Below are 1,153,433 nucleotides of genomic sequence, written 5' to 3' on the forward strand. Positions count from 1 at the left end.
ACAGAGGGCAAAACGTTTATTTGGGGATTTTCCCCCATTTATTAATCGGTCCGCAAGTATGTAAAAAGGTTGCGATTTTTTTTTTTTTATACAGATAGTTTGTCACACCGGATGACCTGCTGTCCTCTACACAACAATAAAGAAAAATGCACTTGCAGTCAGTTGTCCACTGCAAAATATCCAAGATATATATATTGCCAGTTAGTTTTAACTCCTGCATATATATATTCGGAATGCCAAAAAAAGTAATTGCTTAAATATCGAATAAAATTTTTGTTCGTTTCGCATTTTAGATATTCTTCATTTCCGTGTTGTAAACCAACTCTCAATTTAACTTTAGGAATTATAATGAATATTTTTTTATTTGACAGATGTCAGCAGCTCCGAGTGAAACACTGTTTCAGCATGTAAAATGTGTGTGTAATAGACTGCTATACTGTATTATAGTTATACTAGACCCCGTGCTGTCATCTACAAAAAAAAATAAATAAATAAATAAAAACAGAAATTGTTGGTTGTCTGTCGTAAGATATTTTATGGTACATCTAGTTTTAGGTTTATTTCTGTGTATTCATATTCAGCGCACCAAAATTTAATTGTTGAAATTGTTCAAAAATAAAAACGCAGTAACCGATATTATGGTACATTGCAGCGTGAAAATAAAGAATAAATGGTGTGACACATCATGTTTTCTTGATTACCATGCTGCGCAACGGTTTAAAAGCAACAACCAATTTTACTTGAAGAATCAGAACAAAGAGTTGTTTTTATTTGATAGATGGCAGCAGTAGTACCAGTTCAACGATTTTTTTCTGTCTATTGACCATGTTATTATTGCACTTAAAGCACTGCTGCCATCTACAAGAAATAGAAAAGAGTGTACATAGTAGTGCTTTGTCTGCCACAAAAATATCCTATTTCCCATTATTTCAAGTTCAGCTATATTTATATTCGGCAAACCAAAACAGTAATTGCTTAAATTCTACGGCGAACATGGAAAAAAAACGTATTTGCCTGTATTATGGTGCGTAAAATTCACACAGGCGTGTAGTATGAAAATAAACAATGAATGGTATAACACCAAATTTTTTTCATTTTCGTGCTGCATCTCGTTCACATCTAACAACAGATTCTACTTCAGGAATTTTCATGAATAGTTTCGTTTTTAATTGATAGGTGGCAGCAGGGGTTTCGGTGCAAAGCTGTTTCTCGTTTGCAACGATAGTAGAGTGAGTATTTAATATGAAAAGTCTGAAGGTTAGAAATGTTTCTCCTGTCATTTTTTTCTTCACCGGTTCACAAATTATTTCATCCATTTGTGCCGTTCCACGAAATTGATCACTTAATTTCACCGGTTTGCCGATCATTGGCATAGACGATGGAAGTGATCAAGTGGAGCCCCCTTGTTCCTCATATACTCCAATGATTTGAGGCCTGTTTCTCTGTTGGAGAGGCATTTAATTCGAATTGAATTCCCGTATAGCATTGCGATCCCCCCCCCCCCCACCATTTTACTTCGTGGTCTTCAAAGGGTTAAGAAAGGTCCTCTGATCACAGACTAAGATCCGCGTCCATATTGGGTGAGGTGCACTCGGAAAGAAGCCTCGACATTAGCTCAAGCTCAAATGAGCACATGGGTCAGCACAATCCTTGAACACAACTTGTATGGATAATAACTCACAAGTAAAAATTCGAGAAAAATCACCGGACACTCTTATGGGTTCTTCCGTGAGCACTGTGGTGTTCTTGAAGAAAAGGGTGAATACGCTGATCTAGACAAACGCCGAATCATAATACGTAGTATAACCATAATGACAGGGCTCCAGCTCGGAGAGATTCTCATCCTTATTTTTCTCAATATAAATTCACTACATAGGGGACTATTAAAAGTCAGGACTGGGGGCCCCGGCAAAGATCCCAGCCTAGGCGGCCCTTCAGCAGGATATGGGGGTGGGGGCACGAATATAATAACCGAAGATAACCCACAGAAAAATTTCATGCTTATAATATTTTCAATCTTCTTTAAAAATTATGATAAATAAGTTCATGTCTAATGTTATTTAGTTAATGTGCATTCGAATGATGCAATACCCGGGTTTTTATAGATATTAGCGATACTCACAGCAACAACAAGGCAAAGGAATAAGCAGATTGCGGTCTTCATTTTCGGAATGCTGGTCGATACGTGGACTATGGTATTAATCCGCAATAGACTATTAATGTGTTCGGTTTTTATTCGAATGATAGTGTTCATTTTTCTGCATTATCTCCCAGACCTATCGAAAATAGAATCTCTATCTCTGAATGCAGAGAGAGAGAGAGAGATAACGACGCCATTTGTGTCACACATGCTCGAATCTCACGATAAAGTCTAATTCGATTTACGTCGATGGAATCAATATAACATTATGACAGATATGAAATTAGAGAGAAATACAACAAAGTGTTAAAAAAATTAGTGTTTTTTATTCATGTAAAGAGCTATTTACATGGTCATAAAATTCATGCAAACGATGTTGAAACACTGTTTAGCATGACAGAAAATTAAAATACGTGAATAATGTTCGTTCAGGATCTAGAATCGAAACGCGTTTGAAACGAGTGGACGGACGCTAGATGGCGGTACATAACATCTACAGGGTTCGAAACTTTATGTGCAAGGGCCTTCGCGTTATTTATTCATTGAGCCGTGCTATTCCTCGACTTTCTGACACGTCGGCTTCTTCAGGAATTCCATCTGAAAAATATTATATAATTCGTAAATGTTTTGTTAGGTTACAATTTGATAGTGGAAATATTTCGTGTAACGCGTACTTTGTTCATACTCACGTGAGGGAATTTCTGTTTTGGCCCAGCTACGCATTCTAAACCTTCCTGGCATGGGCACAGAGATTTATGGAACGAGTTGTATTTCGTCGTGGGTACGCACAGGTCACCTGAAACAAAGACAGAAATTTTGATTTAGAGATAGATGCGTTCACCCATGTTCTGTCGTTGATTCATGAGGATTATTTGTTAACATGCTGTAGCCCAGCGGTGCTCCGCGGATCCCTTGGGCACTCTCCAGGGGCTCCGCGGCCGCTTGAGGAAAATAAAAAGAAATAAAATTTAAAAAAGATAATTAGAAATATTTTTAAATAGTAAAAATAAATCAGTAACTTTGATGAATAATTGAGAAATGGGCCTACGGGGCTCCGCCATAGAATTTTTTTACTAAAAAGGGCTCCGCGAGTCAAAAAAGGTTGAGAACAGCTGCTGTAGCCTATCTACAAAAGTGGTACATAATCTTTTCGGTCAACGGGCCAGACATGCGGTATTTCTGCGGCTCGCGGACCGTCTATACGACCTGTATTTTTAAGAGACATTCCCGTAATTTTGACGTTAATTTTTAATGCCAACTTACTCATAAAAAAATATCCCGTTTTTTTTCTATTATGGTAATTATGAGTCTCTTAAATTATTTATAGTCATATAAATACAGGGTGGGCAAAAAGTCCGTAGAAACTTTAAAAATTCATAAAAACCTGAAAAATAACCGAAATAAAAAACGGTTTGCATCGCTAGGTCACGGTAATTTTTACAAGGAAAAAAATAGCTAAAAATATCCGACAGATGGCGCTGACATACACAAGTCAAAGAAAAGATTCGCAAATAACGAACAGAATGCCCCCAAATTGTTTATTACAGCAGTACATGTTCCACATGACCACCACCACACATTGCAAGAGAGTCACAAATCTAGAAACGTCACAGTGCAACTGGTCCATAAGCACGGTTTACAACAGTGAACTGATTGTGGATTAGGAGCGCTAGTTCTTATAATCATCTCATTTGCATATTTCTACCTAAGTCACTCGCATTAGCGCCACCTATCGGCTGTTTTTGACTTTTTTTCTTCCTGACGTAAGAAAATTCCAAAAATTTTCATCCCTTCATTCACTACTACTCATAGAAATCTTCTCTTATTTCAACTTCAGATATCATCCAACTCATAATAGTGTTGTAGAATTCAGTATAATATGTGCCATATTCAGCAAGCTTTTGCCAATCATCAATTTTTGTCTTGTTCAATGGGATTTTTCCTGCAGGGTAGGCTTTCGTAGTTGGCGGTTCAGGAGGGCGAATGGTCTTTCTCAAAGAAAATGATGGCGTAGCCAAGGCATTAATGAACTTCTTGGCTTTCACTTTTCCAGACATGGCCACTACTTTTATAAAATACTTATCTTGTAGGCTTTCCACACAAATTGAATAGAAATTACTTCAAATTTCAATCAGAACTGCTTTGGTGCCATGTTTGAAACACTTGGCGGGACATTTGCAATTGATTGTGTCAGGAAGAGTTTTCTGAGTCTTATCTTTGTAAATGGCATATTCTTTGCCCAGAACTCGTGATTTGTGTATTATATCTAACGTGGTGCCTACGAGTAGGGTTGAAGGGGGTAAACCAAATTATCAAAAACTTTCATAAATTATAAATTTTCTTCTCTAATAATTTATTTTAGAATCTACAGTCACATTCCCGCGTAACGTCTATCAATGTCAATCCGAGTATGACGTCAGTTTTTTAAACTCCTGCCAAATATTTAACAATGTAGGGGAACTCGTCATGTACAGGGTGATTAATTAATTCCCCTTGCCGCATTTTACTGGCGAACTGTTGATCCTAGAGGTATACTTCTAATTAGAAAAAAGTTTCCAAATAACGTGTTGTACTCAGATATGTAATCCATGTTTCAAGGGGTTGTATATTAAAATAAAAAAAATTCACTTTTTTTTACGGACACCCTGTGCTCAAGAACTCAATTAAAAATTTGTTGCCTTGTCTCCCCTGATGTAAAAAAAAAAATTCTACGTTTCTAAGTCTGAGTGAATCAGTGCATCCCTTACACTGAGGTATTCAAATTGGAAAAACGGAGGGAAGTTGTGAAAGATCGGCGTTAAATGCGGGTAAAACGGTTTTCCCACATTTAACGCTGGGGCACACGAGGAATGTATAAAAGTTACTTGTTTCATTTTAATAACTACAAAAACCCTTTGAAACTTGAATGACATATCTTAGTACTAGTATTTGTGAATCTGAACGTAAGCACTACACTGGCGCATCTACCACTACCATGACTTAACCGCACCTCTGCATCTCGCAAACATTCCTCTGTGGAATTTCGAATGAATTGGTTACATGTAGGAACGTGTGTGTGTGCTCGCAGCCGTAACTCTTATTCATGATACCGCAATTATGTTTCATGTTACACTGGTGCTGCTCTCTGTTTTCCACATTTTGGAGCAAAAATAGCGTAGTTATTGCAGCTTCTCAAGACGAAATTCAACTTTTGCGTTATCATTATTCTTCGTATTTTACAAAAAATATTTATTACAAATTGATTTATTAACGTTCACAATCCGTTTTGAGTAGTTGAAATGTACTTTAGGTATTTTGTTATATATTTGATCTCCAATTACAATATATAATTCACTTGTAGACGTAGTAGCGCTCAATATGCAGTGTAGGCTCCGCTTTAGTTACAGCGGCACATGCCCACGAATTAACATTTATAAGAACGTAAACTAATAAGAAACCTTTTAATTACGCCATCACATGGAATAGATGAATAATTAAGAGAATAATGAAAATTTTAACCTTCAGCTCCTCTTTGAAAACAGTTCCCGTAGAAGACATTGTACTTAACGCAACATTCGTCTACATCGCAGTCGCTGTTCTTTGCACATCTTCCTCTCCAGCCGTAGGCTTCTGTCAACGCCTAAAATATTTTCAGAAATATTCTTAAATGTCCCCGCAAAATGCTTATAGACAATACACACACACAATGAGCCAGTCCTACATATAAAACATGCTTCAGAAAAATATAATTAATTATTTCTTTCTAGATGTGAAAATGCAGTAGTTGATCAGTAGTTTCTAAGACCGCAGCGATAATTTATACGCCCCCTGAATTCTAACCATAACGAATCGGCTTTCTCCAGATAATCCGTACACACACACACAGATGGCAATCTACCCTCTAAATTTTTTCTTATCGATTGATACATAATCATATGATATTGTTACCACATGTTGAATGAATTACTAAACGAATGCATTTCGATAATATTTTTCTCCATTCTGGCATGATGGAGGTACAACATGTGCGCATAGTCCAATAGTCAGTAGTTAATAATGTTTCAATGAATGTGTTATACTGCCGAAGAGCCCGTAGTTGGCCACTTTGTGAACTGGCCAGCCCAGTTGACCCGGAGAATGTCCGAAATTCGGGCTGTCGTCCGCTCCTATATATCGATCCCTATGAATCAGGGTCATCTCCGCGTTGGCATACTTTTTTGCGATAATTATGGTGATTTATAATTTACCATAATAATTATGGTTAGCTATGGCAACCCTAATGATTAAAGAAATCTGAATATCGATATCTTAGTGATCCATATATAGGGATCGACGTACAGGCGCCGGCCAACGCTCGGTGAAAGCTCGAATTTCGGACGTTTGCGAAGTGGATAACTTCTGGCTTTGACAGCCAGAGCACTAACGGTTGTTTGTAGACATCAAGAGGAACAAAAAATAGCAATGGAACATGGCGTCGCAAACCATGCTGAGAGGGTGGAAAACACATGCAGGTTCCGACGTCACGCTGGTACGACCAAAAGTACAATGATAACTACAAAAAGATTTATTTGATTAATTATTACAAGAGTTGTTGGAAGTGGCGGCCGCTGACATCATTGCACAGTCTACAACGACGTAAAAGTGATTCCTGGACGCGCTCGAAGATACCAGGTATGCTTTTGATGTCTGCCGCAGCGACGACAATCCGCGCTGTGAGATCCTCCGGTGTGTCCTCAGGCGTCGCATAAACGAGTGATTTAGTGACTCCACAGGAAAAAGTCACGCGTATTGAGATCCGGCGAACGCGGATGCCAAGCAATGGGTCCCGCGCGTCCAATCCACCTCCTTGGGTATGTAATTGGTGCGGAAAACGCCTCATTGGATATTGCTGTTAGTACATTCGATGTGCTAAGCGCCCATTGCCATCTGCTAGACCGTAAATCAGATGCATATCAGATGCTAATTTACATCCTCCGCAGCGCGTGATCCTACCCCAGCGCATGCGTTTCGAGACGCTGCTTACGTCATATATGGTAAGCGAACGCACGAACGCATTCAGCGATCAACTGACATCCACCTTTCGTCTCCTCTGGATTCAGTGCCTGAATGCGTTTTTCGAGATTTTAACCCTCTCAACGTGGTTTGCGACACCATGTTCCATTGCAAGTTTGATGCCTACTGACAACCCTTTAAGTTTGTCGGTCCATTAACATAACACCCTGTATAATGTTTCAGAATGACCGTCACCGTCCCTCACAGTCTGCCGATAATTGTGACCACCTTGATGAAACATCATCTAGGTAAATCAGCGTTTCTTAATCTATGGTCCGCGGATCAGAGGTAGTCCGTGACGATGGTACGGGTGGGTCAGGCAGACTTGATAACTTTAATTCTAATTAAATGGAAAATGTTATTATATATATTGATATATCAGTACCATTCTTGTGGGTTCAAATAAAAATCAGATTTTCATACTCAGGGTAACCATATTCAATCGGGGAGAATAATGTAAATCGCAATACTAAATATGAAGTAAATTGCAGCCAAAAAATGCAATTTACGATAAATTTTGTAATTATTGCAAAAATTGGAAAACTAAGGAGTGCAGCAAATCGTAATAAAATAAAATGTGTTTCATGAATTCTCAGCATTCATCATGACTGAGGACCGTTTTTTTTCATTGAAAAAAATAATACTACGGGAAACTGATCTCTAAGTATGTAGAAATACGGGATTTGCAAATAATTTCCTTAAACATTGCCACAAGTTGGAAAAATCATCAGTTGCTGCTGAAAAGGGATGAAAATTATGAATGAGTAGAAAATGAAGGAGTGCTGGAACTCGCAGTGATTTGAAATGTAAATTCACGGAAAAAACATTGATCATGATAAATATGTGAGGATTGATTATTAACTTATATGATTATTAACCATAATTTTCATAGTATGATTCATAAGTTGTGAAAAATCATCTTCATTCACCAGTTTCAGTAAAGATTACAAATTAGAATGAGCTAGCTCCATTGAAAAAAAAAAAGGAACAATTGTGCAAAGTGTGTCGGAACTGACAAAAATACAGAAATGTCTCGTAAAATACGGGATACATTATCACCCAACTCATGCTGTTGAAAGCATTAATACATAATTCCCTGCATATAAATCGCCTATTCCATATCTACTTCTCAGAGAGCACTAAGTAGAACCCAAAAACTCATGTTGTCTCAACGTATGAGGAACGTGCAATTCTGTTGTTTCCTCTGAGGGCAAGCGCTGAATGTAGCTGGAAGCTCTGTGGTCGGTTTGTGAAAAAGGTGTTGGCCAGTGCCGTCTTAATGCACGGGAGAATGTTCATGGCACCCGGGCACGGTCCGGGGTTCTCAAGAGAAGAGGGGGCCTCAGAAAAACGAGAAGTAGTTGAAGTTTTCTAGAATTTTCTAGGTAGGGCCTCAGAAAAATCACTTGGCGCTTGGGCCTTCCATGATGCTCTTAAGACGGCCCTGGTGTTAACTCAAATCTTTTTTTATAATAATTCCAGTGAAAGATTTAACATTAATTTTGTGGACTTATAATTCCTGGTAAGCTTTTATAATTTTCGCCGTAACCAAACGTTGAGCTTCAGGCAGCATCCGACACTTCCCATAAAATCGAGGAGCACTCACACGAGCAGCTTGAAATTAGTTTCTTTGAATTTTTCTTTCCAGCTCCTCATGTTTTCGTTCCATTACATCAAATTTGGGTCATAAGGGGCAAAAAAATAACGCAGACTCTCTCAGAGTCGTCCATACGGGCATGTGCGACCGCATCGGGCCCTGCTCTCTGAAGGGACGAGCATGACTATGCGCAACTACACAAACTGGTGAATTAATATTATTACAGACTTTCTTCGTAAAGTGATTCATAACTGTTTGATAATTAATTTAAAATATTAAATATATGCATATATATTTACCACAACAGCCAAGAACCCAGCAACAATCAGTACCGGCTTCATGATTGCCTCTTTTCAGTGATAGTAATGATTACGGAATTAAAAAATGGTTTCGATGTCTTTTTGTAGATTTATATATACAGTTTGTATTGAGAGGATATCTCTAGGAACATCGATAGGTTATCAGTTTTGATTTCATTGTGTGTAACCCAAGTGGCCACTTATCGATATCTTATCTAATCAATAATTCGTATGATTCAGGTTGTTGTTACCTAGGCTTGTTTTTTGGGAAATACGGGAATTATGTCATAATGATAGTTTCAAAAGTTTGGCTAATCGAGTGTTTTAGAGAAAAACACATTTTCTCTTAGTTATATCTCTCATTTATCACTCTTTCCAGAGAAATGTGTGTGTAACTATTTTTTGAATGATGTCAGTTGTACATACTTATTGCAATGAGTGAATAATGATTGGGTTATTGTATGTGAGCACATAGAAAAAAAAAATATATATATATAGTAGAAACAAAATCAAGAGATTATGAAGATATAGGATGGAGAAATAGCAAAAAAATAGTTTTTTTTCTAGAATAGACATTTTTTTTGTTATCTCTGTAAAATATTTCCTGTAATTTCTGTATTTTTGTAACTTTGTATATATTTTTTTTCTCATGTTTCATCTTGCTTATAATCTGAAGCTCTGTATATATATTTTTTAATAGATTTGTATTTCTTCAACAAATTTTTCATTGCCATTTTTTCGTCCATGTTTTTTGAGAAGGCAGGCATCGGGGAACAAGGGTTGGCATTTTTGATGCAATAAGGAATAGCCTCCCTTCAGAAACGCCTACTCTTTTCGAACCATGCATGGGGTTCCCCTGATTTCGAGTCAAGTCAGCAAAATTTCGTCATCGGCTCTGCCCCTCTGAATCCAATTCATATTTTCATAAAGGGTGGTTGATTACGTAAGCATTATCCAAACCCCCCTTCCCCTTTGTCATCAAAAGTCAGCAAATCGGAACCCCCCCCCCCCCATCGATGATGACGTAATACTTGAACGGCCCCTATTTCACTCTCATAAAATTCCATTTTGTATTCATTTTTTTTTCAAATAATTTCCTTTTAGGTGTATATACATAACAATTTATTTAAGCCAAAAAAGGGAATTTCTTTCCCCGGATTTTTCTTCAATAAATACCTACTCTTTTATCATGCCTGCATCATTGTATCAGTGGTACTATGTCTCAAGTACCCGCAGGAAAAGCGTAAGATACTTGCCTATCATTAGAAATACGATGCAAACTTTCATATTGTCTAGGGATGTAGGGATGCGTAAAAAACTTTGTATCCTTAGGAAATACGTAAAAGACTAGTCCATTCCTAGATATGCATGCGTATTTCTACACCTTTGCACCCTCTACTAATGCGTAGAAAGACTGCGTACCACCAGAAATGCGTAGGATACTGCGTACCACCAGAAATGCGTAGGATACTGCGTACCACCAGAAATGTGTAGGATACTGCGTACAACTACAAATGCACGAAAGGATTTCGTACCAACAGAAATGCGTAGAAGCATTGAACGTATCACCAGAAATGCTTAAAAGGATTGCGTACTGTTATTAACGCAAGAAGGCTAGTCTACTCCTAGATATGCGGATCTCTAGATTTTTGTCCCGTCTAAAAATGTCGAAGGACTGTATGTACCACCAGAAGATAAATGGAAGAGCACTGCGTATAAAAATAAAGGCACAGAAAGATTGTTTATCACCATAAATGCATACAAGGATTGTGTACCGTTCTAAACACTAGCGGAAATCCAGTTTTTTTCCACGAGTGGAAAATATTTTTCAACGAGAATTGGGGATTTCCCGTATTTTACCGTGTTTAAGACCCAATAAAATTCTCTCCGAATTCGCAGCACTGCAACAAAAATGCAATAAGAAAACCCCGAGTTTTCTTTAAACAGCGAATAAAGGCAAGTCAAGGTCATGTAACAATAAATAACATAATGGAGACGAAAATCGATAAATGCAAGAGAAACAGTCAAATTATTATCTACAAGAAATCACGCGTCGATTATAATAAAAGCTTTCTTTTAAAAAAAAACCCCTTAAAAACCTCTACATAACATTCCATTTTGGTTCGCGTGCGAAGCCATTTCTCGCGTGACGTTCTAGAATCTTCCAAAAACGGCGGAAATTTCCATTATCTTATCACCGCGAAGCTTTTTAAGAGCGTTTTTAAAAGTCTTTTCTTATGCACTGTGGGTTTCAGTTACAACGATTTCGACGCCCACTAGAGGTGCATACTTGAATGTATTATAATACTTTTAACTTGTCGACGCGGCAATACTGGGGTATTTCGTAGTAATCTTTATTTTTTATATATCTTCTTTTTTTTGGGCCGTATATAAAAGCCCGATGTATTGAGATTGATCACGTTCAACAACTTCGCTACCCCTCGAGAAGATTCATCGATTAACTACTTACCTGTTTCTTTCTGAATCGATATGAAGTAATTATTAAGACAAGGTGTACGAGATAGACAAAAAGGGTCCCGCGCTCCCAAGACGATAAAACAATCCAAAATATCTTTAAATATTTCCGTAAAAAAACTAAAACTTTGAGATAAAATATCTTTATGTGCTATTTTTGTTATTTTTTGTTAATTTAACATGTTTTTTGAAGATTAGTATCTCGAAATTTTCCCAAAAAATACTTCTTGTGACTATCCATTAAGATATTCGGAGCCCAAAATTGTGTCCTATAGTGGGGCGTAATTAGAAGAGTTTTGTTATAAAAGTTTCCCCCCAGCTGAAGGTTGGAAGGTGAGACCTTTTTTCCAACAATTCACCCTTTAGTTTGACAGCCCATGGTCTTCACAAGGGTGGGGTTTACAGGGCTTCTCGAGAGCCAGGAACGATTCTTATCATATTGTGTCTCTGATTATATAAGAATCGACACATAAAAAGACGTAAAAAATCTCTGCAGGGTCCCGATTTTCTCTTATTAATTCTGAATTTCAATCAAGTCTGGAACTATTTCTTCCATTAACTCTCAATTTAAATCAGTTCTGGAATTATTTCACTTATTATTTCTGAATTTTCAGCAATATTCTGGGATTTTTCTCTTATTAATTGTGAATTTTCAGCAATATATATTCAATATGATGCATGAATCTTTGGATGCCCCCTCTTTCACAAAATGTATGAAATTGACCTAAAAGCCCTAAAATTATTTTCGCACCCGGTCCCGCGACTGATAAGGGCGGCCTTATAGTCATACTTCTCTCAAAGATGGCGTATAAATCAGCCTGTAGTGTCAAGCAGCTGACCTCGTACTTCGCTTAAAGATGGCGAATGAGTCAGTCTAGTGTTTCAGAGAGATTTAGTTCCGACGATGCTTATATTTCGCGAATTTTACTACCAATATATTGGAAAAAAATTCAATATCTTCTGGGAATTCCAGTCTCTAAGAAACTTTTTTCAGCTTCTCTTATCTCAAAGCTGCCCATAGGATTGTATACTATCACGACCTTCTAGATCAGGGGTTCCAAACGTAAAACTTCTCGCAGAACCCTTGATGATAATGAATCTGTCCCACGGAGAACTCAAACCAATTTTGAATATTTATCCGTGTTATTTTAAGTTTTGTCTCTACTGCCGTCTCAACAGCAGGGGCTCTCAATGTTTTCTGTTAGACGAACAGTTTCTACCAAAATATATATAGCATATATATATTTTGGTACATATTTTCAACATACATAGTTATTAATATATATAGCAATGTGAAAACAGTGAGTTATGTGTTTTTTCATCAAAGCTCACAGACACCCCCACCCCCTCCTCCTGAAGTCTTTCCAAGGCCCCTCGTGCGTGGAAAATCCATCGCCAACAAGTCAGTGCCACGCAATTTAGCGAAAGGACAAAAATTTACCACTATGGGAATTCGTCATTACGATTCACCGCTAAGAAAATTCACTGACCAACAATTCATCGACGTAGTGATTGACACAGCAAGTGATATATCGAGCGATTGGATGGATAGTGAGTGAGCAGATGAGCATTAGCAAGTCAGGGAGTTAGTAAGTGAGCAAGTGCGAGTCAAGGAGTTAGCAAGTGTGCAAGTGAGCGAATGAGTTGGTGAGTGAGTGACTGAGTCACTCATACGATCCCTCACCGAATCGTTTACTCTCTCAATTGCTCACTCACTCACTGGAGACAAAATGTTGTCGTTGATTTTTATATCTGTGAATTGTTGGTGGTGAATTTTGCATAAATCGTGGACCTCTGGTAAGGCACCACTTCTTTCACAGAATTCGAAATCATTGGTGGTCCGCGGGACCTGTAGCGGAAAACTTCAGGCGCGGTCTCTTCGCGGTGATACGTTGTTCGCGGAAGAATCACCGATCCGTAGTGAATTTTTCACTGCCTTTTGCATCATGTATTCATTGCATTCATTCCAAGGTGTTGCAATTCATTTTCCTTTCAGTGTTTAATAGTGCCTATGGAAACCATTTTGGCAAAATACTTCTGCCATCGGCCCTAGAGTGGAAAAATTATTGTGTTTTTTCCCCCTTAATGAAGACACATGACATGGCAGCAGTACTCGTACATACATCATTCGGCGACGGATGGAAGTGAAATTATTAACGTCGGGAGGTGGGATCGATGACACTCCCATGAACAAGGGAGTACATTTGGCTCGAGAAATAAGGAGCGAATCCGTAATTTATTCGCTCGTTGAACCGGATAATGTTAATGGTAGGGGTGGACGGAAGTTATACCCCCCGATACCGTAATTAACCATTAATTAAGACGCTTGAAGTATGCGGAGGCTTTTAAATCACCCATCAATGGGAATAGAAATATTTTTCGAATAATATACAGGGAGGGGGTGATCAGGGAGGTCCACGATTTACGCAAAAAATTCACCACCAACAATTCACAGATATAAAAATCAATGACAACATTTTGTCTCCAGTGAGTGAGTGATCGAGTGAGTGAGCAATTGAAAGAGTAAACGATTTTCGGTGAGGGATCGTATGAGTGACTCAGTCACTCACTCACCTACTCATTCGCTCACCTGCTCACTCACTTGCACACTTGCTTTCTTGCACCATAAAACGGTTATTATAATTTTATGTTTTTCGCAGAATTTAATCAATCACTACTCAAGTGCAGTGGTTCTTAACCAAAGGACCATGATCACCTTGAGGCCTTCGGAGGGATTTTGAGCGGGACGTTAATGGCAGTTATTATGGACGTATAACAGGCCCGTTATTTAGGGTGGCGGGCGGGGGGGGGGCGTTGCCCCCCTGGCTTTTGGAAATACACTAAAAATGGTATATATATAAATGTATATATATACAAATATATATATACATACACTGAGTACATGTGCTTCGATCCCCCCCCCCCGGAAAAAGTTTAAATGACGGCCCTGGGGTCCATGAGCTTAGATGAGAAAACAATTAACTTGTTGTTTTTACGTTATTGTGTGCTGAATATTATTCGTTGAAGAGGTTCGTGGCCTTCATCTTATTGGCAATGGGGTCTGTGGCCTGTGCCTTAATGGCACGATTAGTTCGTAGAACGTATGGTGGAATGTTCTGCAGACGGGTGGTTTTGGAAAAACGATGCACATATACTACACCGGGGGGGGGGGGTGCACTACTTTTTCAGTTCGCGGATCAGATATGCGTTATTTCTGCCGCTTGTGGGCCAGAAACTCGTATTTATAGAACGACCATTACATATATGACCAGCATTTTACGGGACACATCCCCGTAAAATGCATCAATTTTTACCATTAGTATTCTTTATGGGCGTTGTATAATATTTTATCATGTGTATATATTGTTTATAATTTGTGTTAACTGCATTTTTAATTGGATTATTGTATTTTTGAAATATATGACATCTTTTTATCAGCCACCTCGTTGGGCATTTTGCCTGTTGTGGCGTTGTTTTTGTATTTGTATTTGTAATTTTGGCCGTCCCGATACTTCTTTTCATGAAATGTTTCTCCCCTTATTTTCAACATGGCTTGCATTTTTTATGAAATCAAAAATATAATTTCATAACTTAAAAAATAATATTATGACAATTAGAACAAAATCATAATTAATTATAGTCATATAAGCATATTCATCTCACATATTTGTCAAACATATTACGCATAATTAGCGTTGTCGCATGTTGATTGCCTAGCACGGATAATACGTAAGTGCCTTCATTCTTTTGGTGAATTGCATTTTTGCCCATTCCGACCGGCAGTAGCCTACCATTTACTGCCATCTGCGATTTTTCAGCAATTTTAGCGGTAGATGGAAACTTCTCTTGTCATTGACGATTTTTTTTTTTGACTGTAATTAACAACTTCATATAAATTCGATAATGTTTTTTTTTCTTGTAATTGGCAACTTCACTTTGTTTGACAATTTTTTTAGTGATATCCCGTATGAATTCCGATTTCCCGCATTTTTGTGAAGGAAAAATGGACAACCTAGGCATTTATTGTGTCTTATTTATGTATATTGACTCTATTATTTTCAACACTTTTCTATTTTTCTTTTTCTTTTGAACTGAGTACAACTCCGGTCTAACGCTATGGGCATTTACTACCGAATGAGCTGTGCCGTAAGTGTGAGTGTGTGTATACCTAACAGTCTGAGTTCGTATCTAGTGTTGTGCCTAATTTTTCAGTACTGCCATCTATACTTCAGAAGTGAAGTAACTGAAATGCAATTATTGAACATTTGTACAGTTGTAGGCCTGTTGTTCTCTGTGGCGAGACATTATAACGAGGAGATTGAATCGCATTCACGCTTAGAGGTCGGGAACCACAGAAAATCAACTTCAGCCGACCACCACTGTGGCCACGGTGGGGTACGTCACTATGACCACTACTGAATCACACATGCACCTCGTCCTTATTCCTCTGAGAAACCTCTAACGAATTGACACATGCTGGAATGTGCGTGTACGTGTAGCATGGGGTGAGATACGGGGGGGGGGAGGCGTGGGGGCATTGCCCCCCCCCCCAGCGTCAAAGGTGGAGTTGACTGATCTAATGTATATATGTATATATGAATTGACATCATCATCGTGCCCCCCAGCAATAATAACCGTGCCCCCCTAGACTTCCATGTCTATCTCCGCCTATGACGTGTAGTGAAACCTGACGTTAAGTTTATTTCTGCATAACGCTTGTTATGTGTAGTGCTTTTTCTTTCAAACCGTGCACAACTCAGGTCTATCACCATCTATGGGCGATTTACTACCCAGTGAGTTGTGCCGGAAGTGTGTGTACCTAACAGTCTAAGTGCATATGTAGTATTGTGACTTATTTTTCAGTGATGCCATCTATATTTCAGAAGGGAAGGGAGTGATGTGTCATGATTGAATTGCATTTGTACTGTTTGTAGGTCTGTTGCTCTCTTTGGCGAGACTTTTTTTAATGGGGGAGATAGGCTCACATTTGTGCCTCTAAGCGCGGCTACACTTTTCTACTGCAACACCTTTTCGCCTATAGAAACCCTTTGACGGGCCATATTTGGCCCGCAGGGGCGAGGTTGATTAGCCGGAAGGAGGTCCTCCAATCAAAATTTAGGTTCGATTTAAAAGATCTAGTTAAAAACTGTGGGGCCGGGGGGTTTCGAGAGGGTATGAAAAATCCTGTTCAACCTAAAATAAGCTGTCATTTTTTCCTCTCAATTTAGCTGTTACCCTTGAACGTTTCACAGAGATTCAACGTTTTAGATGTAGCACTTGATGGACGGTATGAGATAGGCTGGAAGCAAAAAATGACAGACCATGGATGAATGGTACGTTTTTAGCAGCGCCATGAGTCATCTACGCGTTTTTAACCTTAGCTAATGAAAGATCATAGGGGTGGACATGGCTTCATTTTTTATGATTGGCTTCGGCTTTCGCGTTGGGTGGGTGTTGGCTTGCTACCAAAGGTCAAAGCCATGTTGTCAAGGTAGATACGCGGAAGGGTGGCGGTGAAATTGGTCGTTATATTACGTAAAAACCGAGAGAATTATGCGATCGATGGTGAAGCGCTCGTTTTGCTTTTTTTTTTTTTTTTTTATGGTCCGGTGCGTAGAAATTCAATTGCCTGGAAGATACGGTTGCCGTTTCCCCGCGTTATCATTTCCCACTTAAATCTCGTATCGGATGGATGTCGGCCATTTTAACCTTCGTCCATTTTTCATAACACGCTATTGGAATTTATTTTTGGTTCTAAGTCACTTCGAAAAACACGTGTTGTACATTTTGACTTTATGAATGGTTTTTATACAGGGAGCCAAACAGTCTTTTTTGAACCCTTTACTTTTAAACCGTCGATCAATTGCTTCCAATTAGAAGAAAAAAACCACGTTTATGTAATTTGTAGATCTTAAGTATCCCCACGCATGGATACAGAGGTTGCGATAGCGTACCCAATAGCCGAATAATATGGGAAAAATTGGTCTGTTTGCTTTTCCCTCAGATTCCGCGTAATAGAGGGTTGCATATCCTTTTAGATATGCGTAATAAAAACTTCATTTTCTCTTTAGATATGCGAAGAAAGGTTTCCTTTTCACATTACACATACGTAATATAGGGGCTTGTGTTTCCTTTTAGATATGCTTCCTTTTTTTCTTCAGATATGCATAATATAGACACACACTTCAGATATGCTTTTTTTTAGATATGCGTAATAGTGGCTTCCATTTCTTGTTATACGCACATAATGAGGATCCCATTACTCTTTAAATATGCGTAATAGAGGCTTGCTTACCACTAGAAATGAGCAAGGGACATTCATACTACCAAGTTGGAGATAAAGTAGGTGGAGGCATTCACACCACTACAAGGCGCACGTACTTCCAGATATGTATAGTAGACATGCGTACTGCTAGAAATGCGCAGGAAACCACACCCGTGGAAATGCAGGAGCTGTACGTAGTTATGAATTTGCAACATACTTACCGTTTAAAATTTGCATCAGATGTACTTAGAAATGTGTAGGAGAAGCATATTGTAAACCTCTAGAGAAATGCGCATAACGTGTACCTATTCCTGACAATGCGCAGAAGGAGGCTCGTGCACCGCTAGAAATGAGCAAAGCAAGCTTATACTTCTAGAAATGCGTTAGTGTTTTATGTACACTCTCTTGAATAGTACTTCATAATTACGTTTTATCATTTAACACGTGTTTCGCACCCATTGCTGATTATTAGAGCCCGGATTATATGCAAATGATATGTGCATATGCTTTTGCATATTTTGAACTTTTTTAGCATTAATGCATATAAATGCATAAAATCAAAGAATTTTCAGTATAAGTGCATATTTTGAAGGTTTATTTAACTCAATTTTTTTTTATGATTTTTCAAATAAATATTTATATAATATCGATTTTTTTCCCGCAGGTGAAATTTAGTGAATTAATACATATTTATAAAGTATTTTACGAATATTAGCCGTTTTATTGTAAGGCTATTTCTAGAGATATGCGTGTTAAATTTTTTTTAGAAATAGTGTCGAAATTTTCTGTTACTGATATTTTCGTTATTGAGCAACGACAACGAACTAAAAGTAGAAAAGATGCATTTTAAAAACACATCTGCTTTTTTTTTGCATGGTAATTTTTTTAATGCATATTTTCTCATTTTTTGTACATACTTCGGAATTTTTGACTTTTTCAAGATTCCCAGTACATATTCTGGAGTATTTAATGCATATTTTGGGATTTTGAGTCCCCCCTTTTTATCATTTTAAGTGCACATTTTGGCATTTTAAGTGCACATTTTAGCATTTTAAGTGCATATTTTTGTATTTTAAGTGCATATTTTTGTATTTTAAGTGCATATTTTTGTATTTTAAGTGCTTATTTTTCTATCTTAAGTGCATATTTTGTATTTTAAGTGCATATTTTTGCATTTTTCAGTGCATATTTTTGCATTTTACAGTGCATATTTGCATATTTTTAGAGCATATTTTGCCACTTTTTTAGTGCATATAATCCGAACTCTACTGATTATTTTCCTGCACTCCATGAATATACTCATTCCCTTCCCCCCCCCACCCCCGGAAAGGTCACGTGCACCTCCAGCTACTTCACCGAACACTAACTCTGGCCATAAGGGACATTCAAGTATTACGTAAGCAAAATTTTAGCCATTTTTGACCCCCCCCCCCCCACCCCTGTCAGCAAAATTTCATCAGCAGTTTAGAACATTTCATATCTTCAAAAAGGGGTGGTTGATGACATAAGCAACCTTCAAACCCCCTTCCCTTCCCCCCTTGTCATCAAAAGTCAGCAAATCCGAAACCCCCCCCCCCTCGATGCTTACGTAATACTTGAATGACCCCATATCGCTATTTCCTGCCATTAATGAGATGGGCTGGAAATGAAGGCGCTGTCTATTGGTGGTCGCCAATAGTTCGCTTCAAGTTCGTTAGGGAATCTCCGGTTCGAACCCAGGACCGTGCCCCAGTAGCACAACGACATAGTACAATATTTGGACCATATCGTTATATATCGAAATGTCAGAGGAATATCAGATGTCATAACTATGATATAGAACGATCTCGTCTTATATGGTGCAAATTATTTATGATGTTAATCGATCAAGTCTTTAATTTTTCAGTCGAATATGTATTTGATTCCATGTGAATAATCTCTACTTTGAAGGACAACAACTCGGGACAATAAATTATTTTAATATAGTTTGAAAAACATAGATCTATATCGTGCACCTGACAAAGATCTATATCAGATTCTCGATATAGACCTGATATAGATCTATCAAAGAAGACATAGCTCTATATCCTGAACATGACATACATCTATATCGTGCACCTGACAAAGATATATATCAGATATACAATATGCTGATATATCACCATATTGTGTGCCTTTAAATAAAAATATTGCCTTCAAATGAAATTTTGGAGAAAATTTAAAGTCGAGCGTACAATTTTTTGTTTGAATTGAAATTAAAAACGTTTGAATGAATAATTTTTCATATGAAATTTTGATTTTAATAGGATTAATTATGTTGATACATCAAAATCATTTCGTCAGTTATAATTGAATCCTTACTGTGTATGCTTTACATCGTAGATGTTGGTATTTTAGGAGGAGCGAGAACTTATCCACCGTAACTTTAATTGCCACTTTATAATTGCACATATTTTTTAATTAAAAAAAATTGCTCTTGTTTTTGTTGTATGTGTGTTTTTCTTAAAATTATTTATTTTTTTCCTTCAATGTTTTCATTTTCTACAATATTTTGAGAATTTTCACTCTTTTGTGTTGCATATTTTTTATTCTGTATTTTTTGTTTTATTAGCATATAAATTAATAATTTTAAATAAATAATGTACTACACAATACATTAATTTGTTTCTTGTGTTTTTTGTATTATATATAATTTCCTTAATTATAATATAATTTTTCAATTATCTGCCTCAAAATGATAAATATGTCTCACAATTTCTATTTTGTAATTTTTGTGCATACATGAAAATGAATAAATTTGATTGAAAATACAAGTAAAAAAAATATTACTTGTAAATTAATGTTATAATAACAACCAGTTGTCAGTGCTGTAGTGGTGGGTTGGTAAGATGTAGAGTTATAGATGGGAAGAGTACAGGGGTTCAAACCCACCCACCTCCATATAATTACATTTTTTTTTCCGAAAGGGCGCCATCTATCGTTCAAAATTTGAATTATTTGAATATATCACATTCACGATATAGATCTATTTATCTCCGACTATGCCTTTTTAAGCTAGAACGATATCGTGGCCCGATATAGATCTATATTGCAAACTGAAATTTTACGATATAGATCTATATCTTTGTGCTACTTGGGTGACTGCAACTTTCACGGTTGTAGACCACCACGCCACTCTGGCAATGTGCACCTCCAGCTGGGTACCGCCACGGCCGACTCAATTCACTCGATTGCAATGAGTCGTCCGTGGTGTCACTGATCTAAACTCGAACATTTCAACGCGCAACATTAAGGTATTAAATGACCTATGGGAATGGATCCCGATGTTAGGCGAAGTCCACACGCAAACACATCAGAGTCCAGATGGAAAGTTATTAGTTGAGTTCGGCATTTGTTTGCAGTTCGTCGCATAAAACTTGCATTTTATTCTTTTTTTCTTCCGCGCAAGTTTCTTCTAATCTTTTTCTTCTTTAATAGCAAATATTTCTTCTGAGAATGTTTCTTCCTTTCTTATCTTGTGGTTACGACGGCAGAAAAGAAACGAGAGACAATGTCCGCCCCTGAGGTAAGAAAAGGCAATGTGTCTTATCGATTCGCTTTCACTCGAGTTTCGAATACCTTTACTCTCTGGCGAGCAAGAGGGGAAAACACACATACCGTATGTACTCCTTTCTTTGCCTTCGAGTCAACTTCCATGGACTGTGTCAGGTTAAGAGAAAACAAAGAAGTCAGACTGGAAATGTGTCTGTAGAGAGAGAGAGAGAGAGAGAGAACGGACAATAGCTCCGATTCAGGCCATTTGGACTGATCGATGGGCTATTCCTAGTACATTACGTTCGCCTGTATTTTCGGTGATGTACATTCTTCAAGTAAATCCATTCTAGTTCGATTTTAAGAGGCTGGAAACGACACCTTAGAAATTTTTTCGGGAGGATAGTCTGGAGTAACAGAAATTTTCACGGAAATACAGGGTGATTATAATTGAAGTTCTTGTACTCGGTATTTCTTCTCAAAAAACTGGTTATCTGAATACAGCCAAATTTGTTTTTGGGTATCCCTTAACCGGCGTTGTGAAAATTCTGTGTGTAACTGTGGTCGTGAAGTCATTTTGACCTCAGTATTAATACATTTTAAAAATCAACAAAAAGAATCCTCATAAAAGTAATGGGTTTTTTACATGCCTTCATTCATCCGTCAATTAGTTCGCAGAACAATTTTTCAAATTTCTGTAATTATTTTCCCAAAATTTTTCTTTTATTAAGACACACATTTGAAGAAATTGGAGGAATACATGACTTTTCAAACTTCTTTTAAATTATATATTAAATTTTTTAACGCAATTTTAATGATTGGAAACTGAATAGATATGAACAAAATATACTGAGAAAATAAAATTTACAAATTAAAATAATATTTAGTACATTTTCACAAGCACCAAAATTGGTCTTATTCCAAGTCGGAAACACAATGCTTTCAAACAACACCATGAAATAATGATCACATGGAACTTACGTACAGTTCACTAACAACACTGTCCTCATGCTCACCTCGAATGTCCGATGTTTCAATATTAATTTGAATTCGTTATCGAGAAAACTGGCGCTCTTCCGAAACGCGATTACTATCTCAACACTACGGGGGTGGGACAAAAAATGTCTTACACGAATGGTGAGGTGGGGTCATTATGACCCCCACGGAAACTTTGACGAATGAAATAACGGTAAGAAAAAATAGAACAACTCATAAATTTGTCAAACACATGTTAAAACAACTAGATCGAAAAGTACTGATAACAGGATGCAGGGGGTTGCATTTCTTTCTTAAGGGAATGACATGTTGAGCAAAGCGTGGGGACCTAGCCAGTTGAGGGATTTCTTAATGAGGCCATGAGAGAGAGATTTGTAAAATAAAAAAATAAAAAAAAGTTCAATTTCTACCACCAGGTAAAAAAGTGGCGCTTTTTTATTTCATTTTACATTTCCCCATGGTCCATATGGTGTATATACCAAGTTTCAATGGAATACGTCCACCAGAACGGGCGCTACTTAGGTCTGAGTAGTTAGAGCATACTGACACTACTCCGACCTATGTAACACCCGTTCTGATGGAGGTATTCTATTGAAACTTACTATATATATATATATATATATAGTAAGTTTCAATAGAATACCTATATATATATATGCTATATGGTCCCTGGGAAAAAGAAAAATTCAGCAAAAACGCGCCACTTTTTCACCTGGTGGTCGAAAATTGAACTTTTTTTTATTTCATAAATCTCTCTCCCATGGTCTCATTAAAATATCCTAAAAATTTACCTGTATTCGGGGATAAGCATTTCTTTAAAAAAACTATTCAGAGTATAAGGACACTTTAATTATAATCACTACAAGTACTGAACACCCTCAAGATGTTTTTTTTTATCAAATCGTAAAAATTTGGCTTTATGTAAATTAGTTTAAAACTGTTAATGAAATTTTATTTAATTATTCATTTTTTGACTCATCTAATCACCCATAATTGGCAAACGTGGTTTCACCGCTCCGTCAACTGTAAAATTCTATCTTTTTTCATTAGTGAGTCAGGAATTTCATGAGGGTACAATGAAAAATGAATGCAAGGAAGTAGTGGCTAAAAGTTCCTTATATTAACAGGGTGATTTGAACAGTTGGAAATTGATTTGAAATGACTGCTAAATTTTTAGTTAATTTCCCATCATATGTGTCACGAGGTACAATCGTATTAGTAACCCTACCAGAGTAAGTTTGTTAATATATAAGAGACCAGTGTGTTTCTTTACTTTTATAAGAGTCTCTTTTGTTTCTCGTAAAATTTTCCGCCCGGGCAATTGCCTCCTTGGCGCCCCCTTCCCCAGTTTCAGTCCTGGCCAACAATCTTGTCACATTTTACAATATAAAGCCGGGTTTTCCCAGTAGTAGAATTTCAGCGCCGGGTGCAGTGCGAAAACTCTGATTGGTTAAAAACCTGAAATTCAGGTTTTTGACCAATCAGCGTTTTCATGCTGCGCGCATCATAGAAAACCTGCTCTTAGGAAAACCTGGCTTTAGATACGGCACAGATTTGCAGAAATCCGGGTCGTTCCGCTGATGCGGCTTTTAATCCGGAAGGGAGTAGAAAGGATGTTCTGCAAGGGTGAAAATTTCGTCTCCCGCTGCCCCTGTGAGAGGGCAAAATTAGAACTTTAAATTTTAATGAATATAATTCTTTATATGTAAACCGATCCCTGTGAAGAGATGGGTTTTTATCCGGGACAAGCATGCCCAGTTGCGTATCCTCAGCTACAGAGTGCTTAGAACAAATTTAGGCCCTGATGAAATGTATAATAGTTATGTTTATCGTGCCTCTGCAGAATCTCCTCACATACGTGTAGCCATGTCGAAGGTTTAGAAATTGCCTAATGCTAACTAGCTATACATCAGTCATTTAGAGCCGTATACTGATCGAAAACGGAATGTTTAACATGATGGTAGGTCCCTCTAAAGACCTTCTTTTCCCCTCCATACGGCAAATACCGCGGAATTCATGTCTCATGAATTTTTACACGTCATTAACTCCTTTTCCAACAACTCCCTCTCTCTTTAAAAAGTAATTCCACTTAAACTTGATATTTTTACAGTCATAGCACGGGAAAGAGAACGATCCATCCTAGTCGGTCAAGGATCGGGGAAGGGGGTCGTCGTGGTAGGTAAGAACTTCATGTGGCCCATAAAACGGGTGGGATGGATAGACTCCGGAACAGGGGAGCCAGCCCAGGGCGAACGAACGGGAGCCGCGGAACATTCGCCAAGAGTATAATATCGATCGCGCGGTGGGTGTGCAGCATGGATGGCATTGCTGTAAGGAGAACATTGGGTGAAGGATTGGACTGAGATGTTGGGAACATAGTGCAAAAACCTACTCTCTCAGAGATTTGACACAGTCGCGCGTGAGAGCGACTGCGTGTGTGTTAAACAGTCGGTCGTCAAGAGTCGGATTGTTTAGCTGGGGGGCGACAGACACAGTATCGTCCATGTTCATGTTGTCCTTGCTCCCGTTTTATTGAGAAGAAATTGGATAACTGTCATTGGATTATTTATCCGTTTAAATTGAGAGTTCGTTTCATTGTTATTTATTATGGTGTTGCTGAAAACGGTGATGATGATGTCCGTGAAGGAATTCAAGTGTGATCATTTTTCGACGAGGATTATCATGGCCTTATGCGTTTTTGCCTTTGCAGGTATCATTAACTTTTTTTTTTTGATTGTTGATAATTGGTTTTTTAATGTTTCATTTCATGGTATGGTGTGGTTAAATAATGAATCATTTTATATATATAAAATTACCATATTTATTTACTTTAGTCTTTAAATTAACTACAGATAGAAAAAATATCTATGCAATAATTTCAAATGTAAAGAAGGATCACTATAAAGGATAAATATTTTACTTATTCATTGTTACTTATTACTTGGTCATTGTTTTATTAGACACAATACTTTGGTTTGAAATATCCTTTATGACAAGATAGGTTGAGACAATGCTTCATGAGAAAATTAGTTCAGACAGTAGTTTTTAACAATGTTTTTGAGAAAGTGATATTGGACAATGCTTTCTGAGACAGTAATATTCAACAATGCTTTTTGAGACAGTCACATTCAACAATGCTTTCTGAGACAGTGACATTCAACAATGCTTTCTGAGACAGTAGTTTTAAACAATGGTTTGTATGATAATTTTTAAAGACATTTCCAAGACAATTGTTTCCTTTCGAAATATTTTTTTACAACACTTTGTGAGACTAGTTTCAAACAATGTGACACTGTTTGTGAACAATGTGGGACTTGCATTATGAAGTTATTTTTTAAACGATACTTTAGAAGACAGCAGTTTTGAACAATGATGTGTTTGAGACAATACTTTTTAAGAATGATGTTTAAGACAATACTTTTTAAGAATGATGTTTAAGACAACATTTTTGAACAATGTTGTTGTAGTCGATATTTTTGAACAATGCTTCAAGTGACAATAGTTTACAACAATGCTTCAAGTGACAATAATTTACAACAATGCTTCAAGTGACAATAGTTTACAACAATGCTTCAAGTGACAATAGTTTACAACAATGCTTTAGGTGACACTAGTTTTAAAAATGCTTTAGGTGACACTAGTTTTAAAAATGCTTTAGGTGACACTAGTTTTAAAAATGCTTTAGGTGACACTAGTTTTAAAAATGCTTTAGGTGACACTAGTTTTAAAAATGCTTTAGGTGACACTAGTTTTAAAAATGCTTTAGGTGACACTAGTTTTAAAAATGCTTCTACTTCCAGTAGTTTTAAACATTCAATTACGAAGTTTTCTAACTCAAGTAGTTCACACTCGCATCGCAAGGATCCAGGTTCGAACCTCATTGACGGCATAGTGCTAATCGGCTAAAGTTGGTTTTATATAGTTTTCCAAATTTACTTATAAATACGAACAGGCAAAAATAAAAACCCGATTTGTTTGCGAAGTCTTTGCATCGAAAGACAGATGTCAACACTTTCTAAAGCGTATAACAAGCATTCCTGAGAAACAAACGTCACCTCCGGCACAAAACACATACATAGCACTTTCCAACATGCACCCAATTCGTTAGAAGTTACTAACGGGAATGTTTAAGAGGTGCATGTGCTGTTTAGTAGTAGTAGTAGTAGTAGTAATTTTCAACAATGCTTCTATTCCCAGTAGTTTTCAGTAGTTCTTAACAATACTCTAAGTGATGATATTTTTGAACGATGCTTTAAGTGATGGAATTTTTCAACAATGCTTTAAACAATGGCAGTTTTCAACAATGCTTTAAACAATGGCAGTTTTCAACAATGCTTTAAACAATGGCAGTTTTCAACAATGCTTTAAACAATGGCAGTTTTCAACAAAGCTTTAAATAAGTGGGTTTTAAAATGATGCTCGTTTTGAGATATTGAAAAAAAATTTCACGAGATTTGTTTCGAAGAATGCACAATAGGATTGTACTTTTTCTTCACACTAAACGAGAGTACTAAATTCAACAAAGGTTTTTGAGACAATTTTTGTTATCTACAATGCAATGACACTAGCTTTGTACGAGACTGTTTCTTCTATATTAGTTTCTAATACAATACTTTTGAACTTCAAATCGGAAGACGTTTCCTTTCAACGCTTTTCTTCAAGTAACACTCATGAACAATACTTTCTGGAATTGTTGTAAACAATGTTCCGTTCAAAAATTTCGAATAAATTTCGATATAGTTGTTTTGTTTGTTATTTTCGAAAGAGGCTAACTTTATTTAATAAGTTGAGCTAAAATTTTAAAATTCAAATGTCAAAAATTAGTTTTGAAATTTATTGTTAAAATTCAAATATTTTATATTGATGGCGAGCCAGTACTTGATAACACCAATCTCAGTCAAAAACATGTTTTGAGCATGGGCAGCTTCTTAGGGCAGCGAATTTTTTTGTGGCAATACAGTATACATATATACAGGATGTCCTGTAAGTGCTAGCATGGCCTTTATCTCATCAACCGTCCGTCTTAGAGGTATAATTTCAATTTAAAAAGTGCTCAAAAGGCGTTCAAAACTTACCCTGTACCAGTTTTGAGAGCAAAAACGCAGTGCGTCACAAAATAAAAAAATCTAAATTTTTATACGGTCTCCGCGCTCAACCGCAAGTTGTTGCAATGTCTCTCCTGATGCCAACACAAAAAAAATTTCATGTGTCTAAGTATGAAATATTCTCCAAGATATTCGAATTCAAAAAACGGAGGAAATTTGGGAAAGAACAGCGTTAAATGCAGAAAAACGATTTCACCCGCATCTAACGCTGGTACAGGGTAATTTTTGAACGCCTGTTCAGCATTTTTTAAATTGGAGTTATACGTCTATGGCGAACGGTTGATGAGATAAAGGCCGTGCTAGGATCTACCTAAAGTGGAACCTGGTTAAAGGAACGGAATGTTTTACAAAATCCTAAATTTTCTCCAAAATTCGTACTGTGTATATTCCGATAAAATCACTACTGTGACCACATTAGAGCCGAGTATTTTTGTTAGTCAATGCTGACAAATACTAATTAATGCACATCAATAGGAATACATCATTTTCGTGTCTCGAAATGGATGCGAGTATATGTGGAATAAACCGAATTTGAAGAATAAATGCGAAATTTGACGATTTTGACAAAAAAAAATGAGAGTTTGCCGATTTTGGTGAATCAACGAGAAATTTGTTGATTTTGACAGAAAATGCGTAATTTGTAACACACTGTATTTTCAATCTCAAAACTAGTCATCATCATCATCTACCATTTTAAATCCACTGCTGGATGAAGGTCTCTAAAATTTCTCCATGTAATTCTGTCTGATGCTTTAGCCATCCAGTTGACTCCAGCCACTTTTCTGATCTCGTCGATCCATCTTGCGTGGGGACGCCTTCTCGGACGTTTAACATCACGGGGGTACCACTCTAGAATACTTGTGGTCCATCTGTTGTCCTGTCTTCTTGCAATATGTCCAGCCCATTTCCATTTCAAACGTTTGATTCTTTCCATGATATCCTATACCTTTGCGTGGTTCCTTATCTAAATGATTCGTTTTCTGTCTTTCCTTGTGATGCCTAGCATACATCTTTCCATGCTCCTTTGTGTCGTCTGTAGTCTTTGTATCGTCTTGCTTGTGAGTATCATGGCCCCCACAAGGGCGGGGCTGACAGGACTCTTGCCCTGAGGCCCGGGATAATTCTCATCATTTTTTGCTTTTTCACGCTGTAAATCAACTACAGAAAGGGCCCGTGAAAAGTCTGGGCGGGAGGCCAGCAAAAGATCCCAACCTAGAGGCCCTGCATAAGCATGTGGGGGCCATGGTGAGTATCCGTTTCAGCTCCATAAGTCAGTGCTGGTAGCACACTTTTCTTTTTAGGTACAGTGGCATGCGATTCTTCAGAATTACACAGTTTTTGCCAAAAAAAGTATTATACAATAAGTTTTAAGGGCATATGAAAAATTTAGATTGTTTTTTGCATAACTGTAAATCTTAAATTTGCTCATAGATTCTGTGCCTAATAATCCCAAATTAATTACTATTCACGAATTGCAAAAGAACTTTCCCTGCTCCTGAATTTATGAAACGAAAATGACGAATGGTATGCCCAAAATAATTTTTAGATAACATCCGCGCACTGAAAAATGAAGTAAATTTTTCCGGCTCTCCATTTATATCAACTATCCAGTCACACGCTAACAAATGTACGTGGTCCCGGAATGAAAAATAGTTTTTGAATTTGAAGGAATTGAAATAAATGGCGGCTTTTTTTGAACATGTTCAATTCATCTTTATTTTTTGTTACTTCGGCATGAAATGGGAATTTTATGCAGAAATGGGAAGAGGAAAACTCTTAGTATAAGCCCTCAAACGATACCGAAACCCAATAAGAACACAGAAAAGAAAAAATATGTTAAAAAAGGAAATTGCTAATGAGATTGTAAATCGGGCATCTTCAACCCATTGCTCGCGAGCACCACTGTGCTCGCTGAAACACGCAGATGTTCGGGTCCGATTTCGTGCTCGCGAGCACTTGATCAACTTTCCAATTGCACACATTGTATATAAATAACATTCAAGGAATGAAACCATCCTAATTTCATGCATTCCTGCGTGGAAATTACCGTAAGGGGGGGGGTGCTCTTCTTTTGATGATAGGTACAGGCAGTGCTCGCGACTTGAAAAAAGTTGAAGACCTCTGTTCTAAACCATACATGCTCAATCCGTTGCCACCGGGACAAATGTGGCACTAGTAGTAGTCTAGACCTAGTTTTGTAATACACAAAGCGGGACATTTTCAGGTCACTTAAGTGACACCGGAGAATATTTAGGGATCACTCAAGCTGCCGGCGACACATTTCCAGATTACTCAAGTGACTCGCACCACAATTTCAGATCACTTGAGTGACCGTAGCACATTTAAAGATCACTTAAGTGATCCGTGAAATTTTTACATATCATCGTGGCACATTTCCAGATAGCGTGAGTGACCCGCTGCATAGAGATTAATCAAGACGCCCGCGGCACATTTGCAGATCACTTAACTGACCCGTGGGGCTGTTAACTGATAACCACGACCGCAGCACATTCCCAGTGAGATATCCCGGCACAGGTCCAGACCACTCAAGCGTTCCGCGGCAAATTTTCAGATCACTTAAATGGCCCGATAAGATCAGATACATCTCTTGCAGATTTCAAGGCGTTCCCAAGGGATGGATGCATCTAACATTTATTTATTTAAAAAAAAGTGACCCGTGGCATATTTACAGGTCCCTGAAGAATCAGCGGTGCTATTCCACATCATTCAAGTTGCTCGCGGCACATTTTCAAATCACTTAAGCGACCGGCGCAACATTAGCAGGTCACGAAATAAGTGAACAAGCGAACAATAAGTGATCCCATGGCTATTTGCATATCTCTTATTCATCCCAAGGCACTATTACAAATCACTTAAGTGACCCGCGGCACTATTCCAGATAACTTTAGTGGCCCACAAAAACGATTCAAATGGCCCGCATTCTGTCCTAAAGGTCGAACGCCCTTGTTCTACATCTTCTCTACAATCCGACATGACCGCCTTTTTCCTCGGGGACCAAAAAGTAATATTCGTGACTATTTTAGACACGTTTATGGTCTTCCAGTATTAAATAATGAAACGCCAACGCGCTTGAATCGGTCCAGCGAATATCATTATGTGTTTCTAGGATGTAATTAAATACTCAGAGCAAAAGGAAGATGTCGAAAAATAATGAAGGAAAGAAAAAAAAGCGTCGATAATTTCATCATTTACTTGTTAATGAGGCCTCGTTTTCATTACGTGTGCAGCCGATTTTCATTTTTTTATTATTTTTCTTTCTCTCTCTTCATAATGAACAAAGTTCGAGTCTCATGAATGATAATGAAACGACTTAACAATGATAATGAAATTTTTATTTCTCTTTTTTGTTTGACTTTATAATCTCTTTGTAGGTTGTATAACTTCAAATTAGAGGAGATCATTTAAATTAATTTTTCGAAGTAAGCGGGGGGGGGGGCATTCAAGTGTTACGTCAGCAGAGTTTTAACCCCTCCCCGCCCCAACCGTGGGGGGGGGGGTTTGGATGATGCTTACGTCATCAACCACCCTTTATAAAGATATGAAATATTCTTAATAACATCCTGAACTGAGGTGTGTTTGTGGGCACCTGAACTAACAATCTCTCTATTGATAAGTCTCCTATAGAGCCACTTTAGCGATCACTGAATTTTTCGTGGATCCTGATCTAGAAATGTGTTTGGGCCGCTTAAGTACTCTCGAACTGTGCCACGCGTCATTCAAGTGATCCGTTATGCCGCGGATCATTGAAGTAATCTGGGAATGTTCCGGGGTAACTTGAATGATGTAGAGCCGCACTGGGAGAGGGGGGGGGGTCACTTAAGTGCTCTAAAACTGTGCCAACTGTCACTCAAGGGATTTCTAAATGTGCCACGGATCACTCAAGTTTTCTGGAACTGTGTTGTGGGTCACTTAAGTGATCTGTGAATGCGCCACGGGCCTACTTGTGTGATATGAAAAATGTGCCATTGGCCTACTTGAGTGATCTAAAAATGTGCCACGGGCCGCCTAAATGCTCTGGAATTGTAGATATTGCATAGGTCACCTAAGCGATCAGTGAATGTGCCGCTTTGTTCATTTTTACAAAATTAGGTTTGAGGGGGCAGGCCACATCAGATAACCCCGGCCACATTTGGTCCACGGGAGAGAGATGCTAATCATTTATTAAACATTATTCATAATTTTCAGCATTGCTCGCAGAATATACATAATTTCCAGGAATGGAATTCATTCTTAGTTGGAAAAATGTTTATTGCTTCAAGCGCTGTTGATATATAGTTTATTGCTTTCGAGCATCGTTGCAAGAATATTTATTGCTTCAACAATTAGTGAAAGAATGTTTATTTGCTTCAGCCAGATTAGTAACTAGGATTTTTTGCCGCCCCCCCCCCGACTTTAAAATTCGATAATTTTATAATGGTGCTCTTTGTTCACCCCACCCCCCTCTCCCCCAGTTCCGGCATTGGCTTCAACATTATTGAAAAAAATGTTCATAATTTTCAGCGATTGTTGATAGAATATTTCTTTCCTCCGGCATTGTTGATAAAATGTTCATAATTTCGAGCATTGCTGCAAGAATGGCCATAATTTCAAGCATTGTTGAAATGATGCTTTCCAAGCACTTTGAAAGAGTATGTGTTGCCTTAATCAATAGTGAAGAATATTTCTTATAGCATTATTGAAAGAATATTCATAAGTTTCAGCATTGTTGAAAGAATATTCATAAGTTTCAGCATTGTTGAACGAATATTCATAAGTTTCAACATTGTTGAAAGAATCTTCATTATTTCAATCATTGTTGAAATGATAATCATTGCTTCAAGCATTTTTTTTTAAAAGAATATTACCATTACTTCCAGCATTGTCGAAGAATATTCGTCATTTCAAGCAGTGCTGCGATGATATTTATTTTTCACGCATTGTCGAAGAAATATTATTTGTTTCATTCATCGTTGAAAAATAATCAACGCTCCAACTTTTGTTGTAACAATGATTATTCCTTCAATCATTGAGGAAAAAATCGTTTTTCCAATCACACAAACCAGAATATTTCTTATGGATTTCCACTCTATATATAATCATTTTATGGCACCATCTATACTCCCGGGACATCTCAAAAATCGTCCAGGACATCGGGACAAGTCCTTCAACCCTGCACGTCCATTCACCCAATAAAAAATAAATCAATTCAATTGAGAAAATTGAACTTGAAACACTCAAACAAATTTAAATATGATCAATACATGTAGACTATATCAAATTTTAAAAGATTTCATTTGTTTTTTGTTATAAAGGATCTAATATCCATGTTTGAAAATTAATAAAGAAATTGATGGTTTGTTTTTAAAAAATAATCACAAAATAATAGTTAGTAGGATGTCTATTGCTTCAAGCCTTCAGACTTTGTCACGAAACTGGGCTGGAAGAGATCTCGGTAATGAGATTTGTCCGGCGGCAGAGTTCAGACGTTCAATTATACTCCAAGAATTGATGGAAAAATGTTTATCGCTTTAACCATTGGTGAAATAACGTTTATTGCTTCAAGCAATGTTGAAAAACTTTTCATAATTTTCAACATTGATGAAAGAATGATCATAATTTTCAGCATTGTTGTAAGAATATACATAGTTTTCAGCACTGATGATTCAATGCTCATAATTTTCAACATTTTTGTGAGAATATTCATAACTTTCAGCATTGTTGAAAGAATATTCATTATTTGTATCATTGTTGAAATGGTAATCATTGTTACTAGCATTGTTGAAATGGTAATCATTGTTACTAGCATTGTTGAAGTGATAATTATTGTTGAAATGATAATCATTTTTTCAAGCATTTTTTATTACCATTCCTTCAATCATTGTTAATATGTTTATCATCCCTTCAAGCATTGTTGGAAGAATTTTGCGATTGCTTCAAGCATTGCTGGAAGAATATCTATTGTTTCAACTATTTGTGAAAAATACTCATTTAAGCATTGTTGAAAAACACTCATAATTTCAATCATTGCTGTGAGAATATCTGTTGTTTCACGCGTTCTCTAAAGAATATTGATTGCTTCACATTCATTGCAAAAAAATATTCACTCTATTAATACACCATTGTTAAATATCCATCGTCAGAAAGATAACTAACGCTCCAACCATTGTTCAAGCAATACTTCTTGCTTCAAGCATTGTGGTATACTCATATTTTATTCTCACGGGACACCTCAACAATCGTCCGGGACATCGGGGACAAGTCCTTCAAAAAAAACCCGGCACGTCCATTCACCCAATAAAAAATAATTCAATTCAAAAGTGGGAAATTGAACTCGAAACACTCAAACTAATTTAAATGCAATCGATGCATTTGTTAAATTTCAAAAAATCTTCAATTTTTTTTTTGGTACAAAAGATCAAATTAATATGTTTCAAAACAAATTAAATTGGAGTTTCTTTTCAAAAAAAAAACATAATCAAAATAATCAAAAAAAAGAGGTAAAATTATCTTTGATGGCTTTTTCTTTCGATTGGAATTAAGCTTTTTCCAAGGATCAAGAAAAATTGCGAATGGCATCCTATTGACGTCACGAATGAAAATCGATATCCTGCAGTAAATCCAATCAGTTTGAAAGCGTTGCCATTCAACATAATAAAAACGAAATAAAATAAAAATAGTGTGTATTCATCAAAAGATATTTATTTATATGTAAGCATCAAAAATTGATTAATCAAATTTCATGTTGTGGAAATTTTACCGAAATATTTCGGATGTCCCTGTGAATTATTTCCATGGAAGAGAGAGAATTTTAAGTGTAAATATATGATATTTTTTGGTTGATTATTTTCTCGCGAAGGAGAAATTTGGAACTTTTGAAAATTAAATTTAGAAATTAAATTTTTTAAAAATTGGAGTTTGCAAGTAAGATTTCTTCAACCCTTTCGCCGTCAAGATTTGTCATGCTGCCGCTCTCTATATTATGGTTTTACGGAAATTTCGCCTCCGTCGTTTTGCTCCCGACATTTTGCCACAGACGTTTCGCCTGCCCCCTGACAGTGTGATTGACGAAGAGAGAGGGTGAGTGACCAACTGTGTGACCATATGAATGACCAAGTGAGTGAACGTATGAGTGAGCATATGGTCACTTACTCGGTCACTCATATTGTTATTCACTTTACCACTTCATCATTCATATGGTCACCAATACGGTCACTTGCACACTCACTTGGTGACTTGTGCAGTCACTCACTTGTACATTCGTGTGGTCATTCACTCAACCATACAGTCACTCACACTCACTCACGCGGGCACACACCCAATAACTTGATCACTCGCATAATCATTCATTTAGTTACTCTTTCGGTCTCTCACACGGTCAAGGCAGGCGAAATGTCAGGCGCGAAATTTCTTGAGGGTGAAATGTACCGCGGGACGAAATGTCAAAGACAAAACCTCGAGGGCGAAAAATTTCAGGATCCCCCTATATTATATATCTTAGATCATGGGTTTCCAACTGGGGATCCGTGGAAGCCTGGGATTCCGTGGCAGCTTTTTTTTGTGGGAGGGGTCAACGGAACTCTCAAAAGTCCCGGAGCCCGAAGAGCTTTTAAAGAAGAAAACTTTCTTGTTACTCGCAAAGCTGCCCTTTGTTTTGAATTTTAACGCTATAGTATCGTTCAAAAAAGAAAATCCTGACCAGAGGCGTAGCCAGAAATTTCGTTCGGGGGGGGGGGCCAAAGTGACAGAACAATGGATTTGGCCATCTTTTTCCCTTTTTTCGGTCATTTTCTCACATTTCGGGGGGGGGACCAGAACCCCAAGTCCCCCCCCCCCCACTACGCCCTTGATCCTAACCCAGATGACCTAACCCTTGGATGACTAACCCAGAGAGTGTGCAAGCATGTAAGTGATCAAAACAGCGTGCAAGAGAGTGACCAAAAGGATGACCTGGTGAGCGAGGGGACGAAAACGGTGACCTAGACCAGCGGTTCTCAACCTTTTTTGATTCGCGGAGCCCTTTTCAGTATATAATTTCTGTGGCGGAGCCCTGTTTGACTCCAGGAGCCCTTTTTGCATATAATATTTATGGCGGACCCTTGTAGATCCTTTTTTTTTATTCATCTACCAAATTTACTGATTTACTTTATTTTCCTCGAGTCACCGCGAAGCCCCCGGGAAGTGCACGCGGAGCTCCGGTTGAGAACCGATGACCTAGACAATGTGAGAGCACGTTAAAGACCACATTGTGATGTCATCTGTTGCAAACATATACAAGGAACATAGCCAAAGATGCGTGTACATGTGTCCTCATGCCCAAGCTTAGGAGTTTCTGGTAACCCTGCTTCAAAGCTTTCAATCGCATATTTAGTACGTAAATAATAAATAATACAGTTGCGTTGGAACCCCTTGCTGTCATATATATGAAATATAAAAAATACTAACCATCGGCCTGCTTAAAAAATCCAGCTAGGCTGAATGAAAATTTGTATTTCGGTGGTACCAAGGATCCTCATCTGCACAGAACTGTTTCTCTTCGCACAGAATTTCGATATCTGTGTACGGAATGACAAAATAACACGCTACCTTATACAATTCGGGGAATTTTTTTTTCTTGCGCTGGACAAAACTCTGTATACACGTAAACATTCTCAGACTCTAGGCTAAACGTCTGTATTTTGTGAATTTACCAAAAAAAAAAAAGGATGCCTTCTTTAGTTACTTTTATCTACAACCAATAAACTAATATCAACAACATATATAATAAACTAAGTGGGCGGCTATAAATTTTTATCAGCAAAAATATGCCTTTTAGGAAATATTGAAAATAATTACACATAGAGTACAGTTTTATATTATGTGTGAAACATTTCGAACTTTTGCTGCCACCTACCAAACAAAACTGTCATAATTCTTCGATTGAAATTAACAACCAGTTTTCAATTAATGCACCGTATGGAAAAAATAAATAAAGTACAATATTAGTTAATATTTTATAAAAGAAATAATATTAATGAAATTATCAAGTTTGAGTTAAAATTCTAACAGTGGTTTTTTGAGCAGTAAAATAATATGAGCAAATCTCACTAATTGTTAAAAATATAATCTGTTCTGTGATAATATAATACGAAAAGAACACGAAGCAAAATTAATTTGATTCCTATTCTTTCCGATTAAAATGGAAGAAATGCCGACCGGAATTGAACGTTTTCGTCGGTTCCTAGCCTTAGCAGGCTGTCTTCCGACCTACAAATTGCCTGGGATTGGCATATGAAGGAAAAGGTAAGTTTTCGCTTGGTGTCAGGAGTGTATGTTTAGAGTATGTCAATCCAAATGGGTAATTTACAGATCTTTGAATTCAGAGCACTCATCGCGAGAACTGTTTACTATATTCTGAAGGAACATTTGTTATTAGGGGGGGGGGGGGGAGAGTAGCTGATGTTGTGTTACCCAAACCTCCCACGGATAATGTGACATAATTGAGAGATATTAATCAGAGATTGATGTCTACAGAGCATGAGTAATTTTTTTAAAATAAATATCGTTCATTCATTAAATAGTACAATAATTATACACTTTTCACGGTTGCACTGTCTGTGAACATCCCTCTCAGTAGTCAACCAATAAGGTAGTGAATTGGTTGAATTTTTCACGTTTTATCAAAGAGCTTTTACAAAACTTTTATAGTGTAATCCCGGCCTAAGGCTGGTATTACACTATAAAACTTGAAAAATGTAACCAATAAACACATCTGTTACATTCGAGCGAACTTAACTGATCGGCCTATCGGTTGCATTTTTCAAGTTTTGTAAACGAACTTTTATAAAACTTTTATAGTGTAATCTTGGCCTAAGACAGAATTGTGATGTGAATATTTCTAAGCATAGACATTTTGAACGTCCCCACCCCTCCCCTTTTTTTCTACTTGCAAATTCTTTGATATCTCCTGAATTTTTTTTTCTTTAGGAACATGTTTTGGATGTTTTTGGAATTTTTCTTTCATATTTTTCCGAAAAGACAGATTTGTTTTCAAAATCTTTTAAAAATATTTTAAGACATTTTCCCCCATCGACTACTTGTGAGGATCGGAATGAAGACATCTTTATTCCCATATTCTATGTGGCTCTAGACTAAACCACCAAAGAATACCTCTAGACTGCATATGGGCACTGAATCAGGGGGTGAAGGAGAAAAATAATTACAAAAATTGCGATAAAATAGTTTTTATGCACGAATTTCAACCTAAGGATGCGGGCGAAACACCCGCATCTTCAGTGCTCGTGTGAAAGGGTATGCGGATCCGCTTCCGCATCCGCTCCGTGTGAAAGGGGCCTTAATGCAGAGTTTTCAATGTATATTGAGTTCCTTGGAAATTTATATCTTCTAGTGAACAAAATGTATTTTTATTTTTGATGATTTAATACTCTAGATGTCATTTTACTCACACCATTCTCCGACATCTTCAACTGATTCTTGAAGATTTTTGAGGCATTTGGCTCCTTTTACGTGGTTTGTCATGATGATCACATCATCAGCAAACAATCCCAGTATAACATCATTAATATAGGGAGAAAATCATTAATATAGGGAGTGAAATAGCAGCGGCCCAAAAGACAGAGCCTAAGGAACTGGCGCTCTTATCAGTCTGACTGAAGAGAGGCAGCGGCCGTTCTTTACTTGAAAAACTTTCTGTTTGATAGGTAACTGTTGAGGAAAATGATAAAATGATCGAGTAGGATCATTCAATTAATCATCGATTAATTTAGCAATGAGCAAGGCATATTGTGGGAAAAAAATGGAGCAGAACCAGAATTTTACCCCCATATCCAGCTCTAAGAAGGGTTGGCTGCGGGACTACAAACGGGCCCAGGTGCGCCTATGAGTAAAAAAATGTAAATTTATAATCAAAAACTTTGCATATTTGACTGATATTATTTTCCTACACACAAATGATAACTGTTAAAATTTCAAAGTAAATTCAACAATTTAACTAACATTATTGCTTATAAAACAATAACTAATGTCAAACTATACAAATTTTTTCAAACAACCCATTAATCAAAAACCAGTCTTCAAGTTCAATCGAAGAATTGTAACAGTTCTATGTGATAGGTAGCAGCAGAAGTTTCGCAGTTCGAAGAAGTTTCTCATAATGTAATACTTACTACACTGGAAACATTTCTTAGCCCAATGGTTCTCAACTCGAGGCCATTTGGTCCCTTTGCGGTCCTGGTATAATGTAACGGGACCGCGGATGAAAATAATATGAAAGGGATACAAGACAGGTGTTCAAGTGGGCACAGAGAGAGCTGTGAAGAATTAAAGCTTTCAAGTGTAATATGGTGGGAAAGAATGTGACTACTTCCAGAATCCAGCATAACCACAAATGCAGCCAGAATCCCAAAAATTTGACTTATGGGCCTATGTGAGCATACCTCATATTAATAAGGAGCCGACACGATGACATCTGGTGCTTTGAAATGATTTTCAAATGTAAGTAAATTTTTAAGCTGTTACTTCTCCAGCTAAGTATAGAGACCCCAGAACATCACTTTGCCCAGGGACCCACGATGTTGAGACGGCATCCATACATAAAACTCTCACAAGAAGGGAAGCTCATTAAACTTTAGCTCAAGGTGGGTGCGGACCCAGGGTGATATGTCGGGGAGGGGGGGGGGGTTGACTTATTGAGTAAGTTCGTTAGATCGTCCCGTATTTTACATGGTCGTATTTTTCCCATATGACAGTGGCGTAGGAGCCAGGGATGCTGTGGGTGCTCAAACACCCACCGAAGTTTGTAGAACAGGTCCGAGCACCCTTAGAAATCATTCGTAAATAAAAACGTCCTACGTGAAATTCAAGACAAGCACCCACAGGTTTGAAATACTTCCGACGTCCCTGACACATGATTCGGCTCTTGGGAGGGATGATCAACCACTTTGTGGATCCGTATATGGCCTACTGTGCCAGAGATCGATCTTAATTTTAAAATTTTTGTTCATTAAATTTACTTTTAATAAAATTCAATTCGATAACTAGAAAGGTTCAGCTCTTTTAGATGAGAGTAGGGGCAGGGCCGTCGTTTCAACTTTTTTCGGGGGGGGGGGGCAAAGCACATGTACGTAATGTATGTGTATGTATATACCTTCCTTCCCAATATATATATATATATATATATATATATATATACCATTTTTAGTGTATTTTCAAGAGCTAGGAGGGGAAACGCCCCCCTCTGCCAACCCCCCCTGACAGGCCTGAGTAGGGGTGCCACTAGATAATACAGGGAGAGAAATGAGAAAAAATATGTCCCATAAAGGCCACAGACTGAAAAAGGTTGAGAAACAATGTTTTTGCCCCATAGCCCTTTTTGGACCATATTTTTGTCTTGTACCCCTCCCCGTCTTACCCAGGGCCTCTACCCTCATTCAGGAGCGAGAATCTTTCAACTTATCAAATTGACTTTTCCCTATAACTGAATTTGCAATAGACAAAAATTTTACAAATAAGATCGATCCCAGGAACCGTGGGCCAGGTACGGGTCCAGAAGGGGGGGGGGGACAGAGATCATCCTTCCCAACTGCTGAATTATAATATGGGAAGAATATAGATCTGTGTAAAATACAAGACAACCAACGGACCTACATAATATATCGCCCCTCCCGATACATCGCCATGAGCCTACGACTACCCTGGTCTAGAGCAGTTCAGTGAGCTTCCTTCTTGTGGGAGTTCTATGCATATCTATCTCACCGTCATGGGTCTCTGGACCAAGTGATGTTTTGGGGCCTCATACTGAAGCCGTGAAGATATCCACACGATCGCACTGCTACCTGAAACTAAACGCTTACTGATACCACCCATTGCACAATATTCATGCTCCTTACAGAGAGGAAAGCAGACATGAGACAAGCGCAAATTCAGAAGGGGGGGGGGATGATGAGGCCAATATCATACTGAAAACAATAAAATAATGCTTCTGTCTCGTAAATGGGGGATTAATATCCCTTTACTCCCACTAAGTCACCTTCCCTGATACATCTCACCCCGATCCACGTCCACGAAGGCTAGAAAATCAATATAAGTGGCCAGATAAAAGACTTGGCCTGCGGCCCACCAAGACTCTTCTTAGGGACTCAATGAAGGCATTGAAAAAGACCACCAAAGAGTCAATTAACAGAAATGGAAAAGTACCCGGAAATAAGAGACAGACATGGCACTAATCGATATTATACATATTACCTAATGCTCGGACCAATCATTCATTTCCGATCTGTGAATGGTACAAAAGAACATTATGTTCCTGAGCATGAAAACATGATTCCGAAATGATCATTTTCACGGCACTGGAAAAGAGGTTGGTAAATCCTTAGGGGGTACGATGTTCGTGACTAGCTTCAGGCAGCCCCGAGAAGTCGGAAAAAAATTGATTGTCGACGCTCTTCCCCCCCCCCCAAACCCTCTCTCAAGAGCTAACGCCCATTAGACATCAAAGCGGAATTCAGGTTGAAAAAGACTATGCGGCGTGTATACACGCGTACAGTAAACATCATTAAATGGCATTAGCAAACCCAAATACAGGGACATGTATAATATAACATCATATATTATATGAGTCAACAATAGCCGTACCCATGAGCAATTATTTCCCCTAGTCATGTCTATATATGGTCATGTTCAGCCCATGACCCTGCTCGCGTATTACTATGAAGCTAATATACCTTAATTTATGATTCATATCCGCGCAAATGGCAATGAGTACTTGTTATGGTTTCGCAATAACGAAAATTACTTTTTTTTTCGGTCATGAAATTACATTAACACGTATCACACATGTCTACGCATGCGTGATAGGGACCCGAAACCACAAAATATAATGTTTTTGAGTGTGTATTTGTGTATTTTTCTCCTCCTTTCAAAAGTGACTATTTATGAACGGATGTCACAGAATACGAGACACCGTGGCATACAAATTAGTCTGATTAGTTAATACCATGCACTAGTTTATCCAGGTGCGTGTCGTGAATCCTCTAAATAGGTGGCGTCTCTTCTGCCTCGTATGAGTTTGTTCGGGCCGTGCCACGCGGATTGGTGACGTCACACCTAGCTTGATTATTGCATAGCTTCTTTTTACCTTCAGTATCTTTACAGCTCCTTAAAATCAGATTTATAGGTGTCATCGTTAAGACTGAAACTCCGTTAAATCCTTTATAGGAAAGCTTTGGTGCAGACTAGCGATTACCGAAAACTTTTATGAGAGCTCTGATACAGAGCTCGCTGCTATAAATCCTTTATAGCAGTTTTAATGCGTATACCAGAGCTCAGTAAAATTATTTATAGGAGCCTTGGTGCAGACTCGAGCTCATTGAAATCTTTTATAAACTCCTTCCTGCAAAAAGAAGCTCCTCGAAGCCTTTTATAGGAGCCTTACTGGAGATTAGTACCTTACTGCTTGTAAACCTTTATAGGTACCTTCTGTGCAGCCAAGAGAGAGAGTGAGAGTTTTTCTTGAAATACTTTATTAAGTGCATTAGTGCAGACTGGAGTTTCTCAAAATTTTGTGAAGCAGCCTAGATGTGAACTAGATCTCTTTGAAATCCTTCTATACCTCGTATTTCCCCTTTAAATTTCTTTGGAACTCCTTATAATCATTTATAGGTACCATAGTTAAGACTAGAGCTTATTGAAATATTTTATAATTCCTTACTGCAAAATAGGGCTCATTCAAATCTTTTATAATTCCCTTAATGCAAAATAGAGCTCTCTAAAATCTTTTATAGGAGCCTTACTGGAAAATAGAGCTCCATGAAATCCTTTGTAGGTAACTTTATGTGGACAAGAGTTTCTTGAAATCCTTCATTACGTGCATTAGTGCAGACTGGAGCTCCTCAGAATTCTGGTAGCCACCTAGATGTGGACTAAATCTCCTAGAAATCCTTTATATGCATTTTAGTACGGATTAGAGCTGTTAGAAATTATTTATTAGGTGCAATTAAAGCTCCATGGAACCCTTTATAGGCGCATTAGATCTACTTGAAATCCTGTATACGCTCCTGAGTGCAGCTTAGTACATGCCAAAGCTCATTTGAAATTGATTATAGGTGCCTAAGTGCAAAATAGAGCTTATTTGAAATCGTTTATCTATGCCATAGAACTCCTTGAGATCCTTTATATGTGCCATAGAACTCCTTGAAGTCATTTACAGATGCATTAGAGCTCTTTAAATCCTTTGCAGGTGCCTGAGGACAGACTCCTTATAGAGCTCTCTCTCCCCCTTCTAATAGAGCTCCTTAAAGGCACCTAAATCCTTTATAGGCACTTTCGCCAGAATAGAAGAATTTGAATAAGTATTCATTTCACGATTTGTGGTCATTGCAGATAATGTTGGTCAAGTTCTTTATGTGATTATGACTGAGACCTGACAGTACTCCCAAGAATATTGTGATGTGATGTCAACTTATTGTCTATTGAAAATTTCTAGCGTCTCGTCGCCATCTGCAGTTAACATTTTAAATCGATAATCTAAAACAAAATTGTAACCGGTCTCGTAAATTTTGCTGCCAGAAATACTTCTATTACATCAAGCGTTTCTTTTTTCTGATATCGCTGTTCAAAAAACCGTCAGCCAGACTGCACATCCTGTATATAGATGGCGTAACATTTCTTTGAATGGAATATTTGTTCAATGACCCGCTCATTTCCATCTATAAAGTCACCATGAAGGGTTCATGAATGATGCAAAGGCTCTTCGTACTCTCTTGTTTCGAAAATTAATGCAGAAAAGTATTCTCTCTCTTCGATATTTCGGCGAACAAAAATCGATGGATTTACAAGGAAAAATCAATGGACTCCTCGGACAAGAGAATTCTCTGCCGCCCATAACCTATTATGTTTGTTCCGGAACAGTCTTTGTCTTTGACTTTTCTTTGTGTAAGGGAAAAAGGCGCTAAAAATAAAGTTCAAGGATTACATTTACTTTCAAGTACTTAAAGGCTTATAGCTTCTCTATTTTTCGCAGTGATTCCGCGAGAAAATGCACTGCTCTCTCCAGTTTATGAAGATTTAACCTTTTTCGTGGAGAGGAAACTCTATTCAATGTACACGTACCGAGACAATATTGATAATTTGTACAGGGTGTGCAGAAAAAGAAAAACGATTGTATTCTTAAACAAACCAAAATAATATTTTCTATGGATGAGAAGATACGGATTTTCTTTGTTTCTTTTTTTCGTTGTTATTTATGTGAAATGGATCTTTGTGTGTGTGTGTGTGCATATGGACAAAATAATTCGAGTTATGCTTCTCGGCTTTTCGTAAATTTGTTTATGTCGTTATTAATCTTGTTTTGAGACTTCAATGATGATTGACAACATGCTGTGAAGTTCCAAGTCCCTCATTTTGAGACAATGATGGCATTAAAGTGAGATCCAAGCCTGTTTTTTTTTTTTGTTGGACTTGAGTGATGACGTGGAATCCTGATTCAAATCGGTTTTTAGGTATCGGTGATGACGTAAGGTTAAAGTCCACGTCTGTTTTTTAGACTTCAATGATATTAACCATGAAGTCACCCAATGAATAAGGCAAATACACGAAAAATATACAAACTCCTATTGTATTTCGACACTCAATGGGTGTCGTCGGAAGAATATTTAATCACTTATCATGCTGACCGAGGATCCCACTTGGATTGGATACTAAATATTTTTTCTCGGTTGCTCAGCGGGAAAAAGTTCACCTGTTCACTTCGAACGTCGAGGTCAGAATAAAGCTGAGAGCCTGCGTGTAAGACTAATGTAGCGTCCTGATTGGATGCTTGCGAAATAGAGCTAACCGTTTGGTCTCTCTATTCGAATTTTTTTTTTACTCTTCATGACTTCAATGATGACGCGAGGTTAAGATCAAAGTCTGTTTTTCATTCTTCAATCATGATGTGGGTTGAAATCCAAGTCTATTTTTAAGAGTTCTTTTAATGATCACGCAATATTAACCCTTACGGTCCTGTGTCGAGGTGGTCACGACATAGGATCGCATCAGGAAACAACGGTACTTCATTGTTATAACAACCCCTTATATACGATCAAGGAAGGTTCCCCTGTGAATTCGGCTTCTTAGCAGAACTCATAAGCTATACAGCAAAACATGAAGGGACAAACATCCAGGGGCCTTCCTCATTGGGGGTACGGGGAGGGGTGATATAAAGTACGAACCGTACCAACGAAATGCCGGAAAACCTCTGGACCGCAAAAGGTAAAGGGCAAATTCTCGTATGATGACAAGTGGTTAAGATTCAAGTTTTTTTGAGATTTTAATTGACATAAGATAAAGTTCTAATTATCTTTTCCAGACTTAAATCGCAGGATGAATTTAAAATGTGTCTTTCTTCGAGACTTCAATAATGACATTAAGCCCCGTTTGCATGCGCAACATTGGGGTTTCTTTGGGTATTATTATCAACATGGCAACTTTTTTTTCTCCGAAAAGAAGGGATGGAGATTCCTTCAAAAGAAGCCTTTTTTTTTCGCTGAGGACTGGTAGTTGACTCTGACCTCTTCTCCCATTATCTTTTGTACCACGAAACTACCGTTTTAGCTGCTCTGTCAGCAACCATCTTGAGCCAACGTCTTCTGTTCAACCAACGTGACCGGATGAAGACTTCCAGGAAGATGGGGGGGGGGGATACCGACATAAACTCACTCGCCATGTAGACGGGTTGTAACGAAACCCCCCGGTTACCGGTACTTTCCCGGGATATTTCATTTCCTATGTAAAGGGGACTAAAAAGGTCCAAGTCTGTTTGAGACTGAAGTGTTTATGATTAGTCCCTCTTCCGAGAATTCGATGATGACAATAGAGACTTAATGTAATCCAAGTCTATTCTTGAGACCAGTGATGGGAAGAAATTTAGATCCACGTCTCTCTGTCTTAAGACTTCAAGGCTATAAAAAAAAGGAAGAAAGGTTACCACTTTTTATTGAATTTTTGAATGCACTTACGTAGATTTTTCAAGCAGGTGAAATAAATGAAAGAATGTCCTTAATTGAAGTGAGTGACCTGTTCTTAAATTACATGTCCAATCAATGATTCATCGCAGTAATACAAGCTATATATTTACAGAGTATGGATAATACGTTGCCAGGAGTTGACTAGGCTCCAGCGCTAGCAGCTGTGTCTAGACTATATCTTAACGGGATCCGTATTATTATGCTTGTGATTTGTCATGTCAGACTTGACTTGTGGATTCATGTCACCTTGTGCAGTTCAGAGTCCCACCGACATTAACGGAGATCAATTTCTTCAATGTGTAGAGCTGCACGCGTTACTAACACTGGTATTATTTACATTTCTTAACCTTAAGTAAATACATAATCAGACAGAGCAATGACACTGTCTCCTCTGGTGTCGCCAAAACGTACTTACCAACGCAGCTTTCAAGAGAATCGTTTGAGGATCATTGAACTCGCAAATATTTGTCATCAAACAATGTTTTCGGCATTGTTTTTAATATTTCTTTTTCCTTTTACTTTTCGCTTCCCTGGACATGAATGATCATCTGTTGATGGTGACCGCCGCGGGAAAATGGACACGCGATTTCTCCGGGTGTATAACGTTAATGACATTTGTTCGGTCCGTTTCCTCCCGCGGAAAAAAGTTCTTAATGGCTGAGAACACATTTCGTGACAGTCTCTGAGAAAACTCAAAATCCATTCCGACGTGTTGTTGTCTATTAAGTATGAAATGTGTACTGTGAGAAGAAACAATCTTTTGCAAACATGGGGATGAATAATGTTTAGTATTCAGGAGCATGGACGTTGGTGGACGATCCTAAAACAAACATGTGGAATCACGAATCTTACAACAATTATCGGTCATTCATAAAAAAAAACTATTCCAATTTATTGTATTAACATCATACAAATACAAATACAACGCCACAACAGACAAAATGTCCAACGAGGTGGCTGAGAAAAAGATGCATATAACAAGTATGAATGTCGTATATTACTAAAAATGCAATTACAAAAACTATAAACAATTTATTATATACATGATAAAATATTATACAATGCCCATAAAATGCATTTATGGTTGTCTTATTCTAAGTACGGATAGCTGCTCGATCTACCCCAAAATGTTTATCGTATTTCTTTTTAAGCGTGTCAATTGTGTTAGAATTGACTCCATCCGGGAGTAATATATTCCATTTATTAACAACCCTATTAGAGGAAAAATTCCCTGCGACACCATAACCTAGAGTTGTCCCTTACCAAATGATACTGGTTGTCGGGTTCGTTTTCAATGACTGATTGCCACAATCATAAGCACACATACTGCCACTTTTATATATAATACTTGATTTAATCATAATTTTTCACAATAAACATTATACTATTAGCACGTCCTCCTAGCTTACAGCGAGCCTTTGAAATTACCTCCTGAGTCCACAGGAGCCACACTCTAACTAACTGAAAGCACACCAAGCTTCTTTCCTCTTCTGTCCCCCCCCCCCAACCACGCTTTCTAATCCCATCATGCTCCTTCCCGATGGGGGAAACCTTACACTGATGTCCCCTTGTAAAAGCAGTTGATTGACGGCGCATCAATAAATCATGTGGTCCATCCTATCCATACCATTGAAAATTTTTAACACTTCGATCATATCTCCCCGACATCTGCGGTCATCTAATGTAAACATATTCAATTCGATGATTCTCTTTTCATCATGGGGTCGTGTATAATAACCTGTTATTAAATATAACCGCCGAGCGTTCCAGTAAATTCGATAAATTTACTGGCGATTATGCATAATCCCCGAAAGTCGCACCGTTGGTAAACATGATAATTCGTACTCGCATGATTTACTTATACATGTATTGTATCATTATATCGGGGTACGATCGTAAAATTTCTTATCTTTAGATCGGGGTCTGTGTAATGTTCGTCACGTGTAGTGCCGCCATCTACCATCTGTTTTTCTGACTATGAGTGGAATGTAATGATTGAATGATTGTATCGGTGTAGGCCTGATGCTCTCTGTGGCGAGACTTTTTAACCGGAAGACTAGTCCGCATGTCCCCGTTTACTTCAACAACAAGCCACCAGCTGAGGCTTGCCGCTGTGGTGGTCGAGTCGCGAGGTCCCGGGTTCAAACCCCACAGTCGCCACAGTGCTGGTCGGCTGAAGTTGCTTTTCTCTGGTTAGGGGCCATTCAAGTATTACGTAAGTAGATATTCAGCCATTTCTGACGTCCTCCCCCCACTTGACAGCAAAACACTGACCCCCCCCCCCCCCCACGCCGTCAGCAACTTAGAATATTTCATATCTTCAGAAATTGGTGGTTGATGACGTAAGCAACCTTCAAACGCCCCTCGCTCCCTTGTCATCAAAAGTCAGCAAATCCGAAACCCCCCTCCCCCCTCGATGCTAACATAATACGTGAATGACCCCTTACCAACTTCAAATCGTGAATGCGAGCCGATCTCCTCTTTAAAAAGTCTCGCGACAGAGAGCAACAGACCTACAGACTGTTAGGTGCACACACACACAGTTACACTTCCGGTACAACTCACTAGGTAGTAAATCGCTCATAGATGGTGATAGAACTGAGTTGTTTTCGGTTTGAAAGAACAGAAAGAAAGAAAAAAGCTGAGGCTTTTTCTTATGAACGCATTTCCGACACAGAAGAGATAGAAGAAAAGGTCTTTCTTATCAGAAAAAAAAAACCTCTCGCCAGACTGGCGTTCTGCGCACTCTATCGACAAAAATGTGAACTAATTTTTTTTTCTGTACCAAAAATTAAGTCCTTCGGGAGAGTAATTTTTTCGCAAACCGCATTTAAATATACCAATTCCTTTAATTTTTATGAATGTTTTTTAAAACTAGAGGCTTCATGAGGGAGGGCTCTATGCACGTAGGCCAATGGTCTGCCTTCCGTTGACCCCACGCCACCGTGCGGCCCGAAGAATATGGGCTGCTGAACATCGAGTTTGGGAGCAACATGATTGGAGCCAAGTGCTGTTTACAGACGAGTCCCGATTCAGTCTGGAGTGTGACACCCGACGTGCTCTGGTATGGAGGGACAGGGGCACTCGAAATAACCCCGCATTCGTTCGTGAAAGGTCACAATACAGACGAGCTGGTCGGATGGTATGGGGTGGAATCAGCATAGGCGGACGTACGGACCTGCATATCATTCGGAATGGCACTTTGACGGCCCGAAGGTATGCAGACGAGATACTGCGACCTCATGTCATCCCTTACGCTGGAGCCATTGGAGATTCCTTTGTTTTCCAGGATGATAATGCCCGACCGCATAGAGCTCGTCTGGTGGAGAACATGCTTGAAGCTGAAACAATACAGCGTATGGAATGGCCAGCGTGCTCTCCTGATCTGAATCCAATCGCATTGCTGCGCGACCAAGGCCGCCAGTTACTGTCCGAGACTTGCAGATTGCACTTCTTGAGGAGTGGAACAGTATTCCCTAAAAAGTCTGATCGATAACCTCATCGCATCCATGACAAACAGGTGTGCAGCAGTCTTAGCTGTTCGAGGAGACCACACGCCCTATTAAAACTCATGCATCACGTCTAAACAGTACTTTTTTTATCGTTTACATGTAACCAAATTGTTGTCCTAAATCATCTTTTCGTGTTTTTTCCATATTTTCAAAGAATTAAAGCTTAATTCCAAATTTTTTTACGTCTTTTTTCTGTATTGCGCATTGATACGCGTGTACTATCCATTGTATGCCAATACGTGGCTGTCTCGCACGGCTTTCTTCACTTTTTTGCGTGCTCCCCTAATTGTTTTGAGCAGTGTATTTACGAATTTACGGGACACCCTGTGCAACTAAAATTCAGTGGAATGAATCATAAATTATTTCACACCAGAAGATTATTAATTAACATATTGTTGAAAAAATCATCAACAGCCATGAATTCGTAATCATGTACAATAGGGCTTTCACGAGTCTTTGAAAAGACACCAGAACGAGGCCCATCTCCCGAAAAGTCGAAAGCCATTAATCATTTCCAGAGAAGATATAAATATAATAAAACGGGGTAAAAATATCTTCCATCTGGAGTCAATTTGATCGTAAATGTACTTAATCGATAATAAAGGGGATGAGTCTCATATTTATCCGGAAAAATGATATCAGATATGAATTCGAGGAGGAGGAAAACCTCATTTCGGGAGAGGAGGAGGATAAAAAGTGAAAGTAAAAAAGAACCTCATTTTCGTGTCTTCATTATCGCAGTGCGATTTTCGCATTTGCGTTCGCCATAATTGAGATAAAAATGCCTCTCGGAGATGAAATTGGAATTTTTATGTATATATTATGATCATTTTCTCCGAACTTTACGGAAAGTATTCGCACTGGGGAAATTTAATTTTGATCCTCCCTTGCCTCGTACTAAAAAAACAAATTTAAATATTAAACCTTCCAGATGGAATTTCAATTACGTTTTTCAATTTTTTTTTTTTTTTTTTTGATGAAATTCACTTACTTCTTCGTAAATTGTTGTTTTTTAAGCTTCACATAAATTTAAATTTGATTCTGGATAATTTGACTCTGTTTGACTGAATTAATGTTATTTTAAAAGAGTTTTAACAGTGGTTTTAGGTTCGTGATTGATGAATATGTCGTATCAGTGTTATCTCTAGGCTGACCATATTTGTTGGAGAAAAATGCTGGAAATTGGTCTTCGAAATACGGGAAATTGCCAACTATCGCCAAAAATGATGCCAAAACTGAGAAAAGTTTCTAAATCATTCAAAATCACAGAAAGGTCGCCAATTGCGGGAAATGAATCTCCACTTGAAATTGCAGTGAGTTAAAAAAAAATAAAAAACATGACAAATATGCGAAATGAATATTCTAATTTGTTGTGGTAATTGTCATAATATATTTTCTGAGTTGGGAAGACATAAATTTTATTCGTTGATTTGATGAATAAAAAGTCAAGTTGCCTTCGTTGAAAATACGTGAAAAAACGGGACATTTCTCCAAAAATGTCGGGACAGCCAGAGAAACAGTAAAAACGTGGACTGTCCCGGGATATACGGGACGTATGGTCACCACAGTTATCTCCGAAGGAAAAAAAAAAAATTTGGAGAGGAAAAATTTCACTCTCTCCTATGCAAAAGTTTTAGAGGTATTTTTGTAAGAAGAGGGACATTTTTTTTTCTTGAGAACAAAGAAATCACTATCAAAAAATTATCTAAAATATGGTAAAGTATTTTCACCCTTCAACGAAATTCGGAGGAGTAAAATTTGAAAAAAAATTGAGGCGTGATTCACGCGCATTGGCGTACGCTGTATATTATAATTTTTTTTTTGCTAGATTCCCTCTCTCTCTCCCCCCCCCCCCCCAGCACATACCCATTTAAGAAGTCCGTGGCTAGTTTGACCAAAAAGAGTTTGTTGTTGGTGTTCATATCGGTGTGGTAACGTTTCAGTGGAACCAGAGGGACAAAAATAATTTTTTATGAAATCCAAAAAAAAAGGAATCTTCTAAACTCATTAGTCTACTCACACCCTCTTCTTAGAGATGGACAATTCCCATCCGTCTGGGCCGGGGCCCCAAATAATATTTTTCAAGATCTAGGAAAGTCTTCCGAATTCATTAGTCTTCTCGGACCCCTCTTAACAGAAATTTAAAAAAAAATCCCATTTTTCTGGACCAGGGCCCCAAGGGGCCGTTCAAGTATTACTTAAGCAAATTTTTAGCCATTTTTGACACCCCCCCCCCCTTGTCAGCATAATTTCGTCATCAGCTCTGTCCCTCTGAATCCTAACTCATATTTTCATAAAGTGTGGTTGATGACGTAAGCATTATCCAAACTCCCCCCTCTCCCACCCTATCGATGATGACGTAATACTTGAACGGCCCCCAAGTCATTTTCCTTTTCTTTTTTGAAGATCTGCAAATTTAAACGCCTTCCTATATATATATAATTGATACTTGTCTTCTCGCCACTCTTCTCAAAAATGGAAACTTCTCATCCGTCAGGACCAGGGCCCTCAAATCATTTTTTTTAAAGATCTAAAAAAGTGTCTTCCAAACTTATTTATTTCATCACCCCTCTTCTAAGAAATAAAAAAAATAATATCGACCCCCCCCCCCCCACTTAGCAAACCCATAGGATCCCATGTTGTATATGTAGCTTCAACCCCCCCCCCCCTTCCGCACGTTGTCTATTCTATCGCCTTTTGGGAAGCGCCCATTTTGTGAAGCACTGATCTAAAATATAAATTAACTGATTCTAAATTTTATATGTTTCTTATACGTCTAATTTGAATATTTCAATTTTATTTTCTTATTAGAGATTCCATTCAGTTTTTTTATGCACGCTCTCAAAAAAAAATTTCGGGGCCGTGGACCCCTTAAAATCCATTAGGACCGCCTTGGTTATAATGATTACCTAAACGGCAATAGTAGATTTTCAACGGAATCAATGCTCGCGTGTTCAAGGAAAGCGTGGTCAGTTTGAATCGCATCCGTTTCCGGTTAGTTTAAATGGCTCATCGATGAATTCACGTTTCCCATTGTGAATTATTGGCGATAGCCCCAACATGCAAAACAGCTATTAACTCACATTTCACGGTGTGTATTACTTCCGCATATTTATTCCTGGTTTTTCACATCACTTACATGTCCACTTCCGTATAATTTCAATGGTTATTGGCCGCGATTTCCCAGATCCATTCCGTGCGTTTCCAATCCACTGGAATGAATGGAAGTGAGCATTTGTACCTATTGTACTGTCAGGAAAGTGTCTGATACAGAGGTCGTCAAACTGTTAGACGCACCGCCCTCGGGAGGAGCGAGAACTTCAGAAATTTCCAAACTACTCAGTAATGAGCCTTTTATTTAAGTAGCACTACCTTGATATATTTAAGACATGAATGTGATGCACGCACATTTGCAAACCCAGGAGAGCCCTACAAAATAAACGAGAGGGGAGGAAGCTGCTTCTTCGACATGGCAGCAAATCAAAACGTCAATCTACAGTTTATAACTTGTACAATATGGCTGATCTGGTGATCAAACCTGAAGATGCGTACACAACAGTGCGGAGTATCTTTGGATTCAATTAGATCACAAGTTCTTGGCCAAGGGTCCACGGACACCTTTGGGGGGGGGGGGTCTCTAGAGAGGTTTCATAGGAAAGGGTCCCCTTCCTTAAGTAAGCTTAGTTGGTGAAACCATTGACTTATTGATTTTAAATTGTTTCTTTCTGAATATTACTCTGTAGAGGGGTCTACGGCCTTCATTTCAATGACACACAGAGGGTTCGCGGCCTTCGTTTTACTAACGCAGAGAGTCTGCAGCTTCCATTTTAATGACACAGAGGGTCCACGTCTTTTTGTTTCATCAGCACAAGTGCTCTACGAAACAAAAATGGTTAAGAGCCCTTGAATTAGATCTTTCCTAAACAAATCCAACGACACGTCACGCACATAGCCAACTTAACCCCCATGGGTTCACTCACGTACATCCCGGGGGCCACTTGGTGAATAAGAGGTAGACATCAGTGCATTGCTTTTTCACGTGGGCCCATGATGCTCTTAAGATGCTGTAGTTACCCCAACTTTTTTCGGAGATGCTGCCGAATCGGCCGAGTAGGTCACTTGAGCACAACTCACGTCAAAACTTCTGATGAAGTCTAGAAATTAATGTAGACATTACATCTAGGTGTAGAACTAGGTGTCTTCACTGCAGTATCTAGATTTACGCAGTGACGTCGTAACGGGTGGACCCAACGGGGACCTCAATATAATAGAAAAACTTTATTCTGAGATTATTTTTCATTAAATACGAACTTCATTAATTCTAAATAGTTTTTTCATTGAATACAAATTTCATTCATTTTGAAATTTTTCATTAAATATGAAAATTTCCATCAATATTCCTAAAATATTTTTTCATTAAATTTGAATCTTTAATAATTCTAAAAATATTTCTTCCAATAGCTCTGGTTTCTGGTCATTCTTTCATTCATTATGAAGTTATTTCTTTCATTCATTATGAAGTTATTTCTTTCATTCATTATGAAGTTATTTCTTTCATTCATTATGAAGTTATTTCTTTCATTCATTATGAAGTTATTTCTTTCATTCATTATGAAGTTATTTCTTTCATTCATTATGAAGTTATTTCTTTCATTCATTATGAAGTTATTTCTTTCATTCATTATGAAGTTATTTCTTTCATTCATTATGAAGCTATTTCTTTAAATATTCGTGGAATCGTTGCCCTGATTAATTCTAAAAATATTTAATTCAATAATTATCAAGTGACGAAATCTAAAATTATTTCTTTCAATAATCATGAAATAATTGTTAACAAGTGTAAATTGAACGACACTTTCACTCTTCAATCCTTGAATTCTAACCCAATATCTCGGACACGAGTGCCTTTGACTTCTCCTAAATACCAAAGGATATTCCCAGTAGTCTTATTCCACTAACAAAGTAATTCAATGACCTACATGGTTTTACATAACGCAATTTTTAAATTGTTTTTTTTACACTGGTGTAGCTTTGGAGATTTGTGTTTCTGGTACGTGCTGTTGCTTGGCGAGAGAGAGACAGCACAAGTATCCTCAAGGGATACTTTTTTATATCCTCTATTAACAATGAGGGGGAAAATAAGCGTATTTTATATCCGTTACGTGAATACGAAATCATTCAAACACGTGCAAAAATAATTATTACAGCTGATCAAACTTGAGTTTTGCGGTTACTCAACTCTCACATGTATAGAATAGGTCTAAAAATAATTAGACTGCATTTGGTAAAGGAAATTATGAATTGATCTTGATGAGGTCATTGCCTAGGACAGAGGTTTCAAAATTGTAGTTTCGTTGGTTTTTATAAAGTTTACACTACAAATATCTAGAGAAATATTCATGCTTTTCATTTGGGTTCCGTAGAAAGGTCTAGTAACCATCGAGAGTTTCGTGTAACAGTGCCACCAAAGGTTCTGAGGAGCAATTTCGCAGCTACCGAAGGTTCCGTGAGACAGTGTCGTAACCATTGAGGATTCTGCGGTACAATCACGGAATCACCAATGGTTCCATTGAGCATTCTCATAAACTACAAGGGTTCCATAGAATAGTATCGCCAAGGGTTCCATAGAATAGTATCGCCAAGGGTTCCATAGAATAGTATCACCTATGGTTCCATTGAGCATTCTCATAAGGGGTCATTCAAGCATTACGTCAGCATCGGGGGGGGGGGGGAGTTTCGGATTTGCTGACTTTAGATGACGGTGGGGGGGGGGTTTGAAGGTTGCTTACGTCATCAACCACCCCTTTTTGAAGATATGAAATATTCTAAGCTGCTGACGAAATTTTGCTGACAGTGGGGGAGGGGGTCGGTGTTTTGCTGACTTTTGCTGACAAGGGGGGGGGGTCAAAAATGGCTGAAAAATTGCTTACGTAATACTTGAATGGCCCCTAAACCACAATGGTTCCATAGAATAGTGTCCCAAGGGTTCCATAGAATAGTATCACCAAGGGTCCCATGGAATGGTCTAATAGCACTCCTCGTAAACCTCAGGGGCTCAGTGGAAGAGTCTAGTAGAACTCAATGGTCAAGGGTTTAGCGGAACAGTCTCGTAATGACCCAAGTTTCCGTGGAACATTATCGTTACCCTCGAGGGTTCCGTGTAATAGTCTGGTAGCATTCAAGTGTTACGTGGAGCAGTACCACCAACATTTTTGTGAAATAGTCTCGTAACCATCCGCAGAACATTTTCACCAATGGTTCCATGGAACAGTATCACCTTTGTGGAACAATATCATCAAGAATTATGTTATAAAAATGCTCACAGTTTTATATTTTCCTATTGGAACCGTTTTCGTACGTCGCGGTCCTCTTGAGCCGAGAGGGGACAGGCCACAGCAACTAAAACCTTCGATGCCACTGACCTAGGCAGGGGAATTGAATATGATGGAAATACGCACACATAGTGTTTCATCGTTTCCCATCATGAATCCTGAATAATCTAGATGTTCTCAAATCTTCCCCGACAGGTACGAAATTCCAAGATTTAAATCACTCACGTATATATAATACCTGAAACTTCAAAGCATTAAATTTCGATTCGATTCAATGACGTACACTTTAGTAGGTTTGTCGGAAAGCTCACACGAAATCCTCGGTAGTTATTCAAACGAAATGGAATTGAAATCATCGCACATTATTGCAGCTGAACAAACATTGAGAAGTTCGCACACGTACGGTCGATCTCACAAAGCATATTTGCTCTTCCCGGGGAATAAACCCGATCACCAAGTGGACCGTCTAATGCTATCTAATGTTATAATTAAAGACGGTCCTCGCAGAGAGTTCCTGAGGAATACCCTTATTGCCTATATCCCAAGAATTTGGAATGGGTCGTTGACTCACTCCTTATGTTTGAAGTGATTTCACAACCGGTTCATTGATTACTCAAATTTGCTCAGTTAATACCTGGGATAAATACGGGAAAAATCCATGATGGCGCACCAATACTTCCTATTGATTTCAAGCTGAGACACAAAAGATTTGAAGCAGACTCTACTGAATTCATTCGAAACTGACTATTATATTCCCCCCATGGTATATAATTTATCAATAGAAATGTTTTTTTTTTTCATCTCCAGCTTACGCACAGTCCTCCGGTAGCTGTGATTACAATTCTATGATGAACTGTATCCTGTCGATGGGTGAATCTACGGAAAAGGATCGTCTCTTCTTTCCCGATACTCAAGAAAAACTCAAAAGATACTGCAGGTAAGTTCGTGTGCGTGTGTGTGTGAGTCAAAAGGTCAATTATATGCAGGTAAAGTCGACCCCACTTAATCGGATAAACGGATACCCCGCTTAAACTGATAAAATTCTTTCCATCATCAAAATTTCTCCCATAACTGTAAAGTTCCCCGCTTAATACAGTCGAGAATCCCGTTTTAACGAACACTTTTTTTTTAATCCACCAGATAAGTTCACATGGAAACAATACAAAAACCAGAAATTCCTTTATAACGAAATTTCGTTATAACGAAGTGATTTCTCCGGTCTCTTGGAGTTCGTTATAACGGGATTCGACCGTATACTAATTTCAACGACTTTTCCCCCCGCTTAATCGAATATTGCTCTTCACATGTCAACCGTTAATACACATCAACCACTATACACATTATGTTTTTATTAGACGAAACATTTGGAATGAACGGAAAATATGTTAACAAGTTAAGATTTAAAAAAAAAAATACATTTGAGAGTATGTACTAGCCTCCAAGTATTCAAGTTGTCTTTAATAAGTACTGTACATTTAATAATTTTGTTTTTATTCTTTTTGAGCCGATAGAGGGCGCTAACTTTCCTAATGAAAAGTAAAAATCTTGGGTATTGTGATCATAGTAATTAAATATAATTTTCATTTCATGTTTTTGATGTCTGATTTATTTGAGAAGCTTTATTAATATTGATCCTTCATCAGTTTTCAATGTACAAACTACACTAACGTAAAATAGCAATTGAATTGTTCCTCGCATAATAAGATATACCCGCTTAATCAGATATTGGGTGCTGGAATAATTGATATCCGATTAAACGGGACTGACTGTAAATCGATTCTAATCTGATTTATGGAAGAATATGTTAAGAGATATTTTAAAAAGCCTTTTTCCTTCACCCTGTTATCATTTCACTCGAAACAGGCATTTGATGCAGGGAATGAAATGCGCCGAAGCACTTTTCGAGAAATGTGCGTCCGAGGAAGAGAAAAACATTTACAGGAATTTAACAGTCGACATGATCGGCATGAATGTGGCCTTGTGTACACCCGGATCCGATGTCAGTAGCAGTGAGTAATCATTACCATCATACAATTGTTTTTCCTCAAGTTTATACAACGTTGTATCTTTCTGCTATACCTTTATCTTTCTTCAAGTTTATATCTTTCTGCTATACCTTTCTCTTTCTTCTGTTTTTCTTACTGATCCTTCATCTCCATTCTTCTTTCTTCTTGTCATTATTATTGTTACGCGCCTCTCTATTCTTTGTATCATAGAAAGTGAAAAAGTTGTGTTTTTGGGAATGAACCATTTTCTTTTATATTATATTTTCCCTCATTATGCTTTTTCCTTATTTTCCTTTTTTATTCTTCACCATCCTCTTCCTTGTTTGTCTTTTTTTCTTCTGATAATACAGAAGAAGTCCGTTATAACGACAACTCACAATCACGGGAGAAGTTGTCGTTATAACAGACTTCCCGTTATAAGCGGATGCTTTTTTATAACATAAGCTCTTTGACAATCACCTGCAAATCACTCGTTATATCGAGATTGTCGCTATAAGCCATACTCGTTATAACCGACTTTTACTACATAATTATATCCCCTCCCCCCTCTACATTCTAGTCCGATTGTTTTTTCTCTTTTTTTCCTCTCACTATTTCTTCTTCCTTTTTCTTTCTTTTTTTATCTATTTCTCCAACTACAGCATCTTGTTTTTTTCCCTCTCTCGTCACCCTCGCCCATCTTTTTTATTTCTTTTCTTATCCTCTTATCTTCTTCCCTCGTTTCCTTTTTTGTATGGTAAAACAAGAATGAAAAAGTTAGGTGTGTGTGTGTGTTCATGGAATGGACCTTTTCTTATTCTTCTTTTTCCTTCTGATGCTATTTCCTTCTTTTCTTTCTTTGTTCTTCATTAAACTATTCTTTGTTTTGTCTCTTCATTCAATATATATCTCCCCACCCCCGTTCTTTTTTCTATTCGTTTTTCTCCTTCTTTTGCTACCTCTTTTCGATGATTCTCCTTCTTCATCGTCCTCTTTCTTTCTGTTATCTCTTCCTTCAATCATTTTTTTATTTTTTTCATCCTGATCTCTCTATCTTTCTCTCTTGTATTTTTCTTTTTTCGATCTATTATATTCTTTCCTCATTTTCTTCCTTGTATCTCAAAATTAAGAGTGAAAAGAGTAAAGGGGGTTGGGGAAATTGACATTTTTCTTAATTATCTTTTCCCCTTATGATATTGTATCCTTATATCTGCATCCCTTATGTTTTTATTGGATTATATTTTATTGTATCCTTTACATTTTTTTGTTCCCTACTCTTTATTCTTCATCGTCCTCTTCCTTATTCTGTCTCTTCTTTTATTACGTTTCCCCCGTCTTTCTTCTTTCCAATCTGATTATTTCTTTTCTAATTCTTCTGCTACCTCTTTTTTTTCTGTTTCTGTTTCTCTATTTTTCTTCTTCTTCATCATTAATCTCATTCTTTCTTTCATCTTTCTACACTTATCTTGTTTTATTTTTTCGCTCTCATCTCCATTGTTTTCTCCTTTTTCGTGTTGTCATCTTCTTTCTTAATTTTTTTCTTCTTTATATTTATATCATAATACTTTTTCCTCCCTTCCTTGAACTTATTTTAGTGTTCTTTTATTTTTGATTCTGCTTCTATACAAAAAGCTATACCTCCTTGATTTCCTTTCTCCTTTTTTCTTGTTTCCCTTTCCACTTTTTCGGTTTATTGTTTCTTTTCGTTTTTCTCTTTACCTTTCCAACACTTTCTTATCATATTGTTTATTTTTCATCTTTTTTCTTGTTTATTTCATCCGAATTTCCTTCTTTCTGGACTTTATTCTTTTGGTTTCGTCGTTCTTCTTTCTCTTCCTTGATTTGTTTTTTTTCCTCACTCTTCTACTTGTTTTTCTACTTCTTTATTTTCCTCGTTTTTTCCTGTTTATTTCTTTCGCTTTTTTACGCTTTATTTTTACACTTCTTCCCCATCATTTCACCAGCAGAACTTACTTTCTTTTTCTTTTGCTTTTTTTTTGCATTTAAAGTATTTTTATTTCCAACCATCTTCTGACTTCCCTATCATTTTTATCCTACAGATTCCTATAACTTATAGCTTCAAGATAGTATGAGGCAAAAATGAATGGGAAGTGCTTAAAACGAATGACTCAAATCCGGGACTCAAGTCTCAAAATGACGAATGTCATTTGAATATGTGAAACGAATCGCTCAAGTCTCAAAACTGTGCCATGCCAGCCTTTGCCGTGGAACCGCGGAACAGTGCTCCTGACGAAGGTTTTTGGAAGAAATGTTTTGTTTAAATGCTTGAGGGAGCCACAGATAAGCGTTGATTAGGGAAGGAGTGCAGCTAATGCAAAGGTTTCAGAACCCCTGACTTGAGTTTCGCTCTTATTGCATAGTTACAGTGGCGGATCGAAGTCGGTTGACGCCCCGGACCAAAAGAAAATATTGGGCCTCTTAAATTAGAAAAGAATGTGAAGTTTGGGTTTTTCGGGGCCCCGGGCGCGCCCTGAGTGCCTGCTGTTAAATTCACCTCTTCATAGCTAAATACATTTTCTGCATGTAGAAAATGATAAGGACTTCTGAAAGTCTCTCAAAAAACGGTTTTTGATATTTTCTTCTATTTGTGTCATGTTGTTCGAAATTTTCATGCTTCTGCTATCTCTCTCCATTATTGTATCCGAGATACCGTAGATTGTACACACGTATCTCATCGCATCAGAATTGATATTTCATTTCTGGATGCTGTCTGTTCTTCCGGTTCAATTCTGAAGATGACAGCTCCATATCGTTACCAACGAAAGTTGATGGATTAGATCCGAGGAGGAAATTGTATCTATCGACTTGTACTCCTCGCTGGCGAAAGACTTGGGAATACGACATTCATTTCTCCTCTCCTCTTCCTCTTTTCCTCCATATATATAAATGATGATGATACAGAAGAAAAGCTCCGGGCGCTCGAGAACACATTCCATCTCGCAACGATCGTCGAAATGGCAAGTCTATTTACCCGAATCTAGAACATGTATGGATCCTTTTTTTTCTTTTGATCAAATCGGAATTGATTTCCGTTTTGATTACTGAATGTATGTACCTAGTAATTGGAAATGACTTTTGCTCCGTGTTTAGAAAATGGATTCAAAATTCAACTTCTTTTAATCTGGAGGTTGTCTGAAATATCCTGATGTAGAAAGATGATCCGAAAATATTTTTATTATTAAAATCGACAGTTTCACCGACTTCAAATATTTGAATTTAAAAATCAACCACAATACGAAATCTATTCAAGTTCGTACTGCGGCCTCCTTTGGAACATATTTTAATCTCTTGCCCCCCCCCATTTTAATCCAGGGCCCCACCCCCTCTCCCAGGAACGAGTTGTTTTCCATACATCTCATCATAATCAATTTAGTCAAAACTATTTATTAATTTGTAATTAAAAAATTTCTACAAATAAGATTGATCTCTGGAACCCTGGACCTGGCGCGGATCCAGAGAGGGACGATCATCCCTGACAAGAGCCGAATTAAATTGGAGAAATCGGGCTGTCCAATAAAATACGGGAAGATCCAACGAGTCTACAAAATCAATTGCCCATCCTGACAAATCATTCAGTGAGATTTCTTTTTAAATTAGGGGAAGAGGGATTTTTATGTAGGGTCGTCTCAACATCATAGATCCTAGGTTGAAGTGTTGTTCAGGAGGCCCATACTTAGTTTTGGGAGTGACAGATTACATATTTGTATACTTATTTGCTAAAATCAGAGTACCAGATCTCATTACGTAGGTCCACTATGGTCATGAGCCCCCCCCCCCCCTCCGGTTGTTGCACGGATTGGCTCATGAGATGGCACAGGTTCTATAGGAAATCTCTGCAGGATTATGGAGAAAGCAGCCACACATTTTCTTCCACATTTCTCTTGAAACCTCACATTTCTTCACAATCGGATTTTTTTCCACAGCTTTCTCATTTGTTTAGTAAATACTATATATTTAGTAATACTGAATATCATACGTACTGAAAATGATATTAAAGATTATAATTAAATCTATGATGGAAGTACTCATGCTCTAAGCTGTCTACAGCTGTGACTATTTATCTATGGAATTTTGGAGAAGTCTTTGGAAATAACTTCTCTAGAATCTCACTGTGATAGTCAGCTCATATGAAGAGGACTTTCAACTATACAGGGTGTCCTGTAAGTACTAACTCGGCCTTCTCATCAACCGTTAGTCGTAGCAGAATGGTTATGGTTTGAAAATTTCTCGAAATATGTTCAAGAATCGCTCTGTACCAGTTTAGAGACTGGAAATGGATCGCGTCATAAAATAAAAAAAAATCTAAATTTTTATATGGTATTCTCCGTCCTCTAACAACTTCTAATTTGAAAGTTGTTGACCTGCCACTCTTGAGACCAAAAAAAATTCATCCATGTTTTCCGAGTGCAATATTTACTGAGATATTTGAATTAAAAAATTGGAGAAAAGTTGGGAAAGAATAGCAAAAATGAGGGAAAGAAGCGTTGTCCGTTAGTTTTCATGCTGTTCTTTCCTAACTTTTCTCCGATTTTTGAATTCAAATATCTGAACGAATATTGCACATAGAAACACTGGATTTTTTTTTTCGCCTCATCAGAGACAAGGCAACAACTCCCTCATTGGAAGTTAGTGGACAGGGAACCATGTAAAAATTTAGTTTTTTTTTATTTTAAGGCACACTGTATTTTTTCTCACTTTCAAAACTGGTATAGAGTGATTCTTCAACAGAATTTGAGTATTTTTTTAAACTAAAGCCATAGCTCTACGACGAACGATTCATGAGATAAAGGCCGCATTAGGAATTACAGGACACCCTGTATAACCCTTGCGTAATATTAAATTTTCTTTATGTATTTTTTGCTTAGGATTCTTGAAGCACGTTTCATGTTATAAGCAACTTTCTTCAAGATTCAAATTGTGTTCGGACCGATACATCGGAAACATCGTCGTTGTCCAAGGATTGCCTCCAGATCAACAATTCAAAATGGCGTGCTGGTAACATCAAAATTCACTCATTTATTTCTGTTCGAACCTAACTATAGGGGGAATCTATAAACTTCAGATAAAATTTTAAGCTTAAAAATATGAAGGTTGCTCAACCTTTAGGGCAAAGCAGGTCACTTATGTGATTTGTAAATGTGTCGCGGGCTGATTAAGTGATCTGGAACCGTCCAGGGGGGTCTCTTCAACTGGTCTGTATGCCGCTGTTCATTCAAGAGATCTGGGAATGTGCCGTGGACCGCTTCAGTGACCTGGGACTGTGCCGCGGGTAACTTGAACGATGCGACGCTCTCCACGAGCCGCTTAAGTGTTCTGTAACTGTGTCGCAGGTCGCTTAAGGGTCATAGGTTGCTTAAGTGCTTTGAAACTGTGTCGCGTGTCACTTAAGTGCTTTGAAACTGTGTTGCGTGTAACTTAAGTGCTTTGAAACTGTGTCGCGTGTAACTTAAGTGCTTTGAAACTGTTTAGTGGGTCCCTCAAGTGATTTGTCAATATGCCGCAGGTCACTTAAGTGTTCTAGAACTGTGTCGCAGGTCACGTAAGTGCGCTGGACCTGTGTCACAGGTCACATAAGTGCTCTGGAACAGTGTCGCAGATCACATAAGTGCTCTAGAACTGTGTCGCGGGTCAGTTAAGTGCTTTGGAGCTGTGTCACAGGTCCCTCAAGTGATCTTGAAATGTACTGAGAGCGACTTGAGTGCTGAGCGACTTGAGCGACTTCCGGCACAACTCAATCCTATGGCGATAGACCGGAGTTGTGCTCGGTTTGAATGAATGAATGTGTCGCGGGTCACTCAAGTGATCTGTAGATATATGCCGCGGGGTCACTCAAATAATCTGTAAATTTGCCGCGGGTTAGTTAAGTGGTGTGAAACTGCACCGAGGGTCACCCAAGTGATCTGTAAATATCGTGCGGGTCACTCAACTGATCTGTAAATATGCCACGGGTCCTTAAAGTGACATGTAAATCAGCCGCTTAGTTCATTTTCGCAAAATTAAGTTTGAGGTCGCGGGTCATAGGTTTAGTATGAATGGCTTAGATTACAATTGGCAAGTAAGCAAAACTCTGGTAGACCGACCTGACCTAATGATATTACTATTATTTTCCAGTACTATACACGAGTACAGCCGCTGTATGAGGAACGTGGTCGTCGGCCGCTGCGACAAGGACGCCGCAGACCTCGTCGAAGAAACAGTCGAGAGGACATTGAATTCGCCAATGCATTACTGCAAGCAGGTCAACGATTTGCCCACGCAAGATTGCCGCAAGAAATTCACCCCGATATCCAGCCAAAGCAGCGACGACGGAAGCATCGATTACGGCTCGGAAAACAACATGGCTGTCAGGGCGAGGATATCGTACACGTGTCTATCATTGGTTCTAGTACGGTTGATGCTGTACCGATGATCATCAAAGAACCAAAAATTAATAAGTGAGCATAACGTATTAGGCGAACACGGCTTCGAGACAAGATGGAGAAAGCTGGAGATTTTTTCTTTTATGTATCTTTCAGAACAATCTCTGAGGGTGAAATTCGGCCATGTTTGTTCCGATTGGCATCTTTAATGTCAAACATGTCTAAGTAACAGCATGGCAAACGTGGGGGCATTTCTCGATATTGTGGGCAGAGCCGTTGAAATCACAAAACAAAACTTTTCTTATATCGATGTCAAAAAATACCACTGAATATTTGTATACACTGTATCACATTCATGTCGGAGCATTTAATGTTGAACTATAAGGAAGGAAAACTATTAATACACACAGGGTGTCTCATAAAATTCGAAAATAGTTTAAAAATTTATTTAAAAAAATTGGAAGAATTGGTTTCTTTGAATTCGGTTTGCCTCTCATGAAGGGAGATGTTTCAGGTGCAGGAAAAAATTTAGTTTAAAATTAGTTGTCGACGGAAGGGGTTGCACGAAATTAAACCACTGGAAATATGAAAATCGGATTCCATAATATTGCAAGGCGTACGACTCAAATTTTTGGTGATAGAGGGTAGGACATGCAAGAAATTGACAGAATTCAGGACACCCGAACCTTTCTTCAATCACCTCTGCGTCCGAAGCGTTCGTAAATCTCCAGCCGGTGACTTGTGGCTGAAATGAAACAACTTCAGAAACGGGTGCTCTGTCCACCAACGAAAAACCTCATGTCATGTAAGAGCCAATAATAGAGCGACATTCAGAAATGAGCTGTTAATCGTTAACCCTGCATTTTTGTATGATTCTGATTTGCATATTTTCTGTGATCTGCTTTCGTGCAGTGTCCTCTATCAACGAAAATTTGAAACAAATTTTTTTTGTACCAAAATAAACTTTCCCTTCGTAAGAATAACTTTTTCGCCAAAAACCGCATTCAAATTTTTTTCCCACATTCCTTCAATTTTTATGAGTTTTTAAACTGTTTAGGAATTTGTGGGACACCCCGTATATACAAAAGAAATACATATATCACGGCAGCGTATAGTTTTCTATGTAGGGCCATATTTCGATGTTACCAATTTATCATTAGTCGCGAAAATTTCATGCATTTGGATAATTGATTTCGAATTTTTAATGATAATTCACATCAAAAATTGATTTAATAACTGCTTTCTTCAATAATGTGAAGTTATGAAATTATATTATTTGGAATAATCAAGAGATGATGATGTTTTATATCGCAAAATATTCATGTTGATATCACTTCGAGTAATGATTGTATTATCTGGGGGAAAAAATAAAATTTTATTAAAATGTTCACGGGTATTATATACTGCAGTCACTGAGTAATATGCTTATTACTGTATAACTTTATCATCGTTTATCATTAAATCGTTCTTTGCTTTCGGTTTGCCCTTCCGCTGGAGCAGGGAGTTCTTGACCTTCGAGAACGTATGGAAGTCCTTTCAGGCAATGTGCTGCGTTCCATCTTCATACTCCCGGTACGATAATTTGTAGCTGTCAGCAAAGAGGAACAGGAATATGCTGCTTTTTCCATATTCACCACACCTTACCACCGCACAGTAACAACATATATATATATATATAGTTACACCAATGTTCATTTACTTCGATACGATCGAGAGAAATGTTCAGCCACTCATACGTGGAAATTGTTCAGCCCCAAAGATGTCGATCTCAAACTAATGTTCAGCCACACAGATGTCGAGTCACGGAGATATTGAACCACGAAGATTAGCAACACGAAGATATTAGCAACCCCGAAGATTTTAGTAACCACGCTCTGCTACCATTTGAGGTCGTGGTTCAATGAATGTTTTCTTTAAACCAGCGGTTCTCAACCTGTGCTCCGCGGAGCCTTTAGGGCTCCGTGTTCACTTCCCAGGGGCTCCGTGGCGACTCGAGGAAAATAAAATAAATCCGTAAATTTGATAGATAAATTAAAAAAAAAAGAGGTCTACAGGGACCCCCCATAAAAATTATACACGAAAAAGGCCTCCTCTAGTCAAACAGGGATCCGCCAAAGAAAGTACATCCTAAAAAGGGCTCAGCTAGTCAAAAAAGATTGAGAATTGCTGCTTTAAACCATGGGCGGTTTAAACGTCAAAGGTGGAGTCCACTGATCTAATATATATTTGTATAAATGAATTAACGTCATCGTGCCCGCCCCCAGACTTCCAAGTCTATCTCCGCCTATGCTTTAAACTGCATGAAAATCTTAATCAAATCTTAAAAAGCTGTATGCGCCCTCAATAGTGAGAGAGGTAAGTTTTCTGTGAAAACAAAACTCAAAGCTGCGAATACTTGGAAACCCCTTATAGTTGGGTCGGGCAAGAGGGCGTAAAATATACGATTCTACAGAGGGGTAAGAGCAGGGGTGGGTATTAGGTCGTACAACTTATGAAGCCACATTGAAGGGTAACCAAATCCAAAATGAAAGGACAAAAAATATATTTGCATCAAAAAATATAGTGATCCCGCCTCCTGTCACTACGGTTACGTGCTGTGTGCGACCAAGATAAATATTGTCGTGTTCTTTTTGAGTGACCAAATCCTTTTCTATTCTTTACTTCGACAATAGAGGACCGGCCCTTATGAGATATTATAATTGTCAGTGATTATTGGCTACCTTTCAGTTCGAGTGTAAATTCCTCTATTGCCAAGTATTTTCTTTTTTAAACTTTTCGCTATATATATATATTGTGCATATGTATACTTCTCGACTTTTTAGCCATTCGCCAACATAATAATTTCCGTAAGGCGAATTATTTTCTACGTCAGAAACTAGAACTTAAAGGACTAACTGTCGTTTCATTGAGATGAAAACGCGGACATCCAGCTAATTATAGAAACTGAGTAGTTTAGCACAGGAATTTCCAAATAGTGTGTCGTTGCATATCAGGGTGCCACGAGATTAATCGGATAGGTGTGCCGTAGGATATCCTGAGAATAACATAGCGTATTAAAAATACCAATTTGGTAAGTAGTTTCCAACGGTGTGTCGCGTGGCACTTTAATGTGCCTAGAGATCGTACTGACATGCAGCGGAGGCTTCAATTACAGTTGGTATTCAAAACTGAATCCAGAGTTTGATGCAGGTGGGGGAAGTAAATACTGAAAAGAAAGAAAGAAAGAAAAGTCGCAAATCTCTCTCTCACGCCAAGACTTCTCTATTATCGAAGAAATGCCAAAAGAAAAAAAATTGGTCTAAGTAAAGAATGAAGAAAAATTTGATCGCTCAGAGCACGACTGGATTTACCTTGGTCGCACAGAGCACGGGTCGCTCAAAGAATGGTCGCACAGATCACGACACCGTCGCTACGGCCTCGATAGTATATATTTTAAAAGGTTTTATTAGTTGTATTTTTTAAAATACAGTAAAGTAGTTTTACAATGACATAATCCGTGTATGATCTTCAAATTACTTTTATTGACAAGAAATATAACACTTATATTTAATTCTTCATTGTTTTAGCTCAGTGCAAAACGGTATAACAAAACAAAATATTTTTTTTGTTTTGGCAGTCATTAGGCCGTTCTAAAACTGAATGGATAAAAAAAAAAACCGGAAAAGAATTATTTTTGAAGATGCTGAACAACTTAGACCGGGATTGCAATATACAAGTTTGATAAAAGTTCTTGTATAAAAGATGAAAAATGCAACCGATCAGCATATCGGTTAAATTCGAGCGAATGTTTCTTTCCGCTCGAGTTTAGGTTACATTCAAATGGATATAACCTTATTATACTTGACATATATTTTCAAGTTTTATAAAAGGACTTTCATCAAACTTTTACAAAATTGGACTAATACACCAATAAATTTATTGGTTACATTTGCTTGAAGGTAACCGATACACATATTGGCTGCCTTTTAAAATTTTATAAAAGAACTTTCTAAAACTTTTATGGTTTAATACATCCCGGCTATAAAAGCATTTCAACATAATCACAGATTTTTTAGAGTTTTAGATATTTAGCACATTCTTTTTCACCATATTACGAGATTAAAAGTATTTTGAACGTATCACTAGAGTGAGTTTTAGGGGGAAATGGAGCACAGGCAGTTCGTAACGAACGATCACAATTTAATATATTTTGTCAACAGTTCTTTGTTACTTGTTGCTGTCAAGAATTTAACCTCAGGCCCGGAATTACATTGTAAAATTTTGACAAAAGGTCACTTACAAAACTTGAAAAAAAACCAATAAGCTTATTGGTTACATTTAAGCAAATGTAACCAATAAGCTTATTGGTTAAATTTTTTAAGTTTTATAAAAGAACGTTTCTAAAGTCAGGATTACACTATAAAAGCTTTATAAATGTTCTTTTATAAGACTAAAAATGCAGTCAATAAGCGTATTATTGATTACATTCATTGGTTGTATCATTGGTTACATTCGAGTGACGAGTGAATTATCACCGTCTTAAAGCATGGGTCCACTCGGGCACAGCCCGTGGACCTCAAGAAAAGAGAGGCCTCACAAAAATAAGATATAGTTGGTGTTTCCGAGGAGTATGCGTGTAAATTTTTCTGGTAGGATTTCAGAAAAATCACTTGCCCGGGGACCCATGGTGCACTTAAGACGACCCTGCTCAGGCGCATTGAATTTCGAACATTCTGAGAGATTCCGGGCATGCCTAGGACGTCCCTGCAATGCCGGCAACAAGTTCCTCAGTGCTGTCAACACGGGTGTCATACACCAAGGTTTTGGTATGCCTCTAGTCAGGGGACTCCGGAAGAAGTGATCAAGGCATGATATATCTACTGATCAAGCTGGCCAATGCACCAAAAGCCTGGAACCACCAATTCCGTATAACGCCATCTAACGCATCAGGAAAGCATTTCCGACCCAGTATTACATGTGATTCCAAGTCTTCTGAGTGCACCCTACCCTTCCAAGAAGTTTGTAACCCTGGTGCTGAGACGCCGTGTATTATACAGAAATACCAATATATAATACTCAAATACGCACACACAAACATGTAATACAAACACTTTGTGGCTTAAAGGGACTGAAAAGTCCTTCCAGGAGGCCTAAAAGAATAAATATATCAGAAATTTGTTTGATTCCAGGAATCATTATCATCAAGGTTTCCGCATGAAAATTTACAGTGGAAACCTCTGGTTTATAGAGGGAGCTCATCTTTTAAATCTACCGATGATTAATATATTTGGCCAATATATAGGATGTCGTGTAAGGCTTAATGCGGTCTTTATCTCATAAACCATCCGTCGTATAGGTATAATTCCAATTTAAAAAACGCTCAAAGCGTATTCAAAAATTGCAGTTCCAGTTTTAAAAGTGAAATAGAGAAATTTATTTAATGTGCCACAAAATATAAAAATATATTTTTATACGGTTCCTTTGTCCTCTAACTTCCAAGTAGAAAATAGTTGCCCTGCCTCTTCTGGGCCAAAAAAAAAACCCATATTTTTAACTGCAATATTCAGATATTTTAATTCAAAATCCGACAAAAGTCGGGAAAGAACAGCATGAATGAATGAACGTCAGAACTTTGCCACTGGACTTATCCCGTTTCCGAGATCTCTTCCAGCCCATCTTCGTGGCAGAGTCTGGAACAGGAAAAGAACAGCATAAACTATCGGAAAACACTTCTTTTCCCAATCTATATGATGTTCCTTCCGAAAGTATCTCCGATTCTGAACTAAATATCGCAGCGAATATTGCAATTAAAATCATAGGATCTCTTTTGTTGGACTCAGAAAAAACAGTGCAACAACTTTATAATTGGAAGTTAGAGGATAAGGACCATATAAAAATTTAGATTTTTATTTTGTGACACACTCTCTTTTTTGTATTTTCACCATATATCTACGATTATCTTAACCATATCACTACGACAAACGGTTGATGAGACAAAAGTCGCATCAGAGAACTTGCAGGACACTGTATGTACAGTATATGATAATTTTTTCGCACCACGTCATTTTCTGCGCACGATGGCTAATTATATCGGGACTTACAATTTATTGCCGATTCCGAACGGAAAGCTTGTTTTCTTTATACTCGTCGAGACTAATTGGTGCTAAACTCCCTGCGGTTTTTTCTGAGGTCAAGCAGTACCTGTATCAGGAAAGCTTCTGACAGGGATGAAAAGGGTATTGAACTCACGACACATCTAAATAGCGTTTGGTACATTATGCGAGTACCTTATCAACCTGGGCTACCACACCCGTATGTACAGTATACTCTTCAGCTTTATTCGATAATATACAACCATTTAGTGCTACAAAAGTGAGATAGAAAACTTGTTGAATATAAGTTTCTTTATTCACATTAGCCAACAATAGCAGCTTCACCAACATGCTAGAGTTCAAGCATATTGATAATTTTGCGAAACGGGGAAATTATTGCCATTGTCATTGCAGCGAATGCCTTCGATATTGTAAGTACATTTCGACCAAGCATTGCTCGTGGCATGTGTATTTCGGGCTGTTTTGCACTTGCGCCTCTATCATCGAAATCTCTAGCACAAGAAACATCGTTTCCATCTTCAGTTGCTCCACTGTATTCGAGATATTTGTGAGCACAATATTCCTGCTGATTTGTGTTCGACGGTACGCTTTCGAAATTTCTCATGGAAGAAGCTTCACGTTTTAATGCACCAGGCAGTTCGTAATTCGGTCCAATAGTAGAAGAGCAATTGTACTTTGTGTCCGTGCTCTCTACACCGTCGAAATGAGAATTGACAAGGAACTCGTGCTTTTTCACACTTGACAGTCCATCATCGGTTCCACCTTTACTTGCTTCTCTGTTTTCGTGATATTTCTTGGTACTTTTAGCTAGAGCGAATCAATAGATTAAAACAGACACCACGAGTGGCTGAGCATCAAAAATTTATTTATAAGCACCCCATGTTATAGTTTGAATTTTCCAATAATTATTAAAAACTTCCAAGTCTAATGTAAGTCATTCAAGCCATCTTAAGGCAATTCGATCCACTTGATCCCATTCACGGATATATGTAGATATAGATACTTTATAATGTTTCATGAACTGTGATACGCCTCAAATTCAAGCATTCGTGCAGCTCATTCAGCAAATAATATATGGAGTACATGAGCAACTAAGTGTCATTGCATTAGAGCAGTGTTTCTAAAGAGATATACTTGTTGATTAATTTATCCGTCCGGCTTGGTATTAGAAATGATCCATACGGGGCCAAAAATGGGTGGTCATTTACCGGCATGGCAAAAATCACTAATTCCCCCCCCCCCCCTTCGTAAATCATGCGATATTTTTTACAAAGTAGGATTTCTTCGTAAGATTAAATTGGATATCATAATGTGTAATATGATAATTCCTATTTTGAAGGGAATCAACCTTACATAATAATCATATAATATTACATAATAACTTCCCATAATTCAAGGCACATAAATGAATTAAAATCTTTTACGGAGGCACGAGCCCTCATCAGGAGCCACTCCTGGTTTCTCTCTTTTTTTTTTTAACTGGACCATATCATGCCTTCCATACCATTCTGCGTCGAACCTACCTTGGGGTATGCCTGTAAAGGCGGGACGGCTGAACATATTGATATATCATGGAAGCAATAATCATTGTGCTAGCCACCCAGCACACGTGAAAAAATTTGTCCCTCGTCTAGATTCAATCTAGATTGAATCTGGATTCAATCTAGATATTCAATTCAATTCGAGATTCAATTCTAGACGCGACAGCTAAAATAAAGATTAGAGTCATAATAAATACTGCTGAACATTTATTATTGGTTTTGTATCGGGTATTTTATCATTTATTGGGGCTGTTGATTTCAAAAATCTGGTGTTTGTTTTTGCAATGGCCGCCTTGAGAGCATCATCTCCCCCACAGGCAATTGACTTTTCTGACCCCCTCCCGACAAAAAGTGATTACTTACCAATATTTGCATGTTTAATTTCGGAAACAACTTTCTTACGAGATCTCATTTTTTATCACGAAATTCCCTTCGGAGTGGAGGGCCCCGGATCTAAGGCGCATTTACTGTTTTTCCTCCTGTGGGATACACAAACTTTGCCGCCCTTCGCCGACGTGATTCCAATGGGATTTATATGCTTATGATTTTGCTAATGAAATTTAATTTTCACTTTATCTCAAAAACTAGGATAAATCTGACAAAACCAATGCCAGATTCGGAATCAGTGCCCCCAAAATCACCTAAAAAAAATCACTGAAAAATCTTTAAAAACAAAATCAATTGAGCGGTGTAATTTGCGATTAATTTAGGTGGTCCATTTATATATAACCTTGGAGCCAGAAATTAACCCTTATATAAAATTACAGAAAAATAAAATTGCTTACTGAACTTCCTTTCGACCTCAATGTCAATGTCCGACGATTTCTTCCGGAAAATGGAAGAAAACATGCGCCTGACTCTCGTGAAAAAACCTATAATTCTTACTTAACCCCTCTTTTTTTTCGTACTTTCACTAACGTATTTCACTTATCTCATTAGCAAATATCGTTTTTGTGAGAGTATGTGAAACGTGTTTGCCTTTAGTTCCTCGCTGGGCATTGTTGCGATCGTTACCCGATTGTTGATGGATATACATACAATCCTTCCAACAGAGAAATGACTTTTCTTATTATTTATATTGTTGAAATACAGAAGCGTTCTTGATGGTGTGCGAGAGGTGCGATCTCACCTGGCCCCGTGCTCTTTGGAGCCTCGCACCCACGGTTAACTATTGGAGGCTTTCACCGATCCTTAAGTTATCTTAATAATAACGCGATCCTCACGCATTCCCCAGGAATCAGTATGATCCGTCCAGGGAATTTGTTGGTGTTAGCAAACATCCATGCCCGAACCGGGATTCGAACCCAGACCCGCACAGTGAGAAGCTAGTTCCCTAACCACTCGACTGCCAGGCGACTTCATTTATTCAGAGGTTTCTTCAATTTTGGAATTCTTTTCTTCCCGTTTATTCTAAAATTTCTCATGAAATATTCTGGAATTTTTTTTTCTTCCTTTTATTCTAAATTTTAATCAAAATTCTGTATTTTCATCATTTCTGTTGAATTTTTCTTCCAGAAATTGTGAATTTTCACCAATTATGGAGTTCTTTCTATCATTAATCCTAATTTTTCATTAGTTCAAAATTTTCATGAATTCGGGAACTTTTTCTTCCGTTTGTTCTAAATTTTCATAATTTCTGGAGTTACATCTTTATTAATTCTGAATTCTCACCACAATTCTGCAGTTTTTTCTTCCATTAATTCTGAATTCTCATTCGTTCAAAATTTTCATCAATTCTATAACTTTTTACTTCCCTTCAAATTTGTTCTAATTCATCAAGTCTAAAAGTTTAATTAGTTTCAGCATGTTTTCATATGTCAACACCTGAAATTATTCACGGTTTTAATGCATTTCTGTGTTCATTTTTACGTTTAATTGTGTGTTTAAACCTTTTTGTGTGGATATTTCTACGCATTCCTGCATATTCTAAAAAAACAGATGTGGTTTCCGCTACCCTACAAAGTATATAACATCGGGGTCTAAGGCGGGGATCTCAACATTTTTGGTGTCCCGACATTGCTGCGAAGCACCTTTCCCCGCGTCTGGTAAGGGCGGCCTTACATACAAAAAGCCTATACAAAATGATTGTTCCAAATCTCTGCGCATTTTCACAACTCCGTCGAAGTAGCCAAGTCTAAATAAAATGAAAGTAGGCGAATACTTTGGAATTTGGCCGCTTAACTCGCGAAGTCGCCGGCGTTTATGTCTAGTATTTTTGTGGATAGGTCGCAATAACTTCAGTACACTTCGTGCCATTAAAACTGTCCCCATTGAAAAAGAGCTACAGACCACCTACAAAGGTACAAATATTCAATCACTGCGACGACCCAGGTGGTGAATGAGCGAGTGATAGTGAGTGAAGGAGAGAGTCACAGATTAAGTGATGAGAGATGGTTGTGAGTAGGTGCATGGGTGAAGATACGGGGAGGGGGGGGGGGGTCAGGGAGCAATTCCCCCCCCCCCCCCAGCGTCAGAGGTGGAATCGACTGATCTAATGTATACATATATGTATATAAGAATTGACATCATCATCATCATCGTGCTGCCCCCCCCCCCCCCCCCCCCAGCAATAATGACCGTGCCCACTCCCAGACTTCCAAGTCTATCTCCGCCTATGAGTAGGTGACACACAATCGATAGGCCATCACAAATGATAGTTAGTATAATTTAAAAGTTATGAAAGTTATCTTCATTCACCATTTTAATTAAAAATTACAAATTCGAATGAGCTTCGTTGAAAAAAAACGGGTCAATTGTATAGACTCGGAATGGAAAAAAATACGGGACACATGGTCACGTGCTATAAGTTAGAGGTCCGTCGAATCATCTCAGATATTTTACTAGTCCTTGGATTCAGAAAGGTTGAGAAACGCTGATTTAAATGATTTATTGACGATTTACCATATTAACCAATACGAGCTGGGAATTATATATAATCACCGGCAAATTTGAAAATGTGGAAAAACAAAATTTATTTTTAACTTACAGAAATGGGTTTAGTAACTGTGCATAATAGCCGGTGATTATGCATAATAACCGAATTTATCAAATTTCCGTTACATATATAACTAGGGGGGTACCATATCCGAAAACTGTGAAAGGAGGACCGACAGAAAAAAAGAAAAATAATTCCGGAAAACTGAAAAGGGGGGGGGGGCAAAAGGGCAAATTTTCCGAAACTTAGGAGGACGCTTGAAATTACATAAAAAAAGCAGGATGGTTGGTAACCCTATATATAACGGTCTTGATTTAATTGGGAAAAATTATTGAGGTGGTGCTTTTTTTCCTTTTTTTTGGAAGAAAAGTGGCAATTGAAAAGTGAAAATTGGGGAAAATGATGTCAATATCAAGGGTGCGCGCGCAGTCATCCTCCAGTTTCCGAATCTATAATTAGCAACTATCTAATTATAGTAGCCTACATATTATCTAATTATTTTAGAAATTAACTAATCTATATTAGTAACCACATCGAGCTTTTATATGAGTAACCCTATACACCATAGTTTTCCAACCTTTTTTCTCCCATCTTACCCTTCTTCAGAAAGTTTTTTCTCCCATCGCAATTTAACCCATAGAATCCTATGTTATACCCAGGGCCGCAACTAGATGATTAGTCACGGGGGAAAGGGCGCATTTTAACGCCCCATTGTAATGTTTCAGAATGAAATTTGCGCCCCCCTCGGTCCAGCGCCCGGGGCACGAGACCCGCCTGCCCCCCCCTCCCAGTTGCGGCCCTGGTTATACCCGTAGCTTCTACCGCTCCTGGAACATTACATTATTGCCTCTTATGGGAACATCCCGTTGGGAATCACATGCTATATACTCTTATCACAAAATCAGACCATAAGAACGAGAATCAGAATTTTAGGGTGATTACTGGCCCCTAAAGCGGGCCATCAGTCCTATACGGGCTGGGGCCCTTGGGGACTCATGCAAATATGTTGACGAAGGAAAGTTTGGGAAAAATTACAAAATCGGGATTTAATTTTTATTGTTGCCATCTAGTAGCTAACTGCGAAACTTGTAACCATTCGAATTTTGATCACAAATTAAACTTTTCAGAATTTGTAAATACTCAGGATGTTGATAGATGGCAGCACATATTACAATTTTTCATCAGAAAATTAATGTCTAATTTAATGACCCAAAGTGGACAATATCGCCACTCCGGTGCGCGATGGAATGGCCTGGAGCGGGTTGCGGAAAAAGCTGTGGTTTTAGTATAGAATTCTATTGGGAGACTTGAGTTGGGGAAAGATGAGAAAAAACATTTTTTTTTTTGAAGGAAGAGGCAACGGAACAAATACTTCGGTTCGAAAAACGATGCTCTAATTTAAAATAATAGTACGTCATCATGGTCAATGCCTCGAAAATTGAAATTTTTTAACAAAATTAAAGACCCGGCTTCGATCAGATGGTACGGTTCCAGGATCAGATTTCTGGAAGTATGGTGACCATCATAGGCGGAAATGGACTTGGAAGTCTGGGGGGGGGGGCACAATGATGATGATATGATGTCAATGCATATACATACACATACATTAGATCTGCCCACTTCTTTGATGCTGGATATCTCCGCCCATGGTGACCATACATTCCGTATTACCTACGAGATTCTCGTATTTTCATTTTTTCGACCATCTCGACTTTTTTTTTTGAGAAATGTCCCGTTTTTCAACGAAGTTAACTTGAATTTTTGTTTAGTGCTTCCTTTTTTCCCCCCATTGGTGCTTTTTCAGTGATATTAGCAGTAGTTGGTAACTTTCCTCACTTTTGACATCGTTTTTAGCGATGTGTTATATTTTTCTATATATGTAATCCCGATATCCCGCACTTCGTAAGAGAATAACGCTTTCCAGAATTTCTAGGCCTCTGCCTTTCTCAAGGGCAAGTGGATATAGCCGCCTTTTCTAACATAACATGGGTATACATATCAAGTGAGGTAGGCCTATACATAGACGATTCTCTGTTATGCTGAGAAAAATGTACTCACCACTTGTTGGTACAAGATATAGTGAAAAGTGGCTGTTCATGTAGACGAGAGACACTCGTCTGGCATACGAGAGTACCGTCAGACCAGACACGACCCAGGCTCTGTCCCTCCCGGGATATAAGCCTGTGTGGGTTGGATCATGCTGGAGAATACCGGTTCATGTCCCAGCAGAGATGAATTTTTTTTCGAAACCCATTATTTCTACATAAAAACAGTGTTTTTGCTACATCTTGTATTCTCTTCTCTTTTCCATTATCGCTATCCACAGCACGAATCCAGAGGACCACCATAGCCACTCTGTCTCAATGAAGAGATTTTAGCAAGTGGTCGAAGAAGACCTAGGCTATACTTGAAGTCCTCCCAGGAGTAGAATAATATAGCAAAAATAGTTTGTACGTCTCTTTAAATACACACATGCCCAAGATCCCTGAGGCACTACTAATCCCCTCACCCAATAATTAATTTGAGGTGAATCTCTCTTTCTCAGAACTCGTTAAATGATATGATGCTGCCCCCGAGCTTTGATTTAAAAAAAACTTCGGGGGGGAGGGGGGCGAGTAGGGAAATCAACTTCCAAAAGCACATGCAATTATTTGAGGCAGCCAGTTGGACTCGGAGCCTCCACTGAATTGACCCACCTCTCTAAATGCCACTGTCATAACATAGCGCTCATATGTTTCACAAATTCATGCTGAGCTGGAAAATACAAAAATCTACACAAAACCAAAAATAAAACATTGATAAATTCATAAATACACGATCTTTTATTTCGGGCAAAATCCTATCATAAAGAAAAAAAACCAATTTTTTTTCAATTTTTTTTACAAATTGTTACATGTAATAACACGAACATATGGCAAATTGGAAATCGTTAATTGGCACACAGCTCATACAAACAAACAATTGTACTGGCATTAGCCTTCTCATGTAAAGAGATAATTAGAAAAGAATTCGCAAAAGAGCCGGATTTTTAATATCCCTAAAATATCTAAAATTAAGTGATGTTCTTAATCAGCAAAACAAGTTTTCATGTTTCGATTCACATCAAATAGAAAAAATCACATCTCCTGGCACAAATAGGGAAATCAAGTGCAAAACGAATAATCGTAACGGACACAAATTTGTGACATAATTAAAAGAAACACCAAAGAATACAATCGGCATAAAACTCTCAAAGAATAATCTCTCATGTTATAGATACAGAGAAAAAAATTAAATAAAAACCTTTATTTAAATTCCTCAAGGCACATGAGTATGAATACACTGTCGGTTCGTACGAGCAATTTGTAAATGGACGGATCGAGTTTCCCCATACTGTGTCTATCGCTACGAAAACGATTCATTACAAAAGCTATCACAGAAGAATAGAAATAAAAGTTACAGAGCCAGATTTCCTGTCAGATCACGATGAATATGGGAATGTAGTCAACTAAAAAAAAAAATATTTCGAACGGAACTGAGAGCTGGAGTTCTTCCAGTCATCTCTGACAGTAAAAACATTTTATGAAAAATTCTAAATATCACATAATCGAGGGGGTGGGGAAGAAAAATGCGAAAAAAGTGGAATGACTTGAACAAAGAGTATTCTCGGAATCTGGAATATATACATGACACGAGATAGATAGAAAAAAAGATTGAAACAGCAATATATATGTATATAAATGCATATGTGTATATAAGCATAACGTAAAAAAATGAGAAGAATCTTTGCCACTGTTGCCACTGCTCTGCCAGATAAAAGGTAATGCCTGAATTGCATATTAATAAGCGCTTGGTCTTTCACATAGTAGCAAGAAGACAAAAATCAACTATGTGTTTGCTTGTAACCCTATCAAAGTCACTTGAGGACTCTTGCTTATAATAAAGATCATTTTATAGAATGTATATAATTTATATCATTATAGAGCATAATAGAGCATCATCATTAATTTAGTATAGGCTCGTCTATTATTATTATAATAAAATTTCCACCTTTAATTTCAAGAATTAATATTCGTTATAAAGTTGCAATTATGGTGAAAATATCTACTACAGGTCTTTTCTTGAATTAAAGGTAATGCTAAATCCAAAACCTTCTGGAGCTTCTTAAATATTTGCACGAATATGATTGCATTACATCATTTTCTGCCGATTAAGCAAAGAGTATCATGAGAACAACCTGCCTTGTGTTTGATCTAGTTCAAACATGTTCAGCTTATGCAAGAGATTCGTGATTGTGAGGAGTTAGTTTTTTTTTCCATTGTGAGCAAAAATGTCACACACACATTTTGTGTCCTGCTATGAAAATCGTTTGTCAGGACTTTCCGATCGACTCGATTATGATAAAAGTGCAAATGTTGTATTACAGTTTATATTTGGCATCGCAAGTTCTAGAATGTCCAATTTAGTTTTGAGAATAACGAGAGACCAGTATGACCTTTCATAATCAAAAACAAATGAAAGAATTGTCAAAAGTATAAATAAATAAAAAATGTGAAAAATGACAGTTGAAAAAAAAACTGTTGCAGGGATCGCAGATGTTGCTGGCATCACTGAAATCACAATCCCATTTCAACAGACACTACAGATGTAATGCATGCGAGCAAATTTTTCTTAAATGCCAGATCGCCAAAAAGTCATGACCCTTCATCATTCTCGATTCTCTGTCTGTAATTTCTGAATAGTCAATGCCGCTCAAGCAGCTCTTCCTGCTGTTGCCACGCCATAGGAACAATGTCTCGGAAAACAATAATCCGGGGGAGTCAACTCCTGCAATGATATCTAAAAGTGCTTGGAGATGAATTACCCAGGGTCCAGGCCAGAGTAGGATCTCCATCCAAATGCATGGAGACCAAGGCTCAAGCAAAGTCAGGGCACTCAGAGGGTTCAGTTGCTAAAGAGTTCTTTTGACCCAGCATCCTTAAATATCTCCAGCATGACCTAAAGTTTTAGGGCTACAGACTTACATGCCACACAGGACAAAGCACGGGTCACGGCTGACATGACTCGTAAACTCCAATAAAACTAACTGTACTCTCACTGTATGCTGATTTGATCATTTGATAAGTCTGAGCGAATGATTCTCGTAACAGAAAAAAAATATTAACACCTGAATGCTCATGGAATTCCTTGACTGCATTGCAACTGCAGAACTTGCACATACACTATTTTTTTTTTTTTTTGATCCAGCAGACACCAATGCGGGCTGATTAGTCGCATCGGTACTGCACACTTTGCTTATTCATCTGGAACTAGTGTAAATCAGTATATTGGAAAAGTGTTCAAGAAAGTTGCAGACGTTTGTACAAGTACATACATGCCAACCTTGAGACCAAGCCTCTCCATAGTGGCAAAATTTGCCGACGGGATAGGCGGGGGATTTACCCAGCTCTGATGAACATTTAAAGTAGCCTATTGTTTAAGCTAGGGCCCGTTTCCCATGAATATTTGTCATTTTCTACTTGCCAGTATAATAGGATTCAGAGAAATCCTTAATAAAAAGCAATTGTTTTTGAAAAAAAAAATAGACTTGCATAGTTTTTTTTATGATTGCACTGTAATCTGTATTTCATGGTAGAAATTACAGACGTTCCGTAGTAGTTGGCATGTATGCAAAAATAATCAAGAACTAAATTAAACATCAAAATCATGTTCCAGTTTTCCTGGTCAAGATCTAATAATCAGAGGCAGCAATCATGACTTATGGCTGAAAAATCACATTTCACACTATCTAAGAAACATACAAAAATAATCTCACTACATAGTGGCAGAAATTCACACCAAAAGCTTAAAATTTTTCACATATAAACATTATTACAATGCATCAAAGAAATCTGAATGCAAAAAAAAGAAGCCAAGCGCTCACTGATACTTATGAAGCTGCGTTTACGAGCTAACTCCAAGAAATAAAAGGCGAACTTGATTGTTTTTAAGAGCAGGTGCATGACAATACTCATCAAATCACGAAAGTATTGTGGTAGCGCAAAAATCACAAAAGCGAAGGTGAAAACAACATAGATTCAGAAATTAGTAGTAGTAAAATAAATGGTATAAATGCATCAATAATGATCAGTGGGGGGTAAAAAATGGTAAGAAGAAAAAGCTACAAAGAGGAACATCCAAATATAATATTCTAGAATTTACTGCAAAATTAGCCGTATATATATTTAAATGTGATTTATACATGTACATATTTATATATTTATAAGTATAAGTAACAGATTCTTTTTACAAAAACACGACCGAATAATGGATTTCAACGATAAAATTTTTAAAAAAATGCATCGCGATACACGTCCAGACGGAAAGAAGAAAGTGTGAGATGCACATTCAGTTATAATGTCCTCTCAAAGTTCAGTGGTTAATATGGTACGTTTGACAGTGTTGGTAGTCTCTGGAATGGAAACCGCACTGTTTTCCACGTGCCAAGGTGATAGCTGGGATGAATTTGAAGTAGAACGCTTTATGGCCTGAACAGAAATATTCCTAGTACTAGCAGACGAGACTGATCTTGTGATGGGATTGGCGCCAGCAAATGATGTTTCCTGAAAATATAAATCACATGCATTACTTTAGAAACACTCCAACAAGACAGGCATTTAAGATTGGGAAAAAAAACAGAAGTGTTTAAGAACGCTTAGTAAAATTTCATTACCAAAAGGTAGCAGAAAAAAATTGTCATTGTAAGCAACAACTATGTTCAATATTTTCTCAGTGCAAACTACTCGTAATAGCAAGATTCTCATTATTGGTTAAACTCATTATGAAAGGATGATGTCACTCTCCGCTATCCATACAAAAGTTTTAACAACTGGCTGTTGCAAAAATGAATTTTTGGAAAAAGAGAAAATTCAACTGCCTTTGCAAGGAATCAAACACACATCCTTTCACTTCCTGGATGAACGCCCTAGACCACTAGACTACAAAGGCAAGGAATCTCTCAAAGTCGCCATCTGGTGGCACTGTCAGCAGTTGTGAGCTTGGCCTGAATCAGGTCTGGCCATCCATGTATGGTTCCTTTCAGTGCACACGAGCTCCAAGGAGAGATTCGTTATTTTTGTAGTCTAGTGGTCCAGAGCGTTCACCCGGAAAGTGAAAGGATGTGGATTTGATTTCCAGCAAATGCAGTTGAATTTTCTCCCTTTCCAAAAATTCATCTTCGCAACAGTCAGTTGTTAAAACCAGTAGTAAACTTGTACAAACTCATTATATCAGATTTTTACGGAATTTAATTGTATTTTTAGTTCAATTCCATACCCACACTTTAATGAACAAAAGCTTTCACACCTGGTGTCACGATGAGAAGATAGTTCCGTTAGAATTTGACTTCCAAGATGTTTTTTTCCACATCTGCTGAGGAAATAGCATATCGAAGAGTCCTGATAAAAGCTTCTTGTGCAACGAGCATTCACACAAGTCTCATCTGTGGAACTATCCATGTGAGATAGGAATCTGTATTCTGTCCTGAACCCGCCTAAAGCATGATTCTATCAAAAATTTGAAGTTTGGCAGAATTCCTTTTTGTCAAATATTTGGAGCTCTTGGTCTATGAGAGTGTGCATGTCATATGAAAGTGTGATCAAGTAAAGGATAGCGAGCCTGTTTTTGATCGTTTGTGGCAGTGAATAATCCATATTCAACTGAGTGCTGGTTGAAACCATGTTCTTGGGACCTGAACAACCACATTGATGAAAATTAAAAAAAAAAGGGCACAACAAAACCTCTACATACTGTGCATCAGAGCTGGACAAATCTATTTGATTGGCATGTAAAAATTTAGAACGAACACATATTTTTTTCAACCACATGCCAGATGTTTGCATATAAAATAATGACACAGGCACATACTATTTTATGTTACATGCCTATAACCACTACATTTGCCCAGCTTTGCCACACATTTTTTAAAATTAGGGGTGTTAAAAGATTCCAAACACAACAAGAAACACTCACAGTAAGAACACGTGCCGCCTCTTCTTCAGCACTTGATTTAGTATCCTCAGGATGTTGTGGTGCAGACGATTCGCTCCGAACACCGCAAGATCTATTTCTGGTCAGAGTGCCACCACTACTTCCAATGATAGGTTTGCCAAAACCTTCACCAACAGTGGGAGTAAGAGGAGCGGAAGAAGGAGACTGCATAGCTGTTAGTTGCTGGATGGTATCATCGAGCAATTTTGTTAGTTCAGAAGATTTCGGGGGTATCGTTTTGATTGGTTTAATGATGTTAGTGGATCCACCATACGACACAGAGCCATTACTGACAGAACTCGTACCACCAGATAGAAAAGTAGAAGGAGATTGTTTAGGGACATTTGGCTTAGAATCAAATGTTAGGAGGCTAAGGGTTTCCTCTAGAGTGGCTTCAAATGGCTTCTCATCAACGGGCGCCAACGCTCGAAGTAATTGTGGCGTTGCCTTGGTAGGAAGCTTTGGTAATTGGCTTTCCTGTTGAACAATAAAAACAAATCAGAAATTATGCACAATAACTTTATGAAAAATAAAAATTTTTTCTTCGTTAATTTAACAAAAGTAATAATAATAATAAAGCAGTATTATGTAATGAAAATGACTATTGCAAAAGATGTTTTCAAACAAAGTACAACTACTGACTATTGCCATGGGCAATTAACTACTGAATGAATTGTGCCTGAAGTATGTAATCAAACAGTCTGAGTGTGTATCTAGTATTGTGAATGAATTTTTTTGTGCTGCCATCTATTTTTCGAACTATGAGTGAAAGGAAATGATTGAAATAATTGTCCAGTTCTATCCATGTTGCTCTCTCTGGTGAGACTTTTAATGTGTACAAGATACTGAAAAAAAGCAAAAGGTGAAACTAAAATAAGAATATTGTGTCCAATGTGGAATATTAAAACACATACATACAGTAAGACTTCAATCATCAGACACTCGATTAGTGAAGTTTCAGGCTATCCAAGGCACTTTTCATAAATTTATTAAAAAATTGGGTGCAGTAAAATGACTTCAGGCATCGATCCAAACTACTACGAAACCACAAAAGCACCTCGTCCATATTCCTCTGCAGAACTTCTAACGAATTGGAACATGTACGTGTAGTGAACCTGAACTTATTTTGTTTCTTGTAAACTAAGTAATACTTGTTATGTGTTGTGCTGCCACCAGCCATCAGTTTCTATAACTATGAGAGAAGTGTAATGATTAAATAATTGTATTATTGTAAGCCTATTGCTCTCTGTGGCGAGACTTTTTAATGGGGAGATTGGCCGGCATTTGCACCTCAAAGTTAGGAGAGAACCACAGAAAACCAACTTCAGCTGACCACCACTGTGGGGATGGTGGGGTTCAAAACTGGGTCCTCGCGATGCAAGTCTGTCACTAATGACCACTCAACCACCACAGTGGTATCAAGGCAAGCTGGTTCACAGAAGAATGTCTTTGCCAGTGTTTCAAAAAGTGGACAATATCGTCCTAAGGGGAGGGGGGGGGGACAGTGGCATCAACAACAGATGAAGCATGGAATCCTATGAGTTGCCTTAACTGAGGTGGGGGGGGGGGGGGCTATAAGGTATTTTTTTGGGGGAAGATGATTATAAGATATGGAAAATATACGTTTGTGTAAGAATCTGGAGCACACAAATACCTTTAGCCTATTGCTCGCAAGCACCATAGTGCTCTCTGAAGCATTTGGGAGTGCTCAATTACAGAAGCCATTGAAAGAATATTTTTCAAAGTATTGTAAGTAATCTTCGTAATACTGTAAATATATCAAAGTGATTCATGCAAATTTATGCTGTATTCATTTGATCTCTTTAAGCAAGCATTATTTTCCATGTTCATTTCTCCCCTCCCTCTTTTTTTTACAATTACTAGAAATATTTTTGTGTAAAAATGTTATTTTAACTATTAACAACTTTATTTCATTTAATCCTAAAATTCTGTACCGTCCATACAATTCAAGGTTTGGTTTATTCAAGTTATGTCCAGTTCACATGAGCTTGGATAATTGGGGTTCTACTATACAAGCATAAATTATAAAACTATTTTTAGTTTATCATTTACCAAACAACAATTTTTTTTTCCTGGGGAGAGAATTTTCGAGTACAACTTACAACTTTAGCCTATGCTTTCAATGTTGGCGATAAATTATTTCTTGTTTTTGCCTTGATTTACATTACTCTTAACTGCTTGACGAGCTTAATAACCCTTAGTAACCAGAACTGGACAAACCCAGAATTCACATGCCTGATTAGGCACAAGTAACTTGAAATAATGGATTCCCAAAGGATTTTAGTGAATATTATTATTGGATTTACCTTTAATTTGTTTATATGTGTGGGTCAGACATATAAATAAATTAAATGGAAAAATACCTACCAAATCAAAATTTTTACATGCCCTGGACACGTCGGGCGATAGATTTGTCCAGATCTGCTAGTAACTGAAATTTATAACATGTGAGTTTCTAGGTCTAGGATGTGAATGACAAAGCGTGAAAATATAGTAAGATAACATGATATTGCTCTTTCACTTGAAGCCATTGTTTCAAAGGGAATTGCATTTAAAAGAGACAAAAATATGTTGAGTTCGCACAAAGGTGAAAGGATGGAAATTAATGACAATTTAGATATAACCTTATACAAGTAAATTTATCATGCCCCAAATTCAGGTGGAGATAATGCATTAAAATGAATGATATTTAAACACCAACAAGCAAGCAAGCAAAAAAAAAAAGAAAAAAGAAGAGATGTATACTTACAATAGGGAAAAATGATCCATTGCTATTAGGTGATGGTATAGTTGGTGAAGGCTCATTACTTCTCCTGTATTCTCTGTCCAAGTGCACCAAATCGCTAAAATAGAATGATTAAAATGTTATTGAAGGCAGAATTAAAATGCTCTCACATGTAGGGCCAAACACAGAAACAAAACAAAATTCAATTGGAAAAAAATGAAAGAAATGTTCAAAATACATGTTTGTTTTGAAACAAATTAATAAGGGTTGAGGGAATAAGTTACATTACAAATCTCCACACATTGTCAGCTAAAAAAAAGCAAACACATCAACTGCTTTTGGCAACACGTGTTAAGAGTGCTTTCTTATATGCACTACTTTAATCAATCAACCAAAGCATTTTGTCCCCAGGATAAATTTTATTACCTCATGCTGTTTTTCTTTCCATTGGCCAAAGGGAATTTAGCTGCTTCTGTTTTTGAACATTCCCTAATGAAAGATAAAAAATGGGTAGATAGTTTCAGAGACCATATCTAACAAATATATATTTCCAATACATACTGACACAAAATCAGGCAAAAATACTCACCCATTCAGAACAATGGTAGTTTTATATTTATCAGCATCACAGAGATCATCAGTGACCAGGTCTTTCGTAGGCTTCAAGTCTACCAAAAGACTGGACTTTTCTCCTGTAGTAAATGAATTTGATAACATTTTACATGAAGTAAATTTTGAGAAAAAACTTATGCTGAATAATCAAACTAAATTTACAAGTTTTTAAGCAGTCATCTCAGCATGAAATGTATAGGCATCATGGCTGATTGCTCCAACGATGGGTATTTAGAGGGTCAGCAACAAAATTTCCCTGACAAGCTACTTAATAATGGTTGCAAGTGATATTTTACTGCAAATTTTAGAGTTATTCATCTTCAAACAATAGCATAATATATTGTAAGAACTTTATTAAAACCACATACAAAGATATTTTATTTTCACGCAGAGGGAAGGGGGGCGGGTAAGAGACTGGCCTATTATTCCTTTCTCTGCGCATACTTCTAGTTTAATCTTTTAGAAGATTGTGCGTGTGTGATCGACCTTTTGAACTGTAATTGCTTTCAAATTTATGCATTCATAATTTTGTTTCCATTGAAAGGATTTCCAGAGAAAAATAGGACAAATGGGTCCTACAATAAATCGAAACAGTACTCAGGATCTATGTTCTGTTGCTGACTTATGGTACGGCATCTAGAGACAATATGCAGATTTTCAGCCTATTTGCTATAGGTGTCAGAATGCTTATACACTTCTTGTGGAGGCCCAAGTGTGATTAACCTGCAAATTATCATGTATGAAGATCTAACATAGAGTAGTGAGTTATACTAGGACAGAATTTAGTTGTATTCACAACAAAATAATAATCAAAAAAGATCAGTTTAATTTTTAAAGAAGAAAAGAAAAAACAGTGCACTGCACGTTTTAAGTACACCACCATAGGTTGTACATTGAAAAATTTAGGTACTCAAATGACCGATTAAAGCACAAAATTTATTTTTCACTTATTGACATAGATCAAAAGCTTGGGGGGGGGGGGGAAGAGGCTATTTTCTCAGCCCACAACAGACTAAAGAAAGAAATCTTCAGAATATTAATGAGAGACAAACTTTAGAGAAAGAAAAGTTTTCAGAAAATAGCATCTCTTTCTATGATGCCACCACCTGGGAGTCTAAGAGCACATCACACAACTGTACATGTTATAAGGAAAGAAATAATTGTGTCTCTGTAGTACATTGGTTAGTGCACTTGTCCGGATTGCAAGAGAACCAGGGCTTGATTCCTTGCAATCCAAACAGCAAGTTTTGGACACAGCAAATTTTCCTTTGCAAAAATAGTTTCAGCATGAATATCCAGAAAGTCTCATTCTTCAGCATGAATTATGAATGTGTTCAACATCAAAAGAAATTCTGGGAATAGAGATTAAAGGGAAGATCAGAGAGCAACTTTGAAATAAAAATTTGCCAACCTTTCTTTTGCTCTTCCTCAATTTTTGCTTTCAAAATATTGCATTTCATCTGATCGAGAGGTATAGGTTTCGCAACTCCTGAACTTATCTTCATTTGGTTATTTTTCAAGTTGTTGGTATCTTTGCTTGAACTAGGCACTACACAAGGCACTGACGCTGCTCCATCTAAGATTTTCAACTTTGAAAATAGTGGATCAGTATCTGTAAAATAAATAAATATGCAGTATGATTATACACCAAATTATGAAATGAAATTTAACATTTATTCACAATAACAAATTCCAAATGAAAAATTTCACATTCGTTCGCAAAAAAAGACAAAAAACAAAAAAAAACTCGAATAAATAAAACTTAGTTCTAATCAAAAATTTTGCATTAAAAAAAAACCAGCAGTATTACAACACACTTACAGGTGGCACCAAATATTATAATCGATAACCTTTAGCGCTACCTGTCAGTGATAAATGCAACTATTTTAGCAATAAAATTTTTTGACATTGAATAGAAAATCCTGTCTCTGTGCAAAACTGTATCGTCTATGCTTTTCGAATGATTGAATTTTTACTGGTTTTTAGTCCTTTGTAATCTTTTATTGGTGGTGATGATGAACGAACAACTCTTGCAAATCAATTGTGCCATTATTGAAAAGCTATGCTAATTCAAGTGTATTATTGATTGTGACGTACATATAAAAATAATAAGCATCAATGGGGGTTATTTTTTCTGAATTTTTAAATTGTACACTGCTGCCAACTTCAAAGGGAAAAACCGTTAGCATAAACTGAAAAAAAAACATCAACATTGCAAAAATGTCTGCATGGTGTTGTATATCTGGTTTTCTAGTAAATTTCCAAAACTTTTCAGATACCAATTAAAAAACTATATACATGCTATATTATATTTCAATTATGTGCTACATAAGCTTATTTTGTCCATGCCAATCTCAATATTGCATATATGTTCTTGCAACATAATCTAATTTAAACACCTCTCTTATAAGATACACGTCGGTTATTACATACACTTCTTGAACCACCTACGGGGTATGTTATAACCAAACTTAACTGTATTTACATCTAACACAATGTCAGAGAGAAAAGAGAAGCGATGCCTGTGGCTTCCCTTTAAAAAAAGCTCGCAAGTAATGAGCAAAATTACTACTTTTCCACTTCAAAAAATGTAAATAACCTAGATTTCACAAAAAAGTAGTAAAAAAATAAAATTTCAGCATTTATTCATAAAAAAAATTGGCATTTATCACATTTATTTTGTAAATTTTGCATTTATTGCGGTTGTTTCGTAAATACAATATTTATGTATCCCTAGTAATCACTTATCATTGAAGGGCCTCCCACCTGCCTCCTCAATAGAGAATCTGTTTTTTTTCCATCATTTACTGCTCCCAGGTTATCAGGAGAAAAACCAAAATGTATTTTGAGACATTCAATATCCAAGATTTTTGTACGAACAGAGGTCTTGAATAAGCTGTTGGTAATTTTCCTCTTTGTGGTTCCCCAAAAAACACCCTGGGTTTAGATGTCAATGATTGCTGTGTTGGGAGTTTGATGTGAAAACATAATCATGTGATAGTTTCTTTATTTGAGGACTTACGATAACTCTTTTTTTTAGTTTTGTCCGACTTAATTTTGGGGAAATTTCTTTCAGGTGCGAGAAACCCGGACAAAATTTGTCCCCAGCATTAATTTTTTCCTTCAGTCCAGGGGCATATGCAGGATTAACTTAGGAGGGGTCAGAAAAAGTATGGAAGGGGCTGGATCCAACGGGACTTTCTTCCAGATAAATGTTTTAGTTATTAACCTTCAAAAACATTTAAACTAATAGAAATTGATTAAAATAGCTAATTTAACTTTTTAAATCAGCATTTAATTTTTATTTTTCAGCAACTTAAAGCATTTCATTAGTCTTTGAATATTTTATTTTTACCAAAAAATATTTTAAATTTTTAATCATCGTGGGACAGGCTCCAAGTTCCTTATGCCCCCCCCCCCCCCCAGATAAGCCTCTAATCAGCTCAATTTAATGTGAAGTGGTGGCAGCAAAACTCATTTGGAACATTAATGCATCTAAAAACCTTCAGATTTGAATGCTTTCAGTGGGTATGGTAAGACTTTAAATACCAAACAGTGACAGTCTGTACATGCTAGGAACATATCTTTTCCTTCTTACTTACTCTAACAAATTCTTTTCCATCTGCATGTGTGTGAGAGAGAATTGAGCTGACTTTATCCCATATTATACCACTCCACACCCGTTTTTTTTTAAAACTATGATTCACAAACTCTACTGCAAAACGTGCATATTGTAAAATAAAAAGATGTTAAGTTTTCCATCTTCCTTTAAATTCTCCTTCATCCAAATATGAAGTTGTTTATCTCAGCCTTTGGTGAGTTTGCCTTTTTTTGCAGTACTTTTTAGTGTTGCTTTGAAATGATAGGTAATTTCTGAAGCGAATTGAATGACTTTCAATGGAAAATTGTGTTTTAGCAAATAAATTCAACTCTGGAACAAATTATCTATGTTAGCCGAGGCATCACTGTATAGATTACCCATGAAGGAATTATGTTATTTCTTGCACGGGGGATACTACTGTACATGAATAAAAAAATTTCAAGACACTGATGGACTAATATTTAAAATTGTTGGGTAAGCATTGATACTCATAAACACTGTTATGAATAACACTCATGAGTGAACATGAACAAAAAAAATACGATAATTGGAATTTTTGAAGAATCAGATAATCCGACTTATGTTTATTTACAATTCTTTTGACTTCTTAAGTTAATGAGTAGTTATTATCACCTGAGGAGTCCAATGAGGTATCAAGCTCTTTTTTAGCAACTGAAACAGCTGTTGCATCATTCACTTCACTTGATGCTTCAGGCTTTAGCTGCCCTTTAGTGAGTGATTTGATGAGATTATCTAGTCGTTCTTCAGCAGTTTCGTTGGTCACCTCGTTCACAGAAACATTGGTTATAAGTCCAGAAGCCACTGTCTGTTGGTCATTGAGCATATTTGGTTGAACTGGAAGAGGCTCGGATGAGGATACAGCTGAACTGGCTTGGGAAGAGGGAATGCTTGGCCGTAATGCATTTTCTGCACTGGGTTCACCAGCGTTCTTTGCAGCAGCACTGAAATAAATGAAATGCCACTTAAGTACTTACTATTAAAACTAGAGAGAAAAATTGACTTTTCTGTTTAAAGGAAATGTCATGAAATGCAGTAGCTATGCAAAGAATATCAAGGTACAGTCCCACGAGAGTTTGCTAGGGGACCCTTGGTAAAATAATTAAAGTTAATAAAAGTCTTTGTTGGACATAAACCGCAAAAACCACAGCCGGCGTGAACTGGAGTGAAGTAATCCGTACTTGTTCGGTCATTCTCAAAGGAAGACGCTCGTTCCGCTGCCTTTGTATTGAAAACCATAAAAATTATTGCCTCCCCGAGGCCCGAGACGACTGCAGATCCTGACAAAGACTTTTATTACCTTTAAGTTTAATTATCGTACCAAGGGTCCCCTAGCAAACTCTCATGGGACTGTACCTTTAGATGATTCACTGGGAGTGCATTAATACACAAATGCCAACATATAATACAGGGTGCATTCCATAAGTAATGCGACCAAATTTTTCCAGACGCGACTATACACCACAGCACCCTCTAATCTGCTGGGCTAGGTGGGGGGGGGGGGATGTTAGCTTCATAATGCACCCATTCTCAATCGGCTCTGAGCTGCCTGAAAGTCAGGATGTGAATTCTGTGAAGCCCATTTTGAGCTTAATGTAACACAGCACGATGGATCGTTCTATGGAGCAATGCTACACTATCAAATTTTGCGCTAAACTTGGGAAGTCGCCACCAAAACGTTTCTATTCAGGCCTTTGGGAGTGATAGCTTGTCCAAATCACAAGTTCATCAATGGCACAAGTCGCGCAAGGAGGGCGGAGAGAATGTCTCAGACAAACCCAGCAGTGGACGTCTATCAACCTCCTGAATCGACGAAAATGTGACGCATGTGCATGATTGTTTGAAATCTGACCGATGGTTGAGCCTTCAATGGATAGCAGAAACTCTACAGATGATGAATACAACTGTTTACCACATTGTAACCGAAGATTTGAACATGAAAAAAGTGCATGCCTAACTGGTCCCAAAAGTGTTGACTGACGAACAAAAGGACATGCGAGTGCTCGGGTGCCAAGAACTCTTGGAAATGTGTGAAAAAGATCCGAATTTTTTAAACTCAGTTATCATCGGTGATGAGTCATGGATTTTTGAATACAGGTACGACCCGGAAACAAAAAGAAAGAGTTCGGAGTGGCACACCCCATCGTCGCCCCGGCCTAAGAAGGCACGCATGAGCAAGTCCAGGATCAAAACCATGCTTATATCTTCTGTCCATGTCTTCTTTGATGTCAGAGGCATTGTCTACCATGAATTCATACCTACCGGGACCACTGTGAACGCAGCTTTTACTTAGAACTGCTCAAAAGGCTGAAAAGGAGGTTCGCGTGCTGCCGAAGTGACATAAAAGATGCATGAAAACTTCAACGTGCCAAGCTACAGCACCTTCGTTGTCAACGATTTCCTGGCCAGAACCCATACCTCACTGGTTCCCCAGCCCCAGGGCCATCATTTAAACTTTTTCCGGGGGGGGGGGCACAAAGCACATATACTCAATGTATGTGTGTATATATGTGGGCTTTTAATGCGGCTATATATATTTTTCTTATATGAAAACTTGGTTCAGGAGCCATTAATTCTGGCACTCATTAAAGAGTTCTGCAACAAGTTTCAAAGTATCATTGCACTTTATATTCATCAGTTATCATCATATATTTATAAGAAAATGAAAAAAAAAACATAGTTGCTTGAAGCAAACATGTCACAAAGATAATTGGTAAAAAAAAATCCTTCTTACAGTGCACGCTGTTCATTCCGCTTTGCTTCAGCCAGCTGGTCTGTGATTTCACGGTCACGTTCTCTGTCTCTCTTGCGATCGTGCGTAGGGCGGCGAGAGTACCTTTGACTTGGGCGGCGATCAAACTGTACTGTTCGTCGAGCTCTATTCTGGGTTGTTTGGTATTCTGTTCTCCCACTGAAATGAGTGAATATTGAAGTAAGGAGACAATATGTTTGATAATTCTCAATACGTTTGATAATGTTTAGGAGGAAAAAAATTACACTTCACGATATAGTATTGCAGAGCTATACCTGTAACGAAACCTGGAACCCATACGGAAGAAGTTTTGTCTCGCATTTGGAGCCCGCTGTCCACCTTTCAGCCTGAAAAATGCATGATGCTCAACAGCACATTTCCACAAATGTTTACATGCCTTATGGTTGTGCAAGCGGAAAACAAAAGTATGTTCTTGCTCCTTGCCCTGGGAAAGATGTTACATAATGAGCAATACAAATTTATGAATTAAAAATATATAAAACAGTTATATATCTGTATACAAGGTAAAACAAGTTAATATATAAATGGTGTTCAACAGATAGACTTTGTTTATAAGAATCTAAATTTTTCAGGTTTTCAGTCACTAGATAAAAAAATTATTTCTTGATAGGATCCGTAAAATTACTCACATCATCATCATCCTCGACAACAACTAAGGTCAACTTTTTGGACTTGAAATCAAGCCTCGTGATTTTTGGCCAGAAGAATAAACCAATTTTTGTAGAATTCTCAAAGACTAGAATACCTGTTGGGGTAAGACCAAGGGAATACTCATTTCCATCTTTGCCCTGGGAAAAGGAAAAAAACATGAGAAAACAGTACACAGGGTGCAATGCATATATCTTTGTTGTGGCATTTCTATGCAGCAATTTCTGTTTGTATAACACAACATTTAAATAAAAAATGTATATGTATATACAGTTGGCCTTGCTTAATTGGGTAACAGATAAACAAATACCCTGCTTAAATGGATAAAATCTTCTGGAACAGAAATTTTTCCTATAAAGACAATGTTAAAGTTCCCCATTTAATATGATAATTTCAAAAAATGTTTCCCCTGCTTAATCGAATATTGGAATTTACAGGACAACTGTAAATATATATTAACCACTACGTACATAACATTTTTATTTCATGAAACATTTGGAAATTTTGGCAAACATGTTACCAAAAGCCTAGACATGGAGAGGCCTCAGAATGTCTGAGATGTCTGCAGTACATTTAAGTTGCATTTTTATTTCATTTCTGTCAAGCTCATAGAGTGAGCTAACTTTTTGCAATGAAAAAAAAAAAGATCTCAAAAAGAAAGTATTTGAGTTTTTGCAACTAATTAAAAGTTTTGGCCGTAATAAAAAACTCAAACTGAAATCCCGGTTCGAGCATGGATGTTTACTAACACTAACAAATTCCCTGGACGGATCATGCTGATCCCTTGGGAATACGTGAGGATCACGTTATTAAATTGCCAAAAAGTACAGAACTTCTCAAGCTCAGGTGTAAAGCATTAAGAAAAGTTCTGATGAAATTGAAGGAGATGGGCAAAAGAATGTCTCTTCCATTTTCTGATCCAGCTTGCAATCTAATTTTGATGGTGTCGATTGAGCGGTATTGCAATGTCGATCGAGCCGTATCGAAAATTGTGAAAATATTTTTGCTTCAAAAGGATGGTTAAACAAATGGTAGAAAAGGAATAATTTGATGTTTAATTATATATGATGCAAATTATATAGGACATTTTACAAACTATAATAACAGTGTTGAACAGCAATTGAATTGTTACAGGCATAATTGAATATCCTGCTTAATTGGATATTATGTGCTGAAATAGTTGATATTTGTAGAAGCATGGGGTGGCCAGCAACCTAGGTCAATAAAATACTTGCCAAAAGCACCATAGCATGTTTAGAGGTATTGTCAATTTGATACCCGATTCATTTGACTGCTACCGCAGGGAGTCCTCCAATGAGGGGTAAGTGCATTAACCTCTCAGTGTGTATAAAAAGGCAGAAATTGCGAATGTTACAGTTCAGAATCAGCAATAAACTGTAGGTCCTGGTATAATTAGCCCTCATGTGCAAAAAATGACTAAGAAAAATCCATTTAAGCAAGGCTAACTGTATGCATCAACATTCATAAAAGAACTTGCTACATTATCTACTGAGACTTTGAAAATACATTATGATCATGCATTTGATCAGAGGAGAAACAAAAACCTAAATCTAAGAAAGATGAACATAGTACACACTCTATAATGATGTAGGACTAAGTTCTATGGTTAATTTTTAAAATTCTCCTACAATTCAAGTTAAGTAGAGAGAAATTTATTATTCTGAAGAAATTTCAATAAAAAAAGAACATCACTGAATCATTAGTAGTGTATTTTAAATGCATGCAGTGCATTTTATACAAAAAAAAAAAAAAAAAAAGAAAAAAAACATCAAAACAGTTTTTTACTAACCATAACTGTATGCATATCAACACCATACATTTCCAACCACTTAGCTTTATTTAGGTAATTCATTTCTGCCTGAGCTGGAGTCTGTCCCCTGAAATAACAAACAAAATTTACTAATGGACCATAAATGGCTTATCACTGAGTTAGTTTCATTTGATTGGTAAAATGAAATAAAAAAAAAGGTATTGAATGGTGATAATTTTGAACCAATGACAATGTGAAAACTGCAGTTTTGAACTGTTTGCAAAATGTGAATTCAAAAACTAATTGTTTGTTGCGAAAAATATTTAACTCTGCAGCAGATGTCAAAAAATGAGTGAAGGCTGTGTTTCTCAATTAATAAGCGTGTAGCACATACTCTTTATTCACCTACATGGATAAAATATTATAAAAATTGTATCTTGACCTATAAGCCAAATTCATTCTGGAAAGTTAATTCAATAAATGTTTCTCACCACGAAATACTGTTCAATACTCACATAAAAAGTGAACAGTATAGTATAGTACAGAGTATTTTATTCATAATAAAAAAAAGTATGGTACAGCTTACAAAATAAATACAAAGCCTAGTAGGGTCTGACAATGTTGACACTTGTTCGAAGCATGCATTTAATAAGCTTTCTCTGTCATGCTGTATGTTTATAAATCGAATTATTCCTAAGTTGAAATACACATTAGTCAAGGTCTTTAATACAGCTGAACCTTGCTATAGTGAACCCGGGATATAGTTAAAATTTTCAGTGGTCCCAACTGAACACCTATTTAACTAACTTCAATGTTTCAAGAAATTGGGATATACTGAACCTTGATAAGATTTCATAACAAACTGAAAAAAAAAAAAAAAATAGTAGGGAAAATATCTTACAATGTAAATTAAATAAGAGCTGTGTATATGCACGAATTGTGTCAGATAAATATAACTTATGGAGCGTAAAGTCTTACTTGCAGAGTTTGAATTGATTAAGAATATCAATTTCCATTTCTTCAGTTTGCTCGGGCACGAACCTGAACTCTGAAACAAAGCCTGGAGTGTGTTGAACAGGATCATAGTCTCCAAGTTCAGCTATCAAAATACATGCATGTAATGTTAGCAAAATCATCAGACTGACATAACAAAAATCATCACACAATAAATTAATGATAAGTTGAAGTGTTCACAAGAGGCCTTTGAACATACCAATGTTACTTTGATGTGAAAATTGTTCTAAATTAGTTTAATCCAGATATGTTTATGATAAACATATCGGGATAAACTGAAAAGCGAAGCTATCAATACTTAGATAAGACAACCATAATAATTTTTATAGGCAGTGTATTATATAGTATTAATTTTTTTTCGTGATTTATGTTTTATATTGGGTTGATGTATTTTGGATATATTTGACTTCATATTTTTTATATATGGGCATCTTTTTTTCAGCCACCTCGCTGGACCATTTCCTTATTGTGGTCTTTGTGTTTGTATTAATTCCAAAAAAGAAAACTGAGGGGTTTTTTTTTGGGCACGAAATAAAAATAGCATTTAGCCTCCAGTGAAGTGCTACACATAATTCAATGAATTTCTTTCCTTTTGCCCCCTCCACTTATTTTTGAGTCTTCTATATGACCAATGAAAATAAAATTGGCCACCTAGTTCTTTTGCTGCTCATCTGCTCATATCAAAATCACTATTTTAGCTTCAGCTCAGTAACAAGTGTATGCAGTGCTCAGACATTTGATTAGACATATATTTTGCAAAGATGCCATCAAAAATTTACATTTTAAAATATGCTCTTGCAAGCCAAGATGCAACGTTTACTCTTCAAGCAGTTGAAACACTGTCTCTTATCCTCAGGGCACTTGAGTGATATGTAAATTCTGTGGGCCACTTTTGTGATCTATAAATGTGCCACGGGCAACTTCAGTCATCTACAAATATGCAGTGGGTCACTTAAACTATCTGTAAAGGTCAAATGTCAATGTGTCTTAAACACATACTGCACAAATTTGATGATTTGGGGGGGGGGGATACACAGATGTGGACCATCTCGGTGACATATTGGCAAAAAGTGTTGCTATTTTCAGAATCCAGCAGAGCTACCCACAGAATCATCAAAAGAGAAAAAGAGCGACACATTTGAATTAAGTTCTTTAGCATTTTAAAACTTTTTGTGTTCGTTTATATATTGTATCGTATATACCGTTGTCCCAGTATGTTACGTTGCTTTTCTTGTTGGAAAATATCTCATTTTCTCTCAGTTTATACTTTATTTATATTTATCATGTATACAAATAATTGTGTTTACGTAAGTGCTTCTTAATATAGTATGTATATGAGTCTTCTTTTTCTCCTAAAATGTGCTCACCTACTCAATAAATACATAATATTGAAATAGAATAATACCTCCTTAAGGGCAATTCATTTCCAATAACTTAACATTTTTAGTAGAATGGTATTCATAAATAACATTGTGCTTTTACAGAAGAATGTTTCCTTTAAAATCAGGGTTCTAAAGAAGTCAACTAATGATAACTTAGAATTTTTTGCACTCACACATATTTAAATAATTGAAATTTTTATGTATTTTGCACACATGAAAACTTGCAATTTGTAGATGGAGGTTACACTTACATTGTAGCGAATGAGCAGCAAGTTCGACTGCTGTCTGATAGGCACAAGGAAGCTTTCCTGATACAATGTCCTGCTTTAGTTGCAGGAAGAATAAGTACCTGAAATATTCAAAGAATCAATTTTTAAAATCTTTTCATACACTAAAATAATATGCTAAATCAAATGTAAATTCAAGAATGTTAATTTTCAATAATGAATGAACATTCAAAAACTTAAAGGGGGAAAAATGTAATTTTGAGCAATAATATATACGTGGAATCTTTAACATCCAGAAAATTGCTTATAATTGGAATTTAAAAAAGACTTGCAAATAATACAGTGGTAACTAAAGTTAATAGTTAATTTCATTCCTTCAAGTTACTGTTATAACGAAAAACTTTTACCTCAAAGCAAACTTCCCGTTTAAGATAATGGAGATCTTTTATTTCATTTGAATACTATATTAACACTGATATTCAAACCAATTAGCATGTACATCATATTTTATGCCGGATATAAGTAGATTAGTTTAGAAGACAAATTTAATAGCATGACCATTGATATCTGCTTCAACTTGTTTAAAGAAATCAAGCTTTTATACGTGAAATGATTTTTTTCCCCATACATTTCAAGCCCATAAAAAAGATATTTACATAAAAAAGTTGAAACATTTTTTTAGTGAATATGTCTTTCATATAACTTGGATTATTCCCAAGTCAAGACACTTTTATCACAAGGAGCCACAATATTCATGTATACCAAAAGATACGGGCAACATATCAATACATCACACAAGTTTGTATGCTAATACAGGGCACATACCAGTGTCGAATTAACTCACTTTCTCATGAAATATACTTTAAAAAAGAAAGAAAATATGCAAAAGTATAGAAAAGGCATTAACCGTGTAAGCTCTTCTCTCAGACTGTTTGGCTCGGAGGAATAAAACTTGACTCTGATGCGGAATGTATAAGGAGGTCCAACTAAAAGATGGAAAGTAAAAGAATGTTTGAACATCTATTTTCATACAACCATTTCATATTTCCAACATATTGAAAAAATATGCACATAAATTCACCATGCAAATGTTTCAGAAAAACAGGATTTGAGTGAAACTCACTTTTGACCTGTTTCTTTATCAATTTTGTAGGATCCAGCCAATGCTAAATAGAAAAATGAAGAGAATCATAAATAGTGTATAAGAATGTTTAATGCAATCTGTCTAAACAGTCTACTGTCAGCAAAGCCCATCATTTCACTGGATTCACACAAGTAATATGTTGTTAGTGCATCAATCAATCTTTTTTTAAGATTGTAATAAGTAACATGAAAACACAAAAAAGACAGTTTTTCTTTTTCTTAAAAATCATAATGAATGCATTTTAATCATTCTTTTTAACATAATTAAGAGGGGCCCCCCCTGAGTTCACAGCTTCCGCTGGAATACACAAGAATACTATTGAAATCGTATTTCTATATAAATAATGTATTTCTATATAAATAATATATTCCTGATTAAATACTCAGACATTTTTTGTTAATTGAATGAGTGAAATAATAATAGTAATAGACTTCAAAAATTATTCCTATATCAGTGCAAATATTATCATTCTTTGTGATATCGCTAGAAGGGATAAAAATAGGCAGTTAAATAAACAAATCATTCACAGAGGGTCTCAAGTCCGGAACGACGATGGGACCAAGAGGAGGTGGTCGTTGAGGACCCTGACGACGAGTTTCAGGAGAATATGATGGTGCCCCCAAGTATCTCAGGTTGCAGGTCGTCAGGTCATTTTCGGGAACGTGAATGACACTGTTCAACGTAGACTACCAAGTACCCTGGTCATGGGCCCTCGGGATATCTTCAATTTTTAGAATACCACTTAAGGTACCTGCTGTGCAACGACTAGCTATTAAGGATAATGGTGGAATACTTATTAAATGAGAGTCCTTACTCGCAGTTATCTTCTGTCCGGAGGTGCCCAGTCATACCTCCAACCTCTTGCATGACATTCGCCTTTCACAGACCCCGATTTTGGAAGTCGTTCCGCTCATCCACTGTGAAAAATCATCACAGATCTCGGGTACAACCTTTGACTACTAATTTTGTTTATAACAAAAAATCCTTTACGAGAATATACTCAAGAATTTTTAGGGCTCAGCTACAAGTCTGCACCCCCAAGAGGGCTCACTTCTCCGTGCGGAGAGTGTTGCAAAATGCAAGCCAAAGCGTATCAGGGAATGTTTGTGAGGGAGAAAAGAATGAGAAGAGGATATTGTATGGTTGAAGCTATTAGAGCAAAGAATAGCTGCGTGACCACCTGTGCCTGGTTCGAACGTCTCCAAAAATGCATATGTACAAAATGGCAGAAAAAAAAAGAATATAAAGAAATGTAAAAATTTTTCCATCAAATTTCAACGCAACACTTACCAAATACATTGTTAAGGGTGCAATGTTCCCTATGTAAAGCAGGGGTTACACTCACATCTAACCCGACCCAATATGTTACCCAAAGCATAATGTTTTGCATTGTTCTGCCATGAGCCCTCGGCTGACTGGAAATGTTCTTCGGTAAAAATTCCCTAATAGCGTTTTCTACACTTTTCTTAAAATTCCTGCAGATTGTGTTCTGCAGTAGCTGCGATTGTTCTGCGATGCACTTTACAGATTTCGCCACATTTTGCTTTGGGGCTAAGGTTAGTCATGGCCGAGTAGTGTGGTTGCTCCGTCATTGGCAATGATTGCCAAGGTTCTGCAAGTGGCTGGCGAGGCTGGAAGGTTGGTTGAAGAGAACAACAAGGATTGTCCATCTCCCAAAAATTGCAAATGATCTGCCTTCTTCTCTGATCTTCCAATCCCTATAGCCACACATTCGTCGAAGAGCGCAGACAGTAATTGGGCAGGAGTACTTTGGAGAGTGTTCTGGAAGCAAATATTCACTAAGAAACTTTGGGCAAGGGTGTAGCCAACGTATGCCGCTGGTGCTCCATTGCAGCAGAGGGAGCCAAATATTGGAAGCAAATATTTGTGAATAACTATTGGACCAGACTGGACAGGAGTGCGGCCCTAGCTTAATCAAGGGGTTCCTGCAGCAACATATCATACTGCAAATAGGATTTCATTATGTCATTTCTGGCTATTTAAAATCTGTTTTATTCATAAATTTTATTATATATTTATATACCAATATAAGCAAAAAACTGCAAAAAATGCAAAAAGAACAAGTCAAAGACATTGATAACATTGATTATATCATATTTCTATATTTCTTAAAGTTCACTAACTATAGCTGCATAAAATAACATCATATTATTGGAAATGTGACAGAAAACAAAACGTTCTTCGTTGCACTAGTGGGCTCATTGTAGGAGGGGATTGGCTGTATTAGCAACTCACAAGACTAAATTTTAAGTATAGGCAAAAGTAATTATACCTGGACATGACTGGCATCTGTGAACTGCAAACCAAAATAATCTTTTTCCGTTAGATCAAGATGGTAGTAAACTTGTTCATACAATGCTATGCCCAAGTCTTTTTTCTGAAATTAAAGAAAGGAAAAAAAAAATCTTAACACACACATAAAAAACCAACCATGAAATTTAGCAATATACCCCAAAGCAGAATGTTTAGCACTGTTCTGCAACGAGCCCTCAGCTAACTGGAAATGTTCTGCGGTAAAAATCACCATTCATGTAATAGTGTTTTTTGCACTTTTTTCTTAAAATTCTTCCAAATTGTTCTGCAGTAGTGGTAATTGTTCTATGGCATACATCACAGATTTTGGCACATTCTGCTCTTTGGGGGCAATACATATTAAAATAATTAAAATACATGTTTACTGCAGTACATGTGAAAATATTGTACAGCAAGGCCGTAACGAGGAGGGGGGGGGCGCTTGGGGTCTGGTCCCCCCCCCCTCAAAATGGAAAAAGATGGCCAAATCTATTGTTCTATCACTTTGGTCTCCCCCCCTGAAATGAAAGTGGTCTTTGCTCCCCCCCCGCACGTAATGGTATATATTTCTGGTAATGGGCCTGCGTACAGGCCTATACCAGGGGATTTCAGACATAGAGGCACACTTTTCTGGGGAGCTACCGAAGTATTCAGAAAGAGATGCAAGTACTTCTAGATTTTTGAAACTACTCTGTGCAGAGCTTTTTTTTATATATATATTTTTTTATGCTTAAAAGAAAAGCTAGCAATGAAATTTAATTGACAGAAATAGGACATAGGCAGGCACAAGTGAATTCTGGAAGCTGAGGGTGGTGCGACAATAGTGAGGATTTGGAAAGCTCCTGGTTTATTCACATGCAGTAAATTTTTTTGCACAACAAAATGGGATTTTTCCTCCCTCTTCCGTTTTTTCCTAATGTCAACCATTTTAACCCTTAGCCGCGGGCAACGCGAATATCGCGTTTCACGTAATCTACAAAATTTCGCGGGCTAAGCTATTAATGCGCTCTATACACATAGCGAATAAAATACCCCGCGATCTGTGACCAGACGTGTCCCAACGTTCATATTCCACAGGAACCTCCAACGCAGCGTTTTTCAACCTTTCTGAGTACAAGGACCAGCAAAAAGTCGAACACATTGACGGCCCACTCGTGAAAATACTGTCCCGTAATACGGGAAATTCCTGTAATTTTGTTTGCTGCACTTTTTTTGTACATTTGTCCCGTATTTCCAGTTTATTTGAATTTATGTTTACTAAAGTTGTGAGTACAATGCGTTTTCATAATATATACATTATAATAAGATGGTTAATATATTATATATTATATAATATTAATTATATTATTATTATACTAGCTATAATACCCGGCGCTGCCCGGGTTTTCTTCAATGAGGCTGTTTGGATCACGCGATATCTCCCTCTTTCTTTGAGGGACATGCAAACCGTGTCTAAGTTAACCAATATGGCGACTTCCTGCGCGACTTCATGAAATAAACAAATCTAGATTTAAAGAAACATAGAAACGAATATATATTTTTTTTCCTTTTTTAAGGGGCGCTAGTTATTTCGATCCCCCCCCCCCCCCGAACTTTAAGTTATCCATCTGCCTGTTTCAGCTTTCAAAATTGCTTAATTGAAGCTGTGGAATTTCGTCGATGTACTTTACGGTCCCATAATTAATTTTAAAACATCCTGAACTATGAATTTATGCAGTTGAATATCAAAAGACAATACGGAGACATTAATTTTCATGCTTGAGAAAATATGAATAAATAGTTGAAATCAATGTTATTGCACGAATGTCTAACTCAAAAGTAGGTCCAGCTAATTACTTAATATTTAATCTCCCGGGCTTCGTATATCTCTAATCGAACTCAATATTTCACAAATCTAGAATTCAATACAATTTTTAAAAGTATTGATGTGACAGAAAACTCCACAAAATTTCAGCATTTCTACAGTAAAATCGGCAATTTTAACACTGATTTCTATGAGGATCGCCCTTTTCTTGACCCTCAAAGTGATGCTGATGATGATTATGACGTCTATTCAAAAAGCCTCATTACTGAGAGTATATTGAAAATGTGGCAAACCATTATAAAGGCATAAACTATTATACATATACTAACAGGATTAAAGAAGTGACAAACCGTTGTAAAGGCATATACACGTCTGAAACGCATTGCTAGGGAACCACGGTAACCAAAGTAAACGTTCGGAAAGTGATTGTTGAGGCCCAAAAACCATTGTTGCCGGACAGTTTTTTGCCCATTTGGGGCATTTGCCCTGGTCTGACGAAATTTTAAAGTAGCCTATCGTTCAAGTCGGGTCCCATTTGGTATATATGCAAAATTTGGCGACGATCGATCTAAAATTGTAGATTTGTATAGAGAACATACACACACACAGACACACAGAAAACCAATTTTATATATATAGATTATATTAATTGGTGGTTGTGCCTACTTCCACAACTTCTGACCTCCTTTTTCTTTGATCCCAATTGGCGATTTCAGCCTAGTTAAGTTCCCGTATTTTTCTTAATAAAATATGATAGAGCATTTGAATATATATATATTGAATACATTTTTTTTACTGCGATTTGTTGTAATTCTCCATTTTCCCCCACCCTTCTGAAATTTTAGAAATAGAAATTAGCGAATTGCATTCAGGTCAATAAATTGAATTTTTTGGCAAAATTTAGTGATATCCCATATCTAGGACCACATTTTCCATTATGTTTGGTGAACCTAAGTATGAAGATGTAATATTTTTTTAGAACGTATCGTTATCGCTAATATCAATTACAACGGTCGAATAATTTCCTCATCCAGTTAGAATTAAATTACCAAGTCTGCGTACGGACCACCTATACGCGGCCCATAAGTTGAGAAACGCTACTCTAACGTGTAGGGGGACGCGCTGGATGCGATCTTTATACAGAAAAATTCAAAAAACTACTCTTGGCCAGAGGATTAAATGTAGAAAATAATTAATAATTTGAAAACATCTCGAAGAAATTTGTCGTTATATCCATACATGGATGTTATATGATTGAATAGCCTGCATTAGAAACAAATTTTGCAATATTTCCTGTCATAGATTAGCTGATACAAGACAGAATTTCAGCAAAAATAACAACCACAACAACTATACATATATATAATTATATGATTAAAATTAAACGCACAAACTTTCAGGAGAGGTAGAAAACACAAAAAAGAAAAGAAAAAAAATTGTGCATAACACTGTGGATGGTAAGAACATTGATCACTTGTTGTGAAACTTAACGTGTGCACGTACTGTTCTCGTGTAAAGTATTGCTAAATAAAGTTTTTTCACCCATTATTGGCTTTTCTTCTTCGTTTATTCTCCTGCTGATCAGATTGGGGTTTCCGGCCATACATTCCTATGTGATTCTGTTTTGTTTTTGAGTTTTCTGCCTCCCCTAAAAGTTTGTACGTTGAGTTTTGAATCACCCTGTAAATAAATCAGGGTTCTCACCAAAATTATTGTGATAAAAGGTGTTGGAAAAATTTGAATGCTGTTTGGGAAGAAATTATTCTCACGAAGGGATTTCTTTTAGTACAGGAAAAAATATTTAGTCCTTTTATCGATACAGAACGCTGCATGGAAGCAAATTATAGAATTTTTACATAACCTTTCTTCAATCTCTTCTCTGTCCGAAACGTTCGTAAAGCTGCAGCCGGTGATTCATGGTTCAGGTAAAACAACTTTAACAATCCACCAATGTCAACATAATAATGAAAATCTTTGCGCCAGTAACAAGAGAATTCAGAAATAAGACGTTAGCTGAACGCCTTGCATTTTATAGGACTCTGCATATTTTCAGCGATTTGCTTTCATGCAGCACCCTCTATCGACAAATAATTGAATTACAATATTTATTTCAATTAAATTACCAAAAACAACCCCCCCCCCCCTTCCTTCTCCGTGAGAATAACTTTTCCGCAAACCGCATTCAAATTTTCCAATTCCTTCCATTTTTACGAATTTTTAAACTATTCACGAATTAATGGCAACCCTGTACGAAAGGGTTACTCGGGACTATTTACTTGTGCCAACACTTGAAAGTTGTGCATATTCATTTCACACAAACAACATGGGCTTCCAGCAAAACGACTAAAAGAAATTAAATGTTTTGTTTCAATTAATTCAACCATTATTCTCCTGGCAGCCAGACAATCCCAAGTAAATGCAGTAAATAATACAAGAGAAAAAAAATCTCACGCTACCAACAAAAAAAAAATATCAATCACATGAACAAATGCTGATCATGTTACTGGAGCCTAAATCGAGTAATCAATTAAATCACACACAAGATCGAAAATAAAAAACGTTTCCCAGCTCGTGTTCCAACACAAACTTGCCATTGTCTCAGATGGGTATTGGACACCACGATGGAGTTCACCGGTTGCACTTTCTATTCCATTTTATTTTCTCCCATGTCTTAATTACAGGAAATGCTCTTACAATCACGAATCCTTCAAGCATAACGACAAAGACAAACGCACGTTGTCGTCAGTTTAACGACCTACATTGACATATAACCAACCACCCACCCACCAGAAACGGTGTGCGGCCAGGCCGGCCTACCACAAGAAACAGTAGAGAGTCTTCCTCTCATCACAGCTATCCTTGGAAGAGTACGACATACGTGCATATACGTTCGGTAGATGCGCGTGTACATTCATTCTTCTTTACCCAACAACAAAACATTTGTCAGCAATTAAATCGAGAGCTGGTTGGGACAGTGGAGAGGAAAAACCACTCTCGCTCGCTGTTGCTGTATGTATAGACAAGCCAAGGTAGGAAAAAAAAAACACGGTGACGCAATTAACTTGACAAATGGATAAACATGTACGCGGTCGCACAGCCAGACAACACGGGCACAGAGGGAGCGAAAGATAAAAAGCAATCAAAAACGATGAGGAAAGGAAAAGGTGGAACGAAACACAGAAAATTGAATAACTTCAATTATGTTGAGCACGACAAAAAGGTAGAGCCGAATTTACTCGAGGTGATCCTCTTCTCCTGCAGGTCAACATCTTTCAGCACTGAAGTTATGCAGCGAGCGTCTGGCAATGGATCACGCCGCCTTGTTTCGCGTCAGATTCAAGAATCGCGCCCTCTAATAAAACCCTACGCAATGGATGGTATATTATAGTGCTTAAGCTTTTGAAACCCATGGCTTCCTTAACCTGCGACCATATATCTACGATTATCATCAAAAAAATTTAAATTGTATAAATCGTATATATATTTTGGTTCTTTCTAACCACTGAGTAGGCATACCTTAACATCCTCAGCTCGACGCCCTAGACCAGACTTCCTTAACGTTTTATGTTAAACGGGGGGACCCTTTGAGACAATAAAACGAAAACCACATATCACCTTCACCTTGCCAATAAGATACAGCAGGGCTTTATAAATCCCGGAGCCAGGTCATCGGGGCGACGAAAAAAATGATAGTGGAGCCTAAATTTTTCTTTGTGAGATCAATAGCTTTGGTGAAGGAAATATGCTTGGCTCCAAAAATACAACAAGCCAACAAGAAAAGACGCGTGGTCCAGGACCTGACCTGGCCACGGAGGAGGGCTCACCCGAGCCAACAAGCCAACGAGGGAAGACGCGTGGTCCACGACCTGGCCTGTCACGGAGGAGGGCTCATCCGAGCCAACAAGCCAATGAGGAAAAACGTGGTTCAGGACCTGGCGCTTGGCCACAGAGAAAAACAAAGGGCTGAAGCTCAATAGAGTTAAAAAGACATCCGAAGAGCTTATCAGAATAAATTGTATATTGTATAATAGAAATATTTAAATCTGTATATACTTTTTTTATATGCATAATAAAGCACCCGACACCGCCCAGCCCCTTCATCCGGGGCAATGGCTAAAATTGACAATGGTCGATAGAGCCTGTGCGGTGCACGGTATGAAATGAAATGGCTCCAAAAATATTTGGTTGGCCTCTAGATTTTTTTTCTTCTCGATTTTTCAAGCACCGAGATACAGAACAGAAGGTATGGGACACGGACCTCTTTAAAGAATAATATTCAGCGGGCACCAATGTAAAAAATAAGTAAATTGTTTTCTCATTCACGGATTTAATAAAAAAAATCTCCAACGACCCCCCCCCCCCCCGGTTAAGACTGCCAGCCCTAGACAAACCTGGGAGCCCCGACGCACACTGAGAATCACTGGTACACTACATATATAATACGGGAAAGATTCGTACTCCTATTACGACACTTTTATATAAGTTACTTCGTCAGCCGGGGGCTATCATGCATTTCGGCACCCCTCTCATTATTTTGACCTATTGACAAAAAAAGAGGAAAAATGCAGCACCAACTCCTGGTCTTGAGTTTAGGGAATTATGCACACTGGCTCTACATTAAGTTACGACTCTGCTTAAAAATGACGCAGGAGAGAGAGATCAATCTCCATCGACTAAATTTGTATTAGGCCCATGAGCTGTATGTTTGCCACCACTCCCTCTTTCTCCATAATACCTATAGAAATATTGAGTTTGGGCGCCCCCGAATATTTTTTGAGCCCTTCTCCAATGTTACCAATAACGTTACGCCTCTGCCAATCTCATTCCCAAGGGTGCGTGACCAATGAATCGCTCCCGCGAAAAACAAGAGTAATAGACCTACTGTATTTTTACACTAGGTCTATTACTGTTAAAAAAAAGTTTTTGCATCTTTCACACTAATTTACATAATTTTTTCAAAGACGGAGCATGGACGTTGTAATAGTTTCGATAATTGATCATTTTCGTCACACCACGGCCATTTTCTGCAAACGAGGTCTAGTTAGACTAAGGCCTAACCATTAATTGCCGATTCCGAACAGCAGCATTCGACATTTTTTCTTTTATTTTCACTTGCCGAGAAGTTTGCGCGCTAAACCAGTGTTTATAAATATCATCAGCTCCTCGAAGAGGCCCCGGGTCCTGCCTGAATGGGGCCCAAGGTAAAGATGTAATATGGACAGATCTACTGGATTCTGAACGTAGTCCACAGTTTTCACACTATATTCCACTTTAAAGCTTTATCAGTTCTCTGTGGCCACCTTCATCACTGTCGGGGCGTCCCTTTCATCCGATCCTCACCTGTCGCCTCTTAGAATATACCAGGACCGCAAGGGGATCTTATGGGCCCCAGATTGAGAACCACTGCACTCCCTGCGGTGGAAATATTTTTCTGAGGTCATCTTGCACCTCCATGTCAGGAAAGTTTCTCACAAGGACAAATCTGGAATCGAACTGGAGTCACCTCTAAACATCTTTTGGTATTTTAGGCGAGTATCTTATCGACTTTTGCAACCGCACCCTTTTCCAGGATGCACATGCGATAGATAGCTAGAACCGCTCACAACCCTGGGGACTGATGCAAAGCACCTTACTTCCGTTACCTCGGAAGTAAGGAAGAGGCAGGGTTGTGTCGGAAACGTTAGCAAACATTTATAGCAGTGGCTCCCCTTGCCCGCAAGTGTCGAGTCACTCGCGTCGTTGTCCCTATGAAGACAGCTATAAACTTGATGTAACGTACAAGCCATTTGACTAAAATGGATAGCTGAACCAGGGCGCGGTAGCCCAGGCAGATAAGATACTCGCCTAAAGTACCAAAGGATGTTTAGAGGTGTCGCGAGTTCGATACCCGGTTCATCCTTGTCAGAAAATTTTCCTGACACAGAGGTACAACAAAAAACGGCGACTTGACCGCAGCAAAATATTGCTACCGCAGGGAGTCCCCCATCGAGGGGTTAGCGCACCAACCTCTCGATGAGTACAAAAAAAAACAAAAAAAACAAGGCTACCATTCGGAATCGGCAATAAATTGTAGGTCTCGGTCTAATTAGCCCTCGTGTGCAGAAAATAACCGTGGTGCGACAAAAATGGTCGATGATAGCTGAACCAAATGACTAGGGTGAAAAATTGCACGTGCGCCTAGTGGCACATAAGGGCAGGAGACCGCAGTCTGGGATTTCAAAAGTGTGGAGAAGACTTGTAGGGCATGTTAAGTGGGAGAGGTATGAGAATGATCTAAATATACAATATATACAAAATATGTATAGCCTTCCGCTGTGACGGGAAAAACAAAGCCTCCGCCCACAGTGCTCTGGGCAGTTTTGTTTCATTTTCTTTTTATGGAATATGCAATATATACACACACAGTCTCCACTGTGACGGGAATAATCAAGCAGAGAAACATGAACCTGCTACATGATAGCGTCAAGATGATGAGTAATTACTATTACAATCTATTTACCTTAAAAAAAAGAAGAGTATTTCGTTCGAAAGGTGACCCGTTCTTATTCACTGGAAACTCGAATAAGGGATGAAAACAATTCAATGTTTATTATTTTTCCCATTGAAATTTCGTGTTCGGTTTGGAAAAAAGAAAAAATAATTGCTCAACACGCTTCACGTATGACATGATGGCCGTTGTTTTTATTATCTGTGCGTGTCGCAGTCGTCATGAACTGGCACGGAATTGGAAAAAAAATAAAACAATATTGACTGTAGACACGGTGTGGGTACGTACGTATTTATCATTATGGGAGTCGTGAAAAGCGTGAGAAGAGTACGGAACACGGCCTTGTGACGAAAGGCTATAGTTATAAAACTGAAAAAAAAAAGAAGGCCAAATGCTATGTCAGCAGATGTCGATATCTACTTCAAACACAGGAGAACACAAGAGCATTTTCCTGCGTATAATCCGCTTATCTGTTAAAAAAGTGGTTAAACATTAACAAAAAAAATGCGGATTATCTGTTAAAAAAGTTGTTAAACATTAACAAAAAAATGCGGATTATCTGTTAAAAAAGTGGTTAAACATTAACAAAAAATGCGGATTATCTGTTGAAAAAGTGGTTAAACATTAACAAAAAAATGCGGATTATCTGTTGAAAAAGTGGTTAAACATTAACAAAAAAATGCGGATTATCTGTTGAAAAAGTGGTTAAACATTAACAAAAAAATGCGGATTATCTGTTGAAAAAGTGGTTAAACATTAACAAAAAAATGCGGATTATCTACCGCTGCGGACAATCTGCAGAAAATGATGTAATCAGCCGCTCGCTAACAGCACATCTAGCCAAGTTACGAAGGTTTTTTTTTTCTTCTTCTGCAGCTGCTTTATATCCCATCCAAGCAGAAAGACTTTTGATATCGATGGTCAGCGGGCGAGACTACGTCAGATTCACGATTAAACAAATAGAACAAATAGGTTGTTTAAAAGCGAAGTTAGAGCCTATTGGGAAAAGTGGTCCTATACAAAAATCGAAAATTTACGCCGAGCTTCCTGTGTTGAAGTATGCTAGTGAGAGTTGATGATGCCTGGAAAGAGGTGACTAAGAACTCAAAAAATATGGACAAAATATAGACTTGAAACTTTGGACTCCAGTGGTTCTGACTCTGAAAATCTCCTTTATAATAACTCTGATTCTTTCGAATTAGATGAACTCTCTTGCGCTTATTTAATTCCGATGAGTCTGAATTTGAAGATTTTTGATTGAACTGTAAAGTTTGAGTGCAAATAATGCTATTGTTTCATTAGTTATTGAGAGAGACAAGAAAAGTTTTTATTTTATTTTTAAATCCTGCGGATAATACGCCACTGCGGATTATAAGTTTTTTTTCTTTCTTCAAATTTCGCATGCGGATTATGCACCACCGCTGATTATATGCAGAAGAATACGGTAAGTGAAAAAGAAGAAAGAAAGACCGAGCTAAGAAAAACCTGAAGACAAGAGTGTTTGACCTTTACGAGTGCGAGCCACTTCATTGGTTTGAAAATGTGCCGCAGGACATTTCAGTGATCTGGAATAGCGCCGCGGCCACTTAAATGATCTGGAAATGCGTCACGGGTCACTCCAGTGATGTGCACCAGGCACCAGAGTAGTGCGGTGGTATACTCGTCTACCACCGTGAAGGTTGCCGTCAGGTCCCAGATTCGAACCAAGAGAAGAATATAGAATTATTTTTTTTTTCCTAATGAGCTTGAGGTGACACCACTCATAGATGGCACCTTCATTTCCAACCCAACTCGTTACGGCAACAAATTGCAGTATAACGATATGGCAGGAGTTGGTGTGAGGCGAAGCAGTGGTGAGGCACACACTTAAGTGATCTGGAAATATGTTACGGGGTCACTCAAATGATGTGGAACTGCACCGCTGGCCACTGAAGTTATCCGGAAAAGTGTCGACATTTTTACAAAATTAGGTTTGAGGTGGCCCAAGACCTGCTCCAATAAAAGAAAGAGCAATATTCACTCTGCTCTCTCTCTCTCTCTCTTTCGGCGCTTTTTTCCCCTTACATATGGCGATATTGTGTACAAACGAAGCAGGTTGTAGGAACGGACGTCCCAAGTGCTCTGCAAACACTTAACATCTTAATTGTTAGAAGAAAAAAAAAAAACTCAGAGCGAGAGCTGTTGACGCTCGTCAAGAGGAACGGCTGCTCTTGATAACACACAGACAGGAGCAAATTTTGAATGTTTTGCAATGGTCTTTTTTACGAAAGAAAATAATGCGCGTTATCACCTACACTCTTCAAAACTCTTATAAAAATTAAAAAGAAGATTCCAAACTTATCAATATTTATTTACACAGCATACACGAGGATTCATTTATCATCGGTATCTGCTATAAATTTCACACACGCTTACAAAATACATAAATAATATATTTATTTATAAGCCACAGAGATGATCTAGGGATTCTGAAACTGGACGTTGAAATAGCTTCTAATGCCGAACATGTGTAGTATGGACTCAGCAGGGCCAGTTTAGCGTGTGTGTGTGCAACTACGCAGAGTAAAATTCCACAATAGCCACTAAAATGAATGGCCGTGAATAATAAGGTAAGACCCGTGGTCTGACTTGGGGCGCGGTAGGAAATATTCTCGTACGCGAAATGCTAAAGTTGCACAAATTACCGAACTGTGACGATGTATTAAAAAGTATGTCAGAGCTAGACAAATCTCGAAATAAAACTACGTGACAAACAAATATTTTAGAATCCAATCTCATTTCTTTTGACTGAGTTAGTAATCACATATAGAAAAAAATCGGTACCGGCGCCTAAAATTTTAGTCGCCCTGGCTCCCGAGATATTCCAAGCCTAAGTGGACAGAACATGATTTGAAAAATAGTGCATCAGTGTAAAGACCGGCATTGAGAACAAGGCACGCAAGTTTAATAAAGCTTAAGGTATCGATATTTGCTGTATAATCGTAGGAAATGACTAGAAAATAATACACAGAACGCGAGAGACGGAAATGCATTATAGCACATGACGATGCGTTTCCTCCGCTCGTATCGCACATGCGAATCAACAGTAACCGACATTAAGGTGATACTAAAGTTTAGAGAGAGAGAGAGAGAGAGAAAAATAGCATCGATGTCAAGGGAAACGATAAATCCAGAAGTCATTTAGCATGCAAGACCGAAAAAGAATTCGGACCAGTAAGACAGCAGAATGCAATAACTCACACAACTTCCATTCCACGCTACCACAACATAACATGTACATAATAATTCAATGCTAAATACACACGAAAAAAAAAAAAGACACGCACATCTTCAGCCAGGAGACACAGAAAAGAGCTCTTACAACCAAGTAAAATATAGAAGAGATGTCACCAAAAATAATATAGACGTGACCAGCATAAAACACCATTAAAAAAATAACCAGCATATAATTTCGGCGAGAATATATATCTTCATAATATACACCCCACAATTGTTCAAGGTACGATACCAGACCATTACAGATTCTTATTAGACATGGGAAAACCGGTATTTCCACCAGCAAATCGAAGTTTAGGGGGTATAACTTCCGTATCTCCACCCGACAGGTAAAAAAAAAAAAAAGTCTTCCTCCGAAATATTACATAATAAAGCACGGCAATAAAAATAGAATAAATAAATTTACGAAATTGAACGTGAAATTAACTTCCTGTAACGTATAGTAATCCCAAAAAGAAGCAGATATGTTACGCGTAAGCTGTTTTGCTCAACCATGTGAAACATAAAATGAAATAAAATAGAGAAAAAAAACACAACTCGGCTCTCTCACACACGAATACGTATCAAATCGAGTACCTAATTCACGGCTAAATATAAGTATCAAATTTACCGATATGTTAAATTGCTTAAGGAACCAGAAACAGCACGATTGACTGCCATTCCGTAAGGCATCTAAATTTAGGTTCCGTGTGAGATATAAGGTTAACGGCGCGATTCCGTTTTCCGGTCAATACCTTGGGCAATAGCGCAGTGGTTGGTCACTTTAGGTCAGTTTGTATGACGTATGATCTCGTTGCCCCTCCCAGGTATTCCAAAATAAACGCATTTTACGTCTCTCTCCCCACAACGTACGGTGTATACCGGGCGTCCTATAAAGTCGTAAATAGTTTGAAAATTCATAAAAATTGAAAGAATCGGAAAACTGAATGCGGCTTGCGGAGAAATTATTCTCACGAAATAGGGGGTGGGGAGGATTTTTTTTGGTGCAAAAAAAAGAAAAATTTAGTTCAAATTTTCGTCGATAGAGGACTGCGCAAAAACAAATCACTAGAAATATGCAAATCAGAGGCCGCTTTTATAAATTTTCCTGCTGCAGGCGCTTACATAAGGTTTTCATTGTGATGTTGACATTGGTGGATAAAGCACTATTATGAAGTTGTTTTACTTCAGCCACACGAATCACCAAGCTTTACAAACGCAGTGTCAGCATAATTATACACCATGTGGTGGTTATAATATTAGTTATTCCATAAAATTAGTATTAATGTAATATTATTATTATAAATAGTGTCAGTATAAGTGGGCCTATAACCAGCCCAGGGTGTATAATTATACTGACACTTTTCAGTCTAAAGTAGCGCCCGTTCATACGTACACGTACTACATTTAAACTTGGTATATAAGTTATATGAACTATGGGGGAAAAATAAAATACAATAAAAAAAAGTGTAATTTTTTTCCACCGGGTGGCCAAATATTGAACTATTTTTATTTTATTGGATGAATTTCTCTCCCATGCTGCCATTAAGATATCCTGAAATTTTGGCTGTGTTCGAATGAGCAGTTATTGAGAAAAACTACTCAGAGTGCGGGTACCTGAAAAATAAGTGACATTTTATATGAAAAATGAGAGGGCCAAACGAGAATGACCCGAAAACACAGTTCATAAGGTCACCCTATTTATACAAGTTTCAGGCCCACTCACTGAAAAGGCTGCGCACCCTTGTTTTCTATGTTGGTAGACAACGGACATGAAATTTTAAAATATTGGCGTTATCCTCAGGGGTTCGAAATCAATAGCACATAGAAACTTGCAGGCACAAATTCTAATTTCTTTAGTCGCCATAGCGACTTGGTACCCCCCCCCCCCTAAATCAGAATGTTTTGCGTATTTCTGCAAAGAGCCCGCGGCTGACTAAAAACGTTCTGCGCTAAAAATTCTCATAGTAGTGGTTTTCTACACTCTTCTTAAAATTCTTCCAGATTTTTCTGCGATGTATGTCGCAGATTTCAGGCTTTAGGGCTGGTACCTGGGATTACTGAAGCCTAGCTAAACTGTATGAAGAGATGGTATTTTTTCGACCTGAAATATACTGATAAATTGAATTTTCTGGATGTTAATGCCGGAAAGAAAAGTGATCGGAAATCGAATCCGGGTCCCCTTGCATACCGGGCAAGTGCGCAAAACCAATAGACAGACACTTTTCAATTCCTTTTTAACACGCATTAGTAGCGTGAAGCCCTGAGTGGAGTCATAGCAGCCTCCCTTATAACTCTCTAGAGCGATTTCCATCTTTTTTTCTACAGCAAATACCACCTCTTCATACAAAAACGCCAACTGGGGCGAAAATTGCTGTAGTTAAGGGAGGCTGCTATAACTCCACTCAGTGCTTCATTCTACTAATGCGTGTTGTGAGGAATGGAAAAGTGTGTCTCTGGTGTATTGGTCAGTGCACTTGCACGGAATGCAAGGGGACCCGGGTTTGATTCCCGGAGGAGGAAAATCAAATTTCTTTCCAAATATCAGTTTCGACATCCAGAAAATCCAATTTCTCAGCCTAGCTAAACTGTGATATCAAGCTGAATACTAAGACATTACAGACGTTACAGTGTTTTTCCCGATACTGCTTCTTGATTTGGAGATACACTACCATTACGTACGTCTGCTAAATAGGAATCGCAGTTGATACAGCATGAAATGTTTACACAAACTCATTTCGGTACGATTTTCATCGCAGCCGTAAAGAACGGCTAGAATAAACGTATTCAATAGGAAATCTCTTCCACTCAGACACGGGACGGCAAATGATAACTTTACTCTAAATAAATGAGCCATAAATTGACAAGAGCGAGAGAGAGAGAGAGAGAGAAAAAAAAACCATTTGTCGGTCGCATTATGTAACATCTAAATTCACCTTGAGTAACGACCGATCAAGCTGCACATCCGGACATTGATCTGAAAACACATTCATATAATATAAAATTACTTTTTCTTCTTCTTCTGCTCCATAAAAAAAAGGAGAAAGGTTGTATATTACAGCATGCTGAATTCTAAACGACTTTCTAGGTGGTAGTAATAACCATGAGAAATATTCGAGAAGGTAAATTGCGGAAGTCGTCAACGGGGTTCCACGCATGAGTGAAATGCGAAGTGATAAACCCCACCACAAGTATTCACAGGCTGTGTGAGGCAGCATATACACAATTACTCAGTTCTCTTTCATCAAAAGGACCGAGTGATGAGCTCTTTAGAAAACTTTCAATGCATCTCCCCCCACCGAATTGTATAAGGTGAATTGCAGAAGCATAATACAAAACCATTTGAGAACATTTGACTTGTTAGGTGCGTCAAAAGACCAGCAGAAATGAATTCCTAATTTGTGGACGATCGTGTGAGCGAAAATTAATCGCCAACAATTCACCGCCAGAAAAATTCACCGACAAAAAATTCCTCGACAGTGACACTGTGAGTGAATGAAAATGTTTGTCGGTGAACTGTTCATCGATGAATTTTCTCAGCGGTGATTTTTTTTATTAGGTCAAGGAGTGAGTGAGCAGGAGAGCCAGGCCCGTAACTAGGCTGGGGCAACGAGGTCAGTGCTCCGGGACCCTGAGCTGAAGGGGGCCCAAACCTCTTTTTCTGAGCATAACACTTTAGGGAGGGGGATGCCTACCAAGAAAATCTCACTGGATCCCCCAAGAAGAGCAAGTGAGTGAGCCACTCGCTCGCTCTCTCATACGGTCACTCACTCACTGATGACTAACGGTTGCCGGTGAATTGTTAGTCGATTAATTTTGTCAGCGGTGATTTTTTAGTAGGTGAATTTTCCTAGACATCATTTTACTCAATAGGCGAATTTTCCCAGCGGTTATTTTCAGTCGGTGAAATTGCCGTAAATCGTAGACGACGCAACATGCAGTGTCTCATATGATAAAACTTTCATTCTCAATATTTTAAGTAGTAGGTAACCTCATTTTGCTGCGCATAATACACAGATGCGAATTTCACTACTTTGAGAAAAAAAAAAATCATCACATAGTCCGATGAGAGTAGTTATCGAAAATTTGCCAGAAATCGAAAAAAGGATATAATCAAATGCTTACATCATATACATAAATCTTAATGGGTTTCACGTATATTAACCAAGCTTCACATAACGAGACGGTTTCGAAAATATCATGGGCTGAATACCTTCGAGAATTTCCCGGAAAAGGTATTTTTTTTCGTTTTTTCCGAAGAAACATTTTAATGAAATCGAATGATTCCCTTCGAATAACGGCGCGTAATTCAATCCAATCAAATTTTTCGAATTTGATTGGATAATGCAATTTTTTCCCTGATGACAGAACGCCAGGAAAAACGACAGCTCCAAAAAAATGACGTAATATGTAATATAGATGACGCTGCAACCTTCTTTTCTTTTTAAAAAAAATCGGAAATGGGTCAAAATGCAAGTCTAAAAAGAAAATTCAGAGTCAAATATAAATTATTAGATCATACTCACAAACATCCTACGGCAATGCAATGCGTAGTATTTTATCCCTCGATAGTTGCTCGCGGTAGCGGTCGATTTCCTTGACGATTCCGCGTAATAATCCGAGAAATATGGGACATTGCTATTCAAAAATTAGAAACGTTATCTTCGGATTATAGTGACGATTATCATGGAGAGAAAAAAACAAACAAACATATACATGGACCTATAATTCATCTCGTTTTAATACTTTTTCTTCTGCAATTCAACTTCTTCCATGAAACAAAGATATCGGAAGGTTCGGATTAGCCTAAATTATAAGAAAAAAAAATGTAATTTATTTTGTTTAACTTCAAGTACGGTCGAACCTCGCTATAGTGAACCCGGGATATAGTGAACTCGGTTATAGTGAACTTTTTGAGTGGTCCCAACTAAACACCTATTTAACTAATGTTATTTTAAACGCTTATAGTGAACTGCAGAGAAAATGAAAGTCCGCTTATAGTGAACTTAAATGTCCCTTCCACAGATTCCCCCCCCCCCCCAGTTTTTTTAAAGGTAAGCTTATACATATTAGGACCCCCCGAAAGATAGCATTCCTTGACTTCCGTGTCATTTTCTCAATGAGATATAATATATGAGACGATATTTCAAATCAATATTATTATTTTTCCAACGCAGACAAGACATTTTACGGCAACACAAACGGAAAATTTAGACCTACCCCTTTTTACAAGACGCAAGTTGGAATCTTATGATCGATCTAAACTAGTAAAAGAATGAGTACATTGAGAATTTCTGTTTCGCTGATGTTGTTACCCATAGTTGATCGATTATACGTCCAACTAAATGGCAGCACCACTAGAACATGAAACATGCATGATTGTGACATGATCACGTGCGGCCACATATATGCACATGCAACACGCTCTGGCACGCACTGAATAGTTAGAAATTTCTGATGTAGGGTTCACAGCAAAATCTGCTTTATCATTTCCCTGACCAAAATTTCGGAAGAAAGAAATTTAGTTCAAAATCTTAATTTTTCAAATTTTTAATTTTTTTTTCCTTCCTTCACGGAGCTTCTTCTCCCTGATGTTTATCAAATATTTGCATATTTTCCTGACTTTTGCCAAGTATTTTACGTTTCCCCGACCTTCCACGTTGCTGGGAACAATGTCATAGGAACTTTACGAGACGCAAGATCAATACGATTAAGCAGCAGCAGTAGTACTTATTCATAGATTATGAAATTTAAAAAGGGAAATGAGGTAAGACTTAGTTTCAGAACGTCTTAACACATGGGCCTACGAGGGCATGACCCCGGGGTTCTCAAGCGCATAGAGGATCTCGTGATAATGAGATTTGATACAATGTTTCTCAAAAGGATGCTTTTCGATTATGGAAACTAGTTGGATGAATATATGGAAATTGGTGTAGGTAGGGATCCCAGAACATCATTCTTGATTGGCCCATGGTGCATTTAAGACAGCCCTGCGACGATTGTTTCCACACCTTCGACGTTTCCTAAATACAACCTTCACTGCGGTAAGTAAGTAACGTGAATCTATACAAATACAACGCCACAACAGGCAAAATGCCCAACAAGGTGGCTGAGAAAAAGATGCCCATAAAAATATGGATGTCATATATTTCAAAAATATAGCAACCCAATGCAATTAACAAAAATTGTAAATAATATATACACATGATAAAATATTATACAATGCCCATAAAGAATACTTATGGTTGTCTTATAAAAAGCAATATTGTCAATTTTCACCCAAAATCTTCGTATATCTGATATTTACGAATTTGAAAAATCATTATACGCGATCTTTTGACATTAATTTTGGTACTGCAGATTCAATGAAAAGAGGGGGGAAAACAATCGTTATATATATATATAAAACACACTTCATTCATTCAATATATATATATTCCTTATAAACTGCTCTAACATTTTCCCGGCAAGAGATGAAAGATATTTTTCGTCGGAAAAACTGCACAGTACACAAAGCACATTGATCGATCGATATCAATTTCTTTCTCATGCATGTCCAAAGATATCACAATAGAATTCACTATTTTCTAAGAATCGATTGAACTGTAACTAAAAAAGGAAATGCAAATCGATTAACGATTATCACGAGAGAAATAAAATCGATCATTCATTCAGAAGCAGCTCGTCATTGCATCGAATTTCGTAATGGCTGGAGCAAAAACAAAAAAAAAGGAGCAAGTTTTCGAAAAGGATAATGAACTTTCCCCAACACTCGTTTCTTATATTTCTTACTTTTTTCCCATCGTTATCATATTATGATTGGTGGTCGATACTAAGAAATAAATAATAAAGAAAAAAAAAGGCATTTTTTCACACTTTTTTCCCCCTTCATTAAAAAAAAAAAATCACTGCCTACTACTACGGCCAATGCTTCCTACTCTTGCTAGCCTAACCAAGGCCACGGCCGTTAACAGCCGCCGGTCGGTCATGGTCGGATGATACAAGGAGGAGAAGAGTGTAGACAAAGAGGTGAGTTCATGAACGGACGTGTTGTGTTTGCTCTTCGTGATTGAATTCTTTGTTTTGTGAATTTGTATTTTTTTTGCTCTAACAATTATCAAGTTAAGGAATATAGATTGAAAGACAGGCCTATTGTGTCGAACATTAGTGGTACCAGCGTTGGGTTAGTTGTCATCGAACAACGTCGGAAGACGTTTTCTAACTTCATACCCGTATTGAATACTTAATTTCAAGTTGTCTTCAGTTATTTATATGGCTTCGTAAATTGAAGCCACCATAGCTCTGGCGATAATGGCGGCAAGTTTAATGGAGACTCAAGAAGGGAATGGTAATGCAAACCAAGGTCAGGGTATTAATTTCCCTGTATGGTCATCTAATTATTCTGATAATGAAATAATAGATTTTTCAACAGACATCACTAGCTTCACCGTGAAATATCACGGAAATACCAGAATTCCAACGTCCAGACCTAATGATCTCAGAAGGAACTTTGTTAATATGATCAGCAATTCAGATCAAATTACTGAAATAAGGGTAGCCAAGAGCGGTGATCTTTTTGTTACTACTAATTCTGCATTGGTGGCGAAGGAGCTACTTAACATCAAAACTATCCTTGACATTCCAGTTGTTAACTCATTTCTAACCGATACACTATCTTCAAAATATATTGTGAGGAATATTCCAGTTGAAATTCCATTAGATGAAATTGCTAATGAGTTAATTCTAAATGGTTTTTACCCTTTGAATATCCGCCATATTCTACGAAACCAAATTCAGACACCAACTATTATTATTATTGCACTAGGGACTTCTGTGCCCATTGAACTTAAATTATGGTATCAGATCTTTAAGCCACAAAGATTTATAGAACGACCTTCCATGTGTAACAAATGTTTCAGTTTCTTTCACAAATCAAAATTCTGCCCAGTCAAGTCTCAAATCTGTTTATATTGTGGTGGTAACCATATTGCCAAAGATTGTGATAGTGAAAAGAAATGCATTAATTGTTCATCACCAGATCATCTTCCTACTGACAGAAATTGTCCAAAATATATCCATGAACAAAAAATTCTCAATTACAAGTCTGAACATAATGTGCCTATTCATGTAGCGAGGAGATTCTGTAAGCCAAATGAGATGTCATATGCCACTAGAGTGCAAACTTCGTCTCAACACATAGATTTATCTAATATCAAAAAAGATATCCAATCTCTTGTTGCAAAAGAACTGGCAGAAATAAAAGAATCAATAATGCTGGAAATCAAACAGTCTGTAGCTGAAATAATTACACAATCATTGAAAGAAATTGTACCAGAAATCATCTCCTGTATATCTAACCAGCTTCAGCCTATGTTAAAAGATCTTGTTAATTCTTCAAGAAAAAGATCGGCTTCTTCTGATGATCAATTGAGAGATGCAATTAGTTTCAATAGCACCATTTCTGAAACTGTTAAAGACAGACATGGTTCAAAGAGAAAGTCTTAACCTGTTTTTATATTTGATTTTATGCCACATTTACTCATTGCCAAACTAATTTATAAATACTACTTTATTAAAAATTTACTTGAAGATTCGGTTTGAATCACACATGACTAACATCCATAGAATTCTTCAATGGAATTGTAGAAGTATTAAAAATAAGAAATATCATATTCTTCGTTTCATGAATGATTTTGATATCATGTGCTTCCAAGAAACATTTTTATCTGATGAATTATATTATTTACCTAATTTCCAAATATACAGATGTGATAGACTTAACAGTGGGAGAGGAGGTGTATTAATGGCTATCAGAAATAAGTTTCCATCAAACATTCTTTTCAAATATAACTCATCTGGTGTTGAAGCTCTTGTTATCAAAATTTATTTGCAGAATTTTCATTTCACCATTGTAAACTTATATATATCAGATTCTTCAAATATTATTAACGTCATGAATGTGATTTTTGATCAAATATCTCCACCTTTTGTTATTTTGGGTGATTTTAATAGCTCACATCCTGCATGGGGCTCATCCAGAACTGATAATGCTGGTCGTCAGCTTTATAATTGGTATCTTCAGAATTCTATTGGGCTAATTCAACCGCTTGCTCCAACTCATTACTCTTCACAATCTTCCAACTCAATTGATTTGAGTTTTTGTAGTACCGATTTAATTGGAAATATTACTTGGTCATGTGGTAACTCTCTGTATGACAGTGACCATATTCCAATAACATTAGAATTGAAAACTCAAGCAAGATCTACATCCATTATTCATAAATACACTAGTTGGAGAACATTTAATGACAGTCTGAATAACTATGATGAAAATATTACTTACTTTAATTTTGTGAAAAATAAACACATGGAAGCTCAAAGATCTTCAAATCGTCATCATTTCAAATACAATGACTACTTTGATGCTAATCTACGTATGCTGCTAATAGCAAAGAAACGATCATTTCGAAAATACAGGAGATGTCCATGTCAGGTATGCTGGATTAATTATAAGAAAAACTCAGCTATTTTTAAAAGAACTCTGAAAAATCAAAGAAATAAATCATTTGAAGATCAACTGTATAAACATGCAGCCTATCCAAAAATTTTTACTATTTTAAGAAGACTGAAAGTTATTCACTCCAAAGTATATGAAGATGAAAATTTGTTATTCTGTCATAACAATACAGTCATCAGTGATCCTTATAAACAAATTGAACTCTTACAGCAAACCCTCATCAAACCTTATATCCATAAAGACTTCGATTTTTTTTGTGGCCCTTGTCAAAACTTTGCCACAGATATGAATTCTCCAATACAAATTTCGGAATTGAAGACAGCAATTATTAAATCACCACATACAACTCCAGGTCCTGATTCAATTAACAGCAAGGCCTATTCATTAATTCCAGATGATCATCTAAAATTCCTCAATTCTGAACTTAATGAGATTTGGTCATCAGGCACCATTCCTTCAGATTGGAAGCAGGGAAAGATAATATTTCTTCTCAAACCCAACAAGACACCTACTTGCCCTTCATCATATCGACCACTTACTCTCACAAACACAATTATGAAGATTTTTGAACGCATTGTTTTATCTCGATTGAACTGGATATCACTGAAATATAAACTGTTCCCTTCAAACACATATGCTTTTAAATCTAAATCTGGGACACAAAATTTGTTAAATGATTTAAAGTGCAATATTGTCAATACTTTCAAATCTAAAGAGATTGGAATTTTAGTTTCTCTAGACATAAAGGGTGCATACGACTCTATAATACATTCTGCTCTTATATATAAACTTCAATCCACAGGTTTTTGTGGTGAATTTATTGCTTGGTTGAAAAGTTTCTTATCTGAAAGAAAATGTTATATTAGTTGGAGAAATCACAAGTCAAATCTAATCAATTTTGATAGAGGCCTTCCTCAAGGATCAGTTATATCACCATGGCTTTTCAATTTATATATGAATGATATGTTTGCTCAATTACCAAGTTCTATCCATCAATTTGTTTATGCAGATGACATACTGTTATGGTGTAGTGATAAAGACATTAAAATCGTAGAAAATAATATAAACAATGCATTGTTGAAGATTACTGATTGGTTAGGAAAATGGGGTTTTACCCTATCAGTTGAAAAGTGTTCATATAGTATATTTACAAAGAAAAATGTTATTGGTACTTGTAATCTGGCCATTAATAGGAACCCTCTGTCATTAGTACAAAACATCAAGATTTTGGGTGTCATCTTTGACCAGAAACTTACTTGGAATCCTCAGGTTGATCACATCCTAAAAAAAGGAATAAAAACATTAAACATAATTCGGATCATTGCTGGTCGTCTTAGAGGAGCCCCTGGTAGCAAACTCCTTGCTATTGCATCAAATATCATTTGCAGTTTTTTCAATTATAGTTCTTTACTCTGGCACAACTGTTCACAACGAAATTTAAACAGATGTGCAGTATTATATCGTCAAGTTCTCAGAATTGCAGCTGGATTACCCATTTCAACTCCAATACCATTATTATTAAGTATTTGTGGCAAACCTCCTTTTGAACTAATGATTATGAAATCTGTATCAAGACAAATTATTAAAGCCAGAGCATCAACGTACAACACCAGCTTTAAATTCATTAGTGCCAACTTGAATAATACAGCTGTGACTTCTTCTCTACCCATGTTTAGCTTTTCAGTCATAAATTTCATCCAGGACAATCATCTACTCATACCAGTTCAACCTATAGTTTTTGCTAATCCACCCTGGATCATCTCTAATATATCGTATACTACTGATGAACTGCCATTCCAGATTACGACAGATCCAAATTTGGTCAACCCTTTATTTCAACAATACGAACAATTACATTGGTCTAACTCAATTATAATTGCTAGTGATGCATCCAAATCAGTTCATACAACAATAGGAGTCTTTTGTAATAAAAATATGAGAACTTTCCAGGCTACAGTTCATGACTCTTCTTCTGTTTTTACAGCTGAGTGTCTTGCCATTGCTGTTGCTGCTTCAAAATTTATATCTGAAAAACGTCACTATGTTATATTATCAGACAGCAAATCAGCAATTTCTGCATTAGCCTCCATAAATCCAAAGTCACATTCAGCCATCTTTACTACACATCTCTCTTTAATAGATGCTTCTAGCCGGGCAGAATTCATTTCAATTGTCTGGTCACCAGGTCACAAGAACATCTCCTACAATGAAATTGCAGATAAACTGGCTCGAACTGCTGCTAATAATGCAAACCCTACTTTTCCAGATTTTTCATATGTTGAAGATGTGCTGAATTTGCTTGAGAAGTCATGGAACATCCACATTGAACGATATTTCAGATATCAGCTTCTTTATCCACTTGCATCACGTTTTTTTAATACTATTAATAAATATTCACCTTACTTTACGAAGAGAAAATATGAAACATTATTTTACAGATTATTGTCAAACAGAGCCCCAACTAATGGTTATCTGTGCAGAATTAATCAGAAAGAGACTGCGAAATGTGACTATTGTGATGATCAAGAATCAAATGATCACTTCTTTTTTATATGCAAACATTGGAATAAATATCGCAATACCTTTTTCCAAAGTATTGGTATAAGAAATAATCAGAATTGTAATTGGAAAGCTATGTTTATTGCTCCTCCAAAATTATTTGTCAAAGGATTGGAAGTGTATTTATCTAAATGTAATAGATTCTGATTTTTTTTTTTTTTTTTTTTTTTTTTTTTTTTTTTTTTTTTTTTTTTTTTTTTTTTTCTCTGAAAATTTGATAATTTGATATACATCCTGTTTTGAATAGTCAATTTTTTTTTTAATTTTTTTTTTTTTTTTTTTCTCTCTCTCTCTATCTCTCTCTCTCTTTCTTCCCCTCAAGTCCCTGATTAATCTGATGTAAATATCACTGATTTGTTTTTCCATCTACTCATGTCTTGCAAACATCGTTATAATTCTTGTATATATATATATATTTTTTTTTTTTTTATAATACATTTGTCTATTTTATGGAATTTATTTTATTTATTTTTATTTTTTGCTTAATGTATTGTGATTTTTGTTATGAATAATTATGTTGGATCATACAAGTATGATTGTTTTTCTTGTATGTAGCTATTTGGTTTGATGCGAGAAAATTTCTTGTGCTGTATATATTGTGAATTTGATTTAATATTTGTACAATTTGTGATAAAGCTGTGTACTGGTATGGGTTTTGTATAGGTGGTATATACAAAGTGAATGGGTATAGTTATGTATATGTTTCAGTTATTTTATAATTTTCTAAATGTATGGTATTTTCCATATATGTTGATGTATCAAAAATTTTTTTCCTACCCTAAAAAACTAACAAACTAACACATTAACCTTGTATATTTCTTTTTTTTTTACCCGTCCTAAAACCCTAGGTTGGTACAAAAGGACGTAAAACAAGTCAAGTCAAGTCAAGGAGGAGAAGAGGTAAATATATATATGGTCGCTTCATCGGTAGAGGGTGTCTTGTCGATACAAGGGCACAGCCCATGATGTAGCCCTACACTACACATTACACATCTTAAAAAAACACAAAACGTGGACTGCGAAAAGGAGAGGGGAAAAGAAAAACCGTACAGGAAGGAACTTTCTTGACGTGGAAGGGTGTATCCGACCACTGATGAATATAATATACATACACACGATATACGTATGCATGGCTTATGTGATGAACACTCCCACCACTACGCCTACAGATAAACCACTGTATTTTCCCAGTTTCACATGTTTTCAATAATATCTTTACGGACCATCCTTCTGGGGATCTCTACTACGGACAAGCAGCGAAAAGCACGGCATAGCGAACGCTACCGGTGCTCTCTTCAAAGTTAACAAAGGATGACTTGAATTTATTCACTGGAGATTTTAACGATTATATACATTTGAAAGAATGTTATTATTGGAACTTGGTCTTCGATACGGGATCCTCCGCTGGATATATACGTTTTGGAGCGCCCATTAGTTTGTCGAATGCACTGAAAAACTAATTTTATGGAATACTGTGTATAGACGGCGGTCACTCAAATCTGTACGATCAAAATATAGACAAATCTTGACCTTTAAAAAAGTCTACACAGGTGACGTGTGAGTATTAGGATGCAGATGATATCGCTGTTTGACGAAAAATTTTAGACCCAGACTTTGACAGATTTTCTTCTGCCTAATCCAGGGGTTAAGAACCCCCGACCTGGGTGTCGTCTTAACTGCCGTTTACATGGATGGACGCCCTGGGCCGATAAGACAACGGATCCTATGTAAAACGGTAAAATAACACATACACATATTAATATGAAAAAAACAAGATAATAACTGTTTTCTCCTCCAAGCTCACGGGCCTCCTGAAACCTTTCCAAAGAATTCGTGGATCTCCCCCGGTTAAAAAAGCTTGGCCTAGGCCAGTGTTTCCCAAAGCTGGCAATATCGTCCCTCGAAAGGAAGGGCGACGAAACGTATCAGAAGCTACAAATGTAAGGTACCATAGCTACCAAGTTTGGAGAATGAGAATTAGAGAGATTTTGTATTCCGTTCAGATAACGTACGCAGACAAATTTTAAAAGAATTTTTTTAAAAACAAAGGGAATTTTCTTCAATGAAAGAGCAAAATCGAATTCATCTTTTTTCTCTCTTGAAAAATGTGGCATCATGCTAGAAATCACTAAATCGCGCAAAACACCGCTTATCCCCAAACAGTAGGGTTAAATTACCCGTCATTACAACACTTAAATCAAAATTATGGCAATAAAAAAATCGCCGTCAGTCAAAAAAAAAAAGCAGGAAAGACTAAACAGGACGTATGGCCATAGGATGACAAGTCATTTCACCGATTCGATTGTGGAGAAGACGAACCGGCTTGCTGTTCGTCGAATTTTTTCTTTTCTATGCGAAATCATTTCTTAGTGATTTGAAGAAATGGCGAAAATTTACATTGCGCATGTTACATCATTTTTTTGGGGGTGGGGAAACACAAGGAACAGACATTTTCCAGGTAAATTTTCCGAAAATGAGGACTTTTTCCAACCGTGGTTTAAATGCGGGGGGAGGGATATTATGTCTTTGGGAGTACGGAACCCCAAAGCAGAATATTTCACATGGTTCTGCGACGAGCTCTTGGTTGACTGGAAATGCAACCCCTGCACTAAAAATTCCCATAGTACTGTTTCTTCACTACATTTTTCTTAAAATTCTTCCAGATTGTTGAGCAGCAGCACTAATTGCCCTGCGATGTAAGTCGCAGATTTCGGCATATTTTGCTTTGGAGGTACGGAGTAGAAATTCGGGAGACTCGGTAACTAAGTTTTGGAATGACGATAGGGGGGAAAAAAAATCAGAGAAAAAGGCGGTGAGACAAATAAGTTATAGAAATTCTGACTCAGAGGAGAGCATCAGTAATTACATATGGCTGTTATTTATATTAGTCATGTACACTATTTTAATAATTCACAATACATATCCCAGCAATATGTACAGCGGTTGAAGTCAGGAATTACATTTCCCAGTTCATAGCCAAACGAAAGAAAATGTAAGGTTGGAGGAAAGTTCTGGACGCATTTCAGAAATGAATAAAAAAAAAATCAACCAATGGCATAATGACAATTTGTGCGCGCTAAATATAAAACTACCATATTTCAACATGTAACATGAGTCCCCCTTTACCCATTTAAATGTGGCGCGAGCTGAAAAAAGGCACTCATATTGAAATGTGATAGTTTTATGCAATCGAAATTGTCATAAACATTAATTATTCAATGTTTGTGTTCAATTTTATGTGTTATGTCGAGTTTCCTGTTTTACTCGCAAAGAAGTGTTCGTACGTAGATATTTTAAATGGGATCCTTTTCTCCTTCCAAATGGTCCTGACGTTTTGTCAGAGTTGACAGTTTCCTTGCATGAGCATAACCACCACTTTTCAAATATACTTACCTTGTATGTTTTTGCTTTCCACACATTGAGTAGAAATTACTCTAAATTTCACTCAGAACTTTAATTCAAAGTTTAAAACACTTAGCGTAACATTTGCAATTGATTTTGAGAGGAAGAGTTTTCTGAGTGATTGTCTTACTATGTGGCATATCATGTAAGTGGCACATTCTTTGCCCTCAACTCGTGATTTATATATTATATTACGTTTGTACGTGCCTGGATTAACGACACCTTTTTTCCCTTCTCTTCAGATTTTCTACGTCTGATTGCGATTCACTCATAGAGTAATATATAGCTTTAGACCAGTGTTTCCCAAAGTGGGCGATGGAATGGTCCAAGGGGGCGATAGAACCTACTGATTTAACATAGGATCCTATGGGTTTACGTGAGTTGGGGGGCGATGGAACAAAAAGTTTGGTAGACTATGCTTTAGACGATGGTATTATATGGTAGTCTATCATTAGCCTATGGATTCACTAGACGCTTTTCTCAAACTTTGTAAACAAAGAACGGAAAATAATCACTAAAACCCTCAAAGCAAACTTTCAAAACACAGAATAATCAGAAACGATCTGTTCGATCTATTTTACCCATCTGATGAAACTCGCCAATGAGGTCAGTGCGGACACCTCTTACAAATTTTTAGCGCAGAAATCCCCTAAGTGATGTCGCTTGTGGGATTTCTACATTAAACGAATATTTCAGGAACGCAAAATGCGGGGGGGGGGGGGGATACAAAATGCCTTTTCAGTGGGTTTCTGCATCAAACGAAGCATCTATCATCAATCAACTACACAAAACCAGTATTAACTCAATCTCGATTTTTTTTTTTCGTCGGTTACGGGGTTTCTGAAAAAAATACGCGCTTCAATTCACTTCATATGGACAAAAGAAAAAAAATTGCATGCAAATGATGAAATAAATACTTTTTTCCCTGCAAAAAATTGTGATGAAATTCCCGTAGGGTTCGAGCGTTATTTTAATACGCATTTATGCAAACACCGAACTGCCAGCGATTACAGGATGGAGTCAAATCACGAGGTCGAGAGACATACACACACACACACAAAAAAAAGGAAGAAAAGCTGATCAAACAACGAGAATTCCACAAGGTTTTCCTCGTGAAAAAAGCTGCAGAAGCAAGCGGCTTTCGTTCGACTATTTGCAACGAATACACTGTATGTGACGGTCTCACGCTGACCGCCAAAAACCTTTTCATCAACCAAAAATCGTGAGGATGTGCAAAACGCTAAAACACACACACTAACGCTAATTGAAAGGAAGTGGGAAGGGGAGGGGGGGATGAATAAACTAAAACCTAACGAATCAACAATCAGTGATGAGGAGCTATTTCCGTTCGGAAAACTGATTATATAAGTCCCCCCTCCCCGAATGAAATTCATCCTTGATCTCTTCCATTAGTATCCTCGCAACCGGAACAGAAAGGATGATGCAAAACACTTATATCACCGTTTTCCATTTAATATCAGAAATTAGCTAACAACCAAATGGAATTACAACTATCGATTATGCAGATTACTTTTGGGGGCCAAAAAGTGAAAATGAAGGATATATGAGCAGGACTTAACAAATCCCAGGCACCAGGTGACTAGAAAATTAGTATTGGCACCGGAAATTTTTCACAAGTGATTGATAAATTGGAGTCTGAGGATAACACAAAAATTTCTGATTTCATTACAGTACATCTATTATTAAAGGAAAGAGAATGATCAACCCTTTAAACGGCACTGACGAGATATCTCGCCTTCTTCAAAGCCTCTTATTTTAGCATTGACAAGCCCAAATATTTTATAAAGTTGATTTCTCATTGCAACCCTTTTCAATACATCCCTTAGTTTACCCCTATGAAAAAGATATGGCATTTCGAAAGGGGTTTAGCGAGTTCTGTTGCGTCGCTTGAAGGGTTAAGTTCCGGAAAAATGAAAAAGAAAAGAAAAAAATCAAAACTCAGGACAATCTTTCTTGAGCACAAAACATGCTTTGCTTCTAAGAAACTTGAATGGAGCCTAAATATTTTCTGTCAAGCCCTGTATATACGAAAAAAGGTGGAAAAAGTCCTATTCTTTTCCAAATTTTAACTTTTATTTCCTGTAAAATGTCTAGTTCTATGACGTACCCATTCTGAGAGTTATTTGAAGTTTTTAAAACGATTAGCAGTGCGAAATGTTTTTTTGTTTTTTTTATTGTCATTTTCAATATTCTAGTCACCCAATCAGCCAATAATGAATGACAAATTGACAAATATCGCTCATCGATCCCCTTACCCACAAAAGAAAAGTTTGAGGGGAATAATTATAATTTCCATAATTATTCTAAAAAGAAAGCCTGCCGTTTGGAAACAGCAATAAATTGTAGGTCCCGGTCTAATTGAAGCCCTCGTGAGCAGAAAATGACCGTGGTGCGACAAAAATGATCAAAATGATATTATGGCTAAGCACACACAGGAATAACAACTTGTACCAGGGAGGGTGGGGGAACAAAGAAACTTTTTGTGCTATATAGTGTTGAAGTTTTAGCCGATGTGCCATTATTTCGACTATATCGTCACAATTTATTATTATCGTCATTGAGTTTGACTATATTTGCCAACAAGGCTTTAAAAAGTGCATATTTTTGTATATGACTTTTATTACTATAAATTGATGGACACGGGGAGGTTTGTTAGGATTCTGGAACATCAGAGCCACAGACAGCAGGCAGTCCTACAATATGATACTTGCACAACATGAAAAGTCAAGCATTATTTTCACTTCAAAATATGGAAGCAAGACGGCAGCCATCAGCAAGAACACGAAACAAACGCAACTTCCGACAATAAAAACACGTTGGGGGGGGGGGGTACACATGAAACGCACATTCTGACATGTACCGATTGGATAGAGATTCCACAGAAGGTATGTACACTGAAGAGCCAAAAAAACTGGTACACCTGCCTAAAATCGTGTAGGGCCCCCGCGAGCCCGCAGAAGTGCCGCAACACGACGTGGCATGGACTCGACTAATGTCTGAAGTAGTGCTGGAGGTAATTGACACCATGAATCCTGCAGGGCTGTCCATAAATCAGTAGGAGTAGGGGGGGGTGGAGATCTCTTCTGAACAGCACGTTGCAAGGCATACCCATACACGTCCATCAGCTCGAAGCAATTGGAACCGAGACTCGTCAGACCAGGCAACGTGTTTCCAGTCCTCAACAGTCCAATGCCGGTGTTGTCGGGCCCAGGCGAGGCGTAAAGCTTTGTGTCGTGCAGTCATCAAGAGTACACGAGTGGGCCTTCGGCTCCGAAAGCCCATATCGATGATGTTTCGTTGAATGGTTTGCACGCTGACACTTGTTGATGATGGCCCAGCATTGAAATCTGCAGCAATTTGCGGAAGGGTTGCACGTCTGTCACGTTTAATGATTCTCGTCAGTTCCGTTCTTGCATGATCTTTTTCCGGCCACAGCGATGTCGTAGATTTAATTTTTTACAGGATTCCCGATATTCACGGTACACTCGTGAAATGGTCGTACGTGAAAATTCAAATTTCATCGCTACCTCGGAGATGCTATGTCTCATCTCTCGTGCGCCGACTGTAACACCACGTTCAAACTCACTTAAATCTCGATAACCTGCTATTGTAGCAGCAGTAACCGATCTAACAACTATGTCAGACACTTGTGTTATATAGGCGGTGCCGACCGCAGCGCCGAACTCTGATTGGTTCCATCTCTCTTTATTTGCATACGCATGCCTGTACCAGTTTTTTTTGGCTCTTCAGTTTATATGAGGTTCAGTACACTGTAGTAGCAAAAGTTTCAAAATCCCTGGTTAAGGAATTCAACAAACACACTAAATGCGACAGAAACCGAATACACGCCTCTCTAGGGTGCTAAAGGACGGTGAAAAAAAGGCTTCGTGAATATAATCCACTCATAATATTTAACCTTTCAGACTCGAATTCAAAGAGAAGAAAATAATTTTTAAAAAAAAGCCAACCTAAGATCTCACCCGCCTCTCGATTCCCCATCAACGAACTGAGGGTTCAAAAACAGACAGGTATGTACAGGTGGGTGGGAACAGGTCACGAAAACTGATTACCTGCACAAACTTGTAAAATAATAATAATAAAATTTCTTTTCCTCCATCATCATTATTATTTTAGGCAACAGCATTACCATTTCTGGTTTCCTAGCATCAAACTCCGACGGGTCACGGGATCAAACGCCAACCTCTACCGACGAAAGTGCTATTGCTTATGGAAAGTGCACGGGCAGAAACCATCAACCTCTCGAAGGAGGAGAGAATGATTTCCAGAGAGATTTTTTTTTTCACCGATGTCCGACCCGGACTTTAATACCCTCGGCCACAGGAAAAGAAAAATAATGAATACATAATAACAATCAGTATTGACGACAACACACAACGCTGAATGTACATACAGCCTATATAAATACCTCTCCCCATTTTTTTAAACCATGAAATCCAGATTTTTATCACGACATCTCGAGTAAGTCCAATTTACTACCTGATTTTATTACCGGAATATTATACGAAATTATAACTTACAAGAAGGGGTTTTTTTTGGGGGGGGGGGGAAGGTGCGCTCTCAACAACAGCAAGGGGTCATTCAAGTATTACGTCAGCATCGAGAGGGTTTCGGATTTGCTGACTTTTGATGACAAGGGGAGGAGGGGCTTTTGAAGGTTGCTTACGTCATCAACCACCCTTTTTGAAGATATGAAATATTCTAAGCTGCTGACGAAATTTTGCTGACAAGGGGGGGGGGGGGGAGATCAAAAATGGCTAAAAATCTGCAGACGTAATATTTGAATGGCCCCCCAATGAATAAAATCAATTGCTGAGAAATTCGAACAGGCCTGATAGAGGGAAAGAAACAATTTCTCACCAACCACGCGCAATTAAACTCGGTTATAACGACATCGAAGATTCTGTGGATTTTTTTTTTCTTATAACCGAGGGGTTGTTACAATCAAGGTTGCCGTTTTCGAGACCTTCTTTTGGTGAAAAAAAAGTACCGTATTTTAACGTGTATGAGGAACCCCTCGTATTTTTGGGGCCGAATTTTTGGCAAGAAGTTCCTTATACACGTTAAAATATGGTAGATGATAATGTGCAGAACCTGTAATTTCATTGTGATTAGGGGTGACCATATTTGATCGAGAAGAAACTGTGAATTAGGGTCATAAATACGAAATATCACCAATTTTCGCCAAGTCAAAGAAGTCACCAAATATGTATAACGAATAACCCTTGTGAGAAATACTAAAAGTATTAATTGATTTGAAATGTATTTCACGGAAGATGGGGGATAACAAGGCAAATAAGTGAGATGAACATATGACATTCATTTGTATACAATTTTCATGTATAAATAATCCAAAATAACATGCATGCACAAATTATGATAATTACCTTAATCTTTGATTCTAGTAAATATAAATAATATTTTAATGTAAATTTCTAAATATAAAATTAAAGAAAACAGGATATTTTTCAAATGAAGAGAGAGCCGAAAAGGGCGGAATTGCGAGGAAAATGCAGTAATGTCCCCACATTAATAAGGAGCATGTCGGAGCGCCAAACTTCTTAAAAATCCTTCCTTCAATCGTCAGGCATCAAAAACACCATGAAATAACAAAAAGTGTGTAGTGGCATTTCATCGACGTTGTAAGCAAGGTTCATTAAGGTCGTTATAACGGAGTTCGAGACTGTATTTGAACCGTTGTTATAAATATCACCATAAATCTCATAAAAATCAGAAAGAGGGGAAAAAAGATGATTAAGAAATTATGCCATTAAAAAAAAGATGCACGAACGATTGTGATTTTGTGAGAGTGAATATTCTAAAAATTCACAAGATGGACGTGCAGGGACCAGCACTGAAACTTGATGAAAAACCCCCAAAGCAGAATATGACGAAATTTGCGACGTACGTCGAAGAACAATCAGTGCTACTGCAGAACAATATCTGGAAGAATTTTAAGAATAGAAAACAATATTGTGGAGATTTTTACCGCAGAAAATTTCCACTCAACCGAGGGTTCGCTGCAGAGCGATGCAAAACATTCTGAGATTTGGGGATGAAAAACCGAAATCCAGATGAAGTGACGACGGTCGAGGTAATGACACAGCAAGAGATTTGTGCTAGTTACGAAGTGTTGTATCTCGCTATGTACTAAGTAGAATGCGGAAACAGGGGGAGAAGCAATTTTTCATGACACTAGGTCAACACCTACACGAATTTTATTGAATGAAAAAAAATTTGTACTACCGAAAAAAAAATATCAAGACGATTTGCAGAAAAATAACTGAACAATTCAAAGCTTTTGTTATGAACCAAAATGCGCGGTTTTCGTTCAATGCGTCAAGTAAATTAGAATTAATATACAGTCGGGCCCGTTTGATCGGGTATAACGGATACCCGCATAAACGGATAATATCCTCATGAACTCAGGAAATTTATCCTATAGAGTTGCTGTGTTTTATCCCAATGTTCCCCGCTTAATCTAATACTTTCAGTAACTTTACCCCTGCTTAAGGTATCCGACTACCTTTCTTGTCACTTTTCTTTAAAATGGTTCTCGGAGTGAACTTTAAACACATTTTTTGATCGAAATGGTGAAAACAGTGACAAATTTTGGTCTATCTATTATATTTTCTATGAAAAGGTCGTTTTTATGTCAAATTTTAGGCAAAATTCATGTGATATTCGAAACACGATTGCAAAAAATTTTATTAATGAAATACTTTGTGATTTTCACAGTGCATTTAGCTAGTAATGTTGCAGGTTATGAACCAAAATTTAAAAGATTGCATGATATGTTCATAAGTTACACCAAAATATGTTTAAGTACGTGTGAATTTTTTTGAAATTTCATCCTACATTTTGTCTGTAAAACACTGTAATTCAAAAAATATATGTGATAGACCTTAGATTATGGTTCATAACCTCAAAAATGTATAGCAAAATATCACAATAAAATTTCGTAAGGATGCAATGCATCAATTTTTACAAATCATGTCACAGAGTCAAGTAAAATGTCAAAAAAAATAGCATTCTTCGTAAAACACGTTTAAAGTCTTTATTCGCGTATTACTTGTATGTAAAAACGCAACACTAAAGTGAACGTAACTTTGATTCTAAGCACCATATAAACAAAACAACGCCCGTTTTCTAATCACAACAAATAGGGCTTTTATAAAAAATAAAAAATTCATATTTTCTTCCAAAATGACGTTTTAAATGTAGTCGGATACCTAAAATCAAATATTATAACCCACAAAACCACTGTAAATATATATAAACCCCGTATGCAAATATTTTTATTATATGAAACATTTGAGAATTATGAAAAAAAAACTATGTTTTCAGTTAAGCCTAAAGAAATACAGTCCTAGACTTGGGGGCCTCGAAGAGTCTAAGCTCTGTCTGTAGTACATTTACCTAATTATTTTATATTTTTGTTATCTGTTAAACCCATAGAGGGCACCAACTTTTCGATAAAAGTAAAAATCTCAAAAAGTTGCAAAATGAAGCATGGCTTTTGTGCAGATGCCTTGAAATTAATAAAATAATAGCGAAAAGAAAGGATTTGAGTTATTGCAACAAAACAAAAGTTTTGGATGCAATGAAAACAAAAACCACTCATACTGAAATTGCCAAAGAGAGTAAAAGGAATTTCTTAATCTCAGGTATCACGAAAAAATATAATGAAATTGAAGAAGACGGCAGAAAACCAGAAGAAAATCAAATTTAACCACTGTGTAAACTATAATTTGTATTGCATTAATTTCGTTTTGGAAGAGCAAAAAATGCATTAACAAATAGGGCCATGATTAGACAAGAAGCAGAGGAAACCGCCAAGGATTTTGAAAATTGCTAAAACTTTTCTGTTTCAAAAAAATGGTTACACAGCTGGCAGCAAGGGAACAACAACACAGGATTCATATTGTGATTTGAAATTAAGATTCAAACTAACAGAACCCTCCAGGTTCTGACCCAGTTAGCCTCTCAATTATGAGATAATTACTACTCTATCAAAGAAGAAATTAATTCCACGTGGAATAGATGCGTTACCGAAGTCCTCCATTAAATAGTAAAATGAATATCCAATGACAATAAGAAATTGACGTTACAAAATTACATATCGCGCGTAAAGAGATATCGTATCCGTTGTAATACACAATTTCCATTAGGGGAAAACGATCTCCCAGGCCAAATGGATAGAAATAATACCATGAAGAAGAGCTCATTCTATTCTTCAAGCACACTTTTACTTCGCAGTAAATTAGCAATCTCTGTTATTAGTGCAACATCAATCATTATCTATCCGAGTATTTATGCTTAGTTTGAGTTGCAGTTCATCACAAATGATTTAAAAACCCACTTAATTATACAAGCAGAATATTGTTTCCATTCAAATTATGCTGTTCACGATGAGACTTCATTTAAGGGAAGAAAAACGGCCTAATTTCGAAAAGCCATCTACGAAAAAGACAATTATTGAATAGGATAACTGTACCTTTTTTTGCATTAATTACGCAGTAATGTCGGTACCGTGATGACATCGCATCGCAAAAGTCTGGATTCGACACCCTCAGACGGCACAGTTGTCGGCTGAAGTTCGTTCATTAACTTCGAGGTGAAAATGTGAGAATCGAAATTTCTCCCCGCAGGGTTCAATAATGCATTTATCCAATGAATAACATGCCATTTTGTCCCTTCTGAATTTTTAAAGACTATAAACACATAACACGCACAGCCGAGACATTCGTATTATGGATTTAACACACACACCAACAACTACATTCTCTATCATGAACTAATTCGTTAGAAATTCCTCAGGAAGTTCATGAGGTGCAAAGTCAGTTCAGTTGAGAAATAGGGCTTCACAAATGGAAAAAAAAAAGTTTACGCAAAAGCCACGATTATCAGAATTAATAGTTTAGAACATAGTTTCCCAAACTTTTTGTTCCATCGCCCCCTTCATCAGCAATTTTTTCCCTCTCATCGCCCCCCAACTCAAGTGAATCCACAGGACCCTATGTTAAGTCCGTAGCTTCTATCGCCCCCCCCCCCCGGACCATTCCATCGTCCACCAGAGGGCGATATTGCCCACTTTGACTGGTTTAGAATCACAATAATTTTCTTCTCCCGAGAAAGTCGGCCCCGTTTAATCATATAACGGATAAAATCCTCTGGAACAAAAATTTTTTTCATTGAGACAATGTTAAAGTTCTCCGCTTAATAGAATGCAGTGGACTTCGGATAATCCGGCCGTGCGTTAATCGGACGTTTATTAGGCGGGTTTTCTCCGAACATAAAAGAGGAAAACATGTCATCGACGCTGTCTGCACGCAGAAGTTTAATTATTTGAATGGGTTTTTGCAACTGACTTCTCCAGTAATCCGGCGATTTCGATAATCACGCACCATGGTCTGATATGTGTCGGATTAGCGAGAGTCCATTGCAAGCCCATCGAGGGCGCTAACTTCCTCAATGGCAGCAAAAATTAAAAAATCAACATAAATGGCCATTTGGTCTTAGGGACCACTCAAGTATTACGTGAGCATTGATGGTGGGGGGGGGGGGGAAGAGGATGTTTGGATGATGCTTACGTCATCTCTCTCTCTCAACCACCCTTTATAAAAATATGAAATATTCTTAATGGCACCTTTACTGGGATCGCCAAAAAATGAGGAAAAAACCTTTCCCTAGTTTGTGGGCTCCTGAACTAACATCCGACCCACCATTGACATTTCTTCTTTTGACCTCTTTCTCTACTAGACCTCACTCTACAGACAAATTGCTTCTGTGAAATATACCTTCATTCATTAATGCACATTCATTTTTCTTAACGAAACCCCGGAACTTTTCTCCAATAACTCCCAACCCCATTTCGTTTGTTACCACTACAAAATCTGTGAATCGTGACAGTACCCAATTGTCCGGGGAAAATATATTGTAAAAATTTTGTATGTTTGTTAATTTTTTTTTTGTTTTGGCTCAAAATAAAGTGCTCCAGAAGCTGGGCTGGAAGAGATCTCGGCAACGGGATAAGTCCAGTGGCAAAGTTGTCGAAGTTTTGGCGTTCATTCAGACCTCTACAGACCGGCCTTCCCTCACCTTCATGTACCACTTACGGGGAAGGGGTTTCTAAACTCTTTTGTGTCCACTCAGCGAGTCACATGCGTTATCCTTGAGTGATTTTCTGAACTTCTGTACATAAGCGGATACATGCTCTTGGAACGGGAATGGTAGGGGTGTTGTTCACCGAGGGTATTGGCTACTTTCACCCTGCCGGCTATGCTAATGATTCAATTTTTCGAGAATGGCGGATCACCGCACCCCCCCCCCCTACCCCCAACCTCTGTATGCTCCTGTATGACGTGGATGAGAAAATAAGTTAAGATGACATTCACGGGACAAGAAAAGAAACTACTACTCGTGAAAACAATTTTCTTGCATGATGGAAAGCTATGATCCACACTGGTTTGTACGTAGGTGGTTTTTTTTTTTTTTAAAAAGCAAACGTTTTCCGTGTATTTACCATTTCCCTGAAATACTTGATCACGCATGGTTGTGGGCGCACCTTGCACCTGGAAAAAAAATAGAAACCATTGGCTAGCCAAGATCAGACACATCCGCAGTAATGCCCTTAATCGCATCGATAGCTAAATAGAAAGAAATTACTTCAAATTAATAAAATGGCTGTTTTTAATCAACCATCTTGTACCATTGACTGATAAATATCTCTGGAATTTAGACAAACCACGAAGACGACGAGAGCTCAAGGCTCGGTACTTCGCACCAACTACCAACGGCTACCACTGCTTTAATTAATGTTTAACTAAAACGGGTAATTAATAATCTTATAATACAAGGTAAAAATATAGTGTGCTCAGTCTATAATCATGTGAAAAATAATTCCAGTGAATGCATAGCAAACTTCATAATAAAAGTATGCATTTCAAACCCTTAATTATAGCGATCACTCCTCTTTTATGGAAGAAAATTTTTTTTCCCGGCGGTGCCCGTAAAAGAGAGGTTTCACTGTCGTAACATATAAATAAAAACTACGTATAACATTTTAATTATTTTAACAAATTTCTTGCATCAAAAATGCTAACGTAATACTAGAATAGCCCTTCATGCACAGTTTTGAAATTATAAAAATGATCACGAAATGAAAGGATTTGAGTTTTTGTCACAAATTAAAAGTTTTGGAAATAAAGTCTAATTTCAATGTCGACCAGGCTGTATTGCAGTAGTTTCATGCTAAAAGAGCCAAAAATGCATTAATCAATAGCACCATGATCAATCAAAAAGGTGAGAAAATCGCCAAAGATTGTGAAAACCGTCGGTACTGCGTAACCTACATTTTTTTCTGCATCAAAAGGACGGTTACAAACATGGCAGTAAAGGAACAATTTGATGATTAAGACATTGCAAAATGCAATATTTATAAGCCATTTTTTACAAACCACACTACCGTTGTCAAACGGCAATAGAAATTTTCCCCCGCATAATCGAATATTATGTGCTGGAACCGTTGATATCCGTTTCAGCGGGGCCGAATGTAGCCTGTTATAGAAATGGGAACAACATTATCCGAACGAGTATCATCCGATATTCCGATACCACTGACAATGCGTGTGGCAACGATACATATCAGAGTGCATAGTGAGGGAGGGAGGGAGGGATCCTTTGTCACTCCAAAAAACCGACTGAAAATAGTGGAGATTAAGCTTGCATAATTAATTGCCTAATCTGATAAGTAAGCTTAGACAAAACCATCAAAGATTGAAAAGGTACGTATATAGTCCTATATATAGACCGGCCAAAGCGCTCCGAAGGATAAGAACTAACAATCAGAGATCTGATAATGAAGACCTCAAACTAAAGAAGGAAAATATTCCTTTGCATACAAATTACGGAATATAAAGAAGACTCCACCTTATGAGGAGTCACAACCCAATTCTCACAAACAAAGCTCTCGTTTCCGAGAGTTGGCACAACTTTTTTTTTTTTTAAAATCATTATCTTCGACTTGTCGGTTCTTCTTCTTCCGGTGCTTTTGAAGTAGACAAACATAAAGGTTAGGAAACAACAACAGCAAGCGGTCCAAGCACATTTATGTAGAGTGTAGACCGACCGCCGAAGAAAACACAATTGATGCGGGCTCACTTGTGCTGTTTCTCAGAAGTAACCTCTTTTCTTCCGTTGTTGTTGTTATTATTTCCCATCGCGCGATTGTTCTAGTTAGAGGGAAGTATACAATTTTTCTTGAGCAGAATAGCAAGTGAGAAAACGGGTGGAGGAAAAAAACTGCTCGTGATCTATAGAGGGTCACAGAGAATTACGGCGTTTTTCCACTTTATCATGAAGAATAGGCAAATCACGGGAAGCGACGCAGATAATATAGACGACAGACCAGTTCCAAGAAAACGGGTGAAGGCCATGAGCATTATTTCATTTCTGTCCCGACTGGGAAACGCCATGATCATGCAGGTTTCCTTAATAGTACAAACGACATTGTTTTGTTTATAATGGAACCTGAAAGACTTGTAGTATAAGCCTTTAATCTGTGAGCTCTAATAAGCCAGGCAATCTTCAACCCGTTCACCGAGGTTGTCACTATAGCATCCAAAAGCAGGGCCTGTTTCCCGCATGGGAGAAGGGGCACGTGCCAAGAGCCACGAAACTGACTGACTTTTGTATTACAGGCACAGGCCTCTCTCTCCCCTCTGCATCAAAGAACACCATGCAGGGCCCCCTAAAATCCAGATCCTTGAGTGACCTTCGGCATATTTACAAATTACTTGAGCAGTGGTGTCGGAGCCAGGGAAGCTACGGGTGCTCCAGCACGTGTTCGAACACCCCAGCATTTCGAAATAAGAATTTCCTACATGAAGCTCAGATGAGCGAGTGCCCACAGCTCTACGACGCTATTGCACTTGAGTGGCCCACGACACTATCCCAGATCACTCAAGTGATCTGCGGCATGGTTTACAGATCACCGCCGCACTGTTCCAGATCACTTAATAAAGTAGCTCGCGACGCGTTTTCAAATGAATGAAGTGGCCCGCACTCACCTTGGTGTATATCGTTTTGTGTGAATCGATACTATTTTTCCGGCACAACTTTCGCGGGATGGACGGAACCACCTTGCACGCTGCATTAGACCCGCAGGGCAAAGATTTGCACCCATGGAATAGAGCAATGTTTCCCAAAGTGGACGATATTGCCCCTGGGGAGCGAATGAAGAATGGAACGAATGAAGGGGTAGTAGAGGTTACAGATATAGCACGAGACTACATGGGTTGACTTGGCACAGAGGTGCTCAACCTTTAGGACAGTGTGGGCCACTTCACTGATTTAAAAATGTGTCGCGGCCACATGATAAAGTGATCTGGAACAGCGCCGCGGGTTACTCAAGAGATCTGTAAATGTGCTATAGGTCACTTAAGTGATCTAAAAAGGTGCCTGGTTTTTTTTCAAAATTAGGTACACATGGATGACCCCGAGGGACGCATTTGGCCAGCGGGCCATGTATTGAGCGTAGGAGGTATTTTTTAAACGTTTCCCAAGAGTTTGAACTTGCTGAAACTCGGAAAAAGAATATATTATTTAGGAAAACATATAGCAAACGGGTGACCCTTAACATTGTCTGATCGTTTAATAATTTATGCAACCGTAGAAATAGGGTGTTGATTATAGCAGATTTGACATGGTCTAGTACCTCCTACGTACTAAAACATAATACGTAGGAGAGACGATGGGAAAAATAATTTTCTGAGAGGGGGGGGGGAGGGTAGGCAATGATACACAAGTAACTTTTGAAGACACTTCAATGGAGTGACTTCACTGAGAGCCCCGAATGAGATTCGAAGACACAGCTCATCCGTCATGAACATCAAACACATCTACTTCAATGTCGAAAAGTCTCCTTGCAGCAGCAGCAATAATAATTTATGTATCAAACACAGTCGAGAAGACTATGATTCGGAACCTAGCCAACCGCGAATATCGCCCACAAGAAGAGAAGGCGGCTGCAGCAGCAGCAATTTAACACTCGACGGAAAAACAATAAGAGTTAAAGGGTCAATATCGTGCTATGAAGAAAGTAAAAGAGAACAAGAAAAAGAGTTATCCAGCAGCTACATACGTATAATACAAGCCACGATTCATTCACCCACCAGTTCAACCAAGCGTGGACACAAGAGAAGGAATCGCGCACACTCGACAATAAGTAATTCTTTTGCCGAGGGATAACAACAGGAACAAAAAATAAAATAGACAAGAGAGAGACTACCCCTAGCCACATATAACATTATTCCCATATCCCATAATATATTTCAGCCTCTCCTACCATTTCGGTCGTCTCTATTACCGCTGTGGACGAATCAGAAGGAAGTTCTTGCTTCATCCTTTCTTCGAGAAATAGACAATGAAGACATACGTTACGTACGCCACTGTGGGACAGAACGCCCGTCTCCACGGGACGCACGATTCGTTTTACGTCTGAGTTATCGGAAGATTTATGATTGTACTTCTTATTACACATGCTTTACAAGATGCACAGCACATATGCTCAGTAAAATCGAATGCTTCAACGTTTGAAACTGTTTATATCATTTTTAACCATTTGAGAGGCATTGACGAGATATCTCGCCTCCTTAAAAGTCTCTTATTTTATTTATTTATGCAATATTTCTTAGCCGAGGCTTATACAAGGGAATGCGGTGGTGAAGTTTGACAGAGACGATTGATGTTAAAAATGAAATCACAAACTGTTGTCAATCAATGTTTGGCGGGAGGTTGTTCCGATCGGTTATTGTTCGAGGAGAGAAACTAAATTTGAAACAATCTGCGGATGCAAAGATGGGTTTCAATTTTTGTGAATGGTTAATTCTTTATGAAAAGTATAAAGCTGGAGTTGGGGAATTGGAAGTGTCGATATGGAAATGGCCATGAAGGATTTTGAAGTGGAAAGTTAATCGAGAGATATATCCAACAGTTAAGAATGAAGCGGGCAGATTTATTTTGAATAAATTCTAATTTGTCTATGTTTGAGGGAGTATGGGGGATCCCAGATTTCACAGGCATATGAGAGTACAGGAAGGATGTAGGTTTGGAAGCAGAGATGTCTGAGGTGACGGGTGGAGTTTTTTAGGTTTCAACGAAGAAAAAAAAGAGTTTTTGGAGACACTTATGAAAGATGTAATCTACATGGAGATTCCAAAACGGAGGTCGGCAGAAATATAATTGCAACCAGATATTTATAATTAGAAACTTCAGTGATTAACGAGTTATTGGTAGTGTAAGGAGAATAGAGGGGAAGTCTTTTGCGAGTAATTTTGATAAAAACAGTTTTTGAAGAATTAAATTAAGGGGTAATTGCCAATGTTGAGGTTATTTTGGAGGGATGTTTGGTCGGATACGTTGGGCACTGTTCGGTAGATGACTCAATCATCTGCAGAGTCTGATATGGGAATTGATGGAATTAGGAAGATCGTTTGCAAAAATCAAATTTTAGAATTGTAACGAGTCCAGGCATTTTGTGTGTAAAGTTGATTTCTCAATGGAATCCTTTCCCCCTTAGTTTGCACTTGCTGAAACTCGGAGAAAGAATGTTATAAAAAAACATATAGCATTTTAAAGAAGTTAAATGCTATATGTTCAGATCGTTGGTAATTAATGGGTGCGTAGCCTAGGTCAATAAGATTTTTGCCTAAAGTACCATAGGATGTTTCGAGGTGTTGCGAGCTCGATACCAGGTTCGTCCTTGTCAGAAAACTTTCCTGACATAGGAGGTACGACAGAAATATCGACATGACCACAGAAAAAGATTGCTACCGCAGGGAGCTCCACATCGAGGGAGTTGGCGCGTATAAAAACAGGCTGCCGTTCGGAATCGGCAATAAATTGTAGGTCAAGGTCTAATTAGCCCCCGTGTGGAGAAAATGATCGTGGTGCGACAAAAATGATCAAATAATCAACGATTTGGTAATTTATGCAAACGTAGGAATACGGTCTTGATTATAGCAGGTTTGATTGAGTCTAGTTACAGCAGATTTCGAACGGAAGTATTTGAATGGTAACCAGACGCACGCACTGTTCTTTTAAGAAATAAGGTGAAAGTCAGCATTGTTCGAAAACCGGTCTTCCCTTTTAAAAAATCTCACCCCAGATTTGTAATTTCACTTATAATAATGTTCATTCACCGTTAGCTGTGTCTTTAGAAGATAGGTGGCAGCAACTGATCATACGCATGCGCGAAGCTTACACGTATATTACACCAGGGCTGCACAAATCGCAAAAAAAATTTAGCACCAGAAACATTTTTTTTACGCTCCAAAAACATTTTACTCGAAGAAAAAGGTCCAAAGTAATACTTCTTTTGACTTTCTCAGGCAACAGCGACCCTCTTTCATGTTGTCAGATATGCTGCTAAAAATTCCAAGGAATTTGTGCTGCTCTCAGCCTGATATTTGTTAACTACACAAAGAAAATTTTAGACGCCAATGCCAGTTTTGTTAGTCGGAATGACGACCTGGCGCTTGGGATTTGTCCAGTCCTGGGTTACACCCCAATAATTCTGAGCCCTTCCAATAATTTCATGCCTGCGTAAAGTTACCCGCCTACATCAAGTACCAGCTCTTGACGTATTTATGAATTATGTATATTACTTTAGGTGTTATAATGTTATGTGATCGAAGTGCTGCCATTTACAGTATTTTGAAAAATGACAATGAATGCAATCCGTAATGCGTGTGAATTTTAATGTTGCGCCTCGAAGTTGGAAAAAAAAAAGCCACAGTACGTTTCGCAACACCCAAAACCAACTAGACGATGGGTATTTTGCACCATTATTCTTTTCAATATGATTACAATTTGACGAACTTCCATACAACGATCGAACATTCCGGAAATGCACACTTTCGCCAAGGCAATCTTATGAACGCCAGTGCCCACATACTACTGACAACTATACTATGACAGGTCAGCGATACGTACCGCGCAAAATCGAATACCAGGACAACAATAAAAATCGTATTCGATCAAAACCGTAAAAGCTATTGTTTAATATTAAACTAGGGATGTTCTAGTGGCCAAGATTCAGATAGAGGAAAAAAAAGTGATAGGACGGCCAACTAATCCGTTACGACACAGACATTCGTAGGACTTGAAAGTAGAGAGAGAGAGAGTGGGGTATATAAAATAAATCTGAACCGGGAAGATGCGAAAGAGTTTTTGAAATAAATGGGACAAAAAATTGTTGAGAAAGACGGATAATTTTTGGTGTTTCGTGACGGACGGACGTCGACCATGAAGTTATTTTCCACTGGATTGAGCTCAAGTTTGCAAGAAAAAGCAGTGAAAGCTGCAAAAAAAATTGAAGTGAAGACGTTCCAATGAAAATTCGAAATCTAGAAAAATAATAAAAACACCTCTCTTTCATCTTATATGTTTCACGGCTAGATGGTGTCACACACGTGCGCGCACATTCCGTGACCTGAGGATATGTACTGGCGCGCGCGAGGAGAGAATTCGCTCAAGAGAATTACTACCCATTGCTTTTTTTTTTCTCTTTTGTGGTAGTAATAAGTAACTACTCATACATAACATACTACTACATTGCGAAAGTAGAAGAAATATGCGTATGGAAGAAGTCGATTTGGCTATAGGACGATTCGAAAAATAACCAGAGGCATCGCAGTATACGGGGAGCACTTTCATTTTTATGTTTGAAGGCGGTGACGGACACACAATCCTCATCTGAAGTTGGGAAACCAAACAACCATTTCACAAAATTCCAATGCGAAACTAATCTTCCGTTCCGAATGCGGGTCACCTTTAAAAGCTTTCATTGAGACGATTTGAAAAAAAAGTGCTGATTTTCGAAAGAGTTTCTTCGATACCTACCGGAGTTAATGATGTTATTACGCCCGAGAGACAGTCGCACGCCACCAGTCGAACCAACCGTCCGAAATATCTCAGGAATTTTTGCGTCGGTGAAGCTTCGTGAATTAACCAATAAATTTTCACAGAAACTGTGAGTGAGCGTTATTCAAGAAATCTAATTGAATCTTCGTAGGTACAAGTACTACTTGGAATTTGGAGCCAGGAATTACGTATCTTGGTTTTTCACCACTTTAAGGTTGTTCTCAATCTTGAGCTATACGGTTGGTCCCTCGGGTTTCCAAGGATATCTAAGGGAAGACCATGGGTGAAAATCTCGGGGGAAAAATATAACAATAGAAGAACAGTGGTTCCCAATGTGGGTATTAACCAGGGCCTTGGTGTGCTTTCTCGGACCCCGGGCAGGACCATCATTTCAACTTTTTCCAGGGTGGGGGGGGGGGGCAAAGAGCATGTACTAAAGGTACGTATGTATATATATGCGTACCTTTAGTACATGCTCTTTGCCCTTTAGTACATGCTATATATATATATATATATAGGGGCCGTTCAAGTATTACGTAAGCAAATTCTTAGCCATTTTTGACTCCCTCCCCCCCTCTTGTCAGCAACATTTCGTCATCAGCTCTGCCCCTTTGAACCCTAACTCATATTTTCATAAACGGTGGTCGATGACGTAAGCATTATCCAAACCTCCCTCCCCCTTGTCATCAAAAGTCAGCAAATCGGAAACCCCCTCCCCCATCGATGATGACGTAATACTTGAATGACCCCATACCAATTGTAGTGTATTTTCAAAAACCGGGGGGGGGGCAACGTCTCCCTGTCCCCCTAAATGACGGGCCTGGTCCCGGGGCAGACTTTTCCTTGGGGAGCTACTCTTCAAACGCTTATTATTAGGCAAATGAAATGCATATGACATGATGCCGCTCTCCACTTATTTATGCAAGATATACAAAAAACTGGATTTTGTGTGAAGATCCTTATTTTTTTGAGATGTTAAATTTAGGAAGGGAATCTCTGCCTCCACCCACCGGGAATCGAACCCCGGTCCCTCTTTTCCTGGACGAGTGCTCGCACCGCTAAGCTACAAAGGAGATTTTCCTTCCTGGAGAGCATATATATACGCCGAACGGGACCGTGCAATGAGCAGTCTGACACGATCAGCTAATAGACGGCAAGCCCCATCATGTTATATGTACAGCCATCTGGTGGCCTGTCGTCTATGAGCTACTAGCTAATCGTGTCACTGTCCATTGCACGGTTCCGTTCGGCATATAACATTATATCATATGCTCTAATAAAGGAAAATCTTTATCTCCTCTGTAGCTTAGTGATGAGAGAATTCGTCCGGCAAACGAGGAACCCGGGTTCGATTCATGGTGTAGAGCAGTGATTCCCAACGTGGGCGTTAACGCCCCCTGGGGGGCGATGGAATGTTCCGGGGGGCTGTAGAAGCTACGGGTATAGCATAGGATTCTATGGATGAGATTGCGTTGGGGGGCGCTGGGAGAAAAAAAATTCTTAGGAAGGGGGCGATGGGACAAAAAAGGTTGGGAAACTATGGTGTAGAGGAAGAGATGAGTTTTTTCTTTCCTAAATTTAACTTCTCAAAAAATAAGAATCTTCACACATCAGTTTTCTGCATATCATGCGAAAACAAATGTAACCTTTTGTGGGGCCCCATTCATCTCGGGACAAGGCCCCGGTTGCCCCAGCGTAGTTACGGCCCTGGTATCAACGAGATAGGGGGTCCAGGAGGAGGTAGAAGCCGAACTTGCGGGAGGGGACAAAAAGGTTGTGAAAACTCTGATATAGAGTTATGAATGAAGCATTGATAGGAAGGGTTCTTGTACTCGTGTGTTGTTGCGTGTTATGTTTTCTGAATTGCATTCATATGTACAGGATGACTCATAAATTCGTAAATAATTTAATAATTCACAAAACTTAGAGGAATTTTGTACATTTTAATGCAGGTTGCAAAAAATGTTATTCTCACGTAGGGGATTTTTTTTGGTACAAAAGAAAATTAAATCCAATATTTGTCTATAGGAGGCGCTGCACAGAGTGATTGGACCAGAACCTTTCTTAATCTATGTATTACGAGTCCGCAACGTTTGAAAAGGTTCAGTCAGCGATTTGGGGCTGAGGTACAACTTCACAAATAGTGCGTTAGCCTGCTATAGCAACACCACAATAAAACCGTATGTAAACGCCAGCAACAGAAAAATTTTGAAATGAGCTGTTAATAGCACACAATGAATTTTATAGGACTCCGATTTGCATAGCTCCACTGATTTCCTTTCGTGCAGTGCCCTCTATCGTTAACAATTCGAACTATTTTAATAACTTTTTTCGCAAACAGCATTCACAAATTTACAGATTCCTTCAATTTCCATGGACCTTTATACTATTTGCGATACCCTGTGTACATTACGAGCAGCTTATTTTCAAACATACATATATATACAGAGGAGGGAAGTAAAAAGTAATAAAGAATCCCAAATACGGAAGAAAAAAAAAAGGTCATAGGTTATAAACGAGTTCTGTCACACAGGGGCACTTCACCTTTTCCGAGTAGAGAGCACCGTCTATGCCCATCATCAGAAGAGTGCTCACATGGCAACTGTAGGTATACTTAAATGAACTAAAATCAGCCTATATTGCTAATCCTTGATTGTAATCTGGATAGTCCGTTCGATTGCGGTTTCGGTCGATCGCGGGCGAATATGAGAAATCAGACACAAATATCCAGCAATCTATAGCGGTTCATGGAGCACCGCAGTCCGCGCTAGAAACAAGCTGAAAATACCGGATTTAACCTGTACAACAGCAAGTGCACCAACACCTGGTTCCCATGGCAAGAGAGTTCCCCAACCTCTTGTCATTTTTTTTTTCACATTCAAAACCAGCTGTCAGGATAGAAAAAGAAAGAAAGAAGCAATGGAAAACATCTGCTCAAAAGTAGAGCAAACTTTATAAGAGTACAGTACGGCATACTAAGAAAGGAACTTTTAAAAAAAAGTGAGAGCTAACTTCCCTGTGCAATGTTGTATTAAAGAAGACAAGGTCAGCCGGATGCAAAGGAGGGGGGAATGAGAAAAAGCACTTGCTGCACACACACACACACACACAGAAACCTAACTTATATCCAAGTGTAAGGATATCAGTTTCCCATCCATGACTCAATTTCACTTCTCTGACAACCTCATGAGCATATATAAAAGAAAAATTACAGAATTGCATCCCCCATGTATATTTCTCAGGAAACACAGGATTAGACTCACACTCAACTAATGGAATCTCCATATGCAAAAAAAAAAAAAAGAAATTTAATAAAATTGCAAAATTAAAAACGAAAAATATAAATGAGTAAAATATTTGGCCCACAACACACTACTTGTTAAAAAAGATCAAAGAAAACATAGGCTGTGATTCATCTACACACTAGTGAAGTGATTCCCAACGTGGGCGTTAACGCCTCCTGGGGGGGGCGATGACATGTTCCAGGGGGGTAGTAGAAGGTACGGGTATAGCATAGGATTCTATGGGTGAGATTACATTGGGGGGCGCTGGGAGAAAAAAATTTCTGAAGAAGGGGGCGATGGGAGAAAAAAATTTCTGAAGAAGGGGGCGATGGGACAAAAAAGGTTGGGAAACCATGCACTAGTGCAATGCTAATAACGGTGAGATGATTTTTCATAACCAGGGCTTGATAAATTGGAAAATAATTTAGGCGCCACACAAATTCTTCAGGAGACAAGTATTTTCTCCCGTGGGAAAAAAAGATGTCCGAAATTAATTATTCCTTGACTTTTTGGGACTTTTTTTCCTCGTCAGTAGACAGACTGACACCCATTAAAAAGTCTCAGCACAGATAGCAACAGGCCTACAATGGTACAAATATACTACCTCGTAACACTTCACTTCTGAAACATAGATGGCAGCACTGAAAATCGGACACAACACTATATAAGCACTCAGACTGTTTGGTACACAAAAGTTCACTTCCGGCACAACTCACTCGTAGTAAAGCCCATGACCGGAGTTGTGCTCGGTTCGAAAGAAATAAAAGTTTATATTTGTGAAGTTCGTAAAAAAGTTTGATAATTATTTGTACTCCCAGAGAGAATGATCTGAACCCTGATGTTTATGCCGAGTAAGTGATCACGTGTAATTGTGACTATTAGTAAACAGAGAGAAATGAAAATACTCATGAATTCCAGAATTGTTCTTGGTTTATCACCATGGGTAAGAGAGAGAGGAAAGTTAGACTTATAAGGTCTGAACCATACCATCACCACAGTGGTGGTTGGCTGAAGGCAGTTTTCAGTGGTTCCCAAATTCGAAGCATGAATGAGTTGTCGATTTCCGTAAAAAGTCTCACCACAGAGAGCAACAGGCCTACAATGGTACAATTATTCAACCATTACACTTCACTCATTTTACTTCTGAAGTATACATGGCAGCACTGAAGAAATAAGACAACCAGCGTTTCCCAAAGTGGGAGTTGGAATGGTCCAGAAGGGTGGTAGAAGCTACTAGTATAACAAAGGATCCTATGGATTCACTCAAGTTGGTAGAAGGGGTGCGATGAGAGAAAGAATTTCTAAAGAAGGGGAGCGATAGGACAAAAAGTTTGAGGAACTATGATATAGACCAGTGATTCCCAACGTGGGCATTAATGTCACCTGGGGGGTGATAGAATGTTCTAGGGGAGCGGTAGAACCTACCAGTGTAACATAGGATCCTATGGGTTAGATTGTGTTGGGGGGGGGGGGGTGATGGGAGGAAAAAGGTTGGGAAACTATGATATAGACTGTTAGGTACACACACTCACACTTGGTAGTGAATTGCCCATGGCGATAAACCAGACTTGTGCTTGGTTTGAAAGAAAGACAGGCTGACATAAATTCAGAAAATTTTGTGTTGCACTTAGGTTCCAATTTAATCATGTGTAAAATATTTTAAGCACCAGTGTCATTTTCTAAGGCGCCATGGCGACCCCTGTGTTTGTTTATAAAAATGAAATGTTATTGAATATAGAGACTTTATTTCATTAAAAGTGTATCAAGGGTCGATACACTTTTTAATGAAATTCTTTCCCTTCATGAAGCTCATGAATAAAATCTTTTCCGTAAAGAAATACAAATACAACACCACAACATGCAAAATGCCCAACAAGGTGGCTGAGAATGATGCTTATGTAAGATTCACAAAAATATGGCAGAACTCTTATAAGAATGCGGGATAGGTTTAAAAAAAAATCACGCCTTGGTACATATGTGTACACTTTGTGTGTGTGTATTACCCCAAAGCAGATTGTATTTTCGTGTCATAGAACAATCATCAGTTCTGATGCAGAACAAAAGTTTTAAGAAAATGGGGAGAAAAAAATATTGCAGTGTTTTATCAAACATTATGGTAGTTTTTACAGCAGAACATTTTCAGTCAGCTGAACATGGCAAAACATTCTGTTTTGGGATGTAAAGGAGCATTTTAATACCTACACATGACATAGTATCGGAAACTTTGTTGTGAAATGATGCTACAGAGTATGATTTAATTCATATTAGACATGTATTAGAAGCTGAATAAGGAATGGTTTTTTCTTATAAAGCCGATGAATTAAATGAGTAATAACTCATAATCCATGTCATCAAATTAAACACTTTGTTTCACAGGATTCAAAAGCGAAGAAAAGTCTTTCCAGTAAAAAGGCAAAGAAACAAAAGGCTTTATCTCCACACGTTTAACAAAACTTTAACCGCTTTACGATCAAAGGGCATAATAGCCTACTGCATCCAAAAGCCAGTGGAATGAATTCAAACAAGAGTTCACTGTTTTCTTCTCTCTCCTGATCATCCCGAAACTTTGTACCTAACCTTTTTTTCTTTTTCTTTTTTTTTTTTGTATACCCTGATAGTGGTTTTATTCCTCACATATGATGTATCTTTCTTATAATAGTGAAAGAGAACAGGTAGGGGCAAGGGTGAAAAGAAATCTAACTTTGTACTTACATTCTCACTCTTATTTTGTGTTTTTTTCTTCCCTTTTTCCTAATGTGTGGTTAGGTCAGGACACAAGGTTACTATATTTGTTGCAGATTCCTCAAATAAAGAGCATCCAAATTTGTTGCCAGTTTGCTTGTAAGCGAAGGGGTTAAAACGATCAAAGAAAAAAATTTCCATTTTTTCTTCTTTCCTATACGGAAAAAATGCCAACAAAATGCATCTTGAAAAAAAAGTCCTAAAAGAAGTTGCAAGCTACTTTTAAGGAAAAATGAAGGCTTCGCGGGACTGCATTCAGATTAGAAAATAGAAGACGCAAGTGACAAATTAGAAAAAACAGCCCATGCTTTTAGTTTGGAAAATCAATATTTAGACCTATCTCATATAAATGGAATGTTTAATTACAAACAAAAGTCCAATCAATCAGTGCTATTGCAAACAATCGGAGAATTTTAAGAAAACTGTAAAATACAATATTGTTTGAATTTTTTATGCAGAATTTCCAGTCAGCTGAGGGTTCGTTGAACAATGCAAAACATTCTGCTTTAGGGATTAGGCCTATCTACACCACTGGAGACATGACAAGTTTACTAGGAATGCGGCTTAGTGAAAGAGGCTAAAAAATGAACTGTAGTAATGAATAGCAGAACTAATCATCATTAAAAAATTATAGCACTTGTAATACTATTACAAGTGCAAATAAGGTTAGGCCTTTAATTATGAATATCAGTGGGAATAGGAAATTTTAAATGTATGTGTTCTTCCAAAATTGTTTTGCATCTTATTATTATAAATGGGTAGGCTTATTATGTTAGGGTGTTAGGGTATGTTAGGGCTTATTATGGGTAGGTTATTATAACATGGGCTCTTTCACGGATATTTCTCCAACTTCTATAATCTAAATAGCATTGAATACATAGATTTATCAATGTATTTCTCTTTAGATAGAGTATGACAATGCAATAATGCCATTAGAAAGCTTACTGTTTGCAAATAAGTGCAGTTTTAAGGTGTAATTTTTAGTGGGTTTCTTCAAGGGTTTTTATTCAGGTTAGGCAAAATCATATCAACCTTGCTCAAGGAACAAGAGAAACATATCACACAGAATAAATGGAGTATAATGATTGCCCCGAAGCAGAATGTTTTGTGATGTTCTGCAACAAGCCCTCAGCTGACTGAAAATGTTCTGCGGTAAAAATTCGCATATACATAGCATTTTTCTACACTATTCTTGAAATTCTTCCAGATTGTTCTGCAACAGCACTGGTTGTTCGTCTATGAATTTTTATCTTTGTCAAACTTTGTATTCGCTTGAAACTGGACCCGATTTACAAACAAAGTCCAACAACAGACAAAATGCTCAAAGAGGTTTTCGAAAAAAAATATGAATGATAGTCTGTCTTAAAAAGTTTGTCAGAGCGGGCAAATGCCCAGAATGGTTAAAAACTGTCAAGCAACAATGGTTAATGGGCCTCAGCAATGGGTGACTTTGGGGATGTTTACTTCGGTTACAGTGATTCTGAAACAACGCGCTTCAGACATATTTATCCCATCCTTAATGCTTCCAACATAGCTAGAAAACTCTGTCAGTGCTGTTATTGTTGCTAGTAATTAGAAATTGGTGCTGAATAGCAATATTAAGCAGTCACTATCATAATTGTTTACATTGCTATTCATCTCAACTATCTTCTATGAGCTTTAGAAGCATTTTGAACCTGTAGGTGCTCAATTTGAGTGCTGTATAGTGGATTTTAATTTCAGAATTTTTTTTGGCAAGGGGTCGTGCTCAACTGCTAATCAGCACTATTTCTCCCGAAACCTCAGGTTGAAAACTGCTCTCCAAAACCACTACTAGTCACATCACTAACAAACATCATCAACACAAATATTAAAATTTACAAAGCAACCAATCAATGATACAAGAGTAGGAATCAAGATCTCATCTAATTAATATCACTAAAAAAAAGTTTCAAAGAAAGAGATAGCACGTTGTATAGGCCTATACAATGGTTGAAAACCGGTTATAAACATAGTAGAGAGGGACAGGAATGATTGCGTTTTCATTAATGATTGAATACGATTTTTTTCCTCATTTACATGCACATCGACAGACATATCCCATCCATCCAGCAATCTATTCAATCTATCTATTCAGTCAATCTATTCTCGATTTGACACCATGGGTGGAGTGTTCGAAACGCTTGCTGAACTACCGAAGCATATTTGTGTGTGTGTGAATTCAAGTCTATTATTTCTTTCAAATTTACAAACAAAATTCTAATATTTAAGTTGCATCATTATAATAATAATGGGCAGTGCATGTCTGTCTTACAGAAAACAAACTCAAAAACACCAAAAAAGTTGAAAGATTCAGAGGTGCCGACATGAAGAAAACATTGGAGGAGCTGAAAGTTGCTGGTTGTCCCGTACATACGGGACTCAAGTGCATACGCAGCAGGAGGAAAGTGTATTGCATTGTTTTTCAGAAATTATTGGGGGCCTTAAATGACCTAAGCCCCTAGGTTCTGGCATCAAGAAAGAATCAACATCGTCAACCCCTTTCCACTACACCCCAAAGCAGAATGTGCCAAAATCTGCGACGTACGTCGCAGAACAATTTGAAAGAATTTTAAGAAAAAGTACAAAAAAACATTGTTACATGTATGGGGATTTTTACTGCAGTACATTTCCAGTCAGCTAAGGGCTCGTCGCAGAACAGTGCTAAACATTCTGCTTTGGGGCACTACACTACAATAACTCGGTTGCATTACAAATTATTATAAGTCAATAACGAATATCGATATTAGCAGTAATTATTATTATAACCGTTAAAATCACTATTCATTACCAAAACCTCTTGATAATGGACGAGAGTGAAAATTTTGTGTGCTAAGGATTAGTGTCCATTAATGGTTTGTAAAATACATTGTGAGAGAGAAAAGCACATTCTCGTAATTCCAAACAGTACTATATCTGTGAATGGGGAGATTGTGTTTTTCCATCGGCTTTAGAAGTGATTTGAACCTGTATGTGCTCGGTTCGAGCTTCTATATATGGGATTTCAACTCATGAATTGCTTTTTTTTGGGCGAGGGGGTGCTAGGCTGCTATTCAGCATTATTTCCCATGGGAATCCACAGCGACATCTCGGTGGAATTCATTGAAATTACGCTTTTTCCCACTACTACTCCCCACAATTCACACAAGCACCCAAGATCAACGCCCATCTCAACACAACCACAATAAATTTACAAAACAATCCATCACTATTATAATAATAATTTCATTAACATTAATAACGCTAAAATAAAAAAAAGTGAAAGTTTATAGAAAGAGAGAGCGTGTTGTGTATATATATAATGGTCGAAAACCGGTTATAAACAGTAGAGAGAGAGAGAGAGGAATGATTGCACACATTCACTAATGATTCTTTTCCTTCTCAACTTACGTGCACATCGACGGACATATCCGATCCATCCAACAAGATGATTTTACATGGCAATATACTTTTCCCGAGTTTACCCAAAGGTGCCTTCGAGGAGTCATTATTGCTGGCGCTCGTTGGTGCCGCTCTGGACTTGACACCGCGGGTGGAGCGTCCGAAACGCTTGCTGAAGAACCGAAGCATATTCTCGTTATTATTTCTTCCGAATTTTTCACGCGCGCACAAACACACACACACACAAAGTTAACGAAGTCACATAATTTAATCCACTGTTGGTTTAAGATGTCAATTCACTAGGATGATGATAATAATAACAGGCTGGTTGTTACGTTACATCGCACAATAGTAATAATGGGCAGCGCATGTCTGTGTTGCTGTGACTCGCGCTTTTACTCACACAAAATAACAAACAAAAAAGGGAGAGAGAGAGAGATCGGATTTCAACGTCGTCCAACCTGTCGACCGACGTCTGAACGCGCCACAATAATAATAATAATGGTTGTTGCTGGCTGGAGAAAAGAAGACAAAGTTAATAAGTTGGGAAGTATTTCAACTTTCGAGGCGCCATCTAGGATAGGTGGTACGAACTTCAAATGATGAGAAAAGTTAATGTTGTGCAGGGCAGGGCCGCAACTAGGCTGGGGCAACCGGGGCCATGTCCCCCCCCCACATCCTGTAGCGGGGCCCCTAGGCTGGGATCTTTTGCGGTCCCCTCGGTCAGACTTTTAACGGGCCCCTTCTGTAGTTAATTTATAGCATGAAAAAGTAAAAAAATGATGATAACCGTCCCGGACCCCAGTGCTAGAGCCCTGTCAGCCCCCCCCCCCCCATGTGGGGCCCATGACCGGGGCACTGCCCGCAAAGTCCCTAGCAGAATAGGTGGCCCTCAAAAAATTTACGCTTATTTTTCAAAAAAGAAACCCTTTCAAAAAATGGCCTCTGCCCCTGGGCCCCGAAAATACACACTACGGCCCTGGTTCATGATGGCGCGTCCAGAAAAAAAAAAAATTGTTAAACATTTAAAAATCTAATTAAAAAAAAAGAAAGAATTGTGATTTGAGTGAATGGAAATCGAGGAGGAATTTTTTTTACGAAACAAAAAAATGTGTTTACGAACAAAAAATCACCGATAGATGACGCTGAGATGAAAATTTATGCCGTCGATAAATTTGATGAATTCAGAAAGGTCCGCAACCAGGAGGAGGAGGGGGTGGGGCAGGTGGGTCTGGCAACACCCCCTGTAAAAAAAAGGCCTTCACACAAAGCTCGTGACGTCACTGAAGAAGGCCATCTCACCTATAGCTATTTGGATATAGCAGGACGATGATACACGCGCCCAGGGCCACAACTAGGTACTTTGTCATCCGGGACAAGTCGGCATTTTGGCACCCTTGTAATGTAGAAGAAGCAGTTGAAGTGGGGGGGGGGGGATTCAGCGCCCCTTCTGCTTCAGTGCCCAGGATACAAGAACCACCTGCCCCCCCCCCCCCCCCGTTGCGGCCCTACAAGCATGCAGCTGTACCCTTTTTGTAGTACAGTCGAATCCCGTTATAACGAACTGCAGAGATCGGAGTTTTCCAGGTTTTTCCATTGTTCCTATGTGAACTTATGGGAGTGATTAGAAAAGTGTTCGTTTAAACGAGATTTTCGCTATAACGAAACTTTTTTGATTCTAATTTTATTCTTCGTTTTACATAATTTTTAATTTCCTTTCACTACATGTAATCTTTGACGTATCAATAAATATTGGTTTCGCCGGAGATGCCCTGGACCTCCCCACATCTGGGTGGGGGTGGGGGTGCGAAGAGCCTACGTTGCTTCTTGCGTCAAAGCCTGGGTGTCTCGCGGTTTCTCCAGTGTCTCCAGTTGCTGGCCTGAATGAACCTCCATTCACCTTTGGATGCTGGCGGTCTGATACGCATAATATGCTTCATATGTTGCAGGGTGTTCTCGCAGTTAGCAATATGAACAAAACATAGTAGGGGAGGGTTGAAAGCTGCCAGTCGTCCCATGTGGGGATCAGGGCCGTCTTAAGAATATCATGATCGTCTGGGCAAAGTGATTTTTATGAGGCCCCATCTGGCCATTTATACATAATCACTCTCGAAAATCACATACATCTAAACCTGCTTATCATCGTCTCCTCATGTCCTCTCCACAATGGTGGGGCTTACAGGGTTCTAGCCCTTGGGGCACGGGACGATAATCATAATTTTTTCGGTTTTTCATGCTATAAATTAGTTATAGAAGGGTCCGTGAAAAGTCTGGCTTTGGGGCCCGCCAGATATCTGAGCTTAGGGCCCTGTTCTAGGATGTGGAGACCATGGGCCCCCACTACACTTGAGGCAGAGCCAACCTTAGGGGGTGTGTGACAGTCGTGGTCGGTCGCACCAGTTATGGTACATAATTTCTGCATTTTCGTCGATTCTGGAATTATTTCTATCATTTATTCTGAATTTTCATCAGTTCTGAAATTATTTCTTCCCACATTTATTCTGAATTTTCATCAGTTCTGAAATTATTTCTTCCCACATTTATTCTGAATTTTCATCAGTTCTGAAATTATTTCTTCCCACATTTATTCTGAATTTTCATCAGTTCTGAAATTATTTCTTCCCACATTTATTCTGAATTTTCATCAGTTCTGAAATTATTTCTTCCCACATTTATTCTGAATTTTCATCAGTTCTGAAATTATTTCTTCCCACATTTATTCTGAATTTTCATCAGTTCTGAAATTATTTCTTCCCTTTATTCTGAATTTTCATGGTTGCTGGAATTATTTCCGTTGCGATTATTTTTCTTATTTTCAGTATGTATGGATTCTGAATTTTCATTAATTCTCATGAAATTTATTTTATTATGTCCTAATTTTAGTTAGTTTTGGAATTATTTCTTTCATCAATTTTAAATTTCCCTCAGTTCAAAATCTTCTCATTGATACTTTTTTTTTGTTAATTTATATTTAATTACTCCTATATATATATTTATATATATTTTTAAAGATATTTTCATGACTCTCACAAGGATGGGTGCTGACAGAGCTTCAGCCTAGGGGCTCAGGACGATTCTTACTATTTTTTGGATTTTTCATGCAATAAATTCACTACTTTGGGGCCCGTGAAACATCTGACAAGGAGCCCCACCAAAGATAGCCTGGGGGCCCTGCTGCAGGATGGGGGGGGGGCATGGATATTTTTCAGTATTCCTGTATATTTTGTAATATACGCAGGGTCGTAGCTAGTCATTCCTGTGCCTTGAGCAAGAATTTCAATTCAGGCCCTTTCTGGTCCATTTAGACAAATTCTGGGCCCCCCTTCGAGGTGGGCCCTGTGCGGATGCACCTGCCTAGTTATGGACCTGATTCACCTCTCTGCAACAGAATATTTAAAATCGAGCTAAAGGGAACTTTAATTATTAAGACGGCTCAGGCCCCGATATTATTTTAGCGCTGGGTCCCGTGTCTGTTAAGAACGAAACTGACTTGGGGCCCCCCCCGGACAGCCTCTGGATTGGCCCACGCGTTAAGACGGCACTGTACGTAGCCCAAACATGTACGCAGAAAAGGTGTCGTGAAAACTCAGAATTGATGAAATTGGTAATTTTTTAATTGATGAAATTATGATACCTTTACCCTTATTCTGAATTTCTGACTTTTTCCTTGCACTTCTTTTAGACTCCTATCTCCCTCCCCCGCTTTTCTTAATGTCAACTCCTCTATGCATTGGCGTCTTTTAGTTGGTTGGACAACGGGGCGGGTACTTGGATCATCGAAGTCTGAATTCTGAAATTATTCCTTTCAAAATGTCAATCTCAATTAATTTTAAAATATTGCTCATTTTTGCAACAACTCATTTGAATTTTCATCAATTCTGAAAAAAATCGAGTTCTTTAAAAAAAATCTTCATGAAATCCAATTCAGTAATATTTTCCTTCATTTAATTATGAAACAAGTTTATTCCATTGAGTTTTAATAATTTTCATAAATCCTAGAGTTATTTCCTTATATTAATTCTGTAGTTTTATAGATTTCAGCGTGAGGTGCGCACACCGTAACTCTGTCGGAGTATTTTTCCTCTCAGTGGTTTTGTACATTCTGTAACTAGGTATGTCTTTTTCTCGATGCCAACTTTCTTTGGAACTATATTTGATATCATTTTTGTACGGGAATTTTCTGCACACGAGGGCTAATTAGACCGGGACCTACACTTTATTGCCGATGCCGAGCGCGGCAGCCATTTTTATTCTCACCGAGAGGTTGGTGCGTTAACCTCTCGGTGTAGGGCTACCCTGCGGTAGCAATCTTTTTCTGTGGTCATGTTACAAAATGATCATAATTACAAAATTACAAATCTGGGGTGAGATTTTTTCAAAGGGAAGACCTGTTTTCGAACAATACTGGCTTTCACGTTATTTCGTAAAAGAACAGTGCGTGCGTCTGGTTACCATTCAACTACGTCCGTTCGAAATCTGCTGTAACTAAACTCTATCAAATCTGCTATAATCAAGACCCTATTCCTATGTTTGCATGAATTCCCAAATCATTGATCATTTTTGTCGCACCACGGTCATTTTCTGCCCACCGGGATAATTAGAAGGGGACCTACAATTTATTGCAGATTCCGAACGGCAGCCTGTTTTTATACTCATAAAGAATTTGGTGCGCATAACCCCTCGATGTGGGGCTCCCTGCGGTAGTAATCTTTTTCTGTGGTCGTGTCGCCGTATCTGTTGTACCCCCTGTGTCAGGAAACTTTATTACGAGGACGAACAGGGTATCGAACTCGCGACACCTCTAAACATCCTTTGGTACTTCAGTTAATTCGGAATTCTCAATAACTTTGAATTTTTTAGTGGTTATGTATTGGCAATAACTCTGAAATTATTTATTTCTATCAATTATGAATTTTCATTATTCATGAATTTTCAGCAATTATGAGATCATTCCTCTGAAATCGCTATGCTTCCATCCGATGTTCAGTGCCGTCTTAACGCATGGGCCCACCCGGGCACGGCCCGGGAGCCTCAAGAGAAAAGGGGCCTCACAAAAATGAGATCTGGTTGAAATTTCCGAGAATTTGCCTGATAGGGCCTCAGAAAGGACACTTGGCCCGGGGCCTCATGATGCTCTTAAGACGGCCTTGCCGATGTTCACCGATTCGCATCTGGTTGCGTGATTCCCGCATCGAAATTCCATTTTAATCATCCAAATTTCGTTGACGAGTGAAAATAATCCTTCGAATTTTAGGTGCTACTTTTTACAGAGTCATTCCTGTGTTTTCGTAGAAAAATATACCTGTATTTTTACGAAAATACCCCTTAAAATTTTGAAGAGTTAAATTACTGTTCAATGTTTTTTGGACTGCTTCGCTTCATCAATTCCGACGAATTTCACCAATGCCGAAATCATGGCCCCCACATCCTGGAGTAGGGCCTTAGGCTAGGATCTTTTGCGGGCCCCCTGACCAGACTTTCACGTGCCCCTTTATGGTGGATTTATGGCGTGAAAAACAAAAAATAATGAAAATCATCCCTGGCCCCAGGGCCAGAGCCTTGCCAGCCCACCCCTTGTGGGGGCCATGGCCGAAATTACTCTCTTTCAATTAATATACTCAACAATTGTTCAGAGGCGCAGACATGAAGAAAACGTTAGGGGAGACTGAAAATTGGTTGTCGTTCGTATATACGGGACTGAAGCGCGTTCGCAGAAGAGGGAGTATTATTTATCAGAAATTACTGGGGGTGGGGCTCAGCCATCTTAAAAAGTTTATTGGGGGAGAGCTTAAACGGCCTCAGGTCCTAGGTTCCAGTGCCTATGGAATTATTATTTTTGATCTGTATGCGAATATTTTCGTCCTTTCATCTATGGGGCTGTTCAAGTATTACGTCACCATCGATGGGGGGGGGGGGTTTCCGATTTGCTGACTTTTGATGACGGGGGGGGTTTGGATAATGCTTACGTCATCAACCACCCTTTATGAAAATATGATTTGGGATTCAGAGGGGTAGAGCTGATGACGAAATTTTGCTGACAAGGGCGGGGGGGGGGGGGGGTCAAAAATGGCTAAAAATGTAAAAGGAAAAAAAGAGGGCTTGTATGGTGTCTGTGGAGCCAAATTCAACCTTTTTGTTCAAAATGATGGGGGAGGGGGTGAAACTGGGGGGGGGGGGGCAACGGGTGGAAAACTTTAAGGAGCGGCAAATTTTAATAGGAAACCAAGAACACCATTATATAAAATAACCGAATTTTAAATTGCTGGGAGTGACAAAAATCCTAGTTACAGCCCTGGAGGGGGGGGGGGGCATAAGATGGATGTTTGTCCCAGGTGACACATGGTAAATTTTTAGTTCTAGTTCATTTACGCACCGGATCTCGTAAAGATGGCACTGATGATTTCTCGTATTTGGATAAAGACATTAGCATCAGGGGAAAATAGGATATTGGTACTTTTCCAGAACATTTTTCCACACAAGAAGACTTCCTTCTATCTCTATATGATTCTACATGAGCTCACGAAAATTGAAGGCAATAATCTGGGGGTATTCATGCATCTACGGTATATCTATAGACAGAGCCAATATATTGAGTCTTGTAATGGAAGGAAATTGGGCAATGACATGAAGACGAAATGGGTTTTTGGTGAATACCATCCCTCTCTATCCTCGCCTTCATTTTACTGAACCGGATCGACTTTGGCACGCAAAAATGTATTGGGCAACCTACATGAAGAGGCGAAATTATTGCTCGTGCAAGATGCTAATATGCACGAAACTCAGCCATTTCCTTCTCGACTCCACAGATTTGAAATGTTCTTTCCGTTCAATATTTCTACATAAGAATCACATGTGATCAGTTTTCAAATTCGTCTATTATAGGCACGTCCCTGGGGAGGGAGAGAGGGGTTATGTGATAATGAAATTTTATGTTATGATTTTCCAGAGTAAGTATGGAAATTGGTAGACAGGGTGGCTGAAATTGGTAATCGGTGACAGAGCCTGGGCTGTGCTTAGTTTGATTGTAGATAAGAACATTTCCACAGCGAGGTAGGGCCTCCCTTTCCCAGAACACAGCTTCCTGGCAGCCCATGGGACTACTCAGACGGCCGTGACTGTATATCGCTCGTTCCAGGAGTGCCACTAAACATTTCGAAGGGTGTCGCGATGAATAAATGATATAGGCATGTGCCTGCATAATAATTGATGTGAATTAGACTTTACTTTTTCATTAATATGAATTAAATTTTTAAAATATAACTTTATTTTACGTTTTTACTTTTTATAAATTAGACTTTTAACGATTTACACAACTGTCTCTCCAGTGAGACCAAGGTGGCTAGACGACCGTGCCCACAAGAGCAAGGGACCAAAGAGGTAAAATATCGTTCGTTACTAGCCAGGGCAAGCACTCATTTTGGCACCTCCCCGTGGGATATAAAAGGAGCATTTAATGAGTAAATTCGGCGTTCCCACTTTCCAGCTCCCGAGGGCACCAGACCCCCCCCCCTCCTGCTCCTCCCTAGTTGCGGCCTTGATTAAAGTTGTGGATGAATTGTCCTCACAAGAAGAGACAGCACTCTATTTGTTCCAGGTTCTGAGACGAATTTCGAAAATATATCTTTCAATGAACTGAAAACGGGCCCCATTAAAAATCCTTTCCCAGGATCTCTGTTCTAGAATATGTTGGTTCTGCTGACAGGACTCCAATCTGAAGATTCCGATATCAACCTCATATACAGACAAGTGGTCAGAAGATCTACAAGTGTCAGGCAACCCAAGATTTACTTCCACTCGTGATCCGGCGTGCACATTATGCAGTGAGCCCCTCACCCACTTGCATATATATTGTTTGACTTTTTTTTTTCTGCGTTTATACTTTACATGTTTTCTGTGTTATCGTGGTGTTATCTGGTTTTTATGGTGTCATCGCCCCATGTTCTACTTGTATATTATAATCGCTGTACCTGTGCGTTGTTTTATTTCATTTCCTATTTTATGTGTTATTATATTATCATTATTCTCGTATAATAAAGTCTGCCACGGTCCAGCCCCTTTAGGGATATCTTAAAATTGTCCGACGGAGATAGAGCATGGACCGTGTTCGGTTTGAAATGAAATTAAAAACCTCACATACAGTCGGCCCTGCTTAATCGGGTGACGGATAAACGCTGAAACCGCGCTTGAACTGATAAAATCATCCGGCATCAAAATTTTTCCAATAGCGATAACGTTAAAGTTACCCGCTTAATATGGTAATTTCAACGACTTTTCTCCGCTTGAATGGGATATCACGATTCAAACGTCACGATTCAGATCTGTCATGAATGTGCTGGAATTAACTCTGCCAATTATTTTTCGCATTTTCAATTCATGAATTGTGATTTTTCTCATTAGCTCTAAGATAATTTCTTTCATTAGGTCTTAATTTCAATAGGATTCGAAATTATTTCTTTCATCAATTTAAAATTTTCTTCGTTTCCAAAATTTCATTAATTTTTTTTTGTTGATTTACATTCAATTGTGGCCATATATATATGTATATATATAGTCGAATCCCGTTATAACAAACTCCAAAAGAACAGAGAAATCACTTCGTTATAACGAAAAGTTTCGTTATAAAGAAATTCCAGGTTTTTGCATTTTTCGTATGCAAATTTTTCTGGGGATTAGAAAAGTGTTCGTTTAAACGAGATTTTCACTATAACAGTATTCGTTAAAACGGGATTCGAATATATATATGTTATGGATATGTTTTAGTATTCCCCTGTATATTTTTAAATACTGTATGCATTTTTCCATGCCGATTCCCCTCTACTATGAGATGTATAAAATCGGAGCTAGCCCCCCCCCCAAATTGTTAAGACGCCCCCGTGCCCGCTATTATTTTTGCACCGGGTCCCGCGTCTGGTAAGAGTCGCCCCGCTATATAACCTTGTATTTTAAAATTAAAATAAACGTTTGATGGGGGAAAAAATAGTTTGCAAATTTATGTTTGCAATTCTCACCAATAGATGTCGTGACAAAACAAAACGTTTATTCTCCTCTTGTCGACACATTTCAAAGGAAAAAAAAAAAAAGAGGATTTCTCTCCTGCTCTCGAGCATCCTTTTCGCCCCTCGCAGATGGAAATCCCATCAACTAGAAAAGGTACCGACTTTGTGAACGCTATAAAGGGCATTGCACTTGACAGAGCACCGGAGACAGCCGGACGGACGGTCTCTTTATTATGATCTTTTGACACATTCCACTGAATCATAACAGACAACAAGGAAATAAAAAGGAAAAAATGACCAATATGAAACTATTTAAAAAAATCTAAGAAACAAAAGTGACCGATATCGATGGCTGGGATGAATATTCCGAGACACGTATCCCCAATGATCTTTCCCTCCTTTCCCCGAACTACTGTAAATACCTAAAATCCCTCGACATGGAAAATGTGCGAGAGGCTCCTCCAGTAACTAAATCGATCGGAACGCCACCAACACCCTCTGAAACTACGAACAGAAAAGCTTCCTGCTGCTCTTCCTTCGAGTTGATCACTTGGAGTCCTGGCTACGACGAGAGAGGACTACACACACCTCGACGGGAACTCTAACACACGCTGGTTGTTGGTTTGACCAAGGAAAAAAAAAAAAAGAGTGAAGTCAAAACGTATATCCTTCTCACGTTGATCAAAACCAATTTCAAAAGAGACGTCAAGGAAGATACCAGAGTCTGAACCTATCATCACCACCACCGCCGACGACAACAACAACATCTCGCGTTCATTACAACAACAATACGTCATCTAGATGAGCCATCGCCGATGAGAGAATTTCGGATTAATCTCAATTTGTTCCGGTAAACACAGCAACAACAACAACAACAACTGAAAATCAAAAGACTCTGTAATTAACTCTGCAATGAAGGAGATTTTGATGTCAAGTGACGCCGGGAGTTCCTGCAGTAGCGGATGGCAGTTGTGCTTCATCCACGCCGCTGTGCCGATAGCGTCTTGATGTAGCGTCTACTGCTGGACTCGCCACTGGACAGTGTAGTGTAGTGTGTAGTGCTGTTTTGTTTTCTTTCGATTTTATGTTGCCCTTCATGTTGTTTTTTTTTAAGACGCTTTAGGCCTGTAGAAAGGATTTAGTCATATAGTCGTAACCTGCAATAATGTATGACAACTATACTGGATATTCAATAGACGAGACTTGTAGGATTCTAGAACTGGAAGTGGTATCGATAGACATTTCTGTTCGATATTCGATGGGATGTCCAATGTATAATTTATATAGTGCTCATTATAGTGGAGGAGACGCGCTTAGACGGAATGCTGCTACGTCTCCCATGGGTAACAAGTGTCTTACATGACTATATCGGCAGCTCCGATATTGGTCCGTAATCCATTCTAGTCAGTTTATTGACCACTTTCCAATCGATTTGTTGCTGTTTCGGTGTATAGAAGAATTTACGTAATTTTTTTTATTTGTTTTGACTGTGATCAGGTTGAAGTGATTGTAGAACTGTTCTTATATTTGGTCTCGGACGAAGTCGAACCCTATTTGGTGCTTAGTGTGGTCTCAAGATCTTTGATTATTATTCCGTGTAAATCATAGTTTGTGTTTTGGATATTCATTTCCGACGGTTGTATGTACATATATGCAAATATTTTTCTTTTATTGCCCCCGACGATTTACACGATCTCTTGCTTGTGATAAATTTTCCCTGACGTTTGGATTATAATGCCTGTGAAGAGAGGACATGTTGCACCGCAAAACACTTTCATCGACAGCATCATACGGAAATTCGACGGATTAAGTAAGTCCATTTCATGTTTTGTTAATTTTCTTTATTACAATAGCCATTTGATTTATATGGTGGGGGTAAAACTTGGGGTAATTTAACGACTATCTTAGCCCCAAAATGCCTGTGTTTTGACTGAACAACTAAAATTACCTTTATACATTAAAAAAAAAATACTTTCATATGTACAAGAATAAATAGATCACTTTTTGACGGTTTTGGAAAATAAATTGATTTATTTCTATACCAATAAAAGCATTTTTTAAACAAAAATCTCAAAATTTCATGATAATTTCAGTTTTTGCTGAATCGAGCAATTTTTCTTATGACAGTGAAATTTTTTTAAATAATTACATTTCAGTTTTGACTATCCAATGAAATTCATCTAAGTTCATTTTTGTTTCGCAATCTTCAACTTCTATGAACGTAATTTACTTCGACAATTTCGTAATAATCCATAAATTACATCTCTTCTATAATCAGAATCATGTAAGTATTCGTATATTACATGTTTATTATTTACTAGGGCTGGGAATCGATTAAAATTCTTAACTGGATAATCAAAAATTATCGATTAAACAACTGACAAATGGAATTTTCATTGAATGTTTTTCTTAACTATAATATTAATTGAGAGAGAGAGATGCTTCAAAAATATCTTTCATTCCTTTCTCCCGCACCTATTTGCTAGATCAGCATTTCTCAATTTATGGTCCGCGGACCAGAGGTGATCCGTCCCTTAAGGGACAGAGCCTGGGTCATGTCTGGTCTTAAAGAGGTGATCCGTGACGATGGCATAATAGGTGGTCTGCAGGCAGACTTGATACAATAATTCTCCCGTTGGAATTGATATTAATAACAATTATATGGATCCGAATAAAATTATACCCTGATACTTAAGTATCATACACATCATCGAAGAGAATGCAGGAAATTGTGATCCTGATATCGCTAAATTTTGCCGAAAAATTCAATTCATTACTTTAAATGAAATTTGCTAATTACTGCGAAAATTACTGAAGAGGGCGTGGGAATAAAAAACTGCTATAAATCACAGTTAACAAAATGAACAATATTTCACGAAAAAAATATTACCAATCCAAATATTACAATTTGTCATGACAAAAATAGGAAGAACGAAAAGCACAGGTAAAAGTAGTCCGTCATATTGTTTCAGATATTTTACTGGTCCTTGTTTTCGTAAAGATGGAGAAACACTGCGCTAAATGAATAGCTGAACACAAATATAGAAATAGATTAAGAAATTAAAACTGCCCGCTTGAAACAATTTAATATGCTGAACGTGTATTTATCAGGTCTTGGAATTTTCTTTCTCTTTTAGTTTTTGTGTTGTTTCTTTTGGAAAATCAATAATTTTAGGTTAATCAATGATTTCGAAACTATTTTCGATCATAGCGTGTTCCTTGTTTTCTTAGAAACTCCTCCCAAATGGCACTTGTGAGGAGAGGAGCTGATGCTTCCGAAGAATTCCGAAAACTCTATCAAAACTCTCCTCAAATCCCGCCAAACTTAATTCAAAACTGAAATTATCAGTTTTTTTGCTGCAAAACTGCATGCATGTTTAGGGCCGGGATTACACTATAAAAGCTTGATAAAAGTTTTTTTTTATAAAACTTGACAATGCAACAAATAAGCGTATTAACCAATAGGCTTATCGGTTATTTTTAAAGTTTTGCAAAATATATTTTATAAAACTTTTATTTTGTACTCCCGGCTTGAGCGAAATATGGATTGATATTTTCATGGCAATAAACATAAGTCATTCCATTTGAAATTATGTAATAATCGATTCGTTTCCCCTGCTATGAAGGGGTAGGGCAATTTTTAAAAATTAATTTTTTCTAGACGTAATTTATTCAACTCCATTGAAGGGTTGAAGAATATGAGCCAAAGAACATCACACTCCTTCGATGCTTTTTATAATGTACAGGATGTCCCATAAAAAAATTGAAGGAATCGGTATATATCTGAATGCGGTTTGCGAAAAATTCATTCCCACGAAATATATATATATACACATATATATATTTTTCTTTTTGGTACAGAAAAATTAGTTCAAATTTTTGAAGACAGAGGGTGTGGCACAAAAACGTATCACTGGAAATATTCAAAGCAGAATTCTATACCATGCAGGTTGTACGATTTCTGAATTTTCTTGCTACTGGCGCTTACATACAAAAGGTTTTCATTGCGATATTGACATTGGTGGATGAAACACCATTGGTGAAGTTGTTCTACCTCACCTACAAATCGGCCGCTGAAGCTTTACAAACGTTTCGGACGCAGAATGGATTGAAGAAAGGTTAACGTTCAGAATTCTGTGAGTGGCTTTAGTGCAGCGTTTTCTTCTCCATCGCCAAAAATTCGAATTAATTTTTTTGTCTGCAAAATAAAAATAAAAATCGCCTTTTAACTTTATTGCAAACCGAATTCAAATATACGAATTCCTTCAATTTTTATGAATTTTTAAACTACTTACGAATTTATGGGACACCCTGTACATAGTTGGCCTCGTTCTTGTTTAGCAGCCATTCGTCAGTCACCAGCATAATTTATCAATAAAACCATAGTAATTTCGTGATACCATCAACTGAACTAATATCTTTCCTAAATTACTATTTGAGGCAAATATTGGCTGAGACTGAAATAATATTTGCCTATCTGAATTTTATCTGTTGACTTTTCAGATTTTATTAAAATATTATTATTTTCCCCCCACATATAAAACGCATCATCATCAAAGAAATATCTCAAACGGAAAATGAAATTTCACTTAGTTAAGGGGAATAACACATATTTCTTGCATTTGATAACATATAGGAATTCACTCTGGCAAATGTATTTATAAATACCACCTGACCGAAGAAAAATTTGTTACACGTTCCTCTGCACCTATTGAACTCGCCTCAGAATCAAGTGTGGTCTGAGGTTTTGGGATCACAATAAAATTATGTCAGTGCTGGGTTATATTTTAGAATTAATGATCGTATTTCACCATGAATGGCCATTTTTTTCTCTAAAGGTGATGGAATATACTACGGGAATGTGATAATTACCGGTTATTATGCATACTTAACAATCGTCTTAGTAAGTTTGATGAATTTATCACTTTTACCGAAGGATTCGCATAATACCCTCTTGTAATTAAATTTAGTAATTTAATTTGATAAATATGAAAAAAAAAAATCCAAAGGAGTTTGGTATGTGTGATGAATAGCCCATAGACGGACCCCGATATAATGATACAATACATGTATGAATTATCATGTATAGTATATCATATAGTACGATTTATCATGTTTACCAACGACGCGACGCTTGTGCATAACGCATTATCACCGATAAAAGTGATAACATTTTTAGTACTTATTAAATTTACGAACGACGCTTGGTTAATATGCATAATCACCGGTAAATTTGATTAATTTAGAAAAGTTTATTGAATTTGCCAATGACGTTTGGGTACTATGCATAATCACCGGTGAAAGCGATAAATTTATGGAAATTTTCAAGCTTTCCAAAATACTCGGTGATTATGCATAATAACCGGTTGTTATGTATATCAACCGGAATTATTGCATTTGCTGCGTAATATATATATATATTATATTTTACATCCATATTTTTTATGGGAATCTTTGTTTCCAGCCACTTCGTTGGGCAATTTGCCTGTTGTGGTCTTTGCTTTTGTATTTGAACAAATTTGTTTCGTCAAATTGTGATATTCTTGTACTACTCAGTTTCAATATATAGTATTTCCCTATTTCTTTACACAATCTCAAAGAGGTCTTAAATATTTTGAAAGAATAGGAGGCCGTCTAAAACTCTGTATATATGTTACGGTGAATGTGATAAATTGGTTGTTATGCATAGTTTGTTAAATAGAAGTTCATAATACCGGGGTACATTCGTAAAATTTGTTAAATTAGAGTTCGTTATATATAGAGGTCTGATTGTAGAATTTATCAAATAAGAGTTAAATATATCGGGGTGCGATTTTAGAATTATTTAGTTGGAAGTTTGTTATATTGGGGTCTGATTTCATAAGCACAAACTTGTAAAAATTCGTTAAATCAAAAAAATTGTTAAATTCTAATCGTTCGTTAAATCGGGGGTATGATAATAAAATTTATTAAATAGGCGTTTATTATATCAGGGTGCGATCGTAACGTTTGTTAAATAGGAATTCGTTATAACGAGATCCGATTTCAGAATTCGGAGTCAGAACTCATAGGAGTTATTTCTGAGGGTGTTCGGAAAAATTCGTTAAATCAGAGTTTATTATATCCGGTTCGGAAGTCATAGGAGTTATTTCTGGGGGTGTTCGGAAAAATTCGTTAAACCAAAGTTCATTTTATCCGGTTCGGACTTTTGGCTCACTTGTACGGTAATCTAGATCAGTGCTTCTCAACCTGGGGCCATGTGGGTCCCCTTGTGGTACTAGGATATTCAAGGAGCCCAAGGGCGAATATTAAGTGGGGGGGGGGAGCCACAGAAAAAGAGGTAAAAAAAAAATACACATAAAAAGACAACATCAAGCTTTTTCAAGTGAAATGTGGTGGGAAAAGGTATGGCTTTCATTTTCTCAAAAATCCAGCAGAATCCAGACTCATGATGTTGAGGTAGCCCTACATAAAACTCCCACCCCCTCCCCCCGCCCCCCACAAGAGTTATCTCTAGCCCAGGGAGCACCCAGAAATTTATCGTATCTAGGAAATTCTCGTTCACAGCAAATTTAATCTAGAAAATAATTCAGTTAGTGTGTAGGAAGAGGTTTTTGGTTCTGGGTGATGGTAGGAGGCCCTTTAAAAGTTCGTGGAGGGGGGAGACATAACAAGAATCAAGAATAATATACGGTCGAAAGTAGACATGGACAAAAAAAATATTACAAGAAAACCAACTTCAGACTACCACCACTGTGGTGACGGCGGGGTTTGAACCCGGCTGCTCGCAATGCGAGTCTTGACCAGTCGAATTGAATTATAGAAACTCTCCAAGGGGATGATTTCTCTGGACACCGTTGGTCCATCCGTAGAAACGTCACTGTAAATACTGCGTACAGAGTATTGAGTGTAAATATGTAGGCTTGGGCTTAATCCATTTTTGACCGCTCTTCCAAGTGTGATAACTGGATACTAATGACCTATTTGAGAAGTTAAAAAAAAAATGGTTGTTAATTCAGCATGTTTTTTCTTTGTAATTAATGCAAATTTATAGTCAATTAACTTTTTAATGAATATAAATTAATTAATTTAATTAAAATAGTTGTTAATGATGATTTTGGGAAATCTCATGTATCACGTGAAAAAATATTTAAGAAAAACTATTTTTTCCTTCTATTTGTGAAAAAAAGTTATTTCTTTTCGTAGTCATGGGAAAAAAAAATTCCGGATCGAATCAGGATAAAATTTCCAAAACTTCATTTTTTGCAAATTCATAAAAAATTTATTTTTAAGCAAATTGAACAAAAAATACTATGACACTCATTAGACCAGGGGTCTCCGACCCGCACCACCAATCCAGCCGGCCATAGTTTATTTTTTTTCATACTAAGCCATGAGAAAATCTTATAATTGAACTTTTAAAATCAAAATATATTAATCCTCATTGAAAATAAGAGAGAACGGGAAATTTTATTAAAAAGTTAGACCGTCCAAAATTAAGGAAATTCCCCGTAAAATATGGATCATATGGTCACCTAAACATACAATTTTCTGACCCGCCAGCCACTGAAATACCGCATATCCGGCCCGTGGACCGAAAAGTTTGCGCACCTCTGCATTAGACCAATGCTTCTCAAAGTGGGCGTCACTAACAGATCAGGGGTGGCACGGCGAGCTTGAGATATTCATTTGTTTGCAATTCATGCTCTTTGAAGTGGTTCTTTCGTGAGTAAAAACATCTACTAAACTAGTCTGAGTAGCCGCGGAAGAGCCATGAATTAGGAATGGGAACCGTGGGAGACAAAAGTTTGAGAGCCACTGCACATATTAGGCCTTTTTAATTTTCAAAAATATTTATTTCATACAAAAATTTGTACGAAAATAAATAGGATTTTTTTAAACAAATCTTTGCACAAATGCAGCCAACGTCAGTCGAAAATGGGTTAACTAATACTTGAACCTAGCTCCACAGCAGAGGACGTGAATCCAAGTCTTTCAGGTATTTCTTCAATGCTATATTGCCACTTTCGAAAGGGCACTGACCACTGCTGAAAAGAATAGGCCGTGATGAATACGATTCAATGGAAAAGCAATATCATGCTACTTCTATTATATCCCGTCTTTATCCATTTTCTTTCATCTCATATGAAGTACAGAGACGTTCGTGTCAATTACATCTGCGATTTCCGTTTCTAGAATGCTCTGGACTGTATAATGTCGAAATTACTTTCTCCTATAAAATATACTCATTAATTTTCACTCTTGGGGTATCCGAATACGTTGAGAACGTCATTTCGGAAGAAAGTATAGTTTTTCATTTTTTATGAAAGCTCTATTCTTTGTGATTCCAAAAAAGACCTTGTTCTTTTTATATGACGCTTAGAATTGAAGTTACGTCCACTTTAGTGTTGGGTTTTTACATACAAGTAATCAGTGAATAAAAACTTTTAACACGTTTAACGAAGAATGAAACATTATTTATAAAAATATATTCATTGTATCATTGTGAACTTTCAATGTAATATTCTGCTATATATTGTCAAGGTTATGAACCATAATCTAAGAACTATCATATATCATATATGTCTAAGGCCGGCATTACACTATAAAAGTTTTAGAAAAGTTATTTTACAAAATTTGGAAAATGCAGCCAATAAGCGCATTGGTTACATTGGAGCGAATGTAACCGATGCACTTATTGGTTGTTTTTTTTCAAGTTTTGTAAAAGGTATTTTATCATACTTCTATAGTGTAATCCCGGCCTAATTACAGTGTTTTATACACGATATGTGGAATGAAATTTCAAAAAACTCACTCGTACATTAACAGATTTGAGGGTAACACTTATGAGCATATCATACAGTCTCCTTTAAATTTCGGTTCACACCGTGCACCTTTACCAGCTGAATGTACTGTGAAAATAACAAAACATTCCGTTCATAGAATCTTTGCAATCGTGTTTGGAATATCACATGAATTTTGCTTAAAATTTGACATAAAAGTGACTTTCTCGAAGAAAACGACGTAGGTAGTCCAAAATTTATCACTGCTTTCATCATTTCGGGACAACTTTCTATCACAGAATAGTATTTAAGTTCACTTCAGCACCATTTAATAGAAAAAAGGTCTCGAACGTAGTCGGGTAATGCAATTTTAAAGACCTTGATTTTATTCCATTAATATTATAAACATTCGGTGAATATGAATTCAAGACGAAAAGAGAAAATATTTAAATATTAAAATCACCTTTTACGGCCTCATGCGCGAATAAAACTTCATATTTAAATTTCATTAACAACAGTGATTAAAAATATTTGGTTTTTTTTCCAATTCAGGAAGATTTATTGATAGAAAATAGACGAAGCTGTTATCGCCATTGCAATTTTTTGGAGTCAAGTTTTTAATTGAAAAAAAATGTGTATATATAATACACACACACAAAATCCTGAAGTTTTGCAATCTTGACCATGTGCTCCGATCTGGGTATTTCGATATCCAGTTCTCTCGACTTCACTGATAATTATCGTAATATGGCCTGCAGAGCCAATAGAGTCGAATGTATGATTCATACGGCGACAGTAAGTGCGATACGCATGCCCTGACTTTCGCTTTTTTGCACATATGCCCAACCGATTCTTGAATATTGCTCGCAGGTGTGGTGTCCATACAAAATTAAAGGCATATTACTCATCAAGAATCCCCAAAGGGCATTTACTAAACGACGTCCAGGTATTGGTGCGAGATCATACCTAGAGAGACTCGAGATACTTGGCCTCTACTCCTTGGAGTGAAGGAAGTCTCGAGCTGACCTAATAATATGCTATAAACTTACACCATGCCTCTACCGATCGCACCACCGCGATACCAGTTTATATGCTATAGACTGGTACACAATATGGTATATTTGCTTTCCAATAACTCTTTTTTCGAAATCTTGGGCAGACAACCTAACCTTCGCAGACAAAGTCGTCAATTGAAAATTCCAGTGGCCAGAGGTGACCGCTACTTTTATGCCTTTAGATGCCGTTCAGTTAGTCTGTGGAACAACAACCTGCCTCGTGATCTCGTTTCTGCCTCTTATGCTGGATCCGTTTCTTCCTTGGACGATTTTAACTTTACACCTTATATGAAGTGTTTTTCTATTTGATTTATGTTTTTAGTTTTGAATCTTACCAGTGTGAGTACAATCTGGATTACTCGGTTGTGTGATAGATAAATAAATAAAATTATTTCAATGTCATGCAGTTGCATTGAAAATTCAGAAAATTATTTCACAAGTGGAAGTTTTACAATATCTCTCTCTCTCTCTCTCTCTCTCTCTCTATATATATATATATATATATATATATATATATATATATAAAATTAGATTTATACTTTCTCTGAATATTTCCTTGCAATTTCCAATTCATTTTGATGTATTTTCTCCGATATCTAAATTTATAATGTTTAAAGTAATAAAGCAGTTTCTTTGAAAGTTTTCTATCTCATTTCAGATTTTGCCCAATTTTATAAATTTAAATAAATTCACTTTTTTTGGTATTAATTTTTTTTTCTCATATTTTGTTCATAAAGTTTTTTTTTTAATAATTGAATATCTCTCTCTTTTTTCAATACTTTTTCTTAATGAGACTCATAAATTAATTTCTCTTATAAAATGTAAGTTATAAGAATACGCATACCTATGTGCAATTTGAGGATTATTTTGTGGCATAATGCAACGAATTTCCATGAAATTATGAAGCAGTCCAATAATGACTTCAGATCGTGAATCAAATTAAGGCACTGAAAATCGAAATTAAATCTAATTCCCTTGAAATTAATTGAATTAGTTTCGAAATTCCATCCACCAGAATGTATACTGGGTGTCCCATAAATTCCTAAATAGTTTAAAAATTCTTAAGAATTAAAGAAATCGGTATATTTGAATGTGATTTGCGAAAAAATTTTTCTTAGCAAAGGAGGATTTAGCGGTTAATCACACACCCTGCATTTTATATAACTTGTAATTTTCATATCTCCAGTAATATGCTTTCGTTCAACGCTCTCTACCAACAGAAATTAGAACTAAATTTTCATTTTGTTGGCGCGTTTCGATTTTTACGGCTTCTTACATAAGGTTTTCATCGTGACGTTGACATTTGTGGATAAAGCCCTATTGGCGAAGTTGCTTTACTACAGCTACGAATCGCCGTCTGATGCTTTCGGAACGACATAGAAGATATTGGAGAAAGGTTCAGATGAAATTACTCCTTATAGACCGGTGGGCAGCGTCATCTATCGACAAAAATTTAAACTAAATTTTTTCCTGCAAACGAAATTCCCCTTTCGTTCTGAATATATTTTTCGCTATAACCGCATTCGAATATACGAATTCCTTCAAATTTGATCAATTTTTAAACGATTTACGAATAAATTATAAAAATGTGCATGCCCAAAAATATGTATTTCAAGATTCTTTATGCCATAATGTGAATTCTGAAACAATTAAACAATTCGTGATTAAAATTAACATGTTTGAATAGAAATTAAATTTAATTCGTTTAAAATGGACTTTTTCCGGTCGAATCAAGAATCGAATTGATATATTCTAAATTCTTTCCTGTTATTTTTATTACTGATCCCTTAGTTTAGAGATATCAAACATAAAGTTCATGAAAAAAAAAACTGTCCTGTATGTTTGCTTTGGACTATGCTATGGTGGTCGAGTGACTGATCATACTGACGGACTCACATCGCGAGGACCTGGGTTCGAACCCCACTGTTGCTGCAGTGCTGGTCGGCTGAAGTTAGTTGGTTTTCTGCGGTTCGGTACTTCGAGGCGAGAATGCGAGCCAACATTTTCTCTTTGAAAACTCTCTCCACAGATAGCAAAAGGCCAACAACGATACAATAAACACACTTCATTTATAGTTAGAAAAATTGACGGCAGATGCCAGCACCATACACATAATAGGTATTACACAGAAACAGACTTCACGTTAGTTTCACAACACATATGTGCACAGCTTCCAGCATGACCAACACCATCTATAGCAGAAGGCATTCGCGAGGAGCTCGTGACATCACTGAAAACAAATTTAAAGACATCGCATACGACCTAGAGATAGGCCTCCGCACGCTCCTTGTGACGTTAGTAAGTAGTCCAGTGCCCGAGTGGCATGGTGGTAAGATGCTCGTCTACCATCGTGAAGGTTGTTTTCAAGGTCCCGGGTTCGAACCCAAAGGAGGATATAGATAAGATATTTTCCCTAACGGACTCGAGGCGACCACCGATAGACAGCGCCTTCACTTCCAACCCATCTCACTAATGGCAGTAAATTGCAATACAGCGATATGGCCAGAGTTGGTGTTTGGTGAAGTAGTAAGTTGTCCATTTTCCCCTCAGAATGCTCAGGGGAAAAAATTCCCTGCTCGTGCCAGTATCATCGTTGTGCGGAAAATAAATTATTGGGCCCAGAATTGGCGATTTCTATGCCCCACATCCAATCAACATGCGGTATTTGTGAGCCGATCAGGAAGATTCTACGCGAAAATAAGAAGAAACGAAATAGGTGGCTGTGTTTCAAAATGTGGTAAACGTTCTAGGTAGTCTGAATGACGTTTATGGCAACCCGTGCGGAGGCTTTCTATCTGTAGGAGGTGCTGATACGACAGCCTGCTATATCCAATAGCTACAGGTGAAATGGCCTACTTCAATGACATCACACGCGGAGAGGCCTTCTTCCTCCATAGATAGTGTTGGCATGGCCCAGGTCTTTTTCGATCACCTGCTAAAATCTCCTTCATTGAGACAGAGTGGTGAGCCACGATCTGGTTATAAGAAGGACTTGTCCACGTCCTTAAAAACAACATTAAAAACGAAAAAATTAATACAAATACAACGCCACAACAGGTAAATTGCCCAACGAGGTGGCTGACTTAAGAACATCCTGGATCCCCGAGCCATTTTTTGGAGGCCCTACCTACTAGTGCTACACCATACACACACCCCTCCCTGCGGAACCCCCCAACGAATCGGTACATGCGGGAATGTGCTGTACGTGTAGTGAAACCTGACGTGAAGTTTTTTTTTGTGTTTCTCTGTAATGCTTGTTATGTGTAGTGCTGCCATCTACCACTAGTTTTTCAAACTAGAATGAGTGAAATGTTATGATTGAATGATTTATCGTTGTAGGACTGTTGCTCTCTGTGGCGAGACTTTTTAACGGGGAGATCGGCTCGCATTTTGCGCCTTGAAGTTGAGAACCACAGAAAACCAACTTCAGCCGACCACCACTGTGGGGTTCGAACCCGGATCCTCGCATCGCGAGTCCGTCACTATAACCACTCGATCACCACAGCGGCAATTTATTTATTTATTTCTTATCTTTAAATTTCATTTTTCTACAAAAATAGCTCATTTTCAAAAAAATTAAATTTATGGCACAAGTACTGGAATGAATGAATGTAAGTTTTTAATCTCACACGTTCAAAAAAAAAATTCATATTAGTAAAAATTAATTAATTTTTTTTCGAATTGGGAACAACATTTTCCTTTAAAAGATTAATCGATTCAATTTACTAATCTGTGCGCATTCAAAATTCCATTTGCCACAATATATAAATCATAGAATGAAAAACGCTGTAAAATCATAATAGAAAGTTTTGTTATAGATCCTCGATTCCATAAATATGAATTAATATTCATCAGTTTTATTAATATTTATCCATTTCTCAACATGCGTGAAAAATTTAATCTTTTTCCAATAGGTTTATTGGAAAAAAACCGTACGGGGAAATTACTTTGAACATATTCAAATAAATCGTGACTTCCTCCTGTTTGTACTGTACCTGAACAGGTATAGAACCGAAAATATTTCTGCTATTAAAATTCTCGCGTCGCGTGTCGAGGGGGAAAAAACCATCGCAACAACATAAAACCGGACGAAAAATCCATTTTCCTTTTCATTCGGTGTTATCGTATCGAGCACCGAGCGCCCATGCCGATTTCTCCATATTTTATTTCCATGGGTTTTCTTTTTCTCCCGACTTCTTATCTTTTAATTTGTCACACGAAGGGGGAAAAAAGAAGCAATGGAAGTGCCATAGGTATATGCTTCTTTTCCCTATTTCCCCCAAAAAAATTTTAGAAATCTGGGACTCTTTTCTGTGCCCTTCTATCGGCGGTGCCATTAATATTTTGGCCGGTGGAAGCGATAATTGAAGGAAAAAGTGATTAATTCTTCTGCTTTGTTGAACCATTTCTCTTCCAGTCTTGAAAAAAGAAAAAAAGAAATCGAATGCTACTGGGAGTAATAAGTTATTCACTAATACACATCGTCCGCAAGAAATTCGAGAGATCCGCTTAAAACTTATTATTTAGCACGGTGTTTAATTGATTATCGAAATTTTTAATTAAGGGGAAATTAAATATTCTAAACAAAGTCGGGATATAAGAATAATGATTCGGAATTCAAATTGGTTTTTGATCGGGTAGAATGTCTGGGAAATGATGAATATTCAAAATGTTTAGTGAGTGTGTATATATAGTTGGCAATTAGTTACTGGAGTAAATTCAAGTCCTTGTAAAATGTCAGTGTTCTTTAATTGCTGGTCCGTGAGAATTTATTGCCAGTCCGCAAAAAAGTTTCGAAGCATATAGCCGCTACATAAAATTAGATTTATTCAATAGTTTCTCGACATACCGTGTTTATATTGATTTTTATTTATGTCTTATATCAGCATGTCTGTGAATTACATTATTCATTTTTTTTGCCGGTCCGCAAATTATTTCTCCCATTTGTTTATTTTTTGGTAGTCAGAAAATTATTTCTTCCACTTGTACTTTCCGACCCGTACATAAATTATTTCCCTCATTTACATATTTTTTTTGCCGGTCAGCAAATTATTTCTCCTGTTGATTCATTTTATTGCCGGTCCGCAAATTATTTCTCCCATTTGTTTATTTTTTGGTAGTCAGAAAATTATTTCTACCACTTCGTCTTGCCGACCCGTATATAAATTATTTCTCTCATTTACGTATTTTTTTTGTCGGTCAGCAAATTATTTCTCCTGTTGATTTATTTTCTTGTCAGTCTGCAAATTATTTCCCAATGTTGAAAGAGACTCTGAGGACCAGCAGAAAATGAATGAATTGGGGAAACAATTGAATACCTTTAGAAACAAATAAATGAGATAAATAATTTGCAGGCCTTTAATTCTTCTCTTTTGTTGAATAATTTCTCTTCCAGTCTTAAAAAAATAAATCGCATACTGCTGGGAGTAATAAGTTATTCACTAAGCACACAGCATTCACAAGAAATTCGAGAGCCGCTTAAAACTTGTATTTACACACTGTGTTCAACTAATTATCTAAATTTTTAATTAAGGGGAAATCTAATATTCTAAACAAAGTTGGAATATAAGAATAATGATTCGGAATTTATACTGGTTTTGATCGGGAAAAATGAAGAATGTCTGGAAAATACAGATCAATATTCAAAATGTCTTGTGAGTAGTTGAGAATTATTGAAGTTCTTGTCAAGTGGCTACAGCAGTGTATTTCAACCGCTGGTCCGTCAACCGGTGCCGATCTGTGAGACTTCCTCACCGGTCCGCGAAGGATTTTGAACAGATATTATATTAGATTTATTTAAAATATTATACTGTCTCTACAATGGTTTTTATTTCTGTCTTAGCCGTCAGAAGGTCTGCAAATTATATTTATTTATTTTTTTGGGCCGGTCCGCAAATAATTTTTCCTACTTATTAATTTTTCGACGGTGCTCAAATGATTTCCTACCCCTTTTCTTTTTTCCTGTCTACAATTTACTTCTCTTATTTATTAATATTTTGGCGGTCTTGAAATTATTTCTCAATGTTGAAAGAGAGATTAGACATTAATTCGAGGACAAGAAAGAAATGAATAAATTTGGAAAATAATTTGCGGGACGTTAAAAAATGTTTAAAGAGGATAAATAGTTCGAGTACCGTTAAAAGCAGACAAGTGTGATAAACAATTTGCGGACTGGAAATAAATATTTAAATGAATTCTCTGACTTTGCTTACACAGCCAAGACAGAAATAAAACCAGATAAAATTTAAAACGTAGCCGCTATATTAATTGGTAGAAACGTTTTGCATACTGGCAGGAAATACTCATGGACCAGCAGTTGAAAACACTGGTCACTGCGCCTATACCAGTGTTTTTCAACTTGTGGTCCGTGCATACTTTGTAAATGGTCCACGGACTCATTTTCCTTGACAACCATTGCGTGAACGACACATCTTGTACTGTGAAATCGTAATTTATCCAATTTTTTATTGTATGCAAATCATGAAAAAAACAATACATTTTTGAGTTTATGGGAGGAGGGGCGTCGGAATTTACCTTCTGACGCTACAGGGGGGGGGGGTCCGAGGTACATTGACCCTTACTACAAATGATCCGCGACATCAAAAAGGTGGGGAAACACCGTTGGTTATGTGATTGTTTCTTCCTCGAAGTAGCAAAATTTGCGGATTCTAACCGTCGTGGCCTATTATAAATCTTTCACTTAAATATCTAAATTTATTTGTCTTTATATCGTCAAATAATTTCGTAATAATTATCCCCCCTTCACGGTGTCAATAGCATTATAATTTGCGTATCGTGATTTCAAGAGAAGGATAATTGGCTCTATATAACGCAAAGGACCGCAAGATACGGCGAACGCAAACGAGGGAAACACTCTATCATTTTTATTGAATATGCCACTGTCTCTGAAGCTGCAGCATTTGGATGTCGTCCACGATCTGTCATAAACGTCGGGTTGTGTTCTGTGTCTTAATTATTTCGTTGCCCAGTCAGTCAGCCTCTTTTACGAGAAAACGTCAACGATATCCGAAGTGATATCCTCCTCCTCCGTTCGCTGTATCTTTGGTTAACCTCCAACAGCTTCCCATTGAGGATAATTACATTGAAGTGAATGAAACAAAGAAATAAAGATTGTTATTGATAACGACCATATAAAATGGGGGGTACAACCGATATCTTTTGATGTTTTGTGCCTTTTTTAGAGGTTGGTTGACTTACATTAAAATACAGGGTATCCATAATTAAAGAATCCTATTTCGAAGCTGCCTGCAGCAGAAACCAGTCATCAGAAAATTTTGAAATTTCGTGAATGTTTTACTTAACGCTTTATAGCCGACATTGTGAAAAGTAGAATAACAAGAAAATGATAATAAGTTAAAATAACAGTATGAATAGTTAATCAATAATGAATAGTTATCATGAAAATTATTTGGTAGTTCAATTCAGTTCTAATGTTTTTGAAACAATTAGTTAATTTACCGTCAGGATATAAAGGGTTAATAAAGGAACGAGAATTTTTCTTTCAGCGAAAAAAAAGTTCCAAATATCGCCACCAGAGTTCCATTAATACATTACGCATTTAGCCACCCTTTTTACTTGTACAGTTTTTATTACAGCAAAACATGTTCCACACGATGGGCCATCATTTTCAGCTGCCATCTCAAGTCGCAAGATGGCATGTTCCACAGTTGAGCGAAGTGTGTGATTGGAAATGTTGAGCACGTGCCATGAAAAGCTATCTTTTTCATTGTGATTGACAAGCACATTGAAAACAAGATCTCCGCGAATACTTCTGGGTTTTGTAACACCTGCTGCGTGACGTCGAAAGAAATTTTCTACAGATTTTCAAAGTGATACGAACTCTGGTGGCAATATTTGGAACTTTTATTCCGCTGAAAGAAATTTCCGTCCCTTTATTGAGTCATCCATAAAATTTCGCAACTTTCTGGCGGCTGGTTTCAGCTGTAGGCAGCTTTGAAATAGGGTTCTTCGATAATGGATACCATGAATATCTGTAGTAAATTTGAAATTTTAATCTATTGCATACGACTCGGGGTGCATTAAGTCTAAATCATTGTGGAAATTGGTCTCGCTTGTGGGAGATACGGTGACAATATGTGACTTTTTCCTACACATATGCGCTTTTTTGTACGGATGCGTACAAGAATACGGTTCTTTGAGAAGAAAATGAGAAAACAATGGGAGATATAGAGTACAGGCAGATTATGTGTGTGTGTGTGTAAGCGTGGCTCTAATGTATTTATGATGTTAGAGATGTGATACTTTCGTGTTTTCTTGGGTGCTGCCATCTGCCTTTCATATTTTGAAGTAAAAATGCTTGATGGCGAATGCTTAAATTTCCATGTAATGTAAGTATTGTGTTGTAGGTCTGTCTACTCTTTACGGGGAGACTCTTTTAAATGGTTGACCGGCTTGCATTCGTAACCCAAAGTTCGAAAACCGCAGAAAACCAACTTCAGCCGACCACCGACTGTGCCGCCAACGGGATTCAAGCCTGAATCCATAGGATTAGAGTCCACCACGATGCGTATACGACCACAAAGTGACCTCGAAGTACCACTAGAACATGAAAGACTGAAATCATAAACATGTTAGGGCAACTCATGCACTCATAACACGTTACCGCCATGTACTAATTCGTTAGAAATTCCCTTGAGGGAGGAATGTTTGCGAGATGCATGTATGGTTAAGAAGTCGTATTATTCAACAGTGTCATTACAAAACTTGCCTATTCCATTTCTTATGTTTGTATATATTTTCAATTTCCTGTTGTTCCTCGTAATTAAAATCATTAGTTTCATGATTTTTTGACCGCCCTCATCGCAATTTGGTTCCTAAATCCTAAATATGACATAGTGGCCTGAGGGTTCCGACTGAAATTGGCAAACAGTGCATACCCTTGAGATACCCCCCATTTCATTTGGTTCGGTAAAAAAAGTCAGTTTGTATTACAGTTCTTTTTGGTTAAGTTAACAATTAATGACAACTTGGTTTAACGCCAAGGTTGACTATATTCACAGCCCATGCAGGGGTTCCTCCAGACAAAATTTTCACCCATGCGAGGTGTCGTTTCGGCTCCCCTTCAGGATACATTACGCTCATCAAATATTACACATCACTAATTGTTCGAAAAATAGGTGGTAGATGGCAGCACTGAACAAGCATTACACAGAAACTAGCTTCACGTTAGGTTCACAACACAGACACGCGCATTCCAACGTGTACCAATTCGTTAGCAGTTCCGCAGAGGAATATGGACGAGGCACATGTGTGGTTTAGTAGTAGTAGTAGTAGTAGGGTATATGCCGCACAGCGTGAGAACTCACATCTGTGCTCCCAGTTAGATGACACAGCATAACTCCTCTTAACGGACACCCCTTCAGATGCGGTCACGCCTCTCTTTTACGGTCAAATAATAATTTCCACTTGTAAATAAATGCATGTATTTTAAACCCCTGATTAACGGCCACCCCCTCTTTCACGGACGAATTATATTTTGTCCTGTCGGTGTCCTGTACTTTCATCTAATGCGATAGATTCACATTCGTGCGGTTGCCCCAGAACCGCGCATGTGCACATGCGAGAATATCGACGGATTTCCCTACACAGAAAAAAAGTTTCTTGTTACCCAACTTGATAAGCTTTTTCTTAATGAGTTAGTAAAGAAAAATATATTATTCTGTGATTAAATATTTATCACAGAAATATCGAATAATAAATAGAAATGAAAAAAAGAAATTCCCACAAATTTCATGATGAGAATAGCATTTGTTTGGGACTAACTCATTAAAAGGAAATCTTATTAATTCATTTAAAAATCGTTTTGTTTCGTTGTTGGATTCTACTTTTAAATTTGAGGAAAATGAATTTTTCTGCAATTTATTTGCCATTGAAACTTCATTCAATTAATCCTTTTATTCAATTAGAATACGTTCATAAAAAACTCCAGCCGGTTTTTTTGAAAACTAATTAAGCAGAAGAAACAAATAACTCAGTTAACCATATTAGCATCATTGTTTCTAATATGAAAAGACGTTTTCGAAAAAAGTTTATCGCTTATATTGAGATATACTTAAGGCTGGGATTACACCTTAAAAAGTTTTGTAAAAGTGCTTTTATAAAACTTGAAAATACAACAAATAAACTGATCAGTTGCATTTGCTTATAGATCAGCTTAGTGGATGTATTTTTCCACTTTTATAAAAGTACTTTTTCTAAACTTCTGGTCTGAGGCCGGGATTACACTATAAAAGTTTTGTAAAAGCTCTTTGATAAAACACGAGAATTTCAACCAATAAGATCACCGGTTGCATTTTCTCGAATGTAATCGATGCGCTTATTGGTTAATTTTTTTCAGTTTTATAAAAGATCTTTTATCAAAATTTTATAGTGTTATCCCGGCTTAAGACCGGTATTACACTATGAAAGTTTGATAAAATCCCTTTTTTAAAAAAAAGGGATAAGGCTCGTATATAGGTTCCATTCCAATAATCCAACCAATAAGGCTCATAGGTTACATTCGAGCAAATACAACCAATAAGCTTATTGGCTGAATTTTTCAAGTTTGATAAAAGTACTTTTTGTAAAACTTCACGCTACCAATAAGATTATTGGCTACATTCTAGAAAATTGAACCGATGATCTTATCGGTAGCATTTTTCAAGTTTTATGAAAGGACTTTTATCAAACTTTATAGTGTAATCCCGGTCTTAGATTAGGAATGCTCATCCTTTAGGAGAGTGGCCACGTTTCAAACCAATTATTAGTTTGAAACGTGTCACGGGTCACTTAAGTGATCTGGAACAGCTTCGCAGGTCTTTTTCAGTGACCTGTAAGTGATTCGTAAATGTGCCGCGGGTGACTTAAGTGATGCGGAACTGCTCTGCGAGCGCAAGAATGTTCTGGAACCGTGACGGGGGTTACTTAAGCGATCTATAGATATTCTACGAATCACTTAAGTGATCTGGGAATGAGAAATCTGCAGGCAAATTAAGTGGTGTGAAACTGCACCACGGGCCACTTAAATGATCTGTAAATGTATTACGGGCAGTATGAGTGATCTCGAACTGTGCTGCGGGTAATTTTAGCGATTGTCATTCATCCATACTAAAGTGAACTGTAAATACGACGCGGGACACTAAAATGGAACTGAAAACTTAAGTGATCAGTCACTTAAAACCAGTCACTTAAGTGATCAGTCACTTAAAACCAGTCACTTAAGTGATCAGTCACTTAAAACCAGTCACTTAAGTGATCAGTCACTTAAAACCAGTCACTTAAGTGATCTGTAAATGTGCCTCTTAGTTAATTTTTACGAAATTACGATTGGGATCGCGGGCCACATTTGGGCTGTTGGTTGAACATGTTCACCTCAGATGGTTTTGTATTTTGCAAAATTATGAGGAGCGGTGGCCCAGGTCGATAAGATACTCACCTAAAGTACTAAAGGATGTTTAGAGGTGTCGCGAGTTCGATACCCGGTTCTTCCTTGTCAGAAAACTTTGCCAGAAAACACAAACGGCGACACGACCACAGAAAAAATTTCTACCGCAGGGAGTCCCCCATCGAAGGGTTAGCGCACCAACCTCTCGATGAGTATAAAAACAACCCTGCCGTTCGGAATCAGCAATGAATTGTAGGTCCCGGTGTAATCAGCCCTCGTATGCAGAAAATGACCGTGGTTGCGACAAAAACGATCAATTTTACAACTTTATTAGGTATTTTTCAACACGAATAGTTTCATGTAACATTTCAAACTAGCGCCAGGGGAAAAATAACCGAATACGTGCAAGTATCACCCTCAGGTACATTAATAACAATTACAATGGGGGGAGAAAGCACAGCATATTCGATATCATTAACACGTCTTTGGTCGGGAGTGAGATAATATGCCATCACATAGAGGAAGAAGCCGTACATCCAAGTGAAAAGAGCAGAAACCACTAGACACACCGGCTCAATTCTTTCTTGCTTCTACCTTCAACGAGCTTATGTATTCAATGGCTGTCCTGGACTTGAGCCAAATAGGAAAAAAAAAGAAAAAAGTAAATGATAGTATAAACATCCTGCTTCTAGACGAAACACAAATACTTTTTCCTTCTCCTTCTACTACACATAGTTATCCTCTGAATATTTAAATCAGTCAGTGGTGTTGGCGGTGGTGATTTGAAAGTTTTATTTGCATATAAAACCATCGAAACAAACACTCATAATACATGTATTTAATCCATACCGTCTAAAGTATCAATTACATTATTTTGATATATAAGACATCTCTTAAGAGCAAAGTTGGTGAGATCAGAAACGGAAATTAACCGACTCAATTGAATAACTTAGAACGCTTCCATTATTTTAGTCCATAATAATTTATCATACTCCATGAAATAATATTTATACTCTCGATAGAACCCTCTTTCAGTCTTCCATTCATAAAAGTTTCTCCAAGGAGAGTAATCATGCCAACAATATTTGAAATTCATGTATAATACGTACAGGCAAAATTATTTGCCGATTTCTTTCTGAGTTCGTAAGACCGATGAATGAGCATTTGAAAAAGCATTTCTCTCTCTCTCTCCAAAACATGCACAACATCACGTTAGGTATGTAACACATTCACCTTACAAATACAACGCCACAACAGGTAAAATGCCCAACGAGGTGGCTGAGAAAAAGGTGCCCATATAAAAATATGGATGTCAGATATTTAAAAAATATAGCAACTTTAATTAAAAATGCAATTAACAAAAATTGCAAACAATATATACGCATGATAAATATCATACAATGCCCATAAAGAATACTTATGGTTGTCTTATTCTAAGTATGGATAACTTCTCGATTTACCCCAACATGTATATTTGTCGTATTTCTTTTTAAACGTGTCAATTGTGTTACAATTTACTACCTCCGGGGGTGAGCTATTCCATTTATTAACAACCCTATCAGAGAAAAATTCTCTGCGACACCATAGCCTTGCATTGTCCCTCACCAATCGATACATTCCCGCATTCACGAATTAGTTAGAAGTTGCGGAAAGCAATGTTTATGGGGGTGTACGTTTGGTTTAGTAGTGCATATGTAATTGCCATCCAGGAAGCGGAATGGTTAACGGGCTTTTGACTGGATTCCAATCATGATTCGAAAATGACTGCATTTGTTCAGCACTTACTGCGTGTTAATCGGCAGGGTGCTCATTATTTGAGAGTTTTTAATGTTTTTGCCTCATTTCTAACTGACGAGGTTAACGTTTAATTAACTTACGAGGTTACTTGTTACCGGAATCAAAGTCTCTAGTCAAGTCGTCGTATTCAAGTTGCCAGGGACCTTCAATCTTTCAGACGTGGTGGGCCAAATTGGAACGTTCCACGAAGCCCGCGGGTCACCAACTTATACTGAAGTATTTATAATTGTAAAATTGAATCCCCAGATTTATACAATTGGCTCGTGCAATGTACAGTGGCATTTTGACAGAAGGATCAATGGGGCTCTGAGTTAAACATAGTCATTTTGACGGTTTTTGATTTTGAAAACGCTGTAATCTCGGCAGTATTTGACGTACACACTCTATTTTTGGTGACTTTTCATTATTTCTGTACTTATCTTTGTGTACAAGAATTTGCACATGTTTAAGGTTTTGTTCGGGAGATATCAACGTTTACACCTAGAACGGCCACGAACAGTCATTTTGACTGCTATATATGTAAATTGTATGTGTTTTCTCCTTACGGGTGGGCATTGAAGTAAACTTTTGCTTTTAGGTTTATTTCCCTATCATTCCCTGATGACAAACATAACACAACATATATCTTAACCCTATATCTTATCGAGCTATAGCCTCTATTATCAAAGTTGAGGAAACTTTTTTATCTGATTGTTCACATGGCAAGCTCAGTTTTTGTTTTCGTTTGAGTTTTGATAATTCTTCATGCCACCATCTGCTTCGAAAGCTTACTAGGTAGGCTCATTCACTGTGTGTAGAAATGGCTCTTAGAAAAAGGATGTATTGGAACGAAATAATCAAATTTTGTTAGTGCTGAATGATGTTTTGGACAATAAATCTGACGCTGAGGAGACTCACGATGCAAACTCTGACAATGAAAACTATGATTTTCTACTATATCTTTCGGAAAGAGAAAGTAGTGATTCCGGAACTGACTATTCCCTGAATCAGATAACAGTGGCGAAAAAGAAAACGATGTATTTTTTTTTAATTGTATATTCTTTATAAGTAAATTTGTTGTATGAAATAAGTGCCCTAGTTTTTCCTCGATAGTGCAAATTCACAGTGGCATAATGGTGCATGTTAGCCATAGTGTGCGCGAACAACTGAATACAGTGAATAGACCGTGATATGAATATAAAAACGTTTACATCATCAAAATGGAGCAATATACAATGTAATGTAAATGCAATGTTTATCTTTTTTTTTTTCATCTTGCCCACAGTTGCCCTCATTTTTTTTTATATTTATAGTTGGAAAGTCATTTTATGGACACCCCTGTATGCTTCAGAAAACGCAAATTTTTCTTCAAAATCAACAAATTCACCATGTCGGTTAATGCTTCTCATCTTTTATTGTAAAAATTTAGTGCGATTAACCCTTAACTGGCGTTGTAAAAATTCTGTGCGTAACTGGAGTCGTAGGGTAATTTTGACCCCAGCAACTATTAATGCATTTTAAAAATCAACAAAAGAAATTTTCATAAAAGCATTGGTTTTTTACATGCCTTTTTTCATCCGTCAATTAGTTCACTAAACAATTTTTCAAATTTCTGTTATTTTTTCCCCAAAAGTGGTGTTTTGCTAAGACACATTCGGAAAGATGGAGGAATACATGACTTTTAAAAACAAAAATTAAATTATATATTAAATTTTTTGAACGCAATTTTCATGATTAGAAACTGAACAGATATGATTAAAATATACTCAGAAAATAAAATTTACAAATTAAAATAATACTTACTATATTTTCACAAGCACCAAAATTAGCCTTATTCCAAGTCAGAAACACAGTACTTGCAAACAACACCATGAAATATTGATCACACAAATCTTACGTACAATTCACTCGCAACACTATCCTCATCCTAACCTCGGATATCCGAAGTTTCACCATTAATTTGAAACCGTTATCGAGATAACTGGTGCTCTTCCGAGACGACATTTTTGATCTCAACTACGGCCGTCGGACAAAAAATGTCTTATGCAAATGGTAAGATGGGGTCATTATGAACCGACGGAAACTTTGACGAATGAAATAACGGAAAGAAAAAACAGAACAACTCACACACACACACATAAATTTGTCAAACACATGTTAACAACTAGCTTGAAAGGAACTGATAACAGGATAATCGGGATGCATTTATTTCTCAAGAGAGTGGCATGTTGAGTAACGCGTGGGGTCAAAATGATCCCACCACGCCAGTTGAGGGTTAAATATATTGCACTAAAAAAGAAGCAGCAGTCAAAATGACTACCAGCGCCCCTTTTAGGTATAAAGTATAGTCTTCTAATGTTAAAGACCTCTTATTTCTTTTATAAATTGTCAATTTTGATTAGTTCGGAAACACAAATTTGGCAACGGGGGGGGGGGGGGTTGCATCTCAAATTTCCGACGGTCACGCGTTGCAGATCTTTGTTTTAGGTCAACATTATTCTGATTCAAGTTTGAATTTATGTTAAAGTGGCTATGTGTTGGGGGGGGGGGGTATCTTCTTATGACAGAGTTAGATGCTCGTGACTCGAGAAAGGATGAAAACTCACTCCCCCCCCCCCCCATTGTTCTGCCTCATGTTCTTCCACTCAACTGTGCAATCATATATTTTACAGACAGAACCACGAATCACGCATAAATCTGACATCATAAAGACGTTAAGGCTACACATACAAGTTGTATATTAACATACATAGCACTCCGGCGTATACCAGTTCATTAGAAATTCCTTGAAGGAATGCTTATAAGGTGTATGCGTAATTTAGTGAAATATTTCATGTTCGCATGCCCAACAACAAAACTAATAAGTTCACAATATTGCTGTCCCTCAAACTCTGCCACTCACATGGCTAAATGCAGCACGGCCTTTCATACAGATACAGCCTGAAGCTTTAGATTAGGGTGTCTTAAACTTTGTATGTACCCTAGTGGCATGTTCTTGGGGTATCTAGATTCTCAAGGCACCCTAAATAGTTGCGTCACGCGTGTTGGGAATCACTGCTTACGATTATTTTATCCTAAAAATATGCCACAGCATCGCAAAATGCGATGTCTCAAATTTTGTATACCACTGCTTAAGATTCCATTTCAGGGTGAGTTCAGACAGTAGGAAACTCGAAAACACTGTATAGATGTTTACGAAGACCCATCTCTTTCTAGCTGCTGTTATTCTCTTCGTTGCCTTCAGATGAAGGAAGAGAGTGAGAGGATCTCTTACTTCCTCGGGGAAGAGAAAGGCGTACTTTGAGAAGTTTTAAGACTCTCAAAAGATGCATCTTGTTATCTATGGCTGCCAAGTACGTACTCCCAAACTAGTTGGAAGAAGACATTCACTTATAGTGGAAACCTACAGGAGGCTTTCGTTGGGATATAAAACTCAAACTGCTAAACAAACAAGACATAAAAGACAGGAACAAACTCTGTTTTTCCGCCATTCTTTTATACTGTATCCTTCTATTTCCCTTATTCTTTTAAAAGCTTTTTGGGAGAGAAATCCCTTTCCGTAAAGAATTGGGTAGAAAATGTCTTGAATTAGATATTTCTGGGAGCATAAGAAATTGGATTTTTTCGTAACCGTATTGGTTGATTTATTATGAGAAATGATACAGAAAATGATACACTCGAAATGTTGACAAGACCTATCCGAAAAATGCTGACAGGAATTTTGTCTTGGAAATTAAAAGGCTGAAACATTTTGCAAAATATATTCTCCTAGCATTAATATACAATTTTCTGGAGTTTGATAAATCCCAGGTACCAAGTTGCCATGAACTAAAAAATTGGCGCTAATGACTAATTATTATTATTTTTAAATGTATGATGATTGAATTAGTGTCTAAGGGCATCAGAATATTCAGAAATTATGCCAGCATGTCCGCAATGCATGAAAAGGAGTCCCCGGACCAGAATACACTATTTCAGACAGGTGCCTAAAACTTCTTTTTTGATTTGCCAAGCCTTGCATTCACTAACTTTTAAAAAAACTACATGAAAAAGTTTCGGGACTGCCTAACTGTAAGAATTTGAAAATATCACCCATCTCATCAACTGCTGCTTATCCATCTAATAACCACTTGTCATAAACGTCTCCTTTTGATTCAAAGGGACGAAAATTGTTCCAATCAAGTCAGGGTTGAACTGTAGGATGGATGAGGTAACAATTAAATGCTTTAACTAGTTTGAATGTTAATAGTTACGTCGCAGCGTGGAATACATCGTTATCATGAGGCAAAATACAGTTCATTCCAGCAGGACGTTTAGTCGCTACTCTCGAAGTTTGTTGAACACGATGAGCTAGGAACACTTTATATTATTGAGTTTGTTTCTACAGTGGGATCGGCAGTGTATTGCCGCTCAATACAAAAAAGTTTCCCCGCGGAGAGCAATCAGTACGACAACGTTCAAAATTTACGCACAATACGTTCAGATGAAAATAAATCAAAGAGTAACTGTTTGTGAAATCATAAGAAAGATGGCAGCACTTCTGAACATGTAACACACAGTCCTCAACAATCATATTTACGTATTACGAGCGAAAAATATATACAGTACGTTCTTTACACTTTGAAGTTAACCATTCTCAGATCCATTTGTTTTGTTTAATTTTCCTCAATTTGTCACAGATGAAATCTATTTCTCAGTAAACTATAAAACTTGGGTTCTCTTCACACGGGGATACTGATGTTATTTAGATACCAGAAGATTCGGTATCCACAGACGAACCCACACGTATGGTGACACTGAGAAGGAGATATTGAAGTCTTGAAGATAAAAATAGCTGCTCGATCGGTTGGCTGTTGACTTTGTGCTCCAGTCTTCTCGCTATTCCAGTATCGTGAATATGGAATATTTCTTCATACTTTTAGTGCCCTTTCGTATATGAGTGGTGCATTCTTCTATTACGCTTTTTCTAATGTACACAACTGAAGGTGAAAATTAACTGTCGACACACTGAGGGGAGACCGAGAATTTTTCTAGCCCCCAAAAAATTTTCTTTCTTCACCTGTAGCGAATGAAAAAGTAAATGAAATATGGTAAATGGAGAAAAAAAAAAAATAAATGCGTGAAATATATTATTTATTTGTATTTTGTTTGATGTGTCTAATATGAAAGTAATATCTATGTGGGGGATTTAGCCAATTATAGCTATTTTTGCTCGCGTTCGTGAATGGCTATTTTAAAGATATTTCGATACCAACGTGAGTGAAAAACTGGCAACTCGAGTCGTTCATTCGACGAGTCTTTTTGTCTCCTGGCTACTTAACCGTTTAGTCGGCCATTCTATTGGTCACAAAACTACTTCAGCTGTTCAATCGATCAGTCACTTGATCTGTGGACTTCTCAAGTCAGTCACTCCACCAAGCTCCACACACTCCACCAGGCTACTCTAGTCGTACAGTTAATTAGTTTCTTTGTTGCCCGGACTTCGTTGGTCATTCAGTCAACCAGTCTATTGGCCAGTCTATTCTGCCAGTCTTTCGATCTATTTACTACTCTAGAAGTTCAGTCGGCCAGTCTTTTGATCTCCGAGCATTTTGAGTCGTTCAGTCTGTCAGTCTCTTGGTTTCCGAATTGCTCATGTTGTTCATTTGACCTGTCTCTTGGTCTCTGGGCTACTCAAGATCAATTTGAGTATCCTCATCTGAACAGAGTTTTTAGATCTCCATAAAACATATCCTTTTATTTATAATGAATGTAATAGCCTTTATTCCACAATATAATAGGGTTACTGAAAACTTTCAGAGTTATCATGTTTTTATAGTGAAAATAATGAAGATAGGAAGATTGAATCGTTGCAGGATCTCTACGAGAAAATTAGGTATTTTGGTATTTTGCGTTGGGGATTCAGGTGATTCGCACAGTTCCGATGATATTTGGTCCGATGTTATCTTGCCTTATCTTTTTATAACACAGAACCCTCTTGATTCCCTGCAGAATCCTAACTTTACTCATTTTTCCGAATCCTCTACTCTTCTTTTTTTCCTCCTGTTTCCCAATGAACCCTTTTTTTTTCTCCATCCTCATTCCGTTCATGACAACACGGATGTTTGTTTCCGGAGTTACGCTAAGGAATCTTAAGGCATTAAGCTCCTATAAGTAGGAGTAACTTTTCTACAGAGACAAAAGGATTAGGTTGTTGTTTTCTTTTTTTTATATATTTTTGTTGTACGTGAAGACAGATGTTTTCCCGCCTCTGCATGGTGAAGATGGAGGAGAGAAATTACGTCCTTTTTCGACCGACCTGGAGAAAGAAGTTATCAAAAATAAGGTGAAATAAAGAAGAACATCATCATTTTGTCAGGAGCAATATAATGCGAGTTTCAAGTCTTTAAAAGTCTTTCTTTCTCTATCGCTTTTTGGAATATGAGCGGGACATTAAAGTCGACGGGCGGCCATCTTTATTTCTTTTGCTTTCCTTATATGTACTTCTTAAAAGTGCTTGAGTTGAATCATTTAAAAACCTCCGAGAGAGAGAGAGAGAGATCATCTTAAATAAGTTTTGAGGACTTTGGAGTGTTAGAAAATTTTATGGTCGAGTTTACAGGGCCTATAAAAGTTTGTATAAGATGTAGTTTGGAAGTATGCTCCGTGGTTTTTTTTTTCTTCTTCTTCCGGCAATGTACACGTGTAGAAGGATGGATTGTGAATATAATGTTTTAAAGATCGGTCGATATTTATGTACTTACTGATCTATTCCTGTTTTTTCAATACTATGTAGAATCTAATAAAACAGTACTTAAAATTTGATATCGTAGGACCAATTGGTTTAATAGATATTTGGCTCTCCACCCGTCGGCTGAAGTTTGTTTCTGTGATTCTTAACTTGAGCGGGTTTAAAACGGCAGTAAATTGCATCTTATAGCGATAGATAGGGAGTTTGGTACGATTAGTAGAGGAAAATCGAATTTTACCGAAAATATAGAGATACCGTTACAACTTATAATCCAGTGGTTTTTAATCTTTCGGATCCTTTGTGCCGGTAAGACGAAGACCAGGGATCCCTTTACCAATGAGATGAAGTCCACGAAACCCCTTTAGAGAATAAAATTCAGCGCATAATAATGCATGGGAAAAGAATAAGCAGATTGGGCCGGGTTCAAATCAAATCCCGGCCGAGCTCCCAAATATGAGCAACGAGCGAGCAGCCAATTGTGGTTACATCATTTAATCGAATGATCTAGGGTAAAAATAAGACAGACACGCGACTGTCTACAGCGTTGTCGAACAAGTCTGGTCGCGTCTCTTTTACGTTAAGTCAACTACCGGGGAGCATTTGCTATCAGTACAGCGAATGACAGCTACACACATACATCACTAGTGGGTGCTCGCATCCAACCCAGGGATCAGATGTCTTTCTCCCTATACATAATGCAGAAACAATAACTTATTTGCTATCTAATCCAAACTCACGGCCCTCTGGAAACCTCTCCAAGGACCCCTGATTAAGAACCACTGATGCAATAGGATATATACTCTCACAATTTCGACGCAACAACTTTACTATATATATATTGAACGTACACAGCCTTGTTCTTATAGTCACAGATACAATTTAGCACAATTTAAACGCAGGAGAGAAGGCTGCGTGGCAATGATACTGGCAATTAGTGAATATTATTATGATTGTGACTTATATGTTCTATAGTTTGTTATTCGCTGTGGCGAGATTTTTTCTAATGGGGAAGACCTCGCTCACATTTGCGCCTCGAAGTTAGAGTCCCCTGTGTGAAAACAATCTATCAACTTAACTTCCATCCATGTCATCCTCTGGACTAGGACACACAGTCATCTTTCGTGGATAGGACCTATTGATCTGGGGCATTCCCATTCTTAAAGGCAACAACATCAACTACCACTAAACCACACATGCACCTCGTAAACATTCCTCTGAGGAATTTCTTACAAGCAGCAACGTGTTTGCGTGTATATGCGTAGCCTAAGCGTATTTATGTAGCCTGAGTTACGCTCGTTTCGTGTTTCACTGGTTCTGCCATCTGACTACAAAAATTACTACTTGCAAAATCACATGTGGTACAAAAAGTCTTTACAGAGGTGGGAAACACATCGGAAAGTGTTGGGAGGTTTATTTTGCAACGTAAATGCACGTTGTGCGTTCAGTGCTCCATCTATCTTCCACACTGCCTGCGAAAAAATTGGAAACATTTATGCGTTTTTCTAGAGGACATACATATCTATCAATCGATTGCGAACAGCAGGTAAAAGACTTGGGATTTGATTCCATACCTGTTAGCGTTCCTGTGTGTCGGGAATGTTTGAAGTGCTGCCATCTACCATCTAACTACGCAATGAGTGAACAAAACATTTAAATGAAAGTGGTTTTCGAATGTTTTCCGCATGCTATGAAGAGAAAGTTTTTCAAGAGAAACAACATTTGAGGCATAAAATGCGAAAAACCACACAGGAGAAAGATGAAGTTGCTGATTTCGGACCCAGTCTCAGGGATATGGGCAGGGAACAAATTTATGGGAAAGAGTCTTCGGCAAAGCGGTAATTGGAGGACACTTCAAATAGACTCAAAGATGTTTGGGTAGTCGGTGGATATTTTTAAAATTTTAAGGTACTCAAAGCTATAGGATCCTGTGAAAATGCCCCACTTGCCCATGCGGAAATCGGGGCCCCTGAATAACTCATGGCATCGAAATAATTAAACGCGCTCTTGCAACTTTTCATGTTGAAAAAAAACGAAAATGTTTTTATAATCATGACTTAAAAAGCAATCTGCAATTTTCGCCGCGGAAAAAGACAGTCGTTAAAACGCGTGTGCACTAATATTGAAATTAAAAAAAAAGAAAAAAATTCCCCCCACAGTTTTTTAATTAAAAATTTCACGAAAATGAGTTCGAGAATTTTATGAGAATTATGTTTATAACAATTTTTGTTGGAAAATGTTGTGGGAATGGAAAACTGCTTTTTTTTTCTTCTTTTACGATGTTTTAAGTACGTGTGCGTCCCTTGTCTCAATTCGTACCGAAAAGACTCGTATTTATGGAAAATGAAACGATATAGAATTTTAATGCCATAAAGGATAACTGTCTTTCGGGAATTATCCATAAACGAAAATTATTAAAGGTTAAAACATCAAGTTAAAAAGTGCCGCGAAATTGTTTTTTTCCATATATTCAGGAACAATTTTTTTTCTTCTTATAATTTTTTGAATGAAAGGGACATAAGAACGAAAATTGTTTGTTCTGGTTCGAAGACCGTCGTCCGTTTGAGTTAGTTCTCAACGTTTCCCCAACACTAATGATTGGCATTATCAGGAGAATCGATAAAATTGGATCAAAAGTCAATTCAAATTTTATCAATTCTCCTGATGATGCCAACCACTAGTGTTGGGGGAAACGTTGAGAACTTACTCAAACGGACGAAGGGTCTTCGAACCCGAACAAACAATTTCCATCAAATGATGGCCGCGAAAACCTTACATACTATAAGAACGAAAGTTTGTGAGGGAAATGAAACCGTCACAAAAAGTGAAACGCTTTCTCCTCAAAACATATTCCGTAGAACAATTGATTGCATGATGAAGTTCCGAGAAGCAGATGGGTCGTGGTGGTGGGGGGTGATGTTGATAGAGATTCGGCCGTGTAAGAAAATAAAAAGAGGTGGGGGGGGGGGGGGTCAGCCAGTTTCTGTCGGACAAAGATAGTTTATTACCTTTCCTTACTCCTCTCCCCCCGTGACGTCGCACCCTCTGGCCACACGAGAGTATATTTCGCTCGAGAATGCAAGTTTTGTGACGTCACAGTGCCATCTCCTAATTGACTGCGTTGCCATAACCCTGTACATCTAGATTGCTTCACTTTTTTCCTTTTATTCTTTTCTCTTACTCTTCACTCCTGTATTAGGCCCCTGTACAGCCTTATTAGGCCTTCATGTAAAGCCAACTACTATTATCGCCAGAAATCTTTATTGAATAAATCAGCCACAAATGGGATGGGATTATTACGGCGGTAATTAAATTTGAAATTTCAGAATTCAATTTTAAAAATAATTAAAATTCAATTCAATTGAGTTGAATCTAGTTATGCGTCAAACCTAGAAGTCGCACTTCTACCGCTGAATTTTTCACTGCAAATTTTTTATGGTATGCAAATTATAAGAAACAACACATTTTGGATTCTATGGGGGAAGCAGCGTGGAAATCGACCTTTGTTACAGGTGCCGTGGCGCATTGACCTTCACTAAAGGGAGTTTGCCACATTAAAAAGATAGGGAAGCATGCGATACAGTACAAATACATACACTTTTAAAATGAACAGAACGTAAACGTCAAACGCGGTGGCTAAGTTCTTACAAAAATTATTCAAACTTATTTTACTGTTCATTGATAACTGATTACACGAATGTGAAAAGGTAATATTGTAATTCATTAATGTGTAATTGTTGTTCTTAAACCAGCCGGACGGTGCGGAGGCCGGATAGTCAAGAGTCTACTGTATATAAAAAGACAAAATGTTGATGTTGTCGTAATAATAAATTGTAGGTCCGGGTCTAATCAGGATCCACCCTTAGGGCCTGATTTGTGTATGGGAGGGCTGCTGAACAAAACGGAAATTATGGTGCCTTTATGAATAATGTTATTTAATATTTGAGGTCCCCAAACTCTTAGGGTATTATGTAAATGTCCCTTTTGCCAGTCGTGAAAATATGGCCCTGACCAACCGGGCACACCCCGGTTTCAAGTTCATAGGAAGCCTCGTGGTAATCAATCAATCATATATTGCTATCCCGCCCCTAGAGGAATAAACGTTGCCTCGTGGTAACGCAATCTGGTTCGAGAGGAAAAACGAAATCGGTAGATAGATATGTACTTCCAGCCTGGTAGAGGCGCCAGAACATCACTTGGCCCAAGGGCTTAGGATGCAGTTTGGACGGCCCTGTGTATAAGTCTCTCTTATGCCACGAGGCTCCAGATATTGGTTTCAAAAGCCCTTTTTCGCGGTAACCATTCCATAGATTCCCTAAATCGATATCTACCATTATTAACATGCTGTTCTATCGAAATAAACGCCCACTATTTTTCCTTAAAGCAATATTTACAATGCTAAGGGGTAGGGATTACTCAAAACCATACATGACATGACACTGGGTATTACTTCATTAGATGCAACTGCGGTATATGGCGTCAGTATGCGACCATAATGACGAGAATCGATTGTATGTATAATAACGCGTGGGAATAATCTCCAGTGAATGTTATGTACAATGTTTTTTTTCATATCCACTTAACAACTTTCTCGCAGATGTTTGTCTCGAGACTATTGATCCGGGCCGTTATTCGATAAATATTTGATTACGCACCTGCTCTATCCTCAATATATATGTACAGTATTCATTTTTTATTCACTTGGGGGAATTCTTAGGCACGTGTGTACATATGTTTTTCACAAAATAGGAAGGACTTTCTTCCGGTGTTTAGAGTCAGAATTTATGCGTCCTTCCAAGATTTTCCAGGAATTTTAATCGATATAAAATTCTATTGTAATATTTCTCAATCAGTGATCACCTCTATGTCTACGTGATAACACATTCTGGGATCCGAGGATCCTTGTGGAGAGTTCACCTATAATGACTACTACTGATCCGCACATGTAGCTCGTAAACATTCTTTTAGGAATTTATAACGGATGTCTCATGCAAAAATGTGTTGTGTATGTGTTATATACCTAACGTCTGTTTGTTTCTGAGGAATGCATGTTATGTGATCGAGAAGTGCTGCTATCGGGCTACCACTACTAGTACAACTTTTAACCGTACATGCACCTCGTACACATTCCTCTTCGGAATATCTAACGAATCGGCATAAGCCGGAATGTGTGTTCTGAGTGAATGTGAAGCCTCCTTGACATATCTATGTTGTAGAGTTGCGCTTGTTTCGTGTTCGTGCTGCCATCTGAAGTAAAGATGGAAGTGCTTGAATTTTCATGTTATGTCGTAGGTGTGCCTGCTCTCTGCGGATAGATGCTATCTGGCTACTGAATTCTGAAGCAACTATTCGGCAGGTTATTTAGCCTGTTCATGTCATGCGTGAATTTTAATTTGTTGCTGGTCTGATTACTCTGTGTGGAGGGACTTTTTCTGAGAGATCGACTTGCATCTGCGCTCCTCGAAGTTAAATCAACTACAGCTGACCTTCATTATTAGGCTTGTAGTATCGAACATGGGGCCCTTATGATGCCTACATGACCACACAACAGCCTTCTGGAACACAAAGAACTGCAGGCTACTAAACCGTATGTGTAATCTTCCTATGGAGAATTTCGAACGAATTTGAACTTGCCGGAACGTTTTCTGAGTGCAGGTGTGACCCTAACTTATTTATGCTGTCAGAATTATGTATGAATCGTTCTTCAGTGGTGTTGCTATCTGTATCCCATGCGTAAATATAACAAATGCTGCATTTGCATTTTCGTTTTATGTATTGGTAACCCCCGACATTCTTTAGAGGTAGGCAAGTAATATTAAATTTATACATGTATTTATTATTATACTTCTTTGCCTCATTAAAATATATACAGTCTCATAAATTTGTAAATAGTTTAAAAATTTATAAAAAATTAGAGAAATTAATATAAGTGAATACACAGTTTGCGAAAAATTTATTCTCATGAAGAGTGACTTTTTTGGTACAGAAAAAACATGTAGTTCAAATTTATGTCCATAGAAGGCACTACACGTAAAAAAAATTATTGGAAATATGCAAATCAGTCCTGTAATATCCATGATGTACAGCTCATTTCTGTTTTTTACTATTTCTGGCGCTTACATACAGTTTTCATTGAGATGTTGGTATTGGAGGGGGGGGGGGGGATAAAAACACTGTCGGTCAAGTAGTTTTTCGATAGCTGAAGCTTTACGAACGTTTCGGACAAACGGGGGTTAAAGAAAGTTTCAGGTCAAAACTCTGTATTTTTTTTTTTCGTGCCGCACCTTCTATCATAAAGTAATTTGAACTAATTTTTTTTCTGTACCAAAAAAAAAAATCCCCTTCATGAGAACAACTTGCATTATGTGACACACTGTATATAACGTGGATCGCTTTGTGCCTATCTGAGTACTAACAGGCGGTCCACGTGCCGCATCATAAAACTCCTACACTACACACTTGGTCAATCACTGAGATTATCTCTACATCACTGAATCAGTGTCCTCAGGACAGAGACATTTTGAGCTAATACAACCACTCACAGTACAACATTACTCACAAATAAGAAAAAAAAGCACTCAAGATCGCATATAATGGACCACCAGGCTAAAATAATTGTTTCCAGCCCCATATACCTCTGATTTTCTTTTCTTTCCAATTTTTTGACGTGGAAGTAGGTGTAACATTTCACACAACATGGTAAGATTGATAGCGAATTCTGTAATAAAAAAAAAAATGTGTGAAAGAGACAAGCGGCTTGTCTGACAAGTACCACGAAAAATTGATGCTCTCTTGGGAATGGAGGATGGATAAACACAAGAAGAAGAGGGTTCTTTATCGAAAAAAAGCTTTAGCTTAAATATTCGATGACACTTGCCAGCCAATGACGACGGACTTGCCCTCTTCATTTTTTTTTTGTAAATGTGTCTCAGTGAACACTTGATTAGTTTCAGAGGCTTCGAATTAGACTTTTATAGTCCAGGGGGTTGATTGATGACTTAGGAAACAAGGCCAGTTGATGGAAAGTTTCGAGATTAATTTCTTTTTTTTTCCAGTCTAGTAGAAGAATGTCATTATAGGTGAACTCTTTGGTCAGTTCAAAGGCCCTTCCTTCCACGGGCATATTAAAGCCGTAAACGGGTAGTCCCTAGGGTGACCATATTTCCTCGAGAGAAATACGGGAAATAGCGATTCCAAATACGGGAAAATACGGGACATCGCCAATTATCGCCAAAAATGATGCCGAATCCGAACAAAGTAGCCAAATATTGTTGAAATCACGGTTAAATAACAATGGCGGGAAATGAAGCATTACTGCAAATTGCAGTGGATTAAAATTAATTCCACGAAAAACAAAACGTTCTCCAAAACAAATGTGGGAGATTAATATTCTCATTTATAGTCGTAATCATCACAATATAATTTATGAGTTGAAAAATAATTTTAATCTTTGACTTCAATAAAGAATAAAAATTCAAGTAGACTTCGTGTAAAATACGGGAAAAACCGGGACACTTTTGCCAAAAAGTCGGGACGACCAAAAATACAGCAAATACCGGGACTGTCCCGGGAAATACCCGGAAACCAACAGACTGGAAGACGAAACGACCCGAGTTCGGTCTTCCTCACACGGGGATAGATACAAAAAAACAATTTGAAACCGAGAAGGGAATTGAGAAAAATTAAAAATGTATAAATTCGCCAACTTCGCTGAATCACTAGCTTACAGGTTGCGTAGGTTTTCTAGGGACTAATACTGTCAGATCTGCGCCATAGAAATACACGTGTTAGAGCGCCTGAATACAGAATATTCCGGTTTCCGGATAACTTCAGTTTTTTTTTCTGTGTGACAAGTCCCCGAGGCCCTCCTCACACGGGAATATCTCGAGTATCTCGGAGACCAACGAATTGGTAGATAGAATTACTCGAGTTGCCCGTTTTCCCTCATACGGTGCTACTAAAACATTTCAAAACAGAAGGTTGAAGCAAAATTATGCATTTTTAAGACCATAACACTTTCAAATGATCACAAGGATGTTTACTAATACTCACGAGAAAATAGATAAGACATTAACTTGACCATTTATTAGCCTATATTTTGACGGTGAAGAACAGTGAAAGATCAATCGAGGGCTCATTGAAATCTTAGGCCGACTCATCAGCCCCCTTCGAGCGAAGTGTGACTTCGTTATTATCTGCATAGCCACAACCTGTCCCCTACCCGGCTTTTTTAACGGGTCCCTGTCACTTAAAAAAAAACCAGCTTTTGCTGCTCCAAGATGGAGAACGATGTGTTTGTTCATCCGCTCTAGGCGACTTAAATCAACCAATTAAAAACGAGCAGTTGTGTACATGAGGAAAACAGCATGAGAGGTGGTGCGCCATCTGTATGTGGAAAGGCACTCTACTAATATCAATAAATATTTTAAAATCGTTATACTGGTGTAGCGAGGAGGTTGTCAGTTGATCGGTTGCTACGTATTCTAGCCGTCAATAGTCCTCCTCCTAACCATATCATGGCCTGCCGCTCTGTTTCAATAAAGAGGTATAAGCAGGTGGTCGAAGAAGACTTGGCCATGCTGGAAGCTGTGCGTGTTGGGAACTTAACGCGAAGTTTCCCCCCCCCCTTTATAATGCTTATTATTGTGCTGCCATATATATTTCGAACTATGAAAGAAGTGTAATGATTGAATATTTGCACCGTTGTACGTCTGTTGCTCTCTATGGCGAGACTTTTTAACTTCTATTTATTCGTCAATACTCCAGTATCCTTGTCTGAGTGGCGGCATAGAAACACACGTGTTGGATCGCCTGGATACCGAGTCTTCTGGTATCCAGTTACTTCCGTATCCTCGTGGGAGCAGGGGTTTATGGTTCGCAGAAGTCAGGTTAAGTTTCTGAATATTTCTTTCATTCGAATTTCTACTTACGCATTACATATTAATTGTCCGGCAGCTAAGCTACGGTAGAACACAAACATCCAGCTCAAGTCCCAGGGATGAGCTAGAACTATAACCTTCCGACTTAATGCTTAGGGTCTAAAATCCCTCGTTTGTGTCAAACTTCTGTGTTCAAAAATTGATGAAATGAGTGATAACGCGCCTAACGATTGAAGATCCGCCGGGCGGGTTACATGGTCGAAAAAGCTCCAAAATCCCTCTCTATGCTCTAGTACAGTTGTTTTTATCAGCGGCGGAAGGGGGGGGGGGTTTGCGGGAAAGCATTTTTGGCGATGTGAAGTGAAACGAATTTTTTTAACATGTGTTGTACTATAAGCACAACTATTTTCTCATCGTCAGTAAATATAGGGAGAGGTAGCCCAGGTCGATAACATACTCACCTAAAGTACCAAAGGATGTTTAGAAGTGTCGCGAGTTCGATACCCGGTTCGTCCTTGTCAGAAAACTTTCGTGACACAGGGGTACACCAGAAAACGGCGACATGACCGCAGAAAAAATTTGCTACCGCAGGGAGTCACCCATCGAGGGGTTAGCGCACCAACCTCTCGATGAGTATAAAAGAGCAAGCCTGCCGCCGTTCGGAATCGGCTATAAATTGTAGGTCCTTGCCTAAAATTAGACCTCGTGTGCAGGAAATGACCGTGGTGCGACAAAAACTATCAGTAATTATTTTTTCATCACATTTTCGAACATTCAGCCAAAAACGTATTGTTCAATTACATCAACACCTTTCACGGCACGACATCAATGAAATAAAAACCGATTCAAAACAAAGACTTCCGATTTTAGATCCCTCGTAATTCATTCAGATAATAATCTCACAACATAAAAGACATAAGCAGAAAAGAAATAAAAACCAAGTCGAATACACACACGACCAAATTTATGAAGAAGCCAGAAGGACCCATTTTGAATTCCTTTCTATTTTAAATAAAGGGAACAAAAGCTTTTTCATATTTACTTTCTCCCCCCTCTCTCATACACAAAAGAAACGCACTCGTGATCCCATGCCATAAGAATGCATTATTTTCATTATTATTACCATTTCTCTTTTCTTGTTGTTCTCCTCCACTCAAGAACAATCACCCTATTAATAAATCCCAAAGAAGAAAACTCTTTGGGGATAAACAAGATGGCGACGGATATCATGAAAAGAGATAAAGATTGAAGGGAAAAAAATTAATATATATTTTGAGATGAGACGAGAGAAAAGTAATAGAAAAAAATATGTTATTTGACCTGCTTTTCTCTCTTCTTAAAGGTGGATAATTATTGTTGGCAGGGAATACCCCTCCCGAAGGCGTTTCTTTGCCGGTTAGACATGTCAGACATGTCTTAGAAGGAGAAGAAAACACATTTAAGATTCTAGCGATATAATCCTTTATTTTTCACTATATGGAGTCTAATACTTTCGTTTTTAGCAGACATTTATGCGATTTTTTGTGAGTGTGTTTTTCTTTGTCTGACTCATTTTGGAAATGTTCCAATATTTGTGTTTTCAGCTTTCTTAAATATTTTCGAATTAGTGGAGTTGTAAATGAACGTCTTTGAGCAGCGTGGAATAAGCTCTTTTTTTTTTTTTTTTTCTATTTTTCTGTATAAAACCACGTTTTGTTTGGATTCGAGTTGTTTCCAACTCCTTCGAGAGAGAGAGTTATTTGTTTATTTTCTATTTAAAGTTTTCAAAGTGCGTTGGACTCGCTGCTGTTACTGCTAATACCACTAACGCTTCGTTTTACCCCCGGATGTGTGTATTTATTTTTTCAATGAAGGAAGAACGTGTTCACCAAAGCATTTTTTTTTACTCCGGGTTATATCGATGTATTTACTGGTCGTAAAACTCTATTGATTTTTGAGTCGAAGCGTTGTTTTCGATGTTTTTTTCCTCTCGATATTGATGTGAAGAATAACGAAAACACTTGGTTAAACATTTTGTGGTAGTATTTTTTTGCTCTTAGTAAAAGCCCCGCTCTATGGATATCCACACGGCTTCTAATTTTGTCTTAAAATATTTATCATGCGAGAAACTCTGTTAACGGAAAAAAATTGATTTGACAAGGCCGTGTTTGAATCACCGGCAGGATAAGTGGCTGTTATCCACATATTGACCTGGTCCTATAGCATTACACCACAACCCCGCTTAATCCGAACGTCTCATGGGGGAAGAAAAGGCGACATGCACGAGAAAGTGAAGAGTGTGTAAAGAGAAGAATATATATATATATATATATATATATACATTGAGTACATGTGCTTTGCCCCCCCCCCCCCCCCCCGGAAAAAGTTGAAATGACGGCCCTGGGGGCTTTAGGGCGACCACTATACATTCACATTCTTTGGCTTCAAGTGTTCGGCTACGGATTGAATTATGTTTTAGCTCTGTACTAGAGAAAGCTTATTGCTGCAGAATGGATCGCCTGATGCGGGACCTAAGCACTATCATGTTAAATGTCGATGGTTAAACTTTCCGACAAAGCTTTTATCCTTAGGACAGGACTTTTTTAAGGTGGGTGCGGTAGCCCAGCTCGATAAGATACTCTCCTGAAAGCCCTAAAGGATGTTTCGGGGGGGGGGCGAGTTCGATACTCGGTTCGTCCTTGCTAGAAACTTTCCTGACGCAAAGGGATGGGCACAGCAGAAACGGCGACACGACCATAGAAAAAGATTTCTACTACATTCGATATTCCCACACCGATGGGTTAGCGAACCAGCCACTCGGTGAGTATAGAAAAGGTGCCGTTCGGAATGAGCAATAAATTCTCAGTCCCGGTATAACCCTCGTATGCAGAAAATGACCCCGTGGTGCGAACAAAATGATCAAATGATCAATCACTCAAGGTGTGACCGGTCTGAGAAGAAGAGAGGAATGTTGTGGATCTATTTCATGATCTGTTCGAGTAAATGAGTCTGGTGCAAGGGTTTTTAACCTTTTTCATCTGCGACCCAAAATCATCATGATGAACTTCACGACCCATCGACTATTTTTAATTTGGAAATTCTTGTTAAACATTTATGTTTAAACAAAATGTTTAGTTTTGAACTTAGCAAAACCTATTCTATGTTGTCTTAACAGGTGGGCCAATAGGGGCTGCAATCAAAATGGAAAAGAAGTTTATTGAAGGTTATATCAAGGTTACTAAAGCCTTTCAATAATTCTCAAATTATATCTTTCATAAGTTCTGAATTTTCATTAATTTTGGGAATTTATTTCTTTTTAATTTTCAGTTATCTTTAAATAATTTCAGAATTATTTTTCAGTAATTATTGAGGGTTTTTTTTATCAATTCTGGAATTATTTCTTTCTCTTTAACTTTCAATTATGTTTCATTGATTTTATAATTACTTCTTTCTTTAACTTTAAATAATCTTCCATTAATTCTAGAATCACTTCCCATTTATTAGGAAATGCTTTTCATTACTCCTGGATTGTAAGTGGACTCTTTACGACCCATCTCAGGAGCCCCCGCGACCCATAGGTTATGAACTCTTGCTCTAGTGGTTCGTCACCAGAAGTATGAAAACAATAGAAAATAATCTTCAGGTGACTAATACGAAGTTGTCGTGGAGTCAAACACCCATCCAACACGCAAAGCCATCACGATGCCAACACAGTCAATCCGGGATTTGCTTTGATCATGAGAAGCTTTTGAAGTTTTAGTCCCAGTTTACTCGGCCAACGAGTGTAGGAAAATAATCGTACGGGTGACAAAATTCATAATATGATCCAAGTAACAGTTTTTCATGTTCACTAATCTCTCACTCACTCACGCGTGGGTTAAGATGTCCCGTAATAAATATTTTCGGGGCGCACTGTCATACGGAAAAGACATTGATGAATTTGATATCGACTATACAGCATGGTAAGTAATGCGTTCTAACATTTATGATGGCCGTCGAGAATATTGCAAAGCGCTGAAACGCATTAACGTGCTTTTAAGCGACTCTTTTCTGGCATGAAATTTGCTTCGCGAACGGAAGAAGCTGATTAATGTAAGAAGACTCAGATGTAGGTGAGGCCCGAGCTTTTGTGTTTGATCCATCACATATGCCACACACACGCGCATTGACTGTTTCTGAAGGCGCCAACGGATGGGGCGTCACTAGGCAGTCATTCCCAGAGACATGCCGTCAACATAATCTGCCAGACAGACAATGGCGTTTGTATTCCTGATGAAAACTGGCACAAAGAGACAAACCTCCATTCGAAAATATATATATTTTTTACCCCGGGATATCTACTAGCTCTCCGTGTAGAAATGATTTACGGACGCCATTTTGAGAACAATGTTCTGCCTAAAAGTAATGGCCATCGCGTTCATCAGATAACAACTATCGATATGCATGCACGTACTTCGGCACATTTATCAAAAAGGAGATCGGAATTTCCATTTAAAACCAGAGCACTAATTAGTTTAGCGTCTGATATGGAAATTAACATGCCTAAAGATATTTGCATTAATTAGTTCTGATAACGTAATTCACTTTAGCCGTAGCCATTTTCCAACTAATAAGTGTTATTTGTTTAATTTTATTTTTATTACGACTTCGTGTAAATTAACATTGAATTAAAATTCTGAAATTCAATTCCATTGTTTTATTAAAATATTAAAAATTAGTTATCCTATTAGTTTTAATTGAGTATTGCTATTATTAGATATTTTTGGTGATTAAATATACAAGATAAATATTCCCTATAATGAAAAATGAATCTTGTTGTGAGATTCAATATTAGAGTTGCAGTAAACCTGCTCCAATTCGTCTTATTTACAATGTGTTTATTAATTCATCGGACAAACTTTTAAGAGTCAATATAAGGCACCTAAACAAGCATTTTTGGTCATAGAATGTGTGGTCGGATCACTGTAGCCAACTCGGTAGAGGACGTTTTTAGGCAGTGTAGTGCACAACAGCACTTCAACAAAAGAAAATATATTTTCCGACGTATTTGCCGCGATATGTGCTATCAACCACTCAAGGGTGCAGGGGTTAAATGCTTAAGGATGTAATGTGGCAGGCCTCCTCATGGTGAACCTGGGTAAAGCAAAATTTACCGCAAGTCATTATACTGCTTGTCATTGGCGCAGAATGACCTTGATGGTGATGACACGAATAAAAACCAAACTCTAATCCCATCCGAAGGTGCTTACGCACAAATAAAAACCAAACTTTTTTTCAAAACCCAAGTTTGGTTTTTATTCGTGCGTGAACCATCTAGGTTATGCTGCGACAAACAATTCCAGATCGAACGTGGACCCAGAAAAATGCGTTGGGAAGCGATTTATTGCGTGTAGGTTCGTTTGATTGCTGTGTAAAATATTTACACAGCTATTTTTTCCCCATATTATTCAGCTCTTGGAGGGAGTGATCACCCCCATCACCCCTCTCTGGATCCTTGCTGCGATAAGAGTTACAATGAATTGTGGTAGATTCAGGTTGCACCATGAGGAAGCCTACCACATTACAACCCCCTGCACCCTCGAGCGGTTGATAGCACATATCGCAGCTGATACATTTACAATAATAACGCCTTCTATTATAGTCTTGTTTCCGAGAGACTGTGTGGTCGGGTGGGCATCGCTCTGGATTCTCACCGCAGTGATCCGGGTTCCAACGATATTGGTGGCACAGTGGTGGTCGGCTAATGGTGGCTTTATATGATTTCCCAACTTTAAGGCAGAAATGCCAGCCGGTCTCTCATTTGAAAAAGTCTCTACACAGAGCACGCAGACATTCAATATTACACTTGCATAACATGAAAAATTCAGGCATTTTTTGTGTTTATTTCTAAATATGGAAGTCAAATGACAACACCAACAAGAACACGAAACATGCATAATTATGGCAACATATAAATAACACTCAAAACACACTTTCCTTCATACACCGTTTCGTTAGAAATTCCGCAGATGAATGTGTACGAGGTGCATTGTACGGTTAAGTAGTAGTACTTTCGTTTCCGTCTCACATTTGTAAGGTTCTCTATTATTAGAAAAATCAAATTCTCGGTTCTCCGTTATAATATAATTTCCTTCAAGACAACTCAAAAATCAGCTGGAACACCAGCGTGAGCTTCAAACCAGGATGTCTGATCACCATAATTCAATCTGAGTTAACGCCAAGATGATGCCAATACGGAGGACGCGTCTCGTTTCCTCACCAAACTTGCCATGCTCACTGCACCGTTAGGAATGAGATGAGAATGCTAAACATCTCGCGGCAATCCACGACGATGCTTTCAGGGCATTTCAGTAACATCTACTCACAACGGTTGAAAATCACCGTTATATTAGCCATTTTCAATTTAATTCTATCTCCAAAATATATCACCACGCTATCTCTGGAATCGCTTTTCAAATAGGATGTGTTATTGAAATTATTGAGAATAAAATGGCAACGAGTATTTTCTATGTAAGTGGGCTGTATTTAGAAATGAATTTATTCGATGATTAAATAACTAATACAATATGAACCCTGAAATCAATTACAATTGCTTCAAATACAGATTTTGAAGAAAAGAATTCTGCTCTTTTAAACATAGATTTGTATAAGAGAATCTACAAGTTTTTGTTACATTATAACTTTGAATGTTTTCCTTTAGAGTAATTATTATTTGTGGTTCCTACCGTCGATTAATAATCCACACATTCTATTGAAGAAAATAATTATTTCATTTGTAAACGTTTTATAAAATCAATATATTTTTCATGTGAAAACCCTCGTTCCGCATGTTTTTTGAGTGAGTGTTTGTTGCCATGAGGAGTAACCGGGAACGATTTGTTTCAAACGGAAATTTCCGGCCGGAAAGAACGCCAGCCGGATGGAGGTGTTTACCTCACATGAATACGAAATTGCATTAAAGATTTATGCTTAAAGGACTCATAAGACGATACAATAGAATATATATTAATTAAGGCTACTTACTTTTGTTCAAATGAGGAATGCTTTGAATATTATGATTTTATGAATTTACTTGAAAAATAATAATGGATTTAAAAGTGTTTTATTCTTATCCATGCAAATAAGTAAAAACAGTGTTTGCCAATACACATCTAGATGCGTGATTCACGTATCAAAATTCAATTTTACTCCTCCAAATTTCGTTGAGGAGTGGAAATACTCCTTGAAATTTTAGACAATTTTTTTTTTTATAAAAGGAGTTATTTCTCTTATTGGTGACGAACATATACCCGTCATTTCACAAAAATATCTCTTATGATTTTAAAGAGGAGTGAAATTACACTTCAAAATAATTTTTCCGGATAACACTGAGTGAAAACAAAATTATGGCTGGTTTAAATAACCTGGAGCAATGGTTTCAAAGGCAACAAACATTTTTCAAACGCGTTTTTTGAAGATTCATTTTTTTTTGTATTACTTTATTCCACGCCGAATCCAAATTTTACTAAAACTACGCAAGATATTCTCATTTTCAACAGCGTTCCAGGTAATATGTCCTGTGCAATGAACTAGGATCTTGGCTATATGTTGAGAATTTAATATTTTACGACTGTTTAAATGAAAAAAATGATTTTCTTTTGTGAAACTTTTTATGTGTTGTTTCACGAAAACTACTATATATTAGAGAATATTTTGTGTACCTTAGAACTTTTAGTTCATTGCCCATATAAGAGTCATAGGTCAGGAATAACACAATAAATGTTTGATTAAAGAGCTTTTACAAAACGTAAAAACATGCAACCATCAATCTTGTGTGTTGGTTACATCCAAAATAATCTTATTGGTTGCATTTTTCAAGTTTTATAAAGGAACTTTACTGAAACATTTATAGTGTAATGTCGGCCATAGCAATACAATAGCATACAATTTGGTACACAGTACCAAAAATTATTCGAATATATGCTGTAGTGTACAATGTCTGTTGAAATTGCTGAAAATAAGCTAATTTTGATAACATAATATAAAATACTCGTATCTCAAAAAGTTATAAAAATATTTCAAAATTATCACTAGATTTCCTTAATTCAGGCCGGCATTACACTATAAAAGTTTTAGAAAGTTCTTTTATGAAACTCGGAAAATGCAACCAATAAGTGTATCATCCACATTCGAGCGAATGTAACCAATTTATTGGTTGTCGTTTTTTTTTCATGTTTTGTAAAAGATATTTAATCAAACGAGAGAAACAGTCAAACTCTGAAATAAAGACCTGGATTGTAACGGCACCTCGGCTACAACGTCATTATTGGTCGGTCCCTGCTGAAAATATTATTAATGAACCTTTTTTATAACGTCCATATGAAAACGCAAGAACTCGGATATAACGATTACTTTTATGGTCTCTTTCGCGTTTGTGTCCTCCGAGTAAATTCGTAAAATTACAGCTCATCACATTAAGGCAATGTTTGTCTGTTGTTTTATGATGTCTAATGCTGAAAAAAAAGATTTATGGCATGTTGATGCTTGCTTCTCATTTACATTACCCATACACATATTTTTCATATATTTGCATTTTTTCTGTAATTTTACCTTTCCCGGCATTTTCCGTTTTAAAAAATGTTCCGTTTTACGGGTTTTTTTTTAAAAAAACGTAGACTTTTTATTCTCTATCTTCACTAGAATCGGGGATAAAGGTAATCTGTATAACTCATAAATTGCGCTATGATGACTATAAATATTCATGTCTCACACACATTTGCCATATTCAATTTTCTTTCCTGTAAAACTGCATAACAAATCATTGCAGTTTTACCGTCACCCTGTACTTCTCGCCAAAAGTTATTTACAAGCAATATTTGGCAATGTCGTCAATAATTTTTTTGGCGAGGAATGTCGATGTCACGTATTTATGATTCGTATTTTTCTTAATCAAATATGGTCATCCCAATCATAATGAAGTAAAAACTTCATGCACTGTATTCGATCGCATCCGACAAAACTTTTTGCAAAAAAAAAAGGTTTAAAACGTCAACCTTGGTTGCAACGACACCCTGATATAACAACGAAAATTCGCGGAATCTACGTTTTCATTATAACCGAGTTTGACTGCGCATTATAAACTTCTTCCGTTGTAACTTATTTTTCTAGTTTATGCCGTATTTCATATTTTCAGAGATATATTCACTGAATAATTGACGATTTCTGCTTTCTTTTCCCAAAATATAAAAAAAAAATCCAGCAATATGGCTGTGACGATCCGTTCCTTTTTCTATTCTAATGGCATTCGCGCATCGTGAGGTGTTAAACACCCGCTATTAAGAGGGTTTTTAAATAGCTTAGTGGATGCTAATGAGCACTGTATGGCCACTAAGTACTAGTTCGAGAAAAATCATTAAGTTGGGAAATTTTTCATTTAAAAATAGAAGATTGCAAGAAAAATCAATGCCGGTTTTTTAATCGAATAAAGCTTTTAAATAATAGTTAGCGAAAACTGTTAGCAACTGCATCAAAAAAAGAAAATGTTCATAAAATTCGGGGAAAAAAAGTTTTATTCAATGTTAGATAGAATTCAGAATTGATGATTATTTAAAAAAAATTTCTGTGTTGAACAGTGGCTGTTTACTATCAATGTTATCGATTTTTCAAGAGATTTACGAAATCAATAGGGAATTTCAAGATAAGAAAATTTCGCTAAAGGAAAAAGAATATATTATATTTTACCGATTATTGCAAAATATAATTTTTCTTAACAATCATCTTTTTTCAATAATACAGTTTTCCGTGAAATTGTTTTATTTTTGATATAATACGATCATAATTCCCTATTGAAGATTCCTCACGTTTCTAAATTTTCCATAGAGATGATTCTGAGATTTCGCAACGCTCTCCGCAGTATTTGGAATGTTAAATATAATTTGTGTAGCAGCAACGATTTTTTTTTTTATAATAAGTTCTAAATTTTCTGTTACATAGTTCTGCATAAATAAAATTTTTGCGTGAAAGCAAATCACTGGAAATATGCAAATCAGAGTCCAATAAAATGCAGGGTATAAGACAGTGTTGCGAATGTTTTCGCAGAAAATTTTCCAACTAGGAGCTGGACCAGAATTATCTTGATTATCATACGTCCCGTATTTTCTGGGACATTCCCGTATTTTCAGGCAATTTAATAATGCAATACTAATACACAGGAAAATCTTTTGTAAAATACCAGAAAACTAACTAAAAAACAAGAAAAGTAACTGGAGGGTATTTTATCCAACTAAATGGCCGAAAAAAAAAGACCAGATCTAGTTGGAAAATAACCAAGTTGGCAACACTGGTATGAGATCAATAGCTCATTGCTCTCCGAATTCTATTGTTTCTGATGCTTATATTGTTGACAGCTAAAGCACTATTAGTGAAGTTGGTTTATTTCAACCACGAATCACGGGCTGACGATTTACCAAAGTTTCGGACACAAAATTGATTGAAGAAAGGTTCCGGAAAGGAAAGCTTTGATTTGCTTATTTGTAGAGCCCTCTGTCGACAGGAAATTGAACTCATTTTTTTTCTTCTGTAACAAAACATCCATTGTCCTCCAAAGCTTAAATTGCACATTTTTCTTCTTATACACATGTATATTTTCAATAATACGTATATCATGGTAACATTGATTCTTCAATAAAACAACTTTTTTTGAAAAAAATCATTTTTTTTAAACTACATAGTTTCTATATTAATATAACGTGTTTCTCTCAATTGCTTCTCACACAGCATTTTTTTTCTTCATGATTTTTATTACAGTTTTCAAATAAAATTATATATTTTTTTTCATTTTCTGGAACAAATACGTTTTTCTGACGATTTCGTGAGTTTGAAATTCCTATCAATAACAATTTCATTTCTTGAAGCATACATGCTCAACTCGTAGCCCGCTGGCCAAATGTTGCGCTGGGAGTCATCTGATATGGCCCGCGACCTAAAAACCTACTTTTGTAAAAATGAAATAAGTGACTCATTTTTAACAGATAACTTTTACAGTATCCGTGGTAGAGTTCCACATCATTTAAGTGATCCACGGTACAGTTCCACATCATTCAAGTTATCTTCAGCACATTCCCAGATCACTCAAATTACCTAAGATTAGTCAAGTTTACCTGAGGTTAACCTCAAGTTACACCTATTTACGTAAGTGATCTGGGTCGCTATCCCAGATCACTTATAGGAATCTCGTTGCACATTCTCACTTCAACTAAGTGGTCTGCTTTTTTTGGTCATTTAAGTAACGGCCCGCGTCACAGTTCTAGATCCCCTCCAGTAACCCGCGACGGATTAACAGGTCACTTAATTGGCCTATGACACTTTAGAAACCAATGAAGTGGCCCGCACTCTCCAAAAGGTTGAGCACCCTTGGCATAAATGGTGATATATTATTAAATATTATTACATCACATTAAATACAGCAACACTATTTAAAAATAATCAAATTTATTAACTACAATTTTTTTCCTTTATTACAAATTACTTAGAAGATAATAACTTCTTCACATTTTTGAGAGTGTTTCTCTCTCTCAGTTTTACTAATAACTCAATGATGAGATGAAATCGTTGTTGTCTAAAATTGATTTAATTTTATTAGAATCTCTTTAGAGAAATGAAAATTCGAATGTATTACCACACATTTTTTTCGTTTTACCATTCAATAAATATTTCGAAACATAAAAAGAATCCACATAAATAACCACAAAATTGCAGCATTCCTTTCAGAGAATCCAGGAAAATTCCAAGAAAAGGAATTCTTCAACCCACACGATCCTTTTCCCCTTTCTGCCTTGATAAGGATTTATGTACAGTACGTACGTATCTTGATTGTGCGGGATGTCATTGTCACCGATCAATAACAAATAAACTTGGAAATTGGATTTTCTTCCTTACTCCCATGTCCATGATCGGCTTTTCTGGGAAAAATAATGCTTTGAAAAATCAAGTGACTCCGAATTCACTTTTTATCCTTGTTTATGGTATATTTTTAACCGGTACAATCTCTATTATGATGATATTGGATTACACTTTGTATAATTGGGTTTTTATCGAGAAAAGAATCGTTCAATTTTATCCATGTTCAAGAGGATTTAATATTCTTTGTAAGCGTAAAAATATCCAACTATACATAAATTCCTTTTAAATGTAAGAACATACATTTCTGAAATAAATACATAACAAAATAAAATTCCGAAATAAATAATAAAATAAGTAACAAAATATATTTTTCTGAAATATAAATATTGTAACAGGCAAGCTGTTGACAAGGATGTACAGTAATACTTTTTATTCACGACACACGTGAGGTGAGAGACGAATACATTCTCGAGGAGTTCGATTTTAACCTTCATGACGAAGGGTTGTCAGTTTCGCATGTTAACGTGTAGTTGTTCTGTATTAATGTAGAATAAAGGAATGTTACACGTTCGCCACTTCGTATACAACACACTGACCGTCATAATATTAAAAATTTCTGAAGTAAATATAAGTTTCTGAAAAACAATGAAAAATATATAAATATACAAAAATATGCTATTTTTGAAATAAATAAAATATAAATTTCGAATAATAAATAAATAAAATATAAATTTCGAATAATAAATAAATAAAATAAAATTTTCAAATAAATAATTATAATACATTTCTAAAATAAGTGGTAAAATTAATTTCAGAAATAAATGAAATAATTTTCTGAAGTAAACTATAAAATAAATTTCCGAAACATGTAGGCTACATAATAGTGTAAATTTAATTTTTTTGTTATTTTTCGCATGAAAAATTAAAGAAACAATTACAGTTACTGATAAAGGTTAACATCCAAGATTATTTTTACCTGATACTGTATTTCCGAAAATGAACAGAATTTGTGTATTTGAATCACGTATTTCGGCGAATGTAATATTTTTGTTCCGAAATGTTAATGGAGGTAAAAGTTAATTTTTTTTCTCTTGTGTTAAGAGGTTAATTTCTTTTTTTGCTTCTTCTGCATAGAATAGAGACCCGTGAATTCATTACTTTCAGTAAATTCCGTGTGACGCGGCGCGTTTTTTTTTGTTTTGTTTCTTCTCTATATCTCACGTAGTACATATCCATTCAACAGAGATGACATATCGATTGTGTTGGCGGGACGTGTTGAGGTTACCCGATAACACTTCAACATGAGTGCTAAAACAAAAATAAAACCTGTGTTTTGAGCCCTTTCCCATTATCTCAGCTGCTGTATATACGTATAGTAATAGCAGATATATCCAGCGGCACTTGGGTTTCTGTATAATCGGAAAATGAGAGAAATAATAAACGACTATTGTTCAATTGTTGGTGAAATTGAAGAAAAGCGCCAATGAAAACAGATTGATATTTCTATTCTTGAAGCCGAGAACCTATTGTTGTGACCGGCAATTTTCAAGTCATTGTTTATATCATTCAATTATTGACAGCCGCTATGGTGGTCGAGTGGTCATAGTGACGGACTCTCATCGCGAGGTCCCGGGCTCGAGCCCCACCGTCGCCATAGTGGTGGTCGGCTGAAGTTGGTTTTCTGTGGTTCCCAACTTCAAGGCGCGAATGCGAGCCGATCTCCCCGTTAAAAAGTCTCGCCACAGAGAGCAATAGTCCTACAAACAGTACAAATTTTCAGTCATTACATTTCACTCACTTCACTTCTGAGATATAGATGGCAGCACGATCATACACAACACTAGATACGCACTCAGACTGTTAGGTACACATACTTACACTTCCGGCGCAACTCACTAGGTAGTAAATTGCCCATGGCGATAGACCTGAGTTGTGCTCGGCTTAAAAAAAAAAAAATTATTGTCGGCGGTTTTTTGACGATTTCGGATGTTTGTCGACTTTTCACGAAGTCGAAAAACTTGTTGTCAGGCCGAAACAACATGACAGACACGGAAAACTGGCTGAACGAGGCGATATCGATGTTTCAGGAAAGGGAAATTCACCTCTCTGTCCTCACGGGAACTCGAACCCCGGTTCCTCGTTTGCCGAACGAGTGCTTTGCCAATTGAGCTATGAAGACAGAACTTCCCCTCCTTGGAGCGTATGTATATGCTGAATGGCTCCGTGCAATGGACGGTGGCGGCATTCTGCTAATAGCTCGCAAATGACATTAGGGCCACCAAATGGCGTTATATGATATACCACCATCCGCTATCATATACCGCCATCTCGACGAACGTTTGCCGACCTATGACATAGTTAATGAAGCCGAGAAAATATTGTTGTTAATGTTGATAGGTCATATCGAGAGTCATTGTTACGATTGTTAACAGGTATTTATCATGTTATTGATATATATAATTGTTTACATCAGTCAAACATTACTGGCCGACGACTTCGGACGTTTGTCGAATTCAGACAATATAAATGAAGCCAAGAAACTACTATTGTCATTGTAAAGTCAATGTTTATGGTTATTGGCAAACCATTCTCGTGCCAATGTTGCCATCTCCTTACTATTGTTGGTGCTCTTTCACGATTTCAGACGTTTGTCGTGTTCTCAAAATGTTTCAAATTAATCTTTTACGTAGGATCTTGTTTGTTGTAAATGATGAGAAGAGATTTTTAGACAGACAGACATGACCGCTGACCGCCCAGAGAGACCATCTTGGGATGGAGATTTTTAGACAGAGACATTTAATAAGAGAAACTTAATTGTGCGCTTTTTTGTGTCTAGTGTTGCGTATTACATGCGTACAGTGGGTGCTGCCATCTATATTCTATAAAAGTGTGCATGTGTGGTGTAGCAGTAGTACGTAGGGCCTCCAAAAATTGGCTCGGGGATCCATGATGTTCTTAAGTCAGCCGCCTCGTTGGGCAATTTGCCTGTTGTGGCGTTGTATTTGTATTTGTATTTACTAATTTACATCTATTTAATACTGTAATTCAATCCGTACATCAATCAATATTAAACAAATATCAAAAAAAAATTAAATGCATATTTCAAATTATCATCTGTATAATATTTATACATGAATTAAAATATTTCATACAGAGACTAATTCCTTATCAATGCAATTGAATGCACTCATTTTAATTTTGAATTAATTCATTTCAAATTCGAATATTATTCATCCAAAACCTAAAACGTAACCGGATTCTACTTCTCAGCGAAAATATTATGCATTTTTATTTTATGTTATGCAAATTTCTGAAACAAATTTCATAAAAAAACATGAATTCCATGTCATCTATGAGAGAAAAAAAAAATATTTGCATAAATTTATTACGGGATATGCAGAGGAAGAACGAAGTTTATAAAATACCGTATAAAAGCTGGATGTTTAATGGCTGAACGTAGGATGTGGCATCTTATTGAGGTACTGAAATTTGAAAAAAAAGTGAAAACAAAATTGTGTCTGGATGTATTTGAATTTTAAATTTCGATGGCTCTCATTTTGTTTGTATGAGACATGTATTATTTATAGAAAGAGGAAAGTTGACGAAAGCTCCGTCCTCCCCCAATTTTACGAGAAAATATAAAGTAACCATCCTGAGCTCAAGATGCAACATAAAAATTTCAGATATGAGGAAATAACATCGAAACCATTTTTACGTAAAATAAAAATAAATAAATATAACGCCGTATATATTGTATTCATTCCCCGTTTCAAAGACCTGAGAATTTCATACGAAATATATATTTTACGAATAACATATTTTTCTGGGTGAATATTTGGGTTTTTATGTAAACAAATATTCAAAACTTAGATGTCAATATTTTTAGTTATTTACATCGATTATTTCCATGATCGTGATTGCCAATTGGTCTGAATGATATGTTTAGTTGAAGCTTCAGCTATGGCGTGTCCAGACAGGCCTATTACTTTTCAAAGTTGTTTCTGGACGAGTAGTGTATCCGCTCCACTATTGGCAACGATAGTCAAATTCTGGATGCTACTGTTATTAAACAGCATAAAATTCCTAGGAGGAACTTCTAATGAACTGGTACATGTTGGAATGTGTGTTTTGGTGTTGAGAACCTAACGGAAAGTTTGTTTCTGTGTGATGCTTGTTACATGTAGTGCTGCCATCTGACATCAATTTTTTGAACTATGATGAGTGAAGTGCAATGATTGTTCTCACCGTTGTAGGCCTGTTGCTCTCTGTCGTTAGAGTTTTTAATGGGGGAGATCGGCTCGCACTATTGGAAGCTAGAAGGTATTGGGAGGCTGGTCTAAGACAACGACCAGGACCTTCCAGTCTGATTCAAAGGAGCAGCCTTCCAATCAGTCTGTCCATACCTTGGTCGAAGAACGGTAACATCCACATTACACGTTTGCATAATAAATGGTTCTGTGGAAGCAAATATTCACCAAGAAACATTGAGCCAGGCTGGGCTAGTGTGTGATAAGCGTATGCCGCTGGTGCTTCATTTTCAATTTGAAATGTAACACTATAAGATCGAGTCCATGAAATCTAAATCTTTTGCTTCATTTCATGAACTGGAGTTTTCTTTATTTTGAATCAATTTTCATTCAGTCATGCTATTTTATCATGCTCGCAAGTTGTTTTTATTACATTACTAATATTTACATAAACTAAGCATTTACGACGGGTAACTTTATACTGGCATAGGATATAGCATATAAAATAAAAAATATGCGTAAAAAATTTGAAATAAATAAATGGTTGAATATGTGTATAAAATATATATTTCTTCTGGAGCATAGTTTTTCCACCATGTTAAAAGGTATGAGATCTCTTAAGTAAGAAAGAGGAGTGATTCTGTAATGACAATTCCTTTTAAATTCCCGACGAATGTTAACGAATTATATGTACGGTGTCATGGCCCCCACATTCCGAAGCAGGGGCTATAGGCTGGGATCTTTTACGGGCCCCCGACGAGACTTTCACGGGCCCCTTTACGATGAATTTATAGCGTGAAAAAACAAAAAAAAAATGAAACTCCCGGGACCCAGGGCTAGAGCCTTGTCAGCCCACCCCTTGTGGGGGCCATGCACGGTGTAGTAGTGGTAGTACAGATAATTCCACCTCCGTTAAATGACATGTATGAGAAATATACAAAAGTGGAACTTTTATATGGCCGAATGTATGTTTCAATTAGGCCGGCATTACACAATGAAAGTTTTAGAAAAGTTTTTTTTTTAAACTTAAAAAATGAAACCAATAACCGTATCGGTTACATTCGAGTGAATATAAACAATTGGCTCATTAGTCGTTTTTTTTTTCAAGTTTTGTAAAAGATCTTTTATCAAACTTCTATTGTGTAATGACCGTAGTAAAATTTGAGACTTTCTTAATCATAGACCAAAAAAAAAAAAAGATCCGAAGATCTTCCCGTTTAAAAGTTTCGCCACAGACAGCAACGGTGCAAACATTCAATCATTGCACTTCACTCACAATTTGAAACATATATGGCAGCACTAGAAAATTAGACAACACTATAGATGGGCACTGAGATTGTTAGGTGCATACACACTCACACTTCCGGCACAACTCACACGGTAGTAAATTGCCCATGACGATAGTTGCTTGGTTTCAAAGAAAGAAATTCTAAAAAATCACAGCGAGAGAGTACGATCTAAATAGACGATTCTTGACTTTTGCCATGTTTTGCGTGGTAACTGAGACTTCAAAAGTGTCATAAAAATGTTTCAAGTTCAATGATCCATATCTCAGCGACTTCGTATCCAAATGTTACGGAGTAAATTTCTTTCAGTGCAATGAATAGACTGAAATTTTGACATTTTTTTCGACTGGGGACACATTATGAGAATTTCAATTTTTACCTTCTCATTTAATTTTTTTATGGAAGTGACACTATTGTGCATCTAAATTTCTGTCATTTTACCGATGTCTGTTTTTTTCTTTTATTTTACATAAATTTTTGATTTTTATTCCCTTCGAATAGATTTTGCAAACCAGCTAGTGTATAGGGTGCCCTGTAAGTGTTAATGCGGCCTTTATCTCACCGACCGTCCGTCGTAGAGGCATGATTGCAATCTAAAAAATATGCTCAAATGGCGTTCAATAATTGCCCTCTACCAGTTTTATGTGTGAAAATACAGTGTGACACAAAATAAAAAATCTATATATTTACACTGTCCCCTTTTTCTCTATTTTCCAATTAAGAAGTTGCTGCCCTGTATCTCCCGAAACCATCAGGAAAAAAAAATCCACGTCCCTAGAAGTGCAGTATTCACTAAAATATTTGAATTCAAAAATCGGAGAAAAGTTTGCTGTTCTTTCACAAACTAACGGACAGCGCTCCTCTCCCTTATTTATGCTGTCCTTTAACAACTTTCCACCGATTTTCGAATTCAAATATCTCAGCGAATAATGAACTTGGAAACTTAAAATTTTTTTATTGGCCTCAGGAGAGACAGGGCAACAACTTTCTATTTGGTAGTTAGAGCACGGGGGGGACCGTATAAAAAATCTCGATTTTTTTTTAATTTTGTTATACACACTGCATTTTCACTCTCAAAACTGGTACAGGATAATTTTTGAAAGCCTTTTGGTTATTTTTTGAATTGGAATAATACCTCTACGACAAACGGATGATAAGATAAAGGCCGCATTAGCACTTACAGGACACCCTGTATAACCAAATTTGTACTGTATATTTTCGTACTCGTACATTACTGGATTTTGGTTGAAAAATAACGCGTAATCTCACTGACAAACAGTCTCCACAATAAAAAAAAGTTTAAAGTAATAATATAACCAATACTTCATAATTAAATAATCATAAATAAAATAGTTTGGCTATTGTTGGGCGATATAATGGCGGTCAGGTACCAGTAAAATACCGCAATGCTCACAGGTAAGGTAGAAAATAAATATCGCTCTCTTTCCTAATATGTATTAAATATATAAATCATTTTTCTTTATTTTTACTCGTTCAGTGAATTAATGCTCAACGGGTTTTCCACGCACTTAATGATCACTTTTTCTCCCGTTTTTATACTCCTTTTTTCCCGCCCGATCTTCTCGTCGTTAGTGCGTGTGTATTCCCAGTTTAGAAGCCATTAGCAATCTGTTCTATCGAATGGGGGGCTTGATTTTCTTCCCCAAAAACCAACCAAAAAAATTTTTTTTTCACCGATTTTTCTCGCCATTCCGGGAAAAATACTTTCTATTTCGTTTCCTTTCACCCCCTGGATGTGCGCGACAGTATTTGCGGAACGAGAAATTCTTTCAGGCATTTTTTTCCCCCATTTTTTATGTTTCTGGATATATTTTTTCCCCCCTTTTACCGTCTGTATCACTGTGAGTTCGAGGTGCCCATTTATATCATAAATGGGAACACATAGGAGAAAATGTTCCCTGAAAACATTTTCTTTCTCCTCGTGGGTTATGATGTTCCCAGGACAATAGCTAAGAAGGCGCCAGAAAATGATGGATGGCACATACGTCAAGTATGTGCGATATATCCATGCATTGGAGTGAATTGAATGTTTTTACTGCGATATATGTATGTCGGTTTTTTATTTTTCTTGCGCATCGGAAAATATTTTGTATTGAACGAGACTATATCGTTTCCTTTCCATATATTTCGAATGGTTTCAAATAGCTCCATCAGAAAATATAGTATTTTTCCAGTAATAATTCATGCAAGAGTAAATTACCTGGTTATTTTTGTGGTCAATAGTTAATTATCCCTTCGGTTGCCATTTTCATCCGAAGCTAAAAAGGCTGTAAAATGTCGAATTTGTCGTCGGTCTTAGCTTAAATTAGGGAATTTCATATTACCGTATTTAACGCCTGAACACAAATTAATTTGGCTATTACAGTAGTTTAGCTTGAATAAATATAGAGCTGAGACATTCATCTTTGCTTAGCCATTTTTGACTGCAGTTGGGTGTGTTTGAAAATTTTCCCAAGTAATTTTCGTACCAAATTTTTGTAAGAAATGTGGTTTTTTGGGAATTAAAAGTTGATCAATTCCAAATTTGCATTAATAAAAAAAAAAGGAAAACACTAAATTGATGCGCAAATAATTTTTCAATCTTCTGAATGAGTAGCCATTAATCATATATGCCTATTAAATATTGTAAAAATATATTATTTAAACATTTTTGTAGAACACTAATAACACAGCGTCACCCAACAACAATTCATTGATTTGATCACTAATTGGCCAAAACCAATAAATTATTTATTTATTCATTTGTTATTTACATCAAGATTGTGCTGTTTTGTCTCGAATCGGAAGGATGTTTGTGTTTTACACTTTGTTTAAACATTTTATAAAATTTGATCGCAAAGAATTTTGAATTTTTTAAGACTTTTCAAACATGAAATTTTCAGAGCATTTTTACCTGATTTTTCGATCTGAAATGTTTTTGGTCCATGAAAAGATTTAAGTTTTTTACAATCGAATTTTTCACATTTTAATTAAATAAAGTTTATATTGATTAAAAAGTTGCTTTAATTAAAAAGAAAAATACTAAATATATAAATGCGTGCAATTAATTTTTTGAATATCTGAATATATTATTTAAATAATCGGTATCATATATTTTTAAAAATCATGTATAAAAATTGTGCAATTTGGTTATGAATTGAAATAGCAGTCAAGAATGTGTTAAATCAAGGGTGCTCAACCTTTAAGAGAGTGCGAGCCACTTCATTGTCTTGCAAACGTGTCGAGTGCCACTTTAACTATCTGGAAATATGCCACTCAGAGGTGATCGGAAAATGCTCCACAGGCTACTTAAATGATCTAGAAAGATGTCGCGAGCAATTCAAGTCATCTGGAAATGCGTCAGGAACCACTTCAGGTATCTATCAAAATGCCGCGAGCGGCCTAAGTTTAACTATGAATGTGTCGCAGGCTGCTACTACTACTTAACCGTATATGCATCTCGTACACAGTAGCGCTTAGAAATTGTGATCTCTTTATACTTTTGCACATTTCCAGCCAATCAGAGTCAATCAACGTCATAGAAACGTCACAGTAGACCGCGAGGTTATCGCAACTTTTGATCCATTTGGCGTCACCATATTTCCTGACCGCATTTAATAATGGGTATAATGAAAATAGATGCATTAAGAAACGAAACAATAGAACTTGCGTTGCGGCAAGCCTCTGCATTTATTGCATATCATATAATATATCATTATTATTATCATATAATACATCATTATTATTATGATCGTTAGTGTATGTGTCGCAGGCTACTCAAGTGATTTGGATATGTGCCGTTTCTAGCTTAAATGAGCTGGAAATGCACCTCGGGCGACTTAAGTGATTTGAAAAATAAACTTTCGTCAGTCACTTTAGTGGTTTGTGATTTCTCGCGGGCCACATCAGATTACTCCGAGAGCCACATTTGGCCCGTTGGTCATGGGTTGAGCATGTGTGGTGTTAAATGGATCATGAGTCTTAAGTGTCCTTCAGTTACACTCTCAGACCGTTATAAAGATTTTCTGCGCTTGTCTTACTAGAAGATTGATGACTAGTGGTTTCTACTAGTGGTTTTTTTCCGGATACGTGGCTGCTGACATGAACTCCAGACCTATAAATACTTGCTAAAAACTTTCTTGTGTAAAATGGGGGATGCTTATACGGCTTCTAGGATGGTGTCCGAAAGCATTTGAAACAGTTTTTCTGTAATTTAAAGTTTCCCGTAACTCTTACGGTTGGACAACGATAAGATTGGGCATCCTCTACATTAAGTTGCGTCACTGAACCCCATGAAGAAATAAATACCGAAAAAGAGAGGAAATACCTAAATTTCTCTGGAGACTTTATTCATAATTTCTTGGTCATAGATACGTAAATCGCAACGGAACTACTCATATACGCATAAGGAAATTGATTTAATAAATCTTTCACAGCCACTTGGTCATTCAACGATTCACACGAAATAACCGAAGCCGTACACCACTGATCATGTATGTATGCATCCTCTTGCGTAGAAATCGTTTTATTGCATCAGAGACGTGACTTCTCGAAGAAACCAATCTTACGAATTCCACCGAGGGTAAGGAAAAGGGTAATAATAACAATAATGATTGTAAGTAGAAGGCACATAAAAATCTTGGCAGTGGAAAATACTAATCTGGAAATGGCATCTTTTACGGCATAACATGAGACGAGAAGAAACCCCATGTCCCTACGACCGACCCCCAACTTCTCTTCAAGATATTGCATTTTAATGATTTCCAAAACGGAATATCAAGGCAATTCCACCGGACGGAGTTTTAAGAATAGCTCCCAAGTCTGCATTAAAATGTTGACCTGATTCGCCGTCGAAGTAATCAAATGTGTTTTCTAGGCAACGTCACTTGCTTTTATTGTCTTCATTGTTGTTATGTTTTCCTAAAATTTCGCTGATCCTATGATTAAAATGAATACTAAATAAGATACTAAATATGGATAGAGAGAGAAATATATATACGACACATAATTTTCAATATTACCTATGTCTGCGACGGTAATGGTATTGGTATAGGTATTGCGTAATAGACGCTGGATATATCAAGTTGAAATTTGGTAATTTATTTATTTTTTACGGATTTATTATCAATTGATTTCCAAACCTTTCAAGAGAACCCAACGCTATTTCATTTTCTTGGAATCCGACTATATTTCAATGTTTTATGATCTGGTATCGCCAGGAACTATATATATGTTCCATTGTATGGGTATTATGTCTGCGGGAGTAATTTTTTCACATTGTCCTATATAATATTACGGACGAGATATTTTAAAACTCTATGGCAGAGGACTTAAACCTTTGTGTTGGTTGCGAGCACTGCCTGTACCTATCATTAAAAGAAGAGCACCCTTACAGTAAGTTTGTCATAAAAATGCGTTAAATCAGAGGATGCTTTTAATTCTTGAATGCAATTTGTGCAAGGTGTTTAATTGGAACGTTGATCAAGTGCACGAGAGCATGAAAACAAACATGAGCACCGAGCACTTTATGTGCTTCAGGCAGCACCGTGGTGCTCACGAGAAACGGGATGAAGATGCCTGCTCTATGGCACGCATGCTTAACCCATGACCTGTGGACCAAATGTGGCCTTCGGAGTAATCTGATGTGTATGTAGAAATGTCCTCTCCACTTGTTAATAAAAAATTCCTCGAAAGGCTTAATGTTGGGGATGATGATTACAAGGAAGAGAGAATTCATCTCTGACTCCACGGGAACACGAACCCCGAATAACAAACTATTCGGATAACGAGCACGTTTGAGGAACGAATTAAGCTCGTTAACCGAAGTTCCATTGTATATACACAACTCGAAGCATTTTCTATCAGCGTGGGAAACCCAATATTTTTCCAATGTAAGTTTGAATGGAAAAATGCATAGTAATAACTTCCAAGAATTTTTATGGAAATTCTCCGAAAGTTGATAAAATTCTTTCGGAAATGCAGAATATCCACTATTTCCATTATTGTAGATATTTTCTTCGAATGGAATTTGATACTACGAAGGTGATGAAATCAGTTTTCTGAATCCGATGAAATGGAAAAAAAAAAATCTAATGTGCTGTACGATTTACAATAAAACTCATTTCGTTTTCAATTTTTCCTTTAAAAATATAGGATAATGGAAAAAGAAGAGAAAACATCTTTGTATTATAATATTATTTCCCATCCAATTGACATAGAACACAATTTTCTTACTTTTGTTCCTACTTTACTGGAATGCCGCAGTAGCAGCGACGGTGGAGATTTTCTTTGGTTGGGCAATAAAAATGCAGTAGCAATATTACAGAAATAACCATGTTTCTTTGGGTTCCATGGAACGGTTTCCGAACCATCAAGGGGTTCCGTGAAAACTAAATCGTTGAGAAATGTCTGAAGGTGGAATAAAATTTTCTTTCATTTAGATACTATACGCGAGTTTCATTTGGAATTCAAGCAGCGGAATATTGTGGTAAAAATTATTCGCTGATCAAAGAAAACTGTTTTCTGGATATTAGAGTAGAGCCGAGATGCACATTGAAAAGAAAAGTTCTTTGCCCCCAGCGGGTAAAGAACCCGGGTCCTCTTACATACCGGCCCCGTGAGGTTTATATTGTTAACCAATAAAAGAAAAAATATATAATTTCACTCACAAACGGAGTTGTAAAACAAAAACTCGGCATCTATATATTGTAATTAAAGATCCCGTACTCATGCAGCCAAAATTTCAGGATATCTTAATGAGATCATGGGAGAGAGATTTATGCAATAAAAGAAAAAAGTTCAATTTTTGGCCACCAGGTGAATAAGTGGCTTTTTTTTAAAAAACATTGAATTTTCCTCTTTTCCATGTTCCATATAGCTTAGGGTTCTCAACCTATGGTCCGTCCGTATGGTCTCAAGATACAACGTCGAGTCTCTTTGCGCAAGTATGTACGGCCGCGAGAAAAAACGATCCTCTTAACTGAGCATGGCCCGTTTCCGACATATTTGCAGCGCTTTGGACGATCACCTCGCAATGCTTGTAAGTGTGGTGCTATGGGTTCGCTATGGCACTACGTCTGCCAATATCCACATACATCAACGTTTCATTTTGGCCAGATGAAACAAAGCCAGATGACGGCATTGAAAAGAAGAATACTAAAAAGTCCGATGAACCCGCGTATTCAAAATTTGACTAAATTTTTAGACCGCAACCTATATTTGCTGCACGACAAGAAGGGTGGACTACGGAAGAAACAGGATGACTTTCAGCCTTCCAGACCAGCAAAGCTAATACCAGGGAGAGTCCACAACTTACAGCCACGTAGGGGTACTGGAAATTCACGGAACTGATATGGCGTTAAATGGCGAAGTTTTATTGAAGAAACAATAAACACAACACTGAACAGTTTCGCGGACCAGCAATAATTAGAAACGTGATTGGAGGATCGGCATGAAGTAAATAAATAGTAGCGGTTATATTTTGATCTTAAAAAGGCATTTGACAGAAGAAATGATTAGAAGATTGACAAAAATAAAAACAAAGGTTATTTAATGAATAAATGAGAGAGATAATTTCGGGGGCACCGGCGAAGGATAAATAAATTAAGAAATAATTTGCGGACCAGAAAAAAAATCCTCAACTAGGAGACCTGCAAAAAGAGAGAAAAGAGAAATAGTTTGTGAACCGGAAGAAAGTATATATACCTTAAATAAGAGAAATAATTTTCATAGACCGGCAAAAACTAGTTGAATGGGAGAAATAATTGCTTACTGTGTGAATATAAAATTGGAGAAATAATTTGGGGATTGGCATAAAATAAATATTGTGTAGACGAAGTTAATAAAAACGGGGGAGGGGAAGCCAGCAGTTACGAGCAATTTTATTACATACCATACTCTGATGAACCGAATAGTTAATTTTGTATGAATAATTCGAAAGACGTCCGGACATACCAATTTCAAAAGCGTTAAATTTCACACTGCGCATTTAGGTACATGTCATTTGGGATTTTTCACTAATGCCCTCTTTCTCTTCAGATATTTAAAATAAAAACTGAAGTATCAGGGAAGAGAGAAATCAAACTCTTTACTTTAAATTCTCAAGTACATGTAAATTCTTCGAGTAAACAGCAAATAGCGCTGTATCATATTGCATTGAAAACATTCAAAATGCAAATGTATTTTGATGTAATATGTTTAAAGAATTACCAGGGAAAAGCGAGAGAGAGGTAATCGTGCTTGAAATGTATGTCGGCGCTTCATCGAGTAAACATACATTATGTTGCTCAAATGTTTGCCTCAGGAAACATCTATAAAGCCATTACTCCATCTCTGTCCTTCTTTCCCTTAAACGCCATCATAACACTGAGAGTATTGAATTTCTTTTGCATTCGAACTTTTTAGCCGTAAATAAAATATGACATTTGGCACAGCGAATAGCGAATCTGGCAACCATTTAGACTCTCGTAGTATTCGCGGTAATAAGTTTTTCTGTCATTCGCGTCTTCCACAAGGTACCATCAGAGTTTCTGAATATGCAAGTTTTTAGGTTATCTGTGATAAGTGACTTCAGTTGTTTCATTCCAGACTGTAAATGAAAAAAAAAAAATGAAAAAAGAAACATTTTATATAATGGTACGAGTGAAGTGAATTTATGTAGAGAATTTTTTCAGATATATGGCAAAATGTATAGAAATTAGGGATTCAGTTAAATTGAACTGAAAAATTCCTGGGAAAAAAAATGGAAGAGGAAGGTGATTAATATTGTTCGCAACCAATTCTATACATATCAAACACAATATAGGCACGAATCAGTAAAAATGGCCTATGTTTTAGACCAGTATCGTTGGTTCTCGACGACTGTCAGTGGTATACCGTGGCTACGTGATGGCCATTTAGATATACGCAACAAATAATCAGCAGTGGCAGAAAAGACAACTAAAGTGTTGAACCGTAAATAAATGTACAAAACGAAAGTTTGGCATGATATGGGATACGCATGGGGGGTGAAAGCTTTTCACGTATTTATGGGAGCACGAACACCTCCTATGCATATGAAAGGAGATGACAAGTCCCTTAATCATTTCTAATATGATGCAAGCAAGCTTTCTATACATTTACGGAAGTAGCACAACCTCTACGCATATCTTAGGGTAAGCATGCTTTCCTCGCATATTACGGAAGAAACAAGCTTGTCACACACATCTCTATATATGTAGGGGAATGCGACAAGCCTCCTATGCATTTCCAGAAATATACAAGTGTTTTTTACACATTTCTGGAAGTTGCACAACTTCTATGCTAAGGGTAAGCAAGCTTTCCACGCATATTACAAGGATAAATATGTCTCTCACATTCTGGGAGTAAACAAGCTTTTCCCATATAGTAGAAGGGGGGGGGGGTGCGCTAAACAAGCCTCTCACGCACATATTGGGAGATGAGCAAGCTTCCCAAGAATACTACGGGAAGAGGGCGGAGAGGAGTTGAAACACGTCTCTCACACATATATGAGGGTAAGAAAGTCTCTTACGCATACTACAGCGACACACAAGCCTCGCACACATATCTGGGGGTAAAGAAGCCTCTCACATATCTCTGAGGGGGGTATAAGCAAGCTTTCCCCTCATACTACGAGGGTAAACAAGCCTCTCTCACATATGAGGCTGAGCAAGCTTAGGGGGTAAACAAGCCTCTCACACGGGGCTGGAACTATGGGGGAGGTGGCAAACGTCAACTGTCTCTTGCGACAAACGTTTTTTGGCGCGCCTGGTTTTGGGGGCAAAAAAAAAAGTTACAAAACTATTGTCGGAGGCTTTTATGGCCGGCGTTCAATGAATAACATACGGTTTCTGGGTTGTTAGGACCCCATGGGTCTAAGAATTATAATTTGGTCTCTTCCACTTGATTCGGGTTGCTCCAACAGTGCAGGGAGTCGAGATTTGCCCCCGACGAGGTTTAAAACCCTTACGGAATGAACCGGGCTTTGTTTGGTTTGTCAGACTCGTCACACAGCCTATCAGAGCCCGACACTTCCCGTATTCAGAAAATTCACCGACAACAGTTCGACATGAGTGGATGAATGAATGATCGAGTGAGCGAGCAAATAAATCTCTAACTAGGTCGCTCACTCTCACTCACTAACTAGGCCACTCACAATGTCCCACACTCAATCACGAAAAGTCACTTACTCACTAACTAGGCCACTCACAATGCCACCACACTCAATCACGAAAAGTCACTTACTCACTAACTAGGCCACTCACAATGCCACCACACTCAATCACGAAAAGTCACTTACTCACTTACTCACTCCCTCAATCTGACACTCACCTACTAGATCAGTCAGTCTATCACTGGGCTACTCCCTATGGCACTCCTCAATAGGCCACCTATCAATCAGTCACTCACTCACTAACTACTGGTTAGGCTAATTCACTCGGTCATTCCTCGCCCACTTACCGACTCACTGACAGTGAAGGGTGATGTATGAGTGAAGTGTCATTCAATCACACTTTTCACTCATAGTTAGAAAAGCTGGTGGCAGATGGCAGCGCTACACATAACAAGCATTACACAGAATCAAACTTCACGTCAGGTTTCACTACACGCACGTTCCAACATGTACCAATTTGTAAGAGGTTCCGCAAAAGAATATGGACGAGGTGCATGTGCGGTTTAGTAGTAGGGCTCACTGACTCGTGTCGAACTGTTGTCGGTGAATTTCCCCGTAAACCGACAATTCCAGCTAAACCAGCCAATACGATCCCTTCTGCATCCTATCAAGCCTCAGATGTCTAAATACAGAACAACTCGACAGGGTCGACCCTTTTACGCTTGTCACAGAGACCCATCCGTGTTCAATCCCTGAATATGCCTGCTATAGAGTTAGGTGAAAAAAAAAAGTCAGAAATTAAAATTCTCAGACCATGGCCTAACAACCCAGAAACTGTATGTGTTATTCATTGTTATGAAGATTATATTAGCTCTTTCTCACCTCATAATTTAAATACTATCCTTGTTGTAGCAGTTGTTCTTAAAAAAGTTCGCCGTATTTGTAAGAAAAAGATCATTTATAGCGAGGTATTTACCAGTTTTACACTGGAATTACGTTGTTAATACTAATGGATGGGAGCTAAATAAACATGCCATGCGTGGCTGTGTGCCTCGTACAATATCTACTCTTACTAGTCGAGGAAGCAGAACTAATGAACGGAGAGTGGGATGGATCTCTTGAAGTGTCTTATTCTTGGCTCTCAACCAAGACGTCAAGACAGGTTGATGACGTGAAGGTGGTTCGTATCGCGGCTCGAATGTTGTCGTCGGTGTCGCTGTTCCGGGAAAGCTACTCCACGTGGTCCAGAGATATATGTCATCACTTATCCTACCATCATCATCAAAAATTTAAAAAAAAAAAAAAATCTTCCATGGTGTGTTTACTTTGGCTTCAGTGTGTCGCGGTAGGAGAAGTCAGGCTTGTGCTGCCATTACTGATGGGAAAGACCAGTTGGGGAAGTCAAAACTCACACGTCGTTCGTGTCGCATGCCCATGCGTAGCATTTTATTTCCATCGCATGCGTCATTCTATAATACCCGAGGAAAAAAAAAAATAGATTTCCATCTTTGAGAGAAAAGGGTGATGAATGGAATTCTCAGGAACAAAAGTGCAATGGCGTCGAAGCTATGCATTCCGGGGAAAACAGCTATAATGTTAGGAATTTTTCGTTTTTATCGATAAATTATACAATGGTGTTATTTGCTAATGGCTTCCACAGTTTATCTGGATTTTTTTTTGTTCAAATTCGAAATTGAAAATTTGTAACTGAATAATTTCTCCATAACCTAATGTTTTCATGGAGATGAATTTTCTTAGATATCAGCGACCGGCACTAAGCTGAGATTGATTTTTTGTTAATTCTCATCCTCGCAATGCTTTGATTTCCTGCGTTGACCCCTTTATAAAGGTTTCACCTGAACATGAGGCGCGTCATCAACATTTCACAAAAGCGAATTCAATTATTTTGTTGAACATTAGGAGTTGATGGCATGGGCATTTGCAAGTATAGAACGATTATCTTTAAAAATTAATTGTGATTCGGTTGTTCACTTCCTGACGCAAGAAATGCGACACCGGTAGAGATCCATTGCCAAGCTTGTGTAGTGTGGTGTCCGAACGCCATACTCGCTGTGCGGTAGCGTGGGCGTCGTGAAGACCCATGTACTAACCCCACTAGTGGCACAGTCGGCTGAAGTTTGTTTTCCACGGTTTTCAAACTTTGAATGCAAGTCGGTCTCCCATTTGAGAAAGTCTCCGCAGAGAGCAGGCAGACTTACAGCACGATAATTACATAACATGGAAAATTAAAACATTCGTTTTTTTTTTTTTTTTTTAAATCTGGAAGACAAGTGTCAGCACCAACAAGAACACGATAAAGCACAGCTTTGACAGCATAAATAAGTTAGGGCCATGCATAAACATACACTCACATAACATGTTCCGGCATGTGCCGATAAATTTGAAACTCCATTGAGGAATGTGTGAAAGGCGCATTTGCGGTTAAGTAGTAGTAGAAAAGTACCCGATGAGGGGGAACGGATGAACGATTGAATCATGCTGTGAGTTTCACGGAAAGATCTTTGATGAGCCCAGACGTCTGGCTCAAAAATGTTTGATCATGCACGTTTACACGGACTAGCGTGAATGGTTTGACATGTTAACGAATCTTGTCATCACTCATTGCATTGAAAAAGTACAGCGATGAAACACTAGAAGGACCTCGCTGGTCATTCTGACCGTTTTCGCTTACTTATGTTTTCCTTGACACAGAAGAAGGACAATATTCTTCGACTATTTCATCGCATTGAAATATATATTCTCAAAGTGCGAAAATTTTTCTGAAATCGTGGAGTTTTGTAATGAAACGAATCACATAATGTTGATCGGAAGCATTCCGTTCGCATGTCATTCATTTGTCATTGTGCGTTTTCCATAACATTCCACGTAGCTTAAGAAATTCTTGGTCGATTTGTAGAAAAAAAAAATCAACCCGAGAATCTTTCGTGATAGAAGTGAAACTTTTTGGTTTTTGAAGTGACTAGATTCAACTCAATTAAAATGCAAATTTAGAAATTTTAAATTTGATTTTAAATAAGATTGATCTTGTTGATCCCTTATGTGTCTTAAACCTCCCTCCCCGTAAAACTTGAACCACTTCATCTAATTGATTCCTTAAACCCCAAGACATCATCAGCCACGTAGAATTCCAACGAGTTTGGCGTCATTTGTAATCATAATTGAACCCGCTGTAAATCCCACATGTGGCAGATTTGCTCACTAAAACTTTCTGGCGATTATTGGGGGTTGGCTCTAATTCGGGGAAGGGGGGGGGGAATTCAGTACAGGAGTGAAGTAAGAAGAAAAGAAAAAGTTGAAGCACTCTGGATGTATTCTGCGCTATGACAGAGCAGCCAATTAGGAGCTGTCACTGTGACGTCACAAAACTTGCTTTCGAGGGTGAAACATATTCTCGTGCAACCAGGCCTGCCGCGTCACGGGGGGAGGGAAAGGTAATAAATAGTATTTGTCCGACACAAACCGTGTATAAACCACCCTCCACCCAACTTTATATTTTTAAACGATCGAATGTCTATTGGTACACATCCCTCCCCTCGCGGCAGAAAAAAGTTAAGGAACCCCCTCCCCCCTGTTGTTAAGTGCAAACACACTCACACTACCAGAACAACTCACACGGTGGTAAATTGTCCTTGGTGATAGACCGGAGCTCGACTCGGTTTGAAAGAAAGTCCTATTAAATATGATCGGAGGGGGGGGGGGGAATCTTTTTAAGGTTAATTTTACATAAAACGAATGTCATTTAAATAATAGAGAATTCACTAGAAATCTAAAAACAAATTATATTTAAAACTAACATGAATGTTTCACTAGTAATAAGATGAACATTTCAAGCATTACACATATAATACAAATAGCTATGAGATCTTAGAAACAGTATACCGTAACACCTCGGTTTTCGTTGACTTCGGTTATCGTCAGCTTCAGTTTTTGTCGATGTGCCCACTTGACTTCGCTTCTAATTTTCGTTCTCCTGCTCCGTGTGGCGTTGTTTCCCGTTGTGTGAGCATCAGCCAAACAGTTGCAGGGGACCAAAGAAAGTTTCGAGAGCCAGCAGCCCTTCGAAGAATAATGCCAAGAACACGATTGAATTAAAGAAGGAAATCGTTGCAAAATACGATTGCTGAAACCGGCCGCATGTCCGGGAAGTCGCCATCCACGATAAGTTCCATTGTGGCGAAAATTGAATCTATAAAGTAGGGTAATGTAGCGGAAGGTGTGGGTGTGCTAACGAAACACAGATTGCAATCAATTGAAGATGTCGAACAGTTATTATTAATTTGGATCAATAAAAAAAAGTTAGATGGCGATTGTTTCGGAGGCCATCATATGTGAACAGGCCAGACTGTTTAATGTCCATCTCATTTAGAAAATGCCTCGGACGAAAGCTAGTGAACTTAGTGGTATTAAGGCCATCAGAGGCTGGTTCGAAAAATTCAACTGACGCACTGGCATACACAGTGTCATAGGCACGGCTCAAGTGTGAGTTCGGACAAGTCTGGGGCCGAAAAAGTCGTGTCCAAATTCAAGTGAACTCTGATAGTGCCCCAGGAAGTGACCCTAGATACCTTGATGCCTCTATACCTAAGGTCCTTATGGAGGAGGGATTCTCTCTTCCAAACAATAATATCTGTACCACCCCCTCGCAGTCTTCCATATGCCTAGAAGAGTCTTCAGAAGTTATAAAAATGAAAATTCCATGTTAAATGTTCATTTGTTTCTTGCATTTGTCTTTTACATTCATTTTATATTAATTTCTTATTGTTTTTGTTATCAAACACAATATCTCTATAAAATGTTTTTTATTCTCTATAAAACGTGTTTTTGATATTATTTTGGAGAGTCTAGAACGAACTAATTGGATTTACGTAGATTCATATGGAAATAATTAACTCAGTTTCTGTCGGTTTGGGATTTCTTCGATTGTTTTTGTACGGATTATCGACCAAAACCGAGATATCATTGTATAAACTTAACAAACACAGACAGTCCAAGATAAGCGGAATGGCAACATCACAAATTCCCTGGAGGAAGAAGGAAACAAACAATTTCCTACTTGCTTCAAGAATATTCTATATACTGTTTGCCGAGGAAATTAAATTTTCATGGATGAGAATCCAGCTCTCAGTAATCTCAAATTCATTCAAGAGAAATCTCTCTTTGAACTGGATCCAGCTCTCAGAACAAATCGGTGCTTAGATTTATCGTAGCTTTTCCCACGATTCTTAAGAATTTTCTTACATGCTCTTGGAGAAATACAGGGTGTTTTAAAAAGAACTACCCGATCCGAAATGCGTATATTACGAAAAATATTGACCACATAGACACTTAAGATTAATTTTATAATACATGACTAATCATAACGTTTTTTTACGAACCAAATTAAAGCTGCTCATCTGTCCACCTTGGGATGCACGGCATATACCTATACGGTAGTCAAATTCGTTCAAACTTTCATGTTTCAAGCATGTTTGCATCAACTGCGAGTGGATTTCTGTCCACTACGTTCGAAACTCTGTCGGATGCACTCCACATATTCATCTGACATGCGGGGATGGCCCCAGGGGATTTCCCTTCACACAGACAACCCGTGTCTTGGAATTGTTTATACCATCATCGCCTAATGCTCTGAGCGGTAGGAAGTTCCATACCAGGGTATTGTCGAATAAAAGCACGATGAACAGCTATTACGGACTCGCACTTCGCGAAGCTTAGAACACAAACCGGTTTCTGTTGTGCAGTCGCCATGTTGACAAACACCGAAGTGGCGGCCAAAGGAAGAGCGTTAGCGCTGCGCTACCTGTCGGCAACTGCGTGAAACTCGAGATTTCCCCTTTTTCTACCTATACATTATTCGATCAAAGCGGATTAAAAACTGAATAGTTCTTAATCCGTTTTATTCGTTTATGTTTTATCCGTTATGATTTTTTTAAATCGGATGATTCTTTTCGAAGCACCCTGTACAGTAATTATTATTTTCCTAACCGGCATCAATTCGCTTATTAAATATAATGAAAGATTTTGAATACGTCAATTAAGAGAGTCATCAATAAACCTAAAAATTTATACACAGTGAAACCTCAATACAACAATATTCTGTGGATCGAGAGAAAATATCGTTGTACAGAGTTTACAGTTACATCTGACAGGTAGCATTGTCACCAGGCGTCCCCAATTTTATGCTGCTATTGGCATTTCTTCTGAATTGACAATGTTAGTTTCCCGAAAAGTGCATTTATGAGCGTTTATTCACAGCAAAAAATTGTAATTTTTTAGTTGATGAGTAAAAATTCAGTTAGGTGTTTCACCCTGTGAAGTCGCTGGCTGCTGGTGTTGTTCTTGTTCTTGCATCACTGCATTGCTACTACTACTAGTACTAAACCACACATGCACCTCGTCCGTATTCCTCTGCGCAACTTCTAAGGAATTGGTACATTTGCTGCATAGCTGCCATTTTACATGCACCAGTCTGCTGGTGTTGTTCTTGCATCACTGCATTGCTGGTGTTATTCTTGCATCACTGCATTGCTGGTGTTATTCTTGCATCACTGCATTGCTGGTATTATTCTTGCATCACTGCATTGCTGGTGTTATTCTTGCATCAGTGCATTGCTGGTGTTGTTCATCATCGAGGATTCTGTCACTGAATTGCTGGTGGTGTTCATCCACTGCTGGTTTAGTCTAGCATCACTGCACCACTGGTGTTTTTCACCACTGCTCATGTCCATGCATCACTGCACCACTGGTGTTTTTCACCACTGCTGTTGTCCATGCATCACCCTTTCTACAAATGATTCCCTGCATCACCGGTATCAAAAAAAATCGCACTACTTTGTCATTCTTTAGCATGCATCGCTGCAATGCTCTAATGTAACCCATATATCAACATATATCACTTCTAATGGTGGCGATGGTTGGTGATTCTTGGCACAAAATCTATTTCACATAAAAACCGACACCTGGCACACCGCGGCCGCGAACGTCCACTACAGAGACAAAAAATAAAATGAAAAAACTGAATTGGCCAGTTGCAGTGTTCACTAGCTCTCCGTATAATTAATTAATTAGGATGTCTAGTAAATGGCTCTTATTTTAGTATATTCTCTGCCTCGAAGCTCATCCAAAAAGTCTATTCAACTTTTCCTTGGATTTTCCAGAAAATATAAAGCATTTAATGGTTATCCTCGTAAATGGTTAATTAATTTAATTGACTTAATAACTATAACAGTTATAATTTCTCGATGAATATTTTATTTCTTTCATTAGGACACACATAATGTTTTAAAAGAAAAAGTCTCTTCTATCGAAATCGTCCAAATAATGGTCTTCTTCGAGACTTGAAAATCCGGTGTCTAGACTCAGTTTCGAGCGTTTTCCGGGACGATCAACGGACGGTCGTTAATTTTACAGTCGTTTAGTTATTATAGCCAGAGAGCGGCAAGTGATATGACTCGTGAAGAGAGAGTGAAGAGAATGCATTCCATTCACAACACACAGGAAATAAATGCCCGCTAATAAAGTGTGCACATACACACCTTACGTATCCTTTATAAGGAGGATACTTATCCCAGTCACGCGAAATTGAAGATGCTAATTACCGGTTAAGAGTTTCCGTTAAACATTCCGTGGAAAGGTGGATCTTTAATTTTGAGGGAAATGTGGCAACCATTTTCAAAGTTACTTTTCTCGAAGAATTAACTCCCTCCAGCATTATTTTGTCATTAAGTGCCTTTTTTCAGTGTTTTTTGATAGTTTATAGACAATGTATAGTAGTTTTTTGCCTGTCTGCCCATACACCTACCGGAACGCTCTTAAATATTGTCTTATTCACTTTTGAGTATTATTTGAAGGTTAAACTCTTCGTTGCCACAACGGCTTAAATTTTCGTGCCTGATTTCACCTCCTTGTATTCTTTCCTCCATAGGTTAAGTTTTGTGTCATTTATAGACACGAGCCTTATTACGAATTATGCAGGGCAATTCTAAATCCATGGGATAAGGTCTACGAGGTGATATAAGGCTCCTAAACAAGCATTTTTGGTCATAGAATGTGCGGTCGAATCGTAATAGAAAAGTTGGTGGAGAGAGATTTCACATTAGTTCTTCATCAAAAGTGAATACAGTGTATCATACTTTTATGATGGATTTACTACAATGAGTGCAATAGTACAGCGTTTCTCAACCATATTGATCAGTAAAATGTCTGAAACAATTCGACAGACCACTTGTGTCCTGTTTCGCGGGACTATATTCCTGTATTTTTAGTTTTGAATTGCTTTATACATTGGTCCCGTTTTTTTAACGATGTTTACTTAAATTTGTGATGCTTATTAAAATCAGGAATAAACGGCGTTTTCATAATTTATTCTGATGGTAAATAATTATAGTCGTAAATGCAAATACATGTATTCCTCTTATACGCATATGTGTCAGGTTCAAAGTGTTTTTTTTCCTCAATTTTTCAACGATTTTAACTGCAATAGGAGATTTTGCCACTTAGCGCAACGTTTTTGATGGTAGTCGGCGATGTCCTGCATTTTACCGTATTTAAGATCTCAGTTCCTCTTACTTTTCTCAATAAAATATGGTCATCTGGTCATCGAATATTTTTTAATAATTTCTTTTCTTTTTTTGTTTACTGCTTTTTGCAGCAGCTCTTTATTTCCTCATTTTTGCAGTAATTTGCCAACTTGTCTAAAATAGCATCTTTTGACTATAATTAGTCATATAACGTATTTCGGATCGCAATTTCCAGCATTTTCCATGATGATGATGCATGCAGAACCTAAATATGAAGGTACAATTTTTATTTGAACACACACACACACACACACACACACACACACACACACACACACACACACACACACACACACATTTGCTATATATATATATAAATAACAATATTATCCATTCTTATACACACACATACAGTGCTTGGAGGAAATCATTTTTTCACCCGCTAAAATTGCATTAGATACTGAAAATTTTCAAATGAGACCTTGGTCTAACTATCTGCAACATTAACTTAAGTCGATCCTGCCAGTGTCAAGAGAGATAAGAGACGAGCGTTCAAAACAAGTTGGCACAACAATCAAGAAATCTAAAGATAATTTATTTTAAATCTCAATAAACTTTGGCGGTTCGGTCCTATCATTGCTACAATCGAATTTGGAGAGAATTGGTTTTTTTTTGGTGGATGTTTCACCCATACGAACTTCTATGTTCCTTCCTAACTTAGCGCACCAACCCCTCGACGAGTCTGCCGTTCATAATCGGCAATAAATTGTAGGTCCCGGTCTAATTAGCCCTCGGGTGCAGAAAATGACCGTGGAGCGACGAAAATGATCAGATGTCTTATATTACCTCGTAAAGTCTGTCCCGTGAATCACCCTGTAGACTTTGCAGCTTACCATGTTGAAAACTCTGTATGCCGTAACTTTTATAGAGAAATTCATTATCGTTATATCATTTTGGTGACAAAATATTTTTAGATTCATCTAAAACACCTGGTAAAAATGCTGGATTGGATAAAAAAATCAGTCAAACTCATAAATGGATTTTTTTTTTGAGTGACAGAAGAAAAATATGGAATTTTCAAAAGCATGTGTCACCGAGTATCGATCCATGTACAGAGTGTCCCAAAATGGACTGACGGTTTTTGAAATCGGATAGCAATAAAACGATGACAGATATTAAAGTCATTCTTGCGGAATATGAATGTGCAAAGTCAGGTAATTTTTTTAGTTCACTTTTTTCTGGTAGTAGAAATTTTCACCTTCGCGTCCAAATATTGTCAATCATTGGAATACTCATGGAAATCGCATCACGATGTTCTCGAAATGTCCACCGTCCACTGCAACCACGTGTCTCAATCGAATTACAAAATCATCTGCGGCTTTCTCCGAAGTCTTTATTGGGCCGGATTAAACTTTCCTTCCGTTTTCTTTCAAAGCGAGCGCAACTCAAGTCTATCGCCATGGGCAATTTAAGCCGGGATTACTCTATAAAAGTCTTAGAAAAGTTATTTCACAAAACTTGAAGAAAAAAAAACCATCCGATACACCTGTTGGTTTCATTCGCTTGAGTGTAAAAGATGCGCTCATTAGTTGCATTTTTCAAGTTTTATAAACTCTTGTTTTATAAAGTTTTTGTGAAACTTTTATAGTGTAAAAAAAAAAAAAAATCCCGGCCTTGGAATGGCTTTACATTCATCGTGGACGATCTGCTGCAGGTCCGCAAACGTGGTAGGGTTTCGTCAGTACACTGCACCCAGAAACTGCAGTCGAATCCCATTATAACGAACTCCAAGAGACCGGAGAAATCACTTCGTTATAACGAAATTTCGTTATAAAGGAATTCCAGAGTTTTTGCATCGTTCCTATGTAAACTTATCTAAGCAATTATAAAAATGTTCGTCGAAATTTTTGCTATAACGGTATTCGTTGCCCATACTTCAATCATACCCAAAAAACATGAACTGAAAACCGAAATACGAAAACGTCAAAATCAACATTGTAGGCAAAAAAACTACCCCCAATGTGCATTTATTTGTATGTGAAAATTTTTGCAAACTACTGTATTTCACCAAATAGAAACTCCGGCCATATATTTAAATTTACTTCCACTAATGAGTTGCGTAGGAAATGGAGGCTCCATCTATCGGTAGTCACCTCAAGCTCGTTAGTGGAAAATATCCATATTCTTCCCCATCGCACCTGGGAACATGATAGTAACGTTCACAGTCGCAGACTAGCATCTTACCACCACGCCACTCAGCGGTAAAATTATTATTTCACTAGTTCTATATGAAAAACAAACAAACAAACAAAAAAAAACAACCCGTGGAGAATTTTCTGTTACGCGTAGGCCTAGCTACTTAATTAACGTGTTACCAGAGACAGATGTATATCCACGAAGTTCGTTTCAACACTTGGGCCCTCTTTCAACGTGTTTCACTCTAGCTATTCTTTTCCACACTGGAGCTTACACGTATTCCGTGTGTACGACAAAATGTTTTTCGAGTTTGCGCCGTTCGCACTCAAGTTGATGAGTTTGCAGTTTTGAGCATTGTTTTTCAATGTTTTGCTGAATTCTCGCGAAACCACAACAACAGCAACAGACTAATGAAACGTTACGGCTACGAATGCATCACCCTGTCAAATGCACACGCAACATGAAGGATTTCACCGTTGTCCTGATCTCCCTCTGGTACATGTGTTTTTCTTTCACCTGATCGTGGCTTTTCATTTATCTCTCAGCGGTGAAAGAAATATCGATCAGGTCATGAGATCAAAAAATTTTGTATAGTACATTGTCAAAGCCGTGACCACTCTTTTTTCATCAATAATTTGATGAAACATTGTTACTGCGGCAAAAATGGTTTTTTTTTTATTCTTTCATGCATATAATAGTTTCCCAACTAATTTGTTCTTATCACCCCCAGTAAAAATCTTCCCATAGGATCCTATACCAAAACCACAGCTTCTACCGTCCTCCTGGACCATTCCATCCCCCCCTTCCAGGGAGCGATACTGCCTGCTGGTGTATATTTTTAATGAAATTTAGGTTAATGAAATTTTCATCATACTCCATTATGTTTGAAGGGCTATTATAATGGTCTCAAACATCGAAAATTTGCGTGAAAGATAACATGATGAATCACTGTACTTACCAGAAGTGAAGTCATTTGAGAAGCTTATTTTCAAACGGGAACATTTCCACTTCTGCTGAATTTAACGTAGAAGTAAAAAGAAACCGTACTCCTCCGAAATACGTTTGCTTTACAAAAGTAGACAATATTGCGACAGGTAGCAGCATATAGGAATGGTAGAACAATCAACATTCAAGAGTTATCCACATTTTGGAAATGTTCCGTTTTGTCATCTATATGACCTCAATTTTCTCCGTGGTTCGACAGTACACGTACACATTTGTATTATATTGTTAAATACTCTCAATTGTATCCATAATTACATCTGTTTTATAATGCTCTCCGTTTTATGTAAGGGAATGAATTGAATTGAAAGAAAAGTAGTGGAAATGTTACCTTTTGATTAAAATTTGAGCTGGTAAAGTCAAATTAATCAATTTTTTCAACAAAATAACCCGATCATTTACAGTGAAACCTTCAGCAACAGATACTCCCGTTTGGGGACACCTCCACCGACGGACACAATTTTGAATTGCATCGACGGGACTGAATGTAACTTACTATCCATTAACGGACACTTCTCGTTAGCGGAAAATTGTTTCTGTCCCCATGGGTGTCCGTCGTGGAGAGGTCTGTTATCTAGCGATGAAAAATACCGATGTGTATGAAAAATGTGGATGTGTCCCCTTTTGATAGAAAAGGATGAACTTTATATTGTAATTTCTACCAAAAATATTCCGGTTTGAATAATCCCGGTTGCATAATCCGACAGAGATTATGCAACCGGGATAAGAAATTATCTCAAGGATTCATAAACCGTTAAAAAGTTCATTTTTGGAAAAAAAGTAGAAATGTTGTCTTTTGAAAATAAGCTCCTCATTTAAGGTCACCCAAAAAATGAGGTTCGAACTTATATGTCCAGAGGCAGTTAGTTGCGATGCATCTCTGACTCGGTGAGAACGTATTTGAACTGAACTGAAGACTGACTTTTATTCATGAAAGAGTCTCAATTATTTTTCAGTAGTGAAGTAGGTGGCATACTGATATTCCTGCTCAAGAAATTGAATTGATTCCATGCTTCGCTCCTGAAGTAGCATTGGCAATTGAAGACCCGGACATCCACGCTCTCAAGGATCTGGATCCTTTGAGATGGGAACTTGAGATTCGAAGTAACAGTAAAAAATAGAGATATTTAGTATCTGCTTTCCCTGTACTGGCTAAATACACGATTTTCCATCCTTTTGAAATGCTCCTTCTATGTTGCACCCATTGGTTATGCGACTCTTAAGGAGTGAATTTGTGTAAAAGTAATTGAGAAAAATGTAATTGATGTTGATCTTTCCAGAACTCTTTTAAGTACTAGGCTGACTCACCCGCCATCTGTGAGAAAAAGTATGACTTCCGTATTATCGCTTTAGCCAATCGCTGTTCCTGATCCCTCTTTTTTTCCAACTATTTCCGAGACATCGCTTGCAGTGGAAAAAAACCTGTTTGCTTTGTTCAAATACGGGATTAACCATCACCTCCTAGAGATGGAAGGCCTCTGCACTGTTTGCCATAAACGTCATTCAGACTACCTAGCAAGTTTGCCACATTTTGAAACACAGCATCCTATTTCGTTTCTTCTTATTTTGGCGTAGAATCTTCCTGATTGGCTCACAAATACCTCGTAGTGATTGGATGTGGGGCATAGAAATCGCCAGTTCTGAACCCGATCATTTCTTTTCCTCAGTTTTTTCTCCTGACTATTCTGAGGGAAAATGGACTGCTTACTGACGTCACAAGCTGAGTGCGGAGGCTTTCTATCTCTAGGAGGTTCTGGATTAACCCGCTCTTCCTTTTAAGGTGCCTTAGATCTTGGTTAGACGCCTCGAAAACTCCCAAGCGGGATCATCGAGGGTAGACAAACCAGTTTTCTGTTCAATATGACGTCATAGTGACGTCTTCATTGTTAAATTAAAAACCACATAGGGGGTGCAGCTATTAGCTGTAGCGATATTATTGATGTCACACTGCGCATTAATGGTGGATGATGAGTCGGCCTGGATTTATCCAGTGACTATAGATCTTGGTAATTAATCTCTTCGTGCGTAATGCTCCTGTTTTTTCACGCTGTCCAGTCAGTTTATGAAAACAGTTTTTTTTCTTCCGTCTCGTACTGAAAAAAAAGTTACAGGCCTCTAAGCTGGGCGGTCCAGAGATCGACCTTACCCAAGACTATAAACTCAGTAGAATATCAGTGTAGGTGAGCGAGAGTTGCTAAAAACCCCGAACTAGGGACCTACACAAAAAACAGTGGGGGAGGGAGGATTATTCTGTGTAAATATTTTGAGCATAACATGACCAAAAATAAGCAAATAACCAAAATGAAAACGGTTTGATGTCGAAAAAAATCTCCTTATTCATTGTTGAAAAATCCATTGTTGTAGTATTTTGTGCGTAATATGAACGTCTAAGCGCCAAAAATAAGCAAATAATCAAAATGCAAGCAGTTTAATCCAGAGAAAGAAAAATGTCTTTATTTCTTGTTCAATAATTCATTGTTGTAATATTTTGTGCATAATATGACCATCTAAGCAACAAAAACAATGAAAAAGAAAACAATTCAAGCGCGAGAAAAAAAATCATTGTTGAAAAATCTACCAATCTTTATTATCTCAAAAAACGATCAAAATAAATTTATTTATTTTTTTAACATTGTTATAACAAAAACAATGTTTTGTTCAACAATGTTTTAACAAAATAAATTTGTTAAAAAAAATTGTTTACGTAGTTTTTAAAAGATTTGCAGCATAGAGTCGGTTCTCGTTACAAAGACCTTGATGCAAATAATGATTATTATTTTAAAGCTTACGGAAAGGAAAACGAAAATTCTTATGGAAATTCTGGAACTTTTGGATAATTAATAAAAGTGTCAAAAACCCCCTCCAAATAAATTAAGGAATCGGGCAAAATATAAGACTATTTTTCGTAATATTTATAATAGGATTTGATATCTCATGACGTACGATCATTAATAATTCATGGATATAAAGCAGGTGGTTTCGACTCACGAGAGATTTGTCGTTGGTATGAGACACATCGCATATCATCTCGAATAGAATTATTATGAATACCATCAATTCGTGACAGAGATTTAACCGCAAGTTCTAATCCATCTAAAGCAAAATTGAATTATTAATTTTCAATTATAGGTCATTGAATGATATACGTTATGAATTGATCGCATTGTGCCTTATTTTATTTAATATTATATCATAAATGAGGGTTTTTTTAATGTAAAACATGAATGATGCCGCTCTCGTGATAGATTTTTGTCCTGATTTTGAGAGATTGGTTATTAGCGTCAGATGATACATCCATCGCCTGTTGAGTTGCTTTCTCTGCATATCAACTCATCCTACGAAGAAGCCATCAAAAAGTAATGTTTCGCATTATGATACAGGGTGTTCCATAAATTCGTATATTGCTTAAAAGTCCTTAAAAATTGAAGGAATTCGTGTAAGTGTATCGTATAAATTCGCATAAATTCCCACAAATAAACTATGTTATGTTATGATATGTATATTTCAATGTGTGGTTTGCGCAGAAGTTATTCTCACGAAGGGTTTTTTTAGTGCTGTGAAGACATTTAGTTCACGTTTTTGGCGATAGAGAGTGCTGAGTCGGAGGAAATTACTGGAAATATGCAAATCGGTCCCATAAAATGCTGGGTGTACGATTAGCTGGTCATTTCTGAATTTTCCTGTTACTTTCACTTACATGTTTTGTGACGGTGGCATTGGTGTACAACGCGCTATTGGTGAAGTTGACACATACCTCGGTCCCGAAACACCTGCTGATGCTTTACTAACGTTTCGGACACAGAAGAGATTGAAGGAATATTCGGTCCGATCACTGCTGCCAGACTACCAAGCAGCACCCTCTATGGACAAAAATCGGACAAAAAATTTATTAAACTAATTTATTTCTGTACAAAAAAATCCCCTTCATGAGAATGGGTTTTTTTTGCAAGCAAACCGCATTAAAATATTATAAATTCCTTCAATTTTATGGATTTTTCAAACTATTTATGAATTTATGGGACATCTCATACATTATTGGCTCGAAGAATTGTTACCAAATGTTAAAACTTTCGATATCAAATCATTGGTTGTTGCAAAACATGAATGCTCGACCCATGTCCTACGGGCCAAATGTGCATAATTTGCTGAAGTATTTGATTTTGAAAATCGCTGAAAATGAGGAAAAAAAACAGCATATGAAACATAGAATGAGTTGGTCCGTTAGATTATTCGGGTTTTTTTCCTATTCATTTTCAGCGATTTTTGAATTCAAATATCTGAGCGAGTATTGCACTTGAAAACACTTTTTTTCGTTGGGATCAAGATGGACAAGGCAATATTGTTTTAATTGGGTCATTTAGAACAAGATGACCAAATACATAGTTAATTTTTATTTCAATAACCACGCAACCCTTGCAATACAGATGACGCATATATATATATTACTGCCAAAGCCCGAAGTTGGCCCCTTCGTGAACTGGCCAGCCCAGTTGACTCGGCCATGTCAGAAATTCGGGCTTTGGTCTTCCTCTATATGTCGATTCCTACACATTCCTATATCGATCTCGATAATTAGGGGTCATCACCGTGTTGGCGTATTTTTTGTGTGATAATTATGGTCATTTATAATTATCTATATAACAATAATCAATATGGTTAGCTATGGCAACCCCAATGATCAGAGGAATCTGGATATATATATTAGTGATCCATACATAGGGATGCATAGTGAACGACATAGGGGCCGACCAAAACCCGGCGAAAGCCTGAATTTCGGACATTGGTCGGATCAACTGGACCGGCCAGTTCACCAACTTTGGGCTTTGGCGGTAAGACACACACACACACACACACACACACACACACACACACACACACACACACACACACACACACACACACACACACACACACACACACACACACATCTAAGGTATACGGGTTATTTGAATACCTTTTTTAAGTGTGTCTCTACGATCAACGATTTGCGAGTTATTCCAGGATAAAGGGGAGTTTTTTAACCACCCTGTATACTTAAACCTGAAGTTAACGTCATCCCGAAGATTGATGTCATAAGCGAGATTAGACAAATTAACGGGTAAGATGAATTCACTAAATATGTGGCGAGGACCTTTGAAAACTGACGTTAAAAGAAGGGGGGTAATGTTTAAAAAAATCGTTATACTGAGTTCTGACTGTGTACAACAGTAAATTACGGTAAATACCCTGCTGTATGAAAGGTTACAAACAATGAAAAGCGGGGGGGGGGGGAAACTGTTGCGTGATGTAACGTTCAGAAAAAAAAGTGCTCAAAACTTGCAGAAAAGAGGTTTTCCCGGTAACTTTATATGATGAAGAACATTAAGAGTTAGAACGGAATGAACCTCAACACTGGATTATGAAAAATTTTAGCTTTGCCAGCAGTTTTCAGTTGAAACAGAACACGAATGTGTACGAGGTGCATGTGCGTTTAAGTAATAGTAGTAGTTGAAACAGAGCAGAAGAAGAAAATTGTATAGACTCTGGCTGGGAAAGAAATAATTTTCCAGGAAAGATGAGGAGAGAAAATTTAAAGAGGAAAAATGATGAGGTGAAGAAACAAAACCGAAATGATCAGAAAGTAGTGTTTATGGTCGAGAAAAATTACTTGGAGAACAAGAATTATTTTTCTTTCAGAAACTTTTTCGATGGGAATTCATATATTGAGAGTGGTCGCAATTCGAGATGATATTCTCCCCGTTACTTTTCTTAATTTAAACCAATGACCTTCCAGAATCCCTCAACTGCACCACTATATTATTTGCTGATGACTGTGTAATTTACCGTATCATTCACCATGAATCTGATCAAGAACTTTTCCAACATAACCTGGCTTCCATCGCGAACTGTTGTTGTTATTGGCAAATGTCAATGAATATCCCAAAAAAGGGTTCACGTGAAAGTTACCCGTAAATGACTTCCTCTTGAATACTCGTACTCCATCAATAATTTAACGTTATTCCAAGCTTCTCAAATCAAATACCTCTGTGTCATAATCTCAGCCGACCTACGTTGGAACAAACATGTTGACTACATTTATCAGAAGTGTCTTAACAAACTTTTCTTCCTCCGCCGCAACCTTAAACACTCCACTCGGGATATCAGACTATTATGTTAACAAACTTATATCTCCCCTGTTCTTTCCTACGCCACTGAAATCTGGGACCCCCCTACACCTCCAGTAATATACACAAATTCGAATCAATACGAAATAAATCCACCCGATTCGCTCACGACTGCTGGTCATCTTTCGTTTTCGTGTCCGGACTTCATCTCTTCCCTCTCTCTACTCTTCTTCTCATTTCTCGATTAACATTGTTTTATACAATTTTTCATGATCAATTCAACATAGATACCTCTGGTATCTTAGCCAAACCGTCCTACATCTCTAAAAGACTCGACCATTCCCTTAATATAAAACCTATTTTTGCTTCAACTGACTGTTTTAAATACAGCTTCTTTCCTCATACCATTCGTGAATGGAACAAACTCCCAAGCTCTATTGTCGAATCCTCCCTATCTCTAGTTTCTTGTCCAATATCTAAGAATATCTTTGTCATTTTCAATCGCAACCTCTTGTATAGGCGCCAGTGCCAACAATATTGTATAAATAAATAAAATAAATACACATTTCTGTTAGGCTGCACGCCTGTTTAACTATTTGATTTTTATGCAATTCTCATTTCACAAAATTACAAAGAACAAGGAAAGAGTTCAAAAAAGTTTTCTGACATTAATAAAAGAAATTGAGGAATATATTTTTTTTTATTTAAACAAAATAACAAAATACAAACACAAATATATAATATACAAATGCAAACATCAATTACACAAATACACACGTATATATACAACTACATGCAATATGTTTTTTTCTGAATATTTTTATCTAGTTTTTCCCCGAAGTGTTATTGTTTTATGGTTTATTATTTTATAAAAATCCCAATTTGAATACCACATTCTATTTCCATCATTTCGAAAGAATTGTTTTTTTATTATTTAAAGCAGTGTTTTCCAATCGCTGGTTGACCGAAATTTAACCCAACTATTCATATTTCACTCCACAATTTTGTATTTAAATATTATAGCTCCTCTATGTTGGTTTTTCTTTTTATCTTAGCAGATGTACACAAATTATTTCTTCTATCTATTTATTTTAGTTTTTTGTCATTCCTCAAATTATTCCGACTCCTTATTTATCATTTGATAATTTTTGTCGCACCACGGTCATTTTCTGCACGCGACGGCTAATTAGACCGGGACCTATAATTTGTTGCCGATTCCGAACGGCAGGCTTGTTTTTTTTATACTCACCGAGAGGCTGGTGCGCTAACCCCTCGATGTGGGACTCCCTGCGTTAGCAATCTTTTTCTGCGGTCAAGTCCCCTTTTCTGTTGTACCCCTGTGGCAGGAAAGTTTCTTTGACGGACGAACCGGGTATCGAACTCGCGACACCTCTAAACATCCTTTGGTACTTCAGGCAAATATCTTATCGACCTGGGTTACCGCACTACCGCACCCAAAATCGAATGGTGTTACTCATTGTTTTTCATTTTATACATCACTTATTACTCAGAGCATCAACATCATGAGAATTTAAACATTAAAGATTTGTAGAAGTAGAACGGGATTTGACAAATCCGTGTTGTTCGTCGGTGGTACAACTTTTGATTTGCGAATATCTTCAAAAAGTTTGGCATAATATGAGATAACAATAAATAACCGAAATAAGGCGATAATTTTTAAAAGACGATCGGTAAAATTTTTTTGTGACCTGGAACAATTTTTGAGGTGCTTCCAAGCGCTAGGAAACATCATTGTGCGAATTGATAAATTAAATAATATTAACAAAGGAGTTGGAAGAACGGAACAAAATCAAGCTAACACGGGGGGGGGGTGCTGGAGGCAAGGGTGTCAAAGATCCAGAAGAAGAAAAGAGAGCGGAAATTAGGACAATAGGAAAGGGAAGCGGGGGGGGGGAATTAAAATTCAGAAAAGGGCAAAAAAAAACAGAAATTCAAGTGAAGAGTAAGGAAACCAATAATTTAGAAACACAAGAGGAGGCAGAACCTACAACAATAAATTATTCAATGATTACACTTCACTCATAGTTAGAAAAGCAGATGGCAGCACTACACACAACAAGCATTGCACAGAAACAAACATCACGTCAGATATCACTACACGTACACGCACGTTCCGACATGTGCCAATTCGTTAGAGGTTCCGCAAAGGAATATGGACGAGGTGCATGTGTGGTTTAGTAGTAGTAGAAGAGGCAGAAGATGTAATAAAGGGGGTGAAAAAATAGGGAAGAAAATCAGATGAAAGCCAAGGGTGGAAAATAAACCAGATAAAGGACACGGGAAGGCAAAAATTCGGAAAAAAATGAAAGCAGTGGAAATTCAGAAATGCGGCAAGAAAGGCAACAATTCAGAAATTCAGACGAGATGAAAAGAGCAGAAATTCAGATAAACAGAAAGAAAGGCGTAACAACAAAGAAAAAGGCGGGAGAGTGCCAGATGAAGGGGAAATGGAGGCAAAAATTCAGGAGAAAGACAATGAAGGGGGAAAAAATCGGAAAACTCCTAAGAGAGCAACAATTCAGAAATTCAGAAAAGGCAGGGGGGAGGGGGGGGCGACAAAATTCGGATAAAGTTCGAGGAAGAAAAAAAAATCAAAAAGAGCGTGTTTGGCAAAAATTCAGATAACGGACTGGGAATTCAAAAATTGAGATTAAGGGCAAGGAAGGGGGAAATTCACAAAAGGCGAAGGGGCAGAAATTCAGAAAAGTAAAAAAAATAGGAGGCAGAAAAATTGAAAAAGAAATTGGGCAGAATTTCGAATCGGGGTGAGGTGGCTGAAGTTCAGAAGGTAAGACAGTAAATTAACAAAATAAGTCTGACATGAGGGGCAGAAAAAGGATATACCGTATATACTCGTGTATAAGCCGACCCCCCCCCCCCCTCCCCGACTTCAGGACCACCAAAACCGCAATAAATTGAAAACCCGTGTATAAGCCGACCCCAAAAAATCCGTGCATTTTAGAGAAAAAAAAAAGCCATATTTTCATGCAAAATAGCAAAATAGCTTGCTTAAATTTACAACAGAAAATGATTCAGACTTTTTAATCCGTTTCTTCTAAGTCTCAAAGCTCATCGTAATCCATCAGATCATCATAGGGGGTGCCGCATCTTCGTTTTTATCCTCATCTGGGCTGTCTCATCTCCATTGTCACTTTCAAAGAGGATATCATCTCCAGTTCCGTCCATCGCATTGCTGATGCAACACTTTTTGAAGGATCGGATGATAATTTCGGTGGAAACAGAATTCCACGCCTCATGTACCGATTGGCACACTAGGCCAATGTCAGGTTTCTTCAAGGCAACACTTTTTGTAGTTTATCATCGGAACTCATCCATTCGATATACAAATTCCTCAAATAGTCTTTGAAAGGCTTGTTGATGCTCACATAAGGCTGCACAATCGACATTAACCCACCTGGTATCAAAGCCATTGATGTTTTCGATTTCTTTGCTTCGTCTTTGACATTATCAGGGTTTTGAACATATCCCATACCAATAATGTCGGTTTCACGAACACTGCTACAAAAATGACTACTGATTGTGAAGGGGGGGGGGGGGTGTCGATATTTTCTCATCAAAAACTGACCCGAATATAAGCCGACCCCCCCCCCCCCCCCACTTGAGGAACGAATTTTTCCACAAAAAAAAAGGTTTATACACGAGTATATACGGTAAATTGTAATTACTTCAACTCATTGTCACGTTTTTGTTGACCAAAGAAATCATTAAAACATAGACTTGGTACCTGAAATACAGTTTTTTTTTGTATCCTAAGATGACATGGATGGGTCATAGGTGACGGATGATCGAAACCACACGAGAAGCAGAAAACAGGAGAAAGGAGCAAATCTCTCCCTCTTCCTTGGCTCCTGCGTTCCTGAGTATATACATACATATTTCTAAGAGATATCTGCCTCCAATAAAATGTGCAGAACCCACGCAACAAAGGATATAAGAGACATGATATGAAAAATGTCTTGAGATGCTCCTTGACGTATAGCCGCAATATACTTCCGAAGACAGTAATTAGACTCAGTCTTTCCAAGCGTATAATTCAAGGAAAAAAAAAAATCTGCTTTATCTCCACTAATTGTCCCCGGTTCGTTTACAAGTAAAGCAACAGTTAGGTATGATGCCAAATTGGCTTGGTTCCATCTTCGATGACGGCCGCTGATATACATACACAGTGATGTAGCTAGTTCCCCCTTAGTGCCTAACAATTCAACAAGTGCTTTTTATAACGAATAAAAACTTTCACACTAAGCTATTGTTAGTAAACTAGTAATCATATAATTCAAACCTTGTATATAATTATCTATGAAGCTAGTTATATCTATCATCTATCTTAGATAGTATTGTATTAAGGTCTGTTTAGTGGAGTTTCAATTAGTTACAGAATCACAAGTTTTAACTGAAAGTTTTTGTTCCTGAACATTCACAGGAAGAAGAGCCATTTCCGAGAGAGATAATCTTCTCTATGATCATTAGTTTTGGTCCAAAAAAATTGGCAATCAAATGTTTTCAACCCCTTCGCTTGCAAGTGAATTGGCAAGAAATTCAGATGCTTATTTGACGAATCGGCAATAAACATAGTAACCTTGTCCCTAACCTAACCGCACATTAGATAAAGGGAAAAGAAACACAAATAAAAGTATATATACATGATAAAATATCATATAATGCCCATAAAGAATACTTATGGTTGTCATATTATAAGTATGGATAACTTCTCGATTTACCCCAACATGCTTATCGTATTTCTTTTTAAACGTGTCAATTGTACTACCTCCTAATACTACCTCCGAGGGTAAGCTATTCTATTTATTAACAACTCTATTAGAGAAAAATTCCCTGCGACGCCATAACCTCGCATTGTCCCTTACCAATCGATACTGCTGTCCCCTTGTAAAAGTAGTTGATTGACGGTGTACTAATAATTCATGGTCCATCCTATCCAACCCGTTGAAAATTTTTAACACTTTGATCATATCTCCCCGACACCTGCGTTCATCCAATTTAAACAAACTCAAAAAATGAAGTCTTCAATAAGGACACGCGTAGCTCTTCTCTGCACCCTTTCAACCAAGTCTGTCTCTCCGTATGTATGGTCTCCAAAACCTAACAGCATACTCCAATCCAGGGCGAACTAAGTCTCGGAATAGCGGAAGAATGACTTTAGGAGAACACGAAGAGACCTTTTTTTGAAAATGAAACCGAGCATTCTATTCGATTTTTCGACCACTGCTGAAATGCGGACGTTATCTATTGGAACGCATTGGAATTCCAGGGAATACTTCGATTTCATTTCCATTTCAAATCTGAAATTATAACGATGATATAAAATTTTACATTGGAATCGTAACGGACTTAGTGAAGTTATACTTTCAAAGACACCGAGCGTTAACCACGATTCGACATGTTCACGAACAGGGAAGACCATTCTAATAACGAATGGAGATTCATTCCAGTCGATGCAAAATCTAAGCCAATCCTTGTACAATGGTATTAAAGCCGCTGTGATGTTCACATCTTCCATTTCAGAATCGTATCAATTGGTGAATTTGAAATAGGGAGATGCAAAAGGTATCGAGCGTGTTTCCGGAGCCTCTAGAATTTCATTGTACAGATCCAACTTCTGTTATTCAGTGTCCCGACATTTCAGAGAAATTTCATTACCTAAAGTCAGATTTTCGCCTCCGTAGTAGCTGAGATTACGCGGGATCCGGAAAATTTTCCTGCGATATTTCGCCCCCGACGTTTCGTTCTCGCACATTCCGCTCCAGACGGGACCAAGTGAGTGGGTGAGTCATCGTATGGGTGACTGAGTGAGTGACTGTGTAAGTGATGCATGATTGACCAGTTGGGTGACCGTATCAGTGACCACATTGAGTGACCGAACGAGTGAGTGACCACATTCGGTGACTGAGTGAGTGACCATGAGATCCACCGCATCAGTGACCGAGTGAGTGACCATGAGATCAATCGCATCAGTGACCGAGTGAGTGACCATGAGATCAATCGCATCAGTGACCGAGTGAGTGACCATGCGATCAACCGCCTGAATGAACTTATGAATGATCATATCATTGATTGTATGATTGGCAAAGTGAGTGGGTGATTACCGTACGAGTGAGCGCATGAGTCACGAAGTGAGTGATTGAGTAACCATATGAGCGACCAAGTGAGTGACCATATGACCGACAATATATGTGAGTGGATGAGTGACTGTTTAAGTGACTAATTATGTGCGTCTTTTACACGAGCACTTACTCAATCGTTCACTCAATTGGTAACTTACCTACTCGCTCACTTCATCGTGTATTCACTCGGTCATTCATACTGTCACTCATCCATTCAACTGGTCACTCTTACGATCGCTGACTCGATAAGTCTCACTCACTTGGCCACTCGTTCATACAGCAATCCACGGAAGCAGACGTGGTTACTCAATCACTCACTCTTCCACTCACTTGGTGACTCACTCACAATTTTTTCCATATTTGTCAGACTTTCCAACTTTACGACAGGTACGGAAAACTGGCTGAGTGAGGAGATATCGATGTCCCAGGAAAAAGAAAAATTCATCTCTGCCCTCACGGAGAAAGAGGCCCTGCCCCTCACCTTTAACAAGTGATAGTGACATCTTTCGTCATATTTAAAACTTTATTTGGGATTAATGTATAATCCAATGATTTTATTCCCAATGCCTATAAAACTGGTAAATGCAGTGAAATTTAATCAAATATCGAGACAATCGGTGATTATGCATAATCACCGGTGTATCACTTCCACAGCTATACACATATATAAACATTTTAACGTTAAAATACATAAGAACAAATTGCGACCGAAGCCAAACATCGTATAAATGTGAAAATTCTATAAACGATGTCCCACTATGTGTATCGTACTTCCCAATTAGCGGACATTCCCCGTTAGTGGATAAAAGTTTTGGTCTCGTGGGTGCCCGTTATCGAGAGATTCTACTGTATGTTATTATAATCAATTTATGTGTTGATTTCGATGATATTTGAAGGCTAATAAATTAAAATTTCTCTTTTAAGAAATTCATTGGACACTCTCCCCCACATAAGATTTCCCTTCAAGAGTCTATTCTGCGTGTGCCCTCCTCCTCCCCCCCCCCGATCGGGATTACCCTTCAGTATTATACATAGCGTGTCAGACAACCACCGTTTGACACAGCAGTAGTGAATTATTAAGGATTATCCCGTGAATAATTCACATGATTCACATACTTCACATGATTATATAGACTGAACATATTCAGTCTGGAGTGTGGCACCCGACGTGTTCTGGTATGGAGGGACAGAGGCACTCGAAATAACCCCGCATTCGTTCGTGAAAGGTCACAATACAGGCGAGCTGTTTGGATGGTATGGGGTGGAATCAGCATAGGCGGACGTACGGACCTGCATATCATTCGGAATGGCACTTTGACGGCCCGAAGGTATGCAGACGAGATACTGCCACCTCATGTCATCCCTTACGCTGGAGCCATTGGAGATTCCTTTGTTTTCCAGGATGATAATGCCCGACCGCATAGAGCTCGTCTGGCGGAGAACATGCTTGAAGCTGAAACAATACAGCGTATGGAATGGCCAGCGTGCTCTCCTGACCTGAATCCAATCATTCTTGTTGTGTCAAAATGTTGTGTTTTAAGTGTATTAATGAATGGAGTGGTATACATTGCAGTTTCTAGTTGGTGCGAACTACCAAGCATTGAGCTCTCGTCTTCATCATCAAGGTTAATCTGAATTCCAGAAATGTAATCAATAAATGACAAAATTGTTAGCTTGAAAACGAATAATTTGGAATAGAGTAATTCCTTTTCATTTAGATATCGATGCGATTGATGATGGAATTATTGTGGATGTGTCTGGTTTCGACTAGCCTATGATTACCAGTTGTTTGTGGAGTGGAAGGTGAACCCACAACACGCGTGGTCAAGTATTTAAGGGGGAATAATGAATATGTACGTACACAAAAGTTATGTTTCTATTTTAATATTCCGCCTATGCACAAATCAGTTGAGACCACATACATACAAGAAAACTATTTTCAGGAGTAGTATTTTTCTTTTTTGGCTCGCAAATATACATCATTGCGGGTTTTGTTTTCTCGTCCACATTATACTGGAACATAGACAGTACGGAGGTTGGGGGGGGGGTTGTGATCCGTCAAATTGTACCATTAGCATTGGGGGGCAGGACGAATATAGACAATCCCCCTCCTCGATCATATTGCACACCCTCGGTGAACCACCTATCTCCCGTTCAAACAGCATGTATCCACTCATGTACGATAGTGGAATCCCTCAAGGACAACGCATGACATGAGGGGAATGCTCACAAAGCAGTTTAGCCGATCCCTCACACACAAGTAAAACAGGACGGGGGGGGGGGTGGTTTCTACAGGTGGGTTCTACTGGACGACTTAGTTCCTTAAGAGATGTTAGTTCAGGTGTTCACACAAACTGGGTAGAGGTTTTTCCCCCTTTTTAGTATTCCTAGTAAAGATGGAAAATACAGATGCCATTAACAGAATGTTTCATATTTTATTAAATGGTTGTTGATGACGTGAGTATCATTAAACCCCCCCCCCCCGTTTTCCGATGGTGACGTAATACTTGAATGGCCCCTGTGATTGTCGCGCGTTGAAGGTCTTTCTTTATTTCACACAAAAGACTATACTTTCAAATAGTTTTTAAAAAAATGTATGTGTGCGGGGGTATATACCTTTATCCCTGGAGGGACAGAGCCTGGGTCGTGACTGGTTTGTCGGGGTATATACCTAACAGTTTTGAGTACGTACGTAGTGTAGTGTCTGAACCACCTCCCACTCCGGATTCTCTCGATGAGAGTCCAGTGTAATGCCCCCACGACCGCACAGCGGCTACTCTGTGGCGAGAAAAAAATGTTTTCGGCCAAACGACAGTTGTTCTTTTTGGCCCTTTTTTTTTTTTTTTTTTGAGAAAATGACTGCATTAAAATTATTTAATACATCCTCACGTATTCCCAAGGGATCAGCGCGATCCGCCCAGAAATCCTTTCAACGAATAATTCATATTTTTAGTAGTAACAATTTAAGAATTTAAAAATGAATGCTTAGTAAGATCAAATTGGTCATATAAGAAAAAAAGAAGTATGTAAATTTTGTAGTAAATTGAATGAAATTCAGTTCGCAAGGGACATTTTGAATATCAGTTTGTGACGAAAAACAAACACGGAGAACCACTGGAAATGGAGATATTATTTCCCGTAGACAACCTTGGATTTTCTTAATTATAAAAATCGCAGCAGAAAAATAACTGACAAACAAATTTTAACGCAGTTTGTTGAAAAATAGTTTACGCAAATTTCGCCATTTTTTTGTGTAATAAAAAATTGTGTTATTTTCGTGTGATTTTAACGTTCCGTATCCCCTTTAAAGCGACATCAAGAACACCAATCGGGTAAAAGTAAATACCTAAAGTAGGTGATATATATCTAATACTCAGTGATGAAAACCTAAAAAGTTAGACACACCTGCAAAAGACCATTCCGAAGAGGGTCACTTAAATTATAAACCCCCCCCCCCTCCGTGAAAAACGAATTTCAACTTACATGTAATGACATTATTCTGAATAACATGATTCAAGACAATAATTAAAAAAATATATTTTCAAGCAGAACAACTTCAGAAACCATTCTCTATTCAATAGATTTTTGAGATATGTCCTATGTCATATGTAAAATAAAATATGGAAACGTGACAGTCCACATAAATCCTCGCATCTAAGAACCGAGGGAGGGACACACGTTACCCGACTCACACGTTGACATGCCAACTGATGAACTTCATCATGAAAAGAATATCTCATAAGAAAAGAAGTGTGTGTTGTGCATGACACATGGTGATACAGTGAGGCTTCGACGCATTTGAATAATGTATGCGAACCGAAGTTTTCGTATGAAATATTTATGATTCTCCTACTCATAGTAGGCTAGACGCACACAGTGGCAAGAAGACATTATTTTAATCCCATTCCTGGTAGAGATTTCTATTGGGAAAGAAACACAAAACCCTTCCAACATTCTGTTGTCCGGGTCTGAAGACCTGATACCGGCAGGAAATATGTATGATTTATGATTTGGTTACGTGAGGTGTTTGAACAAGTTCCGGTGGATTCATGTTTCAGGCGTTGAAGCGGCACAAGAGGCAAAAAAAAAAAAATCCGAATCTCTCTACATAATATTTTGACGTTCATTTCCCGAGAAAAGCCCGAAAACACTGCTGAATATTTTACGTAGTATATTCAGTTTACATAATGAAGCCTTAATAATATAACCAGCAGAGTCTGATGCATTTGGATAATACAGGGTGTGCATAGGAAAGTCCCTGTATACTGGCTAACTCACGAACCATTGAGTCTAGAGGCATACTTCTGGTTGGAAAAAGTATTCAAATACTGTAATGTGCAGACCTCTCAGATATATATACTACTGTATATTTGAGCACAAATATTTCAAAGTGGATTAAGGAATTTTTTAAAACAAAAAACGTGCAATAAAATACGTAATAACTAGAGCCCGGATTATCTCTCAGCCACCTCGTTGGGTGTTTTGCCTGTTGTGGCGCTGTTTTTGTATTTGTATCTGCACTAAAAAAGTGGCAAAATATGCTCTAAAAATATGCATATATGCACTTAAAAATGCAAAAATATGCTCTAAAATATGCATATATGCACTTAAAAATGCAAAAATGTGCACTGAAAATCAACACTCCAGAATATGCATTAAAATCTTGAAAAAGTCAAAAACTCCGAAATATGTATAAAAAATGAGAAAATATGCATTAAAAAATGAGAAAATATGCATTAAAAAATGAGAAAATATGCATTAAAAAATGAGAAAATATGCATTAGAAAAATGCCCATGCTAAAAAAAAGCAGAAATGTATCTTTTCTATTTTTTAGTGCATTTTTATTTTTATGTACAAAAAAAATATCCCCTCATATATGCAAATATCTTCTACATATTTTTATTCAGACATTTTCTAATTTTCAGTTTGATGTAGCTGCTCAATATCGAAAACAGCAGTAACAAAAGAATTTCGACACTATTTCTAAAGAAAAAATTTAACACATTGACATGTCTCTAGAAATAGCCTTACAATGAAACGGTTAATATTGGTAAAATACTTTCCAAATACGTATTTTTTTTATAAACATATTATAAAAAAAATGTTGAGTGAGCTTAAATAAATCTTCAAAAATATGCACTTATACTAAAAATTCTTTGATTTTATGCATCTATATGCATTAATGCTAAAAAAGCCAAAATACGTAAAAAAAGCCGAATGTGCATATGCATTTGCATATAATCCGGGCTCTAGTAATAACAAACCAATATTAGCACCAAAGTCAGCAATATATAGTGTGCTAGATAAAAAAGCAACGAAGATGAATTTTGAAAGCAAATAGCTTAGTGCAAAAAACGAAATTAGAATGTAGTTTAAAATATTCAGTCGAAACAAAGTGGAAAAATGATTTGAAGAAACAAAGCCATCTCTGGGTTCTTCATCGGGGGAAACACCACAGAGAATGGCTGAAATAGCAAAAACATTTCTGAAAGCAATTGAGGCCTGAGTCTTAAACAAAAATGCTTGTTCCCCCTACAACGTATCTGAGATCTACACGTTATTTGGATAATTTTTTCCAGTTGAAAGTATGCTTCTAGAATCAACGGCTCGCGAGTTACTCCATGACAAAGTGACTTTACTACGCACCGTGTATAATGTTCACACATAGGTGCTTTATATATCGCATCTATGGTTGAAGAGCTTTTCGAACATAACTGTGTTTGGTTACGAAACTGAACTTTGAGTTTAGGAGTGGGTGAACAAACACACTGTAAATCAGATACCCTCAGCCTGTTTTTTTTGCGAGCATCGCAGTGCTCACTGTAACACCCACGAATGCTCAGTGCTTATGTCGAAAATGAAATATCGAGAGAAAATGAATATGTATGTTTCATCTGTTTATTTGTCATATTCACGTACTATTTTGATCAATTTCGCTTACTTTAAAATACTTTCTTGAAAGTTAGTTTAAAAACACTCAAAATTTCTTTCTCAGAATAGATTTTTCTTGTGCTTCCCCCGCAAACCCAGTTTACCCCCTGCAAAGGTCGATCTTGCGTACGCCCTTTTGCAATGAAGTAGTCATAAATGATCAGACACGTCTCGTGAATTTGAAATAACGTATTATTCTGGTAATAGTCTCTTCGAAGTTTTTCGACAAATTGTAGCCCGGATACCTTTCTGAGACAAGAAAGATATTGAGCAGAAACCGCAGTTACGGATAACCTTCAAATAGAAAGTATCCGGAATTTTTCTTTTACCTTCTTTACTTTGTTTTACTTACTTTTCTTCACCTTGAGATTTCAAATGATGAATAACTGGAAAGAACTTTAGAAAACCAATTCCAATAACGCCTCAAGTTAGGAAACTAGTAAAGAGTGAGCCATTCGTACAGGTTTTCTTTCGTTTGAGTCCATTATCAAGAGTTATTAGTTCTCGATGATGTATCATGCCATTGAGTAACTCCATGATTCCAGGTTGTTGTTATTTTCCCCTAAGTTGCCAGCAGTGTTATAATCACATTATAAGAATCTTCGATATAAAGGAAAACTATTTTGATGAAGGTCAGAAACTATTGAAAAATATCCGTTAAATTTTCTGGAAACTACAGTATATTGGATTATTGCTTGCTTCTATAAAGTTTGGTACATCACTTTACGCAGCTCCTGCCTGGATGTATGCTAGAAATCCTAAAGTTATTGCTCTTGAACGTTTTCGAAACGTTATACTTAAGTTTTATCGGCCCTGCCCCCGCCAGGTTCATCAGAAATAAGCATATACGCAGAGATACCAAGATTGAAACACAATCATGGATTATACGAAAATTCTCTCCAGAAGTTGCTATTCTTTTCTCAACTCTGTCTATAAACATCTTTGATATTTTCCAAATACAATCTCGCTGATACTTTTAGAATTAAAATTACTAAAAATTTTCCCGAGATGTCCAGACCCAATATTCCAGGTCTCTGACATGTACTTGCATTATGTGGATAACTTTCTCTATTCTGGTTCTATCAGAATTGATACACTGTGTGTATATGTCATTGTAAATACTTCGTAACTACACATATTTATATTCCTTATTCACCTCAATTAAAATATTATTAATCATTATTATATGCATATATCTTCATTATCATTATTCATATAACATTAAACGCATCACTGTTAACGCGTTGCATCTTCAGCATCTTAGCATATGGTGACTTTATCAACATTTATTCATATTACACCATATTATTCCATGTAATTAGTCAGCGTTAATTATCACTAGGACTGGTCCGATTAATTGATTAACCGACCCAATTAATCGCTCAATTGTTAATCGCAGTTAAAAATTTTAGTTGAGTTCGACACGATCAATCCGATCGAAATTCGATTAAAAGTTTCATTAAATGTTGATAATTTAACTTCGTTTATTTGCATGTGTTGTGTAGCAGTAGTAGGTAGGGCCTCCAAAAATGGCTCGGGGATCCATGATGTTCTTAAGTCAGCCACCTCGTTGGGCAATTTGCCTGTTGTGGCGTTGTATTTGTATGTGTATTTGTATAAGAAATTCGGATGATCTCTACTTGACGAATGGGCAATAAATATTTTAACCTTGTCCAAACTTAACCACACGTTAGAAAAAAGGAAAGAAGTTGATGGAAAAAAAGTAGAAGAAAAGAAAGAAAAAAACGAATGAAAAGAATACAGTACAACGATTAAGTGCAGATAAAAGAGAGGGTAGATATAAGAAAGAGTAGTATACGAAGTAGATTTCTCCTTCCATCCTCACCCAACCTGTTATCTTTTGTATGTAGATAGTAGAAGGATTAATAATATGGGGGGGGGTGAAAAATAATTATAAAGAAATAAAAGGAAGGCAAAAAAAAAAGAACAACTTCTCATAGGATTACAACAAAGCCTCGCGATAGTGAGGAGAAAGTAAAGAAAACAGAGAGAGCTAGTTTGAGTTTATTCCACATGCGTTTGGACGCAATATTACGTCCCTGACCGTGAAGTGGTTAAAGTGTCATTTATTCGTCACCCCGATATACGAGTGAAAGTCCAAGGTTCAATGTTGGGTGATTGACATTTCAACTCTAAAATGGTTATCAATTGATTGCCCTATTATTACAATCTACTGGGTCCCATAAATTCGTGAACAGTTCAAAAATTCATAAAGAAAAAAAATTGAAGGAAGTTTGGTATATTTGCATGCGGTTTGAGAAAAAATTATTTTCACGAATGGGGATTTTTTTTTTCGGGTGGAGGCGAGTACAGAATAAAGATTAGCTCAAATTTTTGTCGGTAGATGACGCTGCACGAAAGCAAATTACAGAATTTTAGATCTGAATCTTCCTTTAGTCTCTTCTGTGTCCGAAACGTTCTTAAATCTTCAGCCGGCGAGTCGTGACTGAAGTAAAATAGCTTCACCAATAGTGCTTTATCCACCGATGCACACATCGCAATGAGAACCTTATGTAAGCGCCAGTAACAGGAATATTCGGAAATGAGCTTTTGACCGTCCACGCCTTTTACAGGACTCTGATTTGCACATTTTCAGTGATTTCCTTTCATGCAGTGCCCTTTATCCACAAAAATTTTGACTAATTTTTTTTCTATACCAAAAAAAAAAAAAATCCCTGTTTGTGGGTATAATTTCAAGTGTTAAGAGGTTACATCCTTGGTATGACGTCGGCCATTGACTTATTCGCGTTGGTTCGATGTGGTGGCTCTTAATTGGGTCTGCAAAGTTCAGAGGCGTCTAACTGACGACATGAGGGATTGCGAGCGATCTCTCTGGCGAAATTTTGCCCTTGTTGCCTTTCTCTGAATTTCTCTGTTTGCGTTTTTCCAAATTGCTGCCCCATTTTCTATCTACTTCTCTTGCATTCTTCTGAATTTCTGCTCATTTTGCTATTTCCTGAATTTTTGCATTTTCTACTCTTCTTGCTCTTTTCCTGTATTTTTGCCTTTCCTGCTTTTTTCTGAAATTCTGTCCCATTCACTGATTTTTTTTCTAGCTTTCTCGATTTCCTCTTCTGCCATTTTCTGAATTTCCGCCCCACAATCCCCACATTTTTCCCAATTCCTCCCTTATCATTTGCGTTCTTTTCAATTTCTCACCCCCCTGATTTTTTATTTTTGAATTTCTTCCTTTTCCTTCCTTTTCTCTGAATTTCTTCCCTTTATTCTTTTAAGATAATTCCTTCCCTTTCTTCTTTTAAGATAATTTCTTCCCTGTCTTCTTTTGAGATAATTTCTTCCCTTTCTTCTTTTAAGATAATTTCTTCCCTTTCTTCTTTTAAGATAATTTCTTCCCTTTTTCTACATTTTTTCTCTTCTGAATTTCTTCTCATCCTTCTTCTTTCAAGATAATTTCTTCCCTTTCTTCTTTTAAGATAATTTCTTCCCTTTCTTCTTTTAAGATAATTTCTTCCCTTTCTTCTTTTAGGATAATTTCTTCCCTTTTTCTACATTTTTTCTCTTCTGAATTTCTTCTCATCCTTCTTCTTTCAAGATAATTTCTTCCCTTTCTTCTTTTAAGACAATTTCTTCCCTTTTTCTACATTTTTTCTCTTCTGAATTTCTTCTCATCCTTCTTCTTTCAAGATAATTTCTTCCCTTTCTTCTTTTAGGATAATTTCTTCCCTTTTTCTACATTTTTTCTCTTCTGAATTTCTTCTCATCCTTCTTCTTTCAAGATAATTTCTTCTCATCCTTCTTCTTTCAAGATAATTTCTTCTCATCCTTCTTCTTTCAAGATAATTTCTTCTCATCCTTCTTCTTTCAAGATAATTTCTTCCCTTTCTTCTTTTAAGACAATTTCTTCCCTTTTTCTACATTTTTTCTCTTCTGAATTTCTTCTCATCCTTCTTCTTTCAAGATAATTTCTTCTCATCCTTCTTCTTTCAAGATAATCTCTTCCCTTTCTTCTTTTAAGATAATCTCTTCCCTTTCTTCTTTAAGATAATTTCTTCCCTTTCTTCTTTAAGATAATTTCTTCCCTTTTTCTACATTTTTTCTCTTCTGAATTTCTTCTCATCCTTCTTCTTTCAACATTATTTCTTCCCTTTCTTCTCTTTTTCTACATTTTTTCTCTTCTGAATTTCTTCTCATCCTTCTTCTTTTCTGAGAATTTCTTCCCTTCCTTTTTTTTTCAATTTCTCCCCTTATACTTCTTTTTCTGAATTTCTTTCCTTCCTTTTTTTTCTGAGGTTATCTTTTCTTAATTTTCCTCCGAATTGGTTCTCTTTTTGCTACTTTGTAAAATTCCTACCTGTTTTTTTTTTTAATTTTCTATATCTCTTTCTATCCCTTTCATGTTTTTTTCTGGACTTTTCTGCTCTTCTTTTTTTTGCTTTCTTCTTTACTGTCTTCTGGGTAATTATATTTCCTAAGTTTTATTAACTTCTGCCTTCTTTTCTAGTTCTTTTTCGGTATTCTTTGCACCTTTACCCTTTTTTTTAATCTTTGCCCGCATTTTTTCCTTTTTTTCAATCTATATCCTCTTATCTATTCCTAATTTCTGCTCAAGTTAAGAATAGTTAGCAGCCCTTGACGAAATATTAATACTTCCCTTTATTTGTAGAATTTCTGCCGTTTGTTTAGTTTCTGTCTCCCCGTCTCCTCCCATATTTTTAAGCATCCTGCGTCCTAGAATAATCGCAATTCAATCCGATTAGGTTTTCCCATAATAATACCAGATGCAACTAATTAGAATAAAGCCACGTGTTGAAATTCCAAGAGATAACAGCCATCATCGGTAATATTGATTAGTTAAGGGAAATATCAGATACAAATAATTGATGAGGGAGGAACTCGGGATTTGAAACTTTTACGAACGGAAATTAGATGGAAAAGGTACTTATCGTATTTTTGTCGTTTTTTCTTCATGTTGTTAGGTTTGCAACTTCTGATGAGACAGTAGAAAACGGGAGAGAGCGCTCGCTCTCTCACACTCGCTACTTCCACTCAACTAATCATGGCGGCCATAACCAAAGTAGTTCTTCTCCTATAACTTGATTAGGATAAGGTTTCCCCTCTTCTTACTTCAACACCAAGACCTTTCCAGAAACTTCCATTAGCTTTCTTCTCTTCAACGCAATTAGGTCAACGTAACAGCAACGTGTAAAAAAAAAAAAACCCCAAAAAAAAGTTTTTAGCTTCTACCAACTAACAAAAAAGGCAGTGCCCTGTGTGTACGCAATAATAACAAATTTCCTAGGATTGTATATTTTACCTAATTCTTTCTATTTTCTTAATGTCTTTCTGTCTGGACTCTGACGTTTCACGTTCCTGATGGGAATTCGAGAGGTTAATTCAATTGCGTATGTGGTTTTTTTACCTTTATTTTGTGGCTTTTAGTGTGAGTGAGGTTAGCTGCCATCTTGTTTTTATTGAATTACAGTCGATGTGATCCCGAATGCCCATTATTTGACGTGATTATTTTTTTCATACGAGGTGTCTCATAAATTTGTAACAAAAGTTTAAAAATTACTGAAAATTGAAGGAATTGGTGTATTTGAATGTGGTTTGCAAAAAGTTATTCTCACGAAAGGGGATTATTTTTGGTGAAAAAGAAAAATAGAAAAAAATATCGTTCACAGTTTGGTTGTTAGGAAATTTGCACGGAAGAAAATCCCAGGATTCTGGATCTAAAAACATTGTTTCAACCTCTTCCGTGTTCGGAAAACTTCAGCCGACGATTCGGTGTTGAGGTAAAACACCGATAATGCTTTATCCACCAATAGCAACATCACAATGAAAAATTTACGTAACGACCAATAACAGGAAAATTCACAAATCAGCTTTCAATCGTACACCCTGCACTTTAAAGAACTCTGATTTGCATATTTCCAGCAATTGGCTTTCATGCAGCATTCTCTTCAAAAAAATTGAATCAATTTTTATATGTTTACAAACTATATACGAATTTATAGGACACCCTGCATTTTTTAAAGAAAAGTGCTTCTCGACCAATGAACTGTTAAAGAAACCAAGTGACACTGAAGCTCACTCATAAAAAGGGCGAGAAATGACAGTTTAAGGTGGTTTCGAATCCACAAAAATTAATTTTCTTCTAAAATCGCGTTATTAGTAGGGGGTAGTAAGTATTACCGCTTTATCGGGACACGCGTGCATGAATTTTACACGTGGTCTTTTACATTTTGGTATTTTTGATTTCCTGATATTTAAGCAGGTTACATCCTACGGTATCTAAGAACGATTTAAGGAAAATTCATCGCCACGCATTTCAACGATAATAAAATTTACCGACGGAAATATCACCGCTGACAAAATTCACCGACAACAGTACGTCACCAGTGAGTAAGTGATAGCGACCAATGGTGCAGTGGTAGGATGCTCAGCTTCCACCATGAAAGTTACTACTGAATGACATTACATTCATCTTGTCCATATTCTCCTGCGGAACTACGAACGAATTGGGGCTAGCTGGAATGTGCGTGTACGTGTTGTGAATCTAACGTGAAGTTTGTTTCTGTGCAGTGCTGCCATCTGCCATCATTTTTTCTAACTATGAGTGAAGTGTAATGATTGAATAATTTTATCGTTTTAGACCATTAAAGTTACTGTCAGGGTACACCGGTTCGATCCGGGGAAGAACATGGACAACGATTTATTTACCTACCGAGCATGGGGTGATCACCGATAGATGACGCCTTCATTTCCCACCCTACTCCAGTTGTAGGAAATCGTCGTATGGAGATATGACAGGAGTTGGTGCGTGGTAAAGTAGTGAATGAGTAATCATATATGAGTGACAAAATGGGTGATCGTATCAGTTACTAAGTGGCTGAGTGACAAAATGGGTGATCGTATCAGTTACTAAGTGGCTGAGTGACAAAATGGGTGATCGTATCAGTTACTAAGTGGCTAAGTAACCATGTGAGTTACTAAATGAGTGGGTGACCGAATAACAGTGAACGGGTGAGAGTATGAATGACTAAGTGACTGGGGGAGTGACAGTATGAATGATCAAGTGAGTGGGTGAGTGAGAGTATGAATGACCAAGTGAGTGGGTGAGTGACAGCATGAATGAACAAGTGAGTGCGTGAGTGACAGCATGAATGACCAAGTGAGTGGGTGAGTAACAGTATGAATGACCAAGTGAGTCTCCGAGGGAGTAAGCGATTGAATGAATGACCGTAACATTGACTATCTCACTCGCTCATTTGCTGACCTTCTCACTCACTGGATCATTTTTGCTCCCCCCTCACTCTTGTGCTCACTCACTAATTCCCTGCCTCACTTTTTTCGATGAATTGTTTGTTGGTGAATTTTCCTTGTGGTGTATTTGCGTGGTGACGAAATTTTGTCGGTGAATTTTACACACGTGTCTAAGAATCACACAGGCCCACGCAGTTAGATACTTTGTGAAAAGGGGCAAGAATGTATTTTAGCTCCCCCCATGTAATGTAGAAAGAGCAGCACTTAAAGGATGAATTCGGAGTGTCCTTTCTAGTCCACGGCACCCGCGGAACCAAGCCAGTCTACTCCCCCTCTAGTTGCGTCCCTGATAAGAACACGCAGATTCTAGAAGTCGATCATGAGGTATTTTCAAGCAACCTAAAATACACATCACAGAACGCTAGGATGGCATATGGCATGATTTAAAATGCTCACGAACGCGAATAATTCCGCATGTGTGGTCAACATCAATGAATAACATCATGTCGAAATCTATAAAGTACATACTTATAGGAAATATAAAGTATTTTCAACGAGAAAATATTGGCGTCTTGCCACAGTTTTCACGGACCATAGGGAAGAGTAAAAATTGTTTTTTACCTTTGAAGCAGAATAACCGAATGTTGTGTATGCTCTAGATATTCTGCTTCAATGAACTTGTTTGTGGCAACGGGAAAACCAGGAAACTTTCTCTTCTTATTTTCTTAAGGAAAAACAAGTTAACTCAATATATAACGACTCTCGTTGTCAGAAGATTGTCAGAAAGAGATGACTCAATGACTCAAAAGAAAGAAGAAAGAAAATATATAACTGACTCATCACAATTTCCAGATTATATCCTATGAAAAGAGTATATACTTGTATAAAGCTCTTTAATTCGTCTCCAGTCTGGAATAAATGAGAATATTCTGGAATTTTTGCTTCAAGGTTGTTCGAGGGAAAGTCGTCGTATTCGAGTATTTCTATTCTCAGTGGCGTTTTTACTACTACTACTAAACCAGACATGCACCTCGTATATATCCCTCTGTTGTGGCAACGGGAAAACCAGGAACTTCTAACGAATTGGTACATGTTGGAATGTGCGCGTGTGTGTGTGTAGTGAACCCTCCGTGAAGTTCGTTTCTGTGTCATGTTTGTTATGTGTAGTGCTGCCATCTGCCATCAGTTTTTCTAACTATGCATGAAGTGTAATGATTGAATAGTGTGCAGCGTTTTTACTAGATATAATAAGCATTATTTAAAATTTTATAGTTATTAGTTTTAAATTTTATAGGCTTAGTATTATTAAAGTGTGTCATTATCCCGTATGCTACAACTATTGGAACGGTTGCACGATGTAATAACTTCACAGTGCTCGCATCCGCGTATTTTATTCAACGGGACGCAGATTTGCATGCGGTTTCTACTTCTTCTTCCCCAGATTACATTTGCATGCGTGTATGGTGTTCTTTTTCCTCCCGATAAATTTCAACAGGGATGCCGTTATAACATTTGCGGTAGCGTGTTTGCGTTTCATGTAAACCATGCATTCTTTGATGACTCTTGTTTGTATTGGTGTGCAATATCACCTGTTAGTTTCCCCCATCTTTTCTCACCCTGTATACGCACTAAAACTGTTGAGATAGACATACTCACACTTCTGGCACAACTCAATCGGTAGATTGAGGAAAGATTTTTTTCCTGGAAATAAGGGTGATTATAATAAGGAGCACCTCAGCGAGTTCGAGACCTGCACATGTTTAGGGCTCCTTCTCACTTCTGTAAAAATTGTCTGTTTGTTGTAAAACGCTAAATGCAATTGTCAACAACAAAATAAAATGAAATTTTAAAGAGAGAACATTTAAATGAATTAAGGGGTGAAAGAAATTTTCAATGATAAGTGGTTCTTTGTTTCCCCGACTGTTACGACGCCACTCATTCTTATCATTACTGCAAATCATTATGTATTCATCTCAGAATTTCGGACAATTCAATTGCATTGTGGCGTATGAACCGGTAGAAAAATTTCTTAATATACCCACGCTGATCAAAAGGTTGAGCACCTTTGTGTTAAATTAGGGTTACCATATTTGAAAACTGAGAAAGGAGGACACCTGTGCACGCACCCTCATGACCTCACTAATTCCAATTTTCCCAATAGATGGTGCCACTATTCCGACCAATAAAACCGGTCACAACAATAATTTTTCCCAACTCTAAAATAGAACCGCTAAAAAGAAGAGAAATAGAAAAAAATTCCGGTAATTTCGAAAGCTATTGGTGAATGCTTGTGAGGAAAAAAAACCACGAAAACATTCTTATGAATGAAGACATGTATGTTTCAAAGTGGAGGGGCAAAAATTTCCTCTGGAAAAAGAAAAATAATTCCGGAAACCTCAAAAGGAGGAGAAAAAGGAAAATTTTCCGAAACATATGGGAGGACGTGAAACGGAGGACATTTCCTCCTAAAGGAGGACGGCTAGTAATCAATCAATCATATATATTGCTGTCCCGCCCCTAGAGGCATACAGCGGAGGACGGTTAGTAACCCAAGCTAAACACTACTACTTAACCGTACATGCACCTCATACACGCACTCCTCTATGGGTAATCTAACGGATTAGTACATGCCGGAATGTGTGTTCTGAGTGCTTGTGTGAAATTAACGTATTTATGTTACCAGAATAGTGATTGTTTCGTGGTCTTGGTGGTGCCATCATCTGTCCTCCGACTTCTGAAGAAAAGATAGTAAATGTGCTAGATTTAAATGTTATATAAGTATCATGTTGTGGGTCCTGAACCTGAATCGTTACGATGAGAGTTTAACACGATTCCCACACGACCGCGCAGTGGCTGCGCTGGACACTGTACATTCGCAAAATCCCGCACACGCGGTAATATTAAAAAAATATGTCTCATCGCTACTAGAATTTATATAAACTATTACGTGTCACCCAAAGTGGAATATGTACAAAATAATTACGGAATTGATATCAGTTACGTTTAATGGAATATAGACACGTTTATATAAAAGCTTTATTATAAAAGCGCACACAGTTTGTTTTTTCTACTTATTGATGAATGAACTCCCACTCCAATTAAGCTCACTCTTGTTTCTTAGGTGCGTAAATGATCGCAATAACTCAAGTTTCACGTGAATATAAATAATGAAAGCTCTCTACTTTCAATGTGCACATGTGTGATAAGTTTTTCCGAGAGAAACAATTAATCTAATAGAAAACAGTCTGTTGCACCCATTATTTGAATGTCAATTACAGTCAATCAATAGCTCATACGACCTTGTAAAGGTTCACGCGGACAAATACATTTTTGCGATCTAAGTCAGCATTTCTCAACTCATGGTCCGCGGATCAGAGGTGATCCGTGACGATGGTATAGACCAGTGGTTCTCAACCGGTGCTCCACGGAGCCCTTAGGGCTCCTTGTGCACTTCTCAGGGGCTCCACGGCCACTCGAGGATAATAAAATAAATCAATAAATTTGATAAACAAACAAAAAAACAGGCCTAAAGGGTACCGCGATATAAATAATATACAAAAAAGGGCTCCTCGAGTTAAACAGGGCTCCGCCATAGAAATTATACACTGAAAAGGGCTCCGCGAGTCAGAAAAGGTTGAGAATCGCTGGTATAGGTGGTACGCAGACGGACTTGATAAAAACTTTCTTCCCGTTGCGATTGATATTAGTAATGTCCGTAGGAGTTTAAATAAAATCGTACCTTCATACTTCGGTTCAAAATACATCTATGAGAATGCAGGAAATTGCGATAACCTAAATACGGGATACCACTAAATTTTTCTAAAAATTGCAATTTGCTGATTTTTTCTAAAGTTGCAGAAGGGTGTGGAAATAAAGGGCTGCTACATCGCTAAACATGTATTTCATGGAAAATATATTCAAATAATCTGATGACTATATTTCATTGAGAATATTAAAATTCGGTAAATTGGGATCTTAGATAATAATTCGTAAAATACGGTACATCACCAATTGTCACCAAAATCCTATCAGAGGTAGTAGGCACAACCACCAATCGTAATTGAAATTCCAAAAAAAATTGAGGTCAAAACGTTGGCAAATATGTGAGATGCATAATTTTTTATAGATTTACTTAAATAGATTTACATAACTTTTATAGATTTATAACTTTTGCCATAACTATCAATAATAATTAATAAATTATATTATGATAATTTATCATGGCATAGTTTATATCTATTGTGAATCACTGTAATTCAAATTCAAATAAAAATCGTTGAGAAAATGTAAAAAAAAAATCGGAAAAACGAAAATTACTGAAATGTCCCGTAATACGGGACACAAGTGATTCGTCAAATTGTTTCAGACATTTCACTGGTCCTTGTTTTCAGAAAGGTCTAGAAACACTGATATAAGTGGGTCTAAGACCCAGGGCTGCCCTAACCCGAACGTAAAACAGCCTGGTGCGGAAATAATAGCGGGGCGGTGGCGTATTCATAACTTCAAAGCCTTCTAAGCTCCGATTTTATAGGCCTATACCGTGTAAGAAAGGGGGAATCGGCACATCCAAAATGCTGATAATTTTTTATAGAAACAAAATTCAGACACAATTAAATTTTTGAATAATAAACCAATTAAAATTGGGGTCTAATGGAGAAATTAACTATATGTGAACTAATGTGAACTCAGAATCGATGAATCAGAAATGAGAAAAATAATAAACAGAGATAATCTCAGCACCAATGAAAATTCAGAATAGATGCAAGAAATAATTCCATAATTAACAAAAACTCAGATTTTATGGAAGAAATTATCATTCTACCGTTAGTGCGCCCCTCCTCTAAAATGCAGGGCCTGGCACTACCGAACCTGCCGTACACCCTCTAAGGGCGGCTCTGCTAAGATCGATTTTAGCCTTATTCCTCAGGAATGATTCAAATTTGGCAAAAAAAAAACAAAAAATCACCCAATATCACCTTTGGCCTGACCGTTGTTTGTAGGTTTATAGCCCATTATAGGCGATGACGGAAAAAAAAAGCTTAATAAGTTGCGTGATCTTCCCTAGAGGTCGGAATTTTATTGATAATATAATTGCCCATTTATATTCAAAAGTATATTAGCCATCAACGAAATAAATGAGAAAACCAATCGGATTTCTCAGAACTTATTGTCCAATCACACAAAGCCTTAGCGACAGGGTGGAACCAGGGCCCTTCGTCAACCTCTTGTGTGACTATCATATCATGGAATGACATGGTTAAATGTATTTTTGAACATGACTAACGAAAAATTCAACATTAACAATTAACCTACAACAGTTCGCGCTACCGAAAGTTTGAGTGCGTGACTGAGTCAGTGAGCAAGTAAGTGAGTGAACAAGTGAATGAGTGCAAGTGTTTTCACACTTGATGTTCAGACTTACTTTCTCATTCGGCCACTGAATCATTCATTTGCTCATACATTTCCTCACTGATTCGGTCACTTACCCGGCAACTAGCTTATTGCACTGACTCCCCTCGATAGCTGTCACTTAATTTTTCGATCATCCGCCCACTGGAACACTTAGTCGCTCACTTGATATTTTGGTATGGTGAACTGCTGTCGGTGAATATTTACCGTCGAGAAATTGGCAGTAAATTATTGTCTGTGAATATTCCGTGTGTGAATTATTGTCGGCAAGTTTTGTCTTTGATTTTTTGATGGTTACTTTCCCGTCTGTGAAGTAATTGTTGTCTGTCACTCCAAAGCAGAATGTTTCACATTGTTCTGCAACGAGCCTTCAGCTAATAGATGTGTTACAATAGATAATTACAATAGCGTTTTCTACACACAAAAAAAAGTTTTTCTTCCTTTTCTTAAAATTCTTCCCAAGACCGTTCTGCAGTAGCACACGTTCTCACATTCCAATAAGTATCTCCGCATGGAGCAGGCAGACTTACAACCCGATACTGACATAACACGGAAACTCAAGCATTTCCATGTTTACTTCAGAAAATGAAAGACAGCAGCATGAATTCTGTACGAAACAATAGCAACTTGACAACATAAACACGTTAGGGGCCACACACATACCATCAGAACACTCATTCTTGCATGTGCGCTTCGTTAGAAACTCTGTTGAAGAATGTGTACGAGGTGCATGTACGGTTAAGTAGTAATGGTACGCTCTGATTGTGCCGCTACGCACGTCGCAACTTCTGGTATATCCTGCTTTGGGGGTCAATGAATAGTTAACGGTGAATTTTTCGGACGCAATTCAACAGTACAACCGGACAGAAGAATGCGTTCAAAAGTGACCATTCTAATTAGCACTGATATTTTTTATTGTCCGTACGAGACAACTTTCAGCCGTTGCGTTTTGATTAGAAGTTTGTAGACACATTGAACATTGAAGGACCGGACACACCCCATGTCAAGGAGATATCGAAGCGTTCCCGAAAGATGGGTGCATCCGGAATTTAATTAAATATGTATATATATATATATATTAACATTATTATATTAACATGAGAATATAAGGATACAAATTTCTTATATTCTCAAAAATTCGCGTCTTTTTTTTTTTTTTTCAAAGACTAATTCCTAACGCTTCGCTTGCTGATTGACTTGGCCATTCACTTGACTCAGTCCGACGGAGTTGTCGGTGATTTTTTTCGTCCGTGAATGGTTGTTGGTAAACTTTTCATCTGTGAATAAGGCTCACTGAATTTTCAGTCGTTGAATTATGACGTCTGTGAATTGTTGTCGGCGAATTTTCCGTTTGTGAATCTTAAATCTGTGGATCGTTTTTTACTCCCGCATGGCCCAGGTCTTTTACGACCACTTACTTATATTTCTTCCTTGAGACTGAACAGCGGGCCACGATCTGGTAAAGAGGAGGCCTGGTAAGAGGAGGAGTCTTCAGAGTTCAAAGGTAAAGAGGAGAAGTCTGTGAATCACCGGTGAATTATCAGTCTGTGAACATTTGGCGATGCATTTTTCTTTTGTGAATATTTAGCGGTGAATTTTCCGTTTGTGAATTAACCATATACTACGCGTTTCAATTCTCAATGTCTTCACAGTCCTCCCATTAAAATTTTCTACAATTCCCAGCCTTTCCTTTTTCGATTCGAAGTTTCCAGACACAATACACACAATCCTTTTGTGTTAAAATCAACACATGTATTTATACTTGAAAAAAAAGGAAAGGAAACGATATATCTTAAAGAGAATACTCATGAATCAAATCTTTATGAGGAAAAACCACAAAAGTTTTAAAAATTCAAACCAAAAGAACAGTGTGATAAAAGTAAGAAAACAAAATCCTTATATTCTCGAAAAATTCCCGTCTTTTATTTTTCAAAGGCTTCAATTCCTACAATGTTATTTTTGTTTTCCGGAACATTTTCTTCGGATAGAAACAAAAAGAAAAAAAAGAACCCGGAAATCTCAGCGGCTAGTGTTGCCCACACTCGTGGCATCCATAATAATCCTTGTGGTGACTGTAGGTGTTTTAATGGTTAAAACTCTCCCTCTCTCTCTTTTTTTTTGCCAACCTTCAACTAGAGTTGAATCTATTTTTGGAACTGACATCCCCTGGAGTTGATGTAGTTGTTCCTTTTTTTTTTTACTTTTCTCCTCTTGCAGTAAAAATGGGAGAAAACTTCGGATTTTTCTCCTTTCTCCCCGTAGAAGTGGTAGCAGTAGTAATTTCCGGGGTTTTTCTGCTTTTCCTGCTCCTTCTGCTCTTTTAGATTGTAATAAAATACTGGATGGAGCGAAATCCAGGTGAAATAAGCGTGACCGACCCTTGATGGAATGGTCCTGGCATGCTTTGGATGTGAATTTGTATTGTTACCCGGACGTGGAAATGCGATTCACCTTCTTGCTGGATGGGAATATTGAATAATTTCAATGAAAAAAATTCCATCTGAAGTCTCTGGCTGGGAATGGTTCGATACCAGGAAGTCACGTCTAGGTCGATGCCATTGCTATATATAATCTGATGGATTCTTCTCCAATGGATTTTCGTTTCTTGCTTGCCTCTAATAATATTGTCCCATTTTTGTACAATAGTGGACCAAAGGCAGTCACTGATTCATAAAACTATTTAGCAAAAAACTACTTTTATTTCATCCTTGGGGAAAAGTTGTTATAACTGTGTTCGCTTGGCATGAATAATCATGAAAATTATTATTTATTTCCCCCAAACTTTATTTTTGGGTTAAGGGTAGATATTTGTCAATTGGTCATTTACTATTGGCTGATCGCGCGACTTCTTTACCGCACATCAACTCCTGTCATACATCGCCGCATACGGCAATTTCCAACCAGTAGAGATGGGTGGGAAATGAATGCGTCATCTTTCGGTGATTGCGAAAGGCTTCTTTCTGATGTTCTTTCCCGGATTTTACCTTGACAGTATAACCTTCATAGTGGAAGACGAGCTGGGTGACTGGGATATTGAAAATGACAGAAAAAAGAACTTTCCGCACTGACAATAATTTTAGACTGCTAATAACTTTAAAATATAAGTCACGTATCTGGACGTTTCACAGAAAGCATAGATTTTTTAATCTAATATAATTGTCAGATGTTCAAAAGTTACATAATATGATTCTGATGGGACTATCTATGAGGAGTGTATTAATGTTCTGTAAATTCTAACGACCATTTGTAACCTTCTACTCTATTTTTCTATTTTATAATTCTTTATTTTTTAAATATGAGAGCTAAAATGAACTATCAAGTTCGAAAAATTATGGGGTTTTTCCCATCTTTATTTTCACACACACTTCATCTTCACATTTTAGCACCCGAACACAATTCCCGTGATATTTTCTATTTTGAAATTTGAGAATTCCTTAGTGAAGTTGTTCTTTTTGGATAAGCACCCACGTGATTTCTTTGAATTTTTCGACAAGAGCGTGGAGGATTTTCCATTAGGAAAACAAATATTAGGTCTTTTTCATTTTTGTATAGTTTTTTATTTTTTCACAAGCTCTAAATGGCTTTTAAACCTGGAAAACTCTAGATCAACTGGTTTGGATTTTATATCATTCTACATTTTTAAAGCCAATAGTAACAGTTTCTTACATCCTTTGTTAATATTATTAATTTATAAATTCTCACAATAATGTTTCCTAGCACTTGGAGGCAATCTTAAATTGTTCCTGTTCACAAAAAAAAAACTTGATTGATCGTCTTTTAAAAATTATCCGTTTATTTCTGTTATTTATTGTTATTATCTAATATTTTGCCAAAATTTGTGAAGCTATTCACAAATCAACAGTTATACCACCGACGAACAACACGGATTTGTCAAATCCCGTTCTACTTGTACAAATCTTTAATGTTTGAATTCCCATAATGTTGATGCTTTGAGTAATAATAAGTGGTGTATGTAATGAATAATAATGAGTAGCATCATATGATTTTGGACGCGGTAGCCCAGGTCCATATTATACGCGCTTGAAGTACCAAAGGATATATAGAGGTGTCGCGAGTTTGATATCCGATTCGTCCTTGTCAGAAACTTTCCTGACACAGGGGTACAAAAGAAACGGCGATATGCCACAGAAAAAAATTACTACCGCAAGGAATCGTCCCACACCGACGGATTAGCGCATCAACCCCTCGGTGAGTATAAAAAGAGGCTGCCGTTCGGAATCGAAACAAATTGTACGTCCCGGTCAAATTAGCTCTAGTGTGCAGAAAATGACCGTGATGCGACAAAAATTATCAAATGACAATATGCGGTTTACACTGAGTTTAGAAAAGCAATTGGTCGTTGTAATGTTGAAATTAAAATATGCTTGTGAAACGTAAAACAATTGGCTTTTTGTATTTCTTTGCTTAGATGGATTCAACTCAACTAACATATTATTATACGTTTTGTACAAATATGTGCTTTCAAAAGCCTTTTATAACGATTCTGGTATGCCAAAAGAGTACTTTTGGCCTTCGCGTTTTCTTTTGTTTATAGGGTGATATTATTTAACTTTACTGATGGTCAGGTAATAGTTTAATTTTTCCTTATGATGTTAAAATAGTTAGATGTATTTCAAATAGAGTGATGGCGCCAATTTTTACAATCAGATTTAATCGAATCGCATGACTGATACTGCAATAATAAGCTATTTCTCAATACCCAAAAAACATTTCACTATAACGTTCAATAGACATAAAATATTTTCGATACATAATTATATGATAAATGGCAATTATTTCTGCGGAAAAAAATATGTTAAAAATGTTCAAACGTACCCCAGACCAACGCGTTTCATCCTTTAAATTGCGGTAAATCCACTTATAATACAATTTTATACCTGGTATATTTATCACGGCATCATATCATCTTGTTTTGCCATTATTCTCGTAGTCTAGTTCAAGTGTCGACCGACAAATATAATAATGCTCATATACATAAAAAAATCAAAACGATCTAAAGATAATTACATAGCTAAAAATTCCCGTTCAAAATATTTATATATAATTCAAACTTCATATCTAGTTAATGCTGGAAAATATATTTCGAAATCTCTTTTGAAAAGGATGAAATAAGTATTGAAAGATAATGTGTTTTTTTTTTTTGGCCATTGAAATATCCACAATCAAAGAAAAAATAATAATTCCTCTTTCAGAATATATTATCTAATTAGGCTATTCAAATTCTCTCGTGTACGTGTCTAACAATGTAGAGATACGATCATGGATCCACAAAACATAGTAATTTAGATGAGAGCATTTTTTTTTCTTAATGATATTTAGTTAAATATTTTATAGACCAATTATTTTCTCTAGTGTGAGAGATGAGAGGAGAATAATGGTCGATTCCAGGAAATAAAAAAAAATTGGCAGCCATAATAAGGTACGGATGAAATATGAGGTTCTCTTGAATCTAGAATGCAGAAACCAATTTCGGTTTGCTGTCAAATCTTTTTCCTAAGATGATATTTGACAAAGGATTCTCTGTCGTCGATTATAGATCATCTCTTTATATATAAATGTGAAAAAAAAACCCATTCTTATCGCCTGTAGAATAGGTAAATGAATTGCTGGAGTTTTCGCTTTTATAAAGAACCCTCACGCGATAGTATAATTCTTAATGGAATTGGGAAGAAATTCGTGAGAAATACGAGTATTCATCAGGTTCGTGTTCTTTCCTTTTATTAGTTGAGTTTAAGCACAAAGAATGGTAAAAATTGGCAACAGATAAAGAACTAAAATGCTTAAAATCAGTACAAAGAAAAAATAAATGAAGAGAAAGATGCTCTCTCCTCATTCTGATTGCAAAATATACGGAACATTGGCTATATTTAGAGAAACTGAATTTTTGGAAAGATTTTGGGTACTCGAATCCCGGTCTCTCGTATGCCGGACGAGTGCTCTGCCACTTAGCTATAGAAGCAGATAGAATATTCCCTTCTCGGATCATATGCATGCTGAATGGCTCGTTGTGTTGAGAGGTGACAACAATCGGTTAATAGCTCGTAAATGACGTAACCAGTTTTCCGTATACCTTATACCAAGGGTGCTCAACCTTTCAGAGAGTGCGGGCCACTTCATTGGTTTCGGAAACGTTCCGCGGGTCACTTAAGTGATCTGGAACAGTGCCGAAGATCATTTAAGTGATGTGGAAATGTGCCATGGGGCCATAGTATCCACAATGTTGGGGCTGACGTGTTTCCATCTCGGGGGTACCTGGACGATTCTTGTCAATTTTTATATATATAAATTCACTATACTGGAGCCTGCCAAACATCCTATCCTAGGAGCTTTTTTCAGTATGTGGGATCATGCCACAGGCCATTTAAGTGCTCTGGAACTGTGTCGTGGGGTAACTCAAGTGATCTGGAAATGTGCTTCTTGAAAGATTTGTGAATGCGCCGCTGGCCACTTCAGTGCTCTGAAACTGTGTCGCGGACAAATCAAGATATCTTTGAATGTGTCGTGGGCGTCTGGAGTGAACAGGAATTGTGCCGCTAGTCATTTGAGTGACCTATATAATATTATGTTAATATGCCGCGGGCCACTTAAATGATGTGGAACTGGATCGTGGGTTATTTAATGGTGATCTGAAAGTGAAGTGTTTAGTTACATTTTTGCAAAAATAGTTTTGAGGTCACGAGCCACACTCCGAGGGCAAGCATTTGGCCGTTGGATCACAGGTTGAGCAAGTGAAGGAGGCATCTTTCTCATAATAGTATGTACTCACGTATAGGACGAGGATTTTTATTCAGTTTGCATCGAAAACCTAAGTCGTCCTATATGTGCGAGCAAATAATTCGACACAATAAATGTCACTAAACGATTTACAAAACAAAACCAATGAATACTGAGAAATTGAATTTTCTGTATGTTATGCCGAAACTGATATTTTGCAAAGAAAAGTGATTTGCCTCCTCCGGGAATCGAACCCAGGTCGGTCCCCTTGCATACCAGGCAAGTGCGCTAACCAATACACCAGACACTTTTCAATTCCTTTTAACACGCATTAGTAGCGTGAAGCGCTGAGTGGAGTTATAGCAGCCTTCCTTAACTACAGCAATTTTCGCCCCAGTTAGCGTTTCGGGGGTTCCCCGGGTTCGATTCCCGGGAGGCAAATCGATTCGAGGAGGCAAATTACTTTTCTTTGCAAAATATCAGTTTCGGCATAAAATACAGAAAATTCAATTTCTCAGTATATTTCAGGATGAAAAAATACCATCTCTTCATACAAAATCAATGAATAATAGGAATTAATTTCAGAAATAATTCCAGAACAAACGATAATTTTTACTGATTGTAAATCATAATTCAAGATTTATTGAAAAACTTCAACTTCTTTTAGCTTGAAATTCGGGATTTTAACCGATCGGAGACGACGCGGGTTTCTAGAATCTGAAATACGGACGCATTATATTCACACCCTAAGACGCAAGCACCGTTGTATCCAATCGAGTTTCACTGTATCGCCTATGAAATTTACAATTAAACTTTAACCAATGTAGAAATAGGCATTTATGGCGGGAAAACATTTATTTTTTTGCAAAGGAAAAAAAAAGGGGGAATTTGTGGAATTTTGTCTGAACTTCCAGGCTCTAATTTAGAAATTAGGGAATGTTTCCTGAAAATGTATCATTTAGGGGGAGTTGGTGCACGCAAACTATCCAAAAAAAAAAAAAAACATATTTTCGAATTTTTAAGTTTTCAAATACAGTACAATGAAATTTTCTGCGAGCACCTGTGTCTAGTTTTTGTTCTGCCTGTAGGTACTGGAAATACTTTTAAAATATTTCAATCTAAACTGCTGGCAAGCATTACACGTGCTAATGTTTTCCACTTAATTGCTCTTTTCTAAAAACAAAGTCTTTTGTTAGGTAACGAACATTTTGTCGTGCACCACTCATTCGCATGTCTTCAGACTTTTTGTTTCTCAACACTGTAGTGTTACATACTTGAACACGAGGATTTTTCATTAAAATTATTTTTAAAAAAATTATAGCACAAAATATGGGCATATTGTGGTGATTTTTGAAATGTTGCATGTTGTTGAAATTAAAATCCGAGAGAAAAATAACCAACAATTAAAATCCAAAAAGCTTGTGTTAAATTGTATAAAAATGTGTATAGTATTTGAGAAAAAAATGGAGTGTCTAAAGTGAATAGAAATTTGTTTTAAATACTCTTCAAAGAAAGGAGATTTTTCTCATAAGTAAACATGGGAAGCCAAGATCGTGCGCCAACCCCCTTACTTTGAATTTTACTTAATGTTTAAATATTATTGAATGAATTGTTTGATAATACTTTTTTTTTTCTTCTGGTTGCAGATCGGCGATTTCTGGTAGTGAATGCTCAGGTGGAAAGTTTCCCGATCATCTACTGCAACGATGGTTTTTGCGAGCTTACAGGTTTCACCAGGGCGGAGCTCATGCAGAGTTCCGCCATATGTGACTTTTTACACGGTCCTCTGACAAGTAGCGTGGCCGTTGCCCAAGTCAAAGAGTGCTTGGCGACGTGCCACGAGAAACAGCTGGAGATTATATACTACAGGAAAGACGGTAAGTGCATACCTGAGAATTTCTTTCATCTGTTTCATCGTGGCTCAGTCTATTTGATATCAGTCGTCAATGACTGATGGTCAGATTATTATGTTCATAATTGGATTATTAGTTACTTTAGTGACTTCGTCAAGAAAAGTGAGAGAAATAAAATATCTCGAGATAATGCTATGCAGAAAAGAGCTACTTACACCTGTGGATTATATGACAAAAATTTACAAATACTGAAGGGAAACAGTATGAGAGGTTTCGAATCTATTTCTAGTTAGACTAGACTAGAAAACCGCAAGCAGCCTAAAACGTCCCCCCCCCACCCCCGCAAATGAGATGAAAGCCTCGGATTAGAAAAATATTCAGCATTTTACGATGTAAAAATAATAAGTTAATTGCTTTCTTAATCAAGATCACGGATTTCTTGATATCTCTGTAAGAACCCTAGGTAATAAACACTATCATAGAGACTGTTGCCATATAAGGTAGAATATGGTAGAGTTATGTTGAAAGTTACAGTAACTAACACCTAACTTTTTCTATTGATTGTAAAACACGGTGATACCTAGGCCAACATCCCCATATAGCAATATCGGCTCATAGTACTCGTCGATTGGATACCTCTGGCAATTTATATATTAAAAATCAAAAAAAAATCTAATTTAAATCAATGAATCTTTCAACTTGAATTAGTTCGATTTAAATGGCATTATACTATTGTTGCGTCAGTCTTCTTTATAGTTTATGACGTTCTGTTTTTTATTGACTTTCAACGGCGAGGTGGTGCAGTCTGTATGTTTTCTGTACATTTACTACTGGTTGTTATGGCATTTGTGTGATCGCATTGTCTTCTATCCATCTAATTATGCTACCCAACTCTGATTATATAGCAGTACAACAATTCACTACTGATCGAGTTAGTTCGAAAATCTTTCTCATTAAAGAAAACCATCCATACACATCTTCAGCACGAAGGAGGATTATGGTGAAGATACAATGAGAAAAGCCATATATTGGGGGGGGGGGGTCACCTCAGGTCCGATAGGGAAAGAACTTTTCTCCTCCAAGATGTTAGACGAGCTCACACTTCTACCCTATTCGTTCCTAATACATTGAACCTGACGTGATCGAGAAAAGGTTGACAGAAGCGTTTCTCAATCTAAGGGAATTCTTAACAGATTATTTACGACGTACATGTTCGAGGAAATCCTTGCACTAAAGAAAGCTTCTAAAACGTTACCAAAACTAGTAACACCGGCTGTTTCTCTCTAAACCTCTAGCAATGTTCTAGATACCATAGGGCTATATGGTATCTCAATGCTATATGGTATGCAATGATTACATAAAAGAAAAGTCTCGAAAGCCAAATCCTTAATGTACAAAAGAATATTTAGATATATTTTATAGCTATTAAAATATACATATATACCTAATACCAAAATTGATAGCAAATATATGTAAATAGAGCATTTTGAACATCCTTAAGATAAATTGGTATACTATTTACTTAATTTTCTTCTGTATGAGAGATGATATAGTCTCTACAAGCTAAAAAGAAGCAAAGCCCGTAAGTATAACCATAATTCTTTTTCATTGTAATAAGATATGAATACTCAGAGAAAACTCTCGGGTAGACTTAAAATTAAATTACAAAAAAGTATACTAAGCTATAGGCTCATCAGACTGCTTCAAGACTTTCCCACATTTCAGGATGATTAATGTCTGCATTCTTCTTATTTTACGCGAAAAGTTCTTTCTTCTCTTCCAAAAACCACATTTATTATTCAAGAAAGATGGAGGAAGCACCATTTCGTTTCATATTCATCAAGCTCCTCACCTCAGTCAAGTCATATTCAAGTGCACACCCTCTTAACTATGATGACCTGAGAGGAACTTTCTCGAGTGGAAGTTGATATGGATTCGATGATGGAGATTTCTCCATGGATGTGATTGGTATTCGCTTCGATTGATTCAATGATCGAGAAAAGAGATTATAATACAATTTTGCAGTTTCGATAAGCTATGGATTTTCAGAATGAAGGAACTTAAATAGTTTTTGTTCCATTGTGGAAGTTGTGATTTCTGTGTTTGCTTAGTTCGAATAATCATGAAAACGATGATTTGTTTTTGTGATGAATGGATCAATATTTGTAAATTGGCCATTTACCATTGGGTGAGGGGAATAGGCTTATTGACAAAATTTACGAAATTGGAAATGAAAAAACAACAACTTTTCACACTGATAACAAATTTTGAAACTGTAAATAACTTTTAGAATATAAGTCACGTATCTAGACATTTAATAATTTAGAAAATTTGAGTTGAAATAAATTTTTTCAAATAATTAGAGTTTTTCCATCTTTATTCCTATATACACTTCATATCCCCCTTTTTTTTGGCTCCCAATAATGATTAATATGATGTTTGCGATGTTTCCTCCCTTACATGCTTCCAGTCCAGAATTCTTCAGTGAAGGTACTCAGAAAGCATTGGTGCTTACCAACGCTTTCTTTGAATTTTTCGAGATGAAGAGCATGGAGAGAGAATGTGATGCGTCATTTGGCGAAATATTGGATGGTCTATTTTTGTACAGATTTTTTTGTTTTTCCACTAGCTCAAGATTATTTTCTCGGTCCAGAGGTTACCAAAGGACCCTCCACGCACATCTCGGAAAATTCAAAGAAAGCATTGGTGCATACCCAAAAGAGTACCTTCATCAAAGAAATCTCGACTTGGAGCATATATATAAATTAGAACACATCGAATACATCATGGCCATTGTTTTTATCTGCAAGAAAGGGGGAATATAAAGTGTATATGGGGGAACAAAATAATGGGAAAGTCTCCCATTATTTTTTAAAATTATAATTTTATTTTACTCAAATTCTATTTCTGTCAAATGTCTTGATACGTGACTTATATTCAAAAAATTATTTACAGTTAAAAAAATTATTATTAGTGTGAAAAGTCCTTTTCTGTTATTTTCAATATTCAAGTCATCCCATGGTAAATGTTCAATTCACAAATATCGATCCCCCTCACCGCAAAAACAAATTTTAAAGCGAAACAATTGCTGCATTCAGACTTTTTTAGGCGTATATCATTGTTTAATGTGGTCTGCTAACCAAGAATAAGAATCGTGTTACATAGTTTAATTATATTAATATCAAAGTTAATTATCATAGTTTTTGCACCAGCAACTTTAATTCATTGACTGCAATCGCAAGTCCTATTTCGGTCGATTGCAAAATCAATTTTCTTTGAAAAACCATTCAAAATAAAAGTTTATACAAGCATAAATAGTGGAAAGATGCAGTTGTATTTAAATTGCGCAACGCCTATTAATTTATCTAATTTATTTATTATGATCTAATCGTTCAGTCAAGATGCTGTTGGACATCGCCGATTTAGAAATTCCGACATCATGATGAACTTGTTCAAGCCACACATGATATACGCACACATACACACACAACAGTTTCCGTCGTGTACCAATTTGTTAGAAATTCCACACAGGAATGTTTAGGAGGTGCATGTACGGTGTGTAGTAGTAGTAAATATTGGTTATTATCCCAAATTTTGTTATAAAATACAAAATGGAAAAAAAATCTAAACCGAGCACCCGTAAACTATCATCCGTCTGAAGAAAACCTTTTCGCACCGCCCCTCAAAGGGTTAAACATCAACAATGGCTCCTCTTTGGCTTTCCAAACGGGAGGCCGACTTTCGTCTTGATTGAGAAAACGGTGAGTTTTATTGCCTACCTATGATTGAGGCTCATGATTGTGAGCGATTGCAGTAGTTCAGGAGAGAAAGGCAACATAGTCTGAAATGAATCTCATGGCAAGAACCGCTATCATCACTGCTGATATCCTTAAAACCTGAAGTGTTTCTTTTGAGACGTTACAGCAAATCACTGCATTGCTGAAGCCATAGGCAACGTTTCGTGCAATAGGAGTTTTTTAACTCCTCCTTCCCCAAACACCCATACAAGAATCATCCACATTTTGTTTTTCCTCTCCTTGAAGCTTTTATGTCGACTTTTCATTATGGAAGTTCATTATACGGAAGACGAAATTAATGACATCCTAATGAGGAAAGTGAAAGATATACGCATCAGAGATTCCGAAAGAAGCACTTATGATGAGTGGATGGCACTGAAAAGAATGCCTGAATTTTCTTTTAACTTGTAGACACGAATATGTACTTTTTCCAGAAATTTCCATTAATTTATTCTTCAAAGCTGCATTTGTCAGTGTTTAGCTTCTTCTTAAAGCTTCATTTATCCTTTAGTTGCTCAAGATATTAATCATGTATATGATATTTTTCTGATTAAAAGCTTATCACACTTAGACGCTTAGACTAAAACTCTCAATGTTAAATTTTCCTTTTTTTGCCAAATCACAATGGCAACACAAGGCTGTTTCATCCTTCCCTTTCAAGTCGCGCGCCTTGGATAAGTGGGCGTGGTCTTAAAGCTACTGCGTGACGTCACTGCTCAAACACTTTTTTTACAAGACATCATCACAAGAAAAGCACTGTTTTTTGACATTTTAGTTGCTTTTTTTTTATTGTTTTCAGTGAGTGATCTCTCGTTCATGGTGTTGTGTCACTGGCATGCGTTTGTTGTGTGTGTGTGTGTGTGTTGTTGTTGTGTGTGTAGTATTTTTATAATATTTTTATAATCTATAAGCTAAGAAATAGATTTAATGCAAGAAATAGTTGGCAGGCAATAATGCCTTTTGATATTAGCATTCAAAATAATAATAACTTCGACCATTTTATACTAGGATTTTTTTTTGGTTCCCATGTTTTCATGTTGCTGTTGTATTGGCAATAACGAAGCCAACACTTCTTGAAGCTACACCTAATCTAAATGAAAACAAAAATCATGCGTTAGAAAGTTCAAACGCTAGTTATCTGTCTTGAGTTGGCTTCCAATCAACTCAATTTAAATTATATTAAAGTTTGTGGTTCAACTGAAATGAACCTCAAAAGAAAAAAAAAACAACCCTAAATTTCGTTATAACGAAGTGATTTCTCCGGTCTCTTTGAGTCCGTTATAACGGGATTCCACTGTAATTCAATTAATCGGTGTATTTAATTGAGGTTTGGATATAAATTGTTCACACAAAAGTGTTTTTTTTTTTTTTTTTTGCACTAAAGAGTTTTAGTTAAACTTTTTGTTGATAGAGGGCATTGTGCACGAAAGCTAATCATTGTAAATATGCAAATCGAAATTCTATGCATCAGTTCGATTAACAGCTCACTTATGAATTTTCCTGTTACTGGCGTTCAAAGTTACCTAATAAACATATACAAACATTTTTTCTCTTTCAAGTGTATACTAATGACAATAATCGAAAAGATAGTATTGGAAATAATTCAGGACCCGTATAGACATCGCGATCGGACATTCCTGCAATTTCGCCCTACCCTACGCATTTGTGAAAATGTCCCCTTTTGTTGACGAAGCTTACTTCAACTCGTGATCTTTACTAAAGTCTGTGAAACGAAGTCACAATTTGCATAATTTGAAAATTATTTCAATGTAAACATTTTCAGTTCATTGCGGACTTAACTCAGCACCAAGCCTGATTGAAAGTAGAACCATTAGAGCGGCTTTGTTCAGTACTGCCTTTTTCTCGCCTAGGGTTGTTCATACACAATATTTAACGATTTCAGCAGTGATTGACAATATTTTTCTCATAAATTATACGGGGAGTGAGTGAAGGGTGTACATAATTGCGCAGGATAAATCGTAAATATTTGAAAAAATCCTTATACAGTTGAAACCCGTTTGCTATAACGAATACCGTTATAGCAAAAATCTCGTTTTAACGAACACTTTTCTAATCATCCCAGATAAGTTTACATAGGAACAATGCAAAAACTTGGAATTCTTTTATAACGAAGTGATTTCTCCGGTCTCTTCGAGTTCGTTATAACGGGATCCGACTGTAATTCAATTCATCGGTGTATTTAAATGAGGTTTGGGAATAAATTGTTCACACACAAAAGTGTATTTATTTTTTTCAGCATTTTTATTTTGTTAATAGAGGGCATTGCATGAAAGCAAATCATTGTAAATATGCAAATGGAAATCCTATGCATTAGTTCGATTAACAGCTCACTTATGAAAATTTTCCTGTTACTGGCGCTCAAAGAAAGTTTTCATTGGTGGATAAAGCACTGTTAGTGAAGAAGTTTTACCTCAGCCACGAGTCACTGGCTGAAGCTTTACGAACGTTGCGTACAGAGAAGGGATTCAAGAGAGTTTCAGGCCCAATCGCTGCTGATTAGCTTTCGGGCAGCGCCTTCCAACGACAAAAATTTTTAAAAAAATCTGTAGCAAAAAATAAAAATAAATAAATAAATAAAAATTTCCTTCGTGATTAACTTTTTTGCCCCAACCGCATTCAAATATAAAAATTCCTTCAATTTTTATTAATTTTTAAACTATTTACGAATTTATGGGACATCCTGTATTTATAACACTAATTTTTCGTGATCAAATATGGTCCCCTTTAATTATAATGCACACCTTCATGCACAGTATTTAATTGCATATGATTATACAGTCGAATCCCGTTTTAACGAATACCGATATAGCGAAAATATCGTTTTAACGAACATTTTTCTAATCCCCTAGATAAGCTTACATAGGAACAACGCATGAACTTGGAATTCCTTTATAGCTAAATTTCGTTATAGCGAAGTGATTTTTCTGGTCTCTTGGAGTTCGTTATAACCGTATTCGACTGTATTCGAAAGCTCTTGCAAACGTCAATATCGGTTGCAACGACATTTCGGCTATAACGACAAAGTGTTCCCGTAATCTTTAGAACTGGTGCATAGAAGAAACATTAAATTCAAAAATATAGCCGGAAACTATTCACATGCTCAAAGCACATAGATAAGTAACTGACGCTAGACTTTGTAGAAAAATTTACCTGTGTTCAACTCTTCCGTTTAACTTACATCATGTCTTCCATCTTAAACATCTCCGAAGGACAAGTAACAAATTCAATTCGCAGCCTGCGGATACTATAAAATAAAATGACCATTTTAAGAGGAGAATATTTATCTTTCTCTCTCTCTCTCTCCTCGAAATGCATTTTCAAGATGGTATTTGCCAGACGCATCTATATAAGAATATATACGGAACGAATTGAAATATGTGTTGCGTCGAAAATTTGAACAGATAGTAGTAAAATGGATTTTAGTTGGAGGAAGGGGGGTTTGTGAAAAGAAACATATTCTTCCGAATACATACTCGTATAAAGTTGTATATACGTGTTAAAGAAGACCGATTGCTTTACACACAGAGAAACGTCCAATCTTCATTTACATTTTACGCAAGGTACACAAACTTTCGAGATACGAGTTTTCAATGTACCTACCGCTTATCACTTTCCTGAAAACTTCTTCAGGAAATGTCTGAGAAGTCTATTCCACATGTTATAAAATTGTGTATATATGCACATATATAGTACATATGGGGATTTTCGAAGTCGTAAATACTTTTGACTTCTGTATTATTCTGTTTGAGGAAAATGGTGGAATTCATTCCCGCTTTGAAGTCGTTAAATATTCATTTGATAGATATAGATCTATCCAAAGTATCTATGACTCAGATAGCTATCGAGAGTCTCTTTTGGATAGATTATAGTATTTACTCATTCCGTAGGCGAATGTTAAGTCTTCAGAATTATTCAAAATACACTAAAATGTCTGGATTTGCATAATTTTTAATTTATTCTTTCAGTCGATGTGAGGATTCTGATGCGTTGGTTACAGCGTCATTTATGTGATTTTGTTGAAGTTAATACTGTAGAGTGGGAGCCTCTAATCCTCAATGAGAGGATTATATAGATGCACCTACTGAAGATTCGAATATTTCAGTTGTATTGCTTGCCAGACATTTACTTCAGCCGTCCATAATTCAGTAATTCACGCAGAGCCAGTGATGTTAAATGACGTACTGTTTGTATTCTTTCCTTACGGGTTTTCAGACGTGATTGATACCATTCAAATCCAGGCTCCGTTAATTTCAGAGTGCCCACGGAATATCTCTAGGAACCAGGCAGCAGCCATCGGGACGCGAGTGACGTAATGGTGGGATACTCGTTAACTAGAAAATTTGAGTTATTAGCCTCCAAATGGCATTGAAATCGACATAAATTGATTATAACAACATAGACCTATAAATGTATATTCTTTAGAAGTTTTTGAAAACCATATTTTTTTTTTGCACATAAAAATAAATTTTTGATTGTCTTGGAGGGGGGGGGGGGGAGGACACAAGCCCCTTTTAACTCTGCACCCCCCCCCCCGCGTTCGTCTCTGTATACTCTGTATATAATATGGCGTAGGAGGTATGGGGCCAGCGCCTATGAAATTTTGCTGACGGGGGATGGGGTGGCAGAGTTTTGCTGACTTTCGCAGATAAGGGGGAGGGGAGAGGGTTCAGAGATGGATGAAAATCTGCTGACGTAATAATTGGATGGTCCCTAAAGTGCTTTACCCAACATTCTTAAGTTTGGCGAGAATTCACATATTTCAGTGAATATTGCACTTGGAAACGTGGATTTTTTTTATTTTTCTATTTTTGACATCAGGCGAGAGAGAGGGCAACAACTTTCTAATTGGGTTTTTGGACACTGGGTGTCCGTATAAAAAAGTTAGTTTTTTTTTAAATTTAGTAACTACACAACCCTTTGCAACATGAATGACATATCTGAGTGCTACACGTTATTCTGGATATTTTTCCTAATTGGAAGTATGTCGAGGATCAACGGTCCGCCAGTAAAATCTCGTGCCTGCTGTCACCTATGGCTAACTATATCTTGACATTTCCTTTAACCCAAAATTTGTTTGGAGGAAAAAATGAAAACTGATTCGTAATTTCCAAGCATGAGAGACGAAGAATGATTATCGATAATACAATCAGGACGTGGTAGGTCTCATGTTCAAGATCATTAAGGCCGAACAAATAAGAAATAGCGGTTCTGCTCAAATTGGAAAACTTTTCGAATCTAGATTTAATCTCTCTAAAAGACAATTTGTTTTTCTTTATTAACAATTTTTGTATATACAGTCGAATCCCGTTATAACGAACTCCAAGAGACCGGAGAAATCACTTCGTTGTAACGAAATCCCAGTTTTTTGCATTTTATTCCTATGTAAACTTATCTGGAGGATTAGAAAAGTGTTCGTTAAAAAGAAATTTTCGCTATAACGGTATTCGTTAAAACGGGATTCAACTGTACATATATCTTTAAGCTTTATTTTCACGCATTCTATTATCAATATTGATTTAAAATTTATTAGTTTGTTTGGTACTGCTATGATCAATAAAAGTTTATTAAGAGGCATATAACTTTAAGGCGTCTTCGGGAGCTTCTGAAAAAGGTAGTTAATTGCATGATTTCAAGTATAGTTATGGGTAGGCTAGTGACCCCCGAGTTAAACAGGGAGCCCTAAATTATCAAAGACTTTTATTCATTCTTAAATTTAATTTTTTTATTAAATATGAATTCTAATAAATTACAAAATTCATTTCTTTCATTAATTATGAATTTTTGTTGATTTTGAAAATTATTATTTCACCAATTCTGAGAAAAAAAATTGATTAATTCTGATTTTAATTTTTCTGATTATTCTTTCATTAATTCTAAAATAATTCCTTTCAGTTACTATAGAATTATTATTATTTTTAATCAATCGACGAAATATTTTATTCACTTATTCTGGAATCATTTCTTTCAATAATTCTGAAATTATTTTCTCAGTTATAAAATTCCCTAAATTAATTACGAAATTATTTTTGAAAGTAATTTATTTTACTATGGAGTTATTATATATTGATAACCTTGAAATTATATATTTCATTCACTATTTTTTTTAAAAAATACATTAATTATTTTTTTCTTTAATTCTGAAAATAATTTTTTCCATGAAACTATGAGTTTTTGTTTATTCTGAAATTATTCTTTCACAATTCTGAAAAAAACGATTAATTATTTATTTTATTGATTCTAAAATCATTTCTTTCATTAATTCTAAAATCATTTCTTTCATTAATTCGAAAATCATTTCTTTCATTAATTCGAAAATCATTTCTTTCATTAATTCGAAAATCATTTCTTTCATTAATTCGAAAATCATTTCTTTCATCAATTCGAAAATAATTTCTTTCATTAATTCGAAAATAATTTCTTTCATCAATTCTAAAATAATTTCTCTCATTAATTCGAAAATCATTTGTTCCAGTTACTCTAGAATTACTTGTTCATTAATCACTCTTGAAAAGTATTTGATTCACTTATTCTGGAATAATTTCTTCGAATAATTCTGAAATCATTTTATACCAGAATTTTCATATGTATTGTAAATACTACTACGATACTTAACCGTAAATGTATCTCGTAAACATTTCTCCTAGGAGTTTCTAACGAATCGGTACATGCCGGAATGTGTGTTCTGAGTATATTTGTGGCCCCTAACGCATTCATGTTGTCAGAATTATGCTTATTTTGTCTTCCACTGGTGTTACCATCTGACTTAAATTGGCGGGCCGCATTTAGCCCGCGGGCCGGAGTTGGTGACTCTGTGCTTTACTATGTATATTATCTTTCGTTTAGCTGAAACGAAGAGAATTCAAAATCAATCATAAATGGAATGTAACTTTTCCCATCGGGATTGAATATACATGCCTTTTTTTCTTCTTCTTTTTCATGTCACGCAACATGTCGTAGAGAGATATTGTTTTTCCATTTCGATCAGTGGAAGAGAAATACTGAGATGGGCGTGTATCCCAATGAAAAAACAAAAACAAAACAAAAAAGCAGGTAGATGTAGGATGGGGACAGATCCCAACGAAATTGAGTATGTACCTATGCTCTGTGCTTTTTTGCTGTTCGATCTATTTCTCGACACGTTTTCATTCTCGATTCAGGTCCTTGGAATGCAAAAGAATACCTATTTCTGTCTTGGTATTTCAAATGCCACGTGTGTGTGTCCTCCTGCCACCATTTTTTCTCCCCAAGAAATTTCAACACGTTTCGTAACAATTTCAGTTTCATCCAGAGCTATCAAGATGTTAGCGGCGTACACGCATACAATGTGCGTGTTCGCATTACCTGCAGCAACGTGACATTTTCCGGCTATTATGTTGATGCGCATCGTCCTGGAATACAATCCATATTGATTGTTCTGTAATAGGAATGCACAATTTTTTTCAGTCTGTGGGTGGAATTTGTTATATTGCTACTGCCAGAAACTAGAAAATGTAGGGTGAGCATAACCCGTATTTTACGGGACATTCCAAGAATGTTGGCCCCATAGAGAGCACAATGAGGCCTACAAAATTTAGAATTCATACATAATGTAACAGGCAAAAAAAAACTAACCGAGTTGTTTGTTCTAAAATCCGGAAAAAAGATCGCAACTATCAAACAAACAGCAAACAAGCCTTGCCGTTCGGAATCAGCAATAAATTGTAGGTCCCGGTCTAATTAGCTCTCGTGTGCAGAAAATGACCGTGGTGGGACAAAAATGACCAAAAGATAGAGAATAGCAGATGTTCCATAGAAAAAAACTTCACGTTTGATACACAATATACAGGGTGTCCTGTAAGTCGTAATGCGGCCTTTATCTCATCAACCGTCCGTCATGGAGGTGTGATTCCAATTTAAAAAATGCTGAAAAGCCATTTAAAATTACCCTGTACCAATTTTGAGAATGAAAATACAGCGTGTAACAAAATACAAAATCTAAATTTTTATACGGACCCCTTGACCACTAACTTCGAATTAGGAAATTGTTACCTGTATCTCCTGAGGTCAGCAAAAAAAATCCCATGTCTAAGTGCAATATTCGCTAAAACATTTTTGAATTCAAAAACCGGAGAAACGTCGTGAAAGAGCAGCAAAAACTAACAGACAACGCTCCTTTCCCTTATTTATGCTGTCCTTTCTCAACTTTTCTCCAGTTTTTGAAATCGAGTACCTGAGTGAATATTGCACTTTGAAACTTTGAATTTTTTTCTGTTTGTCTCAGGAGATACAGGGCAACAATTTTCTAGTTGGAAGTTTGAGAACGGAGGGAGGGGGCGTCAAAAATTTTAGATTTTTTTTCATTTTGTTACACTACATTTTCACTCTGAAAAGTGATACAGCGTAATTTTTTAACTCCTTTTGAGAATTTTTTAAACTGAAACTATTCCTGTATGACGGATGGTTGATGAGATAAAGGCTCGTATAAGTAGTTGCAAGACATCCTGTTTACGCGGCACAATCTGACATGCACCAATTCGATAGATATTCCTCAGGAACAATTTTACGAGTATGTCTATGCAGTTTGATACTAAGTAATTTTGGGGCCGTAACGACCTTTTCTGATAAACACTTCTAGTTTTTACCTGTATTTTAAAGGAGCCTTTTTTTAAATTTTTATTCTTTACGGAAATAAATGGTTGAGAATATTTTCTTACTTAATAACTTACAAATAGTATTATGATAATGATGACTAAAACTCTCAAATCCAGTTATAGTATATAATAATAAATTAATTAATAGTAAAAATCTATATATTCATCTCACATATTTGTCATGTTCGTGAATCATATTTTGATACAGCGATTCACAGCTGTTTCTCATCTCATTGGCTCATATCATTGGCTATTTTTCATGAATAAGTGTCAAGTTTACTTACGTTTAACGACTTTTTTTGGTGATAGTCGGCGATAGATACCGTTTCCCCGTAATTTTATCGAAGAAATATGGTCACCCTTAAAAATGTATATATCACGTCGTGTGTAATTGATATTTTGTGTACAGGGAGACCTGTTGTGGGCAGATGGAATCCTTTTGCGGGTGCCATTCGGTCGAATAAAAATCATGCGACCCCCCCCCCCCCCTTTCCTCTATATACCAGAACAGGGTATTTCAACTTTTTTACTCTTGTGGACCAGTGGAAATTTGAGAAATAATTTACGAACCGTCAAGAATAAATAATCAAAAACAATAATTTGCGGACCGGCAGAAAATAAATAGGAAAAAATAACTATAATGCGAGAAATAATTTGTGGAACGGCAAGATTTATATAAATGGGAGAAAAAATGGTGTGCTGACCAGCAACAAATATACAAATGGGAGAAATAATTTGTAGACAGGCAAAACATATGAATGGGAGGGAAAAATTTGCAGACTGTCAAGAAATAAATGGGAATAGAGATTTGCAGACTGGTCGTAACACCGAAATAAAAACCAATGTGACGGTGTAATATTTGGGAAAAAACTAAAATTACGTAACGAGACTATATATGAATTGGTCGAAAAGTCTTTCGGACTGGCACAGATCCGCAGACAAGTGATTGAAGAGTACAGTACTAGAATATTCCAGTATTCGCATGAATTGCACTAAAGAAGTCCAATTAACCCTCTTCACGTACAGGCTTTCGGCAAAAAATTTGGATGATCTCTCTCTGAGGTATCGGTGATAAATCTGGTAACCTTGTGCTGTGGCGCTGTCGGCAAGTGTGCGTATGCTTTGATGCTGCCATTACCGTATATCTATCAACACATCGTTTTCGTGTGCGCGCCGTTTCCTTATCCCTCTTTCGCTGTTGTGAAGATAGTTTTCGTTTGTTGTGGAGTCAAATTGTTTTTTCCTTGTATTCGTATGCATTCGTTTTTTATGTGTAAACTAGCATGGCTTACTACAAGTTAATAAATGTAATGTTTAGTGGTTTTCCGGAATTTAAATAAATATTGGAGTCAGAAGCTAACTATGGATAAGTTGTTACTTATTAGTTTCAAGTCCCAGCACACCTTTCCTTACATTAGTGCCTTACTATAACCTTGTCCTAACCTAACCACACGTCAGAAAAAGGAAGAAGAAGGGAAAGAAAAAATAAATAAAATAAAGAGAGAAGCAAAAAATAAATAAATAGAAAAGGAAAAATAGAACAATACATAAAAAGAATATACAGTAATTTCTTTTTTCCCCCTCACCCAACGCTTTCTCTTCCGCATTTGCATGCAAGAAGTAGAAAGATACATGGGGAGAAATCTCTAACAAGAGTATGAAAAGAACGGGGAAGAAGAAAAAAATATTCGGTTCGTGGGTTTACAATAAAGCTTCACGATAATGAAGAGAGAAAAAGAAAACACAGCGAGCTGTATTGAATTTATCTCACTGGTGTGTGGACGAAATATTTCGTTCGCGATCGTAAAGGGGTTAAAAATTACATTTTTTTTAAAATACCGAATTGAAATCGAAAAATAAAAACTGATGTGCATTGTTGCATGCACTGAATAAATTAATTATTCAAAAATTAATTTAGATCATCACTTAATTTACTGATAAATGTAATGGAAAATCAACCGAATAGTATTAACAGAGTTCGGTAATTGAGATGACTGTAATAGACTGATTAACGAATGTAAGACACATTAATACTGACCTGTGCTGCATGTGTATAGTAAGAGAATAACTACAACAATTAATTTTGATTACACCCCCCCCCCCATAGAATCTTTGCTGCGTGTGTGTGATCAACAATTTACTTTCGGTCATCCTTTGATGTCAGGTTCAGTAATTTACGGAACAGTCAACAACCGAAGACAAACGACCGGCGTGAAAACAGTTTCTCCCCGAAAGTTCTTAATTAAGATTTTAATTAGGATGGAATCTTATTCGATGTAATGAGTATATCCCAGAACAGGCGATTTTTTCCGTCTGAGGAGCGTCTATTCATTCTATCATTAATTTTCAGGAAGTAATCTTGAGGTTTTAATTACATTTATTTTTGCACATTTTTGCCATGGGATTATCTAAAAATTAGTCTCGAAAAACACGAGAAGTTATTCAAATAATTTTCCATTGACTGCCCGAATAATTTAATAATAATTTCTAAATTTAATATGTGATTTCTCGGGTAAATTTTGAAATAAAATCAGCATTGAGATTATTTATGAAATCTGAGATGAGGATTGGTGCAGAACAGGACGCTGAGCCAGGTGCGAAAATAATAGCGGGACCAGAGCCGTGTTAATAATTCCGGGATCCCTTTTGCCCCAGTTTTAGATACTCTGGGGGAGAGAGACACCAATCCATGCATTTGCTACAAAATGCAAATTTATGGTGAGAAATATTCATACAAAAAAATATGGACATAATTAAATATAAATGAATTAAGGAAAAAAAATGGACTGAAGAAAATTTTATAAATGGAGAAAAGAAAAATTTCAAAATCAAAAAGTAGGAAACAATTGAAGAAATTGTCTGAGAACTAATGCATATTCTGAATTGATGAATTAAAAGTATGGAAAATAATTGAGATAATCCCAAAACCCCCAAATAAAATTCAGTGTAAGTGAGAGGAATAATTGCACACAGAGCACCTTTGTGGAATTCGGTACCTGGTGAATTTGGTGGAAATTCAAGATTACATAATTGGTGGAAATTCTGAATTTCAGGATCGAAAATTCCGAATTGTAGAATTGATGGTGAATTGAATTCAGTTGTAAAACCGGGGAAATTCAGAATTGTGCAGAAATTAAAATTGCAGAGTTAGCGGAAATTCAGAATTAAAGAATTGGTTTAAAATTCGGAGTTACAGTGTCAGCGGAAAATCAGAATTGCAGAATTGGTAGAAATTCGGAATTGCAGAATTGGTAGAAATTCGGAATTGCAGAATTGGTGGAAATTCGGAATTGCGGAATTGGTGGAAATTCGGAATTGCAGAATTGGTGGAAATTCGGAATTGCAGAATTGAAAATGCAGAATTTCAGAATTGAAAATGCAGAATTTCAGAATTGAAAATGCAGAATTTCAGAATTGAAAATGCAGAATTTCAGAATCGAAAATGCAGAATTTCAGAATCGAAAATGCAGAATTTCAGAATAAAAAATTGTATGTTGCAGAATCGAAAATGCAGAATTTCAGAATAAAAAAATTGTATGTTGCAGAATCGAAAATGCAGAATTTCAGAATCGAAAATGCAGAATTTCAGAATAAAAAATTGTATGCTACAGAATTGAAAATGCAGAATTTCAGAATAAAAAGTTGTATATTACAGAATTGAAAATGCAAAATTTCAGAATTGAAAATGCAAAATTTCAGAATTGAAAATGCGAAATTTCAGAATTCAAAATGCAAAATTTCAGAATAGAAAATGCAAAATTTCAGAATAGAAAATGCAAAACTTCAGATTAGAAAATGCAAAATTTCAGAATAGAAAATGCAAAATTTCAGAATAGAAAATTCAGAATTACAGAATTGGCGCAAATTCAAAATTTATGAAAATTCAGAATGTTTTATTTTTTTACTGATACACAGGGCAGAATTATATGATGATTTACAACTGTTTGGGCAGGACCTTACCCTCCAAAACTCGGAGCCCTTTGCGATTGTACCTGTCACACACACACCCCGAGGGCAGCTGTGGTGCAGAAGAACGATGACTAAAAAAATTATTCCAGATAATGATTTTTCATTGAAAATCGTTCGGATCGATAACATAATGATGATTACCAAGATATATATCCCTCTCGGTTAAAGCATAATAATAAGCCTCATCATCAAAAAGTACATCCCGATGGATTTAATAACAAGCATTGCGTGATTTGTGAGACACTCTCGTTCTTTGAAATATATCGGTCCTTTTTTTTCCACCAAAAAAAAAAAATCTAATGAGAAACGAATCTGTATTTGTAGTCGACAGATTGTTTTTTCGGGAATATATTGCGAGATGCGATGGACATTGAAATGAGAATAAAATGCGTGATTGCTGTGAATGTCTCTCATTAAAGCACAAATCACTGCAGAAAAATTATTTATTTGATTTGATTTTTATTACATTTTGAATCGATAATAGGTTTCGGAGTAATATTCTGCGTTTTTATTCTAGTAAAGTTTTTACAAACAATTTTTTTTATCTGGGAAGCACTGTTCCTTGACATCAGTTGATCTCACTTGGGATTTCATTCCATTTTTACTATTTATTCTACTACAAAAACATTAGGAAGCTTCAAAAATTATTATCAGAATTGCGTATAAATGGAATTTTCTGTTTTCCTTGAGTTCCTAATTTTTCTCTTTTGGAGTTCTTGAATGGGCAATTGCATTTTTTTGTCTTTCATTTTAAAAAATTTTCTTTTTTTTGGTTTTTAATTTTTCTTCTTTCTGATCTTAATTTTTTTTCTGTTTTTAATTTGTTTTTTTTTCTGTTTTTAATTTGTTTTTTTTCTGTTTTTAATTTGTTTTTTTTTCCGTTTTTAATTTGTTTTTTTTTCCTTTTTTGTTTAATTTTTCTTTTCTGTCTATTTTTGGTTTTTCTTTTTTCTATTCTTAATTTTTTCTTTTTGCTTGCTTTCATTTTTGTCTGTTTTTAATGTTTCTTTTTTTTTTTGTCTGTTTTATTTTTTTCCGTCTGTTTTTAGTTTTTCCGTTTTTGTTTGTTTTTAATTTTTTTCGTGTGTTTTTATTTTTATTTTTGTTTGTTTAATTTTTTTGTCTGTCTTAATTTCTCTTTATTTTTAATTTATCTTTTTCTTTTTCTTTCTGTTTTTTTTTAATTTTCAAAGTCCATCAATTCACATTTCATTTTTATTATTCTATTACATGAATACGGCCGGACAGTTGAGTGGTTAAGGGGCTGGCTTCTCACTGTGCAGGTCTGGGTTTGAATTCCGGGTTCGGACGTGGATGTCTACTAGCCCTAAAAAATTCCCTACGCAGATCGTAAAGATCTCTTGGGAATATGTGATTTGTTAAACATATTTTATTCTCTTATGATTTCTAATTTTCAATTTTGAAGAGACATTTAAATTTTCTGTTTAATAATAAATAAATATATAATAAATAATAATATATAATAAATAATAATATATAATAAATAATAATGTATAATAAATAATAATATATAATAAATAATAATAAATAAATATATAAGCGTATTTTTCCAGTAGAAAAAAAGTCGTATTTCCCATAATAGAAGAATATTTCCTTTTCCTACAGGTTCTAGGTAAACACTCAATAACTAACGAACCCTAAAAATAACACATTTAACAAAAAAAAGGAATCTTATTTATTCACGTTATTAATACAAACATATTTTATGTTTTGGATAAAGGAAAATTTAGTGGCTTCACATTATTCATAATTTATAGATACTGCATATATATATATATATATATGCATATGTACTTCAATTTTTTTTCTAAAATCGCATACATATATATATATATATATATATATATATATATATGATGGAGATAATGCACACATGCAAACATTGACCGTTAAGTAGGGGTTCAAAATACAGTACTTGAATAGGCTTTTTGCCGGGATATTTTTATTTGTCCGTAAAACAGGGGTGACTGCATCTGAGGGGATGACCGTTAAGAGTGGGGGGGGGGTTGTTACTGTATTCAGATAAGCAGTTTCCGAGAAAAACTGCGCAGACTGCGGGAACTTTACCTATAATCATCCTATAAATTACTGTGTACATATATACTTTTTTCGTAAATTACATTAATTTTTTTTAAACAGTTTCAGAGAGAAATCAGAAAAAAAATTTTTTAATTATTTTTAAAAATTTAAAATTTTCTTCGTTACTGAGACACTTCGCTAATAAGTTCAATTTTCGAAAAAAGTGCCTGTCGATCATACACAATGTTAGAATATAACCTCAGGGCTATTTACTCCGTTTAACTTCCTGAGCTTGGGGGTTGTGTTCTGTAGGCGCGGTCTCTGTAAATGGATGTATGAAACACCATCTTAACATAATATTAGTTGAATCGCGGCAGTACCCAATTACGTATCCCAAGTCCGGGGAAATACAGGGTGTTTAAAAAAGAATCACTCAATTTGAAATGCGTATATTACGAAAACTATGGAGAACTCTTAGACACTTAAGATTAATTTTATATTACATGGCTAATCATAAAGTTTTTTTACAAACCACCTTAGGATGCGCGGCTTATTTATATACGGTAGTCAAATTCGTCCCAAACTTTAGCGAGCATGTTTGTATCCACTGCTTCCACGGCTGCTGTTATGCGTATCTTCAGTTCGGCTAATGCATCTGGAAGGGCAGGCACATAAACGTAGTCTTTCATAAAACCCCACAAGAAGAAACCGTCTCCGTATTGTCTTTTAATATTCAACTGCATAAACTCGTGTCGTTTAGGATGTTTTAAAGTTAATTATGGACCCGTAAAAAGTACATCGAAAACATTCCACAGCTTTAATTAAGCATTTTCGGAAGCTGAAACAAGCAGACTTGAAGTTCAAGTGGGGGGGGGGGAATTGAAATACTTAGCACCCCTTAAAATGAAAAAATATATTCATTGCTACGTTTCCTTATAAATGTAGATTTGTTTCTTTCATGAGTCGCGCAGGAAGTCGCCATATTGGTTAAGTTAGACATGGTTTGTATGTCCCTCAAAGAAAGGGAGATATCCCATGATCCAAAAAGCCTCATTGAAGAAAACCCGGGCAGCGCCGGGTATTAGAGCTAGTGACATTATAATAAATTTTCAGCATACTTTGCACACACTTAACGGACATTTGGGATATTAAACCAAAAAATTACAAAGGCAATATTAATATTTTCATTTCAAATGCACGAAATCATTTTCAAGAGATAGGAACGACTAAAGACAGATTTTCCATATCTTCGTCAGCAATTAATAACAGCCCGACATCTGATCAAAAGAACACAATAATGATTCTTGATAATCAAGTGACGTAAGGTCTACAAGTGATGTATACACATGTGGTGTAATTATCAAATTCCTTATAATTTTCCTGTGAGATTAGTTCTCTTGGAACATGATTGAGAGAGAGCATCACTGAATTCATCAATCATCTATCCAGACAGAGAGATAGAGTACATGTATTTTTTTTAGCTTTCGTAGGAAGACCTTATTGACTGTCTAAGCAATTAACTCACAAGAATTAATGATTCCGCTTTCACAGATTATCTTATTGGATGTGGGAGTTTATTAAACGACGTCTTGGGACGTCGAAGCATCGAGACGATCATTCAACTTATCTAGCAAGGTGAAAGAAAGCATAAGTTACGGGAATATAACGCACACTGGATTATATCATATGCCGGAAGAACTCTTGCAAAATGAAACAGTGACTAGAAGATTTACAGAACGTTCCATAGTTTCTGGACTTAATAAAAAATTGTATTTGAAACATTTCTAATGATCTAGAACACCCCCCAAACAGAAATCCTTCTCTATTCTAATACATATTTAAGTATTCATAGCAGAGCATCATATTGAGTGAAATCATATACGCTTCATTATATTGCTCTGGAAAACTAATTTTTCGGGTCACTGTCCAGTCCTACCACGACTTAGCTAGTTGTTCATTCCAAGATTAACGACATGTTTCCTCACTTCGACTTACGGACCGGATCTTTTCCGTTCGAAATCATCGCAATTGGAAACCAGTTTGCTAATGTAGGACCAGAAATAGAAATCAGGGAGGCAGATTTTTTTATTAAAACACTATGCCGTATATATCGCCGAAGTCAATCTATGTGTCAACAAATCTTTTGGTTCATAATTCGAAATGTATATTAGTTGATGAATGTTTGTAATTTTGGGAGTGTCTGTATGTGAAACTTTGATCAGTTCTACACACAGTAGTGTTAAAATTAAAAACCCAGAGGTGAGGTCACCCTGCAACTACCGATATAAACGGCTTGTAAAGAACCGATTTGAATTCGAACGATATAAAGCAGTGGTTCCCAACGTGAGCGTTAACGTCCCATAGGGGGCGGTTGAAGCTACGGGTACAACATAGGATCATATGGGTTAGATTGCGTTGGAGGCGATGGGAGAAAAAGAAATTCGGCAGAGAAGGGGGCGATGAGAGAAAAATAAATTCGGCAGAGAAGGGGGCGATGGGACTAAAATAGTTTGGGGAACTAATATTTAAGAAGTCTGTTGTTCCCCTGCCGGCTGTAAAAATGTGTCGATTTTCTTTTTGTTCTTTCTTATTGATTCGTCCATTTTCAACGCCGCTTCTTTGGGAAAACATCCCAATTCCAAGAAAGTGTGACATTGATATCCTACAAGATTGGCTATTTCTGTACAGATGTTTTGTTGCAATAGTTTACAAATACAATGATCACAACACCAAAAATTCCCAACGTGATGGCTGGAAAAAAGATTCCCACAAAAATATGGATGTCAAATATACCTAAACAGCATTCCAGTAAAAAACCAATTATCTTGAAAAACAGTGATTATCATAAAATATAACACACTGCCCATATATATAACATTTATTTTGTCTTACTTAAGTATGGATAGTTTCTCGATTTATCCAAATATGTTCATCGTACTTCTCTTTTCAAATGTGTCAGTGGCGAGCAATGCGAGTTTTGGGCTGTCCATGTACGGCCACGTTCAGTTCACACGTGCTGTAATGAAAGAGGATACATTGCCATTGTAATCTAGTGGTCAAGGGCGCTTAACTGTAAGTCCGAAGACGTGGGTTCGATTCCCAGAAAAGGGCAGTTAAATTTCAGTCTTTTATTTTAATCTTAGCAACAGCCAGCTGTCGAAACCTTCGTATGAGGGCATGCCATCATCTTCATTGGCAAACTTTACAAGCCCAAAAGATGCGAAAATAAATTGAATTTTTTTTGTCTGCTTCGAAAAAGAAAATTGATGATACCTTTTTGTGTCCAAAATCTCACAAGGCCAGAAACCTTATGAGAAATAAACAACAGCAATTCACTACGAAATGGAAACAACACGGGCAGCCTTCCTAATATCCAATGACATCAGTGAGTTTATCTTAGGAACGCCCAGGATAAATCCACAGAAATCTGAATCGTTTTAGACAGCGCCTGTTTTATTTCAAGGAAAGTTAATTCCGTAATATTACGCGATTGGATCGATTTTGAATGAATCCTAAGGCTGGAATAAGTATACTAATGAAACTGAGGATTTAATGTTTCCAACCAATTCCATTAACAGCAAAAAAAAGAGTCAGAGCCGAATACAGATGTCTGAGCACATAATCGCTTGTCTGCACTCAGTCCCTGAAAAAAATACAGAATTCAGTTTTTCTTGTTTTTTTTCGTATTTTTTCGATGGAATTCCATTTTCTTATTCGATGGGCCAAGCGTTTTTTGTTGGAGAGAAACCTTCGAATTCCTCTTGCCAAAGAAATCATTCATTCGTTTTTTGTTGTTTTTTTTTCTATTCATCGCCATTTTTTTTTTCTGTTACATGGGCCCTCTCATAGAAAGATATTTCCAGAGAAGAATTCCCATCACGTCCGAACAGAAAAAAGAAAGAAATTCGGTATGGTGAAAACGAAAAAGAATGCAAAAAAGATTTCTTGAAACATCCATTTCATATAACATTCTTTTTCTTCTTCTTTCATTTCTAATGTATTCGTAGAAATTACGGTTCGATCCTCAGTTCCTCGTAAACACTTATGCGTGGTATGTTCCGGAATGTTTTGCTCAATTCATCCACGCAAATGCGAATTTGTTATTTTGACACGAATGTTATCGTGAGGAAATGTATGTCAGTTTGTCAAATCAAGTGTCAACTGCCATGTCTAATAAACACAGGCTGAAAACATAGTTACCGCAAAACACGTGAAACTGACAAAATATTAATTATTGTCAAGAAAATTTGTTCGAAATTGTGTATGTTTGCTGGTATAGTCATGACAAGTAATCTGGAAATGTGCCACGGGCCGCTCAAGAGATTCCGGAAATATTACGTGTTCCGCTCAAATGATTTGGAAGCGTGTTGCGAGCCACTTGAGGTGATCTAGATTTGTACCATGAGTAATTTATATCATATGGAAATGTGCTATGGAAATTATATTTGCCCCTTTTTCTTCATTTGGAATATAAAATGCCCCCGTAAAATGTGCAGTAAATTTTTTATGTGAGAAAATGAATTGACATTGAACTGAAATATGCCACGGGCCACTTGAGTGATCTGTCAATGTTCCCCAGGTCACTTAATTAGAGAAATAAAGTAATTATGAACGATAAATATTTGTGTATGAATACGATTTGTAAATTTAGTATTGGATATATTGTTTATTATTTATACAAATACAAATACAACGCCACAACAGGCAAATTGCCCAACGAGGTGGCTGACTTAAGAACATCATGGATCCCCGAGCCATTTTTGGAGGCCCTACCTACTACTGCTACCACACATGCATCCCCCCCCCCCCGCGGAACCCCCCAACGAACCGGTACATGCGGGAATGTGCGTGTACGTGTAGTGCAACCTGACGTAAAGTTTGTTTCTGTGTAATGCTTGTTATGTGTAGTGCTGCCATCTGCCCCCAGTTTCTCTAACTATGAGTGAAGTGTTATGATTGAATGATTTACCGTTGTAGGACTGTTGCTCTCTGTGGCGAGACTTTTTAACTGGGAGATCGGCTCGCGTTTGCGCCTTGAAGTTGGGAACCACAGAAAACCAACTTCAGCCGACCACCACTGTGGGGTTCGAACCCGGATCCTCGCATCACGAGTCCGGCACTATAACCACTCGACCACCACAGCGGCATTTATCACTGATTATGATTTTTTAAATTTCTTGAAAGAATAATTTGATGATAGATTAATCAATCAGTTTTTTTGAACGAATTATGTGTTTATTTTCATAAAATTTAATTGATTTATGGGGAAAAATATCGTTTGAATTGTAGAAAAAGTGTTCAGTGGATATGTTGAGAGAATTATCAGTCTATATTTAGATTTATTGGTAAATATTCTGGATATACTAAGAGCTATGGGTAAATATTTAGAGAATACATATATATATTATCACAGCCATACTATTAAGAAAGAGTAATCAATTAATATTTTGGGTAAGCTAAGAATTATATTAGTAACTACTGTGAAGGAATTATCGGTAATTACATATTTTGAAAGAGTTAGGGGTTATATACATAGAGCCCAAGAGTTAAGGGTCACTATTGTCAAGAAATTATCGGTTAACATTTTAGGTAAGTATTGTGAAGGAGTTATTGAGCGGTGAGTATTTCGGAAAAGCGGTTGATATTTTGGATAGATCAAAGATTATGGGCCACTGTTATGAAGATATTATCGGCCAACATTTTAGAGAAGCATTAGGTTACTCTTTCTAAAGAACTGCTGATACTTTGAAAGCTTAATGCCTCATATTTTTGGTCCGCCAAGAATTATGAATAAATATTTGATAAATATCATATTGTTGAAGAATTATCGGTTCATATTTTATAGGAATTATTTGTTGATATTTTGAAAGAATTGACGTTCTTTGTTTTTAAGGGATGGTTGGTTAATATTTGAAAGGCATTATTAAACTGTTTTGAAAAACCCTCTTCGATAATTTGAAGGAATTATCGGTCATTATTTTGAAGGAATTATCTGTCATTGTTTCGAAGGAATTATCTGTCATTGTTTTGAAGGTATTATCGGTCATTGTTTTGAAGGAATGAAGGAATTATATGTCATTGTTTTGAAGGAATGAAGGAATTATCTGTCATTGTTTTGAAGGAATGAAGGAATTATCTGTCATTGTTCTGAAGGAATTATTTGTCATTATTTTGAAGGGATTATCGGTCATTTTTCTGCAGGAATTATCTGTCATTGTTTTGAAGGAATATTTGGTTGATATTTACAAAAAATATTACACCAATTTTTTTAAAATAAATTATTGGCCATAATAAAAAAGTTGTTATAACATTGGTTGATTTATAAGAAGAAGACCGACTAATTTACTTTATACTCAGAAGAACCATCAAGCAATTCACTGAAAATGTCATAGATTAATTTATTGTAAAAATAGGAATGATATTTACTGCGAGGCGACATTCAGAGTAGCATCAAATGACACATCGAAAATGCAAATATGGGGAGCTAATGGCATATTTTTCCGAAATATTTCTCCACAGCAAACTGCAGATCGACGACAGCAATAGCAACTTAACTCACTAACCATTAAAACACTCCCAGGTGATCGTCCGCTTTCATTACCTAATAGTGACCATTAATAAAGATCAGATTACATAAGGGGCAGATAAAGCCACCGGGAATTCAGATAATTTAGTAATAAAATGTCAGTTTTTCGAATTAACAGAGTATATATATATATATATGCACCAATATTTTTTCCTCTTAATTACACGATCAAATTGAGCAAAAGTTTTCCCGAAATTCTCTTAAATCTTGATAATTAGCTATAAACTAATTACCGTGGATGAAAAAAAATATCTTAAAACTGATAGGAAAAAAACTATAAATTTCGATAATAATAATCGGAATGAGATAGATATATACCTTGCGTATTAAATGTGATATTTAAAGAAAGGAATTTTCTTCTCGGAGTAATTTATTAATGAGAAATTTTGAATTTGTTTTCCCATGATCGGGAAAAATTATATTTTAAGCCGCTTGCGGGGATCAAAACACGCTTTTCAAAGATTCAATTTAATTATTGTTTCCGATGCAGATTTCAAGCTTTTCTACTTGAAAATATTTAAATTAATCATTTTTTTGGGGAACAATGTAAATATTTACTTGAAGAATATGTCTTCGTGTACTACGATCGTTATTTTACTTAATCTGAAATTCCAATAACGTGCTGTTGCTGTTGGTTTTTTTTTAAAAGACTGGGTTTTTGTTAATGACTGATAAATAATTGAAAATTGTTTACCGTGTAAACACTTGGAATTATTAATTAATATCAAGGAAATTCATTGAGAATTGTATGGCCTTTGCATATTTCTCTCTCTCTCTTCCCTCTCTCTTTTTCTATCTCTGTATTTGTATTTATATTTGTATAGTTAACATATTTCTTACTTACAGAATTGTTACAGATATTTCTGTTTTAATTTGATAGGGGGTTTCATAGGAACCAGAGAATATCTATTTTTTTGAAAGTATAATAATAGAATATTAAAAAAATGAACCGCTTCTCATGCAAAAAGTGCCATGAGTCACGTGGCAATCACCAAATATGAGATTATAATGAGTTTTCTAATCATTGAAAAGTAATGGCATTTGTTTCCAGTGCATGGAATCAGAATGCATACATTCCCTAATGTTTTTGAAAGTTTTTAAAATACGCGTATATATGGTGTTTAAATATTCACATTTCCCATTCGCTTTGATTCAATCGCCGCAACCGAATGCGTCTCAATCAGATTATTCGTATGCAAAATATGAATACACGATTCTCTTGGTTCCCTTGTACAGCAATGCCATGAGCTTAGAAATTATTACAATACAGTACTCGATGAAGGAAAATCTCCAATTTCCATGATAATAGACATATCGCGATTGATATTGCATATGACATCGCGTGGCATCTCACTATTAGGACCGAAGACAAAACATATAACCACCAAAGAGTATACGAGAGGTTCAGTTTTAGATGATGTAGATATTGTACATAATGAAGGATATGGGCTGAGCGTAAAATATCATCAGGTCGATCCATGATGAATGATTCATGAAATTGAATACTTTTTTTCTCCCTCTATTCTCGTGGAGACCTCGCACGTCGTTTGTTCCCGTGGAGAGAAATTGCAGTCGGCGTGTATAGTGACATGTCGCGGATGATAAGCCAATACCGCGATGACATTTACACGAAAATTCAACATCAGCCGAAACCTAGAATTATGACGAGCGTATCGATTTTTCCTGGAGAATATCTGAATCTGAATCGTGTAAACGGATTCCGGTGATTGGTTGCCGTGTTTCAACGTCTGTAAACCCCCAGTAATCGATCCGTCCAGTTCGATTACGATGATTTTTCCCATCCAAATGTCAATTGTAGAAATCTCTCTCCCCTTTGCTAATCATGCTGCTAATATGAACGGTTCTTCAACTGTAATCCTTGATACGTGAACCACTTTACTTAAAGTTCAGGCAGATCACTCAAGGAACCTCTCCTGAACTCCGGTCCACCGCCGAGCGAAGCAAATCACTACTACCCTTGAACTTAAAGGGCCGTAACTCATATCGACTATGGACCTTTGGCTCGAGAACCTGTCTTTCAATGACAACGGCTGTAAAAACATTATGAGATAATTAATCTCCGGAGGCACTGAAAAGAGTAAGTTTTTGAAACTTTTCAGTTTTTATGAGATTTTTTCCCCGACACAAAGGTGAAACTTACACTTGTTATAGATGGATGGTGTAAAAGACGATCTCAGTGAATTACTACCCCAGAAAGTCACTCGTACTAAGAGACATGATGAAAGAAAGTACAAGAAATCTACAATAACGTTTAGGTCCCTGCATATAAAATGACAAAACATACTCCAACAAATTTTTTAAACAGTAGGATACACGAGTTAAAGCAGTTTTGGAATACGGAAGAACTAATGCGCCATCTCTTTCCACCTTTGGTGTAACGAAATGGACATAAGTGAGACCAGTTATTGAAAAACCATTGTCCTTTTTCCCCCACTTTGGTTCTCGACCTCAGCAATGATCGAGGACGTTTCCCAATACCATGATTACCAGAGCGTGGTAACAGCAGGTGATGGTCATGTAATCGATGGTAATGGTTCAATCAAGAATCCGAAAGCGAGTGTGATCAATTTACCCGAACATCGTGTCAAACAGCGAATTGCACTCGAATTTAATTGATTCCACAGACGGTGGATAGAACATATGCCTCTCCTTGTACAACCAATCAATATGCTTGGGGTGGGGAAAAATGCCGGTGCAGAGTCTAGACATCTCTCAACGATACCACGTTATTAATGGACATTTTCATTCACTTTTATTTTTTTATTGGAAATTCAGAAATGATTTCTCTTCGAGTGGATAATTTCACACTTCAGCGATAGGTGGCATCATATACAATTATGAGTATTGCTATTTTCTTTTCAAAAAAAAACTGGTATTAGTATTTCACTATAGGTAGTAGAATCAAGCGTGTATTGCTAAACGATTGTGTTTGATACCGAAATACAGATTATACTGATGCAATTGAACATCCAGATATGTTCAACATTGTCCTGGTGAAGAAAGTTACTTAACCACTGTTCTGTATTGTCTTCGCCTTACAATGGGAATCGTTGAATTTGGTTTTGGATTCCAATTGACGTTTCAATTTGGTTTCTCACATTTCAACTGTTTAGCCAAACACCAGCTCTGGCCATATTGCCATTTACTGCCATCAATGATATGGGTTGGAAATGAAGGCGATACCTATCAATGTGGTCTCTCACGTCAAGCTCGTTAGGGAAAATATTTTCTCTATATCCTCCTTCGGGTTTGAACCTGGTACCGTGACGGCAACCTTCGTGGTGAGCATCTTACCACCACGCAACTCGGGTGTTGCACATTTCAATTAATATTTCCGTTTGGTTCTAGATTCCAATTAGCATTTTGGTTCAGCATTCTAACCGACATTTCAAGTTCGACTTGAATTTGACTTGAACATTCGAACTGATTTTTCCATTTGGTTTCGCATTCTAACAAGCGTTTCAATTTTATTTCGCATTCAAACCGGCGTTTCAATATTTGATTTCCCATTCAACTATTACTTCACGACACACCAATTCCGGCCATATCTTCATACTGCAATTTATTGTCTTTAACGAGTTGGGTTGGAAATGAAGGCATCATCTGCCGATGGCCGTCTCAAGCTGAATATAGGGTAAAACTTTTTGTTATCTATATTCTCCCCCGATTCGAACTTAGGAGCTGATGGCAAACTTCACGGTGGTAGACGAGTATCTTACCACCACGCCACTCGGGTGTTTTGGTCACATTCAACTGCCATTTCAATTTGGTTTCGCATTCGAATTGGTATTTTAATGTGGTTTTGCATTTTCCAACCGGTGTTTCAATTTGGTTTCGCATTCTAATTTACGTTTCTCAATCTGGTTTTGCATTTAAAATAGAAATGAAATTGTTTGACATTCCAATCATTGTCATTCGAATTAGCTTGGTGCCGATTGATAATGAGGTCGTCGTCTATCTCTCTCACGTTGGTTGACCAGAAATACGAATACAATTCTGGAGCATTTCAGAAATTATATATACAGAATTATCGTCCCACATACAAAAAATAAAATAACACAACAACCATTTTCCAGTCTCTTCGAGTTTGGAATGACAGGTCACATGACCCGTTAGGAAACACTGAGGGTAGTTCCAAGATGTCCGTTGCAACACTACCAACGTCTTTGTTCCTGTCTCGCAAGTCCCCTTGATGTCCTGAAGACGATAAAGGAAAAACGTTTTATTGTCCGACTTGCGATCAGAAGATATTTGGGTCGTCGTCGTTTATACATGTCAGAAGTCAGACCATATTCCATACTTGGCATGACTTCAATATTTCAAGTGGATATAAGAAAACATGAAAGATTCATCCGCCGTGAAGATTCTGTCTGCACGGAAATGGGATAACAAGACCCATTTTTCTTGGTTTCGAAATGTAGAAAAGTTTTTTTGGAATTTAGGGAATTTATAGATGGAAGTTTCAGAGAAAGTTCTGAAATATTTATTCAGTTTTGAGCTATATATTATAATATACAACTCCTAAAGGAGAAATCGGTCTTGTCCATATATGTTATGCTGATCCGGATAAACCCTGTATTTAGGGTATTAGAAACCAAGAAACTTTTGAGGATTTTATTTTTGTACACGAATTTTCAAGAGCGTACATAATACTCATGTATATCTATTCATAAATTCATAAACAGAGCCAATACTTATATTTATAGCGGCATACAATGGAAGTATTTACGTGTCAGTGCATAAATCTAATACGATTCTTAATAGAGCTCCGCACAATGTGTGTGTATTGCCTCTCTCTCTCGTTGCATTTATTTATTTGATCCCAAGCGTCGCATTTGTTTTAACGCTTCAAAACCATTTTTATAGCATGCACTATGTTCCATAAAAATGGATATAGGATTTTCTCATATAGTCATATAGTGTGCCATAGGTCTGATATAGGGTTATAAAGATTTATCAGATTTTTCGTAGGAAGTAGTTTTTTTTCTAGCTTTTCATGCCGAATTATAAGGTGTGTCGGCATAAAAGTATTTGATTGTACTTTAATGCTGGGGTTTCCAACGGAAATGTTTCGCGCGGAATCCATGATGGCGTTGAGCTGTTCTTCGTAACTCAAACAATTATTTGAATATTTATCCAAAACAAAATGTCCCTACTGCTGCCTCTAAAGAATCCTAGCCCCAGGCCAAATTGAAAGAGGGCTTGGCACCACCTCTAATAAAACATATTTATTGTCATAAATCATCATTTTGCCAGATTTTATTGTGGAAGCCCCTATGCAATGTTTCCCCCGCATGGCCCTCACAAGAAAAAATGTTGGGGGAGGGAGCTGACAGGGAGCTCCGAGCCAACCTGGAAGTCCGACATGTGTTTTACACCACAAATTCATAATAGATGGGTCCGTTAACAGTCTGATCCGAAGGCCCACGTTAAAGATACCCGCCTAGGGTCCCTACTGCAAACTCTGGAGGCCATTGCCCGGATGGGACTCGTGTGTCTTAGATAGCCCTGGATGTCTCCTGCAAAATACACGTAAATTCTGCATTTCAAGAACCCTCACTTCTAGTGGATAAAAAATGTCCAGAAAGCGAATCAAGGGGTTTGATTACAACCATCACCATATACACACACGAAAAGCTCCCGTACAAGAACTCTGACATATTCTTCAACAGAAATAATCATGATGCTAATCATTGAATCATAGGGTGTTCATAAGAGTTATCGGTAAATTTCTGCGTGCGAAATCAAGCATGCATTCTCAGTGGTTTCAGCGAGCACCAGGACCCCCTCCCCCTCTCGCCCCCACGCACACACACAAAGTTCAGGCCTGGCAGGGGCTCTAGCACGAGGACCCGAAACAAATATTATTTTTGTTTCGTTTTCTACACTATAAATTCATTATAGAGGAGGCCCACCAAATATCTCCGTCCAGGAAGCCTGGTTCTATATTGGGTGGGGAGGTCATAGGTGAGCATCGATATTCCCACGGGGATAGGAAGAACTTTATTTCTGAATATAAAATTTGTGCCCTCAAGCTTTTTTTTTTGCCACATAATGGGTGCATTCTCTTTTATTTCATCTGCACAGACCTGTTGTTTCTCTGTGCACAGAATTTAGATACTTCTGCGTGAAATGACGAAAATACAGTGAAATCTGCCTCTACGACGATACGCGATATAACGATAAATCTTTCTCTCTTTAGAACGACATTTTTTTTTCAAATCCAACTTACAAGTTGGAATTGCCTATAGTCTAATATTAAACACCTCGCGATACAACGATACCCATCACTATGATAAATCCCTCTATAACGCTATTTTAAAATGAGATTTTGAATACGTTGCAACGATATTTTTCGATATTTAAATTCAAAAATTGGAGGAAAGTTCAGAAAAGAAAACTGCATAAATTAGCGGACAATACTTCTTTCCCTGATAAATGCTGTTTTCTCAATCCGTTGATTTTTTTTCAAAACACACACACACACAATCTCGTTAAAATTCAAGCTAAAGAACAACTTTCCAAGTATTAGTAATAAGGAAGTTTTCTTGTATGAAAGCTCTCTAAGTTCCGGGATTTTTAAGGGTTCTGCGTCGTTTGATCATGAGGAGCCCCAAAATAGCTGCCACCCCTCCCCCCTCCCCCCATAGCTCCACGGAACAGCAGCTGCGAACCCATGCTTTAATGGTAAGTAATACGTTATTGAGGATTTTGGATTTCGAAGTGCAGAGTTTTCTTTATCATTTCAAATTCCATAGCTTTACCGAGCAGCGTGCACGTAAGGTTCAACCAATTCCATTCTTTGGCCTCGTCTTCTAAACCTACGCACATGAACTTCATTCCTTCAGCTGCGGAGTTCGGGGTCATTGTCTTCATGGTGCTAGGGAAAAAGACCTGTCATTTCCGTAATAAATTCGTTTTTAAATTACTAAAACACAAAAACGAATTGGTGTTTGGTCGATTGGATCAGAACCAATTACTGGTCCCTATGAAACGAAATTTGTGGGGATGAAAGGTCATTGCGGCTGACAAAAATGGTGCAGACGAAGAAATTCTCGAAGGCAACGACGAAGTTAGCGATGGAGTAATTTTCAGCGACCGTGATAGTGATTCACAGTTTGTTGCGTGACGAAGCACAAGAAGAGAGCGAGAACGCAATTAAGACGAAGTAAACTCTTAAAAAGTATAATTAAGTGCCTTTTGAATAGAGGAGAAAAAACTTTTTCTTGTACTATAGTAATCTCACAAGTCACTGTGCGGTCGTATGGACATCATGCTGGACTCTCGTGGTAAGGATCCACGTTCGAACCTCATTGACGGCACAGTGGTGGTTGGCTGAAGTGCTTCTCTGCGGTTTTCTAACTTCGAGGAGCGAAAGCCACCCGGTCTCAGGTTTGAAAAAAGTCTCTCCGCAGAGAGCAAGCGGACCTTCAACATGATACTTATGCAACATGAAAATTCACATGTAAAATGCAACATGAAAGTATTTACCATAAAATATTTAAATACAGGAAAGAGCAACTTCTAGTTAAAGACACTGACAATCTAAATACACAAGATATGCTTCCAGTATTGAACTCTGTGCCAACGGCATTTGAAGCCATTCCTATAATTAATGGAAAACACACACACATCCTCTTTTAAGTTTATAATTCATAAAAAAAACTTCTTTCTCAGGAAAAACAAAATCATTCAGTACAACAACAACAACTACTTACGTAAACCTCTTTCAAAAAATGATGTTATTTATAATATTTTCCCCAAAGCAACTCAACTGATAACATGTCATTTTCTAATTGAATGCGGGGACCATGAATATATAAAATGAATGTTATTTCTTCGAGGCATGTGCGTCAGACACTAGAAGCAATAAAGAATGAATATAGTTGCTGTTTTCGAGAGAGATACTGCGACTAGGAACAAAACAATTTACTAGAAAGCGAAAAAAGAGGTAAAGAGGAAACTATAAACGAGAAAAAAATAATGGCCAGAAAACATTAAAAAACTATCCATACGTGCGATTGGAAATGAAAAAGTGTGTATTCGAATTCTCAGTTCGATTTCCCCTCTCCAAAGACTCCTTTTCCAAAGATTCCAATCCTTTTGCGTATGTGTTATGTGCTTTATATCCTTCTCCTTGTGTCTCGGTATCTATTTTATTCATTTCCCCCGGGGTATTTCTGATATTTTTTACTATTTCTTCGGCAAAATGTCAGCATTGATTTTCTGTTTGACTTGTGTTATTTCCAAACTTCTTACTTATGGCGTGTTTTTTTTTTTTCTCTCCATCCTTTTTAAATGGCTCAGAAGAGAAATGCACTGGCGTTTCGTTATCCTATTGGGAACGCAAGGAAAGGGCAACAAAAAAAAAAATCGTCATTGAATGTTTGAAAAATTTGCATGGACAATTTACTTCAATTCCATTTACGTTCTCTTCTTGGACAGAAACACATATGCTTATATAATACTTGTATCTGGAAAGTATTTATTACATGTGCCATTGAAATGTATACATATGTAACGCAGAAAACATACTCGACTGTCTTTAAAACTTGGTTGATTCAAACTTGGTTGATTTAAAACTTGGTGCGATTAATGGGAAATGTGGAATACGAAATATCTGGGGGGGGGGGGGGTGTTACATCCTACTCATCATTGGAGAGCAGTAGTTCTAAGTAAGTAACCTAGAGTCACAAAATGCTGTGGGGGGGGGGGGGGCTGGCTCTAAAAATAACCAACAGGACTAGCCCTCTAGGATTAGGTTGTAAGGGGGAGCACCAACGCCAGAGAATACACACAACCATCTAAGGGGTCGTTCAAGTATTACGTAAGCAAATTTTTAACCATTTTGGACCTTCCCCCCCCCCCCCGTCAGCAAAATTTCGTCATCAGCTCTGCCCCTCTGAATCCAACTCATATTTTCATAAAGGGTGGTTGATGACATAAGCATTATCCAAACCCCCCCTCCCCGCTGTCATCAAAAGTCAGCAAATCGGAAACCCCCCCCCCCCATCGATGATGACGTAATACTTGAACGGCCCCTAAGCTAGTTCACGGGGATGGTTAGTAGGATTACGGAAGGAACTATTGAAAAAAAAAGGGGAAGCCTTAATTCCAGCGACTACGAACAACCATCTCAGCTAGTTCCACAACGGACGGAATTGTTGAAAGGGCAAACCCTAAGGGCAGCGACTACGAACATTTATCTGAGCTAGTGATCAAAGATTGTCGTAAGGCAACAGAAGGAACTGCTGAAAAAAACAAGTCCTTATATCACTGACTACAAACAAGCGCCCGAGTGGTGTGATGGTAAGATGCTCGTCTAACTCTGTGAAGGTTTCTATCAGGTTCCAGGTCTGAACAGGCATAAGAGTTAGGTAACAAGATATTTTACCATAATGATATTGATGCGGCCACCCATAGATGACGCCTTCCTTTCTAACCCAACTCGTTAATGGCAGTAAATTACAATATAAATATATAGCCGGAGTTGATGTTTCGTGAAATAGTAACTACAGAAACAATCTGAGTTAGTTTCGAGGATAATATCACAATAGAAAAACGGGTTCGTAACGCACCGACGGGGGACTGCTGTAGAGGATAGGCAATTAGAGCAACTATTACAAGCATGAAACAGCTAATCCTTAAGGATAAGTTTTCTCTGAGGAATGTTTAGGAGGTGCACGTGCGAAGATACAACATTGTCCGATCTACGCGACTGAAGTTACTGAAGAGCCAAACATCTGATGTGCGGTTAAGTTAGGATACGGTTGCTATATTTATCGCCCATTCGTCCAATATAAATCATCCAAATTTGTTGCCGATCGGTTGTAAGCGAAGGGAATTGATGGAAAAAAATGACCGATTGATGTCATTCAGACTCAAATCAAACAAATAATACTAATAACTGAAGCTCATGGATCAGAAAAATATATATAGTACGGGTAAAAATAATACAGCTGTAGATTGGCTTAGATTTGGCTTAGATTGTTTATGTTTTACTTATCCGTTATATGATTCCAGATTGACTATTGCTGATGTTTCAACGTGATTTTATCAATTTATTTTATATATTTTGCTGCTTTCGTCTGAATCTTGTTTCTTTGATTTCAATGAAACTTTCCGGATACACCCTTCCTTCGGGAATGCTTCTATATCTCTCCGAGATGAGACGCGGGGTGTGTCTGGTTGTCAAAGGTACTCAATTTTATTTCAACAAATCAAGTGTTTCAAAAACATTGTTTGCGTTTTTCTTTTGTCTTTAATTAGAACTAAAATGACGTACCGAATAATTTACATGATAGTTATTTATTATTATATTATTATCATTACAGTTATACTTTTATTTTAATTTATCATATAATTTTCTCTTCTTATTCTACATTTCATAATGTCGGATATAAAAGGGTTAAAATCAATGAAGTATGGCTTTGCAGGAAAGAAAAATATGCAGTAAAACTGAAACACATGCGCAAAAAATGAAGAAAGCGCGTATTTGGAGGTGCAAAAACATGCATTTAAAAATGCTCAAAAATATGCCCTACTTTTGAACGATGCTTAATAATGAAATATTTTTTAGAAAAATTAGAAATTTGATTAAATTTGAAGAATAAAAAGATGAAAATAATCTTTTGAAAACAATAGTACAATGCGATTAATAAAAAATGCTAAAAATATGCACGTTTTCTGAAATTTCGGTGATTTCACGCATTTATATGCAGTAACTACGGGAACTGCCTAAAATATGCAATTGAATATTATCCGGTTTCTATACATAATATAGAAAAAAAACGAAGCAGAAAAATGAAATATTAGGTGAAAGTAATGGTAACCATCTCTCTCTTCCGGCGTCGACATGGCGGATTTTTTTCTGCCACAAAAAAATAAAAAATACAACAAAGGAGGAATACTTTCCAAGTCCGAATCAGGAAACATTAACATCAATCATACATGTTAAAACAAACATTGTTACCCAGAAACAAAAACAATAAATACAGTAAATAGCAAGAAAAGTGTTTTTTTGGCTGTTCTATACTCCGAATTTTTCTGAAAAATGGTTTATATATATATATATATATATATATATATACTAGCTATAATACCCGGCGTTGCCCGGGTTTTCTTCAATGACGCTGTTTTGGATTACGTGATATCTCCCTCTTTCTTTGAGGGACACGCAAACCGTGTCTAAGTTAGCCAATATGGCGACTTCATTAAATAAACAAATCTAGATCTAAAGAAACATAGAAACGAATATATATTTTTTCCTTTTTTAAGGGGGGTGCTAAGTATTTCGATCCCCCTCCCGAACTTCAAGTTGTCCACATCTGCCTGTTTCTGCTTCCAAAAATGCTTAATTCAAGCTGTGGAATTTCTTCGATGTACTTTACGAACCAATAATTAATTTTAAAACAACCTAAACTATATGAATTTATGAAGTTGAATATTAAAAGACAATACAGACACATTTTCGAGCTTGAGAAGATGCAAATAAAAAATTGATTGAAATCAATGTTATTGCATGGATATCCAACTCAAACGTAGGTCCAGCGAAATACGTCGTATTTAATCTCCTGGGCTTCGTATATCTCTAAGCGAACTGAATATTTCAAAAATCTAGAATTCAATACAATTTTTTAAATTATTGATGGGGCGGAAAACCCCCACAAAATTTCCGCAATTTCTACAGTAAAATCGGCAATTTTAACACTGATTTCTATGGGACTCATCCTTTGCCTGACCCTCAAACTGATGCTGATTATTATGACGTCATTCAAAATGCCTCATGTGGCAAATCATTATAAAGGCATAAACTATTATGCATATAATAACACGATTAAAGAAGTGACAAACCGTTGTAAAGGCATATACACGTCTGAAACGCATTGCTAGGGAACCACGGTAACCAAAGTAAACGTTCGGAAAGTGATTGTTGAGGCCCAAAAACCATTGTTGCTGGACAGTTTTTTGCCCATTTGGGGCATTTGCCCTGGGCTGACGAAATTTTAAAGTAGCCTATCGTTCAAGTCGGGTCGCATTTGGTATATATGCAAAATTTGGCGACGATCGATCTAAAATTGTAGATTTGTATAGAGAACATACACACACACAGACACACAGACACACAGAAAATCAATTTTATATATATAGAAGAAGATAGATAGAAGATAGATAGAAGATATATTCCTGGAGCAAAACGGAGCCAAGAAATATCCAGATTTTTCTGTTACCCTTGGGGATATTATCCTCCGTTCGTTGTCAGAAAAAACACAATGGTGGTGTAATGTATCTCTCTTACAAATTGTATTTTATTACTTCATGAATTTATTCCCCTGATACCGCAGTCTTCATGATGTTATTGGAATGTTTAAAGATCATAACAATGGTAACATTTAGTTAACTTGGCGATATTTATCACGTTATTATACCATTAATTACGTTTATCAATTAACGGATAAATTATTCCGTGATTTATAAGCGTTCAGTTAAATTTGATACATTCATCTGATCATTTTCATCAGAGGAGGTCCATTTATAACTGCAATGAGTAATGAGCTGGATAAGTATTTTTCGTTAGCCGTGATTATTTGATTACTATAAAATGAGAGATTGCTGTGGTTTCGAACTCATAGAAATGTGGGTCAATGGATAATTTATTACGAGATTAATTAATGGTTAGTAAATGAAAAGAGGAAAAAAAATTAAATTTCCATTACTGTTGATAAATAGTTATTTTTATGGGGATATAGTATGAGATTTTTGTCTTAATATTAATTCTCTATTTTTTAATTATTTCATGTATATTACCTACGTTACGGTAAATGTGATAAATCCGATTATTATACATAATTACTGGTTATTACATATAATCGGCGAGCATTTTGGTAAGTTAAATGCATTTACCTAAATATTTCTCTTTTACTGGCGATTATGTATAGTATCCAAGCGTCGTTGGTAAATTTAATAAGTACTAAAAAATTATCACTTTTACCGGTGATTATGTACCCAAGCATCGCGTCGTTGGCAAGCATTGTAAATCGTAATATATGATATACTATACATGCTAATTCATACATGTAGTGCGTTATTATATCGGGGTACGACAATGAAATTTGGTTATCACTATATCGGTTTCCGACTGTATTTATCACACATACTAGACTCATGGATTTCCTTTCATATTTACCAAATTCACCAATTACACTACGGTATTACGCATAATCACAGATATAGACGGTAAATTTCTGCCATGTATTAAATTTATCACCGACGCGTGGGTATTATGCATATTCGCCGGAAAAAGTGATATACTGTATTTATCAAAATTACAAAGACGATTGGTAAGTCTAATAATAATAACCAGTTATTTATGTACAGTAACCGGTTTATCACATTTACCGTAACATATACAATGAAACAACAAAGCAAAAAAGTTATAGAAAGTGATTTGGCCTTTAAAGCATGTTGGAAAGTACTTTGTGAAATATCATCGATCCGGTTCCTAACGGCACCATTTCAAACCAACTTCGCAACTATCGTACTGTTAAAAGCTGCAGGAAGAAGAAAAACCTTCAGTTTTTATGGTTACTTTGTTTGGATCACATACCCGTACGGCGTACATAGTTCATTGCATTTCTTGTTATTTTTTGTTGTTTCGGCAGTGAAACTCTAGGAAATTGTCCGATCTATTTTTTTTTTATCCTTTCTTTGGGTTTCAGTATTCATTTCTTGCCCAAGAATAGGACTCTTCAGGGTAAAAAAAAAACTATTTTCGAACTCCACTAGACACATACATGTGTCTTCGTTTCCTCACATTTGAGAAAATGAAGTATGAAAAAGAAAGAAATGCTAGGAGAAAACTTCAATAGCATGAGTGTTGAAGGAGGATTCTGTTACCAATAAAAAATTTTAAAATTGCATTCTTTGTAAGATTTTTTTAGCTTCCTTTTAACATTTTGTTGTCGGGTTACGCACTTTTACTTTTTTTGCAATCATCTGTTACTTGAGCGCGAGTCACGTAAAAGTACGTATTTAGTAGACTTGCGGTAGAGAGCGGGGTGTCGTTTACGCCCGCTACGCGCATGCGTCCGCGGCGTCATTGTGACCGAAGTAAATGAACTACCTAACGGTAATATGATCGTACTAAGCATCCGTGATTTTCCCGAAACCGATTTCCGAAATGTTGAAAAACCCAGCAACAGTAAAAAGTAACTTGAAGTATTGTAAAAAGAAAAAAGTAGTAATGCAAATGGTGTAGATAAAATACAGTGAAACCTGTACAAGATGGAACGTTAAGGGACTGAAATAATATTCCGTTTCAGACAGATTTCCGTTTTAAAGAGGTGCAAATCAAAGCACTAATCATTGAACGGACTATATTTTGATTCCGTTTAAGACAGGTTTCCGTCTCATACAGTGTCCGTCTGAGACTGGTTTCACTGTATATGTACTGATATTATACATGATAATTTCATAATTCAAATTGTTGCATTCTGCTGGGGAACCTTCGATAATAGAGGCATACTTTCAATTAGAAAAAATATTCAAATTTTGTTCAGAACACGGATACGCCATTCACATTGCAAAGGGTTTTGTAGTTATTTAAACATAAAAATCAACTTTATACAAGGACATCCTGTCCTCAAAAACTCAATTATGAAGCTATTGACCTGCATCTTCTCAGGAAAACAAAGAAAATTCCACGTTTCTCTAAGCGCAGTATTCGCTGAGATATTTCAGTTCGAAATTGAGAGGAAATTTGGGAAAAACTGCCTAAAAACTAACGGACAAAGATTCTTTCCTTTACTTACGCTGTTCTTTCTCACATACACGGTTTACAACGGTGAACTAGTTGTGGATTAGGAGCGTAAGTTCTTACAACCGTCTCATTTGAATATTTCCACCGAAGTCGCTCGTGCCAGTGTCACCTATCGGCTGTTTTTTGAGTTATTTTTTTTCCTCTCTTAAAAAAATTCTATCAACTAGTTATCCATTTGCAACCAATTCCATTCCAAGTTATTTCGGTTATTTTTTCGGGTTTTATTCACTTTTCAAAGTTTCCACGGACTTGTTGCCCATCCCGTATATATATATATATACATATATATATATATATATACATATATATATACACTCATGTCAATAAATTCAGGATAATTCGGAATCACACGGAAATGGAAATCTAAAGTAAAAATTCCACCTGTAGAATTATCACACACATCTGCAAGAATGATATGCAAATTTCAGGAAGCCACCAGATGATGCCGATAGTACGTCACAATGACGAGAGTGTAAGGGGGAGGGGTATATAAGGAATGGTGGCGAAGAAGTAAAATTGTTCACAAGAATTCTGTAAGGCGCTCAGTGCCATAAGCGAATAGTTATGACACAGAGGACGCATGTGGATGATTTTTTACGTGGTAGAATTATCGGCTGCCTGGAATGTGGGCGTACTCAGATGGAAGTATCCGAGGAACTTGGAATTGCCCAAAGTGTCATCTCTAGGCTTTGGCAACGATTCCAAGATAACGGAAATGTCAGTAGACGTTACAGTACAGGTCGCCCCAAGTTGAAGACCGGTATTTGGCAGTAACTGCCAAAAGAAGCAGACAGAGCACAGCATCCGACCTGTCTCGTCAGCTATCTGCAGCCACGGGTACCACAGTTTCAAGGAAAACCGTGTACAGTCGTTTGGGAGATATTGGTCTATATGCTCGCAGGCCTGTCAGATGTGTTCCGCTCACGGCAACTCACTATCGGCAGCGATTAGCCTGAAGTAGAGAACATGGAATGTGGACATCGTCACAGTCGGCTTGTGTGATGTTTTCCGACGAGTCCAGGTTTAGCTTGGGGTCTGATTCACGTCGGACTTTCATATGGAGAACGCCAGGTACCCGTTACCACCAAGACAACATCATTGAACGGCACCGTTACGGTGGTGCAGCATTGCTCGTTTGGGGTGGAATTATACTGGGTTCCAGAAAAGATCTGCATGTTCAAACCGGAACCATGAAAGCCCAAATTTATCGGGACATCATTCTGGAACAACATGTACGTTTGTTTAGGGGCGCCACGGGCGCAGAATTTGTGTTTATGGATGACAACTTCCGGCCTCACCGAGCAAACATCGTGAACAAATGCATTGAATCTGAGGATATAACCCGTATAGAATGGCCAGCATTCTCACCTGACTTGAATCCGATAGAGCATGTGTGGGACATGCTTGGCCGACGAGTTGCAGTCCGTCAACCACCTCCTACATGTGTACCGGAACTTCGGAAAGCATTGCTTGCTGAGTGGAATGATCTTCCCCAAGATCAGATCGATAATTTGATACTCAGCATGCCTAGGCGTTGTACGGACTGTATTTCATCGCATGGGAGACATACAATGTATTAACCATCATACCAACCATGTAATAGAAAGTTTTTGTAAAGGAGATATTTTTTACAATTGCTCCAGGAAGCAAAAATCGTAGTTTTTATGAATGGTATCATACATACACCATCGTTTTTGTTCTTTATCTTTTGTTTAATAAATGGGCGTTATGAATAAGTAACGTCTAGTTTGTTTCTGAACCTTTATTTGCCGGAGCTGACATTATCCTCAATTTATGGACATGAGTGTATATATATATATATATATACTTTTTTCCATTGGAATTATGCTTCTAGGATGAACGGTTCACCAGTAGGATGCGGCAAGAGTAATTATGGAATCACTATGTATGAAATAATTCTTGATTTAATTTTTTCGTTGGAAAAATAATTATTTGATTTTGTTATTCATTGCAAATAAATCCTTTTTACATTTAAAAAATTCTTCAATTCGTTAAAAAAAAAAAATTCTTTAATTTGATTTGTTTTTATGAAAAAATTATTTGAAAAACAATTCTCTCTTTTATTTGACTCTTCTGTTGAAAAAAATAGTTCTTTGGTTCTTTTATTGAAAAACTATTTCTTCAATTTGATTCTTTCATTTAAAATGATTCTTCGATTTGACACTTTTATTTAAAATGAATGCTTGATAAGTACTTTCATTCTAAAAAAATGATTCTTAGATTTTATTCTTTCATTTAAAAATGATTCTTGGATTTGATTCTTTCATTTAATAAATGATTCTTGGATTTTATTCTTTCATTTAGAAAATGATTCTTCGATTTTATTCTTTCATTTAAAAAATGATTCTTCAATTTTATTCTTTCATTTAAAAAGTGATTCTTCGATTTTATTCATTCATTAAGAATGATTCTTCGATTTTATTCATTCATTAAGAATGATTCTTCGATTTTATTCATTCATTAAGAATGATTCTTCGATTTGATTCATTCATTAAGAAAATAATTCTCTAATCAATGCAAGTCTCAAAGCCCAAATAAAGCATCGCTTCCGCATTTCATTTTATGCACGTATTATTTTTGTTCCTGAAACAGTCGCGAAGCAGGTTGGAGCACTTGACACGACCCGTGCTGTTTTCTTTTCATTTCTAATATCACATTCTATACTTTATTTTCTTAGTTTAACAGTTAGTGTTAGAGAGAGAAAGCATTTCCGCCTCCATCGAGCGGAAAACAAGAGTCTTCCCCCCATGGACCGGATCCAAGTCGTAATCTTTTTGGATCAACAATGGCTTACGTACACATCCTAAATATAGAATATATATAACAGTTATGCGCGCTCTTTTATTCTTAGTTTTGTTTTCGTTATTCGAGGGCAACCTTCCACTTTGAACGGACCTTTTGCTCCTTTTCCTCCATCTATTACAGTTTTTTTTTTCATTGTTCCGCGAATAATTAATTATCTTTTGTGTTGTTAGAAAACAATTAACTTTTAATGCACTTGGTAGAGTGGATTATTAGAAATTTGGTGAACTTCGAAATGAGGAGAGGAAGTCAATGAATATTCAGCATAGCCATGAGCTTGAATATTTTTGCTATATAATTAGGAATTCTATTTTCACTGGGAAAAGATTACATGCTATTATAATGAGTATTTTTCGAATCAATTCAATTTAGGAATAGGATAAACGGGGCTTTGGAGTAAAGTTAGTTTCTCGCATTTTATTCAAGTATCAAAGCGTTAATTCTATTTATCAAAAGGTAATAGTACCGTCAATACAAAAATTTCCTGGGCCAAATATCAAGTGATTTTTCGCAATCTATTGAACATAGATGGAATCTACGGCTGTTGTGTAGCGTCCATCTATTAGAGAATTATTTCCTCGTTGCGAATTTGGCATTGTCCATCTAATGTCACTGCTGATTTCAAAACCAGTGTTACTTTTGTTGGATTGGCTAGTTTTTGAAATAATGCATATTCTCACTATTTCAATGTAGTCTGAAGCCACTGAATTTCTTCTGTCGAATACTTTTGATTTTGTATTTATTTTTTTCTATTCCATTCAATATATTATTACATTTATATCACCATGAGGCATCACTTGTCTATGTGTATTGATATCAAGTTTGCTATTGATCTACATTTCGCACAGTTTCAATGTGACTTTTATGATGCTTATATGTTTCCATTGAAATTTATTTTTTACTTTATCTCAAAAGTAATCTCATTAGCCCATCTGATAAAACCAACGCCAGATTAGGATATTCGGATTCAGTGCCCCGAAATCTCTTTAAAATCACTGAAATATCTGATTTACTGTATGTTATTTATAACTCACTGTTTCAATGTGATTTTTATGCTGCTTATGTATTACTACTGAAAGCCAATTTTCGTTTTATCTCAGAAATTGCAATCAATCTGACAAAACCAACGCAAGATTCGAATTCAGCACCTCGAAATCACTGAAATATCTTTGGGAACAAAATCAGTGTTGAGTCAGTGATATCATCGTATCATTTATTTTATTCGGCGCTTATCGCGATACTAAATTAGATTATTTGTGTTTTAAAGGGTCCAAGTTTCTGTGCAGTCAAGTGACGGCGCCAATCCGAAACGAAGATGGAGACATCTGCATGTTCATAATTAATTTCGAAGATATCACCGATGCCCCGTATCGGGACATGGTGAGGTCGCCTTTGCCGAGTCCTGCGAGAATACGTAAGTAGGAAAACACCAAAATACAGAGAAAAATTCCAAAATATTGTAAATTGCCATTTGAACAACCAGCAAAAAAATAAATAAAGCCGGTTAAAAATTTGATTTTTATTTATATTAAAAAAAAAAAAAGACTAAAGAAAGTAAAATTTGAGTTGACGAAAAAAAGAAAATATTTGTGAAATGTTTTTAGTTCTTGAAAGGTTTCCTTGTCTTTGGCGCCTGGTACCACGAGGTCGCAGGAAGCTATGGCGTTCATCTCACTATATCCTGCCAATACGCTCTGGTTCCACAGGGTCCAGCACAACTGGTATTATATAATAATAATGCAACTGATTTGTTATTAGTTGAACACAAGCTTTGCAGCCTTCTGCCACCAACTAATAATAATAATACTGATAATTACGGAAATATAACTGATATTCTTTCTTTAGAGGTAGTTTGGCCTGGCACAAATGCTAATTTTCGATCGCTCTAACTCTCTGTCTCTATCTTTCTGTCTGTTTCTAACCACGTTTACTTTTATTATTATGTCATTTTTTGTGATGTTTATTTTCTGCACCTACTTACGTCTTCTTTCTGCTCAAAGCTCACCATTTCTCTCTCTATTTTTTTTTTTAATATCTAAACTTCCATAGGAAGTTGTTTTCAAACTATACATATTTTTTCTTAAGAAAATTCACTTAGGAGTACACTCACACACACACACACACATATAAGATCATTGCCATGATAAATTTTAGCTCTCGTGAACATTCACACTTAAAGTAGTGCTCAGCCGTACTACATTGTTGGGTCGTTAAAAATTTCAAAATTTCCCAATTTATATAGCTACGAATGCCAGACCTCGTCGAAATCTCTCCCAAAAAACTACGAAAAAATAACAATTTTTCAAAAATTCATCCATTTTAGTATTACATTCACTTTTTTTTAATTTGATAAAGAGATGGCAACACACCCCCATCTTCAAACACACCACAACATTACGAGAGAACTAACCTCTTCATTGATTAATTGATCAAATGGCAGGGAATCGATGAACTCACAGGGACAAATGCTTAGTCACTGGCTCTTCGAATATGCAATATATAGTACTCTTCCGTTATAACCATACCACTTAATGCGCTTTATGTCTGGGTGAATTTCCTCGGAGTCATGCACCAGAATGATAGAGTCAGCAGTCATAGAGGAAGTAGTAGTTGAATGCGCAAGCCGAGAGTCGCTCCAAAGACGTGAGGAAAGAAACAAGCCAAACTGCGCCACAATTTGGTGTCAAACATGCGTGATATGGTTGTAGCAAGAGTATCCAATTTATATAATCTTGACCTTTCGGCTGCGCAAATAGTCGGAGATATACGTTTCCCTCTCTGCACAAAGAAAAAATTCAGTTTTCCTCTAAGAAGGTGGATGGCAATTATACTCAGACGTTGCATAGATCAAATAGAATCGAAAACAATTGAAGAATACAGTACAAACATACCTGTCAGATAATAGAGGAATAAATAAAACTAGAAAACATATTATTAAAAACTAGAACAAATATTCGCACATTATTTATACGCCCTTTTAAGAATTTCATATCAAAAATTTCAAACAAGATACCGAGGAGATCGCATCGCCTTCTTGCCCGCCATGTGTACTGAAGATGCCTCCTCAGCGGTCGTTGAAACGTTTGCGTCTAAATCGTTTCTCTAACGGCACCACAATCCGTCGTTAATCTAAATCTTGCGATAACATGAATTAGATAATTCATTGAACAACTTTTCGAATATAATCTGGGTGTTTTCTGAGATGACTGGAATCACCAACATTTCTGTGCATGTACAGAAATATAAAGCAACACCAATAAAAAAAATGTGGAAAGCATAATTTACTCACACACTCTTGCCATTGTTATAATAATTTTCTGCTTTTGTACACGCTTTTACAGCTTCTAGTTTCACAATTGAGATAATTGATCTATAATTTCTGTTTCATAACGATCATATAGATAATATATACTTAATTCATTAATTACGTATATCTCTCTATATGATTATCAATTTTTACGTAGTGTTATATTTTTTTGGTAACATATGATTTTCGTCAAAAGCACCAGCTTTTTTATTTTTCTTGAACTAGATTAGGATTCAATTTTTCTTTAAATTTCAAATCACGCTTCTTTTTTTCGTAGTTTTCACGATTAGAATAACAGTATTAGTTTCAAATGAAAAGCGCTACCAAAATATTTTTTTTCACGCTTTTAATCTCATCAACGAGTAGAGTTCACGCTTTATAGTTCGATTGATTATTTTTGTGTGCGTGTCTGATGGATGAAGAGGATTTTGTTATGAATAAAGGATTATGTTTATTTGTATTTTATGAAGTTGGTTCATGGTTTTGATTATGTTACGAAGGGTGTCCTGCAAGTCCTAGTGTGGCCTTTATCCCACCAACCGTTCGTCGTAGAGGCATGGTGCTACTTTAAAAAATTTTCATAGTATGTTCAAAAATAAACATGTGCCAGTTTTGAGAGTGGAAATACAGAATGTGAGAAAATAAATAACTATACATTTTTTTCAACAACCCCCCCCCCTCTAACTTCCAGTAAGAAAATTCTCTTCTGAAGTTAACCAAAAATGTTCTGCATTTCTAAGGGTAATCTTCGCTGAGGTATTTGAAATCAAATATTTTGGAAACAAGTTGAGGGAGAACAGCATAGGCCAACGGAAAAGGCTTTTTTCCTCTCCTTTATGCTGTTCTTTCATAATTTTTCCCGCTTTTAAACTCAAATATCTCAGCGAATATTACACTTGTCAATATGATTCTTTTTCGTTGACCTTATCAGAGACAGGGAAACAACTGTCTATAACTGGGTATTTTTAGGACAGATTGTCGAAATAAATATTAAGATGTTTTATTTTGTGGCGCACTGAATTTTTACTCTCAAAACTGGTGCAAGATAATTTTTTTACGCCTTTTGAACGTCGTTGTTTTTTTTTTTCATGTGGAACATTCCTCTACGACGAGAGGTTGATGAGATGAAGGCCATATTAGGACTTACACGACATCCTGTATATCGAAGTATCATAATGCATAAAATACCATACATAAAAACACACACATAGAATGCATTAATAGACGGTAGACACATGCACGTACTTTCAACGAAGCTCATTTGAATGATATTTGTTATGACTAAATATTAATACCTATAGTCTTAATTATCATGCTCGATTTTTTGTTCCTCAAATACATTTTTATTCACTAGAGATTTGCAACAGCCCTCAATTTTTCTCCCATGCCAATTTTTAGCCGTTTTAGCCATAATTAGCCTCATACCATTTCACTTTTTTTACAAGATTTGGCGATGTTTCAAATTTTTTTTTTTGGAAGAAATATGGTGAGTGCGTGGTTATATACCAGGGGGCTTCAACCTTTCAGACGTTGCAGGACAAATTAGATTATCTCATGAAGTGCGAGGGCCAACGTGTCGCAGTGATACTGTGGTATCTAGATTCACGTTTTATGAACTCTGAAATCTATTGGATTTTCATTAATTCTGAAAAATCTTATGAATTTTCATCATTTCTGAAATTATATGGCTTTTCATTAATTTTGAAAAATTAATTTCTAACTGAATACGAAATTTCCTTATTCTATTTTTTTTCATTAATTATGAACTTTTATTAATTCTGGAAATATTTAAAATTAATTATGCGTTTTGATGAATCACGAAACAATTTTTCTCATCATTTCTGAAATTATTTCTTTCGATAATTATTATGATATCATTTCTCATTAAATCTCAAATTTTTTCTCATTAAATCTCAAATTTTTTTTCATTAAATCTCAAATTTTTTTCCTCATTAAATCTGAAATTACTTCAAATTGCTTCTTTCAACTGTTCTATAATACTTTCTTTTGATTGAGTGTTTTTTTCTGCAATTCTATAAATTCTGTAACTATGTATATAAGTGCTTTCGTCGGCGGGCCACCACAAAAAAGCTTCGAGTAGCCACATGCGGCTCATGGGTTATGCGTTGAAGACAACTGGTATAAACCATAGTTTCGCCAAACTGTTGTTCATCGCCATCCTGCTGAGAAATTATTTTTTCTCGTCGCCCCCTTACTGAACGATCACATAGGATTCTATACTGTATCCGTAACTATAAACGCTTCTCTAGTACATTCCATCGGGAGGCGATATTGCCCATTTTGGGAAGCACTAGTATACACGGACAAAGAATGGAACGATTAGCATGTGAGGTTATAGAAAGTGTTCCGAGTCAATCGCGAATATGAGAGACGTGATAGTACACACCGAGACAAACAATTTTTGCAATAGAATCAAAGATCGCAAATGACTTTTCTGTTCAGCTCGTGGTGATATGGAATTTCAGCCCCTAGCACAATACAGAGAGAAGAAAGGTCTTAAAATATCCCTGTTTGTGACAGAGGAAAACATTTTCTGCACATAGAAAGAGGACAATATTTCTTTCCTCGCCAAATGCCTGCGACTAGAGGGAAGAAACTTCCCTGACCCTCCTCATGACGTGAGTGAGGCTTAGATATTTTGGCGACTTGCGAAGTGGGGTAATGCAAGTATTGCTCGGATAACTGGCTTGCGACCAATGGTTCCATTGGAAAAAATTATCTGTTTTTGAGTTGTACTGTATCACGGATAGCGTGCGGAACCTTTATCTTGAAAAGAAAAGAGCATTCAGAGAGTATAAAAGTGGACGTGGTGACCTATCATTGTTTACTGATAAAAGAAGACTGTTGAATAAAGCGATAAGGGATAGTAAAAAGGAAGTTGAATCTAGGTTGGCAGATAACATTGGCTCTGACCCAAAATCATTTTTTCGATACGTCAATAATGGATGTAAGGGGACAGTTGGCCCCCTCTCGATAGGAGGCTCTAAGGTAGAGAGCAATGTAGGCATGTGTAGTGCTTTCAATGACTTTTTCGCGTCTGTTTTTAATGGAGATAATGATATTCGATATACGGGTGTTGCATGAGGTAATAAAACCCTCAACGATATTCAAGTAGAAGACGTGGAGGTCCTAAATCTTCTAAGAAATGTATGTGCAAGCAAAGCACCAGGACCAGATGATATCTATCCCAGGGTTCTCAGGGAAGGTGCTAATGAATTGTTGGGGCCAGTCGCACAGATATACAGGAGTAGTGTTGCTGAGGGTATCGTCCCGAGAGATTGGAAACTGGCTAACGTTGTTCCGATATTTAAGAAGGGTAGTAGAGAAGTGGTGTCTAATTATCGTCCAGTGAGTTTGACGAGCTCCCTCTCGAAAATTTTGTAAATTATCATCAAAAGGCAGTTTGTGAAGTGGATAGACGAGAATAATGTATTGTCGGATAATCAGCATGGGTTCAGGAAGGGGAAGTCATGTGTAACTAACCTCCTTTGCTTCTATGATTACGTGACTAAGGCTTTGGGTAAGAGCAAAAATGTCGACGTTGTTTACCTTGATTTCCAGAAGGCATTCGATCGGGTCCAACATGGTAAACTCTTGAAGCGTTTACACGAGATTGGAATAGGGGGCAACTTGCTGAATTGGATAGAATCGTGGTTAAGAGATAGGTCACAACGAGTTATGGTGAACGGGGAATTCTCTGGTTGGACAGACGTCACAAGTGGGGTTCCTCAGGGAAGTGTCCTTGGCCCCATACTTTTTTCACTTTTTATCGACAAACTCGATCAGGGTATCGATGGAATTACTAGCACATTCGCAGATGATGTGAAGCTAATGGGGGTAATCGGGAATGAAAGCGATAGGGAGTTGCTCCAGACCAACTTAAACAAGATTGCAGCATGGGCAAATGAATGGGGCATGACGTTTAGCGTAGATAAGTGCATGGTCGCTCATTTTGGTTCGAACAACCCATGGTTATCTTACGAGTTGAATGGTGTCACTATCCCGGATGCAACTAGAGTCACCGATTTGGGAATTCTCATTGACGAGCGACTTAAGTTTTCTGAACATTGTTCAGCGGTTGTCAAAAAAGCGAATAGAATGCTTGGTCTCATTTTCAAAAAAGTCTCTTCGCGTTCTCCTAAAGTCATTCTTCCGCTTTTTCGAGGCTTAGTTCGTCCTGGACTGGAGTATGCTGTAAGGTTTTGGAGACCATACCTACAGAGGGACATAGACTTGATTGAAGGGGTGCAGAGAAGAGCTACGCGTGTCCTTATTGGCACACAGGGCTTGAGTTATGAAGAGAGACCTCATTTTTTGAATATGTTTACATTGGATGAACGCAGGTGTCGAGGAGATATGATCGAAGTGTTCAAAATTTTCAATGGGATGGATAGGATGGACCATGAACTTTTAGTACACCGCCAATCAACTGCTTTTACAAGGGGACACCAGTATCGATTGGTGAGGGACAATTCTATGTTATGGTGTCGCAGGGAATTTTTCTCTAATAGGGTTGTTAATAAATGGAATAGCTTACCCTCGGAGGTAGTAAATTGTAACACAATTGACACGTTTAAAAAGAAATACGATAAACATGTTGGGGTAAATCGAGAAGCTATCCATTCTTAGAATAAGACAACCATACGTATTCTTTATGGGCATTGTATAATATTTTATCATGTGTATATATTGTTATAATTTGTGTTAATTGCATTTTTAATGGGGTTGCTGTATTTTTGAATCATATGACATCCATATTTTTATGGGCATCTTTTTATCAGCCACCTCGTTGGGCATTTTGCCTGTTGTGGCGTTGTATTTGTATTTGTATATTTGTATTCGTATATTTGTATTTGTATATTTGTATTTGTATATTTGTATTTGTATATTTGTATTTGTATATCGTTCAAACATTCCGTTAATGTTATAATAAAATCATTATGCATCACATAAACTTTAATTGCTATTGTATTCGAAATGTTGGAAAATTGAATAACGAATGTTTCATCCTTTTTTATTATGACATTTCAACAGGGTTTTAATTACTAAAAAAAAGCATTGCAGTTATTATTATGAAAAGATTTTGCTAGATAATTTAATCTATAATTATGTTTTCAAACTTTAATTTTGAAAACATAATTATAATTACTTTTAAAAACTCCCTTTCTACAGATAAGCCATAAATGTCAAATTCAAATTATTCACATTAAATTTATAATTTAAAGTGCCAACTTTGTTATTCTCTACGAAATAATTTTCTCAAAGTAAGCAATTGAATAAAAGGAATGACTTTTTTTGGTGGATATTATGCCAAGGTGAAGTCAGAAAGAAAAGCCAACTGGTCCCGACAAGGAATCGAACCAAGTCCTCTCGCAAACCGGACAAGCGCAGTACAGGTAAGCGCTGATTTCCCTTAGCATAATATCCAGAAAAGGCCTTTCCTTCATACGATGGGACTGAGGAAAAAAAATCAAGATCATCTCGAGCAATTCAAGTGTTCAACACCATAACAAAATATGCGTATTTTATTAAATATATTACACACACAGGGTTTCCCGTAAATTCGTGAATAATTTAAAAATCTATAAAAACTGAAGCAATTTGGTGCCGCAAACATGGTGTCCGTGCAAAGTGAAAGACAAAATTCATTGAAAAGGTCCAGAAGTCATTTACCAAGCCGTCCTGTGGTTTGCGTCACCACCCACATGAAGGAAGACTTTGAAAGTGAGAGGATGTGACATTCGATTCCCCGCAAGGATAGTTGAATTTTCTCTCTTTCCTAAATTCATCTTCACATCTGCCAGCGGTTGAAAACCTTCGTATGGATAGCGAAGCGTGACATCATCCTCGGATCAGTCTATACGGGACAGTCATCTCCATTCCCTGAAATCATTGCAAGACCATCACTGAGAAGACATCCATTACAAACTAAAATTCCAACTGCCGGGGGTAATGCTAAATTTTATTGCTTCGTATGCAGAGTTGAAAGAGTATAGAACAGATTGTCCATCCACATATCACAGTTTTTGTAATTCTCTTAGTGCTTTTGATCTCACATCATTTTGAACGTATAAAATGCATTTTTGTTAATCATATTGAGTTTAATTGGTGTATATATGCTTATTTTACTGTATATTGTGTTCGATTTTTTTTACTATTATTTTTTTAACCTATTAATAGGTGCCATCATTTTATGTATTTTTCCCCTTTATTTGCGTTTCTTAAGTGCAATCTTTTTACTGTTTTTACTGATATCGCTGCCTTTTCTCACTGAGTCCAATTATTATTTTAATTTGAAATCACATTCAATATTCTTTTGGTTTAATTTTTATTTTATATTATCATGTATTGAATTTTATTTGTGTATACATGTGTATTTTATTTTTTGTTATGTTTTCGGGGATTTTTTTCTCCCTCTACATACGTTCGTGTGGGTGATTAATTTATTGCTTTTACTGATATCCCCCGCTTCTTCCTTGAAGTTGCATTTGTTGTTTGTATTCTGTACGTAGTCAAGTCAGAGTCCCTTGGCCTTTTAAAGGTTTGTGTGCATTAAATAAATAAAAAATTAAACAAAAATAAAGTAATTTATATATTTGAATGCGGTTTGTGCGAGAAAGTTACTTTCACAAAGGAGGACTTAATGGGTACAGGAAAGAAAAGTTAATTCTAACTTTTGGTTGATAGATAGAGTAGCAGGAAAGCAAATCCCATAAGTTTATACCCGAAAGATTCTTGAATCTCTTCTCTGTCTGAGATAAAAACAACTTCACCAATAGTGTTTTAATCACCAATGTCAACATCACAATGAACAACTTATGTAAGCGCCGGTAACAGGAAAAATTCAGAAATGAGCTGTTGATCACCTACATTTTATTTCTTTCACAAGCGAGAATTCATGTTTTGGAATTTTTAAAACGGTTTTTTTTTTGCATTTTTGATACTCAAAAAATGTAATAAAACATAAACGTTAGTAAACCTTTATTTTTTCAATTTTTTTTCCTTAAAATTTTCAATTTAGTTTTTGAAGAAATAATTCAGTTCGATCAAATTTTTTCAGCCAAGATGATGCTGGGTATATTCATGTCCATATAATTTTTTTTCGAGAAAAAAAAACAAGTTAAATTTAGCTAATGCTAGCTTTTGCTAAATTTTATCTAATAAATCGCACTTTTTCCCTCGGAGGTACTTTCTCCTGGAAGCTATCTTATAAACCCCAACAAAGTTCATATTTGAGTGCTACCCTCGGATGAAAGCCTCCAAAAACCTCATACTAAAAACTCACATAATCCTTCAAGACAGGCCTCAACTCCTCGAGGCAAAAGGTAAAACTCTACATTAATAGAAAGCAGCCCAGAAATGTGGCACCAGGGTCTGTAAGGACTAAATGACACCGATTTGCATATTTCCAGTGATTGCTTTCGTGGAGCGCCCACTATCAACAAAAAATTGCACTAATGTTTTTTACTTATCAAAAAAAGAAAGGGTGGGGGGGGGGGAATCCCCCCTTCGTGTGAGTATAACTTTTTTGTGAAAACTGCATTGAAAACCAATTCCTTCAATTTTTATGAATTTTTAAACCGTTTACGATTTTATGGGATACCCTGTACTTGAATTAATGAAGTAAGAATTAATCAAGAAATTGTTATTCAATAAATAATTAATACCTAATAATAACGAAGACCACGTAGTTTTAATGATGCTGTAATATTTAATTATGAATAGAAGAATTACTCAATTGAAATTGTGAGCTTTTTCTCGTAATTAGATATAACGTATTACCCCAGTATATAAAATTTATATGTTGTCGTCTTCTGGGGATATGTCTCCGTTTTGCAGATCGGCTGAAGAAACTGCGCCTAAGGCTGCCGAGCACGTCGAAGCAGAGTCAAGACGAGCAAGAATGTACCCCGGACTCGCCCCAGAGTCCGGGCCTAGATTACACTCGCTCGAAGCAGGCTGCCCAGAGGCTCATGATGAAACGTGACGACAGGATCGGACGGACGCAGAGCTTAGGTCCGGCCCGCGGGAGAATGGTCACCCTCGGAAACTTCAAAGATACCGACGCTCAGTCCACGAGGGGCGATTACGCGTCGCCCAGGACCAGGACGACCGTCGTCGACATGAGGGAGCAGCAACCCGGGGACCAGTTCCAAAGTAAGCCAAACATCGCACAAAATATAAACGTAGCAAAAAAAAAATAATTCAATAGCTTCTATTTTCCTTCAATCAACCGACTAAGTTTCAATACCTTGATTATAAAAGAATTTGATAATTAATTTTATAATCAAGCAGAAAATTCTCAGCACAGTGAAATCGATTCATCTTCATTACTCAATCCTTAATTCTCTTGTGAAATCAAACACTTATTTTCCCGAGAAAACTGGGAATCAGTAGGTAATATCTTAATCCAACTGTAATATCTTTGAGAATGACTAACAAAACATAAAATTAATTCATGGTGGTTATTATTATTATAAAGGTCGTCATGCAAGTGCTAATGCGACCTTTATCTCATCAACCGTTTGTCATAGAGGTATCATTTCAATTTAAAAAATGCTCAACAGACCTACAAAAGTTACCCTGTACCAGTTTCGAGAGTGAAAATACAGTGTGTTACAAAGTAATATCTAAATGTTTATGCGGTCCTCCGTTCTTTAATTTTCAATTAGAAAGTTGTTGCCTTGTCTTCTCTAAGTCAAACAAAAGAGATCCTATGTTTTTAACTACAATATTCTCAGAGATATTCGGATTCAAAAACAGGAGTAAAGTTGGGAAAGGACAGCATAAATGAAAGGGAAGAAGAGCGTTGTCCGTTACTTTATGCTGTTCTTTTAACGACGTTTCCCCGATTTTTGAATTAAAAAATCTCCACAGTTGAAAACATAGGAGTTTTTTTTGTAGGGCTCAGAAGAGACATAGAAACAACTTTCTAATTGGAAGCTAGAGGACAAGGGGGCCGTGGGGAAATGTAGATTTGTTGTTTTGTTACACACTGTTCTCACTCTTAAAATTGATACAGGGTAATTTTTAAATGCTTTTTGAGCGTCTTTTAAATCGGAATCATACTTTTAAGACGGATGGTAGATGCGATAAAGGTCGCATTAGCCCTCACAGGACATCCTGTATATATGACATTTCTCTGCAAAATTTTTTCGAAATATCTCCTCATAACTTACTTGATCGGTTGTACTGCATATAAATATTAGATTATAATTCTTTTTATAGCACCAATTGTTGAATTAACCAATAAAAAATAATCGATATAACCACTAATAATAAGAAAAACTATTTTCGAATTGAGAGCCTATGAAAATGAAATTATAAGAAGATTATGGGTTAGGTGGCTAGACCATGCAACTGCGAAACCGGGAAAAATCACTACGAAAACCGGGACATAATGCTAATTTCTTGATAAAAACCGGAAAATATCTTGAAAAATATTTCTCAGAGAAAATACAATGCCGAATTACACGGCAAAGGGAAAAATTGCCTATTAGTGATAAACCCTTATTCTTGTCGCACACATACAACAGCCACGATAAATAATATCTAATTTGTAGGAGATGTTGGTCTTGTACGCGGTTTGTGTTCATTTCAGTGTGCAATTGCAAACATATACTTCAAGAAATAATGTGCTATTCCATTGCATGAGCACAAAGTTATATTGTTAAGATGAATAAAAAGACGACACTATATTGTGAATAGTGTTCGAGTCTGAGCAAAGCCAAATAGAAAATATTAATTTTGTACTTACAACAAAGCAAGGTGGCTGCTTTAAAACCCTGGAAAATGTTCAGAATATTTTGACTAATACAACGAAATACCGAAAATAATTATTTCTACGAAGGAATCCAAGATTACTTCTGCACTGGGTCTCGCGTCTCAAAGGAGCGTTTTTGAGTACCGAGTTGGCCACTGTGTACCATTACGATACGTAACATTAATTTTCCGTCAATACTTGCGGCTGTGTTGATGCCATTCCATTAGATTCAAAGCTAAAAGAAGTGGGTGGTTTGAAGTTTTAGAACACACACACAAACAAAACAGTTTCTGCCAACTAAATATTGGAAAATAATTTAAATTATATAATCTTTTGATCACACACGTAAATTGAAAACCGGGACTAACAGGCGTCCGGAAAGCACTTTTTGGTACAGCGCACTTTTCAGCAAAAGCCGGGAAATCTGGTCACCCTAACTACAAGAACAAAATATAATAGTGAATGACTTGCGAAAAAAGTTGTTATCGATGGTATGCAGACATGTTTGGAAGGGTCGCTTTATGCTAGAGATGTCCAAACCCTGCGCCATCAAAGGCAATCACGTATGCGGTTCATTAAGCAATTTTATGTTAACACAAACATAAATACTGTAATTTAACATTTTCTGAAAACTATTTCGAATAGATTTCAAGTGCTTCGTACCCTTGGGAGGGGGGGGGGGGGACTCAAATCCATTTTGGCTTATTATATTAAAATTATATCGATACTTTAAATTATAAGCTAAGCTAGACTTTTATCTCTTTTCATCGGTTAACGTTTGTATTTCAAGTGTGTCTGAAAAAGTTATGAGAGGAATTAAAATACCGTTCTTTTCTAATGTGGCTCACAAAACCTAAAATGCATGGAGAACCCTCCGCTGTGTTGCCAAAACACAGTAACTGCAGTAGAACATCTCGACAACGGACATCCTCGGGACCGAAGATTTTGTCCGCTAACGAGGAGTGTTCGTTAATGAATAGTAAAACACACTGAGGACTGTCGTCCTAATTCAAAAGTGTCCGCTGACAGGAAGTGTTCGTTATGGGATGTCCCACTATACTACGAATGATTATCTTCAAAACCGTGGTTCGTTTACGAATCATTGTCGATACACCTAGCAGGAAAATCGAAATCTAAGATAGATAAGTCAGTCAAAATGTTTTTCGCGTCTTGACACGATTATCAAAGCCACTGACAATCTTGGCAATCGAAAGTGACATTCGATATTCCGCTAGTGCAGGCAGGCGCTTGATCACATTAAGCGTCGCATTTACAACGATAGCTACTCAAAACATTTGACATCATTAACTGAGTATAGAAAGGAGATTCCTTCAACCTATTTCGTGGCTAGAGCACTTATGCCCATAAGCACAAGAAAAATAGCACAAATAACGGCAACTCTAACATGTACTAAAACTCAAATTCGCATAGTCCTTGGAAGCAACTTTGAACATTCGATTAGAGTGTCGATAGTAAAACCTTGAGCAAAAAACACAAGCATCGGACACTATTGGGTTACTTTAGCGTACTACATTGAAAGAACTTTCTACAGACAAAGACCAAGGAATGTCTTAATTGGCGAAACAATGGGGATCTTGCCCACCCCACACAAAGTCGTAGAGGGGCTTGGCATTTTACACTCATCCAATATTTTCATTCTTTTTCTAATTATTACTTTTTTTAACATTTTCTTTAATTTTTGTTTTTTGTGATATTGATTAGTAGATTAATTTTTCTACCGCTAGAAGACATTTCTTATAGTAGCTGAACATAAGCTTCTAAAAATGCTTGAGCCGTAAACTCCGCATTAGTTAAGATAACCCTAACCAACCCTACCTATAATTTCATTATCATAGGCTTGTTATTTTGTTCGTTTTACGAAGAAAAAAAAATTATCCGGGGCTTCCCAGTGGTTTCGGTATATTATTGTTTTCCGAATTAAAAACTAAATTTAATTGAAAATTAAAACTAATTTCATTTTAGAAATTATTTTAATTAAGAAATTAATTTTAATTCAAATCAATTTCAATTTAAAAAATTGAATTTGATTAATGAAAGAATTAATTATAATTACTTTTTTTTTATTTTGTTACGCTTACTCGCGTAAATTCAATAGATTCAACGCGCAATGAAATAATTTTTGAATATGGATGGAAATGAATATTTTAGGATAAATAATTTTAGAACTTTTTTATGTGTGAAATCTCAATGCGTAAAAATTAATATATTCATGTTTCCCATGTATAATACATTTCTGGTTGGTAGATGAAACAGACGATGACGATAACATGTTCATGGTCAGATAAACATGATAGCATGTTTTTTCAAGGAGCAGAAGGAGAAGAAATCGCAGACACACGCACATGATAATTCAATAAAAAAATCTCATTTTTCCGATAATTATTATCTTCGCACGAGGGTTGACTTGCATTTTTTGTTCGAATCTAGCGCGTCAACCTGATTTTGCGGTGTCACAGCCGGATTTGAAGAGGTCCTCTGAATTTACGTTAGCTGTACAGAAAGGTAAAGCTACAAACAAAAATAATAATGAACAGAAATGCTGCAATGCACGCCTATAAAAGAATATGCCTGCCTAAGTACAAAAGACATTTAAAAAAAAAAATGCCATATAATTAAAGCACAAGAAAGCACGATGTACATGAGTCTTATTATTATTATTTTGTGCCGTTTCTTTTTTACATTAGCACATATTGTAGATCTGATAACATATATTTTATTTATTACGCATATACTGAGTATTTTATTTTCCGGTAGCAGTTTTTTTGTTTCATTTAATTAGATGATTGCTGCAAGTCAGGATATTTTCATGTATTCATGAATGGATATTTTTGAATTTATTTTCCGTATATATAATAGCGTATTGAGCAATGGAATGAAAGCATGCTGAATTTGTAGTTATGCATATGTACATATTCTGTGAGCGTTATAATTCAATAGTGAATAATGCTATGCACTTTGAATACGTAGAGTTGGTGATTTTGTTTTAGTATAATGGCAACTACTAGGGTTTACGCTGCTGCTTGGGCATTACGGATTATTTGCCGATGAAATTCAGAGAATAGTTATCTTCTATACCCTGTTGTTTCATTGAAATATTACAAATGGTTGTTCTGATTTTTCAAATCCCTGTAAAATAAGAACCGAAGGTCAGAATATCACTAGATTTTGTATGAATATTCCCGAAGTAATTGAAGTTCGTTTGGTGAAGGGAAAACAAATCTTAAAAATTTACGATTCTGTCTTCAAACGGTTTTGACGATGTACTTCTCAAACATAGAGGGCAGAATTAAAACAATTGTCAGCCAGTGCAAAAAGAAAATGACAATTTTAATAACGTAACATAATTACATTATTCTTGGAAACATCACGAAAATGAAGTATGATTAACGCAAGAAATGTTCAATAAGTTGTTTACCGTGAGCTGCTTCATGGTGGAAGCGCAAAATTGCTTGTACAACAACGGATCGTAGTGTATGTGTTTTCAAGTCGGCCAAATTCATAATCAGAACAGTGTACACATTTCTTATGGTACCCCTGGAACCCAGATATCAAAGGGTTCTCAGAAAGATGAAAAGCCGGTGTCGTGTCACCTTGTCCTATCCGAAATGGTTCTTTAACAGCTGCTTCACAGCCGGTGTTGCAACCTAGTACTGATGAAAATTATATTATCGGAACACTGACTTACTAATTACTGTTGAATTGCCGAAATGGTGCCGAAATGCGTGAAAGAGTTTCATAGAAATGGCCTGTGACGATACAGGTAATGGGATTCACGGGAACCATCTACTCGAAAAAGAATGCTCAAACGATAATCGCTCTGCCGTAAATACACAGTAATCTTTGCAGAACGAAGAGGTAATGGTCGCAGTGAAAACGGATTCACGTTCTCGTCGTTCTGCAATTTTGCGTATTGACAACACCTTGCAGATAGAAATATATAGGCTTTTCCTGTCCACAAAATACGCCGTTTCCGTTCAGCACGGAAATTGCGGGTTATGGGCAGGCGGAATCTGGTAGCGTTATCTATCGGTGAAATTTTCAGTAGTTTTTCCTTTCGGCAAACAAATTTCCATTATTTTAGAAATATTCGTGCAAATATAAACACAGTAATTTCTGTAAGGAGCAGAGTGTTTAAATATAGCAATTAATCAAGATTTTCTCTTATTAAATCATTTATATGAACGCACCAGCGACTTTCTTTGTTTTAGGCCGTACTGTCCGTAAACGCACGCACGCGGCTTTATTAATACATGACATATGCACTCGTTACAACTCTGCACTGCCTTTGAAATTCGCAAAAGTATATTATTATTCATAAAATTATATTAATTTTTTTATTATATTTGACGGTGTAAATTATTGCTCATCCGGGATAAATAGACAAATATGTCCTTCAATTCATATAAACATGCAATCAAAAACAAAACGAAAGTTTAGAGATTCTTGAAAGCAAGGTTAAGCTGATAAATCAGTTTCTAAATCGGACTTTCACGACCCTATACTAATAAGTTACCACGAGATTTGAAAGGAGGGCAGTGAGATCATTTGAAGTTTTCCTAGGGCTCTGGTTCTCAATGAACTCGAAGTGTGTCTAGAGATCAAATGACAGTGCCGTTAACATGGAAACGGAGATTAATGGCGTGATCATATTCATTTAAACATAGTAAAATGTCAGTTTAATGGTGTGGTCATATAGGTCTACATTTCAATAGTAAAGTGTCGTTCGTTGCATTTATATATATATATATGCAAAATAAATCTCATTTTTCATCTGAAACGTGTTGAATTATTTACGTGAATTTTTTTCCCTAATCGTGTTTCGGGTCGTAATCCTTGTTTACTCGTATTTTAGCTTGGTAATTATCATGTGTTCAGAGCCTGAACTTGAATTGAAGGGACCCTGGGAAAAGCAGTCTTTAGGGGGCCTCCCACAACTACGAGTTCCAAGCTATTTGGTTAGTTAGCGGGTATATTATTTAAATTTGGAGTCATTGTAATTATGAGGTTCCCTGGGTGAATTCCACACTTGAAATTTTCATGTGTTCAGTGCCCAAAGGGACTCTAAGCATTGCAGGCATTACGGATCGTTCAATACCACGAGGTTATAAAACGATTGGTGAGTTAGCGAATATATTATTGGAATCTGAAGTTCTAGCTTGGGTGGGATGGAAATCAGGCTCAGTAGTTAATTTTATAACAGATCTGAGTTCAGCCATTAGTTCCGAATAAAGCTGAATGGGTAGGGCTATTGGAGTATTAAGTTAGACTCAAAGTATCATGGGTGTGAAAAATTTCTTAACGAGGTTCACCTTAAATTAAACTTATCTTAATTGATATTAGCAATATGGTTAAAATTTTATTGAGCATTACACATTCATTTTCAATATATGAAGCTTTAGAATTTGATTTGCTGCATGTTAGACACAGATGTAGAAACATAATGGTTTTATTTTCTTTCTGAAATTGAAGTATTCACATTGTGATATTATGTGAGCCTCAACATTATTCGATTCCTCTAGTTATTATGATTCTCCGTTTGTTTTGTTTCCCATTAACTACACCAGCGACAGCGAACAACTTGGCGAAATCCCTACCCAACGCATCATCCGACTCAGACCTGACGAGGTATCGAGCCCAGGCGCACAAATCGCCCTCGATCAGTAACGACACCCCGGATGGCGTTGGAAAAGCCAAAGACAACAGCCAATCATCGACAACGTCCAAGTTCCTCCGCGACATGCAGGCGCACAGCAAACACCACGTCGGAGAGAAAGTCGCTCAGGTAAATTGATAGTTCCCGTCGTTACGAATAGATGGCAGCAAAATCTGGAGAAATTATAAAATCGGAAAATAATTTTTTTTTTTTCCGGATTTCGAAAATTTTTCAAACAATATCCCGCCCCCACGTTAGTTTTTATCCTTAAAATTGGGAGGGGAAAAAAAATCTCGTTTTTTTAGATACTTTTCTTAAGGGTTTTTCCAGGAATTTTATTTTTTTTTATCCTTGTTTGTGTGATTTTAAAAGAGTATCTTTCTGTTATATTAGCTGGGTATCGTGGGTAAAGTATCTTCCCGACCACTTCACCAAGAACCGACTTGGGTAAGTGTGTGCATATCAATAAGAGTGAAAAAGAAATTTATTATCTCCAGCATATTGTCACTTACCACTACAATTTTACACGTCACCTCTATATTTCTCACTTTCACTTATTATTATTTTTGAGAATGAAAATTTTTATCATATATATTTTTATCATTCTTTGATTTGAAAGTATCAATGAATATAATTCTTCGGGTTACAAATCACGAATGCTTTTCCTCTTGTTTCTAATCACATCTCGTTCAATTAGAAACCGTAATTTTGCACTAATGATTGGATAATTATGATCAGATGTTGAAGAGATTGGCGATATATATAGTGCGTGGAAGGATCCAAAATTTCTCAGGGTCTTGGTGGAGTACAATTCCTTACTTGCAAGTAAAGGGGTCCCAAGGTGACGCCTTGAAAAAGCTTTGCAAAAATTATCCCTGATTCTCTTTCAATTAATTATGTACGAACATGTAGACAAAATCCGGCACAGTTATCATGGGTCACTTAAAAACAATGCAAATGCTAGTATTTTGAACGCTTATATACAGGCCTCCTAACCATATCGTAGCCCGCAGCTCTGTCTCATTGAAGATATTTTAGCAGGTGCTCCAAAGAAGACCCGGGGTGCCTATGCTGGAATCTGCGAGTGTATGTGTTGTGAACCTCGCGTGAAGTTTGTGTGTGTAATGCTTGTTATATGTAGTGCCGCCGTCTACCAGCAATTTTTCCAACTATGAAGTGTAGTGATTCACTAATTGTATCGTTGCAGGCCTGTTGCTATCTCTGTGGTGAGATTTTATAACTGGTAGATCGGCTCGTATTCCCGCCCCGAATTTGAGAACCACAGAAAAAAAAGGAAAAAAAAAAACACGACGCATTGACTGGGAATCGAACCCAGGCTGCCTGAATGCATTGTACCACTGATGCCAACAGATGTTAACAATGCGAATCTAAAAACCCCACATCCCTAGGGTATTAGAGTTTATTCAATCATTATATACACTTCACCCATAGTTAGAATAATTGATGGTACATGGCAGCACTACACGTCATTGGCGCCGGAACATGAGGGCTAAGGCTATTGGAGCTCCCGCCCCCAAATTATTTCTGAAAAAAAAGCAATGCAGTGCACCTTCCTCCTCCCCCTCCTCCTGCGTACGTGCTTGAGTCCCGTATATACGGGACGACTCTCAATTTTCAGCGCCTCTGCTACACATAACAAGTATTACACAGAAAAAAACAACAACTTCACGTTAGGTTTTCAAAACGCCATTCCATCATGTACAAATCCGTTAGAGGTTCCGCAGAGGAGCATGGACGAGGTGCATGTATGGTTTAGTAATAGAGTGATATCATTCAAACGAACACATGTTCAAGTACAACATAGACAAAGACAGGGAAAAAAAAAAGGGAAATAACTAGTTTTTTTCTAGAGCAGAAAAGCTGGAAGAAAGATGAGACGATCGAGAGAGGCGATGAGTTATAACTTCTAAATGAGCCCACCATCATAATTCCTAATTATTTTTTGCGGATTTAATAATTGCATTCTGCTACTATTTTGTTTTTATGTGTTTCGGGATGAAATGAATGTCCTTAAATACTTTTTCGTAATATTTTGAGGCCGACACCTTGGGACCCTATCCTTAGAACAATTTACAATAATCGACACAGAACTTCAATATTATTTCGTCGGTACATAATCGATTCACATTTGGAAGAACTTGCACAGCTTCTGAAAGCATTGTTGATTGAAGCCAAGTTTTGATACCGCCCGTAATGACTCCTGAGATGTTGCTTTTAACTCATCTGATGACACCAAGACTAGTTGCCGAGCAAAAGGGGGCTCCCGATCTCCCTTGCACAGCCTGCCTTCTTTCGTATTTGTCTAACCTCGCACATGGCTTTTGAAACTGTATCTGTATGAACATGACTCCGTTTTTCTCGTGAAGTACATACTAACTCACTGCTTTTTTGCACAGCGGCAGTATTTAATATACCTCTTTATCTCTCGTATTGACAGTATTTAAGATAGCTTAGCGGTAACTAACAGTTTTTCCCCCCACAGTCTGCAACATTTTCGGCTAGAATTGTAGAATTAGTGATGTGTGTTCCGCATTTGTGGAATTTCTACTAGCCGTATTTTTTCCTCTATATTGTCAACCTAGGTAGAAGCAGTATCGCAGGAAGCGTTACGGTTGGTAGCAAAACATAGTTTCTAGCAATGCTTCTAAAAAACGCAAGAGCGCTGGCAAATGCTTATAAATGCCTAAATGGAATTATTTTCGGAGATGGGTGTTGAACGGTATTTGGAACAAGGTAGGGAATTTTTCCATGTCGAGTCCTCGAAATTTTGGATCATAGCATATAATATTTATAATGCCTTGATTTTTTTTTTCTGTGCCTGAGCCTGCTTTAGTTTCTTAGCATTATGTTTGTTTGTTTTTTACTCTGCTAACCACTAACAATAGCACGTGGAGCAATTAGAATACAAGTACATAAGGTTGGCCATACAGTTCTGAGCGTTTTTTTCGTAAGTCGAAATGTCCTCGAGCAAACTTAAACGATTTTGCAAATTTTCCTCATCAACATTATAAATGCCACAGTGGAAATCACTAACGGCCGTATTCACCGACAGCGTTTAAACTACATTTGCAGATTAAAGGATTAGCGGTCGACTCTCTCTCGGATTGGTTAAAATACTCAATTTAACCAATCCGTTTCGATCTTCAATCCTTTCACCTGCGATTGTAGTTTGAATTGTGGTGGTGAATACGGCCGTAATCCTTCTAGGAAAAAAAAATAGCCACGTATTTGCAAGACGGATATTTTTCCCCCGATTCCGTGAGCTGATAAATGATTTTCCCTAACACAAAATAATAATAATTAAGGAACAGGAAGACAAAAAACTACATTTTTTTTCCTGTTATTTATGTTGCAAGTATAAACGTATATTGCCCCGAAGGAAAAAGAAAAACAGCCTTCCCCCCCCCCTCCTGTTATCAGACTTTGAACAAAAGCTGACCCCCACCCACTGGTTTTTTATAAACAAAAGGGGGGGGGGAGGAAAACATGTTATCAGGCGAAGCTCTACAAAGTTATCTGGGCTCGAGGTTACAGATATAAGAGAGTTTTAAGTAGACGAGTTATTTCGTGATTGCCACTGTGAGGGTAAGGTACCTATACATTATAATATACATCCAAAAGAGCCTCTAAACTCCTACTTTTGACTTTATGTGCATCAACTAATGATTTTCCACATAAACACATATAAGGGAGGAAAGTAATGGAAATGCAATAGGTTATAGATAGTGGGTTATTAGGGGATTTTTGAGCATCTCCAGGTCTTCTTCGACCACCTGCTTGCATCTCTTCATTGAGACCGCAGCGAGCCATGTACTGGTTAGGAGGAGGAGGAGGCCATTAAGGGATGGTGGGTAAACTTAAGGAGGTAGGTCTTTTTTTTTCTATCGTACATGCACAAGAGATTTCTTTAAGTTTAATTATATTTATAACCCTAGTACTGCATCTATTTGTCTCTAAGGAAGTGATATATCGTTCCCTTAACGCTATAAGCACGAATGTGCGAATTATCACTTCTTTTTAGCATCTGGTTGGATAATTTTCAAGTTTTGCCTGAAACGCGAATGTTTATTCCTATTGAAACACGGTACAAAACATTTACTTTAACAGAGTAACATGGGTAGAGAGAGAGAGAGCAAACATTCAAACTTCATTCCCATGTTCTAAGGATGTTTTCTAAGAACATTGCTTATTCATGCTTGTAGCATGGGGCGTGCGATATGACCTACGAATATGTGGGGTAACAAATGAAGCGAAAAACTTCTACAATTGTCTGTTTCGGGGTAACCAAAGAAAAGTTAATGGGGGGTGGTTAAAGGAAAATACGTTTCTTTGATTGCTTTACAGACGCACGCCATGTATATCGATCCCTGCAGTTTTCCTCAGACTAAACAAACATTTGTGGGAGAAATTTAGGAGTTTCCATAACCTCTTCAATTGTCGAGTATCCGATTTGACCCAAGTATACAATATATATATAAATATATACGAATCTGAAATTCGGAATAATGGCAGTTTTAATAAATATTTTAAATATCTGTACTGCCATCTGTCGAAAATTAACTTAATCCAAGACTTAAGTCAGTTTCCATAATTTGCCGGTAGATGGCACTATAGTCGTTCAAGTTCTGGTGGAAACAAAACAGTTATTTTCTTCTCTGAAAAGAATAATTCTAACTTTTTCATATAAATTATACTTTGACACAGCGGTAAAGAATATATAATATTAATTTCTTCCCTTTTGCGCCAACCAGTAAATAAACATAAATATATTATTACTCATTATTATTTTTTTCACATCAGTACATGCATATGTGCACTTAGATCTTTCAATCTTGTGATACACATCTAGGAATAACCAATATTTTATTTATTTCAGAATGCATGAAATTTGCTACTATTATTAGTAGGGTAATGATATGCACAATTGTAGCCTTAGCTCAAATTTTGATACTCAGCATTCACATTTATACGAATTTGAAACTGCAGTAAAATACTACGTAGTTAGTTTGCATCAAGATTCGAATCACGAATATCGATTACGGAGTTATTTTTAGTGAGTCAGCGAAGTTCCAGATTTGGTCTTCATTGTAAGTCAATGTATTCGTTTCATTATTTTTACATAACTTCAAATGACCTCTCTGAGTGTTTTTCTTTTTCAGTATAAATTACGTTATTTAGCAGCTTAAATGATGTACTTGGTGCTGCCATCTATGCTTTTAGTCTTAGGTTAGAAATTGGAAAATGATTGGATTTCTCCTAATGAATAATTATCATTGGTAATGATAGTTTTCGTTTCATTTTTTGAATGAAAATCTCAGCTTAGAGCTCATTTGGAAATGTGAATCAATGTTAAAGTTTTGCATTATCATTATGACATTTACGAAAAGTCGTCGTTGGCTTTGTATTTAGGTGGCTAATGTAAGTGCGGAAAATACCGTAACGATTATTCGAATTCGCTCGACATGATTTACTTTCATAACTGCACTGAGAATCAGACACATATTTTCACTGAATGATGTACGATAACTTGCAAAACATGCCCGACGTTTTCATGATTTTTAAGCCGTCTAATGTTTTTGATGTAACATTACGCCGGATATTCCGTGGAAGAAATACAGCCGATTTTACCGATTTGAGATACGAATGTAACCTTGAGAAATTTTTGCGTGAGTAAGGCTGAGATATTACACTGTAAAAGTTTTAGAAGTTTTTATAAAACTTGAAGGAAAATAAAACAACCAATTTTCTTTAAATTCCCTCGAAAAAAACGGATAGGCTTATTGGTTACACTTTTCAAGTTTAAAAAAAAAATTATTTTATAAAACTTGTAAATTGCAACCGTTAAACTTATTGCTTGATAAGCTTATTGCTTGTATTTTTCAAGTTTTATAAAAATTCTTTTTTAAAATGTGGCAAATGCAACCAATTATGATGCAAACGGATGCATGCCAAAAATTACTAGAGCACCCTAGGTTCCGACATAAAAGTTTTACTTACGAAGTTATATAAACAGTCCCTAATGTAGGAAGTTTTAAAATCAGTCGTTTTAAAACAAGAAGTTTGTTTGAAAACGCGAAAAAAAATAAGTCGCATCAAATACATGTACCTCGGCCGAAAACCGCTACGACCGAAACCGAAACTTAAATGAGTGACTAATACTTAATCATAGATGCACCCTTGCGCTGATATTGAGTTTCTTGTTTAATCCGCTGACTTTCTATATATAAATAAATTATTTAATGGTAAATTGTTCTACCTAAATTTATGGTATTACTCGTTATATTTAACTGAAAACTTTTCGAGTGTGAATTTGGCGCTATGACCCTGTACATTGAATAAAACTACGCATAACCTCTGAATTGAACTGGGACTGTATCAGGGTTGGAAAAATCTCACAAAACATAAAACCCTGACTCCTTCGTGTATTTTAAAATAATACATACTCAAATCAATACTTCATATGCCAGCGTCGAACACATGGTCGTCAAAAAAAACCTGCCCCAAATTTTCAAATATCTAGGAATGTCGGCAGACAATAGATTTGCCCAGCCCTGGACTGTATGCGTATACGATATGTATACGCATACGTCTTTTTCCGAACACCCTGTGTAATTTGTTTCGTGTAATTAATATATTTTTAACGTCAACACTTGGTCTTTAATTGAAACTTTGCTACGACGTAATAAACTACACGAAAAAGAACTTTCATTTTAAAACTTTTATATTTGAAAATAGGACTAATTGGTTAATAAACGAGTTCAATAGAAAATTATTGAGATTGTTGCAAATTCCATGTTGGGGAATGCATGAAGTGTAGTCAAGTAAAATGAAGGCACACGCAACGTACGATGCACACAACATTCAAACGTGTAATAAAAACAAGTTTCTGGACTCTTTTTAATACGCTTTTGTAACTGTTTTGCCTCGCTTTTTTTAGTGCTCCTTATTGTTGCGCCAAAATTGTGACTCCTGTTTAAACCATGTCGGTGGATACCACCGTTAATGAACGTTGTTTCAGCGTTGAATTGACGACAACATGTCGTCCGGTGATCCGGCAAAACATCGCCGAATAAATAATTGTAAAATATTAAAACTGTCTCATACATTGATGAAAAAATGAATGAGAAAACATTTTGACGCTATGTAGCGCAGTATGTTTTTCATTGCACCACAAATATAACTTAACAGAAACTGGATTGATTGTCAGTTGATGGAGATTGACCAAATGTCCTGCAATAAAGAATTCACGTCATCCAAGGTTCAATACTTTTTGACGTGCAAAGTTTGCGATCCTACCCTCAGCAACCACTTGCGGACCACCAGAGATGTACGCGAATCGCATTCTGAAATTCTATAAAATCGATTATTACCCGTGTATGTGTTAAACACACTTGACGAAAAAAACAGATTCCCATAAAAGAGTTAAAGCTTTGCAGATTTTCGTGAATTTCTCCTATATTAGCAAAATTCCAGATATTGATCATCCATTGTTAGCCAATGTATTTTATTCAGTTTTTGTATGCATGAATTCCAATAACCTCTGAATGTTTTCATTTTCGGTATTAATTACATTATTTGAAAAATCACATTCTGTTGATGCCATCTACCTTTTAAATCGTGGGTTAAAAATAGAAAAATGATTGCATTTCCTAACAATAGTTTTTCGTTGTGGCTCTGAACAATTTTTTGAAGTAAAATTGAGAATCGAAGCTCATTAGAAAATTTTGAATCAAAGCTCATTAGAAAATTTTGAATCAAAGCTCATTAGAAAATTTTGAATCAAAGCTCATTAGAAAATTTTGAATTGATGTTACACTTTTGTATTATCATAAAGGTATCATTTGTGTTATCATGATAATATTTACGACTTACATACTTTTCTCTCGTAACTGCACTGACAATCTCAGCGACACGCATTCTCCCTCATGAATGCTCGGTAACTTGCAAACTTGTCTGACGCTTTCATACTTTTTAAGCAATATGCACGCTCATGGTGAATTTCTTGTGTAATTGCCCAGCTCTGGACTGTATGCGTATACATATCTTTTGACGAACACCCTGTATAATTAATTTCGTGTGTATTTATATATCGTTAACTATATCTCAATACAATGTATTTAATAATCTGTTGGATTTTGTTAAGCGGGAAGATAGGGCCCTGTTTAATAAAATACCTGTTTTGGATTGCGTCACAAATATAACTTGACCTAAAGTTGGGGAGGGGATTGCCAATTGACGGAGATCCACTAAATATCTTGCTCTTGAGACAAAATATTCACGTTAGCCATAGGTGCAATACTTTGTGACTTGTAAATCCTGCCTCAGCAACCACTTGCGGATCCCTCAGAGAGATATACGAATCACATTTTCAAATTATTGAAATCGATTATTTCTTATGTATTTATGGGACACACTTGGCGACAAAAACGAATTTCTACAAAAAAGAGTGAAAACCTTGAAAATTTCCGTTCATATCTTATGTTTCAGCAGAGTTCCAGATTAATCATACAAATACAAATACAACGCCACAACAGGCAAAATGCCCAACGAGGTGGCTGATAAAAAGATGCCCATAAAAATATGGTTGTCATATGTTTCAAAAATACAGCAACCCAATTAAAAATGCAATTAACACAAATTACAAATCACATGCTCATCATTGTAAGTCAAAAAGCAATGTGCAAGCTCATGTTCGTTTCTTGTATAATCGGCTATATATTAATGGGCGGAGATGCGGGAGGGGAGGGGAGGGGGGGGGGTGTGGAACCATTGTCCCCCAGCGTCATATGTGGAGTCACATCACCATCATCGTGCTCCCCCCCCCCCCTCAGCAGACTTCCAAGTCTATCTCCGCCTATGGTTATATTCCACTTAGCATCAAAAGATAAAAGTTTTTTTGGTCGATTTGCATCTCTTTCGTTTTGTCTGCGTGGTTTTATAAGCGAGAAGTTTGCATTCCGGGGTTTTGCATACTAGATATTAGAAGTTTTTTTACCACAACAGGCACAGTTCGACGTGTGAAAGAAAGTTGTATTTCTTTTTTATTATTACATCAGAGAGATTTTTTGTCTTTTTCTTTGACGAATGGTAAGACGAAGAAGCATTCTTGTGCAAGCTTTCTGTCCACGATTCTCGGGCCCATTTATGAAACTGAAAGCAACAGTCTTCACTCAATATTCTCCTCGAAATTTCATGACTAGACATCACAGTTTCTGTGAGAGCAAGTATATTTTGCCCCTCTTCATGTCCAACACATATGTTGTCTTTGGCCATCTACACACGTTCAGGAAAAAAATTCGATTCCGCAGGCATGCCTGATCAAAACAGTCTCGTCATGATAAAAATTCAAATATTTCCCCCGACGTCAGAAAAAACATGCCTGACCTTACACTTTTTTTGCAGGTTTTGACCTTTACTACAATTAAAACTTTTTTTTTCCGAGCTGCTCAGCACTCAACAAACTGATTTTCACTGGAAAATATGATGTGACACTTGTAATTTTATTTCTAAAATTTTGATGTCAACGTTAATGGACAGCGTCATCTATTCGTGGGTTTATGTAATTCATATATTTGATTGCCAATTGATGGAGAGATCGGCTGAATGTCCTGCCTTTGTCTCAGAGAATTCATGTCAGCTATTTGTGTACATACTTTCTGAGTCGAAAATCTTTCAACCTTACCCTTGTGAAACCATTTGCGGACCCCCAGATGTGTGCGAATCACATTTTTAAAATTTATGTAATCTATTACAATGAACCACACAACCCCTTCTCAACATCCAAAAAATAACTTTCTCCCCATTTAAAAAAATTTCGATAACAACATTCTCATATGGACACTCGTTTTGAGGGGAATTGTTTTTTATTTGCTCGCCGGCGTCCGCAAAAGAGGGGGCTTTGATTGTATGTTCTTTATAGAGTTAGTGTATTTGTGGAACACGCTTTGGCAACAAAAACGTATTCTTACCTATAACACTCCTAACCATTCATAACCTTCGTTCATTTCCCCACATCAGGGGGGGGGGCATATGGATCGTATTTCTCGGGACATTCTCGTAATTTTGGCCGACATGACTTTCTCATGAAAATTTCCCGTTGTTTTACCTAATCTTCGATGAAGCCTATTTGGATATTCATATGCAAATAAAGTTAAGGATAAAATCATATTTCTCAACTTATAAATTATATTAAGGTACTTATAATTAACACATGCACAAAGTTCACATTCCTCTGTGGAATTTCTAACGAACTGGTACATGTTGAAATGTGCGCGTACGTGTCGTGAACCAAGCGTGAAGTATTTTTACTGTGTAAATGCTTGTTATGCGTAGTGCTGCCATCAATTTTTCTAACTATGAGTGAAGTGCAATGATTTAATAATTGAACTGTTCTGGATAATATCTGTCACAAGTCCTTGAAATGAGCATAGGATAAAACAAAATGTAGTACGACACAAATTTATTTTAGAACTGCTATTTACACTCATTGACAAGCAGCGATTCGACAGAACGTGACCTAAAAATGGCGAGCGCGATTTACAGATAAGATCTTGTCATTCGACGAAAATTTTACAACTGCTTCTTAGTTCCTGTGTGTGGAAACGGCTTAGTTCCTGCTTTTCTTATTTCCACTTATGAAGGCGGTACAGACCTTCTAGAATTTTCTACTATGTTCTCGGATCATCTTCACACTTTTCCTTTGGCATCGCTTCGTAGCTGTGGCCAAACGTTCCAGTTATCAAGTGCGTTATCGACTATTTACAGGTGAAAAATGACAAATAATAAATCAATTATTATTTACATAATTATCGTAACAGTACTCTTGTAGGCCTGTTGCAATCTGAGGCGAGACTTTCTACACTGGAGATCGGCCCGCATTCGCGAATCGAAGTTGGGAACCAGAGAAAGTCAATTTCAACCGACCAACACTGTGGCGACGGTGAGTTAGTTACTCTATAATCATAAATATTCTTCGCACATATTTGTCACGTTTAATTGTTTCTTTCTGGTAGAATTCACTTTAATCCACAATGCCACTTGTAGTAGTGCTATTGGCATCGTTTTTTTTTTATTGTTTACAAGTGGTTTATCGTATTTTGCCGCACTTGGGATCCCAATTTCCCGTGTTTTTCTCAAAGGGACATGGTCATTCAACCCGATAAGGTAAAATGAACCATCTTTCTTACGTGCTTTAAGAAGTCCTAGTTCGTAGAAAGCATTGTATTTAAAAGTGTATTTTGTGTTATCATATTCAAGCATTTTTTAGGTCATGAACGGATCCAATATTCTCACCCTGTAAACATACTAAATGCGACTTGTGTGTCAATTATAATTGTGCCAGGGCGATGTGGTGTTTTTCGCATTTCTTATTGTGTTCCCGCCCTAAAGTTCCGTGTCACGGTAACTTAGAATAGAAACTCGTGCAGAATTATCGTAACAAAAATAACAAAATGTTTCGTTGATAGGTCCTGTGATTATTTTTTTATGACAAAATATACTTTATTCGCACGAAATTGCGTCGATAAATGCCACAAAATATTTCTAAAAAAAAGCAAAAAAAAAAAAATGCTGATACATAATGTTGACTTCACACGTTATTTTCAACAAAATGCACCTGCTCTTAGATTTTATTTTACTGTATTTTGTGATATTTTTCTCCCGCACAACCATGAATATGAAGAAGAAGAAGAAGCTTTTTGCAGATAAGTTCTTGACGTGCAAAAATGGTTCGACTCTTTTAAAGATGAACCTGAAGGAAAGAGTAAAGAAAAGAACTTCTCCTTCGATTCATGATTCATTCGGACCTGGTAGCTACAAAAAACCATGGGGAGGGGGAGGGGGGGGGGAATTCCGAAAATGATAGAAAATTCTGAATTTTTTTGGACATTGAAGTTTCTCCTTATGGAGGAACGGAACCCGGCTATCGGCCATGCTTTTCTACCATTTCTTCTTTTACTCGTCGCTTGTGGCCATTTTCGTCTTTCAAGTGCTTTTGCATTACTGAGTCTCGTGGAAGTATTTTGAATGTCTGAGAAATAAGGGCAGGTATCTTTCCTTCGTCGACAACTATTTGAATTCATTGATCGATCCATTATCAGAATGCAAGAGTCTGGCAAAGTAGGTGCACTAAAATTGGTTACCACTTTCTCTTTGGTTTAGCCAAGTTGTGTATTTATGTTTCATTATTTCATAAAAATCACTTTTCAAGTAGTTTTTTGCATTTTGGATTGCTCAAGGTGGTGAAAACTTCTAGCAATTTCCACCGAAATCGTAAAATTTCGTCGAAATAACGATTATCATTTCCCTATTTTCTGTTGTCATGCAAAATTTGGTGGAAAGGAGAGAGCAATTTATTGAAAATTGGGGTCTATATATATATATATATATGTTTGTGTGTGTGTGAGTCAGCAGACTTACGTTGAGCACTAACTAACCATCCGCAAATAGCCCTGTCTATCAGCACAGACACAATTTACTCCGCAATATCTCCGAAGAGGTGGTTGTGACGGAATTATTTACTATGCTTACAACTGCCATTTCACTTCTGAAGATGAAACTGGAGATGAATATTTTTAGGAGTGCAAACTTGGGTCGTTCACTTTTTGTTGCAATTTGTATGCATTTTTTTTCGAAGGAGAGACATTCTCGCATTTGGGCCTCGAAGTTAGGAAAATGCAAAATATCAATACTTTGTGCATTTCTTCAGCACATCTCCGGTCTATCGCCTATGAACAAATTACTACTAAGTTTTACTCTTTTATGGAGGAAAGCGAGTTGCGTCCGAAGACTTACTTTGTACATCTCACAGTGAGCGTGCCTAACTAGCGTTGCATGAGAATTTAATGCTGCCATCTGTATTTCAAACTGTTAACGAAATACCGATTTCAGCCTACCAACATTATACCGTCTACGGGGATCCAACGTTCAGAATCTTCGGATACTGCACTACTATATACGACTTCGTGCGCCTTGTCTTATTTTGGTATAATGAAAAATCATACGGGAATGGATCTAAAGCGAAACTGTAGTTTGATCGGCTGAAGTTAGTTTTCTGCGGCTTCCCAATTACGTGGCATGAATGCGAGCCTACATCCCATTTGAAAAAATCGCTCCCCAGAGAGCAGGCCGAATTCAAACACCATACTTACATACTATGAAAATTCAGGAATATATCACTTTCACGTCGAAAAACTATACACACACATGCAACAGTACCGAGGTGCATGTAGGCCTACTATTGCGAAGTTATAGTTTTTTTTTTTTTTTTTTCGCATGAAAAAGCAGCAAAAGTCAAGAACTTAATCATTATTATTTTTACAGATTTCCATCAAAGTGTCACGGGCTGAATTTCCTTCACTACAATTAGGAAAGGCACAAATTTGATTTGAGCTGTACAAAAGTTTTATATTGCATCCATTTCTTATATCACGAAATTGCCGTTATCTCCCAGCTGAATCTTTTTTTTTCTTTACTTTACTTAAATTTTATAACAAACTTAGCATTTTCATTCCTTTCGAACACTTTTCGTGAAACACCCTGTACACAAAAGTTGCAAAAAAACGGTCGTTTAATTTCAAATCACGAACACATTCACCTTTTCCCAAGGAGGAGAAAAAAATTTCAAGGGATGCTAGAAAAATTTAATTTCGAATTCCAACGGTATAAAAAATGACCCGAAAAATTCTTGAAATTCCTGAGACGAAAGAGAGGTTCTTCCCCACCTCCTTGTCTTCCCTCCTCGAAAGTGACATTCAAGTTCAACTGGAATATCGCTGAGATGAATCGTTTGCCATGGTAACGAGAGTCTATTTTATGTCTTTTATGTCTTATTTTCAAAAAAAAAGAGAAGCGTTTATATTATTCTTATCAAGTATTTTCTGAAATAACTCATTTTGTGTGAGTTTATAGAAATCTCCAAATATATAGGCCTATATAATAAGTTAGTCTGAGGTTATTTCCCACAAAATGCGTCTGAGCAAAACTTTAGGTTTTTTAATAATTTTGGATGGGTGCCATGTTTGAAATCTGGCCATACAAGTGATTCATGTTAACTAACCATGAATGTTATGAAATATATTCTTTTATTTATTCAGCTATGTTGTAGTTTGTTCTACAGCATCGAATAATGTCGGATCAAAAAATGCTATGACGTTGATGTTGAGTCTCTTGACATTGTACACTGATTTTATTGCTAAAAGATATGTCGGTGATTTGACTCTTGAAGGCATTGATTCTGAATCTTACATTGGTTTTTTTTTTTTTAGATTGGCTTTAGTTTTTGAGTTAAAGTGAAAATTTCAATGGGAATTAATACATATGGAGCATTCAAATCACGCTAAAACTGGAAATATAAATCATTGCTACAGATATTTCAGTGATTTTAGGATGCCAATTCCGAAAGTTTCATTGGTGTTGGCAGATTGGATCTAGTTTTCGGGACATAGTGGAAATTTAATTTCAATATTAACACATAATCATCATTCAAATGATATAGATAATTTATACATAGTATCATTAGGAGTCATTCAAGTATTACGTCAGCATCGAGGGAGGGGGTTTCGGATTTGCTGACTTTTGATGACAAGCGGGGGGGGGGGGGTTTGAAGGTTGCTTACGTCATCAACCACCCCTTTTTGAAGATATGAAATATTCTTAGCTGCTGACGAAATTTTGCTGACACGGGGAGGGGGGGGGGGTTAAAAATGGGTGAAAATCTGCTTACGTAATACTTGAATGGCCCTTTATCAAAGATATTTGAGTGAATTTAGAGTTGTGGCGCACTGATTCTTCCTATCTAACACTGGTTTTGTCAGACTGTCTCTAGTTTTTGAGACAATTTGGAAATAAAATCTCAATAGCACACAGGCTTTAGCTCTTTTTCCAAGAAATCGTAAAACCAGAAACAGCTATCAATTTTAGTCAAATGGCTTGTACGTTCCATCGAGTTCACGTGTAACTTCCTAGGATAGTACGATACAAGCCCACCCGTAGCTGAACGAGCAGACTGTTGATCTTCATTAGCTGAGAGCTTCTATGCATATGCATTATTGAAAAATAAAGGTTCTTATTCAAACGTACTCATTCAATTCATTAAAAACTAAAATAATTCGACTTTTATAACTCATTTATTACGTTTATTTTTTAAGAAAATTAGTATTTTTTACCAGATATTTTCAACCCACTAGTGTATATCATCTATGAATATCTCATTATAAACGTCTGATCTGTCATCCATACTCAGCAGGAGGTAACTTTCTCCTTATTGTGGGATACAGATGGCAGCACATCCCAAACAAAAAAACATTTTGACGCTATAAATATGTTAGGACCATACAAAGCCTCAATTAGTAAAAGATTTTCAAGATGAATGCTTAGAAAGTGCATATGCGGTATATTGTAGTATTGAATAACTTCAAATATGCATATTGATATATTCTCATGGACTTGATTCTGGAAATCATTTATACATTTAATTGGCCATAACAAACACTTCTTTTTTCTGTAGCAAGAGAAACAATATACAGGGTGGGCAAAAAGTCCGTAGAAACTTTAAAAATGAATAAAAACCGGAAAAATAACCGAAGTGAAAAACGGTTTGCAGGGTTAGCGGCGCTAGGTCACGGGAATTTTTAGACAGGGAAAGAAATCAAAAGACAGCCGATAGGTAGCGCTGGTACGAGTGACTTCGGTGGAAATATGCAAATGAGACGATTATAAGAACTTGCGCTCCTAATCCACAACCGGTTCACCGTTGTATACCGTGTATGTGGACCTGCTGCACTCTGCCGTTTCTGAATTTGTGACTCGCCAGCAATGTGCTATAACCTGTGGGGGGCGGTGGTCATCGAGCTTATGTCAGTAATATAGGAAATTAATTTCGTATTCTTTCTTTGACTTGTGTACGTCAGCGCCATCTAGCAGCTGTTTTTAGGCTGTCTTGAAAAAATTCTCGTGACCTAATAATGCCAACCCTGCAAACCGTTTTTTATTGCGGTTATTATTTTTTGGATTTTTATTCATTTTCAAAGTTTCTACGGACTTTTTGCCCAATCTGTATAAGGTATGCTAACCAAAACTTTGCATTGTTACTTCTTGAAAAATGAATTCTAATTAATCAAATTCCGTTTTGGGAGGTATTGTTTCAATTATATATAAAATATGATGACAGAGAGAGTATCCACATACATTTACATTCATATCTGTAAAGAAATCGACGCATTTTGCTGGTGTGAAACACGAGAATAGTGGATTTTTTTAATTTTTATCCGATAATTCTCTAGTTAAAAACGGTTGTAATTGTTCACACAATCGGAATTTTTTTGTGGAAGAACCTTTTATAAACATTTCTGAATTTTTTTTTCCTTCACCATTTCATGACCTAAATCTTTCTTATGATTTAAACTACTGGAGTATATAGATAGAACCGCTCACAACCCCGGAATGATGCAAAGCAATTTACTTCCTTGAGAGAAAGGGTTGTGTCGTAAAAAAGTTAGCAAAGATCTGTAGCAGTGGGCCCCCTCGCCCCGAGCTCGCAAGTATCGAATCACTCGCATCGTTCTTCCCATGAAGGAGAAACATCGAGTATTTATGTGATAACGTCAATTGGTTTATTTCCCGGCGCGAAATCTAGGGGGCGGCAGTTTTTTGGTTGGAACAAAGAACACACCGTTATGGAGTTATCGAATTTTAAAGTTGTGGGAGCGGCACAAATCCTTATTACGGCGCTGCACTGGGCGCACGTTCAATATTTCTCCTTAGTCACTGAGTTCAGCTATTACATCCATTTTAGTTAAATGGCTTGTACGTTACATCGAGTTGATAGCTTCCTTCATGGGAAGAACGGTGCGAGTGATTTGATACTTTCGAGCTCGGGGAGAGGGGGTCCACAGCTGCAGATCTTTGCTAACTTTTTTACGACACAACCCTTTCTCTCAAGGAAGTAAATTGCTTTGCATCATTCCGGGGTTGTGAGCGGTTCTATCTATATATAATCACAAATATCATTATTCATTACTTATACCGAGCGTATATTTCTATACTGTGTTGAAAGAAAGGGGGTAAAAAACAGTCTCTTTCGTTCTGTTATCTGCATTTGAACAAAAGCTGACTCTGCCAACTGGCAGTTGATTGATCGGAGGGCGGCGGAGTTGGAAAACATGTTTGGCAACACAACAATCTCCAGCGCCTATTTTGGCTCGCCGATGCCGAAATAAAGCGTTTTAAGAACCCGTGATGTTCCGGGGAGGGGGGGGGGGAAGCAGATCAAGTTTGACGAGATGTCTCGGGATTGCCGCTTTAAGAGTTAATGAATTATCAGAAAATGAAATGACACGTTTTTGTAGGAGAAAAAAAATTCGCAGATTTTGCCACACGAATCTATACGCAATTTCTAAAAAAAATTATAATAATAACATTTTTTACAAATCTATTTGTGAAATTTCTCTTCAAATTACTTTTTGCGAAATATTTATTGCCATTAAAATTTCTCAGAAAAAAACTAGCTCAAATGTTACGGACATAATCCGCGTTCTGACGCTTTTTTAAACGTACAATGCGTGGATAACTTATGAATCCACTATTGAAGATTTTTCCTGGTTATTGCTCGCTCTATGATATGCAAGAAGAAATTAATACGTTGGAAAATAGAGTTACCCCTTTAGTACCACATCAATAACCGAAAATACCGTATTCGTGACTATCAAGAAATGCCAGCCTATCCGTAACGTTAGGCCACTTGCGAGCGCATAAATTAATGCAGAGAATTAATAATGTGATAGTTTTTATCAAATGAAGCATGTCATTTATACTTAAGTTTTTAATACATTAACATTTAAAAAATATCAGTATTTTTCACACATTTATTACGTTTGTTGTTTTAAGAAAATGCCCTTTGTTTAAGAATACAAATCATTAAGAGCAAATTCTCATACAAATATTTCAGTAAAAATATTTTTCATAGCTCGCATATGAAGCAGAAGATAACTTTCTCTGAAATTATAGAAGCCAGGTGGCAGCATATCTCAACATGAACTCATGCAACTATGACGTCATCCAATTGTTAAAAATTCCCACGATCACTATTCAGGAGTTTTTGATGTACCATGTCGTAGGCATATGGTCATGGATAATACTCGTGAAACCAATTAATGTACTTAACAGCCATTATGCAAACGGCTTTTTTTTATGGGAGAAATATAGAGTCGAATCCGGTTATATATATATATATACACATACTTCTCTCCCTTAAACTCGATATATATATATAAGAAATTCGCAAGAGAAGGTGAAATACATTCGAAATACGCAAAACCGATACATGGTAAGTACTCGAGTTTAAGGGAGAGAAGTTCACTTGAAGCGGCTTTTCTCAATCTATGGTCCGCGGACTACGGGTGGTCCTCAGATCAACTTCAAAATTTAATTATCGAAAAACAGAGAAAATTATTCACCTGTGTCATGGATATCAACGGTATTCACAAAGATGTTAATGAAATATGCACCAGATGTTAATGAAATATGCACCAGATGTTAATGAAATATGCACCAGATGTTAATGAAATATGCACCAGATGCGAATGACCCATGCATTGTAAGTTAGTAGTTCTCGAAGTGGGTGGCACCAACCTGTGTTGGTGGGTGGCACCACCAGACTGTCGATATTAGGGTGTGCTTGTTCATCAATTTGAAGTGATTCTTTATCCTTTTTAGACCCGAGCATTCATTTTTTGGATTTTTAGAAATATTTTTGCATTTTTGATACTGAAAAAAATTCATTAAAAAACATAAATGTCAGCAAATATTTATTTATTTTTTAATTTCTTTTTTTCAAATTTTTAATTCTTGTTAAATTTATTTTTTAAAAACAACTCACTTCGTTGAAATTTTTTCAACTGGGATGATGCAGGATATGTTCATCTTTTCACGATAAACTTTTCTTCATAATTTTGTTGCTAAATTTTAGGCAATGAATAATACTTTTCCCGGTGGTCATGTTAAAAAAGAAACCCTGAAAGTTCAACTTTAAGTGCTGCCCTCTGATGAAAGTCCTTGAAGTTAATATTGTTTATATGCTAACTCAAAAAGCACCCAATCCTTCAAGTCGGGGTTTAACTCCTTACAGTGAGAAAAAGCAATCCACACACTTGTGGCACAAGTGTCTGAATGGGTTATTGGACTATTCTGGTGCGCCTCGGGTTAACGTTGATTACTACTACTACTAAACCACATACGCATCTCGTCGATATTCCTCTGCGGAACGTCTAACGAATTGGTACATGTTGGAATGTACACATCCGCGTTGTGAAGCTTGTTTCTGTATAACGCTTGTTATAGTGCTGCCATCTTCTACCTGTTTTTCGAACTATGAGTGAAGTGTTATGATTTTGAAGATTTACCGTTGTAGATAAACGTTGACTCGAGGAAGGAAGCTTTTTAGTTGACAGAAACTACAACCACTGCCCTAAGTGGTCCATCGAACTGTTACGGACATTTGAATGACCCTGAAACTTTACAAAAACAGAGAAACGCTAATATATAAACAAAACTGTGGTTATCCCGATGCCTCTTTATTCCAGCAGTTCTAGAATTAAACAGAACCTGAGCCAACTTACAGGTTTAAATTGTGATATAGATTAGATTGTGATTGTGATATATATACAACCATACTTTTTCTCGGAATATAGCATAGTAATATTTTTCACATTCGGACTTTCGGAAAGAGAATTCCTGACTTTATGGAACTTAATCGTATAAAAAAGTTCTATTCTTGCCAAAAACGTGTCGTTATATTCGAAATTCGTAAATATGACAATTCATTATAAGCGATATTTCTAACATTAATTGTGGGTGTTGCAGTTTCACTGGGTGCCGCTTTGCGGTCGCGCTGGACTCCCGTCCTGAGGATTCAGGTTCGAACCCCGTTGATGGCACGGAGATATTCGGCTGAAGTTGGTTTTCTGCGGTTTTCCATCTTCGAGATGTGAATGCGAGGCTGTCGCCCGTTCGAAAAATGGGCAACGGAGTGTGACGTACAGGCAGATATATATAGAATACAACATGATACGGACGTAACAAGAAAATTCAAACATTTCCATCAGATAATGAAAGAAAGATGGCAACACGAACACGAAACAAGCGCAACTCGACAATATAAATATGTTAGGGGCACACATTCATTCAGAGCATACATTCCTCGGACATGTGCCGATTCGTTTGAAATTCCATAGAGGAATGTGTACGAGATGCATTTAAAGTTAAGTAGTAGTATAACTTTAACTAACTTAACTAACTTAACTTAACGTTTTACTGAGTACAAAAAAAAGTTATAGCCGATATTTCTCGTATTATCTGATTTCGTTATAAGAGGGCTCGACTGTTATAAACACCTACGCGTGGATCGAAATAATTCAAGTGTTGAGAGAATTGCAGTCAGCGAAAGTCGATACCTATCAAGAGTTGTATGAAATAAATTTACGACACACTTGGAGGATAGGTATAAGTAGATCTTAAAATGGTCGCTTTCGAAAGGGTGTTTTCAATATCTTCAATGACGTAAAAATTTTAAAATATGTGTTATTTATAGTAAAATCGGTACTTGAAACACTTGAAAAGTCATTTCTTAGAAGATGCCTTTCATTCTATGACATTCACGTTTCAAACGTCTCTCCATAACTGTCTCATTGTGTGTGCTGTATATATAATATTTATTTATTTTTTAACATACCATAAACAACGAGATTCGGGGTCTGAAGTACCGGATGAGTACAAAATAAAGGGAGCCATTCATAGTCCTCTTGTGACTAATGCATCTATAAATTCGAGGACACGTGAAATATGGGGGGGGGGGGGGTAGAGTTGATTCCGAAAGACAAAAATTTGTTCCAAAAGTATTCAGCAAGAGATATTTTTGTGCTTTTAACAACACAAAGGCCACAACAAGCAAATTGGTCAATGAGGTGGCTGAAAAAGGATGGACAGAAAAAATATGCATGTCAAACTCAACTACACCCAATATAAGAGCATATACCCACCAAAAAAAAAAAAAAGCTACTAATAAATAATGCACTACCCATAAAAAAGGTTATGGTTGTCTTATCTATGTATGGATAGCAACATGTTTATTTTATTTCTTTTTAAACGTGACAAATGTGTTAGAATTCACGATCCCCGGATGATGTTCTATTCCATTAATGAAAAGATTCCATGATTCCATTTATCACAACCCTATTTAAGAAAAAAATCCTTGTGACACCACAACCTGGAATCGTCCATTACCAACCCATACTGGTGTTCCTTTGTCAAAGCAGTTGATTGACGGTGTATCAATAATCAATAACCCATGGTCTATCCCGGTGATTCCCAACGTGGGCGTTAAAGCCCCCTGGGAGGGGGAAGTGGAATGTTTCAGGGGGACGGTAGAAGCTACGGGTTTAACATAGGATCATATGGGTTAGATTGCGGGGGGGGGGGGGGTATGCTGGGAGAAAAACATGTCTGAAAAAGGGGGCGATGGGACAAAAAAGGTTGGGAAACTATGGTCTATATCCTATCCATCCCGTTGAGAATTTCAAACACTTCGATCATATTTCCTCGCGTTCCTTCAATGTAAACATATTCAAGAAATCAAGTCTTTCTTCATAGTTCAAGCCTTGTGTGCCAACAAGAGCACTTTTCTCTGCATTCCCTCAACCGAATCTATGCCCCTCTTTAGGTACAGTGTCCACACCCTAACGGCATACTCCAGTGCAGGGCGAACTGAGCCTCGGAAAGTAGATGAATGACTTTAGTAGAACGCGATTATACTTTTTTAAAAATAAAAAATCTACCTTAATGTGCATAATCGTATCCCGAAAGTGCTAATAATAGGTACCGTGAATGGTGCTAGATATCCCAATATCATGCAGACCTTTATGTACATGCCCTCTGTAACTACAACCATGTAAAGACGATGTCTCGATTCGGCAATGTTGATGTAGAATAGTGCTCTAGCCCAATATTGGTTTTCAAGTTGTTGCGGCAATCTTCTCCAGAGAATCATTGGTTGTGCATTTTCATCGGGATGGCTACCGATATGTCACTTGATATCAATCCTCGAGACTTTTGGCTGTGGCAATTTCTTAAAAAAAATTTATATCGAGGACATTGCAACTTTGAACGAATGAACAACGCTACAGACATATCGATTTCGATATGATGCGGATCGCCGCAGTCGGAAATGTTGCGCGCCGTATGCAATTCTTTCAAAATCAGAATGGTTGTCATATCGAACTGATTAAATTGATTCAATCAGTTGATTCAAATCACCTACAAATAAAGCGTAAGTGCTGTATCCTATATTAAGTTAGGTCTAATCTTCCCAAATAAATACCTATGTTGTTCAGCGGTCGTTTTCAAAATATGTTTGGCACAGTATTCTATTTACTGAAAAACTTTTTACGAGAATTTAACCGTTTTTCTTTCATTCACTTAGACGTATTTTTCACGCAGGTGTGATGCATGTCTCCAACTGACCACGCTCTGTGATATTGCGTAATGCCAAATCACAAATGAAGTAGAGCAAGCTTGTCATCCATCTTTGAGCTAAAATGTTTGTCAGTCTAAGTGACATCCTGGAAATCGGTTAAAAAAAGCAGCATAGGCAATACCTATTGGCTAGAGCTCCTTGAAATACTGTGCTGACTCATTCACCATCTTTGAGCAAACGTGAGATATCAGTATTATCACTGCATCAAATAGCTATTGCCTATCCTGTTTTCATTTTCCAAACGTTTTTCAAGGCATCACTCGGAGCGGCAAATATGTTTTTTGCTCGAAGAGGAATGACAATCACTATCCTTAGCTATAGTGATAATACTAACGCCATATGAACGCGATATATATATAAAAGATGGCAGCCTCGTCGTCCAGCTTTGAGCTAAAATGTTCGCTATTGTCAGTGTTGCCTACTGTCAAACCGAGCATTACTCAGCCTCACCGCGATGAGCAATTTATTGCCGCACGAGTTGTATCAGTAGTGTGAATGCGTCTACCTAACAGTCAGAATGGGTAACTAGTATAATGTTTGAGTTTTTCACCCCGGTCATCTATTTTTCAAACTATAAAGTGTGATGAGATCGACTATTTGTACCGTTGCATGCCAGATGCTCTCAGCGGCGAGACTTTTTAACGGGGAAGATCAGCTCGCATTGACGCCTCGAAGTTGGGAACCAATGAAAACCAACTTCAGCCGACCACCACTGTGACGACGGAGGGGTTCGAACCCGGGTCCTTGTGACGCGAGTCCGTCACTGTGACCACACGACGGTAAAATTGATCTTCCCGGGAGTCTTTCCCAAGCGATATATAAAATAGATTCTACAGTTAAAAAAAAGTAATCCCCATGATATAACATTGAGATTGATTCATTCTAACACCTCACAATGGCAGAATAACAAAAATGCAGAATTTTAGCTGGAAACAAAAAAAGGTCCCGTTTTAGATTAGAAAAAAAAATTGAGACGATTGAACATTTTGCAACCAATTATGTGGGAAATAAAAACAATTAACCCATTTTTAGCAATACCCACTTACCATACGTCCCGTTCGACCAAACGGGATGCATGATCACCGTAATTGCAAACGAACTTTTTCGGATATAGTTATCATTTGATTATTGCTATAAAAAACCCCCGAGTCTATATTCTTATCTCTTCTGTGTATATTATCAACCAAAAAAAATCATTTCCACTCAAGAAGTTCCCAGTCAGAAAAAAATATATCTAATTACGCATATCTAATATCTAAACAACGACATTCCGGAACCAATTTAATTACACATGTACACTCATTAGAAGAAAAAAAAACTGAAGATGAATATCTCAGAAGGAAAAGAGCGACTTAATATTCACATAATCCCGGAAACCACAGAAAAATAATAACGAAATACGCAGCGGAAAAAAAAAAATATATATATATATATATCACGCTGAATCCTTATTTAACGGAACCAGGGAAAAAAAAAAAAAAGGTACACGCGGTATCCGCAACTTAAACTAATGAAAACAGTCTTGCAAGAATCCCGTTTTACCACACCAAACAAACAAAAAAAATAGTTCTTTTACGTGTTTTAGGACCAAAAAAGAAAAGCCTTCCGGCAAATTCCATAGAAAAAGACTGAAGAAAATATAAATTTACGGGCTAGAGACCAATTTCTCTTATTTTTATTTTTTATATATATACGGTATATAATTTTCCTTTTGGTTATCGACCGTAAAACTAAGGGCGGCGTCTCCCGAACATTTTTTTGCTTTTATTTCATTTTATTTTTAAGGTCCCTGATGTTTCTCATGGACGTTGCCGAGCAACGTACGTCTCTCTCTCTCTCTCTTACTTTTAACAGTCGTGGGTACAACCTGTGGAAAAGGTGCTTAAGTGAATCAAAGGAGACCGCCACCACCTACTTTTTCATTGTTTTTACCCAATATCCAAAATGATTCCTGTGTTGTCTCTATCTCTCTCTCTCTCTCTGTACTACTCTCAGAAATGCGATATTTATCTTCGATATATTGCGAAATGGATTAATATATATATTAAATAAACGGAATCCTTTTTAATTTATTAATCGCAATTCTGCCGTCTCTGATCTTTTGAATCAATTCAATTTCTTTCTTTTTTATTTGTAATATCGAAATTAGAAAACTTTCTGTGATTACTTCACTTTTTGGTTCCTGTTTTGGAGAGGGTTTTATTAATTTAAGTGTATTGATAGTGGGATTGGGAAAAGTTTATGGAGGTTGGAAATGTTATTCTGATGTTCTCATCTATATTGTCTAAATATCTGATCTCGGTAAGTGTCCCTTAAGAGCTATGAAATCATTTTTTTGAGTATGTTGAAACTTATGAATTTTAGAATCTGTAAAATCATCTTAACATAACACATGTTAACATTTAATTGAGATGTTTCGATATTTTGTTAAAAAATTCACACATACAGTATCGAGTTATTTAAAAAATTACCAAGCTTTGCAAGCACTATCAATTAGAGCAAGGGCTCTTGATCTTTTGCATTGTTTCCTTCTACCAATAGAATGAAGGTCACAGACCCCCCTTGCATCAATAAAATGAAGACAACAGATCACTTGTACGCAGAAAATGAAATGCATGGGCCGATTGTACTATCAAAATGATTACAGACCCCTTGGCTAAATAAATGAAAACCATGGAGCCTTTGTACCTATAAAAAGAAGTTTATGATTTGAAGACCACGACCCTCTATACCAATGAAATCAAGATCACTTGAATACTACAGGCCCCTTGTACCATTGAAATAAAGATAACGAAGCTCTTGTACGAACAAAATGAAGATAACGAAGCTCTTGTACGAACAAAATGAAGATAACGAAGCTCTTGTACGAACAAAATGAAGATAACGAAGCTCTTGTACGAACAAAATGAAGATAACGAAGCTCTTGTACGAACAAAATGAAGATAACGAAGCTCTTGTACGAACAAAATGAAGATAACGAAGCTCTTGTACGAACAAAATGAAGATAACGAAGCTCTTGTACGAACAAAATGAAGATAACGACTCCGTGTAAGCTTAAAATTGAAGACCACGACCCATGTACCAATAAAATGAAGACCATGAATCCCTTGTATCAACAAAATGAAGACCATGAATCCTTTGTATCAACAAAATGAAGGTCATGGAGACCTCCCCATCTACCAATGAAATGAAATTTGCGTGAAGACTACAGACCCACTGTGCCAAAGAAATGAAAACCACGGCGTCATTGTGCCAATAAAATTAAAACCGCAGAATCCCCCACCCCCGTACCATTAAAATGAAGACTATGGATGCTTTGCACCAATAAAATGGTCATTGAGCCGTTGTATCTATAAAATGGAGGTCCCGAGCCAATAAAATGAACAGCGCGGACGATTTGTCTTTAAAATTAAGGTGCCGTGACGACCACACTCATGGGTCAAACTTGTGGAAAAGGTCCTTAAGGGCCGTATTTCGCCGACATGGTTTAAACTGTAGTCGCAATTTTTGGATAAGAGATCAACATTGATTGTGTTAAAAACCTGGATTTAACCAATCCGTGTCGATCTTTTATTAAAAAATTGTGATTATAGTTTAAACCAGTGATTCCCAACATGGGACGTTAACGTCTCCTGGGGAGCGATGGAATGTTCCAGGGGGCGGTAGAAGCTACGGGTTTAACATAGGATCCTATGGGTTAGATTGCGTTGGGGGCGATGGGACAAAAAAGGTTAAAAAACTATGGTTTAAGCCATAGTGTCCCAAACTTTTTGTTCCATCGCCCCTTCTTCACAATTTTTTTTCTCTCATCGCCCCCAACTAAATCGAACCCATGTGTTGTCTCTCTCTCTCTCTCTATTTACTACTTTCAGAAATGTGATATCTATCTCCGATATTGCGAAATGGACTAATATATATATTAAATATATGGAATCCTTTTTAATTTATTAATCGTACCTCTACCGTCTCTGAGTCAATAAATTCAATTTTTTTTTTCATTTATAAATCGAAGAAAAATGTCTGCAATTATTTACGTTTGATTCCTTTGTGTGTGTGGGGAAAGGGTTTTATTAATTATTAAGTGCATTGATGAAGTCGTATTAGAAAAAGTTTTTAGTGATTGAAAATGTTATTTCAGTGAAGTTCAGTATTTTAAAAATGGTCTCATCGATATTACCTGGATGTCTTATCTCGGTGAATGTCCCTTAAGGGCTACGAGTTGATTTTTTTTGAGTGTATCGAAACCTATGAACTTTAAAACAATTGGTGATGTAGTTGAAATCTGCGTAAAATCATATTTACATAATAAATGTTAAAACTTAATTGACTGTGATGGTCAAAAGAACTAATCGACACATTTAGAGATCGCTTAAGTGTCCCGAGGTACAATTCCAGAGCATTCAAGCCGCCTGTGGCACATTTTCAGATCACTTAAATGAACCGAGACACAGTTCCCGAACACTTATGCGATACGTGACACATTTAGATATCCCTTGAGTGACATGTGACGTAGTTTTAGAGCACTTAAGTGGCCCCCCTTGCGGTTCTACATCACTCAAGTTATAGTCCTCCGACCACGAGATGAATTTTCGCTGCGTCATGTCACGTCACGTCGGATGATTTTATTCAATTTTTTTTTTTGGTAAAACGATTGCACATCGAGTAAAGTTCGTCAGTGACTGAGCTTTCACGACTGGCATGTCCTTCTAGGATAAAATAGAATCGTTTGACGTGACATGACGTGCCGTAGCCAAATCTCATCTCGTGGTAGGAGGACTATACCCGCGGCACATTCTCAGATTATTTAAGTGATCCGCGGCGTATAATTACGGATCACTTGAGTGATGCGTGGCACGGTTCCAGAGCACTTGAGCGGACCGGACACATTTCCAGATCACTTGGATCCGTGAAACATTTAGAGATCACTAAAGTGGCTCTGTAGGACACTTATCAATGGGAGGAATGTTACTTCAAGTGCCCACAAACTATCGTTTTTCTCGTTTTTGGGGCACCGAGTAAAGTGCTATTAAAAATATTTCATATTTTCATAAAAATTGGTTGATGATGAAACATTATCCAAACCCCCCCCTTTTCATGAAAAGTCAGCAAATCGGAAACCCCCCCCCCCGTACGTGCTGACGTAATACTTGAATGGCCCCTTAGGTACTATTTTAGACTTCCATAGGACTGAAATTATTTAGTCTTTTCTCTTTATTTATTTGTAAACATTTATTTGTCTTGACAAAGAAGTATCACGCTCTAAACTAAGAATAAATAAAGTATATATTTGTATTGATGTGTAAGAGTGCTTTTTTCCTCCAACAACGTTATCGAGAAAACTGGCGGTCTTTTCTGTTACGCCATTCCAGTCTGAACACTCCTGCCGTCAGACAAGAAAAAGATTTACGTAAGTGGTGTGATGGGGTAATTTTGACCCCCACGGAAACTTTGATCAACGATATAGAGCCAGTGATTCCCAACGTGGGCGTTAACGCCCCCTAGGGGGGCCGGTAGAAGCTACGGGTATAGCATAGGATTCTATGGGTTAGATTGCGTTGGGGGGGCGCTGGGAGAAAAACATTTCTGGAGAAGGGGGCGATGGGACAAAAAGGTTGGGAAACTGATATAGACGGGAGAAAAACATCGCAAACTTGTCAAACACGTGTAAACAACTAGATTGGAAAGTACTCGAAACAAGATGGCCCAGATGCATTTCTATCTCAAGGGGTGGCAAGATTAAGAATGTGTGTGTGTGTGGGGGGGGGGGGGGAAGTTGAAATGACCCCACCACGCCAGTTAAGGGTTAAAATTTTCAATAACAGATGGCACCATTGTCGTTTTTTTTCACGACGTTTTCTTTGTTCCTCAATTAAAGAGGTTTAATTTAGACATGTCAAAGTGAGAACGCTTAACAACAAACGCTGCGTATGGAAGAGCAAATACTATAAGATGACCAATAATCCCAGAAAACATTTGAGTCCTAATTATCCATTGTGGAAGAGAAAGTCCAAGACGGAGGAACAGAAAATATAAGAAAATAAAGTGGATGTGAAGGGGAGTGGTACAACCACGTCAAAGACGGCCCCACATCAACGGAGAGTGAAGCACGTTCTGATAGGCCCTCAACATCTAGAAATGAGATCGTTATTGAGTAAGTGAGGACTCTGGTGTGGCCGGATCGTCATATCACGATCACAGAACTTGCAGATGAAGTGAGCATTGGCATTGGATCCGTTCATTGGTCGTCGGCTGATGCAATGTCGAAGTCATGCTGTCTGTGTTATCTGGCTCTACTGGCGAAGTTCATCACGAGTACACGCACTGCACGGAACAACCATCACCAAGGAGTACTAAGAAGAGATTCTACTTTGCAACTGGCAACTCCATCACGATGTCAAAAACGGAAATGCAACACGGCGCTTACTTACACTTCCTCACTCATCAGTGGCCTGCCGGCGACTGGCAGCTTCTGCAAGCAGGAAAAAATGCAATATGCACACTAGGATTGCCTGAATGAACTCCAGAACTTTGCCACTGGACTTATCCCGTTGCCGAGATCTCTTCCGGCGCAGCTTCGTGGCAGAGTCTGGAACAATTAGGATTGCCTGCATGCATGCACCAGTTCAAGCCTACTTAGATTCATTGGTTCACGCATGAACAATCATGGTCAGATCCTTTTTGAACAAACCTCGTATTTGTGTTCAGCATGTCAAAATCATTCGGTGTTTTATATTTTCACGTCGGACAGTTTTATTGTTGTCCAACGATACCGCTCGTAAAGACTTTTCTTTTAACATTTAACATGGTAATGCAGTCGACGCCACTCATTGGAATCACGGATAATGTTATCATCCGTGTATTGTTATCACTTCTGCAAAGGATGGAACGGACCAATATTATAGCATGGGGAAATTCGTTTATAATTATCGGGACTTTGAATAGCGTTATCTTTTTCGTCAAAAGTGGTTTTTTTTTTGCGCGTTCTGAAGCCAAGGTAAAACCACATTTCTTTGCCTCTAAGTTATCGTTATCAGGCTACGATGCAATGTAGGATACTAGAAGATGTTCTCTTTCCCCTCCCCTTTCCTGTTGACAAACATTTCCGTACTTAATATCATCATCGGTTCTTAGTATTCGCTGCTATTCATGTACGTGTGGAGCTGCTTTTGCAATGGACTTCCTAGTATAGTGAAGACAAATGTATGTGACGAGAAAAAAAAAAAGTAATTTTCCTTCAGTTCTTGATCAGTTTCTTTCAGTTGAAGAGATTCAAATTTCTTTTTTTCCAAGAAATTTTCTCAAAGGATCTATGAAACACATTCGAAAAAAAGAATACCGTAATTCGTGATATACATTAGAAACTGTTCCATTTTAACGCCTCACAATGGCTGAATGACAAAATCGCAGGATTTTAGCACGAAAGGGAACAGTAAAGTCCCGTTTCACGAGGACCAATTTACGAAACGAGATACCTGGTCACCATACATGCAAATGGAAAAATTTCTCGATGTAGTTATCATTCGGTTGTTTCTATCAGAAACCCAGAGTCCGGATGTGATCACATTAAACGACATGAACTGTATCTCCAAAACAAGAGCTAATAAAACTTTTAAAGGGTGATATTCTTATTCATTAGGTTAAAACCATTCAATTGTATATTTGACGCAATTGTATATTTTCCCGGACGCAATTTCATTATAGTTATAATGATTACAAAATTCCAATCCAAAAATTGTTTTAATTATACAACTATGGTATAGTCAAGAGTCTTTTCATAATCAAAATCGATGTGTGTCCTCAGTGTATTTTTTTTCCCCCGTGATATTCTTTTTCCTGTTAAAGGTCATACCGGGTCTTGAAAGCATTAGGAGTGCGCGGGATATTCATTTGTAAATCGCAGCCGGACAGTTGTCGACAAAGGAATGGGAGGAATATAAAGGATGAGATCGAAAAAAACCTTCCATCGTCAGCGAGAAATCCTTGTTCTGTCCTTACAAAGAACTATCCAACTTCCTATGAACTTCCGGCAGAATTTTTATTTTCCACTATTCCTCGGAATGGTCGCTTTTCATGTCAAAGATCCTCTTTTCATGTTCAATACAGCACTGGCACATTCCGTGATGCCAACAAGACGTCTCCTTTTAAGACAAGTCTCAGATGTCCATGTGGGAGAAGGAGGATTTAGTTTCCATATCACGATTTCAAACGCGGATATTGAAATGAAAAAATAAAAATCACGGACCTTTTTATTAGATTCTTGTTGGTTTGGCCGTCTATTTTCCTCTATCGTCCCTAAGAAACTTAATAAGGGAGGATTACTGTGTATCCGGGACAGCGAGAGAGGAATTTCCAAAACAATGCCGGAAATGTGGATAAAATAATGGACGGAACTTAACACCTGCTGCGTCGTCGTCGATAAATCACGAACTCTATTTTATAAAGGGTTACAGGAAACGTCTGGACAATGGAGGTCTTAAAGTGATCATTTTTCACCCGATTCGCCAATTATGGATGACCGATGGAATTCGGTTTGAGAAGCCATTTTCACTATAAATATCTATGAGGAAATTCGCATTAACAATGTTACATGATATTAACACGCCGCTCGATATTTTCATTTGAATTTGGGCACTCAACTGCATGTGGCAACCAGACGTCTGTATTTTAAACTTCCTCATCATGCTTCAGAACATTATTATGGGCATAATCAATGTTATTATGGGCGATATTTATGGTTACATCTCTTTTCAGCCACCTCGTTGGGCATTTTGTCTGTTGTGGGCATTTGTATTTGTACTACATTCGACACCGCTCGTTAGAATAACGGATAATGTTATCACTCGGGTATTGTTAAAACTTTCGTTATCGGGACTTCGATTTATGTTATCGACTTTTTTCTTGTTGTATATTTTGAATCTATGATTGTACCTGACTAATTTTTTTCCCAATTTACTTATCGTTATCACAATATGTAGGGGAAATCGACTGTATGAGGAAATATTTATGCTTTAGAAAAGTAAAATTCATCTCTGCCTTCTCTCAGGGGGACTCGAATACTTATCTCTCGTCGAGTGCACTACCACTGAGCTGTGAAAGCAGATAGAATATTCTTTCCTTGGAGCGTGTCTATATATATAAATAATATATATACGCTCCAAGGAGAGATAAATAAATAAATATATTTATTTATTTATATTTATTTATATATGTATTTATTTATATTCTGAATGGCTCCGTGCGATGAAAGGTGGCAACATTTCACTAATGGCTCACAAATAACATCACGGTCACGAGTTGGTGACGTTTATGTGGAGAAAGATGTCCTCTTCATTTGTTAATACAATAGGTATGACAAACTGGCTGTATGAAGGCCATCTGGTGGTCTTGATGTCATATGTGGGCTATTCGGGAAATGTTGCCGCCTTAAATCATATGGAGCCATTTAATATATATATGAATACGCCAAGGAGGTTCCGTCTGCTTTAATAGCTTAGTGGTAGAGCATTCCTCTGGCGTACGAGAGATCGGGGTTCAAGTCCCCGCACGGACAGAGATGAATTTTCCTTTCCTAAAACATCAGCGTTTGTTCATGCCGCCAGTTTTCCGTATATATATATTGTATCAACAAGTGGAGAGGGCGTCTTTCTCTAGTTATCGTTATCAACCTGTAAGAGAGAAGGTGTGTGTCCCACCACCCTCCTTCCCAGGTTGACAAATATTTCTGTACTCAGTTCAAAATGGTCTAATTGGGCGTGACGTGACACAGCCGCTATGATTCTATGTATGTGTAGCGTTGTTTTTGCAATGGGTTTCCCATAGTGGATGCATTTGTAAGGTAAAAGAAGTCCTTTTCTTCAGTTCTTGGTCAGTATCTTTCAACTGCCCACATTCATAGTTCTTTGGCCGGAAGACTTTCACAAGGGATCTGAAGAACGTATAACTTACATTTAAAAACTTATCATAATTTGTGGCACACATTACACAGTTCCGTTTTAAGCCCTCAGCATTTCTGAATGAAACAAAAATGATTTTAGCTTAAAATAGACTACATCCTGTGTATGAAAATAAATAAAAAGAACTGGTATAATAATTACATTTTGAAACGTGGGACAATCAATGTGGAGGAAGAAAAACGGAGTTATTTATTTCTATACATCTCTTTCGACAAATCGGGACAAGTGTTCATTATACTTATAACAGGGTGTTTCGGATATTATCATCAATCGATTATTGTTATCAGAATCTCCGAGTCCCGATGCGATCACATTGAGTTGCGTGCACTGTATTTGAAAACTGCGGGAAATATACTAATGATTTCAAAAATATGGGTAAGTTACACATTCATTTATTTCAAATTAGGAAAAAAGTAGTCTTTATAAAACTTAAATTTTAAAATTTTATTACACAATAAAAAAATGAGGAAATATGTAGTATTTTTATAACTAATTAATGATTTATAATTCCTAATATATAACTAATTATAATTCCTAAATTGGAGATTTTCTTGTCATGATTTTATATGGATTTAATAACGGTAATAACAAATAGCTTGTCAACTTGTGACCCGACTCAACTTCGCTTTAATGTCCCGATTTCTTCTCGCATAGTTATAGCCTAATCCTAATAGCTTGAAAAAACCTAAAATGCATAAGCATCCAAACAATTATGATTATCAGTGCTATTAACAAGCAGATTTGATTTTCATATTGAATTTGAGCATTCAATTACTCTGTCTGTGTTGTTAACAGACGTCCGTATTTCGAAGATTCTTGTCCATTCTAAAGAAAATTTATTTTATTTCCTTCAGAATAGACTTGCTAAAATAAAGGAAATGCCCGCTTACTATTTGAAATCATAGTACCTATAAATTGATTCCAAATTATTAAAAAGTATTAATCGCAATTAAATTATAAAATTTTATTACACAAAGCATAATAAGGGGGAATGCTGTAACTTTGGTTATATAAAGCCTAATTGCAACTGAAATCCTGTTTTCCTTTCCACTTTTTATATCTTTTTCGGATTTGTGGTAATGACAAATAACCTATTACTTGATTCCAATTTGGGGCGATCGGCTGAATGTCCTGCTTTCATCTCGCCTAGCTATGGTCAGCCTCGCGTGTCCGTCTGGAAACGCTTGCAAATTTGCGCTACCGATATTATTAACAGCAATTTCAGATTTATATCGTGAATATACCTCTTAAAAAGTGTCATTCATGAGATATCTCACTTAATAAAAAACCTCTTATTTTATAGCACTGACAATCTTGTTATATTTTGTAAAGTTGATTTCTCTCAATGGAAAACTTTCCCACACATCCCTTACTTTGCACCTGTTAAAAATCGGAAGAAAGCCTACTACATTAAAAAGGGTATGACATTTTGAAGCGAGTTTAGAAATTTCTGCTGTGCCGTTTAAAGGGTTAATTTCAGAATTTGTATGGTTGACAAACGTCCGTACTTCGAATGTTCTTGTCAATTCCGTACGAATATTTAAAATAAGAGAAATGAATTTTTTTTAATGAACATGAAACACATAAATTGATTTTAAATTAAGAATAGTCGCGTAATTAATATTTTGAAGTTTTATTACACAAAAGCAAAAGTAAAGAAATTTTGTAGTTTTGGTTGTAACCCAGTTATAACTAGCAATAATATGGGATTTTCGGTCACAGATTGGATATGTTCTTGGCATGATTTCATTCTATAAACTGATAATGACAAATAATTTTATTCGACGACGATCTACGGAAGAAAAAAAAGTCCCGCTTTCATCTCATATAGTTATGGTCAGCCTCGGCTGTCCAGCTATGAGTTGAAAATCCTGGAAGCCATACCACTTGCCGCATAATACATTTTCTGCAATGAAAATGGCAATTATTGTATTTATTGATACGATTAACAATGCTTATTCCATTAGTCAAAACAATTATGAATTCTACTCTATTTGTTTCATATATGGAGAATTAATACGTGAGCACATGTTGTACATTAATGCCCAATTTATAACACTGGGGGAAATGTTCAGAATCGTACCACGTCAGGGATCTTATGAAAATGGAAAATATTTCCCGCTAATCTTTCAGAACTCTTGATAAATCGTTCTTTTGGGAAATGGTTTTAATTAGCTCGAGGAAATAAGTGATTAAATTCCACGTCGGACCAAACAGCCGTGAAAATTGTTCCCGAATTAAAACCGAGAGATTATAATTAGTGAAGATGGTGGCTCGAAAAAAATCTAGAATAAATATTATATATGTTCAAGCTTATGTTCATAAAAAGATCTAGCAAAGCAGAAAAAGGTGGATCTCACATGCACCGTGCAATGCATAATATGACATATGCATAATATGCACCGTGCATTAAATATGAATTCAAATCTTTTTCCATAATTATGAATTTTCAGCAAGATTTGTAAGAAAATGAAGTGTCGTATATCGTATTGAGCCTGTGGAAATACGTGAATAGTGCTTTAAAATTGAAGGAACGTCCCCAACTTAAATTTTTAAATAATTGGAGTTATAAAATCAATACGGAAATTTCCCATTATTGAAGTAATTATTGAAGTACTTGTGTGATTGAGAAATTTCGGAATGATCTTCGAAGAGCGAGTTCAATCCGTATAGGGTATAAATTCTACCATGCTAATCTTTCATCATTTTTCTTGAAGCCGGTTTTGGAAATTCTAAGAAACAGTAGGTAGTGAAAAAATACCTTGAAATTTTTTACAAGATATAATCTGGGGTTTTTAAGTTGAGATATTCAAGTTAATCTGGGCATGGGTGGAGATGGGGGAAGAACAGCATCAATGACGGAGTGTATTGATCTAATGCGTATGCATGTATATGGATTGGCATCATCATCATAATCACGTGCAGCTCCCCCCCCCCCCCAGCGTTTCATGTCTATCTCAGCCTATGATCTGGGGACGACATCACCGTTACATTTTGGCTTTATTTAAATCAATGATGGTCAGTCAATTTGAACAAATTTAAAAAAAGAGGATATTTAATGAAAATGAATATTGAACAAATCAAAACTCAAAAATGTAATTTTATCATATTAAAATCAAAGTGAAAGCGGTGGAACAAATATTTATGGATTTTTGACCTAACTAAAGAGAAAAACAACGAAGAAATAATTCAATCTAGATTCTGCCACGAATACAAAAAGGGTAAAAATGATGGATTTTGTTGCACGAACTTTCTTTACGGAAAAAGAAAATTGATATTCCCTCTCATGTGCAGCAAATATAAACGACCAATCAATTATAATCACACCTATTCCAAAACAATGTCCCATTGCAAATAACCCTTTGTATCGAGCCAAATTACGATGACTGTAGTCAGAAAAACAAACTCGAAAAAAACTGAGGAACTGAAAGACATCTTCGTATGACTAAGCATATATCTTTGCAGCATATGAGCATCATTCGTTCAGTTCCATTACGAAATGAGAAAATTCAGAAAACTGTCCATAAGCCACTTTTGTATAATGTGGGCATTACAGTTATATCCGATTTCTTCACTACGATTTTATGTTTTTTTACTGCGTTTCTTTTCTTATTTTGTACAAAGCAAATTTTTAGATAATTCCTTGTTTTTTTTTCAGCATGGCTTTTACCTTCACCAAATTCATTGATGAATTTTTTCAATCCGTCATTTAAAATTCAAAATCATTATTTGATTTCAGAAATCTACAGGTTTCCCCGTTCGGTAGTTCCTAAACAGTTCGAGGAAACTTTCAATTACAAAAAGTATTTACAATTTTGTCACCTACCATCAGTGCCGTCACTAGGCAGGTGCCGCACAGCATCCACTTGGAAGGGGGCCCCTTTAGGTCCATGGCCAGAAAGGGACTAAATGCCAATTCTTGCACAGGAATGGCTAGTTACGGCACTGCCTACCCTCATAAAAACCGAGTAAGTCAGAAGAATTGTTTCTTAAAAAGTTGATAAATTCAAGTCCCTGGTTCACATTAATCATATTTAGTTCGATAATTTAGTTATGCAAATCTAGTAATTTATAGTTCATTGATAATGCAGTAACATTTTGAAACACATAAAACTCCATTCTCTTACGACCAAAACTGGCTGAGTTCAAGCAAACTAAAGTTTAAACATCTTTTTCGCTGCGAAATGAGGGTAGTACACAGATTCATTTCAGAGACAATTGATTTTGAGCAATTAAATTTATTCATCATGAACACCCTATAACAGTTCCTAAGTGTATTTCGCTGAAGAAAATTATATTGGTTATTCGGTATAAATTTTTATAAAGCTCTTTAACGCTTGGCTGGAATGATACGTTTTATGATAACGGATATACCAGGAAGTTCAACGTTTAATAACTCAGCCAATTCTGGTCATGAAAAACTATTATTTTTTCCTAATGTAATTGAATCAGTTTCACTTGAAATCATTTGTAGAACCCCACGTCTATAGAAAAAATTGAATTTCGTAAATCTTCAAAAATAAGTTTTTGGCTTAAATGGGTTCTTTGCGGTTAGAATATTTGAAACATTTTTTTTATAATTGGAAATTTCCTCCAAAACGTATTTAAGAATCGGACATTTAGCAAGGATTAGTAATTATTTGTAGTAACTATTAGTAATCCATCAGCTTAGTGTTGAAGTATCGAGTCAATCGCATGGTGTACGTTCTTTCGTAGGTGTCAGGTACCTAAAATTGCACAGAATTAAAATCACTATATTTTACATTAATAGCTTCTTCAAAAGTAATTTCGTTCACATACACCACACTTATGTAATTTACTCTCATAATAGAAGAAAAACGTCCTCACATATCGTAATCGTATATTCACAAAAGTAAAAGCAAATGTTAATGTTAGTAAACAAAACACCGAAAGTTTCCTTCAAGAAGTTTTTCATATTAGGTAGAATAAATAAAGCCGAGAGAAAAGTTCTTCTCGCCGTATAAAAACTTGGAGACGAGCAAAATTTCTCAGACCGTCAGATATTTATAGTAGATGTTTGCGGACAACAAAACTGAGCAAATACAAAGCTTCTCGGAAACACACGAGGGAGAGAGACCTGGGCCTCGCGAGGTCCGTATGGAGTGAAAGAGACGTAAGAAAACGTTCGTGAAGTAAGTGGAGAAAAGAGCGAAGAAGGGAGTGTCGTGGAGCTGCGTGAGAGAGAGAGCACACACAGAGACTGCGATTCCTCTGGCAGGCAGACGTGGCGCGAACTTCGCAGGAGCGAGACGCAAGGAATAGGGAACCCAAAACAAACTCCAGACCATCAAATCTCTTGCAGCAACATCAGCTCCTCACGCGATGGACTCAATAGATCCGCCCTTCAATTTTATCGGCCAGTTTCATTCCGTTCCTAAAACTCAAAACGCTTTCCTCGCAGCATTGCTCCTCCATGCATCTACTTAGTCGGTACCTCCCGAAAGTTGTTTTCCTATGACTACATTGCCGTCATGACCGTCATCATCATAACAGTTTAGCGACGTCCGGAAAGTGTGTCTGGAAACGTTTTCTGTTGGATAATGTTTGATAATGACGGCGATGCCACCACGCTCTGTGATTGCGTCTCATTCCTGCATCCCATGTCGATGTGCCGTGCGTGATGCGTCTAATGAAGGAGGGATGCTTCCGATCGAAATCCATCCATTTGAAGAACTGGGAAAAGTTTGGCATTAATGTGTGTCAGTGAGTCTGTGTGGCAGCAGGGAGGAATGGATATTATTGATTTTTTAGCATCAAGTTTGTTCGTTGCAGCTTGTGGGGGGAAAATCAACAAGTGTCATGCTCGCACCCGTTGCGTTTAGAAAACGAAAATGTTTGGATGTTTATGGATATGCAAAGAGGTTGATGTGATGTTATGTTGTTCATTGTCAACGTGATCCCAACTCGTAAATTCTCTTCTGTGATTTATTGCCATTGTCAACGTGATGCCATCTATTAAACTATTACAGAATGAAAAAGAATGGTAGGCGTTATTCGGATATTTTTAATTTGAAGAGAGGACGACATAAGTCGTTCGATCACCCCGATGGGAACACGACCGCCCTGAATGGGAAGAGCGACCACGATGGCGGTGGTGGTTGCGGTGCCGGCAGGGACAACAACAACGACAGGTCCACCACGACGACGAGTGACCAAGATACCACCACCACTTCGACTAGAGACCAGCACAGACCTTTCGTTATAGTTAGGGTCGACGAAGACGGACAGGAGGATGTCGTCGACACCTGTCACCTCAGCGTTCCGAGTTCCGCCGAGAGTGGTCGCCAGTCTAGGTTCTTTCAGTTTAAATCCGGTTCCAGGGCCCGCGTGCCGAGGAAATACGGCAGCTTGGACGAGCCTTATTCTTCGTGGAGGATATCGCAGAACATCTGCACGGTCAAAAGTCCGCCGAATAATTACAGCTGTAGGAAAAGTGTGGTGACCCTACAGGTGGATAACAGCGACGCGATTTCGGAGATCTACAGCATAAAGGATGATCTCAAATCCATATACAGGAAACCGAGCAGACACAACAGCATTGTACCACAAGTAAGCCTTAATTACAATTTATAAATAATAAATTAATAATAACGTGATCCTCACGTATTCCCGAGGGATCAGCATGATCCGTCCAGGGAATTTGTTAGTGTTAGTAAACATCCAAGCCGGAACCGGGATTCGAACCCAGACCTGCACTGTGAGAAGCTAGAGTTGTTCCCTAACCACTCGACTACCAGGCGGTAGTTATAGTAAACTGATTTAAATCTGGTCAAGCTTTTACAGTCATCTATCGCTGATGGATGATAGAGCCATATATTTTACTATTCCATCAAAGTTTCTAATACCTGCGTTTTTGGTTCGTGAAATTGAACCAAAATGGTTACACGAAATCTCAAAATTTCCGAATAAGATGCCCACTGTAGAACCTGAGCCCATTAAGAATTATTTTTCTCAAATCTTCACGAACCAATAACATCTCATGATGATGCTAGCCAGGATGAGAGGAAATGTTTATCTGTTGTACCACATGTGAAAAAAATGGTTCATTGCATGTTAGACGCTCCGACTTGCTCACGGTCATGATGCCCCGTTTTTCTTACAAAGCGTGCTTTAATTCATAATTTTTATTCGAATCAGTGATGGAAATAATTTGCATAATTTAAGAATTGTTTGAAAATGAATATGATTATGTATGAAACATTCATCTCACATATTTACGTTGTTGAATTTTTTTCCGTTTCATGTCACTAAAAATTTGTTGTAGCAATGAATTTCTCTCAAAAGTTTATTTATTTATTTATTTATAAAACAAAGCTACAGGTTTAAACCCAATTACAGCTTGCAGTAAAAATAAAAATTTGCACAGAATAGAAAAAGCGACATGATAAAGTACACAAAATACAAATAAAAAGTAACAAAGAATTACGCAAAATACAAAAATTCTATACAGAGATATATACAACGCAATCACAGCAAAAATCTTCTAAAGTCGGTAAAAGACGAATGAAAAATATCCAGATGTTGAGGAAGCGCATTATAAAATTCGGAAAATCTGTTTATAGCACAGAAATTACCAATATTAGTATTATATGATTTGATGGCAAATAAACAATTAGATCTTGTATTGTGACACTTAATATTGAAACAGATTTCATTAAGAATTGGTATACAATCAATTTGGTTAGTCAACAGTTTCTTGAAAAAAATAACGAGCAAGTACTCTCTGCGTTTTTGTAAGCTATTGACATTGAAACTGTTTCGTAGATGAGTGGCAGATAGAATATTGTTATAAGGACCATATTTTTTGAAATATAAATACCTTAGAAAATTGTTTCGAATAATTTCAAGACTCATAATATGGCAAGCGTGAAATGGGTTCCAGATAATTGAAGCATATTCAAGTTTAGATCTTATAAGCGTATTAAAAAGGGATTTTAATACGCTTTTAAGTTTATCCATTAGCAATATTTGGTGGTTTTGCCGACAATTGGCAACATTTTTGGTGATATTAGGGGACATTTTGGAGAAAATTGGGACATTTTGGAGAAAATTGGAACATTTTGGAGAAAACTGGAACATTTTGGAGAAAATTGGAACATTTTGGTGAGAGTTGGAAACATTTTGTCGAGAATTGGTCATGTTCAATAAAATATGGTCACTCCAATGAAAATAAAATAACTTCCCGCACAGCATTTGATTTCATCTGACATGTTTGCATCAAAAAAGTTCTCGATGACGTCAATGTCACTTATAACGACACTTCGGCTATAACAATTTTTGGTGAAATCTTCTATCGTCGTTTTAACCGAGTTTGTTTTATTTATAGATTACCGATTTCGTCATTTTATTTATATATATAGTTCGAATCAATAATACATATTTCCCTCACAGAACGCTATAGCATCAAATAATGCCCTCTTAACTAATAATAATATATTAAATTCTTCCCCTTTTCCTAGCACCGAATGTATGTTAAATAAATGATAGGTCTTATATATGGAGCAAGAAGATTATCGATCGATATGAGTTATGATCTTATACATATAAGATGATGATGGTGATGAAGCGTTCATCTTTGAATGAAGAATATGTAAATGACCAACTGTTGATAGCGGATGGAGGACAAAACCATTTTACTGTGGGGAGTCTTATAATACTTCCGCGAGATGATTTACTGCGGGAAGTTGTGAATAGTTATAGTGATGATATTGAAAAAATTTAACATATTTATCCCAATCTTTTGGTGCATCTATGGCGCTATAGCACCAGGAAAGTGTCAAAAGCCACACATAAACGTTTCATCGAGTACTTTTACGCATATTTCTCCAGGTTTTATGTTCGGTTAGAGCTTTGGGCGAAAAAAAGAATGGGATTTTTAACGGATTCTGTAGCCGCCATGTCTTAAAACCGCCGTTATAATATAACATCAGGTCATCGTCTCTGAATTTTTGAGCCTTTTTAAGTAAAAATTTTAGGATTATACATGTGAACGATGCCAAATTACGAAGTCTTCTGAGATGTCTAGTCTGGATTTTTTTTTTTTTTTTAATGGTGAGGATGAGTAGGGATGTTCAATATGTCTAAGTTGAGATTTAGGGAGTTGATAAGATTATTATTTATTCAGAAATTGGCGTTAATGTTGCAGTAATCTGCATACGTATTTGTTAAACTACTGTGGTCCCGTATATCCCCTTTCGGACCCGAACATACTTTTTTTTTTAATTTTCCGAAATGTTTTTGCATTTTTGACGCTCAAAAAAGGCATTAAAAACACAATTGTTAGCAAATCTTTTAAATTTTCAATTATTTATTTTTTCTTTGTGAAGAAATACTTAATTTCGTTCAAATTTTTTCAGTTAAGTGATATTCAAGGTATCATCTAGGCATGCAATTTTTTCCAGGAATGTATTACTTAAGTTTAAGTAAGAAATCACACTTTTCCCGGAGGCACGTTCAAATCATCACGAAATCATCTTTAAAAACCCCGAAAGTTCAACTTTAAGAGTTGCCCTCTGATAAAAGTCCCGAAGTTAATACTGACGTCATTTCCAACTCAAAACTTGCACCAGATGTACCAACGTTTTAGGAACGGCAGGCCAAGCTGAAATTTTCCGATTATCCCTTGGGCCACTAACATATGTAATTGACTGACATCTTAATAGAAGGGGCCAATGGGACCCAAATTAAAACAGGGACCAAAATAATTGAAGACTTATTTATTTTGTAATTGTTTTTTTAATTAATTATCAATTTCGGTAATAATAGCTAAACTTCAATATAAAACGTTCTTCTGAATAGCACTAGAATCAACACTTACTTTTGTCAAAAATGAATTTTTTTTAATAAAGTGAAACCTTGATATAGCGATATTCTGAATTCCAGAAAAAATATCATTGTAGAGGGTATTGTTAGATCGATTTTTTTCCTTATATATTTCGTTCATATGCGAAAAACACACATTAAACTAATTTTTTTTTGAAAGTATATGTTTTTAGAACCATTTCAATGCAAAATACAGCTATGCAAGTTCCAAAGTTTTCTTATGTAAAAAGAGATGATTCCTCGTCGGTGCCTTTTTGAGAGCTGCTGAAATTTTACACGTGTTCAGAGATTTATTAACTCGCACACATTTAAGGAATGGGAAATAAAATTCAAGGAAACAACTATCGAACTTTACCAAGTAATATTTTATCTATTTATGAAACTAACAGTAAGATAAAGTCAATCTGCATGCTTTTACCCTTAATTAAACTTTTAAGCTAATTGAAATATCCACTGTGATTAAGTAAATTGCTGTGTTGATGTACCCTTTCGATTAAAAGTAATGCTAACAGCACCAATTCACGTCCGCTTTTGTAAAAATAAAATCATTACGTTTTTATATATATATGGGGGGATGAACTATATATATAGAGGATCAAATCCATTGAGATCACGTTTTAAGCGACGCAATAGTTTGATATTTTCGGGAATTTCAGTCTAGAACAAAGACCTCCAAACTTATTTGTCTTATCACCTCCTTCTGAGAATTTTTTTGCGCCCACCTCTATATTACACAAACCCATATAATCCCTAATTGTATCTGCTCTCCTCTAGTCCATTCCATTGTCCCTCAAGATTCGTCTTCAATCATTTTGGGAAACACTGATCTAGAACAGTTTCCTTCAAATTTTCTGCCCCTGCCTCCCCTTCGGACCATATTGTCTTCCCGTGGTGCCCTGTCTAGCCAACCACACTGATTCAGGAGAGTGAGACGCTTTCTACTTATTAAATTGATTTAGGGAAAAAACTAAATTTATCACTAACAAAAACTTTATGAATAAGTTTGATCTCTGGAGTCCTGGGGCCAAGGGCGAATCCAGAAATGGGTTATCATTCCTCCGAACAGCCGAATTGTATGGGAAAAATTGGTCGGTGTGCCATAAAATGCGGTTCGATCCAACGAGCCTATATAATCAATGGCCCTTCTTGGCATATCACCATGAGTTCGCACCTACCCTGGAATAGAGTTCACTGAGCGTCCGTCTTCTGGGGTTCTAGATAGGGCCGTCTCAACATGTGTCCATGGGCAAAGTGGGAGCGGGAGCCCATACTTAGCTGGAAGTAACAAGTTATGTATTTACATGCTTACGAGAAAGTCATAGTACTGTATCGGATCTATCATTATATATATATAGGTCTTCTATGGGAGAATGAGCCTCCTCTCTTACCTCCATTGAAAAAAGTTTCCGATCAACAGTTCTGTTATTTGTTTTCGTGCGGCGCTCTCTATCGACAAAAATGTGATCTCTTTTTTTATGTACTCTTATTGAGAATTACTGCTTTGCAAACCTCATTCAGATGTACCAATATCTTCAATTTTTATCAATTTCTAAACTATTTACAAATTTATGGGATACCTAGTATATCGCTTCTATCAAAATTATTTATACGGAAAATCACTCGCTAAATTGATTCAGTCCTACATCATACAATCTTTACTACCAAATCAGTTAAATTGATCGTATTTTATTATATATTGTATTTTATTATATATTGTATTTTATGAATTCAATTTTATAAAAATTGAATTTACAAAATACCCCGAAAAACATCTCGAAAAAAAAATTGGTATACACTTGGAGGAAGGGAATTAAAGTCTTTAAGACAAATTTCGACACCCAGTGCAGCAGAACTTATAACAGCACTGTCTATAATGATTAGGACTGATCCGATTAATCGGGAATTGCTTAATCGATGAATTGCTAATCGACTCGATGAATCCGATTAAAATTCAATTCAACTTTTTATCAATAGTTTATCATTTTACTTGATATATTTGACTAAACCGATTAAATGTCTTAAATTATGTTCCTATTCATAACATTTCAGATAAGCGACAGTATTTCAAAAATATTTGAATAAATATTTCGATCAAATTTTTCGACATGAGGAAACACAAGTCGATTCAACAGAAACTAGTAATGATTTCTCATTTACTCATTAATTTCTCAATTACTCATTTAAAAAAATCGACAAGATCCAAGTTAAGAAATTCCAGGATATGACAAGCATGTTCAGCATATATCGTCCATTTTATACCAGAGACATGATTGTGAAAATTTTTACATTTGGGTTTATCAGTTGGTTGGATCACACTTATTTTTCTATCTAAGTTTTTCCAGGAAGGCAAATGTGTCTATTGAAACACTTTAGAACAACTTCCATGGAATAACATGGTTAGAGTAACCATTCGAAAGTCGCTTTCTACTTCTAGAAATTTGCACATTCATTTTTCTGACAAAGGGAACACGATATTAAATAGCTTCAAGCGGGCGCAGTCTTCATTTCTTAAGCTATTTCTGTATTTTACATTTATTCTGCGGCTAGATGCGTGAAATGAATCGAATATATTTTTATAGCATCAATTGATATTATATTGTTACCAACACTGCGTTTGCTATGAATGAAAATATATGATTAAAATTCGATTAATCGATTAAAATATTTTGATTAAGCAGTTAAAAATTTCTCCAGCCCTAATAATGATATTATCCTCTCTTGGTCTGAGAGATTTCCTGCACGAATAATGTACAGCCGAACTTGGTTAATTCGAAGTACAAAATCACTGGAAAAAAGTTTGAATCGTCCAAAATCCGAATTATCCAATTAGTCTATCCTGTATCTGTAGCAAATTGCAACTTAACCATCAACATTCACATTTGATAATAACTATCAGTTATTAAAATTTTATCATCAGTTATAAAACTGTTTCCCAAGTTTTAATAATTGATGAAAGCTCTGCTATATTTTTTTATACATTATTCTACTGTTCTGAAATATGCATAACTTCTTGACCGTATTCAAAACCTGATTTACGGAAAACAGTTCATGATCATCGGTTATGAAACTGTTTAGCAAATTTTGCTTATAATTCTTATGCTATGCTTCAAGGTAATACACTTTCACTAACATATAACACAATCTGAACGTTCTGAGACTTTCCATATTCTTAATGACTACAAAAAGATTCAGGTTTTGAATATTACCTTGATCCATTAAGGTTATATTAAAAGCATAATCGGTATTCAGGGGTACACAGTATCGATGCACTCCCGCTGAACAATTTTTAAATGGTCATTAAATTATCAAAAAAGAAGATAAGAGGGGAAAACAGAATTTTCAAACTTTTATTAGTCTTTAAAAAATTGTTGTTTAACAACTTTTAACACACACCACCACAGCGGCTGTTAACACCAGCCGCTGTGGTGGTCGAGTGGTTATAGTGACGGACTCGCGATGCGAGGATCCGGGTTCGAACCCCACAGTGGTGGTCGGCTGGAGTTGGTTTTCTGTGGTTCCCAACTTCAAGGCGCAAATGCGAGCCGATCTCCCCGTTAAAAAGTCTCGCCACAGAGAGCAACAGTCCTACAACGAATAATCATTCAATCATAACACTTCACTCATAGTTTGAAAAACTGGTGGCAGATGGCAGCACTACACATAACAAGCATTACAGAGAAACAAAAAACTTCACGTCAGGTTTCACTACACGTACACGCACATTCCCGCATGTACCGATTCGTTGGGGGTTCCGTGGGGGGTTGAGGGCGGGGTACATGTGTGGTGTAGCAGTAGTAGGTAGGGCTCGTAGGTAGGGTAAAAAAGGGTTCGGGGATCCATGATGTTCTTAAGTCAGCCACCTCGTTGGGCAATTTGCCTGTTGTGGCGTTGTATTTGTATTTGTATTTGTATAACTTGATCGGGAAAAGTAAAGTCTGGCTTCTTGTAGAATTTTTCCAAACTAAATTTGCTCAAAAACCATGATTGTTTGTGCAAGTAAAATTTCTCTCCAACTTCAAATTACTAAAAAATATTTTTAAAAAAGTTTAAATTATAAACAAGAAAGTTTAACATTAATTTAGATAGAAGACTCAAGGAGAGTTCGTAAAAGTTTAAAGTAACCAAGTTCTACACTGTACATTAAATTTCATCCATAGTAATAATGTTTTCGATCCCTCAAAAATCGTTACACAGAAATTTGACACACTGCATTCACGTTGAATTTACCATCCATAAGAAAATATTGGACCTATTAGGATCCGGTGTAGATACCGATTGTAATGTGTATGAATACCCATCTCTTTCTCTCATTGACTGGTTCGAAATTCTCATATCGTATCATATGGTTGGTTTTTCGTATGGACGTATTTACGTATTCAGAGCACATCTCTTCGTTCAAACCATAGAAAATTCGGAGGAATATCTTTGATATGATGTCACGGACGAAACGCGTTCGGAATGGAGAACTTTCTCCTTTTCTATTCAAATATATACATCGTAATATCCTATACACATGACCATGATAAAGTTATTTTCACCAGCAATGGCTATAAAATATCTCAACATTTGACTGACATCTGGTTGGAAAACCAGTGACTATCACGTCATCCAAAAAAAGATGGGCGGTACTCATTTTATATTCATGTCATGATTCCAAGATCACCCGGAACTCTCATGACACCAATAAATTTATTACAACTTTATAAGGTCAAGATCCAGTCCTAAAAGTCGTCCATTGATATTCATATCCGAAATATCACAGGGAAAAAATTTTCTAGCACAGAAATGTCTATGGGCATATTTACTGAGACATGATCCTAACCATCATCAACGATATGGATAATAATAGAGATAAACCACATCCATCCCGAATCATTCGGCAAGTTTCCGATGGGAATGGCATGAAGATTTATCATCACGTTATGAGTTTATCTTCCGGGGAACCTTGAGTGATTCCGACTTGCTGTAGTTTCTTCTGGATCTCGTCATGTGATACCCGAAACCTTTAGCGCAGATTAATCAAGAAAATGTCTTGTGTGTGTGTGTGTAGTATCCTTCCATCACATTCTTTTATCTTTGATCATTTTCGCTTTTTTTTAAACTAACTTTGACTCCGCGCAAGCGGAGAGAGAGATCATAGGTTCCAGCACATAATGTCCAATGAAGTGGGGCATTCGATTATACGGGAAACAATTCAATTGCCATTTCACACCGTTAGTATAGTTTGTAAAATATATTTTTTTCAATGTCTAAAACATCAAATTGTTCCTTTGCTCTCTGTCATCCTTTTGAAGCAGAAAAATTTTCACAGTTATTATCTGGCGATTCTCTATTTTTCACCTAATCATGGCACCGTTGGTAAGTGCATTTTTTGCTCTTTCAACATGAAAGCATTGTAATACAGGTTGGTCGACAAGGTCAAAATCAGAATTCTCTTGCGTTTTCTGATCACAAGCTTCCTCTATCTTTCGCTAATCTTTTTCAATTTCATCCGATTTTTTTGTTTTATGCTTGGCATCGCAGATTGAGGAATTCCATACTCACTCTTTGGCAATTTCATGTTTTTTTTTTTATTGCATCCAAAACTTTTAATCTGTTGCACAATACAGAACTATCTTTTTACGTTCACTTTTATAACTCCAAGACAAGGCATGAAGTCATATCATATCTCTGCAGATTTTATAAAATTATTACTTCCATTTAAAATGTTAACGCCGTCTAAGAGAGAGACAGAGATCAAGGTTTTTAATAGTTTATTAACCGATAAATTATTTGTCATAATTTCCAAATATGTAAATAGTAATTACAGTTGACATAATTACAGTTGTCATTGTGAATCCCAATATTTGAATAAATATTAAACAAAAAATTATATTTATCTTGCCCAAAAAAGCGGCACTCTGTAATAGAAAGCATTTTCTATTTTGACGTATTAAGGTAATTTGCTTCATGAATGTTTTCGAATCGGCATGGGTATTAATGAGAGGCTGCTTACACTCAGCGAGGGCCCTCGTTCCGCGAGATTCAAGGGAAACAATTGCTGTTTTTCTATTAGGCGGGGAACTTTAAGATTGGGAGAAATTCCGGTTCCTGAGGAATTTATTGGTTTAACCCTTTAAGCGGTTTTTATTTATTTTTCAAATTTCCTTGATCCACATTATAATTACCACAATGGAAATCAACAAACCTTCTAGAAACCGCCACCTGTTCTCAAGAATATTTTTTTCCCCGATCTTGTGCAGTGATAAATACTTTTCCCCGAAACCGGTAATAAAATACAACAAGGACGATAAATATTCTATCCCTTTTCTATGATTTATCTGTACTCATATTCCTACATTACCCCGAAAAGATTGAGGAGAATACGCCATCTCTCTCTTCTGCTATCAGACTTTGAAGAAAAGCTGACCTCACCCACTGTAACTGTAAGACCAGTCGAGGCCCAGGCTCTGTCCCTTGAGGGATATAAGCCTTTCACCCCGAGGGCCTCACCCACTGACTGTTGATTGACAGGACGGAGGGAAAGGGAAACGTGTGTTAATCGGGAAAAGCTTTCGATGCAGACTTAGCTGGGCTCGCGATTGCCGAAATGACAGAGTTTTAAGAAGGCGAGATATTTCGGGATTGTGTGTCAAGTTAGACGAGATATCTCGTCATTGTTGGTGTAAGGATTAAGCTGGTTTAACCTATATCCGTTACCCAATTAGGCAGAGCAGACTTTTATTAAAATTTCATTTTTTTCCCTCATCTTAAAGCATTTCTTATGTTATTAAATGATTCAGTATTTCATTCCTATTGGAAGTGTATCTTTATATTTACGCGTGGGTTGAATATTCTAACGTATATACGGCTCCTTACTCTCTGAAGTATTCTATATTCGGAATGTATAAAAAATTCGAATATTTCTTCTACCGTGGATCTCGAGACTCGGTTCTCTACATGATTCTTTAGAAAGGGATTTTTTTTTCAAAGTTTTGCGAAGCGTTTCCTACCTCCTACGCATTTCAGTTGGTATTAACGCCTTCTACGCATTATCGGGGACGGAGGTTATGCACGTGTTGTACGCAAAAAAAAAAAAAAAAAAAAAGAATACTCCATATTAAAAGTAACTTTTTTCAAGTTTTCAAGTATGAAAATCTGAAAGAGCCTTTTAAATATTTTCACCACTTTTGTGAGAAAAAATATAGAATGCCCGTGAAATATTTCATAAGCATAGAACAGATTTTTCTAACCTGTGGTAAGATTTTTTTCATCCTTGGGAGCATGTTACGGGCCATTTAGAGGTGTTCGGGAAAATGGTCAGCAATGATGGAGAAGACATTCATAATAATATAAGAAAAATTACAAATCATTAGTTATGGCATGATATGAAATGGAAGGGAACGTAATATTCCTAAGCATTTCTTTGAGTACGGACACCTACCTTCGGATTTCTCGGGGTATGCAAGCTTCATACCATTGACAGATATTCAAGCCTCTCCAACGGATGTCCATAGTAGTTTTCCAATTATAATTTACCGAGGGCCCGTTTAGTCAAACATCGAGGAAACAAATGATTCCCTGTTGTATGTCACACTCGCTTGCTACATTGTATACTCGCTTCTTTGTTCTGAAACACATCCAGTAGATCCCCTCCCCCCCCCCTCCAGCTATGTAGCACATCTCAACCACTTTCTTCTAGAAATAGAAAGTCTGAGAAAGCCAAAGAACGTTCAAAGCTCGATAATACTGACGTGACACTGTGACACTTTTGCTCAAAGATGGCAGATGAGTCGGCCTAGTTTTTTAAGAAGCTCTAGGGTAAGTAAATAACTACCCTGCAGTATGGACGTGCAAATGCCTATGAAGACATTTGCACGACATTTCTACAAAGCGTTGTTTCTATGTAAAAAAATGCTGTGTCTCATAGACACGGCCGCATGTTTTGACGTAAATACGTTCTCTGTGCCTTGAATCGCGTGGTAGGTGATACCGAAATTAAATTAGTATCATCAGATTTGTCTTTGGAATAGCTAACACGTGATACCAGTGCATCTTATATGCGTCGTGAACCTCTCGCGATATAGCGTAAAAGAGTTTCGTTACGAAAACGGGCCGAAAACCTAGTACCCCGACCTGAAGAGGTATTAAAAACGCAGTGATATCATTGGATTTGCTTCAAACTGCTATCAGGTGAAACCATTGGTTTTAATTGGTTTCATGGAGCATGACCTTTAGTGTTGACAAGTGCACGGTCGCTCATTTTGGTTCGAACAAAGCACGTTTGGTCCGAACCACTTACGAGTTTAATGGTAGTGCTATCTCGGATTCAGCTAGAGTCACCAATTCTCATTGACGAGCGCGGCTTAGTTTTTGTAAACATTGTTCAAGTAGAATGCTCGGTTTCATTAAAAAAAAGGGAGTCTCTTCATGTTCTCCTAAAGAATTTCTTCCGCTTTTCCGAGGCTCAATTCCTTCTGCACTGGAGTATGCCTTAAGGTAAGGTTTGGAGACCATACCTACAGAAGGACATTGACTTAGTTGAAGGGGTGCAGAGAAGAGCTGCGCGTGTTCCTGTTGCCACAGAAGGCTTTAGCTACGAAGAAAGATTTGATTTCTTGAATATGTTTGCATTGGAGGAACGCAGGTGTCGGGGGATATAATAAAAGTGTTCGAAATGTTTCAAAACCGTAATGAACTACTTCGACAAGGGGACACCAGTGTCGTTTAATAAGGGGCAATTCCAGGTTGTGGTGCCGCAGGGAATTTTTCCTCCAATAGGGTTGTTAATAAATGGAATACCTTACCTTCGGGGATCGTGAATTATAACACAATTCATACTTCAAAAGAAGCACGATAAATATATTAGGTTAAGTTAAATTTAGAAGCTATCCATATTAGATAAGACAACCATAATCTCTTTTATGGGCAGGATATTAGATTATAATTGTTTTTTGTTTTTTTTGGTGATATATGCTTTTACATGGGGTTGCTGTATTTTGGTGACATTTGGCATCCATATTTTTTATGAGCATAATTTTCTCAGGCACACCTCGTTGGGAAAATTGCGTGTTGTGGCATTTGTATTTGTATTTATCTCCGTTGTGAACGTGCCGAGATATAGCATAAAACAATTTCGTTGCGAGAGTCCACAAGCCCGACGCCCAGACCAGAAGAGCTATTAAAACTAAAGAGGTATCATTGGATTTGCCTTAGCGAGATCTACCCGCAGGCATCAAAAGCTCAATTATATTCTGAATACCTCTTGAGATATGAGCGTTCGACTTATTTCGCTACACAACTTTTTGGGACTGCACCCTGTATCGTCAGATGATTTAATTAATAGACATATTCAAGTCAAAAACCTCGTGCAATGCTATTTAATAGGTTTTAAATTTCATTGTAAAATATAAATATGATTTAATAATTTCATAAATTTCTCAATTTCTGTAATAATCGTATCAATCAATCAATCAATATAATAACGAACATCATCTTATGAATACAATAAACATGATTTTTATTTTATTCCTACGTAAAAAATAGTATTCTGTTGTACGACCAAAAAAAAGGAAGGATTAAATTAAATCCTTCGCCATTTATAATGATTTAATTTAAAAAATCAAGTCCAACGAAAGCCTTTCTATTGGCTTATTTAAATAACTTATCATGTTTCAGAATCAATTTTTTTTATTGCATCGGATGAATTCAACTGATTAAATACACAAAGAAAGACTTATTGAAAAAAATTTCTGATGAGAAGCTTTGTTATGGGATAAATGAATTCTTTTATAGCAACGCTACATAAGGTTCAGATTGGTGACTACTATAAATCAAAGGAAATGCTTTAAAAAAGATCTATTTAAGTATCAAGGGGTCCGTTAACACGTAACATTGAAATCTCGATACGTTTTCTTTGATTTCGTTGAAATAAGGTTGATTTGCAGGTTAGTTTTGTCGAAGTTTTTGAATGAATAATAGTAAGGTCCTGCCGTTCTCGTAATATCGTAAATTGGTAATTAAAATCTGCTCTATTTGACATTTTCATCCTCCGTTCTGCAAAACATTCACCATCACTACACTTGCAAGCTTTTGGCAACGAATTTGGATGATCTCTATGAGGCGAATCGGCAATAAATCTTTTAACCTTGTCCTAACATAACCGCACGTTAAAAGAAGCAAGAAAAGGGGTAAACAAAACAAAAAAGAAGAGAAGGAAAAAGAGTTTAATAGATAAGTAGATAAAAGAGAATACAGTAGATTTCTCTTGTCACCGTCACAGTACGTGTTCGCTTTTGCTCATACATGTACACTGCTGGCCACCGTAAATGCAACACCCTGAAGGAAGCATGCAAATAATATGAAATTTACAACATGCATTAGCGGAGGTGAGATATGCAAATGATTAGAATTTCAGCGCAGACGCACATCACGCGCACCTGTGGCGCCACTTCAAAGCGCTATTTAAGGCTTGGAGATTTCGACGATTTGAAGTACGGCAATTGTGTTTTTCTTGTGGTTTTTTCAAAAAAACGATGAATTACGCCTCGTAGAAAACAGCGATCATCTTTTGATCAAGTATCCGAGTTCGACAGAGGAAGGATAGTGGCCTACAGAGATTGTGGATTATCTTTCAGGGAAATCGGTAGTCGTGTTGGACGAAACCAAACAACTGTAATGCGGATATGTGATCGTTGGATGCAGGAGGGTACGACGGACCGACGTGTTCGATCGCATCCACCTCAGTGCACCACTTCACGTGATGACAGGCGTATTGTGCGTATGGCAGTGACGGATCGCTCAGCCACATCACGAACCATAGCACAGCACATTCAGTCTGTACCGCATCATCCAGTGTCTGCGCGTACCATTTGACGCCGTTTACAGCAGAGTGGTCTGTCCGCAAGACGTCCATTGCTTCGTCTACCCTTGACGCAGAACCACAGATGTCTCCGCCGCCAATGGTGCGATGAAAGAAGGAAGTGGACGGCACAATGGAATGAAATTGTCTTTACTGACGAGTCACGCTTCTGTCTGCAACACCACGATGGTCGGATTCGAGTCTGGAGACACCGTGGAGAGAGGATGCTGAACAGCTGCGTTATGCACCGCCACACTGGTCCTGCACCGGGTATTATGGTATGGGGCGGTATTGGATATCACTCTCGCACTCCTCTAGTACGCATTGCCGGTACTTTAAAAAGCCAGCGCTACATCTCCGAGGTGTTGGAGCCAGTTGTCCTTCCTTACCTTCAGGGCTTGCCCACAGCCATATTTCAACAGGATAATGCGCGACCACACGTGGCACGCATTGTCCAAAGGTTCTTCGTCAATCGCCAGATTGAATTGCTTCCCTGGCCAGCTCGCTCTCCGGATCTTTCGCCGATAGAAAACATGTGGTCCATGGTTGCTCAACGATTGACCCAGATTACATCCCCAGCTGCCACACCAGATCAACTTTGGCAACGCGTGGAAGCTGCTTGGTCTGCTGTACCCCATGAACACATCCAAAGTCTCTTTGAATCAATGCCGAGGCGTGTGGCAGCGGTGATCTCCAACAATGGCGGCTACTCTGGCTACTGATTTTGGAAGGAACCACACTTCACAGAAGTCTATAAATTTAATCATTTGATGCTTGGTCAACATGTTATCTACAAAATAAATATTGTTGCGATATCTCTTGTCTTTCTTGGTGTTGCAATTTGGGTGGCCAGCAGTGTATATAGTAGAAATATACATTATATGTGGGGGGAAACACTAACAGGAGTTTTGAAAAAATTGAGGGGGGGGGGGGAAGAGAGTCAACTTCTGTTCATAGGGTTACAATAAAGCTTCGCAAAGATGAGGCATCACGGGGACAGTAAAGAAAACACAGAGTCCTGGTTTTAATTTATTCCACTGGAGTTTAGACGAAATATTTTATCCGTGATCGTAAAAGGGTTAAAATATTTTATTGTTTCGAAATATTATATTAGACGGGAAACCAAACGCCCACCATACTAGATGTTGCGAACACACACATAATTTGCTTTTTTTTTTCCTTTAAAACCATCTACAAACCCTGTCTTTCGCCATTGACAATTTACTGCTGTTTTAACCGGTAGAGGAAAGTTGTATCACACAGAATTATTTTTACGCACAAATTGTGTATGTAACGATATGTGAGTTTCAGTCATCATTCATGTGACTCGGCGTGGAGTGTATATTAATGTATATATGTGTTGTGGGTCTGCTGCTCACTGTGGAGAGACTTTTCGAATGAGAAATGGGTTTTCATTTGCAACTCGAAGCTGGCAACAACAGACTTCAGCTGACAGCATTGAGTGACACATGTCGTACTGTATCATGCCTGAATTTTTTTTGTGTTATAGGCTAGGGGTCTTCAACCCTGGTCCGCTTCGATGACATTTTGGTGGCCCCCTTCAAGACACTGATTCATGAAAAATTAAATGAGCATTCCAAATTATCCGAAACCATGATCATAATTCTCATCCGGTTTGGACATTATTTCTAAACGTGCGAACTGTTGGTATGTCTACAGAAAAATCAAATCTTGACCAGGATTACTGCTGACAAATTTCTCCACTTAAATAAAAGAATAATTTATTAAAATTTTCTCAATTTCATCGGAAAATTGTTTATCAATAGTGATTGAGGGGTAAAACTTTGGAATTAATTTGTCGAGGAATTTGCTATTCCAAAGATGAAAGTTGGTTTTTTTGAACGCCAGACTTTTTAGTCCTGAGAGTAAAAACTCTAAATTTGTCAAACTATTTAATAAATACTTAATAATTAATGACTATTTATTAATTATTGATAATGACAATTTATTTATATATTTTTTTATTTCTTGTAAAATGAATTCAAATGTTACCATAACAACTCATTGTATAGTCACAGGAGGGGTAGGCTGCCCAACCCCTGTGATTCAACCCTCCCATTGAATGTGGCCTGCGTAACTTTACGGAAATATTGATGTTGCCCTCTCGGTTATTATAGGCGTTATTGCTCTGTGCAGAGAATTTAGTAAATTGTAGTTTGTCTCGCATGCTCCATCAGCTGTACTTGTTGACCAGATCACAATAGCTCATAAAATAAATAGAAAATTCCAATTTTTGTGATCATTGAATGCAAACCATCAATTTAATTGAAGACTCTGGTTATTAATGATATGAAATATTGTTAAACGCAATAATATAAAAAAATTACGGTTTAACAAGGTTTTCGATGATCAGGGTGACCTCATAACGGTGTTTGACATGATAATCAATTCCTCAAGGGCAAAAGTGTCCGACTACACTTCGTCCTCGAAACAAATTGTAAAAAAAAATGAAACGCTCTTAACATGTCAAACAATGTCTGAGTGTATCTCACAAAACATTTTCCCGAAATCGGAACATACTTCAGTATGTTCTCTGTGATTTTAGAAGAGAAAAATGTGTTTTTTCTCGGTACAACTTTTCTTCAAAAGAAACCTGATATCTTCAAGGATTTCCAGTTTTGAAGTAATCCTTTTCATCACATGTTTACTTCTTCAACCATGAATAAAAAATTAGATCATATAGTTTGCATTAAAAACACATCAAATACATTTTTTTTTGTTTTTTTTGGTAAAATGAATCTTGGAGGAAATTTCTTTGGAATTGATGGAAAAACATGGACGGGGAAAAAAACGAAAACAGTATTATTTTTAATTAAATTGAATTTCTTATGAAGTTCCGATGAAATTTGTTTTAAAAAATATTTAAATGTAAAAAATTTCATATTCCGAATATTGAAACGTGAATATATTTTTTTCGGATTCGAAATTGCATTTAATTTTATTACTTTTTTTGATATTCAATATATGTATTTAATCTATTTTTTATGGTGCCTTCGTTATATGTATTTTTGTATTTTGAATACAGTACATAAAAATCGTACATCGGGGAATTTTATTTTATGTGTGCGAAAAAATCAGCAATTTTTTTCTTTATGATAAATGACATTTTCAATGAATTAAAAAGAATCATTCGGCAAGTGTAACCAAGGAAAATGTAAATAATAAACTATTTGGTTGGTATATTTTATTGGATAAAAATAATAAATGTGTTTCAAATGGTAATTGTTAGTTTGTATTTTTATTTAATTTATAACCGTTTTTTAAATATTTATATTCATTTGTATTTTAATTTGTGTTTTTATTTTAATTTGTAATTTTTTCAATAGTTATATTAATTTTATTTGTAGTTTTTTTTTATTAGTATTTCATTTAGTTTGTTTTTTCACTTAATTTTTTTATTTTATTTCATTGGTATTTTACTTGAGAGAAACCCTATTGGCTAGGAATCGATATGAGAGGGATTTAAGTTGGCGCTCAATAATTTGTACCAGCGAGTATCAAAAGTTACTAGGGGTACTTAAGTTTTGGATTTGATTCTCACTGATTTCGAAGATCTTGTTGAACATGTTTCGTTTGGAGACAACTTTTTTTGTAGCTTCCTCGCGGGTAAAAATAACAATAAAAGAATATCTCCTTGTTTTCGAAGAGCAAGCTTTGAACTTTTGAGGGGGGAAAATTAGGGTTAATTTTCAGAGACAGGTTGCTATCAGTGAAGAGGATTCAAAACGAAGCTCTCTACTGTTTTTGCATGATGTCATACCGTTTGTTCGTAAAAAGTGGATTTGTTCATCATATTTCCTCTGGTTCACGGATAACGTATGCAATCTTTATCTTGAAAAGAGAATTCAGAAAATATAAAAGTGGAAGAGGTGACCTTCCATCTTTTACTGAAAAAACAAGGGCGTTGAAAAAAGCGATAAGGAAGTTGAATCAAGGTTGTCAAATATACGACGGTAATAGATGACATTTGCCCCCCCCTCCATATGAGGGTTCAGGGTAGAGAGCAATTTAGGCATATGTAGTGCTTTCAATGACTTTTTACGTCAGTCTTCAATAGTGAAAGTGATATTCAAAATACCGGTATGTCGTGGGGTGCAAAGTTCTCAACGAAATTCAAGTGTAAGTCCTAAAATTTGTAAAATATTTGTGAGCAAGCAAATCACCAGGATCAAATGATATATTTCCTACCTCCCTCCCTTAGAAAAAGTGCTATAATGAACTAACTGTTGGGTCCAGTTGTACAAATTTACAGAAGTAGTGTTGCTGACAGTATCGTTCTGTGGAAGATTGTTAATGTGGTTTCGATATTTAAAAAGAGTCGTATAGGAGTTGTGTCCAATTATCGTCCTGTGAGTTTGCCGAGTTCCTTCTTCAAAATTTTGGACATCATTATCACAAAAGGCATTTGGTGAAGGGAATAGACAGAAATTATGTGATGTCGGAAAACCAGCATGGATGCAGGGTTGTCAATATCATGTGTCGCCAACCTCCTTTACTTCAAGTGACTAGTTCTTTGGGTAATGGCAAAGATGCCGATGGTTTTATATCTTGATTTCCAGAAGGTATTCGATCTGTACCAACATGGTAAACTCTTGAAGCATTTACACGAGGTTGGGATTGTGGAAAACTTGCTGAATCTTATAGAATCGTGGTGGCGAGATAAGTCCCAGCTGGTTATGGTGAATGGGGAATTCACAGATTGGACAGGTGTTAAAAGTGGAGTCCCCCCCCCCCCTCCCCAAGGAAAGCAGTATAGTTATATTTTATCATAATTATTGGTCTTTTTATTGCTCTTAATGGGTTCCTATTTTTTAATATAGTTTAGATCAGGGGTTCTCAAACTTTTTCCACTTGCGGCGCCCCTTAACATTATTAATTAACCCCTTATCAACGCGTATCCGCAGCTCCCCGAGGCATTTAGCAAAGGATTTCTTCGAAAACGTTTGTCAGGCCGCCACTTCGTGGTGCCGTGGCAAAAGTTGGTGGCGCACAGTTAGAAAATTCCTGGTTAAGATATTACGGATATAGAAGGTTATATTAGAAGGTATCTAACTATATCCAAAATACAGCAACCCAGTAAGAGCAATAAAAAACCAGTAATTATACGAAAATATAAAAATATTGCCCATAAAAATGAGATTATGGTTGTCTTATCTAAGTATGGACAGCTTCTCGATTTATCCCACTGTGTTTGTCGATCATACTCCTTTTTAAACCTATCCATTGTCTTAGAATTCACGACCTCGGAAATAAGCTATTCCATTTATTGACAACATTATTAGAGAAAAACTCCATGCGACACTACGACCTGGAATTGTCCGTACTAACGGTACTGGTGTCCCTTTGTAGAAGCAGTCGAATGACGGCGTATTAATCTCATCCATCCCGTTAGAAATTTTAAAAACTTCGATCATTTCCCTCCTCTCTCTCCCCGACACATGCGTTTTTCCAATGCAAACATTTTCAAAAAAATCATGTCTCTTTTTATAGCTTAAAGCCCGCGTGCCATCAAGACAAGGTTGGTCTGATTTTACTCAACCCGAAAATATCCGGACGGTTACACGGGTTAAAAACTCCCGAAAAAGCCCTTGAGAAAACCCGTGAAAAAACCCACCACAAAATACACCATAAAACTGCACTTATTCGCAAACATTGCGCTTTCTAATAATGCTATCGAATTGCCATGTTCTATCTAAAGAGGAATGCATTAATAAATCTGTGCATTCAACGCTATTTAGATTTTTTAGACCCATTTATCATAATAAGATGCAAAACCATTTTGCCTCCTCCCCCCTTCTTTCCAAGAATTTTTGTAATGAGCCACCACTGATATAATTATTTCATTAATAATTGTCATATATTACTAGGTCTATAATATTTAGGGCTACAGCATAGAGATTAGGCATACAGACTATAGGGTTCGTGCGTAGGCCAGTGGATTGGGTTTTCTCTGAGAAAAAAAAAACCCGTATTTTTGCCAACCCTGCATCAAAAACACGCGTGGCTGTTCTATGCACCCCCCTCGACCCAGTCAATGTTCCTCTGTAAGTATGGTCTCCAAAACCTAATGGCATACGCCTATCCAGGACAAACAAAGCCCTAGAAAAGTGAAAGAATCACCTTAGGAGAACGCGAAGCAACCTTTTTGAGAATGAGCCGAGCATTGCATACGATTTTCTAACCACTGCTGAACAGTGTTCAGAAAACCCAAGCCCCTCGTCGATGAGGATTCCCATATTACAGACAAGATTATTCCTTTACAACGGTTTGTCACTGCTTTAATGCTGCGAAGTGTATGGAGAAAACCCGTGCAGCGCCGGGTATTACAGCTAATGAATTAATAAAAGGGATGAGTTATTATATCACATGTTTACGATATTTATCTCAACTTTACGAAAGTTAATAAATTTAAGAAAGAATATAATCTCATGTTTATTTTAAATCGAAATCAACAACCACAAAACAAAACGTCCAGAAATTTTTCTCCATGAATATATCGAAACAATTAAGCAAGTTAAATAAAACCATTAATTAAACTGAAAGAAATTTTGCTTTCACTTATAAATAGTACTTCAAATATTAATTTTTAAATCTGAATCAAACACGTTTAAGCATAACAAGGTGCTTCAAAGATAAAAAATAAAATAATTCAAAAAATATCTATTCATTGGGGGAAACAACATCATAACATAATTAACTTTGGTATAACTGAACTAAAAGAAAAAGATTTTTCACATATTATTCAATTACAAATGCTTGAAAACATGGTTAATATATTTTTTTGTTATTAATTGATTATTGTTTTCACCGTCAACATATTTTGCTGTGATTAATAACGATTTTAATTCATGGGAATTGAAGCTTTGCGATGAATTTCAACAGTGAAATCATTTTTACCACGCATTCTATATTAATTAAATTAATGAACACGTTCCTGTTTTGATTAAGGATTTTTGGTACTTTTCGTGAAAATATAATCAATAACTTGTTTACAAAAGAACTAGTTCTTAAGATTTTGTCTAAAACTTTGTTTATGAGATTAATAAATATGGTTGCAGATCTTAAATTAAAATGCGAAATTCTGGAGAATATTATATCTATTCGTTTGCATCTGATCAGGGAGGAAAACCTGATCATAAATAACGCATATTATATCTTGGTATCCGGCCAAATGAATTGTTAATCCAACTGAAATATTTATTATTTTGGGAAATTTCTATAAATATTTAAGATCCTCTTCCCAGAAGACATCGAAAATACATTTCACGATCAAGAATTGCGCGTCCATTTCGATATACGTACACGTCACAAACCATTAACTTGCCAATTGGGTAGTTTGGTGTTTTTGTGTAGTATAAGAGCTTTTGTACGTAACATATACAGTTATATCGAAATAAATGTCAAACTTAACGTCGATGAAAGGTTCCCACTGATATGTATGTGTGCTATTCTCTCTTGCCTTGAAGGTGAGTGTCTCGGAATGGGCGTTTGAGATGTCGAATGCGTCCATTTTTGTAACAGTATATAGATCTAGATATCTCTTTTTCTTTTCCTCGTGAGATATGATATGAATACGTATGTGTATCTGAGAAACCATGTATATACCATAAGGTGCACGCGATGTCACAAAAAGAATAGAGGATACTTATGGGAGAGACCTAAAATGGATCGTTTCTGGCTTCTGCAACACGCGTGTTTGTGATAGTGATATACAGACTATGCTGTCAAACTGTCCAGCCCCGAGAAGCTCTTCAATATTTATAGCATGAGATGATTCGATAAAAGTTTCTTGAGACATCTTCCATCGATTGTAAAAAAGTTAATATTTTTATGGCTTTTGTATCAACGGTTAAGGGGAGTTGACACCTTTAAGATATTGAAAAACTATTCCCTCATAGAAATTTCATTAAAAATACTATTTAACCATTGATTTATTTCAAATTTTTTACACATGTTCTTGATTCTATGTGCTATTCTATACTGATATAAAGTTTCACATATCTTAGATACTTAATGTTTCGTAAATTTTCGAAAAAATGCAATAAAAACTATGTACTATTATAGCACACATGATAAATACCAACGACATCAATGTAATTTAACAAAAATATTGATTCGAATATACTGTCGAATCCGGTTTTAACGAATACCGTTATAGCGAAAAGCTCGTTTTAACGAACACTTTTCTAATCCCTCAAATAAGTATACATAGGAACAATGCAAACAACCTGAAATTCTTTTATAACGAAATTTCCTTATAACAAAGTAATTTCTCCGGTCTTGGAGTTTGTTGTAACAGGATTCGACTGTATGTATAAAAGGAAACTGTTCTGTTTATAAAATGAAGCAAAGGTTGAGATTTTATTAACGCAGTCTTATTTAAGTTAAAATTATAAAATATAAATTTATATTTCAAAAATTTTAAGATTCAAAAAATTAAGTACGTAAGATATATGTGAAACTTTATATCAGCATAAGATAGCACATACAATCAACAACATATGTAAAAACTTTGAAATAAATCAATGGTTAAATAGTGTTTTTAATGATACTTCTATTACAGCATAGTTTTTCACAATGTTAAAGGCATCAACTCCTTAATTTAGTAGTGCAGCTATTAAGGGCAACAGATATCTTCATTTGCATAATCGATCGTAATTGCATGCTAAATTGACCGAACTGATTACTTATCTACCCATCGTTTTTATTAATTTTTATATTCCCAAGATTAGCTTTAACCAGCAAATTTCTCGATTTAATTCTATCTTTATTTTGAAGTTATACTTATCATAAGTTTGTATTACATGCAAGATTCGAAAAATTTAATGATCAAGGCGATTGATGTCATGAATTTAAATTAATATAATTTTTTTAAAATAAGATTGTTATATACGAAACCCTATTCTAATATATTTAAACTTGGGGAAAAGAGACACTATCACTTATAAAATAACTCGAAGTGAAGTGAATAAGAAAAACATGTTAATAACTGATTTTTCGTAGTAATTACTCTAGGGGATGCGAATCATATATTGTAATATTCTGATAATAATGTTTTTTTCGAAATTTAAACAAAAATATATGTGTATATAAACTGAAGAGCCAAAAAAACTGGTACAGGCATGCGTATGCAAATAAAGAGATATACAACCAATCAGAGTACGGCGCTGCGGTCGGCAACGCCTATATAACACAACAAGTGTCTGGCTTAGTTGTTAGATCGGTTACTGCTGTTACAATGGCAGGTTATCGAGATTTAAGTGAGTTTGAACGTGGTGTTACAGTCGGCGCACGAGAGATGAGACATAGCATCTCCGAGGTAGCGATGAAATTTGGATTTTCACGTACGACCATTTCACGAGTTTACCGTGAATATCGGGAATCCGGTAAAAAATTAAATCTACGACATCTCTGTGGCCGGAAAAAGATCACGCAAGAACGGGACTGACGAGAATCATTAAACGTGACAGACGTGCAACCCTTCCGCAAATTGTTGCAGATTTCAATGCTGGGCCATCAACAAGTGCCAGCGTGCGAACCATTCAACGAAACATCATCGATATGGGCTTTCGGAGCCGAAAGCCCACTTGTGTACCCTTGATGACTGCACGACACAAAGCTTTGCGCACCGCCTGGGCCCGACAACACCGATATTGCACTGTTGAGGAATGGAAACACGTTGCCTGGTCTGACGAGTCTCGGTTCCAATTGTTTCGAGCTGATGGACGTATGGAGACAACCTCATGAATCCATGGACCCTACATGTCAACAGGGGACTGTTCAAGCTGGTGGAGGCTCTGTGATGGTATGGGGCGTGTGCAGTTGGCGTAATATGGGACCTCTGATACTTCTAGATACGACTCTGACAGGTGACAGGTACGTAAGCATCCTGTCTGATCACCTGCACCCATTCATGTCCATTGTGCATTCCGACGGACTTGGACAATTTCAGCAGGACAATACGACACCCCACACGTCCAGAATTGCTACAAAGTGGTTCCAGGAACACTCTTCTGACTTTAGACACTTCCGCTGGATACCTAAATCCCCAAACATGAACATTATTGAACATATCTGGGATGCCTTGCAACGTGCTGTTCAGAAGAGATCTCCACCCCCTTTTACTCCTACGGATTTATGGACAGCCCTGCAGGATTCATGGTGTCAATTACCTCCAGCACTACTTCAGACATTAGTCGAGTCCATGCCACGTCGTGTTGCGGCACTTCTGCGGGCTCGCGGGGGCCCTGCACGATATTAGGCAGGTGAACCAGTTTTTTTGGCTCTTCAGTGTGTATATATAAATGTATGTATGCAGTGTGTTCTGTTTATGGACCGACAAACTCAGAGGATTGTTAGTAGGCATCAAGAGGAACAAAAAATTGTAATGGAGAACATGGTGTCACAAACCACTTTGAGAGGGTGAAAATCGCGAAAAACGCATGCGGCCTCTGAGTCCAGGGACGAAAGTAGGATGTAAGTTGATCGCTGAATGCGTTCGTGAGTTCCCATGAGGGGGGGGGGGGTCACCTTTAAATCACTCGTTTATGCGACGCCTGTGGACACACCCGACGATCTCATAGCGCGGATTGTCGTCGCTGTGGCAGACATCAAAAACATACCTGGTATCATCGAGCGCGTTCGGGGAATCGTTTTTACGTCGTTGTAGACTGCAATGACGTCAGCGGCCGCCACTTTCAACTACTCTTGTAATAATTAATCAAATAGATCTTTTGTAGTTATTTGTCGTTATTATTGTACTTTATGGCGTTCCAGCGTGACGTGTTGAAACCTGCATGAGTTTTTCACCCTCTCAACGTCAACGTAGTTTGCGACAGCATGTTCAAATTGCAATTTTTATTCGTCCTGATGTCTACGAGTATTAACAAACCTCTGAGTTTGTCGGTTCATTAACAGAACACCGTGTGTGTGTGTATATATATATATATATATACACATGATTTTTATTGCTAACAAAGTAATTTTAGTCATCTACAGACAATATTTTTTTTTACAACAGTTCTTCTTCATTTTTTACATTCATCATTTTTAGATTCTCATGCACATCATTAGTAAATTGAAATATTAACACATACACTATATTTATATTTTCCAATAATACTCTGGTATTATTGAGAAGATAATTTGTTTTTAAACAGTATCTATAGGTTCCTACTCATACGGCGAAATCTGAGCGCTCTCTCTCTCTCTCTAAAAGATTATTTTTACTCTAGATATCATCATTGTAGAAATTTTGAATAATCCTCACCATTTTTCATAACTCATTTTCCTGAAGAAAGCTCTTATTACATCAAATTGTGTGAATCTTGAAAAACATATTTTTTTAAAGGACTTCAGTAAACACTTGATATATGTTACATTAAATTAATTTTTGAATATATAGTAAATGGAGACATGTACCTTTTTTACATGAATTAAGTTTTGATTGCCAGCTACTGTAGACGATGGATTTTTACTAAGCTCATAAAGCTCAAGAACCTAACCATTCTATATATATACACATGCTTTAATTAAAATCTTTCTATGATAATTGAACGTAATTAAAAATTTTGATTTATTTAGTTTAGTTTACTTATTATTTTTTATTATACTGTGGTTTTAGGGTAATCGAGTAAAGAGCCTCAGAGAGAGATATATATATGAGAAGAACTTAAATTGATTAATTTCTCTTCTAGAATTACTTCGAAATGAAATTTTTTCCTAAAATTTTCTAAAGATGTGGATTTAAATACAAAAATAAAGTATATACGTGGTTTTTTTTAATGTTATAATGAATTCCTAGAAAATGAAAAAATGTGGTTTCAGTTTTATTTTTCTTTCTTTGAAGTCTAAATTTTCATTTTTGCATGAATTTGCATTAATAAAGATTACTCGTCTAACAATGATCTTAACGTTATTTTAAATGATTATATTATTTCTTTATTAGCAATGTACTATTATAGCAACTATTAATTTAAAAATCGATAGGTATTGTAACTTATAATATATATATATATTATATTATTTTATGACAACCATATTTTTATGGGCATCTTTTTATCAGCCACCTCGTTGGGCATTTTGCCTGTTGTGGCGTTGTATTTGTATTTGTATTTGTATAAGTTGGCAATGGCTTCGGACTGCGTTTTCTGAAACAATGACGTCCATGCAAGATTTTCGGACATTCACCTTTCTTAGCGTAAGCATTTCATGTATTCCGAGCAATAACTTTTTAGCACAAGTGTTTCGAATACTTGTTTTGCACAAGTATTTTCTGAACTTCTCAAAAAATTGGCCTCGATCTTGATCACATGGATTTTTCGAACAATGGGCTTGATAGCGCGGATGATTCAAACAATAATGTTATATTTTTAGATTTTCTTATTCCTTCATAATGTTCTCTCTCTAACGATGATCTTTTTTATATTCCTATCAATGACCTTGAGGACGCTTCTTAGAACAACGCTACTTTCATAACGATTTTCAAACAACAATCCAGACTACGCATTTTCAAATAATAACCTTGATAACCTGGGTCATTCAAACTAGGACCTTCATCACTTTTTTTCTCTAACGTCGACAAGAAGTTTGATGACGATTTGTCTAGCAATGACACTGAAACTATCATTTCAAACAATGATAATATTTTGTTTGAATTTTAGGTGCCATGATATAAGACGGTTCGGTCAGTCACATCAAAAAATAGTATGCCGTGTGTTGTCTTGCACAGTAAAACTGGCCATAACGGTCACCTCGGAACAACGGTAACTTCTGTGCTAGACGCGTTTCAGAAAAAGAACAATACAGGGGAACAATTAGGGTTAAAGTTTAGCAAGCGTCTATGTCATAGACCAGAAAGTCCTTGTTTTCCATTTTACTTGAACAAGTGTGCTTGGGTAAGAATTAACTGAAAGTACTGCCTTATATAAAGCTGCAATAAAAAAAACAACTAATTGTGCATAAGAAGATGAATCTGATCTCTTTTATAAATGCATGTCCAAGGATGCAAGAGATGCACAGCTGGCCGCACTTTTTTCCATGAAATGTTCGAATGAAATTAACAATAGAAAATCACAAATAATGTTCTTCATGAGAAATTCACGCGTCTTCAATGCAAAATAAATGTCATGTGCTATAAAAACTGCTTCTTCTAATTAATTAGAGTATTAGTTGTTACAATTTTACATGCAATCATAAAAGCCCATCTATGTTTCAGAAATACTGAACCTCTTAACAACGGCAACCTCCCAATAACGACCACATTTGCTCGATCCCGTCAGTTACTATTGTTGGAAGGTTTCATTGTATTTCATAATTATTATTTTATATTATTGTTTTGTTTTTTTACAAGATTTAGATATTTTCTGTGATATGGTCTCTATTGCATGCATGCCCAAATCACATACCAGTAAATAACGCACATTCCACGAATTCAAAAATTTCCACCACGATTCACAAGTTCTTCAAGAAGAGGCTTTTATTGCGCCTTCGACGTTGGAATTTCCCGATTTCACCGAAGGAATTCCATGTCCTCTCGTGGGAAGACAATCTGATTCCAACTCAATGGAAATGTTTGCGCTCTAGTGAATTCTTTCCAGACCTTTTGTACATCGCCGCCCGTCTTACCATGCCTGGGTATTATCTGACTTTTTCCTTTGATTATTATTCTAGGCCAAGCCGCAGGTATTACCTCGAAATAAAGAAATGGCCTTTCGAGTGCCAGTGAACACGCAGTCCAATTTTATTGAAATTTGTATCATTTATACTGAAATTGAATGGACCTCTTTTACTCATTAAGATTTTTCAGACCTGTGTATTTGATCGCGGAGATGAGATAGCTTTCAAACTGGAAAATTTGAGAAACCTAATTCCTTCAAATTTCTTAAGAGATGGAAGAATTATCAACTATGAATGATATTTATTATTTTATTTCAATAAGAATCAACGATAGATGTCGTTCAAATCACAGGTTGGAAATTTTTTAACTACAAATGATACGTTCCAGAGCAACCAGGCGTGTGCATGGAGATTATTCAGAAACCTGGTCCGTAACAGCCGTAAAAACAGTTTTAAAGAAAAATTAATTTTTAATTCAATCGAAAATTCTCCGCTTGATTTATACACTAAGTCGCCTCCGAATTTTAACTGTGATTTTGAAATCCTAAAAATAAAAGACTGTTGACACTTTTTCTGTCTGAGACCAGACCAGACGTAAATATTCTCTCTCTTATGATTTCTTATTATTTTATTTGAATTTTTCGTATCGCATTTCTTGTACGGGGACTCCTTTCTCTAAATTCAGGGAAGGGAAGAGGAAAAATAAAACAGTTTCAATTTCAATTATTAATTAAATGTTTAAACCGCTATCATAATAAATAGTTTAGCGAATTCAATATACAAGGTGTCCTGTAAGTCCTAATTTGACCTTTATAGCATCAACCTCTCATCGTAAAGATGGTTCTACAGTAGTTTGAAAAATGCTTTTAAAATGTGTTCAGAAATCACCCTGTAACAGTTTTGAGAATAAAAATTCGGTGTTTCGCAAAATAAAAAAATATAACTTTTTATACGGTCGCCTTGTCCCCCAATTAGAGAATTGTCTTGTCACTCCCGATGCCAACAGAAAAATTCCACTTTTCTACGCTGAATATTCACTGAGATATTTCAATCGAAATATCAGAGCATAATCATAATTGCATAATATGAACAGCCTAAACTAACTGGCAATGATCCTTTCCCTCATTTATGCTGTTCTTCCCCCACCCCCAGGCCCGTCATTTAGGAGGGGCAGGGGAGCCATTGTCCCCCCCCCCGGCTTTTGAAAATACACTACAAATGGTATATATATATATACAAATATACAAATATACAAATATATATATATATATGAGTACCTTTAGTACATGCTCTTTGACCCCCCCCCCCAGAAAAAGTTGAAATGACGGCCCTGCCCCCCCCCCTTTTTCAGATTTTGAATTCAAATATCTCAGCGAATATTGTGCTTCGAAACAGTGAATTCTTTTGTTGGCCTTAGAAGAGAGAAGGCAACAACTCTCTAATTCGAATTCGAAGTTAAAGGACAAGGGGGCCGTAAAAAAAAATTAGATTTTTTTTAGTTTGCAACAGACTATTTTTACTGTTATAGCTGGTAAAGGGTAATTTCTGATCATATTTTGAGCATTTTTGAATTCGGAACCATACCTCGAAGAAGAACGGTTGATCAGAAAAAGGCCACAAATTAGAACTTACAGGATACTGTAATACTTACAACATAATACAGAAATTTTCGCACTATCGGCTGTCTTTTTTTTAGACCGATTCTTCCTTCTCACGTCGCTTCCTGGCAAACGCTCAATAGGCAAGTTGTAATCAAGTTATACAGAGGGTTTATTTTCAGATTAAAATCTAATGAATGCAATACTGAGGGCAAAAAATAGAATCCGTCATAAAATTTGTTCAAACAGACTCTGGCCGGTCGTAAAAAATATTACTGTGGTCACAGATGATACCTTATTAATTAAATGTCTAAACCGCTAGCATAATAAATATTTTAGCCAAGGTGTCCTGTAAGTCCTTATTTGACCTTTATCACATCAACCTCTCATCGTAAAGATGGTTCTAGTTTGAAAAATGTTTTTAAAATGTGTTCGGAAATCACCCTGTACCAGTTTTGAGAATAAAAATTCAGTGCTTCACAAAAATAAAAAAAAATCTAAATTTTTATATGGTCCCCCTGTCCCCTAACATCCAATTACAGAATTGTCTTGCAATTGAATCAAAAGCAAACATGAGTGTCATATCAAGATCGATGCAAAATTAATCAGCATTACCTCAATGCTACACATCCATATAAACTAAGCACATTCTATACAGCGACATTTTACACAACCATGTGACCATCTTTGAGCTATGCGTCACCCGCCAGCCGAGTGTCCGTGCAGTGACGACAGGATAATGACAGATATCGTTGCATATCCATATGCTACACAACCACGTTGCCTTTCAAATGACAACGGTTACCGATACACAATCACAAAATAGTCTTCCAGAGGACAAAAGATAATGCCACTCAACTGTATGACCGTCTTCAGGATTGTGTAGACAATGCAGCACAAACTAAGGGCCGCCTACAAGTTGGTGACAGATAGAACTACTACTACTAAATCACACACGCACCTCGTCCACATTCCTCTGCGGAATTTCTATTGAATTCGTACATGTTGGAATGTCCGTGTACGTGTTGTGAACCTAGCGTGAAGTTTGTTACTGTGTAATGCTTGTTTTGTGTAGCGATGCCCTCTGCCATCAATTTTTCTAACTATGAGTGAAGTGCAATGATTGAACATTTCCACCGTTGTAGGCCTGTTGCTCTAAATATCCGTTGTATTGACTTTTTTAAAGGAGAGATCGGCTTGCATTCGCACCTCGAAGTTGAGAACCACAGAAAACAAACTTCAGCCGACCACCACTGTGGCGGCGTTGACGGATATTGTTTTATAGCCACATTGCTTTCAAATTGGATCAGGCATTGCAACGCAGCCAAGTGACGATCTTCAAGATGTAAACCGATTCTGCTAACACAGCCATATTGTCTTCAAGATGGAAACAAATATTGCTACACAGCGACATTATCTTCGAGCAAAGGACAGATATGCAACACAGCCAAATGACCATTCATTTTCGGTCATGTACGCAACCATATGGCCGTCTTCAACGTGATGGCAGTGATTGGCTTCAAGATGGAGATTCATTATACGCAAAACTATGAGAAGTTTATCTTCATATAAGAAAGGACCGTCCTTTCAATAACAGCCAGCACATCAAATCAATTTAAAATTTAAATTTTCTGTATTTTAATCTACATAATAATCATGCCTAAACGTTTCCCTATTTCAACTTCTGAGATGTATCCTCTTTATTATCATCTCGAATTGAACGCATATGTTTCAATAATAATTCGGAAAACTGTGCAATAGATATGGGATGTTCTTTAATCATTGGAACAGCATTCTCCCATTTAGAAGATTTACCAAGAAAAATACAGTAATTTCAAGTTTTGATCAACTCTAAAAACGGTGGTTAAACTTAGAAGTAACGGCAAGAAAAAGTAATATCTCTCCATAAAACTTTCAAGTAGAAATTAACAGCGAATCAATGAAACTCTCAGGCAATTAAAAGTCAAAGAGAATATTTATCCTCTTTCCTCATTACTTAACTACAAATTTCAAACGCTGCGACAATAAACATCTAACAACATCGGGACGTTCAGGAAGTGAGAAATTTTTAACGGGCAAAAATTCCACGCGAAAATTACGTATTGAAAGTTTTATTGCGTCGAGAGAAAACGGAAGCCAAATAATAAAATAATAATAATAAATTATCTGTCTGAAGTGAAAATGTTATTTACGGGCGTTAGCGTAATTTCATCCTTGAGAAGGAATGTTTAGTTATACAGTATCTGAAGGAGAATTTGCGCTAATTATCATCACCAACGTACAGTCTGTCTCCAAAATTCAAACACTATAGATTTTTAACAAGGCTATGGATACCGTTTCAAATTTTGATTTCATATTGTTTTTTATTGTGATCACAATGCATAAACCTACTTTAAACTTCGGTCATTGTTGAGAGAAATTTTGGTTTTTTTAAACTACAAATTTTGAAAAATTTCCTTTCTCAAAAGTTTAGAAAAACTTCCGATTGTATGCAAATTTCGACGATTGCGTCTATACGGCGTATCCGACACGTGGTAGTATAAAAGTTGGAAGCTATTGGATTGGTTTTCATTTGAAAAAAAAAATTTCCGAAATCGTCGCATATTTTGTACAATGAAATCTTTCGAGTACTTCATTGAAAAGCGAAAAGAGAGCTGAGAAATTCCTTAGTATTGCTTTGAGCAGGTGGAAATGAAGTGTCTGACGTTTATTAACCCAACGTGTGTCCCAAAAGCCAAAACCTGGCTGTGATATTTATTCAAAGCAGTACAAGTTTAGGCGAAAACAAAACCTTTGGAAGATTGACTTCAACCTCAGAAAATGACGCATAAAATTATCAAAGAATCCTGGAGTGAAAATTTTTCAACAGTTGCAGTTCATAGACAGATCAGAAAAGCTTGCATTTGATTCATAAAAGAGGGTTAAGAAATTAGCTGTCACAAGGAAGCACGAAAGAGAGATGGGGAAACACAAACTACTTCACCAAAATGGTGGGAGAAGAAAGACTGGAAATGGACACGAAATCACATGTTTTATGGAGACAAATACAGTAGAGCTTGGTATGATATTTAGTGATGCAAAATAAAACTAAATGGAAATCGTGTATTATTCCAGACCGAGGTTTTCAACAAACCGTAAGTTGGAGCTTCAATAATGGTATGGGCAACGTTTGCCTTATGGTCAGACTTCCTTAACTTTTGGAATTTGGGCGTCAAAACTCTGATGCTTAAAGGAGAACATTTTGCTACTGATTGGGGAATATTTAAAGGAGGACCAAACTCGACATTTCAACATTATAACGTGTCTATTCAAAGATCTGCTGACACAAAAACACTGTTTAATCGCGAAAATGTATCAGTTTTAAACTAGCAATTTATGAGTCCTGACTTGAATCCTATTAGGAAAGTATGGGGGCATACTTACGATAAATGTGTTTGCAAATGATATACAGTATTCGACTGTTGATGACTTGTGAAGCTCTATCGAGGAAGCATGAGTACAGTCATGGGCGGAGAAACGGGCGGGGGGGGGGCATTGCCCCCCAGCATCAAAAGTGGAGTGGGCAGATCTAATGTATATGTGCATATATGAATTGACATCATCATCATCGTGCCCCCCAGCAATAATGACCGTGCCCCCCCCCAGACTTCCAAGACTATCTCCGCCTATGGGTACAGTTTTTATGTTGAAAACCTACAGAATTTAATTAGTTACATGGAGGATAGTGTGTTTGTGTGAGGTTGTTAGAAAAAAAAAGGAAGTCCATTAGCTATTAAAACCCTGTAATTTTTGTAAATCTGAATATTCTCTAAACTTTTGAAACAGTCATTTTTTGTATTTTCGATACTATAAAATATTCCAGATGTTCTCTTTCGTAGAAATCTTTCTTTCTATAAATGTAGAAATGCTTCAAGTACTATCCATTAAAAGGTGCTAATTTTACTCACCATATTTTCTTGTTATTTTAAGAAAAGTGCATTATTTGAACTTTTGAGACGGACTGCATATTATCGCACGCTACGTTTGAACGTTTAGCTTTTGAGATTGTTTACGAAAATTTATTTTGGTTATTGTTTACACTGTTTTTTTAAAAGCGACAGTAAGTCTCAAATATTATAAATATATTTTAATTTAGGAAATTTAGATTGTTACGATCTCTCATATGGTCCAGGACAACTATTTTATATAGATCAACAATTCATTCGTTAAGAAATAATGAATACGGGACGTATGGCCATTCTACTTAGCACACAAGAAGTATCTTTGACTAGAACAGAGGTCTTCAACCGCTGATCCGCGGACCGTTAACGGTCCTTGACAATTTTTGGCAAATTCATTTCGATGCTGCACAATTTCCAATTTCATTTTAAATATTATACGGATCTGTATTAGTTTTTAATTCTGTCTTGGCCGTCAGCAGTTCTGCAAATTATATTTGTCACATTTATTTTTTTTCCCAGTCCACGGATTACTTATAAAATTTACGGTACTCATTTAAGCAAGTCTGCAAAATTATAGTTTTTCCCCAATTTATTTATTCTTCGCCAATCCTCAAATTATTTCTCGTTCTCATTTATATTTTGCCGGTCCGCGAATAGTTTTTCCCATATCAACCGGTCCGTTCAACCTCTTTTTTTTCCCGGTCCGCACATGTAAAGAGGTTGAGGAACACTGTACCAGAGGACTTTTCTAAAACTAACCATGATTTAATTATAGTTTTCCCTCGAAGTCCAGCAGCAAAATTAGAGTCTGATCAAGGATGCAGCTGTCCAGTAAAACTACGAACTACCGCTATTTTATAGAAGAAATATTATAGGTATAAACTCTTTTCCAGTCAACTCTTTTCAATATAAACCATGGATTACATCAAGATTGGTGTTTATGTAGACAAGAAGCAGCGCGTCATCTCTGTCATAATATTGTATGTTATGTTTTGGATGGTGAGTCACCTGCAAGACATCACACCACACGCACGAGGTTCGGATCAAACCATTCACCAAATAAGGGTGAGCTTGCTTCAATCGAGCAACAAAGGAAGTGACGTTGCTTCTGCCCGTTCTTTCAACGTTGACTCCGAGAGACTTCTGGGACTCGTTGGATATTTTCCATGATGTCTATGCTGGTAAGTCTTTTCTATAAATGCATGTTAAAATAACAGTTTTAGAAAATTCTTTTGTTAGATTAAGAGAAGTTCAAACTCACGGTGGTCATTTCACAGCGCTTTCTCGATATATTTGACCGTTCTGACTTTCTGATGAAATGTCATGTTTTCTCAACAATGCTTGCTAGAATTCATATTGTCAACACAAGGAATTGCTACAAATTTATTTTTGTTTTTCTTCTTCTTCCACGGTTGCACATACGCATTAGTGACCGACAGCCATTTTGAGATGCTTCTCGCAGCAGTTGTGCTGCCTGCAGCTGATGTCACGATCAGCTGAAGTTGGATCCAACTTCTTGTACAAATGGAGCCGATACCTAATTAGGAAAAAAGTCTCCCAAGCGAGAACAAACATTCCCTATCAAAGCGCGTTTTCCGTTGCGCCACTGGCCCCCCTAGAACAAACATTCCAGCAACATTCAAAAATCCATGAATAGTTCGAGATTCAGGCCCAATTTGCATACGAGTTTTTCCGACCTGAATTCAGGAAGCATATGGCAACACTTTTTTAATACTGATATAGCATGAAAATTCAAGCATTAGGCACCTTTACTTCAAAATATTTGAGACGTATGACAGCACCAGAAAGAACACGTAACAATCACAATTTTGACAACGTAAATACGTTCGCGCCAGAACACACATTCCGGCATGCACCAATTCGTTAGAGGTTACGTAGAGGAATGCGTACGAAGTATTATGTACGCGCGGTTAAGTGATAGTAGCACTTTTGGAAGACTTGGTACGCATTCCTCGTAGACAAACTTGAAGTTGGTTTTCAACACATACACAGCCCATTCCGATATGGACCCATTTCGGTAGGAGTTTCTCAGAGTAATATTCACGAGGTTAATGTGTGATTTTGTAGTAGAAGTAGAGCATGGGCCACTATGTGGTCGTGTGGACATCGTGCTGGACTCTCATCGCGAGGATCCAGGGTTCAAACCCTGTTGACGGCTGAAGTTGGTTTTCTGTGGTTTTCTAACTTCCAGGCTCGTGAATGCGCACCGGTCTCCAACTTGAAAAAGCGTCTCCATAGGGAACAGGCAGACCCGATGTCATATTTACATTCCATTTACCATATTTACTTCCAAATGTCGAAGACAGGTGCAAGCCAGAACACGAAACAAGCACAACCCTGAAAACATAAATACGTCAGGGCCATACATACACTCAGAACGCGCATTCGTGTTTGCCTTTACGCTTCGTTAGAAATTCCGTAGAAGAATGTTTTCGAGGTATATGCGCGGTTGAGAGAGAGAGAGAGCAGTAGGAAGTAAATGGAAGATGGCTGAATTTATATCAGTGACGAGGGCTACGTTTACTAAACTGCACATACTTCGTAAGCATTCTTTGACAAACTTCAGTGTGTCGAATTAATGTACGTCGGAATGTGTCATATATGTGTTATGTACCATCGCCAAGTTTTGTTTCTGAGGAATACCTGTCACGTGCTCCGGTAACGCTGCCATCTGTTGTCCGAGTTTGTTAGCAGTGAACTCAGTTTATTTAGTCTGTATCACGTACCACGCATGAATTTCAAGAGTTTTTTGACCACGTTGCTCTCTGCGAAAAGACAATTTTTAAACAGAAGATCTCTCAGACTCACATTTCCACCTTGGAGCTGAAAAACCACAGAAAACCGATTTCAAGCGATCGTGGCGTCCCCACGCTGGCATTCAGTGCAACTGGCGCGGAAAGCGTCTCGTAGCAACGGTCGACACTGCACATGCGTGACCCTGGTAGAAAAAGTAGAGTAGTATAGTACAGACGGGTGCAGCTAAAACTTTACTAACTAAGCACATGTGTCGCGCCGACTTGGATATGTTCAGCTCGGATGCCCTGTCCATATTCCATATCATGCAATATCAAATACTATTAGATAATAAACAGTTTTAAAATTTGATGTGCCGCAATTTCCCGCATCTTATACACATCGGATAAAAATATTCTCGCCTAATAATACTTCAACATCCCTTTTGTAAAATTCGATATCTAAATATGGATTCTTTATGGATACTTGAGTAGTTTTGGGAGTTATTTAGAACAACTAAGAAATCAATATTTCGTCTGGAATTAACTTTAACCACATAAAAAAGCATCTTTCGCCGAAAACTTTGGCCTTATAACCTCATAACTCCAAAATTCAACAACTTCTACGCCACTGTAAAAGAGCTTTGTTAAGTGAAAAGGGAAAAGAACGAAAACAACCACCAATGAACTATAAGTGGTTTTCGTTTACGGTCTTCCCAAAAAAAGCCATCAATCTTGGCTTATTGTTGGACGTGTCGCGCGGACAAATAATACCCATGGCTCAATTCTTTATTATTATCATCATTATTATTAAACTCGAAGCCAGACTCCGTTCGGAACTGCGGAACTGCCTTCCTTCCGATTATTACAGAAAAATTTCGCTTCCAAGTTTGAAGAAGGGAGGAATGATCTTCCATTGTATGTGTGTGTACTCTTACTTAACAGGGCGTGGTTCTCTTATTATAATTCCACTCTATTTTTTCAGGGCTTCCTGGTGTTTTAACGGGTCCAAAGGAGGTAGGAGGCCTAAAGGCAGAGAGCTTTTAATTCACTCTCGCGTCAAAAATAACCCGCGATTGTCGTTTAGGGACCTCGACTCCTGCATATTAGAATTCTAGGAATAAGAAGTTAATGTGGCTGTGGGCTCCCCTCCTCCAACCTCTTCATAGAAATTGCTCATTCAACGTCGGAAATAAATCGGCTACCACTATCGCTGATAGTATTAGTAGTATATCTATCCCGTTGTCTTTATATGAAATCTTTGTTTTTGTCATTAGGATACAGACTGTTTTCACAAGAATTTCCCTTTGTCTTCATTAGTCTGACTGGCTGGATTTGTTTTAGAACTGCTTTAGAGTCAAGTCCGGAACTAGAGGAGGTCGGAGGGTGGGGCAACTTCCCCGGTTGAAAAAATTCAAGGGCGGTGGTTTCAGGTGGGAACAAAGAACACCGTCATAGAATTAGCGAATTTTAAAGTTTTTAGGGTGGCAAGAAAACATGTTTGCTTTAGGTGGCAAAAAATTCAAAAATCCTAGTTACGGCATATTATGGATTGTATTCTTGAATATCGCATGAATGTACTGGGCGATTATATGTGACGTTCCCGTACTCTGTGTGAATAGTTTTTCTCGAAAAACTACTCATTCGAAACTAAGCCAACTTTTCAAGATATCTCAATGAGGCCATGAGAGAGAGACCAAGAAATAACGAAATAGCTCCGTTTTTATCACCAGGTGAAAAAGTAGCGCATTTTTATAGCATTTTTTCTTTTTCTATGGTCTATATCTATACATATAAAATAAAGTAATATGTCCTGACTGACTGACTGATTCACTGATTCATCATCGCCAAGTCAAAACCACCGGCGTTATGAATGTGAAATTTGATCAGAGTTTTATTTCATGAAGTAACGACCCACTAAGAAAGGGTTCTTTGAAATTCGAGCCCTAAAGGGGTTGAAAGGTTACATGGAGAAATCATGCGGAGCCGATACCGCTGGAGTAATATTTATGAAATTTATCGAGTACATTTATTTCATGACGCAAAGACTCACTAAGAAGGGATTTTCCAAAATTCGACCCCTAAAGGGGCTCAAAGGTTATATGGGACAATAATTGCTGAGCCGAAATCGCCGAAGCTTTAAATATGAAATTTGGTTATAATACATTATATTTTATAATATAGAGACTCTCTCCTAGACGGGATTTCCGGAAATTCAACACCCAAGGAGGGGTCCTGAGGGATTCAAATGTTATTGGTCAAAGGAAGGAATCATCGCCACGCAATTTTCAGATTACAAAATCCGCGAAGCCGCGGTTTAACAGCTAGTACCGTATATATATATATACCAAGTCTGGGTGGGGTCAGTATACTGAAACTACTCAGACATCTATCTGTTGCGTCCTTTTCGGTGGACGCATTCTATCGGAACTTGGTATATACGCTTTCTGGACCATGGAAAGAAGAAAGTGCAATAAAAAAGCGCTACTATTCACCTGGTGACCAAAAATTGAACTGTTTTTCTATTGCTCCCATGGCTTCATTAAGATATCCTGAAATTTTGGCTGTGTTCGGATGAGTAGTTTTTGCACAGCCTGTTTTTTTCTCCGTATCTTTTAACCTCGCACATGGTTTCTCTTTTTTTTACAATTGTATCTGAATGAACATGACTTAGGTTCCTTAAGATTCCACGCACTAGGGTCCTCTGTTTGTTGTGTTTTTTTTTTGTTGTTTTGTTTGCTGTCTCACACTTTTGCGTAAATTTGTGTACATAATTGATATGTATATTTTATGCGTTATAAGTTGCATTTATACGTTTTTTTGTATTATAATTGTGCATATACACTTTAATCTGAATCTCGTATTTGAATGCATTTGGTCAAAGGGTCCTCTAGGCACCCTAAAATAGCCCCTCCCGAACTCCTTGGGGAACCCCTGATTATTTTCGCCCCTATGCTTGCCCTGATACGTTTTCTATAATTGTATCTGAATGCACATACACAACAAAGGGTCCTTTAGGTCCGACGATAGGGGCCCTCGATTATTTTTTTTTTCTCCTTGTAACTCAGAATTTTTTTCGCGCCTTAGGGCATGGTCGTGCCCAGTCCGTTCTGTGGTCTGTATGTGATTGCTGAATTGGGGTCTAGAACAACACGAAATTTTCTGATTTAATGACAGTGTGTCTGTCTTTCAACATACAATAAGGATAAAATGTCCAGGAAAAAAAATCGAAAAAACATTATTTAGGACCGTTTTTCTTGAGATTAAAATCACTCTTGGCTCCTAAAAAGTTCGGCTAGGGCCTAAAATTATTTTTCGATTTGTCAGGTATGACAAGTGTCGTTTCATAATTTATTTCATAGTAATAAAGAGCATATGGCAGTTTTTTAAACAATGAGCCCTACCATTCCCCCTCCATGCTTATAAAGGATAATCGGAGAGAAACTGGCGTCTAGCGCTTGCTATAGGTGTCCATTCTGTCAGCGTTCGCACATTAGAGACGAGTAGATGTTCGAGAATTATACATTTAATTAGGGCTGGCTAGTATTAATTGTTGGAGCATTCGAGCATGGAGAATAGAAAGCAACCAAAGGGTTCATGGTTCTGATCCCGCCAGCACCTCTTAGAAATAGAAGGCCTCCGCGCGGGTTGCCAAGTTCAACTGTAACGTCATTAAGACTACCTAGCAAGTTCACTACATTTTGAATTACAGCATCCTATTTCGTTTGTTTTTATTTTGGTGTAGAATCCATCCAATCCTGACAATTCTGTTTATTTCATTTATGATTCCGTTGTCCATGGTAATTTCATGTCCAAGGTATACATACCTTTCTATCTCTGTGTGTTGAGCAAGTTCATCTTCTTTCAGCGGAAAGGAGTTGAACATAACTTTAGTCTTTTGCAGATTCATTTCAAGCCAACCTGAATATTTGCCTTCGCCAGTTTTTGTATAATTTCTTCTAGTTCGTCTGGATTACTGCTAATAATAACAATGTCGCCGGCAAAACGCAAATAGTTGGGGGAATTCTCTATTTCTTTTAATTCCTTTCTCATCCCAATCCAGTTTCCTGGATACTTCTTCTAAAACAGCGGTAAAGAGCTTCGGTGAGATAGTATCATCCTGTCACGATCACCTTTCCCAAGTTTAATATTTGCTTTTCTTTTATCCAAACGAATGGTTGCAGTTGCTTTGTCATATATTTTCTTAATGATATTGAGGTATGTCTTCTCAATCCCCATTACTTTGAGAGCCTTGACAACAGCAAATGCGAAGACAGAGTCAAACAACTAGTATAGGGTGATTACTAGGGCTTGGTTAGTAAAACGAAGAATTTCTGTTCATATAATAAGTAATGGTTCAAAATAATTTAGACACCATCAACACTTCTTCATTATAATATTATTTTGCTAAAACTAATGTTGAGATAGAAATGAACAATTTTGTAGGACATATTTTTGTTTTATAAGACATATTTTTCGTTTAATAGGACATATTTTTCGTTTAATAGGACATATTTTTCGTTTAATAGGACATATTTTTCGTTTAATAGGACACATTTTTCGCTTTTTAAAAGAATAAATACATATTTTATAGAGCATTTTTTAGAAGTTTTTAGAGCATAAAAATCTAGGCCTAGTGACTGCTAAACTCATTTTAAGCATTTTTTTTTCTAACGGTAATACTTATCTTAGTTCTGTGGTGTTTGGACAGAACATAACTCTAAAATCACATTTTTGAGATAAAACCGGAATTAGGACTTACAGGACACCCTGTATATTTAATGAACTCATTTACTTTCTACTTAAAAAGCTAATGATATAAATTAGTCGCCAATTATAATACTTTTAAAATCTATCAATATTTCTGAAACCTAACGCTGCGAACACCCACAGACTTAATCAATTGATTAATTCTTCAAAATCTTATAATCCAAAATAGTAGGAAATGAATTTCTCAGAAATTGAGTTGAAATTAATTCATCTCTATACATATTCAGACAAATTTTTCCTGGTTACTTCTGCATCAGACGCATATCCATGACAAAACTCATTAAAAAACTAATTAATTATTTGATGAGTAAATTAATTAATTTTCCTTCACTTTAAGCTACTCCGATTATCTAACAGCAGATAATTACATATTTTGACCTGATAACTTCGATTACTGATGACTCAAAGTTTTGTTTGTATTTTTTCTTGACTAATTACAGGACCACGATGAGGTAGAAACATGTAGATTCCGGTGCTGTTGGATTAATTAAGTGAGAAATTAATGAGTTATCAACTCTGATTGGTTATCGGAGGTTTCGGATGGTGAAATGGGATCGATTTCGTGCGGATTAGATTGGAGAATATTTTTATTTATTATTACCTGCGTAATAAAGATGGCTATGTATATTTCGTGGGAAAAATTATGAGGCATCACCAATTGCCGCCAAAATTAGTAAATCGTTTTTTGAGGTTGAAACTGGGCATTATTCAGAGCCGCCTTTGGGCGTGTGGGACACGTGCTATCACGCAGGGCTTCTCGTTTTTGAGTGGGGGGCGCACTGACGATATGATCATAATTTCTTTCATTAATTCTGGAATTATTTCTTTCATTAATTCTGGAATTATTTCTTTCATTAATTCTGGAATTATTTCTTTCATTAATTCTGGAATTATTTCTTTCATTAATTCTGGAATTATTTCTTTCATTAATTCTGGAATTATTTCTTTCATTAATTCTGGAATTATTCCTTTCATTAATTCTGGAATTATTTCTTTCATTAATTCTGGAATTATTTCTTTCATTAATTCTGGAATTATTTCTTTCATTAATTCTGGAATTATTTCTTTCATTAATTCTGGAATTATTTCTTTCATTAATTCTGGAATTATTCCTTTCATAAATTCTGAATTTTCACCAACTCTGGAATTATTGGTTTCATAAATTCTGAATTTCCCCTAAAAAGTTCTAGAATTGCTTGTTCAATAAATTCTTAACTTTCACCATTTTTGGAATTCTGACTTTTCATTGAATCTGGAAATATTTCTTTTATTAAATTGTTCTGAATTATTAAGATACTTGAATTGTTTGTTTCATTTTATTCTGAGTTGTCGTGGGGGTGGGGGGGGGGGCTTGTGTGTGCTGCAATTAACTCTGTAAATTGTTTTTTCGTATTTTTCTATTCATCGATTTTCTTGAATTTTCATTAGTTCTCAGACAATTTCTCTAATTTGGTCCTAATTTTATTCCTCTTTCATTGATTTAAAATTTTCTTTAATGTTTTTTATTACTTAACATTTAGTTTTGTCTATATTTTTCATCTTTTCTGCGTATTTTGTAATATTGTATGAATTATTGAATGCCGATTTCCCTCTCCCACATCGGGTGAGCGAAATCCAAAATCAAGCCTGAGGGGGCCCCGAAATTATTATGACGCCTCTGACCCCACTATTATTTTCGCACCGGACAACGCGTCTGGTTAGGGTGGCCCTCTGCATTTAATATAACTACTGTATACCCACTGTTTACTGACCACGGATTTGCATCTGCTGCTGCTGCTACATCCGTACGTGCACTCTGGAGAATTTTCGAAGAATTGAGGCATGACCGAACGTGTTGTGTGTGTAAATGCGCAACCCAGCATATTTATAGGAAGTTACCATTTTTCGAAACTCAGAAATGAGGACGCATGCGTTCGCACCCTTGGTAACTTAATTCACATATGTTCACAACAGATGGCGCCATTGCACCTGAAGAACGATATTTGTTTTTCCTAACCACAATAGATACGTTTTTAATATTTATGCTGAATCTTTCTCTGTTTCAAGGGGGGGGGGGGGGGGTTATAACGGAAATTATATATTTATGATGACTGCGATGCTCTTAGGGCATACCTCCCCTCCCCAAGTTTTGGCTGACAGCTCTCCAGTACTGGAGCCCGGGACGATTTAAATTCTTTTTTCACGCTATATCTTAATTATTTTTGAGCTGAAGATCCCAGCGTAGGGGGCTGGGCCTACCCCAACATGTGGAGACATGCATTCTGGCCAGGAGAGCTTCGGATGTGAAGAGGGCACACCATGATTACGAGATCTAGTGCTATGATTTTGAAAATTATGTCAATTGGAAGGTTGATATTTCTAACCAGTTAAGAGACGGTCCAAGGGTGATCCGGTGGAATGTATTGCTAAGCGAACAATGGTATTCTTAAGAAATGCATCAAAAATTGGTTTTTCCTGCGTAATGGCAGACCATTTATACTTGATCTTCTGCAATTATTCTTGCCCTTACCCTTGATTTGACAACCCCCCCCCCCTTCCTTATAACGGTGACCCATATGAGTCTCACGACCCTGGAGTGCCCCCTGCTTGTGTTGTTCTATATGCAGTTGAGATGCTTTTCACACCGTCTGACTGTGGCTAATAAATGCGTATTATATCCCATAGGGATTTGTCGTGATTTCACTGAAAATTTTAATTATAGATGGTGACACTAAAAGTCAGGCAACACACTAGGTACGCAATCAAACTTATTAAGATGAGCTTTGGTTATAATCTTTATGTCTTATTATTTGCCGAAAATTAGAATATTACTCTCTAAAAGAGTCCGCGCCCTTATATTTTATTAACCAATCCCCACCCTTGTCATACCTGGTATACAAAATGTTAACGGCCGTATTCACCATCACAGTTTAAACTAAAATCGCAGTGGAAGAATTGAAGATCGAGACGGATTGGTTAAATTGAGGATTTTAACTAAATCCGCGTCGATCGCTAATCCTTTAACCAGTAATTGTAGTTTAAACTGTCGGTGTGCGACCATAAAATACTGAACTAGATGAATAACCACGTGATTTAAACACTACTACCATGTATACAGCGATTTGAATTGCAGTCAAATGCCGTTTTACCGAGAACAGCTAAAACTACACGTGGAAATACCACTGCAGTGAAGTGTATGTCTACTGCACGAATTCCCTTTCCGTCATATTTTTCAGCATATGGTACAACCACAGGGCCAAAATCCTTTTCTGGGTCAATTAGGCAGAAGCGTATTGAGTGTGAAAACCTACCTGTTGTAGAGTACGAATCTGTCAGAAGTAGACAGAAAAGATGCTGAGCAAAGACCAACAGTATTTGTTAGACATCCAAAGCAATAAAGTCACAGCACATTGTCCAAAGGATTTGTCAATCCGAGATCCTGGTCCTGTATCACGTTCTAGATGGCTAACTGTGGTAAATAGAGTGCTTCGGTTGTATATAAGTTTGACCAATCCTTCTGAGAACTTGAAGCAAATAGTTACATTTTCATCTTGAAATCATACATGCCTGTGTGGTTCGACATAAAAAAGAAGTTGTTTTACTGAGACGGCACTAAACATGTTTTTCTAGCAATTCAAACATCTCAGTATTTATCTGGCAAACTACTTCAAGTTGGTAATACCGTAATTGGACGCAATGCGTTCTTTGCACACCCTGGAAATATACTGTTGGCTATGATCGTTGATAACAGACAACAACACATTCGGAAGCTTGGATATAAGAGAATTTGAAAGAAGCCAATCCGCCTCTAAAGGAAAAACTATCAGATATTTCGTGCCACTAAAGATAAATTTTTTTAAGCTTCCGAAAATAATACTGAAATTATTTACTGGAATACTTTCCAGCCGCATCCACCTCCAATATTACGAGCAGTATGTGATGATGATATTATATCACTCATCATTTCCGACACTAATCTCATCAGAGACATCAAAAAGTATCCCTTTCACACTCCATTTGAGAGATGTGTCAAACTTGTTACCGTGGCCTTAACTAAAGTATGTGAACATGAAGCTAAAGATGGCTACATCAGATCTACGCTGTTATCAAGATCAGTTATGTCTGATTTATCACAAAAGACAGAATATGAAATGTTCGCACTTAGAAAAGAATCAGTAGAAGTGTGCAACGGTAAACCACTAAATCCTAGTCAATTTTGAAAGTGCAGACACCTCCTTGCACTCAGCACACTTCGTGGTGAGTTCCGGGTTGTTTTGTTCTGATAAAGCGGTCGAAGAGCTGCACAATGGAACTTGCAAAAATTTGGTCAATTTCCATTTTCTTGAACACATTAGGGTGACCGGTGAACATTGAAATATTAACGGTGTTTTAATTTATATTTTATGTTAGTGAACCATAAATTAAGCATAACGAACTATAGCGTTCAAACACTGATCGGCGAGCTGAACGCAGCCAACCAAGGATGTCATTGGATTTTTCCACCGTGGCCCACGTCTCCTGAGACGGACCAGCTTATATCCCCTAGTGGGACAGAGCGGCGTCACGGTTGGTCTGGTGGTGGTGGCCAACCAAGGAATTCCATCTGGCCCGCAAAAAAATGTACGGGGGAAAATGCGGGTTATCGCCAACTAACAATAGTAAAAAAATGTGAAACGCAAGTAAAGTTGCCAATTAATTGTCAAAGGCAATAATTACAGCCCTAAAACAAATTCAAGTAAAGTTACAAATTACAGCAAAAAGAAAAATTGTCAATTTGAAAACTTTCGTTAAAAAAATCGCCATAGTGGGAAACGGTATCTACTGTAAGTCGTAATAATGGATAAAAATTTTGGGATTCAGCATAAAACCTATGTGTTTGATAAATATGTGAGATGAATATATTTGTATGACTATAACTGATAATTATAGTCATAATTATCATAATATAATTTACAAGTCCCGAAAATAAGCGTTATTCTTGATTTCGAAAATTCAACTAAGCCTTGTTGAAAATGAGGAGGAAAAAAACAATAACTTTTTCAGTTGTTAAAGACCTTAAAGTTGTTCGACAAAGTTTTCAGAAATATCCCGTAAAATACGGGTCATATGGTCATCTTTATATATCCAAAGTTATGGCCCACAAGCCTCAGAAATACAGCATATCTGGCCCATGAACGAAAAAGATGTGCATCCTTGCTGTAGTAGTGACATCTAACGGAAATAGATAAAACCATTTTCATAACTAATCTTTCATTCTTTGCCCCCTAGATGGCGACATTTTTGTTTAAATCAATAATTTTCTATTGGAAATCTGATAAATTGGCAAAGGAATTGAATCACGCGATCGTACACAGATCGCCATATGAGCCCACAAACTGTATTTTAATCAACCAACTTTAATTATCAAATTATGTTTAAAAGTGCGACTTTGATAATTTTGTTGTTAGAAATATATATTCAGATTTCCTTAGCAGGTCAACTGAATAATGCGTCACTACACTTACTAGCAGTGCCGTCTTAAAGCATGGGCCCACATGGGCACGGCACGGGGGCAGGGCCGTCTTAAGAGTATCATGGGCCCCCGGGCCAATTCATTTTTCTGAGGCCCTACCAAACAAATTCTCGAAAATTTCAACCAGATCTCATTTTTGTGAGGCCCCTCTTCGCTTGAGGCCCCCGGGCCGTGCCCGGGTGGGCCCATGCCTTAAGACGGCACTGCACGGGGGGCCTCACAAAAATTCGATATGGTTGAAATTTTCGAGATGTTCGGTAGGGCCTCAGAAAAATCAATTAGCCCGGTACCCATGATACTCTTAAGACGGCCCAGCTTCCTAGTGGGGAACGCCAATAGGTAGGGTTACCTGACGCGTCCTCCTTTTCGATGTCATTTCAAGTGTCCTCCTACGATTCAGAAAAGTCTCAAATTGCCCTCCTCTTCCAGGTTTGAAACATCTTTAAAGGTGGAACGAGGGTCCTCGCTGAGTGTAGGCTCAGCTGATAGCCTCTTTATCATATCTACACAGATTCGAAAACCTTAGTGAGCTAAGCAAATGAGTTTGATAGGGGGTAATAGAAAAACTTTAAATTTTCTGGTGCCAATTTAGGGCTAGAAAAATACAATGGATCCAGCAAAATCAAGTTAGTCGGCGAGGAAGGCACATGCTCCTACCACCAGGTATAAGCATATACACATCTGAATATATATAAACATATATGATAGATAGATAGATAGAACCGCTCACAGCTATAAACATATATGGGTTTTTTTTTTCATTAAAAAAATAAATGTTCCCTCCGGGGAAACCCCTAAGGCGAATATAAATATATACACTTACATAGTATGATAATAATTATGTAACCTTGAATATTTGTATGAGTTCATAATGACATTTGATCCCAATATGTATTGTTCATGTGCATCACCAATTATATAAAAAGGGAAATTTATATTATGTAAATAGTGCATATTATACGTATACATATAGTGCGTATACAAAAATATTTGTTTACGACATGGTCGCTGAGTGCGTCGCCTTTATGATAGGGTTTGTGAGGTTACTAATTCTTTACTTTCCAAAATAGCTCACACATACACAACATGTCCTTGATTCCCAATCACAAATTATACAGTGCGTATTACTTAAATATTATGGTATAGGAGCCTGATGCGCCCCTTTATATTGAATCTGCGTCTGTTTCGGATTCTACTTCCCAATCACTAGCAGTTTGTTCACTACTTCCAGTTATTATCAAAATAGTTTTTTTTATTATTCATCAGATAGCTTAAGACTTGCTGTGGTTTTCTCGTTGCAGATCTTTGTAAAACAATTTTCCGTTTGCATAAGATCTCTCGTCCGTTTGGTGGCGTCTCTAAATGGTATCCCTTCGTGCACTCACACTGTGTCACAAAGTGTATCACGCTTCCCGAATGGCCGCATCTACACGTGCTGGCTTGGCTGATTTTGAACCTTTGCATATATTCACCGAATGGACCGTGTTCTGTGAGGAACATTACTATTTCTCTCGGAGTTCTTTCATTTTACCCACTTTTGGAATTACGTCGAAGACCTTTCTTCCAGTTGTGCATATTTGCCAATGGTGTTGCCATTTCTCTGACACTTCTTGCGAGAGCAGATTTTTAATGTAGGATGCCGGTAATTTCATTAGGTGGTTTACATGTTGATGTTTTGTAGCCTCTTTTGCGTTCCGGATACAACCATATTCCGAGAACGCTTCGATATCTCTATGAGATGGGAAGCGGGGTGTGTCTGGTCTGCAAAGGTCAAAGCCTCTTTTGCGATGGAGGCGGTCACACTGTAGTAAAGTAAGGTCACGCGAGTACGGTAAAATAATTTCTTCCATGAATTCGGAATTTTCGCTAACCTGCATTTCCATCTGCAAAGCACACAAAACTCTGGAATTTTTTGTCTTTCATAAATTCTGAACTCTTCCACCGTTTTTGGAATTCTGAATTTTCCTTTCAAAATTCTGGAATTATTTCTTCAATTTATTCTGAATTTCCATCACACACCACACAAAAAAAGTGGTTTTGCGCCGCTCGAAACCTCGTAGCGCGACCGGTGCGGGCCAAACACGACAGGGGCATCAAATCCGAAGTGAAAGTGCGAAAAAAAAAATATTTCTGTCTAGGAGTTGTTGGGAATGGGGGAGGGTTTATTTTTTGAATACCTATTGATTGTTCATGCCTCTTTTGAGATAACGGAAGTAAGGTGCTTTGCATCAGTCCGGGGCTGTGAGCGGTTCTATCTATCTATCTATTGATTGTTTCTTTCACTATTATTTCGTTTTAATGAGAAAGGGTACTTTTTTTAGCTTAAAAATGATCATCGTTCGATTGAAAAATACAGCTTATATATTTTGGATTCAGATTTACATATTCTCCATTTTTAATAAGACGAACATAGGCCTAGACTTGCATTAGGCCGGGATTACACTGTAAAAGTGCTTTTTTAAAACTTGAAAATACAACCAAAATAAGTTGATCTATTGCATTTGAGCAAATGCAACCGATCAGTTTATTGTGTGGTTGTATTTTTCAAGTTTTATAAAAGCACTTTTACAAAACTTTTATCTCGGCCATAGGCATGTGGGAATGCGAAAGGTGTAGTATGTCTGATAACATGCCTGTGACGTGGCCCACTCGATTCTGTAAATATCAAATGTATTGAATGTATTAATGTATTGCTTTTTTTTTTGCTCCGATAACATGCTTTTTTTAGTTTGCTTTATTTTCAAGTGTTTTTACTTTAAATAAACTTGCTTAAGTTTCCGGCAACAGTGTGAATCTGTAATTTATTCTCAAAAACCCTTCGTAATTAATAGTGGTGGTGGTGGCACTCATACCCACCCCACAGGTCCACTGACCTCTGAAGTTCCCCCCCCCCCCGCCAATATTATTATATTTGCCACGGTTTGCCATTTAAATAATATTTGATGCGAAATTCGGCGTCCATTCTTCTAGATATTTACAATAATTTTTACGACAAAATGGCATAATGTATTTTTGTAATTCATATTTTTATACACAGAGTATAAAAAGTCAAATTCGAAATGATAGCCTATACTTAAAAATTGATTGTGAAATTCATAATTTTTTCTCAGAAAAACGGAATTTGATATTTTGAGTAGTATTGTATGTGTATAGGCCTACACATTTTTCTTTGAATTTCATATCGATTATGTTTTCCAGAATCGTCCTGAGTCAAATTTAGGATTCGATTTGAAGAAAAATAATTGTTTCGTGCAATATCTAGATTAAATTGGATTCTTCTGTGAAACCATTTTTTGTTTCGCTTCAAAAGTCAGTGGGATTTCCATAATCCTTGTTATAGAACGATTTTCTTTTATCAAATGAAATTTTGTCAATTTCAATTCAGAAAAACCATTTTTGTATGTGAAATATTAGACTTGGGGAACATTTTTTTATCTAAAGTATATTCGAAATGGGGAAATCGGATATTATTTGCATAACGAGTGTTTGTCACTGGATGTATAAAATTTCTGGAAGAAAAACGGATTTTTCTGGCAGATAAGATTCTCGAATTCGCGGAGTCTAATATGCTGTGTATTGCATCGTCTTGTTGTTTTACCCTTGGGAGAAAATGGAATATGCAAATGTTTTTCGACTAATTAAATACTCGCCTGACTGACCAATTTGCTCGTCACTTTTGCGCAAAAACAGAGCGTTTATAGCTTAAGGTTAGTTAGAGATTCGAGAAGTCGTAACATATTATGCTCAAAACATCTGTTGTTTCTGGATTTATCTCGGAAGTGGTTGAATGTAGGATGACTCCGGGGGGGGTGGGGGGGGGCATCAAGATTTCTTCCAAATTTCATGTGGTGGAATGGATACAGATCTGGGTGAGTAGATTTTAATATGAAGAAACTGAGAGATACATCTAGCCAAATATAGACAATTTTCTAATCAAATATTGCCTCTTTGCGACTAAGAAAATTCAATACAATTTCGGTCTTCCGAAATACCTGAAACACCAGCCTGTACTCCGAGGAAAATTGGGGGGATACCTGGTCACACGCCAGTCCTTTTTTCTTTTATTCGCCGAATTTCCAGATTGGTTTAGTTTTAATAACGCACCGACTTCGTATGCACCGACGTCAGAGAACGCGTGTTAAAGGCGGCAAAAAGCGTTACAATGTATTTCGATGTTATAATTTATAATAAATTTTAACATAAAATATTTTTAACAAATATAATAATCTGTTATTTTGAGGTTTAATCATAAACCAAAAAATTATTTATTATGAAGTTGAAAAATCCTGCGACAAAAAGTAATATAATTGAAAATTTCTGTGAAAGCACACATTCTTTCAAATGTTTTTTTATTTCAACAATAGATGGCTGCACCTCTCATATCACAATTTCTAGACCAGTATTCCTTGGCAAATCATACCCGATCGACGTTAAATACAATAATAAACTGCATGATGGCTACAAATGGGCATTGGTATTGTCAAAATACGCGTACTTAATGTCTTCTTATTCAGTAGAACCTCGTTTATACGTCACTCAGTAAAACGACTTTATAACGTTTCGCAACAATTATTGGTTCCTTAATTCCTTAATATCAGAACAATTCATTTATTCAACGCCAAACTTCAATTATCCGACGTTTTCACTAGACTCCAACTCCAAATCTTTGAAGGAAAAATACGCCATATCCATCAAATGCGCGGAATTCCTGCAGATAGTCGGGGAACGCATCGCTGAAACAGTTTTTCTTGAATAATTGTCATTAGAGAAACCATAAAATTTTAAAATGATTACTATAAAAATACGAAAATAGCCTTTGAGCTAGCGGGCTGATGGCAACTTAGAAGGGACTCTTTAGAGCAGTGGTGCCCAACCTTTTTTTAGGCTGTGCCTACCAAAGCATATCTGAAATCCTGATTTTCCCCTTTTGTCAGGGGTCCTCCAGTGGTGAAACTGGTTCATTTTTCGTCATTTTATTGGCAGAGGGGGTTCCGTAGACTTAATCTAAGGCCGGGATTACACTATAAAAGTTTGATAAAAGTTCTTCAATAAAACTTAAAAAATGTAGCCAATATGACTCTTTCGCGATTTTGACCCTCTCAACGGGGTTAGCGACACCATGTTCAATTGCAATTTTTGTTCCTCTTGATTCCTATTGACAACCCTCTGAGTTTGTCGGTCCATTAACAGAACACCCTGTATACTCCCGATATATTATTTGGGGGACAGAGCGGGGGCCATAATTGGTTTGGTGCTATAACGGGAGCGAGGACGCTACAACGAAGTTTGACTGTATTTTATAATATTTTTGTATAACTGTTGGGGGTAGGGCCATCGTTTTAAATAAGTCTCAGTTGTACGACTTACGTTATACAACGCTTTTGTCCCGGCCTCTTGAACGTCGTATCGTATAAATGAGGTTATACTGTAGATGATTCGGGTAATCAAATTATATGCTACGTTAATTGTGATAGAGTGGTTATTTTCCATAATAACCGGTTATTACGCATGCTTACCAAACGTCATGGTATATTTCATAAATTTTTCACTTATACCGGCGAAAATGCATAATACCCATGCTTCGTACCATAATCGCCGGTAAATGTGATTTTAAAAGGGGAATTCATCAAATTCACCAACGACGCTTAGGTACAATGCGCAATCACCGGTAAATGATAAATTTTGATAAATTTATCAAACTTATCAGAATGTACGGTGACTGTGCATAAGGACCTGTTCCAGACTCTGCCACGAAGCTGGGCTGGAAGAGATCTCGGCAATGGGTAAATCCAGTGGCAAAGTTCTGGCGTTCATTCATTTATGTGCATAATAATCTGTTACTATGTAAAATAACCGGATGTATCACATTTACCGCGGGTAAAATATAATAATCACAACAGAAAAATGGAGTCATGATAAGGATCTCTAAAAAAATGTACTACAGTCGAAGGAATCCCGTTATAACGAACTTCAGGAGATCATAGAAATCACTTCGTCGTAACGAAATTTCGTAACAAAGGAATTCCAGATTTTCTTACATTGTTCCTATGTGAACTTATCTGGGGATTAGAAAAGTTTTCGTTAAAACGGGATTCGACTGTAATACCTTCGAAAATATGCAGAATCGTTCCCGATCCCCCTAGGTTCTCCAATTTCAAGAAATTCATTAGGGAAGGAAATCAAGATCCAAACAACCAACAGTTCAAAATGAAGACTAATTTGGAGCTCTCTTATCACTGGGTTCATAGAATAACCTCTTTTAAACAAATCTTGAAGGGTTTTTTTTTCCCAAATCCTCAACCTATGCAGTAAAAGCAGCCCAATATGTTAGCTACAAAATGTTTCTCCTCCTTCCTATTTACTGACCGGGTTTGAAAGAAAACGATAAATCTACATTGCATCGTAAATCTCTATATCCGTAAGAAAGGAACTGCGGCAGTTCACCTGATTCACTGGCAACTTGCCAAAGTTGTTTTTCTTTTCTTTTGCCATTTATTTATTTTATCTTTGGTTTCTGTAAGATTTTCCTCTTCCACAGCAATTTCCCATCAACTGTGCGTTCTATTAGACTGAAATGCCGTTCGAACGCTGCCTCACACGTTGTCCATCGGATAAAATTCTAGCCCATAGCGTTCCAATTATTATTATTATTATTCAAAAAAAACCGTCTTCCGAGCCAAAAAAGCCATTAATTCCGAGTAATTTTTATGGCATTTTTAATGCTTTTTGGCAAATTTTGTGACAAATTATCTTCCTGATACTGTATGTTATAGTTCCACTTTTCTATTGGATATAGATTTTTTTAAATTATAATTCTTAGTGCTCCGAGTTGAAGTGTTTCGACCTGCTAGCAGTAGGGGATTTATGGTTGTGCCGCCATTTTCATTTTCTCGGCTGGTTTTGTTGTCTACTCTTTCCTTAAATTTTCTTCCCTGCTCCCCTTCCCTCCATAAATACGCCACTGTCTCCAAGTCCCTCTTTGGTAACTTCTATGCTCACACACATTCTCTAGGTCACTCGTTTGGTCATTCCCATTCCCACACACTGCCTTGGTCAGTATTTTGTTATCTCATTCCCTTTGTCCCTCGCCGTCTGGGTCATTATTTTAGTCAATCACATTCTTGCACACTCTGTGGTGCACTCACGTGCCTTACATACTCTCGAAGTTTTTTTTTTAATCTCTCACTGACGTGGTCTCGTGCTTTCTAGGTTGCCTTATCTGTCATTCACATGCTTGCACACTCTCGAGGTCACTCTTCTAGTCTCTCACTGACTTGGTTTTGTTTTCTCTAGGTACCTTCCTTTGTCACCAGCATATTTGCATACTGTTTTGGTCTATCACATGCTTGCACACTCTGTGGGTCATTCACATGCATGCGAACATTGTAGGTCACCCACAAGCTTGCACATGTTCTAGGTCACCCACAAGATTGCACACTTTTTAGGTAATTTCCGCTTGCACAGCCTCTAGATCATTTTTTTCGTCACTCATTCACATGGTCCCTCACTCTTTAGGCCACTTCTTTGGTCACTCTGTGCTTTCCCAGAGCTTGAATACTCTGTGGGTCGCTCACATGCTTGCACATAGCGTAGATCCCTCACATGCTTACACATAGCGTAGATCCCTCACATGCTTGTAAACCTTGTAAGTCACTTGTTTGGTCACTCACTGGCTTAGACCCTCACTCTCTAGGCAGAGGATGATTCATGGTTTTTCCGTCTGTAGGCTAAATTAATTTTGTCCCTCTTCTCCCATTCTACTGATATTTTATATACAACTCGTTCGAGAATTCGTCACCCCTCGCACAACTAATCGCCCTATGTTACAATCCGCTAGGACTTCCCCCCTCCCTCCCAGAAATACGTCTGTTTGCTAGTAATCCAAATTACGAGAAAGAAAAGCCTCAGCAGTTGAAATAACGAGTTTTGGAGCATGAGGAAAAAAAGAGTTCAGATGCTAAATAGATTTATATAGAAATCAGCATTTTTCGAATCCGATTTTGCATTTCAAAGGTCACGATTTCAAGGTTTTCCTCACAATTCCGCCTTTTAAACAAATTAGCCTCAAAACAGAATCTAGCCTTGATTAGTTCTCGGCTGAGTTCATTTACGATAATAAACAGCAGAGAAAGTTAATGTACAGCGTTCAACGCAATTAGGGTCGAGACTTTCCGCATCAGTAAAGGTGAGAAAGTCATTAAACGTGGCAACTTTAAAGTAATACAACATTAGCAAGCTGCAACTTCCAAGTTTATTTACTTTAACGATTTCAAACGCCTGTATTTGGTGTTAGGATGAAATTCTAGAAGGCCCAATTTTCATTGATTATGTATGCCTGTCGATAACATGCGTTACTTGGCATTATCCATGTTAATAATGACATCACGTGCAGTCACATGAACACCTTGGAGCACTAGGACAACCACGATTTCACTCACGCATTAACGAAGGTCATCTTGGATAAACTATTTTAATATTATTCACAAGAAAACTTATGAATTATTTTCTGAGGAGAGACAGGGAGGGTAACGGTTTTCTAATTCGGTTTTTGGGCCCACGGGGACAGTATGGGAATGGAGGTTGATTTTTTTTTTAATATTTTGGCAACTGTGCAACCCCTTGCGGTATGAATGACATGCATAACTGAGTGCTGCACGCTGTTTGAACACTTTTTTTAGTTGTAGGTGTGACTCTGGGACCGACGGTTCACCATTGGGATGCCATACGTCTTGTTGCCTATGCCCTGTATATTCGTGATATATTTATATATTGGATTGCTGCATTTTTTTAATATACATTATTTGACATTCATATTTTCATGGCATCTTTCTTCAGCCACCTTCTTGGTGAATTTGCTTGTTATGGCCTTTGTGTTTGTATTTGAAAATATTGTTATTTACATTAGTTTTCCAGGGGATGTTTCCTTAGCTTGTTTTTCAATTGATTATTGCAGTTCAATTAGGTTACTTTAGCTATTTTTTGCTCGCCTACATTGAATATTGCTGACCTAAAATAATTGCCCTCTTGGAGTTTTGCTTAAATCCTTTTGATTTATTTGTTTTTTGTGGAGCTGATATCAAAAATAATATTGATTTTGATGTACAATTATTTTATTGATGGACTGCGTACATCAAGGCTTGACAAACCCCAGGCACCAGATCCCCAAAAGTGAATAAAATAATTGACACTGTCGCCTAAATGTTTTCTTGTCCTGCAACAGAACTGAATTCTCAGGTCGCACACAATTACCGGAAATTACGTCGGTGTGTCTGCTAGCATAGAAATGGTTCCCCAAGTCCCGGACAAGACGTAGAACACACTGTTCACACAAATTTTGTCGATCAAAAAATTACTACTTCACCAAACACACTCTCGCTATATTGCAATTTAGTGCCATTTATGAGATAGCTTGGGAAATCAAGGCGCTGTCTATTGGTGGTCGCCTCAAGTTCATCAGAGAAAATATCTTATCTATCCCTTGAACCCAAGAGCGTCACAGCAGCCTTCACGATGATAGACGAGCATCTTATCACCCCGCCACTAGACAGCAACAAAAAAAATGACTGGTACCTATAACATTTTGCTATAAGATTATAAATTGGATCCTCAAATTATTTTGGATAGAATGATTTTTTTTTAATAGGTTTATGCATGTCAGGGCTTGGGAAATCAGAAAAAAAATTTAGGCACCAGCAAAATTTTATAGATAGATAGATAGAACCGCTCACAAGGGGGGAGGAGATTTGAGAATGGTCTCTCCCATTTCAACATGCCAACTTCTTCTTACTTGCCCACAAGTCTTTTCCACGCTTTTTTCGAAGTGCGGTCTCCGGCTCTTATGTGCCACTGGGCACATATGAAATTTTTCTCCCTAGTCATTGGGTTCAGCTACACATTTTAGTCAAATGGCTTGTACGTTGCATCGAGTTGATGGCTATCTTCATGGGGAGAACGACGCGAGTGATTCGATACTTGCAAGGACGGGGCAAAGGGAACCACCACTATAAATATTTGCTTTCTTTCCGACACAACAATGCCTCTTTTGAGGTAACGGAAGTAATGTGCTTTGCATCAGTCCGGGGTTGTGAGCGGTTCTATATATCTATATATAAAATTTTGCTGGTGCCTAAATTTTTTTATGATTTGCTAAGCCCTGATATGTATAAACCTATTTTAAAAATTCATTCTTGCCAAAATAATTTGAAGATCCAATTTATAATCTTCGGAAAAAAGAAAATTTAGAAACAGAATTAGTTTCTATGATAAAAATTGGTTTTATTTTCTTTCAAACGAGCTTTGGATGCTCTTTTTTTCCGTATTGGAAGGGATGAAGTGTCTCTGTCTAGACCATCAGCAGAACTATTAATCTGTCATCATATTCAGAATCCAGTGTCCTACAGGGGCGTACGCAGAACCGACCCAAGATGGGAACACATACACCTGGTTTGGGGGGACGCACAGTGACGCTCTTCCGAAGAAATATGTGTGTGAAAGAAATAATAATAACCTTCACAAAAAGCATTTTAAATCGATTGAAATTTATTTAGGTAGCATATTACGACGTTCCATTTCGAAATTTTAATGTGCTTTCTTACAGGGTTTTCTCCCCTTCCCCCCCCCCCTATTATGACGTCTTGCGGGAACACGGGCTCCCTAACCTTCCTCCTCCGTATACCTGTGGTGTCCTTGGTATTATATCTGTCACATTTACATTTTATCTACATACCTCTACATCTGAATGAAATTTTTCACCTTGCTCTCTTCTCTGGAATTTTCAGAAAAACAGCAGTCCAAAAAATAAACTTTTAAGCATACATATTGTGCAAATCTTATTTTTTTTAGTGTATTCTGTAGCATTATTTTCACTTGCCTGAGCGGTATACGGTATGAAATGTTGGAACTATCGCATGGAATTTCTGGACAGTATCTTTAAAACTAATCAATGCATCCTTTCCTGTTGAATTCATTAAGCATTCCATAATGCGTTTCGTTCATTAGTTCAACGCCTCATGTGCAAGACAAAATATTTTTGTTCGAAAAAATGGGGATAAACATTAAAAAAAACATTGGTAACATTTCACCATTTCTGTCCTATTTACATCAATCCTTATTCAATATGCAAATATGGTAAAATTCGTGGTTTTTTTTTTGAATAAACTCAATATTTGCGAATAACATTATTTGATCCTGCATTTTCATGTTTGTTCGAATGCTGTTTCTGATGCATATGCATAAAAAACATGATATTTTTGTAAAGCCACTTCACTGTGTAATACGGTCTCTGAATCTCTACAAAATTCGCGCGTTCCTGTTGTTTATTTATCTTTTTTCTTATTACTTTTAAGGATAAAATAAATATTTACATGATAACCACATCTTCCGTATCATCCATATTCTGATGCTTCTCAGATAAAAAAATTGGCAACAATTTCATCTGATCCTATGATTTCCCTCTACGGAGTCTTGCTACATCAAATGGCTAGGTGAGAGGACCTTCTTCAGTGACCACGGGCGGAGATATGGGGGGGGGGGCGTGGGTCCCCCTTCTTGCATCAAAAGTAAAGCCGATTAATCTAATGTATTTGTGTATATATGAATAGACATCACATCATCATCATGCTCCTCAGACTTTCAAGTCTATCTCCGCCTATGTCAGTGGCGTCAAGAGCTTCGCGCGGAGGCCTTCTTCTATAGATGGTGCCGGTTTGGAAAAGTGCACAGTGACTCTCTTGGAGAGAAATTCGAATTACAATAATAACCTTCAGAAAAAAATGATTAAATCAATAGAAATTGATTTAGGTAGCATATTAAGGCTTTTTATTTCGAAATTTCAATTTTTCTCACTGTGTATTTTTTTTCGAATAAATCGTCTAGGGCAGTGTTTCTCAACCACCGGGACGCGAGTGGTTTCCCATTTCATTTTTACCCATTTATTTCTCATTCATCGTGTGTATGACTGGACCTTCCACTCGCAAATAAGGAATCAACCGGGCCGTGGGCTTTTAAAGGTTGAGAACCACTGGTCTAGGGGGAGGGGACACGGGTTTCCCTATGCTCCTCCCTTCGTACGTCTCTGCTGTCTATGAAGTTATTTCCATATCGTTTTCACTTTCTCTACATCTGAATGAAATTTTTTACCTTTTTCTTCACTAGGATTTTCAGAAAAACAATGGTGTCCAGAAAATAAAAGTTAATAATAAATAAAAGCTTATATAAGTTTTTATACACTTAAAAGCTTTTATTTATTATTACAATTCAGAATTTTTTGTGATAGCATTATTGTGCAGCATTATTTTCACTTTTACTTCATAGTACGGAATATCTGGTATAGCATCTTTGAACTAATGCTTCCTTTTCTGATGTATTCATTAATTATTCAAAATAATGCGTTTCCTTCATTTGTTCAACGCCTCATGTCTGAGACGAAATCCTTTCCTTCAAAGAAATTAGATAAAAAAAAACATTAATAAAACATTGATAACATTCATTATTTCTGTTCAGAGTTTATTTAAATGGGTGCTCTTCACAATCCTTATTCAATATTCCAAACATGGTAAAATTAATTTTTTTTTCTCGAATCAATTGAATATTTGCGAATAACATTATTTGATCGTTGTACAGGATCAAATAATGTTAGGTTCTGATGCGTGTTCAATAAAGAAAATATGATATCTTTGTACGGTCTCTTCAAATTCACATTCTTGTTTAACATTAGTTTTATTGTCATTATTTTTATGGGCGAAATAAATGTATATATATTATTTTTACAGATGTGTATGTGATCCTGTTGTTTATTAATTGCATTCTTATTATTTCTAAAGATAAAAAATAAATGTTTATGCCGTCGAATCCCGTTTTAACGAATACCGTTATAGCGAAAAAATCTCGTTTTAACGAACACTTTTCCAATCCCCCAGATAAGTTCACATAGTAATAATTCGGAAATCTGGAATTCCTTCATAACGAAATTTCGCAATAACGAAGTGATTTCTCCGGTCCCTGGGAGTTCGTTATAACGCGATTCGATTGTATAATATTTTTACAGATGTATGAGACAGTGATTTTTCTCTTGCTTCATTTACCGCGTGGGCACGCGATAAGATATATATATATATATATATATATATATATATAATACGTATCGCTTCAATTTTTCTACCCATATTTTTTTCTGCTGTTATGTTAAAAGTGTCGTTTATATGTGCGTCACTATTGTTTTAGTTAAACTTAATTGTTTTAGATCATAATTAAGATCTTTTTCTCGCTGTGTATGTCAATAGTAGTGAGTTTGTATAGGAATATAATTTTTTTTTTTTGTGTCCACAAAAAATAATTTTTAATTTCTTTTACAGTAATTTTACACTTTCTTTTACAGTAATGTACAACATATAATTCTCTAGCGAATTCTTAGTGTCCAGTCAGTGCGCAATGCCCTTTCTAGCCTATGGTATATTGTTCTCTGTGTAATGGGTCGTAATCCACTATCTCATTGAGATGGCCATATTCGGAGTTCTGTAGTTTGTAATAGTCGGTTGTAGATAGCTCCTTGATGAAGTCCAGTATATACTTCGCCGGCTTAATTATAGCTTGCAGCTATGATCGAAGCTTGTAGCAAACAAGTATTTCTAAATAATTTTAATAATTTCTGTCCTGAAATGTCTGAGATGCTGTCGAAATTTTATTGGACTTAAGATATCCCAGAATCTTTTTGTTTTAGCTGAACAGGGCCCTCTGTATGGCGTTTTCATCAGGGCTTGAGGGCCGTTCTCGCTGTAATAATTCTACCGTTCAGATTGAAAAATAATTTACACTTTCATATAAATTGGCTAATAATTTTTATTTAATTGAAACTGTTGGTATTGTATATACACTGTTAAATTATAATTTTCTCAAATAAAAAATTTCTCATAGTTTTCACATAGTTTTAAGACATTGGAATTTACAAAACAATTGTTATTTCTTTCATCGATTTATATCGATATTTGCAATTGCAAGACCAAAATATCCACTGAAACTTTAAAAAAATCCATTTTTGAAATAAATTTTCTAATAGTCCGAAAACATTTTTTTTCTATTATACATGTAGGATGAAAAACGGGTCAAATTTGTAAGAAAAATTTTTAAAGAGAAAATCGGACGAAATCTGAGAGAATGTTTTTGTCCGAGTCTTTCTTTATCATCGCCGTTGTTGATACTAAGCCGTAAAATCCTAGGAAGAAAGAAAAGAACAAACACACTTTTTCTGCAAGAAAGCTTAATCTTTTAAATCGACATCCAAAAGCTATTCACTGAAGAGGGAAATAAAGATCGTGAAAAATTATTACAAAAAAAAGAAGCATTTTGTTCTAACTTGGAAGCATTCCATTACAAATCAACCGAAAAGCTGAGTGTTTGCTGCATGACCGACTCGTATTTCCTTGGAATTTGTTATGCATACACACAGGAATGTAGGTATCAAAATTCTTGGTGACATGCTCAGATATTTCTGGTGTTACATAGCCTTCAAACTTGTGGAATCCCCAAAAATAACAAAAAAGTGTTGTGTTGCTTAAATTTTCTCCTAGCAGCTACATTTAGGCAAAATAGAAGCCAGTGAATCAGGTGGCAAAGAAAATACAATATTTTCTGTATACTGGGAATGAAATTAATGAGCGTATACAGTCTAATCCCGTTTTAACGAATACCGTTATAACGAAAATCTCGTTTTAAAGAACACTTTTCTAATCCCCCCAGATAAGTTTACATAGGAACAATGCAAGAACCCTTGGATTCCTTTATAAAACGAAGTGATTTTTCCGGTCTCTTGGAGTTCATGATAACGGGATTCGACTGTATAGTCGACGCGCGTTATAATGAACCCCTTATAACGAACATTTCATTACAATGACCGGTAGGATAAGTCCCAAATGTTTTCATATAACGACTATCATATATGTTTTCCGACTACACTCCCAATATAACGTCCGTTTTCGACGGGACGAAAGGATCGTAGTATTGAGCGTCGACCGTATAGTGAGAGAATTGCAGAACTGCATGGCAACCGAATGTTGAGCTCAAAATGTTTATAATTTCATTATTTTATCAGTTTACAACATAGTTTCAGAAACTCTAAATTTTCATTTATTACATATTGAAATAGGAATCTTTCCCAAATATTTTGAAATTGATTCGATTCAAATTTAGATTTGATTTAAATTGAATTGAAGTTCATTTAATTTTTTTCTATTTAATTCATTTCGCATTTTTCTCTTTCTAAGTAATAATTTGGCATGAAAGCTGCTCTGGCGAAAAAGCTTATTTTAGCTATTTTCCCTCATATATAGAAAATTAGATCAAACTTTCATACGGTGGACGTTCGTTGTGACGACCATGCGTCATTACGACCTTTCTATTCGATACGGAAAGTGATAGATGGTGTTTCTATTCATACCATATTTTATTTTAACATACCATATTATTTTTCCCCCGGTATAACGACTTGCCTTATAGAAAGACATTCAATCCAATGGCCGACCTCAGCTACACCGCTCCCATTTCTGCCAAAAAATGCACAAAATCCGTGTTTTTCCGTTTGCCAAAATTATTTTTGACCTTTACCCTGGATATTGAAGAATTCGGTACATAGGTACATGCATATAATTTTCTTTTTTTTCTAATCCAATATGTTTCACTGCACAACTGCTTATACATTAAAACAAAATGAATAATATAATTTTTCATTCCGTTCAAGTATGGGCTTCTCATTGAAAACACATTTTTTCAAACGTTCCGCGTAACGATCTCGCATTATAACGTCCGTTGTCGTTACAACGGAGATCGGTTGATTCCGTAGAATAAATAGACGTTAACTTTTTTTTCTGAAGAAAGTTTTGAACTCATCAAAAATTGAAGTTCAATCTGTTCTCCCATTATGAGGGAAAATAGCGGTAATTGAGTTTTTTCTTCATCCAAAATCTTCAGAGAATATATTTTGTATAAGAGTAATGCCGGAAAAATTGTTTTTGGAGAGAGTTTCAAAAAATATATCCTTGTTAAAACATGAAATAAAGTCTCTCGTTTTTAAAAACTATCGTGAAATGGTGATTAAATTTTTGTAAAATTAGAAAACATCCAAATAAAGCTCTAACTTCAGTTGCAATATACGAGCAATTCTTCGGTTCACTTTTTGAAATGGAATTATTGTTCTAAAAATACATTAATGCAATTTTATTTAAAGTTATAGACTAGTAGTCTTCAATGCATGTTGGACGGGCCAAGTGTGGCCGTCGATACTATTTTGTAGTTCACCAGAAAAAATTCTCAAAAGTACTGAATTCACAGAAATGCTGGAAAAAAAACTTCAATGAAGAAAAATGTATTTCAGAATAGGTGAAAGAAATAATTCCAAAATTACTTTCAGAAAGCATTTCGGAACAAAAAGATAATTTCATAACACAGAGAAAAATAGTTTCATAATTAATGGAAAATAATTTTAAAATTGCTGAGAAATAATTTTAAAATTGATGAGAAATAATTTTAAAATTGATGAGAAATAATTTTAAAATTGATGAGAAATAATTTTAAAATTGATGAGAAATAATTTTAAAATTGATGAGAAATAATTTTAAAATTGATGAGAAATAATTTTAAAATTAATTAGAAATAATTTCACAGAAAAAAGAAATAATTTTAAAATTAATGAGAAATAATTTCAGAGAAAAAAGAAATAATTTCAGAGAAAAAAGAAATAATTTCAAGAAAAACGAAATAATTTCAAGAAAAACGAAATAATTTCAGAAATAATTCAGATAAAAGTGAAAAATAATTTTATAATTATTGGGAAATATTAATAATTTCAGAATTATTTCTCAATAATTCTAAAATTATTTTGCACTTTTTTCTGAATTATTTCTCTTTCAAAGAATTCAGTATTCAGAATTCAAAAAACTTCATAATTAACGAAAAAAAAAATTCTCTAAGTACATTCCCCCGCTTGATTCTGAGCCCTGGGCCCCGTTGGGTGCACCTGTTAAGATGCCTCTGTGTTAATCTAGATAACGCTGTATGGCCTGCTGGCCCTCGGGCTCCATGGAATTTTTTTTTTTTTTTTTTGGTGCTCAATGTCTGGAAGATTGAAGTTAATGTATTATATAACATTTTTATAGTTCTTATAATTCGATTTGTAGAGATACGGAGAGGAAATATACACGAAATACTCACCCTTAGTGCTTTATTTTGCTCGAAGAGATTCACATCCTGATCATATATTCAATATAAATTTCATTTTCATTATAATAATTTTTTCTTTCAATTTAAAGAAAAAATTATTGAGTTTTCTTTTAGGAAGTGTTTATATAATATTTTACATTGGGGGAATGAGGGTTCTTCTCTGAAAGTAAATATATCGGTTTCAGTTCGAAGCTCAAAATAAATATTTGAACCACGTGAAGTTTCTCTGATTTGACAAATATTTGTCATTTCTTTGACTTGGCTTTCAATGGATTTAAATAGAAATTTCCATAAAAAAAATCGTCCGGGAAATTTAAAGTGAGGAAATCGAGATGTTAAGGAAGTGAGAAAGAATTTTGTTAAATTATTTTTTAACAAGGAATAACCTCACTTTGTTCGTAATATAAGCGGTTATTATGAGCAGAGCATATATATACATGCTGAATGTAATTTCCATTCTGGGAATTTTTCCTCTCATTAATTCCGAATTTTTATGTCTCTAAATTCTGGTATTTTGTCCCTCATTATAATTCTGTATGTTCATCACAAACATAAAATTTTGTGGAATTGTTTTCTCTCATTATATTTTTTATATTTTCCTCTTAATTCTGGGAATTTTTTCCGTCATTCATTCTGAATTGCCCCCATCAATACTGAAGCATTTCCATCATTAATTCTGAATTTGCATCACTTTTGGGGTTTCTCCTCTCATTAATTCCGAATTTCCATCTGCAAATTCTGGGTTTTTTCGCTCATTAATTTCAAATATTTCTCTCTCTCTATCTTTCCTGTGTCTCTTTCAATTCTGGGAGTTCTCTCTCTTTTTTCCCATCAAAATCTCCAAATTTCCATCAATTCTGGGATTTTTTCTTTCATTAAATCCGAATTTCCATCACTTCTGTGATAATTTCTCCCATTTATTCTGAATTTTCATCAATATTGGAATTATTACTTTCATTAATTCTGAATTTCCAACTCCTTCTCTTTCTCTCTGAATTCTGGGATTTTTTTTCTGATTAATTCTGAATTTCCATTAGTGAGTAGATAATTTTCGGAATTCTTGTATGCCCCGAGAAAATGCACGAATATTTGGATGCCAATCTCCCCCTCCCACAAATTATATAAAATCGGGGCTGAGGAGCCACAAAATTATTTTCGTAACGGGCCCCGCTTCTGATAAGGATTACCTTCATTATAAAACGAGAAGATGCCTAGTAAATGTTGTTCGATTTTGCTAACATTCAGCTCAATACTCAGTTTCATGTCTGCGAGGCATTTTCCAATAATAATGCGTGTCGTAACTCTGCATCGACGAAATTCTTCGGGAAACCTATTGAATGGTCTATTTCATTCCCCTGGCTTTCGTAAGACGTGATCAACAAATTTCGCGAGGAATTGTCGCGTAATGCTTGCCCACACAGTAACTATATTGTCGATGCGTTCGACATGCGAACAAAAGGCTCGTAAATTGTTCTCCGAATATTCCAATGAAATACAAAATAATGCCGCTGTAAGATGTATATATCCTTTTCCTCCCATCTTCAGCATATTTTGGATACATTGCGTCTGGAAATCAGTGTCAAAACGGCATGTGATTTACCGGCAATTTTCGGGTATAATAGGAGGAAAAATATTTTTGATATTACCGCACAGGGATTATTGCACGTTTCTCATGTACTACGTGATACCTGTTTGGCTTTTCATGAATATCTCTTTTGAAAGATCAGATTTTTTGGGTGACATACTCAAGTAGCTTTGATGAGCAATTTTATTCATGAACTAGCTGTTACCCGCGGCTTCTCTCGCGTGGAATTTTGGTAATCTGAAAATTGCTTCTTAGACTACTTGGGGGGGGGTTTAATTTTGAAAAATCTCTTAAGTGAGTCTCTACATTATAAAATAAACAAAAACTGACCAAATCGCATATTTATAGCTTCGGTGGTTTTGGCTTGGTGATAATGAATGAATAAATCAGTCAGAAGATGTTATTTTATGTATATAGTACGTTCGGATATTATGGAATAGTCGGGTAACATGAAGTACCGAGTTTTCTCCGCTTTCAGGTATGGCCGACAAATGGAACAAAAAATAAAGTACTTGAAAACGGCTATAAAGTCAATGTCGCTCGGTTGTCACTATCACCACAGCTGCTATGGGAGAGAACGTTTGTTTTTCCACTTCCTGAAATTTACTCAGGCAAGTTTACGAAGGTGGTTTTTGTTAATTATTGGAAATGTGCTCGATAATGTGAAACTAAGCACAATTTACATCACAATTGTATTATTTTAGTGTGCTGTGCTAATTTTTAGCTTGCGATACTCTCCAGTTGGATGGAACGCTATTTTTTTTTACAGATGGTATGTCGGATAATAAGAAATAATATGTGTATATTATCTGAGTTGTGCTAGAATATATCTTCAAAATGAAAAGTTTAGTGAGATAAAAGAAGGGAATCCTAGAAAGAATGTGTGTCTTGTTGTCTGAGGACCCACCTTGACTATTTTGGGGCAGATTAGAAATATTGCATTTGTAACTCTTGTAATTAGACTATGACAACACCTCATCATCAACTACAAGAAACATACGATGAAATTGTTATTTTCCATTGTCATAGACTCATTTAATCTTGTTTTTTATCAATTCAAATTAGTTTTCTTTATTTTGTACTCCCCCTTTCCCCTTATTCCTCATTACCAGACTATTTCACATTACCACTAAAAAATGATTTATTTTTTTTTAATGACTATTCATAGTTATAATATTTATTTTTAAGTACGCTACACTTGTTGCAAAGACAAGAAATAAAATATTATAAAAACACAAGTTTCGGGTTTCAAATTGGAATAATCAAAAATAAAATAAAATTGGTATCCCATCTCACCCGATGTACTCCATAGATTACAGTTAAACTGTGTTATAACGACATCGAAGATTTCGTGAAATTTCGGCGTTATAACCTAGCTTCACATCATCGAGACTCGTGACTAATGGGGTAATCGGGAATCAAAGCGATAGGGAGTTGCTCCAGACCAATTTGAACGGGATTACAGCATGGGCAAATGAATGGAGCATGACGTTTAGCATTGGCAAGTGCATGGTCGCTCATTTTGGTTCGAACAACCCAGCTTAGATTTTCGGAACACTGTTCAGGGGTGGTCAAGAAAGTTAATAGAATGCTCGGTTTCATTCTTAAGAAGGTGTCTTCACGTTCGCATAAAGTGATTCTTCCACTTTCCTGGAGCTTAGTTCGTTTTGGACTGTAGTATGCCATAAGAATTTGGGGACCATACGTATAGAGGGATATAGACTTGGTGGAGCGGGTGGGTGCACAGAAGAGCTACGCGCTCTTGCTCTGGTTGGTACACAAGGCTTGAGCTATGAAGAGAGTCTTGAATTCTTGAATATGTTTACATTAGAAGAACGCAGATGTCGTAGGGACATGATCGAAATGTTTAAAATTTCAAATGTTAAAATTTTCAAATAGATAGAATGGACCATGAATTATTAATACGCACTCAACCGACTGCTTCGACCAGGGGACACTAGTATCGATTGGTTGTGGACACCTCCACGTTGTGTCGCAGGGAATTCTCCTGTGATAAGGTTGAGAATAAACGGAATGGTTTACCTCCGGAGTTCGTGAAATCTAATATAATTGACACAAATAAATATGATAAATATAGGGTAGATCGTGAAGCTAGTCATACCTGGATAAGACAACCATAAATATTTTTATGGGCGGTGTATTATATTTTATCATGCACATACAGTGAATTCACGATAACTCGAACTCCGATACTTCAAATACCGGATAATATTAAGTGGAAATTTTCACTCATGCTCCCACCCCCAAAGCTTTTTCCGTATTTTGGTGTTGAAATTTTCCCTTAACCCAAAGTTTTCTTCCTTTAACTCGAAGTATTTTGGGAATGAGAGAAATTGAAAGAAATAGCATTCAGTAGAATTAAGCATTTAGCAATAGAATTTAGCGGATTCATTAGTCTGCTTGCATGTGAATGAATTTCTCACGAAAGAAGAGGTCAAAAATCACTGAATTTTTTATAATTTGCTTCATTTATACGAGTATCATGTACGCGTTCGTTTCCATAATATAGTATGTACGTACGTCTAGTTTATTCCTGCATATTTTCATTCAATAATTAAATATGATTAAACTAGTATAACTTATCTTTTCGAATTTCATTTCCAGTAGTATGACATGTTTTACTACAGTCGAATCCCGTTATAACGAACTCCAAGAGACCGCAGAAATCACTTCGTTATAACGAAATTTCGTTGTAAAGAAATTCCTGGTTATTTAAAATGTCCCTATGTAAACTTATCTGGGAGATTAGAAAAGTGTTCGTTAAAACGAGATTTTCGCTATAACGGTATTCGTTAAAACGGGATTCGACTGTATTACTATGTAATAGCGCTGTTATTTTAATAAATTTTTCTTTTTCCCCCACTCTCTAAAATCGGAATTTCCGATAAGTCAAACTAACGACAACTCGAAGTTTTTTGTCAGCCTCTGCACATTCGGCTTATCGAGGTTTGGCTGTATATAGTTTTTATAACTGCACTTTCAATTGGGTTGTTGTATCTTAGAAATACATGGCATCCATATTTGTTACGGGCATCTTTTTAAACGGATACTTTTTTGTTAGCTCGTTGGGCATTTTGGCTGCTGTGACCTTGTATTTGTATAAGCAAGGCTCAATAGCATTGTTCTCATTTCGCTCGCGGGTAAAGTACGGCCCTCCAAAGGGTTCCTTCCGGAAGGTGAAGGGTGTTCCTCTGGGAAAAGTATTAGCATATATAACACGTTCTGGCATATACCGATTCGTTAGAAATTCTACAGAGGAATGAGTATGAGGTGCATGCACGGTTAAATAGTTACAGTAGTAGTATTATTGCATTGTGATCTGCGGACTGAAAACGTTATGCACCTCTGCTCTAATAATTTATTACGTTATGAACAAAGGTATCATCATAACCGAGTTGGACTGCATGCACGTTGTCTCATGAGCAGTTAATGACTATACTCATAGTCTTATTATCTCTCTGCAATTAATCACCAAGAACAATTAACGTAATATTGTTACTAAAAATTAGTATTATAAATTATTAATATTATTATTAATTGTTAATATAATTATCATAAATTACTTCGGAAATTGTACTCTCGGAAAAATTATAGTTGATTGTGAAATACCCAGTCCCTTTCGGATTACTTCTCTGAAAGCAACCCATGGCCCGTTGGCCAAATGTGGCCCTCGGAATCAACTGCTTGCAACCTCAAATCTAATTCTGTAGAAAATGAACACTACGGTTCATTTACAGATCACTTAAGTGATTTGTGGTGCAGTTCCACATTACTTAATTGGCCCGCAACATTGTTAAAGAGCACTTGAGTGGCAGTGGTACAATTCCATTTCAGTCAAGTGACCCGTGACATATTTACAGATTACTTCAGTGACGTGTGGCACAAGCACTTTAGCTGCCCTCGGTGCAGTTCCATATCATTTAAGTTACGTAGCATCACAGTTTTAGATCCCTCAAGCGGCCTACGGTACATTCGCACATAACCTAAGTGGCCGGCGAATCATTCCCAGATCTCTTAAGTGGAGCTCGGCGTAGTTCCAAATCCCGCAAGAGGCAGATCAATTAAGTGGCCCGCGATAGGTTTTTAAAACAATGGAGTCACCCACACTATCCTAAAAATTTAGCACCCTTGGCTTAAAGCAGTGGTTTTCAAATTTTTGTCACCAGTGGCTCCCTCTCCAATTCATGATTCGGCCGCGACTCCCTAGAATAGTTTAGTAGATATTTTCACTTATAAGAAAAACACTTCAAAGCATAAATAGACATACAAAAATTAAATCTCCAGCTTCCCTCGTCTTTTCTAACTAAGGTTGTCGACGCCCCTAATAGCTACGACTCCCACCTTGACAAACACTGGCTAAAATAACAATAATTCTTAATAATGGTTCTCACAATAGTCCTATTCCTGACTGATATTATCAGTCTGGCAGAGTGAGTTAGGGTCTTTCAATGCAGTAAATAAACCCGGTTTATTCAAGTTCGATTAAGAATATCCCGTAGAAATAATTGGGCAAAAAGAAGGTTAAGGGTTAATCCTGTTTTCCCCCACATCACTAATCCGGTTTGGCGTCTAGACAACTTCGGGAGTCATTAGGATGTAAGGCTCTTGGGTCTCTTACGATGGTGGAATCTTGAAATTCGAGATCATGGTAGTTCGAGGAATCACCTAAAAGGACACGTGCCATCTAAGATGAAAAATAAGACGCTAACAAGATATTCGCGTAATCTTTCACGTGATTGGAAATTCAATAGAGATATTCTAGGGAAGTAATACTGAGGGGTATGAACATTCTCTGCTACTATAAGAGGCTGTGCTTCTTCTACTCCTAAACATTATTTTAATGGGGTTGGGGCACGATCTTGGCTCCTCCCAGGTTTTCCTATAGGAGAAATCTCCGTCCTTTAAGGAGAATTTAAAAATTTTATATTCACTTTAGCCACTCGATTTTTTCCTCTCGAATACTATAGATATTTTTATGCAATTTGACACGAGCACTTATGGTATTAATTATTTATTTATTTCTCGACTTTTAACTTCAACAACATGCACGTTTTTTTTCAAAAATCACCAAAATTCACCCGTATTTTGCGCCGTAGAAATGTTTTAAATAATTTCAATAAAAAATCCCAAGGTATGTACAGGGTGATCAGCGAATAAGCCCTTATTTCAAAATTAAATATCTCTACAACAAAGATCAATAGAATTATGCGGTAAACGGTATGTTTATTAGCAAAACTGTAAGATTGTTGTACAGAATTTCGAAAATTTAGTTACAAAAACGGTTAACAGATGGCGCTGTAATCGGAATGATACCTATAAATAGCCTTTAAAACGTGCTTCGAAGCGATCAGTACGACTGTTGGATAGTGAAAAGAGGCTAGCGTGTAGAAATTGAAATAATGTATTCCATTGAACAACGTGTTTTTTTTGGTACTGGAATGTCACAGATTAGAACACAGTCCTACGGCAACAAGGAGCAGTTTTCAAAACCGATTCAACCGAGCCGGACTCGTGATGCGAGGATCCGGGTTCGAACCCCACAGTGGTGGTCGGCTGAAGTTGGTTTTCTGTGGTTCCCAACTTCAAGGCGCAAATGCGAGCCGATCTCCCCGTTAAAAAGTCTCGCCACAGAGAGCAACAGTCCTACAACGGTAAATCATTCAACCATAACACTTCACGCATAGTTAGAAAAACTGGGGGCAGATGACAGCGCTACACATAACAAGCATTACACAGAAACAAACTTTACGTCAGGTTGCACTACACGTACACGCACATTCCCGCATGTACCGATTCGTTGGGGGTTTCGCGGGGGGGGGGTGCATTTGTGGTGTAGCAGTAGTAGGTACGGCCTCCAAAAAATGGCTCGGGGATCCATGATGTTCTTAAGTCAGCCACCTCGTTGGGCAATTTGCCTGTTGTGGCGTTGTATTTGTACTTGTACTTGTACAATGTTCCAGTTGGACCCGATGCGAAAACCATTCGCATGCTCTTCGCCAAATTCGAACGGACTGGCAGCGGGGATGATGATTGAAAGGGAAATGTTGGGCCTAGGCAAACTGTAGTCACTCCTGAAAATGCAGCCAAAGCTTCTGGAATTGTTCAGCAAAATCCTAGGAAAAGCATCCGAAGAATTGCATCAGAGACTGGTTTGAAGTACACGAGCACGCAAAAAACCTACGGATGTTTCCATACAAAATGCAAAGCCATCAGGCCATACCCATGAAAGCTGTTCGACAAAGGGTTGACTTTGCGAATCAGATTCTCACAATGATCGACAACGAAGGATTTGATGTGTGCTGCATCTGGTTCACAGATGAAGCACACTTGAATGGATTCGTAAATAAACAAAACTGGAGATTTTTGGGTTCCGAAAATCCTCATTTGTGTGAAAAGGCATTCGCCTAAAGTTACTGCATGGGCTGCGGTATGCGCCAGAGGCATTATCGGCCCCTTCTTCGTGCGAGAAACGATTACTACTGAACGTTACGTTACAACTTTGGAACAATTTGTCAGCACACATCTAGTGTTGGCGGATCGACCAGGTATCGACTGGTTCATGCAAGATGGGGCTCGACCACATCGAACAGATAAAGTTTTTCGCTTTCTTCATGAATACTTTGGGAATAGAGTAATTGCGTTAGATTAAATTTACTGACACAGGAATAGATTGGCCTCCATATTCTCCCGATCTGACTCCTCCTTGTGACTTCTTTCTGTGGGGCGCATTGAAAGACACTGTCTATCGAAACAATCCCGCTACTCTGGATGAGCTTGAATCGTTGATTGGTGTTGCATGTGATTCCATTTCCGTTGAGACATTGCAAGACGTGATGTCAAATTTCATTGTTCGTTTACGCCACCTCATTGTTACGAACGGTGAACATTTTGAAAAAATTGTGTTCTGATTGCAAAGACTGCTTGACTTTATTATTTTTTTTGTTTTAGACTCCTTTCAGAGAAAGAGTTTTCAGCGCAGAGCGCCATCTGTTAACAGTTTTTGTAACTAAATTTTCGACATTTCTGTACAACATTCTTACAGTTTTGCTAATAAACGTACCGTTTACCGCATAATTCTATTGATCTTTGTTGTAGAGATATTTAATTTTGAAATAAGGGCTTATTCACTGATCACCCTGTAAAACCATAGTGTTGAGAGTCACACAAAGTTTCAAGACATTTGAATGAGCGGTGTGCGAATTCTTACCTGACAAAAAGCTTAGTTTTGAGCAAAGAGCATTTATGTGGGAAACATTAGCATATCTAAAAAACGCCTGCCAGCAGTTTATATTAAAATATTTTTAAAATATTTCTATTACAGGGGTGGAACCAAAACTTGAAAACAGTTAGACGCAGAAAACTTCATAGTATTTGAAAATGTGTTTTTTGGGAAATTTGCATATACCAATCCCCTTTTAAGGGAAGTTATTTCACGAACTTGGCCAATTGCTATCCCTTATACAGATAAAGCTAAGATCCTCGTTTTTTAAAATGTGTAGATTAATTTCTGAAGAAATTTGATAGAATATGGAAATGTTTAAGACACTGATTAATACTTTCTTGAAAAACAACGGAGTTTTTTCTGTAAAAGGACGTTCGCGCTGTTTTCTTTAAGAGATTGGCAGAAGAGAATATCAATATCTTAAGATGGGAAAAAACAAAATTTCTTCAGAGAAAATTGCGAACGTTTTAGAACTTTCCTGGATTAGTAGAAATGCCCACAATAGATGATTAGGACGTCGCATAGCGTGGGTGTTCGAAAATAAAAGGCCTCCCTCACAGACCACCCTTTACGAGCACTTACAGTGATGAGTTTGAAGTTAGCACTTGATTTCAAAGGGAAGAAAAGTTTGAAATTTTCTATTCTTTGAGTTCAATATTATAATCTCATCACTGTATATGCAAGTAAAGAGTGGTCCAGGGAAGCCTTCTTTCGAACACACGGTGTGCAGTGTCCTAATCTTCTACTGTGAGCATTTCTACTGCTCCAAGAGAAAAGTCTTTTCAAGTTCTTTTCTTTCTTTCTTTCAAACCGAGCACAACTCAGGTCTATCACCATCTATGAGTGATTTACTACCTAGTGAGTTGTGCCGGAAGTGTAACTGTGTGCATGGCCCCCACAAGGGGTGGGCTGGCAAGGCTCCAGCCCTGGGGCCCGGGATGATTTTCATTATTTTTTGTTTTTTCACGCTATAAATCCACCATAAAGGGCCCCGCAAAAGATCCCAACATAGGGGCCCTATTCCAGGATGTGGGGGGGTCATGACTGTGTGTGTACCTAACACAGTCTGAGTGTACAGTTGGTTTTCTGTGGTTCCCAATTTCAAGGCGCAAATGCGAGCCGATCTCCCCGTTAAAAAGTCTCGCCACAGAGAGCAACAGTCCTACAACGGTAAATCATTCAACCATAACACTTCACTCATAGCTAGTAAAACTGGGGGCAGATGACAGCACTACACATAACAAGCATTACACAGAAAACAAAAACTTTACGTCAGGTTGCACTACACGTACACGCACATTCCCGCATGTAACGATTCGTTGGGGGTTCCGCGGGGGGAAGGGTGTGGTGTAGCAGTAGTAGGTAGGGGCTCGGGGATCCATGATGCAGCCACCTCGTTGGGCAATTTGCCTGTTGTGGCGTTGTATTTGTATTTGTATTTGTATTTGAGTACGTATGTAGTGTTATGCTTGATTTTTCAGTGCCGCCATCTATATTTCAGAAGTGAAGTGAGTAATGTGTTAGGATTGAACGACATTTGTACTGTTTGTAGGTCTGTTGCTCTCTGTGGCGAGACTTTTTAAAGGGGAGATCGGCTCGCATTCGCGCCTTGAAGTTGGGAATCACAGAAAACCGACTTCAGCCGACCACCACTGTGGTGACTGTGGGGTCCTAAACCAAGTTCGCAATTTTCTTTGAAGAAAATTTGTTTCTCACATCCTGAATTATTGCTATTCTCTTATTTCAATCTGTTGAAGAAAATGACTTGGTGTCATTTTATATACAGAATAAAATTCGTTGTTCTTCAGGATATTATTAAGCTGTGGATCCTACCTTTTTTCTATAAGAAATAAACCCTTTTGCCTCGTCCTATTTTTATGGATCTAACATCCCGGGAAAAAAAAACACGTCAAATTATTGGAGAGGCTCCTAAAAGTGATATCTAGCCCAAAAGGATGTAGAAATTTGGTAAGTGGTGCGAGAAAATGGAAGCGGCTATTTTGTTACAATTTTCGAATGAGTTTTTCGAGGTGTCGTTTTTCATTGTATTCGCCATCTCTGATCAAAATTTCGAAAATTTCTGAATTAATTTCTTTTTAATTGAAATTTTTCACCATTCTCTATAATTTCGTCTATTCATGTTTTAATTAATTTCGTATAACTTAATGAGAATTCGTTTACATTTCATAATTTTTTTCCTTCCAATATCAACTTCAATAACATGCAACTTTATCGAAAATTACCAAACTTTACACATATTTTATGGTATGAAATTTCTTGAAATCATTTCAATAAGAAATGCTCTTGTTAAAATGTGTAATATTAGTGTCAGAAAACTTACAAGTTTCAATACATTTAAGCAAGTAGTGTTTCAATAAATAATCCTTATCCGACAATAAGCATAAATTTGATAAAGAGCGTTTTTTCAAATGAAAAAATTATCATAATAAATGCATACCAGCACCCATACACCCCTTCTTTTGCGGACACTAGCGGGGCATTCATCCGCAAAAAAGGGTTTTCTCTTGATTTTGAAATAAACGCGATTCTAATAAAATAAATGAGAGATTTAGTGTGAAATCAGTAAATATATACATGTACGAGGTAATTTTTTCTCTTTCCTAAACATATCTTCGCATCAGCCAGCTGTTAAAAACCTTCGTGTGGATAGCAGAGAATGGCATCATCAAATATATTTCCGTCTATTACGTTCTGGGCAGGTTCCACAGTTCTATGCATGATCGCATCAATATCACAGGTCCTTGGTCGTTGGAGAAATTCATGTTCTGGGCACTTCCCTCCTACTTAACTGCAAAATAACAGCTAGAGTTTCACATACTTACTTGTGAAAATCATTGTGCCCCAGATCTCATCCAGTACCCTATGGACATGAGGTCTCCGGGATATGTCAGGATGCGCCTATGCTTTAAGATGCTCCTGAATCTATGGGCAATTTCGCTGGATTATGAAGGAAATCACATTTTCCTCCACCTTATTACACTTGAAAATTTAATTTCTACACAGTCGATTTTTTTCCCCATAATTCAATTTCCTGTGGCTTCCCCCCCCCATCTGCTTACCATTGCTCCCTCTCTACTTGATTTTTGCACCCGTGTTCCACCCCCTTAGAATATCCCAGGACCACAGCGAGAGGCATGTGGCCTTTTGATTGAGAACTTTCTTTGGAGTTCAGAAATTCTACCATTTACCTATCAACCAACAGCCCCTGCTCTGTCTCATGGGGAGATGGCTCCAACATGGAGAGATCGACGAACATATACTACTCTCGCCTCGAATTAGGTTCTCTTTCACGATAGGTAACATATGAATGAAAAAAAATATGTGGCTATTTCATTGGCATTTCGACAAAATTTGAAAACTTTGAATTATTTATCATCGAATCAGATCTTCCCTGACCGGAGACGAACTAAAATCCTACGTTTGGGAAACTGAGGTAAACTGATAAAGTTGTAGACTATTTAAACTAAAGAAAAAACTTTGACTTTGTATAGTAAAATCCATCTAAGAAAGGCTCATCTTTCTCAAGAGAACAGAAATAGAAATTTGTGGTCACGTTTACACACGTTACATGTCTTCGCGTCTTTGTCTTATTTCTCTCCCTATTCTACTTTTCTTGGTTTTCCCTGGTTCGAGAAGACAATCATGACATAATCATGGTTTTTTTCCCCCTCGGTACGTGAACAACGCCAGGTAGTGCTATATATACTGACCTCGAAGAAAAAAAGTAAGCTTAAAATGGCGGAAATTGCATTATATATGAGCCGCTGCGTGAATTTCCTTTAGCATTATTTTAAAATTCTTACCGGACTGTTATATAATCCTCTTGGGTGAAGTCCAAACCATTACGAGACTTAGGTATGCGTGAATTTTACAGTTGGAAAATTCTGGTGTTTCATGTGTAAGAAATTTCGCGAATGACGATGTTCTTCGGAATACATAAAAATTGCATGAAATTATACTTTGGGTGTAAAGAAATAAAAAAAAGGTGACGAGGGCTGTGAGAGCACGTTCTGAAAAAGCCTGATGTGGTGATTTGTACTGACGGGATGTAACTCGAGCGTTATATCAGCATGACGTTAGATGATCGCGAAGAAGAATCCTTGATAAAATGAGAGAAGTAGGTTTATTCCGTGTGTGTGGTCTAGCTGGCTGACTCTCACAGTTTATGCTTGGCCATCATCTTATGACCAAGGGACGTTACTGATTGGTCTTCTTGAACTCCGAGCCGATGTTATCAGTCATGCGTATACCGTAAGAGACATTAAAACGACTGCAACGTGCCGCAAAGACAAACATACTAGAATAACGAGTGGGTTTTTAGTTTTTTCTCGATAGTATATCCGCCCACGTGTAGCGTCCATACACGTCCCGCACATTTCGTTGCAAGTATTGGAACGCCCACTCCAAAGTCCAGACCTGCCACACTGTGACTATCACTTTTTGGTGACTCATCAGTTCTCCTTGAAAATCATACGATGTTACACGCGCCCTGAGTTCACTGTAAACTGTTTGGTTACTCTTACAGCTTTAAATCCTTCCCTTAACTCTTTAAGAAGTTTTCAAAATTTCCGTGATCCGCTTTATAACTGCACAATGGAAATCACTACACCCTCTGCAAAATGTCACACATTTTTTTTAAAATATATATATTTCCAATTTTGCGCAGCTGATACGTGTCACCCCTCCCCCAAAAAAATCCACCGAGGAATATACAGTCGGCCCCCCGTATTCGCGGTTTCCGTATTCGCGGTTTTTTTCCTTTATTGGAATTTTTTTTCCAACTCTCAAAAATCGTCATTCATGTGTTTTGTTTACAAAATTTTAGTTGTGCATATTTAGAATGCCTCGCTAATGACATTACTGTCATCACCAGAGCCGTGGCAGCCCCCAAGAGAGAAACAGTCCTCTTGGGTTGGATTAACCTTTTGCCACAATGTGCACTAAAGAATACAACCACTTCTACAGAGTAAATTGAAGAGACTATAAAAGACATTGACACGTTAGCGAAACAGGTGGGTGGAGAAGGGTTCAATGATATGGATATAGAGGAAGTCGAACAGCTAAATTAATAGCAATTCAGAGGTGTTGACCGAGGATGAATTAATGCTGGTTGACTGCTCCTGAACTTGAAGCGGTACCCCCCAACGAATCGGTACATGCGGGAATGTGCGTGTACGTGTAGTGCAACCTGACGTAAAGTTTGTTTCTGTGTACTGCTTGTTATGTGTAGTGCTGTCATCTGCCCCCAGTTTTACTAACTATGAGTGAAGTGTTATGGTTGAATGATTTATCGTTGTAGGACTGTTGCTCTCTGTGGCGAGACTTTTTAACGGGGAGATCGGCTCGCATTTGCGCCTTGAAGTTGGGAACCACAGAAAACCAACTTCAGCCGACCACCACTGTGGGGTTCGAACCCGGATCCTCGCATCACGAGTCCGGCACTATAACCACTCGACCACCACAGCGGCAAAAAAGAGAGTTTCGGGGAAGGGTGGAAAATATGTTTGCGAACAAAGGCCTGATTTAAGAACATGAAAGCCCCTATCGCATGTGCTAATATTGCGGTAGCATTGAGAGTTCTAGCACCCGCTTGACGAATTTTTTCCTTCGTAAGGGAAGAAATCGAGAGAAGTCATTGGTGAAAACTATTTTGCTATTTCCCATGTGAACGGGGTGAAAAAATATCTCGTCATTGCCGCTGTAAGGATTAGGAAGGACATGCACCGTCTTGCAAAGCAATAGGATCTCTGCCTTCATGCCCAAGGCAATACGTGTATTTTATCGTTGTTAGTTTCAATTTTTCACTTAAGATATCCGACTACCTTTCTTGTCACTTTTCGTTAAAATGGTTCTGGAGTGAACTTTAAATACATTTTTTGATAGAAAGTGTCTCGAAATGTTGAAAATAGTGACAAATTTTGGTCTATCTATTATATTTCCTATGAAAAAGTCGTTTTTATGTCACATTTTAGGCAAAATTCACGTGATATTCGAAACACGATTGCAAAAACTTTTATTAATGAAATGCTTTGTGATTTTCACAGTGCATAGCTAGTAATGTTGTAGGTTATGAACCAAAATTTAAAGGATTGCATGATATTTTCATAAGTTACACCAAAATAAGTTTAAGTACGTGTGAATTTTTTGAAATTTCATCCTACATTTTGTCTATAAAACACTGTAATTAAAAAAAATATGTGATAGACCTTAGGTTTTGGTTCATAACCTCAACAATATATAGCAAAATATCACATTAAAATTTCGTAAGGATGCAATGAATCAATTTTTACAAATTATGTCACAGAGTCAAGTAAAATATCAAAAATATCATTCTTCGTAAAACACGTTTAAAGTCTTTATTCGCGTATAACTTGTATGTAAAAACGCAACACTAAAGTGAACGTAACTGATTCTATGCATCATATAAACAAAACAAGGTCCGTTTTGGAATCACAACAAATAGGGCTTTTATAAAAAATAAAAAAATTAATACCCATATTTTCTTCCAAAATGACGTTTTCAACGTAGTCGGATACCTTAATCAACACGTATAAAGGGTGGTTCCATATTCCTCTTGCTGTTGGGGGGGGGGGGAAGAAAATTTAAGAGAGAATAGTATATAAACGACGGAAAGAAGAGTTATCTGTTAGTTTATGCTGCTCTTTCCCAATCTTTTCTCTGATTTCTGAATTCAAATATCTCAGCGAATGATCCACTTAAGAACTTGGATTTTTTTTTTATTTCAATAGACACAGGACAACAACTTTCTAATTGGGTTTTTGGGGACAATGTCTGTATAAAGAGGTTACTTTTTTATTTTAAAAAAGTTTCCTTTAATTCCAATTGGAAGCATACCTATAGGATCAACGGTTCATCACTAAAATGCGGCACGGGGAATTATGGAATCACCCGTTATAATTGTGCACTAAAATCGCAGAATCCGGGACAATTCCCATATCAAACTGCTTCAGATTTTTCTTCTCAAAGGTATGCACCCAGACTCTCCGTATAACCATTTTTCCCCGATTACCCACCGGTAATTTCGGTGAAGACTGTGTGCCAATGAGATTACTCCTCCCGGAAAAAAATTACCAATATTTCTGCCCATCCACATTTCTTCTCAATGTTCATTGTCCTGGAAAATTGACTCGGAATAGTGATACGTAACCGATGTCCTCGAACTTCCTCTACATATCCCGGTAGCAGTGTAACAATCTAGTAGATGAGCATGGCTTTCATCAAGAGCGAAAATCTATTCTGCGGCGAGTCCTTATTTCTTTTACGTGATCCCGCTTTTTCCGCGTCCGGTTTTTTTTCCGGAGAACAGCGAGAGAAATAGAGAAAAATCAAAGAAAACTCGTATCGCATAGATTCCATTACATGAAAATAAGCAGAATATAGTTCTCTCTGGTCTCTCTTTCTCTCTCTCTCTCTTGAATGCAGCTTTCACTTTTTGATTTTACCGGCGCTGCAATACAGAATACAGAGATGGTAATAACTTTTATTCCGTATGCATCAAACATACATTTTTCGTAGACACGCGAGAGAAATAAACACTGACGTGTTAGCTTATAATACCAAAGAAGAATAGATTTCACAATGAAATTCTCATTCTTCGTTATTTGAAAACTTTCTGAAAACCAGAGATTGAAAACAATTCCAAGATGTATATTTGAATTTCAACACTCACTAAAGTCATCCGGGATATCCCCCTCCACCAATGAGTATTATCAAAAATACTGGGAACATGTTGAATATAAATCCATTCGCCATCGCTCTATGTTTACTTCAAAGCAGTTTTCAACAATAAAATTTTTGATTTTTTTTCTGGATTTTTCTGAAAATTCAAATTTTATGAATGTCATTAAAATATGATTTTTTTTTTAGAATTTTATGATATTCAGAAACGTTGATAAATTTCCGATGTTCAATGTGATGTGGAGAATTTTCATGTTGTCACACTTTGTAAACTGCCGAAAATAATAAAAACCCTACGATTCATCTTAGGATTGAAGTGAATATAAAAAAAGCAACAGGCATTTTGCTTGTGGTGGCCTCGTATTTGTATTTATATAAAAAATTCAGCTGTCATAAGTGAAATATCATTGAAAAGAAATATGAGATCGGAAATTTATATAGCACCACCTATATATGAAAACAAAGTTAATTATTACATTGAAACCAACGAATATTATTATCCTAACTAAAATCGCATGTCTCATAGAGTATTAACGAATCAGTTAGAAAATTAACAATTTAATATATTTTTCATTGTTTTTTAGTGAAGGTGATATTCACTTAATATACAGGATGTTCTGTAAGTCCTAATTTGGCTTTTATCTCGTCGAAGAAGTATGATTATAAATTTAAAATTGTTCAAAATGTGTTCAGATATCACCCTGTACCAGTATTGAAATTTAAATGACAGTGTGCCACAAAATAAATAAAAAAAATCTGAATTTTTCACATGTCCTCCTATCTTCCAACATTCAATTACAAAGTTTTTGCCGTGTCTCTTCTGAGGGACTAACAAAAAGGAGGGGAAAAAATCACGTTTCCATATGCAAGATTCGCTGGAATATTTGAATTTTAAATCCCGGGAAAAGTTGGGGAAGAATAACACATAAACTGGAATACAGCGCTCCTTTTCCTCATTTATGCTGTTATTCCCCAACTTTTCTCTGATTTTGAATTCAAATATCTCAGCGAATGTTTCCCTTAGAAACGTGGAATATTTTATGGGCCTCAGAAAATACAGGGCAACAGCTTTCTAATTGGAACATAAATGTTAGGGGAACCTTATAAAAATTTAGATTTTTTTTTTATTTTGCGGCACACTGTATATTTATTCCCGAAATTGGTACAAAATTATTTCTGAACACATTTTCAGCATTTTTTTTCAATTCAAACTCTACCTCTATGACGGACTGTTGATGAGAAAAAAACCGAATTAGGACTACGCGACACCTTGTATTCGGTTTTTTTCTTTAAAATATATTCCACTCATTCATAATATATCTCCCTTATTTAATATATATTTCATCAAAATTTAAATTCCGCAGTTTCATTACGTATGATCCGTAGATGCAAATTTCTCACAATCAGGGAAAAATATCATTGTATTGTTCGCAGTGGCGTATAATCCACATGTGAAAATTTTACTCATCAATAATGAAATTAATGGAAGAATACATGAAAAGGATGATTTGTCCCGCTTTTCCGTATAAAAAAATGTCGATTTATTTTATCCACATATTAAACGGGAAAGAAAAAATGCTACAACTATCAAAAATGTTTTATGTTTCGAAACTATTTTCATCGTGAATTAATAAATAAGAGTCATCGCTGCTTATAAGTTTTTTTTATTACAACACATAATAATAAATAATTAAGAGTTTTAATCCCCTTAATTATCTAAAACCACAAAATTATCTCAATTGTTTTTATCGACAGTCATGTTCTACCAAATTATTTAAAATTCGTCGAATCAATTATTCATTAATTATTCCCCTGACTGAAGAGGAAAAATATTTATCCACCTTAAAGGAAAACACAATTTATTTTGTCCATAATAAATAAAATACAGTGTTGAAATATTTCCCGCGCTAGAAAGAGAGACGGTCACATGACCTGCGCAAGCCCGGTCCTTTTCCAGTTCGTAATCAATTGGACTGAGCAGCCCCGTAGTGAGAATCCGACAGAAAATAGAAGAGAAGGTATCTACTCTTTGAGACGGTGGTATGGCATGTCATGCGAGGCTTTTGTCCGTTCCTTCCACATCCGATGCGATGGACACCTGTGTCGGACACAGCATTTTCTATATCATCCTGTAAGGAAAAAAAGGCAACGAAAAAAGAGAAATATATTTCTCTCCTCTTTTCTTCGAATTCCTTCAATATAAGTCATATCATATCACATAGGATCCCTGTATTCAGATTAACTTAAGAGCTCTTATAATCATCCTTTCATCCCCAGGTTCCTATTCCAGTGTCCCCTGTGTCCTCGGACTTAATTTCTATATCCATAGCCTTTCGCATCCTCAGATACCATATTTTTCTTGGAAGTGTATAATTTTATTACTGCATGAACAAGAATGGAAAAATCCTAGATATAATTCCGACTTCATCCTCATCATTCGGAGAAATTATTCGAATTTATTTTTAGAATTAAATCTGCTGGAAATGGATGTACAGTTTTTATAATACGTGATGTATCTGAATAGGTGTCGAATTCAAAAATCGGAGATCGATGATATCATTAGCCAAAGCAATCACTACCTTGAATGATGTGAGAGTTATACTGTGTCTTCGTGGAGATTTACTGACTATGTAGACTGATTCCATCGTTACTTATGGCTTGCCAAATTGCTGGTTAAGATTCCGTCAAGTGTTTTTTTGGAGACTTTCCAAAAATTCAAGTTATATAACGTGTGGATTTTTTTTCTTTTTCTTTTGTGCGTCGGGTTAAAAGATGGCCCGTTATCATTATTCTCGGTGTCTTGTGTTTCTTTTCTTCTTCGGCATGATTATGTCTTTGTTCTGAATGTTATGAGAATATTATTATGGTCAGAAAAGAGAGAAAATTCGAGACTTACGAAGGGAAGAGTGCTTCTTTCGTTGGAGCTGGAACGAGGGATAGCTTCTGTGCCGAGAGACGGAGGGATTCCGATGAAATGTTCCAGGCTGTGCAGTTACGTTTTAAGACATGGAAAGAGTTTGTGATGAGAAACATCAGTGTCCGATCTAAACATTCGACTGCTGACACGGTAAGAATTCTTATGCATAGCCAATCTTCTTGTAGTAAAAGCGATAATTGTAAGATATCTTCCAATTCGAATTAAACTAGTAACAATGGCAATAATTTGAGGAGTCACATACCTTTCAACATGGAGGAGGGAACTCTCGAAATCTACACTCTAGTAAATAACGATAAAAAATATTAATCAACAATAGATTTATTTTAAATCTGGCGAATAGTTTTCGATCATATAAAATGCCATGCTATGTCATTACGATGCTTTGACTTATTTTTTTAGCAAATTTGCAATCATCGAAAATGTGTAAACATCTCCCACGCACGATAAAATAGCACCAAATCAGTATAATTTAATAAAAATTGATTAAAAATAAACTTTTCAATCTACTAAATGAGTTAATCCAGTTTTGATATTTCATTGACTCAATCTTATTTTGAATTGAATTCAAAATTAAAATTAAAAAAATATTTTTTTTTTTTGCTGATAAATCATGTGTTTATAAAGATATAGCAAAAATATTCAGCTTTATTTGATTTAACTTAAAGTTTTACATTTTTTCATGCTGCAACTTAACAACACATTTTTTTCCTTAATCTATTAAAATTGGGAAAAAAGGGTACTAAAGATAAATGCAAAACATTATATTGACATACCATATCATATACAATCGTAAATATGTGCACCAAACTTGAAATAAATCAAGAGTTAGATAGTATTTTTAATGATCTTTTTACTAAAAGTAATCGTTTTTGAGGGGTTTTTTTGTACATGTTTAAAGGTATATGAAAAACAAATGCATTCCTGAAAAAATTTGTTCCCTTTTTTTTTAGGTCATTATATTCGGAAAAAGCGACGATAATTCATGATAATCTGTAATAGTATTCTTATCTTCATCATCACATTGTGAACTCGTCCCGATATTGATTTGCTTTTATATAGTGATTTATCATTTTTATTAGCAATTCAACATAGCAATTATGCATTCCTTTTTGTAATGAAACCTAATTTCTACTCATTAACCTCGCGAACAATAAAATTTAACTTTATTTGGGTAGTTAAATTTAAGCTCAAAATTACTTCTGTATTTGAGCACCAAACCCCAACTCTGGCAGACACACAATATTTTACAATTCCGTAGTGATTACGTGAAAATCGTCCTATTTTAAATATTTCCCCTAATACCCATTGCAGAAACCGCGTTTTATCTTGCACATTAATGTTGTAGACATTATTTACGAAAATAATGCATTACAATTAAGCATTTGAATAGAATGTTAAAGTAGAAAAATATTTGAATATTTGTCGATGGTTTTTTGACTTGATCCTTTAAGCAGCAATTAAAAATCATTAAACACATCTTTTTCAAAATGCCGTATCTTTTTCAATAAAGTAGACATTCTTCCGATTTTCAGCAAGTGTAAATTAAGGAAAAAGTTTCCCGTTGAAAAATCTATTTTTACAAAATTTCTGTGCTTGTCAGTGCCAAAATAAGAGGCTTTTATGAAGGCGAGATATCTCGTCATTGCCGTTCGAAGAACTAATATATCGATTTCTAGCTTCTCTAAAGAATTACATAGAAATTTTGTGATGGAGAATCACAACACTCATGTTCAAGTTGATTAAAAAACCCGCTATTTTATTGTGTTGTATTTGGTTCAAAAATAAGAACAATTTAAAAAATGTATTCCTTTTCATTTGCAGTAATTACTCAAATTATCGACTTATTTTCTTATTTTCTAAAGAAATAATATAGAAAACTGTATATCTGTCAGTTCCAACTGTATAATATTTTTGCTTATCCACCACAAAATAAATTTTCACGACGTTTCCTCACCACCATCATCGCGAGCTCTTCCCGATATTGAATTGCATTTATATTTATGTATTTATTACATATTTCCCGATATTGCTGCTGATTGATAATTTGCATTGGCTATTCAACATAAAAAGTATGTATTTCACACTGGAATAATATTTTGCAACAAAATGTAATTTCTATTCGTATAAAATCTAAATTAATCTGATGTCATATGATTAAAGCTAAATTCCAAATAACTTTTGTATCTGAGCAACAAACTTCCAATATTTTTCGATTCCGTGGCAATTACGCGAAAATCGTCCAACTTTAAATATTTTCAGCAATTCTCATTGCGGAAGCCGTGTTTAATTTTGGACATTAATGTTGTAGGATATAATTTACGCTTTAGTACATGTGGAATAATGCATTAAAATTAAGCATTTGCATTGAATGTTAAATTAGAACTGAATGGCTTTTTGACCAAATATATCGATTTCTAGTTTCTCGGAAAAATTACATAGGAATTTTGAGATGGAGAATCACAACTCATGTTAAAGCTGATGAAAAAACAAATCGCTATTCAATTGTGTTGTATTTGGTTTAAAAAATAAGAACATTTAAAAAATTTTATTTCTGTCCCGATTTTGATTTGCATTTACATAGTGATTGATAATTTGCATTGGCTATTCAATAACTCAGAATTATACATTCCATACCGGAAGAATATTTTGAAATAAAACGTAATTTATATTCGTTAAGCTCACGAAGAATTAGTCCAAGGTTATGTGATAGGAGTTAAATTCGAAATTATATACTTCTGTTTCTGAGTAGCAAACACCCAACACTTCACGATTCCATGGTAATTACGCGAAAATCGTCCTTGTTCAAATATTTTCACTAATTCTCATTGACGAAAACGTGTTTAACCTTGAACATTAATGTCGAAGGATATTATTTACGGTTTGCTGACTGGAGAACTTCAATGAGATAACGAATTTAACTTTAAACATTTGAATACAATGTTTAAATAGAAAAATATACTTAATCATATGTCGATGACTTTTTGACTGAATATATCGAGTTTTACCTTTTCTGTAGAATTATATAGATATTTTGTGATGAAGAATCACAACTTATGTTCAAGTTGATGAAAAAAGTCGCTTATTTATTGTGTTATAAGTGATTGAAATGTAAGAAAAACTGTAAGAAACGTGCACACATTTTATGGGAATTCCAACTTTACCATCGCCATTCAAAATTTAAATTATATATATATATATATATATAGAATTGGCAATAATTTAGAGATTGCTACAAAGAAGAATCATAATCTCCACGATAACAGAAATTTAAAAATAAATTGTGTTTATTAACAGAATTATGCCAGTGTTATGGCATTACAGTCCGAAAAGCCGGTGATAATCAATAATAGTCGATAAAATCATTCTCAGTCATTATCATTGTGAATTCGTCTCGATATTTATGTGCATTCATCAGTAAGTGATAATTTTTATTAGAAACTTATTATTCAGCATATAAATTATATATATTTCAGTTTGCATATATATTACAGTTCTAATCAAACGTAGTTTTTTTTTTCTATTCGGTGTGTGTGATCGCACGGAAAAGTAAATGAAGCCGAGTTGGTGTGTGAAATGAAAGTTAAATTCAAAATCATTTCTGTATTTCAGCAGCAAACCCAAACTCGGCACAAACACCCAATGTTTTACGATTCCGTGGTAATTACGCGAAAATCGTCCTACTTTAAATATTTTCACTAATCCTCATTGCGGAGGCCTTGTTTAATCTTGAACATTAATGTCATGGGGTATTATTTACGGTTTGCTAAATGGGGAATTTTTCCGTGAGATAATGAATTATACACAATTTAAACGTTTGAATACAATGTTAAAGTACAGAAAAATTTGATCATATGTCGATGGCTTTGTGACTGAATATATCGATTTTTAGCTTTGAAGAATCAGAACACATGTCCACGTTGATGAAAAAATCGCTCATTCATCGTGAGATTTTAATTGGTTGAAAAGTAAGAAAACATTATAAAAAAAAATATGCATGCGTTTCATTAAAATTCATTACTCATACTATGGGTTTAATTCCTAAAGATTAAAAAAAAACTTATAGTTTCAGTTATGTATTTCTTGGCTCATCAGCCAAATGGCCTAGGTTTTATGAGCATAATTTTTGTGGCGTTTCCACTAATTTTGGAAGAGGAGTATTTAATCATATGTCAATGTCTTTTGACTCGATATATCGATTTTTAGCTTCTCTGAAGAGTCACATTCTCCATTACAGAAATTTTGTGATAGAGAATAACAACTCACATGCCATGATAGAAAAATCGTTGCTTTATTGTGTTACAAAAGTAAGAAAAGTTGTAAAAAATGTATGCATTTCATGGGAAATCATTACTCGAATTATTCACGTATTTTCTAGAATAATATCAGAAAAAAAGAACTGACCAGAAGAAAGAGAGGGCTTACATTTCCTAGTGTATCATGTTTCTTGGCTTGTCCACTGCAGAACTTACGTTTTTATAAGCATAATTTTGATGTTTCCACTAATGTGGTGCGTACGCCTCCAATTTTGTTTACAAAATATTTTCTATCAGATAGCAAGTGGAAAATGTTTGTATATGTTACTACCAAAAGCCGAAATCGGCCAGTTTGCGAATTTCATTGTAAATTGACCTGGCAAATGTCCGAATTTCGGGCTTTGGCAGCCATCTCGCGATGCAGCTGGAGATTCCTGGCCAAAGTCCGAAAAGAAAAGGCATGATACGAGGCCATCGCCACTTGGCGTGTTTTTCGTGATAATTACGTAATCCATTATATCGCAGTTACGATGCGGTAATCATTTTTTATTTCTAAATTTGACAGAAAAAACTATAAGTCTATATTATTTCTTTTTCCCTCGAATTTCTCTTTTTTTCCTCTTTTCGTATGTATCTAATCCATCATTACACGTTTGCGATGAAAAAAATGTATTTGGTGCCTATCGAATCATATTGTATCAGCACATCGAACATTGGGCATGGATCTCCAGCCATTTCGTGAATTGGCCGGGCAAGGCCAGAATCATTTCTGCCAATCGGACTTTGGCTAAAACTCACGGTCAATTCACAATCTGGCTCTTTGGGCTTTGGCAATAACATAATTATATGCTATCAAATTTTTTACAATTTGGAATGGAATCATTTTTCAGATATGGAAGTGTTTTTAGTCCATAGTAGCTGAATCCTCCGGCTTTGCCTTAAACTGGCAGCTTAAACTAAACTTGAAATTTCTTTCAAGGAATCAATATTGCGCTTACAATACTTGAATTTATAGTCCATTTCTTTTCATAAATTTTAAATAGATATCACTTTTGTTCACTCATCTTTTTCTTTTTTGTGGCACCTTCTTCATTCGATTACTGTGTCCATTGCTTTCATCCAGAAACTCTGATGGTTATAAAAAAAACGTACTGCACACATTGGGCTTCCTCTAATATATTTTATTACTGTGATCCCACGGTTTTAGTACTCCAGGGTATAATGATTCCTCATTTTATTATAGAAATATTTCTTTTTTTTCTCCTCCCGTCTCTTGAAAAGTTCTCATCCTTTTGTTGGAATCATCCACACATTCTTGACACTCGTAAATTTCTATTAATAACTCACAAACTTGTTTTATATTTCAAAGAAAAATTTATTTTTCTGGTATTAGATGTTTATTTTCCATATGCCGGGTGATTCTTGTAGAGCCGTCCCAATGAATTCGCTAGTTGATGAATGCAATAAGCATTCTAGGACATATTGATCTCTCGGCACTGTTGAGTGGAATAGTAGAATAATTTGTGAATGGCGTAAATATGGTGCAAAGTTCAAGGATGCATAAACCCCAAGGTTCACGGGCATTACAAGCCAAGTGTCTTCAACTTTTCAGACATTTCGGGCCAAGCTGACACTTCCCACGAAACCTGCGGGCCACCAACTCATATAATTTAGTAACAACTCAATAGAAGGGGAGAGTGCGGCCCCGAGTTAAACAAGAACAAAAATAGTTGAAGAATTTTATTTATTCTGAAATTACTTCTTTCACTAATTATTAATTTCGATTACTTCTGAAATATTTTTTCCATTAATTCTGAAAAAGCTTTTTGATTAATTACTGATTAAATTAGTTAATTCTGAGATTAATTTTAATCTGAAATCATTTTAAATTATTCTGAAGTTATTCATTTCTGGAATTCTGAGAGAGATTATTTTCATTCTCAATATATCAATCATTTCTTTCAATAATTATGCAATTATTCTCTTATTGATTGTGAAATAATTTCTATCAGAAATTACGGAATAATTATGAAGATATCTTTTTCAAAAATTCTGAAATTATTTGTTCAAAAAAATTTCAAAATAATTTTTTTCATCAATTCTAGAAAAATTTATTTTATTCTAATTCTGAGTTTTCATCAATTTATTCTGCAATTATTTCTTTCAATTTGCGATCAGGAAATTATTTCCTTCATGAAATCTAGAATAAATCGTTCTTCAATGTTTTCAGTCATTTCTGAAAATGAACGGTGGGCCACGACAAATATTCTCCGAGGGCCAAATACGGCCTGCGGGCCGTGCGCTGATGACCTCTGTTATAGGTTCTTTGATTTCTTTCCACGGGGAGTTGTCTAAAGAACAAGTGTACACCTTAAACAGTGAAGGACCGAAGACAACCTGTTTCACATCGCAGAGGGATATCGAAGCGTTTTTTAAGGATGGGTGTATTCCAGAATGTACGAAAGCAAACCTCGCCCTCACACATTACAAAATTTGACGAATAGCATTCCTACTGTAGTCAGGACACCACAGGAACACTGCAACACATCAGAGAACATGAATTATCGAGTGGCTGCGTGCCTTCAAGAAAACGGCGCCGACTTTCAACACCTGCTCTGATCACAATGATTGGCGCTCGAACGTACAGTATACAATCCAAGTTGAGTTATATGTATCATAAGCAGATAACTATACACGGCGGGCAAAAAGTCCGTAGAAACTTTAAAAATTCATCAAAACCGAAAAAATAACCGAAATAAAAAACGGTTTGCGGGGATAGCATCGCTAGGTCACGGGAATTCATTTAAGACGAAAAAAATAACTAAAAACAGCCGATAGGTGGTGCTGGTACAAACGACTTCCGTGGAAATATGCAAATGAGACGGTTATAAGAACTTGCGCTCCTAATCCACAACCAGTTCACCGTTGTAAACCGTGGACCTGCTGCACTCTGCCGTTGCTGGATTTGTGACGCCTGCAATGTGTTATCCCTGTGGTGGTCATGTGGAACACATACTATTGTAATAAACGATTTCGAGGCATTCTGTTCGTTATTTGCGTATCTTTTTTTCGCCTTATGTACGTCAGTGACACCTATCGGCTGTTTTTTTAGGTTTTTTTTCCTTTCTTAAAAAAAAATTCCCGTGACCTAACGACGCTAACCCTACAAACCGTTGTTTATTGTTCCGGTTTTTTTCAATTTCTGAAGTTTCTACGGACATTTTGTCTACCCTTTAAAATATCTTATTCTTCATATCCTACTCCATTTAATGGGGCCGGCTCTATACGAATTATGTTAAAGGAATTACCATTGCATTCTATACTTTTTTCTAAATTTGTATTTTTAATTCTTTATTTTAGATTTTTATTAAATGACAATTTCTGATGCTAATAATAATTAATTTATAATATTTTTAGCGCAGCTATTGTACATTACACGGCTTTAAAATATTGTTTCTTCATTGCCAAAGTTACCAGATTCGAAAACTGAGAAAGAAGGACGCCTGCGCACGAACCCTAGATGGCGTCACTATTCCGACAAATAAAAACGGTCACAATATTAATTTTTCCCAGCTCTAAAACAAAACTACTACAAAAAATGGTGATATAAAACAAATTCGAACATATATTTGCATACCGTCTATGCGTCATTTTAGATAGTTCATACAAAAAAAAATTAAAATTTTTAATGAATGCTTTGGACGACCACTGAGGTCATCATCAAAAGGAATGAGAGCAGCTTAAAAATAAAATTTATCATTTGTAATATACCAAGGTCTTTCTAATTTGGTTGTATTCAATCAGTCAACATTTTCTCTAAGTCAAATTTTATACATAAAAAAGGCCTGTACGTTTTTCTAAGTTAGTAAATTACGGTAAAAGCCTTCAGATAATTCCCTTGGCTTGGCTTGGGGTTTTGTTTGTTTGCGTTTCGTAACGTTCTTTAGCAAGTCAATCGTCGAACGCTGGTACCAGAGAAAATTGGGAAAGGGTCTTCTTTTTCTCTTCTGTGTATTTCAACGATTCGACTCAAGATGTTCCAGTGTGTTACGTTTGATTTTAAATCACCGAGTAAAAGCCGTTGGGTACTTTTCGAGGCAGCAGCTGTGTTTCAATCACCGATCTCAGACGGGCGCTTTACAGCTGAATTGGTTTGTTTTCTCGCCGTCCCTGTATGGTGTTACGTGGTGAACGTGTTGCGAATCTTGTCACGTTCAATTTTTTTCAGCCATGGTAAAGGATGAGAATTGTCATTCAATGAAATCACATCATGCTGAATCTCTTATTATTGTGGTTTAATTCAGCTTGCTCAATGTGTCGATGAAGCGGGCCGACCAAATTCCTTTTCATAGATGATATCCGTCTTTTCTTCAAGGAGTTTAATGCCTGTCAAAAGTGCTCAACCTTTTGGGAAGTTCGAGAGGTTCCATTGGTTTGGAGCCACTTCGAGCCACTCAGGTGATCTTAAAGTGTGCCACAGGTCACTTAAATCATCTGAAAATGTGTCTCGGGCAATTTAAGTAATTTGAAAATGTGCCAATTCTTGGCACATTTCCACCGAGTGGTCGTTGCCACTCAGGTGGTCTGAAAGTGTGTCGCAGGCAATTCGAATGATTTAGAAATGTGCCCAAAGCCACTTAAGTAAACTATAAATGTGCCGAAAGCCGCTTCAGTGAACTGAACTGTAAATGTGTCGCGCGACGCTCAAGTGATCTCTAACTGGGCTGCGAGCCACTCGGGTAATCTATAAACGTACCACTAGCAACTCGAAAGATCTAGAAATACACCACGAAACCAGTTAAGTAATCTGCATACCATAAGCCACTAAAGTGATTTGAACATCATCGTGGGCACATCAGATGACTTCGAGAGCCCCATTTGGCCCACGGGTTATTCGTTGGGCATGATAGCGTAAGTTGAATTCTAGGATACTCTTCTCTCATACATGAGTTGGGAATGTATGGCATAAGTTGATTTCTACGATAGAATTTTCTTTCTTTCGATTTCTTATAAGTCACTTGAATCTTCTATCCCACCTTCAGGATATATCTTTTTCTCTGCCTTAACCGGATTGACGAGATATCTCGCCTACTTAGAAGCCTCTTATTTTAGACCACCAACACATCTCACGCGCCTACCTAGGGCATGTCCATTCCGCTAAGACGGTTGCCTTTCTCATATCCCGCTCTACTTCCACACAAAGTTTCGCCACACTCATACAAAAATGTACCATATCATAACAACAGTTCCCGTTCCATTTGATCCACCCTTATAGGTAGCTCTGTCATTCATAAGGGTGGATCAAATGAAAATATCCCCCCCCCACTTTTCTAGACAATTTACTGAATTTTTGACACCACCAACCCCTTCGGAAATAAGCCCGAACCGGTAAATTAGAACCTCTCAATAACGGACACCCGAGGAGAGGGGGAACCAAAAATTTTGACCGCTAAAGGGTCCATTCGATATACAGTAGGACATAATTTATACGATTTTCACATTTATATGACGTTTGGTTTCTGTCAAAATTCGTATAGCTATACATTTTAGTGAAATATCTTGTGCGTGGCATCGAGTTGATGGCTGTCTTCATGGGGAGAACGACGCGAGTGATTCGATACTTACGAGCACGGGGCAAGGGGAGCCATCACTAAAAATCTCTGCTTACTTTTCCGACACAACTCTGACTCTTTTGAGGTAACGGAAGTAATTCGCTTTTCATCAGTCCGGGGTTGTGAGCGGTTCTATCTATCTACCTATACATTTTAATGTCAAAATGTACATGTTATTGTGTAAAAAAGTGATACACCGGTGGTTATGCATAATCACCAATCGTATTGATAAAGAATGTTTATTTAAATTTCACTAGATTTGTACCTTTCATCGGAGATAATGCTCATTTCCCAAATAAAGTTGCAAAGTCTCACAAATGATTGAAAAACTCATGCATAACTTTTCTTCTCTTCAAACCAACTAATTATTTTTACCCGTATATGATACGCTCAACACATATTTTACAATAAAAATTGAATTGAATGAAAATAAGGATGAAAAAGATAAAAGCATCCATAACAATGTCAGTCGTGTAATGTTGGCTTTCTTCATATGTATCAACAAACAAAACCAACGTTGCTATTAGAATTCACTATCCTGGACCATAGTTATGCTCAGTTAATGGACGATTTATCATCTTTACTAACACGAGCCTGATATTAAACATAATCTTAGTTGAATATGATGAATTCTCTCTTTTTATGATCAGAAATTAGAGTTTGGAAAGAAATTATAATTGGCCTAATTGTAGTGTCCACTATCGAGAAATGGAATACATTAAAGCCCTATTCAAGGGGACCGAAGATCAGAAAAGAGTCCGTTAGTGGGGAGTGTCCGCTAGGGAAGGTTCCACTGTAGTAAATTGCCTTACAGTCATTAAACGGAATTGTCGCTGGCTTGAAAGAAATTTTATACTTTATTTGACGTGAATAAACAGCCAAAATATAATTTATAGCTAACGAGTGTGTCGTACATCCCATTCGTAAATATCATATTTCAAAAAAAAAATGGGAGGAGAAATACTCTCGGTAGTAAATATCAATCATTTCCGGGTAAAAAAAGAATGAGAAGGTTGTTGAGAGCAATAACGAGATATATTGGCCGCCGAGCTTTGTTGCATCAGCCATGATTTACGATACATTGAATGGGAAAAAAGCATTTTTCTTTCATAAATCCTTGTCGAACCTCATCTTTATGAAGGCATACAAAAATGGCAGACTATACCCAAATATATTTCCAGTGATTTGAACGTATTTGAACTCGGTAAACTTCCGTAATACCGTAAACGCGGGCTGCTTTTTATACCGACAGGCTTCATGTATATCTAAATAGAAAACAATTTTCTTTCAACTTAAGCTAATTTAAACTTGTATGAGGATAACTTTGGCCAATTTCACATTTTCCCTATCCTAAAGAAATAAATGAAGAGCTGAGATATTTCTTGAACCTGGGTTCGTATGTAATAAAACTTCAAATTTCTAAAGAAAGCATATTCCGACTCTCTCTCTCTCTCTTGTATTTTACATGTTTTATTTTTTTTTTTTCGAAATTTTTATTTTTGTCTAACAAATCGACCAAAAAGATATCTCTTTTAACAGGCTTAAGTATTAGGATCCCATAATGACACATTTCGTCAACGTGGCTAATAAATGATAGTTTTTCCCTGGCACTAAAAACCTTGGGATGATCTGGTTTGCTAGAAAATGCATTTTTAAGTTTGCTTTTAATGGTGCTTCGAGTTATTTTAAAGTTATCTGCGGCTTTCCTTTGGTTTAATTTGAACAGATCTAATTGCATGTAAACAGTTTTGGAGATAGTCATTGCTGTGTTCTGAATAACTTCGACTTCCAGACTAACGCTTGTATTCATCCGCCATCTTTCCAGTCTGGAAACAAAATCTTGCAATAGGATTGACATTCAAAATAACCATAATTATGTTTTCATCTGTATTCACAAACAAATTACCAAGGTTTGTAAAACTGCTGCCTACTTTGTCCCATCAAAATTATGGGACAAAGTAGTAGTAGTATGATGGGACAAACAACAATCAATGTTTTCGGGAAAAAATGAAAGATTAAACGAAACCTTAATCCTACTACAGTTAAGATCATTGAATTGCGTGTCGAGTTAAGCACTTAAATAACTTGATAAAGAGAGAATAGAACCCCCCAGTTGCAAATTTTTAGCATTTAAAGTAACAATAATAACTTCAAACATGTTGTGTTAGAATTTTTTTAAACATTTTTTCCCATGTTTTATGTTGCAGTTCTATTGGTAATAACGCAGTCCACATAAGGCTTCTAAAAACCACGACTAATTCAAATGAAAACAAAGAGATAATCAAAAAATCATAATAAAGTTCAGAGGATAATAGGAATTATGTGCCTCGAGTTGGCTTCCAATCAATCCAATTTAAATTAAATAACGTATGTGATTTAACTGAAAAATGGATCCGAGAAAAATATTCTCAGTGGAAGTTACCTCATAAATATACACCGAAATTTCTCTCTCTTGAGTGCTTAAAATTTTGCAAAAAAAAGCAAACCAATAAATATGCTAATGTCAATAATAGAAAAGATAATTTTGGAAAAATTCATTTAAAAAAAACTACAGCGATTGTAAACTATCGTAATTGACAGGGTAGCGAAGCGGGCGCACTCGATTTGAGCAATGACATCACTGGTACTCATGAAACCACACTTATTATATAGCTCTGGCCTAGAGAGAGAGTCAGCCATTCATAAACTACCTGATGTACTCAATTGCCTAGCTTAGTACTGCTATACTAACCAAAAACTACAAATACCTATTCCGAACTGGTTTTTTTTCCACGTTAATTCGTTTACGTTTTATTACTGTATTTTATCGTTTTGGGCCAAAGTAAACCGCGTTTACGGCACCCTCTTCAAAACAAAAATAAACATAATCTTAAATTGTTGCTTTACTGCATTTTTGCCTCCAGTGAAAGAACTAAGCCACGAAAGGATTTTGGAATTCCTCGCGCTCTTTCTTTGCTCCCGCAATCAAGAATTTTAAAGGACTCTCTTACTAGGTACCATGATGCATCACGGTCCGACGTTAACGTCTCTTGTCTTCTACAAAAGATACTGAGAACGAGGTAATTTACTGACTAAAATAATGGCTTTTCGCTTCCACCATACATGCGCCGTTAACAGGTAACGCTGGAAAAATTTTCAGGTGGTTTCAATTCAGGTTTAGCGTTACGAGAATGGAATTTCCCGGCTTCTGTTCAAGGAACATAAAGAGAGGCTTTGTTACGACCACCGGTCTTGGTGGAGGGAACAGTAATTTTCTTGGAATAAATAGCCTAAATAACACCGTTCCAGACGGATGTCTGTGTGTGTGTATATAAGTATTCTAATTATATTTACTCGTTGTTAAGTAATTATCCATTTGCACAGGAAAAGCCGTTCGATATAATTATGCTTTCTCTTATCTTGTTTTCGCCTTGTGTCACCTCATTTGTGAATGATTTACGGGAAGACTCTAAATTTTCATCGATTTAAATACTTTTTGTTTTTCATTAATCTATATCGACCTGATTTTTCTACTGAAGCAATTTACTAAGCTGGAGCTTCTGGAAACCCAAAGCTACTTCACCAACTCCGACCATATCGAAATTTATTGCCATTAATGAGATGGGTTGTAACTGGGTCTAAGGGTGGGCGCCTCAATTTAGTTAGGGAAAATATCTTACCTATATATCCTCCCTCGGGTTCGAACCCGGGACCGTGGCAGTAACCTTCACGGTGGTAGATGAGCATCTTATCACCACGCCACTCGGGCGCTGCTAGCTGGAAAACCCCAACCTGGCTTATCCATCTTTTTGTGCGAAGTGTGGCCTCAGTTATCATTACAGCCAATAGCTGTTCCCTACGGCACTTTTTTGACGTGAATACGTCTATTAAATTATCTGACGAAGATGGGCGCATTCGCAAAAAGTTGTGTAACGAAATGCAGTGGACGCTCGATATAACGACCCCGTTCGGACGGACAAATACGGACGTTATATGTTGTATCGAAAGGAAAAACACACACATATAAAAATATTTTGGACTTATCCTATCGGTCGTTATAATGGGACAGAGTGGGAGCCATGTTCTGGTTTGGTGGTGGTGGTCGTCGTTATAATGGATTGGTCGATATAACGCAAGGTCGTTACAACGAGCGTTGACTGTAATTTAAACTCTCATATCTCAGGAAGTATTAAGAATATATCAGTATTTTATGTCTGCGGATAGATCTCGTTAAGAAAAATCGTAATGATGTCACTCCAAATTTGATATCTCTATCTGTCAGGGCACAAAGCTCGCCGCCTGCTTCCGTAACGAAATTATTTTTGTGTTATATCTCGAGAGGTTCGTAACGCAAAGAGAAGCAAACGGTGTCGTGTGATAGGCATTTTTAAGACAAATCCAATGATGCTATTCTGGTTCTAGCCCTATAAGCGGCAGTGACGAGATATCTCGTCTCCTAAAAACCTTTTTTTTAGTATTGACAAGCTCAGATATTTTGTAAAATTGATTTCTAAATGGAAAACTTTCCCCTATAACTTTTAGTTTGCACCTGCTGAAAATCGGAAGAAACCCAACTTCATTAAAAAAAATTTGGCATTTTTAGGAGGAAATTTATGATTTTTTAATAGCCGCTTAAAGGGTTAATACCTCTTTCGGTCTGGGCACTAGGCTTGCGGCCCACGTTCGGTAGGCCTGTTGCTTTCTGTAGCGACCTATAATTGGGGAAGATTGGCTCGCATTTGCACCTCAAAGTTAGGAACTACAGAAAGCCAATTTCAGCCGACCACCACTGTGGTGACATTGGGGTTCAAACCCTGGTCCTCGCGGCTTACCACTCGACCGCCAATCACAGTGATCACTGTATATACTGCTTTACCTCACAGCAACTCCGTACGACATACAGCAGTTTCAAACCAGTGGAGTTGCGTGGGAAATGAAGGCACCATCTATCGGTAGTCGCCCCAGGTTCGGTAGATAAAATACTTGTTTCTGGCGTTCCATGCCCGGATTCGAACACATAGACCTTCACGGTAACCTTCATAGCGGGAAGACGAGCATCTTACCCACTGTATATGCTGGACGCAGGTACACATCTTGTATTTATCCATTAAAAAATAATAATAATTCAGTAATTTTGTCCTATAAAGAATCCTTATAGGTCAAAATTTTCATTCCGTTGAGCTTTTATGTGAAATTTTTATTATTACTTTCATAAGAAAACCTAAATCCTTATTATTCATACCCACTAAAAATAATGCATTAATCAAAATAGAACAAAAATGTATTCACTGAGACAAATGCTTAGTTCATTAGATCAGATACAGTTATATAATCAACTCATCGCTCTCTCTATTTTCTCGCGTATACACTTGTACATGCGGAGCAGCATATGCAGAAAATAATACAACTTTTCGTTTGTTCTCGTCATGCTGCGAGGCTACACGTTGTCGTAATCCACTTAACGGAACCGACACTTCACCTTAATTCTATTAGCGAATTGATCTTAAAGGGTACAAGTATCAACACGGAATAGAAAAATGCTAACATTACAAACGCACATAGGGAGAGGCACAAGTTCTTATAATCTGTCAAACTCACTTCTCTCTCATTTTTTCCCCCCTGTTTTCTTGTTTGGATGCAATGGTACTTATATCCATGATTATACCCAGGTCTCTTTTTCCCTTCTTGGTATGTTATTTCTCTCCCTTTTTCCTGATCGTACATAGGATGGAAGAATAAATAAATAGAAACACATCCAAAGAAACGTCACGCAGAAAAGACACCGAAAAATTTTCTCTAGTTTTCTTGAGTGTTGCATTATTTAACAAGAAGATATGATTTATTGCAAGTTTCTTTGATGTGTTTTTTTCTTTCTTTTTGGTTTTATTTTCGTATTATTTTATTGTGCGGAAGAAAACCCTTTCACGTTCTTGATATAAACGTTTATTCGTCTATATTTCTCCACACAAACCATAAAACAACCCGACGTGTAGAAAAATACTCTATATTTTTGTCCTATCTCCCTGAGGTGATCATGTAAGATGTTTTCCCTGAGGAGGAAATTCCCGATTTTCGTCTGATTTTTCTGATATGCAGCTGTAAGATAGAGGTAAATAGCATTAGATATCAGAAAAATCAGCACTCACAGGTTCATCCCCAATGATCGCTGCAGCTGTGGTGAACTAGGCACAAAACTCCACTACGCCACATCATGTCGTCACAGCAAAGAGTTCCATCTGAGAGCTCTCTCGGAAGCCATGGAAGCAACATGGATGGTCAATGCCCTAAAAAGACCGGAGCCGACAAGAAAACTGATCAAGCTTGTCAGATTTCTACAAGAAAACCCGGACAAGGCTAAGATGATCGGACCGGACTTGGATGAGGATAGGTCTACCACCATCGCTGTGGAGCCAAGACGCTCGGCCAGGCTGGCAGGAAGACATCAGCGATACACCGAAGACTCAGACTCGTCGGACTAGGTCTGACTATAAACTTGTCCCCTTACCAAGCTGAACCCAAGCAAGTCCTGCGCTGAAGGCCTTCGGTGAACGCTCACTGTACAGTTGTCTTCTCCCCCTTCTTTTATTTATCTGTCACCATGTTTGTAAATATTGTAATTAATCTAGTATTTTCCTATGTCTTTTCTTTTTTTTAATCTTCTTTTTTTTAATGTATGTATTCTATGTACATGGAAAATAAAGTTCCCCGACACCACCCAGCCCCTTAACCGGGACAAGGGCTGATATTGACGAATGTTGGCAGAGCCTGGGTGAAGTACGGTTTAAAAGTAAAAAAAAAAGCACTCACAGTTGTACGTCTTGCGAAAGAAAAAAGTAATTAATTTGGCTCACACACACAAATATATTTACTATGAACAATTTGAGTTAGGCATACTTACACATTTCTCGTCTTACCTTGAAAAAATAGTCTCTCATTAAAAATCAATTGAAACCATTAAGAAAATATGAGACATTGTCATTTGTTGGCAAAAAAAAATTCCTAGTTATCACTAAGATATCGCCAATGGTGGGAAAGTAAGGGCTACTGTAAAGCACAGCAAGTTAGAATGTGTTTCAAAATGAAAACCGTTGGACATCGCAAATATGCTAGCTGAAAAGTTATACAAAAAAGGTGTATATACACATTTCTGTACACCAGAGGTAAAGGACACTATGCCCATTTTTGTCAATATTGAGATAACGCTATTAATTTTCAGTACTTTCATTACACTGCACATATTGATTCGAAGTCGTACTTCAATTAAACAACAGAGATATTCCTTTTACAAAATAAGCAAGCCCCTTAATAGTACTTATTACCGTGCATGCACCTCGTAAAGATTGATCACCACGGTGACACCAGTGGGGTTCGAATCTGAATCCTCACAATGAGAGTCCAGGATGATTGCTCGTGATACTTGTCTCCCATCAAGTATAAAAGAAAAAGCTCTTCTTCAACCATACCGCACTCAGAAAGCTGTAAAGTAAGAGATATAGAATATAGTGTTTCATTGACAAATCAATTTTTACAATATCTGGGCATGCCAATGCTAAAATAAGAGATTTGTCGTTCCTCTCAAATTACTTTCTCTCATTTTTAAGAAGGCGATATATCTCGTCAGTGCCGCTTGAAGGGTTAAATAAATAAAATTTAATCTATATACGTATGAATTTCTGTTTCTGTGTTATCCGTCATTAGGTCTGCGATATGTTTTTCCTATATATGCATTTTTTTGCCGGTAAAAATTTTGCTGTGTGTGGTCCGCAAATTATTCCTCCCTTACATTTATTTAATATTTTGCCGGTCCTCAAATTATTTCATCAAAAAACTTCATTTTTTCCCCGTCAACAAATTGTTTCTCCTATTTTGTTTGCCCCTTCCCATCCATAAACTATTTCCCCCATTTATTTATTTTTTGCCTCCTCTCAAATTACTTTCTCTCATTTGTACCGATCCGCGAAATTATTGAACTATCTGCACCGGCCCCAGTTGCTAATAGGTTGTAGAACAGATTATATTCCTGTAAAGGTATTAACGTGTTTTCTCAGACGATCAAAGCCGATAATAACAAGAGCCTAATCGCTATTCTCTCGTTATCACCTACTTATCATGCCTGTAAGAACAAGACAGCTGTGTTTGTTTGAACATATAGTCATCCATCTCTACGATAACCTATCTGAATTACTAGATCTCTTACAGTCGGATTGTGTGTCAACGAACATTGAACATACAATATAAAATTAACATACGTAAAGTGATGTCAATGGACTCGAAATCGAAATTTCCGACGAAAGTGACTAAATCCCGATCATTCTTATCGAAATATCGTCCATCCATAACGCTAAAGGACGTTCATGAGATTATCAATGTAAGTCCCATTTTGTTTTAATTATTTAAGAAAAAAACATCATAATTACCTTGATTTAAATAATTGGTCATCAGTTTCGTCCATTTTTTTTCAATTGAACAATCGCGTTAATTCAAATAACAAGCAATTATTCCATTTAGTTATCATTGTAATCCACGTGTTTCTTAAAAAAAACCCGTATAATTAAATTAATTTGTCAAGCATCATTAGTTTCATGTTTAGTTGCATGTTTTCATCATTTTCCATTTTTTTTAATTGAAAAATCGCATTAATTAAAATTCAAATAGCAAACAATTATTCCGTTTAATTATCATTGTAATCCACGTGTTTCATCAAAAAAAAAACCCGTATAATTAAATTAATTTATCAAACATCATTGGTTTCATGTTTTCATCATTTTCGTCCATTTTTTTCAATTGAAAAATCGCATTAATTAAAATTCATTTAACAAGCAATTATTCCATTTAATTATCATTGTGATCTACGTGTTTCTTCAAAAAAAAACCGTATAATTAATTTATCAAGCATCATTAATTGCCATAGAGTGTCGCCATTAAATAGAAAAAAATAATTACTGTGTGATGAAGAAATTTGGAAAGAAGTAATTTATTTGAAGGAGAAAAAATTATAAAAAATTATTTATTTATCGCAATATTTCCATGTATTTATGGCAAACAATTTTTTATTTCAATCCCATTTCAATCTATTAGCAATCCAATTTCTTTGGTTTCAAAATACAAATATTTCTCATACTACAAAGTACTTAATTATCGGTAAAAAAAATTAATTGCCACCAATTTCTTTTTAATGATTACAAAAAAATGAATACCATTATCACAATTATCCCAATCAATTTATATTATCATCACATCCTTATAAAAATAATTATTTTAAATAATAAATTTAATTGGTAATTAATTTTTTTTCTCGTGTGATTTGATCATTTGCGGTATTGTTATTGTATTTAATCGGTATGGAATTATTATAAATTATTTTCGTCGATACATTAAGAAATAAATTATTTTGTTGATTTCTATTCAAAAAATGCATTTCTCTTATAAGGTAAAAAAAAATTAATGGGAACGCACAATTTTTTTCGCGTGAGATGAGGAAATTGCAGGTAATATTATGTTATTAATTTATTTGAAGGTAATATTGAAGATTGATCTCAATGTATATGATTATTTCCACATGTAAGCATACAATTGAAAATAGTTTCAAAATTCTTGTCACTATGACCATGCAAAACAATTACTAATGAAGAAATTCAGAAAGATGACATTAATTAAAAAAAATATTTATCAAATTATTCCCATGTATTTATGGCAAAAAATACTTTTTATATGTAATCTAGTTTTAATCTAATAATAATTTAATTCCTGTAATTTCAAAATCTTATTTGTTGTGATACCGCAAAGAACAATAACTACTGATAAAAAGAAAATAATTTTCATCGAAACTAATTTGTTTAGCAATCACTAAAAATGAATATTTCTTTTTTAATTATCACAATTGTCCAGGTAATCATTTTCTATTATTATCGCATTCTTGAAAAAAAAAAAACACGTAATAAAAATATTTTAATTAGTTACGTTTTTCATGTGTGATTTTGATTATTTGACTATTTGTTTATTTTATTTAAATTACATGGAATTACATTAAAAATAATTTTTTACCCGATTTAAGAAATGAAATTCTTTGTTGTTGAATTTCTATTTTAAAAAATGCATTTCTTATGGAGCAAAAAATTTAATGGACGCATTTTTCGCACGAGATGAGAAAAAATTGAAGTTATTTGAAGATAATATTCAAGATTTATCTCAATGCATACTCTCTTTTCCTTTTCCTATTTTTCACGAATTTCCTATTTCCTACCTTTTGCAAGATCACCATGGAAACTGACGTTTTCGTGGATCAATGACGTTCACATCGTCACTCGTTTAAGAACCCGAAACAGGGTCTTACCTAACTTTTCTTAAATTTTCTATTTCCTAAATTCTTTTCTTCTGTTTTTTTTGGAACCACTCAAGTTTAAATATTCATTGGCAAGTGGATTTCAATTTTTTTTTGAGAGACAGAGAATAATACTTGGGAGTTATTTTCGATTTATTTCATCGTATCAAAGAAAAATGATAATGATATGCAAGAAGAGAAATTGGAAAATATATTATTGAATGGTGAATGGTATATACAGGTGCACTTGTACTATTTTTCAAGTGTTTTGTGTGTGTGTGTGTGTGTGTGTGTGTGTGTGTGTGTGTGTAATATATATATATATACGTTTTAGATTTGAAGGGGGGAAACAATGAGCTCTCTCGAGTGTGTTTTATTGATTCGGAAATTATTTTTCATTTATCAATATGCTTTGATTTTACCGTATTTTATTTGTTGGAAAATTTTTATTCGATTCTAACACAGTCGTCCCTTTTCATTAGTTATCAACAATTTCAGCACACAATATCCGATTTTGTGGGGAACAATCCGATTTGCTATTTTACAAGGTCAGTTTGTGTATTGAAACCTGATGAAGGATCAATGTTGATAAAGTTTCTGGAATAAATCAGGCGTCAAAAATTATATGGAAATTGTATTTAATTGCAATGATCACAATACCTAAGACCTTTACCTTTTATTGGAAAAGTTAGCGCCCTCTATTGGCTCAATAGAGAAAAACAACAAGCTACATAAGAGTTAATGAAGGGGGTTTTTTTCTTATAAAACAGAATAAAATTATATGTAGCTTAGGTTCTATGGCTATTTTAGCTGGTGAAGGATGCAGAAATTCGAAAAATATCAAAATTGCTGAGATATGCAAAACATAACAGTGGCAGATCAAACCACATGGGAGTGAAAACATGCTAAGAAAGATTTGAAGATACTGAATATCGACTATTATTATGGGGGTAAAAAAGAACGACACAAAAGCAAAAATTTTAAAAATACATACGAAGATGCATTAAACTTACACAAGAAGCAAGATCAGTAGGCATTTAACATATAAAAGCTCACGTTCAGATTGTCAAACAGTTGATGTTTCTAACCATTTCATCAGCCATGGAGGATTTGAACATATTCCACCATGAAGATGTTTTATAAGGGATGAAAAACAAAAGCCGTTCCGTAATTTTCGTACTGTAATAATATGTTATAACACATTCCCAACGATAAAACAGACCGTAAAAAAATTCCCATTTTCTGTACCAATGAGCATTGGGAAAAGCTATAAACATCACTTTCCAATTCACAAACGCATCTTGACAAGTTTCTATCGTCTTTTTTTTTACCAGAAATTTATGCCACTACACGAGGGGGACACATCGAAAATCATGAGTAGGAAGAAATGGTGGTATAAAAAAAACTCAAGAAAATAATGAAAATTAAGCATATTAAAACTGGGAAAGAGAGCCGGAAAACCTCTTGTTATGGAATCCATTTATTACAATTTCGAAAAAAAATGGTTGTTTGTATAATAAATGGGAAAATACTAAAATGTTTACTTCATTTTTCTCCTTAAGCTAAATTTATAAAAAAATATTTCTGGGAATTACTCGAAACGTTGAGTCCTAATGCTGCAGTTACACGCACCTAATTTTCGCTCGAAATATCCATATTGTATCCATACATCCAATTGTAATACATTTTTGGAAGAAAATTAGACATAAATATAGAAAATTTCAATATTTTTTATTTCTAGTTAGAATGTTTATCTCAAACAATTTTTATTCCTAATGTTCTCCATCAGAATATTTCTTTTTATCATATATTTCATCATTTCCAACAACATGGAAACATTACGATAAATGATAATCAAAATGCAAAAGTTTTTTTTTCAAGACAAATATAAGTATTTGATTCAGTTATAATCTGTATGAAAAACATTAATAATTTCTTTCCCGAATTTTGTTGCCTTTTTTTAGGAAAACGTTTAGTCAAATAAGTCTTTTCTGATTAATTTTTTTAAAACTTGCAATAATACCCGATGCTGCCCCGGTTTTGTCTGTAATGGGAACATCAAAGCAGTGACAAATCATTATAAAGGGATAAACATGTCTGGAACGCATTGTTCTGGAACTACGGTAACCGAAATAAACATTTATATAGGCTCTGACGAACATTTAAAGTAGCTTATCGTTAAAGTCGGATATTGTTTGGTATACAATTTTACGGTAAATGTGATAAATCCAGTTATTGTACGACTGGTTATTATGTGTAATTGCCGAGCATTTTGATAAGTTCGATAAATTTTCCGAAATTTAATTTTACCGATGTTTACCGATACATAATACCGAAGCGGCGTTGTTAAATGAGTATTAAAAAAATTATCACTTTATCACGATTATGCATAAAACCATTTCGTCTCGTCGTGTTAAACATGATAAATCGTACTATATGATATATTGAACATGATAATTCAGAGATGCATCGTATTATTATATGCGGGAACGATTGAAAATATGTTATCATTATATCGGGGTTCGACTACATTATCACACATAGTCGACTCGTTTGGAATTTTCCTCATATTTATCAAATTCACCAATTACACTAGGGTATTATGCGTAATCACAGATAAAGGTGATAAATTTCAAGTATTTATCAAATTTAGCAACGACGCTTGGCTAGATCCACACAGGCTTAAAGCTCAGTTTAAAGTCTGAAAATTAAGTCTGAAAATTTATGGTGTTTACTCTGGACGGATCAAGCGATCCCTTGAGTAGAATATTGTGTGTGTATATGTGTATATATATTTTGTACTTTTTTCTTTTCTCTTTTTTTTTTCAATAAACTATTATTATATTCATGCGTAACTATTTTTAATTAATTTATCACAAAATTATTGTGATGTTTACGCATTGTTCGAACATTACGATTCTGTTTCAGATAAATAAAAAAAGAAATCTCCCGGAAGTTTCCAAAAGATTAACCTAATACTGTGATTATACGATCATATATTATTCACCATACGTCAATAAGAATATATTCAAAAGGGAATTAGATTAATAAATTCAAAGTTCTGGAATTTTTTCCATTTCGCATTAAAACGTCATCTCAAATATGAAATTTGTGATGTTATTTTTTTTAAGTTTTATTTTGCCATTTATAACGACATAAAAATATTTCATTAATTGCAATCAAAATGCAAAACAAATGTTCTTCTGAGGAAATATAAACGCTTGTTTCAATTATGGCATACATAAAAAACTATTAGAAAAATTTAAAATACATTTTTTTTTCATAAATTTATCTCAAAATACTAACGATGTTTACTCAAAATTATTTTCCAGATAAGTAAAAAAAAATGTTCTGGGAATGTCGAAATAATTGATTCTAACGCTGTAGTCACACGCACATAATATTTTCGTTTCAAATATTCATTACATCCATACATCAAATATAAGATATTTAAAAGTAAACTGTAGGTTATTACTGAAAATAAAATTAAAGTTTCTATTTTTCGTAAAAATGTTCATCTCAAATGTTTTTTCAATGTTCTCAGTCAAAATATAATCCTATGTAACGATATAAAACATATTTAACTAATTACAATTTAAATGCAAAACAGTTTTTTTTTTTTCTTTTGGAGAAACATGCACATTTATGTCGATTTTTCTTACAATTTCTTTTACGAATTGTACTGTGTTTTTAGGAAACTTTTCATCAAAATAAACGATAAGCAAATTACGTATTTAATATTTTTTTTTAAAAATCGCATATTTTTTTTGAAAAATCGTAACTTTCCTGTGTATATATGTATGTATTGAATCATTAAATGATTTTTCTGAAATTAAAAATGAATTTCTTCTTGAAACTGTATTCTTATATTGCAGTTGAAAATATATTTTTTAATATAATAATGACTCGTTACAGATTTTTTTTCAACATTTGTACAGCAGTTATGCATTGAATTACTTTAATGAAACCCTAGATAGTAATAGTTGTCATAGAAAATAAAATCTTTATAGATATTTTCTAAAATTAAAAGATCTGTAATTTGATTCAGCAATATTTTTTTAAAGAATTCACTCACTAAAAATGGAATTCCCATTACGTTTTCATTCAGTTATTATCCAGCTTTAGCGTTCACGTGTATTTGTTAAAAGTATAAAAATTATTTTTCAAAATGCACAATTTTAAAAATAATAAATCCCTATTTTCAAAATTCAGTCATTATGTGTTCAAACAGATCGTGGATGGATTTTTAAATTGCATGTAGAATTTGTTTTCTTTGGCAATACTTTAATAGCACATAATCACTAGAAATGCAATTTTCATGATGGATATATTCCGTTATATATTCTTTCAATGAAGTAACTTTCATTTTAAACTATGTGTAGTGTAAAACTACTTTTATAATTTATTATTTTTGTTATTTTCAGTGTTTGTATAATCATTATGCCTTCAATTATTTTAATGAATTCGTATTTTAGGTTTTAGCTAATTGTGTTTTTTCCCGCAACTACAGTACATAATTATTAGAAATACAAATTTTATATCATTTCTTTTGTTTCAACTTTCATTTTGTGTTAGAAATTACAAATAAAACGGAATTTCTGTAGCTTAGTTGGTTTGCGGATCTATTTTGAATAGTGTAGTATGTATTCATTAGAAATATGATCTTTAAAATTGACTCATTTCATTATTTTTATTCCTATGATGTATAAAATTTCATTTTTGAACTAGGGGCCTATGTTTAAGTTCAAAAACAACGTTTGTAAGATTATAAAAACTCGAAATTATTTTAATGGCAATCATAGATGAATTTTTAATCCCTTTGGAATAATTTCATAGCATAAATTTATAAACATTGACTTTTTATAACAGCAAAGGTTTTATAGTCTGTATACATGTTCTCACATAACCAAAATCATTTATATGTGGAATTATTTTTCATCATACTTCAATCATCACTATTAGAATTATTTCTCATCATTTTGGTATAGGGAAAGAATCTTTTTTTCTATGAAGAACAACTTTTCTCTCTCAAACACTGGCTTTATATTATAGTCAAGAAAACTATAATAACATAATTTTTATAGTAATAGGCCTAAATTATTATTTTTAACGTGTGTTTACTCATCCTAATAATAAATAAATTATTATTAGCATACATTAAGTGCTGCAGCTATTTTTTTAATGTGCATATTGACCATAAATAGGACTTCTATGATTTAATTTGTCAGAGAGAGAGAGAGAAATAATCGTACAGTGCACATTCGCTGGTAATAGGATTTTTATAATATATTCATTTGTGGTTATTTTCTTCTGTGAAAATATAAAAGGTTTTTTTTATGAAACTACATCGCCTATATTTGAACAAAAAAAAAATTAAATACTAATGAATTTTTATTGATGTTTTCTTTTATTGTAGAATAATTATAAATGCAGCGTGTCCCATAAATTCGTAAATAGTTGGAAAATTCTCATAAAAATTGAAAAAAATTGGTATATTTGAATGCGGTTTGCGAAAAAGGTTATTCACGCAAAGAGTCTTTTTGGTACAGAAAAAGAAATATTTAACATTTTTGTCTATAAGGAACGCTGAATGAGAGCAAATCACAGAATTCTTGGCATGAAAATTTCTTTCATCTTTTCTGTATCCAAACGTTCGTAAAGCTTTAGCAGGTGTTTCGTGTATGAGAGGCAAAACAACTTCACCATCAATATTTTATAAACCAATTCTCAGTATCACAATAAAGATCTTATATTTATGTCAGTTCTAGTAACGGGAGAATTCAGAAATGAGCTTCTAATCCCACAATCTGCATTTTACAAGGCCCTGATTTGCATATTTCCAGTGATTTTCTCTCGTGCAGCACCCTCCATCCACAAGAATTCGAACTACTTTTTTTCTGTGCGAAAAAAAAACCCTTCGTGAGAATAACTTTTTCGCAAACCGCATTAATACTAATACAACGCCACAACAGGCAAATTGCCCAACGAGGTGGCTGACTTAAGAACAACATGGATCCCCGAGCCATTCTTTGGAGGCCCTACCTACTACTGCTACACCACAAATGCAAACACCCCCTCCCCCGCGGAACCACCCAACGAATCGGTACATGCGGGAATGTGCGTGTACGTGTAGTGCAACCTGACGTAAAGTTTGTTTCTGTGTAATGTTTGTTATGTGTAGTGCTGCCATCTGCCACCAGTTTTTTCTAACTATGAGTGAAGTTTTATGATTGAATGATTTATCGTTGTAGGACTGTTGCTCTCTGTGACGAGACTTTTTAACGGGGAGATCGGCTCGCATTTGCGCCTTGAAGTTGGGAACCACAGAAAACCAACTTCAGCCGACCACCACTGTGGGGTTCGAACCCGGATCCTCGCATCGCGAGTCCGTCACTATAACCACTCGACCACCACAGCGGCAAAGTATACAAATTCCTTCAGTTTTTATAAACTGTTTAAGTAATTTATAGGACACCGTATACAAACCATATGAAATTATTTGATGGAAAAGTAGGTACTTTTCTCTTGCTTCTGAATATATTTCATTGTAAAATTTTATCGAATATAACTATATAAATACTTGCAGAAAATAAATCGAGTATAGCAGTTGAAGAAATAAAACGAATATATTCAATTATAGAAATAAATTGAATATATATTCAATAGAAGAAATATAAATTCAATATATATTTAATTGAAGAAATAAATCGAATATACATTCAGTTGAAAAAATATATTGGATACATATTGAATTTTTTGAAATTTAAATTTATTAAACACATCACACTTAACACTGATACAAAGCACATGTTACATTCTAAAGATTACACCCAAGGGATCGCACGATCCGTCCAGAGTTCCATAATTTGTATACAGTAGGCAACAGGACATTTTTTTAAATATATATATTTGACATTATTACATTTTTTAGAAAAAATAAATTGAACACATTCAATCGAAGAAATAACTTGAATATATATATTTAATTAAAGAAATAAATTGAATATATATTTATTTGAAAAAATAAATAAATGTCAAGAGAGCAGGAGACAAATCTAAGGAAAAGCAGTCTGAATGATGCATACCTGAAATTATATTCTGCAGCTCTAAGTTATTGGCGGTATTTTATTTATTCAGTATAGTCCGGTGAAGATTTTATTTGTATTGCAATAGCGCATCTCTAGGAAAGGGAACCTGCACGATGAATATTTGATAAACGTTCGGCATGAAATGCTATACACGCATATCCCCTTTTCGCGTTCCTTTCAAGTTTCTATGATTTAGAGGAATCCTTAATCTAATTTATAAATTCAAATATATAGTAATCGAATATATTAGGAAAAAAATTCAAAAAGATTTTTAATTTTTTATTTTATTTTATTAATATATATTTGATTGCCACTGAAACCAAAGGTGGACTTATGTTTCGGACGCTTGTGGGCTACATAAATTTTTCCGCCCTTCTTTCATTTTGGTCTGGCTTTTAGGGCTACTCATTCCTCGAATTCAACTCCCTCTGGTATAAACCGCTTGGCTCTCGCTCGCTGTAACTATGCCTGGGTTCCTAAGAAACTCTTTTGGTCACCAGCACGCTTGTGCATTACTTTGATAACTCACATGCTTGCGTACTACTTTGATAACTCGCATGCTTGCGTACTACTTTGATAACTCGCATGCTTGCGTACTACTTTGATAACTCACATGCTTGCGTACTACTTTGATAACTCACATGCTTGCGTACTACTTTGATAACTCACATGCTTGCGTACTACTTTGATAACTCACATGCTTGCGTACTACTTTGATAACTCACATGCTTGCGTACTACTTTGATAACTCACATGCTTGCGTACTACTTTGATAACTCACATGCTTGCGTACTACTTTGATAACTCACATGCTTGCGTACTACTTTGATAACTCACATGCTTGCGTATTCTGGTGACTCACGTGCTTGCGTACTCTCACGTTCACACACTTTCATGTTCACACACTCTCTAGGTCACTACTCACTTGGCACTCACTTGCAAACTGCTTTGGGCATTCACATGCTTGCACATACTCTAGGTCACTCTTATGGTCACTCACTGACCTGGTCCTTTACTCCCTAGGTCACTCCCATACTCACATACTCTCTAGGTCACTCAATGACTGTCCCTTCGCTCTCAAGTCACCCTTTTAGTGATTCCCCTCCCCATGCTTGCACACGGTCTAGGTCACACTTTTGATCTTACTCTTTTGGTCACTCCTATGTTCACACACTCTTTACGTCACTCTTTTGTTCACTTACTGACGAAGTTCCTAAATCTCCAAGTCACTCTTTTGTTCACTCACTGACGAGGTTCCTAAATCTCCAAGTCACTCTTTTGGTTATTCACATGCTTGCACACACTCTAGGTCACCTTAAACTTATCATCACTCCCACGCTCACACACGCACACTCTCTAGGTCACTCTTTTGGTTCCTTCCATGCTCACACAGACTCTCTACGTCACTCTTTTCTTCACTCACTCACTGACGAGGTTACTCGATCTCTAAGTCACTCTCTTGGTTATTCACATTCTTGCACACGCTCTCTCTGTCTATAGGTCACCTCTAACTTATAATCACTCACATGCTCCCACATACACTCTCTAGGTCACTCATATCTTCATATATATTTTCGTTCAGACAGAGCAGCAATACGGTTAAGAGGAGTAGGAAAAGGTCATTCCCCCCCCCCCCCACCTGCTGGATCCGCTCTATGCCACGCTTTTGATCATTCAACATTGCGTGAGCGTGCTTTTGATCATTCACTTGCTTTCACACTCTCTGGCTCACTCTTTTTGTCACACGCGTTCTTGCAAATTCTCTAGGTCTCCCGTTTCGTCACTCACTGGCCTAATCCCTCACTGTCTAGCAGAGGCGGATTTGTGGTTTTGGTGCAATACAAATCTCGGCGCCCTTCTCCCATCCTATTAATTTTTTGGGCCACTTATTCCTCAAAATTGTCGTCCTTCTGAACTTGCTGCCCTGGGCTATATACAGGATGTAAATATAACACCATTTAGTCCTCAAATGCGTGCAATTTAAAAGAGAAAACTAGCCTTTGAGTCTATTTGTTCAAAATAGAATTTTTATGAAACGGAATTCGATTGAGAGAGTTTTCCCATTCCATCTGAAACACTATCATAAAATCATTTCCCGGAAATTACAAACGTTTTCCATATAACCTACTTTTCGCAGTTGCAATTTTTTTTTTTTTTTTTGCAATATTAGAATCTGTTCTTCAGAAGTCAAATATATAGCATTTTTCACCCAGTTTCGGTGAATTCGTTGTTGTTATTTCTCAAAAAATCAAATTATGAAGGTTATGTGTTCATGGCGATAATCCAAACCAAGTGTTATTGCATTACAAATATCCCTTGACGTTTCTTACAACCTTCTTCATACGCTCTGACTTGGGAGAAACCATTCCGCTGGCGCATTTCGTTTTTCTCTATTGCTATTTAAAAACCAGTATAAGTTTGAGTATCGAAAATTCAACTAAATTTAAAATTTTAGTTGAAACGGTAAGAAAAATATAGATTATTCCAAAACGTTTCTGCATCGACAATATTGTCAAAAAGAAAGTAAGGGTTGGGATCCGGCGGTAACAGAATGAGAATGCGCCTGTACGAAAAGCTGGACGAATCAATAATTCAATGAATTTGTTTATGTTAGGGAACATGTGATAAATCCAGTTATTATACATAATTAGCGGTTATTATGTATAATCACCGAGCATATTGAGAAATTTTATAAATTTCCCTAAATTAATCATTTTTAACCAACGGTTATGCATGGTACCCAAGCGTCGTTGATAAATTTGATAAATTTAATGAGTACTAAAAATAATCACTTTTACTGGTGATTATGCATAATACCCAATCATCGCATCATTAGTAAGCATGGTAAATAAAAACGCATAATAACAGGTAATTATGTATAATAACTGATTTATATGACATTTACCGTAACATATAAATATGATTTGGGATCAAAATCGCCAATATGAGCGTAGTACATTGAGCAAACAGAAATGTGATAGACCGACTTTTAATTAGCTAATTGGAAATGGAAGAGAATGTTCCTTATTATAAAATATAATTCATGCACTTTCAAAACACAAAATATCTATATTAATGCATCAATGCGTATCATTCGCGAAGCAAACTTTTGGAAGTGAATGTCTTGGAATAATAATTATGGTTATTTACATACATTTTCGAATTAATTACGCATCTTCATTCTGAAAGCTAATTACTGTGTGCAGTTGAATATTGGAATACCGCATGAAGTAAATTAAAATCCGCATATGTATGACTTGACTTGTCTCACCTTATTCTTATTTTAAATGTTTTAAATTCAAGTAAGTCTAATCTATAACTCTAGACTATCTAACTATTTCAGTATAAATACATTCATCCTTCCTGAACACGTTGGAAGTATGATCATAACAGTATTGAATCCACGTAATTTGTTTTATCAGAGTATCAAATAAGTTTTGGTTTCTCAATAATGTATTTTATATACAGGGTGTCCTATAAATTTGTGAATAGTTTGAAAATTCATTTTAAAAAAATTGATATATTTGAATGCAATTTGCTGGGAAAAGCTATTCTTATATGAGGGGGGTGTTCTTTTTCTGCTAGAGGAAAGAAAACCGTTTAAATTTTTGTCAATAGGTAGCACTGCTAAAAATCGAATGACTAGAAATATGCAAATGAGAGTCTTATGAAATAATTATAAGGTGAACAATTAACAACTGTCCTGTTACTGGCGTTTACATAAGGATATCATTACGATGTTGACATCGGTGAATAAAGAGCTATTGGTGAAGTTGTTTTACCTCAGCCACGAATCGATGGCTGAAGCTCTACAAACGTTTCAAGACATAAAAGAGATTGAAGAAAGGGTTATGTCCAGAACTCTGTGATTTACTTCCGTGCATCGTCCTCTATTAACCAAAAAATTAGAACTAAATTAATTTCTGTACCCAAACAAAAATCCCCATTCGTAACAATAACTTTCTCGCAAACTACATACAGACATGTTTCCAATTCCTTCAATTTTTTATCAATTTACAAATTTATAGGACACCTTGAAAAACGGAATTTTTGAAAAATCATTTTGTATGAAATCAATTCATTATATGAATGTAAGCTGTGAATTATTCATCTGATCGAAAAGTTTTCAACACGAATTCCAATATCAAACGTAAAAATGAAATCATAATTTGCCCTTTTATATAGATTTTTATCTCTGGTAGAATTATTTTTTTTAAATGCGTGATGCAATCGTTTCTTATGAATTGAATTCTTGATATTCTATCAGAATACTAATTTGAATCTCTTTTCTTACTCTTTCTCATGAGATAAATTGATGAAAGTAAGACTCGCTAATCTGAACACTCCCACTCTGAACGAATGCAACTCACTAATCTATTGCGTAAGACCAAATCGAATTTTTCTGAATAGAATTCGTGGAAATGCGTTTTCGATAAATTTATTTGAGATGAATGAAATGGGGAAGTGTTTCTTTTTCCCTCAAATTCCCACAGACTATCAAGGAATCAACTTATAAAGAGGAGAAATAATTCAATCTTAAATATCTCGTATAGACAAGACGAATTCATTCTTCAGCTCTGGATTTCCGGGAAAAACTTGTCGGAATTCTTTGATTAACCATTTAGTGAAACTTTACTTCAACAGATTCTGATTCGAATTCGATTCCTTTTTCATTTCCGTCGGATAAAAGAATGCATTTTCAGATGGAAAATTGAATAAACATGTAGAAATGAGGCCGATTAAGTTGATCGATTGTGATGTATTTGGGTATAAAATGAATATTGAGTTACTATCTATACATATAAAATTGATTTTTTTTTTTGTCGGTGTGTTCTTTGTACAAATCTACAATTTTGGGCCTATCGTTGCCAAATTTTCCATATAGTATACCAAACAGGACTCGACTTAATCGATAAGATACTTTGAAAATTCATCACAGCTGGGCAAAAAACTGTCGGACAACAATGGTTCCTGTGTCCGCAACAATGACTTTTGAAATGTTTCCTTTGGTTACCGTGGTTTTGGTTCCCTAGCAATGCGTTTCATACATGCTTATGCTGGTTTGTCTTATAATATTTTGTAATGCTGCCAGCACATGCAGGCGCGGATCCAGAGGATGGCGTGATGTGGGTGATCGCCGCTTCCAAAAACTTGATAATATGAGGAAAATTTGTCTTTTCCGTAAAATACGGAACGATCCCACAAACCTACACAATACGTCGCTATGGATCTGCACCTGAGTATATGAGTTAAACCCCGCGCGATGCTTTGGCGTCACTGAAGCCGTCCATTTCACCTGTAGCTATTGGATATAGCAGTCCAACGTATGCGAAATCTTTCTTCTTTTTTTTGCAGTATATTCAATGACTATAGATGAAATGGGCAACTTCAGTGACGTCACGAGCTTCACGCGGAGGCTTTCTGCTACAGAAGGTGTTGGTCAAACCCGGGCACCGCCTGGTATTATACTGTACAATAGCTAGTAACTTTATATTTTCAATTATTTATCTTAATTTATACTGATCTGTGATAAATATAAACTTATGCAGTTTAAGGTTGCGATTTCACATTGAATGTCAAGGATATTTAGGGGGCCTTCAAAAGTGGCCCCCATAGTGGCAAGCATGCATGCCCTGATATAATAAAGATTTCTGTGTGAGTTTAAAAAAGCTACGAAATTCTATAAACAAAAAACATATTGAGATAAAATTTTAAAATTTCAAATTTAAAAACATGAAATTAATTAATTTAGTTTCAATTAGTTTATATTCAAATGATATTATTTGAAATTTTCCGAATGCTCTTCAAGGGAAATTTTCTGTTTGAAATGAGTCGATTCATGAGGAATAATTTTGAATACCAAACTTTTTAGTTATTTATTTCCGAATTTATGAATTTGAACATTTTAGTGATTCATTTTCAGATTAATGGATTCTGATTTGTATTTTAGTCATTCATTTTCTCATTGGTAATTTCAAATAGTTTAACTTAGTGAGTTTTTATTTGTTAATTGCAAATCAGCAAATTAAACTTCAGAACTAAGTGCTTTCACAAATTCATGATTGATTATTTTGAATAAATTTATCTTTTTCGTATGAATTTCATTCATTTTATGTGCATAAATTCAATGATTGATGATTTCAAGGGATTTATTGCTAATAATTTGTCATTTCAAGAGATTCAATTTTATAGATATACAAATACCAGGGCCACAGCAGGGCTCTTCAAGATGGCTGAAAAAAGATGCCCATAAAAGATATGGATGTGATTTTATATCAAAATACAGCAATGCAAAATAATAGCAATTATCACGGAAGAACTAATAAATATTTTTATAAATGTATAATTTCGAGAAATTCCATTTCAAAATAATGAATTTCAGTATGATAATTTCGAAATATTTTATTTATGATAATTTCAAGTGTTATTTCACTTTATTCGATTTCGAATTGATGTAGCTTATTGTTATTCAGTTTCAAAATTAATAATATCGAGTGGAAAGATCTCAAATTCATAAATTCTAATCCACATGTTCAGTTCTACGACGACTACGATTTCAAATCCATAACTCACGACTTCGACATTATAATTCCATTTAATTTAAATGCATGCAAATCTCAATGGGTACAATTATCATTTTGATAATTTGAATATTATTGACCAATGCTGATTTTTGAAACTTCGATAATTGATTTAAGAAGCATAAGTAAAGGTGAAGGTATTCAAATAAAAAAATGATCACCTCATTTTCGATCGGGTCTTTGAAAGTAAAGCAAATGATAGAATTCCCACGCAACTAAATCAAAATTTTCCTAAAAATATTTTACCGGAAAGTAAGTAGAGAAAAAAAACTGACTTCTTTTAATAAAAATTTATGAAATATTCTTACAAAGAAGCTTTGGAAAGATATATATATGTATTGGTGAACTTAACTTTGTATTTATTTTTCTCGTGCTTCATTTTGCTTATAATCTGAAGCTCTATACATATTTTTTCTAGTATTTCCTGAAGATAATTTTTTGATTGTCATTTTTTTCGTCTAACATGTTTTTTGAGAAAGCAGGTGTCGGGGAGCAAGGGTTAATGCAATCAGGCATAGCCACCCTTCAGAAACGCCTACTCTTTTCGAACCGTGCATGGGGTTCCCTCCCTTGATGACGACCCACTGCATAGGTTCTATTTCACTCTCATAAAATTCCATCTTGTATTCATTTTTTCTTCAAGTAGTTTCCTTTGAAGTATACATTTTTGAATGAACAAATGCGCAGCAGTAGCACTTTCGACATTCGAAAAGCTATATTTGCTATTTCTTCATTCTATATCTTCAAATCTCTTGATTTTTGTTACTAGTATATAGATATATGTATTTATTTAGTTATTGTTATCACTCGTAAAAGGGAATTGAATTTGTTCGCTAAAAATGTATTTTATCCCAATGTTTCTTCCCGTAATAAAAATTGCAACAAACAAATGCAAGTAGAATTTTTCACATTCCTTTTTGCCAATTTATTTTGTTTATTTCCTTCAATAAAATTTCAAAATTTCTCGTCTATAAAGAATATTTCTTTAAATTTCGAAAGTTTCGGACGAAATCTCAAAAATTTGATTATAACTTACCTTTTATTTCTAAAATTCAAAGCATAAAGTCAATCTGAAATTTTGAATAAAAATTTTATGTTATAGCCTTTGAAATCCGTTATTCGTAATCAGTACGTTAAATATGGATCAAAAGGTATAAAAATGCGAAATAAATAAGAAATTCATTTTTCATTTTGTTCATAAATTCAGATTTGAAATGCACGAATCATTTTTCAAAACTCAAAAAGATTGGGCTAGCTTATTTTTATAACATGAAGGGCGGGGGGGAGATTTAATTTCAGGCGAAAATCATATTTAATTACTTTACGATTAATAAGTTCGAAAAAGTCCCTCATTAAAGACGAATTTCGTTCTTCTTTAATTAAAAAAAGAGTCGAATCCTAATTTTTTTCCCTCAATTTTTGAGTAAAACTTCAGTCGAAAATAATTTTTTACCGTAAGCTAATTAATTTTTCAATATTTCTCAAGCATTCAATCGCCCTCTCTAGCTGCAAATCAAGAATAATATGTATGTATGATAAAGAATTTTATGCCGCCGATAAACTTTCTATTTACGAAATCCCAGTCTATTCGAAATCAATGAAAACACGATAGGCGCGAATACATATATCATTAACAGAGAAATTCTCTCAGTGTTATACTCTGTATTTGATATTCCAAGTCTCTCATCAAGCCATATTTCAAGAGAGAAGGAAGCTCAATTAACGATTGGTAATGTTTCCTCTCGGGAAATCAATCCAAATATTGCATTTATCACAATGAATGCATCTTTTATTGATCTCCAAAATGTCTTTAATAATGTCTCTCTGCTCATCTCAAATATTCTACAGGGTGGGCAAAAAATCTGTAAAAATTTAAAAAATTCATAAAAACCGAAAAAATAACTGCAATAAAAAACGGTTTGCAGGGTTAGCATCGCTAGGTCACGTGAACTTTTTAAGACAGGACAAGATAACTCAAAAAACAGTCGATTGGTGGCGCTGACGTACACAAGTCAAAGAAAAGATAACGCAAATAACGAACAGAATGACTCCAAATCGTTTATTACAGCATAGGGTATAACACATTGCAGGTGAGTCACAAATCCAGCAACGGCAGAGTGCAGCAGGTCCACATACACGGTTTGCAACGGTGAACTGGTTGTGGATTAGGAGCGCAAGTTCTTATAACCGTCTCATTTGCGTATTTCTACTGAAGTCGCTCGTACCAGCGTCACCTGTCGGCTGTTTTTGAGGTTTGTTTCCTGTCAAAAAAATTACCGTGACCTAGCGATGCTAACCCTGCAAACCGTTTTTTATTTCGGTTATTTTTCCGATTTTTATTCATTTTTAACGTTTCTACGGACTTTTTGCCCACCCTGTATAAGAAAACAAATGTTCCGATTTCAAACCCCCTCCTTTCACTCCTCCTTCTCTTCCAAACCAGATCATAGCCCGCCGCTTTTTATGAATGAAGAAATTTTAGTAGTTGGTCGAAAACGTGGGCCATGATGGAAGCCGTGCATGAATATTTAGTGACCGTAACATGAAGTCTATCCTGTGTAATGCTAGCTATGTGTAGTGCTGCCACCTGCCACAAGTTTTTCGAACTATGAGTGAAGTGTAATGTTTGAATAATTGTATCCTTGTAGAGCTGTTGCTTTCTGTGGCGAGACTTCTATTTATTAATACAATATTGTTTGTCCAAGGCCTATTCAAGAGTGGTGCGGCGATGGGATTTGACATAGGCGATTGATGCTACATACAGAATCAGAGATTGAAGTACAGTCTACAGAATTTGATGGAAGGTTATTCCAATCAATAATTGTACGGGGGAAAAAAACTAAATTTGAAGCAATCTGTGGATGCAAAAAAGGGTTTCAATTTTTATGAGTGATTGAGTCTTTTGGAAAAATGTGAAGATTTGATTAGAATGTGTTTAGTGGAATGTTGAAATAGCCGTGGATAATTTTGAAAAGTAATGTTAGGCGGGCGGTATATCTGCGGGAGGTAAGTGGGATGATATTAAGCTGGTGGGGTTTGAGCTGTGTGATGGACACAGAGGAAGACCAGCAGTTTAAAATAAAGCGGGTAGATTTATTTTGAATAGATTCCAGCTTATCTATATTGCTTTGTGTATAGCGATCCCCAATTTCGCAAGAATAGGAGAGGACAGGAGGATATAACTTTGGAAACATACATGTCGGAGGTCTCGGGTGGAATATTTGAGGTCACGGCGAAGGAAAAAAAGTGTTTGAAGGCATTTTTGAAATATATATGATCCGTGTGGAGGTTATAACGGGGGTCGGCAAAAATTATCACACCCAGGAATTTGTAATGGGAAACCTCTGTGATATTAAATAATTATTAATTGAGGAAAGAAATTTGACGGGAGATTTTTACGGGATTCTTTTCAACTGGAGGGAGATCGGCTCGCTTTCGTGCCTCCAAGATGGAAACCACCACAGAAAGCCAACTTCAGCCGACCACCACTGTGGTGACGGTGGGGATCGAACCCGGGTCCTCATACCTCTTTCCACTCTAATGATGCGTTATTTATTGCGAAATTCTGTTAATAATTTTAGGAATGAGCAATCGACTCTCATAATTCACTGCAATATTTATGTAAATTCCGGATTTTTCCAATACACACACACACATATATATATATATATATATATACGGGGTGATTATAAAAAACTATCCCGACATATGGGCCCCTAACTATCATACCATTCACAGAAACTGAATGAAATTTTGGCATAAGGTATTTTGAGGTATGCGCTCAAGAATGATATGGAAAACAACAGTGTCACTCTAACAGTTACGGTTACAGTGAGAAAATTTCGAAAATATCAAATGGCAACACCAAGTTTTTTGTATTGGAATGCGATCTCCATACTGAAGAACACTAAATAGCGTTGGAATGGCACGAAAATCCCCGGAGCTAGGCAAGGAAAAAGTAAAAAGGACTTTGCCGTGCACCAGAGCATTAATGTTCGTTTCATTCGTCACACCGTTTATTCGGCTGAGATCCCAGCCTGATTAGTCCTTCACAAGGTCATGTGGAAAATTTGTGAAACACAATAAAATGCTTTATTTTATGCTGCTTCTCTGTCCTTATTGGTTGTCCTCACTTTTAGCCTATCTACCGCCGGTGATTTTCATGCTACAGTTGCCGTTCGAACGATATTTAGGGTTTTTCAGTATGGTGATCACATTCCAATACAAAAAACCTGGTGTTGCCATTTGATATTTTCGAAATTTTCTCACTGTAACCGTAACTGTTAGAGTGACGCTGTTGTTTTCCATATCATTCTTGAGCGCATACATCAAAATACCTTATGCCAAAATTTCATTCAGTTTCTGTGAATGGTATGATAGTTAGGGGCCCATACGTCGGGATAGTTTTTTTATAATCACCCTGTATATATATATATATATAAGGTATGTATATACCCCCTGTATATGTATATACAAGTATATGATCTCTTTTCTCTCTGACTCATTTGCTTATGGTAGCATTTGTATATGGTAAAATTTACACATTGTGAACAATATTTTTGAATCTCGAATGAACGTATATTGTCAGAGATAGAGATAGAGAGAGAGAGAGAGGCCCCTCTTCAAATCCCTCATTGTCTTTCAGAATTTTCTCCGGCATGACCGCAATCCGAATTCTGTAACTTTTTTTGATCTCCAAATCCAGTTTGATAATATATCTCTCCACACATCTGAAATATGCTATGTCAATGAAGAAATGTGTCGTTTTTAACCCCAACGGGTTCGAACCCCAAACCTCTCTTTTTACTTCAACGAGGTGTTATTTATTTATTGTGAAATAACGCCATAATGAATAAGGGGATGAAAAATTAACTCGTAATTTGTTCTGCATTAAATTCCAGATTTTCCCTACATCAACCACCTCTTTCTTTCTGACTTATTTGCATATGGTAGCAAAATAAATCTTCTCAATAAATGGAGTTTTTGAAATATCTGAAAAGCTTATTCATCAGTTTCATTCTTTTATTATCAATAAGTTGAACACAGGCTTAAGAATGACGACTTTGTCTTTAATTAACAATGAGAGTTGCGAAAAATTCTAACTTCATATATTTTTCTCTTCACTTTAAAGTGAAACTCCAGTCGGAATTTTTTTTTTCACCCTAACCCACACATTGATATGTTAATTTATTTTCTTAACGAAATTTTTTAGCATTATCTCTCTATCAACCCCTACAGCTCCAAATCACTCGTAAATACACTAGCATGTATATTTTCCAAACATAAGCTCTCAATTTACCTGATTCCGGTCTATTTGAGATCAACGAAGACACGATAAGCAACTTCACCAGTTTCTGTTGATAGCTCTCATATCAATAACAGAAAACTTTTCTCACCCTTACTTTATAATTAATTGTTCTTCAAAGCCTATCATTAAGCTATCTCCCAAGAGAAGGAAGCTCAATCGATGATTTCATTGGTAATTATTCTTTCGGGGAAATCAATACGTATATTGCAACATTTATCGATCTCCAAATAGTCTTAGACATCCCCTCTATACTTCTAAAATATGTTATGTGTTTTTGATACATTTTTCTAAAAACACTTTTTTGTTTTCAAAACTTTTTTTACTCCAAAAATATCTACGTTATTGCGAAATTCCTCCATAATGTTATTAGGGAGTGTCAGCAATGAACTTTTGTGATTTTCTTTGCATAAAATTCCAGACTTTAATTATATTAATCATCTCTTTCTCCCCGACTCGTTTGAATGTGGTAGCAATGAATCTGCGAAAACCGCATGTTTCTGAAACTGGTGAAACTTTACAACGTATAGATTTTTCATCAGTTTAATTATTCGTGATCGATAAGTTTGAATAAAATCCCAATTAACGATGACATTCGTTTCTTTTGTGTTAATAAAAAAAGAATGTTCCAACTTATTTCTATTTTCTCGCTTTTTGCCTAAAACTTCAGTCAAAAACCCGTCTAGTCAAGATCAATGATTAGGCGAACAATGTATCATTAACACAAAAATTTCTCACCCGCACTCTATAATTAATTAATCTTCAAAACCTATCATTAAGTCATCTTTCAAGAGAAGGAAGCTAATTAAGGAATTCATCGGTAGTTTTATCAATTCCAAAATACTGCATCTCTCTCTCTTGATCTCCAAAAAGTCTCTGATTGTATCTCACTGCGCATCTAAGATATGCTACGATTTAAAGGGGGGGAGGAAATTCTCCTTATTTCTCATCTTTCTTTTTCACTAGAACAATGTGTTATTTACTGTGAAATTCTTCCATAATGATTAAGGGAATAAGCACGATGCACTCTTGTAATTTCCAGATTTTTTTTCTTATATGTCATTCCTTTCTTCACGACTTGTTTGTGTATGGTAGCAATAAATCTTCTGGAAAGAAAACAAAAAAAGCATTTTTTTGAAACGGCTGCAATGCAACAACGATTTTACACCAATTTAATTAATTCATCAATTTTAATAATGTTGAAGTGTTACCGAAATGCTAAGATTTTTTTTTTTACTTTTGCTGAATGAAACTCCAGTTAAAAATGGTTTTTGACTTGAACACTTGACGTGCTAATTAATTAATCCTTTCAATAGAAACTCTCACGCATTCTGTCACCCTCTTTAGCTTCAAATCAAGACTAACATGCATGTTTTTCAATTATAACCTATTAATCAACGTTATCGCCTATCTATTCAAGAAGCAACAATAGACGAATACAAATATCTATGACATGAATGTCGCTCTCCACTTGTTAATACAAGATATACAGAAGACTGGATGTTGTGAAGATATTTATTATTTGAGATGTTAATTTTTTAAGGAAGGAAAAAACTCATCTCTGCCTCTACCGGGAGTCGGTAATAAATATCTTCACAACATCCAGTCTTCTGTATATCTTGTAATACAAATATCATTAACAGAAAAATTTTCTCACCCTACTTTATAACGAATTAATTTTCACACACAAAGTCCATCATTATATCATCTTTCAAGAGAAGGAAGCTTTATTTAAGTTTTTATTGGTAATTTGTTTCTCGGGAAGTCAATCCGAATATTGTACCTCCAAACAGTCTTTGATAATATCTCACTACAAATCTAAAATAAACTGCGTATAGAGACATTTTCAGAAATGTTTTGATTTTAAACTTATATTTTTACTCAAACAATGTGTTATTTATTGTGATGTTCTTACATGATGATTAAGCGAATGAGCAATGCTCGTATTTGCTGTATAAATTCCAGATTTTTCTACTACATATATCAGCTCTTTCCTCCAGACTCTTCTCAACGAAGCGCCATTTTCCTGAAACGACTAAAGCGTAACGTCTTTATGTTGAATTGAATTCAACCATTCAATAATCAATAAGTTTTAATGGGATCTTAATAATGACAATCGTTCTTCTCTAATTATTGATACGAGTTATCGAAATTTTGAATTTTTTTTCTCCCGTTTTTTCAAAGTAACTTACTTGAAAGAAAGTAAAGCTTGAGAAAAATACTTTTTTACTGGAACCACTTGACATACCAATTAATTTTTCAATAAAAACACTAAAGCATCTCATAACCCTCTCCAGCTCCAAACCGTAACTAATATGCATATTTTCCAAAAAAAACAAGCTCTGAATCAACCCAATCCGTTCGGTACAAAATTTCAACGGAGACTAGAACACGATAGGAGAGCACATATCATTATATAACAGAATTTTTATCCCACTCGATTCTATGATTAATTAATCTTCAAAGCGTATCGTTAAGTCATCTTTCTAGAGAAGGAAAATCAATTTGAGATTTCGTAGGTAATTATTTCTCGGAAAATCAATCCGAAAATTGCATCTTTCATCTCCAGAAAGTATTTGATAATATCTCTCTATGAATCTGAAATATTCTATGTGTAAGAAGACATTCCTCTAGAAATGTTTCGATTTCAAACCTGTCTTTTTTATCTACAGCTCCAAATCACGACTGAAATGCTTATTTTCCAGACATAAACTCTCAATCAACTCAATCTCTATCAACACAAAATCAGTAATGACTAGGACACGATAAGCGAACACATACAGCATATCATTAGCAGACAATTTCTCTCATACGTATGTTATTATAAATTAATCTTCGAGGCCTTTCGCAGCCATCTTTCAAGAGAAAGACGACGATTAATTTAAGATTTCAATGGTAATTTCGGGAAATCAATCCGGTTATTGCGTCTTTCATTGATCTCCAAACATTCTTTGACTTCTCGCTTCGAATCTAAAATATGCTATGCGTATAAAGACATTTCCCAAGAAATATTTCGATTATTAACTCCTCTTTTTACTTCAACAATGTGTAATTTATTGAGAAATTCTTCCATAATAACTATGGAAATAAGCAATGCTCTTTCGTATTTTTGTTGCATAATTTCCAGATTTTTCTACGCATGTATCATTTCTCTGTTTCTAACTTGTTTGCTTATGCTGGCAATAAATTTTCTCACCAAGACATTTTCCGGTAACGACTAAAACGTATCAATGTTTTATGAATTTACTTATTTTACCATCCATAATTTTGAATGAAATCTTAATTATGATGACATCCGTTTTCCTTTAATTAATAATGAGATCTTCCAGAAATTCCCACTTAATTTTTTTCTCCCCTTTTTTTGAGCAAACTCCAGTCAAAAATGATTTTGCATAGGAAAACTTGACGAGCAAATAAATTTCTCAATATTTGTCAAGCATCCTATTACCCTCTTCAGCTTCAAATCAAGACTGTCATACTTATTTTCCAAGCTATCAATCAACATAATCACCGTCTATTCATGATTAAACGGTAGGTGAACACAAATCTCATTGACAAAAAAATTTTCTCGCCCTTTCTTTATTATTAAATAATGTTCGAAGCGTATCAGGTCATCATTCTAGATTAAAAAGCTCAATTTAATCTTCCATTGTTAATTTTTCTCTTGGGAAAACAATCGAGTGTTATATCTTTTACTGATTTCCAAAGAGTCTTTGATAGCATCTCTCTACACATCTAAGAAATGCTATGTGATAAAGAAATGTTTCTATTTTAAACCCCCCTTTTTATTTCAACAATGTCTTATTTATCGTTAAGTTCTCCCATAATGATTAAGGGAATGAGCAATGCACTGTCGTAATTTGCTGCATAAATTCCAGATTTTTCTATACATATATCATCTCTCCCTTCCTGACTCGTTATTGTATGGCAGCAATAAATCTTCTCAACAAAGCGACATCTTCCCGAAACGGCTAAAACGTAACAACGTATCGATTTTTTTTCCCCGAAAAAGTTCAAGAAAATATTTTCCTTTTGAATGGAAATTCCGCCATTTTTATCCCTCTTTCTTTTGGAACATCAGTTTCCAGTTCAATTAAACTCCATGTCGATGAGGGAGAAATGAAAAATGATGGAATCTTAAAATATCTTGTCGGAACTGATTAGGGATTTCTCTAGAGGGGGAAAAAAAGAAGGGAAATTTTTAAGAGAATATTCCTCAGGAAGGAACACCACTTACTAATTTTTCTACCGAAGATTAAAGAACATTCACTATAAATTCTTTTTTTTATCTACTTTCAGCACTGATATTGAAGGTATGCTTTATATCGTAAATCATTTTTCCCCCTCCTCCCATGTTATCATGTCAGGTAGGTTCTGTATTAAGCTAATCCAATTTTTTTTTATGGATGATCATGTCTCTGACTTCTTAATTGTATGCATTATTCATTCACTGTAGATTGTTCGGATGATTTAATTAATGGATAATATAGCGTTTGTACTAATAAAATGAAAATATTGATTATTGATCGAATGATTTTGGTGAGCGTTTTCGATGGCGATACGTGGCATTTGAGCATTATAAATCATGTTGTAATCATGTTGTCTCATAAGCAGTGGCCTACTTATTGTGTTAATCGATTTGCGGACAAAAGAAATTTTACGGCTGGATTGATGAGGATGGAAAATGCGTTGTGGATGAGTTCTGTCTTCATATCTGGTTTGCAGTTAGCTTGCTGGTTTAGGAGCCCAGTACGACCAATCATTACCATTATGTTCTCTGCTTATAATCCATGGATAATAGATTAAAAAAAACATGTGAATTTTTTATGCGTATTATGTACAGCGTTTAGGAGGTTGGTTCACTTGGCTTCCCATACTTTCCTAGGGGAAAAATCTCATTTCTTTAAAGAACATTTAAAGATTTTCCATTCGCTTTTTAGACACTCACATTTTTTTTTTCTCAAATACTATGGATATTTTTATGCAATTTGATACGAGAATTTAGGATTTTAATTGTTGGCTATTTTTTCTCGTATTTTAACTTCAACAACATGCTTCAACAACGTTTTCAAAATTTACCCATATTTTGTGCCATAAAAAGTTTTTAAGTGATTTTGATAAAACATATCTTAGTGTTAATTAAAGTATGTAAATCGATAGTTTTGAGGGACACACAAAGTTTTAAGACATATGACTGAGTGATGTTCAAAGAAATGTTCCTTTCCTAACAAAAACTCCACAAAATCATTTTAGTAGAAAACATTAGAGAGAGTGTGTGTATATATATATAACGCCTGCCAGTATAATAAAAACTTGAACACAGTTAGACGCAGAAAATTTCATAATATTTGAAAATTGAAAAATTCGAAAGTATGTTTTTTGGAAAATTTGCGTGAGCTAACCACTTGATTTCACTCATTTGTAAAAAGTAATTTTCTACAGATGGGCGTACAGAGATGATAGTGAAAAAACCGAAATTTTCTCAACAAAATGTGATAAAGAACCCTTCGAATTCCTCAAGATTTCACTTTTACCTTTTATACCGATCATACATAATTTTTTTCTTTTGTATTATACGTCACAAGGAAATATCTTTCAAGTGTCCTTTAGGCTAAAATCTCTTTCAGGGAATTGCCCTAAAACTGAGGTCTGCAACCTTTTTCTACTCGCGAGTACTGCTTGTACTCATCATCAAAAGAAGAGCACTCTTAATTCAAATTCGACTTACGAATGCATGAAATCAGAATTGATTTCAATCCTTGAATGCAATTTGTACAAGGTGTTTAATAGGAATGTTGACCAAGTGCTCTCGAGCACGAAATCAGACACGATCATAGAGCACACTATATTGGCCGACTGTACTAGAAATCACCAGTTGTCACTAAAAATGATGCCAAAAAACAAGCAAAGTTACCAATTATTGCTAAAATCTCCTATTTATCACCAAGGTAGTCACTAAATGAAGCATTACTGCATAGTTTTTGCATTAAATTGCTGATTATTGCGGTAAATTAGAATGGATTCTCCAGGAAAAAATTCAACATGACAAATATCTGAGGTAAATATTGATATTTTACAGCCATAGGAATCATAATATAATTTGAAATTTGGAAAATAATTAAAATTACCCTAATAATTTAATTTCTTTTCTTGAAAATACGGCAAAAAACGTGATATTTTTAAGAAAAGTCGGGAATGTCCCGGGCAATTCGTGGCATATGGTCACCCCCAGACGGGAAGCTTTCATTTAAAATCACGTCAATGCCATTGTTCATGCCTCTGTGCAAATGTAATCATGATAATACAGATATTTTTCGCTCCATGTTCACTTTTCGTGGATGTTTGTTTAGACTAATTGACGGAATAATCCGGAAAGTGATTACTTGGAGTGACCTCACTCAGAGACGATAACAAATCAATCTCGAGCTCACGTAACCGGAGCCTCTACTTGATGAAAACCAGCAAGTTATCGAACAAGAACGGTGTAATTAGGCTATTTCCACTTGAATCTTCGACCGCAAGGGTCAAACGTAATCATGTTATCATTCTCACTTTCGTCCTTATTAACACCGGGCAGAACAATCAGTAAATGCTCGATGCTGGTACACTCACCCATTGCCACCGTAAGTATTTCGAACATTCAGGGGGTACACTCTTTCCCCCCCCCCCATCTTTTTTTTGTGCTCTCTATAACGTTGAGAAGTTCCGTCACGTTTTCTAACAAAGAACTTCTGTGAGGAGGAGAAATTACCCGGAAATGTATACCGAGCAGTTTTTGGGAAAATCGATCAGTTTTGTATATATATGCGCGGTAACTCGTTTCCCACTTCACACATGAAGTGTTCACGTTCACCTCAGTATTTATTCAACGCCACACGAAAGGAATCGTTCCGTGGCATGGAAGAAGATTTGCTTTTACTGTACACTTGAGGAATGCACAAATCTGAATAAGAAATTCTAATGCAAGCTCAACATTTTAAGATGACCTAATGCTTTTTCCAAATAAATCTGCTGCTCTCGTGTTTCCGCGAGGACTTGGCAATGCTGTACAAACTGTCCCAAATCGTTTGCACAGCAGATATATTTGCAACCGCTAACTTCCAAACAAACTTCCAATTACAAAAAGTTCTTGACTGACGTACAGTTACTTGAAATCTTAAAATTTGTTTCAGGTGTCGTATACGTACAAAAATAGAGAAATTAAAATTTTTCACACAGCCCCCGTGTGCTTAAAAACCCAATCAAGAAGTTGTCCTTTCTCTGTTAAAACCAATAAAAAAGTTCCACGTTTCCAAACGCAATATTCTCTGAGAAATTTGACTTCAAAAATTAGGTCCTCTATGCGCTCAACAGAGAACAAAAATAGAATTATTAAATGTACGTGCTGAAGACTACTTGGACTACTTAGATAGATACTTCAAGACCTGCACCAGCTTCACCAATAGTGCTTAATCCACCAGTGTCAACACATCACAATTATTCCCTTAAGTAAGCAGCGCCAGTAGCAGGAAAATTTACAAATAAGCTGTAAATCGTACACCCTGCACTTTTTATGGGGCTCTGATTTGCGTTCGTGCAGTGTCCTCTATCGGCAACAATTTGAACTAATATTTTTTCTGTACCAAAAAATAAAGATCGTTTATGAGAATAATTTTTTTCGCAACTCACATTCAAATACTACCAGTTATTTCCATTTTTATGCATTTTTAAATTTTTTTTCATTTTTACGAATTTATGGGGCAACCTAGAGAGTGTTTCTCTTCCTCAATTCTCAGAGCTGAGGGAGTGGGAAGCACTATCACCTGCACAAAATTGGAAAAAATTCTTCTTTAAAAGTGTAGCTTTTTGACTGAGACAGATTGAAAGAGAGAGATAGAGAGTTTGTTTATTTCCTCTGCTCGAGTTATAATGCAGATCAGTGAAATTTATAAAACCACAGAGAGGGTTTCAAAATAGATATGACAAGAAGAAAATATTATCAGTATTGACGGTGATAGATGATCCATATAAGAGTGATCGTGATCACAGAGCCCGGATTGTCCCAAGGGGGAGTTTCCAAAACTCTTAGCACGCTGTAGTAGAACTCGAGGTTGTCCTCTCAAAGCATAAATTCCTGATTAATTCAGTTTCCAGACTCCCGAAATAAATTACAATCTTCCGTTATCCAAAAGACTGGAAAATGTCATTACAACGGGACTATTGGATCATTAATTCGCTTATTTCGCTGCACGTCTCCAAACAAGATGTCATTCCATTTTATCGTGTCGCGCGACGAACAATATTTTCCGAATCTAATTAAATTAGATTGAAATTATGGAAACAATTGCTTTTTTTTTCTCCTATGATAGAGATCATAGAAATCTCCAATGATTCTACGGAATAATTGGAGCTGTCGTTAAAATATTCACATCCAAATACATACATTCCGTTCATACTGGAAATTTCTAACTAGCTTGTAATTTTCTATCAGCATATACAGGTGCAAAATACTATATGTCTTTCAATTTTATCATAATTGGGCGGGGCGAGGCCATAAACAAAGACCAAGTGAAAGAAAAGCCATACTAAGAAACTCATTTAGTTTTTCAAAATGTATTCTTCATTAAAATCCCCAAATTTAAATCCATTATTTTTAGCAATTTGAATCCATTTATCAAAGGAATTTATGTTTTCTGGATTTCATGCTGAGGTGAACTCGAAAAAAAAAGTAATCTGGGACTCGAACCCAGCACCACTTGCATTCTGGGCCAGCGTGCTACCATCGACACCCCTGTAACCATGGCCTAGCCTTCCTTATTTCACGTACTGTGGCGTAAGAGAGTATAGGCAGTAATATCCTCTTTTAAACTTCAGCAAATGGCATCCCAGGTGCGACGGTAGATAGAGATAGACGGCTTTTTCTCAGCCCAATGTATCAAAGGTACAGATATTTTCTGAATTTTATGCTGAGGTGAATTTGGAAAGAAAAGTCATCTGGTCCCATTTCTGGCGGAAAATCCAGAAGATATCTATTTTTTTTAGGTGTAAAGGGTATCTTTGGTATCTATTTCTTGATGTATCGAGTAGAGAAAAAGCCGTCTGGGGCTCTATTTTGAAATCCCCTTGGCTTTTTGAAGAAAAAAAAAATTAAATTAAAATCCCAAACATTCAAGTTTTACTGATTTACTTTTATTATGCAAAAAAATTTATAATTATTATTTTTTTCAAATTTACAATTTTTTTATATTTCCCTCACACGGCCGCGGAGCCTCTACAGAGATCACACGGAGCCCAAGTGCTCCGCGGAGCACCGGTTGAGAACCGCTGGTACAAACAATTCATAAACACGGGTTGTCTGTGTAAAGGGAAATCCCCTGGCCTTCCCGCATGTCAGACGAAAATGTGGAGCACATCCGACGGATTTTCGCATTTAGTCCACAGAAATCCACTCGCAGTGGATGAACACATGCTCGCAAAAGTTTGGGATGGATTTCACTACCGTTTAGACATATGCCGTGAATCTCAGGCTGGACAAATTGAGCACCTTTAATTTGGTTTGCAACAAAACTTCATGATTAGCCATGTAATACAGAATTAATCTTAAGTGCGTATGTGTTCAATATTTTTCGTAATATACGCATTTCAAATCGGGTGATTCTTTTTGAAACACCCTGTATTTTCCAATGATATTTCAAAAAATTTGAATTTGTTTAATTTTTTATGAATTATTAAAATGCTGAAAATTTTACTGTATTTAATTTTTTTTAATTTGTTTTCCGTAAAATTTAATATAAAATTTTATTAAATTAATTTTTATTAAATTAATTTAACCATACAAACATATTATCAATTAGGAAAAATGTTTAGGTAATTTGTTTATTTTATGCAGGGCATTCATTGGGGGGTCACGAATACACTCAGAACACACATGCCGTCTTGTGCCGATTCGATAGAAATTCCGTAGAGGATTGTGTACGAGTTGCATGTACGGTTAAGTAATTAATTAGGTTGTTAATACGGTTAGTATAGTAGTTTTAGAGAACAGGAGAGCCAAATAAAAAGGTAGTATTTTTCTATTTCAATAACTAGGGAGTATGCAACAGTCCCTCGCAACAAGAGTGACGTATCTCAGTTCTACACAATTTTTGGATGATTTTTTTTATTGGAAGTACGCCTCTATGATCAACGGTTTGACAGTAAATTCCGGCACGGCAAAGATAATTGAGTATCCGCCCTGTATAATAGTTATGCACCAAACAAGACGTAACTTTATCGCAAATTGTCCATGAACAATGGTTTTCCCTGCATAAGCAATTACTTTCGGAATGCAGTAGAACCTCTCGATAACGGACACAAATGGGACCAAAAATTTTGTCCGCTAACGGAGTGTCCGTTAATGGGGAGGTACGATATACAGTGGGTACCTCGTTTATACGACCTTCACATTAATACGCGTTTGTTTTCGGTCGCAAATGGTTCCTATCTGTAAACGTGATACACCGGTTGTTAATTAAGCATAATCACCAATCGTCTCTATAAAGAAAGTTTGATTAACTTTCACAATATTTATAACTTTCCCTGGAAATTATGCATCACTCCCAAATAAAGTTGGAAATTTTATATGAATATGAAAAAATTTATAACTTTTCTTCTGTTAATGAAATAGATCAATTATTTTTGGCCGCACATGATACGTGCACTATACTTATTTGGAACAAAACTAAATTAAATTAAAAGAAGTGTGAAAAAGTGATAAAAACATTCTCTCATTACAACATCAGCAGTCTTATAATGTTGGCTTTCTTCACATGTATTAACAAACTAGACCAACATCACCATCCGAATCCACCATCCTGGTCTATAGTAATGCTCAGTTATAATTTAGCACTTAATTGAAGTTTTATCACGTTCACCAGAAAGAGATTAGGATTATACATAATCTCCGTTGAATATGATAAATTCTTGGTTTATGATCAAAAATTATTAAATTAGATTTTTTTTTGGGGGGAGATAGAGTTTGCTTGATTTTACTGCCCGCTATCGAGAGTGTCCGATAACTGGGAGTGAAATACATTAAAGCCCTATTCCACGGGACCGGGGGTCAGAAAAGTATCCATTAATGGGAGGTGCCCGTTAACGGGGAGTGTCCGTTGGGGGGGGGGGGGATTCCACTATATCTACTGCCGCTATCTTGATTATTCCATACAATGTTGCTCGTTCTTAGTACAAAGAAGGGATGTCTTAGAAATCGATTTTCGTGGTATAGACATGCAGTGAAGTAAGTACACAGACGTAGTTCAGCAATGAATTCATGTCATAGTCACATAAAAGTCCCTAAGATGATATTAATGCTAGGGGAAGAGTAAAATAGAGAAAAAAAAGATGATGGTGGAATTACAGTGAAACACGTTCGATAATGAAGTGTTTCGAAGACACGATGGATGTAGGTTCCAGGATAGCAGCTTTCAGTGACAGTTGCGAAGAGTGCGTGAGAAAAGATAAAAAGAGAGATATTTCGAAAATGAAAAATTGTCTTGATATATATATATATTTTTTTATATCTATCTATTCCTGTCTTTAAAGGATTTTCTTTGGATGACGATCTTATTCTTACAAAATCTTCGGGATATCTCAAGGTTTTCTCTCTAAGCGCTGGCTTCATCAGGCTAGAAAAAAAAACGAGCTTGAAATAACGTTGAATCTGTGGAAATTTTGGAGCTATGAATATCGGGCAAATTATGGTCGCTCTGTAGGTATGAGATGCGTCACATTGAATTACATGAATATTCAAATGCATAAGTTTCAAAAATTCTGGAACACAGCCAGGAGTTTTGTGTTGGTATAATTCCCGCCGCTTATTAAAATCACTTTTATCCTGACGGTTTTAATTTCATCAAGCGGCTAATTTTTATAACCGGTGAATTAACACTTTAAAATTACATACAGTATATTTCTTAAGGAAACTTCTATAAAGTAAATATGATTTATTTTCTAGTCTGATGAATCAAAACGAGTAGTTTATTGATAATCAATTAATTAAATAATTACAATAGCACAGGCAAATTGTAGTGCATAAAGTGATCTTTTTCAAATATTGCCGGAGAAATCATGCTTAAAATTTTCTTGAAGTCTTAATTCTCGTCTAACTATTTATATAAGTCTGTTTAGCAGTCTGATATTATTTTCTGCATTAATATATCTGACACGATAATATCGCCGAAGTTTGCAGATCCCCTTTACGGTATTTACTTACCCACAATGGTGATGGACCAGGGCTGTGTCCCAGTTTCTTTCGTCCCCCAACTTCGAGGTGCAAATGCGGGCCGATCTCCCCGTTAAAAAGTCTCGCCACATAGAGAACAACAGGCCTACAGAAACATACAATTATTCAATCATTACACTTCACTCATAGTTGGAAAAACTGATGGCAGAGATGACTGCACTGCACATAACAAGCATTAGTAAGAAACACACTTCACGTCATGTTCACCACACGTATAGTGTATACGCAGATGGACGAGGTGCATGTATGGTTTAGTATTAGTAGTTTCTTTTGTCACTTGTCCCAAAAATGTTGAACACTGATTTTTTTTTCCTTGCAAACGAATTACACAAAATTGCACGAATTCTTGATGCCAGAAAAGACACCAGATGAAAATTCATGGAGTTGTAGTTGTTGTTGTGTTTTTCTCAGTATTTGGTAGATGAAATACATAAAAAAAATTATTTTGAATTTCAAAAGCGGCGGCGTTGATTTTGTTAAACAGGAATTTTATAATGGGATTATTTTTCTTGATTTCTTTCCGTCGGTATCGATTTCGTTTTGACAATCTGTTTTTATGTAGCGGCTGATTTTATTATCCGGTGATTTTACTATTACTGTATTACTATCAACAGAAATCGGCAATTGCAAGAAATCGTCATGGTTTTAAAGTTTGTGATCAACTAGAAACCGATTGTCCAGTTTAATTTTACCAGTCCGAGTTATACTCGTAGGTGCGAAACCAGCTAATGATATATAATAAGGGCTGATACTGATAAAAGACGAGGAGATTATACTCATACTTGGGGAATGTAAATAACTTTTTTTTGGCTAAAGTTCTGAATGAGCCCTGGGATATATATAATCTCTTGGAATGAAGATTACCCTATTTAGTCAATAACATACCCCTTAAACTAGGGGTCTTCAACTCATGGCCAGCGGGCCACATATAACCCTATAATCTCTTTGTAGTGGCTCACAAATTAAAAGGCTTAAGTAATTAGTTACAGGATTGATAGATGCCGATAAAAAAAAAACCCTAATGAAAAAGTATATCCAGAATTGATGGAAAAGAAGTAAATTCGAATTTACTTTTAACAATATTTCAGAACTAATTTGAGGAATAATTTCATAGTCATTAAAAGAAATACTTTTAGAATTAATGAGAAAAATTATTATAATCATCAGGGAAAAATAATTTCAGAATTAGTTTAAAAGAAGCAATTTCGAAATTAATCAAGATTAATAATAATAATAATTCATAAAAATTATCTTAGAATAAATAAACTTATCCAATAATATAGGGTCTCTGTTCGTCTCTGAGGCCTGAGCCCTGTTGGACCCACCCGTTAAGACGTCACTGTGTGAATTTAGATAACCACAGTGTACGAGAGACTTGTTGGCCTTCGGGCTTCATGAGAATATACTTTACATATATATATATATATATATATATATATATATAATTTTTTTTTTCAACTTACTGTCCGCAATGTCTAAAAAGTTGAATACTCCTGTCATAAAGAGTGGGTTTACTTGTCTTAGAGCTGTGCATCCACACATCTTACAAAGGGGAAAGGAGCTAGTTTTGTAGGGTGCCACGATAGGGAATTGAGGATTGAGGGTATTGGAAATCTTTTCCAGAAGAATTTTGAGTTACTATAGTTCGAAAAATAGGATTTTGAATTTTCATAAATTGATCAAAATTAACACATGTGCAATTATATTTTCACCCTTTAAGCGGTGTTTAAAATTTCCTTGATCCGCATCATAGCTGACACAATACAAACCACTAAACCTTCTAGAAACTGATACCTATTTTCAAGAATAGTTTTTTTGTCGATTGGGCGTGAGCTGATGAATGCTTCCCCCATCATCGACAATAATAATAATAAAAAACGGAAGAGAAGAATATATCGTTTTCTGTTATTTTTACTATAAGCAATAATCTCCTATACTACCTCGAAGGGAAAGGAAAAACATCCTTCCCCCCCCCTTCCGTTATCAGACTTTGAACAAAAGCCAAAGCGAACCAAGTTAGACGAGATGTCTCGGGATTGTCACTGTATTGGTTAGTAGTACTAATTTTGTATTAAATTTTTGATGGACTCGAGGGACAAGGGCACGATATGGCCCTTTCCCTTTTCGACTCTGCTGAAAGAGACAAATGTACTACATCAAAAAATCTCCGTGCACTTTTAGGAAATATTGAATATCCGATATTGTGATGTGTCTAGTAATTTCTTAGTACTTATCATCACGAAGGTTCCGACAGCTGACTTAAGCAAAGATAAGTTAATTAAAAGAAATTCAACTGCCTCTGCTTGAAATCGAACGCACGTCCTTCCACTATGCTACGAAAGCAACGAACCTCTTTCCTTAGAGGTCGTGTGCGCTGAACGAGGCCGTACATGGACAGTCAGACCTGACTCAAGCCCCAAAATTGTGGACATTGCCTCCAGATGAATGCCAACCGTATGAATAGCGGAGAGTTACGTCACATCTTCGAATAAGTCGCCATCTCGTGACAGTGTCATTATTGTGAGCGCTATGGTTGGAATTAGGTCTGACAGTCCATGTATGTCTGACCATCTGACGGTTCAGCACAACACGAGCTCTAAAGAGAGAGATTCGTTTCCTTTGCAGAGTAGTGGTATAGCGCGCTCATCCACTTATTTAGGGGGGGGGGGGTCGATTCCGCCCAGACGGAGTTAAATTTTCTTTCCTAAATTCACCTTCGCATGAGCCAGCTGTCGAAACCTTCGTATGAATAGCGGAGAGTAACACAACCGCAATCTTTAATTCTTCGTCCATTTCTGATGTTATAAGATAATGATTTTTATTGCCTAAGATGCCCACACTATTTGAGCTGTATCACCGATTGGTTTTAAAAATTTCGAATCATCTCGTGAATTAACCGTATGGTATATATAAATTAAATACCTTTCTTTTTCAATAGCAATGGCTACCCGTTCGTCCAAAACTGGAAAATGGGACTGTTATTCTGCTTCAGGACTCTTTCCTTATCGCTCTACTGAATTTTCAATTATACGGATCAAAGACTATCCTCCATAAGTTAGCAAGTAAAAAAAAAACAAGTTTTCAGTTCAGGGGAAATTAATATTCGCAATAACGTGATATAAAATCAATATTGTATAGCGGTAATGAGCAGAAGCCTTTTTTTACCCAGCAAATGGAGTAGAATTCTCAACTTTATACGTCGACAGAGTCAATATTTGACCCTTTGAGCGGCACAGTATATCAGTATACCATTTTCGAAATTCTATAGAGTTTTTAATGAAGTAGGCTGTTTTTTTCTTCTGATATTCAGATGGTGCAAACTAAGGAAAAGTGTTTCACTGAGAAGCTAACATAAAAGAAAAATGGGAAGATTACTAAAATAAGATGCTTTTCAGGCGGCGAGATATCTCATCAATGCCATTTAAATGATTAAATATGTTTACATGTTACATATGTATTAAGCACACACTGTGTGATTACAGCAAAATATATAACTCGGGAGTTTTCAGTAAAATCCTAAAGGTATTTTCAAAGGAAGAGGAAACTTTCCCCCTGATGTCCCAGGAACGTTCTTGTAATGCTAAAAGTTTTCTTTGAAGATCGCCGATGGGCGAACGCATTATTCACTCAATTAATTTCAGTACTAATGTTTTTGAATGATTTGATTGGAGTTATTTATCTGTTCAAAGGTCTAATTGAGATAAAGTGCTTTGGATTCGTTCCGAGGTCAGAGAATTCCAAGAACAGGGAGGTTCGTTTGGTATGCCCAGGAATTCTTCACGGAAGATCAAAGTACCTCTGAAAATCTAAGTGGTCAGTCATTCCACAAGGGATTTATTGGGTACCTGGGAACGATACCGAGGTTTCATATGTTGGAGATCAATATTATCTTCACGTTTGGTACTTCAAAGGTTCTCTGGATATATGATACTCAGTAATTGATCTGGTAAATCATAAAAGATGTTGGCTGATAGATAGTGACACAGTTCTTTAACCAGTGGGAGATGGGTCAAACATGGGTCAAATCACATTGCGATGGATTCGAAATATTCACCTTGCCCACCATCCCAAAAGTGAAGCGTGAAGATTAAAGCCTCTTTCCTGCAATGTCACAACTGCAATCGATGCTTATGCCTCATAAATGAACTGCCTAAGCTGTTACAGTATTTCAGGACTCTCCCTATTATGTTCATTATGTTCTTCAAATGGTCCTGAGAAAGAAGTCAAGAAATAAAACGTTCGTGGCGATATCTGTTAGCTGAAACTGTAATTAATTGTGCAAACTGGTGTTTGCCGAAGCCCATCAAATGTTCCTTCCGTTCAATTTCTCCATTGCTGTTGCCAAACTATATCATTTCAAAATTTAGTAGTTTTTTCTCAAGTACGTTGTTTATCAGGCACGCACCACTTTTTTTTTAGAAATTTTTTCGAAGGAACGTTTACGAGCTGTGCGATTTAGTAGTCGTTGATTTTAACCACGAGGGCAGTTTTCATTTTGATTTGGTCATACCAATGGGTCATGCAAATTACAAAATCATCTGGAATTGAGTCATGCTACAAACCTCTTTCAATCGGTGTCGCATATTTAGTCGACTACGAGAAACTGCTCATGCGCCTCGTAGAAATGCCTTTGGGAATTGATTTATTTTGGGATTGATACCCACTGACATAAGGCCACATATTATGCACACAACAGACAACATGCACGAATTCGTTAGAAATTACCGGGAATTTCTAACGAATTCATGCATGTTGTCTGTTGTATGTCCCAATCACGGTTCCTTTGGCCTCATCGATCATCGGCGGGAGCCCCGAATAGTCTGGACAAGAATCACATCAAAGCACTAAGCGGGCACAAATCACTAAACCAACACCTTGCATTGCCACTGGTTGCCACGACGCTCAGTTTGAGAAGCACTAGTGTAACCTATTTATACTGCCTGAGTTATGCGTGTTTCGTACTTAAGACGTACGGCCATCTGTCTCCTATATTAGAAGTGAAAGTATCAAATGTAAGAATTTTAATGTATATGTAGGTATTGGTTTGATGATCTGCCTGGTCTCTGTGGAGAGAGGTGTTTAGCCTGCAGGAGCCTGTGACATAAGCCGTCTCTTACGTAAAACACAAAATCGTTTTTGATTGGTCTCTGGGATTTTGACTCAGCATAGCATTCTAACTTGTAGACTTGACACAAAAGTTTGGGGTCGATATTGTGTGGTACACCTACTCTGAAAAACAAAAACAAAGATCAAATTTCAAGAGGCGACGGTTCTTAATAGAACAATCATTTTCGATCACGATATGCATGATCACATAAATGAAACGCAAATGCCCTAAAGGGAGCAGCTGGCACCCTTTCGGTAAAGATGAAAGTGCCCTCTAGCACAGGAAAGAAACCTTTTTGCAAGTGACGGACTGATGAAAGTAATCGATAATTTTCACGGAAATGGCAAAAATTGCTGTAATGATTTCTGGAAAGGCCAAAGCTGAATAAATGGAAGAAATCGCTCCAGGACCGAAAAAACTAAATGAATAAGAGAAATAATTTGCGGGCCGGCAGAAAAAGCATACCGTAACTAGGACAAATAATTCACGCCCCTGCAAAAAATGCATACTGAATAGGAAAAATAATTTGATTAAGATCGTTGCGAAAAATAAATTAAAATGGTAGAAATGGTTTGCAGACAGGCAATTAAGTAAACTGGAAAAAAATCCTCGGCCCCCCTCTTGCCCCCCCCCCCCCGGCTTTCGAAAATACACTAAAAATGGTATATATATATATATATATATATACATACACTGAGTACATGTGTTTTGCCCCCTCCCCCCTAAAAAAAGTTGAAATGACGGCCCTATGAGAAATACTTCGCAGACCTTTTGATGGATGGCTAAGGGCTAAAACAGAAATAAAAACCAATATACCAAGACCTCTCCATGTATATAAAATTGACTTTTTTCTTGCGTGCGTGCCAAATTTTGCATACATACCAAACGGGACCCGACTTGAACAATATGCTGCTTTAAAAGTTTTAAAAGTTCGTAGGAGCTGGGGGGCAAATGCCCGAAGTGGTCTAGAAACTAAAGTGGTCCGAACTAAAATCCCGAATTGGTCAGGCAACAGGGGTTTTTCGGCCTCAACAATCACTTTATCACTTCCGGAATGTTTACTTTGATTACCGTGGTTCCCAAGAGAATGCGTTTCAGACATGTAGATGCCTTTATAAGGGTTTGTCACTTTTCAATCTCCTCAGTAATTGAAGAAAACCTAGACAGCGCCGCGTATCATAGCTAGTGGTATAATATTTATCAAATCCTAAATTATTTGGAATCTTTACGTATCGGGTAAAATATTTTGTGGGGCCAACGTTTGATGAACACCGGCCTTTCATTTCCAGCCATAAGTAAAAAAAAAGTTATCACGTTTTAAAGTTAGTCTTTTCATAACACCCTGTACATACATTTATTTTACCGTATATTTCCTTCATTCTATTATCTTATTCCACGGACACACCTCGTTAAAACCTTTGATTGATCTCATGAATAAGTAAGTAAAAATCGGTATAACATCAATTTCAGAAAAGAATGTTAATACATGCCCAATGTGCCCCGAAGCGACATCAAAATGGCGTTGATATTAATTTTCGTACTGAATAAATTATAAGCGGGAATTCTCTGGCAGTAGATTTCTCTCTTTCTCCTCGAATAACGCGGAGGATTCTCATTAAGGGAGAGGGAAAAAAAAGACAAAGTAATTTAATCGGGACTGTCTCTCCTGCACTCTTTACTTTTATGTCTGACGGAATAATTGCCTGAAGAGAAAGAGAATAATTTAAATACGTTCTTTTAAAGGGGGAAAAAGAATAAGAAATAAAGCTTAAATGAAGCTTTCAATATTTTTATAAGACGGTTTCGTTATCTAATTGTTTACCGAGGAGAATATATTTTACTTTACTTCCGTACAAACTGTTGTTAGAAGGAATTATTATGGAACTGGACCGTGTTTTTCATCGATTTTGTGTGTTTAAGTGCTTATATATGTCTTCCCAATTAGAAATGATAACTTTGATGGATATTTTGCTGAATGAAATGTGCGAAGTGTGTCGGGGTATTACTAGCTGTGATATACAGTGAAACTGGTTATAACGACAGTAACCATGTTTAATGCGAATGATTTTTATTTCGAGTTGATTCTCAACGAGATTATTGTTAATGAACTTATAACGTCGATGAAAGCGCAAAGACATTGGCACATGACGTTCTCGTAAAAGTACGTCTACATATGTTTTTGCTTTGGGGCCGTTCAAGTATTACGTCATCATCGATGGGGGGGGGGGGGGGGGGTGTTTCCGATTTGCTGACTTTTGATGACAAGGGGGGGGAGGAGGGTTGGATAATGCTTACGTCATCAACCACCCTTTATGAAAATATGAGTTAGGATTCAGAGGGGCAGAGCTGATCACGAATTTTTGCTGACAGGGGGGGGGGGGGGGTCAGCGTTTTGCTGACTTTTGCTGACAAGAGCGGGGGTCAAAAATGGCTAAAAATTTGCTTACGTAATACTTGAACGGCCCCTTTGACCCTGAGGTAATAAATAGATACACCGGAATTCTGCGTTTCTTCCTTCTTTTTTTTTTTTTGCCCGAGCTGCGATCGCCACGCCACAGCCTTCCTCCATGAAAGATACACAAGTCTGATATACTGACCGTCGGTGGGTCAGTAAGTTTGACATTCGTTTAATCCGCGTTGGCTCGCTCGGAATATTTCTTGGCATCCATACACATTCATGGGTAGTTTCAGAAAACCATTGGAGGGGGCAACGCATAGCAGGTGGATTTAGACGAGCCTAAAAAAAATATATGTCTTCATATACTTACTCGCTTTGACAGCGAGGTAATAAATAAATACACCCGACTATTCATTGCTTCTTTTTTTTCTTATTTCTTTTCCCACCCGTGCATAAACCGTTTGCGATCGCAATGCCATAGCTTTCTCTACACAAAATCGAAGAAGTGCAACGTGTCTTTGATGTACCGACCGTCGAGATATCGTCACAAGTGTAACTTATAACTTACAAACATTCGCTTTTCGTCTCATTAATCTTTGCAACATGACATCGCATTCATAAACGAGAGCTCAGCTAATCACTGAAGGGCAACGCATAGCGCGAGTGTGAAGACGTACTTTCAATAAATTCCTGTCATTGTAACCCCCAATATTTAGACAATATTTGTCCGTTGCTTTATTGATTATACGCCAATTTATGATCCTAATTTATCGTATTTTTCTCGATCAAGTATGTTCACTTTTAACCCCCTTCGCTTTCAAGCTTTTCGCAACAAATTTGGATTATTTCATTACTATTTGGATTATTTAATTCGGATGCTCTTTATTTGAAGAGTCGGTGATAAATCCGGTGACATTGTCCTAACCTGACCGCACGTTATAAAAAGGAGGAAGAAGGGGAAAGAAAAAAAATAGAATAAGAAGAAAAGAAAAACAGTAGTAGATTTCTCTTTTCACCATCACCTTACGTGTTATCTTTCGCTCCTGTATGTATATAGTAGAAAGATACATTATATGTGGGCGTAAAAAATCACTAACAAAAGCATAGAAAAATCAAGGAACAAAAGAAACACCCCCGGCTCATAGGGTTACAATAAAGTTTCGTGATGTAAGGAGAGAGGAAACAAAACACGGAAAACTGGATTAAATTTATTCGACTGGCGTTTGGACGGAATCGTGATTGTGAAAGAGTTAATCATAATGGAATAACGAGAAATTGTGCACAATATTTGATTGCATTTGATAATATTTTTCTTCAAAAAAAAGATCTTGAAGCCGTCAATCATTTTGTTATAACCGAGTTTGTCTGTTTATAAACTTTTTTCATGAGCATAATGAAAGGAAAAAAATTACGAACTTAATGAAAATATTAAAACGTTTTACGATACAATACTTTTAGGCCACCTACTAGTTTACGCCCAAAAGTTAACAGGGACCGTAGGCTGAAGAGCGTTTCCAAATACAGATGCAATACCCCCTTCTACGACCACTTTCTCTTACTTCACCAATAATTTTTTATGTACCATATATACCAGTTATATTGGTGGATAAGTGTCACATTGAGGCGCTCCCGGGTAGATAGCAACAGCTGTCTCAACACTATCCTCAACAAAAGAGGCGTCTCTTGAAATGTGATATGCAATTCTTTATTATCAATCTACCCTTTCGGAAATGAACAATGTTATAGCGATCCCTTCACCACTTGAAGATTCACTATCGATGGCGCAACTAGGGAAGGGTGCGCTAAAATGGGTAATTGACTCGGGTATTGGAGTGCATTTTTATTTCTAGTCGCGGCTTTGTAAGCTTTGTTGACGGTTAACGGAAAGATTTTCACCGCCAGCTATTCATTTGCTGACGAGCATCATAATAAAGGAAACTTCATTGAATGAAATATTCATCGATATGATACAATATGGATTACTGAATAGGTACCTACGATCAGCTGCAATAGAATAATTTGAATCAATTCTTGTTCCACACTTGGTAAAGTATCGGAAATTTGACGCAGTTTTCGATAAATTCTTGTCGGTGAATTATTAAACATTTCATGAATTTTTCCTCTCTTTAGATTTTCCACTAGATACACCTATCATTAAATAAGACAATTCGAAATTGAAAGAATCTACTTTAAATAAAAGTCAATTGAATTCGGTTTTTTTCTCGAAATGTACATTTATGTGCTTGAATGTCATCAAAATATACTCTACGAGTACATTCTGAACACAACATTAAAAAAATAAAATAAAATAAAATAATGTTTTCGCTAGTTGACAAAAAAATTAATATTAATATAATAAGCATTTAAATCTCAAAGTGAACTATAATTATTATTCCTGGATGAGACCAAAAGCAATTGCGATAAAAAAAAATTGGAAAATGCATTCACGAAAATTTTATTATAATTCTTTTTCATAAACAGCACTTTATTTTATAAGAGTTCAACGAAAATAAACTAAGAAAAATTACCATTTCAATCTTTTCTACCAACTGTACAATGACATGGGTCAATTGTAAGCTCCTTTGAAAGCTGAAAATTTCCGCATAGCCCGTGGTAGTGGATCACATTCCTCGTAAAGAGAGCAAGCGACATAATTTTCAAAGAACGCTTCAAACCAATATGCATAGCTCTTGGTTCAGAATCATATTATTCGTGAAAGAACGCATTCGTATAACAATCATATCATTCGAAGCCAGATTTCTCTCTCGAGTCTGAAGTCTCCGCATAGCTCGTGATGCCCGATCTCGGAATGTGGGGAGAATTTTCGAAGCTCCTTGTTCAAAGCCTAAAAATCTGTGGTCGGCTGAAGTTGGTTTTCTGTGGTTCCCAACTTCGAGGCACCAATGCGAGCTGTTCCCCTCCCCTCCTTTAAAAATTCTCCCCACAGAGAGCAACAGGCCCATAAGTATTACATTCAACCATAAATATTAATATTCAACCGTAATGTTCTATAGTGTTCTTAATATAAATCTTCTAATGTTCTTAATATAAATCTTCTAATGTTCTTAATATAAATCTTCTAATGTTCTTAATATAAATCTTCTAATGTTCTTAATATAAATCTTCTAATGTTCTTAATATAAATCTTCTAATGTTCTTAATATAAATCTTCTTCTAATGTTCTTAATATAAATCTTCTTCTAATGTTCTTAATATAAATCTTCTTCTAATGTTCTTAATATAAATCTTCTTCTAATGTTCTTAATATAAATACAAATACAAATACAACGCCACAACAGGTAAATTGCCCAACGAGGTGGCTGACTTAAGAACATCATGGATCCCCGAGCCATTTTTTGGAGGCCGTACCTACTACTGCTAAACCACACATGCACCCCGCCCACACCCCCCCCCCCCCGCTGAACCCCCAAGCACGGCTAGACCTGGTCTTGCTCTTCCCCTTTACTTTTCCTCCTTTTCCACGTCCAGACATGTTTAATTTTTCCTTAAAAAAAAAGAATAATGTTCTTCTAATGTTCTTATCTTCTAATGTTCTTTATATAGATGGACACTTTATATAGATAGACAGTTAGGTACACACACTTACACTTCCGGCACAACTCCCTAGGTAGTAAATTGCCCGTGGCGATAGACCTGAGTTGTACTCGGTTACAAAGAATGTAAGAAAGCTTAAAAATCTGTGCATAGCGTTTGGTGAGAAACCACGATGTTCGTAAAAGAGTTTAAGCTGGCAATGCACATTCGTGTAGACTCTTGAATAAATAAATGATAATGAAAATGTGGTTCAACTGGAAGATGTTTGGAAACCTTGGCACAAAGTTTTACCATTTTGGTCACATGTTTGCAAAAAAAAAAAAATTCGTACGTGCACTAAAATTTGCATTTGGAAACATCCTCTGGTGGTAAATGTGATGTGCGGACTTATTTATTTTGTTCCCAATTTCTATTCTCGTTAAGGCATTTTCCAACATTCGTAGACATTTCAAAAAAAAATGTAGTAGCTTTCTGATGGATAATTACAGCTGTATACAGCTCAAAACATGAGGGAATTTCCGTTATGTGCACCCTGTAAATTTCACTAAAAATACATGAAGCAATGTCCAACGAAGCCTTGGTTGGAGGAAAAACCTCTAAATACATAATATCATTTGATAAAGCAGTTAAGAAGAAGCTAAAGTGAGGCTATTTCAGATTTTTCCATGGCTATTAATCCTCATATCCTTCCTATTATTTTTTATTTATTTTTTCTTCAGCCTCTAGAGATCGCCACGTAACACTTTCCTTCACTGAAAAAGCTGGTGGGGAAAAAAAAAACCGTTTCTCGTTGGGAATCGGTCCAATTCCCCACTTTTATTGAACTTGTTTCTTTTCTATTAAATTACTCATGTTCAAATGGACTTCTGGGGTTGATTTAGCGTGTTTTGCAGGACCTTAACGCTCTTCGTCCCTTATTATTATTTTTTTTCCCCGCTTCCATCACTGAATGAACATTGTTCATCTGATTTATGGGAAATTCTTTCGGATACATTTTTCTTCTCTTGTAGTATTTTATGAGGAATGATATGTCTGATGATGAAGAAGCCACAATATACTTACTCAATGGCCATAAAATGACTTTACTTATAAGAGCTGTTGTAATAAGAAATAGCATCCACTTGAATAGAAATGGATTGGATCCATAAAGTATATCTAGTAAGATTCACTTATGTGTCTAATGCGAGATCACTAGCTTCTAACGAATTGCGTGGTCATTGGATATTATTTACATTTTTTTTCTTTCAGGTTATGGTACTCAGAGATATATATATTGGCATTGATATAAATGACACTTGAATTTTTATGGTATTATTTTGAATTGTAAATAAAGTATCGGATGTTTCGGAAAGGAACCTCCCATGTTTAAAAACGGCATTATTGGAAAAGGTGACGGATGGAAAGACGGAACAAGTAGTAGGTGTAATTGGCGCTTGCCCGGAATTTTAAATGCACCGGTTTGCAAAATCAGTTACAACTGATGGACCTAACTAATAGGTGGCACCACGATTGGATTCTTATATGTGAAGAGGCATTTTAAGGCTTCTGTTTACAGTGAGAGTCCCGAATCTGTCTATCGGCTTGAACAGTTCGTGAACAATCGAGTCATACTCGTATATTGCAGTAAGCGACGTTGCACAAGGTGGCCTTAAATTCCATTTTTTTTTTTAATGTATCATAATACCATTGCTAGGTAAAACATCCAATTTTGAATCTGTCGCAATTTATTTTAGCCCGTGTTTGCAAAATACGATTTCTCCCATGTTTAAAGAACATTGCACCGAGACTATTTTGCCCTCCATCGGTCGAAGTTGTTACTAATTTTACGAACCGGTGTATTCGCACAGGCCTGTTCATTCTTTCTATCTATCATTATTCAAAAGTTGTCATTTGAAAGCTAGGAAGTATTTCATGCAATACCCTGCATGTGTGCCTCAATGAGATACATAAAATTTATTGGTGTTTGAAATTGTAAAATATGCGACAAATCCACACCATTTGACTTTTCAATTTTCCTCTCACCAGGTGCTGTCCCTAGGAGCCGATGTCCTTCCCGAATACAAGCTGCAGAAGCCAAGAGTCCACAAATGGACCATCCTCCATTACTCGCCTTTCAAAGCGGTGTGGGACTGGATCATTCTCTTGCTGGTCATCTACACAGCGATATTCACTCCTTACGTCGCCGCGTTTCTTCTCAACGAGCAGAGGTTAGAAGGTGCTCGGAAACCGAAATATGGCGACGACCCCATCGTGATAATAGACCTCATAGTGGACGTTATGTTCATAATAGACATCCTTATCAATTTTAGGACAACTTACGTTAACTCTAATGATGAGGTGGTAAGCCATCCCGGCAAGATCGCCGTCCATTATTTCCGCGGGTGGTTCATCATCGACGTCGTTGCAGCCATCCCCTTTGATTTACTGCTCGTCGGCAAGGACTCAGATGAGGTAAGGACTCTTTTCTATTCAACAGTTCAGCAGTAATATAACTATCCTTGAAACCTCACATTGACTATCCCGGTAACGCAGACATTACTCACTGATCCTTGATGTGATCAGTGCGAAGTATCAAGGTAATTAGTCTGTAATGCCTGCATTACTGTTAACGACAGAAGGAGAGTGACTCCAGGGAATTCACAATAATTGATCGAAACTCCATATCGTTACTCAGTATTCTTAACCATGTGAATGTTAGCAATGCATTAACGCTTACCCTTTGAAGGTCGGTGGAACAGCATGTGTCCCACCTGTTTTCATGCTTTTCTATGGGTTTTGGGAAAAAATATCAGCCCTTCAAGGGGTTCGAGATATGCACTGTCTTGCTGTTCCATTGATAGGATTTAATTGTAGTATTAGGAAAATAAGTGAATACAGGGTATCCCAAAACTCCGCTTAATGGTGAGGTAGACAATTTTTACAATGGAACCTAGTGTTACAAATGACTTCCCTTTACCTCAGAGAATTTAAGCCATCGGCACTGAAGAAAAATTTCTCTTACAACATAAATATCGTTAGAGAGGACAAGAGTTGATATTTTTTCCCGACTTGTGAAGGAAGTTCGCTTTCTTGCACCATGTATGAAGTTTATCCTCAGTAATGAAAGCAAGGTTGCCGTATTTTGACGTAAATGAACTTGAATGATGATTTTCTGAACTTGAATGATGAACATGTCCCCCGAATACATGGGTCACAATTCTAGATTCCAAGAAGCAAAATTGTTTGTCTTGATGCGTTTCCCTTCCATTTCCTATATGTTAACTATAGTTCCATTTTTCAAATGTATTTCTGCTAGTTCAATTGTACATTGTCTTTTTTTGCCAATCCCCATCACTTTTTAGACAATAAGCGCGCTAAAATATAAAGAAATACCTCGGGGTTACTATACTGGAGTGGCGAGAAGAATAGCACACCAAGTCTCCAGTCAACCGATTCTCGTCGCCATTACTCAAATATCCTGATCTGAATGGCGCCATGAAATTGCACATGTTGGATCAAATATATACACTAAGATTCCTAGTTTATAGGCAACATTAGTATCCGTGTAGGAGGAGGGTCATATTATCTCTCTCACACCCTTCCCCTCATTTTCACGGTAGAGTTCTGGCATATCCTATATCAGGGCGGGACAAATCTCATGCTGCCCCTGGTCGGTATGGAGACAAAAAAAAATGGCATTACCGTTCGCTTAACATTTTCTTTATGCAGTTACTAAATCACAGGCTGAGAGCAGCACAAAATGTTTGGAATTTATAGCAGCATATCTGTTAACATGAAAGAGGGTCACTATGCTTTGAAAAAAATCAGAAGAAGCACTATTTTGGACCTGTATCTGCGGGTAAAAATTTTATTAGCGCCTAAAAAATTGTTCTGGGATTTGGATTTTTTGTGATTTGTCCAAGCCTGCCTTATGTAATAGGCATATGACGAAATCAATTCATCCTTGTATAGATATATATAAATGACATACCATTTATCAATTTTGTTTCAACAGGAGGTGAGTGTGTATCATGTTTATTTATACTCGAACGCTCCCTACTAAAATTTCCCTACAGGAAAATATTTTCTTGAACGGGAATGGGAATGATGGAACATTAAATTGCCTATCCATTGAAAATATAAACGGGACTTACAATAGAAGTTAACGTTTTCCGGTTAATTTCCCTTTAACAACAACAAAAAAATCCAACTCTAGCCAAGGATTAAATATTCAAAACATCAGAAACGAGTTTCGTTGGAATTTGGAGTTGAAAAATGTTACGAGAAGCGTGTTCGTTAGAAGAGTTAACTTTTTCCACGCGATAACTTAACGAGTTGTTGGTTAACCTTATATATTCAGACACTCCTGTTTCAACAAAACAAAACTTTTGCTTTCATTCCCGCAGCGGAATATTCTATCCGCAATGGAGGAAACAAAGAAAAAGTCGGTTTTCCCCATAAAATAAGACTATTTTGTAACCATCAATAGAATTCAAGAATGATATACACTCAGTGGCCAAAAACTTAGGAACACCTCTCACTCAAACTTTGACTCGTCCGTACAGCGCTGACGTAATGAACCGGATTTGCTGATAAAAAGCTTTCTCGTGGTCAGAAGAACCCCCGCTAACGTTGCAATTCGCCTGTTCATGTGGAAAACAAGAGATTTTGGTGACTTTGATCGTGGCATTATCTTAACTTGGCTTCTCTCATAAAACAGTATCTCGGGTCTACAAAGAATGGCAGTTAAGACAAAAAACTTTTAGCGAAATAGTGGGCGGAAATCGCTTTTGAACAAAAGAGGTGCCAGACGACTGACACGCATGGTGTGCAGCAACAGAAGAGCTAAAACGCAACAAACTGCAGTGCAATAACAACACAAGATCATCGCAAAACATATCCGTACGCTCTATAAAATGGATCATAAAAGAAATTGGTTTTGATAGCCGACGGCCAACGAGAGACCCTGTGATTTCACATTGACCATTGAAGGACCGGACACACCCCACTTCACATCTCTCAGAGAGATATCGAAGTGTTCCCGGAGGGTGGATGTGTCCGGAAATTTTATTAAATAACAAGTAACGTAGAGATATAGATTTAGGGCAATCGGGCCCAATAACAATAATTAATTTAGAAATCTTGCATATAACATCCGTCAATCGTCTCTCGGCACCGGGAGCGTCCTTGAGGTTCGGTGAGCGTCTTGTGTTACTTAGTATGTCGACATTCCACTCATGATTACATAGTCATTTCAGATTCTTGCACCTCAGCTTACTCTGCTGAGGGGACTGGACGCCCAGTTGTCATAGTGTTCGTCCTCGTTTAGATGAAAGGTCTTCATTCCTCTATTCATATCACAAAAAGACGGAACTTCAATGAGCAGATCTGCTACTTTAGCAGTGGAAAATGTGGAGTCTCAGTGGCATAATCGCGTATATCGGCCTTTGAGTTCACAGCAAAACCGAAGAAACTTCTCCGAAACACCACTTTCTAATCTGAAGGAATTAGGAGCTTGCCCTTTTCGTTAGCATGGGCTAATATTCCTCCTCAACGGTTTCAGCAACTTGTAGAGTCTATGCCTAGAAGAATATCTGTTGTCATCAAAGCTAGAGGAGGTCTCACACGATATGAGTAGTAGGGTGTTCCTACTAATTTTTTGGCCATTGGGGTGTACATTGAAGTCAACAGAGAAGAATTATCGGAATTTCCTTGTGCCGTTTTTCGTGACTAATGCAAGAATTTTATTAATTTCCATTTTCGAAATCGTAGAGATCGGGGAGAGGGCGGGGGGGTTGCCCACAACCTTTAAAACATTGCGAGTCAAAAAAAAAATTTGCACGAAACCCTGATGTTCAACAGGTCATGATGATGCAGTATCTAGATTCGTACAATAGCGTTTTTACCGGTGGGCCCGACGTCGCCCTCGGGTCTTTTAGTCAAAGAGGGAAGCCTTGAATAATAGGGGTTATATTTATTCTGAAACTATTTTTCCTCCGAATATGAATTTTTATCAATAATGAAATATTAATTGATTTTCCATCAATTCTGCAATATATTAATTCTGGAAATATTTTTTAATCACTCCCAAAATATTTCTTTCAATAAATCTGAAAATATTTTCAATAATTATAAACACATTTCGTTAATTTGGAATGTATTTTATTTCTTTCAGTTATTCTGAAAATGTTTCTTTTAATAATTCTGCAAGTACATTTTAATCAATTCTGAAATTATTTTTCATTAACAGTGAAAATATTTCTTCAATCATTCTGGAAGTATTCTTCATTTTCTCTGAAAATATTGTTCATGAATTCTAAAAATATTTTGAATACAATTTCGAAATATTTTTCAGGAATTCTGGAAATATTTTTCGTTAATTTTGAACGCGTACTGTATTTCTTTCAATTATTCTGAAAAAAACATGTTTGTTTCCATCATTCTGGAAGATTTTTTCATTAGTTCTGAAAATATATTTCACGAATTCTAGAAATATTTTTCATTAATTTTGAAAGTATTTCTTTCATTAATTTTGAAAATATTTCTTTCAGTTATTCTGAAAATATTTCTTTCAGTTATTCTGAAAATATTTCTTTCAGTTATTCTGAAAATATTTCTTTCAGTTATTCTGAAAATATTTCTTTCAGTTATTCTGAAAATATTTTTTTAATCGTTCTGGAAAAGTGTTTTTCATCAATCATGAATTTGAATGAATCATGAAATACATTTTTTTTCATTCATTTCTTTCAATTTAGCAATTATTTCTCTCATCGATTCCGAAACATTTCGTAAAAAAGTAATTTTTTAATTTTTTCTTCCACGAATTCCAGGATACATTTTTTCATCGAGGCTTCTTTTTCAGCATTTCCATAAATTCTATAACTATGTAAATCTTTTCGCAAGCGGGCCACTGCAAAAAAGCTTCAATGACCAGGTGTGGCCCGCGAGCCATACGTTAAAGACCCCCCCCCCCCCCCAGATAGAATAAAATCAAAAGAAATCGTTTTCCTTGTAGAGTAGAGATTTTCTGTCTCTGATTCCAACGACGACAAAGCGGGTGTATGTCTCAAGATATATTGATTGGTTCATTAAATAATGAGTGGCATGTGTATGAAATTCTGGATCGTCATCACCGACTGCCACTGATCTGTCTCACCGCAGATCTCTTTGACTAGTTTATAATTCGCGTCACTCCATTCTCCGGGTAGTGAAGTATTTATCCAGATGAAACGTTTGAGTTGCTCTTGGATAAGCTGATGTGTCACTTTACAAACGAGTTGATGCTGCAGTTATTCACAGTTAGCCGTCACTGATCATTAAGGACAATAAATTGGAGGCTCTCCTCGATGAATGGGTATGGTCTCCGCGATGTTTTGATAATCGGAAATTAAGCCTAGCCCTTCGGAAGGTTAAGCCTACTTTCCAGATTCAGCCAATAAGTGATGGGTTGTCCTACAACTGATCAAATATTTCAGCAAGACTTTTCGTTTTGTCGTTTCGGGAGTTTTTAACAGTATTACAAAGACTTTCCGAATGTTGGAGAGAAAGGAGGACTCTTGTGTGCCAACAATTCGTAAGGTTATTTTTCTAACTTCCATAACAGAGCTGGGAAAAAACCCTTTCCTCTTCCTACTTCGGTACATGCCATTAGTAGTTGGTGAGCAAGCAGTTGTGTTCTAAAATGGATGTTTTGTTCTTCCAGAGCGGTTTTTTTTCTTTCGGACCGTCTTTTTCATAGTAGCCCTGAGCAAGCTGGACCATTAAAATAGCATCTGCCCTGCTAGGAGGAAACTTATTGGATTCTTGTATTCTGAGAGTTTCGATGACGATCGGCCAAAGAGTGAAAAAATGAGTGGAGGGAAAAACAAAGGGATGTACTGTATGTTTTTCAGGGTGAAAAAAAATTAAAAATGACTCTTGAAAAATAAAAAAAGTGCAAAAAGGCAAATTTTATAAAACATAGGTAGACAGTTGAAATGACATCAAAAAAGAAGAGCAAGTCCTCTTAAAAGAAGATTTCTGGTAACCCTAGCCGAAAGAAACATCGACATTCCTTATCGCAGAAACTTGTTATTTTAGGGAGGAAACAAATAGCGAGACGTAATTTGGCGTGTGGCAAGGGCGCACAACCTTTTCAGTACACGGGCCAGATATGCGATATTTCTACCGCTTAAGAGCCAGAAAGTTGTGCACAAAGGGTCACCTATGGGGCACGGTAGCCCAGGTCGATAAGATACTCACCTTAAGTACCAAAGGATGTTTAAAGGTGTCACGAGTTCGGTACCCGGTTCGTCCTTGTCAGAAATGTTTTCTGACACAGGGGTGCAACAGAAACGGCGACATGACCGGAGAAAAAATTGCTACACCTCAGGAAGTCCACCTCCAAGTAACACCTCCCCCATCGAGGGGCGCACGTCGATGAGTATAAAAACAAGTCTGCCGTTCGGAATCGTCACGAAATTGTAGGCCCTGGTCTAATTAGCCCTCACGTACATAAATTGACCGTGGTGCGACAAAAATGATCAATGGTCACCTTATGACTTGTATTTTATTTCATAGCGATCCCAACTTTTTTATAAAATGTCTTTTTTTCCCCCATCATTTTCAACAAGAAGAAATCGAATTTTTAGAATTAAAAACTATTTTAATGCCCTTATAAATTATATTATGATAATTATGACTCATAATTCGTTACAGCCATTTTAATTAGATGCATTTTACATGCTTTTTTCCCTTCTGGGGAATTGCATTTTTATCCATTCGACTTGCAGTAGCCCTCTATTTCCCACCATTGGTGATTTTTCAGAAATTTTAGCATTTTTCCATTTAGCATTGGAAAAATGCCAATCGCGACAAATGAAGCGTGCCGTGAATAGGAACGAGTTAAAATTCTATTAACAAAAAATAAAGTTCAGCTTGTGATATGAGTAATTTTATGACTAATTATGATAGTCATAATCAGAACTATCCCTATATAACTCATAAAAATAATCTCAATTCTTCTTGATTTCATTTAAGAATACCGTTAGAATAAGAGGAATCTCCCCTTTTTTGCCAAAAATTGGGACCTAAAAATAGGAGGGGCTTTCCTTGCACTTGAATGACATTGCATACAGTAAACCCCACTTATTATACAGTAAAACCCCTCTTAACGGACACCCCCTCAGATCAGGGCCATAACTAGCCATTCCTGTGCTCTGTGCAAGAATTTGAATTTAGGCCCCTTCTGCTCATTTTTGGGCCCATTTAGTACTCCCGTTCTGGACCCCCCCCCCTTCCTAGTGGGCCCTGTGTTGGTGCACCTGTTGCACGTGACTAGTTACGGCCCTGCCTCAGATGCTGTCACCCCTGTTTTACGGTCAAATAATAATTTTATCTTGTATAATAAAAGTGTGCATTTCAATCCCCCCTATGCTCCCCTCCCCGTGTACGTTTCTGATCCCAACAATTTGCATTAGGATTCAGAGGGGCAGAGCTGATGACGAAATTTTGCTGACAAGGGAGGTGAGAGGGTCAGAGTTTTGCTCACTTTTGCAGACAAGGGGGGGTCAAAAATGTCTAAAAATTTGCTGACGTAATTACTTGAATGGCCCCTAAGATAATTACACGTAATTGCTACCCCGTGCGGGATCTATTTTCCCCCAACCGCCCAAGTTTTTTTGGTGGCAAAGCGTTTTTTCGTCCTTCTAACTTGGATTTGGTGCCCCTCTTAGAGTGGCATCCTGTGTTACCACACGGGTCACTCGGCTCAAACGCTGCCCCTGGGTTATATGGTCACCCTATACCTAAAGGCTGTCTTTTGAGTTTTTTTTTTTTTTTTTGCTCCTGTCTTAAAAAAATTCCCGTGACCTAGCGATGCTTAAACCTGCAAACTGTTTTTTTCTTGATTTCGGTTATTTTTCCGGTCTTTATTCATTTTTAAAGTTTCTACGGACTTTTTGCCCACCCTGTATATATATATATATACTTTTTTACCACCTCTTTTACAATTCTTTTTCCCCAAATGGAAAGCTTGAAACACCTTAGTTCAACGTCATCTATATCACATTTTGTGAGTTATGTTGCTTACGGTTAATACAGACAGACATGACCGCTGGCCGCCCAGAGAGACCATCTTGGGATGTTTGCGCTCTTTACGGTTAATACAGCGGCATCTGTGACTGAAATTTTCAACTGCGATGAAATGTATCTCTTCATCCATCAAAACAAAAAAAATCTATGGTACGATACGCTTTTAGTGACAAATTGCACTTTTTTTTGACAATCAGTTGACCTTTCAGAATGCGTCACTTTTCGCCCATTCTGAAAGACGCAAAATATTAAATACATATAATTTTAAATATTTTGCGTCTTTCAGCGCTGGCGCGAACTAAAGAGAGATTATTCCAATGTACTCGCTACAATATAAATGAAGCGGAAATTCCAAAAAAAAATTTCATATCTGATCATAAAGTACTCGTGCAGCCTAAATCGTAAGTAATCTAGACGTTTCCACGTGTCCGCGCTTTTGCTTTAATGGCTTCGATCCAAGCGTCCATACTTATCTAGACAAGTGCCTCTCCTCTGTCTGTGGTCTAGACAGGAAAGGGAAAACGAATTACCTTTTTCTTTCGTCATTCCGACCATCTTCTTTAACACCGTCTGACAGAATGAAAAATATCTGCCGTTTATAAAGAGCACATATTTGTTGGGTTCCCTATTAGTTATGCGGTGTTGAAATGCTCTCATCGTGCTTATTTATTTTTAAATACCGACTTCAAGAGGTTTCTCGTATCAAAGGGGAATTCCTTATGAAAAATTCACCGACGAGCTTCAGTCAATAGTTCTTGGAAATTATTAATTTCAGCTTCATGTTTATTTTAACGGTTTTGAAGATGATCACAAATGGAAAACAACAGACAAGGCAAACTAAACAAACGGAAAAATACGAAATTCCTAATGCATTTCGAAACACTATGGGAGCCGTCTCCAGAAGATGAGTATGATATTACCCATATCACGGACGCCGGGGATCCCACTTGGATTGGATACCAAATCTTAACTGTCGGTTGCTGTGCGGAAAAAATATGCGTCTTTACAAGTCAAACGTCGTGGTCAGAGTGAAGCGGGGTGCCTGCATGCAGGTCTAAGGGTGGATTCACATATACAGACGATCACCGTGCCGTGTCAGACACGCCAAACATTCTTTAACATAAAACCAATGAACGTATTCATATCTATCGTATCGTGGCTGTGCAGACAGGCATTTTTATGTTGAAGAATGGTTTCCGTGTCTGACACGGTGAGATGTGAACCCATCCTTATGCAACGTTCTGATTGGTTGCTTGCAAAATTGAGTTATTTGATTTGTCGATTTGAATTTTCCTACAAAGTCCTACTCGTAATGTGCCTAAGCTAAGCTATGGCACTGAGATCGGTGCGGTTGATTTATTTTCGTTTACTAGTGTATTTTTAAAGAGACTAATATATGTGCCTTTGTAGAAGTCTAAATCTTCCGTGGACGTTACTCTAGTTCGTGGGAAACTGCCTTATACATTCTATGTGGGTTATTGCCATTTGCGTTGCATATAACAGACGAGGAGACCCCCATAAAAACAAGATTAAATGAACACGCTCATTGTGTTAAGAATCAGGAATGTGAGAACTCGAACCTTTCACTACTAGTAAAGTGACCAAAAGTTCAAAATCAGTTGATTTAAATTTCTACGAAGGCACATATATTCATGCCTTCAAAAATACACTACTACTTCACCAAACACTAACTCTGGCCATATCGCTTTAGTGCAATTTACTGCCATTAATGAGCTGGGTTGGAAATGAAAGCACCATCTGTCAGTGGTCCCCTCAATCTCATTAGGGAAAATATCTATGCTCTCCCCTGGGTTTGAACCTGGGTCCGTAACGGCAACCTTCACGTAGACAAGCATCTTAACACCACCCCATTCGGGCGCCAAAAAGGATGCACTAGTAAACGACTATAAATCTACACCGCAGATCGCAGCACCATGGCTTTGGTTCACTACGAGTGGGAATTGTCAGAAAGTTCGAATAACCCAATCAAATAACTTCATTTCCTAAGCAACCAATCAGAACGTTGCATTAGACTTGAATGCAGGCACTTACCTTCATTGTGAAAACAGCGTTTCTTGTATACAGACGGGTGTTTTTTTTTCTCTTCAACTACCGGGATTAACGATTTGGTATCCATTCCAATCGGGATTTCCGATCCGCGTGAGGGTGTCATATTATAGTTATCCTCTGAAAACGGTTGAAATGCATTTAGGAATTCCGTATTTTTCTGTTATTTGCCTTTCTTTCGTTGTTTCCCATTTGTGAATACATCAGGCAAAAGATTATTTACTCTTTCCACTTTGAAGATAGCTGAGGAAAATATTACAATGGCTCCTGGGTCTCAACAATCACTTTCGGAATGTTCACTTTGGTTACCGTGGTTTCCTAGCAATGCGTTTCAGACGTGTATATACCTTTATAATGTTTTCTTGCTTTTTCAATCCTTCCAGTAATGAGTGAGGCTTTTTTGAACAAACATCATAATCATCATCAGCATCACTTTCAGGAACAGGCAAAGGATGATTCCCCATAGAAATTAATGCTGAAATTGCCGATATTCAGGTGGGATTTTTCGCCACATCAATAATTTTAAAAATTGAATTGAATTCTCGATTTTGGAAATATTCAGTTCGCTTAGAGATATACGAAGCCCAGGAGATTTAAATATGAAGTAATCAGCGGGACCTAATTTTGAGTTGGATATCTATGCAATAACATTGATTTCAACCGTTTATATCTTCTCAAGTATGAAAATTAATGTCTACGTATTGTCTTTTAATATTCAATTGCATAAATTCCTATAATTTAGGATATTTTAAAATTAATTATGGGCCCATAAAGTACATGGAAGAAATTACGCAATTGAACTGGAGGAAATGGGTGTTGTTGTTTTTTTTGGTCATACATTTGTTTTTACTATAGGAAGGTTATTTCCAGAGCAGTTCCACGCGTCCATCGATCACAGCGAATACCCTACCCACCGATTACGACATAAAGTACAGAAATGTTTGCCAACAAGGGAGTTGGGTGAGAACCCCTTCTAGTCTCCTACATAGTCTGGAAGCCTGATAACGGTAACTTATAGAGGAAAAAAATTAGTTTGTTTAAACCTTAGCTTCAGAATGCGCAAAAGAAAACTTTTTGACGGAGGAAAAAAATTATAACACCATCCGAAGTCCCGATTACCGCGAACGAATTTTTTCCCCACGTTATGATATTAGTCCGTTGCGTTCTTTGCGAAACTGATAACAATACACGAACGATAACATTATTCGTGATTCTGAGAATCGGCGTTTGACTGTAGATCCTGTAATGTTTCTACATCAAACAGCAAGAAATAAACGGGTCCAAATTACAAAGTTCCACATTGACCCATTTAAATCTAGAACTGATGTACAAAAATATAAAAAAATAAAATAAAAAATCATTTCGATCTTTACTCCATCGTAGCCATCAAGAGCTTCTTATCTTTCTAGAACATGACAAAAACCGAAAACTTCACTTTCTATTACTGCAATAAGACTTAAAGCGCAATATCACTCTTACTTCGCCAATAAATGATTATTGTTAGGAAAAGATAAATTCAACGATCAAAAATTGAAAAGTCATTTAAAAAATTTATATATATATATATATATTAAGAGTTATTCTTTCCTCCTCACGCAGAGCTATATCTTCCCCCAGTATAAGAATTCATTCAGAAATGAAAGTGAAGAGGTCCCATCCTTTTTTTTTTATAATTTTTTCTTTCCAAGAATCTTTCTTGGAATCCCCACACGCAACCAAAACACTATACTAACAGGTTATATATATATATATATATATATAGAGTCCATTTTTTTGTTATTAAAGTTCTTCTTGTTATTATACTTATGTTTCTACAGCTTATTACTTTTGATGGAGAAACGTGGAGAGAAAAAGAGAATCTCACTTTTATATTTTGAAGTCTTATACCGAATTTCTTGGGAAAAAAATATAGAAAAAGAATTGATTTTATTGAGTTTTTTTTTTTTAAGGATGTTTTTCTTAGAATTTGCTTTAATGGAATTTCCATGAATGAGGATGATACATTTCGCTTTGGAACTGTTTCGTTTCTTGTATTATGGTGAGAGAGAGAAGTCAAAAAATATTATAATTTATACAGTAGAAGTTGGTTGATTCGAATTTTGGGTAGTTCGAACTTTACGAACTCCTTCTTGAGTTTTCTATCTAATTTAAAGTTAAAATTTCTTGTTTAATTCGAACTTTTTTTTCGAATTTTTTTAATAATTTGAAGTTGGAGGGAAAAAAATATCATGATTTTATTTATGGGCAAGATTCTACAAGAGGTCAGACTGCTTTTCTCGATCAAGTTGTTAAACAATAACTTTTTAAAGACATCAATATTTTCATGCAAACTTACATCAACTTGATTGAATTCGAGTTTTAGGTTTTCCCCTGATTATGTATGTAAAATTAGAAAAGTTCAATCTTCGCAATGAGGGTAGAAAAATTGTACATTTCTTCAAACGCAAAACTACATGTGTGCTTCAACAGTATGAGAAAACGCGTGCTGATATTGTACGGATACATTGTAATCATTGTACTGTGGTAATATTCGGCCTTGAAAATGAGTTTTTTGCATCGACATTGAATTGATGTATCGCGGGAGCAGGTCTGGATTAGACCTCAGCCACGAATCCTATCGTCGCTATTGTAGAACCGATAGCAGCTGGTTTGTAATTGATCAGGGTTTTTTTTAGCATCGGATACAGTTATCAGATATCACGAAACCACCGATGTATCGATGACATTGCCGAATTCTTGATCCAAAAATTCTGCATTTTTCATCTTCAAACAGTCTTCAGCTGCTACAACAAATAGAGACTAATGAATCAGAAGACTTCTATGGATTTAGGTGTGCATTAGGTCCTGTACCTTTTGATTCCAGGAGTTTAAGACTTGTAATGAAGGAAATTTCATTCGATATCACGATTTTTCCTACGTGAAAATCTGAAAAATTCATTACTGCAACGTCGATACAGCTTTTTAGATATGGTCAAAATATTGATGCACAAAATTCGTGGTCAAGGCCAAATATGGCCACAGCACAATGTATTCGTACAATATCAGCGCGCGTTTTCTCATACTGTCTACGCAAAGACACGTGTAATTTTTGATTTGCAGAAATGTACCGTTTTTCTACCCATAATGCGAAAAGACTGAATTCTTTTACATAACCAGGGAAAACATAAAACGCGATTTTGATCGTATTGATGTAAATTTGCATTAAAATATTCATGTGATAATCCGTTTTAAGTCAGATGTTCAATTTTATGAAACAAAGAGGAAAAAGAAATTCGGCATTTCAAGATGCATCCAATCTACTTTATGCAAGTTTTTTAGCGCCGATATATGCTCAAGAAGAACCTTTTAGAAGATGAAAATGCAAATTGCAATCATACCTTTAATTCGGGCTTTCCAGCTTGAGCACTTCATGAACTGCTCTCGTAAATTTCTGTGGTGCTCTAATTTTTCGAAAAGAACTTGCACATGGGATTTTTCTTAATAACGAACATATCAGGAAAGAATTACCCACATTAGAATGAGAATTTTTCAGAATTTGCAGGTACATAAACATAAGGGAGATTAATGAATACGACAACCAAAGTAGAATATACCGATTCTTATTCGTTGGTATTCTCATCTCAGTTATACTCAAAAGACAGGAGAAAAGGATACCGATTTTATGCCAGTACTTATTACCTAGAAGAGAAATAATTGCAATTAATATAATTCGAGAGGCAAAAATTGTGAAAATGAGATAAACCTTTTTGGAAACAACGCGAGAAATTCTAAGAATATTCTAGTTTCTAAAATGAAATATAATCCTAATTCATGCATAATATATTTCCCAGCTTTATTTTCCCAAGAAACGCTTCCTTTACCTGTCAGGTACTTTTCTTTCCGCCGCTTAATGTACATAGCAAAAGAGTGCTTTCTTAGAACTCGAAACAAGGTTTTATTCCAACAATTATGTTGAATATGTGGCTTGTAGTTTACTTCACCATTTATACTCGACGGTCGTTTTAATTTAAAGCGCGTAAAATCACTGTGATGTTATTATACGGGATGTTTCTTTTTATTGTAAACAAATACACACACATACACATTACACAAATACTGGACAATAACTCACAAAAAGGAATACAAAAGAAAAAAAAAGACGTACACATATAACGAATATACACTATGTGGCCCCCAAGGGACACTAAGTCCTTCCAGGAAACCAAAAAGACATTGTATTACAATTTTTTCGCCGCCATTGTGAGCCGCCAAGTATGCAGTGTAGTTATAGAAAAACGTATAAGAAATTTAAGACATGATGTATAACAGTTCAATGTAAAATGTAAATTTCTGGAGCGGCGTCCGATAGAAATGAAAATTCTATGATTGATTCTAAAATTAATGAGGAAGGAATATTAAAAAAAAAAGAAGCAGAAAAAATGAAAATGAGTTGCGATTGTGGAACTTCCATAAGAAAATAAATTGGGGGGGGGGGAGATTGAATTGTTTAATGATCCCAAATCCGAAAAATTATAATTACTAAAAAAATTTAGACTATATTATTAAGAAAAATTCAAATTTTGAATGCAAAATTTCTTTGAGATATTGAAAATTAAAAATCTTGAATTTTTATCAAATCGCAGTTATCAATCAAGTCCCAGTTGTCAGATAGATAAGTCGTGAAAATATCGCCAAATCAAGATTGATACTGTCGCGTTACCGCCGGGTCTCGTCGAACCTCTGCCACCAGATTCGTCTCGTCATACGATTCTCTCCCGGGTTCTTCGCCAGGGACTTGAAGATGGTCAAAAATTTACAGGAAGGAGGATCTGAGAACGATGAAACATCTTTATTTACAGAAACTAGAAGTCCTGCTAAAACTAGAGCAGCCTTCCAAACGTACGTCTTCTCACTTCGAATTCTACTATCCGAGTTGTTGGTTGATTTTCCATTAATTTTTAAAAGGTGTCCAGGACTTCTCTCCCACCGTGTATATTTTTGAAACTAGTTTTGATCCACCGGTTATAAAAATCAGCTTGCTTAATAAAACAGCAAGCAAAATAAAATAGTACCTACATACGTGTATCCCATTCCACAATCTGAAAATCATTTCGGAGAGGTTTGTAATACATACAAGCAAAATAAAATGGTATTGACGAGTAAAGAAGTAAGGAACGGCCATCGCATGGTTAGTTAGCCGCTTAATAAAATCAAACTAATCGGGATGAAAGTGTTTTCCATAAGCACTGTAATAACAACAGTATCTTCCATCTCTTCCTCGGCGTAACTACGACATAATTATTACACGTCTGAATGATACAAGTAGCGCATATAACTGTACCATGTCACTTATCTAACGATATCACCGGTAAAGGCTTCAGAAAGCCTAATGATGAAGATGGGTTAAGTACTCCTTGAAATGCGTGGGATGGTGATGGATGGTTTGCGTACTTTAGAAACACTCTAAACACACAACTGGTTCGAAAATAATGGTTAGGCTCCATATTATTCAGATGCTCGTTAACATTTCCAAAGTTGAGCCACCTTGTTTCATTATAGTAAATAATAATGATAATAAACAATATGTAATTAATCAATATATTTTTATTTACCGCGAGCTCGATGCCTCTACCAAGAGCAAAGTTCTGTGCCGCAAATGTCGTATAGGAAGCTTCTTTCTTCTGTGTACATCATGCTATGGAAATTTTTTCGCATTTTATATTAATTTACTGGTTTTCAACGCCACTGCAGATTATTTTTCGCCTTACCTTGAGACCTTCACCACGTACCTTGGTAATATATGGAAGCGAATGTCTTGAAATGCAAATGGTGCCTTTGCATCATAAAAGCAATTTTTAACATAATAACAGCCATAGGAACGTCTTGGAATTTACATCAGAAGTGGGAGAAGCAATCTATGGAAACTAGGATGAATGTCTGATTGCTGTGGAAAGGATCTACTAGACTTCTTAAGAATCTCATTTAATATATGACGGTGTCCGTATTCCAATCTATCCACCCGGAGCTACATTACAGGCTTTCGCAAAGCTGTGACATGGTTAACGTGAAGCGATGTGACTCCGTTTCTGAGAGGAAATGTCGATCACCAATTCGCGCCTCTCACATCCGTTGCTCGGTGAAGTTGAAATTTTAGTGAACGTGCTGGCCAAGTCGATACGATCGATATTCTATGTCAGTAGTTTGCTTAAATCTTTACAAGATCCGGAAATGTCGCTTTCGACATTAATTTAAATTTCGTCCCGATAATTTCATGTGCCGACCATATGAGTGACTGACTGTGTGAGTGATCAAGTGATTGGATGAGTGACCGTATTAGTGATCAAGTTAGTGGCTGTATCAGTGTGTATGAGTGACCAAGGAAGTGAACGTATGAGTGACCAAGGAAGTGAACGTATGAGTGACCAAGGAAGTGAACGTATGAGTGACCAAGGGAGTGAACGTATTAGTGACCACTCTCACTTGGTCTCACGTACGGTCCCATACGGTCACTCACCCTTCAATTGATCACTTACACGGTCACTCACCCTTCAATTGATCACTTACACGGTCACTCACCCTTCAATTGATCACTTACACGGTCACTCACCCTTCAATTGATCACTTACAGGGTCACTCACCCTTCAATTTGTCAATTATATGGTCATGCATCCCCTGACGTCTGGTCACTCATAAGGTCACTTCTTGGTCAATTATATAGTCATGCATTTCGTCACTAACTTGATCCCTAATACTGTCACTTCTCATACGTTGACTCATACATTCACTTCATCACTCAATATGGTCATTCACTTGCTCACTCATGCGGCTATTCATTCATACGGTCACTCATCCAAGCACTTGGTCACTCATATGGTCGCTCGGTTACTTGATTGATCACTCATAAACTCACTTCGTCACTCAGAGCAGGCGGAAATTTCCGGTGGCGAAATGTCGGAAATGAAACTTCGGGAGCCAAATGTCGGAGGCGAAATTTCCGTAACCCAGTTGTTACAGGGCGTCTATGCATGCCATCCATGAAATGAAAATCTCTGCGCATATAGCGTCAACGAAAACTACCTTTGCAGCTCTTCCCTGTAATAAAAATCAACTCCAACAAAAAACCTATGAGAAAATTATGTCTTCAATTAGAGACATGAACACACTATCAATCTCGACCTTTTTATCATGTAAAATCATGTCGTTAGATTAAAATTCGGAACCCTCCTAATAGACTAGTATATTCTTACGTTCTGTGCCGCTAATAAAGACAACAACAACAACAAACCGACCATTGACCCCCGCTCCGCTCTGTCCAGCACCTCCTAGAGATAGATGCCTCCTCTATCTTTAGGAGGTGCTGCTCTGTCCCCATAGAGGGGATATAAGCTGGTTATTTAGATTATTTGGAGTGATTGGGCCATGGATGATAGAACACTTCTTAAACGCATGACACACATTCCTCGGAAGCAAACTTTAGGTTTGGTCCAGAACACATGTACGCTATATACCGACATACGCAAATTCGTCAGAAGTTCCTGAGAGGAATATTTACGAAGTGCACTGCATATGCTATTTAATAGTAAAAGTTGTTCTGTGCCACACACTAGTGCCGTTAGAGAGCCTCGGGAAAATTATCTTTAGAGCTAGGGAACCTTGGATTTTTGATTACTAGAGCACAGAGAAAAAAGCCACAAGAATATATTCATTAGGGCAAGGGAATCGTGAGAAAATCAGTAGTAGGCTTGTGTACGGCTAGAGATGCAAAGGAAGCTTACCTTAGAGTAAGGGAGTCTCATGTAAATATTCATGTACCCATCATTTGGGCAAGAGACACTACTCTCTTAACCTTTTAAACCTCTACCCTGAAAATGCGTAGAATACCAACGCACAACTGAAAATGCGTCGGAAAATCACTCATATTTGGAAATGCACGAAGGAAAATCACTCACATCCGAAAATGCGTAGGAAGATCACTCACATCTGAAAATGCGTAGGATGCTTACATCTGAAAATGAATACGAATCTTACATCTAAAAATGCGAAGGATACTTACATCTGAAAATGTGTAGGAAGATTACGTACACCGGGGATTCGTAGGCTTGCACCACTGTAGGAAAACTCAAGTGAACCATCACCAGAGCAAGTGGTGAGTAGTGAATAAATAATCACTAGGAAAACAGTAACTACGCACAAATCTGTGCGGGGGGGGGGGGGAATCCCCCCCAGGAATGTGTAAGAGGTTTAAGACCATGTAGAAATACGTAGAGGGATTTCATACCCCCCTAGGAATGCGTAGGAGGCTTATGCTAGAGAAAAGACACCTCCGGTAAATTATCGAAGGTCACCGCGGGACTTAATTCAGCATTTGAAGATTATGTCATACTTCACTGTTCATACCAGGGCTTAGACAACTTGCTTATGCGAAGATATGTTCAGTAAATAAAACTCAACTCCCTCTGCTGGTAATCGTACCGCCCCGTCCCCCTCGCAATCCGTTCCATTACGCTAGACTAATACGCTACAGAAGCAACGAAGGTAAATGGTCACTAGGGTGTAGGAGCCGCAGGAAATTAATCGCTTAGCCATGAATGAACGAATCGCCAGAACTTTGTCACTGGACTCATCCCGTTGCCGTGATCTCTTCCAGCCCGGCTTCGTGGCAGAGTCTGGAACATAATCGCTTAGCCAAGGGAGGGGCGGGGGAAAAGTAGCCACCAGTGCCAAAAACTTGAGAACAACTGCTGTATTGAATTGATATTTATTTATAAACAAGAAAATGGAGTCCTCAAACTAAAGCTGGTCGAAAGATGCCCCCAAGAATATTTCTAAGAAATTGTATTTTTTTCTAGGCCTTTCAGCTATAGGAGAAAGTATTCTCCGTGTATTCCCTCAACTTCATTTCTCGTTTCGCAACGTTGGGAACGATGTAAGAGTTCGTCGAAATCGTATTTCTTGACGGTTTCCTTTTGTACTCAATTGCTTCATCATGTGAAAACCTGACAAAATAGAATTTATTTTTCCTGCTGATGTTTTGGAACCTAAGAAGTTTCTTCTCAGCCTCGAAAGGATTCTGTTTTATAGGAATTGACCGAATTCACGCCATCGGTATTGTCACGTTATGTACTCTTTCTACCGTATTTACTCTCGTATAAAAGATGGGGATTTTATTAAATTTTCAGTGCTTTAAAAACCTATGTCATCCTCTATGTGCGAGCGAATATTCAAAGGAAAATTACCGCTAAAAGACAAGAAAATTGGGAATTAATTCGAGAAATAATCTCTGGAACTAATGATAATTTTGACTGATTGAAAATGATAATTCGGGAGTTATTGAAAATTCAGTATTGATGGAAAAATTTACTAGAATCAGAGGGAGGAGTAAAATAATCTGAAATCTCGATGAATAAAACAATCGAAAACTAATGAGAGAAATTTTTCCAGACTGAAAATGGTTCTGGAAAAAATCCAGAATCTATGGCATACGTAATTTTTTCAGAATTGGTGATAGTTTGATTCGGCTTGATTCGGGGCCTTGCACCCGACACAGGGATCCCATGGTGTCAGAGCTGACGGCACAGTCAGTGCTCAAGCACCCACCCCCATGTATTTCGTAACACCACTCTGAGTGTCATACCATGGGCACCCGGGCAATGATGTTCTCGGACCCTGAACTAAGCTGGAAGCAACAACAGTTAGCATGTTAACAAACTTATTCTCAAACTCTATAGAACCAGATCTCATCATATTGGCCTCTTATGGATATATGAAGGAGAACCCCCGCCAATCCCGAGCCATGACGCATGGGCCAAGACGGCCCTGGTTTTATAAGCAGTATAGAGAGTGTCTTGTAAGTGATAATGTGGCCTTTACATCATCAACCGTTTGTCGTTTGTCGTAGAGGTATGGTTTAAATTTTAAAAATGCTTAAAATGTGTTCAAAAATTACTCTGAACCAGTTTTGAGAGTAGGAACACAGTGTATCACAAAATAAAAAATATGATTTTCTATAGGTTTCCTCCTTTTCTCTAACTCTCAAATAGAAAGTTGTTGCCCTGTCTTTTATGGGTCCAACCATAGAGATCCCATGTTTTTAACTGCAATATTCGCATTCAAAAATCTGAGAAAAGGTGGGAAATACCAGCATAATTGAGGGAAAAAAGCGTTCATGTCGTTGTTTCCCAACTTTTCTCCGAATTTTGAATTAAGATTTCTCGGTGAATATTGCAGTTTAAAACATGGGATTTTTTTGTTGGCATCAGAAGAGACAGGGAAACAACTTTCTAATTGTTTGTCAGAGGACAATGGGACCGTATAAAAATGTAAAATTTTTATTTCGTGACACACTGTATTTCCACTCACGAAACATACAGAGTAATTTTTGAACATCTTTTGAACTTTTCTTAAATCTGAATCGTACTGCTACGACAGGTGGTTGATGAGATAAAAGCCGCATTAGCGCTTACGTGACACCCTGTATAGTTATAATTTTTTCGCCATATTTCTCTCTAAAGCTTCATTTCTTCACATCTAAGTTTTTTCACAATTGTCCGTGCCCCCCCCCCCTCCGTGCCACGTGCCATGTTTCCCCACTTCGATCCCCAAGCCGCCGCCCCCTCTCCCAGGACCTTAAAGAGGCTAGCTATTGGCTCTAGGTTGAGAATCACTGACGTATATTACGATATGTCTATGTTAAAACCTAATGTTGTACTGAAACCAGTTATCGATAATTTAGTTCTGAGAGATGTCCGATATTGTTTTCTTGTTAATCCTTCAACCGCATTCAATTTGTTGTGTGTTCCTTCCAGACGACGACTCTGATTGGTCTTCTGAAGACGGCTCGTCTCCTTCGATTGGTGAGGGTAGCTCGAAAAATCGACAGGTACTCTGAGTACGGAGCCGCCGTTCTACTCCTTTTAGTTGCAGCTTTCGCCCTGATAGCGCATTGGTTAGCGTGCATCTGGTATGCTATCGCCAACGCCGAGAGGTCCATGATCGAACCGAAAATCGGTTGGCTGGATGCCTTGGCTAACATGACGCACCAGTACTACAACAACAGCCAAGGCGGACCTTCAATCAAGTCCAAGTATGTCACGGCCTTATATTTCACTTTCTCCAGCCTGACCAGCGTCGGATTCGGCAACGTGTCGCCAAATACGAACATGGAAAAGATATTTTCCATCTTGGTGATGCTTGTCGGATGTGAGTATGAATTTCTTTTTAAATGAATCATTAACGATCTAATAATCGTTTTCTAGAGTCATGTGAGAGAAAATTGTTTCATCGATTGCAAAAAAATAACCAAAAATTTCTATTCTTTTTCCCTTTTGGTATCCAATAATAGGAAAATGCAAATTACTCGCCGTGAAATGCGCTTCGGGATATCATGACTTATAATAATTAACCACGTTGGCTTCCTAATTTTTCGATCATTAGCTCCGTCGAGCAAACGGAATTCACGCCATGGTTTTCTGAATAGCCAGGTGAATTCAATTTCGAGCCAATTCAATATGCCGCCGGCAATTAGTGTGTTCAGAAACTTTTCAGAGGTTTTGGAACCCGAAACGAAAATTGTTTCGGGTTCAACAGATTTCACCTAGTAAAACTTTTCGAAAGTTAGTAAATTGAATCTGCATTTGTCAGACATGTACAAATTTGGCGCCGAATAATGGCCTATTCAAAACATTCTACAGCTTTGACAAACAGATCAATCCCAAAATTCATATACAGCCGGAAATAAGCTCAAAGATTCTGCAGTGATGTAAAATAGTTAGAAAACCCGCTGACGGGGGGCGGGGATTTTATACCAGTTCACATCCACATTTATTTTCGGTGGGTACCTTTTTTTTTGAAAAATAATAACATTTTTATATGATTAGTATTCTGGACTGTAGTTGGATAACATGCTCCAGAACTTGCTTGTCTTCAGCTTCAACAAAAGTCTCGATTCCACCTTCATGTTGGTGCTCATCCTCATTCGGGTTTCTTGAAACCGTAGGCTGACTTTATCCACCACCTTTGAGAAAAGTGTGACGTCAGTATTATCGCTATAGCAAATCGCAAGGTACCTAGAAAGTCCGGCGGACTCATTGTCCCCCATCTTTGAGAAGAAATTCCCGTTTTTGTTTTAAAACTTTAAAAAAAAGTGATAATTGTTTAAAAAAGCCGGATAGGAAATAACGATTCTATAAAAAAAATTCGGAAATTCCGCACCCTCAAGGTGAGCCGGTCTCCCGTATGGAAAAAGTGTCTCCGCAGAGAGCAGGCAGACCTTCCACACTTACGCATTCTCTTGAGGCCCCCGGGCAAGATATCACTTTGAACGAAAATCCGCCTATCCATGAAGCTCGTGGAATACCGAACTGACTCATCATCCTCCATCTTTGAGTGGCAAAATCAGTTTTATACTCAAAGTGGCGTCTAATCGTTAATTAAAAGCCGCATATGGATCAACTATTTGCTGTAGCGATAATACTTATTTCATACAAATGTGGTGGATGAGCCAGCCTGGGGATTTCAGGAGCTCTACCTCTCAAGGCACCTCAATCCTCATATTGGGGGGAAAAGTCCCAATATGAGAATTTGAAGTCAGCATTTCACCAATATAATCGAGAAATTAATATAATCACCTTATTTCATCAAAAAAAGTACAGGACATTGTCGATTGCTGCCAAAACTGTCAAACCTTCATTAGACAAGCCTTCGATGAGAAGACACTGAATTTCAAGCCTTGAAAAAGCAAAATCATTATTCGCGTGTCTCCACATTCTTCAAATATAAATCCATGGTATTTTTGGATAATTTTCTGCCCCCCCCCCAGGAATGTGGAGTTTCATGGAATAATTGGAGCATCAGCTGAACTAAAAGACTATCGGCACCACAAGCACGCAACAGCACTTGATCACTCACCACCAACGGCTGAGGATACGCTTGATAGCGCATCCAAATTCCACAAATTCACAACGGAGATTGTAGTCGGCAACATTCCATTAGTCGCTGAAATATTTAATACTATAATATGAAATGAATAGGATTTTTATCCTTGTACAGGATGAGCGAAAAGTCCATGACACATTTTAAACATTAATTTTTAAAAAACGCTAGGTCCAGCAAAAACCAGTTTTATGTTCAAAGTGGGGGGGAGGGGGTAATAAGTCCACTCCCCCCTATACAGGTACCTCAGCCATAGCTACGAAGGGTCCTCAGATTTAAATTGAGTAATTTTGGTAGTTTTATGAAACGCAAATCGAAATAAACATTAATTATACGCTGTTTGCGCCGCACTTCATGTATTTCGAGTTTTTAATGCTACATCGCCATCTATGAGTGACATTTTGAACAGTTTTTCATTTATCAGAGATTAACATAAACTCTACGTCATGATAAGTATTCGAATACAAACCTCGCTTTTTTTAATTTCTGTGTCGTGGGCTTTCCGCACATCTGTATTGCTATGGATTGAAGTAATTGTAGCCCCTTCCCCCTCTATCGTGTGTTTTTAATATTGCTGATTTTTTTTAGAGCAATTTCTTAATGCAATGTCTACAAATTTTTAGTGTCGATTCAACAAATAGATGAAGCTGCAAAATTCCCTGCAAAGCAAAAATAATATTTTAAAAAAGCCAATTTATTTTATGCCTACTTTGTTTGTATATATTCTGTAGCGTCTAGGATTATATTGCCATTCATATGAGATATTCTGCTATGAAAATCGATGGTGATCATAAATTTTTAATGTCGTGTGTTTCGGAAGACTTCCGGGATATTTGCATTTCATCTTCGTAAGAACATTTGCCATTAATGTAATACATACCATATGTATGGAATTGGTTCCGCTTAGTATTCTGAGAAAATAAAACATTCAAAAACTGTAGCATTAGAACCCGGTGAATTCCTGAGAGGTTCCTGGGACGACATTGGGCTCCATATGTGAATTTTTCTAAAGCATTTGATGCCGTCTTTCGTCAGACTTAACTGTTTTACCCGTTTTTTACGGGACATTTGCTGTATTTTCACTTATTTTTGACTGCACCAATATCCATCAGCTGCCCTGTTTTTTTCCACAATGAAGCCTACTAGAATTTTTATTATTTACTGAAATCAAGAATGAAGATTATTTTCATAATTTTAATTATAATAACCACTATTAATAAAGAAAATTTTCATTGTATAATGAACGGTAGTTGCGCGGTGAATGTGATAAATTCGGTTATTACACATAATAAACCGGTTATTATGCGTAATTGTCGAGCATTTTGGTAAGTTTAATTTTACATTTCCAAAATTTATCCCTTTTACGTATAGTACCCAAGCGTCGTTAGTAAATTTGATAAATTTCCCTAAATAAATAATTTTCACTGGTGATTGAGAATAATACCCAAGCGTCGCGTCGTTGGTAAATGGGATGAATCGGACTACTGCATATGCTATATTATACGTGTCAGTTAATTAATACATGTATTTTATCATTATATCGGGGTACGATCTTAAAATTTGTTATCGTTATAACGGAGTCCGGCTATATTAATCACACCTACTAGATTGACTCATTTGGAATATTTTTTAATATTATTTATCCAATTCACTAACTACACTTGGATATCATGAATAATCACAGATAAAGGTAATAAATTTCAACTATTTATTAAATGTACCAAAGACACTTAGTTATTATGCATAATTTCCGGTAAAATTGATAATTTTTTTAGTATTTATCAAATTCACCAACCACGCTTGGGTGTTATGCATATTCACCGGTCAAAGTGATAAATTTATCAAACTTACTAAGGTGACTGGTAAGTATTCATAATAATCGGTTACAATGTATAATAACCGATTTATCACATTTACCGTAAGATATCTTTCTCCCGTGAAATGCATTTCAATTCACAGTGATTTGCAGCTATCTTTGTTTGAGGAATTTTAGCTATATTTGGCTGATTTGTTCATAAGTTTGGCGGCCTTTTTTGCTAGGAATTAGCGATGACTTGTGACTTCGTGTATATTTTTTCTCGTATTCAGGTTCCAAATTTCACGTAGTTACTTTGAAACAATTTTAGCCGCATATTTGGCTGTTTTTGTTTTTTTTGTTTTTTTTTGGGGGGGGGGGGGGGAGGAGATTCAAGTTTGGCACCCTTTTCGGTGATAATCAGGAATGGCACATATTTTCTCGTATTTATGATCCAAATTTTCCGTAGTCCTAACCTGTGTAAAAATTGTCTGTATTCAAATTTTTCTTACCAGAATTTCTTTCTTTCACTGAAATGAAATATAACGATTATTTGAGTAATTTATAAATTACAATTAAAGGAAATTCGTATTCTCACGTATTTTTATCCCGTTTTTTTCCCGTGAAATACATTTCAATTCACTGCGAACCCCTTTATTTTCTGGAAGTTTCGAGCAATTTTGGCCATATTTGGCTATTTTTGTGAATTCGACAGCGGCGAGAAATAATTAGATGATCCGTATTTGCTCGGATCCGAATTAAGCGTAGAAAAAAACTCGTGTTTTTTTCAAATTTTCTCATTTCAATTTCTAATATTTATTGAAATCAAGGATGAAGATTATTTCTTAGATAAATTATAATTATAAATGGTAAAAATATTCAACCGTGTATTTGTCACTTTTTTCCCGTGAAATACATTTCAATCTCACTGCGATTTGCAGTAGCATTTTATTTTCCGGAATTTTTAGAGCAATTTTTGCCCTGTTTGGCTGTTTTCTTGACGTTTGGCAGCTTCTTTTGTCGAGAATCAGAACCGTTTCTTCCCCCCCCCCCCTCTCGTTTTGTACCCGTTTAGGAACCGAATTTCGCCTATTTTTCAGCCTAATCAGGCTTTACGCAGAAAAAGCACACAAGTTCTCAGATACTGCATTATCTTTTATCAATTTTCTTTATGACAAGTACTATTTCTTTTCACCGATATCGAAACTAAATTATTTTTGTATCTTGTCTCCCTACACAGCTCTGATGTATGCCAGTATATTCGGTAACGTTTCAGCCATCATTCAAAGGTTGTACTCTGGTACCGCCAGGTACCACACTCAGTTGCTTAGGGTTAAAGAGTTTATTAGGTTCCATCAAATTCCAAATCCCTTACGTCAGCGATTGGAAGAATATTTCCAGCACGCTTGGACGTACACCAACGGAATCGACATGAACATGGTAAGTAGTGAATGCACACGGTACGTAATTATATTCTGCTGTCTCTTTTGATATCGCTCAATACTTAAGAATACCGTTTGTTTGTTTGTCTGAAAAGGTGCTAAAAGGATTCCCCGAGTGCCTGCAAGCTGATATCTGTCTCCACTTGAATCGTAACCTGCTCAATACATGCCATGCTTTCCAAGGTGCCAGCCCCGGATGCCTGCGCGCTCTGTCGATGAAGTTCAAGACGACACATGCTCCCCCTGGTGACACGCTGGTACATCGTGGAGATGTTCTAACCTCCCTGTATTTTATATCTAGGGGTACTATAGAGATCATAAAGGATGAAATTGTAATGGCCATCCTAGGTAAGAATCATCTTCTACGTTGGTTTCCTGCCATTTATACCAATATTTCTCAACCACTAATCCACAGACCGCGCGTAAAACTTCGACCAATTCGTATAGCCATTATGTAATTTTAGATTTAATTAAATATTATTTCGTCTTCTTTTTTATATTGGTTTTTAAGAGGTTTTGACCGTCAGAATGTCTGCGAATTCTCATTCATTTTCCAATTTGTAAATTATTTCTTTCAGTTATGGTACTTATTCATTACTCTTATTTATGGTATATAATTGTTGCCGGTGCACAAATTATTTTTCTTACTTTCCGTTCCTAAGATTATTTCTCCAACTCATTTATTTTCTGCCGGTCTGCAAAACATTATTCCTCCCATTTATTTATTTTTATCCACTCCTTAAATTATTTCGGCTTAAACTATCCTTAACTCCTTAAATTATTCCTTATTTTTATTTTTGCCTTCCTTTAAATTATTTGTCCTACTTTATTTTTTGCCGGTCTGCAAATTATTTCTCCTATTTATTTTTTGTTTCTCAAATTATTTCTCACGTTCTTTTATTTTTTAGCCAGTCTATAAATCAATTTTTATCCTACTCATTTTTTTTCCCTGTCTGAAAAGTATTTCGCCCATTCATTCGCCAAGAGTCATTTCTCCTATTCATTCTGTAATTTCTTTCTTATTGTTTTTCTTCCTTAAATTATTCCTCACATTTATAAATTTTTTCCGTAAGCAGAGGCGGATTGAACGGCGGGCGCGCCCGGGGCTCCCGATTTCTAAAGGGCCACGAAAAACCCAAACTTCGCATTATTTTGGAATTTAAGGGGGCCCAATATTTTCTTTTGCTCCCGGGGCCCCGACCGACTTTGATCCGCCACTGCCCGTAACCTATTTCTCCTATTTTTTAATTTTTGGTTGGTTCTCCAATTGTTTCTCCTATTCGTTTATTTTTTGATGGTCCATAAATTATTTCTTTCTCTCAATGTTTATTATTATGGGTTTTTTTTTATCTGCAAATTATTTCTCCCATTTATTAATTTTATTGGTCGTAAAATTGTTTCTCTTATTCGTTTATTTATTTATTTTTTTCTCAGATGGTCCGGAAATAATTTCTCCTATTTGCAGTATTTTTTTGCCAGTTCGTAAATTATTTATCATATTTATTCACCTCTTTTGCCGTTCTTCAAATTATTTTACCTTACTTATTTATTTACTGCCTGTTTGAAAAAAATCAGTGCTCACATTTATTTCCTATGGTCCGCAAATCATTTCTCATGTTTATGTTTTAATGGTCTGCAAATCATTTCTCCGATTTCCGCCGGGGTCCGTGAAACTGCTCAATCGTGAACTGCTCACCGATCCGCAATTGTAAAAAAATGTTGAAGATCACCGATTTTTATATGACTCTTTCTCAAATGGCCGTTTTTGAACGATATTCTTTCGTTGTGGTCCCTTTATCTGAAGCAGTTTTGAACATTCTACTTATTAAAATGCTTTTAAATACTAATTATTCTATTTATTAACACATTTATAAGTAAGTTTACAGCGCACAAAAATTTTATCAATAAAGATCTCTATTCCCCGGGCTGAATACCGGTCAGACTCCATCTTGTTATGAATTCCCCCATTTTTCCAAAACTGTAATTTAAATTACAATAAAAATGAATTAAATTATTTTAATTATTAAAATTTATTTTTAATAAAACATTTACATCTATTTAAGATAAATTTAATTTATCCTAAATAGATTAATTAATTTTCCTTTAGAAATTACAGCAATACCTCACTAGGCAGAGTCAATAACCTTTTAATCTTCAGAAACAGATGTCAATCAATGGCAGAAGAATAACATTATACCAATGAATATCGGATTCTCAATAACAACTGTCATAAAAATATGATTGCATCAGTATCAACATTACAACCTTTCTCCTCAGCACATTGCGAGTCCATTCCGGATATATCTCTTTACAACTTCATGCAGCTCATGAGCTACGACCCAATGAAAGGAATACAGCTGGTAAAATGAGCTTCATATTAATCTACGTTCGTTTGCACATAATAAATGCGTGGGCACGTTTTGCTCTTCCATCATATTTCCGAAAGTATTCTCGGAATTATTGCGATAATCTCTTGTTTCGATATATTTTGTGAAAGAAGGCGTTGAATCCACACGAGTCTATTATTATGGATGTTGTTCGTAGAATTCACAAAATATAATTTGAAAATATAACCCGATCTCCATTGAAAAGCTGTTGATAATAACTAGAAATTTTCACACGTGTTTCAAATTATAAAGATTTTACAAAAATTATAATCGTTGTTTCGCTGTAAAATTCTAAGAGTTTCAATTTTCTCCAACTTTGGCGTTCAATTTTAAACGCATATATATATTTTCTTATAGTTAAGAATTTTCCTCCGTTTACAATTATTAAATTTACATGCAAATCAATCTTTATATCTGTCAGTAACTTTTATACCCTTAAGAATTGGATTAAAATATCATGTATCTCTCACGGTGACCCTGTCAGATTTCTATGCCGTAACCTGAAGTGCCGTACACTTCAGATAATCAAATACTTTACACGAAGGATTCAGTAATAACTGTGTGACCATATTTAATCGAGAAAAATACGAGACATTGGGATTATGTGTATAGGAGGACATCATTAATTCTCGTCAAAATATGTTCCCAATTTCCTTCGAGAAATCGCTTAATAAATACAGTGCTACAACAAGTCTTCAAAGATTTATGATATATTTCACGAGGGAAAACAATGAACATAGCTAATACGGTAATCTCTCACTTATACACTCTCTCGTTTATACGTTTCTCTCAGTTATAAAACGTTTTTCTACGCGCCCGGGAAAAGATATAGGAAAATAATGTTATTTCTCATTCATTTGTGTGACTTTTTAATTTATGAGACTCATTTCGTGACCTACCTCCCAGTTATCAATCACAAAAAAAAAATTGATTATTTTGCTTTTTTTTTCTCCCGAAAGGCTTTTTCCAAAGAATCTAAAAATATGTTCAGTAGAAAAGCTATTATATGGCTGACTTTTTTTATTTCTTATATTTATGCTGAAGACGGTCTTCTCTTCCTCCCTTGGACAACATCGCAGTTTAAGATGAGATCAATCATTAAGACTGACGCACCACATGCTCCTCTTTGAAATCCTTTTTCGGAGATTCTTTTGCACTCCGCACACCTTTAGGTGGAATTCTGGTATCCATCATCACTCCCTCCAGTGAGACTTATCAGTATCAATAAACCATTCTGCTCCATGGATGCTCAAAATTTCAACTGAAGGGGGATAGTTGAATTGATCGTGATGACAAAATGGGGCAATAGCAAAAGTGTTTTTGAAAGGGGTGGCACATTTTTGTTTTTGCTGGAGACTGCAAGTTGAGTTCGCCTACAGTCATTCCAACTTGCTTAGCTTTGCTGCGTTTCAGAATAGGTAAATTGAAGCATGAAAGTTTGATGATAACTGAGTTACGGGAACTACAACGCATCACGAAGGAAATGCACAATGACAACACAATGACTCAGCCACTCGTTGGGCATTTTGCCTGTTGTGGCGTTGTATTTGTATTTGAATGATGCAGAAGATAATTTTAAAAAAATTCCACGACATTTGCAAAACCGTTAGCTGTGCTTGTGGAAACTCTTTGTGATTACATACAACTTTTTATCGTACGAACTTGAAGTATCAAATTTCCGAGATGGACAGCTACTAAAACACTTTTCAATTTCAAAAGTTATTTTAAAAAAATTACAAATGTAACAAGGTAATACTATTTTAATCACAGATTTCGATGAAGAGAGAGAAATGTTATATATATTTTCTTATGTTTCAAGAACAAAACGAATACCTATATTTTACTTTGGTGCTTGCATCTATCAATTATCATGTTATACATTTTTTAAGGGGTCATTAAAGTATTACGTCTGCATCGATGGAGGGGCAGGGGGTTTCCGATTTGTTGATGGCAGGGGAGTAGAGGGGAAGGGGGGTTGGATGATGCTAATTTTTTTTTGTTTTTTACTTTTTGAAATATTTATTAATTTTTGTGAATTAAAATAATTCTTTTTTTCTATCATGAACTCGTAGGTAAAGACGACATCTTCGGTGAGAACCCGTGCATCCACACTACAGTCGGGAAGTCCAGTTCAAACGTGCGAGCTCTCACTTACTGCGACCTGCATAAAGTTCTCAGGGAAGACTTGCTGGACGTTCTTGATATGTACCCGGAATTCCGGGAAAATTTCTCGAACAATCTCGAGATTACTTTCACCTTAAGAGATGTGAGTTGTTTTTTTTTTTTCATTTTTCCTCTGAATTTCTTTCGCAACAAAAATCACGTTTCTCCATGAGACGTTAAACGCACATAAAACGTTGTTTATATATGTTTCACCAGATTTCTTTCATAAACTTAAAAAAAAAAATGATAAAAGTTAGAAATTTTTACATCGCTCTTTTCACAGTTTTGTTTTTTTTCTATCAAGTTTTTCCATCTTACAAAGATCTTTTTTTTATGTTTATTATCGGGAAAGAAAAATTCCTTAAAAAAAGTTTCATTTTAAACAATTTTCCTCATAAAAAAGAAAAAAAATCTCATCATAAAATAGTTCAATTTTTTGAAAAAAGGAACGCAAAACTGCATTTATGAATTTTCTAACATATGTTACGGTAAATGTTTGATAAATGCGGTTATTATGCATACATACCAAGCATTTTCTTGGCAAGTTTGATGAATTTCCCTAAATTAATCACTTCCACCGGTGGTTATGCATATTACCCAAGTAGTCGTTGGTTTTTTTAACAATTACTAAAAAATAATTATCACTCTTACCGGCGATTACGCATAATACCCAAGTCTCGCGTCGTTGGTAAACATGATAAATCATACTTACATGATCATTCATACGTGTATTGTATCATTATATCTAAAATTTGTCATCATTTTATCGGGTGTACGATCTAAAACTTGTTATCATTATATCGAGGGTACGATCTGAAATTTGTTTTTTCATTCTATCGGGGGCGGGGGGGTCCGACTATATTCATCACACATACTGGACTCATATTTGGAATTTTTTAATATTTATGAAATTCGTTAATTACACTTGAGTATTATGCATAATTACAGATATGAAGGCGATAGATTTCAAGTACTTATCAAATTTACCAACAACGCTTCTCTTCTCTCTCTTATCAAACTCACCAAGACGATTAATAAGTATGCATGATAACCGATTATTATGTATATATATAAAAACCGATTCATCACTCATTCACAGTAACATATATTATATATTGCGGTAAAATCCCGAAAACTGGTGGTAGTTAGGGCTACATCTGCCACGGTAAGTGGGTAAATGCCTGAAATACGCTCGTTTCCATTTCGAACTTTTACCAAGTAACACCTGTTTTATTTCTGACACTTATTGATTAATCAATAATTATAATTATTTACTAAATATACAATTCATTAATAACTAATTGTGGGGGCGGATCGGCGCGAGCAGCAAATCGTCATGACGAAATAAAAGTTTGCTTGAATACTTATAAGAAAATAAATAATATAAGCGATAATAATAAATAAATACTCAATGAACAATAAACAAATGTAATAAGCGTTAGCCTATATATAAATAAATTGAGCTTATTAATTCATAAATTAATTAATGACGATAACAACTAATGATGTGTGTTGCGTCATACAAATCAACGTGGTCAACCATCACTTAGTTTGTCTGAAGTTGTCTTGTCTAGTCGTGTCTAACCGGTGTGCGTATGAGTGATCAGTTGAATGGGTGACTGACCGAGTTGATGATCAAGTGAGTGGGTAACCGTATGAATGAGGGGATGAGTTACCAATTAAGTCAGTAGTCAGTAAGTGACCTTATGAATGGCCAGGTGAGTGGGTGAGTGAGCGATAGAGTGGCTGTATGAGTGAACTGGTGAATGAGTGAGTGACCGAGTGAATGTGTGATTGAATGAGTCATTGACCATATGAATAACCCCGTGAGTAGATGCGTGACCAAGTGAGAGGGTGAGTGAGTAACCGTTGGTGGTAAATGAGTGATCGGATGAGTGACCAACCGTAGGTGGTTAATGAGTGGGCGGATGAATGAACAAATGAGTGGGGGAATGACATGACAGAGTGAGTGATTAACAGTATGAGTGACGGAGTAAATGGATGAGTGACAGTATGAATGTGTCGAACTCGAGACGACCACCGATAGACAGCGCCTTCACTTCCAACCCATCCCACTAATGACAGTAAATTGCAATGTAGCGATATGGCCAGAGTTGGTGTTTGGTGAAATAGTATGAATGTGTGTTTTTTTTGTGTGTGCGCGCGTGCGACTAAATGGGTGACCGTATGAGTGACTCACTCACTTGCTGATTTGCTCACTCATTCATTAATTCATTTGCTCACCTACTCACTCACTAACCCTGACTCGCTTGATCAATCACTCACTTGCTCAACTATTCTCACTCACTGTCACTTTATCGATGAACTGTTTGTCGGTGAATTATCTGCACACGCAGTTATCAATTAGGCCGTAAAATTTCTCATTCGTAAAAGCCGGGGGAAAGCCTACATTCAATACTGTATTTCAAAATTCCAAAAATTGCTCAGAATATTTTTCATTATACACAATAATTACCATTTCAAGTCAACAGAATTTAAATAAATTGATAAATCGTAATTCCTATAATTTCACTTATTATGAAAAAAAATTATGAACAAAATTTTAAAAATAAGGAATGCTGATCAAATTACAAATATAATTAATGAGTATTTGAAACTTGAATATATTCAGCATTAAAAAATACATGTAAAAAATATTTATTCTATTTTTAATTAATTCATGATCCAATGCACAATTTATAATCAAAAATACTGAATCATTCATTATTTATGTGAGTATAATCCCATATAATACTCTAATTATAACTGCATGCGTAGAAGCTCATTCGAGAGATTAAAGAAAGACGTATAAACATCATTGGATGACGGTCCTCTTGATTTATTAGTTGATTTAATCGTGAATTTTTTAAATGTTTTTGAAATTATCATTAAGTTGATTTTAAGCTGACTAACTCCAATAATTGCAATTTCAGGAGGATCAGGCCGGTGTTGATCCCGATCTTTTCCGGAGTAAGCCAACATTCAGACCTGCCAGCTCACCTGAAGATGGTGAGATTATTTTACACATAATATCTTCAATACGTGGATGATCTTCAACCTTTCAGACACCACGGGCCAAATTGAAACTTCCCGTGAAGCCCGCGGGCCACTAACTCAAGTAGTTTAGCGACATCTTAATAGAGAGGGCCAATAGGGGAGAGGGGCGAGTTCAACAAGGAGAAAAAGTTATTGAAGACTTTTATTTATTCGGAAACAAGGCCGCCCTTACTAGACGCGAGACCCGGTACAAAAATGGTAGCGGGGCTCCTTAGCCCCGTTTTGTTTTTCTTCTATGTGGGAAGAGCCGAAAATTCAGAAAGTGAAAATTGTGGGAATTCAGAAAAAAGAAAATCATGGAAATACAGAATAAATGCAAGAAATACTTTTGGAATATTGATTCAGTGTAACAATATAAAAGTTGTATAAAAAAAAAATTATAAAACTTGACAAATGCCCACAGTAAGCTTTTCAATTGCATTTGCTCGTATGTAACCGATATGCTTATTGGTTTGCATTTTCAAGTTTTATTTAAAAAAAACTTTTATGAGAATTTTAAAGTGTAATCCCGGCCTTACAGTATTTCTAATAAATTGCCGATATAATTTCTAAAGGAAACATTTTTCTAAAGCAAAAGTTCTTAAGATATCATTGCGGAAAGAAATAATTTCTGAATCACTAAACAAAATGATTCTGTAATTAATTTTAAGAAAAAGTCTTAAGAGTTATCGAAAGAAATAATTTCTGACTTGCTTTTAGAAATAGATTAGGACTTGATGAGAGAAACTCTTTCATAATTACTTCTAGAAATTACTTCATGGTTACTTTTAGAAATGATTTCATCATTACTTTTACAAATTATTTCATGATTACTTTTACAAATTATTTCATGATTACTTTTACAAATTATCTTTTAATCACTTTTAGAAATAGTTTCATGATTCACTTTTAGAATTAAGAATTAATTAATTTCAGATTTCTTGAGAAAAATTAATTTAGTTGTATATAAGTATATATATAGTGCTATTCATATAATATATTATATATATTAAAATTACGTAACAGAAGAAAGAAACATCCAGAATTTGTGAGAGAAATAATTTCAGAATCATTGAAAATTCATATTTAGTGGAAGAAATGCTTTCACAATAAAAAAAAGAACAAATAAAAATAAATTCTAAATAAATTTCAGAGTATAAATTCACCACTAATTCGTAGCCCGTTTGCCCATCGGTTAACACGTCACTGTATATAACAATAAATTCTTATATATCTGTCTACCATCTTACAATTAACTACCACAGTATTGGGTCGCGGGATTCATGGAAGTTTCTGATTTGGCCCACAATGTCCGAAAGGTTGAAGACCCCGTTTTAGATACAGAGTGTCGCATGAATTTGCAAATAGTTTAAAAATTCATAAAAACTGAAGGATTCCATATATTTGGATGCGGTAACGGGAAAATTCGAAAATGAGAAAGATTGCGAATTCATATTTAGAGAAAATTAGATTTTTAAATTTGATAAATACTATATATTTAGATTTAAAGGTTGTCCTATAAGTTCGCAAATAGTTCGAAAATTCTTGAAAATTGAAGGAGCTGGTATGTTTGGATGTGGTATGTGATGAAGTTATTCTCACGCAGAGAGGATTTGTTATTTTTTTGGTACAGAAGAAAATTATTTCAAATTTTTGTTGATGGGGTGACACTTCACGAAAATCCGTCAGGAGTTATTGAAAACGATCTGCAATGTCTTCTGATTTCGAAAGATTCGTAAAGCTTCAGCCGGCGATTCGAGGCTGAGGTAAAATAACTTCACACCAATAGTGCTTTATCCACCAGTGTCATACACACAACGTCACCTAATTGAAACCTTACGTAAGCACCAGTAAAAAAAATTATTAGAAATGGACTGTTTATCATGCACCCTGCATTATTTAGGACACTCATTTGCATATTTCCAGTGATTTGCTTTCGTGCAGCGCTCTTTGTTGACAAAAATTCAAACTAATTTTTTTTCGTATCAAAAAAATATCCCCCTTCGTGTGAAAATAATTCTTTCACAAGCCTCATGCAATTAGACGAATTCTTCCAATTTTTATGAATTTTTAAACTACTTAGGAATTTATGACATATCCCGTATGTATTTGCGATCGATTATGAATAGTGTTAAGATTCTAGTATCGATGAGATGTCTTAAATAGTAACTACAAACGTCATGAGGGAAAGCAGAAAAAACACATTTACTTACTCAATTATGAACTAGATTTCAGTTTTTAGCTGTTCAGGAGTTTCTTTCATCATTTCATTGGTATAGTTCGTACATTATAGCGCTTCCCTTGCAATTAAGAATGACCCTAGATGTTTGTCCTTTTGCGTTTTTTGTGTATCTCATGAGTTCTGCTGAGAAGCCAAATTCACAGGGGACCTTCCTTTATCGTAAGGTGTTGTTAGAACAATGAAGTATATTCGTCCTCGATTAATCGTATATCATTGATTCCAGTACAAAATATCAGATTATGCGGAGAACAATTCAATTTCCATTTCACAACGTTAGTACATTTTGTGCATTGGAAACTGATTAAGGGTAAATATTAATAAAGCTTCTCGAATAAATCAGGCATCGAAAATGAAAGAAAAATTATATTTCATTACAATGATCACATTTAAGATTTTTAATTCCCATTTAGAAAGTTAGCTCCCTCTATTGGCTCAACAGAGAACAAAAATAAAAAAAATTAAATGCACTTCGTGAAGACATCTTGAATACTGAGAAAGTCAGTACAACTTAGTTTCGATTGTATTTATCTTAACCTGTAACATATTTTCCATTAATTTTAAATGTTTCATTCAATAAAAACATTGTGTATAGTGGTTGATGTGCATTAACATTTGCCGTGTGAAGGGTAATATTCGATTAAGCGGGAAAAATTCGCTGAAATTATCATATTAAGCGGGAAACTTAACTCTATGTGAGATATTTTGATGTCGGAGGATTTTATCCTCCATTATCCAATCAAATGGGGCCGACTGTACCGTTATTTTCTAATGTGGTCCTATGTCGAGTCCACCTGAACATAGGGGGGAACCACAAAAGGTTTAGAAATTTAAATCATTGCCGTGTATCGATGATCCCGACACATCAATGATTTTGGCAAAATTTCAATTGAACAAATTTCTACAATTTTCATTGTTTCATTCCATTCCTTTCCATCTAACAAAAATTAGATGTGAATAAGATGTGGCAATTTTTAGTGATCCTCTTTACGAAGGAGGTGAAAGTTTCATTGAATCTGATGATGAAAATAATTTCGATGCCAGTGTCGTTGACGAAAAGCCGTAGTAACCATTGAAATTATATTTGAAAATGCTGTCGATTGGCAATAAAGTCAAATTTCACTCGGGAATCGTTGTTTTTACGTGTTCTTTCAAGCTTTTTCGCCATCGGCACTCTTGAGTATGTATAATTAGTGTTATACTAATTAAAGCAATAGATGTTCAGAAGGATGCGTGTCGTATTCTATGCCAGACGTAGAGAGAGAGAGGCACACACACTCAGTACGATACAAATCTGATCATGTCGTTGTGTTTGTCACGTTTCAGGCGATAAGATTTCGCCGAACCCCCAAAGCAATGTTAATTAGTTTTAGAACATATTCGTAACGGATCTCCGTTAGCTTTGCTTATCACGTATAAATAGATACTTGATTCAAAACCGAAATAATACATCGAAAAGCACTTTACTTCACTCAGCTGCCGCCAACTTTTGTTATCCTCATACTGAATGTCGCATCCATTTGATTCAAATCTATTATTTGGGCTGTAATGAGAGGACTTGGTGCTTGTTAATTCCCTGACGGGAACGAGCTTTTGACTACCGTGTGGATTGGCTTCAGTGTTTTTTAACAAAGCAGAGCTCATCAGCCGAAGCTTAAGCTCTGAACACTTGAAGGAGGATCGTGGTCCGCGAGAGGAAGATTCTCATAGAACCAAGTTATGGCCCAAAAATAAGATCCTCGTAGCACCAGATCATGGTTCAAGAAAAGCGCCCCCCCCCCCCCCAGTAGCGGATCATAGTCAAAAAGGATAGTCATCGGAGCACCAAGTCATGGGTTCAAGAGGAAGATTCTGATAGCAGCATGGGTCCAGAAGACAAAATTGATGAACGGTATTTGATGATATACACGCGTTTCCTGTGTATCTAATAACGTTTTACTACGTTTGTATTGTATTTCTTGCTTGAATAGAAGATCCAAGAACTCATGCATACCAGTACCCAAGAGCTCGCCGGAAACGTGCCCTGAAGAAGGCGATGCACATCGTTGAAGGTGTCGCAGGGTTCAGCGACGATGACTTAGACAGTCGGCGGTACAGCGGGGCAGGCATATTGGAGTTCACGCCGGAAAAAGCTGGACAAGACGTCACGCCCGCAAACCTCGAATTCGAGAGCAGGTCGGAGAAGAGAGATGGGACCATACATTCCATAGCAGGTCCGTATGACACGATGCCAAAAATCCTTAAAAAAAGTCGAATACAATTTTCAGATAACGAAAATGTATGCTGTTCATGTTTAGTAATCATATGCGTATTCCAGGTGCCATCACAAGCGTAACCAATCTCACGAGTGCTGTTTTCGGTGGGAGTAACGCCATGTTCAGATCCCGTTCGCCGAGTCCTCCAGGACACAATGCAACAATAAATGCTCTTTCTACGACGACGACGACGACGAGAGGCAAGGCCTCTAGTGCACAAGACCTGCAGCGCGAGAAAATCAAATCAAGGTCTTTCTCACATTCAGCCGCTTGCCTTAGGCATAGCAGCATCGATGGGAAAGAACATTCGCCACTGCAAAGATCTGCTCAATCCAGTAAGACCTTTGAAACCAATAAAACTTGTAGTAAAACTCGATCTTTACTTTGAAACTGTATTCTACAAGGTAAATTTTTTCAAATTAAAAACGTTGAACTTATGCCTTTAATGGGCATTGACGAGATATCTCGCTTCCTTGAAAACCTCTTATTTTATCTTATTTTAGCCCTTGAACAAAGCAGAGTTCATCAACTTCAGCTTGTCTCGAGCAATTCCTCTTAAATTGCTCGACAACAAGTTGCTCGAGACAAGTTGAAGCCCCTCCCCCCCCCCCCCCATGAAAGCAGATAACGATTTAAAATGAATGTCCTCGTAGCACCAGGTCAGGGAACAATAGGACCTTCTCCCAAACAGCAGATCATGGAAGATCAGGAGGAAAATCTCTATGATCAGAAATCATGGTCTAAGAGGAAGAGCCTCATAAAGGCAAATTTTAGTGCAAGAGAATCCTTCCCACCCCTTCTTCCTACAAAAATAGCTCATGAGTCAAGAGAAAGATCCTCATAACACCTATAGTCCGTTTCAGGTTAACTTTGCAGTGAAGAGGAAGCTACGAGGGAACCTCGTAGCTTCCAATCTTAACCAATGTATCGATGCGCGGCCTCAGTAAGGTATGGACGATTTCTAGGATACCGCGAAAATGTCGTTGTGGTTGCTATAGATTTTTGGATAATGGAAACCAATATTTTTTTCTAATTTAAAAATTTCAAACGAAGAAACATCAGTTCAAAACGATATTTTTCCTTTTTTTTTCACAAAATCATTAAAAAAAATTGAAATATTCTGTATAAATGATCATCGTAAAGCTCCGATTTATGGGAACTTTATTTTGCGGCGAAGGAGTACACTCTCTACCTTTCTCTCCACTGCAAAGTTAACCTGAAACAAACTATAGTCATGGTGCATAGGATAGGAGGTCCTCATAATGACAGAGATGAAGACCCTCGTAATGTCAAATCTAGGTACAAGAGAATATCCCCTCCCCACTCCGCGCAAAAACAGATCATGGATTAAGAGAAAGATTCTCGTAGCACCAGGTTATGTGCCAAGGCGACCCTCCCCTAGATAGCAGAGCATGGTCTAAGAGTAAGTTCCTCGTAATAGCAGACATTGTCCAAAATGGCATCCCACGCAATGCCTGATCATCGTTCAAGAGTAAGATTCTCATGGGTCATCATCATCAGGAGATGCATATTCACGACCTCCAAAACAGACTCTCTTTGGCTCTCAACTCTCGGATCAACGCCACGGTTAAATGGTCCAGTCGAGTTGCTCTTGGAATACAACACCATCCTTTTCGTTATCTTTGGACTTTCCTCACTGTCGTATTGACAGTTTGATTGGCAGCAGGTGAACGTAGGCTTCTAGATTGCTCCAAGTAAATATCCCGGTGCCACGCGGCAACGAATTACCTCAAAGATTATCAACGTTCATGGAAATTGAGTCAGTCATTACGCACAAAAAAGCACGTAATGTCCTAAAACGGTCTTCTTAGGAGCATCACAAATATTAAAATTCCTCAAAGTGCCAATTAAAGTACCCTTTAAAAAGCCGTTCGAAAAACTAATATCATAAAATAACAATTAGCATACTCCATATTTACTGAATAGAATAGAATAGAATATTTATTTATGGGTTCGATACCATTCGCAAAGAAACCATTGGTCAGAATATGATATCTCCAAAAAAAGGGCTTTTTGATCTAAAAGTAGGTCTTGCTAATTACAACTAAGGCCCCTTTCACACGGAGCGGATGCGGATCCGCATACCCTTTCAAACGAGCGCTGAAGATGCGGACGAATCGCCCGCATCTTCAGTTCGAAATTCGTGCATATAAACTGTTTTTTCGCAATTTTTGTAATTATTTTTCTCCTTCACCACTGATTCAGTGGCCATAGGCAGCCTAGAGGCATTCTTTGGTGGTTTAATCTAGAGCCACATAGAATATGGGAATAAAGATGTCTTCATTCCGATCCTCACAAGTAGTCGATGGGAGAAAATGTCTTCAAATATTTTCAAAATACACTGCTGGCCACCCAAATTGCAACACCAAGAAAGACAAGAGATATCGCAACAATATTTATTTTGTAGATAACATGTTGACCAAGCATCAAATGATTAAATTTATAGACTTCTGTGAAGTGTGGTTCCTGCCAAAATCAGTAGCCAGAGTAGCCGCCATTGGTGGAGATCACCGCTGCCACACGCCTCGGCATTGATTCAAAGAGACTTTGGATGTGTTCTTGGGGTACAGCAGACCAAGCAGCTTCCACGCGTTGCCAAAGTTGATCTGGTGTGGCAGCTGGGGATGTAATCTGGGTCAATCGTTGAGCAACCATGGACCACATGTTTTCTATCTGCGAAAGATCCGGAGAGCGAGCTGGCCAGGGAAGCAATACAATCTGGCGATTGACGAAGAACCTTTGGATAATGCGTGCCACGTGTGGTCGCGCATTATCCTGTTGAAATATGGCTGTGGGCAAGCCCTGAAGGTAAGGAAGGACAACTGGCTCCAACACCTCGGAGATGTAGCGCTGGCTTTTTAAATTACCGGCAATGCGTACTAGAGGAGTGCGAGAGTGATATCCAATACCGCCCCATACCATAATATCCGGTGCAGGACCAGTGTGGCGGTGCATAACGCAGCTGTTCAGCATCCTCTCTCCACGGTGTCTCCAGACTCGAATCCGACCATCGTGGTGTTGCAGACAGAAGCGTGACTCGTCAGTAAAGACAATTTCATTCCATTGTGCCGTCCACATCCTTCTTTCATCGCACCATTGGCGGCGGAGACGTCTGTGGTTCTGCGTCAAGGGTAGACGAAGCAATGGACGTCTTGCGGACAGACCACTCTGCTGTAAACGGCGTCGAATGGTACGCGCAGACACTGGATAATGCGGTACAGATTGAATGTGCTGTGCTATGGTTCGTGATGTGGCTGAGCGATCCGTCACTGCCATACGCACAATACGCCTGTCATCACGTGAAGTGGTGCACTGAGGTGGATGCGATCGACCACGTCGGTCCGTCGTACCCTCCTGCATCCAACGATCACATATCCGCATTACAGTTGTTTGGTTTCGTCCAACACGACTACCGATTTCCCTGAAAGATAATCCACAATCTCGGTAGGCCACTATCCTTCCTCTGTCGAACTCGGATACTTGATCAAAAGAAGATCGCTGTTTTCTACGAGGCATAATTGATCGTTTTTTTGAAAAAACCACAAGAAAAACACAATTGCCGTACTTCAAATCGTCGAAATCTCCAAGCCTTAAATAGCGCTTTGAAGTGGCGCCACAGGCGCGCGTGATGTGCGTCTGCGCTGAAATTCTAATGATTTGCATATCTCACCTCCGCTAATGCATGTTGTAAATTTCATATTATTTGCATGCTTCCTTCAGGGTGTTGCATTTACGGTGGCCAGCAGTGTATTTTGAAGAAAAAAAAATCCGTCTTTTCGGAAAAATATGGAAGAAAAATTCCGAAAACATCCAATGTTCGAAAAATCAAATCCAAAAACATCCAAAGCTTTCGATGTTCCAAAAAAAAGAAAAAAAATTCAGGAGATATCAAAGAAATTGCAAGTAGTAAAAAAGGGAAGGGGTAGAGACTTTCAAAATGCCTGTGCTTAGAAATATTCACATCACAATTCTGTCTTAGGCCGGGATTACACTATAAAAGTTCGTTTATAAAACTTGAAAAATGCAACCAATAGGCGGATCAGTTAAGTTCTCTCGAATGTAACAGATGTGTTTATTGGTTACATTTTTCAAGTTTTATAATAACTTTCATAAATCTTTTAGAGTGAAATCCCATCCTTAGATTAGTCTCACTTCTGAAGTACAATATTTCATTTTTTCAGTTTATAGACTGAATATCGAGTAAAATAAACTTGTAGGTATTCGAGGGGAACCACCAAAAATATTCAAGTGCTAGGGTCTTGAAACGTCTTAATCCGGCCCTGAGTGTGAACACCGTGCGTGGATAACGTTGTTTAATAAAAGTATTTTTTTTAAAGTTTAAAAAAATTAACAGTTAAAAAATTTTAAAAAATAACAAATATTTAAAATAATATTTCAGACATTCATATTTTTAAATAATTTTAAAAATTTAAAAAGAAAAAAATTTAAAATTTTTAAATTAAATTTAAAAGTTATTAAAGTATTTAGTCAATTAAATATTCTTAATGAACAGAACGGCTTATAATTTTGGTCCCGTCAGTGGCCGTTGTTGACAGGTTTTATTGTATAAAATTGTGAAATATGGACAAAAGGCAGTTGAAGTTGCTATATCTCCATCTCAGAAGGAAACGGAGGGATAGACGTATGTAGGTACATTATATTAATGAGCAGGGACCATCATATGGTGTTTTTAAGGGTATTTATGGCAAATAATTAAAAAAATTCCGTGAAAAATCACCTTCAAAAAGTAGCCAAAGATGCGGACGAATTCGCTCCGCATCCGCATCGTGTGAATAGCTCCGAATAAACCTATTGTCAAAACTTCTATGTGCGGATGCGGAGCCCGCACTTAGGTTTTGACACATGCGGACGACGTCCGGACCCGCATGAACATTTCCTAGGTGCGGAGATTTTTCGGCTCGTCTGAAAGGCGCAGTATATTCCAATTGTTAAAACTTCTTCCGGACCCGCATCCGCTCCGTGTGAAAGGGCCCTAATTAGAAGTGAGATAAATGCACAAATACGTGCGTACGGCTAAACAACATGCTTATGTATGAGATTTTTATTTTTATTTGTGTGTATGATTTATTTTTGATTTTTAAATGACAATGAAAATACTCCAAAATCTCCAAAATGTGATTTTGGAGTTGTCATGTTCTGACCAAACACCACAGCTATATTAGATCTGTTATATATATAGTAGGTACAAATGAATTTCTCTCTCTCATTAATATACTACACAAAGAATATACTAATCACATAAATGCTCCGACTCTACCAATCTTTTTGATAACCCAGAGTTCTCTTCGTTCAAATTGCGTTCTTCGCTCTACCAATAGAGTCGGAGCAACGCCATTACACAAATCAAATCCCTCAAAATTCAAATACAAATACAAATACAAATACAACGCCACAACAGGCAAAATGCCCAACGAGGTGGCTGATAAAAAGATGCCCATAAAAATATGGTTGTCATATGTTTCAAAAATACAGCAACCCAATTAACACAAATTACAAACAATATATACACATGATAAAATATTATACAATGCCCATAAAGAATACTTATGGTTGTCTTATTCTAAGAATGGATAGCTTCTCGATTTACCCCAACATGTTTATCGTATTTCTTTTTAAACGTGTCAATTGTGTTACAATTTACTACCTCCGGGGGTAAGCTATTCCATTTATTAACAACCCTATTGGAGAAAAATTCCCTGCGACACCATAACCTTGCATTGTCCCTCACCAATCGATACTGGTGTCCCCTTGTAAAAGCAGTCGATTGGCGGTGTACTAAAAGTTCATGGTCCATCCTATCCATCCCATTGAAAATTAGAAAAAGAAATGAATTTCTATACCTTACAAAACATCTGATTGAAATATTTGGAATATGCATCAACAAAATGATAAGCCACTTGGAATTTTGGAAGGGACCCGCAAAGTCTATATGAATTCTGTGCCAAGGATAATCTGGTTTTGGCCAGTCCTGGAACATTGCTTTCGGACAATCTTTCTTACGTTGACATGATTGTCTCTATAACTCAACTTCCATAATTAGTTTCTTAGTATTTAAGAAATTCTGTAATTGTTTGTGATTGCGCATTCAAATCAAATGATTTCAATCTGTAGAAGTTATACGATCGATAATGAGAAGGAAAATATGTTACCACGTTTCCAGAGCATTTTCATTACAAAACATACGACATTGAAGGGAAAAATAGTCACTGTATTACCGAAACAAAAATTAAAGTTCCTGAAAGTACCAATTAAAACAACCCTAAAAAAGCCGCTCGAAAAACTAACATCATAAAATATCAATCAACATACTCCACATTTACTGCCATCAGTGATAACCTGTGATGGCAGTAAAAATAAATAAAAAAATACTTGAATATGACGTACACACATCGATTTTTTTTTCTATTTTAGGATAATGGCCATTTCGTTCGGAAACAAATGAGCCATCGCTTCATCCGAAAAAGAAAAATTAATAGTGAATGATACACTTTTTTAATCAAAATATAAAAACTGTGAAGAAAACTGCTTAATCCGTTCAATCGAGATGGAAAAACTAATGTACCGTTATCAGGTCGGAAATTTCCCGATAACTTCCATTATTATTATTGTCATCATCTGGAAACTGTTTTTCTACTGAAAGTTCCAATATTTGCTACTAGAGATCTTTTTGTTTATGAATTTTTCCCCTTATAATAGTCGTGGCTTAATTTAATCTTTTTGATAACCCAGAGTTCTCTTCGTTCAAATTGCGTTCTTCGCTCTCTCCACCCGCTCTGCCACACTGTAAACTGCGAGTCCGTGTCATGGTCGCTGTAAAATACCTCGCCACTTATTTTGTCATATTCTTCGAAAATCTCTTCCTATGCACCATTTTTGTCAACCAGAATGGCCTTTCAACGTCACATGTCGTCTTCATGTGGAAAAGCTGTTAGTTCTGGTTGGTGCTAAAAGGTTCACTCAGCATGATCTATCCCAGCGGGTCTCAACCGGGGGCCATATGGTCCCCTTGTGGTACTGTTTATATTGGAGGGACGAATGATAATGAGATGAAAGAGTAGTCATGACAAATGATGAATTTGGCTACAGAGAATTGTGAAGAAACAAAACTTTCAAGTGAAATATGTAGGGAAAATGTGTCTACTTTCAGAATCCAACTGATGAGCTGTTCGTGAAACCAGGGCAATCTTAACTACACAGCCCGGGATCTCATGTCCAGGGCCTCAACCAGAAATGAAAACTTACTCTATCGTTCGGGGCCAGCATAGATTTTGATGTCTCCTCCCTCCGTAATTTCGAATGGGAAAAATAGTTAATTCAGTGCCCTTCCTGATCCAGCACCCAGTGCACCACACCTCCTCCTCTAGTTGCAGTTCTACTCATGTTTAGGAAGCCTACATACACATAATGAGATCTGGTACTATGATTTTCGAGTGTAAATACTGCATGTAAGCTAGGTTATTTCCAGATACGTATGGGGCCCACAGAACATCACTTTTCCCAGGGAACAATGATGGTCAGATGACCATCCCAGAACGGACAATAAGAAAGCTCACTCCAGTCTAAAATAAGCGTGTGTCCGTGGAGATGTATAGGGAGGAGCGATTCATTGTCTAGGTTTGTTGAATCGTCCCATATTTTAGATAATCTTCGCTTATCAAAAAAAAAAAACTAATGTATCACCGAAATGGCACGTGTTTTCCAAAATCACTATAAAGATAATGACCTGAAACTAAACTACTGAAGGAATGAAGTTCATGTACATGGGGTTGAGAAGACGAGTCCACTTTGGAAATCGGGTATGTGTTGGACTTGATGTGCACTGCTAATTTGAGAACGGGGAATCTAAGATACTTAAATCTGGTTAATTAAAAACTATATTTTTAATTTCCATTGTTAAAAAAATCATGATTTAATAGAATTTTCCATATTTGTTTTTCATATAATAGGTGCCGGTCGGGGACAGTCATCGTCAGACACGAGTCGAAAGTCCTCGCTGAGGCTAACGTCAGGGAAGCAACTGTCACCGACGTTAGTTTCCACGCCACCTCAGACGTCGTCGACACCAACGACGCCCCGCACGACGGCGACGCTCATGGACGACGCGGACGGTGACGACGAAGGTGGTGAGGACGACGACGACGACGAAGATGAAGAAGAAGAAGAAGAAGAAGTGGGAGTGACGACTGAGACGAGAACGCGCTGCAGATTGAGCTCGGTACCTCCGCATACGACGTCCACTAGTGGTGGCCCGAAGTCCACGACAACATCTTCCTCCTCCTCGATGACCATTCCTTTTTCGTGTAGTTCCAGTAACGCTCAGACCCCGGGTGATGAGATCAGCTCCGATCAACCGCCACACATGCCACTTCCCGAAGCTACCACCGCCTGCCAAGATATCTACGAACTCGAGCACAGGATCGACAATCTTAGCAGGTATTTATTAACCATCCAACTCGTGTCCATAAGACCCTTTTCACACGGGGATACTCAAATCCATCTCTAGTAGCCTGGGGACCAGGAAGCCAGAATACTTGAGTTGCCTGGTCTCCCTCACGAACCCGGCGGCACTGAAATACTTACAAAACCCAGGAGAAAATGACGCAATTGTTAGTTCAAACTACATTCAAACTATCAAAAGGAAAAGACTGTCTTAATAAGTTCGGGGCCTGAAGATTTTTCAAGTTCCCTTGGGCCCACTTTAATGAAAACATTGATAAGGGAGGGAAGTTGGCACAAAAAATCACACAATTTTCTAAAAATTCAGAATTAATGAAAGCAATATTTTCAGATTTATTAAGAATCCAGAATTAATGGAAGCACTAATTTTAGAATGATTAAAAAACCACAAACAATAAAAGTGATAATTTCAGAAATGTTAAGAATCTATAATTAATAAAAGTAAGGAATTTAGGAATTATTAAAAATTTAGATTTAATGAATATAATAACTACAGAGAAAGAAAAAAAATCAAGAATAAATGAAAGTGGTTCTGGAATTATTGGAAAATCTGAATTATTTAAATACAAAGTTATTTAAATTTTACTCGGTGCCCAGTCGCCCACCCGTTGAGACGCTACTGCACAAGAATATAAAGAAGGATTTCGGTAACGCGATACTGGAGTAGCGAGGATACTAGAACGCCAAGTCACCAGCTTTTGACCAATACTCCAACATTCTCGTACGAGTTGCGCCATAGAAATGCGCGTGTGGCATCACCTTGATACTGAGTCTTCTGGTATCCAGGCAACATGAGTATCTTCTTGTTAGAAGTGCCTTACTTTCCTTGAATGCGGATCCCACTTGAAATTTAAATTTTATTAACAAAACTGGACACGCACATTATTGTACATAAGGACACAAAAAAAGGCACGAGATATACAAACATGAAATACACATGATCCATTTTTCTGTTGTGCCTAAGGGATCAGGTACGATCCCTTATATAATAAATCAGGTACGATCCCTTGTATAATAATCAGGTACGATCCCTCGTATAATAATCAGGTACGATCCCTTATGCAATTAATTAATCCCGATGCAAATCAATATGAGTTTGTCTCTCTTTTCCCCCCCAGGCAAATCCAAAGGGTTGAGACGAGGCTGACGACAGACCTCCAGTCCATTGTACAGTTACTGAATCAAATAATACGAATAAATCGCATTCCCATGCCGACGTTTCTCCATTCTTCCGGTCCCCTGACGACGACGGCCGAAGAACAAGCTCAGCAGACGTCGGGTTCGGTTCCCAGTTCGACGACCAGCACGACGTCGCGATCGCACTGGCAGCAGAAACAACAGCTGCGATCCCATTCCGTACATCTACCGATGCTGGACAAGATGAACGTTAGGGTGTACAGGCGAGCCATCAGTCTTCAGGGTGCTCCTGTCGCCACCGAAACGAACAACAGCAGGCTGTCCTTCAGCAGAGTCTGCAAGTAAGTGTGTTCATGCATTGCGTAAAATTTACCGTTCACTTTCAACGGTAATAGTATAATACCCAAGCGTCGTTGACAAGGCTGCAACTAGGGAGGTGCAGGCGGGTCTGGTGCCCCGAGCGCCAGACTAGAGGGGGCGCAAATTTCACTCTTTAACCTCTCCATCAACATTATGAGAGGGACGCCAAAATGCGTGCTTGCCCCGGCTGACTGAGCATCTAGTTGCATCCCTGGTCGTTGGTAAATTTATTAATACTAAAAATTTGTAAAATGGAAGAATTTCTGAAATAGAAGTTCGTCACATCAGTGTACCATCGTAAAAATTTTTAAATAGGGGTAAATTATACCGCGGTACGATAAAAAAATTTAAATTTGTTTAATAGAGGAATAGGGTTCCGTTATATCGAGGTATGATCGTGAAATCGGTTTAATAATTATATATGCATTATATCGTGATACGATCATAAAATTTATTAAATATCAGTTTATTATATTGGGGTATATTCGAAAAAAATGTTCGAGTTCGTTATACAGTATATCCAAGTCCAATTTCAAAATTCGTAATATAGAAGTTAATATTCGGGAGTTATTTCGGGGATGTTCAGGAAAATTTGTTAAATCAGAGTAAATTTTTTTCCGGAACAGACTCTGGTTCAATCTAATGTAGTCTACAAGTAATGAATATTATCACGGCAGTGCGATAAATTTATCATAAAACACGAAATGTCGATTATCTATACATATAAAATTGATTTTCTGTCTGTGTGTGTTCTCTAAACAAATCTACAATTTTAGATCGATCGTCGCCAGATTTTGCATATATATACCAAATGGCACCCGACTTGAACGATAGGATGCTTTAAAAATTCGTCAGAGCAGGGCAGATGTCCGAAATGGGCAAAAAAACTTGAGCAACAATGGTATCTGGACCTCAACCATCACTTTCGGAATGGTCATTTTAGTTACCGTGGTTCCCTAGCAATGCGTTTCAGACATTTATATGCCTTTACAATGGTTTGTCACTTCTTTAATCCTGTTAGTATATGTATAATAGTTGATGCCTTTATGTAATTAATAATAATGCTTTTTAATAATGGTTTGCCACATTTTTTTCAATCCTCCCAGTAATGAGGCTTTTTGAATAGACGTCATAATCATCATCAGCTTCACTTTGAGGGTCAGGAAAAGGATTATCCTCATAGAAATCAGTGATAAAATTGCCGATTTTACTGTAGAAATGCGGAAATTTAGTGGAGGTTTTAAGCCACATCAATAGTTTGAAAATTTGTATTGATTTCTCGATTTTTGAAATATTGAGTTCGCTTAGAGATATACGAATCCCAGAAAATTAAATATGAAGTAATTAGACGGACCCCTACTTATGAGTTTCGGATATCCATACAATAACATTGATTTCAACTTTTTATGTATATCTTCTTAGGCATGAAAATTAATGTCTCTGTATTGTCTTTTAATAGTCAACTGCATAAATTCATTTAGTTTAGGATGTTTTCTCAAATTAATTATGGGCCCGTAAAGTACATCGAATAAATTCCACAGCTTTAATTAAGCATTTTTTGAAGCAGAAACGGGCAGATGGATAACTTGAAGTTCAGGGGGGGGGGGGGGGGGGAAAATCAAAATACCTAGCACCCCTTAAAAAGGAAAATAATGCAGGTTGTTTCAGAAAGAATCACCCGATTTGAAATGCGTATATTACGAAAAATATTGAACACATAGGCACTTAAGATTAATTTTGCATTACATGGTTAATCATAAAGTTTTTTACAAACCAAATTAAAGGTACTCAAAATGTCCACCTTGGGATGCACGGCATATGTCTATATGGGGATCAAATTCGTCCCAAACGTTTGTTTTGCAGTGTGTTTGCATCCACTGCTGCTGTTATGCGTATCTTCAGTTCGGCTAATGTAGCTGGAAGGGGAGGCACATACACGTCTTTTATAAACCCCCACAAGAAGAAATCGCGTACTGTGAGGTCCGGTTATCTTGGATGCCAGTGATGTTTAACTGAATCGTCAGGTCCCGTACGGCCGATCTATCGTTTAGGAATGCGATTGTTCAAAAATTCTCGAACGTCTAAGCTCCAGTGTGGTGATGCTCCGTCCTGCTGGAAAATGAAGTCATCTGAATCAGTTTCCAACTGTGGGAAATGCCGATCTGGACAAACACTGAAGTGTTGGCCGAAGGAAGAGCGTTAGCACTACCTGTCGGCAACTGCGTGAAACTCGAGATTCCCCTCTTTCTACCCACATATTTACTCGATCAAAACGGATAAAAAGCTGAATAGTTATGTTTTTTTTTTTTTAAATCGAATGATTATTTTTGAAACACCCTGTATATTCATTTCTACGTTTTTTTAGAATCTAGATTTGTTTATTTCATGATTCGAGCAGGAGATGGCGTCATATTGGTTAACTTAGACACGGTTTGTATACCCCTCAAAGAAAGAGGGAGATATCACGTGATTCGAAAATCCTCAGTGAAAAAAAACCGGGGCAACGCCGGGTATATTATAGCTAGTGCATAATAAACGGCAAATGTGATGACTTTAGTACGGTTTATCGTGTTTACCAACGGCGCTTGGGTATTATGCATAATCTGTGGTTTTGAGAGATAAATTTATTCAGCTTTAAAAATTTTTAATTTTGATCGGTCGATATATATATGCTGAGGTAAAAGCCCGGAGACTGGTAAAACCTAGGTTTCACCAAGGCGAATTGGTAAAAGCACGAAATACGTTTGCAAATGTTTTCATTTCTGACTTTTGCGAAGTCAAAGCCCGTTTTCAATGAGTGAATTTACCATCATGAACTTATTGCCATGTATTATTTAATTAATAAATATAATTATTTTAATAATTATATTAAAATATAATAACTTTTAACTAATTATTTTAATAATTATATTAAAATATAATAACTTTTAAGTAATTATTTTAATAATTATATTAAAATATAATAACTTTTAACTAATTATTTTAATAATTATATTAAAATATAATAACTTTTAACTAATTATTTTAATAATTACGATTAATAATTAACAAATATATTGATTGCCGTGGTGGTTCCTGACACCAATTAATCAACTATTGATCACAATTAATTAATTTACTCTGACGCTGAAAGCAATTATAATGAAAAATGTACCAATTAATCTACTCCGATCACCACTAATCACATTAAAAACGGGTTTTAACTAATCGGAGTAAATTAATTAATTTTCGGAACAATATTAACTTTAAATCTATCAATTAATTAATTAGCGATAGTCATTATGTAGTGAGCGTCAGGAGCTAATAATTCCTAGGTGGCAGTTAAATTCCAAAGTAGGTTGTGGATGGGGGATATAATTAACTCGGGGGTTAATTACATAATTATTGAATAATTATATTTATTAATTAATTTTCAGTGGCATTAACTAAATACGTTTTTTGATAAGTTCATAATGGTTAATCGCTTCATTCAAAATGGGCTTTGACTTGGTTAAAGTCCGAAATGAACCCGTTTATAAGCTGAGCGTATTTCGAGCTTTTATCAACTCGCCTTGGTAAAACCTAGGTCTTCCGGGCTTTTACTGTAACATACGCATAAATAATAACCGGGTTTACCGCATTTACCGTAATTACACGTTTCATGTGTTCGCAGATCTCAAGAACAACTAGGTGGCGAAATCCCTGAAGACATTCCAGAAGGCTGCGAGTGTTCGATATCCGGTCCGATCCATTCCTATCCAAAAGCCAAAACCGTGCCTCCTTCTCCAGTAGTCGGAAGAAATCCAGAAATACTTCAAAGGTCCTATTCCCAGCCCGGTGATATGAGTCAGGTATAGCCATCATTCTCTATATTTATCGCTGATATTGACCGTTGCTGCCATTTCGGTATTTACTGTAGATAAATCTCCGCAGGGTGGTATGAGAATTATCTGAAAAATTTTAAGTGTTTCGTTTGTTTTTTCTCCATTGATTTAAGGTAATAGCAGATGTAGTTAAATTCTTACCACCATTGATAATACCCTCACAGACATTGGTAGGGATCAATGTTATCTTTTAAGAAAATTATTTTATAGAGTAATTTTACTCCTCAAAATTTTAAGGGATAGTTTTTTACGTGTCAGGAAAATTCACCGACAACAGTTCGGCATGAGTGAATGAATGATAGAGTGGACAAGTGAACGAGTGAGAGAATTAATGAGCAAATGAGCGAGTAAGCAAGTCAACGAGTGAGCAAGTCAGTGAGCTAAGCGAGTGAAAAAAAATGAGTGTGTCAGTGAGTTAGTGAGTGAATGAATGAGCAAATGAACGAGGGAGTGAGCAAGTCAGAGTGAGCTAAGCGAGTGAAAAAAAAATGAGTGTGTCAGTGAGTTAGTGAGTGAATGAATGAGCAAATGAGCGAGTAAGCAAGTGAACGAGGGACGGAGCAAGTCAGAGTGAGCTAAGCGAGTGAAAAAAAATGAGTGTGTCAGTGAGTTAGTGAGTGAATGAATGAGCAAATGAGCGAGTAAACAAGTGAACGAGTGAGCAAGTCAGTGAGCTAAGCGAGTGAAAAAAAATGAGTGTGTCAGTGAGTTAGTGAGTGAATGAATGAGCAAATGAGCGAGTAAGCAAGTGAACGAGTGAGTGAGCAAGTCAGTGAGCTAAGCGAGTGAAAAAAAATGAGTGTGTCAGTGAGTTAGTGAATAAGCAAATAAGTGTGCAAGTAAGTTAATGAGGTTAATGTTGAACTAATGGATGCTAAACTGCTCTGGAGGAGCCGTGGATAAGCATTGATTAATGTAAGGTGCGCTGCGGGTTGAAAAAGGTTGAGAGCCCCTGCTCTGCAGGTTTTTTAAATCACTTCATTTGTATCGCATTTCATTGACATAAACAGGGGGGTTCTTGACCTAAGGATAGTCTGGAACGGTGTTTCCCAAAGTGGGCAATATCTCCCCCCTCCGGTGAGTAATGGATTGGTCCAGGGAGGGAGGGAGGGGGTAATAGAAGCTAGGGATTTAATATAGATTCCTATGGGTTCACTTGATTTGGGGGAACGGTGAGAGGAAAAAAGTTTTCAAACAAATTTTTACTGTGCCATAGCGTGCCATGAGATTGTTTATCGGCCTCGTATGTTGAGGTTCCGCGAGATGTGTGAAATTATCGTCTCATTCCTAGAGGTGTCACGAGCATAAAAGTTTGGCATTTCCTTAGAGTAGTGTTTTTCAATCGCTGGGCCGTGGCCCGGTATCGTGCCGTGACATCCGTCAAACCGGGCCCTGAGTAATTCGTATACATATAGTCTCTTCCCCCCCCCCCATTTATTTCCCATTAGTCGTGTATATGAGCTGGTCTCCCACTTGCAAAAATTAATTAAACCGGACTGTATGTTCCAAAAGTCGAAAACTACTGCCTTAGAGCAGTGTGACCCGAATAGTGGGCCGTGAGATCGAGCAATACCACCTTGTGATGTTTGGAAATAAAATTTTATTGAAAATAATAAGGCTTTGATTCCTAAAAAATGTGTCACGAAAATTTTGCAGTGCTGTCTACATCTCGCGATCATACAGGGGTGTCACAAGATATTCTAAAATTTCAAAGGGTGCCGCGCTTAATGAAACGGTTTTGGGAATCCCTGCCTTTAGTCAGCTCCTCTTTTTTTTTTCGAGTGACCAACCAGTATGAATATTTTTATAAAATGACCTGGAACATGTTGTACACCTTTCATAAGTATTTGAAAATTAAAGAATATGACAACCATAATCTTCTTTATGGGCACTTTATTTCATCATAATCATTAGTCTTATTTTATTGAGTATTAGCTTTTTTTGTGATAATTGCTATTATTTTAGGTTGCTGAATTAGTTGTATTTGGATATACATTAATTATGGACATCTTTTTTTCAGCCACCTCGTTGGGCATTTTGCCTTTTGTGGCCTTGTATTTGTACAAATACGCCAATTACGATAATGGGGCAACATTTCAGTTAACTGACACAAAATATTCATTTCAATACTAATAAAAAGCCACGGCAGCAATTGTCATTCTCCGACAACAAACGCTCAAAACTTCTTGGACAATCTGATATTAATTTCTAACTATATCGATTAGAATTGATGATCATAGAGTGAAATTCGGGATCCAAAAGTTACATATTTTCTCTGACTTTTCTCGTTTAGGCCCAGCTAAGAAGCTTGATATCCAGTTCAGTAGAGAAGACGGAATTCCAGCGAAGCGATATACGAACGGTCGAAGAAGAGGAATCGATCACTGATCCCACCATCACCACCACCACCACAACAACAACCACGTCGGAACGCTGTGATAAAGAGCACCCGGACGAGAGGACAACACCAGCGCCATTTTCAGGAGACGTGGCCGATCTGGCCACCACCACGAAAATAACAAGGCCGGGATGCTACTCTACCACAGATCCAACTCCAACAACAGGGGTCGAGCTCAGAAGCCGTAGTGCCGAGGATCTGATCCGTAAACCGAAAACCGTTTTCCTCAAAGATTCCAGATCTTCTGACGTATAATCAAATAATAATTATAATAATTATTATTATTATCGTTATTATTTAAAAATAATATAATCGAAACGTTTTTCTTGTGTTTTTGCGAATCCACGCGAATATTAAAAAACATATATATATATAAATTTAAATTAATTCAATGTGTCCATTTATTTTTATAAATTCTACATGTGTGAATATATATATAACATTTTTTTTTTGTTCTTAATACGTGTTTAGTAATCCATATAAGTAAATATGTCGCATCTCATTAAAGAGAGAGAAAAAACAAATTCCTGACAGTGGCTCCATCTATAGGTCGAAATAACCTGTGCAAGCTTACTCGTTGCTCGGACAAACTGCCCTCCATTTGTGAAAACCTGCTTTTTATGTAACTCGGCAGTGTATACTTTTCTCTATATGTATGTACGTGTGTGTGTGTGCGCGTGTATCCTGGAACATACTGGAAATTACGTGTTTTTTATTTCGGATATATATATACATATATGAATACAAATTTTTCTAAATTTTACAAAGATTTTATAAGCGTTAATAATATCGATTAATTTCTTTGTTTTCTTGGAGAATGATATAGAATGAACATTTATAGAGGAAAGAGAAATGTAAATTTTGATCGTTTTAGATTTTCAAATTGGATATGTAGGTTTAGATTCACGAGGTGCCCCATAAATTCGTATATAGTTTAAAAATTCATAAAAAAAAGTTGAGGAAATTTGTTTTCTTGAACACGGTATGAGAAAAAGTCATTCTCACGAAGCGAGACTTTCGTTGGCATGTAAAAAAAAACAGTTTAGTGCAAATTTTTGTTGATAGGGAGCGCTGCACGAAAGTCCAGCGGGAGTTCTTGGACGCGAGCATTTCTTCAGTATGTTCTGAGTTCGAAATGTTCGTGAAGCGTCGGCCAACGATTCGTGTCCGAGGTAAAACAAATTTACCAATGTCAACATCACGAATCAAAACCTTATTAATAATTACTAAATTATTAATTATTTGTTTACCAATTAAAGCCGACCATCGTGAGACAGGTAAGTTTTACCCTACTGTTGGGTATTTTTGCCCTTGCGTGTAAGGTAGGCTTGGTGCTACCGTAGAACTAAGCCCTGTGGCGGTCGAAGGCTATAGCTCTGTATCTTTAGCAAAAAACCACACGACAGACATTAAAGCCCCGTTCCCATGGGAAATCACAAGCAGTCACTGGTGTTCACAAGCAGTTTCGAGAATTTTCACCAGTGACGGCTCCCCATTTCTTTCCTTACGAAGGAAAAAGTCAAGAGGGTGCTAGAACTGCGAATGCTACCGCAATATTTGCGCATGTGAACGGGGCTTAAGAGGGTTGGCACCACCCCTCGAACCTAGATCCGCTGGCTCTCGATTCGGGATTTATTTCAATCTCGCCCTGTCAGATCTGTACTGAGTAGGATGGCGGCGTCCGGTTTACGATGTTTTTCTAAATACCCTTAGGGGTGGGACAGGGTTGTGTAGATGCATTACCAATTAAAGCCTTCAACTAATTAAAATCTTACATAAGTGCCAGTAACATAATATTCAGAAATGAGTCGTTTTAATCGTACACCCTGCATTTAATAAGACTGGTTTGCATATTTTCAGTGATTTGATACTGTGTAGTGCTCTCTCTGTCGACAAAAATTTGAACTTATTTATTTCCATACCAAAAACAATCCTTCCTCTGAGAATAACTTTTTCACAAATCGCATTCAATTATACCGATTCCTTTACTTTGTTATGAATTTTTCAAATATTTACGAATTTATGGAACACCCTGTATTTTAGATTTACCTGGTATAGGATGTTTTTAGTTTTCTGGAAGTCCTAAATTTATTTACTATAATTTCTTCTGCTATTTGTGCGGTCCGATTTATTTGATAAATTTAATGATTTATTTTAACTATAATAGAGAAAATTCCAGGTGTGTTCTTAATAAGATATGCGAAGAAATTCACACATTTTACACTTTGATTCCATTTATTTTCGAGATACGTATCGACTCGCGTATCATTTTCTGGAACGATAGACGAAATTATAGCCCCGGCCACCACGAGAAGTCCACGGCGCCTCGCCTACGTCACTTGCTATTTGACTATTCAAAATATTTCTCTGCTATAAATTTAAAACCAGGTTTGGTGAATTTGTGAGTTCGGTTCTTCCGTGTGGCGTCTCCAGTGCTCTTTTGGCGTCTGATAAAATGATTAGGAAAAATTTTAAATGAAAAACTGTGATTGAGAGTAATAATGATGGGCAAGAATTTCTGCGGAATTAATAAATCGTAGGCTCTATCTTGGAGGTCCAGGACAACCTTAACGAATACGCGGGGAGGGAAGGGTCCATCCTTCTCTTTCTTTCTTTTGCTGACCTAGACCACTGAATTCAGCATTCAGAAAAACATGTACAATAGCCATAATGTACAAAAGTGCTGAAGGATACTTATACAAAAGTAAAAAATTAACGAAAATTTTTAGTTGAAAGAAATGGTTTCAGAATTAATGGATGGCATAATTTTCGAACACGGGTTCAAACCCTGCCGTCTCCACAGTGAGAGCAACAGGCCTACAACGGTTCAATCATTACCCTTCGCACTTAGTTAGAAAAATTGATGGCAGATGGCAGCACTAAAAATAACAAACACCACACAGAAACAAACTTCAAGGCTTCAACTTACGCATGAAGCTCGGAAGGGATCCTGTTCGTAAGTCGCAGAATTACTGTAATTTTAAAAGGTAATGGAAGTCATTGATAATTTTAGGGCTGTTGTGTTTATTTCGGGCCGTGGCGCCCATAAACATAAATGATAAAATAAATTGAATGATGCAAAATAATCGTATAATTGGTTCATTTGGAAAAAAAATTATTGTGATCGGATTTGTCTGGTTTTTCAGGTGGAAATAGATATCGGAACCGGTGGGAGGGAGCTGCTTGATCCCCTCATTAAATTTTACGAGGAGGGCTGAACTCTTCCCTCCCCCAGTAATTAATGAATGTACAATGCAACGCACCACTACCCATCCTGCGTAAGGGCTTGCATCCCGTATGTACGGGGGCAACAGGCAACTTTCGCCCTTCCCCCCCCCCTCAATATTTCCTTCATTTCGGTGTCTCCGTAGGTGGATATTTTATAGCCAATTAGCGGGAATCCATTTGCAAATACATACTACTGAACCTTACATGCACCATGTTAACATCTACAATTGCTAACGAAATTGTGCATGCCGGAAATTGCTGTGTATTTGTGGCCTTAACGTTTCATAAGGTCAGAGTTGTGAGTGTTTATTATTCAAGAGGTTCTGCCATCTATATTAAAACTGGCAGATGTCAGAATTTTCTGCAATGCAACTTTCGAGCAGGGAGGTACCGAGATCACATCGCCTTATGACGACATCAGCCATTGCCCTTACGGGCATGGGTACCTCTGGAACACCTTTTATTCAACAAGCACTGCACATGATCCTCGTTAACATTCCTCTGAAGAATCTCAAATGAGTTGATGCATGTCGTTGAGTACGTAAATCATGAAACTTGCTTGTGTCTGACGAGAATATGCCTGTTTATTTTTTTTTTAATACGTACTGCCATCTATCTTCCGTATTCTTAAATAACCAATTCTGAATCCTGAAATACTGCAGACTGGGGTATTTCTCAGCAGAAAAGCCCTCAAACACCTTTAGAGTAGGTATCTTTTAAAGACAAAATGATTTTCAGTTGAGGAAATAACTTGGGAGGTCTGTGAGATCTTTTTACGTTTCCAAGTAACATTAACTGTATCATTTTCTCATAAATTTTAGTACATTTTTTTACCCAGGGGCCCATGACGTCATTCATATGTAGCTCTGGAATGACTCATATAGTGCGGAAGCGAACGTAGGTGATTATATATATATTGCAAATTTTTATATATTCATTCCAGCGAAAGTTATGTGTAAGCCTAAAAATCGTAAATTGAAAATGGAAATTTCTATTGACACAGCAAGAGTGTCGTATAGAAATGGGCCATAGTCGAAAGGAAGTTGAAAGCACTGTCCCTGTTCCGTTCCCTCCTCCTACATCAATTCAAAAAGGTGTGGGGGGGGGGGGGGCTTCTCGTGTTTTGGACTATAATCTAGATTTTTCTTTTCTCTATAGCAGTGTCTTGATGTATTGAAAAAAAATATTTTCAGTTCTTTCAAATGAATGGCGCCTTATGGTACTGTTGAACTCCTCGTGAAGTACAACTCGTAGGTATTCATCCCAACTTAACTCTCTCTACATCACTGATAATCCATTGAGGTTATATTCAGACATCGACGGGTCACTACCCTACGATAATTATTTTTATCAGACCTTGTTAAGGGGATTTGAAATGATTTTATATATAAATGCCTGTAGTGAAAATTATTTATAGGTTCTATGAAGGAAAGTTACAAAGAATGATTGTCGTTCCCTGACTGGAAACTTCCATGATAGCAAGAGGCAGAAGCGGAGTAATACAATACAAAACCTTTCAGTAAACACTATACAGAGTGATTCAGAAAAACATCGCCAAACTGAAAGGGCAATTCGCACACTGATAACAATCCAAAATCACATAGGTGCGCAAACGCCATCCGGAATCGCTACAGGGAGTTGTTGCGTCACACATTTCTGAAGCAATCCCGAACTCGGCAAACATGAAGTCTAAATTTCGACAACATACATACGTTAGGGGGCCACACAAATACTCAGAACAGACATTCCGGCATGTACCGATTCGTTAGAAATTCTTCATGGACTGCATGCTTGCTACTACTACTTAACCGTATATGCACCTCATGCACATTCCTCAGCGGAATTTATAACAAATCGGCACATGCCGGAATGTCTGTTCTGAGTATTTGTGTGGCCCACTAAGGTATTTATGTTGTCAGAATTGAGACTTCGTGCTTGCTGAGTTCGGGATTGCTTTAAAAGTGTGTGACGCAACAACTCCCTGCAACTCCAGATAGCGTTTGCGCACCTATGTTCCAGTATGAGTTTGGATTGTTATCGTATGCCTGAATTGCCCTTTTAGTTCGGCGATGTTTTTCCGAATCAACCTGTGTAAAGATTTACCACATTCTCCTAATTAGACCCATAGGTTTCTGATAGAAAACTAATATTTCTATTCGTGGTGAATGAGTGTCTCCTAATGACAGGTTCCTCGAAACAAAATTTTTTTTTTAAAAAAAGTCCAATTCTTAAGATTCACTTATCACGGTGGGTTTTGCAATTTATTAAAGATTCAAAATGTACAATCAAAGATAAATTTTTGGTTATTATGACAATCTTATCCTTTCCAGAAAGTCGGGTTTTGCTGTACGGACCGCCACCTGCCCAAGAAACATTTCGCCCACTTCCAAATAGTCACTATATATATATATATGATTTTATATTTCTTCCTAACTATTTCCCCTATTTGTTTACTTTTATGCCAATCTGCAGATTATTCCTCCTATCTGTTTATTTTTGCCGGTTCACTAATTATTTCTCCCATTTTCGTCGGTCTGCGAAATTGTCCCTATTTTCACTGGTCCACAGTTTTAAAAACGTTGAATAACGCCGTTCTAAAACACCAGGAATTTCAAAATCTGACATGAAAATTATGATTTAACACAAAAACTTCCGTATAAATATTGTCCATCGTTAATGAAATTCTTTGTTTTAATCGCCAAAAAGTTGCAAAATTCACCGAATGCAACCTGATACGTGAAAACTAACATAATACATAGTTTGTTTGTTTGTTTGTTTTTCAAAAAGAAAAGTTTAAAGCCGAAATATATCTAATCCGGTTGTTTTATTTGTAGAAAATAACAACTAAAACCGATAACGAGTTCCGGTAGCAGAAAACGGATTCGCCATTAATGTCAGAAACTTTCATTGATAAGAAATTTAGTTTTTATATCTTTTACAAAATATAATTCTAGGATAAACGAGAATAAAATGCTTCTTTATTTATATTATTAACTTCCAGGAAACATGAAGAATTTCATATCAAAAAATTCACTGTTTTTTGTTTATATGTTGTTCCTGAAATTTGATAGATGTACTGTATTTTATTGTGCTGATAATCCTATCTCATTATAACTTTTGGTACTGTAATTCGATCGAGACACACACACCAATGATAATCCGAAAGTAACTTTTCTAAGAACTCTCTCTAAAAAAGCGTAACTGAAGTAATTGGGAGAGAAAAGACACGTGATACCAATGCGTGGGAGAAAAAATAGAAAATACTACCGAATATATCTCTTATTGAATTTTTTTTAATATTATCACACACAAATCCAAGCTAAATATAAAATAAATATAATTTTAACTATTTCCTACAGTTTCGATTAACAAAAACAAATAATTATCAAACATTTTAATGATATTTTTCGATAATACAGTTATCCTAGTTAACAGTAGATATCCAAAAAAAAGATTTAATTGCTATTCAGTTATCAATATCAATTATTATATTGTTATTAAAAAAAACTTAATTTTTCTACTTTTTCTTTTAAATATCGCACTAAAGATCGAATATTATCCGATTAAAATCATATAATTTCCGAAAATTCTGGAAATAAAATGAGATTGACTACAATGATAATAATTACTGTTGTGTGATCCTGAGCAAATAGAAACAAACCCTTGAACAAAATGGTGTTGCCGCAAGTTTTATTTCTAAAAGTGCGGGAAATCTGACAACCACGAGAAGTAACTTGGCCACACCCACGTCACGTGATATCACAACATTCTGTTTTAGTCCCATAGGTGATACATTTTATTGGGTTTTTCCCTCCCGTTTGGCGATTTGAATGCTATTTTTGGCATTCTGTGAAGTTGATTGTCGCCATTTGGCGACTTAAGTGTTATTTTGTCATGCTGTGAAGTTAATATTAAGGGAGGGGGGAACTTTAGGATGATCCATTTCTCATCATTTTTTTTTCGAGACGTGCTTGGCCAAATATATACTCGTGATGGACCTAATAATGTCCACATATTACTCAATTATCGAACTATTTAATACACCCATATTGAGTGCAACAAGAAACAAATCGTACTCGCAGACTTGAGCTCAAATTTGCGAATGAAATAATCTCTCATAAAACAAACTGATATCAGACGAGATTATCAACATTTAAAAAAAAAAGAAAAACCAAATACTGTTAATACATATATATAATATTTGCCACATTAATTTGAAGTGCACTTTTAGTTAGTTTTGAACACACACAACAACAAAAAAAGAAGACAAATGTATCGAATATTTTCATATGCTATTGACAAATTATTATCATCTTCATATATTGTGGAAATATGTTAGGGAGGTTGTTATGAATCGAAGAAATCTCTGAAAGATTTAGAGATCAGGCCATAGTGTATGAAATTATATTATTATTATAGTTTCTTGAGGTTTTGGATTTCAATAATTATCATTAATAATGTTTATCTAGAGGTATATTCTTCATTAGGTTGTAAAAATTGCCATAAATTCCTTTATATAGATTGAATTGTTTCATGAATTTATCTAGAACTATGTATATGAGTTTATTTTTTAATTCTTGATTAATAATATAGTAATTTCTTGAATGATCATGTTGCTCCTTTAAATAGTGAAATGTTTTTGAGACTTTCTTTTTCGATTAGATACATGTGAAAGTCTGTTAATGGTTGCCATTTTGTTCCTCTACTTCCTAATTTTGATGCTTCATCCAATCAGAAGAGTTTACGAATGGCCAAGGGAAAAAAAATAAAATTAATCTTGGCATCGATAGCGTTGAAAATAAATACTTTTTTTTAGCAAAAGTAGAACTTCAATAAGATTATTTTCAACGCTTTAAAATGTTTCTTTATTGGTTATACATCGCGGATTAGAATTCAAATGTAAGAATGTTTCCTATTTGAACTCAGAAATGAGACTTGTGTTATTTATTGGAGGTTACCGTACTTTTTGTTTATCGTGAAGAAATGTGAAAAATGTTATACATATATACATTGTACAAAGCTATATATGTGTGCAGATGTTTTACTTAATTTTCTTCTTGTTTATTTTCATGCTCAGAATTTTTTAATTACACAATCACTGCTAAATATAATTCGACTCTCGACAGCCTGTATCGAATCAGTTTGATGGCGATCATTATTTTCAAAAAAACTTCGAGTTTTTTCTTTAATTATAGTTCTGGTTTTTATTAATTTTTTTGATTATGACCCATCAAACTTTTATTTATTTTATTTATTTATTATTTATTTTGTGATGATAGTGTGAACTAGAAATGAGAAACTACAATATTTTCAATCGGTGGTGCCGAACCTTTGACCGTCTCTTTACGGACGATAAAAGTAAGAAGAAGGTATTTGCTAAAACTATGATCATGTAATACATTGGGGTCTGTATGTGCGGTCGTGTAGGCATCGTGCTGGTATCTCATCCAGGTTTGAACTCCGTTGACGGCACAGTGGTGGGCGGCTGAAGCCTATTTTCTGCGGTTTCCCAACTTCGAAGCGTGAATGCGAGCAGGTCTCTCATTCAAAAAATACCTCTACGGCAGACCTTCAACATGATACTTACATTACATGAAAATTCAATCATTTACTATCTTCATTTCGAAATATAGAAGACAGATGGCCAGTATCACCATGAACACGAAACAAGCATAAACAACATAAATACGTAAGGACCACATACACACAAACAAAAACATTCCTGCATGTACCGATTCGTTCGTAATTCCACAGAAAAATTGCGTTGGAGATGTACGGTTAAATAGCGATGCGCTGTGGTGGTCGAGTGGTCATAGTGACGGACTCGCGTCGCGAGGTCCCGGGTTCAAACCCCACCGTCACCACAGAGGTGGTCGGCTGAAGTTGGTTTTCTGTGGTTCCCAACTTCAAGGCGCGAATGTGAGCCGATATATCTAGCCTTTAAAAAGTCTCGTCACAGAGTACAAACAGCACAAATTCAATCATAACACATCACTCACTTCACTTCTGAAATATAGATGGCGGCACTGAAAAATCAAACACAACATACAATCAGTACATACGCATTCAAACTGTTAGGTACACACACAGTTACACTTCCGGTACAATTCACTTGGTATCGCCCATAGATGGTGATAAACCTGAGTTGTGATCGGTTTGGAAGAAAGAAAGGTTAAATAAGTGGTCTGGCTGTGTAGTGACTTCGTGTATTTTGGACCTTGACACGAAGGACCTGACTGCCTATAAGCAAATTTGATTTCTGGAGACGTCTTTGTCTGGAGGTGAAGGGTGCTAAGGAGTTAGTGGAAATGCCTAATTATGAAAATGCCTAACTAATAGAGCCGCATTAAAAACAGCTACAAGAAGAGGCAAAAGAGAAGAATTATCTTTTAGTGAAAAATCTGCGAAATTTTCATAGAGAAAACATCTGCTCAACAAAACAATCTTAGAAAGTTGCGCGAATCTTTCAATGAAAATACGATATTGCATTTTAAGAAAACACCAACACGACCACTGTTTTTACATAGAGACTCTGTGAGGCAAATTTCAGGGACGTAGGATGAGCTGCAACGCTTCCTCAGTTTTACTGAACACCCAGGAAGTGTAAACATCTCTGAAATATCCTTACTCACCAAATACTTCACATTAGAATGGGATTACCATTTCAAGAACTACAGCAGGAATCAGATTGCTCATCCATGTGCTATAGTCGTTTATAATTCTGTAATTTATCGATTTATCTTTCACCATAGCACAGAAATATATCAGGATATTATAAATATGTCCTGTCAGGCCGCTTTAAAAGTCAGGCATTTTAGGAAGAACTAGCTCTGAGGCAGTCGTCCTACCTCAACCGCTATACTAAACATGTTATCAAACACCTCTTTGCCGGCTTGCTCTAGCGGGCTATGTATTAAAGACCCCTGCTGAAAAAGGTATTCCCTAAATTTTTATCTTCATAGAGCACCCTTGAGAATGAGATTGCAATTTCACGTCTCGCAGCAACTCTGATAAATTTCAAGGTATCCACGTGATATACTGATTAGGAATCTAAATTCATTGATATTTCTTTTGATAATTTTATCCCCAAAAGACCATGTCATGCGTCATGCCCCTCTCAAACATCTTAAGGCCAGGTCCTAGGTTGAGATCTTTGGTGGGCCTCGAAGCAGAATTTTTCACCCCCCCCCCCCCCCACCTTTAAGTAAATTTATAGTGTGAAAAAGTAAAAAATGTAAGTTTTTTTTTCCACGCCCCTGGGATCGGGTCCTGTCAGCCCCACCCATTTGGAGGTTATAAGGAACGATATAAAAAGGTCATACACACCCACCATTGACCATTTTTTGTTGTTAACTGGTGGGACAGAATAGAAAGTTTGGTTGGCTTCTTGTAGTACCAGTTAGCATCTTTAAAAGCTTGGAGTTTGCATATAAAATATATTATCTTATTCTTCTACAATTCAGAACTTTAATCTAATATTAATATTTTATTGACGCTGTTTACATTATCTTATACAAGGGACTACCGATTCAAGATTTTTATGATGTACACTTTCGGGAACGGATCAGTCTTGTAGGTTCATGGTACCACCGTAATTACAGTCGCTAGATATACCCAATAGTTCAGTAACGAACTACACATCCTAATAAAGTTTTCAGAATCTGAACGATATCGACAGGCTGTTTAGAGTCAGAAATGATTATTTTGTGATGGGAATGTGCCTATATTTGAATATTTTCATTTCAACTACCATGTCTCTCTGACATCTTAAGGAACAATGACGCACCTCGTATAGTAATGAAGATTGCGTCATGATTGAAGAAAAGTTGCCTTCTCCAAGTTGAATTGTTCTGTCCAAAAACAAAGGTTGAAAAAAAAAATTATGAAGAGAAAAAAAAAATGCATATTTTGCCTGTAATTTGCATAACTTGAGTTCAAACTGTTTGTGGTTTTTTTTGTTTTCCTGTTTTTTGTGCTGGTTGTGTATATTTGTAAGGAAAAAAAAGCACCTTTGTATATAAAAGAAGTATATATATATGGTTTAAAGCTCCACATTTTGATACAAATTGTTATATTTTATCAAAGCTCGATTGTTTTTAAATATGCCTTCTTTTGACCACGAATATATATATTGTGTCCTTTCTGCTTTATATTTTTTTCTTCCACCCGTTTAAGCACAAAACAAAAACGAGAAAAAAAAAAGTTATTTATGCTCCTTGTCCTTGTTCTGTAAATATATATATTATATATATATATATATATATGATGTGTTATAAAAAGATGTACTTATATATCGTGATGTCTCGCATGTTGCGAAATTCAAACATATTCAAACTTTGTTTCATGTCATGAAAGAGAAACTGCTGTTGTTGAAACATGGTTCCAAACATATTTACGAAATTTATTAGCTTTTCATATGTTAGAGAAGGTGCATAAGAAAGTCGCAATGGCCCCTATATCCTGCAACAGCCCCCCCCCCCAGGCTAGAATATTTGGCATGGTCTCTCTCTCTCTAGTGGATTTATAGTGAAAAAACGAAAAGATAATGAGAGTCCTCTCAGCCCGAACCTTGTGGGAATCATGTAAAGTCCCTAATGTCTGTGATGAAAAAAAGAAGAGCTATCAGCTCTCTAAAAAAAAAGAATTAAAAGCTATCTGATATCAATTTTTTTTAGTTCTTCAAATGGATCTGATACTAACTTAGTTCCATTGAATTACATCAAATGAATTTGTTTGAATTCAAAAAGAAATACTTTCAAAATAGCTAATAAAAAAAATTCCGTGTCCTGTAAAATGCATGTTGTATGGTCACACCATCTGCAGGATAGTGCGCGAGGATCGAATTAGTTTAGAAAGAACGTGGCACTCGAGAAAATGCGCCAACGGATATTAATGCTGCCATCTATCTCTTAAATTAGAATAAGTGAAAGAAGGGTTAGAATATATTGAAAGGATATAAATTTTCACAATTTACAATGAACGATTGCCGAACTTAAACGATGATTTTTGACATTGAAAAATACCAGTCAGACTCGCTGCGCAAATTATTTGATTTAATGTGCCATTGTTGATGAAGTACTGCGATTTTCGTACGGCAGAGGAAAAGCATAGACAGAGTAAAAAAATAATTTGGCAATCAAAAAATGGTTGATTATCCCGCACCATAATAAAATGCAAAATGATTTTGTGGCAGCTTCCCCCACCAGAATGTTCTGTGACAAGCCGCCACTGAGACCTACATAAACGTAAGGGGCTAAATTAACAGCGCCAGAGACCGTCGATGGTAGCGCTCCTATGGGTGAGATTCGGAAGTCAGCAGTCAAAAACGGAAAAGAAGTTACAAATATTAAAAGAATAAAATTCGAATCACGTTATAAAAAGCATCTGTTTAATTTGATCAATACAAAAAGGCTTACGTGTGGTGTACGTCATTTATGTACCCTTAAATGTTTGAAAAAAGGGTAAGTTTCTAGTCGAGTTCTAGTGTTTGGAAATCTCATACGTGATGGGAACCTGGAAGCATCTGGTTCTTCAGATTCAGTCATTTGAAGAAGAACGACAAAAACGATGAACACATATCCAAAATTTACAGCATAAATACTACAACTACTGATTGTGTGAACATGCACTCCTCGTATAAACATACCTTTCAGGAATTTCTAACGAATTAGCGCATGTCAGAATACGTTGTGTGTGTGTTCCTAACGAGAAGTGTGTTTCTGAAAAATGCGTGTTACGCATTTGAAAGTGTTGCCATCTGGTTTCGTGCACAGTACAAGTAGCTAACATCATAAATATTACAAAATATCAATTAAGGTATATAATATAATAACAACCATCACTGAAAAAATGGCAAACAAAGTGGCATGCACCAAAAATATAAACACGCTACTAACCCCTTAATTCGCATCCGCCGATTTTTCATTACATTGTTTGGCGTCACAACTAAGCGCTTTTTATATCAGAATTCACGTTCTGCTGTGTTTCCCATTTGCTGTTCTCTCTGAAGTGTCTAATCTTCGAATTTCACCACTAAGGATGCTGCCATCGACAGCATATGTCGACTTTCCTGTGCGCATTCAGTACGATATATTGATAATCATGTGTGATACTTCTACACACACACAAATTGCTGCTTACATAACTATTATAATTTCTTTCTCATTTGAAATCGATTCTATTTATCAATGAACTCAGACAGTTGTTTCTCTTTCAAATAAAAGAATAAACTGATACTATCTATACAAGTTGATTTGTTTGATAGAAACTTGGAAAACAATGAAAATTTCATCTTTCATTCCATTTGTTGATTCCCAAAAAAAAAAGAATGTATGCAGAACTTGAAACTTATTTTCAACGTGATCCCAATTTCTTTGTTTTTCATTGTCAACTGATCATAATGTGGTTGTGAAACTCCTTTACCATAAACTCAATAAATCTTATCAAATGATGTGTGCGCTAGTTTCTTTTTCCAATTAAAAAAATTTTGAGTATACATAGATGAGCCGATTTTTTTGGTAAATCAAAACACCATAAAAATATCAAGGACTGCCACAAAGGACACCAAGTTGATCAAATATCAACGGCTGCCCAAGTAAATCAATGTACTATGAAACCTCGTTATGATACTTGACATAAAAATGTTGGGGACATTTTTATTTTGAAATGCTTATACTCTGTTAGAAACTGCTGCCTCTCAATATATACAATGATCCCTCTACAATATTTTTCTTAGTCAGCATTGTAAGCAAGGTTTCATTGTATTGTGCTTTATAGTTTGTTTTTTTTTTTGAAACAATAACAGCTATATCCATTAGAGACAATTGAAGACAAATATATAACTAAATTTTCTTTATTAATCTGCCAATTTATAAATAAAATAATTACAGTGATGCCTCACAATTCAATTCTCAGATTGCTTGGAAACATGCATGCATCAGGGAAATTGCCATATGTTAACCGCATTTGGTTGAGCATAAGCGAGGTTGAAGAAATTGGTAAGAGTGCCAAAATGTTAAATATCATAAAACTCGAGTATTCTTTCTAAGGTCACCTATGGCAACCTATTAGCAATACAAGAAAAGATTATGGATATTAGGATGTCTGCTGGAACGATAAAGATTTGACAAGAATGAATCTGTAACCAGTGAAGGATTGGAAAACTTTCTTGCTACCTTGATAAGGGAAAGATTTGAGAGATCAGATAGTTTTCAGTTATCTTTAAGCTAGGTAAAATTTGAAAATTTTTGGAAGAAAACACTAGATTGCACTCCTTGTTAATTAGTGTCGAGACTGAAAGCAAGTTTTCGCTGATTCAAAGGCAGACTCGGCACCTATAAAATTCTCAAACAGGAGAAGAGAGGGACTGCTAGAGCATATAAATAAACTGCAGAAATGATTTTTGTAATATTTAAATATTTGAGCAGATTTAAAATTCAAACAGTTTCTTGCCTTTATTCAACCAAAAGGAAGACAATTAGTGGCACAACATGAAGCCTTTTAAGGCTCCACAAATTACATGTCTTGGACACATCTAACATGATATTTTATAATTTGTGTTATGCAATATACGTGTCATACTATACAGAGGTGTTTTGCAAGTCCTAATGTGGCCTCTATCTCATCAACCGCTTGTCATAGAAGAATGATTCAAATTTAAAAAAATGCTCAAAATCTGCTCGAAAATCACTAGCAGTTTCGAGAGTAAAAATAGTGTGCCACAAAATAAAAAAATAAACTTTCATATGGACATCATTTTAAAAAATCCAATTAGAAAGTTGTTGCCTTGCCTCTCATGAGGCAAAAAAAAAAAAATTCATGTTTTTAAATGCATTACTCGCTAAAAAAAGTATTCGAATTCTAAAATATGGGAAAGAACACCACAAACTAATGGATGCTTCTTTCCCTCATTTACGCCATTCTTTCCTAACTTTTCTTTTTTTTGCATTCAAATATCGCAGCAAATATTGCACTTTGAAACGTGTGAATTTTTTTTGTTACCTTCTGAATAACTTTCTCATTAAGCAGGGGGTGTATACATAAAAATTTAGTTTTTATTTTGTAATACACTGTATTTTCACTCTCAAAACTGCTACAAGTTTGTTATTTAAACACATTTTTTGATCATTTCAAAATTAGCACTATACCTCTACCATGAATGGTTTATGACGTAAAGGCCACATTAGGACTTACGGGATACCCTGTATATAAAGCAAATACAGTTGGACCCACTTATGACAAAGTCAGAAAAAAAGTGAAAATATTTGCTATATGTGAAGTTTGTGATATCCATACAGTCTTGACAAAAGCGATACAAAACAGGAAACAAAAACTTTGTTTACATGTGAAAATTTATAATTATTAGCGAGTCCATCAGTATTCTAGTACTTTTTTCCTCCCATCAAGAGTATTGGGTATCACACAAAGAATTATTCCTCCATAGAGTAAAATCTGCAAAATATGTAATTTCTTCATTTGATATTAATTTTGCAACAAATTAAAGTTTGAATTGTGAGGCAACTATATACAACTTCTGATGACCATTATAGACAGATCGTTCACATATAATAAACACACAATATAACTTTGTATATATATATATATATCATCTAGAACTTTCAAAATATACTTATCACAATCGTGGAAGAGGATTTAGTGCATTGTGAATAAATACACTGAATACTTTCAAATTTCAAGAAGTCAAATCAACGATATATTACAAATATTAATTAACAAGTATATTGAATGACTTTCTCGAGACTCTAGGAAATAAATGCTAAAGTTTTCAGTTTCTTTAGCTACTTCACAATCATTTTCATTTTCTGCACACAAAAAAAGTTAACTAGACTTGGTTCCTTTCCGTTATAGAAAAATTATTTTGAACAGTATCTCATCAAAAGTTTAGTGACGAACAAAAAATATCAGATTCAAACACATTCAATACCATGTATAAGTAAATGTCCAAAATGTTGAAGAAAAAGAATAGAGATTCATGGAATAAATGCTCAAGAACCATTTTTATATAGTAAAATACTTCACATAATTGAGATACATCAAGTCAGTTTTGGAATTTAATTAGAAGTAGCAACACCATGAAAACATCTGAACTCAATGAATTATTTCAGCTAGTTTATGAAACTTTGAACGATAAAAATTATTGTCCCTTACAAATGATTTTGAGCAGAATTATGTTTGCAAAATTCTTTCCCAATCAAATGAAAATTTAAAAATTTCCTACAATGCAATTTCACAGATTAGAACCGATTGAATAATAAAAATGATACAAGTTAAAATTTCATAATCTTATCGAAACGTGTATCTTCAATGATCTCATCTGTTATTGCTATGTAAAAACCATTTTACTAAATTAAGTAGTCATACAAATACAATCGAACTTAGTTAATATGAATACAGTAAAAAAATAAAGCATTTACTGAGTTATAACAGCAATGCCACCGATATTAATACTGAGTGAATTTTTTTTAACATTTCCAAAACGAACATGTGAAAATTAATTAGCAACACAGTGTAATCTAAGAACATATAATAAACATATCATCCACTCTCTAATGTCTTATAAAATTCAACATGAGTTCATATCAAATGGAATTTAAATATTGAATATAATATTGAAATATAACATTTTAAAATTAGTCTAATGCTGAAGGATCCCCCTCGATTACATACTGAGCAAAGTGAAAAGGGTCCAAGCAAAGGACCCTTGGTTTATGTGACACTTGCATTAACCACACCTGTATCAAATGAGTTTGATTGTACTTTGTTTTGACAATCAGATAAAAAAAAATTGGAGAAAGTAAGCTTTTGTGGCTGTCATTAGGGTAAGAAAATTCATAAGGGATTTGTAGTTTAGCTTCGTGTTTCATGTCAACTCTTAAAAGTTATAATCGCACTGGAGCAGAGTGCTCTTTAGCTCTGAATCTTTTAATCATATCTAATTTTTTTTATATCAAGGATATAACTAAGAGTTTTCGAGGTTCTTTGCAAACTACAACATTTGGAATGTCTTAAAAATGTGCATCACAAATGATATTTTCCCAGAAGATAGGATGCAGCAATTGGACAGAGTTTATTAGTTTTTGTGGTATATCTCAATCTGAAAGATTCTCATCATCACTTGGCTTTGAATTTCTCTTTTCCTTTCTCATTTATGACACAGACGTGCTGAAAAGAAATATATATACATAAAAGTGTTACTCATAATATAGTTTACACACAAAAAATTTTAACCCATATTTAAAAGGATATAGTATGCAATATACGTAGAATAGTACTGTAAAGTTAGCAAGAACTTGGTTTTTCATTGATCACTTTTACTGTAAACCGGCCTATAACTGTTTTAAATGATCCCTGCCAACATAACTAGCAAAGTGAACTTACTCGCTGTTGTCACTCTGCTTACAAGCCTTTATTTATTTTGTCCTCAAATGCAAAATGATAAGGTACAATTAACTATAAATGAGATCTGAATGTATGCAGGTGTGACAATACCCAGGGCAACATGTCAGAAAGGTTGATTTATGTCGGTTCATAGGATTGTCTTGCATTTCATAGGACTGACCAATTTCCCCCCCCCCCATGTTATTTGTCCCTGAAGGGGGCCATAGCCTCCAGCACTGGATCTATATCGAATTGTACAGTGTACATGAATTTTACCAATTCTTCTATTTTTATTTAGTTCTTCACAAAAGTTATGTATTTTTGATCTGAATGCATCTTTGAAATCAAGTATTTAGCCCAAAAACTCTAGAAATTAAGGCTGACTGATTAGCAAGTGAGCAATTGTAGCAAAAATTGTTCACGTTTCCAATGTATATGCCTCAGAAAGTATATGGTGAAGATAAAAGTGAGTGATATTTACTGATAGACCTCAAAGAAAACATTTAATGATACCTCATTCACATGAATATATCTTTGAGTTTGGACAAATTGAATTGTGTTGCAATGAACACTGGTTAAAATACTTCAAGTCATTCATAACTCTGAAAGCATGCTGTGAAATGTAGCAGTCAGTGTTGTTTAAAGATTGATTCCATTAAAACAAATTCAATCATTATTTATTCAACATAAATGTGTTTTCAAGTGTTAATATGTTACCTGTGATGGACACACTATTTTTAAATGCAGTGATGTTGTACAGCGATTATATTTCTAAAAGTTAATGGTTTATACAAACAGATCTTCTTGAGAATCCTTGAGAAGATTTTGTTCTCCATCCCATTAATGTGAATACGACATTAATTTTGAATGTTAGGCTAGCCATCTTGAACCGTAATAAAGCAAAATACATGCTCAATTTTGCAAGTGTTGATAACACAAGCTACTCTTTTTCTTTAATTATTTTATGATTTGGTTTCTGTGCTATATTATAATATTCCCTCAAAAGAAGCAATATAAAGAAATTATTTTCGAAGCAAAGCTCTAAGCTTCTCAAAGGAAATTTTCGAATTCAACTCACATTAAGGTCCCTGAAATACTCATTGTAGTCCTGAGCATAACCAACGATGAACTTGTTTGGAATTTCAAACCCCATGTCTGCAAAAAAAATTACATAATTAACAATGTGTGTGGGCACACAAATGTAAATACATACAAAAATGCAGTCAATGGTGCTTATTATAATCATAGATAATGTTATCATTAGGGTATTGTGATCACTTTTGCAAAGAATGAAACATTAATATCAGAACATCGGAAAAAAATTGTTTATAATTTTATTGGGACTTTAGATAATGTAATAAATTCTATTTTTTCCTCGAGAAAATTTTTTGTGCATTCTGAAGCTAAGGTTTAATAAAACTTATTTTTTCCCTGTAAGTTATCTTTACCAGGCTGCAAGACTATGTAGGAAGCTAAAATGTGTTTTCTCCTCTCCCTCCTTGTGGACAAACATTTCTACACTTAATGTCGTAATTGGTCCGTACTATTTGCTGTGATCCATGTGTGTGAGAGGATTTTATTTTTCAAACCGAGCACAACTCAGGTCTATTGCATAGGCAATTTACTACCTAGTGAGTGTGTGAGAGGCCGCTTTTGCAATGGCCTTACTATAGTGAAGTGAAATGTATGGGGAAAAAAAACCTTTCCTTTAGTTCATCAGTTTATTTTTGTTGGCCAGATTCAAATTTATACTTCCAAGAGACTTTCTCAAGGACCCGCGAAGCATTGTGCATCAAAAAGTACATCCTAAGTTGTGGTATACATTAGACAGTTCCATTCTAACACTTCGCAATGGCTGAATAACAAAAATGCAGGATTTGAGCTTAAAGGAAAAAAGAAGTTTTAAAATTTAAAAAAAAAATGGAATGATTGTTTTATACAACCAATTATGTGAGAAAGAAAAACAGTTGCCCCATTTTACTAATACTTGTTTACCACATGTCCTGTTAGACCATAGGATGTATGGTCACAGTATTTGCAAAAAGGGGGACATAGTTACTCGGTTCTTGTTACCAGAAACTCAAAATCCTGATGGGATCACGTCGAGCGGCGTGGACTGCAGCATCAATATAAAGCTAAATTCACTCAGTTTTACACAAAACAGAATAATTACCATCTAAAACTATAATATTCATATTTTGATACTTCAGTTCTATTCATCACTTAACATTGAAAGGTATAAAAAAAAATGGGTTCAGATATTCCCAATGAATTGTCTCCACTTACATTGTAATCAACCCTCAACCTAGTTATACAGGTTTAATCTCATGTCTGCTATTAATTTAAAAAGGAAATGATAATTTCGATTCCGAAAAATGATTCAAATTGGAATAAGTGGTGTTGTGTCATGAAATGAAAATCATTCATCTGTTTCAATGCTAATCAGTGTTTCCTTCTGAGCTGTGCGTATGCACAGTCACACACTGAAAGTGGTTCCACAAAAGCAAAATCCCAAAATTTGCCATTGACGAGCATGATCGATTGCCTTAAGAAAACACTGCCTTGGTCAGTGGACATAAAATATGAAATTAGAGAAAACTTTGATGGTAATCAAATATTTAAAAAAAAAAAAAGTTACTTACAATCAGGTCTATATCCATTGCTTACTAAATTCCTCTTCAGAAATAAACTGAAAGCCAAATAAAAACCGATATAATAATGCAAAGTAAAGTATTTTATTTTTTGCTTTAGGCCGAAGCTTATGAGCAAGCAAACACAAAGTTATATTAAACAGAAAAAGGTGTGGGGGGGGGGGGGATGCGTGTGTGAGTTGAGATACATATATACATGTTAAAGACACTGGTGAGAAGAACATCTAATCATAAAATACACACAATTCTAATTCCAGGATTACATTATAAAAGCATGATAGAATGTGTTTTACAAAACTATAAAACACACAACCAATAGACAATATTGATTACATTCGCTCGAATACAGCAGATATGCTTATTGGTTGCATTTTCACAAGTTTCATAAAAGAACTTTTATAATGTAATTCCGGCCTAAGAATAAAACTAACGTTTTTTTACATGTGCATGTTACTAATGCATGTTTTTACAGAATTAATAGAACTACAAATCCAATTGGAAAGGGGGAGGGGTGAAATATCGAAAAGGTGACCATGTAGGAAGATTAGCATAGGTCAGGTGCAAAGAAAAAGAAATATGAAAAGTCTGTGGAACATAGACTGTCACAGAGAGGGCAACCGTGGTTAAAATGGCTGTGTAACCCAGTACAAGATTATAGCGAGCCTGCAAAATGGCTGACATGTACGTCTTATTAGAATTGTCAAGGTACAGCTCTGTGTAGGAATAGGAATCAAGATATCTGTAGAAAAGATTGGAGTCACAAAGGAAAATTTATGGGTAAAATTCTTCGCATAAATATCAATCAGGAATTCCAAAAGCAGTCCAGAAGAAAAAAGTGTACCATTCAGTTCGAAGTTGTGCAATTCTGTGGGAAAGAATTCCGACAAAAAGTAACAAAGCCGGTTGCTGCAGCCCTGCTTAGTATGAAGGCACCAAATTTATACAAAGTTTAAGTATGTGATTACAAGAATTTTTTTGTTCTCCCAACCACTTTAGAATACGTTTAAACATAATGAAACTGGAAGCCCACCGAACTCCATGAAGATTATATGGGAAGCAGTGTGCATCGAGATATAATTTTTTTAATGACCTAAATCAACTTTCAAATTACCTCATTAATATAGTTCATAAAAAAAATCCTTAAATATATTATGGTTGTGCAGCAAATGCTTCATTTTACAACAGACATGTTTTTATGAACTAGTCCTCTGGTCTCAAACAATGAGCCATTTCTTTGAACGCCTTTCCCATTAGCAAACTTTTCATTTTATGAACTAACTGTTCAGGTTCATAAAAAAAAGACTGTAAAATGATTTTTTGAAGCAAACATAGCAGTACAGCCCATTAAGAGAAGTTCTATGGTAATCAAAGGCTACCTTCTACCTACAGGAGTGACATTGCAGCAGTGCTGAAAAAAATATTTGATGTTACCAAGCTGCTATTCTAATGAGAATACTTCCCAAACAGTTTTAAGTCTGCTCAACAGGAGATGTTATCGGCCAACTCATATGTTTGAGTTACTGATGCATCTGCCATTTTGATATTGTTTTCTAAACATATTTGGGCTGCTCAATTCTACCTGGAACTTTTGTCAATGAAAAATTCAGTCACAAAATAACAAATGCATCAATGACTCAAATGAATGAGTTGATCGATAACATCTCCTGTCAGGCAGAATCAAAACTGTTTGGAAATATTCATTAGAATAGCTGTTTTTCTTTCAAAACGAGCACAACTCAGGTCTATCGGTATGGGCAATTTGCTACTGAGCAAGTTGTGACGGAAGTGTAAGTGTGTACCTAACAGTCTGAACGTGTATCCAGTGTTGTGTCTAATTTTTCAATGCTGCCATCTATATTTCAGAAGTTGATGCATAATGATTGAATATTTGTACCATTAGTAGGCCTGTTGCTCTCTATGGCAATACTTTTTAATGGGAAGATGCACCTCAAAGTTGGGAAATAACATTAGAGTACCTGCTAGGTAACATTGAATACTTTTTTCCAACTTTGGTGAAAAGTCACCCCAGTAGGTGCAAAGTAGCCTCGGATAATGGTACTGCATAATTACTACTACTTAACTGTACATGCACTCCGTACACATCCCTCTGCAGAATTTCTAACAAATCATTACATGCCGAAACATGTGTCTTGAGTGTATGTGCACCCCCTAATACTTTTATATTGTGAGAGTTGCACTTGTTTCATGCTCTTGCTGGTACCTCATAACTGCAGATCATGGAAAAAAATCTTGAATATATTATGGTCGTACAAGTAAATTCTGGATTTTGAAAACTATTCCTCTGGTCTCAAACACACACAAAAAAGTTTTTTTCTTAATCTTCCCATTTATAAACTTTCCATTTTACGTCCATTCGAGTTCATAAAAATAAGTATTGACTGCAAAAGGGTATTTTGTAGTACACACAGGGAAATATAGTTAAAGTAGAGCAAATTAAGAGAGAGGTTCTACTGTATCAAATATTCAACTTTGAGGCACAAATGTGAGACGATCTCCCCATTAAAAAGTCTTGCCACAGAGAGCAATAGGCCTACAACGATATACTATTCTATAATTACACTTCATGCATAGTTAGAAAAATTGATGGCAGCACTACACCTAACAAACCTTACACAGAAATAAACTTCACAGAAGGTTCACTCTGGATTTGTCTGGTTTAGTAATATATCAAATATCTGATCACGTTAGTTCACTCACCTGACAACCTTGACAGATTTAGGCTGATATTCTTCTAATAGTTTCAGCAACTTTTTCATCGTAAGTCCAGTATCAATTATGTCCTCTACTATCAACAAGTTCTGTTCATAAAAACAAAAAAAGGAAGAAATGAGTAGGCTGAGCTTCACTTAGGTTTTACAAAATTACAAAAAAAAAACAATTGTGATGATCATTGGCAAGATTTTTCAAATTGGCACAATTTAAAAAACTTAGTAACCTGCAGTTCTTATTAATGCTTGAGATTTAAGCCGAGGATCTGTCAAGACTTTTTTTTTATTATACGCATAGCATAATGTTTTTGTGAAAAGGGGTCATTAATTTTGTGGAAACAGTAATTTTGTGCGAGACGTAAAATCATAGAGTTAATTTACCGCAAAAGAAATAAAATGCCAAATTCATGTTTTCATTAATTTATATCTTGTGAAGGATCTGTTTTCCAGATCCAGTTTTTCTGAAGGGTCCAGAAAACAGAAGCTGTGTAAGCACAATCTTTATTTCAACATTCAAAGCACTCCCACATAAGGTATGGCTGATTTTTTTTCATTGCCAATTGATAACCAACGAGGACCAACAATTTTTTCACAAGATTTTTTTTTTCAATCCATACCAAGACCAAAACAGCAACTAATTAAAATCAAAATTCAAACAACATGTACATACTGCTAGCAATGGCAAAATAAACTGATAAAATCTAGGCATTTTTGATGGTAAAAAAAATACTCCCAAGCTACAATAGGTCATCTAGGTACAGATCCATTAGGGGACAATCATCCTGTTTAAAACCCAAGAGTAAAACATTAATGTATAGAAAAAAAAATTTCTTAAAATATGGTATGTGTGATACTTATACAGCCCTTACATATTGCCCTGGATCCGCACCTGGCATCAAGAATTTTAATTTTCACTTACCCATTTTGAAACAAAATTTGGTTGAATCTCTCTGCTTATATCTGAAAAATTCTGTGAGGAAGAAAAGACAATAATTTAATGAGAAAGTAACTTATTATTTCACCTTTCCTGTAAGTGATGATAAGCTGTCTATCCCCATCACTTTCAGTTCTCCTGATGACGTGTCATCCTGAAAAATGGGAAAAAAATCAGTGACTAACAAGGAAAGCATCCTAAGGTGTGACTCTCAAAAAACGACGACAAAAATTTAACTGCATTCATCTCACAAAGACGCACATAAAAACAAAACAAAAAAAATAACATTAATGCAATTATTAAACCTGAAAAAATTATTAAAACAACAACAAATGGCATTATTAGTGATATCTAAAACTTTGCTCTCTTCTCCAGCTTTCCTCAACTAAAAATTTAAATTCTTAAAAATTCTCCTTTAAATTTATCTTTTTTTTTTCTTCTTTGTCTGTGCTGTACCGGATCATGTGTTGTTTGAATGACATCACTCAAAGACTTGCAGAATTTTTAAATCCATTTTTGGCCTCTATCAGCGTTCAAAATATCAATATTTTGAATTTTCTTCAAATGGCCTATAATATGCAAAATATACAGAAAACTGGATGTTGTGTAACAGTGCTTATTTTTGGAGATGTTGAATTTTCTTTAGGAAAGAAAATTTCATCCCTGCCTCTACCAGGAATTGAACCCAGATTCCTCGTTTGCCGGACCTGGGTTTAATTCATGGTAAGGCAGAGACGAGAGAATTTTTCTTTCCTAAAGAAAATTCATTATCTTCAAAAATAAGCATCTTTACACAACATCCAGTTGGAAAACTTTTAGTAACCAAAATAAATTTTTAAATATGGTATAGGCCTAATCTAGAGCTTGACAAATCCCATATGGTCGTGGAGATTAAACAATTGGTACTGGCACCTAAAATTTTCTATGTGTGTGAAATTATTAGCTCAGGTAAAAAAATATAGTCCTGGCTCATAAAATATCTGAGTGACACGTAGATTTTTTTCCTTGATTTGTCAACCCCTGAAATAATCTATTTTTTCCATGAAAATTAAAAAGAATCAATACATAACTGGATATTACAGCTTTTTTAACAATGGAAAAAAATTGTGATCATAATTGTAATAATCATTGTGATGATTAATACCCATTGTTACAATTGTAATATCGATTTAGTTTGCTCAAGGCATCAGATAAAATCATAAGGAATGAATGTCGATTTAAAAATACCCACAGCATGATTTCTTAGCCCAGAATGATATTACTACAGTGAAACCTGCCTAAGACGAACACTGTATGAGACGAAAACCAGTCTTAAACGGAATCAAAATATAATCTGTTCAATGATTAGTGCTTTGATTTGCACCTTTATAAAACGGAAATTTCTTTCTAAAATGGAATATTATTTGTCACTTGATGCCTGTTTCATACAGGTTTGACTGTATTGAATCCTACACTCACCTCGTACAAACTTCTCTGCGGAATTTCTAATGAATCGATACATGCTGGAATGTGTAGTGCAGGTAGGCATGTATGAGTATATATATATATATATATATATATATGGACCTAAGGTACATGTTGTCTGAGTTGAGCTTATTTTTTTATGTTCTACTCGTGCTGCCATCCAACTTTTATATTTTCAACTGAAAATGGTAAATGCTTGAATTTTCATGTTATGTAAGCATCATGTTGAAGGTCTGCTTGCTCTCTGCTTCATAATCACACAAGTTCTACTACTTTAATACAGTTAAGCCTCCGCATAGCACCAAACCTGGGAACCAAATAAAAATAACTTTATAAGCGGAGTAATTTAATGGCAAGTGAGCCCGATTTGTTAATAATGCTGAACGTTATCTGAGAAGTAGTCACCAATCCAGAAGGAAGCGATCGTCCCTCCCAAGAGCAGAAAATATAAGAAAATAAGTCTCTGTCCCATAAAATACAGGATGATTTAACGAACCCATACACTGAATCAACATCTCCTGACTAATCTTCCTGGATAGGGATTATTCCTGGATTGGGCATAGGATAGATAGATCCCATGTCTAATAGGGATTAACATTTTAAGTGATAATTTGTTATACAGTGTTCTGACTGTTCATATGAATAATAGGCCTATTATTGATTCGCATATCATCATACGTGCAATGAATTCTTATATAGCTAAAAGCATACATGAATCATAAATGAACGGTACCTCATAACTTTTCAAACGAATAAAGTCAACTGATATTGGGCCCGTTTTCACATTCACAGTTCTGACATATTGTTTTATCTTGTCAATGAGATCAGTGAAGAACTTGTATCCACCTTTCAGAACGCACAGAGCTGTAAAAGGTTGCTGGTCATAATCTTCTGCAATATCTCGTGCCAGCCTCTCGATTCTGGAAAAAAAGAAAGGTTCAGAAAACTTTTATGTTAATAACAATCTCAATGAGTAGTAGTTTTCATCTGAAAAACTTTAATATTTTACTAAAAAAAACCTGTTTGCCTCCAGAGACACCTAGTTTCCTTGAAAAAGCACGAGAACTTCAGAATTTGTCAAGCAACTGTAGTGATAAGCGATACTTAGTGATACAAAAATGGAGCATTGGCAGGGAATGCAAATTTTAGAAGTTCAGGAAAACGTTACAGTTGAAATATCAAAAACCCTGTAGTAATTTAAAACTATGCAAATAAGTAGTAATTTATAACTAATCTACACATACTAGTGCTTCTAGCAATTTATACTGTTTGAAATGATATGATGACGATTAAATGTCATTTTGTCCATCCTTTCAATAAAATTAAGTAACATAAATGGGCTGGACTTCACCCATACAGACATCGATAATTTTACCTTCAGTTTTCCATACCCTAGAGCAGTGGTGCGCAAACCATAGGTTGTGACCCCATGTCACATCAATGAATCAGGGGGGGGGGGGGGGGGGGGTCGCAAAAATTTCTCCAAGATAAAACTTCCAAATAAGAAATTTATTTTTATTTCAAAATATGTTGGAACTAAAGAATGAATTTATTCTACTATACTACAGTGAAACCTGTCTAAGATGGGCATTGCATGAGACGGAAACCTGTCTTAAACTGAATCAAAATATAGTGTGTTCTATGATTAGTGCTTTGATTTGCACCTTTATAAAACAGAAATCTGTTTAAAATGGAATATTATTTCAGTCCCTTGACGTTCCATCTTGTACAGGTTTCACGGTACTATTACCTGCAAACAGGTATTTTGACGCCCCTTGCCACATAAAAGAAAGTAAAAGGATGAATTTGGTGCCCCTTCTGGTCCACCGCCCGGGACCTGTTTGCCCAACCTCTAGTTTTGTCCCTGCCTGTCAGCCCCCTCCTCTTGTGGGGCCTCGTGCTTCTAGGCTAGAGTGATAACAGCTGTTATGCAGTGCCGTCTTAACGCATGGGCCTACCCGGGCATCTCAAAGGAAGAGGGGGCCTCACAAAAACCACTTGGCCCAGGGGCCCCATGATGCTCTTAAGATGGCCCTGATGTTATGCCTGTCATCTGTCTCATGAAAGCTAGCACCGATACAGAGGCCATTTACAGATATCGTAAAGGTACGATATGTATTGTACACCATAAATCTATTTTTTGCAGTGTCACAAAATACCTTAGCCCAGCGCCCCCCCCCCCCCCAATCTATATCACTAAAAGCTAGTGACATACAGTCGAGTTTGGTTATAACATACCCCCAGGTGATTCGAGAAGTATGTTATAACCGCCATATATGTTATAAGTGAGGTCTTGAAATTAGCTTATGTAGCAATAGCATACAGTATTGAGAATGTCGTGGAGGACAAAGTAAGCTTATGTAGCACATAACTGACATGTAGCATAAATTTCTGATTAGGCCTAATACCTGAAAAGTTTTGAAAATTGATTAGAAAACACAAGATATAAACATATACATGTCAATTATGTGCTACATAAGCTTATTTTATTCATGTCAACCTCAATAATACCTTTTATGCATATATGCTATTGCTACATAAGCTAATTTCAAGACCTCGCTTATAACATAGACACCAGTTATAACATATACGTCTCAAATGCAGACTTTTTTGGCAATGTTAATGTTTTAAGTTTATATGCTAACTTTTTTTCTTTGAAGTTGACAGTATTGTGCAATTTATTGCGGAAAAAACCCACTGATGTTTATTAATATATACATGTCACCAATGAATAATACGCTTAAATTAACATAGCTTTTCAACAGTGAGCGAGTGGATTTACAACAACTGTTCCTTTATCACCGCCATCAATAACATGATCATAAAGATAAAAATTCAGTAATTCAAAATGCATATATAATGCAGTTTGCACAAAAAGACAGGATTATATTAAATGTCAAAATATTACTGACAAGTAGAGAAAGATAAAATTTTACGCAAGTGCCTGATGAGAGATTTTGGTAATGTAATTTCTCATTTACTGAAAGAATTTTGGTTTTTCTTGTGAGAAAACATCAAGATATCACTGGCATACAATGAATGTTGTACAAAAAAAAGTCTCTTTTTTTTGCAGTTCATTATATCAGAATTATTTTCTCGGATAGAACCATTCCTCTCTCAGGGGATTACATTACATCAAGAAGCCATGGAAGGCCTTGTCCAATCTTCAAGAACTTGTGGTTCTGGTCGAGCGATGGTGCATTAAAACCTGAGTGGAGCTAAATGCGGCTAAGACTGTCCTCATGTGGGAGACTGGTAAAATCACTTCGTTATAGCAAAATTTTGTTCGGTATTTGCATCGTTCCTATGTAAACTTATCTGACGCCTCAGAAAAGTGTGCATTGAAACGAGATTTTCGCTATAACAGTATTCGTTAAAATGGGATTCGACTGTATATGTAAATGTGATATAAAATATATAGATCTTTATTACTCATATTTAAATCACATTCACTCACAATAAGCATTCTAATCCTTTATTATAGATTACTAGAGTCAACTTTATTTTATTATTGGGCAATCCCGGTAGGCCCGTAGCAGTGCCGACTTAACGCATGAGCCCACCCGGGAACGGCCCAGGGGCCTCAGAAAAACAAGAAGTAGCTGAATGTTTCGAGAAGTTATCAGCTAGGGCCTCAGAAAAACCACTCGGCCAGGGGACCCATGATGCTCTTAAGACGGTCCTGGCCCCTAGTTATGTTTTATTATTTTCTACTCTTTTGTAAGCCTTTTAGGCATCACGAAACAAAAATAGTTAACTTATTTAGCCATGTCATTTTTGCACTACAGCTCATTGAATCGGCAGGGCGATGATGGAGAGGGTCTTGACAAGTTATTGCTACTCGTTGGAACCCACATATCACCAATCAGGGTTTTCAGACCATTCCTTTAATATGTTACATCCACAGTGTATGTTTTAAGCAAGGCATGTTATAACAGAGGTAAAAATATACAGAGGTGAACGAGCCAAAATTCAAAGATTACACAACCATATGTTATATCCACAGTGTATCAGGAATGTAACGTGCCTTCTCAGGGAAAGAATTTCTTTCTTGGGACTCCCTTGAAAAGGTTGCAAAACAAGTGCATATTTTTAGCGAGGCCCCCTCCCCCGTTTCCCCAGCGTCGTTACAGCCCTACGGTGTATGTTATATCCGTGGTATGTCATGAGTGCACTCGACTGTAGATTGAGAAATTGTTTAAAATGAGCAAATACCTGTCACTGATGAGCCCAGAAGGGACCAAGACAGTCTCTAAATAACTTTCATAATGACGGGGAATACAAAATGACTGGAGTGGCTGGCCTTCATAATCATCAGCAATCTGTAAAAGAAAAACACTCATTTTAACCACTTAGAAATTAAATCCAAAGCCCTGCGCCAGAGACGGATTAAACGGCGCGCGCCCGGGGCACCGAAAAACACAAACTTCATACTTTTTTCTAATTTAGGGGGGTGCCAACATTTTCTTTTGCACCCGGGGCCCCGACCGACTTTCATCCGCCACGACCCTGTGCAATACTGAGGTTCCGGTGATTAGCATATTTAAAAAAAAAATGTAAACAAACAAACGAAGGGTATCTTAGGCAGCGACATGATGGAAATTTGCACGTAAATTACTGTTAAATATCAAACTTACGATTATGTGGTTTCTTGGATGCATTTTCGGTGATCAGCTCCGGCCTAATGAGAGACACGATCAAAAACAAAGGACTCCACAAAAGGCTTCCCTAATAACATTCAAAGTGGCCTCGGAGTCGAACATGTGAGCAATCACGTGACATCTATCAACCAGTGACGTCATGTGATTTTCAAGGTCTGCTGGTCCGAAAGTCAGGCTTTTGATTGATTGAGATCTCATCGGGGCACGACGTCACGTACTGGGTGTGTTCTCGTTGGTGATTGTGGAAGTCTACGCCACCGTGACGTCACAACTAGCGTCTTAAGCTCCTCCTCCCTCCATGTTATATATAAGTATTTACAAAAAATCAAAAATTTGAATTTTTTTTCCCCTTTATTTTGCTCGAGTTGAAATGATCGAAACTTAATCTGGGGCAGGGCCGTCTTAAGAGAATCGTATACCCTACCTCGGGCGATTTTTCTGGGACCCTTAACAGGCGAATTCTCGAAAATTTGAACTGATTCTCATTTTTGTGAGGGCCCCTCTTCTCTTGAGGCCATAAGCGGAGATGGACTTGGAAGTCTGGGGGCAAGGTCATTATTGCTGGGGGGCACGATGATGATGATGTCAATTCATATATACATTAGATCAGTTGAATCCCCCTTTGACGCTGGGGAGGGGGCAATGTCCCCACGCCCTCCCCCCAGTATATCCACCCACGCTTGAGGCCCGCGAACCATGCCCGTTGGGCCCGTCCACTGTCTTTATGAAGACGGCACTGATCAGGGCTGGTTAAGTGGGGTGCTCTCTTTTCAATTTGCTCCACCCTCACCCACTGCAAAAATTCTCGGTGAAGTGTGGAGGGGGTCAAAATTTCCAATGTCCGTTTCTCACACGGGCAAATGAGGGCACGTGCCTTTCATATTTGTTCAGGGCCAGAACTTATAGAAGAACAGACCCTGATCCTTTCAAGGACATCGTGATCAACTCGCATTGCCAGGACCCGCATTTCCTCGATCATTTACAAGGGTTTACAGTGATGCATGGCAGAGCCACTGCATCATAGGCTTTCCTGGGCAAAGTGGTTTTGCTTGAGCTCCCACCTAGTTAGAAATATCTGCTAAACCAATTCAGGAGCATACGCAGGATCAACGTTTGTAGAGGCACGAAAAAAATTTTCCCGAGAGAGATTTTGAGTTACCACCAGGACCGCAACTAGATGCTTGGTCACCCGAGCCAAGCGCACATTTTGACGCTCCCTTGTAATGTTGAAAAGGTTTCAAAATGAAATGTGTGCCCCCTCGGGTCCAGCGCCAGGAGCACGAGATCCGCTTGCCCCCCCCCCCCCCCCCAGTTGCGGCCCTGGTTACCACCCTTCAAAAAGCATTTTTAATTCAACAGAAATTGGTTTATATAGCATATAAAGCGTATTTTTTTCTTTCGATAATTCAATAATTTTTTCACATATATTAATTTAAAAAAATATTATTTTTTTAAAATAATTTTTCACCGGCTTGTGTTGTGGAGGGAGCACGGGTGTCTTGAGTGGCCCCTTTGCGGACGCCACTGGCCTCTGAACCCACTTACATGCTCACTTTCGAAGTTTTGACCTGATCCTATTGTCATGAGACCATTTCTACACTTGAGGACTCTGGGTGGGCCAACGCAACAAGATACTGTTGTCAGCCGAAACAAGCAAGCACGCATTTTTACTTCTCTGTGTAATGTAGAAATAGAGCAGGTAAAGGGTGAATTCGGCACTCTCCTCCCCAGTTCAGTGCCCAGGGCACCAGACAAATACCAACTAAAGCAGTTTTAGCTTGTGTTGACTGGGTAATCGCTATAAAAGAAAATATTCCTGTAGTTGAAAAATAGTTTTGCATAATGAAGTAAGGGTGGCTGTGAACCATGCAACCATTAAAATGTTATGAATATTCAAATATTACACGAATCAACTAAAACACTATTCTTCTTACAAAAGGAACCAGAAAATATTCTTCATCGCCTTGCGTTTGGTTATGGTGGCCATGAGTTTGATTACGCACTCTGCAACATTATTACTACGCGCAAGATAGAGGCATTCCATCCTAACTTGGGGGCTCTGCTGATAACACCATCGCCGACTCGATATAGTGAGTCGGCAATGATGAGACTATGGCAGCACTACACATAATAAGCATTACACAGAAACAAACTTCACGTCAGGTTTCACTACGCGTACATTCCCGCGTATACCAATTTGTTAGAGGTTCCGCAGAGGAATATGGACGAGGTGCGAGTGTGGTTTAGTAGTAGTGATCACACCCACCGCAGGATTCGCCCTAACACCCATGGCAAGCAAAGAGGACGTTAAATTTTTAAAGTATTGTCCGCAGGATTCAAAACTTAAAAAACATGTGGGTAGTTTGAAATATCATAATAAAACAGTTCTGCTAACCACATATCGAAAATAACTTTATTTCATTCATCACTGATTAAGGAAATTAAAGCGCATTCATTAAAAAAAACAAAATAACAATAATGCCTCGCAAATGCTAATTCAAGGGACATATGGTCAAACTGTGTAAGGGAGTCACCGATAAAAATATCCGTCGATTCATCCATAGCTACTGAGTAAAACAAAAATTCCTCACATCTGGATTTGAAGGTCTTGAATACATCTGCTGACAGATCCTCCACGCGTCTTGTCACACCAGACAAACTAATGTTCGAAACAGCTTGAGCCTGTGATGGGCAAAGCACATCAAGTGCAGACTGAAGGCATTCATTAACGAATTCTCCATCAACGAAGGGCTTCCCAAGTTTCGCAATTTTTTCTGCTATTATATAACTAACACGAACACAGTTTTTAGACTGTTCTTTTCTTCCGAAGAATAATGACTGTTGACAGTTCAGCTTCGACTTTAATTCATTGAATTTTTCACTTCGAAAATGCCCCTCCAATCCAAAATACTTCGAACTATGCTTGGTATCGTAATGTCTCTTAATATTGGCTACGCTCTTACTTCAAACGAGACAAACTGCTTTAGCCTTGTGTTCGATGAAAAAATTAATCGGATAACCACTTTTCTTGAAAAAATCTCACTTTTCTTCAACTTTCCTTCTCCTGCTATCACGGTTCGCCATCGTGAACTCATTTAAAGACTAAGAGCCTTCGGATCAAAGACTTCAAAGACCAAAAACACAAGCAAACTAACTGTACAATCCAATATTGTACAAATTCTTCTTCCAACTAATAAAGATGCATACATCCACCTGCTCCTTTCCCAACCATGCACCACGATACCATGGAAATTCCGTTCATTTCTGCTTTCTCCCACTCAAGGTGGATAGGATGTGCTCGAATTTATTTATGGCGAAGTAGGGTATGGTGCGGTTTCTTTTGCGTTAAAGGCCTTATTAAGAAGCTAAATACTGTACACTGATCAGCCTGTCCTTGTTATAAGTCTATATGAAACTGGGTGACTTTTTTTTTGTTCAAATCTTCGTTTTTCCCTATTTTTGAAAGATATTGCGTGAATCGATCGATATGTTTTGGCGGGCCACGGGTTGAAGACCCCTACTCTAAAGCACGTGTTTATTGCTAGATTACCTAGGCAGGCATAGAGGACGTTAATCTATCTGTATCTGTATTGCTAGATTATTACATTCCCGACCCATAAATTTTTATTCAATTGTGTTGCGCCATCTGTCGATCAAATATTTAACCAGTTCTGTTCACCCATTCTATTCTGTTTTTTGCTTTATTATTGACGTTTTGTGATCAAGTATTTGATAAATTGCATAAAATAAAATTTATAAGAATATTTGAATTTCAAATTACGGAAATGATTTGAATATACGATAATAAATTATATATAAATTTTTCTGATGATATTTAACGTTCATCCATACCGTTAGCTAACATACATTTGGTTCGGTGTTCAACTGGACATTTTTTTGTACGGACATTTTCAGCATTCCTGTATAAGGGGCCGTTCAAGTATTACGTCATCATCGGTGAGGGAGGAGGTTGTTTCCGATTTGCTGACTTTTGATGACAAGGGGGAGGGGGGCGGGGTTTGGATAATGCTTACGTCATCAACCACCCTTTATGAAAATATGAGTTAGGATTCAGAGGGGCAGAGCTGATGACGAAATTTTGCTGACAAGGTGGGGGGAGGGGGTCCAAAATTGCTAAAAATTTGCTTTCGTAATACTTGAACGGTCCCTAAGCTATTTCGACTAATAACGTATGAATTTTTGATGCCGATTCTCCTGTCCCACAGAATATATGGAATCAGGGCTATGGGGCACCGAAATTATTTAGACCAGTGTTTCTCAACCTTTCTGAAAAAAAGGACTAGTAAGTGTCTGAAACAATTTTACAGACCACTTGTGTCCCGTATTACGGGGTATTCCTGTAATTTGGCGTTGTTCCGATTTTTTTTTTTTCTTTCTCATACATTCGTCCCGTTTTTTAAAAGATACTTATTTGAATTTGTAGACGATACCCGATATAACGACAAATCCCTCTGCAACTCTATTTTTTCAAATCTTGTTGGGAATAACTTATAAGTCTGTAATGTTAAACTTATCTCCATACGATATGTTTTACTATGATAAACTCCGCTATACTAATATCTTTAAGAGAATTTTTTTTTAACCGCTACCCGTCCTTTTCATTATTTTTCGCTCGAAATATCCTTCAGTATATTTTTTAACTCGTCTCCCAAAATTTCAATCCTTCGGAGGGCGTCTTATGAGTATTAGGAATCACCGAAAGTGTTCGGTATCGCTACTTTTTGTGGATACGCCAAAGTGTATTGCGATAAACCCGTATAGACAAAGATACCACCCGAACTGTTATATTCTCTGCATCTTGTAAATAAATTATAATTTGGTAATCTATAGTAATCAACCTCGTCCTCAAAAACCCAAACCTCAGAAAGAACAAGTACGTCAATATAATTGATAAATTCATTCAAGAACACCATAAGTCGATCAAAATTAGCTCTTAAGCTACGTATGTTAAAGTGCACAATATTATATTGTTGCGGATAATATTCCACAAGACTTCGGGATTGCAAAAGCAAGAACCGGTTCGATGGACAAACACGGATTTATTTACAGAGCAGCAATTTACACATATTTAAGACCCCCGAGTCCGCCCCCCCCCCTCCCGCTACGCCCTTGCCGGTATCGTTATGTGTATCGAGGTTTCACTGTATTTTATGCAGAACTTGAAATACCAGATCACCCGATCAATTCCTCTATTGATCGGGTTTCAGGGTTCTGATAATACAGGACATCTGTATTATCTGTGCATTCCTTATAGCAAGTACTGTACGTGTTCTTTCCTCGCATTTATTTTATACTTTCACTGTTGTTCTACTGAATCTCTGCGCGCTGAAAAGTGAAGAAAGTATCCACAAAGCAAAAACTTCCACATCTTTTGCCCATTCAGTAAAATCATAGGTAGAGTCCGAATTATATCATTACCTCCAAGAGGTTGTATCTAGGAGGTAATGATTATATATCCACTAAAAAAGTTGCTTTTTTTTTTTTTCAAATGCATATTTTCCATTTCATAGTGCATTGTACATTTCCAAAAAAATATCCCCAATGTGTCTATACGTATGCAAATAACTTTTACATATGTTTTATTCAGACATTTATAATTACTATTTGGGGTGAATTCACATTTATAGATACTTGTCGTGTCGGGTCAGACACGGCAAACATCCTTTGACATAAAACTAACGAAAGTATTCATATCTATCGTATCGTGGCTGTGCAGACAGACATTATTTTATGTTAAATAATGTTTGCCGTGTCAGACACGACACGGTGAGTGTCTGTAGATGTGATTTCCCCCCCCCCCCCTCCAGTCGTAGCTGAGTAGCGTAGTAACGAAATACCAGTAATAAAATAATTTATGTTACTGGTATTTCTAGAAATAGCGTCAGAAGTGGTCAAATTTCGTTTACCTCATATTTAACACTTAATATTTTACTCAAAAACTGTGGCAAACTAATAAAGCACTCGGCTTCCAGTTATAGCCTATTGCAGCTAAACACTTGCTGAGGGTTGAGTCGGCAATTTTTCTTTCACAGGTCTTGTGTGCGGTCCTATCAGATTGGAAAACATTTATAAATAGGATGACAAAGGTTAATGCTATATGGCTGCTGCTAGCTGATAAGACAGTTTAAAAATGTGAATGTGAGCTGTGTGACAGAGGGATTGTCGACTCAACCCTCAGCAAGTATCTAGCCACGATGGGGCCTCTAACTGAAAGCCGGGTGCTTCATTTGTTTATACAAATACAAATATAACGCCACAACAGGCAAAATGCCCAACGAAGTGGCTGAGAAAAAGATGCCCATAACAAATGTGGATGTCATATATTTCAAAAATACAGCAACCTAATTAAAAATGAAATCAAAAAAACTAAAAGCTATATTCCTATACATGGTAAAATATTATAAAATGTCAATAAAAAAATTTATGACTGTCTTATTCTAGGTATGGATAGCTTGTCGATTTACCCCAACATGTTTATCGTATTTCTTTTTAAACGTGTCAATTGTGTTACAATTTACTACCTCCGGGGGTAAGCTATTCCGTTTATTACCAACTCTATTAGAGAAAAATTCCCTGCGACACCATAACCTAGAATGACTAATAGAAATCTTAGAAGAGACAATTTTATCTGTCAACCTATATTCAACTTCCTTTTCACTATCCCTTATCGCTTTCTTCAACGCCCTTCTTTTATCAATAAAAGTAAAGATAAAGGTTACGCACGCTATCCGCGAACCATAGAGGGGGTGCGCGCTGTACAAATACGCTTTTTTCGAACAAAGGGTATGATGTCGTGCAAAACAGAGAACGGCCACGCACTAAATTCTTCCCATTCACTTACTACCCTGGCTGATTCCAACCAAGCACAAAAGCTTGTTTGTTTTTTTTTTTCCAATCTATAAGGAAGTCGCCGCGGACAGATTAGCCGTTGACCGCATACAGAGGTGGCCGCGGAATAAGGGTGATTTTTGTATTATGTATAATGAAGCCTATTTTCCGTTCCGAGAAAAACTGGTCACGGAACAGAGGTGGCCGCTTATGGAAGTTTCACATTATATTATGATAATTATGGCAAAAATTATAAATATCCATCTCAAATTTATTAGATCCCCATATCTTTTTGTTTGGTTTTTATTTGTTAGGTTTAACGTTTTGTTCTCAAGTTCCTATTTTGGAATTTTAATTACGATTGGTGATTGTGCCTGCGTCTGTTTCTGATGACAATTGGCGATGTTCCGTATCTTACAGATTATTAATATTTAACATCCCAGATAACCGAATTTTATATTTCTCAAGGGAATGAAAAATACAGAATAAAAAATTCGTCGGAGTCCGGCTGTATTTATTTCAGCATTTCTATTTACCGCATGCAACATAACTCTGCAGCTTACATCGCTGTATCCATGAGAAGAAGTTTCAAAAACTTATTAATTAAGATGTATCAAAAAAAAAATGTTTTCTGTTTCTTATCGTTGCTGCGGTGATTCCAAGAAATACAAGTAATGTTTGTTCGACTTTACCTATATACAGAAACATTTTCTTTCCATCTCACTGTATTCACTTGTTTCCTTTTCTATTCGGATCTCGATTCTTATGCCACCGTCGGGAAACGAGGAAATATATGTCGTGAGGAATTTACGGAATTCTTGCGAATTTGCTGAGATTTCGATAAATATAACGATTGGTGTTGGATTTTTTTGTCAAATTTTTCTACGAAATGGAAGACTGTTTCGTCGATTGGATATTTCAAGGATACTTAGAGAATCTTCCGCCAGTACGGTCGAAAATCGTTCGGATATTCACAAGTTCGACTTTCACAGGTATCTTTTACAGGGCCGCAACTAGGGGGAAACAGGCAGGTCGCGTATCCCATGTGTCAGACCAGAAAGGGCGTAAATTTCACCCTTTAACTTCTCCTTCAACATTACGTGTGGGCGCCAAAATGTGTGAATGCTCCGGCTGATCGTGCATCTAGTTGCGGCCTTGATCTTATATAGCTCTAACCAATTAAGTTTGGGAGAAATCTTCGATTTTTCTTCAACATTTATTAATAATTTACATCTATATTTTCTCTCGTAATATTAAATAATATTAGGGATACAAACCTTCACTTCAATGAAAATTGTATGGATTCATGTTCCTAGGACACTAGGGTCTAAACCAGTGTTCTTCAACCTTTTTGCAAGTACGGACCGGAGAGATGATTTGAGAAACGGCAAAAAAAAATATATTATAGCTATAATTTGTGGACCGGCAAAAGATGAATAGAAATGATTTGCAGACCCCTGAACAAAATGGAAATAATTTGAGGACCAGCAAAAAATAATTTGCAGAATTTCAAAAAGTAAATAAATAGAAATAATTTGCGGAACGGCAAAAAATAAATGGGAAAAATAATTCACTGATTTTCTGATAAATAAATACCAATATAGAGGTGGTATAATATTTACAAAGAAATCTATAATTATGTAGTAGCTATACGAACTGGGCGAAATGTTTGCGGACTGGCAGAAATTTTCACAGACCAGTGGGTGAATAGCACTGGTCTGAACCGCTCTTATGTTGAGTAATACCATGAAAATAGTACCCGTCATACCTGGAATGTATTCTGACAGATGTAATTTGATGATGATATGTCTGTGCGTGTGTGATCATTTCAGATATGTCCATGGAACGAAATGCTCTGATGGAAGAAGTCTATCCTCGAATCAAGGATTTCTGTAGAGAACGACATGGACTGGAGTTTCAGGTATATTTACGCGCAGCATGATTTTTAACCTCCGTCACAAAAATTCTATGAGCCCTAAAATTAGGTAAGGCCGACATTATACAATGCAAGTTTTAGAAAAGTTCTTTTATAAGAACTAAAACTTGAAAAAATGCAACCAATAAGATTATTACATTCGCTCGAATGTAACCGATAATATTATTGGTTGCATTTTTCTCCAATTTTGTGAAAGATCTTGTATCCAGTTTTTTGTGTAATCCCGGCCTTAGAAAAACATATATACAGGCACTTTGCCCTAGCACGTTTCGTCTCAAGTACATTTCGCCTGTCCTGATCGTATGAATGACCGCAGGAGTGACCATGTGAGTGACTGTATGAGTGATCAAGTCAGTGGCCGGATGAATGACGGTATGGGTGAAGCCCCAAGAAATTAATTATGAAACTTGGTCCTGTGCATAGAGCTCATTGTGGGGTGGGGGGCACCGGCACAACAGGGGCGTCAAGTGCATAGTGGGCCTCGTGATGCTTGCATTTGAGGTTTAATTTCTTGATTTTCAAGAATAATTATGGAAGTTATTAGTGGGTACTTACAGCTAGCTGGGGGGGGGGGCAAGAACTTAATTACTGGACATAGAGCTGTCCTATTGCATGATACTACCCGAGCAGACTTCAGGGTAGTGCATATGGGGCTCGTGATAATTATATTTGGTACCATAATTTTCGAGAATAAGTATGGACTAAGTATTGGTAGGCAGGTACTTCGAGCTATAAGAAGGGCCCCCAAGAACTTAATTTTTTCCGGGCGGGGGGAATCATGATTGAGTTAAGTCGGTTCTGACTGTATCTACTATACAGTATAGGAAGTATTTTCTGAGTCGTTTAAAGCCAGCCATACGCTAGTCTCCAAAACGAAGTCAAAGCTATCGAAAAAAAAAGGAAGTGCCAAGCTATACTACTATTATATATTTTGTTGTACTGATTATAATTAATACAGTTGTTTCGACTCATTCATATCACTGATAGGTCGTCGACATGCGCTGGGGAGTACGCGACGAGGCAACCGATGATCACATGACGACTGACTTATGTATGAGAGAGATAGAAAACTGCCAGAGATTGTCCATGGGTCCCAACTTCGTCGTAAGTTTTTCCCTTCAAGGAAAGCTAATTCCCATATAACTTGAATCATACTTTAAATATCACAGATTTTTCTCCCCTGTAGACATTTCTAGGACAGAAATATGGATATAGACCTATACCGACTATAATCGACGGAGAAGAATTCCGGCAGATCCGAGAGTCATTGATGTCCATGAACGTGGACGTGTATAATTTGGACCTATGGTACCGAGAGGATAGGAACTCGGTTCCTTCGGTTTACGTCTTGCAACCCATCAGCTCTATTTTGATCAACTTCAACAACAAGGTATGGACACTAAAAACTCGCAAAAAACGTTTCTGCTTGTGGGAAGCTGGAAAAAAATTATATTAAATACGTTTAAATTTCCTGGCATTGATATCATTTAAATGTATACGCCGTTCTCTCCCCCCTTCCTCTCCTTTTCGTTAATCTGCCTGATATGAGTCTCCGAACCGAACGTATCAAACAAAACAAATAGAGCCTGATAAACCCATTGCGGACTTTGGAATGGGACTTGGAAATAAAAAAATAACATCAGGATAAGGCTTCGAAACATAGTCTTTAGTAAATCCAAAGATCACAAACTTTCAGAAACCCTGATAACTTTATTATTACCACCATCTTTGAACTTGGGTGAATGATTACTAGAGCCTGGATTATAATAGGCCTACGGGGTTCCGTCATAGAAATTATGTACCAGATAGGGCTCCACGATTCAATAAACGTTTAGAACCGCTGCGGTAGAGCAAAAATTGACTTAACGCCCGTCAGCAGGCAACCCGAGAGAAGACACCATCTGATATCCCTACAGACGAGTCGTCCGGTCACCTTTCCCGCAGCCGTATCCCATTGTCGACGACGCAAGCGGTCGCGGCTGCCGTCCAAATAGTCACTATACAGGGTGATTCAAAAAAGATGGGAAACCTTTAAGAGGTGATAATGCACACCAATACAAACAATTGTCATAAAAGAATGCATGGTCTAACATGAAACGTAAACGTCCGCTCCGCAAACGTTAAAACGACATTCCTGTTTAAATTTATCGGGAGAGAAAGAATACCATGCATGAAAATGCAACCTGCCGAAGAAGAAGAAGAAGAAGAAACCCTATATGCAAATCTACGTCACGATGAATAAAAGGCTTGGATGCCAGTACTGTGGAAATTATTCCATCGTGCAACCTTTCTAACAGTTGTAACGTACGGAATAATGGCGCACTTTAGTAATACTGAAAAAGCAGACATGCCTTTTAGTATGAAAATACTTAGCCACCCGATAAATTTCAACAGGAATGTCGTTTTAACGTTTGCGTAGCGGCCGTTTGGAAACGCGTTTGCGTATCATGTTAGACCATGCAATTATGTATTTTTAAAAAAATATGTCATTTTTAAACGTAGATGACAGCACAACCTGGCCCTCAAAATCTTGTGCTTCAGTTAAGAAACTTAAATTTGTTTTCTTCCGTCTTCAGCGGAAAATACAGCATTTCGACACAAATTACTTGTTCAATTGTTCAATATACTGAAAACGTTCGTTTACGACATGTGATTTGGCTGAAGCTACAAATGGCCGGTCATTTCACGAGTTCAATCTACCTCGGACCTCGATACACAGGGTGTCCCATAAATTTGTAAATAGTTTGAAAATTCATAAAAGTTGAAGGAATTGGGAACATTTGAATGTGGTTTGCGAAAAAATTATTCTCACGAAGGGAATTTTTTTTTTGATACAGAATAAAAAAATAAGTTCAAATTTTTGCCAACGGAAGGCGCTGAAAGAAAACATATCAATGGAAATATGCAAATTAGGGACCTACACAATGCATGGTGCGCGATTAACAGCTCATTTCTGAATATTCCTGTTGCTAACGCTTGCTTTAGGTTATCACCGTGACGTTATCATTGGTAGAGGATGCACCATCGGTGAAGTTATTTTACCTCAGCGAAGAATCACCGGCTCTGAAGCGTTACGAATATTTTGGTGCTAGCACATTCCTGCTGGGTCCACAATCGACAAAAACTTGAACTAATTTTTTATTCTGTACCAAAAAATAAAAATAAACAACCCCCTCCCCTCGCAATCATTAGATCATTTTTGTCTCACCACTGTCATTTTCTGCACACGAGGGCTGATTAGACCAGGACCTACAATTTATAGCCGATTCCGAACAGCAGCCTTTTTTTTTTAATATCCTGCGGTAGCAATGTTTTTCTGTGGTCATGTCGCCGTATCCCCCTTCGTAAGAATAACGGCGATTCCCCTTTCGTGAGAATAACTTTTTCCTTAAACCCCTGCATTCAAATTTTTCCAATTCCTTCAATTTTTATGAATTTTGAAATTATTTACGAATTTATGAAACACCCTGCATATAGTGCAGGGCTGCAAATTTGGGGAATCAGTAGTTAAAAAAAATTAGGCTAATATATGGTAAAGGACGACAAAATCATTGATTCGCCTTTTTCCCAACATTCAGCATGGTAAAAAAAAAAGAGATTGATTAATATTGACTTCCATTTCCTCATAGAAAAACCCGAAGTTACAGTCGCAAGACCAAGCAACATGGTGGAGCACCCTAGAGAAACTGCAGCTGATTCTCCGTAGAGCCGCAAGTGCTCTGTATTCATCCAAAAGGATGACCCACGAGGCAATGCATAATTACATGATGTCTGGTAAGAATGTTTTTCCTCGAAATTTTGATATATTTTCTCAGTTTAAAAAAAAAAGTCAATGTCACGTGATAAGATGGAAAGCATTTCATTTCCCGTACATTGTTCTTGAGAGACGAATCTTGAATCAGATAATTTTCTAAGGAATAAACACACAGATTATATCCATAAATAAATATTTATCAGATTCTTCTCAGATATCTATTACTATCTTGAGAAAATACGCCTCTGTACCAAATCAACCCACACTTACACTCTCTGATGTTATGTCACAAGTCATTGCCAATCCACGAGGCAATAACGAGTTTCTTGTTATTATTCATTCGTTGATCTCATTTTACGTATGTCGTGGGTGATAAGAGAATATGAGCGATTCGTTTTAAATGTCACTCGAGTCCTGAAAAGCAGCTGCATTTGATTATGATTACGATTAAGAGGAAATTCTAGAAGTTATATTTTAATAATAGACGTTGTATCTGGAGTTTCTCGTGCAAACGAAGCATTTCTTGAAACTTGTTTGCGTCTTTATACTGATATTTTAGAACTCCCGAAAGACCGTTTCTATGAAATATTCCTAACGATAAATGGGTTATTTATAACTGGCGAAACGTTATTTTAAACCGCAACTGTCAATAGCAGCACATGTATTTCGTAAATGTTTGCCTAACCAAATTCACTCCGTTCTGAGCTGTCAACAGCTTTGATACTAGAATTACCGAGTGGTCATTCTGATCGATTTTTAATTTTTGATCGCCCACCATACTTTTATTATTCAAAATTTGGAAATTTCGCTCCGTAACTTTTCCTAATTCGTCGACGAGAAAGCGAAAAAAAAAAAAAAGAAGAAGTAATTTCATTGACTTTTGAAAACTACTTCTACCTAGAACTAACAAGCGGTCATTTTGACCGCAGTTGAAACTTTCATTCGTAAACCAGATTAAAACATACTAGTAGTATTTATGTATTTTTTAGGAAATGGTTAAGTTTTTCTTCTAAGACTAGGGAATAGAATCGTTCATGTTTCGTTTCACAGGCGTAAGCAAGTGTTCCAAAAAAAGGTGGGTCCGATTTCAAAAAGGTGGTAGAACTCATTGAAATACTTTCTTTTTTGTCTTACATATACTTTGTGGGAAATAGGATGCAAATTTGCCAGAGAGCCCTTGAGGATAAAGCCAAGGAATGAACCACATTTTATTTTCAACCCAATGCGTTTTATTTTGGTCCTGCGACCCATGGTCTATGTGTCAAGGGTGAACTAAGCGAGAGTAAAAGTTAAACAGTGACCATGGACAGAAGCATTGTTTCCCATTCTTGGGCACTTCTGGGTGGCGATCAACACCCCCATCACCTCTCTTTGGATCCGTGACAGGTGGTTTTGGGATCGAAATTATTGTTTCATTTCGTCAGAATCTTTCTCATTTAGCTTTTTCTTTTAGATTTAGCTTCACACGTAAAATCTCTTGACTGCCCCAGCTGGGATGGGAGCATAGGCGGTGATAGACTTGGAAGTCTGAGGGGGCAAGGCCATTATTGCTGGGGGGGGGGCAAGATGATGATGATGTCAATTCGTATATACATATATACATTAGATCAGTCGACTCCACCTTTGACGCTGGGGGGGGGGGCAATGCCCCTCCCCACGCCCCCGCTCCCCCGTATCTCCACCCATGGATGGGAGGTGAAATGGAGGGAGGCATAGGCGGAAGAACCTATTGGATTCGGGTCACTTGAGCCTTCAAGGGTTTTTATGAAGCATGCCCTCAATAATTCATGAACATGTAAAGCAATGCACGTACCCCCGCCCCGCGTGCTTTATTGGATTTCTTATATATGAGATGTCTGGCATCCCTAGTAACCCTTAATTGTTTCTCCTTATCGGAACTCCCGAGTAGGAAGGGGGTGTCACTTGGTTGTGGAACAACTTACATTTCAGATTCCTGAAATCAATAAATAACACTAAATATAAATTTGAAAAATATAAACATAATATATTTTTCACGGGGTAGGGGTCCAAGGGACCACGTGTTCATAAAAAACTCCCATACGACGATATTTCAAGACAGGCAACCCTAGTTCTTATGGTACTTGTTTCGATTAAAAAAAAATCAACATTTACAACTGTATCATGCATAAGCGGAGAGAGACATAAAAGTCTGGGGATGCACGATGATGATGATGGTGCCAGTTCGCATATACATTGGACCATAGTTTCCCAACCTTTTTTGTCCCATCGCTCCCTTCTTCAGAAATTTTTTTCTCCCATCGTCCCAAACGCAATCTAACCCATAGGATCCTATGTTACACCCGTAGCTTCTACCGCCCCCCCCCCCTGGAACATTCCATCGCCCTCAAGGAGGCGTTAACGCCCACGTTGGGAATCACTGCATTGGACCGTCAACTCCGCTTTTGATGCTCCCCGTATCTCTACCAACAGTACCATGTATTTTTAAAATAGCTGTGATTTTAACCGCTCGGTAATTCTTGAAGGGAGGGAAATTCCGGCAATTCTAGTGTGAAGTACCTATCTGAAGATTACCTAAGTTACGTATAGAGAAACAGAGAGAGAGAGAGAGAAGTAAATGTATATTATTTTGATGACACAACTACGTAATTTCGATATTTGGTTCTGTACCTCCATCTAGTAACTGAAAGAGAAGTTATAAACGGGATTTTAAACGTCAAAAACACCAGAAACCACACCTTGGCTTATGTGAGGCAAATAAACTACCTCGACATGACAAATCTTCGAGAAGTCGGAAAGTTCTTGGACTTAGCCGGTAGAACTGTGGATGTTGAAGCTCAGAGACTTCTCTCCGACCTACGTGATGACAGGGTCATCAAGAAGATTGAAAAAAGCAATATTATCAAGTAAGTGATGATGGCAAAGTAGGTACTATTATGTCAGCCTAGGTACTTCTTAGGCACTAGCCGTGCCTAAGAAGATTGTATTTTGTATATAAATTTCTTCCATTTTTCACAGGTACTCTGTGAACTGGACTGGAAAGGAAGGTCTAAGCCCTCAGTACCACGGCGAGTATCTGCAAGAGTTCACTTCTCATTTCTACAAGAAGATCACTCGTCTTGTCGACAGAGCAATGAGGAAAGAAGATCTCAGCAGTGAGGGCCACATAGTGACAGAGATCCTACAGCACCTGCACGCCGCTAAGGCGCTCTTAAAGACTTTCCAGGGTCGCGAGGAAGAGTTGGACAAGATTAAGTCCTACATAAGATCAGATTGCAATCAACCGCTGATTCTGCACGGGTCTGGAGGGTGTGGCAAAACGTCTCTCCTGGCGAGAGCCGCCAGCCTCGTGACGAAGTGGTGCCCGGAGAACACCAAGTCCATCCTCATCCTGAGGTTCCTGGGTACGACACCGGATAGTTCGGGTGTCGGGCCAATGCTGGCCAGCGTTTGTCAACAGATCATGTACAATTTTTCTATGGCCTGGGAGGGCATTCCGGATGACTTGATACCTCTGGTGGCATTCATGAAACGGCTTCTGTCTAGAGCTACTCCTGAACAGGCGATATTCGTGTTTCTGGATTCAGTCGACCAGCTTGCCGGAAGATGCGACACCAATAAGCTTGCGTGGATACCGACCCGACTTCCGCCTTGGGTGAAATTCGTCGTGTCTACCGTGTCGGAGGGAGAATGTGCCGAGTTCAACTCAATCAAAAAAATCGTCAAAAACGAAAATCAGTTCCTAGAAGTCCCTCCTTTAGGTCCCGATCTGGCGGAACAGACCCTGGTTTATTGGCTGACAGACGCCAAGAGAGACCTTAATAGGCACCAGTGGAAAGTAGTGAGACGGGCTATAGACAGATGTACCCTGCCGATATTCATAAAGCTCATATACGCGGAAGTGATCCGTTGGAGGTCGTACACCAAGCCTACGGAGACTATGCTGGCGCATTCCATAGGCGAAAGCATTATAAAGCTGTTTGAAAGGATAGAAATGCAGCACGGGAAGATCCTGGTGACCCACGCACTGTCATACATCACGGCTGCCCGGAGTGGCCTCAGCGAGACCGAGTTGGAAGATTTGATATCCTTAGACGACATCGTCCTCGATGATGTTTATCAATACCACATGCCACCTGTGCGGAGAATTCCTCCGCTTTTATGGACCAGGATCAGAAGAGACCTACCGAACTATCTATCCGAGAGGGAAGCCGATGGTCTGAGCGTCATGAACTGGTACCACCAGCAATTTCGGACGGCATCGGTCGGGAGGTACCTGGCCAAGCCGGAAAAGGTGAGGTTCTTCCATTCGTCTATAGCTGAATATTTCCTTGGGACGTGGGGTGGAGGGAATCCGAAACCTTTCATGTTCACGGAAGTACAACGTCACCGATTCGGCCTCGCTGATAAAGAAGGGTCGGCCGACCGTAAAGTCCCCTTACAACCCCACGTATTTCACGCGAAAGACGGTACGGTGTCGAGGTACAACAAGAGGAAATTCGGCGAACTACCGTACCAACTGATACGTGCGGGCAGATTCAGCGACCTCTATCAGCATGTCCTACTCAGTTACTCATGGCTGCACGCGAAGATGAGCTGCTGCCCTCTGCAAGCAATACTATCGGACTTCGAAGACGCGATCGAGCACATAGACGACAATGACGTGCGTAAGCAGCTGAACATCATAGCTGACACTTTGAGATTGGGAAGCTTGGTCCTGGCCGAATATCCGGACATGATAGGACCACAGATAACCGGTACGCTCTTGCCAGTCAAAGGGGAGTACCCGAAAGTAGCGGGACTGATTGCGCAATGCGACGAGGAAGGACCTTCTCATTGCGCTCTGGTACCAGCTTTCCATTACCTACACACACCTGGTGGTCCTCTCAAATACTCATTGGAGGGACATCCATTTGCGGTTTTCGGTATGACACTCACCAGTGACCACAGGTTCGTTGTATCAGTATCCAACAGAATTCTCATGTTCGACCTCTGCACTGGAGACCTCGTTCGTGTGGTCGATCCTGATATCATGGGCATCATGCAGACATTGGTGATCAACGAAGAAGACAAATACGCCGTATCCTTCACCAACTACGGTGAGGTTATAGTGTTCAATATCCTTACAGGGGATGTCGAGAAAGTGAAGAATCCCCTGAAAACACATAAAATCGCAGATCTGTCCATTATCGGAGATACCATATGCGTGTGGTGCGCTAGCGAGTGGGCCACGTTCACCGTGGACTCACCACAGGCCCTGTCGAATAACGGGCACGAATCTGATGAAATAGCCATATCATTCGTTCACTACATTGATCAGAGCAACTACATCATTGGATATTCGGTTCTGTCCAATCAAAATACTTCTTCGTTACCAGCCCAAATAATCAGATGCACGTGGAACAGCAGGGAACTCCCGGATTTGAGATTAAACGGAGGGTTCGTGTTCACGTCGAAATCTGAACCCATCGCTGTTTTCATCAGCCAATACGGCGAGGAGAAAGGTTTCCAAATATCTAAGCAACGTTTGACTGGAGAAGGATGGATATTAGATAACACTCTGGGGCACACCACGACTCCCGTGCAAGCTCTGCAGTACGTTTCAGAGGCGTACGCCTTAGCTGCTGTGCACAAGACCGGATTCGATCTGTGGTTCACGGACAACAGCAAACGAGTGGAGCTGAAACTTCCTTACAACGTCTGGAACATTTCGGTCGGCACTTTCCGCTCACAGAGTTCCCTGGTCTTGACCAAGAACCGTCAGTACGCAGTGTGTGGGATCAGGAAGTCTCTTTACATCTGGAACTGCATCGACGGCAAGCTGCTGAAAGAAGTCGACGCTCACTTTTCTCGTATCCTCATCGTCAGGTCTCTGATCACCAGGGACTTCAATTGCATCGTCACGGCTTCGTTGGATAAGTCCATAAAGGTGCGTATTTCATTCTGAGAGCCAGTCTTCCATTTGAAAAAGTCCGTACACAGAAAATAGGCAGACCTTCAACACGGTAAACTTACATTAACACAAAATATCCTGGTATTTGTCGATTTCAGTTTTTGAAGACAGATAGACCTAAGTAACATTTTCGTTGACGAAAGATGGCGACACTTCTCGAAGGAAAAACACGCATCATTCAGACATCATAACTGCGTGGAAGTCACACATATACTCACACAGCACTTCAATGTTTACGAGGTTCATTTCCGGTTTAATAGTAGTTAGGATTACCAGACGTCCTTATTTTTTAAGTTATCATATGCGTCCTCATACGTTTATGAAATTTCTCCTATTATTAACATAGTAAACTCTTGAGGAAATCCTGGGTACTTACCCTCCATTAAAAAAAAATACTACATGCATACAGGGTATGTGCTGTAAGTGCTAATGCGGTGGATTAAGTACAAGTCGATGGAGGCCATTTCACAGTAAATCACAGCGAGCTGAATCGGGGCCTTCGTGATTTTTCCCTTCTTACCTAAGAAGGGAAAAATCACGAAGGCCCCGGCTGAATTATAACTAATGCAGTTTAAAAGTAATTATTGCCATTCTTATCTACAAAACTGTTGAATTCTGCAGGTTTGGAACGTTCATAACATATTCGAGAAAGTTCACGAAATCGATCGCATGGACATGGCTATCGACAAGGTGTCGGTCACGAAAGACGACGTCCTGGCTATCGCCCTCACTAGGAGTGGTATCGGAGTTTGGAGTGTTACCACTGGTAAACTCTGGAGCAAGTTAGTCGACAACCCTATAGGTGCGATCGTCACTCATGCCGTCGCCACCCCCGATGGTCGGTACGTAGTCAGCTCGGAGTCGGGATCAGTGCTGGTCTGGAGTTTGCAGAAGGTATGATATTCTCGAAGGATTTATATAATGCAGGGCAGTGTCGTCTTAAAGCATGGGCCCACCCGGGCACGGCTCGGGCGGGGGGGGGGGGCTCAAGAAAAGAGGGGCCCTCACAAAAACAATAACCGGTTTAAATTTTTTGACAATTGGCCAGGTAGGGCCTGAGAAAAATAACTTGGCCCGGGGGCCCATGATGCTCATAAGACGGCTCTGCTTGCAGCTACCTATAAGTTATTTATGTTACTGCCAAACCCGAGAGTTTTCACTTGGTCAAAGTCCGATTTGCAGAAATGATTTTCGGGCTTTGGCCGGCCAATTAGTGAAGTGGCTGGAAATCCCTGGCCAATGTTTGACGTACTTATGTGAGTCCTTTCATCCCATAGATATAATACAACCATAGATCGCGCATGCAGAGTTGCTTTTTGTTTTCTACACTTAGCCACGTGACGAGTGGATACTTTCACCAGTGCCGTCTTAACGCATAGGCCCGGGGGCCTCGAGAGAAGGGGGGGGGCTCACAAAAATGAGATCTAGTTGAAATTTTTCAGATAAGCACGTAAATTTGTTTGGTAGGACCTCAGAAAAATCACTTGGCACGGGGCCCATGACGTTCTTAAGACGGCCCTGATGCAGGGGGTGCACAACTTGTCAAGTCCGCGGGCCAGATATGTGGCATTTCTGCCAATCGTAGCCAAGAAACCTGAATATTAAAGGTGGCCACATAAGCTTTTTTATGGAATATTCCCGTATAATTTTGGGCATCCCAATTTTTTTAAAGTGTCCCGTTTTTCCCCTAATTTTCAACAACGCTTACTTGAATTTATTAAATCGGGAATTAAGATATAAATCATATTAAGATAATTATGACTCTAGAATGATTGAAATTATAAGTCATATAAATATAATAATCTCACGTACTTGCCAAACTTATACTTTTCTTTTTTGGTGAATTTTAACATTTTGACTTGCAGTAGCCATGATTTTCCACGATTGGCGTTTTTCCAACAATTTTAACAATAGTTAACAACTTTACTTGCCTTTGACAATTTTATTTTTACTTTTAACGGATTTTTTTTTTGTATTTGACAATTTTTTTGCTGTATTTGACATTTTAACTTCCCTTTGGCCATTTTTTCTGCTGTAATTGGTAACTTTACCTGCCTTAGACATTTTTTTGACGATATCCCGTATTTTTATGAAGGAAGCATGGTCAGATTAGGTATTTATCGTGTTGTGTGTATTGATATTTTTCGACCGGAACCACCTTTTGCGGGCCGGATGGAACACCTTGGTGGGAAGGATATGACATGCATAAGGCAGGAGGTTGTACAGTTGTGCACCCCCTGATATAATGCATTTCTCACTTCATATCATTTAAACGTTTTTTCTTTAGATAATATGCATCTCATTTAATTTCATGTAATATATTAAGCACATATTCCTCCACATTCCCACAGGGAACAGTTATTGCAAGTGAACAAATACCCAACGTCAAGCAGCTGCTGTTGATGAACGATGGTACCAATCTCTTCGTACATAGCACCACAGACGGGACCCTATCCTCGTGCATGCTGCGGAAGATACCCGAACTGGAAAAAGCCTACGAATTCGAATTCAACTGCGAAGTCAGCAGACCTTTAACCGTAACAGAGGACGGGAAATACCTCGTACTTGTCGGTGGTGACCCTGGACACCACTGCCTCCTGGTACACGACGTAAAGAATGGGAAATACTTGTATAAAGTAGAACTGGAACAAAGCCTTCTGAATGGGTTCAAGGAGGTCCGCCCCTTATCCGGGAGAGACAAAAATGTCGTCATAATCGGTTCAGAATCTTCCTCGATCGTCGACGTAGACAAAAAGATTTCAAAGTCATTCAAACACTGGAACGGGACCTGCACGAATGACGGTAAATACGGTCTTGTTGCGCCACCTGGAGGGGGTTTAGACATGATAAATCTCAAAAACGGTAAATCCGAGACGGTTCTCCTTCCTCCCGTCAGTGAAGGGGTTTTCAACGTCGTGACGAAATTCACCAGAACTGACGGGCACGTCCTCTTCTACCACAGCGGTAAGAAGACCATGAGGGCATTTAGGGTGTCTGACGGGAAGCAGATAGCGAGCTACCGACTGCCGACCGACGTCAGCGATTTCACCTCGACTCACGATGGCTTGTCAGTGGTCGTTTGTGGCATCGACGGCAGCTTCGTCGTCCTGGCGCTTGTCGATCCGATGCTGCCGGAAACGAGGGATAACCTGAAGCTTCTGCCGAGCAGATCGGACACCAATATCTTATGCTTGAAGTCGTCCATAACTTTCAAAACAGTAGCGAAAGTCACAGCTAGGGCCGCTTTCACAAAACGGCAGGCTTCAAGAGAAGACCCTACGATCACGACGGCCTGCGTAATTTCTTAGTCGCAATCTACAAAGCCAATCAAATACATGTATATACAATTATGTTATTAATCACAAACTGCATCAAGTGTTGCTCTTGGTATGGTCAATATTAAAATGGTCCTCACTTTTTTACCCATAGTCAAACATGTTTTTGGAAGGCATTCTGGAACCCGTCTTTTTACAACCCTTTCAAAATCACCCCCGTATATTTCAGAATTACCGTTGATTTTGAAACGGTCTTGTTGTCAACGCCGCTGTCCAATATCTCGTTCCATGACGTCATATGCATCCACGCGGTGAGGCCAACCATTTTGCTCATCATCGTGATTCTGGAAAAGGAGAAGGTGATTTTGAAAGGGTTGGCAAAAAAGACGGGTTCCGGATGCTTTCTAAGAATGGCAGCAGACACGCTAGACTAAGGATGAAAAATTTAACAACGAATTTTGATCCATTATGTCACCCTCGTTGGTTACTCCTATGAAGTTAACTTACGCCGCATCAATAGAAGAGAGCACAAAAGACGGGTTCCACATGTCTTCTGAGAAGGGATAAGATTTAAACGAGAAAATTTAATCCAATATGTCTCCCATAAAGTCAGCCTTACCACATTTCTCTAAAAGAAAGGACAGAAGACGGGTTCCAGATGCCTTCCAAGATCAGCAACAGACTCTCTGGACCACGAGCGAAAAATTCAGTGTCCTGTGATTCTTATAAAGTTAATCTACGCCACGCTAATAGATGAGAAGACAAAAGACGGAATCCAACAGACGTGCTGGACTATGGGCGAATTCACCCAGCGCGACCCAACCCGCATGGGTAAAAGGCTTATATCCCGGGAGGGACAGAGCCTGGGTCGTGTCTGGTCTGTCGGACTAAGGGCGAAAATTCAATGGAATACAATCGAATTACAGTGGTAGCAAACACACTGGACTAAGGGCGAAAAATTCGAAAAGGAAGTTTGATACGATATATCACCATCGTGCATAATTCCTGCAAAGTCATAGAAGAGACGGGTTTCAGATGTCTTTCAAGAATGCCGTCATAAAAAAGCCCAAAAATTCATTGAGGAGTTTCGACACGTGGTACGATGTCACCATCGTGCGTGATGCTTGTAAAGTCAACTTGTGCCACACTTGGACAGGATCCAGATGCCTTCCGAAAATGGCAGTAGACACTGGACTAAGGGTGAAAAATTAAATGATTAATTTCGATACGATATGTCACAGTCGTCCGCGATTCTTGTGAAGTCAAAAAAATTAGTTCCAAATTCCTTCCAAGAATGGAAGCGGACAAGCTGGACTAAGAGCTAAATAATCAATGTGTGAGGAGCTATAGATACAATATGTCACCTTCGTTCATGATCCTTATGAATGCAAACTACGCCATAGATTTATAAAAAGAGAGGACAAAAGACCACGCACGCCATATGATACACGAATCGCGATAATATGAATCACGCTTCTCTCTCAATAAAGCCTTTCCTTACAAACAAACTTATCTGTAAGTGCATGCGATTAAGTATCAGCTCGCCGACATTATTCTTCTCTATATTATCCGTATATAGTAATGACTTCCTTCCGATGCCAGCAGCTGGTGCCGCGATATTACCTAGGATACGAGTTATGAGAGAAAAATACCATATGGAAGGGATTGTGTCTCTCAAAGCTATGATGATAACACTGGTGTGTCGATTTCAAGGACATTGTTGATGAGAAACGGGGAAAAAAATGCTTAGAAACACATCAGATTTGTGAGCCATGAAGTTATTCACTACGCACACCATACTTCCATACTCATGTGAACCGTAGTATAAACTATATCGTAAATTGCAATGACTTGAACGATCAGAAATGAACGCGTGTAAAATATGTGTGACGTCATTACTAGTATTGATACATTTGTGTGTTTGCGGGGATGAGACCTTTCAAACGAGTACCACAACACACGTGACGGACAAGCCGTCAACGACGTTGACGTTTCCTGGATCTGTCAAATACATGGGTCATGCAAGACCAGACTTATCACACTGGAAACCGGGGAAACCCTTCTGTGTTCCGAATGACTCTTGTCAGCATCGATGTGGTCAGCCACACCGCTGGAGGAATGTCCAATGCATGTGCGATAAATCTTGTGTATTTTATTCAGACTGTTGTGTAGACTACGAGCTGGAATGTGGTGGAGATGTCTACAGAGAATCGTCACCGGTCATCAGAGCTGCTCCAGCCTGTATCAGCGTATCGGGGTATTCTTCCGATGTGTACGTTATAAGTGAGTGTTCACCGTCTTGGGATTCTAGTAGTTCAGTGGTAGAAAGTTTCTTGACCACGAATACCGAACTTTGCCAGATATATCTCGGAGACCGTCTAGATGACAGCAGCTGGTATGGATGCTTCGAGAAAATAACAGAATCTTGCCAAGGAAATGCAAGTTATTCTGAAAAGTCACTGGTTGTTCAAAATTTCGTGAACGACTCTGGAGGATATGTGTATTCTAGTCCCTTCTGCGCAATATGTAATTGGCAAACTTCATTCACTGGCATCAATGGTTCTCTCCCACGACATAGTGAAGATAATACGAATGTGAGACTTCTGCTACGTCGATGCTCTTCATATATATCGACGTGTTCAGCTGTGAGACGAATAGAGGATGAAATATTTGAAAAACTCTGCCATCAATACTACGGGCCGATAGTTGTCCCGCAGATTGGAAAAGAAAGCAAAACATATAAAAATACTTACTGTGCTGTATGCAACCGAGAAGTTCTGAACGGGGCATTTTGCCTGCCTCTGGGCAATAGCTCTCGGAACACGGCCGTATTCAGCCGTATCGGCGTGCTGAGCATATACAACAGAAGACCCCACAATATTCCGGCCGCATTTTCTCTTCTCCTCAATTTCGGTCTGGACGGACGGCAACGTGTCATGATGACCTCCGACGACGAAGACGACATCGCGGCTCGCCAAAAGGTCTGCGGCTCGACACACATTTGGGACCCTTTCAACAAATTGTGCAGGAGGCTGTACTGCAGCACTAATTACATACTCGTGGATTTCCAATGCGTCAGAAAGAGCGGCAACCAAACGGACGATGGACGCCACAACGAAGCCATCAACGAAAGTTGGGGTTCCGTCCATCTGAGTCTGAGTGTGCAGGTCGTGCTCCTGGACCTACTGAACTTCCACGGCAGGGAGAATAATTTATCTCAGGTTTTTGCCGATGCATTCGCCGAAGAATACAACATCACGTCCGACCGAGTGCGGAACGTCAAAGTCAACATCGCTCTCGGGAACCTGACAGATCTCGAGGAGATGAAACACAATCTGGACGATATAGACGAGAACCTACCGATAACCTTCGTGATAGACCTCGACCTGTACGAGTCTGTTCTGGACCTGAACGATGCCGAACCGGACATCAACAGCATCGTACACAGACTCTCGTCGTCAGTGTCTTCGTCAAACGAAGGTCTCTATCTCGAGATGAACAACATGAAGAGTCGGATATTCCAAGTCCAGCGCTCGTCCTCGTCGTCCTGGTGCTCCCCAGAAACCGGTGGCACGACCAAGAGGTACTGGAACTCGGACTTCACGTTCATCAGGAACGGTAGCAATGAATTGCTGCTCAGCAACGACACCGTCGAGGCCGTGTATGTCAACAAGACCGGGAAATCGTATAGCAAGGGACATTTCTTCGCCAATATCTTATATCAACGTATAGAGGATTCCGATGACCGGAGCATGAACGTCAGCAGGATGGTGGTCGTGTGTGACAAGAAGCCAAGACTGAACGATTCGTGTCCACGGCTCATGATCCAGAGAGGCGATTATAGAATCGAACCGAATGGTTCTTTGGTGCTCTTGAAAGAGCCGGAGTCAGGTACTTACCAGGGGTTGGACCTGAGCGTTTATGAACTAGAAGAGAACGGCAGCGTTTTCTTGTGCTTGTGGACGTTCAATAAAATGCCTAAGAAGCAGAACGTCGTCTTCGACGTGGACATAACCGAGGCCTACGTCAGCCTGGTCCTGATGTGCACGTCGATCTTCTCGTTGGCCATCGTGATATTCACGTACACAATATTTTCAAGCCTCAGGAATCTCCCGGGCTGCAACACCATGAACTTGACGTTTTCGCTTTTCGCGATGCAGGTCACTTTCCTATTGGGACAGAGGAGTGACGTCCGCGGCATCTGGTGCTCGGTGTCGGCGGTAGCTCTTCACTATGAGATATTGTGCTCGTTCATGTGGATGAACGTCATGGCATACGACCTGTACAAGACGTTCGGGACCAACTCGGTACTCACGGTGATACGCTGCAAGAAAGATTACCTCGCGAGGTACTTACTGTATTCATACGGTTGTCCACTGGCGATCGTCTCCATAGGGCTCGTTCTAGACGCCCTCGCACACGATTCGGTGCTCGCTCCTCACTACGGAGGCGGCACTAACTCGTGCTGGATCCGGAAGCACGCCGCTATAGCGTTCTTCGCCGTACCACTCGGTCTCGTGATGCTGATCAATGTGGTCTTTTATTCGATCACGATCGTCGCGATCAGATCGGTCAAGCACACGGTGAATGCCTCTAACGTCTCGAAGCGCCGTCACGGCTGGGCCGACGTCATGTTGTACGCTAGGATGGCCTTCGTGACTGGGCTCACATGGACGCTGATTTTTGTCGCAGCCTACGTGCCACCGGATAGCGTCATAGGCAAGATCATAACCTACGCTTTCATAATATTCAACACGATGCAGGGAGTGTTCATATTCATCGTGTTCGTCTGTAACAGGAGGGTTTTCAACCTCTACATCGAGCTCATCAAGAAAGTCGGTTCGACCACAGGCTCTATAAATTCCGGCACCAGCATCTTCTGGCGTAATGCTAAACCGGTAAATAGAAGCGTCTCAGCGGACACAACCCTGTCGACATTATCAGTATCGTCGCAGAAAGAATGAGCGAAACGAGCATGTCCAAAATGGGATTTACTGTCGCTTTTAACGAGGATGAGGTGTCACCATTTCACGGCAGTGGGGTGTCATTTCCGGGTGTCGCGGGTGTCACGAGCAGACTAAGGAAGATATAAACTGCTCTTCTTTGAGAAAAAGGATTTTTTTTTAAATAGATAAAAGTTTTTTTAGAGCGAACCAGAACCTGTACATAGTAGTAAATAGTTACAGAGTGAGTAGGCTTTGCATGTTACACTCACATAAGGACCAAGTGAGGGGCTCATTAGAACACTACAGCTTTACGTTACTTTTGACTTGGAATTATGTGTCATTCGTGTACCATTTAGTGTAAAAAATTACAATAAATTCAATTGCTGTTTATGCAATATCCGTGAACTAAAGCTCACTTATGACGACATAATTTCATGCTAACGCATAATGTGTGTGAGTGAAGTGCGAAACACACACTACACTGACGTGACGTGATTTCACGTCATTTCAGAGACGTTGTGACATAATTCGTGGAAATTCTTTGACGTGGGAGAGAGAGAGAGAGAATTTTACGTCACATAATTTTTCCATTTCATATAATTTCCACGAATCAGAATTCACAACGTCTCTGACGTGACGTGATAATCACGTCGCTTTTTTTTTTTCATACGTTTCCAAGGCAAAAAATTATAGAATTGATAATTAACAATTAAAACTGTATAATAATTATATTTAATTACATAAATTGAATTAAATAATTAGAATTATTATACATGCATAATGTGCAAATATATTACACACTTGATCTTCCTTTTTCTTTCAAACCGACCGAAACTCAGGTCTATCACCATCTATGGGCGATTTACTACCTAGTGTGCAACTGTGTGTGTACCTAACACAGTCTGAGTGCATATGGGGCCGTTCAAATATTACGTAAGCAAATTTTTAGTCATTTTCGACCCCCTTCCGTCAGCAAAATTTCGTCATCAACTCTGCCCCTCTGAATCCTAACTCATATTTTCATGTAAATGATGGTTGATGACGCAAACATTATCCAAACCCCCCTCCCCCCTTGTCATCAAAAGTCAGCAAATCGGTAACCCCGCCCCCCTCGATGATGACGTAATACTTGAACTGCCCCTATATAGTGTTGTGTTTGATTTTTCAGTGCTGCCATCTATATTTCAGAAGTGAAGTGATGTGTTATGATTGAATTACATTTGTACTGTTTGTAGGTCTGTTGCTCTCTGTGGCGAGACTTTCTGAAGGGGAGATCGGCACGCATTCGAGCTTTGAAGTTGGGAACCACAGAAAACCAACTTCAGCCGACCACCACTGTGGCGACGGTGGGGTTCGAACCCGGCAACCTCGCGATGCGAGTCCGTCACTATGACCACGCGACCATCACAGCGGCACACACTTTCATCTGACGAACGGCAGAGGCGAATGTCAATGCCAAGTATTTAACATTTTTGGCCTCCTGAAAGGAAGCTTGTCTCTTGGGGGAGGGGGGGGGGGTATCTCATTGAGCAGCTAGAAGAGAGGAAGAAAATATGCCTCAAAATAAACATATGAAGGGATATTGAAATTTGAAAAACATTCAAATGATGACTGTTACATGCTATTCAATTAGATTCCAATTCATGCTATTCAATTAGATCCCAATTTATGCTATTGAATTAGTTTCCCAAACATTTAAACATTTTTGTTTTCCCATCCCTCCCCCCACCAGTTCAAAAATATTTTGTTCTCATCCCCCCAAGCAAATCCATAGGATCCTACTACTAAACCCACTGCATAATGTATGTGCTCAAGTTCTTTTCTTGGTTATTTAATTTTTCGTTTTATTGTCCTGTTCTATATGTGAACCGATTTATTTTAAAAGGGGATTAATTCTGCAGTCTTGGCCGAAAATTACTTTTGTTTTCGATTTGGCGAATCTAGATGCATCGTTTGGTGTTATAACGGGACATCTGCATTCACAGCCACGTTTTACACATTGAATGAGTACATTAATGTTATTAAAACAGCATCTAATACACCTGGAAAAAGTACTGTCGTAGAAAGAGCCCCACACTATCGAAAAAAATTTGAATGAGTGGTATCCTAATTACTACAAGTAAAAATGCTTGAGCGATGTCAGGGACATCGTATGGCAAAAACGTGCCAAAAGAACAAACATCAGCGTTTAAAATTTCCACTGCTTCATCATTTCAAGTGCACCAGCACTAACTCCCGAGTGCTGTTCGTAAGAACCTACATTAATGGAATTATGGAGCATAAATTTTGTTTGAGAAACACACTGAAATAAATTTGAGATTGATCACTGAACCAATGACGACCAGAAGAACAAGTATTATTATTAGCCGCTGTGGTGCTCGAGTGGTGATAGCGACGGACTCGCATCGCGAGGTCCCAGGTTCGAACCTCACTGGCGCTACAGTGGTGGTCGGCTGAAGTTGGTTTCCTGTGCTTCCCAACTTCGAGGCGCGAATGCGATTCGATCTCCGCGTTAAAAGGTCTCGCCACAGAGAGCAACAGGCCAACAAAAAAAGCACTACAAATATTCAATCATTACACTTCACTTCTGAGATATAGATGGCAATACTGAAAAATCAGACGCAACCCTAGATACGCATTTAGACTGTTAGGTACACATACTTACACTTTCGGCACAACTCACTAGGTAGTAAATTGCCCATGGAGATAGACCAGGGTTGTGTTCGGTTTGAAAGAAAGAAGAACAATTATGGCAAGCAAATTTGGATGGCATCGGGGCAAAAGTGTGTGAAATATATTCTACAACAGTGTTTCTGAACCCAAGGACCAGTAAAATGTCTGAAACAATTCGACGGACTACTTGCGTATCATATTATAGGACATTTCTGTATTTTTAGTGGTTCTGAATTTATTTTTATACATCTGTCCCGGTTTTTCCCTACCCCCCGGTACAATTATTTAAATTGTATAAAGGGGTTCTAGCCAAATCTATTATCCGAGGACGATGTCACTCTCCACTATCCATACAGAATATATCTTCGCATCAGCCAGCTGTGTGTTAAAAACCTTTGTACAAATCTATTTATTGTTCCACAATTTTGGTCCCCCAGGGCCGGTCTTAGACCTAGTGGCGCCCGGTGCCAAAACAATAGTCAGTGCCCCCCCCCCCCTCATCCAGGCTCGAATCCATAGTGATGTGTCAGAGGAGGCAATTTTTTCTACTCATTACTGTCCCGTAAAATACGGGACATATTCATTCTCTACCATATTATCAGACTCTTGGTGTGGTGATCGTCCCCATTCCCCCTCCCCCCACACTTCTTGGTTGGATGTTAAGGGATGAAGAAGACATAAAAACTTCTAGAGTGGGATTACTGCTATTTAACTAAACAAACATAAAAACTCAACTTGTTTGATTTAATTAAGAGATTTAAAAACATTAAAAAAGTAAAACGTCACACATTTATGCAAGATACTCATCACAAAGGATCTATCTTCTTCATACTTATTTTGATTGAGTTTTATGGTAAAATACGTGTAGTGCACGCATCACGTACGGGCTTAGATGATAATAAAAATTGTTAAATTAAAGGGATATTTCCGTATGCGTGATTTCTTTCATATTTATAAAACTCATGAATTTCATTTGAAATTATCCCTTTCAGACCCAGTACCGAAAAATAGAAGGGGTAGGCAAACAGCTAAAGCACCGGGCTCTGCAACTTGGGTAAGCCCGTAACTATTCTGAGGCAACTTCGGTGGTTTAACGAGCCGAATGGGGGGGGGGGGGGCCGAAGGCGTAGCGGGGGGGGGACTTGTAACTTCTCCTTTTTCTGAGCATAACCATTGCAAGGAGACTCCAAGAAAATACTGCCCCCCGAGAAAGTACGCTACGGCCCTGGGGAAGACACAGGGCATTACCTCCTATAGGTAATGGGCAGGGCCGTCTTAAGTGCATCGTGGACCACCCGGGTCAAGTAGTTTTTCTGAGGCCCTACCGAGTAAATTCTAGAAAATTTTGACTAGATATCATTTTCATGAGGCCCCTCTACTCTTGAGGCTTCCGGGCCGCTCCCAGGTGACGATTGGTGATTATGCATTACCGATATGCTTTACCGATTCCACGCATTTACCGTAATATACATTTAATTCTATATTTCATCAGCTTCAAAAAAACCTCATTTCAAATATACGAAGATACATATCCGAAATTTCTCTTATACGAAATGGAATTGCCGCTGCTCTCCGTTTTGGATATGTGCGGTACACTACTTTATTTCCATATTTCCATGTCCCAATTAACCTACCTATTCTGTTGCGTATAATCCGTAGATTAAATGTTTGAAAATAATAACGTTGAAATAAAAACAAAACGCCGAAAATGAATTTCTTATTGCGGATCGCAGTTGCATGAGAAGAGTCTTAACTTTGAAGTGACTTTAGTGCAGATAAACCACTGCATCTTATCTACAATTTTTTTCTATACATCAGATTTAGCACCCCTCCTACAGCATAAATAATATTTCCAATTTTTCGTTTTTTTTTTTGCTCTTTCACTTCGGATATTACGCCCTTCTAGAGCAGTGTTTCTCAACCGCCGGGCCGCGGCCCAGTACCGGGCCTTGATATCATTCATACCGGGAAGCGAGTGATTAGCCGTTTCATTTTTCCTCATCCAGTTTCCGTTGGTCGTGTGTTTGACCGGGCCTTCGACTCAAAAAAATGAATGAAACCGGGCCGCGGGCTTGAAAAGGTTGAGAACCACTGTTCTAGAGCACACCCAGTGCCATCGAGCTGTCCTTGGTTGAACTAATAGGAAAGTCTGCCGAGAGGAAAGTCTGCCGAGTCGGGAGACTGGCCAGTGATCGGGGGCGCCAAAGTGCATGGGCTTTCTCGTATGAGCACACTTTTTGTTTCTGCTCGTGTGGCAGGTAGAGACGAGGAGCAAGTGCAGGGATTCCTATTTAAAATGGTCAGCTAATCATAGGTTTCAATTCATTCATTCATTTGTTTTTTTAAATATATATATTTTTTCGAAATACTGTACATGTATTAAAGATATTTTTTTAGTAATGTATATTTAACGCATTTCGGCACCCCTTCACATTTGGCGCCAAGTGCAATTGCACCGGTCGCACTGCTCTAAGACCGCCCCTGTGGTCCCCTTCCCCCTCCGAACGAAAATTTCGGATCTGGCCCGATTACACTGGAACCCCTTTCTGCCATCTAAGAAATATAAAATGAACTACATTTTGCAATATGTACTCCTTTTCATGTCTATTAGATGGCAGCAGAAGTTCTACAGCAACGTAAATTAATACGGGGCGTGTCATATGGTCATTTGATTCATGATCAATCACAATTTACGAAGTCAAGACCGTTTTGGTTATTGTTTACATTTTCCCTCAAAGGCTGTGATTTTGTTGACAGTATTGATCACGTCACAGCCACTGACGGGATTTTGGCGAGATTTTCCATGGTATGTGTGAGGTATTATTGCAGTTAATTATTTTTGATGCATTTGTATTTTATATAAGCTCAAGGGCTCTTGTCAGCGCGGTCCCTAAAAGCACGTGTAATTTGTTGTCCCGGGCGCCCTCGTGTTCATGAGGTGTCCCAGTTATGATGGGATTGGATACCATTCTTTTCGAGTCGTAATTATGGAAATTACCGTGGTCCATTTTGCACGTTTGGGTGACCTCAAAATGCCACATCAAATGGGGGCCCATCGGAAAGGATTTATGGTTTTGCGCCGCCCCCCCCCCCAGTCTAATTTCCTTGACCTCCAGACCAACCGCGGCCCCCACTCTGACCCCTAGAATTTCCTTGACCACTCATTCGTCAACTTTTATGCCCAGGGATACACACGCGCGTTAGTCTACATGCGCGCTTTTTGGTAGCTCACTGACCTGATCCCTCACTCTCTAGGTAATTCTTCTTCCTATATACATGCTTTTGCATTGTTCTGGTCACTCGCATACTTGCTTATGCTCAAGGTCACTCGCATACTTGCTTATGCTCAAGGTCACTCGCATACTTGCTTATGCTCAAGGTCACTCGCATACTTGCTTATGCTCAAGGTTACTCCCATCTTTGCACACTCTTTAGATCAGTCTTTGGCTGACTCACTGACTTGGTTTGTTTGCTCAAAAGGTCTCTCTCACACCCTGTCTGCGCCACTCATCCAATTGCTCACTAACCTGTCATCTCGCTCTCTAGGTTACTCACATGCTCACACTGTTTTTGTAACTCCATGTTTCTCCCATGCTTACACAATCTCTAGAGGCCACTCTTTTTGCCACTCGCATGCTTGCAAACTCTCTAGGTAAGGGGTTTTCAAACTTTGCTCCACCAACTTTTGTCAGGGGGCACGGCAAACAAAGGTGTTTTTAGAAGTGATTCTTTATTATACTGCTCTCTGAAGCCACAGGTAAGCGTTGATTAGAAAAAGGGGCACCGTTGGTGAAAAACGTGAGAAACCCTGCTCTAAGTCACTCTTTTGGTTGTTCACTGTCCTAGTCGCTTACTCTTTAGATCATTCACACTCTTTAGTCACACTTTTGGTCACTTCCATATTTGTGTGTTCTCTAGGTTACTCTTTTGTTCTCACTGACCTGATCCTTTGCTATCTAGATAGTTCTTTTGCATGGGCAAAGATACGCCCCCCCCCCCCCAGCGTCAAAGGTGGAGTCGACTGATCTAATGTATATATGAATTGGCATCATCATCATCATTGTGCCCCCCCCCCAGACTTCCAAGTCTATCTCCGCCTATGTTCTTTTGTCATTCACATGTTTGCACATTGTTCTGGTGACTCACATGCTTGCAAACTCTCTAGGTCACTCTTCTCATCTCTCAATGACCAGAACCCCCCATTCTCTAGATCAGCTGCTCTCAACCTTCATTGACTCTCTGAGCACCTAAGAAGTGCACACGAATCCCCGGGGGGAACTGCGAGTGCCAGTTAAGAACCGCTGCCATAGTCCGTCATCAGTAAACCGGTAGAAATAAAATTTTCTGTAAAAACAGTCCTTCGAAAAAATAGACAGACTAGAAAGTGCAGTTACAGTTTGTCGTGTAAGAAGCATCATTTAAAGTGAAACCATTACTGCCACCCATCAAATAAACATAACTGTTTGGATTCTTGGATTGAAATTAATGAGCGGTTCGTGATTAATGTGCATCATCAAAAAGTACATTAGGCCTATAATATGATACTACTAAATAATTTATAAGCAATAACAATAATAATTTAATCATAATGTTTGCGTTAGAATTTTAATAGTTGCCATTTTGATATTGTAAAATAACATTAGTAGAAATTTGCAAAGTCTAAATGTGGAAGCCAAGGAGGACCTAGACTTCGCAAGTTTCTACTAATGTTATTTTACAATATCAAAATGGCAACTATTAAAATTTTAAGGCAAACATTATGATTAAATTATTGTTATTGCTTTTTAAATTACAATGTAGTGATACCAAAATTATCAATATAGTAATATCATACTATACTGATCAAGAACTTGTCATGAATTTCAACTCAAGAATTATAACAGTTGTGCTTTTTATTTGATAGGTGGCAGCACATGAGTTCTAGTTCCGTTATGTTTCTCAAGCCCTGTTTGCATGTGCTGATATTGCGGTAGCATAGGGAGTTCTTGCATCAGCTTGACAACTTTTTTTCTTCGTAAGGATGTGAGCATAGTGCGACCGCATTTCCGATTCTGGAAACCCGCGTCGTCTCCGATTGGTTAAAAACCCGAATTTCAACTTTTTTCAGCTTGAAATTCCAGATAAAAAATGAAGAGCAGTAGTGCCGTCTTAACACATGGGCCCACCCGAGCACCTCAAGAGAAGAGGGGTCTCAGAAAAACGAAAAGTAGAATTTTTCGAGAATTTTCCAGGTATGGCCTCAGAAAAATCACTTGCCCCGGGGACCCATGATGCTCTTAAGACGGCCCTGGAGGGGGGGGGGATATTCCTAAGGAATTTACCCGGAAAAAAGACCGTTGAATTATTATATGGCTCAAATTATATCCCAAGCTAAATGTAAATTGCCACCATTTCGTCAAATCACAAAAAAAACCATTTTATTTCCGGGGTGGGGGGGAGGTGGACAAAATTCGCCAAACATCCAGCGTTAATGCGGTCTTTTTACTTGAAGATTTGTATCTGCTTTGACTATATTTCCCATTAAGTCTTTATAAATCTCGTTTCGGGCCGGATGGTGTGTGTGTGTGTTTTTCGCAAGATTTGATTTGAGTTGTAATGACAAGTAATTTAACCTACCGGTTGGCCATAATTGGCGACTTGACGCTAATCGGCAATCGTTTGCACGATATCACGTTCCTGCAAAAGGGGAAAAAAATCCTACAATTTTACTTTTATTAATGAAAAATCCCTTTCATATTTACTTTTGTGCGGAATTTGGATGCGCACAAACACCTTCCGAATTCTCATTCCCCGAAGTTGGCAGCTATGATATATATGACATGAATGTCGCTCTCCACTTGTTAATACAAGATATACGGAAGACTGGATGTTGTGAAGATATTTATTATTTCAGATGTTTATTTTTTAAGGAAGGAAAAAACTCATCTCTGCCTCTACCGGCTGCCGACTCCCGGTAGAGGCAGAGATGAGTTTTTCCCTTCCTTAAAAAATAAACATCTGAAATAATAAATATCTTCACAACATCCAGTCTTCCGTATATCTTGTAGCTATGATATAGTCGTTTTAAATTTTTTCTCGCAAATAATCAAGAACTACTCACCAATTCTAGAATTTGTTGTGTTCACAGTTGTTTTTTATTTGATAGGTGACAACCGTTCTATTTCAGTGATGGTTTCTTGCATGTAATATAATGCTGTAGTCATTTTTAATAATTTCTAGAAGGCATATTTCTTGCTGTTAAAATTTTATTTTTGCACATTTATTGATTTCGGGAAAAAGTAACTGAGACAGGTACCATTTTTTTCATGATGAACCGAGATGCCGCTGTACTTTAATTTACCTGAGTCCTGGGACCCAGAGTATTAAAAAAAACCGGGTCCCTTTTGAGTGGAAGTGGGTCCCTCTCGAAAAAAATTATCTTGAAAAAAAAGTACGGCGCCCCTCCCCCATAATTCACTGGCATCTCTATGAATTTTTTTTCCAGCATGCCCCAGGTCTTTGATCACCTGCTTATATCTCTTCGTTGAGACAGCAGCGCGGGCCATGTTCTGGGTAGGAGAAGGAGGTTATCTCTGTGAATGAAATAATTCATTTCTAAAAAAACACGCTCTATCTAGAGGTTCATTTACTTTCATTGTCTACTAGTAGGAAAAGCTGGCAAAGAAGCCCATTAATTATGAGGATTTAACATATGGGAATGTAGCACATATAACAAATCTAAACCAAATATACAGTTGATCGCGCTTATAACGTTCGGATTCGGAACATTTTTCCACTTAGTACAACTGATTTTCATGGTCCCAACACTGAATAATTCCTATTAAGATTTCCCGTCTGAAGTGTTTTCCTGCTTACAACGTTTTTTTAAATTTCAAATCCGCGCATTACCAATTTGGAGGATACATGCAGGGCCGCAACTGGGAAGGAAAGCAAGCGGGTCCGGTGCCCCGTGCTCTGGACTAAAAGGGGCGCCGAATTCACCCTTTATAACTGCTTCTTCTGCATTACACGGGGATGCCAAAATGCATGCTTGCCCCGTTCGAGAAAGCATTTAGTTGAGGCTCCAGTCTAATTAGTTGCACCACACCTACTGAACACAAAACATGCCAAATGCTTGGCGCACGCGCACACAAGCACAATGTTAAGTTTCACCCACACAAATTTGACATCGCTCCCATATTCAGGTGTGAAAATACTTGTCAGTGAAATGGCGACAGATCATATCGGTGGGCCATCAGGGAGGGGAAATAAAATCGTTCTACCAGGAAATCGCTTCGCAAGGATTTATATGAATAGGGAATCAGAAGATAAGTGTCTGAGAGAATCTCATTTGCTTTAAATTTAATCGGAAGATATTATTGGAAGAGGTAGGATTTTTTGTAACGAAATTGGCTAATTAGACCGGGACCTGCAATTTATTGACGATTGCGAACTGTATCCCCCTTTTTTTTATACTCACGAGAGGTTGGTGCGCAAACCCCTCGATGTGGGGCACCCTGCGGTAGCAATCTTCTTCTGTGGTCATGTCGCTGTGTCTGTTGTACCGCGGTGTCAGGACAGTTCCTGACGAACCGGATATCGAACTCATGACATTTCTAAACATCCTTTGGTACTTTAGGCGAGTATCTTATCGACCTGGGCCACCACAACCCCCCCCCCCCCCCCCGGTGTATCTGAATCAGTGGTCCCCAACTACAGTCCACCGCTCTGACAACTTAGCTAGATATGGTTCCCCAACCTGTGTTCCGTGTTGGGATTCAAGGTCCCTTGAGGAAAATAAAATGAATAAGTAGTAAATAATTAACAAACGAATAAAGGGGCCCAATTGAAATTGATTCCAAAAAGAGTTCCGAATCCTCACGCTTCAAAAGCATACAGTGAGCACTGGAACAAAAGTGCAAAGGAAAGATTGTTTGAAATATGTTTTTGAGTTTAAAAAAATGATGTATCTGTAAGAATGCAAACTTATAGAAAGGTAAATCCGAAACAACGAATTCCTCATGTACGCCCCTAGATTGCAATCCATTTTGTCCCCTTTTTGTGATCAGGCTTTTTCAACATAGTGGGTCTTTATTATTCCATTCAATTCACATATAATATCCAGGGCAGGGGCTTGATGAATTAGTAAAACATTTAGGCGCCAGGTAAATTTCCTAGGAGCCAAGGATGGCTTTTGCTCAAAAACGGCCTTAAATGTTTTTCGACATTTCCTGGACTTTATATTCTTTCTCACGTTAAAAGACTCGCTTTCATGATGTCAGAAAATTCAACTCCAATTTAGCAACTGAATACGGAAAAATATTATTCCCAATACCCATTTTCTTGTCACCTTGGTGACCTGGCGCTTGTCAAGCCCTGGTAGGGTACGTAGTTTGCGTATTTAGAAAATAGATGCCATAAATGCGAAATTTCCCACTTTTTATGAATAAATGCAAAAATTTGATGGTTTATACCAGTTTTCCGTGAAATCTTGATAATTTACCCTTTTTGAAGCGAAAATAGGTTCTAAATTTTCTGAGCACTTGAATTTTAGAAATTTCAACGAAGAACATTGCTTGCCATACTTGGCCTCGGAATTAAACTATTAAAAAAATTGCGTCATTAGTTTAAATCGTTTTTTTTGCCAATGAATGCAAAATTTTTCATTTGAAAATTTTTATTTGCATTTTTGTTTCCCGAAATGAGTTAAAAATTTTTGATTTGAAAAATATTTTTGCGAATGAGCACAGAATTTTTTTATCAAAAAAAAATTGTATAAATGAATGTGAAATTGTTGAGTTTAAATTTTTATTTTTGTGAATAACTTCAAAATTTCCTATTTGGATTGTTTTTTGCGAAATATACGTATTTATATTAATATCTCTTATCATGTCATGCGGTGCACGAGCCCTTGTTCGTACGCTTTAATCCGTTATTTGACGGTGTTGCTCTCGAATATAACGAGTTTCTTATATTTTTCAAATAAAGACATCGCATTTTTTTTAGCTCGTTTCGACATTGATGCTGTTTCTAAGCAACTCCTAAACATTCGATTTTTACTTGTGAGTTGTTTATGAAGTTTCTATAATTACTAGCAGAATGGCTCAAAGGTACATGTGCCTTCTATTTCTTGACAAGCCAAGCAAGAACGATTTTTGACCCTCGCATTTTGGAGGGAAATACTACGTGTGCGGGAGACATATTGCTGGGCATGCTTCAACAATAATATAAAAATAAGTTGGCAAACAATAAATTACATTTTCATACTATTCAAATCTACATAAATCATATAAATGCAGTGCATTCTCCTGATGTGCAACATTTCATTTTTTTTTTAAATATTTACTTTTTCTTTTTTTGCCATGTAATAGCATTCAGGGTGCCTCATTTGTGTTTAATAAAACCCTTCAAAATATTTTCTCCTTTGGATATTTCAATGCTTGCTAATTAAAGGGTTAAATGTGTGTTGTATAGATTGCAAATCCCGTAAGAGTTTTCTCGAGTCGGAATAGGCAAGACGTAGTTTGAGATAAATTTTGTTGATGACTCGGAAGTTTGGAATAAGAAACAAAGAAGGGTTTTCTACTTTCTGATTTCACAGACGATTTAATTTTTTTTTTTTAATCTTTTGCCGAATAAGCGAACTTTTTTCTTCAAGTATATTTATCTGGATGCTTTGTATTTCATTTGTCTGTTGTCGTAGGGTGCTCAGTTAGTGCCGGATCATATAACTCGCTAAAGATGTAATTGCGCAACCATCCGTCCGGCTACAAGCTGTCGGGCGACCTTGAAAGCTCAAAGCCTGGGATGATATGCGGTCGATATTCCCAGGGACTTGGGTTTTCTGCGTCTGGGACCTCCCTAACACACACACACACAGCAGCAGCAGCCGCTCCCGAAGATTCCACCTCAATTGCTCCTCCTTTATATTGTCGATCTACGTACCAGCTATGTAGCAGTCGCCAACAGTTGGCGATCGGAAAAACTTAATCAGGGGGAGAAAAAGGAACCCCCCCCCCTTTACTTAGCTGACCGACGCAATTCCGTAACACTTGCTAGGACACAACTTCACCCATCGGGTGTTTATTTGGTTTTTACCTTCGATTTTTTCCAACCATGTCACTAACTTTCATGTAAGTTGCATGATCTGAATTTTTTTATCATTGAAAAATATTTATTATGTTGAACACAAGACATTGTGTTATATATATATATCTCCGTATGCGTGATGGTATAGCATTTGCATGCTAAAGTGTTTATCAGTCGTAGATGCAATTGTGCGGAAAAGAGTAAATATGTTTACACGTTGCATTTTCGTTAGGAAAAAAAAAAAGCAACCTATATCAGGGGTAATATATGCAGACAACGACGTGGTAGGCACATTTATCAACTCTGGTAAATAGTTTTTGTGCATAACATTGAAAGAAGCACTTCGGCCACGTTGTCTGTCATTGTTGAACTTCTGAGCTGGACGTTTTTTAAAAAACAATCGAGTTTTCTCGGTTCATTAACACGAAATGGAAAGATGGGAATTTTTCCATACGTTCTTATTAAATATTAATATTAAAAAATATTTCTCTTGTTCTGGTCACATTAGATTTACTAATTTATTTCACGTTTAGTGATATACAGTCGATTCCACTTATAACGTTTTTCCCGCTGAGTACGACTTATTTTCGTGGTCTCTTAACTCGAATAATTCGCATTAAGATTTCCCGTTTCAAGCGTTTTCCCGCTTACAACGTTTTTTGGTTAAAAACGTTATAAGCGGGATCCACTGCAATATACTAGAAATTTTTTTTCGTCTTTGTATCTCATTTACGTGTTTCTTAGAGAAAAATTACAAACCATTCTTATGCTTAGAAATTGACAGTTGTTTATGGAGAAACTGCTGAAGAGGAAAACAAAACAGTACATTAAGTATCAGAAATTAACATACTTCAATTTTTTCCCTATATTTCTGTAAGCTGGAAGTATGTGTTGAATCACTGTATGTTTTTTTTTTTTAAATGATAATAATATGATGATGAGTAGGTATATCGTGAAGAGACGGACGAAATCATATCGTGCTTTTCAGTGAAACCTGTTGCTGAGACCCTTTTTTTTTTTCCTCCCAACTTTTCCTAGCATTTCTCCGACTGTTTTTGTAATCATTAACGACTATTTCCGTTCGGCAATTGTTAATTTTCCTTCTCTACAGTCTGGAATAGAAGAATCAATCAGATTTTTCAGAAAAACTGTTCTGCATTGAATTCACGAAAGATGATATCCGGGACGATTTTTCTCCACTGTTGATCAAACATGACATCTTAAATTTTGAAATTACTCAGTATTATTGTTTAATTTCGAAATTACAGCGTTTTCCCTTGTAACTTTAAAAAAAAATATATAAATACAGCGAAACCCCGCTACAACGACACTCGATATAAAGATGAATCCCTCCACCTCGATATTTTTTCAAATCATGATTGGAATTGCCTGTAGCCTAATACTAAACTCTTCTCGATACAACGATGTCTTTAACTGCTATAAATCCCTCTATAACGATATTTTTTCAGATCTTTTACAACCGCTGCAACGATATTTTTTAATAATTTGCTTTTTTCCTTTTGAATTTGATTTTAACTTCGTCACTTGTTTTCGTTCTTACGAATGCGTCTTATTACATCGGTATTTTGCTCTACAGGAGCATCGAAAGCGCTAAGGAAGTACAGTGAAACCTCGATATAACTATATTCTGCGGACCACGGAAAAATATCGTTGTAGAGGGATTATCGTTATATGGACAGGCAATATTATCCTTACGCCTGATCAAATTTATGTTGCTGTTGTCGTTTTTTCTGCATTGGCATTGCTAATACAACAAGAAGAAGCGCTTTCACGCTTTTATTTGCAGCAAGAAATTATAGCCTAATTGATTAGTTTATTAATAACATTCACTCGGATGCATTGTCCCTGTAAAGAAGTTTACTGCATTGTACTTTTTTGTATCATACGCAGAAAAAGTGGCAATACCAATAACTTCCTTTAGTGCAGAATATCGATGTTATTAGGCGCCTTCAGAAGAACAAAAACAAGTGAATAAGTTAAAATTCAAAACGGTTTTTTGCAAAATATAAAAAAAATATCGTTTTCTTTATAGTGCTTTCAAAAATCTCCTAAAGAAATATCGTTATAGAGGGATTTATCGTAGTTAAAATAATATCGTTGTATCGAGAGGAATTTAACATTTGGCTATAGGCGATTCCAAACAAGAGTGTAAAAAATAACGTTGTTTCGAGGTTTCACTGTAATTGATATTGCTACATTCTGCTTATGGCACGACAGTGCAACGCGGTAAACAACTTTACGGGGAGGGGCAATGCCTCTAACAGAATTTTATCAATCAATTAATCAGTTTTTTTTTTTTTTTTTGCAGCGGATAAGTACATAAAAACGCCTTTTTCTAGTTGCACGAACAATGCCGATTTAAAAAAGATGGCACCAACAGTATAAATTTTATGATAATAACGTTGCTTCTTTGCTTCTCGATATAATGATAATTCCAATAGAACGATATTTTTTCTGGGTCTACAGAGCATCGTTATATCGAGGTCACACTGCCACTGTATATAGTTCTTTAGGTAAGAGCAAAAATAAAAACATTGTGGAAGGTAAAATGTGGTTTTTTTTTCAGAATACGGAAACGGTTTTTTCATGAAACGCGGCCTAAGCTTGAAACTGTTTTACTTCATTCCTTTCAGGCCCTGGTGCCACAAATGTGTGGGTTACTTTTCTCACTGTAGAATTTTTTTCTTTTGACCTGAGGGAGTTAAGCCCTGATTTAAAAGATTGTGTAAGTTTTGAGTTAGAAACACGGTAAATTCGAACTTTGTGGGCTTTCATCAGATTGCAGCACTTGAATTTGAGCTTTCAGGGGGTTTTAAGATGGCTTCCAGGAGAAAGTGCCTCCAGGAAAAGTGTGATTTACTACATAAAATTTAGCAATAAATTTTTGGAAAAAATTGTATGTGAAGATGAATGAATATACCCTGCATCATCTTGGCTGTAAAAAAATTAAACAAAGTGAATTACAGTATTTCTTCACAAAAAATAATTAAAATTTGAAAAAGTAAACATTTGTTGACATTTATGTTTTTAATGCATTTTTTAGTCATCAAAAATGCAACACCCCCCCCCCCCCCCCATTTTTAAAATTCCACAAAATGAATGCTGGGGTATGAAATTGTTAGACATAAATTTGTTCTACATTTTCGATTTTTGTGTCAGATCTCAACACCACAACAACAATTTGGAGTTGAACAAAAGTATATATATATAAACACTCAGTGGCCAAAAAAAATTAGGAACACCCCACACTCAAACTTCGACTCGTACGTGGAGCACGTGAGCTGACTATAAAGCTTTCTCCTGGTCAGAAGCACCAGTTAACGTTGCAATTTGCTGTTCGGAAATCGCTTGAGAACGAAAGAGGTGCCAGGCGACTGATATGCATTGTGTGCAGCAACAGAAGAGCTACAACGCAACAAATTTCAGCGCAATACAACTCAGGATCATCGCAAAACATATTCGTACGTGCTACAAGACGGATCTTTAAACGAATTGGCTTCACTAGCCGGCGACCAACTGGAGTCCCTTTGATTTCGTTGCAAAACCGAAGGAAACGGCTTCTGTGGGCTAGCGATTCATTAAAGACGCTGTGCACGTGCCTCCACAGCCAGCCTGGTCGAATGAGCTCAAGAACCGAATTACCACCGCTTTTACGAACATCAATAGGCTATTGACATGCTGTGTCGAGCAGGAATTGGGCTACCGTGTATATGTTTGTCGCGTAACAAAAAGAGATTACGCATAGAAGCACTTATAAGTAGTGGGAAAAAAACTTGAATGTCTCTATAGCCTACTGCTTACTTATCCATCTTGCTATCTGTAATACTTTTTGAAATATATTACTTTGGAATCACTCCTTATATATAGAATAAAAACTTACATGAAATACCATAGTTGCATTACTGCATTTACAGTTTACAACATTTCGAAAATGACTTTATTTTCAGTAAACTTGAAAAATTGTCTTTCAATGGCCTCTGTCATCGAGTACAATCGAATGCTTCAGGGAGCACCATGGTGCTCGCGAGCAATAGGTTTATAATGTTTATTTAGTTCAGCCTTCAAAAAATTATTTGTCTCATCGCCCTCGTTCTCGGGGGGGGGGGGGGAAGGAGAGAAAGAAAATCCTATCCTCCCTCCCCCACCTCCTTGCTACGTCAATCCATAAGATAAGATCCCGTGCTGTAATCTGTTGCTTTTACCAGCCTCCTGGTCTTTCCGCCTAAAGGGTGATATCGCCCACTCTTTAAAACACCGGCGTAAGTATTTCATGAATCAGTTTGTCACGAAATAGAAGGTATTTCGCACGCCTTTTTAGTCCATTTAATTTTATAAAATCAATAAATGAAAAATACCTCGGATAAACCGAAATTCTGCTAATCAAGGGTCCTGCTGTACAGTATATCGTAAATTTTTTGCATTGTATCGAAGCTTCGTGTAATCTATACAGTCGATTCGCGATAAGTCGAACTCCGATAACTCGGATATCTGTTTTAGTCGAAGTTTTCGCCCATTCCCAGAACTTTTTCCTTATTTTAGTGTAAAAATTTTATCTCAACTCTGAAAGTTTTCTTTAAGTCGAAGTGTTTGGGAATCAGAGAAATTTGAAAAAATAGTTTTTAGTATTAGCATTTAGCAATGAAATTTATTATTTAGCAATAGAATTTATTATTCTGCAATAGAATTTATTATTTAGCAACAGAATTTAGCATTTAACACAATGGATAAATTCTATTTAACAATAAAATTTAGCTTTTAGCAACAGAATTTAGCAATAGAATTTAACATTTAAAAATTGAATTTAACTTTTAGCAATACAATTTGGGTAATAAGGGTAATAGCTCAGGGCGGTGAATTTGAGGCATGGGTGGTCAAGAAAATTAGACTCGAATGGAAGAAGGGCTGTGTAAAACCATAGATCCACCTCTGCATATTCGATCGTTTGACAAATCTCAGGCGCCAGGTCACTATAGTGACTGGGAAATCGGTATTGGTGGCTTAAATTTTCTACATGTGATTGCTAAATTGGAATCTAAGGATAACACAAAATTTTCTGATTTCATTGCATGAATCATTGAGTCAAGGCAAATATTATTAAGGCCTTTTCCATGAGAAAAAACATTATGCTTGGTTCCTAGGAAATTTCGCTGGCGCCTGGATACTTTTTCCATTTGTCAAGCCCAGGCATATTCGTAAGACATGAATTTCCTTATATATATATAGAGATAGAGCACTCTTTTCCCTCCCTATTTTCGCTAGGTGCTCCCTGTATGCGGTGAAATGTTTTTGCGTTCCGAGATACATACTTCTGCATTTCTGAAATGATATACAGCAGCGCAACAGGCAGCTCCGAGACTAGTTGCCATGGTTTCTGCTGGAGTCGTGGTTATTTTAGGTCACTGGACATGAGATTGAGGGGCTTCCTCCCGTTCGCGATTTCATAGCTGCAGCCTGTTATTTTTAGCCACAAAATTCCGGGGAATCTTTTCAAAATCATGAATTACTCGTTTTTTCCTTTTTTTCACCTCATTGTGTGCGTATCCAGCAATAGGACCGATCCCGTGTTGCTTTCCTCCAAAATCGATATATATATTATATCGATTATTCGTCGTTTTCATCGGAATTCAAAACTTGGCGTGACTGCTTTATCAGGGGAAGGGGGGGGGGGGGTCTGTCCAGCCGAATTCGGGACCGGAAAACATCCTTCACGAAATTCTGTGTCTGGAAAACGGACCCATCACGATATTAGCTTCGTGGAAGACTGCATTTCAGAAACTTTCAGACTCTAGCCGAGTGAAATTAGTAAAAACTAATAATAACAAAAAAATTACAGTATAGAAAATACTACTACTTCAACCGCATATGCATCTCGTACACATCCCTCTGCGGAATTTCTAACGAATCGATACATGTTGGAGCGTGTTGTGCGAATGTATGCATATGCATGACCCTAAGGCAGGAGGTGCACATCCTCCGACCCGCGTACCAGATGCGTTCCGCCAGGAATATTTGTGCACAACATGATGAATATATATCTAGGCTGATCATATTAACTTCATAAAAATATTGCCGAAAAATATCAAAAAAAAATTGTCAAAGTCAAGTAAAGTTGCCAGTTACAGCCAAAAATTGCCAAAGGCAAGTGAGGTTGTCAATTACTGCCGAAGAAAATTGTCAAATGCAAGTGAAATTGCCAACTGTCGCTAAAATGGTTTAAAACTCGCCAGTCTCGGAAAATGATGGGTACTGCAAGTCGAAATGTAAAATGTTAGATAAATTTATGTGAGATGAATATATTTGTATGACTATAATTGTTTATGATACACTTAGTTATAGTTGTGATAATTATACTCAGTTTATCATAATATAATTTATAAGCCACGAGTTTCGAAATTTCAACTCAGCCTCGTGGAAAACGGCTTAAAAAAAGGTTAGAACTTCCAAAATTCTGTGAATATCCCGCAAATTACAGGTCATATGGTCACTATATTATGTTCTGTACCGCATGTCCTAGGTTTCAGAAAAAAAGCTTATTTCGTGTTCTTGCTGGTGCTATCATCCTACCAGGGGCGGATCTAGAGCTCGTCGTTAGGGAGGTGACCATACGTCTCGCATTTAGTCCTGTATTTTCCAGGAGAGTACTAGTTTTTGTTTTTCTTCTTCGTTCCGAAGTTTTCTTGAATTTGTTGTTTAATCAAACCGTTGATACAGGTAATTTTCAACGGCTTTGTTTAATGCAATATTATCATATAGAAGACCCGAAAATTGAACATATCGCTGGGGAAGGCGGAGGGGGGGGGGCTGATCAGCCCTCACCATAGATATGCGCCTGCATCCTACTTCCATATTTTGAAGTGAAAATGGTAAATGCTTGAATTTTCATGTGATGTGTCATGTTGAAGACTATATATTTTGAAAAACTACAGCGCATATATATATGGAGATCTGTTTACTCGGGTGTGTTGCAACAAAATGCCGATCAGTTACGATCCTAGCCGTGAGTAGATCCGACGTATGTGATCTGACATTCGGTGCTCACAGCAGCCATCCTGAAGCAGGGTTCCTAGGCTAGTATCTTTGTTGGGCCCTTTATAGTGAATGTATAGTTTGAAAAAAACAGACAAGAAAATTGCGTCCCCCAAGGGTGGGTCCCATTATCGCGCGTGCAGTGCGATAATGCACTCAGTGAGAGCTGTCGGCAATGTAACGGAGATTTTTATTAAGAATGATTCTTCTTACCGTGCAATATAGTCACGCTAATCAGCTGAATTTATTCATTGTAAATTTGTTATATAACTAGGGTGACCATATAACAGTTATTTCCCTGGGTATTCCCGTATTTCCCCGTGATTTTTTTCTCCATTTCTACTTTTTTTTCTTAAAACTTTTCCTATTTTTCACAAACTTTTATCGAAGCGGAGTACGTAAATTTTTCGCTTAAATCAAGGATTACAATTGTTCTTGCAAATTATTAGTTTTAATATGACTAATAATATAAATATTAATCTCTCATATTTATTTAACTTTTTTTTCACGAATTACTCTTGAATGCAACTTGTAGTAGCGCTTCATTTCCCGCCATTTGGAAATTTTTCAGTGATTTCAGTTTTTACCAGTTTTGTTTTTCCTTTGGCGTCATTTTTTTTTATATGGTGACAATCAGCAGTTTCCGTATCTGGGACTCCAAAAGTCCGTTTTTTTCTCAAAGAAATATGGTTAGCCTATATCATAGTTTCCCAAACTTTTTATTCCATCGCCCCCCCCCCCCCAATCAAAAAATTTTTTTCTTTCACGCTCCCAACTCAAGTGAACCCATAAGATCCTATGCTAAATCCTTAGCTTCTCTCACCCACTGACCATTCCATAGCCTACCTTGGAGTGATATTGCCCACTTTGGGAAACATTGGCCTAGATCAGTGATTCCCAACGTGGGCGTTAACGCCCCCTGGGTGGCGGTAGAATCTACGGGTATAATATAGGTTCCTATGGGTTAGATTGTGTTGGGGGCGATGGGAGAAAAAATTTCTGAAGAAGGGGCGATGGGAAAAAAAAAAGATTGGGAGACTATGGCCTCCCTAGGTGAAGGCTACCAGAACTTGGTCTGCAATTGCATTAGAATAAATCGTTGCCTTCCTATTTAACGAAGCTATAAATTTTTAACGGGTGTTATTTTTTTAAAATTTCCAAATTTATATTTTCCACAAAATTAATTACTTGCAAAAATGTAAAAAAACCTTTCTCACAAAAACAAGACCATGTAAAAAAAAAGCGTTGATAGACACCCCACGGAAAAGGATATTTTTAATGAACAAAAGAAATTGATATCCTGCAAATATGGAACTAAATGGAGATTGTTGAACCTGTTATTGCACCTCTTATTTAAAATTTTTTTTTTCTTTTTCTTTTCAAAATGTTCCTATAGAAACAATCCAGGGAGGATTTCTAGTGTTCTAGGCATTCAATGACCGACAACACTGCCCTTGTCCTTCTTATAGGTGGTTTGAGAGTAATTTGACAATGTTTTGTAACAAATTTGTCCAACCTTTTGGGTTTTCTAGACCGCATTGGGGACAGAAGAAGGAATTTTTCTTTCCACGTCTGGAAAAAAAATTATTTTGGGTCACACTCAAAATGCAAAAAAAAGCTCACGATGAAGATGACAGCCATTTTGAAGCTTAATTTTTTCAATTGATTTTGCCTTTTTGTCACTACAATGTTTTGGATAAAAGTGGTGTATATATACATCAGGGCTGGACAAATTTTCAGGTGACTAAAAAATTAGTATTGCGCCTAAAATTTTTCTTTGTGTAGTTGTGTGTTTTTTCTTTGTGTAAATTGTAGGCTGAGAGCAGCACAAAATGTTTTGGAATTTATAGTAGCATATCTGACAACGTGAAAGAAGATAATTATGCTCTGAAAAAGACAAAAGAAGCATTATTTTGGACCTTTTTCTTTGGGTAAAAAATTTTTTGCACTCAAAAAATTGTTCTGGTGCCTAGATTTTTTTTTTTTTTTGTGCTTTGTCCAGCCCTGGTGTAAATAGGTAATTGTATACTTCTAGTGTAGTTCTACAATTATGGAAGAGTTTTTCCCCTACAACTTTCCCCCACTTCATATTTCTCTACTGAAAGTATTGAGTCTCACAGAATATCTTAATTCTTAAGCCATTTCTGTGTCCCCACCCTGTCTGCAATTATTTTTTGGCACTCCGCAGGTTTGTCTAAACAGAATTAAAACTATACAATTTTGCTATTTCATTCACAGGTGCACTTGACTTTTCTGGGATGACCAAGGTGTGTGTATAAGCAATTATTTTCAAATCGACCTTTCTATGATGTTTGAAATCAGATGACAAAGACTCAAAAGAAAAAAATATGAATTTGTAAGTAATGATTTTTTTTTTGCTGCTATTAAAACAACAAAACTTAAAACTTACAATAAAACAATAAAACTTACAAAACTTCATTCAAATTCGTTCTACAGAATCTAAGAAATCAGAATGAATTCATTCAACTTTGTGTTGATTCTTCCCGCAAACAGCTTTAAACATTTTAAAACAAAAGTGTTTGTTCATGTTTCAGATTTTTGTCCGTGAATGAATTCAGGTTCGTTATACAGCTCTTGTGAACTTGTTCAGTGCTCATAAAAATGTTTTGATAGCAAAGTATAGTCCCCTATTCACAAGATGAGAGTTGGCTACTGCACACCATGTGTTGTCGGACGATTCTATCTCCCCCCCCCCCCCCACCTAGAAGGACAAACCAAACAGTTCCTGATGAGATATTCTCAATGCATAATCACTTCCGTCTTTAGACTTCAATTCAATTACAATAAATTTAAAAAAATTGAGTGCTAATGACAAATTTTTAGTCGCCATGGTGACCTGGCACCTGGGATTTGTCAAGTCCAGTTTGCCTGAAACCTGTCATTTTAATTCTTAAATATTCTTGAATTTTTCACCTTTACTCAATCACAAGTTAGAAAAAAAATTACTAAACTGAAAGCAGTTTCAATATCTATTCCAAAAAAAAAATTGCGCGGACCGATGCATCCTTCTTGATTTATTTCGTCCCTAACTGTTAACAGTATTTTTCTTATAAAGTGTTTCTATTCTTTTACATATTTTTTTGTTCAACGATGTTTTCATTTTTTCATCTTAGGTATGCCAAACAAGTGGCGAATAACCCTGGCATTCTCATTCTAGTTATTTTTGCATTCACTTCAATATCAATCACCATCACTTTGATGTATGATCATGTTCCATCATTTAAGGATCCATTAATGGTATTTATATTTATTATGACAAAATAATAATAAATTTCATAGCCATTATCACTGTATAATATTGGTCCAGAGCACTTTACCCCCTAATGCTCATTTATCCAAGGATAATGCCACTCTCCACTGTGGCATTGTCAGCGGTTGTGAGCTTTGGCTTGAGTTAGGTACAACCATCCATATACGTACTCATTCAGCACACACAAGCTCTAAGGAAAGATTAATATTCATTGCCTTTATAGTCTAGTGGTCTATCGGCACCCTCCCAACTATAAACAGTAGTTATGTTAGATGTAAACACTAGGTTATATTAATAAATACGGCTTCATAAAATCAGCTGATAGCACTATAGATCATTTTCGTTGCACTACAGTCATTTTCTGCACACGAGGGTTAATCAGGCCGGGACCTACAATTTATTGGCGATTCTGAACGACAGGCTTGTTTTTTATACTCATGGAGAGGTTGGTGCACTAACCCTGTGATGGGGGACTCCCTGCGGTAGCAATGTTTTTGTGGCGGTCAAGTCGCCATTTTTTGTTGTACCCCTGTGTCAGAAAAGTTTTCTGACAAGGACGAAATGGGTATCGAACTCGCGACACCTCTAAACATCCTTTGGTACTTTAGGCAAGTATCTTATTGACCTGCCTGGGCTACCGCGCTCCGATAGCACTATAGAGAAGAATTAAGAAAAAAGCAGCAAAAAACAAAACTCGCATGAAAAACTTTACTACTCCATGTTAAAATATTTGATAATTTAGCTATGCCAAATCTCAAAAACTAGAGCTGATAGAGAAAACCTGCTATCACATTTGAAACCAGCACACCAATTATAATCAAAATCAGTTAAAAAATTCCAGGCACCAAAAAAAATTGTTTTTTTTATAATTCTGTGTTATTATAATAGAAGATGTTTGTTCCTCGTGGCTGTTTTTTAAAAGTTCAAAACTTTTATATTCAATATTCATAAAAACAACATGTATATAATTTCATATCTCAGATTGGCTCCTAATATTTTTCTTCTTTTTCTCATTTTTCAAGGGTTATGAAGCTCGAGGTACACCTATATCAAGCAAGATACAGGCCTACAAGCACTTGAAAGAAGAAGCAGGGTGGAATGGAGCTCTCACAGTTTATCCTAAAAATATTGTCAATTTATCTGTTAGATCAGCAGCTGAACTTGTCCCAGAGGAAACAAGTGTAGCGACTGATTTCGATAATGTGGATGAGAGAGACTCCTATGGAAACGAGAGTAAGAATCTGTCTCAAACTGTTCCTCTTCCTATGATGGAAGTAGATGAGAATTCTCTCGTTTCTGAAGATGACGCAGGCAAGATAATATATGAGAAAAACACGCATGGGGATTTCGTTCTATACGAAGATGATGTAGATCTCCATCTTGTGAAAGGAAAAAGCCAATTCTTCCTGAACAACCCAAGTAAATTTTTTGGTTTTAACCATCAATTTTTAGATGATTCATGTATTTTTGAATGTTGCTAATCTTCTTCTCGTAGCCCCTCTGTCTACATTTCGTCAAGAACGAGTTTTCTTTCATTTTCCATACAAATCCTCAGGTCACAATTTTTCACAAGCTTCTATAGTACATTTATGGTGTAAAAAAAATGATAACATTCACATCAGGCACCTAGGGCTGGGTTGCCTCTGATGGAGAGTCCATGGATCTAGGGCTGTGAAGGCAGCCTCTCTCCCCCAGGCTTTTTCAATGTTCTACTGGCACCTCCATAGTAAAACATTATCTGGTGTAAAAAAAAACTAACATTCATATTTGGCACCTGGGGCTGGAACCCTTGCCATCCTTTTTTTATAAAGGGGCTGTGGAGGCAGAACCCTTCACCGCCAGAGACCAGAATTTTCCGCAGACACCTTTATAGTTAACTTATTATTTTTAAAAATGAGATTTATATTGGCAAGTGGTATAACCCCTTATATCCTCCCTTATAGTTTATTTAAAAAAATAATAATAACATTCATGTATCAGCGCCCAGTGCTGGAACCCCTATCAGCCACTTAAAAAGAGTCTGTGGGATCTAGTGCTGTGAAGGCTGGCCTTCAGGTTTCAATTTTCCACTGGCACCTCTACAGTAAATTTATGGTAATAAAATAATAACATTCGTATCAGGCACCTGGGGCCAGAACCTCTGCCAGCCTCTCTTATAAAGATGTTGTGGAGGCAGGCCCCCAGGCCACAATTTTTCACTGGCAACAGTAGTAAGTTTTTCTTGTCATTGTTTTTTTTAAATAGCATTTACGTATCAGCACCCAATACTGGAATCCCTGTCAGCCTCTTATAAAGAATCCATGGGTCTAGGCTGGTGGAGGCAGGCCCCCATTCCAGAATTTTTCAGTCTCTATATTAAATTAATGGTGTAAAAAAAACGAACATTCATATCTGGAACCCCTTAACAGTCTCTCTTATAAAGAGGCTATGAGTGTAGGTAACTTTAATCCGCAATGAATTAAGCTGTTGAACTAAGAAAAAAACCGGTAAGAGTAGGTCACGTCACGCAAATAATGATATTCCATCAAATGAGAATAAGTTCCATTTTCAATGTTAACTTCAATCTGAATGTTTATGTCTCCATGCAAGTATTGACCATTACACAAATGGGAGGCGGGCAGGCAGGGGCTCCATCCCAGTTGCCTGAGGATTGGGGAATGTGTATTTCTTCAATTATTTTACTATAGCTGTATATTTACTATTAAATTGATATAAGAAGCCCTCTTTCCATCTAAAAGTTACATTATATCGTTTTTTAAATAATCTGAATTCTCTCAGTAAACCAAGGAGGTCTCGGTTCTGCTCACCGCAGATTATGGAGACTCCACTTGTGCAAATCAAATTATATTTTGTGTATTTCTTATTGTCCTTCTATTTATGTATTTTTTTCTTTTCTCCTGCTGTAGGAAGAGAATACGCTCATGTCATCTTCAAATCAGTGAATAATGACAACCTTTTTACATTGAAAAATATGCTTTCTGTGTGCTCGTTGGATGAAGAAAGATTGCGAAACTCTTCCAATTTTGGTGACATATGTGAGGAAACAGCTGAAGGGGAAGGTTGCAGCAAAAGTTGGTCTCTTCCGAATTACATTGCTTTGCTTGGTAACAAGTCATCGTGCCAGGATATCGATGAAACTGATGTCCGTTCGGCACTGGAACTCCTGAAATTTTGTTCCCCTTTTTACCACGATCTAAAACTCAGCCATGACTGTGATACTGAACCAGCAATATGTCGTGATGTGCCTATAAGATGTGCTCATTTCAATGCAGTGTACATTATTTTGCATTTTTTAGCCGATGTGAACTTTCTTAATCCCAGATCTGGTGATACGAAAGATCCAAAGCTAACCTACACCACTGTATTTTTACCTTGTGCTCAAAGTTCTTCAAGTTTACCGTATTATCGGGACTTGGAAAAAATGAAGCTCTCTGATCAGGAAACTGAAGTTATAGCTATGGAACTTGGATTAAAATACATTCTTTTTTCGGAATGCTTAATCCACGATACAATTTATATTGGTCTTGCTGGGCTTCTGATTTTTATCGTGCTATCGATTTATTCCTCTTTTTTTGTGACCGTTATGACGATGCTGGCGATAGCTTTTTCATTAGGCCTGACATATTTCATGTACTCTTTTGTTTACAGAATCAAATTTTTTCCTTTCATCAACCTCTTGACCATCATCATCATGATTGGCATAGGAGTGGATGATGCTTGCGTTTATTACAAACTATTTTTTTGCTCTAAAAAAAACAGTACGAATCTCACCAGGTGTGTGCGAGATACTCTTCATCATGCTTTTATCACTATGTTTGTGACATCTTTCACAACTTCTGTTGCATTTTTTGCAAGTGTTGTCAGCAACATAACGGCTGTAAAATGCTTTAGGTAAGTTATTATATATGTTATGCTGTAAATGTGATAAATCTGATGATTATGCATAATCACCAATTATTATGCAAGATTGCCATTATGGTAAGTTATTTAAATTTCATTCATATATTGCACATTCATCACATTTACCAGTGATTATTCATTATTGCTATTTTGTGTTGGTGAATATAATAAATCAAAAGAAATACATCACAGTTGCCGCTTTATGAATAACCACCATTTAGTATTGGTAAAGATGATAAGTCATACTAAGTTCATCACATTTGCCAGTTATTATACATAATCGCCATTTCATATTGATTAATATGATAAATCTGTCCCCTATTATAAGAAATGTTATTTAGGTGTGTACTTGTGAGCCAGAGTCTGGCCATAATGCTATGTGGTGAAGTCTTACGATCATACCGTTGATGCAGGCAAAAATGATTATTATGTCCCATAGCAAGTATTATGCATAATCGCCAGTAAAATTCAAGTATTTTTCAAAAATTCTCCAATTATGCTACATTTTTTGCGAAAATGACTAGCGAAAGCGATCAGTTTAGAGGTTTTCAAATTTACTCACAAAGCTTGGGTATTATGCATAATTACTGGTAAAAGTTATTATTATAGTGAAATTTATCAAACTTACCAAGACGATTGACAATAATACATATTCTTGGATTTATCACATTTACCGTGACATATGCACTGCATGTTTTTTATTTCACATTTGTGGTAATCCATGAAGCTTCTATATTATAACACTTTTCAAACACTTGTGTAATATAAATTTTTGTGAAGAAATAATCTTAATTATACAGTGAAACCTGTACGAAATGTCAAGAGACTGAAGTAATATTCTGTTTAAGACAGATTCCTGTTTTATGAAGGTGCAAATGAGAGACAGTGGCATGGAGAAAACATTGACATTGGAGGGGGGGGGGGGACGAAAACCTGCTTTCTTCCCATATACACGGGCTCAAGCCCATTTATAGGAGCCAAAATGGTGTGTTCCATTGTAATTCATGAATTTTTGAGAGGGCTCAAATGGTCTCAGCCCCCATGTTCCAACACCTATGGTGCAAATCAAAGCACTTATTATTAAACAGACTATATTTTGATTGATTCCATTTTAAACAGCTTTCTGTCTCCTACGGTGTTCGTCTTAGGTTTCACTGTATTAATTGTTTTTTCTGTTCCTTTCAGCCTAGCTGCAGTAGCCAGGCTTATCAGGATTATCATTATGAATGAAATTTACTTTACATACTATAAGCCCATCCCCCACTTGAGGGCCACTAAAATGGCAGAAAAATTAAAACCAGTATCTAAGCCGACTTCCAAAAAATACTTAAAGGAAAAATACATGTTTCTAAGATGTAAAAATTTCATGGAAAATAATCAGAACATCCGCAATCGTTTTCCTCATTGTTTTTTTTTTTTTTTTTGACTAATACATTTGCTGGATATTATATTAACGAGGGAGAGTGATGTCTTTCTACATAGACATCATCACTTCTGTAGCATCCCTGGTACCCAGGTTGTTGAAGAACCTATGTTCGTAATAAACTAAAAGCATACCATACATGGGGTAATGGGCGGAGATGCGTAGGGGGAATTGCCCCCCCCCCCCAGCATCAAAGGTGGAGTCGACTGATCTAATGTATATATGTATATATGAATTGACATCATCATCATCGTGCCCCCCCCCCCCAGACTTCTAAGTGTATCTCCGCCTATGCATGAGGTTTGTAAATTTATATTTTTAGGAAAGGCAGAGTAAAATTTTGTGTGTTTAATGCTCTCTCTATGGTGCATAAGTTACATCACTGCTCTGTTTTACGTCTTTTTTGATAATCACTGGTTTGTCTGCTGCTACAGCTAAGTAGCAATTAGAAATCATTAAACTTCTCTTCAAAATACCATATCTTTTTTAATGAAGTAGGCTTTCTTCCGATTTTCAGCTGTTCAGCTGGTGCAAAGTAAGGGGTATAGGGAAAATTTTTCTATTGAGAAATCATTTTTATAAAATATCTGGGCTTATCAATGCTAAAATAACAGGCTTTTTATGGAGGTGAGATATCTCGTCATTTCCGCTTAAAGAGTTAAAACAGAATAATTTTTTGTCTTAACAAGATTTATTTTCTATGTAGGTATATATATTTTTTATAATTAATTTTTGAATATCTACACAGAAAAATTATTTTTTTCCCCACCCCATGTAAGTTAACATGCAATTTTATATTTCCTTTACAATATATATATATTTTTTTTTCCTTTTCAGCATATTCTCTGGTACAGCGGTCCTCGCTAATTTCATTTTCACAGTCTCGTGGTTACCAGCTTCCGTTGTTTTGGCTGAGAAACTAGAGCATTGCTGGCATCCTCCGAAAAATTTCGAGAGATTGTCACGATTCACATCAACTCATTTACTAACTTCACTGACTCATTGTTTGAATTCACTGTACAGTTTATCCGATGCATTGCAGATATTCTTCGAAAGCAGACTGCCGCTCTTCATAAAGCGGTTCAGGTACATTTTTGTTTTGATATTCACATCACTCGCCGCAGTTGGTGCGTTTTTGGTGTTCTGCCATCCCAGACTCCGCATCCCTAAATCAAAAGAATTCCAAGTGTTCAGTTCAAATCATCCTTTCGAAGTGTATTCTTTTCTAAAGGAAGAGTTCTTTTTCGAAAGAGAAACGGAAAAAGAAATTTTTAAGAATAAACTTCCAATAAGGATTGTTTCTGGCATTTTGCCAATTGACAATGGTGATTATTTTAATCCTGTTGATAGGGGTTCAATCATTTTTGATCCACAGTTTGAAATTTCAGATCCTAACTGTCAACAATGGCTTCTCGATTTATGCATTGATCTGAGGAATCAAAGTTTTTATCAACCACAAGACGGACCATTGATTTACAACTGCTTTTTGGAAAGTTTCAAAAAGTGGATGGAACGGCAGTGCATCGACAGAATATCCATGTCTGATAGAAGACCGTGTTGTGAATCTTCAAAATTTCCTTATAAGAAGTCTGTTTTTGACTTATGTATCAAAGAAGCTGTAACCATGGCCCAAACGACTGGATATAGCCTGAACTTGATGCATTCCCAGGAGGGCCCGTGGTTTTCAAAATCAACAGGAGAAATTGTTGCAATTGTTGTCCAGTATCAGAGTAGTTACGCATTTTCTCATTCATATCAAAACCTTTATGAATTCAAAAATGCTGTTGAAACTTGGTTAGCGAAAATGATGGAAACGGCACCAACTGGAATGAAGAACACATTCTTTACGACTGATCTGGAATTTTTTTCTTTGCAAGAAAGCCTATTGGATGGAACTTTTATGGCTATTGGTGTAGCCATTGCAGTATCATTTTTTGCCGTTCTGATCACAACTTTGAATTTGATGATTACCATTCTAGCTATTTTTACTGTATCTTCCGTAATAGTAGTCACAATTGCAATTTTAATACTGTTAGGCTGGGAGTTGAATGTCTTAGAGAGCACAAGCATCTCAATAGCTATTGGTCTAGCAGTGGATCTTACATTACATTATGCGGTCGCTTACAAAATGTGTAATGAGAATGACCGTGAATCCTCCGTGTACTTTGCTGTCTCAAGAGTTGGCAGTCCCGTGGCGATAGCTTCTTTGACTACATTTTTGGCTGGTTCACTGATGTTGTTTTCTGTGATTCTTGCCTATATCGAAATCGGTAAATTCATGGTCATACTGACAACTGTCAGCTATTCTTACGCTACATTTTTCTTCCTTTCTCTGTGCTACATTATTGGCCCAGAAAATGGAAACTTTCAATGGAAATATCCATCTTTAAGTTGCTGTGAATCGCCTATTTCTGTGGAAAAGCCTCCATATGCTCTGTCAGAATCTACTCTCTCGTCCAGTTCGAGTTATCCCAATCAACTACCAATCAGTGAGATTCATGAACTAGAACCCCTAACAAACACAAATCACACAGATACTTCAAAGTGTGACAGGAAGCATCTCGGACACCATTCATATAGGCCGAGATCGGGCAGCTGTTCGAGAACTAAAGATCCTGCATGTACTAACCCAGTAGTGGGATCCACTCATAGAAAAGTGAGTTTGCCTTCTGTAAATGTTGTGCTTCGTAGTGATCAAAGTCCCAAACACGTTACTAATGGTACAAGTTCCTCAACACTTGTTTATGGTGAAGACGAGGTAGAAGATATGACTACTGTGAATGTTGACAGTCATAGTAATGAAGATTCCGAAACATCTGATGTTTTAAGAAATTATCGGAGAATTGAAATCTAAGATATCTGTGCATTTGTTCCACGATAATTGTGTTTTGGTTCTTAAAACAAAGTTATGAATAGAGCTTGTTTTCAATTTCATCCATAGTACAGTCTTAAGACGTATGATTTCATTCAGATATCAGATAGTTCTGCTCATTGTATTTGACATCACTAAGTAATTATATGTATACATTGAAGAAGGCTTATGTGTAAACAGTAGGGCTGCCACATCCACGAGTTATTTTCTTTCGAGGTTTTTCTTTCCAGAGATACCCAAAAGTGAGGATATAATAATAAAAAAAGAACTACATTGTGTTACAATTTGTCAGTATACAAAACATTGCAAACAAGACCTACCACACAATACTTACATAACACAAAAATTCAGGCATCTGCCATGTGCACTTCAAAATACGGAAGCCATATGGCAGCACAACCAGAACATGAAACAAGTATAACTCTGATTACACGAAAGGTTAGGATCAAGCATATGCAGGGTGCATAGCAAACAGGGCTTATTGAATTTTACTGGCGAACCGTTGATCCTAGAGGCATACTTCCAATTAAAGAAAGTGATCAAATAACGTGTAGTACTCAGATATGTGTCATCCATGATTCAAGGGGTTGTGTAGTTATTAAAATATAAAAATTAACTTTTCATACAGTTCCAGTGTGACCAAAACCCAATTAGAAAGTGGTTGTCCGGTCTCACCTGATGCCAACAAAAAAACCATTACACGTTTCTAAGTGTAATATTAACTCAGATATTTGAAAAATGGAGAAAAGTTAGGATAAAAGAGCTTTAACCCCCCTTCACTTGCAAGCGATTGGCAAAAAATTCAGATGCTCTATTTTTAACGAATCAATGATAAATATAGTTACCTTGTCCTAACCTAACCGCACTATAGTAGAAGAGAGGAGGAAGAGAAAAAGAAACAAATGAAAGTAAAACAGAATTATAGATAGGTTGATAAGAATGTGGGCACGAAGTATATTTCTCGTTTTACCTTCACCCCACCCTTTAACTCTTATGAGAAAGATGCATCATATGTGAGGGAAAAATCACTATCAGTGTACACAAAAAGATAAAAGAAAAAAATTGTAAGGTTGCAACAAAGCTTGGCAATGATAAGGGGAGAGGAAAGAAAACAGAGAACGTGTTTGAATTTATTCCACGGGCACAATATTATGTCCTTGATGAAGTGGTTAAATGTGTGTAAACCATTTTGCCCATGTTTAATGCTGTATTTTCCCAACCTTCCTTTATTTTTTTAAATTCAAATATCTCAGTGAATTGAAACATTGTCACTTAGAAACGTTGAAAATTTTTTTGTTGGCATAAAGGAGAGACAGTGTAACAACTCTCTGACTGGGTTTTTCGGCACACAGGGACTGAAAAATAAGTTTTTTTTTTATTTTAATAACTACACAACCCCTTGCAATATGAATGACATATCTGAGTACTACACATTATTTGGAAACTTTTTCTAATTGGAAGTATGCCTCAATGGTCCACCAGTAAAATCTCATATGCCCTGGCTGACCTTGAGCAGGTACAAAGGGTGCACCTGGCCGCTAAATTTTTAGGGGTTGCAAAACAGATCAAAAATACTTTTTTCTCAATGTAATCAAAACTTATTGAGAAAAATAATTTGATTACATTGCGTTACATTTTGACTTCTTAACAAAGCTTAAAATTCTGTCAAAGACAGAAGACCCTCTAGTTCTAGGATTTTGACACCCCTCCCCTTCAAACCCAAGGCCTTTAGCTCATAAGTTCAGCCCCTTGGCAAATGTATATATATATATATTTTAGACCCTTTATGCATAGTGTTCTTTTAGGCAGAGGCATAGGAAAGGGACTCATGCCTATAATATGAGCCAATATAAAGGAGCCAATTTCGGCACCCTAAAAATTTGTAAGCCAAACTGTCTATGCAGGAAACAAGCCCTGCCTAAGTCAAGAGTGCACATGGGTTTGGTGGCCCTGGCACTAGACAAGAAAGCGCTAAATTCTCACTCTTACGATGTACTGTATTTAAAACTATACAAGAAAGTGTGGGGTTGGCAAAATGCAAGCTTGCCACAGCTGAAAGAGTATTTAGTTGAAACTGTGGGCAGATAATCTGTTGCGTGTGTATAGCGCTGCCAGCCCTTCCATTGTGGTGCTGCAGGATATTGTAGACATACGGAAGACTGGATGTTGTGAAGATATTTATTATTTGAGATGTTAATTTTTTTTTTAAGGAAGGAAAAACTCATCTCTGCCTCTACCGGGAGTCGAACACCCGGGTCCCTCGATTGCCGGACGAGTGCTCTGACCAGGGCCGTCTTAAGAGCATCATGTTCCCCCGAGCCAAGTGGTTTTTCGGAGGCCCTACCTGGTAAATCCTAGAAAAATTTCAACCGGATCTCATTTTTGTGAGGTACCTTTTCTCTTGAGGCCCCCGGGCCGTGCCCGGGTGGACCCATGCGTTAAGACGGCACTGGCTCTGACCACTAAGCTATAGAGGAGATAGAGATTTTCCTTCGCTAGAGCGTATATATGTGCCGAACGGATTCATCATATATACTGTCAGGGTCTCAGAATTTTACTTCCGAAATGAGAGTTGCGATAGCACACGTGAAGACAAATAATTTTCACAATAGAATCCAGTCCACTTAGTCTCGAGACACTAAGAGTCGATCTCCCCATTAGAAAGTATTTTCACAGAGAGCAACAGGCCCACAAAGGTACAAATGTTTGATAATTACACTTCAGTCATAGTTTGAAAAATAGATGGGAGCACAAAAAATTCACACACAACAAAGGCGCTCACTCAGACTGTTAGGTACGCACACTTTCTGCCCAACTCATTCGATATTAAATTTTCCTTGATGATAGACCAGAATTTCGCTCAATTTGAATGAAAGAAAGAAAAGTCCACTTATATATTTGGGGGAATATGTGCATTACATCATGAGAAATGACAGAGAATTTTTTTTTTGTTTCTGGAAACATTGTATTTGCTACTTTAGGGAAAAAATTTATTGCATGAATCACAGGCAATGAAGGTAAATGCATTGTCCTTTCTAATGGTGTTATTTGTATATCCCCCCTCACCCTTAAGCTACTTTATGTGTATTTATCATTCCCCCCCCCCTCAGCTGCTATGCAGTGAGTTGGGCATCTTGACCATGAGGATCCAGGTTCAAAACCTGTTAGCAGCACAGTGGTAGTCTGCTGAAAATTGGTTCTCTGCTGTTTTCCAAGTTCAAGTCATGAACACGAGCTGATCCACAATTTGAAAAACTTTCTCCACAGATTGCAAGCAGGCCTGCAAAATAATTCTTTCAGAACATGGAAAATTCATACATTCACCATCTTCACTTCAAAATGTAGAACACAGATGACAGCACCAGCAAGAACACGAAACAAGCACTACTTTGACAACATAAATACGCTAAGGTCCATATGTACAATCAGCACACACATTTCCGCATGTATCCAACTCGTCAGAAATTCTGCAGAGGAATGTGTACGAGATGTATGTATGGTTGTAGTATTATATCAACTATAACTAGTAGTAGTATTATATGAAGGTTTTCAACAGCCGGCTGAAGCAAAAATGAATTTAGGAAAGAGAAAATTAACTGCCCTTGTAGGGAATCGAACTGACCTCCTCTCACTTACCGGGTGAGCACACTATACTACAAAGGCAGCAATTCTCAATCATTTCTTAGAGCTTGTGTCTTGTGTGTGCTGAATGGGACCGTTCATGGACAGTCTGACCTAACTCAGGCAAAGCTCATAATTGCTGTACTGCCACTGGATGGCGAAATATCCAAGGATGATATCACTCTTGGCTATCCATACAAAGGTTTTCAAATAGCTTCCTGATGTGAAGATGAATTTCGGAAGCATAGAATATTTGCAGCCCACTTCCTCTCACTTGTCGGGTGAGCGTCCCAGACCCACTAGACTACAAAGGCAACGATTCTCAATCTTTCCTTAGAGCTTGTGTGCACTGAACGCGACTGTTCATGGACTGACGAGGGAAAGAATGTGGGTTTGATTTCCTGCAAGAGCAATTGAATTTTCTCCCTTTCCTAAATTCATCTTTGCATCACCATTCAGCTTTTGAAAACCTTTGTATGCATAGCGAAGAATGGCATCATCCTTGTACAATAGTATTATCCCTCTCATTTTAGTAGTAGGGTTCTAGGATACCCTGTGTATATTCTCATTATCCTCATGCTTGTGGAAAGTGATAGTGTCTATCTTCATGTGTGAATAATAGTTTTCTATATAATTTTTTATAATAGCTGTTCGAAAGTCAAAAATATGTCGATCTTGATCTTAAGAAATTTTTTCGTTTAAACATCAATAAAAGAAAATATCTCACAGCCCACAACAAATCTTGTGATAAAGTATAAAGCTTTCTAAGTTGGCCTACTGTCTGCGGGGCCTTGACATTCATATATTTTCTCACGCCGACTCATACTCAGCATTCTCCAGTGTGAGAAAATACTATATGAATGTCGAGACTCTACAAGTGTTTAAAACACTGAAGAAGTTTTTGCAAAGAATTAAAAGAACAAAAATGCCAAAAGATATTATAAATTAGCGTTACTTATGTTGCATTCGTTTTGCTAGCACCTTGTAATTCCATCTTTTCCTGGTCTAGATTTGAATTGAGTCAAAGAAAAGTTTGAGAATGGCTTTAACTTTCGGGCATTACATCTAAGAGAATTGCACTATACGTTAGTGATAATTTTCAAAATGTATAATAGCGGTTGTTTGAAAATGATGTGTATTAAAACATGTATGGAATGTTTCTCAGGTTGTATGATATATTTGTGATACACATATTTATTTTATTTTTTAGAAGAGATGGGGTTAACAGATTAAATATATATAGAAATGTGTATGTACACTCCCTGCTCGATTTTACGAACAGACACGTTTTTACGAATTAGTTCTCTGATTCCGAACAATGTGCCAAGTCTTTGAAAATGTTTTCCCATTTACGAACTAACTGTACAAGTTCATGAAAACGAGCATCGACTGTAAATAGTTAAAATAGCTGTTTTTGACTGTGAAGCAATACATTTTCAAAAAGCTTCTGTGTATCAGTTGCATATGTAAAGAAAATTTGTGGCTGATTATGATTCTCAAAAAAAAAAAATCGGTGATAAACAATTTTGTGATACGAATAATATAATCTGTGCATTCCATTCAGTGAAGAATTTGCTATAGAATAACTACCATAGAAAATAATTATGTAAGAGAGCTACACTAAAATTTGAAAAAATATGTGTTCCAGCATATGATGGTCTTCCAAAGAAATCTATTTCGACACTATATGTATATATATTTGATAAGAGCATAAAAAATATGATGACGTCGTCTTTATGAAGTAATCGCTATGCCTATGCATGCAAATGACAGTTGATAACTGATAAGCAATTTATATTTCTTGATCTGATGCGATTTTAATGTTTAGAACTTACATAGATTCATTTTTTTAAATTTGTTCTTGCTTTTGTTGCGTGAGAAGTTTTTTTTTTTTGCTTCTGTTGTGTTCGATGCGAGGTTGTCATATCTGGATTCACAGAAGCATTGAGTTTTTATTTGCCAATCAAATTGAACCGTGATGGTCACGTGCCTCCTGTAGCACAGGGTTTGACAAATTATGAAAAAATTTAGATGCCAGCAAAATTTCCCAGGCAGCAAACATTGTACATTTTTTACTTTTCCAGAGCAGTATTAAAGGGCATGGCAGCATGAACACAGGGGCTCATGCCTTTCCATGCTAGCAGACATGCTGAAAAACTTCTTTTTACTTTGTGCTGTCCCCAGATTTCAGTTTAGTTATCATACATGAAAAAATTTAGGCACGTCAATATCATTTTTCTTGTCACCATGGCACCTGAGATTAGTCGAGCCCCATTACAGAACATAAAAGAATAGTTGCGCTTTTTTGCTACAACATATCCTTCTACTGCAGGTAATTTTTATTTTTACCTGCGACTCTTAGCTTGAATTAATTCATATGATGTCCTACATAAGAGTTTAGGAGTGAAATGATGGAGTGTGTACTCTTGAGTCCCTGAACGAGTTCACATAGAGGTGATTGTTGTGTAAGCACCGGTCGAGGAATGATTCTGGTGATGTGGTAATCTCTTGATCCAAATAAAGTTTGAAATGAGGAGTTGTGTTTCATTTCTTGCCTAGTGATATTATGTGATTTCCATTTTTCTGTACTGTGTATGCCCAAAACCTTGACACTTTTGCAAAAAATTATCATTGTAATAATTATTATTATGACAGTTTTAGTCCCAAAATATATTCTACTATAATCATAGAATGGCTGTTAATGTAGTGATTACAGTTACTGTGAATAATTTTTTCTGAAAACTGCTTATCCGAATACAGCCAAATTTTTAGGATATCTTAATGAAATCATGGGAGAGAGATTTATGAAATAATTTTTTTTTTTTTAAAGTTCAACTTTTGACCACCGGGTGAAAAGGGGTGCTTTTGTATTGAATTTATTTTTCCCCCATGGACATATATACCAAGTTTCAATGTAATACATACTGCAGAACAGGTGCTACATACGTCGGAGTTTGGAGTAGTGTCAGCATAATGAAACTACTCAGACCTTTATAGGACCCATTCTGGAAGACATATTGCATTGAAACGTGGTATAGACGCTATATGGACCATGGAAAATGCAATAAAAAGCGCCACTTTTTAACCTGGTGGTGGAAAATTTTACTCTTTTTTTTTTTTTTTTTTTCTCGTAAATCTCTCTCCCATAATCTGATTAAGATATCCTGTAAATTTGGCTGTATTCGGATAAGCAGTTTTTCAGAAAAAACTACTCGGAGTACAGGAACTTTAATTATAATGATCCGGTATTTGATTTAAATAAAATGAAAAAAAATGGTTAAAGGCTAAATTTTCAGGTCATATGAGAAAGAGAATGATTTCATTGAATAACAATGCTGTTAGGCTTAGGCATCATTTAATGTCTTCCTTATAGTTATTTGTCATGTCTCACGATTCCAGAAAGCTCTTTTCTAATTTCCAAAAAATTGCTCAAAGATCTCTCAAAATTACCCATTTTTTTGGTGCATGCATACGCATTGCAATTTTCTAGTATGTTGTTATTAACCCTTCGCGATTTTCCCCCTATTGTTGAGTAAAGGAAACCAGATTTTTCATTTCCCATGTAAATGGGCTTTAGTGTCATATTCTTAGTTTCACAACATATTTTGTTTTTCTTTCGCTTCCATCATTGAAAACTGATATTTCTTTATATGCAAAGTTCACAGGGAATTTTCGACTTTGAAGCTATATTATATGTAATATTTTTTGACATTATGATGAATCAAATTTGCATGATACTAACTACATGTCCTTTTTTTCCCATAATACAAGTTCATACCTTGGAAAATAATACCGCCGAATAGTCCAGTTGTGGGCCTTCTGTTAATGTTTCTTTTATTTGAAATTCTCATTATACAGGGTGTCCAGTAAGTGCTATCACGGCTTCTACCTCATCAACCATCCATCTTAGAGGTATGATTCCAATTTAGAAAATGCTCAACAAGGCGTACAAAACTTACCCTGCAATTTTGAGAGTGAAAATACAGTGTGTAACAAAATAAAAAAAACTATAAATTTTTACACGCCCCCCCCCCTCCCGTTCTCTAACTTCCAATTAGGAAGTTGTTGCCCTGTCTCTCCTGATGTCAAAAAAAAATAATCCATGTTTCTAAGTGCAATATTCACAGAGATTCAAATGCGCTAAACAGAGGAAATTTAGGAAAGAACAGCGTTAAATGCGGGTAAAACGGTTTTTCTGCATTTATCGATGTTCTCCAAATTTCCTCCGTTTTTTTAATTCGAATATCTCTGTGAATATTACACTTAAAAACACAGAATTTTTTCTGTTGGCCTCAGAGAGACAGGGCAACAACTTTCTAATTGGAAGTTAGAGCACAAATTTTATATATATATTTTTTTTTTGTTACACACTGTATTTTCACTCTCAAAACTGGTACGGGGTAATTTTTGAACGCCTGTTGAACATTTTTTAAATTGGAATCATACCTCTAAGATGGACGGTTGATGAGGTAGAAGCCGTGATAGCACTTACTGGACACCCTGCAAAGTATTATAATCAGCTTCATTAATTAATGATTTTCATTTGACTGAGAATATAAGATTTCATTATCGCAATTTCTTTGTGTTTATTGAGGTAAATGAGAAAAACATTCAATGAATGAGCTCGTTTTGGCACCATTTTTTTTTTTTTTTTTTGAGATATTGCTTACACACTCTTTACATCACTCTCTGCCACTCCCATGCTTACACACATTCTCTAAGTTACTCTTTTGGTCGCTCATTGACCTAGTTCCTTTCTCTCTAGGTCACTATATTGGTCACTCCCATACTTGCACCTACATAGATACAGGGTGTCCCGTAAATTCGAAAATAGTTTATAGTCCATAAAAAAATTGATGGAATTGGCATATTTTTGAATGTAGTTTGCAAAGAACTTATTCTCGAATTTTCGTCGATACATGAACGCAAATGGAAATATGCAAATCCAGTGCAAAATATAAAATAAATCGTAAAACACACCCTGCATTTTATAGAACATACACCAAAATATATATCCTATAAAATGGAGGGTGCACGATTAAAACAATTCATCTCTGAATTTTCCTGTACTTCGATGTTAGATGTTACAATCGGTACGCACATAAACCTACTTAAATCACGTTTACTCCCAAGGCTTTCTCAATTGTGAATTCAATCGATCGGCAGTAGACAGAAGCTCATTCTACTAAATTTCTCATTTTCTGCATCACGTTTATGAATATGTGATAAAAAAATCTGTGTACGGCGTTTTTCTACAGAATGAATGTACAGTAGTAAATTTTACTGCGTCTTTATTTTATTATTGTTTTTTCCCGTCACACAGTCACGTGTGAGCTTGGGTTATTCTTTTCTGTAACACTTTGTCCCATGGGATTAGTGAGAAGTTAAAATTTCTAAAATTGATATGTGAATTAGCAAACAAGTACAGAGCTATGAAATGTAGATGAGAGTGTGTGTGTTAGATGTAAATGTGTTGGAAAAATCAGGTGCTACATGTTGATTTCCATAATATGTAACATAATGTTCAAAATTGGTTTTAGGAAGTAGAATGTTTAAAACAAATGTTATTTTCTTTTCTTAACTGTTGTGTGTGTGTGTGTAAAATAAATGTGATTTCTCTCGTGTTTATATTTCTTTCATTGTTTTTATTCTTAGGCACAATCCCGTTTTTAGATTTTCTCTAATTGCATTCGGTTATAAGTTTTTTTTGGAGTTAATTTCCGTGGCCGCTGTGCGGTCCTTTGGGCACTCTCATCGCGAGGACAGAGGTTGATTTATGCGGGGCTATACGGTAAGAGAGCTTTTTCATCCATTTGAAGTTGTGCTTGCCGCCTTGGCTCAGTGGGCGTGGTCTCGGATGTACGGTGTGACGTCACTGCTCAAACATTTTTTTTTTTTAGCAGACGACATCAGCTCACGAAAACGTGCTGATTTTTTTACATTTTAGTTGTTTATTTTACTATTTTAAGTGAGTGAGTTTCAATTCGAAGAATTATAACAGTTTTGTCTGATAGATGGCGGAAGGGCGTTTCAGTTTATTGATATTTCTCACATGTAATACAGGGTGATTACATAGGACAAACTTTAAGGGGGCGATGTTAACAATCATTTTTAAGGGGTAATATAAGACATCTAATAACGCGTTTTTGATCATAAAATGTGCGGTCAAATAGCAAAGGCAGTAGAGTGCGCGCAACACTTCACTAGAAACAAATATCATATTTTTCCGACGGTTCTGCTGCGATATGTTCTACATATCACCCATTCGAGGGTGCATATGCATCTTCGTATTGTTTTGAAATTTGTTTTTTATCGATGCAAGGACCATCAAGGTTATACTGTGAGAACAATGATTCGATGTAGAATTTGCGCTCCCCAGGTTGCCTTATGAGAAGGCCTACCGCATTACAGTACCCTGCACCGTCGAATGGTTTATTCCAATAATTATTGCAGCGAATCTCTCAGAAAAATATGATGTTTTTGATATTTTCTTTCGGTTAAGTGCTGTTAAGCACTATCTAAAAACACCCTCTACCGTTGTTATTGCGATTCGGCCGTATATTCTATGACCAAAAATAGTTGTTTTGGAGTCTTTTTTCCACCTCTTAAAAGTCTGTCCCATGAATTTAGAATCACCCTGTATAATATTGTGTAATTTTATTGTTTTCAATATTTTCTAGAAGGCATATTTTTGCTGATAAAATTCTATTTTCACTTGTTTATTGGATATGGGGGTAAAGTATAGTCATTCACATAGTTACACACTGTTTTGATCACTTACATACGTTTACACACTCTAGGGCACGCACTGTCCTGGCCCCTCGCACTGTAGTTCACTCATTTATCTAGTCCCTCCCACTGTAGGTTACTTGTTTGGTCATTCACATGTTTGCATACTGTTTTGGCCTCTCGCATGCTTGCACACGGTTTTGGGACCTCACATACTTGCCCGCAGTTTTGGTCTCTCACATACGTTTACACCCTCTAGGTCACTCACTGTCCTGGTCCCTCGCACTCTAGGTCACGCACTGTCCTGGTCCCTCGCACTGTAGGTCACTCGTTCTGTCATTCACATGCTTTCTCATGCTCTAAGTCACTCTTTTGCTCACTCACGTGCTTGCAAACTCTCTGAGTCAGTGTTTCTCAAACGCCGGGCCGCGGTATCATTCATACCAGCCACGACTGATCTGCCGTTTCATTTTCCATTAGTCGTGTATTTGGCCGGGCCTTCCACTTACAAAAATAAATCAAATCAGGCCGCGGGCCTCCAAAGGTTGAGAACCACTGTTCTAGGTCATACAGGGTGTGAAGTTAAGCTCTTAGGCACCCTTTATCTTTGAACCGTTGGTTATACAGTCGAATCCCGCGAACTCAGACCGGAGAAGTCACTTCGTTAAATTGAAATTTCGTTATAAAGGATTTCCATGTTTTTTGCGTTGTTCTTATGTGAACTTCTCTGAAGGATTAGAGAAGTGTTCGTTAAAACGAGAATTTCTTTATAACGGTATTCGTTAAAACGGGATTCGACTGTAGAGGCTTACTTTCAGTTAGAAAAAGTATCCAAATAACATGTATATCTCATATATGCCATTTATTTCACTAGGGGGCCCTTATATGTATCGAGATACAATTTTTTTTGCAGTCCCCCGTACGTCCCAAAACTCAATTAGACGGTTGTTGCCCTGTCTCTCCCGATGGGAACGTGGAACTTTGTTTTGTTGGCAAGTGAAATATTTCGAATATCACTGAGATATTCGAGAAACGGAGTAAATTTGTTTAAAAAAAACCAGCAGTAAATGCTGATAAAACGGTTTATTCGCATTTAACACTGGTCCCCCCCCCCCCCAAATTCCTCCGTTTTTCGGATATCTCAGTGGACATTGCACTTGGAAACGTGGAATTTTTTGTTGGGATCAGATGAAACAGGGCATCATCTTTCTTATTGGAAGTTAGAGGACGGGGGACCGTATAAAAAATTAAATTTTAAAAATCAATTAAATGAAAATTACATTCGGCCCCCAGTGACATATATGATATGGACATGTTATTTGGATACTTTTTCTAACTGAAAGTATGCTTCTATAACCACCGGTTCAAAAAGTAAAGGGTGTCTAAGAGCTTAACATCACACCCCGTATATGCTTAACCCTTAGCCCGCAACCTCAAACCTAATTTTGCGAAAATGAACTAAGTGGCACATTACCGGATCATTTGAGTGACCCGCGGTAAAGTTGCCCATCGCGGTAAGTGGCCCGGGGAACATTTATCCATCACTCTCCTGTCACCTGGATCACATTTACACATCATTAACGGCGACGTGCCGCAGAAAAAATTGCTACCGCAGGGAGTTTTCCTGTCGAAGGCCTCTCGATGAGTATAAAAAACAAGCCTGCCGTTCGGAACCGGCAATGAATTATAGGTCCCGGTCTGATTAGCCCTCATGTGCAGAAAATGACCGTGGTGCGACAAAAATGATTAACATTTACACATCACTTAGGTGACCTGGGGCACAGTAAGAAATTACATGGAACACTCGATTCAATTAAGTGATCCGTGGTGCATTTCTGTCCACTTAAGCAGCCCACGGCACATTTAAAGTTTTCTTAACAGACACACTTCCAAATCACCCAACTGGCCCAACGCAGTGTCGTAACTAGCCATTTCTGTGCCCTGTGGAAGGATTTGCATTTAGACCTCTTCTGGGCCTCTCTTCCAAGTGTGCCTGTGCGGGTGCACCTGTTGTACCTGCCTAGTTACGGCACTGGGCCCACGGCACATTTACAAATAATCATAAGTGAACCGCGTCACATTTACACCTCACTTAAGTAGCCTGGAGGCACTGTAACAGATCACTCAAATGGCCCGCGGCGCAGTTCCAAATCACTGAAGCAGCCTGCGATAAGATTTCAAACCAATGACGTGGCCAGCACTCTCCAAAAGGTTGAGCACCTTTGCTCCAGGTCACTCACTGACCTTTCTGTCTAGGCAGAGGTGGATTTATTGAAAGTTATACGAATTTCGCACCCCCCTTTTCCCAATTTTCTTGGTCACTGATTCCTCAAACGTGGCGCCCCTCTGAACTTGCCGCCCGTTAAAACCCCTGTAAACACGCCACTGAGTGTATCATGTTATATTAATCACATATAATGAATGAATCAACTACATGATTGACTTTCTTGACTCGTGACTCCTGTATATTCAACAGTAAGTGGTCATCTGTTTGAGCACCTCCCTGTATAAGGATTGAAATACTCTATCTCAAAGGTGCTCAATCTGTAAGGGAGTGCAAGCCACTTCATTGATTTTAAAACATGTCGCGGACCATTGACGTGATATGTATATATGCCACGGATTAAGTGATTTTGAAATGTGTCGCGGGCCACTTAAGTGCTCTGCAACTGTGCCACGGGTCACTTAGGCGACCTGTAAATGTGTCGCGGGTCACCGAAATGACCTGTAAATATGCAACGGGTCACTGAAGGGATCTAGGAATATGCCACTCAAGTCATATGGAAACGTGTGGTGGGACACTCGAGCGATGTTGAACTGCGCCGCGAGACCCTCAAGTACTATGGAATTCTGCCACGCCTCACTTAAGTGATCTGTAAGTATGTCGCGGGTCACTTCACTGATCTGTAGATGTGCCACGGATCACCACAGAAGTGATCTGTAGATGTGCCATGGATCACCACAGAAGTGATCTGGAAATGTGTGTTGCGGACCATTCAAGCGCTCTGAAACTGTGCCAGGCTCATGTCATGTGGAAGCGTGCCGTCGGCCACTCGAGATATGTGAAACTGCGAAGTGGGTATAACACCAACACATACCACCTCTGGTCCACGGACCATAGGTCGAGAAACGCTGGACCACGTGATTGGTTTTCATGACTCGCGATTTCTGTATATTCGATAGTAAGAAGTAATCTGTTTGAGCACTTCCCTGTATGAGGATTGTATATCCCTACCTCAAGGGTGCTCAACCTTTACGGGAGTGCGGGCCACCTCATTGGTTCGAAAACATGTCGCGGGCAACTGAAGTGATCTTTAAATGTGCCATGGATCACTAAAGACTTAAGTGATCTAGAAATATGCCGCGGGTCACCGAAGTGATCCAGGAATGTGTCGCGGACCACCCAAATCATGTTTAACCAGTGCCGTAGGCCACTCGAGCGATGTGGAACTGCGCTGTGGACCCACTTACTTAACGGCTATTAAACCGTGCTACACGACACTTAAAGTGAATATGTCACGCATAACTTAAGTGAGCCACGGACCACTCGAGTGATGTGGGACTGTACCACGGACCATTTAACTGATCCGTGTAAGAAAAATAAATTTCAAAATATCCCCCAATATTTCGAATTTCAAAAGAAAAAAAAAATCTGGAAAAATCATGGGCCAATCATCCCAACAACAGATAAAACTCAAAATTCCTATCTAAACAAAGAAAAAGCAAATCAACAATCGGAAATGAATCGCAACAATGGACATCGAGAGGCAAAAGTCAGTAACAGGTAAGGATTTCTCACAGAAAGCTATTGTACGAAGTAGTGAACAGACGTGTTTGAGTAAAGTCATTGGGAAAAAAAAAAAAGTGAACGAATTTCATTCGAATAACCTAGTAAAAGGTGTGAGAAAGAGTTGTCAAGTGTGACTAGTAAATACGAAGCAAGAAAGCATGGGACTGTTGAAGAGAATGCGGAAGAGAGTCGCGAGACTGGTGCGGAGACTCTTTGATAACGAGGAGTTCGACACGAACAAAGAATTCGGTGAGTGCACCAAACCCCCTCTTTGATTTCGATCTTTGTAAATACGGTATTAAATATTGCTTAAACATTGTTATTAACTTTATCTGATATGTATAGTTGAAAATTGTTTTCGCCCGTTAAGAAAAAACGCAATTTCGGTCAAGAAGGTGATGCTAAACCATCGCGTGTCAAACTTTTTCTCTCATCGCTCCCTAACTCAAGCAAACCCATAGGATCCTATGTTATACTGGTCGCTTCTATCGCACCCCCCCCCCCGGACCATTCCATTGCCCACCGGGGGGTCGGTATTGCCCACTTTGGGAAACACCGTGCTAAACAAATGTTGTATAGATAAGAAGGTTGTTGATGTGTGTGTCCCGTTCCATCCTCTTCCTCAGATAGAGTCGTTTCATCCTCAGACTGACAGACCAGAGAGACCATCTTGGGATGGTTTGCGCTCTTTCCCAAAAGGATGGACGGTCTCGGAGAGCTCATCCTTAGACAGGTTATATGGGCTTAAGTCCGGGGGTTTCTTGACATTTTTTTTCAGCCACGGCCTAAAATCAACAACTTGATCAGCTTTTCGCGACCCATTGGACTGTTTTTTTTTTTTTTTTTTTTTTTTTTTTTTTGGAATTAGGTAAAATATAACGACGCAATAAGTAATATTTTTGTACCAGGACTGTAGTGGAGTTGTGCGACCCATCTCGGAAACTAGCTCCGTTGAATCAAGTTTCGGTCGTGACTCGTAGCTGAAGAATCTCTCCCTAGCTGTAAGTGGGTTCGTACGAACCATCTCGAAAGCCCCTGCGAATCAATTTTGGATCGTGACCCATTACTTAAGATTCCCTGATTATAAGATTTGCACGGCCCATATCGGAAGTCCCCGTGAATCAAGTTTGGGTCGTTCCCCATAGCAAATGAATTCCTAGATGTAAGTTGAGTTGTACGGACCCATCTTGAAAGCCGACGGCGAATCAGGTTTGGGTCGTGACCCATAGCTCAAGAGCCCGTGGCTGTAAGTGAATTTGTTCCGCTCATGTTGAAAGTCCCTGTGAATAAAGACTTGGGTCGAGACCCATAGCTCAAGAATCCCCGGCTGTTAGTGAATGTGAACGAGCCATCTCAGAAGCTTTTGCGACCTAAGTTTCGGTCGTGACCCCCTGGCTTAAGTATTTTGCGGCCCGATGCAAAGAAAAAGCTTTGCTGACCCCCTTAATTGCCCGGGACGAGGGGCTGAGTGGTGTCGGGTGCTTTATTATGCATATATATCCATATCTCTCCTCACGGATATAAAACACATTAAAAAAAAAAAAGTAGATATATATATAGATTTAAAAAGTTACAATTCTAAAAATTCCCAGTAATACAAAAATTTGTATCTATGGCTTTGTAGCCCTAGTGAGTCCTTTGTTGTTTACCGTGGCCAGGCCAGGCCCTGGACTACGTCTACTCTTCTCGGCTTCGGGGCTCGGGTGAGCCCTTCGTGCCACAGCGACTAGCCCAGGTGCAGGGCAGTATCTCTCGTCTCGGTTTGAGGGCTCTCTACCGTGGCCAGGCTAGGATTACGTCAACTCTTCTTCGTGGCTTGGGTGAGCCCTTCGTGTCACAGTGACTAGCCCAGGTACAGGGCCATATCTCGGCTTTAGGGCTCTAGTGAGCCCTATACCGTGGTCAGGCTACGTCCTAGACGTCGTCTACTCTTCTCGGCGTCGTGGCTCGGGTGAGCCCTTCGTGTCACAGTGACTAGCCCAGGTACAGGGCCATATCTCGGCTTGAGGGCTCTAGTGAGCCCTATACCGTGGTCAGGCTACGTCCTAGACCACGTCTACTATTCTCGGCTTCGTGGCTCGGGTGAGCCCTTCGTGTCACAGCGACTAGCCCAGGTACAGGGCCATATCTCGGCTTGAGGGCTCTAGTGAGCCCTTTACCGTGGTCAGGCTACGTCCTGGACCACGTCTACTCTTCTAGGCTTCGTGGCTCGGGTGAGCCCTTCGTGTCACAGTGACTAGCCCAGGTACAGGGCCATATCTCGGCTTGAGGGCTCTAGTGAGCCCTATACCGTGGTCAGGCTACGTCCTAGACCACGTCTACTATTCTCGGCTTCGTGGCTCGGGTGAGCCCTTCGTGTCACAGCGACTAGCCCAGGTACAGGGCCATATCTCGGCTTGAGGGCTCTAGTGAGCCCTATACCGTGGTCAGGCTACGTCCTAGACGTCGTCTACTCTTCTCGGCGTCGTGGCTCGGGTGAGCCCTTCGTGTCACAGTGACTAGCCCAGGTACAGGGCCATATCTCGGCTTGAGGGCTCTAGTGAGCCCTATACCGTGGTCAGGCTACGTCCTAGACCACGTCTACTATTCTCGGCTTCGTGGCTCGGGTGAGCCCTTCGTGTCACAGCGACTAGCCCAGGTTCAGGGCCATATCTCGGCTTGAGGGCTCTAGTGAGCCCTATACCGTGGTCGGGCTACGTCCTAGACCACGTCTACTCTTCTCGGCTTCGTGGCTCGGGTGAGCCCTTCGTGTCACAGTGACTAGCCCAGGTACAGGGCCATATCTCGGCTTGAGGGCTCTAGTGAGCCCTATACCGTGGTCAGGCCACGTCCTAGACCACGTCTACTCTTCTCGGCTTCGTGGCTCGGGTGAGCCCTTCGTGTCACAGCGACTAGCCCAGGTACAGGGCCATATCTCGGCTTGAGGGCTCTAGTGAGTCCTTTACCGTGGTCAGGCTACGTCCTGGACCACGTCTACTTTTCTAGGCTTGATGGCTCTGATGAGCCCTTCGTATCACGTTAAACCGCAGGTGACCACTTAAATTATCTATAAATGCACCGTGAGTCACTTGATTGGACTCGTAAATGAGCCGAGGGTCACTTGACCATGTTGCGTCGGAAGTGTTTTAAACCTGTGAGTGCTCGTCTTCTGCACTATGTAGGAAATTTTAATCATTTACGTTCAACCGATAATTTTCAGATTTCATTTAAATAATTGAGTATTGGCGGAGAGAAGTGGATTATGGTTCTGCCGCGTTTGGGTTGCACATATTTTGCCGTCCTTCTCCCATTCTAGCCCGATTTTCTTTACCAATCATTCTTCAAGTTTGTCGTCCTATTAGGCTATAGACCATTTTGTCCCCCCCCCCCCCGTCATCAATACACCTCTGTCTCCAACGCACTCTTTTTGGTCATTCACATGCTTGAACGCTTTCCTGGTCATTCTTTTGGTCTTTCATCGTTCACTGGTTTGGTTGCTCGCTCTCTTGGTCACGCCCATGGTTACACACTTTAGATCATTTTTTTGGTCGTTCACTAATCTGGTCGTATTCCCAAGTTCCCTTTCACCTGCTTGCACTCTGTTATGGTAGCTTGCACACCCTCTAGGTAACTTTTTTGGTTGTTTACTGATTTGGTCGCTTACACTCTGTTGGTCACTTCTATGCTTATGCACTCTCCAAGTCAGTAGTTCTCAACCTTTTGAAGCCCGCGGTCCGGTTTAATTCTTTTTTTGAGCGGAAGGCCCGGTCATTTACGCGACTAATGAAAAATAAATGAGGAAAATTGAAACGAGATGAATCACTCACGGCCCATCGGTTGAGAAACACTACCCTAAGTCATGCTTTTGGTTACTCATAATTTTTGGTCACTCACATGCTTGCACACTCTCTAGGTCACTCTTCTCGTCACTCACATGCTTGCATAATTTCTTGGTCACTCTTTTGGTCGATCACTGATTTAGTCTCCGCTCTCTAGGTAGAGGCGAATTTATGGACTGTGACCCATAACCCAGTTTCTTCGTTTCTTCACCACTTATTCCTCAAATCTGCTATAGCCGCTAAGCAACCCCCCCCCCCCCTCCGCAAATACGCTTCGGAGTACTAAATAATTTTACTAGGTCTTCCCCAAAGTTCTAAACGTTTTTCCTTTTAGTAAATGGGAAAAATATGAGATTTCAACCCCCCTTGGACGATTTCTAGCCCCTCCCCTCAGTGACATCCTATGCAATCTTAAAGGTATCAAGTCCCCTAACACAATGTTTCTCAATACATATTCTTCTAGACCACATATTCTTCTCACGCACATGCCCCTCCCGTCTTATATCTGCCCCCCCCCCTACTTTCATCTAAGAGATACGTCCTACTTATCGAATTGAGTTTAATCAAAACTAAATTTATAACAAACAGAAATTTATATACTAAATGTGAGATTGAAGATGGGCGATCATCTCTCCCAAGCGCCGCATCAAATTTGAAAAATAGGTTCGTATAAAATAATGGAGGTTCCGCAACGAACCTATACAATAGACTCTCTAACATATAACCCTAGGTCCAAGAAGTTCCTAAATTTCAACCTTATCGAATTCTCATGAAACCTCCCCTGAACCTGAGGATTCCAAGCAATGGCATCATAGGTCTCGAGTGGAAATTATTTTTCTGAACCCCCCCACCCTTCCACTAAAAAATACTTGCTTACCCATTTACGCACTTATTCGAGCTAAGCTGGCTATAGCCCAGGGCAGCAAAATTGAGGAATGAGTTGCCAAGAAAATTATTAGAATGGGAGAAGGGTGGCGAAATTTTTATAACCTTAAAAAAATCTGCCTCTGCCCACACAACAAGGTACTAGATCAGTGAGTGACCAAAACAATGACCTAGAGAGGTTGCAAGCACGTGAGTGAGCAAAAGAGTGACTTAGACCGTGAGCCAGCATGTGAAGGACCAAACGAGTGACCTACAGAGCAAGGGACTAGGTCAGTGAGTGATCTAGAATGTGTGCTAGTATGTGAGTGATCAAAACAGTGTACAGGCATGTGAGCAGAGGCACCGACATGAAAAGAGCATTGGCGGGGGGGGGGGGGGGCTGAAATTCGCAATGCATCCCGCATATACGTGACTCAAGCCTGTATGCGGGAGGCGGAATGGTGCATCCCATTGTATATTCATGAGTTTCTTGAGGGGGAGAGGCTTAGATTGCCTATGCATGTAAGCTACTGAAACAGTGTGCAAGCATGTGAGCAAAGCCGCTTGTGTACTCTTAATGCAGCTTTGCATGTGAGTGACCAAAACAGTGTCCAAGCATGTGAGTGACCAAAACAGTATTCAAGCATGCGAATGACTAAAAAGAGTGACTTTAGAGGCGCTTGTGTACTTGCAAGGGGGGACAGGTTAATCGGCTTATAGTAAATGGTGACGAATTCAGGGAAAGAGATTCCAGAAAATCCTACTAAAATGGGAAAAGGGCGGCAAAATACGTGTAACCCATAGGCAGAATAACCATAAATACGCTTCTGCTATGGCCCCGCGATTATTTCCGCACCGGGCCCTGTGTCTGGTAAAGTGCAATGCCCCGAGACGCAAGTGCCTAATGTTTGCAAGATGGTATATGATATCAAAGCGGTAGATTGTGATGATTATGTAACGATGGTATAGGAATGTTCATTACGGTAATTATTTTACATTTCATCGAAATGACCCCCCCCCCCCCGTTCTTAGCTTAATTCTTTTTAAAATTCGCAGAATGGTTCCCAAAAAGGGAAGCGAAGGAACTGAAGTTCTTCAGTGTTCCAAAAAGTGCAGACTCATCTAAGATGATAATGGAGAACAGTTCGGAACAAACAGAGGGTAAGTAATTATTCACGATTAGTATTCATTCCAGATGTACTTGCTTGAAAAGATGTCGTTGTTGTCACAATTGTCTACTCCGGTTGTTCCCAACGGGGGGGCCCACGCCTCACAAGCCGGGCCTTCTTAAGAGCATCATGGGTCCCCGGACCAAGTGATTTTTCTGAGGCCCTATTTGGCAAATTCTCGAAAATTGAACCGGTTCCCATTTTTGTGAGGCCTCTCTTTTCTAGAGGCACCTGGGCCGTGCCCGGGTGGGCCCAAGACGGCACTGCTCACAGGGGGGGGGGGGGCTATTCGATTTTTAAAGGGATAACAATTTGAATTTTTCCATGAAGACTTGGAGCGCCCTTCCGAGCACCCTTCATTTTTTTTATATCAGTTCAAGTTTTTAATTTTTAAGCCATATATTCCATGATTTCTTTCATTTGTTTTTCGCTTTCAGTGGCTTAAGAACTTTTAGTCAAATGACTAAGGGTTCTCAATGTTTTGGGTTCCACGGAAAACTCGTGCCAGAGTAAGATAAAAGTCCATGGACCCCCATGGCAATAAACTAAAAATAAATGAAGGCCACGAACTCCTTTAAAAAATAATATTCTGTGTATAGCAATGTAAAAAAAATGAGTTCATTGTTTTCTCATCCCAGCTCATGGACCTCCCTGAAGGAATCCTAGGACCTCCGATTAAAAGAACCACTGCTTTTGACTACGTAAAAGTAGGCAGGGAGGGGGGGGGGGGGGGGTAAAAACCCCTGGCTTAAAAATTTAATGAGGCAAAGCAGAAAATAATAGTTTTTACATTTGGGAAAAATTTTTTTGTTATGGAACTATGAAGTTTCACCGGGGAGAGGAGGGGGAGGGGGGTACCCATAGGGAAGGAGGGTGTTCATCGGGATTTCATCGGGATTTCAGAGATGCTTTGGTGGGACATGGCCAAAAAAGGTTGGGAACCACTGGTCTAGTCCCACATGGTACTTCTCTTTCCTTTACTTGTGTCTTTTCCTGGAGAGCATTACAAGGATTGTTTAGAGATCGAATTAGCTTCTTATAGGGATGTCAGAGTTACAGTGTGTAATAAGAGCGACTGAGTGCTTGTTTAAAGCCGGGATTACACTATAAAAGCTTGATAAAAGATCTCTTTACAAAACTCGAAAAAAAAAACAACCAATAAGCCTCTTGGTTACATTCACTCGAATGAAACCGATACGGTTATTGATTGCATTTTTCAAGTTTTATAAACAATTTGGTAAAACTTTTATTGTGTAAAGGCATTATATGTGTAATCATTCCGGGTTTTATGAGTTTTATATAATTTTATCGGTTATATTGTGTGTGCATCTTTTCCAGGAAAAGTCGAGCACTATGGTGCTCGCGATCAACGAATGCCTGGACCCTAGTCCAGACACTTGTGTCGTTGCGTCCGAAAACCCCAGTAGCTTTCGCGTGCGGCGACCCCAGCCCTCGATCCCTACGATTGGGGCTCCGGCTGTAAGGCCCGGGCACCCTACCGCCACCGTCCAGAGCAACTAGCAGCCCCCCCCCCTCAGCCCAAGTCCATCCCAGGAGGGGCCAACGAACCCGAAAACAGCCCCCGACGCACCCAACCACATCCCCGGAGATCCGATCCCGCAAATTCCTGGTCTCTTTATTTACATACATATTCAGTACCTTAACGGTACAAAATCTCCTGCTGAGCATAACAATCGCTCCAGCCACGATACATAATAATGTTTGCATGCATAGTTTCTTGCACTTGGTGGGGAGGGGACAAAGCTGCATTAAGAGGCGTCTTTCAAGCGGCTTTGGGAGGGGACGAAGGTTAAAAACGTGCAATAGTGGGCTTTGCCAGTGAGTTTTTATCGGAAACTAAGCTACTTAAGCTTCTTAGAGCGAGTTAAAAATTGATCATTATTTCAATTTAACACACTGAAATAAATATATTCAATGAAGTGTATTATTTTCAGATCACGGAACCATCATTCCGGCTTGGTTGTTTGGCGATGTGGTCCAAATCGAAGGTAAAACATATTTCGATGCATTACTCATTCAATTAGTATAGCAGTACCCTTCTTCAAACCGCAAATAATAAACCTGGTGTATTAAGCATCTCAGGCCATGCCTACTAAAGCATGGAAGAAGGGGTTATTGTGGGTGCCAACACTGTAAAGTCTCATAGACAGTTAGTCCAATAATTATTCTATTCCGTTGTGCGTACCCATGTTGCAAAACCCATTATACAACGCTGTATCACACATATGATTAAACATTATATACATGATACGTTCAATATTATTACAAAATATCGTGATATGGAGCAATGTCCACATGCCAAGAATGTTAAATTCAAACCATGAACACATTAGATAGATTACTGTTGCACATACCCACGATGTATACAAATCTATGTTTCCCGGGTTTTTGCTGATGCGATTTATCTCCGGCGGGGCACCGAAACAATTTTTCACGGGTGAGAATTTTTGTCACTCGAGCCACCCTGCTTATTTAGGTTTGTACTACCAAAGCCTTCTAGATAGACGTAATAGTATACTCCTTGCAAGGCCGTTTTAAGACATGACCCCGGGTGGCCTTAAGTGCGTTGGGGGGCTTCGTCATAATGACATTTGTTACTACGATATAATATCGAAATTTATTCCGAGTGAATATCCAAATCGATATGCAGGCGATCCGACATGTGTACGGGGTCTCGGGACATCAAATGGTGCAACTCTAACACGGCCCTGTTTCCTAATACATTAATTAATTAATTAATTAATTAATTCATTCAAACCGAGCACAACTCCGGTCTATCGTCATAGGCAATTTACTACCGATTGAGTTGTGCCGGAAGTATGAGTGTGTGTGTCCCCCAAATACTCCGGGCCACGAAAGCGACTGTATACTAAGAGCACAACACACAGAATGCATTCAACTGCCTGACACCTGGCCAGCCGTCGCCCAGCCCTCAAGCTTCCTAATACGTATTATCTAGGAGACTATCAGCTATTGAAATTTTAATGATGGGTCGCTGAGATTCAGTCTTCACTGAATCTAAGGCTGACGTGATATATTCTCAGTGATTCAGCTGTCATTAAACTAAGCAGTTTAAGAAAAAAAAAGTCTCCAAATTTGCTGCAATTTATTGCATGTGTCTAATTATACTCAAGTCTCATAATAATAATAACAGCGACTGAGAAATCAGGTACTAATTCGACACATTTCAGAGTATGTTCATGCTCATTCATCACATGTTCAATGTAGAATTTATTTCTCAAAAATGCACAACGTGTATTCATAAACATGCATGAGACTATATGAATTCTTTCACTTTCAGAAGTTCTCGATGTGTTCAGGCACCTCAGCTCTGATGAGGGTAAGATAACTTCGAGTTTTATACAAGCGCCATCTAATTTCATTCAACTGAAACTTTCATAACGTAAAATTGCTTGGAAATGCGTGATTTTGAAGACCCACTAAATGGCGCATATAAATAAATGAATCCGGGTAATTTCGAAGGGGGTGGGACTATTTATGTATACGAGAGTCTTAAAAATCCTTCAAAGTTGCCGTCTTGTGGGAAAAATCTGATAAATTAAGCTGCTAGAGTGACACGTCCGGAATATCAGACGGATGTTCCGGTAATTCCCAGTGAGATTCAACGAATAGGATTGATTGATAAGTGAAACTTGACTTTCATACTATAATCTGGTGTATTTTTCCTACCACGTCACTATTTGACTACATCATACGTATTACAACCATAATATCTGATGACACATTAGAAAGCGATAACGTTAATTCAATTGGCAATGGACAGTATTCGAACCGGTTACTGTTCCAGATGGAAGCCGCATGTTAATCAATAGGCCTACAGGCATGACGTATAAATGCTCGGAATGCCTCTTCATAATTGTTCAAAATATGAATTGTCTGTAAGGGGTCATTCAAGTATTACGTAAGCAGATTTTCAGCCATTTTTCACCCCCTCCCCCCTTGTCAGCAAAATTTCGTCAGCAGCTTAGAATATTTCATATCTTCAAAAAGGGGTGGTTGATGACGTAAGCAACCGTCAAACCCCCCCCCCCCTTGTCATCAAAAGTCAGCAAATCCGGAACCTCCCCCCCCCCCCGATGCTGACGTAATACTTGAATAACCCCTAACGAAAGTCTAAGAAATCGACGATTCCGATCCCCCCATTTCTCATTTATATTCAACCCTGAATATTTGTTTTCTTCGGAAAATGTGTTCATACGATGGTTTTTAACTCAACAGTTGATTATTCCTATATATTTCCAGTCGGCCCTGAGGTTTTCTCATTGGATAGCTGGCCGGAGTCCGATCATGGTAAGACAGTTTCTGATTTTCAGATCGTGACATTCAAAGCTGAACACAAGCATTTCTTATCGATATGTTTTAATGCATCGATGTAATTGAGACTAGTTTTTCCCCTCATTTCTTGAAAAATTGTTAGCATTCTATATCAGTGTTTCTCAACCTTTATGAACTCAAGGACTAGTAAAATATCTGAAACAATTCGACGGACCACCAACTTACAGCACATGAGCGGTATGACCATATCTCTTGTAAAAAACAGCGCATATAAATCCCGGTATGACACTCATTTTACGTGGTGACGTTTCTCTATTCTTGGGCGTTTCGACTTCTTTATAAAATTGTGTCCCGTTTTCTTTTATCACCGAAGGTTATTTTAACTTGTAATCTTTAGTAACTGCGAGTTCCATTTGCCCTTCATCTCCCAGAAATATTCTTGGTGACAATTGGCAATGTCCCGTATTTTGCGTGGCGTGTTCAATTAAGATCCCAGTTTCCCGTATTTTCTCAGTGATACATAGTTCCCATACTAAACACTTTTTTTATGAAATAAATTTTTGTTTACTGAGATTTCATCAGCCCTTACCCTTCAACAATAAAAACTTATTTTCAAAGTTACTTGATGATAGTAACTTGATTTCAACCTGTAACTTAATGATATAAAGTTACGCTGGAACCTGATTGTCTGAGAACCGCCAATCAATTTTATGAGGGACTAAGCGCCCCAATCATCAATGAATATACAATGCAATGCACCACTCTCTCCCCTGCATAAATTATGTAACGCACCCCCTGTCCCGACCCTTTCGAACCCATAAGGATATTGTCAATTAATATTGACATTATCTGAATATTGACAGATTCTGACAGAGATAATCGACACGAGTATTTCTATATTCAACATGGCTGATCTCTGAATCATACTGATAATTAGACTATATTCAGAGACTCCCCCATTTTACATGTCAAAATGATCGCCTCGATTACATCTATGGGAATATGAATTTCGATGTGAGTACCTTCATGAGTGTGTCTGTGATTGCTCTTTTGCTATTTCACGACTGATTATATTTTTTTCTTCATAATCTGAATATGCGATAGATTAAGTCAAAAATGAATTCATTTATTTCCAGAGATGACAGACGTCTTTGCGTTGAGGCCTTGGCCGTCGTCCGAACACGGTAAACATTTTTTCTCAATTCCCACATAATGCTGTATATAATGGAAACACATTTATATCTCAAAATATCAATAGTTAAGAAACATATTTTTTTAGGTCGAGAACGCATTTTAATTATGTAATATCTTGAATATATTCAGGGGCCGCAACTAGATGCTTGGTCAACCGGGGCAAGCACGCATTTTGGTATCTCCTTGTGATGTTGAAGGGGATGTTAAAGGGTGAAACTGGCGCCCGGGACACCAGACTCACCCGGTCCCGCTTTGTTGCGGCCCTGAATACATGTTTCCCATATTGCATACATCCCCTTGCTTATGGAATGTATGTGCGTATCCTTACAACGCTAATAAAATAATATATTTCTAGACTATGCCACAGATAAAAATGGTGGCGGACACGACATTGAAGACCAAGGCGAAGAGATCGGACAGGAGATACAGCAAACAGGTATTTACACTTTTGCATTCTTTTAGTTTCTCTACGTGATTTTTTTTAGGGACGGGGAGGCATTCAAAATCCTCAGGAGGGCAAAACTGCTTCCCTATTGACCAGGGATCTTTGATGAACCGATTTCCGATTTCCCGGCTATAATTTAGAGAATAATAATGTGTTCATATATAAAAACAGCACGAATTTTCTCTCAATATTTCTACAAAGAGTCTTCCATCTGATGGCATATCCTGCCCACCCTCCAGAACCCAGAAGGAAAAATTCATTAGGGCTCCAAAGAATCTGCCACACACAATTGGTGTAATTAAAATATTACCATGGGAAAGGGAGGTTCCCTTGAACTCCATGTGTTTGCCCAGCATATTAACGGCTCGTGATGCGTATGTAAATAAGAATCATTTGAAGGGTTGTTATGAAGCTGTCATAAAGAAGCTTTTTTTCATGACCACAGTGTCTATGGGTTGCCGCTGTGGTGGTCGAGTGGTCATAGTGACGGACTCGCATCGCGAGGTCCCGGGTTCACCACTGCCACCGTCGCGGCAGTGGTGGGCGGCTGAAGTTAGTTTTCTGTGGTTCCCAACTTCGAGGTGCGAATGCAAGCCGAACTCCCCATTAAAAAGTCTCGCCGCAGAGAGCAACAGGCCTACAACGATAAAATATTCAAACATTACACTTCACTCATAGTGACGCCCTCTCGGCACTTAAATCCCCACAGATGTGCCCTGGTGACCCCCCCCCCCCCCATGTGTTGAGAAACCACCGAATATAAGCCAAGTTCTACAGAATAAGAACATGACGTGATCTATAGCGTCTAAAGATACGGGCGGGCTCATCAAGCGATAATGATGACGTCACAGTACTCGGTAATGGCGAAGCTACGCTGTTGTTATACATAAGCTATTCTGAACCATTATTTCTTTTTAAAAAAAAATTCGATTTATTATTTTCTGTTTTTAATAATGGTTTGGGCGCCTTCTAGATATTCTTGTCGTTATGAAGTAAGCATGGCCCCCACAAGGTTGGGGCTTACAGGGCTCTAGCCCGGGGACTCGAATGATTCTCCCTATTTTTAGTCTTTCCCATTATTAATTCGCTATGGAAGGAGCCCCATGAAAAGTCTGCCTTAGGGGCCCTCCAAAGATCCAATCCCAGGGGCTCTGCTGCGGGATGTGATGGCCATGGAAGGGAGTGCAATTTTAACTATTATTTTTTACGATTTCCGAGGCTTCGTCGGCCATTACCGAGACGTGGCAGACAAGATATTCATAATTGTTTAGTGGGCTATGACCGAGCTCACAAAGACTGTCCCTCTCAGTGATGAGCCACCAAGTATTTCAAGGCTTCCTACTTTGATTCGCCGTAGAAGAGAGAGAGAGAGAGGGTTGGGTTCCTCTGACAGACTTTTAACGAGTAAGGGTGGGCGCTGTAGCCCAGGTCGATAAGACACTCGTGAAAAAAATCAGCAAAGGATGTTTAGAGGTGTCGCGAGTTCGATACCCAGTTCGTCCTTGTCAGAAACCTTTCCCGACACAGGGGTGCAACAGAAACGGCGACATGACCACAGAAAAAAAAGATTACTACCACACCGAAGAGAGTCCCACACCGAAGGGTTATCGCACCAATCTCTCGGTGAGCATAAAAAAGGCTTAATCAAAAATGACGAGTAAGGGTGCAACGAATTTAATGTAATATGGGAATTTCTGTTGAGGAATTCAACATAATTGCGATTCGCATATAATGCTACACGTTGAATTGATGATCATTATTTCAAACACATTGGAAAAAACATTCAGCGAAGTGTATTAAGACAGTATTATTTCCAGGCTCATCTCCTTCGGAAGACTTCAAAGTGCTTCCGCATTGCATTTGTGACGAAGAAGAATGCCAAGGTAAAACACACATTTCAATGCTATACTTACCCATATAATTAGCGCACCAGTACTCTTATCAAGGTCGGGCTTAGGAATTTCGCGGCCCGGTGCAAAAAAAAAGAGAAAAAATTGCTGCCCATTTAAAAAAATATATTACTCCCCGATTTACGAACTTCCCGAGTTGTGAACCGAAGTATTTTGGCAGTCTTGGTTTTACAGCATGCAACGAAAATTGTACAGGCAGTGTGATGGAGATCAAAATCAGGATGTTGAAGGGAAACAATGTTGACAAAGAAGTCTTTTTTTTATCATTATATTCATTTTAATTTTTTACAGGAAACAGGGCCGCAACTGGAGGGGGGGGGGGGTAGGTTAATCTGGTGTCCCGGGTGCCAGATCAGAGAGACCACCAATTTCACCCTTTAATCTCTTCTTAAATATTAGAGGAGAGTCAAAATGTGTGTGCGTGCTTTCCCCCAGCTGGCCAAAAGTCGCGGCCCTCATTGGAAATGTTAGGAGGGTTCAAAAATATTAATGAGGGAAGAGAGGGGCTACACAACCCTATGTTTCCATTGATATTACAAATATTAAGAGGAGGGATTTGATCCCAATACAAGTTTACGCATATGCTCTTCGGAATTCCTCCACTAATTGTAATGGCTGTCAGCTCTTAGATGGTATTGGGGTCGAAACTGGAAGCTGTTTCTTTTCCCACCAAATGTAAGTTTCAGGGGGAAAAATTAAATTTTTCACAAATATTTCCCATTCCAGAAGAAAAGGGTTTCTTTCAGGGAAAATTGCGCCCCCCCCCCCATCCTGAATTTTACGGCCCGGTGTGACCGCGCCTTTCGCACCTAAGTCCAGGCTTGACTCTTATTCACGCATAACTGCGATAGCCGTAAATACGTTATCACCACTCATTCATTACAAATTCCTCGGAGGAATTTTTACGGTGTAGTTGATCAGTAGTAGTCATCTGTAGGGATAAAAATTTCAATTTCTATCACATGTCTGACAATTTATGCCAGTATTATCATAGTGACCGCAGGTATCGAGTGTTATGTATAAATTCTCGGGATAAATAAAACCACCTGTCTCTCTCAGTAATGAATAGTCATCCATTTGCACCATAGATTATCACTGGCAAATGTAATTAAAACGGAAACCCGCAGTTTTTAAAAGCCCGCTTCTGAATGAGTTACTTATGAGGTCTGGAAATTCCGGTTGAGAAATTCAACAGAATTTTAATTCACGTACAATGTGAAGCGTAACATGTAATGTCATGTCAAATCGTATATGCAGAGGCGTCGGAAGTGTTTCCGACCTGTAAGTGCTCGACTTATACAGGAAATTTTTATTTCTGATTTGATTCTGCTCAAACCAGTGCTACAAAATACTGTGGGTGCCTCGAGCATCCACTGCCCGCCTCCCCCCCGCGCCCAGCTCCGACGAAACTGCACATAACACGTATAAAATCATATAAAATATATTAACAATTCATCATTGAAGATGCTCTAAATCTCGTCTTTTACGGCTGGATTTAAATGGTTTTTTTGTAAAGGTGGGTGAAAAGTTTTTGTCCGATGCTGAATCGACATTGTGAATTGTAGGAATTTACATGTTTACACAATACAGACAGAGGCGCATTTATAGTTTTGCCGCCTATGGGCTACATGACTTTTGCCAACTTTCTCCCATTATAGTCCAATTCTCTTGACTATTCTTTCATTGATTTCGCTACCCTATGAACCCCTGTCTTTCACCCCCCCACCGCCACTCATGCATGTACACCTAAACCACTTTTTTTGGTCACTCCTATGGTCACACACTCTCTAAGTTACTATTTTAGTCATACACATGCTTGCACACTGTTCTGATCACTCACATGCGTGCATAATATTTTGGTAACTCACAAGCTTGCACATTCTCTAGGTCACACTTTTGGTCACTCACTGACGTGATTACTTGCTTTATAGGTCACTCTTTGATCGTTCACACTTTTACACATGCTCTGTGCCAATATTTTGATCATTCAAATGCTTTCCACTCTCTAGGTCACTCAATGACTTAGTGCAAAATGTTTCACTAAGTCAGTACACTCTCTATAAGTCACTGTTTTGGTCATTTACATGCTCACGCTCTGCGTTACTATTTTTCTCTCACTCACGTGTTTGCAAACTCTCTAGATTACTCTTTTGGTCACTGAATACAGGGTGTGCCTGTGGGTAACGAATCGTCAATTTACTGTAGATTGCGATATAGATAATCGAGGCGATCGTTTCTATCAAAAAATGGGGATCTCTGTATCATACTAAAAATAACATTATATTCAGGGGCCTTCCTCATGTTGCGTGTCAAAATGTTCGCCTCGATTACTTCTATCGGAATTTCAGTTTTGATGTTGGTGAAATGCCTTCATGTATGTGTGATTGCTCTTTGGATTTATTTCTAGACTGAGTAAAATTCCGAACTGTTCCACACCAATGATTCTAAACCTGGTGTCTTAAGCATCTTAGTGGAAAGCAAAAAATGTATCTTACGGCATGGAAGAAAGGATTATTGTGTGTGCCACAGAGCAAAAAGAATCAAGTCGGTAGGGCTGGAGGGGGGGGGGGGGGTTGATATTTTATATGCTCCAAACGAATGTTTCCATGCATAGTTTCGTACACTTGGGGGGGGGGCGAAGTTTACAAACGGCCATTAGTGGGCTTTGCCAGTGAGTTTTTATCAGAAACTAAGCTACTTAAGCTTCTTAGCGCGAGTTAAAAATTTATCATTATTTCAATTTAACACACTGAAATAAATATATTCAATGAAGTGTATTATTTTTAGATGACGGGAACATCATACCGTCGTGGATCTTTGCCTCGTGGCTGTTGGCCGAGGAGGTCCTAAGCGAAGGTAAAACATATTTCGATGCTATACATTACTCATTCAATTAGTATAGCAGTACCCTTCTTCAAACCGTAAATAATAAACCTGATGTATTAAGCATCTTAGGCCATGCCTTCTAAAGCGTGGAAGAAGGGGTTATTGTGGATGCCGCAGAGAAAAGAGAGCCTGGTCGGAAGGAAAGGGGGGGTTAGAATTTTATGTTTTTCAAAATAATGTTTGCATGCATAGTTTCTTGCACTTGGGGGGGGGGGGGGGACGAGACGAAGGTTAAAAACGTCCATTAGTGTGCTTTGCCAGTGAGTTTTTATCAGAAACTAAGCTACTTAGCTTCTTAGAGCGAGTTAAAAACTGATCATTATTTCAATTTAACACACTGAAATAAATATATTCAATGAAGTGTATTATTTTCAGATCACGGAACCATCATTCCGGCTTGGTTGTTTGACGATGTGGTCCAAAGCGAAGGTAAAACATATTTCGATGCTATACATTACTCATTCAATTAGTATAGCAGTACTCTTCTTCGAACCGTAAATAATAAACCTGGTGTATTAAGCATCTTAGGCCATGCCTTCTAAAGCATGGAAGAAGGGGTTATTGTGGGTGCCGCAGAGAAAAGAGAGCCTGGTCGGAAGGAAAGGGGGTTAGAATTTTATGTTTTTCAAAATAATGTTTGCATGCATAGTTTCTTGCACTTGGGGAGGGGGGGGGGCGAAGGTTAAAAACGTCCATTAGTGTGCTTTGCCAGTGAGTTTTTATCAGAAACTAAGCTACTTAGCTTCTTAGAGCGAGTTAAAAACTGATCATTATTTCAATTTAACACACTGAAATAAATATATTCAATGAAGTGTATTATTTTCAGATCACGGAACCATCATTCCGGCTTGGTTGTTTGACGATGTGGTCCAAAGCGAAGGTAAAACATATTTCGATGCTATACATTACTCATTCAATTAGTATAGCAGTACCCTTCTTCGAACCGTAAATAATAAACCTGGTGTATTAAGCATCTTAGGTCATGCCTTCTAAAGCATGGAAGAAGGGGTTATTGTGGGTGCCGCAGAGAAAAGAGAGCCTGGTCGGAAGGAAAGGGGGGGTTAGAATTTTATGTTTTTCAAAATAATGTTTGCATGCATAGTTTCTTGCACTTGGGGGGGGGGGGGACGAGACGAAGGTTAAAAACGTCCATTAGTGTGCTTTGCCAGTGAGTTTTTATCAGAAACTAAGCTACTTAGCTTCTTAGAGCGAGTTAAAAACTGATCATTATTTCAATTTAACACACTGAAATAAATATATTCAATGAAGTGTATTATTTTCAGATCACGGAACCATCATTCCGGCTTGGTTGTTTGACGATGTGGTCCAAAGCGAAGGTAAAACATATTTCGATGCTATACATTACTCATTCAATTAGTATAGCAGTACTCTTCTTCGAACCGTAAATAATAAACCTGGTGTATTAAGCATCTTAGGCCATGCCTTCTAAAGCATGGAAGAAGGGGTTATTGTGGGTGCCGCAGAGAAAAGAGAGCCTGGTCGGAAGGAAAGGGGGTTAGAATTTTATGTTTTTCAAAATAATGTTTGCATGCATAGTTTCTTGCACTTGGGGAGGGGGGGGGGGGGGGGGCGAAGGTTAAAAACGTCCATTAGTGTGCTTTGCCAGTGAGTTTTTATCAGAAACTAAGCTACTTAGCTTCTTAGAGCGAGTTAAAAACTGATCATTATTTCAATTTAACACACTGAAATAAATATATTCAATGAAGTGTATTATTTTCAGATCACGGAACCATCATTCCGGCTTGGTTGTTTGACGATGTGGTCCAAAGCGAAGGTAAAACATATTTCGATGCTATACATTACTCATTCAATTAGTATAGCAGTACCCTTCTTCGAACCGTAAATAATAAACCTGGTGTATTAAGCATCTTAGGCCATGCTTTCTAAAGCATGGAAGAAGGGGTTATTGTTTGTGCCATAGAGAATAGAGAGCCTGGTCGAAAGGGGGGGGGGGAGGAGGTTGAAATTTTATACTGAAGAAGGGGTTATTCTTCACACAACTGCGGCACCGTAAATACGTTATCACCACGCATATAAACACGCATCACTTTTCACGTTGCACACCTGAATTCATTACAAATTCCTCAGAGAAATTTTTACGGATTGCATGTACAGTGCATTTGAGCAAGTAGTAATCATCTGTAGGAATAAACATTTCAAGTTCTATCACTTGTCTAAGAATTATGCCAGTGTTCTCATAGTAAATTCCGCTGAGGATTATGGACGGGGTGCATGTGTGGTTTAGTAGTATTAATAGTACTATCATAGTAGTCACTTCACTTCTGAAATATAGATGGCAGCAGACCTGAGTTGTGCTCGGTTTGAAAGAAAGAAGGTATTATCATAATGACCGCAGGTATCGAGTTTCATATAAATGCTCGTGGTAAACCTATTCACCTGCTTCTCTCAGAGATGAAATGAATAGTCATCTATTTATACCGTAGATTACAATGAGAAATGCGGCGTCTGTCTTGATGGACTGCCTGTAAAAGGAAAGACGAAACGCCGGGGTTGGGTCAGACGACTCTTCCGGAGAATTCGGAAAATCTTCAGAAGAAGATCAGTTGAGTAATTCATATTCCTCTCTACGAGACAGCATATATAATTATTATTTAATTTTTTTTCACCCATTCTCATTTATCTCAATCACATACGAATTATTCTTGCTTTTGATCGATTTGAAATATAAATGTATTGAGGCTACGAGCTTGAAGATTAGAGGAGTAAAGTTTGGAATGGCAAAACAATTAACGGGGTTTATCTAGGTGGTGTTTTCAAATTTCTTAAATTCATTCAAGTGTTCAGGGTGGCCAGACGTCCTGATTTTTCAGGGACCGTCTCAGTTTTTGGTTGACGAATGAAATTGAATCAGTTTGGAAGGTATTTCCATCACGAGATTTTCCGCCGGTGGCGCTCGTTTCAGTCTTGAACACTGCCAACAGAGCAACGTTTTTTTGCCGTAAGCACTGGAGCTTTCTCCTTTGGGTGCAGAGAGATTAATAGTTGTGCGGGCCTTTATCATCGATACGGCCGTGAGTTAGAACAACGTGAAATTTCAAAGTAACGAACGGAAAAATTGCTGAGTCACATTATCGCACTTCAAAATTTCAATCTCACAGAATGGAAATTTTTTCCTCCTTCAATATATATTCTTTTCATTTTCAACCACATTTATCACATGAAGAATTATGCAGAAATTATTGCGATGGTATGTTTTCATTAACATCGTGTTTGCGATTATACACTGAACTAACAAACCGTACGCGGTACACACCACTGAACAGTTTCAGCCACTGCCCTGTAAATCGACGCTGAAGCATTCTCCGAAAAGGATTCTCCCCCAATGCCCTGGTTTTTACTAATGAGTTACGGGATTCATCCCGGTTTCTCTGTCGCATGACCTGACCGCCCCGGCTCTGTGGCAACTGAGTGGAAACGAGGAATGATCGGGTCGAGGACCACAATTCAAAGCAATGACATGAACGGACTCACAGGCACGTCCACGCCCGATCCAAGCATCGAGGGCCAGCGGGAATTCGAGCCGGAGAGTGAGGCTCGGAAAAAGAGTACTCCCCGACGTCAGCTGACTTTGTGCGTCTCAGTGTGTAAGTGTACCCCTTCCTCTCGTTGCGCGTCGGGTTGATTCCGCGACCGGCAGCCGTGGTCCAATGAAAGGTTTTCTTTCAGACATTGTGTGCGCGACTTCGGTGGTCACCGCCGGTGAAAGCGAAAGCTGAGTCGAAATGTCCAGCTACAATCGAGAAAAATGTTGGAGATGCGCCAAGATGTAGCGACTTTGGAGCTGCTTTTACAGCAACCTAAATTCGCTGCATCTTGTTTTTTTTCTAGGGTGTCACCGACATTATTCTCGATTTCAGCCGGAGAATCGGATCAGCCCCAGCCACCACCGACGATGTTCACTGAAGTTGTTGGTCAAAACATCATCACTGATGACGTTTACCACAGCTGCGGACGAAACATTTTCAGCGAAGGCTAAAGCGGATTCGAAGCGTCCGGCTACGAATCAGGTTCGCGTGAGATTACATTGGTGACAGAAGGTATAACGAATTTAGGCTTGTTTTTCTTCCGAGGCTTGAATGCGTTACACCTTCGGTTACTAGCGTAACTCCGCGGTCTTTGTTTCTGTCGCAGCTGAGAATATTGAATCGAATGGGCTGTCGCGTCCGCTGATAATGCTCACTGCGACTGTGGGTGCGCCTGGAAGCAAATCTTTCACTGGACGCAGCTCCCTTTCCCGGAGTCTAACCATGCGAGGTTGACATTTGAAGGATCTCGCAGGCTCCCTTCGATCACGACAGGTTTCGGACCCAGAAGACGTGGTTCAGCAGATGCTTCTCCACCAGAAGTTTTGTCGGAACTAGCATCGTCAGTGGAAGAGGCAGTGGAGTCGATGCTGACTTCTGACGACGGACTGTAGATTACTTGGCATCTGGAGGTGTAGCTGGTTCTTGCTTGTTTCGGCGCTTAAGATCAGCTACACCTTCATTTACCACTCCGTCTTCAGTCCCGTTCTCAGTATATACTCCGTGTGCCTCGACTCGGCTCTTTCTTCTACTAATGGTGCCCATCATGGTTCCGGGAGAGATGACTGGTGCGGAAAACTCTTACTAAATCATGGCTTGTCGGCCTGGGATCGTGACGCCCAAGGAAGTAGACATGCTTCGATTGTAAGCTCGGCACTTGTTAGATGTCGTCCGTTGTTTGTTTGTTGTTTCGTCGGTCAGCTGACGCCGGGGTGGTACTCTTTTCCCCGAGCGTCACCATCCGGCTCGACGGGTCTGGCCTCGATTCCTGGTTCGGGCATGGACCTGTTCGTGTATCCGTTCAGATTCGGCTTCGAATTGCAGGCCCCGGCCCGATCATTCCTCGTTTCCACCCGGTTGCGGCAGAACCAGAGCGGTCAGGTCACGCGACGGAGAAACCGGGACGAATCCCGGAACTCATTAGTGAAAACCAGGGCATCGGGGGAGAATTCTTCTCGGAGTACGTTTCAGCGTCGATTTGCAAGGCAGTGGCTGAAACTGTTCATCGGTGCGTACCGCGTACGATTCGTTCAGTTCAGTGTAGAATTGCTTACCCGAAAGAATGGAAATATAATATCGCAATAATTTCTAAACGATTCTCCATGTGAAAAGTGAGAATGAATGAAAAGAATTAACGTTGAGGAGGAAAGTTTCGATTTTGCTACGCCAAAGTTGGAGTTTGATAACATGGCCTTCATTTTTGCTATTCGTTGCTTGAAAGTTCTGTTCAGGAGAACATTCACTGGTCAAGCATCGTTGACAAAATCACTATCGAGAGTGATTTCTGAGTGGAGCTCATCAGTTATGGCAGTTCATCTGAGAATCGACTAAAGCCACGTTTCTCTGTTTTGTCGGTGAATTCTGGTTTTCCTTGGGATGATGATTCATATGGCACGTGGCATGGTTCATAATTCTGGAACTAAGACGAATCGGTGTCCAGGGCCTGTGTGCATTCGGTGCAGGTGAATGAGAGCAGTATCTGCGGATGGATTTCGTTGTTCGTTGAGGCGCATTCAGCGATGCATCACGTGGAAGCGAATGCTGCGCGGATTTTCGGACATTCCGTACTGTACCGACATGAAAGCAGGTCAAAATGCAGAAGCTGATCTCTTTCAGTTCGTAGTAGCCGGAAATCGGAACAGCCCCTGAATTCCGGGGCGTCTGGCCCACTCTAGACATATTGGATTTTTCTCTCTCATTTTTAAATTTGGCTCTTAATTTTTTGGCTCTAATTTTTCTTTTGATTCTTTTCTTTCACTTTAGACCTTTTTCCGTTTGGATTTTGAGTTTTTTTTGGATTGGGTGGGAGGGGGGAGGGGAAACTCAAAATGATTAAATCGCCGAATAATCACGATCAAAATTCATAATTTTTAAGACATAAATTCTGCTATTTGATGTATTTCATCATTAACTCACATGTTTTGCTATTTCATTTTAACACAATGTCTGTGTCCCGTGGAGCTCAATTATTTTTATTCTATGGATAAATACTCACTAGGATTCTTCTGCTTTTCGATGTAATTAATCTTCTACAGTTCAACTTTCGTCCTGGACTATTTCTGCATCAATCTGAAGAAAATTATTAAGTCATTGGAATGCTGCTATATATTTTGTATTTATGAATAATTAACCGTAAGCATCTTCATTTACAGAATGTATCGTAAATATGCTGCAAATGTGATGGAGTGAAATCGTTGGCTGCACGACTGCATTCACGTGGTTGAATCTGGACAAATCCGTTTTATTCTGTCACCCGAATCGGATCTTTTTTTTTTTCGCTAAACGAGTGGCAAGAGTTCCTGAATCTCCGTTTTCGATCATATTTTACATTAACATTAAGCACATTAGGTGCGCTGTTCTCGCCGAGAGTCAACGATGTGAATGGTGAACTGGAATTTTACGACCGACTTATGACAATTTTTTCCCGACTTGTGACTTTTTTTTCCCGACTTGTGACGTTAAACTTGAATTGAGACACAAAATTTACTGAAAGATAAATACGATGTATTGTGACACGAGCTGCTTATTGGAATGTCTAAAGCTCTATATTGTATGATTGCACATAAAGTGTGCTTTTTTTTTTGGAAGACCATATTGTATATTTGAATCATTTTAGAATATGAGGGAAAAACATTGGCATTTCATTTTTGATGAATATTTTTGAAAGATATATGACAAAAAAAATCAAAATCATGAATAAATCATTTTTTTCCCCTCGATTTATCGTCTCCTCGTTTATTTCGTTGTTTTCCTATATAATCATATTCGATGGTTTTCGTGTATATATCTCGTATATCATGACATCTCTTTTTTAGATTAATGTTACCAGACGCTCCTCACTTATGAGTACATGCAGTTTTAATTTTTAACTTTTTAAATGGCATAGCAGAAATCGCTGAATTGCCCACAGAATGTCATACGTTTTTTTAATGAAGTAGGCTCTCTCCCGATTTTCTGAAGATGCAAATGGAGATAAAAGGGAAAAGTGTTCCATTGTAAAATATCTGGGCTTGCCATTGCTGAAATAAGAGGTCCTGGAAGGAGGCGAGATTTGTCAATGCCGCTTAAAGGGTTAAGGAATATCAGAAATACTTCACTCTTTTTCATACAGTAACTATGGGAAAATGATTGCCTTGCAAAATATATGGCCGTACATACAGTAAAAGCCCTTTGTAACGATACCTATAATGGCAATCACTTATATATCACTCTATGGTCCCGGTGGATTTTTCATAGCGTCGATATATCCCATCTATAATAATACATTCTTTAAAATGATAAAGGGTCATTAACTCTCAACTCGCCCTTTAACACTCAATACGTCCGAACACGGCTCAGATTTTGAGAGTGGGGGGTATTCATGTTCATCCAGAAGGGTGGGGCTCACGAGGCTCCACTCCATGGGCCGGTGTCGTGCTCTGTGAGACCATTATTTGAGCGCCCTTCACAGGGAAGTGGGGTATACATAGTATATATATATAGCCCAGGGAGACAATTTTGAGGAATGGGTGGTTTAGCAGAATGGGAGAAGGGCATTAAAATTTCCATAGCTCCCAGGCAATGAAGCCATACATCCACCGCTGCCTAGAGAGCGAGGAACTAGGTCTGTAAGTGACGTAAAGAGTTTACAAGAATGAGCGTGACCAAAACGGTAACCTAGAGCAGTGTTTCTTAACCTTTTTTTTGCCCGTGGCCCCCTTTGAACCATATTTTTTTCTCGTGGCTCCCCTGTCCTACCCAGAGTTTTCAACTCTCACCTAGAAGCAAGACACTTTATACGTATTGAAATGATTTTTTTCAGTGAATTTGTACTGAACGAAAATTTTGCAAAGAAAATTGGCCTCCAGAACACAAGCCTAGAATTTATTGATCTCCTCGCTAGTCCGGTGGTCGAGTGGTCGTAGTGACGGACTCGCCTCGCGAGAACCCGGGTTCGAACCCCACCGTCGCCATAGTGGTGGTCGGCTAAAGTTGGTTTTCTGTGGTTCCCAACTTCAAGGCTCGAATGCGAGCCGATCTCCCCGTTAAAAAGTCTCGTCACAGAGAGCAACAGATCTACAAACGGCACAAATGTAATTCAATAATAGCACATCACTCACTTCATTTCTGAAATATAGATGGCCGCACTGAAAAATCAAACACACTACATATGCACTCAGACTGTTAGGTACATACAGTTACACCTCCGGCACAACTCACTAGGTAGTAAATCGCTCATAAATGGTGATAGACCTGAGTTGTGCTCGGTTTGAAAGAAAGAAAAGCTCGATTGCCATTCTTGGATTCCATTGTAAACCTGGCGTTCCCGCGAATATCAAATGGGATGGTAAAACCAGTTTTAGAAGGCCGCAAAACTATTTTTTGCATCGAAATTCAAAATTATTTTTCCTGCTGTGGTTGCTCGAGCAACCGCAACATTTTACGACATGGGTCTGAGCAACCACTGAATTGATTAAAAAAAATCGAAATTTTCTACGTAAACACTAAGACAAACATCCATAAGTTCCAAACCCTTCCGACACACTTGGCCACTGGTAGCGCGTCCCTCTGCGCAATTCCATGGACCCCCAGGAAAGCTGCAACTTTTTGTTCCCGAGTGGTGTAGTGTTCGTCTACCTCCGTGAAGGTTGCCGTCATGGTCCTAGGTTCAAACCCAGGGGAGAATATAGATATCTTCCTAACTAGCTCGAGGAGGCGACCGATAGATGGTGTCTTCGTTTCCAACTCAACTAACTCATTGGCAGTAAATTGCAATATATCGATATGGCCAGAGTTGGTGTTTGATGAAGTAATGACAGCTCGATCCCACAATCCTCCTCCTCCTCCCTGAAATCTCTTCAGAAACCGTGAAGGAGAGGGGCACCTCCGCAGTGTGTGGAAACCGAGTTGGTACTTGTTGATATGGTCCGACATAATGATATGTTTTCGGAAAAATATGTGATGGCCCCAGTTTTCTGTCGGAAGCAGCTGTTACAAAGGCTAAATATCAAGGACTCCTCAGAAGCGTGTTGTTGTTTACATTTATGGTTAAAAAAACACCTCTTGATATTTTATCTGAGATCTTTTATTTTAGTATCCGGAAAGATTAATGATTGGGAAAGGGAATGAGTAAATTCCCGGAAGCCGAGTAAATTTATAATTTGTGGAGCAAATTCGGGAAATTTACCATTTGTGAATTGAAGTGTAATTGTAAATCTACCATTACTAGATTGAAGTGATCGGGTTGATATCCATAAAATAAAGAAAACTTGGTTATGTCGATGTTGGTGTTAGGATATGGAGCTAAAGTCTTGCGTAATTCATTTATACGTGGAGGAACCCGTTCAATACCTTCTAGCTACCAGTAAGTCACGAAGTTTTTAACAATCCTTTTATGCGATAAATTTTAATCCATGCATGGCCCATATAAGGGGTGGAGCTGGCAGGGCTCCATCTCGGGGCAATGCTTTCCGTTTTCTTGTTTTTCGCACCGGAAATTTTCTTTTGTAAAACCCGTAAAGAATCTGGGAAAAGCTGTAGCATAATCCTTTTTTGGTGATTTATTTTCTTTGGTGGGAAAAACGCCCGATAGCATAGCGGGAAGTCACCAAAAAGTGAAACATCTTCTGGACGTCTTTCTTGTCAAAGAAAAAAAATCGCCAAAAAGGAAAAGCTTTGGTATAAGGGACAGGTTGGCGATTTTTGGCGACTTTTTTTTCCGACGCCAAATATGTCGGACGGTCCGAGAAAAAGGCGCCAGACACTACGTGCGCCAGAAAAAAAAATAGCCAGCATAGAAAGCAATAAAAACAAATGGTATAAACAAAAATATGCTCGGGATTGTTTAAAAATAAAACTGTGGATAAAAATAAATCAATCAGGGTTTAAATAGGACCCGGGCATTGTTTAAATTAAGCCCGAACCGTTGTTTAAATAATAAATCGATCAGGGTTTAAATAAAATACGGGTACTGTTTAAATAAAGGGGGGGGGGAAAGGGAACAATACAACCTAACCAGCGACGAAAATGTAATCCAATCACTCGGAACAAGCACAAACGACAAAATGGCTGTACGGCTGTTTGAAAAGACGCTCTACAACAACTAACGCCGCCTGGCAGAATTTTTCAGAACAGCGACAACCCAGCAGAACAACACCGAATCAGAGTACGCCAACGATGGCAACCTATCGCCAAAAATAAGTCGCCAATTTGGCGTGTCCCTTATACCGAAGTTGTTCCAGCGATTATTAAATCATTACACTTCACTCATAGTTTGTAAAGTAGGTGACAGATGGCGTTGCGAAGAGACGATTTATACCTGTCTTTTATACCACAAGTATTCTGTCCTGTGCACCCCAGGATCATCCACTATCTCAGTGAGATTTTAAGAACCAACGGACTCTTCAGGAATATACCTCAACAAAGCTATGACCACAGTGCCAAGGGACGCTGTTTAGAGCGACAGACGCTAGAGTGTTCATCTTCGGATAGAATCAAGAACTTGAAGATTAAGATGTAGATTTTATAGTTGATTTTTTTCTCCCATATATTATTTGACAAGGTTATAACATCAATCTTCACTAAGAGAAAAGACATCAATTGTGAAAGAAGATGATCAAACTTGGCCTCTAACGGAATTGAATATTTCAATTCATTTTTCAAAAAGCTTGCAACCCTCTGCTGGGGAAGAATTTTACTTTTGTTGATTGCTTAGCTCTTAAATGACCACTTGCAAATATGGCATGCCACAAAAACTTAAAACATTATAATTCCCTAAATCTGATTCTAAAACGGAAAACACCCTTCTATGTTAGTTTTTCACAAGGAATCAGGTGTGTAGTTATTGGGCGGTCGATAGTATCCACCCTATATCATTATACAGGGCGGATACCATCGACCGCCCAATAATTACACACCTGATTCCTTGTGAAAAACTAACATAGAAGAGTGTTTTCCGTTTTAGAATCAGATTTAGGGAATTATAATGTTTTAATGCTCAAGGGACTGGAGAAACACATCGTTATAAAAAAAGTTATCGGTGTTTGTATGGTATACATTAAAAATGGAATTATTAAGAATAGAATATATTAAAACGATGAGAAGTGCATCAAGGCCAGGGAGTAATATCATTATATAGGCGATTATGATTGTATAAGATTTTCACCATATTAGCTTTTGTATTCCTGCTCGTTGGCCGATAATTTTTTTCCTGTCTCAGTCTTTCCAGATCTTACTGTCAACAAGAATTTAGCATAAAAAAGCGAGCTGAATTTCGAATGGCACCAAATGTGTTCAGACAACAGGTATTGTATAATTCAAATTCATTAAAAGAAAGAGATTCAAAATCTTCACTAATGATTGCATCATTCTATAATCCAATGCAATTATTTTCTGAACACAGTCGCCAGTATGTTTAGTGTTCTCATAAAATTATGTTCATTACAATAAACAGTTCTCAAGGATTTATCACAGCACCACACCTGTGAAAAAAGTGCTTAATAATATCTGAAAGTTGTTATCGATACAGATACTTATGATGAGTGCCGCACCTGCAGAAGATTTCTAGAAAAAATATGGAATAGGCCTGAATAATTTTTGTAGTGAATATTTTTTGTCTCACTATTGGGAATGCCCTTCACTTTTTCATTTCTTCTTAAAATTCTGTGTCAACATTAGAGAATATATGTACAGTCAGAACTCGGTATAATGTTACTCTTTGAGGGACTGAATAAAAATCACTTCATAAGCGGGAGGATTTGATAACAAGTAAACCCAATTTAGTAATTATGCTGGCAAGGACCTATAAAAAGTGACGTTATAGGCCTTATGAAGTTGAAAGTGGTGGCATTATAATGAGGTCTTACTGTACTTAACAAATATCAGCTTATAACTTCCCCCAAAGCAAAATGTGCCAAAATCTGCGAGAGTATGCATTTCCAATCAGCCAAGGTCTTGTTGCAGAACAATATAAAACATTCTGCTTTGGGGCTAACTCATAATGATGTTGGCTGATTATCAGGACGACAAAAAGATGGCAGTAAAAAACAACCAGTAAAGCCTTACATGGGATTGTTCTGGTGATTCAAAAAAAAACCCAAAAAAAACTGGTCACCACTTCAGACAAAACAACCTTAATTTTTTACGGGAAGTTTATTACATATTCTCATATAATTTTTAGTTTTTTTTTCGTAATAATTACTCTTATTTTTTAGGGTGCTTTATTTTTGTTTTGGACATCCATATTTTGTATCATGGGCATCTTAATTCAGCCTACTGAATTTGCCTGATGGGCATTTGTAGCTTATTTATATAAATCACAAATAGGAACTCTAGGCTACCACCAAAAGCACACACTAATAGTCATCCCGATAGCCAATCAGTATAGTCTTTACCACTGAAAATGTTCTGGAAAAAAACATGTAGTTTAAATGTGGTATTGAAAGAAGCACCACATGCCTTTGAAAATATAACTTTTTAATCTATAAATTCTGCACATTTTCCCCAGAAATTGTGTACTTTTTTAATATGTCGGCCTACTTATTTTCTAGTTATAACGGCTTTAGCAAGAGATGAGGGATTAAATGTGTGAGGCCAAGTCGAAGTCCCCCTTTCCACTTTTCTTGCTGACACTGCTGTTCATGTTTGTGTCTGGCATATTATCACATGGTTTTTATTAAGTTTGTTTTAGGAATATTATTGTTTTAAGAATGTGTTTCATGTCTGCTTTCGTGAAAAAAATATTGTGGGGTGAACAATTTGCTTTTAGGTTCTGTTTTTCTATCTCTGGATGGAATTCTCGTCACTTTTTTTTTTGCAAACACAACATTTTTGGTGGATTGTCCAGGATGCCATGACCTCTCTTCACAAAAGTGAAACTGAATTCAGAAATAATAGCATTCTAAAACAAACTTAATAAAAACTGTTTGACATTGTGTCAAGTAGGAGAGAAGCGTTTTAGAGTATAAACAGAGAAGCATTTTCTTAGTGCTTTATGCGAGTATTACACTTTCTCCTAATTTTTTCAATTTCAGAAATTTTATAAAGCTATCGTGGAGAATATATTTGATGCATCGGAGCTGATCAAGGTGCTCCGTCTTCATGTTCCAGAAGCAGGCTTTTCTTTCAAAGCTGGGCAATGGTATGCATGTTACTCATTCATTATTTGAAAGGTATGAATTTAATAGCGTGATTTCGCATTTCAACTTGTGAAGGCAGCTAAAAATTCTAGATTGGGAACAAAAGAATTTTCATTGCTTTGATTGATACGTGCAAGGTGAGCATAAAATAAGTTGGTCTGTTTAGGACAATATGGCCCTCTGAGCATTTTGTTGTGGCATTGACAACGCTAGCTGTATAATATTGGAAGATGATTTAATAAAATTAGAAATTTGATTAAGACTGCGGCAACTATACTACGACTTAACTATACATGCACCTCTTAAACATTTTTTGCAGATTTTCTGATGAGTTGGTGCATAACACTCTAAACATATAAATAAGTTAGGGCCGTACATATACACACAACACATTCCTGCATGTACCAATTCATCAGAAATTCCCCAGAGAAATAAATGTTTTTGAGGTGCTTGTATGGTTAAATAAGGCAGCGAGAGCTCAGCCGAGCACTGGAGCTCACCTGGGAGCCACCACCCGAAGACCCATTGGCTGCACTTTAAGAACCGCGCTTAAAGAATTGTGGGAGGGCAGGAGCTGTGCTGTGTAGGCAACTATCACAAGGCAGCACCTTGAAAACCAGTGATTAGGTAACTGCTCGAGGGGCAGCTGAACTTTGAAGATTGAGCCACAACTGGCCAAATGTGGTGAGGCAGCTGTGTGTACTATGTGTTCATTTGTATATAATCATTTTTGTGGCCCTGCCCAGGGATTTTGGGGTTCAGGAGATCCAGGGGACACACACTTTTGGCACAACTCAATCATAGTACACTGCCTGTCTGAGATATAGATGTACAAAGAAGTATTTTGTGGCATCCTTAAAAACTTTAACTAGTAGAATGAGACAAAAAACTAACTACATTACAGGCATCAGCCTTTCGAATAGGGTGTTATGAAAGTAAAGTGGTACAGATTGTTGAAATCACTCTGTCAGGCACAGATCCTGGGAGATGAGTCATAAGGAGCATGTATTAGTAAAGGTTGTTATGTGACAATATATTCTGTATTTTATGGGACAGAACCATTATCTTCCTATATTATTTTTGTTTCCAGTCTCTTCTCCGCGATATTTGTTTTCGTAACAGAGTAGACAGAATCTACATGATTTTCAGTCACAAAACCCAAAAAAATAAAATATTATTACAAAATAAAAGTGAAAAATATTTATGAAATGTTAAACTTCAAGTCGTCAGAAATTTGAGATCAGTTTTATTTTGAAAATTCAACTTTGAATTTTAATTTCAAAAATGGGGAATGTGCTTTTTTTGGGAATGACCCATATAGAGATGTTCAAAGTGACGGGTTATATTGCACCATGTTGAAGATTTGCTTGCTCTCTGCAGAGAGATTTTTTTCAAATGGAGGACCAGCTTGCATTGGCACCTCGAAGTTGGAAAACAGCAGAAAACCAAATTCAATGACCAACACTGTGCCATCAACAGGGTTCAAACTTGGATCCTCAGGATGAGAGTCCAGCACAATGATCATGTGATCTCACAGTGACTCTTAACTAGTCAGCTGTCCAATTAATTTCTCCTTTTTCCCTTTTTTAAAAGTTTGAAGCTACTAAAATGAATTTTCCTGATTAAAATTTTTTGTGAATACATTTAAACTGACTTCCTCACGTTCTTAACTGTTTTTTTTTTTTAAATCATCATAAAATGAAAACTGATAATTGGAATAATTACTAATTATTTTTCAAATAATTATCGCCTCATATGTCGTCGTAGAGACCTAACTGGTTAAAGTATACTGCAGTCAGGATGGGTCCAAGCCCTGGAGGTAGTAAGACCCAAAACAACAGTTCTGAAATTTTTTTTTTTGCTTTTCAATTGGTAAATTACTCTGTGTCTCTGATTCTGAATACATGCATATGATAATTATTCCTTATATATGATGATAATTATAATTTTTTTTCAGGGTCGATTTCTATGCACCAGGCATCGAAGATGTGACAGGCTATAGCATGACATCTGCACCATATGAAGCAATAGAAACGGGTATTTTGGACCTGGCTGTGAAGTATGGGAAATTCCCTCCCACTCAGTGGGTCCACACAAAAGTTTGTTTTCAATCAGTAGTTTTGATATACAGTCAATGCTTGTTTTAACAAACTAGGACAGACTTAAATAATTAATTTGTAAAATCAAAAGATGATCAAAGATATGGCATATTGTTCAGAACCAGAGGACTAATTTAAAAATTTGTTGTGTGGGTTCATAAATTGGAGTATCATAAAATTGAGCATCAACTGTATAACATCAACATATTAATGTGTAATATTTTTTGCAATATACTGAAACTTTGTGAATTCAAACTTTTATGAACACTCCCTTGAGTTTTCTAGTTAATTTTAAGGCTTAAAATTTCAAGGTTAAAATCTCTTGTTCAATTTGAATTCTTTCAAATATTTTGGATGTGTCAAAGTTGGAGGGAAAAAAAATCATGATTTTAGTATGAGCAAATGTAGCCAGTTGTGGAAAATCCACAAGCAGTCAGATGTTGCTTCTCTTGACTAATTTGTTCTATCTTCATTATCTAGGCCTATTGGTTGCTGACCAATTTGTTAAATAGTAAATCATTAAAAATGAAAGTTTGAAATTCTGACATATTCTTGATTTAGACCCACAGTGGGTGTAGTTTTTTCTTCCTTAACTTCTGGCTTGAACAGTCATGCTAACACTCTGTTCACTGAGCAACGTGTAAGGCACTGTGGGGCAAGTCTTTAAGATAACCCCAGGTGTTATGACAACTTACAATGAAAAATTTACAAGTCTTCCTTTGAAAATGGTACACTTTGTGTGTCAAAATGCATTAGATATTATAATTTGCTTTTCACGTTGGATTCATTATTTAGCAACTCAGTTCGAAAAAAATTACCAGTTTTGATCATCGGAAACCAAGACTCCCACTGAAAAAATTAGGAAAAGTATGGCTAAAAAGTAGGATGGGGAAGGGTCTCCCCCTTCCCCCCATCCCAGACATCATAGCATAATAAAAAAAATCTGTAAATTATTACTTTTTTCATAGCACTATTTCACTATCCTCTAAGATTGACTCGAGCCAAAGCCAAATGACAGAAATGACTTGGTTACAAAAACAATTTTTGGCCAATATAGGGTACCAAAATTAATAGCACCCACAGATAATTCTTTTCTGTCTCTCCTTATAATATATATTACATTCTTTTTTTAGAGTCTTCCACAGTCCATTCTGTGAACTCTCTTTGACAATGCACGGCAAATTATGAAAACATATAAGTTTTTGTAAGATTGGCATTTTTTCTTAGAAAGTCAATTTAAGACCACTTCCAAAAGCACAGTGCCAAATGTGTAAATTTCAAGGTTCAATGTGTAAATAAGTCAAGATGACCCCGATGGTTTTACTGTGTTGTCCATTTTTTTTTAAAAGGGATTTGTTTACATTTTACTATTCAATGCCAGTGTAATCATTTTTGACAAATGAAGCACTTTCATTTCTAGCTCTTTGCTGAGCATTGTAAATGTTGTTTACACCCTAAACAATACAGAAGACAACTGAATGCTATTGAGTAGCATCAGAGTCACAAAATCTAGAATAAGCCTATGTATCCAACCGCTTTGTCATGCAAACTGTTGTTTCACCTATACACAAAATGTGCACCATAATTTTTAATGATGAACGTTGGTTATTGTCCAAGATCATGAAGTAGTAAAAACAAAATTTTTTTTTTTCCACCCAGACAAAAGTTTTTAATGACTATCCTACTTACTGAACCCTCAAAATAAGAGAAAGAAAAATTAATAAGAGCCAAATCGTCGACATACACCCCTGCCCCAAGTAACTTGAAAAACATTACAATTTCTGCTTTAGCAGAATCATTAATTGTAATCAACAACATTTATAATATTTGGCAATATATCAATGATTCCCTCATCAATTAAAATCAATTACATGAATTTTGTGGCATAAGCGGAGATGGACGTGAAAGTCTGCGGGGGTGTGCACTGTCATTATTGCAGGGGTCACGATGACGATGATTTCAATTCATATATACACATATACTTTAGACCAAACAACTCTACCTTTGATGCTGGGGGGGGGGGGGGCATATCTCTGCCCATATTTTGTGGATAGAATTTGGTAAAAAAATAGGAAAAGTAAAACAAAAAGTAGGATAAGTGGGAGCCCTAGAAACCTCATGATGTAAGTTTATAAAAAGATTATCCATACTGAATTAATCTGCCAAAATGTTTTGTTGACTAGCAAGCAGCTTCAGAAGAGACTCCATATAGAAAGAATTCAAAGTGCTCATTTTTATTTATTTTTTGATAATTTAATGTAGATTGTTCAGCAGGAATGCATCAAAATTTTTTACCACTTGATATGAATTGTGTTGTTTAACCTCTTGAAAAAGATTTCTTCAGAACAGTTTTTTCCAACAAATTCTGAATGAAAATAGATTTCTCTAATAAAATACCAATGAGAGAGAGATTAGCAGAATTTGGAAAACAGTTTCGTAACTGATGATATCAGTAACTGTTTCTGTAAATCAGGTTTTTTTTTAGCACAGTCAAGAAACTCTACAGTGATGTCTTCCTGAATGGTGGAATAATGTAGCATAGTTAAGATCAGTTGTACAGGGTGCATAGGTAACCGGACGTATGGAAAAAACAGTGTTAAATGCAGTTAAAACAGTTTTCCCACATTTAATGTTGTCCCCCCCCCCCCACCCAACTTTCCTCCGTTTTTCGAATATCGCAGTGAATATTGTACTTTGAAACATGGAATTTCTTTTGTTTGCCTCGAGAGAGACAGAACAACAACTTTGTAATTGGGTTCTTAAACATAGAGTTTCTGTATAAAAAGTTAACATTTTTATTTTAATAACTAGTACTATACGCTATTTGCATACTTTTTCCCAATTGGAAGTATGCCTGTAGGATCAACTGTTCAGCAGTAAAATACCATATGCCATATTACCTATGCACCCTGTATATATATTAATATATTCTTTTTATAATATATATATATTCTTTTTATAATATATATATATTCGTTATTGTATATATGTATATCATTGTTTGTTATTTTCATATAAATTAATAAATTTTCAGATACACCCATCCTCTGGGAAAGCTTCAATATCTGTCCGAGATGGGAAGCGGGGTGTGTCTGGTCCTTCAATGCTCAATGTATATATATTAATCCTATGTGAATGTAGTTGATATTTGTAGTCATTGTATGAATCCAGTATAGATTAATTAATTTTAAATTTTTTGCTGTCCTCTTGAAATAACCAAGTTTGACTACAGTCAAATCCCGTTATAATGAACTCCAAAAGACCAGAGAAATCCCTTCACTATAAAAAAAAATTTCGTTAGAAAAGAATTCCAGGTTTTTGCATTGTTCCTATGAAAACTCATCTGGGGGATCAGAAAAATGTTTGTTAAAACGAGATTTATTATAGGTTTTTTATTATAGTTATAGTTGATTTATTATTATATTTTTATAGCGAGATTATGCTATAACGGTATTCATTAAAACAGGATTCGACTGTATATTGTTAAAAATTGTTTTTTTCTAATACAACTTATTAATGACACTTGTTATTCCCATTAAAACATTTTTATTAATGTTTTTAGTGCCAAGTTAGTCAAGAAGTTATGATTAGAGTCGGAGGAGACTTTTTCTATGATCCTCAGCCAGATACTCCATCGGCCACAGCAGACCTACTTCTGGTTGGTGGAGGAGTCGGCATAAACCCTTTGGTTTCTATTTTATGTGAATATTGCCACATACTTAATTCTTCAAAATCGACAAGCCAGTCTCCTATAAAACCTGGGAATGTTAATCTCTTCTATAGTGCCAAAACAGAAGAAGAATTGATATTTAAGGTGTGTATATTTAATGATTCATGCTTTTTTTAATCTATGAAACATCATGTTCAAAAATGTGGTTTTACAATATATTTTTTGAACGAATTGAAAATTTAAAGAACATGTTATTTCATACTTTATGTTTAAGAAACTTGTTTCTTGCTGATACCTTCATGATTTATAGTGACCATTGTGTGAAGTAATAGCTTGCCATAGAAATTTCTCAGTTAACAGAAAAGCCATGTCTCAAACATGGAACATTATAGAACATAATTGGAATTTACAATTTTCACCATACATGCTCAACCCATCGCTCACAGGCCCTCTGATGTATCCCACGATCTCAAACTAAATTTTATAAAAATGAACTAAGCACATTTATAGATCACTTGAGTGACTTGTGGTGCCATTCCACATCATTTAAGTGACCCGTGACACATATACAGATCACTTGAGCGACCCACTGCATAGTTCCAGAGCACTTAAGCGGCCTGTGGTACATTTACAGATCACTCAAATGGCATGCAGTGCATTCCCATATCATTCAAGTTATCTGTGGTACATTTACAGATCACTCAAGTGGCCTGCGATACGTTTTCAAACCAATGAAGAAGTACACTCTCCACTAAAAGTTGAGCACCCTTGATTTATGTCATCTTTAATTAGACATTGAAAACTGAAATTATTCGACAGTAGCTGCGGAATGCTGATCAGTTATGAAAAAATATACAAATGATTTCTAATACAGTGAGTCCATGTAACTTAACCAGTCACCTGGCTACTATGGCATGTCATCATGCTGATTTTCAGTCTATATCCCATGAATATGACGGAATAATTTTTCATACAGCTGGTGCCACCTCCGAAAGCATCCTTCTACATTATTTGCTCATCAGTAGATGGAGTTGAGCAATCTTATTTCAAGAAATATATTTCCTGCATTCATTTTGAACAACCCATGCTGGCATTATTTGCAATTAAGAATTAAAAATATTTCTATTTTGAACACTGATTAGTAATTACTGTAGTGATTACTGTTGCCATTTTTTTAATTTCAAAAAACAGCAAAAAACATGATGAACTCAGTTTTAATGTATTCATAAAAAAATCCAATCAAAACATTTTATTTTCTTCAAACTTTCAAAAAAGAAAAAGGCAAAATGCGCAATCATTTATATAAAAAGGGGCACCGCGGGTAGCACACTGAGAAATTAACTGGCCAGATGACTACTAGACCCTGCATGCACCTCGTCCATATTCCTCTGTTGAACTTCTAAAAGGCCAGATGACTGGTTAATGGACTGGAAAAATGTATCACTAATAAAGGTGTTATCGTTAGCCTATAAATAGAATATATAAACAGTATGAAAAATGCATCAGGAACAGAGGGTATCTCATTATGAAGGATTTTCAGTGTACGTATCTTCACTATTTTTTTGTGTGAGGTAATTTTTTTTATACATTATCAATACTGCATGAAAACTTTATTTCAAACTTTCCGCATTAAACCCTCCTTTCAGTTCAGCCGTCTAAATTTCACTTGATTTTTGAATGTTTAAACAGTAGGCTGTATTATGATGTTTTCATGGTCCATGAAGTTAACAGAAAGCTCTTATTTTTAATGACATTTATTCATTTGATTATCTCAAATTTGTTCTCGCATTAAAAAATTTAATTGTTGAATGGATTTTTCAAATAGCCAGCTGATCAAGTTACAGATTTGCCTTTTATACAAAAATTGCCACGTTTTCAAGACAAATAAATTCAATTTGTCGAATTTTTGTGATAATACAGATTTGTTCTTATTCACTGTGACATAAAAGTGAATGATGTCGAAAGTGAACATATAGTTGAGCCCACTTATAGGATATTACGAAGTAGCCTATCAGTTATAACTATTTTTCCCGTCTCACTGAATCTACAAAAATCAAAATAATATTAAAGATATCACTTACAATGTATACAAATGTAATGTCTTTTTTTCCTCCAATTATAACACAGAGAAACCTTGCTATGAGAATATAACGATAAATCCCTCTGCAGCTATATTTTTTTAATCTTGTTTGGGATCACCCATAGTCTAACTTCAAACTCCGCTCAATACAATGATATTCTTTACTATAATAAACCCCCCTCGAGAGATTTGTGGAAACTGCCACACCAACAATGTGTTTTTTAATATTTTGCTCAAAATATCCTTTAGTGTATTTTTTAACTTGTCACATATTTCAGTTCTTCCAAGGACGACTAATGATATCTGCATTTAGTATCACCCCTCTCTCTCTCTGTGTGTGTGTGTGATCACCACAATTGTTGAAGTCTTCAATATCACTACTTTTTTGTGTGATACCCCAAAGTGTATTGCAATAAATCTCTTTACAGGGGCAAAATACACACACACACCTAAGTGAATTTTGTTTATTAACTAATCAATTAAAATTTTTTGCAGTCAGTAAATACTCAGAAGCACATTTTTTGGTGACACTAACTGATTTCGAAAAGATACCAACAGCAGCATAAATTTGATGGCACATGATCATAATGCTGCCTATATAACTATAATCTGCTAAAAAAAAATTTTCTTGGTCTAGAATATCATTATATAAAGGTTTCACTCCTATTAGGTTAGGAAGGTTATTTTTATTTTCTGCAAAGAACTAATCTTAAATCTTTGAATCTTGATAATGCAGATCATTAAACAGTAAGCATATCTTTACATTTGAAGGGTTCAGGCGAGAAACAATCTATGTTACATTTTTGTGAAATCTGTCTCTTGACTGAATAATGTTCCATTCACAGGGCTGGACAAATCCCAGGTTGCCTTGGTGACTAAAAAATTTGAATTGGTGCCTATTTTTTATGTATGATAATTGAAGTCGAAGAGAGCAGTACAAAATTATCAGAAATTTTGCCAGCCTGTCTGCTAACATGTAACTAATAGGCTTATTGGTTGTTGTTTTTAGTTTTGTGAAAGATATTTTATCAAACTTTTATAGTGTAATCCTGGCTAAAGGTCTGAGAAAGCCAAAAAATACACTAACTTGGAACGATTTTGTAGGGAAAAAAATTGCTTGGCGACTATGAAATTTTGCTAGGGCCTCAATTTTTTCCGATTTGCAAACACTGTCCATATAGCTTCCATTATAGGTTCCTTAAGTTAGTTCCTACAGAAATCCACATATATTTCGTTGCTATGCCACATAAACAGCTGCAATCACACGTTCTTTAATTGGAACAATGGTCTATGTTGCTATTGCATCTCAGTTACCTTCTCAGACAAAAAATTTCCCCTTTTCAGCTATAATTTCAATCACGTCTCCTGTGAAGTTTGAAAAAAATTACATAGACTGTTATATTTGTCCTAACCCTTCATTTAACAAAACCAAATTTTAATTATCGTAACCAAATATAAATTAGTAATCATTAGGGCTCAGTTTTTTTATAATCTTGAGATGGAACATTGTTGCTGATAGGTTAAAAAAAACCTGAATTTCAAGTTTTGTAACCGATCACAGACAATGTTTCCTCTTTATGTCATAAAAATCCAAACCCTAGTAATGATATTGTGAAGTCAGTCCCTCCGACTAGACATGTAATTTTTGTCTGTAATCTTTCTAGGATACATTCGAAAGCATGGAAAAAGAGCACTCCAGTTTATCCTGCCAATATTTCGTTACCAGGTGTACGCATCCACTCGACGATAAAAAAATTTGGTGTATGTGTCAAGTATTTACTATTTGCTGTCATTGATTAATTACGTGTAGGATGACCATATGCCATCAAGAGTACAGTGTGTAACCTCCCGGATACACCCCATTAGTGGGCACCTTCCCAAATTATGTTGATGGAACTCAATGTATTGGGCTATTCAAGTATTACGTAAGCACATTTTCAGCAATTTTTGACCCCCCCCTCCGTCACAAAATTTCATCAGCAGCTTAGAATATTTCATATCTTCAAAAAGGGGTGGTTGATGACGTAAGCAACCTTCAAATCCCCCTCTCCCCCCTTGTCATCAAAAGCCAGCAAATCCGAATCCCCCCCCCCCCGATGCTGACGTAATACTTGAATGACCCCATTTCACTTTCCATTAACAGACACTTTTTTGATTGCATTGTCAAGAGACTATACATTTTACCATCCATTAACAGACACACTTTGTTAGTCGACCAAATTTTCGGTCCCATGGGTGTTTGTTATTGAGATGTTCTACTGTACAGGGAATTAAGTCTCTAGATTCGAGACAATAATAAAAGGTTGCCAACTATTTGGAAAATTGCCAACTATGGTGAGACAACAAATACCATAAATCAGAAGAGTAATACCAAGCCAGGCTATTTAGCTGTTACATAAACAACAACTATATCATGTTCAACCTTAAGTGAAATGTGTGTGAGTTAATACAAAAGCACAGTCCTTTTATCAGCGGCTCTCTCCTGCTCACTTGCTGCGCCATCTACATGATATCACCTTATTTGTATGTGCATACGCCACATGCTCCCCTCTCAGTGTACCAGAAATATGCAGAAATTAACTTTTCTACCGCTTCGAGTACGGTACTCTGGAATCATTGTAGTGGACTTAACTTGATGGTTATATGAAACAGAATAGATAGGCGAAACACGTTGCTTGTCATAAGTACGCTCACATTGGTCAGATGATCCAGCTTCAGCAGCAAGGTCTTCCTCCAATATGTGTGTGCTGGCTTCAGGAGGTCTTTAGCGACAATCCTCTTCCTTGATGGGGGCGTTATGAGATAGCCATGGTCTGTATGCTCCGACACCTCAAACAGACCACCATATGTCGACTGTAGAGCTCTTTTGCTAAGACACCTGCGAATAAAAACATATTTGCAGGTAGTAAGTTCTTTAGGAACATAAGCAGGGCTTCCACTTGTCCTATTTTTTGGTAAGAAGTCCTACTTTCTCGATTTTGTCCTACTTTTCCACCAAATCCTATCAACAAAATTCGTGTAATTGATTTCAATTCAGCAGGAAATCATCGATATATTGTCATATATTATAAATTTTTTCGATTACAATTAATGAGTCTACCAATGCAGAAATTGTATCGTTTTCAAGGTTATTTGTGGCGGGTGTATGTGGACCATTAGGTTTATTAATGTTACATGTAACTTTGTTTGAGGATTCACAACAAGTAGAGTTAACCCTTAACTGGCTTGAAAATTCTGTGCGTAATTGGTATCGTAGGGTCATTTTGACCCCCCACCCACCCAGCATGTATTAATGCATTTTAAAAATCAACAAAAAAGAGTTTTCATAAAAGCAATGGGTTTTTTACATGACTTCATTCATCTGTCAATTTTCTAAATAATTTTTCAAATTTCTTTATTTTCTCACAATTGGTCTTTTATTAAGACACACATTCGAAAAAAATGGAGGGATACAGGACTTTTGAAATTTTTTGAATGCAACTTTCAATTAAAAAATGATTGATTAAAAAACGAACGAATACGATTAAAATATACTAAGAAAATAATTTAAAATCATTTTATAATTATTTTATAAATAATTAATAAATTATTATAATAAATTATTTTATAAATATTTATAATTTTTAAATTTACAAATTAAAATAGTGTTTACTATATTTCCGCAAACACCAAAATTAGCCTTATTCTAAGTCTACACTACTTGTAAACAACACTATGACATGGGGATCACGCAGATCTTATGTACAATCCACTAACAACACTATCCTCATGCTCATCTCAGATATTTGATGTTTCACGACTAATTTAAATTATCAAGAAAACTGGCACTTTTCCGATACGTTATTTTGATCTGAACACTGGCCATCAGACAAAAAAAAACCGTACGCAAGTGGCGAGGTAGGGTCATTTTGACCCCAAGGAAACTTTGATTAATGATAGGAGAGGGAAGAAAAAGTAGAATAAATCATAAATTTGTCAAACACATGTAAACCAGCTTGAAAGGTACTGAAAGTAAGATCCAGATGCATTTCTTTCTCAAGTGGTAGCAAGATGAAAAATGCATGGGGTCAAAATGACCCCATCATGCCAGTTAAAGGTTAAAAACTTCTATCTGGATGGAAAAAATAATTTTGTATTTACTACTTCATGGTCTTGGACAGTAACTGCCATTCATCATTCAAAATTATAGTCCACATTTGGTGTATAGGTTAAACAATTGTTTGCATTACAAAGTAAATGGATGTGTAGGCCTATTCTAGGTTTGGTGATTCTGATACTACCCAATAGCATTCAATTGTTTTCTGTATTTTTAAGGCATGTGAAAAGGCATAAACAATGTTTACAATGCTCAGCAAAGAGCTAGAAATGAAAGTGCTTCATTTGTCAAAAATGATTACGCCGGTATTGATCAATAAAATGTAAACAAATCCCTTTAAAGAAAGGATGGACAGCGCAATAAAACCCCTCGGTTCACCTTGGCTTATTTACATCAGACCTTCTAATTTAGACATTTTGCACTGTGCTTTTGAAAATGGTCTCAAAGGAGTGTCATTCTTAAAAAACATGCATGTCTTCATAATTTACTGTGCATTGTCGATAAGAGTTGGCACTTGGAGGACTCCAAAAAATGAATGTAATATATATTGCGGGAAGAGATAGAAAAAATTTAATTATCTTGTGGTTGCTAGTACACTTTTTTTGGCCAAAAATTGTTTTGCAACCAAGCATTTCTGTCATTTTGGTTTGGCTTGAGAGTCAATTTTACAGGATACTGAAATAGTGCTATAAAAAAAACTTTTTAGGGATTTTTTTTTTGTAATACTATGATTATCTTATCTAAGACGGGTACCCTCCCCCATCCTACTTTTTACTCCTGCTTTTCCTACTTTTCATAATTTTTTGAGTGGAAGCCCTGCATAAGTTGCTTTATTGCCATGTCGGACCACTAGTCTCACTTGCTATAACAGTTGTGTTAATGACTTTACAAACTCAGGTGCATTTATATTAGTGAGACTGACTTTGTACAAAGAAGTCTCCAGTGAGCTTAGGCATTGCTCCATATACAAACTCAGGGACTGAGGTGACCAAAGTCCTTACGAAGAGTTGTCTGCAAACCAAGCAGGATCAATTTCATTTTTCATTAAATTTTAGGTCACTAAAGCACAATTAGAAAGTTACTTACAGGGCCACCACAACAATGGGCACAGCTAAGTCCACTATTCACCAGTTAGATAACTTTGAAGTATAGCTGAGCACTACCGAAGAGAGGTAGGCATTGAGTGGAAACCAATGTGCAGTGAACAGGTGAGCCAAAATGTGAAGACTGTTGGCGATGATCACGCAAGTATCAAAGAACCATAAACTCAGGAAGCCACCATGTAAAAACGGTCAGTGATGTAAGGGGTGAGGGCCGGAATGTAGCACACCACAACCGCATTGCAAGGACAGGTCAGTGGCAATCATACGAGGGCCAGAATGCAGCACAACGGGAAAGCCGCAATGTGAGGATGATCAACGATGCTGAAATCATGTGACAATCTAGTGAGTGCTGAAAGTCTGTATGCCAGGAAATCTGCAATATGGATACAGTCAGCATTGAAATTGTAATCATGACAACTATGATGACCTGGCAGGCATTTAAGCTCATGCTATTAAGGTCACCCGTTTATGGTGAAGCGATAAACACCATAAATCACCAGGATAATATTATGCAGGTTATTAACTATTTCATGTTGAAAGTTAAGTGAAATGTGTGGGAGTAAATACAAAAGCAGTCCTTTTATCTGTGGCTCTTGCTGCACTTGTAGCACCATCCGTGTGATGCCATCTTATTTGTATGTGCATACGCCACAATTATTACTAAAATCTTGCGAGTGGCGTGAAATTAAGGGCTACGGCACAAAGTACAGTTAAAATATATTTCATGAAAGTAAGCAGGGGGCCTGTCTAGACAAGTGGTGCTCAATCTTTTCAAGCCCGATTTCATTTATTTTTGTGAATGGAATGCTTGGTCAAACACACGCTCAGAGGAAAAATGAAACAGCTAAGCATTCATGGCCCAGAATGATGCCAGGGGCCCCAGGCAACTTTCATGCGTACACACTTTCTAGATCAGTGTTTCCCAACCTTTTTTGTCCCATTGCCTCCTTCAGAAATATTTCCCCTCAACACAATCTAACTCATAAGATTCTATATTATACCGCTAGCTTCCACAGCCCCTGTAACATTCCATCTGCCTTGGCTAATGAACATTTTTGTTGATATGAATGAGCATGCTAATCTAACGCAGCCAGGTTATGAGCTGAATTTTCTCATCAATCATCATCAGAGAACTACTACTTCACCAAACACAGACTCTGGCCATATCGCTATCTTGCAATTTACTGCCATTAGTGAGATGGGTTGGAAGTGAAGGCGCTGCCTATCGGTGGTCGCCTCGAGTTCTTTAGGGAAAATATCTATATCCTCCCTTGGGTTCGAACCCGGGACCCTGACAACAACCTTCACGGTGGTAGACGAGCATCTTACCACCATGCCACTCGGGCAGAGAGAGAAGTACTGTCACTTGAACCCAATTAACTTAATATGTCTACATAGGAATCTTTTTCCATGTGTACTTCTCTGTTTCTGAAAGTTTTTTTTACATTTCATGTAAATTCAGTTAGTAGAAAATGCATTGAAAAAAGAGCTTATGTTTTCAGAGCACACATTGCTTCAGTACAAGAGTATGGGGAATCAGTCGAAGTTGTCCACAGAGTCAAGAATACAGTTAGTTGGTTTTGGAATGTTCTGATAAATGGCTGCCCTTATTGTTGAAAGAAGAAAGCTTTTATATTAATTTGCTTTGTAGCCATACCGTATACATTTAAAATTAAATATATTTTTATAAAAGATGTTTTCACTTCTCCTGCCATCCACTCACCTATAATTGGTGACCTGGACGTGATTTAGTCGTCTCAAATATTTTTTATACTGCACCACCGATATATTTTTTTGATATTTTTTTTATTCTTTGCTAATCTCACTATGGATCAAGAACCAAGTAGCTGTCAAACCCCCACAGTTCTCGCGTTCCAAAACCAACTAACTGTATCCTTGACTCCATGGACGGCTTTGGCCGATTCCCCACAAGAGTCTGCTTCAAACTGGACATTCTAGGGCCTCATCTTTTCCATCTGTAGAAATCAGACACTGAAATGAGCTGAGACCGAATCACAAAAAAATACAAACACCTATGAAATCAATTGGGTTGTGCACACAATATAAAATAAAATCTTCAATATTTTCTCTTTGTAAATTTTAATTTATCCAATTTTGAAGCTGTTCATTCTAACCTTTAGTCTTTTTTACTGCGCTCCCTTGATGGTGTTCTTTTTGAAACTTAACATTAAATTTTGGCGATACTTGCAACGAATTAAATTATTCTCTCAAGAACCTATGGGAATTTACATTTTGGATAACAAATGTGATTCTGGAACGAATTATCTTTATTAACCGAGATATCACTGTATAGTGAATGTATGCTATAATGTAGCTAATAGTGCAATAAAAATTTTGTGGAATTTTAGTTCTAATTTTACTTTTCCAGGTCACAGAATTGGAGAGCCACAAATAGCAGAAGCTGTTGAGAGATTGAAGAAAGGCAATACATTATGTTATATATGTGGTCCATCTAACATGACAGATGAGATTGCTGCCATATTATTGAAAATGGGTGTACAGCAAGACTTCATAAGATTTGAAAAGTGGTGGTGATTGTTATATGTACCTAACGATTATTTATTATCATTGCTGTCTTTGTAAATAGGTATTTTTTTATAAATCAGAATCTATGAACAACTATACTGTCCATTTTTTTTTTTTTTTTGTTAGTCATACAAACTAATTTTTTTAAATCAAAACAAAAATGAAGAGAAACGCACACAGATGGTGTTCACACACGCTAGAAAGGACTTTGAAAAGAAAAAAAAAACTAGAATCAAAACATTTCGCTCTAAGAATGCAATGTCAAAAGGCTTCAAGCTTTGTTCAAAAAATGCAACTTTGAAATTCATTTTTTTCCAAATTAATTTCAAAATTGAAAAAAAAAAACCCCATTATATATAGAATGAGATGACATAAATGTGGGCCGATGTAGTCAAGGTATTCTGTGTATGTATAAACACCCTCTGTATCATGTTCATTTCAAAATGTTACTCACACGTGACACAAAGTACAAAAAAAATTTATCTCAATTACTGGTGTGAAAATAGTCAAATATCAAAAACAACTTTATTCTGAATTCCCATGTATATATATGTAACACTCACTCTGTGAGATGAATTCTTCTATGAAGGACCAGACTAAAACTTTGGTTGAATGACTTCCCGCAAATATTGCAGCCATAAGGTTTTTCACCTGTATGGATCAGCATGTGGCGTTGCACATTAGCTTTTCTGCTGAACATTTTCCCACACACTTGACACATAGGTACATCACTTTCATGCATATCACTGTGCTGTTGTACCTCTCCTTGATATAAGGAAGAGTAACTTATGATATTTATGGCTACAAAAACGACAAAAATATCAAATTCATGAGCAAAAGCGATATTGATCACTCAGATGTTATAAATTTGTCTTGTAACAGATAAAAAAGTCTTGGTTGTAATACATTAATATAGTATAATGAAAAATCCGAACAATTCTATATTAAATATTTTCAACAAACAGTTAAAAACTAGGAAAAGCATGTTCATTTTGTTGGTACATAACATGGTACAAAAAACTGTTTTTCTTTGTTGAATGAGGTATTAGGCTTCCCTGAGAACTATTTACAAAATTTTTTTATAGTGCGACTGATCATGTCAGATGCAACTATTAGAAATATGTTTGTTACACCTATAAAAAACATGATACAAATTATTGTTCCTGAACGAGTTCAGATGACTTATATGAACACCATAATAAACATCACATTAACAACATTCACCCAACAAAAACACTGTAAAGCTAAATATTATGAGCATAGTAATCATGTATGACATGAGTGCACAAACCCTGCTCGAGGAGGCTAATCTTAGATAGTTGTATCCGTCTCCATAAAGCATATTTCAAAATTGCTTCAAGGAAGTGGCAGTTCATTAATAATATGCATATGAAATAGAATTATATTAATGAATTTTGGATTTCAGTGTAATGATAACTATACGAAATGGACTTCAGAGCGCATTCAAATTAATTTTTCTATTGGTATTTTGCCAGTGAAGAAGTAATTTAGTTCTTATAGGGCTTGTAAAAGTTATCCTAGGGGAAATATCTCCTATGAGTCAGAATGTTTGTGCACCCATGATTTATGAGCATTTAAAACAACGGCGTAAAAACTGATACGTCTGATCACATCATTCAGCAAATTAATTTCTTTTATTGCACTATTACTACTACAATCACACAAAATTGTGAAGGTAATATTTGCTATAAAAAAATAACCTCAATATAATAATATAACCTCATATAGTCTCTCCCTTCCAATAGCCACCTAACATGTAATGCATAACAAAGAGTTATGCTCGAAGTAAAACTGCAAGTTGCTGTATAATTGTTCATTCATATCTCTCTGCTTATTTGCATTGTGTAGCAGGAAACAAAATAAACAAAAACTTGCATAAATGAAATTCGTTTTTTCTAAGGGAATATTTATTTCAGTGATAAAGAATACGTGAAAAAATAATTACATTGCAGAAAATATTAAATTTTCTGAAATATCGAAAATTCTGATTCAAGAAGAGAAATGATTGTCACTCAAAAAAGCTAATGAAATACTTGAATCAATACACTCATAATTTTTTACAAGACTAGAAAATAAGGAAAAATCAATGTAGAAATAGCAAATGCAAAAAACTTGATCATTGAACTGACCGTTTCTGACACTTATGGGTGCTATTTTCACGGAGCAACAGAAGAGTTTCTGCACGAGGCAAAAAAACGTAGTCAAGTTCTCATTTCTGACTATTATTCTAATGATATGGTTATAAAATCACTTTGCTTTTTTCAACCTACGAAAAATACTCGAATAAAGAGTTCTTAATGGCAACATTAGGACTAGTATGAGTGTGATGCATAAAGTCAATAGATTGAACATTGGTTTTTTTTTACATTTGCTATTGATAGGAAAAATCAGTCAACAAAATATGAACCTTCCATCAAGCACAATACCAATGCAACAGCAAGGCAGGTGCATGATATTAGAAACACCATGGCATTGCTTCTTTTGTTCTTACAAACTGTATCATAGGACACAACTAGAGGGGAGTAGGCAGGTCTGATGACCCACGTACAGAACTGGGGGCATCCAATTTACCCTTTAACTGCTCCTTGTATATTACACAGGGCACCAAAATAAGTGCTTGCCCTGGCTGACAAAACATCTAGTTGCAGCCCTAATCATAAGTAAAACAATGTGCAAAATGAATCATACTTCAAAGATGTAGAGCAGTTTTTCCCAAAGTGGGAAAATGAAAGGTTCTGGGGGAGGGTAGAAGCTTGAGGTAAGAAAAATATTTTGATTGGGGGGGGGGGGGGGGCTAGAACAAAAAGTTTGAGAAACTATGATGTAGATTATCAATGTATAAATGACACAAAGGAAGTTCTATCACAAGAATTTCAAAACAGAAGATAAGGTCACAGAAAAAACAGGTGATGAGCATGAACTACACCCGGTGGAAGGTTAAGACCCTTAATTTGAAATGAATAGCCTAACACAGATATTTCCAAACATACATTGTCTTATTGCGCTCTAGGGTGCCTTGATTAACTAGTTGGGGGCAACCTTCATGGCAGGGTACATACTACTACATTCAAAAAGTTTTGAGACTTATTTTATTACGGAAAAATTAATACAGATAGAACCTGCTTATTTGATGTTTTCTGTGAAATAACTACTCTGCGCAATTATGCATTTTTGCCTACAAAAATGTAGGCCAGTAAAATTTATTTATTCCTGTTTAGGTTGAGACCCGTAAGCAAATACAGAGTTGTGTTCAACAAATAAAAAGAAGAGGGGGAGGGGGGGGGGAGTATGAATTGGCATGTAATACACATTAAAGACACTGGTATACAGATCATCTAGACTTCAAATATACACAAATCTAAGTATAAAATAAATCTTTTACACAGGGTATGCGAAGAATATAAATGCAGATTGCAATCCTTCTTTTATCGCATCTTCCAGTTGTCTTTGTTGTAGCGTGCTGTGCTTCTTCAGAACCTGAGAATCATTGACCCTTAAGCAAATTTTTTATCTGAGGGAAAAGAAAAAAGTCATCAGGGTAAGATCAAAGGAATTTGATTATGAATGTATTCAAATGTGATGTTTTGACAGGTAATCTGACACCAGGAAGGACCTGTGAGTCCTTAAACGTCAGCATGCTTTGATGAGACACAAGCGACCAGATCTTTGGAAGGCCAAGTAATGGGTGCTCCATCATAACAATACACTGGTTCATGGGTCTCTCTTGGTGTCAGATTACTTGTCAAAACATCACATTTCGATGCATCTACAATCAGCTTATTCCACCCGATCTTGCCCCACATGACTTTTTCCTAGGATAAAGAATTTGCTTAAGGGGCAAGGATTCTCAGTTTCCGAAGGAATACAGCAACATAGGCCCCGGAGAGCATGACGAAAAAGCCCTGCAATCCACATTTACATCTGTGTATGTACAATGGCAAAAAGTCATAATTGTGAGCAGAGGGTTTAGTCACTTTGATGGAAAAACTCTAAATAAGCAGGTTCTATCTGCATTCATTTTTTGGTAATAAAATGAGCCTTGGATCTTTTTGAATGTAGTGGTAAATATCTCCACTTAGTAGAACTATTTATTCTCCTATTATATATGTCATCAACTTTACAAGGACATACTTTGCTAGCAAAACCCTTCAAACAATAGTGATTCAACGCCAAAAAACTATGCAGAGATTTTCTGGCTTCAAAAATTTGCCCCATTCCTTCATTGAGACATTTGTTGCTTCATTATTTTCTGTTAGGCAGTTAGGGCTCTAGACAATTGCAAACAGACGCAATGCAATCCTGTATATTTAAAAGATCATGATAAAATTTGCTCAACGAGTGTGCACACACACGCAATACATATTTATAACTACAAACCCATCTAAACTATTTTCCATTATCAAAAACTAATCAAAGATTATCAATATAAAATTTCAAGAACATTGTTCACATTTCGCATCACAAATAGTCAGATGCATTTTATACATATAAATTTTTTTCTACACTTCAGTATAGTAGCCGGAAGAGTTATTTTACATTGAGACATTTTATTTTAATGAACAAACTATCTAATGATATGGCAAATATATGTTATGGAAAACCATTAAGGAAACATTACATAAACGACCCTGAGGAAAAATAATTTCTGTGTAAAAGAAATATAAAACCTCTCTACACCGTAAATATATATATACATATATGCCTACTTTTCATATCAGAAAACATCTTAAAAATACATTTCTACTTGCATTTGGATTCTTTAAAAACGTTTGTAACGAAATATTGAGAATTAAAAATATGCCAATCACTATGGGTTTGTTTTATACATTTGTACTTCATTGTTTGCTTTTGTATTTAAAAAAAATGTTTATTATTGAAATTTATGGTTTTCCCTTCATCAAGAACAAGGGAACTCGAATCTGTAAGTATAAAAGTGAAATTTCCAAAATATGTTTTAAAGCTAGTATAAAATTCAATGACTTAGAAGTGCGTTATTTTTTTAAAATATATATATATTCTAAATGTATTCAAAAGTTTATAAGAAATATGTCTATGAAATAAAAAATTTTCATAAAATGACTGGAAACCAATGTCAATAAGCCCAATTGTTTTTGGTGACAGGGAAAGATATACATTCTTAAATATTAATATTGTTGGAGCTCATTTGATTTCCTGATCAATTTTGCCTGAAAAAAATCTTTACATAAAAATTTTCATGTCAAAAATTATTTACACACACTACCCAAGAATTTTATCATTCTATAAATTTTCTCAAAGAGAAAAAACAGCCTTTGCCAAATTAAACCAGCTGATAATGCTGTGGCCGCTGTGGTGGTCGAGTGGTTATAATACCGGACTCGTGATGCGAGGATCCGGGTTCGAACCCCACAGTGGTGGTCGGCTGAAGTTGGTTTTCTGTGGTTCCCAACTTCAAGGCGCGAATGCGAGCCGATCTCCCCGTTAAAAAGTCTCGCCACAGAGAGCAACAGTCCTACAACGATAAATAATCCAATCATAGCACTTCACTCATAGTTAGTAAAACTGGGGGCAGATGACAGCACTACACATAACAAGCATTACACAAAAACTTTACGTCAGGTTACACGTACACGCACATTCCCGCATGTACCGATTCGTTGGGGGGTTCCGGGGGGGGGTGCATGTGTGGTGTAGCAGTAGTAAGTAGGGGCTCGGGGATCCAGGATGTTCTTAAGTCAGCCACCTCGTTGGGCAATTTGCCTGTTGTGGCGTTGTATTTGTATTTGTATTTGTATATAATATTAACGAATCATTATCCATAATTTTGGATTAACTTCATTAACTATAGCGTCAATCTTTTCACTGCTGAAAACAAATGTACTGATTCTCTGAAAAAAGCTCAGATGTGCTACCGATTTTATGAGGACCAAATTTAAATGGGGGAGGGAGCAATGAGACATAAGAAGCTAACCCATACCAAATAGCAGAAACATTATCACTTTTGTGCATTAAATTTCGCACTAGACAGGCTACATCTTACCAAGTAGGAATGAGCATAATGACAGAAAAGATATTTTCCCCAGTTTTTTTTTTCTGTTGGGAAGATGGCTACTACTAAACTGTACATGCACCTTGTTATAATTCCACTGAGAAATTTCAAACAAATTGGTGCATGCCAGAAAGTCTGCCTGTCCATATGCATAACTCTAATATATTTATGACATCAGAATTTTATGTGTTTCATGTGCAAGAATTGCTACCATCTGTCTCCCATATTAGAAGTAGAAAAAGTGGGAGGTGTGTCTGCAGTTTTGTGAAGTTTGGGCAAAGAGGGCAACCTCCCTATAGGTGGCAATCTTGTGGGGGGGGGGGAAGAAAATTTAGGGGGGAAAATTAATGTAAAACCGAGTCTACACCAAAAGAGCCACGCCGCTCTGATGCTCGGAAAAAAACTATTGATAACCCAGGAGATTGCGAACAAATTTTAACGGAACGAAGTGCAAATTGGTTAAGAAGCTTGTTCCATTTGGAGCAGCTACTGATCACCTTGACAGACAAGTGATACATGTTGGAAGAAGAAAACAGCATCCAAATCGAATGCACATGAATGAGCCAATGTCTTTGATGCACTGACTTCCAGTGGATCATGCTCCATCAAGAGCGAGAATGTGCAACATTGCACTGTTCACAATCCACATTGACTATGCTATGAGCGCAGCCCCATCTCAAAAACAGGTTTTCTACTGTGCAGTACTGCCTTTGAGGGCCTGGCTTTATAGCTGAATTATGGAGTTTTACAGTAGGGGGGGGGGGGGAATTGTGAAAAATCAAGTTTTTGCAGTTTCCGCTCAGGACAAGACAAAAATCGAAGTCTACCATCAAAGTTTTGATCCAGTGTACTTGGTTGCCCTGAAAAACTGGTCAACTACATTCTAATGCAACAGTGAAAAAGCCTAGTACAAAAAATTATTTGGAGAAATAGATTCTATTGAGAAATGGATTCTATTGTTTTCAGGGCTCACAAGTTTGCTTAACCCCTAAATGTTTTGTGTCTGTGGGTTATGTCAGCAACTGACTAAATAAAATAATCTTATCTTATAAAGAACTTATGTAAATTATACAGGATGGTCAAGGAGTTCTGACATGATTAAAAAAATATCCATTAAAGATATAGATAAATGGTATAAAGCATTTAGAAAAGGAGGTTTGAACATTTCTTTTTTATTTGCTATAAAATTTCTACATGCTCTCCTTTAAACCTTTAGTGATGCCGAGGATGTCAAGCCTATATAGCATTGCTTGCCATGTTATTTGTAACATGGGTGTTACAAAAAATTAGATTAAGAAAGAAAGTAAAATGAATGGAAGTAAACAAAAATCTTTGAAACCTTCTCTTTTAAATGCTTTAAGTTGTTTGTCTGTCTTTAACAGCTTTTTTTAAATACTTTTTTCAAAAAAAAAAAAGTCAGGACTTCTGGACCACCCTATATATTTCCATGTATCTAACATTAAACAAAACGTCAAATATACTTTTTTACTTTGCAAACGCCAATTTCAAACCACTTTAACATAACATAATTTATTTGTTATGTTATGTTAAGCTAGTATTTCTAACAAGTTCTATAAAAAAATTTGAGACATTTTTGTCCAACAACTCAGTAGCACATAAATTACATCTTTCATTAGATTCCTTATATACAGTATATAAAACAGACAAGATAATTGCACAAAATTCATTTTTCCTCTTCAGGTTTTCATAAACATCTATTTTATGAGAAAAAAAAATTACAATTTGACATCAAGAAAAATAAAGGACTAGACATCTTTAGAAAGAAAAAACAGTGATGGAAAAATGACTCTTATTCGCTTATGAATCTGAAATAGCATCTTATATAGTAAAATAGTTACATGCAACTCAACAAAGTATGCTCAACACAAATTATCAAAAAAAAAATTCTAAAGTATCAAATAGAAGGAACTATAACACCTAATGTTTCCCTTCAAAGTCAAACCTAATTATCCATGCACATCAGAATCAGAGGCAATATTTAAAAACATTAATTTCCATACCTACGAAATAAGGTACATACTCAATTCTGGAGGCATGTCATATTCAAGTAAATATGACATTTCATTCTGTTAACACAGAAGCAACTTTTTCTTTGAGGTCCGAAAATTGACTATGAAAGGCATATTTTTGTTCCCATTGCACATTTGTTTGAATTCTCTCAGTTACCTGCTCATTCGTTATGAATTTTTTTTTGTAGATTATTGATTCTTTATAGATCTTTAGTTGAGCCCAACTTTGGAAAGGTTTAAAAATAATTTTAATTTTTCAGACGCAAAATATGCTGCATCACAAATATGAAATTACCAACTATGGTACACCATAACGAGTAGCAAAAACAGTTATACTGCTTAAAAATTGGGTAATGGACAAATTGTTTTATTTATCTCATTTGTGAGACATAAGGCAGTGCTATTTTTTTTCCACGTAGAGCTGCTTCTATATGAAAGGTAAACTTGAGTGCATTAAAAGTCTACTTGCATGGTGGTTAAAGACTAGATAAATTATCAACTTTGATTATATTGCACACAATCAGTAGTTCCCAACTGTTTTGCCACGCAGAGCTATTTTTAGCATTTCTATGTGGAGCTCTTAAGGTCTCTTTTCTGATTTACTTTATTTTTTTTTCCTGGAGGAGCCTTTGAACACCTGGGAATTGCACACAGGGACCTTGGGGGCTCTGCGTAGCACAGGTTAGGAAAAACTACACTAAATTACATATTGGAACAAAACTCACACATACTACAAAAACAGAAGACCTTTGGCAATTTCATAAGTAAAATGAAATGAATGTGACCCTGCAGTTTTGTGAAAATTAAAGTTGTTTTAAATCATTCTAAATCAGGGGTACACAACCTACCTCCCACCTGCCAAAGGAGGGGGTTCTATTCCGCCCACACGAAAGGCTGGTTGAAGGTCATGGTGTATAAATATCCATGACAAAAACTGGAACGTGGGTAATGCTTTCTTGAACCTGGCCTCGCTGCCCTTGGACTCAGGGATTAGTCTTCTTTCTCCCCCCCCCCCCCCCCGTCAGATGATTTGTCCAGTGAAGGATGTGACATTAGGCTTATTCTAATTATCCTGTATAACCTTAAGGGTGGGTCAGGAGCAGCTGATTATATTTGCTTTATAAAATACAGAAAATCTGGATTTATACAAGATATTGCAAATTATCACAAAAAAAAAATTGTCTTTTCCAGGTAAGTGAAGTTGCCAATTGTGGCCAAAAAAATTTTTCGGGATAAGTAAAGTTGTAAATTATCACTAAAATTTAAGAAAAATTGCCAATGATAGGAAGCAGAGAGCTACTGCAAGTCGCAATGGATTAAAATGCAATTCATTGAAAAAAAACCGAATATGCGTGACAAATATGCGAGATGAATGTATTATATGACTGCAATTACATATAATTATGGCAGTCATAATTATTACTTTACTTATAAGTTGTGAAAATAATTTCAATCCTTGATTTCAGCAATGAATAAAAATTCAAGTAAGCTTAGTTGAAATTGCAAGAAATTTTATGTAAAAAAAAAGTTTACGAAAATGCTCCATAAAAAATACAATTCACCCTATACCTACCAGTTTCTAGCTCGTGAGCAGCAGAAAACCGCATATCTGGCCTGTGATAAGAAAGGTTGTGCGCACCCCTGTTCTAGACTATTCTACAAATAATAGGGTTACCAGATATTCAATCTCAAAGTAGGGACACCCCCTTGGTTGCCAACATTTTACTGAGAGAGACATCAAGGTAAAGGTACATTGTGCTTATCAAAAGGTTTTCATCAGGGACCAAAAACTGGACATGTATGCAGGTTTATTTCTAAATTCATGGTTTCTCCTTGCTTTGCGCCATAAAATATTATGACTTGCAATAAAACTGAAGTTTTTGAAGCATTGATGCCTGCAATGTTTTAAAAAATACAAATACTGTATTTTATAAAAATATGGTAAGGACAGAGACACGACCTAAAAGATAGATACATCTGGTAACCCTAACAATAACATACATTTTCTGCATTTTCAATGTGAAGATGGCCTATAATTAAATGTTTTTTGGATATAAATTACATGGAACTTCATCAAATTGCTTAACATGTGCAAATTCTAAGACAAACTAAACACATCTTAAACAAACTCTCAACAGTTAAACACACACAAAAATTGGTCTAAAACTCAGTCTAAAAATTAAGAACAGTAGGCATCCATCAATAAAAAAGATTTGTCATTAAGTAATTCAAAACTATATAAACTATGCAACACATATTTACATTATATATTTTCTAAATTGACCATAAAATACATTTATCTATAAATTTATCATTCGTGATTTAAAAAAAAAGTAGTTGCACTTGGAAATCATCAGTTTTCACTGAAATAATGAAAATTCAACAATAGAAAAAAAAACAGAAGAAAAACTGCACATAATAATCACTAGAATTCGACAAATGAGTCCGAATGGGACACGATGTGCCTGCGAAGACTGCTTTTTTGTGAGAAAGACTTCAGACATCTCGGGCATTTGAACGGTTTTTCCCCAGTATGTGTAACCATGTGAATCTGTAAATGACTTGAATTATTGGTTGAGTAAGGACACAGTTTACAACGATGGCGTTTCAGAGGGCCGTTTTTCCAAAGATAGCCGTAGCCCCTTGGTATCAGCTGCACAGAAGAACTTAAAATGTCTACTAAGGATACACCATCTGAAACTTGGAAAAAAAAAAGGTTTAATATGAAAAGCAAGAAGCAAAGAGCATCGCAAACAAAAAACACAAGGCATCTAAATGCAGTAAAACCTCTCCATTTTGTTGACAATGGTCGACTTGAAAGAGGGTTGACTGTTAAAGAGGGGTTTAAAATGCATAATTTTATCAAACAAGGGGAAATTATCATTTGGCCATAAAAGAGGGGTGTCCGTTAAAGGGGGTTTTACTGTATCATTCATTATGAGCTTAAAATTATCACTTGCCATTGGAAATTTGAGAATATTTCAACACAAACTTACACAGAAATTCAGATAACTCCAAAATATACTGAATAACATAATTTTAATGAAAATAGCAAATACAATAACAAATATAAATCCTGGCATTCCCAAAATAAAAAAAATTCCATAAATTTCCAAGAGTCAATATGACAGTAGATTTATATAATTTTTCGGCTATAAAACTATGCATAATAAAATGCTTGTATAAAATAACTCACATCTACCAGGGCCGTCATTTCAACTTTTCCAGGGGGGGAAGGGGGGGGGGGGGACAAAGAACATGTGCTCAATGTATGTATATATATACCATTTCTAGCGTATTTTCTAAAGCGGGGGATCCTCCAAATGACGGGCCTGAGTATAATCTAATTACAGTACACTCTCGATAATCTGACCATACGCTAGTTTGGTCCGTCCAGTAATCTAGCATTTTTCAGGCAGGTTTTCATTAAATATAGAAGAGGAAAATATGCCACTGCAACTGTGTGTGCAGTTTATATTGTTAAAATGGGCTTTCTCAATTAGTTTCCAGCAATCCGGCACACCTTGGTCTGATATGTGAGAGTCTACTGTACTTGAACATTCATGACTAATTAAATAATTATAATTGTTATAAAAAATTAAAAATCACTTAAAAAATAAAAAAGTTATTTATACTCTTTTTTTGATATTTTAAATTGAAATCTGTTTTTTTGTCGATTTGTAAATGATGAAAGCATTATAAGTTGCAATACCTACCAAAATATTAGTGATAAACCATGAACACTGACAACATTATCATTCACTTTCACATGAATTTCAAATTTACCATTTTTGGAAATAAAAAAAACAACAAAAAGAGGTAGAATTTTCAAAATTACGAAGCACAAGTGGAAAGAGAATATATAAAAAAAAATCTTATTTCGGTAAAAAATTATACTTATAAAAAAAGTGCAAAAATCTCACTGCGTGGTCAAATTGACTCCAATTTTGGGAAAGTCATGGTACAACATAAAATAAATAAAAATATACATAAAAATTTCACAAATTTCCCTTACAAAACCTTGTTTTTTTTTTCCTTTTTCGCTTCTTTTCATTCATTCCATAGAAAGTTGTCTTAGATTTCTTTTCACATGCAAGAGCAGATTTTCAAGATTAAAAGATGGTTCCTAATAACCAAGAATAATCACGACTCTGTTGAGATTCATGCATATAATGTGAAAAATATTTACAAGGTTTGTTCAGAAAATGACCCACCACAATTTTTCGAATATAAACCAATGAAACTGGAGAGGTGTTGGTTGATGCACATATGTAGGAAGCCGTAATGAGCATGTTTGAATGTGTCAGAATTTTCCCCTGCTTGCAGATCACAGATGAGTAAGGAAGTGCGAGTACCATCAGATTTTCGTTTTTGACAAAATGGAAGAAAAGCTTGAATGCTACTGCATTGAGTTTTGTGTAATACTTGGTGATTCTCTAATGGAAATAATCTGCAAGATTCAACAGGCGTTCAAAGAAAAATCAATGGCCACCACATAGATAACAAAGTGGTACAACTGTTTCAAAGATGTGGCAACACATCAGTGGAGAAACCACAGTCACGTTAGTCATCAGGACCATAGTGTGCCTTCTTGGAGTCGATGACAGACTTTTTCCTTCTGGAAGAGGGGGGGTCCTTGAAAAAATTACGCTCCGGAAAAGAAGGATTTGTGGCCCTGTAGTATTACCAAAATATTCTGAGTCACCTTCGTGATGCTGTGGGACGCAAACGGCTGGACCTGTGGGCAACCAGCAGCTCTATGAAAGGCATCCATCTATTCTTCACATTTGGTACAGCATTTCCTGGACAAACACAACACACCTGCGTTGTTGACACATGGCTCTTCCTCAAGTTGGAAAATGACCATGAAAGGAAGCCAGATTTCAATGAAACAAAAATCTGACAGTGCGTACCAACATTTCCTTCCCCCATCACCAATTTGCCTGTGACTAGTAGCTTCTGTAGGCAGGGAAAAATTCAAGCATGCACATTAGGATCACCTACATACGTACACCAAACACTGCTTCCCTAGCTTCATTGGCTTATGCAAGAAAAATTCTGGTCAGACACCTTATGGAAAAGACCCCTCGTTATTAGCATGAAAAACAATTTCTCGGACTCGTATAGTCAAACACCAAGCTCCCAATTATTTTCCTGATGCACAAGCAAAAAGCATGTGCCTATGTAAACTGTAGGTTCGGGAGAAGCTCTTTCCACACTTCAAACAGGAAAAAGGCCGCTCTCCTGTATGAGTCCTCAGATGAGCTTGGAAATTTGGTTTGAAGTCAGAGGAATATACACAATATGGGCATTTGTAACGCTTTGAAGTCTCGCCTTTCCAATGTAACAGTTTTCTTCCATCACAAGTCCATGAGTCAAAGTACTGTTGTAGGTTTTCTCCACCTAAATAAATTTATCAGACAAAACTATGATGAAGATTTAAAAAGGCAAATATTTTAAACATTAAACAATATTTTTATGTGATTAATACAAATCAGACCAAAAAAATTTAATCATTAACTTTTAAATGCTCTCAACGCTATTTAATAGTGAGCAAGCTGCTGCATTGCTAATAGATGATTTGTGATGCAGATTTAAAAACAAAAAGAAATCTTTCTTTTGTTTATAATGGAGTGGTATATAATAAACTTTTTTTCTGATTTTTTCAACTGAAAGTTCTTTTCATACTCTTCATAATTTTTCCAACAAACTTAAACTACACATATTGGCATCAAATCAAGAGCATGCCGATACCTTTGTGCTATGGAGCCTGTTCTTTTATCATCATCCTGTGTCTTTTCGAATGTCCATGAGAAGCAGATGCAACTTCCAGGATACATTTAACATATCTTGGAATAAACAGTGCCGCATCCAATTTCTCTTTAAGGCAAGAGATTGAAACATTAGGACATTCTCCTACATGTAAGACTTTCCTGCTTGAACATAGATAAGCTGTCTGTGTGTTTTGTTATCTCATTTGCTGCCAAACACTGTCTGTACCATGACTCCCACATCCTGGAGTAGGACCCTTCCTATAGTGAATTGTCAAAAAACAAAAAAATGAGAACCAGCTGGAGCGATCTCTGTCAGCCATCTTTGTGGGGGGCCATGGTCTGACAGTATACAGGGTGATTCTATAATTCCCCCTACTACATTTTACTGGCAAACCATTGATCCTAGAAGCATACTTCTAATTAGAAAATTATCCAAATACCGTGCAGAACTGGGATATGTTATTCATGTTGCAAAAAGTTGTAGTTATTGATATAAAAAAATTAACTTTTTATACTTACATTTGGATACCATCCTCAAAAACCCAATTAAAAGAAATTAAGTTTTGCGCGATTGATTTTTTGCAATTTCTCCTGGGGCAAAAAAAAAAACAACTTGTTTCTAAGTGCAATATTTTCCGAGGTATTTGAATTCAAAAACCAGAGGAAAGTAGAGAAAGAACAGCATAAATCAGGGGAGTGAAGCTTCCGTTTCTTTTTCCCACCTGTTCCCTGTTTTTTTAAATTCAATAGCTTGACAAATATTGATTGCACTTAGAAATGTGTATTTTTTTCTTGTTGGCCTCAGGAGAGACATTGATGGACCTGTAAGGCTGGGATTACACTATAAAAGTTTTATAAAAGCACTTTTACAAAACTTGAAAAACCACCAATAAACACATCAGTTACATCCACTTAAACGTAACCAATGCGCTTATCAGTTGCATTTTAAAGTTTGATAAAAGAACTTTTATCAAACATTTATAGTCTAATCTGGACTTTTGAAGCATTTCCCGGGGGATGGGTGCGTCTGGATGTCCAATGAACCTCTTAAATTTTGAAGAGGTACAAAAGTAAAAGAGCGAACTGACAAATTTGCTTGCATCCGCAGAAGAGACAGGGAAACAACTTTTTAATTAGGATTTTGAGGGCAGAATGCCCGTATAAAAAGTTTTTTTCATTTTAATAACTATACAGCCCCTTGCATCATGAATGACATCTGAGTTCTATATGCCATTTCAAAATTTTTCCTAACTAGAAGTATGCCTCTAGCAAAGGTTCGCCAGTAAAATGTGGCAAGAGGATTTATGAAATCACCGTGTATGTAACTGTTGTAAGCAAAATTGGCTCTATCTAAGCTGTCGAACAAGTGCCATAACAATGGAGGATGCGCGGCTTGTAAACTGATGAGTTTAACCCCTTCTCTTACAAGCGAATTGGCGACAAATTTGGATCATCTCTATTTGATGAAATCAGCAATAAATATGGTAACCTTGTCCTAACAGTTAGCAGCAGTTTAACATTAGCATATAAGCATTTACAAACAAGACTTGGTAAAATATCGTAGGGATTTAATGTTGTATCGAGTATCATCATAGTGAGATTTTCACCGTGCAATGAAACCTCAGATATAGTGAAACAAATATTTGTTCTCAAGATTTGTTATAGTGGGTTTGACTGAATTATTAAACATCAGCAATAGATTATCATTAGATAACATCAGCAATATTTGGCAAAACAATAGACAAATCATAAAAAAAAAAAAAAGAATTCTTTCTAAATTTAAAACAACTTATGCAAACCAATCAAGTGTTTGAATTCATACTTATATTTTAAATTTCAGAAATAAAAATAATAAACAATAACAAAATAAAGCAATTCAAAAATTTATACATAAAAATCTTAATTGTTTTAATTGTTCAAGAACAATCATGATCAAACTGTCTTGGCTCTTACATGTGCAGTGAAAAATGCACTTGTATAAAACACACATAAAATGATAAATTACTGAACAGCAAACAAATAGAAACTTATCAAAATTAGAATGAAAGAAGTGTTTCACAAAAAAAACCTTTATATCCAAAAAAAGTTTTTATTTCATGACATTCTGTATAACAATTTGAACAAGAAATGCAGCTTACACGCTGTTCTGCATGAAATATACATACAAATGAAGATTATTTATATCAGAGATCCCCAAAAGCAAGTGCAGCAACACCCTGAGATTTTCCAGCTTCGAGGCAGGAATGTGAGCTCCATTTGTCTCCCCCATTTGAAAAAGTCTCTCCACGGAGAACAGGCAGGCCTACAACATGATACTGACAAAACATGAAAATTCAAGCATTTCCATCTCTGCTTCAAAAAAATGGAAGCCAGACGGCAGCATGAACATGAAACAAGCGCAACTCGACAACATAAATATGTCAGGAGCCAAGCACACACTCAGAACACACATTCTGGCATATGGCAATTCTTTAGAAATTCCTTAGAGGAATGTGTACGAGGTGCATGTTCAGTTAAGTACCAGTACCACCCTGAGATCAATGTGGGGTTCTTTATGATATTACAAAGATAAAATTACACTGAACATTTGTAATATGGCTATGACTCGTAACTAGTGCATCACAGCAATTAAGGATGCTGCAGATTGGGCACAGGTGCAGCAAAATATTTTAGATTCTCAAGGATGTCATGAACACAAAAGTTAGGGAATCCCCGATAGATGCTGGGATTACACTAAAAAGGTTTGATAAAAGATCTTTTACAAAACTTGAAAAATACAGCCAATAAGCCTATTGGTTATGTTTGCCTGCTATACCTATTGGCTGCATTTCTCAAGTTTTATAAAAGAATTTTAATAACAATTTTATAGTGTACATAATAGCAACCTATGAAAAAATATAAATGTGAATGTACATTATTTATTATATAATCAATCTGAGTGATGTTTATAGCTACATTAGAATTTGGTAGATATACTGGTCAAAGTTCTAGCCGCAACATTAGAAGTTTTGGGTTTAACATCACCTTGACTTGGGGTAAGTTACTCAACAGAAAATGGAAGAATTCCACTACTTGTACATATTCATAGTTAAAAAAACCGCTGTAATCTTCAAATTATTTTTTCATGATATTTTGAGAACATACAAAGACTTTTGAGAAGACACCATTATTCGTTGGTGTCTTCTCAATATTCTTGGGTAAAGTGGATCAACTCTTCTATACAAAGACTTCACATACATCACAAAAGTTCGAGAAATACTGATATGCGACCTGTGTTAGGGAGAGACACACATTCAAGCTCACTTTTTCATTACTTTGTATCAGAAAATTAAAATATTTTTCTAATAAAACGAAATTCTTTCATCATTATAACACAGACATAAAAAAACTCAAAAATAAAACTAATGCAAAGGCAAACAGAAGGACAAATATGAATTTGCGGCAGCCCATCGAATTATTATCAAAATAGCGGTGGCAATAAGAAAAAGACACCAAACACTTTTCAAGCTTGCTGTGTGCAAAATTAGAGTCACAGGCAAAAATAAAGTATGAATATGTGAATTACAGATAAGAAAATGTTTTTCTGCATTCTGAACATTTGTTGCAATGACCTGAGTAACACAGAAAACAATTTACATAACAAACTTCATCTGAATTTCATTTAGCTTTCACTTTCAACTCAAATAACATGTTACAACGGTTGATGATATTGTTATAAATATGTGCAATTCTTGTAAATTAATGAATAGAATGTAAAAATCAGCTACTATCAATTTCCTTCAAATTTCTTGTGTTTCATGATGATGGGGCCATCTTCAAAGAAAAAATATAACTGCTGTATTACCACATTCTGACACTTACATTGGTTACCAAATAATTTCGTAACTCTAAAAGGCAAAGTGGAAAAGGTTGCATTCATAGAAGTCAAACAGTGTGGTTAGAATATCCAAACATACTTTTTCCTCAAGCAATTAGAAGATATCTATGTAACCAACACAGTGGGATCTCCATTCAGCATCATGATGATTAGACAGTGACACCTTGGCTATCAAATTTTTTAGCAAACAAAGATTTTTTTGTGATTTCATCTGCCTTTCCCTAACAAATACGGATTTGGCTAACAAAGATTTTCACTGATATGAATATACATGCTAACAAAATGGTCGCACAGTGAGCTTAATTTTTACACCAAACATCAGAATTACTGTCACTAGAGCCCAATTAACTCTCATGTAAATCTCAGAATTCTTTTTTCATATGTACCTACACTTTTTTCTGAAATTAATGGAACCATTTCATGTAAAATGAAAGATTCAGCTAATAAAAAATGCATTAAAAAAAAGGTGCCTATGTTTTCAGACCATGTGTTCTTTCTGTGCAAGACTCAACATCAAGCTGAACAGTCTGGGCATTATAAGAGATAATCTTTTCCATCTGCATATATCAGACACAGAAATGAGCGGACCAAACCATAAATAGATGGGGACACCTATGAACTTAACTGGGTCGTGTCAACATGAGTTTTAGTACACCAAAGTTGGTGTTGGTTGTCTAAATTAGAGTAAAATAAAAAGATCTTCACAGTAGATCCCATTGTTAAATATATCATTCCCAATATATCACAATTCCCATCTTCCATTTTTCCAATTTTAAAGCTGTTCATTTTAGCTGTCACTCAGTTCTTGTATTTTTTATAGCATTCCTTGGTGTTTTAAAAAGCTTATCTATAAATTTTGGGCAGAAGCTGAAATGATTCAAAATTATGTTTCAGCTAATACGATTTTGGGATAATATTTTTTTTAGTCATTTTTGTTTTTTTTATATATATATATAGTCGAGGTATTACTGTATTTTTCCTTTGAAGATGACACCCCAAACACAGGAGGAATTTGTTTTTTTTCTTCCATCTGCCTTTACCATTGGTTTTCATCTCAAGTATGTTAATATCAAGAAAATACTTGCTTTGGCAGTACATATACCGAAATTGAAACAATACAAAGGAGTAATAATAATACCAAGAAAAGGCTTTCTATTTTCTTATTCTAAAATTCTTTCTTATCACTAAAAATATTGCAAGACTAAAAATTCTTCCAAACTGAACACAACAGTATCACCATTAAAGGCATTTTACACCCCCCCCCCTTCCGAAGTGCATTACACCAGAAGTGTGTATGCGTGCACTTAATAGTGTACATGCATATCTAGTGTTTTGTGTGAAGTTAGTGCTGCCATCTATAATTTGAATTCTGAGTGGAGTGCAAAAATTGAATCATTAGAGGAGGTAGACTTAGATAGGGTGGAGGCAGGAAGAGATTATATCAATTCATAGCCTACTGAGTAGTCATAAAATAACTTTGCTGATATACAAGTCTCTAGAAGCCACAAAAATAGATGAATGAAAATGAAATTCGAGATATACATGTTTCAGAGCATGTGCTCAAGAGTAAAAAAAAACAAAAAAACAGTACAGCCACAACAAAAATATTTAAAAAAAAATTAAATAGCAACACCCACTTTTATGCATTGCAATGTGTTTGGTGTGGTGAAAAACTATAATTGCTGTGGAACAGTACATGCAGCATGATAAACATCCATTAATGCTGACAAGGAAACACATGGAAATAACCAATGCAGACAAGGAAACATGTGGAAACAACCAATGCTATCTGCATTAGACTCAAAAAGTCCACACCAATCCCTTCGTAAGATCTTCTTTGTCTGCGTCCTCAAAGTTTATGTGGTACTACAGAAACTCTTCCGCTGTTCATGGTTTTTCATTGCATTGATCACATTGTAATGCATAAAAGTGAGTGTTGCAATTTGACTTTTTCAAATTTTGTTGCTAAAATTGTAATCACAAGAGCTAGGGTTTCGCTTTTCTTTTTATTCCCAAGAGCATGCTTTGAACCACTTATATCTAAAATTTCATTCACATTTATTGATATTTGAGACTAATAGGATTTCATACATTCGCAAAGTTATTTTATGACCACCCTGTGTATGCATCAGATCAATTGATTCAGTAATTAATGCTGGTACCAGGCATGGGGGAACAGTACCTCCTCCTTCCCTGTATCTCCACCCATTCGGGTTGAATATTTGTACTGTCTTTGTGGCAAGATTTTTTTATTGGCGTGATGGACTTGCACTAGTGCTTCTAAGTTAGAAACAACAGAAAAAAACTTCAGATGAGCAATGACTGTGGATGCTTGGATCAAACTGGGGAATCTGTGGCACAGAGAAGTACCTGTATGGCATCACCTGACTAGAAATGGAATTTTATTTCTAAGCTCTCTCAAACTTCTGAAATACGAAAAAAAAACACAAGTCTTTGCAATGACAGACTTACACATAAAATGAAATGTCACAAATATTGATGAAATTTGGCACAAAAGCTCTTCATGCAACACACACACAAAAAAAAATTGTCCAATGGTACCAGAGAAGCATTGGAATAAATAAATAAAAGTAGTCACATATTCGACATGTGGTGACATATCGTGTGTCTTTTCAGGTTTCCTTTCTGGGTGAAACTTTTGCCGCAAATACTACACATAAAGGGACGTTCACCAGTATGAGTAACATTATGAGCTTCAAGATGATAGTAGTTGTTAGACGAATACGTACATATTGTGCATTTATATTTCTTAGCAGACCCCAAAGACCGCAGACTGTACTCTGAGGAAAACAATAGGTCTTTAGTCATCATCTTATTCTTGCTAACTAATGAGAGAAGATTAGAAAAAGATGTAAAAAATCAAACTTCATGAATACAATCAAAATAGAACTTTGGAGCAACAAATTAATAAATCAATTTTTATCACAACCACTTTGAAAGGGGAAAAATAATTCAAACTTCTGATCATATTAATGCACATAAAATTCAACCACACACATCAGTAACATCGATTGCAATGTAAAGACAAAATAACGCTCACTGAACAGCTTATATATAATTGGAAATAACTCTAAAAGATAAATACAATGAAAGATAACATCAGTTGAAATAAAATGAAACCATACTGGCTTTTCAAAAAACAATTTATATTCATAATTCACTTCATTTACATGTTATTCAACAACCAATAATGAATGAAAATTGTTCAATGAGGAGTTGACAATAGAAAAAAAAATTACACAAAATGTAATAGCTATTAATATTGCATGAAATGATTATCCTCTCAAATTTCAAAACTTGTTATGAACAGACACGAGATGGCGTCTCATGTTACTTCTGTGAGCGAAACTTTTCCCACAGTACGAGCAATTATATGGGCGCAACCCAGTGTGAACATTCAAATGACTCTGCAGGTTTTGCCTATACTTTGTAGTATAAGGACATAAACTACACCTCAACAACTTTTCTCCATCGGCTTTCCCAAACGTGCTATATGAAACCCAATCATCTGGAATCATATGATATTCCTCTGCATGTTCTAGATGAAATAGGAAAAAGAGCTTAGTGAGCATTGCTTTTGATAAATGTTTCATCGAAATACATGAATATGAATAAATTACACAAATTCATAATTTTTGCACATTAATATTAAATAATAATTACACATTTATAATTTTTGTAGACAGGCCTATACAATGCCTATAGTACCTAACTCCACAATAAATTATGAAATGGTTATACAGACACAACACAATTTTTTTCGCATGTTTTCCATACCAAAATGAACATTTACATTATATTTAACATTAACACACTCAATATTTTTCTAGGAAAGAAAGTATAAATATAATCATGAGATTATGCTCATCATGAAAACTTATGTCAAAAATTGGAAAAAAATTGACATGAAAAAATTAGACATTTTTCTAAGAGGTCTAAGTGTCAAATAATACATAATAATCATACTGCGTAACCAATGGCTATAAAAAACCAACATTGGAGACAATAATGTATACATATATGAATTTATGAAAACCTTCAATAATATAGGGACTGCTGTTTGATATTCGGGACCTTACTTTCAGGCTCCATGGACCCACACATTAAAATGTCACTGACATTGGGGGAATACACATACCCTCTCCCATGTGAATGACTGTCATGCCCACTAGTTGTGTCATCAATGCAAAAAAGGGAATTTTAAAGTGAAACTTCTGTTATATCATTGTTCTGCAAATAGTGACAGACTTTCTAAATAAAATACAGTGGAACCTATTTGTTCCACAACAGCAGCATCATCCTACGACGAGCCCTCAGCTGACTAGTAAGCCTAAATTTCTTGGTAAAATATCCTATAATATAATGTTTTTTACTTTTCTTTAAATTTTTCTCAAGATTGTTCTACCGCAATACTAATTGGTCAGCAAAGTATGTTGCAGTTATGGTCATATTCTGCTTTAGGACCTGTTTCAAATAGAACATCAAGAGACAGAAATTCCATCATAGACAAGTTTTCATTTTATAAAGGCACGCATCAATTATCAATGAGCAGGCCCATCTCAAAGAATAGGGTCCTCTTGGGTATGGCCCAGGGACCTCACGGACATAGGAGACTTGTGATAATGAGATTCTTTACAATTTTTGAGAATAAGTACACGAATTGCTAGATAGACACTTTCACACTTTGTTAGATAGGGCTGCAGAAAATCAATATGTCCGGCCAATGGCCCTGTGGATAGGACTATCTTTGGATTATATTCAATGCAAATTTTCATCTTATACAGTGTCCATCTTAGACAGGTTTCACTGCGTAAATTAAATATAACAATATAAAACAAATTAATCTGCATTTTGTCACTGATAAGAATCAAGGCTTGCGTGAGAGAAAGACTGCAATGAAACCAATCATTTGAGTTCCTATATCCTCCAAGTACATGATAAGACTTCACTATGTCCCGCCACATTGAATGATTCTATTCATTTTTTTAGGTAAAGTGATTATACATCAAGAACTGCTGGTCAGCAACCAAGAGATCTCATGTTTGGCTTCTTTTTCTATATACGAATAAAATCGTCATCTGACATGGCATAATGAAGTGTCATCTTGTGCGTCGAGAACTGTACTTAACAATTAAATCAGGAGGAAAAAAAAATATCAATCATCATACAATGCACTGCAATTTTAAAGATAGGGCATTTTTGATAGCATTTCAATACAATTGGTTGGAATCAATAACATCGAGTCAATGATTTTCGCTTGTATCACTTGTTAAATAATAGAAAGTTATACAACAGATAAACTCGAAATTTTCAAACACAATAACAGACATTTTAAATAAAAGAAATTGCTTCAGTTTTTGTTTCGAATTTCAATAGTTCAAAACAGTAAGCGCATAGTACAAACATTGTTATCAAAATATATTATTCAAATGATTAAATGTATGAAAAATTAAGGGGGGAAAAAACAACTCAAGAGTAGCTGTTAAATATCTTGTTTAATAATTAAAAGTTATCCACTTGTGTTGATAAAAATTGATAGTAATCTTATCAGTGATATTAATATATTTGAATTAATTAACAAAATCACCGGCTGATTTGAAATAAATAAATTTATAAATTCGTTTCCCACTTGAAAATAATTATAAATAAACAAAATAAGCAGTGAGGCCAAAGTACAAGATGCAAACTCATCCCCTTCATAATAAACATTTTATAGGGGAAAAGTGTAAACAATCAGATGATATGCAAATCTTATCTCATCCCCCCCTCCCCACAATGTAATTTTTTCAAATTATAAATTTCATGTACGATGTTGGATTTTTTTCAGTTTTGTTTGTTATTTTTCACGAATTCTAGAAATATGGGGGAGAATATTTTTTAATTTTAAAAAAAAGTTAATCTTTAACAATCGTATCCCGGAGGATAGAAATTAAATTAACGAATCAAAAATAACTTAAGATTTGAATATGATTTATTATGATTAAGAAACTGTACTTGATTCGATGAATTGGGTTTAACAAATTTTGCTCCATAAAATGCGTTTTCGTCAGTTTTTAATCATTCCGAAGCTTCAATTTTGATATTTGTATGGTAATTTATCCGAAGTTGTTCAAAAAATTTCGAATTTGTTACCAAATCCATACGTTTTCATATAATACAATATTTAGTTGAGATGTGTGGCAACATACATGATGTGATTTTGGTTTCCTTTTGTTTACATTTTTCGTCGAATGTAAACCCAGTGCAGTTCGTGACAGATATTAGTTATTTTATGGTGTTTAATTGAATTGTGATGTTGCTGTTGTAACGTTTAATCCATTCAAAATTAATTTAAATGTTGTTCCGTAATTTTTTCTCAATTATATTTGAATATAAATTTTTTCTCTGTGACAAAATATGGGTAGCCTAAATAGAAGTTTTAGTGGGGCCAGTGCCGTCTTAAGGTTTTGGGCCACCCGGGCATGGCCCCGAGGCCTCACAAAAATTAGATCTGGTTAAAATTTTCGAGAATTTGGCTGGTAGGGTCTCACAAAAACCACTTTGTCCCTAGGCCCATGATGCCCTTAAGACGGCCTCCCACCTAAATAAGAATGTTTCACAGGCCCTAAGCATGGCCCCAACATCCTGGAGCAGGACCCCTAGGCCGAGGTCTTTGGCGGACCCCCCAAGCCAGACTTTTCACGGGCCCTTCTATAGTGGATTTATAGCGTGAAAGAATAAAAAAAAAAGAAAAAAAGATGGGGCCCCAGCCCCCCCCCCCCCTTGTGGGAGCCATCGCCCTAAGTTTGTTTGGCCCTGGTCTGGAGTCCTTGTAACCCTTGGGGGTGGGGCAGTAGTCAGTGGGGTTTAACAGTCATAAAATTAAAGCTGGTCTTTATTTAGTGTTGTGAACATTAGTGCTATTTTTATTTATATCATGCATGAAGAGATGGTTTTTTTCGGCCTGAAATAGTACCATGAAAAAAAAATACAATCTCTTCATACAAAAATGCCAACTGGGGCAAAAGTTGCTGTAATTAAGGGAGGCTGCTGTGACTCCACTCAGCGCTTCATGCTACTAATGCGTGTTATGAGGAATCGAAAAGTGTGTCTGGTGTATTGGTTAGCGCAGTATGCAAAGGGACCCGGGTTCGATTCTCGGAGGAGGCAAATCACTTCTTTCCAAATATCAGTTTCGGCATTAACATCCAGAAAATTCAATTAGTATATCATGCATGTTTATGTCGGCTAAGATAAAATAAGCGGGCATGTGTTAAATTTAGTGATTGTTTATTGTTGCCAACTGATTACCTTGGCACTTTCAAAATTTTTCCTAAGCAACACTAATGTTTTTTCAAAGTATACTTAGCTCTTCTTAAGTCATTTTAATTTCTTGTCACCAGCACCATTGTTATCGCCAGCTTGTTAGGTCTTCTTATTGTGTTTGCCATCATTGAAATTTATTGAGAAATAATTCAAAGCCCTGCACGTCATCATGCGTCATTTGCTTGTGAATTTTTCAATTTCTTTTTAGGGTGTGGTAGTGCAGGTGGATAAGATACTCACCTAAAGTTGCAAAGGATGTTCAGAAGTGTTTTGCGTCCTATACCTGATATGTGCCCTCATCAGAAACTTTCCTGGCATGGAGGTAGAACAGATACAGGGACAACATGACCACACAGAAACAAATATATCTACCATAGGGAGTCCCACATCCAGGGATTAGTGCACCAACCGCTCGGTGAATATAAAAAAAGGCAAAATGTTGAATGCTGCTGTTCGGAATCGGCAATAAATTGTATGTCTCGGCTTAATTAGCCCTTGTGTGCAGAAAAATGGCTGGTGTGACAAAAATGATCAAATGATCCATTTTTTCATGGATAAGCATTCCTCAGTCAGATGAAAAAAAACACGCGACTTTTTTGACAGGAGTTGGCATGACACCTGCGGAATAAATTATAGTTTCATGCCCAAAATGTATTGCTAGCATGGTTTTGAACATCGATCTTGTAGAGAAATGTGGTTGGCATTGGGTTTGCTGGAATAGGTACACAAAATCCAAATGTAATAGGTCATTGAGAATCCAGTGTGGCTAATACATTCATCATTGCTTCTGGAATTCATCGTCACAATATTCTTGCATGCCAAATAAAAATTTCTTGATTTCTTTTGTCTGTCTTGTTGAAGATGATTGGTGACCAAAAAAATTCCCATTGTTTGCTCACCAACATCTAATGTTGTGTACCTGAGGGGAGGGGGGGGGGGGGGAAGAATGTTACTTCTTCAATTCAGAAATAAAGAAAACAATCCATGCCTATTCATAGTGGTACCATCTGTTGTGAAAATTGGGAAAATTATGTTAAAAAAGGTGCTCGTGTAGGTTCTCAATTTTGAATCTGGTAACCCTAGTTCTGAGTGGCCCGCAATGTATTTATGTTGTCAGGGTTATGATTGTTTTGTGTTCGGCTGGTGCTGCCATCTGTCTGTGATCTAGTAAACTCTCCGCTCTTTACTAGTGCGAGTGAAATTGAAGGGTATGCTACTTTTCTTGTTATCGTTGGCGTTTTTGTTATCTTCCAAGTACAATATGGATATGGGTCTACTTCTTTGTTTCTCGCTTTGATTCGCAACAAAAGAGGAAGATGACAATAACAAAAAGGAAAGGAGGGGGGGGGGAACAGATGCAATTAGTGAGTATTAGTGAGCAATTTTACTATCGTGTGTGTGTAATTGAAACTTGCTGGACGAGCTGAAACCAGATTTTTTGCCAGCTACTTCCCTTACCGGAGAATGGAGAAAGTAAACTTGCCTAATATAAGTGAGCCGTTAGAGTCCTGGTGATGCTAATTCAAAGAATTGGTTCATCTCATTGCTGTTGTGTAAAAAAGTTTCAAGTATGTGAACTGTTATTGAGAGATTATATACTCATTTATATATTTTAAATTGATACAGTCGATACTCATTATAACAACCCCACGTTATATTGGCCATTCCATTACAGTGCTTTGAGTATTGTAGGACAAATCTTAAATTTCTTCATATAACAAGTGTCTTATATGCTTTCCTTTTGATATAATGATCATCCCATCTAACATCTCTTTTTGGCGGAAAGAGGAAGCAGTGTTGTAATTAGCGTCAACTGTATATACAGTGAAATTCCTATCATTTTAATACTTTCCATCGATAACGATAGGCTATGGTTTTCTGGTCCATTGAGTGTCGTTATATAGGCATTCCATTATATACTACGGCCAAAGCCTGAAGCCGAAGTGGCGATTTCAGACTTTTGATTGAAAGATGTAAAACATGTTATTTGTAAATTGCCTAGCAATGAGAAGATTTGTGACACCTTCGGGGTATACGACTTACAGCTCATTAACCCCTTTGACGCTAAACGTGAGCTGAGCTCAGGCACAAGTGATCTGCCATTCTGGCTCTTTTCTAATATTACTGGGGGCATATAGAAATTTAACAGATTATAGTGCTGTATATTAGCCATTCCTGTTAATTGTGCCATTATTTGAAAAATTTCTATTTGGTGAAACAAGCATTAAAAGAAATTTTACGCTTTATCTCCCTTAAACCCAGAATAAACTAAGCCTAGAAGAGGTTAAAATCATTCATGTTTTTTTAATTTTAATTAAAGGCTATGTTCGTATTTATAAACCCATACTGACATAAAAACAAAACTAGTTTGTAAATGGGAAAGACATTTAAAGGAATTGTATATTGTTTGTGACCAGAAGATTAATTCACAGAAATGTGCAGTTGGTAAATTGGAGGTTTGTAAAATCGAGAGTTGACTGTAATACAAACAATACATTCATGTTGATGCATGAAGTACCAATGTAAAATAAGCACGATATGTTAATATTGAAATGATACATGATTTTCTTTTATTCTGTTGTGTAGATGAACTGACGGATGAATTTTCTCTGCCTCAACCGCCATTTTCGAATGCTTCTATGTCAGGGGTTCTTAACCAGAAGTTTGTGCAGCACTTGGGGGAAGGGGGTCTTTGTAGAGATTTTGTTGATATCCATAAGCTTCTATGAGAAAACAATTACATAATACTTAACTCCATCAAGTTGCAAATATTGTTCTGTAAGGGAGCCCGAAGCCATCATTTCATTTGCACATGATGGTCCATGGGAACACAAAAGGTTAAGAACCCCTGTTCTGAACATTTTTCGTGAAATGATCAAGCTTCATTTGTTGAGTTTAGGACTGCAGTCTATATCACTAATTCTACACTTTGTCATCTTTATACATGTATTTACTATGCTCATTTTCCCTATTTTCATTCTTATTCTGTTTCCTTATACTAATACTGTATATTCAATACATTGATCACTCTTTTGCAATCATATTAACTGACTTATGCATAACATGCTCCTCTCCTGAATTTTTGATTTTTTTACCGATACTGTGCATTCTTTAAGAAAGTGAGAAATTTTCATTGAGATGAGAAAAATTGTTTTCTAATTACCTATGTATTTCTCATTATTTCGAATACTGCCGGTAACAGTTATTACTCATGCTGAAAAACATATTAACAATATGTCCTATATTTCTTCTTCATATTACTAATGTATGATTGTTTTCTTATTTATGCAAAGGTACTGTTACATCATTTTACATTTTTCTGCTGCTGTGGCTCTGGGATGTTAACCACTCTTTGATTGATTTGCCTGTGCAAAGTCCTGAGTTATCATTTTGCATGTGAATGAAGCTTGAAGGCGGTTGATAATCCTTTTGTTCAGCATATCCCCACTTTCCCATGTGGATGACCGAAACAATGTCAATATCACCCATATTTTTCATATATTTTCATGTATATATAGGCTTAGTTATCTTAAAATAGATTTGCTTATGATACATTTTAGTGTTGAATTAATTTTAAATCTGCATTTCATGTCAGACAAGTCAGTTCTTGGATCTTAAATGTAATAAAGCTGTGAACATGGTTGTGTTTTAGTATATGAGTTTAAGAAAGTCCATTTCTTAATGTTTCATCTTTTCTAGCTGACTTTCTATCCTTTTTAGACCCAGATAGTACAAACATACAGGTTGTTTTTCTCAGTGTAGATATTATTGTTATTATTTTTACTTTAAGAACTGTGGGTGTTTTGCCATTGAAGTCAGGGACGAATTCCCTGAGGTTAAAAAAGAATATCTACAGTGAGAAAATCAACCCTCACGTTTGTGTGTTCGGAAAGGATTATACTTTATTTTATAACCATAAGCTAATAATGGTTTCTGAGATTATTAGCTTTTTTTGTTTTATCATTATTATTTTCTGTATTTGTTTTCTTCCATTAATGATTGAAAAAAAGTTGAGATGAGATTGAGAGGTTTTGTCAAGAAGCATGATCAAGGGGAGTTTCAAGAAAATACTAACTGTTGAGATAATTGACAATAGAAAACTGAAAATGAGTTAGATTGAAAAGGTGTTCGAATAAACCAGGTTCTACTGTAATTACTGATTAATTTAATTAATTCTCATTAGTTTCAATCTGAAATCACTTTAAATGATTCTGTGATTATTTTAGTAATTCTCAAATTATTCTCCTCAATATATCTTTAAATGATTTCTTTTAATAATTATGCAATTATTCATTTATCAATTGTGAAACAACTCCCACAAATCAGAAATTATTTCCCTCATTGTGCGTAATTTGTCATTTTTTTTTCACTAATTCTGAAATTATTTGTTCAAAAATCCAAAAAATTATTGATTAAAAAAAAATCTAAAATTATTTTTTTTCAGTTATTTTGAAATTTGTTATTTCAAAATTCTGAATTTTGATCAGTTATGGAACTATTTCTTTCATCAATTCAATGTTTCTAACCATTTGCTGAAAATTATCGGCGGGCCACGACAAAAAGCTGCGAGGGCTGAATATGGCTAGCGGACCATGCGTTAAAAATTCCTGCTGTACAAGATTATGCATTTTCTTGAACTGCACTAACAGTGTTTTCCAAAGCGGGCCATACTGCCTCTTTCGGAGGGGGGTGGGGGTGGGAAGTTACAGATGCAAAATGGGATCATCTTGTAGTGTTTGGTTAGCAAGAGAGAGGATGAGAAATTAAAAAATAATTTTTCTTTCAAGTGAGGTGATGAGGCAAATAAGTTTAAAAGACTATTTTAACCCATCTTACCGTATATTTAGGTGTATGAGGCGTATTTATAAAGAAGCTTAGTGGGCTCCGAGACCAGGGAAGCGAGTGGTCAAGAAAATTATAAGTAGAATGAGAAGGTTGGCAAAATCAAAATTCTTCCTTTGCCTAGAAAGTCAGGGGAAATGACCAAACTAGTGACCTAGACAGCAAGAGACCAGGTCTCAGTGAATGACTTAGAGAGAGACCATGTCAGTGAGCGACAAAAAAAGTGACCTAGAGTGTGCGTTAGTATGGGAGTAACTTAGAAAGCAAACACGTGAGCGACAAAAATATTAAGGCATATTTAAAGGGGTATAGGCTAAGCTAGTCCAGGGCGGGAAGTTTGAGGAATGAGTAGTCAAGAAAATGAGACTAGTATGGGAGAAAACGTGAAAACTTTTTTGTAGCCTACACAAGCGGGAAAACCACAAATTTGCCTCTGAGGCTGAGTACATTATGTCTTAATGTATGTTTTTGTTTTCCAGATATCCTCGTCATGAAAATCAAGAATTCATTTCCATAATAGATGCATGTAATTTCTTTTCTAGTTAGTTTTAATTTCATGTGTATCTATATTTGCAAAGCCCTATTTATAAGGTCTGTGTGTTTTTTTTTTCTCCCCTTGCTTTCTGTCTCTTAGATCGTCTTGGTTATGAGTGTGATAGATGCTTCAGGCTCTTCACCACGCCCAACTCACTTCTACGCCACCGGCGTCACCACTGGGTCGAAGGACCGCGGCGTAAACACCGCTGCCACATCTGCTTATACTCCACGGACAAGACGACGAACCTGCAGAACCACCTGGCGACGCATACCGGCGAGAGACCTTATAAATGCATTCTCTGCGGTAAGGGATTCGTACAGAAATGCGGCCTGGAGAAGCACATGGTGACGCATACCGGCGAGAGGCCGTACGGTTGTCCCGTCTGCGGCCGCAGGTTCAAACAGGCCGCCCATCTAGTCGTACACCGCCGTATTCATTTCCAGGACCGGCCTTATATGTGCAGGTACTGCGGGAAAGCGTTCTTGCAGCTCTCACACTTGAACGTTCATGAAAGGAGACATAGAAGGCAGCTCGGCCTACTGTAGGCCTAAACTCGGTCTGAAATTAAATGCCAAAGAAAGTGTCAAACCGTGAAAACGTAGGTTATGGCGCTGAATTCGAATTTCTAATTGTTTGTGGATATTTGTATTAAAAATTCAAAACTATTTTGTCTCATGTTATAAAGTTCCATATTTACTCCAGGATATGTGCTTCATTATCAGTGCGTGAAGTAAGGGGTCTTAGTGCCGACCTAGGGCCGTTTCAGAAGTCTCGTGGGACTCTCCATCCCCACCAGCATAGTAACATTTTGAGGGGGCCCCCCTCTACCTGGCTGGGGATATCAGCCTACCAATTTTCATACTTTTAAAAATCATACACCAGTGCTCATATTTTCGTAGAGGTCCCCCCTATGCATCCGAAATTTCCAGGCTGTGCTAGTGGGCCCACGTGTTAATACGCTCTCGTGCCTACCACATTTCCAGCACATCGCCATGACATTTTTGCTCTGTACAGTTTATTGTAGGAGTGTGCTAATGCAGTGCTGTCTTAACGCATGGGGTCCATTCCTGGCACTGCCCGAGGGCATCGGGTGCGGAAAGGGCCTCATGATAAGATCTGATTAAAATTTTCGAGATTAATAATAAATTGGTAGACAGGTTTGGGGCTTCGGAAAAATCACTGCCAGGGGTCCATGCCGCTCTTAAGAAGGTCATGTGCTATATATATATATATGAAGGATTTGGTCGCCACCAAAACTTCATAGGATTCTGGTCGAGCCCAGAGCCATTTAACGCGTAGTCCACCCGTGGTTGGTTTCGATTACATTTGAAGGCCTCGTGGTAACGTGATCAATTACCATGATTCTCCAGCAGTAAGAATGAAATTGGTGATTTAGATACTGCAGCTTGGCGACGGTCCCCCCGGGAGGAGGGTCTCCATGATGCTCGAGTCTAAAAATTGAACAAAGATCTGGAGAATCTCGTGGTCACATAAGCACGAAATTTCAAGCTTTGGCCAACTTGATTTAAACTGTCCATTACATCGTGAACTGACTGGCAGAAGCCCGAGGTAATCAGTTCTTGTATATTCAACACTTTGACTTCTATGATTGGCCAGCCATATCTTTAATTGTATAAATGTTTTGTGAATAGAGTAATCTCTCACTTATGCGTTAGTGCAAGGGAACAAACAGAAAAAACGAAACCCGCATAAGTGAGAGGCGTATAAGTGAATAGCAGCGTTATACTATATTTTTGACCGGGAGTGCAGAAAATCGTCTTATAACTGAGAGAAACGTATAAGTGAGAGTATTTCTAGTATATATTTTCACTGTATTCCTAGCTCAAGCCGAGTCACCTGGAACTTTTTTAGTTTTTGTCTTGAACAATTTTCAGATGGTCTGGCGGCAGATCCGCACGGTGCATTTCCGCATAGGGGAGATTTTATACACATTTCCGCACAATCAAGCCCCTTCCCAAGTATCTTCTTTTTTTTTTCTTTCTAACCCCCTACTTTCTTTTATTGCTTTCCTGAAGTGGATAGGAGTTGTATAGGGGCTGTATCCACATTACATTGGTGTAATTTACTTCAACTATTTCTTTTTATCACTCGAAAATGTCGAATTTTTTTTGGAATATTTCACTTCAAACTATTTTTTACCCATAAATGTTACGGGAAGTTGCTAAAGTTGTGATTATGCATAATCACTGATCGAATCGGCAATTTCAATTTATTTTAATGTGTTTATCATTTTACCTGCGATTATCCATAATTCCTAATTGAAGTCTATATATTTGATAAATGTAAAAAAAATGATCACTTCTCTTGTTTTCATTTACCCACTGTATCCCTGGGGCAAAGCAAGAAAGCCTCCACACAACCGAAAATTTAGAGAAAGAGGGGGGGGGGGGGTGGAATTCAATATGCATAGACGGCAAACGCGGATTTTTCATTCTTTTCATTCTTCCCTTATTCAATAATGGCCCTCACAAGGGTGGGGCTGATAGGACTCCAGGCCTGGGACGATTCGCATTCTTTTTTTTTTCACGCTATAAATTCACCATAATGGGCCCGCAAAAGATCCCAGCCTAGGGGCCATGTGTGTTGAATATTTTAATATTATTAACGTGATCCTCACGTATTCCCAAGGGATCAGCATGATCCGTCCAGGGAGTTTGTTAGTGTTAGTAAACATCCATGCCCGAACCGGGATTCGAACCCAGACCTGCACAGTGAGAAGCTAGTTCCCTAACCACTCGACTGCCAGGCGGAAACAATTACAAATTTATGCTTATAACAAATTTTTATTTCTGAATCTGGGAGTGCTCCGCTCCTTGCAACAAACCGCTTTTCCGAGTCTGACACCATTTCATCATCAGACAGACCTCGTTATAACGTCACACCTGAGGACCGAATAAATATGACTTCATTAACGGGGTGATTTACTAACGAGTAAATGTTTTGCCCGTGTCCGGAAAATTCACCGACCAACAAGTGGTTGAAGTTATACCGAGGTCCCATGAAGGAAGGTCCCACAGAGCTCCTGACTGAAGTCTCGGGAGCAATTTTTTTCCAGTTTTTACCATATAAATTCGCAACAGATGGAGGAGGGATCGGGAAATCCTGCCCTGATACCCACAAAACATCTCAATCCAGAACCCTTGTTCGATGACGTGGGGGCCCATTGCTGAGAGATAGTTTGCAGATAAATTATATTGAATGTATTTTAGCACAGTATATTGTACTGTAAAATTTTTATAGGGCTGTGATTCCCAATCTGTTTGTTGCAGCACTTTCTGGGTGCTGCGGACAGGGCCGTAACTAAGAGCGTAGATTATTGCTGTCGAGTTGGGGGGAGGGGGCTGAAACAAATGTAGTTTTACATCACCTCCACAGTGTAAAAATCTATGACTTTGAAAGATAGTTTTTGTTTCCCCTAAAATTTGCCGTCCTCTCAAAATTGCAGCCCAGGACCAAAAGTTTTTGTGGAAACAACACACACCGCAAGTTATTTTTCTGCAATGACTCATGAAATACTGATATTCAAATAAGACTTAATTTATTTGAAATTTATTTTTCCTGTTCCGTGGGCCGACGGAGCCATTTGAGGAGGCCCTCCCAATAAATTTTATGAGGGAACTGAGCCCCCCCCCCCCACTTCCCCAATAATTTCTGAAAAACAATGCAATGCAACCTCCATGGCTCCCACATGGGTTGACATGGTCCCACATAGGGCTGGCAGGGCCCGGGATAATTATCTTTTTTTTTATTTTTCATGCTGTAAATTCACTATAGAGGGCTTTACTTACTTTCTAACCGAAACGGCGACCCAGTCCATATTCCGAAGAACTTCTAAATATGGACTGGGTCACCGTTTCGGTTAGTAAGTAAGACCCTCTATGGAGGGCCGTGAAAAATTTGGTTCGAGGGACCCGACAAATATTTCAGCCTCGGGCCCTTCACCAAGATGTGGCCATGGCACCCTCTCTTTCCTGCGTACGCGCTTAAGTCCCGTATATTCGGGACGACCAGCAACTTTCAGGCCCCTTCAATGTTCTCTTCATGTGGGTGCTTCTGTCAGCCCCGGGAGCGATGCCCGGGTGATTCTTGTCTTTTTTTTACTTTTCACGCAGTAAATTTACTATATAGGGGCCCATGAGAATCAGTCTGGCTAGGAACCCACCAAAAATCCCAGTCTTGGCGCCCTGCGACAGGATGCGAGGGTTATGCCACGGCGTATTGCGATTAAGCTCCTTATGGGGGCAATACATCCAAATGAATTTTATTAATCAATTCAATTAAATTATTTTTGCGGTGAATAAATACTCAAAAACGCCTTTTTTTTTTGGTGGTACTAACAACGCGATTCAGAAAATATGCCAACAGCAACAGAAATTTCAGGGCATGTGATGATAATGTTGCCTTTCGATATAACAATAATCCCTCTACAACGATATTTTTTCTTTGTCCGCAGTCGTTATATCGAGGTTTCGCTGCATTTCATTTAGCTATTTATTTGTCTCAGTGTTATTAGTCATACAGTATTTTGTCAAAAATGTTTCGGCCCGGGCTCTCGAACTCGATAAGTAAAATATGACTCTCGGAGTGTAGGCTACTTGTTTCGGTTTCAATCATTATCGGTCTATTTTTTAACCTTTCTTTTCTTCCTGCTGCATCTTCTGGAAGCTTCTTTCCCCAAGGGTCACATTCAAACAAAAGAAGAGATGCTTCTGAGTTTTCCGACAGCGGGAACAAGAAAGGGCCAAAGCACCCTTATATATTCTAGAAACCTTGCAAAGCACCTACCCCATATCGTCTCCAGATGTCATCCAGAGATGCACGCCTTACGGCACCTACGATTGGCACCGAGGGAGAATGATAATTGGAGATCGAGTGTCGTCGTTAACTGTGAGAAAAATACTACAAATTGTTACAAAAGAAAGAGCCAAGGGCAAGTCGATTGAGATTTTAAAAAAGTATTGAAATAAAATTTTGAGATTTGTTTTACTAAACTTTTTTTTTTTTGAATTTTTTTTAATCATAAAGTGTTTTTCCGAGCCAAATATGGGAAACGTATCCAAGCGAATTTTTTTTTTTTGGGGGGGGGGGGGGTGCTGAGCCGGTCCTTCAAAATTATTGGAGAGACCTGGGGCCCGTGGGCCAGATACAAGTTTACGCCTATGGTTTGGACTTGGACTTACGCCCAAGTGTTTCCCGAAGTGGGCGATGGAGTGGTCCAAGGGGGGTGATAGAACCTACTGATTTAACATAGGATCCTATGGGTTTACTTGAGTTGGGGGGGGGGGCGATGAGAGGAAAAAATTTCTGATGAAGGGGGCGATGGAACAAAAAGTTTCGGAGACTATGCCTTAGACCTTTGAAGACCAGACACACCCCGCTTCACAACTCAGAGATATCGAAGCGTACCCGGAGGACGGGTGTGTGTGTGTGGTAGAATTTTTTTTTTCCATATAATCAACACTCGACAACGGCGGATCATAATATACAATAAACAATCAACTATAAAATCAACATAATCTTCTGAAGTCCTTGAGGAGTCGAGGTTCTTGGTTCTGGTCGAGAGGCTCCTGAACCTTTGAAAAATTATCATTCATTTTTTATTTCCTTTTTTTTAAATCAATATTATAATTCACTTGTTGTTTATTAGATTCTATGTTCTATTCCCACCCCCAGTCAAATTTTGTTGTAAAGAGGCTCGAAAAATGTTTCGGCATCGGCCCTCAAGATCTGTTATGAATGGACATTTATAATGTACTGTTTTTTCCCAATATTTTTCAAGAAAACATTGGGGGGGTGGGGGGGGCTAAAAGTTATTGGTTCTCCCGTACATATGGGACTCAAGCGTTTACGAAGGAGAGAGAGGATGCACTGCAATGGTTTTTTCAGTAATTACTGGGGGGGGGGGGGGTGCTCAGTTCCCGTACAAAATCTATTGCGGGGGGGGGGGGGGCTCAAATGGCCTCAACCTCCAAGTTCTGGCACCTATTCTTCATATAGAGTGTATTTTTTTTAATTCGGTTTTAATATCATTGCTTTCCAATTAGGACAGGTTTTGGTTAAAATTGTTTTTTCATCATTGCAAAATGAGCAAACCATATTCATACGAATTTTGGGGAGGGGGGGGGGGGCTCGGGCCCATGGGCCGGATACAAGTTAACGCCTATGTGTAGGTGTTGTAAACGAAACGTGAAGTTTGTTTTGGGTAAATAGTGTGATGCTTTTTTGTTATAGTGCTGCCATCAATTTTTGAAACTATGAGTGAAGCGTAATGATTGCATAATTTTATCGTTGGATGCCTGTTGCTCTCTTTGGCGATACTTTTTAACGAGGAGAAATTAGATCATAATCGGGAGTTCGACCATACAAATTCTGCACAAAATGTATCCTAACTGATATTTTTTACAAAAGAACTCCGACTTTAATTTTATCCAACTAATCAATGTACGAGTGTGCCAACAGTGTCAAACCCTACCGAAATTCAGATCTTTGATGCGAACAAAACATCGGAGTAGGTGTTATGGCTGCCGGACATCTCGTGTATTCTGAATTAAAGGAATTGCGTACTAAAGAATTGCATTTGGTATTTATGGGAATAGAATACCCCCCCCCCCTTCACTCACAAATTAATTAGGAAAGAAAAGAGATCCACTTAACCGCCAGGTTCCGGTGCTTATGACAATCACCGCTTGTCTTGTATGTTCATTGCTTAGATTTTTGAGACAATTTGAGTAAACCTATTGATTTTCGGAACTGGCGATTTTGGTCTTTCTGAAATTCTCAGGAGTAGTATCTGCTTTTGAAATCATTCTTTAGCGGGTAGCCTGAAGTTGAATAAATAGATTTATTGATGGCCGCTCAAGCTCAGAGAGCTGGTGTGCAAGACAACTTTTCGTCTTCACCTCCTACAGGCTGGGTCGTATTAAATAGAGTTAAATAGTTTGCAAGTATTATAATTACAAGTTAAGCAGAGAGGGGTCACGGTATTCTTTACAGGACATGACCTTTTTTTCATTCTAGAGATGATTTGTTATTTTCAAAACCATATTTTTAAATTTTGTGAGCATCGAAAAGATGTGCTGTCATCTAGTGTGCATGTGATAAGTATATAATATTTTTTTGCGTTCTATCTATTCAAGCGAAAATAATAACAAATAAATACTCAGCAGCAATTCTTTAACATTAAGAAAAATGAGAAGCTCTAATGGTGCGGGTATATGGGTTTCTTCTATACACTCCCACGCACTGACAGCTTGACCTATATTTACTCTACCGTTCTCAAGTACATTCCAAGAATCCGAAAACATGGGGGTACATCCAGCACCTCGTCCATGAGGGAACGTTTCTTTATTCGTGGACATACAACATATATACACTGAAGAGCCAAAAAAAATGGTACACCAGCCTAATATCGTGTAGGGCCCCCGCGAGCCCGCAGAAGTGCCGCAACACGACGTGGCATGGACTCGACTAATGTCTGAAGTAGTGCTGGAGGTAATTGGCACCATGATTCCTGCAGGGCTGTCCATAAATCCGTAGGAGTAAGAGGGGGGGGGGTGGAGATCTCTTCTGAACAGCACGTTGCAAGGCATCCCAGATATGTTCAATAATGTTCATGTCTGGGGATTTCGGTGGCCAGTGGAAGTGTCTAAAGTCAGAAGAGTGTTCCTGGAGCCACTTTGTAGAAATTCTGGACGTGTGGGGTGTCGCATTGTCCTGCTGAAATTGTCCAAGTCCGTCGGAATGCACAATGGACATGAATGGGTGCAGGTGATCAGACAGGATGCTTACGTAGCTATCACCTGTCAGAGTCGTATCTAGACGTATCAGGGGTCCCATATCACGCCAACTGCACACGTCCCATACCATCACAGAGCCTCCACCAGCTTGAACAGTCTCCTGTTGACATGTAGGGTCCATGGATTCATGAGGTTGTCTCCATACCCGTACACGTCCATCAGCTCGAAGCAATTGGAACCGAGACTCGTCAGACCAGGCAACGTGTTTGCCAGTCCTCAGCAGTTGTCGGGCCAAGGGGAGGCGTAAAGCTTTGTGTCGTGCAGTCATCAAGGGTACACGATTGGGCCTTCGCCTCCGAAAGCCCATATTGATGATGTTTCGTTGAATGGTTCGCACGCTGACACTTGTTGATGGCCTAGCATTGAAATCTGCAGCAATTTGCGGAAGGGTTGCACGTCTGTCACGTTTAATGATTCTGGTCAGTCGTCGTTAGTCCCGTTCTTGCGTGATCTTTTTCCGGCCGCAGCGATGTCGTAGATTTAATTTTTTATCGGATTCCCGATATTCACGGTACACTCGTGAAGTGGTCGTACGTAAAATTTCCAAATTTCATCGCTACCTCGAAGATGCTATGCCCCATCTCTCGTGCGCCGACTATAACACCACGTTCAAACTCACTTAAATCTCGATAACCTGCCATTGTAGCAGCAGTAATCGATCTAACAACTATGCCAGACACTTGTTGTGTTATATAGGCGTTGCCGACCGCAGCACCGTACTCTGATTGGTTCCATATCTCTTTATTTGCATACGCATGCCTGTACCAGTTTTTTGGCTCTTCAGTTTATATATGGATGTGTGTGTAAAATGCTGATTCATCTACTGTCAAACATACACCATTTTTTTTCGATAAATTTTCAAAAATATTGATTTTGCATTTTAATTTCTAGGAGGGGAAAAAAAAGCTGCGGAGAGAGAGGAGATAGCACGCAGAGATCTGAAATTGGCAACAAAAATTCGGTTATGTTTTTAAAGGTATAATCTTTTTATTATACACCGAAAATTACGGTATGAAGGAACGATAGCCATATTTTTATAGAAGTGATTCACGATGAAAATTATGTACTTGTCTATTGATATATAGACAATTATATAACTCGTTGGTTCAAGTGCCTAAAAAGGGAAGCCTTAATAGCTGGGTGTTCGACCATATCAATCCTGTGCATAATAGAAGTATAATCTGTCACCGTTCACAGTGCTGGACATTTCGGTTGGGAGTTAAGCTCTGTTTGTTTGTTCCCATCGCAAGTGGGCATGTATGCATATTATATGAGCCCGTATTGTATATTCTGTAAAAAGAAGGTATATGGAATGAACTGCCTTAGCTCTCTGCGAAGAGAAGCTTTGTTTCCTCGTTTCCCGTCACAGTGGAGGCCAAGCATATATTTTGTATATGTTCTGCTAGACACCGGAATTGCCCAATTTAATTAAATATTAACCCGGACAATTGGCCGGCCAATTCGCGAAGTGGTCAGTGATCCCTGGCCAAAGTACGATAACAAAACACGTGATTCAGGATCATCGTAAAATTGGCGCATTTTTTCGTGATAATTATATCCACGTTAGTTATGGCGCCCCAAGAAACCACAGTCACGATGCAGTAATCATTTTTTTCTGCAAAATTTGGCAGAAAAAATTAAACTGCTTATATAATTCTTTTTACAGTTTTTTCTCTCGTCACAAGGAGCTAATCCCATACAGCTACTATGTATATAGACATGTATCACTCGTAGGCGATTAAAAATATGGATTGGGCTCCTACCGGTCAATCTTGCATCAGCACATCGAGCTCTGGTCAGGAATCTCCGGTCCCTTCGGGCTTTGGCAGTAACATGTACATTGTGCATGTTCAACCATTCTCAACTCTCTCCATTTTGTGCAGGATATATATATATATATATACAGGGCGTCCAGGATGTCCTCATTCAGCCATTATCTCATCAACCATTCATTATAGAGGAATGATTCCCTTTTCTGAAAAATTCTCAAAATGTGTTTGAGAATCACTCTGTACCAGTTTTGAGATTGAAATACAGTGTGACACAAAAAAAAATCTAAATTTTTGTATGGACAATGTCCTAAAAAACTCAATAGAAAGTTATTTCCCTGTATCTCCTGATGCAAACAGAAAAATTCCACGTTTCTAAGTGCAATATTCACTGAGATATTGAATTTAAAAACACGGAGAAAATTTTTTGAACGAACAGCGTAAAATGTGGGTAAATTTTAACGCTGTTTTTAATCCAAATTTCCTCCGTTTTTCGAATTAGAATATGTCGGGGATATTTTTTTTCTTTGGTTTTTTGTTGGCATCAGGAAATACAGGAAAACAACATTCTAATTGGGGTTTTGAGTACACGGGGTCTGTATTATAAAAAGTTAATTCCTCCATTTTCATACGGGTATGACCCCTAAAATATATTTTCAGATTTGAAGTAACTGTCGTCGTTTGAAAAGTTTTTGTATATGAAAGTATGTTTTCGTTTCATATACAGTAAATCCGCTGTGCAAGCAATTTGGGACAGCCTGCGAAAAAGGAGTTAATTTCAATACAAAATACGAAGCCTTCATCGGAGAGTCTCGGCAACCCTTCCATTCACTCTATCGTTTACGACCCACTGGGTTAGGCGACGGTACTTACTGTCTTCCTACCTTCTTATCAGTGCCGTCTTAAAGCATGAAATGTCATCAGGTAGAGATTTTCGAGAATTCGTCTGGTAGGGCCTCAGGAAAATTACTTGGCCCAAGCGCCCATGACTGCTCTTAAGACGGCCCCGCTTCCTACGTGAAACTCTTCAAAAGTTTTGTCGTTTTAGTTTATGCATCAAAAGGCTGATGACCCACCGGGGGGGGGGGGGAAGAGATGTTTTTCGCGTCCACCCTCTGAAAAACAAATCCCTGCAAAACTCGCGAATCAGTGGACGCTGAGCCACGGGACCAGCACCAAAACCCCCAAATCAACGTTCGATAAAAATAGGAGATGGGTCTCGACACCCCCGGTGACGGACAGGTTAACTTTTTCGAAATGGGTGTTTCAAATTTTCAAAAATGAATGGGTGTTTTGATTGCCCAACTATAACCGGAATGAAATGCCCACACGTCACCCCCACGCTTGCACACTTTTTAAGTCACTACCATACCTACACATTCTTAAGAGGGGTGTTTCCCAAACTTTCTTGGTGTGTCACCCTCTATAGTCTATAGAAACCCACTGTAGTGAAGATCAGTGCACTGCAGACTCCCTGTAGCGTCAGAAGGCCTATTTTGACGCCTAATGGCACCCATAAAATCCAAAATGTACTTTTGTACCTAATTTGCATACCATAAGTAATTGAATAAATTTGAATTTCACAACACAAAATGTGTCATTCATGCAATTACAATGAATGAAAATAATTCCACGAACCTCTTACAAAGTACTCGCGGACCCCCAAGCAGAGAAACAAACTGGTCTGGTCATTTTGGTGGCTCACTGAATTGGTCCCTCTATTGGTCAATCTCATGCTTGCACATGATTTAGGTAAATCTTTTGGTCACTCACTGCCCTTATCCCTTGCTTTCGACGTCACTTTTGATCAGTCACATTCTTGCAAACTCATTGGGTAAACTCATTTGGTCGCTCACTAACCCAGTCCTTTACTTTTTAGGCGAATTAATGGTTTTAACGCGTGTTGGCTAGCCAAATCTTTCCGATCTTCTCCCATTCTACTAATTTCCTTGACTACTCATTTCGCAAATTGCCGCCCATCAGAACATGCTGCCCTGGACAATAGCCCGCCTAGTCATCGTCGCGCCTCTAAAAACGTCTGTGACCATACGTTGGAGCAGATACACTTTCCCACGAGGACATCGAACAAATCCACCCCCAGCGAAAAATATACAAAATAACGTCCGGTGACTTGGTCAGTACGGTAAGTAAATGTAATGCTCAGCTATGATCTCCACGATTGTATTAAACCCTGTGTTATAAAGTAGAGAAAAGTAATTATTTTTCCATAAAAAATAACCAAATTTTTCCGACATTTTGGAATTAAAAAAAAAAAAATCAAGGCAACAGACGGAGGCTGTTGGAAAAAAAAAATTGAATTAGAACAAAAAAAAAAGGGTCAACAATAGAAAATGTGTTGCAACAATGGGCAGAGTGGGAGCAAAAGCGTGAAACAGGTAATGATTCCTCACAGAAAACGATTATATGTGATGGTGAACAAGCTACTCTCAAGTTATAACGAGTGAAAAGAAAAAACTGTTGAAAGTTATCAAAAGAAGTTGCACTGAATTTGTGTTCAAGTTGAATCCCTAAAGATGGGCTTTTTGAAAGGTATGAGAAGATTTTTGAACATTAGGTCTCACAATGATGAGAAGAGAGCAGAGAGAGAAGAGAAGAAAATCGAAAAGAAGCTCAGTGAGTACTTTCCCAATTTTCAACCGTTTAAAAATAAATTAATCGATGAATTTATTTAATTTAACGACTTAAAAATTCATCCGTTGAATTTCACGTAATCGCTGTCGAGAAGTTCAATATTTGATCCGCAATCTTTTCGTGGCCGTTCGTTAAAATACATTTTAACTGACGCGTTTATATGAGAATTGAGTATTGAATTAAATCTTGGCGATGGAAAAAAATTGCCACCATGTTGTTTACCCGAAATCGTAGAATTAAGTATGTATATATAGAGTGGTTTATCAAAATATTTTTTTTTGCCTGTGGCTTCCCTTCCCCCTCTAGACCAGGGTTTCTTGTCGTGCCCCCTCCATCCCAGAAGAGATACCTAATCCTATAGAGAAGCAACATTGTACATATTTACATGCATTCGAAAATAACAGTGCTTACCAAATTCTTAATGATATGGCGCGCTGCCCGACCCTCTCCCGATATGTAGTTCAACCCCAGACCATTACCGTTTATGGAGGGGGGGGGGGCATCCATGAAGGTGGCCTTGTACCTGTGGGCTAGATTCCTTGAAAGTTTTATCTAGTTCTGTATTTTTTCAAGGCTCACTGTGTGGCCTCTCAAACCATCTGTCATTTAATTTTATTATCACCCATGCACCCCCTCTCCCCCTTGGGATATCGCAGAACTGCAATGTGGGGGGGGGGGGCATATGGCAACAGATTGAGAAGCAATGAATGTGTTTCTTGAAACGAGAGCGTTGCCGAATCCCTTTTGAAGGGCATGCATGCATATAGCTATAGTTGAGGGCCTACAATTGAGGGCTACAGTTGAGGGTTATACATATAAGCTGTAGTTGAGGGCCGCAATGTTTTCGTATCGTAAAAATGTACTGCCCTGATAATTTTTTTGCGGGGGGGGGGACTAAACCCCTCGGCCCTAGCGATCCTATATGAGGAGCTTTATTATCCGCCAAAGCGTTCAGCTACCATGTAGGAGACTGAGAGGAGCTCCCCAGCCTTGGGGGAGAGACCTTCGAGGAATCTTATTATCTATTTTTAACTGCATATTTATTATTGAAGAGTATCCCAAAAATTTCCTGTCGCGGGGGCTTGAAATAGATTTTATTTTTTTATTAGATTATAGATAGACCTTTGAAAAGTTATGGTAATATAGAGCCCACTAAAGTGCACGTGACTTCACGTGAAGTTTTATCTAGGGCCCCTTCACAAACCATCTTACATTTAATATTTTTTTAACACTGTAAATTTATTATACGGGGAACTAACATATCCTGGAGTAAAAGCGGGGAAGTATGTAAAAGGTTTGCCACCCCTACTCTCGCGGAATGTTTCTCGTGTAACTTTTGAAAGCCTACAGCCTGATTTAATTTACTTCTTTATCCAGAAGGCACCGATCGCACACACGACTAGCGGGAAATAAATGAGAAAAATCAAACGACGAATCCCTCTGCTAGGTTTCACTAATGTGTGGGCCATGTACCTGGCCACGGCCCAGAGGTTTAGAAATACTGCTTTAGAAGGGAACCAAAACGGTAAACTAACGGAAGTGCTACAATACTGACACGGTGCAGTTGACGACCCATGGTTCGATGAGGGCACCATGAAAGACCTGGAGGGGGGGGGGGGCAAAGGATAAATGTTGACTACGGCATTCTTGTTTCATAATTATGATAACAATAAAACCTCATCGTTTCTTTGTGGTGAAATTCTCAAAGTATTCTATGTTTTCTTTACCCTCAGCGAAGCTTGCGGAAAAAAGAAAGAGGAGAAAATCAGCTCCGAAGGAGTTGGGCCACTCGAGCCGTGGGCCATCCAGCGTTCCCACCTCAACGCTGCTAATGTCAAATGAAATTGACTACGACAATGGTGAATATATTTTCTTGTCTAACTTGAACCAAAGATGGCTCTTTTAAATTGGAAATGCCTCGTTCTTTTCTAAGAAGTCAGACCACTTGAGAAAAAAAATCATGTTTATCTCATCATTCAGAAAACAATCTTATTCCCCGTATATCTGATAAATTGCAAAGTGTTGTTATAACGAATTTTAGGGCCCGGGCCCACTTCTGGGGCCGATTATTAAATGCTACAGGAAGGTAAGAGTCAGCATCAAAAAAGCCATACATGATTACGTAACTCACAGAAAATAGATCATTGATCTTTTTTTGGTCATTTTATGCACCCGAGAACTAATTCGACCGGGACGTGCAAGTTATTGCCGATTCCTACGGCAGCCTTTCTTTATATTCGCCGAAAGGTTCGTGCGTTGTCCCTGCGATAGCAATCTTTTTCTCTGTATTCATGTCGCCGTTTCTGTCGCATCCCTTCGTCAGAAAAGCTTCTGGCCTCTGACAAAATTGAACCGGGCATCGAAACATCCTTTTGTACTTTAGGCGAGTATCTTATCGACCGCGCCCATAATTTGCAGAAATGCTGGAAATATACTCAAATGCAGTGTTTCCCTAACCAGGATTCCTTAGAGAGCTGAATATTATTCTGCAATGGGGGGTTCCTTGGCCTCCATCTTAATGGCAAGTGGTTTGGGTCCCTGGTCTTTGCCTAATTGGAGCAAAAGTTCCGTGGAGCACAAATAGTTAAGAACCCTTGTGTTAATGAAGGAAATAATTTCAGAATGGATGAGGCAAACAAATTCGTGATTATTTAAAAAAATAGTAATTTCATAATTATTGGAAAAATAATAGTTTCAGAATTATTGAAAACAATTTCAGAACTAATAAAAAGGAATAATTAATTTTTAGAGGAAAGTTGATGATTTCGACATTGTGATAAAAGTGCGTAGTATTTAATCATAAGAAATAATTTTTTAGACTGAATGGAAGTGTTCAATAATATTGTGACTTAAGCTCGGTACCCCCCCCCCCCCCACTCCATCAAGGCGCAACTGTGGTATATCACCAAGTCCTTGTGATCTGTATATTTATTAATTTCAGATCATATATACCATCTTAAAGTTTTAAATACCATTTCATGAATTTGGTGGCTCACGGTCTTCATGTAAAAAACTTCGATTTGGTCAGCGATGACTAGAATGATGGCCCCTGCAGAAGGGTAAGGGTCCCATGGGTGTAATCATCATTCGGGGCGATGGACCTGCCGCTTAACTCTTTTAGTGGTATTGACGAAATATTTCGTCTTCATATAAGCCTCATATTTTAGCACTGTGACAATTCCAGACATTTTGTATTTCTTAATGGAAAACCTTCTAGTTTTCACCTGCTGAAAATAGGAAGAAAGCCTACTTCATAAGGAAAGATATGGTATTTTGAAGGAGGGTTTAGTGATTTATAATTGCCACTTAAAGGGTTTAATGAGCAAATACAAAAAAATAGTATGTCAATGAATAAGAGAGCCAAAGATACCTAACCATAGTCAATGGGCCAGCTGTTTAATAAGAAATTCTGGTAAGAAATCCTCTAGTAAATCACCATTAAGCAAGAAAAAAAAACTGGCCAAATGAAAGACTAGTATAAGAAACTTATGGAACTAAGACAGCCAAGAATGGATGATTAATCAGCAAAGAGACTCGCGGGTTTATCATCACTGTGTCAAGGGATCCGTAGATGAATTAGCCTCAGATATACGATTGGCAATCAGATATACGATAGCAAACGGGCCCGCGGGTTTACGAGCAATACGGCAAGGGATTGAGGAATGACGGCTAATAATCACTGTTTTCAAGTAATATCACACTTAGAGACCAAACACTTACTTTTAGGACGGACTGTAAACAAAACCTGAATATTTCCTGTGTATGTAATTTTTTTTCCATAATAATTTATTTCCAGACAATCAAAAGATTGACCTGCTTGGTATGGTCAGCTGGGAGATCAGTGCAGGTAGTGAGAAAGGTGAGATAATTTTTTAACTTTTTACCTGAAATCGAAATTTTAACTTACAACGGTTTTTACGTGTAATGCGGGCAGAGCGGTGTTTGAATTTTAGTTTGAGGTCTCGTTTATAGTCAATATTTGCGTATCATAAAAATGGACGTTGGTCACAATCGATAACGTGACAAGTGAAATATCCTTTACCTGTTTTGAAGTAACTGCCTTGAGCCTGTAGTGTAGAGATCCCATTTTCCCCCTAACCAGTGTTATGCCCTTCTCCAGGAAGACGTTATTGCTTGTGTTAGTCATATAGCCCTCGCGTCTTTTGGCGTCGTGTGAGAGGCGAGTAAAATGAGTGAAAATTACAGGTGACGGGTCTTGTTCATAGGCGGGGATAGACTTGGAAGTCTGGGGGGGGGGCACGGTCATTATTGCTGGGGGGACACGATGATGATGATGATGATGGATGTCAATTCATGTATACGCATATACATTAGATCTGTCGACTCCACTTTTACGCTGGGTATTACTACGTATCTCCGCCCATGGTCTTGTTGTTGGAAATATGTTCCTAATAACTCCCAGAGTGGTTTTTTTTTTTTTTGATACGAGCGTAATAAACATGATCGCACTACACGTGTCTAGAATGCCCCAATACGTTCCAACTTTTGTCATGGACGAGTAGTGTGGCCGCTCCACCACTGGCAATGATCGTCAAATGTTAGAGGCTGGAAGGTACATTGGAAGGCTGGTCGGAGATATTTACCAGGACATCTCATCCACCTCAAGTTAAAGGAGCCGCCTTCCTTTCCGATGTTTCAATCCGTCTGACACATTGGTTGAGCTACGCCAACAGTCACAACACGCGGTGGTCACCCAAGTTATTTATAAATAAGCCACAGACCACTTTAGTGAATTGAAAGTGTACCGCGGGTCACTTAAGTGATTTGAGGATATGTCACGAGACACTAAGTAATGTGGAAATGTGCCGCTTAGTTAATTTTCACAAAATTATGTTTGAGTTACGGGCCGCATCAGATGACTCCAAGGGCCACATTTGACCCACGGGCCATGGATTGAGCATGTATGGTGTAGCCAGTCTATGTCACTCATGCTTCATTGCAACAGGAAATCAAAACATTGGAAATAAATATTTGTGAATGACTATGGGGCCAGGCTGAATACGAGTGTGGCCTAAGCTTCAGGTTGGCATCATTGTCAACAACAATGCTGCAAAAGTATTCAAAATTCCAGAGCGTAGGTTCGTCATGGCCAAGAGCAAAAGCGCCCCAAATATTCGCTATACCTCCATCTCTCTGTATGATTTTGCAGTTATAAAGTCCCGGTATCAAAATTTTAAGAATACAGTACACGAATCAACGTTCTGGTATTTTAAAATGCTATATCCCAATTAGAAATTTCAATGTAAAATGTCTAAGCATTGCTGTGATCGGTAATGTCCAGTCCGTTCTCGCTTCCTTATATTTGTTGAGCACTGAATATTGCTATTATTTTTAAAATGTATTCGTTCATATATTTATAGTGAATAAGGATTTGTTCTCGCTGTCCAGCTGGCCACCGTCAACCGAAGGTAATTATTTTCTCATCATATGATCATTGCATCATAATATCATATATATATATATAGATATAGATAGAACCGCTCACAACCCCGGACTGATGCAAAGCACCTTACTTCCGTTACCTCAAAAGAGGTAGGGTTGTGTCGGAGAACTTAACAAAGATTAATAGTAGTGGCCCCTCCCGTTGCTCCGTGATCGCAAATATCAAATTATTCGCGTCGTTCTCGCCATGAAGACAGCTATCAAGTCGATGTAACGTACAAGCCATTTGACTAAAAATGGATAGCTGAACCCAATGACCAGGGATAAAAATTGCACGTGCTCCCAGTGGCACATAAAGGCTGGCGACGGCAGCTTGGGATTTCAAAAGAAGTCAGGAGAAGTGTTGTGGGGCAAGTAAGAAGATGAAGTTGGCATGTTGATGTGGAAGATTCCAATGATCTAAATACACAATACATACAAAATATGTACAACACCTTCACTGTTACGAGAAACGAAGAAAAAAAACTTCCGCACACAATGCTGAGAAGTTTTGCTTCCCTTTATTTTTACAGGATATGCAATATACGCACACACACAGATGAAAACACATACAAAGCTTCCATTGCTCTGTTTATTCTCTCTGTTTGACGAGAATGATCAAACAGTCTCCGTTCGTAGTGCTGGGCATTCACACATTTGAATTACTTATTTACATAGCATAAGTTTCCCTTTTTCACATAATTGGGAATGCACATAAACATTGCTATACATACTGGGAGCAAATATCATGTGCTCATACACATATTCATGATTACAAAATTATAATCCTGATATGTGAGTGTATATACTAGAACATTTGTATTATTCTTCCGGTTTCTTACGACAGGGTCGATGAGTGCGTTGTTTTTAAAATAGTGTGTGCGGGACATTGATTCTTACTCTCGAAAATTGCTCTTACAGAAATCTCCTTGATTCCAGATGATTGATATAATATGGTATAGGAGCCTAAGCTGGCCCATTCAACTTGAGTCTGCTTCTATTTCAGATTCTACTTCCTAATCATTAATGAAATGTTCACTGCTTTCAATTATTATCAAAATAGTTTCTTTATTCTTCATCAGATAGCTCAAGACTCGTAGTTTTCTCGTTGCAGATCTTTGTAAAATAATTTTCCGTTCCCATTAGATCTCTCGTCCTTTGGTTGTGCTTCTAAATGGTACCCCTTTGTGTACTCACACTGTGTCACATAGCGTATCATAGTGTGTCACGAGTAAATATATATATGTAATGCATCTCCGTAATAAATGTGATTTCTTTATGGAATAGGGCCTTACGGCTACAAACTGATCAAAGTTTGTTTTTCTTCTTCAAATCCATTTACTCTCTCTGCAAAGCTAATGTGATAAAGTATTTCCAGATATTTGCACGGTCCATCAGGTCAGCAATGACGACCTGCCTTCAACAAGGAAAGAAAGCACAGGAACCACCGTTGATTCCCGAACGGAAGGATCGCGGGACGGTGAAGAGATAGGTAACGCTATTCCACATGCTATTAATCCCTTCATGATTTTCACGCCATTTTGGAAAAACCCCACATGACAGGATTTTTACCCAGCTCTTTCCTGTATTCGTGTGAAATGATTTGATAGTTAAAAAGAACGACTTATTCTTCAATTACCCGAGCCCTAGAATTAGAGACCCATATTATTTCCTTCCTTGATGGGAGAACATGTTTTTACGTAGAATCTATGTGGTGCTATGACACGATCTTGTGTCTGTATTTACTGTGGCACAGACTTGATAAGGGATAATATTCATAATATTATATGAAGATACACTCTATTTTCCCTTCAAATATCAATTATGGATCGTTGATCATGAGAGTAATTTTTTCCGCCCAACTATTTGCACTGTCAACGGCTTTCTAAGGAACCGCGAATGTGTGTCGGGATTCGAAACAGGTGCCGCGAGCATGCTTCTATGTAAAAAATAAGAATGTCGGGAAAAAAAGTATGTATATGATATCAGGTACTTTTCCGTTCGTGGGGCTCCAATTTCAAAAGTTCGATACTAGTGAGTGAAAGCCAAATATGGTAACCTGGGTTTAGGCCAGGAGAAGACCATTTAACGGAAAAGTGGTGAAATAATATCTGATGAAATAAGCATTGCTGTTAGGGCCAGTGCAAGGGCATAGTGGGGGAGGGGGACTTGGGGGGTCTGGTCCCCGAAAAAGTGAGAAAATTACCGAAATAGGGGAAAAAGATAGCCAAATCCATTGTTCTATCACTTTGCTTCGCCCCCCCCCCCCCCGAAATGAAATTGGTCCCCTCCCTGAACGAAATTTCTGGCTACGCCCCTAAGGCAACGGTTAAAAAGTTTGTTAAATTCTTGAAATTTATTTCTTTCTGCTTATGTAATAAAAAAGAGGCTGATATAAGAGGCTGAGGGGTGATTTAAAAAATTATAAAATTATTTGCAGTTCCTGATGCTGAGGTTTGCCAGGCCAGCTCTGATGAAAGAGAGCTTCAGATGCAAAGCCAACACCAGAGCGAAGTAGTGTCATCGACATCAGACACAAACCGTAAGCATTTCCAAATTATTTTTTTAATGATTTTTACAGGGAGGACCACATTCTGAAAAGTCACCTCCAGGGCAGGACTTTCACCTGGCACACTATGTAATTAAAATTTTCCGTTAAAAAAAAAACACAAGTTGAATTAGCCCTGTTATTAGCGTAACATAACATGTTATTTCGCCTTGGTAGAGGATAAATTATTGCACGTCATACTACGTTTCTTGAGGCTGTTATGAAAGTTCTGTATGTGGAAAAATAACGCATTCACATTCACCACAAAGCCACCGCTTTGAGGTCCCCGGCTATTCGAAGGGTGTCACAAATGAAAAGTGTAAGGAGAACCCCATATTCATGGGGAAGAGGGGGAGGGCTACGCATGGAATGCTCAAATTATTTCTGGTTATAGTCTTGTCCGTAGGGCAGGCTTCTACACTAGGACTCCTTATATTGAATTTATAATAAATTTATAGCACAAACATTTTTAAATACAGTCATTATTTTAATGGGAGTTTCCCGGCCAATCCCTTTCCGATTAATCAGTTTTATTCAACAATCAATATACTTTTGTCCTATAAAATGTGCTCATGCAATAAAGTTCATTCATGTATTTCCAGAAGATCCAAATTACTTCGAACTGGCGAGCTGGCCACAGGACGTTGAAGGTAACAAATTTTCTCATCCTAGATTTCGTACGTGACGGAAAAAAATATTTGAAATTTCTGAATCTCTCTTCATTTGTTATATGTATAATATGTTATACAATCATTCATAACTGACGTATAATACGTTCAGCGTTCCAATATTTATTTCAAAATAGCGAATGTGTGAAATAGATGTAAATACAGATATGAGCAGTTGCTTTTATCCACATTCGAAAAACTCAAATTAATGTAATTAGATTTTTTCTCATCATATGATCATTGCATCATAATATCATACATATATATGTATATATAGATGGATAGATAGATAGATATAGATAGAACCGCTCACAACCCCGGACTGATGCAAAGCACCTTACTTCCGTTACCTCAAAAGAGGTAGGGTTGTGTCGGAAAACTTAACAAAGATTAATAGTAGTGGCCCCTCCCCTTGCGCCGTGATCGCAAGTATCAAATCATTCGCGTCGTTCTCCCCATGAAGACAGCTATCAAGTCGATGTAACGTACAAGCCATTTGACTAAAAATAGATAGCTGAACCCAATGACCAGGGATAAAAATTGTACGTGCTCCCAGTGGTTCCCATAAAGTCTGGAGACCGCAGCTTGGGATTTCAAAAGAAGTGAGGAGAAGTGTTGTGGGGCAAGTAAGAAGTTGAAGTTGGCATGTTGATGTGGAAGATTCCAATGATCTAAATACACAATACATACAAAATATGTACAACGCCTTCACTGTGACGAGAAACGAGGAAAAAAAGATTCCGTACACTATGCTGAGAAGTTTTGCTTCCCTTTCTTTTTACAGGATATGCAATATTCGCATACACACAGATCAAAACACACACATACAAAGCTTCCACTGCTCTGTTTATTCTCTCCCCGTTCATAGTGCTGGGCATTCACATTTGAATTACTCGCATATATTATTTACATAGCATAAGTTTCCCTTTTTCACATTACTGGGAACACACATTACTATACAAACTGCGAGCAAATATTATGTGCTCATACATATATTCATGGTTACAAAATTATAATCCTGATATGTCAGTGTATATACTAGAACATTTGTATTATTCTACCGGTTTCTTACGACAGGGTGAATGAGTGCGTTGTTTTTAAAATAGTGTGTGCGAGAACATTGATTTTTACTGTCGAAAATTGCTCTTACACAAATCTCCTTGATTCCAGATGATTGATATAATATGGTATAGGAGCCTAAGCTGGCCCATTCAACTTGAGTCTGCTTCTATTTCAGATTCTACTTCCTAATCATTAGTGAAATGTTCACTGCTTTCAGTTATTATCAAAATAGTTTCTTTATTCTTCATCAGATAGCCCAAGACTCGTAGTTTTCTCGTTGCAGATCTTTGTAAAATAATTCTCCGTTCCTCTCGTCCTTTAGTTGTCCTTCTAAATGGTATCCCTTTGTGTACTCACACTGTGTCACATAGCGTATCATAGTGTGTCACGAGTAAATATATATATATAATGCATCTCCGTAATAAATGTGATTTATTTATGGAATAGGGACTTATGGCTGCAAACTGATCAAAGTTTGTTTTTCTTCTTCAAATCGATTTACTCTCTCTGCAAAGCTAATGTGATAAATTATTTCCAGATATTTGCACTGTCTACCAGGTCAGCAAAGACGACCTGCCCTCTACAAGGGAAGAAAGCACAGGAACCACCGATGAATCATCCGATGAATACGCCGTAGAGACTCCTCCCGGTAAATGAAAGTTTTTTGTGTTTTATTTCGGCTCCACATTTAGTTTAAATAGTTACAGTTTCCTTCGGCGTTACTTTCCATCGCCGAATAAATCTTCAATGCTCAGAGTACACGCGCAAAAAAAATATATATACATATTTTGACGATTTGTATAATGAGAACGTGAGGTATCTCGTGGGACATACAGATGGTTTTCGCACACAAGAGTAGAAGGCATTTCCCAAATCTAACTTAGCCGCAACTCCACATTCCGTTAACCAATTTGTGTTCCAGAATGAAAGAACTAGATGATGAAAGAAAAACAAAATCGTAACATACAGGGTGTCCTGTAAGTGATAATGCGGCCTTTATCTCGTCAACCGTTCTTCGTAGCGGTATAGTTTCAATTTAGAAAATGCTCGAAAGGCGTTCATAAATTACCCTGTATCAGTATTGAGAGTGAAAATAAAGTGTATAACGAAATAAAAATATAAACTGAGATATATGAATTCAAAGATTGGGGAAAAGTTGTGAGAGGGCAGCATAAATGAGAAAAAAAGCGTTGTCGGATAGTTTTGCTGTTCTTTCATAACATTTATTTTTCTGTTTGAATTCAAAAATATTTGAGCGAATATTGCACTCAGAAACTTGGAATTTTTTCTATTGGCCTCAGGAGATACAGGGTAAAAAACTTTTTAATTGGAAGTTAGAGAACTAGGTGTCCGTATAAAAATTTAGATATTTTGTTTGTGACGCACTGTATTTTCACTTTCAAAACTGGTACAGGGTAATTTTTGAACACCTTTTGAGCATTTTTAAGCTGGAATTATACCTCTACGACGAACAGTTGATGAGATAAAGGCTGCATAGGCGTAGGCAGAATTTTCTCAAGGGGGAAGTGTTCAATTTTTTGAGTTGTTCTCGTGGGGGGGGGGGGGTGGAGGAGTTACGTTTTTTCCCGCAAGAGAACACTATAATCTCGGCTTGTCGGTGGTTAGACACCTCCTGCGTTCGCCAATGAAAGGCCTTAATAGCACTTTAGTTAGTGTTTTTACTGTTCTTCCATAACATTTATTTTTCTTTTGAAGAACACACGCCTTTTCAGGGAGGGTTTCAAAATCATAGAAAAATTATGTATGATTTATTTTTTATCGGAAAATTTTACCATTAGCACTCACAAGTATAGGACGGAAAATCATTTCCTTACGGGGTGGTTAAGGGTCCCTGGATATGAAGAGCATATTGAAATGCGCTCTTTCCGTAGAGAAGAAATAATGTATAGAAATTGATGTGCCCCGATATAGCGATTCTATTAACATTTCGCTGCTAACGTGTAGATTCAAATAATGAATAATGCATATGATGTTTCTCTTTCTCTTTATGAATAGGGTACACGAGGCTCGAAGAGGAGTACTCTGACGGCGAAAGCATCCCAGGTAAATGAAAGTTATACATGTTATTTCATCAACGTTGAATTCATATTGTTTATGGAATTATGGATGCGTATGTGACGGCATCAACCGTAAATTGCTGAAATTGGCTTCAGGGTGATTGAAAGGCAAATCTTGGCTTTTAGCACCCGCTGAATTCGAAAGAAACAGTGGCGAAAAACCGACTACTAATCATGTTGTGTATAACTAAAGCACCCTCAAACAGAGAGATTACTCCTATTAAGCTCGAATTAAAGAGAATAAATTGCACAGTTGATGCTGCTATTCTAGGGACATATTACACGAAGACATGTTCTGTGTTTGGCTAACAGATTCAAAATGTTCCCTGATAACTATCTCCCTACACCCGAAATGAATCGGGATTTCATTTTTCACCGCGAACAAAACGATCAATAAGCGCGAAATAAGAAAGATTTAAAAAAAAACTCTATTGTTGGCTTCTAGATTTTAAATAACGAATAATGTATATATTTTGCTTCCCTCTCTCCTTTGCGACTAGAATACCAGCAACTGGAAGAATCAGACACTGAAAATGAAAGCTCGGAATGTGATGGTAAATGAAAATTATTTGTTATTTAAGCCACATTGAATTTATTCTGTAAATTAAATTCTCATACTTTTCCCGAATCCGTCGTGTACAAGTTTCGGGGTATAAGCGAACAGGAAAAGGGAATTTCTTTTTGCTTACCGTTAGATTCGGGTTCTTCGAGGAATCGTTGAATTCTCTCACGTGTCTTTGACTAGAAATTACTGTAATTTGAGTTGCCTCGAATAAAAGACGCGAATCTATTAGAACAAGTTTCCAACATTTTCTCGATATGAATCAATCGATTTTCTTTGTCATTTTCCAATCAATTCGAGTCTTTGCTTGGGATCTTTCAGATCGAGATAAGGAGGAAAATATCTCTTCGGACGCATCAACAAGAGGTGAATCTCACAGTCTCGAACTCTCTACAGTCTTCGAACTCCTCTCGGCGGAGCCACAGTCTGAGGAAATGAGCTTAGGGAGTTGGCTTTTCGAAGAAGTTGATGCAGGTACAAAAAAAAATTCTAGTTATATATAATATATTCGGAGTTTTGCTTGTTTTGCTTACAGAATTAGTACAATTACATTAGTATTACCACCACAGTACTTGACCATATATACATCTCGTAAACATTCCATTCCTCGTAACATTTGCGGACATCGTTCCCTCTTACTTTGTTTTTTCTTGCGTTGACCTGGTTTTACTATGCGTGAAAATCGGTGTATCCCATATACACCGATTGCTAATGCATGCGCAGCTTAGAACATCGTAAAGTCCCGTTAATACGACTCCATATCACTGACAATGGTCATTTTCATACTCCTCTGCGAGACGAAATATTTGAATCTTTTCCTCGCTTCAAATTGTTGAGGATAAACATCACGAGACCGTCACCCGTAGTCCGAAGCCCGTTCAAAGTCTCATTATTCTATATATCCATGGGTTCTACATGGTCCGCAATTTTAGCGGATTAAATGCTATTGAAAATTGCAATAGGATTGTGATTCCCAGCTAGTGTGTGGAAAATTGGGGTGGGGGCACGAGCAGAATTCTTAGAGGGACCGCGTAGAGGTGCCAAGAGATACATATTTAAAATTCTCATCTGATTAACGTGGATGGCGCGAAGGTAGAATGTTCGGAAAATGCCGTTATTTAAGTAATATTCGAACAGGAAACAAATATAGTATCAACAATTTCACAACTTCCAAATAAACTTTCTTGCTTAAATGAAATAATAACAAATGGCAAACTCGCGGCAAATATTGATGTACCAGCTCACCTACAAATTTTTGGTATTCAAGACACCCATATCTGAAGGGAATATTCAAATTTCAGCAGCTCCGAATGGAACTGACGGGATTTCTCGCTCGGTACCGGAGCCCCAGGACAAAATCAAAGACGAAACGTTGGCCGTGATAGAAAGTTTGGTCCAAGCAGTCGTGGAAACGGTCGACAAGGAGCCCACGAAAATACAGGACTCAGTCGGAGAAAAACAAAACATGGTGATCTCCGAAAATTGTAAGTGTCACGATCGATTTAATTCTGAAAAATTCGACGCTGATTTAATTTTCATGTTTGACTGTTTCATCCTTTACCGAAAATATAACCTCTCTCCCTTTATCGTATTTTATTTTGTTTTATCTATTTATTTCATTTTTTTACCAACGCTCGAATCATAATTTATATATTGAAGGAAAGTAAATGTGATTTCGTCCCTAATTTGAAGGATAAACAAAACGAGAACAAATTCCGATAAATCTTTGATCATTGAAAATTCGATAGGAAAATTCCACCCACGCTTTTCTTCGAGGATAAATACATAAATTTTATAAAATTCGATGGAAATGTGAAAACGCTCTGATATCACCCGTGGGGGTAACTTCGGTTTAATAATGTGAAATTCTCTGACCGTTTAGACATGAGAGAAGATGCCAATGTTAAGGCAACGGAGCACTTGGAAACCTGCAGACCAGTTGCTGGACAGAGAAAGACGGCGAAGAGGAAGAATTGGTTCCGGCGGCTGTACCGGAGACTTCGTCGTGTCTTCAAAAGGCACTAATGACTTTACGTCTCGGCGGGACAGCTAGTTAACAGCTAAGAAACTAGTTCTAGTATAACTTTTTTTTTTTTAAATTCTTCTCCAGCTTAACTGAAATGGCAAAGCAATTATTCTCAACCAGCTTAAAAATTAAAAAAAAATACAAGTTCTGTTTATTATGGCAAGGCAGTTATTTGCCAAAGCATATTGTAACGATCCTTATGTTGCCGATTTTCATGATGATATCTTTATTATGATTATTTTTGATCGTGATTGATTAGAGAAAAGAAAAAAAAGATTTGAATATGAATAAATCACGGATGTTTATATTTTCTGAATATATCGTTTCCTCTCTTATTTTGTCGTTTTCTATAGAATGGCTTATTGTTGCAATACAAATTATTATGTACATTTTAGCATGATATAACTCTTTAAGAAAGTTTTTTACTGACATCAGAGATTTGTAGAGATGATTTGAAAGGAGTGATATATACTATTATCATATTTGTTCTGATCCTTCCATCTTATTATTTAACGATAGCGAAATGATCCGAAGGGGATTTTAGATATCAATTGTATCAGAATCGATTTTCACATGTAGTCGTGGTCAAAACTAACATTTCAGACTAGAATTGAAATGTTTCTACAGCAGTGTCGAGTGAATTAACACTCGAACTCGATTTTGATTCCATAGGTCATCCAGAAGGGTGGGGCTCACGAGGCTCCGGTCCATGGGCCGGTGTCGTGCTCTGTGAGATCAAGATAAAACCAGTCGTGATCTGTGAACGGCCAAACTCTTCTTCATTCTTCACTGGGACCAATTTTTTCTTGGGGTATTTCTTCGATAATAGAGACAACTTGTCGTGAGATTTGTGTACACGACTTGAGATTCCCCTTCTTTATATTATACAGCATTTAATCCCGCACCATGCATCAAAAGCAAAATTTTTACTCTGGATTTAATTTAGAATACCAAATAATGTAATTGAAGACTGCGCTGCATGGCAGCACGATGTTCAAAGTGCCGCGCGACATACCGTGAATTAAAAACCTAATAGGTATTTTGAATGCATTGTTACTCTAAAGATGTCCTATGGCACATCTATCAAATTAACCTCGTGGCACACTATTTGGAAATTCCTGTGCTAAACTCTTATTTGCTATAATTAGCTAGATGTCTGCGTTTTCATCTGAGTGAACTGCAGTTAATCTTTAAATTCTAGTTTCTGACGTAGAAATAATTCGACTTACTGAAATTATGTTGGCTTGGCGATTGGCCAAAACGTCAACAATCATACATATATATATACAGTACAGCGAAAAAAGGGAATACCCGGCAATAGAGGAATTTACATTCGAACTGATTGGCAGCCAATAATCACTGGCAATTATAATATTACTTTATAAGGACCGGTCCTCTATTGTCGATGTAAAGAATAGAAAAGTATTCGGTCGCTCAGAGCACGTGCGACGATATTTATCTTGGTCGCACAAAGCACGTTATTTCCTTTGTTGCTCAGAGCACGGTCACACAGCGTACGTAACCCATGGGCCCGGGGAAGATCCCCGATATTTTTTGTTTTTGCACGGGCTGAAATACTGTAATTTCGAATCGGTAAGAAATACCAATGAAAGGTTTATTATATAAGTACAGTCATGGTACTGAGACATGCTGTGAATGACAGACCAGCTTGGAGAGCCATTATCTATAGAAAAATAACTTGGCTCCAAGGGACTATGATTTGGGTCCAGAACTAGGGTTATCGCCACACTCCCCTACACATACAAACAAACTATCCAGGTCACTCTTTTGAGAGAGTGACCTGGAGCCCTTTTTCTATAGAGTCAGCAGGAGTCGAAATCGACTCGATGGTTCCTAACAACAACAAACAGTCATGGTCCCCACAAGGGTAGGGTTGGCAGGGCTCCAGCCCGGGGAAAATCATATCATTTTTGTCTTTTACACCCCCATAAATTCACTATAGAGGGGCTCTCTAAAGATCTCAGCCTAGGGGCATGGCACCCGGGATGTGAAGATCCATTAATACAGTACTTTGTATTGCGGGAAACTACGAAAAGTCTTGTACTTTATTATCAGTGGCGTAATCACAGGGAAGAGGGGTATATATATATATAGCGCAGGGAGACAATTTTGAGGAATGGGTGGTTTAGCAGAATGGGAGAAGGGCATTAAAATTTCTATAGCTCCCAGGCAATAAAGCCATACATCCACCGCTGCCTAGAGAGCGAGGAACTAGGTCAGTAAGTGACGTAAAGAGTTTACAAGAATGAGCGTGACCAAAACGGTAACCTAGAGAGTAAGAGACCAGCGGGGTCGCAACTGGGGGAGGGGAAGAAAGAGCAGGTGGAATTGTGTGACGGGCGCCGGACCAGAGGGAGGCACAAATTTTATCGTTTAACCTCTCCTTCAAGGTGGAACCAAAATGTGTGCTTACCGCGACTGACCAAACATCACGTTTAGGCCCTGGGAACCAGGTTAATGAGTGTCCAAAAGAGTGACCTGGATAGTTTGTTTGTATGTGTAGGGGAGTGTGGCGATAACCCTAGTTCTGGACCCAAATCATAGTCCCTTGGAGCCAAGTTATTTTTCTGAATCCCCCTACCTGCAAATTCTCGAAAAATTCAACTATTCCTCATTTTTTTGAAGCCACCCGCGCAGGTGGGCCCATGTGTTAAGACGGCAATGGTTGTCACTTGATACAATAAAAACGTTTTTGGCAAATTATGATATGGTTCACAATTGACGTGATAAAAATGGTGATTATGTTCATTTTAAAAACATAAAAAAACAACCACATGCAGGTATTTCGACTTTTGGAAGATAGATGGTGCCATTCCAGGAGGAAAAAGAAATTTCTATACGATTGGGATATTCTCACTCGAACTATTTGTCCTCACAGGGTTGATGTCTAAACAAAACACTCTATAATAGCAGTATGTACTTATAGCCGCGAGGTGGTCGAGTAATCGTAGTGACGGACTCGCATCGTGAGGTCCCGGGTTCTAACCCACTGATGGATAAAGTTGGTTTTCTGTGGTTCCGAACTTCGAGGCGCGAACGCGAGCCCATCTCCCTTAAAATGTCCTGCCACAGAGGAGCAACAGGCCTACAAACGGTACAAATATTCAATCATTACACTACTTTCACTTTACTTCTGAGATATAGATGGCAGCACTGAAAAATCAGACACATCACTATATACGCATTCAGATTGTTAGGTACACTCACACGTCCGGCACAACTCACTAGGTAGCAAATTGCATGACGATAGACTTATAGATATTTTGTGCTATTTAGTTAAAGAATATTCATACGATCGTGTATCGATAAACGACGATCAACGATTATGTCTATGAATGTACGACACAGTGGATGCTCAACTCATAACTCGTGGGACAAATGTGGTCCTCCGAATCATCTGATGTGGCCCATGATTCAGAGGAACAATCAAAACAATCAAGTGGCCCACGAATGATTATCAATCATTTAAGTGACCTCGGGCACTCTTCCAGATTACTTCAGTGGCTCGCGGCACATTTCCAAGTTATTTAAACCGAAAACTGCTCATATCCAGATTACATTAGCGGACCCAAGTACATTTCTAGATCACTTAAATTGCCCGGGGGCACATTTCTATATCACTCGACTAGCCGCTTCCACATTACATTTTTAGATCATCTAAGTGATTCGAAGTGCGTTTCCCTATCATTTAAGTTTCCAAATCATGAAAGTTATTCGAAGTGCATTACAGATAATTCAAGAGAAATGCATTTCCAGATCGCTCGACTGGCCCGCGGCCCGCTTCCATATCACATTTCCAGATCATTTAAGTGACTCGAAGTGCATTTCCGAATCATTTAAGTGACTCGAAGTGCATTTCCGAATCATTTAAGTGACTCGAAGTGCATTTCCGAATCATTTAAGTGATTCGAAGTGCATTATTACAGACAATTCAAAGCAGTGCACATCTTAACGCATGGGCCCACTCGGGCACGGCCTCACAAAAATGAGATCCGGTTGAAATTTTCTAGGATTTACCATGTAGGTCCTCCGAAAAACCACTTGGCCCGGGGGCCCATGATACTCTTAAGACGGCTCTGATTCTAACTCCACCTATAAAAAAGATTACATAAAACTATTGAAGGAGTATTTTTACTCCAGAACGAAGCTCTCTCAAAAGCATTTCACAATCTGTAAACGATGTTATCACATTCCCGCTAGATGGTAGCACATTTTTCATAATGCCTGGGAAAAATTTTGTCAAAAGGGAAATTTTTGAGGGAAATTTCGCTGGAAGAGGTTACCATCACTGATTAGAGCCCGGATTATATGCATTTGCATATTTTGGCCTTTTTTAGCATTAATGCATAAAATCGAAGAATTTTCAGAATAAATGCATATTTTTGAAAGTTTATTCAAGCGTAATCACACACTTTTTTTATGATCTTTCAAATAAATATTTCTAATAATACAGTAAAACCTCTCTTTTGCGTTCACGGGAGGGATAAAAAAAATTTTTTCGTAAATGAGGGGTGGCCGTTGATCAGGGATTTGAAATGAATACTTCTGTTATACAAGGGGAAAATATTATTTGGCCGTAAAAGAAGGGTGACCGCATCTGAGGGGGGTTTTTCACTATTTTTATAACATCGGTTTTTCTCTGCCGCAGTTGGAATTTAGGGAATTTATAGAGATGTTCATATTTTCCAAATATCAAGTGCGCTATTATTAAGACTATTTTTTGAAAATTGTCAAAAGCGTTCGATTCTTTTAGAAATAGTGTTGAAATTCTTTTATTACTGGTTATTCCGTTACTGAGCAGCTACAACAAACTAGAAATTAAAAATGCCTAAATAAAAAATATGTAGAAGTTTTTTGCCTATGCAGGTAAATGCGGGGGTAATTTTTTGTAAATGAATATGCACTATAAGAAATAGAAAATATTCATTTTAAAAGCATATCTGCTTTTTTGCATAGTGATTTTTTTAAATGTATATTTTCTCATTTTTGATAATTTTCACCTTTTGCATATTTTCACCAAGTGCATATTTTGGCATTTTTAAGTGCATATTTTGGCATTTTTAAGTGCATATTTTGGCATTTTTAAGTGCATATTTGCATATTTTTAGAGCATATTTCGTCACTTTTTTAGTGCATATAATCCGGGCTCTAGACATGATTAAACCAAGATCAATGGTTTAAATCAGATATCGAACGGTTCTTATATCTCTTCTCGCTGAGACAGAGCGGCGGGCAATGTTCTGGTTAGGAGGGGAGGCTCACTATCTATATCTCCAACAGGGTTTCGAACCGTGACCTCCTGAACCGTGTTCGCGTACACAATCTTGATTTGAATTGTCTAAAGTTATTAAAAATATTCTCGATTTCCGAGGTAGGTGAATGTTTACTATAGAGGGATTTCGTAATAATTAAGAAGCTTTATATTACTACGTGTGGATCGCATGGCATACTGCGTCAGATACCCAAGATAGAGCGTACGTGGACTCATCATGGTTGGGAATATCGCAGGAAATTCGCTTATTAATGAAAATGAAGAATTAGGAACAAATTAATTTTTTTGATAAAGTCTTCGAAGCTGTTTTTGTCTGGCTTCTATTGTTTCACATAATCAAATATTTAAGGAGATTCGGATAACTTTTCGACATTAAGTAGATAATTTTTTTTTTATTATGAAATTTATTGCTGCACGCGTCGTTTTTAGTCTTAAACGTATAACCTACGCATGTGAATTTCTCAACGTTGATGAAAAAACATCTACAGGGAGTTTCAAAAATAATCGATTTAAAAAATGGGATTGATATTGAGCACCTTTAATTTGGTTAATAAGAAAACTTTATGATTAGCCATGTAATATAAAATTAATCTTAAGTGTCTATGTTCAATATTTTTCGTAATATACGCATTTCAAATCGGGTGATTCTTTTTGAAACACCCTGTACAATCATGTACAAATTTTCATCGGCCATTTATAAAATCTTGAGGAATGGGAGGTGTCACGATTTTTCACATGTGTCGATACTTGTACTTTTATGTATATATATAAGCCCTATAATTTCCGAAACTATTTCTCATTCTACCATCTCAGGGAAAAAATGTTGCAGTTTATACGCAATTGGTCTGTGAAATTCAAAAGAAAATTCAGATATATTTCCAATGAATAATCAGGGCCATCTTAAGAGCATCATGGGCTCCCAGGCCAAGTGGTTTTGCTGAGACCCTACCTTGTAAATTCTAGAAAATTTCAACCGGATCTCATTTTTGTAAGGCTCTTTTCTCCTGAAGCCTCCGGGCCGTGCCCGGGTGGGCTCATACGTTAAGACGGCACTGTGTATAATCCATTAATTATGCGCAAGAAACTGAACGGTAGCCGTTTTTCACAGACATGATTCGCGTTGAAAAAAAGCTAAAAATTAGCTAGCCTATTATATATCACAACACAGGATCATATTGATCCCCTGTGTGAAATGGTCTCCCGCCCAGTATAATGCGTCACCTCACGCGCGGGCATACGCCAGTAACTTTTATAACGGACGGCCGCCGTCTAAAAATATTAGACACACATACACACTGTGGCATGCTGGTTCTACTGTTACTTGAAATAGCAATGTCTGAGTTCGTCGATTGCCAAACTGCTGTCATTAAGGACTTTGATGCGAACAACAAATCGGGATAGGGCTGGAATTACCATACGTCCCGTTTCTATCATCATCATCAATCGTTGGTGTCCCAAGAAGGAAGAACCAACGATGGGGCATTTTTACCCATTGATACGTCCCGTATAACTAAGGAATTCATGGGGCTGTGCAGAATATAGCTGTACTGAAACAGAATATAGCTAAGGTTCCTCAAATTTTTGCAACGTTTTCTGTTACCCTTTTGATGCTCGATATTTGCGATTCTGTTTATTCTGGAATACTCATGAGCCGTTCTATTTTTTTGAAGTACAGTCGAATCCCGTTTTAACGAATACCGTTACAGCGAAATTTTCGGTTTAACGAACACTTTTCCAATCACCCAGATAAGTTGGCACAGGAACAATGCAAAGACCTGGAATTCCTTTATAACGAAATTTCGTTTTAACTAAGTGAATTCTCCGGTCTCAGAGTTCGTTATAACGGGATTCGACTGTAATTTATTGACAGAGAACCTGAAGTGGAAAAAAGAGGTCACAATATTTCTGAAAGGAAGCCCTTTACTAAAGAGCCTACATCGCTTTGAAATCCTCAGAATCCCTGACTTTAGATACAGAGAAATCGGAAACTATATAATATGCCACCGAATGTGCAGCGACCATGTCATAAACTCTCTCCAGCAACCAGAAACTCCGCCATTGGAAAGGACCTGAATTCGCCTTCATGTAGTACAATGTACAGAAGTTAGAACGAAGCCTTTAGACAATGTATTTAATGACGATAGTTGCTAATTATTGCTAAAATCAACGGGAAATGCTAATCGCGGGGAAATGAAGAATTTCTGCAAATATCATTGAATCAAAAGGAATTCTACAGAAAAAAACTTTTAAGGTGACAATTACGTCAGATGTGAACAACATATTTATCACATAATTTTAATCTTTGATTCCACTAAAGGACAGAAATTAGATCTAGGGAATTAGAAAACACGTGAAATAACGGGACGTATTTATTCAAAATTCGAAACAGCCAAAATTTCGAGAAGATACAGTAATGTCCCGGGAAATACTGGTGATATGGTCATCTCATACTAGAACTTTGAATGGTGGTACGTGGATCCTCGATGAGTGTGTGTAGGCTCGACTAATAGCCTATTCATCATATCTATATATGCCAGTATTATGAAACTTTTGTTAATATTATTTCAAACGCTTTCACATATTGATTTGCAAATCAAGAAAGTATGCAGAAATTAAACTTCTGCCATCTAGTGTGCATAGAATGGTTATTATTCTGTGTTCAAATAACATGCTACGTTATATGCACATTTTATATCATCGCATTTTATTCTTATAAAAACAAAATGTTATTCATTAACTTGTAATTTATATTTAGTAAGTCCCCTACAGAGCTACTTTAGTGATCTCCAAATGTTTCACGGATCGCTCAAGTGTTCTGGAAATGTTTCCGGGCCGCTTCAGTGCTCTGGAACTGTGCAACGCATCACTCAAGTGATCCGTACTTATGCTACAAGTCACTTAAGTAATCTGGGAATGTTCTGCGGGGTAACTTGAGTGATGTAGAAACACACCAGGGGTCACTTAAGTGCTCTAAAACTACGTCACTTGTCACTCAAAGGATCGCTTAAGTGTTCTGGAACTGTGTCCCGGGTCATTTAAGGGATCTGAAAATGTGCCGCTTAGTTTTCATTTTCACAAAATTGGGTTTGCGGGGGCAAGCCACATCACGTAACCTTCAGGGCCACATTTGGTCCGCGGGTTAAGGGTTTACCATATATGGCTTAAAGGGTGGGCGCAATGAATTTCGTAAAGACAAATTTTGAGTTCTTACCTTTCAAATAGCATTGAGAGAGAGAGAGAGAGAAATTAACAGAAATCGACTATATAATTACATATAAATGCGTTAGGAGGTAGGGGGCAGTGCTGACGAAATTTTGCTGACAAGGGGGTGGGGGTGTCAGAGTTTTGCTTACTTTTGCTGACAAGGGGGGAGAGGGGGTGAAAAATGGCTAAAAATTTGCTTACGTAATACTTGAACTACCCCTAATTATTAAGAGTTTACTTAAAAATATCGTTCTTTCATTCATCCGTGGTTCTAGGTGAAGGGCGAATTCACATCTACAGACACGGCAAATATTCTTTATCATAAAAATGCGTGTCTGCGCGGATACGATAGATATGAATAAGTTGATTGGTTTTAAGATACAGAATGTTTGCCGTCTCCGACACGACACGGTGAGTGTCTGTAGGTGTGTGAATCCGTCCAGTATTCATCAGAGAAAATCAAAAGAAGTTAATATTGTGTTCATTTGGGCTCGGTAACCCAGGTCGGTAAGACACTCGCCTGAAGTACCAGAGGATGTTTAGAGGTGTCGCGAGTTGGATGCCTGATTCGTCCGCGTCAGAATCTTTCCTGACGCGGGGGTACTCAAAAAGACTATTACCGCATTGAGTCCCGTACATACGGATTAGTTAGCCCACCAACCTCTCGGTGAGTATAAAGAAAACGCAAATGTCGAACGCTGCTGTTAGGAATCGGAAAATTCTTCTATCCTTATAACGTTTGTTTCTGAGGAATGCTTTTCATATGTTCAATTAGTGCTGAAACGAGAACATTGGCCTGATATGTGTTGTCTAAAATTTTATTTGTACAAAGATATGATTCTATGTACAAATACAATGCCACAACAGGCAAATTGCCCAACGAGGTGGCTGACTTAAGAACATCATTAAGAGCCATTTTTTGGAGGCCCTACCTACTACTGCTACACCACACATGCACCCCCCCCCACACCCCCCTCCCTCCCGCGGAACCCCTAACGAATCGGTACATGCGGGAATGTGCGTGTACGTGTAGTGAAACCTGACGTGGTTTTTAACGTGACGAAGTTAGGGTTTTTTTTGTTTCTCTGTAATGCTTGTTATGTGTAGTGCTGCCATCTGCCACCAGTTTTTCTAACTATGAGTAAAGTGCTATGATTGAATGATTTATCGTTGTAGGACTGTTGCTCTCTGTGGCGAGACTTTTTAACGGGGAGATCGACTCGCATTTGAGCCTTGAAGTTGGGAACCACAGAAAACCAACTTCAGCCGACCACCGGATCCTCGCATCGCGAGTCCGTCACTATAACCACTCGACCACCACAGCGGCATTTTTTCGGAGACGGGTCAACTGAGTGATGATCAGTTTGGATTCACTCCTCAGCGCTCAACGGAGGACGCCACTGCGCGTTTGTGTGATGTCGTAAAGAAGGGAAAGATGAAAAAGATGTATACAATTTTATGTTTCCTAGACTTCAAGGGAGCTTTTGATAACGCTTGGTGGCCTGGGATCTTGCACTTGCTTACTACAACTTTTAAAAGTCCCATCTGCGAAAAAGTTCTTGAAGCTTTGAAGACCATTTCGGCCTTTGTCACAAGCAAATACCATAAATCTACAGCAAACGTGATGGTGACAAGCGTACGACACTGTCTGTACAGCAGCCATCTACAATCTTTTGCACGCGAGCGTCATGGTGCTCAAGAGTTCTCGATCCTTTGTGCTCGCGGATCAAGTCTTCGACTATCGAACCTCTCAAGTTTCGTTAATGGATGTATTTCAAATTTTTGCAGGTAGTTCCTGTATATACTGTATATTGTGGATTGAAATATAGTACTCTTGCTAATCCGACACATATCAAACCGGAGTGTGCCGGATTACCGAAATCGCCCGAATACTGAAAGTTAATTGAAAAAATCCATTTAAATGATATAAAATTTTTTGCAAAGACATGCAGTGACATGATTTCCTCATCTGTGCACGAAGAAGCCACTCCTAAAAACGCCCGATTACTGGACCGGTTGGACTAGCTCTACCGCCGGAGTCTGTTGCAAAAATTTTGCAAACAAATCAAAACCCCTAAAATATCAATGAAATTTTCAGTTTCAGAGGTACAAATAGAACTCATCTCGATTTCAAGAGAAATGTATCCATGTGTCAAATTTGAAAACATGTTATGGATATTGCGGTAAGCGAATAAAGGCTCTTCGAACGGGAAAGGGGGGAATATATAGCGAACAGGGGGGGGGGCGATTATTCACCTCCACCCTTTTGCCTATTAAAGAATTTATTGAAGAATCAATTTCATGTAGTACATTGCATAGGAAAAAAGGTAAGATATTTTACTGCGCCTACTGTACAAGCCTCAGAAAGAAGCGTTGTGATTTGGAGTTTTTCTGTTGTTCTGATCTACGGTAAAAAATAAAGTGAATATATATTTTAGCATATACAATAATGATGTATTCACCTATTAAAGGTGTTTTCTTCTAGTCAAAGATTATTTCAGTGGCACAATTTCATGATAATACAACCCCCTTATAACTTTAGGCCATTTCTGGTAGGGAAGAAAAGAGGAAGAGACAGGAATAAAAACAGAAAAAGAAAAACAAGAAGGACCTTTGTTTTCGCAAGTGCGGGAATGGGCTGTGCGGAATCGTCCCCAAATTCCCCATGCGCGGAAATGCACCGTGCTGAACTGTAGATACACCTTTCAGGTCTGGTCCCGATTTTCTTGGCCAATTCCCGAACTGCCCATTAAACCGTGAAACATGTTGAGACTCGTATCGAATTTAGGAGTTAAAATAGGAAACCCATGTATAAGAGCACCAGAATATCAAAGATGGAGGTTTTCAGAGAAGTTCGAATCTGAGTCGGTCTGTAAAGACCCAGTGGTCCAAGATTATCGTCTTTATTTAATTCTTAAAGACGGATTGAGTATTCCCATGATGTACAAGTGCTCAGTAAATTAGTTTTCCCTCTGATTGTGAAAAACTATTTCTAACCTTTTTAACACTACAAACGCGGTACTTTTGGTATACCTAGAACCTCGGACTGGGTCAAATTGACCCAAACGGTGCTCCATAGGAAAAACCGGAGTTTATTTTCTGTTTTCCTTGAATTTTCCCTACTTTTATTCAACGTTGCTGAGTTGCGTATTCAATAACGGAAAACTATTTGTTTACGAAAGTAAAATGAGCTCCAAAATTAGCTAAAAATGATGTAATTCAGTAAAAATAAAATTTTGTATACAATAACTGCACTGTTCAATGTAAAAACTTTTTTCGGTAATCTCATAATATGACAAAGATGTAAAAGAAGCTTGTCAAGTTAAGTATGAGAAAGTCGATAATATGATTCTATCAAATAATTCTTGATTTCTTACCGATAAAGGGAATTTATGATGAGCGGTTTAGAGCAAATTTTTTTCGTGTGATTCTTTTACATTTACCACATGTTGAAGTTGCACAACCCATGCAAAAATTAACAGTTTGTTTACACATTTTGATGTAACCTGACATCGGACTCGCTTCACACATTAATTTTTCATCCATAAAAATTGTTGGTATATTTGAAAGTGGTTTGCGCGCGGAAAAGTTATTTTCTCAGAGGGGATTGTCTCTGGTACAGAAAAAGGAAAAGTTAAAATTTTTGTCGATATATTTATATAGGGCCCTGCACGAAAGCAAATAACTGGAAATATGCATGTCACAGGCCCTATAAAATGCAGGGTGCACGATTAATTGCTCATTTCTGAATTTTCCTGTTCTGACATTTACAAACGGTTTCCATTGTCATGTTGACTTTGGTAGAAAAAACACTATTGGTGAAGTTGTTTTACCTCAGCCACAAATCGCCAGCTGAAACTATATGAACGTTTCGGACACAGAATGAGATTGAAGAAAGATTCAGGTTAATAACTCCTGCCCCAGTGCCCTCTGCCGAAAACTTTTTTCTGTACCAAAAAATCCCGTTAAAAAAATTCGTGAGAATAAATTTTTCGCAAACCGTCATTCAAATCCTTCAGTCGTATCAATTTTAAAACTATTTACGAATTTATAGGAAGCTCTCGGATGGTACCACCAACTAGCCTGCAAAATCGTGCGCATTAGTAAGGACACTTACCAAAATTTTTTTTTTCAAATTCGCTTCCTTCCATCTGCAGATACGGTACTAAAATTACTTGTTCAATTCCGTTATTTGAGGACGTCTGTTTAACAACACGCGATTTGGCTAGAGCGACAAGTGACCAGTCATTTCACGAATCTGCTACACCTCGGAAAATCGGCCGTAACATAATATTTGAAGAGATATAGATGGCTTTTTTCTCAGCCAGAGATATCAAGGAAACAGTTATTTTCCGGATATTATGCTGAGGTGAGCTCGGAAAGAAAAGTCATCACGTCTCCGCCGGGACTCGAACCCAGGCCCTCTTGCATACCGGGCAAGCATGCTACCATCTACACCTTGATATCTCTGGCTGAGAAAAAAGCCATCTATATCTCTCTAAACCGTCCCACCTGGGGGCCATTTCCTGAAGTTAAGAGAGGCTACTAATGCCTCTACTTCAGCGCCTCACGACTCAGTGCGTGAAATTAGGAAGGCAGATTCATGTGTCTCCAGTGGTGTAGATGGTAGCATGCTTGCCCGGTGTGCAAGAGGGCCTGGGTTCGAGTCCCGGCGGAGACGTGATGACTTTTCTTTCCGAGCTCACCTCAGCATAATATCCGGAAAATAACTGTTTCCTTGATAATATTTGAAGTTGACACACAAGAACTTATAGAAAGTAAATGTTTTTTGAGAAGCAAAAGATAAATTCTGTACGCCGCCGAAGCTAAAGGGCACTGCCCATTTTCATGAATATTGAGATAACGCTATTATAATTTGCAGTGCTTTCATCACTCTACACATAGGCCACATAAGTTATACAGTCCTGTCTTAATAAATCGCAGAGATATTCACTTTATAAAACAAGCGAGGCTCCTTAGAAAGACATACTGAAAAAATCTTTTTATATAAACGGCTCTCCTGTAAAATTTCCCTTTGGTGAAATGGTGTCCTTTACCCTCCGACGTACAGAATAACCTTTGCTCTTTTTTGAACTCTGAGAAAGTACAAACACAGAAAGAAAGGAAAAAAAAAACCACATCAAATATTTTTTAACTGTCAATGAAATGAAATCTGAAAAATAAATTATAACATAAATATTAACGGGCGAACAACATTGAGAATATCCTGGTAATTGCCACGTATTTAGACAAAGTTGATACGTATTATCGAGATTCTGAAGCAGTTTAAAAAGACATTTTTAATCATTGCATGACTAGCAAATAACAAAGCCACTTCCCGGCTTACCAACAAGTTTTTCAATGTAAGTTCCGAACATCATCCGTAAGTCGAAATCGTGCAAAGCTGAAAGAAGTTAATTTGCAATCCAAGTTACATAACACCAAAACTTTTGAAAAAAATCTGCCCAAATTTTATTTAATAAAAAATTTGTTTATAACAACAAGCAGAGGAAGGGCGGCGGCTTTTTTAAAACTTACTTGAATCACGTTACATTTTCATCCATTTTTTTACTCTTTCGGGGATTTTACGAAAACCCAAAGCTAAATTTTTCTCAGCCCATAACTTCATATGACAATGGCATCCCATTATTCTGTTTTCTTCTTCTGGCAGCTTCTGTTGGTTTTTCAAAGTGAGTGTCGTACCTCCCAGGGGGCGCCATCGAACATTGTTAAAAGGATTCTAGCCAAGGACTATTTAATGATTGGATGGAACAGGAGTACGAGCCATAAATAAATGTTTATATCTCGGTTCATTTATCAGCCATAATGCTGCGTCGCTATGTGGTCATGTGGGTATTGTCATGGGCTCACGTCACGGGGATCCAGGTTCGAACCCCAGAGACTGCAGTGGTAGTCGGTTGAGTTAGTTTTCTGTGGTTCCCAACATCGAGGCGTGAATGCGAACCTATATCTCCGTTGAAAAGTTTCTCCACAGAGAGCAACAGTCCTTCAACGGTTTATATATTCAATCATTCCACTTCACATCATAGTTTGAAAAATAGAAGCACACACTACTCATATGAGTAGTAAATGGCCCATTGTGATAGAACGGAGTTGTGCTCGGTTTAAAAAAAGAGAAAGACATAATATATATTTTCTGCAATCCCGGTGGTAATCCCGTAATTTATGGTAGAGGGCAAGTGTGGGTTAAATGATTAACATATTTTTGACCGCTATTGCGAAAAGTGAAAAATATTTCGGTTCTTAACTCGAACGTTTGTAAGTCGGAAAGTGGCTGTGGTTTTTCAGTTCTACGCGAAGCTAGGCGTATCAAGCAGAAGTTAAGATGATTAAAATATGGTTCAATTTGACTAGAAAACTTTTCATTTCTGAGCAAGGATTGGTTACTCTGTGATTTGCACGTTCTTATTGATTTGTCTGTTCCAAGGTACAGAATCATCAATAGAGGAAAAACGAAAGAAATCGCCCGTTCACAGGTGCCTGTTATCAGTACTATCTTTGGTTTCAGGGTCCTTTTTAATTTCCGTCGATTTCAACCTGCTTCGTAAGCCCCTCAACCATCCCGGACTGAGCCTGGTCGGACACTCCACGCTGAATCTCCTGATCATCCGTTGTGGCTTTTTCCTACGACACACGAACCTGTCCAAACGTTCTTGAGACACCCACTGCATCAGTTGTTCCTTCGAGGCAACGTATAGAGGAGATTCGGGCTTCGGGATTTTCTTGCGCCTTCTTATGAGCAGATCCTGCAACTTGACGGCGCGATTTGTAGCGAGACCGTTGCTTTTACGGTCCCTTCCCTTTTCTAGAGATCTGAGTGACGCTGATGACCATTTTGAGTTATCTCTGTAGATTCGAGTATCTTGGATGTCTACGTTGTCAAAGATGTCTTCGTTCCTTTGCGATGCGGGCGAGAGACGCCCATCGTTGATTTTTTGTTCGCTGAAACACGTTGCTGATACACTCGATGGAGATTTCAATGAAACGATATCTACCACGACTGTTGGGCAGTTGTGAGCCAAATCTTCACTGAATGAGCTGAAGGTGTTTGAACTGAACGTTGCTGGGGCGCTGCTGCTGCGGTAGGTCAATAGGTGAGACATCGACTTCGAAAGTTGTCTTTGACCCTTGAAATCGTCCTCCCCAAAGAAAACGTCGTCTTTCAAAGATAAGGACGACGTCTGATTGTTGTCTACTACGCTCCTGAGATCGACTAGTGACATGAATTGCATGAAACCGAACCTTCTGTCGTTGTGGTAGCTAGAGCGAGAACTATTGGAAAGTTTTTGTTCGTTTTTGATCTTCAATGAAGACAATGATAGTTTCGGCAAGCGACTACCTGACTTGAACCTTCTTCTTCCTTGAATAGATTTGTCATCAGGGGAATTATGTGATCCCAATTTATGGTCGGGAGACGTCAACAGTCGCCCTTTAAGAAGAAGAGAATTATTACATATCAGTTGAAAACGAATTCATAAATGTTTAAGTTTGAGTCTTCTAGTACCTCAAAATCTATTTGACTCTCACAAGGTGACCATAAAAACCAAACTTTTTTATCATCAAAATTAAACATTTCAAAAAAATTAATTAAATATTAAAATCAATTCTTTTTTATCACATATTTGCCAGACAGTTTAAAATTTTAATTGCCACTTAGATGAAATTATGTAGTTACAAATTCTACAGATAGATGACGCTACAGCCGCCACCTCAGACGTCGATTTGTTGTACCGTAAAGCTTCGATTAACCGCCACCGTCCGGACCAGGGTTGTGACGGATAACAAAATAAGGATAACAGAAATCTCAATACATATGTACAGTAACGTGATTTCACTGCGGGGTTGGACGAAAGTGAAATACATATATATTGTACTTAGTTTTAAAACGATCAATATAATAGTAGTAAAGATTGTAATACTATAAACTTAGGTTAGAGTACTTTAAAAATAATCTGTCATATCCTTTTTTGAGGCTCGAACTTTTGCATTTCTAACATAGGCGGAGATAGACTTGGAGGTCTGGGAGGGGGCACGATGAAGATGATGTCAATTCATACCTGTATATCCATTAGATCAGTCAACTCCACCTTTGAGGGGGAACCCCTACTCCACTGGTAGGGGGGAGGCAATGCTCCCCACGCCCCCCTGTATCTCCGCCCATGATTTCTAACCAGTCGATGCACTTTGATAACATTTTTTCTGCTCCTGAATGGCTAGTTGCAGGTTTTTGGTAAAGAACTAATCCTTCATCTTGTCATAAATTTCTTCAATGGTGGGTGGTCAGTCTAGAAACAATTTCATGATCGTTCCAAATTTCAAAGCCTCCATCCATTTTGTCACATTAACCAAAACGAAACATTCATTCGAACAGACAGGCTACTCTGTCACGACTTAGACCAGTATATAACACAATAGCGACTGGTTAGTGATGGTTTTGTGGCGCGCCAGATCCAAGCTCCACTCCTCCATCACCGACGATTAGTCACTTCCAGCTTTATACAGAAGGGGTTATAGAAGTAACCCGTGGTCAGTTTCAAAGATGTCTGTTTATTAATTGATACTTGCGCATTTTTTTAGACGATGGCGGATAACAAAAACTGACGGTTAAACGAGTGATGGTTAATCGAAGTTTTGTTGTACATATTCCCGACAAGCACTAAAACTCACTTTGGAACACAATGGCGGCTAGTCACAGAAAATTCTGGGGCATCAAAGTCGTTTTGCATTTTATTACATACTATTTGTGTTAATAGAATTGTTTTTTTATATTATCAATTACGTTAGTCAATATATATATATTTTTTTTTCGTTGACGGTTTTCAAGAAATTCAGTTTTAAAGTTGGAGCGCCCTCTTCTGGACACCCCGTATATTGATAGTGACGCGACTGCTCTACTGATAGAGTCTATAATTTTGTGATGAACTTGCGTATATTGGAAAATATTGAATTGGATTACCTTCTTGTGATACAACAGACCGCTTCATCGTTCCTAATGGGCTTATCGAGGGTCTCGTTATCAGACTCCCTACAAAGGAAACAAAAAAGTAACAGATTGTATCGTTATATATATATAAAGAGAAGTACCGTATAACATTTACTCTTCATAAATATTTTGTCTTCTCCTCGATATATATAATGTATCATTTATCACTGAAGTCCATGAACAGAAAAAATTGTGAAAGAGAGTAGCTCCAACGATAGATGTAATAATTAGGGTGACCATGCCACCCATATATTACAGGACATTCTCGTATACAGGGTGTCCCATAAATTCGAATATACAGTAGTTTAAAAGTTCATAAAAACTGACAGAATTTGTTTGAATGCGGTTTGCGAAAAAGTTATTCTCGCGGACGGGGATTTTTTTTTTTTTGTACAGAAAAAAAAAATTAGCTACAATTTTTGTCGATAGAGGCACTGCATGAAAATAAATCATTGGAAATATCAAGGGATGTATCAAGGAAATATCATTTTAAAAATGTAAATCTAAGTCCTATAAAATGCAGGTAATACGATCAACAGCTCATTTCTGAATTTTCCTGTTCTGGTATTTACAAACGGTTTTCATTTTCATGTTGACGTAGGTGGAAAAAGCACTATTGGTGGAAGTCTTCTACCACAGCCACGAATCACCATTTGAAGCTTTGCGAACGTTTTTGGAATAGATTGTAGAAAAGTTTGTCTTCAATAGCTTCTGCTGGACTTCCATGCAACGTCCTCTATCAACAGAAATTAAAACTGATATTTTTCTGTAAAAAAAAACAAAAAACACACACACACACCAGTCGTGAGAAGTTATTCACGAATCCATGGGACACCTTGTATTTTTGCTATTGAGATTTCTAAATCTCTATAACAAAAGTTTTTTCTCTCTAATTTTTCCTATTTGAATTCCTAATCTAATCATTGAAATCGTGGATGAAGGTGACTTATAACACAGTTATTGTAATAATACTTTGTCTCAGTTCTACCTATCACTGCTTTCTGAAACTTATTTATACTTGATAAAAGAAAAAATTCACCTCCCCCTCCCCACAGTGAAAACCGCAATTTGTTTTATTATTTGGTCCTTTTGGAAAATTTCAGCTTCACGGCAAAAAGAATGTGTTTAAGGTGAAGCCGGCATCACAGGGGTGTCTAAGTGAGTTTTACGTAGGAGAGATTCTGATTTCTGGAAAATTTGGAGGAGGGGGTTCTCTACCACTTGGTAGAAATTGGTTCTCTAGCACCCACAGGTCTTTCTTCCCCGGGATCCGACGTGCAGCTAGCCGACATTGATGTGCCGCGAGACTCTACAATCGACATTTTATACTATTTTGGTCCAACGTGTTGAACGCGTATTAGCAAGGAGGAGTGGGTTGCTGATTTTTTTTTTATAGTATTAAGTAATGCATTAAAATATAAAAATGCATTCATGAGACATTCCTTAATTTACATATTTTTCCAATATTTTACTGATTAATTTGGAAGATGAATAGCAAAAACCTCACACACTCATTGTTGGGTTTCGTTACCAAAATACTTCATTATCAATCCGAAGAAATACGGGTCATCCCAAATTGTTTGTACCGACCTCTCCAACCCTTGAATTTAGAAACATATCTTCAATAAAAAGAAATTTTAAATGACGTTCGGGTACTCAAAATGTCTTAAATTTCTCTAAGGATCGTTAAGAATACATAAAAAATGGAACGATTAACTTTATATTAGACCCTGTGTGCTAAGACTTTCAATTAGTGAGATGTAAAAACGGCTCTGAGAAGTCATTTACGAAAAATTGCATATTTTTAAATGCAATATTAACAGAGATATTTGACTTTGAAGATCTCAGCGTTTATTGCCAATTATTCAAGGTGTGGTTAAAAAATTGCGAAACATAAACAATTAAACAATTAAATCTAAAGTTGTAAAAATTCTGTAATTGTCAAAAAAGTAATTGTTTTATATTTTGAATAAAAAACAAAATGGTTGAGTTCATTTTACTTGTGTACAATCGCTAAAATTAGCAACTTTTGAGTCAGTGAAAATTTGTCAACACAGTTGCCCAAAGTGTTTTTATATATTCAATAACTCAATAAATATTGCATTTAAGAATGCGAAGACTTTTGCAATTGACTTTTCATGGATCTACATTTCAATATTTGAAAGTTTTTCGCACACGGGGACTGTATAAAAAATAATTTCGTCTTTTTTTTTTAGCTATACGATCTCTGAAACAAATTTTAAGTAACCCAGCCCGTTATTATAAACTTTTTGTAGTTGAAAGAATGTTTCTTATGTCAACGGTTGCAAAGATATCTTTGGTGCAAACAATTCGGGAGAACCTGTACAAAGTACGGTAATATTCCGACTTACGAGATATTTTTGTTTAGTACTTGCCATGTTCACAAAAAAGGTCACAATTTCATACCTGAAATCAAACGCCAGTTTGAAGTTTAATGTGATGCTCTTTGATGACAATGCAACTGGTCTTTCAATTGATTTCATCTCGTGGCTCAAAGTTATTTTCTTGCCTCCAAATAGAAGCAACTCATTTCGATGGGCCGAGGTGTCAACAAAACATTCCAAGTTTTTATAACGCATGGATTTTACTCTTGCACAGCTTTCAGAGAAATAGTCATTTTTTACTAGACCGGATTGCAGTCGCAACGAAAGTTCGATTTTATGAAGCCCTCGAGTACCATAGTATTAGTCACAGCAAAAAGACTGGTGTTCTTCCATAATTTGGTTCAATTAAGGAATATTTATTTATATTTATATATATATGGATAGGACAAGGATCAGATTCGGATGGGGGGGGGGGAAATAAATGTGAGACAGATAGAAAAGCGGGTGATTAGAAGTAAAGATTGTGATTAATAGCGCTCGGATTTTTTATTGCTCTCTCTCTCTCTGATCGGTAAATTCAATTTTTAACCTATCAGCAAAACGACGTTTCATCTTTAATTCATAAAAAACCGAGCACTGGTGATTTTTGAATTAGAAGGGATCAGATTTGAATAACACTGGTATAAAGTAACCTTCCAGGTATCAACTTGATCAAACCATCATCAAAGGCTTCGTTTCTCTTAAGTTAATATTTAAATATCACTTGTTCACGGTCTCAGTTTTTAATGCTTCATTATTACATTTATTAGAACTACGAAGCATACCGGAATATATTTTATAAAGGTTATGAAGAGATACAATGTTTTTAAAATTTTAATATTATAAATATATAATTCCGTTAAAAAAATTTCAATTTTCTTTAATCAACAAATATTTTACTTTTAAAAAATAATATTATTACATTGAATCTTTTATGTAGATAAAATTCATCGTACTAAAAAATTTCTCCGCGCAACATTTATTGAAAAAAAAAGTACATAATTAGTTTTACTGACCTCCAATAGACGGCGTTTTGTATCTGCATAAAATTTCCTTGTAACCTCTGCGAAAAGACGGGCTTCGTAGCGCATATATAATGGGATTGCATGCTGAATTCATGTAGCCGCACCAATATGCCTGAAATCCGTAAGAATATAATACATTAAACTTTTATAACAAGCACATGAAGGAAAACATATGAGAACTTCGAGAGGCTTCAATTATATTTCCGCTTACAACCAACACTACCTATAGAACAAGGCCCCCGCACTAAGCTCGTCACGTCACTGAAGAAGGCCATTCACATATTGTCATTGGATAATGCAGGCCGACGCTCACATGCGCTATCTTTACCTTTCCTTGCAGTATATCCAATGGCTATAGGAAAAATGACCTTCTTCATTGACGTCACAAGTTTCGTGCGAAGGCCTTGTTCTATAGGTAGTGTGGTTACAACATGGCTTTGCATTTTGTCGATCAGCCCCTTGTCATTACCGGTTACACCCTTTCATAAAACATCCAACATATTTGGGATTTTTCACATTTATCAAGCATAGACTCCTTGGCAGAAACATTTCTTCAACCGTATTTTACCTCATTTTCATTGCATTTATTTTAAAACTACAAGGACTTGATTGTGTGTGTGTTTAACTTATTTAAGATAAGGCAGCTGCCAAGGTTTTTAACAACTGGCTGTTGCGAAGATGAATTCTTGGAAAGAGAGAAGATTCAACTGAAACGGGGGAATAGAACCCACGTCCTTTTACTTTCGGGTGAACGCCCTAGACCAGAGACCAAGGAGAGTGACGTCATCCTTGCATAAGGCAGCTGGGCTTTAACATTTTGCGGTCTACTAGAATATAGTAGTCTTGTTTATCCGACCTTCGCTAATCCGACATTCCATATGATCCGAAGTCCCACCAAAAAAAAAGAAGAAAAGATCAAGCACCAACTGTTGAGCCTCTCAGAATTTTACATAATGATGGAGTTCAGGCTCTAGAAATTGTAATTATACAAATACAAAAAAACAACGCCACAACAGGCAAAACGCCTACAAGGTGGCTGAGAGAAAGGTGCCCATAAAAATATGGATGCACAATCACGATGATGATGATGTCAATTCATATATACACATATACATTAGATCTGCCCACTCCACGCCCCCCCCCCCTTACATCCGCCCATGGCGCTACGCAAGGACAGATCCGATGATATCCAATTCATCAAATCAGTACCCAACTCGCGGTTCAAGGCAGAAGAACGTATTAAAGTCAAAACTTGCAGCCATGCCTATGACACAGCCTACCCCAATTTTTTTACCCTGTTAATTTATTAACATCAACGTGCCAGCTGAAAGGCTTCTTGAGCCTTGAAGCACCCAACCTGGTTTGGCTCTACATCTAATATTAAAATGACGAAGAAAACAAATGAAATCTATTCAGTGATTTTCAGCTCTGGTAAGTCAGACATTAACCCCCCCCCCCCCTCCCCTTTAAAAAATCTCGTCAGAGGATACATGACAGTACTTCCTGCAAACATAAGATGCTCAGCATGCATGTGCACATGGACGTTGATTTTCACAAAATACAGTTCTAGCACAAAGAGCTTATATCCGTAGCGTACTTTCAGAAAAATTAGAAAAAGTTTCGACATTTGTGAAAATGCCGAATAAATGAATCGATTTCAAATGAGAAAAGGAAAAATTGAATCGTAAGATGTAAACTTTCACTTTTTTAAGACAAAGTGAAATAAATTAAAACACAAGTAGAAAATGCGATGTCAGTCATACTTGAGCTGACTAGCTCTTCAATTTTTGGCCATAAGTTTGCGACTCATCCTTCGCGTAAGTTGCCATCGATTGCTTTTAAGGGACATTTTAAATCAGAGTTTTTCAAATCTTTTCTGTTTCATGACGCCCTCTTCTTGAGAAATGATTTTTTCTCATCGCCCCCAATTTAAGCCAGTCCATGGGATCCTACAGGGCAGAAACTAGAGGAGGGAGGGGTCCTGTATCACACTCATAGCTTTTACCCCATTCTCTGAATCATCTCATTACACCCTTTAGAGGTGATATTGCTCATTTCGGAGAAAACTGATTCAACTCATTGCTGTGTGTTCAAATCAATGAAAATTGACTGGATATCCCTTTTCCCGCCTATTAAATATGGTCAGCAGTGATTGTCCATGAGTTGTGAGTTGAAAACTGATAACCCGCAATTTGACACCTATGCCAATTACTCTATCGCCAATCATCTCTGATCTGCAAAAACCAGTCCTTAAGGTCTTATCTGCATGAGGAAAATAATTGAAAAATAACTTGTCCAACCATATTTTTCGTCAATAAAAATAATAACTTTTAAAACAGTATTTTCCCAACGTCATTCTGTTATCAGGCATATGCACATGCCAGGCAGGCTATGTGTTTAGCACGGAAGAAAAGTAATTAATCCACGACGTAAAAGTAATGAATTGTCTGGTCTAACAAGACATAAATATTTATATTGTTTAAAAGAAACAAACCAGAACGGAAAATAATCAATCTCGTCGGGCCAAGGAAGGAAGGGATAAAAATACGTTACTTGGGCAACACCAGTCCCTCACCAGCCATTTTTCTTTTGCTTGCAGCTAGCGTAAGTCAGCTGAGAGAGAGAGAGAGAGAGCAATCTTCCTCAATCCTTACGTCAAGGGCGAAACGGCCATAAAAGAAACCGACGGCCACCAAGCGAGCCGTATAACGTCTTCGAAAACAAACTCAGTGTTTGCTTGTAAAAGACAGAAATTTTATTTTAGAGTAGGCCCCTTCAAGTAATTCAGTCTTGATGATGGCCAATCGTAGACATTAATAAGTTAAAACAGTATATTTTACAACCTTTCGTATTTCAAGTATTAAGTGCAGGAGTTAGTCATTTAGCGGTGCGAGAACAGTTTTGCGGAACTCTTCAATATTACGAGAGAGAGAGAGAGAGAGAGAGAGAGAGAGAGAGAGAGAGAGAGAGAGTGGTAATGCCCGGAGATTAACTAATTTTCTGCTCTATACATCCACCGAAATTCCATTTAGGGAGTCTGCCCGAGGACTACCAGAATAGATTCAGAAATCAAAATTTCTTACATGAAACTCGAAGCGAGCACCCACAGGTTCAAAACACCTCCGATGCCCCTTCTGATACTTTCAAGTCGTTCAAAGAAACACTACCTTACGATTAAGGAAGGCCATCCGTGAATTCGGCATTTTCAGTAGAACTGATAAGCTATACACAAAACGCAAAGGGACAAGAATCCAGGGGCATTCCTCATTGCAGGGAGGCGCTAAAATGTACGAACTGCACCAGCGAAGTGGCAAAAAACCCTCTGGACCGCAAAAGGTTAGAAACTTCAGCCACCTCGTATCAAACCTTCCTCATTTGGCGCCTTCAGCGAAAAACTCAACAAGCAATAAAACACAGTTTATTGTTTCCTCATCCAATTTCATGGATCCCCTAAAATCTCTTCAAGGACGCCCGGAACTGACCCTATTTCCATAGGAAGTTCCGAATTCAAATCTGGTTGTAGGATAATTAGTAGTTGGATAATTAGATGTTGTAGGGAAAAGAGTGTATCTATGCTTCTCATTTTCACATTTCATTCAACTTACCACAGGATTAGCCAGAAGAGGAACGTCGATCTTATCCCTAAGAAAAGCGGCCGTGCAGGTATACAAGATGTAAGGTGTCCAGCAAAACAAGAAACACGCCAAGACCAGGAACAGAGTCCCGGATATTCTCCTCTGCTGATTCAGGGAATTCTGAAGGTCGACGTTCGAAGTCTCCCTGATGCGGTTCATGTGCTCGTGAATCTCCCGGAATATGTTCCAGTAGCAGTATGACATCACGGCGAGGGGTATCACGTAGTTGCAGGTGGTTATCATGATAGAATGCATATATTTATTGAGTTCATCGGGTATGCTGGGACCGCACTGAGAAGTACCTTTCTTGTACAGGACGTGGTTGCCTCCCTTCAGGGTGGTGACCGCACAGAAAGTCGCCCACAGCCACGAGGCCGCGACCATCATGTATATTCTTCGCGAGGACATCGCGCGACTGAACGGCCTGGTGATGGATATGTACTTGTGTATGCTTATGTACATCAAGGTATGGATAGACACTATGAAGAACAAAGGGAGTGTGAACCCGTTGAACTGGCAGAAAGCTGTGCCGAATATCCATTCTCCTTCGATCACAGTTATCATCGAGAATGGCATGTTGAAGATGGCCGTCAGCATGTCGGCGACAGCGAGGTTGACTAGAAACATGTTCGTTCTCGTTTTCATACCTTTATGGCGGGCCACCGTCAATATGACTAGAGCGTTGCCCGTGAAAGTCAACACCATGAAGAACACCATCGTCACGGTCAAGATGGCTGATACGGTATTTCCGTGGTAATACCTGGTATCTGAAGCGGTGATGTGTTTAGAATGCGTCTCGTTGAAATCTGAGACATTCCATCCTGACATGGTGACGCTGATTATTGTGACGGCCTCCGAAGGTGATTTAATCGACTGGTATGTTGAAGAATATCGTCACCTGGCTGAACATATTAATTTTCACGAAGAATTCCATCCGGAAAAGTTGCTGAATTGCTCCCGCACACACGTTACCCATCGCATGGATCCGTCATGTCCACTTCCCTGAAAGGAAAAGAAATTTAAATGAAATATATTCGGCCACAAGTTTGATTTGGTTATATTTCTAGGGTTATTAGTGATCAAGTGAGTAGGTGACCGACCGACCATATGAATGACCAAGTGAGTAAATGAGTGAGTGACCACATGAGTGAAACGGTGAATGGGTGAGTGACCGAGTGAGTGATTGATTGAGTATAAGTAACCAAGTGAAAAAGTGAGTGAGTAATCGTATGAGTGTCAGTGTGATGGGTGAATGATCGAGTGAGTGAGCGAGCGTATGAGAGTGATTGCTCACATGCTCACTCACTAACTACCTGACTCACTCATTCACTCACTTGGTCAATCACTCACTCACTTGCTCAATCCCTCTCACTCACTTGCTCAATCCCTCTCACTCACTTGCTCAATCCCTCTCACTCACTTGCTCAATCCCTCTCACTCACTTGCTCAATCCCTCTCACTCACTTGCTCAATCCCTCTCACTCACTATATCACTTTGTCTATAAATTGCTTGTCGGTGAATTTCTGCACACTTATTTCTAGATGATCTGGTATAAGAAGAGATTAGATTACCCATATACATTCAGTACATTCAGTCAGGATTACAGTGACCATATGATGTGAATTTCCCGTGAAATTTCCGTATTTACACGCAATTTTGGCTATCCCGACCTTTTTTTTTATATAAAAAAAAATATCCTGTACAATTTTTATTTTTACCAATTTTTATTATTAAGTTTTATTATATTTCTTATGTTATATTTTTACCGAAGCCCTATTGAAATCATTTTTTAATAATCATTTTTTACTGAAATCCAGGTTTAAAATTATTTTCCCCAAACATAAAAATAATGAATATTACGGTTGATTATGAGCATGAATGCCAATGACGCAAGTCAGTGATGGTAACCTCTTCCAGCGAAATTTCCCTCAAAAATTTCCCTTTTGACTAAATTTTCCCCAGGCATTATGAAAAATGTACTACCATCTAGCGGGGAGAATATGTAATCAAGTATTTTACAATAGAAAAGTATTGCACCGCATTAATTTCTTTATTTTTTTCAAAAAAATTCTTTTGTTTGATGAACTCTCAAAATTTCCCACAAATGCTAAGAAATTCCCCACTTGGACAGATTTTGGCCAATTTTTCCCACGAATATGAGAAATTTCCCGCAAGTTATCATCACTGACGCAAGTGTTGTCAGAATTAGGGTGGAGACCGTAATTCCCGGGTATTCCTCATATTTCCACATAATTTTGGCCGTCCTACTTTTTTTTAAAGCGCCAAGTGGTGTGGTTATAACTAGAGCCCGGATTATATGCATATGCATCCGCATATTTCGGCTCGTTTTTAGCATTAATGCATATAAATGCATAAAACCAAAGAATTTTCAGAATAAAAGTGCAAATTTTTGAAGGTTTATTTAAGCTCAATCACTTTTTTTACATAATTTTTCAAATAAATATTTCTCATAATATTTACATACTTTTCCTGGAGGTAGGATTTAGGAAATTAATGTTGTAAAATAAAGTATTTTCCAAATATCAACCGTTTTATTGTATCGTTATTTCTAGAGTGTTCAATTTTTTCAGTAATAGTGTTTGAATTTTGTTTTCGGTATTTTGTTACTCAGCAGCTGCAAAAAAACTAGATTAAAAATGCCGAAATAAAAAAATATTTAGAAATTATTAATAATAGAAGTTATTTGCATATACAGCATACACATATATGGAGATATTTTTTGTAAATTAATATGCACTAAGGAATAGAAAATATAAATAATAAACATGTATGCTTTTTTTTAATGTATATTTTCTCATTTTTGATACATATTTCGGTATTTATCATTTTCATATTTTATATAATTCATTTTCATATTACATATAATATGTAATATGAATATGTAGATAATACATTTTCATATTTTATATAATTTAAAGTTTTAACATTTTTAGAATTTTTTAGCGTATATTTTGTGTTTTTAATGCAGATTTTGGCACTTTTAAGATCATATTTTAGTATTTTCAAGTGCATGTTATGGCATTTTAAGTGCATATTTTGGCATGTTATGGCATTTTAAGTGCATATTTTGGCCTGTTATGGCATTTTAAGTGCATATTTTGGCATGTTATGGCATTTTAAGTGCGTATTTTGGTATTTTAAGTGCGTATTTTGGTATTTTAAGTGCGTATTTTGGTGCATATTGTGTCATTTTAAAGTGCGTATTTTGGTATTTTAAGTGCATATTTTGGTGCATATTGTGTCATTTTAAAGTGCATATTTTGGTGCATATTGTGTCATTTTAAAGTGCATATTTTAGTGCATATTGTGTCATTTTAAAGTGCATATTTTGGTGCATATTGTGTCATTTTAAAGTGCATATTTTGCCATTTTGAAGTGCATATTGGCATATTTTTAGAGAATATTTCGCATGTTTTTAGTGCATATAATCCGGGCACTAGTTATAACGGAAGAGAGTACCGAATATTCATCTCTTATATTTATTATGATAAGCTTTTTCTTCCGTGGAATTTATTTTATTACTGCGCTACTGGAATTTGCAATAGTACCTCATTTCCCGCGATTGGCGATTTTTCGGTCACTTCAGCATTAATTGGCTACTCTGCTTACCTTTAGCATCATCTTTGGCGATAATTGGCATTTTCCAGTATATTTAGGATCTCGATTTAACTTATTTTCTCGGTGAAATATCGTCAGCAATTGTCAGAATTAACTGAATTCCCCCGAACTAGGCTGATCAAGCTTTTCGTACACTTCGGAATTTGGCCTAATGACTTACTTGGTCGAAATTCCATTCGCAAGGAATATTCGATGAAATGTGATGAATAATTATTATTTATATGAAGGGGGAGGGAGATATAGCGGATTTTCTTTCTTTCTTTTTTTTCAAAATAAGATGTACAGTATTTCATAGAGAGCTTCGTTCACCAAATTATAAATAGTGTCTCATCATAACTTCACCAATCTTAATGATGTCTTCATCGACTGTAGTTTTCTGATCACTCATGGAGAAAACTGGAGAAGTCATCGTTATAATGAGTATCTCTTTTTTTTTTTTCAAGTCACCATTAGCATGACTATTCATGAAATGATTGCTATAGCGCTTTTTAACGAACATGTTGAAAGCTGTAATGTTATACATCCATGTCGTTACCTGAAGCCTTGCATAAAAAATTCGTTGCTGAGAGATGAATATTGTATGAAAGTACAGTAGAGTCTCGATAATCCGAGTCTCGAAATTTCGAAGTTCCGGATAATTCGAGGTAATGGAATTTGTCAAAATCCAATATCAATCGTTGTTTTTCGTCAGAAACGCGTTTTGAATCATTTTTCCTACGAATGCGGTAATTTCAATTTGAAAAGGTCTTTCTCGCAAGGGACTGAAAGGGTCTTGAACCGTAAGATTGGGGTCTTCAGGTTAGAATTTTTCACAGGCTCCTGAATAGTAAATTTATTGTGTTAAAAAAAATTATTTTATACCCAGAACTGTATCCTCCTGTGAGCTCTACGAAGAGGATATGGCTCTCGGCAGCCCTGATTCGGTTAATTAAGCCAGTGAATTAAGAACTAAAAAGCTAATAGTAAGTACGAATACGAAGGAAACAAGTTAGAATAATTTCATCAAATGAAAATAATAACCAGCCCGATGACCTAGGGATGGATAGTATTTTCTTAATTTCAACTACACACTATAGAACCTGTATTCCCATAAAATAAGTATAGGGGTCATTCAAGTATTATGTCAGCATCGATGGGAAAAGAGGGGAGGGGAGGGGGGTCCGATTTGCTCACTTTTGATGTGAAGGGGGGAGGTTCGGATGATGGTTACGTCATCAACCACTGTTAAAAAAAATTTGAAATATTCTTAATGGTATCTTACTCGGTGCGCCAAAAACGGGAAAAACCTTTCGCTAGTACCTGAACTAACATTCTCCCTACTGATAAGTCCCCTACACAAAGAGCCACTTTAGTTATCTCTAAATTTTTCACCGATATAAGTGCTCTGAAACTGTTCCACGCATCACTCAAGTAATCCGTAAGTATGCCGCGGGTAACTTAAGTCATGTAGAACCGTACTGGGGGAGGGGGCGCTTAAAGTGCTGTAAAACTCTAGGGATCTCTAAATGTGGCACGGATCGCTTAAGTGTACTGGAACTGTGTCGCGGATCATTTAAGTGATCTATGAATGTGCCACGGGCCTACTTGAGTGATCTGAAAATGTGCCACGGGCCGCTTAAATGGTCTGGAAATGTGCCACGGGTGACTTATGCGATCCTTAAATGTGCAGCTTAGTTCATTTTTACAAAATTAGGTTTGGGGGGCAGGCCACATCAGATAACCCCCAGGGCCACATTTGGTCCGTCGGCCAAGGGTTTACCATATATGGCTTAGAGGTTGGTCGCAATTAATTTTTTAAAAAGAAATTTTGAGTTTTTGGCCTTCGAATAGCATTGAAATTAACAGAAATTGATTCTAATAACAATATACAAGGTATTTTCTTAAGAAACTTATTTTTTCATGAAAAAAAGTTTTTGATCGTCTGAGCATCCCCATATCCCCCTCCGTCTACGTCTCTGATCCTACCAATATCCGCTAGGAGGGCAGAGCTGACGAAATTTTGCTGACGGGGAGGGGTAAAAATGGCTAAAAATTTGCTTGCGTAATACTCGAGCGGCCATATAGGTCCCCTTCCAGACAGTTGTTTTCTATTGTTTTTCAGATAATCCGAGTTAGTCTTGGTCTCGTTTATTTCTGAATGTTTATCGAGACTGCTGCATGTTGCTATGAAGAGAACGGTAACGTATGCGCAACCGCGTTACGCACTTAAGAAGGTAGCTCCCACGTAAGCAAATTAACCGTAGAAAGATGACATCCTGGGGTTGGGGAGGCCCAGGGATGCCAATCTGTCCGGTCACCCTGCATGAAGTACGGTCTCCTGAGCTTATAAAACAATTATCTCTAGGAGCATTGTATGAAAGCTCCTTGTTACTATGGGAATTAACAGGAAGATAATTGTTGCTACGAGTATTCAAGGAAATTTTTGTTGAAATCATTGTTGCATGCACCATTGTATGGGAAAAAATCGTTGCTATGAGTATCGTAAGAAAACATTGTTGCTGTGAGCATCACACGAGAGTTAATTGTTACATGATGAAGCATTAAATGAGAGTTAATTGTTGCTATTGGCTTATACGCAAGGAGGAGGGAAGGGGCCTCCCTTGAAGTGAGATTAGTGTTGTTTTGCAGACCCACTTTCGGAAGAAAAAATTTTATCCTCTCCCCCACGAAAATCCTGTGTTAGACTATGGTTGTTGCTATCAGCAAGCATTACATGAGAGTTTATTGTTTCACGAGCCTGTTATCTATTGCATGTCTATTGATCGTTGGTATGACCGTCAATCACATACACACACATACGGTAGAAAATCCTCAGTCATTATATTTCCGCACATAATAGAATGAAAGTAAAATATTGCTATGGTCTTTAAATGAGACTAAAATATTGCTATCATTGCACGACATTAAAATATTGCTATCATTGCACGAGATTAAAATATTGCTATGAGCACACATTACATGAGAATTATTTTTTGCATGAGAGAGCATTGTAATCATTGTTTAAATCCTTTTAACCATTGTTTAACAATGCTCATTATAGTAACTATGGTCTTTTCAAACAATGCATATGTTGACAACGGTTTTTGAACAATGCTTATACAATGGTAAGTAATGGTAATTCTCGATAACGCTCATCATAGGACCAGAAGTTGTGTCCGCTAAAGGGGAGTGTTCGTTAATGTATAGCGAAATACATATATATTGAGCTCCTTCCCTTTTTTTTTTCTCACAGACTTCAAAAGTGTCCGTTAACGGGAGACGTCCATTTACGGAGTTATGGAGGTTTCCCCTGCAGTAACAACCGTTTCTTATACTATATTGAAAACGTCACAGATTAAAAGCATTTCATAAATGTGATTAAAGCAACAATTAATATCCTCATATAATGCTTATAGCAACTATTAACAATCAATGCAGTACTCATAGCAACAATTAATTTCCATGTAATGCTCATAGCAACAATGAAATACTCATGTAATACTGATAACAACAATCAGCACTCATTTTGATCTCATGGTAGCTCACAAAACACACTCGCTCAGTTATACTTGCCAGGGATAACAGCATGCATTATTTCACAAATCAGCATATTTTCTTGTATTGACGATTCATTTCAATTGAAATAGCTCACTTGTCATTCAATCACTTTTGTTAGGTTCATTCAGCACGGATAGGCTCTTTGTGAAATTAGATCACGGAGTTTTGCCGTTTTACGATCAACAATGGTGATTTTTTTTTGTCGAACTCGAGTTGCTAAAAAAAAGTAAATTCAACGCGAAAACCAAATTAAATTCTGACGCGGATGCTTTAGCATACAAAGGGTACCGTTTTCAAAGAAAGAAGTACCTCAAGGAGAGCTCGTAGAAGTTCGAATTAGCCATGTTCAACACTGTAGCTTACATAATCAAACACCTGCATGTTTCCTAGAGCACTTACATTAATCAAAATCCTCGTCAGTCATATATTGTCGAAAATTCACAAATATACTATTGTATTTTCGTGCATAATTACCATTAATTTTCACAAGCTAAATTCATCTCAGCTCCTTGATGAATGGATATAATACGGTGTCTGAACCGCATAAATTGATAATTAATTATCCAGTAACATAATTAACACGTTAAAATTACCACGTTCATGAAATTTGAGTCTATCCCTCGGCTTATTTCAATGTATCCACAGTTTGCAACATCTTAATAAATGCACAATGGGAGATTAATCACCGAGCTCTCATCGTTGACTTCATAGATAGGGTGACTGACTAACCATTCACGAAAACATAGCTGATAGAATGGGTAGAAAAGAACATGTTAGGCCATAAAAATGTTTAGACTAGGCAAAAAAAAAAGGGCGATGCATATGGCGGAATGCTTTTAGTTCCTTTTTACATACGGAAATGGAGAAGGAAAAAAGAGTATTTCGTAGATATTTATACATTGACGACGGGGTGTTTCGAACTAAATTAGCAACAGGGGCAATTTATGGCCATGGTTTTGTGCTCAAGGAGAATGGTTTGGAGGGAGGTCACTTTTATAGGATATCCGGAATGTTAGAGGGTAACGGGTATGCGGTATGTAATTAATTACGCCGGGGGGTGTTTATCACTGTTCCGTAGTTTTCGTTCAGCTCGTCGCTATGGAACTGGATGAATGCCACAAATAGATTAAGCTCGATGAGGGAGAAGGAATGCTCTCAAAACAGAAAACAAAAATGATACCATTATACTACCGTAGATGCAACTATATCATGGTATCGGGATGTTATTCAACACTTTACTGTTGGATGAACATCGCAGCAGCAGCGAGTTGAGCACAAGACTATAAAATTTGCCGGATAATTTTTCGGAGGGACGGACATTCTATGTCTGGAAACCAGAGCCGCCCTGAGAGGGTGTGCAACAGGTGCAGTTGCACCGAGCCCCGCGTTTCTGGGGTGGGGTGGGGTATGCACTTACTGTAATATTGATTGCTTCCATTAATTCAGACTTTTTATGAACTCTGGAATCATTTCCTTCATGAATTCACAATTTTCTTGGATTCTGGGATTTGAATTTTCGTGCATTCTGGGATTTCGAAACTTCCTCCATTCTGGAATGAATTCTGTTCTGCAATACATCAAATCTCGAATGAATTCTGTTCTGCAATACATCAAATCTCGAATGAATTCTGTTCTGCAATACATCAAATCTCGAATGAATTCTGTTCTGCAATACATCAAATCTCGAATGAATTCTGTTCTGCAATACATCAAATCTCGAATGAATTCTGTTCTGCAATACATCAAATCTCGAATGAATTCTGTTCTGCAATACATCAAATCTCGAATGAATTCTGTTCTGCAATACATCAAATCTCGAATGAATTCTGAATTTACATCAATTCTGGAATGAATTCTGTTCTGCAATACATCAAATCTCGAATGAATTCTGTTCTGCAATACATCAAATCTCGAATGAATTCTGTTCTGCAATACATCAAATCTCGAATGAATTCTGAATTTACATCAATTCTGGAATGAATTCTGTTCTGCAATACATCAAATCTCGAATGAATTCTGTTCTGCAATACATCAAATCTCGAATGAATTCTGTTCTGCAATACATCAAATCTCGAATGAATTCTGTTCTGCAATACATCAATTCTGGAATGAATTCTGTTCTGCAATACATCAAATCTCGAATGAATTCTGTTCTGCAATACATCAAATCTCGAATGAATTCTGTTCTGCAATACATCAAATCTCGAATGAATTCTGTTCTGCAATACATCAAATCTCGAATGAATTCTGTTCTGCAATACATCAAATCTCGAATGAATTCTGAATTTACATCAATTCTGGAATGAATTCTGTTCTGCAATACATCAAATCTCGAATGAATTCTGTTCTGCAATACATCAAATCTCGAATGAATTCTGTTCTGCAATACATCAAATCTCGAATGAATTCTGAATTTACATCAATTCTGGAATGAATTCTGTTCTGCAATACATCAAATCTCGAATGAATTCTGTTCTGCAATACATCAAATCTCGAATGAATTCTGTTCTGCAATACATCAAATCTCGAATGAATTCTGCATTTACATCAAATCTCGAATGAATTCTGCATTTACATCAATTCTGGAATGAACTCTGCATTTTCATCAATTTTGGAATGAAAACTCTGCATTTACATCAATTCTGGAATGAACTCTGCATTTTCATCAATTTTGGAATGAAAACTCTGCATTTTCATCAAGAAAAATTTTTTCTAGAATTCTGCATTTTCATCTAGAAATAAATAATTCTGGAATCGCTGTTTCAATAAATTCTGAATTTTCACCAATTCTAAGTATTTCTTTTTTCTGAGTTTTCACCAATTCTAAGTATTTCTTTTCCTTTTTCTGAGTTTTCAGCAATTCTGTAAATTATTTCTTTCATTTATTTTGCATTTTCATCAATTTTTGAATAATTTCTTTCATTTTTTCTGAATTTTCCTTAATTCTAGAATAAATTCTTTCATAGTTTTTCTTAATTTTTAACAGTTCTAACAATTTTTAAATTTTTTCTGAATTTTCAAAAATTCTGGAATTCTGCCTCTCATTTATTCGGAATTTTCAGAATTAAAGTGTCCCGAAATTATTAAGACGGTATTTGTTTAGCTATTATTTTCGCACTGGACCCCGCGTGTGATAAAAGCGGCCCTGATGGGGAAAAAATGTTCGACTTCATATGATTTTTCTTCTTATTCTAATACTGTATATAAATAGTACTTTTGTTTTCTAGAGGAAACGTCATGGCCAATAATACCTACTGCAATCAATTAAGTTCATTAGCGGGTGTAAGTCACACGAGGGTTATTTACTAACTCTATTCTTAGCACCAAATTTCCTATGAATCAAACAACGTTCTAAACATAGGAACTTAGGTAGCAATGAAGAAGAGGTTGTCTGTGTGTCACTTTATGTTAAGACCTACTCCTAGGGTACACCTGTGCGTGGGACGGTAGAGAGAGTGCAAACTTTTTTTATTTAACGCACTGTGTCATGACGTATCCCACCTGGGGGACCATTTCCTGAAGTTTACCCTATATTTGAATATACATGGCGAAAAACTGGTCATAAGACCAAGACCCATTATACCAATTTCTGTCATCAATTTTTTTTATTGTTTTAGAGAGAAAGCACACATTTTTTTTACATTTCAATACAAAATACGGTTACATTAGAACAATACTTTTCCTATCTAGAGAGGGTTGATTCTCCTTGTCAGTGCCAATTTTTGAGAGCTGCCTGAAATTATACGCGTTCAAAGATTCATAAAAGCGCTTTAAGTTGAGGAATTTGGAAATAAAATTCAAGGTGACAACTATACAACATTGCTGAGCAAGATTTTATTTGTTTATAGATAACAGCAAAATGAAGGCAATCTGCATATTTTGTCCTTAATTGTCCATTGTGGCTAATTAAAAAATTCACTCTTTCGACTAGTTTTAAAATTACGTAGAATCCATATAACAGGGAGGTTAACGGGCATCTAGCCTGATGTTTCTTGAATGTACCCTATTTTCATAAAATTTTTGTGCACTATAAATTTACTCGGAAATCAAAAGAAAAGTATAAAGCGTCTCTCTCCTGGATGTGTTGTGCTCTGTTAAAGAGAAGTGGGAGCCATTACAAAGTATTGTCTATAGGGGGCCGTAGGAGAACGCATTCACTGCAAAAAAAAAAAAAAGACATGAAATTTTGATATATTATGCAATTAATTAAAATTATAATTTTGCTAAGGGTTCCATGAAGGTTAAGCCAAATATTTTTTCATATTTCAAGGGTCCTCGAAACGAATAATGATAAAGAGCCAAAAATTAAAGACAAGGCCGCCCTTACCAGATGCGGGGGCCAGTTGCGTCTCAACACAATTCCGGGCCCCTAAAGTTGATTGAGACTCCCCTTTCCCCGATTTCACATATTTTGTGGGGAGAAAAATCTGCATTTATCATTTTAGAATATGGAAAAAGCAGGAAAAACACAGGAAAAAGCTAAGAAATATTCATGCAAACATTTTAAACACACAATTGAATGCAAATTAACGCAAAAATTTATGAAAACTCAGCACTGTGAAGGTAATTTAAACTGATAAAAGATGGAATTCCCGAAAATAATGAAAAATTCAGAATTAACAGAAGAAATAATTCTAGAATATGAATGAAAATTCTGAATCAATGAATGAAAATTCTGAATCAATGAATGAAAATTCTGAATCAATGAATGAAAATTCTCAATCAATGAATGAAAATTCTGAATCAATGAATGAAAATTCTGACTCAATGAATGAAAATTCAGAACCAATGAAAGAAGTAATCCCAGAATTGATGAAAACTCAGAACTAATGAAATTAATGATTCTGTAAGTGATGAAAATTCAGAATAAGCACAAAAAAAATCCCAGAATCGATCGAAATTGAGAACTGACAAAATTAATAGTGCCGCAATTGATGAAAACTCAAAATTAACTGTACAAAAAAATTACAGAATTGGGGGTGAATGTTCAGAATTAATGCATAAATATTATTCAAGAGTTAGTGTGAAATCCTCTAATAAAATTTACCGTGAATGTGGAGCCTCACAAAGTGCGGTGCCCGGTGCGACTGCACCTGTGACACACACACACACCGTAACGGCGGCTCTGATTAAAGACTAAGAAATTATTACTATTATTTCTGGAACAAAATTCCACAGAATTTTAATACAGTATCACAGAATATTGAAGATATATTGAGAGTCTTTACCTTTGTCATCCTGTCAATATCTTCAATCATGACACATGCGTAAACGAAAAACAAAAACAAAACAACATGTAACAACGGTCAGCAAAAACACGCATAACCATTATCATCGCACGTGCTTGTCGGGCTCATTGAAACACAGAGTTCAGTCTTCCTGGTTGTTGAGATATGGAAGGGCGTGGTCCCAATTTCACACACGATAACGATAACATGATAACAATAAAAGATGACTATTTATTTTGAGGATTATTTCATTCACTCCATGATTCAGATTAGTATTATTGCTCAGTTCATTCCATGAAATGATTTCAACGGAACTTCAATTAGTTCAAGTGACAAAAAAAATTGAGTAGGTGAAAATTTTAATGAGTTATTTCCAGAATTCTTTTATCGTTATTGCTCATTAGTCTCGGGGAAATTCCCAAGGATGCCAAGTAGACCTATTGCCAAGAAGGTATTAGACGGTGTTGGGGACCAAAATAGCTGGGCAAGTGAGAGAAAAACATCTCCCCTTCTAATGAAGATTTATTAATAATCTTCTAAATGTGTGAGTATTCTAATTACATAATCACATCTTATAAGAACGACGCGATTTAAAATTTTCGTCACTTGTCACATTTCATCAAGTGTAAACTTTGCGCCATTTGCCCTCGATCGATTAAACTGTCATCCATGTTGGTGCCCTTTTATCATAATTTCTAAATAAGCTTGCTTGATATATTCGAGCACACCTTGAAAAGCTCAGGAGGCTTGCGTGTCCCAGGAAACACATATAGGTCTTGTTCACCCTTCAAAACACGCAGTGCCATCATAATGCATGGGCCCACCCAGCAAGGGTGGAGATGCCCCCCCCCCCCTAGTGTCAATGACTGAGCCGTCTGATCTAATGTACATGCATATAAATGAATTGAGATCATCCTCCCTTTCCAGCATCATCATCGTCTCCTCCCCTCCCAGCCTTTGAAGTCTATCTCCACTAATGCTACCCAGGCATGGTCCGGTCACGACAATTAGTTCTGGCTGCAATTTTCGAGACTAAATATGGTAGGAAGGTATTTTTAACTACGTATTTCAGCTAGTAAGCCTCAGAAAAATCGCCCTGCTTGGGAGGAGGTGGTTATGATGCTGTTAAGACAACCCTGAAAACAGAGGACATTCTCAGAAACATGGGGGGGGGGGGGGTGTTTGCCTACCCTGCAATACACGCAGAAGCACAAAGAGGTCTTCCGTACTTAACTTAGTACGAACACGTAGCTTGTGTATTCGCAGAAACACACGGGAGTCTTGCGTACACTTTAGAACAGTTCATACCAGGTCCTGACATCATTCATATTGATGAGTGATTTTCCTTTGTGGCTCTGTTTCCCTTCCCCCATTCATTTTCTGTCAGTCGTATGTTTGACCGGGCCTTCTGCTCACAAAAGTAAATGGATCCGGGCCGTAGGCTTCCAAAGGTTGAGAGCCACTGCTTTCGAACACGTAGGATGCATACGTATCCCCAGAACTCTCGAGACAGGATGGGAGGTGGTGGGGGGGGGGGGTCCTTGCGTAAATTTCAAAACACATAGAAGGCTAGCATAGCCTCAGAAAAACATATGGGGGGGGGGGGGTTCGTACCTTTTAAAACACATGAAAGGTAGCGTTTCAACATTAACACATAGGAAAATTGCGCGTACCCCCTGCTTTAAATGCATGAAAGACTTATGTATAACTAAAAATTCGTAGGATGTCTGTTTATCAAAATATTTGCATATGAGTCGTTTGAGCACCTTAAAAAAAAGGGGGGGGGGTCTTACGTAGTCTTCGAAAAGAGTAGAATACTTGTATATGGCTTGAAAAAGATGGAAGTCTAACGTACTCTTTAAAACCAAATAAGAGACTTGTGTGCTTTCAGAAACACATAGTGGTCTTGCGTAAAGACATAAAAGCTTGAATTCCTCCAAAATGCATAGAAGACTTTTGCCCTACTAGAAATGCTACGATGTCTTTTTATCATATTTAAATGCATATGAGCCTTTTGTACCCCCCCCCCCCAAAAAAAAAAAAAAAATTCATGTTAGCTCGCCTACTCCTTAAAAAGCGTAGGAAGATTTGTATAAACACACAGGAGTGTTGCATACCCTTTCAAAATACATAAGGGATTTGTCGTATGCCTAGAAACGTGTAGGATGCTTACGTATCCCTAAAAGCACATAAGAGAATATAGTACCTCTAGTAGTGGAAGGTGTAGGTAAACCTACGAAATGCCTCGGCACATATACTCTTGCTAAAATATGTACATCTTCTTTGCTATTTTACTAACTTTTTCCACCATCGCTGATTGTTTTCCGGGTCAAGATCCTTAAGATGGTGCGCGTGTTATGTGTTCGAAGTACTCTGCCATCTATCTTCCTAACAAGAGATGAGAAATGTAGATTAATAACCTTTGTGATTGTAATAATTCCTGTGGTAGGCATATATATATATCCATTGTCTCTCATTTACATGGAATGAAATGTTAATTGATTGTAAATTAGTGTCCAAATATCGATGGTCAAAACCATAGGAAAATATACCGTAATTACGACCCATTACAGAGAACAATATACCATAGGCCAAAAAGGGTATTGCACACAGACTGGACACTCTACTGATAAAGAAAATTATGTATCCTATTATTATTTTTTTGTTGTAAATGTTTTCGAGAAAAAAAGAATTAGAAAAAAGGATAGATTGAAAAAAACATATATTTATATTGTGCATTTCTATTATTATTGTTCTGTATAACTCACTAGCTATAATACCCGGCGCTGCCCGGGTTTTCTTCAATGAGGCTTTTTTGGATCACGTGACATCTCCCTCTCTTTCTCTTGAGGGACATACAAACCGTGTCTAAGTTAAACAATATGGCGACCTGCGCGATTCATGAAATAAACAAATCTAGATTTACACAGAAACGTAGAAATGAATATATATTTTTCTTTTTTTAAGGGGCGCTAGGTATTTCGATCCCCCCCCCCCTGAACTTCAAGTTATCCATCTGTCTGTTCCAGCTTCCAAAAATCCTTAGTTAAAGCTGTGGAATTTTTTCGATGCAATTTTCACGGGCTCATAACTAATTTTAAAATATCCTAACCCACATGAATTTATGCAAATAAATATCAAAAGAGACAATATGGAGACATTCATTTTCATACTTGAGAAGATATAAATGAAATCAATGATATTGCTCGAATATCCAACTCAAAAGTATAGGTTTGGCTAATTACTTCATATTTAATCTCCTGGGCTTCGTATATCTCTAAGCGAACTGAATATTTCAAAAATCGAGAATTCAATACAATTTTTAAAATTATTGATGGGGCGGAAAACCCAGACAAATTTCCGCATTTCTACAGTAAAATCGACAATTTTAGCGCTGATTTCTATGAGGATCACCCTTTTCCTGACTCTCAAAGCGATGCTGATGATTATTATGACGTCTATTCAAAAAGCCTCATTACTGAGAGTATATTGAAAATGTGGCAAACCATTATAAAGGCATAAACTATTATACATATACTAACAGGATTAAAGAAGTGACAAACCGTTGTAAAGGCATATACACGTCTGAAACGCATTGCTAGGGAACCACGGTAACCAAAGTAAACGTTCGGAAAGTGATTGTTGAGGCCCAAAAACCATTGTTGCCGGACAGTTTTTTGCCCATTTGGGGCATTTGCCCTGGGCTGACGAAATTTTAAAGTAGCCTATCGTTCAAGTCGGGTCACATTTGGTATATATGCAAAATTTGGCGACGATCGATCTAAAATTGTAGATTTGTATAGAGAACATACACACACACAGACACACAGACACACAGAAAATCAATTTTATATATATAGAAGATTATTTCCCACTTTATCTACTTTGCCACTAGTATATTGTACTCATTCTTGTGTATCCATATGTGTTATCTCTATATTTTATATGTGTTGCATGCGTTATATGGTTTTTGTCTATCAACGATTTTTTGAAATATTGAATATTTTAATTTTTCCCCTTGTTGTGACCTTTTGGAGCGTATACTACATTTGTACTTTGGACTGGATTTTTATATTTACACAAACACACACTCATGCTTTACACACACATGTACAAACTTGTCTTTCTTCTTCGCAACGCTTCAGAAAGGCTATTTGTAAGTCGTCAGATAGCCTCATTGGGCTGGGGAACGACGAAATAAATTAAATTCTGTTTAGAAGGTAGTAATTTTGCAGTTCGCTCAATTTATGCATGCGAAATATCATAAATAAAAGGATAATTCAACGATTCGGATACATAAACGGGTTCGTTTTAAGTACTGAGTTACACTTGAGCGAAAAGATAATGTTTTGGGACTCAATGGCGTGTCAGAAACAGAAACGGCGTTAAGATATTTGAACTAAGAAGAGAAAAAAATAAGTAGATCAATTGGTAACTGTATTCCCGGTGATGTTGACTGGGCGTCACGTAAACGTGTTTGATTCGATGTCGGGTAAAATAACAACGTAGACTTGTTGGCTCTGCCAATGTTTTTATATAATTTTATTTTATCCTATACCGACTTGAATATCGGAAACACACGAGAAGTCTAAAAAGGAAAAATGACGGCAGCACGTATCGTTCCCGATTTCCTTTCTTGTGCGTAACGTTTGCTATTGATTTCAAGACAAAAAAGAAGAAGAATATTCACATGCTTTTTTTTATTTTATGGAAAACATTATTTCTATGTAGAAGTCATCAAGCTGTGGAGGGCTTAGAATCGATACAACCTGAAGGAAAAACACGGAAGTCCGGAATTTAATTGGTAATATTCCCTACCGGGAACTACGATTCCTGTATTTTTGTCCTAAAATAAAGTTCAGGATTTCGATATTGAATATTATTGGTCAAAAGTCTTAAAACTCATTGATAACAAAGGGAAATTTAACTAAAATAGATATTAACCCTTTTTGTTCCACAGATCTTTTGTGTCAATAGGGTTAGGACCGGAAGGGGGAGAGCTGCCAATAGAGTAAAAGCCACGGACCCCTTCACGAAATAATATTCATCATATTATTGAGGTAAAAACAATAAATATATAAGTAAAAAACAGGTATTTTCCGGATATTATGCTGAGGTGAAATCGGAAAGGAAAAGTCATCTGGTCTCCGCCGGGACTCGAACCCAGGCTCTCTTGCAAACCGGGCAAACACTGGGCTTAGAAAAAAAGCCGTCTATCTCTTTCTATCGTCCCATCTCGGGGCCATTCGGTGAGGTTAAGTAGCCTTAACTTCATCAAATGGCCCTCCGCCCCAATGGCGATAAATGTCTTTACTTCAGCACCTCACGCCGCAGTTCGTGAAATAAGGAAAGCAGGGTCATCATTCTAGTGGTGTAGATTGTAGCATGTTTGCCCAGTTTGCAAGAGGGTTTGGGTTCGAGTCCCGGTAAAGACCAGATGACTTTTCTTTCCAAGTTCACTTCAGCTTAATATCCAGAAAATATGTTTCCTTATTATATTGAGCTGAGGAAAAAGCCGCCTATCTCTCAATAAGTATATTGTTTTCCTCATTTTAAGCTCACGGACTCTCCCCGCAACTTCTCCAAGTATCCTCTAGAGTAGACTCCTAGTTATGAACCACTGAATTAGATGAAAACAGGAATCTTGGGCATGTTCAATAATACAGTGAAACCTTGATATAACAATACTGTGCGAGCCAAGAAAAAAATGTCGTTGTAGAGGGGTTATCGTTAAATCGAGAGATAGCATTATCACGAAGTCTGTTTTCGTGGGCATTTCTTCTGAATTGACGATATGGTAGTGCCATCATAAAATTCATTTGTAAGTTTTTATTGGCAACAAAAACTTCAAATTGATTAGTTCATTAACAAAATTAATTTGTTGTGTTTATTCATTTGCTGTTGTGTGATAAGCTACTTTACCCGGTGCTTTAACTAACAATTTTTTTGCATTGCGTGGAAAGTACGCTAATGCCCAAAAGAAAATCAAAAATGCTTCTAAAAGCAAATGTTTCAATTATTTTCTGGTGGAGTTCATACACATCAGGGTGAAGCGAAAGACACTCTCTCTCTCTCTGATGAAATTACATAGCGAATAGAAAATCCAAAATCGAATAACTGGCGTAGAAAATAACAGTCATATATTGAGCCACAGAAATTTCAATGGAGAAGGTCAGCCAATATAGGTTGTGGACACCTATGCTGGATGCACAGGCTCGACAACGTCGATCCATACAAATAATAGCATTATCACTAGCGTTTTGCTGTATCAGGGTCCATTTAAGCGATAAAGTATTTCGCAGCTTACCAAGGCTTCGGGAAGAACCATGGAGAGCTTTTTCTTTTTTCTTTTTTTTTCAAACCGAGCACAACTCAGGTCTATTGCCAGAAGTGTAAGTGTGTGTACCTAACAGTCTGAGTGCGTATCTAGTGTTGTGTATGATTTTTCAGTGCTGCCATCTATATCTCAGAAGTGAACTGAGTGATGTGTAGTGACTGAATATTTGTACTGTTTGTAGGACTGTTGCTCTCTGTGGCGAGACTTTTTAACGGGGAGATCGGTTCGCATTTGCGCCTCGAAGTTGAGAACCACAGAAAACCAAATTCAGCCGACCACCACTGTGGTGACGGTGGGGCTCGAACCCGGGTCCCCGCGATGCGAGTCCGTCACTATGACCACTCGACCACAGCGGCTACCATGGAGAGCTGTTGAATGTTTTTTCCATGGATGTCTAATATATTCTCTATTGGCTTCAAAAGAAATGGTCAAAATAAGTCAAAAGAAATGGGTGGCTATTCCATACGAGTCAGCGTTTCAGACTGAACGTCATGCTCGACAACACGAACTGTGTTAACTTTGCATTATCGTCCATAGGCATTGCATCAGGTCACGTAACAGAAAGAAATGGTGCGAGCATACGGTGCAAGGATGTCATCTCGATAGTGCACTACCGTCTCTGAACCTCTAGTGAAGACATGAAGGTCGATGCGGACGGGAATAGAAATTTCTGTCCAGATCATCATACCGTTACAGTGGAGTATTATCAGTTTGTTGCTTAACTTTTCGGCATGAATGAAGCGTTACAACTCCATCACACCATTTTCGGAGGTTAGATAATGCAAAAAATACCGATGTTATTAAACACCCAGAAAGAACAGAAGCTGTTGAGGAATTGAAAATTGCATTAAAGGAGATTTTGAGCAAATTGAAAAAAAAATCGTTACAGCAGTTTCAAAGTCTCCTAAAAATATATCACTTTAGATAGATTTATCGTAGTAAACGATATCGTTGTATCGAGAGGAGTTTAGCATTAGACTATAGGCAATTCCAAACAAGATTTGAAAAAAAAATCGTTGTAAAGGGATCTATCGTTATATCGAGTATCGTTGTAGAGAGATATATCGTTATATTGTCGTAGCGAGGTTTTATTGTATTCCATGCATAAGCATGTCTATTATGTAAACTGACTCATAAAAGTAGAAGTCTGTAGAATAAGCATTTTTTTTAACCCAGGCTCTACGTAAAACCTTGTAGACATTTTTGTGCTAGTTAACCGCACATGCACCTCGTAAACTTTCTTGTGGAGAATTTCTAACGAATTTGTGCATGCCGGAGCGTGTGTTGTGAGCGTATGTGTGGCCCTAACGTAATTATGCATTCAGAGTTATATTGTTTCGTGTACTGGTGGTTTGTTGCCACCCATCTTTCACATTTTGAAGTGAAAATTGCCGACGCCCGAATTTTCGTATTATGTCAGTATCGTATTGAAGGTCTACCTGCTCTTTTTGACGTGTACTATCACCCCCCTCTAATTTTGGCGGTAAAATTCCGGGACAACCTGAATACGTGCGAATTCTAATCGACACTAGTAGGTTGGCCGTTCAATTCACTCTGATAGCTTCAGCTTTGTCATCTCCGATTACGAGTGACCTCAATCAGTAACCATCCTTGGCCATCGAAGGGCATGACAAAGGATCATTGCTGATTTAGTTCCTTGAATTCAGTCAACAGCCACGCGTAGTATAGGATTGTGCAACCTATACATCGTGCCATGAAAAGCCAACGAGCTGCAATTTCGACTGCGTTTTTTCTGCACGAAAATGGTTACTCTCACACGTGTCATTGCAAACATTAATCTTCTCACCGAATTTCACTAGGAAGTACTGGAACATCCATCTCACAGCCCAGACCAGCGATTTTTACTTGATGAATCCCCATGCAAGTCGGTGGGGGAGGGGGAGACGATAATGATTGCTGGGGGGGGGGGGGCATGATGATGATTATGTCAGTTTATGTACACGTATATACATTAAATCAATAGGCTCCACCTTTGACGGTGGGGGGGGGGTGCATCTCGGCCCATGGCAGTACCTCTATTTTCCTCAAAAACACATGACACTAGACTACATTAGCTCAAACGCGGATTTGAAGGATATTGTGGCGAACTGGTTGCTCTCACAGCACAATTCCTTTTCCAAGAAGGGCATACACTACTCTTCAGATCCAATAAAGCTACTTTCAACTCGATATATTTCATCTTCAAGGACACTTGTCATCTTTCCATTCCACCAACACTAATATTTTTCGAGTTCGTGCCGCAGACAGTCCCTTGGGGGCGATGAACCTCAATCCACCAACTCAAAAAATAAATAACGCGATGCCAACCTTTAAGATGAGAAGAAATATAACTTAAATATAAAACATAATAGAGATAAGAGAGAAATCTTTTCGTAGATGACTTATATATCTCTCGAAATATCAGATGCCGTATTTCGATTTCTTCCGCGTTCTTTTAGCCTTTATCTCCTGTGAAAGTATTATCATTCTTCCGACAGCGGGGTCCATTCATGGGATAAATAAAAAATAATCTAGCAGTTACCAGATACAATAAGTATAATATTTTGTGACAAATAGCGCCGTCGGTACAGACGGCGTCATCCGAATCTTTTCGTGCGCAAATGTATATATGTTACGGCTCACACGTCTGAAGTCCAGCGTCTTTGCGAAGTGGCCATTTTCTGAATCTAGGCAATGTGAGAAGTGGCCAATGGACTTGGAACGCAATACATAATGAAATAAGTATAATGTACATCAGCTGATTTTTCCGGCGGATTGGTGCAATTCTCCTTGATTGCAGCGATAAAGATCACTGACCAAGTTTTATGACAGCTCGATAAACGGAAAATGTTTGTCTTCTAGAAGCAGGAAGATAGCTCATTCCATAACACGCTGGCTGATCATTAAGAGTTATTCCTAGCATATTGAACTCGATATGCTTCCATAACGTGACGTCAGTCCTATCATGAAACTTGCGACGTGAATAAGATGCAATGACATCAAATATCGACGTAATCTGAAAGGGGGGGGGGAATACGGGAATATGAATGAAGCCTTGCCGTTGAAAATTAAGATGAATTGGTTGGTAATCAAGAAGTTATAGTAGATTATGTGCGTTAAAAATTTTTGTTTAACCTCTTTACGATCACGGACGTAATATCATGTCCAAACAAAAATGGAATAAATTCGAACAAGAGTTCTCTGTGTTTTCTTTCTTCTCTCTCTTCAAATACAAATACCAGATGTACCATCCGGAAGCTTTATAGTAACCATCATAAAATAATCCAAACATTTTTTTGGCCTCGAAACTGTCAAGACGTCTTCCTCCCAGCTATATTTTCGCACTGAGCCTTGCGCGTCTTAAGGGTAGCCTTACAAGGTTGTTTTTTAATGTTTTAGCTCAACTATGTACGTCATGGATACTCAAAACGATTCCCATAAACAGTATGAACTCGATAAAACAAAGCCCGAGAAATGCCCGGCAATTCTACGAATTTGTGAGAAAAATGGCTATGGCCCTCAATCAACGAAGATTAATTTAGTATCCTTGATTCTCTTTCCTGGCGGGGATGCTCTAATTTTCTTTTTAACTAACTTTTCTTCAGAATTATAACTTTTAGGTCAAATTATATCCTTAATCCTCTAGTTCAAAATGGAAAATAACAACAGAAGAGTTCCTGTTTTTAAACGTGTTAAGATTGATCGTCTTCACACAAGAGCTCTCTCAGCTTTTCAAGTGTCGTGAAAATGTTCGTGTGGGCGAGACACGTTTCGAGTAACCATATTTGACAGGCTAAAAAGCTGGCCGTGAATCAAGTACTTAATTATTAACTGGAGTCAGTCTTTTGCGTGAATAACGCCATTCATGTGTAATAATAGCTTTTTTTTTTTATAAAACTTAATTGATGATTGAAGTCAAAAATTAAATTAAAATTAAATTAATGACTGCATCAATTTATGATGAGCACTTTTTTTTTTCCGATAGTGTAAAGAGCTGCCGTTCCCCCCCCCCCCCCCCGCCCTCGAGATATTGAGATGTAAAATTTACGGGATATTATTAGAAGAATGAAGGTGCCGGAGGGATATGATCGAAGTGTTTGAAATTTTCAACGGAATGGGTAGGATGAACCATAAGTTATTGATACACCATCAATCAACTGCTTCGACAAGGGATACTCAAATCAAGGGATACCATTTCCGTTCAATAAGGGACAATTCAAGATTGTGTTGTCGCAGTGAGTTTTTCCTCAAATATGGCTGTGTTAATAAACGGAATAGCTTACCTCCGGCGGTCGTGAATTCTCTTCAGCTCACGGTCACAATGGTCCACGAAACACATAAGGTCAAGAACCGCTGGTGTAAATGTTGAGAAGTAATTATTTAGTGGGATGTGCCGGAATATGAGCGTTGGTAGGAGCTGTCATCTGTCTTGAAAAATATTTACGAACAACTATAACATAAAAAAATATTTTAGTGTTGTTGTGGATCTTTCACTTGCTACGGAGGTGAATTCAACGGAGACGACAGCTGTTATTAACGTTATTTATCCAGGCATTATTCATAATTGGGAGACTATAGAAAATGTTCAGCCCACCAGCGCTGTGCTATCATCCTACTCAAATTTAAATGAAATTCCAGACATTCATCTACAGACACCAACGCCCCCCATAAACATATTTGGTGGAAATTTCAACGACAAGATCTCATAGCCTCAAATTCAAATAAAATCTCAGATATAATCATTAAAGCGGTGGTTATAGTGAAGCGAAGAGAAAAGCGGTACGAGAATTGAGACTAGGAATAAAAAAATGCATAGGGGTCGTGGAAGAGACATCCGCGCATAGTAAAAGAGAAGGAGGATAGAGAAAATATGGCCGGAGGGGGTTTGAAATGCAAGGGTGCGATGATGATGATGCCTCCGCATAAGTGGGAAAGAGAGAAAGTAAAAAAAGGGGAGAAACGGACCAACCAGCAGATAGTGAAAATCAGCACATCCGAGGTAAAAACAAACCAGATTTTTCAAGTCGCTCACCTCGTTGAGTGGCCTCTTTCTCTTCTTTGTCTCGCTGCTCAAGTATGTGAGGTGTAGAAAAAACAATTGTTTTCATTTGGCTAGTCTCTATTATGCGACGCCCAAGAGATGATATACATACATAAGATATTTTCCCTAACGAGTTTGAGGTACCCACCGACAGACAGCGCCTTCACTTCCAACCCCTCTCATTAATGGCAGTAAATTGCAATACAGCGATATGGCCAGAGTTGGTGTTTGCTGGAGTAGTTTCAATTATGCACTCCCTTATACCTAGTGGTCGCCTTACTATGTGTTCGGCCTAATATAGACACCAACGCACATAAATTAAAATTTAATGAAAATTTCAAGGGCTTCCATGAGGAAACAAGCATTTCCGTAAATTAAATGTCTTCCCCCTCATGTGTTTCAAAGGAGACTTTCGCGAAGGATTTCATTTAAATATTTAAAAAAGTTTTCGAACACGTGGATCCAGACCATAAATTAACACACACAACACGTATTTCGACATCTTCTAAGAGCTTGATTGAATTCATTCCGCGGAAAATTGCGTTTAGAGTGGCATTTAGCGGTTACGACGCCGAAAATCAAATCTAGATCTAATTAGGATGAACGGAGAGATTATAAGTAGTAAGAGTATAAGTGTGAGGATTATAATAAATTTTCTTGGAATTGTGGACGACAGCAGCGAGTGGGTTTAGCTGATTAATTTATCGCATCTGCACGTTCACGTCTAGACCTAGTTTAATTAGGTGAATGCGGTTGTCAGGTCGGGAAACGCAAGTTTTCTTCCGGAAACATTAAAAAAAAAAAAAGAGAGAGAAGACGTATAAACACAACACACGCGTGCACGAAACAACGTTTTCGGTGATGAATACGCAATGAGAGAGATGGGAAACTGGATACGCCCTCGTATTTTCTACGCAACACCATTTGTTGATGTTATAACGACCATCATGGAAATGACGTTTTGTTCTCGAGCGAAAAAGGAATAAAATGACTTGGCCCCCCCCCCCCCCGCCCTGATGTTACGTGTGTATTGTTCTTGTCGGAAAAATGAACAAATATAATATATTCAGGGAAAAAAACTTTAAAATTAAATACGACCACTCTTTTCTTCTGAAAACTCTGTCCATTAGGAGAGCTGGCTCTTTCATTAATGTAGGTGAATGGTGTACGGGAAAGATTACGGTTTAAAATACAGTCGAATCCCGTTATAACGAACTCCAAGAGACCGGAGAAATCACTTCGTTGTAATGACATTTCGTTATAAAGGAATTCCAGGTGTTTGCGTTTTTCCTATGTAAACTTATTTGGAGGATTAGAAAAGTGTTCGTTAAAACGAGATTTTCGCTATAACGGTGTATTCGACTGTATATAAAAAGAATGATCCTATCCGGGTAGGTGGTAAATATACACAAGTGATTCCTTCAGAGAAGTTTAGTAGAAATATACAGTAGAACTTGGATAATTCGAAGTTTTTCTAATTCGAACTCTTACGAACCCTTCTTGAGTTTTATATCTCATTTGATGTTAAAATTCCTTGTTTAATTTGTTATACAGGGTGTCCTATAAGTGTTAATGCGACATGTATCTCATTAACCGTCCGTTGTAGAGGTATAGTTTCAACTTAGAAAAATGATCAAATGGCTTTCAAAAATTACCCTGTGCCAATGCTGAGAGTGAAAATACAGTTTGCAACAAAATAAAAAAAAATGTAAAATTTTATACGTCCCCTGTCCTCCAACTTCCAATTAGACATTTGTTCCAGTCTTTCCTGAGGCCAACCACGAAAAGTAAATTAATTAAATACCACGTTTCTAAGAGGAATATTTGGTGAGATATTCGAATTCAAAAAGCGAAGTGAAGTTGGAAAATGACAGCATAAATGAGGGAAAAAGCGTTTTCCGCGTTAGCTTTTGCTGTTCTTTCATAACTTTTATTTCCGATTTGGAATTGAAATAATTCAGCGGATATTGCACTTACAAACATGGAGTTTTTTCTGTTGGCCTCAAGAGATACAGAGCAATAACTTTTAATCGTTACTTAAAGGACATGGGGACCGTATAAAAATTAAGATTTTTTTCTTTATTTTGAGATACCTTGTACCAGTTTTGAGAGTGAAAAAAGCGTAATTTTTAAACGGCTTTCGAGCATTTTCTTTAATCGGAACTATAGCTCTACGACGGACGGTTGATGAGATAAAGGCCGCATTAATACCTACAGGACACCCTGTACACTACATTCAATAACAATTCTAACCCAAAAATATTTTGTGGCCTCCTCACCAATCAGGGTACTCCAGTGTACAGCAGCACATTATTTGGTGAACACAGTTTTATTTATTTATTTTTTCATCAAACCCTGGTCTATTACCATAAACCAGGTATATTTACTCTACAAATGTTATGTTAGTCTATAAATGTCATTTCTCTAAAATGGGTTGTCACATACGTTTCAATAGGTGTTGTACATTCGAGTTTCTGGCAAAACTTAGGTAGCAAAATAAGAGATTCTACTAGCTGATAAGCCCAAAAAGTCAAAGTCGAAGTTTTCAGGAATGAGATAAATTTAAGAAGTAGCATTTAGCAATAGAATTTAGCATTTAGCAATAGAATTTAGCATTTAGCAATAGAATTTAGCATTTAGCAATAGAATTTAGCATTTAGCAATAGAATTTAGCATTTAGCAATAGAATTTAGCATTTAGCAATAGAATTTAGCAAAATAATTCAGAATAAGAATTTAGCAAAATAATTCAGAATAAGAATTTAGCATTTAGCAATAGAATTTAGCATTTAGCAATAGAATTTAGCATTTAGCAATAGAATTTAGCATTTAGCAATAGAATTTAGCATTTAGCAATAGAATTTAGCAAAATAATTCAGAATAAGAATTTAGCATTTAGCAATAGAATTTAGCAAAATAATTCAGAATAAGAATTTAGCATTTAGCAATAGAATTTAGCAAAATAATTCAGAATAAGAATTTAGCATTTAGCAATAGAATTTAGCAAAATAATTCAGAATAAGAATTTAGCAAAATAATTCAGAATAAGAATTTAGCAATAAAATTTAGACGTTGAATTTAGCAATAGAATTTGGACATTAATTTAGCAATAGAATTTAGAATAAGAATTTAGCAATAGAATTTAGAATAAGAATTTAGCAAAATAATTTAGAATAAGAATTTAGCAAAATAATTTAGACATTGAATTTAACAATATAATTTAGCATTTGCCAATATAATTTAGCATTTGCCAATATAATTTAGCATTTAGCATTATAATTTAGCATTTAGCAATATAATTTAGCATTTAGCATTTAGCAATATAATTTAGCATTTAGCATTTAGCAATATAATTTAGCATTTAGCATTTAGCAATATAATTTAGCATTTAGCATTTAGCAATATAATTTAGCATTTAGCATTTAGCAATATAATTTAGCATTTAGCAATATAATTTAGCATTTAGCAATATAATTTAGCATTTAGCATTTAGCAATATAATTTAGCATTTAGCAATATAATTTAGCATTTAGCAATATAATTTAGCATTTAGCAATATAATTTAGCATTTAGCATTTAGCAATATAATTTAGCATTTAGCATTTAGCAATATAATTTAGCATTTAGCATTTAGCAATATAATTTAGCATTTAGCATTTAGCAATATAATTTAGCATTTAGCATTTAGCAATATAATTTAGCATTTAGCATTTAGCAATATAATTTAGCATTTAGCATTTAGCAATATAATTTAGCATTTAGCAATATAATTTAGCATTTAGCAATATAATTTAGCATTTAGCAATATAATTTAGCATTTAGCAATATAATTTAGCATTTAGCAATATAATTTAGCAGATTCATTTTTCTGCTCTTGCAAAAGTGAACGACTTTCTCACGAAAGAAGAACAAATAAAGGGAGCGACAGTAAAAAATCACTGCATTTTTCGACAGAAAATAATCCTGCATGCACTTTTATTTGTAATTCGTTTCATTTATGCGAGTATCATGTGTATCCATCCGTTTCCATAATGCATAATATGTGCGTCCGGTTTATTTCTAAACATTTTATTATTCAATAATTAATTAAGATTAAATTATAATTTCTTCATCTCCTGTTGTTTGCCATGTTTTACGGTATTCGTCATAAAATAGCACCGCTATTTTAACAAATGATTCATTTCCTCACTCTTAAATCGGAATCTCCGATATAAGTCGAATTAACGATAACTCGAAGTCTTTGTCGGTCGCTGCACGTTCGACGCATCGAGATTTGACTATTTTTGCGAAAAAATCGCTTCGGTAAAACAGAGTCAAAATGTATAAATTTATGTTTGAGTATTAAAATAAGCTTCAATATTAGGTATATTTTAACAATGTGTATTGTTGAAGTCTCCGTTTAAAAGCAGGAAACGGTGTTATATTTTGCAATAGGTAAAGTGTTATAAATTTTAGGAACAATGTAAAAAGCATGTTTTTAAAAGATATGTTTTCTATGTGAAGGAATCTCAAAGACCACATTTTTCATTTGGGTGGAGGAAACATTCATTTTGGGTGGGCAAAGTTTTTTTTGTTTTTATGCAGAAACGTTATTGCTTGATAGAGGACAAGTTGTAGTAAGTTTAGGATACATATTATATAAAGAAATATAATTTTGAAGTTGGGTACCCCTAAAAACTAGAGAAATTTGTATTGAATAGTTATAATTGGTAATAAGTTAGCCTTATAATCGCAGCCCCCATGTAAGTAGACCGTACTGTAATGATGAACGAATAAATTTTTCGAAATATATATCATATAATATACATAAGAGATTGAATTAGATTTCATTGCACATTATATATCTGTGTTGATCCTCTTAGAAAACCCGTCAGAAAAGGACAAATTCCGAGAAGAACGGAGACGTGTTTCAAATAAGTTCGGGGAATTCGAAACCTGGATAACACGTACTCTTGACATTTAAAATGAGAACCTTCGAGAATTTTCTCTCAACAAAAAGGTTTGCGCTTTTACTTTTGTAAATAAAAAGACTTTTCAAAAGAAACGACCATTTCACTCAAGTCTTTAATCCACTCGCGATACTTGGAACTGTAAAAGTTTCTTTAGATTCGGATAGAGATCTGCCGGATCAGAAAAATACAAAAACGAATACTGTTTATTTAGAGATCCAGGCTATCCTTCTACACATCAGTGTTTCTCAAACTATGTTCCGTGGTGATCGAAATATTTTAAATTATTTATTACTCCCTTCATTGTAAACTAAATTGAATCACTTGCTGAAAACACTGCATTTCGAAGCTTAAAATTAAGAAATATTCATTAAATTAAAATAATATCATATAATGATTTCATGCTGATCTATTATAAAAATTTAGTTATTTTTAACTGTAACTATTAGTGTTGGGAATTTTTCATGGAAATTTGCGAAAACATTTAAGAAGTTAAAAAACACTTTGATATATATTTAATATTTTGTTCTAAGCAAACCTATCAAAAACTTGGAATAAAAAAAGCAGTGTAATTTAATGTTAAAAAACGGATTTAAGAGCATGAAAGTTTTCAATAGCATAGAATTCTAATATTTATTTATTTTTCTTCCGAAATAGCATTTGAATTAATTAGGTATTTCATCTAGTTCACATTTTTCAACTTTATTTTGGAAAATTTCATTTCAGTCCGATTTTCATTCCACTATTCATTTACGAAACGTTACCCAAGAATACGTTTAGCTAACACAATAAATTCATGAACTATTTCACGCTCTTCAACGCTTTGTAAGGATTAGTGTTCTTCAAAAATTTTACAACTGCCGACCGGTAAGAAAACGGTTTCTTTCTTTCTTTCAAACCGAGCACAACTCCGGTCTAGCTGTGCCGGAAGTGTGAGTGTGCGTACCTAACAGTCTTATGTAGCGTATGTAGCGTTGTGTCTGAGTGCTGTCATCTATATTTCAGTATAATGATTGAATATTTGTAATGTTGTGGGCGGCCAGTTACTCTGTTTGGCGAGACTTTCCAACGGAGAGATCGGCGAGGATTCGCACTTTGAATTTAGGAACCACAGAAAACCAACTTAAGCCGACCACCACTGTAGCGCCGGTGGGTGAAAATGGTTGAAAATTTCCATGGACCGGCGAAAATAAGAGAATTTATTTGCGGATTAGCCGAAAATGAATGAATGGAAGAAATAATTTTTGAACTAGCCGCAAGAAAAATAAATGAAAGGGAAAAATTGTTTTCGAACCTGAATGACGGCTAAAATATAAATAAAAACCAATATGTATAGAAAGACGGTGTAGTATTTGTTAAGTGTCTTAAATTATTTAGCGGCTTTGTGAATTGATCGCAATGTTTCGTGGACCGGCAAAAAAAATTTCCACGAACAAGTGGATGAAAAACATTGGTTTGGACTACAAGCCAAATTCAATCAATAATCACTCAATTGACATCAGAAAAAAAAATATATTTTCAGTCATTGAAAATCAATGATAAATTAAAAATACGGTAAAAAAAATAAAGTGCATTACAATTTTAAAAACATGAGGAAAAAAAATATTAAATTTTGTATTTAAAATGTCAAAAACTATATAAAAACTACAAATGAGTCTCTAAATTAATTGACGATCTTGATGCATTCATAATATATAAAACAAACTGAAAATCCTTGTGGCAATACGCTATTTACTTCAATTCCCATGAGTATTAGTATTTACGAAAAGAACAAAATTTATGAACATTTTATGTACCAAAATTAATCTAAACCAAAGTTGAAAAATTAGTAGCTATACAAATACAAATACGACGCCACAACAGGCAAATTGCCCAACGAGGTGGCTGACTTAAGAACATCATGGATCCCCGAGCCATTTTTTGGAAGCCCTACCTACTACTACTGCAACATAATGAGATGCTATTAGCATCATTATTTTAATCATCCGAATTCAAATTTAGTAGTCAGTTTATTGATTTTATTAATTTATCAGTTTATTATTTGGTATTTCATTTTAAGCTAGCTAATAAATATCAACTGATAAATTACGAATTAAAACAATCTGAAAATAATTTAGAATTTTCAGATTAAAACTAAGATTCAAATTAGAATTTCCACCTGATTATAAATTAACACGTATTATAAAATATATACAAATGATATCGAATAAGGATAACATTTAGTCAATATACAGCATATTATCTGCAGCACATGATCATCCAAAATTTATTATTGCATTCTAATGTTTTCAATCTTGATTTTTAAAAGGTAATTCAAACAAAAACATTTTACATGAAACCCGTTTAAAATTCAAGCATGATTCTCGTAGCATTAATAATAAAATATTTTATAAATTTCTAAACACCCCACACACAACATAAAAAAAAAACTTTTTTAAAAGTCTCACCTTACTTTTTTATCCAATTATATTTTGAAGTGCGCTGTGTAAAGGAGAACACTTTTCATTACAGGAGATCAATGTTATAGAGAATGCTTTGCGCCGCTTCTTCAGCCAGTGGCGTAACGGAAAATGCAACAGATGATAGATAGTTTTATAAACATGGATGGGATGGTGTGTGTGTGCGTGAGTATATGAATGATCGTTTTCCACCCGTTGCTCGCTTCTTTACAACAGAGTAGGAAAAATTGTTTCCTCACACACGGACTGTTGGAAGCGCCTCCTATCGGCTCCCGTAAATTTTTAGTGAACTTTTTACTTTTTCCTGGAGAAAATTACTAGCTACAAGCATCTAAACACATTAATTTCCGCGGTTCTTGACGTTGTTTTTTCCAACTCGGGTAGCTTTTCTAGTAAGCGGTCAATAGATTCGGGTTAAATTATCATTGTAGAGCATAACATGCTGTTTTTAACAAATAGTTTCTGGTGAAAAATAACGAGTGGAGGATAAACGATGTGGTATACAGAACCTATTCATTAACTTACTATAGGAGTGCCAATAATATACGTGAGCCGTTTCACGTCGATGAAACTGTTTCGTCGAAGAGCTGTCATTAGTAAACACTTGACATGAAAGTCACACTTTCAAGACCTACACTGGCATTCAAATATTTTGAAATTGATCCATGCTTTAAATTCAAAATAAGTGGTAATTTTTTTAGAATCTGGAATGATTCTCATTGAGTTATGGTTTAATAAAAACATTTTTTCCATGTTATTTGTTCATGATCAACATAACCTAAAGATTTATTTACTCAGTCAATTAGAGAGAACCGAGCTACAAAAATACCCAACTTTGAATCCAGACCTGCGTATATAATCGTAGTAACATTTGATATACTTATAGGAACAAACCAAATTATAAGACCGTAGACCGTATCTTCCACTAGTTCTAGTCATCCCGATTTTTTCTTTTGTTTTTAAAAATTCTCCCTTTTTTTCCCTTCTACTTTCCAAGAAGCCAACGTAAATTTTGATTCTTTGATGAAATCAAGGATTAAAATTACTTTCATAACTTATTATTACATTCTGATAATTATGACTACTTATGAAAATATTAATATTCATTTCGTATATTTGTGTCACGTACAACGTTCTTTTTCTTTCTTGAACCTCGTTTCAATCCAATGCGATTCGCAGAAGCAGTAGCGTTTCATTTATTTTTCGATTTCAGTGGTAATCAGCAGTTTTGGTCATTTGTAATATAATTTCTGCAAATTCATGTATTTTCCCCCATTCTTGATATATAAGACTTCCGTATTTTTTCTTGAGGAAATATGGTCAGCTTAGTCAAGAGAATCATGCCACAGCTACAAGAAATCGCATGTGGGACCATCAGTCCATACTGGACCACCATCATGAAATTCAGTGTAAGTTAACTTTTTAATTAACAGTCAATGTTCCCAATTAGGAATATCGGTTTAATTAATTAGAAAGAAAAACTTTTTCTTACACGTGAAAAACATTTTTCCCCCCCGTGAAAGTACGAGATTCCAAACAATTTACAAAAAAAAAACCTTTCATTCATTTCAGCATTTTTATGTCATAAATTCAAGTTGTTAAATTTCCTATTTCTTAAGAAGTAAAATTTAATTTTTGTTTTTGTTTTTTAGTTCAATGTTGTTTCTATGGACATGGGCAAGTCCAGATAACATACAGGGATTTTTTTTAATGGATTTTGAGGTTAATATCTCTAAATCAAAGAATTAAAAAGGGAAATATACAACAGAAAAAAATTAAGAAAGTCAATTCGAATCTTAATTAAGCCGGCACATATCTACTCTCTACCAATAAAAATGCATCTATATCATTACAAAGTTTTTTTTTTCTTTTCGCCTTCAAGTTGTACAGCAATGATCTGAACACCCTGCATAATCAGAGTATAAAAAATATATCAACATCAATATCTATGGAAATTAGATAAAAACTAGACAATTTTCATAGGAGATTCTGATGAGGATAAACTAATAGGTGGTTTCCCACATACTAGCGTGTATTACTAACATATGCATGAATATTTACATACATGAGTTATTACAAAGTAAATAAAATCTTCCAAGGAATATTTAGCAATTAAATCAAGACCTAGGACCAACAGAACGTTGATATGAGGATCAGTTGGGGATGAATTTTTAATAAGTAGGGGGAAAAAAAATGTGTAATTAGAAAAATTGATAATATATCCCATTTATTGACAGCATAATCCACGGAAACATCATTATTCACTGTCTGCGGTTAAAGCGGTTTCCACTGATTGTATATAAGAACCGGAACCGTTTCATCTCGAAGTTAAATACTTCCAAGAGTTTTACCATAATTTATTTTTCTCTCTACCCGTTTTAACGACTTACTGCGAAAAACCGTAAAGGAAATGCAACTTTAACCTGCAATCTGAATTTAAAACGGCTTTTACTTCTATATATAAAGCATCTCCGTAACTGCTGGGTAATCATAGGAAATCATGCTTTTAAAATACCGCAATTTAGTTATTACAATCAATGCTGCTTATTAGAATCACGGATAATGTTATCGTTTTAGTATTGTTATGACTGTTGCAAAGAACGGAAAGGAACAATATCATAACATGGCAGAAAATTCGTTTGTAGTTATTGGGATTTCGGATAACGTTATCAATTGTTTCGCGTTGGAAGTTTTTTTTTTGTTTTGCGCATTCCCTTCTGAAGCTGAAGTTTAACCAAACTCAGTTTTTTTCTGTTATCTTTATCAGGTTGCAAGACAATGTAAGAGGCTAGAAGATGTTACCTCCCTTCTTTTTGTTGACAAAAATTTCCGTAGTTGTGGACAATGTCGTAATCAGTCCGTAGTATTCGTTGTGATCCATGTGTACATGTGGGGCTAATTTTGCAATGGCCTTACAATAGTGAAGACATAGGTAGTAGACATACACTAGAGTCTCTATAATTTGAGTTTCGGAAGTTACAGATTTCTTATAATTCAAGCTGCTGGAATTTTTCAGAAATCGCTTCTGTATTCGATAACAGCACGACTTGTTTCGATTTCGCTACCAATGCGAGTGATTCCAGTTCGAAGGGGTCTTTGACAGCAACTAAAGAGATACTGACCCCTTAAGGTGGGTGGGGGTCTTTAGTGGATCCACAGGACAGAAGTTTCACAGGCCCCTCCCTCTATAGTAAATTTACATTACAGTGCAAAAATAATAATACTTGTAATGAGCATCCATATGGGGGGGCCCCCCATGATTGGAGCCTCTGCCAATTCTCCTTACGAGGAGGTCACGTCTTTGCAATCGTAATATATAATGAATTAAGCCATTGAATCAGGAACAGAACTGGTGAGAGTAAATACGAATACGTAAGAGCAAATGAAAGACAATTATTTCAATTATAAGGAAAAATAGAGAACAACTATATTTTATAAAACGATAACAATTATATTCATCATACACATAAGTTCCTGTTCAACGTTTACTTCAATTACTATTTCCATAACTTCACGCAAGGTAAAAGCCAATTGTGCCTCCTTCCCCCACCCTTCTGAAAGTTATTTACTGTGTTTTTCGAAAAATCCGAGTTTTCAGTAATCCGAGGTATTCTCGGTCGCGCTCACCTCGAATTATCGACACACTCTAGTGTATGACAAGAAAAAGCCCTTTTCTTCAGTTCTTGAGCAGTTTCTTTCAGTTTTTTACGAGCGAATTTCTCAAGGGAATCTATGAAACATATTGTGTTTATCAAAAACTATAGCGTGATTCGTAATATTAATTATAATCATCTTCTAACACCTCACAGTAGCTGAACAACAAAAATGCGGGATTTTAGATCAAATAGAAAAAAATTTCCCGTGTTAGAATAGAGTAATGAAAATGGAATGTGCACGCGCGCGCGAGTTTTTGAACATTTCTTTTAAATAGGAACCAGACTTTATTCAATCAAATTCATTCAAAAACACAATACGATATGATGTAAAATACGATATATCTAAACATATACAAGTGAATCGATATATATGAGTTGTCAAGGGGTAAATTATTGTCAATCATCAGTCACTCTTTTTTTGCAACCAATTATGTAGGAAAGAAAAACAGCGTTGTTCCGATTCACCAATTCCCATTTATCACTCGTCCCGTTCAACCATACGTGATGTATGGTCACAGGACTTGTAAACGGGTTTTTAGATATAGTTATCGATCGGTTATTGTTATCAGAAACCCGGAGTCCCGATGTGAGTCCATTAAGCGGCATGGACTGTATTTTGAATGGAAGAGAAGATGATACAAATAAATGGAGAAGAGATAATTGACTGAAGAGGTGTAATTATTCATAACTAGAAAACAAGTATGGACCAGAATACAAATACAAATACAACGCCACAACAGACAAAATGCCCAACGAGGTGGCTGAATATCAATATATGGTCGATTTCCTTGTTTATTATTTCATGATAAATTATCCGAATGAATAATACATTTCTTTTAAAATGAACGCACTTCTTATAAACAAAGAATAACTGATTGATTTTTCCGTGTTAATGTATTTTCTCTCGTATTGAATTCTACAGAAATGATTCTCCATTTTACTTTTTCTTCTAAAAGATAGATTTCACCGATAGATTTTCTTCTTCAAAGAAGTTGCGATCAAAAGTTTAATAACCGTAAAAACTGATCGTATTCGATCGTCGGAACTAAATTATCATCAATCAGGCAGATTCGTGTTATTTGAAAGATTTTATATTATTTCCATTTCGATAACAAATAAGGTGCCTGATGGTAATACGTTCGATTTCTCTTGTTTTTTTATTTTTTATTTTGAAAAGAATTCAGCAGATGGTGCTCATATTTAATGGTAACTGCATGCTTACAAGGAAAGAGTCCCAAGGTATCGTCCTCAAAGAAATATGGAAAAAATTAAGTACATTCATCTTATCCAGAAACACATAAAAACAAAACAAAATTAGCGGAGGATTGCAATTTTTTAAACCGCAAAAGAAAGCTAAAAATGATAACAGTTGGGTACTTATCGCCTCTTGCGCTTTTTGGCGATATCAATAAAAACTTATTTTTTCACTTTCTTTTCTCCAGCTTCTCTGTTCTACAAACTAGTTTCTCTTCTTTCCACTCTTCTTTTTCTGTGCTGTGCTAATTACCACACTTGAAATATCTTTAGTGTGCTGTTAGCTGTACCTGGTCATGCAATGTTTGAATGACGTCACACTAGGATTGCAGGATTTTTAAATCCATTTTTGGCTTCTCTATTGGCGTTCAAAAAATATTAATATTTACATTTGTTTTTCGAGTGACCCATAATAATTGCACGGGGTTTTTTAAAATATTTTTGTGCATGTTTACATATATAAGTAGAATCAGTAGTAACATTTTCAAAAGTTTTTGAAGAATTTATCTTGGCACCCTTTCCTTGATAAACACATGCTCTGATTTATTTTGAATGAATGTTTGCAATGCATAGTTTTGTGTTATCAAGAAACTCAAGTTGTTATTTTCTTAGTTGCTTGCATTTCTTTACACGTTCTTCCATTCCTCAATTTTAATTCCTTTGATCTACGCATGTGCAGTTTTTTATGATTGTTTTCACTGTACTTAACGTGCTTAGGCTTGTTATAAAAGTTAGTCTGTATATAGTTTTCTTTAAACATTAAATTTATGTATTTTTAATAAGGTAAGTTTTATTGTGGTTTTTGCAATATATATGGCGAAGTGACCTATTCTGCTAAACGAAAGGTGGTGATGATAGATGAGCCCAAGTGGAACATGAAACACCTTACCAACACTGTCCTATAGCGATCCGTTTTTGAGTTATGGTGAATAATCGATTTGGGGGGGGGGGGAAAACCCAGATTTGGGAAGTTTTTGCAATACCTATATCCACACACTAAGCACAGATTTGGAAAGAACAGGAAAAAGTCCTATAAGGTGACACCAATTTCATTGAAATATCTGGATTTAATTGTGAACTGTAAGAGCTGAAATATTGGCAAAGTGCAAAAGTGAATTGTCGCCAAAATTTTTAATCGCAAAAATCCGCAAACACTCTTGTATAGCTACAATCGATCAAATTCACCAAAAACTTGTGTACCAGCTTTCGAGAAAGAGCCTACAATAAACCATATCAAAATAAAAATCGAGCACCTAGGTTTGAAAAAAAAGAACCATATCGGTGTTCTAGTTCAGGAGAAATTTAGCTCGAAACATAACTCGAAAACAGTTGGAGATAGGACAAGGTTGGTGGAGTGTTTCGTGTTCCACTCAGGCTCGTCTATCATCACCCCCCCCCCCCTTTCGTTTGGCAGAACTTGTCACGTTCACCCTGTTTACCAATTGTACACGAGTAAATATCAACGGCACTTTATGTAAGAAGTTCATGCATTCATGCAAAGTAATTTTGAATTTTTCAACATATTTGTATTATGAGGGAAATAATTTTTTTTTTTGGGGGGGGGGGTTCTAAACTCATTTAAATCTTTATTTCACTGCCTGTATTTTGATTAAAAAATCGTTAAGTGAAATGTTTGAAAATTTTTCTTCCAAATCAAAAAATTTCTTTGATTATATGTCTATTTTTATTGAAAACATCTTGCAAAGTGTCTGTTGGTTTATTGTACGCTTATTGAATTGGCCAAATTTATCCGATTTGCTCAAAATTATCATTTTTTATAATACGGACAAACTGTAATAAAATAAATTAATAATTCAATAATTAGCATTACCCATTTCGCAAAGGCCACACATATTATGTTTCTGTTTTAAAGTATTTCAAGATATTTTCACAATCATTTTTTTTCTTTTATTGGTAGTTTTTTGAACCGGCTTTATGAAAAATCATCAAAGCTTGGCAAAGCCATATCACCTTTGGTAGTTTAACCTTTGTTTTTATTCAAATATTGAACTTCCTGGTTTTGCAGAGATTGTAGGTCATCAGCTCTGAAGTACAGCAGACTCTCGTTATTCCGGCACATATGAGACCAGGGTGTGCTGGATTATCTAAATCGCCGGAAACTGGAAGTTAGATGAAAAAGCCCATTTGAATAATAAAGTAGATCTTATTAAAATCATGCATAATGTTATAAATGGATACTTCATCATTTGGACATTGTTATGTTTGTACGTTGCATATTGTACGTTTGCAACGTACGGAACGGACCAACATCATAAAATGGGAAAAAATTGGTTTTTAGTTATCAGTTTTTCTTTGAGTCAAAAGTATTTTTGCGTATTTGGACACTGAGAAGACTATGTAGAAGGTCAGAAGGTGCACCCTTTCTTTATCGACAATAGATTAATGGAGACAAAATTTGCCTCCACTATATAGTTTGTTATTTGTTTTTACATTATATTTAATGCAACGTAAAAGAAAAGACCCTTCCTTCACAGTTCTTGGTCAGTTTCTTTCAGTAGACCAGAACCACAGTTACTTGGGGGAAAGACTTACTCAGGAGATCTATGTAACGTACGTACATTTAAAAAAAAATTACAATAATTTATAAAATCAATCAGGGAGTTCCATTCAAACTCCTCTTAATGGCTGAATAATAATGGAAAACGCAGGGTTTTAACTTCAAACAAAAATATCCTGTTTTACAACATTATGGAAAAAGAAAGCGAGAGATTGAACATTTTACAACTGGTTGTGGAACAGAAAAAGTTTTTTCCCGTGTTGTCCCGTTCGATTACACTGGAGGTATGGTGATCGTATTTGCTCTTGGATTTCTTTCGGATATAGTTAATGGATTATTGTTATCAAAAACCAAAGTCAGTCCGGATGTGATCGCATTAAGCGGCGTACACTGTATAAACTTCTGTGAACAGACATGCAGTGACGTGTTTTCGCCTCTTCTGTAGGCTCGATTGAAGAAAAGACGCCGCATTACTGGTCGGGCCAAATTAGCTCACTGCCGGATAATCCGATAAATTGTGGGAAGAGTTTCCAGTCATGAATTCTAAAACCAACTAGATAATCCTGAGGTACTTTTTGAGTTAAAAAATTTTCTTCTCACATGTGCGTAGTGAAAAAATAGTGATAAATGATCATTGATGTCATGAAAACCGATAGGTAACGTCTAGTGGTTTCGACACTTGAAAAGTTCTCACATTCTTATACCAGAATAAAATTTGGAGTGTGGAAAGAATGTAGATAAATGAACGCAAAGATAAAGAAAATGAGTGCCTTTTATATCCTCCGCAAAAATTGGACATTTATCTTAGAGGTGTCAATTTGAATAATGCGAAAATTATGTAAGAGATTATGAAACATTTTTTCGGGTATGGATTTAGGATTTAGCTATAAAACTGCATTCCTGACATTAAGTAACATGAGAAAAATGTGTGTGTTGATTTTTTTTCCCTCTAACTTATAAAATGTCAAGTGTCTCCCGCCGAGGATAATTGGCTTATACAGTACTTTATAAGCTTATCATTCAAGAGAATTTAAGAGAATTCGGTATCAAACTTTCATTAAGAAAAATTGAATTTTCAAGTATCGGGTGTCCCATAAACTGTTCAAAAATTCGTAAAAATTGAAGGAATTGGTATATTTAAATTCTGTTTGCGAAAAAGTTATTCTCATTACTGGAGATTTATTTTGCTCTAGGAATAGAAAATTAGTTCAAATGGTCTTCGATACAAGACGGGATCAGCGCCATCTATCGACCTGATCGTACCAGAAATGTCCGTAAAGTTTCAGCCACCGATTCATGGCAACTTCACTTATCTATCAATGCTCAACATCACAATGAAAATCTAATGTAAGCGCCAGTAAAAGGAAAATTCACGAATGAGCTGTACATATGAATCGTACACCTTACATTATGGTTATGACTCTGATTTGCATATTTCCGTGATATACTTTAGTGCAGCGTCCTTCACGATTAAGGGGATTTTCATTCCCCTTAATCTTGATCTTCATTAAAGGAGATTTTCTGTTACATAAGAAAATCTCCCGTAATGAAAATAACTTCTTCGCAAACCACATTCAAATATATCTCCATTGAATTTTTATCATTTCTTAAACTCTTTACGAATTTATCTGAAACCCCGTATTATACAAATCATAAAAATCTGAACAACGAAAACGAACGTAAACACAAGCCAAATTCAAATATGATGTCTCCGCTTAGGTAATTGGATTTGGCTTTTCGGAGCACGAAATGGCCGCAACTGCAATAAAATGAACAAATGAGAGGAAAGTAAACTAGCGTTTTATAAAAAAAATTCCAAAAAGCAAATAATGCCGTTGAAAACGGATAACAAACAGTGTGTTTGATTCCTGGAAGTTTCGAGAAAATTCTATACTATTGCTTCAGGCAAGCAAATATCACTCCCGATATCCGGATGTCACACGAAGAAAGTGATGGAGAAGCTGACGTTTCTCCAACATTTTTTCTTGCAGTTTAATGTACCAGAGAAGTAGAGTATCATCCAGATATTACGAAGAAAATATTATTTTTTTAAATTTCACATGATATTATTGGAATACCGTAGTGTTTGACTATGTGGAACGAAAATCATAGAGTCTTCAAAGTGATATTTTACGATAAAATCTGACTGAGAAGTAAAAGTTTAAAAATTGATTTTAAATTGACCAGGTGAGTGACTATATGAGTGACCAGGTGAGTGAGCAACTGACTGTATGAGTGACCAAGTGAGTGAGCGGGCAATTGACTGTACGAGTGAATGAAAATTCAATTCGAAATCCGAAATCCAGGCACTTCCTGGTAAGACACATTAGAAATCTAATGAGTAACAACCACTTAACCTTGTCATGGATCAAAGCACATCAAGGTATTTTCGGCAATGAGGCTGCGGACACAGCTGCAAAAGCAGCCACTCACATAGATGAGTTAACTGAACTCTCCCAGCTTTTTTCGCATGCCAAGAGACTTCACAGGATTTCATTACTTGCGGCCTGGCAACAAGTATGGGATATCACAGAAACATCTACTAATGTCAACGTCATTGCAAGTCTCCTCAATAATGTATGGACAAGAGAAAATACAATTTTTATCACCGAACATAGGCCCTTACCGACTTGCTTGAAAAGATTCCGAATTTCTTCAAACAAATTTTGTAATTGCAGCGACTTCTTTTGCTACTTCTTTTAGGGCAGTGGTTAAAATTCTCTTCATCGTGGTTACATCTTGTCCATCTTCAATGGTATGGCAAATATATATATATATATTGGAAACAATCCATCAGAAAACATTGAGCACGATACAATCAGGATTAACATGAGAAAAATGAAATAATAATAAAATTAATTTAAAAAAAAGCATTACACACATGAAGAGAAACAAACTTTACTTTACGTTAGGTTCACAGCATATACACGTCCAGCTTCCAGCATGGCCGAAACATTCTTCAATCACCTGCTTCTATCTCTTGATTGAAACCGAGCTGTGCTCCATGATCTGGTTAGGAGGAGGAGGTTTTACATTGACCCACTTTTACAAAACGTTTTGTTTAGTGTTATACTTTAAAAAAAAAAAAAAAAAAATTGTGTATTTAACAGGGTTATGAAAACAGCACTGTGTGTGCGGTGCATCCTGGGGGCGAATATAAGAACTTCATTGAAGATGGGCTTGCCTAACTATTTCAACGAAAAACGTAATGCCAACGACTTGACGGAATCGTCGGCTGCCATGTGAACCTGAAGCAATGAGCTTGTAGCATGCATGTTTCAATAATTCTTTTCGTTTTGGAGAAAAGTGATACACCAGGGCCAAAGTAGTCCTCTTTGCGGTCTTTAATTAACGTGTTTACATAAGAAATGCCATCACCTCAATCATCGTGCACATGGAAAAACAACAAAAATTATTACCTTCGACAGTTGCGTTTCGACAACAAATGTGTTTCATGTATGGTTTGAGAAAAACAACAATCAGTACTTCGATACAACGGATCACGAATATACAACAATGAATGTCAACAGAGCAAGAATTTCTAAAAAACGCCAGAATAATTATAAAAAGAAGGGACCGGTCAAAGTTGCCTTCAGACAGTGTTTGTTCGCTTCTTTATTCCTCCCCTGAGTAAAATAGAGATTGTCGCGGAAACTAAATAATATATGGCCTCGTCTCTTGAGAAATGCAATTCATATTGGCCATTGCAGGCTGAGCGTGAGAATTAGCCTGCCCCCTTTGATCCTCTCTAGGCTCAAGCGTGCCTCTCACGTCGTCTGATGCCACTCGCAAACCATGGCCCGATTCTCAATTTTATTTGGAATTAAGCCATTAATTAGTCCAACGGTGATGGAACAGTATAGGTTTTACATATAATATCTGCGAGTCAAGATATGTCTTAGAAGAGAACCGGTACTTCGCTTACTCATTCGAATGACCACGGGAGCATGAAGAAATTTTACTGGAATTTCCATTATTTTAAATTGTGCCGTTCGAATGAGGCTGGAGGTGCGCGCATGAAGAACGCGGAACGCTGTAATTAATAGTAAATTCTTATAGTGATATATTGATAGTAACGTTTTAATGGGAATATAACTTAGTATTAAATATTCTTTTTCATAACGAACCGCACGAGAGAAGTTCGTTTAGTTGCCCATATTGTCTCTACTGTGATATCACCGGAACGATCTCTTTCGTAGATTTCGTTTAACATCAACATTCGGGCAAAAAACTTTGCAACCACTATCGTCGTCAACAATCTTTTAGAAAATGTATATTTATATCGTACGATTCGATTGAACGATAAAAATGCAAATAGCTGATACGCAATACAATTGTGAAGTTATGTTTATCACAAAGTATGTTAATACCCCCTTTCCATCATCGCTCTGCTAATTAATTGTAGTAGTGCACTGAAACTATGGTTGGCATTAAAAGAAAATTATGAACCATCTCACACCATCATAAAGTATGATGGTATCAGAAGGGAGCTATAAGGCCCATCTCTTCGGAAACTAAATTAAAAACACGGGATACACTGAAAAAGCAGATGTTGATGCTATGTTAATCAATTATGTTGCCTAAAACACTACTACTAAACCACACATGTACCTCGTCCATATTCCAATGCGAAACCTCTAACGAATTGGTACATGCGGGAATGTGTGTGAAGTGAAACCTGACGTGAAGTTTGTTTCTGTGTAATGCTGCCATCTGCCACCAGTTTCTCTAACTATGAGTGAAGTGTAATGATTGAATATTTAATAGTTGTAGGCCTGTTGCTCTCTGTGGCGAGACTTTTTTTAATGGGGAGATCGGCTCGCATTTGCGCCTCGAAGTTGGGAACCACAGGAAACCAACTTCAGCCGACCACCACTATGGCGACGGTGGGGTTCGAACCCGGATCCTCGCGATGCGAGTCCGTCATTATGAACACTCGACCACCACAGTGTGTGGCTTGCCTAAAACACTGATGAACGACTTCGAATTCTACTCGCTTTCCCATCCGGATATTTTTTTATAGAAGAGAAATAAACTTGATGCTGGGACACCTGCTGCCACCTATTAAATAAGTACAAAATTATTTGTTATAAATTTTCCAAGTAAAACTGTCTTGGTTTTATACTGATGTGCGGCATGGAAACGGATAGTACATGGTATGATACTCGTGTGTTATTAATTTCCTTGCTGCATACCAATGTAAATCTTATGCACAATAACAACGGTTACTATATTTTTCCGCGTTTGCATAAAATAATTTTGTGGTAAACATATTAACAGTAACGGGCGTTATAGCGCATACAATATACACCAATGTGTATCATGAAAATAAAAAATGTATGGTGTCATACCTTGTGCTATTTATTTTTATTTTGTCACGCTGGTTTAAAACCAAAAACCAATTTTACATGACGAATTATAACAATTAGCTTGTTCTTATTTCATAGGTGGCACCAAGGGTCCAAAAGCAACGATTTTTTTATAATGATAAAATACAATAAGTTAGAATGATTGAAATTTTCCTCCTATTATTATTTTTTCTTACCGGTTCGCAAACTATTTCTCCCTTTTATGCCCCGGTCCGAAAAATTGCCCACTGAATGTCAGCGGTACGCAAGTAGAAATGGGTTGCAGAACACTGTTCTCAAACACAAAGGTTAATTGTAAAATGGTAAAGTTAACTAGCTAAATAGAGATTAACTGCAATTGACACGTTTAAAAAGAATTACGATAAGCATATTGGGATAAATCGAGAAGCTATTCATACTTTGAAATGACAACCGTAATCTTTTTTATGGCCAGTGCATTGTACATTATTAGTTTCCCCCCCCCCCCGAGATATATGCTCTTATTTTGGGTTGCTGTACTTGGTACTGTTGTGCAGTGATACTTTGGCTAACGAAAATTTTTTTCTGGTTTTTGTTGCTTCTGCAAACGAAGATTTTTTCCACGGATTTTTCAGATTCGTTTTAGTAGAGGAGCGCGAACAGAAATTTTTCTGGTGGATTTCTTTGAAATAAAAGTCACTCACGTCTCATTAATTTATGTCTGACTGGAAATAATTTTAAAAAAATACTTATATTTTGGAAGTGAATACGTCTTTTAAAACATCTGACAATGCAGGATACATCCTGAAAACATTGCGTAACAAAATGCTTCAAACATTCGTATCTCAAGAAAAATTTTTGAACTACAGAATGTGTGTAAAGAAAAGCGTCCCGAGTTGAGAAAAAAAAGGCAGAAGTTTCCGGATTATATAGAAAGGTTCTATTGTATAAAAAACATTTTATAGGAAATTTTTGTCATATTATTTTTTTCGCCGGTCCATGAAGTTGTTAACTTATTTCTCCGTTTGTTCACGAGATCGATATCTACCAAGATATCCAGATATGTATTCAGATAGATTAATGATTATAATGGAGTGTTCCCACGTCAAATAAAAAACAATATAAAATTATATAACTTGTAAAAGGAATTATGTAACCATCACTCCCATTATTCATTTATAAATAAATTATCAGAATTTCTTAAACAATTACGCAAATCCCGCAAATGAACACCTTTTCTTCACCAAAATATTCTTCCACTAAGGCATTTATACTTTTTCAGATCCATACGTATAATCAAGAAAAACCAGATCCTTACGTATATATACATATTACCAACACTAAAGAGCCCCCAAATCCTGTTGCATTATACATATATTTTTTCATATATGTCATATTTATTACACGCATTCATGTTATTGAATATTTTTTTTCACCCTTTCTTTCTTATCCCACTTTAATTGTTTTCCCTCTCAAAAACTGGGGAAAAAATATTGCAATTTGTAACAAATTGTATTATTATTGAATTTATTTAGAGTAATAATCAATATGGAACTTAGGTGTCTCGATGGTAATTTTCATTCCATCAAGAACAATGATTTTTTTATTAACTTTTTTCCGCATGAATAAATTGGAATTGAAAAAATAAGTTTACTACATAATTATACTATGGTATGTGAATACATTCACGCGTATATGCGTGTGCGTTAACGTATTTTTTTTGAATATCTGTTGTTATTTTATCCGATCAGAACCTCGTTGAAAATAGAAAACATCAAAGCTATTATGTAGTCATCATGTCCCGTCGGATGTTACAAATGTATGCCCATAAGAGAGCTCGTTTAATGTAGTCAAAGATGAAAGAAAATATAATAAATAACATAAGAACAGAGAATTGAATGGAACAGAATACATTTATTTTCTCACCAACAGGAGTATAAAACCAGGAATATAAATATTTTTCTTATAAGCCATCATATCACACAACGTTTTTACAATTTGTTTTTTGGCATCTAGTTAACTCCAAGATTAAAAAACAAGAAAAGTATTGTACAGCACTTAAATTATGAAAGAAAAAAAAAACCGAACTTTTGCTTTTCTACCTCATTTACGATATATATTGTAGTGTCATGGAGAACGGGAAAAATGGAAGATGTAGTGTAATTATTACTTGTTCCACTCATTCACCATACACACATGCACACTTAAATACTCCCTCTTCGAATATGTGGCCCACACGTAAAAACAAACACTACAGTCATTAATTACTCGATTATTATTTTATATATGGTTCAGCGAGGCTGAAAATTGTATTATTATTTTTTAATATTTTGAAATTGACAAATTCATACCTACACACATATAATTTTCCTCATCATGTAATGCAAACCCCACACAAAACACGCCACATAATCATTGATTATCATCATCATTTATTATTTTTACATGATATTCAAAGAAAGTGATGGAAAATATCATTTTTATATTATTCTAACAATCCCCACGTCACAGTTTTAGTTCCCTCATCACCATGTATGTAAATAACACCTGATAACACCTCCTACGCTAATTAATTGTCTTAATTAGCACCGGGTATTGTATAACCACGTGCGAAAGTTAAATCCCTCTTTTGGCCCACTTAACCCTGTTCGTCGGTACTGCGAATGGTCTCGTTCAACGGGAAATAAAATCAAATAATAATTACACTACATCGTCCATTTTTCCCGTTCTCCATAACAATAGTACGAGGGGGAAAAATGTATTTATAATGCAAAAATATTCACGTAAGATATTCGTCGTGTCTTCAACAATTTTCTAAACACGCACACCGTATTTTAACGTGTATAAGGGACCCCCTGGTTTTATGGGCATAAAATTTGTAAAAAAAGTCTTCAAAGATATTTTTTATATTAATCACAAAACCATTAAAGTCCCCCTGCAGGACCAGTTCGCGTGTGGCTTGCAGGAATTGAGTAATTTGTTGACAACTATAGTACTATCATCATGTGTATCTACATGAATAAGAAAATTCTAATCTGCATGTATAAGAAAACTCCCCCCCCCCCCATATTGGGGAAAAAATTATGAAGTAAAAAACGAAAGTCAAACTGCTTTTTGAGATCCACTCTTTGGCAAAAAAGTGGTGGGGGGGGGGGGAGTGGTCCTTATAAACGTTCAAATACGGTACATCGTGTCCATTTCCGTTGAATAATAAATTTTTTCAAAAGCGTTCTGAAAGTCAATAACCTACTCATTGTGATCCGTGGGGCTGTTCGGGAGTCCCGTGAGATTGCAACTGATATATTCAGTAGTACGCCATATTCATATCCATACAGGTTCAGGGCCGTCATTTCAACTATTTCCCCGGGGGGGGGGAGCACATGTACTCAATGTGTGCATGTATATATATATATATACCATTTTTAGTGTATTTTCAAAAGCCGGGGACACCCCCCCCCCCCACAAATGACGGGTCTGTACAGGTTGTTTGTATGAATTGTCCCGGAGTATTTATTTTTCAAGGTGACACCAAGGAATTTAATACGATTAGAGACTGAGATAAAGTACAAGAGTCAATGGCAATGTGCAGAACATTAATAATACATGTATCGTATCGTAATATCAACAATACGATGCGGTCCAGCGTGGAACAATAGGTATTGACTTTCAGAAGGATTGAATTTCAAATTATGACTTTGGAACCAATGAACATGCGTTCAACGCTTGCTGGGGAAATAATATCTCAACACGTTGTCTTTCTTTTTCATTCAAACCGTCCACCGTAACCGACGCCGTCAAGCCGACTTATCACACTTAGGTGTTTGAAAATAACAAATGAAAAATGGAGGTGAGAGAGAAGTGAGAGATAATAGTATATTTATAACATAGAAAATTCGATATTTTGCAAAAAATTCGTTAGCCGACAATAATCATTAGTCCGTGTACATCGAAAATGTCCATAACGTTGCTTACAATCAGCCTGATAAAGTAGAAACCGTGGGTACCGATGAACGTTTTCCTACGTGATGTGTGCACTTAACGTATTTTGCCATATCAATAATATCAAATTAAAATAACTGTGAAGAAGATAGAAAAATAAAACATTTATCAGTCCGATCTTTATTCATCATTAATAATCGAATTCACCATCCTTGAACGAAGCTTATGTAGAATTTCCGGTAAATTTAAATACTAAAAAATTCATTCACTATTTTATCATTTTCATCAATACTACCTATGGATTATGCATAAACACCGGTGAATTTGAATTTATTGCTTATGGGGTCAGTGAAAGACCTATGTGCGATTGCTTAGTTTAGTTCAATCAGATACTACCACAACTATCTTCATGGACATGACAGTTTTACAAAACGGAAAACAATAATAAATTTAAATAGATTTAAAACATGATTGAACCGTTGGTTGAAAAGACCACAATACGAGACATGATATATATATATATAAATTATCAACCTCATACATGCACATGAAAAATATCATGGTGGACCACTTAAATGAATCTGTGAGATGTACTATGCACAGAAAAAATCATACAAAATGATATAAATACAAAATAACGCAGAATTAAAAAAAAACCTGGTAATTCTATACATGGTGATGGTGTGAATCCGATAAAATTATACATGCATAAAAGCAGTAAAAAAATTTTGCGACACAACTCTAGCTATAGGCGAAGTGTTATGTCATAAGTATAGCTAGAGAAAAGGGTAAAAGAGTGTTACGCGATTATAGCATACTGCAAAACAAATTAATCACATTTTTATTACTGTTCTCTAACAGGAAGAACTGGTTCTTTAGGTAGATCTTTAGTTGATGTTTGAACAGACCTTATCCCTTTCTTCCCGAATCTGAACCTCTCGTAGGAGAATCCAAAGAAAAGAACTCGCTCATAGATGGCCATATCTAAAAGGAATAGAAAAAGGGTGCAGGAGGGGGGGGGGGAAACTATGAATTTGCTTTTTACATTTCACAAATTATCTATAACAAAACCCAAAGATAAACAAACCTTCCCAAATACTTGATAATAGTCCTATTGTAAATTGTTCAAAGAAACTGCAAGGTTATACACTTAAAAAACACACCTTTGATTAAGGCTCTTGATACGTCTCAATCCATCAACCTCAGAAGCCTGGTTATAGTCATCGCCTGTATGTAGTTTGCTCTAGCGATTGTTTTGAGACTTCTATCTTCCGTAATGAGGATTGACCGTCGTATTCCGGCCGGAAAGAAAGAAGAAATTGAATAAGTGCATTTTACAGAAATAAAACCAGGATTTGAATACGTGAGTAGTCAATTTCCCACTGAAAAACCAAACACAACACTACATACACACTCAGACTGTTAGGTACACACACAGTTACACTTCCAGCACAATTCACTAGGTACTAAATCGCCCATAGATGGTGATAGACCTGAGTTGTGCTCGGTTTGAAAGAAAGTAGTTAATTTCCACACAAATATGACTTTATAAATTTATTTATTCTAATTAATTTGATAATTTGCGTACTGAAATTTCATTTTCAATACGTCTGTCTGTCCAAATAAAAAAAAAATTAACTCTTAATCTGGCAGTTTAGAAGTAAGCAGTCAGTACACAATTTCCTGAACACAATTTTTTCCACAAGATGCTGAATTTATCAGCCATCCAGGTCTGAAATTTTTCCTAGGAAGGATCGGGCGCACCCAAACGACTCGGGACGACATAACAATGCGAGTCAGAAATGATACGGTAGCGTATACAGAAAACACACCACGTAAGTGAATATGCATTTCAAAAAAATAACAAAGGTCAAAGAAGGTGTTCAAAGTGTCAATCTACGAGCTATAATGCGGGTCTTACATCCCAGGCGAATAAAATTTCGATCACCATTCTTGAAGGTCCCAGGCATGTCTCGGACTTCCCCGCAATGCCTGTAGCCAGTTCATCAGCGCCGATATACAGGTGTAGTAACAACACCCTGGATAAAACATACGGTTTTGTGTTTTACGACTTCTTTTCATTCACTATTTACTTCACTTATAACATACCTTACTCAAAACATACACTGTGGATATAAATTACCGTAAAAAATTGGCCCGATCAGAATTGAACGTTTCAATCGCTGTTCTGCCCTCGCAGGCTGTCTGGCGTTCTTGCAAATCACCGGGGTGGTATCGGGAATACTAGGAAAGACAAGTTTGTGCATGTGCGTGAGTTGGGTAGTGTATGTATGTATGTGTAGAGAAAGGATTGAAAAGAGCCAGTAGAGGATTTTGCAATTCAACATTCAGATAATCCAAGGCATCAAGCTGATGCCTAGAAATTCTCTTGGGGGGGGGGGGTGCGCCTTCGGGCCTTTATTACGAGTCGCCCCGGTGCCAGTTCTTATTATCATGGACGTCAATTCCAGGATTTTTTTTGAGAGCCATGTTTTAACGTCATTTCTTTGCTATAACGTCAACAAAATTCTCAAAAAAAGGCGAGTTTTTCTTTCTTTTTCAAGAATTGTACCGAAAGAATGCATTATTATCAATTGTCATACCCCTTGTGCTCCTCGTAAGCATTACTACAGTGGAATCTCCATATTGGGCACTCCCCATCAGCGGACGAAAATCTCGGTCCCATGATGTCCGTTATCGAGAGGTTCCACTGTGTGAAGTAATTTTTCACAAAGAATATATAGACTCAGAAAAGTCGAATTTGGTACCTTCTTACCCTCTTCAAATTTTTGACCTCCCCACTATACGTATGAGATGCAGTATGTGACGACTATATTCAACTATTGTCTCTATCAGTGACTGAGAGACCACAGTCACTGCCGAGGATATTTTGGCAGGAACTTGCATTTTAAAGTCGTTTCCGAACGATGAACAAATCGTGCTAAAAAAACCATTCCCATTACCAGAAAAAAAAGTTAACGAGTCCAAAAAGCCTGCAGTGAGATTTTTAATCGTGCGATCAGTTCACTGAATTGCTTTGAGAAAACCAACTCAATGAAAAACTGTCTTCAAGAATCATCTGCCGAGATTAAAAATTAGGCTCACGACTGCCGTCCTGTTTATTCGCTAATATTAAAACGACATGATCTAAAAGAAAATTCTAATGCAGACAGACCCAAAATCAGGAGTCACAACAAACAAATCGCCCGCCGGTGGATGGAGAAAAATGAAGGGGAATCATACGTCCTCTTATACTTGCCGAGGTGCCACGTCCTTCAAACCCGGCAAGTGAGAGGACGTGATATTCCAATTCAAAAAACGGAGGAAAGTTTGGTAAAAACGGCTTTAAATGCGGGTAAAATGGTTTATCGGTATATTTTATGCATTTTTTTTTTCCAATTTTTATCCGTTTTTCGAATTCAAATATCTCGGTGAATATTGCACTTAGACACGTGGAATTTTCTTTGTTGGCCTCGGGAGAGACAGGGCAACTTTCTAATTGGGTTTTGGTCACACGGAGACTCTGTACAAAAGGTTTATTTTTTTTCATTTAATAACTGCACACAACCCCTTGAAATATTAATGACATATATGAGTATTACACGTTAGAAAAGTATTTAACCGCTGGCTGATGCGAAGATATATTTAGGAAAGAAAGAAAATTCAACTGCCCTTGCAGGGAATCGAAACCACTTGCCAAGTGAAGGACGTGCACCTCGGCAAGTACGAGGAAGTGGGTTCGATTCCCCTCACAAAAGGGCAGTTCAATTTTCTTAATCAGGGGTTTGAAATTTATGCATTTGTTATACAAGGGGAAATTATTTGGCCGTAAAAGAAGGGTGACCACATCTGAGGGGTGTCCCGTTTAAGAGGGGTTTTACGGTACTATCAAGGGATGTAACACACAAAGAAGACAATACGGTAAAAAATCATAATAATACCAAATATAAATTTGAGTAATATAGTCATTTCTTTACGTTTTGTGATTGTTCGTGCCTTCTAGGTTTGTGTACAAATATAAAACCAAATAATAATGAATATCCATGTTATGTGACTTACGTGTTTCTGATAATCGCCCACTTCATAAACAGGATTTGTTTTACAAAAAAAAAACTTCCAATTGCAGAAAACCTATTGAAAAACCATAAAATTTAATAAATATTTCGGATGAAGGTTTGACGGTTTCCTGTTAAAAAACGGATTAATGAAACATTTATTCTATGCAATTAAATAATAAATAAAATTGGTGAATGCGAATGAAATATTACAAAAGAGGGCGCGGTAGCCCAGGCCAATAAGATACTCGCCTGAAGTACCAAACAATGTTTAGAGATGTCGCGAGTTCGATACCCGATTCGTCCTTGTCAGAAAATTTCCTGACGCGAAGGTACAAACGATGACTTGACCCACAGAGTAAGAATAACATCTTTTTCATCTTTTATCTGTAGTCTATGACTTGACCACAGAAAAAGATTGCTAGCGCAGGGAGTCCTACATCAGTCCTATCCAGAGGTTAGCGCCCTAACCACTCGGTGAGTAAAAAACAAGCCTGCCGTTCGAAATCGGCAATAAATTGTAGGCCCCGGTCTAATTAGCCCTCGTGTGAAGAAAATGATCAAATATTACACGAACTGCGTGTGTGTTTAATCGGAAATTCACTGCCGATGGACTGATGATATTCTAGTGTTCGAGAAATTTTGAAGCGCTACTTCCTCCGTGACTAATGATATTCACTTTATGGGCATATTTTTATGAAATTTAGTTTTCCGTAACCATAATCATAATAAACTAGTCACGCAAAAATATAATAATCAAATTCAAATCGACTCACTTCTCAAGTTGAAATCAACGCAATTAACTTGATTGAAACAATTATATGTTCGGAATCTATAAAATCCCTAGTTTCTCTCATTCACGTCCAAACAAATAAGGCGTTGCCACTTTTTTTGTAACATTGAAAAGATGTAAAGAAAAAACAAGCCGTTGTAAAGACAAGAAAAAGTTTCCACATTCTTAAAACCAACGGTTTCGAAATACAATAACTCGAAACTGTTTTTTCAATTACATGCCCGATTCGGGCATGCAACTGAAAATGATAGATTCCCAGATTGCCTGTGTGCGTGTGTGATGTTTTACATGCCCGAAAAATATAGTGAATCTTTTCAACTGTAATTTTTTATTATTATTCTTATTATTTAGTATAATGTGGCAACAAGTGTAATTTTTGAAGTCAAAGCCGACCTACCTTGTTGTTTGTTTACATTCGTCTTATTCACACGCTCTTATAATTGTTATTAATGATTGTAATATTTGTAAATAAATCATGCGCAAATAGTTAAGAATCGATGTATTCAACTTGTGAGCTCACCTACCAAACGACGTTGCGCCTCCAACACGTAACAAATATTACTAAATAATATTAATATACTGGATGTACTTACCTAACTCTGAAATAAATTAAAAAGTCAAAACGCCAATTATATTTTCCGCTCTGTTGACGTTGGATAAAGAGTCGCCAAGTTGTTTTCTTTTTATTTCCCTTACAAACCGAGCACAACACCGGTCTATCGCCACGGGCAATTCACTCCCGAATGAGTTGTTCCGGAAGTTTGCATGTGTGCCCAACAGGGAACATGCACACGACTACACCCATTAATTTAACGTCATCCACGATTAGCTTACGATCATTTCGAATTGCGCATTTGGTTCGGAAAAGTGGAGCCTGATGAAAATAAAAATCAGATTTCAAATAAAATTTTAGACAACACATATCAGGCCAATGTTCTCGTTTCACCACTAATTGAACATATGACAAGCATTCCTCAGAAACAAACGTTATAAGGATAGAAGAATTTTCCGATTCCTAACAGCAGCGTTCGACATTTGCGTTTTCTTTATACTCACAGAGAGGTTGGTGGGCTAACTAATCCGTATGTATGGGACTCAATGCGGTAATAGTCTTTTTCAGTACCCCCGCGTCAGGAAAGATTCTGACGCGGACGAATCAGGCATCCAACTCGCGACACCTCTAAACATCCTCTGGTACTTCAGGCGAGTGTCTTACCGACCTGGGTTACCGAGCCCAAATGAACACAATATTAACTTCTTTTGATTTTCTCTGATGAATACTGGACGGATTCACACACCTACAGACACTCACCGTGTCGTGTCGGACACGGCAAACATTCTGTATCTTAAAACCAATCGACGTATTCATATCTATCGTATCCGCGCAGACACGCATTTTTATGATAAAGAATATTTGCCGTGTCTGTAGATGTGAATTCGCCCTGCACCTAGAACCACGGATGAATGAAAGAACGATATTTTTAAGTAAACTCTTAATAATTCAAGTATTACGGGGGTTCAAAAAAATCATGAAAAAGGTGAAAATTATCAAAAATGAGAAAATATACATTTAAAAAAATCACTATGCAAAAAAGCAGATATGCTTTTAAAATGAATATTTTCTATTTCTTAGTGCATATTCATTCACAAAAAATTATCCCCGCATTTACCTGCATAGGCAAAAAACTTCTACATATTTTTTATTTAGGCATTTTTAATTTCTAGTTTGTTGTAGCTGCTCAGTAACGGAATAACCAGTAATAAAAGAATTTCAACACTATTTCTAAAAGAATCGAACGCTTTTGACATATATTTCTAAAAATAGCCTTAATAATAGAACACTTGATATTTGGAAAATATGAAAATCTCTATTAATTCCCTAAATTCCACCTGCGGCAGAGAAAACCCGATGTTATAAAAATAGTGAAAAAACCCCCCTCAGATGCGGTCACCCTTCTTTTACGGCCAAATAATATTTTCCCCTTGTATAACAGAAGTATTCATTTCAAATCCCTGATCAACGGCCACCCCTCATTTACGAAAAAAATGTTTTTATCCCGCCCGTGAAAGCAAAAGAGAGGTTTTACTGTATTATTAGAAATATTTATTTGAAAGATCATAAAAAAAGTGATTACGCTTAAATAAACTATCAAAAATATGCACTTATTCTAAAAATTCTTCGATTTTATGCATTTATATGCATTAATGCTAAAAAAGGCTAAAATATGCAAATGCATAGGCATATAATCCGGGCACTAATCAGTGATGGCAACCTCTTCAGCGAAATTTCCCTCAAAAATTTCCCTTTTGACTAAAATTTCCCCATAAACATTTTAAAATGAAAAATGTACTACCATCTAGCGGGGAGAATATGTAATCAAGTATTTTACAATAGAAAATTATTGCACAGCATTAATATCTTTATTTTTTTCAAAAAAATTCTTTTGTTTGATGAACTCTCAAAATTTCCCACAAATGCTAAGAAATTTCCCACTTTGACAAATTTTGGGCAATTTTTCCCACGAATATGGGAAATTTCCCACAAGTTATCATCACTGGCTCTAATCATGTCTTACACAACGTCGAAAAAAATAAATTGACCCCGTGTTCTCTCTCTCTCTCTTGCTCCCTCAGTAAACATTTTTTCCCTTTGCTTTTCTGTTTTCTCATCTTTGTAATCTAATAACATCGTTTCCAGATTGTGAAATGTTTTCGAGATATGCTGCCATCTAGGAGACACATTTTAAAAAAATCTTATTTTTTGTGCATAACAAAAAATAAAAGGCATTTTTTTTCATCCAATATGCAACTGTTGTATAAAAAACCTTGTCTGCAATAAAATTAAATTTGTGTAATTTCTAACAGTTGCATAAAAGTATATAATTTTTGTAAGTAATAAAATATGTAAAAATTTCTGCAATTTAACTCTTATATTTAGCAATATGTAATAAATTATAGGTAATATGGGAGAAGGTAAGACTAAATGTCTCAAACTCCTGGACCTGATCAGAGCGTTTACACAAGGGGGCGGCAACTTTCCAGTCCTTGGAACAAAAGCTTATTGCGTTATTTACCAACATGCATTTAAATTTTTGATATTCACGCATCAAAATTCAATTTCACTCCTAATTTAGTTCGGGAGTAAAAATACTCCCTCAATAGTTTTATGTAATCTTCTTTATAGGTAGACTTATAGAATCAGGACCGTTTTAAGAGTATCATGGGTCCCCAGGCCAAGTGGTTTTTCGGAGGACCTACATGGTAAATCCTAGAAGACTTCAACCGGATCTCATTATTGTGAGACCCCCCGGGCCGTGCCCGGGTGGGCCCGATGCGTTAAGACGTGCGCTGCTTTGAATTATCTGTAATGCACTTCGAATAACTTTCATGATTTGGAAATTCACTTCGAACTTAAATGATTGGGAAACGCACTTCGAATCACTTAGATGATCTAAAAATGTGATGAGAAAGCGGCTAGTCGAGTGATCTAGAAATGTGCCCCCGGGCAATTTAAGTGATCCAGAAATGCGCTTCGAGTCACTTATACGATCGCGTGCCGAGGGCCACTCAAGTGATCCGGAAATGTACCACGAGTCACTTAAGTGTACTGGAGGTGTAAACCACGAGTCACTTAAGTGTACTGGAGGTGTAAAAGTAGATAAAGTGGTTTAGAAATGTACTTGGGGTCGCTAACGTAATCTGGATATGAGCCGTTTTCGGTTTAAATAACTTGGAAATGTGCCGCGAGCCACTGAAGTAATCTGGAAGAGTGCCCGAGGTCACTTAAATGAATCGATAATCATTCGCGGGCCACTTGATTGTTTTGATTGTTCCTCTGAATCATGGGCCACATCAGATGATTCAGAGGACCACATTTGGCCCGCGAGTTATGAGTTGAGCATCCACTGTGTCGTACATTCATAGACATAATCGTTGATCGCCGTTTATCGATATACGATCGTATGAATATTCTTTAAGCACAAAATATCTATAGGTCTATCTTCATGGGCAATTTGCTACCTAGTGAGTTGTGCCGGACGTGTGAGTGTGTGTATACCTAACAATCTGAGTGCGTATCTAGTGATGTGTCTGATTTTTCAGTGCTGCCATCTATATTTCAGAAGTAAAGTGAAAGTAGTGTAATGATTGAACATTTGTACCGTTTGCAGGCCTGTTGCTCCTCTGTGGCAGGACATTTTAAGGGAGATGGGCTCGCGTTCGCGCCTCGAAGTTCGGAACCACAGAAAACCAACTTTATCCATCAGTGGGTTAGAACCCGGGACCTCACGATGCGAGTCCGTCACTACGACTACTCGACCACCTCGCGGCTATAAGTACATACTGCTATTATAGAGTGTTTTGTTTAGACATCAACCTGTGAGGACAAATACTAGTTCGAGTGAGAATATCCCAATCGTATAGAAATTTGTTTTTCCTCCTAGAATGGCACCATCTATCTTCCAAAAGTCGAAGTACCTGCATGTGGTTGTTTTTTGACGTTTTTAAAATGAACATAATCACCATTTTTATCACGTCAATTGTGAACCATATCATAATTTGCCAAAAACGTTTTTATTGACTCAAGTGACCATGGCCCCCACAAGGGGTGGGCTGACAAGGCTCCAGCCCTGGGGCCCGGGAGGATTTTAATCATTTTTTTGTTTTTTCAGCCTATAAATTCATCATAAAGGGGGCCCCGAAAAAGTCTGGTCGGGGGGCCCGTAAAAGATCCCAGCCTAGGGGCCCTGCTTCAGGATGTAGGGGCCATGCAAGTGACAACCATTGCCGTCTTAACACATGGGCCACCTGCGCGGATGGCTTCAGAAAAATGAGGAGTAGTTGAATTTTTCGAGAATTTGCAGGTAGGGGATTCAGAAAAATAACTTGGCCAGAATCGTAGTCCCTTAGGGTTATCGCCACACTCCCCTACACATACAAACAAACTTTCCAGGTCACTCTTTTGCACACTCATTAACCTGGTTCCCAGGGCCTAAACGTGATGTTTGGTAAGTCGGGGTCGACACATTTTGGTTCCACCTTGAAGGAGAGGTTAAACGGTAAAATTTGTGCTCCCTCTGGTCCGGCGCCCGTCACACAATTCCGCCTGCTCTTTCTCCCCCCCCCCCCCACCCCAGTTGCGGCCCTGCTGGTCTCTTACTCTCTATGTTTTGGTCACGCTCATTCTTGTAAACTCTTTACATCACTTACTGACCTAGTTCCACGCTCTCTAGGCAGCGGTGGATGTATGACTTTATTGCCTGGGAGCTATAGAAATTTTAATGCCCTTCTGCCATTCTGCTAAACCACCCATTCCTCAAAATTGTCTCCCTGGGCTATATATATATACCCCTCTTCGCTGTGAATACGCCACTGATAATAAAGTACAAGACACAAGACTTTTCGTAGTTTCCCGCAATACAAAGTACTGTATTAATGGACCTTCACATCCCTGGTGCCATGCCCCTAGGCTGTGATCTTTAGAGAGCCCCTCTATAGTGAATTTATGGGGTGTAAAAAACAAAAATGATATGATTTTCCCCGTGCTGGAGCCCTGCCAGCCCTACCCTTGTTGTTAGGAACCATCGAGTCGATTTCGACTTCTGGTGGCTCTATAGATCATGGCTCTCCAAGCTGGTCTGTCATTCACAGCATGTCTCGGTACCATGACTGTACTTATATAATAAACCTTTCATTGGTGTTTCTTACCGATTCGAAATTACAATATTTCAGCCCGTGCTAAAAACAAAAAATATCGGGAATCTTCCCCGGGCCCATGGGTTACGTGCGCTGAGTGACCGTGCTCTGAGCAACCAAGGAAATACGTGCTTTATGCGATCAAGATAAATATCGTCGCACGTGCTCTGAGCGACCGAATACTTTTCTATTCTTTACATCGACAATAGAGGGCCGGTCCTTATAAAGTAATATTATAATTGCCAATGGGGGGGGGGGGAACTCACTGCGGTAGCATTTTTTCCTGCAGTCATGTCACCGTTTCTGTTGTACCCCTGCGTCAGGAAAGTTTTCTGACAAGGACGAACCGGGTATCGAACTCGCGACAACTCAAAACATCCCTTGGTACTTTAGGCGAGTATCTTATCGACCGCGCACCATTATTTCTACGTCAGAAACCAGAATTTAAAGATTAACTGCAGTTCATTCAGATGAAAACGCGGACATCTAGCTAATTAAAGCAAATAAGTGTTTAGCACAGGAATTTCAAAATAGTGTGACGTTGCACCTCAGGGTGCCACGAGGTTAATTTGATAGATATGCCATAGGACATCTTTAGAGTAACAATGCATTCAAAATACCAATTAGGTTTTTAATTCACGGTGTGTCGCGCGGCACTTTGAAGATCGTGCTGCCATGCAGCGCAGTCTTCAATTACATTATTTGGTATTCTAAATTAAATCCAGAGTAAAAATGTTGCTTTTGATGCAGGGTGCGGGATTAAATGCTGTATAATATAAAGAAGGGGAATCTCAAGTCGTGTACACAAATCTCACGACAAGTTGTCTCTATTATCAAAGAAATACCCCAAGAAAAAAATGGTCCCAGTGAAGAATGAAGAAGAGTTTGGCCGTTCACAGATCACGACTGGCCGTTCACCGGCCCATGGACCGGAGCCTCGTGAGCCCCACCCTTCTGGATGACCTATGGAATCAAAATCGAGATCGAGTGTTAATTCACTCGACACTGCTGTAGAAACATTTCAATTCGATTCTGAAATGTTAGTTTTGACCACGACTACATGTGAAAATCGATTCTGATACATTAGATAGCTAAAATCCCATTCGGATCATTTCGCTATCGTTAAATAAGATGGAAATATCAGAACAAATATGATTATAGTATACAAATACAAATACAACGCCACAACAGGCAAAATGCCCAACGAGGTGGCTGATAAAAAGATGCCCATAAAAATATGGATGTCATATGTTTCAAAAATACAGCAACCCCATTAAAAATGCAATTAACACAAATTATAAACAACATATACACATGATAAAATATTATACAATGCCCATAAAGAATACTTATGGTTGTCTTATTCTAAGAATGGATAGCTTCTCGATTTACCCCAACATGTTTATCGTATTTCTTTTTAAACGTGTCAATTGTGTTACAATTTACTACCTCCGGGGGTAAGCTATTCCATTTATTAACAACCCTATTAGAGAAAAATTTCCTGCGACACCATAACCTTGCATTGTCCCTCACCAATCGATACTGGTGTCCCCCTTGTAAAAGCAGTCGATTGGCGGTGTACTAAAAGTTCATGGTCCATCCTATCCATCCCATTGAAAAATTTGAACACTTCGATCATATCTCCGCGGCACCTGCGTTCATCCAATGTAAACAAATTCAAAAAATGAAGTCTGTCTTCATAACTCAAGCCCTGTGTGCCAATAAGGACACGCGTAGCTCTTCTCTGCACCCCTTCAATCAAGTCTATGTCCCTCTGTAGGTATGGTCTCCAAAACCTTACAGCATACTCCAGTCCAGGACGAACTAAGCCTCGAAAAAGCGGAAGAATGACTTTAGGAGAACGCGAAGAGACCTTTTTGAAAATGAGACCAAGCATTCTATTCGCTTTTTTGACAACCGCTGAACAATGTTCAGAAAACTTAAGTCGCTCGTCAATGAGAATTCCCAAATCGGTGACTCTAGTTGCATCCGGGATAGTGACACCATTCAACTCGTAAGAGAACCGTGGGTTGTTCGAACCAAAATGAGCGACCATGCACTTATCTACGCTAAACGTCATGCTCCATTCATTTGCCCATGCTGCAATCTTGTCTAAGTTGGTCTGGAGCAACTCCCTATCGCTTTCATTCCCGATTACCCCCATTAGCTTCACATCATCTGCGAATTTGCTAGTAATTCCATCGATACCCTGATCGAGTTTGTCGATAAAAATTGAAAAAAGTATGGGGCCAAGGACACTTCCCTGAGGAACTCCACTTGTGACGTCTGTCCAACCAGAGAATTCCCCGTTCACCATAACTCGTTGCGACCTATCTCTTAACCACGATTCTATCCAATTCAGCAAGTTGCCCCCTATTCCAATCTCGTGTAAACGCTTCAAGAGTTTGCCATGTTGTACCCGATCGAATGCCTTCTGGAAATCAAGGTAAACAACGTCGACATTTTTGCTCTTACCCAAAGCCTTAGTCACGTAATCATAGAAGCAAAGGAGGTTAGTTACACATGACTTCCCCTTCCTGAACCCATGCTGATTATCCGACAATACATTATTCTCGTCTATCCACTTCACAAACTGCCTTTTGATGATAATTTCCAAAATTTTCGAGAGGGAGCTCGTCAAACTCACTGGACGATAATTAGACACCACTTCTCTACTACCCTTCTTAAATATCGGAACAACGTTAGCCAGTTTCCAATCTCTCGGGACGATACCCTCAGCAACACTACTCCTGTATATCTGTGCGACTGGCCCCAACAATTCATTAGCACCTTCCCTGAGAACCCTGGGATAGATATCATCTGGTCCTGGTGCTTTGCTTGCACATACAACCACTCCTTTCATACTCCACACCACTCCTCCACACTCCATATACCACTCCTTTCATATCATCTCTACAAATCTCTGATGTCAGTAAAAAACTTTCTTAAAGAGTTATATCATGCTAAAATTTACATAATAATTTGTATTGGAACAATAAGCCATTCTATAGAAAACGACAAAATGAGAGAGGAAACGATAAATTCAGAAAATACAAACATCCGTGATTTATTCATATTCGAATCTTTTTTTTTTCTTTTCTCTAGTCAATCACGATCAAAAATAATCATAATAAAGATATCATCATGAAAATCGGCAACATAAGGATCTTTACAATAGTCTTTGGCAAATAACTGCCTTGCCATAATAAACAGGACTTGTATCAAAACATCCATAGATGATGCATTTGTTCGTGTCTCGGCGAAGACAGCTGATGCTAAATAACGGTTGTGGGAAAAAGAAAACTATATTACATTATAATTAATCTCTGAAAATAATTAACTTTCTCGAACAATACTAAGGAGCCGGTCAATGAATATCGTTAATGGTTTTTTGACTATTGAATGATTTGAAAAAAAAAGAGTAAAATCCGAAAGAAAAGGTCAAAAACGAGAGAAAAAATAAAAATGAAAGAATCAGAAGAAAAATCGAGTAAAAGCCAAACGTGAAAATGTGAGTAAAAGTTCTCTCTAGACTGACCAGACGCCCCGGTTTTCAGAGACTGTCCCGGTTTCTGACTAGTGAATGCTCTCTCTCCAGAAAAATTCTTCGGCACGCCTGAACGCCTCGGTTTTATCTCTGCATGCGATCAAAGATTTACTGGAATTTCAAAATAAAAATTTTGACATTTGGTTAGAAAAACGATTCTATTATGAAATTTCTAGCTACCCTCGTCGGCCTTAGTCTCGAACAACCTCGTATCGACAATACCGGGGGCTTTCTTTCTTAGGTTGCAAAAAAAATTATGGCTATATGCTACCAATACGGCCGCTAGTTCGAAGGTGAACGACTATCCTGCGCATCGTTATAGCACAGGATGGACGGCATTGTATCCGAACTTCAAGATGTATTCATATCAAAGGGGTATCGTTAGATTCACCTAAACGGCGTACAAAGTACACTCAAAGAAATACTAGCATTCGAATTTTAACCTGCTTTGGTGAAGGCACAGTACGGCCAGTCCGAAACGAAAACACCGGCATTCACCTTCACACGAATGAAGCGACGCTGGATGCGTTTCAACGAGATCAATGCACCCGCACCGAATACATACACACTCTGAACAGTGATTCATCCCAGTTTCAAAATTCTGAATCGTATCATGAGTAAATCATAAATACCATCTCAAGAAAAAACCAGGATATGGTAACAAACGCGAAAAACGTGGATGTCATCTGTTTTTAGATGTGCTGCAAGAGGCAGTTGGGATGGCAAAGTCTGAATCTTCCATCACAGATCACTCTCGGTCATGATTTGTCTAACGACACTCGACTAATGAACGTTCTCTCGAACAAAACTTTCCAAGCAACGAACAGCAAAATTGAAGAACATGTTGTCAAACTTCAACTTCGGCGTTGCAAAATCGGAACTTTGCTCTTCAACGTTCATTCTTCTCATCCACTCTTACTTTTCACATGAAGAATCGTTTAGAAATTATTGTGATAATATATTTTCATTCTTTTCTGTCTGCAGTTCCACACTGAACTGAACGAATCGTATACGGTAAAGACCAGTAAGCAGTCTCAGCCACTGCCCTGCAAATCGACGCTGAAATGTTCTCCAAGAAAGATTTTCCCCTGATGTCCCTGTTACTGTTAATGAATTCTGGGATTCGTCCCGGTTTCTCCGTCGCGTGACCTGACCGTTCTGGTTCTGCCGCAACCGAACGGAAACGAGGAATGATCAGGCCGGGGCCCGCAATTCGAAGCCGAATCTGAACGGATACGCGAACACGTCCATGCCCGAACCAGGAATCGAGGCCAGACCCGTCGAGCCAGATGGTGACGCTCGGAGAAAAGAGTACCACCCCGGCGTCAGCTGACCGACGAAACAACAAACAAACAACGGACGACATCTAACAAGTGCCGAGCGTACAATCGAAGCATGTCTACTTCCTTGGGCATCACGATCCCAGGCCGACAAGCCGTGATTTAGTAAGAGTTTTCCCCATCAGTCATCTCTCCCGGAACTATGATGGACACCATTAGTAGAAGAAAGAGCGGAGTCGAGGCACACGGGGTTTATTCTGAGAACGGGACTGAAGACGGGGTGGCAAATGAAGGTGTAGCTGATCCTAAGCGCTGAAACAAGCAAGAACCAGCTACACCTCCAGATACCAAATAATCTACAGCCCGTCGTCAGAAGTCACCATCGACACCACTGCCTCTTCCACTGACGATACTAATCTCAGTTCCGACAAAACTTCTGGTGGAGAAGCATCTGCTGAACGACGTCTTGTGGGTCCGAAACCTGTCTTGATCGAAGGGAGGCTACGACATCCTTCAATTGTCAGCCCCGCATGGTTAAACTCCGGGAAAGGGAGCTGCGTCCAGTGAAAGATTCGCTTCCAGGCGCACCCACAGTCGCAGTGAGCATCATCAGCGGACGCGACAGCCCATTCGATGCAATATTCTCAGCTGCGACAGAAACAAAGACCGCGGAGTTACGCTAGTAACCGAAGGTATAACGCATTCAAGCCTCCGAAGAAAAACAAGCTGAAATTCATTATACCTTCTGTCACCAATGTAATCTCGCGCGGTCCTGATTCGTAGCCGGACGCTTCGAATCCGCTCTAGCCTTCGCTGAAAATGTTTCGTCCGCAGCTGTGGCAAACGTCATCATTGATGATGTTTTGTCCAACAACTTCAGTGAACATCGTCCGTGGTGGCGGGGCTGATCCGACTCTCCGACTGCGATCGAGAATAAAGTCGGTAACACCCTAAAGCTGGGTTTTCCTGGGAGTATAATTTCTGCGCTGTATGCAGCGTGAAAATGCTTATTGGTTAAAATCCTGAAATTAAGGTTTTTTTTACCAATAAGCGTTTTTCGCTGCACGCTGTGTAGAAACCTGCTCTTAGGAAAACCCGGCTTAACGAAGCAAAAATACAAGATGCGGCGAGTTTAGGTTGCTGTGGAAGCAGCTCCAAAGTCGCTACATCTTGGCGTATCTCCAACATTTTTCTCGATCGTAGCTGGACATATGGACTCAGCTTTCGCCTTCACCGGCGGTGACCACCGAAGTCGCGGACAGAACGTCTGAAAGAAAACCTTCCATTGGACGACGGCTGCCGGTCGCGGAATCAAACCGATGCGCAACGAGAGGAAGGGCTACACTTACACATTGAGACGCACAAAGTCAGCTGACGTCGGGGGGTACTCTTTTTCCGAGCCTCACGATCCGGCTCGAATTCCCGCTGGCCTTCGATGCTTGGTTCGGGCGTGGACGAGCCCATTTGCCCGTTCACCTCATTGCTTCGAATCGCAGGCCCCGGCCCGATCATTCCTCGTTTCCATTCAGCTGCGACAGAACCAGGTCGGTCATGTCACGAGACAGAGAAACCGGGATGAATCCCAGAACTCATCAACGAAAACCGGCGCATCAGGGGAAACCTTTCTCGGGGAACATTTCAACATCGAATTTCAGGATTGGTCTCGGCCGTGTACGGTTTGTCCGGATCAGTGTGGAATCGCAAACATGCGATATAATGAAAATATATCATCGCAATAATTTCCAAAGGATTCTTCATGTGAAAAGTGTGATTGTGAGAAATGAACAGAATGTACGCAAAAGGGAAAAGTTCCCATTCTGTCTGATTGAGATTTTGAAATGCGACAACACTGCTCAGCAATTTTTCTGTTCGTTACTTGAACAGGTCGAAAGCCGCCAGTCAAATCGTGACCAACAGCGACGTCTTACGAAAAAGAAAATCAAACTTTGTCACTTCAATCGCCTTTTCAGGATATCTAAAAAAGATGACTTCGTTTCATTAGCACATCGAGGTTTGCCCAGAGAGTTTGGTCAAGATGACACACATGTATGATTCCTAATTTCTGAATTGCGACAAATTACTGTTCGAAAAGTGCATGTATGACCAGCTTAAAACACTTTCAGTGATACTTCATTCGTGTAAAAGCTGATATATCTTCGGGCTATGGAATCGGGCAGGACATACTGTATCATCGCGAAAGGCGATTACGATTCGAACTCAAATATTTCTCTTAAGTATAAAGTACCAATGAATGTTGTCATGACGAATCCAACGATGTCACCTACTGATATGAACACTCTTTTAAATTCGGACAACACGTTCGCCATCCGTACCATAACCAAGACGAAAACAAGATGTATATTCACCTTTACACTGGCGGCCGTATCGGTGACCCAGCCAATGGAAACTAATTTTTTTTTGCAACCAAAGAAGAAAGCGCCAGTGCTCCCGAAGAAAGATTGTGCAAGACTGAAAAGGCACGTAGGTCGCTAATAATCCCATAATAAAACACTTCCTGTGACTGAATACTAAAGAAAATTATCCGAATTTTGTTTGATGTTTGATTATGTAGAGTAAAAAACCGGGACAAAAAGGCATTCTGACAATATTTTTCCAGAGGATAGGCATATTCATTAGCTTAAAACCGGAACAGCCTCTGAAAATCGGGACGTCTGGCCAGCCTGAACGTATACGAATCGAGATAAAACTTTTAAGCTGGTTGAGGGTTATTGCTTTGCCATTTCAGTTAATCTGCAGAAGAAGAATTTAAAAAAAAAAAGTTATACTAGAACTAGTTTCTTACCTGTTAACTAGCTGTCCCGCCGAGACGTAAAGTCATTAGTGCCTTTTGAAGACACGACGAAGTCTCCGGTACAGCCGCCGGAACCAATTCTTCCTCTTCGTCGTCTTTCTCTGTCCAGCAACTGGTCTGCAGGTTTCCAAGTGCTCCGTTGCCTCAACATTGGCATCTTCTCTCATGCCTAAACAGTCAGAGAATTTCACATTATTAAACCAAAGTTACCCCCACGGGTGATATCAGAGCGTTTTCACATTGCCATCGAATTTTCAATGATCAAAGATTTATCAGAATTTGTTCTCGTTTTGTTTATCCTTCAAATTAGGGACGAAATCACATTTACTTTCCTTCAATTCATGAATTATGATTCAAGCGTTGGTAAAAAAATGAAATAAATAGATAAAACAAAATAAAATGCGATAAAGGGAGAGAGGTTATATTTTCGGTAAAGGATGAAACAGTCAAACATGAAAATTAAATCAGCGTCGAATTTTAAAGAACTAAATCGATCGTGATACTTACAATTTTCGGAGATCACCATGTTTTGTTTTTCTCCGATTGAGTCCTGTATTTTCGTGGGCTCCTTGTCGACCGTTTCCACGACTGCTTGGACCAAACTTTCTATCACGGCCAACGTGTCGTCTTTGATTTTGTCCTGGGGCTCCGGTACCGAGCGAGAAATCCCGTCAGTTCCATTCGGAGCTGCTGAAATTTGAATATTCCCTTCAGATATGGGTGTCTTGAATACCAAAAATTTGTAGGTGAGCTGGTACATCAATATTGACCGCGAGTTTGCCATTTGTTATTATTTCATTTAAGCAAGAAAGTTTATTTGGAAGTTGTGAAATTGTTGATACTATATTTGTTTCCTGTTCGAATATTACTTAAATAACGGCATTTTCCGAACATTCTACCTTCGCGCCATCCACGTTAATCAGATGAGAATTTTAAATATGTATCTCTCGGCACCTCTACGCGGTCCCTCTAAGAATTCTGCTCGTGCCCCCACCCCAATTTTCCACACACTAGCTGGGAATCACAATCCTATTGCAATTTTCAATAGCATTTAATCCGCTAAAATTGCGGACCATGTAGATCCCATGGATATATAGAATAATGAGACTTTGAACGGGTTTCGGACTACGGGTGACGGTCTCGTGATGTTTATCCTCAACAATTTGAAGCGAGAAAAAGATTCAAATATTTCGTCTCGCAGAGGAGTGTGAAAATGACCATTGTCAGTGATATGGAGTCGTATTAACAGGACTTTACGATGTTCTAAGCTGCGCATGCATTAGCAATCGGTGTATATGGGATACACCGATTTCCACGCATAGTAAAACCAGGTCAACGCAAAAAAAAACAAAGTAAGAGGGAACGATGTCCGCAAATGTTACGAGGAATGGAATGTTTACGAGGTGTATATATGGTCAAGTACTGTGGTGGTAATACTAATGTAATTGTACTAATTGTGTAAGCAAAACAAGCAAAACAAGCAAAACTCCGAATATATTATATATAACTAGAATTTTTTTTTTTGTACCTGCATCAACTTCTTCGAAAAGCCAACTTCCTAAGCTCATTTCCTCAGACTGTGGCTCCGCCGAGAGGAGTTCGAAGACTGTAGAGAGTTCGAGACTGTGAGATTCACCTCTTGTTGATGCGTCCGGAGAGATATTTTTCTCCTTATCTCGATCTGAAAGATCCCAAGCAAAGACTCGAATTGATTGGAAAATGACAAAGAAAATCGATTGATTCATATTGAGAAAATGTTGGAAACTTGTTCTAATAGATTCGCGTCTTTTCTTCGAGGCAACTCAAATTGCAGTAATTTCTAGTCGAAGACACGTGAGAATTCAACGATTCCTCGAAGAACCCGAATCTAACGGTAAGCAAAAAGAAATTAACCTTTCCTGTTCGCTTATACCCCGAAACTTGTACACGACGGATTCGGGAAAAGTATGAGAATTTAATTTACAGAATAAATTCAATGTGGCTTAAATAACAAATAATTTTCATTTACCATCACGTTCCGAGCTTTCATTTTCAGTGTCTGATTCTTCCAGTTGCTGGTATTCTAGTCGCAAAAGAGAGAGGGAAGCAAAACATATACATTATTCGTTATTTAAAATCTAGAAGCCAACAATGGAACTTTTATTAAATCTTTCTTATTTCGCGCTTATTGATCGTTTTGTTCGCGGTGAAAAATGAAATCCCGATTAGTTTCGGGTGTAGGGAGATAGTTATCAGGGAACATTTTGAATCTGTTGCCAAACACAGAACATGTCTTCGTGTAATATGTCCCTAGAATAGCAGCATCAACTGTGTAATTTATTCTCTTTAATTCGAGCTTAATAGGAATAATCTTTCTGTTTGAGTGTGCTTTAGTTATACACAACATGATTAGTAGTCGGTTTTTCGCCACTGTTTCTTTCGAATTCAGCGGGTGCTAAAAGCCAATATTTGCCTTTCAATCAACCTGGAGCCAATTTCAGCGATTTACGGTTGATGCCGTCACATACGCATCCATAATTCCATAAACAATATGAATTCAACGTTGATGAAATAACATGTATAACTTTCATTTACCTGGGATGCTTTCGCCGTCAGAGTACTCCTCTTCGAGCCTCGTGTACCCTATTCATAAAGAGAAAGAGAAACATCGAACATCATATGCATTATTCATTATTTGAATCTACACGTTAGCAGCGAAATGTTAATAGAATCGCTATATCGGGGCACATCAATTTCTACACATTATTTCTTCTTTACGGAAAGACCGCATTTCAATATGCTCTTCATATCCAGGGACCCTTAACCACCTCGTAAGGAAATGATTTTCCGTCCTATACTTGTGAGTGCTAATGGTAAAATTTTCCGATAAAAAACAAATCATACATAATTTTTCTATGATTTAGAAACCCTCCCTGAAAAGGCGTGTGTTCTTCAAAAGAAAAATAAATGTTATGGAAGAACAGCAAGAACACTAACTAAAGTGCTATTAAGGCCTTTCATTGGCGAACGCAGGAGGTGTCTAACCACCGACAAGCCGAGATTATAGTGTTCTCTTGCGGGAAAAAACGTAACTCCTCCAACCCCCCACGAGAACAATTCAAAAAATTGAACACTTCCCCCTTGAGAAAATTCTGCGTACGCCTATGCAGCCTTTATCTCATCAACTGTTCGTCGTAGAGGTGAAATTCCAGCTTAAAACTGCTCAAAAGGTGTTCAAAAATTACCCTCTACCAGTTTTGAAAGTGAAAATACAGTGCATCACAAACAAAATATCTAAATTTTTATACGGACACCTAGTTCTCTAACTTCCAATTAAAAAGTTTTTTACCCTGTATCTCCTGGGGCCAATAGAAAAAATTCCAAGTTTCTAAGTGCAATATTCGCTCAAATATTTTTGAATTCAAAAAGAAAAATAAATGTTATGAAAGAACAGAAAAACTATCCGACAACGCTTTTTTTCTCATTTATGCTGCCCTCTCACAACTTTTCCCCAATCTTTGAATTCATATATCTCAGTTTAGATTTTTATTTCGTTATACACTTTATTTTCACTCTCAATACTGGTACAGGGTAATTTATGAACCCCTTTCGAGCATTTTCTAAATTGAAACTATACCGCTACAAAGGACGGTTGACGAGATAAAGGCCGCATTTTCACTTACAGGACACCCTGTATGTTACGATTTTGTTTTTCTTTCATCATCTAGTTCTTTCATTCTGGAACACAAATTGGTTAACGGAATGTGTGTTTGCGGCAAAGTTAGATTTGGGAAATGCCTTCTACTCTTGTGTGCGAAAACCATCTGTATGTCCCACGAGATACCTCACGTTCTCATTATACAAATCGTCAAAATATGTATATATATTTCTTTTTGCGCGTGTACTCTGAGCATTGAAGATTTATTCGGCGATGGAAAGTAACGCCGAAGGAAACTGTAACTATTTAAACTTAATGTGGAGCCGAAATAAAACACAAATAACTTTCATTTACCGGGAGGCGTGTCTACGGCGTATTCATCGGATGATTCATCGGTGGTTCCTGTGCTTTCTTCCCTTGTAGAGGGCAGGTCGTCTTTGCTGACCTGGTAGACAGTGCAAATATCTGGAAATACTTTATCACATTAGCTTTGCAGAGAGAGTAAATCGATTTCAAGAAGAAAAACAAACTTTGATCAGTTTGTAGCCATAACGGCCTATTCCATAAAGAAATCACATTTATTACGGAGATGCATTATATATATATATTTACTCGTGACACACTATGATACGCTATGTGACACAGTGTGAGTACACAAAGGGATACCATTTAGAAGGACAACTAAAGGACGAGAGGAACGGAGAATTATTTTACAAAGATCTGCAACGAGAAAACTACGAGTCTTGAGCTATCTGATAAATAATAAAGAAACTATTTTGATAATAACTGAAAGCAGTGAACATTTCATTAATGATTAGGAAGTAGAATCTGAAATAGAAGCAGACTCAAGTTGAATGGGCCAGCTTAGGCTCCTATACCATATTATATCAATCATCTGGAATCAAGGAGATAAATATTGGAACGATGAACGTATTATACGTCAGTTATGAATGATTGTATGACATATTATTCATATAACAAATGAAGAGAGATTCAGAAATTTCAAATATTTTTTTCCGTCACGTATGAAATCTAGGATGAGAAAATTTGTTACCTTCAACGTCCTGTGGCCAGCTCGCCAGTTGGAAGTAATTTGGATCTTCTGGAAATACATGAATGAACTTTATTGCATGAGCACATTTTATAGGACAAAAGTATATTGATTGTTGAATAAAACTGATTAAACGGAAAGGGATTGGCCGGGAAGCTCCCATTGAAATAATCCCTATATTTAAAAATGTTTGTGCTATAAATTTATTATAAATTCAATATAAGGAGTCCTGGTGTAGAAGCCTGCCCTAAGGACAAGACTATAACCAGAAATAATTTGAGCATTCCATGCGTAGCCCTTCTCCCCTTCCCCATGAATATGGGGTTCTCCTTACACTTGATTTTCATTTGTGACACCCTTCGAATAGCCGGGGACCTCAAAGCGGTGGCTTTGTGGTGGATATGAATGCATTATTTTTCCACATACAGAACTTTCATAACAGCCTCAAGAAACGTAGTATGACGTGCAATAATTTATCCTCTACCAAGGCGAAATAACATGTTATGTTATGCTAATAACAGGGCTAATTCACCTTCTGTTTTTTTTTTTAACGGAAAAGTTTAATTACATAGTGTGCCAGGTGAAAGTCCTGTCCTGGAGGTGACTTTTCAGAATGTGGTCCTCCCTGTAAAAATCATTAAAAAAATAATTTGGAAATGCTTACGGTTTGTGTCTGATGTCGATGACACTACTTCGCTCGGGTGTTGGCTTTGCATCTGAAGCTCTCTTTCATCAGAGCTGGCCTGGCAAAATTCAGCATCAGGAACTGCAAATAATTTTATAATTTTTTAAATCACCCCTCAGCCTCTTATATCAGCCTCTTTTTTATTACATAAGCAGAAAGAAATAAATTTCAAGAATTTAACAAACTTTTTAACCGCTGACCTAGGGGCGTAGCCAGACATTTCGTTCAGGGAGGGGACCAATTTCATTTCGGTGGGGGGGGGGGCGAACCAAAGTGATAGAACAATGGATTTGACTAGGTTTTTCCCCTTTTTCGGTAATTTTCTCACTTTTTCGGGGACCAGACCCCCCAAGTCCCCCCCCCCCCACTATGCCCTTGCACTGGCCCTAACAGCAATGCTTATTTCATCAGATATTATTTCAGCACTTTTCCGTTGAATGGTCTTCTCCTGGTCTAAACCCAGGTTACCATATTTGGCTTTCACTCACTAGTATTGAACTTTTGAAATTGGAGCCCCACGAACGGAAAAGTACCTGATATCATATACATACTTTTTTTCCTCACACTCTGATTTTTTACATAGAAACATGCTCGCGGCACATGTTTCGAATCCCGACACACTTTCGCGGTTCCTTAGAAAGCCGTCGACAGTGCAAATAGTTGGGCGAAAAAATTACTCTCATGATCAACGATCCATAATTGATATTTGAAGTGAAAATAGAGTGTATCTTCATATAATATTATGAATATTATCCCTTATCAAGTCTGTGCCACAGTAAATACAGACACAAGATCGTGTCATAGCACCGCCAAGATTCTACGTAAAAACATGTTCTCCCATCAAGGAAGGAAATAATATGGGTCTCTAATTCTAGGGCTCGGGTAATTTAAGAATAAGTCGTTCTTTTTAACTATCAAATCATTTCACATGAATACAGAAAAGAGCTGGGTAAAAATCCTGTCATGTGGGGTTTTTCCAAAATGGCGTGAAAATCATGAAGGGATTAATAGCATGTGGAATAGCGTTACCTGTCTCTTCACCGTCCCGCGATCCTTCCGTTCTTGCATCGACGGTGGTTCCTGTGCTTTCTTTCCTTGTTGAAGGCAGGTCGTCTTTGCTGACCTGGTAGACAGTACAAATATCTGGAAATACTTTATCACATTAGTTTTGCAGAGAGAGTAAATGGATTTTAAGAAGAAAAACAAACTGATCAGTTTGTAGCCATAAGACCCTATTCCATAAATAAATCACATTTATTACGGAGATGCATTATATATATTTACTCGTGACACACTATGATACGCAATGTGACACTGTGTGACTGAATGGGCCAGCTTAGGCTCCTATACCGTATTATATCAATCATCTGGAATCAAGGAGATTTCAGTAAGAGCAATTTTCGAGAGTAAGAATCAATGTCCCGCACACACTATTTTAAAAACAACGCACTCATTGACCCTGTCGTAAGAAACCGGAAGAATAATACAAATGTTCTAGTATATACACTGACATATCAGGATTATAATTTTGTAATCATGAATATGTGTATGAGCACATAATATTTGCTCGCAGTGTGTATAGTAATGTGCGTTCCCAATTATGTGAAAAAGGGAAACTTATGCTATGTAAATAAGTAATTCAAATGTGTGAATGCCCAGCACTACGAACGGAGACTGTTTGATTATTCTCGTCAGACCGAGAGAATAAACAGAGCAGTGGAAGCTTTGTATGTGTTTTTATCTGTGTGTATGCGAATATTGCATATCCTGTAAAAATAAAGGGAAGCAAAACTTCTCAGCATTGTGTACGGAAGCTTTTTTTCCTCGTTTCTCGTAACAGTGAAGTCGTTGTACATATTTTGTATGTATTATGTATTTACATCATTGGAATCTTCCACATCAACATGCCAACTTCATCTTCTTACTTGCCCCACAACACTTCTCCTCACTTCTTTTGAAATCCCAAGCTGCGGTCTCCAGACTTTATGTGCCACTGGGGGCACGTACAATTTTTATCCCTAGTCATTTGGTTCAGCTATCCATTTTTAGTCAAACGGCTTGTACGTTACATCGACTTGATATCTGTCTTCATGGGGAGAACGACGCGAATGATTTGATATTTGCGATCACGGAGCAAGGGGAGGGGCGACTACTATTAATCTTTGTTAAGTTCTCCGACACAACCCTACCTCTTTTGAGATAACGGAAGTAAGGTGCTTTGCATCAATCCGGGGTTGTGAGCGGTTCTATCTATATCTATATTTATATATATGATATCATGATATTATGATGCAATGATCATATGATGAGAAAAAAATTACCTTCGGTTGACGGTGGCCAGCTGGACAGCGAGAACATATCCTTATTCACTATAAATATATGAACGAATACATTTTAAAAATAATAGCAATATTCAGTGCTGAACAAATATAAGGAAGCGAGAACGGACTGGACATTACCGATCACAGCAATGCTTAGATATTTTACATTGAAATATCTAATTGGGATATAACATTTTAAAATACCAGAACGTTGATTCGTGTACTGTATTCTTAAAATTTTGATACCGGGACTTTATAGCTGCAAAATCATACAGAGAGATGGAGATATGGCGAATATTTGGGGCGCTTTTGCTCTTGGCCATGACGAACCTACGCTCTGGAATGTTGAATACTTTTGCAGCATTGTTGTTGACAATGATGCCAACCTGAAGCTTAGGCCACACTCGTATTCAGCCTGGCCCCATAGTCATTCACAAATATTTATTTCCAATGTTTTGATTTCCTGTTGCAATGAAGCATGAGTGACATAGACTGGCTACACCATACATGCTCAATCCATGGCCCGTGGGTCAAATGTGGCCCTTGGAGTCATCTGATGCGGCCCGTAACTCAAACATAATTTTGTGAAAATTAACTAAGCGGCACATTTCCACATTACTTAGTGACTCGTGACATATCCCCTAAATCACTTAAGTGACCCGCGGTACACTTTCAATTCACTAAAGCGGTCTGTGGCTTATTTATAAATAACTTGGGTGACCACCGCGTGTTGTGACTGTTGGCGTAGCTCAACCAATGTGTCAGACGGATTGAAAGATCGGAAAGGAAGGCGGCTCCTTTAACTTGAGGTGGATGAGATGTAGGTAATCTCTGGTAAATCTCTCCGACCAGCCTTCCAATGTTTCTTCCAGCCTCTATCATTTGACGATCATTGCCAGTGGTGGCGCGGCCACACTACTCGTCCATGACAAAAGTTGGAACGTATTGGGGCATTCTAGGCACGTGCAGTGCGATCATGTTTATTACGCTCGTATCAAAAAAAAAAAAAAAAAAAAAAAAAACCACTCTGGGAGTTATTAGGGACATATTTCCAACAACAAGACCATGGGCGGAGATACGTAATAATACCCAGCGTAAAAATGGAGTCGACAGATCTAATGTATATGCGTATACATGAATCGACATCATCATCATCATCATCATCATCATCATCGTGTCCCCCCAGCAATAATGACCGTGCCCCCCCCCCAGACTTCCAAGTCTATCCCCGCCTATGAACAAGACCCGTCACCTGTAATTTTCACTCATTTTACCAGCCTCTCACACGACGCCAAAAGACGCGAGGGCTATATGACTAACACAAGCAATAACGTCTTCCTAGAGAAGGGCATAACACTGGTTAGGGGGAAAATGGGATCTCTACACTACAGGCTCAAGGCAGTTACTTCAAAACCGGTAAAGGATATTTCACTTGTCACGTTATCGATTGTGACCAACGTCCATTTTTATGATACGCAAATATGGACTATAAACGAGACCTCAAACTAAAATTCAAACACCGCTCTGCCCGCATTACACGTAAAAACCGTTGTAAGTAAAAATTTCGATTTCAGGTAAAACATTAGAAATTATCTCACCTTTCTCACTACCTGCACTGATCTCCCAGCTGACCATACCAAGCAGGTCTATCTTTTGATTGTCTGGAAATAAATTATAAAGGAAAAAAATTTACATACACAGGAAATATTCAGGTTTTGTTTACAGTCCGTCCTAAAAGTAAGTGTTTGGTCTCTAAGTGTGATATTACCTGAAAACAGTGATTATTAGCCGTCATTCCTCAATCCCTTGCCGTATTGCTCATAAACCCGCGGGCGCGCTTGCTATCGTATATCTGATTGCCAATCATATATCTGAGGCTAATTCATCTACGGATCCCTTGACACAGTGATGATAAACCCGCGAGTCTCTTTGCTGATTAATCATCCATTCTTGGCTGTCTTAGTTCCATAAGTTTCTTATACTAGTCCTTCGTTTGGCCAGTTTTTTTTCTTGCTTAATGGTGATTTTCTACAGGATTTCTTACCAGAATTTCTTATTAACCAGCTGGCCCATTGACTATGGTTAGGTATCTTTGGCTCTCTTATCCATTGACATATTATTTTTTTGTATTTGCTCATTAAACCCTTTAAACGGCAATTATAAATCACTAAACCCTCCTTCATAAGGAAAGATATGGTATTTTGAAGTAGGCTTTCTTCCTATTTTCAGCAGGTGAAAACTAGAAGGGTATAGGGAAACGTTTTCCATTAAGAAATACAAAATGTCTGGAATTGTCACAGTGCTAAAATATGAGGCTTATATGAAGACGAAATATTTCGTCAATACCACTAAAAGAGTTAAGCGGCAGGTCCATCGCCCCGAATGATGAATACACCCATGGGACCCTTACCCTTCTGCAGGGGCCGTCATTCTAGTCATCGCTGACCAAATCGAAGTTTTTTACATGAAGACCGTGAGCCACGAAATTCATGAAATGGTATTTAAAAATTTAAGATGGCATGTATGATCTGAAATTAATAAATATACAGATCACAAGGACTTGATGGTATACTACAGTTGCGCCTTGATGGAGTGGGGGGGGGGGTACCGAGCTTAAGTCACAATATTATTGAACACTTCCATTCAGTCTAAAAAATTATTTCTTATGATTAAATACTACGCACTTTTATCACAATGTCGAAATCATCAACTTTCCTCTAAAAATTAATTATTCCTTTTTATTAATTATGAAATTGTTTTCAATAATTCTGAAACTATTATTTTTCCAATAATTCTGAAATTACTATTTTTTTAAATAATCACGAATTTGTTTGCCTCATCCATTCTGAAATTATTTCCTTCATTAAGACAAGGGTTCTTAACCATTTGTGATCCATGGAACTTTTGCTCCAATCAGGCAAAGACCAGGGACCCAAACCACTTGCCATTAAGATGGAGGTAACGGTACCCCCATTGCAGAATAATATTCAACTCTCTAAGGAATCCTTGTTAGGGAAACACTGCATTAAAGTATATTTCCAGCATTTCTGCAAATTACGGGCGCGGTCGTTAAGATACTCGCCTAAAGTACAAAAGGATGTTTCGATGCCCGGTTCAATTTTGTCAGAGGAGAGAAGCTTTTCTGACGAAGGGATGCAACAGAAACGGCGACAAGAATACAGAGAAAAAGATTGCTATCGCAGGGATAACGCACGAACCTTTCGGCGAATATAAAGAAAGGTTGCCGTAGGAATCGGCAATAACTCGCACGTCCCGGTCGAATTAGTTCTCGGGTGCATAAAATGACCAAAAAAAGATCAATGATCAATTTTCTGTGAGTTACGTAATCATGTATGGCTTTTTTGATGCTGACTCTTACCTTCCTGTAGCAGTTAATAATCAGCCCCAGAAGTGGGCCCGGGCCCTCAAATTCGTTAGAACAGCACTTTGCAATTTATCAAATATACGCGGAATAAGATTGTTTTCTGAATGACGAGATAAACATGATTTTTTTCTCAAGTGGTCTGACTTCTTAGAAAAGAACGAGGCATTTCCAATTTAAAAGAGCCATCTTTGGTTCAAGTTAGACAAGAAAATATATTCACCATCGTCGTAGTCAATTTCGTTTGACATAAGCAGCGTTGAGGTGGGAACGCTGGATGGCCCACAACTCGAGTGGCCCGACTCTTTCGGAGCTGTTTTCCTCCTCTTTCTTTTCTCTGCAAGCTTCGCTGAGGGTAAAGAAAACATAGAATACTTTGAGAATTTCACCACAAAGAAACGATGAGGTTTTATTGTTATCATAATTATGAAACAAGAATGCCGTAGTCAACATTTATCCTTTGCCCCCCCCCCCAGGTCTTTCACGGTGCCCTCATCGAACCATGGGTCGTCAACTGCACCGTGTCAGTATTGTAGCACTTCCGTTAGTTTACCGTTTTGGTTCCCTTCTAGAGCAGTATTTCTAAACCTCTGGGCCGTGGCCAGGTACATGGCCCACACATTAGTGAAACCTAACAGAGGGATTCGTCGTTTGATTTTTCTCATTTATTTCCCGCTAGTCCCGTGTGCGATCGGCGCCTTCTGGATACAGAAGTAAATTAAATCAGGCTGTAGGCTTTCAAAAGTTACACGAGAAGCATTCCGCTAGAGTAGGGGTGGCAAACCTATTAACATAATTCCCCGCTTCTACTCCAGGATGTGTTAGTTCCCCGTATAATAAATTTACAGTGTTAAAAAAAATATTAAATGTAAGGGGGTTTGTGGGGGGCCCTAGATAAAACTTCACGTGAAGTCACGTGCACTTTGGTGGGCTCTATATTACCATAACTTTTCAAAGGTCTATCTATAATCTAATAAAAAAATAAAATCTATTTCAAGCCCCCGCGACAGGAAATTTTTGGGATACTCTTCAATAATAAATATGCAGTTAAAAATAGATAATAAGATTCCCCGAAGGTCTCTCCCCCAAGGCTGGGGAGCTCCTCTCAGTCTCCTACATGGTATGGCGGATAATAAAGCTCCTCATATAGGATCGCTAGGGCCGAGGGGTTTAGTCCCCCCCCCGCAAAAAATTATCAGGGCAGTACATTTTTACGATACGAAAACATTGCGGCCCTCAACTACAGCTTATATGTATAACCCTCAACTGTAGCCCTCAATTGTAGGCCCTCAACTATAGCTATATGCATGCATGCATGCCCTTCAAAAGCGATTCGGCACCGCTCTCGTTTCAAGAAACACATTCATTGCTTCTCAATCTGTTGCCATATGCCTCCCCCCCCCCCCACATTCCAGTTCTGCGATATCCCAAGGGGGAGAGGGGGGGCATGGGTGATAATCAAATTAAATGACAGATGGTTTGAGAGGCCACACAGTAGGCCTTGAAAAAATACAGGACTAGATAAAACTTTCAAGGAATCTAGCCCACAGATACAAGGCCACCTTCATGGATGCCCCCCCCCCTCCATAAACGGTAATGATTCTCGTAAGCACTGTTATTTTCGAATGCATGTAAATATGTACAATGTTGCTTCTCTATAGGATTAGGCATCTCTTCTGGGATGGAGGGGGCACGACAAGAAACCCTGGTCTACAGGGGGAAGGGAAGCCACAGGCAAAAAAAAATATTTTGATAAACCACTCTATATATACATACTTAATTCTACGATTTCGGGTAAACAACATGGTGGCAATTTTTTTCCATCGCCAAGATTTAATTCAATACTCAATTCTCATATAAACGCTTCAGTTAAAATGTATTTTAACGAACGGCCACGAAAAGATTGCGGATCAAATATTGAACTTCTCGACAGCGCATTGCGTGAAATTCAACGGATGAATTTTTAAGTCGTTAAATTCAATAAATTCATCGATTAATTTATTTTTAAACGGTTGAAAATTGGGAAAGTTTACTCACTGAGCTTCTTTTCGATTTTCTTCTCTTCTCTCTCTGCTCTCTTCTCATCATTGTGAGACCTAATGTTCAAAAACCTTCTCATACCTTTCAGAAAGCCCATCTTTAGGGATTCAACTTGAACACAAATTTAGTACAACTTCTTTTGATAACTTTCAATAGTTTTTTCTTTTCACTCGTTATAACTTGAGAGTAGCTTGTTCACCATCACATATAATCGTTTTCTGTGAGGAATCATTACCTGTTTCCCGCTTTTGCTTCCCCTGTGCCCATTGTTGCAACACATTTTCTATTGTTGACCCTTTTTTTTTTGTTCTATTTCAATTTTTTTTTTCCAACAGCCTCCGTCTGTTGCCTTGATTTTCTTTTTTAAATCCAAAATGTCGGAAAAATTTGGTTATTTTTTATGGAAAAATAATTACTTTTCTCTACTTTATAACACAGGGTTTAATACAATCATGGAGATCATAGCTGAGCATTACATTTACCTACCGTACTGACCAAGTCACCGGACGTTATTTTGTATATTTTTCGCTGGGGGTGGATTTGTTCGATGTCCTCGTGGAAAGTGTCTCTGCTCCAACGAATGATCACAGGCGTTTTTAGAGGCGCGACGATGACTAGGCGGGCTATTGTCCAGGGCAGCAAGTTCTGATGGGCGGCAATTTGCGAAATAAGTAGTCAAGGAAATTAGTAGAATGGGAGAAGATTGGAAAGATTTGGCTAGCCAACACGCGTTAAAACCATTAATTCGCCTAAAAAGTGAGAGACTAGGTTGGTGAGCGACCAAATGAGTTACCCAGTGAGTTTGCAAGGATGTGACTGATCAAAAGTGACCTCGAAAGCAAGGGATAAGGGCAGTGAGTGACCAAAAGATTTACCTAAAACATGTGCAAGCATGAGATTGACCAATAGAGGGACCAATTCAGTGAGCCACCAAAATGACCAGACCAGTTTGTTTCTCGACTTGGACTTGGGGGTCCGTGAGTACTTTGTAAGAGGTTCGTGGAATTATTTTCATTCACTGTAATTGAATTGCATGAATGACACATTTTGTGTTGTGAAATTCTAATTTTTGTTCAATTACTTATGGTATGCAAGTTAGGTAAAAAAAGTACGTTTTGGATTTTATGGGTGCCATTGGGCGTCAAAATAGGCCTTCTGACGCTACAGGGAGTCTGCAGTGCACTGATCTTCATTACAGTGGCTTTCTATAGACTATGGAGGGTGACACACCAAGAAAGTTTTTGAAACACCCCTCTTAAGAATGTGTAGGTATGGTAGTGACTAAAAAAGTGTGCAAGCGTGGGGGTGACGTGTGGGCATTTCATTCCGGCTATAGTTGGGCAACCAAAACACCCATTCATTTTTGAAAATTTGAAACACCCATTTCGAAAAAGTTAACTTGTCCGTCACCGGGGGTGTCGAGACCCATCTCATATTTTTATCTAACGTCAATTTGGGGGTTTTGGTGTTAGTCCCGTGGCTCAGCGTTCACTGATTCGCGAGTTTTGTAGGGATTTGTTTTTCAGAGGGTGAACGAAAAACATCTGCCCCCACCCCCTGATAGGTCATCAACTTTTTGATGCATAAACTAAAACGACAAAACTTTCGAAGGGTTTCACGTAGGAAGTGGGGCCGTCTTAAGAGCAGTCATGGGCGCTCGGGCCAAGTAATTTTTCTGAAGCCCTACCAGACAAATTCTCGAAAATCTCTACCAGATGACATTTTTGTGAGACCCCCTCCCTACCGGGGCCCATGCTTTAAGACGGCACTGATAAGAAGGTAGGAAAACAGTAAGTACCGTCGCCTAACCCAGTGGGTCGTAAACGATAGAGTGAATGGAAGGGTTGCCGAGACTCTCCGATTAAGGCTTCGTATTTTGTATTGAAATTAACTCCTTTTTCGTAGGCTGTCCCAAATTGTTTGCACAGCGGATTTACTGTATATGAAACCATTGACTTTGTGCAAACATATTTTCATCTACAAAAACCTTTTCAAATGACGTGTAGTTACTTCAAATCTGAAAATACATCTTATGCAGACCCCGTGTACTCAAACACCCAAATAGAATGCTGTTGCCCTGTATTTCCTGATGCCAACAAAAAACCCAAAAAATATATATCACAGAGATATTCGAATTCGAAAAACGGTGGAAATTTGGGTAAAAACAGCGTTAAAACAAAATGTTTAAAAACCGTTTTACCCGCATTTTACGCTGTTCGTTTCCAAATTTTCTCCGTTTTTTAAATTCAATATCTCAGTGAATATTGCACTTAGAAACGTGGAATTTTTCTGTTCGCATCAAGAGATACAGGGAAATAACTTTCTATTGAGTTTTTTAGGACATTGTCCATACAAAAATTTAGATTTTTTTTTTGTGTCACACTGTATTTCAATCTCAAAACTGGTACAGAGTGATTCTCAAACACATTTTGAGAATTTTTTAAAAAAGGGAATCATTCCTCTCTAATGAATGGTTGATGAGATAATGGCTGAATGAGGACATCCTGTATGTATGTATGTATATATATATATATATATCCTGCACAAGATGGAGAGAGTTTGAGAATGGTTGAACATGCACAATGTATAAGGGGCCGGAGATTCCTGGCCAAAGTGCTTACGTGTGATACATGTTTATATATAGCAGCTGTGGGGGGATTAGCTCCTTGTGACGAGAGAAAAAACTGTAAAAAGAATTATATAAGCAGTTTTATTTTTTCTGCCAAATTTTGGAGAAAAAATGATTACTGCATCGTGACTGTGGTTTGATGGGGTGCCATAACTAACGTGGATATAATTATCACGGAAAAATACGCCAATTTCACGATGATCCTGAATCACGTGTTTTGTTATTGGACTTTGGCCAGGGATCACCGGCCACTTCGCAAACTGGCCGGCCAATTGTTCGGGTTAATATTTAATGAAATTGGGCAATTCCGGTGTCTAGCCGAACATATACAAAATATATGCTTGGCCTCCACTGTGACGGGAAAGGAGGAAACAAATCTTCTCTTCGCAGAGCTGGCCAGTTTATTCCATATACTTTCTTCTTACAGAATGTACAATATGTGCTCATATAATATCCACACATGCCCACTTGCGATGGGAACAAACAAACAGAGCTTAGCTCCCAACCGAAATGTTCAGCACTGTGAGCGGTGACAGATTATACTTCTATTATGCACAGGATTGATATGGTCGAACTCCCAGCTATTAAGGCTTCTCTTTTTAGGCACTTGAACCAACGAGTTATACACAATTGTCTACACATCAATAGACAGGTACATAATTTTCATTGTGAATCACTTCTATAAAAATATGGCTATCGTTCCTTCATACCGTGATTTGAGGTGTATAATAAAAAGATTATACCTTTAAGAACATAACCGAATTTTTGTTGCCGATTTCAGATCTCTGCGTGCTATCTCATCTCTCTCCGCAGCTTTTTTTTCCCCGTCCTAGAAATTAGAATGCAAAATCAATATTTTTGAAAATTTATCGAAAAAAATGGCGTGTTTGACAGTAGATGAATCAGCATTTTACACACACACATATATATATGTATAATGTTGGATTTCTACGAATACAGAAACGTTCCCTCATGTACGAGGTGCTGGATATACCCCCCATGTTTTCGGATTCTTGGAATGTGCTTGAGAACGTTAGTGTCAACATAGATCATGTCAAGCTGTCTGTGTATAGAAAAAACCCGTATACTCGCACCAGCAGCTCTCATTTATCTTGATATTATATAATTGCTGCTGAGTCTACGTGTCATTAACTTAATTAAAATACTACGCGTTAAAACACCATTTATATATAATTATAAACCTTTTTAAAACATCAATTGATCGATTATTTTTGTAAATCAGAGCTTCCATTGCTGAAATATGCCCCAAATGACCATCAATATTTTTTTTATGAAAATGACATCTACTACAAGATGAATTGTGTACTGAGTAGAGCCGTGCATTGTCAAACAGTGATACTTAGGCTGGGAATATATACTATACAACGGCAGGGAAAGCCGTTGCCCCTTCCCCCACTGGCTTTTGAAAATGCACTACAAATGTATATTGAGTACATGTTCTTTGCCCCCCTGGAAAAAGTTGAAATGACGGCCCTGCCCCTGTCATACACCTTTCGTCGTAGAGGAATGGTTCCAATTTAAAACAATGCTCAAAATGTATTTAAAAATCACCCTGCGCCAGTGAAAGATAGTGAAAGATACACAGTTTGTCACAAAGCATACACACACGCACGCGTTTTTTTACGTGGTGTATAGGTAACGGGTGTGACATTTTACTGGCTAACCGCTGATCCTAGAGGTATACTTCCAATTAACAAAAGTATCCGAATAACGTGACAAACTGAGATATGTATACATGCTGCAAATTGTTGTATAGCTATTAAAATAAAAAAAATTAACTTTTTATATAGACACCCTGTGTTCAAAAACACACCAAGAAAGTTGTTGTTCTGTCTCTCCTGAAGCCAACAACAAACATTCCACGCTTCAAAGTGAGATATTTAATTTCAAAAATTGGAGAAAAGTTGGGAAAGAACTGCATAAATAAGGAAAAAGTGCGCTGTTGTTTTCCAACTATTCCGAATCCGAATTTCTCAGCGAGTATTGCACTTAGAAAAGTGGAATATTTGTTGTTTATCTCAGGATAGACGGGGCAAAACTTTCTGATTGGAAGTTAGTGAACAGTGGGCACGTATAAAAATTTAGATTTTTTTTCACTTTGTGACACACTGCATTTTCACTCTCGAAACAGAGTGATTTTAAAACACATTCTGATCATTTTTAAAAAATTAGAACCACACCTCTACGGCGAACGGTTGACGCGATGAAGGTCGAATTAGGAGTTACAGGACATCCCGTATATTGAGGAAGAAATGTCCTTTATTCACGTGCAAACTTTCATCCACCAATTATAAAATATTTAATAACAGGAGGATGTCCACGATTATTTTTTACAAAACCTCGATTCTTCTACCCCTTATGTATATTCCATTTGTTTAGATTATTTTTTGCAGAATTTACTTCATATTTATTACGTACATATACCTATTTGTAGTACTTCGTGTACTTACTTTAATTTTTCGAAACTATTTACTCTCATTCTGACCTCTCAGGAAAAAAAGTTTGTAGAGGGAGATTATTCCCAGTGGACCTGAATTTGTACAAGGAAATTCGGATGTTTTTCAACGTAAAATCCGCGTATTGTACTCATAAAAGCACCATGTATCGGGCGGTATTGCAGGCATAGTTCACAAGAATGATTCGCATTGGAAAGTATGAAATTATACATTTGCCTAGTGAGATACAGGTGCATAACTCGGCAACTATCCTGAATCTAAAATAGGCAAGCACTGTTAGATTGTAATCTACTCCTTCTAACCAGATCATGGCCCGCCGCTCTGTCTCAATGAGTAGCATGCGGTCAGACCAAGATTACTCTGAAAAATGTGCGTGGGGTGTTGTGAACGTAACGTGAAGTTTGTTTCGGTGTAATGCTTGTTATAGTGCTGCCATCAATTTTTCGAACTATGAGTGAAGCGTAATGATTGCATAATTTTGTCGTTCGAGGCTTGTTGCTCTCTCTCTCTCTTTGGCGATACATTTTAACGAGGAGAAATTAGATCATAATCGGGAGTTCGATCATACAAATTCTGCAAAAAATGTATCCTAACTGATATTTTTTACAAAAGAACTCCAACTTTAATTTTATCCAACTAACCAGTGTACGAGTGCGCCAACAGTGCCAAACCCTTCGAGACTAAAGGGATGAGGGTAGATAGAAATTTTATGATAAAACCAATTTCGACTGCTGAGTATAAAAAAAAAATTCGAATTTTTCATTAAATCTTTGATTGATTGCAAACATGAAACTGAGACAAACATAATGCGGAGGTGAACTCGAAAAAAAAAGTCATCTGATCTCAACCGGGACTTGAACCCAGGGATTCCGGACAAGCAAGCTACCATCTACACAACTGGAGACAATAGGTGCCAGAAACTAGGACGTTTGAGGCCCCCCTTCCAATAAATCCCGTAACGGGCTGAGCCCCTTCCATAATTTCTGAAAAAAACAACGCAATGCACCCTCCGTCATTTGCGTACGCGGTCAAGTCCCGTATATAGAGGACGACCAACTACTTTCAGCTCTCACGTTTCTTTTCACGTCGGTGCCTTTGCTGGAGACATGACGCACTGCCTTCCTTATTACATGCACGGTGGCGTGAGGCGCTGAATTATCTTGCTTGCCCGAAATGCAAGAGATCATGGGTTCGAGTCCCGGTGGAGACCAGATGATTTTTCTTTTCGAGTTCACCTTTGCATAAAATTCAGAAAACATCTGTTTCCTTGATATATTCGGCTGAGAAAAGTTATCTATCTTTTCTCTTTATCAGTTTCGGAAATCTTATCAAGAAATGAATTTGTTTTGAATATATTTTACTTTCAGTGATGTATGAATTTTTCGATGAGCTTTCAAACTATGATGAGTCAACATATTTTTCATCATCGGCATCTAACCCCCGAATGCTACGTAATCCATATGTAGAAATAATTACAGTAAATACAACATTTCAATTACTGCATTGCCATGTTTCGCTATAGAAAACATTCGCGTACATACGCAAATGGAAATATTTTTAGCGACTACAGAAATTTCAAATCGATTGTGTAGATAGATATGTAAAACCGCTCACAACCCCGAATTGTTCGAAACCCTGTGAGAGACATAGATAGAGAACCGTTCGAAAACTGGTTTAAACTATTGATTCCGGTGTAATAATTTCTTGGGACATAAAATTACTTGTTCGGAGAAAATCCCCTCCCCCCCCCCCCCCTCTTTCCTGTTTTTGGTGCTTAATAACTAATTAGTTGCTCTATTACAGATTGTGACGGGTTTGAGATATGTGCTGTCATTTAGGGGTGTATACGAAAAAAAACACTTGATTTTTGTTAATGAAAAAAAATGAAACTTCCATCATAAAATATGCTATTTTTATGTAACATTATAGAAAATAAAATTCAAATAGTGATATTTTGAACGGTTTATCAAAGTTAAAAGTTTTCTAAAAGTATATAAATGAACATAAACTGAAGAGCCAAAAAAACTCGTACAGGCATGCGTATGCAAATAAAGAGATATGGAACCAATCAGAATACGGCGCTGCGGTTGGCAACGCCTATATAGCACAACAAGTGTCTGGCATAGTTGTTAGATCGGTTACTGCTGCTACAATGGCAGGTTATCGAGATTTGAGTGAGTTTGAACGTGGTGTTATAGTCGGCGCACGAGAGATGGGACATAGCATCTCCGAGGTAGCGATGAAATTTGAATTTTCACGTACGACTATTTCACGAGTGTACCGTGAATATCGGGAATCCGGTAAAAAATTAAATCTACGACATCGCTGCGGCCGGAAAAAGATCATGCAAGAACGGGACCAACGACGACTGACAAATACAAATACAAATACAACGCCACAACAGGCAAAATGCCCAACGAGGTGGCTGATAAAAAGATGCCCATAAAAATATGGATGTCATATGTTTCAAAAATACAGCAACCCCATTAAAAATGCAATTAACACAAATTATAAACAATATATAAACAATATATACACATGATAACGTTCATAATGACAAGAATCATTAAACGTGACAGACGTGCAACCCTTCCGCAAATTGCTGCAGATTTCAATGCTGGGCCATCAACAAGTGTCAGCGTGCGAACCATTCAACGAAACATCATCGATATGGGCTTTCGGAGCCGAAGGCCCACTCGTGTACCCTTGATGACTGCGCGACACAAAGCTTTACGCCTCGCCTGGGCCCGACAACACCGACATTGGACTGTTGAGGACTGGAAACACGTTGCCTGGTCTGACGAGTCTCGGTTCCAATTGCTTCTAGCTGATGGACGTGTACGGGTATGGAGACAACCTCATGAATTCATGGACCCTACATGTCAACAGGGGACTGTTCAAGCTGGTGGAGGCGCTCTGTGATGGTATGGGGCGTGTGCAGTTGGCGTGATATGGGATCCCTGATACGGCTAGATACGACTCTGACAGGTGACAGGTACGTAAGCATCCTGTCTGATCACCTGCACCCATTCATGTCCATTGTGCATTCCGACGGACTTGGACAATTTCAGCAGAACAATGCGACACCCCACACGTCCAGAATTTCTACAAAGTGGCTCCAGGAACACTCTTCTGACTTTAGACACTTCCGCTGGCCACCTAAATCCCCAGACATGAACATTATTGAACATATCTGGGATGCCTTGCAACGTGCTGTTCAGAAGAGATCTCCACCCCCTCTTACTCCTACGGATTTATGGACAGCCCTGCAGGATTCATGGTGACAATTACCTCCAGCACTACTTCAGACATTAGTCGAGTCCATGCCACTTCGTGTTGAGGCACTTCTGCGGGCTCGCGGGAACCCTACACGATATTAGGCATGTGACCAGTTTTTTTGACTCTTCAGTGTATATTAATTCGTACTTAAGAATTCTATTGCCAGCTGATTACTACGTTATCCTACTTGACATCGAGATAGCAACTATTCTGCCGTGGCTGTATAGCTGATATTCCAAAGTCCGATGCGCAAAATACATTCGGCGGTACCAACTTAAAACTACTAATGCTACACTTTCTCGTATAAAATTCACCTGGTGCACATTCCTTTACAGAATTTTTAACGCAGAAACGTGTTGTATGTATACACGTAGCTCTAACGTTTATATTGTCAAAGTTGCGCTTCTTCAATGTTCTTGCTGATACTACTACTAACACTTGTCCATATTCCTCAGCACAACTTCTAACGGATTGGTACATGTTCGAAGGTGAAGTGAACCAACCTGACGTAAAGTTTGTTTGCGTGTAATGCTTGTTATGTGTAGTGCTGCCATCAATTTTTCTAACTATGAGTGAAGGGTAATGATTGGATGACTGCAGAGAGACCTATTCAAATGGTAGACTGGCTCGCATTCACACCTCTAAATTCGAAAACCGCCGAAAACGAACTTCAGTCGACCAACACTGTCCGCCAATGTTTGAAACCCGGATTATCAGATTAAACCCACTGTAAACCACGCGAAATAAAAGATAGTTTCGTAGTGAAATCAGTTGACATGAAATGGTATTTATTATTTAAAATTTTCTTCTAAGAGATCAACATTTTTAACAACTGTAGAGCTAAATTCCAATAAGGTCGATTCAACACATTTATTTGGGAGAAACCCAAATTGTGATTAACTGAAAATAAAATTGAGTGATGAAGAAAGGAATAGTTCATTTAATTAATGTTTCGAAAATATTTGAGACAGAATTCAAAACAGAAATAGGTCTGTAATTATTTAAGTCCTTCAGAATGGGATTTCAATAAATAACAACTTTATACTCTCTAATACTCTGGCCATTTTTTCCACTTGTGTCTACTCGCTAATAAATGACTGCAAAACATAACGACTCCTGAGAATTCCAGAAATTACAATAAGGTACAACATTGGGTCTTGTACCTTGAAGACCAAAAAAATACAAATATTAACGCAAAAATAATTATTGTGTATTTTTTCCGTTTTTGGATATGTTTTATTGCATTAGAAGAAAAAATTTAGCACATAATCATTGTATTGCTTATAAATTTTTCTTCAAAGTAAAATATTCTAGATGAATTGGAATTTTTAATTTGATATAACTCAGTTTTCCAAACTTTTTATTCCATCGCCCTCTTCTTCAGGAATTTTTTCTCTCATCGTCCCCCACCTCAAGCGAATCCATAGGATCCTATGTTCTACCCGTAGCTTCTATCGTCCCCCTGAACCATTTTATCGCCCACCATGGAGCGATATTGCCCACTTTGTGACAAATGAAAGATGTCTCGTTCCGCCATTCAAGATATACAGTAGCTTCATATTTAGTCCAAAAGAAAAGTTAATAGCACGAAATATGAAATGAACATGTCTATGCAAATGTTTATATTGCACTCTGGGTATATACGCGTGTTTTTTTTTTCTCTTTTATTTATTTGATTTGCCAAAACGACAATCTCTTTCTAATTGAGCTATTTTTTTTCTATGGAATCAAAATCGAGTTCGAGTGTTAATTCACTCGACACTGTTGTAGAAACATTTCAATTCTAGTCTGAAATGTTAGTTTTGACCACGACTACATGTGAAAATCGATTCTGATACAATTGATAGCTAAAATTCCCTTCGGATCATTTCGCTATCGTTAAATAAGATGGAAATATCAGAACAAATATGATAATAGTATATACCACTCCTTTCATATCATCTCTACAAATCTCTGATGTCAGTAAAAAACTTTCTTAAAGAGTTATATCATGCTAAAATTTACATAATAATTTGTATTGGAACAATAAGCCATTCTATAGAAAACGACAAAATAAGAGAGGAAACGATAAATTCAGAAAATATAAACATCCGTGATTTATTCATATTCAAATCTTTTTTTTTCTTTTCTCTAGTCAATCACGATCAAAAATAATCATAATAAAGATATCATCATGAAAATCGATTAGTCCCTTAGGCGACATAAAGGATCTTTACAATATGCTTTGGCAAATAGCTGCCATTCCATAATAAACAGGACTTGTATCAAAACATCCATAGATGATGCATTTGTTCGTGTCTCGGCGAAGACAGCTGATGCTAAATAACGGTTGTGGGAAAAAGAAAACTATATTACATTATAATTAATCTCTGAAAATAATTAACTTTCTCGAACAATACTAAGGAACCGGTCAATGAACATCGTTAATGGTTTTTTGACTATTGAATGATTTGAAAAAAAAAAAAAAAGTAAAATCCGAAAGAAAATGTCGAAAACGAGAGAAAAAATAAAAATGAAAGAATCAGAAGAAAAATCGTGAAAAAGCCAAACGTGAAAATGTCAGTAAAAGTTCTCTCTAGACTGACCAGACGCCCCGGTTTTCAGAGACTGTCCCGGTTTCTGACTAGTGAATGCTCTCTCTCCAGAAAAATTCTTCGGCACGCCTGAATGTCTCGGTTTTATCTCTGCATGCGATCAAAGATTTAATTTAATTTCAAAATAAAAATTTTGACATTTGGTTAGAAAAACGATTCTATTATGAAATTTCTAGCTACCCTCGTCGGTCTTAGTCTCGAACAACCTCGTATCGACAATACCTGGGCTTTCTTTCTTAGGTTGCAAAAAAAATGATGGCTATGTGCTACCAATACGGCCGCTAGTTCGAAGGTGAACGACTATCCTGCTCATCGTTATAGCACAGGATTGACGGCATTGTATCCGAACTTCAAGGCGTATTCATATCAAAGGGGTATCGTTAGATTCATCTAAACGGCGTACGATACACTCAAAGAAATACTAGCATTCGAATTTTAACCTGCTTTGGTGAAGGCACAGTACGGCCAGTCCGAAACGAAAACACCGGCATTCACCTTCACACGAATGAAGCATCGCTGGATGCGTTTCAACGAGATAAATGCACCCGCACCGAATACATACACACTCTGAACAGTGATTCATCCCAGTTTCAAAATTCTGAATCGTATCATGAGTAAATCATAATTACCATCTCAAGAAAAAACCAGAATATGCTAACAAAACGCTAAAAACGTGGATGTCATCTGTTTTTAGATGTGCTGCAAGAGGCAGTTGGGATGGCAAAGTCTGAATCTTCAATCACAGATCACTCTCGGTCATGATTTGTCTAACGACGCTCGACCAATGAACGTTCTCTCGAACAAAACTTTCCAAGCAACGAACAGCAAAATTGAAGAACATGTTGTCAAACTCCAACTTTGACGTTGGAAAATCGGAACATTGCTCTTCAACGTTCATTCTTCTCATCCACTCTTACTTTTCACATGAAGAATCGTTTAGAAATTATTGTGATAATATATTTTCATTCTTTTCTGCCTGCAGTTCCACACTGAACTGAACGAATCGTATACGGTAAAGACCAGTAAGCAGTCTCAGCCACTGCCCTGCAAATCGACGCTAAAATGTTCTCCGAGACAGATTTTCCCCTGATGTCCCTGTTTCTGTTAACGAATTCTGGGATTCGTCCCGGTTTCTCCGTCGCGTGACCTCACCGTTCTGGTTCTGCCGCAACTGAGCGGAAACAAGGAATGATCAGGCCGGGGCCCGCAATTCGAAGCCGTATCTGAACGGATACACGAACACGTCCATGCCCGAACCAGGAATCGAGGCCAGACCCGTCGAGCCGGATGGTGACGCTCGGAGAAAAGAGTACCACCCCGGCGTCAGCTGACCGACGAAACAACAAACAAACAACGGACGACATCTAACAAGTGCCAAGCGTACAATCGAAGCATGTCTACTTCCTTGGGTGTCACGATCCCAGGCCGACAAGCCGTGATTTAGTAAGAGTTTTCCCTACAGGTCATTTCTCCCGGAGCTGTGGTGGACACCATTAGTAGAAGAAAGAGCGGAGTCGAGGCACACGGAGTATATACTGAAAACGGGACTGAAGACGGGATGGTAAATTAAGGTGTAGCTGATCCTAAGCGCCGAAACAAGCAAGAACCAGCTACACCTCCAAATACTAAGTAATCTACAACCCGTCGTCAGAAGTTACCATTGACTCCGCTGCCTCTTCCACTGACGATACTAATCACAGTTCCGACGAAACTTCTGTTGGAGAAGCATCTGCTGAACCACGTCTTGTGGGTCCGAAACCTGTCATGATCGAAGGAAGCCTACGACATCCTTCAATTGTCAGCCCCGCATGATTAGACTCCGGGAAAGGGAGCTGCGTCCAGCGAAAGATTCGCTCCCAGGCGCACCCACAGTCGCAGTGAGCATCATCAGCGGACGCAACAGCCCATTCGATGCAACATTCTCAGCTGCGACAAAGTGGCGTGGACGTGCCTGTGTGTCCGTTCATGTCATTGCTTTGAATTGTGGGCCCCGGCCCGATCGTTCCTCGTTACCCTCAGTTGCCACAGAGCCAGGGCGGTCAGGTCAAGCGACAGAGAAACCGGGACGAATCCCGGAACTCATTAGTAAAAACCAGGGCATCGGGGGAGAATCCTTCTCGGAGAGCGTTTCAGTGTCGATTTACAGGGCAGTGGCTGAAACTGTTCAGTGGTGTGTACCGCGTACGGTTTGTTAGTTCAGTGTATAATCGCAAACACGATGTTAATGAAAACATACCATCGCAATAATTTCTGCATAATTCTTCATGTGATAAATGTGGTTGAAAATGAAAAGAATATATATTGAAGGAGGAAAAAGTTTCCATTCTGTGAGATTGAAATTTTGAAGTGCGACAAAATATGACTCAGCAATTTTTCCGTTCGTTACTTTGAAATTTCACGTTGTTCTAACTCACGGCCGTATCGATGATAAAGGCCCGCACAACTATTAATCTCTCTGCACCCAAAGGAGAAAGCTCCAGTGCTTACGGCAAAAAAACGTTGCTCTGTTGGCAGTGTTCAAGACTGAAACGAGCGCCACCGGCGGAAAATCTCGTGATGGAAATACCTTCCCAACTGATTCAATTTCATTCGTCAACCAAAAACTGAGACGGTCCCTGAAAAATCAGGACGTCTGGCCACCCTGAACACTTGAATGAATTTAAGAAATTTGAAAACACCACCTAGATAAACCCCGTTAATTGTTTTGCCATTCCAAACTTTACTCCTCTAATCTTCAAGCTCGTAGCCTCAATACATTTATATTTCAAATCGATTAAAAGCAAGAATGATTCGATTCTGACTGAGATACATGAGAATGGGTGAGAAAAAATTAAATAAGAATTATATATGCTGTCTCGCCGAGAGGAATATAAATTACTCATCTTCTTCTAAAGATACGACGAACTCTTCGGAAGAGTCGTCTGATCCAACCCTTGCGTTTCGTCTTTCCTTTTGCAGGCAGTCCAGATGGAGACTCGTCTTTTATTACTGCCTGTTGTTCATCAAGACAGACGCCGGGGATCAAATCGACGAGGTCGAGAGTGTCGTTCGCTAAAGAACATCCACAAAGCTTAAGTTACTAAACCAAAGATACTACAGATAATATTATAATATTTTGACATTTTATTTATTTATTTTTTGGTTTGGAATTTCCAGACCTCATACGTAACTCATTCGGAATCGGGCTTAAAAACTGCGTATTTCTGTTTCAATTGAATTTCTCAGTGTAATCTACGGTATAAATAGATCACTATTCATTTCATCTCTGAGAGAAGCAGGTGGATAGGTTTACCACGAGCATTAATATGACACTCAATACCTGCGGTCATTATGATAATACCTTCTTTCTATCAAACCGAACACAACTCAGGTCTGCTGCCATCTATATTTCAGAAGTGAAGTGACTACTATGATAGTACTATTAATACTACTAAACCACACATGCACCCCGTCCATAATCCTCTGCGGAATTTACTATGAGAACACTGGCATAATTCTTAGACAAGTAATAGAACTTGAAATGCTTATTCCTACAGATGATTACTACTTGCTCAACTGCACCGTAGATGCAATCCGTAAAAATTTCTCTGAGGAATTTGTAATGAATTCAGGTGTGCAACTTGAAAAGTGATGTGTGTGTTTATATGCGTGGTGATAACGTATTTACGGTGTCGCAGTTGCGTGAAGAATAACCCCTTCTTTAGTATAAAATTTCAACCCCCCCCCCCCTTCCGACCAGGCTCTATTTTCTCTGTGGCACCCACAATAACCCCTTATTCCATGCTTTAGAAGGCATGGCCTAAGATGCTTAATACACCAGGTTTATTATTTAGGGTTTGCAGAAGAGTACTGCTATACTAATTGAATGAGTAATGTATAGCATCGAAATATGTTTTACCTTCGCTTTGGACCTCGTCGGCGAACAACCACGCCGGTATTGTAGGCCCATGATCTGAAAATAATACACTTCATTGAATATATTTATTTCAGTGTGTTAAATTGAAATAATGATCAGTTTTTAACTCGCTATAAGAAACTAAGTAGCTTAGTTTCTGATAAAAACTCACTGGCAAAGCCCACTATTGGACGTTTTTAACCTTCGTCCCCTCCCCACCAAGTGCAAGAAACTATGCATGCAAACATTATTTTGAAAAACATAAAATTCTAACCCCCCTTCCTTCCAACAAGGCTCTCTTTTCCCTGTGGTACCCGCAATAACCCCTTTTTCCATGTCTCAGAAAAGGGCCGCAACTAGGGGGAGCAGGCGGGTCTCGTGCCCCCGGCGCTAGACCAGACGGGGCGCAAATTTTATTCTCAAACCTCTCCTTCAACATTACAAGGGAGCGCCAAAATGCGCAGTTGCCCCGAGCGACCAAGCATCTAGTTGCGGCCCTGCCTCAGTCATGGCCTAAGAAGCTTAAGACACCAAGTTTAGTATTTACGGTGGCGCAGTTATGTGTGAAGAATTACCTCCTTCTTCCATATAAAATTTCAACCTCCCCCCCCCCCCCCACTTCCGACCAGGCTCTCTTTTCTCTGTGGCACCCACAACAAGCCCTTCTTCTATGCCTCAGAAGGCATGGCCTAAGAGGCTTAAGACACCAGGTTTAGTATTCACGGTGCCGCAGTTATGCGTGAAGAAGGGTACTGCTACACTAATTGCATGGTTATGTATAGCATCGAAATATGTTTTATCTTAGAATACGTCGTCTTCGTGAAACATCCAAGACGAAATCGTGACGGAATCTCCTCGAAAAATAATACGTGTCTTAATACACTTCATTGAATATACAAATACAAATGCAACACCACAACAGGCAAAATGCCCAACGAGGATGAGAAAAAGTTGCCCATAACAAATATAGATGTCATATACGTCAAAATTACAGCAAATGTGTTATATTGAAATATAACACGACGCTTGAATTGTCCCCCCCCCCCCACAAGTGTACGAAACTATGCATGCAAAAACATTCGTTTGAAACACATTAAATTCCAACCCACTCCCTTCCGACCAGGCAGTCTTTTCTCTGTGGAACCCACAATAACCCCTTCTTCCATGCCTTAGGAGACATGGCCCAAGAGACTTATAAAACCAGGTTTAGTATTTACGGTGTGAAGAAGGGTTTGCTACAATAATTGCATGGGTATGTATTGCATTGAAATATGTTTTACCTTCGATTTCGACGTCATCAGGAAACATCCACGATGGTATGATGGCCCCGTCATCTGAAAATAATACGTGTCTTGATACACTTCATTGAATATTCATTTTAATATGTTATATTGAAATAATATGATTATGAATGATAAATTTTTAACTCTCTCCAAGTAGCCTAGTTTCTGATAAAATTCACTGGCAATACTCCTAACGGGCGTTTGTTACCTTCGTTTCTCCCAAGTGTACGAAACTATGCATGCTAAAAACATTCGTTTAAAAACATAAAATTTCACCCACTTCCCCTTCTGACCAGGCTCTCTTTTCTCTGTGGCACACACGCAATAACTCCTTCCATGCCACAGAAGCAGGGCCGAGCTTAGGAATTTCGCGGCCCGGTGCAAAAAAAGTTTTGCTGCCCCTCCAAAAACATTTTATGTAGTCGCTCCCCAACTAATAAATTTTTCGACTTACGAACATAAATCTTGAAAGGGAAAAAAATTGATCAGAAAAGAGAACTCATTTTATTACATTCATTTTTTCATTATTTCAGGAACGCGTTGATATTTGAGATCTTAATCAATAGAGCCCGGACGTTTAGGCACTAAAAATACTCGAAATAAGTACTGCACTGGGGTTGCTGTTTTTTTGAAACATATGACATCCATATTTTTATGGGCATCTTTTTATCAGCCACCTCGTTGGGCATTTTGCCTGTTGTGGCGTTGTATTTGTATTTGTATTTATTTGTATTTGTATTTGTATTTGAAAAAAGGCATTTATAATTTATGGAAATGAATAAAAAATAACTAAAAGCTAAAGGTATTAAGGGTCCAAAAACTAGCTGAAAAATTGATTGCACTTAATCCGTCTTCTGTTTCAATTAGAGTTTATAATAACTGCATTATTATCCGAGTTAAATTGATTTCAAGCCTAAAATAAAATATTTGAGGTCCCTCAGGTCAATTCCAGGGACCCTATCAACAGATGTGGAGCCCGAAGAGAAAATGATCTGTGACTCCTTCGAGTTGCGAGTAGTTCTCGTTTATTTGATGAATTATTTGAAGTATTCACTATCATTTCGAAAGTTGCCAGTAGGCCCACCCCCTCCCCTCCAATTTTCAACACACTCGTTGGTAATCCCAGTCCTATATTGTAATTTTCAATAGCATTTAATTCACTAAAATAACGGATCATGTTGAGCCCATGGGTATATAGAATAATGAGACCTTGAAAAGGCTTCGGACTACGGGTTACGGTCTCGCATGGTTATCCTCACGAATTTGAAACGAGAAAAAGATTCAAATATTTCGTCTCGCAGAGGAGTATGAAAATTACCATTGTCAAGTGATATGGAGTCGTTTTAACGTGACTTTCCGATGTTCCAAGCTGCGAATGGCGATCGGTATATATGGGATATTGGCATTCCACGCATAGTAAAACCAGGTTAACGCAAAAAAAAAGTAAGAGGGGACGATGTCCGCAAATGTTGCAGAACTGCTAGTTAAATCCCGATTCATTTCGGGGTGTAGGGAGATAGTTATCAGGGAACATTCTGAATATGTTAGATAAACACAGAACAGGTCTTCGTGTAATATGTCCCTAGAATAGCAGCAACAACTGTGTGATTTATTCTCATTAATTCGAGCTTAATAGGAGTAATCTTTCTATTTGAGTGCGCTTCAGTTATACACAACATGATTAGTAGTCGGTTTTTCGCCACTGTTTCTTTCGAATTCAGCGGGTGCTAAAAGCCAAGATTTGCCTTTCAATCACCCTGCAATTCCGCAATTCAAGGTTGATGGCCTCATATACGCATATCATAAGCATTGTGGGAAAAAAAATCGGTGCATGCTTAGATTTGATAGCCTTGAAAAATTAAACAGGTCTGTAAATATAGAGAAGAATGCTTGTCTCTCTGCATTTTTATTGATTTACTCTATACAAAAAATTACTCGAAAATATTCGATGATAATAATTACTGAAATTACTCGTTATACGGCACAGACACGCCATAATGAAAGAAAAATAAATGTGAAATTGTACTGTTACCTATCTCTTCGATACTCTTCCCCGACGCTTCGCTGTTTTCACTCTTCGCATCTGGAAAAATATTATTCGGTGGTCAATACATCGATACTGTACGAATCTAAGGTCATTTGATGGTAATTATGCAAAGAGATTATGAACATACTATTATTCATTTGACCTACGACTTCTCTGATTTTGTTAATCACTAAGCAGAATTAGTTTATAGCTCTATTTTCCTATAGCTTTCTGTAATGTGGGCGAGATAATTTCTCTTGCGGCTGAAATAGTTTTAGCTGGACCCGAAATACTACTGATATGTATCGCCTGGTGCTATCGGGTAATATCGCGATACGATAAGCATGCGTTATATGATTGAATCAACTAAAAGCAATTCGCCTACTCGAGGTTCCAGATGATGACAGGAAAAATCGATTCAAGTTACATAGAATAAACCATTCTATTGAATTTCCAGTGGTTGACATTCATGTCGAATCGAAGACACCAAATCGACTCCCGGGGTAATTAGTAACAGGAGGTTAATCTGAATTAACAATTTAACAAAGAGCCATCTTCCATCGTAGTAAGTCAAATGTTTGATCACCATGATTTAAACTTTGCTGAATCCTACTCAGAAACGTGAAACTATAATAATTCCATAAACAATATGAATTCAACGTTGATGAAATAACATGCATAACTTTCATTTACCTGGAATGCTTTCGCCATAGCTATCGGAAGAGTCCTCCTCTTCAAGCCTCACGTATCCTATTCATAAAGAGAAAGATCGAACATCATGTGTGTTATTCATTATTTGAATCTACACGTTAATCTAAATGTTAATAGAATCGCTATATCGGGGCTCATCGTTTTCTACACATTATTTCTTCTCTACGGAAAGACCGCATTTCAATATGCTCTTCATATCCAGGGACCCTTAACCACCTCGTAACGAAATGATTTTCCGTCCTATACTTGTGAGTGCTGATGGCGAAATTTTCCGATAAAAGACAAATCATACATAATTGTTCTATGATTCAGAAACCCTCCATGAAAAGGCATGTGTTCTTCAAAAGAAAAATAAATGTTATGAAAGAACAACAAAAACTAAGTAAAGTGCTATTGCGGCCTTTCATTGGCGTACGCAAATGGGAGGGTTTTGGGGTTCTAACCACCCCCAAGTCGAGATTATAGTGTTATTTCGCAGGGAAAAACGTAAACCCTCCCTTAATAAGAAAAAAAATTGAACTCCCCCCCCCCCCCACAAGAAAATTCTGCGTACGCCTATGCAGCCTTTATCTCATCAACTGTTCGTCGTAGAGGTATGATTCCAGCTTAAAAATGCTCAAAAGGGTGTTCAAAAATTACCCTCTACCAGTTTTGAAAGTGAAAATACAGTGCGTCACAAAACAAAATATCTAAATTTTTATACGGACACCTAGTTCTCTAACTTCCAATTACAAAGTTTTTTACCCTGTATCTCCTGAGGCCAATAGAAAAAATTCCAAGTTTCTAAGTGCAATATTCGCTCAAATATTTTTGAATTCAAAAAGAAAAATAAATGTTATGAAAGAACAGCAAAACTATCCGACAACGCTTTTTTTCTCATTTATGCTGCCCTCTCACAACTTTTCCCCAATCTTTGAATTCATGTATCTTAGTTTAGATTTTTATTTCGTTATACACTTTATTTTCACTCTCAATACTGATACAGGGTAATTTATGAACGCCTTTCGAGCATTTTCTAAATTGAAACTATACCGCTACGAAGGACGGTTGACGAGATAAAGGCCGCATTATCACTTACAGGACACCCTGTATGTTACGATTTTGTTTTTCTTTTATCATCTAGTTCTTTCATTCTGGAAAACAAATTGGTTAACGGAATTGTAGTGTTTGCGACTAAGTTAGATTTGGGAAATGCCTTCTACTCTTGTGTGCGAAAACCATCTGTATGTCCCACGAGATACTTCACGTTCTCATTATACCAATCAACGAAATGTGTGTGTGTGTGTGTGTGTGTGTGTGTGTGTGTGTGTGTGTGTGTGTGTGTGTGTGTGTGTGGTGTGTGTGTGTGTGTGTGTGTATGTGTGTGTGTGTTTTGTTTTCTAATCGAGGGCACGTATCAATTCACATGTAAATTCAAGAATTGGACGAGGAGTTAATGACCAAATCTAACATTTCGTTAAGGTAAAGTATTTTCACATATTCTTGCGCTTGTACTCTGAATATTGAAGATTTATTCGGCAAGGGAAAATAACGCCGAAGAAAACTCTAACTATATAAACTTAATGTGGAGCCGAAATAAAACACAAATAACTTTCATTTACCGGGAGGCGTCTCTATGGCGTAATCAAACGAAGATGCATCTGACACGAGAATGGTGTAATCTAGTCGAAAAGAAAGAGAAATCGAATCAGTACACGCGTTTCGTTACTCAAATCTACACGTTGACAACGAATGAAGTTAATACACACTCTTCCTTTTCCGATTTGTGTGTGAGATTCAAGTCGATGTGCCTATGCGAAGTAACCCGAGAAATGTTCCTACTCTGGGTACGTCATTTTACATTCATGCATAATAGATAAGTTTTGATGTTCTTATAATATGTCACTAAATTACAACGAGTGTAACTGAACTTTTGATTCGTCCTCATAGTCGCTACGTGGGCAAATTTTATTCGATGTGCGACTTTGTGTGTGTTCATATTATACAAGACCTCGATATCGTCATCGCTTCTTTCGAATTATGCAGGTGCTAAAAGCGAAATTTGTCGCCTTCAACAACGAGAAACCGATTTCAGCAATTTACGGTGGGTGGCCTCGTGTACGTACACGTATCAAAGGATGTGTTGAGACTCTCCGCTATTCATACGAAGGTTTTTATCAGTTGGCGATACGAAGTTGAGTTTAGGAAAGAAAGAAACTTCAACTGCTATTACGGGTTACGTCCTCTCACTTGCCGGGTAAGTGCCTTAGATAACTAGACTACAAAGGGAACGAATTTCAATCTGTCTTTAGACAAGGTCATTTGAATTCTCTTTCTTTCCTAAATTCATCTTCGCATGAGCCAGTTGTTGAAAACCTTCGTATGGATAGCGGAGAGTTACATCATTCTTGGATAAGAGAACATCTGGTGACAGCGTCAGAAATTGTGAGCTTTTGCCTGAGTTTGGTCCGACCGTGCATGTGCGATCCCGTTTAGTCTAGTGCTCTCACCCGGCAAGATAGAGGACGTGCGTTCGATTTCCCGCAATGGCAATCGAATTTTTTTTCTTTTCTAAATTCATCTTCGCATCAGCCAGCTGGTAAAAACCTTCGTGCGTACAACGTGAGAAAAGAGAGAAAAAAACCATCATACTATGTCGATTTGATAAAGAAGGGTTATCGGGGTTTCCTGAATCTAGAGACTGGCTAGATAGAACACCCGCGTTGAATTTGATTGATTTGTATTTGGCAAAGTTCACCATGACATGCGAATGTTTATTAGATCGTAATTACTGAAATTATAACGATATGCCACATCTAAAAGAGGAATACTAGATTGTGCTAACCTATGTCCCGGTAGACACACCATTCTCCGCTGACGTCAGTTCCATCGGAGCCTGAAATTACATCAATTGATGATCAATTAATACCACACGAGTATTTGCATGAAAAAGTCACGTGATGGAATTTATGTAATGAACTCATGAATTTATTATTGTTATTATTAATTGGATGATGGATATTATTACAAAGATGATGTAGGTGTTGTTGCGGATTTTTTCATATGGTATCTGTATACTGGTACATTCGTTGCGTTGAATGTCATCTACAGAGACAATTTTCTTTGAATAGTTATCTGCTGCTGGCTTTAGTGTAAATTTTGTGCCCTTCTTCAAGTCACCTTATGATTGGTCAAGAAGAAAAGAAGACAAAAAAAATTGAAGCCTTCTTTCAAAAGTGCCCTTGAGTTTGGCGCTCAAAAAAAGATTTTAAAAAGGCTATTAACTCTCTCTCACTCTCCACAAGCTTCCGCAAATGGACGTGAAAATTATTGAGCTTTGGAAAATCTGGAGCTACAGCGACTTTTCAGAAATTGATGGACAAAGTTCTGGCTTTGTTTATCAGTGATAGTTTGATCGTTCCAAATTCTCAATTAATTCCCTTATTTCTTAACACAACCGAGGAGAAAAAATCAACTGAACTCGTATTTTAGTCAAATGACGGAAGGTTACCTGAACCAGAGACATATTTTGCAAAGCAACCGAATGCAACAAGATGTTTATGCAAGACAATATTGACTTCTAAGCACATAATAGGATACAAAGCACCAGCACTGTTCAAAATTACGACGAAATTTTCGCTTTTTAAACCAAATTTATCGAGATTTCGCGGAAAAGTAGCAAAAAATAAATTTTCGCGTTTTTTTTTTTTTTTTTTTTTTTTTTTTTATTAATTTAACAATACACAAATATACATATGAAATTGAGCGCTAAGCGCGCACACAAACAATAAAGACATCTGTGTGGCCCCAAGGGACAATTGTCCTTCCAGGAAGCCTATAAGAATTATGTTTTATCCGTTTACACAAGAAAAATAAGAGATAAAAAAAAAATTTGCGTTTATTCATCAAAATTCGCATTTATGGCATTTATTTCGCATGTGCGAAATTTAAGTATCCTTACTCATGAGATATTTATTTTACGTTCACAGTATGCAGATACACAAAAACCATTTCCGTTAATTCATGCCTTTTCGAGCGAATATATGAATTATTCAATGAACCTTTAGCAGTAGAAATAGCCCGTTTCCTCTAAAATTTAGTAGATGGTGATACAAATGAATTTCATCGATGTCTCCCTATCTCCCTGCTTACATATACGACAAAGCCGAAGTCAACGTTTGCGTTTCAAACAACGTAATTTCATTAAACTAATTTCAAGCAATGCACCCCCTCGGTGGTCTCCCATACGTGCACGTACCTGATGAAAGTACAGTAAAACCTCTTTTTTTGCGGACACCGGTAGGACGAAAAAATTCTTCCGAAAAAGAGGGACGGCCGTTAATCAGTGGTTTGAAATACATACTTTTATTATACAAGGGGAAATTATATTATTTTGCCGTAAAACGGAGGGTGACCACATCTGAGGGGTTTCACTGTATTTTAAAATGTAACAGTATTTGTATTGAATTGATTTGATAGCCTTTTTAATGTCAGCGGCATAAGAACTGGGGTTTATGGACGCTAGAATTGCTAGAGAAGATGATTGTTTTGTTTTGGAATGTGAGATTTATGCACAAGAAATCATTATGGCTTGTAGAAATTGTTTAAGCCAGGGCCACACTCATGCCAAAGCTGGCCTAATGCGTTCCAAGATTCATGATGGGCAAGTAGTGTGGCTGCTCCACCATTGGCAAAGGTCGTCAAATGTTTGAGGCTGGAAAGTATCGGAAGGCTGGTCAAGTTCTTTCCATGTTCCAATCCAAGTCAAAGGTGACGTCTTCCTTCTCGATCTTCCTATCTATCTGGTCACACATTGGTCGAAGAACACCAACAATCTCAACACGCGTTGGCGTATTCTTTCCTTGAAGAGTGTTGAAGCAGATACAGACTTTCTTTCTTTCAAACCTAGCACCACTTAGGTCTATCGCCAAGGGCAATTTACCACCTAGTTATTTGTGTCGGAAGTGTAAGTGTGTGTACTTGACAGTCTGAGTGCTAATCTAGTATTGTGATTGATTTTTTAGTGATGTCATCTATATTTCAGAAGTGAAGTATGCTAAGTGTAATGATTGAATATTTGTACCGTCTTTAGACCCGCTGCTCTCTGTCGCGGGACTTTTTAACAGGGAGATCGCATTTGCGACTCGAAGTTTGGAACCGGAAAAAACAAACTTCAGCCTGAACACCACTGTGGCGATACACTATGCCGCTGCTTTGCATCAGGGAAATGCACATGTTGGAAGCAAATATTTGCGAATGGCTATTGGGCCAGGCATGACACGAGTGTGGCCCTGGCTTTAGTTGAGAAATCACTACATTTACTCGTAAAACCAGCAGAGACACGCGCCTCATTGAAAAATGAATATGCATAATTGTGTTGTGTTTACCTGATTCTGCAAGGCTTGATAAATCGCCACTTTTCTTCAGTTGGTCTTGGTTTGCATCTGAAATAATATTAAAATTGGTGATTAATAAATATTGCAAGAGTGTTGAATTATTAATTATTACAAGAGTCTATTTAATGAATTAAGAACGATTCATCGATTTGTGATTCTAGTCCACTAGTCAATGATAAGAAAAATCGATTCAGATCAGATCGGCCAGAAACCGTTGTTATGGGTTGCCGTAGACGGCACTGAATCGATTTGCGTGGCAGTTCTATAATTTAACGAAGAGCCGATACTCGAATCCACCAACTCGATAAGAAATATTTGCGCTCGTATACCCTTATCGTGACGAGCCAGCCATACAGCGACGGGCTCCTGTATATTGCGGCCCGGTGCAAAAAACCAGCTTTGAGATCCTCCAAAAGGATTTTTCTCTTCCTAATTCTCCGGTGTCTTTGGCACCCTGGTGCACGTCAGGTCTACATTGTCTCCCAAGAAGGACTATCGACTACTATGTTGAGACAATATATAAAAGCTATCCGGAATAAATTTCGAGACAACGCCCTCTGTCCAGCGTAAACAAATAGCAAGTGTGTACCAGGACACTTAAAGGTTGAGAACCACTGATCTACATTATCTGAATGCAGGATACCTCAATGGCTGTCAAGGCTAGAAAGTCAATCGATTATGGGATCTACCCCCAGAGCCGTACTAAATACTCTTTCCCCCGGGCCAAGCAAGCATTTCGCCTCCACCCCTTCCCCCGTGTAATTTTGAATGTGGTTAAAAAAGGAAGAATTTAGTGCCCTTTCTGCTTCAACGCCCAGGACAACACAATCCCTCATGCAACCCCCTATTTTCTTGGGGTATCGGACAAAATCCTAGGTCTGAGAGTTCCCTGTATTGGACAGAATTTTAAGATATTTAAGTCGGGGCGTCAGAAGTGTTTCAAACACCCGTGGATGCGCATCTTGAGCTCTATGCGTAAACTTTTTATTTCTGAATGAATTCTGGAGGTGCTCGGATACGTCACAAATCGTCGTGGGTGCTAGAGCACCGGCAACACCCCTGGCTCCAATGCCACTGCGTTAAGGAAAAATGCAACTCTATAGTATTAAATTATTTCCATTCCGTTTTGCGACCCCCTTAAGTTTGACGGTAAGTTGGTCCATTGTGCGGCTACACCCTTCGCACCTGCACAAGTCCAACCCTGGTGCAATATGTGTTTTGACCAATGTTTCCAAAAAGATACACCGAGGCATATGAGGGCAGATTACGAGAGATTTCGAGAGTGGTTGTTGTAATGTCAGAATAATTAATCAGGAGAACTATGTTTCATAACACTGTGCCTTATAATTTTAAAATATTCCCGGATTGTCTCGAGATCGTCGAGACACTTGTCGTGAGACACTCGAAATCCTAACACCATAAAATAAAATTAGACTTCCTGGTCGGACATGGGGGGTGGGGGGACGTTTTGTTAGAAAAGATCTATCGATTCAATGAATGCGAATCTTTATATTGAGTCGAAGTAAACGATGAAATCGATTTTCGGCCTATAATCGGAACCATACAACCATTCCAGACGTAAATAATTGAATTATATCTATGCTATATCACCCGGTGGGCCGGCCGCTTATAAAAAATCCCTACAGTTCTAGCTACATTGTAGAAATTTAGCACATCGGGATTGGCCGAAATGAGTGAACTCAATAACTCGCCTACCCCGGTAACTCGACATTTATTATTCCCAGGGTTGGCACAATAATAAATTCAATTGGGGTGAAAATCTCTCCAACTGAGCACATGGTGACCACATCCCGCTTAAGTCGACTGCGATTCATATTGCGTTATCACAAGTCATTTTCAGAAATCGTTCTTGTGTTGATCAGTTCGAAAAATTCTACATCTCTCGTGTGTTTAAAAATTTCATTGACTCTGCCGTATGTTGATTAATATATGTGTTGAATAATATGTGCTGAAGATTCTCTCTCACCGTTTGATATAATTACTTCCCGTTATTTTTATGTTCGGACTAAGACACCGTCTCATGCATTCTCGGGGCAGACGTTTTAATGGAGGTCCCCTTGAAAGGGTTATTACTATGCATAATAACTGTAAATTTTTTGTGGAGGTCTCATTTGGCTCGGGGCTCTGGGACAGTGCCCCGAATATAGCCTGGTGTGGACCCCGAAAACTTAACCTGGAGGCTACGAAAGCCACAGATATGAATGGTTTCTAGAATTTATCAGCGGGAAATAGTCACGAAAGCTTGATCAAAATGTTCTAAGTAAGAAGAGGAAAGTTAACTTTTTTGAACAATTTTCACTGCTCATTCATCAATAACAGATCTTCCCGGCAATCAAAATACTATTTTCCCACCAAACGAAAACTTTTCATGGAAAATTGCAGATCAAAACATTTTATGAATTCGTAGGTGATGGAATACACACAATTGTTGAACAATATACAGGCACACATATGCGTACGTAAACGATTTTTGAAATTTTTCAAAGTTGACCTGAAATAAAACCTCTCAAACTTGACATCCACTAAAGTCGATATGTTTTCCGATCATCTTGGAGTGTCGAATTATTTAGGTTTCACCGTATTTATCATTTTATAGAAGATTTCAGTACAATCGAAAAGAGTCCGGAAGATTCATCGAAAGAGAGCAAGGGGAATGTAGCCTAAAGGGGCCCCATACACGTTACGGAAGTCCTCTGAAGAAAAAATTGATCAGGCCGTCCTGTCGATATTTCCAGATTCGGCATGAGTACCCCGTCTGCCACACATGCTCCGCCTGTGAGTCCACCAAATGTGCAGTTTCCCAGCATACACTTTCTAGAAATACCGAAGGCCAGGACTGCGCAGTTTTTCCTCAGAGGATTTCCGAAACATGTATGGGCTCCTTAAAAAGGATCTAGTCCTGGGTCCAGGGTGATCCAACTCACGTGGGTTTCCCAATCCATTTTTTTCTCTTTAATTTGCAGGGTGTCCTGGAAGTCCTGATTGAAGCATCGGGTTGAAGCATCGGATTAATTTAAGAAGAATTACCACAACGAGGATATCATTCCAATGAAACAAGAGTACCATGCTTAAAGGATATCGAAATAAATATTTCTCACATACTGTTTGGCCCCGGGGCCGAATGACGCTTTGAGGACCCCAACGTAGCATAAAGTAGCTGTCACATAAGCGGCCGTTCAAGTATTACGTAAGCAAATTTTTAGCCATTTTTGACCCCCCCCCCCACTTGTCAGCAAAATTTCGTCATCAGCTCTGCCCCTCTGAATCCTAACTCATATTTTCATAAAGGGTGGTTGATGACGTAAGAATAATCCAAACCCCCCCCCTCCCCTCCCCCCTTGTCATCTAAAGTCAGCAAATCGGAAACCCCCCTCCCCCATCGATGATGACGTAATACTTGAACGGCCCCTAAGTAGTTTCGGAAAAAATCATGGTATTCCTCCCCCCCCAAATCTCATAATCACAAGACCTTTTACCATTAACACTTTAAGCCCTCAGCCATGGCCAAAGACTCATTAATGCAATTGTATAGATCAGTTTAAACCAGTGTTTCTCACTGGACCATCACATCAGCACATCACCTCTTAAACATTCATCTGAGTAAATTTGTACGAATCACAATATTGAGTGGATAAACATTATATAAAGGTTTTTTTTTAGGTAATTACTGCTTCGCTTGGCCTCCTAGACATATCACCATTTAAATATACACTAGAACCAACTAGAATAATTTATATTCACATTTACTTACATAGACGCCTAAACCAGAGCGTTCGACACGCTCTCTTGTCCGACAGACAGTCAATAACCTATCTCGCTTCGACTCCGTGGCCTTTTCACTCTATCTGATAATTATACATCACTTCATTTCACTTCCGACACAATTAGCACCAGGATTTTATTTGAAATTTGACGTTTTTTTCGCCCCAATTCCATTCCAGATTTCATTTCTCCATGAGGTGACCACATGATCCGTATTTTCCCACGCTATGTTGGCCATCACAAATTCTTTTTTAATGTCCCGTATGTGTGGGGAGGGGGTGTTAACGGTAAATGTGTGAAATCCGTTATTATGCACTGTAACCGGTTATTATTCATACCAACCAATATACTACCAATACCACCTATTCTTGGTAAGTTTAATAAATGTATCACTTTTACCGGTGAATATGCATAATACCCAAGCATCGTTAGTAAATTTGCTAAATACTGGTAAAATTACCACTTTTACCAGCGATTATGCATAGTAACCAAGTGTCGTTGGTAAATTTGATAAATACTTGAAATTTATCACCTTTGTCTGTGATTATGCATAGTGTGAAATTGGAAAATTTCATATATACGAAAAATATTCAAAATGAGTCTGGTATGTATGTTGAATGTAGTCGGACCCCGATATAATGATAACAAATTTTGTGATTGTAATATATGATGCAATACCCAATATAATTATACATGTATGAATTGTCATGTATAGTACATCATATAGTACGATTTATCATGTTTACCAATGAAGTGACGCTTGGGTGTAATGCATTATTGCCGGAAAAAATGATTAATATAGGGAAATTTATCAAACTTACGAAAATGCTTGGTGATTATGCATAATAATCGTATCAACCGTAACACGTATATATATATTGTTTTCATTATTTTATCTATATTATTATATGAATTGTAAAAAATAAATAGTGAACGTGGTGAGATGGTTTGGGAGGTGGGGGGGCCCTCTTACAACAACCGTGAATAAGGAGAGACGGGGGCTCGTAGGGCTACGACAGTCAGGAGCGGCCACAGCTCTCACTATAGTGATTATTTTCATATTGGTTCACACAAGACACAGACCATATCATAGTCCCGATGTGGGTAAACTTTTTTCATTCAAAAATTTGAGGGAAAAAACGATTTATATGAAGATAATTATATTTTTTCCCGCATGAATTACATTTCAGTTCACTGCCCTCTGCCGTAGCACTTCATTACCCGCCACTTGGTGATTTTTCAGTAATTCCAGCCATAATTGGTAGTTTTGTTTTCTGGCAGCTATTGTCGATTTCTCATATTTTTGCTCTAAGAAATACGTTCAGTCTATCATTCCAAGGATATACTGTATCTGCCATTGCTCGATCGCATAAAAATATCCAAATCTTTTCAGAGAGAGATGTTTCGTTAAATATTCATATTTACAGGCAGTTCATTTCTTGAGGCCGGCACCTACTTGTAACCGTTACGGACAATGTCTAATTACTTCAAGAGGAATCACCCGTAGAGTGTCTTTTAAACATTGAGAACCACTTAATTAAACTGATTTCTTCGAACCATTTAGTGTAGACACATACAGTCCGTCTCGTGATTATCGAGCAAAGGTGTCCAGCCTTCTATTGCGCAGGACATTTACTTGGCTTTGTAGCCGTTAGCGATGCCACACAATCAAATTGTCCAAAATTTCTAATGAAAAATTTCTAATTTCTAAACTCCGATGGGTCCGATATTCAATGCGTGAGACACTCCTCTGGAAAAGTAACCAAAAGGACTCATTTTTAAGAAATCGTTATTCTTCATTTATCACCTAATATTCTTCATGGTAATATTCACCCAATATTCCATGGTAAGCCCATCCGCCACACAATGCGTCGCGTCTTTCATTTGTAATCACTATTATTTATAAGGAAAAAATTAGGTGCTGTCAAAAACTCACAAATGTCGTGTTCTCGCTGGTGAACTTAGGGGAAATTGGTGAGGGATACAGTCGAATCACGTTATAACGAATGCCAAGAGACCGGAGGAATCACTTCGTTAAAACGAAATTTCGTTATAAAGGAATTCCAGGTTACCTAGCATTGTTCCTATGTAAACTTATTTGGAGGATTAGAAATGTGTTCGTTAAAACGATATTTTCGCTATAACGGTACTCGTTAAAACGGGATTCGACTGTATTTCCGATAGAAATCGTAAATATGGTAATTTTCACACTCCGACCAGTGAGTCACGGCAATATAGGTTGGCGTTGAATTGGCATTCGAAATCAAGAAAGGGGAGGAAAAGCATGCCGCCCCCAACAGAGAAAGGGCTCCAGTCTTGAAAGGATGTTTAGAGGTGTCGCGAGTTCGATACCCGGTTCGTTCTTGTCAGAAAATCTTTCCTGACACAGGGGTACAACACAAACGACGGCATGATAGCAGAAAAAATTGCTACGGCAGGGAGTTCCGCCATCGAGGGTTTAGCGCACCAACCTCTCGAAGAGTATAAAGAAACAAGCCTGCCTTCGGAATCAGCAATAAATTGTAGGTCCCGGTCTAATTAGCCCTCGTGTGCAGAAAATGACCGTGGTGCGACAAAAATGGTATCAAATGATTGGATGAGATTAATAATATAATGAAAAATAGAAATTTCATAGAGTGTTTTAATAGCTGATTACGATGATGGGGGCGGGGGGGGGGTATCAGGATTCATTTTCAAAATGCGCAGATACAATCTCTCTTCTCTATTCAAAACACAAGATGGACCCACAACATACGGGATGCGCGTTAATATCTACTTCCTCCTCTTCCTCCTAACCAGGTGATGGCCCGCCGCTCTGTGTCAATGAGAAATGTCAGCAGGTGGTCGAAGAAGACCTGGGTCATTCTCGAAGCTATGCATGTATGTGTTGTGAACCTAACGTGAAGACTGTTTCTGTGTAATGCTTGTTATATATGTATAGTGCTACCATCTGCCGTCAATTTTTCTAACTATGAGTGAATTGTAATAATTGTATCGTTGTAGGTCTGTGGCGAGACTTTTTAACGGAGAGATCGGGCAACACCTTATATAGCAGAAAGCCTTCGCACGAAGCTTATGACGTCACTGAAGTCCTCCATTTTACCTATAGTCAATGGATATACCGAAAAAAATGGTAAAGATTTTGCATACGTCGGCTTGCTTTATTGCCTACAGGTGAAATGGATGACTTCAGTGGCGTCAAAGCTTCACGTGAAGGCTTTCTCGTACAGTAGGTGTTGGATCGGGTCACATTCACGCCCTGAAGTTGAGAACTACAGAAAACCTACTTCAACCTACAACCACTGTGGCAACGGTGGGATTTAAACGGGGTTTTCGCGTTGCGAGTCCGTCACTATGAAAACTATCTGTTCTACATTCCATTGTCATCATCTCGTACAATAGATAGTCAAATGTCTTATTGAAATGATAACATCAGATAGATATAATATACTGGCACATGTAGTATTCCATATAACCCGACACGCCATCTTGAGAAAAGACACCGGGTTCGAGCCACACCGTCGCCACAGTGGTGGTTGGCTGAAGTTGGTTTTCCTGTGGTTCCCAACTTCAAGGTGCGAATGCGAGCCGACCTCCCCTTTAAAAAGTCTCGCCACAGAAAGAAACAGACCTACAAACGATGCAAATGTAATTCAATCATTACACTTCACTTCCGAAATATAGATGGAAGTACTGGAAAATTAGATACAACACTAGATATCCACTCGGACTGTCAGGTACACACACTTACACTTCCGTCACTAAATTGCCCATAGATGGCGATAGACCTGAGTTGTGCTGGTTTAAAAGAAAGAAAAGTAATGTTATTATATGAAATTTCAAGTATTGAAATGAATTGGTGGATTTCATGAATGTGCTGCCATCTAATGTTCCAGTAGAAGATCCTATTAAGTTTATTCGAAGATAGCACGGTATTATTAAACTTTTTTTTTTTAACTTTTGATTTTTATGAAAAGTTTGAAAATAAACGATAATTTTTTTGATATCATTGAGTTGAATTAATAAAATAAAAAATATTTTAATTCAGTTATTGGACGCCAAACTTTGGTTGACATGCCATAAAGTCAAATTTATACATATATATACTTCATGATACATGAATAAATCATAAAGTGGCCTTGATTTGACTGTTAGTGCCGAAGCTCGTAGTTTTTGAGTGGCTTCCGTGTGTCTCCAGGTTGTTGGTTAAAGGTTCCCTTTAAAGTACGATGTCAATCGCAATTAAACACAGCAACCCAAAGTAAAAGCTAGTATCGTGAAAAAACCCATAAGTATGATTAAATATAAAACATTACCTTTCCACTAGACTGGTTTCTCAAACTTTTTGCACCGCGATCCCCCACTTATATCGGCGACCATATGTCCTGGAAACTGAGACATTCTTAATTTTCTGTTAATGAATGTGCTCTAATTACCGTGATCAACGATGACTTATCAAATTATTTTTCGATACTTAGTTGTCAAAATCGTTTTATTGTGAAATTTCAACCTATCCACACGTTTCTCAGCTTTGAATCCGGCGAAGGATGTCATCAACAGAGCCACAAGTTAGGAGGGAATACGTATCGTGTCCAATGTAATGGTGCAGAGAGGATAATTTGGCAACCGAACTCAGTGTCACCAATTACAAAGGCGAAAATATTCTCGGGATCCTTTTTGAAGATGAATAATTTAAGTTGATTCGATATATTAGTCTGAATATTCATAACATTTTCATGGTTGTTCATTTCACACAGCCACCCTTTCTTTATTATACAAAATTATTTTTCAATTACGGCGTGTTTTCTATTATAGCGATTACCCGGTGCACTCTTCCCACACTATCTTCAATTCCCGACCTCCATCGCCCCGATATTTTTGAGCCCCTCCTAATATTGTCAATACGTTTACTTCTTCATTAAAAGAGCTTCATAAATGACGAACTAGCGTTATTAATTGTTCGCAATGTGAATGAAATGCCCATTGCATTCACATAATATTCATCATTGTGCGTTTTTAATTTTTAAAAATGTATAAAAAGGTATTACAAAATTGGTTGATTCTTTCTGAATCCCCTGTACAAATATTAACTTGGTCCATTGATTATTGTGCATGTTAAATTTGATAAAATATCATTATATGACGCACACATTTATGGTAAGCAGCTGTTCAGCTCAGTTAAGCCATTTTTTAGTTTTGACAATATTTCCAAAAGTAAATTTATCAACTTTTCCTTACACAATATTCCACATATTGACTATGACATAATTTTCCATGAACCAAATTGTACTAGTAATAATTCATGTGATTGTCAACGTATAGAACAAATATCCTCTATAAAATACCTAGGTATTTATATTGATCAAAATCTAAAATGGATATCTCATTTGATATGGATATCTCAAATGGATAATCATTTAAAATGAAAACTTCGTTTCATTTTATACAAATTCTTTAACCTGAAACCATATGTAAACCGATCTTTCTTGTCAACCTATTATTATTCAATGTTTCATTCACACTTTCTTTATGGTCTGCCACTCTGGGGAAGTGATTATGTCACCAATGTTGCACCCATTATTTCTTTGCAAAAAAAAGTTATTAGAATTTTGGCAAGCAATTAAATCACTCCAACAAATGAACTTTTTCTTCAACATAATTCCTTTAAAACATCTATACTTTTACCGATCCATACTTATAATTAAAAAAACCAATTCTTTTTACCTCTGAACTCGTCAAGAACATCTAATAGACACAATTTTATTTACTCAAAGCCTTTAGTTCATAAAACTATCCTAAAAAAACATTTTAGCTTTCTCATTCCTAAATTTTTTTAATAGCCTTCCAAATGATCTCATACAGTCTCCCTCATTTTCAATTTTCAGAAAATACCTCAAAAAACACTTCCTACAAATTTTCAATATTGAAAGTTATTTCTGATTTCATCCTCAGATTCTCAATCACTTCCTGTTGTGTGTGTGTACTGTCCTGTTGTACTGTCTTTTCACCTCTCTCTCTCGCTCTCCCGCGGTCGAATTATTCATTAAAATACCCTTGCTGTCAACTTTGCTCTGCCAGTCCAATTCATACATAATCGTATGTTGATTTATAGGTTTTTTTTATAATCACTAAAGTACCCCCCCCCCCGTGACCGTTGCATCATTTATATATATTTGTATTTTATGTATTATATGTGTTTGTGTAATCGCATTCTTCCCAACCCCCCTTCCTATTTTGATGTTTTTTCATAATTTTTTTGTTTTCAATCTCAAAAATCACTACATAGTGACTCTTTATTTTACACTGTAGGATAAATGAAATGTTATTGAATTAACTTCATTGTAACAACCAGTATGAGACCTTGGTGTCTCCTTGGTGTTTTTAACTAACCTAATGTATTGTTATCATTCATCTAACATATTAATAAAGTTGAAATAAATTGACATAGTTTTACTTGCGTTGCAAAAAATCATATTTTCATTTTCGATAACCTTTTGTGACCGCTCCTCCACCTCTGGGTGCTTCGGGGAGCACCCATAGTGCTCGCGAGCAATGGGTTGAAGATGCTTGCTCTAAGAGAACGTGAAGAGACATTTTTAGAAATGAAAAAGGCAGTCACCCACTTTGACTGTGAACTGGCATAATTGCATGAACTATGGCTATACACTGTACATTAATTGCAATAAAATTTGTTTAGATTAGTGTATCTCTACACGAGTAAGTGAATTCACAAAAGGATGGATTACACGATATGCGCATAGTACAGTGACATTAAATCAAGGCGTAATAATGTGGAGGAAGTGGATTTCCTCATTTTTTAACAGTTTCGTGAAAAATAAGTTCAACAGCGAAACAGTAAAATAGAATAGAACTTTAATGTCTTAATCGGTTTCTTTGCAATGCGTTGCAGCATTATAAGATGGATAAGTATTTTTCCGGATAATGTCTCCCCCAAGCACTCGAGATAGCAAGGCACGAAGCAATTCGGAGGACAACACAGATTTATTTCACAGAACAGCTATTTACGCATACTTACAATCAGAGATTTCGACGAAACACGCTAAAAACAGAGAGCGACTTCTCTTTTTCATACAAGAGATCTCGTCTCTTCAACAAAACTCAGCAAAACCCTTAGTTCAGTCTAACTCTTGGTGGCGCCACTATATAACCCAAAGAAACCTTCCAGAACAATCTCCACGATTCTTGTAGAATCTTTACACTTTTCTTGGCACTATGACATCGCCAAATCATTGGAACTGTCGTCAGACTTGCCAAGTGTGTCGTAAATTTGGCGAGATTTCCTGAGACATGCGTTAATGGCTATTTACAGGCAAAAAATGACATAATAAATGATAAATAATGACTATTTACATAATTTTCCTAACAGTATCCATGATATCGTTAAATGCAAATGAAAATTATTAAATGGGGATGATGAGAATCATTAAATGGGGAGTATTTGCATGTGTATATGCTGTAACATTCACCTAAAAATGTACGAAAGGATGAATTTCTTTTCAATTCTTCAAAAAAGTCGCATAGAAAATAATTTACTCATACAATGCTTTGTGGCACAGAAATTAATAGAAGCTCCTGCGTTTCATGTTTTGGAAAAATATACATATTTTTCATGATAATGTAATATAAGTATAAAATGATAAGTATAAATGATATAAACAGTTTTATATTTTTGTTACACAGTAGACACACCGCTTATTACAATCACGGACAATGTTATCATTTGGTATTGCTATCACTTTTCTACAGAACGGAACGGACCAATATCATAACATGGAAAAAATTCATTTATTGTTATCGAACTTCGAATAATCATATCAATTTATTTTCCGTCGTTTTTTTTCATTTTGCGCATTTTGAAGCTAAGGTTTATCCAAACTTATTTTTTTCCCTGGAAGTTATCACCATCAGGTTCCATAACTATGTAAGAGGCTAGGTGTTCGCATAGGTGTGTGTTCTCTCCTCCCTCCCTTGCTGACAAAAATTTCCGTACTCCGTAATCGGTTTGTATTATTCTCTGTGATTCATATGCGTGCGGAGCTACTTTTGCGCAGTGGTCTTCCTATAGTGTAGGGTAGCGGTTCTCAACCGGTGCTCTGCGGTGTCCTTGGGGCTCCGTGCGAACTTCAATGGGCTCGCGGCCACTCGAGGAAAATAAAAATAAAAACCAGTAAATTTGGAAAAAAATTATAAATATTTTTGAATAATAAAAATAAATCAGTTAATTTTGATGAATAGATAAAAAACTAGGCCTACCGGGCACCGCAATAGAAATTATATACCAAAAAGCGAGTCAAAAAAGGTTGAAAACCGCTGGTGTGGCCAAATGTATGGCAAAATATAAAGTCGTTCCCTTCAGATCTTGTTCAGTTTCTTTCAATTGGCCAGATTCAAGTTTATTTTTTCCGCGAAGCGTTCTCAAGGAACTAAAAACGTATTGCGCATTTAAAAATATAATTCATGATATATATTAGATAGTTTCATTCTAACTCCTCACAATGGCTGAATAAAATAAATGCACAGGATTTTAGCTCAAATGGGGTGGGGGGAAGGAAGTCCCGTTTGGAATTAAAAATAAATAAATAAAAACAGTACAATTAATCATTTTGAAACCAATTGTGCTAGAAATAAAAAGAGTTGTCGCGTTTTAACAATATCCGTTTACCATACGTCCCATCTGACTAAACGGGATGTGTGGGATTTTACAAACGGGATGTGGCCTACATAATGATTGATTCTGCAAACGGGATTTTTTTCGCATTCAGTTATAATTTGGTTATTGTTATCAGAAACTCAGAGTCCGGATGTGATCACATTAAGTGACATGGACTGTGCTAATATTTCGGGCACGAAAGTAAAATATACGCGGACGTAATTAAAATAACAAAATATACACTAATCCAGCTCTAAAAAAACGCGAGAAATGTTACGGTTCACTTGTTAGAGTAATTAGTATACGAATGAGAAGAACATAAGTATCATAATCATCCACTTTTTTCTTTTACAAGTTTCACTTGCAAAAAGTGCAAGAAATCGAAATAATTTTTTTGTACAATAAATAAAAATTCAAGAAAAAAATGAAATTTGATATTGTAAATGAATACCGTTTTGAAGTAAAATATTATCAGGGATTTTAACATTATGAAAATTGTATATCTCCCGTGGAGGTCACTGGTAACTCCCGGGATATCCAGCTATATTTCTAAGTGAGATGACTCTTAAATTATCGTCATCCCTATTCTCCTATACCAACCATGGCTTCAATGCACTACTGCATTTAATTGGCAGATCAATATAGGGGAATACGAACTGTTAAAGTCTCATATACTGCACCCCGATATAATAGTGAAGGTTCAAGTTCAATTGTGCATCTGCTGCTTTGTACGCGCAAAACTATCTCGAGGGGAATTAATTCATTGTAGAATTACGCTGTTCGTACGTGTTGCGAACAGACTCGTCATCTTTATACTCCTAACCAGTCATTATATTTAGTAATCAAAGTTGCCTGGAAGTCGAGTAGTTAGCATACTAGTGTCCGGCTTGATTCGAATTCCGTTTGGGCATGCATGTGTACCGACCAAAAAAAAGAATCGTGGTTAATGTTATTTAAATATCATATGATTTAATATGCCTGCTCTTGATTTTGAAAATTATTTTAAAATCAAGGATGATGATGATTGATCATCATCCTTGATTTTAAAATAATTTTCAAAATCAAGAGCAGTAATTTTTTGTAATGCTCATATAATTTCTAAATAAGAAATTATGCGAGCATTACAAAAAATTAATCTCCTATCTAGTGTGCAGATGAGAGGAATATCTAAGTTCACTATTCTGCTGTGCATATTCCACTTCTATTTTTTTTTTCTATTTTTTTAGATACAGTTGAATCCCGTTATAACGAACTCCAAGAGACCGGAGAAATCCCTTCGCTATAACGAAATTTCGTTATAAAGGAATTCCAGGTTTTTCGCACTGTGCCTATGTAAACTAATCTGGGAGAATTAGAAAAGTGTTCGTTAAAACGAGATTTCCGATATAACGGTATTCGACTGTACAGCTTTTATTAAAAAATGTTACGTGCTGGTTTCACGCAGATAGTTAAAATGCAAAAATTCAGATTTGTTGTGAAAAAAAATTAGTTGATATGTCATAAAATTTATAATTATCATATCTATAAAACGATATAATTTTGTGTTCTTTTGTCAACAAATTAATCTTCTGTCTATGCATTACGCTGCGAGGTTGATGCCCGACTTTAATTTATAAAGACGGGTGAATAGAAACTTCATAAAGAAATGGAATTAATTGTTTTAATTAATTCCATTTTAATTGTTAAATTAATTAATTTTAAAAAACAGATATTTTCGTCTATGTTTTCGTTTTATTTATTTATACAATATTGTTGGCCCTGGAGCCTATACAAGAGTATGTGATTGAAAATGACGAAGATATTGCTTGATATTGGACAAAAAACTAGTGATAGTGGAGATGGGACAATAGAGCTTGAAAGTTTGTTCCATTCACCAATGGTATGAGGAAAGAAGCTGTATTTGAAGCAGTCAGGGGAAGCAAAAATAGGTTTTATTTAGGTTATTTCTTTTGATATTTTAATTTTTTACGCAAAAATCAAATATTTGGTTAGCTTGGGAGGAGGGGCGGCAAGTGTCACCATGCGTACGCCTCTGCTCGGCAGGGGTGTTTAACGTATGGCACTCAGATGCAGTGTTATCCAAAAATATAATTTTGAAGAGTAAAATTCCTCTCCAAAATTGTAAGGGGGTACTTTTGTATAAAAGAGAGAGGTATTCGTTTTTATCAGTGAGAGATACACCTATTAGAAAAAATTACCTAAAACTTTTTTTTTTAATGAGTATTTTCACTTCTCAACGAAATTTGGAGAAGTAAAATTCAGTTTCGATGAATCATTTGGACACCGAGTAATCGCTAGAGTTTGAGCTCATAAAAATACCACAACTTATCTGCAGGTGCCTATGATAGAGTTGGATCTCCTAGAAATACCACCTTATCTCTACAGGCGCCTTAACCAGAACTAGTAGCTTGCGCATAGGTTAGAAATGAAGAAAAGTTGAAATGCAACTCTGCGATTCTGAGCCCTAAAACAATCAAGATCAGACACAATGAAGATAATTCATGTAGAATCTGGAGTTCTGTTTCTCTCTCGCTTGAGACCTGGTCTCTCGCTAAACCTTTTTAAAAGGGTGTTTCAATTATTCTTTATCCTTGGTAACTAGATGGCGCTCCCAAACTTCTGAATCCTACTTTCTAATGTCCAGTGTTTTAACAGTTACGGATCCGTGAAATAACTGGATAATTTTGCGGAAATGAGGAAAAATAATTTGGAGACCGACAAAATAAAAGAAATAAATTGTGGACTGGAAAAAAACCCATGGGAGCAATAATTTGCGGACCGGCAAAAAAAAAAAAATAATAAATAAATGAAAAAAAATTAACTTGTGGGTCGTTGAAAAATAATGAACAGAATTAATTTGTGGACGAGCCAAAAATAAACATGTAGGAGAAATAAGTTACGGCCCGATAAAAAAAAATGAAGTGAAATAATTTGCAGGCTCAAAAAATAAATAGAAATAATAAATGGGAGGAATAATTTGCGGACGGGAAATTTGCGGATGAATAAATTGGAGGAGTAATTTACGAACGAGCAAAAAAAAATTGTGAGAAATAATTTAAGAAGCAACGAAAAAAAATAAACTGAAATAATTTTCAGATCACAAAAAATTAATAGAAATTACAAATAAGAGAAATTAGAAATATGAAGAAATTTCAGGCACGAAAGCCTTGTTTGTTTCAAGAGAGGAAATAATTTGCGAACCGGATAAGAATAAGTAAATGGGAGAAATAATTCATGGACACGGCCAAAACCAAAAAAGAGACGGTATAATTTATGAAATAAATCCAAAATAATGTAGCGTATGCATGAATTGGTCGACATGTTTCGCGGAACGGCTGGAAATTCTCACGGACCGGCATTGAATCGAGCATCGGACATTTAAATCGAACCATCGCGGTGGTGCGATTTAAACGTTTTCTAATTCTTGGTGCTGATGCTCACCATCGACAGTTGCTGTATTGTTTCGAGCATCAGCTGTTTGTTAACAATGAGTGCGAAACAGAAAACGCGCTCATATTTACCATATTTTCATCCTCTGCATCAGTTCAATCGCGGCGACGTCTGAAATCACACCGGATATACTCAACAAGTTTGGGCCGATTTAATATAAAAAAAGTGGGGAAGCACACGCCAGCGTTTAAAACGACGCCTTCCTATCTACAACGACATCAAACGCATTTCCTCCTCTGCGAAACAATGGCCGACTCGACGCAGGACAATATAAATAATAAGTCGCCTCAGACCGATTTGAAACTCGCCGCCACTTACCTGGATGGCGTCGGGGAAGTCTTCCAGTACGTGTGCTCCGATGTCAAGATAACTACAGCGGTCAAGAGGTTGGTGTCGGAGATGATCGAAGATCTCTTCCACAAGATGGTCCAGAGAAGCGTCACTATCGCCGGTACCGGAGGACTCCGGCCGTCGCACGTGAGGCAGGCGGTCGACACCATGATGGGAAGCAACCTGGCATTCTACGCCAATTCCGAAGGCGCCATGTCCGTCATGATGTACGAAGCAGGTTTTCTGTTATTCCCGACGGAGGACGACGACACCGCTCCGGCGGACCCCCAGAATTAAGGGAAACGAAATTCAAATTCGACTGGATTTTTTTTTTCTTTTTTGACATTCAACTCTGCCATAATACTACCACAGTCAATTAAAATTGTTGGATAGGGAAATGTAATAAAAAAACTGTTCACACATTATTTTTTTCCTCGTATATCAGTGAATCACATTGAATAATCATTTCATTAATTCAGTGATTGTTATTGGTGCTCATTTTGATGCTTCGAATTTGTACGGATCCTTCTTTGCTACAGCAAATCATATCAACGTCGCAGAGTTGAGAAACTGTATAAAGTAGGGCTTCACAAAGGTTCTACGGAACCCTACAGCAGTGTTTAACAACCTTTTTGATATCGCGGACCCCTTATAGTGAAGCAATGCACCGCGGATCCCCGTCCTCGTAGTGAAAGTTAATTTCAAGTAATCACCTCCTTATCATGGACATGGCCCTCACATCCTGCAGGAGGGGCCTCTAGACTGGGATCTTTGGTGGGGCCATTACGATAGACTTTTCAAGGACACCTCTATAGTGGATTTATAGATTTAAAAACATTATGAGAATTCTCTCGAGGGCCCCAGGGCTGGAACCCTGCCAGCCCCACCCTTATGGGAGCTATGTCTTTCCCTGCTTTAATTTCCATTCCTCCCGCATCCTGTAGCAGGGCCCGTGATCTCTGGCGGACCTCCTACCTCCTGGATAGATTTTTCACCGACCTTCTATAATGAATTTGGGGAAAAAGAGATGGAGCCCTATAAACCTCACCCTTGTGGGGACATTGTGCCCCCCAGCCTATTGCTCGCGAGCATCAAAGTGCGATTCATGCCAGGGTCGTAACTAGGATTTTTGCCACCCGGGCAAACACTATTTTGACACCCCCGTTCACTAAAATTCGTTGCTCCCACCTAATTGCCGCCCGGGGAAGTCCTCCCCCCCCCCTCAGTTCCGGCCCTGATTCATACTCATATCTGATTTGTACTTACGAGAAATGAATCCATTACAGTAGAATCTATTATCAACCTGAGGCCATATGGCCCCCTTGTGGTTCAAGGGAGATATTTTTACGGGCCACGGAAAAAATCAAATGAAAAGGGAGGCATGACAGGAAACTAAAGGAGCCACAGAGAGTTGTGAAGAAAAAAAATTGAGATGTGAAGAATTAAAAATTCTATGGAAAAGTGTAGCTACTTTCAGAATTTAGCAGAAATGATCGTAGAACCAGGAATCTCAATGCATGAGCACACCTGGGCTCGATAACATATGGGCTCCTCAAGAGATCAAACAGAGATCTGATACTATGTTTTTTTTCAAAAAAATTCAAGTGATGGGCTCTGGTTTCCAGCTCAGAACGAGGGGCAGCTGCAGGCTACCATTTTGTTTGGAGACTCATGTTGCTGTCGAGACAGCCTCTTGATGAGGCTGGGGGTTCTCATGAGACCATAGAGGTGCTACATAATGACGTCTAGTGCAATGATTTTTGAATGAATATAAATATGAAACTCATTAGCTGCAGCTAATGGGCCCGAAAAAAAATTTCGGGGCCCAAGAACATCACTTTGCCTGAGGCGCGTTATGTTGAGGGCATTGAACAACCATACGAGAACTCTCACTGATCTATAGATTATTAGGCGTCCAGACACTGACCTTATTTATAAAACTTTTGTTTACTATTCATGAACTGAATACAGCAACTGGAAATGATCTCTCTCGTAAGTGAGGGACCCTAAATAAAAAGGGGGGCCACGAGAAAAGAAAATGGTTCGAAGGGGGCCATAAAAGGAAAGGGTTAAGAAATACTTCAGTACTCAATTAAACAGTCCATTCAATTACTAGCAATATCACGATTCAAGTTCAAAGCACGTATCAGAGTCGCTCTTCGCATGATTCACATAGGACTCCATCGACGGTGCTCGCTACCCAAAAGTGGTTGATTTTGACCATCAATATTTCTCTGGTAGGGCCGTCTTAAGGGAATCATGGAACCCAAGGAGAAGTGATTTTTCGTCTGCCTACCAATTTGTATGCTTACTCTCAGAATTTTTAATCAGATTTCATTTTTATGAGACCCCATCCTCTGCACTTGAGCCCACCCCCCCCCCTCCTTCCCGAGCGTGTTAAGTCGGTACTGATCTCAGGTGGTTCCTAGAACATGTATTTTATTTCTAGGAATCCTTGGAACGTCGGTTCTGTTTCTAGGGTTTCATGAGAATAAAGCTGAGAAACAGAAATATGAGGAGTAGAATCTCTGAGAAATTAATCACAAAAGCTGTATATCTAGCATAATATAAGCTGTACGAGTGGATGAATCCAAAGAAGTAAAGACTTGGCCGTCTTGACGCATGGGCCCACATTTTGGTGATGGGTGATGATAAAGACTTTATCATGATGAGAACCGGTTGTGATTTTCGGCGCTACGTGGCAAGCGTGTACAGTGACGCAAGCAGGTACTTCATACCAAGTAGAGGCCTCAGAAAAATTTATTTCACCGGAGACCTCTGGTGCCGTAACGAACAGCACCGCAACTAGATACGAAAATTTACTCTGCACCCGAGCCAGTATTCACACCCCTGGCTCCGTTATTTTGAACGGTAAAAGAGTTAATTCGGCGCTCTTCCTGGTCCAAGGTTCCAGATCTCCATCCCTTTCCTAAATGTAGCTCTGGTAAGTCAGCTGACGAACCCCCCCCCCCACCCCCACCCTTTCCGAATTCAGCCCAAAGTCCATACGGGATAGAAAGTAAACCGGATGCTGTGTGTGTGTGCAATCCTGCCAGTAGAGTACTGATAGAACAAAGACAGGAAATAAAGCCTCGATTTCTTTACGAGGTTAGTTTAGCGTTTCGAGAGAGGTGCCACTATCTTAATTTCCCCAGTCCACCCTTGTCTATGATACAGATCACGGACCACGGGATGACCCTACAAACGAAGTAAAACTGTTAAGACTCTATTCGTCTCAAATTCCTCAGTCCACATTATTAGTAATACTACGGGAGTGCAAGCACAGGGGTGTTTTAGGTAGAGGACCGTTGCTGAAATCTATCTTAGGGAATTCCAGGGATTCTATAACCTTGTTTATAAAGTTTTTGTTCTCTATAAATGAACTGTAGTACCCAGAAATCACCTCATTTTTAGACAGTGGCGTTGCCGCAGTGGGTGTTCGATCCCAATAATATTTTGTAGCACCAGTCTGGGCGCTCCACAAATTATTTCAGAAATCAAAATCTCTTTTTTTTACGATCAAGTCGAGTGCCCACAGGGCCGGTGTCAGGTATGAGGCGATCGAGTAGCGCAGTGGTAAGATGTACGTCTTCCACTAGATAGGTTACCATCAAAGTCCATGGTTTCGAATCCGGGCATTGAACGTCAGAAGTAAGTTCTTTACCTACCGAACCTGGGGCGATCACCGTGGATCCTTCATTTTCCACCCAACTCCACTGGTTGTAAATTGCCGTATGGCGATATATTTGACCGGAGTTGGTGTGCGGTAAAGTAGGGATGAGGTAGCATGATTACAGGGGCGGCATTTTTTATGACATATTTGTTATGGCGGTGTTAATAAATAAGCGCCGGTAAATACCGTACTTTTCAGTGTTGAAATGCTATTCCACTCTTTGCTATATATATTCAATGCACAATTCATCTCAACACACATCTCCTTTCTTGTACTTCCAAAACGCGCCACATATCTCTAGAAAAGCTGGTTTTTGAGAAAAAAAATTATGTTCCTTCTCTTTTTTGTTAACGATCTTTCACTGTTTATCAGCATTTTTCCAATTGACTTTCAACACCTTCTATAGCAGAAAGCCTCCACGCGCAGCTTTGACGTCATTGAAGTCGCCCATTTCACCTGTAGCCATTGAATATAGCAGGCTAACGTCTGCGAAATCTTTTCCTTTTTTTGCAGTATATCCAATGACTATAGGGGAAATAACGACTTCAGTGACGTCGTCAATTAGCCGCTGTGGTGGTCGAGTGGTTATAGTGCCGGACTCGTGATGCGAGGATCCGGGTTCGAACCCCACAGTGGTGGTCGGCTGAAGTTGGTTTTCTGTGGTTCCCAACTTCAAGGCGCAAATGCGAGCCGATCTCCCCGTTAAAAAGTCTCGCCACAGAGAGCAACAGTCCTACAACGGTAAATCATTCAACCATAACACTTCACTCACAGTTAGTAAAACTGGGGGCAGATGACAGCTCTACACATAACAAGCATTACACAGAAACAAACTTTCTGTCAGGTTTCACTACACGTACATTCCCGCATGTACCGATTCGTTGGGGGGTTCCGCGGAGGGGGGGGGGGTGCATGTGTGGTGTAGCAGTATTAGGTAGGGGCTCGGGGATCCATGATGTTCTTAAGTCAGCCACCTCGTTGGGCAATTTGCCTGTTGTGGCGTTGTATTTGTATTTGTATTTGTCACAAGCTCCGCACGGAGGCTTTCTGCTGTAGAAGGTGTTGTGACTTTCCTTTGAATGAATGTCTTCCATGATATTCGTGAACTTTTGGAGCTTCTTGTTGGAAAATTCGAATTTTAGAGAGAAGTGCTATTTTTCTGGACGTTTAAGAAATTTATAGGTTTGGTAGTGTTTTGCCATCAGGAGGAATTTAAAATGAACTACTCTAAAAGGTTTTTCTTTGATCTTTGAAAACTTTATGGAATAATAAGCGAGGACTCTCGGTGCTTTTTTTAACGCACGGGTCCCACAGGGGAGGGGGCATTGGATGCATATATAGAAGGGTCTTCTGATTATTTGAGGACCAGCAGAATGACTTATGATTTTTTTCAAGAGAAAATATGCAAATTGGTAGGCTTTGAATTTCAACCGATAGGAACACCTGAACATGACTTGACGGGGATGCCCATGATGCCCTTAAAGACAGCTCTAAAGTCGATGCGTTAGCACGAGGTTGTAAACTTGTCATCCTATTGGGGGCACGAACCAAGAGCTTTAACTGTAAACATCACCAGAAGAAAAGCTTCCACACAAGAACTCTGACATATACTTTAACTGAAATAATCTTGATGCGAATCATTGTGAATCATAGGAATGTTCATATGAATCGGCGGTGAATATCTCCTGAGTATGAAATCAAGCATCTATCCTCAATGGTTTAAGTGAGCACTATGATCCCTTCAAGGGTAGGGCTGGCAAGGCTCTAGCAAGGGGGCCCAGGGCAAACCTCATTGTTTTTCTTTTTTTTTCACACTATAAATTCACTATAGATGAGGCCCCACCAACGATCTCGGTCTTCTTGGTGCTCAGCTCCAGGATGGTGAGGGGGGGGGGACGATGAGGACCAAGATGCTCGCAATAAAAAGGAGAATTTTTATTCTTACTTGAAATGAGCCCTTTAACTTTTTTCAGATAGAATACAGGGAATTTTTTTCTGTGCGGCAAAAACACTCTGTGTGCACGGAAGCATTCTCAGGAGCTCGAAGCGTCCATATATTTTCTAAACTTTTTCACCATAAAAAAATGGTGCCTTTTTAGGCACCTCTGTTCATAACCAATGACCGGGTAAAAATAAAATTTCATCAGCAAAAAAAATATGCCTTCTAGAAAATATAGAAAACAATTATACAGTACAGTATTATATTGCATGCGAGAAAGACATCAATGAACTCTAGAACCTCTTCCGCCATCTAACAAATAAAACTGTTACAATTCTTCGATTGAAACTTGCAACCGGATTTTGATTAGTGTGTTGAATGAAAAAAAAATATGATGTGATGTTCGTTAATATTTTATAAATAACAATATTTTAGTTTGAAATTGTCAAATTTGCCTCAAAATTTTAACAGTTGTTATTTGCTTACGGTAAAACAACGTTAGTAAATCTCGCAAAGAACAGTTTTTTTGATTACAATTTCATAAAGTTTTAAAAAGTTTCACTTTGCGAGTTGTACTAACGTTTTTTTACTACAAAAAAACAGTAACTGTTAAAGTTTCATGGCAAACTTGATAAGTTAATTAATATTATTGTTTACAGAGTATCAGTTTATATCAGACAATGTTGTTTTTTTTTCACACGGCATATTAATCAAAATCCGGTCGCTGATTTTAATCGAAGAATTTTAACAATTTCATTTCCTAGGTGGCGGAAGGGGTTCCAGTTTATTGATGTTTCTCACATGTAATACAGGGTGATTCTAAATGCATGGGACAAACTTTGAGAGGTGATATGACTCCTAAACAAATATTTTTGATCATAGAATGAGCGGTCGAATCACAATAGCAAAGGAGGGGGAAGGGGGGGTTTCGATACAACAGCACTTCATCAAAAACAAATATGTTTTTCCGACGGATTTGCTGTGACGTGTGCCATCAACCAAAGGTGCATCTACACCTTCGGATTGGAGTTTGTTTTGTCCTTCATCAGGACTTTTTTATTTAGAAAATTCTCTCGCGACATCTTAAATCATCACCGTTACCCCCAGTGCCGTCTTAACGCATAGGCCCACCCCAGCACGATCCGGCGGCCCCAAGATAGGAGGGGTCTCACAAAAATGATGACTGGTTAAAATTTTCTAGAATTTACCTGGTAGGGACTCAGAAAAACCACTTGGCCCGGGGGTGCCTATGATGCTCTTAAGGACTTTACGAACAGTTTCCTGTTCCCCCACCACCAAACCAACACTTCGGGAACCCACTGTGTCAAGGTAATAGAGGTGAGGAAAGAAAACTCTCTTGAGATAGTCGTATCTTAAGGGCGGCAGAATTCCTGGGACCGGCCCTGAACGCCCACATGTCTTAAGCACTTCCGACGCCTTTGCTTTCAGATGAGGGTGAGCCCTGAACAAGATATGGTGAGCACAAGAAGAAAAAAAATTTCGAAAGGGGTCATGGGTGAAAAAAAAAGTCAAGAAACTTTGTCTTAGCAAATACTGTAGTGGTTATATCGGGTTACCATACTCGAAAACTGAGAAAGGAGGACACCTGCACGCACACCCTTAGGGACATCACTTATCCCAATTTCCACAATAGATGCAACCCCTATTCCATACAAAAAAAAACCGGCTACAACAATAATTTTTCCCAACAATAGTTTTTCAGAACCGCTAAAAAAACAGGAACAGAAAAAATTCTGGGAATTTCCACGGTTATTGGTGAATAAGTGGGTGGTTGGGGGGGAGGAAGCACAAAAACACTCATATCAATGAACAAATATTTGTTTTCCCCCAGAAAAAAAGAAAATAATGTCGGAAATCTGAAAAGGAGGACAAAAGATCGAATTTTCCGAAACATAGGAGGACGCTTGAAATGACATAAAAAGGAGGGCATGTTCTCCTAAAAGAGGACGGTTGGTAACCCTAGGTTATATGCTCATTTTTACTGAAATCAGAAGAGAAATAAATTCTAAAAACCTTTACAAAAGATATAGGTGACTAGGGTTACCAACAGTCCTCTTACGTTTCGAAAAATTAGCCTTATTGTCCTCCTTTTTCAGGTTTCCCGAATTATTTTTCATTTTTTCTGCGAAATTTTTTTTTCTTCACTTCTTCATTGATATGAGTGTTTTTATGTTTTTATTCCTACACGTAGTCATAATTAGCCATCGAATTCCCTGGGGCTAAACCATTGAGCTATAAGTAAACTTTACTTACTTTACTGAATTACGTGAATTACTTTACTTATAGACTGAGCTATAAGTGGGCTAAACAGAATTTTTTCTGTTTCTGGTTTATTTTAAGTGGTTCTGTTTTACACTGGACTTGGGAAAAATTATCGTGGTGGTCGATTTTTCATTAGTCGGAATAGTGGCGTCATCTATTGGAAAAATTGAAATAAGTGACGTGACTAAGGATGCGTGAGCAGACGGTCCTCCTTTCTGTTTTCAGATATGGCAACCCTGATTCATGAGCTGAGGTTACCATCATTGTTTTTATCAAATGTGAGATGACCATACGTCCCGATTTTCCCGGGACAGTCTAGGTATTTTCTGTTTTTTTTGGCCGTCCCGACTTTTTGGTAAAAGTGTCCCGGTTTTTCCCGTATTTTACACGAAGCCTACTTGAATTTTTATTCTTTATTGAAGTCAAAGATTGACATTATTCTTCAACTCATAAATTAGTTTATGATAATTATAAATGAGAATATTGAACGTTTTTTTTTTCGTAGAATACATTTTAATCCACTGCAATCTGCAGTAATGCATCATTTCCCGCAATTGCAACAATGTTTGGCAACTTTGTTTCGTTTTGTCGTCGTTTTTGGCGGTGTCCCGTATTTCTCTCGAAGAAATATGGTCAGCTCAATCAAACGGCTTCTTGTTTTTTGGACGTTGGCATCTTTGAATACTTTTGTGAAACATAGATGGCGACACATCTCAGTTTTGAATTGTGTTTACACCTTTACACGCGCACTTCTACCATTTAATTTTAAGCTTTCCTCTGTGGACAAATTTTGTTTCCCGTCGAGCTCATGGATGCAAGTAACTTTCGTTGTCTACAGTGTCCAAAAGCAGGTGTCTTTGATGGCTGAATGAATTCCCACAGTTTTGTTGATTCAGTTGTGTATATGATATGGATCGCGCCTCCGAAATGATTGCCGCAAACAAATGATGATGATGGTGGTGACGTTCGACGTGGGAATGAAATTCAACTCGTTCGAGGAGTTCAAGGCGCTGCTGGACGAGTATTCGGACGAGAACAAGGTGTGCTTCTGGAAGAGGGACCTCAAGCTGTTGGGCACGGCTCCCGTGAAGAGAGCGGCCACGGCCAACCAGCGCCTCGTCTACTATTCCCTCAAGGTATGCTGCGTCATGGGAGGACGCAAATTCACAAAGAAGAAGAACTGCACCAGTCACAGGAATACCAAGTAAGGGTTTTTTTTCCATCCCAGTCACATGTTGAAACCACATCAACATTGTAAATGATGCTAATCGTGTATATGCCATATTAATTGAACATGATCATGGACATGACACTTGAATAGAATTATTCACGTGCTTCCTTTCATTGGTTTTCTAAATATTAAAAAAAAATGCTGCTATATCATCTGGGCTGGACAGGTGCGGATCCAGAGAGATGCGACAAAAGGGACGAATTGTGTGAGTTTGTTCGATCGTCCCATATTTTGTGGGTCAGATAAATTTTCACGGAACAGAAGGGGTGGTCGTTCCCATCTCCTCCCCCTCTGGACAGGGTCGTCTTAAGAACATCATGGGCCCGGGCCAAATGATTTTTCTGAGGCCCTACCAGGCAAACTTTCGAAAATCTCAACCAGATCCTATTTTTGTGAGGCCCGGGTGGGCCTATGCCTTAAGACGGCACTGCCTCTAGACGCACCTGCGCAAAGACAGGCATCTTCAGATATGAATGAAACCAGGGCAGAAATCTTCAGCTACAAAAGAGCAGCCTAGAGAGTAGCTTATGTAAGCTGGGAGTGTGTGTGACCAAAAGAGTTACCTAGAGAAAGAGTGCAAGCATGGGAATGAACAAATGAGTGACTGAGATAACTAGGGAGCAGATCAGTGAGTGACGAATGTATGCGAGTTACCAAAAAAGTGACTTCGAGAGGTGTAATCATAGTGGCAGGGCTAAACGGGCTATGGCAATAGCTTCTATAGATGCATAAGAGGTATTGGCTATGACCCACGGCAGCCAATTTTAAGAATGAATGGTCAAGAAAGTTTGACTAGAATGGGAGGTGGTGGCAAAATTTAAATATCCCACAGATAATGTCCCATGCTCACACACATTCTAAGTCACTTTCTTTTCTTGTCACTCACATAATTGTACATTGTTTTGGTCACTCACATACTTGCACACGCTCTAGGAGTTACACTTTTGGTCACTCTCTTCCCTCAAGGACATTGTTCCTTGCTGTATATGTCACTCTTTCAGTCATTCACATGCTTTTACTCTCTGGCTCTCTTTTTGGTCATTTATATGCTCACTCCCTCTGTAGCTCTCTTTTGTTCATTCACATGCTTGCTCGTTCTCCAAGACATTCTTTTGCCCACTCATGTGCTCACAACTTCTCTAGGTCACTCTGCTGTCAGAAGCGGGGTCATCTTAAGAGCATCAGGGACGCCTGGGCAAAGTGATACTTTGACTGAACTGTAATTAGGCAGGAGCAACCGAGGCACTGGGGCTCGAGCCATATGAGGCTCCCACAAAAAATTTAACTGGATTTATATAAATTTTGGATCTCATTTTTATGAGGCCCCTTCTCTGCTCTTGGGCCATGCGTTAAGGCAGCACTGCTCGGCAGAGGCAGGGTGTTTTATTTAAGGTTAAACAGACATTTATTTAGGATTAAACAAATTTTGCCATGCTTCTCCCATTCTACTGATTTTCTCATCCATTCATTCCACAAATTTGTCGCCCCTCTACAGCCGTGAGGGTATAGCCTGCTACACCCCCCTGTAAATACACCACTGAGTTAAGAGTGTGAGTCAAAGTTCAGCTGTATGGGGTACATGGCATATGTTACACATGGTATGAATTCCCGATATTTTTTCACTTGTGTATAACATTTGTGATTCTGAGTGTTTGTTATAGAGTAATTTTTTGAATTTTTCATTTCAGTACAATGAGAAAAGACTGCCCAGCGTATTTCTTCCTGATTTTATCCAAAGACGGACAATATCTACAGATATCGAGTATGTGTGAAGCTCATAACCACCCAATTGATGAGAATATCTACGAGCTTTTACCTCAAAAGAGAAGACTTGCGAGCTTGATCGGTAAAGCAGAGCGTTTGCACAGGATGCAGAAACGCTTGTATGTTTCATGCCTTAAATCTACGACAACAGAGGTGTCTATGAAATCACCTCACAGACATGATTTAACTATTAGGCAAAGTTCAGATTCATCATCGTCAGATACCAAGATATCGGAACAGCAAAAGAAAAGATGTGGTGCACTGAATAAGCATTCCATTCACCAAGTTGGTCATCGTTTCTCAAAGAATAATCTAGTCACAGACAAGATTGAACAAACGGAGCCTCAAACGCAGCTGCAGAAGTTCCGTCATGCTTCAGCTCTAACTGATGAGCTTGCGCAGATCATTTCTGAAAGCAGTGGTGAAGATTTTGACAAGAAAATGACAGTGGTGCAAAATTTAATAGAGTATAGTATTCTTCAGACTTGTTGTTTCATTTTTATATGTGTATACAGTGTAAATCCTATATAGCAGTGATTCTCAACATGGGCAACAGGAAAAAATGCATCCGGGAGGACACGTGAACCAAATTTTTATGTGTCTTTTTTCAAAATTCTGGATATTTGACACGCTATAGCGGTGGTTCTCAACCGGTGTTCCGTGTGAACTCTCAGGGACTCTGCGCCACTCAAGGAAAATATAAGAAAACAGTAAATTTGAAAAAAAAAAAAAAACTATTAATATTTTTGAATAATAAAAATAGGTCAGTAACTTTGATGAATAAATAAAAAATAGACCTACGGGGCTGCACCATCGAAATTATATCCCGGAAAGGGCTCCATGGGTCAAGAAAGGTTGAGAACCGCAGCGCTATAGCATGTCATTGGCATCTATGATGCTATAATAACTGCAGATATAACAATATTAATCTCTGCTCCTGATGCACTTTTCATAGTGTTAATATATCACATCTATAACAATAAATCCAGCAATGCTTTTATGGTTTTGCCACCTGTTGGCTACACAAATTTTGCCACCTTTCTTTCTAGTCTGATTTTCTTGACCACTTATTCCTCAAATTTGCTTGGCTACAGCCCACTTATTTCTTCCCTCTGCTATCAATATGCCTTTGTCTCTATGTCACTCTTTTGGTCTTCCACATGTTTGCACACTTTTTTTTGGGTGGCTCACTAACCTGGTACTTTGCTATCTGGGTCACTCAAATGCTCACTCTCCAGGTCACTCCCATAATACTTGTGCACTCTCTAGGTAACTCTATTGGACATTTTCATGCTTGCACACTGTTTTTATCACACGCTCCCATGCTTTCTTGGTCACACTTTTGATTCCCCCTTTACTGTCTAGGTCTCTCCCATGCTTACACACTTTCTAAGACATTTTTTTTTTTGGTCACTCCCATGCTTAGGGCCATTTTTAAGTGCTTCATGGGAAAGGGGAGGGCAAGGCTTCATGGAAGGGGCAAAACGCAAAACATTTAGCTTTGGGGCTTATGTGGTCCCTTACTGGCTTGCACATAGTTTCTGTCACTCATATGCTTGCAAACTGTCACTCTATGACTGAGTGTGCCTCGTTCTATAGGCAGACGTGGATTTAGTGTTTTACCTCCTTTGGGGTGTAAAAATTTTATCACTTTTCCTCCCATCCTACTAATTTTCTTGACCACACATTCCTCAAATTTGCTTCGCCTCCAAACATGCCATCTTAGCTTATAGCTCGCTAAGCCCCCCCCCCCCTGAAAATATGCATCTGGATAAATCCTTTATAACAATACATTTCTCTGGAGCATCATTATTACGGCTTGAATTTTTATGATCTAAATATGAAACATTGTTGCTAATCAGTTAAAAACATGAAATTCAGCTTTTTTAATCTATCAGCAACAACATTTCATCTTTAGGACATAAACATACGAGCCTTAATCATTGTATAGACATTTTGCTTCAATAGACAGAATGCATGTTAATTTTTTGAATGTATTATTTGTCTCCTGGTTTTATTTAGGATTGTAATCTAATTCGTATTTTGTTCTACTTAGTTTTTGGAAGTACAACAAGGAAGTTGAGCTAACTGAAGTTATAACGACAAATGTGACCTCTGATGGTAAGCCCCATTTTCTATGGGTGTCTTTCTGATTATTATTTTTTTTTTTTGATGCACTGAAACATTTCATTTTGAAGATGCTAATTTATGGATTAAATTAATTTCAATCTATTTGATAAAGATAGTACAGCTGCACAAAACATGTAGAATGATACTTTAGCTAACGAAGATGATTCATTCTGGAATCACATTTGTTAGCTAAAATGCGATTTCCCATATGTTTCTATAGGAAAATCGCTTGATTCCTTCCAGCTTCTACCCAAAATTTAAAGATAGGTTTTTAAAACACCAAAGAGGGGTGAACAGCTTCAAAAGTGAATAAATGGAAATCTACAGGAAGATGAGAGATCTGAAGATCTTTTTATTCTACATTTATGTACCCAACACCCGCTTTCTCGTGTTGATACAACCCAGTCGAGTTTGTAAGTTTCCCCATCTATTTGTGACTTGGTTAGCTCATTTCTGAGTCTGATACGTGCAGATGGAGAAGATGTAAGCTCCTAGAATGTCCAGACTGTTCAGCTTGATGCTGAGACCCTTGCACTGAAAGAATGTGTGCTCTGAACACAATCTCCTTTTTTTTTCAATGCATTTTCTATTTTGACTGAATCCTTCATTTTTTTTAAATAGTTCAAAGAATTTTGGAAAAAGAAGTGAAGGTGCATCTATGAAAAGATTCTGAGGTGAGCATGTGTGTGAGTTAATCTAATGACAGTAATTCTAATGATTATTGCCACTAAAATTCAGCTCACGTTGCGGCTATTTTATGTTAGCGCATGCATTCATTACCAACGAAAATGTTTATCAGCTGAATTTGTATTGGTACTGAATTTGTGTTTGTAAGGCAGAAAAATCATGAAAAATCTTTGTTAGCCAAAAAATTTATAGGCTGAGGTGTTCGCCAAGGTGTCACTGTACTTGGTGGCTGGGTGAAGCCTGCATTTTTTCAAAATTGCAAGATTCTTAGTTCGATTGGGGTATCAAGCACAAAATCGAGCGTTCAGCATGCTTCGGTGCAGTGTTTCCCAACTTTTTTGAAGGCTTGGACTCCCCTCCCCATTTCCATAGAGCATATTGTAGCACCAGCGTCCCATAAAATGCAAAATGTATTGTTTTCTTATAATTTGCATACTATAAAAATTGAATTAATTACAATTTCACAGCACAAAATGTGTCATTCATTGCAGTGGTAGTAAATGAAAATAATCTTGGGGGCCCCAGAGCAGACTTTTTCTTGAAAGTCTTCTTGAAAGATTATCATTATGAAAAATATGTGTATATATATGTTTTTTATTTGGTCTCCATTCAGCTCAGGGCACTGAGGCTGTGCCCGGTTGCCCCAACCTGGTTACAAGCCTGATCTGATCATGCATTTAGTATTGTGCTTGAATTTTCACTGCTGTCATCTATTTTTCAAACTATGAATGTAGTGCAATGATTGAATTATTTTATAGTTGCAATGTACTTTTTACGACCCCACCCATAATTAATTTTAAAATATCCTGTGACCCACATAAATTTATGCAGTTGAATATGAAAAGACAATATGGAGACATTAATTTTCATGTTTGAGAAGATATAAATAAAAAGTTGAAATTAATGTTATATTGCCTGGATATCCAACTCAAAGTAGGTCCGGCTAATTACTTCATGATTAATCTCCTGGGCTTCGTATATCTATCTCTAAGCAAACTCAATATTTCAAAAATTGAGAATTCAGTACAATTTTTAAAATTATTGATGTGGCAGGAAACCCTCCACTAAATTTCCACATTTATACAGCAACATCTGCAATTTTAACACTGATTTCTATGAGGATCATCCTTTGCCTGACCGTCAAAGTGATGCTGATGACGATTCTGATGACTATTGAAAAAAAGTGTCAAACCATTATAAAGGCATGAACTATTATCTATATATATTGGCAGCGTTAAAGAAGTGATAAACCATTGTAAAGGCATATAAACGTCTGAAACACATTGCTAGGGAACCACGGTAACTAAAATGACCATTCCGAAAGTGATTGTTGAGGCACAAAAACCATTGTTGCCCGCCAGTTTTTTGCCCATTTGGGGCATTTGCCCTGCTCTGACGAAATTTTAAAGTAGCCTATTGTTCAAGTCGGGTCCCATTTGGTATATATGCAAAATTTGGCGACGATCTGTCTGAAATTGTAGATTTGTATAGAGAACATAAACACACACAGACAGACAGACAGAAAATCAATTTTATATATATAGATATTCTATCACTTTTCCCTGATATGATTATAAGGCTTATTGTATTTCTGATTATATTATCGATTTTTGGTATTAGATCTCATAGATCTGATGCTGCGATTGGTGTTATTCCAGAGACATCACTTAATGTTAAGACATTGCATACTTGTGGTAGTAGTAGAGATGTAGAATTCTCGAGAATATTCTCTGAAAGGACTACTATCATAAATAACTTGAGAATATTTTTATTATTCTCAACGAGAAGTCATTCTTAACGGGGAGATCACATCTATTATATTCTCCAGTTATCTTTATAGATGTAAAATTCTCTGTAATAAAAAAAGAAAGATTTGACTTTTGAAAGACTCTCAAGAATATTCTTGAAGTGTTACAATGTTACAATAAATAACTTCACCTCTCTCTCTCTCTCTCTCTTATTTTTACTTGGTAAATGAATGTCTTCAAAATTAAAAGATAATATATATGTTCATAATATGCTACATGTTTATGAATAATTAAAATATATATGTAATAGCAAATAAAATAGTAAATTGATTATATTTAAATTTGTAAAAGCGGGAAGCTGTATCTTGTTATTTTCCTGCAAACAAAATTAACTATACAAAAAATACAGAGACCACTCTGAACGCAGCTTTTTACTTGGAGGTGCTCAAAAGGCTGAAGAAGAGGGTTGCGCGCTGCCGAAGTGACATCAAGGACGCATGGAAACTTCATCACTATAACACGCCAAGCCACAGTACCTTCGTTGTCAGCAATTTCCTGGCCAGGACCCATGCCCCATGGGTTCCCCAGCCTCCCCACAGTCCTGACCTGGCTCCCCCAGACTTTTTTCGTTTCCTCGCTTAAAAGGAGCCCTGAAGGGGAAACATTGGGACATGTAAAAATGGCTCTTTGTTTGTCGATCAACTTTGGTTTTATTTTTGCTTTGAACTTATTTCTGAAAATTCATCTAATTTTAAAAGAAATTTTTTAATCTTTAAATGTTTCAAAAATCTTCATAACAAAAACTTTTGAAACCTCTCACCATGACAGAGAATATTCTCAGAATAGACTCGAATTAAAACTTGTCATTGTGAGGTAATTATGCTAAAAAAAATTGTTCTAAATGTTTCAGGCAATGAAAACTGAATTATATGTCATAATATAAACAAAATTAATATTTTTTTTTCATTGCTTAAAAGAAAAAAATAGAATATTCTCGATTTATTCTCCAGTTTTACATCCAGGAGAATATTCTCACATCACATCTCCAGGTAGTAGCTTTCTTAGCATAAGGCCATGAAAGACTCCCCCCCCCCCTCCTGTTGTGTATTAATATAAGCAACAATTCCAAAGAGTCCTTGCTCTTTTGTATCATTCCAGAAATACTCGAGAGCTCTTTACAGAAAATAATTGAAAATTCAATAATTTATAAATCAATTTGCACTTTTCCTTTGAAATTAATAGTGGCTGGCATGAAGAAGTCGACTGTCTTGGAATGAATCTTTTATTATTTAAAATGAGTTTTCATTATTTTCTATAGAAAAAAGTGTAATATACAAGTGTTTCAAATTACAAGCACATTCATGGAACAAAATTATTCTCTGAAACCGAAGTGTTCCACTGTATTCTATTCATTGATATGCATATATACATAAACTGTATGCCATCCAGATCTTTCATTGATGTGATTTATATGACAGCAAACTTGAAAGCATAAAAGATCTCCATGATTAATCACATTTAGACATATTAAATGTTTCATAAAAATGTTTTTGTCAATCTCGTTCTTTCAGCGAGCATTATAGTAGTATCGTGCATTCTTCAATTTTTTTCAAATATCATTAAAGTGATTTATGATGGATGCATTTGTAATACAATCTGTTTCCAAATACTTTTATTTTACAGGAAACTCTCCAGGAAACTCAAACTCCGGTGATCATCATTACTATGCAGATGGAAAAGATGAGAATGATCATGCAGTTCCAGACTCTTCCGGTAAAGTCTTGAATGTTACATTGCTTTGTTTTTTATCCTGATTGGGTGTCATTGAAATCAGTTGGCAAGTGCAGCATTGCAAGCTGATTGCATCGTTTGATGCTATTGATCAGTCACAGTCCGTCAGGTGATGGGAATGGGTTTCAAAATTAATAAAAAGATCAGTAGCATACGAAATAATTATTTTCTGAAAATTTAGTGTTTTGTTTGTCACAAATCATTTCTTTTATTTGAAAGTTCATAACAGCATTTGATTTTAGGTTGCCAGGATGTTGATGATCATTCTGTTCTGATGATTGGTGGAGATGCTGTAACGTTGCCAGCATTTTGTGGTAAGTCCATAAGAATAAACTCAGGAGTGATATTAGTTGTTATGAACGAATAATTGATTGAAAAATGTTAATATTCTATGCCTTTCCAGATGAAAATGTGCAAATTTATGAAGAGGTTTCAAATGCACCAGAAATTGTGACAGTGGAGCCATCTATTGGAGCTCTTCATACAGGTTTTTATTTTTCTCATTGGTTACATTATCTGAATTTCTAATACAGTAGTACCCATGCATGCATCATTAATGCATTCCAAGATTAACGATGATTAAAGTGACCTAAAATGAGGAGTGATCTAAGTCAAGGAAATTCAAGTCAGGGTGTTACTGTGTAGGCTATATACAGTGAAACTCCTCTTAATAGTCATAATTAGAGCCCGGATTATATGCAAATGCATATGTGCATATGCATTTGCATATTTTGGCCTTTTTTAACATTAATGCATATAAATGCATAAAATCAAAGAATTTTCAGAATAAGTGCATATTTTTGAAGGTTTATTTAAGTTCACTCAATTTTTTTAAAATAATTTTTCATATAAATATTGTTCGTTCACATATATTTTCATAACATTTTTTCCCGCAGGTGAAATTTAGTGTTTTAATACATATTTATAAAGTATTTTACGAATATTAACCGTTTTATTGTATTTCTAGAGATATGCCAGTGTTAATTTTTTTTTAGAAATTGTGTCAAAATACTTTTTTTATTACTGCTATTTTCGTTATTGAGCTGCTACAACAAACTGAAAATTAAAAACTGCCTGAATAAGAAATATATGTAGAAGTTATTTTTCATATACGGATGTGGGGGGGGGGGGGGGGGTATATATATGAGGGGGTATTTTTTTGTAAATGAATACATATGCACTAAGAAATAGAAAGGATGCATTTTAAAAATACATCTGCTTTTTTTTGGATGGTGATTTTTTTAATGCATATTTTCTCATTTTTTCACATATTTCGGAATTTTTTACTTTTAAAGATTTCTAGTGCATATCCTGGGGTGATTAATGCATAATTTTTAATTCCCAGTGCACATTTTGGTATTTTATATGCTTATTTTTCCATTTTTAAGCGCATATTTTTGCGTTTTTAAGTGCATATTTTTGCATTTTTAAGTGCATATTTTTAGAGCATATTTTGCCACTTTTTTAGTGCATATAATCCGGGCTCTAGTCATAATAGTCTCTTTCAAGTATATATTTTTTGTCCCACCGAAAAACTGCAAAAGAGTGGTTTTACTACAATACACCTATATTATGATACTTTGGGGCTGGACAAACATAATATTATAAAGGAGTTATTGTTTTATAGATAGAAAATATTTACTATGAAAAGTGTATCGGGACCAGAGAGTAATACCATAATATAGGTGATTATCATTATAGAGAGTATTTCATTATATAGGATTTTCACTGAATGTGGTTTTAATTTATTTTTTTTTCAGCTGCATCAAAATGCACAATCATACACTGCCCAAGCATTCAGATAAAAGAAGGGCAATCATGACAGCCTTTGGGATGGTTTCAATTTTTATTGCAGCATATATGGCGAGACATTCGGTTTCCATGTGTAATAAATTTTACTTTGTTATATTTTATGACATCCATTATTGTAAATCATTTGTTGTTGAATTTACACTTTAGATTCTTTCTTAGCAGGGCCTGGTTTTTATTATCAAGGTGGGCTGGGTGAAGCAGGATTTAAGTGGTGCCGACTACATTCAGAATAAAAGATGTTTGGTTGATAAGTTTTGAATACATCTTATAAATCCGCACAATTTTCAAGCTTCAATACGTCAGACTTTTGAACCATAATAACTTCTGGACACCACATGCGAAGACAATGTTCAATATCTCGTCTGAAAGATGCAGATTCGAAGTTTCTAGTGATGAGTGTTTGATTTCTGTGTGACGTCATCGTATAACACAATAGTGTCCCAAACATGAAGTATGAAAATTGTCTTATCACTCATAGAAAATTGATATAGCTTGAGACTCCGGCTTGCTATTGCCTTATATGATGGGAAGAAACGAGTCCCAGTAGGAACAGCTAACTCTTCATTCCATGTTCATATCGACATTAATATCCAGAAAATTGCTTTCCTCGATATGTATTGTCAGTTGAGGTAAACACCATCTATCTGAGCATCGAAATGCTCTTGTCCCGGGTGACAAAGTATCTAGGTGGCTCCCTGCGCAGCACTATCTGCGACAAAGCTGCATTAAGAGTAACTTTCAAGTGGCTTTGATCTGCGGTTTATTGTGGGTTAAACATGGGATGACGATATGACCCGTATTTCCCAAGATACTATCGTATTTTTTTCGTAATTTTTACCATTCCGACATTTGCGTGCATTGTTATTTCCCGTATTTTCAAGGAAGAAGCTGACTTATTAATTGTATTATGATAGTTATGACTGAAAATATGTTCAACTCATGTACTTAACTATTTTTTATGAATTTCAATCCACTGTTATTTGCCACCGTTTGGTAATAATTTCAGTCAAATTTAGCAGTTTTGCTTCTCTGGCATGAACTTTGGGGACAACCGGAAACGTTACCGTATTCTCTGGTGGGGGAACCATATGTCCCGTATTTTGGCAGTTCTGATGCTTGTGCAACAATATTCCACTATTTCCCACAATTCCAGCGAAACCAACTCGAATTTTTTTGTATTGAAATCAAAGATTAAAATTATTCTCCCAACTTGTTCATATTCGCAGTCATTATCATAATATCTCAAAATTTTTCATCTTTCACGTTTCCTTTCGTAGAACTTAAGTCAGTGCAATTTGTAGTGCCTCACTAAACATTTGCAATTTTTGGTGATTTTAGCAATAATTAGAAGTTTTTGTTACTTTCACCACATTTTTGGCGAAAATTAACGATGCCATAATTTTTTAGGATGGGTTCTATATTTTGTTTTAAGGAAATATGGTCAGGTCATAGAATCTCGGGCTAAAATTTTTTGTTTATATATATTTGTCATTGACTACGGACGAACTGAGCTCAATAATTTTAGTTCTTTAAAAATGATGAAGTCATTATTTTACATTGAAAAACTCATCTTGGCATTCGAAATTTTTTTAAATTTCAGCATTTAATGATAAATTTAAAATTGGTGATATGAATATATTTTGATAATAAAATCACAGGCGGAAGGACCAAGATACCATCGGGAACACAAACCAAAAAAATCATAAATGGCGCTTTGCTTATCCATACCTGCAGACAATAATATAGTAGATTATTTGGTGAAACTCGGTTGTTCCCTGTGATACCTCGTGTGTTCGGTGAGAACTTTGAAGAAGAAAGGAAGCGGTTATCGGTGACAAGACTCGATGGCTCCAGGGATCGCGGAGAAGAAGAATAACGTGCTGCCGTTGTGGGGCAACGAAAAGACCATGAACTTGAACAACTTGATCTTGACGAACATATTGTCCTCGCATTACTTCAAAGTGAACTTGTACCAGCTGAAGACTTACCACGAGGTTATCGACGAGATCTACTACCAAGTGACTCACCTAGAGCCGTGGGAGAAAGGCAGTAGAAAGACATCGGGACAAACAGGTATGTGCGGCGGTGTCCGAGGGGTCGGTGCTGGTGGCATAGTCTCCACAGCCTTTTGTATATTATATAAACTATTCACGTTGAAGCTGACCCGTAAACAAGTGGTCGGGCTCATAAATCACGCTGATTCGCCTTACATACGTGCCCTGGGCTTCATGTACATCAGGTACACCCAGCCCCCATCGGATCTGTGGGAGTGGTACGAATCCTATCTGAGCGATCCTGAGGAGTTGGACGTCAAGGCCGGTGGCGGTCAGACCATGACCATAGGGGAGATGCTGAGGCACTACCTATCGAAACTTGAGTGGTTCTCAACACTGTTCCCAAGGATACCAGTCCCGATACAGAAAGATCTCGAAAGGAAGCTCTCCGACTGGAGGGCGCAGCCGGAGAACCAAGCTTTACTCAAGGCATCAGAATGGGCTGAAGAATCCTCGCAGCATGAAGTCGTCGAAGAGAAAGTTGAAGCGCCTCCCGCGAAAAGGGAAAGAAGCCCGAGGAGGGAGAACTCTGACCATTTCAGGGACGAAGAATCGAGGAGCCACAAGAGAAGGCACCACAGTAGGGACCGGGAGAGGAGCCGAGAAAGAAGCCGACATAAAACCTATGATTCCATCCACCACAGGAAAGAGCACGAATCAGACAGACACAGTGAGAAACACCATCATCGTCATCACAGCCGTGACAGGAAACACGAGCGGCACCATGAACATTCGAAGAGACACGATAAACACTCTCATTCACATCGAGGACACAGAGGCCATTCTAGAGACAAGGAATAGACTAAATCATCTCATTATTTATGCTCTTGTCAGAACTTGCAATTGCCGATTGATTGTACTGTGACTGATATATGTACTTTCAGAGAGCGTTTTTTTAATTGTGTTTAAAAAACCTATGTACAGAAAACGTGTAATTCGAGGACATTTGAATTTATCACACTCATGAATCTGTTTATGCAGTTATTTCGATGTTATGTATGCAGTCATGTTGATCCTACCATGAATACAAGTGCACCCGGATTGTTTGAATACATTAATTTATACTCGCTGCGATTCTTGTTCTTGTTGTGTAAATTTCTGAGTTATTGGTAGATTGTTTATATTCCCAATTATACTGTATTCCACTGTTTGGTGACTTTTTCCCCCATTGTGGATAGGGCGTGCGTATACCGAGCCAGGGGTTTATTTTTGGCGTACTGTTGAATGAGAAGCGACACCACTTCTATGTGTCTATCCTGAGAACGTATGCATATTAGTGATAAGTGATGTTTTTCCTTGTCTCTTACCTAAATCTACAATTTTTTCAGATGAGTGTTATTGACGATTTATTTTTACTTGTATTCAAAAGTTGATATTAAGCGCCCATTTATCCTCAGAGGGTCGCTTTTGCGATGATTCATTTTTAATTACTCATATTTGAGAGTGAAGGGTCACATGATGTGTTTGCTTGTGGTGGCAGGTCAGCAACGAAGCATGTTCACTGGCCCTTGCGAGCTGTCATAACAAACTTAAAGTGAAATCACATCACGCTGATTACAATATATACGAGATATATTTTTGTTTTATTATTTTTCAAAAAGTACTGTATTCAGGTGACATGACAATAAAATCTGCAGTGCATTGATTAAATGTTCAGTTTCACGTGTCTCTAAGAGATTTTGAAAAGAGCGTGTCGTCACTGCTAGTCTTCTGCTGTACACCTAATAAATGTCTGGCTCTGTATACATATCCCCTGCCCTTTTCTTTACCACTAACCCTGATTTGGCGTAATTTTTTTGGGTTTGCAGCAGGATGATAGAAACACTCACTAACATTTCATAAAGAGGGGGATTATGTCTGTGAAATGGCGGTTTTGGCGTAGATGAAAACTTGGCAACAAAAAGGTAAACCGTATAGGGGCCGTTCAAGTATTAAGTCATAATCGAAGGGGGTTTGGATAATGCTTACATCATCAACCACCCTTTATGAAAATATGAAATATTTTTAATGTCATCTTACTCGCTGCGCCAAAAATTTAAAAAACCTTTCGATAGTTTGTGGGTACTTGAAGTAACATTCTCCCTATTGATAAGTGCCCTACTGAGCCACTTTAGCGATCTCTAAATGTTTCGTCCAGGCCACGTAATTACAATCCCTACTCTCTTGGTAACACAGGAAGCATTAGCACGTCAGTTATTGGTTAATGCAAGCAAAAGAGCTAGCAAGACGTCACGAAAGGTAGAGTTTTGGGCGAAACTGAATTTCTAAGTTCATTAACGAACAATGAAAACATTTTTTATTGAATCAGTAAATGATAGCTGGGCCCAGCTTCGCGAGCCATTATTATTGTCTTCTCGATTCACATGAACCGCAATTGATTAAATCAGAAACAAAAATGGAAACAATTTTTAGTAAATCAGTAAATGACTGGAAGGATGGGGAAAAAATAGATGAGTTTTAGACCGAATTGTACACACAGCCTTCGGCAAGTGAGCCTGGTACTATAACCATTACTCCAACAGTGGATGTCGGACTCAAGCAGAATTAAATGTACCTATTGTTAAACGTCGCTAGGAAAATTTTCATGAGTGATGTAATGGTTTATCACTCATTTTGGCCAATCACGATACGATAAATTTCTACAACGTAGCTAGAAATGTAGGGATTATTTATAAGCATCCGGTGTGCTTAGGTGCTCTGGAACTGTGCCACGCATCACTCAAGTGATACGTAATTAACATACAATGTACCACACACTTAAATAATCTGAGAATGTCGCGGGTAACTTGAGTGATGTAGAACTGCACCGGGGTCACTTAAGCGCTATAAAACCATCAAATATCACTCAAGGGATCTCTAAGTGTGTCACGAATCGCTTAAGTATTCTGGAACTGTATCTGGGTCATTTAAGTGATCTGAAAATGTACCATGGGCCGCTTGAATATTTTGGAATTGTACCATGGGACACTTAAACGATCTGTAAATTGTGTCGCTTAGTTCATTTTTGCAAAATTAGGTTTGAGAAGGGCAGGCTGCATCAGATAACCCCCAGGGCCATATTTGGTCCACGAGCCAAGGGCCTTTATATGATTTAGAGGGTGGTTCGCAATGAATTTATGAATTTTTTTTTTTTTTTTTAGTTCGTAGACTTCAAATAACATTGAAATTAACAGAAATTGATTATAATTACACGTAAAGGTATTCCAAAATTTCAATTTAAAAATTTTTTTGATCGGTGGGGGGGGGGGGGGTTCAGCGCGAGCCCTTCCGTGTACGTCTCTCATCCCACCAATATGCGTGATGACGAAATTTTGCTGACAAGGCGGGGAGGGGATTAAAAATGGCTAAAAATTTTCTTGCGTAATATTTGAACGGCCCCCATATTGGGAATCGACTGACTTGAAATGATTTTTTTCACTACCCTGGCATGAACAATCTGATTTACATTGCACAAGCAATACATGTATTTTACACTAAACATTCTTAATAGATGTATTACGGTTGTTTGGTAACTTTTTTTTTTTAATTGCTTGAATCAATTCGGTGCTATTTGCTAGCGATGTCACATGATATGAAATACTGTGATGAGACCCAAAATATGTTCGAGAGCATGTGAAATGAAGTAAAAAAATGGGGCTGAGGATGCAAATAACTGCACCATGCGTTCTTTCGATGTACACAACTGATGTAAAAGAAGTGACGTTACACACACATTGTATTTTCTAAAGATGAAGTCCACTGTGATGCCTAATTATCCCTCCCTCCACACATTCTGCAGCCGGGACCCTGCTCTTCTCATGCGGAGGCCATGCTAGTAATAACTTGTATCTTTTAAAAAGCAGGACTGAACAAATCGCAAAAAAATCCAGATGCCAGGACAATTTTTTAGATGCCAAATAATGCTTCTTTTGATTTTTTTCAAGGTATAGTGACTTTTTTCATGTTGGCAGATATGCTGCTATAAATTCCAAACTCTGTGCTGCTATCCACCTCACTGTAAAACTAGAATTCTATAGCAAAGTGTTTTTTTTCAATCATGCTTTGAGATAAAAATAATTTTTAAAAGTTTTATTCCTAAAATTTGCTGCCCTCTTCTAGTTTTGCTCCTGCATGAGATCCACGAACCTGTATTAGTCTATGAAACGTTTTATGAACCCACGTAGGCCTACTGGTGGGTCTCTGGGAAAAACAATGCTCCAGTACTAATTTAGTACAGTTTAAAATTCCTGCTGGATACAAGCAAAGATGGAGGATTTCTCTGCCAAAAAGGTAGGGCAATCAGTACCTACTGATGATGCCAACCACTAGTGTTGGGGAAACAGTAGCAATATAACTCATACTGATGACGGCTTCATTTTCAGAGAAACTCTCTTTTAACTGACAATGACCACAAAAACCTAGTAAGCAAGGGATTTGTTTCAAAATGATTTTTACCTAAGCTTAAAATCACTGGTGTTTTGAAATAAAATTCCTTTTTTTTTCAATATTAAATTCGAGGCTTAAATATTTCACCCAATTTTGGGAAACTTATGTGAACAGAGCAGGTTGTTAGAGAAACACTCATTATTTCAGTGAAAATCTGATTGAATGAATACAGCTTATAACAAGAGTGTAGCTAGTACAATTGATTTACAATGCGCTATCAGCAGGCTTGTATAAAAGATAAGCAGTAAAGAAGAAAACGAACAATAAAGATAAACAGCATAAAAAGGCATAAATTCCTGTATAACAAATATCCTATCCATGAATTGCTAACAGTTTTTTTTTCAAGCATAAATGAAGTATTTAATAATAGCATTACTTATTATTAAATACTAGTATTACATAATATTACAAGCTTAATTGCAAAACAATGATTAAATTTAACTGGTAAGTACTGACTAAATCCATTTGTGTAGTATCTATTTGACATTTACATCTATGCAAATTTGCTGATAACTTCTGCTATTAAACTGCATGTGCATCTTGTTAACATTTGTATCTGTAATTTCTGACGAATGGCTGCCAACCAAAATTGTGGTGTGTATATGTTTCTAACATTTGATACCATAATATTAAATAGAATTCTAGTGTGATCTGTATTCAAGTGCAGCTGAAGTGATAAATTTGACAATTAGTCGTTGCAAATGACAAAATTGATTTTTTCATTCATTTTTTCATATTTTGCTTTGCATTAGTTTGGTTTCTGAAATATGGTTCAATTGATATGTTTTACCAAGTTTGAGTTGACTTCGCTGATAGTTATTGGTATGGAAATATCACAAATAAAATTTGATAATTTGAAAAAATAACTTCTAGTAGTAATGATAAAATTTTCGTGCCTAAAATATACTTTAATAGTTATTGCATGTGCCAATTGAAAATTTTTCAGAAGAGTTTCATGAAATTGTTTGCTTTTTTTTAAGTACCTACTATGTTGTATTTTCAGTGAGGGTGTCTCTACCTTAGATATGACAGTAATTTCAGAATTCTCAGAAATGACTGTTGGAGAATTATTAGGTGTTTCTCTCTGTGTACAATTTCATCAAGACCAGAATGCCAAGTACAATTTATGTATATATATTTTCTTTCTTTCTTTAATTTTCTTTGAAATATACTCAATTTTTTTTGTTCATAGCATAATTTAGTAACATGTTAACAAATTAAGATTTATTTTTCATGGTTACACAAGCAGTTGTATTTCAACTGGTGTGTGTACTTGGATGTTTGGAGTCTGTGATGCATGAAAATTTACTAATTATAATATATAGTCAAACCTGGTTATAGTGCTGCTGATTTGACGCCAAACACAGCTTAGACATCACAAATTTTCAGTGATCATATTGGGAAAAAAACGGGTTTAATCATGATTAGATAATTTTTTTATAGCAGCTAAATTCAACAAAAAATGGTGTTTTGTGCAAGTACAAAAAAAAATTTTTGCTTTCATACAATTGCAGTGAAATTTCTCTAAGACAGCCACTCGGTGCTCTGTGAAATTGTATATATCTGCATGGATGACTATCCAATGGAGGTTTCCAAGAAAAAAAAAAGGCATTTTTTTTAACTCTGGCATATGGAAATTGCAAAAGACTAGATATGAAGTGGACAAAGATCACGTGAAGACGAAGTTTGTTTGACGTTTGAAAAGAAAATTTGCATGCCTCTAGGGAAAATCAAACCACCAACCTCTCACAGTCAGGGCAGCAAGTGAAACCTCTGCCGTTAAACTACATAGAACTGACATTTTCTTTCCTTAGATTGTGAGAGGTTAGTGGTTTGATTTCCCACAGAGGCACATGAATTTTCTTTCTTAGCTTCATCCTCATTTCCGCTTGGTGTTCAGTTTTTCGTAGTTTGTATGAACAGTGAAAGTGGCATCAATGAATTTTCTTTCTGAACTTTATCTTCATTTCCGCTTGGTATCCAGTTTTTCATACTTTGTATGAACAGCGAAAGTGACATCAATTCTTTCTATATGAAAATTGCAGTGCCCGACTTCCAATAGTTTTGTCCTGCATTGATGGTTATTTGTCTTAGAACAAAAGGGTTGGAACATAAATTTTCAACCTTCCTGTTTGAGATTTCCCCCCCACCCCCTCATAGCCCTTGTTTTAACCTAATACATAGGATTCTATATTACAGTCATAGCTTTTACCACCCCTCCGAGGAGGGAAATGTTCTATTTCTGAATCGAATCGAATATATTGATGTAATTCACAAAAAAATAACAATACTCATACATACTTCAGGACGCAAATTTAATCAAAATGAATATCCTGTTGATAACAAATACATTTGTCCGTGTAAGCACTCGCTAGTGCGCAACATTCATGTAGTAATAGATGCTCAAACCAATATCGTAATTCCCTGAGGATACGGCTACGGAACAAGCATTCATGCCATGCTAGAGAATAAATAAGAGAGAAAATATCAATATAGCCTGATATATAATTGTGCATTATTTAGTAAGTTATAATGTTCTGAAATATATGTAAATACTTCTATATATGATCATTTTTACAAATGGACTGAAACAGTTTGTGTGTGCGGGTGCAAATGGGAAAGACATTTAAAATGTTGCATACTGTTCAGGACTGGACTGTAAATCGCCTGTTGGCAATATATTTGCGGTTTGTTGGTAGCCCCTTGGAGCTGATGTATTGATGTGCATATTTGAAGAAAAAAAAGAATAAATCTCCAGATGCACCCATCTTTTTTCGGAAACGCTTCAATATCTGTCTGAGAAGCAGGGTGTTTTTAGTCTTTCAGTGTTCAGACTGCAGCGCTAATTTGTATAAATATGTTGATTTATGAACTGGAGACTCGCAAAACCAAGCAGCAACTATATACTGTATACACAATCTAGAAACATTGATTGGCTATATTTATTTGCCTCAAAACATGGGTGCATGAACTCTGGTCTGTGGGCTGATCTAGCCCATTTGAGCATTTTGTCTGGCCCACGAAGCAATTCAAAGATTATTTCGATATGACAAAATGTGATTAGAATATGAAGTTATGCACAAAAAAAGAATGAATACTCATATGAAATTAGAAAACGATAAATTTAGTATGATTTATTTTACCAATGACACTTTGGTATTATGCATAGTTGCCAGTAAAAGTGATAGACTAAGAGAAAGTGATCAAACTACCAGAATGGTTGGTAATTATGCGTAGTAACCAGATATAAATAATAACCAAATTTATCACATTTACCATAACATATATGTATAAAATTAACATTTTGTATTTGTACCTGTCCAATGTTTTTTATAATGCCTAAATAGGACAAAATAAATTTGATTCATCTGCAATGGGCCAGAGCTGTATGTGAGAATTCAAAAGTATTGCTGAGACTAGCAGTTGTATTACATTTCTGTAATTAGTTTCTCAAAGTTTATTGTTATTTTAGTATCATTATTTCTGCTATTTGTAGTATATATTCAAATAGTTATAATTTTTCAATGTTTGAAATGCATCATATTACCTTGTCTCTAATTGTTGCATCACAATTGGCTTCTTCCAGGAGACATTTTGCGCAATCTTTGTGGCCTTGTGTAGCAGCACACATGAGAGCAGTCGATCCATCATTATCCTGGATGTTCACATCTGCACCTGCTTCTATCAGGAGGCGGACTACATCAATGTTTCCATAGCTGACTGCCATCATCAGAGGCGTTTGCCCATACTGTAGTCATGTAAGTGAGAGAAAAAGATGTCCTGAACTTAGTTTCTTGAATCTCACAAAGTACTTCGATTTGGGCACATGCACATCGGAAGTCTGGACACTTTGCAAAGTGGCCAGCTATTTTGCACATTGTCCGGACATAGACACTTGACACTTTGCGAAGCATCTAGACGGTGATATTTAATGTAACAGAGTGGGGGCATAAGGCATTTCAAGCATTTCTGTGGAGAACTGACATGAATTTAAGGAAAACAACTATGTAGAATCATTAAAAACATGAACAATGTGGGTCTAGATATAAACTGGATCATGCCAAACAAATTTATAAACAGAAGTATTGGTTTACAAGTGTGTATTCATGTAATGTTCGGAAAAAGTCTGGTTCTCAAGCTTTTTCTACTCAAGTCTGCCTTGCCCTAGTCATTGTTAACCAGCTCCTTGTTGCAATTTATTCACTGCTGAATCAAAAAATGCACAGAAGTACTTTCCAAATGCCCACTTTTGAAAACATGCGGGTGAGCTCATGGTGAAGCTTATTCAAAAAAAAAAATGGTTTTAAAATAAATTTATTTAAGACTGAAAAACACACATTTATTATACTTACAGTTTATGCAGACATAAACAAAGATTTTGTGATAGTTTTTGGAAGTTTTTTTACCATTGAGAGGTACCACTTTAGAAGTATTAGTAAAATTATGTTATATTATACTGTGCATATTATATTATGCATATGTTATGTATGTGTACTTAAGTTATAATACTGAATAAGTTATTATAACTTCATTTGGCAGTTTTTTTAACTACAACATGTGAGTATTTCTCTTCAGAAGGAGCAGTAAGTTTTCTATTGTACTCCATTTCACAGTGCAAACTGAATTTTCAGTTGCAGCAAATTTTTACTGTACCGTATAGTAAGGTGTTGCCAGTTCACTTCTTTCTTCTTTTTTTTTTACACCAACACCAACTCTGTTCTATTGCCATGGGCAGGCCAGTTTAGCTCTGCTTTTTCTTCCCTAAATTTGAAATCAAAGTCCCTCCCAATATCAGTATACACCCTCTCGATTATGTCACAATCATTGGTTTATATAGAAAAGGGAGGGATAGAACTGAATAACATGTGAAATTTTAAGACTTTTTTTAGTGTATTTTTACCGATTATAATAAAATTGGTTGATAAAACTGTTAATACTTGTTAAAAAATACTGATTGTGATCAGTAAGTAACATCTACAGCATTTTTATATCCAGCCCTCTTTACAATGTTAATAAATTTTACTTAAATGAAAAATATGTGTGATCAACATAATTATTACAGAATGTTTGCAATTTACCCATGCAACATTCAGCAATAATATATTCACCTTCAAAGATGTTGCATTCACATTTCCATTCGAAATCAATTTTTTAATCGTATCATGTTCTTCTTCTGAAATCACAGAGACGGTTGAGCAAAGGTGGAGAGTTGTGTATCCAGCCTGTTGAAACATTTTAATAAGAAAACACAAGTTTAGTTGTAAATCCAATACTGTTTTTACTCATCAAATATAACAAAAATTGAAGGGCTTATAGTAAGAATGGGTTGGCTCCATTTTTGGTACTTTTGAGTGAGTCTACTTTCTTATTTAAAAAAATAAATTTACTTCATTTGGTGTTACAGGAAAGTAACTCCAGCCGTTAATTCCTGTGTTCCTCAATAGATAGAGCTAATACTATCATAGCATCAGGGCAAGGAAGAAGCATAAAGTTAAAGGGCTGATTCCTTTTAGACTTAATAGAAGAAAAGTAGAGCTGACCCCCCTCCTTGCTGCACACAAGCCCTTCAATTACTTAGAGATTAGTAACACATAGTTTTCTTTATTTTATGTGTCTGATTATATGAAATTCATGATAGATTTCTTTAAAGTGAACTTATGATATTTATACAATTATACTGAGCAGGTTTTGATAATCAAATACGACGCAATTCTTGAAAAAATACTTAAAAACTTTCATTACCTTATTCGGCCTATCAAGATCACAGGCACCAGTGTCTAAAATAACTGCAACAATGTTGAGATTATTGTTTGTCAGAGCAAAGTTTAGAACCGTGTTTGCCTTTCAAGGAAAAAAATAAATAATAATAATATATATATATATATACATACATACATACATATTACAAAGTAAAAATGACTCAGAATTTACAACTTATGCAACTTTTTCATATACACTAATTTAAAAAATATTCAGCATGATGAAATATGAGTAGTTCATTTTTGCAAGCTTGAATTCCAGACATTTTAATGCATTCAACTAATGGCACTGACTAAATAGTTTAACTGATTGTTATGTCCGTGTCCGTAATAGTTTTCATGAAAGCTTCAGAGGTCATCTGAAGTGAATACCGGAGATAAATAACTTTTCTTGACTCATCTATTCATTCAATTCAGTCATTCAACTACTTACCTGTGAATGCACCTTTTACATGTCTCTCCGCAAAACTTCTAATGAATTGGTACATGCCAGAATGTATGGGGTCTCCAACATTTTTTATGTTGTTGTTGTGCTTGTTTCATGTGCGCCTCGTTCATATTCCTCTACGGAACTGTCTAATAAATTAGCACATATTGGAATGTGCGTGTATGTGTTGCAAACCTAAAGTGAACTTTGTTTCTGTGGAATACTTGTTATGTGTTGCTTGTTGACCTCTGCCATCTGTCTTCCAAATTCGGAAGCAGACAAATTGGCTTGTGTCATGCATGAATTTTTTATTATTTTCTTAAATGTAGGCCTGATTGCTCTCTGTGGAGAAACCTTTTAAAATGGAAGATCGTCTTGTATTCACGTCTCAAAGTTGGAAAATCACATAAAACCTACTTCAGCAGACCACCACTATGCTATCAGTGGAGCTTGAACCAGCGGTTCTTGCGATGTGGAGTCCACGACGATATCCACATGACCACATAGCTGCTGTTCTTGCTGTGCTGCCATGTCTTTCATATTTTGAAGTGAAAATAGTAAATGCTTCTTGGTATAAATTTTCATGTTATATAATTTCATGTTGAAGGCCGGGCTATAGCATGCCTTCTCAGGACCACGGGGGCAGACTTTTTTTGGGGTCCCCTTGGAAGGGCTATTATTATGCGAAATAAGTGTATATTTTTTGCCCCCCCCCCCCAGAGCAGCATAGAAACTCCCCGGTTGCCCCAGCCTAGTTGCAGGTCTGCCTGCTTCTATAATTCAATTACTAGTTATTTAAATTAAATAAACTAGTGTGGGATACACTAATTTATTTAATTTAAAAGAACTTCATGCAGAACAAATGTAGATTTTTCAGTCATAGTTCAGAATTATACAAAACAGAAAACTTTACAGGGGCATGGGAAAATTACATTATTTGCATAAGGTCTCCATCACCTTTGTTACATTTCACACAATTTTTTTCCATATCGAAATTTCTTCCTGATTTTCACATGGAAGTTGTTTAATAAAAATTGAAATATATATGCTATACCATTTATCAGGATGTTCAGTGCCTCCAAACTCGGGATACAGTGAAATCTCGCTACAACAAAACTTGAATATGACGATAAGTCTCTCTACTACAATATTTTTTGCATCTTATTTATAAATACCTGTAGTCTAATGTTAAACTGCTGCCTCTAGATACACCGATAATCCCTGTAGAATGATATTTTTTCTTGGTCTGCAGAGTATCGTTATATCAAGATTTCACTGTGTTAGTGAAACATTTTTTTATCACACTGAAAAGCATATTACCAGAAAATACAGAATTACTTCAGATTCACTTACACTATCATCGACACTGTTGATAATCCATTTGGTCATCTGCGGAGACATCTCTTTGAAAAAATCCAGGTACTGTCGTACTAGAATTTCATTAGGATTTTTTGATGCCGCAATCTCAAACCATCTCTGTTTCACTTCTCTTGCAGATTTTTTCTGATAAAATAAATGCAAATAGTTTGTGAGACTGTAATTGTATAATTTAAGCCTATATCAACTGTTATATGATCATTTACCTACTCTGCTTATCATTATTCTTTTCTGTCACATCATTATTAAATGAACTAATTGCAAAAAGTGATGAATATTAAATTACATTTGATTGTATGAAAAATATTCCATTAAGAATTTTTTTAAATCATACTGTTCAGAGTGCTCCAGAACTCTACTGCTAAAATGAGAGGTGTGATTGTGCACATCAATTTTTGCAATGGAACCCAGGATCAAAACCCATTTATTCAGGAGATACAGGCAATGCTCCAATTCAGAATTTGTCAAAATATGGCAACCTTGCTCATATCCTGAAGAGCGACATAGAAATTGCATGCATGGTGTAGGGAGGGGGAGGATTCTTTCTTCCCCAGCCACAGACAGTTAAAAATGGGGGGGGGGGGGAATAGTATTGCTTTTCTTCTTTAAAGGAAGGAAATGTAGGGGAGAAATATATTTTTCCCCTTTCACTCCAAGGATTACTTTAGTACCTTTTTTGGCATTTGTGGTATAAAGTGTGTTAACATGTGGTGAAAATAAAAGGTGTTTGCAACCCTAGTCCTCAAAAAAAAATTGTTTGTTTTGACATGTACTATCACCTATCGTATTTTGGTGGCAGAGTTCTGGGACACCCTGTAGATCCTGCTACAGTCATTTTCTTCACCTTAAGGAGTGGTGGCTGAGTTTTTCCTAGTCTGTTCCACTCTTTATCATCAAAATTTTTATGGGTGCTATTTATCTTCTATCATCTCTGTCATCAAGTGTTGCCAGACATCTTATACATATAGGATTGTCCCATATTTCAATATCTCTCAGTGTTTCATAAAATTTATCTTTAATTTAGGAATTTAAATGGTTTTTCTGTTTTTGAATTTGTATTGCTTGAGACTCAACACTGCCACCGATTCATTGTCAATAAAGCCATAACTAGAAATGAGAACTTACTGTATTGCCCGGAGGCAGTGTCCTTTCCCCCCCCCCCCTGCCATGTCCTAGTTGTGGCCCTGATTGCATTGAATTCTTTCAAATTCTTTTTATTGAACCTTATATCCATCCTGTTCAGGCATCGTTGCCTACTAACAATTAACCAATTCCCTGGACATCGTATATATCTCTTGGAAATACGTTATAATCAGATTATTTATTTATATATATTTGTCAGCTTTCTTCACTTGTGTTTATTAATATGGAATTTACTACAAAAACAACTGTAAGGTGCATTCCACACATAGTACAAGCGATGCAACCTGCAACTGGACACACATTGATTCAAAACCTAAATTTTAGATTGTTCAACCAATCTGTGTTGAGTTGCAGTTTGTATCACTCCAGCATACACTCTGCCTAAAAGAAATTTAAAATCGGATGACTTGTTATTTTTCCTCGCTTCTAAGCAATATGCAATTACTACATGAGTTCATAATTACCCTAGAATAAAGAGTAGTAAGACAATGGAAAGAATCAAAGAGTTGAAAATATAAAAAAGATACAAAAATCAATTTAAATTTATTAATGAGGAAACGAAACTCACCAAAGTATCATCTCGAAGCTTATTCAAGTCCAGCAAATATATGTTCACAGTTTCGCATGAAGTTTGGAATTCTTCATTGATGTCTCTAGAGGATCAAGTCATATTATTAATAAACATATACTTGAAGAAAAAATTCATAGCACAGGAACTTTTACACTGGATCCAATGAAAATATTCAAGAACGGTTTGGCAGCACTTAATAATTTTGCTCTGTTTCAAGCATGTTCATTATCTCTGGAATCAAGAACAGTGTATGTTTTACCATTTTTCTTCAATCCATCTTTCATTTTATTTTTCACATGAACTCAATCTTTCAATGCGTCAATTTATTTTATTATTCAAAATTTACCTTTTTTCTTTTCGCAATGTTTGCTATTTAAAATTTACCCTTAGTCTTTGCAGACTGTCACGGTACGGTCGTATGGACTCTCATCGTGATGGTCCCGTTGACACACAGTGGTGATCGGCTGAAGTTGGTTTAAACCTAATGTCCATATAGTCGTGAAAAATACAGGGTTTCAAAAAGAATCATCCGATTTAAAAAAAATCATAACTATTCAGCTTTTAATCTGGTTTGATCGAATAATGTATAGGTAGAAAGAGGGAAATCTCGAATTTTGCACAGTTGTCGAGAGATAGCGTTGACGCTCTTTCTTCCGCCACTTCAGTGTTTGTCAAGATTGGCTTTTCTTACAGTTAGAAACTGATGGATGACTTCATTTTCCAGTGGGACGGGGCACCACTACACTCGAGCTTGTACGTTCAAGAATTTTTGAACAATCACATTCCTAAACAATGGATCGGCTGTACGGAACCTGGTGATTCAGTTAAACATCACTGGCATCCAAGATCACCGGAACTCTCAGTGTACAATTTCTTCTTGTGAGGTTTTATAAATGACTACGTATATGTGCCTCTCTTCCCAGCTGCATTAGCTGAACCAAAGATACCAACAGCAGCCGTGGAAGCAGTGGATGCAAACATGCTTGCAAAAGTTTGGGACGAATTTGACTACCGTATTAGACATATGCCGTACATCCCAAGGTGGACATATTGAGTACTTTTAATTTTGGTTTGTAAAAAAAAAAATTTGATTAGCCATGTAACATAAAATAAATCTTAAATCTAGTTCAATATTTATTATTATTTCAGTTCAATATTTTTCGTAATATACGTATTTCAAATCTGGTGATTCTTTTTGAAACACCCTGTATTTTCCTTCCCGTTTCAAATCATGATATAGCATTCAATCAAAATACTGTAGTCCTAGCATTATAGTCAGCATTCTGGGAGACAGCAAGGAGACCCAGCATGCCGGGAAATTTTAGTCATAGATTCTGGAAGGTGCTTATAAATACATCTATTCTAAATATCCATTATTTGACTGCATACTGCGATCCTCATTAAACCTCGCTCACGGAGCAGACCCCCCAACATTCAAAAAGCTAGTGGCCCTTGAGTTGCAGGGTGTGCCGGCTAATGCTGAGAAGCGCAGTACATTTCATCAGTACAATTTCGTAAAAAAGACATGCATAATGAATCAAAATTCCACTATTCCTAGTGTGCTACACTTCTTCCAGTATAGCAGTGTCTGTAAATGATTGACGAGTTTTTGTTATTACGGTACTCGATTAGAGATATATATGCGTTATTCGAATTCAAATTTGAACAGTAGGTTTATCGAATAAGTATTGATATTTCGAGGAGATTAGAAGAAACAACCATCTTACTTGTGATTGGCTCGTGATTTAACTCTGTCTTTTGTTTGATCCATCTGCAATTTCTTTACGACTTCCGTCAGCTGGTGAGAGAATTCAGACGAAGTTATGACTGGAGAAATCTTATTCTTTTGTTTCTTAGCCTTAGCCTTTCTGTTTGAATCATGTGCATATGATAGCAGTTTCTGTGTTATCGCATAATTATCGAATGATACATCAGAGCTACTGCTGTCGTGTGGATCACGGATTCTCACAGATGAGAGTTTTCGGTTTCTGCTGACTCTTGTCTTAGTAGTCGATGGCAGCCTGTTTTCATAACTGCATGGCAACTTGGGTCTGGTAGAAGGAGAGGAACAAGAGTTCGGTCTTTCTGCCATTCTGCTTCTCTCGTGGACTTTTTCTTTGGCATGTGAGGGGATTTTTTCATTTGAATATTCTGCCAAACTTGTCATGCTTTTGCTCCGTCTGCAAAAAAATTATATGAATCATGATTTTCTTTACAAGACAAAATAAATATACATGGCATGATATACGTACTGTAAACTGGAGTGACTTGGGTAAATACTCTAATTTGTTATTTTAGCTGACACCATAGCCACTGTAAATGAAATAGAGATTCAATTTCAAGCCTAGCCACTAGAGTGAGCCTCTATGATTAAAAATCGTGCCCGAATTTCTCATAAATATCTCGCTTATTTCTTTTTATCTTAACATCTGTATTTCAAGATTTCATGAAAACTAAAAAACTTCATTTACATTGCTCAGTGGTTACATCCATACGCGTATGCAGAATTTTCTCAATTGGGGGGGGGGGGTTTCAATTTTTTTTCTTCTCAAGGGGGAGAGGTTTTGTTTTTCCTGCAAAATAACACTATAATCTCGGCTTGTGGACGGGGGGGGGGGGATTATAGTGTTATTTTGCAGGAAAAAACGAAGCCCCTCCCCCTTGAGAAGAAAAAAAAATTGAAACAACCCCCCTCCCCTTGAGAAAATTCTGCGTACGCATATGGATGTAACCACTGAGCAATGTAAACGAAGTTTTTGTGGGGGGGTATTCCCCTCCCCCCCGTTCCAGCGTACGCCAATGGTTACATCTTACCGTCTTGGTAGAAGTTTGCTGTGGTAACTATATTTATTGTTTTGGACTGTGGGGGAGAGAGATGATAACTGATATAATTAAATCTCTTTATTAAATACAGGTTGTTTCACACAGGCATACACAGTTATACAGATGCCACAAGCATGTAAGAAGATGTTAGACTCCAGGAGTATATAGAAATATGCAGGTCAGATTATCAACACCAAAACAGGCTTCTTCGACTAAGCAGATTTACATTGTGGACATAAAATAATAATTACCTGTATTTATATTTCTAATAAAAACAAAATGTATATATATATTCTTTTTTATACACTATCTACCAATAAGTATTTGTACACCTGTGATAGAAAAGAAAACTAACTTTATTCAAAATCAATAGTTGGTAGAGCCTCCACGAGAGGCAATTACAGCGTGAACCCTCCGGGGCATACTTTCCACAAGTCCTTGTGTGACAGCTAGTGGTATTTTCTTCCACTCGGCTTGGAGAAGACATGTCAGTTCCTTCACCGATTTTGGACGGGTAGGGCACCCCTTAATTCGGCGATCCAACTCGTCCCAGAGGTTCTCGATAGGGTTCAGGTCTGGGCAGGCCAGTACATTCGATGAACCCCATTGGCACCATACCAAGCCTTGGTTAACCTTGCAGTATGACAGCTGGCATTGTCGTCCTGGAAGTAACAGGGGTCCACCCCGTAAAACTGCCGCAACGTAGGAAGCACATTGTCATCCAAAATAGTGCAGTAGGCATCGGCTTTGAGTTTACCATGAATGGGGACCAAGGGTCCCAGTCCATACCAGGAGAAACACCCCCAGACCATAATTCCACCTCCGCCGAACGTGACTGTTGGCACAATGCATTCTGGCAGGAGACGTTCTCCAGGCAGACGCCAGACCCTGCCATCCGAACGGTAGAGGGTGAACCTTGATTCGTCGCTCCAAAGAACCCGTTTCCACTGATCTACGGTCAAATTTCGATGTGCTTTGCACCACATTAACCGAGCAACGCGGTTGGACTTTGTGATCAAAGGCTTATGGGGCAGCAGCACGACCATGAGAACCAATCAGATGTGCTTCCTTACGGATGGTATTCATTGAAACAATACTCCCGGACGAGGGCCATCGGTTGAGTGCGGCTCTTCCGAATTTCTCTGGACAGCACCCGTCGGTCTCTATCTCCCAGTTTCGTTGGTCTGCCGACTCGGGGCAAATTCCGACAATCACATAGGCCACTGTCAATTTTGGGTACTTCAGCTCGCTAGATATGTCCCTTAAGGATCGGTCATTTTTGTGATACCCGATAATTATACCTTTCTCGAAATCAGAGAGCTCCGAACTGCGCGGCATCTTGCATGTGACAAATGCCGATGTTGTTTCCTACACGATATATACCGGCGGAAGGCGTGACGTATCTCAGGACCGCAGATATCGTCATTTGCATAGGTGTCCAAATACTTATTGGTAGATAGTGTATTTGTCCCTAATTATTTCCAGGTGTGTGAGATGAAAATATACTCTTCTAAGAGCGAAATATCAAGGCAATAGATCAGTTACCCTCAGGGCTGTAACTGAGGGGAAGCAGACGGATCTGATACCCCGGGCGCTGAACCAGATGGGGGTGCTAAATTCACCATTCGACTGCTGCTCCTATATTACACGGGGTGCCAAAATGTGTACTTGCTTTGGCTTGCAAAGTATCTAGTTGCGGCTCTGGTACATAAGCGGAGATAGACATGAAAGGGTGAGGGGGAATGTGTTGCGCATGATGGTTATGGCCTTGACCTCCCACAAGGTGTGGGCTGACAAGGCTCCAGCCCTGGGGCCCGGTGTGATTTTAATCATTTTTTTGTTTTTTCACGCTATAAATTCATCATAAAGGGGCCCCGTGAAAGTCTGGTCGGGGGGGGGGCTGCTTCAGGATGTGGGGGCCATGGTTATGGCAATTCATATGTATGCATATACATTAGACCAGTCAGCTCTGCCCATGCCCTGGTCGCACGTCCTGAAGGGATGACTTTGCATTCAATTTTTCTCATTACAATTAGTTATAAATCAATTATCCTTGCATGAAAAACAAATTACTATATATATGTATAAACGTCTTACACACACAAGCGGTGCAACTTTTAGTAAAAAGTTAAATGTTAAAAGTTGTTAATTCACACAAGTGAGATAATACAAAAAATTTCCAAAATCTACTCGTCACCCCCTTTCCGGCATTTAATAAAATTCAAAATTTAGAATTTTTCATTTTTGAAGTAAAGTAACTCTTGAAAGCATTCTATTTGGATTCGCTTACTTCATCAGCTGCCTCCCTTTCAGGCAACATTTTCGTAGCTCGTCCGCGATATCTGAAAGCTCTTCATCGTCGGCGAAAGAAAATCTACGGTCGCCAGGATTATGACCGTCGTTTCTGCAATGGATAGTCCTCGTGACATTATGGATTCTCTGGAAGCAATTACCGCACAACTTCAAACACAAACCTTTTTCGAGAGAATCCGGCTCGAAATTCGAATGAATTATCGACTCGTTGTAAAAAATCAGTGGCTTTGTTTCTTCGGGGACCTTCAGGAACTCTGCATTCTGACTCTGTGCAGCAGTTTTGTAGGAGCTCTCTGTGGACGATTCGCATCGTGGTTTAGTGGGATAAAAAGCCCCTGTTTGCTGGTTCCGGGTAGAAGGTGGAACTCCTTTTGTTTCCTGCTGGATTTTCGTCTCTTGTACCGTGGATCTGACTTCCGTTTTTGAGCATTTAAGGTTTTGCAGTCGAGAACTGATGTTTCTTGAAGAATTATTTTGCACGTCCCTATCTGCTAAGAATTTTGATTTATTTTCCTTGAGAGCTCGTATATCACCGTAGCTGATTTCGTTCGAATCGATAACGAACTTCGACGGACACATCGTCTCATTACCGATGTTACCTTTCACGTGATCTCCACAATCCTCGTTTTCGTCTACAGGCTGTTTATGGAAATTCTCCAGAACTTTTTTAGGGAGTTTCGGTGAAAGTTTCTTCGCAGTCGGCAGTTGATGCTGGAATATTTGTGCTTTTCGATTATCTAAACATGCGTTTTTCAAGACTTCGGAGAGATCGCCTGTGTCCGTTGTTACATCTCGACTCATACGCCATTGAAAATCTTCCGCTTTCGAGTCTTCGCTAATTTGGGTTTGAAGTACGAGCGATTCCAGCTGAGGGTCACTTAGACGAACTGTGACAGACTTTATTTCTTCTGAGCTCCTAGATTCCAATAACGGCAACTTCTTGTTATCGCCTGTGTCGAAGAGGCAATTTGACAAACATTCATTCTCGGCGTGACATTCGATGGACTCACACGGACCCGCTGCTACTGATCTTGATTCCTTGATGGGCAATTGGTCAGCTTGCTGATTTTCCAGAGCCTTTTTCTCCGCTTGCAGGACAGAAACTCTGACCTAGAATCACAATTGAACAAAAGAAGTTGTAAGACACCGTTTCCCTTTTGCTAGATTTCAAAGTATTATTTATTGTCATTCTTGCCATTAATTAATTATTTAATCATAGGTGGAGATAGACGTGAAAGTCTGGGGGAGGGGCGGCATGATGATGTCAATTCATATATACCTCATATACATTAGATCAGTTACCTTTGACGCTGGAGGGGGGGGGGGGAAGTGCATCCGTATCTCCACCCATGTATTTAATGAAAACAATACGTAACAAAAAAAGAATTTTTCTTTGTCCCTGTGTAAAAGTTATTTCTGTGCTTTTGCTGAGACTGATAATCATGAAAGTGATGACTATTCTCCTGAAACTTTGCTTTTGTGTTAAGGGGATCGATATTTGCGAATTTGTCATTTACAATTGGATGACTGGAATATGGAAAATGAGAGAGAAAAAAAGTTTTCGCACTGAGATAATAATTTTGAAAATTGTAAAAAATAACTTTTAGAATACAAGTCACGTATCTGGACGTTTCACAGAAAATAAAATTAGAATTAAATTTTAAATTTAAAAAATGATCGGCCTTTTTCCCATCTTTATTCCTATATACAATTCATCTTAATGTTTTAGCTTCCAAAAGTAATCCCCATGATATTTTCGACGTGTTCTCTGTTAAATACGATGCTCCAAGTTGATAATTCCTTGGTGAAGGTGCTCTTTTGCGTGAGCGCTCATTCTTACTTTGAATTTTTCGAGATGAGCGTGAAGGATCCCGGGAGGTGAACATATTCCATTTACACAGGGACAAGATATCTCATCCCTGATCGTTATGGATTAATAAATTTAAAAAACTAGAATCTCACAGGATGAAGCAATTTGCTCCTGTTATATATACACATCATCATTATCAATGGTGCACTAGTCCTAAGACTGGCGTACGTACTTACTTCCCATCCCTCAAGATGATCGAAAATTTGAAATATTTTTGCTACTGCCGAATAATCCAATTTTCCAACAAAAAAAGGAGAGCAGACATTTTTTCGTTGTTTAAAACGTCATCTTATAGAATGTAAATCATCAACCACTGTCCTCTCGAAGCTTTAACAGACGAAAATCAGAGAACGTTCAGAGATGTCTTCTAACATCAAACTCGATTACCACATACATCTAATCATTGGCGTGCGCAAAGGGGGATCCCCAAAGCCGAGATTCCCCCAGGCAATTCTGCGTACGCCTATGCATCTAATCCAGAATTGCTTCACTTTTCACAGCCGTGACCCAAAATCAACAACATGATCAACTTCGCGCGATCCAACTTCTGTTTATTTTAAATTTGAAAATTCTTATTAAAAATTTTCAGATTAACAAAATGTCTGGTTTTCGAAATTATTAAATTCAGTTCATGATGACCAACAAGGTTTGAGCCCAGACCCCGAAATTATTGAAAGGTTTCACTAATTTTGAAATTATCAATTTCTTTCTAAAATCCTGAATTTTTACTCACTTTGCAATCATATTCCCCCCTCATTAACTTAAATTATTTTTCATTAAATTTTCAATGTCGAAATTTGTATAAATGTTTATTTAATGTGTTCATATTTTTTTTATACGCCAAAAAATTTTCATCATTCCTCAATAACATTATGTTATTTCAGATGCGTACTTCTCCCGAAAAATACTGTATAAAAAAATCATGACTCGAGGACTTCGAAATGTCTGGGTCCCAGCTCATGCTGCCGAAATCGTTAAAATGCCTCTGAAACCAGATTGTAAGTGTATTCGTACGACCTATCTCAGGAGCCCCTGCTCTAATCTAATACCATAGCTACCAACACTTTGGATAATGAGAATTCGATAAGTTTTCGTGCGGATACAAATTCCGTACAAAAATAAATGTAAAAAGGGATCTTTTAAAACATTTTAGGGATTTTTCATTAGTAAAAGAGAAATTTTAGGGATATTTTCCCGTTGCAAAAACCGTGACACCGTGCAAGTCATCGCCAATCATGGCCAACAAGTAGGTTAAAGTCCTTGGGTAAAATTACCTGTCTTATATAATTACCCTAAAAAATGAAATCACGCAAACCAAAAAATCTCCATCGGGCCTGAAACGGGACATATGAATAAAGCAGATACACGTGCATCGATCGTGCTAATTTTGGATTTCGAAAGGCCGGATTGATGCTTGCTGATTGGCTAATTTTGTGTTTTTTCCCCAAAATGAATTTTTTTTTTTTTTTTTTTGCGATTTGACGAAATGGCAACAATTTCGACAACGCTTATGAAGCAGCAGTTTTTTTTCGGGTAAATTGTTGGGGAGTAATTTTCCCCCCCAACTGTAGATATTTTTTTACAATCACCGGCGAAGGCGAAATTCGTTAGATTTAGAATTTTTCGGGAGTCCGGGAGATAGTGTAGAAATTCGGGAGACTTGGCAACTAGCTATGTGATACTGTGATTTCAAAAACACATCAATCATTTGTAAATCCGGTTATGGTACAAGGCGCGTAACATATCGCGACATTTTGATTCATTATATATGTCTTTTCCACGAAATTTTACTGATGAAATGTATTTTTATTGAATGTGCAATACCGTGATTTAAATATGGAAGACAAGTATTTTTCGTGACATGCTTTTTTAATTGCTTGATATTTATTTTAGACAGGGTTTTCTACCTAGAAACATTGCCTTTCTGTAATCGATTTCATCGATTTTCATTTTGCCTAACATCAATTAATGTGTGTTATTCCTTTCTCAGACACAGTACTAAAACGCGGGGTTCAAGGAAATAGTTATTTTCCGGATATTATTCTGAGGTGAACCAGCACCTCCTAGAGATAGAAATCCTCCGCATTCTGCTTGTGACGTCAGTAAGTAATCCATTTTCCCTCAGAATATTCAGAGAAAAAAAATTCCCTGCTCGTGCCAGTATCATCGTTGTTAGGAAAAGAAATGATAGAGCTGCTCAGAATTGGTGGTTTCTATGCCCCACATCCGATCACTATGCGGTATTTGTGAGCCAATCAGGAAGATTCTGCGCCAAAATAAGAAGAAATGAAATAGGATGCTGTGTTTCGAAATGTGGCAAACTTGCTAGGTAGTCTGAATGACGTTTATGGAAAACAGTACAGAGGTCGTCTATCTCTAGGAGGTGCTGGGTGAACTCGGAAAGAAGGTCATGTCTCCGCTGGGACTGATGACTTTTCTTTCCGAGTTCACCTCAGCATAATATCCGGAAAATAAATATTTCCTTGATATCTTGGGCTGAGAAAAAGCAACCTACCTCTCTCTATAAACGCGGGATTATTTCTTTCTCGCTGTAGGTAAATTTTTGTTTTTAACCTCAGGAATTTCAGCCCTGACTTCAAGTAATATGGGTGTTTTATCGTTGAAGTCAGAGCTGAAAGTTAAAAAATAGAATATCTACAACGAGAAACTCCAACCTTCCACGTTTGTGCGTACAGGGTCTGAAAGGGTTGTACCGACAATTAATGATTTCGGTCCCCCACCTGTACAAAAAAAACAAAAACAAAGTATAAAACTCACGTTTAGGAGAGATAGCTTCTGGATTTGTTTCTCAAGATGTTCAATTCTTTCGACCAGATCTTTCTTTGTCACGTCCTTCGCGAGCTTCTTGGAACCTTTATCTGGTGGCAAATTCGTATCCTAAGAAGTAGTTTGTACACCTCATTTTAGAGATACGATAGTATCTTCTTTTTGTTATACTCATGAAAGATACGTTCAATGTGCATATTGGGGGGGGGGGGTTATAATCCTTCGTAAGAAGAGGTTACATTGATGATTATAAATTAGTTATTGACATGAAATTCAATGGATATTCTTTTTTTTTTTCGAAGTTTTTTTTTGAGAAATTTAAACTTCTATGCGAATCCCCTAATTATGTTATAAAAATTGAATTTATATATTAATGAGGGGATCTTATATTGAGGGGACCCTAATATTAATACACAAGGCGAATTTATGGTTTTTTTCTGTCTGTGGGCTATACGAGTTTCGCCTCTCTTCTCCCATTCTAGACGAATTTTTTTGACCACTCATTCCTCGAATCTGCCGCCCTGTGCTATAACCCGCTTGATCCCTTCCCCTGTAAATACGCCTATTTCTCCAAGTCACTTTTCTGGTCACTCAACATGCTTGCGTACACTTTTGGCTACTCCCATGTTCGCACACCCCCTAGTTTACTCTTTTGATCATTGATCGGTCATTTTTGTCGCACCAGGGCCACTTTCTGCACACGAGAGCTAATTAGACCGGGACCTACAATTTATTGCCGATTCGGAACGGCAGCCGTTTTTTATACTCATCGGGAGATTGGTGCGCTAATCCCTCGGTGTGAGGCTCCCTGCAGTAGCAATCTTTTTCTGTGGCCATGTCGCCGTTTCTGTTGTCCCCCCCCCCCCCAGTGTCAGGAAAGTGGCTGACAAGGACGAGTCAGATATCGAACGCGCGACACCTCTAAACTTTCTTTGGTACTTTAGGTGAGTATCTTATCGACCTGGGCTACCGTCACTCGTTTGATTATTATTCACATGCTTGCACACACTCTAGTTCTTTTCTTCTTTTTTTTTTTCCATTTTACTGACCTGGTTCCTCGCTTTCAAGGTCCCGCTTTTTGTCACCTATATCTTGAATTTTATTTTCATTCGTTAATTTTTGCGACCTCTAGGGGCTTGTGTATCGGCAAAGTTATTTTGCGACCTCACTGTATTCCTTTCGCTCTCTCTCTCTGTTTCTTTCCCATCCCTTCATCGAGGTATTCTCAAAGTTTCGTACCTTTCTGATAAATAGTTACGGCTGTAGACTGCCCTAAACAAGAGAAACGATGTTTATGTAAACCAGTGTTTCTGAAACTGTGTGTCGCCAACCTTTTGTCAGAGGCGTCGCGGTGAGCTGGAGATATCGATTTATGTGCCTATTTACGCTTTGAAGTGTCCTTTTAGAAGTGAAAAATATCTACAAAATTATTTTTTGGGGAGCTACAGGTGAGATATGAATTGGGCAAAGGAGTCGCAGGTGACAAAAGTTTGAGAACCACTGATGTAAATCCTGTAAATTGGTCGTATTAAAAATTTTAAATACACACTAATTGACGAGAATTTGCTATAAGTCTGGTCACCCCTAGGTATATCGAGATGGAAAGATGCCACAGCAAAACCGAAATGCATTTAAGACATCATCGAGATTACCTTTCGTTTTATGTCGATTTTGTTCTTATTCTTGGTAATTACTATATCGTTTGCGAAAATTGAGGACTCGGTTCTCTGCACTTCGTTTCCTGATTCCGTGTTGTTGCAATTAAGCTGGTTGGAGCCATCCGGCGGTGTTTGCTGCTGGTCGGATGCCACATTGGCTGATGAAGGTTCGCTGGCCACGGTGGGAGATGCAAGTTCATTGGCCACAGTGGAAGATGCAAGTTCATTGGCCACAGTGGAAGATGCAAGTTCATTGGCCGCAGTAGAAGATGCAAGTTCATTGGCCACAATGGAAGATGCATGTGCATCTGTTGAGTCTGTCTCCTGGTTTAAGAAATAAGAAGAAATAGGGATTCATATATCCGATTGATTTTGTAATTGTGATCGCTATGCTTGAATGGGAAAGATTCAAGTTTTCAAGTTAAGTTCCTCCCCCCCCCCCATTTACGAACCTACGTTAAATACAGTAAAACCTCTCTAAAAGGTCATCTTCAATAGTGATGTAATTACATATAAAGGATACTTTTGTAAAAAGAGGGACTTTTTTAAAACAGAAATATCTCTATTAAAAAAACCTAAAATTACCCCCCCCCCATCTTATCCATGACTCCCTTCGACATTGTCTAAGAGCAACGATGGATTCTCGGTTCTGTCGCCCTCCACCTCCTATTCTAGCTTAATTTTCTTGATTACTTATTCCTATACCTTGATTTACATACTTGCTCTCGAAAATCACTGTACCAGATCACATCATGTAAGCCCTCCATGGAGATGAGGTTGCCGGACCATGCCCAAATGGGGCCTATGCAAATGGCTCTGGTACTATGAGCAGCTAGTTCTGCTGGATTTTGAAAGTCGCACTTTAAAGTACTTAAAGAGCTTGATTTCTTCACATCGAAAGTTTTATAAAGCTCTCTGTACCCCGCCCCCCCCCCCCGAACTACTTGTCACGGCTTCCTTTCTATTTGATTTTCACCAGTGGGCCGGCTTAGAACCACCGTTGAAAACCGCTGGCGTAATACATTGATCAATGTATTTAGGTCTTGAGGCCAGGTTCCACATTCCCTCATAGGCAGAGATAGACTTGAAAGTTAGGGGGGGGGCATGATGATGATGATGTCAATTCATATATACGCAAATACATTAGATCAGTAGACTTTACCTTTGACGCTGGGGGAGGCATTGCCCCCCATATCTCCGCCCATGAATTCCCAAAAAGTGTTCTGAGTGGGACTTGTCCGCTAACAAGGAGTGTTCGTTATAGAGGTCCCACTGCACTATTTTACATGGTTATATATTGTAGATAGATATTATTCAATGGGGGTCAGTGATCATCTTTTTATAGTTACAGAGTCCACAGAACACTTAAGGTTGATAACTCCTACCCTAAATTGTCATGTCGTATTGGTTGGGAACCGCGCAGTTTTTACAGTGTTCAATATAATCTTGGCAATCATGACCCGCTTTTCCAACACCTTTGGAAATCACTGATTCAGACATTTAAAGAAATAATAAAATCACAAATGTGCAACGAACATTCATTACGCAGTGCTGATATTACTTACTGAGTTACAGTTTCTCGATTGACTACCAAGTTCACACAAACGATTTGAAAAAAAAAGTTATACATATTGTGTAAATACGATCTAAAAAATATGATTTTTAAAAAAATCGGTTTCCAAGTACCTGAAGAGGTGCAGGTTGCTGAATCTCGTCTGCAATCGACGATCCCAGAACTTTTTGGCGCAAGTTATTGAAGTCAATCTCGATGTTGACGCTTGTTATCGTCGGATAATCATGACTACTATCGAGTGATTGGTTTTGGAGGCCTGTTGTATCTTGGTTTGTAGCTACGCGGAAATAATTAATTAAAGCCAATTCCGTGCTAAATGTAATAAAAAACATATAGGCAACACACGATACGTAGGCAGAAGAAATGACTCCCATATCCCCCACCCCACAGAAACAGTATTAGCAGCAAATTGCGTTTGAAGTTATTGAATTTTTTAATTGTACGAATATATTGACATCTCGTGAAGCCAAAGCCACACTAATATTCGGTTTGATCCAATACGTTCCAAGGTTGGTCATGGCGAGTAGTGTGGCCGCTCTATCATTGGCGGTGATCATCAAATGTTGGAGGCTATTTCACCATACATCAACTCCAGCCATATCACCATACCGAAACACTACCGATCGAGAGTTCGGTCAGAAATTAAGGCACTATCGTGGTCGCCTCAGGCTGTGCCGTCTTAACGCATGGGCCACCTGGACATGGCCAACACCTTCTGCTCTAGAACGTGTTGATATGGCCCGGAAGTCTCAAGTGTAGAGAGGGGGCTCATGATGAGTGGAGCTAGATAGAATTTTCAAGAGTAATTATGTAAATTCGCAAGTGGGTATTTCTAGCCAGGTGGGGGTACGATGTTCTTAAGACGGCTCTGGCCTCAGGTTCGATAAAGGAAATAACTTGTTTTCTATGCTCTTCGCCGCCGAAGTATGCACGCAACACAACCGCGGAGTTCGTGCGCGAGCCACCGGATACCACGGTCAAGCCGTCGGTCTCCCCACAGCTATGAGGCTGGAAGCCTGATCAAAGAGAACGACCAGGACCTTACATCCCTCCACCTAAAGTCAAAGGAGCCGCTTTCCTTCCTGATTTCCCAAACCGTCTGGCCACACGTTGGTCGAAGAACGCCACGCCAACAGTCACAACACGCGTTGACGTATTAGTATCCTTGGAGAATGTTCTGGAAGCAAATATTCGCCAAGGAACATGAACATAAAAACTAGCCACGCCTTCACGTTAATATATTCGCCAAACCAGCGTTGTAGCCATCCTGTACCGCTGGTGCTTCAATGCAGCAGGGTTAGGCAAACATTGGAAGCAAATATTTGCGAATGACCATTGGACCAGGGTGGACACGAGTGTAGCTCTAACTTCAAAACAGCTACATCTAAGTACGTTAAAGTCAGAACCAATAGCCTTCCGCAAATATTTGCCCCCCCCCCCTTCTGTAGTGAAGTACGAGCTGTAGAGGTTGGCTACACACTCGCCCACCCTGGCTCAATATTCCTTAGGGAATATTTTCTTCCATGTATTGCTTTCCATGTTGTGACTGTTGACGTGACTACACACTTCGACTGTCTGGCCGGGCGAGGAGGTCGGTCATTGCAAATGGTGGAACGTCCACTCTACTCGCCCATGACCAACCTTGGAATGTGTTGGGCCAGGATGGACACGAATGTGGCCTCGCTTAAGCTCTTGACGGAATAAATGTTAAATACAAATAGTAAAAGGAAGGTGGACAAAGCAGGAAGCAGATAGCCCCCTGCGATTAAGATTTGCCCATTCGGTAATCAAACCTTTAGAGGCGTCGGAAGTACTTGGATGTCGGAAGACCTGTGGATGCTGGACCTGATCTTTATATGGCAGATTTCGTCTAAATTAATTCTGAGGGTGCTCAGACCATTTCTGCAAGCTACTACGGATGCTCGAGCCGAGAGTCACGACGTGGAGAGATTTTATTTGGCCTCGTTTCTGTTACTGTGATGGATACAAAAATGCCTTCCCAAACGGCAGTGATTCTCAAAATGTGCTTCGCCAATCATTGCCATAAGCGTCGCGGTGAGCTATCGACATTGGTATGTCCCGTTAGATGATTGAAGCGATTCCTTGTTAGAATAAAAATTGTGGGAAGCCGCAGGTGACAAGAGTTTGAGAACCACTGCCTTACGGGGTCAGGAAATATTAAACTACTGTGCTCTTTGAGTAATTTTGGACGATTTCCGAATTTCAAGACAAGAAGACTTGCGGTACCGTACGCTTTTGTACCGATCAGGCTTACTTACACAACGCCTCGATCAGTGGGGCAATAGTCGAGAATATCCCTGATTCAAATTCCAAAACGTATCTGCAACTCACCAATTTTGATCGGAGAACTGAGGCTAAGGCTTTTCTGATTTTCCATCATCTGAATCTCGGTAGGAATTTGTGACAACTATGTAGGCTTCGAATTATGGAAATATACTGCCAGTTATGGCTCGCGGTGTTGTGAATTACAGACTTTTTATTGGTATGAGTAACTCGCGATGAATAATTGCAAGAATGATGTATTGTAGAGATAAATGTCTGGGAATTTTATTTTTTTTCCTTTTTTTAAAAGTTTACCACGTTGTAAGCCTACGCAGTAATTAGTCTTAACGTGCGAGTCAACGCAACGGAGCTACGAAATTATTATAGAATTTCGATTTTTTTTTCCTTCATTAATATGCGCATAATTTTATATAAGTATTTCCCAGAATTTCTGTACATTCCAAGTTTATATATGGAATAAACATAATTTTTTTTGCCCACTATGCATTAAAAAAAAAAAATCGTGGCTCAATATTTTTTCCTTAGCCCTTTCAAGCTCAGACGGCTTTGAGCCCCCGCAAGTCTTAGAGTAGTAGTGCGAAAACTTTTCAGTTCGCGAACCAGATAGAAAAAAAAAAGAAAAAAGAAACTCACATGTATAGTGTGACCTGTATTTTACGGAACGTTTCCGTAATTTTGGACCTTCCGACTTCATAAAAATTTATATTATATATATATATATTTAGTTTTATAAATTTTTTCGTTTTCTCTCTTATTTTAAATGAACTTTTGAAATCAAGAATTTTTTCATGACCGAGTTATAATTAGGGCTTGGATTTTTATGACCTAAAGATGAAACGTCGTTGCTAATAGGTTAAAGAAACCTGAATTTAAAGTTTTTTAACCCATTAGCAACGACGTTTCATCTTTATGTCATAAAAATCCCAGCCCTAGTCATAATTGCCATATCCTATAAAAATATTAATCTCACATATTTTTCAAACATATACGTTCCGCTTGGTGAATTATAAATTTTCATCCATTGCTTCTTGTGGAAGCTCCCTACTTCCCACCATTAGTGACTTTTCACCAGTTTTAGCGATAGTTGAGACTACTTGCTTTTGACAATTTTTACGGCTGTAATTGACAACTTTGCTTGCCTTTGACAATTTACTTTGGCTATAATTAGCAACATAACTTTTGGTGGTAATTCGTGATATACCGTATGGATCCAGGGCCGACGCTTTTCTGTTTCCCGAATTTTTATGAAGAAAATATGGTCAACCTAGATAATTATTATGTGTGTAATTTTTTTTTTTTTTTTCGTATTGAAGGCAATTATCATTTTTTCCCACGTATAAATACAATACAAAGGCATAACTTACAAAAATAACACAACAAGTATATAAGGTATTCATGTTGTGTGTCATAACTACACACAACTGAATGCAAGGGTATGATCTCCTAAGGGACCTATTTCCATCAAGGGCAAAAAAAAAAAAAAAAAAAAAACTATGAAAATCATACTAATGTTTTCACGATTGGTGGGCCGACTCATCAAGTCATTCTTTTGGACACTTACATACTTGTACACTATTTTAGTCACTACCATTCTTGAACACTGTTTTGGTCTCTCACATGCTACCACAGTCCCTAAATTAGTCATCCAAGTGGTTTGGTTTTTTTTTAAACGCGACACTATTTCGTTAAAATCTAAAACAAAGAACAGCTTTGCAAATAAGAGCAACAAGAAAGTTTTCTTCTTTGGAAGCGATCCGGGATTTTTAAGGGTTCCGTGTGGCGTTTGATCACGCGGAACCCCATGGTTTCGCGGAACACCAGTTGGAAGTCCGTGCTCTAGATGATGACTGCTCCAGAGCGAGGCAACTTCGACTGTCCTCCGGAGTGTTAATAGCATGCCTTCCTTGGAACCTCTGAACTGTCATGTTTCCCTAGGGAGGCTTGAGTACTTTTCAGTCATAAACACCATTATCTGAAGCATTCTCTCATCTGTTCCGGAAGACGGATATACAATGCATAAATTCTAAATTTTGAGAATTTTTATTACTGAACTTCCGAAAAAAAAGGTAAGACGTTTCTCTCTGATGGTTTTTTTTTTCGCAATCTAATTATTCACCTAGTACAGTATCAACATTAGAGATATTTTGTTTCATGAATAAAGAGTGCATAAAATCATTTAAGAGCACAAAAGTACGAAAATTTAGGATGTAGGTTGTACGATACTACGTTGCTGGCAGCCCCGACAGTTCATTTTCTGATAAGACAATATGTTTTCTTACTATTAAATAAATTATATCTGAGGTTTAGGCATAGGTGGAGATAGACATGAATGGCTGGAGGAGGAGGCGTGATTATGATGACACCAATTCATACATATGCATATACATTAGATCAGTCAACTCCGTCATTGGTGGTAAAGGGGAGAGCATTACCCCGCCATGCCCCGTATCTTCACCCATGGGATTAGACTGATTGCAACTAGTGTTGTTAATATTTAGAGAAAGATGTACTCTTCACTTGTTAATACGAGATATACAGAAAAACTGGCTAATTTTGTAGAGATACTGATTTTTGTAAAAATTTCCCCTCTGCCGCTACCGGGACTCGTAATATTTTTTACTATAATAGAAGTAATATTTTCTTCTATAATAGAACAAGATAGCTGTGTTTCTACTATAGACACGATAGTCGTTGTTCCAAATAATACATCAGATAAAAGAGAATTATTCATAATTGGAAGGAGCCCTACAGATTATTTACTCTTCGAGCACCGCGTCTGGTAAAGGTGGCCCTGGAATTTGCCTGAGGAACCTCAAATACGCTATTTTGTCATCACAATCCAACTTGCATAAAAATGCAGTTATTATAAACTCTAATTGAAAAAGTAGCCAGATTAAGTGCACAACCAATTTTTCAGCTAGTTTTTGGACCCCCTTAACACCCTCACCCTAGTTTTTAGTTATATTTTTTTCCTTCCATAAATTATAAATGCCTTTTTAAGGTCTTAATTCCCTTTTGACTGCCTAATTCGACCATTTTTAGTGCCTAAACTTTCGGGCACTTTTGATTACGATGCCAACTATCAACGCGTTCCTAAAATAATGGAAAAACCAATTCTTTCTGAACGATTTTTACACCCTTCAAGATTTATGTTCGTTACTCGAAAAGTTTATTAGTCGAAGAGTGACTATATAAAAGTTTTTGGAGGGACCTCAAAAATTTATTTTGCACCGGACCGCGAAATTTCGTGGGGCTATGGAGGAGTGGTATAGTGGCACCACCTATTGTGAAGATATATAAGAGACTCAAGGGTGCGTGCATGCAGTGCCGCCTTAACGCATGGGCTCAACCGGGCTTCACAAAAATGGGATTTGGTTGAAATTTTCTAGAATTTATCTGGTAGGGCCTCAGAAAAACTACTTGGCCCGGGGTCCCATGATGCTCTAAGACGGCCCTGCGTGCATGCATCCACAACATTTCTAAGGTTTCGGAATCTGGTAACCCTATCCCGAGGTAATTTTAACTCATCGGCTTACTCGGGAGCCACGAGTGCAAAGGAAGCCTCATGCCGATGATACATGAAGGAAAAAAATAGTAACATTACAACAAGATTCCAAACTGGGTAACCCTAAGTGATGTCCCTCTCTCTCTTCCTGCCATTTCTTCTGCGGCAGATGGGTCTCTACTAAAATATATGATCTTTTAAGATACCGTACTCTTTTAGATACCATACCTCATAGTACACAGGCATTTCCCAACTTACCTTACTCCGCATTTACGTCGTCTCATCCTGAAAATGATTTTTTTTTTACCGATCAGACACACTTTAAGCAATCTTGAAAGCTTTCTACATCGCGTTTCCTTTCATGCAAATGTTTACTCTCGACAATCACATAGAAAAAAGAAAAGAATGAAAAATGTATTAGAAAGAATAAAATATATATATTTATTTTACTTTCTTCATATAAATATTTACTTTTCTTCCATATAGGCGTAAAGTTACGGGGAATAATGAGTGCTCAAACTCAATATTACTCTAAATATTATGAATAAAATGGCAAATGGACCGGATACAAGTTTACGCCTTGTTACTTGTGTTCCTCCTCCTCTTGATAAAGGAAGGGCATTATATATGAAAAGAATTACCTCGACGTAAGGCGACTGGAATAACTATATATATAGTGTGAGCTATATATCTAGTGGTTATACCTCAACGTACACATCTTTGACTTTGTTCGTCATTGAACTTGGAACGAATTACCAACTCAAGTCAATACCATACTAAAGAAGAGGGGTCTTCTTTAAAGGGGGCGGGGATGCGAAACCCAAACTATAACTATGCGGGGATTATAAAAAAGAGTTACTATTGTGCTAATTTCCTGTTATATTTAAAATATATTTTTGTGTTCCTATGAATAACAGATTCATTTTGAATCTAGACATATCGTAATTTCCAATTCCTCTCACAAAATTCAAACAGGGGACTGAGAAGTTATTCAAAACATTTGACTATATTTGAGAACGTTCTTCTACCTAATTTTATGGGCCTATACAACAAAATTAATTGGAGAATTATTCGTCTTCTCTGCCCACACTGTGCAACACCTTTTCTACTCTCTACCCACGCACTCACCTCTTCTTTATCGCCGCCGGCCGGGGCGGATACCGTATTGTGGCCGCCTCCGTGATTTCGGTTCCGATAACGGTGCCTGAGCGATTTTAAAACTTAGCATAATCGATTCCTAGGTAATTTTAGTCATGGCGCTATGTTTATATCTTTGAAGAGGTTGACCATCGCCGTGTTTCTTGTTTACTGTATCTTGACCTGTTATTCCGTCTATCTATTGTTTATAAAGAACAGTTTGAAAGAAGGAAGAGCTTCTCGCAGGGGCTGGTCTTTTCCTGGTAGGCTTTTCTTCTTCTTTGATGACAGGCACTCTTTGTCATCTCATGATGGGATGGGCAGTCTCTTTCATTTAACCAACAATGAACTATTCAATACAAATTTGTCATGTTACATACGTTATTTGCAATTTATATCATATTAAACACATTTTATACCACGTGAATTATGATTTATATGTTAAATTCCAATTATATCATGTTAAATACAATTTATATCATGTGAAACATGATTTATATCATAGGATAAGTTTATGAAATGCAAAGTTAGGTACCATCAAAAGCACATTTATGATTTTGCCTCCCTTTATCCAAGTCTGTAGAGTCTAATTTTCTCGACCCGTAATTTCTCTATCTGCTTGCCATCTTGGGCTATAAATATACCCAAATCTCTAAGCCACTCTATGGGGTGATCACTGATGTGATTCCTCACTTTCTACGTTACTCTTTGCATTAATCCCTTGCTTACATAGTAATGAGTATTCAAGATATTAGCAGGTCACAGCATCAGTTCGAAGAGACTGGATGTGCAAATAAACATGTTCAGGAGCAACCATAAGTTTATGTATTTATAAGATATGTTGACCGAATGAGAGGAAGCTCAGATGACTGCTTAACACACAGCTGCCTCACAGTTGGATTGGTCAGAATGAATCAAATTACTTGAATTATATCTATTCACACATCAGTTATAATCTGCCTCTGTTGGTAGATGTCCGTCTCAGCTCAATAAATATTCATCATTCTACCTAGTGTATTCATTACACTTGTGGAGAATACTGCTATTCATAATGTTATATTTTGAAACATGTTGGCAACAATATTGGCAAGCGCAGGTTTTAGCATGAGTTAAATCATGATTCCACTAGTGATTATAAGATAGAAATGATAGAGTGATTATTAATGTCTTCTCCCTGAAATTTGACAAAAGTTCTAATTCAAAAACTTCTAACGTGTTTAATGTTATTTTTGACAGTAAAATGTTACATAGAGACTTACCATAATTTGCCTAGTATTTTTCGTCTGGTATATATATATATATATTGCTATTTTATTCATTTAATACATATACATTTTTAGTGCGTTTCAATTCTTTTGAATTGAGCTAGTGTCGAATAGATGATAGATTGTTTCGAGATTTGGTTCTGCTCATTGTATGTTAGTCAAGCTCTCTTACACTTCTGTACTTATTCTAGAAAAAGAAAATGTACTTGCATAAAATCTGATTATTTGCTCGTAGGCCTATTAACTGAGCCTTTTATTTTATCACCTGGAAAAAAAAATGAAATTTCTATTTGCAATCAATTGGTGAATCAAAGAAGAGTGATTTTATATATTCTAGTACAGACACATCTTAACTTGGCTTATTCAGGCTCTAGATCCCTATTTCCCAACGTGTAACCCCCACCCCACGAGGGGGCAATTTGATTTTTAAGGGGGGTAATTTGAGTTTTTCCATGAAAGACTTAAAACTTTCAGAACTCTCTTCATTTTTTATACGAGTTCAAATTTTTAAACAATTTCTTGATAACTGCTTTTGTTTGTTTTTCACCTTCAGTAGAAGGGATTTGATTAAAAGTTCCTAATGCTCTGTGTCCCATGAAAAATTTGTGCCAGTAAGATAAGGTCCACAGACGTCCTGTGCGAGAAACCCTGATTAAGGGAGAGATCAAAAGAACCACTGCTTTTAACAAAGTAAAGAAAGACAAATGGGGAGAGGGCGAAGACACCTAGTTTTGAGATACAAGGAGGCATAGCAAAAACGAATTATTCTACATAAAGAAAAAACTTTGTTATGAAACTATGAAGTTTTATCGGCAGAGGTGGGGGGGGGGGTGTACCCTGAGAAAAATTTTGGGGGACATCTGGATTTCTGATATGCTTTGGTGGGGTATGGTCTAAAAAAAGATTGGGAAACACTGCTCTAGATCCAGGCTTTCATTAAGTGGTTTGAACTGCACATAACTATGTATTGACATCTGAATTATTTTCTCTCATCTTTTCGTTTTTAGATGATGGAGAAGAGTGGAACCCATGGGGGGAGGAATTTGAAAGAGAGCATCAAATGAAACATTCTCTAGCCGCACCTAGACATCAGCAGAGATGGTGGGGTAACCAGAGTCTAGATTTTGGCAAGCAATTCCACAAAGCCAAGACAGATTATATTTACCAGTCAGAAAACAGTTACAATGTCGAAATTTGGGGAAAAGCGGCTATTGGTGAGCATTCATCACAATACATTTTTTTCTTCTGATTTTACAGTTACATTTGAAAATTAATGATATTAGATAACTATGGCCTCTTAATTATTTTTGAAATAAATTTTTTAGGTCTTTATCTTTGGGAACATATACTTTCCGGTAAATTAGAGAGCAAGATGGAAGGTGTTTGGAGTTATGGATTCAAAAAAATCGACAATGTAAAACTGAAGTAAGTTTGTAAAAGAACCAGTAAAGTTATGTCGATAGAAGCTGTTTATAACAAAGTTGAGGGTGGCGAACTCTAGAAAACTTTATGCAGTCATGTTTTAATTTATCCATCAAGCTGCTGTGTGTTGTTTTGGTATATGCAGATTTGAGCAAAAACGTTAAAACCTGTGTGATATGCAAATGCATGCTCTCCTCTGGCAATGAATATGCCAGAACTTATCCTGTTGCTGAGATCTCTTCCAGCCCAGGTTTGCGGCTCAGTCCAACATATGGCATGGGTCTAAGGCCGGGATTACCTATAAAGTTTGATTAAAGTTCTTTTATAGAACTTAAAAAATTCAACAAATAATCGTATGAAAAATCGTAAAAATTCAACAAATAATCAAGAATTTACATTCTTGCAAATGCAATCGATAGTCATATTGGCTGCATTTTTCAAGTTTTGTAAAAGATCTTTTATCAAACTTTTATAGTGTAACCTTGGCCTAAGCAATGAAAGTTGTAAATAGAACTGTGATTGGCACTATGGCATTCAGTACTCTGTTTTTGCTGCAATTTATCTGATTTCAATAAGGAACATGTTATTTGGCATGTAGGTAACTGCGCTGCAGGTATAGGCCGTTCACTTTGTGTAGTATTTAGCAGGGCTTTAAAAATCAGAGGGGGGGGGAGAGAAATTTAGTCAGCTAGATTGATTTTCTGAGTCAAGTATTTTTTCTGCGAAACAAAACAATCTAAAATAAGTTTTTTCCCCTCATTTTTCAAGGTTTTGTGTGACCTTTTTCCCTGTTAGTGTTGCCTTTGCCTTTCAATATCAGCACACATAAATTATTTTAGGCACCAATTCTTTTTTTAGTCGCCATGGCGTCCCTGCACCTGGGATTTGTTAATCCTGGTAGCTACAGGGATATGTATCAGAAATAGTGCAAAATATGTTACATTTTGAATCGACAATAAGGATAGTGATGGGCGTGTCTCATTAATACCATAAATCAACATGTGCTTTTTCCTGCTGGTTTATTGGTTAGCAGCCAAGGTGTTCACTGATAGGGTAATTGACACAGATTTTGTTGTAAGCTGTGCAAAGGGTGCTGAAAAAGCATTCCGCTATATGTTCCATTCTTATCGAATATGATGACTCTCACCTTATCATGGGTCAGGGCTTGACAAATACCAGGTTGCCACGGTGACTAAAGAATCGGTATTGTCACCTAAAAAATGTCACCCCCATCCTGCAGCAAGGCTTCTAAACTGGGATCTTTGGTGGGTCCCCAGACCAGCCTTCTATAGTAAATTTGTAGCATGAACGAACAAAAAAATATAGGAATTAGCTCGGGCTCCGAGCTGGAGAAGGATCATCCTCATTCTTATAGAGGCCATGACAATAACGGAATACCTATCAAAAAAAAAAAAAAAAAGGTACACCTCTTTCTATTTCAATTATTGCCATCAAATATTTTTATTTGAACGAAATTTGTAAAACAATGAAAATGTTTTGATTTCTGTAAATTCATCATGAAAGAATTTCCATGTGCGACAATTGACTTCATTATGAAAAGACACCCATTTCTTAACATGGAGTGAAGGGGTAAGCGCAATTAAAACCAATAGAGGTAAAGGACGTGGAGTGATTGCAAAAATTGGTAAAGCGGTTCTTTTTTTGATTGGGAATCAAGGTAGAAGTAAGTATAAATTTCTTTACAATTTGTCAAGCTCTGGGATTCTTAACATTTTTTTTGTTCCACAGTTTTTTGTGCTTATATGATGAGGTCCACAGACCCCTGCTGGTAGTAAAATGTACATAATATACTTCAATATTTTGAATATTTACAAAATAATATTCAGCATATATAGCTATGTAACAATAATAGATGCACAAACATGAGTGAGTAGTTATCTATTATGGAGGGAAAGTATTTGATACTGAAATCGGAATACAAGAAACTTACATTTTGTTCCGATATTCACATCCATGTTCCATATTTATGAACTTTTGCATTTATATCTATTATGTACATTGAGATTCTCTAGATCAAAGGGAAGCACAATAAAATATGACCAGCATTTTTTTGTTTTCCCAATGTAGGTTTCGAACTGGTGCTGGAGTTATCACAACAAAAGTGCCAAATGATGTGCGTAATTTAGTGCTGATTCTGAATGGCAGGAACAGTGAGAAAAAGTCATTTGCCAAAATGTGGTTGGATTACTTACCTCAATTTCAGTTTCTTCAAAGTGTCATTTTAATTATTCTAGGCAACGAATTTTGTCATAATGATTGGATCCTTCCTTACATGTCAGTTAATGGTGGTTTGGTGAATGTCACATTTGTTACATATGATAGCCCGTTAGTTGACAATTACCATTTTTACCAGTGGCCTCTTGGTGTTGCAACGTAAGTAGTATTATATCAGATTTATTTCAGTATTTTATTATTCAATCAATTTTACATTTCTGTATTTTCCCTTTTTCATGAGTGCTGAACCTTCATGAGAGTGTGGGTCACTTCATTAGTTTGAAAAATGTGTTGGCCATTTCATTGGTTTTAAAATGTGTCGTGGCACAGTTAAGTAACCTGGAACAGTGCTGCCAATCACTTAAGTGATCTGGAAATGTGCCGCAAGCTGCTTAAGTGACATTGTGGTACACATACTGGATGGAACAGTGCCACGGGTAACCTAAGTGATGTAGAATTGCACTGCAGGCAGCTTAAGTGTTCTGGAACTGTGCTACAGGCCACTTAAGTGATGTTAAACTGTACCTTGAGTCACTCAAGCCAACTGTAAATATCTTGCAGATCCCTTAAGTGATTTGGAACTGTGCCGTGGGTCACTCAAGTTCTATGCGAATATGCTGGAGACCTGAAAGTGGTTTAGAAATTTGCCGCTTAGCACATTTTTACAATATTAGGTTTGAGGTCATGGGCAACATCAGATGACTTCAAGGTTCATATTTGGCCCAAGAGTCATGGGCCGAGTATGCATACTTAATGAACTGCCAGAAACTTGATAGCATTTGATTCTTTACTGCTTTATACATTTCTTTACTGTTGGAACTCGCCAGACCTCTTTTACAAGGGGTATTGAGCCAGGGTTTTACCACTTCTTTTTCACTTATGATATGTTTGATTTGTTTTTTGCTGTAATGAAGAGATACAGAAACTCATCTTGTCCACTGGAGTGAGTGAACTGAACCCAATAAATTTGTGGCTAGCTTCTGGCTCAGAAATTGATAACGGCTATCAACCTATTTGTTCACCTACAAGGTGTTAAGTGAGTCAACTCACTATGGTTGAGATTTTATTTAATACGAATGAGAATTTCCAGTGTATTCTGTATATAAAGTACTACAATGTGTGTAAGATAACATGGCTGGGTTCGTTTAACTACTTCATTTAGCACATTCTTCCTCCTTATGAAACTCTAGAGCAGTGTTTCCCAACCTTTCTGATGTTGTGGATCCCCTGTACTGAACGCTAATGCTCCGCAGGTCCCCTCCCCCAGACAGAAAATCAGTTTCAATATGTTCTCCTATAAACTCGAAAATATATTGTTTTTTTACAATTTGCTCATAAAAAAATAGAATAAACTATAATTTTACAACATAAAAATGCGACATTTAATATAACTTTGTAGTCAGTGTGCAATTTTCATCATTATCCTTTATTAAATTAATTAAACCTCAGAATTCTCTTAGGTGTGTATTATCTGAGATAGGTCCAGTTCACATTAGCTTGTATAATTCAGATGCTATTGAACATGGGACAAATAATGTCATAACATATTAAATTTGTTGCCAGTCACATTAACAATATATATTATCTACACGGTTTTATTTGTTGCGCTTCCCCAAAGCAGAATGTTCCGGAATCTGGGATGTACATCGCAGAACAATCAGTGCTACTGCAGAACAACCTTTTGAAAAAGAAGAATTTTAAGAAAAATGTAGAAAACACAATTATGCAAACTTTTACTTCAGAACTTTTCCAGTCAGTTGAGGGCTCATTGCAGAACCGTGCAAAACATTTTGCTTTGTGTTTACATTGTTTCTGTATGGTACCTTAAATATGCAAACAATACTCTCTGCATTTCTCAATAGGTACAGAGGTTTTCCGAAAGTGGATCCAAAGCAGTTAGACTTAGAATCATCTCGTCCATATATTTGTAATTTCCTTGGAACCGTATATCCTCATTCATCAAGGGAGCAGTTGTTAAATGTCATCAAAGAAGAGAACTTGACACATCATTGCTTTGTTCGAGCCAGATACGAGTAAGAACTTTTGTGTTAAATTTTAGATGCAACTGGAGGCGAATTTATGGATTTTACACCCATGGGCTACACAAATTTTGCCACCCATCTCCTGTTCTAGTCTAATTTTCTTGACCACTCAGTCCTCAAGTTTACCGCCCTGTGGCCCCCTAGCCCTCTAAGTACATCTGCGTCTCTAAGTCACTCTTTTGGTCACTCCCATGCTTGAACACTTTCTTTGTCATTTTTTAGTCACTCTTTTGGTCTTTCTCATGCTCACACACTGTACAAGTCACTCATTTGGTTGCTCACTGATCTGATCTTACTCTTAAGTTACTCTTTGATTATTCACATGCTTGATACTGTTTTAATCACTCACATGCTTGATACTGTTTTGATCACTCACATGCTTGATACTGTTTTGATCACTCACATGCTTGATACTGTTTTGATCACTCACATGCTTGCATACGCTCTAGGTCACTTTTGGTCATTCACGGATTGGGTTCCTTGCTCTCTGGTCATCCCTATGCTACACACTCTTTTGGTGTCACTCCTATGCTCACAAAGTCCAACTTTTGGCCTCTCTTGCATTCTCTGGGTCATTCTTAACATGATCGCTCACTGTTTTGATTGCTCACATGCTTGCACACTTTTTGATCTGTCACATGCTTGCACACTTATAAACATGGTCCCCTGCTCTCTAGATCACTCACATGCTTTCGCAAACTGTTCCAGTTGCTCACATGCTTGCACACTTATAAACATGGTCCCCTGCTCTCTAGATCACTCGCATGCTTTCGCAAACTGTTCCAGTTGCTCATATGCTTGCACACCACCTTGATCACTCACTCTCTAGACAGAGACAAATTTATGGTTTTTCCGCCTGTTGACCTATAAAACTTTTCTTGCTTTTCTCCCATTCTCATAAATTTTCTTGGCCACTCATTTCTCAACTTTGCTGCCCCTCTGAACTTGCCGCCCTGGGCTATAGCCGGCTAAGTGCCCCCTGTAAATACGCTTCTGGATGCAACTAGAGTAATCTGAATCAGCATAATAATACAAATAATTGTATAATATTCACAATTATTCATTTCAGATGGCAGCCGAAAGAAACTAAAAGCTCTCTGCAATCTTACGTGCAAAGTTTGCGTTTGAGTGATTTGACTCTCAGTCCAGTCGGTTTGAATTCGGAATGTTACAGAATCTATGAAGCTATTTCATATGGTTCTGTTCCGGTGGTGGAGAACGTAATGACGTCAGGAGCTTGTGGCTATTCCAAAGCTATGTCTGTGACTCCACCTCTAAAACTGCTGAAATCATTGAACGCTCCTATCATTTACATTGATAAATGGACAGATCTTCCAAAAATAATTGAAGCAGAGAAGAAAATGTCTCATAAGGACAAAGTGGCAAGAAGAGTAAAAGTTATCCAGTGGTATGAAAATTTCAAAGTTTTTCTGCGTGAGCAACTACTTAGTGTTATAAAAAGTCAATTACATCATGATAGCTGATCTCAAATTTTTTGAATTCACTTTTTTGTGAATGTCTCTATATATTAACGAAAGTCTCTTCGTGTATCGGTAAAAGTTGAAATACAGAGCTAATCACCATGTGAGAAAAATTTCCCATGTTTTAAAATGACTAAAAATGGTAAAAGATGAATTTTTTTAATTGTTTTATTTGAAAATTTTAATTATTTTTTAATTGAAAAGATGAAACACTTGCCAATTTTCATGCAATTATGGAAAATTCATGGCACAAAAATCACATCATTTGCTCACCCACTTGCTTTATTCATCTACTCACTTACTGTCTCTTAAGGCCCGTTTACACTACGCAAGTGCTTTAGTTGTACCCATTCTTCTTGAAAGTGTCCACACGATAAGTGGTAAGTGGACTCTCATTGGATGATTTTTACAGAGGTGAGCGCAGTTAGCGCATGCGCGCTTCAGTCTACTCAAATCCACGGAGAGAGACAGACGCAACGCGCGGGAGTATAATAGTAATAATTTTTTATTTATCTGGCATTCAGAGAGGTGCTTTTTTTAAAGCTCATAGCTTTCATAACGATGAATGAAGATGATCAGAGCCACATTATATGATATTTTTTTTACAGAATATAAATTTATTCACTTTCACTTACCCAAGAGGGGAAAAAAGAATACGCAACATATTATAAACTTATGTAAGTCATCGAGAAGATAAGATTTCTCTATTTCTCCTCTAAGTTGTAAATATTGATTATATGATATTTTAATCGAAGTTAAAGAGGAGATAAATTATGAATTATGTAAGCCGAAAATACGGGAGAAGATTCTTGGCATTCGTAGGAAATTCTAAGGGTTAAAAATTAAGTAATAAAAATTCATTAAACAAAAATTATTTCCAAATTTTCGAAATCATTATTTTTTAATTTAACCTATAGAGATATCTTTATGTTAAATATTTGATCATGTATTTTTACAACAGATGGCAGCAAATTCGTTCTGGACCAGGAAATATTCGAAACCCCCCTCCAGTTTTTAATATATAAATCCTCGTCTGCATACATTGTATCGTACTTGGCAACTAAAAATTAAGTTACCAACTAAAGCACTTGCCTTGTGTAAACGGGCCGTAAGGCTGGGATTACACTATAAAAGTTTTACAAAAATTCTTTGATAAAATTTGAAAAATACAACCAGTAAACGCATTGGTTACATTTCGAGCGAACGTAACAATGTTGTTTGCTTTTTTTTTTTTCCAAGTTTTGTAAAAGATATCTTTTGTCATACTTTTATAGTGCAATCCGGCCCAACTCCCTCACTCAGTCACATATTTACCTGCTCACTCATCAGTGTTGTCAACAGTCGAAAAATTTTCCAACTAGAGATTCTCATCAAAAACAACTATGAACCAGGTTTAAACAACCGGAATTAATTTTAATCATTACCCTGATGACCATACATCCTGTATTTCCTAGGACATCCCCATAATTTCACACTATTTAATAATAGACTACTTTCTTTCTTTCAAATTGAGCACAACTCTGGTCTATCACTGTGGGCAATTTACTACCGACTGAGTTGTGCTGGAAGGGTTACTGTGTACTTAACAGTGCATAATATAGCTAAACCTTGTTAATAAGTCATTCTTGGGAGACCAAAAATATGACCTCATAAGCGGAGTTACTCGTTAAACGGAGTAAGCCATGGCTGCATTGATTCCCATCTCCTTATTGATGCATTCATGCAAAAAAAACAAAAACAAATTTTAGTTATTCAAATGAGTTTCGTCATGAAAATTGATTAATAGAGTTTTTCTTTAATCAATTAATGCTTATTTGCTAGATTATAACACATTTGAATAACACAAAATATATATATTTTTTAATTTTTAAAAATTCCTTAAATTATTCCACATGTTTATGGAAACAAAGTATTGTCGCCTTGTATTTGTACAGTTTAATTCTTCACATCATAAATAAAAATAAAATTATCTGTTTAAAAAAATAAGCATTTATATTTTTCACTGAAAAAACACTAGCGAGTTTTTTTGTGTGGAATTGGTAGTTGAAGCAATCTTTTTCTCCAAAGAAGATAGAAATTGGAAGTTTCTGTTTGTTGTGTTTTCGTCCTCATACAAATTTTCTTAATAGGTTGATCTTCCATATTCCTCTTCTATAACACTGCTTTGTCTTTAAGAGTTAATGAACTATTTTTAAATTTGAAGAACATTCTGACAGTAGGGTGAATATATGTCCAGCTACATTGCAACCGTCCACCTAAGATTTGTTTAATCTTTTTACTGCCAATGTTTCTCATTAAGAACATCAGTTTTATTCATCAGAAAAAATATTTTCCTTACATGAAAACACGTGGATTTTTTTTCCTGAACGCGCGAGATTCCAAACTTAATTTATAAAATAGAAATTTCATTAATTTCAGTGCTTAGGCCATAAATTTGATTTTTTTAATAGCCTATTTTTGAGGAAAAATAAAATAAAATTCTTTTGTTTTTAATTTTAATGTTTCGATGGACATGGGCAAACACGTCCGTCACTCTGACCACTCGACCACAACAGCAGCTAATAATAGACTACTGGTACACATAAATTTTTTTCAAACTAAATGCCCGAAAAAAAGACCAGATATAGTTGGAAAATTACTAAGTTGGCAACACTGTCACTCAGTCTCTAACTCCTTCACTGAATCACTAACTTGCTCTTTCACACATTTGCTCACTTTGTTGATGTGATTAATTGCTTATCTGTGAATTTTGCCGTGAATTTTCCTTTCAGTGAATTGTGTGGTGGTGAATTATTGCTGATGAATTTTCCACACACTGCAATGATTATGAGTTGTTAAATTGTTGTTATGAATGCATTGTTTTCCTAAGAATGAAAAGATGATTTGTTTGACAGATTGGAGATCCAAAAACGTTCTGACTGAACTGTCCTCAGAATGATTGAATATTTTACATGTGAAAATTCAGTTAAATTATGACTGGATATGTACAGGTTTTTAGAAGTAAAATGTGCTGGAGTTGGACGTTTTATCTTTGTGTGGGAAATTGCAATATATTGTAATAAAGCATGCTCCTTGTATCAAGTAGTATGTGTCCCCATTAAATCATAGAAGTTAAGATCGCCTAAGTCTCTTGAATGAACTCTTTCATAATTGTCTCGTCCACATTAAATTTCTATCATCTGTTTTTTTGTTTTAAATTAGCATTTCGGAATTTAAATTCTAATTAGAGGTCTGCATTACAACAGAAAACATCTATTGCAAGGCCTAGAATACATATGCTACTAAGCAGTATGGAAGCACAACACTTTCAAGCAAATACAATCACTAAGCTTATTAGTTGCATTTGCTTGAGAGTAATGCTCTTTCTAGCTGCTTAGTAGCATGTGCATTCCAGGCCTAAAGATGTAACTCTTGTCAAGCATAAATGCCAGACCTGGTTCACTGGGTTTATCCGGTTTCCACAGGACTTGACAAATAAAAAAAATTTTAGGCACCAGTCCAATTTTTTAAGAGACAAGAAATATTTTAATCTCAAGAAAAGTGGTCCTAAATAATGGGTTTTTTTCCCAGGATTTTTCCTGTGTTAAAAGACACACTGTCATAAAATCAAAAAAATTTGTATCATCGATTGACTCAAATTTACCAATCCTATGCAGAAAATTTTGGGTGCCAATACCAATTTTATAATTGGCATGGCGACCTGGTATTTGGGATTTGTCCAGTCCTGGGTTTTCGGGATCACTTTTTCAGCTTTCATGGAAAAAAACTTGATCCATTTGTGTGTGTATCCACCAGCGTAATATTTTGTGAATTTTTATTATCCTTATCAGCACAATGTTGATTATTATACTTTTAATGGTAAGAGATAATTTCCACACCAAATATGAACACTGTGATTGTTTCTGGAGATAGAGAAAAATGGAGGTTATAATTTGACTGAGTTTGACATTCAGATAAGTTTGTATGAACACACAGTGCACGCTGGTTTCCGGTTTGCTGGATCGGCACTGTTACGGATTGGTAGAATAACCTGAAATTCAAGTTTTCAACCAATCAGCAACAGCACCAACTTGCAGAACCGGAAACCGGCGTGTGCACTATATGTTTGTACAAGTCAGCACTGGAATGTCAAAACAAATTTTGTTGCCAAAGAATATTAATACAGTACAGTCAGGTGTGACTTGACCTTGTTGGATTTGTGAAGTGAGTAGCCTATTTGAAGCTGCGATGCAAATGGGTTAATTTCAATGTAATGAAATTCACTTCGGTTTTTATACTACAAATATACAGTAAAACCTAAGTTGGACACTTATTGTTCCACTAAAAATATATCCAAGTTAGATGTCCAAAATATAGAGGTACAATATCAGGGAAATTGTGTGTTATATATACACTGGTGTAAGAAATTAAGAGAATTTGCAGACTTGGTCTCTAGAACTACTGTACCGATTTTAATGAAATTTGATATGTACATACATTGATACAATACAAAACAAATAACCATTCAATAATTGTAATACACACGCATGATCGTGCGTAACACTCGTTCGAGTAGGAAGGTATAAAACAGCGGTTGCAGAATAAACAAAAAATGGGTTAATAGGGGGATATACAGGTCTCGCAGCGTGATTTCATACTTGAAATAAGGCAGTTTATCATTTCCTGCTGCAATTGGTCCCACTCGTTCAGCAACGCTGTTTTCATTCCTTGGATGGTTCCTGGAGGGGGGTTGTGAGTTGCAATTGCCCTCCCCAGAGCGTCCCAGACATGCTCTATAGGGTTAAGGTCTGGAGATCTGGCTGGCCAATCCAACCGGCGAATATCCTCACTCTCTAGAAAATCGTAGAGCAGAAGAGCTCTATGTGGCCTCGTGTTGTCGTCCATCAAAATGAACTCGGGGCCAACTGCACCCCTGAAAAGGCGAACATAGGGCTCCAAGACCTCATACCTATACCTCACACCAGTCACAGTGCCTTTTTCAAAGACATGGAGAGGTGTGCTGCCATCCAACATGATGCCTGCCCAGACCATTAAACCTCCTCCGCCATAATGGTCGATTTTGCGGACATTGGAGGGTAGGTAGTGGGTCCCTGGTTCTCTCCATATGAACGTACGGCGAGAATCGGTGCTTAGGCTGAACTGGGACTCATCAGTGAAGAGAACGGTCGCCCATTGATCCATACTCCAATCTCTATGCTCTCTGCACCACGATAAACGGATTCTCCTGTCCGTAGAAGTGAGCGAGACGCAAACAGCAGGTCTTCTTGCAAACAACCCTCTCTCATGAAGTCTTTTGGAAATAGTCACCCACGGGTTCCTGTGGCTGCATACAAGTCACGAGAGAGCTGAGAAGCTGTAGCACTCCTGTTACGCCTCGCTATAATCGACAAATGGCGATCTTCTGTGGCCGTTGTGGCTCTTGGACGACCTTGCCCAGGCTTTCTCTCGATGGATCCGGTATCCTGGAACTGTTTCCATTAGTTACACACGACGCTGGCCGTTAAATTGAACTCTCTACAAATCTGGACTTGAGATTGGCCTGCTTCTAGCCTCCCCACAATTCGCCACCTCATTCCATCACCTAAACGTTGGTGGTTACTCATTTTCACTGTTACAATTTGAAATTAACCGATTGCTGCAAAATAACACCAAGAAATTCGCCGAGGTGTGCTAGCGAACGAAATGCGTCTTAACTTACGCCCGCTTATAAAGCCTGTTTCTCTACTGGCTCCGCCTACACACACGTGTACGCTTACATATTTGACATACAAGATTTGCATTTTTATCTAGAAGCAGTGGTTTTACATTCAGTTCTTTTCATGAAATTCGATAAAATATGCAAATTCTCTTAATTTATTTCACCAGTGTATAAGATTATAGTAGTTCCATTCAGAACCGTCCAATATATGGAGGTGCCCAAACTGAGACAGGTTTTTATTGTGTACATGAATTTTTTTTCTGTGTACTGAAAATTTTATACAAACAGAGATTGATCTAAAACAAAAATATTTATTCTTTTTATACAACTATGTCAGAGTAAGCATTTAGTATTTCTAAACAATGGGAAATGGTAATAGTAATTTACAAAATTTACAGTTGACATTTGGAAAACCAGATGACACAAATTCATTCTTGAGTAAAATATAAAAACAAATTGCGACCAAAAAGTTAGAAATGAGATAGGTTCAGTAAAGAAATAATTCTGAAGATTTTCTTACTCAAGTTCCATTATATTGGAATATTTAATAACTTGCAATGAATTTGATTACTGGTGGAATTAATTATGAGCAGAGACTGACATTTGCAACTAAATTACTCATGTTTATAACCACAGTATGATCTCAATGGAATTTCTGATTTTGCGATTTGGTTTATCCAGACGCATATCACTATCTGCCTATGTCAGGGAAAATTTTATACAACTTCATTCTCATCAACATTTACACTTTTTTAAAAAATCAATCTTCAATAAGTTATATTTTTCTATGTGAGGGGCTACTAATTAATGAACTGGTGAGTTTATATGCACTCTTGCACCATGGCCGAAGAATACGAAACCCTTCCATCTCTATACTAGCAATGGCTGTGAAAGTCTAATGGATATCAATTCAATAATTCTGGAATGTTTGCTTATATTTTAGAAAAAAATTAATATTCATTCATATAAGCAGGAATGTAACACACTTAAAGCTTTGACATTTTAGCACAAAATCGGGAATTCATAATCAATGATATCCAGCTGAATTTTCACTTCAATGTTATAGGGTGAATTTCCTTCTGTTTAATAGAGAAAGGTGCAAAAATCATAGCACAATAAAATAAACTTGAAATGTATACAGAATTTGTTGAACTAATTTACAATTTCAAGTACAGGATGTTCTATAAATTCTTAAATGGTTAAAAAAATGCATAAAAAATTGAAGGAATTGGTATATTTGGAAGCGGTTTAAGATAAAATTCTCACAAAAGGGGAATTTTCGATACAGAAAAGTTTATTTTAAATTGCTGTTGATAGAGGGTGCTCTAAACAAGTCTGGCAGGAGCGATTGTAACTCTACCTTTTTTCAATCGCTTCTGTGTCTGAAGCATTCCTAAAGCTTCAGCCAGTGATTCGTGGTTGAGGTAAAACAACTTCACCCATAGTGCTTTATCCACCAGTATCAACATCACAATGAAAACCTTATGTAAGCCGAGTAACAGGAACATTAAAGAATGAGCTATTACGGTGGATTCACATCTACAGGCACTCATCATGCCGTGTCAGACATCGCAAACATTCTTTAATGCACAAACAATGAACATATTCATAGCTATCACAGTCAGAATTTTTATGTTACAGAAAGTTTGCTGTGTCTGTAGATCTAAATCCACCCTTAATCACACACTTTGCATGTTATAGGACTCTGATTTGCACATTTTCAGTGATTTGTTTATCGTGCAGTTTTATTATCAATAAAAAATATTTGAACTAAATTTTTTTTCCGTATCAAAAAAATCGACCCTTGTGAGAATTCTCTTTCACATATTACTTTTAAATTTTTTTGATTCCTTTAATTTTTAAACTATATTTTTGGGACACCCTGTACATCAGACATTCTATAGGAAACATTTTTTTTTAATTATAACCATGAGGCTCAAAGGAGTGGTTTTTTTTAACTCTATCTAGAGTCCCTATCTAGAGTACTGTTCATATCCAAGAACATGGTACAGCAGTGATAATTCGTTACCCTGTGTAGTAGTTTTTTTGAGAATTTTTTTTTTTTTAAACAAAAAAAAACAAAAAACACCTCAGCTTCCATCATGTTGTATGCTTTATATTCAAGTTGAGGGTTACTAACTTGCCATAAGAAATAAACAACTAACAATTTTCACAGTTCAACGAAATGATAAACATATAGATATGAAACTGTGGGCTTTTGCAGAGCAAGTCATAAATTTTCAGAAATTCATTTTTTTGGTATATATATATATTTTTTTTTCTTTTCAAGTTTTGATAATTTATAAGATGCATCACAATGTCTCACAAAATGACCAGCAGTAAAATTACTGCTAACCCAACTCCTTAAATCCCATACAGTGAACTTCAACATCAGCTCTTATTGACTAGACCCACATGTGAATAAACCCCAGAACATTGTTATAATATTATGTATACGCTACTGTAAGAACTCTTTTGTGCAAGTTAACTGCCTCACTTGAGAACATCATCAAACACACATTTTAGAGAAACTATTTTTTTAATAAAATTTATATACAGTAGAGTCTCGATAATTTGAGGTGAATGAGGCCGACATGAACTTGGATTACTGAAAACTCTGATTATTTGAAACAGAAATCTACATTTTACATGTGTGGGGAAGGGGATTACTTGCACTTACCTGTTTTGCTCTTAATTCAACGTTTAATTCATTATACAACTGCCAAGACCCATGGGGTCTCTTTATAAAAGAGGCTGACAGGGGGCTCCATCAATGGGCTGTGAAAAGGATTTTTGTGAAGGGCCCACCACTGTGAAAAATATAATAATTTTATTTTCTTTTTCTCCTAAAATTTGCTGCCTTGGGCAGCAGAAACAATAAACACTTAAACATGTGAATGTGGTGAATCAATGTCACCCATATTGAGCTATCCAGCCAGCCGATGTAGCTTCAGGAATGATGAAATTCTCAAATTAGCCTAGGAGAATTAAGATGTAGGATAGTTATGAAATGGAAATGTGTGCCTAGAACGAGCTTAAACACCTGGATGTCTAGACATTGGCTAACTTGAACCAGTACCCTTTGATATTTTCTTGAGATAAGAAGCGGGCTGTGTCCGGTCTTCCAATATTCAATACCCAGGGCAGTTGCCCCCCCCCCACACCTTTGCTCCCAGTACTGGCTCTAGCCCTGGAAAAAGGGGAGGGGAAGATTGATATACTATTTTTTTCCCTCACATTATAAATTCTCTGTAGGAGGGTCTGTGAAAAATTCAGGCTTGAGGTTACAACAAAGCAGAAGAAACCAGTTTTCCTTCAATAATTTATCATAGAATTTATGCTTTAGATATAGCAAACATATATTTTTCATAACATTAAGTACATTTAATTTCACTAATTTAATCATGTATGCAAATTAATGACTGCATCAGTCTTTTGAAGAGTTGAACAGTTTTGAGATGCTTGAACTGCCGACCCTGCTTCTTCCAAGTGGAAGAAACCCGTCTTTATTCCATATTCATCATTTGCAGTAAAATATGGCAAATACATTTTAACACCTCTAATAAATTTGAATTAGGCCTATGACAATTTAACAATGCCCATGTAAAACAAATTAGAAAAATTATATTGGTCCTTTGACCAAGATCACATATCTAGCTGAAGCTTTTTATCAGACCTAGGAAAATTTCATTGAAAGCATAAAATCCATTCATCTAATTTCAATCTTAATTGACAAAATTATTCTTAACTTTTTTAAGTAACAAAACTATTAAACATTATTCATTTATTAAACGGCACTGATCTCTTCACTAATTATACTTTAAATTGTATATTTTTTATACTCACAGATTAACATTTGAGTGGTAATTGAAATAATTTGTTTTAATATGTGTGCTTTACTGGAAAATTAAATGTTGCACATCTTGGTGAAATGTTTAAAAAATATTGTTTTTATAAAACATATTGGATATTATTTCACAACCAATGAGGGGAAATAACAAGCATTAATTATATGTACTTTAACTAAATGATAATACACATTCTTCCACTGTCCCGAAAGAAACATATTTCTTTCAGAAGAAACCCAACCCAGTTTCAATAACCCTCGTCAAACTCAAATTACTCTCATTTCTAGGGAAACTGAGACAATATAAACACAAATATGGCATGAATGTCGCTCTCCACTTGTTAACACAAGATATACAGAAGACTGGATGTTGTGAAGATATTTATTATTTGAGATAGGAAAAAACACTCGTCAGAGCACTCGTCCGGCAATCGAGGGACCCGGGTTTGACTCCCGGTAGAGGCAGAGATGAGTTTTTTCCTTCCTTAAAAAATCAACATCTCAAATAATAAATATCTTCACAACATCCAGTCTTCTGTATATCTTGTATAAACACAAATAGTTCTTGGCAAAAAAAACAGTTTGAGATACTCAAATTATCAAGACTAACGAAAAATGATCAAAAGATAGCTGGCTATAAACTGGTGTACTTATGTTGCATAGATTCAGTATTAATTCAGAAATGAAAATCTCTCACCTACATAAAGCCCCAGCTCTTAAAACACTTCCAAAACCATGTCCATGTGGATTTTTCTTCCCCACCCCCCAATATAGAAATGAAATTTATGAATAAAATTACTGAGCTAAATACACGTGTGCACTATTTTTCAATAAAAAACAAAGATAAACAAGGAATTTTGATTGCTTTTGGAATTTTGATTCACAAAGCAACATTATTTTTTCTCGTTCAACCTTACATTTTACACAGCTGATATAAAAACTGAAATATCACAATCACTTTAGTAATATATTACAGTAGCCCAAGTTCATTTTACCTCTACCGACATATACATAATATATTTTGTAACTTTAGCACCTCAATGTGGTTTTGGCTTATAGTCATCTACATAAAAGTTCACTGTACATGGCGGAAGTTTCAAACGCATACCCTCCAACTCCTTTGTCACATTTAACTGGCATACTAAAATAAAAAGAAATTAAACGAATAAAACAAATCACACACTTTGAAAATTAAAAATGTCTAAACAGAAATTCATCACTTTTATTTGAAAGTAATGTAAGAGTCTTTTTTTAAACTCCCAGAAGATGGAGCTAAACTTAGTCAGACATTGGCATAATGCCACCCATTTGAAACAATAAAAATGAGTACTCTTCTCAGTTTAACTCTTTACCAATTCTTGAAGGATACTGGGCAGTCCATCAAAAGAACATACTTTTGCTTTCTGAAATGGACTCATCCTAACTTTTACTGCTCATCTACCCCCCCCCCCCTTCCCCAATCCTTTCTTATTATTCAGTTTCTACAAAACAAAGCCAAACAAGTTTGGCCGTAGAACCTATATGATCAAAAACACTTTTTTTTTAGCTCATGTGAACATGCAGATTAAGTCACTGGTGAATAAAGCCAGGAAAGTGCTTATAAAAAACAGTTTGAGTTCCAATTGATGGGGCATCTATGCTTGTCTTTAAGAATTGTCAGTTATCCTTCCTTGCCCTTTCACAATAATCCCTTATATTACCCATATCTTCCATCGCAACCAGTAAAGGGTTAAAATTCAATGGCAATTTTTGATGCTCTTCCCCTATAACCATACCATACATTTTCAACATCAAATTGGCTTGTTTCTTCCCGAACAACTTATGTAAAAAAAGCTGTTCTTTTTTTTTTTAAACATTTTTTGATGGATATATTACACTGAAGAAAATATTTAAAGCTAAACAGGAGGCATAAATTTGAAGAAAATTTGCCTAGATAAAAAAAAAAAAGGCACCAAGTGGTGTAGTTATAATGGAAGAGTACCCAATTTTTTATTTTTTGCAGCCCAGAGTATTATACAAACCTTAATTTACCATTCTAAGTCAAAAAAACATGTCGCAGAGTACGCCCTACCCCCTTCCTTGGTGACAAATGACATTTGAAATCAACTCAAAACAGTATTATAACCAGGGCTTGACAAATTAAAAAAAAAAATATTTAGGTGGCTGCCAAATTTCTTGGGAGTAATTTCCCCCCCAAGAAAAACAGATAAAACATTTTTTTAAAGACTTTTCCCAGATTTGGTGACCCGATTAGATGTTAGCAGACACAGATATTAGAAATTTTTAAAAATTTTCACCTGGTTTCCCAGACTCAAATTTAACAATCGTGTGCAAAATTCTAGGTGCCAATTCCAATTTTTTAGTCATTCCCCATGCTGACCCGGTGTCTGAGATCAAGCACTAATTAAATCTGTCATAAAAGATTTGATTAATTCATCTGGAAATCACTCAGTAGGTCACATACGGCTCCCAGGTTAGACATCCCTACTCTATTGTGCTGTCTGCATGATTAGATATGAGTAAAAGAGATAAAGTGACGTCAAGTGTTTGTGCTGTCTTGACAAGCAATGAATGGCGGGTCATCTGGAGAGAAAGCATACTTTTGTTAGAGAAAAAATGGCAATTTCAACAGAATTTAATAAACATGTTGGACATATTAAAGAAACTTCTATCAAGCGCAATATTTTGGTGCATAATAATTTTATTTTTACATTTATATAGTCCTTCATTTTTTAATTTTTTGTCAGAAATAAGTTGTAACAGAAACCCCAAACTAAGTAGCTGCTTTTAAAATTAGCAGTTTTGAGTGTGCTTATACTCGTCAATCAATCTGACCCAGATTTAACAATTTCTTCAGATTCATTAAATTGGGGTTCAACTGCATTTATTTTTAAGGTAAGTGCTAAACAATACTCCATGTAATTAATCAAAAAACTAAGGGTCGAAAATGTTCTCAATCCCATGCAAAAAGAAAGAAAGAGGATTTTAGTTTCTTCAAATTGCTATTAATGTAAACCTTGATCAACTTATACCTGCTCAATTTAGCCACCTGAGCCAAAAGAAATATCCTGTTTTCTAAAGATTTTCACTTTCCTTTCTGACACAAGAACTTATTTTAATATAATGAAGCAGGAGGAGAAAATGTGAGCATTTTCTCCTCATTCAGAGCATGTGTGAATGAAAACACATCATTGATTTTTAACATCACTTACCAAGTCTTGAATTAGGCTTTAAGAACTTCGCAATATCTAACAAATCTTCTTCACTGTTGAAAAGAAAAAGATGAAATATAATACTAATAAAATATCTAACATGCCATACTTTCATAACAGCAAGAGCACAAAATCCTTACTAAGAACTTTCTAGAAACACACGCTATCTCGTTTTCTTACAAATTACTAAAAATAAAGTGATACTTTGGACCTTGTCAGTGATTCGTTATGAGTGCCGTAATCAACAGGTACTAAGCAAAAAACTTTTCTTCTAATATGCAAAAAAGAATAATAAAGCTAAGAATGTGCCTTTAGAGATGGTAGTTTTATTGTAAATAAAGTGGAGAGAACTGTATGGGGTGGGGGGTGGGGGGCTAGCTAGTGCTTAAAACATTGTTCGACCTTCAAAATGCAACGTGTTACAAAACAGTCGGGTTCTGAAGTACGATTGTAATTGCTTAACACATTATTAATAGGCAGGGGTCAACTGATTACTGGTCGTCATAGTGATGAAAGAAACTGTGATTCTCTTCTAAGATTTTCTATATGTTGTTGATAAAATACGGTCAAGACAACACAAAACTTATGAAATTCCTGTCAGCCTATCAATATGGAAACGGGTTGATATCCTGGAAAAGTTGAAAGATTTTCTGATCTGTTTCTCTCTGAAAAAGAATGTTTGGCTCTTAAAAATTTATTCTGTGCCTTGAGTTCCTTACAATTTGTCATGCCCTGCCAATGGGGAAAGGCACTTTTCATTTCTCCGGTATAAAAGACAGTAAACACATATGAGACACTGTATTATGACACTGACTGACAGAGAAATTGTTGCCTCAATACTGTAACTTTATAACTCAAAAATTTGATTTTCAGGTAAGTAGAAAAAATTACACGCCTTAGCATGCACTTTGATATACTACAACTAGGCAATCTGTAGCACAACTCTAAGCAAAGTTATTTTTGTTTGTTTCTATGTCTTTAATGTTAAAATTTCAAACAAGTTTTTCTCAAAACATCCAAAAACGAGTTATCTAGTCGTAGTACAAGGTGACGAAATGATGATTACGATGCATCCAATGGACTTGTCTATATGGTATACATAGTTTCTCCCACATGCTGAAAACGTGTGAGAAAACTGAGGATTGATAAGTTTGGAAGCATATTGCCTCTGAATAATGCGTAACATTAAATGACAATTTCTGCAAATACTTAACAAAGTAAATATACTCGAGCAATGCAAGTTCATGTTTTACCGAAGTGAGGGACCTTCGACAAGATCATAATAACTCTCATCGACATACATGTGGCACGTTGTACATGATAATTCACCACCGCAAGCTCCTGCAAAAAAAAAAAAACATGTCTGAATAATGTGATTAACATTTATATATATCATATTATATAAAATTATATTTTATAAAACTTTAATGTTGTCACAGCAAGGGAGCTACGGATGACACAAGTTTGAGAACTACTGGGGTTGATTATGATGTTGCACCACCAAAGGCCCATTCAGAAGCTGTGGTAGCTTTTGAAACTGTCCTGTCCACACATGGAACAGCATGATTATGAAATACCTGTAGACATAAAGAATTTGAGACAATGACTATGATCTGCATCATTCTGTATATGTTGCTTCTTCAAATGAAATTTTTTTTTGAAGGCAACTATGTAACTCATTATGAAGGTGCGATCATTGTCCTCCATGTGTAAAATGTAACACATTACAATGCAGCATTAACAAGTGTTTTTTCTCTTAAGCTGTTGATTCTTTCAACTTTCTCTCGTATATCGTCTTATTCCTTTTTTTTCAAGAGCTACTCGGATTAGCAAGGTGTACATTAGGCCATTTCATATAAATGCCTCATAATGGCTGAAAATTATTCATAAAAATGTAGGATTTTGGCTTTAAAAATATCCTGTTTTAGAACAATATGAAAAAAGAAAATGACAGAATTAAACATATTTTGCGACAAGTTATGTGGGAAAAGAAAAACCGAGTTGTCCTGCTTGATCAAAGAGGATGTATGGCCATCATATTGGCATTCAAATTTTATCATTTTGAATTTCTTTTGGATATACAGTGAAATTTTGATATAACAATACTCTGGAGACCACGAAAAAATATTGTTGTAGAGCGATTATTGTTATATCGAGTATCATTGCAGGGAGGTTTCTGTTACCAGAAACACAGATTCCCAGTGTGGTTCATATTAAGAGGCTTTCATCATATTTTTTCGACGGATCTGCTGCAATATGTGCTGTCAACCATTAGAGGGTGCCGAGAATTGTAATGTGGTAAGCTTCGTCATGGTGGGAAGGAAAGCTTGTCATTGCACTGCTTGTCAAGCATTACAATGACACTTAAAGGCAATTTCACTAGATATGCATAACTGACATTTGATGTGCTAGCAGCAAAATGCTAAATTGCACGTTGCTTTGCTCACCAGTGAATAACTCCCTGAGTATAATCAAGCTTCAAGGCTGTAGGTTGTTTCAGAGGTCTAATTATATTACACACTTACAGACACTTTATAATCATCTATAATAAAAACATATATCACCTTCACATCCAACATCATTCTCAAGACCTAATTTCAAAACATTGTCGCCCACTTTTGCTTTCACTTTGATTTCTTCACCTTCATCGGTTACAAACGTGATATTGACTCTGGAAATAACATCAAAATTGATAAGTAATTATACATTTATTACATTACGAAACAAACTGAGGAAACAAATTCAGGAGCATCATAAAACAGGGGATCAATGCCGATCGGCCACATTTCTAAAATTTGTTACCACGAAGCATTTTGCAGAACTTGTTGGAATAATATCATTTGCCCCTTTTTACTGTATGTATTCATGTTCTTTCCCCATATACGCAACGTTTCCCTCTTTTGGGGACTTTCTTTTTTCCCTCCACTTGACCGCTGCTGTAGTATAGTTATTCTCTTTTCTTGTATTAAATGTCGTTCGTCTGACTAGACGTGTGTTTCGTTTCTCTCTCGTCGTCGTCTCTTTCCCTTCCACACTCTGCCCGCCCACAGGTTATGGGCCCAGAGCATCACCCAGAGACGCATCTTTCGAGATGGTAGCGTTTTCAATTTTTTTTTCGCGCGGCGATACGCAGTAGTAGTATCTTGTTAGAAGTTTAGTTTCCATTCGTTTTATCGTGTGCATCAGGAACCTTCGCAACGATAATGGCCAGCATCAAGGACAATATTGTCAAGCTGAATAATCACCACTATTCGAACTGGAAATATAAGGTTAAACTTCTGCTAATGAAAGAGAAACTTTTCAAGAAAGTCATCGAGAACGACAGGCCGGATCCAGGTGAAGCGAATTGAAGGACCCTCGATCTATGGGAGGAAGCCGACAGCCAAGCACAAGCGTACATTGGACTAACTGTCGAGGATGATCAGCTCATTCACATCCGTGATAGTAAATTCGCGAAGGACATGTGGATCGCCCTGAAGGAGTATCACGAGAAGAGCACCCTCACCAACAAGGTTCACCTGATGAGGACAATCTGTTCCCTGAAGATAGAAGAAGGCGGAAATGTTCCCGAGCACGTCGTCCGCATGCAAGAACTTTTTCTGAAGCTGAGGGACCTCGGCGAGGAATCCTTATCGGATAAATGGAGTACCGCCATGCTACTCAGCAGCCTGCCAAGTAGCTTCGACCCGATGATCACCGCATTGGAAACACGTGCCGAAACTGAGTTGACGTTCGCTGTTGTCCAGCAAAAGGTCATCGCAGAATATGAAAGAAGGCAGCAACACGCGGATCCAGGCAGTATCCTCACCGAAAGAATGATGAAACTCGTATCAAGCCACATTGAGAGGAAAAACTCCATAAAGTGCTATTTTTGCAAGAAGCCCGGCCACGTCAAGAACAGATACAGAAAATACGCAGAGTGGAAAAGGAATCATCCGGAGAAAACGTCCAGGAGCTCAAGTGAAAATAAAGTGAGCGCCGCTCAGCAAAAGGATACCTTGCTGTCACTAGGCATACGGTCGGAAAACTGGATTATGGATTCTGGTGCCACGCGCCACGTGAGTAATGATATCAATTTTTTCACGTCGTTTGATAACTCGTATAAATATAATGTCGAAGTCACAACCGGCGAAACAGTTCATGTTCTAGGCATAGGTTCCGGAAATATGCTATTGAAAAATGTAGACAGTACTGTGACAAAAGTGTTACTTTCGAATGTGTTGTATGCTCCCGATGTCGTCAGTAATCTAATATCCGTTCGTCAGCTAACTTTGCATCATGCTTCCGTGAACTTTCATGGTGATTATTGTGAAATTCACAAAGATGGAAAGCAGATCGGTATTGCTGACTCTGTCGGAAATCTGTACAGATTATGGTTTTGTTAGTTACATAAAGTGAATACAGTGACTGGACATAAAGAAAATTGCGTACATACATGGCATCGAAAAATGGGTCATAGACATATAGAAACCATCAAGAAGATGCATGCTGAAGGACTTGTTCATGATTTGAAACTCATTGACTGCGGTATCAACATGTCCTGCGATACGTGCATGAAAGGGAAACTTTTGAGACTACCATTTCCCAAGAAATCCACGAGTGAGTCGAGCGCACCGTTAGATCTAATTCATACCGATGTGTGCGGTCCGATGCAAACGATCACACCAAGTGGAAAGCGGTATGTTGTCACGTTCATCAACGATTATTCGAGGTACACTCAAGTACATTTGTTGGCACAAAAATCGGACATATCCAATGCTCTAAAACGGTACCTGAATCTTGTTGAAAATAAATTCGGTCGAAAAGTAAAGGTGATTCGATCCGATCGATCGAGGAGGTGAATACCTAAACCAAAAATTGAGGAAATTCTTAGCTGATAAAGGTGTGCAAACTCAGCTAACTGCGGCTTATTCTCCACAGCAGAATGGGGTAGCAGAAAGGAAGAACAGGACTTTGGTCGAGATGGCACGTTGTATGCTGATCGATGCAGGCTTACCGAAGAACTTTTGGGGTGAAGCTGTGATGACAGCCAACTACATTATGAATCGTGTTCTAACTCGAGTAAAGGACAAAACTCCTTACGAACTGTAGACGAACAGGAAGCCTACCATCAAGAACCTACAAGTTTTTGGATCGAAGTGTTTCATTCATGTACCAACAGAGAGGCGTCAAAAGTTCGATAACACAGGAGTACAAATGATTTTCCTTGGGTACGATGAGGAGGCGAAAGCCTATCGCTGCTACAACCAATCATAGAGAAAGGTCGTAATCAGTCGAGATGTCAGATTCTGTGTAGAACATCAAGTAAGCGACAGCTTCGACGCGAGTGAAGATGATGTTCGTGAAACCAAACTTTCTGGGTCCGTGGAAATAAAAACTCAGGAGAAGCGATCCAGAAACCTATCAGAGGAAGATCCCAGAGGTGACGGATCCCAAATTCGTGTTTCACAAAGGTCAACTAAAGGCATCCAGCCCAAGAGATTCGAAGTGATGAGAGCAGGTGACAACCACCGCATGGGGAATTTCTCCGAGAAATTGACAGATGAAGACAGCGATGATGAGGAACATCCAACCTGCACTCGTATTCCTGACAGAAGGCACTTCAACGACAGCTTCATTGTGCATCAAGCCAGTTTGTATGGTTGTGAAGATGCTGAAACATATAGACTCTAAAGTCAACCTATCAGACGGATTCACAGAAGCATTTGATGTTGTGAAATTAAGAAATGCTATGTTTATTTACGGGCTCAAATGAAGTGGGGGTGTTGGAATAATATCATTTTCCCCCTTTTACTGTATGTATTCATGTTCTTTCCCCATATACGCAATGTTTCCCTCTTTTGGGGACTTTCTTTTTTCCCTCCACTTGACCGCTGCTGTAGTAGTTATTCTCTTTGCTTGTATTAAATGTCGTTCATCTGACTAGACGTGTGTTTCGTTTCTCTCTCGTCGTCGTCTCTTTCCCTTCCACACTCTGCCTGCCCACAGAACTGACAATTGGCGATATGGACTTGGCATTGGGACCAACCATGTTCAATTCAAAATGACATACTTTTACATTAATAATATTAATGATAACAACAGTTGTAATAAAGGAAATAACAAGATTGCAAAAGTGCACCAAAAAGTCACAGATCCAGCCAATTACAGAATTTTCTAGATATCTCGGATTCACCATTGGAAATACTAGAAATTTTGCGAACTGGTAATTATTATTGAATATTTCCCAGTAATTTAACAAGGTAAATTTATTCTAAAAAAATACTAACAAATCTTCTTGAGGAATTTGCCTATTTTCTTCCGCTTTCGGATCAGACACTGAAATAAAAACACAGTACAATTAATTTATAATAGTTAGCATACAAAAAAAAAAAACAATTAACTAATATACAGGTGATTTCCTAATACAGTTGTAAACTTTTTTTTTTATGCGAAGTTTTCAATTACATCGAAATAGCGGTACATTGCCAACGGCACTGAAATATAGATGTTTTAAGACATAAATTCTTAATCCATGGCTCATGGGCCAAATATGGCTCTGGAAACCAAACCTAATTTTTAAAAATTAAATAAGTGGCACATTTTTTTCAAATCACTTGAGTGAATAGCTGCATATTTCCAGAGAACTTAAAAACTATCTGAAAATGTGCCATGGGCGCTATTCAAATGATCTGGAATATGAAAGAGTAGAGAACTTTGCCTAATAATACGCACAAAATCGTCAGCGAATAAGACAAAGTACCAGGAAATACTAAAAATTCCTAATGCATTTCAACATGCTATGGGTGTCGCCTTCAGAGGATAAGAGTATAACGCTAACCGAGTTTCCCACTTGGATTGAGTACCAAATCTTAAAATCTGGGTTGCTCAGCGGAACGTAAAAACAATACGTCTGTTCAAGTCAAACATCGTGGCAAGAAACTTGAACAGACATATTATTTTTTTTGTTCCGCTGAGCAACTGATATTGAAGATTTGGTACTTAATCGAAGTGGGAAACTCAGTCAGTGTGATACTCTTATCCTCTAAAGATGACACCTATTGTGTGTTGAAATGCATTAGGAATTTTTTAGTATTTTCTGGTATTTGCCTCATTCGCTGAAGATTTTTTGAGGATCTGGAATATACCGCAGGCCACTTATAAATGATTCTAGAAATGTGCCAAAAGACACTTAAGTGAACTGAAAAAGCACCAAAGTTCAATTACGTGATCTGAAACAGTGCCACGGGTCTCTTAAGCGGCCCGCGGCACATTCACGGATCACCTAGATAACCCGTGATGTTAATCCAGATCACTTAAGTGGTCCGCAAGATATTTTCAACATAATGCCTATACCCTCTTTGAAGTTTAACACACTAATTTTAGGTGTTCTGTCATATCTGTAACCCTAGTAAATAGCTCCAAACCGGGTGTGGTGACGAAAAAAATTGTCGCAAAACAGTGGTATGCCATATAATTGGGAATATACAATACATCGATTAATTACAATACAATCGGGCATTCAAACTGTTTTAAAAACGCTGGTATAAAACAATGGAAATGATAATTTACTGTCATCGTGTTTTTCCGACGCTTTTGACGCAAATGACCTTCCTCCCGTCACCAACTTCAGAGCTGAATCACCAAATAGTGGCTCTTCTATTGCACAGGGTTGTAGTAATTTGAGACTTGTTGAATATGAAGCCGCGTTAAAGAGTTTTCGATTCTCTGTGAGGGCAATAACGCGACGTCCGAAATGCGCGCACCGCCACATGATGTTTTGTTTACAGTTTTGGTTTGTTTACATTCTTCATGGAAAGGAATAAGTTGATACATATGTGCAAGTATCCCAAGTAACTTGAAAAAACAGATTGGATTTACAGATGGCAGCAGGAGCTTGAAGCAGTGTAAAAATCATGACCATACTTTATGGAAAAAAATCACGCAAAGTGAAAAAAATACGGTAAAATTTTAGTCATTTCAGTTGTGACCATACATCCCGTATTTGACCTGACAGTCCCGGTTTTCTTTCGGTTCTTCCGACATTTTTTTGTTTTACGATGATTTGCCACTAAAAATAAGAACATTTATTCCATATATTTGTCTTGGTTTTTGTAATTCACTGCAATTTGACGTAGCAGTAGCACTTAATTTTCCTTGATTGGCGATCTGTGATTTAAGCACGAGTTGGCAAGTTTGCTTACTTTTGGCATCATTTATGGCGATTATATTGACAATATCCCGTATTTCGAAACCCAATTTCACGTATTTGTCTCGAGCAAATATGGTCAGATTCATAATTTCTAATTTTTGCCAAAAAATGTGAACTGTCGAAATGACTTCCAACTTTCGACAATTAAATTGTCGTCATCGGCGAGAAATGTGGGTGAAATCGTATAATAAATCTGGGATGATCCCATGCACGAGCACAACAATTCGTTTTTCCGGCGTATCGCCCTAGATCCGCCTGCCTCCAGTCTATTCGCAACTGAAGTTTGCCTCTACTCCATACGCAGCTTAAGACATCTGCTTCTGTTGCTTTCGAAGCTGAAGATGTTTACCTCTGCTTTATTCATAGCTGAAGATATCTACCTCGTCACCATTCGCAGCCGAAGATGTCTGTCTCAGCTCGTTCTCAGTTTAAGGTGGCTGATTCCACTCCATTCGCAGCTGAAGATACCTTTCAAGAGCCTAGGATACTTTAATATATTCTAGATTTTGTAATTAATTTTTTTTAACAAAAAAAGATAACTCTAATGGGAAACTGTCCGACTGAATCTACCTCATGAAAAACACACCCCAGAGTAACGCTATATTAAGAACCACATCTAAAGATATTTTCTTTTCTAGGATGGTTATTGGCCAAAAGCATAGGCACCGGAACCTAGAAGCTGAGGCCATTTGAGCCCCCCCCCCCCAATAAATTTTATACGGAACTTGAGCACCCTTCCCACCAATAATTTCTGAAAAATCTATGTAATGATGCACTTTCAGTCTCTTCGTAGGTTGCAATAAAAAATACCAAATCCCATACCCTACTCCCCCCCCCCCTCCCGCGCCATGATCGGAGGGGGCACATGCGGTCAGTTCAGCTGGAATCTGAATGTAGTCATAACGTGTTCCTTTATATTTCACTTAACATCCTCATTTCTTTATGTTTGAATTTTCACTACAGCTCTCTGCGGCTCTCTCAGCCACAGGTTATACCTTCCCTTTTTACTCGTGGCCCCTCTCAGCCCCAGGTCATGGTTTCCCTTCCATTTGAACTTGCACCCGAGGCCCAATTAGAACAGCCCATTTACCGAGAGGGGGACGTACGGCCCCAGGTTCCGAACCACTGAAATAACTGACGACTTTATTTAGGTTTTGATACAGTACATTTTTAATGAAGTACGTGGTTTTATATTCTCGAATACGCGTTGTAATGAGCGGGGGCTATTTTCAAATCGCACAGTAAGGCGAATGCAACAGTGCCCCCCCCCTCCAATGCGAAAGGATGATTCTCGAAATCGTGAAACTTTCTCTCCTTTGTTATTTGTTCTCTCTTTGTTGATTAGTTATTTCGGAATTTGAAGAAAGATGACAGCACTTCCCGAGTACTTTTTCACCAGCGAAACACATAAACCGATTGAAGAGTCACTACACATTTACACTTAAAGTTTACACTTCAAGTGAAATAACAAATACAACTAACATGTACGAGAGATTAAGGTATCCAACTACCTTTCTTGTCACTTTCTTTTAAAAAGGTTCTCGAGTGAACTTCAAATACATTTTTTGATAGAAAGTGTCTCGAAATGGTGAAAACAGTGACAAATTTTGGTCTATCTATTATATTTTCTATGAAAAAGTCGTTTTTATGTCAAATTTTAGGCAAAACTCATGTGATATTCGAAACACGATTGCAAAAAATTTTATTAATGCTTTGTGATTTTCACAGTGCATTTAGCTAGTAATGTTGCAGGTTATGAACCAAAATTCAAAGGATTGCATGATATGTTCATAAGTTACACCAAAATAAGTTTAAGTACGTGTGAATTTTTTGAAATTTCATCCTACATTTTGTCTATAAAACACTGTAATTCAAAAAATATATGTGATAGACCTTAGATTTTGGTTCATAACCTCAAAAATATATAGCAAAATATCACATTAAAATTTCGTAAGGATGCAATGCACCAATTTTTACAAATCATGTCACAAAGTCAAGTAAAATGTCAAAAAAAATAGCATTCGCCGTAAAACACGTTTGAAGTCTTTATTCGCGTATTACTTATATGTAAAAACGCAACACTAAAGTGAACGTAACTTTGATTCTAAGCATCATATAAACAAAACAAGGCCCGTTTTGGAATCACAACAAATAGGGCTTTTCTAAAAAATAAGAAAATGAAAATGCATATTTTCTTCCAAAATGACGTTTTCAACGTAGTCGGATAGCTTAATTGATAAATAATTGACTTGTATTTATTAACAAATGCCATTTCAAAGTAGTGAAAGTTATAAAAGATGCAGATTGAAAAGAATCGGGATTCAATAAAAAAAGAATTGTGTTACATTTTTAATTATTCATCGAAATTTGTGATTTAAAACTTACTACTGTTGTTTACATGATTAATAGGTGCCATCACATGGCGCCATCTATGAAAGAAACTTTAAACTACTTTACAATTACAACATACGTGTGCGCGCGCACACACACACGAATAGGATTCGTTCCGAGCATATTCCGTGAGTGGAATCATTCGCCGATTTGAAAATCTGGGACTTCTAATTTAGATTCACCAACCGTTAGTCATAGAGGCATGATTCTAAGTTTAAAAAATGCTTGAAATGTGTTCGAAAATCACTCTGCATCTGCGAATCGCACTTAGAAACTCTTTTTGTTGCCCTCAGGAAGGACAGGGCAACAACTTTCTAACTGACGTTAGAAGACGGGGGGGGGGGGCCCGTCTAAAATTTATTTTTATTTTTTATTTCATCACACACTGTATTTTCACTCTTGAAACCGGTACAGAGTGATTTCTGAACACATTTTGAGCATTTTTTGAATTAGAATCATACCTCTTGGATGACAGACTTAAAGGTGAAGGCCGAGTCAGGACTTGCAGGCCATCCTGTATAGTAGAAACAATCAGTGGGCTTGGAGCACAGCCTACTATCGAAAGCGAATATGATCAGGTCTTCCGTTTGAAAAAAGTCTCACCGCAGAGAGCAGACAGAGACCTTCAGCACTATACATCCGAACTCAAAAGACAGGTGGCAACGCTTCTTAAAAGCATAACAAGCATTTCTGTGAAATAAACTTGATGTCAGGCACATACACGATTCATTCCGACGAGTACCAATTCATTAAATGCTCCTCAAAGAAATGTTTGAAGGGTGCATGTGTTTTTTAGCAGTAGTTTAGGTTAAGAAGGGGTTAGGGTGGGGAAGTCCTCCATCGAGGGGTTAGCGCACCAACCTCTCGATGAGTATAAAAACAAGCCTGTATAAAAACAGTGTATGGTATGACAAGGTGTGTCTGTAGATGTGAACACATCCTTATATACATACATACATATGGCCGGTCTTAGAAATTCTGTCATCCAAGGCGAATAATATTTTGCAGCCCTTAAGACACGACTGTCTGAAAAAAAAGAGTTTTCTTTCTTCACCTTTATTACCTTAATACAATGGTTCCCAAATTGTTGGTCACGCCCCTTCTAACGAATTGGTACATGTTAGAATGTGCGTGTCCGTGGGACTTGTTGGGGGGGGGGGTCTGCCATCCATCGAAATGTGTGAAAAATGACTGAAGAAAGAGGAAAAAGATGGCCAAATCGATTATTCTATCACTTTGGTCCCCCCCCCCCCCGATTGCAAGTGCTCTCCGTCCGAACGAAATTTCTGGCTACGAGCCTGCTATATTTTACGTGCTAGCACCCCTTCTGCCACCTGTCAAATAAAACTGTAACAATTTGCAATTAAAATCAGTGACTGGATTTCGATTAATGTAACCGCTGAAAAAAAGCAATAGAATATACTATTAGTTAATATTTTAAAAGTAATAATATTTGTGAAACTATTAAAAAATTGCTTCGAAATTTTAACAGTTGAAATTTGTGCGTGTTATAAAAACATTAATAAATACCGCAAAGCATTTCTAAGCTAAGAGTATTTCAATTTTCGATTTTTACTAACGTTAATTTATCACACGTAAATAACAACTGTTAAAATTTCAACTCGAACCTAATAATTTAACTAATACTATTGCTTATAAATTACTAACCGATATCATGTCATATTGTTTTTTCATGCGATATACGTTAATCAAAATTTACTCGTTAACTTCATTTGAAGAATTGTAACAATTTTATCTTATAGGTGACAGAAGGTATTCTATTTCATTGATGTCTTTTATCACATGTAACAATACTATACTGCAGCGGTTTTCAACCTTTTTTGACTCGCGGAGCCCTTTTTAGTAAAAAAGTTCTATGACAGAGCCCGTAGAGGCCCATTTCTTAATTATTCATCAAAGTTATTGATTTATTTTTACTATTTAAAAGCATTATAATAATTATTTTTTTAATTTTAGTTTTTTTTTAAATTTTTCTCGAGCGGTCGTGGAGCCCTTGGAGAGTGGATCCCCAAGGACTCCACGGAGCACCGGTTGAGAACCGCTGCTATACTGCATGATTTGCTTCCAATATTTTCCAGTAGGCATATTTTTTTTTGCTGATGAAATTTTATCATTGTCCGTTTATTGGTAATGGACAAAAGTGCCTATGAAAAGCACCAATTTTTTCACGGTAAATAAGTTTATAAAATATGAACGTTTAGAGACAAAGAATGCCTCCATGTACAGTTTTTTTTGTTGCGCAGAAAAAAAAAATTCCCGCAGCATGATATTTGATCATTCCGCACAGATATCGAAATTCTATGGACAAAGAAACAGGTCTGTGCAGGTGAAATAAAAGGCAATACATCCCTATCTGAAAAAAAAAATTATAATTAAAGGGCAAATATATATTTCATGTAAGAATAGAATTTTTTATTTTTACTGAGAGCATCTCGGTGCTCATAATCCCCCCCCCCCCACAAGACAGATCTTTGGTGGATCCTCTTCCATAGTGAATGTCAAGGGCCCCATGCTAGAGCCCTGTCAGCCCCTACCATTGTAGGGGTCATAGTGCTCACTTAAACCATTGGGGGCAGATTTATGGTAATAAATATGTAAATTAAGAGGTGCTGTTCGGCCCTTTCATTTTGCCCTGGGGCTGTGACATTGTTGGGACGGCAGTAGGGACACACTTTTTTGAATTAAATATACAAAAATTTGTTTGAGTTTTAATGAACAGCCTCATTATCATCACGATTTCCGCGGACCAGCCTTATAACTGTCAAGGGTTCTGCGAGAATCTTTACCCCGTTATAAAGAACAGATATAGGTATACAGAAATTGGCAGTCCGAACATTCCGGAGCAGAAACAGCACCCATAATAGAGATACTACTAACACCGTTGTTGGCGGAAAGAGGCATTTATCGGAAGATGAACAAAAAGATCTAAATTTGTACTGGGGGATTCAACTAAAGAAAGGAAACTGGATTGGAAAAATGTTGATGAAGAGCGAAAAGATCCTTAACAAAAAAAGAGAAGGAACATAATTTTTTTTTCAGGCACCAGCTTCTCTAGAGATAGGTGACACTTTTTGGAAGTGCAAGAAAGGAGGAGTGTCTAGATGAATTAAGTATCGAATAGCAAAGAGTGTTGTTGAATAGCATTTCAACACCGGAAAGTTTTGTTTTCACCTGCGCTTATTTATCCACTCGCACTTTCCGTTCAAAATTATTTCCAAGTGTAAAAATTTCCAAGAATTCCGAGAGTGATTACCGTCATAGCAAATCTGTCACAAAAAATGCCACCCCTGTAATCGCCGCCTCGTCACATCATGCTTGGCGCCGACCCTGTACGTACACTGAAAGTAATCAATAAAATACTGTTGTCGCGTTCTCGTGTTTTATCTGGGAAAGGGGGAGGGGGTGAGGCACCCTTCCCTCATATAGCAAAAGCAAAACTCATTGCATTTGTCGAATTAATTTTTTGAGTACATAGAAGAGTTTTATAAATAAGGGAAAGTGACTTTCTGAGACCTCTAACGTAAGCTGGAAGTAACACAGTTTACTCATTTACATACTTATTCTTTCGATAATCATCGTACCAAATCTCATCGGATGGGTCCATGCGTTATGATGGCTCTCGTTGAGTGGTCAGTTCTTTCGGAACAGGAATGTATATAGTCACACTTCTTTACCCTACATTTTTCCCTTACTATTGTCATTTCTTTACATTTGAATTTTTCCCCACAGATCTATGTGGGCCCCTTAGCTGCAGAGGTCATGGCTTCCCTTACATTTGATTTTCACTCGTGGTTCATTTACAGCAGTGGTTCTCAACCGGTGCTCCGTGGAGCCCTTGAGGCTCCGTGTGCACTTCCCAGGGGCTCCACGGCCACTCGAGGGAAATAAAATAAATTAGCAAATTTGATAAGTAAATAAAAAAAAAAAGAGGCTTACAGGGTTCCACCATAAAAACTATTTACAAAAAAGGGCTCCTCGAGTCAAGCAGAGCTTCGCCATAGAAATTATAGACCGAAAAGAGCTCCGCGAATCAAAAAAGGTTGAGAACCACTGCTTTAAAGCATTCCAGTACCCTCATGAGGGTCCAATGACCCCATTTTCAATGGTTAAATGGTTAATTTTAATGGTTGAATTTTTGATATAGGAGTGTGGTTTTACATTGCCGAATCCACGTTATAACGAAAGGTTACTCCCACAATAGGCGAATGAGAGTGCCCCTGCGCTAATGACACGCAAAATAGTGAAGCATTCTTCATTATAAACTCTAGAGATCTGGGCCGACTCACCAGGGAGCCACGACTCGCATGAAATAGATCTCATCAGTGTCAATCATGACACCGATGAGTTAGGACACAAACCCTCGAACTTCATCATCGATTATTCTTTAGAGCTTTGATTCGAATGAAATTTTATTACCGTCAGAATTAGTATTTTTATTACAATATCTGATACGCGAAAAAACACTGAAAAAAGAAATGCAGCACTTTTGCTGTGTTTATTTTTTAAGAAACAAATTTAATAACAGATTTGTTTTAAATTTTTTTTCGAACAAATTTGTTTTTATCATTTGGTCATTTTTGTCGCACCACGGTCATTTTCTGCGCATGAGGGATAATTAGATCGGGACCTACAATTTATTGCTAACTCCAGCTAACGGCAGCTTTTTTATGTATACATGAAGAGGTTGGTGCACTAACCCCTCGATGTGGGACCCCTGCGGTAGTAATGTTTTCATGTGGTCATGTCACCGTTTCTATTGTTCCCCCGCTTCAGGGAAGTTTCTGACAAGGACGAACCGGGTATCGAACTCGCGACACCTCTGAACATCCTTTGATACTTTTGGCGAATACTTTATCGACCTGGGCTACCACGCCCAATTTGTTTTTATGATCCGACACTTGAATAAATGATATAATTGCAGTTCGGAATAAAAATAAAAATCCAGTTGCTATAGCATGGCTGACAAATAACCTTTTTCTTTGAGTGTGGCAACCCTCATTAAAAAAAAAAAAAAAAGATTTTCCAGACATCGTCCGCCATTACTGCCCTCTCAAGGGTTGCCGCTCCCGGTGATGAGCCCGCTAGAGTTTTTCACAGAGAGGCTCCCTATTCTAAATAATTTTTTTTTATATGCATGATACGCCTTCCGATTTGTTGTTTTCGAATTTGAAGGAAGATTGATAGCGCTATATAAATAAATATTCTCAAAACAATTTTCTCTTCTCATCATAAGTAACAAAACATACACCGATTCAGGCATCCTGCACGCTTACGCTTGAAATTAAACACCTCAAGCGAAGATAAAAAAATAATATCCTTTGCTCACAACAAATGACTAATTCTGTACATTGACTTTAATCCAGTAATTAAATACCGTTTGAAAATAGTGAAAGTTACAAAAATTCGTACGCATTACAAAGAAATAGCAATATACACGAACATGTTGCTGCAAACTCTCACTCACCAAATCGGTGACGTTGAGGCAGCCGCTCCTCGATTTACGAATAAAATTAATACCGAACATATTCCGAAAGTCGAATCATCAATCACCGATTTGCTAATCTGGAATCAGAAAAAAAAAACGAGGCAGGTCTGCTCAAAACATTTATTGCAAATACCATATCATGGTCAATTCCCTAATAAAGACAAATTTTGATATAATCAAAGTGTGATATATAACACAGTGTTTCTTAATACTCTTTTTCGTCCATCGCCCCCATGGACCATATTTTTTTTCTCTGGCTCCCGCCGGGTTTTATCCAGGGGCTCTTTCCCTCATCTAGGAGCAAACCTATTTCTATTTGTCGAATTGATTATTTGAGCAAATTGAAAGTGATGGATTCCCGCAACTTCTGGCGAAGAGTTGTGTTGTGGATGACTTTATACACTGTGTGCTCAACATCATTGGCCCTAGGCAAAGTGATTTTCTGAGGTCTCAAATTAAGTGGCCAACTTACATATTTACATACTTACTCCCGATAATCATTCTACGAAATCCCATCTTGTGTACCAACCCCACCACATAGACATGAGGCCCCGCGCCATGATCGGATGAGGGATGAGCCCATGTGTTAAGATAGCCCTTGTTCTGTGACTAGATTTGCAGAATTCCTTATGAAGTCTTACGGCCTGCCTCCCCGCCGCTGTGGTGGTCGAATGGTCATAGTGACGGACTCGCATCGCGAGGATCCGGGTTCCAACACCACCGTCGCCACAGAGGTGGTCGGCTGTGTGAAGTTGGTTTCCTGTGGTTCCCAACTTCGAGGCGCAAATGCAAGCCGATCTCCCCATTAAAATGTCTCGCCACAGAGAGCAACAGGCCTACAACGATAAATTATTCAATCATTACACTTCACTCATAGTTAGAAAAACAGATGGCAGCACTACACATAACAAGCATTACACAAAAACAAACTTCAGGTTTCACTACACGTACACGCACATTCCCGCATGTACCAATTCGTTAGAGATTCCGCTGAAGAATATGGGCGAGGTGCATGTGTGGTTTAGTAGTGGCCTGCCTCCCCGTATCTCCCTTAGGGTCGCATTCACAGACACGGTTTGAACTGTAGTCACAATTTTTGGATAAGAGATCAACATAGATTGGTTAAAAACCTGAATTTAACCAATTCGTGTCTTATCAAAACATTGTGACTATAGTTTAAACCATGTCGGTGAATACCGCCCTTAAGAGCTTCATATCTGAATTGTTCCCACTGGTCACTGTGGTAACCTTCGCCGCAGGACATGGCTTCCCTACCGTTAAGTTTTCACCCATAGCGACCTCAGAACACGCTATTTACTGCAGGGCATATGATTCGGTAAATCGTGATGCATAACAAATCGTCATCTTCTCTCCAGCTCAGTTTCACAATATTTTATGGAGCTTAAGCTAAGCATTATGGATAAAAGATGGCTCCATGATCTTAAGGGGAAATCTGTTTTGCATAATGGTTATAATCATCGTTCTTTAACCCCCCATTTAAGTCCCGTTGAAAGAAAGAGAGATTGCTTAACATTTCACTTTCCCCCCAAGTGTCTTTATTCATTTTTTAATGATATCGCTCCAAAATAATAATAAATATAAGTTCCAAAAAAAATAATAATTATTAAACGCAATTCAGTCATTTATCAATCGGAATTGTAATTCTCGGGGAAATCATGAAACTTTTTGGGTGAGTTAGAGAGATTGTTAAATGCATAATTGTTGGAGAATTATTTTCGATTGCTCGAAATGATTGCAAGCGGCATTTTAATCATTCAATTGATCATTTTTGTCTTCTCACGGTCATTTTCTGCGCACTCGGACCTACAATTTATTTCCGATTCCAATCGGCAGCCTTTTTTTTATATACATCGAGAGGTTGGTGCACTAACCCCTCAATGTGGGACTCCCTGCGGTAGTTATGTTTTCCTGTGGTCATCTCACCATTTCTGTTGTACCCCCGTTTCAGGGAAGTTTCTGAAAAGGACGTACCGGGCAACGAACCCGCGACATTTCTAAACATCCTTTGGTATTTTAGGCGAGTATATTATCGACCTGGGCTACCGCGCCTTCCTGCGAAATAAAATGTTTACCGTAGCAAATATATGCGACAAATATTCTAATTTATAAATGCAGTTATCATAATATATTTTATGGGTTAAAAAATAATTTCAATCTTTTTTTTTTCCAATAAAGAAAAAAAAATCGAATCAGGCTTCGGTAAAACCAGGACATTTGTTTCATAAAAATCGGGACGCATGGTCACCCTAAATATTGCTAACAAACAACTCCACGGCACTGTCTAGCATGCACCGATTCAAAAGTCATCGCGCATTAGCACATGAAGTCGAACACCTCATGGAATAAATAAAAACCGTTCAGCAAAACAATTATCACATAACTTACATTTTTGACTTTAATCCAGTAACTAAAAACTGTTTAGACATAGTGAAATTTGCAAAAGATACACACACATTGAAAAATATTAATAATTAATTGAAAAAAGAAATTGTCACAATTTACTGTATATTATGAACTAGAATTTCTTATTTGAATTCCTTCCACCGTTGTTCACATGTTTAATGGTGCAGCGTCATCTATGTGTGAAACCTGAAAGTCTTTTATTTACAAAAAAAAAATATCACAATTACATGCATTTTATTACAAATTATACTCTCATTCATCAACTGGTGACTTTAAAACAACCACTCCTTGACCAACGAACAGGATCCGTTCCGAACAACTTCCGTAAGTCGAACCATTCGCCGATTAACTTATCTGGGATCAGAATCAAAAGAGGAAGGCAGGTCTAGTCAAAACATTTATTGCAAATACCAATCAAGGTCAATCTACAATTCCCTAATAGCGACAAATCCTTCGGTTCATAAGTCAAGAAATGTTGGTTCATTTTTCATGATTACCATAATTTTTAATCCTTGATTTTAGTATGAGAGTAAAAATAAATACCCTGACACGAAATACAAAAAGAATGCGGGGCATCATGGGCCTCGGGCAAAAGGGATCTTCTGAGGTTTTGTACTGAGCTGTGTGGGAGTAACAGCTTATACATTTACTTATGGCCTGTCTCGAAAGTATGTTGAGACAATCTTTTTTTTTCTCTTAAATATTAAAAATCAAACATTTCATATTTCGATCCCAAATTTTTTGTACTCGGATCCCATGTAACGCCATTACGAAATTATTGAACACAGAATTTTGCTCAAGCCCTATGCTTTACGATATATTCAGTTAAATGTTAAAGTGTTTAAATGTATGTACAGTAGAACTTAGTTAATTCGAACTCTTCTTGAGAGTTTTCTAATTTAATGTTAAAATTTCCTGTTTTATTCGAACTTTCTCGAAAGCTTTGTCATTAGTTCGAAGTGGAGGAAAAAATCATGATGATGTGTGAGCAAATTTAGTTTGGAAAAATTCTACAAGAAATCAAACTTCGTTTCTCCTAATCAAGTTGGTGAACAACAAATTTTTAAAGACTAATAAACATTTGAAAATTCTGTTCTCCTCTACTTTTTTTTGTTGATAATTTAATGCCCATTTTAACCTTGTTCAGCTCAGGGCCGGAACCGGGGTGGTGGTGGCAGGGAGCAACAGCAATGGCCGGCAATGTTAGGTGGGAACAAAGAACACTGTTATAGAATTATCGAATTTGAACCGATTCGCTTACAAACAATTGACAAGAAATTCGGAAGATCTCTGTTTGACGTATCGGCGATAAATATGGTAACGTTGTCCTAACGTAGCCGCATGTTAGAAAAAGGAAAGAAAGAAAAAGTAGAAAAGTAACAAAAACAAAACAAATGAAGGGGAAAACAATATAATACATAAGTGTAACAGAGAGAAAGAGAGATACACTTATCTATTATATATATATATATATATATATATACTCTTTCCTCCTTTCTCTTATCTGTAAATAAGAGTCTTATTATTATATTCTTTCTATTATACTCTTTCCCCCATTCTCTTATGTGTATATAAGACTCTTATTTACAGATAAGAGAAAGGGGGAAAGAGTATATATAATAGAGATAAGTGTGTATCTCTCTCTCTCTTACACTTATGTATTACACTGTTTTCCTTCATTTGTTTTTTTTATTTCTTTTCTACTTTTTCTTTCTTTCCTTTTTCTAACATGCGGCTGTAAATAAGAGTCTTATTTACAGTCTCTTATTCGTTAAATAAGAGTTACTATTTGACGAATTCTGAAATCTGACATCTATATAACAAATTCCTATTCGATAAGTTATATCATCGTACGATATAGCGAACTTTCGGAGATGTTCGGAAAAAAATTCGTTAAAACAGAGGTAATTAATTATGTCCGGGTCAGACTCTGGTTCAAAAGTATTGTCATCTAAATGACAAATCTTACCACGACAATGGGACCAATTTATCATATTTACCGGAAAATTTGTCAAACTTAACAAAATATTCCGCGATTACGCATAATTAATCGGATTTATCACATTTACCGTAACATCAGACAAAAACTTGTTGGTTGGAGTTTCCAAGAAAAATATTTGTTGTTGAATAGGATTTTATTCTAAAGAACTCTCTTTCACCACCTCAGTCCGTCGTTACGGGAAATAGTGCTTTAATTAGAGGCTAAGGGAAGCTCTTTCTGGTCACTCATTAAGCGTTCTTCGAACTCATTACAGGACGCTATTGTTGCACAAGCTTGTGTGAAGTCATCCTTGAAGGTGCTGTGAACTTGCATCGGGGTGACGCCGTTCTCGGAATGACACGAGTGTGGATCAACGGCTCATTAGTTTTGCATTTTAATGCATATAAATATACACTGAAACATTATTTACATAGGCTTCTGAAACATTTCTTTCTAACAGCAATTAATTGTAGGTGTATAGAGCAGTGTATTTACAAGGAAAAGGCGATTAACGGCCGTATTCATTGATATGGTTTAAACTGTAGTCACAATTTTTGGATAAGAGATCACCATAGATTGGTTAAAAACCTGGATTCAACCAATACGTGTCGATCTCTTACCAAACAATTGTGACTATAGTTTAAACCATGTCGGCGAATACCGCCCTAAGCGGGCTTTAGCCCAGGGCCGCAAAGAGGCCACTCAACGAGGTGAGCGATTTTAACAAACCTTTTTGTTTGTTTACACCTCGATCTTTTGAATTTCACTATCTGTTGATTTGTTCCGCTTCTCCTTTTTTTTCTTTCCCTCTTCTGTGGAGGGATCGCCATCATCACACATCCCCTCATTTCAGAAACCGTCCGGCGACACACACACACACACACACACACACACACACACACACACACACACACACACACACACACACACACACACACACACACACACACACACACACACACACACACATTTTATATATCCTTCTCTTCCTTTACTATGTGCGCACATCACTTCCTCCACCCTGTGCATTTTTTCTTCCTGGCCGCAATTCTCGTACCTCGTACCTCTTCGCTCCACTACGAGCGCAAATAAGGAAAAGAGCGCAAACGAGCGTAAGGCCGAATACTACATCAGAGAGTGAGAGAGAGGCTAGATGAGTGAGAGAGATCAAATATATAATTGGTTTTTAGGGAGTTTTTGCAGGCATTTGAGTGTTCTAGAGCTTCTCAATCACCGGGCCGTGGCCTGGATACTGTACTCTGACATCAATAAGACCGAATCGTGAGTGACTCACTGTTTTATTTTTCCTCCATTTCTTGCTCTTTAGTCGTGTGTCTGACCGGGCCTTTTACTCACAAATAAGAAATCAAGCGGGCCACATGCTTCGAAAAGTTGAGAACCACTGACCTAAAGAGCAGGGGACCAGATCAGTGAACGGCCGCTGTAGCGGTCACTGTGAAGAACTCGCATCGTGAGGAACTGAATTCGAATCTCCCACCTGCAATTTTATTTCCTTTCAAACCGAGCACAACTCAGGTCTATCGCAATCTATGGGTGATTTACTACCTATTCAGTTGTGCCAGAAGTGTAACTGTGTGTGTACCTAACAGTCTGAGTGCGCATGTAGTGTTGTGTTTGATTTTTCAGTGCTGTTATCTATATTTCAGAATTGAAGTGGGTGATGCGTTATGATTGAAATACATTTGTACTGTTTGTAGGTCTGTTGCTCTCTGTGGCGGGACTTTGTAAACGGGAGATCATCTCGCATTCGTGCTTTGAAGATGGGAACCCCAGTAAACCAATTTCAGTCGACCACCATTGTGGCGACGGTGGGGTATCGAACCCAGGACCTCGCGACGCGAGTCTGTCACTATGGCCACTCGACCACCACAGCGGCGGCTCCCACCGGAACTACAGTGGTGGTCGACTGAAATTGGTTTACTGTGGTTCCCATCTTCAAGGCGCGAATGCGAGCCGATCTTCCCATTATAAATTCTCGCCACAGAGAACAACAGTACACTTCACTAGTAGTTAGGAAAATAGATGCCAGCACTATAACAAGCACTACACAGAAACAGGCACCACAACCAATTGGGAACCGCTGATCTAGAGAGTTTGTAAGCATGTGAGTGACTAAAAGTGTGATCAGGTTAGTGAGAGACCAAACGTATGTGCAAGCTTGTGAATCACCAAAAGAGTACCCCCTCAGAGAGTATAGGATAAAGTACGTGAGTGACCTACCGACAGAGGTCAAATGTCGATCCTGCGTACGCCCCTTCTTAGGGTGTGCACAAAGTGCGTGCGTGTTTCCCATTTTGGAAACCCGCATCGTCTCCGATTGGTTAAAAACCTGAATTTCAACTTTTTTGGTTTTCGGTTTGGGGTCATTCAAGAATTATGCCAGCATCGATAGGGGGAGGGGGGTTCCGATTTGCTGACTTTTGATGGCAAGGGGTGGGGGTTGGATTCCCTGGAAAGAAAAGTTCTTTCTCGTTAAAAAATTCCGCGCGTCGAACTAGTATTTGAACTAGATTATGAGTGATATGTATAGAAGATACACAGTGGAACTTCGGTTAACGAGCTTAATTCGTTCCGCCAACGCGCTCGTTATTCGAATCAAACTTCCCCCATAGGAAATAATGGACATTCGCACATAATTCGTCCCACAATTATTCATTCACATAAAAGTGACTAATAAAAATGGCTTCATTCAATAATACAACACAATAATATAATAAATAGTACAACAAAACATATAATAAAGCAATAAAGAAACATGCAATATACGATTATGTTTACTAATTCACTTACTCTAAATGACGGGAGAGGACTAGTGTTTCGGACGACTAGGGACCCACTTCATTCTGAAAACTTTATTCTCTTTGTCCGACTTTGAAAAAGAACGTATATGGCAATTGTGTACTTTTGCCACCTTTTTTTAAAATTTCTCAAAAATGGGGAATTTGCATTTTTCTTGGACAGATTCATTGCTCGCACTCTGCTACAGCTATATTTCATTCGTTCTCAAAATTCTACAGAATTTTTGAAGAAAATGTTTACAGAATTTACAGAAAGTTTTGACAGCACATCAAAATCATGTGTAAATTTTTCTCTCTGGAGGGGAGTATAAGGGTTTTTTGAAGTGAAAAACTAAAGATGAACCCTCCTTTCCCCCCACCCCCCCCGCGAGGAAATTCTGTGTATGCATGACTATTGTTAGGAAGCCAAAAAAAGCATGTCTTATTTTATCTTCCAAGAAATTCAAGGATATTTTTTCAATATACACACGCATTTACAGACGTGGGCAGGGCCACATTTATGGTTTTGCCACATTCATGTGAGTTACACGAATTTCACCGCCCTTCTCCCTTTCTAGTCTAATTTTCTTGTCTTCTCTTTGCTTGAATTCTCCAACCTGCGCAATAACTCCGCTGCCCCCCCCCCCCCCCAACTCCTGCTTGCACACTGTTGTAGTCACTCACATCCTTGCGTACTGTTTCGGTCACTCACATATTTACACACGCTCTCGGTCGCTCACTGGCTTGGCCCCTTGTTCTATAGTCCACTCATTTGGCCGTTCACATGCTTGCTCACGCTCTGTCACCTTTTTGGTCATTCCCTGACCTAGTTCCTTGCTGTTGGGGCAGAGGTGGATTTATTGAAGGTTATATATAAATTTTGTCGCCCTTCTCCCATTCCACTAATATTCTGAGCCACTCATTCCTCAAAATTGTCTCCCCGGGCAATAGCTTACCAAGTCCCCCGTAAATACGCCACTGGATGGGGGGGGGGCAGCTGAGCGGGATTTATCTTGGGACAGTAGATTTGAGGAATAAGTGATCCAGAAAACTGCCCTAGAATGGGAGAAGTGCGGTAAAATTTGTGTAGCCCACAGGTGGAAAAGTAAAAAAAACAAGAAAACAAATACATACTTCTGGATATAGACTAAAAGGGGAACGAGATAAGTCGGTGGTAGTGGAGTGAGTTAACGGTATATCCAACTTCATCAGAAATGCATTAATATTCCATACTCGAATCCACATTTTATCACATCAAGTATTAAAGCAGCGTCAAGTGCTTTATTCCCTGTAGAAAACTGGCAACAGAACCTCCATAATCCATAATTGGATTATTCATTAGATTATTTCATACCAGTGTTCACCAGTAAATTACTATTGATCTTAACAAATCCGATACCTCATTTGTTTCCGGTTGATAAAAAAGATTCACATCTTCCATTATCTTCAAATATATTGGCATTACCTGGACTCCATGTAATTCAGGCATTATATCTAGGTAATATATTCGATAATGTCAACGTACATCGAATATATTTACTTAAGGATTCCATTATCTGATTATAAAGTGCTTCATTAGACGTAAAGAGTCTATGAAAGATTTCGGATAATATGGAGCGTTTGAAATCATCTGGAAATCGACCCCAAATTTTAGAGAAGATCATGCTAATACGATGGTGGCTTTTGAGATCTTTGGTGGCGACTTAACGTTTCAGTGAGAAATTTCTTAACGAAATGTGAGAAAATGGCTGATATTATAGGGAATTACACGGTTTAGTCCAAGGGTGTTAAATCTTTAGGAGAGTGCGGGCCACTTCAGTGGTTTGAAAACGTGTCACAGGCCAGTTAATTATGCGATGTGGCATAATTAACACAGGGCTGCCTAAGCGATCTGAAACTGTGCTGACTTGGGAATGTGATCTATAAATATGCCACCATCACTCAAGTGCCTTGGGAATGTGATACATAAATAAGCCACCAGTCATTTAAAGATCTGAAACTGTGGTGAATTACTGGAAAAAAATCTATAAATGTGCCACGAGTCATTCAAGTGCTCTGTAATTATGACACGTGTCACTTTAGTGATCTGGGGTTGCGCCGCCGGCCACTTGAACCACACATGCTCCTCGTCCATATTTCTCTGCATCGGAACTTCTAACGAATTTGTATATGTTGGAATGCGCGTGTAAGTGTAGTTAATCTGACGTAAAGCTTGTTTCTGTGTAATGCTTGTTACAGTACTGCGACCTAATTACTAACTACGAGAGAGAGAGAGAGGGGGGGGGGAGGGAGAGATTATTTATTTATTATGATAGAATTAAAGAAATATTGGGGCTATACGTTGGTTCGTTTTTCAGGACGTAGAATATTTTGTGACTCTCTTTGTCAACTATAATTTGTAATTTTGAGTTATAGTTAACCCTCCACCCCTGCTTACACAAGAGTAAGAATAATATGCGGCTTACAATAAAAATGATTGTTTCACAGAATATGCCGCATTGCATGGGACCAAGAGAAATCCTGGAAGTCATGTAATTCAATCATAAGACTTCGATCCAATTAAGTTGTCTGAAGTAAATTGGTTTAATCGAGTAAGACGAGGAGGAGCGTGTGTATTTTCGAAACCGTAGAGACATTTCTGCAGCTCATTGTGAAGGAAGAGCCACTCATGGTTATTGCGGTTTTTGGCAATCTCTTTCACAGAATTAGCATCAATTCACGTGATTACGTCGAAGTTATGTAAGAAGGCGAGTTTTGTTCTGATTCGAAGTAATAGAAATATGCACACTGTGTAAAATTTCACCCACATTGACGTCATTGGATCACCTTCGCTGTTGTGGTAATTTCGCCCGTCGTGGCGTTAGACTATACTAAGTCTATAAATCATGCATGCTCGGCTAATGGCCTGCGTGTTAAAGGTGGTTCTCGGAGTCATCTGATGCAGCCCGCTACCTCAAACTTCATTTTTTAAATACGAACTCAGCGGCTCATTTCTAGATTACTTAAGTGACCAGCGGTGCGGTTCTATGCCAATTTAGTGGCCCGTGACATGTTTCTAAATCACTCAAGTGGTCCGCGGCGCATTCACAGATCATCTAAGTGAGATTTCCACGTCAGTTAAGTTACCCGTAGCATATTCACAAATCACTGCGACGCAGTTCCAGAGTACCTAAGTGACCCACGGCACATTTACAGATCACTCAAGTGGCCCGCAACACATTTACAAATTCATAACAGGCCTAGACCAGGAGTTTTCAAACATTTTTCGGTAGCGACTTTCCAAGCTTCTAAATTTTCACGTGAATACCCATGCCATGTTTTTCATTAAGGTAAGGTTTTTTTGAAAAAAAAAAATCTTACCATTGTGTATGGATGTTCTCAGGCCTCCTCTAGGAGACGGCTTCTCGGAGAGGCACACCTACCTATGTTTTGGTCAATAAGATGAAGGGCATGGACCTCTTTTCCGAATAATATTCAAGTGCATAATAATGTAAGAGAACAATAGATTCATAATTTTTTCATCCATTTTCACGGACCCTTTTGTGCCAATAAAACGAATGCCAGGGGCTCCCTTCGCCAATAAGATAAAGACCATGGAATAATAGTCAGCAGATATAATAAGGTAAGAACAACAGATTCATTATTTTCGAACCCAATCTCATGTGTGAACAAAACGAAGACCATGTACCTTTTTGTAAATACGTAACATGAAGGTCAGGTCCCCCCACCTTTGCCAATAAGATGGTGAGACCCCTTCCCCCTTCTTTGTCAAAATTTTTCCATCTAACTACACCGACCACACGGAAATCAATCTAAGGACTCCTGGTTAAGACCAATTGCATTAGGCGTAAGAGAAACGATAACGCTGAGATAGATTTATTTTTGCTAGGGCACAAAAGTTTAGAAATGTAATACTGTTAATTAATTGAATGTGTTCAGGTGTGCTGCCACCCATCTTTCAGTTTAAAAGTGAAAAACTGACAAGCAAATTGAGAATATTTGTCTGCTGTGGGTCTAAGATTAATAATTACGCGTTTGCTCCTCCAAATTGGGAATGTGGCGGATCTAACCAAGGATTTCACGATACGAAGTAATCACGATATCCCTACGACTGTTCACTTTGTTCTTAACCGTAAAGTTAACACACTGAAGTCCTCCAAACTTTACCGTTGCGTATAATTTTCAACTTATAATTAACGAAATAAGCTCGCAACCAACTACTACGGGGCAGATTTTTCGAATATTAAAACATCTAATAACCCTAAGTCAAAAGATATTGATGCATTCTATCTGCCGTATGTATCAGAGAGATGCGGTGCTCCATACAACACTATTTTAGTTTCCTATTCAGCCATAAATGTCTTTACTGGGTTACTAAAGAACTTGAGCAGCTATTAAAAGGAACTTGGGAGATCGTGATGCTTGAAGACTCTCCATCAAGTTGTTTCGTGTTCACGGCAAATTCGGTTTCATGGCTCTTTAGTATGAAGCAAGCGTGAGTATGAGAATGTGCCGACTCTTCAGAGGGGGAAAAATCTGTTCTGTGAGCTAATGATAAACAGGATTGTCATCTTTATTCATATCCCACGCTGAAAGAGTCCTCAGGTTTTGCTTCCCCGAGATCCCCGAAGTCACTTGATATTTTTACATTATACGGCTGAATCGCGTGTGAGATTTTGTTGTGACAATTATCTTGCAACATTTCAAAACGCTGAATAAAAATGATTTTAGATGGAATTTTATCTAATTCAACATTTGGTGATAAGTTTCATAAAAAGACCATGTACTCAACTTGAAAAAATCACTCAGTTCTTCCCGATAACTCCCTACTACTTATGTACCATAGCCAGTGTCCCAAAATTCACGAGTCCCATTCAAAAAATGAATCCGGAAAGAATGGAAATTAAAATGTTGACAATGAGAGAAAACGTTTTTGTGTGTTACAATATATACAAGGGCTGTTTCCTGTACTGCTGTGCAGTGTGCATTTAGAAATTTGAAACTGAAAAATAAGAAAAAAAAGAACGGTTCAGAGTCAATTGCAGTTAATGAGTTCTACGGAAGTGCTGCCATCTATTCAGTGATGCCGAACAAGTTTTTTATCCATGTTTATGCATCACAGATGATAATATGTGTAATAGTTTTGAAAATGTGTGTGTAAATTTTTTAAATTATGTCATTGATTTGTGCAAACCCTGTATAGTAATAATTTATTAGCTTAGGACGAAACTCTGCCTACGAACTAGATGAGGGGGGTTTCTAACGTTTAGCTAAGCCTTGCCCCTTTTAAGAACATTTTTGCTGCACTTGCCAGTCTCCTTTTCCTACAATGTTTTTTCCATTTTATTGTTTTTCATTAAAAAATGCTTGTTTTATAGCCTTTTCTACTCTCTCTCCTTGGGTGTTTCTAAATTAAAAACGAACCGTAAACGATTGAATAAGCATGATTTTCCTGACTGTGTTAATGGAGGGGGTCCCGGGGTGTCAAGTCGCGATAGTGAAATTTAGTACTATGATTTTTTTTGTCTTGAAGAGTAAGTATAGTAATCGTTAGGCGGGTAATGGCGAGAGAGAGAGAGAGAGCTAGATACAGATCTAGGATAATATATCTTGGCCGTGATGCTCCGATTATCTCATAAGTTTTATTTAATTTGTTTGAATTAAAAAAAAAGAAAAAAATCCGCATGCCCTTTCACACGTGCACATATTTTTGCGGGCGTTTCGCCGCATCTTTAGACTGATTTTGTTTTCACCCAGTGAACGCCATACGTGTATAGCGCGTTGTTTAATAAAAGTATTTATTTTTTTTAAGCGCTTTATTCGCGGTTTTCTCTCACAGTCCAGTGCGCTCTTAGTTTGAAATTTGTGCATGAAACTATTTTTTTTTTTGCAATTCTTGTAATAATTATTCTCCTTCACCCTTGATTCAGAGTGCTCACAGGCAGCCTAGAGCACCATAAAATATGGGTATAGAGATGCCTTCAGTTCGACCCTCACAAGTAGTCAACAGGAAAAAATATCTTAAAATATTTTCAAAAGATTTTGAAAAAAAAATCTAAGATCTGTCTTTTTGAAAAACATGAAAGAAAAATTCCAAAAACGTCCATTCATGTTACAAAAAGAAAAAAAACTTTAGGAGATATCAAAGACTTTACAAAGTAGAAAAAAGGGGAGTGTTGGGCACTTTCAAAATGTCTGTGCTTAGAAATATTCACATCACAATTCTGTCTTAAGCCCGGATCACACTATAAAAATTTTATAACAATTCTCTTACAAATGCAACGAATAAGCTGATCGGTTGCATTTGCTCGAATGTAACCGATAAATTTATCGATTTCATTTTTCAAGTTTTATAAAATAACTTTCATAAAACATTTGGAGTTAAATCCCATCCTTAAATTAGTTACTTCTGACATGTAAAATGTAACTTTTTTTTAGACTTAATATCGAGTAAAATATACTTGTAGGTATCGGTGGGCACCAAAACTATTGAAGTGCTTAGGGCCTTCAAACGAAAAGAGATTATTATAAAATTAAAAGATTATAAATTTTTAAAATTAAATTTAAAAGTTATTAAAGTATTTAGTCAATTAGAAATATTTTCGTAATGAATCACAGAACGGCTCATAATTTTACGTGTTATATAGATCGTAAATTTTATAGTGGTTTTTTTTTCTTTCAGAAATAAAATTTCATTCCCAATAACGGCCACTTCCCAATATGGCGGCTACATTTTTATGTTCCCGGCAGTGGCCGTTATTGGCAGGTTTTATTGCATAAATTTTAAAATATGGACAAAAGGCAGTTAAAGTTGCTATATCTCCTTTATCTGAGAAGGAAACGGAGGGATAGACGTACGTGGGTACATCCTATTGATGAACAGGGACCTTCATATGGTGTTTATAAGGGTATTTATGGCAAATATACTTAAAAAAATTCCCATGCAAAATCATCTTCAGACGTGCCAACTTTTGGAATCCATAAATCCGGAGATTCTCCCGTTACCCCCCGACACTTATACGTTCGATCAAAAAAAAAATTCACAAAAAATTTGTTTTCGAAATTTTTTTAATCAATGAGAAAAAGTTCCATTCCCCTCCCCCAAGGCTGGTTCTGCATTGCCCCCCCTTCCCAAATATAATTCCATGTCAGTGTTTCCATACAGAATAGAGAAATCACATCTACATATACTGTTCATAAAGCCCGTCATTTGGGGGGGGGGGGGCCCGGCTAAATGAAAGAATTCACATTTAACTTCAATTCCGGTATTTGCCAGAGCCATACCCTGGAGAATGCACCTCGTGTGATGTCTTCCCACTAAAAGCTCACAATACAGAAGAAAAATTACATCCTCAAAAAAAAAATTGGAAACCACACGTAATCGCACTTCCAATTCGGTATATAGATGGAAGCACTGAACACATAATATGCACGGTCTCAGACGTGAAATTTTACGTTAATACGGATAAAACGTAATTCTTTCCTGCATGTTTCAGTATTCGTTTGAGCAGCCTTAAATAATGTTTACGAGGGACGTGTATGAGGAACCGGTTGTTACCGATTATCATATAATCCAAAGGATGACATGCCAGGTTATTACCGTATTCCCGGTCATACCGTAAAATACGGGGGGACATAATGTTTTGAAAGATGGAATATGGTCCATTCCCAGCATGCTGGGAAAAGCGAAGTTCAATAAGAGGATCACTTGATACATTCCGTTATTTCCAACCCATCTCATTAATGGCTGTAAATTGCAATATAGAGATATGGCCAGGTTAGGTGAAGTGGTATTTATAAGATAGTATTTATAAGTAGTAGTAAGATAAAAGTGCAAAAATTTGTAACCAATATGAAATTGTATGTGACGGTCCCCCGAAGCATAATATAGCAAACGCGCATTTCTTTGTCGCTTCCCGTTATCTTAATATTCATTTTTCAATGGGTCCGTCAATTTTGGAACACCCAAACTCTTGGTTTAAATTCTTGGTTTTATACTCTTGGTTTACCGTTTTGAAATCTCAGCTTTCAGTTTTCTAACAATTTCGTATGCCGAATGGTCGGAATGGAATTCGTCTAAATCTAGAACGAGGGCTCACTAAACAAGGTGATCCAGAAGTTCTGGTGTTGTGTGGCTGTTGCCATGGACCCACAAGGGTGGGGCTGACAGGTTCCAGCCCAGGAGATTCTCATCATTCTTTTTTTTCATGCTTTAAATTCCCTATAAAGGGAACCGTGTAACTCTGGTCTTGGAACCCGCAAAAGATCCCAGATGAAGGACCCTGCTCCATTATGTGAGGAGCCATGGCTGTTGCCACTAAAATTTTGATTGAATTTGTGGATATTATTTCATATCTGTTTTTTGTATCAAATTCTGGGTAGTGCTGAAGTCTGAACCTGTTTTGAAAAAAAAATGTTTAAAAAAGCTGTTAAAAAAAAGACAAACTGCTTCATAAATGACTTAAAGCATTTGAAAGATAAAGTTTCAAAGTTTTTTTTTAATTCTGCTAGGGGTGCCGGTAGTGCATCTGACTTTGCATCGATGAGACATAGTTTGAGATACATGATATTTAATTATGAGGTTATAAAGAAGATATTCACAGGTACATAGTTACATTATATTAAGAGGGAGAAAGACGACGTAGATGCATCTAGTGTGAGAGCTGGAGCTGATCTGGTGTTCTCACACGGACCCTCCGAAGGGGCATCCGGTCACGTGATCATTTCGTGTTTCAGTGCAGAATGTACTGAGATTCTTTCACGTGACCAGAGCGTGCTTGGTGAGAGAGCCAATGTGCAAAGTATAATAATAATAATACATATAAGAATATTGAGGTTCTACACTTCTATCCTTTGTAACACAAATGTTGCAAATAGCATGGCAAGAAATACAATTTACATAGTCCGCGTTTACTGATGGTATGCATGAAAATTTTTTCCATCTTTCCTTCAGAAAATGGAAGACAGATGGCAGCATGAATACGACACGAAACAAGCGTAACTCGACAACATCAGGGTATTAGGGCCGGACTCGTTAGAAACTCCGTAGAGGAATGTGCACGAGGTGCATGTGCGGTCAAGTAGTAACAAATAAAATACTTTGAAACGTTTTCTTTCAAATGCTTCGTCTCTATCTTCTTGATAGCTCTTTTTCTACATATTCTTTTCAAAACAGATCAGAACTTCTGGACCACCCTGTATATACTTACTTTTCAAAACGGAATAGTATCTAATCACCCAAGCATGTAAATATATAATTTACATATATATACTACACGCGAATATTGTTGACTAGATTATGGTAATTTTTTTGGCGATGGCAAAAGTCTAAACCAGCGGTTCACAACCTTTTTTGACCCACGGAGCCCTTTCTGGTTTATAATTTCTATTGCGGAGCCCCGTGTAGGCCTATTTTATATTTATTCATCAAAGTTACTGACTTATTTTTATTATTCAAAAATATTTATAATTATTTTTTTTCAAAAATGTACTTTTTTTTTTTGTTTTCCTCGAGCGATCGCGGAGCCCCTGGAAGTTCACAGGAGAGCCCGTGGGAGCACCGGTTGAGAACCGCTGGTGTAAACGAAGTACGTATTTACTCGTTATTTTCTTTCTCAAAAACTAATTAAATCCCTTAATTACCTGATTTTCATACAGCACGTAATTGCTTAGGAAGCAGCATCCAATGTTTACTTCCAAAAACTACTAGTGAGAAGAGAAAGAATGTAAGCATCTTAAAATGATATTTCCATCTCTATTCCATTCTAATTGTGCACTCGTACGGAAAATCCACAGAAAATAAAAAGGGTTTCAAACATGAATATATTGAAAACATGTTCACTCATATACCCCTCCCCCTCCCCATCGCCTTTATATTGTAAATATAATTTAAGTCTTTACACAACCGCACGTGCAGAAACAATCGTGGATCGAAAATAGCTAAACCATTCAAAAAATTTGTCAATCTCGCTACTGATCAGTATAATGAGGGAATAGTTTCTGAAATAACCTAATAGTAAATTTTGCTAACCAATTAATATTGACCGGTGATTTGTACACACACACTTGTATATAATTAGATCCATAATCTCGTGAAGCACGTACTGTCGATACATACGTATAGCCGGTCGTCCCTCATTAAAATGCATGTGGAGTAATTCAAAAGCTTTCAGTGTTTTCTATGTCATTCGTCATCTATTCAGAAAGTTTCCAGAGTAAACAAAGGTGTTTTCTGCTTTCATCAGTAATGCGACCGAGGGCATGTACATTTCTAATGGACAGTAGATACACATTCATGTTCTTGCCCTCAATATGGTATAGTAGCAGTGTTTCGAATGCTCTTATGGGAGCTCTCTCTCTCTCTCTGTATATTCAGTGAGAGAAGTCTGAATTCTATTTACAAACGACACGGGGAAGGAATCTGAAAGAGTTATGAGCTTTTGCATCGAGTATACTAGTAATAATTTGCATGTAAAACTCAAAATGATTCGAGACGGATACAAATTCCTTTTCTGCGTTATTTATAGTATATGTGTGATAAATGCGGTTATTATACATAATAACCGGTTGTTATGCCTATTTATGTACATTAATAACTCGTTTTAAGTCAGATGTTCTAATTTTTTGAAACAACTGTCGGGGTGTTGTAATTTTTTTGAAACAACGGTGAAAAAAGTGATTTGATACTTTAAGAAACATTCAGTCTACTTTATGCAATTTTTTTGCCACCGATATGCTTAAGACGAACATCTTAGAAGACGAAAATATAAATTACGAGTTAATTTGTACTTTTCAGCTTCAGTACTGAATTGCTCTCGTATATTTCTGGGGTGTTCTAATCTTTTGAAAAGGACGAGTATAAATATATATATATATATTAAAATTAGATTCATCATTTTTATACTGTTTATATGTTATATCATGAAGCTTATGACAAAAATTCTGTATGTTTATATTGGCATCGTATGGGGAATTCCGTAAGAATTTTCATCATTAAGAGATTGATATTGACTTGCTTTATATCAATGGATTTTAATAAAAACTTCCCTTTTATAAAATACAGCATTTTGTCCAAAAATATCGTGAAAAGAAAAAAATATATTTTCAGTTTTATATTTCTGCAAACAACATCGGAACGAACTAAATCCGGAATTCCGTTTCGTCTTTCATTTTGATCAATTTCAAGCGTAAAAAAATATCTCTGAATGAAAAAGATGTTTTTTCCTATTTTTTTCAATTCTGCCAGAGAAAAAAAGTGAACCTGAACCTCGCAGGTAAATTCCCGGAATGCCATTTTCTCCACGTTGAAAGGAAAACATGTCGAGGCTAAGTATGTCATCGTATTATCGTGTTTTCAAAAATACATCGGAATCCGCTTAAACTCGGGGGCACGCCACTGTCTCGAGCGTATTTTAGAAAGTGTACATACCGTTTTATCGAAACTTCATTCCCGACCAAGAGTTTTACCTCTCTCTATACTGTTTTTTTATATTTTAATGCATAAGATATTTGCATATTTTATTTTTGATTCAGAAACTGTCTAGTGCAGAGGACCTTCAACCTATCAGACGTTACGAGTCAAAATACCATTTTACCATGAAGCCCGAGGGCCAACAAGTTTACTGCGGTATCAAGGTTCACACAGTGATGTCTTCACAGGTGGACCAGATGGAGCTCAAGGCTCCGAGCTGAAAGAGTTCTACTCATTTTTAGATTATTTTTCATAAAATATAAATTTTGATCAATTATGGAATTATTTTCATTGAATATGAATTTCCATTAATTTATTGTGACATTATTTTCATCAAACAGTAATTTATTTCAATTTTGAAATTATTTTCCATTAATTACGAATCTTCGTTAATATTCTGTGGAAATATTTTTCATCAAAAATCTAAAAATACTTCTCATCCTGCTTACTTTTACAAAATACTTTTTCCTGCCAAATTTTGGAGAAAAAATGATTGCCGCATCATGCCTGCGGTTTTATGGGTTGCCATAACTAACGTGGACATAATTATCACGAAAAAATACGGCAACTTGACGGAAATTCCGAATCATGTCTTTTATTATCGGATTTTGTCCAGGGATCACCGGGCAATTTGCGAACTGGCCAGCCAATGTCCGAAATTCTGACATTTGTCGGGTCTATATTTAACGAAATTGGCCAATTCACGAAGTGTCCGGCCCCGTCGCGAATTGACTAATTTTGAGCTTTGGCAGTAGCATATACACATAGGAAGACAGTCTACAGGTTGAAGTTAAAGTTTGCGTTTCCCGAATATTGAAGGTGGTTGGTGGCTAGGTACGTTTTTCTTGTAGGTTTCTCAGCTTGCAAGATCAATAGCGGAGTTACTATCGACCCTCTTGGATAACGAAGCTTTTTTTCAGTCATCTCCACTGCCCTAGAATTTCATTATTATCATTTATTTATTTATTTGGACGTTGGACCATCTTTCCGTATAATTTTCTTTCACATCATACAACACAAACTGTCTAAATTTCACTTTTCAAATATAGAAGTAGGCACATCAATCAATTGGAAAAAAGTTGACATATTACCCGCATGGAAATATAATCATAAGAGAGCGAGAATTTGTCAGGGAGTATCCTTAAAGAAAGATCCTTGCCGAGACAAAATTATATGGAAAAAGTACTGTATACAGATCCTGAAGGGAATTATTTGGCGCTTTAATACAATGGTGGCGAAAAAAAATAGGGTGAAAAAGTCGAGGTAGAACTAGAAAAGGGGTTAAGACTTTAGGGGACCGTCACAGACTTGAAGATTTTCCTCTCACAAAGGACCCCTAATCATACTCTCTGAAAAACGAGCATTGTCTTATGTAGTATGACGATCATCTTCTTTACTCCCATATAACCCTTTAGTAACTCGATCCGCGTCTCGTAATCTGGGACCCCCCAAGACAGCACAGCACCATGTAAAAACACTATATTTCAACCCTTTTTCTTCTACAGAATAGCTTGGCTTTGCAACTATTATTATTATTAATTATTATATACGACTTAATGCAATTAAAAATACAGGGTGGGCAAAAAGTTCTTAGAAACTTTGAAAATTCATAAAAACCGGAAAAGTAACACAAATAAAAAACGGTTTGCAGGGTTAGCATCGCTAGGTCACGAGAATGTTTTTGACATGAAAAAATAACTAAAACAAGCCGATAGATGGCACTAACGTACACAAGTCAAAGAAAAGATACGCAAATAACGAACAGAATGCTTCCAAATCGTTTATTTCAGCAGTAGACCTGTGTTCCACATGACAACCATCACAGTGGATAACACATTGCAGGCGAGTCACGAATCCAGCAACGGAAGAGTGCAGCAGGTCCACATACACGGTTTACAACGGTGAACTGATTTTGGATTAGGAGCGCAAGTTCTTATAACCGCCTCATTTGCATATTTCCACCGAAGTCGCTCGTACCAGTACCACCTATCGGCTGTTTTGTGAGTTAATTTTTTTCCCCGTCTTAAAAAAATTTCCCGTGAACTAGCGATGTTAACCCTGCAAACCGTATTTTATTACGTTTATTTTTCCTGTTTTTATTCATTTCTAAAATTTCCATGGACTTTTTGCTCACCCTGTATATAAACATGTGCTTAATTATGCAAGATATCTTCTCATTGTACAAATTAATAACCCAACATACCATGAAGTCAATCTATTCAATGTAAATAACCTTTTCTTGAATTTGACATTTCAACATGACAATTCTGTGATTTCAATTTTAACTTCAATTCTATACACTACATGATATTTAAATATCTAAATAACTAGACATAAGAAATTTTGGAAATACACAAGATATACATGTGCAGTCAAATCAAGGAGAAAAGGACAAATGGATGACCTAACCTAAAAGAAATTAAATTAAATGGAAAAAAAAAAACCATTTCGAAGAAATTCCCTAGAAAAGCCATTTTCCATTTTGTTTTTAGGAATATAAGACTTGAATAAGTTTGAAAAGATTTTCTTTCACTAATTCTGAAAATATTTTCTATGAATTACGAATTTTCATGAATTTCGAAACATTTTTGTTTTTACTAATTCTGAAATTATTTCTCTCATTAATTTCAAAATTATATCTTTTAATAATTGTGAAATTAAATCTTTCCATAATTTTGAAGTTATTTTTCATTAATTTTGAAGTTATTTTTCATTAATTCTGAAGTTATTTTTCATTAATTCTGAAGTTATTTTTCATTAATTCTGAAGTTATTTTTCATTAATTCTGACGTTTTCAAAAAATAATTTTGAAAAATTGGATCTTTCACCAATTCTGAAATAAATGTTTTTTATTGAGGTTTTATATTTTTAGCGTTTCTATATATAAATTCCGTAACCTTTTTCATCGGCGGGGCGCTGCAAAAAGCATCGAGGGCTACGAATGGCCCACGGGCTATGCGTTAAACGATTCTGTCTAGATGCTACTGTGATACACACTTTTCGTGGAACACCTCTTATTTCGTCAGAAAAAAATATTTTGAACATTCATTTAAAAACGAGAATTGATAAACATTTTCGTTTTCTTACTAATAAATAAAAAAAAAAGAATGAAATGTAACAAAAAAGTCATTGCAAAGAAATTCCCCAAAAACCCATTTTCTGTTGTTTTTTTTTATGAATGCAAGGCTTCATTAATGAGATATTTTCTCATTTTTCCTCGATTAATGCTTTCGCTGTCAATGCTTGTGATAAATAGATTTCTTACATAGCTACCAATGCCTTTTCCGTTCTTATAAGAACAAAAACATTTTGTTGTAGATGGATTTTTTTAACCATTTGTATGAAAAGATTTCTATTCTGAAAAATCTCTATAAATGGTGCTTTTCATAGTGAAAGTTTTCTAGAACTTTTCCAATTTCGCTGCTTTTTTTTCTACCACCATACGATGCCGAACGCATTCAAGTTATAAAAGGCGACGACGATAAATAATAATAATAAGTTTCTGTGTCGGAAAGTGGCTGGAGTTTTATCGAAGATGCAGCTGTTGAAAATTTCCCTGAAACTTTGGTTCTAATTACAATGAACCAACGGTCTGAAGAGAGAATCTACTTTGAATGTCAAGAGAGAGTTGTTGCTTGTCCCCTATGTCTTTTCCATGTATAATGGCAGCAGGGGCTAACAAGTTCGACGAACCATTTATATAAGCCTCACTTTTCAAGCTAGGTTTATGGACTGCACATTGAAACTTCTGAAGAAAACTCATCTTTCAAAAGACATATTTTCTTAATCGAAGTTTACAGAACGCATTAACCGTCCAACAATGAATAAATATGCATCTAGAATACAGATGCGTTGTACAGTGAATTCGTAAATGATATCTAAATAAATTGAGTTGGACTGAAAGGTTTTGTTACTTCATTGCGAGATGTTTGTGTTAATTTTCAATAAATGTTTTAATTTTTGCTTTTCTAAGTTGGCGACTATCGGACTTGGTCCCCTAACAGCTAAGATGATAGCTATCTTCATGTGACTTCCGTATATGCTTGCTATCAGTAGGCGCCTCGGCCAGAATAAGGCAGCCAAGAAGGATGCAGCCAAACCGGGCCACTAAATATTGGCGGCCGTAAAACAGTATTAAAATATACTGATCACGAATTTAATTTTTAGTTCTACTGATGACCGAAGTCATAGCTAAAAATTCCATCTTCTTATTCCATTATGGAAATTCTTTATCATGAAAATTCTATCTTCATATTCCATGATGAAAATTCTATCTTCATATTCTATCATGAAAATTCCACCTCCATAGGCAACATTCCATCTCCATATGCTATCATGAAAATAGAAAAATGTTTTATTTATATATTTACTTTTACTTCTTTTTGTCTTCATTATAATCTACCACAAAAACTGTATTTTCTCATTCTATCATGAAAGTTTTATCTACGTTATATTCTATCTTATGGAAATCTTATTTTCTTCATATTCTATCATGGAAATTCTATCTTCTATTCTCTTAACCACTCAATTTCCAAATTTGCTCTTCATCTGAACTTACCTACTTAGCTATCCCGTAAACATACCTATGTTCATTACTATTTCTCGCAAAAACTCCAGGGGAAAAACAACTGGTTAAATGAGAAAGATAAGCACTGCAAGCATATAGTGCATGCCATCATCTATTTCTCAAATCGGGGGCGCGGTAGCCCGGTCGATAAGATGCTCGCCTAAAGTACCAAAGGATGTTTAGAGGTGTCGCGAGTTCGATACCCGGTTCATCCTTGTCAGAAAACTTTTTTGGCACAGAGGTACAGCAAAACACGGCGACTTGACCGCAGCAAAAAATTGCTACCGCAGGGAGTCCCCCATCGAGGGCTTAGCGCGCCAACCTCTCGATGAGTATAAAAACAAGCCTGCCGTTCGGAATCGGCAATAAATTGTAGGTCCCGGTCTAATTAGCCTTCGTGTGCAGAAAATGACCGTGGTGCGACAAAAAATGATCAATGATCAATTTCTCAAATCAGGAAAATTAAAAAAAATGTAAATAAATGAGACTATTTATGGAATGTCGTTTGGAATTTTTACATTATACGAAAAAACTAGCTCGCCAAATGAAACCAAACTCAAAGCAATCTCATTTTTCGGCAGTTTTTCAAGAACTTTGGTCCAAATTCCAAAAAGTCTACAAATATCTAACATAGCGTTGTAGCATATTTTGAGTCGTATTTCGTCACAGATAAATCTCAAACTCAAAACATTACTCGAACATAATATTTTACTCCATCTTGTGCTTTTTATTGCCAGCACAGTCCAGATATAAGATCGAGGGTAAAGACTTTATTTATATTCGAGTGTTGTCCGAAAAACGCGTCCACGCAAGTCCATCACGCCTTCAGCGGGGGGGGGGAGGGAGTAAAAAAAACAAAATACAGCCTCAACGCTCGAGTTGGATTCTCAGTGCCATTTAGAATTGTTTTTTCACAAGAGATTTACTTCGAAAAACCTTATTTCGCTACAGGAACAAAAATGGAGGAAGTATTTTTCCATATACATATAGTTTTGAGGAACATCTTCTGTCGAGAGCCGTATTTTCTTTATTATTTCTATTCCGATAGATAAATATTTGAAGATGGTTTTTTTGTTTGAAGGATACCAAAATCGAAGAAATATATTCCTTGTTCTTTGTCAAAAAATAGGAAATAATAAAGAATAAAAATTATGGAAAAAAGATCAAGCACATATTAGGTTAAAAAACATTGAAATTTTGATTTTTCTCCCGGGAAATATAGCGCTATTTAACCGTTCAATTGCTCCCATTGACGATCTTTGTCATCCAATCCAATCTCTCATTGTAGATCGAGATTAGCATAAATGATTGCAAGTTATTACAATGACGTACAGATGGCGTATCGGTATATATTCTCCAGTCTCTGTTTTTTCATATTTGCTATCTTGATTTTCGAAAATTGGTTTTTTTTGCTTGGAAAATTAATTAATTTTCGAGCAAGGTTTAAGAAATTCTTTTCAACAACGGTGCAAGCAATAATAATTATTCAACAATAAAATACCAATAACATTAGTTTTTTTTTAAACATAATGTGCTTAAATTTTTCCTATCACTAATGCAGCTGCTTTGCAACAATGATACACCGAATACTAATTTTTCAACGATAAACAGTGTAGCAGTTAGAAATTATTTTCAGCAATTAAGGCAAACATTAATCTTTTTATGAGAACAAATGTAGATAATAGCTATATATTTCAAATGATGTAACTAAAAACTTTTGCAAGAAGGAATGCGAATGACCATTTTTCAAAAAGATTCAACTAAGAATCGTTCAAAACAATGAATGTAAATATAAGCAATTTTCAACAAGGAATAAAAAGAAATAATTATTTAGCAACAATGTAATGCCGGCAACAATCTTTCCTTACAAACATGCAATCGAAAATCGTTTAAATGACGCAAATGATGATCATTCTTCAAAAGGATGCAGCGAAAAAACATGCTAAACAATGATGAAATCAAAAGATTTTTCCAACAATGGTGCAATCAAAATATTTTTTCAACAATGGATAGAAGAATTAAAAGACTTCTAAAAACAATGAATACAAACAAGAGTAGTAATTTAAATATGAAATTCAGGTAACAACCAATTAGCAGTTCGAACATTGATGGAAATAACTATTTTTAACAATGAATGGAATTAAAATCATTCTCAATAACGCGATTGCAATTAAAAATCAAAAACTCCCAACAACGAATGCAGGTAACGGCCATTTTACAAAAAGATGCAACCAAGAATTGTTCAGAAGAATGATGCAATAAATTTTACAATATGATTAATTTTCAACAATGATGTATAATATTATTATAATAATATAAGTATTTTTAAAAAATTATGTAAATATGTTTTTTTCAACAATGATGCAAATATAAGTCATTTTCAAAAAATTCAGAATTGATGAAAATTTATAATTAGTGAGAAAGTAGTTTCAGAATGGACAGAATGCTCTAATAATGTAGGGCTGCCCCGTTTACTCGAGGTCCTGAGCCTAGTTGGGCCTACCAGTTAACACACCACATTATGTATCTAGATACCGCAATATGACTTGTGGGGCCTGGAGCTTCATTGGAATTTTTTTATGATCTGAAAGGTTGAAGACCCCTGAGCTAAAGATTGAAAAAAGGGTTCAAGGTCCGGATTCTCAAAAAGGATGAAGTAATGTGGTACAACTCACAGACTTTCTTCTTTGATTGAAGCCTTGAATGGTGTAACGAGGGTCCTCGCTGAGTATAGGCTCAACTGATAGCCTCTTCATCGTATGTATGCCGATTTGAAAACATTAGTACCCTAGGCAAATGGCTTTAATAGGGTATAATAGAGAAAAAACTCTAAATTTTCTGATGACATTTTTGAGCTAGAAAAATACAATGGATTCAGCAAAATCAAGTTATACAGTGGAAGAGGACCATGCCCTTATACCAGGTATAATATTATCATAGGTTATGCAAAATAAGAAGTGTGAGAATATTATATGATGATCAAAGGGTGAATAATAACATTCAAAATATTGCAGAAAATGAGATACTGTTAGAAATATATATATATATATATATATACACTATAACCCCCCCCCCCCCAATAAATATTATCATGATGAATATTTACATGTGAAACACGAGTATTGTGCTAATAAGGTGAAATTGTGAATAACATCAAATGTGAATATATGAATTATTTAAACATCATAATCCTTTAATGTCTGGTCAAATGAGGAAAATTTTTATTTCCAGCAAATTTGAGTCTTTGTGTACAGGTATATGGAGTGATTTCCCTCAAATGTTGAAACTGATTCATCCAATTTGATTGGTGAAAATTTCTATATAAACATTTCCAAAAAACATGTTATATATAACTTCGAAACGTTATTTGTAGCACAAGCAACATGCTTGATTAGAATTCTAAAAGATGCAGCTAAGAATTGTTCTCAACAATGATGCAATCAATGAAAGAGTTTTTAAACAATGAATGCAAACAACAGTCATAACATAAAATAGTGAATTCAAAATTATTTTAAACAATGAATGCAAATAACGACCATTTTTCAAATGGTGCTACTAAGAATTGTTCTAAATAATGCTGAAAATCTCATTTTTATAAATGCATACAATAATTACTTTGCAATTATTAGAGAAGAGATTGCTTTTTGCACGGATACAGATGCCGTGTGGCGAGAATATGGAACGGTCTGCCATCAGAACTCGTATGCGTCTCCTACACATGATTTGTTTCCGTTATTGAGGATTTCAACCTGGTTCCGTATGCGAAGTGCTTTCTCTTCTGATTATTATTTCTGATTATTATTATTTTTTTTACTTATTGTTGTTTCATTATTTATTAGTGCTTTTCCAGTGTAAGTGCATTTTATGCCTTCTGGGATTATTGTAAATAAAATAAATAGAAAATGCTGGCAACTATCGTTTCGAACAATCATGCAGTTATGAGTCATTTTCATGAATGAAATAAATTGAAAACAGTTTCTCCAACAACCTTTGTAATAAAAAATCATTTTTATTAATGATTGCAATTAAAAATCACTTTCAACACCGATCATAATCGAAAATTATTTTCGCCAATGCAGTTAAAAATAGTTGGATTAAAATAATGGAATTTGAAATCATTTTCAACAATGATTGCAATTTAAAATTACATTCATCAGTGATTGCAAGCAATGACAATTTTTCGAAAAGAAGCAGATGATACAAACATGTCATTTTCAACAACGATTAGAAATGAACATCATTTTGTAACAATAAAATACCGCTTACAATTATTTCGAACAAAAATCTTGCAATAGGAAATAATTCCGAATAATTATGCAGACAACAATCGTTTCCTGACAACGATGCATTTTTAACAATCTCTAACCAACCCAATAACTTTTTCGTAGTTTTCTTCCCACTAGAATTATTAATTACGATTGATAAATGACAAAATTTTGTTTAATAATTATTATTATCTTGGAAATTTGAACGATATCATTAAAAAATGAATAAAGACACTTGTGGGCGGGAAAAATAAAATTTTAAGCAATCTCTCTTTCTTTCAACGGGGCTTAAATGGGGGAAGGGGAGGAACAAAGAACGATGATTATAATCATTATGCATAACAGATTTCCTCTCTTAAGATCACGGAGCTATTTGTTAGCTCCATAAAATATCGTGAAACTGAACTTGAGAGGACATGACAGTGATTCGTTCTACATCACGATTTCCCGAATCACTTTAATAGCTGCTCAAACTCTTTAATAATCAGGTTAAAAATGTTAAGATCCAATGCATATACTAATATATAATGAGTGATTATAATATATTTTCCTAAATGCTAACATTATATGTACATGAATATCAATCGTGTATAAAAGTGTCTTTAAAAGACAGGAAGAGTAATTGGTAGGAACTATTTTCTTGAGTTTCTCACTATAGCAATTGTTAAATACATTCATTTTATGCTCACAATGCAGCTAAAATTATATAATCATTAATCAATCAAATTATTGCAAATGAACGCTGCATAAATATTTTATAAAAAAATGTATTCAAAGATGGGTCTGCGAGACCTGAGCCATGAACTTGAGTGTAAAGGTGTTTTTCTTCGAATTTGAATAAGACTGCACTGTATAGCTGATTTTTAACTCAAGCATGACTTCAAATAATAAAAAGCTGAGACTATCTTTTACCAGTTTTGCTGAAAAAAATTAAACTTATCTTCATATTCCCTTTATTTTTTTCCCCAGCGTAAGTAGTAGGACATGGGACTGGGTCATATTCCCGACAGGCCAAAATCCCGGCAGGGTCGTTAGTTTCGCTGTATACGCCGCAGTTCGCAATTTCTGTAGAAATTCGCATTTCTCGACTCGAGGGGAGTTGTGGGGCGTCGATCCGGATGATAAATTGCGATCAAGTAAATTTTGAAATTGTAATTTCACCGTATAAGATGCACTTCGTGCTTTCTGTCGGGATTTGCATTTTTTCTAGCGAGGGGCGTTGGGGCTTCGGAAAGGATAACAAATTGTGATCAAATAAATTTTGAAATTTTGATTTTAACGTATAAGCCCCACTTCGCATTTTCTCTCGGTAATTTTATGACGGTGTTCTTTGTTCTCACCTATATATAGAGAACTGCCTCCCCCTAAATTTTTCCACCCGGGGCAGTTGTTACCCCTAGCTCTCCAGTTTCGGCCCTACCCTGGGCAAAGGGGTTTTATGGTTTTTTTGGGGCCCTATTTGATTGGAAACACCTGCTAACCAATTTACATGCTGAATGTCGAAATTTTTGACTAGATCTCATTGTCATGAGGTCCATTCTGCATCTGAGATCCCTAGGCCATGCCCTGGTGGGCCCATGTGTTAAGACAGCACTGTCTCGGACTACATGCAGTACTTACATCGGAAGGCTGATAGTGCAACAGCCTTGACGCATCATGATGAATCTATATATTTTCTTCACATTATGTAAAAAAAAATTTGGTGAGTTACTAATAAATGATAAAAATTCTCTCATTTTTTTTATGATGATTCAATGACCGAAAGCAATTATTTCAAAGCTGATTCAAACTGAAGAAATAATTTCAAAGTGATAAAATAACTTTAATTATTTCGCCCCACCCCCGTTTAACCGGGTTTCCGTTGACCCATTGCACATTGAATTAAGCCGTTGTGAATTGCCGGATTCAGAGTTTTCAGCCCGTGGGCTTCGTAGAGAATTATAATTTTTCTCGCAATGTTTGATAGATTGAAAGACCCATGAATTATACAGTTGAAATTTCTTTTCATATAAAAAGAAAAGTAAAATTTATTTTTACAAATAGTGTAATTTGAGGTTTAAGATTAATATATTCTTCATTTCCCTTTTGCAAACATTAAATCAATCACAGAGAAAAAAGTAAATCGGCAATGTAAACATGTATAGGCAGCTTAGCAACGGGAAGCGTCCATTCGGCATAAACAGGTCGGATAGGAATGCAGAATAACAGGAGAAAACGGACATAACATGGACCTCTCGCCAGCCCCGCTGCGTAACACAGGGGGAATCTCGTTTGTACTACATTCAAGAGGCCGAGTCAAAACATCGAACGAATGTGTCGAATATAACTGGATACTTTAACAAAAAAAAAAAGACTTCTTCCTTCTTTCCAGACATACAAGATATTATGGTGCGGGAAATACGAATCCCGACAGAAAGGGCTGCTTATACGGTGAAAATTAAATTTCATTCAAAATTTACTTGATCGCAATTTACCATCTTGATCGGCGTGCTACAACGCCCCTCGCCGCGAGAACTGCAAATCTGGTCAGAAGTTGCGAAGTGCGGCGTTTGCGGTGAAACTAAAATTTTCAATTCGACCCTGTCGGGATTTTAACCCTGTTGGGATTTTGACCTGTCGGGAATATGACCCAGTCCCATGTCCTACTACTGATGCTGGAAAAAAAATAAATAAAGGGAATATGGGAAGATAAGTTTAATTTTTTCAGCAAAACTGGTAAAAGATAGCCTCAGTTTCTTCTTATTGTTTAAAGTCATGCTTGAGTTAAAAAAATGTGAAGTTATCTCGTTTTAAACATCCAATTCTTGCACATAAAACCTCTTGGGTGACAAAACACATTTTCGAAAACTGGCTCGTGAAACTAGCTTCAAAAAACAAAATAAAAAAATAGCACTCCATTTTGGGAAATGTCAGAAGAGATATAATTTTCGACTAACTTTTCATTACACGTTAATTGGTATAACTTTCATTCAAAACATACGGTACTTAATTAATAATTTTCGACATTTTCATTGCTTACAGATTTATAATTAAAGGATCCTTCCCTCACTCAGTAGCTTCGTGACGACCTGTAGTTGGTGAGTTTTCCGTAAACCGACCAAAGTTCGTAAGACAAATCTATGCCAATCAGATCTATTATGTAAATAAGCGAATTAATTATTCATTTTTTTAACTCTGTTTATATGTCAAGCGTTGATTGTTTTATTGACCACATACCTAAATTGCATGTCACTATGCATACAAAGTGACCTGAATATCACTGAAATTTTCAAACATGCACAAAAATTGAGAAAATATCGTCGAGTGACTGGTTTGCATCGAAAATTTTGGCATGGAAAAACATTGGTTTCAAATACTTCCGATAGGTGACACTACTTTAAAAAAGTAAAAAAATAAATAAATAAAATTACGGTGGAACCTGTCTATAAGGGTACTGTATTGATCTAGAGAAAATATTGTTATAGACAGGTATTGATATTTACAGTTTCAGCATTTGCGCTATTCCCAATTCAATAGAAATTCCATCGAGACTAAAGAAACTCGTTTTAAGCAAGTTTATCGTTATAGACATTTATCGTTTTACACAGGCTTCACTGTATATAACTACGTTTGAAAAAAGCTTTTTGTCCACAAAACTTCATCTGTAATAACAATAACTCCTTAGAGTAGCGTGACGTAATATGTGCAAAATTGTCTCTATAAATTACGTAAGAGCCGTCGAGTGTAGTGTTAATACATCTGCAGAATTGGATGGCCGAAAACCGTAATAAGGTCAAGTGGTCACTAAGTTCGCCTCTTCGTTTACAAGAGCTGCGAAGTCTGCACGAGAGATAGCCTTAAGTTTCGGATTCCACGCTTAATTAAATGAACTCGTTGGAATCGGGGTGATTTCAAGCATTCTAATTGAATTAAGGTCTCAGACACGTGCGCCTTATTTAACATCTAAATCCAATACTAGACACCACTTTTATCGAATAGACATTTTGCAAATCCCTAAAATTACATGCTGCAAATAGTCAACGAAGTTGCGGTTTCGTTCCCTACAAATAAAGACTTCATATAAAAAGTTTTACTATTTTCATCGCGCATAATTATTAAACTATTATAATAATTGTTTAATTCGAAGTATTTAGAGTGAGTATCGTCTTACTTATGTAGTTATATTTGAATTGGAATTAAATTTATCAGTGATTTTCATCGATTTACTGTCTAAGAAGATGGGTGGACGCACGGCCGAGGGCCTCGGGCAAAAAGTAAGTTATTTCTGCGAAATCCTCTCTACCTGGCTGGTATATCGTACTGCACGATACTTTAGAAAATTGTAACCAGATCTCATTATCATGAGGCCCCCCCCAGGCTCGGTTTTGTCCATTCGTTCAGACGGCAATGGGTGGACGAGGGATTTTTCTATCTTAAATATTTTTTAACGATTTTTCTATTAACTACCTGTCAAAGCTCTCTTTTCATCTCATTTTCTTCCGTGGCTACCCCTGCACCTACTACCCCTATGCCTACAGCCTCAAAGTGACCACATGGTCCCAGAATAAAAATTACTTCTTTAGCAAACTGAATTCATGTTTTGGAATAAATCTTCAATATAGTTTACATGAGAAGTTAACTCAAATCATTCAAGAACTACGCTGAAGAAGTTTGCCGTGCTACAAATAACGTGTCAAAGGATATTTCTCTTCAAGTTAACACATGTCTAATGTGTCCAGAACAACAAAAAAGACAATGCTCCAAGGTTAATTGGAAATAAAGATATAAGAAATGGTACTCTTCTCGTATCGAAAAACATCATGCCGAAAAACATGTTATATATAGAAATTTTTACCAATCAAAAAATTGGATGAATCAGTTTCAACATTTGAGGGAAATTGCTCCATATCCCTGTACACAAAGACTCAAATTTGCTGGAAATAAAAATTTTCTCATTTGACCAGACATTAAAGGATTATGTTTAAATAATTCATTTATTCATATTTGATATTATTCACAATTTCATCATATTAGCACAATACTCAGGGCCCCGAGTAAACGGGGTAGCACTACGTTATTAGAGGATTCTGTTTATTCTGAAAATACTTTTTCACTAATTATAAATTTTCATTAATTCTGAATTTTTCTTCCTCATGGTGCACAAATGTTCATTAATTCCATAAATATTTTCTATTAATATTTTGAAAATATTTCTTCCAAAAATTCTGGAATTATTTTATTAACTTTGATAAAATTCCTTTCATTAATTATGAAAATATCTTTCATTAATTATCATAATATTTTTCGTTAATTATCATAATATTTTTCATTAATTATCATAATATTTTTCATTAATTATCATAATATTTTTCATTAATTATCATAATATTTTTCATTAATTATCATAATATTTTTCATTAATTATCATAATATCTTTTTTATAAGTTATGAAAATATTTCTTTCATATCATTTCTCGCATTTATTTCTGCAGTATTTTCTGAGAGTAATTCTGGAATTATTTCTTCCACCATTTCTAGAATAAATTTTTTTCATTGAAGTTTCTTTTCGGAATTTATATAAATTCTGTAACAACGTAAGCCCATTTATTCATCGACGAACCACTAGAAAAAGCTTCAAGGGCCACATGTGGTTCACAGGTTGCAGACCCCTGCTTTAGCTAAATAGAAATGTTTTGACGAAATTGAAATTGTTCTTATGAAGAGAATCTAAATACAGAATAAGTGGTATCTAATGATGATGAGGTATAGGTGGTCAATTGTAGGAGGTAAACTAGGAGGCCTATTTCTTTTAATGAATAGCTCATGAACAATCATCACCACAACTTATATAAGACAAAATAATATATAGCGTGACATAAATGAACGTTCTTCGCTGTAAATTACAAGATGCAACTTCACCTAGGAAATCAGTGCCGTATCTGTGTCAGGCAGGTATCAAGAGGCATCAATTAATCTTAAGGCACAAAGAAGAGCGAGAGAGAGAAATCGAGTTTTCTTAGACGCTCAGCGATTGTTTTCGTTGAAGGTGACCACAGAAACCTTTCAAGGGTTTTCTTATACTAAGTGCCGATCTAAGTTAAACAAGATTTAAGAGTGAGATTTCTTCCGGAAAGATCATTCTGCCAGACATAATCGAAAGTTCGAACGATTTTTCTATTCCTTAAACACCAAAGATCTTAGGGCTGCGGTTTTATAAACGTTATCTTTTCGGAAAATTTAAGGCAAATTCCAGAAGAAAAAACCGATTACATAACCTCAATGTTGTTATGTGAATTCTTTATAGCTCTCGTGCTTGTTGCAAAGAACTCGATAGAGGAATTTTAATGTAAATGTATTGGAGTAATGCTTATGTCACTTCATAATTCTAGCGAGGCAATGTATCTGAAAATAATGAAATATGTGGGAGCGTCATCATAGAATCACCTTTGTTTTTACGATTTCAAAAAGTACCGGGTACTTTGGTTCAGATCAACTAGTGGTCCGCGAAAATGAAATGGGTGGTCCTCCGGCAGACTTGAAAAATCAATTCTGATTTCATTAAAATCATGCAACCAGTTATGAATGACGCAATTGTATAGTACAGTAAAACCCCTCGTAACAGACACCCCCTCTAATGCGGCTGCTGCTCTTTTACTCCCAAATGATAATTTTCCCTTGTAAAATAGGAGTATGCATTTCAAACCCCCTGATTAACGGTCACTCTTCTTTTACGGACGAATTTTTCTGTCCTGCTGGTGACTGAAAAAGGCATGCTTTACTATAATATGTACCGATAAAGGTTGACGTGAAACATCACTCCCCCCCCCCCCCACACTTAATATTGCTGGTCCGTTGAATCGTTACAGTCATTTTGCTGGTTCTTCAGTTTGAAAAGATTGACAATTGACAAATGGTGCTCTTATTATTTGCAATGAATTTTAATGTTCTCATCAGAAACTATTGCTCACGTTTGTCTTCAATATTTAGACCCTCTTCTTTCTTACTTATCAATGTGGACCAGATGCAGTTTCCTACTTTTACGCAACAAGTCGAGTCTCCTTCGGTTTTCCCATCTAAAAAAAGGGTCTCAACACGATACTTACAAAAAAACAAAAACTCAGGCGTATTTCACTTTTACTTATAGGACGGTAAGCATCCCGAGAGATCGGGTTGCTTACCATCCCTGATCGCATCCCCTGAGGTGGCCCAGTGGTGGTCGGCTGAAGTTTATATTCTGTAGGTTTATAATTTGAGGCACGAGCGTGATCCGATTTCTCCGTTGAAAATTCTCTTATTTCTATATGATCTCTTATTTCTATAGAGATCAATAGACGTACTAGGATAGAGAACAGAACAGACCGAGCACGATCAGGCTCTGTCACTTACGTGATCTTAACTCATTGCCCCGGAGGGCGTGGTCATTCCGAAATAGAAGAAGGAGAGAAAAAAAAGGAGAAAAAAAAGAATAATGAATTGGGGCATACTCGAGTAGCGAGACAAAGAAGGGGGAGAGAGAGAGAGAGAGAGAGAGTGAGAGAGAGAGTGAGAGAGAGACCACTCAACGAGGTGCGCGACTTGAATAATCCGGCTTGTTTTCAACTCGATCTGCTGATTTTCGCTATCTGCTGATTAGTTCGTTTCGATCCTTTTTTTTCTCTTTCATTTTTCTGCGGAGGGATCATCATCATCATAATCACACCCTTACATTTCAGAACCATTCCGTCCGTTTTCTTTATCATCCCCCTCCTCTTCAACTATGAGCGGATGTCTCTTCCTCCCCGCCGTATACATTTTTTTCCCAGTCAAAATTTTCATACCGCTTACCTCTTCGCTCCACTATAACCGCAGCTTTAGCGTTTTCCAAACGTTTTTGTGATACCGAAGTTATGCATGGATCAGGTTGTTCAAGAAGTGATGGCATGTGCCTTCCATAATGGAAGTAGCAGTAAACTGCTACCAGGCAAGTAAACTGCCTGGAGCTTCTTGTTCATGGTCCGCTTTCTCTCTTGGGAGAGATATTTCAAAATCGGTGATTACTGACTGAATGTGCCGTTTTTTTTGTCCCAATTACGCAGACTCAGTGATGGGTGTCCCTACTTTGTTAGAAGAAAATCATGAACCCTATTACACACTAATGAACACGTACAATGGAAAAAAATTACAATTTTGAAGCCAGACATTAATATCACTTGCAATGCGAATTATCAAGGGATGCTGACCTACCCGGGCTAGCAAACATAGTTCACCATACGAGGTTCCCCGGAAGGATAATTTATTAATGCGAATTAGTAACACATTATGCACTAACGAACGATTCCAGCGTGTTCATTCGACATGAAATGCTACTCCTGTTATCTGAAGTTCCTATAATCATGTGCATTTTAATTGCGATTGATTATAACGCCGACAAATGGATGTAATACAATATTATCCTGTTTTTCGATCTGGAATTTTTTTTCCCATGACCATGAACAGAAATAAATTTCTTAAAAATAGAAAAAAAAATTTTTTTCTTAAATTGTTTTCGCTACGTGATACATAAGGTTTCCAAATATCATAATCACTGTTAATTAAATTAAATTAAGTTAATAAATTTATATTAATCAAAAAGTTTATTAATCATAAATTTACATTAATCGCAAACAAAAACATGCCAAACTAAACTTTCATAAATTGAAACTTCTCACATATGTTATTTAAGTGACCAGTCATCATATATATATATATAAAATTGCAATTTGGTCATAAATTTGAGGAGTGGTCAAAAGGGGATCAAGTGAACTCTAACCGTGCCGCGGATCACTCAAGTGATCAGAAACTCCGCTACAGGGCCTTTTGGTGATTTGAAAATATCCAGTGAGTCCTCTTAAGTGACCTGGAACTGTGCCACTGGTCAGTCAAATGATACATGAATATGCTGCGGTCTTTTTTTTAAGTGATCCGGAACTGTGCTGCGGGTCACTCAAGCGATATCTGAATATACTGCGGGTCCCTTAACTGATCTGGAAATGTTTCGCTCAGTTTTATTTTTACAAAACTAGGTTTGAGGTCTCCAGCCACATCAGACGACTTCGAGGGCCACATGTGGCCAGTGGGTTTTGTCGCTCAATGGAGTGGATAATACTTACTTTCTGAGGAAGAAAATCTTATAACCCTATTACTCATGAACGCATCAACGGGGCAAGAATTATAATTATAAAACTCACTAAATTCACATGATTCATAATGCAAATTAGTTACACATTGTGTACAAACGAACCACTCCAGACGTATTTGCACGACATAAAATGCTCACTCTTGTTGAAATTCTCATAATCACGTGAATTTTAATTGTGATTGATAAAAACACGGATATAATGAACGTACAACTTGCAACTAATTTATACCAAGACATGTTTTTTTTCTATCAGGCAGACAAGTATAACCATATACTTATCATTTTAGCCATTCAACTACAAGTTACCAAGTCCTAAGGGGCAAAAATGTCTTGAAAGCAGATAATGAACACGACGGTGTGGTAAATTTGCTTAGTTAAAACGACTCCTCAAACGTAAATAGGATGCCGTTCTCGTTACGAGAGGAATCCCCTGCATTGCTTTTTCTATTGTTAGTTATTCACATAATCTTGAATGTAATTAAGTCCAGTCTAATCCCCGCCATAGGCTGAAGAGCGTACGTACATGGCAACGTCCATGATGAACGTACCTCTTCAACTGTGAGAATTTACTTAGTATATTTTTATATACGATGAAAACAGAGAGAAATTTCTCATACTATTGTCTCTTCTCCTCTCATTTTCAAGAGTTTGCATTCTCCTTCAGAGACTTCTTGAGAGAGAAACAAAAAAATTATCTCATAAATTTCTTCTCACAGTGTAAATAACAATCTATACATTAATGCAAGAGTATTTTATTATATACATATCACTGCCAGTAAGTACAAGGTGTCCCATAAATTCGTAAATAGTTTAAAAATTCATAGAAATTTGAGTTTGAGAGCGCATTGGAATGCGAAAAGATTGCGCTTATTCGCGAGATTGAGTTGTTTCTCAAGAAGGGGAATTTTTTTTAAACAGAAAAAAAAATTGTCGTTCAAGATTTTGTCGATAGAGAGTGCTGCTCGAAATGAAATCAAAAGAAATATGTAAATTAATGTCTCATAAATGCAGGGTGCACGAGATTAACAGTTCACTTCTGCATTTACTTGTAACATAAACTTGCATAAGGTTTTCGTTGGAATGTTGATGGATAAAGCACAATTGATGAAGTTGTTTTAACTAAGCCACAAAACGCCGGCTGAGGACCAATCACTTCTGCCGGACAGCGGTGCAGCGGCCTACATCGACAAAAATTAACAGATTTTTTTTCATTTCGGTACCAAAATAAAATTATTCATAAAAATTATAAATTTAATGAAACAATTGATATAGTATCTATATAAATGTGGTTTGCGGAAAATTGTTCTAAGTAGAAGTTTTTGATGCAGAAAAAAATAATTCGGATTTTCGTTGATGGAGAGCGTTGTAAGCTAGACCGCCAGGAGAGACTTTTGGTCCTGAACTTTACTTCAGGTATCTACACAATAAGTTATATCTACATACATATCCCTTCTGGGTAAGAAGCGTTCGTAAAACCTCAGCCGGTGATTCTTGGCTGAGGTAGAACAACTTCACCAACTGTGTTTTACCTACCAAAATCAACATCGCGATGAAAAACCTCATGTTCTTGCCAGAAACAAGAAAATTCAGAAATGGGCTGTTAATGCACTGGCTGCATTTTACAGGACTCGGAATCGCATATTTCCAGTAATTTGTTTTCGTTGCGGCGCTTCCTATCGACATATATTTGAACTAACTTTTTTTTTTTTGCATCCAAAAAAAAAAAAAAAAGAAATCCCTCTCGAAAATACCTTTTTCGCAAATCACATTCATTTATATATACGGATTCTTTCAATTTTTATGAATTTTTGAACAATTTACGAATTTATGGAACACCACTCAGTCTGTATCACTGAATATTAGGCTTTGTAGGTACGTGATTATATTGATTGTAAATAAATTCATCTTCACCAAATTACGTAATCATCGTGAATGGCTAATCAGCTAATCAAAGGTTATGTTTCCTTTGTGCGTGAAAATTACAGGTTACATTCCAAATTTTCCCAATATGTTTTGTAAGTAGAGTCATTTCCAATTTATTAGCTAATTGCTCATAATTAAGTATCGATCAATCGTTATCTGGAGTAATTTTTAACATATAAATGAGATTTGCTAATACTGAATGCATAGCTTTTCCAATGTTGTGCGAGAACTTTTGGTCAATATGGGCATTTCTGAAGATAAGGCTCATAACCTTATTCAAATTCTGATTGGTTTTATTTCAGCGCTCAAAAATTAATACACCAGTGTCAACTATCAGCAAACCGCTGAAAATTATGGCATGGAATGCCACTGGGCTTAAACAGGAACTACAAGAATTCAAACAGTTACTCTATGACCTACAAATTGATGTAGCACTGGTTTGTGAAAGTTTTTTAAAACCTTCTCATACTTCCAAAATCTCTAATTTTATCTGTTTACGTGAAGACCGTCTACATGGAAGGGGTGGTGGAATTGCGGTGTTCGTTAAAAAGGACATTCCTCACCAAAAACTTTCGATTCCTTCTTCAACTGAAATGGAAGCTTTGGCAGTAAACATCTTCATCAACAGATCACCAATAACCATTTGTGCAATTTACAAACCACCTAATAACCATGTTGATATCAATCTCCTAAACTATCTCGTTAATATCAACAATCCGGTACTAATTGCTGGCGACTGGAACTGTAAAAGCCCTACATTCTTCAGCCATTCCACAAATAGACAAGGTAGAGTTCTAGAAAGATTTTGTAGGAATAATTGCTTGTGCATTCATTCATCGAAAATTCCAACCAATTATCCTACTAGTCGATTTTATCGACCCGATGTTCTGGACTATGGAATCTCCAAAAACTTTAGGCACTACATCTTTTTCGAAACAACTGCCAAACTTAATTCAACTCACAACCCTATTATTTTCACCATCGATATAACTAGACCAAAGGATATTCCATATCAACTGGTTACCAACTGGGAAATCTTCCGCTCTACGCTGGAAACATTACCAGTGTGGAACTCAGCGGAATTGACGACGAACTGTATTGAAAATGCAGTAGTTGATGTGACTGAACAAATTAAAACAGCTATTCAAGCCTCTACCAGGAAGATTAAGGCAAAAGAAAACAGATTTGGCATTTCGGAAGAATTACGGGACAAAATCAGACTAAAAAACCGGGTCCGAAAACTCTGGCAAAGATTTAGAAGACGGTCTGACAAAACCACTCTAAACAGACTAGAAAAGGAAATAAGACAAGAAACAACTGAATATGCCAATGAGAGATTCACCCACTTCATTGAGGAGGCCACAGCATCCGATGGCTCACTTTGGAAGGCGTGGAAAATCTGTAAACGAAAATCTCCAGCGGTGGACAAAATTACAAACGAACAAGGTCAACTGTTGTATACAAATGAAGAGATTGTTGAAACGTTTGCTGATAACTATGAAAAGCAATTCATGCCAAACAGTCTGCAATCTCGAAGTATTGCTTCAGCTCATCATGGAAAAGTTCAAGAATTCCTGGATAGAGTTCGCTCGGAATGGGTGCTGCCGGTTTGACCAATGTTGACGAAATCAGGGGCATGATTAACAAACTCAAAACTAAAACAGCTTCTGGTCATGATGAAATTTCAAATCTCGCTCTTAAAAATCTTCCTCTTTCTATCCTCAAATCATTCACTAATATATTTAATAACATGCTTCAGACAAGCTATTTTCCTAATGTCTGGAAACTTTCTATTGTCAAACCTCTTCATAAATCTGGAACTGACCCATTTTTCTCTCAAAACTTCAGACCTATCAGCTTACTCAGTAACATTTCTAAAGTTTTTGAACGTATCTATATTTCACGTCTTGACGCTTTCCTGTCCTTCAACAGCATTCTTCGAAGTGAGCTGCACGGATTCAGGCGGGGGCATTCTTGCGTTATTCAGCTGCACAGAGTTACCGAGTTCGTGATGACTGCGTTCAACTACAAGGAGTATGTCTGTGCTCTGTCTGGATATATGTAAGGCCTTCGACAAAACGAATCACACGACCTTATTATCCAAACTAATTGACCTGGGTTTGCCTGACTATTTCATCATCTTTTTAAACAGTTACCTTTCCAATCGAAGATTCCAAGTCAAAAATGGCAACTGTCTCTCAACTGTTAGACCAATAAGAGCGTCTGTCCCGCAGGGTTCTTGTTTGGGACCACTGCTCTTTGCGCTATACATCAATGACTTCCCAGCTCCTCAGCGCGGAATGCTTGGTCTATTTGCTGACGATGCCATCCTGTTGACCAATCACAAAAAAGGGAAAAAATGTATTGAAAATTTACAAGAATCAACTGAAGACGTTGAGGACTGGTGCCAAGACAACGATATAAAGTTGAATCATAAAAAATGTCAATATATTCTCTTCACAAGATGGTACAAGTTTCCAAGAACTCCCATATACATCGGCAATACGGTGTTGACAAGAAAACTCCAAGTCAAATATCTAGGTTGTATACTAGATAAGTCGCTCTCATTTTCTCCTCAGGTGATGTACGTAAGAAATAAGGCCTCAGTTGGAATGCAGTTGGGATGCTATCCAGAATCACATTCCTACAGGCCAGGCTAACGTTGAGGAATAAAGTAATTCTTTTTAAAACTATTATTCGTCCTATTCGGACATATGCTGCCCCAGTGTGGGCTCATGCCAGTCTTGCAAATATGAAACGTTTACAGACACAGCAGAACATCATTCTTCGTCAGTTTACCAGAGCCCCCTGGTATGTGAGAGGAAAAAACATCCGTAAAGATCTTGACTTACCACTAATCTTGGACTATATCAAGGAGCTTGCAAATGCTCATTTTGACAGGCTACGATCTTCTGAACACCCGCATCTTAGAGAAATTGTCTATTATGACCCTAGAATACCCACAGTACACTCTAGGCCAATGGACTTGCTGAGCGTGGATTGGGTGACGAATTGATGCAATTTTCAGAACATTTTCATGATTTTGATTATTATTATTATTTATTTTTTTTTTTTCCAAACAATTTATCAATTTAATATCAGTTTTGTTTGATATTGCGGATGCTGTGATCGCAATTCAGAGGCATTTATATGTGTTTTTTTTATTTTTTTTATCGCAATTAATAATTTTTCTCATTTATTCGTGATTTGCGCTTGCATAAAATGGTGCATTGGGTTCGTGTCATGTTGAAACTGATGTTATTACAATACAGAGATGATATGTGTCATGTCTTCATTATAACTTTTTCTTTGACGTTCTTGATTATGGTTATATGACTCATGACGGTTCAACAGCACCTCAAACATCTCTGGTTAGTGTCTCTCGATTATGTAAATATTTATAATGTTGGAGTTTTTGGGTAGCATATCATCAGCTACTTCTCCTAAGACATTTCCCCCTTGTTTTTCGACTGTGTTGTGTTTTATCTCGATGAGCATTCATTTCGCGAAGATTTGTAAACAATACTCTCCTGGCTCATTCATTCTCTACACACACACATACACTACATACCTTACACACATGCACAAACTTGTCTTTTTCCTTCTCATACCACCCCTGGTGATCTGTAAGTCGCCAGACAGCCTGCAAAGTCTGGGCAGCGACGGAAACGTTCAATTCTGGTCTGGTCTGGTACTGAATGCATAGCTGTGTACAATGCAGTTGCAAATGCCCTTATTCCTGAGGCTTTTCTTCTGTGGGAGATAGGGAATTAGAATAAATGCAGAAAAAAAAAAAAGTTGAGTATTAGTCCCGGATCACACTAGTGCATCGGTTGCATTTGCTCAAACGTAACCGATACCCTTATTGTGGTTGAATTTTCCAAGATTTATAAATGAACTTTTATCAGACTTTTATAGTGTAATCCCAGTCTTGGCCGGTATTACAATATAAAAGTATAATAAAAGTCCTTTTATAAAACTTGAAGATGTATTTTGCTTGTATTTGCTCGAATGTAACCTATGAGCTTTATTGTTTGGATTTTTTAAGTTTTATAAGGGGGATTTTATCAAACTTTTATAGTGAAATACCGGCCTTAGTGAAAAAATTCAGAATAAAAGAAAAATAATTTCAGAATTGATAAAAATCCAGAATAAATGGAATATATTGATGAAAATTCAGAATTTTTATTTAAAAAAAATACAGGCATGGGGGTGTAAACTTAGTATTTATGAAAGAAATAATTTCAATCATTTCTTTCTAGATGGAAATGCAAAATTTTTCAGAATTATTTCTATATAGATGAAAATGCAGAATTCCAGATGAAATTGATTCTTCAAACTGTGGTTGCTGGGCCCCGTACGACCGCACCTGTCACACATCCCTAAGGGCTGCTCTGAATTGTAATTACATTTGCTGCACCACTGATTTCAGGAGCATCTAAACAATAGTTCCTCAAATTTTGTGTTCTATCGCCCTCTACTTCAGAATCTCCCCCCTATCATCATCGCCCCCTCCAAAATCAAGCAAACCCATATAGGATCCTATGTTATACCCGTAGTTTCTATCGCTTCTCCTTAGACCTTTCCACATTTTTCTATTCCCCCCCCCCCCGGGGGCGATATCACCCAAACACTGGTCTAAACCAGCGGTTCTCAACCTTTTTTGAATCGCGGAGCCCTTTCTGGTATATAATTACTACGGCGGTGCCACGTAGGTCTTTTTCTTTGTGTGTGTGTGTGTATTCCTTAAAAGTTACTGATATATATCTTTATCATTTAAAAATTTTAATTTTAATTTTTAAATTTACCGTTTTTTTATTTTCCTCGAGCGGCCACGCAGCCCGTAGAGTACACACGGAGCACCTGTTGAGAACCGCTGGTCTAAACGATTTCGGTGGCCGGGACTTGGACTCAGATGTGCCATACTCCCCAACTCCTCCCGTTCGCTACGCACTATTTGACAAAAATATTTTTCATTTTTATCGTCTCATGGGGAGTATCCCCCCCCTCGTGCCCCACTCCTCCACTTTGTACTTTTATGCAGATAACCCTGGCGCAATTCGTCAGTGGAAAAATGTATAATAGTCTCATTAACTGACTGTATATATATTTCAGTAAGAAATGACTTTAAATTCTTTTGTGAGAATTTAAAATTCCATTTTATTTTCGGAAGGGTTTTGAGACTTCATAAATAAATAACGTGTTTTGCATTTTTGCGTTTCTAAGAAGACTAAATTACTTTTTTGTTGTTGCTGTGTTTAAAAGCGGCGTTTCATTTATTCAAGCACGTTGAAAAGGAATTCATATCTTACCTTGTTCGTTTTTTTCCCTCCCCTTATGTAGTTTCAGGTAATAAATGAATAACAAACGAAGAAAAATGAAGTGAAATTACGTCTTTAATGGCGGACATAAATACGAATTTCACCGTGACTTAACGCCTTTTTTTAACGAAAGCCATTACGGAAATGTTACATAGTAAACTAAGCAGGAACACTTCCTCAATAACTTGATGTGCATTTGTTTTTGATAATTAAAAGAACTTTTAGTTTGTGCTTATTCACAAAAATAATGCAAATTTTCTTTTTTGCATTCTCTTATAACATTGATTCGTTTTTTGTTGGTTTGAGTATCTCGTGATAGAGGAAATTCCATGTTATTGTTCTGCTTTTCACTGGTGAATTCCGTCTTATCAAGAATGTATTGTATTTATGGACTTATGCAGTAAAACTCGGTTGAAACTACTTAAGTTGTGCCTCTTCTATAACGTCAATAATTGGCGAACCAGATCGATTATTATGTGCCATTATTACAGCGATTACCACAACGTTTCTCAACCTATGGTCCGCAGACCACCTATGGTTTACTTTGTCAAGGAAAATTGTGATCTCAAGTACGGGAACTAAATTGATGCCAAGTAATATAGTTCGAAAAAAATAAACAAATTTGCTAATTACTGCTGAAATGGCTGAAAAATGGGGAAGGAAAGGGCTGCTACAAATCGCCGTGAGCAAAAATGTGCCGGAAAAAACATTCAAATCACTTGACCATATTTCATTACGAGAAACTGGGATCTTAAATACGGAACGTCACCAATTGTCATCAAAAACATTGCTATAAGTCGGCAAAATCCACAAGTTGCATTTAAAATCACTAAAAAATTGAGTGGAAAAACGTTTAAATTGGCAAAATATGTGAAACTAATATTTGTATTGTCATAGTCATAATTATATAATAAGATATGAAAACACTGTTTATTCACGATTTTAGTAAATATTACAAATTCAAATCAGCATTTGAGTTTGTTATTGACCACGCGGGAAAAATGTATAAAAAAACAATAATAGATAAAACTAGCTCCAAGTAGAGAATAAGATTAGTCTTTTCCTAATTACAGATTTAAAAAAAAACAAACCATCAACGTAAATTCCAAGTCGATATTCTCATCGCGATGTTATGATAAATTTACTTGACGCATTCGATAAAAGGAAGGAAATGAAAAGAGTTGGAGCATTTGGCGTTTTTTTTTGTGCCCAGAATCATTCTGCATCGAGTAATTCATACTTCTTTCCGTTGTTTTGAAAGACAAAAAAAAAATTTAGTTGATGTAACACAGAACATTCGGGAGAAAGACCGAGCTAAAAAAACACTGAAAAATAGGGAAAGATACGAAAAAAAACAAATATATAATAAAAGAAACGACAACATAAAAGTCATTAAGCCTGTGACGGCCTTTGAGAAAAACTCAAATGCCTTTTTTTTTCAAAAATACACAGACCTTTTTTTCTATTTCTTCTTTGGTTTCTATGGAATTTGAAAGCAGAAAGAAAAAACCCTTTGAATAAAAAGAAGACCATTAAAATGATAGAGTTCTTGGGAATAAAAGAAACCATACGCACAAACATAAGATAAAAGAAATCCAACTTGTAACATTACGCGCAAAAAGAGCTCTATTTTTCGAGTTTTTGTGTTTTCCAAAATTCATTGACAGTTTAACAAGGAACAAAAGGATTCCTTTTTTGAAGAAAAAAATTCTTTTCACTTGAAAGGACGAATCAAGCGCTTCAAGAACTGTCAAAACCTGTTGAAGTGAATAACGATATGAGTAATATATAAACGATATAAGTAAAGATGTAAAAATGTAAAATAACTATATAAGTAACGATATAAGTACAACATGATAAGAAGTTGAAACATGGACCTGACAGATGTGAAATAGAAACACACCTATAACAAAACTATAGATAATACGAAAATATTAAATACCTACCTACCTAATCTAACTTTAAGCGTCGCTACCTAGCCCTATGGAGCTACCTGGCGGCTTACAAATTGCCACTACGGGCGTATGAAGGAATGGACAAGATTGTGCTTCCATGTCAGTAATGTAATGCAGTGTTTGTCAACCGCCAGGCCGCGAGTGACTAGCCGTTTCCTTTTCCCCCATTTATTTCCCGTTAGTCGTATGTCTGACCGGTCCTTCTACTTACAAAAGTAGACGAAACCGAACCGTGGGCTTGCAAAGGTTGAAAATCACTGATGTAGTGAATGTGAGTGATTGGAAAAAGTCCAATCGGGAGATAAGGTGCCAGTAGGAAACTTTTAAGCTTGAAATGCCGCAAAGACTAAAGAAATTTTTTAAGTCCAAAGCTGAGAAAAATTCCGACTTAAAAAGATCTTTCGATAGAATAAGCCTATTCGCGCAGTAGAAATAGTACAATTCTTGTTGAAAATGGCAAGAAATGCCTTTTTGCCACCGAAGCCGTACAATTTTGGATGTGACGTCGAAACAAGAAAAGCACCATTGGCCAAAATATGGTCTCCTTTCCTATTTGTCGAGAAATTCGTTTTAGTCAAAACTATAAAGTGTGATCATGTAGGCTTATATACTACTGAAGATGTCAATCAGAATTTAATTAGTCAAAGTAACTGCCCGGAGGGTCTAGAGGAAAAAAAACCTGGCAGTTAGGACTGCAACCCCTTGAAAAGCCCCCTGTTCAGTAATGGATCTATTTCACCATCTTCATCATACATTTCACGGTTTTCTGGATCCAGTTCACGTGTCTCGTAATGCTGTCTATTAGCCTCGCAGCAATCTTTTCGGGTTCCTGACCATGTTTCGACAATATTTCATTGAGATAATTCTTCATGGTCACGACAAGCTTGTCAACAGGATCTGCTTGCTTCTTATCACTGTCTCCATGAAAATGATTGGCCGCCAACGAGTCACGAGCTATTTGCGGGCTGGAGGTCCGCTCAGTCAAACCCGGAGTAACCGGCTGCTTCTTCATGACTGAAATCATATTCTTCTTTTTGACGGTCCTGGGACGGACTTTCACTACTTCTCAGCCTTTTGCTTCAACCTACAATAGGAAGAGGAGGAGCAATTACGGTAATTCGCGTAATTGGAATTCCAAGGATCCATCGTGGATCCTTGTCCCGCACGTTTGGACAATCCCGACTTCCATGCTCTTTAATGCTTTTAACACAGCGCTCAGGCTCCCTGCATCCTACGCTGTGATGGCCCCATCGGAAGCACTTGATAAATCTTTGTCGATTATTACGGAAATTTTCAACTTTGACCCTCAGGTGGCCAAGTTCTTTATTTTCAGGACCCTGCTAGAATCGGGGGAACTTAGCATTTCAACCCTCCAGAATGGCAGCTTGGATTCGTCGTTCCATCTGTGCATTTGTTGGACTTTGAAAACCTGAAAATGAAGATCCTGCAAAGAAAGAATTAGGTCCTCGCTAGAAGAGCTGAGGTCCAACCCCTTGATGGCAATTCTTTCAGGTCTCTCGACTTGCAGAAAGTAAGGGCGAAAGTGGATGGAATTTTCCTAGCAGTGTTTAGAGATTGCAGTGCTATCTGACAGGTTAGCTGCGAGAACGTTCATCTTGTCCTTCGCCAATATCGGCTCGCAGCATTTGAGCAGACTTTATCCAGCTCCCTAGAAAAGTGCTTCCATTTCCCCTTGCTTGAGATGTGGATAGGAAGTAGCCTTGGATTTTTTTCCGGAATTGGGAATTTTCGTTGTTTCTGTTGGCTCATCCCCAGAATGAAAAGCTATGATTGGCTGTTTCACGTTCGAGATTTTTGCCTTCGTTTCCTTTGTGGGCTCGATCCGCTTCTTGAAGATATCGCAGGAGTCGGGATATGAGAGACACTCGTCAGAATATAAATATTCTCGAATATCTCGTTGACAGCTTTCTGAATACTGCGTCCATTCGTTAGACCCTGGTACTCCATGTGAAGGCGGAAAGTTTTCCAGAATAGCTCGTCATCTCTGTGTTGCTTGTTGAGCTTTCCAGAATGATACCGTCAAGGTATGTTCTTATATTCCTACATAGCCGATCTACCTCACCAGAGCAGTATTGCTTTTACCGACGTGATTCTTCAATCAGAATCTTCCATTTGTCATGTCCCGCTGTAATGAGATTGGAATGAAAGTAACAATTTTTTTGTAGCATTTTGCCAGTCAGGCTTAACCAAGAACGTTAACTTTAGAGCCAAGATTATGCAACCGCTTGGCTTTAACCCTTAAGGCAGAGGCTACAAATTTTTCTAAAATTACAATAAGTACTAAATAAATAAAAAAACAAAATAATCATAAAATATAGATTAAATTCCAAGTAACAAATGCATATATTCTATACATATTTTTTGATGAAATTATAATTATCTATTTTTTGAAGTTAAGAAATATTTTTTTACTGAAATAAAAATATGGGTAAAAATTGTTAAAAATAATTCAAAGATTTTTTCCTGCTTCTGAAAAAAGATAGATGGTGCTTAGAGAATTACAGAACTTCATAGAAAAACTATGGTAAGAAAAAGGAGATCCACACACGCTCACACACAAAATACGCAGATTTCGCTACTCTTTGAGAAAAAAAAATTCCTTCTATATAGCCCATACCGAAGTCTAAAATCAACAGATGAAAATTTTATTTATCAAAAATGAAATGTTAAGGACCTAACAGAATCACTACATATAGAACTGCCTACTGGTAATTATATTGGCTCATCATATTGTCTATTCAATTCTACAACTAAGGTTTGAAAATTATCAAATAAAATATCATGAAAATTATCGGCCGACTGATTTGCATACCTAGAAATCGTGATCAGCATTGACCATGCGGCTTTTACATTTACCGACCGCGTATGACCGATTACGTAATAGTAATCCTTTTCCATCTTAACTATCGCCCACCAAAATCATAAATTTTTGCGGCGCTTTACAAAAACTGCTCACTCACCCCTATGAAGCTTGAGCCTGGTCCGAGAATCTTTCTTCCAAGGGCCAAGCAGTTGCCTTTCCGGACCCAATAGATGGCACATTCGGAAAACCGCAGGAAACCAAATTCAGCCGGTCACCACTGTGCCACCCAAAGGGTTCGAACCTGGATCTTCACGATGACAATCTAGTACGATGCCACAGGACCGCTCAGCGGTGCTCCACGTTTGAGTGCAAAAGGGTTAAAGAAGTGACCGACATACTCAGTAAAATATTGTACATTTCTTTGTACGATACATATTTCTTGGGGATTGACGAAGCGCTGAGACTTCCTTACGCTCCTTTCACGCGCTACGGATTCGTCCTTACGGAAATAATAGCTTTCTGCTTTATTACAGAGTAGCTCCGTACGGCTGAATGTCCATAGCATGTGAAAGCATGCATTTAGTCACGTAGGCCGTGTGTTGTAGTCTCAGTGGACGGCAGTACGAGGTTGACTTCTACCGGCGACTCGTCATGTGACAGCAGTGATGGTAACCTCTTCCAGCAAAATTTCCCTTTTTACTAAATTTTCCCCCATGCATTCTGAAAAATGTGCTGCCATCTAGCGGGGAAAATACGTAATGAAGTATTTTACAATAGAAAAGTATATTGCACTGCATTAATTTCTTTATTTTTTTCAAAAAATTCTTTTGTTTGGTGAACTCTCAAAATTTCCCACAAATGATAAGAAATTTCCCACTTGGGCAAACTTTGGCCAATTTTTCCCACGAATATGAGAAATTTCCCACGAGTTACCATCACTGTGTGAAAGCTACCGTCCAATTGCTCACGCCCAATAGAATGCCCCCGTACGTCCGATCCTGTGTACGGATGAATCAGTAGCGTGTGAAAGGAGCTTTAGAGGCCTTTCACACGCAGCGGATACGGACGCGGGTCCGGACGAAGTTTTAACAATTGGAATATACTGAGCCTTTCAGACGAGCCGAAATATCTCCGCACCTAGGAAATATTCATGCTGGTCGTCCGTATGTGTCAAAACCTAAGTGCGGGCTCCGCATCCGCACATAGAAGTTTTGACAATAGGTTTATTCGGGGCTATTCACACGATGCGGATGCGGAGCGAATTCATCCGCATTTTTGGCTACATTTTAAAGCTTATTTTGCACTGACTTTTTTTAATTATTTGCCATAAATACCCTTAAAAACGCCATATGAGTGGTCCCTGTTCATCAAATACGATGTACCCACATACGTCTATCCGTTTGTTTCCTTCTGACATTGAGATATAACAACTTTAACTACCTTTTGTCCATACTTTACAATTTTATACAAGAAAACATGCCAACAACGGCCACTGACGGGACCAAAATGATAAGCCGCTCTGTTCATTACGAATATTTAATTGACTAAATATTTTAATAACTTTTAAATTTAATTTAAAAATTTTAATTTTTTTCTTTTTAAATATTTGAAATTATTTAAAAAATATAAATATTTAAAATTATTTTAAATATTTATTTTTTTTTGAATTTTTAGTCTTTTAATTTTCTTAAACTTAAAAAAAAAAAACTTTTAATAAACAATGTTATCACTCAGTTATTGTTCACTCAGGGCCGGATTAAGACGTTTGAAGGCCCTAAGCACTTGAATATTTTTAGTGGTTCCCCCGATACCTACAAGTACTTATATTTTACGCGATATTCCGTCTATAAACTGAAAAAAATGAAATTATATATTTCAGAAGTGACTAATCTAAGGATGGGATTTCACTCTAAAAGGTTTATGAAAGATATTTTGTAAAACTTGAAAACAGCAACCAATAAATTTATTGATTGCTTTCGAGCAAATGCAGCCGATTAGCTTATTGGTTGCATTTTTAAAAGAATTATTATAAAATTTTCATAGTGTAATCTGGGCTTAAGGCCGGGACCACAATATAAAGTTTTATAAAAGATCTTTTATAAAAGTTTAAAAACTCAACCAATAGGTGCATCGGTTGCATTGGGACCGTTCAAGTATTACGTAAGCAAATTTTTAGAAATTTTTGACCCCCCCCCTCCTTGTCAGCAAAATTTCATCATCAGCTCTGCCCCTCTGAATCCTAACTCATATTTTCATAAAGGGTGCTGGCTGACGTAAGCATTATCCAAACCCCGACCTCCTCCCCCCTTGTCATCAAAAGTCAGCAAATCGGAAACCCCCTCCCCCCCCGCCCATCGATGATGACGTAATACTTGAACGGCCCCATTCAAGCAAATGCAACCGGTGATCTTATTGGTTCAATTTTACACGTTTTATCAAAGAGCTTTTACAAAACTTTTATAGTGTAATCCCGGCCTAAGGATATTTTATCCTATAAAACTTTTATTAAAAACTATTTTATAAAACTTGAAAAATGTAACCAATAAACACATACATTCGAGCGAACTTAACTGATCCGCCTATTGGTAGCAAATGCAACCGATCAGCTTATTCGTTGCATTTGTACACAATAAGTTACACTATAAAACATTTATAGTGCAATCCTAAGACAGAATTGTGATGTGAATATTTCTAAGCACAGACATTTTGAAAGTTTCCACCCCTCCCCTTTTTTTCTACTTGCAAATTCTTTGATATCTCCTGAATATATTTTTTTTTTGGAACATCTAATGTTTTGGATGTTTTTGGATTGGATTTTTCGAACATTGGATATGTTTTTGGAATTTTTCTTTCATATTTTTCCGAAAAGCCAGATTTTTTTTCAAATTTTTTTAAGGTATTTTCTCCTATCGACTACTTGTGAGGATCGGAATGAAGACATCTTTATACTTATATTCTATGGGGCTCTAGATTAAACCACCAAAGCCTCTAGGCTGCCTATGGGCACTGAATCAGGGGTGAAGGAGAAATATAATTACAAAAATTGTGAAAAAATAGTTTTTACGCACGAATTTCAAACTAACGATGCGGGTGGGTATGCGGACCCGCGTCCGCATCCGCTCCGTGTGAAAGAGGCCTTAGGAGCCTCATTTGAATGCGGCTCCGTGCGAGCTGAATGAAAAGGGAAAGAAATCTGTTTTGATTGGTAGGAAGGGTGTGTGAGTTAAAGAAGTGCTGTCATCTGCGTTTCAAACAAAAAGCGCTAAATCAGCAATAGAATCAACGTTAAATAAATGCGTTTTTTTGTGTGGAATATTCAACACAAACATTGTTGCTAAAATTTAAATCATAATTGAACTGATAGATACGAAACGGATTAGAATTTCGAAAATATAACATTCTATTTGAAGTACCTGAACGTAAAATAAACTGTTTCCACACGATATTAAATTATTTTTAACATCTTATTAGGCTCGAAATTCTTATGAAAATATGGAAGACGTACTCCGAACAGGAAAAGAAAAAAAAGCAATGTTATTCTGAATATTTTCTTGGGATGAGATAAAATTGGGACATGTTTAAATCCTCACCTTGGTGATGAAGAAATAATTGAAACGAGAACTCCCGAGAAAAGAAACGAAATAATAATAATAAAATACTATTTTATCGGCATTTAAGCCAGAAGTGTTTGTGCAACTTGTTATTTCTCGCCTTGTCGAATATTTTCTTATTTTATCGGCAATTTCTTTCGTTTTCTTTCTTCGCTAAGGAAACACGAGATGACGAAAGCAATTTGCCCGTTTCAAAAACGTATATTCGAACCCTGTTTTTTTTTTTCCAATATTGTTGGAAATACTTTCGCAGTATTTGGCAGAAACTTTTAATGAACGGTGAAAACACATAAATAACATTCATCTCTTAGCAATCTATATCTGTCGATGTATTTCAATTTAAAAAAAACAGATATTTATGGATAAAAAGAAAATTATTCTCACTCTATTATTGAAATTCAAGAAAAATGAAATCCATTGTATATATATTCGTATGTTCGAACGTATTTCCTGTATCGCGAAACTAATAATTCTTTTCTTCCAAATAATACGATTGATTTTAAATCGATGGTGAGGATTACGTTGAATCGACTCTGGAACCAACCGTTCGGGTGGAAGTATTAAAATGAAGTTTTTTTGTTCCCTTTTTCCAATTTCAGTGAATGAATTTTGTGCTTTTCTTACCGGTGAAGCGAGAAAATTTGCGAAAAATTCGAATTTATTCCCGAGAGAAGTATTGTTAGTTTCAAAAATAGTTGAAAAAAAGTTTGCAAATTTTCCAGCTCTGTTTCAAAGTTTGAAACAACCGCATTCAAGTTTTCAGTGAGATGTAATTGCATATAGGCGTGATTTCTTCAATAGAGGGAATGAGATGAATATTCAATCAAGCCAAAATTCATTAAAATGATCTTGGTTAATGTGTCTCCTACCGATGTAACATCGATATCGGTGCTCCTTGTTGATTCCCATGGACAATAACGTTAACTAATTTTCCCTATTCAATTACTTCAGACATCGTCGTCATCATCAACAACAACCATTTTCAACCCAATTTCTTGTTCTTCCATGGGCTGGCAATTCATTACTAAGTTGCGCCGGAAGTGCGAGCGCACCAACAGTCTGAGTGCGTATCTAGTGTTGTGACTCATGTTTCAGTGATGCCATCTATATTTCAAATTGTGAGCGAAGTATGATGATCGACTATTTGTACCATTGTAGGCCCGTTGCTCTCTTTGGTGAGAATTTTTATCGAAGTTGCTTTCAATCCACTGCTGGATGTAGGTCTTTTAAATGTTTCCATTTGCTTATTGTTCCTTCTTATTATTATAGTCTCTCGGATGCTTTCGCCATCGAGCTGACTTCAGCCATTGGCTCCAGTAGATAGAGTCAGCTGGACTTTGCTCTTGTTTTGGGCCGTCCTTACCAGAAATTTTCAGAATTTGAATTTTTTTGCTTCAATCCTCTGGTGAACTATATTTCGATTTTCTTTGTTCGACAGCTATGGCAACAAAAACAGGATTCGTTGCACGATAGTCGGTAATTGTTCGGTTTCCATCCATATCTTGTAAATAGGGACATTGCCAAAGTTCCTTCTGATTCATACGGTATATTTTCCTTATCATTATTCATAAAGTTCTCTAAGAGTTTGAAGCTCCATGGATCAGGATCCTAAATCATTTATTCCATGAATGTCTTTTGTTTTGAAGGAACTATTGGAATTCAATTCTGAGCTAGAGCTCTTTGGAACTCCTGCCTGACTTATCCGCCATTCATGACTGAAGTGTGACTTCAGTGTTATCAGTATAGGCAATCGATATTCCAAGTTTTTTAACGATTAGACGTCACTTTGAAGAAAAAACTGGTTTTGCCGTTCAATGGATCAAGTAACCTTCAATGGATCAATGTAGGGCTGATGGAATTCCAGGTTGACTTATCCACCATCCTTGTGTGAAGTGTGGTGTCAGTATCATCGTTACAGCCAACTTTTGACAGTCAACTATGTCAATTTTTTCTAACAATCAGATGCCAATTTGAACAAAAAAAAGGGTTTTGTCGCTCCAAGATTGAAGACGATGAGTTTTCCCGGTTATCAAGTCACTTTAAGTCAGGGTGAAATAACTCGTACATCGTTTTTGATATCATTTCAAATTTTAAAGGTGTTTTACATCTCTGTTTGCATTATTTATATTTGGGTGGAATGACCATCTCTTGATACCATCTGACAATAAATTTCAAATCATAACATTCTGACGAAATCTTTCAGTTCCTTCAACACGACACTAACATAACATGGAAAAAAATTTAGACATTTGCATGTTAACTTCAAACTTCAAACACCAGTAGAACACGGAAGAGAACTCTGACAATATAAATACGATATGAACGAGCCTATAAACACACAGCACGATCCGGCATGTAATGAATGAGTTAAAAATTTCCCATAAGAATATTTAGGAGGTGCATGTAATACGGTTAAGCAGTAGTAGTAGTAGTCCCTTAAATATCGTTATAATCGAATTTGATTACATATCAGAAGAAATATAATCCGGGTCTTTTGAAACATAAGCTGAAGAAAATGAAATACCGTATAAAATTTTTATAGAAATGGCTTTATAAGTTTAACCCACATTTGTTTCCACTACTTCAATTAAATAGGGGCCATTAAAGTATTACGTAAGCAGATTTTCAGCCATTTTTGACCCCCCTCTTCCCCTTGTCAGCAAAAGTCAGCAAAACACTGACCCCCCCCCCCTCCTCCCCTGTCAGCAAAATTTCGCCAGCAGCTTAGAATATTTCATATCTTCAAAAAGGGGTGTTTGATGACGTAAGCAACCTTCAAACCCCCCTCCCCCTTGTCATCAAAAGTCAGCGAATCCGAAACCCCTCCCTCTCTCGATGCTGACGTAATACTTGAATGACCCCATATCAGAAAACTTCCAACTGAAAGAATTGGGAGAGTATATCTCGATATTTGACAAAAATTCCAAATCGGATACGTTTTCAGAAACAGGCACATGGTATTTGTTGATTCGGAATTACTTCTCTGAAATAACCAAACACGTGATCTACTAAATAATACTGTAATAATGGGGAGGGGGAACTAGACAATTGCGATATCGGTAGACTACGTCCTGCGGGCCAAATGTGAGCTACGGAGTCATCTGTTGTGGCCGGTGACCTCAAACATGATTTTACAAAAATGAACTAAGTGGCACCATACCAGATCACTTAAGTGACCAGCAGTGCTGTTCAATAGTAATTAAGTGTCTAACGGCAAATTTTCAGATAACTTTAGTGACCCGTGCTACAGTTGCAGATCACGCAAGACGGGTCACGGCTCATAAATGAAGTGACACGCGGTACAATTCCACATCACTTAGGCGACATGCTCTTAGATAACGTAAGTCACCTGCAGCATATTCACGGATAACTTGAGTGACCCGCGGAATAGTTCCTGAGCAATTAAATATCCCGTGGCACATTTAAAGGTGACTGAAGTGAACCGTGGCACAATTCCTGATAACGCAAGCGGTCCGAGGCACATTTCCAGATCACTGAAGTGATCAGTGGAGCAATTCCACATCACTTGGTGACTCGTGGCACGCTCCTAGATAACTAAAGTGACCTGCGACACATTTAAAGATAACTTGATTGAGTCGTAGCACAGTTGCAGAACACTTGAGTGGGCCACGGTACATTTCGAGATCACTTAACCACTTCGTTTACAAGCGATTGGCAAGAAATTCGGATGATCTTTGTTTGACGAATCGGTGATAAATATGACAACCTTGTCCTAACTTAATCGCATGTTAGAAAAAGGAAGAAAAAAAAAGTTCAAAAGTAAGAAAAGAAAACAGTATAATAATATTATATAATTTACATAAGTATATATATACATGTATATATTTATCTATTATAGTCTTATCTCTCCCTCTCTCTCTTATCTCTCTTATCTGTAATACCTTCAGGTAATAGAGTAGGTATGAAGCATATATTTCTCTCTTTTCACCCGCCCCCTCCCATCTGTTCGCTTTTAGATGTATATAATAGAAGGATACATCACGGAGGTTGCAACAAAGCTTCGCGGTGATGAGGAGAGAAGACAGAAAACAAAGAGAACTATCTTGAATTTATTCCAATGGCGTTTGAACGCAATATTACGTTCTTCGTCGTAAAAGTGGTTAAGTGACCAGCGCGATGACATTGTTCCAAATCACTCAAGTGTGCCCGTGAAACTTTTCCATACCAATAAAGCGACCCGCTTTTTCCAAAACACTGCGCGCCTTTGCGGTAAATGATTCTCGGGGTTTTCTGACATCAACCCATCTTCAGTTCCTGAAAGACACACGTAAGTGATTTTAACAGAGCAAACAGTCAAGAGAAATGGTTCGTAAATAAGTTCTTCGAGTGATTGTAAATTCAGAGTCAATGTTTGGACAATGGTTAAGAGGTGAATCCAGAGCGAAACACAGTTGACTCCCCAGATACTCGACTTGCGTTTGTATTAAGATTATTTGTATTGGATAGGATTTTGTAATAAAGGCTCTTTCAACGTAACTTTAGCTTCGTCGTTGTGGAAGGTCGACGACTAATTAAAGTGAATAGAAACTCTCTCTCTTCTCTCGTCTTTGCTCATTAAGTATTCTTCGAACTCATTACAGGACGTTATTGCTGCTATGCTGCACAAACTGCCGAGAAGTCAACTGATGCCATGAATCTGCTCAGTGACGCATTCATGAATGAATTAATTTATTATTTATTATATACAAACCTGTGCAAGGCCAGTAATTCTGGTGTGAGCTTATTTCAGTGAACTCAACATGGAATTTACCTTATGCAAATACGATTATCATACACGATATTTATTTTCTTATAGTTTTCATTCTTCAGAAGGACATTTTTATGTCTTGCTTTGGCGCAGTTTGACCAAATTGGTTCCTTGCGCCAATAAATTCAAAATCCAATCCGTTTTCATTCTTTTTCAACTATCGTGTTTGTAAGTAATGTACACTGTACATTGTACAGTATATAGGAACGAATATCGTGGCCGGACAGGTAACCAAATACGTATTATTGAAATATGAGTTTTCCGTAAAGAGCATTAGAATGCCAATAAGATTTTCATATACATTATATAGGCGAAAACAGGGTGTCCTTACAGTTAATGCCTAAATAGATAGCTTTATTATTGACTTCCGATTATTGTACAAAAAGTGTTTAAAATGTTGTCATAATGGAGCTGTCCTAGAAGTGAAGAATCCATACTTCACAGATTAGACAAGGAAAAGAGTCCATACACAAACTCTAAAAACAAGTTATTGTTTAATTAATCCAATTTATTCATTAGAAGCACTTGAAAACTCTTTATGCTAATGTCATTCAATGGAATTTAACGAACATTTTATTAATAATTGAACATAGGAATTAAAATGGATGATCCCCGGTGTTTCAAGGAGCGTGCCTACGGTCACAACAGTTTGGGGTATAAGTAAATTATTTCCTAGTCCGCCCACAAACACACGCACGCCCTCAAGCAAGCAAGCACGCAAAATTACATTTTCGTTTCACTGCTGACGATGCAATAATCTCTGTAGCCACAGGAAAGAAAACAATTGACTTATCTTATAAACCGAAAAACCTTCAAAATAAACCGCGGAACAAATAGAAGATTGTTGTGGTGAAAATGCACACGCAGTCATGTTAAATTACAATAAATGCAATTTCATGTGGTAAACAAGAACGATACGTCCCTACACTTGGGGGGGGGGGAATAATCTGAAGCTAACACCTGTTAAAACAATCAACTTAGGATCTATCTTGGAGAAAGCTTCACTTTCTCAACCACATACGTGCGACGCAAAAACAATGCATCTCGAGTAGTCGAAATGCTATTTCGAGTTAGTTTTCCGCGAGCAAAACTCTCGCGAGTAAAGACATTTTCTTTCAAATCGTTCATTCGAGAATAACTTAACACGGCTCCAGAGAGTGGGCATGTTTAAAAAAAAACAAGCAGGTGTTGCAATCACAACGAATTAAGATATTGATTCCCAGGGTGCAGGAATATTCTTAGAAAAAATGCTCTCAAAACGGTTGCATCAAAAAAATTTCATTTTTTTTCAGTTGTCTTTTGTGAAAGATAGATGCCAATGTTAAACTCATGGATTGGAAATACAATGGAACCTATGTAAGACAGCCATAGTATGAGACGGAAAACTGTCTTCAACGGAATAAAAAAAAAAAAAAAGAGTTCCCTTCATTGATTGATGCTTGTTATGTGCACCTCTATGGAACGGGAAAGCTGTCAAAGTGGAATATTATTTCAGTCTTTCACGTTCCGTTTCGTACAGGTTTCATTGTATACAATGGAAAAAGCGGCGTGATGCTATCAGAGAATCTGGATTCGAACCTACAATCAAAATAGTGTTTTAGCGGTAGGCAGGCTCTTTACCACTAGTCAGCAATGTACTTCCATCCATCATAGTGCAAGAAAATCTGTTAGAAAAGAAAGAAATAAAACTAGACTACGCTATCGCCATCTAGACGTCATTCTAAGAACTGTATGTTGAAAGAGAAAAATCTAGATCATCTCGGGATGATGGAGCACGCTCAGGATTAAGATTCTTTTTCAGAACTTCCTTGTTCAATAAGGGATCTTGACGTACGAAGTTACTTGGAAGTTTCATTATTGATTGATTATATAGAAACATTCCCGAAATCAACATGGAAACTTACCCAACTCCATATTTTTATACCTGAGAGACATAGTGAGGTACGACTCTGGAGGAACTATCCACGTCTTAGGGTACCAATGAGAGAACAGTTTTGACGTCGGAACCGTGACTCATAACCATTATATTATTTGTGACGATTTCTAACTCAAGGACATTATTTTTTTGGAATTTAAACATCAAAAACGAATATACTCTCAACCTTTCTTACACACAGACAAACATGCACAGCCTTGTCCTTCTCCAATCTTCACAAACCCTTATGAGCAATCACCAACTCGTCAAATATTCTTTTCAGGGCAGGGAGCAGCATAAAAGGCAAATTATGGTATGGTATAGCCCTTATGAACTTTTGGGCTCGTTTCAGATGAAAAAATTCAAAAACTATAAAATTCAACATTTCATAACGTGGTGAGTTTGGTCGTAAAGTATCGATTTTTTTTACATGCTCTAGTGAATGTAGAATGTTTTTCTCAATAAGACAATAAACAAAAAAAGACCCAAGACTTGAATAAATAATGAAATTTAGCAACTTTTCAAGAAATAAATGGTTTCAAGAATGAGATATGTGACAACATATATAATTCAAAAAAAAAAAAACAAAAACGTGTTTACTACTGGAAGTTACTTCTATCACTAACGGTTTAGGACTGAGGTGCCTTCGGCCCACCAAGGGATTTCCTCCGGCCCGCGAAAGTTTTTCCGGTAGAAAGGTACCCTTACATACAATATGATAAATATCTAGGTTGACCATATTTTTTCCATAAAAATACGGGGATGTCGTCAAAAAAGTTATCAAGGCAAGTCAAGTTGCGAATTACAGTAAAAAAAAAAAAATTATCAAAGTCAAATGAAATGATCATTATAGCCGGATAATTTGTCAAAGGCAAGTGCTGTTGCCAATTATAGCAGAAACAAAACTATCAAGGGCAAGTAAAGTCGTCAATTACAGCCAAAGCAAAATTGTCGAAGGCAAGAAAAGTTGGCGATTCCAGCCAAAAAAAATTGTCAAAGGCAAGTAAAGTTGCCAATTACAGCCGAAACAAAACTCTCAAGGGCAAGTTAAGCCACCAATTACAAACAAAAAGTTGTCAAGGGGAAGTAGAGTCGCCAATTACAGCCAAAACAAAATTATGGAAAGCAAGTAATTTGCTAGTCATCCCCAAAAATTGTGAAAAAATTTCAATCGCGGAAAATGATGGGGGCTTCAAATCGAAATGTAATTCGCAAATAAACAGAAGAAAGGAAACCGTATACGCTTGATAAATATATATGAGATGTATATATTTATATGTGTATAACTAATTGTGACAATTTTAATTATCATAATATAATTTATAAGTCATGAAAATAGCCTTCAATCTTAATTTCAGAAATTCAACTAACCCTTGTTGAAAATAGGGGAAAAACGTGACGTTTTTAATGAAAAAGTTGGGCAGCCAAAATTACGGGAATACTCCGTAAAAAACTGGTCAATCGGCCACCTTTATACAAGTGTGTGGCCCGCGCCGCGAACGTCAGACATACGGCATATCTGGCCCGCGGACTAAAAAGGTCGTGCACTCCTGGTTTAGGATAATGAGTGGACAAACTGTATATACAAATATAGAAAAGTGTAACTTATTTAAGAAGAGGAAAGAAATTCTTCGCCCGAGAAACCGATCCGATGAAAATTTCACACTTTTCTTGCCCCTGGAATTTATTTCCATGAAGTTTTGTGAAAGATTATAGACGGAAGTTTTGTGACACGAAAGAATTTCACTATCTCTTCAAAATATTCTCGCCGTGGGTGTGATGACCCTCGCTCCCAGGAACGCTCCTGTCACCATCGTTCTTTTTCTTATCCCATTTCTTTTACAGTTCACTAGAGCGACGATCAACAAGAATGTCTAAAATTCAGTGTAAAGACACCAGTAAAATAACGGATAAGGCAAACGTTAGTGGATGAACAGCGAGATTCGCTCTTGGGAAGTTTGTGTCTCGAAGAATGTGTAAGTCTATCATCAAATAACAGCGCAGTCGTATCCTTCACCCGTCGGCGACGTCCATATTCCGAATATATTATCAGTTTATAGTAAATATTATAAAATAATTTCTTTTAAAAGAGCTATATAAATTTCATATTGTGAAATGTTTTAAATGTAATAATAACATCGTATATAATCACAATATTAGAATTATTTGGTGGTGGTGGTGTATACCGAGTCGGCAGAGATTCGGCCTAATGTGTGAAGCACAGTGTGGGCAGAAATTCTATCAACACACCAAAAATTCATAAAAAAAACTATAGGAATTGCCGTATTGAAGTCAAATTGGTAAAGTATTGTCAGTATGGGACATATTAATTTTTTTTTTCGGACAGAAAAATAATTACAATAATTGTCAATAAGTGATGCAACTACTGAAAATACGATGGTTATGAATAGGATGAATAGAATAAATGAATAGAGTGAATAGAATAAATGAATAGAGTGAATAGAATAAATTAATAGAGTGAATAGAATAAATGAATAGAGTGAATAGAATAAACGAATAGAATAAACGAATAGAATGAACGAATAGAATGAGTAGAATGAATGAATGGGATAAATAAGAAGATTATGTGAACAGGATGACCATATATCCATTACTTTAATGTAAATTCCAATATTAACCGGAGTTTTGGCCGTGCCGAAATAAGGAACGGTATATAGAATCTGTAAAATGTTCTTTTTTTCCGTAATGCTGAAGAAGCTTACTTGAACTTATTCTCTAAACTGAAGACCACTTTCATAATTTTTATCTCATTGAGGTAATTATGACTTGCATATTTACCTCGTGAACATTCCTCGGTAGAATTTCTAACGAATCGGTACACGCAGGAACTTATGATTGTGTACTTATGTGAGGCCTTCACGTATTTATGTTGTCAGGGTTATGCTTGTTTCGTGTTATACGGGTGTTGTGACATGTCTTCCATATTCTGGAGTGAAAACGGCAAATGTGTGAATTTTCATGGAAAGCATCGTGTTGAAGGTCTGATGTATAATTATGACTATAAATATAAATATTTTTCTAATTAGTAAAAACGACGTGAATCATTGGAAAATAATTGATGAATTGGTTTAAAAAATATTAAAAATGTTGCATTGACATTATTTTGAGAGAATAACTATGGAATTTATTCTCTCCCTACAGGGTTTCCACTCCAGTTCGAAAAAGTACCTTTTTCTTTTCGTGAAATTTTATCTTACTGCGATTGGCTGTGGTCTGCATCCATTGGCAGATTTTTAGCATTCTTCTCAGTGATTGGTAATTTTTTTCACTTTTGGCGAGAATTAGCTATTACCATTTTTTCCCCTCGCTTAATTAAGATCCGTATTTCCAATGCTACTAGCCACATGCAACCGAGATCCATGATTGAGTTGCGACGGAATATTCCGTTAATAATCTCATCAGTAATGGATCGTACTGGAGTGAAAACCCAGTAGGGAGAGAATAAATTTCATAGTTAATCTCTCAAAATAATGTCAATACAACATTTTTAATTTTTTTTTAAACCAATTCATCAATTATTTATATTCACGACGTGCTTACTAATTAGAAATTCTTCAAGAAATGACTCTTTTTCACAATACTTTAAATGTTAAGGAAATATTCAAATCGCATCTATCCCATTTAATATTAAGAATAAGAGCATTCTTATAGCAATTAAAATCTTGACTCAAATCACTTCAGAAACTTAAATCGCGTTATTAGTAAACACTAGAAGGGAAAGTTTCATCCCAACAATGTAGTTACAAAATTTCACGAAACTAAATCATTATAATAGTTAATTAAAAGAAAAGCCTTTGGAAGACACAAAGAAAATATCTAATTTACATAGTTTTATTATGCGCAATTATATTACGAATTATTTTTGGTTATGAAGAAGCATCACCTTAGGAATATATTATAATTCTCAAAAATTTCCTCAAAATTTATTCACTTAAATAAAACATAATTCTTCGTTCTCTTGATTGTTCATTTAATTAAGGTCTTGCTGAATATACATGAGGAAATATTCGCATTCATTCTAGAAAGTTCTTTTGTTTCTACATTTGAAACGTTGGGTTGTTAAATGTAAATTCGTAATGATGGCCTTTCCAATTTATACACATGAAATTGTAATATAACAAAATTCTTTTACAAATATTCTTAGTTTTCATAATAAAGTGAAAGAAAATTTGATTTAAATCATCCAAGGAATACACTTTAGGAGATAAAAGATTTATTACGTCTTGTTTTCAATGTCACTCAATGGAAAGATATGCGAGGTGATTATAATTAAAGTTTCCGTACTCTCTTGAGTAGTTTTCGCAAAAAATACTCATCCGAATACAGCCATATTTTTAGGATATCTTTATGAGACCATGAGCGAGAGATTTATTCCAGTAAAAAATTTCTATTTTTGACCACCAGGGGAATAAGTTGTTGTATTTTCCTTTTTTCCATGGTCCATACAGCGTATATACCAAATTTCAATGGAATACGTCTACCTACGTAGAAACAATCTGAGTAGACTCAGACATATGTAGCGACTGTTCTGGTAGACGTATTGCATTGAAACTTATTTACATTGATATACGCTATATGAACCATTGAAAAAAAGAAAATTCAATAAAAAAGCACCACTTATTCAAAACTTCAACTTTTTTTATATTGCATAAATCTCTCTCCGTGGTCTCATTGAGATATCCTAAAAATATGGCTGTATTAAGATGAGTATGTTTTGAGAAAAACTACTCACAGAGAGTACACGGGAACTTCAGCTATAATCACCATGTATACTAATAAATTTAAGTCGAAAAAAAAATGTAGAAAATTTAGTTGATGTGAAATTAGTGGTGAAGGCTGGAAATTTTGAAGCGAAGAGTTTTGGTTTTGATGTGAATGAAACTGATTTCACTTATATTCAAATATAATTACAGACACTACAATAAGTATAACAAGGCTACGCAAGGCAAGATGACCGACGGAGTGACTGAATTCTATATAATGTAGGTGGTTATTACGCTTTTGAACTGTAACATTGTATCTAATGCATATGTTACTATTCATGTAGTCACAGGTATTGTTTCTATGACAACTTTCTATAACTACGACAAGTGGTTACTGTGAATGCTGAGTGTATGATTGAAAATATTGTAATTTAGTTCTATCCACTATAGCGTTATGTATTCATAAAATGTTGCGAATTTAATTTTTTCAGAGAGGCAAGAAATTTAAGACTCCCTAATAAAAATGCAGAGAAACCGTTTTAAATTTGTCATTCCCCTTCAGAGTTGTGCATCTTTTTTTGGGGACAACCTATTAAACTGCATGATATAATCAGTGACCATAGAAGTTTTATATACCTTCATTTTCACACTCGAGTTTTATCTACGAAGTCTAACAAATGTAGTGATGAATTTTATTGTTGCCGGTGAATTTTATGTCGAGAAATTATTGTCGTGGAATTTTTCATTGGTGAATTTTAATCTGTGAAGTTTTCATTGATAAAATGTAACCAGGGAATTCATCACTGATAAATTTTCGGTGAATTTTCAGTCGCGAAAAACGATGAATTTCCTGTTGAGAAACAATTGATAAACTTTCAGTCGAAAAATTGTTGTGGTTGAATTTTTCGTTGAAAAGTTGTTGTCGTTGAATTTCTGTCAAGAAGTTGTGTCAGAATTTCTGTCAAGAATGTGTCAGAATTTCTGTCAAGAATGTGTCAGAATATCTGTCAAGAATGTGTCAGAATTTCTGTCAAGAAGTTGTGTCAGAATTTCTGTCAAGAAGTTGTGTCAGAATTTACTGTCAAGAATGTATCAGAAATCTGTCAAGAAGTTGTGTCAGAATTTTCTTTTGTAAATTTTTGGTGAATTTTCCGATAATAAACTTTTCGTCGAGAGATAAGTTGATGAATTTGCTCTCAAGAGCTTGGCGGTGAATTCTGTCAAAATTTTTTTCAATGAATTTTTGGTCGAGAAATTAAGTAGATGAATTTTCTCCTAGGAATACTTAGTGAATTCTGTGCTGGGAACTTTCTCTTCAGGCATTGTTGTTGATGGATTTTTTGTCGAGAAATTGTTGCGAAATTCTCAGTTGATGAATTGTTGGCGAATTTTCTGCCAAGAAGTCATTGTTAGGGACTTTTTCATCTGATGAATTGTTAATATTTTTATAGAGATTTAAAACTGGGTACTGAACCATATAGAGCACCAGCAACCATTCGGCTGTCGTGACACGAATACTGTATTAGTAAATCAGTAATAGCAAAGACTAAGCTCGGTGCGGTAAATTATATTTACTATAAAGAGGAATAATACATTTTTAAGAGGAATAAAATATTTTTATAGAGGGATGAAATATTTTCATTGAGGAATAAAAATAATTCACTTCAATCTGGGATAAGTACATTAATCTCTCACATCTTCTATACCAATCTCTCGTAATGAATTATTTTCTCTCTCTAGATAAAAAAATTGCTATGGAGCCAAGAATGTATTCTTGAACACACGTCAGAAACCCTATTGTAAGATTCATAAACTTTTATGCAATTACCAGCATTTTCCTCTCAATTCAGGTCTAATTATTTTTATATACTTCATTTCTACGATGTACTCCAACTGCACCAAGTTTGTCGTGGCTGTACAAGGATGAAGCTACAAAACAAATCAAAATTCTCATCAACGGGAAAGGGTCCATTAGATGAGATCCTGGATTGATTCCAAATGGACGACATCGTATGTGCTTATCCTTCCTTTCTCATCGCCTACATTCAATTACTAATGTAGGACACCATTGACTTGTTAAAGTTTTTTTTTCCCGTCTTGAGATAGAGATCAAGATGGCTCTGTCTGTAAGTAATAAGAAACATCGTACCTAAATCACTTCAGAACTAGAGATAGAAAGATATTAGATAACGTCTGTGCATTATTTCAAATACTGGTCATCACAGCCACAGAGAAGTCAAAGAGAGAAATAGCCTTTTCATACGAAAATTATTATTGACGAACCCCTTTATTTCTTTTAAATTAATAAAATAATTCAATGTATTTGAGAGATTATTTTTTAATAGAAAAATAAAACCCGAATTTTCATACACGGAAATATTGAAGTCAAATGGCTTCTAGTATTATGGCTTATCTAAAGCTTATCCGTAAATAATGAACATAATCGTTGTAGGAAAATAAGTAATTGTTATACTTGATTTAACGGATGAAATAATTCTGAGAGCATCCGGCATTTCTATAACTGATGAATATTTCAAATTTCCTGGAATCAATCATTTTTCAGACAGAACACATGTTCAGCAGCGTGTAATGATTGATGCTCTATACGAGCAATTAATCATAATTTTCTTAAAAAAATTGAAATACAGTAGTAGACATTTATAAGAGCATTCACTCATTGGTGAAAGCGTAGATGGTCACTTCTGTACAGTGTTTTAGATCGTGTGTGAATGATGCTTGAAAAATCTATTATTAATTGTATTGAAATTTTGTGTACATAGTGGCCTCGCTTAATCGGATATCAAATATTCCAGCATACAATATCCGATTAAGCGTGATATCCGATTATTCGGGTTTACAACGTTAGTATAGTTTGTACGTTGAAAGCTGATGAAGGATCAATATTAATCAAGCTTCTCGAATAAAACAGACAATAAATAAATAAATAAATAAATAAAATAAAAATTATTTAATTACAATGATCACAATACCCAGATTTTTTTTTGCTTCTTATCAAGTTAGCGACATCTATTGGATAAGTAGAAAACAAAAATAAAATAATTAAATGTGTACAATTGAAGACAACTTGAATGCTTGAAGGTCCCGGTACCTACTCTCAAATGAATTTTATCTTACCTCGGAAATATATTTTATTAATTCCAAATGTTTCGTTAGATAAAAGCATTATGTGTATAGTGGTTGATGTGCATTAACACTTAAGGTGTAAAGCCTAATATTCAGGGTGAAAATTTTTATGCTTTAAGAGGTGTGTGTGTGTGTGTTTCTTAAATGCTCTATAAAAAATATGCCCTATAGAACGAAAAATATATACTAAAATTTTTTTCATTCCTAACTTAAAAAATAACATTAGTTATAGCAAAACAATATGAAAAATTAGAAGTGTTGATGCAGTCTAAACTATCATTACTTTTTTATTGTATGAACACACACACACACAGAGAAGTCCGTTTTACTAACCTTATCTCGAGCCAAAATTTCTCTTTTGAGCAAGTTTTTTCCTCCAAATTTAGAATTAATGCGCTGCCATCTACTAGAGGTGAGAATTCCATTCGGTGAATACGTGCAAAGGTTCAAAATCAGTCAGACCAGCACGTGTAGATGCGGCCATTCGGGAAGCGTGATGAATTATGTGACACAGTGTGCGTACACAAAGCGATACCATTTAGAAGCACCACCAAACGGAAGAGAGATCTTATGGAAACGGAAAATTATTTATTTTATATTTACTGTATTTTACAAAGATCTCAACGAGGAAACTACAACAAGTCTTGAGCTATCTGACGAATAATAAACAAACTATTTTGATAACTGGAAGCAGTGAACATTCCGCTAGTGATTCGGAAGTACAATCTGAAACAGATGTAGATACAATATAAAGGGGCACACTTATAATAGGCTCTTATACCATAATATTTAAGTAATACACACTGTATAATTTGTGATTGGGAATCAAGAACATGTTGTGTATGTGTGAGCTATTTTTGAAAGTAGAGAATGAGTATCCACACACACCCTATCACTCAGCGGCCCTGTCGTAAAAGAATGTTTTTGTATATACACTCTCAATAGCACGATAATAATTTTGTAACTTGAATATTTGTATGTACAACTCTGCCTCTTTTGAGGTAACGGAAGTAAGGTGCTTCGCATCAGACCGGGAATGTGAGCGGTCCTGTCTATCTATAGGTGAAAATACCTAGCCAAGTACTGTATTTAGCTTTACAAAAGCATTGCACAAAATTAAAATAAATAAATAATTCTTTGTATTTGATAAAAACTCTCAAAAATTGCCCACAAAAGCCAGAAAATTTCCCCATTTACCAATTTTAGCCAATTTTTCCCGCGAGTTACTATCACCGACACCGATTCAGATGATTGATCTACTATTTACAGCCACACACCAGTGTTCTTGAAGGGCTAGTATTTTTATGCTCCAAAAATTCAATGTCATTGCTGATTGGTTGAAAAAAGTCCTAATTTCAGGATTTTTTTCCGATAAGCAACGATGTTCCATTTTTAGTGAATAACAATCCTAGCCCTAAGAGCTCTCGTCAAAGGCGGGAATCGCAAAAACCAGTCTGAAGCGGGATTGGAATAGCGAGGAAAAAATGTACAATTTAATCGGAAATCATGAAATATGCAAAATACGCCTTAAAATTTTGAAAATGTGCTGTATCACGCATAAATAGCGAAATATGTAAAAAAAAAATATGCAAAGACAGAAATCGAGACCTACTAATATTCGATACGCGGGAGAGAAGTCGTTGAAATTATGATGTTAATCGGGGAACTTTAACATTGTCTCTAATGATGCCACCGTATTTTATCCGTTATCCGATTAAGCAGGGCTGACTGTATATGTCTGAATATATCACTGAAATTTAATTATTACACTGTTATGAAACCGTATCTGAACCTTGTAAACATTTCTCTGAGGAATTTCTGACGAATCAGCACGTCGGGAAGTGTGTGTGTGTGTGTGTGTGTGTGTGCCTGGTTCTAACGTATTTATGATGTCAGGTTTATGCGTGTTCAACGTTCAAGTGCCGCGACCGCTCTTCCATATAAGATGTGAAAGAGACACATGCCTGAATTTTCACGTTTGTGTAGATTATAGCGTTAAATGTCTGTCTACTCTTGTGAAAAACATTACTATACCGCATACAGCAGGGGTGCACAACGCCGAGATCCAAATTCGAGTTGACAAGGTGTCCTAGTAGAAAAGTATCATCACAATCAGTACTGTAGACGGGGAAATAATATCAACACGGGGAAATAAATCCCCTTATTGTGGTATAAATAGAAAAATACTTCACATAACACATACCCATATATGGACATGCATTTTTCTGGTAATTCTTAAGCGGGATTTTGAGGGGGCATTGTTTCTCCGAACCTAATCTTCTTGGGTCAGTCGATGTATTTATATGAATGTCCATAAAAACAAAGCAGCTTATAAAGAAAACCATTTTTCCACAAGATCTATTTCCCAATTTTTGTGTTTCGCAAAATAACTAGTAGTGTCCCATAACAGGGTACACGGCTTATCCTCAAAAACAATCTAAAAAATAGATGGATGGAACTTTATTCGTAATCTCTTGTCTCTTTGTGGATGTTGTTTGACGTTTATCCGCTTCATATTCTTCGTAGGAAATAATCTTCAGCGTTGAAATCGAAGTGAACGGGATAGTGAGTACAAAATTATATTTTTTGTAAACGTGATTGTTCACACTGAAAATACAGTGCGTTCAACTAAAGATTGCACCCAACAAGAAAGCAACTAGATTAAGCATCACTGTATATACATATGTAAAAAAAAAAGAGCATATCTTGACTACAATAAATTTCGGAAAATATTTCGCTGCTTTACAATACGATAGTCTACACGTGACTTAGTGAAACATTCTGGTGTCGATGCTGTTGATATTCAGCTCTCGAAAAGTATGTAGCTTTTTTTTGTAACATAGTCCGTTTTAAATCTATCCATGACGCATTTCAACTAGACTGATAGATCATGGCAACCATAGTTCTTTAGAGATGATTCTGTTACACAAAAAATCATTACTGCTTTTGTAGAGTTTTTGGCATGACAGGTCACATTGCTAAGTTCTATCCATCAGTCATGCTTATGTACTTAAGAAAAGCCATCCACTTTCATTCAAACCGAGCACAATTACGATCCATCCATGGGAAATATACTACCGACTACTTTGTTCTGGAAGTTTAAATGTGTAATTAACGGGGTCAGGGTGGGTATCTAGTGTTGTGTGTGAATTTTTAGTGCTGCCTTTTCTATTTTTTCAAACCGTGAATGAAGTTTAATGGCTGAATATTTGCATCGTTGATGGTCTGTTGCCCTCTATGGCGAAACCTTTTAACGAGGAAATTGATTAGTATTCGCAATTCGAAATCTGGAACCACAGAAAAACCAACTTCAGCTGACCACCACTGTGGCGCCGGTGGGGTTCGAACCCTGGTACTCGCGAGGTTAGTCTGTCACTATGACCACTCGACCACCACAGTGACTCTGGTGTCCATGCTGTGGATAGCACACTGATGTTCAAATAGCGCTGATGAAGATGAGCTGCTTCCACTTGTGGAAGACAGATGGTGCCAAATCGACCATTTCTACTACTACTATTCAACCGTACATGCACTTCGTAAACATTCCTCTACCGAATTGCTAATGAATTGTTTACATGCCGGAACGTTTGTTGGACTGCCATCTTTCTTCCATATTTTGAAGTGAAAATGGCGAAAGCGTTAATTTTCATGATATGTAAATATGCTGTTGAAGGACTACTTTCTTTTAGCTTAGAGACTTTTTCGTATGGGGACTGTCCCGCATTTGTTCCCTAATCAGACACTACCGGTTTTTCTTGATAAACAGGAAGTACTTCCACTTGTGGAAGACAGATGGCACAAAATCGACCATAAGCACAGTAGACTATAGCACACTGGTCATAGAGCGGTCAAGACAAAAAAAAAGCAAAAGCCATTTGAAATAAAATTTTGTTTAGGCTAAGTTATAACTGTATGTATAAAATGTGCTCAAGTTATACCAAACGAATTTTTCGATTTCTACATAACCAAAGAGTGTCAAAAAATTAACCAATGTGAAAAAAACGTTTCGTTTAAAGGAAATTAAAACTACTCAAAATGCCGAGGATAATAACAACTTATGAAAATATTCATGACATCGCTACTGAGGGGAGAATAAAGAGAGAATTTTTCTTCACTTAAATCTTTATATAAAGACTTTTATCGGAAATAATACTTGGCGTTTTGCGTGATCGATCACCAGTTAGAAAGCGACGCAGGAAAACAGGAAAAAGTGCGAGATTTTGTGGTTAAAAAAAAGGAGAAAGGATGCACGCATACAAATGTATTGATTCAAACGTAGAATGCGCGAAGGAAAAAGATGTTCATCGGAAAATAATTTAAGTGAAAGTTGTTAGACAGGAGAAAGTCTTCTGACGGAAAAAAAGCGATCGATATAATATGCATGCACTAACTTCTCAACACATGGAAAATAAATTCGTATAAGTGTCTAAAATAGTGATGTCACGTTTCATTCAAATCCTCACAACTACCAATAGGGCTAATTCGAATAGTGTCCGAAAAATTCAAACGAAAAAATTCACCCGAAAGGTTAATTCCGACATTGCTCACTTCTTTTCGGGTCTAAAATGTTGGTAAATTGATCTAACCATGAGTGTTTAAATTTTTCCATTCTTCAATAGATGCTTGGATTTATGTTCGATACCAAACAGTCATAATGACCTCCTCCTAACCAGACCATGATCCGCTGCTCTGTCTCAATGAAGAGATATATGTATAAGCAGGTGATCGAAGAAGACCTGGGTCATTCTGGAAAATGTGTGTTTCTGTGTAATACTTGCTGTAATTCTGGCATCCACCATCAATTTATCTAACTATGAGTGAAGTGTAATGATTGAATAATGACACCGTTGTAGAGAGGCCTGTTGTACTCGGCGGCGAGGCTTTTTAACGGGCAGGTCGGCTCGCTTCCGCACCCCTGAATTGATAACCTTAGACAATCACCCTCAGCCGACCCCTACTGTAATATCGCTGAGGTTCGAACCTGGGTCACTGACCACTCGACCACAGTGGCAGTCATGATGACTACCACCTCGCAACAGGATTCACATAAAACACGAAAAAAAAAAAAAAAAAATTCAGGCAACTGAAATTTTCACCTCCGATATGGAAGCTAGTACCTCTTGAACAGTGCCCGAGTGGCATGGTGGTAAGATGCTCGTCTACCATCGTGAAAGTTGTTGTCAGGATCCCGGGTTTGAACCCAAGGGAGGATATCGATAAGATATTTCCCCTAACGAACTCGAGGCGACTACCGATAGACAGCGCCTTCGCTTCCAGCCCATCTCACTAATGGCAGGAAATTGCAATATAGCGATATGGCCAGAGTTGGTGTTTGGTGAAGTAGTACCTCTTGAACAAAAATCGCTCATTTATTAGAAATTTCCTCCTTACACACTGAGGTTGCACATACGATACTTTCCAGCATGCATAATTCATTGAGAATTCCCCAGAGGGATGTTTACGACGTACAAGTAATGTTTGGTAGTGTGTTAAGCTCTCCTTACACGGGGATACTGGTGTTGCTGAGATCCCAGAAGATTCAGTATCTAGGTGACCCGATACGTGCATTTTTTAGCGCCTTTCAGTCGAGGATATTGGAGTATTGGACCTCCGCGACGGATTGATTGGTGACTTCTCGTACTATTCCCTTGCTACTCTAAGCTACTCGTATTGCAATTCTGTAATATTTCTTAATATTTTAATGTGATTCTCTCTTAACATAGAGCTATTAGGCCTTCCTCTCATGCTGCTTCATGAACGTAAAGAGCTGTTTACTTGCAATCTTTCCTGTCTGTTTGGTTTAGAAGTGCTTTTAGTAGAGTCCCGAGTGAGGAGAAACGAGCAAACACAAGTCGTTCCGTCGACGTGTCTCGTGGTTACTCGGTATCAGTTTGAATATCAAGCAAGGTGGGCTTCTCTAGCTGAGACGAGATTTTTTTCCGGCTGTAAGGAGATATCGGTTCGCTTTTGCGCCTCCAATTCCGAACATTATATAAGACAAAATTCATCAGGTCACTAATGTGATGGTATCGGACAAGGGCCATTGTGATGCCTAGTGTCTGGCTGGAATCCGAGCGGAATACCTTTAAAGTTTTGAGGCCCAAACGAAACTGGACAGGCCAAGACGAATCCGAAAATGGTGTCACACTCTGCTATTCATAGAAAGGTTAATATATAAGATCTACGAACGTTTCGGACACAGAAGAGATTGAAGAAAGATTCAAGTCTATAATTCTGCGATTTGCTTTTGTGTACCGCCGTCTGTCGACAAAAATGTTTGAACTAATTTTTATTTCTTGTTCAAAAAAGCTCCCACTTCGTTGTGAAAAAAAGTATTCGCTTACCGTTTAAATTTACATATTCCTTAAATTTCGTGAACTTTTACAGTATTTGCGAATTTTTGGGACACCCTGTATATCATTTTTGCATCATCCAGCTGTGATAAGCTTCGTATGAACAGAGGGAAGAGACATCACATCTTCAGTTAAGTCGTCATCTGGTGGCGAAAATGGCAATGCTTGTGAGCTAGATGAGTTGGGCCAGACTTTCCAAGTGCGATCCCGTTCAACGCGTATAAGCTCAGGAAAGAAGTTCGTTGCTTCTATAGCGTAGTGGTCTAGTGTGCTCACCCGGCATGCCTGAAGACGTAGATTCGAGTCGTCGTAGAGCCAGATTCATTTTTTTTCCAGGATTCGTCTTCACCATCAGCCAGCTGTTAAAAATTTCGTAGGTCAGGACGTGTGCACTTTTTGAAGTCATTTTCTTTTGTCAAGAAATCTACACTAGTGAGGGCTTTTAGAAAAAATTATCTACCAAGTTAGCAGATCACTGGCTCATTCATCGGCTCTCTTTATTGCTCATTCACTGATTGATTTGCTCACTTACCAAGTCATTGGCTTATTTACTCACTCATTGGCTTATTTACTCACCCATTGGCTTATTTACTCACTCATTACCTTCTTTTCTCACTTGCTCTCATTTACTAACTCATTTGCTGACTCACACGTGTCGAACTGTTGTCGATGAGTTTTAACAGCGATGAATTTTTCTTTCGGTGAATTGTTGTTCTCTGAATTGGCCTAGCGGTGAATGTTCTTTGAGGTGAATTTCGTGGCGGTGAAGTTTCTGGACGACTTCCATCGAACACTATTCTTATAGGCTGGGGCCCTTAAAAGCGGTTTTAGAGTGGAATCTCCTCCTTCTCCTCACCAGATCATGGCCCGCTGCTTTGTATCAATGAAGATATAAGCAGAGGGTCGAAGAAGACCTGGGCATGCTGGGAAAAAATGCTGGGTGGAATCTTCGTTTTGCGGGGGGGGGAAATCATAATGTTATAAACAAAAAATTAATAAAATTAATAATACAATTTTTCTGTAAATAATCAAAATAATTGCACGTGAATAACGATAACTATACGGTTTGATATTAATCAGTAAAACAGATAAAACAATAGTTAATAATTCAACAAGAAAATACAGCCAAGGCCATTGATTGATTACTTCAGGACGCAAACTGGACGGAACTTCATCATTTGAATCAACACTAAAATAATAATCACTTCTACGGAAACGCATACGTCATTATTATTATTTCCATACATTATAGGGGGGGAAAAAACAGATATTTCTCATAATTCTCAGATAGTTTTAAGAAGAAAAAAAATATTGAGAGATAATAACATGTTACGGTACCAAAGAAGAAAAACAATTTTTCTTATCTTCTTGCAGAAACGTATTATTAAATATGACGTGAGATTTATAAAGTAAATAAAATTCTTCCGTTTTTATGAAAAATTTCTATTTTTTTTCTACGTATTAAGAAGAAAACCAAAAAATAAAAAAAACCACAAAATAATCATATCTTTTATCTTATTTTCCGTATGGCAATGAATAATTAATGTCCAGGTTGATTGCATAGGACAAGAAGAATCTTACGATAAAAAAAAGAGATTGAAGTGATTGAGTTTTTCTTAATATTTTGGAATAAAAGGGAAGAATTTGTTTCTTTGAATAAAAAGTTGTAAATAATCCCATCATAAGGGTTCTTGAATTGCGCATTGTTTTACATGAACCAATCCAAATTATTTTTGTTAGTTCTTTTCCCCTTATTTATTGGAATGAAATGATGACGAATGTTGAAGTAACGAGATTTAATGATAGGTACATGATAAACAAGATGCGCAGCAACAAAAATATTTCAAATGAGCTTTATGGTCCTTCAATTACGAGAGGCTACTAGGGCCCCGCCTCCGACACGTGAAAAGAAGCGAAAGCAGGATCGATCTTCGGAGGGGAAGGGGCTGACAAAAATGATTTTTATGAGAAATTTAGAGTGAAAATCGTTCTCAAAAAGCATTTAAATTAACAGAAATTGGTTGAAATGGAACAGAATACAGCGTGGGCAAAAAAAACTTTAAAAACGAATAAAAATCGGAAAAATAACCGAAATAGAAAACGGGTTGCAGGGTTAGCATCGCTAGGTCACGGGAATTTTTTTTGATAGGAAAATAAATAACCCAAAAAACTTCTGATTGATGGCGTTGGTACGAGCGACTTCGGTGGAAATATGCAAATGAGACGATTATAAGAACGGGCGCTCCTAATCCACAATCAGTTCACCGTTGTAAACCGTATATGTAGACCTGCTGCACTCTGCCGTGGCTGGATTTGTGACTCGCCTGCAATGTGTTATCCCCTGCGGTGGTGGTCATGGGGAACACATACTTCTGTAATAAACGATTTGGAGGCTATTATGTTTGTTATTTGAGTATCTTTTCTTTCACTTGTGTACGTCAGCGTCACGTATCGACTGTTTTTTGAGTTATTTTTTTCCTGTCTTAAAAAAATTCCCGTGACCTTGTGATGCTAACCCTACAAACTGTTTTTATTTGGGTTATTTTTCCGGTTTTTATGAATTTTTAATATTTCTTCGGACTTTTTGCCCACCTTGTAGATATTTTCATTCGATACATTTTAATTTTTTTACCGAAATATTAAACTTTTGATCATTTTTGGTCCTCTTTGGTGGGCGCAACGGCCCCCATGACCCTTCCCCTTTTTCTTGCGTATGCCTCTGCACGAGACACGTCCATCGCGAAGAGATTCCATTTCTAAAGTTTCTGGTGGTTGACAGATAAAAAGTCCAACTCCGTTTGACGACATTGAAGATTCCGCGGAATATTGTCGAAGTATCGTAACAACCAAGGTTGCCATTTTCAAGACTTTTCAAGTATAACAAAATGTAAATATCTTTTATATATATTCCATCTCTGATTATAATCAGATACATTCAAACAGTTTGCATGAAGTAGTTTTATTAAAATTAAGGTGACCATATTTTTTTTCGATCAGGGAAAATGCGAGAAATTGAGATCAGAAATACGGGACATCGCCAATTCTCGTCAAATATGTTACCAGTTCTCCGCAAAATAACTAGTTATATTCCTTATAAATAACTCTTGGCGAGAAATGCTCAACTTCGAAGCGCAAAGAACAACAGGCCTCTACAATGGTACAATTATTCAATCATTACACTTCACTCATAGCTAGAAGAATTGATGGCAGATGGCAGCGCTCCACATAACAGGCATTGTACAGGAAACAATCTTCACGCTAGGTTCAAAACACGTAAACGCACGGCATGTGCCAATGGTACAATGGCATGTACCAGTTCGTTAGAGATTCAGTAGAGAAATATGTTCGATAAGTTCGAGGTGCATGTACGGATAAGTAATAGTAGTGCAACAACAATTCTGCGGTGATTTAAATTTTATTTCACGGGAATAAAAGTTGAACATGATCAGGGCTATCTTAACGGCATCATTGCTCCCCCCGGACAAAGTAGTTTTTCTGCCCCCCTCCTCGCCCCCACCAACTGGCAAGGAATATGTTACACAGTTTAACTATTGAATTTATTTGCTGCCGCAATAAACGCTATCCACTGTCGAAAATTGACCAGACGATTTTCATGAGGCCCTTTCTGCACTTAAGGCCTCTAGGCCGTTCCCAGTTGGGCCCCATGCGTTAAGACGACACTGAACACGGAATTATGTGAGATTCATACATTCATATATTATGTGATGTATACAGTCGTAATTACCATAATATAATCATAATTGTCTTCATCCTCAAACATTTGGTGCCTTTTTTTAACTCTAGAACAGCCGGATTTTAGACTAACCTAAAACCGCTGTTAGGGGTCAACTAGACCCCCCCCCCCCATAGATAGATATAAATAGATAGAACCGCTTACAACTCCGGACTGATGCGAAGCACCTTACTTCCGCTACCTCAAAAGAGGCAGAGTTGTGTCGGAAAAGTTAGCAAAGATTTATAGTGGTGGCTCCCCTTGCCCCGTGCTCGCAAGTATCGAATCACTCGCGTCGTTCTCCCCATGAAGACAGCCATAAACTCGATGCAACGTACAAGCCATTTGACAAAAATGGGTGACTGAATCCAATGTCTAAGGAGCACGTGCGCCTAGTGGCACATAAGGGCCGGAAACCGCAGCCTCGGATTTTGAAAGAAGTGTGGAAAAGACTTGTGGGCAAGAAAGATGAAGAAGCTGGCGTGTTGAAGTGGGAGAGATTTGAGAATGGTATAAATACACAATGTATTTAGACCATTGTACAGCGCCTCGACTGTGACGCGAAACGAAAAAACAAAGCCTCCGTCCACAGCACCGAGCAGTCCTGTTTCCCTTTCCTTTTACAGAATATGCAATATATACGCACAAAAACACACAGATCCTGCACTGCGACGGGAATAATCAAATAGAGCCTCCGTCGACAGTGCTGGACATAGATCAACATAGATTGGTTAAAATCCTGAATTTAACCAATCCGTGTCGATCTCTTATCAAAAAATTGTGGCTATAGTTTAAACCATGTCGGTGAATACCGCCCTAAGGGATTTATCATTAGGAAGAATGTTAGTTCAGGTGCCCACAAACTAGCGAAAGATTTTTCTCGTTTTTGGCGCAACGAGTAAGATGCCATTTAGAATCTTTCATATTTTCATAAAGGGTGGTTGATGACGTAACCATCATCCAAACCATACCCTCCAAAGTCAGCAAGTCGGAACCCCCCCATCGATGCTGACGTAATACTTGAATGACCCCGTACATTTTCGAAAACAAAAATACCTTTCATTTGGTATAAAATGCTATCTATTGACTAATTTAATCAATACTCATTCTTGATAAACAAAATATATTGATATATTTAATTCTCATTTTCTGAAAGCAAAATGAGAAAAATTATCATAAATTTTAATTTTTTAATAAAAAAGTTTGACCACCAATACTAATTTTTCAACGAAAAAAATTCATAAAGATAAAATTTTATCAATTAATCTTGAATATCGGATATATGTATGTACGACTACTTGCTAATAAGCTTATATAATTCCAGACTTAAGTGTGTGTGCGGAGGTTATGATTTTATGCGGCCAAAAACACTAATTGTAAGAGATTCCGTTGTTTAGAAGCTCAATTGCCCGGAAAACTTGAAATTTTGATATGTTTACTGAGATTACCCTTTTTTTCAAATTATTATTATTATTTTTTTTTTTGAAAAGCTCTTATTTGATAATGTCTTCTTTTTGCATGTGTTGTAAATAATATATTTTAGATACATTATGTAACTGAACTAGATTATGTATGTATGTAATTTAGGTTATAAGATTATGTTTCCAGATACCAGTACATTGCTGTTTCGTGAAGCCATATTGTTTCTGCAGATTTAGTTAAATGTTTTAACCAAAAGCCCTGTATAATTATTATGGTATTGTAGTTAAATGTTTACTTTTCGTTAGCGCCCTCTAGGGGAAAAATTACGATGCCCGTACCTAGCATGAGCAAGTCAATTTCGGGAAATCACGGGCAAGTCAGCGTACAGTTTTTAAAGATTCATAGTTGTATACTGTATATCATTGCCAAAGCCCGAAATCGGCAGTTCGAGAAGTAGCGGGGGATCCCTATCCAAAGTCCGAAGAGAATTCGCGAAGTTGGCAAATTTTTTGGTCGTCCCCCAACCGCAAACATGGCGAGACAGACGGGGGGAGGTCTTGCAAGGCGAGGTACGAGGACTATACCCCTGCAGGGTCACAACTGCAGGAGGGCGGCCAAATATCTCGCAAAAGTGATTACATTTAAATTGATTCACACAAGAGAAACTAATCGTATCGTGGTTACAATGCGGTAATATATTTATTTTTTTCCTTCAAAAAACTTGAGGAAAAAAAACAAACCATTTTATTTTTATTTACAGCACATCGGACTTAGGCCAGGGATCTCCAGCCACATCGTGAATGGGCCGGTGAAAGCCGGAATAAACACTGGTCATTTCTGAAATACAGACTTTAACAAAACCTCATGGACAATTCGCGAACTGGTCAGAACGTTGGATATATATGTCACTGGCTGTAACATATATATCCAATGTTCAAGAAATGAAATTTTTAAATAATTTATAGTTAAACAAAAGTATTATCAAGATTATTTATATATTGTGAGAATATTTTGTTTCTCAGAACAGCATTTTTAAAAACTTTGTTGCAACTAACTAACTTTGTTTCACAACTTCGCAATTTCCGATTGTTTTTTCGATTGCATTTCAAGATAATTAAGGAAAAAACAATTTAGAAGAAAGAGAAAAAAAAACAAAGAATTCTCTGAACGAGAAACACGGATATCAATTCATTACCGAATAAAAATGTAATCCCAAGAAGGATTTCCGTCTTAAAACGAAAGTTAATGAATGTTTGGAAACGCTCTCATTTCCGAATAATATTTATTTTTTTTATTGTAAAATTGAAACAAAAACAATCTGATTTACCAAAATTATCTAAAAATAATAATATTTAATTTTTAATGATTGTGAACATTTTTGCCATTAAGTGAGATTTAAATCTGATTTCTTATGAAGATTATTGATCTTGTGCAAATTAGCTGTTTTGTGGAATGACACAAGACATTGAAGAAATTTAAATAATTAACTTCCCGATAAACTAAGGAAATGTGATTATTGGCAAATGATTGAAGTGAATAATAATTATTTTGGATGATTTTTCGGGTTCATGACCGATCTTTGCATAAGATCGTATTTAAAGAAAATAATTTAAAGAGAATTCACACAGAGGAAAGATAATTTCTTCATGAATAATCAAAACACCGTCTCATATGCATCTGATTGAGCTGGCATAAGAGGGAGTCCAGAAAATGACATGGAAAATAAGGATTTTTGCGCGGGACATGGGTCTTTCTAGTGGCCCTACAGGAAGTGAAAGACTTACGCTGAATTTAGTTTTCCATATTAATTTAATCTCTGAACTGCCCATACACATCCCTTATTTGGATTTTAAAATAAAAACCCTTTCTCTCTCTCTCTCTCACACGCGCAGTGACGCAATATGTACGTAAAATGTTTGAGACTGTGTATAGTATACAAGCCTCACATCCAATGAAACATTCTCTAACCCGAGGGTAAACAACCTTCGTCCCGCTGGAAAATGCGCCCCTCCAAGGAGTTCCATACGGCTTTAGAGATTTTATCACGGTAGAAAAGTATTAATATATATGCAAAACGCGATAAGTACCTAGGCAGACCATATTTATTTGATAAAAATACGGTATATAACAGAAAAAAAATGCCAAGTTGCAGCCGAAATAATTGTCAAAGGCAGTAAAGTTGCCACCTATTATGAAAAATCGCCAGTCTTGGAAAATGACGAGTACTGCAAGTCAAAAATTAATTCACAAAACAAAGTATACGTTCGACAAATATGTGAGACGAATATTTTTTATATGATGATAATTAATTATGAGAGAGTCATAATTATCGCGATATAATTTGTAACTCATGAAAACAATCTTAGTTCTTGATTTCAAAAATTCAACTAACTGTTGAAAATAGTGAAAACACATTTTATAAAAGAAAATTGGGTCAGAAAAAATTACGAGAATATCCCGTAAAATACCTGTCATATGGTCACTCTTTATGTGCAAGTTTCTGGCAAGCGAGTAGCAGAAATACCGCGTATCTGGTCCTCTGACTGAAAAGGTTGTGCTTCCAGCAATCGCACAGTTCGTGCTTTATATCTTTCCTCACAATGAGGAAGGTCCGTAGATGTTTGTCCCTTTCTGGTTTTTGTATAGCTTCAAAGTTTTGCGAAGAAGCCGAATTTACGGGGACCTTTCTATAGTCGAACGGAATCGTTGTAACAATACAGTACAATTGTATCCTGATGCGGCCCTAGGTCGAGTCCACCTCGACATATATAGGCCCTCGTCTTCCTCCTATTCAGATCATGGCCCTCCACTTCGTCTTAATGAAGGGATATATGCAAATAGTCGAAGAAGACGTGGCCAAGCTGAAAGCTGTGGGTGCATGTGTTGCGAAACTAACATGAAGTTTGTTTCTGATTGAATGCAGTATTTACACCGTTGGAGGCCTGTTGCTTTCTCTGGCGAGACTTTTTATCAGGGAGATTGGCTCGCATTCGCACCTTGAAGTTGGGAACCACAGAAAACCAAATTCAGCTGACTGCCACTGTAGCGTCGGTGGGGGTCAAACCCTGGACCTCGCAATGTAAGTTCGTCTCTATGACCACTCGACCAACACAGCAGCCAACCCGACATAGGACGGCAAAAGGTTAACAATTCAATCACTTGTTATTGGTAAGGCACCTGGAATACCTGCTCCTTCTAACTGGAACATGCCCGGTGCTATGTTTCAATGATGATATATAAGGAGGACTTGGCGATGAAGACTTGGCAATGCTGGAAAAGGCGCCTGGAATACTAAGCGGACTCATCGTCCTCCACTCTAGAAGGACAAAACCAGTGTTTTCTGGCTGATTCGAGTTCTCGATTTCTAAGCATGTGCAGGTTGTCTATGATTAAAGTCGGTGTGTTCTGAGCTATCTACAGCCTTAACTACCCGTGAGACAGTAGTGAAACCTTAGGAGTGTCTTATCGAAAAGATGGAAAAGTTCTAAGCAAAAAAAGTAGGAAAAAGAATATTTCTTTCATTTTTTCATCAACAGAGGGTGTTTTCTATGTGAATTGCAGTTCACATGCCAATTTTTCGCCACCAAACTGCTCAAGCTTCTAACGGCAGACTATCTAAACATCTCCATGCAGAACCATTCCCATTCAAATTTTTATAATATCTCACTCACAGTGGAAATAAATACAGACATTTTAAGGAAACCACTTCGACTGGCTAAAAACATATATTTCACATGCGTGGTGAAAACCCTCATCATATTTGACTTTATGGACCTTGTAAGTTTATGTAAATCTCCGAATTTCGTTGAGCAAACGCAGCAAATATAAACACACTTAAAATATTCAAAAGCTCTTGGCACACACTCACAAGAATAGTCCGACCCTAGTCGGATTTATGCGGATAAGAAATCCTACCAACTGTGACAATAGTGAAAATCCATTATGCTTTATAATTCTCATGGCTTGGAGCCAAATATACACTACGGTATATTTAAACCACTCCGCAAATGTCGGAACAGATCTGTGAATACTGCAACGCCACTGTTTTGCATACAGTTTGCGCAGCCGACCATAATTTCACTGGGATTTCCGAAATCCTACTTGTCACTTCATAGACAGGATCAGCTCCCCAAAAACTTAGCGTTAGCCTTATGGCCTGGGAAAGAAATATATTTTGGGATGGACCCCCCCATATTTGTTGTAGATATTCACTTCAATGTGAAAATATCGTGAGGTCGTACCATGAGCTCGACTGAACTTTACGTAAATATATATATCTATTTATTATTATTTATATACGTGCACGGTGCAGCGAATTTTCGCTATGGCATTGTTTTTTACAATTTATCAAGTGATAATCGACAGGCAGGGTAAAATATTCGACTGCACGTGAGTATAAGAGACTCCTAAATAGGGACCTCAACATTTACTTACCCACCAGTTGTCCACCATAGTTCGTCGCCACACATTCTTCGGGTTCAAATCCTAACCCGTATATCATAGCAGCACATTCAGCGTCAGCACAGCGAAATAGTAAAAATATATTTATTTTGCACTTGTTATTATATGAAAGTGTTTGCACCACAGAAATATTTATGTTTGGATATTCTGGACGGATCAAGCGATCCCTTGAGTAGAATATTGTATGTATATATATTGTATTTTTCTTTTCTCTTTTTTTCAATAAATTCTTATTAAATTAAAACGCTGATAGCAATTCTGACAGATATATTATAGAATACACAGTATATGTTTGTTCTGGCTTATTTTTATAATAAATTTCTCCTTCACTCTTTATATGGTAACAGGAATCTAAAAACTAACAATAAATTACACGATGCCTGCTTTTCAAAATAAATCATTGTTATATGATTATATTTATGATAAGAATATACACAGGGTGGTAACTATATATATATATATACGACCACCCAATAATTACACACGTGATTCCTTTTGAAAAACTAATATGGAAAAGTGTTTTGAGTTTTTTGATCCGAACCCCAATTAATGAGTTATAACGCTTTAAAAATTGATGGCGTCACTTCAAAATCCTGCCAAATTCACCAATCGTGCACCAAACGTATAACATAGCGTTTTTGGAAATGCTAAAAATATATTAACCACCCACACAGAAATACAGAAAACGAAAGAGACATAAGAACAAGTTTTTTTTCTCACATTTTTCAGGAAAGAGAATAAAACTCTTGTTATACGGGTAAATCAGACAATGTGTTCTTTGCATCTCGCAACGCGCCAGCTTTACAGAGGTTATAGAAACCGTTCGTCATTTGTTTAATTGTTTTTTTTTTTTGGAGTTGTGGTTTCTAATTTGCTGGCAATCAGCGTACAAGACTATTACACGCTAAATTACACTTAAAAATTTTTGAGAGGGATGAAGTTATTCTTCAAAATTATTGTTCGATAATAACTACCATTCTAATAACTAAACTACCATTCTAATACTACTACCCTAAAACTAAAGGTTTGTGAGCATGTTAAAATAGCCAAATTTTAGGCCAAAAAAAACCATTTTCATGTTCCCGAAGGAAATTTTAATGGTTTTAGGGTATATTGGGCCTGCTGATTTCAAAACTGGTGTTGGTTTTGCCGGCTCTTGTTTTGCATAATATCAATATTTAAATATAGTCTACAGCCACTAATTTTTGTGTGGAAATTTTCTTTCAACTTTTCATTTACTTTCCTATTTTATTCAACACATCATTACCAGACATCAGTGATCAGTATTGGTATTAAGTTTATTAATGATCTAGATTACACACAGTTTCAATGTGATTTGTATGCTACTTGGGGAATGAACTGATCCAGCGCTAGTTGCTGGGAGGTGTGATTTTACAAAATAATAATAACAAATAACACTTTTTCCATATTACTTTTTCCCAATTAATCACGTGTGTAATTATTGGGTGGTCGATAGTTGCCACCCTGTAGAAGGAATTGAATGTAAAAAATAATTTAATCATTGAAACGCCATTTTGAAAAGTAAGGCATGCGCAGGGTGCCACTGAACTCTGCCGACAAAATTACAGGGTTGATAGTAGACGTCAAGACAAACAATTTTTGCAGTGGATCTTGGTGCCATAACCCACTTGTTCAGGAAATACGTGCATCTCTCTCTCTCTCCTTTCAACTCCCTTCAGAAGTTACCAAAATATGACAACCTTGCTCATACCATGATGAGAAAGCAAAATTTCTTCCGAGTAAGCAGCAGTAACGGAGAAAGAGAATATAGACTATTTTGCCTTTTTAAGGTGTGCGGAGAGAAAATATTTTTTCCCGTTCACTCCCAGAAGGTAACTTTAGGGCTTAATCTTCCTTTTTTGGCTCCTGTGACTTGAATTTCATGGTAAAATGAGAACATAAAAGTCGCTTGTGACCCCAGTTTCTATTGCAACAATTCATCATTCATCTTGACGTATGCTATTACCATTCTCATTCATATGGTAGAGACTTGCAGGTATATACACCTGCATATATCCGCTGCCGTTCAAAGCGTTAAAACGGCAAAAATTCTTGTATACTCATATCACAACTTGATTCTTTTAAATTGTATTGAATTCATAAAACATCGAGACTCCATCCACTTAATGCACATACGTGATTTCTCTATTTCAGAAGTCGCCAAAATGTTTCAACCATGCTCATACGATGAGGAGTGACTGCGAAAATTTCCAGTCATTAGCGAAGGAAAATATCATCCCTTTCCTTCTCTAACGTGTACGTGGGGAAAAATATTTTTCCCTTCTCACTGCTAGTGTTAAGGATATGATTTCTACCCTTCTTTTTTTTTGGTTCCAGTGGCTTAAGTTTGATGTTAAAATGCTGACCATCAAAATCATATGCGACAAAGTGGGACCACCCCTCCCATTTCGATGGAAGATTTTTGATGAACAATCTTTATGTATCCCGCTGCCGTTCAAAGGGTTACAACGACAGGAATTTTTGTATACCCATGAAATATTTCGTTTCTTTTACACTGTATCAATCCAATAAAGTAACAAGACTCCATCAACTTAACACGCCTTTTATCTACTTAATAGTTTCACTTAAAACAAAACATCAATTCAATAACACGAAGGCAGAAAAATAATGAAAAAAAAAAACAAAGATCGATATTGATCCCGATAGATACGAAAGCGTATGAATAACTTATCGGTATCGAGAAAGAATGCCAAGGAAAACGTCAAAGTAAAGAAATCTATGCACGGCTTCTCAATCAATGTACTTGACGTATATTCTCGAAACGTTATTAACCCGTGTTTTGACATAAGCAATATAACACGTCTCGAGAGAAATAGATCGAAGACAGGAATACGTATATATATACGCACACGTATGTAAGAAAAGAGGGCGCCTATATAGACATATCAATATTTTATACAACATGACAGAGAACAACCTTCATACCAAGTAAATGGCGTTCCCTCGTATGTGTGTAATTCAAAACAGCTGCTGTCCGTCTATGTTTTTTCACGTGTATATATAACGCGAGTAGAGATATAATTTCTTTCAGTGTGACGCTTTCTGTGTGTGATGCTCATAACAAAAATAATAATACCGCTATAAGTAAAAAAAAATCATTAATATCATGATTCATGGAGCGAAAAGCAGTTAAAATATGCTATTTAATGATAGATTTTACAATGCGTAATCATCATAAAATAGCATATTTTCAGTCCGTCTTCATTACGGGGACGATATACAGTATAACCCTTATTTCTCAGCACATTCCCGCATTTTTCCATAAATTTCAGCCAAATTCTTCATCACAATGGCATGTTTTGGTGTGCAACGAAGCTTACTTGAGTTTTTTTATTTTTTTAAATCAAAAATTAATATTATTTTCCCAGCACATTTATTATAGTATGGTAATTGAGATTAAGACTATATAAATAAGTATTAAACATGTACGTCATATGTTAAACTTTTTTTTCGTGAATTAATTTATATCCTTTGCGATTTGACGTAGGGTTTCATTTCCTACCATTGGCGATTTCTCAGAGATTTTAGCAGTGATTGACAACTTTGCTTACCTTTCGCACCGTTTTTGGCGACGGGAGATTTCTGGGGCTGTATTTATGATTCCAGTTTCTCGTATTTTTCTCGAGGAAATATGGTCAGCCTATTCAGAAGTGCTAAACGACTGACCATGCTTTTTCGGGCAAAATACGGGACACATTGAGTCATAATTCGCCAATTTCCGGCAGAAATTACGCCAAAGGTAAGTTGCCAATTATAACTAATATTTCACAAAAGTGTGAAATAAAGCTCCTTGCTGCAAATAATAGTGAATTAAAATGTAGGCCTGTTTCACGGAAAAAGATAATACTGTATTTATGACAAATATGTAAGATGAATGTTCGCAATGAAATTCATAATAATCATAGTATAATTAATGATTTGGGAAAATGAGTTTAATATTTAATTAGGTGATTTCGTGATATCTGATGATTGTATCTGATGCTGATCTTATCGAGAGATTGTGGAGTCGAGCCAAAAAAAAGACTGATCAGTTGCACAACAGCTGCTGTCGGCTCTACAATAACAAAGTATCCGATCCAGATCTGTGTCGCAGACTCATAAATTCAATGATTTGATGCATAAAATCCATGGCCAAGGCACATGGATAGCCATAGTATAACATATCTGTACGATATCAGCACTCGTTTTCCAATAGCCAGGAAAGGCATACAACACCTATTCGACCTATTTGATGTAAATTTGCATAGAAATATTCATGTAATAATATGTTTTAAGTCAGATGTTCTAATTTCTTGAAACAACTTTCTTGGTGTTCTAATTTTTTTTTTCCAACAATGAGGAAAAAGTATATTTTGGCACTTTACAAACAAACAAATACAAATACAACGCCACAACAGGCAAATTGCCCAACGAGGTGGCTGACTTAAGAACATCATGGATCCCCGAGCCCCTACCTACTACTGCTACACCACACATGCACCCCCCTCCGCGGAACCCCCCAACGAATCGGTACATGCGGGAATGTGCGTGTACGTGTAGTGCAACCTGACGTAAAGTTTATTTCGGTGTAATGCTTGTTATGTGTAGTGCTGTCATCTGCCCCTAGTTTTACTAACTATGAGTGAAGTGTTATGGTTGAATGATTTACCGTTGTAGGACTGTTGCTCTCTGTGGAGAGACTTTTTAACGGGGAGATCGGCTCGCATTTGCGTCTTGAAGTTGGGAACCACAGAAAACCAACTTCAGCCGACCACCACTGTGGGGTTCGAACCCGGATCCTCGCATCACGAGTCCGGCACTATAACCACTCGACCACCACAGCGGCGCAATTTAATCTTTTTTATGTAAAATTTTTTGCCGCCGATATACTCAAGAACTTTTCAGAAGATGAAAATGCAAATTAAAACCATACCCTTAATTTAGGCTTTCTAGCGTGAGAATTTCATGGATTTCTCTCGTATAAGGGTGTTCGAAGTTTTTGGAACGGACGTGCATACCCATTTCTTCAATTTTTATGAATTCTTAAAGTATTCACGAATTTATGGGACACACTGTATGCCGAAAATTGAACAAAAAAACGGGTCCGCGGATGTTCGGAATTTCATTCAAAGGTACATGCCATACTACTTTGAGAAAAGTCTCATAAATTGAATAGATGCAGTTTCTTTTGTTAAGATCGCAATAAGCATATATAGAACATTCGAACTGCATATCCGATTCCACTTCTACTTCGAAAATATACCAGAGAATAAATGTAACATGAGTTTCGACATCACGATACATAAAAAAAAAAAAATACCAACTCGAATGTATCATCAGCGATGGTTTTTCTGATAGGGTATATGGAAAGAAATGGGATTATTCAGTAAAATACGTTTCAAAATCCTCCGAAAACTGTACTTTGGGTTATACGAAAACATTATCCGGTACATCAATTCCCGGCACCAAAAACAGGAATCGGATACGTTCCCCCCCCCCAAACCAAAAAAAACATTTTTTTAATGGATTCGGTGCCGCATGATGGGACCCTTTTATATGGACGCATGAATACATTTAAACAAAACATTGAACATGTTATATGCTCTATTCAATATGGATATATGGATCCTTATATCTATGATATTTGTGCGTTATTTCAAGAATATTTTTATTATCCGATAGATGTTATGTAATATACATTTTTACTCTTTATGGAGTATCGTGTAAGAGAAGAAACAATCCTTTTGGGGGTTTAGAGGATACGATAGAGAATACGGTTGAGCATAATATGTACTACACATTTATCTACGGAATTTCTAATGAATTGTTACATGCCGGAACGCGTGGTCCGAGTGCATATGTGGCCTTAACCTATTTATTTTGTACGAATCGGGCGTGTTTCGTGTTTTAGATTATGCTACCTCTGTCTTCCATGCTTCGAAGTAAAGATGATGAATGCATGGATTTTCCTGTTATGTAAGTATCGTATTGTGGGTCTACCTGCTTCCTGCGGAGAACAAAATAATACTGTATATCAGGGGGCACACAACCTCCGGCTCGCCAAGGGGTTTCATTCAGCCGGCGAAGGGCTTTCCGGCAGAAAAGTATTAATACTCTCATCATGATAGATACTTAGGTTGACCATATTTTCTTCATAATAAAAAGGGACCCATGTGGGATATCTTCAGTTATTACCAAAAATTGTTGAATGCAAGTGGAGTTGCCAATTAAAGCAAAAAAAATAGCCAAATTGTAAATAAAATCCAATTACAGGAAAAAAATTTGTCACACTCAAGTATAGTCAATTATAGCCAAAAAAAAAAAAAAAAAAAGAAAAGAAAAGCAAGTGAAGTTGTCAACTACCGCTGAAATTTGTGAAAAATCTCCAGTCAAGGAATCGCCAGTGATGGGTACTGCAAGTCAGAATGTAACTCACCTAAAAAAGTATATGTTTTACGAAAATGTGAAAAAAAGTTAAAAAAAATAAAGTACGCTAAACGTAGTGGTAGTGGGAATAAATCGAGAAGAGCTACCCAATACTTATATTAGAAACAACCATAATCTTTTTTATGGGCAGTGTGTATATTATGTTGCATTATTGGTTTTTTCTTCTTTCGTGAAGTATGTTTTTATATTCGGTTGCTTTTTTTTGGTTATAATTGACATCATATTTTATGGTCATATTTTTTGCAAACACTTCGTTGCCTATTTTGCCTGTTATGGCATTTGTGTTTACATTTTTATTCAAATATTTATATGATTATAATTAATCATGATGCCCATAATTATCATAATATAGTTTGTAAGAAATAAAAATAATCTTAATTCTTGATTTCAAATGTTTAACTGACAAGGAAAAGGTCCCACAGTGACATGTTCAAAAAGTTTTGAAAAAATCACCATTTATTATATTCATATAAATATGCACAAAAATACAAAAAAAAAAAAAAAAAAAATCCCACGGAATTATTATATAAGGGTCATTCGGAAAAAAAGTAACTATTAATATTTTGAACGCCAATAGAGGCCAACAATGAATTTAAAACTCCCGCAACCCTAGAGTGACGTCATTCAAACAATACATGATCAGGTACAGCATGGAAAAAAGACAGATAAAACAAGTTTCTGGAAACAAAAGCTGGAGGAAAGAAAGGAAAAGAAAATGAGTATATATATTACAAGCTTTTTATAAATACCGCCAAGGATCGCAAGAGGCGATGAGTAGCCAAACGTTATCATTTTAGTGATTTTTTTTGCGGCTTTAATATATAGTTGTATTCCGCCGCTAATTTTTTTTTTTCGTTTTTGTGTTTCTGGGAGAGATGAATGTGCTTAATTGTTTTCATTATTTTTTACTGGACCCTCTCCTTTTGAACTTTGTTGAGAATAGGAGGAAAAAGGACATTTTATAAAAAAGTGGGGACGCAATAACTACAAAAATGTCCCGTAAAATACAGGTCATATGGTCACGTTTTTCATATTGCACTTAATTGCCCGCGAGTGACAGAAATACCACTCATATGGCCCCGCGGACTGGAAAGGTTTTGAACCTCAGCTGTACTCAATGTTCATTGTCTCACAGTGTAATTATGAGGAAAAACACTTGGTCAATCAATGCTATGTCAGCGATAGATTGGAAACCATTGGAAGATTCGGAGATAATTCAGTCTACAATTAATTTTTGACTATATTAATCGAAATACATTATTATCATTTAAAAATGTATCATGATAATTGAAATTTTTCATTATAAACATACTTAAATACTTAATAAAACGAATTTTTATTAATTTGTTTTTGTTTTAGAGAATTTCTCGTACTGGTGCAAGAAACGTTTGAAGAAAAATGGAGGAAAAATGATGATAGTCCATATTTTGAAGAGAATGATTTAATGGTGATGATTTATGTACTGTCAACATCTAGAATGAGCGGGGGGAACAAAACAATGATAGTATCCTTAAAATCACATTCTAAAATAAGAACCAATAGGGAAGAACGATGATAGTCCCATTTATTTTCTGTTTTACAAAAAATGAGCGAATTGCGACTATCTCTCTCTCTCGTCGTTTTTCCCCGCAGTCCAATCAAATGATGATTGAGCAGATCACCAAGGCCAGCATCCAAAAGCGATGAGAGCAGTTTAAGGGTTAAAGATGCCATTTACAACTGCACCTAAATAAGCAATATGCGTCGTGAATTTGCGATATTTTGTGAGGAGAGCGTGTTTACCTCACCTTTAATGAACAGGAAACTCTGTTTTTGATTCAACTATTCAATCTAATTGCCCGGATATGGGAAATGATGACATATATACAGGGTCGCAACTAGATACCCGGGGCAAGTCGGAATTTTGGTGCTTTTTGGATGTAGAAGAAACAGTTAAAGGGCGAATTCAGTGTCCATTCTGGTCCAACGCCCGAGACACCATATCCGCCTGCCCCGCCCCCTCCCTGTTTCGGCCCTGCATATATACATTCTACGTGTTAACAAGGTGACGCCATCTGCCTCAGAAATTTAAAGTGACTGAATCAGTAAATAAATGAAAGTTTGGATGAGTGTATTTTCATTAATGAGTCAAATGCTCCCCAGAGTAAATCTTTACATTTGAATCGTAAATTTTATAATTTTTAATGATTCAAAAACAGTCGTCATCAAGAATTTAAAGTATCGCTTTATCATCAACTGTGCTACCATCAAACTTTAAAAGTTCATCACCATTAATAATTTAGGTAATGGTACATGCGTATTTCTCAACAATCTTCGTCATCTACCCTGATATCATTGTGTAATATTACCATGTACAAAGTTGTATATATATAGATATATATATAACATTAAACTATATAGCAATATAACTATCAATTGATTTTCCTCATCTTAACGATATAGGTCCGATCCGTACTTTGTGAAAGTGATAACAATACCCGAATGAAAATCTTATCTGTGCGATTCCAATATAAATGGCGTCCGCTGTAAATGAAATCGTTTTCACTAACAAAACTACAATTTAAGAACTGATCGAATGTTCAAAAATTACAATCAGATTTCTCATAAAATATACTTCGGTGTTTTTAAATCGCTGTTTCGCGGATCGGTGCTGGTCTGCGAGAAATTTTTGTCCTAAATTTGCTCTCTTATACACTTATTTATTGTTGGTAAACGCAAATTATATCTCCTTATATATTACTTTTTTTTTATTCTCAAATTATTTCTCACAATTATTTATTTCCTGCCGTTTCACCAATTACTTCGCATTTTATTTATTTTTGTTGGTCCGCAAGTTATTTTTACTACCGTATTTACTTTTATTTTAACGACCCTAAAATTATTTCTTTTATTTACTCATTTTTTGATGGTCTGCAAATCATTTCTCATATTCATATTTTGCCGTTCCTCAAATTATTGCTCCATCCCATTTATTTTTTTGTCAGTCTGCAAACCATTTCTCATAGTTATTTTTTGCCGGAAAACTATTTCTTCCATTTCCGCCGGTCCGTGATAATTATTCAACTTCCTTCACACTAGTCAGCAGTTGCAATAAGGTTGAACACTGATGCACCTAGTAAAATACCTTTCCCTGTGAATGTATTCCTCTTACAGAAAAAACAACACAAAAAATTCAACAAAAAGAATTTCCGTTATTCGAATTTATGACGGGGGGGGGGGGGGGGCGGCGGCTTGTCACTTACAAGAAATAACTAGATATAACTTCAATTACGAAAACAACAATAAAAGAATAATTCGAAGGTTACGATAACGCCATGTAATGATATTTGAATGTTGACTTATCCAACGCCCTTATCTTCAAGATTTGTGTCGGTATACGGATATTATTCCAGAGAAAAGATCCTTTCTCTCTGTAAGAAACTCCTCCGCGTATTTTATCGCGAAACAAGGCTTCCAAGATGACATTCGATAAATCAAGTGTTGAGACGCTCAACGAGAACTTTCAATTAATTGAGATAAATTTTTGTTCTTGAAAATACAGGTTCTCTAAACGCGTTGGGAATTGGATACGGATAAGTTCCGTCGTGGGAAGTCATCGAAATATATCACGTACCTCCCAATGGATAAATACTGAGAAGAACTATTACATTTAGAATTTGTAATGACAGTAAATCCTTCAACTTTTCCGACTCACTTTACAATACTTTGAGCCAGCTTATTATTGTTATTTTGAGCTCTTAGTAGGTAGCTTGAGTTGTAACTCGAGTAATTTACGGTACTGGAACATATCATTGAAATTGCCATTTTACGGGCACTTGAGAGTGAAATATTGACCTTTATCAATCTAGGAGAAATCACGAAAGAACTAGAGAATGAATCGTTACTACCTACGTAATATTTAGGTCTTTGGTGCGTAGGATGGTCATATCATGTGGGCCATCAACTAGATATGGACATTAGGTTTCTACTGTTACTGTCATAATTTCGGGACGTTTATGGTGTGTTTATTGTCCATGAGCCGCACAATTCCAAATTCACTTCATGGTGGACCATAATATCCCATACAACACAGTTTTACCTCTTGCCCGTGGTTGTTATACTACTACTTTGTGTACCCTTCCATTACATTAGACTGGCGGCACTTCTTTACCTTAGTTATTGATGGGACCCATTCGCCTCAAGCAAACTCTTATATACCATTTTTGGGAAGGTATTAAATCTTCATCACCTCCTGTTTTCAATTTCATTCCCCCCAAATTAAAATGCAGACAAGTCTTTAAGTCCTGCAGTTGTGCACACAAGCTACACAGGAGCATCATCCATAGAAGGTCATTGAAGTACATCAACTAGAAACTGGTTTTATCTTTGATATTATCTAACCTGGATGTGCTAACACAATGTGTTAGTGTCTGCGGAATATGATCTAACGAAAGGTCGATAGAGAAAAGATTCAAACGTGTTTCTGTTCGTGTTCATACTGGCTTCCGGAGAGACAAGCTGCGATAAAATGATCCTGGTCTTGAAATAACCTATTGAAATGTGATTTGTGAGTTCATGCCGCATCTAATGTCCAATATTTAAAAAAAAATTCATTCATGCAGAATACAACAGGCAAAATAGCCTGCTGAGTTGTTTGCCTACGAAATCGAAAAAAATCATGACAGCACATTTTAAACACATAAAAAATATTACTCAGAAACCTATACCACACAATTGGGACAGAACAGATACATGCCACATTTCGGCATGCAAATTTGTTGCTAATTTTGTAAAAAGTAGTTTGCTAATTTGTAAGGAGATTTTTAGAGGAATATTTATACGGGACGCATTTGCTGTTTATTAGTAGCCGATATGCAAGATCTACAAAGTTCTTAATGAGAGAATATACGGACAGAAAAGCGATCCTAGCTATATCAGATATGAGAGTGAATTGGTGCCTATATGTCAAGTTGAACTTGGTGAAGAAAACCCACAGCTTTTGTTGGCAAGTAGAAAACCACTACATCGAGGGTGTTCAACCTTTCGAAGAGTGTGGGCCACTTCATTGGTTTGAAAATTTGCTGTTCACTTGAGTGATCAGTAAATTCGCCGTGGAATCAGCAGATGTTACCGCATGCAGCTTAAGTGATAAGGAAATGCCCCACGGAGTATTTAATTGAAGTAAGAATGTGCCTCATGCCACTTAAGTGATTAATGTTCCATGAGCTGATAACGTGATGTGTAAATGTGCCGCGAGCTGTTTAAGTAACCTGAAAATGTGCCGCTAGTTGCTTACGTGACCGGTAAATGAGCAGCAGGTGAGTGAAGTAACCTGGAAATGTATCGCGGGCTGCTTAAGTCGTCTGGAAATGCGCCGTGGATAACTTAATTGAAGTGAGAATGTACCACGGGCTACTTAAGTGATATGAAAATGTGCCACGGGTAACTCCAGTGACCTGGAAATGTGCCTCAGGTCACTTGAGTGGTCTAAAAGTGTGCTGCGAAACATTTGAGTGATGTGGAAATCCATCGCGTGTCACTTAAGCGATCTGGGAAAGCACCGCTTAGTTCATTTTTACAAAATTAGGTTTGAGGTCCACATTTGACCCGTGGGAATATTGGTTGAGCGTGTGTATACTACGAAATCATCATCATGTCTCCTGGACATATACTGGTTTTTGCACATCTCCAATATTAGGGGACATCTAAGGCCGGGATTACATTCTAAAAGTTTTGTAAAAGCGTTTTTGTAAAACTTGAAAAATACAATCAATAAACTAATCGGTTGCATTTGCTTGAATGTATCCGATCAGCTGATTGGTTGTATTTTTCAAATTTTGTAAAAGCATTTTTACAAAACTTTTATAATGTAATCCAGGCCACAGATATAATGTAACAGATATGGCACCCCAAAAATAAAATTTAACTGCTCATTTCTATGGCGTGTTTGTTCATTATCATTATTTTTAGCTCAATAAATTTTCACGAGAATTATGTGTTCAGTACATCCATCACATATTATATATAGTGCTTCCACCAGATTATATTAACATTATCGATGTGATTAACCAAACTTTGGTGGTTAGGATCTAATTTCATGTTTGATTTGTTCAATTTAATTTAGACGAAGGTAGTGACAATTAAGTGAGCACTAAGTAAACGAAAATACACCTTAAAAAAAGCTTCTCGCCACAAATAATTCCTCACACTTTCATTCTGTATTTAATTTGCGTTGATGTGAAAGATCATCAGTGAAAAAAATCTAAACACAAAGAAACCGAAACTTTTCAGAAAAATTACTGGACTAGAAATTTAAAATCCCCCATTTCAAAAGTATATAGACATATGGGAAAAAAGTTATATACTATGTAAGAGTAAATTTTTTAAATTTATATAAGCGTTTGAAGAATATTAAAATTTTAGGGAAAAAATAGAGAAGATAAAAAAGTTGAATAAAAATCAAATCCCTCAAAATTTCTTTTTGGGAGAGAGACAGAGAGAGGTTCATAACCCTTAACTTTCCATGGACTCCATAAGATGAATGATCCTTTTCAGAATAAGTATCGTTGAAAAAAAAATACTAATGCATAAAGAAGTCGGAAAAACGAAAATCAGAGGTATGTCCCGTAATACGGGACACAAGTGGTCCGCCAGTTTTTTTTCCCGACATTTTACTGGTCCTTGTTTTCACAAAGGTTGAGAAATACTGACTTAGAGACCAACTGACACAAAAAAATTGCCGTTTTAACTGAAATTCTAATCATGGCGTAGAGATTTTTTTATCGCGAATTATGGGGAATAGTTCAAAACTTTATTTATAGATAGCATTGAATCATAAGAAAACTCGACACGATACGTAAAATGCAACGCAAACAGTGTATTTTACGTTTTATCATAAAACTACCACATTTCACCGCTACGTGAAATTATCTCTTTTATTATACCACAACTGTAAATGTACCGCGAGCCATTCAGTTCATTCGCGGATCACTTAGGTGATCCATAAAGACACCACTGGCAGCTTAAGTGCTCTGGAACTGTGCCGCACGTTAATAAAGTGATATGTAAATATGTAAATGTGACATGGGCTATTCAAGTGATGTGGAACTGCACAACGGGTCACTTGAGAGATCTGTTTATGCGTGGCTTAGTTAATTTTAGGATAACATCAAATCACTCCGTGGACCACATTTTGCCCACGGGCATGGATTGAGCATGTGTGCTATAGAGGTACAGGTCTAATAATTTATCAGAATAAAAAAATTGAATTGAACACATCCTTAATGAACACAGAGAAATCATTTTTATGTCAGCAATCAAATTAAAGTGAATATGTCGGAATATTTTGTCCTTCACTGATGATTAGTAATTATCTTCTCTTCCACAAAATTTGAATTTTTTGTCACTTTGACTTAAATGACGTAGAAAAATTCGAATAATATTCCTTAAAAATTTTCTTTCATACCTATTTTAAATAAAAACGAAAGATATAACAAAACCACCATAAGTTTAAACCTTCCACATATCATTGAATGCAATAGAGGGACGAGAACGAGAAATCGGATTACAGTAGAAAATATTTGCAAAATATAACTGAAAAGTGTAAATGAGTAAAATAAGACTTTAACCAGAAAAAAAAAATTCTGATATTCCTCGAATTTTGAAATATTCAATTGAAAAAGGAAAAGAAAAAGAATTTAAAAATATATTTATGTAAAGTGAAAATTATATTTTCTTCGAATAAAGTCTCAACTTTAGGCGTGTTTCGAATGAAGGAAGAGAACTATTTTCGGGAAAGTTCGAGCGGGAAAAACTTTTATGAATGAAATTCTGATAGATTTTCCGTGGATATATATGTATTTTTTAATTTTATATTTACCGCTATAATGATATTTGGGAAGAAAAAAATTTTTATTATCGAAAAATATAAATCGATATATATATAATTTTTTTAGTTTTTTTTTAATTTATTGTATTGCTATTTTCAATGACTGGGAAAAGTGATATTTATTTTTAGACTATTTTGAAACTGAATGGATAATTTTTCAAACGATTACGATCAAGAAGAAAAATGTCTTTTTTCTGAAGATTTTTAAAATTATTTAAACTAAATGGAGATAAAATTTTCTGAAAGAAATTTTGCATTTTAGACATTTAAATTTTTTTTAAATATACTGTTTAGGGGCCGTGCAAGTATTACGTCAGCAAATTTATAGCAATTTTTGACCCCCCCCCCTTGCCAGCAAAACTTCGTCAGCACTGCCCCCCTTCCTAACGCATATCGGTGTGATCAGAAATGTACGCGGGGGGAGGGGCATATGGGGCTCATGTGCCCCCCATAGGAAAAAAAAAATTATTTTAATGTAAAAAAAATATTTTAAAAATTAAAATTTCGAAAGACTATTCTATTTCGAAAGAGATAAATACCTTTATGTGTTATTATAATCTATTCCTGTTAATTTCAATGCTATTTGAAGGGTGAGAACTCAAAATTTCTCTTTAAGAAATTCATTGCGACCCACCCTTTAAGCCATATATGTTAAACCCTTGACCCGCAGACCAAATGTGGCCCCTGAGGGTAATTTGATGTGGCTTGCCCCCTCACATCTATTTCTGTAAAAATGAACTAAGCGGCACATTTACAAATCGCATAAATGACCCGTGGCACAATTCCAGAGCATTTAAGTGGCACGTGGAACATTTTCAGCTCACTGAAGTTGGCCTCAAAGATCACTTTCACATTCAAAGATCACTTAAATGGCCCCCCAGTGCGGTTCTACATCACTCAAGTTACCAGCGGAACATTCCCAGATTACTTAAGTGAACCATGGCGTAATTACGGATCACTTGAGTGGTACATGTCAAAGTTCCAGTGCACTTAAGCGGCCCATACACATTTCCAGAGCACTTGAAGGATCCGTGATAGAGATCACTAAAGTGGCTCTGTAGGGATTTATCAAAATGGAGGAGTTCAGGTGCCCAATAACTATCGAAAGCAAATCGGAAACCCCCACCGATGCTGACGTAATTCTTGAATGACCCCTTATACTATATTCTTTTAAATTTATTATCAGTCAGTCAGGAGCAATTGTTCTTGTGAAGTTTCAAATATGTTTTGTTACGAGTACTCTCGGAAGTCTAAATGTTTCGCATAATAGTCATAATAGTTGGTCACTTCTACTTCTATCTTTGGATAGTGAGTGGTACTCGCACCCCTTGGGATACGTTATATGCTGTACAGGAGTACGCGAAAAATAATCAAGTATGGTGGAAAAAACAAGTTAAGAAATGTGAAAAACATCGGTAATTTACGAAGATACGCACGCTTCATAAGCATTTCTCAAACACGCACACGCATCTCTAATTTCTAGAGAGGTTGCTCTTAGAGCATCTAATACGCATTTTAAGAGGGAATGTATGCCTCCCTCACATTTCCAGTGTAACACGTGCATCTTACACACTTCTAGAGGTACGCATGCATGTGTACGTGACATTTATAGAAGCACACAATGCTCCTACACATTTCTAGAAGCACGCAATGCTCCTACGCATTTCTAGAAGCACGCAATACCTCTACGCATTTCTAGGAGGTACCTACATTTTCTACGGATTTCTCGGAGATACGAACATTTCCCGCGCCTTTCAAGGGAGCATGCACACTTCCTACAAGGCCCCAAGAGCAGCTTCCCCTTCAAAAGCATTCCCTTCTTCAAAAGTAACCCCTTCTTTCGCATATCGGTTTCAATTATACCTTCTACGCACTTCTATGCGTACGCAAGCATTTTTACACAAGCCTAGAATTCAACAAGGTTCCTATGCATCTAATACATATGGTTAACCGTGCCTGCTACTTAGTTCAAAACGAGCGCATTAATAAAAAAATGTAAAATATGCGTGATTTACAAGACTTACTCAAAGCTTCCTACGCATTTGTGGGAGTACACACGAACTCATAAAACCAATTCATAAAATGGGTATTGATTCTCTCATTGCAAAAAGTTATAGACCCATCAGTCTTCTCGCTAGCATCCCTAAATTATTTGAGCGTATATATATAACACGACTTGATAACAGGGCCGTCTTAAGAGTATCATGGGCCCCCGGGCCAAGTGGTTTTTCGGATGCCCTACCTGGTAAATCCTAGAAAATTTCGACGATGGATCTCATTTTTGTGAGGCCCTCTTCTCTTGAGGCCCTGACCGTGCCCGGGTGGGCAAATGCGTTAAGACGGCACTGCTTGATAACTATCTCAATCAACATATGATCCGACCTGAGCAACATGGCTTCCGCCGAGGACACGCCTGTGCAACCCAACTGCACAGAGTGACAGAATTCATAATTGGCTCGTTTAACTACAAAGATTACGTTTGGATATAATTTGCATAGTAGCGGCAGTATTTCTACTAAATAATTTATAGAGTTTGAATTACTGATTTATTGTACTGAATTAGCAAGTTCAAGTTCTTATGTTTTAATTTCCTTTAAATGCCTTTTTCCATCAAAAGAATGGAAATTGTTTTTTTTGACTTGTAAATAATGTATAGAGATTAGCTTGTGTTATACGTAATGATAATTGCAATAATATCTCATGAAAAGTTTCATCTATTACAATATTATAGACAGTGCTGCTGGTTAATATGTGAGTTATTTAATTGTAATTTTCTATTTTATTGTTTTAGCTATTTAATTTTGCATTTAGTTATTTAACCAAGTTTTGCAATACATACCCTAGTAAGAAGGTCAAGAGGATAATTTAGTCAGAAAATAATGAAAAAAATGCCCTGATAAGTGCCTTTGAAAAGTTTTTCCTTACTCCTGTGACCCCATGTTTCTTTTCGGTTTTCTTTGCCTGATCTTAGGATTAAAGGCACTAAGAGTTGAAAAATGAGACAGATAATTAGGAATAAAGTCAAATCCCTGAGACTCTCACCCATGGATAGCTATATTTTGTACATTTTGTCTATTGTCAAGTGAGCAAATTACCATCTTTGAAATTACAGTTTTCGAAATGGAAAAGACAATGATGAAGAAAATATGAGCCTCGACTCGGTACTTCGAATCAACGAACAACGGCAACTATGTAGATAGTGTATGATTTGTTATACGAAAATTTTTTTACTATGCTCTTATTACTGAATAAGAGACATAATAATAACATATTGAAATCTATAATTAAATATCCAATAAATTCCTGTACACGGGAGAGGTAAATTTGCATGTCGCTCATGGCCCTATTCTTTCACGCTGCACGGATCTAATTATACACGTCGTGTACTCTTTTCCGAAATGGCTCCGAATGATTTTGAATTTAATTCAACTAGAAACTTGGAGATTGTCAGAGAAATGTCCCATATTGTGCATGAATAAGCGTCTTTGATGACAAGAAAATATTTCATTTCTATGTACTTGGAAGTAGTCTTTCATTCATTTTGGGGAGAAATGACATTGACATCATCACATTCAATTTTTGGAATGAACCGAACGAAATTGTCCAAAGACGACAATACAATGATTTTTAAATTTTCTTCAGCATTGAATATACATGTAAAATGGTTCAAAAACTTTCAGGGGAGATTGTATAATCATCAGAATGATTCATATTAATTTCTGGAAGCATTGCCAAAAACGCTCTAGGGAGCAATAGAAATGTTCCTTCTTTTGGGTAGCAAATATAATGGAATTTCGGTTAACGAGCTTAATTCGTTCCGCCAACGTACTCGTTATACAAAAATCACTCGTTATTCGAATCAAACATCCCCCATAGGAAATAATGGACACTGGCATAATTCGCTCCACAATTATTCATTCACATAAAATTGACTAATAAAAATTGCTTCATTCAATAATACAACACAATAATAATATAATAAATAATACAATAGAAATATACGTAATAACGCCATAAATAAACATGCAATTCGACAATGTTTACAAATTCACTTACTCTAAACGACGGGAAAGAGGAGGACTAGTGTTTTGGACGACTTAGGGACCCACTTTACTCTGCAAACTTTATTCGACTTTGAAAAAGAACGTATATGGCAATTGTGTGCTTTTGGCTCCTTTTTTAAGATTTCTCAAAAATGGGGAATTTGCATTTTTCTTGGACACAGATTCATTTTTCGCACACTGCCACAGCCTTATTTCATTGGTTCTCAAAATTCTACAGAATTTTGCACAGATTCCCGCAGTCTACACATTTCTTTAATCTTATTTGAGAAGTGAGGCACTTCTCTCTTCCTCAGAAAAGATACCCTCTATATAAGATCTTACTGTTGCAGGCAATGGAGGTCCATCAGTTTGTATACAGTCACCTCCTGGCCAAGCAGAATTTATATATATATATATAAAACTCCGAGTGCTCATACGCGTGGTTACAATGCGACAGCTAGTTTCGTATAGTATAACCAACCATACATGGGTGTTCATTTTTCGAGTAAGGCACGCTGACTAGAGACTGTGGGGAGAATATTACCCACACTCTTCCACCGTATGCGCGTCGACGAAAGCGAAAACCATCAGCTCAGTTATGATAACGTGACAATAAATAAACAAAGCGCAAAATTTTTGCTTGTAATGCGAATTTTTGCTCGTTAATCGAATCATTTTTCAACATTTTTTCTTGTTACGTGTATTGCTCGTTAACCGAACCGCTCGTTAACTGAAGTTCCACTGTGTATAACAAATTGCTGTCGCTTTTGAAATTTACTTTGTGGAACGAATTATTTCCATGCATTTCGTATATCAGCACTTTATAACACTTATGACCTTCTGGCAGCGTTGCCAGTGATATAGAGTGACACTTTCAATGCTTTGATTGCTATAAATTTTCGAAAATACTTCAAATTTCTTGAATAACAGCACAGGAGATGAAAACCACAGCATAAAACAAGTACAACATTGAAGACATTGCTTTGAATTGAGCAGAAAGTGACAGCCGAGTCCGCATGTCTCTAATGCGTAGACTGGTTTATCGATACTGCTAAATGTGACATCTAACAAGAATGATATCGCAACATCAAAATAACGCTAGTCATTTTTTTCATTTATGTATTTAATCATTATTATAAACACACACATTTTTACTTTAATAAATTTCCCATAAACCACTGAATTTGCTCAAAAATTACATTTGGTGCATCCATTACATAACTACGTTCATCCACCTGATTATTATTTTTATTATTAATGTTATGTCCACGGAGGGATCACTTTTACGTCAGAGTTGCGTTTTATGTTTGGCTTGCTCAGTTTAATTTGGCGATCACTTGGTTTACAAAAAATTTGTATTAAAAAAGTCTTCCGAAATGTATATTCAGCGCACCTGCATTTTACTTCAAATTTTACTCAGCATCGATGGATATTAAAATATTACCGATAAAAATAATTTCGATATAATTCGATATAAAAATTTTTAACTTAGGAAAAACTCAAACTCCACAAAATGATGTGATTAGAAATTTAAAATGTTACTTCAAAACTGCATAGAAAATTCAAAAAAAGTTCCTAACATGTATATATATATATATATATACAGGCATTATTTTTTATAATTTATAAAAAACGTTCGCAGGATATTGAAAGTTAAAACAGAAATAAATAGAGAACATACAAAATTGACCAAAAAAGATCATAATTTCTTTGACAAGGTAGGGGTTCTTAACCTTTGGTTTTCCACGAACTCCTTAAGATGAAAGGCCCTTTTTAAGAATAATATTTGAAAATACAAAAATAATTACTTCATTTTTTCATCAATGAAAATGCTTTCAAGGAACCGCCTCTAAGACGTCCCTGGACTCTCTATAAGGGTATGATTCATAATTTATCAGGAGAAACATTAAATTGAATTCTATTGCTATAAACTCGGAAAAACAAAATTTTTACGTCTTTATTAAAGTAAAATGAATGTGTCGGAATATTTTATCCTTTAATGAAAATTAGTAATTATAACTTTCCCACATAGTTTTTATTTCTGGTATTTCATATTAAATAAATTGACCTAAACCCACAAAAAAAAAATTCGAATAATATTTCTTAAATTTTCTTTTATACGTATTCAAAACAAAAACGAAAGGCATAGCAAAACCACCATAAGCTTAAACCTTTCAGATATCATCGAATATAATAAAGAGACGAGAACGAGAAATCGGATTACGGTGAAAAATATTTTAAAAAAGAAAATCGAAAAAAGTGTAAATATAAAATAAGGTTTCAACCAGAAAAAAATTCCTGGAATTTCTCGCATTTTGAAATGCTCAATCGAAAAGAAAAAAAAAATTTATGAAAAGTGAAAATTTTTTTTTCGAATAAAATTTCTAGTTTAGGCATATTTAGAATTAAAAAAAAAATTCGGGAAATTCCAGGCGGGAAAAGCTTAAATGAAATTCTGATATATTTTTCGTACATACATATTTATTTTCATTTTAAAATTCACCAATAGGACGATATTTAGGAAAAGAAATATTTCCATTGAAAAATACAGGTCAATATATTTCGGTTCATACAAATTCAGTTATTTTGCAATTTCTTTTTATATTTATTATATTGCTATTCCAATGACTAGGAAACTTGATACTCATTTTTCGATTGTTTTGAAACTGAATGGATCTTTTTTTTTTAATATTTTGCGATGAAGTGGAAAAATGTCTTTTTTCTGAATATTTTTTTAATATTTTAAAAATAAAATAGCGATGATTGCCTAAAGTTTTGTATTTTTGATGTTTGAAAGTTTTTAGAATATTTTGTTTACTTGAGGCTTTTAAATTTATCATGTCATTTATTAATTATTGTTCTCGTGAATTTTTAATCATGTTGTGTTACGAGATACTCTGAGATCTAGGTGATTAATATAATGACTGTTTACTTCTGTTTTTTTATAATATGCGTACCCTTGGGAAACGTAATACGTATAGGCCGTTCAGGAGCACGCTTAAAATAATCCGCAATATCGGATAAAACGAGCAAAATAATAAAAGTGGAAAAACATGTGGAAAAGAATTAAAATTAAAAAAAAAAGTCAATAATTTACAAGAAGTATGCAAGATTCATAAGCATTTCTGCGAACACACAAACACACGTACCCCTCATTTCTAGAGATGCAAGACTACCACTCATTTTTTAAGGAGGGGTGTAGATTCTTACTACAAATTTTCAGTGTAATGCATTATCTCTTACACATTTCTACAGGTACGTAGGCCCCGCACGCATATTTAAAGGTAATCGAGGTTTCGGTTCATTTCTAGAAGTATTCACGTGTGCAGACGACGCATTTCTAGATGTACGTAATACTCCTACGTATTTCAAGGGGGTAAGTGCTCTTCCTATGCATTGGAAGGGGATCCACGCACACTGCCTATACAGACTTCATTCCAAGCATCTGCATTATGGGCACGGAAGCATTTTTCCAAGTCTAGAATTCAACAAGTTTTCTATGAATTTATTGTACATGGGCAAACAAGCTCTCTATAAACGAATTTGAAAACGAGTCAATTAATAAAAAAGCGAAAAATATCAGTGATTTACAAGAGGTCCGCAAAGCTTCCCACACATTTCTAGGAGTACACATGCACACCTACCTCTCATTTCTAGGGGAGAAGAGAAACTATTACGTATTCATTTTCAGAAGTATATGTCTCCTACGCATTTCTAGAAATACGCAAGACCCGTATGCGTGTCTAGAAGTAAACAAGCTTCATACCCGTTTCTACAGATAAGCATTTCTAGCAGTATGAATGTCTATGGTGCATTTCTATGGGTCACGAAAGTTTCCTACTTGTTTTAAGGGATACGCATACTGCCTATACCTTTCAACGGATATGCGGGACTTCTTCTGACTTATATGGGAATGGCTTGTGTGAAGCCTTCACGCAAGCCTAGAATTATACAAGTTTACTGCGCATCTATTGTGTATGGGTGAGTAAGCTTCCTACGTATTTCAAAATGAGTCAATGGATAAAAACTGAAAAATATCAGTTGTTCTCAAGGAGTACGCAAAGAATACTATGAATTTCTAGGATTATGCCCGAACACTTATCTATCATGCAATTGAACGACCGACGTTAGTTGACCCAAAATTGCAAAAAGGAACCACGGCTATGCGCGTTTCGGAACTATATGAAGTTCCTTCATCAGTAGCAGAAATAAAGAAAAATTTAGTAAAATACTCCTCATAGCGGGAGTTACTCGCTGTTGTAGAAAAAAAGAGTCGAATTCAAAATGAACCGGCATCAAGAGCAGAGGAGGAGGATAGAAAAAAGGAAAATGGCGGAGCCAATCACAAACGAGAACGTGACCGACTTGAAAATCTTCTGACTTCTTCTTGAACATCTTTTGACTTCTTCTTCTTGGGCATTTTCTGACTTCTTCTTCTTGGACATTTTCTGACTTCTTCCTCTTGGACATCTTCTGACTTGGACTTCTTTGAATCATTCCACATCAACAAAAACACAAACCAGTTGGTCAACGAACACCACCCTTCTCAAAAGTCTGGCAACACAGTTTCTACAATAATTATTCTTCTCCATCAGCATCACTTTCCCGTTCTCTTTTGCGACTGGCTCCGCAATTTTTATTTTTTCTATCCTCCTCCTTTGCTCTTGATGCCGGTTCATTTTGAATTCGACTCTTTTGTCTACAACAGCGAGTAACTCCCGCTATAAGGAGTATTTTACTATATTTTTTTTATTTCTGCTATTGATAAAGGAACTTCATATAGTTCCGAAACGCGTATAGCCTGGCTCCTTGTTGCAATATTGGATCAACTAACGTCGGTCGTTCAGTTGTATTATCTAACCCAAAAGGTAATTCATTTCTACTTATCTATCCTTCTTAGGGAGACGCGTGGCAATTATGCATACACGTTCCAAATGGGAAAAGGCACACTTCCTTCTATAAATACGCGTCTCGAAATGAACAAATCTGTGGAGAAACATTGAAAAAAATTTTTTTTTTCTTCAGTAAATAACTAAGGTACGGCAACGAAATAAGCACAAGACGCATGCGCGATGTAACGTTTTGAAAAATTAGTTGCAGTTACGTTCACCTGGTAGCGCTACAGCAGTCACAATTTTTTTTTATAGAGAGTAGGATAAAAGAAAATATTCTTTATTTTATAATAAATGTGCGAAAAATTCAAACAAAACATTCTTATGAAATACAGGCAGATACAAGGCATATATGCCATCTAGTAAACAGAGTCGTAACTATTTATGATTCTTGATCTTTTTTCCCTATATATATATATATATATATATCACGCTTTGTTTATATTGATTTTATTAAAAAATAATTTTTTTTATTAAATGATAGATTTTCCTAAATTTTTTCACATTTCTTCAACGTCACATACTTTTATTTTTATATATAATAATATAATATATAATATTGTCTTCATTCAACTCTATCCGACTCTTACTTAAGTACACTTACCATTATAAATGTATAAGAGGAAACATGCAAAATTGAGTCATCAGTTAATTCCTAAATCTGTAAGGAATAAATTTCGTAAATATTTGTTCTTTCATGATACCATCTGTAGGTTACACGGATCGAACAATACACGTCATGTATTTTGTTTTCGGAAATGTCTTCAAATGATTTAAATTGAATTCAACTAGAAACTTGAAGATTGCCACAGAAGTATGTTCTATTTTGAACATTTAACACATACAATATTTACTTTCGATAAGTGTTTTGATGACATGGAAATATTTAATTCCTCCGTGTTCGGAAATAGTTTTTTATTAATTTTCGGAGAGAAATGACATTAATATCATTATATTCAATTTCGGGAATGAATCGTACAGGAAAGAAATTATTCAGAAACTACGAAACAATGTTTTATTTTGTTAATTTTGTCAAGCATCATATATATGTAAGGTGGTTCAAAAACTTCAGGGGGAGGTGAAAACAATCAGAATGATTTATATTAATTTCTAAAAGAATTGCCAGAAACGCTGTTCGCCTTCGCTCTAAGTGGGAAATAGAAATTTTATCTGTTTGGTACTCTTTTGGTTACACTGAATTCTCGTACCGAAATGAGAACATTTAGTCTAGTTATGAATACACTCAGCACATTTTAGTCTTTATCGAATTTGGTTTAGCATCGATAGAAAAATTAAATTCTGTCTCTCGATAAAAATAATGAAATACTGTCTCTCGATAAAAATAATGAAATACTGTTTCTCGATAAAAATAATGAAATACTGTCTCTCGATAAAAATAATGAAATTTCTAATTCACAAGAATTTAAAACTAGAATTACATGGCTAAAAATTAATATCTTATTTTCAAAACTGTATAGAAAATTTCAAAAGAGGTTTTAACAGAGAAGAATACATTTTTAAAATTAATAACATATGTTTTCATGGAATATTAAATGCATAAGTAGAGAAAAATAGAAAGAGAAGATGAACACACACACACACAATTGAATAAAGATCCCTTATAACTTCTTCTATAACACAGAAAGGTTTTTAACCCTTTGTTTTCTATAAACTCCTTAAGATGAAGGACGCTTTTTTTCAGAATAAGATGAAAATATAAAAATGATGTAACTCAATTATTTTTCGTAAATGAAACCCTTTCAAGAACCCGAAGAGTTCTATGGACCCTTGTTATAAAGTTGACTCATACTTTATATGAGAAGATAAATTGAATTAATTATATATATATATATATACATATATATAATTAATAATTATATTTTCCCCCACAAAAGGTTGAATAATATTTAAAACAATGATAAGGACTTAATTGAACAATGAAGTCCTTCCAAGGTCCATCAAAAGGTTCATGGAGCATCGCAATGAGGTTATGACTCATAATTTATCAGAAGAAAAATTGAATTAAGCACTACTGCTAATAAATTGACGGTAAAAATAATTTTTATGACATTAATTGCATTAAAAGGAATGTGCTGAATCCTTTATTCATAATTACTAAAAAAAATTCTATTGCATAAAATTTGGATTTTTTGATATTTCAAATTAACTAAAATGGCTAAAACCACAAAAAAATTGGAACGATATTCCTTAAATTTTCTTTTGTTCTTATCAAAAATAAAACCAAAGGTATAACAGAAACCACCCTAAGCTTAGACCTTTCACATATCATTGAATATAATAGAGAGACGAGAACGAGAAATCGGATTACAGTGAAAAAAAAAAAATTCTGAAAGTGTAAATGAATAAAATAAGATTTAAACCGGGGAAAAAAATTCCTGGAATTTCTCGCATTTCCAAATATTCAACTGGAAAAGAAGAAAAATATTAAAAAAAAAAGTGAAATTAGATTTTCTTCGAATAAAACTTTAACTTTAGGCGTATTTCGAATAAAGAAAAATTATCTTCGGGAAATTTCGAGCGGGAAAAACATAATAATTAATGAAATTGTGATAGATTTTCCGTGCATAGATATATTTTTTAAATTTTGAAATCCACCAATACGATGATATTTAGGATAAAAAAAAAATTTAAGGAAAAATATAGATCGATGTACATATATATAATACATATATATATATTTTTCCAATTTCTTTTCATATTTGATACATTCCTATTCCAATGACAGAAAATTTACACTTATTTTTAGATTATTTTGAAATTAAATGCGTCATTTCTAGAATGATTGGGATGGCGGATGGAAAAATGTTTTTTTTTTAAATATTTTTAATATTATTTAAATTAAATAACGATTATTTTCTGAATGAAAAATTCGTACTTTAGATTTAAAATTTTTTTTAATGAATTATTTCTTTGATTATTGTAAATTTATTATTGGTCTTTTAAAGTTACGAATATGTTACGGAAAATCTGCGATGTGTAGGAGATTCACGAAATCGCTGGTTATTGCAGCTATAGACTGGCAGTAGCGTATTCCTTGGGTATACGTGATAGGACGTTCAGACGTATCAGCAATGGCGAAAGATTAACGTAATAAAAAGGGGAAAAACATCCGTAATATACAAGGGGTCCACCCGCTTCATGAGCATTTCTAGAATCATTTGTAGAAAGAGGCAAAACTACTACGCAGTTTAAAGGGTATGAATGCCTTCTACACATTCTAGAGGTACACAAGCCCCTCACGCATGTCTAAAAGTATAAGAAAAGTTTTTGTAATATCTCTAGAGGTGTACGCACACTCATGCCTACTTTTTTCTTTGAGCTAAAATCCTGCATTTTTGTTATTTAGCCATTGTGCGGCGCTAGAACGGAACTGTCCAATGTGTATTACGATTTTTTTTTTGAATTTGCGATACGTCTCATAAATCCCTTCAGTAGGTCTGTCGGGAAAAGAAATTTTAATCTGGTTAACACTGAAATCAACTGATGAAAAACTGAAGGAAAGGGCGTTTTTTTTTCGTCATGCATTCGCTTTCATTATAGGAAGATCATTGTAAAAGCAGCTTCACACGTTCATGGATCACAGCGAATACTACGGACTGATTACGACATAACGAACTGAAATGCTTCTCAGCAAAGGGGGGGGGGTAGAGCCTCAGAATGCGCAAAAAATAATGCAAATGCGAAAATAAAATAAAATAAATGCGACGGAAAAAGATAACATAAACCGAATTCTCGATAACTATAACCGAGTTTTTCCCATGTTTTGATGCTGATTCGTTCCATTCTTTGCAAAACTAATAACAATACCCAGCTGATGACGTTATCAGTGATTATTATATTACTATTTGAAAGAACTGGAAATTCTTACTGTTTTTACAGGACACTAATGCCGGTGTCATATCGCCGTACAACAATTCACTACGATGGTGTTGGGGAAGAAATGAAAGCGATGGTGGCCGCAGGTTTGTTAGGTCTAACTCATTATCTAACTTGTTATATGTCTTCTTCCCCTGGAGCGACGGTAACCTTCATGGTGGCAGACGAGCGTCTTACCACTACACCACTTGGACGCGGAAATTCTTATTAGAAAGTTCATTTTAAACGAACTGGTATTTCGTATGTCATTCGAATATCCGAATATTCAACTGGAGCATTGGCGCATAGTAACAACTATTTCAGGTGGCGTCAGCAGTAATACTTTGAACTACTTAACTGTATAATGCACTCCGTTTTCATATCTCTGTGGAATATTTCTAACGAATCGACACAAACTGGAACGCGTGTTATGAGTGTGCATGTGTGACTGTAATGTGTTTATGTTGTCAAAGGTGTGCTTGTTCCGGGTTTGCGCTGCCATATGCTTTCCATATTTTGGAATGAAGTGCTACTACTGAACCGGTAATGCATTTCGGAAATATTTCTCTGACACAGTGATACTCAAAGTGTGTGTCGCGGCGGCTCCTAGGGGTGTCGCCAACCTTTGTCATGAGCGTCGTGGCGTGCTAGCGATATTTGTGTGTCGCTAGCACGGTCTTCAAAGGTCAAAGCCGCTAATGAAAGATGAAAGCAGGTGAATGAAGAAGCTCTGGGCCATATGCAGCTACTTTATCGCACACCAACTCCGGTCACGTATCGCCATACGGCAATTTCCAACCAGTGGAGTGTTGGGAAATGAGAGCGGTGGAAAATGAAGGCTCCATCCATCCATCGCCCACCGATGGATATAGCCAGGATCGGTAGGTAAGGAACTTGCTTCTGACGTTCTATGTCCGGATTCGAACCTATGGACCTCGATAGTAATCTTCATATTGGAAGAGGAGCATCTTACCACTGCGCCACTCTAGCGCGACATGGGCGATGTTAGAAAATGTACGTGTATGTGTCGTAAACCTAACGTGGAGTTTGCTTCTGTGTAATGACTGTTATGGTGCTGCCATCTGCCACTAATTTTTCTAACTATGAATGAAGTGTATTGATTTAATAAATGCATCGTAGTGGGCCTGTTTCTCTCTGTGACGAGACGTTGTAACAAGGAAATTGGCTCACATTCACGCTTGGAATTTGAGAAACAGAAGATCAGAAACAGAATCAGATCAGATCGAAACAGAAAATCAAGTTTAACTTACCAAGACAGTGGTTCCGGTGGGGTTTGAACCCACTCACTATGACCACTCTACCACCACAGCGGAGGAATAGCTTACCCCCGAGTATCGTGAATTCTAGCACAATTGACCAATTGACACTTTGAGAAAGAATTACGATTATTGAAATGATACACTTAGTAAGGCAACCGCAACTTTTTATGTGGGCGTAATATCTTTTAGAATATAATTATCTTTTTTTAGTGTTAATCTATGTATATAAAATTGATTTTCTGTATGTCTGTGTGTGTGTGTATGTGTATGTTCTCTATACAAATCTACAAGTTTAGATCGATCGTCTTCAAATTTTGCATATAGACCAAATGGGACCCGACTTGAACGATAGGCTAGTTTAAAAGTTCGTCAGAGCAGGGCAAGTGCCCCAAATGGGCAAAAAAACTGTAAGGCAACAATGGTTTTTGGGCCTCAACAATCACTTTCCGAACATTTACTTTGGTTACCGCGGTTCCGCAGCAATGCGTTTAAGACTTGCATATGCCTTTACAATGGTTTGCCATTTCTTCAACGCTGTCAGTATATTTACAATAGTTCATGCCTTTGTAATGGTTTGCCACATTTTCAATACTCCCAGTAATGAGGTTTTTTGAATGACGTCATAATCATCATCAGCATCGCTTTGAGGGTGAGGAAAAGGATGATCCTCATAGAAACCAGTGTTAAAATTGCCGATTTTAATGTAGAATTGCGGAATTTTGGTGGGGTTTTCTGTCACATCAATAATTTAAAAAATTTTTATTGAATTCTAGATTTTTGAAATATTTAGTTCGCTTAGAGATACACGAAGCCCAGGAGATTAAATAGGAAATAATTAGCCCCGGACCTACTTTTGCGTTGGATATCCATGCAATAACATTGATTTCAACTTTTTATTTACATCTTCTCAAGAATGAAAATTAATGTCTCCGCGTATTATCTTTTAATATTCAACTGCATAAATTCATGTAGTTTAGGATGTTTTGAAATCAATTATTGGTCCGTAAAGTACATCGAAGAAATTCCCCAGCTTTAACTAAGCATTTTTGAAAGCTGGAATAGGCAAATGAATAACTTGAAGTTCAAGGGGGGGGGGATCGAAATACCTAGCACCCTTTAAAAAAAGAAAAAATATATATTTATTTTTGCGTTTCTTTAAATCTAGATTTGTTTCTTTCATGAGTCACGCTGGAAGTCACCATATTGGTTAACTTAGACACGGTTTGCATGTCCCTCAAAGAAAGAGGGAGATATCGCATGATCCAAAAAGCCTCATTGAAGAAAACCCGGGCAGCGCCGGGTATTATAGCTAGTTGTTAATATTTTGAGTTGCTGGGTTTTAGAGATCTATTTTGCTTCCATATTTTTTATCGGTATCTTTTTCAGATACCTAGTTGAGCATCTTATGGCCTTTGTATTTGGGAATTTCTTAAATGTTGTCGGCCTGATCACTCTCCACGGACTTTTTTTTCGAATTGTAGATCGGCTCACATTCAGCTGAACCCTACTACGCTATCAGTGAGGTTTAACTGTGATGCTGCGTGTCATCTTTAACGCAATGAATGTCATGCATTTCGGAAACACCTGAAATTTTTCGTATATCAACGGTGACAAAAATTATTGTTTTGTTGGTGTGAAACCAAAAGCCTCCTCCAAAGGTACCAGGCCTCAACTTTGAAAGTCCCCTCCATATAATCATTACTACCAAATTATAGTTTCACGCACATATAGGCTGACGATGCATCATCGAGAAAAGTATCGAAACAGGGATCCAAATACTTAGTCACATCGTCAGTTGTCTCCAAAACGTTTCGCATGTTGTGAGCAAGAGTGCCAATTAACACGTTTACTGCGGGGCTTAATAAATTTATAAATTGCTTTTATAATTGCTTTATAATTTATAATTGTTTTTTTTTTGTAAATTGTGCTTGTCGAGTCCGTTTTTTTAAGATTAAAACTAGTTTTGTGCATGGCCACCATGGCGTCATGAGCCCCCTAGTACAAGTTATTCATGACGCCACCATGGCGTCATTGGCAGTGAACGTATTAATGTATAAAATAATATCAACTAGAGGTGAAAAATAGAGAGCTACTGGCAAAAAAGAGCAGTGAGTTGAAACGTATTTCATAAAAAAAAAACGAGTTGAAAAAATACGATAAATCTATGAGATTGAACTTTTATATTTATAGTCATAATTCCATTAATATAATTTATAAGTTATGGAAATTATCTTTATTCATGATTCTAGAAAAATTACAAATTCAAATAAGCTTCAGATCAAGAATTTCTGGACATTATGTCGAGTCAAATTTAGAAAGAAAAGTAAAAAAAAAAAAAAAAATCTCCGCGAGGACTCGAATCCAGGATCTCTTGCAATTCAGGAAAGCGTACTGACCATTATATCACAGAAATATGAATTTTATTCCTTTAAACCTTTAAAGATTCATTTTTCCTCTCTCTCGAATATCTGAAATTTGTTTGACGATTTATTGCTGTTTGAGAATACCATTGAAGGCAATAACTTTTACCTCATCGAATATGCCCCCACCCCCGTCCCTAAAAACCCACACTCTTGAGGTGGCAACCAGTGGTCTCAGTCATATAATAGCAACGCGAATTTCACAGTGAGAAAAACACTTCTCAAAAGAGTACATAATAAGGTATATATTTTTTATAGCTATATTTCTTGTTATACCTTCTTTAGAAAGGGTAAAACACACGTGGTGCGATGGTCAGAGCGTTTGTCTGGATTGCAGGGGAAGTTGTCTTCCCGGGGGTTTCCCGTGGGTTCGATTTCCGACGGAGACAACAAACTTTTCTTTCGCAAGCTCAGTTCCGTATAATATCCAGAAAAGCTCTTGATTTGATGTGTTCTGCCCGAGAAAAAACATCTACCTCAAATAAGCTTTTTTTAAATGAAAAACATGAGAGAAGGGGAATATTTTGTTAAAAATGGCTAAAATTGCAAAAAAAAAGAAACCGTCATTTGGTCACTCTAGTCCCATATCATCTTTTTGTAACGTTCGCGGTCATGATTTAATGCATATGTTCCGGTAAATGGGGTAAATCTGGTTATTATGCACAATCACCAAGCATTTTTATAAGTTTGATAAATTTCCATAAACTTATCACTTTTACTGGAGATTATGCATAGTACCCAAGCGTCGTGCCTTTGGTAAACAAAATCGTACTTGTAAACTCGTCACCCTAATAAGTCGTCACTCCGGTTAAGTCGTAATTTTTCTCTGTCCCGTCTAGCTATCATAGATAATGTTATTATAATCTCGTTTACTCGTCGCTAATTTCGGTTAACTCGTCACTATGGAAAAGTTTGAGAGAGGGGAGTAGATGATTTTTATTTGGTTCTCTTTAAAGAATGAGCTTGATAATAGCATTATCATATGTTCAAAATGACCACAAAAGCCTTGTGTACCAAAATGGAACATTTCTAGTAACAGAAGTTACGCGGAGGGAGTTCATTAGTCGATGAAAAAACCAAAGTTCTAGAAACTTTAGGGACTGTTCGCGCTGGTTCCGATTCCTGCAAAGGCCTCACTAATTTAATGCATGAAATTTAAACTAATATATTTGTTGAAAAAATAGACATTTTTTCCCAAGTTGAGGCCTTCTAGTGTCTGTTTTGCCCTGCCTAAACCCACTCCATAAGTAAAAATTGGGTTCCGTGTTCGAGTATACCTTGCATTTGTATCATAAATGATTGATAAGTGTGTACAAGTGTATTTTATCATATAATTAGAATACTAAAAGCTTAAAAAAGGTAAAAAAAAATTTCCTTTTGTAATGTATAAGTTTTTTTTAAATATTATAATTTTTATTCATATATTCTAATAATTTTAATTTTACAGTACTTCAAAATTTAATATTACTTTAAACTTATACGACTTTCACAATATTACGCATTGAAATTGGCGGCACTTAGCTGTCAATTTCAAGTGTAATAAATTTGCTTAAGCCGTCATAATTTCTCGATAACGTCAATGGCGACTTAACGAGGTTTTACTGCATATCATATACTATACATGATAATTCATACATAAATTGTGTCATTATATAGGGGTACGACCGTAAAATTTGTTATCATCATATTGGAGTCCGACTATATTCATCAAACATTACACTCATTTGAAGTTTTTTTCATATTTATCAAAGTTACCAACGAAACTTAGTTATTATGCGCAATCGCAGGTAAAAGGGATAAATTTATCAAACTTTTCTCCCATAGAGTTCTCACGTAAATTTTTGTATCATCGCATTTATGTTAAAAAAATAATGTTAATTGCCATCATGATAATTTCCAGTTTAGTTTCATGAAGAACTAAATATTTTGACGTTTCGAGTAATAATAATAATTCAAATCATATTGTGAAATATTATGTTATTGGAAAATATTGAACTGAGAAGCAATACATATGAAATACTTACGATTATAGTTTTAGTAATTACGGAAACTTTCTTACATTTAGCATTTTGTCATTTCATGTTAATATTTTATTTTTAAAAAACTGGAATAAAAATATTCAGTTTTTAATTGCGTTTATAAATTTTCATAGAATCCAAAGATAATACTTTCTTTGACTACAGAAGCTAATACAGTATTTTTTAAGGGTTATTTCTCTCAATATTTTCGTTACAACTTAATTAAGACGGGATTTATCGCGTAAGAGATGTTTCATTAATCTTGATGGCTTTAATCAGAGTGTTTGCACAGATTTATAACAACAATAAAAAAGTTGTTGCCAAATTAATGCCTTCAGGGTCTCAATTACGAAAACTTTATCGTTTGACTTTTAGTGCTGCTACGTTGTTGAGGCCGTAAAAAATATTCATACTTAGGTTACGACGCATTTAGATTTCGCGTGATCTTCAGTAATTTTAGGAGCATCAAATGTTTTTTTATATTTATTTTGGAATCTTATTTTCTAGCTGCACAATTGAGCATTTTTTTTAGAACTAAAAATGTTTTCCAGTTATTGCAAAGTATTAACAGTGATCTAAACAGCTGGAGTTCTGCAATCTTCTTCTAATAATAGAATTTAGTTCATTTGAGTGCTGAAAGTCTTTTGGTGCAGCACAAATGTTGAATTGACTACATTTATCTAGACGAGTGGTTCTCAACCTGGAGCCATATGGCCCTCTTGTGGTCGTGGGGTATTCCAAGTTTGTTACAGCTGGAAATCAAGTGAAAGGGGACCCACGACAGGCTCTTAAGGAGCCCAAGAGCTGTGAGGAAAAAAAAAATGAAGTAAAGAATGAAACATAGTCGAAAAAATTTCTTTTTTTTCATTAGAATTCTTAGGCAGAGTTGCCCATAGAACCTGAACCATCTCAAAGAAAGACGCCATGTCCATCCGGGTATGACTCTGTAGCCCCGTTCACATGTGTAAGATTGGGGTTCGCTTTGGTGATAATTACCAGGGGGCATGGCAACTTTTTCCCTTCCTAGGGGAAAAAAAAAAGGTGGGAGGAAAGCTCATCACAAAAAGCCCATCTTTCATGAGGGGGGATTGGTGGTCGACACCGACCTTCTCTCCCATAATCCTTTGAGCCGCAAAAACTACTGTAAGCTCCTTCGTCAGCCATCTTGAATCAAACACTTCCGTTCAACCCACGTAACCAGTGGCGACTTCCGGAAAGAAGAGGGGGGATTACCGGAATGAACTGAACGTCATGTGAATGGTTTGTAGTGAAAATCCCCGTTACCGGGAACTTCCCGGAATGTTTTATTGCACATGTGAACGGGGCTTGTGAGTTCCATGCACACAGGAAGGCTACATGTTTAGATCTGGGTACTGTGATCTTCGCGAGTAAGTATGTAAATGTGTAAACTCTTACTTCCAGCTAAGTATGCGGCGGCAAAATATCATATTAGCCTGTGAGGGGGGTCCAGATGTTGAGACTGTCCTGCATAGAATCCATACAATTAGAAGGAAGCTCGCTCAAACCCCTAGTCCAGCCCAGGACAGGCTCAGATTCATGATGATATGTTGGGAGGTGGGAGCAATTTTGTATGTATATTCATTGGATCATCCCGTATTTTATAGGACACACATTTTTCTGATATAAAATTCAGCCCTTGAGAGAGATGATTACCCCGCGCCCCTCCCTGGATCAGAACATGGGGGGGGGATCCCATGGATCGAATCTTTTATAAATTTTTTATTTATTATCGATTTAGTTTCAAATCATCAAGTGGAAGGAGCCTCGGTCCTGAATGGGGAGGCGGGGGATAAAACGGGGGGGGGGCATGGAAAGAAAATATAGTTCAAAAGTGTGTCATGGGGCTAAAAGATGTTAAGAGGAACACTGATGTAGATCATTGTTTTCAAATAACACCAGCTGAATACAGGACAAACCAAAAGAACCTTTCGTTCTTTTTCCGTAGATCGGTCATAAGAGGACATTTTTTCTTTAAATTTAATATCCAGTGGGTGTTTACATCTCGTATTGCAGGGGTGCACAACTGCATATCCCTCTTTCTAGAAACCAAATGGAGCTCTCCAAGGGCTCCATTCGCACCGCAAAAGATATTACAGGAAAAAAAGTATCAACGTCATATATTTTGGCTAGCCATATTTCCTCGAGAAAAATACTAAAAATCGGGATCCATACGAGACAGCGCCACTTGTTGCCAAAGGTTAGCAAAGTTGCTATTTATTATAGAAAAATCGCCAATGGCAAGAAATGAAGAGTTAATAAAGATCGCAATGGATGAAAATGTAATTTACGGTTACAAAAATTCAGTTTAACAAAGATGTGAGACGAATATTTACAGTAATTAATCAGTCAAATAAACCTATAAGTTATATAACAATTATAACCATAGTTTAATCTATACGTTATGAAAATGATATCTTAATCCTTGATTTCAGAAAAGAACAACAATTCAAGTAAGCTTCGTAGAAAAAGGGAACATTTGTGAAAAAAATATCGAGATGGTCAAAATTACGCGGTTTACGGTAAAATACACAAATTGCTCCTACAATACGAATTATATCATCTTTTATGTACAATTTCCCGGCCCTCAACCGGCAGTAATGTTACATATCTAGTCCACTGACTGAAAATGTTGTGACCCGCCATCGTATTTAACTTGAATTTTTTTTCGTGAGGGAGACTCGAGTTGGGCATGACAGTGGCTCATTGAGGAGACGCCATCTATCGATAGTCGGAGGAAAAATTAGATTTTCTCGTTGCTCTGTCCGGACTCGAACCTGATGCTATCTTATATGTTCTGAAACATATTTCAGTGATAGAATGATTTTGGAGAGCTGATTCCGAATCTGGCATTTGTTTTGTCATGTTGGCTCTAGTTTGCGAGATAAAGTCAAAATTAAATTTCAATACTATCAGCCACATAGGCAGCATACAAATCACACTCGAAGTGTGCGAAATGTAAATCAATAATAAACTTAATGCAGTTAAACCTCACTACAACGGTATTTTTTTTTTTGGCCCGCAAAGTATATATTGTTGTATCTAGATTTCAAAGTATCGATAAATGAAGATCACTGATGTCTGATAACATGATATAAATGTAATAATATATTGAATAAAAATAGGAAAATAATTGTAAAATCGCAAAAATTAGTGGCCGCAGACTATATTGAAATGTTGAGAGTATGCGTTATCCCTCAAAAACTAGAGTCAATTCGGCAAAACCAACACGAATTACAAAATCAGCAACCCCTACATATAACCTTATAACCGTAAAAATTCCTTTGGAAACATGAAAAGAACTTTTTTTTATTTAATAGTGTTATCAAAGTAAAACTTACTCATTTGTAGGATTCGCTGAGGGTAATATTATGACACAACTGAACATAAACTTATAAAATCAAAATGTCTGAACGAGTAATTGAATTTCACGTAAGTGTTGGAAATGATTTTTTGGGCTCATTTAATGAAAAAAAAAAAAAACAAGTGATGATTTGATCGTCATCGCACCTTACTAATGTAATACAAATTGGTCCTAACGATCAATCAGATTTCCATCCTCGCTGATATATGTACTAAGTTGTATAATTTTTAGAAGGTACAGAAACCAATTAGGAAAATGATGACATTTACTTTGTTAATGAGGTGGACTTGATTAAAATGCCACCAAAGAGAGTGAGCCGTGTCGACACACACACACACACACATTTTGGCTGTAAATAATTTTTCCACTCCATCGAATTCATTGCCAAATGATCCAAAAGTGGTTTTCGCATTAATTCGAACCACTACCTACATAATTTGCGGTAAGTTAATTTAATATGCAAGATGATGGCGTAACTTTTCGAATCGATGAGTATTGGAAACGAAGTTATACGAAAGAGTTACCGAACTTTTATTTCTACGTAATTGGTACATTGCTGAGAATGTTTATCATACTTGTAAGTCGTTAATGATTCTCTTTGGAAACAGTGATGGACCGAAATTCGATGTTGATATCATCCATTTATTTCAGACACTTATTAAATCGGTAAATAATGTCTACGAATTGGTATAATACGTAGTTAAAATTTAAAAAATATTTCTTTTATATCGAGTGTGATCGATAGAAAAGATGGGGACAAGAGCTAAGCGAAAATACACCAGATTTTTTGTAAAAAAAAAGCATGTGCTGTGTTGTACCATGTAATGTGGGTGACGTTGAGTGTATGTTGCATGACATAAAGTGCTCGGAGTGTTTGAAACAGTCCGAGTATTCTAACCGTTCAATTAATCTCACACTTCAGTTTGCTCATATTAAGTAACTCAACCAGCAGAGGTCCTTGGTCTCGAGCAGGTTTCGAAATCTCCCATGGAGATGGAACCCGGGTACGTTTGGTTCTTCCGTGTCTTAAGAAATCCTTGGTCATCACGGTAGATGACCAAAGACCGTTGCTGGTTCACTTTCCTTAACATGTAGCTACTATCAGGCGTACTACAAAGCACTGCAAGATTTGGCGAAGAAAGGACAAACTACATGTTACAGTATGTAAATTAATGGAACCCAGCAGAGTTATAACCGCCAGAGAGTGTCTCTTTTTCTTTGTCCCAGAACCAATCTCAGATACACATCTCCCATACAATGCCGCACAGCGATCATTGGCAAGAGTGGATTATTCCACTTTCCCTGATTAGGATCAATCACCATTTTGTGGACTATTCCACTTTCGGATGTAAATGGGTAAACAAATTTTTCGACAATGGCCATAGTCAATAAAAACATATGTGCGAAAGCGTAGAATAAAACTTACCCGAAAATTTTAAGTTCTCACATATACGATACGGCGGAAAGACTACACTTGACCTTTAGAAGTACACCTTTCTCGGTATTTACATTCAGTCGATAAAAGGGACTAATAATGGGGGGTTGTAAAGACTTTTCTTTTCTTGCAAAAAGGGGTATTTATATAGTAGTGATAGATGGGTGTTTTAGTTGCCGTGTTGCTCGAAGAAAGAGCATGAAAAAAAAGAGTAATAGCGACAGAAGTTTGTGGTGTTTCTTGACAACACACGCAAAAGACTGGAGTAACTCCCATATAAGAAGAGAAACGATGAACGCTTGTGCTCTATAAAAACAGTATTGATCTCTTTTATACCGAAAATAAAAATTGCTATTTTTGCAGCAGGTTATTCTGCAAACAAACCAAAGGCAAACACTTTCGGGGGAAAAAAAAATGTTTTACTCGAAATTTCTTTTACAGCTCATTCCGAGCTCTTTTCGAACTAGTCATCGACGGTCAAGTTCTCTCTTTGTCTGGTAGGAATTGAGTCACCAAAAAAAAGGTGATCATTCGGGTTTTTCAGGGAGTTGTATTCCGGAACATTTACAGAAACGGGAAGAAAAATAAAAATTGGAGCAAATCAAATCAAATAAAAAAAAAGAGAGAGAAATGGTATAGGAAATGATTTCCCAAAAGGAAATGATGATAATAATAATGTTTCCTCTGGCTTCACAGAGTTTTGTTTTCTCCGAGTGATCCATGGATTTCTATTAGTTTGATGAAGAACTATTTTTATTCATTCCCTTTTCGAGTTCCTGGAGGGATAACATAGACCTCGTGTTCAGAACAGCCCATAACCCCCCCCCTCCCAAGGGGTCGGCTGACAAAGCTCCAGCCCTGGGGCCCAGGATGATTTTCACCATTTTTTTGCTTTTTTACGCTATAAATTCATCATAAAGAGGCCCGTGAAAGTGGTCGGGAGCCCCCGCAAAAGATCCCAGCCCCTAGGCTGGGATCTGCTCTAGGGTGTGGGGGCCATGGAACAGCCGATTTACCAGTCATGGAAACGAATGGGAAAATTCAGTCATGACACATTTGATGCCGTATTGTGTAGTAGAACTGCAGCTTGATTTGAAATTAGACTAGTGGTTCTCAAATGTTTGCCACTTGTGGCTCCCTTGCCTTGGATCCCTTGGATACACAATGCTGGACAGGTGCACATTAATATCAAGAGGGCACAAGTACACCGTCAATACCGTCAACTCGAGCACTAAGCCGCAACGTCCGTGGGAGCCGCGACGCGCACTTTGGGAACGGTGATTTATGATGTTGATATACTTACGAGAGTATTTTCGAAAAATTTGGTGTTTCGTTACAAACAGATTTTTCCCAATGGGGTGTTTTTTTCTTATCGAATCTACTATAAATTTAGCAAACTTGTACGGCATACTGAGCAAAAGCCGAACTTCTGCGACACATTGTAATGAGCAAAAGCTGAAAGTGAAAGATACAGTGAGCTCTTTCTCTACGACACAATTGAGCAAAGGCTGAACTTCGACAAAGCATTGAGGAAAGCTGACCCTCTATGATCTATCGGACGAAATGCTGATTTTACAATGTATCGATCAAGAACTACGGTACATTAAACAAAAGCTGAACGTTGATGATAGATTGTGCAAAATCTGATCTTCTAAGATACATTAAAGGTGAAATTTTACGATATATTGAAAAAAGCAGGGTTTCTACGATGTATCGAGCAAGTATCCGAGTTTTTACGATGTATTGATTGGAAGCTGAGGTTCTATGATACATTGAGAAAAAATTGAGCTTCTACGATGCATTCAGAAATGGTCTACGCTATTACCTATCTCTAAATACGGAATATTTCTTCGTCATCATTACCCAACCGCCATTTGGTCATCTCAATGACATCTGTATTCTAATTCACAAGTTATCAATCGGCTATTGTTATCAAGAAACCTGAGATCCGATGTGACCACACAAAGCGGTGTGCAGTGTATATTGCAATTTTAAATGCATTATAGCGGGATTTCTTAACAAACAAAAAAATTTAATTTTTTTTTATCCTCGAATCACAATATCGGTAAATTAAATTTGAGAATTTGAAAATATAGAAAAATTCTTATCAGAGAATATTTCCATTTGTTCAAATATTTCTTTCCAATTTCCGTAAATAACACTTGTTTACTTCGAATGTGCCTGAAGAGTTATTACTCGAGAAAAATTTTATTTTATTGTCAAGATGTATTATTATTAATAATTATTTTTATATTGAATTATAAGAAATTCAGCGCTTCGGGATATTTCTTTTGGATTGCATGTTATCATTACTTTTACAGTATTTTCTGTATTTCTTGAAGTAAATTTAATTGTTTTTGTTCCCGTTTCGTTATGACATTGGATTTTATTTGAAACATTTGACATGACGTTGGTGTTATAACACCATGTTTGTTGTGAATGCGAATAGAAGAGTAAGAATCACAACATATTCCTTATACTTTAAATATTGGTTTCACATGTTGCGGAATAAGGAACAATCCAAGTATTACGTCAGCAGACTTTTAGCCACTTATGGCGCCCTTCCCACGTCAGCAAAAGTCAGCGAAACTGTGACCCCCCCCCCCCCACGTGGGCAAAATTTCGTGAGCTCTGCCTCTAACTATGAAAGCACATTGAGATCAGTGTTATTATAAGAAATTTCTGTTAATTTCAATGCTCTTTGAAGGCTAAGAACTCAAAATTTATCTTCAAGAAGTTCAGTACGACCCACTTTCTAAGCCATGCATCTTCAACCCGCTGCTCGCGAGCACCATGGTGCTCCCCTTAAGCAACACTTTCTGTAGCGGAAAGCCTTCGCGCGTAACTTTGACGTCACTGAAGTCGTCCATTTCACCTGTAGCCATTAGATATAGCAGTCCAACGTATGCGAAATCTTTACCTTTTTTTGCAGTATATTCAATGAGTATCGGTGAAAAAAATGGGCGACTTCGGTGACGTCACGAGCTTCGAGCGAAGGTTTTCTGATGTAGAAGTCGTTGTCTGAAGTATTTAGAGTGCTCGATACTCGTGTCCGATTTTGTGCTCGCGAGCACTTGATCGACGTTCCAATTAAACACTTTGGAGGAATTGCTGTGCATTCAAGTAATAAAATCATCGTCATTTCATGCATTCGTATATCAAAACTTGCCGTAAGGGTGCTCTTCTTTTGATGATGGGTACAGGCAGTGCTCGTGACTGGAAAAAGATTAAAGACCTTTGCCCAAACCCATATATACTGAACTCATGACCCACAGGCAAAATGTAGCCCTCGGGGCTACCTGATGTTGCCCGCCACCTCAAACCTCAATTCTGTAAAAATGAAGATGTAAGCAGCACATTTACAGATCGCTTAAGTGACACGTGGCACAATTCTAGAGCATTTAAGCGGCCAGTGGCGCATTCTCAGATCACTGAAGTAGGCCCGTGGCACATTCAAAAATCACTTAACTGACCCTCGGCACAGTTCCAGAATACTTAAGTGGTCCGTGGCACATTTAGCGATCCCTTTAAGTGACATGTAGTACGGTTTTAGAGCACTTAAAACTTAAATGGCTCGCAGTGCAGCTACATTACTTAAGTTACCCGCGACACATTCCCAGATTACTCAAGTGATCCGCGGCATATTTACGGACCATTTGAGTGACGCGCAGCACATTCCTAGAACACTTACGTGGCCCGTAACACATTTCTAGAGCACTAAGTGGCCCGCAACTTATCAATAGTGGGAATATTTTTTCAGGAGCCTACAAAGAACGGAAAGGTTTTTCCCGTTTTTGGTACATTCAGTAAAGATGTCATTAAGAATATTTCACATATTGTAAAGGGTGGTGGATGACGTGAGCATAACTACCCCCTCCCCCAAATACCATCATCAAATGTCAGAGAATCCGAAACCCCTTCCCCTATAGATTTTGACGTGTTGATCCTTGAATGACCCCTAATTTTTTTTTCTAGTAATTTGTTAAATTTTGCAATTGAACGCACTGCATGAAATGAAATAAGCAAATGCGAGTCATAAAATGCAGGGCGTATGTTTAAATAGCAGCTCATTTCTGAATGTTCCTGTTATTGGCGCTTACATAAGGTTTCCATTTTATTGTTGATGTTGGTGTATAAAACCATTATTATCGAATTTGTTTTACTCCAGACGCAAATCGCCGCTTTACGATCGTTCTGGACAGAGAAGAGATGGGGAAGTTTCATGTCCTTTGGGAGTTTGTTGCAGCGCCACCTATCGACGAAAATCTGAAATTATTTATTTTTTGTTTTCGGGGGGAGGAATGTTCCTTCGTGAAAATAACTTTTTCATGAACCACATTCACATATACCAATCTTTTCAATTTTTATGAATTTTAAACTATTTATGAAATATATGTGATTATGTATTATGCAATATTATATAATATATGTGAATGAATTAGAGAGCAGTAGTTTTAAATTTGTGGTGCACATATCTACCGGCAGGAGGATTGGAAACCGGAGGTACGATCAGTAACGGCATGAAAATTAGTCCAAGAGGTACTTCTTCGGAGATCCGGGGGGTAACATAAAAGGTTGAGAACCCCTTCGAGTAATATTTTTAAATTATCACCAGCCTGAGACACCCCCTTGGTGGAACATTGAGAGAACGCGATGCCATTAAATGTATACTTATTTACAAATTATTAATTAATAGAATTTACATTATTTTCTACATTATTATACAAATCATCTCATCCAGCACAGAACAGACCACTCCCGAAAGCTTTAGAGAACCCTTGGGGGTTCACAGACAGACATCCAAAGGATATGAATACAGACCCGTCAACATTCAGAAAGTAAAAATTCTGCGATTTTCTCACAAAAATATGGCATATGTTCTTTTGCATGCCAAATATTTTTTATGACAATGCGAAGAACCTACACACAAGGGTATATATTACACATAAGGGTGACGATATTACCTATATCTCACGGGACATTCCCGTATTTTTCGTCATCATTCGCTGTCCGATAATTATAAAGAAATGCCAATTTTTTTCAATGATGTTTCCCTGAATTTCTGATATTTACTGAACATTTTTCTCACGTTAAACCATTTTTTTTTCAATGAAAAGATTTTTAACTGACCAACATTTATGGAAGCCCATATGTGCCTTCCTATCGGCAATTTTTTAACAATAATTTTGGGATTTTGCTCAGAACTGGCGATATCCCGTATTTTCCGGTACAAAGATCCCGATTTTCCTCATTTTCGAAATGGAAAGGCCCGGCATAGTGACACCCAGGGCGGGACTAGCGTCAGGTCATCTTGGCGATTAAAAATTGGTATTTGGTGCCTAAAACGTTCTTTGTGTAGCTACTAAATTGCAGGCTGAGAGCAGCACAAGATGCTTGGAATTTATAGCGTGATACCTGCCAACATGCAAGAAGGCCACTATGCCCTGAAAAAGTCAAAAGAAGCATTATTTTGGGCCTTTTCTTCGAGTAGAAAATTTTTTTGGCAACTTAAAAAATGTTTTCTGTGAATGAATTTTTTTTCGCGATTTTCTAGTCTTGGTGATACCTATTTAATTATCTACCAGCCGCCTTACAATCAAACACTTACTTAAAAAAAACACACTTATAACAATAGATTTCGACGGATGTGACTACCGTTTACACAGGGTTCCGGACTTTAAGTCGGGTGATAGGATGTCGCAATATATGAAATATAATTATTCATTTATTTACATCAAAGAAACAATATAATAAACTTCTTGAAATTTTAATTTTTTAATATTTCCTCAAGATTATTTAACGAACACCTGCATGGAGCGCAGTCGCGAACGGATTAGCGTGTAGAAGAGTCGCTTCAATGGACGACGTCAGGCGCCCTTTGTCGTCGGACTCAATAATGTCGGTTGTTGCCGCCCACGTAGCGTTGCCGCATGTTGTCGCTTTTATTGGACGACTGGCTTTAGGGATGCGATGCATCTCGTCAATGCCTGTTGGAGACTTGAATTAATAAATACTGTACTTTTGTGTAAGGCCAGGATCACGCTATAAAAGTTTTGTAAAAGCTCTTTGATGAAACATGCAGCCAATAAGCGTGTCTGCTACAGTCGAGTAAATGTAACAAATAAACATATTGGTTGCATTCTTCAAGATTTATAAAGGATATATAGATATATTACTATATCGATATATTGAGTGATCTGAAAATGTGTCACGGTCACTTGAATACTCTGGAATGGTGCCACTGGTCACTTAAGTGATCTATAAATGTGACGCTTAGTTCATTTTCACAAAAATTAATTTCCTGACGGGGGGTGGGGGGTGAGGGTGCGAGTTTTGCTGACTTGACTATATATTACTATTCGAACGATATATAGATATATTACTTCCATCAAACTTTTATAGTGTCACACCGGCCTAAGGTAAATTTTTTCTTAATATTTAATTAAAATTGCGTTTTTATATTTTATGAAAAAAAATTTTTTTTAAACATATTGAACGTATTAATTAAAAGTGAAATGCATTTAGCGTAAGTACCATAATTCAATGCATCAATTAATTTCAATTAGCCGATAATTTTTCATCACGATAATCCCATGTTGACAAATTAACAACTTTAAACGCATAATAAGAATGGGATGTATCGAGATTCATAAATATTTCAATAAGCACCTTAAAAATTGAATTATATAGGATTTCTTAATTTTTTTTTTTAATTTTTAAGGAGCAAAAAAATAATGAATAATGAGATCAATTAAACGAGATAATTTCCATATAAATTTTAATTATTCTTCTAAAAAAACAAACAAAACCTTCAATGACCTTCATTTACATTATTACGCTTCAACTCTTTCATGAACTTGCTATCAAGTTATCGTTAATGAAATGTAAATATTCACACTTATTATATTTCATCTTCTAATAAGGCAGTCATTGTTTCGTGTAATTGGGTGTTTCGAAACTCGAGTAATTAAACTGAGATTCTTTAACATTTCACGCTCGATGAAACATATTCGGTTATTTAAACACTTTTGTCATCGGGGAAAAAAAATAATTATTATTAAAGTATTAATTTTTTTCCAGTGCATTTATTAATTAACGGATACGGTTCAATTGGTAATAACAATATCATTATAATTTTAAATGGCGCATTTCATTCAAAATCTAGAAGGGAATTTTTTAAAAAAAATGAATTTTATTTTTATTTAAATTAATAATATTGGATATGTTCAAACATATCCGGGAGTTATTTTAATGCCTTCTAATAAGTCATGAAAGATCTGAACGACGGATTAGACACTTTTGATTAGGAATTAGATAATTTTCTAATTAAGGCTTATTGTTCTCCTATGAGCGTCATGATTATTTATTTGGAAATGCTCATACATTGATGTAAGGGGACGTTCAAGTATTACGTCAGCAGATTTTCAGACATTTTTCACCCCCCTTGCCCCGTCAGCAAGTCAGCAAACCTCGCACCCTCACCCCGCCCCCCCCCCGTCAGGAAATTAATTTTTGTGAAAATGAACTAAGCGTCACATTTATAGATCACTTAAGTGACCAGTGGCACCATTCCAGAGTATTCAAGTGACCGTGACACATTTTCAGATTACTCAAGTAGGCCCGTGACACATTCAGAGATCACCAAGTGACCCACTATACATTTACAGATCAGTCGTACAGATAAGTCGTACACATATGATTCCAATTCAAAAAATGTTCAAAAAGTACCAGGTGTCAGTTGTGACATTGAGAACACAGTGTGTAACAAAATTAAAAAAAAAAAAATCTAAATTTTTATACAGTCCCCACCTCGTGCTCTAACTTCTAATTAGTAATTTGTTGCGCTGTCTCTCCTGATGCCAACAAAAAAGAAAATTCCATGCTTCGAACTGCAATATTTGCTGAGATTATTGGAATCGCAAGAACAGTGTTAAATGCGGGTTAAACGCTTTCCGCATTTACCGCTGTTTTTTTCCCCCCAAATATCCTCCCTTTTTCGAATTCGAATGTCCCTGTGAATATTGGTGTTATAAAAATGGGATCTTTTTGTTGGCATCAGGAGACACAAGGCAACAACTTTCTAATTGCAAGTTAGAGCATAGGGGAACCGTTTAAAAATTTAGATTTTTTTTTTTCGTTGCATACTGTTTCACTCTCAAATCCGGTACAGAGTAATTTTTGAACACATTTTCAGCATTTATTAAATTGGAATCATACCTCTACGACGGACGGTCGATGAGATAAAGGCCATGCTAGTACTTACAGGACACCATGCATATAGCTACGAAACTACTATGAAACTTTTAAGTGCGGTTAAAGAGTACCATAGC

General features: G+C 37.1%; 17 protein-coding genes and 2 long non-coding RNA genes across 26 annotated transcripts in view; 12 read left to right on the plus strand and 7 right to left on the minus strand.

Moving 5' to 3' along the window:
* The window catches only part of LOC149088170 (peptide 1-like), a 7,780-nt gene extending 5,584 nt beyond the window's left edge, over positions 1–2,196 (minus strand). The window contains exon 1 of the mRNA XM_089245207.1: positions 2,123–2,196. Within this exon, the coding sequence (XP_089101333.1) occupies positions 2,123–2,164 (42 nt within the window). The 5' untranslated portion in view covers positions 2,165–2,196. The remainder of the gene's footprint in view (positions 1–2,122) is intronic.
* A 248-nt stretch (positions 2,197–2,444) lies between these two features.
* Positions 2,445–9,144, minus strand: LOC149088171 (U3-aranetoxin-Ce1a-like). Its single transcript, XM_089245220.1, has 4 exons — positions 9,068–9,144; positions 5,639–5,759; positions 2,830–2,936; positions 2,445–2,737 (listed from the first exon to the last, which is right to left on the minus strand). Exons 1-4 carry the CDS (start codon positions 9,107–9,109, stop codon positions 2,693–2,695), a joined length of 315 nt encoding a protein of 104 aa, XP_089101346.1. The 5' UTR covers positions 9,110–9,144; the 3' UTR covers positions 2,445–2,692.
* A 15,526-nt stretch (positions 9,145–24,670) lies between these two features.
* LOC149088172 (uncharacterized) lies at positions 24,671–65,014 on the plus strand. The gene is made up of 5 exons (XM_089245231.1): positions 24,671–25,023; positions 56,069–56,198; positions 57,125–57,270; positions 62,133–62,262; positions 63,379–65,014. Exons 1-5 carry the CDS (start codon positions 24,921–24,923, stop codon positions 63,674–63,676), a joined length of 807 nt encoding a protein of 268 aa, XP_089101357.1. The 5' UTR covers positions 24,671–24,920; the 3' UTR covers positions 63,677–65,014.
* An 11,979-nt stretch (positions 65,015–76,993) lies between these two features.
* yrt (erythrocyte membrane protein band 4.1-like yurt) lies at positions 76,994–155,346 on the minus strand. 2 transcript variants are annotated; one of them, XM_089245244.1, is made up of 17 exons: positions 154,873–155,341; positions 100,431–100,535; positions 98,117–98,159; positions 97,901–97,979; positions 97,018–97,115; positions 95,349–95,469; positions 94,410–94,497; positions 92,581–92,739; positions 92,206–92,375; positions 91,913–92,089; positions 89,794–90,122; positions 86,971–87,171; positions 85,537–85,639; positions 85,374–85,436; positions 84,972–85,065; positions 82,184–82,678; positions 76,994–80,775 (listed from the first exon to the last, which is right to left on the minus strand). In XM_089245244.1, the coding sequence occupies exons 1-17, from the start codon at positions 155,050–155,052 to the stop codon at positions 80,578–80,580; spliced, it is 2,703 nt and encodes a 900-aa protein (XP_089101370.1). In that variant the 5' UTR covers positions 155,053–155,341; the 3' UTR covers positions 76,994–80,577. The 2 variants fall into 2 exon arrangements, with proteins under 2 accessions (XP_089101370.1, XP_089101378.1); XM_089245252.1 differs by lacking the exon at positions 85,374–85,436 and having other exon boundaries at positions 79,414–80,775; positions 154,873–155,346.
* An 8,666-nt stretch (positions 155,347–164,012) lies between these two features.
* LOC149088174 (voltage-gated inwardly rectifying potassium channel KCNH2-like) lies at positions 164,013–588,587 on the plus strand. Of its 3 annotated transcripts, XM_089245265.1 has the most exons (19): positions 164,013–165,669; positions 280,933–281,163; positions 325,112–325,258; positions 325,449–325,565; positions 335,012–335,329; positions 342,521–342,738; positions 343,003–343,056; positions 529,162–529,587; positions 550,038–550,431; positions 555,198–555,397; positions 555,495–555,747; positions 559,859–560,052; positions 562,883–562,958; positions 567,195–567,437; positions 567,542–567,814; positions 575,468–575,954; positions 577,097–577,456; positions 581,128–581,305; positions 583,632–588,587. In XM_089245265.1, the coding sequence occupies exons 1-19, from the start codon at positions 165,594–165,596 to the stop codon at positions 583,989–583,991; spliced, it is 4,605 nt and encodes a 1,534-aa protein (XP_089101391.1). In that variant the 5' UTR covers positions 164,013–165,593; the 3' UTR covers positions 583,992–588,587. The 3 variants fall into 3 exon arrangements, with proteins under 3 accessions (XP_089101391.1, XP_089101402.1, XP_089101410.1); XM_089245276.1 differs by lacking the exon at positions 343,003–343,056; XM_089245284.1 differs by lacking the exons at positions 164,013–165,669; positions 280,933–281,163; positions 325,112–325,258; ... (2 more) ...; positions 342,521–342,738; positions 343,003–343,056 and adding an exon at positions 380,669–381,678.
* A 9,213-nt stretch (positions 588,588–597,800) lies between these two features.
* Positions 597,801–614,003, minus strand: LOC149088175 (hypoxanthine-guanine phosphoribosyltransferase-like). Its single transcript, XM_089245299.1, has 8 exons — positions 613,777–614,003; positions 613,355–613,461; positions 609,873–610,059; positions 607,764–607,829; positions 606,731–606,831; positions 604,004–604,050; positions 602,440–602,516; positions 597,801–601,145 (listed from the first exon to the last, which is right to left on the minus strand). Exons 1-8 carry the CDS (start codon positions 613,798–613,800, stop codon positions 601,095–601,097), a joined length of 660 nt encoding a protein of 219 aa, XP_089101425.1. The 5' UTR covers positions 613,801–614,003; the 3' UTR covers positions 597,801–601,094.
* Positions 614,004–621,538: 7,535 nt separating this feature from the next.
* LOC149088176 (NACHT and WD repeat domain-containing protein 2) lies at positions 621,539–635,579 on the plus strand. Its single transcript, XM_089251666.1, has 9 exons — positions 621,539–621,641; positions 622,482–622,570; positions 623,573–623,689; positions 623,772–623,975; positions 626,215–626,359; positions 628,999–629,224; positions 629,337–632,247; positions 632,893–633,165; positions 634,623–635,579. The coding sequence occupies exons 1-9, from the start codon at positions 621,539–621,541 to the stop codon at positions 635,577–635,579; spliced, it is 5,025 nt and encodes a 1,674-aa protein (XP_089107792.1).
* A 1,753-nt stretch (positions 635,580–637,332) lies between these two features.
* On the plus strand, positions 637,333–640,882 carry LOC149088177 (uncharacterized). The gene has a single exon (XM_089245315.1). It carries the CDS (start codon positions 637,412–637,414, stop codon positions 640,508–640,510), a length of 3,099 nt encoding a protein of 1,032 aa, XP_089101441.1. The 5' UTR covers positions 637,333–637,411; the 3' UTR covers positions 640,511–640,882.
* Positions 640,883–645,910: 5,028 nt separating this feature from the next.
* disp (RND transporter family member dispatched) lies at positions 645,911–673,829 on the plus strand. Of its 2 annotated transcripts, none has more exons than XM_089245342.1 (6): positions 645,911–645,971; positions 662,519–662,636; positions 663,415–663,538; positions 664,574–664,970; positions 666,458–667,442; positions 669,712–673,829. In XM_089245342.1, exons 2-6 carry the CDS (start codon positions 662,629–662,631, stop codon positions 671,726–671,728), a joined length of 3,531 nt encoding a protein of 1,176 aa, XP_089101468.1. In that variant the 5' UTR covers positions 645,911–645,971; positions 662,519–662,628; the 3' UTR covers positions 671,729–673,829. The 2 variants fall into 2 exon arrangements, with proteins under 2 accessions (XP_089101468.1, XP_089101457.1); XM_089245331.1 differs by lacking the exon at positions 645,911–645,971 and adding an exon at positions 653,210–653,277.
* Positions 673,830–711,546: 37,717 nt separating this feature from the next.
* LOC149088179 (oxidoreductase NAD-binding domain-containing protein 1-like) lies at positions 711,547–731,358 on the plus strand. The gene is made up of 7 exons (XM_089245365.1): positions 711,547–711,897; positions 713,752–713,836; positions 715,565–715,671; positions 717,627–717,768; positions 721,331–721,582; positions 725,183–725,279; positions 731,107–731,358. Exons 1-7 carry the CDS (start codon positions 711,809–711,811, stop codon positions 731,271–731,273), a joined length of 939 nt encoding a protein of 312 aa, XP_089101491.1. The 5' UTR covers positions 711,547–711,808; the 3' UTR covers positions 731,274–731,358.
* LOC149088180 (uncharacterized) lies at positions 722,731–736,747 on the minus strand. The gene is made up of 3 exons (XM_089245371.1): positions 731,828–736,747; positions 726,213–726,396; positions 722,731–722,904 (listed from the first exon to the last, which is right to left on the minus strand). Exons 1-3 carry the CDS (start codon positions 732,004–732,006, stop codon positions 722,776–722,778), a joined length of 492 nt encoding a protein of 163 aa, XP_089101497.1. The 5' UTR covers positions 732,007–736,747; the 3' UTR covers positions 722,731–722,775.
* A 20,500-nt stretch (positions 736,748–757,247) lies between these two features.
* On the plus strand, positions 757,248–762,365 carry LOC149088181 (uncharacterized). Its single transcript, XR_016194184.1, has 2 exons — positions 757,248–757,888; positions 759,614–762,365. It is a non-coding gene; the product is annotated as an uncharacterized LOC149088181 (long non-coding RNA).
* Positions 762,366–777,739: 15,374 nt separating this feature from the next.
* Positions 777,740–788,421, plus strand: LOC149088182 (uncharacterized). Its single transcript, XM_089252793.1, has 7 exons — positions 777,740–777,797; positions 779,320–779,367; positions 784,197–784,307; positions 785,675–785,722; positions 786,237–786,290; positions 786,620–786,772; positions 787,600–788,421. Exons 1-7 carry the CDS (start codon positions 777,761–777,763, stop codon positions 787,941–787,943), a joined length of 795 nt encoding a protein of 264 aa, XP_089108919.1. The 5' UTR covers positions 777,740–777,760; the 3' UTR covers positions 787,944–788,421.
* A 13,553-nt stretch (positions 788,422–801,974) lies between these two features.
* LOC149088183 (uncharacterized) lies at positions 801,975–844,240 on the minus strand. 2 transcript variants are annotated; one of them, XM_089245380.1, is made up of 5 exons: positions 844,053–844,240; positions 812,840–813,871; positions 809,226–809,346; positions 805,799–805,867; positions 801,975–804,271 (listed from the first exon to the last, which is right to left on the minus strand). In XM_089245380.1, the coding sequence occupies exons 2-5, from the start codon at positions 813,695–813,697 to the stop codon at positions 803,313–803,315; spliced, it is 2,007 nt and encodes a 668-aa protein (XP_089101506.1). In that variant the 5' UTR covers positions 813,698–813,871; positions 844,053–844,240; the 3' UTR covers positions 801,975–803,312. The 2 variants fall into 2 exon arrangements, with proteins under 2 accessions (XP_089101506.1, XP_089101511.1); XM_089245385.1 differs by having other exon boundaries at positions 844,048–844,240.
* Positions 844,241–941,131: 96,891 nt separating this feature from the next.
* On the plus strand, positions 941,132–951,705 carry LOC149088184 (uncharacterized). 2 transcript variants are annotated; one of them, XM_089245393.1, is made up of 7 exons: positions 941,132–941,652; positions 943,368–943,910; positions 945,500–945,564; positions 949,692–949,781; positions 950,042–950,113; positions 950,203–950,286; positions 951,560–951,705. In XM_089245393.1, the coding sequence occupies exons 1-7, from the start codon at positions 941,393–941,395 to the stop codon at positions 951,619–951,621; spliced, it is 1,176 nt and encodes a 391-aa protein (XP_089101519.1). In that variant the 5' UTR covers positions 941,132–941,392; the 3' UTR covers positions 951,622–951,705. The 2 variants fall into 2 exon arrangements, with proteins under 2 accessions (XP_089101519.1, XP_089101525.1); XM_089245399.1 differs by having other exon boundaries at positions 941,148–941,652; positions 949,704–949,781.
* Positions 951,706–953,299: 1,594 nt separating this feature from the next.
* Positions 953,300–955,315, plus strand: LOC149088185 (pre-mRNA-splicing factor 38B). Its single transcript, XM_089245406.1, has one exon. The coding sequence runs from the start codon at positions 953,456–953,458 to the stop codon at positions 954,464–954,466; it is 1,011 nt and encodes a 336-aa protein (XP_089101532.1). The 5' UTR covers positions 953,300–953,455; the 3' UTR covers positions 954,467–955,315.
* Positions 955,316–957,887: 2,572 nt separating this feature from the next.
* LOC149088186 (uncharacterized) lies at positions 957,888–970,419 on the plus strand. The gene is made up of 3 exons (XR_016194186.1): positions 957,888–959,218; positions 961,677–961,848; positions 970,282–970,419. It is a non-coding gene; the product is annotated as an uncharacterized LOC149088186 (long non-coding RNA).
* Positions 970,420–987,347: 16,928 nt separating this feature from the next.
* LOC149088187 (ribitol-5-phosphate xylosyltransferase 1-like) lies at positions 987,348–998,897 on the plus strand. Of its 2 annotated transcripts, none has more exons than XM_089245418.1 (6): positions 987,348–987,600; positions 989,610–989,816; positions 989,928–990,027; positions 992,113–992,418; positions 994,122–994,292; positions 995,371–998,897. In XM_089245418.1, the coding sequence occupies exons 1-6, from the start codon at positions 987,462–987,464 to the stop codon at positions 995,783–995,785; spliced, it is 1,338 nt and encodes a 445-aa protein (XP_089101544.1). In that variant the 5' UTR covers positions 987,348–987,461; the 3' UTR covers positions 995,786–998,897. The 2 variants fall into 2 exon arrangements, with proteins under 2 accessions (XP_089101544.1, XP_089101553.1); XM_089245427.1 differs by having other exon boundaries at positions 987,371–987,441; positions 995,371–995,924.
* Positions 998,898–1,006,179: 7,282 nt separating this feature from the next.
* Fdx1 (Adrenodoxin-like protein 1, mitochondrial Ferredoxin 1) lies at positions 1,006,180–1,016,319 on the minus strand. The gene is made up of 6 exons (XM_089245436.1): positions 1,016,091–1,016,319; positions 1,014,809–1,014,857; positions 1,011,104–1,011,210; positions 1,009,793–1,009,880; positions 1,008,540–1,008,592; positions 1,006,180–1,006,468 (listed from the first exon to the last, which is right to left on the minus strand). The coding sequence occupies exons 1-6, from the start codon at positions 1,016,290–1,016,292 to the stop codon at positions 1,006,365–1,006,367; spliced, it is 603 nt and encodes a 200-aa protein (XP_089101562.1). The 5' UTR covers positions 1,016,293–1,016,319; the 3' UTR covers positions 1,006,180–1,006,364.
* Between the last annotated feature and the right edge of the window lie 137,114 nt (positions 1,016,320–1,153,433).

The sequence above is a fragment of the Pholcus phalangioides genome, unplaced genomic scaffold (genome assembly GCF_987345545.1).
Source record: "Pholcus phalangioides strain wild (caught in Gottingen) unplaced genomic scaffold, Ppha-v1.0 ptg000003l_1, whole genome shotgun sequence".
Lineage (NCBI taxonomy): Eukaryota > Metazoa > Arthropoda > Arachnida > Araneae > Pholcidae > Pholcus > Pholcus phalangioides.

Coding starts and splice junctions, on each gene's coding strand:
- LOC149088176 (XM_089251666.1), top strand. CDS start 621,539: ATGGAAGACTGTTTCGTCGATTGGATATTTCAAGGATACTTAGAGAAT. Junction 622,571..623,572: donor GACATGGACTGGAGTTTCAG/GTATATTTACGC, acceptor TATCACTGATAG/GTCGTCGACATGCGCTGGGG. Junction 626,360..628,998: donor GCATAATTACATGATGTCTG/GTAAGAATGTTT, acceptor ACCTCCATCTAG/TAACTGAAAGAGAAGTTATA.
- LOC149088183 (XM_089245380.1), bottom strand. CDS start 813,697: ATGTCAGGATGGAATGTCTCAGATTTCAACGAGACGCATTCTAAACAC. Junction 809,347..812,839: donor CTCTTCTGGCTAATCCTGTG/GTAAGTTGAATG, acceptor TACGGATTTCAG/GCATATTGGTGCGGCTACAT. Junction 804,272..805,798: donor GTCTGTTGTATCACAAGAAG/GTAATCCAATTC, acceptor TTCTTCTTAAAG/GGCGACTGTTGACGTCTCCC.
- LOC149088171 (XM_089245220.1), bottom strand. CDS start 9,109: ATGAAGCCGGTACTGATTGTTGCTGGGTTCTTGGCTGTTGTG. Junction 2,937..5,638: donor TTTTCAAAGAGGAGCTGAAG/GTTAAAATTTTC, acceptor TCTTTGTTTCAG/GTGACCTGTGCGTACCCACG. Junction 2,738..2,829: donor CAAAACAGAAATTCCCTCAC/GTGAGTATGAAC, acceptor AATATTTTTCAG/ATGGAATTCCTGAAGAAGCC.
- Fdx1 (XM_089245436.1), bottom strand. CDS start 1,016,292: ATGTGGCGGTGCGCGCATTTCGGACGTCGCGTTATTGCCCTCACAGAG. Junction 1,011,211..1,014,808: donor CAAATTCCTCAAGAAGATTT/GTTAGTATTTTT, acceptor TGTTATTTCCAG/AGTCAATATCACGTTTGTAA. Junction 1,009,881..1,011,103: donor GAATGATGTTGGATGTGAAG/GTGATATATGTT, acceptor TTTTTTTTGCAG/GAGCTTGCGGTGGTGAATTA.
- LOC149088187 (XM_089245418.1), top strand. CDS start 987,462: ATGTTTATATCTTTGAAGAGGTTGACCATCGCCGTGTTTCTTGTTTAC. Junction 989,817..989,927: donor TTGGGGAAAAGCGGCTATTG/GTGAGCATTCAT, acceptor TAAATTTTTTAG/GTCTTTATCTTTGGGAACAT. Junction 994,293..995,370: donor TTTGTTCGAGCCAGATACGA/GTAAGAACTTTT, acceptor TATTCATTTCAG/ATGGCAGCCGAAAGAAACTA.
- LOC149088180 (XM_089245371.1), bottom strand. CDS start 732,006: ATGCATGAAAGTGATGTACCTATGTGTCAAGTGTGTGGGAAAATGTTC. Junction 726,397..731,827: donor AGAAGAATTCATCTCACAGA/GTGAGTGTTACA, acceptor TTTTATTCGCAG/GTGTCTTAGCAAAAGAGCTC. Junction 722,905..726,212: donor AGCTGGATCATCTGACCAAT/GTGAGCGTACTT, acceptor TTCTATTTATAG/GCTAACGATAACACCTTTAT.
- LOC149088175 (XM_089245299.1), bottom strand. CDS start 613,800: ATGCATCCAAGAAACCACATAATC. Junction 613,462..613,776: donor ATCCAAGAAACCACATAATC/GTAAGTTTGATA, acceptor TTTCTTTTACAG/ATTGCTGATGATTATGAAGG. Junction 606,832..607,763: donor TATCATCACTTACAGGAAAG/GTGAAATAATAA, acceptor TTTTATGAACAG/AACTTGTTGATAGTAGAGGA.
- LOC149088182 (XM_089252793.1), top strand. CDS start 777,761: ATGGTCAGCTGGGAGATCAGTGCAGGTAGTGAGAAAG. Junction 779,368..784,196: donor CTGGCCACCGTCAACCGAAG/GTAATTATTTTC, acceptor AATTATTTCCAG/ATATTTGCACTGTCTACCAG. Junction 786,291..786,619: donor TGAAAGCTCGGAATGTGATG/GTAAATGAAAAT, acceptor GGGATCTTTCAG/ATCGAGATAAGGAGGAAAAT.
- LOC149088179 (XM_089245365.1), top strand. CDS start 711,809: ATGTCGATGTTGGTGTTAGGATATGGAGCTAAAGTCTTGCGTAATTCA. Junction 711,898..713,751: donor TCAATACCTTCTAGCTACCA/GTAAGTCACGAA, acceptor TTCCTGTCTCAG/TCTTTCCAGATCTTACTGTC. Junction 715,672..717,626: donor TCTTTCAAAGCTGGGCAATG/GTATGCATGTTA, acceptor ATTTTTTTTCAG/GGTCGATTTCTATGCACCAG.
- LOC149088184 (XM_089245393.1), top strand. CDS start 941,393: ATGATGATGATGGTGGTGACGTTCGACGTGGGAATGAAATTCAACTCG. Junction 941,653..943,367: donor ACCAGTCACAGGAATACCAA/GTAAGGGTTTTT, acceptor TTTTCATTTCAG/TACAATGAGAAAAGACTGCC. Junction 950,287..951,559: donor TATTGGAGCTCTTCATACAG/GTTTTTATTTTT, acceptor TTTTTTTTTCAG/CTGCATCAAAATGCACAATC.
- LOC149088174 (XM_089245265.1), top strand. CDS start 165,594: ATGCCTGTGAAGAGAGGACATGTTGCACCGCAAAACACTTTCATCGAC. Junction 165,670..280,932: donor ACGGAAATTCGACGGATTAA/GTAAGTCCATTT, acceptor TTCTGGTTGCAG/ATCGGCGATTTCTGGTAGTG. Junction 577,457..581,127: donor TCCTTCAGCAGAGTCTGCAA/GTAAGTGTGTTC, acceptor ATGTGTTCGCAG/ATCTCAAGAACAACTAGGTG.
- LOC149088185 (XM_089245406.1), top strand. CDS start 953,456: ATGGCTCCAGGGATCGCGGAGAAGAAGAATAACGTGCTGCCGTTGTGG.
- LOC149088172 (XM_089245231.1), top strand. CDS start 24,921: ATGGTGTTGCTGAAAACGGTGATGATGATGTCCGTGAAGGAATTCAAG. Junction 57,271..62,132: donor CGGATCCGATGTCAGTAGCA/GTGAGTAATCAT, acceptor TTTTTTGCTTAG/GATTCTTGAAGCACGTTTCA. Junction 62,263..63,378: donor CAATTCAAAATGGCGTGCTG/GTAACATCAAAA, acceptor ATTATTTTCCAG/TACTATACACGAGTACAGCC.
- LOC149088177 (XM_089245315.1), top strand. CDS start 637,412: ATGAACGCGTGTAAAATATGTGTGACGTCATTACTAGTATTGATACAT.
- disp (XM_089245342.1), top strand. Junction 664,971..666,457: donor ATTCTTCCTGAACAACCCAA/GTAAATTTTTTG, acceptor CTCCTGCTGTAG/GAAGAGAATACGCTCATGTC. Junction 667,443..669,711: donor ACGGCTGTAAAATGCTTTAG/GTAAGTTATTAT, acceptor TTTCCTTTTCAG/CATATTCTCTGGTACAGCGG.
- yrt (XM_089245244.1), bottom strand. CDS start 155,052: ATGCTTCGGTTCTTCAGCAAGCGTTTCGGACGCTCCACCCGCGGTGTC. Junction 92,740..94,409: donor TTGATATGCATACAGTTATG/GTTAGTAAAAAA, acceptor TCCTTTTCCCAG/GGCAAAGATGGAAATGAGTA. Junction 85,640..86,970: donor TGAGGAAGAGCAAAAGAAAG/GTTGGCAAATTT, acceptor CATTTACTACAG/GAGAAAAGTCCAGTCTTTTG.